We start from the raw sequence: 1,153,433 nt of genomic DNA, 5'->3' as shown, positions 1-1,153,433 counted from the left end.
GATAAATTAATATTATTCTGTATGTTTCCAGAGCATGTGTATGAATTTCATTAGACTCTCCAATATCTTTTGTGCCTATTTTGTGATAGTGATTATTTGAAGTAATTAGAATGCACATGTAAGCAAAAAAAAAAAGTATTTAGAACAGCTTTTAAAAGTCTAAATACAAAAATCTTCCCATGATGTTTGATTCTCTGGTATGAAAGTTAAATCAAAATTGTGTAGTTTGGAAGTAACCACTGACCATACCTTTATAAACAAAGGAAACACAAGACCTACTGTTATTATAGAAAATAATGTATTAAAGATATATTTTAATTATACCTGCCTTTTACCAATTAAACTTGTATGTGAACTAATTAACTAGTGTATGAACTAACAATATTTAATTCATATAACTTAAATGCACAAAATATTAGTAAATTTTTACAGTTGAAATTTTTCTATTATTTATTGACACCTTCATATGAGTATGAGGGACTGAAAAAGAGAGCAAAAAATATGATATGCTAAAAGGAAATGTATATGTAAGTGAAGCAGAAGAAATACAGTACACAGATATAGAAAGAGGAAATTGATGCCTGAAGTTGATTACAAATTGTTTATGTGTTCCTGGAGGAACAGCATTATGCTATGTCCTTCTTTCCTTTCCCATAGTTCCTCTTCTGCTAAGTTTAGGGTGGTAACTGAAAGACTATATTTACTTACCAATGAAGTAATCTAGCAACTTAAGTAGATGTCTTCTCCATGAATTGCCTAAAGGTATGAATAAAAATGTAAACCTGTAAAATATCAATAAAGCTGACATAAAACTTTTTGTTCCCCAAAACAGAAAGAAAAAAAGTGGATGGCCTTAGGGTAATATACTATGCCTAAAGGCTAAGCAAGTCTCCTGCCACTTATTATATTGGAGTATTATTGCATTTTGTCTATTAGAGACATAGTGCCCTTGAGATTTTACAGGGTTTTGAACATAAATCCTTCAGCTGCTAAAATTTTAGTGGATGCAGGCGTATATACAATGATGCTAATGTTCGTGAGTGGGACAAAATACAGGACTATTTCTTGAGATGCCTAATGTGAGTGTCAAATTACCAACCTCCACCATGCAAACAGGAATGCTAATTAAAGGGGTAGGACATGTTCCAGTTGTTCTAATCAAAGAGAGCTTAATCCTTCCATAAGCTGGCTGGCTTTGTTGGAGGAAATTCTGAACAACCTTGTTACTTTTGATAACTGTAAGCCACTGACTCATGGCCCCTTGACAGCTAGCTGAGCATGTAATAACATTTCTCTGTATTTGGGGACTGGCTTAGCTGGCTTTATAATAGATTATTGTGGATGTTAAAGTGAAATGTTAGTCTTTCTTTAAAGCTCTGTATTCCCCAGTAATTAAGGTTATAAAAAAGGGCACTGAGCACAATACAGTTTCAAGGTCGCCAAACACAGATATAACAGCCTTCAGTTTGTGTAAATAAGGTATTAACCATAGGTTTATTCTGCAATTGTGTCATGAAAAATAGCTTTTCGAGAGCAGTTTGATAGGGAAGTATTTTGAAGTATCTTAGAAATGTGTTTTTTTTCTACTAGCTTCAAAAAATTAATGACTAAAAGGAAAAAGTAACTGACATAACAGAGAGGTAGGGGGAAAGGATTAAATAATATAATAAAAAGAAGTTGAAAGCCTTCAGTTAAGAGAAAAACTAGCCACAAGAGCAAAACTTTATCCAAAGGATTTGGGGTCACTGGGTATAACAAGAACCTTGGAGAAATCTCAACCTTTGGCATGGAAATGTCTGGAGATTGCACAAACAAGGATTTCACTTTAACTTTCAAGATGCTGACAGTTTATCGGCTGTTTGTGTTCCCAATTCATTGTAATTGGGGAAAAAAAGTTAAAGGAAAAGTTCCCCTGAGAGAGACATTTGTTTCGAAAAAAGAAATTGGAGTAGTTTCATTCAATTTCAGATGTGATATTCGCTTAACGTTTGAGTCAGATCCTTATGTTAGTCATTTACAACAGGGAGAAATGTTTCATCATGTATTTCATAAGAAATGCTCCTTTGTGATGTTCAATTGCCATATAATTTCACAAGAAGAAAAAAAAGAAAGGCAGGCCAGATTTTTCTAGTTAAGTATTGTAAAGGTAATACAACTTTCTATATAGCAAAAGAGTCACACTGGTGGTGTGGATTTCTGTTGCAGAAGGACCTTAGTGTTGGGAAAGCATAATTCATAGTGTCAGTAAGGCAATCATATTTTCATTGTACCAGATAGGATCAGGGCAGATACTCCCCAAGGAGTGAACCTCTTTGCTTCAATTTTAAACTGATGAAAGGGAGGATGTGTGATGTTTTATCGTGCAGACAAAAAAATGTCACTCCAGTAATTGCTATGCGGGTGCCTAAGTACATGCTAAATAAAACTATAAATTATATTTCTCATGCATTAGGCATTAATTGTGTCTGCAGTTGCAGGAACAATTACCACCTAATATGTACTTTTTTTAAAAGATGGAAATAATCAGGAAATTCATACAGGTAATATTTTAAGAAAAAAATAAGACTGCTTTTCCTTTCAAGGTATTTTAAATCGCTACTTTACATATCTTCTAAGTTGAAAACTTAATCTTATTCAAATTCTTTCTATAAAAATGTTATACATAATACCTAAGGCTTCCATAATTTGTCAGAAAAAAACTATAATTAATAATGTAATGAAATTACTTAAAGTAACATGGTAGAATAAAATGAAGCTCACAAATCTTCAAGAAGTTACAGCCATGCTAGAGATAACCTAACTCTATCTTTTTTCACAAACTTATTCAGTTCAGTCTTTGATGTAAGACAGACACCTTATTCCAATGAGCCCAGTAACTTTTTGGGTTGCTGTTTCTGATCACCGTTTTCTGGACATGAACTCCAACTCACATTGCCATACAGTATCAGATTTTGGCCAATGAAAACTCTTCCTCAGAATTAATACATAATTTGAAAGCAAGAGGTGAACTTTTCCTATCAACAGTAAAGACATAAGCATCGAATTGCCATTGTCAGAGAGCAATTGTCACCGAGAGATTATCATGTGGAAGGAAACAGTCTGATGATATTCACTCAAATTCCTTCATTCATTCATGGTCATTTCTACCACTGAACTGTTAGGGAGTCAATTATGTAAGTTTATTTCTAATGCTCTTTAGTCTATGATGCTTTAGGCTTCTGTTTTCTCATAAATAAAGGAACTATGTAACATATATTTGTGTTCCGATCTTTTTTCTTTGTATTGTCATGGTGTATTCATTTACAAGACATACTCTACAGTATAAACCATTTCCAGGGTAGAAGGCTTTAACCTATGATTCAAGACTCTCTGTGATTTGATATTTTATATAATCTTCCATATTTTATATTTTATCTAAATGATGTCTTGCTAGAAAAATGCTCCCACACAGAAGAATAACTATCTCCACATTACATGTCCTTTTACATATTCTATATTTTCTCTAGAAAACCAGAGATCTATAGCCTATATAAAGACAGAAAAAGTTATTTCAAATAAGGGAAACCATGGGGCCTATGTTTCTTTGCACCTGGCTTACTTCACTTAATACAATTTTTACCAAGTCTTTCCATTTCCTACCAAATGGGGCGATGACATTCTTACTGGTGGAGGCATAGAATTCCATTGTGACATTTATTTATAAAATTATACTACTCATTTAAGAGGCAAAATGTCATCTTTGTAATCAATAAGAGGCTCCATTAAATATTTGGTGTGTTAAAAGATGATCTAATTTATTTTAATTGATCAGCTTTAGCAATATTTTTTTAATAATTTCTACTTTTTTCAGTGCAACATAATGCCTCTCTTTAACATTAGAGAGATATCCAGAAAGATATTATGGACCTGTTCTCAACAAGTACTAGGCTAATAGAGGGAAAACACAAATATAACCTAGATAGATTTCTACTGACATTGCTTGATCAGCAGTCAGCACATGCAATACTTACTTCTTGGAGGCTGCTGATAGGAGAGGAAATTGGCACATACCCACTCTGGATTACTATTTTGCATTTCCACTAAGGATAAAGAGATGTATAGCCCAAGATTCAGAAATTTTATTGCAATCTGTTCAACAAAGAAAAAATTAATCTCATCAGAACATCTAAAAGAATCCAAATAACATTACCATAATATCCCCATACTATAAAACAAACACAAAAACTTATAAGAATACAAATATAAAAAGCAGGGCGCTGGTGGCTCATGCCTGTAATCCCAGCTACTCAGGGAGGCTGAGATCTGAGGATCATAGTTCAAAGCCAGCCCAGGCAGGAAAGTCTATGAGATTCTTATCTCCAATAAACCACTAGAAAACTGGACGTGGCACTGTAGCTCAAGTGGTAGAGCACTCTCCTTGAGCTAAAAAGCACAGGGACAGCGCCCAAGCCCACCACCGACAAAAAAAAAAAAAAAAAAAAAATATATATATATATATATATATATATATATATATATATATATATAAAACATTGCACTATGTTAGATTTTCCTGTGGCTCTGATAAAAGACTGACAACTGAAAAGGAGCAAAGATTTCTTTTTGCTCATGGCTTCAGGATGTTTAGTTCATGGTGGAATTTCATGGGGAGCTTTCTATCTCATAATAGTAGATAGGAAACAGAAACTAAGGAAAGGAAAAGAGAGACAAGTCCATGTATAACCTTTAATGGCAGGCTTCAGAAGTCTATCTCTCCCAACTACACCCCAAATCCTAAATTTCTATGCTCTCTCAGACCAGTGCCATCAGCTTAAAACTAAGCATCTGTACCTTGTTTACTCAAACCATAACACGTGGTGTACTTGTAACTACCATAAAGTAATGACAATGAACAAACAAATGCAACATGCCAAACATGAACAGAGATTTCAGTCTATTTGAAGATGCAATAGAATGTGTAGACTACAAAGAGAATAAATGTATTTCTCACAGTTCTAGAGGCTGACAAGTTTCATATCAAGGCACCAGCCAATTAATGTATCGAGGCAGTTAATTTTTTGACACATTGCTCACACATTTTTGTTATATCTTCATGTGATAGAGAAGATGAAGAATCTCCCTTAGCCTTCTATCATATACACACCAATCCCAGTAAAATTAAAATGAAAACCCCAAGGGCCTCTACATTCTGATGGTATCACCTTATTGGTTAAGATTTAACATACAAATATGGGAAAGACATATATTTTCAAGCCATAACAAAGATCTTTACTTGCAGAAAACAAGCAACCAGACCCAGTAAAACAAGGCAGTATTATTACAGTTGTAGAATTTTAAAACAAATTTATTTTGTTAATGTCAGTATAATGGTTAACTTTAGGAAATGTATAGAAGTGGGGAAAATGTAAATGGATCTTCAAAAGTATATGTGCATTTATTTTCTGATTCATTAAGATGGGAAATGTTGATATGTCATATTTTGGATTATATATTATTATTTAATAGATAGTACACATAAAAATCACACAATGGAGTTTAAAATGGCAAATTCTACAAATGTTCAGAGAAGTAATTTTCACTAATAGAACAGGTGAAGAGCTTCAGTAAGATGTGGATTAGTAACTGTCTTAAAATTTGGGGGCATAGCCCAGCAAAATTTATGGTATAAATATATACTTGAATTAGATGCAACTAAATAAAGCATAAAAAATGAACAAATGAATCCTTATGGCTTAGTAAAGAGGGTAACACATGTTATTCTAACTACAAACAACTTTGAGATGCACTGGAATAAAGAACAGAAGATCCAAAACATTGACCAGAAATCATAGCTCTCTTTTGCATCATGGTTGTATATAACCTATTGTCAAGGAGATTGCAATTTACACAACCAAGACACTAATTGTAGCAAGAAACAAGAAAGCAAGATAAACAATGGGTTTTGAAACTGAATATGTACCATGAAAATATTGTCTAATAAGAGCCATATATATTTCCATCTACAATTCATTAGTCATGTGATTATCATATAGAAACATTGAAAACAGACATTCATTATGAGAGATAATGCCTCAGGCTAAAAGAAGAATTGATTACTAATTGAATAAACATAAAAGGTTTTTGCCAACATATAAAGTTCTATGGACAGACAGTTTGGCCAGAGAGGAAAAATTCAGGCAGCTTGGTTAAGAAGCCAGATTTGATTCTGCTGGGCAGGGGCACTGGGGGGGGGGGTAGGGGGTTGGAGGAGAAATGGAGAGGGAAAGAATGGTAGTTGAAAAACGAAGGAGGAGGTAACAATGCTCTATAGCAAATGAACTCATTACCTTACTCATGTAACTGTAACTCCTCTGTACAGTATCTTTACAATAAAAATCTATTTTTAAAAAAAGGAAAAAAAAGTTCTATACCACAATGGAAAATAAAAACTATGTAGTTACAAGTACCTACTTTTGTAAAACACCAGTTTGAACGAATCTTCTAATTGAATCTAATTGAAATAGACATAGACATTTTTAACCATAAAGCCTTTTAAATTATAATGTAACCTTTATGGAAAATTTGTTAATATGGCCATATTTTCAAGTGTTACATTGTCCAAAATGGAACAATCACTAAAACAGAGTAAATTTTATCAAATATTAACTTAAATAAGCAAATAAAGTAGCTGTTTCAAATGTTTTGAAATATACTTAAATCCAAGATTTCAGATATATAAAATTGTCTATGAATTCTTTGTTGTTACAAATTGTCTTCTATGAAACTTATACATTATTCTTAAGTTGGTCACTTATAGTCTTAGCACAAGGATAGAATGCATACAAATTATTTGTCATTGAATAAGAAAGATGTCCTTCTTTTTCATTTTACATTTTTCTCATTTCTATTTGAGAATAGCTCTTTAGTATCGTGTGCTAAGCCATATTTCTGCTTCCTATTTCCCAAGCTTTTTCTTGTTACTTATATAGTACAGGTTTTCCTTTAAATTAAACATACTTAGAGAACATAACTATGAATAGTGCAGAGAAAATGTTTATACTTCTCCAGGTATGGAAATGCATCAGAAATCTCTTTATTCCCTCAAGTGCCCCTATAAAATAATAACAATTCATTTTGGTCTAGGTTTCATGACAAATGCCAGTTATCCCCAGTAGTTGGGTAGTAGAAGCTGGGCAAAATCAGTCTGAAGAAAGAAACAAACAAACAAATAAACAAACTAGGGATATGATTCAAGTGGTAGAAATTTGTATAGATATATGAGTTCTCATGTACATTTGGTCCCAGGATTCAGTCCTCAGTGCCACAAAATACATTTAATATGTATTAATTCACTTTTCCTGGTCTCCAGAATTTTTTAAAATTTTTTTAATTTTTTATTTTTTTTGTCGGTCATGGGGCTTGAACTCTGGCTCTGAGCGCTGTCCCTCAGCTCTTCAGTTCAAGGCTAGCACTCTCCCACTGGAGCTACAGCACCACTTCCGGGTTTCTGGTGGTTTATTGGACAGAAGAGTTTCTTGTCCTGGCTGGCTTTGAACCATAATCCTCAGATCTCAGCCTCCTGAGTAGCTAAGATTACAGGTGTAACCCACCAGTGACCGGCTCCAGAATTTTTAGTACCATGAGAAAAAGGATTATTGAACCAACATGTTAAATAAATTACCTTAAATTAATTAATTTAATTAATTAATTAATTAATTAATTAAATTATGAGAGTAAAAAAAGTTACTTTAAGTCCATGAACACAAATCCATTTTTATTCTTAAAGATGTAGCTTAGCTGTTTAGCCTTCTTAAATCAAGAATGTGGTTAGGTGGGAGAAAGAATGAGGAAATCCTGGCCAGCTCTATTCAAAATGAAATTTATTGTGCTCTTTCCTATAGTTTAAAAATAGGCATTTTGAAATTCAGGAGACTGTGTAGATATAGTATAGAGTAAATTTAGGTCACTATATGGAACATGAAGTAGAACTATTTCTAGTTATAAAGGTGGACCATTTACTGGTCAAGGAGTAACTGTCTATTTAAATAAGTCAGTGAGACTTGGGCTGTGTTTAAGTACAGAATAATCAGAATAGAAGTAAAAAGATCTTATTGAAAAATATCTGGGCACCGGTGGTTCACACCTATAATCCTAGCTACTAAGGAGCTGAGATCTGAGGATAGGGGTTCAAAGCCAGCCTGGGCAGGAAAAATGTGGAATTCTTATTTCCAATAAACCACCAGAAAACAGGAAGTAGTGCTATGGTAGTGGTAGTGGTAGACCACTAGCTTTGAGTTGAAGAGCTCAGGGACAGACCTCAGGCCCAGGGTTCAAGGCCCATGACCAACACCACCAATAACAAAAATACTCTTTAGTATTCTATAATCTTGGAATAAATAAAAGCCAATAAATCTGGCCTAATTATCATAAAAGAAATGCGAATCAAAACAACATTGAGATTCCACCTCACCCCTGTTAGAATGGCTATAACAACAGATGCTGGAGGGGATATAGCCAAAAGGGAAACCTACTGCAATGTTGGTAGGAGTGTAAATTTGTTCAACCACTCTGGAAATGAGTATGAAGTTTCCTAAAAAGACTCCACATAGAGCTCCCCTATGATCCAGCAATCCCACTTTTGGGCATTTACCCCAATAATCACAAATAAGGCCATACTAAAACTATCAGCACAACTATGTTTGTTGCAACATTATTCACCATATGGAACCAACCCAGATGCCCCTCAGTAGATGAATGGATAAAGAAAATGGGATATATATATATATATATATATATATATATATATATATATATATATATATATATATACTAGAATTCTATGCTTCTGTCAGAAAGAATCATAACACCTCATTTGTTAGGAAATGGAAAGACTTGGAAAAAATCATATTAATTGAAGTAAGCTAGACCCAAGGAAGCATAGGTCCCATGATTTCCCTTATTTGCAATAATTAGTATATGTTTAGGAGCAGAAAAGCTCAAAAGCTATGTACATATGACCATATAAGATGATGCTAAGTGAAATGAGCCACAAGACATGGACGAGAGGTTTTCCTTTGTTGTTGTTGTTTTTAATGAACTATGTTTTTATTTTCTTTTGTATGTATATCCCTGTTGTCACTGTATTTGATTTTGGCATCTTGTATCCTGCATCTACATTTATCTGATTTGGGGAGGGGAAGGGAAGTAACAAAATTCTGCAACAAGGATGCTGGTTGACTCATTGTGATAAAGAGATATACAAGAAATTATGGTACAAATGAACTTTACAACTTAGGGGAAGGGAGGTGTAGGGGAAATGGGGGAGGGAAGGGATAGTAGGAGAAAAACAAAGGATAGGGTAAATTGCTCCACAAAAACATGTACTCATTACCTTAGTAATGTTACTGTAATCCCTTTGTACAGCATCTTTATAAGAAAATAGTAAAAAAAAAAAAAAAAAGCTGGCCTAATTAGACTGAAAAACGTGATAAACAAGCATCTGTAATGACTTTGTAATTTGTATAACATTTGTATTTCTTATTTAATTAATTGATTGTCAATTTAATTTAATTATACATTAATTGTTTGATTTAATTAAGTTAAATTAAATTTATTTAATTATTTAATTATTTTCTTAATGTAGATGTACATATATGTAAACATTCTTATATTGTTACTTCCAGCAATAATTAAGACACAATTAGGACTCAATTCTTAGTCATGAATTCTTATATATTCTACTCTGGAGTTTCAACTATTGGGAAATTTCATCTGAGAACTTTTCTACCTTAGGTTTATTGACATTTTATGATATTTTTTTTTGTATTGGAAGTTGTATTATTTATCAACAAAACACTTAACAGCTTCCATGCCTTTTACTGTGTAAATACCCTTTTTGATACTACACCATTTAGGCCAATGAAATTCTTCAATTAAGAGATAATGTCAAATACTTCCTAGTTTATTAGAAGTCCTCTTGTTTAAGAAGTACTTGGTGTTTAATTCTAGGACATTTGTATTGATTACTAATAGGGTTATTACATAGTTTTCTAAAATCACTAAAATTAGATAAACCTTTGTTATAATATCTATTTTGATTTGTGACTTAATAAAAGAAAAAAGTAAGGTTAGTAAAAGTGTTTAATCTGCTTTAATGTTAAGATTAGTGAGAAGATCATCTCCTTTACAGCAATACATGAGACATAGTTTGTTTTAACATCAGAGCTATTAAACCAGTTAAAGCATGTTTAAAATGAAGAGGTACAGTTTATTCATTTGTTCAGGCTATTGGGGATAAGTTCTACACTCCAGGCTGAGGACACAGGAAAAGAAATGTGATTTATATGATAAACTCTTACAATATTTTTAATGAAAACTTGATTGCTCCATCACAATCTTATTTTATTTTATTGTCAGTCATGGGGCTTGAACTCTGGGCCTGGGTGCTGTTCCTAAGCTCTTCAGCTCAAGGCTAGCACTCTACCACTTGAGCTATAGCACCACTTCTGGTTTTCTATAGGTTTATCGGAAGAAAGAGTCTCAGACTTTCTTGCCTAGGCTGGCTTTGAACCACGATCCTCAGATCTCAGCCTCCTGAGTAGCTAGGATTATAGGTGTGAGCCACCAGCGCCTAGCTCCCATCATAATCTTATACATTATTTAGTGCATATAATGTCTATAAGTCTATATCTGAAAAATGAACTTTTTACTTAATTTTACTTAAAATCTACATAAAATTATTTTCCAAGGAAGAAACTAAGTTGTGCATTTTATAATGTTAATAGCTTAGTCAGCATGACTATCTGAGTGTTAAACTTATAATATTTATACAGTTGCAATAATAATGGCATAGCCCTCCCAGTAAACTACAAAATCTTTATAGAAGTACATATTTAATATTTATTACTATATTTAATATTTTCAAATAATTTTGTCAATACATTGTGAATTCCTTGATTTCTCATTTAGTTCATTAAGCCAATATTTTTTATTAATAAATTACAGGCCTCTATAGCAAGAATATATAGGAAGTATATATAAGAAAGCTTAAATAAACATAAGAATTTGGTAAATGTTTTGTCTATTCTTAATATCTTTTAAATTTTTAAAAGCTTGATTCAAGTCACTTAATTTGCTTCTTTTCAAACTAGATTAGAATAAATTTCATACCAGAGCTATTATTGTCTGTTTAAGTTAGAAGTTACATTATTTTTCTGCTTTCATCAATGCCTCCATTGGGTTTACTACTAATGTAGAGTCAGTTTTCCATTTGTACATGTAATAACTAGAAGTTTCATTTGATCTAGATTGCTAATATCTAGATAATAACTAGAATGTTAGACCTGGAAGGCCTTGCCAATCTCCAGTGTCCTTCATAACACATAGTAGCAAGATAAGCAGCCAACGTGGAACACAAACAGTTAAATCACTTATGAAAAGCCAGCCTGAGTTGTAACTTGAAGATATGAGTAAAACATGGTATTATATTGAGCTAACACTTACTAGTTGAATAAGTAATGACTGTACACAAATTAGTACTTTTAGTTATCATCCAGTGTGGATCCATTCAATGTGGTTCTGTGTTCTCTTTATTGCTTAATTGAGCTAGGCATGTTTTGATATAAACAGACAATTTGGTAGTTCCATGGCCTCCTATGCCCATGAGTGATGTTGAGAGAATGTAAGACTGTCATTGCATTTAGTGATTAAGCTGCTAGTGGCAAAATGTAAATATACAAGTTAGGAGAACCAGTTCTTAATTGTTCCTAGAAATAGAGCTTTCCCTTTAGAACAATATATTTCATAGCAAACTTTAAAATGTTAACTAAAAAAAGAGCAAATAGAATTCTCAACCTCTGGGCATTTTCAGTGATCATATTTTTAACCATTTTTTCTGTTATTTAGAATAAGAACATCAGCTCTAACCATTCTCCACCCACAGTATTTGCTTTTTTACTTAGAATTGCAAACATTTCCTTTAGGAGCTAGAAGTTTGGTTAATAGATAATCTTAGAATTGAAAGCTTAATTTTTCTGCACTTTAGTTTGGTATAGCTTAACATCCTTCCCCTACACATAAATTTGTTAAATAACCATTTATCCTAACACCTTAGTGTACCCTGGGATAATGGAAGGGACAGTACCTTGTTTGTGGCTTCTCCCAGCCAAAAAATTTGGAAACCTCAATCCTTCTTTATCCAGATGAAGCAAAAATGATGGCAGGACATGAGATCTCCTTAGTCTATGATTAAGCCTCATCCAACTTCACAGCATTTCCCTTAACCAGCATCAAATAATAACACTTGTAACTCTATAATAAGAAAAGTCTCCTCACAAGGATATAAAAAAACCACACACTATCTCATTCTTTTCCATGTGCTCTCTCTCTGTTTCTTTCTCTCTCTGCCACTCTTTGCCTATCTGTCTATCTGTCTCTGTCTCTCTGTGTCCTGGTGCCTGTCTTTCTGTCTCTCTTTAAGTTGTTTTTGAGAACAAGAAGATTTGGGTAAGGAATGAACAATAATTCCATCTCTTTTTTAGAACTTGCAATTTCAGTTAATGTTAACCTGATTCCCCCCACACACATTGTAATTCTGTTCCACAAATACTTTGTTTTTCTGACCCCCTGCTTTATGTCTCTGTGAAATATGTACAAACATTGAACAGTTTTCTCAATTTTCTTTTCAGGAACTTTCTAACCCATAACTTCTGTTCTTTAAAAATGCCTTGGGCACTGGAATCACATCAAAGAGAAAATTAATTGACATTTACTATATAGATATTTACCTGGGAGATTTTTTTTCTTTTGTCTGTCATTGGGCTTGAACTCTGGGGTTGGGCACTATTCCTCAGCTCTTCAGCTCAAGGAGAGTGCTCCACCACTTGAGCCACAGCACCACTTCTGGTTTTCTAGTGTTTTTTTTGTTTTGTGTTTTTTTTTGGAAATAAGAGTTTCATGGACTTTCCTGCCTGGGCTGGCTTTGCACCATGATCCTCACACCTCAGCCTCCTGAGTAGCTAGGTTGTTAGGCATGAGCCACTGGTGCCTCATTTTACCTGGGAGATTTTTAAATTAGGAGAGACCATATTAATAATCTTCAAACTTTTACTTTGGTGAGTTATTTTGTAAGAATATTAACGTAAAACATATATATTTTATTGTGCAATTTAGTATTCATTTTGAAACAAATGTTGCTAAAACACAAATGGGCAAGGTAAGTTATTCCATAAGTAGTGATCACCTCATGATTGAGAACTTTTGCTTTTGATAAGCAATCTCCAGGTAATAATTGATACTTTCAATGCTTTATGAAGAATGTCTGAGGGTGGAGGGGGGGTCAAATTAACCTTTCATTGAATCAAAGTAATGAACCAGATGTTTAGAATAAGAAAGATAATTAATCCATGGCCTTGTAGAAGAACAAAGGCTTATTTGAAGAATGAATTTATATGCTGAAGCCATTTCTTTTGTTCTTGTTTTGTTTTGTATCTCTTGGTAATTGAATTCATTAAAGTTTTGATGAACCTATTCCATAACATTCATTATGTAACAGCATATTAACATTTCAGAAAATGTTGTTGTATGTAAAGAAAGTGTCAATTTACTTGTACACTAACTTTCAGTATAGTTAAAATGAAATGTTACAAAATTGGGAAATAGGAAGCCTAGTGCTGGTGGCTCATGACTGTAATCCTACCTACTCAGGAAACTGAGATCTGAGGATTATGGTGGGAAGCCAGTCCAGGCAGGAAGGTCTGTGAGACTCTTATCTTTAAAAAAAACACTCAAAACTGCTGGAAGTAACACTGTGGCTCAAATGATAGAAGGCTTAGAGAGCTCAGGGACAGCACCCAGGCCAAGAGTTCAAGTTTCGATACCAGGAAAAAAAAAGAAAGAAATATGTTCCAATTAACTATTGTGGATTGTTAAAAAAAAAAAGAAAAGAAAAAACAACAATAGATGATCATTAATATATGGCACTTTAGAAAGACACTAAGGAAGGAAGATTCAAGAAAAGCTTGACACCCATTATTTGACCAAAATATGACATTCTATACATCCTCAATTTTATACTAAAAGAAAAAGAAAAGAATTATCATGTTTATTATATAAGTAATATGGTTTTCTTTTATAAAAGATAGTAAAATTTCATTGCATAGCCGATTTCCAAGGACTATATAGTCCTGGTTATTTGTTTCATATATGGTATATAAGAAAAAAATTATATAAAAGGAAAGCAGGGCACATTTAAATATTGTGAAAACCATGGCTCTATTTACATAACTCAAAAATGTAAAAGAAACTCAGTGGAATAACTTTACACATAAGTATTAGACATTTTCCAGGCCATATTGTCATTTCATAAAGTAAGCTTTAACAAAAGAAAATAAATTTAACTAATTAATTTAATTGATTTTTTGTATTTCTTTTCTGACATTCATTATGATTTTTGAAGTAAATGTGGCAATAGATGTCTTACAGTAAAAGTTGTAAACTAAAAGTGGAAATCAAAAATGTAAATTCTAATAAAAAGATGTAAACCACTTAAATACTGTCCAGAGATAGTAGCCCATGGAGAAAGCTGAAAAATAATTAGGAAAAAAACATTAGAAAGATAATTATATTTAAATAGCTACTATTTAAAATGTCAGTATATCCAATAGATAAAATAAAATAATATTAAATATTATTATAGTGGTAATAAATATGGTTGAGAAAATATTTGTTGACACAATATTTTTCCATTGATATGGCAAGTGTCAACTTGAGGGATGAGAATAAGTAAATGAATTAGAAGTAGAAAACTGTTAGGAATGAAATATGTTAAGATAAATCATAGTCAGTAGACCAAAAAAGATATAAGGGAGTAATTGGTTCTTCATTATTTATGCAAAAATGATTAGTGGTATACAAAGAAAGGATGGCTAGATGTGGTAGAGACTCAGTGTTATCAATTCTCTAAGAAAATTAGATGAATAAGCTTGCTTATATTTTGGGAGACTGATATCCTAATTCATTTAGAATTGCTAGAGGTTTTCCAGGTAATAATCATATAAAGTGAGAGAGAACACTGAGAGAAGAAAAAAGTAATTCAGAGAAGGAAAAACAGAAAATGAGGGAAGGGGTAACACTGTTAGAATAGAAATGAATTCATATCAGGAGGAAGATGGTGGAGGAGCATCTGGGTGCTAACTGAGCTCTTGCAAAGAAACCAGTGTTAGTGTTCCAGTGAAAAAGCCAAGGCTAGAGAGTCACACCAAGTGAGACATCATAGTATGGAGAGTTTGGCCAAAGAGGAAAAAGTAAGGCAGCCTATTTAAAGAGGCAGATCTGAACATAGGCTGGTGACTGCAGCAGCAGAGGCAGTAGTAACAGTTGCAGATATAGCCTGCAACAAAGGCTCCAGAAATGGAATGAGGGCCACTTCTACTCACTGCCAACATGAACTGACAAGGAGCAGAAATCTTCATCTTGCTGACCATAGATGGATGCAGATTGCTGATTACCCCAAACCAGGGGAAGGGCATGAGTACCACACAAGACATCCTCCCTTTTTTCCATGGAGAGCTTTGGGAAGGTAGCCCCTCCCACCCCAACAGGAAAAACTCCATCTTTGATACTGGCCAAGACCAGTTCAGAGTAGCTAGCAGATAACTCAGGCCTTAGAAGCAGATACGGAAGGCCATTTTTCAACAGGGCAAAGGAGCCTGAGCAGTAGGTTTCAGATCCATCCCAAGGAAACCTTCCCTTCCCAGGGAAGTTCTTCACAGTGTGGGGTGACTTTCTTCACAGTTAAATAGAGCCAGAGGTGGCCCCACCTCTCTGCAGCATAGGCAGCTTTCCCAGTTGCAGAAGGTTAAAAAAATTGAAAACGTATACCATGTAAAACCTGAGAATGGCTCTAGGCTGGGCTGAAAGTGTGTCATAGCTATCCCTCAGGAAAAAGCTACTGATTACAGACAGGCCACAACCCAACCCATGTTCTAACTTCCTCACAGCAACTCCAAGCTAGAGGAAGCAGCCAAGCCCCTCTTGTGTGACATTCATGCAGATTGCCCTTTAACTGAACTAGTCTTGGAAGAGGGTCACAAAGACTCCATGCCTGTAAGGCAGAGCATCTTTCTGCCTGCTCAAACTGATTTAAAAAAAACCAACTAAGCCACATAAAAACCAAACACCTTGAGCAAATCAAAGTCTCCATTAAGAGACAGGATACAGATACAGGAAAGACACAAGATCCCCCAAACAAATCAGGGAATCCTTTTTTTGTTTTTTTTTTTTCCTACTTAATTTTCTTTTAATTTTTTTCTACAGTTTTTTTTTTGTTTCTTTTCACTTTTTTTTTCTTTTTTCGCTCTGCTTAATTGCTGTTCTGCTCATCCCAGATAATTAGCCATCGTTGGTTATTAGGCCTCATCCTTCAATGTGTACATACTTACACATTGATTACTTAATTCAAAATTTCACAACCTTACTTCCTCTAATTGCAGTATATATTCCTTTATACTTATATATTTTGTTTTTCTGTTTTTATTTATTTTATTTAATTTATTTTTCTTTTCTTTTTTATTTTCTCTCCTTTTATTCTCTCTTTTTTACTTCTTTTTCCTCTTGCTGAATTTAGACCTTAGTTATCTTCCATCTCTTCCTTTCCCCGCCTAGATTCCCCTAATTTTATTTTCTCCTCATAAATCTCTCTATACTTCTTAAGTTCCGATCCCCTGGTTCCTTCTTTTATTTTCTTACACTGATTGCTAATTCCTTGTTAAGCTAGACTGCATATATACTCATTTTTGACTGTGCAAAAAAACAACAACAAAAAAAAAACCTGTGCAACTACAGGGCTCTGGGTTGGTGCTTGCCTTAAAATAGTTTTCTAGTGTGGAATTAGTTTTGCTTTCATACCAAAATGAGATGAACAAGCCATGGAATCACAATAAAAATGGAAGCCTAGTAACCTCAACTCCCACCCATGATAAATAGGCAATATAGCAGTTAATGAATAACCCAGAGAATAAATCTTAAAATGTTTTACAAACATTACTCATAAACAAGCTGAATGAAAATATTGAAAGCTTGTGAAAGTGACAGGGGAATGACTGAGCATGATAAGGCTAACCAAAGATTAACCAAGAAATTTATGGTATCTGCAAGAAGAAGGCTGGAGAGAACCATGGAATCCATAAACAGAGAGCTGAATCAATTCCAACAGAAGAAGGGAAGTCCAATGAAAACAGCCACTCAATTAAGGGACTTGATAGTAAATACTGAAAACCAAATCAAGGAGACAAAGAAGTCCATACATCTAAAATAAATTGAAGCCATCAAATTTATCCAATTAAAAGGAAAAAAAAAATTTTAAGGTAGAAAGTCTTAACAGTAGGTTAGACCATGAAGAAAATCAAATCTTTGGGATGGAAAATAGCCTAGACATTATAGAAAAAGAAGAGACAAGTATTCACAACAAAACCAAGAAATATGATAGATCCATTTAACAGAGAAAAGACACTATCAGAAGGCCTAATTTAAGGCTAATAGGTATAGAGGAAGGCCTAGAGAAAGAAGTTCAATTACTAGGAAATTTATTTTACAGAATCCTAGGAGAGAACTTCCTAAACATGCAAAAACATAGGCCCATTCAGATACAAAAAGCCTTTAGAACCCCAATTAGACCAGACCAGAACAGGATATCGCACCATCACATTGTTATCTGCACAGGATCAATTCAGATCAAGGAAAGGATCCTTAAAGCTATCAGGGAGAAAAGATTATTCACCTAGAAAGGCAAACCAATCAGAATAACTTCAGATTTCTTATCAAAGACTTGAAAGCAAGAAGAGCTTGGAAGGTTATATGCCATGCCCTAAAGACAAACAACTACCAACCAAGAATACTGTACCCAGCTAAACTCCCCTTCATAATAGAGAGACCAAAAAAATCCTTCCAGAGCAAAGAAAAACTGAAACAATATATCTCAACTAAACCAGCATAACAAAAGATACTTAAAGATGTCCTACACATAGAACACCAACAAGACCATGATAAAGGCCAAGAAACAGTCCTCAAACAGAGAATTAGATAATCATAAGAAGAACCCTGTAGGCATAGCCCCTAAGAAACATTGGAGGAAATTCCAAATCCCAATCCTAACTCTCAATATTAATGGACTCACCTGTCTAATTAAATATCATAGAGTATTTGGATCAAAAAGCAAGATCCTTCTATCTACTGTCATCAGGAGATACACTTTGCTAACAAAAATATATTCTGAAATTCAACAGCTGAAATAAAATCTACCAAGCAATGGTCACCACAAACAGGCTGGAGAAGCAATCCTAATATCAGACAAAGTAGACTTCAAATTAAAATTAGCCAGAAGAGAGAAAGAAGGGCATTACATACTAATAAATAATTCTTTCCTACTGAAGGATTTAACAGTTCTAAATATGTATTAGCCAAATACTGGAGCATCTAAATATAGCCACTAAACATTACTTTCCCTAAAACCACACATAAATCCAAAGATATTAATTGTTGGTGACTATAACACACCACATGCACCACTGAATAGATTAGCCTGACAAAAACTCAACAGAGAAACCTGATCTAAACAACAGCATAGATCAACTAGACTTAACAGACATCTACAGAATATTTCACACAGCCGGGTGCTGCTGGCTCATGCCTGTAATCCTAGCTTCTCAGGAGGCTGAGATCTGAGGATCTCGGTTCAAAGCCTGCCCAGGCAAGTAAGTCCATGAGACTCTTCTCTCCAATAAACCACTAGCAAAACTGAAGTGGCACTGTGGCTCAAGTGGTAGAGTGCTCGCCTTGAACTGAAGAGCTCAAGGACAGTGCCCAAGTGCAGAGTTCAAGCCCCATGACCAACCCCCCCCCCAAAGAAAAGAAAGAGAAAAAGAATATTTCACACAACAGAATCAGAATATATATTCTTCTCAGCAGCACTTGGAACATTCTCCAAAATAGACCACATTTTAGTTCCCAAAGCAAATCTCTCCAAATTCAGAATAATTGAAATTATGCCCTACATTCTCTCAGACCACAGGGAATAAAATTAGAATTTAACACCAAAAGCACCAAAGAAAATCCTGTAACACATGGAGACTGAACAACACACTATTGAACTACCAGTGAGTCATGGAAGAGTTTAGAAAGAAAATTCAAATGTTCATGATATTTAACAAAAATGAATGTACAAATTACCAGCCCCTTGGCAGTACACAGAGGAAAATTTATAGCTCTAAGTTCCTAAATCAACAAATTGGATAAATCACAAACCAACAATTTGATGATACACCTGAATCTCCTTGAAAAAAACAACAAACCAAGCCCCTATGCATTAGATAGAAACAAATAATTAAAATTAGATCAGTATTAAATGAATTACAGGCCCCTTTCCCCCCAAAACACATAGAATCAACAAAACAAAGAGTTAGTTAAAAATAATAATAATACAATTTACAGACCCTTAGCAAATCTTACCAAAAAAAGATGAGAAGACACCCAAATAAACAAAATCAGGGATAAGAATTGAAACATTACCACAGAAACAACGAACATTCAGAACGTTATAAGGGAATACCTCTCATAACTTTATGCTAAAAATTTGAGAATTTTGAAGAAATGGAAGAATTTCTGGCAAATACTTATATGCCCAAACTAAACCAAGAAGATCTGAACTAAATAAACATACCCATATGAAGCATTGAAATAGAAACAGCAATAAGAGACAGCCCATTTAAGAAAAGCCCAGGGCCAGATGGATTCACACCTGAATTCTGTAAGGACTTCAAAACAGATCTTACACCAATACACCTCCAAATCTTCAATGAAATTGAAAGTGAAAGTACACTACCAAACTCTTTGGATGAAGCCAGCATAACCCTCATACCAAAACCAGACAGAGACTCATGAAAGAAAGAGAACTATAGATCCATTTCTTTGATGAACGTCAATGAAAAATTCTCAAGAAAATTCTGGCCAATTGATTTTAATAATACACTAAAAATATCATACACTATGATCAAATAGGAAGAATGGTGAGACAAAGAACCAATGCAACAGCAATATTCACAAGACAATATGATCTGTGTGAACTGGGGTTGTGGAGGGTGGGGTGGAGAGAAAGTAAGAGAAAAATGAGAGAATTCATAACAAGGGTGACAAGAAATGTACTTATTACCGTACTTATGTCATTGTAACCCCTCTGTACATCACTTTGACAACTGCAGAAATAAAAAATGAAAAATGAAATTTATTCATTAGGTGACTTATTTAAATGTTATCCCTCAGTATATACTTTGACATTAAAAAAATGTAGAAAGCCATGTGTCCAAATATTGTGAAATAAAATTAAAAAGACTTCAAAAAATATGGAATGGAGTAAAAGACACACATACACACACATATATATGTTACATATATATGTTTACATATATTTAAGTTTACTCTAAGAGTAAAATATATTTATATATATGTATATATGTATATTTACATGTATTTAGCTTTACTCTAGGATTCAGATAGTTTGATAGATAAATATATATGTATATATATATATGTATACACATATATAAATTTCGGGTACTGAAACCTGAAGTTATATGAAATGAATTTTAGATCATTTCTCATTGGGTAAATTGCTCCATTAATAATGGATAACAATTGGAGCATTAGAACCCATCCAAGGGTAATGATATCCAAGAAAACTGCCTTCAGTGTAAAGTAATTGAATAACACTTCAAAGTGGATAAGAAGTAATGAAAAAGGAAATGTTCTATTATAGAAAGTGCATGACATTTGGAACCTGACAGTCTTACATTCATGTCTCAACTCTATCTTTTATTAGTTCTGTGGTGTCACATAACAGAAAACTGTCTTTATCAGTAGAAAAATGTGGATTTACTCAATATACTAGTTGGGCTATTTCTCTGTTCCAAGGAATTGATTGTATTCTATAGTAGTCATCTATTGCTCTCCGGATGATTTTTCAAACTGAAATAGATGTATATACAAAATAAGATACATAACTAGATACTATTTATCTTATCATTATTGCTCTCATTTCTTACTCAATATAATTCATATAAATACTATAGAAAATACAGAAACAGAGACACAGGAAAGATGGCAGAGGAAAAGCTGGAGGCTAAACAAGCACTTGAATAGAAAGCAGTTTTAGTGTGCCAGTGAACAGTCCTAGGCTAGAGAATCACCCCAAGCGTGCCTCACAGTAAAGACAGTTTGGCCAGAGAGGAAAATCCAGGTAACTTGGTCAAGGAGATAGATTTGAGCATTTGCCTTGGTAGAGGCTGTGGTGGCTGTGGTGGCTGTGGCCACCATACCAACATAGAAAGTCCTGGACAAAGGCACCAGATGCAGCATGCAAACGAATTCTACTCTCCACCAGCAAGAAGTGAAAAGGAGCAGAAATCTTCATCCTGCTGATCACAGACCAGGCACAGCCCAGGAACCAAGAGTCTAGCAGAGTAGAACCCGGACATCCTCACTCCTTCTCATGGAGCTGCGGTGGGAAGGCAGCTCCTCCTCCATCATGGGAGAACAGCTCCATCTTTGATACTGACAAAGGCCCAGCCAAGCACCTAGTTCCAACCCATGCCTTGGAAGTAAACAATTAGAGCCCTTAGCTGGTTACAGGAACCTGACCTGACTTGCCAGGCTCAGCTCAACCTAGGGGAAAGTCACACTGGGAAGCTCTGCCCCCAGAGAGGTGACTTTCTTCACTGGGTAAACAGAGCCAGAGGCTGCCCCTCCCCACTGAACCCTAGACAAACAATTGAAATTCAGTAAACATAAACCTTGACTGGGCTCTATAAGTATCTCATGAGGTAGCCCCTCAGGGAAAAGCAACTGATTGATGATAGGCCTCAACCCTACCCAGAACCTAGCCTCAACACAGCAACTCCAAACTAGAGGAAACAGCCATCTCCCTCTTTTGTGATACTCAAAGCAGATCTTCCTCAAAGCAGATCTCCCTCATACTGAACTAGCCTGGGAGGAGGATCACAAAGTTCTGGGTAAGGCAGAGCTACCTGCCTGTTCAAACAAATTGACTTAAGACACCAATCAAGTCACAGGAAAACCAAACACCACAAGCAGACCAGAGCCTCCACCAAGGCACTAGTTATAGAAACAGGGGAGATACAAGATCTCCCCCCCCCCTAAAAAATCAAATAACTTTTTTGCTACCTTTTTTATTATTTATTATTTATTTATTTTTATTTATTTATGTTTTTGTGTGGTCGTGGGGCCTGAACTCTGGGCCTGGGCACTATCCCTCAGGTCTTCAGCTCAAGGCTAGCGCTCTACCACTTGAGCCACAATGCCACTTCCGGCTTCTTTCTTTTTGCTTATATGGTGCTGAGGAATCGAACCCAGGGCCTCATGCATGCAAAGCAAGTGCTCTACCACTGAGCCACCTTCCCAGCCCTTCCTACCTTTTTTAAATTTTTATTTTTTAAATTGTTTTCTATGATTTTTTCTCATAATCTTTATTTTAGGTGTATATGGGTGTGGTGCTTTTTTAAAAAAAATCTCTTTTGACCTTTGGTCTTTTTTTTCTTCTTTTCTTTTCCTTTGCTTTCTTTTCTTTTCCTTTTTCTCTATTTCTTTGTTTTTTTGCATGACTTAATTGCAGTTCTGCTCATCCCCAGATATATAGCCATCATCGTTTATTAGACCTTAATCCCCATTGTGTACAAACTTAATCCAGAAATTTATTACTCAATTCATAACCTCTTAGGCTTAACTTCTTAAATAGTAGTATTATATCTTTATACCTATATAATTTTCATGCATTCCAATTTTAAGAATTTTTATTTTTATTTTTCATATTTCTTTTTTATCTCTCCCCTCCTCTCATCCTATAATTTCCTTCTTTCAATATCATTTCTTTACACTTACACATTTTTTCAAAATTTTTATTGTGATTAAATAAGTTCCCAAATTTCACAGTATTGTGGTATAGGATGCTTAGATAAAATCACAAACACATTCTAACTTCCATGTGGCAAATTGTCTATCATGGTCAATAACATTTATAAGTTTTATGATCTTTGCAATACAGTTATGTCTTCCACAATGGGTGATATGTACATTTATTTTGTTTTGCATAGAATCAGCTGTTCCCTCTTTTTCACTTGTTCCCTCCCTCCCATTGCTGGCATTCAGTTGCTTAGTTCATTTTTGTCAATGTCCAGTGCAGCTGATAGGTCCCGCTGTTGTATGTTTTTTCCTAATTTCCTCTTGTTCTGTGTCCTTCCTCCTGGTTTCCTTCCAGTGTGCACATATATACCATATATGTTATCAGCATCATGGGGCTATTTAGTAGTGAATCAACCATATGAGTGGAAGTCCTTTGTTTTTTAAGTCTTGTTAATTTTGTCTTATCACCTTACATTTTGGATTTAACATCTGCTTATCAGGGAGACCATGTGCCATTTGTCTCTTTGCTCTTTGCTTACCTCGCTCAAAATGATTTCTACTAGCTCCATCTATTTCCCTGCAAATGCCATTATTTTGTCCTTTATAGTGGCTGCATAATATTCCATTATGTATAGATACCACAATTTTTGGATCCATTCATCTGTGGTGGGACATCTGGATTGTTGCCATATCCTGGCCATTTTGCATAGTGCTGCAATAAACATGGAGGTGCATGTGTCCTTATATATTGGTTCCTGTTGTTCAGGATAGACGCCTAGAAGTGGTATGACTGGGTCATAAGGGAGGTCCTTCTGAGGACCCTCAAGACTGTTTTCCAAAGTGGCTATATAAGTGTACATTCCCACCAACAGTGTAATAGGGTTCCTCTTTCTCTGAATCCCCTCCAGCATTTGTTATTGGCTGACTTTAGGATGTGGGTGACTGGGGTAAGGTCGTATCTCAGGGTTGTCTTTATTTGCATTTCCTTCACAAACAAGGATGGTGAGTGAATATTTCCTCATGTGTTTCTTTGCCATTTTTATCTCTTCTTCTGAGAAGTCTCTCTTTAGTTCCCTTGCCCATTTAGGAATTGGTTTGTTAGGTTTGGGAGGGATTCGTTTCTTGAGTTCCCTGTATGTACTGTATATTAGCCCCTTGTCAGATATATTGCTGGTAAATATTTTTTCCCAGTTAGTTGGTTGTCTTTCTAGTTTGGTAGCTATAGCTTTAGCTGTCCCGAAACTTTTTATTTTAAGGTAGTCCCATTTGTCAAGTCTCTCTCAAATTTGTTGTGACCCTGTGACAAAAACTCCATCTCCAAACGTGTAGGAATTATAAATCACTTTGTCAAAGTAGCAGGATACAAAATCAACACACAAAAATCAGTTGTCGCCTTCCTGTACACTGACAATGTACAAGCAGAAAGGGAAATAAAGAAAGCAATCCCATTCAAAATAAATCCCCCCTTCAAAAAAAAATTTAGGAATTAACCTAACCAGAGATTTAAAAGAATTACTTAATGAAAACTATAAAAAAACTTAAAGGAAGAAATTACAAAAGACACCAGGAAATGGAATAATCTTCCATGCTCTTGGATAGGCAGACTTAATATAGTGAAAATGGCAAAACTGACAAAAGTAATATACAAAATCAATGTAATTCCTATTAAAATCCCAATGTCGTACATTTCTGAAATACAGAAAATAGTCCAAAAATCATATAGAACAACAAAAGACCTAGAATAGCCAAAACAATTCTAGGCAAAAAAGACAACATGGGAGGGATCTCAATGCCAGACTTCAAACTCTACTGTAGAGCCATAATAACAAAGACAGCATGGTACTGACACAAAAACAGACCCAAAGAGCAATGGAATAGAACAGAAGATCCAGAAATAAAACCACACACCTACAGTCAGCTGATATTTGACAAAGGAGCCAAAGACATACAGTGGAAGAAACATAGCCTCTTCAACTACTGGTGAGGGAAAAACTGGGCAGCTACATGCAAAAAGCTAAAAGTAGACCCCAGCATATCACCATGCACCAACATCAACTCAAAATGGATTAAAGACCTAAATATCAAACCTGAATCTCTGAAACTACTGCAGGACAGAGTAGGAGAGACACTTGAACTTATAGACATAGGCAGGAACTTACTTGCATATTTTTTAAGTGTTTCATTTTTTAAATTTAAATTTTTGTTTTTCCATTTTTTCTTCCTTTTTTCCCCTCTCTCCTATCATTCTGTCTAATCCATTTCCCTCTCTGAGATTAGCAATTGGTTAAATTCACTCTCCTTTTACCTCTCCACATACTTCTAATCTTATATTTCCCCACAATCCTCCCTAAACCTAATAATTTCTGGTTTGCTAAATTCCTCTTGGATGTTCTTAGCCCATTAATCCATTGTTGTTTGATGTTGAATAGATTGTATCTGTTGAACTACATTGTATCTGCAGTCATTTTGACTGTGCAACTATAGGATGCTGGTTGAGCTAGCACAATATTGGTGTAAATTTCATACCAAATAGGCAGAACAAGCCGGAGAAACACAAGAAAAATGACAAGTCCAGGTATCAGTTAATGAATAATCCAAAGGAGAATTCCCACAAAGCTCTACAAACACTACTGGTAAACATGGTTAATGAAAAGATTGAAAACCTTCAAAGGACTCAGTGTGAGCGTGTTAGGAAGCAAGATGAGCCAAACCAAAGATTAATACAGGAATTTCACGAGTATGTTGAGGCTAACCAAAAATTACTACAGGAATCTTGCGAGTGTGAGGAAGGTAATCAAAGATGAATACAGGAATTGCTTGAGCAGGCTGTGAACAGTCATAGAGAAACACAGGAATTGTGTGAACAGGCTATTAACCATCAATGAGAAATACAGGAATTGCATGAGCGTGAGAAAACTAATCAAAAAATAATACAGGAATTGTGTGAGCAGGATGAGAATAGACAAAAATCAATAGAGGCATTCATGGAATCCATTAACAGACAGCTGAAGGAATCCAGTGAGAACACAAATGGAATACTGAATGGAGCCCATCAGAAAGAAAGGGAGTCCAAGGAAACCATATCTAATGAACTACGTGATTTGAGAGTAAACAGTGAACACCAAATTAAGAAAGCAAAAAAGTTCACACAAGATCTAAAACAAAGCTCCAACAAAGACTTTGAAGCTATCAAAACCAACCAATTAGAAGGAAAAGAAATAAAAAACAAAGTAGAAAGCCTTGACATTAAGTTAGAACATGCAGAAGATTGAATCTCGGGGATTGAAGACAGCCTAGATATTACAGAGAAAGAATAGACAACTATCCAAGACAAATCCAAGAAATATAATAGATCTATTCAACATTTGGAAGACACCATCAGAAGGCATAATCTGAGGATAATGGGTGTAGAGTAGCACCTAGACTCAGAAGTTAACAGTTTAGGTTATTTATTTAACAGGATCCTAGCAGAGAACTTCCTGAACATGCAAAAAGATAGATCTATTCAGATACAAGAAACTTAGAATCCCAAATAAACCATACCAGAACACATTATAATCCACACAGGATTAAATCAGACCAAGGAAATGATCGTGAAAGCTGTCAAGGAGAACAGATCAATCACCTATAAAGGGAAACCAATTAGAATAACCTCAGATTTCTCAGCAGAGACAATTAAAAAGCAAGAAGAGCCTCGAAAGATGTATACCATGCCCTAAAGAAAAACAAATATCAACCAAGAATACTGAACCCTGCTAAACGCTCCTTCATAACAGAAGGTCAAATAAAAACCTTCTATAGCAAAGAAAAACTTAAACAATATATGTCCACAAAACGGCTTTACAAAAGATCTTAAAGATGTCCTACACATAGAAAACCAGCAAGACCACAATAAAGCACAAGAAACTGAACCCAATCTAAGAATCCAAGAACGATAGGAAGAACCCAGCTGTCCCAGCCCCCAAGAAGATGGATAACATAGCAGGAACAATCAAACACCTCCAGTCCGGTCAACATTAATGGAATTAACTCTCCAATTAAGCAACATAGAGTGCCTAGTTGGATTAAAAAGCAAAATCCTTCTATCTGCTGCCTTCAAGAGTGACAGCTTGCCCATGAAAACAAACATATTATGAAAGTGAAAGGCTGGAATAAAATCTACAAAGCAAATGGCCTACATAAACAAATGGGAGTTGCAATCCTAATATCAGACAAAATAGACTCAAATTAAAATTAGTGAGAGGAGATAGAGAAGGTCACAACATACTAAGGGATCTCTCACTCAGGAAGATAGTACAATTATAAATATCTATTCAAGAAACAAGGCACCCAAATTCATCCAAGAATCGCTACTTTCCCTCTAATCTCACATAGATCCAAAGACATTAATTGTTGGGGACTTTAACACACCACTATCGCCACTAGATAGATCAACTTGGCAAAAACTCAACAGAGAAACCACAGATCTAAACACCTGCATAGATCAACTAGATTTAACAGATATCTACCGAATATTTCACCTAGCAGCATTAGAAAACAGTTTTTCTCAGCAGCACATGAAACATTTTTCAAAATAGACCATATTTTAGGTCACAAAGCAAACTTGTCCAAATTCAGAAACATTGAATTTATGCCCTGCATTCTCTCAGACCACATGGGAATAAAATTAGAACTCAACACCAAAAACCACCAAAGAAAAACATGAAGAATGAACACCAGTGGGTCATGAAAGAGATTAGAAAGGAAATTCAAATGTTCATGACATTCAACAAAAATGAACACACAAATTACCAGCTCCTCTGGGACACAGCAAAGGCAGTAGTCAGAGGCATTTATAGCTCTGAGTTCCTATATCAACAAATTGGAGAAATCTGAAAACAAATATTTAAAGAAAAAGAGCAGCAAGCTAAACCCCAATCCAGTAGATGGAATCAATTAAAATTAAATCAGAATTAAATGAATTAGAATCCAGAAAACCCATAGGAAGTATCAACACAACAAAAAGTTGATAGTTGAAAAAAATAACAAAACTGACAGACCCTTAGAAAATCTTACCAGAAAAAGAAGAGAACACACCCAAATAAATAAACTCTGAGATGAGAATGGAAACATCACCACAGAAACAACCAAGATTCAGAACATTATAAGGGAATACTTGTCAAACCTTTATGCTAATAAATTTCAGATCCTGGAAGAAATGGACGATTTCCTAGCAAATATCGACATGCGGAAAGTAAACCAAGTTGAGTTAAACCAGTTTAACAGGCCCATATCAAGCATTGAAATAGAAACAGCAATAAGAGACCTCCCAGCTAAGAAAAGTCCAGGACTGGATGGATTTACAGCGGAATTCTACAAGGCCTTCAAAGCAGAACTCACACCAATACTCCTCCAACTCTTCAATGAAATTGAAAGAGAAAGTTTGCTACTGAACACTTTCTATGAATCCATTGTAACCCTCATCGCAAAACCAGGCAAGGAATCATCAAAGAAAGAGAACTATAGATCTATTTCTTTGATGAACATTGATGCAAAACTTCTCAACAAAATTTTGGCCAATCGAATTCAACAATTCATCAAAAAAAATCATACACCACAATGAAACAATTCATTTCAGGTATGCAAAGCTGGTTCAATATATACAAATCAATTAATATAATTCATCATATCAACAAGAGGAAGGATAAGAACCACATGGTTGTCTCAATGGACGCAGAAAAAGCATTTGACAAGATCCAATACCCCTTTATGATGAAGGCTCTGGCAAAACTAGGAATCCATGCAACATTCCTCAATACAGTATTATACTTAATGGTGAAAAACTAAAACCAATGTCCCCTAAACTCAGGAACAAGACAAGGATGTCCACTCTCTCCATTTCTCTTCAATTTAGTATTAGAATGCCTAGCGACAGCAATAAAACAAAATGCAAACATAAAGGGGATCCAAATAGGAAAAGCTGAAGTTTTAACTCTTCCTCTTTGCAGATGACATGAAAGGAGATACAAATAGGAAAAACTGAAGAGTTTTAACTGTCCCTCTTTGCAGATGACATGATTGTGTATTTAAAGAATCCCATGAACTCCACTCCCAAATTACTGGGGGTGATTTGATTTTTTGGTAAAGTATCAGGGTATAAAATTAACCCTCAAAAATCAATGGCTTTTCTGTATGCCAACAACGAGAAGAGTGCAGCTGAAATAGGGAAAGCAACTCCATTCATAATAGACCCACAAAAAATAAAATACCTAGAAATTAACTTAACCAAAGAGTGAAGGACCCCTATGATGAAAACTTTAAAAACCTGAAAAAGGAAATCAAAACAGAACTTAGAAAGTGGGAAAACTTCCCATGATCCTGGATTGGAAAAATCAACATCGTGAAAATGGCAATACTTCCCAAGGCTAACTACAAATTCAATGCGATACCTATCATTATTCCAACCTCATTCTTCAAGGAAATAGAAATAAAAAATTCATATGGAACAATAAAAGATGCTGTATAGCAAAAACGATCCTTAACAGAAACAACAGTGCTGGAGGAATATCAATACCAAATTTTAAACTCTACTACAAAGCGATAGTAATCAAAATATCTTGGTACTGGCACAAGAACAGACCTCAGGATCAATGGAATAGAATTAAAAATGCAGAAATGAACCCACAGATCTATAGCCACCTAATCTTTGATAAGGGAGCTAAAAAAATAGAATGGAAGAAAGACAACCTTTTCAGTAAATGGTGCTGGCAAAATTAATCTCTTGTAGAAAACTAAAGCTAGGTTCTTATGTATCACCCTGCACCAGAATCAACTCTAAATGAATCAAAGACCTCGGAGTCAAAGCAGGCACCCTGAAAACATTACAGGATGGAAAAGGAGAAACCCTAGTTCTCCTTGGCACTAGCCAAAATTTTCTTAATAGAGACCCAGAAACACAACAAATCAAAGAAAGATTGGACAAATGGGACTGCATACAATTGCAGATCTTCTGCATGGCAAAGGACATAGCTAGCAAGATCAATAGAAAAGCCCACAGATTGGGAGTAGGTCTTCACTAGCCATACAATGGACAAGGGTCTCATATCTAAAATATACTTGGAACTCAAAAAATTAAATCCCCCAACAACAAATCCTCAAAGAAACAACTGCTAAAGACTTAAAGCGAAACTTCTCTGAAGAGGAAAGAAGGATGGCCAATAGACACATGAAAAAATGCTCAACCTCTCTAGCTATAAAAGAAATGCAAATCAAAACAATATTGAGATACTACCTCACCCCAGTCAAAATGGCTATAATTAAGAACTCTTATAACAACAGATGCTGAAAGGGATGTGGCGAAAAGGGAACCATACTGCATTGTTGGTGGGAGTGTAAACTTGTTCAACCACTTTGGAAAGTAGTATGGGGGTTCCTCAAAAGATTACACATAGAGCTCTCCTTTGACCCAGCAATCCCACTTTTGGGCAGTTACTCGAATGATCACAAACAAGACTATACTATATTTATTGCAGCATTATTTACCATAGTTAAGACATGGAAGCAACCCAGATGCCCCTCAGTAGATGAATGGATCAAGAAAATGTCATATATGTACACAATGGAAATCTGTGCCTCCATCAGAAAGAATGACATTGCCTCATTTGTTACCAAATGGAAAGGCTTGGACAAAAATACATTAAGTTAAGTAAGCCAGGCTCAAAGAAACATAAGTCCCATGGTTTCCCTTATTTGCAATAACTAGTATATGTTTGAGACAAGCAGAAAACGTCAGATAAGATGATGTTAAGCTAAATGAACCCCAAGGACACAGTGTTTTGTTCTGTTTCTTTCTTGCTATTGTTTCTAATGTATTTATGAGGTACCACGTGATTTTTGTTATTTTGTATGTCCCTCCCCCATGGTATAACCCCTGTTTTCACTGTATTTGATGTTGGTATAAATTGTGGAGTGGAAGGAAAAAAATTGGTTAAATAGGGATAACCCTGTTTAAATGCAACAATGAGATGTACAAGACACTATGTTGAAAAATGAACTTTACAGTTTAAGTTGGGGGAGGAGGGATATAGTTGTGGAGATGGGAGGGGAGGGATAGGAGGGGGAAAACAAATGAGGAGGCAACAAGGCTTGATAAGAAATATACTCATTACCTTGCTCATGTGATTGTAACAACACAGTATTTTCACAATAAAAAAACTTATTAAAATATAGATACATGTTTTATTAAGTTGATGTGACGATATTTCAAGGTACTCTATACACCAACATTTTTTTCTTGAGTAAAGTATATCTAATTTTGTTGAACCTGTTTCACAAGTTTCTTGTTTCTTCCTCTCTAAATGGTTATATGCCTTAGGATTCTGTTTAGTTAAGTGATGAAGATGCACATCACTATGACTCTGCTATGCTTGTCTTTTTAATATTAAAACAAGAGAGTATAAATCTTACTTTATGACTTAAAAATAATATATTCTGTTAAAATACATTTCATTTTACTATAACTTTCATGTTCATATAAACAGTTTAAAAGATTCATATTTACTGTTAATATAAATTGTTATATGTTCATATAAATAGTTTAATAGTCATACAACTCTTTGCAAATATTGCCATTTCAAAATATTAATTTTTTCTTAACTGTTCAGAAAAAACTTAGTATCTTTACTATGTAAACTAATCCAACATGTGCCAAGATATGATACTTACATTTATTGATAGTGAATGCAATTAAAATCGTTCCAATATAGTTATTCTCAAGGTGCTGTCTATGATATAGGTAAATTCTACTGAACCCAATGTTACTTTGTAAAAAAAAAAATGGCCAAAATTTTACATGTCACCGAGTTTAATAAATTGTACACTAAAAAAGAATAAATGTCACAAAACAGATCCTGAATGAATGGTGCACAACTTTATTCCTAGCTACTCAGCAGGCTTAGATCTATAATTCATGGTTTGAAACCAGCCCTGGCAGGAAATCCACTGTCACACTGTAATCCACACAGAATCAATTCAGATCAAGGAAATGATTCTTAAAGCTGTCAAGGAGAAAAGATCAATCACCTATAAAGGGAAACAAATTAGAATAACTTTAAACTTCTCAGCAGAGACAATGAGGGAAGAAGAGCAAGGAATGATGTATGCCACACCCTATAAACAAACAAGAATACTGTTTATACTATACCTAGCTAAACTCTCCTTCATAATAGAGAGACCAAAAAAAAAAAAAAAAAAAACCTTCCAAAGCAAAGAAAAATTGAAACAATATATCTCCCACTGACTGATTCTTACAAAAGATACTTAAAGATGTCCTACACATAGAAAACCAACAAGAGCACAATAAAGGCCAAGAAACAACCCCCAAACAGAGAATCTAGGAAGTATAAGAAGAACCCAGTTTTCACAGCCCCAAAGAAGATGGATAAAATGGCCGGAACTACCAAACACCTCTCAGTCCTAACTCTTAATATTATTGGATTTAACTCTCCAATTAAGCGACCTAGACTGTCTAGTTGGATGAAAAAAGAAGATCGTTCTATCTGTTACCTTCAAGAGTCACACTTTGCCCACAAAAACAAACATTCTGAAAGTGAAATGGCCCCCATGAACAGGCAGGAGTTGGAATCCTAATAGATTTTCATGAGACTCTTATGTCTAATTAGCTGCTTAAAAAATCTGGAAGTGGAGCCATGGCTCAAGTAGGAGAGCAATAGCCTTCAGCAAAAATGGTTGGGTACAGCTCCCAAATCCATATGCTCTTTTAATCAAAGTCATATTTTTAATATGTGTTACCCTGATAAAATATCTATTACATTATTTCTCAGGTTTAAAAGGAATGGTAAAGAATCCTCTCAATTATAGTTGGCCATGTGACCTCTGCCTGGGTCTCACCTGTGAAAGAGCCAACTATATCCTACTGTAAGACATGACAAACTTTTGGTTGTTTGGTTTTTAGTAGTTTAGAATTAGAGCTTTCACTTTCTATAATATAGTTACATCAATCAACTTATAATCACTACTTTATTTAATTTTAATGGCTACAAATTCTCATGAACCTTTCTATTTATGACTAGATATACTTTCCTAAATGTGAATAGTAGATTATCATGCTTTTAAGTATGTTCTCCCTAATTATTCTCAAATTTTCTTTCCTTATTATTTTGTTTACTGTTTAGAAAAAAGTTACACAATATAAAATATAGATTCACATTTACAATTTTACTGAGGAGCCTGGCAGGTTTGCTTTTTATTCTCACAAAGAACCTGTATTTAAACATAGCAACAATCTACAGAATTTAACAGAATTGCACAAAAACACACACTGAGAACATTTTTATCATGACACATGTGTGTCTCTCAGAGCAGAAAAGAACCCACGGTGTATCCTGCCATGACTCACTTATCTCTTGAGAATCCTCTCTGCTCTGCACATGGGATTCAGGTGCTTCTTCCAACATGAAATACCATGCAGTCTGTTACTCCCCCTGAACAAATGTTTCATGTTCTTTCTTGGTTTTAAGTCCTTTTCGATGCTATTGCAATGAACCTGCAGGCCTACTTTTTTTGTCATTCCTTTTTCATATCTTGCCTATTTTTAAAGCTCTAGCTGAGGTACCATTTCAACAGGTCTTTCTTGTGTCTGCCGACCAAGATCTCCGATTATTTCTTAAGAATTTCTTTCAGCAGATGTATATGTTCTTCCTTTTTTAGAAACAGGTATTATTATCATGCCAGAAGTATAGAAAAGAAACCATGGTTTCCATCTCAGTGCTTGCAACATAGAACAGTTTGAGAAAGAATGAACATGTTTCTATTTCTCTTCTCCAATACAGTGAGCTGGGATAAGACACAGCCATTCAAGCTTTTATCTCTTTTCACATCTATTTTAAAGCTCTCACAAAGAACTGTAGATCTATATCTCAGAATGCCAGTGTGGGTGTTTGCCTTTACGAGGGAAAGATTTTGCCTTTTGGGTGATGTTACTTTATGTAATAAGTAGGAATGTTTTCATTTCCAATGTTAAAAAAATGTGAGAAATTCTCTTTTTGCTAGAAAAATAAGTCATCAGTTTGTTCCAAGCATTAAAGTCATAGTCAATATCAAAGCTAAAGAAATGATGTTGGGTCCTCATGTAATTATTGCCAAGTGAATGGTTTCTTTCCACAAAGTTCTTGTTGCTCAAATCAAATAATATAATTCTATTATAGAAAATATTTTTTATTTCATATAATGTCTGATACTTAATTTTATACTACTATCTTAATTTAAATACTTTGATTATTAACATACTGAATTTAATTTTAGAGGTCAGTAAAGCATAGCTAAAGTATTACTATATTAATAATTCTAGTTTTAGGGGCTGGGAAGGTGGCTCAGTGGTAGAGCGCTTGCCTTGCCTCCCTGAGGCCCTGAGTTCGATTCCTCAGCACCATATAAGCAAAAAGAAAAAAGCTGGAAGTTACACTGTGGCTCAAGTGGTAGAGTGCTAGCCTTGAGCTGAAGAGCTGAGGGACAGTGCCCAGGCCCAGAGTTCAGGCCCCACAACCGGACCTCTCCCCCGCCAAAAAATAATAATTCTAGATTTAAACCATTAGTGCACAATAATAAAAATTATTCAATTCTAATACTCCCCAGAGAATAGTCTATATTTGTCTAAAATTATTGACAAAGAATTGCCATCATTCTATAACATCTCCTGTTTTACTAATTGCTTTTGAAAACAACTATAATATTCTTAAAATAGGTTTTTAATGCAATTTGTACAACTTTTTTATTAGAGTCATGTAAAATGCTGAGATTTCCTATCATTAATTTAGTCAAGAAATCTACATTCCATATTGATCATAAATTGGAGATTATTTTAGCTAAATAGGATTCAGCAGAAAATGAAACAAACCCACACAAAATATTGCCCTGTCTTCTGATGCCTATACTCTGATATAATTCAACACCTGCAAACATAAATGTAATAATCTTGGGCTGGGAAGGTGGCTCAGTGGTAGAGCACTTGCCTTGCATGCTTGAGGCCCTGGGTTAGATTCCTCAGCACCACATAAGAAAAAAGCCGGAAGTGGCGCTGTGGCTCAAGTGGTAGAGTGCTAGCCTTGAGCTGAAGAGCTGAGGGACAGCGCCCAGGCCCAGAATTCAGGCCCCACAACCAGACCCCCCCCCAAAAAAAAAATAAATGTAATAATCTTTATGCACTTGAAGGGCACTTGCAGTTCCAAAGTTAAATGAAATCTTTCTTTCTATTCTCTATCCGTTGCTTTAAAAATTGCCATTATGCCAGTGTATTTAAACAGAATCTGTTCCTCATCTGTTTGTTTTTGTAGAAATGTTAACCTACTTATTTTTGATAAAAAATGTTTCAAATTATGCTTAAATGTATCTATCCAGCACTCACGCTGAATGTACAACTTAAAAAATCCTCCCAAACTTCCATGTGCCATAAAAAACATCTTTCCCAGGTTGAACTCACTTTGTCCCTTGTTATTGGGCACATATTACCTGTCAGACTTTTAATACATGTTTTGAAATATTCTTGTGTTTACAGTCAATTTTTCCTGTGCTGTCATATATTTTATTTCTGTTTATCCTCAAGTAACTTCAGGAAGTAACACATCAAATGTAAATTGAGTGCTTACTTGTTAAAATTATCTTCCCACTGCTCTTATAATTAATTGGTAATTGGACTTAATATAGAAATTGAAATTCAAGTCAATGATATTTTCAAAACTTGCAAGGTTTTGCTTCACTACTTTCTAGTTTGTATGTGTGTGTGTGTGTGTGTGTGTGTGTGTGTGTATGTATGTGTGTTAATGCTGAAAGTCTAGTAGGAGCCAATTTTTTTCCTTTGCTGATGGCCACTTTTATTCAGGATTTTTTTCCCTCTTCAACTGTAATAGTATAAAACTTTTTGATGATGAGTCTTTGTGTGGGTTTTCTAATTATTTATCCTACTTGATATATGATGAGGCTCTTCAATCATTTTTTTTAATGATGGAAGATTTTTGCTTTAATTATTTCTTTTGATCCATTTTATCTGATCTTTCTTTGTCAAAATTCATTTAGGGAGAAATAAAGCTGATGGACTAATCTTCTTTGTCATGTGTTCTTTCTTTCATACTTTTTATTCATGAGGTTTCCGTGATAAATTTATATTTCCATCTTTTATTTAAAAGATTTGTTTTTATTCATCACATATGTCATAGCTCATGATTCATTCTTCTTCTATTCTAGTGTATTTCCTTTATCTTAAAAAAATACTAATGACTGTCTCCTAATTTTCTCTAAAATGACAATTAAAATGACTTTTAATATTATCTCCATGGGTTACAACTTAATATATATGTTGAATCATATATACATGGATAATATATAAATAAAACATATTAGATTTATTTCACTATTGCCCTTTAATAATGATTTCTTAGGTTCTTAACTGAAATTTTATAATGAAATGTAAGGAACCAGGATATGGATTATTTCAGGTAAGGGGTCTGAGCTCCCTCTGGTGCTAAGTTTTTTATCTCTTTCTCTAAGTTTCCTGTGGAAAGTAAGGCAAGTAAGATCTAGGGACAGAAGGAGAGCTTGTGAACTGAGACACCAAATCTTAGGATGCATGAGCAGTCATTAGGATGTTTACTTGCACCAATGTCTCATACAAGAGTCTTAGTGCATGAGGTAGAGACCTTGTTTTCCTACAAAAATTTCTCATTTTTACCTTTAGGGAAAATCACACACACACACACACACACACACACACACACACACACACACACACACACACATCTGCATATGCATATATATATGTATATGTATGTATATATGTGTATATATATATACATATTTATGTCTGTGTTGTGTGTCTGAAAGTAATATTAGAAAAGGTCTACACTTTCATACATTTTCAATAGAGTGAAAGTTGGTCAACTCTAGAGTGAAAATGACTTTTTTGCCAGTCCTGGGGCAATGCCTGGGTGCTGTCCCTGAGCCTCTTTGTGCTCAAGTTTAGCAGTCTACCACTTGAGCCAGAGCTCCACTTTAAGCTTTTGCTGTGCTTAATTTGAGATGAGTCTCATATACTTTCCTGCCTAGGCTGGCTTCAAAGTGTGATCCTTAGATCTCAGCCTCCTGTGTAACTAGACTTAAAGTCTTGAGCCAAACCACCAGTGCCTGGAGACATTATTTTTTAAAACCATTGACAAAAGTTTTTATTAAAGTGTAGTAAGCTAGAATTTAGTCACTCCTCAGGTCCAGTGTATGCAACAGCCATTGCCCAAGCTTGGAGAAAGTTTACTGAATTACATTGGACTTTCTATAGTATGTTTACTGGCATGAGTTTGTAAGCTAAAGATCTGACTTAGCAGCAATTTGTTGATTTACCTTGCATTGATTAATGTTTATGTGGGTGAGGCACACACACACACACACACACACACACACACACACACACACATTTTGTGATTTTCATGACCCTGGTGAGCCACCTAGGCTTATCCCTTTTAGTTTGGCAAATTTAATTGCACTTTTCTTTCAGAGAACTTTTGATCTCTTTCTCCAGTTCAGATTTTCTTTACACTTTCCCACTATTCATGATATGTAGCATTTAACTCATAAAGGCTCAAGACCCTGAAATCTGTTATAAAATGCTGTCTCTCACTAGTTCCTGCTGAAATGGTGCATGGGCCTAAGTTGAGTCTCTTCTCTTTGCTCTCTGTCAATTGTCAGTGAGATCAGCTGAGGTAGCTCTACTCTTGGGTTTTCGATAAACCATGGAGAGTCCCTGTAGATATTGTTTAGAGAACAAAATGAGAGGTAGCTGTGTTTAATTAGAGTATGAATCAGAGTATGATTCTGATAGAGTTGATTATGACCAGGAATATTACAAAATGGAAGAATATACTATTGCTTTCACTCATCATGTGAATCCAGAGTACCAAGAGGTCAGGGGACCTACAAATTCACACAGAGTCAGAGATTGCAGTGATATGGGCTCAGGAATGTTGGCTGAATTGTCTGAAGGACAGTATTTAGTTTGAATCAAGGCTCATATGTCACCTTGTTTTATAGTTAGAATATCAAGGGTCAATCTGTTTTGAAATATTCTCTTTTGTCATCTTATCCTAGGAGTTTAATAGGCTTAGCACTTAAGCTCTATAACTATAGCTTTATAGCCTAGAGATAAGAGAAAACACACTCTGTTAAAGCATTAAAAATGTGAGAGTTCTGTCTAATAAGGAGAGGAAAATAGCAGATTTTTATAGATCTATAGAAATAGAAGTTGAAGAAGCAAAGGTAAATTTACAAGTTCCATGACAGAGATACATGCACATTAGGTAGTCATATTTAAGATTTTTTTCTTTATTGGTCATTTGGCTTGAACTCAGGGCCTAGGTGCTGTCCCTGAGACTTTTTTTTTTTTTTTTGTAGGTCGTAGGGCTTGAACTCTGAGCCTGAGCGCTGTCCCTCAAGCTCTTCAGCTCAAGGCTAGCACTCTATCACTTGAGCTACACCACCACTTTTGGTTTTCTGAGTGGTTTATTGGAAATAAGAGTGCCTGGACTTTCCTGCCCTGGCTGGCTTTGAACCGTGATCCTCAGATCACAGCCTCCTGAGTAGCTAGGATTACAGGCATGAGACACCGGCACCTGGCCCCCTGAGTTCTTTTTATGCAAGGCTACTGCTCTACCACTTTGAGCACCACTTCCAAGAATTTTTTTAAATCACATATACTTAGTTATTTTTGAAAGGGTGAGCAAAGGTATTTCTGTTCTAATTTCTATAACATTTAATCTTAGCTTAACATATCCAAATTGTTTGATTATCTTTGGTTTCTTGTCACCAGGATAAGTTTTGCCTAGTAGATGTCTTTTTGCTACTGGGATGAGAAATCTTTTTCTGATGTCATATTGAAGAGAAGAGACAAATAAGTCACATGGCATTTTTTGCCAGTAAGATTATTTTAGGTAAAACAGAGACAATGAGATTAAAAATAATAATTCCTAAGTAAAGTTTGCATAGCACTTATTTGAAAAACTAACTCAATTTGTCAGATAAATGCTTATAAGTCATTTTCTATGGGATGATTGAAAATAGTATGGGATGATCAAATAAACAATAAAAAAGACAGAATAACTATGGTACAAATTTTGAACACTTCAGCAACTGAAAAAAAAAAAAAACTATTCCTTTCCAACCAGCATTTTAGAATACTAAGATTGACAGCGTTTTTAAAACAGTTAAGCTTTCCTTGTTACAAATTAGGAGTAAGCCTGTAGAGGACTATATTCATAGCAGTTTTAATTTAGAGGACCACTCTCTAGGAAAAATGTCTTTCTGAACTTTGATCCTAGAAACATATATAAACAAGACTTTGAAAAAAAAAGGCCTTGACATAGACACTCAAACAAACCTTGTCTCAGTCACTAACATTTTTAGTTTGAGGGTTGTTGCATTTGTGAGGGAGATTGGTAAAAGGGGATACATTAAAGTTACTGGTAGTTGGCAGTTATGGGAGACAGAGAATTCTGTTTTTCACTATTTTCATTCTGGCTGCAAATACTAATCTACCAAGCTCCAAGACCTGCATATTTCTGGAATCACTTACTTTTTAAGTATACACTCTGCATAGACATCACCTGGACTGGGCTTTCACAGTAATCATAGGTATAAAAACCTTGAGTTTTCAATATCTCATTGTGACATCTCTTGCAATTATATTAGCAAACATTCATAATTTTGCTCAGTTTATGTTTGTGCTAAGACCTTTTTTCCCCTTTTGTGTAAATGAATATTGCTATTCTAATGGCATATACTGCAGATGGGAAACAAATTTATATGTAAAGTCAGTTTCTTGAATTTAAAACTTTAAGTATTTTTCTCTTTCAAGAACAGTCACAGTGATAAAAATAACTGCTGATTAGTATATTTTATACCCTTTTTAATTGAACAGTTTGGTATAAATATATGCATGTAATTATAAATTATATCTAAACATTATATGTATCATATGTAAACATATAATCTATGCTATTAAAATAGATCAATAAATAGATTGATCAATAGATAGATTGATAGATAGGTCAATATAGATATATCCAAAAACTAACCAGATCCAATTCATTAGAGACCTGCACAATGGGAATGTGTGACTGGACCTACATTGTCAATACTCTCATTTTATAGTAATTTCAAACCAAAGTACTGATATCCCCAAAAATAAGAAATTAAAATCAGAATAACTATTGTCTATAAAATAAAATGTAAAAGACTGTTAATTTAAAAATCATAATGAAAATATTTTATATAGTGTTAGTAAAATGTACAATAACAAATACAATAATCAACTTCATTTATGATCAACCAATATAAGTTGAAATCAAAATAGATTACAGTAACACATGGACAAGTAGAAAAGTGTAGAAAAGTGTTGAACATACTATAGAGTCACAGGGACTTTATATACTCTGAGAAATTTGAAAAATGATATAAATAATCTCCAACACTGTTTACCATTTCCTATCACTGAACATGTACACATTTTATGGCAAAGCAATTCCATTCCCAGGTATATAATGAAATGAAATTTCCTATGTGTTAATTACAACACATATATTTGAATATTGAAAACAGTACCTTTCTTAATAGCCACAAATTAGAAAGAAGTAACAATTGAATTAATTTCAAATGGCTGAATAAATATAACAACATTTTACATACATTTAGAGTTACAGTTATTCACATTGGAGCCAATGTTGCAAACAATATACAACAGGAAAATAGTGAGTGAATATCATAGATATTAGGTTAAGAAAAAGAAGCAGTAAAGTGCACTAATACAGCGATTCAAGCTAAACTACAACTAATAAATAGTAATAGGCAAAGTTAACACATGCTGTTAAAAATCAAGGTGGTATCTACTCTTTCTAAGTGTCCAGATGACTGGAAAGAACCATGCATGTAGATGCATCTGCTCACATAGGTGGGTAATTTGTTCTGTTTTATTACTAATAGATTGAACTCGACAAAATTTTAGATAAAATTCTTCATACAAAGGTAATAGACAGTGACAATGCTTTTATTTTTCGCTACATATCAAACCAAAATGTGAGGTTTATCATATTTCTGCTGAGAGGTTGAAAAAATGGTAAGAAATTCCCCCTTAGATTTAACCAATTCAATATATTTCATACATATTTCCAACATGCAATAACTAATACTCAGCTAAGGCTTGACTGCATCATTAAAGATGCACAACTAATCCCTAACTTTGATAATTGTACTGAGAGTTAACTGAATTTAACTAGAGGACAAATAAATTGTCATGTTTTATAACAAAAGGGTAGTTGTATAATTTAGGGCAAAGCAACCAACTTTCTGAAGATAAGTCCTTACCTTTACTTGGAAACTGGAAAGTAAGAATATTATGTACTTTCATGTTTGCATTTCAGAGAAATGAGAAAGATGTTCCTGGGTGTTAAAGTCAACAGAACTAGTATCCAGATATCCAAAAGTATATATTTTAGATATCTGTAGATATATACATACATATCTATATACATATATATCTGTATGTGTACATATCTCTATAATATACATAATATAATATATCTATCTATGTATATATCTATATATACAATTTGGGGCTAAGAACACAGTTGCAAGCTTTCTAATGAAAGAGCTTCTAGAAAAAGGAGTGGGAGAAGTCTATTTTCAACAAGTAGAGTTGACAATTTAATTTCTACTTGTTTTGGTAACACATAGGAAAATTATTTCCTTATGAACCCACATTAAATTTACAAAATGATATAAAAAATATTAGGATCAATGCTAGAAAATGTTGCCTCTCCTAAATTATGGAGATAGACAAAATAATGGCTGAGAGCAACCTGAGATAAGCACTCCAAATTAGAATACTGGATGAAATATAAAATAGAAATACTTATGGTTTAATGGGATTTATTTATCCAGTATGAAGAATGCTTTGTTACTTGTGAGGAAATGAGTAGAGCTAGAAAAAAATCATAATGAATTCAGTGAGGCTTAGAAAGAAAAAGACACATAATTTCTGTCATATATTAAGCCTAAAATATAGACATACATAAAAATACACAGAAGGCCATATTCTTGTATGCATGATCAAACAGTTATTTACAGTAGTGTGATACCCTATGAACAACTATCAAATAATTTATCAAAATGAGTATATGCAAACTGAAACATATTGTGATCGTAGATGATAGGTGCTAAATGGAAGGAAGTTAGACAAAATAAAAGAGGAGTGGTATGAGAATTCCCATATGTATTCTCATATGGGAAAATGAGATTAGAAAACTTTCTACTGGTGAGATTGGGAAGAATGAGGGGGGTAGACTAATGATGATGCATTGTGCACATAAACAGAAATGTTAAAATGAGATTTTTGTTTTGTTTTGTTCTGTCGTCTGTGCTTTGTTCCTTAGTGTTTTTGCTCCAGACTTGGGCTCCATCACTTGAGTCACAATTCTACTACAGACATGTATGGGTTAATTGAAGAAAAGAATCAAATGGATTTTTCCTTTCCTGGCTGGATTTGAACTGTGATCCTTAGGTCTCAGCAACTTGAGTAGCTGGGCATGAGTCACCAATAGGAGCTTTATTTGGAAGTGTTTTGTTATTGCTGTTCTTAAAATATATTGCAATGAAAGGAACTCATTTCATTATTCTGCATGAGGACGTTCAGTTTCTCCAGTATGATTAGTTAAGGAGATTTTTCTTTCTCCATAGTGTATTCTTATACCATTGCTAGAGATTAGTTCATCCTCTACATATAGGAAAAGGGTTCTGCAATCCTTAGGTAGACATGCAAACCCACAATCTATTTTACACCTCAATATCCTGTTTCTGGGTATGGAACTATGGGTAGGTATGTCTAGAAAAAGTATGCTGGATAGGACAGTGTACACAGGGAAAACCTATCTTCTCTGATTGGATTGGGGAACATATGTATAACTGTTGTGGGCTGTTATGAGAGGGACCTAAAAAGTGATGTCTTGCACATGCATCCAATAATGATAAAGGTCACTTAGTTCCCTTCACATGGAGCCCTTGATTATGGAGCCCTTGATTCTTTGTAAATCATGAACAGTAGTTACTGAATTTGTATCCCACTCTTGGGATAGAAGAGATCATGGATGACAGGGTAAATTCATTGCATGCATGTTAATGAAACTTAACTTTCAGAATCTGACCTGTAGAACCCTTCCAAGATTTAAAGGACTCCATTAATGTGGAGACACCCATATTAATAAACTGGCAAAGATATTTTCTTCTCTTTTATTATAAAGAGACCAGAAAAGTGTCCCCATTGCTTTCATATTCTCTAGTGTGTACTGGAAAAGCACATGTCTTCACAGAGAATGTCTTTTAGGAAGCAATAATGAAGAAGATCAGTTTGCCTCTGTTTAAATTTCTTTTTAAATAAAGCCTTAAGCAATGACTTAACTTTTAGCCAAAAATATTTTCTTAATGTTTATTCCAGGGTGAATGGAATTCAAAAGAAATAAAACAAATTGTTTAAACAGTATGGGAAGAAAGGCTCTGATTAGAAGAAAAGCCCTATAAATGAAAATGGAAAGTTTAATGATTTTTGTGTTCGTGTCTAAACCTCTTTCTTATCTACAACATTAGGAAATGATTTAAATGTCTGGTAAAGAGTAACAAGAGGGAAAATTCTAAAGGTGGATTTGGACCCTTATTAAAAATGCAGTGAAATTCAAACTCCACATTACAACAGTAATTAACTATGGTTAAAGGCACCATGACCAGATGCAATTGCCTTTCAATTAATTCTGGGGTTCAGGACATATACCTAAGGAACTTATTTATTGGTTAATTGATAATTCTACAGTTAAATTAATGTGAAAAGACCCAGTATAAAACATGACAAACAATTTTTCATTCATTGGAGGATATTTTATTACTACTTTGCAAATAGTACTTAAGATGGCCATCTTCCTCATTAGAGCAATCTAATGTTCTTAGAAAATGGATGAGAGTAAGACGATTACTAGAGGCATGTTCATTTATTGAGTCATTTAAATTTACAGTAGTTCACATGAGCAATAATAATTCTCTTGAAACAAAATAATTATTCTCATATTTTAAAGTAAATTAAATATGGTATTTTTATAATAAGCTGGAAGTGCAGGAAATAGGAATTAATAACAAATACTAAACCACAGTTTTGTTTCTAAGTGGCTTAGTCCAAACTCTATTAACAGATTAGAAACATTTCATGATTATTTAATGGAAGGTAGATTTCTATTAATCAAATCCTGCTTTATACCAATTCTCATCATTAAAAAAAGACCTTTGTGTGTCAAAAGCTAAAATTGCCATTGGAAAGGTTAAATGATTAAATTTGAGGTTGGAAATAATTTAAATATGTATTAGAGACAAACTTATAATTATACAGACATTTCAAAATTGAATACCAAAACCATTTACAAAAATAAAATTCAAGGTAAGTATATGCAAACAGATTTGATTTATTTACTGCAGGATTACTTTTTAGTTCATTGATTTGAATATGGTAAGGCCTATAATCCCTAACACTTAATTGATTGGTTAACATTTTCAGGGGCCTAAAATTGTTTTATTACTTCTAAATTTTCACTCCACAATTGACTTTATGACTTTTGTTTAAAACATATTCACCTAAAGTATCTATAGAGCCAAGTCACAGTATTATTGGAAAGAAAACTTCTAAAATTGACTACTGAACATTTCAATTACTTCACAATGGAAGAGTATATGGCTCCTGTTTAACTGAAGCACACACAGAAAAAAACAGTGATCTGTAACTGATTGCAGTAGCAATCAGTAGCAATGCCAAAGGCCATCAAAAATATCACATAAAAGAATCATTATATACCACACTTGATTTTAATTGCTTAATTGATCAAAAATAAGTTTGATTTTTTTTTATTTTTTGGGTTTTAGTTGCCCAGATAAATGAGAGCAGAAAGGCTCTGGATTAAAACTTTTTTCCTACTCCTAAGATTAACTGTTTATGAATAGAATTTAAGTACACAATTATTTCATGCTTGCCTATTCTGTTTCTGGGATGAAATTAGGATAATTTAGTGAAAATATGTGTTAGAAATTGGGAGATCAATTCAACAATGCTACTTCAGGGCTGGAGGCTGGAAGATATCTCAAAAGTAAAATTTTTGGTGTTCATGGAGTCACAAAACTGGCTGGTATGGACTCATGTATCTTTTTCCCCACTGTTATAGGATGTCCTCAGGTATAGAACAGTCCAGACCAGGGCTGTAGAACAATCAGTACAAAGCATTTAACTATTTTTATTACCATCCTACTGGGACTACTTGTTCCAGAAGTTCTCTATGACATTGCACATCCATACTACAATACAGTATTATCTCAGGGCACATTAGACATTCTCTTTTTTTAAACTTTGTAGGGGAAGAAGCCCATCTAGTGTCCTGAATCAGCCATCCTACAGAAATTACTGATCTGTATAGAGTGACCTCTTTGCAGATTCTGTCCATATAGCAATCAACTGGATCTCAAATTCATCTGTATTTCTTCTTGGTTAAGGCATATAATTCATTATTGTTTGTTTCTTGTGTTCTCTCTCTCTCTCTCTCTCTCTCTCTCTCTCTCTCTCTCTCTCTCTCTCTCTCTCTCTCTCTCTCTCTCTCTCTCTCTCTCTCTCTCTCTCTCCCCTCTTTCTCCTTCTCTCCCTCTCTCTATTTCTCCCTAACTTCCAAAAGAGGACATGTGTCTGAGGTTCTTCATATTTAGCATTTGGTGATGTTTTAGGTTTTATCCTGAGCCTAGATGAAAACAATGAACATATATGTTTAAAATATATATATATATATATATATATATATATATATATATATATATAATTAGTCAGGTGCCAGTGGCTCATGCCTTTAATCCAAGCTACTCAAGGCTGAGATCTGTGGGTCATGGTTCATAGTTAGCTTCTGCAGAAAGTGTCTGTGTCTTCCAATTAACAACTCAAAAACACTGTGTACAAGTGGTAGAATGCTACATATCCTTGAGCACAAAGAGGTTCAGGGACAAAACCCAGGCCCTGAGTGCAAGCCCCACAACCATAACTGAAAAGATGTATAACTTTAGAACATTTAAATTGTCCTAAAATAAAATAATTTTAAAAGAAATTTTTGGACAAGTGAAAAATAATAAAACATGAATTTTTATAGGTTATGTTTAACATAGACAAGGAAAATAATCACAAATATTCAAAATGGTATTTAAGAAAAACATTAGCTTGAACAATTTCACTAATACCTTCACTGTATATAAAATAGTATTTGTATTAATTTATTATACTAACAAATTTAGTAACACTGATATTCAGACTCTGAGTGTTCAGTAAATGATTCAAATGCCAGGTATATATCTCACATTTATCACTCTACTTTTAGTGTCATACTGTCAAATTGAGAAAGGCAGTCCTTGAATTAAATACTCCAGTTCAACTTTAACAGAGAAATGAAAGTTGACCTAAGTTGACAGTTTTCTAGAAATAATCATTCTGACATGTCAAAGATGGGACATGCCTAGATCTCTACATTATTCAAAAATGATGGAATCTAGGGAAAGGAAAAGAAATGACAGAAAGTCCTACTTCCACAAATTAAATACTTCAGAAGTAGAAAACATTATAATTCATATAGAGTTAGATTTGTATGTGAGAGATGTGAATACAACATGCATGTATAAAGAGATACAACATGTATCTCTTTAACTTTATTCCCAAGTTTTTCCCATTAAATTGATGAAATTTGAGAAATTATTCCAACAGTTTTAGAAGTCAAACTCCTGGATAATTTCCATAATCAGTGAGACTTTGTACATGAAGTTTTAGTATTTAAGTATTAATAAGTGGTATAAATATTTCAGTAAACATTGATCAACTCCACTAAAAGTTTTAAATCAATAATCTCCTGTTTAATTAAAACTAAGCTTGTTTGTGTAATTTGGGCAGAATGATGATGATAATGATGATGATGATGATGATGATGATGATGATGATGATGATGATAATGATGATGGTAATGATGATGTAATTGTACACAGAGGTTATAATTCCCTAAGTCAGGTTATAAGCACAATTCTTCTTGGTTACTGACCGCCCCTTTTTTTCTTCTCCATTTTTCCTCTCTATGCTTAAGTTACAATTTTTTAATAATGTACATTGAATGTAATGACTGCATCTGTTGAGGTTTCTCCCTCGACTCCTGTGCCCCCACCTCTTTATTAATCCAGAACTGAAATACTTTTAATAACAACTGATTATACTTTATTTGTCTATCTGTCTTGTTTGGTTATTTGTATAAGGGATTAAATAAAGTATTGACTATCTCCTCAGTTTCTCCCTATTTCTGACAGTAAAACAACAGTTAAATCTGACTTGATGGTGTAAATTCCTACCTATAAATGGACATAGTCATTTTTCATAGTACATCATGTGAATTAAGACTTAATCTGTAAGAGTAACTCCAAGACTTAACATAGTATTTCAGTGCTGTTGCCTAATATTTCTGTGGTGTGTCCACCATAATAACACTACAGTCAGCCTATGCATAAAACCTAGCTGAGCTGAGTCAGCTCCATCATCTATTGCTTCCTGCCCAAGAGGAGAGCTGGAAATGATAGATGGCTCCATTAACTCTGCCTGACTAATGCACACTCAGGGAACACAAAATTGAGAATATGTTTTTAATCTACCTGAGATAAAATATAAGAAAGTTTTGTTTCACTCTCCACTTGTAATAAAGAAAATATTTGAGAAAATGACTAGTAACTACCAAAAGTACTAAAATAATATTTTATGCCATGGAACACTATTTGATTTTTAATTACTACATTTCAGTCTGACTGTCAAAATATTTTCTCTGTATTGTTTATAAATATCTGAGAAAACTTTGACATCTCCATTTCTTAATTCAAACATCAAACATTTTTAGCTTAAGTAGAATGGAAATTCTTATGATATTCATATGTACTTATTTTGCACTATATAATTACCATTTGGTAATGATTCAATATTTATATTATATCTTGATATAGACCAATGATTAAGAATAACTTTACTAGTTATAATAATTTCCTATTTTGATTTATTAACCAGTCAATTATATATTCATTTATTTCTAAATTTGATGGAGGGTTAGACATTAATACTTCAAATGCTTTATAAAAATTTTAATAGTCATTCCTTGTAAATTAAAAAAAAAAAGAAATTGGTGGTAGGTCTGGTGATCTGGCTCCAATTCCAGCACTTGGAAAGAAGAGGCAGAGAATGGAGAGTTGAATGGTTAAACTGAGCTATATGGTATGTCCTAGGCCAGAATGGGTTCAACAAGACCATGTACAAAAAAAAAATAACACTCTGAGGAGACTTAGTAATATGGGTTAAATAAGTTTTTTTGAGAAATGTATGGGATAAATGCATATTTGCTGAATGAAGACTGGAAGGATTGTGTTCTATGTAAAATAAACCACATGTAGCAAGGAAAAAATAGGGCACAGTTACTGAACAGAAGGAGGTCATTGTATGTAAACCTCTGAGAAACTAGAGTCCCACAGAGTTTCAAGAGATCAAATTAAGACAGATCAAACAAGGCATCATACACAAGTTTTACAAAGATTGGGTTTTTCTCCTGTATTAGAGAGAGCAGAAAACTTTCAAATAGGAAGTAACATTAGAGTACTGGGATAAAAAAATAATTTTTGTATTTGAACTATGAAAATAAAAAAAAGACCTGAAAATCTATTTAGTGACTATACAAAGAGGCAAGGTGGAATATGATAGTGGATTAAAACATGGTTTTGAGAAAGGAGAAAATAAATGCAATGAAAAGGTATTATTTCTTAATAGTTTGAGTATTTCATTTCATAATATTATGATTATAGACAAAACTAAGGTTCTATAGATTTGAAAAATCTAGAATTTTGAATGTTTTCACAATTATAACTATTTGAGAAGATAGAAACATTTAATTTAGATATATTTTAACTTTAATTTAATTTAAATAAATTTTAATTAAAAATCATGAAAAATATTATGAAACATAATACATTAACAAAGTGTCAAATTTTATGTACAACTTTTGTTTTGTGTATTAAAGAAAAATTAGTTAAAGATAAAAATATGTTCATGTAAACTCCACTTGAATTTTAGTAAACATTGTAACAACAGTAATTTGTGTGCGATTAGCTTAACAAAATCAAACCTATATTATGTGAAATATTATGTAGACAACAAAATAAAATTGACTAAATAGAAGTAAGATGGTAATGTTAAAGCCAGACAAGTCTAATGGTTTCATGCAAAATCTTTCTCCTTCTTTCATGATATTTGATGACAGAGGAATGATGAAAGTTTCTGACTACTCTCCATAAACCTAATGAACTACATACAAGTGAATATGTGATCTTATTGATTGGCACATTTTTTTCTCTGAAATAGTATATATAAATGAGGATGGACCAATGTAACAATAATACTCACTAGACACGACGTTGTAAATGAACTTTACAACTATGGAAGGGGAACACTATTTCAAAAGAAATGCACTTATTGCCTTAGTTATGTAACTGTAATTCTTCTATACATCATCATTACAATAAAAATAAATGATAAGAGTGATCAAATTCAGTACTCAAAGTGGAAAAATAAGCAATGACATAGTGTTTATGAGAAGGATGAACAGATTCATACAAGGCAGAGGTAGAGACTGACTTAAAAGACCAAGTTCTTAGTTTTACAAAAGTCCAAGAAACAAAACAGGTATGGAAATAGATATTTTAACTGAGATCAGGAAAAATCATTACACATTTCTCTAGTGTGCAATTTGTCTGTGAAATGTGAAATCTTGGAGAAGTGAGAGTTAGAGGATATTTATTTATTTAGATCTGAGCAGGAAATTCATATGTTTCAATTAGATGAAAACCTGGTTACAATGCAGAGCATGATAGAAAAGATTTGAGTAGAAAAAATGTACTGAATAGAATATTGACAAGTCAGGGTAGGGATATGGAAGCATAGAAAAGGGGACACTTGATAGAAGGACTTTATGAGCTAAGTCTAGAAAAACACAAATGAGATTATCAGATGGGAAGGAGAGAGAAATAATCATAGTAAGGGAAGCACCATTGGAAGAAAAATAAGGCATATAAAAATAGATTTTAGACGTCAGTGTAACTGGTAACAGCCATGTGCTAGACATATTCTAGCTTGCTGTTTCCTGAGGCATGCACCTGGATTTTGGCTCTGAAATAGTTCTGACATTGGCCAGACTTTTTCTCTCCAAATATTGGCTGCGTGGATCATTTTCTTTGTCGGTTGGGTAACTTTTACTGTCATTCCAAAAGAGGTATCTAGTCAATTATCTCAATTGAACAGTCAATAGCTATAAGTATTTTTTCATAAGTCAACACAGACTTAGAATAGAATACACATATTATATTCAACCATTATTCTACTTAATTTTATTATTAAATGTATCATATTTACTGACTTCTCTGGTCTAAAAATTCAATTTATTTTGGCATTGTAGCAAATAGCACTTAGAAATTGATTTTAATTATTATAGTGGATATTAACAAGACAATACTCTCATATTTTCTATCTAATGAAAGATTCATGGCCCTAGTCTAATTCAGATTTTTTTGTTTTTGTTTTCGTTTTTTTGTTTTTTGCTATTAAGCTAAATGTTTTCATGTTACTATTTATTACCATGTTTTACTATTCTTAAGGTTTAATATATCAACATTCGATTTGTTGATGTGTTTTACAGAATATTTGATGTTTTAAAATTTCATTTTGAATAATATATTTAAGGCTATTGTTATTCTTAACATTAGCATCTTATTGTTTGTGTGCTAAACAGATATGCATCAGGCTGACATTATGGGCACTCTGATATTGAATTGCATAATGACACAAAATATGAAATGCTTTAGCAGTCTATTGAACTTTTGATGTGAAACAAATATGCAATAGGATCACTATATTAGCAGAAAAAATATAATTTATATTACCAGCATAATATAAATTGACTAGAAGTTAATAGATGATCTTACCTTTTTAAAAACTGTTTCAAAGAAACTTGAATTTGTTGTTTTACTTTTTGAATGTTTTTATTATCTGTAACTGTTCATACAAAGAGTTGTTTTTGAATATGGTGCATCTTAATCAATTTCACCCCTTTCAACATTCTCACCCATTCATCCCAACCTGCACCTTCCCTTACTTACCTTAATTTTAGGTTATGTATTGATTTTTTTGGCATTTAACAGAGCAGTATATATGTACAATGAATCTTGATCTCTATCATCACTTCAATATCTTGGTCCCTTTCAAACCACCCCTTGTCTTATAGTTCTCATATGTGTGGCATACACAATGATTTTTTTGCCTGCATTCTCCCTCCTCCCCACTTCATTTTTCTACTCCTTTCCTTTGGTCCTCCCCTCCCCTCTTGAAAGTACCCATAACTCTGTCCTTGTTGTGTTGTGCTTTAACATAGTCTTTTAAAAGAATTAAACGACTTGCACTCTCCACAGAGTCTATTAGATTTCAGTTAATTCATTTGTAACCTCTTGCTTACCACCCAGGATGTTTCCTTGTAGATTTATAGGCACATTGTAACTACCATAGTCTTATGTTTTTAATATCTTACTTAAATATGCTATCCAAAACAGTGCATGTATCTATCTAAACTGTAGCAAAATATGTTTGTAACAGATTTTGTTTATCTCCTTGTTCAGTACTCTGTGTCCAGTCACTAAAGACGAACCTGACTCAAAATAGACACGTCATGAATATTTATGATTAAATGTGCAATTTGTCAATGACTTTTAATTATCTTAAAACAGATTTTGTATTGTTTACTTAAAATCATTTCGTGCCCTGTTCCTCACTGAATTCCATTTAGATGGGTTGTTTTCAAGATATTGTTTCAGAAAAATAAAAATAACTTTTTAATAATAAATATTATATATTTTATTTAGAATATTTGGCTATACATAGTGACTACATAATTAAAATTAGCAGAAGTCATCAAAATACTTAGTTTTAATTTTCAGAGGTTTTGGTGAAGTTGTTTATTTTGTGACTTAGAGAAAGAATTGATTTTCCATACTATCCCTTTGCTTTACTAATATCGTGTATACCTGTACAATGCTATCACACACATTTGCTAAACTGCCACTTTGAGTTTGTTTTTCTTTTTACTTCTAAACATAGGTACTCATAAAAAACAAAACAAAAAGTCTCTTCTTTTATATAGTTTTAATGTTTTTTTTAGGAAAAAAATAGTTCCCCAGGTTCTCAAAATATACTTCATATCTCATTTGCCAAAATTTGGTCATATAATGTGATGGTAATTTCATGCACCAATTTGCCTATAATTTATTTCTGATAAGTTTGTTTCTAGATGAAATTAGCTAGTAAATATTTGATAAAGTAGAATGTATATCTCAGTGTGAATTGATACTATCCAATCCATGGAGTCATTAAACAGAGGGAAAAAAAAGAAAAATATTTTAATTTCCCTTTGCCCTTGCAAAAAGTCAAAACATTGATTTTTTTTTTCCTGCCGAGACTGAGACTTACAAGGGTTTTCTACCCTGATCTTTGGTTTTCTGACTTGTATTTAGCTATACTAGTGGCTTTCATACTCTCTAGCTTACTAATGGTAAGTCCAGGAAATTTGATCCTCCATGGTGAGTCAAGAGATATTCCATTGTACATATTGTCCTCCAAGATAAGGTTCTCTATATATATACATTCCTTTCTTGCTTGCTTTCTTGCTTTCTCTTTCTTTTTTCTTGCTTTCTTCTTTTTTTTTTTCTTTCTCTTTCTTCTAGTTAAGAAGCCAACTTATAAGAAACTCAGGAACCAGTTTTAAGTACTGGTCATGGACACTCTTCTCTCTAGAATAGTCATTGGATTGAAATAGAACTTAATATCCCTTCTCATTGAGTGATTTTGGTGCCATTGTCAAAAACAACCATCAATAAAAGTTTTTACTCACTTGGGGCCTTCCTCTTCTTCCATTTGTCAATATGTAGATTACCTGAGAAAACTGCAATGGCCTCCTTTGAGCCAAATGCAATATCATACAATTCAGACTTGAATTTCAAGACATACCTCTAACCATTGCATTTACTATCCAAATAATAAGAAATAAATATCTCATGGGATTCTAAAGATAAAATACAAAATGGGACCCATGCAAAAGTGTGAGTCACAGCAAGAAGAGTTACTTGAACTTAGTGATTTATTTACGCACAAATGTGAGGACCATAAATCGGAATGAATATTCAGAATGAAGGGAATGGGAAAGTCTGGGTCTTCTTAAAAGAGAACCTTGGAATACTACAGGAATGTTTTAATCTTTCTTCAACTTTCTCCAAGGAATCAACTGATTTCTTTAATATTAAATATACACTTAGGAGTAAAATACAATGTACAGAATGAAAAACTTGACAATACCAAGGAGTTGAAATATATAGGGGTCATGCTTTCCTCTATGTGTATTTCCAAATAGACCAAGTATCCTAAACAGAAGACAAGTAGATTTTAGAGAATGACAATAATTATCACAGATTTGCACAGGTGGTAACTTCATTTGCAGCTGTAGTACCAGATGTGATTTCATAGCTTGAGCAAATTAACAAACCCCTTGGGACCTAATACGTAGCTAATGACATAGAAAATGTGTTTTTCTCCATTCCAGTCCATAGGTCTCACAAGAAGCAGTATGCTTTCAAGTATCAAGCAATACACATTCACAGCAACAGTCCATATTTATATGATCTCAAAAGACCTGTAACCTCTGCAGTCATTAGTCTTAATCATCTTTCTATTACTCAAAATGTTACACTTGCATTTTACATTGATAAAACTGTACTAGGTAATACTAGATCAGGTAAACAGATAGTAATAATGTTTCCATACACATTAGCAAATCATTTTCATATTACAGGGTAGGCCATGAGTCTAAAAATTCAAGGATTTTTTTTTCACTTCAGTGTAATGTCTAAGGGTCTAGTGATGTGGAATAAACTAGGTATTCCCACTCAGGTAAAGTATAAGAAATTGAGTGTGACTGCTTTAAAAAATTATCTTTAAGTACTTGTACAAAGAAGGTGCCATATATATATATATATATATATATATATATATATATATATATATATATATATATATATATATATATATATATATATATATATATATATATATATATATATATCCAGTTGTGGGACTTGAACTCGGCTTGTGCACTGTCCCTGCGCTCTTCAGCTCAAGGCAAACATTTTACTGCTTGAGCCACAGTGCCATTTCTGGTTTTCTGGTGGTTTATTAGAGATAAAAGTCTCATGGACTTTCCTATCTGGGCTTGCTTTGAATTGTGATCCTCAGCTCTCAGCCTCCTGAGTAGCTAGGATTATAAGCGTGAATCACCAATGCCTGGCTTCAACACAGTATTTCATGATCAGTGTCACCCATATATTCTCATTCCCTTCCAACCCACTGTTTTCCTACTTAAAAAAATGTAATATGCAATCAATTAGTAGCTGCATTCTCCCCCTTTTTCCCTTTTATTTGTCTTCCCTGCTCCCTTTGCCCCCACCCTTTCTTTTGCTTGTTACCATTACCTGGTATTGATGTTATTGGGCTCTGACCTAGTCTTTATAAAGTATATATATTACTTGCGATTTCCATAGAGTCTTCTTAACTACAGTTAATTCATTTGTAACCACTTGAATACCACTCAAACTTTTTGCTTATAGATCTATAGGTATATCCTTTCTATCCCAAATGAGGAAAACCATGAAAACTTTGTCTGTCTCTGGCTTACTTCACTTATAGTGTTGGTGGGAGTGTAAAACTTGTTCAATTACTCTGAAAAGTAGTGTGGTGGTTCTTCAAAATAGTACACATGGAACTACCTTATGACCTAGCAATTCCACTCCTAAGCAATTTATCCAATAGAACGCAAATAAGGGTATAGTATGTCCATCAGCACAGTCATGTTTATTTCAGCACTATTTACCAAACTATGCAAAAAGCCCGGATGACCCTGAGTGGATGAATGGATTAGGAAAATGTGGTATATCTATACAATTGAATTTCACTCTTCAATTAGAAAGCATGATATTGTACAATTTAAAAGGAAATGGAAAGACTTGAAAAAATTATAGTAAGTCTGGCTGGTTTTATAAGCATCATAAATGTTTAAGTCAACATCATCTTATTTTACTGGCCAAAGAAGCCAAATCTCACTGGGAGGAGACAATTCAAGTGTGTGTACACCTGCAGGTGAGAGGAAGGCCTTGACAGAGCCAATCATTATATACTTTAGGGGTTAAATTGGATGTGATTTTCTAAACAATAGCAGAACATAGAATTGATAATTATAAAAATAAGTTAAAATAAAGTTTATAGTACTCTGTAATCAATAACCTATAAAAGATCTTTCCTATTTATACTTTTATTTTGTTCATTTATTCTGTCCTCTTCTCATTTCACATTTCTATTTTACTTCTCATCCGGAACAATTGTGTCTGATACCTCACTGCTATGTATGTACATAAGTGTTTATTTTTGCTTAAATGCATTAGTGCATATAAGTTATATGTTTTTAAAAGCTGCACAAGTAGCAAAAATAGCATGTTTGAATCATCAGTACTATTAAGAAATTATTTATATTTTTATGTTACAGTGATATTTCAGTTTTATTGTTTTTTTGTTGCTTTGCTCAATAGCCATGTCATACTATATTCAACACAGTTTGATTGTCATTTCCCCTAGAAAAATGTATTCCATATCCAATTTACCACTACATTATAGCATAAGGATTAAAGGATTAAAAAGTTCTTATAACCAGAGAGAAAAATCTATGATTCTTAGGTATGGGTTATTCTATGTATTAAAAACTACTGTTCACATGAACTATCATTACAAACATCTACTAATCTCTGCAAAAAAAAATCCTAAAATGTTTCTCCAACTTGATAAATTGCAAGTAAATTATGTTCTCATTTTAATCTCATTAATTAGTAATGATTTTTAACATATTGTAAAGTTTGCCAGGATTTCATGTATTGTATTCTATAGTGTCTTTTGCCCATTTTTGTAATCATGTTTGCATTTCTTCTGTTAAAATGACTACAGGAATTTTCTTTCTTTCTTTATTTTGTATATATTTTTATTGTAAAAATAATGTTCAGAGGGGTTACAGTTACATGAGTAAGTTAATGAGTACATTTCCCATAGAGCATTGTTAGCTCCTCCTTGGTTTTTCCCCTACCATCCTGTCCCACCCGACCTCCCCAACTTCTCGCCCTCCCCAAGTATAGTTCATTTTCAGCATAGTGTCTTGTACATCTGATAGTTACAACAGGTCAACCTACATCCTTATTTCAGCATTTTCTTATTTCCCTTCCCCTCCCCAAATTAGAAAAATGTATATACAAGATGTAGGTCACAGGAATCAAATGCAGTGAAAACGTGGTTAGACCTTGGGGAAAGAACATACAAAAGAAACAAAAAGAATCACATGGTACACTATAAGTAAGTACATTGAAAACAACAGCAAGAAAGATAAAACCACTTGTGTCTCTGTCTTGGAGTTCATTTCACTTAGCATCATATTATATAGTTATATGTACATAGCTTCTGACCTTTACTGCTTGTCCTAGATACATACTAGGTATTTTAAATAAGAGAAAGCATGGGACCTATGTTTCTTTGGGCCTGGCTTACTCCACTTAATATAATTTTTTCCAAGTCTTTCAATTTTCTAACAAATTCTAACTGTCTTTGTTTTGTCATATAAAACTGCAACTGTCTATTATCTTTCTTACACAAATATGTTAGTATTTATTCATAGTGTCCATTCTGAAAACTATCCATATAAAAACGCAGCCTATAGCCTGGCACTGGTGGCTCATGCCTGTAAACCTAGCTACTGAGGAGACTGAGATGTGAGGATCACGGTTCAAAGCCAGCCTGGGCAGGAAAGTCTGTGAAATTCTTATCTCCAATAAACCACCAGAAAAACAGAAGTGGTGCTGTGGTTCAAGCAGTAGAGTGCTCGCCTTGAGCTGAAGAGCACAGGGACAGTGCAAAGGCCCAGAGTTCAAGCCCCATGAACGACCAAGAAAAAAAATGCAGCTTACATACATTATACACATTTTGCATATAGTTTGTTATCTTTTGAATATGTTTTCACCTCTGTAATTACTGCTGGATTCAAATCATTAACTAAATAATTTATTGGTGACAGTGGCCATGGGGCTTAAACTTGGTACATGGGAGCTAGCTGTCCCTGAGCTCATTTGTTCAAGACTAATGTTTGAGCACTTTGAGCCACAGCACCACTTCCAGTTTTCTGGTGGATAATTGGAGATGAGTCTCAAAGACTTTTCTGTCCGGACGAGGTGTCTTTTTTTTTTTTTTTTTTTTTTTGGTCAGTCATGGGGCTTGAACTCTGGGCCTGGGTGCTGTCCCTCAGCTCTTCAGCTGAAGGCTAGCGCTCTACCACTTGAGGCCCAAAACAATTTCTGGTTTTGAGTGGTTTATTGGAACTGGGAGTCTCACGGATTTTCCTGCCCAGGCTGGATTTGAGCTGCTATCCTCAGATCTTATCCCCCTGAGTAGCTAGGATTACAGGTGTGAGCCACTGGCGTCCGGCTGTCCTGACTAGTTTTTGTTTTTGTTTTTGCTTTTTTAATACATTCTATTGTAAAAATATTGTACAGAGGGGTGACGCTCACATGAACAAGGTAATGAGTCCATTTCCTATCGAGCATTGTTACCTCCTCCTTTGTTTTTTTCCTACCATCCCTTCCCTCCCACCTACAAAACTGTACCCTCCCACCCCGCCTAAATTGTAAAGTTCTTTTTCAACATAATGTCTTGTACATCTCATTGTTACAATGAGATAACCGTCATCCCAATTTAAACATTTTGTTTTTTTTTTCCTTCCCCTCCCCAAATTAGAGAAGTGTATATACAAGAGATAGGGCACCAATTAGTTTTGAACCTTTATTTTCAGACCTCAGCCTCCTAGTAGCTAGATTATAGGAGACAGTCACCAGCAGCCGGTTTAACTAGATAACTTTTTAGGTAAAAATTCTTAATTCTGATATAATAAAATTCTTTTTTTTTATGCCGATCTTGGGGTTTGAACTCAGGGCCCGGGAGCTGTGCCTAGCTTCTTTTTTCAAGGCTAGCGTTATACCAGTTGAGCCACTTCCAGGTTTTTCTGAGTAGTTTATAGGAGATAAGAGTCTCTGGTACTTTTCTGCCCTACTAGCTTCAAACCACGATCCTAAGGTCTCTGTCTCCTGAGTAACTAGGTTTACAGGTATGAGCCATTGGTTCCCAGTTTAAAAAAAAATCAACCCTCCTACCCACTCTCATGTTAAAACTCATATTAAAACTCTCATATTTAAACTCTCATATTATTAGAACTCTCTCACTAGTCAGCCATAGCTATTATTCATTAGATTAACCAATATTAATAATGTTATTTTTATGTTTCTATTTTAATCATTGATCAGTTCATATCTGACACAGTTAAGATATTATCTGAAGGCATTCCCTCAAAAGCTTCTTTGGCCTCAAAAGCTTCTATGCTTGGTTCCCAAAGTGTTGACAGGAACTAACTACAAGTACATAATATCTCAAGCTTTAGTTATCTCTACTTATCAGCTATATGTGTTATATTTTGATCAAACAAATGTACACACTCATCTAAAATGCCATGTAGACCAAGAGTATTCAAATTGCATTTTATATAGTATTCAAACCATTTTTTTCTGTTGAATGCAACATTTAAAAGTACATATGTTTTCAGTTTACAATTGCAGTAATCCATATTCTTTGGGATCTTTCTTTAGTGATGTACCTACATCTGAGAATTTTATCTATCTCTTCAATTTTCATGTGTCCCAAGGTGTGAAAAATCTTTAATGTAGTACTGAGTTTTCTTTCATATCATACATTTCCTGTTCAAAGAAAAATCCATAGCATGATTTGTCCTCATCAATTCATACACCATTATTATATAAGTAGATTATATTGCCCAGATTATATAAATTGATTATATATTATAAAGAATAGTTTAATCTAGTTTTGTAAACTACAAGAATTTGCTTCAGAGAAAAATGTGGATTCAGATAAAAACTTTATAATGTCTTAATTAAAAATGAGATTCAGTCCATACAAATCTTAGTTTCTTTTTTATGAACAAGAAAGTATTTATTTGGAATATTCTTTTTGCAAGAGATAAATAAAACTGTGAGATACAGGAAGATTGTTATGTTTAGTATAAGAAGGAACTAACAAATGTCTTCCCATAACAAGACAGAATCTTATTACAATGCACTTATTAGAGACAGAAATGTGATTTTATGGTTTTTATTTGTATCACATAATCCTTCAATATTCACAAGTAGTATAAAGAAATGATACCTTGTTATTTTACAGCATAGCAAGATAAAGAAAAACCTAGCCATTTGTACAGATAATGATAGATGTGTTACATATCTGAGATGACTTGTTTCATTTATCTGAGGCAAATGTAGTCACATTATATTTTCACTAAATAATCAGTCTTCTCAATACTTGCCTTATTAGCAGGAAGCATGGTATTTTCCTATTCCTGTCTATTCCTCCTCTATTATTAAAACAAGCACAACTATGTTTATTGCTGCATTATTCATCATAACTAAGATATAGAACTAACCCAGATATCCCTCAGTAGATGAATGGATCAAGAAAATGTGATCTATCTATCTATCTATCTATCTATCTATCTATCTATCTATCTATCTATCTATCTATCTATCTATCTATCTATCTATAAATTCTATGCTTCCATCAGAAAGAACAACACTGCCCCATTTGTTAGGAAATGGAAAGACTTGGAAAAAAAATCATATTAAGTAAAGTAACCCAGTCCCAAAGAAATTTAGGTCCCATGGTTTCCCTTATTTGCAATAAATAGTATACATATAGGATAATCTTGTCAGATGAGCTGGAAAGCTCAAAATTCATGTACAGATGATCATACAAGATGATGTTAAATGAAATGCACCCCAAGATATGGACACAAGAGGTATGTCTATTGTTATTTGTTTTAAATATACCATGTGATTTTATTTGTTGTTGTTATTTCTTTTGTATGTTCTTTCCCCTATGGCATATTCCCTGTTGTCACTGTATTTGATTTTGGAACCCTGCATTTTTTTTATACATATGTTTAATCTGGGAAGGAGAAGAGGGAATAAGAAAATGCTGAAACAAGGATACAGGATGACACACTGCAACAAGGATACCCACAGGACAGTATATTGGAAATGGTGGGGGGAGGGGGGAGGGTTAAGTGAGGTGGAGTGGGGAGGAGGGAGGGAAGTGGGAAGGGATGGTGGGACAACAACAGGAAGGGAAGGGGTAACAATGATCGACAAGGAATGCATTCATTGCCTTAGTCATGCAACTGTAACACCTCTGTAAAGCATCATTACAATGATAGATAGATAGATAGATAGATAGATAGATAGATAGATAGATAGATAGATAGATAGATAGATAGATAGATAGATAGATAGATATAGATATATCTCATACTAAACTTTGATTTATTAGGGTCCATTCTGTTTTATATACTGAAGTACGTTTGTTGTCTGGACAAAGCCACAATTTCCATTTTATTTCCTGAGCCTGTGCTGATGCTGTTAAAGTGACATGGTTTCATTGACACCTTCCATACTATAGATGTGACACCACCAGTCCCTTCTCCTGAGCAGATCTATTGCACACCATTTTTAGTCTATGTAATTCATGACCATCATTTCAGACATCCCCAGTGCCTTTTCCCTAGAGTTTAAGTGCTACCAAGATGACAGCAACTGGTTTGGTCACTTACTGAAAATAGTTATCTGAAATTCCTTAAAATCTTTTAAAATTAAGTCACCAATATAAACTCGTTTTCTTCAATAAAATTCTTATTCCATTGGATTTCTATGCCTTCCTTTTACTAGATTTTATATACAGTGATCAAGGACCCAAAACATCCTCAGCTTTGGAAATGAGAAATATTGGAAAGATTTTGAGCTCTACATTGGGGGAAAAGCCACCATTTTCTCACAACTGCTATTCATGCTAAAAGGCTAAAAATGTTAATGTGTTCAAAGTCCTAAATTTTCTTATTCCAACTCTGCATACCTGATTTCAAATTACTAACTAAATGGTACTCTTGATTACTATTCAATACCCTAATTAGATTATTAATAATTAAAAATAAAAACAATATGATGGAGGAAAAAGAGACAAAGAATAACAGTAACAGTTTCTTTGTTTTGCAACCAACAACTTTACTTTCATTACTTATAGCAGAACAGATAAAATATTTTCAGGCTTTTCTAAAACCAAGACAACCCTAGGACTGTAAAGTCTCCTTAACACCACTTGTTTGGTTGATAACAAAGCTTGCTTAAAAGATAAGGGACATTTGAAATTGTCTAATAGATTCTGTCATACCAGTTGCTATGTTGAAGTTAGTTGAGTTGGTTTTGAAATGCCAAAGGACTTGACATTCATAACTCTACACATATTTGCTGGATGTAAAAGTACACAGAACATGGGCTATGACATGTGCAGTTTTCTAAACCTCTGCATCTGTTTTCACTTACATGGAAGACAGATGACTTTTTCTAATTTGTCTTCCCAAAGGTTGATATATATAGATATATATATATATAGATATATATATATATAAACATATATTTATAAGTATTTATATATATAAATATATGTGTGTGTATTTTATTTATCAAACCCAGAAAGAAAACATTTGTCTTATAAATTTTGTGCAAGTAAGTATATATGGCTGAATACTGGGTATGTTTTGTGATGAGATTAATAACATTGTCCCATGCATGCACTAACATACACACACACACACACACACACACACACACACACACACACACACACAATTAATGATTGATAACCTTGGATATGTCTGCATTTTCAAAAAGTCTGTGAGCAAAACATCATGTTGAAAAATTACTTAGATGATTAGTTTTTTTGTTTGTTTGTTTGGTGTGACATGGGGCTTTAACTCTGAGGCCTGAGTGCTGTCCTTGAGCTCTTCAGTTCAAGGCTAGTGCTCTACCACTCTAATCCATAGTGCTACTTCCAGTTTTCTGGTGGTTAATTGGAGATAAGAGTCTCACAGACTTTCCTGCCAGGTCTGGCTTTGAACTGCAATCCTCAGATCTCAGCCTCTTGAGTAGTAGGATTTTAGTTTTGAGCCACCATCACCCAGCCAGAACTATTTCTTCTTTATCTATGTAAAATAAAAATGAAATGATTAAATATAGTACTAAACCTAGCTATTTTTGTTGTTGTTGTTGTTGTTTACTGAATTGATGGTTGATCAAGAAAACTAAGTGTTTGTTCATGCTCTCTCCTCAACTAAATTTGCCTGCTTAGACAGTACTTCCTCTTCTCCTGGTTGAGCAGCACATTCACATTTTATGCCCAAAAGGTAACAACTGAAATCTGTTTCTAACCGGTGTCAGTTTTCCAAAGTAATAGGCACAACAAGAAGTAAAGAAACATCTGCTATCTGAAGAATTTTTTTTTCCTCCCAACATCAATCTAGCAAGACTTTGGCAAGCAGCCTCTTGCACTCTAAGTCACAGAAATGTCAAAGGAAAGTAGAAATGAATGTGGATACCTCTGTAGAAATGTCACTTTGAAAGTAAATAAAATCAAATGAGAAAGTGCCATCTCAAAACAAGGAAATGCAACAATCGGGAGACAAGCTGTTTTATGGTCCCAAGTAACTGAAGTACCTATATACAGGAAAGACAATTTTCTTCACTGAATTAACTTTTGTAGTTTATTGACTTGGGTGTGGAGAAATGCAGCATGCATAATTGCAATTTTTGAATATGATGACATTTAGTCTTGAACTTGATTATTAATACTACATTTGATTGACCCAACTAGTATTTATTTTTAATTATCCTCACATATTTGTACAAAGAATTGCAATTTAACATTTCCATGCATGTGTACAATGTATCTTCATCACAGTCTAACTAATACTTTGAATGAAAACACTTACCATAATTGAATGATGTTGAAGTATTTCTGTACATAACATTGCTTTCAGAAATAATGTGAGATATTAATGGATTTCACCATAATTTAAATTCCACTGTTTACCTATGTAATGGCAAATTATATGATCTGGTCAAATTATATGATAAAGGCTCTAAAGTTTAAATTCTGACAATAAGCATACATAATTGAAGTTTTATAAATATTAAAACATTCAAAGCACTTAGAGTTGTTCCTGAAATGCAACAATTATTCAGTAAATACTTGTATATTATCATCATTAAAATATTCTTAGTGATACATTACCCTCCATGTTATTATAAACTCTATTTAAATAACAAATTTTTCTTCTGGTTTTTTTAGTCATGATATTGCTGGTATGACCAAAAGTTTTTAGGTCCACAATAATAAACAAAGACTTTGTGTAGACATATTTTATGGAGCTGCCAGTAATCCTGCAAACATGTAAATGTCTTAACACATAAAACCAAAAAAGTGGTATTTATCACTGTGGTTTAACTTCTAAAAAGCTAATAACAAAATTACATTCACTGACGTTGAAAGAAGAAATAATATTTGATTTAATTGCTTCCTTGAATTGATGCTGATTTATAATCTATATCTATTATGGAAAACACTTCAAGGTTACTTATTTTTTGTACTGGCTTTGCCCAATCTTCTCTCTTTCCCAATCATATCTATGTATATTTTACATATTCAGGAGAAAAGCAAGAAGTAGGTTTGTCTTAGAGGTTTTTTCCTTTAAATGTCCAAGAGCAAACTTAAGTTTTATCTTCACTTGAAATGTTCACTATGTGAAGTTTACCTAATTTTTTTAATTTTAATTTTAATTTTTTGTGAACATACTGTACAGAGGTGTTACAATTACATGGGCAAGATAATGAGTACATTTCTTATCAAGCATTGCAGCCTCCTCCTTTGTTTACCCTTCACATGCCTTCCCAGCTTCTCCCACTCCCCCCCCTGGGCCCCCACCCAATCCTCCCCACAATCCCTCCCCCGCCCCCCCTCCCACCAAAGTTGTAAAGTTCGTTTTCCACATGACAACTTGTACTTCTCATAGTTGCAACGGGTCAACCTGCATCCTTAAACGACTTGTTTTTCCCCATCTCCTCCACAAGTTATACTGATATCAAATACAGGGAAAGCCGGGGTTATACTGTGGGGGAGGGACATACAAAGCAACAAAGAAATAATCTTATAAATGCATTAGAAACAAATGCATGAAAGAAAAAAAAACATTTTAATACACATCTAAGGGTTCATATTCCTAACATCACATTATCTGACCTTTTCTGCTTGACTCATATATATACTAGATATTGCAAATAAGGGAAACCATTGGACCTATGTTTCTTTGGGCTTGGCTTACTTCACTTAAGATAATTTTTTCCAAGTTTTTCCATTTCCTAACAAATGGGACAATGTCATTCTTTCTGGTGGAGGCATAGAATTCCATTGTGTATATAGACCATATTTTTTGATACATTCATCTACTGAGGGACATCTGGGTTGATTCCATATCTTAGCTATGGTAAATAATGCTGCAATAAATATAGTTGTGCTGGTAGCTTTAGTGTGGTCCTGTTTGTAAACATTTGGGTAAATGTCCTGGATTGGAAAGATTAACATCGTGAAAATGGCAATACTTCCCAAGGCTATCTACAAATTCAATGCGATACCTATCAAAATCCCAACCTCATTCTTCAAGGAAATCGAAGAGGCAATCCAAAAATTCATATGGAACAATAAAAGACCCCGCATAGCAAAAAAAGCTCCTCAACAGAAAGAACACTGCTGGTGGAATATCAATACCAAATTTCAAACTCTACTATAAAGCCATAGTAATCAAAACACCTTGGTACTGGCATAAGAACAGACCTCAGGACCAATGGAATAGAATTGAAAACCCAGAAATGAATCTACAGACCTATAGCCAACTAATCTTCGATAAGGGTGCTAAAAAAATAGAATGGAAGAAAGACAGCCTCTTCAGTAAATGGTGCTGGCAAAATTGGTTACCTACTTGTAGAAAACTAAAGCTAGATCTTTATATATCACCCTGCACCAGAATCAACTCCAAATGGATCAAAGACCTCAGAGTCAAAGCAGACACTCTGAAAACATTACAGGATGGAATAGGAGAAACCCTAAGTCTCCTTGGCTCAGTCCGAAATTTTCTTAATAGAGACCCGGAAACACAACAAATCAAGGAAAGGTTGGACAAATGGGATTGCATGAAGTTGTAGAGCTTCTGCATGGCAAAGGACATAGCTAGCAAGATCAATAGAAAGCCTACTGATTGGGAGAAGATCTTCACTAGCCATACAACGGACAAGGGTCTCATATCTAAAATATACTTGGAACTCAAACAATTAAATCCCCCAACAACAAATCCTCCAAGAAACAACTGCCCAATAAATAAGTGGGCTAAAGACTTGAAGAGAAATCTCTCTGAAGAAGAAAGAAGGATGGCCAATAGACACATGAAGAAATGCTCAAATTCCATAAAAGAAATTCAAATCAAAACAACATTGAGATACCACCTCACCCCAGTTAGAATGGCTATAATCAAGAACTCTAACAACAACAGATGCTGGAGGGGATGTGGACAGAAGGGAACCATACTTCATTGTTGGTGGGAGTGTAAACTTGTTCAACCACTTTGGAAAGCAGTATGGAGGTTCCTCAAAAGACTTCACATAGAGCTCCCCTATGAGCCAGTTTCCTTAATTTTTAAGATTTGTTTTTCTACTTGTTTCTTTAATTTGCCCAAATTTTGAATGATGACCATTGAGCAAGACTATATGAAGATGATTAGTGTCTATTAAGTTTCTCCCTATCTTACTTTTGAGCCTGATCTTCTGTATTTCATCTTAGAAATGGATGAGAATGAAACTTGTGAAATCCACTTATATGTGTCAGGGGAATTGTATTTTATGAGTATGTTGATAAAAAAGATTCCAAGCAGAATCTTCTCCATTATTAGCCTAGAGACAAGGTTATGCTTAAGCTTCAGGACTACAATTGGCTTATGCATATTTATGGCTACTGATAATACAGTATTAATTTTCTGTCACATAAACTGTGAAGATATCTGAGAGGGATTTATGTTAAATCATCCAGGATATATATATGTGTGTGTGTGTGTGTGTGTGTGTGTGTGTGTGTGTGTGTGTGTGTGTGTGTGTGTGTGTGTGTGTGTGTGTGTGTGTGTGTTTTCTGGGGCTTTTACCTTAGTGTCTGCCATGGTAACTAGATACTGCCTGTCTCAATGAAGTCTGATTTAGGAAACTATATCAGTTCATCCAGGTATCATGAACAATTATAACCTTTCTTGAAGGTACAAACAACAAGTTGAGGAACATAACTTAAATGGTAAAGGAATTTGGGACTTCTCACATGGGTCTATGGTTATCAAAAATATTAAGGTAAATTTCTGAGATGCCATATTTGAACACCAATCTAAACAACTAGTTGTGTGTATAATGTAATGTCTCATGGAAACAAATTTTAAGACAAATTGCCATTGTATATATTTTATTTTTCATTCTCTACATTTATATTAATCAAATATTTAAAACTTTTCACTTTTGACTCTTGTTCATTTTCTTTTGCTTTTTATCTCTTTTTCTTTTCTTTTTTTAAACTATCCCTTCCATCTTTTCTTTTTTATGTCTTTTTTTTTTTTCTTGCAGCACTGTGTTTGGAACTCAAGGCCTTATGGCTGCCAAATGTGGGACCTGAAATGAAGACATATTTTTCCACTTATTTTGTAAGTGTATGATAGGATCAGGCCTGGGTGAAAATGTACACCAGAATCATCTACTTAAAATTTCTTTTAGTAACTAAGATAATAGAAACTTGCTTCCAGCTTTCCAATGAGAAAAGGTCTGAATTTTTTTTTCCCTTAGTTTCAAACCACAGTACTCTCAATCTAAGCATCAAAGGTAGTGAGGATTACAGGTGTGAGTCAATGATATCCAAATCCTTTGCTTTTTGTTGTTATTGTTGTTGTTGTCTGTATGAATTTTAACTCAGGGACTTGGGTGTGCTCAGCTTGATTTCTTCATAATACCCTGGGGTTTTGCTATTTAACTGAGTGGCACTTTGCATATTTTTACTGTCCAAACTGGCTTTGAAATGTATTCATCCACATCTCATGTCTGAGTTAGTAGGATTATAGGAGTGAGCCATTGACTCCTGGATATTTTTTAAACCAACATTCTATGTTTCTTATGCTGGTCTTAATATTCTTGTCTCCAATTTTCTTCCCATCTCAGTCTTCAGAATAGCTGTGACTACAGGCATGATCCAACCCAACAAGCAGTAGCCTGTTTATCCCATCTATGCACACAATTTATACTCTCCAAATAAAAGAGATATAGAAAAAGAAAGAGTGGTCAAATACAACTTTATAAAATATTTTGAACAATATTTTGTATATCTCATTGTTACAATGGGTCAACCTGTATCCTTATTTCAGCATTTTGTTATTTCCCTTCCCCACCCCAAATTAGAAAAATGTATGTATAATATGCATGGCACCAGAACAAAATATAGTGAAAACAGGGGTTATACCATGGGGGAAGAACATACAAAAGAAACAAAAAATCACATGGTACATAATAACTACATTAAAAACAACAAACAAGGATAAAACATCTTGTGGCACTATCATGGGGTTGATTTCAATTAGCATCATCTTATATGGTCATATGTACAAAGCTTTTTGACTTTTTCTACTTGTCCTACACATGTACTAGTTATAGCAAATAAGGAAAACATGGGACCAATGTTTTGGGCCTGGCTAACTTCATTTAATGTAATTTTTTACAAGTCTTTCCATTTCCTAACAAATGGTGTGGTGTCAATATTTCTGAAGGTGGCACAGAATTACTGTTTGTGTGTGTATCACATTTCTTGATCCATTCATCTACAGAGGGCCATGTGGGTTGGTTCCATATCTTAGTTATGGTGAATAATGCTGCTGATAAACATAGTTGTGTGGGAGCTTTAGAATGGCCTTGTTTGTGATCATTTGGGTAAATGCCCAAAATGGGATTGCTGGGTCATTGGGGAGCTCTATGTGCTGTCTTTTGAGGAAACTCCATACTGTTTTCCGAAGTGGTTGAACCAGTTTACCCACCCACCCAACAACAATCCAGTAGAGTTTCCTTTTGCCCACATTCCTTCTAGCATCTGTTGTTATTAGATTGCTTGATTATAGCCAATTGTAACTGGATTAAGTTGGAATCTCAATGTTGTTTTGACTTGCATTTCTTTTATGGCCAAAGAAGTGGAACATTTCTTCATGTTTCTTATTTCCACTTCAGAGAAGTCACTCTTTAAGTCTTTGGCCAATTTATTAACCAGGTGGTTGTTTCTTTGAGTATTTCTTTATGGGAGATTTAAATTTTTGAGTTCTGAGTATATTTTAGATATGAGACCTTTGTTGTATGGCTAATGAAGATCTTCTCGCAATTCTTGGGCTTTCTGTTGATCTTGTTAGCTATGTTCTTTGCCATACAGAAGGTCTGGTGTGTCATACAATCCCATTTGTTCAATCTTGCTTTGATTTGTTGTGTTTCTGGGTTTTATTAAGAAAATTTCTGGCCAGGTATTAGTGACTCATATCTGTAATCCTAGCAACTCAGGAGGTTGAGATCTGAGGATCATGGTCCAAAGCCATCCTGGGTAGGAAAGTCCATGAGACTCTTATCTCAAATAAACCACTCATAAAACTGGAAGTGGTGTTGTGGCTGAAGTGGTAGAGTGCTCCTTTGAGCTGAAGGGATGAGGGATAGCACCCAGGTTCAGAGTTAAAATCCCCCACAACCAACCAAAAAAAAAGAAAAAAAAAAAGAAAAAGGAAAGAAAAGAACAACCAACAACTAGGGATCAATGGACTAAGAAAATCAAAGAATTTTCAGTGAATCAGAAATTAATAGGTTTAGGGAGAATTGTGAGGAGAAAATAAGATTAGAGGAATGTTTGGAGGGAAAGGGAGAGAGGGAATATAACCAAGACCTAAATGTAGAAAGAGGAAAGTAGAAGGAAAGGAGAAGAGAGATAAATAAAAAGGAAAAATGAAAAATAAAAAATTTAAAAATGAAACACTTAAAATTATATGAATATAAAAAATAATACTTCAGTTAATGGAGTTAAGGCTGAGAGTTTGTGAATTGAGTAATCAATTTCTGAATTAAGTATGCACACAGTGAAGGATAAGGTCAAATAATTGAAGATGGGTATATATCAAGGGATGTACAGAACAGCAATTAAGTTAAGAAAAAAGGCCAAAAGGGAAAGAGCAAAGAGATAATTAAGAAACCAAACCTAAAATAAAAATGATGAAAATAATAGAAAACAATTTTTTTTTGTTGTTATTGTTGTTGTTGTTTTTATTGTGAAAATACCATGGAGAGGGGTTACAATTACATGGGCAACATAATTACATTTTTTATCAAGCATTGCTGCCTCCTCCTTTGTTTCCCCTTCCCATCCCTTCCCATCTTCCTCCCCCCACCCCCCACAAAGTTGTAAAGTTTGTTTTTCGACATAACAATTTGTACATTTCGTGTTACAATGGGTCCACCTGTATCCCTATTTAAAATATTTTTTTTTCCCTTCCCCTCCAGAAATTATATCAATGTCAACTACAGTGAAAGCAGGGGTTATACCAGGGGGGGGGGACATGATTTCCCTTATTTGAAGTAACTAGTATATGTCTGAGACAAGCAGAAAAGTTCAGATAAGTTGATGTTAGGTGAAATGAACCCAAAGATTCCAATGTTTTTGCTTTCATGTGATTGTTTCTAACATATTTATAAGAAAAAAATGTTAAAAAATTAAAACTTAGGTAGAAAAAAAATCTCTTTGAATTTTTTTGGGGGAAGGGGTAATTTTGTGTCTTCCCTGTGTCCATAGCCAGTCTCTTGGTGGAGTCTTTGTTTTGCTTGTGGTGTTTCATTTTCCTGTGGCTTGAATGGTTTCTTAGGTGAGTTTGAGCAAGCAGAACAAAGCTCTGCCTTAGCAGGGTTTCTATGACCCTCCTCCCAGGCTAGTTCAGTAGGATGATGATCTGCTTTGAGTATCACAAAAGAGGGAGATGGCTGTTTCCTTTGCTTGGTGTTTCTGTGACAGGGTTGGTTGTGGGTAGGGTTGAGGACTATCAGCAATCAATAGCTTTTCCCTGAGGGGCTAGCTCATGATACACCTACACAGCCCAGCCTGGAGCCATTCTCAAGATTTGTGTTTACTGAGTTTCCAATTGTTTTTCTTTTTTTCTTTTTTTTTTAATTTAAATTTTATTTTATTTTATTTGAGAACATCCAATTGTTTTTCTTTTACTCTCTTGCAGCTGGATCTGATGCTTGGCTGCAGTTGGTTGGGGCAGCCTCTGGCTCTGTTTACCCAGTGAAGAAAGTAAGTCACTCCTCCTCCATGGGCAGAGGTTTCTCTACTGGGAAGGGCAACTTTCCTCTGGGTAGAGCTGAGTCCTACAGAGGCTTTGACCTGTGGAATGGCTCCAATTATCTTCTTCCAAGCCTTGAGTGATAAGCTACAGCTCTGGTCCTATCTTTGTCAGGATCAAAGATGGAGTTTCTTGTGGTTGGGGATGGGCTACCTTCCCACCATGAGAAGAAGTGAGGATGTCTTGTGGGATATTCACAACTTCCCACCATGAGAAGAAGTGAGGATGTCTTGTGGGATATTCACAACTTTACCTTGGTTTCTGGGCTGTCCATTGTATGTGACTGTCTGTGGTTAGCAGGATGAAGATTTCCTCTCATTGTCACTTCTTGTTGGCAGTGAGTAAAATCCCCTCACACTCTGCCTCTGGCACCTTTGTCCCAGGCTTTCTCTGAGAAGGGTGTACCCAGAGCCACAAGGAAAACCAACTTGGCCTGTTCTCCCTGTTTGCCCAGCCTGAGGTATCGACACCGCATCAGCCAATCCTCATTTATATTCTTTAATATTAGGAGTTCCTGTTTAGAATCACCAAAGCTTTCACTTGAGAGTTTACATTTTGAATATTTTGGTAGTATTTAAACTTTGGTTTATGTAAACAGTTGTCTATAACTTGTATTTTAACAAAAATATGATATTACTACCAAGTTGTATTGAGGAGATTGAAAAGCCTGTTACTTATATTGAGTATTGTTAGTCCCAATACATTCTACTGAAAGAATATGAGTATAAAAATTCATCCACAATTTTCATTTAGCTTCACACTATTATACTGTAGCTTGTAATGAGAACAGAGAATGTAAAACCCCAAGACACTTTCTCTATAGAGAAAGTCCGAGTAAGGCTTAGGCCGGCCAAATATTTTCTATGAATTTTCTATTACTTGTGTTGATTTTGAAACAATTTAACTCATTTATTCTTTGGTCTTTTTCTTTAATTTAATATGATTCAGTGCTAAAACATTTTGTTAAATTACAATTGAAATTACAGCTTTCCTTGTTGTATTTCATTTAGTAATTATTTTCTATCATTTCAAAACAGAACACTTTAATAACCTAGATATGCACCGATTACTTTATAAACATTCAATTTAATTTTTATATCTCTTTATGTGTATGAATTCTCAAACTAAGTATTTTTGGACATTCCTCTAGTTTTGAAATCATATTTCTTTCAAAGTTCAATACCAGTATAAGTGTTTATACAGAGAAAAAAATGTGTAGTCCTTAGTGAAATATTTTTCTTCTCACCTTTGTGCTTACATAGTGTTTCATAATAAATTAAAAATAGCATATACATCACTTTTCATGAAATTTTAAATATGTGCATAATATTAGATCCTCCCTTATCAATTTTAATAAATTTTATTTATAAAATTAGGACAATAAGATAAAATATAAATATCAAACACAGCTAAGGAAATAAGACAACTTCATATTATCTGGTTTAAAAGGAATTACAGATGTAGCTAAAATCTATTTGTCAGTTACCTAGAATAAGGCTTGAGGTAGCAATATGTTATTTAGTATTGGCCTGGTTTTTAAAAGCAATATAAAGAAATATAAAGAGAGAATCTAAATATTTCCAAAGTGATCATATACAAACTTGCTCCTATATTACAAATAGCATGGACTTGTTTTTAAGTAAATATCTATAATGAAATAGATATATTTGGGTATTAGTGATGTTAAATATTCAACCTATCACAAGCAGGTCTAAGATTCCAATTTCATAGAGTTAAGAATATGATGTTATACATTCCTTTTATCCAAAGGTTTCTATAGAGAAAAGACATTTTCTAGATCTCAACTGTGATTTATATAGTAAGAACTTAAAAAATAATAAATCCAAATATGTATGATTAATTCACTGTGGTACTGGAAATTGGAAAATATTTAGAAAAATAAATTAATAAAATGACTTGAAGAATTAGGGATATAACCAATTGTCAGCATACTGTGTCTTGTTAGTTAAATTCAGCTTGTTTGCTAGTGTTGTCATTTTTTGACAGCTGGTAAGGACTTTAGATACAAAGGTATTACAGGTAGCACACACATGTCTCATATAACTTAAAATGTTCATTATCTGATCACTTATGGAAAATATTTGATACATTTTAATGAATATATTAGAAGAGAGAAATAATGAACTCATCAGAATATATTTTCTAAGAAATCTATGAAAAGACTGGTAAAGCGAAGTTAAAGAAATTAGTGGTAAAGAGTCATGATAAATGTAGAAAATAATAGAAAGGAAATGAAACATATGATTGTTCTCATCAAAACGTATGTTTTTTCTTTGAATGCTTGATAATACTGATGAAAAGTTTCTAGTGAGACTGATCAAGAAATAGTGAGTAAATATACATAATAGTATCAGGAATGAAAGAGGAGATATCATTGAAGATTTTCCTAACTGAAAATTCTTATTTAAAGGACACCAGGAACAAAAATGAACTTAATTCAAAATATGAAATGATAATATGTTACCATGCAATAAGTTACATAAGTATCTTACAATACTCATGATATAGGTTGTAAAACTTATGTAAGTAAAACCAATGTGTGTTTGTGTGTTTGTGTATGTGTATGTGTATTATTATGAGTTTATTCTTCTAAGTAAGTTGGTTAGAAGATATTAAGTATTTAAGCTGCTTACACTATGTTGAGAAAGAGAAAAAAAGGAATAAAAAATGTACAAAATAAACACGAGAAATTGGGTACTTGAAAGTAAGGGGTTGGGTGGAGGACACAGAAAAGGAGGGTAGAGAAATGAAGAGAAGAAGGGGAAGTATGCTTGTAAAACACAATGCATATACTACAAAGTAACACAAATTGTGGAAAGTACTGGGATTAGAAGGAATGGGGGAAATAATGAATGGGGTGATATTGATCAAGTTTCATTGTTTTCATACATTACTTTGATGAATGGCAATTCCTCTGTATAACCACATAAAGATAAAAACTTTAAATGCAAGTGCATCCAACTCCATCACACAGATACTATTTGATTTAAAAACATACATAGATCTAAACACATTGCTTCTTGATGACTTTAACACATCATTGTCACCTCTGCATAGATCATCCAGACCAAAACTCATCCAAGAAACCTCAGATCTAAATAATTGTACTGACCAAGTAGACAACAGATAACTACAGAATATTTCACCAGCAACATCAGTATATGCATTCTTCTCAGCAGTACATGCAACATTCTGCAAAATAGATCATATCTTAGGTCACCAAATAAATCTGTGCAAATTCATAAAACATTGAAATTACTGCCTAAATCCTTTCAGACCACAATGGAATAAAATTGGAGGTCAACAGCAAATGCTATCAAATAAAATTATCTAACTCATGGAGAATGAACAACACATTTCTTAATAATGAGTGAATTGTGAGAGAGATTTAAAGGGAAATTTGAATATTTGTGGAACTTAATAAAAATGAACACACACAATACCATCTCCTCTAGCACACAAGAAAGGCAGTACTCAGAGGGGAAAAGAAAGTATACCTCTGAGTGGCTACATCAAAAAATTGAGGAAACCTCAAATGAACCATTTAATCATGCACCTTAAGTTCCTTGAAAATTAGGAACATGCCAAACCCCAAAACTGTAGAATTAAATAAATAATCAAAATTAAATTGGAAACAAATCAATTAATGATTTTTAAAAAACTAGATAGAATTTAAAAAAAAGAATTGGTTCTTTAAAGTAAAAGATAACAAAATTGACTGATCCTAAGCAAACCATTAGTTTTAAAAGAGGAAGAGGACACATACAAAAGACAAAATCACAGGGAAAGTAGCCTTTCTTGGATAAATTTGGGTGCTCTATTTGGCGAATAGATATTTAGAATTGTAATATCCTCCTGAAGGAGAGATCCCTTAATTAGTATGTAGCGACATCCTTTATCTCTTCTCACAAATTTTAATTTGAAGTCTATTTTATCTGATATTAGGATTGCAACCCCTGTCTGTTTATGGGGGCCATTTGCTTGGTAGATTTTGTTCCAGCCTTTAACATTGAAAATGTGTTTGTTTTTACGGGCAAGATGTGACTCCTGAAGGCACTAGATAGAAGGATCTTGTTTTTTAATCCAACTAGACAGTCTATGTTGCTTAATTGGAGAGTTAAGTCTGTTAATGTTGAGAGATGCGATACCTATCAAAATTCCAACCTCATTCTTCAAGGAAATAGAAGAGGCAATCCAAAAATTCCTATGGAACAATAAAAGACCCCGAATAGCAAAAACGCTCCTCAACGGAAAGAAGGCTGCTGGAGGACTATCAATACCAAATTTCAAACTCCACTACAAAGCCATAGTAATCAAAACAGCTTGATTATGGCACAAGAACAGACCTCAGGACTAATGGAAAAGAATTGAAAACCCAGAAATGAACCTAAAGACCTATAGCTAACTAATCTTCGATAAGGGTGCTAAAAAAAGTAGAATGGAAGAAAGACAGCTTCTTCAGTAAATGGTGCCGGCAAAATTGGTTACCTACTTGTAGAAATCTAAAGCTAGATCCTGATATATCACCCTGCACCAGAATCAACTCCAAATGGATCAAAGACCTCAGAGTCAAAGCAGATACTCTGAAAACATTACAGGATGGAATAGGAGAAACTCTAAGTCTCATTGGCACAGGCAGAAATTTTCTTAATAGAGACCCAGAAACACAACAAATCAAAGAAAGGTTGGACAAATGGGATTGCATGAAGTTGCAGAACTTCTGCATGGCAAAGGACATAGCTAGCAAATCAATAGAAAGCCTACTGATTGGGAGAAGATCTTCACTAGCCATACAATGGACAAGGGTTTCATATCTAAAATATACTTGGAACTCAAACAATTAAATCCCCCAACAACAAATCCTCAAAGAAACAACTGCCCAATAAATAAGTGGACTAAAGATTTAAAGAGAAACTTCTCTGAAGAAGAAAGAAAGATGGCTAATAGACACATGAAGAAATGTTCAACCTCCTTAGCCATGAAATAAATGCAAATCAAAACAACATTAAGATACCACCTCACCCCAGCTAAAATGGCTAAAATCAAGAACTCTAATAACAACAGATGCTGGAGGGGATTTGGACAGAAGGGAACCATGCTGCATTGTTGGTGGGAGTGTAAACTTGTTCAACCACTTTGGAAAGTAGTATGGAGGTTCCTCAAAAGACTCCACATAGAGCTCCCCAATGACCCAGCAATCCCACTTTTGGACATTTACCCAAATGATCTCAAACAAGACCACACTAAAGCTACCAGCACAACTATGTTTATTGCAGCATTATTTACTATAGCTAAGATATGGAACAAACCCAGATGCCCCTCAGTAGATGAATGGATCAAGAAAATGTGGAATTCTATGCCTCCATCAGAAAGAATGACATTGGCCCATTTGTTAGGAAATGGAAAGACTTGGAAAAAATTACCTTAAGTGAAGTAAGCCAAGCCTAAAGAAACACAGGTCCCATGGTTTCCCTTATTTGCAATATTTAGTATATGTATGAGTCAAGCAGAAAAGGTCAGATAAGATGATGTTACAAAAATGAACCCTAAGATATGTATTTAAATGTCATTTTTTCTTTCATGCATTTGTTTCTAATGCATTTATAAGATTATTTCTTTGTTGCTTCGTATGTCCCTCCCCCCAATATAACCCCTGGTTTCACTGTATTTGATGTCAGTATAATTTGTGGAGGGAAGGGAAAAACAAGTCGTTTAAATAAGGATACATGTTTACCCGTTACAACAATGAGAAGTACAAGTTGTCATGTCAAAAACGAACTTTACAACTTTGGTGGGGGGGTAAGTATTGGGGGTGGGGGGGAGGCTGGGAAGGGATGGGAAGGGGAAACAAAGGAGGAGGCTACAATGCTTGAAAAGAAATATACTCATTATCTTGCCCATGTAATTGTAACCCCTCTGTACAGTATTTTCACAATAAAAAAAGGAAAACAAAAGACAAAATCAGAGACAAATATGGGAATATCACAATAGATACAAGCAAAATTCTGAATAATATTAAAGAATAACTTTATACAATCCTTCGTGACAAAAAAATTGAAGAATCTGAGATAAATGGAAGCATTCCTATATATACAAATTGAACCAAGATATACCTAAATTAACCCAAGACGATTATACATATATACTATATATGGAATATATAGTATATATAGTATATATATGAAATATATATTTCATATATATGTATATATTTCATATATATACTATATATGTATATATAACATATATACATATATAGTATATATATACTATATTTGTATATATAACATATATACATATATAGTATATATATACTATGTATATAAATAAATATATAAATAAATAGTATATATAAATACATACTGTATATAAATATGTATACTATATATATATGAAATATATATACTATATATGAAATATATAATATACATAATCTTCTTGGATTAATTATATATATTATATACATATATGTATATATGTGTGTGTATATATATATATACCCATATCAAGTAATGAAGTTGAAATTGCAATAAAAGACCTCACACTCATGAAGAGTCCTAGACCCAATGTATTTAGAGCCTAATTCTATAAGAACTTCAGAGGAGAATTCACTCCAATACTTGTCAAATACCTCAATTCAATTATAAGTGAAACATCACTATTAAACTCATTTTATAAAGCCAGCATAGTACTCATCTTCAAACCAAATAGAGAAATCAAAGAAAGATAACTGTAGACCCATCTCTTTGATGAAAATTGTTGTAAAACTTCTTTATAAAGTTTTGGACAATTGAATGCAACAGCTACCAAAAAATCTTAAGTATGACCAAAAAGATTAATTTGAGGTACTTAATGCTGATTTGATATGCATAAGTCAATAAAGTGTAGTGAGAATGAATAAGTAAATAAGTCAATAAATAAAAAAGTTGATAAATAATAAGTCAATAAATAAAGCTCTGGAGAAGCAGGAATCCATGGACATTCCTCAATATAATAAAGATTGTATATGAATGATCTACAGCCAGCATTATATTTAGTGGTGAAAAAATCTAAACCATGTCCTCTAAAGTAAGGACGGTGTCAAGGATGTCCACTTTTTCCACCTCCTCAAATAATATTGCAATTTCGGGACTGGGAAGGTGCCTTGGTGGTAGAGTGCTTAGCACCTTACATACATGAGGCCCTGTTCAATTCTTCACCACCACATAAGCAGAGAATGCAAGAAATGGTGCTGTGGCTCAAGTGGTAGAGTGCTAGCCTTGAGCTGAAGACCTGAGTGACAGCACCCAGACCCAGAGTTCAAGCCCTACAATTGCCTCACCCCAATAATAATAATAATAATAATAATAATATTGAAATTTCTAGCAAGAGCAATAAGGCAAGAGAATTACATAAAAAGGATCCAAATAGGGAAAAAAGAAGTAAAACTAACTTCTTTGAAAATCATGTAATCTTGTATTTAAAGAACCTTGTAGACTCCTCTCCCAAGTTACTTAAGGTGTTCTAAACTTTGACAAAGTAGAACATTAATCCAAAAAATTAACCCCCCAAATCAGTAATTTTTCTATACATCAACAATGAGAAAAGTGAGGCTGAAATCAGGAAAGCAACTCCATTTGAAACAGCCTAGAAAAAAATGAATGAATAAAAATTAGTAATTAATTTGGAAAAGATGTAAAAGGACCTCTATTATATTAAGTTTAACAATCTGGAGAAAAAAATTGAAGCATATTTAAGGAAATGGTAAAATCCTCCATATTCCTGTATTGGACAAATTGACATCATGAAAATGGCAATAGTCCCCAAAGTGTTTTACAAGTTGCCATAAGCTTTATAATCCCAACAACATTCTTCAAAGATATAAAATAAAAAAAAGCAATCTAAAAATCCATATAGAGACCGGGCTCCAGTGATTCATACCTGTAATTAATTCTAGCTACTCAGGAACTGAGATTTGAGGATCACAGTTCAAAGCCAGCCCGGGCAGAAAATTCTGTGAGACTCTAATCTCCAATTAAACCACCATAAATTCGGAATCATGTTGAGACTCAAGTGGTAGAGTGCTAACCTTGAGCTAAATTGCTCATTGACAAGTGCCCAGGCCCAGAGTTCAAGCCCCATGACTGACAAAATAAATAAATAAATAAATAAATAAATAAATAAATAAATAAACCAACCATAGAGAAAAAGAGAAGTCCCACAGCAAAAAAAAAAAAAAAAATCCTCAGCAGGAGGTGTGGTGTTGGAGGAATATCAATACCAAACTTCACATTCTATTACAAAGTTATAGTAATAAAAACAGCTTGGTACTGGCACAAAAAATAGGCCTGAGTACCAAGGGAACCAAATAGAAAACCCAGAAATGAAACTATAGACAATACGCACCTGATATTGATAAGGCAGCCAAAATACCAGGTTGGAAGAAGAACAGCATCTTCAACAAATAGTGCTGGCAAAATTGACTATCCACATGCAGAAGCTGGAAGCTAGATCCTTTTATAACATTCTGCACTAAAATCAATTTGGAATGGATAAAAGATCTCAATGTAAGGCCAGACACCATGAAAATATTACAGGATGGGATAAAGAAACACTAGGGCTCCTAGACATGAGTCAAAACTTCTTATCTAGACCACAACAAATCAAAGGAAGACTGAATAAATGTGATTGCATCCAACTGAAGAGTTTCTGCATGGCAAAGGACATATCTTGCATGATAAGTAGAAAGCCCACAGAATGGGAAAATATCTTTACTATCTATGCATCAGTCAAAGGTCTCAAATCTAAAATATACTTAGAACTCAAAAACTTAAACCTCCCAAATAAACCTCAAAGTAAAAACAATCCAATTAATCACTGAGTTGAAGACTCAAAGGGAGAATCTCATAAATAACAATGTCCAATAGACATATAAAGAAATGTTCAACATCTCTTACCATAAAAAAATACAAATAAAAACAAAACTGAAATTGTACTTCGCCCCAGTTACAATGACCATTATCAGGAAAACTAACAATAACAGGTCCTGGCAGGTATGTGGATAAAAGGGCCACATGATGGAATGTAAACTTTTTCATCCACTATGAAAAACAATATGGAAGTTCAAGAAAAGACTAAACATAGAGCTTCCCTATGACCCAGCTATCTCACTCCTGGATATTTATCCAATAAAATATAAACAGAGCACCCCTAAAGCTATCAGCAAGACTATGTTCATTGCAACATTGTTATAACCAAGATATGGAATCAACTCAATGCCCCTCAGTGGGTGAATGTCATGAAAATGTTATATATACAAAATAGAATTCAAAAACATACATCAGACAGAATGATACTGTACCATTCGAAACAAAATGAAAATGCTTGCAAAAACTATATTAAGCGAAATAACCCAGATCTAAAAACAAAAACCAAAAAAACAAAAACAAAAATATAGGTTTCTCTCATTTGCACTAACTAGACTGTGTCCATAATTCTACAAGTAAACACATTCGATATTAAAATAATAAGAATATTTGGGACATGATAAATTATACAAGTCTAAAGACATTCACACAAAGTGAGACCAGAGGAGGATATTCTTAGGTGAAGATTACATAGATTCAATAGCTACTGACAAATAAAATAATAATTAACTCCCGGAAGTAGAAATGGGGGGGGTTGTTTGTTTGTTGTTGTATAATTGTTGCTGTTTGTGTTCCCATTTCCTCTTGTTTATTTGATCATTTTTCTGTCTTTGGCAGGATAAACAGGGGCTTGGAAATGGTAAGACAAACCATGAAAAAAAATGTAGCAGTCATGCTCACAAGACACTATGTTGAAAATGGATTATGTAACTTGTGGGTGGTGACAAGAGGGGGAAAAAAACTTGAAGAGAGCAAGGGAAGGGTGACATTGTTCAAAAAGAAGTATGCTCCACATCTGACTTATGTTACTTCACCTTCACAGTAATAATAAATAAGTGAAAAACAATAAAATAAATGAATAAAAATAAATGAAAACAAAACATTATAAAGGACACTAAAATTTCATTTCTGTTAAAGAGCATGCATCAGAAAAAAAAGAAAAAGTATGACTTAACAATAGTTTCTCTCTGCATGTAAAGTAACAACGATCATAACATTTGCTGATAAACAGTTGACAAAATCAACTGTGCAACACACAGGTCATCTCAGTAGCACAGCAAAAAACAAAGGTGGGATAGACTTGAAACATTCTACTGAAGATCCTCTGTGTAATGCAATGAATCCCTATGGTTTACATAGGAGACAGCAGGTTTTTCTTCCCATTTAATACCAGGGTAAATGCTGCCAGCTTGGAGTAAAATGGTAGAGCAAACATAAAATGAAGAAATGTTTTTGAATATTAAAAATTACAAAATCAGAAGATTTAAAAAAAGGCTTACAAAGTATTTACAAACAGGTGGTACCTTTCTTCACAAAGAATGTTTCATAGAAGGGAATCTCAAATAGAGTGGATGAAACATAAAAGAAAAAGGTAAAATATATTATTTACTGATGCCAACAAATTTACTGAGTTTCAGGAATAATGTAGTTAGAAAATTACTAAATACCAGGAAAATTATTACTTCTTAGGAAGAGATAAATGATGTTGGCCATGGTTCCTAGATGTACATTTTTTAAATCTGATACAAATATATTTCCTGTGCACTCACATAGTAAAAATGTGTATGGGATTCTGCATATGTTGCTTGTATGTGTGTATAGGAGTATCAGAGAGACAATCCAAGGAAAGAATAGTAGATTAATACAGATATGCAAACTTTCAATTAATTGGGAAAACAAGCAACCTCAAAAAAAAATTAAATAAAAAAGAGAAAAGAAAAAGAAACAAAAGAAAAGAAAGGCACCAAAAAAGAGAAAGGGCGAAAGCAAAAAGTAAACCTATAGAATTGAAAGAATTAAGTTATTTAAAGACAATCAACAAGTTAAAAATGCTAATAGGTTATTTTATTAATTTTATAAAATTATAACTTGCATGATAATGAGGAATTATCTATAAACTGTAAGAAATATTGTTTTCAATTAATAATAAAGGAAATAAAAATAAACACTTCATCTTAGCTTAAGAAACAATAAGAATGGGGGGAGAGGGGGGAGGCTGGGAAGTGATGTGAAGGGTAAACAAAGGAGGAGGCTGCAGTGCTTGGTAAGAAATGTACGCATTATCCTGCCCATGCAATTGTAACCCCTCAATACAGTATGTTCACAAATAAAATTAAATTAAATTAAAAAAAAGAAACAATAAGAAATAAAAATAACAAAAATATTTTCAAAAAATCCTCCCATCTATTCCACAAATTCAAAATAATTCAGATGAATATTACCAAGACATGGGAAATAGAAATGGCTACTGTTACTGATAATTCCTTACAATGATTATGTTCATATACTAAATTTGGCAAAAGAAATGACTAAGGAAAAGGATAGAAAATCTAAAGCTAATCTAATATTGGAAAATTATACAAAGTTAACATCCAAGAGAATAATTACAACATAAGAAAAAAAAGAATTGGGTAATATGACTAATATACCAAAAAGTATTGCTAATACTCATTTTGAAATACATTTTAAAAAACAATTATTTTATTCTACATTAATAAATGTTAATACATATTTTGTATTAATAATATGTATTTTCTCTATATAAACAATAACAATACAGAACAAAATGAAACTAATGTTATAATTGAAAAAGTTATTGAATGAACTTCAGGAATTCCACTTCTTGAAACAGAGTTGAAAAATAATTTGCACACCTATACAAAGATACATTTAGAAAGACATCATTAATAATATAATTGGGGAGAAAAAATGCCACTCAACTTTCATTGATAAATAGTAGTGAAGTAGGGGCTGGGAAGGTGGTTCAGTGGTAGAGCGCTTGCCTTGAATGCATGAGGTCCTGGGTTCAATTCCTCAGCACCACATAAGCAAAAAGAAAAAAGCCAGAAGTGGCGTTGTGGTTCAAGTGGTAGAGAGCTAGCCTTGAGCTGAAGAGCTGAGGGACAGCACCCAGGCCCAGAGTTCAGGCTCCATGACCAGACCCCCCCCCAAAAAAAAGTAGTGAAGTATTCCAGCCCTAAACATGTAAGAAGACATTATTCTTCTGATCAAACATGAAAGACTATCAAAATATACATATGTGAAATGTCTTCCTGATACATTCCTTATTTTAAAAAATAATGATGAAAGACCCTAAGCATAGAGATTTAATATATGCAAAGAAATTTCTGGTTTCATTAATCAAGAAATCTTCTTGAACTAGTCATACACACAAAAATGTTTAATAATCCCATTTTGAAATGAGGATTAAAATGTTATAGCAATGGGGAAAAAGTAGGAAGTGATATTGTAGGCATGTAGTTTTAGATTGTTTGAAAGCTTGACTATATTTACCAGTAGTAATTAGAAGTAGAAAACTGATAAACAGATTGACAATTAGACAGATAGAAATAATGAAGTACAATAATGCCTATTTGGAAACGATAAAAAAATCATCTTATTTCTATGTATTTCTACTTATTTTCCAGAAGAAACAAATTGGATATGTTAGTCTTACCTATCCAAACTTCCCACCTCCTGCCTACAGATACACACAGTAATCCTAAGAAACTTTATATAATTATTTTGACTGTGTGTATCATAATCCTACTTGACTTTTACATTAAAATCTCACAATCATTTCATCTGTAAAAAAAATGTTTATACAAATTCCCATTAGTTAAGCACATGAAGCTTAGTAAAAATTCAGTTGACAAATTAACTTATTTAAGCTTATTTACCAAGAACTTACTGTATGTGTATGATATTCTTCTGAGAAGATGAACTGAAGAATAAAAAAGTCCTATTTTCCATAAACTCATCTCCATGAATAATACTCACATAAAAATAATTTTAATATTTTAATATAAGAGTTTTAATGAAGGATTTTAATGAATAACTTGTAATAGAAGGACCTGAATTGGCCTGAAGTGTGGTCATAGAACTTATCCAGAGCCAATATATTCTGAGAAAACTTGGAAAAATCTTTTCAAATTTGCCTAATGTTCAGAAAGGAAGAAAAATCTAGAAAAACACTAAGATTTATAGAAATGAGGATTTCATCAAATAGAAAATACTTCCCTATGGCTGAAGTGGCAGCTTATGTTATGGGTTAAAATTCAGCAAATACTTACTGTGAGAGGCCCTTGTTAGATACATCTCTAAGTATACACTAGTTTACACACAGGGAAAACATTGAAAGTGGAATTTGGAGGAGGAGGAAGGGTCTTGACACATCATACAATTATGTATATGTATTATTTGAACAGGCAAATGGGCTAAAGCCTGGACTAGATTTGACTTAATAGCTTTGTTTTTCTTCTACTGAGATAATTCATTATAGATGTTAGTAGTCAGAGTAGTAAATGCAATCATGTAGGACATTGTGATACATAAGATTATCTTTTAAGAGAACCTAATTTTGCCACTGAATGAATTTTACACCTCTCCCACAATTCATGTACCCAACAAGGCTTTTCAAATACATAGAAAACATATAGACCACATAATTTATTCCTCCTATATAATTCTATTATCTCTTTAATATTTTCATAGTTTTGTTTTTCACTAAAATCTTCTGCAATAAAATAGCAGGATATTCACACTGCTTTTTCCTTTTTACATTTTTTGTCAGTTTTAAGACTTGAATTTAGAACCTGGGTGCTGTCCCTGAACATCTTTGTGCTCCAGGCTAGTGCTCTACCACTAAAACCTTGAGACACAGCTCTATTTCCAGTTTTGGGGTAGATAATTGGAGATAAGGGTCTCACAGGGACTTTTCTGCCCTCGTTGACTTCAAACTGTAATCCTCAGATTCAGCCTCCTGTGCAGCTAAGATGACAGTCTTGAGACACCAGTGCACAGTTCTTTTACATTTTAATGACTGACCACCTACTACTTCCTTGCATATTTACCCCCAAATAACACCTAAAAGATATGTGTATGTCTTTTTTCTAATATCAATTCACTTTTGTATAACTTTGGAATTTTGGTTTCCATTTATAAAACATATATAAACAATTATGCTACAGAGAGCACACATACTAATTAGGATTGACAGGATGCTATAATGAACATTCACTATTTTACTAAGTAGAAATATGTAGCTTCTCTGGAAGGTGTTTAAATGAGCTACATGACAGAATGGGTCACCTTTATGTAACACAAGGTTTATAAAAAAATACAAAGACCTGAAAAAGAGAATTATATTACAAATTTAACACAATGCTAGAAAAGAATTGCCAAAGTATATTTTGACCAAGACTGTAATAAATTAAAATAATTTGTAGAACCAAAGTAAATCTTATTAACAATATAATACCAATAACCATTTAAATAATTATACCTAAATCTTAAGCCAAACATTCAAAGAAAGCGATAAACTGATCTTTTAAAAAAATTTTCAGGTGTGATATAGATATGCCAATAATATGATCAGCAATGCACTAAATGTGTGGGTGGTTTTGCATTAAACTCCTCCTGTCCATAGCCACTACTTATCTCCAATAACAGTGACAGCCCTCAAGCTGTTATTCCCTGTTACATAGAGATATTACTGTTAATATTGAACTTTGGGGGGCTTATATGTAAGCATTGTATATATTATAAGGCCATAATTCCTATAATATTCTAATGGAATAGGAATTTTACAATCACAGAATTTTAGTTTCTAGCAGTTGAAACTAAAAGAACGAAAACTACAAAATCCTAAATCCACTTATTTCAATTTCAAATAAGTATAATAATAATATAATAACATATAATAATAATTTCCCATATTCTGTGTTTGTATTTGAATTTATATCGTTTCTTGTTGCGGTTTTGGTTTTGGGTGCTTTTCCCCCCTTTTGTTTTATTTTGCAATGGCTCATATGACCTCTTACAATTGAATTATTCATGAGTTACAAACATACCTAAACTCCTTTTCTTCAACATTAATATTCTTCTCTACCCCCAAATAAAGGTGTTTTAAATAGGCGAATGCCTACAACTGATTTTTAATGTAGGTAATATTACTGTTTAGGAGGTCTGATGCATAGACTCTCAACTTGATTTTTTTCTGTGAGGTAGACTATAAGCTCTCCATCCTTCATCTGTTTCCCCCTTTGCAACCATTACTTCCCCTTCATTTCTTCCTTAAACAGCCAAATCTTCTATAATATTAGACTTACCCATAGTTCTCTCTGAAAAACTACTCCCCTTCAGTCCTCACCTGCCTAAACCCTCATTTTGTTCAACTGATATGCCAGTGTTAATATCACAGAATCACTATATATTGACTGTATCCTCATTCTTTGGAAATTCTCAATTATAATATAATGGTGAAGAAGACTGAGTCTGCATGAATAAGGTTCAAGATTAGCATAGGCACAAAGTTCACAAGACTCTTTCTCAACAAATAGTTGGTAACAGTTGTTCATGCCTGTCATCTCAGCTACCTGAGAGGCTGAGATCTGGAAGATAACAATTCCATGCTAATCTGAGAACAAAAAATTAGTAAGATTCTCTCTCTGCAGAGTAAACTGGGTGTAGTAGAATGTGCTTGTCAATAAATTGATGAGTGGTGTTCTAGAAATCAGCCAGAGCATAAATTGACAGCCTACCATAAAAACAAGTAGTATACTAAAAACAACAACAATAAAGCAAGCAAACAAACAAAAATCTGGCGTAGGTCAGTGGTGAACGTGGTTGAACACCCAAATTGTAAGCATGAAGTCATGAGTTCAAACCTAGTACTGCCAAATAGTAATAATAGTAGTTAACAGTGATAACAATAAAATGATGATGATGATGATGATGATGAATTGATTTTATAGAAGAAATTTTAATACAAAATAGCATTCAGGCTGTGGCATGATTATGTTGCTTACTTTTAACCAGATTTTACAGTGAACTTTGGCAGCAACACAGGGCAAGTTGTTTGGAAAAATAAACTGGTCAGAAATTTCTTGTCAGAAAAGGAGAAGAATGTTATTACTAAAGAGTACCATTTTAAAAGTAGCCAACCACTTTGCATTGGAACAACAGAAACAATGCCTAGAAGGCATCAAAGGAATTGGCCAGAAATCACTGATTGTAGGCTCCAGGATACAAAATTAAAAACTCATTTAAAAAAACTTTCCCTTGAGAAGAGACCATCCCTAAGTCACCCTAGTCCCACAGTATCATCAAGGGAAGTGTTTACTTAGGTTCATTCATACAGGGACACCACAACTGTGGTCCTAAGGGACTCATGTGTACTGCTCAAGCTGGCAGCAGACCTTGGCATTATTCATGTGGTGTTGAATAAACATGCAAATTGAGTTTGGAAAACTAGACTAGAAAAAGTGTAAAACATAGTAAGTGGATGGATTATTTTTGCAGGAGCTCAGAAGAGCAGAATGATTTTAAGAATGCAGAAAATTAAGGGCAAGTTTATAGACGAGAATGAGGTTTTCAAATAAGAATGAGGACTCTATTAGGATTAGTGTGAGCTTTCACTAAGATTTAAAAGGAAGTTCCTGGAAGGTCAGGTAATGTTCACAGAGTGAGGATCCCTACAGGAAGCCTGGAAAGTGTGAGATATGAAGTTGTGAGGATGGTTCCTTATTTGCAATGTAGACCTCAAGACATTGGAAGTGATAAGAATGAGGAAAAGTCACAAGAAATGAAGAAGAGGGTATATTGGCTAACAATAGCAAAGGCTTCAAGGGCTAGGACTGACCAACTCATGAGAGAGCACTATATGTGATACTCTGGATGCTTGACATGAAACTATAAAATATAATGGCTGCTTTGCTTAAATTTGATCTGAATTTTGGCTGAGCCTTTTTACATAATCTATTATCTTCTTCATTTTGGAACTGGTGTGTTTATTTTATAAATTCAATATATCTTGACTAATGTCACCCCTTTAAACATTCTCACATATCCTCCCTAACTACCCGTTCCCTCACTCTTCTTAGCTTTATCAAATACACATTGGATTTCCCCCTTTTCCTCTTTGTCTACCTCTTTCCCTTTAATCACTCCACCCTGGGCCTAGGTGCTGTCCTTCATCTAGCTCAAGGCCAGTTCTCTACCACTTGAGCCACCACACCACTTCTGGTTTTCTGGTGGTTTATTGGAGATAAGAGTCTCACAGACTTTCCTGCCCTGGATGGCTTTGAATCATGATCATCAGATCTCAGCCTCCTGAATAGCTAGGATTATAGGCATGAGCCATGGGCACCCTGTGTCTCCACCCTTTTTGAGTACCCATTTCCTGATGTTTATTTTGTCAAATTTTGTGCTTCAAGAAGAAATTATAGCATTTTATTCCTCCTTTGAATCCATAGTATTTCAGTTACTATAGTTCTACACAGTACAAATTGATAGCCTAAGGCACTTACCTTTCCCCCTTGACAGCTGTATCTTAGAGCTGTATTTGCTGCCCACCTCATTGAATCACATCTTCCTTCACCACCACTCCCTCCCCCAACAAACATCCTCTAGTCTTGAAAGAGAGTCTGATACTGAGGCCACATCTGACACTGATACCCCTGATTAATTACAGATGCTGTTGAAACCTTGAATAAGATTGCTCTCCCACCTAGCCTCTACCTCATCCTGCTTCCATCTGCCTTCTTGACTTCAGTCTTTCTGCCTAATACTGAAAGAGACCCTAATTGTAATGGGGTACACAATTTTCTCCTTCATTTGGGCTGAAAGAGTCTTGGTCACCATTCCCAGACATTCCCTACCAAATAAAGACAGTTGGTCTGCTGAATTCCCTCCTTGTGCTTTTTTTCTGTTCTTACAGTGTTATGCCAAGGTCGCAGGACCCCCACCAAGAAGGCCACTGAGAGTCAGACTCTACAGCTGTTTTATGGTTTTATTTAAACGGGCTGCAGCTCGGGCCTCATCCTACAATCCAACACAGTGGAGCCTAGGAGGAGAGCCCCAAGCTAAGGATTTGCAGGTCTTCTAAAGGCACACAACCAGGTGGTTTAGCACCACATGTTGCTCTGCTCTGAAACAAGCAACAAATGGTCACTGCGTCAAGTACTCTAACCTCTCATTCCCCCCTTGACTTATGGTCCTGAGACACAATCTTGTGGCTCTAGCCCAAAACTAAACTCCAATTGCTCTTGATCTTGAATGGGTATAGTCCCTCTCTGACCTTAACCATACTATTAAACAATAATACCAATAACAATCAGTCCATTTTCTTTTTCTTGAGGCGTATGCAGAGTGGTTGGGTAGGATGCCTGGAAACTTCCCATGTTTCCCCATGGTCATCCAGAGCAAAGGGGTCAGCCAGTTTGGCATGGGAGCAGAGGATACAAGCAGCAATGCTGTCCACCTTAAGAGCAGTAGGTGTAGCCAGTAGCACCATGTAAGGTCCCTTCCACTGTGGTTCCAGAGATCTCAAGTTGTGCCTTTGAACAAACACTCAGTCCCTTAGTTTAAATGAATGGGAGGGTTAGGAATAGAAGCAGAATCATATAATGCTCTAAGCTGGGGCCACATACTCTTATGCACCAGCTGTAAATAGTCAAGCTTACACAAAAATTAGTATCATCCAAATCAGTAAGCAAGTCAGTCTGAAGACTAGGGATAATGGGTGGAGGGTGTCCATATATTATTTCAAAAGAGTAAAGCCAAGCTGACAGGGTGAATTTCTTACTCTAAACAGGGCAAAAGGAAGGAGCGATACCCAGTCTGCTCCAGTCTCCAAGGCCAATTTAGTTAAGGTCTCTTTGAGAGTCCAATTCATTCTTTCTAACTGCCCTGAACTCTGTGGTCTATAAGCACAACGCAATTTCCAATCCATCCCCAATGCCACAGCTATTCCCTGACTTACTTTTGAGACGAAGACCAGTCCATTGTCCGACCTGATGTTGGATGGGAAGCCATACCTGGGTAGGATTCCTTCCAGGATCTTCTTAGCCATGACGTTCGAGGTCTCATGCTTTGTTGGGTAGGCTTGAACCGATCCTGAAAAGGTGTCTACAAAAACTAGCAAATATTTATATCCAAATTTTCCAGTTTTAATTTCTGTAAAGTCTACTTCCCAATACACACCTGGTCTATCCCCATGGAGGCAAGCTCCTTTTGTAACCGGTTGATTGGAGGCATTGGTGAGCTGACAGGCTTTACAATTTTTAACAATGTCCTCAATGAGTTGATTTCCTTGCCTAATTTTTACTTCTGAGTGTCAGAGCAAGTCCTACATTCTTTGGGTTCCCATGTGAGAGACCCGATGGATTCTCTTAAGAATCCTCTCACCCAATCTTTGTGGCAAGATAAGTTTCCATTCACCAGTTTTCCACCAGCCTTTGTTTCCTTCTCTGTCTTGGGGTTTATAGGCGATGGGAATTTTCTTTAGCCACGTCAAGTCTTCTTGGGAGTACTGAGGCTCAGGAGGCAAAGCTCGTGGCCCTGGGTCTACTAGGGTCAGTACTTCTGCTCTGGGCTGGAGGGCCGCCTCCTTAGCTGCCTGATTGGCCAAGTTATTTCCTTTGGTTATAGAATCAGTTCCCTTTTGATGGCCAGGGCAATGCATAATGCCAATATCTGCAGGTTCCCAAATGGCCTGGATGAGGCTTAAAATTCCCTCAGCTGTCAGCAGCCCCCTCTTTTGGTAAATGGCTCCATGGAACTGCATGGTGGCAAAAGCATACCAACTGTCCATGTACATGTTTAGTCTCTTCCCTTTTCCCATTTGTAGGGATTTTGTTAGTGCCACTAGCTCTGCTCTTTGTGCAGATGTTCTCGGGGGGAATGCTTCTGCCCACACTATCTCAGTGTCCATGGTGACTGCTGCACCTGCATACCTTTTTCCCTCTCAAATGAAACTGCTGCCGTCTGTGAACCAGGTATGCTCGACATCCAATAATGGCAAGTCCAACAAGTCTGGTCTCTTTTCCTTGGCCCGGTCTCTCTTTTCATGCTCAATATCATGTTCTCTGTCCTTCCTTTCCTGTCTTTGCTCCTCTGTCTCTCTCTTATGGTAAACCTTTTCCACCATGGCTACTAGATCCCTAATAGACTTTTCACCAAGTCTGTATAGAGGCTGGAACTTTCACTTTATGTATGGTGCAGCTTGATTTATATAGTCAAACATACTCATCTGAGCCAACTCCTGGGTCTCAAGGTCATACAGGGTATATTGACTAAAAGCTTCCATGAGCCGCTTAAGATATGCTGCCGGACTTTTACTTCCTCCCTGTCTAACATCATAAACCTTGGCCATATTAGTAGGTCGGCAAGCTGCCACCTTGAGACCTGCCAACAGAGCCTGACAGTAGATGAGGAGTTGCTCCCTACCTTCAACCATATTGTAGTCCCATGTTGGTCGGATATCAGGAAAATAGGCAGTGATCAGGGCAGGATCAGTGATGGGCACTCCTGTGGGGCAAGGGATATGTTTCCAGGCCACCTCTTAGATATGGTGTCTCTCAGATATGGTAAAAAGGACCTGTAAAAGCTGACTGCAATCATCCCAAGTGGGCTGATGAGTAAAGAGAAGAGTTTCAAGCAAACAAATTAAATCCTGGGGTTTCTCAGAAAAGGGGGCATTTTGGGTGCACCAATTGTATAGATCACTGGTAGAAAATGGCCAATATTGGAGTTGCTGTGGACCATCCGCATCCACAGGACCTATGGTGCGTAAGGGAAAAACAGCTACATTAGAAGGGGGGTTGATCCCACGGCGTAATCGCGTGACTGGCCCCTCAGAAACCTTAAGGGCAGGTGACGAGGGTTCTATAGCTCCCTCTTCCTCTTGATCATTCTCAGGTTCTGCAAAAGGAACCTGGGAAGGAGAGTATGGGGGAGGAAACATTTCTTCTTCCAAGTTATCTCTCTGAAGAACCAAGAGGTAGCTTTTCTTTTCCTCTTTCTCAGTTTAAGTCTAGGAGGATAGATGGAGTGGTGCCCATGGTTTCCAGTCCTGTCAGTCATACAGTCCAAAAAACAATAAACAGTACAAACAAAACACATTCAGGCCTGACAGTAATGAAGTGGAGATCTCCCGAATTGCTCCACTGACTCCTGTCATGGCGGGGTTCCACACTGACCCACGCCCCACAGCATAAGGAGCAGACCCACAGTGGGAGAGTTGGGCTTTGGTTAGGAGGACCTCTTGGTCAGTTCCGGCCCAACACCAAACTGACCCCCCCACCCCACAATTCATACAGCGGGGTTCCAAGGACCCCTGCCCCACAAGAGGATCAGGGACGTCTCCCAGTTCCTCCAGGGTTGTCGTGCAAGCACGTCTGCTTTGACAACCCTTTATGAATTGGAGTGGCTGTCCTCACAAAGGAAAACAAAAGTAAAACACAAACGACAGGACAAGACAAATTAACAAAGACAGTGCTGTTTTACCTTTGGAGTCTGAGGTCTCAGGGGTCTTTGGGGGGATCCCGGACGAGCCCCCACTAATATGATATGCCAAGGTTGCAGGACCCCCACCAAGAAGACCACCGAGAGTCAGACTCTACAGCTGTTTTATGGTTTTATTTAAACGGGCTGCAGCTCAGGCCTCGTCCTACACTCCAACACAGAGGAGCCTAGGAGGGAGAGCCCCAAGCTAAGGATTTGCAGGTCTTCTAAAGGCACACAACCAGGTGGTTTAGCACCAGGTGTTGCTCAGCTCTGAAACAAGCAACAAATGGTTACTGCCTCAAGTACTCTAATCTTTCAACAGTATGCCATTGCATACAATTCATAATGGATTTGTGGCTTTAGTATAAGACCTGAACTCACAAAACTATTACAGGAAAGAATAGAGGAAACATTAGGCATTTTAAGAGTATATTAGATTTTGCCAGAAAACTATGCAGACATCCAGGTACAAAGAACAAAGAAAAGGTTTATTTCCAGTAAAGGGACTGGCAAAAACCATTTATCACACAATAGATGAAGTGAGAAGTTCCAGCTATTGTCTGAAGTGAGGCTAGCCTAGGAGAGGCTAGAAGGGGCTAGGAGGTGGAGATGGAGATCCTGGTGTGGGCATGAGGACCAGGGGCTTCATCATGGTGGGTTAGGATTTATGGCTTCTGCCCAAGTAGTATATAAGGAGCTGCCCAGAACTGAAGGTTACTCTAACAGGATCTTGCTGCCTTATATAGTAGAGGCTGCCTCAGAGGAATGCCATCCCAAGATAGAGGGGGGAGGGGTGTGGAGGCTTTACTAAATGAGCATAGAGTTGCCTAAGGAAAGGGACATGATAAGCTACGGAAAGAGGAAGGAGAGTGCTAAGCCATGGGAAGGGAGCACATTAACCTAACACTAGGGCTCTTGGGAAAAAGTTGTAACTTTCTGAGTAAAGATCCAGAAGCAGAGCAAATCAAAGAAAGACTTGATAAGTGGGATTTCATCAAACAAAAAAGTTTTATACAGCCAAAGATATAGTCAACAAGCTAAAAGTCAGTCTACAGAATGGGAGCATATTTTTTCCAGCTACACATCAGACAACGGCCTACGATCCAGAATATACAGAGAACAGGAAAAACTAAATTCTTTCTGTATATCAGTGGCTCTTTCCTGTAATCTTAGATACTCTGGAGGAGCTAAGATCGAGGGGTTGCAGTTCAAAGCCAGCCCAGGAAAGAAAATCCATGAGACTCTTATCTCCAATTAATCACTCAAAAGCTGGAAATGAAACTGTGGCTCAAAGTGCTAATGCAGGGGCTGGGAATATGACCCAGTGTTAGAGTGCTTGTCTAGCATGCATGAAGCTCTGGGTTTGATTCCTCAGTACCACATAAACAGAAAAAGGCAGAAGTGGTGCTATGGATCTGTTAGTATTATCCTCACATTTGGTCCTCAGCTCCACTCAGACCTGAGCTCCTCTCTATACTGGAGTTCCCAACCTACAGCTGGCCACACCCTCTCTTAGCCTTTTAGCCTCTCTTAGCATTTTAACCTTACTTCCTCCCTCACTTCCTGCCAGACTGACTAGCCACTTGGATGGGGGCAGATGCTCTGTGCTTCTTCTCCCGAGGAGATATGGTCCCTCTAATAAACCTTACAATAATGTTTCTCCTGTGCCTGCCTGCCTCTGTGTGGTCCTCTAGTGTGGTCTTGAAGGATTATTTTAGGCTCTAGTAGTAGAGCACTAGTCATGCCCAAAAGGAGCTCAGGGACAATGGACAGACCTGAGTTCAAGCCCCAAGACTGGCAAAAAAAAAATCTCAGGAGAAGTGCTCAGGTCCTGAGTTCAAGCCTCAACACACACACACAAACAAAAATAATCAATAAACCAACTCAATAGGATGATTAATGAGCTAAATTTAGATCACAGGACACCATGTTGGAAATGAACTTTACAATTTAGGGGCGAGATAAGGGCGGAAGAGATAGAGAGAGACAAATGAAGGAGTGGGTAACAATGTTAGACAAGAAATGTACTCATTACCTTACTCATATACCTGTAACCCCTCTGTATAGCACCTTTTCAATAAAATAAAATATTGTTAAAAAGTCTTCTCAGAAGAAGAAATAACAATGACTCAGAGAAGTCTTTTTGGTTGAAGTTTTGAAAAATACTGGAACTGTTAAGAATATGAGGACTCAGGGATAGAGTGGATTGATCTTATATTTTGGGTGACACTGGTTCATATTTTAGTTTAAGGAAAAGTGTTTGGATGGCAAACTGACAAGTGGGAGATTTGTGAAGGTTACTTTTCTTTGTCAACTTGATTGCATAAAGAAATGCCTAAATTAGGAAAGCATATCTTTGGTTTTATCTGTGGCATTGTTTATACAGATGATTGAAGTTCTGACCTAATGAAAGGACTAATCATTTGCTGGTTAGCTTTTGGTATGGTAGCTTTTTATTGGCAATAAAGTAACATTTGGGAGAAAGATTACAAGGGGTATGTCCATGGGAACTAAAACTATGTGTACCATCTCTTTTCCTGAAAGTTTTTATTTGTTCAGCTTAATTGTTACTGTGATGGGAAACATTGTGTTCCACCATATCCTGTCTGCTATGAGCAGCTGACTACTCTGAAATTGTGAGCCATATAAATCATCCTTCCTTCAAGTTGTTTCTGTTTGGCATTATATTACAGTGATGAGAAGAAGCTAATGGAATTACTATACAATTTTAACAAAAGAATGATGTTGTAGTGGCATACATAATGTAAAGGAACCAATAATATCCAGAAAAACAAAATCGCTTTAGTGAGTCATTTAGGACAAAGCTTTATACAAAGTAACTTCATCCTCATGGATATAATTAAAAGACTATCCATAAGAGAAAAAAAATAAATGTAAGCTGAGAAATGAGGTGTAGTTAAGGCATATAAAACCCAAGTTTCTGCATAAATTATTTGGCATACAATTTTAGTTAAATATTTAATATTTGTAGAGTGAAATCCTGCCTATACATCTGTCTTCTTGCTTTCTCTATAGAACAAGTGGAGCAGATGGGGATAGAGATAATATAAAGATAATTATTTTTCTTCACTAAATATTTAGTTTCTTGGCAGTAGCAGTGATGGTGCCATAGATAGAATGACAAGCCTGTAATTTTGTATCTATAGACAACAGCTGGTTTATATATTAATATATTTTGTTTTTTGTACATGTGCATTGTAAATTGGAGTCATGTATACATATACACATGTAAATATATATTGTCATCTATATCTTATGTATATGTTGTCTAGATTTTCTTAATACTATGTAACAAGTGTCTTCTATCTATGATAGTCAATTGTAATAATATGCACAATATATTTAACTATGAATTGTTGGGCACTTCAAAAGCTTTGCTATGTAACTATAGGAGGAATATTCAGCTTTACATCACACATACTGATATTCATTTTATAAATGGCTAATATTCAATTAAGCTATGAAAATAATAAAAAAGTATGGGTCTTAACATTTACTAAAATTTGGCATATATGTATATGTGATTTTATATATATATATGTGTGTGTGTGTGTGTGTGTGTGTGTGTGTGTATGTGTAATAAAGTCAGTGGTAAAAATGAACATTTCTTATCAAGCATTGTAGCCTCCTCCTTTGTTTTTCCCCCCACCATCCCTGCCCTCCCATTTCTATGACTACACTACCCCTTCTGCCAAAGTTTTAAAGTATTACCTTGTTCATGTAATTGTAACCCCTGTGTATGGTATTTTCACAATAAAAAAAGAAAGAAACGGAGGGAATGAGACTAAGCCACAAATTATTTTTTAAAAAAACATGAATATATATGAGAAAAGCAAATGTTTAAAGACTTAGATTCTAAAACTAAAATTACTTAGTTGAGTACTTATAAAAATCACTAGTAATATTAGATAGTAAAATAAATATTCAGCTCTTCTAAAAATATCCTTCAATTAAACATAGATTATCAGAGAGAACTTAATACTTTTCATACATGTGATATTTGAAACACTATTTTCAAACAGACTATCTCAGGAATAATGCATCATGAAATTATCTATCTTTCTAATTCAGAGACTTGACCCCTCAGACAATGTATAATCTCTTTCACACATACTACTTTTTTTTCTCTCTTTCTGTCTTTCTGGGTTTCTCCATATTTGTGTATGTGCATACATACTATGTGGTATATATACACTATATACTTTTATGCTTCAAGCAGAAATACTGACATTGCCCATCCATAAGGACATGGAAAGACTTGGAAAAAGTCATACTAAGTGAAATAAGCCAGACTCACCAAAACATAGGCTCCATGATTTTTCTCATTTGTAATAATTAATATATGTCTCTGGTAGTCCTAGCAGAGGAACATAATAGCTCAAAAGCTATGTACATATGATTGTATAAAATGATGCTAATTGAAATGAACTCCAAGATATGGAAACAGGAATTTTTTTTGTTCCTTTGTTTTTGTTTTTTAATGTACTGTGTGTAGCTATTTCTTTTTTCTTTTTCTTCTGTTTTTTTCTTTTTTTCCCTTTGGTTTCTCTTTTGTTGTCACTGTGCCTGTGTATATGTTTATCTGATTTGGAGAAAGGAAGGGGAATCCCAAAATAGTTAGACCAAGGACAGAAGGTGAATCCATGCAACTGTAAGCCCTCTGATATAATCCTCACAATAAAATAGACTAAAATTTAGTTAAAATATTTTTTAAACTGAGGCAATGAAGATATTCCTAAATAAAAAGTAATTAAAAATCAAAAGAATGATAATTTAGTAAATTCTATTTTTTTCACTGAATTTTTTCCAATATTTTCTTGTTTTTCGTGAAGATGGTATACCTTGTCATCTACCAACAGTAGGCTGCATCTTGATAATAAACTATTCTATAGATATTCACTCACATATAATTTTACTTCTGCACAAATAAATCCATCTACACAAGTAGAGGAAGATAAAAATGTATTTTTGATTGAAGAATTAGTTGAGTATGCTTTATTTTGGGGAGAAGAGTCAGGTCAAAATTTCATCCCTATAGCATGCCGTTCTTTATCAAAAGTTATAAAAAGGCCTCACCACAAGGGACATAAATTGTACTTAACAGTACAGGAGTCATTTGAACACTATCCTGTGGCCTTCATAAAAACACTTCTGTGATAGGGCACCATCCTGAAGCAAAAAAAAGCCAAGGGAGAGTGGCCAGACCCTGGATTCAAGCTATAGTACCTACACAACACAAAAGACTTCTATGAGAACTATATTATCAGAGCTTCAAATTACTTTTTCATAATAAGTAAATTTATCCTGGAAAGCCAAAGCACATGAAAATCTATATTCAAAAAGTATTATCACCATTAGCCAATGGCTTATACCTGCAACCTAGCTACTCAAGAGGTTGAGATCATCCAGTGATTGAGGTTCAAAGCCTGCCCAGGCAGGAAAGTATGAGACTCTTATCTTCAATTATTCACAAAATGCTTGAAGTGGCACTGTAGTTCAAGTGGTAAGGTGCCAACACTGAGCAAAAGGAAGCTCAAGGACAATACCCAGGCCCAGAGTTCAAGCACCAGGACTAGCAAAAAAAAAAAAATCCCTAATATAGAGAAAAACATCAATAAACCATTACAGCTTCCCTCCTCAAAGAGCTTAGTATAAAGCTGGGTGAGAAAAACTACACATAATTATCAAAAGAGGCATGCTCTTTATCTGTTGGCTAATCAAACAAATAGGATAGAGTTGGTCTGTCTAGAACAAAGGCCACTTAATGGCCACTACCAAGAAAGGAGGTGTTTTGAGCAGAATAATTCAATCTACTTTTTTTATAAACCCTCATGGAACATAGCAATATTTAGATACTTACCTTTTTTTTCTTATCCCTGTTAAGTTAAAAACATCTGGGTATGAATGGTATGCTGGGAAATATAGTTTACTATTTCCCTACATATTGAAGTAGTCAATCATGGTTCATGTGTCTAAGATTCAAATTCTCTTATCAAAAACAAAATGAGGGGCTGGGAAGGTGGCTCAGTGGTAGAGCGCTTGCCTTGCATGCATGAGGCCCTGGGTTCAATTCCCCAGCACCACATAAGCAAAAAGAAAAAAAGCCAGAAGTGGTGCTGTGGCTCAAGTGGTAGAGTGCTAGCCTTGAGCTGAAGAGCTGAGGGACAGCGCCCAGACCCAGAGTTCAGGCCCCACAACCGGACCCAAAAATTAAAAAAAAAAAGAAAAAAAAAAAAAAAAGAAAATGAGCTGGGCAGCAGTGGCTCATGCCTGTAATTCTAGCTACTCAGGATGCTGAGATGTGAAGATCACAGTTCAAAGCCAGCCCGAGCAGGAATGTTCTTGAGACTCTTATCTCCAATAAACCAATAGAAAACTGGAAGTGACACTGTGGCTCAAGCAGTAGGGCACTCACCTTGAGCTGAAGAGCGCAGGGACAGCCCCCAAGCCCAGAGTTCAAGCCCCACAACCGCCAAAAAAAAAAAAAAAGACAATCATTTCACAGATATTGAAGTCTAATATCAGTGTTACTTGAAAATATCAGGATTCACTAAAATACTTTATAGACAGACAAAGTACCACAAACCTTTATTAAGTGCTTGAGTGCCACCAAAGTACTTAACAGCAAGGAATAATGTGTCGGAGGCACCGACTCACAAGACCCCATCTGAGTTCCTGTGTGCCATGAGGATGTGTGCTGGCATGCGTTCCTCTGGGGGGGGGGATGCCCCTTCCTCCATGCAGGGCCAAGGTCTGAGCATCACAACATTTCCATGTTCATCATCTGTCTTAATATATTTTATTACTGTAAAGCCCAGTAGACATATTTGAGGGTACAATTTAATTGTTTTTATGGTAAATTACAGAAATGTTCATATATTTTTATTTATATATTTTCAATAAACTATTCTTGTATTTAAGATGGAGTTTTTCTAAGATTTGAAATGGAAATGATTTTGAGAAAAAGCCATAACAATAATTTCATACCATTTAAACATACATTCTTTTATATCTTGAATTGTAGTTCACTTTCTAGAAACAGTGCTAGAATGTCTTCCTAACGTCTTCAGATTTCTAACAGTCAGTTATATTATAATTATACTTCAAAAAAAGACCATGAAATAAGCAGAAGGTAATGGTTTGATGCATTGCTAGGTATCTTAGAAAAGTAAAACTTAAAATTTAAAAGTAAATTTGCATATTATTTTCTTTCAGGTTTAGTGATCTTAGAATTATTTTCAGGCATTAGAGTTCACTATTGCCTTATTCTTCTGGCTTATTATGAAATCAATATTAAAATAACCTATTTAGTTTTCCACTCAATGCTGGAAACATTGTAGCATAATGTTTATCTAAGATCTTTACAACACTAAATTTACACATTACCATAAAAACATTCATAATCTTTTTAATTTCTCCCCAATACGAATATATAAATTTCTACCTATTGTGTTTAGTTCTTCCACATCACTCCTTATTTCCAAAAAATTAACGTCATTTTAAACATAATGAGTCCTTGACCACTCCATCTTTCCTCCATAAAGTATAATCCCATAAATTATACTACTTCATATAAGAACTTGATAAAAAGTAGAATAGAGATCTTTATTTAATCTACTTAACTACTAAAGTTACTTGTCAAACTTCCAGGGTCAAATCAACTATGACTAGTATTCCAGGATCAAATGAAACAGGAATGTGAGCAAGGATTAACACTGGCTACTTATTTGTTAAGGAATTTCTTCATGTTGTTACAGGAACTCAGTTACGTTTGAGTCACAGTCACAAAATATATATTTTTTTTGGGGGGGAGGGGCGGAGGGGTCCGGTCGTGGGGCCTGAACTCTGGGTCTGGGCGCTGTTCCTCAGCTCTTCAGCTCAAGTTTAGCACCCTACCACTTGAGCCACAGCGCCACTTCTGGCTTTTTTCCTTTTTGCTTATGTGGTGTTGAGGAATTGAACCCAGGGGCTCAAGCATGCAAGGCAAGCGCTCTACCACTGAGCCACCTTCCCAGAGTCACAAAATAAAATTTTAAAAATGCACATTTCAAAACTATGTGAAAGGGTATCATAAAAGCTGTAGAAGAATGGTGTAACTTTGTCTTAACACAGAAAGAATGAAGATTATTTATTTATTTATGTCCGTCGTGGGGCTTGAACTCTGGGTCTGGGTGCTGTCCCTGCACTCTTCAGCTCAAGGTAAGCACTCTACCACTTGAGCCACAGCACCACTTGCGGTTTCCTAGTGGTTTTTTGGAAATAAGAGTTTCACTGACTTTCCTGCCAGGGCTGGTGTGAACAGAGATCCTCAGAGTAGCTAGTATTACAGGCTTGAGCCACTGGTGCCCTGGTGAAGATATTTTTATCTAAGAATTCCAGTTTTACTGGGAATATCTTTTTTTTGGGGGGGAGGGGTCCAGTCGTGGGGCCTGAACTCTGGTCTGGGCGCTGTCCCTCAGCTCTTCAGCTCAAGGCGAGCGCTCTACTACTTGAACCACAGCAGCACTTAAGGTTTTCTGGTGGTTTATTGGAGATAAGAGTTTCATGGCTTTTCTTGCCTCGGTTGGCTTTGAACCGCAATTCTCAGATCTCAGCCTCCTGAGTAGCTAGGATTATAGTCGTGAGCCACTGGCGCCCGGCTATTGGAATATCTTGAAGCCTTAAGATAAACATACTGCTATTATTGGTCTCTTTATATAAATACAAATATATGTATATATATATAATTTGAAATTTTGGAAACTTTAGCTGTGCTGTCAACTTTGGAAAAAGTATCCCAGTTTACCATGTTGAGTTGGCATTGTGCAGAAATTAATAGCCATATTGGTCTAGAAATATTAAATTTAATTTTTTCCATTTGTACAGGGGTAAACCCACTGTTTTAAATGTGTAAGGTCTTATCTACAGGGGTTTGATTACAGAAACTAATAAAGTATTCTCTAAATAAAAAAAAAAGATAAACAAGTAAATGAATCACTATTACCAAAGACTAATATTTTTAAAAATGCAATAATTGCTTACTTATGTGGGAAAATGTATATTAAAAATATTGGTTTGTTTCACTGGTTTGAAATGCATATTGATTTTACTTAACAAGAAACCCTGTTAAATAGGATGACCCACAGGTTTATCTGAGAGATGCAAACAAACCTGTGAAATCTGAAATAATTTCTCAATATTTTGAAATTCAATGTCCATTTTTTTCTGTTAGAGAAAAGTATATCCTAATTTGTTATTAATAGCATATTTACACTTCAAGCATACATTTTTTCCTCTGAAGAAAATCTATAAAATATAATTACATTGGTTGACATGACGACAATAATGTTGGCCACAAAGTGAAAGTCACAAGTCACATTCAAGATCCTTCCTACCTCTCCTCTCTTTTCTCTCTCTCCCTCTCTCCGTCTCTCTCTCTCTCTCTCTCTCTCTCTCTCTCTCTCTCTCCCTCTCACTCTCTCACTCTCATTTCTTTTCATTTTTCATTGCTCAGGGTTATCTCACAATTTCACATCACTGTATTTTTACCTTTATTGAACCACTTCTTTCTTCCTGTTCCCTTGTTTGGAAGTCATCATCTTCTTTCAAGACATGAATAAGATAAAATTTATGTATCTTTTCTCAAAAATCAAGATCAATGGCTTTTGTACAGGGATTCTTATATATACTGCTATTTTAGGATTTATCTCATTCCATAACAATAATGTTTAATATGCCTGCTTCTTTCACTAACTCAGGCATTCCTTCAGAGTGGAGACCAGGTAGTATCTATTTTGACACTCCATTAGTGCTATGCTTAATAAGCAGCGGGCTCTCAACAGGGCTCTTCAAATGAACGAATAAATTTTTCATTGATTACACATTAAGATAAATTTATCCATGTAAAGTCTTCCTTTTATTATTATTTTATTGTATACCTCACAGCAACCACAACAGCAGGAAAACAGCAGACATTTATTGAATGACTTGCCTTGTGTTAGGCACTGAGCTAATAGCTTTACATCCATTATTTATCTCATTTAATGTTTACAACAACCCTCTGAGTAGGTACAGGTATTATCCTCATTTAAAGATAAGGAAACTGAACAAAGAGAGATCACATATTTAGTAAATAGTGGTGTCAGGATAAAAAGTCAAGTTGAACTCCAGCCCTTGCCTTTTTGAAGCATAGAAAAACAATCTCTTTCATGATTACTCTGAAGAAAAATAAATTGCTTCAGAAAGTGATCTACTACATAACAAAATATCCTAAAATAATCTTCCGTTAACTGTAAAATAAATGACTGTCCTGTGAAAATATCCACTAATTTCATCCATCTACTATACATTGTTATTATTAATGCATGATGTTTGTCTGATACAAAGAAAGGCCATAATTTATCATTGTATTATTCTACTTATACACTCTTAAGCTTAGAATTGGATAGTCTTTATTTTTTTTAACCTATCTTACTCTTAAATACTCCCTTCAATTAATGTTTCTCACATTGATTTTGAAAACCCTTCTACCTAATACCTGTGACTTACACTTGCCATCCTAACAACTCAATAAACTGAGATCTAAGGACTGAGGTTTGAAGACAGCCCAGGCAGGAAAGGTGATGAGATAGATATTGATCTCCAGTTACCCACCAAAATAAATAAATGAATGAAGCTGGAAGTGGAACTGTGGCTCAAGTTGTAGAGCACTACCCTGAGTACAAAAGCTCAGGGACAGTGCCCCAGTCCTGAATTCGAGCCCCAGAACTGGCACAAAACAAAGTTTCCATTTATTTGTTAAGATTGGTAAATGGTTGGAAATTTTAGATTGAATTCTTGAATAGAACATTGGGTACTACTTATAATTTTCTGCACTTGGGAAAGATTACTATTTTACATGCATAATCATAGTTTTTTAACAATTGAGACAAATTTTTATTCATTGATTATAGATAAATCCTGGTACAGTGCTTAAACAAGACTAATATTACCTGCTATATACTTACAATTATTTTTACGAAATCCTTTGACTAATTATCCAAAACCTTTATTTTAAATTTATAAGATGATTGTTTGTACATATGTTCCACTGCATTTTTATATAATATACGTGTAACATTGACACTAATATCATGGTTTCAGTGTGAGAAAACCAATAGGAGTGACAAATAAACTTCAATGATTCATACCAATCACATAGCAGTTTACCTTTGAGGAATAAATGAGATATAAGCAAACACTGAGTAATAAGAAATGGGAAGATTCGGGGCTGGGAAGGTGGCTCAGTGGTAGAGCCTTGCCTTGCATGCTCAAGGCCCTGGGTTCAATTCCTCAGCACCACATAAGCAAATAGAAAAAAGCCAGAAGTGGCACTGTGGCTCAAGTGGTAGAGCGCTAGCCTTGAGCTGAAGAGCTAAGGGATAGTGCCCAGGCCCAGAGTTCAGGCCCCATGACCAGCCCCCCCCCCAAAAAAATAGTGAAGATTCTTTATCTTAATTATTTTTTGTTTTGTTACTTGTTTTGTTATTTTTTGTTATTATTGTTGTTACCTACGAAGTCTTCCTGTGATTCTTTACACTTAGCCTCCTGAGTACTGGGATTATAGGCATGTACCTCCACATCCAGTTTCCCTGGATTCTTTTATATCAGAAAACCACATAAGTTCATGCTAATTTGGCCTTCGTTTATTGTATTGTGTTTTGTTTTCCTTTTTTTTTTTTTTTTTTTTTTTGGTCATGGAGCTTGAACTCTGGGCTTGGGTGCTGTCCCTGGGCTCTTCAGCTCAAAGTGAGTGCTCTACCACTTTAGCCATAGCGCCACTTCTGGTTTTCTAGTGGTTTAATTGAGATGAGTCTCACAGATTTTCATGCCTGGGCTGGCTTTGAACTGCAATACTCATATCTTAGCCACCCGATGTAGATAGGATTACAGGTGTGAGCCACCAACATCCAGCTGTTTTCCATTCTTTTTAATCTAAACTTTTCTCCTATTATCAGCTGTTAATATTATTATCAACATTAAACATCTTTCACCAAGCTAAAATTGAATTAATCATAGTTTAATTTTCTTAAAAGTGTATCAAAACCAAATCTTATTTCCATATTATGGGAGAAATAAACCAAAGATTTCCTATAGGCAAGCATAAATTTTTTTCTGACAATTTCAAATCATTTCCCTATATCAAGATTATTTATAAAGAAAACAGCATTATTCGTTTAGATAAGACTAAAGGCTTCTGTAACTACAAAATTTTGTTATTATGCTTTGAAGAGGGGATGGTACATACTTGCAAGACAAATATGATATAGAGTATTCATGGCTAAAAGGAAGCTGAAAATAATATATTGTCCTCTTTCCTAGAGATATTTTAATCAAGATATTATATGCATTTATCAATGCATTTATTATTATCAATATTTATCAATTTACATTTTTTATAATTGCATTTATTATTATATATGCATTTATTAATGGACATCAACAAAAAAACTATTGAATATCTAGGACTATGACAGTCAGAGATCCAGTCTACTCTCCCCAAGCCTACCCCATCAGAAGTTCAAGACTAGTAGGATAATGGTAATACTGATTTTTATCTTTCAATTTTTAAAAGCTTAAATTATTTTACTTATCAGAACTCTTTAAACAGTGGCTTTTTGAATAATATCAAACTTCTTTTTCCTTGCATTTATAAGAACATTGTCTCTGCCATCAATGAAGGTATAATTCTGTGGAGTGGTAACTATGAGAAAATAAATTACTGCAACTTCCTGTCTTCATAAAAGGCTATTGGTTGCTTTCCCTTCCAAATATAGGGACTAATTACTATGTGTGGTTTACTGTAAAAGGTTTAACAAGATTTGTTTTAGATGTTTAACTTTCATTGATTCGTTGCAGGTTATTTTTCAAATTTTTAACTCTATCTTATAACAATATTTGATTTTACCTTGTTTTGTTCTTTAACAATTCTCTCCTAACTCATATGAATTGAAATATTTATTTTAAATTATACTGAAATAAAATGAAATATTAACTTGTAACTCAAGATGTGACTTTCGTAGGCTCGTTAGTACTCTCAATTTTTAAGTGCTTTTAAGTTATTAAAATGGAATCATAATCTTATATGATCATATATACATAGCTTTTGAGCTTTTCTATTCATCTGATAAAATTATCCCATACATATTCTAATTATTGTAAATGAGGGAAACCATTGGACTTATATGTTTGGAGGTCTAGTTTACTTCACTTAATATGATTTTTTCTAAGTCTTTCATATAAGATGATTCTAAATGAAATGAACCTCAAGATAAGGACACAAGAGCTCTTTCTTTGTTTTTGTTGTTGTTGTTGTTGTTTTGGGGGGGGGGGTCCGGTCGTGGGGCCTGAACTCTGGGCCTGGGCATTGTCCCTCAGCTCTTCAGCTCAAGGCTAGCGCGCTACCACTTGAGCCACAGCGCCACTTCCAGCTTTTTTCTTTTTGCTGATGTGGTGCTGAGGAATCGAACCCAGGGCCTCATGCATGCAAGTCAAGCGTTCTACCACTGAGCCACCTTCCCAGCCCCCCTTTGTTGTTTTTCAGGTACTGCGTAATTTTTTTTTGTTTCCTTTGTAGGTTGTTCCTGCTATGGTATATCCCCTGCATCTTATATATACATTTGTCTAATTTCGGAAGGGAAACTGAAACAAGGACACAGGATGACCCATTGCAACAATGATACCCCACAACACAGTATATTGGAAATGAAGTGTACAACTTTGGTGGGGTGGTGATGAGGGAAATGGGGGTGGGAAGAGATAGTGGGAGAACAAAAAAGGACGGGGGGAGCAATGCTTGACAAGAAATGTCCTCATTACCTTACTCATGTAACTGTAAACCCTCAGTACAACATCTTTACAATAAAAAAAAAATGGAATCCATCCATTTTGGCAGAAATTCTGATAGAACTGTGCTACAGTTTATTATAGAATGCATTTTTTCATACAGTTCTACCAAATCATATATTCATATATATATATATATATATATATATATATATATATATATATAATTTAGTGAAAACCAGTAAGTTCAAGATCACCTGCATCCTGAAGTCACTTATCTTGATCACCATATGATAAGCTTTTGATACAACATATTCAAATATTCTTATCAACTGGTAGACATTTTGATCTATTTCAGTAGAATCTGGTTAAGATTTGAATCCTTGTTCTACACTTCTTTGTATTTTCTGTAAGGTTTACTCATTTCTTTAATTTTGCATTTTCATGGACTAAATATCATTTATTAGCTTAAAAAAGACTTGAGAAGTCAGTTTTTTTACCCCCAAGTGTTTCTGTCCCTCAGACTACAAATTAATGGAATTCAATTAGACATTTTAAAGGACTTATAGAACAGATGAACACAAACACAATTTTATGGTAGATTTTCAGATGTACCTCCGTTCTTTAGGATTAAAGAACTTGTTCTAGCAGCTGGTGGCAGCACTACTTTCAGAGAGCTGTACACTGATAGGTGTCTTTAGAAACAACGTACTTGATTGAGCAGCCTTACTGTCTACTATTTCACATGAGAACCCATATAACATGACTGGCTCATGCGCAGCTATAGCAGTCCACTTCCTGTCTGTAACTGTAGATAGAATAATTCTAAAGTTCTTGGTAGTTTAGAGTTATCTGTGGGTCATCTGAGGTCTTGAAGGAGACTGAATCACAGCTGGATACTGCCCTCTGTTAAGTCTGTTATTTTCCTTTCAAGATTTTTAGTGCTATTCTCTAGAATGCATCATCACATTTGTCCTGTTTATAGAGTCTATTTATACCAGTGCTTATAGCAGATCACAAACTGAGAGAAGCCCTTTCCAGAAAACTTTAATCAATGATCAGCTCCATTCAATATTAACCAGAGTACTCTAATTTGGTCTATGATCTAATGTATTCATGAGGAAATAAGCTCTATTTATGACCAAAACTTTACTATAACCTGATACCTAATTCAGTATGTGAAAAAATAAGCCAGTTTTTCTTATTCCTTCTAGATTCAAATTCATCAAACAATACAAGAGGCATTTACTTAAAGTTCCTTGCCTAAAGCAACAATATAAAAGTGGCAACCATTCAGAAATGTAAAAGCCTTTTAAAGAATATACAATTTTAGCTTGAAGTAGGAAAATTGCAGATCCTCAGAATGAATCCTTTTCAACTGTTCAGACTAGCCTGGGGCTGATGCTTTTTTCTCTCCTTTCCCTTTAAATCGATTAGATTTGTTCTTATATATCGCTTCCATATTTTGTTAACCAAAAAAGGAATACAAAAGTTAAGACTGGAGTATGATCAATGATCACACAAATTAACAGAAAAGTCGTTTTAAGTTTCTTTTGTAACAGATCTCTCTCTCTCTCTCTCTCTCTCTCTCTCTCTCTCTCTCTCTCTCTCTCTCTCTCTCTCTCTCTCTCTCTCTCTTTCTCTCTCTCTCTCTCTCTTTCTCTCTCTCTCTCTCTCTCTCTCTCTCTCACACACACACACACACACACACACACACCTTGGATGAAAATAACAGTCTTTTAAACAAATTGTTCTGGGGAAATGATATCTACAGGCAGAAAATTGAAAATTTCATACTATGTATAAAAATCAACTGTAAAATAAATAAATACATAAATGTACAACAGATAACTTTCAAATTACTAGAAGGAAATATAGAAGGAATGTTTGAATATATAGCTACAGAAAATAAAGGAAATAGGAAACTAGGAAACTTTTTTTTTTTTTAGTCAGTCGTGGTCCTGACCTCTGGGCCTGTGCGCTGTCCCTCAGCTCTTCAACTCAAAGCTATAACTCTACCGCTTGAGCCACAGCATCACTTCTGGCTTTTTCTACTCAAGTGATGCTGAGGAATCAAACCCAGGGCCTCATACATGCAAGGCAAGCACTCTACCACTGACTGAGCCACCTTCCCAGTCCCCAAAAAACATTCTTTTTCAATGCACATGAAACATATATAAAAACCAACCATATCAATATAAATATTCTAGGTAGCAAATGAAAATAACAATGAAGATACAGCATACAGAAGCAAAGAAAATTTTGTTCAGACTCCATAAAACAGAAGGTTAATATACAGGATTATAATAAATCATTGAATAATAATACTTACAAGGATTCAAATGATATTTGTCAAGAAATACAAAAAATTGACAAATGCATGAAGAAAATACTAAATACCCTCAGCTACCAGGGAAATACACATGGAAATAACATTAAGACACAACCTTACCCTCAAGTCAAATGGATCTTAGCAAGAAAACAAAACTAAATTTTTAAAAATGGATGCTAGGGAAGATGTGGGAAAAAAAAGTTATGGGGGCATTGTAAATGAGTAGAATGATATGGAAAAGGACATAGTTGTTTTTCATAACATTCTAAATAGAACTAATATATGATCAAGCTATACCATTCTTGGTTACACAAATAAAGGAAATCAAGTCATCATATAAATATCTAGCCATGTTTCCTGCATATTATTTACAATTGCAAAGAGAGGAAATCAGCCTTAGTGTCCATCAAAAGATGCATGGTTACAGAAAAGGTGGTATATGTATTTGATGAAGACATAAAAGAATAACATTTTTCCATTTACAACAAAATAAAACCAGAGGACAAGATGTTAATCTAAAGTAACCAGACACAGAAAAAGAAGTGTCACCTGTTCTCTCATTTGTAGAACATTTTTGGAAAATTTTAACTAAATAGAAAGTAGGAAAATGATGATGACACATACGAATGGGGGTGGGCCAGAAGGATAAAAATGAATGGATAGTTAGGACCTATTGGTGTAATATTCAATGAATGCATACATGGAAATATCACAAAAATACAATTAAGTAACTTATGTAATTAGTATACATTAAAAATAAAACTGAAATTCATCTATAGATGAATTTTAGGAAGATAATAGTAATCTTTTAAAGCATTTTGTTGCATTGTTGTAGTTTATTTATACTAAATCTGAGTAGCCTGAATTCTAATATTCTGTGGTTTAGTGAAAGTAGGCAAGAATTAAGTGTATAAATATATGATAACACTAAAATCTTTAAAGGAGAAGCAAGGACAATTTTACCTCATAGATGTTAGTGACTGAAATCAATAACATTTTATACATACACATATTTTTCTTATATTTTAGCTTTATATTTCATTATTATTTACAACTTTAGATTTGATTTTTGTTGATATACATTTTATTTATATTTCTTGAATTACTTTTCTGATAATAGGACCTTTTGCTATAGATACATTTTCATCTATCTATTCATCTATCCTATCTGATAATCTGTTTATTACACATTGAGGGAAATACTAACAATAAATAGTCATTTTATAATTGTTATAGGGCATAGCAAACTGAAGAGTAAAGATAATTATCTCCCATTTTATGTGGATTGGAGGCACCAGAGAGCCACATTAATGTGGACTGCATCTCTTCTCACATTCTATTAAGTATTCCACAGATTACTTCAGCTAAAAAAATTGTAAATGGGTCTAAATTATACATTACATTAGATTTATTCATGCCTCAAGAAGTCAATTCAATAGATATTAATCATGTATCTGAGAAGTGAAAATATACCTGCCTGAAAGTCCTGTAACCATTTTGCATCTCAGGCCATATATACATTGCCTGTCATACATGTGACAAATCATACAACCCACACCTATTCAGACCTACCTTATGAGAATCGACTCTATCATTTATGTCTCAAGAGGAGGAGATGCAATTCATCTCCAGAGTCTTGTTGTGGCTTTGCAATGTATTGACATAGCTAGGGTAAGTCACATATCTAACATTTCTGGTCTTGTGTGTTTCTGATTTGAATGGGCCAAAACCAAAATTCTTGTGCATTACTTACAGCAGAGAAGTGAATCAACTGTCATTTGTAACCCATGCTCATTGATCTCCTGGTTCATCTCATTGATGATTGATAACACTTGGCCTGTGAAAGCTTGACCTTCGTGGATTTGCTTCAGCATTTTTGACAGCCAGATCAGTTTGAGGTTTAGCAAAATGCCAAAGGACACCAACTTCTTCTTCAAGACTCCTACATCAGGAAGGTAAGAGACAATAAGAATTGACTATTTTGCTAGTGGCTTCCAGCTTGTCCTTGTTTCCTTTGACTTTCTATCCCTATTGCATCCAACTGCCTGTCTTCAACTCATCTGATGTTCCAATGCAAGGCAACAGACCTTAGATAGATTATCAAATTCTTGTAAAATTGTTCCTTTACTTCTATGTCCTCTCTCTCTCTCTGCCTGTGTATCTCTCCTCTCAGTGTCTCTCTTTTTTTTTTTTTTTTTTTTTTGCTGGTCGTGGGGTCTGAACTCTGGGCCTGGGCGCTGTCCCTCAGCTCTTCAGCTCAAGGCAAGCGCTCTACCACTGGAGCCACAGCGCCACTTCCGGCTTTTTCTGTGTATGTGGTGCTGAGGAATAGAACCCAGGGCCTCATGCTTGCAAGGCAAGCGCTCTACCACTGAGCCACCTTCCCAGCCCTCAGTGTCTCTTTTTATACACACACCCATACCCATACCACATTTTCTTACTTTTTTTTTTGTCGGTCGTGGGGTTTGAACTCTGGGCCTGGGCGCTGTCCCTCAGCTCTTCAGCTCAAGGCTAATACTCTACCACTGGAGCCACAGCACCACTTCTGGTGGTTGATTGGACATAAGAGTTTCATTGCTTTTCTGCCCAGGCTAGCTTTGAACTGCAATCCTCAGATCTCAGCCTCCTGAGTAGCTAGGATTACAGGCGTGAGCCACCAGCCCCGGGCCTATATATCCACACATTTTCTTCAAAGAAATTTTACTGATAAAACTCCCTTGAAGAAGTAAAGCCAAAGACAACATGATTCAAAGAAAAAGAAATAGAAATGAAGGGGAGGTGGATCTAAAAACGTCTATTTATTTTCCCAAATGTATGTTAGGTCAGTTCATGGGATTATTGCAGTTGGGGAAAAAATGAAAATTTTATTGAATTTGCAGAGTTCTTCAGAACTCAAACACTTTATAGTTTTGATTAATCTTCAATTAAATAAAAATCTTGGTGAATGATGACTTACATTTCATTCCTTAGCTGCTCAGGAGGCTAAGAATAGGAGGATACTAGTTTGAGGCCAGTGTGAATAGTTTGCTCAACCCTTTCCAACCCATAACTATGTACAGTAATGTTCACCTATTATCACATGATATGTGGGAGGTTTTCATTGGGAAGATCAAGTTTCCTGGATGGTACAGGAGTAAAACTATATTTGACTCTATTTCCTTGGAGTAAAGCAGGATAGGTGGGACTCAGCTATTGCACTAGCAATGGTTGCCTTCAAATGGCTAGATCAAGGTTCAGTCATGTGTCTTGGTTAGAAGCAAAACCCAACTCCAGAGAAGCAATGGAAAACCAGAACTGAAAGTGTATTGTGGCTTAATAGTATTGTGCCAGGTTGGAAAGCACAGGCCTTGGGTTCAAATCCAAGAAAAGGAAGAAAGAAGGAGATAAAGAAAGAGTATAAAAGGTAGAGTGGGAGAGAGGAAAAAAAGAAAAAGAGAGATGAAAAGGTCATGAAAACAGTTAGCACAAATGTTGAAAACATTCATTTCCCAATTCATTGTAATACCATTATACAAAGACAGAAATTTCATTTCCAGTGTTACAAGTAAGCATATTAAAAAAAATTAACCCATTTCTGCTGGTAGCTTAGAAAAGATGGAGGGTAAATGACTTATGGCCATCCACATTCACATCCAATGGCACACTTTGATCAAATTTTATACAAAAAATTACAATTATGTTTAAAAATAGCTTCAAAAATTATACCTGTGAAGTTAGCAATAAACTCAATATGAATAAAATTTTACATTGTTTTTAAATGTGGAAAGGAACAATATGCATACATAGTCTGTATAATCACTCAGAAAAATCTATTACATACACAGATTTAAAATATAACTCCAGCTAAGAAAGTAACCAAGAAAGTATAATACAAGATATCAAATATGAGTATATGTAAGTATATCAATACAAGTATATAATACATACTTGTATATACTTATTGTCTAATAAAATAATATCAAACAAGATATTCACTTAAACTAGCCAGGCATATTTCTTTTTGCAAGTGAGATTCTAATTTACTGAATTGGAGAGGACAAACAAAAAGTAACAGAAATGATTTTTAAATTTATGAGTAAGATATATATTCACTGTCAGAGTTTATTACCAATTTCCATAGTGAATATTTTATCTACAACTTCAGAAAATTTTTTCATACAATACAGATAATTAACTGGCCTTCATCTCCAGATGATTATTTCTATCCTCAGAGGAGCCTCTTAGAATAATGGACAAAATGTCAAAAATAATTAGGAATAATGATGGTGGCAACTATGCCATCAAACGATGTGTATGTAGGGCTGATTCTTTTATGTCTTGCTTTTGAAGAAGACACTTAACTGAATTAAATGTACATCCCAGGCTTTAACTTTTCTTGATACAAGAAGAGCAATATCTAAAAAATTAAAACAGAATATGTTTATGTTCATATATAGCAAAGAAATTATTGTGGCTATAGATTTATTTTCATGTTTAACTAGAAGATATAAATCAAACCTCAAACTTCCTAGAGCCTTATATCACAGTATCCCTTTATACTCAATCATTAAGTATCTTCCTCCAGATATTTCAAAAGCCAGTGGATCATTTAGAATGCTGCATAAAGTCAACTAAGTAATGATTTTCTTTTGTTTTACCCATGAGCTCATACTTTCCATTAATGATATCTATCCATATATATATATATATATATGTTTCTATCCATATCTATATGTATTGTGTGTGTGTGTGTGTGTGTGTGTGTGTGTGTGTGTGTGTGTGTGTGCACGCACACGCTGCTCCCAAGACTTGAACTCAGGGCCTGGGTTGCTGTCTTTGAGCTTTTATGGTAAAGACATCACTCTTCTAGCTTTTTAATTTTTTTTTAAATTAACTGGAAATAAGAACTTCATGGCCTTTCCTGCTCTGGTTGACTTCAAACTGCAGTCCTCAGATCTCAGCTTCCTATGTAGCTTGGATTACAGGCATGAGCTACAGGAGCATGGCTGAGATAACCTATTATGTTGCTGGTCCAGTAAAGTTTTCAGCAGTGTCTCCTCAAGATGATTTGGCAAGGAGAGGAAAATATAATTTACTATTCTCATACTAAGTCTAATTCACAAAACTCTAATTCCCTTCTGTCAAATTACATAAAAAGCAATTTATTCTAATACTGTTGTACACTGCTGACCATAAACAAATATAAACTGATTTCATTTCAGACAGCAGAAATAATTATCAAGCTACAAATGGATTTCATAAGGTTATATGTATCAGAATTGCATCTTATGGTTAACATTTTTATCCTTACTACTCCAGAGTTTAAACAGTATTAACCTGTGTATGTTCTATTATAGTGTCATTTTTGGTACACTCATTGGCTCTGTGAGGATTTAAGATTCATATCTACTAGTATTAAGAAGAGCGGTGAGCTCAGAGGATAAGTGGTGGTTTATACAACGTCATGAAATCAGCAAATAAATACTATTAGAAATAAATATGAATCTTTTCAATTTTTCTTATTTCTAATGTCATCTGAATCCTGCTCCAGCTCTTCTTATATCACATTAATACAAGAAAGCCAGAATGACAAACTATTAAAATAATTTCATCACTTTACCTTAAAACATAAAAATTCTATTGAACAAATAGATTTAAATTTTACCTTTTCTATGAAACATAAGGTTGATAATCCCAGTCTTAGAAAGATATGATTAACTATTGCAAAGAAAGTACACACTTAGAGAAAGTGCTTTTCATTCTTTTTATAACCTTCACACCCCAAATCTTGTGCATATCACCTTACCTGCCAATCAAAGTCAAATAATGTTGAACTTTTAAAGTCAATATCCACATTTACATCTAGATAAAAGAGGAAAAATGCAACAGGAAAGTAATATTTGACAGATCCCCTGTTTTTGAAGAAAGCCACACAAAATATGCTTTTGCTAGACTCATGAATTGACTTAAAGCTGGACCGCCAAATCTTAACATCTGTTTGGTTTTATTTTTTTATTTTTTATTTTTTGTCTGTTCTGGGCCTGGGCACTGTCCCTAAGCTCTTCAGCTCAGGGCTAGCACTCTACCACTGGAGCCATAGAACCACTTTCGGTTTTCTGAGTGGTTGAGTGGTTTATTGGCAATAAGAGTCTCAGAGACTTTCCTGCTTGGGCTGGCTTTGAACCATGATCCTCAGATCTCAACTTGCTGAGTAGCTAGTATTACAGGCTTGAGCCACCGGTGCCAGGCTTACACCTATGTTCTTTGAGCTGAGCCATTTCCTCCTAGAGTCATTCTACAATACACTCTAGGAAGAAAAGGATCCACTTCTGAGCATCTGTAGCAAAAGACAAACTGCTCTTCAGAGTCTCAATCTTTTTCTTACTATCTTGAAGAGAATAGACAAAATGTACATACCAAGCTTCTACACTAAGTAATGGTCAACCAGGCCTAATCCATGACTTGTGCAAATCCATAACTTCTCATCCCCACCCACAATTCTTATTGGTTTATTTGTGGCTAGTATCTGTACCCTTAAGATGTATAAAAATGTACTCTCCTCCCATAGCTGTCATTAAAGAAATCTTTCTCTTTCCTTCACCACATCTCCTTTCTTGTCATATGGCCATGAGTGGTAAGGGCTAACCTGGACCTGCTGGAGTTTGGCCCTGACAACTAAAAACCTGGTTTTATGTTGGCCTCCTGATTTCCTAAAACATTTCTAATTTAAAGCAGAATGCATAAAAGAAATCATTTGTCAGGTACTAATATGGGATAGTTACTTCTGCAAGTATGTAATCTAAAAGTCCATCAGACACCAACAATCCTATAAAATATAGCATTCTTAAGAAAAACTGTAATTTTGTCAATCCATTCTCTTCATACAACGGAGGGGATGAGCTAGATGGATAAGAAGATCTAATATCTAATTGAGTGGAATTATTTCTACGAATCAGTTTATTTCATGTAGCATAAAATAAAAGATTGGATAAAAAGTCATAAAACAGGTTGATATAACTATTGAAAACTAAAGATTTAGTAATGTTACAGATGTCTAAGGCTAATATGTATTCCTTCTTATCCTACATCAAGAGGAAAATTTAAAATGAAAACAAAAACAACACCTTCTCCCATAACACTTATTCCCACACATAATTTCACAATGTTTTATAATTTAAGAGGAGGGAATTTTAGAGGACAGAAATTCTCTCCTGGCTATGAGTGCTTCGTTGATTTTGATGACTCAAACCATGAATCAAGCAGGAAACGACTCCTGTAATACTATAAGTTTTTCTTGTGGTTTTAAAGTAGAAAATCCCATGATACATGGTTTAACCCCTTAAAAGAATATATTTTTAAATTACATATTTTCAATACTGCTAATACTTCTTAATATTTATGATTTTCTACAGAAGTCAGCCAAGAGCAATAGTAAGAAAGCAAATAATTCACAAAAACATTTTGTACCATAATAGAGCATTTGTCATTTGCTTCATTTGAGGGTTGTAATTTTGATGTCTCCCTTTTCGAGATAGAATGGAACATCTGCTCTTATTCAGGTACTTCTCTGAAAGATTTTTTTTTAAGCAAAATCCCATGAACCCATAAAGTCTTTTAACAGGAATATTGATTGCAGAATAAAGCCTCTTTCCATTACCTTCATAGTAGAAGTCTAAATAGAGGTGTTTTGAAAGTTTGAGTACCATTACTTCTTTGCTGAATATAACTATACTGTTTAACTCTTTGGTACACATAAAAGGAAAGGTTTAGAGGGATTTGCTATGTAAGCAAATGTTTTCTTCTTCTTCCAAATTCAAAATAAATGAATAAATTCTCCACTGCCTGGGAATATGTGTATATGGGTTTAATTTAGAGATATTCTCAATTTTACTTTCTAGTTTAGTAACAACTATTGAGAACAAACACTATGGCTGCTATCTGGAGACCTAGGAATTGACAGGTAATGGCTCAAATGGTAACCAGCAGTGCCAATTACATAACCCCATGTCCAGTATAGCTAACAGACTAAAGTTCCACAAACAGAACCATTGCATACTGAGTGTGCTTAGGGAACTCAGAGGATCTCCTTATGCAGTGAATGTTATCTTTTGTTATTCATCATGACTGCAGTTGCTTATTCTCATATTCCAAACATGCTATTAGAATTCAGCAACCCTGCTTTTCTATTTTATAATAAAGCATATGGATAAAGTTTTAAATGCACATGAAGTGACTATCAATAATGGAAAATTTCACTAAGTCATTCAAATAATGAAAAGTTCCTATCAAACACGGATATATGGTGAATGATTCTTGATTTTCAAGCAAATGGTAACTAGGAGTGATTAAAATGTTTAGCACTCATTTTATTTTGGAGGCTTAAGTAGGATGCAAGCACATATATAGTGAGGAAGAAAATACTAATAGATATTTCTGACAACTGAAATTACCTGAATTAATGTTTTTTACTTATTGCTAAGCAGTAACTGATTTTATGAGATTATTAAAATGTTTGCAAGATAAACCTAGATAATTTCTTATTTATTAGTATTTATTATTTTTGCTAGTTCCTGATAGTAATGTCAGACATAAAAGAAATGATTATTTCACTATGGCTCATTGATTTTTCCATATAATATGCATAAGGTGACAAAAATGAAATTCATAAACAAGTATAAATAACAGTTTAAGTAAAACATCCTGAAGTAACCACTATACATCATAGATTTTCAGAAAAGACACTGCATAATAGAGGATCTTCCTTTAGTTTTTCCATAGCTTTTTATAGAAGTCAGTTATTTGTAAATAACTTTAATTTAAATACTATCTCAGAAAAGACTTTCCAAAGCCTAGGTGTTATTAAATATTCTGTATGATTGCTTTTCTTTTCTTCATATACTTTCAGAATTATATGATCTTTAAAATCCATCTGTAGTATGTTATCTATATCTATGGAGGTTTTGTCCACACAAAATTATTCCTCTTTACCAAACACTTAGACAGCAATATCACTAATCCTAAACATCTGTTTCATTTCTTATATCTCCATTATTGACCTCCCCTACTGAGGATCAATAATTACCTATGAATGCATTTAATAGCCATGAAAACTTAAAGGTGGAAAAGGGAAGGAACAAGTTTTTAATGAGAGAATTGACATTGAGACACTTACCAAGCGTGTAAATACATGAGAGGATGTGGAAGAAAGAGACTCAAGAAGGTGGTCTATGTTTATTACCTCTCTCCAAAAGCAGTTTTCTCATTTTTCCAAAAAAAACGTTGATTAAAATCTGGAAATGATGTATTTCTTAATGCTGTTATCCTTGGAGACCAATTTTTGAACACATTAATAGGTGTTTTCCAAATTATTTTGTTGTATTTTCCTTATGTCATGGAAGTAGAAATAAAATCACTGAATTGAAATTTATAAAATTGTACAGGATTTCTTTCTGTGTTTTATTATGTCTGTCTTGCCAGGAATTTGTATATATATATATATATATATATATATATATATATATATATATATATATATATATATTCATAGGTACACAAGCACTTGCACATATGTGTGTATGTGTATGTATAAATATTATATATATAATATATATTCAGGAAAATGGGAAAATAATTTACTCTGTTATATTTTAGGAAAGAAAGTAATTTTTGAACACAATTTAAGCAGAATGTGTTTAATGTTATCTTTCGAGCTTGAATAATATTATGATGTTCTAACAGGCCATGGTCAGAGTCTGGAATTTTATTTTGAGCTATTATTTTAATTTTTGATCTGTTTCTCTGTTTATAAAATTAAATGTGTGGCCTAAGTTATTAAGAAAAGTAAGTTTCTTTCATCTAATATTCTTTCCTCTTAAAATTCTACGTTTATTTATTATTTTATTTATTTTTTATTTTGGTTATTCTTGTACAGTTACAAAACACCAATGATTTAATTAAATCTATTTTTTAAAAGTATACTTTAAATAGACATGATGAAGCACACCTATAACCACTTCACTAGGAAGGCTGAGGCATAAAAATCACTAACTGAAGACCAGTCTAGATTACTTAGCTGGACTTTGCCTCCTACAATACATATACATACACATACACACATACTGTACAATATGCACACTACAATATAACAACTAATATTATTTGAAAAATTACTAAATTGTAGGATCATAAGATAATCCAATAAGAATGAGTTAGCTACCAGCACAACTGTATTTATTGTAGCATTATTTACCATAGCTAAGATATGGAACCAACCCAGATGCCCTCAGTAGATGAATGGATCAAGAAAATGTGGTATATATATATATATATATATATATATATATATATATATATATATATATATATATATAATGGAATTCTATGCCTCCATTAGAAAGAATGACATTGACCCATTTGTTAGGAAATGAAAAGACGTGGAAAAAAATTATATTGTGTGGAGTAAGCCAGGCCCAAAGAAACATAGGTCCTATGGTTTCCCTTATTTACAATAAGTAATAGATGTCTGGGACAAACATAAAAGGTCAAAAGCTATGTACATATGACCAGATAAAATGATGTTAAGCAAAATGAACCCCAAGATAAGAGCACAAATGTTTTTTTTCTTGCTATTGTTTCTAATCTATTATAATGTACTATGTGATTTTATTGTTGAATTGTATGATCCCTTCCCCACAGTATAACCCCTGTTTTCACTGTATTTGATGTTGGTGCTCTGCATCTTGTATATACATTTCTCTAATTTGGGGAAAGGAAGGGAAAAAATCAAATGCTTAAATAGGGATACAGGTTGACCTATTGTAACAATGAGATGCACAAGACACTATATTGAAAAACAAACTTTACAATTTAGGTGTGTGGGGGGAGTGTACTTGTGGAGGTGGGAGGGAAGCAATGGTAGGGAAAAAGGAGGAAGTAACAATGCTTGATAGGAAATGTACTCATTACCTTGCTCATGTAACTGTATCTCCTTTGTACAGTATTTTTACAATAAAAATAGCATTAAAAAAAGAATATGAATCAGGAAAATTGTGAAGAAATGTTATAATTTTCAATGTTACTTAGAGTCCGTGTGTATGTGTAGAGTCTGTATTATGTTTAGATAGAATTTACAATTATAATTATCCAAAAAACATACCAGGAGACTGGTACTTGAAAATTGGTCATGGGGTCAATGGGAGAAGGGTTGAAGAATGATGAGAATAAATTGGGGGAGAATCCATTCATACAATTATATACATACCCTACAAAATTAAGAAAATTAAGGAGAAGGTTTAGAGTTGTGTGGGATGGGAAAGAATGTTCAAGGAGGTGAATAGTGTTCATAAACTGCTCCGTTGAATAAATAATAAAATATAATTTAAAATTAAAAAAATAAACTAAAAATGAAATTAATCCAAATACTCACCTGTATTAATTTAAAGGAAAGAATGAAGGCAACACTCCCCAGAGGATAGCTTTCAAGACAAAACATGTTCTGAGTTTTAAATGAATGACTTGAAAAAAGGACTGTTTAAACAAGGTTAATCTATACACTTTGTGTTTCTGTTGTAAGAAGTAAATGGTATTTTAATGTATTTAGCAAGTAGTATTAATAATTAATGACTCTTTTTGATCTTGTAGCTAGACCTACACATGTTTAAATAATTAATGTCATGCTTGATGCTATACAGGGTATGTGTCTTCTAAGAATTTCTTTGTGTACATATCCTGCTATTATTATTGAAAACCCTTACACAGTAACATGAGGGTAAGATTGTGTGATCAAGTATTAGTGCTGAAAGTACATGTTTTTCTAGTGTCAAAATACTTAGGAAAAAGTAATTTCAATGTAATACTGGAACTACCTATGGCATTGTCTTTATGATTTCTGGAACAACAAACAATATCACTTGAAAAACTCCTAAATTGTATGATCATAAGATACTATAATAAGAATGTGAGTTAGGAAAATTGTAAGATTGAAGGAATGCTATAATTTTCAGTATTACTTAGGAGTCTATAAGATTGGAGAGAAAATTATTTTTGAATTTTACCATTTGTTCAAGTGTGATGGTTCATTCCTATTACACCAGCATTTATGAAGCTGAAGAAACAGCACATTGAATTTGAGGCCAAGCCTCACTAATAACAATTTCCAGGCCATCAGTGGGATTCACAGAAAGGCCCTGTTAAGATTTGTTTTTTTTTTAACAAAAGATTTTATTTTTTTAGCAATAACTTTTGTGCTCAGTGGATGTATAGGAATTTGAATCCATCTCAGTGACTCATGCTTGTAGTATTAGCAACATTAAAGGTAGAGATCAGAAGCATTGTAGCTCAATACAAATATATGACCCACTTAGCCATAAAACAGTACTCTCTCACTTTCTCTCTCTTTCTCAAATGTAGCAACATAGGCAGACAGAATAGAGTGACTCAGGTGGCAGAATTCCTATCTATAAAACACCAGACCCAGAGTTCAAACTCCTATACTGCCCAAAATACATAGTAACTGAAGCAAAAAAGGTTGAAGGCATGACTCAAGAATTAGAGTGCCGATGAAGGAACTATAAGACCCCAAATCCAAACTCTAGTAATGCCATATTTGTTTTAGAAATAAGCAGAGAGAAAATAAAATTTATTTCAAATGTCATGGAAGCAAAATATATCTGTTTTCCTGTCAAGTTGTTTGTTTAAGATATATTTTCATAGGGATGGAAAACATCAATTGCAGAGCATAGGCTAAGTGAAAAATAATTTTAAAACTAAGAATGGGAATTGCTGCAATTTTGACATTATTGTTGAGTTTAGTGCATACAGCTGTCATAAGACATTCCCTATTTCATTACACTAATAATGTGTCACATTAGTACATATGCACACACACATACATATAAACACATATCCATGCAAGATATGTGGTTATAGGTACAGGGGTTCAGTTCTCTAAGAACTGAAATGTCCCTGAAGAAATATCCCTGAACCTAAGTCAGGGATATTTATGGTATCCTACTTTCACAATAAAGAAAAATGTGGTAATTCAAATGTGTTTGAAAGAGGCTAGATACATATGACGCTTTGTTGCTAGTGTTTTTGTACCTTGCCTAAGTTTCACATCCCATCAGCTTTTAGTGATAACAACTCATTCATTCTTAGCCCATTACTGTAATTAATCTATGATTTTCATCAGCATTTCCTTCTTTTAACAAACAAAAAATCAAAGGAGGAAATACATAGTCATTAATCATTTTTAGCTTATTTAAGGAAAAAAGTAGCCTCTAAATATTTCTAACATAATAAAACTCTCTGATATAGAAAAATAACACTCATATCCCTAATTATATATCTGTATTAAAAGCTTTAAGGAAATAAAAAAGCTATCCATAATAGAAATTATTTCTGAAACTTGCCAGCTGCTATTTCATTCATAATAAATGGCTAGAAATCTACCATATCCATATGGCTTTTTTACTTATTCAAATATTTTAAAAATATGAATTTCATTTTTCTCTACCATGAAGATTCTAAAATGTCTCTTACTATGAGAGAAATAAGTGACTAATGCCCAAATATAAACATTAATACATGTAGGTTGATCACCTTAAAGGCAAGAAAAACATGACTGAGACATATTCTTACAGGAGATACTGTCTCAGAATAAACATTCACTTTATAATGTGATCCCCAAAGCATATATTTAAACTAACCTGAGAAAGTCCACAAGACTAAGGTTAATACTGTATATTACTAGATTTGCATTGGCTTTATTTTGAAATTTCTGAAATTATACATGTTAAACTTTAGAAATTCAATTTAGTTCATATTTAAATATAGAAATCTGGACAGTTTTATTATTTATTTATTTATTTATTTTGTTGGTCATGGGGTCTGGTTAAATCCAGAAATATGATTTAGAAACAGCCATGATCCTATGGGTAACTTCCACATTGTTAAAATAAGAATCAGCTGATGACATGGGAAAAATCTGACAAGGATACCCTACGTGCACAGTCAGTTGTATGACATACTGGCAGCCTTCTGAAAGGTATTTCAGACATTTATTCAACCCAACAGCTAATATGAGACAGACACTGAAATCTGATTCTGAAACTAGCTCTGCTAGCCTATTTCACACCAATCATTTCACTTTAATTTGTTTTGGAAAATAGTACAATCATACTTATATTTGTGAAACTTGTTTTATTCAGCTATTATAAAAGACTCACTGGAATGTTGCTGAAAGTACATGTTCTTGAATTTTTGCTACATCTCTACTGCATATTAATTCTTAATTCTAAAAAGATAGTATTTTTGTAAACTTCCAAAAAAAGGATATACGTAACAGATCTTTATAGGCCCAGAAGCATCATTCAGCTGGAATTGTTGCATCATTGTTCCTTGAGAGATGAAAAATGATGTTTTTCCTGACCATCACAATGGTTTTTAAGGAGACAAGAGACTGGTAAGGAAATCTAGTGATTCTACTGGGATGTCTATATCTACAGTCTAAATGTCATCAGAGAGAGAGAAAAAAAAAATCTATAGACAAATGTCCTACCTCACTCACTCACAAAATTCACAGATTCATCAATATAATCCTAATTTGGATCTCATAGGTCCTCTACTTTTTTCTTTCTTTCTTTCTTTTTATTTTTTTCTGATTTGGGGCTTGAACTCTGGGACTAGGTGCTGTTCCTGAGCTCCAAAGTTAGCATTCTACCACTTGAACCACAGCACCACTTCATACATTTTCTGATTAACTGGGACTTTTGTTTTTAACATTCAAAAAAAGTCTCATAATCTCTAGAGCATGCTTTATCCCTAGAGATGTTTAAGTTCATTAGAAATGAGAAGAAAGCACATCATGTCCTCCCATTTCTATCCTTTAATCTTTTTCCTGATATTATCAGGATATTAGTATCTAATAAAAATCTATTTAATATTTTTATTTTTGACCTTATTAACTTCACTTATGATTAACTTCCAAGAGAGGAGAAACTGTTTTCTAGTAAGTATTTCATTAGTGAGTAAGCTAGTTATATATTTGTTTGTACCATTTGTTGCACTTACAGATCTATGAAACTTCATTAGATTTGTGATTTATTCTATGAATTATTTGTGAAGGTACATTCTTTTTTGGGGCGGGGGGAGGGGAAGGTCCAGTCGTGGGGCCTGAACTCTGGGCCTGGTCGCTGTCCCTCAGCTCTTCATTTCAAGGCTAGCGCTCTACCACTTGAGCCACAGCGCCACTGCCGGCTTTTTTCTTTTTGCTTATGTGGTGCTGAGGAATCGAACCCAGGGCCTCATGCATGCAAGGCAAGCACTCTACCACTGAGCCACCTTCCCAGCCCATACATTCATTTTTTTTAAAGCACTGAAGGCTATGTTTTAGCTATAGACAGGATGAATAGTTTTACTTTTTTAATTCCCATATACTGGCATGCCTTCTCCAACTACTTAATATGACTTTTTTATCAGATGGATAGGTTGTTTAGAACCCATTCAACAGTCATTTGAAGAATTATTTAAATATGAATATTGACAAGTATCATTGCTATTTTTTTTTTGTCTGTTTTGGTTCGTGAACTCTGGGCCTGGGCACTGTCCCATAGCACTTCAGCTGAAGGCTAGCACTCTACCACTTGAGCCATAGTGTCATGTCCATTTTTCTGGTGGCTTATTGGAGGTAAGAGTCTCAAGGACTTTCCTGCCTGGCTTTGAACCATGATCCTCAGATCTCACCTTCCTGAGTAGCTAGGATTAGAGGTGTGAGTCACTGGCACCTGGCTATTCATTGTTAATTTTTGTTTTGTTTTGTTTTGTTTTGTTTAATTTTTTAAATTTTAAAAGTACTGTACAGAGAGGTTACAGTTACATGAGTAAGACAATGAATACATTTTCTATCAAGCATTGTTACCTCCTCCTTTGTTTTTCCCCTACCATCTCTCATAATTCTCCCTTTAAGTTTGATTCACTCATCAGTCCCAATTCTTAATCTGTTGACCACTGTCTCACAAATAAGCCCAGTGTGATAACTCACCTAGTACACATCAAATCCTGGCTCATCTATTGCCAAAAAGCATTTTCTAAAATGAATGTCTAATTATATCATCTACTTATTCAAAATACTTTTAGTTTCTGATCTTCTACTGGATGAATCCACTAAGCATTTCAATAGGACAACTTGTCATGCATTCATACCATAGTGTTGAGGAAGTGGGGTGAGAACCATTAGGGCAAAACTTAATATCACTCACAATTCTTCTGGAACTACAATTCTTAGACCTATCTTAGACTTTCAACAAACTTAGGGTTTTGTTGTTGTTGTTGCTTTGTTTTTAATTTAATTTTATTGTCAAAGTGACGTACAGAAGGGTTACAGTTAAAAAAGTAAGGTAATAAGTACATTTCTCATCGAACATTGTTACCCCCTCCTTTGTTTTCTCCCACTTTCCCTCCTCCCTAATCCCCACCCCAAGTTGTAAAGTTAATTTCCAACATATTGTCTTGTGAGTATTGCTGTTGCGTTTGTTCGCCCTTTGTCCTTTGTCTCACCATTTTATGATTCCCCTTCCCTTCCCTAATTTAGATAAACGAATATACAATACACAAAATGTGTTATATATACATAATGGAATTCTAAGCTTCCATCAGAAAGACTGACATAACCTCATTCATAAAGAAATGGAGCCAGTGCTGGTGGCTCACACCTGTAATCCTAGCTACTCAGGAAACTGAGATCTGAGGATCATGGTTCAAAGCCAGCCCTGTCAGGAAAGTCTGTGAGACTCTTATCTTCAAGTAACCACCAGAAAACCAGAAGTGGTACCATGGTTCAGGCCCCATGATTAACCAAAAAAAAAAAAAAAAAAAAAAAAAAAAAAAAAAAAAGGAAAGACTTGGAAAAAAATCGTATTAAGTAAACCAGACCCAAAGAAACACAGGCTAGTCTTAGAAGAAGGATAGTCTTAGAAGAAGATCACAATAGCTCAATTTCTGTGTACATATAAACATATATAGTATGATGCTAAGTGAAATGCACTCCAAGATATGGAAACGAGGTTTTTCTTTGTTATTGTTGATTTTAATGTATTTTGTGAAATTATTTTTTTTCTTTTATTCTTTTTCCCCAATAGTTTATCCCCTGTTGTCAAATTAGGTTTTTACATTTTACTTAATTTTATTAACTGAATTGTTTTGTTCCAAGTTTTTAAATTCAGGATCTCATGCTCACTTAGATTGCTTGCTTGACAGATACCTGACACTTGAGTTGCAGTTCCACCCTGGCTTTTGCCATTATTTTTGGAAATGGAGTCTTAGACTTTTCTGCCCAGGCTGGCTTTGAACTGTGATCTTCTGAATTTCATCCTGCTGAAGAGCGAGGATGGCAACCATGTGACTCTTGAGACTAGATTGTTTCTTTGTTTGTGTGCTTTGGTAACACTTTGTTAGTCAGGTATTCTGGCTGAGCTGTGAGGACAAGCTACTGTGGTGTATACATAATCCTATCTCCATTGGAAGCAAACATGTGGGAATTACTGTCAGAGGCCAGTCTGGGTAGAGGTTAGCAAGAACTTTCCTCAAAATTCAGTAAGTAGATCAGAGTGTAAAGGTAAGTAGATCAGAGTGTAAAGCAGGCTCTAGGCAAAGCTACTGAGATACTATATGCAAACTAAAGAAAACAAAATGGGCTTGAGGCTTAGCTCAAATATGAAGAAAACTTACCTAGCAAGTAGAAGATCCTGAATTGAAATCCCAGTTATAAAAAGAAAATTGTTTTATTTTACTAGAGGAGAACATTAAGATATATTTTGGTAGTTTGAGACAACTTATCACCATTAGACTGGCAAATTGGGTCATCTATGTATTGGAAAGTTCCTCACTTCTTCTAAGAAATGGTGAGGAGGAGATTTAAATTGATCTGGAAACTTCCACTCCTTTTATGCTTTTAAAGTGTACTTGGAAAATTTGTTTTATTCCTTTGCTAAATCCCTTCACTTAAGAAAGGATGAATAAAGAAATCCTATTACATTTAAGGAGAATTTTCTGGCAAGTAATTGACATGTATTTAAAAAGTCTAAAAATAAAATGATTTTTTTAGATGACATAGTATTCTTTAGAAACATAATGAACTTATTGGGAGATGCTTGAGGGACCAAAAAAAAGAAAGAAAGAAAGAAAGAAAGAAAGAAAGAAAACCGAGACTTCCTAAGAAAAAACAAGATAAAAGAAGCATATATTAAAAAAAAAAAGCAGAAATAAACATGTGGCCTAGAGAACGGATAAACCAATGATAAGATATTTTTTTCTTTAATCTTTTAATCCATGATTTTAGGAATAAAGAAGCCTAATAAGAAAATTTTTATCTAAGCTTTTCAGGAGAGTATCAAAATATCACATTAAGTAAAAGTAGAAATTTCACAGCAATTATACAAACATACTTTTTTACTTATCTTCTAAGCATGCACACATCAATGCAAGAAGCACAAAAATTCCACAAATTAATAAACTATAATTCAGAATATGTAATAAGTAGTAATTCCTTCAGGGCAAGCAACCACATTATTTGTAACTTAATTTTCTGTAATCACCACATTGCTTCACAGAATGTTATGAACTATGACTAATTACTGATTAAAAAGCATTTTGAAAATTCAGTGTTTTAGTACTAATGCTAAATAAATGGATCACAATAATATCAGATGTGTACTTACACCAATTGCCCCTTGCAAATGATCAATGAAGTAAGTAAACATGTAAATGTAGCATTACCTATACTAGTATTTATTGTAAATTGTCAAATATTTTAATTTATGTTCTACAAGTCTAAAGACTACATCCAGTTAATAATGGTAATTATTAATGTAAAACTGAGTCCTAGAAATAATAATTAAGCATAGGAAATATTTCATGAGCTTAGTTTAGGGAATTGTTCATCATTATAATTTAGGAAATTGGTCCAGTATTGGAAGACTGGAATATTGCAATAATATATTATTTACTGAGAAATTCAATCCATGTTTAGACAATTAACATTTTCCATACTCCCTTATTATACAACACGGTGGCAGAATTGCCATCATTCATCTGTAAATTAGAAATGTTATTGTTCTATTTACAGTAAAGTCATTGTTAGTTATAATCACTTTAAAGAAGATTAGCATAACAATTAAAATACAAATATTCAGAAGTCCTTCAAAAAAAGATAACTGTTTAATCATAATCAAACAAAATCTTAGCCTTTTGAACATCTAAACTACTTGGAACCATAAGCCAATATAACTGTATTGATGATGGATTTTGTTTGATTGTGGGGCTTGAAATCGGGGCCTGTCCATAAGCTCTTTTGCTCAAGGCTAGCAGTTTACCACTTTGAGCCATATTTCTACTTCTGAATTTTGGATGGCTTATTGGACTTTTCTGCCCGGGCTGGCTTCAAACTGCCATCCTCAGATCTCAGACTCCTGAGTAGCTAGAAAATACAGCTTTTGCCACTAGTGTCTGGTGATAGTAAGTTTCTTATTGCAAATACTATACAAAGTACTGTAACCTTCACAAGTAAAATGTTCATAACTGTCACTTGCCCTAATGTAATCACATTTCTTTTTCAGTGGCCTGCCATCTATACTTTTAGACAAATTTCTCATGAAAATGCATTTTGTTGTGGTTGGTTAGATGAGGGCCTTCTAGTTGCTAGGTAATGAAGGATGTTTTCAACATGAGTTGAGATGCTTCTTACATTTTTCTTACAGTCTTTCACTTTCTCTATTATTTGTGACAATGTACCAAGTAAAAACTGCTAGTTGAAGAGCAGGAAAAAGCAGGTACTCTCAGGGTGAAAAGTTTTGTATCGTAAGTGTGTTGCCTAAAAAATCAAAAAAAGTACTATTTTCTGGTTGGTTCCACATGGCTTACAGATTTAATCTGTTTGTAAGTATAATTCATACTTTTCAAACAAAATATATATAACCTTTAAAATAATCCTTTATAGCATTTTGCACTATTCACCATAGCCAAGATATGGGATGAATGGATCAAGAAAATATGGTATATATATATATATATATACACAATGGAATTTTACTGAACTATTACAAATATTGATATTGTGCCATTTGTAAGGAAATTGAGACATGTGAGAAAATTGTAAGTGAACTAAGCCAGATCCAGAGACACAGAGGTTGGCTGGTTTCCATCATTTATGATACATAGAATGTACCTATAAATCTTTAAGTAACATGTTGTTGGTGTGCAAGTAGTTACAAGGGAATTAACTGAAATATGACAGACTCTATGGAGAGCTCAAATAGCATTATTATTTGGAAAGACTAGGTCAAAGCCCAACAAAATCAATATGAGGGAAGGCATACATGCAAGGGAGTTGGGGAGGGCAAGGGGAGAGCGATAGCTGAATGAAGGGAGAAAAGGGGAGAAGAATGCAGTCAAGAATTCATTTTATATACCACAGAATTAAGAAAAATAAAGGAAGGAGTACATCAACTCAGAATAAGACTGTTGTAGGAGGTGACATTGATCAACATGCATTATGTTCATAAACTACTTTGTTATAAATGGCATATCTCTAATTAAAATAAATTATTTTTAAGGAAAGGATATTTTAAGTTTTTTTTTTCTGTTCTCTTTCATGAGTTCTATGGTACTCTTTCTTCTCAGATGTTTCTCAGTTCCCTACTGCCTCTCCAATTTTGTGGATAATGTTTCAAAAGGGTCATTTGAAAATAATCATTCTTGCAAACATTTCATTTCTCTCTACATCAATAGTAGACATCCTTATTTCTGCCATGTATTTAACCTGTAAATTATAGGGTTTATATAGAAATAGATAGAAACATATTTAAGACATAACGATATTAGGTATTTGAAAATACATAATTACATATATATTATATATACCAATATATTTGTATAACCATTATATCATTTTACTCTAGCTTTGATAAGGATTCTACATGATATTTCTCATTGAATATGGTATCATTTCTTAAGTGTGAGCTACATAGTCACTTGCTATCAAAGAATATTCTTTGGAAAGGAAACCAAAAAGTAAGTGATAACCTCACAATGGATAAAACTGGCCAACACTGGCTTAGCCAGTGATGATGCTTGATATCCATGATGATGTCATGCTGATAGACGTACCACTGATATAATGTGATGAGAATAGTATTTTTAATTCCAATCAATAGAAACGTCAGACAATGCATTTTAGAAACATTTGACTATTTGGCTATTATTTCTTAAAACTCTTAATGTAATTGAAACAAGAAATGCCAGAGAAATATTTCTATACAAAAGTAGCCTAAGCAGATAATGATAGCTAATCACTTGTTTTATCTTGGATAGGATCTTGGAAGGGAGGAAAAAGATATTTAGTAAAAACTAAGCAAATCTGCCAAGAAGTAGGAGATTTAATTGATACAAATGTAACAGCCCTGGTTCATCCATCTTGAGGGTTATAATGCTTGACAGGCATGATATGGTTTGTAGGGTACTGCTTCATATCCACAATTTTTGCAAATCAAAAATCTTTTTAAAAATAAAAAGCTGGTTTTGAAAAAATATACATATGGGACTTTTCACTTGGCTTACCTTCTCTAATTTCTTCTTTGACTCAATAAATTAAGGACTAAAAACAGACTAGGTGACAGGCTTGGAACAATTTTCCTGTGTTTACACCATTAAGCAATTCCATCATTAACTTCCTATTTTAAATGGAAAAATAAAAAGAATAAGAAGTTGTGTTCCTAGGACTTTGGTTTGGCTTAGATTCTGGAAAAAAAATTTACTATTTTGTGTATGTGAAAGTGCCAGGTAAATAAAATTTTTAGGCCTAATTTAAAGTTCTCAACAGTTTTTGCCCTTGTCTAATTCTATTAATTGTCTCTTCATCCAGATCCCACCCTCCTCCAACTGCAAGCAGGAAGGAAAGATGCTAAAATAACCACAAATTTTATTGTACCACTTGAATGATGGAATATATTTCAAAATCACGTAGCTATTCTCACAATGTATATTTAAGGTACAATGGGTGATGGAGCAAGTCATATGAGATGTTTATCCACTTCTTTATTATTATCCTAAAATGTTGATGTTTATGGAAGAATCATCAGATTATATCAATTCACTCTTAGGAACTATATCATGTGACTGTTTTCTCTGTGTTAGTGTTTGTGTTACTGTGTAATCTAATGGACTTTTTCTCCCATATTAATCCATTCTAGTCTTTGTATTGCACCTTTATCTGGTTCTGTTATTATTTAAAAATTGAAAAGTCTTCAAATATGAACTTACAGCTATTTCAGTTATCTGTTACTTTGTAATAAATTCCGAGAAAACTTAGAAGATACACACACACACACACACACACACACACACACACACACACACACACACACACACACACACACATATATATTTACTCCTCATAGGGTCACATTTATTTATTGTTAGGTTTGTTAGTATCTAATCCTTTGAGCAAGATCTTACTGCATACAAAGTGTTTGATTGGGTATGTTCTCAACTTGTGGTCTAGTTGAGAAATATTTCATGTCCAAATTTCTTCAGACTTTATATAATTCATTTCTTAAGGCTATTTGGCTAAAATCGTTCTGGCTATTAGTGAGAAGTTGTATTCAACTTGGAGAAGCTCCCTGTAGTTTCTAGAGGCAGCATCAGAGTGTGTAAGTTGAAAACTATGCTTTTCTGTAATTACTACTGATAATGCATCAACTATTAAACACTATGACAGTGTAAAGTATTTTAAGCTCTTGCTTACCGATCCACCAGAAGTTCATGAAAGAGGACTTGCCAAGTACTTCCAGAACCCAGTAACAAGTGGTATAATCTTCATAGCATCAACACAGATTTTTGACATCTTAGTGATGTAAATATCGCTTAAAATAACAAGACTGCAGACTATACTTGAGTGATTTTAGTTTGTGGGTATCAAAGTAGGAACTGAGGTCTATTATGAAACTAATCTCGTTCCCCTCCATTTTTTTACTGCTGAAACTAATGGCTTAGAACTGCAAAAGAAAGAGACAGAAAGAATTGTGTTTATGAGCTTACAATTTTTAAGACGAGTGCTTTTAAGAGTCCAGAATGAAGTCACTGAGCAATATTACAACCATATTTTGAGAACCTTCAAATGAGCTGTTTGAAATACCCTCATAAATGCTCTCTTCTGAGCACAAGCATTTCTGTTTTGTTTCTGCCAATGCATCTGAATGTTGCCCTAGAGGCTAAGGGATATCAGTAAGAAGTACAAGAGTCCGAGAGCAGCTGGAGTAGAAACAGATGTCCAAATCCATCTTTCTCCATTTGAACAGCCTATTAAATTCTTAGGCAGCTGCTGGGACTGAATGGGTTTTACTTTTCTGAATTATATTATTTGAAAACAGTAAGCATATACTATTTTTGATCTCTTGATCTGTTCTCATTTGTTATTAGTTTTTTTCTTCTTTAATTGAAATTTTATTGTAAAGATGATATACAAAGGGGTTACAGTTATGTAAGTCAGGAAATGAGTACATTTCTTCTTGAACAGTGTCATCCCCTTCGTCATTCTCTCACAGTTTTGTTTTTTTCCCCCCTTCCTGGCTCTACTGTCCCTACCTCAAGTTGTATAGTTAATTTCCAGCATAGTGTCTAGTCAGTGAAACTAATGAATTGGTTCACCCTTGCCCCACCATTTCTGTGCTTCTCCTTCCTCTCCACAAATCAGATAACCTTGTAAATAACAAGACAAAGCATACAGACATTAAAAAAAAGTGACAAAGGGAATCAACAAAAGGGAAAACAACTGTAGATAGTACAAAACAAAATAAAACACACACATACACAAAACAACAACAACAGCAATCCAAAACAAAAACCTTCTTGTTTTTATTTCTTGGATTTTGTTTTAATGAGCATCATTTTATGTGATCATATACTCCTATCTCTTGAGCCCTTAAGATTCTCTCCTAAAAATAACCTACTGCATACTCACTGTGTGAAGGTTTAGAGTCCAAAGGTAATTATTTATTTACTATCAATTGGATTTACTTATAGATTTGTTTATTTAATTTTAATTTATGTTGTAAAGGTGATATACAGAGGAGTTAGTTACATTAGTTAGCTAATTAGTACATTGTTTTTAGCAGTGTTACTTCCTCCCTCATTTTCTCCCAGCTTTTCCCCTCCCAAATCCCCTCCCCACAAGTTTTATTTATTATTTTCCTACTCTCCTTTCACTAAACTATTTAGAGGTATTGAATCTGAAGATGAGCTCAAATCTTCTTAGGTACTGTCTCCATTAACATAATGCTTCCCCCAAAGAGCTTCATCTATTCTTTTTACTTATTATCATAATTAAAAGTACAATTGTATACAAGTACATATTGTGTCATGGAATTAAACATCAAACAACATCAATTTAATTTTAGGAGAAAGCTATTGATCAAAGTTCTTCATCTTTTAATCAATATTTTTAAATAAAATAGAAATGGTCAGGCTGAGGAAGGAGGATGAAAAGTTCAAGCCTAACTTGGGTGATAGAGTCATCCTTGGCCTCAAGAATAAATACATTAATAACATGAGATAAAATGGGGGTAATGCAATGATAAAGGCATACATCTAAGGTACAGACTAAAGCTCTCTCAAAGCCGTCAGGCAAATATAAGGAAGTTTTAAAGATATTGCTGGTATGTCCTCTTTCCTTCAGTTTGTTTCTCTGATTAATCTTTATTTTTATAGTTTTTCTGAACCCTGGAGAGTTAATCTGGTTGTTTCAAAGGAACATACAATACATGCTTTTTTTAAATGTTTTTTTTTTTATTTTGAAAATACTGTATGCAGGGGTTACAGTTACAAGAGCAAGGTAATGAGTACATTTCTTATCCAGCATTGTTGCCTCCTCCTTTGTTTTTCCCCTACCATCCCTTCCCTCCCATCTCCTCAGCTACACCTCCCTTTCCCCTCTCTCCCCCACTTAAATTGTAAAATTCACTTTTTGACATGGTGTCTTGTACGTCTTATTGTTGTAATGAGTCAATCTGTATCACTATTTAAACAATTGTTTTTTCCCTTCCCCTCCCCAAATTATACCAACATCAATACACTGGCAATATTTGAGTTTGAACTCAGGACCTCTGTTTGTATTATAGGGTTCTTTATCAATTGACCCAAGTCCACAACATTGTTTTACTTGTTTTTGTTCTGTGATAAGGTCTCTTGTTTTTGTTTGATTCAGGCTCAGGCTGAAATTCTCTTGTCTATCTCAAGTTACAGGCAGTAACACGCTCAGCTTGTTTGATGTGATAGAGTCTCAGTAGATTCTTGCTTGGTCTAGCCTTAAACCACAATTCTCTGTCTCTCTAGCTCTTAAAAAATATGCTCTATTGAAATCTGGATCCATGTTGCACCTGGAATGGATTCTGTTTTTTAAAAATGTCCAATTTTCCCACTCATGTTTGCCCACTAGTGTTATGTGGCTTTAGTGAAATAACTGTGTGTAAACTCCTTGTTGTAAGTGAGCATCTTCTGGAAATATTCTGTCAAAGAAAGTTCAATTGTACACATACAAACCCCCAAATCCATCATACAGGCTGAATACAGCCATTCGGTGTAATCCTAGCTACTCAAGAAACTGAGGTCTGTGGATCAGGATCCTAGGCCAGTCTAGTCAGGAAAGCCTGTGAATTTCCTGTCTCCAGTAAATTGCTCAGAAAGAACCAGAAGTGGCACTGTGGCTCACGTGGTAGAGCTAGGCTTAAGCAAAAGAAGCTCACAGGGATAGCATGTAGGCTTTGATGGGCACATAAAACAAAACGAATAACAACTCCCCCCACCCCAATCATGTCCTACTCATGAATGAGAAATTTATTTTTTATTATATGGAAACACAAACCATTTTCATTGCATAAGTTTCAACCATATTCAAAGAATGAAAATAATTATAGTTTTCCTAAAGTTCCAGCTATGTAATCTATTTTTTTTAGATACACTGTGGTTGTGCCATCTGTCATCTGAGGCACAGAAACAGATTCCGTTAATTGCTGACATCTCCCTTGGACAGCCTGTGTTCTCTGTGTGGATTTTGAACTTTCTTCCTCATCAGCTCTCCGGTGAATCAAAAGTAACAACTCTTTCAGGTGAATATAACAGATGCTATTGATGAACCCACCCGTACAAGGTCTGCTATTTTGATTTTAGTTGCAAAAAATTCTTGTTTGATTGCTTAATATTTGTGATTTTCAAACTGGATCACTAGTTTTAGCTTGTGGTCTAGCTTGCAACTTTTCTCAGAATTAGAAGTTATATTCCCAGAAGTAGATAGCACACCAATCAAAAATACAAAATGCATTCCAAAATTCTAAAACAAGGAAAAAAAGGGTGCATAAGTAATACATCTGGGTCAGATTCTCAGAAACAGAGGACATTTAACTCATTCCTAGAGCTCACACCTGAGACAAAAGCTATGTGTAAATCCAAGATCAAGGGTCAACTGACATGATTAAAAATGCAAAGTACTGAAGCTGGAATGTTGATGAAACATTTTCAGACTCTGTGTAGAACAAGTAAGCTTTTTTTTTTTTTTTTTTTAAATTCAAGTTCTGTCTCAGTGCTTATGTCTCTTTTTTGAAAGTCCTAACATCAGTATATTTTTTCTACCCATCTGGAGGGTGTTAAGGGTGTTCTAATGTATGCTCTCTCAAATAACTCCAAACCTTGCATAGACATCTAGCTATCTTTTTACTGACATCTCTTTCCTGAAATATCCATTGATTTCTTTCATGCCTGCATCACCATTGTGGTCTTGATCTTTATCTTACAAAGATAAACTTTACTTAGTCATTCACAAATATTTACAGAGATTAGACCAAGTCTCTAATGTCTTTGACTTTTTTCTTCAGTTAGACAGATGCACATCAAGATAGACAGTTTGTGATACAAACTTGATTTTTCTTAGTCTTCTCTCTAGCCATTGATATAGGATACAAAGTAAGAATTTAATAAGAACTTTTGACTTAATGAAAAAGCATATGGGCTATAGACATAGATAAAATAGAGATAAATATTATAACTTAAAGGTTGCATTACATTTACTCCTTCATGTATCAGACATTTGTGTGTAAAAGTGAAAGTAAGTATCTTGAAATTATAAATTAGATTTCAGCTGGTTCATGGTTTCTGTATGCATGTATGTGTTTATGTGCGTGAGTGTGTAGAAAGAACAGAACATAAATGTCAGAATTTTAACTGAAGAGAAGCAGGAGATAAAAATAAGCTTTGATAAGAGTACTATTGGTTTTGTTCATTAATGAATAAACAAATTATAATCTTAAATCAAGATTTTTTTTCTTTTTGTTTCCTGTATCTTCCATTCTTTCAGAAATTGATGTTGAATCTGGTTATCTCACAACCTTACTACTTATGCTGGATAAAATTTTTATTTAGCAATTTTTTGTATGACAAATAGCAGCAGAAGCTGTGCGCCAGTGGCTCACATCTATAATTCTAGCTCCTCAGGAGGCTGAGATCTGAAGATCATGGTTCAAAGTCCGCAGGAAAGTCCATGAGACTGTTATCTCCAATAAACCACCAGAAAACAGGGAGTGGTGCTGTGCCTCAATTGTTATAGCACTAGCCTTGAGCTGAAGAGCTGAGGGACAGCGCCCAGGCCCAGAGTTCAAGCCTCATGACTGACAAAAAAATAAAATAAAAATAAAAATAATAGCAGAAACTAAATGATCGTGAAATAATCTAAAACACAACTGTGAAAGTAAGCAGATTGCAGATTACACACACACACTCACACACACACACACACACACATGCACACACGAGATATTGATAAGTTAGTGTTGAAACATATGAACATATGGAGGACTAAATCGTGTGATTAAATCATCTTGCCAAAGGAAGCTGCCTTTACATGTCCTTAGAGAACAAAAAAATGCATGTTACACTTGGGGATATTACCAGGTTCAACCCTCCTTAATTCTCCCTTCTTTCTGAAACCAGAGGAAATGCTTTATTTACCTCTTAATAATTACTGGAGTATATACAATTTATTCTATTCAATCTTAATCTTAATCAACACCCGAAGCTTCCAGAGGTCAGGAAGATAAGCCAGATTGAGGATGAAACTTTGTTTTATTTTGTAGTTCTACTCTGTACATGGAAACAAAATTAAAGAAATGACACTAAACTGTTACTTTCCAAAGGGTCCCCCTCCACTTTTGAGGAAATGCATGCTTAAAAAATGATAGCAATGTGACAAAAATTATTGTTTACTGCTTTCCAAATGGGGTTTATTTTTTATATATTTTAGAAGTAGCATATTATAATAGTGACACTGTATTAGAACAGTGTTGTATGATGGTTTACTCTCAGAACAGAATTTACATGAACAATGGTAAAATTTGTACATGCACAAAATAATATCTCCATTCCAGGCAGCAGTGGCTCACACCTGTATTTATAGCAATGAATGAGGCTGAGATCTGAGGATTCCAACTTAAAGGCAGCCTGAGACGCTATCTCTGACTTGCTAGCAAGAACAACAAAACAGAACAAAACAAAAAGCTGAGATGGACACATTGCTTATTTTAGAGTAGCAACTATGCAACAAAAAAAGAAGAAGGAAGAAGGAGAAGGAAGAGGAAGATGAGAAGGTTGGGAGGAGGAGGAGGGGGAGAAGAAGGAGGAGGGAGAGGAGGAGGAGGAAGAGGAGGAGGAGGAGGAGGAGGAGGAGGAGGAGGAGGAGGAGGAGGAGCAGGAGGAGGAAGAGGAGGAGGAGGAGGAAAAAGAAATAGAGAAAAAGAAAAGAAGAATTAACTATCTTTCTGATAAACTTCATTAAAAAAAAATAAACTGGGTGCTGGTGGCTCATGCCTATAATCCTAGCTACTCAGGAGGCTGTGATCTGAGGATTGTGGTTCAAAGCCAGCCTGAGCAGGAAAATCCATGAGACTCCTATCTCTAATAAGTCACCAGAAAAACCAGAAGTTGCACTGTGGCTTAAGTGTAAAGTGTTCTCCTTGAACTGTAGAGCTCAGGGACATAGCCCAGGCCCAGAGTTCAAGTCCAAAAAACCACCACCAACAACACCAACAACAATAACAACAAAATATTTAAATAATAAATAAATAAAATAAAAATGAGATATAAATAAAAAATATTTCCAAAGACTAAATATTAGCATCTTTATCTCTTTCCCTTTCATATTCTTTCTAACATGAAAGTAAGGAAATAACTTTTTTTTAAACTTGAGCTATAACACCCTGAGTTCTTCAAATTGTAATAGCAGTCTTAACATAGATGAGATAGATAAGTGTTACTTTTTCTGTTTTCTGAGATTGAGAGCTCTTTCTATTCAAAAACCTTAAAGAGAGTTGAAATAGTTTAATGTTTGAGCCTAAGTGTTGAATTTTGTAATAACCAAAGGTAAATGGAGAGATAATTAGAAAGATTGAAATGTAAATAAGATGTCAGTCTCTTTATTTCTTCTTGAGAAACTCTCCAAAGAATAAAATGCATAGGGAAATTTTGTAAGTATGTCATTTCTTTCCATTTACTTTTCTTTCTGAAGTGCTCTCTACTTTCCTCAGAAGACTGTGAAAATGAATTCCAGAGACTAAGGAAAGTTCTATGCAAGCAGTAAGAAGAAAGAACATAATTACTTTGTATGTGACATCCTCTATCAGATTCTGTGTGCTTATTATCCAGGCCTTACTATCTGAGCATGAAGGGGAAATGTTTTCCTCAGAGGCCATTGATCCAACTTAGCACCACATGGAAATGTCTCTCTAATCTAAGAATAAATTATAGGGTAGCGTTCTCTACTCTGGTATCTCTTGTGCAACCTAAATCAATACCCCTGTCAAAGACAATTGTGAGAAGTTTTTCATGAGAATCTACCTTGTCTTCATGTGGTTGGCCATGTCCACTTGGGGTCAACTCTTCTATCTTAATTATAGTTGACAAAAAATTTTTCATTCCATCTTGATGAATTAGCTCCATGAGACCCACCAAAACATTTACCTGAAAATTAAGAAAAATAATATGTTGATCATTTCAATACTTACAGCAATGCCAAATTTTACTTAAATATTATTTCTAAATCAATAGAGCTCTAAATCTAGTGTGGTTAAAGTGAATATTTCAATACGGACACTGGCTATGTGTCTGTTTATTCTGTTTTCTTGTTCTTTTCAATTACCCTCAGACAAACCTTGCTTTCTGCAAGCTTTTATGACACACCTTCTGTACTCACTAAATCAAACATGTAATTTCTATCCATTTAGAAATATGCTGCCTCCAGCTGGGTGCCAGTGGTTCATGTCTGTAATGTGAGCTACTTAGGAGGTTAAATTCCGTGTATCATGATTTGAAGCCAACTGGTACAGAAAGCCTGAGTCTCTTATCTCCAATTAACTACCAAAAAGGCTAAAGTAGAACTGTGGCTCAAGTGGTAGAACATTAACCTTGTACAATATAACTAAGGGACAGTCCTAGGTCCTGAGATCAAGCCACAGGACTAACATTCTCCCTCACCACCCCCCACCAATGTTGCCCCCAGTCTGAGGTAAGTACTTATATTAATGTTCTTCAAGGTTTTCTCCTTAATGATTAGTGATTCTCTCTCTGTCAGCCTTTTAGTTTCCAAGTGACCACTCTGATTCTCTGCATGCTGTATAGTCAGAATTGTGATTTTTTATGTCTTAAGTATTTTTTTCATTTCTTTAAAATTGTTAAGCAACAAGGTGGCTTATACTATGATGTCTGATGTCCCAAAGTCTCTCTCATCTCTGGGTGCCAATGATCACTCTGTTGTGCCCTGAACACGTTGTAACACTTATCATTATGACTGTGAATTAGAATAATGACAAATTTTCTAGTGCCAGATACTGTGCTATGTACTTGACAAACATTATCTAATACAATCCTCAAAAGTAAAAATGTATGAAAGAGTGACAAACATCCTCTTTAGAGAGGAGAAAACAAGATCAGATAAAAAGTTGATATTGAACATAGTTACAGAGCTAAACTCAACAACATGAAAAGTAGCTTCTAGGAACATGACACTAGGAAAACTGCTCCTTTTCTCTGAACATGTTCTGAACCCTTTCAAAAACTTGCTATCATCTTTCTCAACAAAAGATAAGCATAAAATTAATTAATGTAAGAAAAGGTAAATTTATATTTTAATGTTTTTAATCTCTTTGTTGCTCTCTCATCAGGGATTTATAATAGATTTATAGTTTTGTCTTTTTTATTAAGTCTGAGATGTTGTTAAATATTCTACACTCTATAGAACAGCAGGGCAAGGGAGAATTATCTAGTTCAAAATGTCAATACTGCCATGGTTGACAAGCTTACGGAAGAGGCCAGATTAGAGCAGAATTCATTTCCTCTTTCTGGAAAAAGGCCAATCCTAAAGAGAAAGAGATGGATGTTATTGGCTACATTTGCACAGTTCCTGCTTCAAAATTTATCAGTTTGATAAGTCACTTGTCTTGCTCTGTTGAAGAATGAGAGAAGAAGATAAGAGGTCCAACTACATGTTACACTAATTACTAACCCTAACAAAAACATGAGGTAAAAGAAAGGATGTTCCTCCATTCTACCTCCTATTTACATTATGTGAGTGGTTTACATTTTCTAAACTGATTCTCATAGAATAGTACCACAGGAGATAATATGAGGGCCCATTAATTTTGTTTAATTAATACTCAGAAGCATAATAAGGCTTTTATTTGAACTTAAGTCTATCACACACACACACACACACACACACACACACACACACACACACACACACACACAAAAATGATCAATCCCAAGTATTGTTTCATCTCTGCTAAATCTTTAGATTCTATTTGAATATACACAGAGGTTTTTCTTAGAGGAGGAAACAGAAAAAAAACTAATATTGTTTTCAAATTGGGTTTGATTCCTTGCTACAGTGGCTCAGATGTACTTAATCAGCCAGCTTGGAGAAAGGCAGAAAAGGAAGGGAGATAGGCATTGATTATAATCACAATTGAGGTTTTCGGGTCTAAAGCAACATAAAAGGTACTTCCCTGAACAGGAAATAAGAATGGTTGTTAGACATATGAAGAAATGCTCAAAATCTCTGGCCGTAAAAGAAATGCAAATCATAACCACATTTAGATTCCACCTCACCCCAGTTAGAATGGCCATTATCAAGAAATATAATAACAACAGATGCTGGCAGGATTGTGGCCAAAGGGAACACTACTACACAGTTGGTGAACATGTAAACTTGTTCAACCACTTTGGAAAACAGTATGGAGGTTCCTCAAGAGACCAAACATAAGAGCTCCCCTATGATCCAGCAATCCCACTACTAGGCATTTACCCAAATGACCACAAACAAGGCTTCCAGAACAAATGTGTGTATTGCAGCATTATTTACCATAGGTAAGATATGGAACCCACCCAAGTAGATGAATGGATCAAGAAAATGTAGTATATATACACAGTGGAATTCTATGGTTCCATAAGAATAATGACATTGTTCCGTTCATAAGGAAATAGAAAGACTTGGTGGGGGGGGGGAACTCATATAAAATTAAGTAAGAGCCAGACCCTAAAAAACATAGGCTTCATTTGTAATAATTAGTATATTCTAGCATAGTCCCAATGAAGTAAGCAGGCCAGTTCTGGCCAACATCATGTTGGCCACATGGTGGATTGTAGGGTCTGGCATGTTGTCTTCATGCTGGGGGAAGGAACCTTCTACCCCTCCCAGGTAATGGATGTGCCTGGCCTGGAGGCAGGGGCAGGCACTTGGCTGGTAGTCTACTGAATCTGTCAGTCCAGTGCCTGGGACTGGGAATTTCCTGAGGATCTTCCCCTTGCGCCAACTTATTTAGGCCCCCGAAGGCCCCCGGACCAGCTTGGCTGCCAGGACACTGGAAGGTCCGATCCTGACCAGACACCATTCTACTTGCAGCAAAATCTCCACCCAGTACCTGAGTTATCTAGGCAACTGGCACACCTGGAAGAGTTCACTCTGCATCTGCTGAGGTCACATCTGAATTCGATGTGGCCACACCTTTCTCTGCCAGTGCCAACATGGCCTGGTGCCAGCCAGAACGATGAATAAACCTGCCCCTTACCTGAATACCACGTGCTTAGTGTGGTTCTTACTCAGCAACCTCTTTTTAAAAACCTAACAGACACCATGCCACGTGCCTGTCTCTGTGATCATGTCCTGTGTTCTGTCTCTTGGCTCATCTCCAGTCATCATGGCATCCCAATTGAGCTCTTCAGTGGAGCTGAATTGCCTTGTTCGTATTGTTTTTGTTATGTCTTCCCTCTTTAGCATGTTTCCTAGCTGTGTTTATGTTGTAAGGTAAATCATTACAGAAGCCACATCTTAAAATATAGAATTTTAGAGTCTAATTTATACAGTGAACAGGCTGTAGGCCACCAGTTGTTACAAAGGCCTGCAGCATGCAAATATATATAACCCAGCTAGGCAGCATGCAAAAGAGGAAAGAAATAACAATATGAACAAGCCAATTCAACTCCAATGGAGAGCTGAATTGGGACTCCATGATGACTGGAGACAGCACACAGGACACCATCACAGAGACATGAATGGCATAGAGTCCTGGAGGCTAGGCTGGTCTGGACCTAAATAGGTCTCACAGGGGGCAGATCGTCAGGAAATTCCCAGCACCAGGCACTAGACTGACAGATTCAGTAACCTATCAGCCAAGTGCCTGTCCCTGCCTCCCAGGACCTGGGCACACACATTACCTGGGCACACCCAGTAGCTGGGAGGCATTTCCTCCCCCCCCCCTTGAATACAAGATGCCAGACTCTACCATCTACCATGTGGCCAATATGGCACTGGCCAGACCTCGCCTCCTTACTTCATTATGTGTATTTGCGGGCTGCAGGCCTTTGTAACAACTGGCGGCCGGCATCTATTAACTGTATAATAGACTCCAATATTGTATATTTTAAAATGTGGCTTCTGGGATGATTTACCTTACTGATAGCTCAGTATCTATGTCAGATGATGCTAAGTGAAATAAACTCCAAGATTTGGAAACAAGCAGCTTTATTGTTGTTGTTTGCCCCTTTGGTTTATCCTCTGCTGTTACTGTTTTTGATTTTTGTTCCCTGTGTCCTGTAAATATGTTTATTTGATTTGGGAAAGGGAGGGCGAAAAACAAAATGGTGAGACAAAGGAAAAATGTTGAACTAATGCAACAGTGAAACTTATAAGACACAGTTGGAAATAAACGGTACAATTTACAGGAGAGGGGAATCAGTGGGAAAGGGAATTGGGAGAAAACGAGGGAGGGGGTAACACTGTTCAATAAGAAATGAACGCATTACTTATGTAACAGTAGCCCCTCTGTACATTACCTTTACAATTAAATAAAATCATTTTTTAAATAAAAATAGACACCTACACTTAATACTTTCTTCTATTTACTCTTTTTGGTAATTGTCCATTGTGAAACAAATTAGCTTTCCTTTCCTGTCTTTCCTCTTTGAATTTGAATGAAAAAGATGCCCTGGCTGCTTGGTCAGATGAAAAGCAAAATAATCTAAGTAATTAGCCAGGACTTGTAGACATTCATGTAAGAATCTGGCCTTACAGTCTCTTAAAGACCACCCAGAAACAGCTATTTTCAAAAGAAGTTAGGAATGGAATTCTATATTTCCCTTTAGGAAGTCAAAATGAAGAGTAAAGTTCAAATCCCAATGAAAAGAAAAATTCTAATAAAAATACCACATCTATCATTAATTGATCATATAACATTAGCTGGATATCATATACACATTACCTCATTTTATCCTCACATTATGTTAATGAGGATGATTTTGTAATAACATCTAATTTTATAGATGAATGAATATATACAATCAAGTCCTGGGTGTTGGACTGAGGGTCTGGGTGCTGTTCCTCAGCTTCTTTTGCTCAAGGCTAGTGCTCTACCTCTTGAGCCACAGTTCTATTTCCAGTTTTTTGTTAGATAATTAGAAATAAGCCTTGGACCTTTATTGGAGATAAAAGTTTGCTACTTGGGCTGGGTTGGATCATGATCCTCAGATCTCAGCTTCCTGAGTAATTAGAATCACAGGCATTAGCCACTGGTCCCTACCTCTCGATAGGGACCTGTTTTAGTTGGCAGTATCTGAAGAGAGTAAATGAATGGTAAAAGAACAAACTACCAAGTAAATCATAAGTGGCTTATGAGATGAAGCCTACATGTCATTGTTAGTTTTATAACACTATAAAGAGAAGCTCACCCATCACTTGAACACCTAGGCCAACTTATACTGAAAAACTAAGTTATTCCAAAGATAATTATCATTTTCTACTCTCCCAGAGGCAAAGTTAGATCTACATTGCCAGTATGTTGCAGTACAGTCTATTCAATTGATCTGCTGTGGTTTTCCCGTAAAACTTTAAAAAATTCTTTCTTTCTTTTTTCCTTTTTTAATATGTGTGTGTGATCAGATATATATATATATATATCTTTAGTCATGGTATCGATGATTCATTGAATACCTCAATCTATTCAGCATGTTTATTCAATTCTATCCTCTGTGATCAATTTACTTTTAATCTTATATCACTCCACTTCCCTTTGAGAGGTTCCACATTCATTATGCTTATCCCTTGCATAGTTCAATAGCAGAAGAGGACTGTTTCCTTTTATAATGACAACTAAGAATAATGTCATATTTTTATTTTTCCCTTTCACTCCCTACTAATCAGATCTCTACATTATATTTGAGGTCTTCAAATTTAAGTTGTTGTATTTTTTGTCAAATCTTGCATTGGTATTATCATCAATAAAAAGTATCACTCAGTTTTGTATCATAGTCATTTATATATTTCTATTTTTGTTTTCTAATTACAAATCCCTTAATAGCTAGAGGTTGATTTAACACTCTCTTGTCTTGTATTCCTTATACCCCATCTATCAATGCATCTACTTGCTTTTACCTTCTTGTATCCATTTTATTATCACTATCTGGCCTGACTACTTCATCTTTTGCTTAGCTTCATAACTTCCCTTTATGACTTTAACCTCACTGTATCTTGTTCCTGAAACATTTGTTTCTTTTATTATGTGAAGTAAAATGATATCATCTCCTGTTAAATACCTATTAGTTGCTTCTAAATGAGGCTGGGAAAAATTCCAAATCTTTAACCAATGCTTTATTCCTACACACCTGACCCCCTTTCAGTCTGATCTCATATTCTTAGTACAATATGTAAAAATTGTCAGTCCTTATTTATACCAATCTTTGTGTCTTTAATCTTTGAATATTGTTCAGTTTGAATGCCCTTCTCTTGGCACAGCTGCATCTTGCCAATAACAACTGAGCATATGTTCAAGGAAACCTTCCTGATGGTCCTGTTTAGACCAGGTATATGTGCTATACAGATCTCTAAGACTGTTTTATTTTGGCTTCATTTATCAGTTTCTAATATTGCAAATATCATATCAGTGATTGTTTGGGTGCTTGCTTTTTTATTTGGAAACAATTTTGCACTATAAAGTCCAAGCTTGCCTCAATCTCATGTTCTTCCTGCCTTATCTCCTCCAAGTGCTGAAATTGCAGACAGTTACTAACATATTGTGATTATTAAATCCCAATGTAATTCACTCTGGCCCTGGGTGCTATCCATGAGCATTTTTTTTTTGTTCACTCTACCACTTGATTCACACCTCCTTCTGGCTTTATTCATTGTGCAGTGGAGATAAGTGTCTCATGGACTTTCCTACCCACACCAGCTTTGAAGTGTGATCCTAAGATTTCAGCCTGATGAGTAGCCATCAGCGTGAGCTACCAGTGCCCAGCTTCATACTTTATTTTAAATATGCAAAGTTACATAGAAACTGTGAAAATATAAACACTTTTATGTGTGAATATGTTGAAATATGATAATTTAAGGTCATCTTTGATATAAAATTTCCAAAAGTGAAGTTTATGACATAATCAGAAAATTAACTTTAAATATTGAAGATTTCAAGTGGATATATCAATTAAGTAAATATAGAAAGACATTATCACAAAATTACAAACAGTTAAAAGTTATATTATTTTCCTATTGTATATGACTCTAATACATAAATGATTTTTTGGTAACAATTCTATAACCAAATGTTATTTCACTTATCTAACATATTTTCATTGACCACATTCATTGGCATATGTTGTATTATCCTGGAACTGTAGAAATTTAGACTCTGTCCTTTTTAATTCCAATATGTCCCATTAATCTTCATACAATCTTTCTATAATGCAATATAATAAAATATAATGTAGAATTTCTAGAGTACATGGAAATTACAGTATCATGGAGGATCACCTAAACAGCTGACACATATGGAAGTATTCTCTCCTTTAGGATAACCTGAAGTGAGTGAATTTATCTGTGTATATGATATTAAACAAGTGAGATAAAAGTATTTTGTATACAATAATCAAATGATGGAATATACTATGCTGTTTAAATTTAGGGTATGTTAAGGACAAAAAATGAGTTTGTAGATGTGACGTGAGTAATTCAGAGAAGGTTGAAATAGGCAAATAGGAAGTCTTAATTTTGCCCATAGAGATGTTAAAAAATTGCCATAGATTCAAAGAGAACAAGAAAGATCCTCTCCAAAACAAATGAAACTTGCCAAACATGAGCATAACAATAGAGTCAGAGTCACAGGTGCACATCAAAGTATTCTGGTCCTTGAAAGACACTAAAAGTAAAATAAACTATGTGGTAAGTAGGGTAAATATATTTTGAAACACTGAGAAGATTATGTTAGAAGAAGAAGAAAGTCCAAAGGAATGGGTTTATCATGTAGAATTACACTCAGGTTTCCCAGTTGGAAGGGCTCAAAGGATTCCTAACAATAACTACATGGTTTATGTATTTAACTTTCATGTTACGCTAAATCACACAGGGATTGATTTCTTTTATCTATAAATCTACTTAATATTCTTCTGGAAATCTTTTATATCATCCTACTGTATCCTTCAGGGAACAAAGCCAGCTATTTGCAGAAGAGAGGAATTTACAGAATTGTTGAGTCATTCTTCTTGTGTCAGGATTAACTATAATTAGACATTAGCCTGGTTGTTTTTACCTTATTTTTTGAAAGGAAGTAAGCAAATACTAGGTGAGTATTTTGTTCTTTGATAAGAAAGAATTAAAACAAGATAAACTATTCAGATATTTTTGTTATGACATTTTCAAAGGAATAAAATGAGAGGAAGAAATGCTGTTTGTTTTTAATCATCCTTATTTTTCATTACTATAGTTTAATAAAAATCTCTACTAATTTATTCAACACATTATAGTCAACATAAATAGCACATGAAAATTTTACACAGATGTTGTATCATAAATACCCACAGTATAAATACCTAAATTATGCTTACAAGTATAGAAAAGATTTATTTTTATTTTAAGTAATTACCACATTTCTGGAATATATTAGAGATACTTTTCAACTGTAATAGAGGAACAAGTAGGGCATACTGAGAGGTAAAGAGTATCAAAGGACATTTAAAAATGTATACATTCATATATATATAGATAAATAGATAGCCATATACATATATATGGATACAGCATTATGCAATGACTATAAGACTTATGAAAATGGGAGGTGGGGAAAATATGACTCAAAATATAACAAATAGGGAAAATTTGTTCAAATATCACAAATTTATCCTAGTTAAAAAAAACAATAGAAGGAAAACAGAGAAACCATGTGGATTTCCAAATTATTAAAAAGGGAAATTGTATCCAAGTTGGGGGATGTATTTTTTTAACAAGAGAAACATTTCAATTACATGACATTTGGACAAAATCTCAAACTAGGTTATATTTTACTTTTTTTTAATTTAATCTTATTGTCAAGGTGAAGTACAGAGAAGTTAAAGTTACATATGTAAGGTAATGAGTATATTTCTTGTCAAAATTGTTACCCCTCTCTCATTTTTCTTCCACATTCCCTCTCCATCAATCCCCTGCCCCAGGTTACAGTTCAGTTGTGATTATTGCTGTTGTATTAGTTCTCCCTTTTATTTGTCTCATTATTTTGTTTTTCCCCTTCCGTTCCCTAATTCAGATAAACTTATATATGATACAGAGGATACCAGAATCAAATAGTGTGATACCAGGGGATAAACCATAGGAGGGGAACACACACACACACACACACACACACACACACACACACACACACACACACACACGAAAAACAAAACACACAGTACATTAAAAACAACAAGAAAGAAAAAAAAACTCTTGTTTCCATATCTTGGAAATCTTTTCACTTAGTATCATCTTATATTGTCACATGTACATAGCTACTGAGCTATTGCAGTTTTCTGGTAGGACTATCCTAGACATATACTAATTATTACAAATGAGGGAAAACATAGAGCCTGTGTTTCTTTGGGTCTGTTTTTTTAACTAATATTTTTTTCCCAAGTCTTTCCATATCCTTACAAATAGAATGATTCCATTCTTTCTGACAGAAGCAGGTATGTCATATTTTTTGATCCATCATCTGCTAAGTCATCTGGCTTAGTTCCATATCTTAACTATGGTAAATAATGCATATGGTTTTGCTGGTAGCACTATTATGGCCTTGTTTGTGGTCATTTGTGTAAATGCCTAGTAATGGGATTGCTTGATCATGGGGGAGCTCTATGTTTAGTCTCTTGAGGAGCCTCCATACTGATTTCCAAAATGGTTGAACAAGTTTACATGTTCACCAACAGTGTAGTAGTGTTCTCTTTTGGCCACAATCCGGCCAGTATCTGTTGTTATTATATTACTTGATAATGGCCATTCTAACTGGGATGAGGTGGAATCTCAATGTGGTTTTGATTTGAATTTCCTTTAGTCCAGAGATGTTGAACATTTCTTCATGTGACTATTGGCCGTTCTTATTTCCTATTCAGAGAAGTCTCTCTTTACGTCTTTATCCCACTTATTAGTGATTGTTTCTTTGAGGATTTACTTTCCAGGGATTCAACTTTTTGAGTTAAAAGTGTATTTTTGGTATGAGACCCTTGCCTGTTGAATAGCTAGTGAAAATCTCAGCCTCTCTCTTCTCTTTACTAGCATACAGAAAACCATTGATTTTTGAGGGTTAATTTTATATCACATTATTACTTTGTCAAATTTTCAAATCAGCTTGAGTAACTGTGGAGTGGAGTCTATAGGTTTCTTTAAATACAGACTCATGTCATCGGCAAAGAGAAAGTTTTAGTTCATATTTCCCTATTTGTATCTCTTTTCTGTTTGCATCTTGCTTTATTGCTCTAGCTATGAATTCCAGTACTATATTAAAGAAGAGTGGACAGTGTAGATATCCTTGTCTCATTCCTGAATTTAGCTTTTTGCCCTCAAGTATAGGGCTGGCTGTACATTTGTCATTCATAGCCTTTATTATATTGAGGAATGTCCTTTGGATTACTAAAAGTAGTTTATATTTTCTACATTCACAAAAAATGTTAATCAGATGAGCTGTAAAGTCTAATTGGTGTAGAATATGTGAGCTTCAGGAGGAACAAAAACCATTTTATAGGTAATACTTTTAGTATCTTAGTTTATAAAAGTATACTCATCTATTTTAATCAGATTATCTTTTTTTGTGTGTGAAAATACCATATAGAAGGGTTACAATTACATGGGGAAGATAATGAATACATTTCTTATCAAGCATTGTTGCCTCCTCCTTTGTTTCCCATCTCATCACATCCCATCTCCCACCCGACCTACCCCTCCCCCCACCCCACCCCATGCCAAAGTTGAAAAGTTCATTTTTTGAAATAACGACTTGTACATCTCATTGTTGCAATGGGTCCACCTGTATCGCTATTTAAACGATTTGGGTTTTTTTTTCCTTCCCCTCCACAAATTATACCAACATTAAATGCAGTGAAAGCAGGGGTTATACCGTGGCAGACAGACATACAAAGCAACAAAGAAATCATTTTATAAATATGTTAGACACAATCTCAAGAAAGAAAAAAAAACATTTGAATACTTATCTTGGGGTTCATTTCACCTAACATCAACTTAACTGACCTTTTCTGCTTATCTCAGAACTATACTTGTTATTGCAAATAAGGGAAACCACTGGACCTATGTTTCTTTGGCCCTGGCTTACTTCACTTAATATAGTTTTTTTTTTTTTTTTTCCCAAGTCTTTCCATTTCCTAACAAATGGGGCAATGTCATTCTTTCTGATGAAGGCATAGAATTCCATTGTGTATATATACCATATTTTCTTGATCCATTTATCTACTGAGGAGCATCTGGGTTGGTTCCATATCTTACCTATGGTAAATAATGCTGCAATAAACATAGTCATGCTGGTAGCTTTAGTGTGGTCTTGTTTGTGATCATTTGGGTAAATGCCCAAAAATGGGATTGCTGGGTCATAGAGAAGTTCTCTGTGGAGTCTTTTGAGGAACCTCCAGACTACTTTCCAAAGTGGTTTAACAAGTTAACACTCCCACCAACAATGCAGTAAGGTTCCCTTCTGTCCACATCCCCTTCAGCATCTGTTGTTATCAGAGTTCTTGATTATAGCCGTTCTAACTGGGGTGAGGTGGTATCTTAATGTCGTTTACATTTGCATTTCTTTTATGGCTAAAGAGGTTGAGCATTTCTTCATATGTTTACTGCCATTCTTATTTCCTCTTCAGAGAAGTTTTTCTATAATCTTTAGACCACTTGTTTATTGGGCAGTTGTTTCTTTGAGAATTTGTTGTTGAGAGATTTAATTTTTTGAGTTCCTGGTATATTTTAGATATGAGACTCTTGTCCGTTGTGTGGCTAGTGAAGATCTTTTCCCAATCTGTGCTCTTTCTATTGATCTTGCTAGCTATGTCCTTTGCCATGCAGAAGCTCTGCAATTTCATGCAATCCCATTTGTCCAACCTTTCTTTGATTTGTTGTGTATCTGGGTCTCTATTAAGAAACTTTCAGCCTGTGCCAAGGAGACCTAAGGTTTCTCCTTTTCCATCGAGTAATGTTTTCAGGGTGTCTGCTTTGACTCCGAAGTCTTTGTTCCATTAGGAGTTGATTCTGGTTCAGGGTGATATATAGTTTTCTACAAGTAATTAAATAATTTTGCCAGCACCATTTACTGAAGAGGCTGTCTTTCTCCCACTCTATTTTTAGCTCCTTTATCAAAGATTGGGTGGCTATAGGTCTGCGGGTTCATTTCTGAGTTTTCAATTCTATTCCATTGGTCCTGAGGTCTGTTCTTGTGCCAGTACCAAACTGTTTTGATTACTATGGCTTTGTAGTAGAGTTTTAAATTTGATATTGATATTCCTCCAGAACTGTTCTTTCTGTTAAAAATTATTTTTGCTATTCGGGTTCTTTTATTATTCCATATGAATTTTTGGTCTATTTCCTTGAAGAATGAGGTTGGAATATTGATAGGCATTGCATTGAATTTGTAGATAGCCTTGGGAAGTATTGCCAATTTCACAATGTTGATCCTTCCAATCCAGGAGCATGGGAGGTTTTGCCACTTTCTAAGTTCTGTTTTGATTTCCTTTTCCAGGTTTTTAAAGTTTTCATCATAGAGGTCCATCATTTCTTTGGTTCAGTTAATTCCTAGGTATTTTATTTTTTGTGGGGCTGTTACAGATGGAGTTGCTTTCCTGATTTCAGCCACACTTTTCTCATTGTTGGCAAACAGAAAAGCCATTGATTTTTGAGGGTTAATTTTAAACCCTGCTACTTTGCCAAAGTTTTGAATCAGCTTGAGTAATTTGGGAGTGGAGTCCGTGGGATTCTTTAAATACAAGATCATGTCATCTGCAAAGAGGAAGACTTTTACTTCATCTTTCCCCATTTGGATCGCTTTTATGTTTGCATCTTGTCTTATTGCTGTAGCTAGGCATTCTAATACTAGATTGAAGAGAAGAGGAGAGAATGAACATCCTTGTCTTGTTCCTGAGTTAAGAGGAAATGGCTTTAGTTTTTCACCATTAAGCATAATGCTGGCTGTAGGTTTGTCATATACTGCCTTTATTGTATTGAGGAATGTTCCATGGAGTCCTAATTTCTCCAGAACCTTCTTCATAAAGGGGTGTTGGGTCTTGTCAAATGCTTTTTCTGCATCTATTGAGATAACCATGTGATTATTATCCTTGCTCTTCTTGATATGATGAATTATTTCAATTGATTTGCGTATATTGAACCAGTTTTGCATACCTGAAATGAATCCTGTTTGATCATGGTATATGATTTTTTTGGATGAATTGTTCAAGTGGATTGGCCAAAATTTTGTTGAGAAGTTTTACATCAATGTTCATCAAAGAATTGGGCCTATACTTCTTTTTCTTTGATGAGTTCCTGCCTGGTTTTGGGATAAAGGTTATGGTGGCGTCATAGAATGAGTTCAGTTGAGAACTTTCTCTTTCAACTTCATTGAAGAGTTGGAGGAGTATTAGTGTGAGCTCTGCTTTGATGGCAGTGTAGAATTCTGCTGTAAAACCATGTGGTGCTGGGCTTTTCTGAAAATAGACTTCAAATTAAAATTAGTGAGAAGAGGTAAAGAAGGTCGCTACATCCTAATTAAGGGATCTTTCCTTCAGGATGATATTACAATTCTAAATATCTATTCGCCAAACAATGGAGCACCCAAATTTATCCAAGAAACACTACTTTCCCTCAAATCCCACATAGATCCAATGACATTAATTGTTGGGGACTTTAACACACCACTTTCCCCACCAGATAGATCAATTCCGCAAAAACTTAACAGAGAAACAGCAGATCTGAACAACTGCATAGATCAACTAGATTTAACAGACATCTACCGAATATTTCACCCAGCAGCATCAGAATACACATTTTTTTTCAGCAGCACATGGAACATTTTCCAAAATAGAACACATTTTAGGTCACAAAGCAAACGTCCAAATTCGGAAACATTGAAGTTATACCTTGCATTCTTTCAGACCGCAAGGGAATAAAATTAGAACTCAACATCAAAGGCCACCAAAGAAAGTCCTGTAACACATGGTGGCTGAACAACACGCTGTTGAATCACCAGTGTATAATGGAAGATATTAGAAACGTAATTCAAATGTTCATGATATTCAACAAAAATTAACACACAAATTACCAGCTCTTCTGGGACACAGCAAAGGCAGTACTCAGAGGCAAGTTTATAGCTCTGAGTTACTACATCAACAAATTGGATAGATCTGAAACCAACAACTTAATGAGACATCTGAGCCTCCTTGAGAAAGGACAGCAATATAAACCCTAATCCAGTAGACTGAAAGAAATAATTACAATTAAATCAAAATTAAATAAATTAGAATCCAAAAAAATAGAAAAAGATAAAGAAAAATTAACAAAATTCACAGACCGTTAGCAAATCTTATCAGAAAAAGAAGAGAACACACCCAAATAATAAACTCAGTGATGATAGTGGAAACATCACCACAGAAACAATCAAGATTCTGAACATTATTAGGGAATTCTTCTCAAACCTTTATGCTAATAAGTTTTAGAACTTAGCAGAAATGGACCTTTTCCAAGCAAATATCGACATGCCAAAACTAAACTAAGATGAGTTAAACCATCTTAACAGGCCCATATCAAGCATTGTAATAGAAACAAAAAGAGACCTCCCATCAGCTTAGATTGTCTTCTTAATATTTCTGCTTAATTTTTCTTTGAAGAAAGTAAATTTGAAGTGAAAAATATAAGAATTAGTTGAAATTATCACATAGTTTGAAGGGTAAAATAGCCTTAAAATTTCTGTATTTATTTATTTATTTATTTTTGTCGGGACTTGAGCTCTGGGTTTGGGTAAAATCCCTCTGCTCTTCAGCTCAAGATGAGCGCTCTACTGCTTGAGCCACAGTGCCACTTCTGGTTTTCTAATGGTTTATTGGAGATAAGAGTCTCATAGACTTTCCTACCTGGGCTGGCTTTGAACCGTGATCCTCAGATCTCAGTCTTCTGAGTATCTACGATTACAGGCCTGAGCCACTGGTGCCCGGCAGTAGCTTTAAAATTTCTGTTGGAAAAAAATATATATATAATGTGTACATATCACTGTAATGTTTACTGATATATAAATAGTCAATTGCAATCATTTATATAGATAGTGATAATTGTCATAATTTTTTAAGTGCAGTCAGCTTTATTCACTCTTTTTGTCTGTCATGTAAAATCTGTCTATCTTGCCTGAAGGATTAGATTGAGAATGAAAACAGGAAAAGATTACATGTCAGAGTTGGAGAATGCAGTAAGTTCGTGCCTTTCCTCTGAAACAACTTGTTTTCACTCGGGGATGGTTTATAGTAGTATTGGAAAATCTACTGGAGGAATGAATATCAACACCCTTTAAGCAGCAACAAACAAACAAATGTTAGAAGATTTTAGTCAAAAGAGTAAATAGTACAAGGAAGATGCTTTCCAAAGAAAATAGAACTTGCTCAATTCAAACATTTATTAATAGAACCATAGTTTTATGTGATAAGACTGTTCCTTGCAATAAACTACAAACAGGAAAAACAAAGAAAAGAGACAACACAGGTATTTGCCTTGCACTGTAAATTGAGTAACAAGAGTGGCTTCATATAGAAGAATTGACCCTAAAGTTATTTGACATTGATCTGAGGTAACGTAAGTCCATTACAGTGAAGTGAGATGGGTGTGGTGATAAGGTTGGCAGTCATATATGCATGACAAGTATATCTGTTGTTCCTAAGAGCATTAGCAAATAGCAGTCACAAACATTATCTAGAGAGCATTGTTAGGTGCCAGTGGCCTGTCCATAATCCTAGCTCCTGTGGAGACCAGGACTGAGGATGGTAGTGATAAGTTAGCCCAGAAAATAAAATCCCAGAAAGCCTTATCTTCAGTAAGCAGAAGAGCTGCTGAGGCTCACTTTGTAGAACATTAGACTCTCTGAGATTCTTATCTCCAATTAACCACCAAAAAAAAGAAGAGGAGATGTTACTCATGTGGTAGAGAATGAGTCTTGAGCAAAAAAGTTTGAAGACATTATCCAGGCTCTGAGTTCAAGTCCTAGAATAGGCACACACACACACACACACACACACACACACACACACACACACACACACACACACACACTATACATATATATCTATGTGTGTGTATATATATGTATGTATTTCACCCTTTATGAATATTACAGTACACATGGAATATATCATAATATTTGAATATTTCATTCTTATAAACAAATGAGAAATTATAGATAAAATGGGCTTTAAGATATCTACGCTTTGTATACTTTGAATGATATTGCACAACCTAAGTTTTATATGATTATGTGTTTTGAGGGGACCAAGATGAATGTGATACAAAACTAACCAACTTGCACCTGAATATACAGTGGGTGGCATGGTGCTCACCAATTCATTAACTTGAATCCATCAAAAGCAATTCAGACATATAAAAATGACTAAGACAATTACTGGTTATATATATTTAGATGGTAAATAATCAATATTAAATTTTACTTCTTTCTCTTATAATTCTTTGGAAATTCTTCTTCTTATAAAATCCTCCTTTTATTTGTTATTGCTAGCATTCTAGTTAAGTGGATAAGTTTTTTACTTGTAACAAAAAGTCCAATGCAATAAATAAATATTTAACTTATTTTACCACATTTAAATTTAAGCCAAAGGATTGGGAACCTAATATATTCTTAGAAGAATTTGAGATGCCACAGGCCATAAGGACATCATTCTTTTGATCATGTGAATTATTTCCCTGTAGATTCAACTTAGAATGAGAAATATATTGTTGCTACTTCCACCATCAAAAGTATTTTCTTATGTCCAAGAGGATGAAAGGTTAAGTCTAGCTTCCAATCTGGCTACCTAGCTTGCATAAATAAATAGCAGTGGGAGATGTTAATTTCTGCATTTCTCTTTTCCAACTAATTAAGAAGACATGTTTTCAGACCCTGTCAATAAGTGGGGAGAAGATTTATTTCCAGTTTTATAATTTCTTTAAATTGAATGAAGCCATGCAGTAGGCTGAGTGTACAAAATCAAAGATCTCTGAGATCATTCTTGATGCTACTAATTTACTAAGTGTGATACATCTATCTTCTTTGACAATTATTTTTCTATGTTTGAAATCTGTCTTTAAAATAAAATGTGTTTACGAAGCAAGGGTTTGTTAAGATAGTCTACTAGCATGTCTACTTTCTTTTTGGATGAGTATTTTTTTCTGTACTTGTAACACATCCTTATCAATCTGTGAAGCAGTATGGTCCCTTAGTTCAGGATGGTGGACCCAAGAGTCTGATGTTGTATTTACTGCATGAACAACAACTTAATTAAGTGTTGCTCTAGAAACATAAACAGAGCTTTGTCTCTGGTATTGCATTCAGGCATGTATCACATTGTTTTGACACATGCACTGGGAGATTTGCTTTGTAGTTACTCATGTTGTTGAAACATTACTAGTAAAGACATAAGAAAAGAATAATGCTGTTGGTGTACCAGGGAAAACACTCTTTTTCTTAAAAAAAAATAGGACAAAGTAAATGGCAAAATTTTGTTGTGAAAGTATTTTCTGTAAATATGTATTTTTCCTTTTGATAATTAATGCCTTAGAAGCAAATGTTTATTTTCCCCACAACAGTAAACACAATTAAATTAATTTTTTTTGTTTATTTGTTTTTTTGGGTCCGATCGTGGGCCTGAACTCTGGGGCTGGGCGCTGTCCCTCAGCTCTTCAGCTCAAGGCTAGCGCTCTACCACTTGAGCCACAATGCCACTTCCGGCTTTTTTTTCTGTTTATATGGTGCTGAGGAATCGAACCCAGGGCCTCATGCATGCAAGGTAATCGCTCTACCACTGAGCCACCTTCCCAGCCCCAATTAAATTAATTTTTACAAAATGTTTTCATTCACATTTCCAAAATAATCTCACTAAATGATATATTTCATGTATCCATATAAATATGACATTTTAAACATTTTATCATAATAATACAAAATTTAAGCAGCCTTTTTTTGTTAAAGTTAGTTACGGTTTGGCACAAGGAAAATGCACACCTACATTTTCAGTCTTCTGAAAAGAGACAAAGCCATTCCTTTCCTGTTATGCTATGAAAATTGAGACAAATTAAATGGATCAGTTTCAAAACACTAACAACTTTATTTCTGCTAGCATTAATTTTAATCAACTCAGAAATCTAATAATCAATTCTCTCTTTCACCAATAACCCAAAAACTTTAAAAAGGGAAGGTGTAAACTGAAAAGGAAGAAGAGATGTCTTCAAAGGCAGCTTAACCTAAAATGTTTACAGACAAATAGGTTCAACTGATTGCTAAGGAAAATGCCCCAGAGGAGACATCTTAATAAAGATCGAATGGATGACAAAAGGAAATTAATTATTTTCAAAAGGTCTTTCATATTCATTTTTATTTTCGTCATAGTCCTTATCCAAGTTCAGGGATAAATGTCAGGGACTAAATAAACCCGACTAGATTTTGTTTACCCTAAAGCTAGATTAGTACTGGGCTTCAAGTTTTAATTAAACCAACCAACTTAAGCAAGATGCTGAAGGTCCTACTGAAGAAAGAGATATGGGCAACTATACTTAAACTGTTCTCTATGATTTGTGATCAATCAGGTGTACTTAGTTCAATTATTGAATTCTAAAATCATACTTACTTGAGAAAGATATGCTTATTTTAAGTCTTTATTACTCAATTTGTGTGTGCATTTGTTATGACCTTATAAAACAACCTTATGTTCCCAATTAGTGCTTTATTTCACCATTTCAAAGGTCATTATAGCACTTAGATTTCACAACTGTATTTTGTTGAAGTAGAAGGAACATAAAAAGAAATAACACAATATGATAGGAGTGTCCAAGCACATTAAAGAAATGATGACAGAATTTGTCAATACAATAAATGAAAAGAGGCAAACAACAACAACAACAAAACAAAAAGAAAACCCTCAAGACTCCTGGAAAGATGGAGGGAAAAATAGACACACCACATTAAAAGATGAAATAGAAACTATGAGAACCGAACTCAGAACCATAAAAGGTTCAATTTCTGTGGGGAGCAGGTGGCTCATGCCTATAATACGAGCTACTTAGGAGGCTTAGCTTTGAGGATCATAGTTAAAAGCCAGCCCAGGCAGGAAAGTCCATGAGACTCTTATCTCTAATAAACCACCACAAAACCCAAGTGGAACTGTGGCTCAAGTGGTAGATCTCTAGACTTGAGGTGAAGAGAGCAAGGACAAGGCCCAGGCCCAGAGTTCAAGCCCCAAGACCAAAAAAAAAAAGGTTCAATTTCCACAATACAAACCACAGTGCAATCCATAGGTAACAGAATCAGTGAAATGAAAAAAATAGAATTCCAGAAGTCGAGGATAAAACATAGGAGCTAGAACAAAAAGTCAAAAGTATGGAAAAACAAACAAACAACAACAACAACAACTTCCAGACTCAGCTAGGAAATCAAATCGACTCATACTTGGGATCAACTAGGGGGAAAAAGTTAAGACTTAATGCATCAGAAATTTATTCAGTAAAATGATAGCTGAAAACTTCCCACTCCTTTTTTAAAAAAATTATTTATTGTAAAGGTGCTGTTCAGAGGGGTAATAGTTACATGAGTAAGGCAATGAGGACATTTCTTCTAGAGGAGTGGTATTTCTTCCCTTGTTCTCCCACTACCCCCTCCCTCCTTCACCTCCTTTACTCCTCCCCCTCCACTCTGAAGATAGAAAATCTTATCTGCTTAACAGAAGCATGTAGAATCCCCAGTAGAAGAAAAACTTCTAGACACATCATAGTAAAAATCATTAGATGTGAATAGCAAGGAACTGATTTTAAATGCCACAAAAATACAGAAGGGGCTATAATACAATGGAAAGAAAAACAGAATCACTACTGACCTCTCCACAAAAACCCTCAAGGCAAGGAGAGCCTGGAATGATATAATCCAAGCACTGAAGATCAACAACTGTCAACCCAAACTCATCTACCCAGCAAAGTTGTCATTTACATTAGATGGCAAAACCAAAATTTCCATGACAAACAAAAATTAAAGGATTTTATGATCACTAAACCAGCATTACAAAAATTTCTAAAAGAATGAAGTCCAAAGAGAACAATCAAAATCAAAGAAACACATCAGACACAAATCCCTGAAAAATCAATTTAGTAAACACAGGAAGAGGGAAAAAAAATACAGGGAATCAAGAAAATGGCAGGAAACATGACACATCTCTTTACAATAACCCTAAACATTAGTGGAATCAATTGTTCAATTGGGAGAAGAATAGCAGATTGGGTAAAAAAATGAGATCCCTACAATTTTTGTGTTCTGTTTTGGGATATTTTTGAATTGATGAAATCTTTTACTAATTTTGATATATGCTATGTGTCATATGTCATATTTAACATAACATGGAATATGCCAAATTTATTGAATAAATAACATATATTATTCTGTGATCTTAGATACAGACATTTGCATAAAATAACATTCCTTTAAATATATAGAACTGTTAAGAACATCATAAAGGCTGTTTAGCTAACATCTAATAGAAAACAGCCCTGTTGCAAAGAAAACAAAACAAAACAAACAAAACAAAAATCAAGAAACACAGTCCCAAGTATCAGGTCCCTCTTTTCTCCACCACCACAAAAATAAAAATAAAATAAAATAAAATAAAGTGCCCAAACACTGTGAAAAGTGGGAATGTATAAGTGTTAGGGAAGTGACAACAGTCTACATTATTGCTACAGCTATTTACTTTTCAAGTTACACAAACATACTGTAGAAAGCAACTTTAATGATAGTCATTATGAACAAAAAGTCTTCATCATTGGAGAATGTTATGACTGTATACATGGAAAATATTGGGGAATTAATAGAAAACTTATAATTGATAAATTTAGTATTCTGGGATAGAAAGAATGCGTATCTCTTAAATACTGTTTTTCTTCTGCAAATTCATTTGTGAATGAAAGGCATTCACACAGAGAATTAGTGGTGACTGACACTGTGATTAAAGCAAGTAGCTCTTAAATTAATCCTCAATTCACTTTAGGAGAACAAGTAGACAAGAACCAGATTTTTTTTAAAGGATACTGGGAATTCTTCTATTTTCAACAAATAAAAAATATTAAATCTTAAGGTATTTAAATTGTCCTTATTGTTTCTTTAGGAGAATTAAAGATCAATTGAATAATCTACAAAAATATTTTTATGATAGAAATGTTACTTCCAATCAGTGAGGAAGTGATAATGTTTTGTATTAACTGACTAGAAACAAAATCATTTTTTGAAAATTAAAAGTAATAGCAATCTGTGTTCTTAATATTATTGAATTGAAATAAATCTTACTAAGTTTAGTTATTTTAAAGGTTAATAAAATCACATAATTAGCTCTTTAAACAATGTGGTATTTTCTGAATTAAAAAAAATCAAACATTATAAAAAGAGGTAGACCAATAATAGAATAAGATTAGAAAACATGTTATAAAAATTAATGTCTATAACAAATCTTATATGACAGACTTACCTCTACCTGAAGGTAAAAGAAGACATAAAAAGGCAGTTTTCAAGAGAAATATAGTGAAATTAATGCAGTATATAGAAGCAACATTATATTATGAAACAAAATAACACACAATGTATGAAGATTGTAACAATGTTTATTTCATGCACAGGCCTCACACAATATCTGAAAGCCAAAGAAATTCATTTCTTGCTTGAGTTAAAAAATCAGTCGGGAGTCTGCCATGCATCCTGTCTTGTGCTGGCTTTTAAAGGCTATCAGATAGTATGGCAAGTCTAACATTAATATGTTATATTCATGCTTTGCACATCCACTTACAAAAGCATAAAGTGTGCCATTGAGAAGAAAAATCTCTACGCAAGGTATTTACATGTAGAGTTGTTCCAGGAGTTGCTTCCAATCATAGACTTCTATAATACACTTCATCTTCACCTCTACTATTCATGATTATCTCAGACCTAGTCTTGAGGCAACAACTATTAGGATACATTTACCTTGAACATTCTCTTACATTTTAACAACTTCTATGGTTATTAACAAAAATTTCTGGATATCTCAGTTCTTATTTATTCACTTCTGATTCCTCATTGTTGCTGATGTATATTTGCCAATGAATTCTTATGATAATTGTTAATATTTACTCATAGCTTCTGTTAAGTCATTAATTCTATTTCTAGGTCCTTTGTATCCTCAGGTGAAATGTCTAAAATCAAGTCCTAAGGTTTTATATTTTATGATGTCAGGCCCACCAGGGTTTTCTGGAAAATGCAGTCCCATAAACGTAATCACTATCCTCTATCCTCAAGGATCATTATCCCCACCAGGATCAAAAACAACCATTAGAGACCATCAGAAAGGGAGAGAGAGAGACAGAAAGAGAGAAAGAGAGAGAGAGAGAGGGAGGGAGGGAGGAAGGAAGGAAGAGTCTAGAGAGAGAAAGAAAGAAAGAAAGAAAAAGGGAAAGAAAGAAAGAAAGAAAGAAAGGAAGGAAGGAAGGAAGGAAGGAAGGAAGGAAGAAGGAAAGAAGGAAAGAAGGAAAGAAGGAAGGCAGGCAAGAAGAAGGAAGACATTATGTTAAATTATATACTTGGGAATAAAAAAATCAAGAAATAAACACATAGGTACACAAAAATATGTTTTGTAATATTCTTATAAAAATCCTGAATACATAATATAAAAATTATACAAGATATGTTTATCTTCCATTCTCTCTGTTCTTTCTTGAATACATATGTGTTGTGGTAAACCCCTAGATCTCACTATACATATGGCTTCACACATGGCAATTAACATCCACTCTTCTGACACTTCTACAACCTGAAGAGATCCTCTAAGGCCATAGATTTCCTTGGATCCAGGAAAAAATCCCACTAGGGAATGCATGTTTACAAGTTCTAAAGTACACTTTATTAGCATATAAATTGAAAATAGCAACTTTGATCAGGTTGTTTAATGAAAAACACCTCTTAGTACAAGTGAAAAACTATTTTCTTAATCCTGGTTGCTTAAAACACAACAACAAAAAAGTACTTAAGTGATTACTGCAAAAGGTGACAGCAGACAGGAAATCAAAGTGATGACTGAACCAATCAACCTTTTGAAAAAGTCTTATGTTCACTCTGGGAGGGTAAATAGCAGGATACACGTGTAGCAGAAACTCTTCCAATAATGCTGCTCATGTCAAAGTCTCCTGTGCAATAAAGATTTCCCTGTGTTGAAGTCCATTAGGCAGCAACCTTATTAAATACAGCACACACAATTAGCTCTGGGTGACTACTTCAAGACTTTTCACTGACAATACCACAAATCTTCATTTTTCCAATAGGGAGTTGATCAAACATTCTATCATCAATTTCCCCAACTTAAAGCTTCCCAGGAAAGGTTTAATTTATTTATTTTTTTCTTAGAAATAACATACTATCTCTTAAAATTATTCTTCCAGTACATCACATTTTTAGAATAATGTTAGCAAATAATTGTCATAGACTGTTATAAGTTTGAATTATATAATAAATATTGTACTACATCTCAGAAAGAAAGTATTAAACAAAGTTACATCACTATGCACATTTTTATTTATTTGTTTTCAGAGTACACATTACTCAGGGTAAATGTACAAGATATAATGTTGTTATTGGCAATTCAAAATCCAAGAATGTAGAATAGAAGTGTACTCAATGTACAAAAATGAGAAGTAAATGTGTATTCACTCATGAGTGTTTTCTTTAGCAATAACAAAATCTTGCCAGAGAAATAAAGTCATATTACATGGTAACATCCACTATTATTAAATATCAAGAAGTATCTATAGGAAGGATTAATAGAAGATATAAATTTTCATTCAGCAGGTAGTAATAATACTGCCTTCAAACAACAAAGCGTCTTCCTTCCTTCCTTCCTTCCTTCCTTCCTTCCTTCCTTCCTTCCTTCCTTCCTTCCTTCCTTCCTTCCTTCCTTCCTTCCTTCCTTTTCTTTTTGGTGGTAGTAGGGTTTGAACTCAAGGCCTTACACTTGTTCATAGTGTTTGCTCTATGGGCAATATATCACTTGAGCTATGATTCCAATTTGGCTTTGTGCTAGTTATTTTGCAGATCTCTGCTTCCTACGTAGCTAAGATAATAGGCTTGTCTCACCACTACTTGCTCAGTGTCCTGTCTTTTTTTTTTTATCTAGTACTTTCTGAATATGTAAGTGGCTTTAATTTGAGTGTGCCATGTCAAATCCATAGTTAAATGACAACTGAGAATATTAAAACAAATCAACAACATTCAAAATGAACCAAGATTATTTGAAACCTAAAATATGAAAGTAATACTGGCTTAAGACTTAAAAAAATTGTACTATATGTACAATCTGCATTGAGATTATTTACATTTCTAAAGTCAAGTGTTGCTTGCTTTTCTAGACATTTTAGGCATTGGTTAGGGTTTACCTAATTTACCTTGTGTCATCTTAATCCCTGAACAACTTCATAAGAGTGATTCTGAAAATGAGAAGTGGAAAGATGTATTGATAACAATGAAACTGTTTATAGTTACTTTCATTTTCTACTCATTGTCAAACCAATAAATTCATAGAACACACTTACATGGATAAGTGGATAGAAGAAAAACATATTAATAAATTTGGATTACAATAACATTGCAAAAATTAGTAAAATTTTGAAAATTCATTTTCTTTGTTTAGACAAATCTGGTAGTAATATTAAACTGTACACTGGGGAACAGTTTCAGAGCTTTATGGTGTCTTTTATGCTGTTTCAAATTCTGGTATTGAAAGGGAAAATTGCCCTGAAGGAGAAATCCTTCAGAAAAAAGAAGAGAGGGAACACAAGGACTTGGGGAGAAAAAAAAAAAAAAGAAGTTTGCAACAGCAGAGAATGATTAGTACAAGGAAAAGGAGGAGGAGACATCTGTTGGTGAAATGATTTTTAGAGATAATTAAGTGCATTCATCCAGAAATAACACATATTATACATCGTTTGCAGGCACACATGGCTTTACTAAAAACCAGAGAGACTTTGAAAGCCCTACAAAAATAATCAGCAGCTTTGATCTGATGTCACCAGAATGTCAGCATTGCTTGTATGCCCCACCTCAGCCTCCCTAACCCTTTCATACTCCAAAGCGGTTTTAATTGCAGGATGTGTATACTATTTACAGAGGTAACATTGGTTGGAATGTATCTACAGAGAAGTGTAGTTTGTTTCTCAGCTTTTTAAGTATCCTATATTAATATATCATTTCAGTCTCCTGGGACTTAATTGGAGTCATCAACCTTAAAATGAGTCCAAGTGGCCATGTGGCCAACTCTTCCCTGTAATTCTAGCTGTTCCAGAGGCTGAGACCTTGAATTTAGACTAAGCAATACCAAACAGCAGATTTCTGATACCTGATGCAAACTGTGGCTCTAACTGCCTCAGGACACATTTCTAGTACTTTAGGTTACACAGTATCTGTCATAAATACCTTTATTACTTATTCCACATCTATTCTAGTGATCACTTTTCTACTAGAATAAACTTACTTCACATAAAAGTCTTGTATTTATTTACAGAATACAGGTAACTTTACCGAAGGACCACATTAGGAAGTTTTTTTTTTTTTTTTAAATTAAGACACATTTGGTTTGATGTACAGGTTTAATTATAATAAGTACTCAAGAAAACATTTTGGAATGAATGCATTATTTTGTAAGATATTGTTAATCTGGGATGCAGTTCTCATTTGCTCACTTTTATTCTTAGCCTAGATGAAATATATATATTTCTTGACTGGATAAATTCTCCTTCTGTTATATTTGGAATGTTAGTTCTTGCGAAGAAATCCTGTAGGTAGGTGTATGAAAAGTAAAATTACAATTTGCTTTTTATAAAAATAAAAAGAAGATTTTTTAAGCAATGACTTTTATGAAAGGAAATATAACAATATAAACAAAAATGGAATTCAGTTAATTTAATACTATGATATCTAAACACAGTAGATTTGTAATAATTTTAAATATCTGCTTGACGTAATTTGATGCAAATCTTCCCAGAGATAATATAAACACCAACTGTTAGAAAAAGACTTTTTGGGTTTTGTCATTTGTCATTAACCAGAAAAGGAAAATATACTTGGAATAAAAATTAATCTTAGGTATGCCAATTCTATTAAAATAAAATTCAAACATGAATTAGAAAAATAAATTTATTACTTTTTTTCACTGCCATCCTATGTTCTAGGATGCTGTTTTCTCTAGCTTGGACTTTTACTCCATCAGTGTGTACTCTGTCCACTCTAAACATCCAAATTCTACTGCACTTTTCTTTATTACAGATGTCCACTTCAAGGAGCATTGGATATAACATGTATGGACAAAACATTGTCCAGATAATTCAACTCACATTCATTAATTTGTAATTAAGTCTCCTCCTAAAATACATCTAATCTAGTCTTACACCCTTTTCTTTGAGATATTCACACACAATTTTTATTCACTCTAATTGTATTACCTATGGTCTGTCAAAAAAGAAAAAAATGCACACTTTTATTTTTTCTGACAATAATCTTCATAGTTTTCAAGATATACCTAAGCAGGTTTACTCCTTTGTGAAATCTTTATTATAATTCTATTGTCCTATAACTTTCTCATCCATTTTATGCACTCCTCTTATTATTTCTTTATAAACAAGTTATTGTTAAGTGTGTATTTAAAAAAAAGTATTAAAGACTTAGTTTAAATATCTTAGGATCTATTTGAAAATAGATCCTATAAATATGGGAAATAACTACCAAAGCAGCTGTACTTAAAATTAAAATGAGGTGCTTCTGGAGTTCTGTTAGCATTATTGTAATACTACATTTATATTGATAAGGAAGGACATAGAGACACATAGAAAGAATTCCAAGTGAGAAAAATGCAGGAATTAGAGAAATGCCACTACAACTAAGAAAAAACATCATCAGGAACCAAGATGCAAGAAAGAATCCTTCATGTTTCAGCATAGCCCACCAAGCAGCCTAAGTTAGGGCTTCTGCCTTTCAGAATTCTAAGACCTTATTATTTTATGTGAGAAAAGATGTGCTGTTTTGTTAAGAGTACTCTTAGAAATGAATGTAGATTACCTCAGGATATTCCCTGTGAGTTTGTAAGTAGTCAAAGACATCTATTCCCTCTTTCTTCTCCCTCTTCCTATCATCCTATATAAAAAGAAATACAAGTTCTGTCTTTCTCTGATTGTAAACATAGTGAAAACAATTATATTACATCATCTGTAAAGGGCTTCATCATTTTTTCAAACACTTCCAATAACTTAAGGGTAGTTGCTGCCAGATTAAAAATAAATAAATAAATAAATAAATAAATAAATTTTAAAACCCTCTGAGTCAATGTTACAACTTAATGTTCCTCTTGAATATAGAAATGCTTCCATCAGGGCCAAACACTCATTGTGGGCTCGGCTCACCCCTGTAATCTTAGCTATTCAGGAGGCTGAGATCTGAGGATCATGGTTAGAATCCATTCTGGGCAGGAAACTCTGTGAGACTCTTATCTCCAATTAATGACCAGAAAACCAGAAGTAGTGCTGTGGTTGAAATGATAGGGCACTTGCCTTGACCTGAAGAGCTTAGGGACAGAGCCCAAGCCTAAAGTTCAAGACCCACAACTAACAACAACAACAAAAATCTTCAAACACCAAATAATGTTTACAAAGTAATTATTATTTCTTATACTTTTTCTACACCCCATATGGCAGGCAATCATATGCCTTCTATTCAATAGTGAGCTTCAAAGTTTACTTACCTTACAATAAACAATTGCAGAGACAAATATCCACATCCAGTAAATTGCAGACCAACAGAATGATATCAAAGTGCTTCTATTTAGCACTGAGAATGCATTGCCAGCAAAATTAAGTGCACATATGTATGGACATAGAACATATAAAGATGCAAACAAAATAAAATATTAAAGTTTTATATATCTATTACTTAATGGCAGGAATTATATCTTGTATTCAGGTTTTGCCATGTGTGTTCCCATAATATCACTCACAATCTAAAGGATTTTAAAAACAACAGAGTTTTATTACCTTTAGCAGTCCCTCATCCTGTACCTGACATTTTGTCTTACTACTATCTATCTAAATAGCTATTCTGATGGTTAATTTAAAATAGCTGAAAAAGAAATTTCAGATTCTTTAGTCTAAAATATCTACAGAGAATATGAGAAGACTGCATTTTAGCAGAAATCAACATATGTGTTTTAGGGAACTGGTTAGGAAATGAGCATTCAGTTGTTACTTAATTATAAATATACAAAAAGCATTCATTATATGTAAAATGAAAAACTAACTTTTTGTTTGTGGTACTATGGTTTGAGCCAGGGTTTTGAATAGTTTGTAAGCTGATTCTATCCCCCTTACCTACACATCCATTCCTTTTATGCATTGGTTTTGCTCCAGACCACACCTGAGCTATGATTCTCATATATAGTATTCCCCCTCATATTTAGAGTTATAAGTGTTTACTACCATAACAGCTTCTTCTTTGAGATGAATGAGTTTACCAGGTTATCCTGAACTCTGATATTACCAATTTTAGCCTCACATATAGCTGAGATGACATAGGTATGATGTTGAACCCAGTTATTGTTTGAGGCTGGGTCTTGCAAATATGTTGCCCTGTCTTGGCTCAATCCAACATCTTTCAAATCCTTCCTACTGAGTAACTAGGGTTATAGGTGTGAGCTACCAATGCCCACTTGAAATTGTATCTATCTATCTATCTATCTATCTATCTATCTATCTATCTATCTATCTATCTATCTATCTATCTATCTATCTCTCTCTCTCTATCTCTATCTATCTATATGTATGCATGCATGTATGTATATATATATATATATATATATATATATATATATATATATATATATATGGTATCAGTTTAACTGAAATAACCTGAGCTTTTACAGGTGATTGTGGCCAAACTTGAAAGAAATGGGTCAATATTACCAGATAATACATTGAGTCTCTGCTTGGTCAAATTAAGTAGGTGGTTTCCCCCGTCCCAATTTGGTTGTAGAGGGATTGGGCTCAGGAGAAACTCAAATCTGTTACAGAGATGCTCTACACATTGAACAATACTTCCAAATCTTTTTATCTTTTACTTATTTTCCTGATAAGCTTTCAAGTTTTTCCCCGGTTGTTAGCCTACGATTTGGATCATACTATTATGTCTGTGAAGTTGGGACCCCCCGGATATATGCCATTATGCCTGACTGAATTTTATCTCCCTAACTCTTCCTTCCTTAGTTTGTTCCTTCCTTCCTTCATTACTTCCTTGTTTCCTTCCTTCCTTCCTTTCTTCTTTTTTCTTTCTTGTCTCCTCCTCCTCCTCCTTTTTCTTCCTTCTTTTCTTTATTTCTTCCTTTCTTTATCTTCTTTCCTACTTCCTTCTTTCTTTCTCTCTCATTCTCTTTCTCTTTTCTCACTCCTCTTTCTCTCTTCCTCTTTCTTTCTTTCTTTCTTTCTTTCTTTCTTTCTTTCTTTCTTTCTTTCTTTCTTTCTTTCTTTCTTTCTTTCTTCCTTCCTTCCTTCCTTCCTTCCTTCCTTCCTTCCTTCTTTCCTTCCTTCCCTCCCTCCCTCCTACCTCTTTCTCTCTCTCTCTTTCTTTCTCTTGCTATCTTTCTCTCTCTTTCTTTCTTTTTCACTTTCTCTCTTTCTCTCTTTCTTTCTGCCAAACTTCCAGTTCAACTTTAGAACTCCTTTAGACGAAGGATCTTATTTCTTAATTTACTTTTCCTGTACAGAGATAGCATTGGAGGTGATTTGAATAACATTGATTACATCATCCATTTCACATCTATATTTTAGATTGGTTCATTAGGAGGAATTCTTTGTAAATAAACAGACTCATTATTGTATTTTGTCCATTCCTGGTTCTCTCTTAATCATAATAAAATAATTTTAAAATGATATAATATTTTACTGGCCTTTAATACATCATTCAAAGAATTATAAAGTGAATATATGTATGCATTAATAAATTACACACATTGTAGGTATATATGAGTATTATACATGTATATGTATGTATATATTATACATGTATATGTGTATATTATGTTTATATTTAAATCTATAATACATATCTATACATATATACACATATATACAGACATATGTATATATAGACATATGTATATATAAAATATGCACACATATAATTTGCTGTCAGGATCAAATAAGGGCTTTGTACATGTGAGGCAACTGCTCACCAATAAGCTGCATTTCCAGCACACATTTTGTAAGTATTTTAAGAAATTCACACTTAAGGAGCCTTATGCATCTTGTGTACAATGAACTGTTTGCATCACCTAAAACTATACATGAGACTGAAAAAGCACAATTTTATTTCAGAATAAACCAATTACATACATATGTTTGCAGGTATAATTGGAATTCTACACTTTCTAAACACAAAGTTTCATTTTACAAATGTCATAGTTAATTGTTTTTTTAAACATATACTTAGGATTTAGGCTACTTTGAATATCTGTATTATAGCAATATTTTGAATGTGTTACCATTCTTTCTTGGAAATCTTCATGTTGAATTCCCTGCACTGATTACTAAGAGTTGTTTTTGAAACACATTCAAGTCTATGTGATGGAATGTACAGAGAGGTTAATTTGACTCTGGATCTTTTGTGTCATTTTCTTGGCAATTGCAAGATTTTTCCATGCCAAATCTATAAACATGTTAATATGCCCAAGTTTTGGAACACAAACACATTGTTAATGAATGTCTATATTTATTAAATGCATCTCTGTATCTAAAATGCTTATGCCATCATTCTGAAAATGGAGAGACAAACTATTGGTAAACACATGATAATGGTCTTTTTGACAATAAATATAACAGAATAAATGTATTAGTTTAATAATCAAAATATAAATCAAAATAAAAATACTTTTTCAGAGGAACTTTAATGGGAAAGAGGCAATGGAAACCAATTTTTTAGTTCTGGATTCTGCTCCTAAGCGTACATTTCATGTGGCCACAATATTTAATCCTAAACTTGAAAGTAGGATTATCTTCATACTAAACTTCTGTGACAGATCCATTTCCTTTTACTTTAAGTATTTACAGTAACAGAATTAATCATTCATATGAATCAAGACTTCAATTACATGCCAAATCAACAATGTATTTAAATTAGTTTGTCAGAGTTTTTTTTTAACGAATTATTAAATGCAAAAGGAAACTCCCAGGTATCAATATCTTATTATTGTACTAGTCAAGGATATAGATGTAAACAATAATGTTTCATTTTTACTTAATGGAAGAAGAAAAATTTAATTAATTAGATATGATTAGAAAAATCATATGTTCAATAGAAGAAATCTCAAAAGATCAAGCTTGGCTCAAAATCTGGTGACAGTCTCTAAAGCCTATGAGTAATTCTGTTCCTCTCTTTATATCTAGCCTCCTAAACAGTAATTGTGAATTCATAGGCATTCTTTTAAAGTGGTTATTAAACCTTGAATACCATAACCACTACATCTAACTTAAATTTTACATAAAAAAATTTGAATTGCAATACACATTCACCTAAATGCTCCCAAATTATCAAAGATGTTTAAATTTGGACAGAATACAATGATATAATTACATAATTATACAAATGTATAATTATCAATTATAAATATATCAGAGTTTAGTTGTGGGAGAGAAAATGTGCCAATTATCTGAACAAGAAGAATCTAATGTAAGATTGTCACTAGTTAAACAATCATGACCAATTGTTAAACAGTATGAATAACAACTCCAACAGACACATTAATATAATCTATACAAAGAACTAATATCTCTAAGGTTGAGGATCACAGAGAATCAGCAATATTGGAAGGGATTTCACTGCCATAGATTCTGATGAAGACAGAATAGTTATGTTCTCTTGAATACCTCCCCCAAAATTAGCTGAATGAATTAAGTTCTGACAAGCACAAGACTGGGAGGAAGAATTCATTCCTATGGTAGAGTTCAATAAAATCTCATTTCCCAGCAATAAGAGTAAAGATATCCTTTCAGAAGTAGTTTACTACTAGTAGAAATGGTGCTAATTGTGAAAGCAGTAAGGCGTTTGATGGCATCTTATGGACAGTTATCTTTCAAAGAAGGTTGAGAAATGATATAGTAAAGAACAAGCTTGTCTAACCAAGGACACAGGCTCTAGTAGAAAAAAAAAAGGAGCTCAAATGCTGGCACCTGAATTGTCTATTAGTTGCCTGTAATGCTTGTATGCACATTTTTGTCTGCATCCCTTGCTCATGGGTCTAGAGTGGAGACCTCAAATAAAAGTATGAAACATCTACAACCTAGAGTGACTTCTAAGCCAAGGTTAGTCATTTAGCATTGAATCTTGGTTTGGTGGAATGAGCCTGTAACTCCATCTTAGGATGCAGGAGTGGAAGATCATGTGTTTTAAGCACAGCCAGGACTACATAACAGAATCCAGTTTGAGAAATTCAGTTGGACACTTCCTTTGGAAACATTAAGTTGGAAGTTCTGTAGGTCACCATCAAAATTGAAGTTTACCCATTGTAAGGTAATTGTCCTGTCTGATTGTCAGGATTCTCTGGGATAAAAATTTACAAACAGGTAATCGATTTTTACTTAAATAATTTCCTACAAACATCATCATCATCATCATCATCATCATCATCACCATCATCATCATCATCATCATCATCATCATGTTTTGAAAAAAGGTCCTGGCATATTAGATGGCAGCATGTCTCTCCCATGGGAGGGAGCTGTGGAGATTCACTCAACACACACTAGGAAGCCTCCTTTTGCAGTGTCAGCTAAACTTGCTGGAGGCAGTATACTGTTATGTCTTTGACAGTTTGGTAACAAAGTACTTGCACAATCAGGAAGCAGTAATACTTTGGAGGGTGAGGCTCGCAGAGTCCCCTTCGCACTAAGGTCAGAATTCAAAGATTTGTTGGCAAGCTATGATTCTAAGAGCAGAAAGGGGTGGCTGCAATGATGATGGGTTTCAATGATAATGAACTTCCCTTTCAAGGCATCTACCAAAATGAGGTTGTCAATTGCTTTCAAATAAAGGATGGCTGTTCTCAGACACAAGAGAAAAGACCCTTCCACTAAAAAGAAAAGCTCAGATTGATGTGGGTATTTAACGAGTGCATTTCTTTCATTGAGTCCAAACACATTTTCATTCCAAACTTCAGTGTTCCTTTGTTTCCAGTCAATGCAATTTTCACAGAAGAAATATCATGACACTGAGGTTTAGGTCAATGTTATTGAACAATCCACTTATTTTGTTTAGTTTTTTTTTTTTTTTTTTTTTGAGCAATATCAGGTCTGTGACTAAACACATAAGAGAGATTCTTTGAAGGCTGCCCTGGAAGCTCTCAGGTTTTCAAATCATGATTTAAACTGAGGTTTAAAGGCCCTGAACTTACCATTTAGTTACCTTTTTTAAAAATTTTTTCCCTCATGTACTCAGCAGATAACTCTTATACTACAATCCTTATAAATAGCATCACTGCCATAATGGTTAAGTGTGACTGCCACTTAAGTTTCCATGACATGTGTTTCAATTGGCACTTCACAGAATCAAACACAGGTGGTAGCTTTATTATTTGTGATGCCCCTGCATGCTTTGAATTATTAGTATCCTGTTTCTCAAAGGTCAGGATCCCAGCACTACACCTACTCATGTGGCTATCACGGAATCAATTCTAATATCCATTTTACTCTCCAGTGCCACTTCTAATACTAGTTCTGCGTTAGTCAAGATTCAATCGGAAGATAGAAACTCTATCAAGAATTGGCATAAGGCAACTTGGAAACAGGAAATTATCATTTAGCTATGACCAAGGACTATGTACCCCATTCAAAAAACAGAGCTTTTGGCAAACATTGGGAACAGCTACTCCATATATGGCAAAGTGAGCATATGCAAGAAGGAAACTTGGAAGAATGATACCATAATTGAAACTGGATTGAAACTGAGAAATACTTAGTCAAAGTGGCCATTGAACAGGAATATTTGGAGAGTGACTGCAGTTCAGATCTCCTGAGCTGTGAGGTGCCAAACAGGTTAACAGCTGATCAGATTGGATGAGAAGAAAATTTACAGGTTGTTGAATGGTCCAGAAAAATATGAATATCAGACAAACAGAAAGGCTTATTATAAATTTCCCTTAAATATAAGAAATAACTGTATGCAAAATTCAAATGTGTCTTGTATCTGTGTTGATAAATAAGAATATCCTATCATACAATAGTCAACATCAGATGCAGGGAGAATAAAACACATCAGAATCAGATGGGCTTCTATATTCCTTTTTCATGCCAGCTGGTAATAAACATTGCAGATATGAAAAAAAAATCTCTGGGAGTGATATGATATGACAGCTTGAGATTAAGTGAATTGAGGCTGGAAAATAATTAATTTCCAACTACCATAGTAAGTATTCACTATATGTAATTTTAAAATATTACAATACCTTATTTAAACTAAGTGACACAAATACTTTTAGAGTTCCTTACATTATCAGTATGTGTAAATGTAATTTTGGATCTATTTAGCAACATTTTTTTTTCTTTTTAAGGGTTTTTACATGTCATAGTACACATTTATCTATTTGTTTAAAAGTCTTATAGAGGTATTTTTGAAACAGTGATTCCAGTCATTCCAGAGCTGAGTGAATCATTAGTGAAAGAAAAGCTAGGGGAGGAAATGATTTCTTCATGTCTATGTAATTCATACAGTAGTTATACTTAAACTCTCAAATGTTTGAGTTGATAAGCTAGAGAAATGAGCTAAATATAGTGTTTCTCTGATTATATGAGTATATTTTTCCCCAATACTAGTGACATTTGTGATGATGGAGTATCAGTAAACTGCTATTAGATGCATTTTTCTAGAAGGAAAAAATAGAAACTGCTAATTTTGGTGTATATAAAAGCCTACAATTATGTTTCCTATTACCAGCAAAACTATTGAAGATTTTCACGTTTTACAATGGTTGGTGTTAGTCTGCTGTTTTAGGGATCCATATATCAAATACATTGTGAGGTTGTGCTACCGATAATGGTATGGTTAAAATGCATTTGTTTGATCACATAGAGGGTAAAAGTGAAGCATTTTATAATGTTACTTTATTAAATATTAAATTAATAGATTCAGATTTTTGTCTTTCAAAATACATCCTACAAATTCTCTGAATTCCTTTATGTATACATGCTAAAAATAAGTTATTTCAAGAACCATAGCCAAGGATAGCTATTATCAAAAGGAGATGAGATAACAAGTATTTGCAGCCTGTGGAGGAAAGGGAAGCTTTGTATAATATTGATGGAGATGTTAATTTGAGTGCCTATTATGTAAACAGTTATTGGATTCCTAGAAAATAAAAAAATGGAACTAATTCATGTAATAATCCAGAAAACCCCTCCCCTTCTTGCTATACACAAATGTAAACATAGACACAGACACACACACACATGCATATATATATATATATATATGTATATATAGGCATGTTCATTGAAATATTATCAGAATGGCTAAGATTTAGAATTACCCAAAGTGTCTATCAATTACTTTATGAAAGTGGAAATGTACTATAGAGGATTATTGGTATTTACAGGTAGGTGGTTTCAGGGAGACTGCTGTTGAGGAAAAAATGGTGAATGATTAGAATATCTACAATTTAGTATTGCATGCTTGATTCTTGGTTCATATTTCCCAGGATGTCTCTGCTAAAGGCATTCTGCCTTTCAACAAATTTAATAGGTTCACTTCTTCATTTAAACACATTAACTTTCACCTTGCTTTGAGGTACTATGTGCTTTTGAGACAATCGGTTTCTATACAATTTAGTGCAGAAAAGCACTTAGAATATCATGATTTAAACACCACTGAAACTTACATGGAACTAACTAAGCTTCTCTTTATCTACTAAGCAGCACAATGCATATTTTGGATTTAAAAAACTTCTATGTTTTTATTTTACTATTTTATTTTGTTTCTTTATTCCCTACTTACAACTGATAGTCTGCCATTTAAGCAATGCCTCCAGTTCCTCATTTTATTAGAACATGCTTGGTCAAAATTGTTTATATATAATCCATGAATAACATGGGCTAGCTGTATACACCCATAATCAACTACTAATTAGTAATGAAAATTAAGGACACACTGTTACTAACCATGTGTGAACAAACATTGAGTATATTTTGCAAAGTGAAATAAGCCAGAAATTTTAAAATAATTACATGTGATAGTACTCATATCAGAAATCTAAGAGTTGATCTCACAGAGATCACAGAGCCTAGGTGTTAATAGAAGCAATGGGGTTTGGGGTGGGATAATGTTTTTCAAAGTTCAAAAGGGGGAATAAGTTCAAGAAGACTACTGTACAGCAGAGTGGATATAGTGGCTAGTACATTTTATTGAAAGCATGATGAGAGTGGGGTTCTTATCACAAAATATTAGCTATATGACATAATATGTATATTAATTTGTTAAAGTTAACTCTTATCTTGCATGTGCTTTAAGGAATCTTATTGTACTTAATCAACAAAAACAATTAACTTAAGTATTGATTTAAAATATAAATAAATAGATTTGGAAGGAAAAAAATGCCACAGATTCCTGAAATCCCTATTTTTGGCATATACCCAGAGGAAATAAGGTCAAAATCTTTAGAGATATCTGCAATCTCACATTTACTTCATGAAAGGCAATAAAATTGAACAGATGAAGTTTCCCAGGAATAGAGATAAGTTTATATATATATTAAACATACTTAGTTTATTATATATAAAATATATGATACATGAAATATTCAGTTGAATATAAATGGGAAATGATGCTAGTGGCTAATTTCTTTTCTTTATTCTTGTGCCACATTCTATAGAAAAGTATAATCCCATCAGATATATGTAGTATTTTTTGTAACTGTAGATTTGAGTTTTCTTCTTTAATTTTGTCTATATGATCATTGTTTGTATTTAGATATCTTTGTCTTATATATTTAGAGTACACAGGAGGCACTGATATACTCAAGAATATGTAAATAGTACAGTCAAGCAAATTAACATATTCTCATAACACAAGTACATTTTCTTTATTACTAGAAGCACACAAATCTACTCTCTTAGCATACTTAAAGCACACAGTAAAACAAACAAAGACTAATGTATAGATGAACACATTAAAAGAACTTTATGATATCTGACCAACAAGTGCCTTTGTCCTTGTCCCATAACCAGCAGTCACTTCTGTATTTAACTTCTTAAGAATTCCATATGTAAGTAAGACTAGGTAGTACTTTTCTTTTTGCTTCTGGGTATTTGTAGGAGATTGGCATCCATATTAATCCATGTTACTGTTTAAAGATCTTTTTTGTGTGGATAAATAATATTCGCTCCAATCATTTCTCATTCTTTATCAGTAGGCTGTAAGGTTTTTCCAATATCTTGGCTATACTGAATAATACTAAGATATTAATTTCATTTCCTTCGCATATATACCCAATAAATAGAATTTAGGTAATATGAAAGTTTAATTTTCTGAGGAAAATATGTTATCTTTTAATGAATTCTTTTTTGTTAAGTATCTTTTTTTATAACAAGCCAGAAGTCTTCAAAGTATCTTTTTATTCTGTGTGCCATGAATAGAAATAGAAATAAAAGAATACAACTATGCTTTCATCTATTTTCCACAACCATTGTGACTAAGCAATGTAATAAATGCATGGGAGTACAGTTTTTAGAATATAACAAATATTCCTCTGAGTATGATTAAAACATTAGAATCCTACCAAAAATGAGAAAATGGGTAACTATTACAAATATTTCTCCTTTTTCCTCTTTTTTCTTCTCATCCATTCACATAAACATGTATGTGTGCATATATATATGCACATATGCTTGTAAAGGTATATATAACACATAAAATATGTGATTGAGAATGCATATATTATGTAACTGAAACTAAATGCATAGCTTTGTGAAACAATTTTCTATCATTGCACAATAAATCATACCAAAATCTATATTTTTTTAAATACAAGACTGTTTTTTTGCTCCTAGGCAGGCAGATCTGGTTTTTCAGACTTAGTGACACTGTCTGACTTTGATTGAGTTTTGGTCATCATCTGGGAGATCACATTAGGAGCTCCTATTCTGGCAATAAATTTGCTGTTGGCTGGTTGTGCCTGGCATGGTTCTCTTAACTATAATCATACATCAGTTTAGCCTGAGTCTAATCACAAGTGTCCTGCTAGCAGGTGCTCTACCATCTCAGCCATGCATCCAGAACATAAATTAACTCCAATATGGAAATAATTGTAAGTCATATGCACTTCCAACACAAAACACCTATTAGGTATAAAAGTCATGTTTACTCAAAATCATGGGAAAAGACTGACAAAGGAAGGAGGGACTTAGTATTATTTTTAAAATGAGCATGTTATTTTACTTCTTATCTTTTAATGTAAAATTCCTTTTTTTATTGAGTCTGAGGTTTTAATTTCCTGATTTTAAAACATTTTCATTTTTTCTCCTCACTGCTAAAGACCTTCAGTTTGCATTATATAAATATTTCTTGCTCTGTAATCTGTTTACCAGCAGTTTGTGCAAAGCAAGTACAATATTAAATAACAGCTAACTCCTTGAAACCAAAGACAAGTGGAAAGTAATGATGACTCTTCCTACAGTTGCCTGACGCCATGTGTGTGGGGAAATCTGTGGGGAACACAGGTAGCAAAGATGGCCCTGAGAGGAAGTTGAGTGGGCAGAGCTAGATTTGTTTAGGTTCAGTGTGTAAACATCTCATGGAAGGTTGGGTGCATGATAAGGTATGGCCTTTCAGTGATTGGTTGATCCCATTTCCTCTCCTCCCACGCAGTCTTTTGCTTTAAAAAGGGGATGCTCCCTGTTAATAAACGAGTTCCTGCTTGACTTGACTCCCCGCTGCGCGTCTGATTGTCTCCTGGGCTAAGGGAAGCTGGGCAACGGGCAGCACTTACCCCTTCTCGGACCCCGTCGTCCAAAGACGGACGAAGACCCAACATCTGGCGCCCAACGTGGGGCATGAAAGGAAAAGATACCGGCCGAGGCTAAGCGGTCTTTCGGGGTAAGTGAAACCCTAAGTGTGGGTAATGCTTTATCACAAAAGAAGGAGGAGGAGAAGGCAACACTAGGCCTAGAAAGAGTACAGGAAGATTTGAAAAGTGAAAAGGAAAAGGAAAAGGTCAAATTCGACCGGGAACGCACTATCTGTGCATGCAGGGGCAGAGGCAGCTACTCAGGTGTCCCGGACGGTCCTAGGCCCCCTCCCTATTCCCCCGATTGGAAGGGAGGTAAGGCGGCCTACGAGACCTGCAAGAGGGACTTGCAAGACCCAGACCCCTACCACATGGAGGGGCCAAGGGCTGGGGAAGTAACCTACTCGGAGACCTCCTCTGGAAAGGAAGGGCCACCAAAGAGCCCTGGAAAGGAAGGGCCACCAAAGAGCCCAGACTCTCGGCCACAGGATTTGCTTCCCCAAGCGTATCCGATCAATGTGGCATCAGGGGCTAACAGGCCCTTGAAATGGTATCCATGGGAAGCTAAGGATCTTAAAGAGCTCCGCCAGGCAGTGGCAGAGGATGGCCCAAACTCTCCCTGGGCCACAGCACATATAGGAGAAAGGACTACACATTCGCAAACACATATTCTTCAATGCATCGCCATCTTGGGTCTACTAGCACAAGTTAAAACCTATAATGGACCCTGTTTTGTCAGTAAAGCAATGTCAGAGTTTTTTGACAAATGGCATATTAATCATAGTACAGGAATTCCCTATAATCCCCAAGGCCAAGCAATTATAAAAAGAAATCAGCAATGTCTTAAGGAGCAATTAAAACAAAAAGGGGGAGTTAGCCCCCTATATACAGTTAACATTTTCAATTTTTCAAAAGGGGCAACTGACTGGGGACAACTAAACCCTAAGCCCCGAGTAAAAGTCAGGTGGAAGGAGCCCCTGATACAACAATGGAGAGGACATGACCCCCTAGTTACCATGGGCAGGGGATTTGGATGCATTTTTCTCATAGGGGAGATAGCCCCCATTTGGATTCCTGGCAGGAACCTTAAGTTTTTACCCATTTCCTCTAGACAGGAGGATGCCTTCGATAAACTAACCATCCCCAAGGGCAACCAGCCCTTGAGAAGTGCTTGTGTTCTTTAACAATTGCAGATGGTGATACTCTAGCTGATGGCTGTCCTGACCCTCCCAGTCCTGGCAATGGCTACGGAATCCACATCAACCTCAACGGGTGACCTGGGCAGTGATCAGCACTGGCAATCAATAGCACCACAAGAGAAGCTGTCCCTTCGACCTGGTGGCCTGACCTTCATTTTGATCACCACCCTATGTCATTACTTATGGACTGTTTAAAACATATTTTTGTAGGAGCTATCTACTTTAATGTTACCTGTTCTAATTGTTCTTTTACTAATTGCTTGTACAACCACCTTTTGTTATGTGTCCTGTAAATATGTCTAAAACCTGCTCTAGAACAAGCCCCATCTCTGGACTCTTAAAGTGGCAAAGACTGCTATCCCATCCCTAAGGTTAAAGGGCTAATGACATTGACCTGGGAATGCTTTTGCTGATGCTTTTTCTACGCCTTCCTTGCATTATACGTGCACTGCAAAACTCTCATGAGCCAGCCAGTTACATAAAATCAAGCTCCAAGTGAATAAATCCCCCCGAGAGGAACCGCAGCCAGAGACGGGTAAGAGGGGGTGCCAGTCTGACCAACCTAAGACAGGGCCTTCAGCTTTGCTCTGAAGAAGTTCCCGATGACGGGTAAGGCAGACAAGGCGATCTACCCAACCTAAGACAGGCGGGTTTGCTTCTTTAGACAAAGACGGGGTGTTGGGAGCTGACAGTAAAGTTTAAAGGTCATCTTGACCTCTGTGCTTGCTTGAAGGCACATACAAGGAACTGGCTTACTTGAAAGACATCAGGTGCCCGGGATTGCTTTGCTATGTCTACACAGTTTGTTTTAAATTTTACTGCTTGGGACATTTCAAACTCTAACTGTGGTGGGGCTAATGTTTATTATTGTGCTAGGTGGGGATGAGAGGTAACTGGGACAGGCTCTTATGCACAAGGGACCTCCTTCCAGACTTGCCTCCAACCTCGTTCCGTGGCCAAATGTAATCCTGTTAAAATAATCCTTACAGAGGAGCGGAAAAGGATAACTAACTGGGAGGTGATCTGCCATTAAAACAAAAAGGGTGAATATGTGGGGAAATCTGTGGGGAACACAGGTAGCAAAGATGGCCCTGAGAGGAAGTTGAGTGGGCAGAGCTAGATTTGTTTAGGTTCAGTGTGTAAACATCTCATGGAAGGTTGGGTGCATGATAAGGTATGGCCTTTCAGTGATTGGTTGATCCCATTTCCTCTCCTCCCACACAGTCTTTTGCTTTATTTTATTTTTTATTTTTTATTTTTTTAATTTAATTTTATTTTATTTGAGAACATACTGTACAGAGGGGCTACAATTACATGGGCAGGATAATGCATACATTTCTTACCAAGCATTGAAGCCTCCTCCTTTGTTTACCCTTCACCTCCCTTCCCAGCCTCCCCCCTCCCCCCACCCAATTATACCCCCCTCCCCCCCCACACACCGACATTGTAAAGTTGGTTTTGACATGACATTTTGTACTTCTCATTGTTGCAACAGGTCCACCTGAATCCTTAAACGACTTGTTTGTCCCCATCTCCTCCACATGTTATACTGACATCAAATATAGTGAAAGCGGGGGGTTACACTGTGGGGGAGGGACATACAAAGCAACAAAGAAATAATCTTATAAATGCGTTAGAAACACATGCATGGAAGAAACGAAAACATTAAAATACATATTTAAGGGTTCATTTTCCTAACATCACATTATCTGACCTTTTCCGCTTGACTCATACCTATACTAGATATTGCAAATAAGGGAAACCATGCAAGACCACACTAAAGCTACCAGCACAACTATGTTTATTGCAGCATTATTTACCATAGCTAAGATATGGAACCAACCCAGATGCCCCTCAGTAGATGAATGGATCAAGAAAATGTGGTATATATACACAATGGAATTCTATGTCTTTTGCATTAAAAAGGGGATGCTCCCTGTTAATAAACGAGTTCCTGCTTGACTTGACTCCCCGCTGCGTCTGATTGTCTCCTGGGCTAAGGGAGGCTGGGGAACGGGGGCGAGCGGCTGCACTTACCCCTCCTTGGACCCCGTCCGTCCAAATACGGACGAAGACCCAACACATGTGGACACAACTTTAACCTATATTTCAGTAATGTGCTTTTTACTTCTCTCTCCCTCTTTCCCCCTTCCTCTCTCCATCTCTCTCTCCCTCTCTCTGTGTCTCTCTGTGTCTCTCTATCTCTCTGTCTCTCTGTCTCTCTGTCTCTCTGTCTCTCTCTCTCTCTCTCTCCTCTTAGTTACAGGACAGTCAGTACAAATTTTCCTTAAATTATTTATCATTCAAAAATACATATGCACATGTAAACACATCTATATCACATATACATGCAAATGCATATGCATGCATATATATTTATTTATTTTTATTTTTTTGGTATGTTGTGGTGCTTGAACTCTGGACCTAGGTGTTGTCCCTCAGCTCCTCAGCTCAAGGCTAGCACTCTACCACTTGAGCCACAGTGCCATGTCTGGTTTTCTGGTGGTTTATTGGAGATAAGAGACTCACAGACTTTCCTGCACAGGCTGGTTTTGAACTGTGATCCTCAGATCTCACCCTCATTAGTAGCTAGGATTACAGGCATGAACCATCAGCACCTGGTGGCATACATTTTTGTACACAGGTGTATGCATATATATATATATATATATAAACACAAGTGCTTATAATATATCTATATATAAATATGAATTTACATTTGTATATGTGATATACAATTTAGATATACATATATATGCATTTGTAGAATCATTTATGATAATTCTTTGCATGCATCTTCAGTATGAGTTTACTTTTAGGCTAAATATATTTGAAGTATGTTCAATGACTTGAAGATCTTTGAGGGTATTTTGCATCCACAAATAAATTGTCCAATTGCTATGCATGTACTCAGGAAGGGAAAAAAAGACTGAATACGTTACAAATGTTTAAAGAAGCTTTAAGATATTTAACCTGTTAAACAAAATATTGTGTTTGCATATGAGATATGAACTTAAACTGCTCCAGAATGTGACAAAAATGATTCTCTAGGAAGAAATACCTGCTAACAAAAACAATGCTTTTAAGGTTTTTACCTTGTTGTTTGGAGAAGTAAAAATGAGAGACTAAACCATTTTCCAGGAAGTCTGGGATGCTACACCATATATTTGCTACTTTAACAATATTGTCTCCCTTAAATATTAATATTAATCACGTTTCCATTATATTAAGAAACTGCCTCTAGGATTGAGAGAGAAAGAGAAGGAGCTCTGTGGCCTTTTCCTGGTCATAAAGTGAATAAGAAACAGTCATAATTTGATACCCAGTCATTTCTTGCTTTCTGTCCCAATATCTGGAAGCTATAATTTTCTCATGATTTTCTCCAAAACTTTTTCATCTGTGTATTTATTCTGAGTGTATTATTTACACAGTCATATTCTAAAGAGAGATTTATAAACTCTTCCTGATCTTTTCTAGATAAGCCACAAAATACATGTATTGAAAAGGAGGGGTGAGAGTCAATCTTTATTTATTTTTTCCTATCTTACTGTGCCAAAGAGTAAGAGGCTGGGTGTTAATTCTATCACAACTACTCTGTCAACTTAATCCTTATAGATATGAAATAACTCAAACTGTATAAATCTTGTCACTGCTGATTCTCTGGCAAAAATGATATAAAGTACTTAAAGTAAGATAATCATGGAAAGTTTAAGTATCTTATTAAGATTAAAAGTTCTAAAATAAAGAAATTGTTTTTACTCAAAGAAGGATTTTGTACTTAAAGCAATGATGTTGTTTTTTTCACTAAAATATAGGAAAGAAAAAGTAAAAGTACATTAAGAAGACGTTAGATTATAATTGACAAAGAAACAATTGATTTTAAAAAGAACACACAGTAAATAGGTTTGCCAAGAAAGAAATAGTATGAAAAAATCAGGGTGCTTAGGTATCCTTTAAATAACATTGATTCATTGTAAGGTCAAAATACTGTTTATCCCAGCCTTTTATGCAACTTCTTTATTCCTCTAAGACCCTCTTGAACCTCATGTATACCATTAGGAAAAAAAAATTCAAATAGAAGAAATAGGCCTTAAAATATTAAGTAGCTATTTACTTATTAAAGGGAGCCATGACTGGGAGCAGAAGATCACCCAGGCAGGAATAAAGATAAAAATGAAGCAAATGATTTGTGAGAGTGGTTGAATGTTTGGGAGCTTCTTATAAGTTACTAGTGGCATTAAGCTGCAATGAGAGATTCAATTCTTGCTTAGGTATAAGAGATAAAGCTAAAGAGAATAATGTAGTTTGGACCTTACAGTGTCTCATATATCATGTTGGGTATCAAATATATAAAAAAGAAAAGTGGGAAAAGCTCTAATGACATTTCAATACCAAAGCATTCCAGCACTTAGGAGACTCAAAACCACAAATAATTTATTTCTAGTATCTTATCTTTCCATTGTCTCTATTCTTGACTGGTCTCAGATATAGAACATGTAAGACAGACTTATTCAGGTAATTTATAGTAGGTTTGATGCCAGCTGGAGTACTTGTACTAGTTGACTATGTGTTTTTTACCATCCAATAAGTTACCTCAATCTATCTAACTTGTTTAATATCTTAAAGTAATAAGACTAGATGAATAGCATTGTGAAAGCACTGTTTTTCTTTCATGCATGTGTTTCTAACGCATTTATAAGATTATCTCTTTGTTGCTTTGTATGTCCCTCCCCCACAGTATAACCCCTGCTTTCACTATATTTGATGTCAGTATAACTTGTGGAGGAGATGGGGAAAAACCAGTTGTTTAAGGATACAGGTGGACCTGTTGCAACAATGAGAAGTACAAGTTGTCATGTCCAAAACGAGCTTTACAACGTCTGGGGGGGGGGGGAGAAGGGGGGAAAGGAGAAAGATTGGGATTGGGGGGGAGGGGGGAGACTGGGAAGGGATGTGAAGGGTAAACAAAGGAGGAGGCTGCAATGCTTGGTAAGAAATGTACGCATTATCCTGCCCATGTAATTGTAACTCCTCTGTACAGTATGTTCACAAATAAAATAAAACTAAATTTAAAAAAATAGCTACTTAATGTGCATTGTTACTGTCTTTTTTTGCCCAAAGCATCCATGAATAGGATGAGTAGGGCCAGAATCACCTGAATAGTATTCACACAAGATAAGGCAAATTTGGACCCACTACCCATTTATGGCAGAGTGTCAGACACATAACTAGAATTTTATAACATAGAATAATACATTATTTTTCAATCTCTGCATCCTAATTAGCTTGGATTTTAGATGTAAGCCACAGCACAGATATTTAAATTTAGTATATGTTCAGTAACTTTATGTGATCACTTGACATGTTATTTTAAAGTTTTTTGTAACTACATTAGTTACTGTTCTTTATTCCCTGCTGACACAGGAACAGAGAACGTGAAGTCACAGAATAAGCAGGCATGCATATATCTATATCTATATCTAAATATAGGTCCCAATACATAAATATTATGCATTAAGCTAACAAAATAAGTAGAATACAGACAAGTCTGGGGCTTTGACAAATATACATTCACAGTGATTTAGAAGACCAGTTATAGATTTCTTGGTCTCTTTTTTGTATTTTTACTTGATTGGTAGAGCCAATAGAGAGTTTGGCTGATTTGGGATCCTCTGAGTTTTCTACTCTATATCTCACACTCACCAGCTTCATGTTCAAGTGTGTGGGGATAGAAGTCCACATCTCTAAGTTTCTTATCTGTTTCTAACAATTTGGGGCCTAGGATAAAAACAACCCAGGTATGTTTTTATTTGGAAATCACTATAAAAACATTTCACAAATCCTTAAAATTGACTTGATGATTTGTTCACAGAGCACTAAATAGGAAACAATCTAGAGTCTGTGTTATCCTATTAATACATGGAGACATTTTGTCCCTTGGACAGCATTACCTCTAGAGTGCATACGACCAATAGAGAGCCTCTTGTCCTACTCTGAAAATGATTATTTCAAAGGAGAAAGTAAGAATGTATTTAGATATGCTTTTTACATTTGTATGTACTCCAGAATATAGCTATATCAGAATTGAAAGTCATCAATTGAGGCTCACCAATGAATTTCTCTTCAAGGAGCAATTTCAGGCGTTATGACATGAATAGGATCTGAACTATTAATCATTACCGCCTTAATGTCCACTTAAACAACTACAGCAGTGCTTTTCTGTAAGCCTCTTTATTTATAAATTCCCTGGTATGAATCCACTTTTATTTATCAAAGAACAGATATTTACCACATCTTGTCATACAAGGTTTCTGGGGAGCTATCACTAGATCTTATTGTAGATACCCTCTTGGAGTTGAGATATGATCCCAACACAGCCATCATTATTTTCCATAATCTATATGGATGGTGAAAGAAATTTTTAAAAAAATCTTCTTTCTTTCTTTTTATAAGGAGGAAAACATTGGCTTGGAATTTTACTTGTGCATAAGATTTTAAAAAAATAAAAAAGAGGAATTAGAGGAAAGGAAATTAATTTGTGATAACCGATTTTAAAACCATGACCCCAGCTTTGAGTCAGTTATGCCAGATTTTCATTAATGTTAAAAAATCTATTCATACAGATACATACACATTATTTTAAAGACTTTGAACTAGGTTTATAGTATTTATAATTGCCTAGTGATGTGTAATATTTTTGAAAACACTTGATTTTTAAATTTTCAGTCTTCTAAGCACCCAAGATGCCTTTCTTGTATTTTCCTTTGTACATTTGTTAGTGTTATTTTGACTGATTTATTCCCTTATATGTCTCTTATATATGCACATGTCTAAAAAGGTTGTTTTATTCAATATATTCTAACAACAAACACAAATATTCATTATCTCCTTCCTAACTGGTCACTGATGCCCAAGCCAAGTCTCTAAATGGATTAAACATATAGAAATGTATTATGCCTTCATTATCTCAGATATTGCTTTTGCTACCCATGTACTCAAATTCCCATCCTTCATTTATACCATCCTGCATTTTGACTACTTGAAGCTAGCTGTTCACATTTACCCTTGTCTTCTTGATTTTTCTTGTTGGGTCACACTTTTTTTTTCCAGTTTGGAAGAGGTAATTTGATTTTAAAACCATTCCCCAGGAATTTCCCCAAAACAGTTACATGTTACATCAATCCTCACTGTTAAGAAAGCAAGATCGCCCATTTACATTGGTGATTTTCAAAACATACTGTTTGGGGGAATAACATGTAACATGGAGAACAGGTAGAGACACAGACTGAGAGCCCCACTTTTGAACTTTCTAATTCAATAGATCTGAGATGAAATGTGAGAATTGGAATTTCTGAGTAAATCATGGGTAATGGTAGTTCTACTGGTCTCAGTAAAGGAAGGTAAATCATTTTGATCTACTCTATATTCTCTCGACTTTTTAATTATTATATCATATATTTGTCTAGAGTGTGGGAAAACCTCAACCTTTATTGTCAGCAATATGATATTTCAAAAGTGATATAATATTAATCTTCTGCAATTATTGCAGCATTTAAACTTCTATTTTAGCAATAAGAAAACAGGCTGTAATGTTGGCCTTGCAGAAATAAGCACCTTGCCATGAACCACTTATCTGGAAAGCTTCCTGGCAGAGATATATGGTATAGACTCTAATTATTAAGCATACCTCTAACAACTTCTAGAGACAAGTTGAGGCCTTCATTATATAATCTCAGGAAAATCAATTCTGCAAACAATCAGAAAGCATTTTAAAGTGGATTTCATACAACTACTCAAAATGATAATTTTTCATGTGGGTTTTTCTCCCCAAGTGATGAAAGTATATCCAAGAAGTATTCCTTGCAGTTTTGGGAAGTCTGGGCATTGATTGCTAATGCATGAAAACTATGACATAATAAATATATATTGCTTGAAGTCTCTGAGTTTATGTTCAATGTAATATCTTCTAAGGATATTATCAGAATCAACCTATCTAAATTTCCATTGCATACAAGATAAGATTTAAATATTTCACCAGATACATGAGTTTTTTTTAAAAAGAGGATTTATTTCATTTTATTGTCTCCTTCTACAAATTTTTCCCCTCATAATTTGAATCACATGATTTCAAATTTTGTCTTGAAATTTAAATTTAGTTGTGTTTTTTGGATATATATATATATATATATATATATATATATATATATATATATATATAAACTTTACCACAGTTTAATTAAAAGAGAATTCATTCTCTAGCCATACCTCTTTCCTCAAAATTCATGTTTAAATATGTATATTCTTTGACACTTTTCTGATAATATTCACCAACCTAACTGCTGGCCTTAAACTAATTATTTGTAGTATTTGACTTTAAGTAATTTGTGTTTACACAAAATTTAGAGCGTAACATTGTCTTGTAAATTTAATTTGCTAATCAGTCTCTCTATATAAACTTCAAGAAATTGAAGGCAAAAAGTTTACTATAATTTGCATCTAAAATGACTGTATTAGCACCAAGGTTAGAAACTTATAAGGACTTACAAGAGAACCACAGGTATCTTTCAGAAATGGTATTTGATAATTTATTTAAATAATTTATTTAGATGTCATTAATGCACAAACATTTACAAATGCCCACAGAGGGGAAAATACAAAAGTAGAAGAAAATAATATGTGAAACTATGATGTGTGATGGTCCATTTTGAGAAATAAAGAACAAAAGATCTCTATCTACTCATGAGAGGTGGATTCTACACTGAGTGGATTGGTATTTTCAAGGCACATCAAAAGCCACTCTTTTATACTCTGTTTCACACTGAGCTAATGACATAAATATAAGTAATCTATAATTCTACACATCTATACTTCCTGAATGAATCAACTACCAGTCTCAATTTAGATTAGAGTTATTTAATTCAACTATTCTGTATATAGAGACACTTAAATTTCATAATAATCCAATTTAAAAGGAGCCATAAAGTTAACATATCATGAGATTGTTTAAATATATATACTATCTATTCCATTAGAGCAAAATCTTATTCTTCTATAGTTTTCCTCACTTTTCTGGAAATTAGTTTGAGCTATTTGATAGTATTGAAATTTATATTTAGAAACCTCACATTAAGAATTTTATGGTTTCATCCACATCTTTGCAATAAATATTTTGTTTAAATGCATCATCCAATGTACTATTCACATTAAACTATTTCTTCTCTCCATCAATTATGTAAAAGCTAATGAAAAATTGATGTCAAGGGCTAGTCCTATAATGAATAGACTCTGTAGCACATAAAGACTTGCAAAGAAATTAAAAGAAAAGTTCCAATTATGCAAAAATAAATAATGCAACTAATTTAATTAAGATCATTATGCTAAAGAAACCATATCTGCATATTTAGGAGGCACTGAAAACATGTACTAACTCTTTCAATAAATAGGTCTACACCTCTCCTAAACTTGCCTCTTTAAATTAAAAAATTTAAAACAAATTAAAAAGAGATTAGATTTATCTTACAAACTTTATAAGAAAATATGTTGGATGATATGCAAATTCATATAAATATATTATCTGAAATATGATAGAAGGGAAATCTCAGTGCAAATCCTTAGAATGCCAGAATCCAAGTAGAGCAAAATCAACCGCCAGGAAATGAGTAGGAAAAAAGAATGTATGGATTTGAGGGGAAGAGGGTAGATATATGAATAGAAGGTGTGAAAATCCAGAAAATAATCCACTTTACACCCCACAAAATTAAGAAGAGTGGAGAGAAGCCAGGTGCCGGTGACTCACATTTGTAATCCTAGTTCAGGAGGCTGAGATCTGCCAGCCTAGGCAGGAAAGTCCGTGAGACACTTATCTCCAATAAACCATCAGAAAACTGGAAGTGGTACTGTGGGTCAATTGGTAGAATGCTAGCCTTGAGCTGAAGAGCTCAGGGACAGCACCCAGGCCCAGAGATCAAGCGCCATGACCCACCAAAAAACAAAAAAGGGTGAGGGAAGGGATGAGGATATTGAAAGGGTGACATTTTTCAGGATATAGTACATATATATAGATAGATAGATAGATAGATAGATAGATAGATAGATAGATAGATAGATAGATAGATAGATATATGTATATATGTATATATATATATATATATATACATCTTTGTTAAATGGTAACTTCTTTGTCCAACTACTAAAAGATAATAATAATAATAGAGTAAAATTGAATTTGGGGGACAAAACAAAGAAGAGATTATATGGCTAGTATAGAACAACTAATCTTATCTGTTATGTACAAAATTCTGTCCCTCCAAATTCATATGCAAGTTAGGCAAGGTGATTCATGCCAAAAACTCTAGCTGTTGAGGAGATAGTGGCAGGTGTGTAGACTGTTTAAATTCACTAAAATGGTAGCTTAAAAAAAATAAATAAAAGTATAAATATGGCAGAGGTTTAAGTCAAGTGATAGAACTCAAGCTCCAGGGTCTGGATTCAATTCCCAGTACTGATTAATTCATATATTAAAATAAATTCAAATATTACTTGAATTCACTCCCCATACCTCACAAAGTGAATATATTCGCCGGTAGTGCCTTTGAAGTAATTAAGTTAAATTAAGCTAGTAAAGTGCAGTTTACTTCAATCTAATTGATGTCCTCCAAAAAGATGAGGACAGTAAAAAATATCAGGGGTGGACACAAGAGGAAAGACCATGTATGACAGAGTTATGAGTCAGCCTTCTGAAAGCGAAGGTCAGTGGAAACCAAATGTGATTTCAATCCTCCATAAATCTGGGAAAACAAATGTCTGTGGACATCATCTAACCCCTGGTGTTTTGTTACAATGGTAATAATATATTAATACATTACTCAATTTTGTTCTAATACTAACAGAGCCATGAGGATAACAATGACAAAGTTGAAAAGAAAACATGCATTACCCTTTAGAAAACTATAACAAGGTCTAGAGTGTTTTCCTGGAACCTGTTAATGAATCAATGTGCTCATTTATTTAATTTTAAGTTAATACATATCTCTGCTCTATATCCTAAAGATATTTTTCTCAGCATGAAATATGCTAAACGAAGGGAAAATTACTTTCATATATAACATATCCCTAAACAGTTAACTTTAGAAAAACAGTATCAGGATGATTGAAACTATTTTCATCTTAAATCATGTGAATTAATGTGAAATAAATAATATAAAAGTGCTTTGAAAAGTGCTTTGATAAAGACTTCTGTAAAGACAGGTTGATATTTGATCTTTATAATTAAAATGACAACAATCAGGTTAAGATGCATTGGAGTATTTTCTATTTTATAAACAAATATAAAACTTAACATTTGATAAATGTCTTCAACTTAAGCCTGCATAATACTTAGCATGATTTAATGTCAGATGAAAAATACATGACTCTAAGTATTATTATTGAATGGGTTTCCCTAGGCTTATCATAGAACTTACAAAATACATATTATTATTCAAAAAGAAAAAATAGTATGTTTTCATTTCTTAATATATCACAACCCTAAAGTACTTTATCTTCATTTTGCTTGTGAATGAAAGGCATGATTTTTTCCTATTATATCCTTAATGTAAAGGAACAGTATTTTATGATCATTATATATAAGAAGACACCTGCTCTATACAAAATTTAACTCAACCAGTCACAGATCATTTTTAAGTTACTTAGGCTACTGTGGTAGAAGATATTATATCTTGAAGTCATTGAATACAGACCAGCTGACAAGCTAACAGAAAATTGAAAGACAATTTTCAATACTGTGCTCCAACTAAATGCCAATTTAGAAACTAAATATAACTCCTAGATTCTGTTTGCAGTTTGAAAATTGCATTCTGAAGTTTAATAGTAGAATGAAATTTTCTGTAAGTTCTATATTCTGAAGGCTTAAGGCTTAGGAAAAGTATGTTCCAAAAGAATAGCACTGTTATTTAAAATGCAAAAAGAAAAATTCTAAAGTTTTTCATTGCTGTTATCTTTCTTAAGGAAAACAAAACAAAACTGGAATACTGAATTTCTCAGTTAACAAGGTGACTGGAATCAGAATGAATTTATACTCTTCACTTCTACTCCCATTAAAGAATTACCAGTGATTGTTACAGAACCTTAATTGATTGATTCAACAAACATTCATTAAATGCTAAGGTGTAGCTTCAAAAAATCATAGAGGTTAAAACTACTGGGTAGACAGGAGGAATAACAAGTCACCAGCATAGTAAGAAATATTACAGAAAACCATAGACCCGTTGAATAGGTGAAGGTGAACAGGTGAACAGTTTTTGTTCTTTGCTATTCAGTTACTCACTTAATGAGTATCTGAGTTCAAAGAGAAGGTTGGTTTGATAAGGAATCATTTATAACAACAAATTTATTAGTATTTGTATTTTACAGCATATAAATTGAATATAATGGCTATGGGAAGAGTCAAGCACTGAATGGAAGAAGCTAGGCATTTGTTTTTAAAATATGTGGTATCCAGAAAAAGGTAATATTTTATATCATCATGGTTCTGACAATTTGGCATAACTCATTGTTTGAACAGATTATCTCTTTCCCCTTAATTATATTTCCCTATAAAGTAGTAATAGCGATGTTTACTTCATTGCCTTACTAAATTAAGCAAATTGAATCACATGAATATAAATGGCGAAGTATAGAGGCCAGCATATATTAAGCATTTAAGGAATTGAATATACCTACCCATATATAAGGGATGGATAGGCCAATTCTGTCTATAGAATGGTAACTCTAAAGTAGACAATGATTTAGAAAGTTACAAAATAGCTAGTAAAGATCTTGTCCCAATCCGTGGGCTTTCTATTGATCTTGCTAGTTATGTCCTTTGCCATGCAGAAGCTCTGCAACTTTATGCAAATCCCATTTGTCCAACCTTTCTTTGATTTATTGTGTTTCCCGGTCTCTATTCAGAAAATTTTGGCCTGAGCCAAGGAGACCTAGGGTTTCTCCTATTCCATCCTGTAATGTTTTCAGAGTGTCTGATTTGACTTCGAGGTCTTTGATCCATTTGGAGTTGATTCTGGTGCAGGGTGATATATAAGGATCTAGCTTTAGTTTTCTACATGTAGTTAACCAATTTTGCCAGCACCATTTACTGAAGAGGCAGTCTTTCTTCCATTCTATTGTTTTAGCTCCCTTATCGAAGATTAGATGGCTATAGGTCTGTAGGTTCATTTCTGGGTTTTCAATTCTATTCCATTGGTCCTGAGGTCTGTTCTTATGCCAATACCAACCTGTTTTGATTACTATGGCTTTATAGTAGAGTTTGAAATTTGGTATTGACATTCCTCCAGCAGGGTTCTTTCCATTGAGGAGCGTTTTTGCTATTCGGGGTCTTTTGTTGTTCCAAATGAATTTTTGGATTTACTAGTCATACAACGGACAAGGGTCTCATATCTAAAATATACTTGGAACTCAAAAAATTAAATCCCCCAACAACAAATCCTCAAAGAAACAACTGCCCAATAAATAAGTGGGCTAAAGACTTAAAGAGAAACTTCTCTGAAGAAGAAAGAAGGATGGCCAATAGACACATGAAGAAATGCTCAACATCCCTAGCCATAAAAGAAATGCAAATCAAAACACCATTGAGATACCACCTCACTCCAGTTAGAATGGCAAAAATCAAGAACTCTAACAACAACAGATGCTGGAGGGGATGTGTACAGAAGGGAACCTTACTTCATTGTTGGTGGGAATGTAAACTTGTTCAACCACTTTGGAAAGCAGTATGGAGGTTCCTGAAAAGACTCCACATTGAGCTCCCCTATGACCCAGCAATCCCACTTTTGGGCATTTACCCAAATGTTTACAAACAAGACCACACTAAAGCTACCAGCACAACTATGTTTATTGCAGCATTATTTACCATAGCTAAGATATGGAACCAACCCAGATGCCCCTCAGTAGATGAATGGATCAAGAAAATGTGGTATATATACACAATGGAATTCTATGCCTCCATCAGAAAGAATGACATTGCCCCATTTGTTAGGAAATGGAAAAACTTGGAAAAAATTATATTAAGTGAAGTAAGCCAGGCCCAAAGAAACACAGGTCCCATGGTTTCCCTTATTTGCAATATCTGGTATATGTATGAGTCAAGCGGAAAAGGTCAGATAATGTGATGTTAGGAAAATGAACCCTTAGATATGTATTTTAATGTTTTTTTTTCTTTCATGCATGTGTTTCTAACGCATTTATAAGATTATTTCTTTGTTGCTTTGTATGTCCCTCCCCCACAGTATTTGATGTCAGTATAACTTGTGGAGGAGATGGGGAAAAACAAGTTGTTTAAGGATTCAGGTGGACCTGTTGCAACAATGAGAAGTACAAATTGTCATGTCAAAAACGAGCTTTACAATGTCGGTGGGGGGAAGGGGGGGAAGAAATAGGTGGGGGGAAGGGGGGAGGCTGGGAAGAGAGGTGAAGGATTGCTTGGTCAGAAATGTATACATTATCCTGCCCATGTAATTGTAACCCCTCTGTACAGTATGTTCACAAATAAAATAAAATAAAATATTAAAAAAATAAAAAGAGCAAAAACATTTTTAAAAAAAAGAAAGTTACAAAATAAATGATTGCATAGCCTCTAGGCACTAACGTAGAAATCCAGATGTCCTTGCATGAGAAGATGTACAAAATACTAAGGCTTAATTGTTTCATAATTCTGAAAGCTGAAAATAATACTGGAGATCTCCATCTAGTTCTTGGTGATGCCAGATTCATTGATATAATCTCATGTGGAATTTTTGGTTTGTAGACAAAGAAAAAAAAAGATACCATTGGTTCCCTCTCTGTTTTTAAAGAGAATTAATGCCACCATGGGAACTTCACTTTCTGGGCCTTTGCATAGACCTAATTATAAGTAATTTAAACCTAATTCAGGGTCTCCTGAGTTCCCAACTCAAAGTCTATCACATTGAAAATTAGGCACTGCACATATAAAATAAAGGGTGGGACACATGTGTTCTAGTCATAGCACCAAATTATGTGTAAGAGGTTGAGGAACCATGATAAATTGCTAAGAGTTTAAAGATACAGAACCTGTAGGGCTGGGTGATGTAGTTTAGGAAAACAGAGGGATGTATTTCCTTTCCTTTTTTTCCCTCCCATTTCCTAAAATTCAACACACAGATTCTCGCATATAAACTTGTAATCACTACTTTTAATGAACAAGAATAATAACATCAAAACCTGAGAGAAATCAATTATATTTTAGTAAGAATATAAATATTTTAAATGACCTCTCTCAAGAAATCTCTACCACGGCCACACTTTTCTTAGCCTTCATCCTGTCATTGAATATTTGAATCAATTTTCCATTCTTGAAGACTTCTTTCTAGTTTTCTCTTTTTTGTAACATATTTTTTTAGTATCTAAACTCATGAAATAACTTTCTATATAATATATAATCAGTCCTATCTCTTTCTTGACTTGGTTTAAAATGAAATACTATTACATGATGTTTTCAATTTCATCAACTGTAAGTTCCCAATCATTAATATTAAAACATAAGTAAATGTTTTAAAATTATTATTATTATTATTTTTTGTCTGCCATGGGGCTTGAACTCTAGGCCTAGGTGCTATCCCTGAGCTCTTCAGCTCAAGGCTAGCACTCTACCACATGAGCCATAGTGCCATTTCTGGTTTTCTGGTGTTTTTACTGGAGATAAGAGCCTCACGGACTTTCTTGCACAGGCTGGTTTTGAACTGCGATCCTCAGCTCTCAGCCTCCTGAGTAATTAGGATTAGAGGCATGAACCACTGCCACCCAGCCAGGCTATGAAAATTGTTATAAGGATCTTCATTTCCTATCAATTTGATTTTTTTCTTGATATTATAATGGATACCTTAAATAAAAGAAAGAACACAAAAATGCACAATGAGCTGAAAGTGGGTGTGAATGGATTTGAAGGAGATGGGGCAGGATTATGACAGAGATGACATTGCTCAAGAGGTATTGTACTCAGAAACTGATATATTGAATTAAATCCTTCTTTTAAATTATTTAAAAATAGTTACAAAAATGTTAATAAAGGTTAAAAACTGATAAAAAAATATGAAAATCTCTAAGAGACATAAAAACAACACCAAATTCTTACTCATTTATTTAACAACAGAAGAAATGATTAACAGATACTGAAATACAGGATAAAGTCCTTCAGAAGAAAAAAATATACAACCCCAATAGGTAGGATTTCTATGCCTTGGATAAATAAACTATTGCTATGAACCAGATAAAATTTTGGATTCAAAAAATGTGGACATATGTCTCTGTGCAAATTGTATTACATATGAGGTTAGAGGTAATGAGGCTATAAGTAGAGAAGAAAAGTATAGATAAAAGGAAAGTAAAGTAGTCTTGGACAGACACTGAATTATTTCCTTTCAATAACTATGGTCGTTTTGAAGGAGTTCTAATGATATGTTAAATCACAAGAAGTACTTTAAACTTCTTTCTTTCTCTCTCTCTCTCTCTCTCTCTCTCTCTCTCTCTCTCTCTCTCTCTCTCTCTCTCTCTCTCTCTCTCTCTCTCTTTTACAATAGTTAAAATTTCTAAAGAGCCATCCATGAGTTTGTCATGATTGTCTGAGAAGACATCAATTAGGATTAAACATTGTGCTGCCAAAAATATGAGGATAATCTGGTGCATGTAAAATTATAGGGGAGGAAAATAGAGTCAATATTAGAGCACAAGTGTGTTGTATCTTTTTAGAAATCAAATGTTAATGTTGTTAATAACAACAACAAAAAAAGCAAGGGTATGGAACAGCCAGGGCCTTTAAGAGTGTAAAAAGCATCGAAGTAAGTGCTAAGGGCTACAGGAGTTTAAAATAATTGTGGATATGTAACTAGGTTTCCTGATGAAGGTTGAGGGCATAGGTAAACCAGGAGTCAATAATTTCTTTACTGCTATCTAATTTTGTAGTATGGTTTTCTTATCATACAACAGGGCTTTGCTGCTGCAGAGATGAAGGCAATGCTAAGGATGAAGTAATAGATGTTTACAGATATGTAATGTGGGGAAGAAAGGCCATTAGGAATTGATTTGCATACAAGATTATACTTAAGTAATGTTTTTTAGAAAATCACATGATACATTAAAGATATGGAGAAAAGGTCAAAAGCTATATACATATTGCCATACAAGATGATGCTAAGCGAAATGAACCCCAAGATAGGGACATAAGTGTTAATCTCTCTTTTTAGTGTTCTGATAACATACTATGTGATTTATTTTTTTTTCTTTTGTATGTTCTTCCCCTATGGTATAACCCCTGTTTTCACTGTATTTGCACAGTGCCTTGCATCTTGTATATAAATTTTTCTAATTTGGGGAAGGGAAAAAGAAATAACAAAATGCTGAAATAAGGATACAGGTTGACCCATTGTAACAATGAGATATACAAGACACTATGTTGAAAATTAACTTTACAACTTCCAGGGTTGAGGGGCGTGGAGAGAAGGGATGGTAGGGAAAAAACAAAGGAGGAGGTAGCAATGTACTCATTACCTTACTCATCTAACTGTAACCCCAATCTACAGTATCTTCCCAATAAAAGTATATACAAAAAATATGGAACCAACCCAGAGCCAGAACAGTCACTGTTGCATATAATCTCTATGAGATCTCTCTGTGTGTTTGTCAGATATCCACTCTAGCACAGAAACATGAGTATAACTAGGCCACTTGTTTTGTAGCTTAAACTTTCAAAGCCAAGAGAGAGAGAAAAAAACAGTTAAAAACACTACTAAATCACACATTTTAATGTGGAAAATCATGTACCATCATTCTATCACATTCTATACTTGGGTTAAGCTCAACTGTTTGAGGAATGTGATAAAATAAATATCGCCCCTTCCCATATAACTTTTTGATTACAGAGATCTATGAATGCTATCTCACATTGATGGCAAAGAAGATCTTTCAAATATATTTGATGATCTTTAGGTGGTAAATTCACCTGGGATAACCATAGAATACAAAATATCTCTAAAAACAAGATTACAAGGTTCACTCTGTTGGATAATATGAAGTGATGACAAAAGAAAAAGTCAGACTCCCAAGATAAGGCTTAACCTCTGGAATAGCAAGGAAATATATTCTGACGTCCAGAACTAAAAGACAGTATACTAGTCCTGTTTATAAGCCACTAACCTTAGGCCTATTTTTAGCCACTATAACCTTTGTTGTAGCAGCAATAAAATTCTACCAAGTATGAAAAGCTATAATGTAATTTATTTCCTTTGATTTGTTTAGAGACTTAAATGAATTTGTTGAAAATTTTATTATCTAGCTATCATTAGTTGATGTTGGGTTAAGTGCTACGGATATAAAGAGGAGTTAAAAATGATTTTTCCCCTAAATATACTTAAAGATACTTTTCATGAAGGGAATTTGTAAGACTAAATGCAATGGATTTTGAGTCAGATCTGGAATTTAATATGCAACTGAACTATTCCTTAATTTACTAAATTATAAATCAAAATCAATATTCTAACAGATTGCAATTATGCATATCATGAGTAAACTGCAAACAAATAGAGAAGCTACATTAAAAATTAAATGTCAATAGGATTCACAATAGACATTTACTATGACTCAAAATAAGAAAACCTGTTAGAACACATACACTGTGGTCAGTCTCTCTGCAAAAGTTGTATTAATAAGCCTATAGTACACTGAAGAAGAGACCTGTGGATGAATGTATAAATGGTTCATTCTTTCTCCTATCTGTTAGCAGAGGTATTGAACAAGATGCACAACTCTGATATAGACACTTTTCCAGTAGTAACTAGATAGAGACTGTTAATTTATTTTGTACAGGTCACTGAACAGATTCCATCAAGTGAGAACTTATGGCTCTTACTGATAGGCACACAAATGTAAACTTTCCAAAAAGGAAAAAAAACACAACCTAATTCTTGAAATCTCTCTCTACATAAACTGATAAAAAAATAAGTAATCACTCAACTAAGATGCCTATTTTTATAGCTATGATATTCAGGGCTTAGAACACTTATGGACCCTGGAGATTTACTATAAGGAAAACACTGTAAGAGCTAAATAAAATACATATGCAAAACTGTTATAATGAAGTTCATGTGAAGTATTTTGTTAGAGAACTATAATTCTTTAATCCCTGAGAAGTTTGATTATTCAAATGGTAACTAACTTTATGTTTAGATATTCAGAAATAGATGGCATCAAGTAAACTTAAAAAAGTGATACATCTTGGCCTATATTGGGTATTGGGGAGCCTCTTTCCACAGGCACAGCTGTTGGCAGCTGGCCAGCATCTCATGCAGGCAGCTGGCAGGGGAGGAGTGGGCTCTGCCAGCTGGAGCTAAAATATTAAAATTAAAATTAAGAGGGAAAAAACCCTGAGGCACACATGCATAACAATCAAGCCTTCAATTTCTGGTGTTCTCCCTTATTTTTCAGTCCTGAGGGAAGCCCATTATTAAGATAGTTCCTCCCTTCCCAGCCCACCATCCCTAGATGTTCTTCTTTAGTTAATATCTCCCTTTAGGTCATATCTCCCTTTATGGAGATTTTCCGTATTCATGCATCTAAGGCAAATTTCTTGAATCATACTGGGTGCCAAGAATTGTGCTGAGTGATGAGGATAAAAATATACTTAGTAGAGTCATTAAAAATATACCCATTGATGCATTTCAGTGTAAAAAAAAGTCTGTGAATCATGAAAAAAAGTGAATTGGCCACAATGCTTAAAAAATAAAGAATAAAACAAGAAGTAGATAAATGAAGGCAACTATTAAATAGGAAGAGAAGAATAATTAAGAGTCAGCTAGACAAATGAGAATAACCTCTTCAAAGAGGAATGAAAAAATGGGGATAAGGATACAAACTGAAAGTTGAATTTTAAAATGTTAGTACACTGTTAGGGAATAGTCTCAGCTGTATAACAAAGAAACAAAACATATTAGGAGCTTTAAGTTATCGTAACTTCTTCTCTTTTAGTGTATATTCATGAAGAATGTAGCTATTGAGTGTAACTCTACCATGAATAAATATGAAGCTTCTAGCTTTTGGATCTGAGGATGGCATTATCTCTTGCTAATATCACTGTCTTTCAGGGGAAAGGAGAAAAAGGGAAAAGCAAATCCTCCTTTAATAGTAGCACCTTTCTTCCTCATTCACTGGGAGATTTAAAGATACAAGGAAAGTATAGTAATTAGCTGGACATTCTTGTGCCAAGCTAAAATCTTTAAGAATTTCGTGAGGCTTGAACTCTGGGCTTGGGCGCTGTCCCTCAGCACTTCAGCTCAAGGCGAGTGCTCTACCACTTGAGCTACAATGCCACTTCAGGTTTTCTGGTGGTTTATTGGAGAGAAGAGTTTCACGGACTTTCCTGCCTGGGCTGGCTTTGAACCGCGATCCTCAGATCTCAGCCTCCTGAGTAGCTAGGATTATAGGCGTGAGCCACTAGCGCCCAGATTAAAATATTTGTTTTTTTTTAAACAGAGAGATAATTGTATCATGAGGAACTAAAGTAGCACAATTCAGAAACAAATAGACAGTCACTATTGGGACAAATTTAGTTTTACAAGTTTGTCTCTAAATTATTTTATTCAAGATATATATCTACTGGCCTTTTACCAGGACTAGAATCTGAATTGCTTAAGGATCAATGGATATAAATGAATTACTAACAAGATCTTATTAGTTGTTGTGTAGATATTGTGTTGATAAAAACATGCTTAGGTAAATAATAATAAATTAGAACCTGAAAATGTCCATATATTTTTTGTAGAAATGAAACATCTGAAAATACTTTATTGAAGCCACTAGAGTTGAAGGTTGGACATGATATTCACAATAAAATAGACAAAATTGTACTAAACTCTTTCTTCTGTCAAGTGAAGAAACTCAACTAAAAAATCATTTTGCTCAACCTGCACTTTATCACAGCTCTCAATCTAGCCATCAGATTTTGATCTAACTAAGCCTCCAGGTAAAGCATTATTGCTCCTAAAGTCACAGTGTATATCAGATAGTCACATTTCATGCATAATGGCAAAGACAGTGAACTACAAAGGTTTTTTTTTCATCATCTCAAACAGGAATGCAAATGCTGTCTAAGGGTAATTTATGCTGTGAATCTTGAAAAACTAAAACAAAAAAAAGTTTTCAGGCCAATTCAGAAGTTTGAGCAAAAACTGCATTACTTAAAGACATTTTGATGATGAGAAAATTTAAAATCTATAAGATTTGTACATTCACATTTCACACATTTTTCATATATATATTTATATATGTAGTGGGATTCACGGTCCAAACAATTCATAGAAAATAGATGTTTTGTTATAGAAAGTTTCTGCTTTAAGATAACTAATAGCCTCTAGTGTGCCAGACATTTTGTTAGTTACTTGGATGAAAAATTGTACAAGTCTTTGACTAATTAGGATATTCTTTCTGTAAGAATACCAGAGATATAGCAAACAGATGAAATTGAAAAAGTGCGTTGTTCAAAAGTACAACAATCAGGCCACACACATTTAATGATCAAATTTTGACAGGAATGACACTGATTTTAGATCAAATTGACAAATATGTTAAGCCCAAGGAATATATGGGACCTAAAATTAGAACCATGTATGCAACTTTGTTCATTCAATGTCCTTCTACTTTAAGTGCAATCAGACACCGAATAGATATCAAAGTAGTTTTTTTGTACATATTGCTTTTGTTTTGTTTATCATTTAGATTATTTTCTTTCTTTCTTTTTTTTTTTTTTTTTTTTTTTTTGGTTGGGGGGCTTGAACTCTGGGCCTGGGTGCTGCCCCTCCGCTCTTCAGCTCAAGAGTAGGGCTCTACCACTTAGGCCACAGCAACCCTTCCAGTTTTCTTTTTTTTTTTTTTTTCTTGTTGCTTATGTGGTACTGAGGAATCGAACTCAGGGCCTCATGCATGCAAGGCAAGCACTCTACCGCTGAGCCACCTTCCCAGCCCCTAGATTATTTTCTTTCTATGTTCACTACCAAATGACAAATTACTTCTTACATTCTTAGCTCAAATGGTCAAAAATTAGAATGCACTTAGCACAAATCATTTCTCATCTTCTGCTAGAAAATCCAGTTACATTCAAAGCTTCATTCATATATGGTTTCAGAAAGTACAGAATTTCACCATTTGGGAAGAAAGGCTTTGGAGTACTGAAAGCGAATGCTCTATCATGAAGTAGATTTGAAAGTTTCATTAAATTGAAAAAAATGCTTCATAGAAAAACATTGTAATTACTCATATAATGCTTTATAAAATATGTTAGCACAAGATACTTAATGATATATGAACTAAAATAAACATAATGCAAATAGAACTGATTTTTAGAACAGTAATAACTCTTATAGAATTTAATGGATCAATAAAAATAAAGACCTAAAATATTAGAGTAAATATTGGCACAAACAACCATGATATTAAATTAATACCTGAACATAGGTTGCAATACAGATTGCAGTCTTTTTTTATACCCATTTTATGGATTGAAGAAAAAGCATTTCAAGTGACATTATATGATGTGTTTGTTTGGGTTTTATCCCAAAACTCATAATATTTGTATACTTTACCTCTGTCTCTACCGTCTTACCTGTCTGGACATGTAACATGCACAAAGGCCATATATGTGGTCTTTATCACTAGTAATCAACATTTTCATTTCTATGGTTTCTAAACAAAATCTCAGAAAGATTTTCCATTTCACTTTGTGAGAAATTGCCTTTTTATAACCTTCCTTCCTTCTTCCAGAAACCATATTCTCTGATGACATCTGTTTATGTTTATTATTCATACTCTATATATCCTATGTATGACATTTAACAAATGTATACTTCTATTGGGAATTTGGATGGTGAAAGAATTATTATGCATGTGTTTTCATGGGCTGAAATAAGGAAATAGTGTGTAATGACCCTAAGCACACACAAAGTTAACTATTTAGGTAGCTACATGGGCTCTACCACATAACTATCACGTATTTACGTTTTCTTTGAAGTAGAGCTGTGGCTCAAAGTGGTAGAACGCTAGCCTTGACAAACAAACAAAAAAAAATTGAGAATTTAAATGCATACAAATTTAGAATTGTGCAGTTCACATGTAAGTAAGTATCCAATCAGTCTTGGTTCTTACATATTCAACAATTATACATATATAAATAACAGAGCATTTAAAATCAGTGAATACAGCAAAATTTTTGTGAGTTATTTTCATAATAATTGTTGTAAATCTCTTACTAATCCACAAAAGACAATAAATTTGTTGATGTTCATGCAAACCTAAAGGGAACAAATTATGTATAAATTTGTAATGCATCATTTTATATAATAGTCCTTACTAGATCTGTTTTTAGAAAAGAATTTATTCTAATAAATTCTAAAAAGAATTTATTGCTTAGAATTCTTCAGAAAAAATATCTTATCACACTTTCACTCTTCCTCTGTGTATTGTTTTGTTTTTTTGTCCCAGGTACAGCCCATATTCTGCTGGCAGTGTTTTCTTTAGCTGTTAATTAGTTATTCAATAGCTTTCTCCAGGAGGTCCAGAAAACCTATAGTCATTTGCTCCCAGTCAGTTTATCTGAATGTTCTCAGTCTGCTATGCTCAAATATCACTGAAACAGAAGAAAACACGTTTTGTGATATAGATATGTACATATATGCTTTAATTTACTTATGAAGTCAATCTAGTTCAAGATATATTTGAATATCATAGAAGTCATATTAAGGGTGGGTACCATTATTATACATTTATACAGAACAAACAAATCTTAACGTGTTTAAACAAGTTTTATTGGATTATGTACATATAAATGGTAGGGAGACAGGTTTTATATCCAGTTTTCAAGTCTTAAATTGCGAACACTTAAGGATAGAATTGTGAAAAATGATTTTAGGAGGTTCTGGTTTCCCCAACAAAAAATAAAGTTTTGTTGAAATTTAGTGTACAGGGTCTGGGAATGTTCATCTACCAAAATGTGTAAGAGCAACTGTGAATGAAAAAGTTTTCCAGAAAAGATAAAGATTTATAGGCAAAGGAGACTTTGTTCATGGTTTTTATTGTAGGAAAAAGAAAATCACAGGCTCAAAAGAGAAGATTGCAAACTCACAACTGAATTCTTTTTTTTTTTTTTTTTTTTTTAATTGTATTTTATTTTATTTGAGAACATACTGTACAGAGGGGCAACAATTACATGGGCAGGATAATGCATACATTTCTTACCAAGCATTGCAGCCTCCTCCTTTGTTTACCCTTCACTTCCCTTCCCCGTCTCCCCCCTCCCCCCACCCAATTTTACCCCCCTCCCCCCACCCAATTATACCCCCCTCCCCCCCCACACCGAAATTGTAAAGCTGGTTTTGACATGACATTTTGTACTTCTCATTGTTGCAACAGGTCCACCTGAATCCTTAAACGACTTGTTTGTCCCCATCTCCTCCACATGTTATACTAACATCAAATATAGTGAAAGCGGGGGTTACACTGTGGGGGAGGGACATACAAAGCAACAAAGAAATAATCTTATAAATGCATTAGAAACACATGCATGAAAGAAACGAAAACATTAAAATACATATTTAAGGTTTCATTTTCCTAACATCACATTATCTGGCCTTTTCCGCTTGACTCATACCTATACTAGATATTGCAAATAAGGGAAACCATGGGACCTATGCTTCTTTGGGCCTGGCTTACTTCACTTAATATAATTTTTTCCAAACCTTTCCATTTCCTAACAAATGGGGAAATGTCATTCTTTCTGATGGAGGCATAGAATTCCATTGTGTATATATACCACATTTTCTTGATCCATTCATCTACTGAGGGGCATCTGGGTTGGTTCCATATCTTAGCTATGGTAAATAATGCTGCAATAAACATAGTTGTGCTGGTAGCTTTAGTGTGGTCTTGTTTGTAAACATTTGGGTAAATGCCCAAAAGTGGGATTGCTGGATCATAGGGGAGATCTATGTGAAGTCTTTTGAGGAACCTCCATACTGCTTTCCAAAGTGGTTGAACAAGTTTACATTCCCACCAACAATGAAGTAAGGTTCCTTTCAGTCCACATCCCCTCCAGCATCTGTTGTTATTAGAGTTCTTGATTTTTGCTGTTCTAACTGGAGTGAGGTGATATCTCAATGTTGTTTTGATTTGCATTTCTTTTATGGCTAGGGATGTTGAACATTTCTTCATGTGTCTATTGGCCATCCTTCTTTCTTCTTCAGAGAAGCTTCTCTTTAAGTCTTTCGCCCACTTATTTATTGGGCAGTTGTTTCTTTGAGGATTTGTTGTTGGGTGGTTTAATTTTTTGAGTTCCAAGTATATTTTAGATATGAGACCCTTGTCCGTTGTATGGCTAGTAAAGATCTTCTCCCAATCGGTGGGCTTTCTATTGATCTTGCCAGCTATGTCATTTGCCCTGCAGAAGCTCTGCAACCTTATGCAATCCCATTTGTCCAACCTTTCTTTGATTTGTTGTGCTTCCGGGTCTCTATTCAGAAAATTTCGACCTGAGCCAAGGAGACCTAGGGTTTCTCCTATTCCATCCTGTAATGTTTTCAGAGTGTCTGCTTTGAGTTCAAGGTCTTTGATCCATTTGGAGTTGATTCTGGTGCAGGGTGATATATAAGGATCTAGCTTTAGTTTTCTACATGTAGTTAACCAATTTTGCCAGCACCATTTACTGAAGAGGCTGTCTTTCTTCCATTCTATTGTTTTAGCTTTCTTATCGAAGATTAGATGGCTATAGGTCTGTAGGTTCATTTCTGGGTTTTCAATTCTATTCCATTGGTCCTGAGGTCTGTTCTTATGCCAATACCAAGCTGTTTTGATTACTATGGCTTTATAGTAGAGTTTGAAATTTGGTATTGATATTCCTCCAGCAATGTTCTTTCCGTTGAGGAGCGTTTTTGCTATTCGGGGTCTTTTATTGTTCCATATGAATTTTTGGATTGCCTCCTCTATTTCCTTGAAGAATGAGGGTGGAATTTTGATAGGTATCGCGTTGAATTTGTAGATAGCCTTGGGAAGTATTGCCATTTTCACGATGTTAATCTTGCCAATCCAGGAGCATGGGAGGTTTTGCCATTTTTTAAGTTCTGTGTTGATTTCCTTTTTCAAGATTTTAAAGTTTTCATCATAGAGGTCCTTCACTTCTTTGGTTAAGTTAATTCCTAAGTATTTTATTTTTTGTGGGGCTATTACAAATGGAGTTGCTTTCCTAATTTCAGCCACACATTTCTCATTGTTGGCATATAGAAAAGCCATTGATTTTTGGGGGTTAATTTTATAACCTGCTATTTTGCCAAAGTTTTGAATCAGCTTGAGTAATTTGGGAGTGGAGTCTATGGGATTCTTTAAATACAAGATCATGTCATCTGCAAAGAGGGAAAGTTTTATTTCTTCTTTCCCTATTTGGATCCCCTTTATGTCTGCATCTTGCCTTATTGCTGTAGCTAGGCATTCTAATACTAGATTGAAGAGAAGTGGAGAGAGTGGGCATCCTTGTCTTGTTCCTGAGTTAAGAGGAAATGGCTTTAGTTTTTCACCATTGAGTATAATGCTGGCTGTAGGTTTGTCATATACAGCCTTTATTGTATTGAGGAATGTTCCATGGATTCCTAATTTTTCCAGAACCTTCATCATAAAGGGGTGTTGGATCTTGTCAAATGCTTTTTCTGCATCTATTGAGATAACCATGTGGTTCTTATTCTTGCTCCTGTTGATGTGATGAATAATATTAATTGATTTGCGTATATTGAACCAGCTTTGCATCCCTGAAATGAATCCTGTTTGATCATGGTGTATGATTTTTTGGATGAATTGTTGAAGTCGATTGGCCAAAATTTTGTTGAGAAGTTTTGCATCAATGTTCATCAAAGAAATGGGTCTATAGTTTTCTTTCTTTGATGAGTCCCTGCCTGGTTTTGGGATGAGGGTTATGATGGCTTCATAGAATGTGTTCGGTAGTGAGCTTTCTCTTTCAATTTCATTGAAGAGTTGGAGGAGTATTGGTGTGAGCTCTGCTTTGAAGGCCTTGTAAAATTCCGCTGTAAAACCATCTGGTCCTGGACTTTTCTTAGCTGGGAGGTCTCTTATTGCTGTTTCTATTTCAATGCTTGATATGGGCCTGTTAAGCTGGTTTAACTCATCTTGGTTTAGTTTTGGCATGTCAATATTTGCTAGGAAAAGGTCCATTTCTGTCAAGTTCTCAAACTTATTAGCATAAAGTTTTGAGAAGTATTCCCTTATAATGTTCTGAATCTTGGTTGTTTCCGTGGTGATGTTTCCATTCTCATCTCTGAGTTTATTAATTTGGGTGTGCTCTCTCCTTTTTCTGATAAGGTTTGCTAAGGGTCTGTCAATTTTGTTAAGTTTTTCGAAGAACCAACTCTTTGTTTTGTTGATTCTTTCTATAGTTTTTTTGGATTCTAATTCATTTAATTCTGATTTAATTTTGATTATTTCTTTCCGTCTACTGGATTGGGGTTTATCTTGCTGCTCTTTTTCAAGGAGGTTTAGATGTGTCATTAAATTGTTAGTTTCCGATCTCTCCAATTTGTTGATGTAGGAGCTCAGAGCTATAAACTTTCCTCTGAGTACTGCCTTTGCTGTGTCCCAGAGGAGCTGGTAATTTGTGTGTTCATTTTTGTTGAATAGCATGAACATTTGAATTTCCTTTCTAATCTCTTCCATGACCCACTCATGATTCAGCAGTGTGTTGTTCAGCCTCCATGTGATACCGGACTTTCTTTGGTGGCTTTTGGTGTTGAGTTCTAATTTTATTCCCTTGTGGTCAGAGAGAATCACAACTGAATTCTTGAAACAAAAGATGTTGGTGATTTTAATCCCTGATTAAATTAGAAGGCTAGTTTCTTAGGTGACTAAGCCCTCTTCATTTGCTGATTACCCCATCTAAGTCAAGTTCATATACTTCTCCAGAGACTAGGAAATGGAAGCACTATTTTTCTTGATTGCCTTTCAGAGATGACTACACGGAATTCATGGTTGCATAAAAGAAAAAAAATTCTGGAGCTTGTTGAAAATGTAAATGTTGAAAAGCTAGCAAAAATAATGGCAAAAATTCTAAACTAAACTTCCTAAACTAAACTATTTCTGCACAGGAAAGGACATAGCATATAAGATAGAGAAAGGCAGCCTATAGAATACCAAGAGTTTTGCCAGCTACACATCAAACAATGGCTTAATACCCAAAATAGAGAAATTAAAAAATAAATAAATAAAACACACAAAAAATCAACAACCTAATTAAAAAATGAGCTAACAAACTAAAGAGTCTTCGCAAAAGACATAGAAATGACTAATAGACATATGAAGAAATGTGCAACATCTCAAGAAAATGCAAATCAAAACAAGGTTTCACCTCACCCTAGTTAAAAGGCCATTATCAAGAAATAGAAGATTTCATATGCTAGTAAGCATGTGACCAAAAGGGAATCTTAATATACTTTTGGTGGAAAGGTAAACTTGTTCAAGCAATCTGTAAAGCAGTGTGGAGGGTCTTCAAAAAATGAAACACAGAAATATACTATGATTCAGCAATTCTACTCCTGGATATTTACTCAAAAGATTACAAACCAAGGTATATAGTCAGTATAACCCAGATATGGAATCAGCCCAAATGGACCTCAGTGTACAAGTAGATCAAGAAAATGTATTATATATGCACAATGGAATTTTACACATCCATGAGCAAGAATGATATTGTACTATCCATAAAGAAATAGAAAGACCTGGAAAAAAATCATATGAAGTCACGTAAGTCAGGCCCAGAGAAACAAATGATGCATGTTTCCTCTCTCTCTCTCTCTCTCTCTCTCTCTCTCTCTCTCTCTCTCTCTATATATATATATATATATATATATATATATATATATATACATATGTAGCTTATAAAATTTTAATTAAATATGTTGGGTTGTATGCAAGTGTATACAAATGTACTAACTAAAATATATTAAATTCAAGGGAGACCTCAAATAGTCTAATTCTTTAGAAAGCCAAAATCAAAGTTCAGCAATATAAAACACCAGAAAGTAGATACTAATAATAATAGAATGGTTTAAAGGGAAAAGGGATAGATGAATGAACAGAAGAAGAGGGGAGAAAGGGAGTCAAGATTCCAAGGTATAGCCTACAAATTAAAAAGAATAGGGGAAGGGGTACATATGTCAGGGATGAATATAAATTATTGAAAGGGGTGATATTGATCAAGATATATTGTATCCGTTAACTGCTTTGTTAAATAGCAATTCCTTGTACAACTACTTAAAGGTAGTATATTTTAAGTCATGAAACTAGAATCTTGAAGTAATTTGCTTAAAATTGACTTGAGGTAAGAAAATTGTTATTGTCACCTTTTTAGATTGCAAATAACAGAGAAACTTTACCCTGCCTATTACTTTTCAGTAATGTCTTTATAATTACATGAGTTTGACAGCCACTTTATATTATGCATATTCTTAAATGTATTTGTGTGGTTTCTATATAAAACAATTATTCCAAGGATGCAGCAAACTGTATAAATTTAGGAAGTTTGTTAATTTTGGAATTCTGTGATCTGCTCCTGCTCATATAAAATCATATCATTAATATCCTTACTAATCGCAGATTTTGAGTTACCTGTTGAAAACCGCTATGAGTAGTTGTTTTATTCTCATTTATTCTATGTTCAGATATAAAATGCTGTATGCTTCATTTCAACTTTTAGTGAATTAATGTGTATTTATGTTTTTAAAACATCTTGTTTTGATATACCTTAAAATTATTTTATAATTTCATCTATCCTGCTCTATCTCCTTCTTCCTTTCCTTCTCTCTTTCTCTCTCACCATCTCTCAAAATCTACTTCTCCTTCTTCTCTTTTTGTTTATTGACTGTTACAAAATTTGAAATCATGGCCTTTACCTATTAGGTACCTATTCTATTTCCTAGCTGTGCTTCTAATCCCCTTGGCTTTAGTTTTCAGTTTCTTGCATTGTGCCTGGTTGACTGGGAATACATGATCCTGCTGCTAAAGTTTTATGTGTCTATTGCTCTTGTGTATCTATGCATATGTCACATTCAGATCCTCAAAATTCCCATTTTACACCACTCATTAGCTGAACTCTATGTCCATAGAGCATTGATAACACAGTGATTTTAGTAAAAATTCATGTTAAATACCAATCCTACACCAGGGGCCTAAACTCTGACCATCTACAGCAAAAGCCAGCACTCAGGCTTCCCTGAGAATGTGCTGCCTTATATATAATAAAACATTCTTGCTCAATTTTACTGTCACACCATGTAGCGCCCTTCAATCCCACTTCCCCACATCAGGACTTTGTGGCTGTAGTTATTCCCCTCGACAGAAGAGGAGTTTTTATTTAATCTTTAAGACACTCATAGATCTTAGGGCCAGAAAATTCTTCCTATTTTGCAGTTTCTCCCATTTTTGTCCTATTTTGCAATACTCTCCTGATCTGTCCTTACAATAATCTTTTCTAACACAAAAGTATCTCCTTGATAAAATAGGATTTCTTTTTACCTACTACACTGTTATTAATAAACTAAAATTTTGCAATGATTTGTAAGTATCAGAATCCCAATACATACAATTTACAGAATTTCTAGAATGAGTAACATATTTTTAGAAGCCAATGGGAAAATTGTTTAGCTCATGAGTGGAACTCCTTAGCATTCTTAGATTACTCTATCACCCAAAAGATGTTTTCTTCTTTCCTTTATTTCTCTTCAATCACTTATCAATTAATATTAGAAAAGACGGATAATTCCTAAAGAGGCAGACCTTGATTTCACCAGTGGCATAATAACAGGATTGCTCTAGTTTATAAGAGGTCAAAGGCATAAGAAAGGAGGGAGAAAATATGAATGTCAGTGGTAGTGACTGTTAAACTGACTGTGGAAAATGGAGAAAAGATTATGGGAAGTTTAGATGACCTCTGTGTGCATTTAACTCATAATGGCTCTTGACTGCTCATAGTCACGTTCTTCTTCACCGAGTACTAAGTCAGGCAGCACTCAAAAAACATAGCCTAGTTGCTTCTTCAGAGAGGAAGTAGTTTAAGCCTATTTGTGGTAAAAGAAAAAGAAAAGTATCATTGAAGAATGTTGTTGAGATTTTGATGGTTATTGAATTAAATTGTAGATAGCTTGGGGCAATAGTGCCATTGTCAACATGTTAATCTTTCTAATCCAGGTACATGGAAGGTTTCCAATTTCCTTAAATCTATTTTAATTTTTTTCAGACTTTTAAACTCTTAGTCATGGAAGGCCTTCACATGTTTGGTTAAGTTTATTCCTAGTTTGTTTGGTCATTTGTTTTTGAGGCTAGTACAAATGCAGTATGCTTTCCTGATTCCAGTCTGAATTTCTCATTGTTGACATACATAAAACGTACTGAATTTTTGTGAATTAATTATATACACTGTTAGTTTGTCAGTTTCATATCAGCTCAAGAAACTTGGGGAAGAATCTACAAGTCTCTTTAAATACAGGATTATATCATTTGCAAAGAAGGATAGTATTACTTCTTCTTTTTCTATTTTGACCCCCTTTGTATTTTTCTTTTATTGCTCTGGCTAGTAATTCCAGTACTTTGTTGAAGAGGAGTGGAAAGAGCAGACATCCTTGTCTCCTTCCTAATTTTAGAGGAGATGGATTTAGATTTTTCACCAGTAAGTATAATACTGGCTATAAGTTTGTTATATATAGCCTTTATTATATTGACGAATTTTCCATGGATTCTTAACTTCTCCAGGGTTTTTATCATGAAGTGATGTTGAACCTAGTCAAATTCTTTTTCTAGATCTATCAATACCAGAATTGAAATTTGTTTACAAAGCTGTATTAATAAAAACAACTTGGATAAAACAGCACAAAATATGCCAGAGGACCAATGGAATAGAATAGAAGACCCAGTAATGATCCATAGTGCCATAGTCACTTAATATTTGATCAAGGAGCCAAAAACATTGTATGGAAGAAAGACAGCCTCTTTAACAAATGGTGCTGGCAGCATTATCTGTACATGTTCAGAAAACTGAAGCTATATCTATATCTATACATATATCTATATCTAAATCTATATCTACATATATGGATCTATCACCCTACAAAAGAATCAGTTCCAAATAGATTAAAAAAACTCAATGTAAGACCAGATACCCTGAAAATATTACTTGAAGGGATAGTGGAAACACTGGGACTTCTAGGCAAAGTCACAAATTTTCCAAGTAAACATGCAGGATCAGAACAAATCAAAAAAGAGTGGATAAACAAGATTGCATCAAACTGAAGAGTTTCTATGTGGCAAAGCATATAGATAGCAAGATAAGTAGTCCACAGAATGAGAGAAAGTTTTTACTACCTATGCATCAGACAAGGGCTGCATTTCCAAAATATACTTAGAGCTCAAAAAATTAACCCTCTCTCCTCCCAACAAACCCTCAAATAAATAATGGCCCAATTTAAAAAAAATGCGCTAGAAACAAAGTTGAGATTCCACCTCATCCCAGTTAGAATGACCATTATCAAGACAACTAACATGCTGGTGTGGATGTGGCCAAAAGGGAGCATTACTACACTGTTGGTGGGAATGTACACTGGAAAAGTAGTATGGAGGTTTCCAAAAACACTAAACATAGAGCTTACCTAATCAATTCTTACCTATAGCAATTCTACTCCTTGGCATTTATCCAGTACAACACAAACAAGGTCACACTCAAACTACCAGCAAAATCATGTTCATTTTGGTATTGTTTATCATAGACAATGTATGGAATCAATACAGATGCCTCTCAGTGAACGAATAGATCAAGAAAATGTGACACATATACACAGTAGAATTCTAAGCTTTCATCAGAAAGTATGATATTGAATTATTCTTAAGGAAATAGACTTGGAAAACAATTATATTTACCAAAGTAGGCCAAACCCAAAGAAATATGGGGCATGTTTTCCCTCCCTCATTCATATTAATTAAATGTGCCTATAAATCTACACATAGATAAACTGGATGGTAAAAGACAAAAAAAATTACACTTGGAGAAGATACATGAAACAGGATGATGTTTATCAAAATAAACTCCAAGAAATGGAAATGAGTTTTTTTTGTTTTTGTTGTTGTTATTTAGCTTCTTGTTTTTGTGTTCTGTTTTTGTTCTTTGTTACTGTTTCTTATTTTTATACATTTTTTCTTGTAGATAAGTGTATCTGTTTTGGGAAGGGCAAGGAGGAGAACAGAAATGGTGGAAAAAGTGTGAACAAATCCAGAGTCTTGTTCACTAGACACTATATTGAAAATAAATTATATGACTAGTGTGTGTGGGGTGGGAGTGGTCAAGAGGAGAAAAAAAAACTTGGAGAAAAGGAGGGAAGAGGTGACATTCTTCATAAAGAAATGTACTCATTGCTTGATTTATGTAACTGTAACTCCTCTCACCTATACAATAAAACTAAATAATTTTTAAAAGGAAAAGTAGTCAACTAATCATTCCCATCTTTGATATTTTGCAGTTTTAATATCCTTGGTAAAATACTCTTTCAATAGGACAAGAAAAAAGTAGAAGTGTAAAATGATATGGATAATTCAATTTAACTAGGCATTAAGGGTGTGTTTTAGTAACCAAAACACTATATGACTTATTGTTCCATCTTCACATCAACCTGATCTGTAACTTCATAACTTTTATGTATCCAATATTTAGAATCAAAGTTATGTATAAATGTAGTTTCCTAAGCATTCAAGACAACATGTGGTTCCCAAACTTTTCCAGCAATCCCACCAATGTCAACTGAGAGGGGATGGCTATTTGCCAGGAGAAGCAAGGACAGAATTACGCAGTAGCACAGCTGTAAATAGCAGAGGTCAACAACCGTGACCACTGTTGGAAGAAACATAAATGAAAGACAAGTTTCATTTTCCAATTAATAAAATGTTAATGAATTTGGAGGTTAAAGTTGACATTTTTCTGAATTTAATTTAAAATAGTAAGCATAATATTTTATGTCAACACAAATTCACCTAATCTTGTTTTTTATTATTAATACATGTTTCTTCTTAAGTACAAAAGCATTAATAGAAAATAAACATTGATTTACATTTATCTTAAACTATGATAATATTTCTTAGTTTGTAGCTTAGGACAAATGTTTAATCCAAGAAATTGAGTTAATATTATCTAAGTTGTAAAAAAAAGTTATTAATTTTAATTTAAGAATAAAAATAAAATCTGGTACAATTTTAATGTATTGAATACTATTTTTAAAAATATTATATGTTTTTCTTATTATACCTTTGAGGATGGATACAATTGTTAGAATATTTTCCAGAGCATACATTTTACTCCAGCATATTTTTTATTGATACATGATCTATTAATGTATAGTTTTTACTGTATATTATGGTTTTTAACTTAATGGTCTATATTCTACCTTTTTGGTATATCTACAAACAAAAACCAATAGACATGGTTGAAATTTTCTTGTTTCTGAAAGGAAGAAAGTATAGGAAATGGAAATCATAACAAAATTTCCTAAATATTTTTTGTGAATAAATTAAATCTAGAAGATATTGAGGTAACAATATTCTACATGCTCATTTCACCCAAATAATTCTCTCCTATGAGCATAACACTTATTACTTAGTGAGTATTTAGGGCATGCGAATAACAGCAAGAATAATGTTCATTTTTTTCTGATATAGAAAGTATATAGGGTCAGGACACAGACCTGTGTCAGCCAGAGTTGTCATTAACTCCCATGCAATGTTAATTTGAGTGTGTTTACAGCACCTTTGCCCTGAATAATTCTAGGAGAAGTAATATCATGCCTTTCAATGCAAGGTAGTATCAAGCTCCTCATTAGTAATATGTTTCTTAGAGATGTCACTCAGAGAGTTGTCCACTCTAAATAGCCCAGTTTATCAAACTGTTGTCTTGCTTTTCATTTTTTTTCCATTTTAACATCTAGATGGCTGCCCATTGACAATGCTAACATATTCTAATTGCAATTACTATGATCTTTAAATGTATGGTTATTCCTATGTTGTGTACTTTGTTTTATACTATTTTCCTTATCTTATCTAGCTCTGTGTGTGTGTGTGTGTGTGTGTGTGTGTGTGTGTGTGTGTGTGTGTGTGTAAGTGTGGGGAGGGATGGGGGAGGGTAACTGTACATTTATCTCCTTATCTGGGGCTGGGAAGGTGGCTCAGTGGTAGAGTGCTCGCCTTGTATGCATGAGGCCCTGGGTTCGATTCCTCAGCACCACATAAGCAGAAAAAGCTGGAATTGGGTGTTGTGGCTTAAGTGGTAGAGCGCTAGCCTTGAGCTGAAGAGCTGAGGGACAGCGCCCAAGCCCAGAGTTCAGGCCCCACGACCAACCAAAAAAAAAAAAAAAACAAACTCCTTATCTATAGTAATAGACTCAGCTGGTTCAGCACAGCCCTGTAACTTTGAATCATGTACCCATGAACTGACTTAGGTAACTTTGAATGTAGCCTTGAGATGGAGTGCATTTGAAAGGCCTTGAGTGGACATTCTTGGTCAAGCACCATTTTGTCTAGATAGGATGCAAGAAGGTACCACTGAAGAACAGGGAAAAGCAATTTGCTTGACAGGGCACAGTGAAGTGCTGCAGCCAGGTGCTGATCATAGGGTAGTACTTAGAAACAGAACTTGAATCTTGAACAGAATGAAGCTGGTTTTGTGCATACTATAAGTCGTGGCTTAGATGGATCAATAAAGAGTGGGCTGTTTCCTTATAGATTGCTGCTGTTTATTTCTGTTAGTGTTTGGTTTTGTTAGCACTGTTACTGATTCTATGAATAAAGAGCATTGGATAAACATAACTTCCACCTCACTTTTCTTAGAATCTTTCTCTGACCACTTGAATCAAAGGAAAGAGGAGAAGCAGTGCAATGTCCCAAATACATGATATAGCAAATAATTTGACTTTCTCTACTTACCATTAAAGGCAGGAAGTTGACTGTCATTTTCATTGTTATTTCTACTTCACTTGAGTTTTCTTTTCTTTTCTTCCATCGGTTGTGGGACTTGAACTGTGGGCCTTAGCGCTGCCCCTCAGCTCTTCAGCTTAAGGCTAGCACTCTACCACTTGAGCTACAGAGCCACTTCCAGTTTTCTGGTGGTTTATTGGAGATAAGAGTTTCACGGACTTTCCTGCCCGGGCTGGCTTTGAACCGAGATCCTCAGATCTCAGCCTCTTGAGTAGCTAGGATTACAGGCGTGAGCCACCAGTGCCCTGCTATGTTTGAGGAACCTCCATACTGCTTTCCGAAGTGGTTTCCAAGAACTCATTAGCTATCGTTTTCTATGGGAAAATGGAGCTTTTTGTCTTTTAGCAAATAGTTTAGCTTTTGTTCTCCCAAATGTCTCTTGATTAGAAAATAACACAAGCATAATTTGTTTCCCATCAGAATCCATGCTCAAAACTCTGCCACATGTTCTTTAACCAATCTCTCAATCTTGCAGTTTTGTGGATGGTTAATGTGTCATCTTTGGCATTTAGAATTTGATAGCAGTTCTCATGTCATTCTCAGTTTTAGAAAAACTTCCGTTTTTTTTTGTTTTTTTTTTCTGTTGATAGATAATCTCCAACTTGCTTACCCACAGACTAATCAGCTTCAATACTTTCCACTCTGCAAGAAATTTCCAATTTATCTTCTTCATGGGATTGGGGTAGAGGTTGGAAAACTGTACACTAAAGGGCTAAAATTAACTCAGAAATGTGTTTGGCATGGTCAGTTACGTTTTGAAAATATTGTGTAATCTCAGATCAAAATTTAATTTTCACATTGATCTCTAGATACAAAAAGTATTGTACTCATACCTAGGACTAGTTAAGTCATGAAGAAAGAATATTACAAGGTAGGTGTGATGGTGTCCATCTGTTTTTTCACTAGGGAGTCACAGGCAAGAAGATCACAAATTGGAGCAGACTGGATTATGAAGTAAGTTTCAGGTTATAGAGAGACTGTTACTTAAAGAACAGGCAAAGAAAACAATAACAATATATTGAATTGAAAAATCTTAAATACCAAATAGGATACTTTGTTCTTTTCTCATGGAGTTAGTATGTTACTTTACAGAAACAAGCTTTCCCTCATATGCAGTGAGCATTGGCTGATTGTGGCTGCATGGCTTATGAAAGCATCCCAATTACTTAAGACTTCTTGGAATCATTCTCTTTCAGGTCATGGTGATATAATTAGCACATAGCTCCTCACTGCAGAGTTTAACATGCTTCTTCTACTTCTTCAATTAGAGCTAAAGATGCTAAATGCTAATTAAGGGTGTACTTGATAATAATAATAATAATAGCAATAATAAACAATATTATTGTTAAGCTGTTTTCCATGCGTGGTTAGAGGTTACAATAAACAGAGATTCTCTAAGAGTAAAGACAAGGAAGAAAAGAAAGCCACCTGCTCCAAAACAGAAAGATAGAGGGTATATAGTACTTCTTAACCCCTGTTTTCAGCCATAAATGGAGCTTATCTGTACCTGAACATTTAATTGCTAGGAACTGAAATGCTCCTTTCTCTCAGAATGTTGAGTGAGTTTTCTGTCATCTAAACAACATGCATATATGACTATATATGAATTCTCTCATTATGAATTCCTTTATTTTTCTAAATTTTTTCAATAAATTTTCAAACATATTCCTTCCCAGTTTCTACTCATTTCAGATAATTGGTCTTGTCAGTGTCTGGAAAAAGAGTTGTTGTATATGGTAGCCTACAATTCTCAACAACAATTAGGTGATGTGATCATATTCCTCTAAATTATAACACAATCAAAAACATCTTTCTGTCTTTTTAGGTTACAGATATTAAGAGGACAATTTAACTTTCCATTATTAATTTCTAAACGTATTTTTTAACTCGGGCTGCTTAATACACAAAAAGGTGTCTATATACAATACTAATAATTTTGTTTTGGTCGGTCGCGGGGCTTGAACTCGGTTTGGGCACTGTCCCTGCACTCTTCAGCACAAGGTAAGCTCTCTACAGCTTGAGCTAGAGCGCCGCTTCCGGTTTTCTAGTGGTTTATTTAAGATAAGAGTCTTACGGACTTTTCTGACTGGGCTGGCTTTGAACCATGATCCTCAGATCTCAGCCTCCTGACTAGCCAATACTAATAAGTTTGATAACAACTATACACACTACTTAAAATATATACTATGGCCCGGCGCCGGTGGCTCACGCCTGTAATCCTAGCTACTCAGGAGGCTGAGATCTGAGGATCGCGGTTCAAAGCCAGCCCGGGCAGGAGAGACCATAAGACTCCTATCTCCAATAAACCACTAGAAAACCGGAAGTGGTGCTGTAGCTCAAGTGGTAGAGCGCTCGCCTTGAGCTGAAGAGCTGAGGGACAAGCGCCCAGGCCCAGAGTTCAAGCCCCACAACCGCCAAAAAAAAAAAATAAATAAATAAATAAAATAAAATATATACTATGTTTGAAGTCTCTATTAAATGCTAGCTACGCAGAGCTGATTGCTTTTATCAGTCTAAACTTATTTTTAAGAATACCAGCATGGAAGTGTTAAATATAAGGTAAATTAATCTGTATTTCAGTTTCAGGTTAATCTGTTACAAATTGCTTTATTTAGAATGATAATAAGATTGTTAAGTGAAATAGCCTGCATTTATGGATTAAGAGAAAATTTTAAAATGAAAATTTAACTTAGAGGACAGTAAGGTCACATATAAAACCAAAATTATGCTTCTTTTTTCCAAAAATTCAAATTTTCACTCTTGTGGCATTTGACCAGTATTCATAAAATCCATCCTAGGACTAAAATTATTAGTGAATGGTTGGAAACTGAGGTGAGCAGACATTTAGCAATTGTTCAGTGGTCTGTAAAATGAATTTCTGATCTCAGTCCAGTCATAAAACCTATCATCACAATTGATGCAAGTCAATGCGCTTTCTATCAGTCTCATCAGGGAAGCTTGGGACTGCCTGAACACAGGCACAGAAATGTCTCCTATAGAGCCAAGTTTGGTAAGTCAAAATTAAGAATCACTCAGAAGCAAGTTGCAGTATCTGCTTCAATCATTCTGTAGCTTAAGTGTAAAGCTTTAAAAATGATTCTAGTTCCTTCAGGAAGATTTACATTCTCTCTAAAGATAGAGTTGAATTGATACCATGAAAATACTACATCTTGTTGAAGAGAAATTGAAGATAAGGAACTTCTTGGTCTTAAGAAGCAGGAAGGTAGAAGATTGCCTCTTTAATACAAGAAAGATTCTGGCTTGAAAGTAGTCCACAAGATGGTCTTTATGTACAAACGGACCAAGATAATTTAGAGTGCCTCAGAGGCTTAAACTTCTAAATATATTTAAATTAGAGAGTTTTGTGTGTTTCTGAAATTACTTGAAAATATATTTGCAAAATCCTACATGTCCCTTAGGTATTTTAATGTCTTATAATAACTTATCTCCATCAATCAGTGTCACCTGTGTGGGATGTGTGTGTGTGTGTGGGTGTGTGTGTGTGTGTGTGTGAGACAAAGAAAGAGACCCAGAGAGACAGACAGACAGAAAGACAGACAGAGACAGAGACAGAGACAGACTGAGACAGAGACAGAGAGGGATAGAAACACAGAGAAGAGACAGAGAACTCTTGTCTATCTTTTTCATTAGGCTATTGTTTCTCTTCTGTTAGGTTGTGTATATATAGCATGTGAGGGAGCCATCAAAAATACTTAAAATATTCCCTACTTGACTCAGTGGAAAGTTCTGCACTTCAACTAGAATTTGCCCTTGTTGCCTTTCTTGTTCAAGTACTTAAAAAAAAAAAAAGAAAAAAGTGTGCTCTGACATCATGAATATTCTTTTATCTTATCACCCTTTTGTGATTTAAGAACTAGATAAAGCTGAGATCTTTGGATGTTTATAGTCTTTGTAATGGTCTGATCATAGATATTGGGAAGGTGACATTTTAGAGTCAAGATTCATCTGTTTAATTTTCTAGTAAGAAATAGCTGCTATGTGTTGTAAGTTCTCAAGAACTTGGAAGATTTAGATTAGATCACTAAATGAAAATAAATGCAACCTTGAGTACAAATGCCTCTAATTTAAAAACACAGTTTTCAAGTTAACTTCTTATTTTCTTTTCTCTCCAAAAAACTTCTCCAAATTGTATTAACTATAATTAAAAGAGTGTTAACCTGAGAGGAAATTTTGTTTAAAAGAATCTACAATCCACACAAATAATAGTGAGGATTTATGCCTTTTATTTAAGGGTGGTATTATATAATACTTACTGAATATAGTTATCATGACCATTGAAACTGAGTTCTTATATGTTAGTGTAGTCTTCTCTAACTTTTCATTGTCACATCCTGTTGACTGTGAAGGGTGAGAATAAGATTCTGAACTATAAAGTATTTCCTTTAGAAAATATTCACCTTTACGAAGCCTAAACTATATGGGCACAGAGTCCTGGATTATGTGATATTCAATCATCAAGAACTGGAAAGGATTTTTTAAGAAATTCATACATTGCAAGACCCTAATGTATAACAATGTAGTAGAAATAGAAGAAATGTGAACTATTTGAAATGGTAAAAGAAAACAACCATTATCTTCAACTCATTGCAATCAGATATAATAACAAAAAATAAAATAAAATTGACCAGCTGGTCAAGGCTTTCCTCTGCTCTACTTCTTTACTCAGGCCCTGCTGGTCAGAATAGCCAGAAGTTTACTCATAGGCACGTGGGAGTAGCTACATGAAAGCAATAGCTCCGGGCGCTGGTGGCTCACGCCTGTAATCCTAGCTACTCAGGAGGCTGAGATCTGAGGATTGCAGTTCAAAGCCAGCCCGGGCAGGAGAGAACATGAGACTCCTATCTCCAATAAACCACCAGAAAACCGGAAGTGGCGCTGTAGCTCAAGTGGTATAGCGCTCGCCTTGAGCTGAAGAGCTGAGGGACAGCGCCCAGGCCCAGAGTTCAAGCCCCATGACCGACAAAAAAAAAAAAAAAAAAAAAGAAAGCAAAAGCTTTTTTTTTTTTCCCGTTCAGTACCTTCAGTTTTCCAGGAATGTCCTCTTTATAATCTAACTTCAATTTTCAGAGTCTTTTGGAATTATCGTTACAAACTAGATTACTTTATAATTAGCACTTGTATTCTAAAAAAATCACTTCTATTTTTTATGTGCATATCTCAAGAATTTATTCAAAGGCAAATCATGATATAAGCAAGTAGTTTTAGTCTCTCAAATATGTTGTTATATAGGAAATATTCTATTTAACTTAGCTTATTGATAATTATCAATTTAATTGGGATATAGTCCAAAACTGGGACGACCATCAACAGTATATATATATATGTATACTTTTTTGTCGGTTGTGGGCTTGAGCTACAGTGCCACTTCCGGTTTTCTAGTGGTTTATTGGAGATACGAATTTCGTGGATTTCCTGGCCCAACTGGCTTTGAACAGTGATCCTCAGATCTCAGCCTACTGAGTAGTTAGGATTACAGGCATGAGCCACCCGCAACGAGCTTAGAATTTTTTTTTCCTTAAGGTTGACAAAAACCATAAATTAATAAGAAATAGAAAGAGAAATAAATTGTGTTAATTATATTATTCAGCATACAATAAACCTATTGTGGTAAATCCTAAGACTTCTAAGAATATTCCTAGATTCAAGAAGTAGGGTATTAGCCAGGTTACCAATAAGAACTGGTGACAAGAGTTAGATGAGAATATGATCAGATTTAAAGTGGCGACTAGAATACATATTTCCTAACAGAGTAAGTGTATTTTGAACAATAGCTTACCAGTAACAGCTGCTATTTTCATCTTGATATTCACTGGTATGTACGGTGCTATCTATACATTCTAGCATATAGAAGTGATTAAGGAAATTTAATAAAATGTATGTTAATTTCAGAGTGTAGCTCAGGAGCATGATCATTTCAGAGACTAGGGCATAAATTATAAACTTGCACCACCTAGGTTTGATTTAAGTTTTAATGTAACATCTGCTGCATATTTAACCTCCTTTTTGTTGAAACTTCTTCACCTGTAATTGTAATAGAAACTACTACATAGATTTGTTGGAGGATAAATTAAGATGGTGTATAATTTTCCAGCTCTCTAATCAGTGATCAGTGTCTCCTAGTTATCTTTCTACAGTTTAGGTTAGAAATACAATGAAATTCTTTTCTAACTATATTTATTTTCTCATAGTTATCTGAAAAATCTGAAAGTGTGATGGGGCTAGAGACAAATAGTGAGGTAAAAGAGGAGTTATCAAAATATTTGATCAGAGAGTTGAAACATTTTAGATTTTACCAAATTATAGCAATTACAGAGGAATTATAAAGCAATGTAGTGACCCTTTGAAGTGGTATTAATGGATTTAAATTTAAAACAGGCATTATGGCCACATAGTTATCCAACAGCTTTCAGTTATTTAGCTGTAGTTTTGGGAAAAGCAAAATACAGATCAAGAAGAATTGAAATCTTGTAAGGAATATAGGAAAGTGAGAGGATTAAGAAAATTAAACTTTGTGGGGTTTTTTTTTTTTTTTTTTGCAAGAGGTTGAAAGTGGTGAGCTTTGGAAACCTGGCAGAATTAAGATGCAAATTTGTATAATTTTTTAACACAATAGAGTAATTTCTTTAAAAAGTAATACCATTTGCAGAGGTATAATAATTTTGAATAATAGCATGGTCCAGTTGTATCCCTGAAAGAGAGATTAAAAAGCCTGCAGATAAAAGTCTTTGGAATTGAGGGTGAACAATGCTTCTCTGGAATCGTGAATTCAACTATCAGTGAGGACAGAGTTTGGGTTTGAAAAACTTAGTAAAATAAGAAAGAAACAGTGACAGAAAAGGAAAAAAGATAACAGTAATGCCAAGGAGAAAGATCAATTGAGCAGTGCAATGTCATGCTCATTAAAAGACCAGGGACTTTTCTGTGAAACTGGGGGGAAAAAAAGTTTTTCTAAAAGTTATATTTTAGGGCAGACAGCTAATTCTCCTGAATCTTACGTTTGTTTGTTTTTTTTTAAAGGAGAAATGTAGAAGTAGCTATAGAAAACATGTATCTTTGAAGGATTAAAAGGTATGTATTCAGTCACAGATACCATCCAAAGCATTCTGTGATCATTATTGCTATTTTAAAATTAAATTACTGTTGTTAGTCTGGCCATAGCCCAGTGGGAAGTAAGGGAGAGTACAGAATCAGGGATGGTGGCAAAGAGCAGTGTTGGGATGAGTGTAGGTAAAAAGTTAATGATTTTCTGCAGATGCTTTCATGGTATATGGACATGAAACTCCAAGGACCGAGAACTCCAATAGTTTTGCTGTGTCTATTACTAGACTTGCTAGGAAATGTTTGAATAGATTACATTCAAAAGCAGTGTTTCTCAAACTTATGAGGCATATATGTTACCTTGTGATCTTATTCAACTGCTGGATTGTCATTTATTATGTTCTGGTAGGACAGAGGTTCTGCTTTTCTCATTGACATTAACCCTCAAGCTCTGTCCAGATTTACTGACAAGCGGGACCAGTAAGAGAACTAAATAAAGAAAACCCTCCATGTTCACTAACAGGGAACCATGAAAAACAAATCAGAAGTATTAAATTGAAGTGGTTTAGAAAAATTCATTTACAATTTAATGCTTAATATATGCTATATAGATTCTTTCAATAACCTCCTGCCCTAAGTACCGTTTTTAGAGTGTGTTATTAAGAATTCAGTTGAATTATATATATATAAAATATCTTAGGTTTTACTTTTGTAGCATGGAAAGAAATGTAGTGATTCAAAGGTGAGAGAGTATTTAGAAGAAAAGAAAAATATTATTCCAAGAAGCTACCTGGGTTTTCTAAAGTAGTCAATCATAAATGTACATGCAATTTTTTAATCTTGGTATGTTTCTGAATTTCTTTTATAAAGCTAATAAGGGAATTAAATTTAGAAAGTGCCCAAGCCCAGAGTTCAGGCCCCATGACTGACAAAAAAAAAAGAATATTATCAACAAGAAATCAGGCCAAAAACTCTAAATTTTCTGATTCAAGAAAGAGGTCTGAAGGCACCAAAAGGGATTAGTGAGGCTTCATGCAGAGTTGCAGATACAAATATAAAGCAGATCCTGACTTGGAATGACTTTGAAAAATGTCCAAGAAAAGTCGGGAAAGAAAAAGATTCATTTAGTTGTGTAACTTATTTTAGTATTTTTATTATCTTGTCAGGATTGTCTCCTCTCATTTTTCCCAACTAAAGATAGTGTAAATGACTTCCCTGTAACCCCCAATCTATCCACCTAATTTGAATGATTGTGTACACAGGGATGGTTAGGGTTTGTAAATATTTTAAGGTATTATAAGAACTCAGCTAGAGATGTTAGATCAGGGTTTGGTGTATACTCAAAACTCCAGTAGCATTGAGCTCATGCTTATGATCTCAGAACAGAGAACACAGCATCTTATAGTCCACGCCCTAAGTGGTTAGGAACTAAGAGTCAGGCACTGTCATGATGAACAAGAAGGGCAGTGAGGACTGAGTTCATGCCTGTGTCCTGGCACATACCCTCATTTTCAGAGTGCCTCTCGGTTTCTAAAGTAGTCATTGCTATCTTCTTCTATAGGCTCTCAATGGAACCTTGCTCAGGAACTGAGTTAATGTACCAAAACATATTCTCTATTCTAGTACAGGATCATAGTATAATACTAAGTTACAAAAGTGTTCTCAGGGCATTAAAAATTAGGTTAATATGTCCAGTAGAAAGAGGGAGAAGGTAAATTTACAATTCTGTCCTTTCTCTCATTGTACTATATTTTAAAAGATTTTCATTCTTAACCTTACAGTTCTGTAGAAAACTTATATCAATCTCTTGGACCTATAGGCGAGTGTCATGAGGGCTTGTTCCTTTTTGAGGCTGCAGGAAGAACACAGTCCATTGCTTTTTCCACTGTGAGAGTATATGTATATATATTTTTTGGTCTTATGGCCTCTTTCCTTCATCTTCGAAGGCAGTAATGTAGCTTGAATGTAATCATTCTTTGCCAGTAATATTGCCAAGAAAATGCTTCCAATTTGTAAGAGCCTTTGTGATTAGATTGAGCCTGAAGGGATAATTCAAGCTAATTTGCTCATCTCGAGGTCCTTAGCTTAATCACATCTACAAAGCCTTCAACAATTCTCAGGATTAGGGCCAGAATATATTTGTAGGGTTGTTATTCTGCTTACCACACCCATTTCCCACTTTTTTTCTCCTTTTTAAACTTCATAAGAATCACTGAGAGATTTCCTTGAAATCTCTTCTTAATCAACTCAGAGGCCCTCATCTCTGATGAACAGTTGCAAGCCTCAGCGAAACTGCCAATTCAATTATTATGGCAAGGCTTCATTAGAGCCGGTGATAAACATCTCACACAGTATTTATCTATCTATAAAAGTGAGTATTAAATTGTAGGCTCATTTTATCATTTTAGCATGCAGCTTAGTTTTATCATACCCCTAAGAGATTTTTACAGTGAAATGAATACTATCAACATGGTATTAAAAACAGAACAAAACAACAACAAAACATAGTTAATAAAGGTTAATATTGTTTTGGACAGCCCATGTTAATGAAAAGTATCTCAAATAATCTGGAAATTATGTATTATGTATATATAGATAGATAGATAGATAGATAGATAGATAGATAGATAGATAGATAGATAGATATCTGGAATTTATGTATCTCAAATAATCTGGAAATTATGTATATATATACATAATACATAATTTCCAGATTATTTGAGATTATATGTGTGTGTGTGTGTGTGTGTGTGTGTGTGTCCTTATTTCAAACCTGGTAAGAGTTTTATTTATTTACCTTCTTGCCATACACTCTAATAGCTGGTGTAGAACATGGAGAGGGAAGATAGGGAGGGGGCAACAAGTTTAACAACGTATGTACTCACTACCTTAAATATGTAAATATAACCCTTCTGTATATCAGGTTGACAATATAGTTTTATCTTTTTTTTCTTTTTTATTGTGAAAATACCATACAGAGGGGTTACAATTGCATGGGCAAAGTAATGAGTACATTTCTTATCAAGCATTGTTGCCTCCTCCTTTGTTTCACCTTCCTATCCCTTCCCATCACTCCTCCCTCTCTCCCCCCCCACTCCCTGGGCAAAGTTGTAAAGTTTGTTTTTTGACATAACGACTTGTACATCTCATTGTTGCAATAGGTCCACCTGTATCCCTATTTAAACAGTTTGTTTTTTCCCTTCCCCTCCACAAATTATACCAACATCAAATACGATGAAAGCAAGGGTTATACCATGGGGGAGGGATATACAAAGCAACAAAGACATCATCTTATAAATATGTTAGAAACAATCGCAAGAAAGAAAAAAAAACATTTGAATACTTATCTTGGAGTTCATTTCAACTAACATCAATTTATCTGACCTTTTCTGCTTGACTCAGACATATACTAGTTATTGCAATTAAGGGAAACCATGGGACCTATGTTTCTTTGCGCCTGGCTTAGTTTCCATTTCCTAACAAGTTGGGCAATGTCATTCTTTCTGATGGCCAATAGACACATGAAAAAATGCTCAAACTCTCTAGCCATAAAAGAAATGCAAATCAAACAGCATTGAGATATCACCTCACCCCAGTTAGAATGGCTATAATCAAGAACTCTAATAACAACAGATATTGGAGGGGATGTGGACAGAAGGGAACCTTACTTCATTGTTTATGGGAGTGTAAAGTTGTTCAACCACTTTGGAAAGTAGTATGGAGGTTACTCAAAAGACTCCACATAGAGTTCCCTATGACCCAGCAATCCCACTTTTGGGCATTTACCCAAATGATCACAAACAAGACCACACTAAAGCTACCAGCACAACTATATTTATTGCAGCATTATTTACCATAGCTAAGATATGGAACCAACCCATATGCCCCTCAGTAGATGAATGGATCAAGAAAATTTGGTATATATATATGAATTCTATGCCTTCATCAGAAAGAATGACATTGCTCCATTTGTTAGGAAATGGAAAGACTTGGAAAAAATTAGAATTAATTTTTTAGAAAAAGAGCTGACTAAATATAACATAGTTCATTGGCTGTAACAGTGGAGGTGATCACACATGGTTAGAGGGTCACATACAATGTGAAGATTATTGTAACTTTATTTAAAAATAGGTGTGAGGGCAAGAGCATATTTAAGTCTGGTTTCTAAAATACTGATTCATCAAATGGCCAGAATGATGTCTCATCTTCTGTATGCTTCACGATAAAACTCTTAGTGTCTTTCAGAACAGGAGAGCTCCATGAGAAAATTTATATTTCAAAATATCATAATATAAAAAATATTTATTTGGGGCCTGGCTTACTTCACTTAATATAATTTTTTTCATCTTTCTATAAAAAAGAAATATTTATTTTATTGTGATTGATGGACTTTGCTTATACATACAATTTGAAATTTCTTTACATTATATCAGTCAGAATGATGATGAATAATAAGCAAAGAAGTCCTGTGTGGGGAAAATCAAGAGCAGAACATATTCAACCAGGAGGCCATAAAGCTGATATGATGGCAGCTGAACTGCCTCATTAAGAAGAGATTACAAAGTTTTGAACACATTTCATGCACAAAAACAAAATATTTCCTCAGTCTTTGACTTACATTTCTGTCACTCTGTCCTACTAAACCTCCCCACAATAAAACCCTCCAATTTAAAATGTGTATATCAAAAGAATTGCTCAAAGAAGGCCATTAGGAAAATTGAATTGGACAGTGCATTTCTGGAACCTGAAGTTTTGGGCAGAGCTTGGTTCTTAAATATTTGAGGTCTTTTTTAAAAAACCATTAGTGAGATAGTTTGTTTAAAAGTATTCACTTTATAACTGAATAACAAGAACAACTATAATCTATTGAGAATGTATTCTATGTAAATAGCTTTTCCGACAGATGACACACATTATCTCATAGAAAATCCACTGTTCTTTCTCTTTTTATGCATACTTCCAGTTCTACAAAGGAAGGCAGCTGAACTTTAAAGGAGTTTATTAATTTTACTTTGGCCACTTAGATAATATAAAGTAAACAGAGGTTTAGTGTACTTTCAGGTTTATGTTTCCACTGGCTTAACTATGTAATGTACATCTCTAAAATACCTATTAGGCTGAACAATGACATTCAATTAAACCAGATGTGTTGGGCCTGAGTTACAATCTCTTATACAGATTGGGACACTAAAACACTGATTGATGATGGACATCTGTCCCAAGCTTTATTATTTCAAGAATATGATGAAAGATTTAAATTCATATTTCCAAACTGTGTGTCAGATCTTCCTGCTTCACCCTCAGCCTTGTAACAGGGTTCAATTGTAGTAATGCTGGGAATGTAAGATTCTGGTGCCTTGCATCTCGTATATGCATTTTTTCTAATTTGGGGAGGAGAAGGGAAATAAGAAAATCCTGAAATAAGTATCCAGGTTGACCTATTGTAACAATGAGATGTACACTACACTCTGTTGAAAACGAACTTTACAACTTAAGGACGGGTTGAGGGGAGAGTTAGGGAGGTGGGGAGGGAAGGGATGGTAGGGGAAAAACAATGGAAGAGGTAATAATGCTCCATAAAAAATGTACTCATATCCTTACTCTTGTAACTGGAACCCCTCTGTATAGCATTTTTACAAAAAAAAACATAAAAAAATAGATCATGCAATTGCTTTATTTTGTCTTCATTTCACTGAATTAATTTCACATAAAATAATACATTGTAATCACCATATATTAAAAAAGTACATAGTAAACTATACTTTTAGGCTACTTGTGTTTCCATGTAATTGAGTCATTAGCCACTGAGTATTATTTTTTTATCTCAAAACAGTAATATAAATAATTAAAATTTTGAATGGCTGTTATATGTCAGATACTCTTTTTTTTGGGGGGGGGGTCCATTAGTGGGGCCTGAACTCTGGGCCTGGGTGCTATCCCTCAGCTCTTCAGCTCAAGGCTAGCACTCTACCACTTGAGGCACAGCACCACTTCCAGCTTTTTTCTTGTTTTTTGCTTATGTTGTGCAGAGGAATTGAACCCAGGGCCTCATGCATGCAAGGCAAGCACTCTACCACTGAGCCACCTTCCCAGCCCCATATGTCAGATACTCTTGTAAGTCATTTTGCTTGAATAATCTTATTAATTATAATAACAACACTATTCCATATGTTTTATATTCTCAATTTTCACATATGGAGAAAAAGTATCTGGAGTTGAAGCAATGTTTCAAAAGACCTTAACCAAATAAATTGCTAAGTAAAAATTTCAAGCCAATTCACTTATGAAGAAATTAATAGTTTATATTTTTTTAAATATAAAAATCTGCAATGAGCAGATCATCGCATACATTAGGAATACGAAGTTTCTGAAATCTATGGGAGGGAAGCAGTGGGTGAAATCTTATTATTTCTCTCACAAGGATGCGTTTAAAGCTCAAATGAAATTTATTTGACAGAATATTTTAAACATGGAACATATTTTATTAATATCAGTGAAATTTAAAATAACAGATCCTTTCATCATAGTCATATTTTTCTATTTCAAAATGTCATTATCAAGTTGTGTTTTTATTCCACTTGATTTTAATCTAAGCTGACTTTTAAAAAGTTTTCAAAGAAAATTGCTTGAAGGTATGTACTGTAATTTGAAAATAGAATTTGCTATTTCCTATATATTTCTCCATGAATATCTACAAATCTCTGTGAATATCTAAATATCTTGAGTATTGAAATAAAAGATTATTAAAAAGGTATAAGGGAGAATTGAGGCAATATAAAGAGATGTGAAAGTTTCCCATGAAGGAAATATAGTTACCATTATTAAAGTATGATTTTAGTGGTAAATTTTGAGTTCTTCGACAGTCTAGAGTTACATAATTCATTTTATATGATGGAGGGAAATTACCACTTTAAGAGAGATAAGATTAATTTGAAAGTACTAAATTCTGAAACAAATTTGTCATATGCCATCTGTTTCCTGAATGTTGAGATTCAAAGTAAATATCTCACTTTTATAAAAGTTATTATATACACAGCCAGTGCTCATATGCCCCCATTTAACTGTGAGGAATATATAAGTGGAAAGGAGAGCAAAAGTCAACTTTATCCTCATTTGAATTGATAGATGGATTACCTTAAAATATCTAGTTACATTACCTGATTAACTTAACTTTTACCTTTCTAAGGCAACAGAATTTTCCCATGTGATTTTAAGAAACAAAAAGATTTGACACCTTATAAACCTTTTTTGGTATAAATAAAGAATTAGTTCTATATGGTACTATTTCTCAAACCATTGTATTTCTAATATATTTCCATTTGAAAAATAAGAATGAAATTCAAAGATGCTTGAACTAATTTGGAAGCATAAGTAGAACGCTACTGTATAGAAAGAGGGAAAAGTAACATAGAGAAAGCCATGTGCAAAGTTACAAGACATAGCAGAGCACCTCTTACTCAAGGAACTATAGATTTATTTAGTTATTTTTTTCTTTGTTGTTTTCTTTTCTTTGTTGTTTTCTTTTCTTTTCGCCTGCCTACCTTCCTTCCATCCTTCTTTTCTTTCTTTCTTTCTTTCTTACTTTCTCTTTTTCTCTCTCTCCTTCTCTCTTTCTCTCTCTCTTTCTCTCTCTCTTTCTCTTTCTCTCTCTTTCTTTCTTTCTCTCTTTCTTTCTTTCTTTCTCTCTTTCTTTCTTACTCTCTTTCTTTCTTTCTTTCTTTCTCTCTTTCCTTCTTTCTCTCTTTCTTTCTTTCTTTCTTTCTTTCTGAAAGTACCGTACAGAGAGGTTATAATTACACCTATCAAGCATTGTTACCTCCTCCTTTGTCTCCCCTTCCCATCCCTTCCCATCCCCCCCAACTCCCGTCCCTCGCCCGCCCCCCCCCCCTCGCCGCCAAAGTTGTAAAGTTCATTTTTCGACATAACGACTTGTACATCTCATTGTTGCAATGGGTCCATCTGTATCCCTATTTAAACAATTTGTTTCTTCCCTACACCTCCACAAATTATACCAACATCGAATACAGTGAAAGCAAGTGTTATACCGTGGGGGTTATACAAAACAACAAAAAACATCACCTTACAAATATGTTAGAAACAATCTCAAGAAAGTAAAAGCATTTGAATCCTTATCTTGGGGTTCATTTCATCTAACATCAACTTATCTGATGCTTTCTGCTTGTCTCAGACATATACTAGTTATTGTGAAGTATGATTTGACTTGCATCCTAGGACATCTGAATGCCAAAGTGATGAGTAAATCTCACAGATTGTGTGGACTATGTATGAGTAAAAAGAAAAGGAACTATAAAATACAATACATAATATTGTGAATCAAAGATGTGATAAAAGAAAGAGACACCTGGAAGTGGATGATCCGCTGAAAGTATATAGTGAGGCATGAATATGCTCAGAGAGTCTGAAGAGGCACAGGTGAGTGGTGAACATATCACTAAGCCCAGGTTGCTAAAAGCACACAACGAAAACCTGAAGGAGTGCTCTAGCAACCCTGCCTCAGTATCCAGTACCTTGGAATGTAAACAGATTTCTTCTGGGGTTAAAAAACAAAGACCTTATTAAAACAGATTTTTTTTTTCTTTTTAAGAGGAGGTGTAGGGCTGAAAAGGTTGCTCAGTGGTAGAGCGCTTGACTTGCATGCATGAGGCCCTGGGTTTGATTCCTCAGCACCACATAAGCAGAAAGAGCCGGAACTGGTGCTGTGGATCAAGTGGTAGAGTGCTCGCCTTGAGCTTAAGAGCTGAGGGACAGTGCCCAGAGTTCAGGCCCCATGACTGACCAAAAAAAAAAACAAAAAATGGGAGAGGGGGAGGTGTTTTTCATTACATCAGTGAAGAAACAAATCTGTCTTTAAACCCAGGCAGAGAGAATTTCTGATAATTTATTCCACTTACAAATCATTGGAAATGATTGGAAATGAAAACCAAAATGATAGTACAAATATCTCTCAATAATCTTATGACTATACTGGGATTTTGTAATTCTAGCTACTACTTAAAAGTACAAGATCAGAAGGATTGAAATTCTAGAACAACCTGATAGAAAAGTCAATGAGACTCCATTTCAATGGAAGACATTAGACATGGTGGGTACCTGTCATCCAATTTACACCATAAGACAATATGTTGGAAATGAACTGTACAGTTTTGGTGGGGAACTGTGGCGGGGGGGGAAATGGAAGAAAAATGAGGAAAAAGGTAACAAGTTTGTAAGAAATGTACTCACTACCTATGTATATAATTGTTTCCCCTCTGTACATCACCTTGACCATAAAATTAAATAAAACAAACAAACAAACAAGAAAAGTAGAAACTAGGGTATCATAATCCAGACATATTTCCAGGTAGGAAGCAAGATGCAATTTCTAAAAGAAAAGAAAAAAAAACAAAATATCAAAATACAACAACAAGAGCAAACAAAAAAGGAATCCATGGAAAAATAATATCTCTCCATAGCTATCCCATTTCTCTCTTTCAAATAAATCTGTATATACATATACATAGTGATAGAAAGACATGGTATACTTAAATACTTAATAGAAACAACGTCTTAAGTTCAAATCTCAGCATCAACAAAATATAAAAAGTAAGGAGATATAAGAGAGAGGGGGGAGACTATCTATATATCTAGATGTGTTTGAATGTCTAGAGAAAGTTTGCAAGAAACACCCAGGAAGAATGAATGTTTTAATCATTCTATTTTCCTCTCCATAAATACATACAAAAGCAAATCAAATAAATGAGACCAAAAATACTGAGCTTTTTAAAAGGCATACTATGCAATGGGGCATACATATTTTATTTTCTCTAATAGCTATCAAAAACAGCCTTAGGCAAATGGTTTAATTCCAAACAGATTTTAGAAAAAAGTGGGTGGCCACAGGAGAAATAAAATATGGAATCATAAGAATTTCCAAAAATATTTCTATAAAACAAGAGTCTATGATAACTGAGTAAGCTAGTAAATAATGAGGACGCCTTTGGAGAGATTTTTGGGGAAAAAATAGTAGGCATTTTGCTAAATGTCTGAGGGTAACTAGATGAAGAAATAGAGCACACCAGATTTGAAAATCCTCACCAAACATTCCCCATTATTTCTAAAGAAAGAGAATGTAAAAATAAGATGAAGTTGTATTCTTAATCTTATTTGTAATGGTCATGTTAAGAAAAGCTGCATTGGGCATATTAATGTGTTTGCTTCTCATCTAATTTACAATTCCCTTCCTTCTTTAATGAGATTTGCTCTACAGCCCATAAAATAATTGTTATGGTAAACTGACTTTTTAAAATTAGCTACACACCAGTTGGTCCAGAAACCTATTCCTCTGGACCATTCATGCACAAAATACCTTTGTGTGAAACCCTTTCCAAATGTGTAATGACTGGAGCTGGTCCAGGGTTGGCCCGCAGAGTTTCTCAGCGTGACTGTCAGTGGGAGCACACTTACAATTTCCTTTCCCTCAGAAACGTTATCGTGAGACTCTTGTCATGCGAGCTCGCCCTGTCCACTCACAGACCAACACTGAAAATACATTCCACCTGAACAATTTTTCCGAAGACCTTGTTTACTCTAACCAGCAGAGATGCTTGCCTGACCCAGTGTCTGCCTGGACAGCATAGGGCTGGAGAGAGAAAGTAGGCAAAGACTCTCAGGGGAACTGGAGAGAGATTTACATGGAATGATGTAGCCTGTCTTTGGATCATTAGCTTGTTGTTTCCCTGTGTTACCTTTCATACTGTGATTGTTATTCCAACCCAGTGGCACCTGATTGAAAAAAAAAATAAAGGCAGAATGGGTCTGGAGTGGTTGGCACTCTCTTTGACTCAAAGGTTGCAAGCTGAAAAATCTGTAAAATGACCCCAGCTCACAGGGATGTAGACACAACATAAGGCCTGTTTCAGAGTCATGTGGACAGGGAAGACTGAGGTGCAGCTCCCAAAGCCCTTTACCTATCCTTAGCACTACCCTAAATCAAAGGGGGCTAATGAGGATGAATGTTGCTTCTGATACTGATTAGCACAAATATTTTCAAAATGTTCCAATTTGTGTTTGTGGAAGCATTCTGCATATGTGGAACAAAAATGAAACTTTACTTTTGAACAATTAATATCAGAATCTTTTGTAACACTTAAAAATACTCTAAGGAAAAATAAATGGAAACAATCAAGAGAAGCTTCAGCATTATTTACCACAGGTTTCATTATTCTATTGAATTATATTATTTCTCCTCTCTTCTTTTCCTGGGCATTTGATAGTTCATTGTACAAAAGGGGATTATGAGTTCCTCTACCAATGTAAACAATAAATCATCCTTAAGTCTATTTCACTTTTGGCATTTAAATTGAGGACATGAATATTAGTCTAATTAATTCTACAAATATATTAAACTCCTATACACAACCATTAAGCTTGATATTGGAAACTGTGTGGTAAGCAAAATTTGTGTAGATTGGAAATTATTAACATATACATATAACTCATTTTAAATAAGATTTCTATATAGATTGAATTATGGAACTGGTTAATTTCTCACTATTTTGTATTCATCTAATATTTAATATTTAGTAATTGAGAGGATTTCTAGGTCCAATAAAAATGAGTATTACAATGTACAGTCTCAGGGCAAGAGATTATACTATTTAAAACACTGAAAATTTTGATTCAGAAGAATGAAATCATATGGCTCTGGAAGACCAAAGTGAACATGTACAAATAAAGACAATAGCAAAATACAATTTTAACCTAAATTTTCCAGTAAATAAATAAAACTACAAACTTAGCCTTTATAGTTGAGATTTTTACCCAAATCAATGCATTGCACTCATAAACTGACATGTTGAATTATAATCCCTTTGTACAACTTCATAAAGATAACATAATTATAAAAACAAATTATCATCATTATTCAATTTAAAAATTACTCAAAGGTAGATTTTTAACTTATTTTTAAGAACGTTTGTTTATGGCCAACTACTATAGCATTAGATGGGAGTAGAGGACAGTTCATAAAGTAGAATTGGACTTGAGAGAAGACAGAGTAAATGGTGAAAGGTGAAATCGATTACAAATCTTAAGAGTTTTGTTGTTTTCATTGTTGTTGTTTTAAAGTAGGCAATAGTACTAACCATTAAGAAATGGCTAAAACAAGTTGTAATAACTGTGACTCAACCAGGAAAGACTTATTGATTTTATGCAGAGGTAGAGGATCAGATACCAAACTGTCCCCTAGAGTCCTACATTGAAATATAATAGTTATGAAAATCATATACTTAAAGAGAAATGCTAAAGTTTATCAAAAACATGCAGTATTAAAAAGCTGGAAATAGAAATGAGATTGATACAGAGATCAAGCTGTTAAGCTTAGATGAGCTGAAGAAAATTTAGGTAACAATAGCATCCTGAAAAGTGTGTTGGTGTGTCTCTGTGTCTAGTGTTCATTTAGCTGGAGAGTCAGAAGGGCTGCAGAAGGAAAGCAAAGTTTCTAGATAACTAAGGCAGACTTCAGGTCAGCAGGAGGCTGTATATTGCTGCAGGTAACACATCTGCCTATAAACATCTGTTTATGTGTATAGTTGGCTTTTTACCATTATAAGACTTTAGATAGCTGAAGCTAAGATCAGATTTGTAACTTAGGACTGAAGCCATTTCTTAAGAAAGGAGAAGAAAAAGTTAATAGATAAGAAGCAGTTTAAAATCATTTCTTAATAAAGGCCATAAGCAGGTACATGCTTTGGCAAACTTGTAAAATGCATATTTTCAGAAAAAATTCCACATTTTCGTTTGTGAAAAAAGAATTTTTGCCTTAGAAATATAACCTTGACATACTTTACAACTACCTGAGATATCTGAAAATCATCATGTGTATTAGCGAAGAATTTCTTTAAAGTGGTTGAGTGGTGCTGTTCACACAGCAAGATCCAAGAACAAGGTTTCTGGTAGGCAGAAAGTGGATTATACCATGCAGGTATAGACAGAGTTTATTGAAACATCACATGCTTATATAGAACATGTAAGCATAAAAAGTAAATCTTCAGTCAGGGGGCAGAAAGTTCACCTTAAACAGTTTTACTGGAATACAGACAATAAGTTAACCTTTAGTTAGTGAGCAGGAAGAGTTCATCTTTGTCACCAAATGTAAAGTAGCTCTAGAGATCAAACATTACAAAGAGTAAGAAAAGTGCAGGTGGGCTTCCTTAGAGACACAATATTCTAAGGAATTATTCGGAAGAGCATGAAGGACAATTTCTTCCTGCCTTCCCATGAGACTTATGGCCAGGCGTTGGACCTTTGCCCAGATTTGGAAGGAGTAAATGCATGCATTCTCAGGGCACACAAGTCCTCAGATGGGATCACAGGAGCTGGTGCCTCCAACAGGTGAATGTTATATATTTTCAAACTACGTGGTTTTGTGTGTGTGTGTGTGTGTGTGTGTGTGTGTGTGTGTGTGTGTGTGTGTGTGTGTGTGTGTGTGTGTGTGTGTGTGTGTGTGTTGGTAAGTTGGCTTGAACTCAGAGCCTCATATTCTTGATTATCTTGATGAGTTATTTACCATTTGAGTTAGCCCTTTAGTCATGGTTTCTGCTGGATAATTAGAGATACAGATTCATAGCTTTTCTGCCTATGATTGGCTTCAAACTTTGACCCTACAAATCTCAGCCTTCAGAGGAGCTAAGATTACAAATGTAAGGCAGTAATGCACATCTTAACAATCATTTTAAATCCAGATGGAAAAGCTCTGCTATAGAACAACATAATAAACCTTATTAAAGTTATGTCCATGACAAAATGTGTAATTTTTAAATAATCAAACAATTTAATAGATATCAGATAATAATCAAAAGGGATATTATTTTTTATATAAACTAATAGACTCTCAAGATTCACTTTACAAAACTCCAGCATGAGGATAATGTTTAAGAAATTATTAATTAAAATGCTGCTATTCAAGAGCATGCATGTTATTGATTTTCAGTTAATCAAGCTACTAAGATTTAATATTCCTGACATATAAACATTCCACAATTATAAATTTAAACTAGCTGTAAAAGTAGAATTCAAATGAATCAATCTTTTTTTCCCCCCTGCTTCTTCTTTATCTGCTTCAGGCAATGAAGGAATTTACTGTGTTTCAATGAGACTTTTGAAATTTTCCTCATTTAAATTGTTCAAACTTCAAAGCATTGAAAATACAAATCCATCTTCTTTTGGCAGTCTCAATGTCAAAAAGTTATCAAGGGAACAAAGCCCACCTTCAGCTTAATAAAATGATACTTTTTTAAAGAGAAGTTTCCATTATCTACAGCCAAACTAAACTCTATAAACAGTCACCACAATACTGAATCCAAATGGCTCTATTTATTTAAAAAAGTGTCAAAAATAAAGAATATTAAAAAGTACAAAGAAACATAAGGAAAAAAAAAACCTCAACTCACTGTTAAAAATACATCTCATCTACTGAGGGGCATCTGGGTTGGTTCCATATCTTAGCTATGGTAAACAAAGCTGAAATAAACATAAATTGAAAGGCTTGGAAAAAATTATATTAAATGAAGTAAGCCAAGCCCAAAGAAACATAGGTCCCATGGTTTCCCTTATTTGTAATATCTAGTATATGTATGAGTCAAGCAGAAAAGGTCAGATAATGTGATGTTAGGAAAATGAACCCTTAGATATGTATTTAATTTTTTTTCTTTCATGCATTTGTTTCTAATGCATTTATAAGATTATCTCTTTGTTGCTTTGTATGTCCCTTCCCCACAGTGTAACCCCTGCTTTCACTATATTTTATGTAGGTATAATTTGTGGAGGAGAAGGAGTAAAAAAAGTCGTTTAAGGATACAGGTGAACCCGTTGCAACAATGAGAAGTACAAGTTGTCATGTTGAAAATGAACTTTGCAACTTTGGTGGGGGTGGAGGGGAGGATTGGGTGGGGGGGGCGGAGTGAGGCTGGGAAGGGATGTGAAGGGTAAACAAAGGAGGAGGCTGCAATGCTTGATAAGAAATGTACTCATTATCTTGCCCATGTAATTGTAACCCCTCTGCACAGTATGTTCACTATAAAAAAAAAAATCTCATAAAAGTGTAAGGTAAAACCAAAAGAAGCTGTTAGAATAATAGGAAAGAGATGGACAATTTGGACTTTTCTTCTGTCTCATAGAATGAAATATCATTATATGTACTTTACTCATTTTGAGTCTTGGTTTCCTGCATAGAGAAACTTATTTTAAATAGCCCAAATAATATTTACTTGAAATCTCATAGAAGAATCAATTGAGTGCAAGCTAAGTTTTAGTATGAGATTAAATATTATAATTTGGAAATATTTAGAAAATGGTTTTATTATTTTGAGCCAAACTACTGGTTTAAAAACAAGATAATTATGTGACATTATATAAATTACTTAAATTAGTTCATCTCTGTGTTTTCTGTACAATATGTTAGTAAACTTCAAAAATTTGTGGTGAAGATTTCATAAGTTAAAAGATAAAACTGCTTAAATGTTATTCATATACACGATGTACAATAATTACCACAAATCATTACTTAGCTACCTGAGAAAACAGGTAGATCATTAGTTAAAGGCCCACCTCAGTAAATTAGTGAGTTCCTGTACTCAGACGTGATTTTTAAAGTTCTAGGGGTATAACTCAGAGGCATAAAGGAGAGAAAAAGAGAGAAGAGAGAAAGAGAGAGGAACAATATAATTATTTGATCTTCTTATTCTTCACTTAATTTGCCACCTTCACTTGCTAATTTCCCTGTGAAATGAGATAGTATATTCAAGCATTGTCTTATTAGGGAATAGGACTTAGCTAAATACTACTTTCATGAGAACACTTACCTGAGTGTGGCACATCTTAACACTCATATCATAGCTACATTATAAAACAATAATAATGATAAGTGATATATTTATATTCCTAAAATTTAGTTTACTAATGTGTTTCCCAAAGATTAGAAGCTTTGAGATGAAAATATATCCCTTACACAAAAGAAAGAAAATAGTTTCCTTGTATCTTCTATCTAGTTTTTCTGAACTTATCCTCTTGCCAGATTTGTGATTGAGTAATAGCTGTGTCTGGATTATGTGCAGTCTCTAAAATCTCTTCCAAATCATTAACCCAATGTAGAAGTTTAGCAGTTATAAAAAAGAATACTAACCTACTATGTTTCTGTGGTTTTGTAGTTTACCATATCCTAAATACATATTAACAGAATAGAAAACCCATGGGATTGACATATTAGCCACTTCCCCCAGAGATACACATAAATCATACACACAATACACACATATATAAATATATTAAAATAATTAAGGAATAATGGATATAAAGTTAGATTTTGAATACAGTTCTTTTGAATTTAGAACCTATTTTTTTTTACATTGTCAAATCATCCTTATATATGAATTTCCATTAAAGGTAGATCATATTTTTTCTTGCTGATTTCACTTACAGTTTTCTATTTGAAGATTTTACCTGTATATAGTCCTTAGAGTTAATGACTTCTATCAATTTAATATTTTGTGAATGACAACATGATAGACACTGCCTTATGTAAAAAGTAATACAAACACATACAGAATAAGAAATACATGACAGTCACAAAACTGAATAGAAGTATAAAATGTTGTTGAATTTGATAACAAAGTGTATTTCAGTTGTCATAGGATTTTCTTTTTTTATTCTACTGAGGATATTGGCAAAAGGGAGGATGCCAAGACTCACAGTGTCAACTAATCTCTCCCAGAGATGCATTGGTCTCTCATTTTTCTCATCTAAATCGGTGGTTTTGAATGAGTATGGCAACTTGTTAGTAAGCTAGGATTTATTAGGCAGCTATCATACATCAGATATATACAACATGAACTAGAAAATGAAACAAAGGAAAGCTCCAGTTTCAAGAAGATTTTTTGAAAACTGTGAAAGTTTATAAATATCATAGGTGACAAAAATTGATTCCTTTTCTCCATATGGCCTAGTGTCACTCATGTCATATGGCATGTATGGAATGTGAATCAACAGAGCAAGGCCATTCTGGGCAGTATACTACTACTGCATTTTTACATGTACAAAAATAATAAATTAACTGGGACATTATATTTGTATTTCAATTCAGCATTTTTCAAGTCAGCATTTTATATTTACAAAGCTCAAGTATTATTATTATCATTATTATTATATCCAATACTGAATTTTAAGTCAGGACCTTGCTCTTGCTAGCCAGATGTTCTACCACTTGAGTTCTATCCTTAGCCCTCCAAAAACTACAAGTTAACATATCTTCTAATTTAATACAAATAACGTTTTTTTCATAATGAGATACATGTTGATCCCATTATATACTATAGATAACCTAAGTAATCTAAATATAATAATATAAAATTACTATTCATCTATTAACTAACATCTGTTTTCATATATTTTCAAAATATATATACTGTGTGTGCTTATATAGATTAGCCATTTAGTATTTCTATTGTTGCTTAAAGAGTATTACTTCTGAAAAATGTCAGACTAGAAAGAGTACCACATTTTATTCATTTTATCTTCTAGCCAAATCATACTGGCTTCTAGAACTCTCACATGACAGCAAGTGAAATTGCCAGAGGCTAGAATTATCACAGTAAGAAAGCTAGCTAAAATGATAAAGACACTTAATATTCATTACTTCCATATGTCATATTCATTTTTTATGGAGTTTCCTCTTTGGTTTGCAGAAATCACCTACTTTGTGTGTGTGTGTGTGTGTGTGTGTGTGTGTGTGTGTGTGTTTCATATCATTCATTTTGCTTTTATCTTTTCAATTTGGAGCCAAATTTGTTTGGCCAAGAGAGGTTGTCTATGATTAACCAAATATTTATGTGACAGTGGCTTGACTACAAAATGTTGAACCAGAGTCTAATGCTACTCAGGTGGCTGACATCTAAGGATTCCAATTCAAAGTCAGTTCCTAGGAAAGTCCTTGATATTCTTATCTCCAAATAACCATAAAAAGTGCAGCTGTGGCTCTAGTGGTACAACCCTCACCTTGAGCACAAAAGCTCAGGCCCTGAGTTCAATTCCCACAAACAGCACCAAAAACAAACAAAAAAAAAAAAAAAAGAAAGAAAAGAATAAATGTTGAAGGTTCACTTCCTAGGTTTGTAGCCAGCACATAAGCTCAATATGCTCATGGCTTGAGGCAGGACTTCTGAAATACCATTGCCTATCTCTAGGGTCAAATAAAACAACTACAAACAATAAGTGAAAACCCAAAACATTCCCTGAAGCACCTAGATAACTTCTCTTTCAATGTCTTGGGCAGAATATTCTTAATTTCAGTGAGATTAAATAAAAACCTCACTATATGAATGCTTGGGAGTGTCATGTCATATTTATATCCATTGTTCTGTACAATTAATATATGTCAGTAAAATTTTAAGTAAAATATCTACTTAATTCTTAAACAAAACACACAAACAGATGTAGAAATTTTGGGAAATAGCTTAGTATAAAAAATCAATAATATCTGAAAAAATATTTTAATTCATATTAACTGATTATATCTAACTAGGTCTTAAATCACATTAAGAACAAATGAATTGCAATTAAATTGGAGTAAAGGCCAAGCAATATAAAACATGAGTATATAAAGCTATTACAAGTATCATATATTATACACCTATACTTAAATCAAAGACAAGTTTTCTTTATTGAGTCTTTTGATAAGAACCACAATATAATTTAATTAATATGCTGAAAATCGTGACTTTATTCTTTTGTGTAGATAAGAGTTCAAAATGAACAGAACTTATTCTTGCTCAGAAATTAAAAAGAACATATGTACAGTTAATTGAACAAAAATATTATGAGAACATATTTTTATAATAGGTGTTTTCTATGCACAACATTGTCAAGAAAACTGTTTGAGCTTGCAATAATAAGACTTAAGCTTATTGAGAGGTAAAGGTTTCACCTTTCACTAATTGAACATATGGCAACCTTGAAGGATATTATTTATGCATAGGAAAGTAATCACAATCTATGTCTACATAATTGTGAAAATCTATAATGACTTGTTTTCATCAACATCTTGTGGATAAATGATTAAAATAACCTAAACAAGAAGCCTGGGACCTGTGGCTCATGCCTGTAATCCTAGCTACTCAAGAGGGTGAGATCTAAGTTCAAAGCCAGCCCAGGCAGGAAAGTCCATGAGATTCTTATGTCCAATAAACCACACAGAAGACCAGAAGTGGCTCAAGTTGTAGAATGCTAGCCTTGAGCTGAAGAGCTGAGAGACAGAGTTCAAGCCCAGAGTTCAAGCCCCACGACCACCACCACCAACAAAAAAAAAGTGGAGTTAAAATTTTTATTAGTCCTATTTGACTGATTTTGAGTAAAGACATGGCAAGTGAAATACATCAGATTAAAACCTTACAGCATATTTTTGTAGAATATATTTATTGATTGTAATTAGACTAATATAGATGAAATCTAAGATAGACATCTATAAAGCAGATTTCGTCAGCTGTGTGTATTCTGTGTGTATACTTCATGTGATTTACCAGGTATCTCTACCTGTAACTTTGTATTACTGAGTATAGTCTGTTAAATAAAGCAATTGCCCTCTATTCTTTCAGCTTTGTTTTTGGAGATTTTTTTTTTTTTTCTGCTTATGGAGTCTGGGTACTGACCCTCAGCTCTTCAGCTCAAGGCGAGGACTCTACCTGTTGAACAACAGTGCACTTTCGGTTTTGTGGTGGTTTATAGGAGATAACTGTTTCATGGACTTTCTTGCCCGGCTGGCTTTGAACCGCAATCCTCAGATTTCAGCCTCCTGAATAGCTAGGAGTACAGGCATGAGCCACCAACGCCTGGCTGGTTTTGAAGATTTAAAGCCACAAGGTATTTAATAATTATAGATGATCCTCTCAATATTTTATATTCAGACTACATGTTAATGATAAGATTATATTGTCATGGCCATGTAGATTTGCAGAAACATTAGCTGCATTGAACATTTAAGTAATCGATATCAGAGATACACTGTGGTATTAATTTTGCAAAGAAAATAAATTGCATACAATGAGATTAATGACTGTATGTTACATTCCTGTAGTGATGTGGGTTTCTAAAAGAAAAAGAAGTATAAGTTATGATTGGAAAATATGTAATGATTAAAAAATTAAAATATTTTAGAAATACTTTTCATCTTATTATATACCAACAAACATTAAAAGCAGTGTTCTAATAAGTATTTCTTACAAAATATAAAACAATGTCTATGGTTTAAAGTGATGATTCCTTCAGGCATACTCAACAGTTCTCTAGATAACATCAGAAAAATTGCTTAGAATTTTTTCATCAGTGCCTCCCCCTCCTAACATTTATTCATCTTTTTTTATTCTCATTTTTGTCCTGAAATATTCCCATTAAAAAAAAAAACTTTTCTCATCTTTTTTTTTTAACTGATACTAGCTTGTCAGGTATTTCAAAGGATTTACTTTGATTTATACAATAGATGTTTCCTTTCACCTAAGAATATTTATATTTATTATTATTTACATTTTTATTAGCTGATATTAGATGCATAATGTGGGCATTCATTGTAATGTTCAATACAAAGATGCAAAATACTACTATCAAAATACTCCTTCTAAGAATATCATAGACATATTCTAGTTACTAAAACTGAGGGAAACCATGAAAGCTATGTTTTTGGGGGGCCTGGCTTACTTTGCTTAATATAATTTTTTCCAGATCTTTCAATTTCCTTTGGAATGCAGTAATCTTATCAGGGGATCACAATAGCCCAATAGCTAAGTGCATAGGACCATATATAATGAAGTGTATCAAAATGAACTCCAGGAATTGGCAACAGGAGGCTCTTATTATGTCCTGTATGCAGTTATTTCTATTATTTTCTTTCTGTTTTAGTTTTCAGTACCCTTTGTCTTGTATATAAGTTTATCTGAACTCTTGAAGGGAAAGAAAATCACAAAAATAGCAGGACAGAGGAGGAACTAATGCAACAAAGATACACTGTTGGAAATGAACTTTATAGCTTGGGGGTAGGAAAGGAGTGCAGAGGGGTAAGCAGGAGAAAATGAGGGAGGGAGTAACACCGTTTAACAAGAAGTGTACTCATTGCTTTGTTTGTGTAACTGTAGCCCTCCCCCTCACACCATTAATCACCTTTACAATAAAATTTAAAGAAAAAAGAAGTTAAAAAAAAGAAAATTGAAGGAATTCTTAAAGCAGCTGTACTGCTTATAATTTCTTCATTTATTGGAAAAGATATAACTTGATATTCTAAGATATGTGTTCTGCTCCAAGGGTGAAATGAACTTTCAGTAAAGGAAAACAAAACAAAAGAAAACAAAACAAACAAACAAAAATAACAACTCCTTCTATCACTGTTGCCCCATGACTCTGTTCAAAGAAACTTCAAGATGTTCATTGTTCTAATTTCTCAAATAAAACTAATAGTCAACTTTATTTGCCCTTCATTAACCCTCTCCACTCCAATGGACATTTAGACCCCTTTTTAGCTTTTCAGTCAACCATGTTTATTTTATATGTGTTGAAGATACTACAGGGTGTCACTGTAACATTACAGAAGTTCATATTTTAATCAAGTGGCATGCTCTCCTAATTTCTCTTTTCCTTTTTTCCAACCTTCTATTGGTTAACAGTTTTCAATGCAATTTCTTATGACATCTTCATAGATAGATGAAATGTGTTTAAATATTAATCTTTTTTTTCTTTATGTGTGCACACATAAACAAACACAAACATTATTTTACTATAGGACTGTAGGGAGACAATGAGACCAGGAAGAAGAAAAAATTAATAATTAATATATTAATTAATTATTAATTAATATATTCATCTGTTGTAGGGTATCTTTCCTGATTTCACAGTTTTGCTCTTGTGGTTTGTCTTTCTTTTTTTTTTTTCTTTTTTTTTTTAACTGTATTTTTTTGTCTTTTCTTTTTTGGTACTGGGGATCTAACCCAGGACGTTGCACTTGCTAGGCAAGCACTTTGCCACTGAGCTACATCCCAGCCCAACCATTCCCTCTTTTTTTTTTTTTTTGGGTCCGGTCGTGGGGCCTGAACTCTGGGCCTGGGCTCTGTCCCTCAGCTCTTCAGCTCAAGGCTAGCACTCTACCACTTGAGCCACAGCGCGGCTTCCGGCTTTTTTTTCATTTTGCTGATGTGGTGCTGAGGAATCGAACCCAGGGCCTCGAGCATGCAAGGCAAGCGCTCTACCACTGAGCCACCTTCCTAGCCCTGGTTTGTCTTTCTTGAACAGTGCTGTGGTAAAGATTGGTATGCAGATGTCTCTTTGCATATTGATGTACATACTCTCAAATATAAAGCCAAGAGGAGTATGGTGAGGTGATAAGTTGTCTGTTTTTATTTTTATTTATTTTTATTTTAGAACCTCTATAATGGTCGTATTAATTTAACTTTCCACCAACAGTGGATATACCACAGTGTATGAGGATCTTATTTTGCTGTTGTTTATAATGGTCAAGAAAAAAAGAGCACAAATTGCTCTCAGAGAACAAAGTTCCAGAGCTGGCATTTGACCATTACTTGACATTTTTCCTACCAACTAGAGAACAAGCAGGAAATGAAGATGTGATATCAAAGAAATGTTTCCATTCATGTTGTCAGTAACTTTAAATGCAAGCCGGAGATTGTGGTTAAAGTAAAGGTTGTAATGTAGTGTGCACACATACTGAAATGGATTAGTAAAGAAACTATTGAATCATGTAACACCAGTATAAATAGCTACCACATAAATCTCTCCTTGAGGTAATGATTAAATTTACTAACATTTGATACCAAAGCAAACATTTTTGAGCAAAATTTATTTAAATTTCTATGGTTAAAAATTTACTTTAACTAAACCTATTCTATATTGTATACATTAATACAGCATTTAAAGTTTGCAGTGATAGTAGCAGGCATAATCTTCCTTAATATCAAAGTTAAACAATCCAAGGCACCAATCATATTTGTTTTCAGAAAATAAATACCATTCATAGTTGTATTTTCCATGCTATTTCTCAAGATTCCTAAAGAACACTTCTCTAGTCCAACAAGTTTGCTGTGGTTTTCTCTTAAAGAATTCTTCCAGGAGTCTCTTTGCTACTTGTTAGTGATGATTGCACTTGTTAGTGATGATTGCTTGAACACTTGTAGTTTATAAGAAACAGTGATACTTAGGTTTATTCCTATAAAGCACAACTAGTATAAGGCTGTAGAGAACTTTGTTAATGTTTAACTACATCATCTATAAATGCAATGCAGGAATTAAAACCTTAAAAATTATAACACATGATGTATCCATGTGACTTAGAATTCTTTGTATTTCCAGAAATATTGTTATCTAGAACTGTTTAACCTGTTTTATCTTCATTCTTGGATCTAAATTCCACTATTGTATCACTCTTAGTATCATAGCAATCTCCTCAACCTCTGAGTGATTTTACTTTATTTATTTATTTATTTTTGGGAAAACTGGAATTTAAACTGAGGACTTCATACTTCCTGAGTTGGTGCTTTAATACTTAAACCTTATGTTCAGTTCTGCTTTTTTGTAGATTATTTCAAAGTTGGAGTCTAGTCGATTACTAGGAGTACTGCTACTAGCACTTGACTTATGAATCTTAGTGATGTAAAAAACACTGCAGGTGAGGGTCTCCATGAAGAACTTCATCTAAATTGTCTCATATGTACATGAATCAAGGAGTGAATCAGATCAGCATGTCAAGAATAAAACAAATGTTCTCCAACCACAAATCCAATACCAAACCTAAAATTACAAATGCTTATAATTCCCTTGTTTACAATTTTTGTCAGCTTCAATAATTTTAAAACCCAGATTGCACTCTGAGAAGTAGGGAAAATGCTTGGCAAATTTAAAATAGCAATTTATTCTCCCTGCAAAACATTACTGCTTCTTTATATCGGAGCATTAAGTAAGTGAAAATTACTGTCTCTTATGGAATATATTTTAGTATTTCCAATAAAATGCACCTTTTAAGAATGACTGATAACTCATAATTCAAAATTTAATGCATGAAACTTTGAACAACTGTATTTGAGTATCTTTGTTCACATTCATAGCTCAACCATTTCATTTTATAGTGCTATTTATCCATTGCTGAATAATTCTTCAGCAGTTCATATTTGAATTTGAAAATTTGAAATGTTTTTGAGTTATTTATACTACAATACAAAACTGAAGAAAGAAAGAAAAAAAACAACTTTGAGCAGGAAGTTTTAAAAGTTTGGTTACAGTAAAACAATTCAATGTTTCCAAAGTTTGCTTTATTACCTTGCTTTGCAATGAAATCAACATGTGTAACAAAATGAAAACTTAACTTTGGTTAATTTTCTGGTTAATTTCTAGATATTTAGTCTCAAATCCTATGTTATCCTATACAACTCTACTTACATTGGTCCTATATTGATGGTGTACTTTATAACAGGTTGAAAGAGGAGAAATAAACTCTAATCAAACCTATATCTTATGTATATACCTTTTTTTAAACAATTCTGAAATCTAAATTGTTGCATTTACAAGAAAAATAGATTGCTACTCATAGAAACATAACTTTTATATTTATTGAACACTACATATTTATGAATCCCTTGCCATAAATCCACATTTTAAAAGATTTTATTTCATCTATATTACATTATTCCAAATGGTATGGTAAGAATGTTTTTTAAATTTTTCCTTTGGATTAGGAAAGATTGAGTTTGGAACTCAAGTTTTTGTTTCTGCTAAGTAGATGATCACTGTGTTTTCTGTCCCCAGCCTAGTCATTTTCTACTTCCAGGTCATTCTTAGTTACCTGAAACAAACGTGAAAGTGCACACTGGTACTACTGAAGTGCTTACATGACAACTAAATGTTTGTTATAATGCTAATGAAAGCTGTTATACAGACAATTTAGGAGGATGAGGATTGTTTTTATGTAGTGTTTAACTAATCATTTACATAGATCTGGCACATAGAGAAGCAACTTGAAACAATCAAAATTTAATTTCACATGATTTTAATAATGAACTGGACACCCAGGGTGGGGACATGTCACCTGCTCTCTTGCTTTCCACACAGGTTTCACTTTTGCTCCTGCATTTTATGAGCTCAAACCTGACAAAGATAGGAAGTTAAATAAGCGTCATGCATAAATGAATATCTGTTTTCTCAGACAGAAAAAGGAAAGAAAGAACAATAATCAAAAATAAACAAAACCCATCTAAAATATCTAGGATACATGAGAGAAAGAGAGAGATAATGGAAGGAAGAAAGCAGAACAGTCTTCATATTCTTAAATTGGTTTAATAGTGAGCATCTTCTTAGTGCCTTCAAATAGCACTTAGTTATCATCTAAACACTTTAATAGTACCGCTGTGTACTTTGAAGTTCTCAAATACTTTATATTATATAGGACTCTACAATTAGATTACAGTCATGAAATGATTCCACAAACATTTATTGAACTTTTACTCTGTCAAAGGCTCAATGAACACTGGTGAAATAACAGGTGTAATGCTCATTCTTAAGAAGTTGAGAGTGTACTAGGGAATACTGCCAAGTAAATGGACAATTAAAATACATTTTAAGTCTTATGTTAAGGGCCATAACATCTTGTTACATGTAGTCAGAAAAGCCTTGCTAATGGAAGTGGTATTTTAAGCTCTGCCATGAAAAGTGAGAAAGCATTAGTTACTCACAGAATGAAAAGGAAATATACAATTGTGAAAGGAACATATAGGAAGTCTGAGAGGCAAAAAGAAAATAAGCATGGTGTTTTCAAGGAACTGAAAGTTCAATTTAGCTGGATTATGGAGTTATTTATGTCTTGAAGTTCCTTGAGAAGAGCTTGGACAAATAATCAGAAGGATAGTCATTTAGGAATCTGTGAACTGCATTTAGACACATGGACTTTTAGATTTAGATTCATAGAGAACCTTTGAACAATTTTATCCCCAGAATGAAATGATCAGGTTTTATTTTAGACCAACTACCTTGGCAATTGGTATAGAATTCATTTTTAGGACTTGCAAGTTGAAATGTATAGGAATGTTAGAATTTATTAACTTGCCTTGGTCCCTGGATAAGATGGAAACAAATAGATACTCAATATTTGTTCACATCCATTAACCGCAGGCTAAATTATTAGCAATGTGCTATAGAGCACTTGCTTTGTACAGGAGCAGTGGTTTTACACACACACACACACACACACACACACACACACACACACACACACACACACACACATACACACACACATATTTTTTTTTCCAACAGCACCATCTTGACAAAGGAAGTAAAGTCCAGTCAGCTTTTGGCAATTTATGTCGATTTCAGTGCTGAGTCTTGATCAGTTACCTAACCTTATCTTGTACAAGTGGTTTTCTTGTTTCTTCCTGCTAATGACAGCAGCAACCCCAGCAACTTTGACAACTATGTTCATCCTCACCAGACACAAACTTTGTGTTCAACCTGATAGATACTCTTGTTACACAGTGTTAAACTGTACTTTTTATACATTGTGTTACACATTATATATATATACACACACACATATATAATGAGTATATCTATTTGTGGGGCACATGGGCAGCAAAGTTGGCCCTGAGAGGAAGTTGAGTGGGCAGAGCAGGATTTGTTTACCATTCAGTGCATAAACAGCTCTTGGAAGCTTAGATGCATGATACTGTGTGACCTTTATAGTGATTGCTTGGTTCCTTTTCCTCCTCTCCCATGAAGTCTTTTGCTTTAAAAAGTCCTTGCTGTGTGGTAATAAACGAGTTCCTGCTTGACTTGACTCCCAGCTGTGTCTGATTGTCTCCCGGGCTAAGGGGGGCTGGGGAATGGGCTACTGGCGCACTTACTTGTCCTTGGGTGCACTTACCACTTACCTTTCCTCAGGCCCTGTCTGTCTTTTGTGGGACGGATGAAGACCTGACATCCATCTATCTATCTATCTATCTATCTATCTATCTATCTATCTATCTATCTATCTATCTATCTATCTCTATCTGCACTAGTTATACATACATATATTTTAGAAACATAACATAAAAGGTATATAGGGTCATAGGTAGAATTATGTATGTAGTGTTTGTGTGATTTGTAGAGAAACCTAGCTTGTACATGTAGATTTGACATGCTTGAATCATCAGCAGGGAATGTAATAACCTATAGTATTAAAAAAATGAGAGAAGATGGAATCTTAGGTCAAACTGGAAAAAGAAAAATTCTGCTGGGCACTGGTTGCTCACTCCTGTTCAGGAGGCTGAAATTTAAGGATCATGGTTCAAAGCCAGCCTGGGCAGGAAACTCTGTGACACTCATCTCCAAAAAACCACCAGAAAACCAGATGTGGCTCTGTGGCTCAGGTGGTAGACCACTCCTTGAGCTGAAGATCTGAGGGACAGAGCCCAGGCCCAGAATTCAAGCCCCATGAAAACTAACTGTTGAAAGAAGAGATTGACTTATAGAAAATAGAAGAGAGAATTTTTGCCAACTATCTGCCCTGGGATATGATGGTCCAAGTGATTTGTTTGCCTCAAGACTTGAACATGTTCTAAAGAGAAATGACATCATGAATTGTAGACAGCTACTGGGAAAGCTATACCTGTGGTGAACAAATAACCACATGTCTTTTTCACTAGTTGTACTGGAGGTTGATGTCAGGGCCTGGTGCTTACTAGTTGGATGCTAGAAGCACTTAAGACATACCTCCAGCCCCTTTCTGCTTTGCTTATTTTAGAGGCAGTTTTCTCCTTCCATGCCTGAAATGTGTTTCTTCTGTTTATGCTTCTTAATGTTACTGAGCATTGCAGCCACCATCTATGCACTTAGCCATTTTAATACCCATTAGCTGAGATTCAGCAGACATGCACCACCATAACCAGCCATGGGTTGACATGAACCTCACAGTCTGCCTAGGTTTACCTCAAATCAATATTACCTCTGTCCTTTATCTGTCTATCAAATAGCTAGGCTTACAGGACTTGAGAAGTACCTATCTGGATATATCTGTTTCAAAAGCAAAGTAAGTTCAACTTCCTGCATAATTCATTTTTATATCTGACATTTTTCTTTGTAGGTTTTGAATTTGTGTAGGCTGAAATGTAAAATAATGATAGAATAGTTTACAGGACATGCCTGCATAAAGGTCAATGATAATTTCAAAACTGAGGGAATTTCGGCAGAATTGAAGCAAGCAAGCAAGAGAACTCTACCAAGTTTCTTTCAGTCTTTGTATGAAACTCAGAGGCCTTCCATTACATGGATTATCTTGCTTTGGAAGTTGGGCAAATCCATCATGGCAGTAGAGACACATTCATTACTGGAAATATTGGTGAATGCTGGTACTCCAAGGCAAGACTATGTAGGACACATGGGCAGCAAAGATGGCACTGAGAGGGAGTTGAGTGGGCAGAGCCCAAGTTGTTCATGTTAAAATCTGACTGGATACCACAATCAGGCAAAGTGACATCAGTGCATGAACAACTTGTGGACAGCAGGGAAAGTATAGAAAGCTTAGGCGCATGATAGGGTACCTCTACAGTGATTGGTTGGTTCCTTTTCCTCCCCTTCCATGCCACGCAGTCGCAGTTTTTTGCTTTAAAAAGTGCTTGCTGTGGTATTAAACAAGTTCCTGCTTGACTTGACTCCCTGCTTTGTCTGACTGTCTCCAAGGCTAAGGGAGGCTAGGGAACAGGCTAGCGGCATACTTTCCTTTCCTCAGACCCTGTCCATCTTCCACCAGACAAAGACCCAACAAGACTAAAGAAAATTGAGTTTGTGATGATCTGTATAATTACCATGTTTTAATTATTTTGGAGTTGGAAGAGATTAAGAATAAATAATGAAAGCTAGGTGCTGGTGGCTCATGCCTGTAATCCTAGTTACTCAGGAGGCTGAGATCTGAGGACCACAATTCAAAGCCAGCCCGAGTAGGAAAGACTGTGAGACTCTTATCTCCAATAAACCACCAGAAAACCAGAAGTGGCCCTGTGGCTCAAGTGGTAGAGCTGAAGAGCTGAGGAATAGCGCCCAAGCCTAGAATTCAAGCCCCACGACCAACCAAAAAAAGAAAGAATAAATAAGGAATATTGATGCTCTTATGGCTAAAACCACTCAGGAAGCACTCAGGCCAGTCCAGGTACAATTCTAAGCCTTTAATCTTCACAAGACTATCAATTTTATATTATTATTCCTCTCACTGTACTTTATTAAAAGTTTATTGTGTCAATTATAGAAAATGCCAGGTTTTCTACTGAACACAGGAATTTCTCAATTTAATGAGATTCAGGACCATTATCTCCCTTAACTTCTTCAACCTAAGTAGGATTTATAAGCTAAATCTCCATTTGCTCATTTGATTATTAATATCAATAAATGTTGAAAAAATAGAAGTAATTCACCACCAATAAATATCCATGAAGTCATAAAGCATGAGCTAAATAATTAAGCATTTCACTTTGTACTGCCTCAGTTTAAATTAATTCATGAGCCCCTACATTGCATAACTAAAGTGATCTCTTTCATGGTGATATTTCATCTGCAGCAGGTAGTTTAAACGTCGTTCTACTGGGAAATGGTTATATGTGTTGAATCACCTTGTTTTCTATCTTAAAGTTATACCATTTAACTCTGAATTAATTATGTAATTTCTAAAAATAAACACTGAAAACATGCATACTTATGTAGAATTATATATATTTAGAACTCAATTTTCTCCATATACATGTACAAACACACAAACATACATATATACACATACACTGATTATAATTGGTGTGCATGTGTATGTGTGTGTGTATGCATGTCTGTATGTGACTGCAATTGAAAAATATGCAAAGACCATCAGGTTAGCAACTTCTCAGGAAGATCCATCCAGTCATTAGAGTTTCACATGTTTATCAAGGTATTCACAAGACTAAAATTGTGAGAAGTATAGTTAAAAGTCAGCCTGATCAGAAAAGTTCAAGAGTTCATTTTCAAAAGATAATCAGCAGAAAATCAATCTGTCCCAAGTCAGCTATGTCCCAAGTGGTAGAGCATGTACCTGAGAAGTGTGTGGTCCTGAATTTAAAAAATCCAAAAACATGTATGTATTTTAATTTTCATAAATTTTTTATATTATTTGTTTTCAAATAGATTCACATGTGCTTATCAGAAGATGTCTTCTATGCATTTGATATTCAATTATTAACAAAATATGCCATGACAAAGGTGGAGATATGATATGAAAATGAAAATTCAACCTTGGCATACGTATTAATACTATAATGTATAACCAAGAAGAATTGTGCTCTATGTACTATAATAACAAAATGCTGAATTTGAAGCAGGCATGAAGAAGGCATGTGTAAAAAGGAGAGGGTAGTGAGTAGAAACATGAACAGTACAGAAAAGAAATGCAAAAGTGTTATTTACTAGCAGCAAATTAGGATAGATTTCCCAGTATTAAAGTTTAGGCTATATTCACTATAAATATGTAATATTATACACTCATTTTTTATTCCAAGCCTAAATACCAAATTTTTAGGATATGCATGTACATATGTATATAATCAGTTGTATGAATATAATCAATATAAAAACTTAAGCTATTAAGATTTTTGTGTCCACCATGGAAACTAACCCAAAATTGAAGAAGAAATATTCATTTCACTGGAAGAGACTATATTCAACTTAGATGTAGCTATTAATACTTATATAATAACATGCATTATTTATAGCTACTGTTTTATATATATTATTTAAATAGTTTGTGTATTGTTTAAAATGTAGCAATGGATCCTTCAATCTCAGAATGGAGAAACAATTGAGTAGTTTGTAGGATGCAGCATGCACCTGACTATGGCCTCACAGGCTGTCCTACCACATACTAACTTTAGGGCAGATTCATTTAATGTCTCTGTATCTATATCTCCTAGTCTTTGAATGGGGATGCAGTTAGCACATATCAGTTAAAAATCACATGAAAATATTAAAGAACTTAATTTATGTAAATTCTCAGAACTGTGCAGAAGGAAGAATGAAATCCCTATACATGTTACTGTTTAAGTTTGTAGTGAAAAAATAAGGAAAAACATATTGAAAGTTATTATTTATGTGCCACAAGATAATGATGATAAGTAAATTCCCCACATATTCATTTTCGTATGAAAATTCCTAGGAAATTATACTGTCCTATGGTATCCTGGAATTTATGTCTCAGTTAAGCTGAAACTCATTGAACATCATGAAGAACCCAGTATTCCATTGCTTTGGGGGACAATCCCAACCTAATGTATATAAATCCCTAATGTTCAGAAATAATTCTATAGCAGGTGTCATACTGTAACATGTAAACTCTGGTGTTTATCTAGCACACAAAATTTGAGCAGTAACAATTTATAATTTGTTCACAGTAACAATTTATAATTTGTTCACAATTTGTAATTACATTTTGTAATTTCTTTCCAATCTAGGGCTATGGTTTTTAGATCCTAAACAATTTCATGTGAGATACTTGAAACAAGAAGGAAGTGAACATACATTGTCATAGTTGGATCAATAGTCTTGTGCTTCTCAGGAATGGTGTGTTCCTGATTGTGGCCAGGTCATAAATTATTTCCTAATTTGAAACTTTAGGCTTTCGATCATGTAAAGAAAGAACTGAAGGGCAGTTGGGAGCTCAGTGATATGAGTGGACTGACAAGCAGTTGAGTAGCTATTATTGTAATATTTTCTATAGAGTCAAACTTGTATAGAAGATTAGTTAAGTAATATAGCTTCACTTTGAAAATATATTCATATTAGAAGTGAAGACAAACATCAATACAGGGTTTTATATAATGTATATACTAGTAGTAAGATTCATGATTTATAAAGTCTAGTACTTACAATAATGATAATTTATGAAAACACAATTTTATTCACAGTACTCAGTAATGAGACTTCGTTTAGGATTTGGAGTAAATCATATAGATGCCACATGGTTAACTAAAATGTACTTTTTGTTCATATGTTTTATAGCCTTATAATCATGCTGCTGCTGCCTCGCAAGGGCTGAAATTACAGATATTCATCACTATGCTAACCAAAACTTCAAGTGGATTTTACTTATTCCACTAGCAAATGGAAGGACTTGGTTATTTCCAACAACCTCAAAAATGAAACAAATATTCTTTTCCTGTAAAGTATGCAGAATCAGATATGTGAATATAGGTGTATCATATACATATGTAGTCTCTTTACTTTAACATTCTCACTTTTCTTTTTTCTGTATTTTCTAGATTTTATTATTCCAGCTAAACCTATAATCTGTTTGTGAAAGAAATGAGGTGTGGCTTTAAAAAGGCAGCTGTTTCAGAGAAGAATTTTCTGTCAGGCTAATAGCACACATGTTATCTCAGGAGATGTATGGCCTGGGAGTGGGGCTGAATGTATTTGTAGCACAGAGGTATGCTTGCATGTTCTCCTCATATTAGGAAGAGTTAGAGAAGGAACATTTTCTACAAAGTGTAAATTGCTTGCCATAGTCAGTGGAAATTGAAGATTTAAAGGAGTACAGATGGGAATACATTTTATTAATAAATAGAAAATAAACTGCTATACTTCTGGAAATAGCCACATTACTATTGATACAATTATTTAACATGTAAAAGTGTTTTCGTTAAGTTCTGTAGTGCTCTTGTTGTTGAATTAGCATGTTCTAAGTCATAGGCAGAAGGATAATACAAGGATGATGTTTGAAGAGTATGTCATTTATTTACAAATAAAAATTATTTAACAGTTGTCCATCTACATAACCTCAAAAACTATTAGTCTATATTTACTGTCATTGGGACCCTACGGTATTTATGAAAACTGGGTTTTGACCTTATTCTATGTATAAAACAAATAAAAATGAAAGGTTTTAGAAGATGGGTAGAAGTTCATTCATTAAGCCAGATAATATTCCTTCATGCCAGGAGTGATCCAAAACCTGGAGCCTAGAAGTGAACAAAAATGTTTCAAAATCTGGCCATAAAAAGGAATAAAACTGCTGGGTACTGGTGGCTCATGCTTGTAATCCTAGCTACTCAGAAGGCTGAGATCTGAGGATCATAATTCAAAGGCAGCCCAGGCAGGAAAGTCCTTGAGACTTTTATCTCCAATAAACCACCAGAAAATTGGAAGTGGTGCTGTGGTTCAAGTGGTAGAGCACTCGCTTTGAGCTGAAGAGCTCAGGGACAGCGTCCAGTTCAGAGTTCAAGCCCCATGACCAAAAAAAAAATTTTTTTTAAAGGAATAAACCTCTCACACATTCACATAGACACACCTTGAGAAGGGGATGCTAAGCAAACAAACAAAAGTGGGGGGTGGCAATTGTGTTCACACTAGTATGAAATAAAAATGTGCAAATAAATAGAGACAGAAAGTCGATTAAGTTACCAGTGAGCTTGGTGAGAGAATGCTGCTTAATGCTTACAGGCTGTATTTGAAGTGATACAGAAGGATTTTGTAGATAGTTGGTGGCAATCCAGCACTGTGAATGAACTTAATGCCACTGGTACATTGATGATTAGAGAGTTAAAATGGCCTCGTTTCTGTATCTACATTTGCATGTATCCATAATAAAAATAATTTAAGCTCACTATAAGCCTGATATTAAAACATCTTTTACACTAAGTGTCAAAGAGGAGCAGTTCTTTGCAGCAACGCTTTGCTGAAAACTCATTTTCAACAGACCTAAGCAGACCAAGGTAGTCACACAAACAACTTGCAGGAGTAGCTTTGAGGAAACAGTGGCCCAGCATAGAACCAGCAAGGTAGGTCATATTAAAGGTCAGAGACAAAGGATTATACAGACATTGTAGGCATCATAGGGCATCCTAAAGGCTTTCGTTTTCATTCTGAATTCAACAATTCAATCTTGGATTGATATAAAGAATGGAATGAATTATAAAGCTGATTTTATTTTTTTTTAAAAAGATTATAATGGGATATTTTCAAAAGAATAAAGGGTGGAGGGAGAAGGATACAGGTAGAAGTAAATTGACCAGGTAGACAGTGAACAGTAAGGAGCTTATATAACAATGTAGAAAAGACATGATGTTCTTTACTCCAAATTGACAAAAAAAATTAGGAAGCAGTCAAAACAGATGGATTTTCTTAAAGAAAAAAGGTGTTAAAAGTTTGGCAAAGAAAAGATAAGGCAACTCTGAATTCTCTGGTTTGAATAAGGGATGGAAATATTAACTAAGGAGAGAACAGAGAATCACATTGTGTGTGTGTGTGTGTGTGTATGTGTGTGTTGTGCAAGCATGTGTTTATAGGTGTGTAATTAGAGATGCAAAAATTCTGTTATAGGAACAGAAGTGTGACTCAAGTGGTAGAGCCCCAGCCATGAGCAGACTAGCACAATGCACAGCCCTGGGTACAAGTTTTAATTTAAATAGCAGTATAATATTATTTGAAAAATCCCTGTACTTGAACATATTTCAATATGTAGATCTTCATGGTATTCATGTGTCTAATAATAATGATGTTGATGTATGGTAATAAGGACAAGCAATGGCATTGCTTGAGTCTAATAATAAATATTTGATATATGATAGTAAGGACACGCAACGGACTTTAAAAAGAATAAAAAGGAGAATTAAAAAGTAGCTTTTTAGATTAAAATTATGCTATACTCTAAAGCCTTAACAACAATGTGATTTGTTAAAAGAAAACCAAACTGATTTCAATAGGGCCTGATATTTAAGACTTGTGGGCAATGCAACAATAAGATGCAAATATAAAACATAGAAATAAGCCAGACCCAAAGAAACACAGGTCCCATGGTATATGTCTAGAATAACCTTACCAGAGAAGTAGAAAAGGTTAAAAGCTATGTATATATTACCATATAAGATGATGCTAAGCAAAATGAACCCCAAGATATGGACACAAAAGGTTTTTATCTATGTCGCTGTTGTTTTTAATTCATATGTGAATTTTTGTTTCTTTTGTATGTTTTCCTCCTATGGCATAACCCCTTTTATCATTGTATTTGATTCTGGTGCCCTGTGTCATGTATATGATTTGGGGAGAGGAAGGGAAATAAGAAAATGCTGAAACAAGGATACAGATTGACCCATTGTAACAATTAGAAGTATAGGACAATATGTTGAAGATGAACTTTACAACGTCTGGGCTTGGTGGGGGAGGATTTAGGGAGGTGGGGGAGGGAAGGGATAGTAGGAGAAAAACAAAGGAGGGGGTAACAATGCTCCATAGGAAATGTATTCATTACCTTACCCATGTAACTGTAACCCTTTTGTACATTATCTTTACAATTACAAAGAGAAATATAGTTTTTATTTGATGTTTTAAAGTAAACGAGGGAGTCACATGATAATAGAAATTAACGTCTTTACATATTTATCAATGTATACTTGGAATGAAATATGAATGAAAAAACTTGGTAATGCATACTTATAGAGATTTTAATGTCAAGCAGTATATTTTACTTTTTTGAACAATAAAAATCTGATTGGTGTCTACTAATGTGTAGTTTGTAAAAGGGAGTAACAATATTTAGGAAATGTATTTTTATAAACACTGTGGCTTTAAGAACGTTTGAAGAGCTTGAAAGCACTGTTTCTCAAAGGAACCAATGAAAGATATTCCTTTAGGGAAGAAAGATCAACTCTATTTACAACAAAGCAGAACAATGAAGGATTTTTAGACCCATAACACCACTCCTCCATTTTATAGTTTGGTTTGCCCTCACAAAAAGTAGCATGCTGGCATCCACATTAGAATTGAGATTGACAAGGCATTCCTTTCATCCCTTACTGCCAAAACTCCTCACTAATAATAATTAACCATTCCTGGCTTTTGTCCAACAGTTAAATAAATACTGGAACAGCTCTGAGCCTCAGCTGCATTTCTAGCATTAGCTAGGGAAAGATGGGACTCTGAATGAGATTTGCTGAATAGCATCAGTATGGCAAAATGACTACTCAATTGTCTATTCATGAATGACCATTATTTTTATATATTTTATATTGGAGTGTGCATGGAAATGATTATTAAATGGGTCATATTCAGATTTCTAAAGTTTATTAGTAAACTTGTCTCACAAAACTGTTTTATTGAATCATGATATTTGTTATATAGAATTGTTAATGTTTATAATTCTTAATTTTGTGCTTTCCTAGGTAATACATATATATATAAAATCATGTATAAAGGATTATTTATACAGAATCATGTATATATGAATTTTCGTTCCTATAAAAGAAAATTCTTAATATTTAGGATCTACATAATAAAGAAATAGATAATTGCTAAGAAATAATTATTACAAATGCATTTTTATTTACTTGAGTATTTTTCTGTAGTTCTGTGTGCATTGTTTTAGGCTTAAAATTTCAAGGCACATAACATGCCTTGAGAAGAGTAAGTCTTAAGGTTTGTTGGAATAACTATTTGGAGGATGGAGGAGACAAGTTTACTTTCTATCATCTACTTTGGTCATGGAGAAAAGATAATTTCTACTCTACTTTTTCATGGAAAGGTAAATGAAGGAAGGAACATCATTTTATTTTATTTCTGTAATTATCTTTTCAAGACAGAAGGGTGAAAGGTAAAAAATAATGGACAGATGGAACTCTGCTCATTGATTTTGTTTCTCTTTTTTGTTCTTCAGAATGGCCTCTTTTTAAGGTTAATTTATTCCATGTCCTAAAGATAACAAATTTTAAAAACTAAAATCAATGTATATGTCTTGTTCATACCAGGGTTAGGTTAAATTGTTATACATGTCCTGTGGTCCAAGCAAATGTGTTTATTTTCATGCCTCTGATTCCCATTGCAAAGCCCTTCAGCAATATCTATGGAAGCCAAGCATCCATGGTAATGCCTATAATTCTACATATTTGACAGGTTGAGAATGGAAAAGTTGTGATTTGAGGCCAATCAAGGCACAACAATTCATCTAAAGATCTGTAGGAGGCTAAGATAAGGAGCATTGAAGTTCCAGGCCACCCATTGCAGAAAAGTCCTTGAGATTCCATCTTGACAAAGGGAAGCTGGATGCAGTGGCAAGTACTTTCAATCCCAGCAACTATGGGAGTCCTAAAATAGGCAGATGCCAGTCCCAATTTGGCAATTTGGAAGCAAGATTCTATGCCCCCTACCCGGCCCCGCCCCGCACCCCCCTCTTCCCCCGGCAAAGAAAAGTCTTCAATATAATTAGGGCTGGAGAAATATCTCACTGGTCAGAACACTATCTAGCCTTAATGTCAAATCCAAGTACAAACACAAAATAGGTTTCTGTTTATTTCTTTTCTAATTTGAATGACATTTAGATAAGACTTTATCCCTGAGTGTGATGTTGTAATTCTTGAATTGTCTTTTTCCATAGTCAAAAATAAAGAAATGGGCTAGGAAGGTAGCTCAGTGGTAGAGTGCCCACCTAGCATTCATGAAGCCATGAATAAGATTCCTCAGTATTACATACACAGAAAAAGCCAGAAGTGGCACTGTGGCTTAAGTGGTAGAGGGCTAGCCTTGAGCAAAAGAGACTCAGGGACAGTGCCCAGGCCCTGAGTTCAATCCCCAGGACCGACACCAAAAAAATAAATAAATAAAAAAGCGTTTACTTCATTAAGTCATATTTAAGAGATAAAGTAAAAAATGATAAGTTCACTTCCTGATTAGTACTTCCCTGTCCAGTTTCTGACTGAGATGTTGCAGTCCTTGACAGAAGTTGCTTGAATCTTGACTAGAAGGAGAATTTCTGCATGAATTTCCCTAAAAATAAATATGCAGATTACTAGAGACCTTTAACATTTATTTGGAAGCATATTTTCATAACTTACTTCTCAAACCCCAACAAGCTTCCGTAATTTATAAATAAAAGCTATTTTATGAACATATATATCTCATTATCGAAAATTAGGGTTGAAATAATCACTTTGGATGTTGACCAAGAATGAACACACTACAATCAGGAATTCAGAACATTTATTGCAAGAGCTGAATAATTGTAAATAACGTAGAACTGGCAAAGCAGTAACAAGGATAATTGTTTAGATATTTATTCTGTCAAAGTCATCAAACAACCCTCACAAACCGACAAAAATGTACTTCAATAAGCAATGCACCCCTACCCATTATTTTCCATTATACTGTGGAAAAATGTGAACTGCTATTTACAAAGTAATTTTGTTTTTGGTAATAACAAATTAACTATCAGATTAGCAAACTTCTTTTAATTTTTTTGTTTGTTTTATATATATATATATATTTTAAACTGATGGTGAACTGTGGCATTAAGTAACTTCCACTTCTTTCAATAAAGACATTTTGTTGCATGCTATTTATTTGTTTAAATCATCTGTCATGCCTTAACAAAAAACCTCCTAAGTATGTTCGAATTTGGATTTGTTTGCACGTGCAACTGAGATCTTATTATTAACATTAGCTGTCACTTTTTTGGTTTGACCTAAGTGACAAAATGCTGGTACCTGCCAGGCATTGACCAACTATGATAAACAAACAGTTAAACAGCAATAATTAGAGATTTATCCCTTTTTTCCCCCAACTACCCTACCTGGAGAATGTTCTGTTACATCATGAAGGCACAACACATTAAATATTTTGTGGCTATGGTCTAATAACACTTGCATTACAACAACAGTATTGCATATGAGGATCAACACAAACTCTGCCATTTCAACAAAGTTGTAGAGACACACATTTGCCCAATTGAAACTAGTTTTGAGTAGTTATATTTCTTCAATATAAGCTAATTTTGATACATTAGTTTAGTTTTGCATGGATGAAAAGTACAGGATATTATATTAGTTTAGATAACATTTTCCCATTATTCTCTCACTTAATTGTACTAATTAAGTGGGTTTTGCTTTTCCCTACTTTGAAATTAATAATGTGAAAAACAAGTGGTTCTGAAATTTCAATCATTTGTAGCAGTCTTCTTTCCTTGTGTATAGAGTTTTCACTCCTTTTTTTTTCTTATTTTCTTTTTTCTTTCTTTTTTCTGTTTCTTTAACAGAATTCTGGTTTCACAGCTCTCAAGAAAGAAGCAAAATTTCAGAACCCATTTGAAACAAAGTGTTTAAGATTCTTTGAACAATGTGTATCACGACAGACTAATAATGCAGAAACATTTCACTGAAAGAAACAACAAAAATAACAACAAAAAGATATATAGAAATAAAGGAAAGAAGCAACCATAAATACAGAATTATGCTACAACATTTTAGGTGAATGCTATAAGTACACAAAAGTTGTTAATAATAACTTGCTTCTATTTACAGATACTTTAACACTGATTGACTTACAAGTGTCCACTAACGTTGTTAACAGCACAATAGGTTTAATGCTTATCTTTTTTTTTAAATTTTGTTTGAAATATAATGTCAAGTATAGCGGTCCCAGCATAAAAGAATGACAAAAAGAGCACAATTTTCTAACCGAATATATTTGTCAGTCACTCTAATCCATGGAACTTTCTGACTCTCCAAATGCCTATTCTATTGTTCATAGCAGCAGTCCAGGGTCAAAAGAAAATGCAATAATAAAAAATAAATTGCACAATAAAGAAATCTCTGGAGAGTTATTCAATTCTAGTAAACAAGATCACATGGCTAGTAGAAATAACTTCTCTCTTATGTTTCAAACAGTATATCCTCCATAGTACTAACACAAAGTTATGGATATCCCTGCTATAAGGGGCATAATTGTAGAGATCTACTGAATACATAAAGCTCTGACACACACAGTATTAGCATGTCTATTAAGATTGAAGTAATTAGGTCCCAAATAGCCTTATCTTAGAGTTGGTGCTCCTTAGGACTCTCCATAGCACCTCCTGCTTGCTTATAGGACTTGAGATTTGCCAGAGGAATGTCTGTCATGTGATTGCCATTACTGAAATGGCCTTCATTGGATCCATACTGCTTGCGGTCATTGAACTGGTTCCTGTTGCTCTCTTCTTTCCAGGCCCTGGTCAGGGTATGCCCATTCACCAGCTTATCTTTCTTGACCCATTCTTTCTGGGGTGCAAATGTTGAGAGAGGAGATTTTGGGTGTTGGTATGGACCCAAGCCAGGAGGCATCCAGCAATTATCCGAATGACCCAACACCAAGCACTCTTGAGTGCACATCTCTGTAGCTTCAGCTAATCCTCGAGGACCCAGCGGTCCATCTGTAGAAGACATCAGACAGAGAAGAGAAGAAAGAAAAACTTAGAAAAATCTGTTTAAAAAGACGTTCATTGTTGATCTCATAATACAATCAAATGATTTGATTCCACGATATGATCCTGAATTCTATGACATTAACACAAAAAGCAACCACATTTCTGGCTGTTGGTACAGTATTTATCTTTTTTTTAAATCTCTTAAGCCATAGTATATACAAACATACTTTTTTAAAATATTAGATAGAGATAGACACAGATGGAAATTCAGAGAAATGAACACCATTAGAGAGACATAATTTAGTTTGATCAGTCATTCCATGGCATAGGAATCATTACTGATTTATATTTTAAGGAAAAACAAAACACTAAAATTTATTAAATCATACAGATAAAATTGTAATAGATAAAAGCTACAACTACATGAAATTAAAAAAATAAACATATGATTTAAAATAAAAATAACCAAACTATTATGAAGGAAATGACCATTAAAACTAGGTACTCTAAGTTTTTAATATATTGTTTTGGTCTGTGGAGTCACTTATAATCCATTTCTTTAGAAAATCATGTTTTTAAAACTTATGTAGATTTTAAAAATATCTTTACATACAAACTGTACAAAGGAGTTTTGTACAAATTTGTACAAAGGCATGCCATTCAACAAAGTAGTATATGAATACAATGAACCTTGATTAATGTCACTCCTTTAGTCATTCTCTCTTATCCCTTCTAATCCTGATTCTTTTTCAATTCCATAATTTTGTAGAATATGTGCTGCATTTTATGCCCCTTCTTTGCATTCATTTGAAAGAAAATTTTAACTTAAGTACCATATATATGTAACACTTGATCAACAGTAAACATTCTAAAACCCAAGTAAGAGAAGCAATTGTTATGTATTTTCAGACAATGTTTGCTTCAAGTTTCTATCTTTTTAACATTTAAAGGTGAATCTATTGTTGCTTTGTATGTTCCTCCCCCACAGTATAACCCCTGCTTTCACTGTATTTGATGTCGGTATAATTTGTGGAGGGGAAGGGGAAAAACAAGTCGTTTAAATAAGGATACAGGTGGACCTGTTGCAACAATGAGAAGTACAAGTCATTATGTCGAAAACGAACTTTACAACTTTGGTGGGGGCGGGGAGGATTGGGTGGGGGGACGGGGGGGGGGGGGGGGAGGGAGGGGGGAAGATGGGAAGGGATGGGAAGGGGAAACAAAGGAGGAGGCTACAATGCTTGATAAGAAATATACTCATTATCTTGCCCATGTAATTGTAACCACTCTGTACAGTATTTTCATAATAAAAAATAAATAAAAATTTAAAAAAACGGTGAATCTAATCTTATCGTTGTTATACACACTTCTAGTCCCAGCTACAAAGGAGGCTAAACTGAGAGGATCATTGTAGCCCAAAGGTGTAAGACAAAACAACAACTCAAATGTATTCATATAAACACCTATGCTAAATTCGTAAATCAATCTCATGGTAACTGACAGAAATGAGAAGTCATCATAGAATGTGTCATTTGTTTTTGTCACCAACAGAATATCCATTTGAACCAGGATTGCCAAACAGTACACATCTGTCTATGGACATTAGAAATCAGCCTTTTATTAATTAATTACTCATGAGCAAATGATAAAGGAATCAATGGATATGTTTGTTATTGTTTTTCCTCTTGATTAAATACTCACCTGGCAAGTGATAGGTCAGAAATTAGGAACTGATTTTAGAAGTGAGTTTAAATGTATAGGCAAGAATGCTGAAGCATACAGCATTTTCAGAAGCAACAAGTCTTCAGAACAAAGTACATACCAAACAAACACACATATTTGCCTAGACAAAAAATAACTGGGAAACCATTGGAATATAAGATTTTTCTAAAACTTGGGGAGGGAAAGGGGGGAAGGAGAAGGATTGGGATTGGGGGATTGGAGGGGTGTGAAGGGTAAACAAAGGAGGAGGCTGCAATGCTTGGTAAGAAATGTACGCATTATCCTGCCCACGTAATTGTAACTCCTCTGTACAGTATGTTCACAAATAAAATAAAATTAAATTTAAAAAAAAAGATTTTTCTAAAACTTAATACAAATAGTAAATTAAAATCGTTGTGTTTGTATACAGTTTCTATTTGCTGCTATTTACCTTACTAATATCCTTTTATTTCTTGAATATTATCAAATACTTTCTGAGATAGGAAACAGTGGATGGAAAAGACAGATAGCTAACAATAGGCAATATCAGTAGAGTCCATATGTGAAAAACATGTGATTCAGAGGCACTGTTCCATACAAACTCAAATTTTAGCTCATTTATCTTTTTAGATCTGAAATTCTGCTCTTGAGAATAATTTTAAAGTTCTATCCCATCTGACCTATATTCCCAGCCCTTCAAAAGCAAACAGTTTTATTTTGTTTAAACACACATTCATTCATTTAAACTCTCTCTTGCAAACCTGCAATGATTACTTATTTCCTTGGATATTTAATTTACATTTCTCTATGAGCCCTTTTTGCCTTATATAAATCTTGCCACACTTTAAAAGTTCAAACTAATTTCTTACTTTTAGGTTTGTTCTGGTGTACTTAGTGATTGCATCCACAAAGCTAGCATATTTTCCTAAAACCAATTTAAGACCCTTGCAGTAGAGTCATAGAATTTGAAAGTACCTTTTATATGGCCCATTTTCATTTAATTACTGACTTAGTCAAAGGTAAGATTATTTTCAAACTACCACAAGATTCTACTACCAGATTCTATAACTATACTGGTTCATGGGCCTTGGGCAGCTTGAAGATTTCCACAGATCTCATTTTGCTGAAGAATAATAAATTTCCTAGCCAAACCTGCAATCCTTAAATTATGTATGTGTGTATGTGTGTCTTTACGCTGAGTTTCTGTACATTCACAGAGTATTTTGTTTTTTTTTTTTTATTTTATTTCTACTTTGTTTTGTTTTCCGAGATTGAAAAATCATTATGGTAAAGAAATGGCTTGTTGTTCTGCTTGTCTCATAATGCCTAAGCAATAGTGATGATCTACGAACAATGCTAATTGTTCATTAAAATTTTATGATGTTGAAAATGTTCTGAGAATTATTAAAGATATCCTCCGCTAAAAGGCAGACCTTAAGTCATTATAACAGAGGATACTGATTTCAAAAAGCTCACACCAAATGTTCCCCAACAGCAAATTCCTTTGCTTAGTGATTCTTTATGACAGGTAATAAATAACTTATATAACTCCCGGTCAAAAGTATTCACTACTTTTAGAAATCAGTGTAGATAAAAAGAGTTAAACTGTCACCAATTGGATGCATAACATATATTGAAGGCCAAAAACCAACCCTTAATCTTTACTTTTCTGCCATCCATAAAGTTTGTTCTTCTCTTTTTAATATCTCAAAAAGGCAAAAGTGTTATCAGCTACTTCAGAAATGCCAATGGCATCAAGCAAATATAGTGGGGGAGGAAAGGGACGGTAGAGGAAAATAAAGGAGGGTGTAACAATGCTCAAGAGTAAATGGTCTCATTACCTTGCTCATGTAACTGTAACCCCTCTGTACAGTATCTTTACAATAAAAATATATTAAAAAGTATATATAAAGTTGTTTTTAAGCTAAGTATAGGTAATACACTGTATTTATAAGTATATGTGGAATTTAAGTTTGATGATATACACTTTAACAATGTATTACCTTTTATACTTCTTTTTATATCAATTATATGTAATTAAGCCATAAGAATATTATTGAACAGGTACTCTAACAGTGATAAGCACCGGGAATATCATAATTAACAAAGTAGATATAAGATCATGGAGATATGATCCTTCAAATAATTAATGTCTAAGAGTAACAGACAGGAGGTGTCATTTCTCAGTGTCATTTGTCTCTTTTTATTAATAATTGACAAAACATTTATGGCTAAAAGTTTTGTGTACTATGCTAATGTATTTAACTTGTAACACACTTTTTATATTAAGTAGAATCATTTGCTCATTTAGAAATGTGCTATAATTCATCTTAAAAAAGAATGAATGGAAAGATTCTTACAAAGTCTATGAAGGAATTTACATAAGTTCTGTAATTTTTTTAAGTCAGCCTTCTAATTAGCCAAGTGGGGCAAAGAAATTAATGATTCAACAAAATGGAAACAAAATGGCACTTGGAAGAACAGCAGGCAGAAATTTATTTAATATTCCCAAATAAGAGAAACATTCCAAACAAATCACACAAAAGTTGAACAGGGTAACAGCAAGCTAAACTCATGGGAAGGTATATGTGAATAGCCAGTGGGGTTAGCTGCATAAGACAATTCAAATAATCACTCAGGAACCAGGTTGTTAAACTATCTTACATTTTCTTGTATCTCTGCACCAGCATTCCCTAGGAAGATCAGGACAGATGTTCCTGGCACATGACTATGACAGCTCTAGAAGTAATTGTCTTACAATGGGGAAACAGGCCACCAACATGGTCTCCAACCAGGAGTAAAAAAAAAAAAAAAAATCTTTAAAAAGCAATAATGTAAATAAACAAAAGCTATGCATACCAGTTGCCATTATTCTTTATGCTGTGAAATGCTCTGTTGGAAAAATACTTTATGTTTTGGTCAGTTTTTATTTGAGGACCTGATATTAAGTAGTAATTTTTTTTGTTTACTTTGTGTTTACATATATTTTCCAATAACTCTTGCAATAGAAAGTCAAAATGAAACACAAAAAAGGACAACAAATCTTTCTCTTTCTGTCTCTCTCTTTCCTTTCTTCTCACCATCTCTTTCTGACTGTGTTGTATTAATGTAGCTGTTTTGAGATTTTATGTGATTTCACATGAATATTGATATAGCTTGTGTTCATGTCTGAAGGAGAGGGGAAATGGGAAGAAGGGAAATCTTTATCGATTTTTCCTGTGTAACTATTATTATTTTTGGGAGGGGATTAACCTTTGTTTTTTAATAAATTGACAAAGACTAATATTTGATTTGAATGACAATATATAACCTCTAGAAGGTACAGGGAATTTTTACTCATTCTGCATTTTTATGCAAAGAATAAGAGATCCATAGGAAAGATCAGAAAGAATGCTCCAAAAGTATCTCTTAAGATGCAGACCAAGATTACAGTAGGATTTGTGGTAAGAACAAAGCTCTTTCTCTTTTCTACATCTTCTTTTTCTTTTTAAATATTATTATTTTAAAATTGTCATAGCCTCTTTATACTACATCACAAAGTATTTGTTTATAATCCTGGCCAGAACTCCAAATTGCTATAGGTACTTTAAAAAAATTATAGTAAAGGTGATGTACAAAGGTGTTGCATTTACACAAGTAAGGTAATTAGTACATTTATTTCCATAACCATTATACTGATTTTTTCTCTTCAAAATAAAGCTCACCCAAATGATTTTAAACACTGAGATATTTATTGACGGTTAAAACTCTAATTAATTGTGCCTTTTCATAATTTTCCATCTGAATTTTGTTATCCTTGTTTCTTTTTACACATATAAAGATGCAATTGCTGCTAGAGCTGTACAGCCATCTGTCTCTGCATTTAAATTTTAAAAGCAAAAACAAAAGCATAAAGAAAACTTTCTGAAAATTGTCTCAATTAATATTTATATCAATTTTCATAGTATTTCTCATTGCATTTTTCCCTTAAAACCAAATGAAATATTTTCTAAAGATTAAGCATTGATTGATATTAGAAGTCATGGAATGTATGGATCAAAGAATGGGGACCTGTCTAAGAAGCTACGTGCAATACTGACTTTTAAGGTTGCTGGCTAAAAATATGAACCAGTGTAAATCAATGTAATACAGCCATATTTGAATGGAAGCATACTTGAATGGCACTTGATCCCATTTTATAATACCCAAAAGTAGAAATGTTGCTTAATCAAATAATGTACTACTGTAATTAACAAATAGATCTGGATTATTGATCAACCCTTTACAATCTTTTACCTCCCTTAAAACAATTTTAATTCCAAAGTTAGGAAACAGTATAACAAAAATCATGCAACCTTTTATATCCTCTATTTGATTTCAGCCTTTTCTGTGAATGAATTTTCCTTAGAACGTTTTATTGTCAGGTAAAATACATCTAAACTGAATACCAAAATTGAATTGCAAAGCAGATAAGTCATTTTCATATAGTTTTGGAACAAATTCATTGCACTTCAATGAATATTTCATTATGTTCAATTTTTCTGATAGTACAATTTCTTTTTGATACAGTACACATCAGACTGTCATGTTTTGATGTCTTTTCTTATAGCAAGAGCACTTATAACTTCCTTTATTTAAAAAAAATAAAACATTGGTTCCTAAGTTCAACTTTTGCTCTCTTTCCTCTAAAAGGTGGTTTGATGTGGACCCATGATATACTAAGTATCAATCTGCAAGATGCATCCATTGATTTGGATACCCTAAACCTATTTGCTTAAAAGTTAGGCACAATGATGTTTTAAATAAGTTATATTTTATATCGATTTTTGCAACTTTTATTTCAAAAATTACTTAATTTTATACTTGCTACTATTTCATTCAGTGCAATTGTAAGAAATAAATATTCTCTTCTATTCATTTTAAGTAAATTTAGTCTCACTAGAAATCTAACACAACAAAATTTGATATTTTTTGGCTACCCCATTCTCACCTTCAGGTTCTTTCTTTCTTTTCTTTCCTTTGAAACTATTCCTAATAATAATTTTGTAATTTTATTTTTTTCTATGTGTGGATTGCCTCAAATGAATAGTTGAAGGTAAAAGCTTATATAATTCTTTAGGGATGGGAATAAAATCAGAGGCAACCATACTTCATACAAGGCCTTATATTCACTATTTCATCCACATATTCTGTATTTATTGTGTTGCAATGGAGATCACATCAGTTAATTTTCTCACAGTTTAACTATGGCAATAAATTCTTCTCTCTTGGTCGAGAAACAGGAATTTTTGATCATTTCTCTCATTCTCTTTGGAGACTTCAAGTGTACCTCAAAATATTTAGCAACACCCTGAAACTTAAAGTCAGATTCTCATGGAAATGCATAATAATATGTAAATATTCTTCTCTAATGCAGAGGAACAGAGTTTGTGAATTTCATTATCATTTTAATATAATAAATAAAAAATAAATGACAAATTTAGCATATCACTGGTCTTCAATATCAAAGAATTCAAACAATTATAGATAATACTATAAAAAATGTTCTAGGTACCAGTGTCTCATGACTATGATTACAGACAAAGAAGAGAATGAGGTATACATGATCTTGTTTGGAAGCCAGCCTGAACCAAAGAACTTGTATGACTTAATCTCCAAATATAATATCATGAAGCAGGGATGGAGGTGTGGATCAAAGGAAGAGCACCAGCCAAGCAAGCAAGAAAAGCAGTGTCAGTTCAAATCCTGGTATCACTAAAAGAAAAACAAAACAAAACAAACAAACACAACTCTGAAAAATCTGTCATATCTGTCCAGTTGTGACAATAGCCTGTAATCTCACCCCTTGAGAAACATTGACAGTAGGATACTGCGTTCAAGTGCATTCTAAGAAAAGTTAATAAAATTTTATTTCAAGACAAAAAAAGAGGAGGTGGCAAAATGTCTTGGGGCACAGATCAATTGGTTGATTATTTGTATAGCAAAAGCAAATTGCAGGTTCAATCCAAAACACTGTTAAAAACAAAACAAAATAAAACAACCAAACAAAAAAATGAACAAATAAATATAAAAAAATTGTAGGTTCAGTCCAAAACACTGTTAAAAACAAAACAAAATAGAACAACTAAACAAAAAAAATGAACAAATAAATATAAAAACTCATCCTTACTGAACAGCTGAATATACACAGAGATTTGCTTTTATTGTCATCATTCCATATCAGTGCAAGTCTGGATCAACAATGTCTGCACAAAGGCTCATATGGCATAATGTGGTATTATGGGTAGCTGGTAAAACTTTTAGGATGGTTCCTGGAGATAAGTATGTAGGTCATTGGTGAGAGGGGTGAAGTGCCTTGGAAGGGGACAAGGGGACTTTAGTCACTTTCTCTCTCTTTTCGTCCTGAATGCCATGAGATAAGAAACTTTTCTATCATATTCTGCCAATATGGTGCAGTTTGCTGCCTCAGACCCAAAGGTACATGACTAAGTAATCATGAGCTGTGAAGTTTTGATCGCAATAATCCTCTCCCTTTCCAGTGTTTTTTCTTAGGTAATTATCACAGTGACTGAAAGCTGACTGACACAAGAAGTAAACTATGGCTTACTTATGATACTCGGGAGGATGAAAATAGCTTATATGTAAACAACGTATATTTTTATAACAGGTACTTGATTTTCCATATAATTTAATATTAAGATATCTTGAAATAATTCTTTTGCAGACAAAGGGACATTTGAGAGAAATAGCTCTTATTTATTTCTTCACTTAGTAATTTTTGAGTCAATTTTTCCTCAGTTCAAAAGATTGATACACAGAATATCTAAAATGAAAAATAATTCTAACTCTACTTATTTTGAGGTCTTAGGTCTTGAACTCAGGGCTTGGACACTGTCCTTTAGCCTTTTGTGCTCAAAGTCAGCACTCAACCACTTGAGACACAGTACCACTTCCAGCTTTTTCTGAATAGTTTATTGGAAATAAGAGTCTCATGGAATTTCTTGCCCAAGATGGCTTTGAACTGTGAACCTCAGATCTCAGAAGCCTGAGTAGTCGGAATTACAATTATGAGCCACCAGTACCTGGCTAAACAATCCTTAATTCTTAAATAATGTAGTCAAATCAGAAAACAAAACAAAAGAGAAAAACTGATTTCATCCCTGACTAATAATTATTTTAAAGATGAAAAAATAGTGAGAAAGTAATTTTAGATTTCTTAATTTATAGGTTTTTATCTCTAAATTCAGAGGAAAATTTATATCTGTTACATGAGCTCTACAATCCCTGTTTCTGTGGTTTGTTCTCCATATAACCTGATAACCAAGCTCTTCAAAGTTATTCCCTTTTACTAATAACAAGCCCACAACAGGGGAAAACAAAACAAAACAATTATTATAGTTTATTCTGTGACTTAGGATGTAAATAGTTTTGAGGATGAGAAATTATAATTAGAATAAATATATTTCTAAAAGTAATTGCAAATCTAATGGTTTCACTGAGAATTTATCCTGTCTTGCAGACTTAAAAAATACAACCGTGAATATATCTACTGTCACCTACAAAAACCAACACCAGCAGGATTTTACAAAACCTTTGGTTATCAAGTAAACAAGGATTAGATGTTTCACACATTCCTTATACAGATTTTCCCTCCTTGGTCACAGATGAAAAGTCAACATTTGCAGATGGAAACAGTCCAAATACAATAACACATGGCCACACAAAGCTGCAGATTCTCTGCCAGAGAGGATATTGATATTTGAACAGAGTTTATAGCTCCCCAAGAATGGAGAGCACTTCCTTATCCATCTTCTGCATAATATTAGTAAAACTTTCTCATCTGTTGAAGTAAAATGCAGAAAAAATAGCCCCTGATAATTTTATGTAATCACCATTTATTCCACATTAATATTATATTTTATGATCATTTGAGTGACCACAACTAACGAGAATGATCATTTAGATCAAGACTAGTTACTTAAAGTAAATTTCAAATTTCGATCGAACTGCCTGATTTAAATCACCTTACTTACAACTCTGTGGATCATATTTCATTTATTTTATAGGCTGATATGTCTTTTAATTATGTTTTATATCATCTATTTAAGTTTTTAATATAACAGGATTTCTTGAACTACTCTTCATTTATCATGTTTATCTTAGTAAAAACAACGTACATTTAATTGCGCTGACAAAACTTAGAAAGAATAGATTTAAGATGTGAAACAATGAAGGAATTACTTCTTTACAGCTTAATTTTCAACTAAAGTTTAAATTGGAATTGGAGAAACACCTTATATAATATTCTGTTCCCTCAAAAATGTTGGAGTTCCAGGCTAGTAATGCAAAATAATCTGAAACAGTTTCTACCCATTATTCATATTCTAGATATGTTAAATTAGAATTGGGATGGGGGGCACTAAAATTAACTTGTATGTCCAGTGATCTGTGATGAATTTTACCTGGGCAGTTATGATTGAAGTAGTGTTTCTTTTCTAGTCCTTGATCTCTAGGTCTTATTTCTCATAGTTTTCATTGGAAACAAGTCCCAGGTCATGATATTAATATATGAGTCTAATTAGTTAAACACTGCATAAAATTATGAAGGCTATGACCATGTAATGATTTATACTGACTGTCTAAAAATATTTGAAGCATTAGTTTTAAATAGCATAAAACCCCCAATACAGGTGATGTGATCAGTAGGTATGTACATGTTTACATTTGGATTCTTTTATCATGTTGAGTTAAAATTTCATGTCTCAGTACTTCTGAAATGTTAAAGTGCATAAGAGTCAGGTAGGGAAATGGTTAAAGTGCACCTATGAGTCAGAATATGTGGAGTCAATTCTCTGTTTCAACATTTTACCTAAATTCCTCAAGTAGTCTGCTTTTCAGCTTAACCAAAAACAAGCTTTCAGATGCAAAGATGGAGAGGATTCAAAAATCTATCTTTGATCCCTTCTCAATATTCTAGACAACTAGATTTGTCATGTGTCAGAAGTAGCTGGAGGACCTTTGAATATGAATATTTCTCGGTCCCATTCTGAAATTGTGATTCAGGAGATATGAGGTGGTGATACAAAAATCAGTTGGTGAGAATGCTTAGTTTTGTACTTTTACTTAGCTTAGCTTAGCTTTCATGATGGGATAAGATTATAGGTCACATTTCTGTTGATAATTTCACATTATGAAAATGCCTTAATCTTTCCAAAGTTCCATCCCAGTAAATCTGGTCCCTGTTTATCAGCAACTGTCTCAGCCTCTACTTTTCAGCCAATGATTTCAGTCTTACAACCTCCAAGAAGTATATCCCACCAACAAACTGAAAGTATATCCCACCAAACCAAACAAACAGATTATTCCTAAGAACCTCCAGATCAGAGTCCATTCCACCTGAAAACTTTATTTCATTTTTGGGAGATCTCAAGCATGTTTGGTAATTCTCAAGACATTGTATAAAATTGAGACCATAAACTGATGTTGCTCAAAATGCTAAACTTGTATTAATTTACTCCTAAAGAAGAAAGTTTATGTAAAACCTCTTTAATAGTTAAATTACATAGTAAATAACCTAACAAGTCACTTAGTCTAATGACTTCCATAAAAGGAAATAGCTTAAAACACTCTACTCTTGTTTTCTAACAAGTTCATGGCTACCACTTCTACATTCTGTTCCCCAGTCTCACTTCATTAGCTTCCTCTTGGTCTGTTACAAATTAACACACATTTATTGGCTTGAAACAATGCTCTCCATTTACTCTTCTATATCCAGAAGTGTGGAAAGTGATGGTGTTTTAGGGCAGTTTCCTTCTCAAAAACAAGGAGTAGAGTATTCATTCCTCCCCTCTCTTTTTTGTTGTCAAATTCTTGAGATCTATGTTCCTTACAATGTGGTTCTTTCCTCCATTTTCAAAGCACACCCTACTTTCACCATCTCATTACCTTCTTTTACTATTTGTCTTGTTTACTATTTACAATGACAATGGTTATTACAGTAGATCATCCTTGATTACCTAATCATTTCAAAGTGGGATCCAAGGCCACATTATCAAAGTCCTTGTGTCAAGTAAGGTAATATATTGACTATTGGGAACTGAGATTTAAGTCTGATTGGAAGTATTATACAGACTACAACAGTATGTATAGCAGAATGGTTCATTCTTCTGTTTCTAATTATTTCTGGGTGAAAGTTGTATTTCTTTCTAAGGCTTACAGAAGCTCTCAGGGTCTAATCCTGCTCAACTTTCTGAGTTTATACCTGATTTCACAATCTAGACTCCTATGATTTTCCACAGTAATGTTTTTGCTATAACTTACATATATTAAACTTAAATCTTTGTGTTTACTCTTATTTATTCCTAAAGTATTCTTCCTCTTAGTCTTATAATAAGTCACTTCATCACTTCATTCATGTGTCTTTTCAGAAGTCAGTTTTTGAACAGCTTTGGTGGCTGATACTGACAATTTTTTCCTTCTTAGGAGGTTTAGAAAAAGATAATCAATTGTCCTGGGCAGAAAATTCCATAGATCTTTATCTCAAAGAAAGAAGTTATACTTCAGGGCAAAGTCTGTCATCCCAGATATGGTGGGAAGACTAAAATAGGTCTATTATCATCCAGGCAGGTTGTGAGACCCTATCTCAAAAATTACTGGCACAAAAAAAGGGCTGGCGATGTGACTGTGTAGGAAGAGAACATGGTTCTGCATTCAATCCCCAGTGCCAACAAGAATATTAATAATGATCATGAAGGCAATATAGTGATGATATAATAAACTGATCCTTAAAGTAGTAAAACAGATACATTTTATAACTTCCATATAAATTTAGCTGAGATTCTCTGCAATATTTTCCCTTCTGAATATTACCAGCCATTTACTGCCATGTTTTTGATGACAACTTACACATTCTCAGTAGGTAACTGTTTTGTTGGTTGTTTGCTCATGACTCTCAAATATTCAGTAATGAGGTATTTTCCATAAAAAGATTACAATCCCATACTATAAGACAAAAAGTAATATTCATTTTTATTTTTGAGATCAAGATCTTATTTTCAACTCATTATGCTTTCAGATTTTGTTAAGACTCTTTCTTTAAAAATATCTCTCCAGGTGATGAAATTTACATTCAAAATTTTAGGCAAACCTGTGTTACATTAAAATATTATATCTTAGTAAACCATGAAAAGAAAATAGGACAGGGAAGTGTCTACTAAGTTCCATATATAGAACTTGATTAACAAATGTTGATAGTACCCTCTGAGGGAGTTTATTTACTTACTTTTGGTTATTCTAATAATGTTTCCAGAGAAGTTATAAATATATTTGTTTTCTAACTTTGTTTCTTCCTCATAATTTATTATTATTTTTAATATATTTTAAGATTACTCATTTCTTGGGTATACTTTGTGGTTGACTACTTTGAAAAACCTACTAATTGCATAATGTATACATATTCTATAATATATATATATAATATATATATATATTCTTTTTTTTTTTTTTTGTCGGTTGTGGGGCTTGAACTCTGGGCCTGGGCACTGTCCCTCAGCTCTTCAGCTCAATGCGAGCACTCTACCACTTGAGCTACAGCGCCACTTCCGGTTTTCTGGTGGTTTACTGGAGATAGGAGTCTCACGGTCTTTCTTGCCCGGGCTGGCTTTGAACCGCGATCCTCAGATCTCAGCCTCCTGAGTAGCTAGGATTACAGGCGTGAGCCACCAGCGCCCGGCTATATATATATTCTTAAGGAGAATATTTTCCTATGTGTTACTGAAAGCCTTCTAGAGATGGTTCAAAACAAATATACAGACTTTTTTTTTTTTATTAGCAGATTTATCCGATTTTTGAAATAGGGTAAACTTCAAACACCCTTCAAATCACCAGTCGCTGCCCATGGACTGGAATAGCTCACTGAAACTTCAGTATCCTGAAACTGAAAGGACAGAAATTCAAATGAGAGTGGGGGAATAAAACACTCTTTCATGGAATGTGTTTTGGAAAATGAGTTGTGAGGGAGGAAAGGACTTGAAAAATGGGAAAAAAATGACACCAGCTTGGGCCTGAGAAATAAAGAAATGTGCCTAGAATGTCTGAGAATCTAATGAATATGATCAGAAGCCCAGATAGTGAGGAAGAACTATAACTTGTAGTATAAAAGACACTTGTTACAACCTCACTTTACTGTCTTAATAATCCCTCCCAAATATCTAATTGTCTATTAATTTTTTGGAGTTCCATATGCAAGTTAACAAACTTGATTTGATCAATACATATAGTAAACATGTATCATAATATCATAATATTACTATGCACCTAATAATGATGAACACATAAATAATAATTAAGAAAAAGAGACAAAATGATGCTGGTGCTGGTGGCTCATGCCTGTAATCCTAGCTACTGAGATCTGAGGATCGCGGTTCAAAGCCAGCCCGGGCAGGAAAGTCCATGAGATTCTTATCTCCAATAAAGCACTAGAAAACCAGAAGTGGCACTGTGGCTCCAGTGCTTGCCTTGAGCTGAAGAGTGCAGGGACAACGCCCAAGCCAAGAGTTCAAGCCCCATGACCGACAAAAAAAAAAAAAAAAGACAAAATGTATGGTCATTTTTGTTTCCCTATATTTTTTGTTTTGTTTTGTTTTCTTTCTTTCTTTTTGTTAATCCAAGGGCTTGAATGCTGTCCCTGAGCTACTCTTTGCCCAAAGCTAGCAATCGGTACCACTTGAACCACACTACTTCTGGCTTTCTCTGTGATTAATCGGAGATAGAGTCTCATGGATATTCCTGCCTGCGCTCGCTTGGGAATGCAATATTCAAATTTCAGCCTCCTGAGTAGCCAAGAGCACCCAGATCTTTGAAGGTACCTGAGAGCAAAAGATCCACAGACTCTTTCCCAGTTCCATCTCTCACTGGCCCTGTGTGTGTGTGTGTGTGTGTGTGTGTGTGTGTGTGTGTGTGTGTGTGTGTGTGTGTGTGTGTGTGTGTGTGTGTGTTCTAAGAATTCCACCCAGGACCTCACACATGCAAAGTATATGTTCAATTAATAAGCGTTAATATGCAGTCAGTGATTTTCCTACTGGAATTGAAATGGTGAAGCCCTAGTTGTTCTAAATATAAGTTCAAACTACTGTGTAGTTATTTACCAAAAACTGAATTTTAGAAATGAGTACTATCTACACATATTCTTAGTATGATAAGTAATAAGTTAGAATAAAAATAATTTACACATTCAGGTCAGCCTTGTAAATTGATCAAATTTATACTAGTAAAAAATGGAATATTTCATTGTTTCTAAATATTTAATTGAAAAAAAATTGTACTGATAGAGTCAACAAAAATCACATTTGTATATAAGAAATTTCAGACAATAACTGTTCTTATATCCATTGAAAATATAATTATTTTACAAATTTACAAGCTATACTGTATGTGTGTTTGACTCCATGGAATAAAGAATTATGATTACAGCAACTGATTGTATTTGTGCATTCTGTGCTCTCCTCTGTGCCTCAGTCTACCATATTAATAAAACCACAAAACAGATATCTTTTCCCAAATTTTATCAATACTGCTTAGGATGTCAGTTACTTTTTCTCTAATAGAAATGAACTGCACAGTAAACCTTCATTTTTTTAATCCAGATGACAGCCAAAGGTTCTGAGATCTGTGAACCTTTGACAAGATTTATAAAGTTAAGTTGTTGACTAGAACAAGTGGTATGGCTTTAGTTCAAAATCAATCAATAAGAGTATTTTTTATCTGGCTAAAATACTCCAAGATGTTCTTTCTGTCAGTATGTTCTTTCTGTCAGTGAACTGTAGTAGCACATATCTTGCCCAATTTATAACTGGTAACTTACTTGCAGCCATATTTCTTGAAGTGTGCTCTTTGTGTGTGCATGTGTGTGTGTGTGCACGTGTGCATATGTGTTCAATTTTAGAGCTACCTTGTTTTGCATTATATTAAATATATTCCCGAAGTCTCATTTTAGTAAAACATGACAGAGTTGATGATAAAATGATGTTAAAGAGTAGAGAATTTAAAACCATCACATGTACCATGTTTCCCCTTGAGCTTTGTTGGTGAAACAAGTTTTTCTTTCAGAGTGTTGCTCACTAAATCTAAGGTGTGATTTCTTTGTAATATACTATTATATCTACTCCAATGTCTTCTGCTCTCAAATAATCCTCTCTTCTCTCTCTCACACTCTCTCTCACACACACAAAGCCTTATAAACAGACCTAACAATGGTTTACAATTTTGTCTGATTAGATTCCTGAAGAAAACTATAAATATATACCAATAAGTACAATGTATGTACTAGTTAAGGCTTGTTTGAATGCAACAAAAATTATAAAGTAAGACTCACAGACTACCTTCTAATTTTCTCCTGTGATAGATTGCCATTATATAATGTTGCTATACAAAATAAATAAGTTTTAATCTGCTTGTTTTCAAGCTCCAGAGATGGCATTTAATTAAATCTTAAATGAACCTGAAGTGACAACAATGAATTATATTTATTTATATAAAATCTCAGGTATTCTAAATGTGATCAAATACAATGAGCACAGATAGAGGTTGGTGGGATAGTGGGCAATTTTAAACTTTTACCAAATCTCTTTTATGTTAGTAGCCATTAGAATTTCTGACCTAGGTTCATTTGAAACTTTACTAGGTGGCTACCTACTTTTGAATCTCTATGGTGTTTAGTCAATACATGAAATTCAAACCTATTTTCATTTGTCAAGTGGACTAAAATTTTCACTGTCGATGAAATGGTTCCGTTTTTATGAAAAGAGAGTATTTGTTGAAAAACAAGCAAGCAAGCAAACAAACAAAACCCTGTTCTCTATAATGTCTCAGGGCAAAAGATGGGCAAGCCACATCTATGTTTCTGAAATGCCTATGAGTTTTAAAATTAATGTCCAATGTTCTCCTTTCTAGGCTGCCCAAGTGTCTACTCTGTGTCTCATTATGGAACAGATGTTTCCTCCATTTATATTCCTTTTTGTTTCTTCATCCACTCAATATCATGAGACTTGCTGAGCATGGCTATAGTCTAATGGACTACATACTCTAGCCTATTAAATGATTGTCTCACCCTCTATATCAAATTTAAACTGTGAGAATGAAAACCTATTCAAATCTCATTAATAAGACCATGTGCTATACACATTGACAGCAGAACAGGTATAATTATTATTCTGAGTTGATGCCCAATTATTGTGATATTAGTTTTGATGTTTTCCTGAAAAAAGTGTAAAACATATTGTATTTTTATTTTAATTTTTTCATTTGTTTTGATGAGAGGCATTTTGAAATTAAAATAGCAAAGTCCCTAACAAAATATGTCATATTAATGGTTATTCTATGAGCCACTTAATTTTCTATGGTGATCTCAAATGCAGATATAAAATAACTATGATTATTTCAAATGAGATGAGGAGTACTGATGCCCACAACTCAGTTTTTCCATTCATAGTCATTGCATAATTATTTAAACATGGTAATAAAAAATCTGATTCAGTAAAGTTCTGTTTGAATAATGCTACTAAGAGCTTTGGAGACAGGGAGCAGGTTGACTTTGAGGTAAGCTGGCATTCTAAGCCCTTTTTATGATTTACCACCTCACACTGACACATCTTTCCTCACGCCATCTGTTTCCTTCATATCATTAGAGAACAAGACACAGGCTACATTTCTGATGTTTATTTAGAAGCATTCTTGTTAGAGACTACATGACAGAGTCCTTATTAATTCAAGAGAATATTTTTTTTAAGAATGAAAACTTGACTCTATGGACATTGGAAATCAGACAAATTAGGAAACAATAATGTGAAATTTTCTGAAGTACATAGAATGCTTTAATAATCATCACTCCATGGATCCTTTTGTGTCATTGGTTCATGTATATCTTCATTTGAGTCTTTCTAAAATTGTATCTATAAAAATACCAACTTTTTTTCACATGTGGATAGATTAAATTATGTGTGGGTAAAGTTCTATGGCTTTTACTTTTAATTTTTCCAGTCTTATATAACGGAGTATTTCTTTCATGTTGAATTGTGGTACATTGTGAAGTTTCATTTAAAAAAGCAAAAACATAGTTTTAGCAGAACTATTAAGATCAGGAGGAAAAGTGTTACTGCATTTCCAAGCGTTAACAAATTCAGTGTTCCTTTTCTTGACAAGAATAGTGGTACAGATGTTAATTATGATATATAGAATGACTTGTCAAGACACTTAAAATCCTTGGTCTTTGTGCCCACTGATCCTCTTTTGAGGCTGATGATTAACTTATGTAGCTCAATAAGAAAATGGATCTGTAAAATTATTTGAAATGAGAATTGTTGTACCACCCAAGTACCTTTCCTGAATATTTAGCTTTATTCCAAAACTGAACTTTAGTAAAGGAACTAAAATAACATTTTCTTCATGAAGGTATTTGGTGATAGACTTAACCCAGATACTTCAACTTTCACTTGGTGAATTGAACAATTTCAGATCAGTGACTCATTTACAAGCAATAGCAGACAACTGAAATTTGTGTATCCTTACTCAAAAGGGGGGAAAAAAGAAATAAGATTAAAAAAATTTTACGTCACTGAAAAAGAGTATTGCTTGGTTTCCTTCTATGTTTTTTAAGAAACGTGTTTCTTTGACTTCTTGTAAGTTGAAGCACGTTTTTAAAATATAGATTTTGTGGCCATTTGGGAGAGTTCTTTTACTACAATCATATTTTTTTTGAATTTTCTCTTTTTATTTGTTTTGTTTTTCTTTGAAACCTGTGGTATCACATCTTGAATAGGTTTTAAAGTGAGTGCTTAAGACAAAATTCAGGGATGGTCAAAACTACCCTTGAAATCCACACAGCATGTCAAGATGCTCACATTCTAAGTGTGAGACTCAGAGGGAAGATGCACGCATTTGCCCACAACAATTTATTCAGGGTCATTTCTCACTTTCTCAAGGAGGAAGACCAACAGTATTACCAGGACTGTTTTAACTGTGTTTGTCCTCCCTCTAGCACAAACTTAGACCAGCAAATATAGCTGACTTTCCATCCTTTCAATGTATGTACCTATCAATGGTACAACTCCTTCAGGTTGAGTGGTAGTAGTTAATTTATGCCAACATTATGCCCTAGCTTTGTTCTTTTTTCTATTTTAATTCTATCTAAAGAAAGATTATAAAGGATGAGCAACAAAGAGAAGAGGGAAAAGTATTCAAAACAGGATGGTGTGATTCCCTAAAACATCCTGGGAAATTAATCCTAATTGATTGGTCTTTTGGCCTTTTGGTAACTGAGAGGGTATCTTTGGGACTCTGATAGGAACATTTCTGTTCCACTAGAATTCTGTTATCAATAGCATAACAGGAAAAAAAGGGATATATTGATGACTGTTCTAGATACAACTGGATGTGTGCAAACTATCCAGGAGAGACATCAGAGAGTGCATTGTTTAACTCCATCCTTTACACTAGGGACTACAGTTCAGAGACATAAAGTGTTTTGTCAAAGTTTACCCTTCTATTTAGAACTAGACCAGGATTCAGAGTTTCCAATTCAAAAACACAGTGTCCTTCGGCTATATCTATGGGATTGAGAGATGATATTTGTTTTCAATTAATAATAGAGTTTAAAATAAGTATTCCCAGAACAAAATAAAAACCTATGTGCCAATTACAATATCTTCCAGAGCAGGTGCAGACATTGCTCAGTCTAAGTCATATAAACACTTGTGACAATTAGATTAAAAAATAGAGTATTAAAAGAACTTACATTTCTTAAGTAAACAGAATAATCAAAGTATTTGTTTGCAAATTGGAATTCGCTATAACATTCAGATTAATGTAATCACCAAGGGAAAAAAATCGCTTGAAAAAGAAAGTATTACCACTGTAACCAGTATTTCATCATAATGTTTTTTTTCCCTCATGCTTAAATAATACATGTAATCAGAAGCTGGGATTTATTCCAGTCATCCCAGCTACTTGGGAGATAGAGCTAATAGATGTGTGTTCCAGGACAGGTTCTCTAAAAAAGTTTTTTGTGAGACTCTCATCTCAACAAAGAAGCTGGCTTGGTGGCATGCACTTGCAATTCTGGCTATTTCAGAGACAATGAAAGAAGGATCACAGCCCAAGCCTAATCTCACAAAAAAAAACAACAATAACAAAAAAGTGAGATAGTATCTGAAGAAAAAAAAAACAATCTAAAAGCAAAATGGGTTGGGAATGTGCTTCAAGTGTTAACCCATCTGCAAGACTCAGAGATCAAGTACTTAATTACATTTAGCTAGTTAAAAATAACTGAAGATAAGAAACACTACTTCTGTTGTATTATCTAGAGTTCAGCATCACCAATTGCTCTAAGGTAGAGCTATTTCACACATTCATAACTTGTGTAAATATAATTTATTGACATGAAGAAACAAAAATTACTGAAAGCCTGCTATTGTTCACACCCACTGGAGCAACAGAACTCATAGGGTCTCTGGAATACATACTTGATGTGCATTTTTGTAATGTGTCCTCTAGCTACTTTTGGTATTATATAAAAATAAAGTAGTTTCCATTACATTACAGCACTCAATATCGAGGTCTTTGCTGAGTGAAAATTCTTATTCAGAAAGGCTATTCTATTTAGATGAAAGAGATAAGCTCTGATTTGCCGATTTGCAACAGATTGTTCCCGTTTTGTGTTACATTTAAAACATACTTATGATGTCCCCACAACTTGTGATGAGATGTCTGTAGCCCATGAGAGGGGGAAAATAAAGAGATCTGCAGAAGTTGTAATCATTTTAAGAACAGGCATAACATTTGTGTTGAGTTAAACTATGTCAGTCTATCACACAATTAGAACCAACAAGGTTTAAATTATTCATTTTCCTTTTTTGAGTAAGCCCATCTTTCAAGAAAGAGAAAAGTATATTTTCTTTTTCATTATTTCAGAATTTACTTAGATAATGGTACTTAGGGACCTTAGATAATAATGTATATTTTCCTAGGGCTGCTATTTCTGTTACAAAGGTTTAGGTTACAAATATATCATTCTGACTTTATTCACAAAATGACCAAACTTAATGTTCTAGATGTTATTAAAGAATGCATTATTTTTATATGATACTAAGGGAAAACAACACAAAGTCAGATTAACTATGCAAACTTGTAGCCACAGTTTGACTAAATCAAAATGAACTGCAGTTAAAGCAAAGGTTTCTTACTTACTGAAGTAAAATTGGCAGTTCATTCCCACTTCCTATTCAGACAACTGACAGGAATAGTGGCTTATTATTATTATTTTTTACTTGTCAGACATTTTGGTACATTATTCATTTCATTACTGCATGAAACCTCTGTCCAGCCTCTGGTTGTTACACATCCAGAACAATCTTAACAGGCTTGTTTGCATGTACTCTTGTTTTTCATATTTTTTGCTATCTACTCTGAGTATCATGACAACAGTATTTATCCTGTGCTGCCTTGATTACATCTTCATACATTTTAAACCAAGCGAGTGTATGGATAAAACTTAAATGAGTATTGATTCTTTTTTTATTTACATGTATGTAGCAATGCAAATATTCTTTGGATGTTTATTCCTTTGTCATCCATCTTCCCAATTATTGGTCCTTTGAGCTCAACAGTCCTGTCTTCTAAATTATGTTGTAAATATACACATTGATAAAAGGCATTTTAAAAAATGATAATTATACTGCTGTCGCTGACATTGATGATAAAATCATCTTGAAAATGTATTCAAATTAGGCACACTATAGATTAAGAATAAGCATATTAAATTTAAGTAGCAATAGCTACTAAAATTAGAGTAAAATGTCCCTCCTCCTCTATAAAACCTTCACTGAGTTTTAGTTTCTCGTCCACCATTTCTCATGCAGACAACTAAAATCCCCTACCCTGGACTTTTTCCTTCATAAATATGTTTTTGCTTTTTGGTATTTTTTTCTCCACAGCAGTCACATTTAACTTATGAAGTATGATTTTCTTTACAAACAACAGGACTTTGTTCTTTAGAAAATGTTTTAGAAATAGCCCTAGAAGCTTCCCTGACCAAACTCAAACAATCATGTAACACACTGTTTCAAGGATATAATACATGGTAATTTTCATTAGCAAAAACTTCCACAACAGCCCTGTGGCTGGACAAGTATTTGTGTCAGAGATGGTTTTATTTTATTTTTTCTATCATAAATTACTTTTCAATACCTTGAAGCTGTATCATCATGAATATGTGAGGGAAAGGCAGGCATCAGATTACTATTATCTACAAATTTGCTTTCGTTTTCTGTGATATGCACTGAGCAATTCTTCCTAGATACATAGATAGATTGATATCCTATCATATTAGGTTTTTGACTTTACTTCAAGTACTAGTGGTCAGTTCTTAAGTGGTCATAGATAATGGACATTGAGGTTTGTACTTCTCCATACCTGAATTTCTTCATCTCTTCAATTGCACAGTGTAATACTATTCATTATAAGGTCACTGTGAGTATAAAAATCATATATACATATGCTGAAAATTGTGTATAATTATAAAAATTAAAAAACATAAAATGGAAGATGGACTGGCTCTATTTTGCCAGTATATAAAATCCACAATTATCATATTGCTCATTATTGCTGTAATTTCAACAAAATTATTTGTATTTTCTCATTCTTGGGGCTGGTTTGGCATCAACTGACATCTAATTAATAAGCCTTTAGTTGCTTATTAAACATCATGTGGAAAACATAAATAAAATATCAGTACTTGTCAAAGATCCCATTTCATATAAAAATGGATGTAGGATACTGTCTAATTAACTTGTCACCTAAAATCCATTAGTCAGTTTTAATCTTCTTAGTTTTGTTTTCATCAAAGTCAGAATTATTTTACTACTCCAAAATAAGTAAATGATTTTAAAATTATTATGAACTATTATTATTTTTACTCTTTTATTCAATTAGAAGACCTTAGTAATATTCTTTGTCTATGACTCAAGAGACCTGCTACTCAAATTCTTAGGTACCCTATCAACAGTAAAAGAAAAAATATATATAAATGGAAAAAATGCTTTACAAGTATGGTACTGTACTTTATGTTAAATGAAGCAATAGCTAAAGTAGGAAATTGGTACTTTAAAAATATCATCCTCAGGGCTGGGAATGTGTCTCAGTGGTAGAGTGCTTACCTTGCATGCATGAGGCCCTGGGTTTGATTCCTTAGCACCACATAAGCAAAAAGAAAAAAAACCAGAAGTGGAGCTGTGGCTCAAGTGGTAGAGCACTAACCTTGAGCTGAAGAGCTGAGGGACAGTGCCAAGGCCCAGAGTTCAGGGCCCACAACCAGACCCCCCCCCCAAAAAAAAATCATACTCTTTTCTTCCATACAAAATATGGAAACTTTACAACATGATATCTTGATCTAACCTCATCATGTGTAAGAACCATCCCAGACTGCTCTCTTTTCTTTTGAGCACTCATGTGAAAGTTGACATCTGTATGTCTTAAGAGTAGTGAAGTGGTTTATATTCTTTCCAATTGATCCATGTTAACTGCGAATGGGTTTTCTGCCTGGATTGAGGGCAGTCACTGGGTGTGACGAGTATGACTGGCAGCAATAGCACAGGTAAGCACGTTAGTATTTCAATATGATTTTTGCAGTGAAGGTGTGCTTTTTTTCCTCCTTACACAATACTATCAAATCTTAAATAAATATCAAATCACATTTTCTGGGCAAGCCCTAAAATAGAGCATTCAGTTTTAAACTAAAAACTAACCTAAAGAAATAAGTACTAAACATTGGTTTTTGTCCCTGAACTATTAAAGATCAGTTAATACTTCGACTAATCAATTTGCAGTTGCAAATAATGATTACAGATCCCAATTTACAATGACATTGCACTTATTTTCTTTTCTATGTTTTAAGAAAACAAGTTTAAACTAATAGTTCTTTTCTTGGAGAAATTCTCTAACTGTAGGGATTTAAGAATTTGAAAAGTCAACCTTAGAATAATGGAGAATAGTAAGTTTTATCATAAGAAATACATCATTAAGCCAAGATAGGTTCTACTACAAATGAAACATCTTCAATTCCAGTACATTTATAATTATAACTCAGAGTCCAAGTTCTCAGCCAGGATTACCTATGTGCCTGTGTCACTGATAAAACTTAAACTGTGTGACTGTAAAACTTAAAATACTGGTTAAGTCTGCCTGAGATCTAGAAAATGAGATGATATTGCTGCCATGTACTAATTCTGGGCACTGCTTAGTCACTCAATGTATTTTAGATCCCTTAGTCCTTGATGAGAAAGCATAGTACACTAAAGAGAATGACACAGTTGATGAGGAACATCTGATTCATGAGTCACTCTAATGTCTTTCCCCAAGGGTAACATAAGAGAGGGATTTTAATAAAACATCCAGGGATCAGTTTTTACCCCTTATCATAAAGACAAATCTTGCCATTTCTCAGCTTTTCATGAAGTAGTGTGTGCCTGTGTTTGCATGTGTTCATTGTTGAGGCATATGTTAATCTAAGCATACTCAGGGAGCCTGATGGGAGAGTGTTGAGATACCTTTTAAAAACTAAAATGTGTAAATATGATTTTCTTCTGGGCTTAGGCAATATTGTACTGAAGAATAACAGGTACTTCTTATTCTGTGAAAGTAATACTTTCCTAGAAAAAAAGAAATGCCCAACTTTGCAGTATCTACAATGAAAACCATCTGGTAGCAATAGTGAATATAAATGTTTTATTAAACACTTAAACTGCATCTTTTCAGTGCTAATTAAATGAATTTAACCCAATTAGAGGATTAAAAACACTTTGTAAGTACCTGATAGCAGAGTTACTTGAGAAACATTTCACTCCATCACGTCATCCCTCACACACCACCATCCCTCATACACCACCAGCACATGGTCTCAATCAAAGAGAAGACTGCTCAGTGCTTAGTTTGATAGTTTCCATTTTCCTTTGCTCTTTAAAATCTGCTGGTCCCAATAACTTGGCATTAGATATTTATTCAGAATTCTTGCTAATTCTCAAAGCAATTGTTCATACAGTGCTAAGTTCTGAATTGAAACACAGAGGTGGAAGATCTTATGTTTCCTGCTGATACAGTGATATATTTAGAACAAGTTTTCTGGACAAATGTGGGCCTCAACATGTCCTACAGCACAAGTGAGCACCCAGTAGAAGCTCTGTCCCAGCTGCAGATTTACCATAGTTCAGACACTCATCTTTTCTGTCTATACCTACTGTGTACCAACTACAACCTATGGACTGAGTGGTTACCAGTGCTTGTTCTGTTTTTCTATGTCCCCTCTTCTAATGGAAAAGGGAGGAAAATGTAGCTTGAAAAATAAAAAGAATACAGGGTATATTCCTCATTACTATAAAAGCTGTATATGACAAACCTACAGCCCACATTGTACTTAATGGTAAAAACTAAGCCATTTCCTCTAAACTCAGGAAGGAGACAACTCTCCACTTCTCTTCAATTTAATATTAGAATGCCTAGCAATAGCAGTAAGACAAGACGCAAACATAAAAGAGATCCAAATAGGGAAAGATGTAGTAAAACTCTCCCTCTTTGTAGATGACATGATCTTGTATTTAAAGAACCCCACGGACACCACTCTCAAATTACACAAGCTGATTCAAAACTTTGGCAAAGTAGCAGGGCATAAAATTAACCCTCAAAAATCAATGGCTTTTCTCTATGCCAACAATGAGAAAAGCACAGCTGAAATCAGGAAGCCAATTTCATTCATAATAGCCCCACAAAAAATAAAACACCCAGGAATTAACGTAACCAAAGAAGTGCAGGACCTCTATGATGAAAACTTTAAAAACATGAAAAAGGAAATCAAAACAGAACTTAGAAAGCGGGAAAACCTCCCATGCTCCTGGATTGGAAGGATCAACATCGTTAAAATGGCAGTACTTCCCAAGGCTATCTACAAATTCAATGCTATACCTATCAATATTCCAACCTCATTCTTCAAGGAAATAGAAGAGGTAATCCAAATATTCATATGGAACAAAAAAAGAGCCCGAATAGCAAAAAGGATACTTAACAGAAACAACGGTGATGGAAGAATATCAAAACCAAATTTCACACTCTACTACAAATCCATAGTACTCAAAACAGCTTGGTACTGGCACAAGAGCAGACCTCAGGACTAATGAAATAGAACTTTAGACCCAGAAATGAACCTACAGACATATAGCCATACAATGTTCAATAGGGGAGCTAAAAACATAGAATGGAAGAAAGACAGTCTCTTCAGTAACTGGTACTGGCAAAATTGGTTAACTACTTGCAGAAAACTAAAGCTAGATCCTTACATATCACCATGCACCAGAATCAACTCCAAATGGATCAAAGATCTCGGAGTCAAAGCACACACCCAGAAAACATTACAGAATGGAATAAGAGAAACCCTAGGTCTCCTTGGCACAGGCCCAAATTTTCTTAATAGAGACCCAGAAACACAACAAATCAAAGATAGATTGGACAAATGGGATTGCATGAAATTGCAGAGCTTCTTCATGGCAAAGGACAGAACTAACAAGATCCATAGAAAGCCCATGGATTGAGAGAAGATCTTCACTAGCCATACAACTGACAAGGGTCTCATATCTAAAATATACATGGAACTCAAAAAATTATATCTCCCAACAACAAATCCTCAAAGAAACAACAAACAAAGAGGAAAGAAGGATGCCAATAGACACATGAACATACTCTCAATCTCCCTAGCCATAAAAGAAATGCAAATCAAAACAACATTGAGATACCACCTCACCCCAGTTAGAATGGCTATAATCAAGAACTCTAATTAAACAACAGATGCTGGAGGGGATGTGGACAGAAGGGAACCCTACTGCACTGTTGGTGGGAGTGTAAACTTGTTCAACCACTTTGGAAAGTAGTGTGGAGGTTCCTCAAAAGATTCCACATAGAGCTCCCCTATGACCCAGCAAGCCCATTTTGGGGCATTTACCCAAATGATCACAAACAAGACCATACTAAAGCTACCAGCACAACTATGTTTATTGCAGCATTATTTACTATAGCTAAGATAAGGAACCCACCCAGATGCCCCTCAGTAGATAGATCAAGAAAGTGTGGTATATATATATATACACAATGGAATTCTATGCCTCCATCAGAAAGAATGACATTGTCTCATTTGTTAGGAAATGGAAAGACTTGGACAAAATTATGTTAAGTGAAGTAAGCCAGGCCCAAAGAAACATAGGTCCCATGGTTTCCCTTATTTGCAATAACTAGTATATGTCTGAGACAAGCAGAAAAGGACAGATAAGTTGATGTTAGGTGAAATGAACCCCAAGGTAGGTATTCAAATGTTTTTTTTTCTTTCTTGCTATTGTTTCTAACATATTCATAAGTTATTTCTTTGTTGCTTTGTATGTCCCTCCCCCATGGTATAACCCCTGTTTTCACTGTATTTGATGTCGGTATAATTTGTGGAAGGGAAGGGAAAAAAAACAAATCGTTTAAATAGGGATACAAGAGGACCCATTGTAACAATGTGATATACAAGTCATTATGTCGAAAAACGAACTTTACAACTTTGGTGGGGGACCGGGGGTTGGAGATGGGAAGGGATAGGAAGGGAAAGCAAAGGAGGAGGCAACAATGTTTGATAAGAAATGTACTCATTATCGTGCCCATGTATTGTAATCCCTCTGTACGGTATTTTCACAATAAAAAAAATATTGTCAAAAAATTAATTAAAATTTTAAAAAAAAGAAAAAAAGAAAAAAAGAAAATCTAAATTAAAAAAATTCAGGCACGGGGGCTTTCTCCTGTAACTCTAGCTACTCAGGAGACTGAGATATGAGGATCATAGTTCAAAGCCAGCCCGGGCAGGAAAATCTGTGAGACTCTAATTTCCAATAGCTCACCAGAAAACCGGAAGTGGTGCTGTGACTCAAGAGGTAGAGTGCTAGCCTTGAGATGAAGAGCGCAGGGACAGTGCCCAGGCCCCATGACCAATAAGTAAATAAATAAATAATAAATAAATATAAAACATAATAAATAAAAAGAAGCTGATCTTAAACAAATAGATCAAGGACAAAATAACTTCTGGAACCAAAAAAGATTTTTAGCATTTTCTTGTATAGTATACATTTTAAAGGCTTTCAAGGTTTATTTCTTACTAGAGGAAAAAACTTGCACATAATGACACAATTCTGTATCAAAGAAAAGCCTGCAGTATGATATGTGTTCAGGCCTATATTCATCACATCCAGCCATTGTATAAGATTATTCAAGAACAGACTACAGTATTTTAAGCAAAAAGAATGCTGTTTAGAAAAATTAGGCACACAACTGAAGGCTAGGAATTTCACCGAGAATATATGAGAGGTGTGGGATAAATTATTTATGTCCACCATAATGTCTCAAAAGTGTGTTTTTTTCATTTTAAGATAAAATTATGGTTAGGAGGATCCTGGTTAGGAGCATGTTGGATCAGTGTCAGGAAATAATTATGGACACATAATTTAGACTGTGCTGTGGAAAGAAGTTTGTGTTTATGTGTGTGTTTCCTGGAATATGCTCAGTTACTGACAAGATTTTATACCCCATGAAAAAGGCAACAGTATAAATAAGACCTCAACATTTCTATATAACTAAAGAGAGATTTCCAATTAAAATAGCCATATCTGATAGTCACTTGGAAATGACTAGCCTTTGCAAATCCATTAATGAAAGGTTATAAACTTGAGAAACATATATTAAAATACTTTTATGGGAGTTCTTTGACCCCCAAAAATGAGTGTGAGCAGAAAATAAAACAAAACAAATACCTTCATTTAATATAATATTCTCTAGAATTTCTCACTAGGCATGGCTACCTGCACAAAGAAATGCTGTATAAGTGCTTCCCAATTCACTGAGGATTTGTAGAAATAAATATTTTTAAAAACTGCCATAAAATGTTTAGGGACTTAATGAAAAACTCTTTTAAACTAGTGATCAACCCAAACAAGTTGGAAGAAAGTTTAATATTCAGCAAATCCTTATTGATTCCCTACTTGTTTCAGACAGTCTGTCCAGGTATGGAGAATACAGCTAGGAACAAGACAGCATATTCCCATGAGAGTGATAGCTTAATGGTGTAAACAAGTTTGACTTTCTCTACTTGGAAACATAGGAACAAGCTACTTGAAATGAAATCTAAGGGGCTTTACTTGAAACACTAGACACATTTCATTTCTATGTTTTATTAGGGGTAGGATTTTCATGGTTTAATGAAAATGGAGGGACTACAAGGGGGTAATTCTGTTTTGCTTCCTTGCGACTTCAGAAAAATAACCAAGCACTTAAGGTAATTGCAGATGATGCAAGTGCTGTAAAGGAAAGGAAGAGAATTCAGTGAGCGAGAATAATGGAGAATCAAAGGTGCCAGCAGGTGTTTTCTAAAAAGCAAGGAGAAGGCTGTACTTTCTGGTTCCACTAAGAAGAAGATTCAAAAGCTCTCCATGTTCCTAAGATCACCTTGGAAAGAAGTACCTTCCAATTTCTAAGGCATTCACAAGTGCTCAGTAACTTTCCACTATAGAGTATAGCTGCTGAGCTCATTCAAGAGAGACAGGATCCCGAAATGAAAAGTATATCGTAGGACAGTAATGACATCTTTCGTCAACTTTTCACAAGTTCCTGAAATAACCTCTTTGTGACCATCTTCATTTTGTCTAAAGGGAATGTTTCCTGGCCATTTTTTTATTATTATTAATACAAACTACCCAATTCTCTCATGATTATTGGATCGACAACATTTACAAGGTGTTTACTGATTTAGTATGCTTTAGGTTAAATCATATGCTCAACAAATACTAATTGTATTGGCCCTGATTCTGGACTATGGGAAGGAACAAGTCTTAAGGCATACAAGTCAATAGTCATCAAGACAAACCCTGTGAAAATGATTGTGAATTAAATAAGAAACAGCAAGGCCTGGTTTCTTGTGAAGGGATGATCAGAAGAGGCTGGCTAGAGGAGATAGCTCCTGGGACCACTTCCATGGGAAATGTACTTTGAACAAGAGGAGATAGAGGTTAAAGAGACAGAGGAGTGTACATTAGAAAATTGTATGTTCTTTAGCACAAATCCAATGCAAGGTTTAAGCATCATTATATGTGAGAGCATATATACTTATTGGCTCTGCTCTTTGAAATACTAAACAGAAACGTGTGTGTCACCATTCATTGAGATGACAAGCTCATTTCAATGCAGTTAAAGTTTTACTCTCTTAGCATTTCTGGCATTATTTGCACTCTTATATTGGTGCTGACAGATGCTTGGTTTATATTTAACCTAAAGGTGACATTTACAACTACAGAGTCTTAATTATGAGAAAATTAAAAACATATAGGAATCCCATTACAAAAATGGCTTTTACTTAGAGATACTGCTATATATAAAATATCAAATAGAAGGTAACATATAAAGCAAGAATTGGGAACTATTCCCTTAGGCAAGAGAAATAAGCATATAGAAGGAGCACATTTTCAGAAAATGAAAAGAATAGAATAATAGTGAAAGAATAGTTGTTAAAGGAAAGGATGGGATATTTCTTTTAACTTGGCATCAGACATTAACTGCAAGAAACACAGGAAATCTGAAATTCCCCTTTCTTCCAACTTCACTGTTATATATGATAGTACTAGGGCTCCTAAGAACCCACCACCACAATAAATTAAAGAAGATCTGGATAACTGGGATTGCATCAAACTGAAGAATGTCTGTATGGCAAAGGATATAGCTAGCATGATAAATAGAGAGCCCAGAGAACAGAAGACTATTAACAGCTATGAATCATACAAGGACCTCATAGATGGAATACACTTAGAGATCAAAAAGTTAGACCTCTCAAAGGTGAGGATCACAAAGGTTCAACAGCTATGTGTATATCATCATACAAAATCATGTGAATTGAAATAAACTCCAAGAAATGTAAACAACGAATCTTTTTGTTATTGTACTTTTACCCCCTCCTTTGTCACTTTTTTTCCGTCTACCTTTGTGTTGTATTTAAGTTTATCTGTTTGGTGAGGGTAAAGGGAAGCACAAACATGATGGGACAAAGGATGAACAAATGCAGCAGTGATACTCACTAGACACTATGTTGAAGATGAACTATACAACTTTTGTGAGGTAGGGGGACCAGGAGGGAAAAACTGGGAGAAAATGAGGGGAGAGGTCACACTGTTCAACAAGAAATGTACTCATTACCTGACTTACACAACTGTAACCCCCATGTACATCACCTTTGCAATAATGATAATAGTAAAACACTTAGATCAGTAGAGTTTTAGTGAAATAGATTGCATCATGGACTAGGAAACCCTGTCCACAGAATACAACAGTATCAACTCCCCGTAGGTTCTTCCCCTATGCAGTATAGACTTGCCAGCCTGCATAACTGCATGGTAAAATCCTCCCAAATAGTTTTCTCTTTCTCACCCATTTTAACTAGGTCCACACTATTGTTCTTCTACTATTAAAGTATGTATCATAATCTTTTGTATCAAAGACTTCACTATTTAAAATAAATTTCCTGTTTAGATTATAATATCCAACTTGTTTTCCATTATGACTTAACATTTTACACTCATTTAGTGAAATTCTTATGAGGCAGAGCACTATTCTTATATACAATATTCTTTGATTCATCTTTCATAAAAAAGATACAATGGCATGGGTTCTAAAATTTGAAGCTGCAATGTATAGAAGAGTGCCCTGAAGTCTTAGCAATTACTAAGGTGAATGTTTTGTTTCAGAGCATGTTTATATTTCTTAACTTTCTGTTATTGACTATCATATACCAAATTAGGAATTTATGAGCCTATCTATCTAATTTATGATGAAAGAGGTTGAGAGTATTGAAAACTTCAAAAGAGTGGGCAAAAAATGTTAGAACTGAATTTCTAAAAGAATTTAAAGATAAGCTTTGAATCTTTGGTTAATATTTTATTATTTACTTTAGTTCTTTTTTGGTAATAAGGTTTGAAATCAGGGTCTCTTTCTTGTTTCCCTCATGTTTTGATTGGTGCCTTACCACATGAACCATGCCTCTGGTTCAGCTTTTTCCAGGCTGCTAAGTAGATGGTTTCCCAAGGACTTCCCCCCCCCCCCAGGTGGTCATCCAAACAAGATCCTCTGGATTTCAACCTCTTCAGTAGCTAGAATTATAGGAGGAAACCCCTTGCCCAGCTGCTTGTTAATTTTTCTCTTTGTTTCTTTTTGTTCTTGATTTATTTGATGGATTGTTTTTGTTTTATTTTTATCATCTCACAGAAGAGTAAGTCAGAAACACACAGTAAGGGAATTCTTACTATTTACTCCAGGATGCTGGCATGTCTTTTGGCAGGACATAGAAAAAATAAACATCATATAGTTTCTCTGGCAGAAAATAGAAGATTAAATTAATAAGCTTACATAATTTCCCTTATGCTATAAATACTCTCCCTTCTACTTATCAAAGACCATATTTCTGTATTTTAATTGTTACCTTCTTGTTTAATATTTTAGAAATTTCTCATCTTCTATCTTTTGTGTGTAAGTGCTACTCCTAGGGTCCTCTGTTTTTGTTTTTATTTGTTTTTTCACTTAAGAGCAGCATACTACCACTTGAGCCAGCTCTGCTTCTGCCTTTTTAGTGATTCATTAGAGATAAGAGTGTCAATGATGTTCCTCCCTGGGTTGGCTTTGAACATTGTTCTCAAATCTTAACCTCCCGAGCAGCTAGGATTACAAGTGGGAGCTACTTGTTTGTTTTTTTGTTTTTTCCTTTTAATCTGGGGATACTGACCTTTCATACAAATTTACTTAATATTGACAGATTGCATTGCCTATCCTCTTTAGATAACACTAGTTAAAATAACAAACAATATAAAACAAATAAAATGAACAAGTAAAATGTGAACATTTTATAGTAGTATGTATGTTTTAGGCATCATTCCAAAAATCTGATATGCTTTTCTTATGTAAGTCTTGCAAAGAAGAAACAGAAACTTGTAGACATTAACTAGTAGAGAAATGCTGAACAAATAATTGATCACACCAGTCTATAAACCCAAGGATGTCTTGATTTCAAAACCCTTTGTCTTGTATATAAGTTAGTGATCCCTGGAAGGGAAAACAAATCACAGAAACAGCAGGACAAAATGAACTAACGCAACAATGATGCTCACTAGACACTAGGTCGGAAATGAACTTTACAACTTGGAGTGGGGGTTTCAGTAGGAAAGGGAAAGCAGGAGAAAATGATTAAGGGGGTAACAGTGTTCAAAAGAAATGTACTCATTACCTTACTTATGTAACTGTAAATCCCCTGTTCATCACCTTACAATAAATTTTAAAAAATTAAATAAAAAAAATTTTAAAAAGCATACATTTACCCATAGTGGTAGGCAAAATTGAATATTCTCTCATTGAAAAATGTGGTTTGACCCTGCATCTTCTCTTTCTGCCAGCTTTTTAAATTATATTTTTAAAATAATAAATTTTTCTCTTTATAAGGCAGCAAAATATTAGTAAACTATAAATTTCTATGTGTTAAAAAGCATGGCTTCACAAAGAATATACAAATTCAATCAAGCAATGACCTAGTATTTGTAAAAAATACATTCTGAAAATTTCTATGAGAATTCATGCAAAATCATCCCCAAGCTGTTGTGATTGTGATCCCTTCTAAAGTCAAGTAGTTAAGCAAGTTAAGCATTAGGAGCACGCATGTGGTATTCAGGTAAGGGGTAGGTTTATTCAGTACACCTGCTGGGACCAGGCAAGGTTGGCACTCCACATGGCTGGGAATACCCTGGGAATGAGAGAGAGCTGGGAAAGAGAGGAAAGAGAGAGGAAAGAGCTAGAAAAGAGCAGAGAGAGCTAGAAAAGAGCAGCAAGAGATAGCAGAGAGAGAGAAGAGAGAGAGAGCAGAGAGAGAGCAGAGAGCAGAGAGAGCAGGGAATGCTAGAAAAGAACAGAGAGCAAGATCTGGGCCTGGGCTAGGCCTTTTCTAGGGTATGGGTGGAGAAAGGTGTGGCCACATCAAATTCAGATGTGACCTTAGGCGATGCAGATGTGACCTCTTCCAGGTGTCCCAATTGCCTAGGTAATGCAGGTTGGGGTGGAGACTTTGCTGAGAAGAGGGTGGAGTCTGCTAGCCATGAGTTCAAGTCTCCTTGAATAAACAGCCAAACACTGGAAGTGCTATTGTAACTCAATGAGGTACAGCACTAGCCTTGAGCAGAAGTGCTCATGGACAATGCCCAGGCCTTGAGTTCAAATCTCCTTGAATACCAACTGGGACAAGCCATCCCAGCAACAAGCACCTAGACTCAGCCAGTCTGGGGAACAAGAAAACATGGAGAGGAGTAAGAAGAGATGATGTCACATCAGCTACTTTGTGCCTGACCTTTCCAAATTAACCAGAGCCAGGAGTTTAGTAGAAGTAAGAAGCCTGCCCATCCAATGTCTATACTTGTCTACCTATTAACTGAACAGGAATTTATATTCTTGCCTTTGTCACCTGATTTCTCTACCTAGTCGCCAGATGTCAGAAGTAGCTAGGGACATTTCTACCAACATTTTCAGCCCCAAGTCCTTCCTCTTGCCATTTATTTGCTCTCTAGTATTTTTTTTCCAGCCCCTCAATGCTCATGAGACTTCTTCAGACTTCATCTAAGGATTCATGCCACCAAGGGACAGCTGGGGCTCACTGCCTTCTCTGGGAGGGGACCAAATTCCAGCCTTTTACCCCTTATTGTCGACACCCCTTGTCAGCAGGAAGTAGCCAGAGAGAATCCTCACCCTATTTTCATGATTATTAAAAGGCTGGAATGTAAGGTCCGCTCCTGGATCTCGAGCAGACTCCACTCTCCTCTCAGCAAAGTCCCCACCCCGAACCTGCATTACCTAGGCAACTGGGACACCTGGAAGAGGTCACATCTGCATCGCCTAAGGTCACATCTGAATTTGATGTGGCCACACCTTTCTCCACCCATACCCTAGAAAAGGCTTAGCCCAGGCCCAGATCTTGCTCTCTGTTCTTTTCTAGCATTCCCTGCTCTCTCTGCTCTCTGCTCTCTCTCTCTGCTCTCTCTCTGCTCTCTCTCTCTTCTCTCTCTCTGCTCTCTCTTGCTGCTCTTTTCTAGCTCTCTCTGCTCTTTTCTAGCTCTTTCCTCTCTCTTTCCTCTCTTTCCCAGCTCTCTCTCATTCCCAGGGTTTTCCCAGCCATGTAGAGTGCCAACCTTGCCTGGTCCCAGCAGGTGTACTGAATAAACCTACCCCTTACCTGAATACCACGTGCGTGCTGCTGTTCTTACTCAGCTACCTCTTTTTAAAAACCTAACATTAAGGGTGGTAATGAGTGCATAGGAAAAGATTTCTTCCAGAGTAAGAGATAGGAAAGGACCCAGCAATTCCTCTACATGAATACCTTCCCTACATACAGTACAGAGTAATACTTGTGATCTTAGCTTTGTTCATTTAAAGTGTCCCTATAGTACTTCACACATTAGGACTACATGTTTGTTCTGTTGAAGTTAGTTTAGTGAGATTTGGTGGTAAGTGTATATTTTACTTAAGAACAGCTCAGACAGGGTTAGAGAATGATGTAACCTGCAAAATGCAAAGCTATCTCAACTATTTCAATAGCAAATATTTTGTTTTTAATGTACTTATAATGTATGATTTATTTTGTTTCTTTTGTATAGTCTTCTCCCATGGAATAACCCCTGTTGTCACTATATTTGATTCCGGTGTGCTACATCTTGCATATAAATTTTTTTCTCCAATTTGTGGAGGGGAAGGGAGATAACAAAATGCTGAAATAAGGATATAGGTTGACCCACTGAGAAATGAGATGTACAAGATACTATGTTGAAAATGAATTTACAACTCCCGGGTAAGGGGTAGTAAAGACTTGGGGAGGTGGGGAAGGAAGAGATGGTAGGGCATGAACAAAGGAGGGGTTAACAATAGGAAATGTACTCATTACCTCTCTTATGTAAATGTAGCCCCTCTATATAGTATATACATAGATAGATAGAAAAATACCAAATATTTGATTATCTATTTATAAAAGAAGGATATCTTCCTATGAAACATCCTATCAATGATTTTTAATATTTCAAATAACCTTTTATAGGCCCAAATACATTAAAGATAAACAATTATAATGTGCATATAACATTGCAAAGAAGAATATAAATCAACACAATTTGGCTAAAGTTTGTTATCTGAACACAGGCTAAGGTTAAATCTGAAAATTCACACGCCTTCTGAGTTTTAAATGATAAACAGATATGTTAATGGAGTATGAAGCATTAGGCTCATTTTATTTATTTTATTTTATCACTCTCATGAAGAGGCCATCAGAGACAAATCGTTTTCTTTGTTAAACTCAGCCTAGAATGTTTTCTTTGCATCTGATAAAGATCATATAGTCTCTTTGTGAATCCAAGCCCTCTGAATCTCTTAGTAAGTAAACACAGAGAATAAAATAGAAAATTATGTTGCATGTAAGTTCCCTAAAATTATCAAATAAAAATAAAGTTAAATTAAGTAAATAATAGAACTCTTTCTGGTTATATCCCTACTCTTTAGGGAATGTTCGTTTTCTTAAATATATTGTAAAAGTCCTTTTCTTAAATTACAGCATTAAGTCAGTTTGAATACAGTTTGATTTTACATATAAAGTGAAGCATGTGGTGATTATACAGATGTAATCATCATTAAGATACAATAACACTACAGCATTCTTTGGTATATTTCCAATAACAAATACAAAATCACTTTGTTAAACCACTGAAAATGTTAAGTGGTCCCAAATTCTCAATCGTAACTTTCCATTCATGTGTGTGTGTGTGTGTGTGTGTGTGTGTAAGCATGATTGCCCTAAAATTTATTTCCTGATATTTAATTTGGTTTTTTGAGGGAAACCCAAAGCAAAGCTCAGCACCTTTGAGTTTCAAGAGGCACCTGTCTCATGGGCAAGCTTTCCTTCCTGTAATGACCTGGATGATTGTGTTCACAGGTATGTCTGATTTTTAGAAGAATAATAATTCATCTTACAATTTGATTCATCTCAAATTCATGTTAATGAGACACACAAAAAATCATGTCATTAGTTCTATCTACCAGCCTTCACTGGAAGCAAACTCACCTGGAGTTGAGTCATTAACTATAAATGTATCACAATGTCTAGGTCAAATATCTCTCAAGTGATTTATGAACAGTTGAGATTTCACAAGGTAGTTTGGGGCTACAGTAATACTAAGACTATGTTTACCTAAGTGAAAAATAAAAGTAAATGAAAAGTCAGTGTAATCTCAGTTGATTAGAAAAAAAATTTAGTATCAAATGAAATGCGATTTAATCCTTTAGCAAAGACTTATGGAGGAGGGTAATCTATGTTCATGGTACTTGTAACTCAAAACATGTTGAAAAATACAGTCAACAAATTTAATGTGTTTACAAGTTCCCTCAAAGAGTGAACTATCTTCACTTTTCCACTACCTCCTTAAAGCCTGATTTATTTTACATGTGAGTCCTCTGAAAGTGTGCAATATTTAGGCAGCCAAACTTTCAATTCCCAACTGTAAGTTTGGAAATGATAATATCTAATTATGGAAGGATATCTTCTTATCTTACTATGAAGTTTACTAAAACACTTAAATAAAATTATAGAGAAAAGTACAGAGAACCCAGAAAGTCCCAAATTCATTTTTCCATATTTCTTTCTCCTTTCTAACTCCTGGATTATTTTCCTCTCTTATAACTCATTGAACAAATCATATTTCTCATTAAATTATATGTACAGGGCAGAGATTAGATTATGTGAAGATATTGGCATGGTATTACTGAATATTCATTTTAACACTTTAAAATGTTGGAAATGAGAGTCCCACCCATTTTAATGTGGCAAGAAATGCAAACAAAAAACAAAGTTATATATTTGGGATGATTGAAGTCAGTCATTCTTTTCTGATTTATTTTTATCATTTGACTTTATGCTTATTTAGGCTGTTTTGTAAACTTAATTAATAGTATTGTTAAATATGGAAATAGCTTTTAAATAAAGGTATTATACTCAAAAGCACATGAGTGCTTTGTCTTCTCAGCATAATTTACTGTGAAAGGTGAGTGTTGGGGTTTCTCTGTGTTAGAAATTCTATCTGCCCTCTAGCTAAGTTTGCTTCAGTGGAAATGAGATCCTGACCACTGGGCTGATGGATGTTCACATAACTGACTTGTTCAATTCTAATTTAATTCTGGAAATCTATCTCCTTTATGACTTTAATTTTTCTGACATGAAAACATTCTATCTTTTTAGGCTTCCATTGCTTCTGCAACATAGAAGTATTCCTTGGTGGAGACAAGGGGCAAAAAAATAAAACCAAAAACTTAAACAGCAATAAACAATCTCACAAAACCAATTTTTATATTGGCAGAAAAACACGAGAACTCCAAATAGCCATAACTTGAAACACTGACAGATCTTTGACAGTGTATGTTTTAAGATTATTAATGAAAACTTTCTCTACAAACATGTGCATCTTTTAGTTTCAGGAGACTTGAGTTTTTTGTATACAGTTGTGCAAAAGTAAAACAAAGCAAAAGGGAGAAAGCATAGCATTCATCTTAGTACAAACACCATTAGATTTTGTGATTACAGATGAGTTAAGATAGGTCCAGTCAATTATTTCTTTCAATTTTCTATAGAAATGATAATAATGATACCATAAGAAGGATGCTAAAGAAACTCTGTCAACAATTTTTATTTAATTTAATCCTTAACGATAAACAAAATTCTTTACTATTTAACCATATTACTTTGTAGTCTTTTCATGAAAGAAATCATTTACTTTCACCTACCATCACAAACACTTCATTGAATTTTATGAATACAGTGTCTTGAAAGTGGAAGGAGACAGGATAAAGTTGTAAACCAATCCACCATGGCACAACTATCCTTCTGACTGTGTGGTCATTGATCTGTTTTATACTTCAGAACAAACAAAATGCATCCATTCATTTTTCATGTAATTTTAATTCTATGGAACATAAAATTGAGGTTGAATGCAATGCAAAACTGAGAAAATAGGGGTTCTATCACATTCAGAAATACTATCATGAAAAAGAATATTGCAGTGTACTTCTAGTTCACTTTTTTGTTTTCTTCATCACTTCTATAATATGAAAATGTCCGTTGTTCAATTTTTTTCATCCTCTAGTCACATTATTTTAATTCCATTTGAAGCTTGCTTTCTCAATACCTATTAAAAATCTTTTGTTCCTTAAGCTTACCAATATACTGAGAGCAGGGACTTTTCTCTCCTTTGCAATTTTCCCACAAGGAAAGGTGAGTCAAGGTAAGACTTCTTAAACCAAAGCTTGTCTACTCTGCTCCACATTTAAAAACAATTACAAGAGTATTCAATCACACAGAGAAGAAATAATGTGACAAGGTCATACTATTGTCAAATATTTCAAGTTAAAGTTGATAGACGTGAAATCAAAACTCACTTGGTGAACACAGCTAATGTTTCACAAGTCCTGAGGATCTTTTGTTTTTCTTTTTTTGTTTTGTTTTTTTTTTTTGTTTTGTTTTTGTTTTTTCCTTCAACTAGTTGGATCTTAGCAAATTGTCTCAGCCAGGAGAAATATAGAATTGGGAGACATGAAAGATCTTGTATTTTTTCTTGAGGGGATAGTTTTCATTGTGACATATTTTTCTGCTGTGCAGCTGTTTTTACTGCCCCAAACCAATGGGCTTCAAATAAATCTAAACAATATAAGACACTGTCAGAGCTAAAACTAGACTTTTAATCACAAATGAAACTTTGTTCCTTTCATATTTCAGCTGTTGTCCACAGAAATACAAATCAATAATGACAGCTAAACTTTCTTTAAAATATGTACTTCAATAAGTGTCTTCCAAATATATGCCATGTCACACCTGCTGGATTTCTAGAGTCAAGTTTATTTCCTTTAATTTAAGCTTTCCTCATTAGTTATATTCTCTCACTACATTAGCAAAGTTTTGGTCAATGATGGACCTATAAACTTTGGTGGTATTGCATATACTGCTACAGATTCTTACATATTTTCGTATGTTGACAAAATTTCCAAATGCTGCATTTTTAGAAGCATCCTCCTTGTAACAACAGATAACTGTTTTGTAATTGTACTTTTAACCTAAATGTCTCTAGATTACTATCGTGCCATTATGGGAAAAGTGTTAGTGACCTGCTCAACATAACATAGTTTATAAGAAAACAGGTATATATATATTTTTTACTTGCTCTTTATTTCTTTTTTATTGCATGTAGAAATACTAAATTCCACATACAAAACATTTTCAGGATTTACTTTTAGTTAAAGGGAAATCCTTACATTCATGATTACAGTTTTCCTTCTATAATAGCAAACATGAAATCTGCATTCCTATTATAAAATTCAAGTACGTTGAATTTTTTTTTAAAGAAGTACAATGCCTACTCAAATGGACAGTCACATATTCATAGGTGACAAATATTTGTTTCAAAAGAAAATAATTACTTAAATGGTAAAGGCTGTTTGCCATGACAAATACCTAAGAGATTATTAGAAATGTTCTCCAAGACATATAAGAAATGTTTTCTCCTACCTTCTGAATCTGAAACTACATCCTAACAAACCCACTAGAACTTAAGAAACACCAATCTAATTAATGACTCTGTTGACTTTTTTTTTTGCTGCAAAAAGACCTAAGAGAAACAAATATCTTCCATTTCTGTGTCCTAGGATACAAGGTATATGCTTGCTTGCACTAAGCTAGTTTGCCAAAAACTCTCCTGTACTAACAGGCACTGGACTTTTGTACAGTGATGGCTATAAATCTGCAGAATGAGGGCACGGTGAGGGCAGAGCTGAGGCAGAATGGAGGAGAGCTTGTGGCTACACTGCACTCCAGGGAGACATAAATATGCACACTTGAAGTGTGTGTTTACATACGCTTTGCTAGCAGCTGCACGGGGCCCCGCAAGCTTTCACAAGGCGAAGTCCACCTCTATTACATCAAAGCCTCAGTAAAATTTGAAAAGTGGAAAGGAGAGTCTTGCCTCTCCTATCCTTACTAGGCTGGGCTGAGGTTTATTAATGCTGTGTTAATAGGTTCAAAGAGGGAACATTGATAGAATCCTTCCAAAATTGTATTAAAACTATTGTCATGCTTCAATAGAAATAAAGTTAATCAGCACATACCGAGTTTCAAGTATTCACATAATAAAGAAGTTTCCACATCATGTGTGATTCAACAGCAATTAAAATGTCTTCAGATAGAAAAGAATCAAAGCCTCTGATTCAAAATTTTCAGTGCAACATTATTATGTTATTGTGTTTTAAATATGTAAGAAAGTGAATAAAATATGCCAATATCCATTTTAAATGGATTTAATTTAAATCCATTAAATGGATTTAATTCCTAGTAAAGCAAATGGTTTTATATCCATATTGATGAACAACAATAATGATCATCAAAATAATGAAAACTTACAAAGCATATACTATAATCTGGCCATCATATGAATTAATTAATTTACTCCTCCTCCTGAAATAAATATTATTGTAAGGATTCCTTTAAACATAAAGAAAATAAGGGGCAGAAAGTTGAAATAACTTGTATAATATCTCACCAATGTGAGCAAGTTAGGACTATTCAACATTGTTTTAGTGCATCCCGGGAGTTCATTGATTAATATCATAATATTGCCTTTTGGTGGATTATGGCCTTAGGAATCCCTTTTTCTTATTACTTCCCCAAATAAGCAAGCAATAAATAAGCAAATAAAAATAAGAAAATCCCCATAACATCTTCACTGATATATGTAATTGCAGTGCCAGATGACAAATGTTTAATTTCATCAATAAAGATAAGGTACAAATTCTAGATGTTCTTAGGGCAGAAATGTGGGAGGACAGATGTACTAATTCTCTTCAGCCACAGATTGCCCTAAATGTATTTCTTTAAAGACATAATATAAGCTGGGTGACATAATATAAGCTGCCTGTAATCCTAGCTACTCAGGAGTCTGAGATCTGAGGATCAAATTCAAAGTCAGCCTGGGCAGGAAAGGCCATGAGACTCTTATCTCCAATTAGCCACCAGAAAACCAGAAGTGGTGCTGTGACTCAGCTGTAAAAGCACTAGCCTTGAGCTGAAGGGTTGAGGGAGAGCATCGAGGTCCAGAGTTCAAGTCCCACGACCGACAAAAAACATATATATATATATATAAATATAAAATATATATATATATTAGTTGAGTTTGTTTATTAATTCCTTTCTAGAGACCCTGGTATGTATATCTAACAAGCACATTGAAGTTGTTAGCTCAGTTTTGGGACTGAGATCTATCTCTTGATGGCTATCAGCTGGGGCCACCTTAACCCTTAGTCTCCTACATTTCCCAATAGACAGTCCTCTCCTTCATCTGACCACTAATAGATTGGGTCTGATTACATCCAGCACTATCATTGTTGTTAGCTGAAGAAAGTCATCTGCTTTTAATGGCAAATGTGCTTAGAATGAGTCTACCTGGAAAACCTAGGAAAATCTCCACACTCTAATGCCCATAACCTAACTGCAAAGTCTCCATTACAGTTCCATGTTCTTAGGCATCCGGGGTTGAGAACTAGACATCCTGTAAGGGTTGAGCTAGTGGCCATTCTGCACACTACACTAGATTCAGTATAGGTAGATAAAGACACTGATGTCTAGAAAACCTTAATTGGTGGAACAAAAACAGACTTTGAAATTGTATCTATTTTATCAAATACATCACTCATTTTTGTCTTTATTCCTTTTAACAAGAGAACATCCAATGTCATTTAATAGTATTTTTTTTCAAAGAAGGAATTAAACATTGATTTGATCATGAGACTGAAATAAATTACCTGGAAATATGGTTCAGAATTCTCATTCATTTTTGTCCCCTGAATTACAATCTGGGTTATCATAAAAACAAAATCTTTTAACTTAACTTAGTCACATTACAAAACTGTATCTATTTATTAATACAGAATCATGAATGCACAGGAAATATTACTAGTATAACCCAAGGAGATGAAAGTTCTCACAACAAAATAGAAAAGACAGAAAGCACAGGTTTGAAGCTCACTGGTGAGTATCATCACTTGCAAAAATGGCAATTTCAATAAAAATGACAAAGTTAATGTTGGAGACCTGCCCTTTACCTTTTCCAGCGCGCAACAACATAGTATGGTGCTATTTTTATGATGTCTTTAATTTTGAAATGCTGAGTATTATTATTACTAGTGCATGAGACACAATGAGTCTGCTGCTGCTGTACTTGGTGTTTTGTATAGGGTCCATCTGTAAATACGGTGCAGCTTAAACCAAAACACACATGAATGTCTCCTGAGAAGAAGACTGACACAGGACTGCTGACACATGAATGGGATTCTTTGTCTAAACGCAAAAATGCAAATGGACTGCAGAGAAAGGAAACCTAGGAATTCAAAGGCTTTCTTGATTGCCTTCTTTAAAATGCCAAGAACTTAAGCTGGCCTTTCTTATCTTCCACTACATGCATGTGACACTTTAGGAGGTCTTTCTTATTGTACTATAATTCAAGGATTGTTCCAGCTCTGTGCTTCATGCCTTTTTCCAAAGGGCAGCCTGAGATGTATAATTCGGGTAATGAACAGCTGCATAATTTAAGGGTCGAGCTAGTAGGGCACTGTTCCTTATTTGTGTTGCTTTAGCAGTTGCCAAGATGTTCCAGGCCTATTTAGGAATACAATTTTTTGACTGCTTTATTTCTCTCAGATGATATATGCTGGGATTTGGTTGTGTTCCAGAAAGAGAATTTTATCAGCAGAAGTACCAGAGCAAGCTTTTCTCTCATTTTACTCCAAAGGGCAACAGCACTGAGTTATAACGAGGTAATTTTTTTTTCCTACCCATGCACACACTGTGTTCTATCAGGCACAATTGTCTAAACCCAATTCCTGTCCTGTTCCAAGGCAGGGTGGACTCGATCCCTGAGCTATTACAGGCATTTTCATACTGCACTCCCCTCATGCAAGGCCAATCTCTTCAATGTTCAAAAGCACCAGACAACGATATCCTTGAAAATGAAGGCTCTATTCTGATTAATCAGTTGTTCTTTCATTCAATCTGGGTAATTATTCTTTGTAAACCAAAGGTTTACCCTGAATTTCTTGTAAACTTAAGAGCATCAGATTGATTTGGATCTTACTGACACAGAGAAAAAGCTGACTGCTATGAAGACCATAGAATTGTGTGATGTTCACTTATACCAATGTGCTGCTTCAGGTAGCATACTTGTGCATATCCTTAGTATAAGCTAATCCCAAACCAACTGTCATTTTACCATGATAAAGCAAAGTAGGCTGACTTGGACAATATATTTTCCATCTAAGTACAACATTCCTTTTTTAGGGAAAGACCTCAATGAATAATTTGGAAATGCATTAGTGTGTATACAACACAGCAGAAAGCTTGTAGGAGAAAAACTGCCAATAAAACAGGATATCTGTTCTCAAGAAATAAATTAGTGTACTCTTTCACTCATCAGATGGTAAACAGCTAATGGAAAAGAGATGTGACAGACCGCATGGACTAGGAATTGTCGGCAAACTGGCAGGCACTGTGATTTGCTGATGACCCAAATTATTTTCAGGCAGTTTGGCACATCTCTATTTGTCACACTTACATGACCAAGCCAAATGCATTTAATTAATATGGAGCATTTTCCTTTTCTTGAAATAGGAACAAAACAGCAAGCATTTCTTGATTGCTCTCAAACAACCCAAACAGCAAGCATTAGAATTATCTTATTATTGTTCATCTTTGTTCATCACTAACAACATTTCTTCTTGCTGAAGAAATATGGGGGGAGGGGTCTACAGAAACATCTCTATATCATGCAGAGTGTGTATATGTGTGTGTGTGTGTGTGTGTGTGTGTCTGTCTGTCTGTCTGTCTGTCTGTCTGTCTGTCTGTGTCTGAGTGTGTACATGAGAAAAGATTAGAAATGAAGTTGCTAAAATAATCCTTGGTCTAAAAAAATGTAGCACCTTTTTTGTTCTGAGTTCTACAAGCAAACAAAACAAAGTGATTTTCTTTACAAGTGATGAAACTTTTGGAATATTAAGGTTTGACACTATTACATAAAACTATGCATCAAAATAATGCCACCATTACACTGCCCCCTTCTATGCCTAGTGTTGGTTAGGACAGGACTTATAGAAAAAAAAATATTTATTGAGTAGAAAGCACACTTGGTTGCATAGAAATCAGTGGTTAGGGACACTTGGCCTTTGCTTCTACTCACACCCCTACTTGTAATTGGTATTGTGTCACATAGTCCTGCCCATGTATTTCACACATAAGAATAAAAAGGAATTAGCTCATATGGATGCCAATGTTCCCTAGAAATATATGAATCACAAACAGGCTAAAAATGTTTTATTAATTTTAAATAAATTCCTAGCAGTCAGGAAGACTCATAAACAGTCAACAGCAAGAATAAAAATAAAAATGCTAATTTTCACCCAAATAAAATCACTCCCTCATATTAAATTTAGTATGAATGAGGTATATTAACTCTTTCAAGCCCTGAGGTGCTTTGTGTCAAAAGAACACATTTTTATAACTAAACATGTACTATGCATTACAATTATAAGTTATAGCACGCTACATAAATTTTATACACTGATATAAAAATGTACTAGCATAGAAAATTTAAGCATGTCTCAGAAGAAAAATATATTAAAGTTCTGTTTCAATTGCAAAGCAAGTGCATTTTAATGTATTCATGCTTCCGAACATATGTAATACACAAATAGAATGCAATTGTATATTGCATTTACATCTTGAATTTTAATGGTTTCACTGAGTTTCTCTGCTTAAATGAAAAAATATATATCTTTAACAGTTACAATTCACTTATCATTTGAATTATAAAATAGTTTCAGGCCCTTGGCTATTCAACAGATTCAAAATAGAAATAAAAACAAATGTCAAAATCCAAAAAGAAATGATTTGATCATTCAGAATTGCATAAATCCAGCTTAAATTATGAAATCATCAATAAATAAAAGTCAACCTATCTTCCTCCTTGTTTCCACAGAAAAAAGTATTCTTTGTCCTACTTGAGATACACAGTACCTTAGTCACCCCCCTTTCCCTATTTATTAACCCCTGTTGGTTCTATTTGTCTCCTGCCCAGCCTTTACCCTCTGGTCAGCCATTTAGACGCTCATGCAAGGACCTTGTGAGGCCCAGTGCTGATGACAGTTAGCTGTGCCTACCTGACTAATTCTCCACTGTACAAAAACTTCACCCCATCTGCTCTCTGTGCTTCTCTTATAGCTGCCAGCTACTGCTGGAGCAACTCAGAAAATGGTGTTGACAGGCTCTCCTACTAATCTGTGCTGTTCAACCTGAACTTGACCCAGACTGTTGTTCAAGAATTCCTTTAATCATTGCTTATTGACTCATGGGACACTTCAACATGGTCACTTTTCCTCAGGCCTTAGCCTGGACCTACACACCTTACTGTTGGCAGATATCACCACTTGCCATTTGACTGAAAACTTGTTTTCTTTATCTCTCTCTCCTTTAAGCTAATTTTTATTATTCTCTCAAAGTGTACATATTTTGCCTTCTTTTTGACTGTTAGCATGTTTTGTTTTATGTCATTTTTGTCATATCTTTGGTATCTTGTTTGTTCACCTCCCATGGCTGTATTTTCATCTGATTAGCCATCCCCCTCACTACCTCCAACCATTCTACCTAGTGATACTCATCTATTAAATGTATCCAATCTACAGGCTACTTCCACAATAAAAATGTTTAATAACTTTCCCCTATAAGAAAATAAAATTAGTCCAGGTGTAAGTGGCTCACACCTGTAATCCTAGCTATTCAGGAGGCTGACATCTGAGGATTGTGGTTGAAAGTCAGCCTGGGCAAATAAGTTCATGAGACTCTTAACTCCAATAAACTATTCAGAGAAAGCCAGAAGTGGTGCTGTGGCTCAAATGGTAGAGTTCTAGCCTTGAGCAAAACAAGTTCAGCACCCAGACCCCGAGTTCAATGCCCGGGACTGGCAAAAAAAAAAAAAAAGGAAGTGGTGGTATAGCTCAGGTGATAAAGGGCCAGCCTTGTTCAAAAATGTCAAGTGGGAATGCAAGGCCTTGAATTCATGTCTGAAATAAAAGTATAATAATCAAGTTGATACATAAATGAATAAGCCATGAATACAACCCTATAAAAATAATACTTTAACTTAGTGTTGTAGCTCTCAAGTGCTTATAAGGTAACAAGCAATTTCTTTGTACTTCCAAGATTTTCTGATGATTATTAACCTAGTTGAATTCATTTCTGTTACCTTCCTAATAGTTCCCATCAGCACCCCCTCTTTGACTGAAATTATTTTTTCAAAATCACACTTGGCTTCTGATCCAACAATTGTATTTCATTTACCAAAAATCTGAATTGTCTTGCTTATAGAATTCAAATTCCATGCCACATGCAAGCTTTCTTTTCTCTTGTTCAGTGGGTGTTTCAGATTGGAATTTAAAGTGTGCATACACATATAAATCAGCTATAAATGAGGTGCCAAAAGCAGTTACCAAATATACCTGCATACTAGAAATTTCTTGAAAATAGATTCTAAAGCTCACATTTGACCAACTCCTCAGAAATGAGGGATACAATTCTGGAATAAGGAAATGTTTGTAAGGATACAGAAATCTACAGGGATCAAGTTATGAAGTAAGGAAAATATCTCCATTTTATAGCCACCAGCAGGCAGTGTTTGCTGGGAGATGCTGGTATATACTAGGCTCTCAATAAATATTTGTTGAATAATTAACTGAATTCATGAACACATGTCTTGGCTTTGGAATATAAGCTTATTTTTATCCATTCTTGTCTTGTTACATTTCTTCATCTCAGCAATGGTGGGTTACTACTCTTTTGCTCTGCATAACACATATGATCGTGACCAATACATAGATGGTGAGAGAGCATCTCTTCCTTCTTTGTATCAGATAGTGGAATTGTTCTTTGGAGGAGACAGAAAATATGTGCTTTGGCACATTTAAACCCTTTTCACAGAAGCAGAACCTACCATGCTGGCAGGGCTCCTAGCTTTTGATGTGCCAGGGTTACCAAGTGCCAGCCTCTTCAACTGCAGCTGAGGAGAACATGAGTAGCTTCAAAAGCAATAAGAGATGTGGATGCTGACGATAGTGTCCATACCAGTTATGCTACCTTTACCTCACTCTTTATTCTGCTGCCACTAGATAAAAAGAAGAATCTGGCAAAAGCAGAAATTTGGACATTGGTTAAAAACTAGGTGAATGGAACCCATGGAAGCTATATCCTTCAACGTTGGGGGGGGGGGGTTAGTGCTAGTAAATCCCTACCCATTAGTCCTAACATGATTACTTTAGATATTCATTTATACAGTCAAAACAAGTATGTAATTTAAACTATTATAGATTCTTTTTATTTAACATATTGTTCTCACTGTTCCTCTTTCCCTTTTCATATATCTTTGTAATTGTACTCTTAAATGTGAAGTATTCTTTGATGAGTCACATTGTACCCTAAATGCTCAGGGAGATTATATAATCACATAAACTTTAATATATATGTTTATTTAATTGTATAGTTTTAATATGACCTCTATTCTATGATAATCTGTAAATTACAGTCCTGTCTAGTTCCCATATCCAAACTCCTATGTCAACATATCTTTCATTCATACCACGAATCTCATTTGTCCTAAAAAAAAGAAGACGTATCCATGTATAGCAAAAGAAGTATAATTTTTCCAATCATTTAGGAGGAAATTGTTAATTAACTCCCTAAGTCTATTGGTCCTATAGGTCATAAAGAACATGACATCAACTCTCTTCATTTGACTTCAAGGAAACACTTATAGTTTCTCATGTCATTGATTGGTCCTCAAATTTTGTTGTCCTCTTTACTAAGTACCAGAGAATTCACCAGCAGTTGTTAGTATTTAGACATCTTTTCTAAGTAAATTCATTGCAAAAATAATCAAATCCAGTCTCAGCTGTTTCTCTGCCTTTTAGTCAATGAAAAAAATCAACTCTCCTAGAGGCTCATGGATTTTTTGTGGGGGATGGGTGGGTTGGTGGGTTTAGGGGTAAGGGTTTGGGGGGTGGTCATGAGCTTGAAGTCTGGGCCTGGGTGCTATCCCTCAACTCTTCAGCTCAAGGCAAGTGCTCTACCACTTGAGCCACAGCACCACTTCCAATTTTCTGGGGGAGGCAAGAGTTTCATGGACTCTCCTGCTTGGGCTGGCTTTGAACCATGATCCTCAGATCTCAGCCTCCTGAATAGCTAGGATTACAGACATGCGCCACCAGCACCCAGCTAGGACAAATATTTGGTGGGCATTTTGTATGGGTATATTTTATTCCTCTCTGAACTGAATTCACAACCATTTTCTGGAGAGCTTCACAATAAATCTAAAATCTGGCACTTTTCAGCATTCCTGCTCCTAGCTCCCATGTCCACATTTCTATTATTTCAAGTCTGAATTATTACAGTAATATCACAAGTAGTCTACATGCTTCTTATTTTCTATATGTATGGTTCAAATATCATCAAATGAATCTCCTAGTGATTTTCAGTTTCCATTCTCTTCACCACTCTCACATTTGCAATTTCATTTGAAGATGATTAATAATATATATGCTATTCCATAGATCTAAAGGAAAGTTTATATGCCAGAATATATTCTGCTCCATAAACATCCTTGCTAATATTTTTTCAGTAACGGTTTTTCCAAAAATTATAAGACCATCTAGATATGAGAAACATGATGCTATACTGAAATTAATAATGACAGACATCAATAATTACCAACATCAATAATTTTCCAAGACCTTGGTCCAGTTAGATATGATACCATTTATTTAGAGGTATTTTTTCACTGAATCCTCTGAAATTGTAAAATTAGGTCTCATATTATCTTGGAAGCAATTCAATTTTGGTAGATAAGCCCATCTTGATCAGGTATACTTTGAGCAAGTTTACCTAAAGAGTACGAGAAGATAATGATCTTGTGACAGGTGTTAACAATGGAAGGGTAATTTGATTTTATTCATATACTTTTTATTTTATTTTATTTGTCTGTCATTGGACTTGACCTAAGGGACTGGGTGCTGTCCCTGAGGTATTTTTGCTCAAGGCTAATACTCTACAACTTTGAGCCAGTGTCACTTTCAGTTTTCTGGCAGTTAATTGGAGATAAGAGTTTCATGGGCTTTGTAAAGCTGGTTTTGACATGACATTTTGTACTTCTCATTGTTGCAACAAGTCCACCTGAATCCTTAAACGACTTGTTTGTCCCCATCTCCTCCACATGTTATACTGACATCAAAAATAGTGAAAGCGGGGGTTACACTGTGGGGGAGGGACATACAAAGCAACAAAGAAATAATCTTATAAAGCGTTAGAAACACATGCATGAAAGAAACGAAAACATTACATATTTAAGGGTTCGTTTTCCTAACATCACATTATCTGACCTTTTCTACTTGACTCATACCTATACTAGATATTGCAAATAAGAGAAACCATGGGACCTATGTTTCTTTGGGCCGGGGGGAGGGGGGAGGCTGGGAAGGGAGGTGAAGGGTAAACAAAGGAGGAGGCTGCAATGCTTGGTAAGAAATGTATGCATTATCCTGCCCATGTAATTGTAACCCCTATGTACAGTATGTTCTCAAATAAAAAAAAATTATGTCAACACAATAAATAAATAAAAAAAAAAGAGTTTCATGGGCTTTCCTGCCTAGGCTGCCACGCCGACTCCAGTGGAGTCGGCTTAGCATGGGAAACCATCTATCAGACCAAGATAGGGGCTTCAGAGACCTATCTCTGAGTTTTGGGACTTCACCGAAGTCTACCTCAGAAAATGGGGCTTTACAGAAACCTATCTCCAAGTTTTGGGATTTCACCGAAGTCTACCTTGGAGAATAGGGCTTCTAAGAGGCCTACTCCTGGAAAGGCTGGCAAAACCCCTGGGAAAGATGTGTTTCTGCTTTTCTTTTCCTCATAAGAGTGCCTATTAATCTTTTACTGCTTCTACTGCTTTTTGTACTTGTCAATGTTCCCTTATTCAAAGCTCTTTCTTAAGAGTGTTGACGACTCCAATATCTGATGAGTGTCTTAAAAAATATAACTAACTCACCAGAGTTAAGTGCTACCCTGAAACCCCTCTTATGGAGGCTAGGAGACAAGTTATAAGTAAATATAAAAGTATTGGGGGTTTCACAAAGTCACTTCAGCAGAAGGAATTATTTGTAAGGGATTTACAAGAAGCTGTAGGCTCAGCTAAAACAGAAAGAATGTGTGGCAATTGCTGAGATAATTATTTAGGAGAAAGAATTTCCTGCTATTTACTAAGAGATTTGCTAGGTCTCCTTAAAGTTTACTATTAAAGAAGATATAGGAAAGATCTTATGGGAAAGTTAAGGCCTCTATAAAGATAGGTAATGGTTAATTGGTGACAAACATCAAAACCCAAACCCATTGTATTCCTTAGAGATAAGCCGAAGACAAATGCCTATCAGGCGACCAGCTGGTGACCACCCAAGAATGAAGCCCTGCAGCAAGATTGTGTAACCTTTTGCCCTTTCTCATGGAGACTTCTGTTATAAAAGTTTGCTATCCTCTGCATTAAATCACACTCAGCATCCACTCCTCTTGTGTGTGAGTTGTCTGTTTGCCATCTCCCCATCATATTCCAGGTTCCTCCCTTAGGTGTCCTCCATCATCCTGACAGAACCCAGACAGCGGCAGGCTGTGTCTCAGACTCCTGAGTAGTTAGGATTGCAGGTGTAAGCCATCAGTGCTTGGCTTCTTTATATCTTTATACTGTGAACAATAACCAACTTGACCAATCATGAGGCTAATTGTGATCTTAGTAAGAAATTGGTTCCCAGGTGCTGGTAGTTCACATATACAAATGCAACTTCTTAGTATGTTAATACCTGGAGGATTGAAGTTCAAGCCCAATCCAGTTTCAAAATGTCCTGCCATAAACAGAAACTATATTGCTCCAGTGGTAGCCCTTTACCCATGTGAAACCTTGAGTTCAATACCCAGGTTTCAACCAAAAATCAATCTAAATACAGGTCTAGAGCTAGAGCTAGATCTGTCTGTCTGTCTCTCTATATATTGTTTATGATATTTTTAGGTAATTCGTAAGTGAAGGGAAAATATGTATTTGATTTATCATTAAAACACATTTTCTTTAGGTTTAATTTATAAGGTAATGTAAAATAGTGACAGTATTTTAATTTTAAAAATATTTTGAAGTGACAATTAGGTTAAAAAATTAAGTTAAATTAGTTCAGATTATTTTGTTATCATAATATCACATTTCCCCTCCCCCCTAGATTTTATGGTTAAAGAAATGTCCTTTGATCTCAGAGGTTTAAGCTGGCTAGGCAAGAGCCATCCAGTGTCCTATCAATGTTATGGGAAGCCTTAGTTGTGAGATTTCCTATCTAAAGATGGCTTCAAGCAAAAAGTGAGGTTCTAGTTGAAAAAAATTACTTAAAAGTTAAAAGGTCTGGGGGATGGTTCAAATGACACTGACAGGACACAAAAGTCCAACTTATTTTGTTTATATGGGAATCTCTCTACATTTTGTTCTGCCTCTAACTGGCCACAGCTCATTATCCTTTCTAGCTCTACCTCTGCAAGTTTTATTCTAAAACACTTTTATTTTGGTATAGTAGTGGCCACAATCACCCCATATGCTCAGAGAATCTTTTCTTATTTCTCCCAAGAAAATGGGTAGTAAGTGTGGTATCACTTCTTTAAAAATACACTAATTAGATTAGTTGCCCTATCATAATCATATAGCTGTATACACGTATAACTATATATCATATAACGACATATATAATCATATAACTATAACTATGAAACTATAATTTCTTATTCTTAAACAGCTTCTCCAAATCTAGCATTAAGGATAAACGGGTCATCAAAACATGAATTTTTAAGGGGATAGAAACCTTTAGTATATGATAACTGGCTATCTTTCACTGGTTCTGTATAATGTGGAATATAAGTAACAGCTGAAAATATTTCCACAATGCAAAAATTAAAAAAAATAAAACAATTAGTTGGCATTTAGTGTCATAAACATCTGACAGTTTACAGATGGGCTGCAGTTTTGTGCAACACTGAAATAAATTCTCCCATTCTCACCTATCTATTAAATGATACCCATGACCTAATGTAGTTATGATCAATACAAATGTACATAGTGGCTGTAAAACAGCCTCTCTAACCAGGAGAGTGTAATCCTCCATTTTACAGATTTGAAGAGACAATCAATTAAATGCTGGATAAGGTCAAATACTATTGATCCAACATTCAGTGAAATCTCTTCTTTGCCTTGTCCTCTTTTGATTTTTCTTGTGATCTAAGAAAGGTTTCCTTAAAATACATTTTTTTTTCCAGCAACTGCACTTACATAGTGGTAGAAAGAGAGTTGTCCTCAAACACATAATGATTCACTGGCTCTGAAATCAATCATGATAGGAAACCATGAAGTCAGGAAAAGAGTGAAAAATAAAAGTATTAAGGGCATACTTAAAAAAGGACAATGCAAGAGTTTCCCATTGCTAGCAGGAGCTAGATAGCACATGCATCAATGTAGCCAAAGTGATTCCCAAAGTGTATCTGTGATTGTTAAAAATGAAACAACATGAGGGATCTGTTAAAGTTTTCCTGGGCAAGTATCACTCTGCATTCAACTCTAACTTTTAACATATTGCTTCAAATTATTTCCTGAGAAAGGACTCTTTGTGTTTATAAGAAAGAAACACACACACACACACACACACACACACACACACACTATATATATAGAGAGAGAGAGAGAGAGAGAGAGAGAGATGTATATATACACACAAATATATACATATAGACACATATATAATATATACATACATACCCACAACTTTTATAGCCCTACTGATTTCGATTAATAACTTCTCTTTCTGATTACTTATACATTTAAAAATCAATTATTTTTATATTTACTTAATAGCATGATTTTTTCCCTCTTTTTGCAAAGTGAAATGTTTTCTGTAGGTGAAACCAGACTCTCTTCATCTTATTCACCTTTATCTGGAGGATGGAATCATTATTTACTGCTCTAATTTCATCTAACTGTCTCTAGGAACTAGTAAATAGAGAATTGTAAGTACAGCATGCTTGGAAAAATTCCACCTGGCCCAATATAGGATCTCGGTGCCTAAATACTGTAGATAAAAACAAGGAAAACAATTCTCTAGTCAAACTTCAGCAGCATAGACTTCCTTGTCAACATAAAAACAAAAGCTTTCCTTTGGTGTATCTTTTATAATAACTGAAGAATAACATTACACATTGTCCTGCTACTTTTCATGTTACAGATGACCACAGTTATGAACTTTGTTCAAGAGTGTTTTATTTCTGCATATCATTTTGAACTTCAGTCAAATAAAATTTGTAAAGTATAAGGTTATGTATTGGGTTCTCTTAGATTTTGGGGGGAAATTATTCTGTATCTGGAAGGCTCCTCTGTTTAAAAAGAAAAAGAAAAAGAGAAGATAATTCTTCAATTATTTTAAAATGGTAGAAATATACCACAAAGGTATTTAACTCCAAAAATCTATTAAAGAAACTCAAGTTCACCATTTCTTTCTTTACAGAGTTGTAAGTGACATTTTTCTGGTTTCTGGCTTTGTTTGCTTTTGAATGAAAACAATATAAAAGTATGAAATAATTTGAGAGTTTTTAAAAATTTATTTTTATTATTTTTAAGTAGATATGCAAGGAAGAATGGCATTTTATTAAACTACCAGTTTTCCCTATCAGCAAGCGTCTTTTAAAAAATATTGTAATTCTTTTTTTTGGAAGTACAATTAAGTGATAGTGCAAATTGATATTATTTAAAGTAAAACATATTTAAAGTGGCAAACACATCACATAAAAGACAAATAATGAAAAATTACTATGACAGCAGATAGAATATAAGTCATTCTTACTTATAAAATAAGATGTAGTAAGTCTTTCATTTTGACAAGGCTGTTTTAATGAAGTAATAAGTATTCTCCTTTCTCTTTAACGTATTAGAGTTCATGGCTTCCCTCTCTCTATATTTTAGCATACAAGCAGAGTTTTTATATAATCTTACTTATTTCAAATATGTTACAGTAAGGAAAAATGGCATCATTTTCACATTTTTTCCTATTGTATACTCACTGTAACTTGTAACTCATGCTTTTTTGGGGGGGGGGTCATAGGGTTTTAACTCAGGACTTAGGTTTTGTCCCTGAGCTTTTTTGCTCAGTGAAGCAAGCCGACTCCAAGAAACATAGGATCCATGGTTTTCCTTATCTGCAATAACTAGTATATATCCAGGACAAGCAGATGAGGTCAAATAACCTGATGCTAAATGAACCCCAAGATAGGGACACAAGAGGTTTTATCTTTGTTGCTGTTGTTTTTAATGCACTTACAATGTACTATGTGATTTTTTTTAGTTTTGTTTCTTTGTATGTTCTTTCCCCTTGTTACAATCCCTGTTGTCACTGTATTTGATTCTGCTGTCCTGTATCTGCTATATAAATTTTTCTAATTTTGGGAGGGGAAGGGAAATAACAAAATGCTGAAATATGGATTCAGGATGACTCAATGTGATAATGAGATGTATAAGACAGTATGGTGAAAACGAACTTTACAACTTTGCAGGGGTAGGGAGGGGAGGAGTTGGGGGGGGCAAGAAAGGGATAATAGGGGAAAAACAAAGGACGATGTAACAATGCTGACTTACCTTGCTCATGTAACTGTAACCCCTCTGTACAATATCTTTACTATATGTAAAAAAAAAAAAAAAAAGACTAGTCCTCAAACAATTAGTTTGAGCTACAGCTCCATTTCCGGTTTGGAGCTGATTAATTGGAAATAAGAATTTCCTGGTTTTCCTGTCTGGGCTGGCTTCCAACAGAAATCCTCAGATCTCAATCTCCTGAGTAGCTAGGATTACAGGTATGAGCCATTGTCATCCAACTCATGCTTTTAAAAGGTTGATGTGAATATAGATCAATAAATGCATATCCTAACTAAGTAATTTCTGGTTGGTTGGGGACCAAGCATTTTTAGTGAGTCAGATTAATGCTGTTTATGGACTATACAAACTGGTAGTCCAAGATAAAGGTTAGTTTCATCTTCATTCCAGCAGTGGGTCATATAGTTTAAGAATGTTGTTAGTGTTGTTGTTGCAGTCTTTTTTCTCTTTTTATTTTTGCCTTATAGGTTTCTTTTTATACAATTCTTTTTTCTCAAATTATATTTTTATTATCTTCAAGAAGTTGTAAAAAGAAGTTACCATTCAACACACTCTCATGCTTTAGTAACTTGCTCAAAACAAGTGGATAAGCTGTTTTAATAAATTCCTTCAAATGGCATTTATAGATTTAGTATATCCAAATTCACTTACTGGGTGAAACATTTCAAGCAAAACATTTCATCACTATTACATACATAGGCATGTGCCTATGAGGAAAAGGTATCAATTTTAATATCTATGTTTCAGTTAAAAAATAATACAGCATTGTGCCTGTTCATTTCTTTTGCTAATGTCTCTCTTCTCTGCTTATTTAATGCCACTTTGTTGTTTGTTTTCATTTGTTTTGTTTATTATTTGTACTTTTTGTTGTTGACTTTGTTCATTAAAATGACTTCCGAGCATAGGGTTGAAGTACCTCTATGTTTCTTAACCACAAAAATAGCTGTGGTGAGTCTTAATGAGAACAGGCATGTGTGACATTAGCTTTGTTCAAGCTTGAAATACATTGTTGTTGGCCACTGAGTTCAGTGTTAATGAATCATCAGTATATATTAAATCAGGTGTCTTCAAACATAAACACACATAAAACAAGGTGATATATTGATTGTTTGATGAAAATAATGTGACCAGAGGCTCATAAGTTCCTAACATTGTATTTCCCCAAGGAGTAGTGATTTAGTACTGGCTAATTTAGTGTTCCTTGTGACTTTATAGCACATAACTACTGAAATAATGAGAATTGACTGTATCTCCCACACTGTTCTTAGAAGAAATGTCAATGGGAACACAGAATCCAAATTGATGTCTCCACTCATGAATATTTTCTTCTAGGTGTTTATCCCAAACAATTCTTAAACCATATATTTTCAAGTATCATTAATCAGCAAATAACGACTTTTTAAATTAAAAACTGGAATACAAGATTAACTATAAGTAAAAGTGAAAGTTTAGTGGGATAAATTTATTTTATGCATTAAAAATTGAAACAAAAATACTATCAAATATTATTTCATCAAAACTAAAGTTCAGGTATTAGCATCCAAAAATGAAATACTGACTTAAAATATAATACATTTGAGGTTATACTTTTTAAGTTATAGCTGTAAAAACTTAAAAGGAAATAGTTAAACTAAAAAAAATCTTATAAGAAAATATTTGAAACTGAAATACCAATTAAACTTTTATAACATCCCTGAAGCACCTTTATAGAAACTGTGTTTAAAGGTTAACTTGAAAAACATTCTTTTGAATAAATCTGCCTTTTTAGGTAGTTTACAAGGATATCTATCTCTATAGTATACTCCTTTTACCCAACTCTTGAGTTTGATAAACCACAACTTTTGTTCAACTTAGTAATACATACTCTGTGTAGTTCCATGTCTCTCAGTCTATAATTACAGTAGCCTTGATTTAGCTTTCACACCAATAGGTTTTTTTATTGTTATTTTTACTCCAAAACTTTAAGAAGAGTTTAAAAATTTATTTTAAAGACAATATGGCTTCTTATTCACAAAACACAAATAGAACAAAGTGGGAAAGCAAATAAAAATCACCCAATGGGACCACAATAGCAATGGGGTAGTATAAACCTAGAGTAAATTAAGTACTATTTCCTAATAGTTACAAATCCCACAGTAACAGTAAGTCCAAGTGTTTCCTACTAAACACACATCCTGTGTAATTGTATCCTGCATTCTGTTTAACTGCCCCCAACTTTTCCTGATGATTGTACTATCATTATTTATCATTTCCATTTCTGATGACTGACAAGCATATATTTGGGTAATCTACTCAAGGTCAAAGCTTAGTATATAGCACAGCTTGAAGACTGTTAACATACTCTATAGCCCATCTTCTAGTCTTCCATCTCAGGGTGCAAAAAAGAACAATCAAAAAGATTTAGAAACATGAGTAAGTTACATTTTTCCCACTACAACATTTTCTTGGTCTTAGAGCATAAAACAGAACAGAAGCATAAGGTATGTGTGGGCAAAGTATGATCAGAATTTAAGAAGAATTAAGAGAGATAAATAAACTCAGTTATGCCAATATGTGCATAAGAAGATTGCTTCAAAATGTGCCTGAGTGAGCTGGTAGGATCTTCACTAGTACAGAGTGGATAGTTTTTCTATCAGGAACAATATTCCAAACTGCAGCATATTAAAGGAAACGTCAAAAGTCCAAATGAGGGTATAGGTGACATCAGGCTCTGTGTCAGAAGGTCTGTTCTGGGATGTATTATGGAAGTGATGGTTGGAAGACACATTGTCAGGAACAACCTAACAATGGATGAAAGTAAAAACTACACTGCCCACTAATAGAGATTAGGCTGATACCAAACAAAGAAAATAATTTTTCCCTTAATTTTTGAGTCATCCAAAACAAACAGGATCACATATCATCTACTGAAGCCATTTGCTTTTTCCTTAGGTACATATTTAACTGCATGAATTAAAATTCCCAGCTGCCAAAGTGATGTAAAGATTCAACACGATTAATTCCTCTAAGATATCTATTTCTAACACTCAAACCATGAAGACTAGAAATTATCTCATGATCAATGTTTATTAAATCACTGAGGACTTGCTTTAATTAAAACCTGTTTGTATGCTCTCATAACAATTTATCTACAAGTGAAAAATATTTTGTTTAGCTGTAAAAACACTTTAGGCTTACAACACACACATCCTTATTTACATAGAAACCCAAACATCATGAAGTATAATCTATACAATATATTATTTTCTAAGGCAATTTTAATACCTTCAATAAGTTTTCTCAACAATGCAAACAGCTCACAAGATACTTAATTTGGGATTATTAGACAGTATAGGAATGTTAATCAATACCAATGCAACATGAATTGCAATTCTAATTAAAATTTGATAGAATGTAAGCAATGTAACTACAATGCTTACCAAAATTCAATTTAGGACAATAAAAAATTCTTTTACATAATTTTGATATTCCTCAAATCTAATATTCAGCATTTATAATTTCACTTTAAACAAAATAAAATGAAGAAAACAGTTTTAGCAAAGGACAAATGCTTGACATTTTTATTTCAGTAAGGTATCTTTGACATTAATTATAATTTTTCGCATTCTTATAACCTTTTCTATAGAAAGAAACTGCAGAATATTAGAATTACTTTACTGGAAAGTACATAGTTATTGTTACATAAAAGTAGCAGCAAAAAACATAAAACTCATTATATTAAGATATAGATACAAATTATAAAATGTTTGTATGGAAAATGGCCTTTTACCAATATACAAATGGTATGACAATAGTTAAGTTCACCTTAAACTACCATACAATTATGAATTCTTATTTCAAAACAGTACTAAATACAAATGGAAAACTGCTTTGTCTACTTGAATTATGTTTATTAATGTTGATTAGGATTAAATTATATACTATTGCCAGTTAATTGGCAAGTGAATTTTAATTTTAGTACAAAAATTTTACATGAGAATAATTATGCAAATCCTATACAATGTGCATGAATTCTGTGCTTTCATATTCAGTTTAAAAATTAAACAATTAGCATGCATGTGAGTGTGTGTGTTTGGTTTCACATGCTGTTATTCCATATTGTCTCTTACAAGTTGATTTAGAAATAAATGCCTAATATATCAGGTTCATTTTCACATATTATCATTTTTAAACTTCTTTTTCAGCTACTTTCGTTCATAATTACGCCTAAGAAGGTTTAGAAGATTAGAAACAAGGAACAGAGTTGTTTTAAATCCAGAATGATATAATTACACACTTTCTACATAAATTTGACTTGTTATTGGCCTAATGTTTAATTCAATATCTGGAAACACTGGAAAAACATGGTATTTTTTATTGTCATTTACATTCTTATTTGCTTGTTTTTCATCTGGGACTTTTGGATCACAGTGAGGGTTTCTTAGTTTGAAGGAATATCAGGATTCCCCAAAGACTGTTAGTATTCTTCATTAGCTATAACATAGTTAAAACGTAGCACCTGTAATAAATCAAAGCATTGGGTTTTTACATTAAAACTTTCTACAGTTCCAGAGTGGAATGGATGTTGCTTGGTCTTTCCCTCCCCAGTATTCAAGCGTTAACACCCATAATAGGGTGTGTGTGTGGGGGGGGGGCGATTCAGAATGTTCCTAAAAATAAAATAGAAAGCCCTCAGGAGCCCTTTCAGAACAACAATAAAAAGTATTGCTAGCTGTAAAATTTGTAAGCAGGTTCCATCCTGTCGGCACAGAAACAATGAAGATGAATTACATCCTAGCAGAACACTGAGACTGTCTAGTAACAGCGAGGACAAAGCACAACTATTTCTTCTGTGTCTGGAGGTGGATATGTCAGAACAGAAAAAAAAAATACATGAATTGAATAGAAACAAAAGACAATATTTAAAAAATTACCTCTAAGATTGACATTTAGTTTATTCATTTTAGGACTTGTTTGACCTATTCAACATCTCAGTACTACTTCCGGGTTCAGAAAGACCAGTGATATGATGATATTTCTAAAAATGCAAGTATGCATACTCTTAAAGCCTATTAGATGCGTATTGTTAAGGTGATGGCAGCTATTTATAAAACTTCGGTATATGGTTAGATGTGATGGAAAAAACAAGTTTGAGTTTTGGTTAGCTCTAGGGAAATATGCTTTGCCTCAAGTAAAGACATTTGGTCTATGTGGGAGATGTTCAGCTGGTATGAAATGTTGGGATGATGGCAAGTAATCCTGGAAAGCAAATCTCTTACATAAACTCTACTCTGCACAAGAATAAAAGAGGATGTTTTGCATATGTCCTTGCTTGGCACCCTGATATTAGCAAGATAGCTATAAGGACCTGCAGCTAAAATCAGCAATGAAGCAATAGGGATTTTTTTTTCAAAAATTGTTGTCCATAATGATGGCCAATTTTTAAAGTTGAATAACAAACTTACATATCGTAAACCAAGGTAAGCCTAAGCAGAATAAAACTCACACCAGCAACAGAAAGAGAGTTTATTAGGCTTTAACAATGATTCTCAGATGTTTTGGTGTGCGATGTGCCAATCCTCTATGAAAACAGCTTGGGTTTTAAATTAAATTTAAAGCAATGAGGTGCTTCTCTTTTCCTTATGAGTGTGTAAATGTTAAATAAAAAATGAGGTAATCTGAGCAATATTTTCACTGCCTTTATTTAACAATACTTAAAGGCTGTTTTTTTTAACCCTGGTATTGTGATTTTCTACCAATAACTATTGAATGTGACTTGAATCAATTCTACATTAAAAAACAACAACAACTAAAGGTAATATTAGGTTAACTAAAAAAAATCACTGAAATTTGACAGAATTCATGCTCCAGTCTCAATGATTGATTGCATTATAGCAGTAGTGGAATTCAAGGTGAATGGAAATAAATGTTAAATGAAGTTTCTCTTTAACCTCATCAATGCTTTTCTAATACATTAGAAGTTTGAGTTGAAGATACAACAGGAGATAAAACAGAGGCAATTACCTAACAAGAGATGTGTTATTTGTCTGAGTATCTAATGTTCTCTTATGCTCTGGCTTCTTCCAGCTGAGTTAATTTTTGATGGAAAACCATTGAGAACAGTGGGTCACTGACAGCAAATGAAGTGGGGTGACTGCTGTGTTTCTCAAGTGCTCTTATGTAAACCAGTGTTGGATAGCTGATGAGGTTATCTACATAGTAGCATGTCCCTACCATGCTTCTATTAAGTCAATGGGCATTGATGCTAGACAAAAGTTCCTCTGGCATATATTAAACAAAGTAGATCTGAAGACACACATTGATTTACCTCATCCAGCAGGAAGAGTAGCAAACTAATCTCATAATTATACTTTTTTAATCCTTTATTGAGGTAAAAATTCATCATTTGGCAGTAAAATCAGTATAATTCTGAGTATGATTCTAATAAAATGAGTTTAAATATACTTCTCTATCAGTATATGTGAACTCTATGGATTACACATGTCAATAATGATCAATAATGATCAATTTGCATTAATAAATTTTAATGCCAAGACATTTGGATTGTACAATTGTACAGTGATGAAATTCGCATTCATGTGTGAAAATGTGATTTAATTAAGTAGTAATAAACAAAGTATTTTTTGGGGGGGGTCCAGTTGTAGGGCCTGAACTCTGGGCCTGGGCACTGTCCCTCAGCTCTTCAGCTCAAGGCTAGTGCTAGTATTGTACAAGAATTATGGAAATGAAAGTCATGAATGAATTTGTGTCCTAGTGAAAGTCTAATCTTTCTGAAAGTATATGTGCATAGATGTGCATAGACATTTTTTTTTGTCATTCCTAGGGTTTGAACTCTCAAGGCTAGCACTGTACCACTTGAGACACAATGTCACTTCAAGTTTTCTGGTAGTTACTTGGAGATAAGATTTTCATGGACTTTCTGCCCAGACTGGCTTTAAACTGTGATTCTCAGATCTCAGCCTCTTGAGTAGCTAGGATTACAGGTGTGAGACACCTGGGCCCAGCTTCACATTCATTTTTATGTGATATTAAGGACAGTGTCTGAGACACTGACCATGTGTACATTTGTCTTCCTCAATCATTTTTCTCTCTCTCCTTTTAAAGTTTTTATTTACTATTTGTTGTCTACCTATTTTGGTAGTACTATAATTTGAACTCGTAGCCTTGTATGCACTTGGCTTGCTTATAAGCTGGAACTCAACCATTTAAGTCAGACCTCCAGCTTTGCATTTTTGCTGATTATTTTGGATAGAGAGATTCACAGAATTTTCTGTCTGGGCTGGCTTCACACTGTCAATCTCCAGACTTCAATATCTTAGCTAGACAGGATTACAAGTATGAGCTACCAGTATCAGCCAGAAATCTTTTGAGATATATATAAATTGAGTTCAATGGAAATGAAATGATGTTGAGCTTCAGAATTAAGAAAATTCATAAATAGTATTTCATATTAAAATACCCTAAGAAGGTTGGACCACAAAAAGTACACATTGAAAATATCATAGATAATTTGTAGAGCACTACTTCAAATCTGTTTTGCCTATTTTATGGATTCAAGACCAACTGCACTGAAAATTGTATAACCAAAATGTAAAATCCAGATGGCAGAGATCAACTTGTATTGAATTTCATGAGAAAATGAACTTAAATATGAGTGGCTATATTTGTACATGTGAACATATTTTATTCATGTATAATTCATCCATATCCCCATGTCACTGTGTTCATCTCTCCATGAACACACACCAAGACTTGGTATAATGATGTTGGGCCTACTACTTTTGCAGTTTCTAAAGAAACAAAGTTTGTTTTCCCACTTTTATACTTTTCTGTTTATTTTATTTAAACACATTCATAGCATGGATAGATGATAAATCTGTGATTTGATTGTCTACAAATATCAAATGCATTTAGCTATGGAATAAAGAGAACACGTAGCCTTAACTCAAGTCATGGTTGAATAGAGGACCAATATTAAACCTTAATATATATTTCATACTTAGAACTTTGATAATAACTCTATTGGGAAAATATAAAATGTTCATACAGGAAAACAGACGGTTTCATCCATGTAAATACCTAAACAGACTTTTACAACCCAGCAGTAAATTTATTGTTACTTTTTAAATTCTTCCTTTTGAAACTGATATACTTAGGATATAGGTAGAAATGAATGTGAATATTGCTTTCTATCCACAGAATTAAAATGGTTATTTTTTCATCAGCTAGAAATACATTACCAATGTTCTTTGAAAGTGGAATGAAATAGAGAATGAAACTGCATTGAAGATTAAGGTAGGAAAAAAAAAGAGATCACTGTATGACAAAAGTTGAAAGGAAAAACAAAATCACTGGATATTGCTGCATCCTTTAATTATGCGAGACACAGATTGATTTTCTTGCATTTTCTGCAGAGTAAATGCAAAGATTATACAGAAAACAGGAATGCACATAATTGTACAACTGCCAGTGTGAATGCATGACTTGGTCAAATGGCAGATGTGATCTGAACACAGAAACCCACAGAAAGTCTCATGAGTAATTTCTTACAAGCTCTTTCGATTCCTTTGATTCTGAGGCTCTGCATTTCAGGAAATAAACTGGTTCATATGAACAGCTAGTTTACAAAATACTGATTTTTTGAGTTATCTCCCCTTCTTTTGTAAGTAGAAGAAATAACACAAATGAAATTAATTTCTTTCCTTTTATGTGCATAGAACTAAGAGCACTGCTCTCCCCCATTTGTTCAGTACCTCCCTACGTGCTATTTTCTTGCTCAGCACATGGCAGAAGTGAAGCCTCTACAGCAGGCAGGTTGTAGAATGACAAGGTTCCCTCTTGGAGAAATGTCATTTAGTGGCTCTTGTAGTCCAAGTGATGTGCCACCCCTGGAGAACATAGTGTCTGACAGTTACTTGTGAGTCATCTTGGTGTGTTTGAAACAGTTGGTATTCTCCCTTAGACACTTGTCAACATGTACAGATGATGTTTTAACTGGCACATTGTCACCAGCTACCTCAAATCAGGAAAAAAACTTAGTAGCTGTGAAAAATGTGACTTCCAATTCAATGAGGAATTAGAGTATTAGTAATGGGAACACACCCCATTAGTTTTGTTGTGATTTTTTAAAATATGTAACTACTGTTCAAACTGAAAAGCAGTTATATAATCAGATATATAGATATATAGATATCTTTTTCTTATGCAGTATAGAGATAAAGAGAATTGGGCTTATTAAGTTGAATAATCTAAAAACATCATGCAATATTCTTTAGATCTATGGTTACTTCACAAGTACAAATAACTTATAGTACACCTCAGCTAGAATATTACTTGTCAGTTAGTTCCATATTAGCAGTATCCTTTTATATTTGAATCCTAAGGGCCAACTACATTGTTTGATAAATAATAGTAAAGTTTTAGTAAATGTTCCTTGGATTAATGACTTAATTACTATGAAACAAGTTAATTAAATTAAGATTTAAAAGTTATTTATAGAAGTATAAGGGTTGTATGACATGGATCTGAAATGTCTCTCAAAAGTTCAATTTATGAAGGTTTGGTTTCCAACACATCAGTATTCACAGCCAAGAGAATTGGAAAGTAATTGGATGATAAAGTATTTGATCTTATGAATGGATCCATGGATGGCCTTATAATTTGATGGTATATGGAAATGATGGAAGGGAATGGGTCCTAGGAGTGAGCTCATGGTGGCTGTATCTAGTCCTGGTGCATTCACTATGTTCCTCTCCAGTAGTTAAGAGGTAAGTAGCTTTGTTCTACTACATGCTCTTTGCCATAATGGTTCTGCCTGAGTACAACCCAGAAACAAAGAAGCCAAGAGAGCACCACCTAAAATCTAAAGCTATGACCTAATTTTTATCTCTCATCTTTTATATAAATTTTCTCATCACTAAGGTAAGTGAAATGAGAAATTATCTTAAAATGTAATAAATAAAGTTATCACTGAAAATTTTGAAACTTACTTACCATATAGGAAAACCTTCTCTCTCTACCAAGCTACATTAATATTCAGTGAACCTACTTTTAGGAATCAAATTATAACAAAGAAAGACAATTATTTCTTTCTTGGGATATTTATAAGACTTGTTGCACAAAATTAGCATATGAAAGTTATGGAAAATTGTAAGGGATCATGCAATGATTTAATTTCTTATATTTGGTCATTTAGTATTTAAAATTTATTAATAAGTGGTTAGAGAAGCTATTGTATTGTATTGTATTGTATTGTATTGTATTGTATTGCATATTGTATTGTATACACATATATATGTATTGAAACATTACACCTTACCACAGAAATTAAAATGTGTGTTAATAAAATATAAAATTATTTAAGAGAATAGAAATATTAGGTTCCCTCATTTGATTATTGTGCCCCTTGTATAATGTCAATACATAATCATTATACTGCCATACCTGTATGGCAAATAATATGAACATTCTGCTCCCAAATGCCTATATTGTACAATACTGATACTTTCAGAATTAGAAATCTTATTTCTTAATAATATTCTTTAAATTTATTAATGTGCCATATTACAACAGATTTTTCCAAAAAAGTTTCAATAATTTAAATTTTGATTAAAATGAAATTTTTAAAAAATGCTATTTTCGCCCCCAGGTGGCTCATGCCTGTAATCCTAGCTACTTAGGAGGTTGAGATCTGAGTATCACAGTTCAAAACCAGACCAGGCAGGAAAGTCCATGAGACTCTTATTTCCAATAAACCACCAGAAAGCCGGAAGTGGCACTGTGGCTCAAGCGGTAGAGCGCTCGTCTTGAGCTGAAAAGCGCAGGGAAAATGCTCAGGCCCAGAGATCAAGCTCCATGACCGACAAAAAAGAAAAAAAAAATCTATTTTCCCCTTCATTACAGTGTGTTCCAACTCTTTATTCATCAGATTCAACCTTTTTCCTTAAACATGGCAACAGCAGTCCACTTCTATTCATTTTTAAATCCCCTGGTAATTTTTTGTCAAATTATCCAAGGTTATTTGATTTCTATCATTATCTTTTTTATGTGAGAATATTATTTACCTAATTAAACCACATCTTAGTGGTAAATGAACATGTCAGATATTTAATAATTTCTCATAGAGCATTTAATAGTTTTTAGGTTGCATGCACACAAATCTCTAAAACTTATAGTAAACATCTGACAAATATTAGCTAATAAAAACAGCAAGAACTCAATAAATAATTTTATTATATTTCAGTGGACCTACCTAGATATTAAATTGTAATTGTGATTAAATTAATCTGGTTCACTTGTGCTTTTCAATAGCATAAATTAGAAACAGAATGACTCATAACAATCCATCATTGAAATTTACCTCAGATATTATATGCCCACTAAATCACAGAAATGTTCCTCAACTATAGATAGTCAAGTATAGTACTATAATACTGTTTGTAATGTCATATCTAATATATATCCAAACTAATTTTCACATGGTAATAGGCTAATGAAACTTTATTTAAATGTATTTCATTATTTCTACAAATTATTTTCTTCAATATCTCTCATATGGCCACCTAAAATAAACCAAAATTAAATGTGTTAATTTTTTTTGGCTTTCTTCTTGAAGGATATTTTCTTTCTCAAGCCCAATGTCCTGAGTTCCAGTCCCAGGACCATTAAAACAAAAATAAAACAAAAAAAACAAACAACAACAACAAAAATTATAAGCAGAATGTAATTTATTTATTTCTTTTGTATGTTCTTCCCCCATATTATAACCCCTGTTTTCAATGTATTTGATTCCAGTGCCCTGCATCTTGTATATACACTTTTCTAATTTGGGGAGGGGAAGGGTAAAAACAAAATGCTTAAATAGAGATCTAGGTTGACCCATTGTAACAATGAGATGTACAAGACACTACGTTGAAAATGAAAATTATAACTTGTGGAGGGGAGGAGGGAAGAGGGGAAGTGGGGAGAAAAGAGATGGTAGGGGAAAAACAAAGGAGTAGGTAACAATGATAGATTGGAAATGTACTCATTACTCATGTAACTGTAACCCCGATGTATAGTATCATTACAATAAAAATATATACATGTAAAAATGAGAGTAATATTTTAATGAGTTAATGCAGTGGGTTATATTTGAAGGGAGTTGAAATGAATAGATATATAGATTACAGAAAAATTTTAATGTTTTTTATTGTAAAAAGTGTTCAGAGGGGTTACAGTTACATGAGGTAATAAGTACATTTCCTATCGAGCATTGTTACCCCCTCCTTTGTTTTCCCTCTACTATCCCTTTCTCTTCCCATCTCTCCAACTCCTCACTCCCCCCCCCAAAGTTGTAAAGTTCATTTTCAATATAGTGTCTTGTGTATCTCATTGTTACAATAGGTTAACCTTTATCCTTGTTTCAGCATTTTTAAAGTATATCAGATGATAAATAAAATATATAAAAGTCAGTAAACAACTTGTTTAAATACCCACAGGTTTCTTTTTTTTTTTTTTTTTTTTTTTTTTGTCGGTTGTGGGGCTTGAACTCTGGGCCTGGTTGCTGTCCCTCAGCTCTTCAGCTACAGGCGCCACTTCCGGTTTTCTGAGTGTGTATTGGAGATAAGAGTTTCACTGACTTTCCTGCCCGGGTTGGCATCCTCAGATCTCAGCCTCGTGGGTAACTAGGATTGCAGGCGTGAGCCACCAGCACCCGGCTACACAGGCTTCTTTGCTGAAACAATGCAATAATACTAAGTATTTTGCCTGAATTTGAAATACAGGTTACTGCTTAATACTCAAATTTTACTCTGCACAGGAAAATTTTATAAAAAGCAGTTTCACAATGTTTAATAACAATATTATGTTTAAGACTGACAAATGTTGGGTTCAAAGGTAACCAGAGAAAGGGGAAAGGTTTAATGTGACCTTGTAACCCAAAAGGAGAAGGCAAGCCTGGCAACTGGTGGGTAGGACAGGACCACGCATGCTCAGAGAGAGGGTGCTGATAGGTAACCTGAGGAATGACAGAACTGACCATCTAAGGAGTGTTTGAACCGAAGGGAAATATTTCAGACAGATAGCCTGGGAAGCTCACACCTGCAATCATAAAGGCTCACAAAACAGATCCAGAAGACTGTACTTTGAGGCCAGTGGAGGCAGAAAGGTCAATGAGACTTATCTTAAAATAAAAAGTGAAACCTAGGCTGGAGATCTGGCTTAAGTGGTACAGTAACATACATGAGCAAGCAAAGAGAGTGGGCAAGAAGCTCTGAGTTCAAACTATGATTCCAAAATTATCAAGTTAAAAAATAAAACAAAACACTATTCAAATAGTGAATCAATATTATTAACACAAAAATTTGGATAATATTCCTCATTTTTGTAGTAACTTGCTGGAAGTTTACATTAGAAGTTAAATATTGACTTATAACAAGGTTTCTAAGTTGCATCTCTAATTTTATTCTATTTATTTATTTATTTTATTATTGTGAAGATACCATACAGAGGGGTTACAATTACATGGGCAAGATAATGAGTACATTTCTTATCAAGCATTGTTGCCTCCTCCTTTGTTTCCCCTTACCATCCCTTCCCTTCTCCACCCCCACAACCCCCTACCACCACTCCCCCTATCCCCCATCCCCTACCCCCAGAGTGACATTAATCTTGACAAATTTCAGAAATAAGGTTAGAAAAAAATAATGTATTCTGAATTTAAGTTCAAAATGATCTGTGAAAAACATATGGCTTGGTGGCAAATGCTGTATTAATTAATTTCTATTGTTAGAACCCTAATTTTGTTTTCTTGTGGAGGAAAAGTAAGAAACTTAAAAAAGATTTCTACTTCACTTTGGTGTGTTTTCAAATATGTTTGGCAGTCCTTAAGAATGACTGCATCTGTAGAGCATAAAATGTATCTTAATTGCAGGTTTGTATATCTTTTTAAGGGTGAACATCTGTGCCCTTTTCTGTAACTATGTGGATATTGGGTGATTATTTGAGAAAACTATGTGGTTAAATTTGTACACTATACTTGCTAATTCACTTATTTAGTATAAATCAAGAATATTTAAAGATTTATTCTCCATCAGTTTGACATTATTTTACACATATAATTTTGTTTTCTATAATTACTTTATAACATAAAATTAAAAGCAGATTCATTTTCCTTTCTTAATCAAATTGTGAGTTGCTGAGGAAGAAATAGAAAATAATCCCCATTTTTTCTTTAGTATAATGCAGGTGTGTTTTTTTTTTTTTAACTTTTTGTTTCTGAGCACAGAGATCACTACTTTTCTGAACTATTGACAACACTTTTGATAGTCAAATAAAGCAATACCTAGGAAGCTATGCAATTTTATGTTGTGTCCTTCATTATTAAAGTAATTCTAAATTATGTCACAATGATCAAATAATCCTTTTGGTTGTCAGACATAAATCTAAGCATTTAAAAGTAACTCAATTAAAAAAAAATAAGTGTAAACATTCCTGAATTTGCAGATAAGCATGGTTTGTGGTGTTGGTGGACAGTGAATGATCAAGGAAGGAATAATTGTGATTGAATTACAGAATGATATAGTCATTTTTTAATCCATGAGGTATGTCCTTTTATTTGTTCAGTATCTCAGAAAATAGACTTTCTCCAAATTACAGTGGTTATATTTTCTCTGAAAATAATTTCTGTCATGTCAAGTGTTGATGGCTCACACTTGTAATCCTACCTACTCAGAAGGCTGAGATCTGAGGATCATAGTTTGAAGCCAGGCAGAGCAAGAAAATATCTGAGATTCTTATTTCATTTTATTTTATTTTGTTGTAAGGTACTGTACAGAGGGTTATATTTACATAAGTAATGTGATGAGTACATTTCTTTTCAAACATTGTTATCCATTCCTTCATTTTTCTCCTGCCAACCCTCCATCCCCAACCCCTCTCCCCTATTTCTCACCCCCCAAAACAGTTGTAAAATTTATCTCCAATAAACTACTCAGAAAAAGCCAGAAGTGGTGTTCTGGCTTAAGTGGTAGAGTGCTAGCCTTGAGCACAAAGAGGCTCAGAGGCAGTCCCTAGGCCACCCAGAGTGGGAGAAATAATTGTTTCTGTAATGTACTGGGTCAAAATGACTCTAGAGACATGAAAAAATTCTATGTAGTTAGTGACTTGATATCACTTCTATCTAGGTGTAAGCTTAGTGGCACAGCATATGTTTATCACAGTGATGCACAAAACTGATATTAGGCAATCAAAGAGTTAAAGACACAAGTGGTTTTATCTTTCTTGCTGTTGTTTTTAATATTCTTATAATGTACCATGTGATTTTTTTTGTTTCTTTTCATGGTGTTCCCCCATTTTATAACCCATGTTTTCACTGTATTTGATTCCAGGGCAATGAATCTTGTATATACATTTTTCTAATTTGGGGAGGGGAAGGAAATGACAAAATGCTGAAATAAGGACAGGTTGACCTATTGTAACAATGAGATGTAAAAGACGAACTTTACATCTTGGGTGGGGGGAGGGATGAATTAGGGAGATAGGAAGGGAAGGGATGTTAGGAGAAAAACAAAGGAGGAGGTACATGCTCTACAAGAAATGTACTCATGTAACTATAACACCTCTCTCTATCTATACACACACAAAAACAAACAAACCAAAAAAACCACATTGTTGTCTACTTAGCTCAGGTTTGTTGTTGACTTGTTTTGTTTTGAACTAGGATTTGAATTCAAGGCCTTGCCCTTGCTAAGCACACACACTCTACCATCCCATCTGCATCTGTGCTACCACAACACCTGCTATCTAAGTATAAACAGCTTTACTTAACAATCCTAAGCCCTTGGTCTTCCCTTTTCTTAGAAAGAAACTGTTTTTGTCAAAACAGCCATTTGAATATTAGGAATATCATTTATGGACTATACAGTTTTTAACTTGAAAATTACCCAGCTATGTTCGGTCAAACATTTAGTTAGCAATCTGATTCTTTTTGGTAAGGTGTGTGATATTACTGCATATAGATGATAGATGATGTTGCTACTCACAAATCTGCTCTTCTAGATTTGTGTTAGTCAATCTGGAGCACAGTTGACCTTTTGGAAATAATTTCTCACAGAAGTAATTTGTTTTAAACATGAATGGACATTTCAATGCTTATCTCCTCAGAATAGAAAATCCATTTCTGCTTATATGACCGTCTGCAGAACTTAAGCATGCAGACATTGTTGTGGGCAACTATCAGGTTGTAGGTTATCAAGCATGTTGTAGGTTAATGTTTTAGGTTTTCTTTTGTTTTGGTTTTTTTTGGTTGGTCATGGGGCTTAAACTCTGGGCCTTGGCTGTGTCCCTGAGCTCTTCAGCTCAAGGCTAGCACTCTACCACTTGATCCACTGCACCACTTCCTGTTTTCTGAGTGGTTTACTGGAGATAAGAGTCTCATGGACTTTCTTGCCCCGGCTGGCTTTGAACCACAGTCCTCTGATCTCAGCCTCTTGAGTAGCAAGGATTACAGGCATGAGCCACTGGCATCTGGCTAGGTTAATGGGTTTAACACATTGAAGACTGTTAGAAAGAAGTTCTGTTCCATATGTTTACCTCCTTGGCCCTTGAATCTTTCACTCAATCTCTCAATTAGTTCACACATTCATCAATATATGCAAGTTCTTCCAAGGTAAGGGTGTATTTGCTTTCTAGTTGAGCTTTACACAGACTTAATTTAGCTTCAAAGGATTTCTTATTTGAAAGCAGTTTTCTGAGAAGCTTGTTGCACTCCACAACTTTCTGTTCAGCTTTGAAGAGTTGTTTGTACCTTTTACCACAAAAAGTTATATCACACAGCCACTTGTTATAAATGAGTTCCCTGACAGGTTTTCCCTTCATCTCCATCAATTCCCTGATTTTATTCCACAGTTCATAACCCTCATGAACATTTTCTCATGACTCAGCCCTCACACTTCATAATGATAAACAATGTCAGCACATTCAGTCAAGATCACTTAGCAATGCCTTAAACTGTGGGCTTTTGACAGAATGTAGGCATCCCACTACTGCTGACCTCATATTCTTGAGTTAATACAACTTTACACATAGACATTTGTGTGTGTGTGTGTGTGTGTGTGTGTGTGTGTGTGTGTGTGTGTGAAGATGCTGTACAGAGAGGTTACAGTTACATTAGTAAGGAAATGAGTACATTTCATGTTAAACACTGTTACCTACTCCTCTGCTTTTTTCCCACTATTACTTCCCTCCCCCACCTCTCCCACTCCTCCACCCACCCTACAAATTGTAAAGTTCATTTCTGACACAGTGTCTTGTAAGTTTCATTGTTGCAATGGGTCATCCTTTGTCCTTGTTTCAGCATTTTGTTGTATATGCAGTGGTATATAATTGAATCGCTTAGATCAAGTCAGATTCTTCAATTCTTTCTTGACAACTGCAATTAATCTTTCTCATTTTGGGGACCGTCATCATTTCTGGAGATTATCCATAAGTTCAACTAACTTTTGAAATGTTAGCTTAAGTTTCCTTTCCTGTGTCAAAATATGCACTTATTCCATGAATGGAAATGGTCGGTTGCAAAGTATTTATGTTCACTATCTCTACACAAGCCAGAAAGAAGCACTGGAAATCGCCTGCAGAATCCTAAAATGTATTTTCAATATCTTGAGCCAAGTCAGTAATTGGATCTGAAACTCTTAGCCTAGATAAGCACTCTGAAATAACTTTATCTGGTGCTAACAACGGCTCAGCAGATACCTTGAAGTCTTTCAGCTTCTTTGTGATCACCTTTCTCATTTCATAACTTGTCAGAGCATGGTCTCCATCACACCTGAGCCTAGTGAGAGCAGTGGTACTGATTTTATCCATGTATCCTTACTGTCCTAATTCATCCAATTTAGCATATTTTAAACTTCAGTGTTGCCTCAGATTGTAATTTTTTTCAAATATGTTTTATTGTAAAAATACTGTATAGAGGGGTTATAGTTACATGCGTAGGGTAATGAGTACATTTCCTATTGAGCATTGTTACCTCCTCCTTTGTTTTTCTCCTACTGTATCAAAACAGACTCAACATGTACATACAGATTTGCCTTTGGGTTCAACAAAAACAATTATTTGACCATTTACTTAGAAAGAACTACACTCTTCAGCAACACTTTCCTTGGTAGTCAACATGTGGAAGATGTCACATCACTTGAGCTTTAATAACTATCTATATGTATATGTCACCAACATTGTGCTTACTTTGGTTTGGATCACTGTTTCAATAGTGTATCTTGAATTTAGAACACATCTAAAATTGGTATCTGTGATTTTTGGAGGACTTTCCTGTGTGTGCTGCATGTTCCTTAATCTGTATTTGAGATTCAGAATTCGCAAGTTGAGGATTGTTCACGATGGACATGTAGATAAAAGTTGGACTGAGGTTTTCATTTGTGTCGGCAAAGGAGCTAACAATGAAGTTGACAACATCATTATCAATCATCAGAGGCAAGGTTAACATCACGATAAGGCATCTTATCATGTCTTTGTGTCATCATCACTGGTTTGCTGTAGTATCAGCATCGTGTGTTCACATTGGGCATTTCCAGCCTGGCTAGAAAACACTCAGTCACTGAAATGCAGGCATGTGGGCAAAACGCAGTAAAGGAGACACATACTTATCAGTCCTGTTATACACTTCTATTTGTCCCGTATAATCCATAACAAATGTTCTTTGATTATTCCTCAAAATTTACATTATCATTAGGATTCCCTTACTATAGTTTGACTTTGTTATGTGAATGCTTCTAGATTTATTGAATTCTGAAACTCATCTAGGCAGGGCTATACACTCAATGAAATCATATGACTTAATCGGTCCACAGGCTAAACATTCCCCTATTTCTCTGTATTAGAACATTTAATTTGGAAATCTTGCCATTGGAAATCTTTGCTCTAGTTCTTTCAAAATCAAATATTACTTTGCCATGCTTTATCTTTAGAATCTAACCATCCCACTAAAATGCAATCCTCAAGTAAAATGGGTCCTGTGCCTCTGAAATCTCTGTGAGAGAGTAGGAGCTCAATTTCCATAAACAGTACTAGGGATGGCAGATGGCCTAATTCCATAGCCAAACCTCCTGCTGAAGTTCCTAGTACTTTTCTTTTGGTTCACATACTTTTGTTTCAGAAGAGTGAGTTTCACTTTCTCCCCTGTTGCAGCAGTATTGAATAAAACCTTCCTCTTGGTTTTAAACAATACATGTTGTAATTTGAAAAACTGTCATTAGTGAAGGGAATTTAAGAATTACTGTCATATTTTTAAAGTAGAATACTTGAATTACTAGTCATTGGTAAACTTACATAGTATGATTTTGCTATATGTGTTAGAAAGTTCTAGTAGTATTCATTACAGAATAAATTGTTCCTAACAAATGCTGTTTTTAAGCCGGGTACCAGTGGCTCACGTCCTGTAATTGTAGCTACTCAGGAGGCTGAGATCTGGGGACTGTGGTTCAAAGCCTGAGCAGGGAGGAAAGTCCATGAGACTCTTATCTCCAATAAACCATTAGAAAGCCCGAAGTGGTCTGCGGCTCAAGTGATAGAGCACTCGCCTGGAGCTGGCAAGTGCAGGGACAGCTTCCAACCCCAGAGTTCAAGCTCATGACAGACCAAAAACAAACAAACAAAAAAACAAATGCTGTTTTTATTGTTAAGAACAATGTTGTTGATGGCAACTGATTTGTAAAAGTAATGTTTACAACTCAAAAGTATGTTACAAATACTTTAAAAATCCTTTATGATCACTATATTTTTTCTAAATAGCTCAAGAATAAGAATCATATGCATGATTGTTGAGCGATTTTTTTTTCAAATCTCTGTTGTTGTTGTTTGTCTTGAGGCCTGAACTCTGGGTCTGGACACTGTACTTCAGCTCTTCAGCTCAAGGCTAGGCTCTATCACTTGATCCACAGCTCCATTTCTTGCTTTTTCTGCTTATATGGTGCTGGGAATCAAACTCCAGGGCTTCATGCATGCAAGGTACCGCACCACCTTCCCAGCCTCTAAATTACTTTTAATGTAATTGATTTAAAAAAAAAACAAACTTCTCTCAGAAATACAGTCAATGCACGTGAGGAAAAGGTAGGCTCAGTACCTCTTTAGTTCTTGTTTTACAGCATGATATCCAGATTTTTATTAAATGTTTACAATAATCACACATTTTTATGAATCAAATATAAATGTAATTCGACAGAGTATTATTTGATACTGCTATCTAAGATATAGAAATAATTTTGCCTGCAATTCAAGGAAGGTGTTTTATTCTTCAATTAGTTAAGGAACTGCCCTCTGTTGAAAATGTAGTTTGTAATATTTTTATTCAAGTATGTTAAAAAATAATGCATCCTCCTAAAATTGCTGACTATAATAAAGTGTTTTTTCCCCTTTACCTTTTAAATACTCAAAATGAAATAGAGGCGTAACTTAGAAAACTAAATTAAGGTAGCTCTTAATTATAAATTAAGCTAACTTTCTGCTTTCAAGGTAATGAAATAAAGCAACAAATAAGATGTCAATTGTTAAATAAAATACTTCCTGAGTAAGAAAACTCCAGTTAACATTACTAAAGTTTTAGTTGAAATATAAGACATATTTTAGTAGTCAGAGTTTCTAAAGTTTCCAAAGTTTCTAGTTTTCTTCCTTCAGTGGATATGGTGAAAGCATTACAAGTATATATAGGGTATTTAGAATCCAATGGAAGGCACGTTTTACAAACTTTCTTCTTGTTTATTTTCTGTTTAGCAATATATGTCTTTAAAATATCATAAGAAACTCTGTTCCACTTCACAATATTTATATTAATTTACTTGCTGAGGGATTTCCTTGAAAACATATGTATCGATTACTAATTGTGTGGAAAGTGGTTGGTTATACACTCAAGAAAACATAAGATAAAAATATTTGCACAATCTGCTCTCAAATTGTACTTTGGAAAAGCTAAATCTTGTATGACATTTGAGATCCATAAATAACTACTGTACAAGATAGAAAGTGATAAATGCTGCAGCGATGTGATCAATAAAGTGCTCTCTGGGTCTTGATTCTGGAGAAGGTGAATAAAACCATGGTATTGGGATGATTTCTGAATTTTAACTGAGATCTGAAGGGTGTTGAGAGGCTATGAATCCTTAAAAAAATTCTGAGTGGCAAATGTCATATAGAAAATGGCAAGAAAATAGAAAGCAGAAATGAAGGAAATGGTTTGTTGATACTTTAGCCCAGGAATATGTTAGGATTGATAAAGAGGGTAATTGAAACTGGAGTGGTGATGAGGGTAAAATTGTAACAAATATTAATTACCAAATTACTAAACACATTTGATTATATATAGTATTCAACAGATGGAAATTTATTTCAATACCAAATAGGGGAATGATAGCATAGATAATATAATATAAAAGATTATCTGGTCCAGGTATCAATGGTAGAAGCTAATGATCCTTGCTATTCAAAAGCCTGAGACCTGGAGAATTTTGTTTCAAAGCTAACTTGGGTAGAAAAGTGTATGAGAATTTTTCTCCAGTTAACCAGCAAAAGGCCTGACAGGCAGTGTGCTTGAGTGGTAGTGTGCTAACCATGAGCAAATAAGCTGAGCATAGAGCTAGCCACTCAGTTCAAACAATGTCTCATTATTTATTTATATATATATTTATATATATTCATTATATATTTATATATAATTTATGTTATATTATTTATTATTTACATATAAATAAAATTAGAACACACATATAGATTGTTTTAAGAAATTCAATTTTTTTATTTATTTACTTATGTACACTTGGTCAAATATTATGTCATAAGTCCACAAATAATATAGGCTTACTATCAATAAAACTTCAGTTATCATTCAGCCTAGCAATAACATATCCAAGTAAACAACTAAAAGAATGGAAAGCAGAATCTTGACATGAACTGCTAACTGTATGTCTATATCCTTAAGAGCATTAGTTATTGTACACAAAATGTGTAACAAATGAATCCAGTAAGGGCTAATGAAGTAAACAGAATGTTGCCTGCAAAACAATGGAATGTTATCAAGCCACAAAATGCAAGCAATTCTGACATATTCTATATGACTAAATTTTATGTTAAGGAAAGTAAGTTAGACATGAAAAGAAAAATATTACAGGATGTGTTCAGAATAGTGACACTAGAGAAAGAATACTCTCAGTTGCTAGAGGAATGGTAAATAGAAAACTTTTTAAAATAACTATAGAGTTTTGTGTTTAAAATATGAAAACTTTCTGGAGATCTGGTTGTTCAACAATTTGATTTACAATTAAAATTATTAAAGTATTACTGGAAATGACTGAATTGATAAATTTCAAGTCATATGAATTTTACGGCACTGCTGTTTTTTAAAAAAGAAAAGCATACGGCTATCCACTCATAGTTAATTATTCACATCTTCAACACAAAACAGAGTGGATAAATAATTTTCTTTAAAAATGTTACACATCTGTCCAAGATCAACATTTGAAAATGTAAAAATAATTACCTTTGGTTGTAGAACTTAACATGAACTAACTATTATTCTTTGTCAAATAGAGGTTTTCAAAGCCTCTTTGTGTGGTATAAACACAACACAAAAAAGGTTTAATTTTCAGTTAACTATTTCTATATTTAAGATTCTAGAATACTCAATAATTTGATTAAAACAAACAGTTCATAACTAACAATATTGTTTATACCATGAGATTATAAACCTTTTCAAATAATGCTTTTACAAGTGTCTTATATTCACAAAAGTTGATTTATATTATTGTCTGCTGATTTCCTTGATGAGTTCTGTTTGAAGGATGAGAATGTTTAGTTTAATTGCTGCAGAACAGATTGTTAGACACTGTCAAAGGCAGATTGAATCCTATGTGATGCATCAGCATCACATGTGCCATTGTAGTCAATGCTGAACACTAAGCCGATAATGTATACTCAAAGGTTTGCACTCCTGTACTGAGTCTGTATATCTATATGAGCATATTTTACATAAAGCACTATCAGTTATTGCCTCTTTAATATATAGTGTTAGTAAGCTTGATCTCTTAGATAAATCCTTTGTGTAACTTTAGAATGAAGAGAGCAAGTTGTTTATATAAACTTGGCAGAATGCAAAAAAAATGATCTCAGAAAAATGAGCCTCAAAGAGGAACTCGATGTGATGGAATAATACTAGTTTTAGAAATTTGATTAGGGGATTCTTGTCACTTAGACTGCAGTTGAGAGGAAGCTGGGGATCAAGGGAACAGAACGTTTCTGTCACTGAGGCTATCACTTTACAAGTGTTATTTTATTCCATTTTCAAAAAAAAAAATAAGGAGATAGACTTTTATTCTCATTTTTTACATGAAGACCCTGTAAGTAATTTGTCCCAAATCACCCAAGTAGTACATAGAGGATGCATTTTCTGTTAAAATTCCCCCTAGCTCTTGTACCTGGGAATTTTCCATAACATGATTCTATCTCTCAAACTGCACCCGGGTGTATTATCTAACAGATCCCAAGCCTTGATGACATTTCATCTTTTAAATCTAAACCATCCTAAGTGGAGGGTATGTTTAAAATAGAACATATGTCTTGGAGGACTGGTTAGGGTAGCTTAGAGGCAAACAATATGTAGAGAATATTGTAGCTAATGTTTAATGTACTTACTGGGGACAATAGACAAAAATAGAGATATTTATCCAAATAACTCTTCTCACATACTATGATGTCACTGTATAAAGTATTGATAACTTTAGATAAAAAGAAATAAGTTGTTAATGTTCCTTAGGAAAGACGTTTAGGAAATAATTTGCCAGAAGAAGTTATACTATGTATTTTTAACTTCATATGATTATGCAAGTACCTCAGATCAGAGAGTCTTAAGTCTATCACCAAATTTCTTAGAAGTATACCAGCTCTATTATTCAGTAAAACACAGACTTGCCCCAAAATTTGGGTATGTTTTTAGTTCTTAACCTTCCAGATATTTTGCAGGTATCATTGTTTACTACAAATTTTATTTATTTATTTTTAATTTGTCTTGAAGATCAGAATGTTTTGGTCAATGTAACAGGGAAATATACAGCATAGCTGCCCTTCCACTCCCTTGTATGAACAAGCAATGCACCTGTATTTTTATTTGATTTTAACATGAAACATCAGGATAAAAAATATCCTCTATCATTTTTTAGTGACTATAATTTCAAGAGGCTTAAAGTTCAACTTGCAGTTTTCATGTGGACTTAGAAAGTGAATGCTGTGTTACGATACACTCTTCTAAACTGCAGGCAGAATTAGAAAATACAGACTGTTGGGGGATTTAATTTTTTGAGTTCCAGGTATATTTTAGATATGAGAACCTTGTCTGTTCTACGGCTAGTGAAGATCTACCCCCAATCCATGGGCTTTCTATTGATCTTTTTAGCTATGTCCCTTGCCATGCAGAAGCTGTGCAATTTCATGCAATCCCATTTGCCCAACTGCCCCATAAACAAGCGGGCTAAAGAGAAACTTCTCTGAAGAAGAAAGAAGGATGACCAATAGACACATGAAGAAATGCTCAATCTCTCTAGCCATGAAAGAAATGCAAATAAAAACAACACTGAGATACCACCTCATCCCAGTTAGAATGACTATAATCAAGAACTCTTAACAAAAGCATATGCTGGAGGGGATGTGAATAGAAGGGAACCCTATTGCAATTGTTGGTGGGAATGTAAACTTGTTCAACCACTTTGGAAAGCAGTATGGAAGTTCCTCAAAAGACTCCACATAGAGCTCCCTTATGACCCAGCGATCCCACTTTTGGGCATTTATTCAAATGATCACAAACAAGACCATACTAAAGCTACCAGCACAACTATGTTTATTTAAGCATTATTTATTATAGCTAAGATATAGAACCAACCTAGATGCCCCTCAGTAGATGAATGGATTAAGAAAATTTGGTATATATACACAATGGCATTCTATGCCTCCATCAGAAAGAATGACATTGCCTCATTTGTTAGGAAATGAAAAGACTTGGAAAAAATTATCTTAAGTGAAGTAATCCAGGCGCAAAGAAACATAGGTCCAATGGTTTCCCTTATTTACAATAACTAGTATATGTCTGAGACAAGCAGAAATGGTCAGATAAGTTGATGTTAAGCGAAATGAACAAGATAAGGACTCAAATGATTTTTCTTTCTTGCAATTGTTTCTAACATATTTATAAGATGATTTCTTTGTTGCTTTGAATGTCCCTCCCCCATGGTATAACCCCTGTTTTCATTGTATTTGATGTTGGTTTAATTTGTGGAGGGGAAGGGAAAAAACAAATTGTTTAAATCGGGATACAGGTGGACCCATTGCAACAATGAGATAGACAAGACGTTATGTCGAAAAAAGAACTTTACAACTTTGGCCGGGGGAAGGGGATGGAGAAGGGGGGGGGAAGAGGAGGGAAGTAGGGGGTTGGGGGAGATATGGGAAGGGATGGGAAGGGGAAACCAAGGAGGAGGCAACAATGCTTGATAGGAAATGTACTCATTACTTTGCACATGTAATTGTAATCCCTCTGTTCGGTATTTTCACAATTTAAAAAATTCTAATAAAAAAAACAAAAAAGATTTGAGTAAATATCCACGTGACTTAGAAAAAGGATGGATACATGCATGAAAAAACAATTGTCTACTCTATGCTGGCCACCACCGTGGTGGGCAGCTTGCAAAGACCACTTAAAAATCATTAAATTAATCATCCTGTAAAAAGAAAAAGAAAAAAAAAAACACAAATGTACTCATTACCTTGCCCATGTAATTGTAACTCCTCTGTACAGTATTTTCACACACAAAAAAAGACAATACAGGTGATAAATGCAAAATTCTTCATAACAATGTGGTTAAATGTTACTTAAATAGAATTCACAACAATTATATCTGGTCCAGAAGCATATTTTCTCTCAATGAGTCTGTTACTCCATAGCAGAAATTGAACCTTCAGTTGTCAAATTGTGGCAAGAGATACTGCAAAAGCAAATTATGCTTTATTTTTTTATCTGCAAGTACTTTTCAAATATGACTACTAGATGTTTAACTTACAAATACAAACCAAACACAAATACATTCTGCTCATCCGCGTAGCATCCTAAGATGTTAGAAAATTCAGAATTTCAAAAAATTACAATCATTCATGCAAATTTTACCATCATAAAAGCAGAAGGACAGAAAACCAAGGTCATTAACCCTTATTGTAGTATCACCCCGGTCCATAATCAATTCACCAGAAAGAATGATGTTGCTTAAAAAGTCACTGAATTTAGGAAGAGAAAAGTCTGCCAGTTCTGGATGCTGAAGCTAAGTAAATGCTTTTCTTGGTATTAGTATTATTAGTTGTTATTATTCCTTGTATTCACTTTCCACTTAAGAAGAATTATCTTTGATTGTTTTCCAATTAGTACTTAAACCATAATTTTTCTTTGAAACAGATATTTCAGTTAGTCCCATAATTATGTATTATACATATGCATCATTAAATATCAGTATATAAATAGAAAGTATATTTGTAATGTAATCTACCCTGATTCCTCTGTTTTTTTATTGTTTGTTTTTTTTTATTTTAAATTTTATTCCTTTGTTTTGCTTTTATTCCTGGCACTGGGATTGGATTCAGGGCTTTTTGATTTGTAATGGTGCCATGCCTCCAGCCACGTTTTTCACTGCTACTTTTAGAGATGGAATCTTTCTCTCTCTCTCTCTCTCTCTCTCTCTCTCTCTCTCTCTCTCTCTCTATATATATATATATATATATATATATATATATATATACACATATATTCCTGCCTAGACAAGTTGTGAACTATAATTCTCCCAATCTCATGTCAAGATATACAAATAATAATAAAGACATGTTGCCACAAACATGCAATTTCAGTTCTGCAGGAGATACACATAGAGATTTTGACATAAAGCTAAGCTTGAGAAAAATCTGAGACGCTCTGTGAATAAATTATGATAAAGATCATTCTTTCAAATGCTTTCAGAATGATAACCTAGAATTGTGAAGTCCTGAGTTCATATCCCAGTATTACCACCACCATTAATAGTAATAGTAATAATACTACAAAATATATACAAAATTCAAATATATATTTCCCCTCCTTTCCTTCCTTCCTTCCTTTCTTCCATCCATCCTTCCTTCCTTCCTTCCTTCCTTCCTTCCTTCCTTCCTTCCTTCCTTCCTTCCTTCCTTCCTTCCTTCCTTCCTTCCTTTCCTTTCCTTTCTTACTTTTCTTGTGTGTTAATCTTGAGTCTTGAATTCATGGCCTAGGTGTGGTTCTTGAGCTTTTATGCTCAATGCTAGTGCTCTACCACATGAGCCACAGCTCCATTTCTGGCTTTTTGGTGGTTAATTGGAGATAATAATCTCACAGCCTTTCTCATCTAGGGTGGCTTCAAACAGGAATCAGATCACAGCCTCCTAAGCAGGAAGGATTATGAATATAAGCCACCAGCTCCCGTCTAAAATTTAATATATCATAACTAATTGATTACATTTTGACCATTCCAGAGTCTTCTGGTGCCAATGATATGACAAAAAAAGACTGATTAATAAGAAAATTTCCCCCTTCCTTAGGAACAAAATGCAATGATGGATTAATTACAGAGAAAAGAAACACATATGTGACAGCATGTGCTTAGAAATATTTGGAAAGCAGACTGGCAAAATGACATCTGATAAACTGAAGAGATTCCTGTTATCAATATTCTCCTATCCAATGTCCTGCATTCTTTCACTTTAACTGTTTTTTTATTCCTTATCAATATCTCTTTTTCTAGGCACTGTAAAGTGTAGCCACTATTATACATTAGGTTTCATTTTAAAGTCAATATATTAGTAATAGGTACAATTTGGTGACAGGCTCAAACTAAAAGTACTATTCAGTTCATTGATATGGTAGATTGCAATGCATTCATAAAACTTTTTCAGATGTTTGAATTGTGAAAAGAAAGGAAAACTCAATGTGAGACTCTGCCTTCCATTTTCTATTCCTCTTTAAAGGACTGATTACAGAAATAACTGCCGACAAACCCTGAGGATGAAGAGAAGTGCAAAGTGTGCTCAAATGAAAATAGATCTAATCACATGGACTGTGTTGGAATTATTTTCATTCAACATTTCCAAGATGTAATAATATTTTATACCATCTTTCCTGAGCTCTGTTTTCTACGAGACATAGTCTCTCCTCAGTTCTTTTCACAGTTGTTAGCTCTTTAACTGGAGATGGTAAAGGGCTCTCTGTTTTGGGAAACAAGCTCTTTATAAAACAGTCCTTCAGAAATGCAGGCAATAAGTAATCTTTACATATGCTTACATTTTCTTAACTATCATGTCATACTGTCTCCATCAACAAAATGTCATACAATCATTTGGAGGAAGGACATTTGTTTTTAATTTAAGAAACCTAAGAACAATTTAAAATTCTGGTTTTATAGATAACACTCAACTGCTACAATTCTAGAATAAAATTAAAATTCCTTCCACTAGACTTGTCCGTATCTCATTTATGTCTCTTAAATGAGAAATGGTTAAATGGTTGTAGAAAAGATAACATTAGACTATTGGTAGCTCTTAGGAGTAGATGTCTATTCATTAAGTGGTTAAATATTTATACATAAATGATTAGGTCAGGATATATTATCTTATTCATCATTTACAATAATATGTACGGCTAGAATTTTTTGAAATCTAACAAGCAAATTTCTATTTGTCATTCAGTTCTGTGAACCTATAATATGCTGCTGAGTTAGGAAGACAACAAAAGTTCATCAGGCAAGTCACTTTCGAGCTGTCAATAGATAGTCTTTGTATCTTAAGGGAAAACATGCAGAAGCAGACACTTGGAGTTTTCCACACTACAAGCAATCCCTACCTAATTGTTTAGCGGGAACTATCCCAGCAATCTGTCCAGCAGATGTGACTACCTCACTTGACACTAGCAAATGTAGAAAATAAGGGCATAAGAGTCATATGCTAATAGAAGAGATGCACAGAGAAACTGCTGCCTGAGCATAGATCACACACCTCTCTCTGGCCATCTGTCTCACCATGTGTGCTGTCCAACACAAGAGAATATGAGGAAGATAGTCAGCTTAGGAAGAAGGGGTTTCAGATAGAAATGTGATTGCTTTTAACAGATATTTGTCGCTAGTAGCTAAAATAAATTTTATTAATATCACTAACATGTTAAACTTGAGGTATTCTATACATTTGGAAACATAAGCTATTGCCTCATGATTCTTTCCATTCTTCCTTCAATAAATGCTTAAGTTCATTTCTAAGTGACACAAAGAGACACACTTAAGATTCAATCTGCAAATGGCAGATTCTGGGTATGACACTCATTGTGTGGCACACAGGTTGACAGAGATTTCTGAGGACAGCATAGTCCAAGAGAAGGTTGACAAAGTTTTATGCCAAAAATATATAGTGACCATTGCTGGATCATTCCACCATTTCTGACAAAATCAAGTCGATTTTCATAATCAAATTTTACATTTTAGGTGTCATATTTAGTAGCATAACATACGAATGCATAACTTGATTGAGTCATTGCAAAATGATTAAAGGACAATGTGATTTCATCAATGTATGAGAAGTTAGCACACAGGGGCAGCACTGACTGATAGATGCAGCCAAAGAAAAATGTGTGCAAAGAGTAATCAGTCCCTAAAAGAAGTATCACCAAGAAGAAAAATCACAAGAAATATTAAGAGGAAGGGCCAATCATGCCTTTCCTTCAAGAAACAGAACTTAATAAACATTTTTGAAGAAAACAAAAAAAATCATCCCTGAATGATAATGTTGGTTGATAAGATAGGTTCAGTCAGTTTTCTAGAGTTGTTTATTTAAAAGTAGAAACTACTTTCTTTTATTTGATAAGAAATTATTATCAGCAATCAGTTGGGAGTCCATTTTAAAATAATACAAACACAGAAATCAAGTGCTGTCTTCCAAGTTAAAAAAATATTTGAATAAGATTGCACTTAAACAAAAAATAGAACTAGTAAAATCCAAAGACATTTAAACACACAATTGGCATCACAAGTTATTATGTAGCATAAAGAAAAGAATGCATATGTAATTTCTTTTAGGACACACTGGCTCTTTGTCTTAGTAACATGGGAGCAGTTATGAAGATTTTAATCCTAAGGACTATATTTTATGTATATGTATATTTTAGATATATATGTATATGAATGCCTTAAGTTTAACTTACATTAGTGACATTAAAATATGTGTATACAAATTGTTATGTCGAAAAACCAACTTTACAACTTTGGCGGGAGGCAGGGAGGGGGGTGGGAAGCTGGGGGAAGGAGATGGGAATGGTTGGGAAGGGGAAACAAAGGAGGAGGCAACAATACTTGATAAGAAATGTACTCATTATCTTGCCCATGTAATTGTAACCCCTCTGTATGGTATTTTCACAATAAAAATGTGTGTATATATATATATATATATATATGTATATGTCTGTGTGCATACATATATATAAATATACATGTACAAATATGCACATATAACTTTATTGGTTATTATATTTCATATATACATATATGCATGTATACATGAATATATACATGCATATATGTATATATGTATACATATGTATGTGTGCACATATAGAAAATAGTTTAAAATGTTCAGATAAGTGAGGTAAGACACTAAACTATGTAATCTCTGAAAATTCAAGACAGAAAATTTAAGACTCTACTACATCCCTATGGATTCTGAAAATATTACATATGCTTTTTCTGATTCAGGTATTTCAGTAAACTTAGTGAAAAATTATAAGCATTGTTAGGAGCCTTAAAAGTAACAAGGCAAGTTCAAAGGTCTATAAACATTCTAACAATTATAAAAACACATATTGTAGCATACATATAGAGCATATTTTTGTTATTTAAAAGGAGAAAAATGCCTATCCCTTTATGATCTTTAAGATATGATATAATATTATTTCTTATGGACTAAAAGTTATATTCAGATCAAGTTGGGAAAGAAATATTCATATCAAAACCAGTAAGAAACTTATCTAAATTGATTATGTCTTAACATCAATGTTAAAAAAACAAACTGTCCATTTTCCTCATGTCAATTCTTACAGAAAAAAAGATGGCTTTTTTTTCTCTTTTTTATTGTAGATACTGTACAGAGGTGTTACAGTTGCATAAGTAAGGTAATGAGTACATTTCCTATGGAGCATTGTTACTCCCTCCTTTGTTTTTTCAACCATCCCTTCCTTCCCCTTTCTCCCCCACTGAAGTTTTCAACATCTTGTCTTGTATGTCTCATTGTTACAATGAGTCAACCTGTATCCTTGTTTCAGCATTTTGTCATTTCCCTTCTCCTCGCCAAATTTGAAAAGTGTATATACCAGATTCAGGGCACCACAAACAAATACAGTGACAACAGGGGTTATATCATGGGGAAAGAACATACAAAAGAAACAAACCCCCAAAATCACATAGTACATTAAAAACAACAGCAACAGAAAAACAAACAAACAAACAAAAAACACTTGTGTCCTTGGGGTTCATTTCACTTAGCATCTTATCAGGTCATATGTACATAGCTTTTCACCTTTTCTGCTTGTCTGGTAAGATTATCCTATACATATACCTAAAATATACTTAGAACTCAAAAAAACAATTCCCGGATTAATAAGTGGGCTAAAGACTTAAAGAGAGACTTCTCTGAAAAGGAAATAAGAATGGCCAATAGACACATGGAAGAAATGCTCAACTTCTCTAGCCACAAAAGAAATGCAAACCAAAACAGTTTTTTTTTTATAACCAGTTTGAAATTTGTTTCTAAGGATTGGGGTAAAATTATGTTTTCTTTTGAATGTTACTGTCATGGTCATAGCCATTCTCTTAGGGATAATGTCTTAATCATGCATGTAACTTTCTATTATTATTTCCATTGGAAAGTGGAGTAATATTTTAATAGACAATAATTTTGGTTATGCATTTATTCATTTTATGGTGATAGATTTTATTTAATTAAAACCATGCCTAGTTTCACGTAATGAGATAATTTAAGTATATCAATCTGTTAAATGATTTTGAAATAATTTTCATATTTCCTAACATCTCAAAGTAACTTTCCCCTTGTTAGTGTCTATAAGACTTAATTTTAAGATTGAAACTAAATAATAATAAGTTTTATACCTTTTATTTTCTCTGATAAAAAGAAAGAAATACTAAAACTTCAAAATCTTGCCATGCTTTGGAATGTAGCAGTTATCTTAGAAAATATAAATATAAAGCCATCAACTTAAGACAGTCAACACAATTCAACACAATCTGAGGTAGTAAGGTGGTATAAATTCTTAGCTAAAGCCAGGTGCTGGGGGCTTATATTTATAATCTTAGCTACTCAGGAGGCTAAGATCTGAGCATCATGGTTCAAAACCATCTCTTGGAAACGAAGTCTGTGAGACTCTTATCTCTACTAAAACTCTCTATACACCTGAAATTGGAGCTAAATCTCAAGTAGTAGAATATTATTCTTGAACACAAAAGCTCAGGGACAGCACTTGGGCCCCAAGAATTCAAGCCCCAAGACTGGCAAAAAACCAAAATTAAATAAATAAAAATTAAATTATGGGGGAAAAATCCTGATTCTCTTTTCTACCCTTGAAACACTGTACAAAGTTCCCTTTAAGCATTTTATCTTTTAGTAAGTAAGTACTTTTGAAACTCTCACCCAGACTCTACTTAAGAATGTTCTAAATTAGATAGGAGTTTTAACGTTGTCTCTAAATGACTATAATTAAATCCTAACATAGAGCCTTTCCATCTATACTAAGGGCAAATTCAATGTGATAAGGCATATATAAAAGAAGAATTATTTTTAAAAAAGTAAAAGAAAAGAGGAAGCAAAGAAAGCCTAGGACTTGGCATAAACTCTTGTATAAAGTGAACAAGTTAGAGACATTCTGATAAATTCTTCTGAAGAGAAACTGTTATATGAAGATCAAAGAGGACAGGCAAATAGAAGAAAACGGTTACAATCTTTTGGTGGTGTTGTTCTTAAAGATAGTTAAAAGTAAAGTCTTATCCAGGAAATCTATTAATTGTTAAAACCTTCCATATTCTAGAGGCACCTCAGTAGATGAATGGATCAAGAAAATGTGGTAGATAGATAGATAGATAAAGATTCCATGTTTCCCCTTATTTTCAATAATTAGTATATGTCTAGGATAATCTTATCAGATGAGCAGAAAACTCAAAAGCTATGTACATATAACTATGTAAGTTGCTGCTGCTGCGCGCCAGTGGCTCATGCCTGTAATCCTAGCTACTGGGGAGGCTGAGATCTGAGGATCGAGGCTCAAAACCAGCCTGGGCAAGAAAGTCCATGAGACTCTTATCACCAATAAAACACTAGAAAACCGGAAGTGGCGCTTTGGCTTACGTGGTAGAGGGTTAGCCTTGAGCTGAAGTGCTGAAGGACATTGTCCAGGCCCAGAGTTCAAGCCCCAATATGGACAAAAAAAAAAAAAAAAAGATGATGAACAGCAAAATGAACACCAAGGTATGAATAAAAGAGATTTTTTTCTTTGTTGTTGTAGTTTTTAATGTACTATGTAATTATTTTTAGTATTTTTTTTGGGGGGGGTCCAGTCGTCGGGCCTGAACTCAGGGCCTGGGCACAGCTCTTCAGCTCAAGGCTAGGGTTCTACAACATGAGCCACAGCGCCACTTCCGGCTTTTTTCTTTTTGCTTATGTGGTGCTGAGGAACCAGGACCTCAGGTATGCAAGGCAAGCACTCTACCACTGAGCCACCTTCCCAGCCCTTTTTGTATCTTTTTTATGTTCGTTCGTCTTTTGGTATATCACTGTTGTCATTGTATTTGATATTGGTACCCTCCATCTTGTATACACATTTATCTAATTTTGGGAGCAGAAGGAGAATAACAAAATGCTGAAACAAGGACATAGGATGACCCATTGCAACAATGAGACTCACAAGATACTATGTTGGAAATTAACCTTATAACTTTAGGGAATACAATATCAATTGTATCCAGTGAGCTGTGTTTTCCTAATGCCCACTTTTACTGCATTTCAGCATCCCCCCAAAAGAAAGTGCTTCAGATCTAGTAATGCAAGTGTTGACTCTGTATCAATGGATTTATTTTTCCACTGCATCCCAGAAACTTATCCCAAAGATGTTTGGATTATCTAAATAAGGTAATGACTAATGTAATGCAAAATAAAATAGGCATAAGATCCTATTTTCAGCAGTATCAGGAATACAATTTTATTTCTCAGAATACTTACTTGTACTTTAAATTTATACTTTGTGTTGAAAGCTTTATGGTCTTTTAGAAGATTTTTGCAGTAAGATTAAAAGAGGCAGTCAAATACATTTTAATTCTACTAGTGGTTTCAAATGTTGCCTTTTGGTAGGACTTAATAGAAACAAAATCAGACTTGAAAGTTGAGGAATAATATGTCAATTTTAAGAGAAAGTATAAATTGTAAAAGTCTCTTGTGGACAGTATTATAAATGTGTTTAATGTAGCAAATGAATGATGTTACAACTTTATTTTCTATTTTATTCCTAAAAACATGTCTGATAAAGGAAGTGAATAGAATGTATCTTTTATCCAGACTCAAATACATCAATACATCAGCTTAATGGTCCATAAGATTCATCTCTTATACATGTACAAATTATGTATTTCAAAGTGATATGGCATACTATCCATTAGTCCAAAACAGGCACTACGGCTGCTTTCTTAAAGAAATAATACTATTCCATTCTGTATATTTTCTCCTTACATTATAATTCACTATTTTATGAAACTCACATTACAATATATCTCCATAGAATGCCGTGTAAAATAAATTTTCTTCACCATTACTGAGGCACTTTACTGTGTATTCATTTGTTGGTTGTTTGGTTAGCTGATTGGTTGTTTTGTAGGAGTTTTGGGGGTTTGAACTTAAGGCCAGAGCACTGTCGCAAGCCTTATTTGCCCAAGTCTAATGATCTACCTCAGGACTCACAGCTCCTCTTCCAAGTTTTTGCTCATTAATTGGAGATAAGAGTCTCACAGACTTTTCTGGCCAGCCAAGCTTTAAAGTGCTATCCTAAGATGTCAACTTTCTGAGTAGCAAGGATTACATGTGCCAGTCACTGGTGCCTGGCCTGTGGGGGTTTATTTTTTGAAAATTGCTTGGTAAGAAATGCATTCTGCATTGCTCATGTAATTATAACCCTTCTGTATAGTATTTTCACAATTAAAAAAAAAGGAAAATTGTTGGCTCCTCTTTTAAAATTTTCTTCTCTACTGCACAACTTAGAGGCTCATACTAACTCAAAATAGATATGCCTTGATTTTTTGGGTAGCTGATTTAATTTATGAATGTTTTGTGTAATAAAAGAATTAGCTCTTACTAAATATGTGAAAAATATAATGGTTCATTCTTCTTTGTGCTCTTATAGCATATCCTTACTAGTAGTACTAAATTTATTTTAAATTATTTATTAAACAGACCAAATCTATATTACATCAGTTATATTGCAATCTCCACTTTGCAAATGCATTCCAAAAATCTTGGTCCTAAGATTCATATATGCTATGCATAGGTGAATGTTTCTCCAATTCTGAATGAAGGACAAACTTGACTAGTCTCTAACACTGTCATACAAATATTTCATGATAACATCATCTACTGGTATTAACATTAATGTGGAACAAATACAAACTCCTAACAAATAGGGTGAAATATTAAGCCATCATTACCAACAACTTTGCTTAACAAATCTCCAGTTTAATATAAATGGTAAGTAATGCATAAGCTTAACACTTCTTAAATGTTATTCCAAGAAAAGTCATAATTTAGCTGATTAACAGAACCAATGACTTAAATATGGTATATGGTATATTGAAATAACCCTTTGCCATTTTCACCTTAAAGATGATGTATGCTGTATTTGATAAGTGTTCTTTTGGGGTGCATGTTTACATAAACAGACAAAAACTGCAGGCAGAAAGCACTATCTTTTTCATCTTAAATTTACTGTCAGTGCACTATTGCCAATTATAAAACTTTTGTTAATGCCCAACAATCAAGCAACAATTCTCCAAGTTATCATCATTTCCCCCAATTCATAGAGCATATTTCAAAAGTTACTTGTAGCTTAGAAATTCCTACAAAGTTACAAAGACCTTGTGCTGCCCCCCTTGAGCTCCCTGAATACCTCTACTGATAAAGCATTTCTTACTCCAGTAATTGTTTTCTGTGATTTTGACCAAGAGCTTCCTAAACAACACATTCAGTTTCATTTAGGCTTCTGCCTCCAGAGTCAATTCTGTGCTTGGTCCATGATTACAGCAATTATTTGATAAATAAATAGTTAAATGAATTAAATAGACAAAAATATTGCTTTCTTGGGCAGTTTTTAAAAGACAATAGATTCTTATCTGGATTTCAGCAAAATCTCTACCATATACAGAGAGAACATGATTATTGTAGACATATTTTAAGTGAGCATACTAGCAAAGGATCTCAGTATTTTACAGCAGTCTTAATTCTTGTCCATGACTGTGCAAGGAGAGATATATGTACTTAAAACAATTGTGCTTGGTTAAGATATCATTTGTACTTATGAAACTGTAAAATATATGGCTAGGCTTATATTACCTGCCCTACTCTTGGATATAGAATTAGGATAATGATTTGAATTTCAGTGTACTTATTTAGCTTTTTTATACATTAAATTAATATAGATTTTACAGTGATTCTTACCATGTTTTGAAGATATACAATCAAGTATTTATGATTCAAGCCAAGATTATCTTTCCTTACTCTTCCCCTCCAGAGCCACTTCCTAGGATTTTTCATTGATGACTAACATATGTGTTTGTTTGGTTTCTAAACTTGAAAGGTTTTATTTTTTACTGTGAGAATCAAAAGACAAATTTTCATATCTTTGATGCAAATGATGTTATTTAAAATGCACAATTTTTTTTTAGTTTTTTTTAAAGTAGAAACGACTTTATTCTAGACTTAATCTGAATATTTGAAAGACAATTAAAAGAGGACTACATTTCTCTCTATACAAATCAGTGGTACTTAATGTTCCATTCAGGGTCTGTTTAAGATTGTCTTTTTTATTAAAAATTAAATTAAATTTAATTGGTGAACATACTGTACAGAGGGGTTACAATTACATGGGCAGGATAATGCGCACATTTCTTACCAAGCATTGCAGCCTCCTCCTTTGTTTACCCTTCACATCCCTTCCCAGCCTCCCCCCTCCCCCCCAATCCCAATCCTTCTCCTTTCCCCCCCTCCTACCTCCCCCCCCTGCACCTACGTTGTAAAGCTCATTTTGGATATGACAACTTGTACTTCTCATTGTTGCAACAGGTCCACCTGTATCCTTAAACAACTGGTTTTTTCCCATCTCCTCCACAAGTTATACTGACATCAAGTATAGTGAAAGCAGGGGTTATAACGTGGGGGAGCAACATACAAAGCAACAAAGAGATAATCTTATAAATGCATTAGAAACACATGCATGGAAGAAAAAAACATTAAAATACATATCTAAGGGTTCATTTTCCTGATATCACATTATCTGACCTTTTCTGCTAAAATATACTTGGAACTCAAAAAATTAAACCCCTCAACAACAAATCCGCAAAGAAACAACTGCCCAATAAATAAGTGGGCAAAAGACTTAAAGAGAAACTTCTCTGAAGAAGAAAGAAGGATGGCCAATAGACACATGAAGAAATGTTCAACATCCCTAGCCATAAAAGAAATGCAAATCAAAACAACATTGAGATATCACCTCACCCCAGTTAGAACGGCAAAAATCAAGAACTCTAACAACAACAGATGCTGGAGGGGATGTGGACAGGAAGGAACCTTACTTCATTGTTGGTGGGAATGTAAACTTGTTCAACCACTTTGGAAAGCAGTATGGAGGTTCCTCAAAAGACTTCACATAGAACTCCCCTATGACCCAGCAATCCCACTTTTGGGCATTTACCCAAATGTCTACAAACAAGACCACACTAAAGCTACCAGCACAACAATGTTTATTGCAGCATTATTTACCGTAGCTAAGATATGGAACCAACCCAGTAGATGAATGGATCAAGAAAATGTGGTATATATACACAATGGAATTCTATGCCTCCATCAGAAAGAATGACATTACCCCATTTGTTAGGAAATGGAAAAACTTGGAAAAAATTATATTAAGTGAAGTAAGCCAGGCCCAAAGAAACATAGGTCCCATGGTTTCCCTTATTTGCAATATCTAAATTTCACAAATTTTATAAAATTGCATTCAAGCTCATTGAGTTCTAACATTTCCACATGTTGATGAATATCTTGGGTGTTTGTTACTTAAAATAAGTATATCTCCAATCTTTGTTTCAAAACTCTGTTAAGAAAACTGCATTTTGTTGGGTGCCCATAGCTCATGCCTGTAATTCTAGCTACTCAGGAGGCTAAGATCTGAGGATCATGGTTCAAAGCCAGCTGGGGCAGGAAAGTCCGTGAAACTCTTATCTCCAATAAACCACCAGAAAACCAGAATTGGCACTGTAGCTCAAGTGGTAGAGCGCTAGCCTTGAGCTGAAGAGCGCAGGGACAGCGGTCTGGCCAGAGTTCAAGCTCCAGGACCAAAAAAAAAAAAAAAAAAAGAAAACTATATTTTCAAAACCATGTGATCATGTAGATCGTCAATCCATTCATAGTATTCTTTATTATCTATGTATAAAGCAATACCATTGTTCATTTATTGAATAACCACTGAGATAAATATGAAAGCAATGACTGACTGACTCTAGTTTCACAAGAGTGATGTAACATTATTAAAGATATAGATAAATAGAAACCTGGATGACTTAACTGATGGCTTTAGAAAATGTATGTTTACACAGAAAAGCACTATTTTCTAAAAATGTTACTCTTACCGTTTCCAAGCATTTTTTTGTGAATTTGTGCTGGACCTGGAACTTGAACTCAAGGCCTGGGCACTGTCCCCAAGCATTTGTGCCCATGGCTAGCAGTCTACCACTTGAGCTCCACTTCCAGCATTTTTTGGTAGTTAATTGGTGATACAAATCCCATGGACTTTCACACCTGAGCTTGCTTTAAACCTTGACCTTCAGATTTCATTCTCCTGAGTATCTAGAAATGCAGTCATAAAACACTGACATCCAATGTATATATTTTTCAGAGACTGGGCGCTGTCCATGAGCTTTTTGGCTCAAATCTGTTTCTCTACAAATGAGCCATAGCTCCACTTTCACGTTTGTAGTTATTAATAGAAGACAAATATTGCATGTACTTCATTGCTTGGAGTGGCTTTGAACTGCAATCCTCAGATCTCAGGCTCCTGAGTAGATAGAATTACAGGTCGTTCCACTGGTGCTCAAACTTTAAAAACAAACAAACATCAAATAAATAAATAAATAAAATGTGGAAACTGATTGTTCTCATCTCTGAGCATTGCTTTACTTATTTGTGTTGAGAATTAGCTGCATTAATGAAACCATTTCTGTCCTTCTTCTATTACTTGTAAACATAATACTAGAAAGAGCACTGGGTCATAAGCCAAGAGATCCCTGGGTCACTAATTCATAATCATGACACCTTTGGCAGGTTACTGACCCTCTTTGAACCTCACCTGACTCATATATAAAATAAGGTAACCTCTGTACAGCATTTTCATAATAAAAAATTTTAAAAAAAATTACAGAAAGCCATTGTAATTATGAGAACACTTGTAAATTAAAAAATAAACTATTGCAATCATGGAAAAAAAATAAGGTAACCTTCACTGGGTGCTGGTGGCTCACGCTTGTAACCCTAGCTATTCAGGAGGCTGCGATCTGATGATCACAGTTCAAAGCCAGTTCAGGCAGGAAAGTCCATGAGACTTTTATTTCCAATAAACCACTCAGAAAACCGGAAGTGGAGGAATGGCTTAAGTGGTAGCACACTAGCCTTGAGCTGAAGAGCTAGAGACAGCGTTGAGGCCCAGAGTTCAAGCCAAATGACCAACAAAAATATTTTTAAAAAAATTAAAAAGGTTAAAATGGTCACCTTACTTAAGTAACTGTTATGTAACTGTAGCCCCTCCTTACCTCACCTTGACAATAAAAATAAATAAAAAATAAAACAATAATAATAATAAAAATAAAGCTCGTGGACAGCATCAATGTCCTAAATTCTAATTCTAATAAGGAATAACAGGACTAAGAGTGGACTAATCCAAAAGATTTTCAAAGAAATCACTAAGGTACAACTTGAACTAATAATCTGAGGAATTCTGGATTTGAAAGGGAGAATTTCTCAAACAAATCTAACATAAATTGTAGAATAATAAAGCTAGAAAGATTCCAAAAGGTCAGCAAGTCAACACATTTTTTTGGGGCTGGGGGTCCAGTTGTGGGGCCTGAACTCTGGGCCTGGGTGCTGTCCCTCCGCTCTTCACCTCAAGGGTAGTGCTCTACCACTTGAGTTACAGCGCCACTTCCAGCTTTTTTCTTTTTGCTGAGGAATCTAATTCAGGGCCTCATGCATGCAAGGAAAGCGCTCTACCACTGAGCCACCTTCACAGCCCTGAACACATTCTTAATAAACATGTGAGGGTGCTCCTCAATATTGGAGCTAAGGACACATTTCTTAAAAAAAAAAATATATATATATATATATATATGTATATATGTAATAAAATATATTTCCCCAAAATATAATTGCTTTAGTTCTATTAGTAATATTTTATTACATCCTAAAAATACTCCAAATAATATTGTATGCATTTTCTTTTTTGGATTATATAATCTCTCTTCTCCTGTCCATGTGATTTCATCTCTTTACAATCTGAAATTATTTATTTGTAAAATCACTAAAATCACAGAAATTCAAGCACAAATTATACTTATTCTAGAAGTAAAGCCAGTGGATTAAGATCCAGTTGATGAATGGGCCTTAAAATATCATAGTATATGAATGAAGCCACATTCAAAAACGTAAAATTAAAAATTAAATCAGAATAAGGCACAGTATATTCAGGTGTGACATCCCATGGTAAAGTCCCAGTGGGGGGGGGGTGGAAAATTAACATGTGGTTTAACAAAATAATAATAATATTAGAAAGCAGAAACAAGTCATGATAGCTATGGAAAATACTAGTGGTAAATATATAGATAAACAGAGAGGGAAAAGTGGATCAAATGTAATCACATTAGTCTACTTACAAGTGTGGAAAGAGAACAAGCAATATGATAGGAATTAGAAGAGGATGATAGTGAAAGAATAATGGACAGAGTAAATCTAATCATTATCTATTGTACACATAAATAGACATGCTAAATTTAAACTCCCTGAACAACTAATGAATGCTAAGAAACATTATACATTTGGAATTTTAGTATCTAATTATGATCCTTCTGTTATATTTTGAGCATTTCTTTCTTTTTTTTGTGTTGCTGGGGAGTGAAACAAGGGTCTTATGCAATGCTAGACAAGGATTCTACCACAGAGTTACATACCAGATCTACAAATCCTTTCAAAGTAATACTATTGATTTTGTTTATCATGCTGAAGTCCTCAACTTGCAGCTCCCTTCATTTTCCAGACTATATTTCAAGATGTGAGAGATCTTTGAAGAACTCTAATCTGTTCCTGTTATTGAAAATGTCAATGGAAATGGCCATAAAAAGTGATTTGTAAAACCATACAAACAAATACAGCATGCCATTACAGATAGTCAAATTCTCAGTGGGATCATTTCAAACTACAGTAATTGTTTTACATTTCTGTGGTCATTTAAACATTCAGAAACCAAATATTAAATAAATAAGTTTGAGATTTATGTACAAATTATATTGTTCTGTCCATTTATTTCAAACTGTCTCCCTTAGAAAAGAAAAGACAATCCAAACAAAAGCTTAAAAAGTTGTTATTTATGTTTATTCTTGTGTCTGGGAAAGGGCCTTCAATTTCCTTGATGAGTTAGATGGGTCTAAATGTATTATCAGATAAGCAAAGCCATATTGATCTGACTTTACTTCCTAGAAGCTAATCTTCAAATTTCATGCAGACTAGAAAAAGAAGTTGATGACTTTAGTCAGGAATGTTCTGATATTTGTGATAGTGATTTGTATCTAAAGTAAAACAAGTATTATAAGACCATCAATTTTATGCTGACCTACTCATCTATTTTAACTTAAATGTTTTCCTCTTAACGTCTTTTTGTGGAAGTGAAAATACTGCCAGTCAAACGGCAGTCATTTTTCTTCTATAGGGTTTTCTTAGGCAAGGAGACAGATAAACCTTTAAAGCAGACAAGATTGAATGTGGTTTTGTCATTTGCAATTAAAAACATTTTTGCAAATATTAAAACACTATTTAAAATGAATGTAGGTCTTTTCAAAATGCTGACTCAATAGAGGATGCATCCTCAATGGAGTGATTTATTTGTCTATCAGATGCTGCAGATGAATGGCAAAAGTTGACACAGCATGAGTTAGCTTCACTCTGAGAGGTCAGTTGCATGTTTGGATCTTCCTATGGCACTCCATCTGCTTTATTTTTGCTTTCCCTCTAAAATGAAGTCATTCTGTGACCTCAAAATTAGATCATATCCTTTACTAGTTCTGCATAATTAAGAATTTCTAGAGAGAGAGAATCCACAAACAAATGGGACAGTTACACAGTGGTAAATCTAACAGCTAGGGCAGGACTCACCCCATGCATAATATCACTTCAAAGACCATGTCTAACACCTACTAGGAAATAGTCTGCATGAGAATAGAAACTTGCAACCATGAGGAAATTGGACTGGCTTTCCAAGTCATCAGCCCATCAACATCTCCATTTTTCTAATGCATTAGCATGGCATTTTCTTCACCTCTATTAAATGATAGCACAGAAAGGTGATATTTCTGTCTCCATGATCTTTATCCCAATGTAACACCTTACCATTAGGTAAAGTCCAAATGGGAAAACATCTGGTTTTCAGTTTACACATCTGAATGTATGCTTTGCTAGTAGAGTCCATGTCAAGCAGAAGGTTAATGAAGAACAGCACCGCTACCATCCTTCATCAGTGATCTCTAATCATTCATTTTTTAATCTTATTTCAATCTAATGCTGTGATATAAAATAAACCAAAATCAGCAAGAGAAAGCACAAAAGAAAATAACATCCACCAATAACCAGCAGTTTGTGAGAGAATTGTGCTACAGTAAGCACTCAGAACCTGTTTAAAATTTTAAGTCTTGCACAAGCTCTATCTGCTGACAAGCTATGCAATTATAAATATATTATTCATGTCAATGTCTTGAAAGTTCTTAATGAGAGTTGCATAATGTAACTAAGAGGTTCCAAACACTGTTAAGCTCTACAAATTCTCTGTCTGTTTTATCATTTTCTTCAGTGAACAGGTACATTTTTAAGGCTTCCAAGTGTCAACAAGTGTATCTAATAGAGCCCTGAGCTTCAGTGATTTCATAAAAGAGGAACTTGCCAGTGAATTTAGGAAACTCACATTATATATTCAGGTTAAATTCACAAATCCAATGTTGCATGACAACAAGTCTATGCTCATTTCTTGGTATCATGAATTGCAATTTTTCCTCCAATTCAGAGAACCAAACCTAAACCTTCATAAATGAATGAACAAGTTGAAGGTAGCTTATACTGCAGAAGTCTTAGAGGCGGAATTTATCACGTCTTCAGCTGAAACAGCTCAGTTTATGACTGTCATGAAAATGATCCATGTCCAATATGTCTTGATACAGAATCAGGTTGCTTGGAATAAATCCTGTGCACAGTTTAGTTTAAAGTAAAAAAGAAATATGGTTCAGTTTCTCTCTGTCTATTTATACTTACACACACACACACATGAACATAATAACATATATATAGATATATGTAAACTTTTTTCAACTTATTTACTAAATTCTATTAGGAGAAATTGTTGCATTACCATGCTCACTTGTAATCTGTTGAGAATGTGATGCTAATAGCTACAAATCAGAGCTAAATGTTGGATGAGCAAGAATAGAAAATTTGTGTTGTGAGGAACCCTACATAATATAGGCTAGGAATCAAATAGGAATTCATCAAATGAAACTGAATTAAAATACATAACTGGCCTAAGCAAGGACCTATATTGAATTCTAACTTTGGAAAATCATAAGTTGAAAGAAAGTCACTAGAAAAAAAAATCATACACCTTTTTCCAAGATTACTTTTACTAACAATTTAGGAAATCTAATTGTTAACTCATCTAAGACAATTAAGATGTGACTATTAAATATATTGATAATAAAATAAAATACTGTAATCCAAAATATTTATTATTCATAGCATTTACAAAAATCAAATAGTTATCTCATTATATTAAAAATATTCACTAAATTAATTCTGCCAAATTTTATGTGGTTATATATGATTCTGGATATATACTTTATAGTAAAACTCTAACAAATGTTATTACATTTACTGAACAAAATTCAATAATAGTACTATTTTCGTATGTCTCCCTCAATTTAATACTTTATTCCATAAGATGATTCATTTGTTTACACTATAATTCCCAACATTCTTAAATTTTTAGATGGTGTTGTCTGTAGCTATAAAGTACTTACAGTGCAAAAAAAACAAGGAAATTAGTCAGTAAGCTCAATATGTTTTCCTGGCAATCTTTAATTTCTAATATAGATAAAATTAGCCAGCTCCTTTTTTGTTTCAACTGTATCAAAAACACTCAGAAGGTATGATCTTTATATTTCAGGATTGCTACAGGTTATCTCTCCAAGCACCATGTTGCTTTTATTTTCAAAGGACTAGAGAAAAAAAAGTCATAAACAATAAGACTCTAAAACTCTTCTGAAGACAAATAATTGGTTTCCTTTTATTTTCAAAGTACTAGGATAGCGTAAAGAAGATTAGACGTTAAAGACTGATCTAAAGATGAACAATTGGTTTATTATTACCTAAACAAGATTATTACCCAGATAATTCTTTATATCTCACATGTGACCCTATACAATTCACTTTTAGTGTGCCCTAAATATTTCAACTTACTACTTCTCTGGTGACCTTGAATAGAGTTCTGGACTTGACTCTTCCAAATACACATTTTTTTCCTGTTCAGAAAATTGTGCCATTCTTATTTATTGATATTAAAACCCTGGGCCTAAGAAATATAGATTTTTATACAAAATTAAGTTTACACATGGAAAATAGAAAAATCGGGAAACAGAGCGTCATATTTTTTATCCACTCAGATAAATAAGCTATGAAATTGAAAAGAATAGGAGATTTGTGCCACTGAGAAATGATGCAAAGTTGCTTTTGACAATGAACATTGTTAACACAGAATAAATGCTGAATAAATATTAAATGAACAAATAATTTGAAAGAGAAGCTGTGTAGGAGATTCTTATAAAAATATACTCATTTGCTCAAGAACTGTGAATAGGATGTGTAAGTGTAATAGGAAATATAGGATTAAAGTTCACTGAAAATAAGGTAAAATTTCCAGGAGCTATTTGATCTGTCATTAAATGAATACACTACAATGAAAGTAATTGATGTGAAAGCTGGGGTATTTATCCATAGTTTGTTATTCACAGGAAGCACCTACACAATAGTTAGGAGATATTTAGTGAATAATTGAACATGAATTTGATGAAGCAGGAGGTGCACCAAGTCTTAGAACATTTTAGGAGTGAACTTGTTCAATGTAAGACATTGGACATTTTGATAAAAAGTAGTAGATGCTGGTGAAATTGAAGAAGAAAATATAATTTTACATTCCACCTTGATATATGAGACTCATTAGGATAGAATCTGGTGGTGGTGGTATCAAGTATAAAATTACTAAAATTATGTAGAAGGGATTATGAAGGTCTGACAAATGGGAGAGAGAAACATCTCAGACTCAGAAGTTTGGACCTAAATGCTTCACAAAAGCTTCTTTTTAATAACATCCACTGAATCATTTCCTCTTTGGTGCAGTAAGAGTGTAGTTATGTTACTTTACGAAATATTGGTCCTCTGATTTTTCTTTTTCATTAGAAGCTAGTCCAGCATCATTCCAGAAAGTACTAGTAGTTGTGGACTTGGTGTATACTACTTATTTATTTGTAGAAGAGCAGAAAAGAAAAGAAAGCTTAGTAAACTTCTAATAGTAAGCCTTTATATGTTTTGTGACCCTTTTCCCTTATAGCTAGTAATAATTAAGTGCATGAAATCTACAAGGTTGACTGTGGTTTTTCTATTAGCATGTAGTACAAGATGATCTAGAAGCAGGAGTTCTATGTGTTTATGGTCAGCGGGAGAAAAGTAGAGGAGACCTTATCTTAAAAATAAAATCAATACCAAGGTGATGGGGGTGGTAGCATAGGATTTACCTGAAAAATTCAAACACCTGGGCTCAATGTGCAATATTGGGAAAAGATAACCTATTTTGATGTGCTCTTGTGAATATAGAATGATTACCTGTGGTTATTTGTGGGTGAATTGAGATTACCAATATCTTTTAAGCTCTGTAATTGAAAGTGTACTAAAAGGCCATCATCTTTATAATGTCAATGACTCTCTAATTTGATCATTTAAACACAATATATTGAAACTATCATATAACTTCTAAAAATGTGACAGAAGGAAAGGAGAATGGAATAGACTATGATATTTTCATATTGAACATATGCTACTTCAAAAATGAATTAAAAGTACAATTATACATAAAAGAAAACACAGAACAGTTAATAGATACAGCTCCTTGACAACCAGAAAATTAAGAGACTAATCCATACTCAGTGAAACAAAATGTACTCTACATCACTGATAAAACTGCAATCACATGTAATAATATTCCTGGTATCTCAATAAGAGAGAAACTCCAAAAGTGGCTGAACTCAAGGAAATATTTTCTCAAACTAATATGAGTCTACATTCATATGGTTACTGTATTGTTTGTAGAATGCTGCCTTTTGGGAAAAACAAACATTATTCTTCATATACAAAAACAGATTCAAATGTCAATGAGACATTCAATGAAACTCTAAATTTTAGGGATTGATCTCAAAGGTAGCAAAAGTTGAATGACAGCTCTTCAATCTTTCCATCAACCCACAACTGGTGAACTCTCTGGAGAACAATTGATATACCCAAGAATATCATGCTTCCCTCAAGAACGGTTATATGAAAATATAAACACTTGTAGAACTTTTTAAATGAATAGAACTGCATTTATCTGGCACTAAAAAAGAATATATTTATATAATTAAAAATGTAGGTCAACTAGATTTAACAGACATCTACTGAATATTTCACCCAGTAGCATCAGAATACATGTTTTTTCTCAGTAGGACACAGAACATGTTCCAAAATAGACCACATTTTAGGTCACAAAGCAAACGTCCAAATTCAGAAATATTTTTTATGCTCTGCATTCTCTCAGACCACAAGAAAATAAAATTAGAACTCAACAACAAAAACCACGAAAGAAAGCCCTGTAACACATGGAGATTGAAAAATACACTGTTGAATCACCAGTGGGTCATGGAAGAGATTAGAAAAGAAATTCAAATGTTCATGATATTCAGCAAAAATGAACACACAAATTACTAGCTCCTCTGGAACATAAAAGGCAGTAGTCAGAAGCCAGTTTATAGCTCTTAGTTCCTACATCAACAAATTGAAGAAATCCGAAACCAACAAAAGAGCAGCAAGCTAAACCCCAATCCAGTAGATGGAAAGAAATAATTAAAATTAAATCAGAATTTAACAAATTAGTATCCAAAAAAATAGATAGATTAAACAAAACAAAGAGTTGATTTTTCTTATCAGAGAAAGAAGAGAACACACTCAATCTCAGAGCTGAGAATGGAAACCACCACAGAAACAACCAAGATTCAGAACATCATGAGGGAATACTTCTTAAACCTTTATGCTAATAAGCTTGAGAACCTGGAAGAAATGGATGATTTCCTAGCAAATACTGACATGCCAACTCTAAACCAAGATGAGTTAAACCAACTTAACAGTCCCATACCAAGAATTGAAATAGAAACAACAATTAGAGACCTCCTATCTAAGAAAAGCCCAGGACCAGATGGAATTACAGCATAATTCTACAAGGACTTCAAAGCAGAATTCACACCAATATTCCTCCAACTCTTCAATGAAATTAAAAGACAAAGTTCACTACCGAACTCTTTCTATGAAGCCATCATAACCCTTATTCCAAAACTAGGCAGGAACTTATCAAAGAAAGAGAAGTATAGATCCATTTTTTGATGAGCATTGATGCAAAACTTCTCAACAAAATTTTGGCCAATCAACTTCAACAATTCATCCAAAAAATAATACACCATGATCAAAGGATTCATTTCAGGGATGCAAAGCTGGTTCAATATATGCAAATTAATATAATTCATCAAATGGACAAGAGGAAGGATAAGAAACACATGGTTATCTCAATAGATGCAGAAAAAGCATTTGACAAGATCCAATACCCCTATATGATGAAGGCTCTGGAAAAATTAGGAATCCATAGAACATTCCTCAACAAAATAAAGGCTGTATATGACAAACCTACAGCCAACATTATACTTAATGCTGAAACACTAAAGCCATTTTCTCTAAATTCAAGAATGAGGCAAGGATATCCACTCTCTCCACTTCTTTTCAATTTAGTATTAGAATGCCTAGCTATAGCAATAAGACAAGATGAAAACATAAAGGGAAATATGGAAAGATGAACTAAAACTCTCCCTTTCTGCAGATGACATTATGTTGTATTTAAAGAATTCCAAGGACTCCACTCCCAAATTACTCGAGCTGATTCGAAACTTTAGCAAAGTAGCAGGGTATAAAATTAACCCTCAAAAATCAATGGCTTTTCTCTATGCCAACAATGAGAAGAGCATAGCTGAAATCAGAAAAGCAACTCCATTTGTAATAGCTCCACAAAAAAAATACCTAGGAATTAACTTAACCAAAGAAGTGAAAGACTTCTGTGCTGAAAACTTTTAAAATATGAAAAAGGAAATCAAAACAGAATTTGAAAGTGGAGAAAGTTCCCATGCTCCTGGATCATGAAAATGGCAATACTTCCCAAGGCTATCTACAAATTCAATGCGATACCTATCAATATTCTAACGTAATTCTTCAAGAAAATAGAAGAGGCAATCTGAAAATTCATATGGAACAATAAAAGACCCTGAAATAGCAAAAACAACCCTTAAAAAAAAAAAGAACAGTGCTGGAGGAATATCAATACTAAATTTCAAGCTCTACTACCAAGCCATAGTAATCAAAACAGCTTTGTACTGGCACAAGAAGAGACCTCAGGACCAATGGGATAGAATTAAAAAACCAGAAATGAACCCACAGACCTATAGCCACCTAATCTTCCATAACAGAGCTAAAAAAATAGAATGGAAGAAAGAAAGCCTCTTCAGTAAATGGTGCTGACTAAACTGATTAATCACTTGTAGAAAACCAAAGCGAGATCCTTATGTATCACCCTGCATCAGAATCAATTCCAAATGGATCAACGACCTCGGAGTCAAAGCAGACACTCTGAAAACATTACAGGAAGGGGAAAGAAAGTGGAGGCAACAATGCTTGATAAGAAATGTACTCATTGTCTTGCCCATGTAATTGTAACCCCTCTGTATAATAGTTTCACAATTAAAAAAATAAATCATTAAATAAATGCACTAAAAACAAAAACAAAAATGAAAATATTACAGGAAGGAATAGGTCTCCTTGGCACAGGCCGAAATTTTCTAAATACAGACACAGAAACACAACAAAAAAGGTCAGACAAATGGGACTGCATGAAGCTCTATAGCTTCTGCATAGCAAAGTCCATAGCTACCAAGATCAATAGAAAGCCCATGGATTGGGAGAAGATCTTCACTAGCCATAAAATAGACAAGAGTCTCATATCTAAAATATGCTTGAAACTCAAAAAATTAAATACTCCAACAACAAATTCTCAAAGAAACAACTGCCCAATAAATAAGTGGGCTAAAGACTTAAAGAGAAACTTCTCTGAAGAGGAAATAAGAATGGCCAATAAACACATTTAGAAATGCTCAGCCTCTCTTGCCATAAAAGAAATGCAAACAACACCGAGATACTACCTCATCCCAGTTAGAATGGCTGTATCCAGAACTCTAATAACCACGGATGCTGGAGGCGATATGGCAAGAAGGGGTCGTGAGGCTTGACCTCTAGGCTTGGGTGCTGTCCCTCAGCTCTTCAGCTCAAGGCGGGCGCTCTATCACTTGAGCCACAGTGCCACTTCCAGTTTTCTAGTGGTTTTTTGGAGATAAGAGTCTCATAGAGTTTCCTGCCGGGCTGACTTTGAACCGTGATCCTCAGATCTCAGCCTCCTGAGTAGCAACGATTACAGGTGTGAGCCACTATGCCCGGCCTAGAATTCTTATGCTGTTTGATTTTTATATATGTTCCAAGTATTCTCAATAAAAGCAAATTAACCAACAACAACAACAACAACAACAAAACCTCATATAGGGATACAGGTGGACCCATTACAACAATGGGATGTACAAGTCGTTACGTTGAAAAACGAACTTTATAACTTTGGCCAGATGGGGCGGGGGGGGGGGGGGGGGGGGGGAAGGAATGGGAAGGAGAAACAAAGGACGAGGCAACAATGCTTGATAAGAAATGTACTCATTATCTTGCCCATGTAATTGTAACCCCTCTGTATGGTATTTTCACAATAAAAAATTAAAAATAAAAAAAATAAAAAATACTCATACTTCACCTCCTCTATTTACATGAATAACTATGAAGTATTAAAATTATTTTTAAAATTTTTATTTTATTTTCAAGGGGATGTACAGAGGGATTATAGTTACAATGTTCAAAAAAGTCTTCCCCATGTGATAAACAACCAATTTATTTAGCTTGATATTTTAAGTGTAGAACATGCAAGGATTTTAAAAAAAAACAACTGAATTCTGAGATCTGAGGATTGTGGTTTGAAGCCAGCCCAGGCAGCAAAATTCATGAGACTGTCATCTCCAAATAATCACAGAGAAATCCAAAACTGATATTGTGGCTCAAGTGGTAGATTACTAGCCTTGAGCAAAAAGAGCTCAGGGACAGTGGCCAGGCCCAGAATTCAAAATCCTAGGGCCAGCAATAATAATAATAATAATAATAATAAGTTAATTAATTAATCAATTAAAATTAAAAATTAAAGTATGAGGGTTAGTTTGTACATAGACTGCATCCATCTAGTTTAGAGGTTTACAGCTAACATATGCAGAAGAAAGCTTGGATTTAAGGATGATAAGAAAGGATTATATTGAGAACTTGAGAATGTATTCATAACCAACATGACTTTCTCTCATGGAATGATAGAGTAAAGATACAGGATGTAGAGAGACAGACAACAGTTCTGATTTTCACAGAGACGCTGTCAACTTTGCAAACACCTGTCATAGGCATTGCAGCTTCCCTCATAAGAGATGAACCGACTTAATTCATGCTTGTTGCATTCTTGAGACCTTAAAAAAAGATTTCTTCTACACAAATTGCCAATTGTCAGCAGTATCTGAAACTCTGATCTTAAATGATGCAGATACTTGCAAGTCCCAGTCCTTACAATCTCTGAAGTGTAACTTCTTACTGATGGTCATAAATAGATAAATAGATGAGGGGGGAGAGGGAGAGAGAAAATCAGACAAACAGAGACAGGCAGACAGAGAGACAGAGATAGACAGAGAGACAGAGACTAAAACAGATTTAAACATAGATCTGATATCTTGGGGTCTTGAAACAGATCTGTTGCAATGTGACATAAGACTTTCCATGAGCCTCTTCATTTTGTCACATACCAAATTCTTAGACTTTGCAGTGACACCTTTGTTAAACCTTTATTTATACAATTGTTGTAATACATAATGCATATGAAAAAATCCCATTATGGGGCTTGATAATAGAATAGAGGATTGTGTAATTTTAATTTGTATATCAGAAAGGTTCAGTTCGTAGAACAGAAGGATTGCCTACAGTAAAAAAAAACAAGAGAGAAACAGTAAATATAATGAAATGAAACACAAGGAGATTGTCCAGCGTTGGCAATTACGTTTTTGGTTATTATATAGGAAATACTATGATTTCTTTTTTAAAAGTAAATGTACGTGTGACTAAAATGTATGTGTGACTAAAATTAGGGTTAATGAAAATCAGTCCATAATAATTTATGTCAATAATAACATTGGTAATTTAATATTCTGGATAAATGCATGTACACATCTTTAATATATGTACATGCATGGCATGTACTGTCAGAAGTAGTAAATAATACATAATCACTGAGTGCAATACACTGACAGAATATGTGGTTATATTTCTAAATACCATTAAAATAAACAATATTTTACAAATATTTTATTTAAATTTCTTTTTTTCTTTTTCTTTTATTTATTTAGTTTAAATAAGTTTTTTATTGTGAAAATATGGTACAGAGGGGTTACAATTATATTGTTGCCTCCTCCTTTGTTTTTCCCCTACCATCCCTCCCCTCCCATCTCCACAAGTATACCTCAACCCCCAGGCTAAATTGTAAAGTTCGTTTTTCAATATAGTTTATTGTACATCTCATTGTTATAATGGGTGAACCTGTATCCTTATTTAAACAATTTGTTTTTTTCTCTTCCCCTCTCCAGACTATACCAACATCAAATACAGTGAAAACAGGGGTTATACCGTGGGGGAAGGACATACAAAGCAAAAAAAAAATCATGTGGTACCTTATAAATACATTAGAAACAATAGCAAGAAAGGAAAGAAACAAAACAAAACACATGTGTTTTATCTTGGGGTTCATTTCGCTTAACATTGTCTTATCTGACCTTTTCTGCTTGTCTCAGACATATACTAGTTATTGCAAGTAAAGGAAACCATGTGAGCTATATTTCTTAAAATGTGTTTCTTACATATCTTTAATATGGAGTGGTCAAACATTTGCAAACTCATTAGTGAAATAATTTTTTTTCCTCCAGACATCATTCACCATTCTCCTTGGAAAAGGCAGATACCAGAGCAACAGCTTCTTTTATAACCATATTATCACAAATATGTTATTATGAAATAACTGTTCTTCTACATAGCAACCCTTATAATTATCATGTCCTCTTAAGAAATAATGAAGATTTTTGAGAAAAAGAATAGTGACATATATTCAAATTACAAATGAATAGTGGAAATATACATGATGTCATACTGTCCTAGTTATTCATAACTAAAAAATGCCTTGGTGTAAGGAAATTATTTTATAAAACAGAACAAAGTGATTGTAAAATGTACTGTGATTTATCCATTGATACATAATTTATGACAGATATAGGACTTGAAGCCATGAAGTCACTAAATACTATATCCCATTTTTTTATGGGAAGTATAGAGGAAGGCATAATCCTGAGAATGTATATATCATCTGTAGACCTCATGCATAGAGCACAAGGAGTCCTCAGGTGAAATTCATAATAGCAGACAACAACACCAAAAAATACTGATCCAACATAATCACAATAAAGGGTAATATTTTGCAGGTAAGACTGCACAATTTTAATTATATTTATTGGGTTATTATAAATGTATTCTGGGAGCCTATTTAGAAAATCTGCTGGTACAATGATTATGTCTTCATTTTGTAAATATTATGCTCATGGGGCTAAGTTAGTTTCAGTGCAAACAGGAAAAGACCTTGGAGATACAGGAGCATATTAATTAATTCAGGCCCCAATCTTTCAATGCAAAACCTCCACATACCCATTAGATTTTTCTTGGTCTTGCCTTTGTTGATTCTCACAATATTGCTCAATTGGGGTTTTTCAATATAGGTGAAGGAAAATGTTATAGATGTTATTTAAGTGAATTTTTAATTAAGCTTTTAAATTATCACATATGTTTTTAAATAAGTAAAAGTAATATTGTATTATGTAGTTAGAAAATTTCAGTTATCTGTGTATATTTCAAGAATGGATAATATTCATTGAAATATATAACCATGGCTTTTATACCAAATGTATATCTGATTTTTATCCACTAAAATAATAAAACATACAAGAATGAAACTAAACAAATAACAAAGGTCATTCACAGTGTAAAGACAGTATACATTAAGACAAAAAAAATAATTGCATGATGTGAGATTAGTTCATCATGCTACAAAGGGTTCTAGCAGGATGGTACTACACTGTTTTTAAGACAGTCAGTTTGAATTGAACTATGCAGTGTAAACAGGTTTTTACATAGAATTAGACACATCTGTAAATGAATCTAAGTACAATTTTTAGCTCCTTTATTGAAGATTAGTTGGCTATAGGTCTGTGGGTTCATTTCTGGACCATCAGTTCTATTCCATTGGTCCTCAGGTCTGTTCTTGTGCCATTACCAAGCTGTTTTGATTATTACAATGGCTTTGTAGTAGAGTTTGAAATTTGGTATTGGTATTCCTCCAGCATTGTTCTTTTGCTAAGGATTGTTTTTGCTATTTGAGGTCGTTTATTGTTTTATATTAATTTTTGGGTTGCTTCTTCTATTTCCTTGAAGAATGAGGTTGGAATATTTATAGGTATCACATTGAATTTGTAGATGGGCTTTGGCAGTATTGTGATTTATCATGATGTTAATCCTACCAATCCAGGAGCATGGGATGTTTTTCCACTTCCTTAGTTCTGCTTTAATTTCCTTTCTTCAGTTTTTTAAAGTTTTGGAACCAACCCAGATTCCCCTCAGTAGATGAATGGATCAAGAAAATGTGGAATATGTACACAATGGAATTCTATGCCTCCATCAGAAAGAATTACATTGCCCCATTTGTTAGGAAATAGAACGACTTGGAAAAATTATTTTATGTGAAGTAAGTCAGGTCCAAAGAAACATATTCTCATTGTTTCCCTTATTTGCCATACTAGGATATGTCTAGGACAAGAAAAGATCAAAAGGATATATACATATGACCATAAAAGATGATTCTAAACAAAATGAACCCCAAGATAGGGACCTAAGTGGTTTTTACCTTTCCTGATGTTGTTTTTTAATGTATTTATAATGTATTATGTGATTTTTGTTTCTTTTGTTCCTTCTTCCCCCATGGTATAACCCCCGTTTTCACTGTATTTTATTCCACTGTATTTTATAGGGGAGGGGAAAGGAAATAACAAATCGCTGAAATAAGGATACAGGTTGACCCATTGTAACAATAAATGTACAAGACAGTACAAGTTGTCATGTCGAAAACGAACTTTACAACTTGGAAGGGGGAGGATTGAGTGGAGAGGGAGGGAGGATGGGAAGGGATGGGAAGGGTAAACAAAGGAGGAGGCTACAATGCTTGATAAGAAATGTACTCACTATCTTGCCCATGTAATTGTAACCCCTCTGTACAGTATTTTCAAAATAAAAAAAAAAAGAAAAATTAAAAAAAAAAGAAAATGAACTTTACAGCTTTACAACTTCAGAGGGGGGGTTGTGTAGGTGAGAGACTTCTCCCATAGCTGGTTAATTATTTTTGTTTTGTGATTATTCAACTTAGATCTCTGCCTCAAGTCTTCCATTGATCTAAAGTTAGCGTGTCCTTAAATCACCAAAAGTATCTCCTCTCTCTCTCCTCCTTCTCTCCTCCTTCTCTCTGCAACTCTCTCTCTCTTTTTCTTCCCTCTCCATTGCTCTTTGATTTTGAAATAAGAAGCAAGAGAAAAAAGACTTGGTAAAGTTAGTTGTTTGGGAACAGAATGAGAGAGTCAGAGAAACTAAATATGAAAACACATTTAAATATTGTCCCATGGTGAGAGGTATACGTAAACTTACATGACCTTAATCCACTATGTTCTGAAGCATACTAAGGAAGCCATTTAAATTTAAAGCATTCAAAAGATAATTGGATTTGTTTTTAAAAGAGAAAGAGTGGATGAAGTAAAAAAAAAAAAAAGAAGAAGAAGAAGAAAAGAAACCAAGCTGTGTTCTTCAATAAAGCACTGCCTACAGCAAATCTGAAAAACCTACATGTTCTTACACTAGAAATCATGAATCTGGTCTTTCTTAGCCTACCAGTGCAATAAATACAAGGTGTCATAAGTGATGCAGACCAATGCTGGTTTGTGCAAAGTGGTATTATGCTCCAATGTTTCTGGCAGCAAATCTAAATAGTTTCTTTCTAATAATTAGGTTAATTATTAGGTTAATTTCTTGAGATAGAGCTTTGTGGACTAATGACAGGATAAAAACTGTACATGTGTAAAATGTCTGTGTTATATGAAGTCATCACAGACGACTCCAGAAATATTAGGAGCATTAGAAGAAAAATGCTGTTGAAATACCTTAGAAATGTGAAGATGAAACATCAGAAAGTGTCAGTTTCTAGGTTAATATGTACAATTATAAATCCTCTGGTGATGCTAAATAAGCAAAAAGTTACCTGTGACTTAACCAAACTGTGTATTTTATAATTCTCACTGAGATTTGGTAAAATAGGACGTATGACTGGAATAGAAAATAGTGGTTCTCAAATATTTTTGACTTAGGAGATACTTTCATTCTTAAAAAAATACCAAAGGTTTAAAAAGGTTTTGTTTATAATTGTTGCATCTATCATCTGCCACAATCAAAATTCAGACAGGCAATTTAACAATAGAGAACACAAGCACATATCTCATGAATAGTCACAGAAATGAAGCCATTTGGTATAAACCATCACTTGGAAGCTGCTTCATCCACCCATCCACAAGCAAAGGTGGGGGGGGGAGATTTCTGTTAAGAGCTGGGTGGGGTTGTTGGTTGGTTCATGCCTATAATCCTAGCTACTCAGGAGGCTACTCAGAAGAGTCAAGGATCACATTTCAAAGACAGTATGACAAAAACTAAAAAAAAAGAGGTAAAGCCCATAAGACTCATCTACAATGAAATATCACCCACCTCCTCAAAGAAAAAGAGCATAAAAGGAACTCTGGCTCAAATGGTAGAGTACTAGCCTACTTTGAGTAACAGAGGCTCGCATATAGCACCCAGGCCCTGAGTTTAAAGCCCCCCCCCCCACACAGACAGACAGACAGACAGACAGACAGACAGACAGACACACACACACACACACACACACACACACACACACACACACACACACACGATTACTATAAAAAATGTTACAGCCTTCAGGTCCATCCCACCCCACCCAGGAGTCCCTAGACTTTAGGCTGCTGTGTTGGGTTGTACATTTTCTTTTCCAAGCAAGTGTAAATATAGAAACATTGATTGGAGAAAAGAGAAAGAAGCAGATATTTTACTAAAATGCCTACAACATGGAAAATTCTTTCCTAATTCAGTTTAAAGCTTGCAGTGCTTTAGGTCCAGTTACTGGTATGAAAACTGCAAGACTACACAGTTATCTAAAAGAAGAAGAGCCAATAAAAATGTAAGACTTGCACTGAAGTCAATTTTATCTCATAGAAAGTAGGCAAAAATGGCAGTTGTAGTTCTTCTTGGATTAAGTGAGAAAAATAATGAAAATTCTGATGCGTGCTTCTGTGTAAGTGATTGTAACTACTGGAAGACCTGATAATCTCATATTTAAAATAATAAAGAATATAATGTAAAATAGGCATACATTATATGAGTAGACTCCAATACTAACAAAACTGAAAATGTAGTTTCATTGCCAGAATTTCTGAAAGTTCGAAAAAACAAGAAATGAGAGGAAGACTCAAAAACTAAAAAATCCAGTGGGATAATTTAAAGTTAATAACAATGAAGCAGGAAAAATCTAAGCCAAGGAGTATGAAAGAAAATCTCAGAGTTGTGAGTAAATAAAATGCAAAAGAATCAAATAAATGAAAAAGTATGAAACCAATGAGAAAAGAGAGAGAAAAGAGAGGAAAGAAAGAAAGAAAATAAAGAAAGAAAGAGAAAAAAGAAAAGAAAGAAAACAAAAAAGAAAAGAGAAAGGAAAGACAATAAATACAATTAGGGTTACAAATAATATGACACAATATAAGCATAATCATTGTAATTTGCCCATTTCTCTCCCTATCTTTTCTGGTTTTAGAGGCAAATAAACAATTTTTAAAGCTTTTATTTCTGTTCTATTTAGAGTCAGATTGTTTTTCATAATGTTAGATATATAACAGTTTAAACATCAGTCAATATAAGGAACATAAGGTAAATTGCAAGCAGTTCCAGCAGTATTGTAAAACCTACTTTGTCATTCATTTTTTTATTAAAAAATCTTCTATGCTACATTAATGGTATCTCTATAAAATGAAATCATTTTAAAATAAATTAACAATATTAATTTTCTTCACAAGCACATGGGGAAGATGAGAAACATACTTTAACAACTGAATGACTGTAACTAGGTCTTAGAATTTAGTAAAACTGGAGGCAAATCATAACAGCTATTATTGTCCATTTCTATTTGCTCTGTAATCTCCTTCAATTTCCCTCCTCTGTTTTCAATCACCTTAATGAATACCCAGCTTATCATTGCCTCACTTCTTATTATAATTCCTCTATAAATGATCACACCTAGCAGTCCATTTCCAAGTTGTTAGTTGCAGTAAGGAACTGCAACAAATAGCCAGCATTGGGGTGATAAGCGAAATTTGCATTATAGTTTACAAATGCATCTTCCTTTGCAGATATCTTAACCATGATTGAACAAACCATTGTACACAGCACATTTCCTCTCAAATACATAGGCTATGTATGTGTGCACTGACCAGTGGATTTGAAAGAGAATATAAAAATGTTTTATCCATAGATGGCCTGAACGTAAAATAAATTACTTGAATGTTATAGGGAAAAGGTGCCAGTTATTCATTTTCCCTTGGAAATGTGCATGTAATTATTACACAGCCAAAGAGGGTGAGTGAGCATGGGCTAAATCATTAATAATACAGTGGTTTTCTTCTGGCCTTGGGAAGAAAATGTGTGTGTGTGTGTGTGTGTGTGTGTGTGTGTGTGTGTGTGTAGTGGCAAAGAGTGTTTCTCACTTTCATGATCAATGATTTTCTAATCTAAGACATCAACTAAACCTTGGATTGTTATAAGTGGAGTGATCATACATACATCTTACTCTTTACTGGGAGAGGCTAATTTCCAATTGTTCACACAGAGTAATCATTATTAACACTCCCTTTAACTCCACTAAATGTCCTAAATGTTATGAAAACATTACATATAAGGGTTCAAGTTTAGAACTCAGTAAAATAGGGTTGAATTGGTACTAGTGGTAGGTTTTATATTTTGATGGTAGATGGACCAAATCTGCTTCACAATGATCTTGCCACAGGGCTGTATTTAAGATAATACTAGTGCCTGTCTCGATGCTTTCTTGATACAGGTTTGGGAATAGGAAAAGTTATAATCTGTCAACTAGGAAGAAAGAAAAAAAATGAATTCTTTAAGCATGACAAGTCTTGGATTAAGTCCTGAATAATGCTCTAGAAACACAGGGGCTTTGGCTTTGGATGAATGTGGTTCCTCTTTGTTCTGACAAGCAGCAGCTGTGAGACTTAGTAGTGTTGTAATTAGACTCTTGCCCTAAGCCCCACATTTTTTAGATATGAAACAGGATGCCTAAACAATTTACAGGATTGCTGGGAAGTTTGATGGCATCTGTGATAAAGACAGTCTTCACACACACTGCCCCTATTATTGTATCTAAAGATACATCAAGCAACAATAATAACTAGCACTTATTTATGATTCCAGGATTTATATATATATATATATATGTATATATATATATATATATGTACACACACACACACACACACACACACACACACACACACACACATACACATAGTCAGTCATGGGGCTTGAACTCTGGGCCTCAGCTCTATTTCTTATCTCTTCAGCTCAAGTAGCCTACCATTTGAGCTACAACGCCACTTCCGGTTTCCTGATGGTTTTTTTGAAATAAGAATCTGAGAGAAGCAGAAACGGTCAGATAAGTTGATGTTAGGCGAAATGAACCCCAAGATAAGGACTCAAATGGTTTTTCTTTCTTGCTATTATCATAAGGTGATTTTTTGTTGCTTTTATGTCCCTCCACGGTATAAATCCTGTTTTCACTGTATTTGATGTTGGTATAATTTGTGGAGGGGACGGGAAAAATAACTCGTTTAAATCGGGATACAGGTGGACCCAATGCAACAATGAGATGTGCAAGATGCTATTTCGATAAGGGGAAACAAAGGAAGAGGCAACAATGCTCGATAAGAAATGTACTCATTATCTTGCCCATGTAATTGTAACCCTTTTGTATGATATTTTCACAATTAAAAAGAAAAGAAAAGAAAAGAAAGTTTCCTGCCAGATCTGGCTTTGAACCATGGTCCTCAGATTTCAGCCTCTTGAGTAGCTAGGATTACAGTCATGAGCCACTGGCACCTGGCTATATTTTTTTCTTAGAATGTTCACTTTTTCTTGTTACACAATCCTTAAAACATGATTATCTGTTAACTTCCCACAAGAATATAGTTACTCAACATTGATAATATTTATTCATTTTTCACAAACATTGCAAGTGACAAGATTTGGAATGCAATTTAAGTGTTTATAACACAAAAGATAGATCAATAGATAGATAGATAGATAGATAGATAGATAGATAGATAGATAGATAGATAGATAGATAGATAGATAGATATTATGCTGCTTCTAGGGTTTGAACTCAGGACCTCGTTTCTCTCCCTAAGCTTTGTTGTTCAAGTCTACTATTCCACTTGAGCCACAGTGCCACTTCAGGCTTTTTGCTGGTTAACTGGAGATAGAAGTCTCAAAGATTTGTCTTACTTGACTCCCTTCAAAGCTCAGTCCTCAGATCTCAGCCTCTTGAGTAGCCAGAATTACAGGAATGAATTACTGATGCCAAACTCAAAAGTTGTATTTCTTATCTCTGAATTACTAAGAACTTAATAGCCAAAAACAAACAACAACAACAGATAATGTTATTCACAAATGAATCTCAGCAATTGGAAAAAGACAACAATGAAAGACACAATAGGTAATACAACCACAGGCATAAAACAATAACGACAGTAAAACACATTAAGGTTCAAATCCATAAATGCCAAGAAGTTATAGGTTCTTCTGTCATATTTTCAACTTACTTTACTGTTTTTCTTTTAAAAGTATATCCAAGAAACTTCTAGCTACAGAAATATGTCTATTTTCCATGATTCAGCGAAACCTTACATGATGCTTTATAGAGAAGTACCCAGGAGACAAAGAAAAGCAATGCTCTAACCAAACTGAGTTTATTGGCTCATTGGGGAAACAAGGCACGGACCTCACTCTGAGTCCAGAAGACACACTTAGAAAGCATTAGAGGGTAAACATTTTCCATTGGAGCAATGTCCTTCTACTAAACCACTTTCAGCATTTCTCCACAAAGGTGTAAAAACTTTTCAAATGTTAGTAATCCTAACACATCAATAAACAACACAGCAGTACATAAATATGCTCACACGGAAATATGTCTGAAAGAGAAGGCCAAGAAGGATGAGGCTTAGGAATGTTCCCAGACAGAATCTCTTTTGGTTAATCTGTGCTCACTCTTGCATGTTAACTACTGTGTTCAATAAGAGACACAGGTTTAGACTCACTAATAGGGAGATCTTTATTATTCTGAGTTTATTCCACAACACTGTGGCAGAGGGGAGCCAATTGAGTGGCCTGGCCTTGGTCAGTATTCATCTCAGCATAGCCAAGGGAAAGAGTTTTTGTTCTTTAATGCTGGATTTATGATTTCCCAAGTGGGTAAAACTTCATTTGGAAGATTTCAATACATTGCATCTTAAGCATTTACTGAAGCCTCTACAAATTTCAAGAAAAGAATATCTGTTTACATTTTAACTTACTACAAAGTATGAGAAGCCCAGTTGGCAATCATCACACTGTGTTTAACATTAAAGGATAATATATTAAGCCTTTAACATGAAGAATGACAGTCCACCAATTTAGATAATCTCAAGATTCTTATTTAAAATAAAATAGAACAATTTTTAGACATTAAAGTGAATAAACAAAATTCCTCTAATGCGCGCTTCATACCCTCATGCTACATGCATTTATTTAATAAATTTACCCATATTTCAACTGTTTTGAACACTGTTAAAGGATGTAAAGTTAGATAAGGGAGACCACAATTGTAGAATATTGTAACTCAGATTTCAAAACAAGTAAATTGAATTGAAACAGATTCTTCACTAGCAGGGTTCTTATTGAAAGCTCAAAAAATAATAAGAAAGAAAAACAAGGAAACAAACAAGGTTATAAGCAGCTCAGAATAATCCGTACTTGGTATTGTCAGGTAGCACAGAATTTAAAATGCCAGTTTATATGTCCTTTTCTAGCTATACATTGACAAATATAAGATCTCCTAAATGAGATAGAATAATGGGAAATCACATGATTATATTTTGGCCTATAAATTGTAAAATATGGAAAAAAACACAATTTTTATTATCTTTGATTTAATTTTTGTAGTTTTATCAATAAGTAGTATATATACAAATATTTGTGAATGTCTAATTTCTTTTGATCTGGAATAAATGTCATACATGTATTTTTCTGTTCTTTTCTTCTATTTTTCCCTCTTTCTCTTCATTCCCTTTTTCTCTTATTATCAAATAATTATTGTAGAGATCATGTGTGCTAAATCATGGAAAATGTTTTAATTAAATAGTATTAAGTGGGAAACATTCACCTTCAAAAATATTATATTTTGTTTTAGTAGATTTTTTTAGGGTTTTCTGTGGGGGAAAATTTTACTATACTAGAATAAAAGTCACAAAGAAGCTTCCTCTTTTTAAAGTTTCAGAAACATACGTAATGGATTCTGTGAGGTGAAGCAGACAGTATAGAAATTCTTTATATCTAAGGATTAGACAATACAATAGAAAGAAGAGAAAGGAATAGAATGGGATTGTAGAAAGAGATGAAAATAAGATTGCCCATATGCCAAGAAGCAGATATATTTAATGCTTGAATACCACATAGACTTTAATAAAGGAAAAACTGGTCTCAGGCAGCCATGGAAATGTCTATAAATATAAGAAAAAATAAATGTAGGATATATAAGCAAAATATTATATTTTAGTGGAAAATATTTAACACCACATATTGTGGTGTTTCTAAAGCTTCATATATTCGATTAAAAGTGTTACTTTGACATCCATTGATTATTTCACCTCTTCCTGATCAAATCATACCTTGTAAAGCAGCAAATTGCGTGCTTCTATGAACTCTTCTATAGAACTGGACACACCATGGACATGATAGAATTTTAAATGATTTCTACACCTCAATGTCATCAGAAATTCTCTGCTTGATTATATAGCTTTTCTCCTAGCTATTTCTTCAATCACAAGTATCACTAAAGCAATATTTGTCTAATATATACATCTTGAAAATTAAAATCTATGGGATTAAAAAAGTTATTTTAATAACTTTTAAGTCTACTGTACAGAGGGGTTACAGTTACATTAGTAAGGTAATGAGTACATTTACTATGGATCATTTTTAACCCCTCCTTTGTTTTCCCCTACCATCCCTTCCCTCCCCATCTCCCCAACTCCTCCTTCCACCCCCTCTTCTGAAGTTGTAAAGATCATTTTTCAACATAGTGTCTTGTACATCTCATTGTTACAATGGGTTAAACTGCATCCCTATTTAAGCATTTTGTTTTTTCTCTTCTCCTCCCTAAATTAGAAAAATGTATATACAAGATGCAGGGCACCAGAATCAAATGCAGTGAAAAGACAGGTTATACTGTTGGGGAGGAACATACAAAGAAAGAAAAAATACACATAGTATATTATAAATATGTTAAACACAATAGCAATAAAAAGAAAAGAACTCTTGTGTTCCTATCTTGGGGTCCATTTTGCTTAACATCATTTTATATGGTCATATATACATAGCTTTTGACCTTTTCTGCTTGTCCTAGACATATACTTGTAATGCAAATAAGGGAACATGTTTCCTTAGGCCTGGCTTACTTCACTTAATGTAATTTTTTCCAAGTCTTTCCATTTCTTAACAAATGGGGTGAGATCACTCTTTCTGATTACAATAAAATATATATATATTAAAAATAAAATAATCTATAAAATAATAATCTATGTGAGTAATAGATACGTAAATAAAACAAGTTAATAAAATAAATCTACTTAAAATATACCTACAAAAATAGCCACTAATAAAGAACAAATGAGAAACTAAAAAGTAACATTAAAGGCTTCCTTGGCAATCTATATATTAAAAGTTATAATTTGTTTTGGCAAAGCATGAATTTGAGATGAGAAGCAGAGCAGATTTGATATCTAGCAAAATCAATGCCTAATAAGTTAGTCACTCCCACTGGATTCAGATAAGTTTTCTTGCCCCAAATCCCTCGTAGACACATATGCCTACTCTATATTCTGAAAAGTTAAACCTGGAAATCCTATTTTAAGGTTCCCAGTAGTCACCTAACAGAAGTGATAATCACCAGTAGGAAAGAATAAGCTTTGTCTGCCTTTCCCCTCTCCTGAGCAGATGGTTGGCTAACCCTCAACTTCACATGGGAAATCAATTTTAGATTTTTTAACTTGGATATCAGACTGTACAATGCCAAGGAGGTAAAAAGCAGTCTTTATGTTTATTTTTCCCTATATTGACAATAGTGTATAAATGAAAAAAAAAACCGATTTTGTCTAGTGTCTGTTGTTTTATTTTAAAAAATGGGAGCAATTTTTAAAACATCGGTAGAAAAAGGACAATGTAGAAATATAGATCTCCACTTAAGTGTTAGCAACCCAATATGATGATACAGAGACGATTCCCATAGCATGCTCACATGTTAATTGTCTAAAATAAGAAATGACATTCAAATACAACTAATGAATAATTCAGTGTAATCCCACTGAAGATTCATGGGTAGCTCCTGGAAACCATGTCTTTTGCCCATGTCATTCTTGCTACTTTGATTAATTATTATGGTCATATTTAGGCCCAGATGTTAATGTTGAAAATGGATGATTGCTCCTGTTTCACACATGGAAGGTGGAATATTTGGAATTTTTCTAGTCTCCGACTATTTTCTTAAATGTCTTGCTGTGGAGATTTGCTCTTGCAGAAAAGAAGTGGCTGGGAATGAGGACTAAGGAGGAAGTAAGAATTTTTATATCACTGGCTGAAGTTGGGGAAATCTGAACAGATTATTAATTGAAACCTTACCGTTCTACTAAGCCCACAACCTGAATTTCAATTACTGAATTGGAAGCTAAAATCCTTATTGAAAGATAAAATCCTTACTGAAAGATAAAAATTCATAAGACTTGTATAGCTTTTATTTTCTCTTTTTCTCCCTTGCTTCTCTATGACCAAGGATTTGCAAAAAATAAAAATAAAAAATAAAAAAATAAACTTCTAAGGAATGGACTATAACTAAACTTTAAGTTCAGAATGTTGTAAAATATCTTTCCTCGGACAAAGCAGTATTATATTTCATTGTGTATTTCCCTTTGATTTTGCTTCTTAAATGTCTGAAAGTTAACAAATTGTTTTTGGTGTATTTTTTTGGTCTGTTGTGGGGATTGCATTCTGGGCTTGGGCACTGTCCCTGCACTCTTCGGCTCAAGGAGAGCTCTCTACCGCTTGAGCCATAGAGCCACTTCTGGTTTTCTAGTGATTTATTAGAGATATGAATCGCTCGGACTTTCCTGCCTGGGCTGACTTTGAACCGCGATCCTCACATCTCAGACTCTTGAGTAGTTAGGATTTACAGGCGTGAGTCACCGGCTGCCGGCCAACAAATTCTTTTTTTTTTTTTTCTTTTTTGTGAAAATACTGTACAGAGGGGTTACAATTACATGGGCAAGATAATGAGTACATTTCTTATCAAGTATTTTAGCCTCCTCCTTTGTTTCCTCTTCCCATCCTCCCCCCTGCTCCCCCATCCAATCCTCCTTCCCCCCCACCAAAGTTGTAAAGTTCGTTTTCGACATAACGACTTGAACATCTCACTGTTGCAATGGGTCCATCTGTATCCCTATTTAAACAATTTGTTAGCCGGAAAAGGCTAACAAATTCTTTATAAGACTAATATTCACATCGTAGGAAAAATGAAAATCAAAACAAAATGTATCATCTCCATGATTTCAGAGTTTTTCATGATGGGAAATATTTCCTATCAATGAAAAACTTTAACTTAGGTGAATCAGATAAACACTTCTAGTGCAATATAATTCATATATATATAAACATATAGAATATGTAAAATATACCATGCAAACACATATATGCATATTTTCTGGCCAGGCATGTTATCATGTGTCTGTTCGCAGTTATACAGGAAGAAATTGAAAAATCTCAGTTCAAGGCCAGCTCCAGTAAGTTAGGCAGATTACCTTGAAAACAAGCTGAACATTGGTTTTTCTTACTGTAATTTCTACATGTGAGACAGAGGTATGAGGACTGTAGTTTGATTTTAGTTTAGGGCAACTGAAAAATAGCACTAAGTCTGAAAACTAGAACTATAGCATGCATATTAGAGGTTTCACTTATGTATCAAAGTATGTCTACCAAAAGGAACCAGAACAATGCTTAAACAATATATTTTACCTTCTATTTTTTCTGAAATGTTGTAGAAAATAACATTTGTTTTTACAAAACAAATTCCTGTATTTTTAAAAAATTTGATCAATGAAAATTGAAAAATAAGCTGGCGGTCAGTGGATCACAGCTGTCATCCTAGCTAAAAGATTTGGACGACTGTGGTTTAAGGTCAGGCTGGAGAGAAAAGTTTGCCAGTTTCCAGCTCATATAAAAATGTCCTAAATAAATAAATAAAGCAATGCCAGGGGCTTGGATCTTTGTGGTTTCTCTCCATGGAAAGTCTATTTTGCTGCTTTTCAATCCCAATATTTCTTTTGGTTTTAAATAAGTGTCCTCTGTCTGTTAGATAAATTAAAAATATATTACATATGTAGAAGAGCCTTAGATACAATTTAGGATAGAACAATAATCTAGGAAGCACAAGGCCCTGAGTTCAAACACTTTACCTTCTAAAAACTGCCATACACACACATACACACACACAGAGTGAGAAAGAGAGATCCTAAAATATATTTCTTGTTGTCAGAAATATATTTACTTTCTGAAATGTTTACAAATTATACCATGGAAGGTTAGGCTTTGCTGAAGGATTTTACTGCAATACTAAGACAACTTCTTATAAAGTTAACATTGGATAAAAAATAAAACATTAGTAATTAATTGATAATTATTATCAAAAATAACAAATTAACATTCTATAGAATATAGATTCTTTTTCCTTACAAACCTCAAAGTAATTTTCTATATATGGAGCACTAAAATAAAATTCATTTCTCTTCTGTCTAACTTTTCAAGGGTGAGCTCACACACAAAATACTCAAGCCTAGTTTGGTAGAATATGCAAAAGATTAGAACGCTAAAAAATACATTTGAAACTCAAAGTTATACTGTTTTAAGAGGGCCATCATTTAACACATCTGCCTACCCATCCAATCATTTCAAAACTTGAACTCACATTTAGAATTTAGTTACTTACTTTTTATCCCTATCTGACTTTTTGCCCAAAAATATAGTAAAAATAATCTGGCATGTGCAAACTGGGGCTTGACTATAATTAATCACACTAGATACCTTCAATGTCTTTAGAGAAAAGTGGAAGGCATTTCCTGAGCTAAAAAAAACACATACAGGGAATAGATTCATTATGTTCAGCACCTATGCACAAAAGGATATTTTCAAGAGTCCTCAGAGATTTGGATTAACAACCCTGTTCGTGTTTACAAACATTGAGTGACTAATTCCAAGTACATTGTTCTGCCAGGTGACACCTATGTATTTGGTTTAAACTGAAACAAGGAATCCTATGAACAAAAAAATGCAATTGCTTCTAGCTCATTTGCTCTTTCATATTTTACCATCTTTACCAATATCCACTGTACTTATATCAAGTTTCTTAATTTTTAAAGCTGTTGTAAATAAATGCATGTGATTTCAATAGGTTAAGGGCTATGAAGCCATGTTTTAATTATCATCTTCATGTACCTATATTCCACATATTTTACATACAAACAAGTGAAAAACAGAGGTATATTCAGTCAAGATTAAACTATCCTAAAACTCCTCAGACTTTTGAATATTTTGTAGTTGAATATTCTTTGTTCGAATTAAGTTGTAGGATGGTCAATGGAAAAAAAAATAATGAATGTATGTGCCTAAGATAGTGATTTTAATCTTTTAAGTCAGAGATCAGCACAAAACCTATGAGCTGGTTAACATGTAACATAAGTAGTTTCTCATGCAGCTTCACAGGTAAAGTTCTGTCCCTTGTGTGTGTGTGTGTGTGTGTGTGTGTGTGTGTGTGTGTGTGTGTGTGTGTGTGTGTGTGTGTGTGTGTGTGTGTGTGTGTGTGTGTATGTGTGTGTGTGATTTTTTTTCCCTTATAGAATCCTTGTTTAGGTTAGAAGATTTAAAAAAGAGTAATTTTTCATTCAAATACTTGAAAATTCAGAAAAAAATATATATTTCATTCTAAAAAGATGAAAACAATTAATTAAAGAAATCAAACTTGGCATGCATTTTACAGAGTTCATTTGCTTCATCTCTTTCTAAAATATTAAATTTCACTCTGCAACTTAGAACATATTTCATCCAGTTGCTATCATGTTTCAGTGTCTTTTAACAGAAATGAAAAAACAAATGGGTTTGGTTTTTCTACAAAATTGTGGAGATGCTGACCACTACAAAATACATTTTCTGTGGCATATGTCACATTATGCAGCTCTTACACAATACTGTCTGGTTATCTCAAGCTTGTATGAATCTCTAGAATCTGCCTCAGGTTCTAAACATCAAAAAACTCCCTTTTCATTAGGCTCTTTGTACCTGTTTCTTCTCTTTTCTAATGGATATCTGGAAAAGAAAAAGGTATCATGGGATATGGATTATTTAGTGATTAATCCTAAAGTACATCCTGTTTTAGCTTTACCATACATAAAGCATTTGCTTTGTGTATTTGAGCTGTATACAGTCACGAAAAGTACTAATGAAGCCCAAGAATGAAGTAAATTTAAAAGCTTAACATTCTTGCAAGATGTTCCTAAATACTGTTGAAAATATGGAACATGTGTTATTTCTAAGAGAGCAGATTTGCCTATGTGATTGAATTGCTAGTATGATTCCTCTCACTGTATCTTGTTGTTAGTTTTGGAAGTATAATATGTCAGCATGAAAACTATTGTGTCCTACTTTTTTTTGTGTTACCATTCAGAAAATAAACAGATTTGAATTCCAGAACATTAAAACTGCTACAGATGCCAGAGCAAAACCAAATGGATATCTGCTTTTCTTAGAAGTGACACGACTTACAAAAGCAAGACAAAAAAGACATCTACCAGCATAAATATAATTTATTGTTAAAATAACTAGCCTTGTTCAGACAAATATGTTCCAAACCTCTTAGCAATGAAGTGATGTTATGTAAATGGGGCCTAGAGAACAGGGTCCGTTCAGGAAGGAAATCAAATTCTGGGAAACAGGATTGCCCAGCTACAGAAGGCAATAAAATGCTTATCTCTGTATGTATATCTCCTGATTTATTTTCATTTCAGAGACCTTATTATGAGAAAGGAGACAAATTGAGAGTTTCTGTCTCCTTAATTAGTCATGATTATTATATATTTTTTCTCTCTCTGTGTGTGTGTGTGTGTGTGTGTGTGTGTGTGTGTGTGTGTGTGTGTGTGTTTAAGAAGGGGTTTGAACTCAGGACTTGCAATTATTAAGGAGACAGTCTGTCACATGAACTATGGCCCTCATCCCATTATGTGAGTTTTCCTTGAAGGTAGGTGCGCATTTGCACACAGAGCTATGTCTTCTTTCCAGCTCCAATTAACTATAATAGTCTGAAACTTTAATTTTAAAAATGTGGAGAAAAAAATGTGTACAGACAAGTGTACTATCTAGGAACAGCAAAGTAAATAAATAAATAATATTAATTAAGGATTTGAAGAGTAGAACTAATTCTGAAAAAAATGTCACTTTAAATAATTAAACCAAACGTAGTCACTTCTTCTCCAAATAGTCCCATCCCCTTTTATCTCTTATTTCTACAATTCCCTTCTTATACTTTTCTTATTCACATGGCAGTAACTGTACTATGAACTTGAAATTTAGGACAGTGTTTATAGTGGAAACAGCATGAAATAGTAGAATGCATCCCCTCAAGTCCATCTGTTCTAGAAATTAACAGATTTCATCTGCAACAAAGAATAAGCACACATATTCATCTAAAGTATAATTAATGAAAGACAAATCATAGTCTAATTATAACCATGTCTGTTTTGATGAAATGTTGTAATGGTAGAAGCTGAGTGACCATAGACATGCTGGCCAGGAAAAGAAAAAGAGAGTTAAAAGTAAAAAGGTAGCCTGGCGATGGTGGCTCATGCCTGTAATCTTAGCTACCCAGGAGGCTGAGATCTGAGGATCATCTTTCAAAGCCAGTCTGGGAAGGAAAGTCTGTGAGACTCTTATCTCCAATAAATCACCAGAAAACCGGAAGTGACACTGTGGCTCAATTGTTAGAGCGCTTGCCTTGAGCTGAAGAGCTGAGTGACAGCGCCCAAGCCCCAACATTCAAGCCCCACGACTGACCGACAAAAAAAAAAAAAAAAAAAAAAAAAAAAAAAAAAAAAACAAAAACAAGTAAAACAAGTAAAAAGCTTGTTTATGCAAAGGCTGACTCATGTGGATGTGTAGACATCTTAGTTTACTTAGTGTATAGTGACGACCATGTATTTAATTAGTGTATAGTAAGGACCATGTATTTAATCCATTAAACTCATTTCCTAAATTAGAAAGAAAAAATCACTGTCTGCAACAAAACAGTATTAGGGATAAAAATGTTATTTCAGCATTTAAAGAGCTCTAGAATACTTAATCCTGTGTATCCCTCAAACTCAAGAATATACAAAGTATAATAACTTCATTTAAAACATTCCCAGAGGGAGAAATTCCATTGCATGGTTTATGATCATAAATGTCCCTTAGTTTTCCTTCACATTTTTATTTTTTCACAGTTTTAAGTCAGACATCCAGGAATAAAGCATTAACAATTGTACTATTTCTATTCTAATTTTTATCTTTAATGCAGATATTTTAGAGAGAATGATACAAGTTTCTCAGAAAATGCAACCTTTATTTTCTAAGGTGTCAGTCATGGAAGAGTAAGTAAAGAACTAAATTTTTTTGGCATAGTATCCCAGAAAGTTGGCTTACATTTTATTCAGAGTAAACTTGGTCATTGTAAAAGACACAAACAGTAAGCCAGGTGCCAGTGGCTCATGCCTGTAATACTAGCTACTCAGGAGTGTGAGATCTGAGGGTCATGATTCAAAGCAAGTCCACACAGTAAAGTGCATGAGACTCTTAGCTCCAATAAACCACCAGAAACCAAAAGTGGAGCTGTAGCTCAAGTGGTAAAGCATGAGTCTAGAGCTGAAGAGGTGAAGGACAGTGCTCAGGCCCAAAGTTCAAGCCCCATGACCCACAAATAAGTAAATAATGAAATAAAAAAAAGACAAACTAAAGGTATATATTTTGTGTTACTAATAATGAAAGTTTATTAACCAAACAAATAAAATGTCACCAATTTAACATTATATGCTTTGAAATATCAAATACTATTAAATAAACTTACATGATAAAAGTTGATATTGTCTCTGATTAAAAACAAATATCCTTTAGCAAACAAGAATTTGAAGTCTTTGGTTTTGAGGCACAACATAGTCTGAAGATCTAAATAAGGATATATTCATTCAGAACCATTTTATAAGAAGAATACTAAAATATGTACAGTCATTTCAAATAAGAGGCCCACAAGACTAGCTTAAGATTGTGGAAAAGATTACATACAATACATCTATTGTAATAGCACTCTGAGGTTACTCAGGGCAGGTGTTAGAACTCTACCATCATTTAACGAATAACCCTTAGGCTGCAGATGTGGTACAACGTAACCCACTATCACCAGACAAGTTACTTTATCTATTTGCCCTCTAACTTCTCACGAATAAAGCAGGAAAGACCATGTATAGTTTCTAAAAAGTTTGAGTGAATGTGTGTGTGTGTATGTGTGCATGTGTGTGTGTGAGTGTGGAACGTTTATGTATACATATTTCTTCAGTAGAATTGAATACGTTTTACATAAATGAATGGATGGTGTATCTAAGGTTAATAGGCTTAGATCATTCTCATATATGCTTCTTCAGTTTTCATAAATTGGGTAATTAAATTCAGCTCTTGGTTTATCAATCATTTAAATGGAAGAAAATGGAGCATTAGTTCAAATAAAGCAGCAAGTATATATTAAACCTTTTTAAAAGGATATGTCCCAACATTTAAAAAGTTACATTTTTCTAAAACTAATATTAATCTATAAATAACTAAATGAATAAACTTTTAATTTCTTGATGGCCATATATTCATGGCATCCAATAGGATTTTAATTTAAAAGCAAGATTTGAAGCAAAAGGTAATTTCTGTTTTAACAAGTAGGTTATCCAATTAATTTTAGCACCTGAGTATCACAATAGCAACCTGAAATAAGAAAGATTGTAGACTGTTTCCTATTTATTTTATGGAAGAATATATTTGAACAGTAAAATTCTCCATGATTTTGACTGCTGCAATTTAGAAAATGTAGCACTATATTTCAGACTCTAGGTAAACAAAGCATTTAAAAAGTTACATGTCTGAGTAAAGCAAGAGTGATTAATACAAAGAGACATGCAGACACACACATACAGAACTTCTGCTTAAGAAAACTCAAGCCAATGTAATTTCCTGAACAACAAGCAATGTTAATAAATACAGAAACTTATGCAAAGATGATTGGGTGAACAATGAAAATAACTGAGGAATTTGATTTTTTTCATTTATCATTTCATTTTTAAGTACTTTATCCACATTGGGTAATAAGAAAACACTGAAATGGTTCCTAATATAGAACTTTTCTGAAAAAAATAAAGACAAAGAAATAGTAAGAAAGAAAGAAAAGAAAAGAAAAATAGAAAGAAAGAAAAGAAAGAAAGAAAAATAGTTTAGAGGAAAATGAAAACCAAAGGAAAGAAAATAAAAGGAATGGAAGGAAATGAAACTTGAGTTTGAAGAATCTAAACTGAAAAAAAAAGGTCCTTGAGAGGAGTAGAGTCAGGACTACAAATAATTTTTTAAGGTAACTGTGAGATTAAGCAAAGGGAATAATTCATAATATCATATGATAGAAAGAAATAGAACCATGACCTGTAGCTAGAGAAAAAAATAACAGCTTATGTTAAAATTCTAAATACTGAAGTTTACTGGCTTGAGTCACTTGCAAGGACACAGATAAAATGCTGTTGCTGAATTAGAGTTTAGCTCAGGTAATTGAGATTGGCGTATTGAGTTCTTGATCACACTCAGCTTTCAGAATCTATTACAGGGAAAGCAAGTGTTAATCAGAATATTCTTTCAGTTTTTAGCTCCTTTCATCCATAAAGGGAGTGTATCAAGAAACAATAACCTATCAACTCTACTGTACATAACCAAACAACTTTTTTGGATATAGATGGATTGCACATCAGACTACTTAGTCAATTTCTAGTTTGTTTTATCAAAGTTAATTCTAGAGAAAAACTAGTTTTATTTTCTTCACAGGAGCAAATATTGACTCTGGGTAATATGTCACAGAGAGTAATGGATGAATATTTTTAGATATTGACTAATACTTCCAGTGATTCAATAACACATGCATTTATTTTCTTCATTCAGTAAACACACAATGAATGGCAAGCAGGTGTTTGTTTCCTATTAGTACATGAAAGACACCAATGTGTCAAGAGTCCTATCATCAAGATTTTGTCTTTGAGCCATTCATCTACTGAGGGCCGTCTGGGTTGGTTCCATATCTTAGGTATGGCAAATAATGGTGTGATAAATATAGTTGTGTTGGTAGCTTTAGTATGGTCTTGTTTCTGATCATTAAGATGTTATGTAGTAAAATGAACTTTGCAACTTTGGCCTTGGGTGGAGGTTGAGGGAGAGGGATGGAAGGGTGAGATGAGAAGGGATGGGAAGGGGAAACAAAGGAGGAGGCTACAATGCTTGATAAGAAATGTTCTCATTCTCATTACCTTGCCTATGTAATTGTAACTCCTCTGAACGGTATTTTCACAATTAAAAAAAGTCCTCATCCCACTCATATCTTTTATTCATTTTTATCATATTCATATATTAGTCTTAGAATGTTGTTGAATGAACTCATTTGAAGGGACATATACACATATGGAATCATCTGCCAATCATCTGAAATACCTGTGATGTGTATTGTGATTGGACCTTTCTAAAAATGCAGCAGACATAAAGAGTCTAGCTTGGACAAAAAGAACCCTGTGTCCAATACTCAGAAAAATAGTTGAGCTATTAATTCCCATGCCATAAGTGGATTGAGTCAACAATTCATACATTCACAAATAAATTTGAAATATCTCAGTTTAGCTATGAAGTATACCATTTTTTTAATTAAATTTAATTTTATTTGTGAACATACTGTACAGAGGGGTTACAATTGCATGGGCAGGATAATGCGTACATTTCTTACCAAGCACTGCAGCCTCCTCCTTTGTTTACCCTTCACATCGCTTCCCAGCCTCCCCCCTCCCCCCCAATCCCCATCCTTCTCCTTCCCCCCTTCCTCCCCCCCCCCCCCACCGACGTTGTAAAGCTCATTTTGGACATGACAACTTGTACTTCTCATTGTTGCAACAGGTCCACCTGTATCCTTAAACAACTGGTTTTTCCCCATCTCCTCAACAAGTTATACTGACATCAAATATAGTGAAAGCAGGGGTTATACTATGGGGGAAGGACATAAAAAGCAACAAAGAGATAATCTTATAGATGCATTAGAAACACATCCATGAAAGAAAAAAACATTAAAATACATATCTAAGGGTTCATTTTCCTGACATCACATTATCTGACCTTTTCCGCTTGACTCATACATATACTAGATATTGCAAATAAGGGAAACCATGGGACCTATGTTTCTTTGGGCCTGGCTTACTTCACTTAATATAATTTTTTCCAAGTTTTCCCATTTCCTAACAAATGTGGCAATGTCATTCTTTCTGATGGAGGCATAGAATTCCATTGTGTATATATACCACATTTTCTTGATCCATTCATCTACTGAGGGGCATCTGGGTTGGTTCCATATCTTAGCTATAGTAAATAATGCTGCAACAAACATAGTTGTGCTTGTTTGTAAACATTTGGGTAAATGCCCAAAAGTGGGATTGTTGGGTCATAGGGGAGTTCTATGTGAAGTCTTTTGAGGAACCTCCATACTGCTTTCCAAAGTGGTTGAACAAGTTTACATTCCCACCAACAATGAAGTAAGGTTCCTTTCTGTCCACATCCCCTCCAGCATCTGTTGTTGTTAGAGTTCTTGATTTTTGCCGTTCTAACTGGAGTGAGGTGATATCTCAATATTGTTTTGATTTGCATTTCTTTTATGGCTAGGGATGTTGAACATTTAACTATGAAGTATACTATTGATACTCATTAGTTAGTTAAAAAAATTCAACCAAGTCTCTAATCCTAACTATTCAGGAAGCTGAGATCTGAGGATCATGGTTCAAAGCCAGCAAGGCCATGATAGTTCATGTAAATTTTATCTCCAATTAACCACCCTAAAACTGGAATCGGAGCTGTGGCTCAAGTGAGAGAATGGTAGCTTTGAGCATAAAAGCTCAAGGATGGTACCCAGGTCCTGAATTTAAGCCCTAAGATCAGTACACACACACACACACACACACACACACACACACACACACACACACACACACACGCACGCACACACACACACACACACACAGCTCCCTTGAAGTACCTGTATATCTTATCATTGGCCCTTCCCAAGAGATTTGGTAAGAGTCATATACATATAGTTGCTAGATGAGGGAATATTTTCTGTGTGAGTACGTCTATGCCATAAGTACTAAAATCTCAAATTTAAAAGGTAGGAAGCTAACACACAAAATGATTAATTAAACCAAGACTGCAAAACTAGAAAATGGCAGAGTTGAGACTGAAATGTGTTCTCTTGTATTTGTATTTGTATTATTGAAAGTGTCATAGTTCATTTTGATTTAAGAACAATATAGAGCAACTTGTAAAGTTCACAGAGGTTACATATCAAACTTTAACATATATTCAGATTTTTAATATATATTCACATATTACTTTATAGTGTAAAATGGAAAGAAAAAAATAACATTACATGTTGTCTCAATCTTTATCAAAAGCAAAGGATATCTAGGAAGCATTCATTCAAAGTATTTTATTTCAAGACACCACACTAAGATACAGTTTTAGATTATTTCATAAGCATGGTGACAGGCAAAGATATGATAAAATATCTGTAAAAACATGGATAGTTATATTTTAATGATATCTGATATTTATTTTTATTGTTTTTCACTATTTTCCCTTATATGATTTTGTAAGTCACTGCAAAAGGATAAATAGAATAAAAAGAACATAAAGCCAATGAGCAGAATTACAACATTGTTGGTTTGATTAACAATACTACTTTTTGTATTTAATTTAATTTTTCTAAATAGCTTCTGGAGAGATGCTACTAATTTAATTGCTGTGTTTTCAATGAATTGATACAATATACTTGAGCAGAGTTTACTTCACATTTTACCCAAAGTAGATTTACTTAAACATTCAATTGCTAGTTATTTTACAAAATATTATAAAATAATGTAACTTACATTTATTATCCAAATTTTCTACCTAAAAATTGGAAACAAAAGTCCCTTGAATCAATTGAAATATATGATATTGATGAGTAAAAATACCTGACTAGCACAACAATCTAACAGGCCCAATAAAAGAATATGAGAGCACTAGGCTTCTTAATGTTACCTTGAGACAACACAATGTCTTCATCTTGAGATAATTTATCTGAGAAAAGTCCACTACAACACTTTTAAAACAATAATTATTTTTGCTTACCATAGTTATAATATGCTTCATAATCATTAAGTGATTAATTTCTTCATTCATAACCATTAAGTGATTAATTTCTTCAATAAGATTTCCAAAATCAATTTCTCATCATGAGAGTCTAGTTGGATGAAAGACAAGTTTACATACCAGTGTTTATCAAGAAATAGAATGTGGATCATAGGAGACATGACAATTGAAAATGGTAGAATAGTTATAATTTTTCATCAGACATTACAGAAAGTCAGAACTTAAAGAGAACAGTCCCTAATAAAGATAGATATATATATATATCTATCTTTATTTTATATATATATATATATATATATATATATATATATATATATATATATGTTTGAAGAGATAAAATCATGAAGAAGTAACTCTGACCCTGGCTCATTCCCATCTCTTGGGTCTCTTATTATTGATGTCTCTACTACAAAATAATACTAGGGCTGGAGACTTGGGCGAAAGGAAAAGAAAGACAATGAGATACAGACAGACAGACAGACAGAAAGACAGAGACAGACAGACAGAGACAGAGACAGAGAGACAGAGACAGAGACAGAGAGACAGAGACAGAGAGACAGAGACACAGAGATAGAGACACAGAGATGGAGAGACAGAGACAGAAACAGAGACAGACAGAGGCAGAGAGAGTCAGAGAAAAAGGGAGAGGAAGAAACTGATGATTAGAAAATAAAAATGTTAGCATTTTTAGAATGACAAGAAATGGAGTACGATCTACTATAAGCAGTTATTTACTAAATAGCACTCAAATGGTATGTTAGACTTCACAAAGTTCTCAATGTGTTCTTAAGTTCCACACACAAGTGCTCGATAACCGCACAAATATGTGCAACTTATTACAAAGGAGTAAACTTTGAATTTTGAAAATAGTATGTCCTAAAATTTAAAGGAATGACAATCTTGAGATCAGAAAAAATATTAACATACTATTGCTCTTATGAACCTGTGAATGAAATGAAAGAATTGTCATCCAATGTGGAAGACAAATCAACACGTATTTTAATCTACATGGTTACTATATGTCAATTCGAATTTCATCAACAAAATTCTATCACTCTAATTGTCAATAGAAAATTTTCCAAATGTTAATTAAAAGACTAAATGTTATTGGTTTACTTTGGATGCATTTGGAGTTTTCAATATTTTATATGTGATTAATAACCAATTATTTTTTCTTGTAAGAAACTTTAGCATACAAAAAGCATTCATCAAATGATCTTAATTAAACTGTAATTGATAAGCAATGAAAAGACCTCTCATTTTAAAGCTATTTTTGTGTTTATAAACAGAGAGTCTAACCTGTCCATCCTAGTATGAAAATGATATGTGCTATAAAATGAATTTTATTTTGAACATCCACTTAAATGAATGAAAATTTTCCCATTATAGTTTCCTATTTTCTCTGTGTTAAAGAAATTGAATTTGAAATCATTGTATGGCTATAATTATTACTATTTAACATGTAGTAGCCACTTTACATGTTATGTAAAGACACATATTCAATTGTCAGTTTCAACACTGATCCTATTCAGATTTGACTATAAGTGTTCTAAATATGTTCTATTGTTTATAGACACTCCTACATTAGAATTCTCCCAGTGGAAATACAATATTAAATGTAATGCTAAACAAATAAGCATCACAGATGCTAATGAATAAGCATTTTTAAATCCTATAAATAGTAATAATTAGACTTTCACAAGTGAGTCATTATTTCAATGATGTTAAATGACCTTTGATTTAAGTAATCTGTTCAAAATCAATAGAGCAGCCAGATATTAAGCATGATCAAGATTAAAATATTAACATCCTAGAGTTAACAGATGTGGCATTGCTGAGAGAATGCTTCTTTAATTTTCAATGGATATAAAGCATAAAATATATAATAAAATACATATGTACAATAAAAAATTTAAAATGTTCTGTCACACACTGAAGAGCATTCAAGAATTCTATCCAGCTATGTAAGGAATTCAATTTGATCATTAAGGATGCCAGTTTAACTATTTTTGACATGACCTTCACATGAAACTTTCCAATTCTGTTAAAAAAAATCCTTGAGACACTTGAACTTCTATAATTATTTGGATTTAACTCAGAAAAAGTGTTGCATTTCAGGTGATTTCTAGCTTTACAGCCAGTCTAATTTATAAGTATATCAGAAAGGTAAATCCAAAGGAATTATTGAACCTTAAACCTAATCAAACCGAGGATACATTTCTTGGTTTGAGATTAGGGATCACATATTAAGTAGTTTATATTATGGTTTAAAAGAAGGCCCATTAAAGTGAAGAACTCCTTGTTTGTTTTTGTTTGTTTGTTTGTTTTTTACAGCTGCACCATTTATCACAATGCAGTGTTTGGCATGTATTTGATCAATACTTTATAAGCCTGAGGAAAGCCTAGGGACTACAATCAACCAATGGAGTCTGTCCTCAAATATATGTTAATCTCATAAAGTTAGAATATATATCAGTTTAAAAATATGTTTACATATATGGAACTTTTTTCAGACATTTCATCTTTATTTGTAAGTTTTTTTTCTAAAATTAAATTGTAATGTATTCATTCTTTTGTTTATTCACTCATTCATTCAATCATAGACAACAGGAGAAAGCTTCTACGGTATGTAAATTACATTGATTTGTCTATAAGTAAGATAAAAGTTATGAACTGGAGAAAGACAGATAATCCAGCTGAAGGTATTAAAAGAAAATGTGAAAAAATTAGGCTGGGATGTCCCAAACAATGAAAAGTCAGTATAGAAATCATTACAGATGCAGGAAGTTGAGGTTTAGCTTAAGGCTGGAAGGATAAATCAGAATGTGGAAATTACTAGTTAAGAATTACAAGATAGGGACACAAGAATTTGTATAATTGCTGTTCTTTTTAACGTACTTATTATGTACTATGTGATTTTGTTTGTTTATTTGCATGTTCTTCCCCCATGGTACAACCCCTCTTGTCACTGTATTTGATTTTGGTGTCCTGCATTTTGTGTATACAATTTTCTAATCTGGATAGGGGAAGGGAAATAACAAAATGCTGAAATAAGAATTCAAGATGACCTATTGTAATAATGAGATATACAAGACAGTATCTTGAAAATGAACTTTATAACTTTGAGAGGGGAGGGAGGACATAAGGAGGTGGGGAGGGAAGGGATGATAGGAGAAAAACAAAGGAGGGTGTAACAATTCTCAATAGGAAATGGACTCATTACCTTGCTCATGTAACTGTAACCCCTCTGTACAGTATCTTTACAATAAAAAATTAAGAAGAAACAGAAATTACAAGACAGGAAAGTGGTTCTAAGAAGATCACAGCAGGTCAAAAGTATGTATGATATGATTTGGGAAACTGCTAACCAAAACATTGTGGTGATATAAATTGTGGAGGGACTGACAACAATACATGGAAGGATAGATGGTAAATTTTTTCACCATTTAAACTTGAACAATTAAATGATACTGTAAGTTGTTGAACTTTTGACAGCAACTGCCTATCTAGTTTATTAAGAACAAATCCATTTTGAAAAAAGTAAAACAGGATGTATGAACCCTTTAATGTCATCTGCCTTATGAGTATTAGTGTTTTATCTCAGCAAATAAATTAGTTATTAAATGGAAACTACCAGTATCTTATCAAAGCTAGTAATTAAGTTTAAAAGTCTTATCACAATATGGGATTAGTATCATATTAATTGCTTCCTTATCACATGCATCACTTTGGTATATGGTCAAAACTGCAGTAAGGCAGTGATGTTTTAAGATGTATTAATAACTCAATAAAGGTTCACTAATCCCATGGTCACTCACATATTAAATCTTTAATACATATATGTTTTAATTTAAATTTTACAAATACAAATTGTATGTAAATACATATATTCATATATGTATATATACATATATACACATATAGCATACAAATAATACAATGTGGTCTTTAATGGTGAACTACAAATGGTTAATATTTAAATATCTAGGTATTCATAAATAACAGAATAGCTAAGAAACTACATCTACTAAGATCCCATAATTACAGCCATATCCATGCTTGAGACTATAATGGGAAATAGTATCATGGGAGAAGAAATGATATCTTTAATTTTCCAAATCTTTACAACTTTGGCTGCGGGGGGAGGGGGAGGGGGGAAGATGGGAAGGGATGGGAAGGGGAAACAAAGGAGAAGGCAACAATGCTTGAGAAGAAATGTACTCGTATCTTGCTCATGTAACTGTGACCCCTCTGTACAGTATTTTCACAATGAAAAACTTATTAAGAAATAAAGAAACATCTGGATCTTTAGGTACTGATGGACTGTTGCTAGGTAATTACAGTCAGAATGGTTTGGTCACGCATTTTTTCCAGGAACCTGAGATCATTTGTCAGTAAAAATCTTTTTACAAAATGGCCTTAATATCCAATATGGTTGCACTTTGGCCAAGGCAGGCTTCTCATTCCCCCCATTTCTTGTGGCAAGGGGAATACAATCATGGTCCCTTGATGTCTAATTCTATATTAACTTCATCTATGGGCAGATATGGAGATCTGAGAACCAGTAACTGGACTACATTAACCCACTCTTTTACAAAGGTTACTGTTAATCATGAAAGGACCAATTGTGAGTATCAGAATTAACAATATCAGGGGTCCGGCCAGAGGCATTATCTATTAAAAGCCCCTCGCACAGTTTTTCCAAGACCCTCACGTTTTCTTCCACCAGTCCTGACTCTGTATATCACAGCTAACTTAATTTTATACCAATTATACTCATAAGCTCCAATTTTAAGACACACTCATACCATTTGCTACATACTTAAACTTTCCGGGGTTTGTCTTCTTCCCTTTTTCATTCTGATACAAACATTTTAAAACAATCCTTACTTTTCAATTACCTTACATATATAATTGAAACCCCTCTGTACATCAATTTTACAATAAAATTAAATAAAATTAAAACCAAAACCAAACCAAACAAACACAAAAACAGAAGTAATGCTGTGGCTCAAAGTGGTAGAGCACTAGCCTTGATCAAAAGAGCTTAGAGATAGAATGCCCATGATTTGAGTTCAAGCCCCAAAACTGACAAATAAACAAATAAATGAATAAATAACTAAAATAAAGTTTGATAGAGAAGGCTTCATGGGAAAGTTTCATTTAGTCAGTTGTGATAGACCTTTCTTGTTTCAGGTTTCATCATAAGTAATATTATTTCAGTAAGTACAAAGTTTGTGATTTGCACACAATTTTATACCAAATACAGATGTATGTAGACAAAGGAAACATTTACTGGTGTATAATTAAGGAGGAAGGTCTTTTTAGGGATTTGTTTGTATCCAGGATTCCTATGTTTATGAAAATTGACTAATTCTTTAGGTTTTTTGTTTGTTTGTTTATTTTTTATAACATGACTTGCACATAACCTAAGCCCACCTTCTTGAATACTTTAGATTTCTACTGAATTACTTGTAAAATCTTGTATGCCACTCTGGAAAGCATTATGTTACTAGGCATAGGAAAGCATGCTTTTAATGTCAGCACTGGGGAGGCTAAATAATTGCACATTCAAGGTAAGTCTTTATTGTTTTGAGTTTCTATCTTCAAATCAGTACAAAAAGGGCTTTGAAAAATTCAGATTCTTATCATTAAAAACCCTTAATGGCTATAATTGTTTTGAACAAAAGTTATTAATCATTAACAAGATATAAATAATTTCATAAGGAAATATTTGCTTGATAACATTCATGGTTAGAATGTAAGGGATGGGGAATTGTGATTATTAATGTGGTTGTAGCACCACCAGAAATCTTGAGCTGTGGGTGGACGTGTAAATTGGCATAAAAGCTTCAGAACAGAGCTTGTCTTGACAGTGTCTATTAAAACTGTAAAAAAGCATATCACATGTCCCACAACCCAACTTCTCTGTATATACCTAAAATAGTTCTATACATATGTTCCCTAAAAGATATGTCCAAACAGGGGCAGGAAGTGAGTGCTTAGAAATTTCTGAAGATGCTGGAAATTTCTCTTTCTTAATTTATGGGTTGTTTTTATGCTAGCTTTCAATTTTTGAAGTATACTCTATATGGATACTTTCTATGAATTATTATTAAATTCAATAAAAGTTACTTTTATTTCAAAATATACTTAGATGATTCTTTGATATTGGAGACAAAATGTCATATCCACATAAATTGGGGATTCCCACACTGTACCACATGTATTAAGACACTAGCAAAGGAAGTACTGATAAGAAATGCTTCACTGTTTAAGATCTTCTACTACATATTTGAATCTGAGAACAAAATAATGCAGACTTGTACAAAAAACAAGTTCTACCTTACTTCTGAATGTGCTTGAAAAAAATAATTCTCATTCTTCCTTGGTGGATATCAACTATGAATTTTAAATTCAGTGGTATGTATGTCCATCTATATATCTATATCTCTATAGAGTGATATATCGATAGAGAAGTGGTCTATCAGATTATCGATTCAAATTTCAGTAACTATTTTTTACATATATGACATGTAATATCAATTTTTGAAATTGTGGTAATTTTATAATGCAAATATATTTCTAATTTCTTGTAATATGATTTATATAAATGATGCTTTCTGAATTTACATATGATAAATTCCAAAAGAAAGGATTTCAGGTTTGGATGGAGTTGAGACTCAGTTAGCTATGCTTTTGCTTGTTTTTATTTTTGTTTTTGTTTTTTCTTCTTTTAAGTTGAATGCAACAGCCACATCTATCCTCTTTTTTTTTTTTGTCAGTTTTGGGGCTTGAGCTCAGGGTCTTCCCTTTTCTTGTCTACATGATGCTTTACTGAATTGTTGCATACTTTCCTTAGCTTGTTTGAATAATATGAATTCATGAAAATGTACAGAATTTATATTACATTTATCAGCTACACAGCCTCAAGATTAACCACAAGCATAATTAACTTTAAAATCATTCAACTTTCTTCAACCATGATCATTTTGTCTTTATTGAATTTAAATGTCTTTTATTTTAATCAAACAATATCCTTTCACAGGATATACACTAAGAAATGAGTTTTCTTAAATGAAATTGCTTTTTTATTGCCATTCTACCATACACTCCATTTACATCTCTAGAACATTAAAATCATTCCTTAGATGTTGCTTCACCAGCAAGTGAAGTGTGTGTCTAGAAAATTTTCTCTACAGGCATGGGTAGAAAGCAACATTAGCTAGTTGGAATAGTGCTAAGGTTTTCAAAAAAGCTTTTCACTGCAACTAGCGACAAGGAAATTTTAGAGACCAATGTTGGATTTTTGCTGATAGGTTTTCTTTATCTTAAAGGGAGAAAATGAAATTAGATCAATTACCTAAACACATAGAAAAACCACAAAAATAGTTTATTCTCAAGCTGTAACATTGAAAACAGGGTAAGTTCTAAATATAGGGTCTTTTTGTTTTTGTTTTATTTAGTTGTTGTTGCTGTTGTGAAGAACTGATTAACCTTAAATAACTGCCTAAAATATATTTAAATATATGTGCAGAGTACATTAGCTTTAGTGATTTATCATGAGATTTCTAAATGCAAGGAAAAAGCATTTGAAGCTAATAACTGACTTCCACAATAATATTCTTAGGATGATAATAATCATTAAGATGGTCCTTAATGTTTATATACCATGGAATTCTGTTTTATTAAATTTCCTGTGACTTTTATTTTCATAAATTAAGAAAGGAAAAGAAAAATAGTTGGTGAACAATGAGAAAAAATTGATATCCAAAAAACAGTAAAAACAGTAGATATTTTATGACTGCTCAGTACTACATTTCTTCTCTAATGCACAGTTTCTGGCTTTGTCCATTATAAATCTTAAAACTATTTCCTTATATACTCTGGGATTATACCTCACTGCCAGGTAATATATGCAAATAGCAAATTGATATCTCATTATTCCAGAAGAGTAATCCTTCAGTGTTCTTAATCTATACCAAATGACTTCTAGAAAAATTTATCTGGTTGTATTTACATCATAACTTTACATCTAGTGATTATCAGGACATACAGATCTGCTTCCTGTTTCTACAAAAGTTCTGGACTGGTGCACAAAATATGATTATATGAAGACTGGCTCCAACATATATGAATTGCATAAGAAACTCCTGGAGGTTCTTGCAAAAGATCCATTTATAAAATAAACAATAGTTTAGAGTGAGTTATATAGTTCCCAACACACAAATGTACTCTTAAATGTTCTACAAGAAATGTACTCATTATTTTACTTATGTAACTTTAACTCTTTGACATACTCCTTATAATAAAATAATTTTTAAAAAAGAAACACGTAGAAAAGTGTAAGGACAAAACACAGTAGTCTTTCAAAGAAGTGGTACATCATATTGTGTCCATTATATAACCCCCAGAGGTTTGAGTAAAAGGTTACTTCTGTGATTATTTAGATAGAGGAATAAGCATTATATGAGCTTTCCTGTTTATCATACATCAATAAACCTAATATATTTTCATTGGAAAATGATATAATGGGCCAGATGTGCAATCCCAACTGAAGCAGAAATATTTAAGGTCAGTTGGGATAAACAATGAGATCCTGTCAAAAAAGAAAACTCTAAATATGATTCTGCCCACACTGTGGTGTGAACTTATCTCCAGAAAGGTGGTGGAATAAGTATCTGTTTTTAAAAGTCATCCAATTTTTGGAAATAAAAATGATTTGGTTAGGAAAAGACAAAGGTATAATGGAATAAATATATGATGAAAAGCAAGTGAATTATCTCAAAGAAAAAGTGGGATTAAATTTTTGAAATACATTAAAAAACTGCTTAAGTGTTTTTATTCCAGTCTATGAACTCCTATTTGTTAAAAAAATATAAATTCACATATAGTTTGTTACAATACTTCAGTCTTATTTACCTTAAATCATTTTGTAACTCATTAATAAACTATACATTTAGTACCAAATATTTAATAATCAATGTTTAGCACAATCTTGAAACTGAGTGAGTCCCATATCACACTGAAGTATTTATATACACAACCTGTTTTTCTCAGGATTTTGAAATTCATACTTTGATTCATACTTTGATTTCATACGGAATCAAAAATAGAAAGAAAATATATACATCATTGGATTGCTTTCCTCTCTGACTAAATTTATGAAGATACTAGAAATTATTAATAGTAATTCCTAATGCTCAGTATAACTACATGATTTTTCCTAGTAACAGGTATACAGCTGCACACACTAACACATTTCATCATGCCCAGTCAAACTACACAGCATCAATGCCAACTCAAGCTTTTACTCTATGAATGCCAACACAAGAACAAAAAAAGGGATTCACTACCTATAAGAAAACTAAAACAGATCAGAATTATGTTAAGTAACAACTAAAGCCAGACTGGCCAGGTAATAATTCATAAAATATTGACTGGTTTAATATTCTTTTCAATAAACAGATTGAAGGTAAAACTATAAAGGAATCAAAGCAAATTTTCATTCATTCCTAGTCCAAACTAATTTTTAGTTGGCATTGACAGCTTTTGAGTTCTGACTGATATAATCTTCAGAACACAGTGACCTTTACAGGACTTTAAATTCCTGTTACCCTGAATATTTTCGCCTGTATTTTTGTATTGATTTTACTCATATTTTCTATAGTCTTATTTCAATACGATAAAATTGTATTGCAGATTTTTAAATTTCCATGGTAGAATTAAATTCCAGTCTGATACTAATTATTTCATGTAGTTTAAAAAAGTGAAATTGAAATTGAAATCTACAAAACAAGAAGACATTTATTTCCATGATTCTTATAATAAAAACAAACAAACAAAAACTGTGTTCTTGAACTAAGGTTTAATTCAGTGGTAGAGCTTCTAATTAGCATTTGTAAGACCCTTGCTTCAATCCCTAAACTAAAAGAACATACATGAACGTGCAAGTACACACACACAATTTATTTTTCATTCATAGTATATGTATTATATTGTCTGATTTCACTGTTTTCAAATTTCATTTATTCCATCCAAGTATCTTGTTGAACATCTCACTGTAATACAAAAGATAGGGCATAAAATAAAATTCAATGTTATTTGATACTTGAAAAGCCATCAAGGTTACTTAATGATCCTGAATTGTCTAAGAAATGTCATTTTATTTGCATATTCTTTGTTGTTATTGTTTGTTTCCATTTCCATTTCAATTTGACAAGGCAATGACTTGGTTAATTCAGCTTTAAGAATTATTTTCCTCTTCTACAAATTCACCTGTTTATCTCTAATCCCTGGGTAGTGCAAGGCTGATCCTATAAGCTGTTAATATCTGATTTACTGAGAGCCAGTTGTGCCCCACAGAGACTAAGCCATTCTTGCTCTCCAGCACATTAAGAATTAATATTTACCCTTACTGGACCTTTCAGCTTCCACAAGAAACTTTAACAAAAGCTGTGCAAATCCCTGCCCAACATATACTAGGAGGATTAATAATAATTCCTTTTGATCAGAATTATTTGGTTGGCCAGGAATAGTTTCCATGGTAATCAGGTGGTAGACAGGGCTGAGACAGATTTCATCAGTTGTAAGACATCATTAGAATTATCCTACATGTCTAATTATAACTTACCAAGACTGACTTCTATGTAGTGCGCTCAGAGGCATGGGGAATGAAGTGATGAGTTTAAACTGCTAGAAAGCTTTCACAAAGAAAGAAACTATTTTGCTTCCTCCTAAGAAGATGATTTTTTTTTATCCTGCCAGATATGCTATACATTTAGAGAGAAGATATTTTGAAAAATATTTTTTATGAAAACTGTAGCCAAGAATGGTTTATCTAGAAGGAAAATTCTACTGTTTTGTTTTACTATCAGAAACAAAAGGCTTGACTGTAGATATCTTAATGTTTTCAAAATGCCAGCATATGTTAACACAAAGTATAATATGACTCAACATTGTGGTAAGTAGTTCACAGTGTATATGTATATCAAAGGAGAAAGAAGACTGTTTCACTTAAAATGAAAAAAAATAAAACAAAGCAAAACATATTCTTTGTCCTTTTAGTTTGTTTTTTCAAGGAGGTGATATACTTCCATATAAAAAATTACTTTAAAATGGATGTTAAACTACAGATGTGTGTTGTAAAAATGACATAGTAAATTGGAGATTATAAAACCTGAGAGAGCTGGGCTCTGGTGGCTCATGCCTGTAATCCAGACTTCTCAGGGGGCTGAGATATGAGGATCGCAATTCAAAGCCAGCCCGGGAAGGAACATCTGTGAAACTCTTTATCTCCAATAAACAACTCAGAAAATTGGAAGTAGTGCTGATGCTCAAGGGGTAGAGCACTAGCTTTGAGCTGAAGAGCTCAGGAGCAGTGCCAAGGCCCAGAATTCAAGCCCCATGACTGACTAAATAAATAAACAAATAAATAAATGCAACCTGAGAGTTCTTTGTGTGTTTGTTCTTCTAAAAACTTAAAATGAAACAAAGAACAATATAAAACAAATAATTATTAAGAGATAAATACTAGAAGGCAGATTAAGTTTTATAAATATCTATTTGTCTGTCTATCTATATACTCATGTTGTATTTTTATGTGTTTCTGATGAATCATCTTATTATAATAATATTTGAAAGAAGTTTATTAGTAAAATTGTATTCTCTCATGTAGCCAGTAACCTTAGAAACTAAGAGTACATTTGTCAGATCAGCATTTAATCATCACATTAAAAGCAAAATGTATGCTTGGAAACAAGCAAACAAAAGAATATCTAGAAGACAATTGAAAACTATAAGAGAAAAAAAAACTTTGTGTTTGTAAGGCTATTCCAAGACTAATCAGTTAAAAATACACATTATTGAAATTTCTTTTTTAAACTATATTTTAATTGTGGAAATATCATATAGAGGGGTTACAATTACATAGGCAAGATAATGAGTACATTTCTTATCAAGCATTCTAGCCTCCTCCTATGGGAAGGGGAAACATTATTGAAATTTCTTTAGAATGGATAACATAGAAAGGATCCAAATGGAGTACAACAGAAAGGAAAAATAAAATTCTCAAGGGGTTAGACCCCTGAATTTAGAAGATAAATCTTTAAAAGATGTTTTATTGTTATTATAGAGGCATTATATGGAGGGTTACAGTTACATAAGTTAGGTAATGAATATATTACTTTTTGAATCATGTCACCTCATTCCTTTGCTCTTTCCCTACGCAAACTCCCACTTCTTTTTCCAACATTTTATTTGCATCAATTAGTTGACTGAAGGAGTTCCACTGTGACACATCCATATATAAATATTATGTACTTTGATAAAACCTACCCTTCCATAACTCCCCTCATTCTCCTGTGGAAACAAGTCTTCCCAAGTATCCATTCTCGTTTTTTGGTCTCTTTTACCCTCTTTATTCAATCTCCTCAGAACCTTATTATCCACTCCCCAGGGATTTACATTCCAGTCATTTATTTTTATAATATGTATGCTAACTGTTCAAAGGGAGTTCCTTGTGGTATTTGCTCTCTCTCTCTCTCTCTCTCTCTCTCTCTCTCTCTCTCTCTCTCTCTCCCCCCCCCCCCTCTCTCTCTTTATCTTACACACAGACACACTTTTCTCCTCCTTGCCCATTGCTCATTTTCTTTTTTTTTTTCAAGATAATTTTTTATTGTGAAAATATCGTACTGAGGGGTTACAATTACATGGGTAAGGTGATGAGTAAATTTTTTTATCAATCATTGTTGCCTCCTCCTTTGTTCCCCTTCCCATGCCTTCCCATTGCCCTCTCCCAGGGCCAAAGTTGTAAAGTTCGTTTTTCAACATAACATCTTGTACATCTCATTGTTGCAATGGGTCCACCTATATCCCTATTTAAATGATTTGATTTTCCCTTCTCCTCCACAAATTATACCAACATCAATATAACGAAAGCAGGGGTTATACTGTGGGGGAGGGACATACAAAGCAACAAGAAATCACCTTATAAATATGTTAGAAACAATCACAAGAAAGAAAGAAAAACATTTGAATACTTACCTTGGGTTAATTTCACCTAACACCAACTTATCTAACCTTTTCTGCAAAGCAAAACAACATTGACATACCACCTCATCCTAGTTAGAATGGCAAAAATCAAGAACTCTACAACAACAGATGCTGGAGGGGATGTGGACAGAAGGGAACCTTACTACATTGTTGGTGGGAGTGTAAACTTGTTCAACCACTTTGGAAAGCAGTATGGAGGTTCCTCTAAAGACTCCACATAGAGCTCCCTATGACCCAGCAATCCCACTTTTGGGCATTTACCCAAATGATCACAAACAAGACCACACTAAAGCTATCAGCACAACTATGTTTATTGCAGCATTCTTTACCATAGCTAAGATATGGAACCAACCCAGATGCCCCTCAGTAGATGAATGTATCAAGAAAATGTGGTATATATACACAATGGAATTCTATGCCTCCATCAGCAATAAGGAAATTGCCCTATTTGTTAGGAAATGGAAAGACTTGGGAAAAAAACTATATTAAGTGAAGTAAGACAGGTGCAAAGAAACATAGATCCCATGATTTCCCTTATTTGCAATAACTAGTATATGTCTGAGACAGCCATTGCTCATTTTCATTGCCACTGTATTCCTGATACATATCATCAAAGCAGTTCTTTTCAATGTGCATTGAATGTACATGTGTCATCCATGCCAATGTGTAAGGTAGCCCTTTGAGAACCATGAGCAAAATGAAAGGGTCAGGCTCTAATTAGATCCTGGGCTACTTTTACACACACACACACACACAAACACACACACACACACACACACACAAACACACACACACAGATGCTACAACAGTTTACAGGAAAGATGTATAGAACTATAACTAAGTTATTCCTTATATTAAAGAGACTCAATTATGGAAACAGGTTATAATCATAGTTTGAAATGTATATCTTCTCAGTTCTATGCACAGATCTGTCTTGGTAATACATTTACAGTCCCACACAGTTCTGATAATAACACAGCAAAGAAAGTGAGATTGCAATGTAACTATGGACCGACAAATGAAAAAGAGACCACATATTAGCAGTATCATATTAATGAAAGAAAAACATTCAGAAATGCAGCCAACCAAGAGGAAAATCTATTTGCTTATATAAAAAGAACTAAAAGAACTGGCTACTGTTTTAAAGATTCAGACATTTTCTTTTCTAGCCAATTCAATTAAGTTAGTAAGACTGTTTCAGGAATAAAATAATTTCTGACATTTAATATGAAGCAGAATATATATTTTTAAATAATGGAGTCATTCTAGCTGTATCATTGGTGACTATGGGAACATAGTTAGGATTAGTGCTTTGTTCCTATTAGTAGTACAAATCTTTAGATTGACTTAACACTCAGTTTGCAGATGTGAGAAGCCTTTGATATAGAGAAAGGCAATAGGACAAATCAGTCCTCTTAATCCAGTTCAGCAAGGATATTTGCTCTTCCTATTGAGGTTATAACATGTTCCCTCAAATACTGACTGAAACTGACAATGTAAGTAAAATCAAGTTATAGCTCATAATTTTGTGTATTTAATATGCAGCATTATTTTCATCTGAAACTATTTGGTCTGAAATAAAATGGTATTTAGATTAAAAAAAGTGAAATTAGAAGAAGAAAAACAGTGGAATTAAACATTATTTCCTAAATTTCTTATGCAATAATAAGATATACCTTCAGAGTTATTATCTTACTTTTATTTCTCATTAATTTGTTTTCCTGTTTTTTTTTTCTTCCTACTATATTCAGTTAAGAACCTCAAAATAAGGACTCAAATGGTTTTTCTTTCTTGCTATTGTTTCTAACATATTTATAAGATGATTTCTTGTTGCTTTGTATGTCCGTCTCCCACGGTATAACCCATTTTCACTGTATTTGAAGTTGGTATAATTTGGGAAAAGGAAGGGAAAAAAATTGTTTAAATAGGGATACAGGTAGACCCATTGCAACAATGAGATGTACAAGTTGTTAGGTGGAAAAACGAACTTGGCAACTTTGGCACGGAGGTGGGGGGAGGGAGATGGGAAGGGACCAGAAGGGGAAACAAAGGAGGAGGCAACAATGCTTGATAAGAAATGTACTCATTACCTTTCTTACGTAATTATAACCCCTCTGTGCAGTATTTTCACAATAAAATAAATAAATAAAAATACATAAATGTTGTTACTAGGATACACATGAAAAAAATTACGATACATTTTGAAAGAAAACTATCTGACCTTATTTTCTGCTCTGACAATCTTAGACTTAAAACTTTAGGTTTCCTAGCTGACCCCTACCAATTTATACTGTGTTCTGGATATAGAGGAAACACTCTGCTATTTTTTTGTCTTTTATTTTCATTAGATTATATTGTTGGGGGGGGAGGGATCATAGGTAGTACCCAGTAACATGCTTATTAGGCAAGCACTCTACTACCGAAGTTCATCCCCAGTTCTTGGTTCTCCACTGCTGATGATTACATTTGCTATGTTATGACTTTCTAATAGTGCAAAAGGAACATGCATTCACTACAAACTGCACTACGAATTTGGATCTTTTCCCATACTGACTATATGTAGTCGTTTCCTTTTTCTGAGCCTGGACAAATGCAGTCAGCTGCAGATTGACATCGTAGGTCATGAAATCATGAGAATGAAGTCAGAAGTCTACAAGGCACTGAGACATTAATTCCATTATGTTCAACTTGCAGAGGTGTTCAGAAAATTGCCTCTTCAAAATCAAGTCGTGGGGCTTGATCTCGGCTTGGGCGCTGTCCCTGCACTATACAGTTCAAGGCGAGCGCTCTACCACTTGAGCTACAGTGCCACTTCTGGTTTTCTAGTGGTTTATTGGAGATAAGAGTCTCACGGACTTTCCTTTCCTGCCCAGGCTGGCTTTGAACCATGATTCTCAAATCTCAGCCTCCTGAGTAGCTAAGCTTACAGGCTTGAGGCACTAGTGATATACAAACACACAGAAAATAATATGCTGCTTGATGATTTTCTAAATGACTAAATTAGTTAAAACATATGGAAACTAAATGTATTATATTTTCATAAATTACCAGATATTTCAGGCAACAGATATGAGCCCTATACTCTTTCCTGTGGAGATGATGACTGAGAGGAATGAAATCCAAGCCACACAGTCATGCATATCTTGGCATCCTGGCTTCAAGGTTGTTTACCATGTGGCCAGGTGGGTCCACTTTCTAACCATTGCTGTCACCTAGTTAAAAATATAGAGAAATGTAGACTAACAGCATTTGTAACCATTGATGTGGTCTCATAGCTGTCCATTTCTTCCTCACATATATTTTATGAATAAGGTCTTCTTCTTAGTTTTTTTTTCCATTTGACTTGATACATTAAGGCATATTCATGAAATACATTTCTGGTGCTTAAATCTGTAAAACCATAAAAGAGATGACACCTACAAAAATAAATAAATGACATGATGAAAAGTTTGTCCTGAGAGGTGTACTTGAAAGTCAACTGAAGTTTTGAGCATCTAGCTTCCTATTGCTTTTGTGACAGTACTCCACACTTTCTCAATGGACACAAAGATGAATTATACCTTCTTGTCCTGCTAAGAGCTGAACATTCATATGTGATGGCCTAACATCTAGTAACTAGCTGCATAGTCTCTTAGTTTAGAGATTCAGTAAAGTTAACTCTGAACTTGCTTTTGAATCTTTTAATTTATAAGGGTTTACTGCATTATCTATAACACAGGAAATTATGGTGTGGAGATGTGCAACTGTTTTTTCTCATGCTGAATGTTCTTAGTTCAATAAACCCCTCATGCAGTTTATAGCTGGTTGTTGTTATTCTGTCTTTAATTTAACGAGCATGCATGTTCTAGATAAAAGAACAGAGGAAAAAAAAACAACAAAAGTAACACAAAGTATGTGCCATGTTGTTTGAAATGTCAATAGTGTCATTTTAATGTCTTTATCTTATACCATGAAAGCTTTCTAGGCTTTATGACAGCTAAATGAATTCCAGTAAGTGACATACAATGTAAACAGTAGGGCTTTGCTTTAAAATATACAAAGTAAATATCTGCACCAAGCAAAATTATACTACATTATAGATTGAAGTAATAAGGCAGATAAGGAAGAATGAGGAAAGCAATTTTATCATTTATAAATACAATACAGTATCTAAACGTATGGCTGTTACTCTTTGTTTGCTTGCTTGCTTGAAGAGCTATGTTAACCATCTTCTGCTTTAATAATACTTAGGAAACCATGGAGAAATGGGTGCTGTATTCAATATGATCTACTTTAAAAACTGTCTCTTTCCATTTCCTAATAAATGGGGCAATGTCATTCTTTCTGATGGAGGCATAGAATCCCATTTGTATATATACCACATTTTCTTGATCCATTCATCTACTGAGGGGCATCTGGGTTGGTTCCATATATTAGCTATGGTAAATAATGCTGCAATGAACATAGTTGTGCTGGTAGCTTTAGTATGGAAAGACTTGGAAAAAATCATATTAAGTGAAGTAAGCCAGGTGCAAAGAAACATAGGTCCAATGGTTTCCCTTATTTGCAATAACTAGTATATGTCTGAGACAAGCAGAAAAGGTCAGATAAGATGGTGTTAAGAGAAATGAACCCCAAGATAAGGACACAAGTATTTTCTTTTTCTTTCTTGCTATTGTTTCTAATGTATTTATAAGGTACCACGTGATTTTTTGTTGTTGTTTGTATATTCCTTCCCCACTGAATAACCCCTGTTTTCACTGTATTTGATGTTGGTATAATTTGTGGAGGGGAAGGGAAAAACAAATTGTTTAAATAAGGATACAGGTTGACCCACTGCAACAATGAGATGTACAAAACACTATGTTGCAAAACGAACTTTACAATTTAGATGGGGAGGGGAGGAGGGTGGGGAAAAACAAAGGAGGAGGCAACAATGCTTGATAAGAAATGTACTCATTACTTTCCTCATGTAACTGTAACCCCTCTGTACAGTATTTTCACAATAAAAAATTAGTTAAAACACCTGTCTTTTAAAATTAGTAACATTAGAATATCAGTATTTGTAAGAAAAAATGATATAGATTCTGAAAATCATGCACAGTGAGGTAAAAAATTATCCTTTAGTTGTACAGAAACCTAGCTAATAGGTATGAGCAACTTTTAAAGTTTAGTGCACTGCTCACAGAGACTTTAACCATGCAATGTCTGTTTTACTGCTCCTATCACATGGTTAAATTTAAACTCTCTCTCTCCATTGTAAAGATCTTGGACAAGGGGTGTTAATGACTTTTTTCCCAAGGTCATACAGATGATTCAGACAGATAGGGCCATGCGTGACAGACAAGTGGCAGATTAAACTCAGAGCTTACTTTCAACACATTCACAATTATACCAGCAAGTAGACCTTTCTCTATTGATACCTCATCCTAGTTATTATAGAACCTCAATACAGGTAGCAAGAGTAGTGACATTTACTTATACTCTGGTTGTTTCTTAACATTTAAAAATAATACTGATATGATTTTTGATGGTTTAAAAAAACTTGCAAGAAGAACTGGCCAATGATTTTTTTTTACTTTTTTCCAGTCAGTTCAAACAAATTATTAGAGATTTCAAACAGAAAGATCAGTGTTGGCCAAAAAATGTAATTTAGTCCATAGCTTTCACTCTTGCATTACTAAGGAGAGCCTCAGGAGAAGGTCTATCAGGGAACTGAAATAAATTAATCGGGAGTCAGTTTCTCAGATATCACTAGCATATTAAACCTTCTTAAAAGATTATGCCTAACTCATATTTTCCTTTAGTGATTCATTCATATGGAATTTGAAACTATAAATCACATTTGTTACATTTTAGAAAATCCCTTCGCATAGCTTCAGTTATATCAAAATGAAATAAATCATCTTTAGCCAAAAATACTCTTTAATCTTCAAGTTCCTCTGGGATACTGTTCATTTCTATTCTTTGCAGACATCACTGAATTAAAACTACTGCTTTCTGTTACACTGAAAATTGTTTGGAAGTAGTATTGATCTAGAAAAAATTAGCTCAGGAAAGTGGTGTTTTTAGTTTAACTAAATTACATTTTTAATGCATATCTCTTCTAATCCATTAAAAAACTGAATAACTATGTAATCAACCCTACAAAATTAACATTACATAGCAATTATGTTTCCTACAGATTGTGATTTTACATTACTTGCAGACAGTCTAATAGCATTAAAGCAATACATGCAAAATATATGTTATATAATTTTATAATTTATTGTTTTGTATGTGTATAGTCCACTAGTATCCTTGAGAATTAACAGATAACTGCTCTGGAAGCAATATTGCTTGCACTGAAAAATATGTAATTACCATATAAATTGAAAAGATATCTATGAATATGAAACCGATGGGTTTTTTTGCTGTTAAATAATGACTATATTGGGTTATAACTAAGCAAGACATCATACCAGTAAGTAGACAATAGTGGCAAAACATCTCTGAAGTCAGACATTTTCACCTCAGCATCCCTAGTCCTTACCAACTAATCTGTACTCATTGATCACTTGTTGAAGTGAGTGGTATACTGCAGACACTTCATTGCAATGTGCTAGCCAAATATGCACACATTTGGGCAAGAACTATAATGTGTTACCTGCTATAGTGGGCATATTCACATGATGGAAATAGTCAATGGTATAAACTATGCTTCTCTGTAGTTATTTAACTAATATGCTATTGTTATTATGTAGGTATAACTGCCCATACAATGTGCTATAGGCAGTCAATGATCATAGCTGTGAAAACTCTAGTTTTCAATATACCTATTCAAAATGATACAGGTAACAGATAAATAAAGCTTACATACTTTAAAAAAGGAGTTAAAGTTAATTTTGACAGTTCACTTCATGATGGCATAAAGAACAGAAGTTCTATTATTAGAATAAACAATACTAGAAGGAATATTCACTTGGGACATTTGTTTGAAACAAGACTTGGTAGTCTAAGGATAAAATTAAGTGCATAGTTGAAGGGAGCTGAATATTGGACTTAAAAATCCATGATCTCATCTCTTTTCTATGAGAATGGATATAAAGCTGTGTTGATAATGGAATCCAGCTGGGGAAATTCAAAGAGATACTGATTTCCCAATTTAAGAGATTGTGACTTGGTTGAGAGTTGTGGCTTATGTTTGCAATATCAGTTCCTTAGTAGGTAGAGATCGTGGGATCAAGGTTTTAACTAGGCATAAATATTCATCATACTCCATCTCAACAAATAAGCCAAGTGGTTGAATGGAGCTCTAGATCCATCTTCAAAATCTGAAAATCAAGTACAGCAGAGAAGTGGCATTGCTCAAGTGATGATAGAGCATCTTCATAGTAAGCATGAAGCCATGCATTCAAATGGAGAACTATCAGAAAAAGACAAAAAGAAGAAAGAAAGAAAGAAAGAAAGAAAGAAAGAAAGAAAGAAAGAAAGAAAGAAAGAAAGAAAGAAAGAAAGAAAGAAAGAAAGAAAGAGAGAAAGAAAGAAAGAGAGAAAGAAAGAAAGAAGGAAGGAAGGAAGGAAAGAAGGAAGGAAGGAAGGAAGGAAGGAAGGAAGGAAGGAAGGAAGGAAGGAAGGAAGGAAGGAGAGAGAGAGGGAGGGAGGGAGGGAGGGGGGAAGAAAGGAAGGAAGGAAGGAAGGAAGAAAGAAAGGAAGGAAGGAAGGGGAAGGGAAGAGAAGTGTAAGAAAGAAAGAAAGAAAGAAAGAAAGAAAGAAAGAAAGAAAGAAACAAAGGCAACAAATAAAAAGAGTGTGACTTTATTAGCAGAGAATGTGGCTGGAAATCTTGGATATTCAAAAGATAATCATTTGATTATAATTCACAGATTAATATGTGAAATACTTGTATATGACTGAAACATTTAAAAAGCTAATGATGCATTATTTTGGTTTTGCCAGTCCTAGAACTTGAACTTGGGTACAGGGCTCTGTCCCCGAGTTTCTTTTCTTGGTGGCTAGCACTGTACCACTAGAGCCACAGCTCCACTTCTGTCTTTTTCTGAGTAGTTTATTGGAAATAATTTCACAGACTTTCTAGCCAGGGCTGGCTTTTAACCATGACCCTCAGATCTTGGCTTCCTGAGTAGCTAGGATTATAGGCCAGAACCACCAACACCTGGCTGTGTGAAATTTTTGATGCAGATAAAGGATACATAACAAATGTTAGAATCATGTGTGATATTTCCTCAATGTGTGCTATTTATTTGTTATTAGATGAGGGAGAAAAATCACTTTTATTACTGAGTAAAAAGAGTTCAGAAAAATAAGTTTAGTTGCTTTCTACTACCCAAAGTGGGGATGATACAGTAGTTCTTGGAATAAATTAAAATGAGATTTCATTTCTTGAAGAAGCTATCCAAATAAACTCCTAACAAACACAAGCATACACACACATGAAACACACACATACAGAAATCAGACACATGCTCCTTAATTGTGGTGGAAGATGTAGTTTTAATCACTTCATAAGTGATCATTTGTAAGAAAGAGAACTAGGTCCTTAGGCATAAACTCTCCTATTGAGAGAAAGCATTAAGAATATAAACAAACAGCTTGATTATTTTTTTGCATTCCAGAGTACAAACTGCTTTCTTCAGGAGTCAAAGGTCTTCCTTTTTTTTGTAGAGCGAGCAGAGTTCCAGATTTTTAATGAAAATAGAACAATTTACAGTGTCCTACATATGGTGATTTTACTAATATTTCCAGTTGTACACTGCAACTTACATTTATACTGTACATCAAAGAGTGAGAGAGAGACAGACAGAGAAAGAGGCACAGTATGTTCAGAATGGGATCTGAGGGTTTGATGGCCTGTGATCTACCACTCCAAACATGTAATTTTGAGTAATAAAACAATAAATATCCAGAATTAGAGTTTATTGGATGAATCCCCTGTTCACCTTGTATATTCACTGTGGAATAGATTTCATAGGTGACAATGCCACATTCATGACATGAAAAGCATATCCCTTTCTTTCCTCAAAATGGTCACGCTTCTCACAGATATGGTTAGTTGTTATTCCTGAGGGCTGTTTGGTGTGAACAAAGCACATAAATCTATGTATGAGTTGGTATTATTTATTAACATATGACTGCTTATCTGGGGAAAATGAGACAAAACAATCCATCAACATTAAGAATTTGAAATTAAACTTGGTCATTATCACAAAGTGCATCTGTTGTTCACTCTGTACCTAAAGTGATCAATGGTATCATTTCTGTTTCAATATTTATTTTTAAATGTGAAAAAATGTTGGTGTCTCTAATCACTGATCACCAAAGCCAACATGATCAAATGGTTAAGAGAAGAGGACCACAGTATGCAAAGGCAATCAGCCCATTAAGACAAACACAGCGACTGTCTGATAAAACAGTGAATGATTAAAAAAAGAAAAAAAAAGTACTCCTTTTGGCAGCTCATTTTGCGATCAATGGCATTCACCTTCCCCTCTCAGTCTATCAAAACCAGAGAACGGAAGGCTTCAGAAGCATTATCTAGCTTAAAAAAAAAAAGACTATTTTACCCATTAGTCATAAATGTGCCTGCTGAGCAGAACACAGCCATCTCTGAAAATATTCCTCGATTCTCTTGTGCTTAGCTCTGCCTGCTATGAGAGAATCAGTGTGCAAAAGAGCATTTTGTAAAAGCAAAAGGAGTTTATATAATTGACTTTACTGGAATTAGAAGACAGAGTACGGTGTGATCAACTTGAAGCAGTCCAAGTCTATGATGAAGGAAAATTGCACAATTTAATAGCCAGATATAGAGACTGTGCAGGAAGAGAGGTAATCAAAGTCTTGGACCTGCTTAAAGAACAAATCTGTTAGTGTTCCATTTACTCCTCAGAAAAGACTGCAAGTGGACTATTTGCAGGAAAGCAAAGGGAGATGGTTTCTAAAATTTGGATAGTACTCTTAGAAGAGGGAGAATTTTCAAAGGAAAGAGTACCATGATCTTCACATTGACATTCTCTCTGAAAAGTCTCTTATAGTGTTCAAAGTTTTAATTTCATTTAACTATTTATAGAAGACACCTTCAATTCACTGCAGTTAAATGCTAATTCTCATGAGTTTAACCAAAGCAATCTGCATCTTCTTCTTCTTATCTTCTATATGTAACAGATTTTTCACAAGAAGAGAAAAATAAAATCCTACCTAAGGTGAAAGTATATTAGCCTCTCTTGAACATCTGGTACAAAGTGAAATTCAGCAGAAGCAGTTTGTATATATGTACTATGTTAGAGGAAATGTGATTTTAGTGATTTCATAGTGAGAGGGAACTTTTGATTTATTCTGTAGTATTGACAGAACAATAGCATGTAAAAACCAAATGCATTAGGATCATACCCTTAGATGACCTTTGAAAAAGTCTTGGTGTTATCAGAATTTAAATGTTAAAAGACTTATTAGAAGAGGATAACATATTTTTCAATAAATCCAGAGAATCACGTATAAAAACTTTATTTATGAAACCATTTAAATCTTGTCATAACTTGATTCTAGTAATCTAGAATAAGTAGCTGAGACTTTGGTTTACATCTAAATTGGCAGTTAAACACATAAAATTAATTTTACTGAAATATAAGTATATGTGACAGCTCAATTAGTATGATTTATATGCCTCAAAATAATTATACTATTAAAGTAGGCAGCAAACTGTCTGTTTTTATACATATCAGAAAACTTTTCTATGGTTTGGTTACTTTAATGAAAATATTTAAGAAAAAAAACTAACTTTTCCTACTAATTTTATTATAACCCGGTTTTCTTATTCCAAAAGTTATTATTTATTCTGACAATTTTTATTATTTAAGTAATCACTTAAATATAAAAAATCATGATTTTTTATGAAATAAAATTTATGAAATAAAATCTGTTGTTAGTTAATAAAGTCATTTTATTAATATAAGGTAATAACTGGAAGTCAATTAAGGTTTCATGTAAATCAACATTAATGATACTATTTAACTCTTATGTGATGCTTTTAAATATTGATTCTATTGTTCTCAATAGGATTTTCAAGAAGCATTAAATTCACATACACATACACAAAGAATTCTCACCATCAAAAATACACAATCTCCTGGATGCCAGTGGCTCACATTGTAATCCTAGCAACTCAGGAGGCTGAGTTCTAAGGATCTTAGTTCAAAGCCAGCCTGGGCAGAAAAGTTCATAAGACACTTATGAACTAGAAGTGGTGATGTGGCTCAAAGTGGTCGAATGCTAACCTTGAGCTCACAAATATTGCCCAGACCTCGTATTCAAGCCTCAGTAACAACAACAAGAAGAATATATAGATAGATAGATAGATAGATAGATAGATAGATAGATAGATAGATAGATAGATAGATAGATATTGATATAGAGATATATATCTCTATCTCTCTACATATGTGTGTTACATCATAAATTACATATATATTTATGATCCAGAATAACTCTGCATTTTCAAGTATTTCTACTTGTGATAACTCATACCAGTTTTTCTAGTTTTCCAGTTCAATGAATATCTCTCCCCAACCAGAAAATTTTCCAGATAATATGAATGAAGAGTTAGATCTTTTAAATTAATTTGCAGAAAAAGTTATACACTAAAGGTACCTATATCAAGACAACATAGGCTCTCCTTTCAATTCATATTACTCTTCAAAAATACTTTGTTGTTTATCCATTTTATTTAAATAGTTACACTTTATTTTCATATGTTTTATAAATTAAATAGCTGATATACCATTACACTTGGCAGTTTATTTTGACTTAACGAAGATACTAACATACTTGTTTTAAAAGTATTTTGATGTAACAAAACACATTATGACACCTTATATCTTATCTTCTTAAATAAAATTATAATATTGTTTTATAGAAGGGAATGATTGCAGGAATCAAGAAAGGATGAAAGAAGCAAGGACAAAGGGAGGGAAGAAGGAAGGAAAGAAGGAAGGAAGGAAGGAAGGAAGAGAGGGAGGGAGGTAAGGAAGTAAGGATAAAGTGGGAAAGGGAAAAGAAGGAGAGGGAGAAGAGGGATGGAAGGAAAGGATGATAGAGGAGACAGTGCTCAAATTCATTTCTCATTTATTTTACAAAGCACCTCACCAAGCATCTGTTGATATTATTTATTTTACATATTGTCTTACTTTATTACATTTTATTTATAAATTCTTTTATCTCATTTCACTTATTTCTCCATAAAGATATGCATTACAGCTTTTCCAACTTCTCATTTCCTAATGGTTTAACTCACTCTCTTGTTTGGCCCTTCTTACTTTCATCCTTCTATCAGGGACATTTTATCTTCTCTGTCTGTATCTGATAAGAAAATCCACAGCATTGCATGGACAGGGCCACTTTAATTGTCCTTCAAAGCTAATGGGAGAGTGGTGATACTGTGAATTACCCTGTCTGCCTGTATTTCTGGACTTCTTTTACTTTCTACAGTGTCCTGTAGTTAATTCCTGAAATACAATGGCAGCCTGTCTTTCCTTCTTCTCTTTGTGTCTGCTTATTTGTGTTTTGTGTCTCTGAAATGTTTCTGGTCTTGATAAGTGATTAAGCAAGTATTAATGATTAGCAATTATATATTATCATAATTGCTTCTATAATTAAAAGTATATGACATGATTTTCCCTCACTATTTTGGTAGGTATGAAAAAGTTGATACACATCATTTATGACTAAATAGTTACAAATGAGAAGGAGAAATTACCAAGAAAACAAGATGCAAACAGGGACTGTATTATTTAGTACTTTTGTAATCAGAATTACGTTTTCTTATGTTGAAAATTACTATGTATACAAACCTAACGCATGTTCTGCCATAGTTACAGAGTTCCAATTCCCTAAAATATACACACTTCCATAAGATACATTAACTCAGTGGCCCAAGTGCATTAGCACCGGCTTCAAAAAACTCTGAAAATCTGAGAGTGTTAATGCATTTTTGAAAAGTGCAATATTCCTGGAGAGTACAGGTGGCTTGCAGGAATCTGTGTCAATTTAACTGTGAATGAAAGCTCACCCAAACTGGGCACCATTCCAAGGCACATACAAACACTTCTCAATGTTCTGTGCATAGTTCCCAAAAATTATGGAAAATATGAAATATTATAAAGAAAGAGAGAAAGAAGCTATGCCAGTCTGTATGTGGTTAGTACAGAGATAATTTTGAAATGCAAAGTACTATGGAAGGCTGTACAGGAATGCATATTAAAATCTGTGTAGAAATGTGACTGGGTTCAAGCCTCTCCTCTTCTGTTTCTTGCAGAGTGAACTTGGATGAGTATTCTTTCTTTATTAGTATAAACTTTCATAATGATAGAATAGATACATTTAATATCTAATCTCCAAATTATTTGGAAATATATTTATTATGGGTGGAAGTGAGTAAAACACAGTAATTGTTAAATAGCATGCTCTCAATAAAAGAAAACTTTTGTTAATGCTTCTTAACTGCTAGTATCTGATACGAAGAAGATAGTGCTACTAAGCATCTGGGAAAAGGATTCCTTATTTTATAAACCAGAAGTAAACACCCTTGCCTAAAGCTTAAAGAGAGAGAAAAAATGTACTTGTACATATAATCAATCTGCTTTTCAACTTTATATTTTTAGCTGAGGTTTTAAAGGACTGGCAACTTTGAACACCAGTCCTTTTGTCCCACAAGGAGGATGGAGGCAGTGGGAAAAGGTGATTGTTAAATTGTTACTTTGACAACAAAGAAAGCCTAGTGTGAAATAAGGAAAAAAAAAAAAAGAAACCTTAACAGTTAACTTGTTTAAGCTTAGCTCACCATAGTTGTTTCTATAATTGATCTAATAGAGCTTCTTTTTGTTGTTGTTATTTTATTTATTTTAAGATTATTGCAGCAGAGATATACCTAAGGTACCAGCAAAAATAAAAGTGGATATGACCTTAATTCCATTTTCATGGATCTACATTTTCCTAAGTTGTGGATGTATGATTCTGTGATATGCTTTAAAAAATTGACAAGCAGTATCTTTTTACTTTCACATTCCATCCTAGCAAGCATATAAATTTCAATTTGCCTGAAATTAAGGCAGTTTATTTCTATTAGTGTAGTTATTATTCATACTAACCTTATGAAAAAAATCCTGTTGATATCCCCCTCATGATGGTTAAAAAAATGAGCTAATGAAGTCTGCATGACTAAATTTCCACAGCAAGTAAATGACAGAGCTAGAATTTAAATATGCTAATTCCAATGGAATCCTCCTAAGAACATTTGTTCACATTTATCAGAAAGGAAAAAAGTCCATTTATCCTAAAATAATTTTATTTTCCTACTTAAAGTAACTTATTGTTCTCATCAGTGGCTATTTTAAGATATTTTGTTTTCAATTTTTAAGTTGATATGAATGTTGATTATGTGAGTCATATGAAAGAGAAAGATACTACTTGTGGCATAGATATGCTGGTGAAAGACAACACTTCAGCTCATTTACAGTTATTTTCTGAGAGTACATATATTTCATTTTGGTTAAATAGGAAGATTCAGTCCCAAGCTGTCAACTTAAACCAATCCATGTCTTAGGTTGATTTGGTAAGGGAAAGGTAATCTCAAAATTGGTCAGGATTATCGAGGTTGGTCATTAACCACTGGCAGTTGGTCACAGCCTTTCTAGGTTCCAAGAATGCTTACAAAGTGACTGCAGGAGGGAACAGCTCAAGAAAATGGTGTTTTCATTCTTGCATACCTGGAGGAGCAATCAACTCAATGAAATTAGCATTCTTACCTTAAGCCTTTAAAATTTTATTATTGAGAACTTCTTTATTTATTCTCATTTTCACAATAGGGAAAATAATATTTACAGGAAGAAAGAAAGAGAGAAAAAAGAGAGAGAAGAAAAAGAAAGAAGGAGGAGGAAGAGGCAGAGAACAGTAGGAAGGTTTAAAAATCAATCCTGATAGAGGATATTACTGAGAGGTCTAACAAAGCAGGTAGATGAGGATAATTATGGTCAACTTACTTTACTGTAGATGTATGAAAATGGAACAATGAAGTTTAGTGGGATTAATCTGGGATATGGGGAGAAGGAATGAGAGGAAGTGAGGATGAGTAACTGTAATCAAAAGTACATTGAATGCTTATGGATATGCCAAAATGAATCTCCTTGGTATAAATAATTAATGTTAATTTAAAATGTGAAAGAATAATTATCCCTACAATTTTCACAACATTGACATACCAAGACTTTTTTAAGATCAATTTATTTTTATTTATTTTTTATTATTCTTGATTATTTATTTATTTATTTGGTGGTGGGGCTTGACCTCTGGGCCTGGGCACTGTCCCTGAATTCTTCAGCTCAAGGCCAGCACTCTACTACTTGATCTAAAGCACCACTTTCATTTTTCTAGTGGTTAATGGGAGGTAAAAGTCCAATGGAATTTCCTGCCCAGGCTGGCTTTGAACCACGATCCTCAGATCTTACTCCCTGAGGAGCTAGGATGACAGGCATGAGCCACTGGTGCCTGGCTTATTTGTACATTCTGATCATTTAAACACCAACTTACTAACTTAGTTGTTTCCATAGAATGCTGTTCATTTAAGGATTTTGTTGATTGTTTATAGTAGGTACCTTACAATCTTTAACTTAAAATTTCAGTCACATTCAATTTCAGTAATTAATCTCTGGCAGTTTCTTAAAGTTATCTTTGGATTGCACAGGAAATGGTAAATCTTAGAGAAGAAATATTTTTTGTTAATTAATTAATTTATTTTTTGTTGGTCATGGGGCCTAAATTTTGGGCCTGGCACTGTCCCTCAGCTCTTCAGCTCAAGTCTAGTGCTCTACTACTTTGAGCCACAGTGCCACTTCTGGTTTTCTGTTCGTTAACTGGAAACAAGAGACTCATAGACTTTCTTTCCCAGGCAGGTTTTGTACTGTGATTCTCAGTTCTTAGACTATTGAGTAGCTAGAATTTCAGTCCTGAGCCACCAGGGCACGGTGAGAAGAAATCATTTTTAAATTGCTACTGGTACAGAAAATTTGAGGAGAGTTTTGGCCATGAATTTTTTAAAAAGCCAAATCAGGTACATAAAAATTGAAAGTAGATGATGAAATTTTAAAATGTTTCCAATTAGTAGGTTAATATGATTATGAAGTCTAGTTGAACAATACTAAAAATACATGTTCTTTTTCTACTTAATATACATATGCATATATAAATATGGTCCATTTAGTATTACATTAAATTATTACAGTAAATAATACTAACAAATGAATAGCAAATTTGTATGTTTCTATTAAAATTCTATTGATCACTCCTGGATAATGCATTTATTAAAATTCAACTTTCAATATAACTAGTAATTTACTGCATACAATGTGCTAAATGACAAAAGATAAGCCCTTTAAAATCATTCTGTACTAATCATTAGCAATTCAATTCTCATTCTTACCTATACAAAATATCTAAAACCACTTAACAGCTTTCTGAAGAAAGTCTTAGCTCAAGATATTAATGACTTTATTTAAATGCACATCCTGACTTTTCCTTGGGGACTAGTAAAGCCTATTTTTAATGCTGTGAATACAGAAGAAAATTTTGATTCTGGTAATATTCACAAAAGAAATATGTCAGGATCTGTATCTTCTATGATGTGTAAATTTCCCATTTGTGGATATTTTACAACTATCAAACTTTGCCACTAAGAACTGTCACCATAAATGACATAAAATCTTTAATTATTTAAACTTGATATTCACATAAACAATTACTGTCCATCAAATATGTCAAAGTCCAATATAAACAGCCTATTCCTTTAGCTTATTTGACAACAGCACTTAAAGGAAACTGAATGTAACAACAATGTAGTAAATATATGAATATAATCCAGGTTCAAGATAACCTATAGGTAATTTTATCATAAAAATAACTTTAATCAACTCAAAAATTTTAATATACCCATCTAATTTTGACTTATCTAACTTCATGGGCAAATCATCATGTGAAACCATAAACTCAGCTCCTTTATAATATATAGCCTCTCCCAGCAGGTGAGGTATCTCTTTTTAGTCTGGGCTCATACATATGTCATCTGTTTTGAAGGCATAATTTCAATGGATAAAATGAACAAACCAGACAACAACTAAAAAATCAATTTCTTCTACATATTATATTGATCCAAGGCATTATACAAAATAATGAACCATAATTAATAACACATAGTATGGTAGCTACTGAAAACAATATTGTGGGTTGATAGTTTAAGGGTAGGTATAGCCAACATTACAAGATATTTACTGGCAGTACAAGAATTTTTTTAGTTGTAAAGTTCGCTTTTCGACATAACATCTTGTACATCTCATTGTTGTAATGGATACACCAGTATCCCTATTTAAACAATTTGTTTTTTCCCTTCCCCTCCACAAATTATACCAACATCAAATACAGTGAAAACAGGGGTTATACCATGGGAGAGGGACATACAAAGCAACAAAGAATTATCTTATAAATATGTGAGATACAATAGCAAGAAAGAAAATTACATTTGAGTCTTTAAGAGATGGTAAGGGGAAACAATACTTGATAAGAAATACACTCATCACCTTGCCCATGTAATTGTAACCCATCTTTACTAAAACAGAAGTATATTAATAATTGATGGTGAACACAAATTTTTCAATCTAAGCATAAAATCACCGATATGCATACGTTTACTCTAATGAGATTATATGGATGGTTGCAGTCAATAAGTAAATGAACTTGCTGGGTCATGATTTTCCACTCTGTTACTGAACCAGCATGTTCGTGTTAGACCAAGTGTCTCACTATGACCCCCATTATCTTTTTAATCCAAAATTTATATTTTTATTAATTGTAGAACCCAAAGTTTCAGCCCTTAATGCTAAGAAGAAATTGACAAGCATCTCCTTCAGTGAGATTTATTGTTATAACAATGTAAAATTGAACCTGTATGGTCGTATTTACAAATGTAACCTTGGAACACTGTCACACCAGAGTGTAAAACACATAACCAATTAAATAAAGTATGAAGATTTCAAAATGAATGAAAGTGATGACCCAAAATTTCTAAGGAAATAATATGTTACATACTAATGATCACACTTAAAACAACAACAAAAAACTATGGTCTAGGTAGCAGTGGGTTTCCAGGGTACAACCCTTTGGAGAATTCCCAGACAGTTTAACAAAATGAATAAAAGAGCCAGGCCCTGGTGGCTCACCCCTGTAATCCTAGCTACTCAGGAGGCTGAGATTTGAGGATCTCGGTTCAAAGCCAGCCCAGGCAAGAAAATCCGTGAAACTCTTATCTCCAATAAACCACCAAAAAAATGGAACTGGCGCTGTAGCTCAAATGGTAGAGCACTCGCCTTGAGCTGAAGAGCTGAGGGACAGCACCCAGGCCCAGAGTTCAAGCCCAACGACTGAGAAACACACAAAAAAAGAATAACAGAGGTGAACTCTGTCTTGTCTTAGTGTGATTGTGACAAATTTGAGGGAACAGAAAAATGGAAAAAGGTATTGTGACTAAATACGGTCCTAAAACTCAGTGTGTGATGTCCCTGGACACAGAATTAGGAAACTTAAGGAGACCAGTTGGAATGGGATAGATGGGTGGGGAGGAGAGTGAGGAAAGGGTGGCACAAAAATGTACACAAAAATGAATGGTTAAATAGGTAACTCTTTGTACAAACATTTAAAGATATAAAAGCTTAAAAAAATAACTTCAAAAAATCACTGATTATAACTTCCTTTCTTCCTGCCTTCTTTCTCTCTTTGTTTACTTCCTCTTCCTCTTCTTTCTCTGTTTCTCTCTCTCTCTCTCTGGATTTTTTTCCTCTCTTTGTTTCTCTCAATCTCTCTCTCTCTCTCTTTTATTTTTTTGGTCAGTCAAGGGGCTTGAACTCTGGGCTTGAGAGCTGTCCTTGAGCTCTTTGGCTGAAGGTGAGTGATGCACCACCACCTCTTGACTCACAGCACCACTTATGGATTTCTGAGTGGTTTATTGGAGGTAAGAGTCTCATGGACTTTCCTGCCTGGCCTGGCTTTGAACCACAATACTCTCATCTCAGCCTCCAGAGGAACTAGGATTACCGGCATGAGCCCTGGTGCCCAGCTGCTTTCTTTCTTTCTTTCTTTCTTTCTTTCTTTCTTTCTTTCTTTCTTTCTTTCTTTCTTTCTTTCTTTCTTTCTTTCTTTCTTTCTCTCTTTCTTTCTTTCTCTCTTTCTTTCTTTCTCTCTTTCTTTCTTTCTCTCTTTCTTTCTTTCTTTTCGTTCTGTTTTTTCTTTCTTCCTTCCTTCCTTCCTTCCTTCCTTCCTTCCTTCCTTCCTTCCTTCCTTCCTTCCTTCCTTCCTTCCTTCCTTCCTTCCTTCCTTCTTTTCTTTCTTTCATTTCTTTCTTTTATTTCTGCTTGTCCTGGGGCTTAAACTCAGGGCCTGGCTTTGACACTGTCCCTGAGATTTTGGGCTCAGGGCTAGGGCTCTATCAGAGGAATCATAGCACTCTTCTAGCTTTTTGCTGGTTAGAGATAAGAATCCACTGTACTTTCTGCCTGGGCTTTAGTCAAACCACAGTTTTCAAATCTCTGCAGCCTGAGTAGCTAGGATTACAAACATGAGCCACCAGCATCTGCCAACTTTCTTCTTCTTTTTAACTACCCAAGTACTAAATGCTTGGTATACAGAAAAAGCATTGCAGAGCCTATCTAGATAGAAAATTAGCAAGTATTGGCTGATTTTATGAAAAAAAAATAAAATGTGTGTGTAGCACAGTATGGTTGCTAGCACACAGTGAATGCAGAAAATTTGTTAATTATTTTCATGCAAACCAGTTGTCTCTGTGACTTGAAAATAATTTTGTAGAAAATAGATGATCCTTATAAGGGTATTATCATTATATTTTACTACATACTATTCAATTAATGGGCAGTACTCTGAAAGGAAGGTGCTGCAGTCTCATATGGAAAAATCTGTCTAGTCTGTAGTCAAAATTCACCAGTGGAGCACATTCTTGAAATAAACAATAAATACCCTGGTTTGAACCCCAATGCCATAAGAAAACATAAAAAAATTCTTCCACTCTGAGAACAACTATTTGGGATTAACGAATTATTTTTTCAGCTTTCCGGGTTTTCTTGTATTAATATATTCTTTTTCACATTTGTCTTTCACCTTTCTATCTTTCACTATATTTTTTTCATCACTATTACCGTGTTCCTACTCAAAGGAGATGAAGTAGAATTCAGTAAGTATACACTTGTTATTAGGTCACATTAGTAATTTCCCCGTAAATTGGTATCTCCTCATCAGAGAGTAATATTCATATAACAAAAGAAATGATACTCATGCCCAGGAAGGGAGAATTAATAACATCTTTCACTAATGAAATATTTGTTTGGCCTGATTATTGCCACATAGCATTAGCAAACAAATCTGTATCTCTTGTCTCTGAATTCTAGCTTCTGATTTCACCTCTGAAGACATTGCCTATCCATCATTCTTTTCTGAAGTTAATTCTTTCCCCATTTTTAGATAAATACTATTTCTTCCATCTTCAGCCTTCAGTCAAATCCTTCTTTGGTGATATTTGAGTTCTCTTTCTTTTCTTAAAAGTTATAAATATAATGTGTCTAAACAATTCCTCTAGAATTCTGTCAAAACTCATGTATAATATTCACATGTCATTACATAGATAAAATAAAAGTTTGGCTTATTGTTCAAATTTTCTTTGTATATCCTGTTAGTCTTCTTTTTCATCATCAGGTCTATAAACTTTGCATATCATCTAAATACAATCTCCATCGATCTGAAATTATTTTTCTCGTAGAGAACATGGATTTTTAAACAAAGTAAAAATATTAAATATTATATAACATTATTTTTGTACAAAATATTAAGTTTTATTACATTGAGGCAGCTAGAATATCGTTTTTGTAGACAGGCAACAGTTAATAGAAATAGTGACATGTGAGACATTCTAATTTATTATCATAGTTGGTGTGTTGCCATCTAAATCACACATAATCCCAATTAAATGTAACCATATTAAATTATTATCAGATAAACTAAAAATATTAATGGAAATGTAATTATATTAGTGGTGAATAAAAATTTTCAGTACTTCAGATAGATTCGACTTCCAACTTATTAAGTGATTTTAATAATATCTCTGTTGCAAATTGATACGTTAATCCTTTAAAGTTCAGTGAATTGGCTACTTTTTTCTGTATCACTTAAAAAGGCATATATCAATCAAAACTGATAACATTGTTTTATCTTCCCAGACCAGGAGGAGAGTCTTCAGGAAGCTAATCCTCAAAAATATTGTCAGGGAAGGCAAAATATTTACTTGAAGTTACATAGGTTACTTCAACACTTGCTTATCTCATAAATAGCTCTGTGAAGCATTACTTCTTAAGACATACAGATCCTTTGGCTATATCCAGTTGAATGAGAAATTGAAATGTTATTATAGAGAATTCATTTTAGTTAACTTTTCTGGGAGGTATTATTTAATGATATAATTTTTACAGTAAATAAATCCACATCATTTTACTTAATAAAATAAATCCATTCTACTTATTTTAGTTGTCAGGATGAATAAAAAATAAGAATTATGTTGTGAGAAAATATAGTGCAATCCTGTTTTTTATATAGAAGTGAGTGTCTGTGTGTGTATAATAATATCACACAGGTTTTTTTTTTCCCAGAACAACTTTGGCTAACATATATTTTAGTAAGATACCCCTAAACAGCATGTGTGCTTAGTAAAATAACCCAAAAGCACTGAGTGATTCAGAACTGTAGTTTGTTCACCTATAAAATTGACTAATGAGAAATCTACCTAATTAAGAGGATTACTATGAAGATTAAGTAGGATCATACCTATTCAAGTGTTCAATAGCGTGTGTTCCATAAAAATACATCTCATCAGTGGTTATGATTATGATCTGATTTTCTTGGGAAATTATATGCACTTAAATGTGCACTTAAATATTAAAAGATTTGAGATGACCTATGAATAAGCTCTCTGTAGGACAGTAAATCAACAGATGTCTTGGCTTTGAAATGTTCAAACTACTGGCTATCTAGTAATTGACAACCCAGTTTATATCTGTACCTTTATTCCTCCCTCATTTCCAAATAAGGATAGTAATAATACTTAATTTTGAGAGCATTTTTGGAGATTAAGCAAATTAATATGTAAAGTAGACATGTAAAGAAAATTGATTATTATTATCAACACAAGTTGTATGAAAGCCATATGTCAGTCTTTACTGTACTTAGGTAAATATATGTGCATATGTTTATGTATCTATAAGTACACACAGGCATACATATAGATTATATATGTGTATATAGTATGCCTCAAGAATATATAATAAAAATCATGCTCTTTCCATTCTCTTAAATTGCAAAATCTTTGTTATTCTGCATAAACCCATAATTCTCTCTAGGATGACCTTACATGATTATGATACTCTACAAAGTGGTTATTATGAGTAACAATATATTGTCATTTAAAACATCTGTGTTGTTAAATCCATTTAAAAAGCACAGCACAATGTTGAATTATTCAAAGTTAATTGTAGATCTAATTACAAATGTTCTGTCTCTGCAACAGTAATTGACAATCATAATCTACCGCCTCCCACTCAATCTTTTAAATTAAGCAAAATTTAAAGTCTCTACTTCTTTACAAGGTTTGAGTTGAAAGATATTCAAAGCAAAAGTCATTAACAAAGACACCTCAGGAAATATTGAATAAAAGTCACAAGTCATTGGAAGGGACATACGTAGATCCAAGCAGACACAAATCAATAAAAAAACATAAAATACAAATATAAATCCCTTATCCCACTGGTTAGCCCCAAATTATGAACTATTCACACAAGTCACCTGTTTGCCATGGGGAAGGCCGGTTAATTAGTTTGGAATACACTATGGTGTCCCAGCAATAGAGACGATAGTCTTTCCTTTAACAAAGTAGGTGAGATGAAAAACAGTAATGGCAAATCTCCTTAAAAGTATCCTCATATCTTTCTGGTTTCTTCACGCTGTCATTTTTGTTAGGTAGCCTTTTAATTTAGCAATTACCATGACAGACTCCCTTTATGGGTCTCATACCTTCAAGAGCAACACCTAGAAAATGTCCTGGCTTCTGGCAATCACAAATTCCTGGACTCTCAAACTCCTCCTCCAGTACACTATACCTGATTTTACACTGATAAGAGACATAAGTCACTCTATAGTATACTGCGCTGTATAAAATCTTAGCTATTAAGTCCCTAGCAAAATATCATCAAATTTTAGTAATGGTTTAAGAGATATTTGTCATACATTGTGGACATACTTCCTTCTTACATGCAATCAAAAGAGGAATGTTTGTGGATAGATTCTGCTTAGAAAACTATAACATAATTTACCTTTGTATTATTTTTCTTCTGCTTTTAATCTGTCATATTAGATTATTCCTGTACCTTCTCATATTAGATATTCCCATATCTTCCATGTGTGGACTATGCACCATTTTTACGTCTGAACACTGACGATCTAAATTGTATCACTGGGACTAGCAATATAAAATTAGGCTGAAAATGACTTCTATGACATTAACAGAACTGATATTCTTGTGATAATATTTAATTAAAAATGTCTTCCTCCATCACTTCCCATGGCCCTTATTGGCTACTTTTTCCAGACCTGCTGAATCTCACTATGTTCCCATTGGAATTTGTGAACACCACACTACTTTTATTTTCAGGAAAAATGTAAATAATACGACTGATGCCAGGAGAAAAAAAATGTCTCTGTGGTTTATATCCCAGAGAGTCTACCATCTATTTTAAAAGTCAGTAATTCAACTATTCCATATAGAATACATATACAGTTGCATCTGTATATTTGCTTCTAGAGTGTTAATTTGTTTGTCAGTGAACAGACTAGTGTCTTTCTGCCTTATAAGCACTTCTGTATTATGGAAAGAAGTATATGCCAATGTAGAATTTGAACAGATGACTATATTATGGCAAAAGCAGGCATTATTTATGATATTACTTTATTCACAAGGACAAATGGTATAGCAAGACTAGAGAGTTAAATATATCACTAGTTTACTTTCAAGAACATAACAACCTTTGAAAATGTTAGGTGAAAAAATTATTAGTATTAATTTAAATCTGTCATACAGCGAATGAGAAAATTGGGGAAATTTTTATTGTTGGCATATGCCTAAGTTCATGTACAATATAGCCATAGAGAAAATCTGTTTGCTTGTAAAAACCCCATCAGCTAGTACTGGTGGCTCATGTCTGTAATCCTAATGACTCGGGGGACTGAGAACTCAGAATTGTTGCTCAAATCCAGCCCAGGCACAAAAGTCCATGTGTCTCATCTCAACGAAACTTACTCAGAAAAAGTCAAAAGTAGAGTGTTGGTTCCATAGGTAGAGCACTAGCCTTGAGCAAAATGTCAGCACCCAGGCCCTGAGTTTAAGCCATAAAACTAGCACAGAAGAAAAAAAAAACAGTCTCTTGTAAAGTAACTTTGATATTTATCTTTTTATTATGGAATAACAGTACAAAGAAGTATTTTCAACTGGTGTTCTTTTCACAAAAAGATGGTAATGGTGTGATACATTCCAGAAGAGTGTATTTTTACTCAATCTTCATCATTAAACTTGCAATTCAAATAGGCTTTATCACTACAGTCTAATTATCTCCTAGTTTTCTTGTTGTCAATATTGAGAAAGTCTGATATGTGTTAAATAGTCATTCAGGAACAAGCGAATTTTATAACCACACAACCGGTGTGCACAAAGAGAACACTAGCTTTCTGGGAAGATTTGAACTATTTGAATGCACACATGCCTTTGGATTCAGATTCTGCTCCTGGGAATATCCTCGGAGACTGTGTTTCCTTATCTGTAGAACAAAGGTAATTATGTGAATAACCCAACTGCTTGTTGATGTAAAAATCAAATGAAATAAAACATGTAGCAGTGCTTTGTTAAATGAAGTGAGCTCTTCAAATATTTGCTACATTCTGCATAAAGGATGCCTAGATATATACATATAACCTTTCAAGATCTTCTCTAGTATTAACACTGAAATGTGTCTGTATTTTGGGTTAATTATATATTTAAAAGATCAATTTTGAAACGCTGATATGTCATCTTTTTTTAACCTTAAATTTTATCAGAAAATGAAATAAAGGAAGTGGTGCTGTGGCTTAGAGTGGCAGAACACTAGCCTAGAGCAAAAGAACTCAGGCTCAGGTACAGCACCCAGGGCCTCAGTTCAAGTCCAAGGATGAAAAACAAAACAACAGTGATGATGACAATGACAAACATCAACAATAACACCACCAACAAGTAAACAAACAAAATGAAATAAAAACACAAATGATAAACTCAAGGTTGCTAATCTGGGCAGTTAAATGGTGTATTTGTGTACTTGAAGTTAAAGAAAAATGTGAAGCTAAGTTTTATTGTCTGTTTTTTGTTGTTTCTATTCTTTATGTCTCAAAACTGTTAATATTAAGGAGATAAATATCAATTTAATTCTCTACATAATTTCTTCATGTAATACTATCTATAAAATATGTCTATAAAGGTTAAATATTATTCTTTGATATTTTAAATAGCCTTGTATTAAGATTTTGTTCTACTAAATTTACAAAATAATAGAGCAGGCTTGCTTGAGGAAGATTATTAAATTTCTCCATTAATTAAAAATTTTATGTCGCTCTGCCTACAGATATAACAGCCAGTAAAGTCTGAATCAATTTCAGAGTCCATATATTTGAGAGACCGCAATATTTCTCATCAATCAGCATTTGAGTATTATTGGAATAAACATTTGTGTACATGTTGACAGGATTTAAAAATTATTTACTATTCACATTCTTAATTTAGGGATAACTTTGTTGAATAGAACATTCTACTGCCTTTTTAAATGATTAAATTCATTACATGGCTGGAAGTTTATAGCAATCAGCTAAGTTTGAAAACTTTTTTAAATAAGTTTTTTATTGTAAAAATACCATATCGAAGGGTTACAATTACATGAGCAAGGTAATGAGCACATTTCTTATCAAGCATTGTTGCCTCCTCCTGTGTTTTTCCCCTACCATCCCTTTCCTCCTACCTCAACTATACCCCCCACCTAAACTGTAAAGCTCATTTTTCAACATAGTGTTTTGTACATCTCATTGTTGCAGTGGGTCATCCTGTATCCCTATTTAAACATTTTTTTTACCCTTCCCCTCCCCAAGTTATACCAACATCAAATACAGTGAAAACAATAAACAATTAATTACAGTTAATGTACTTGAAGTACATTTAAAATGGCCATTTAACATAGCATCATGTAGTTTATAGTAATATACAGATTAAGACTGTATGTACATATTAGCATTTGTATTATTCTTCATTTTTCTAGAATTCCAGGACTTGACAATTCTTTTGAGACAAAAGCATGAATAAAACTATTCTTCTACTTTTTGTGATTGTTTAGTGAATAGTTAGTTACATGCTTTCAAAATTTATAAAGTAAATATATGGTTGATGGATTTATATAAAATATAGTGTGTGTACATTTATATATGTAATGAACAAATTCCTCAAAAAATTGTGTTAGCCTCTAAATATTTAGAGTTTTGATATTGAAAAACATAACGTTTTCTACTTGTGATAGAAGGTGTAATTATATAGCAAGTGAGTTACAAATATGTCAATCAATAAATTTAACCTCATGGAACTTTTTTTTTCTTTTTACACCAAATGTGCCGCTAAATCATATAGAGTGGTGCTTACTTATAGAATAGACATAGTTGACATTTTTAAACAAATTATTTTCCACATTTATTTCTCTGAAGTTCATTTTTATAAAATATTCAAGTACTTGAAAAGCAAAATGCTTGCTTTACTAATAATCAGGAATATTCTACTCCTTTTAAAAGGAGTTTTCAGTTCTGTTTCCAAGATAGTTTTCATGGTCAATTCTGGAATCACATTCTTTACCTCTGTTACCAACTTCAATATTTTGTCTTTCTTGAGTTAAATTGGTAGGTAATTCCGTTTAATGACAATGCGGACTAAAGAGTGAGAGAGAAAACTTTGTCTGGATGTACTTCTATGCCAGGAATTTTAGCCATTGTAAAACTAAAAACTCTTCTGGCCAAAGAAGAGTTCAATACGACAGCTGAGTCCCCACATAGATGAGACATGTGGAGTAGAGGCACAGCTGTCCTTGTGAAAAGCAACAGCATCCAACACATTTCATGACTGAGAACTGATCATTTGTTAAAATCACTGAGATTTGGAGGATGATTTATACAGTACCCAAACTGCTGACTCTAGGGAACTCCAACAACCATTCCTGGGCTAGAAGGAGCCAATGACTAATAAAAATCAAGCTAACATAGCTCAATATTTGGAGGGAGTTAAATTTATAGAAATATAAGAGATCCGGTGAGATAATGATGTTCAACGGGGAGAGAATGCCTCTAGAGACGCTAATGCAATTCCAGAGTGTGTTGGTGCTAATAAACCTGACTTCCTCATTACGAATTCATAGTATGAACTGATAAAGACACACTCATAACTGAGGTCTGGGAAAATTCTATAGAAAATCAAATGTGAGGTGCTGGGAAGGTGGCTCAGCTTGCCTTGCATGCATGAGGCCTTGGGTTTGATTCCTCAGCACCACATAAGCAAAAAGAAAAAAGCCAGAAGTGGCTCTGTGGCTCAAGTGGTAGAGCTCTAGCCTTGAGCTGAAGAGCTGAGGGGCAGCACCCAAGCCCAGAGTTCAGACCCCATGACCGTACCCCTCCCCCCCAAAAAAAAAGAAAAAAAGAAAATCAAATGTGAGAGTAATAGTGATAAGATAAAACATTTTTAAACTGATAAGTTGAGGGGAAAATACACATAATTAAGAGTTACTATATGGAACAACTAATAAACCAAGCAGTTGACATGGAAAAATAAATGTTCAAAAATAGCCAATAACAGTCAGAGAAATGAAAGCTAATATCAAGCATTTTTAGGAAACTATAATAAATTTAGCATACCATGTATAGCAAAGTAATTTATTAATGCAATAGAGCATATATACATAGCCATACAGTTATAGTGTATACATATTTTTATGAACATTTGGTGCACATGACACTATTGATAGCTAGCTCAATTTTGTAAAAGGAGTCAATTATTTAATAAAAGTTGCTGGCATAAAATGCTCTGGTAATCTATCTAGAGGAAAATAAAGTTGAATCCTTATATTGCATTACATAAAACATATTTCAGATGGATTTAGCTATTAAAAATCTGAACAAGGACACAGTATGACCTATTGCAACAATGGTACTCACAAGACACTATGTTAGAAATGAACTTTACAACTTTAGTGTGGAGGAGGGAGGGAGGTTGGGGAGGGAACGGATAGTAGGAAAAAAACAAAGGAGGAGATAACAATGCTTTTCAAGAAATGTGCTTATCACTTTACTCATGTAACTGTAACCCCGCTGTAAAGAATCTTTTCAATAAAATAAAATAAAATAAATAAAAAAATAAACAGCAATAAGTTTTATTAATTACTTCCCACAAAGTATACAGCACATAAATTAGATTGGTAGGTATGTACACAAAAGCAGATGCATTGTTGTAGTATAAACATTTCTAGTATTATTTATTAATTAAATGATGTTTATGTTTTTCAAACTAGTGAAAAGTTTGTGATTTTGATCTACAGAGCCATTGTCTAGATTAGCATTTTTAAAACTAAATCTAAAGGTTCTTCAATTTTCAGTCTTTTTAATTAGCCATAATGTGTCTTCCCTATGTTGGTAAGCTTGAGAACTCATGTTATATATCATACTGCATCATGTTATATTAGAAAATTGTTTTCTGTATGATCACTACAATATCATTCTTCAGAATAATAATTACTTTATACTTTTATTGTAAAAATCATCTACCCAAATTAAACAATCAAATATTCACTATCAATTTGTGTAATTATGCCCTCTATTCCAGTTGCCATGAAGCACCTTCCACCTGTGTCCAGGCTGTAGAAAAATTCTGAACATAAAAAGTAGTGAAGTGTCCTGGCCAGTTATGTATTTATACAATTACAGTCCATTTCTATTCTATGGACACAGAGAGCTGACATTGTAACATTTTCTCATTTTACTGACCTCTAAGAGAAAGGCCAATTGTGAACCTCTCTCTATTTGAATGTAGTGACTAGGCCTAACTTCTTGAAACAGGACTGTACAGTACTTGGAAACTTGTCTCCTCCTGCCAGAATTCTTAAAGAAACTATGTAGCTTGCAGACACCCAGAACTGTCACTCGAAATAGAAATGCCTGTCTTGTGCAGAAGTACAGAGTTCTTCAGCGCTCCTGATTCTTCAGCATTTTTGCTGTTACCAAAGTACTTCTGGTTGCTTTTCTTTGTGAGGATGTAGGTCTTCTGGAGGCTTGTTAGGTGGTGAACACTGCTTGGATTAGAAGCTTTATTTGGTGAAACACTCCTTGTGTCATCCTTTATCTATCACTCTTGCTTATGGGCCAGCAAGCTCATCACTAGGAAATAAAGTTTCAAGTACATGAAGGGCTCTTTGGCAAGTAATTAAATGAGAGTAAGCACACATTTTATTTCTTACATCTATTCTACCCATTGCTTAGGTTTACACATTAAAAACAATTTATTTGGTTAACAAACTCTTGAACAGATGAGAGAGCCTTCTAATAGAACACTTTCATGACTAGAGTTGTCAACTGTGTAATTCTGTAATTTCTACAACTATTGTTTAGTAGATAAACCAAAGCACATACATTTCAGAAAATGTTGAAAAATAAAATAAAAAGCAAAACAAGGGCAATTAAATCTTCAGCAATTATCTTCCCAGCACCTGAACTAAGTGACTTTTACCGACATAGGTAAAAGTTAAATATGAAAAAAATATGTATATTTGATCAAAACCTTCATTGACTTTTGTTGCCCAGCATGAACTGACAAACTGTCCCTGCTTTAAGCTCTCCCGTGGAGAACCACTACTTCTCTTCAAGTTAGCTTAGTATATTAGTTTTAAAGTCTCCTAAACATCTATTTTAAATGGAAACCAAACCTCATCAAACACTTTGTTGCGTCTCAAAAAATAGACACTTTATTTTCTTTTTGTTTCCATTCTGATCAATGAAAATAAATTTGGATAGCACCCCAGAATATGGATTGTGTTTGATGGGTCCATAGTTCTTTTAACAGAGTGATTAAGGATCATTTGGCTTAGAAAACAATGGCGAAACTTAATTCTTAGGTACATTTCCCTGCCAAAGAAATGTGTGAGGGGAGTGTGTGTGTGTGTGTGTATACATATATATATATATATATACAGTATGTGAGTACATATTTGTACTAATTGAGTGAATATTGTTCAGTAAAAAACTATTAACTAGGGAAATCCCATATATCATATAGATAATTAAGCTACTTATTGGATTCCAAATTCATCTCCTTGAAAGGTATTTGCTTTTAGGTTACAGTACTTCAAATGAAATAAGACACCACAAGCAACCTGATTTTCTCTTCAGGAACTGGCTTTGTTTGCCAGAAGCATGACAGTGATTAATTCTTTTTTTTTTTTTCTTTTTCTGTCATGGGGCCTGAACTCGGCCTGGGCACTGTCCTTCAGCTCTTCAGCTCAAGGCTAACACTCTACCACTTGAGCCACAGCGCCACTTCTGGGTTTTCTGCTTACGTGGTGCTGAGGAATTGAACCTGTGGCCTCTTGCATGTGACACAAGCACTCTACCACTGATCCCCCTTCCCAGCTCTTAACTTGTATTTTGTATAAAAAAAATACAAGTCCTTTTCTTGCATTATTATTTTCTCAGTTTATTTTTTATCATAATATCTGGAATATTCTTCACTATAGATTGACTTTCTCTCACACTAGAAATTAAATATACAGTATGGTATTTTTTGTTGTTGCTGTTGTTTTTGTTCAGTTGTGGGGCTGGAACTCTGGACCGGGGCATTGTCCCTGATTTCTACAGCTCAAGGCTAGTGCTCTACCACTTGAGCCACAGCATTACATCCAGTTTTCTGGTGGTTAATTGGAGATAAGAGTTTCAGAGACTTTTCTGCCCTGGACGGCTTTGAACCATGATTCTCAGATCTCAGCCTCTTGAGTAGCTAAGCTTACAGATGTGAGCCATCAGAGCCTGGCTGCAGTACTGTATTTTAATGACCATTTTCAATTACTTAGTAGTATTATTTTCTTCTACCTAGTTTCTGGTTATTGATTTCATACCTCTGTAGCTCAGTACCTAAAGTTTATGCTGATTCCACATCACATGCATGGAGACTAGCAGGTCTCACTCTCTGCTTTATAACCTGGTTGGAAGTCGTTCCTTCAGATAAACTAGACCTAAGCCACACATGCATTGCAATGTTCAAGCTACAAAGTTCAGTTGTCAAATGGGTATATATGATTTCATTTGGGTCAAGAAAATGTAGGGGAAGATTCATGCCCGGATCTCCTGAAAGGGGCAAAAATTTCCAATTAAATGATGTCCTAAGGAGAAAAGCTGCAGAACTGATACTTTCTTTTAGTTATTTATTGTACTACCACTTTTTCCCATGATATTTAATATTATTTTCTGTCATTCATAATTATATTCATTCATGCTTATAAACCCTTATAAAGGACTAAGGAACTCAGGTCTCCAAGCCTTGTTTTCTGTAGTCATATTTATACCATTCTCACTTTCTCTAAACTCTAAAACGAATGTATTAAAGGTGACTGAAAGTAGGGAGATACATTGATTGAAAATTTCTATCCTCAGCATTAAATAGGTCACCTATATGTGTTACATATACATATCTGTAATATTTGTTTAGAAATAGCCAGAATAAAATAGTGATGCATGGATGGGCAGATATTTTGCAGATAGTCTTAGAGGAAAACATGATGCTGGGTTAGTAACACTGCAAGCTGTCAGAAAAGATAGATGGCTTTGCTGGTCACGCTATAAATAACCACCAGGTGCCACTCCGAACTGGTGGAAGCCTCATTCTGTATGACAGTCATTGATCTGGTGCACGGCTCAGAGGCAACCTTTCCTGACACCACTGGAGGAGAAAAGGTTATGCTTCACATTTAAGCCTTGAATAATAAGGTCATGATCAAATTAAGAGAATCTCTCTGGCGAATACATGAAATATACACAAATTAATACAACAAATTAGGTACATTGTTACAAAGAAAAGGTGAGCATGCCAGAGTCAAGGGTGTTCATGGAACTCGGTCCTTCTGAAACTTTTATTAATGAAGGGAAAATCATGCCTCATTAAAAATATACTAAGAACAAGTTCTCACCACCTCTGAGATGACCCTAAATTGTAATCTAGACTAGAATACTATAGAATAAATAAATTAAATAACAGAGATGTCTCCTAAGTGACTGCCGACTTATTAAAGCTTATTCCAGAGAAAAGCCAGATAATCAGAGGAAAATCAGATACATGGATTGTCATAATTATATCTTTTTGCAGAACTGAACAAAACCTAACATATGTCATTTGTAGTAAAAGTTCAATTGTATTTCTTAGGGTTTGTAGAGTCAGTATCAAGTTCTCCTTTATAAGAAAAAGCAATCACTTGAATTTCCTAAGTTACCAAATATTATCTTCATGGTTCTTCCCTAATAATTGAAACTTATATTACAAGAGCAGTCATATTAATGAGCTTAGCATATATATATATATAATATTCAAACACATGCATGCCACACATGCCACACATGCCACACACACACACACTCATACACACATACACATATACCTATGTATCTACTCACATAGTTTCATTTCCATCATTCTACCTCTTCAAACAACTGGAACACAACTAGAAAATATAGCATTTCCAGTTGTACTCTCTTTCTCTCTCTCTCTCTCTCTCTCTCTCTCTCTCTCTCTCTCTCTCTCATTCATTCTCTCCCCTTCTCTCTCTCTATATATATGTATATATATGTATATGTGTATATATAGCATATATATAAACAAAATGACTTGCATACAATGTAGTATTTGGTAATTTGATCAAAACTTTAAGTATTTTAATCTTTTATATGTTATAAGTCAGGAAAGTGTAGACCAAATAAGTAAGCTGTTGAAATAGTAGTTTCAGTTACCAAGAACATTCCACAAATAAAGGTAATAGCATAGTATACATTTCCAAACTTATAATTTTCACAGTACTGGGGACTGTATTCAAAGCCTTATGCTTAGACAGGACTCTGGTATTTAAGGTATGGTCCATTCACATTTTTTGGTTAGTTATTTTCTTTTTCTTTTCTTTTCTTTCTTTTCTTTTCTCTTTTGGTCAGTAATGGGGCCTGAACTCTGGGCCTGGCTGCTGTCCCTCAGCTCTGCAGCTCAAGGCTAGCAGTCTATCACTTGAACCACAGTGCCACTTCCGGTTTTCTGATGAATTATTGGGGATAAGTTTCTCATGAACTTTCCTGCCCCGGGGATAAGTGTCTCATGAACTTTCCTGCCCTGGCTTTCTTTGAACCCCAGTCCTCAGATCTCAGACTCCTGAATAGCTAGGATTACAGGTGTGAACCACCAACATCCAACTAATTATTTTCTTAATAGGGTCTTGTATTAATGCCTGAGTCAGTCTGGAAAACGATCTTCATATTTTCCCTTCCTGTAAAGCTAGAATAACAGGTGTACACACAATATCTAGCTTCTGTTGGTTGGGATATGATCTCAAAAACTAAATTTTTACATGCAAAGTCTCAACTTCTGCTTCTTTCAAACTTTATCTCATGAATAACTAGGAGACAAGACATGAGGTACCATACCTTGCTCATTTCAAGCATTTTAATATAAAAATGTACTCATCAGTTCACCAAATACTTAATAGTTCGATAAATTTGTTTATTTATTAACTAACCTATTGTATCACAGTATTTTTCTTGTATTCTTGCACCATATTGTGAATATATCTTATGCTCAGTTTTCAATGTATAGGACACTCTGTCCTATGAATAGTGATGTCTGCAATGTAACAATAGAAATATAACTAGAATCACTAAAAAAACTGTTTGAAATTTATTTTTATGATTTAGGAGTTAATAAAAATGTCATGCCATTTAACACCGAAGAATGGTATTGTGGTAAATGAAAACAATAGAGAAATGTGGAAGATAGTTAGAATTTAATCTGATTGACTGGAAAACAACAACTACACTACTTACCTGGTGGACTTTTTCCTTTGATACTTGCATATTTTTAATGTGGTAGATTTTCATAAAATATTAATATGTATAGTTTCAGGCCATGGGGTATATTAACTGATAATAATTGACAACATACTGAGAAATTCAATGATACTATGGAATCTTGTCCATTGACAGGAATCCTCCAAGCTTTATAAATAATGAAATGCAAATCTAGTGAAAAATAAGTTTTTGCCTTTTAAATAAAGCAAATATAAAAGAAAGAGAAACTTGTTTTTTCATAAGTGTGAGGGTAAATACATATCCTGGCTGCATACAAGAATTTCTTAACTTGGTTTGAGTGTAGGTGTCCCTAAATATTTTAATATTTGTTCATATCTACCTATCTATGTATCTATCTATCATCTGTTACTTACCTATCTACCTACTGATGTATTTCCAGTTTCATAATTCTACCTCTTCAAACAACTGGAGCATGACTAGAAATTATAACATTTCTAGACTTTAAGAGACAAATATGTTATAAATAATTGTAGTAAACATTATGTAATGCTTAAAACATGTACAGATTGTTGTACATTGCACATTACAGGAAAAATGACCTGAATTTACCAAAATAGCCATCACATGAAAAATAATTTTAAATGTGTGAGGAAGTTTGATGACAGGTCTCAAAATAGTTATTATATATTGAATCAAAGATAATGCCTGAATCTTGTTAGCAAACAAAATTGAACACTATAAATATTTTCTTGAAACATTATGTGCATTTGGATATGAATAATAGCATGTAGAGTGAATGGTCGCACATTTCAGACTGATGGAGAAATAGAGATGAGGAAGGGAAGATATTAATAAAAAAGTGAGGAAAATAAAGCAAATATTTATAGTGATTTAATTTAGGAGATAGTCATATGGAGATTTATAAAAATTTCTATGTACTTGTGACTGAATATTTCCATAACTAATGGAAATAATAAAATAGTTTTTAAAAGTTCTGACAAACTATTAGAGATTCTTATGACTTCCTTCTTAGTATTTTGACTGACAATTCTAGTTTGAGCCTAAAAACTGCATTTCAAAATTACCCCAGGTGGTTTTATTTATTTATTTCTTATGCAGGTGTTCAGAAGATGACACTTTGAGAAACACTAGAGAGAAATTACATTTGCTCGCTCCAGGATAAATCATTTGAGATAAAGCATTAAAAGCTGCTAAGTACTTTCAGCTGTCATATTTTTCAATGGTGGCTCCTTCAAAGCCAGATGGAAATTGGAAGAGAGTTAGCCTTGATCAGGTCAATTTTAAGGTGGCACTTGTGTTCAACATGTGCTCCGGTAACAGTAGGCATTCAATCAATGTTTGCTTGCTGAAAAATCCCAAGGTCCATTGGTGTTCATCCTAAGACTTTCTACTAGAAATAGAGCATTCTAAAAAGCCAGAGTGGTTGATCTGGCTGAGACGGGAGAGCACACTACAGATTCTCTCCTGTCTATGGGCAATATTTCTATATCCCAGCTCCTAACTGTATTTCACATGAAGTGGCGGTTTTTGAGCTCATTGTTCTTTTAAACTTAGCATTTGTCCAAGTAAACTAAGCAAAATGTACACACACTTTAAGCAGATATAGTCTTTGCTAGATTTATGCTATGTCCCTTACTTCTATAATGTCTATTGCAAGTTTGGTATACATTTTCCATTTCCAATTAAATAACGCCCCCACAAGCACATAGATAATAATTGGTCAGAGTCCCATGGCTATTCCTTTTGAGTGTTTCTTTTTTGTTGTTCATTCATTACCTTATATCATCACTAACACACAGCTACTGGTATCACTAGTATTTGTAGCATGTTCTATACTTGTAACTATGTCATTGCTCCAGATGTTAAAATACTAGTAGGCAAGTAAGTAAATATTCCCTGTCAGTTATATGTTGTAAATATCTGTCTTGTAATGGCCTATCTAGGTTTACATGAGTTAGTTATGATGGAACTATACAGAACATAATGTCAGCAATTCCACAGTGAATTGCAATTGCATACTTGTACCAACAATTAACTACTTGTCCCTTATTTAATAGTGAACATGGCCTCATATCACAAGCAATTAAGTTCTTAATAGTGCAATTAGTGGCAGGACCAAATGCAAGAAAAATAATAAGAGAGGATTTTAAATTAAAATCCCAAGGCAATATGGAATTATTTATGTGGAATATTCTTTGAAGTCTCATATGCATTGCATTACTGGCTATGATTTAGTTGTCTCTTTCACAGTGCTATAGATGTCATGTATTACTGTTGATTTTCTTAAATTGATAACTGGAAACCACAAGTTGGCTTTTTTGTTTCAACAGTTTTAAATTTGCAATGATTTTTGTTTCTGGTTCTTTTTATAAGTACATAGAGTCATATCCAGAAAACCAGCACTCATAAATCATCTCCATTTCATGGATCATGCTTTGTTTTGTTTTATGCCAAATACTACTTACTTTGCCTCATTGGATATAATTTCAATTAAAATTCTCATTTGTTTAAAAGTCACATAGTAGTCAATACAAATCTGAATGTATTATCAAAAATCAGTCATGTCTCCTCTTTCTATTCATAACCTATCATGACTTGATAAAAAGAAAGCTAGCGGCATGTTTTAAAATCCATATTCAGAACGCAGAGTACTAACCACTATATGATCATGTCTTTTTTGTTGCTTTGCATGTCCCTCACCCACGGTCCAACCCCTGTTTTCACTGTATTTGATGTTGGTATAATTTGGCGAGGGGAAGGGAAAAAACCAAATTGTTTAAATAGGGATACAGATTGACCCATTGCAACAATGAGATGTACAAGACACTATGTCGAAAAACAAACTTTATAATTTAGGTGGGAGGTTCAGGGGGTAGCTGAGGAGGCAGGATGGAAGGGATGGTAGGGGGAAAACAAAGGAGGAGGTAACAATTCTGGATAAGAAATATACTCATTACCTTGCTCATGTAACTGTAACCCCTCTATACAGTATTTTCACAAGAAAAACTTAATTAACAAAAAAGAATAGTCTAGGTTACACTGTAACAATGAGATGTACAATACACTATGTTGAAAATGAATTTTACACCTTCGAAGTGGGAGAGCTGTTGGGGAATTGGGGAGGGAAGGGATATAGGGAAAAATAAAGAGGGGGGGAGAATAACAATACTCAATAGGAAATGTATTCGTTACCTTACTCATGGAACTGTAACCATGCTGTACAATGTCTGTATAATAAAAATTTTTAAAAGAAAAAATAAAATCCATATTCACAATAATGAATATGATACCAAAAGAAATTAGAAGACATTTTGGGGATGGTGAAAGGGATAACAATCCAAGTCTTCAGACCCATAAACAGGAGTATACTACCCATGGCATTATAAGAGAAAATGCAGAGTGGATAAAATCTTACTTTGAACATGTTCATTTTTTGACACTATCTCCTCCCAAATTGCAACCTACTATTCTCAGTATAATGTCCATTCTAAAAAGAAAAAAAAACCACAAAGACAGAAGAAATAACTCTGCATAAACTACAACTTATATCCCTGTGACCTTTGTTTAAAAAATTACCATCTCATTCTAGCATATATTATCCCCAGCCATTCAAGTACTGAAATTCCATGTACATCATGATGTAATTAATGACATATTTATATAATATAATGACATATATATATATATATATACTTTATCAAATGAATGTCCCCCAATCAAGGTATCTGAAATAGCATTAAAATAATTCAATGCTAATATCTCAACCCATATAAAATAAAAAGAGAACAGAACCAAAAGAAAGAGATATATTATTTGTCCTGGCTGTGTAAAAAACAGTGCTTCCAGTTAAATCATGGCTTTTTTAAGTCCCTTAGAAGGTACAGCAGAAATTGTTTTCCATGAATAAAATCAAAACACAGGATCAGAGCAGGTTTTTTTTTTTGTTTGAACATTGAGTATGTCATTCTCAAATGTCACATGGCCAGAGTTCACTTAAAGAACAATAAACAGAATTAAGTGTTGAAAGAACATTTTCCTTTTCAATATTGTTTACTTTAACTCTGACAGCTATGTCAGATGCCTAACAGCAAACATGAATGTGGAAGACAAACACAAAGTGACAGGTTTAGGAACAATGTAAACTTTATAACACTTCTATTTTGAGTAGTACTATACTAATATATTTAAAACAAAAGTACTATAAATGAATATAAAAATTAAGGCAATATCTGAGTACAGATAAAACATTTGCCACATTATTATTTGTTTATTCTTTATTCATAATCATTCAAAAAGATTTTTCTGAGTTAAAAAAGTTCTATATGTGAAAAACAGTTACTATTACTATGCATATACACATAATTATATAAACACATACATATTATATACACACATACACACACACACACACATATATATATATTTCTACAGAAAGTCTTTCTCAAATCAAATAACCTTTGGAAGTCAGTAGTGACCCATCATTTTCTTTAAAAAAATTATGTAGAATTTCGCTAATGAAATTATGTTGTTATATGAATAATGTAATGGCCAATACGAGGTTGCTGATTAAACTCTTTCCATTTCTAATTCTCTTAGATTTTCTAGGATTAGTTATTAATGTCTGACACAAAATAAAGTATTTATGTTAATATAATTATTATTTCTTAGTTATATGAATGTAGCCCAGTGATAGAGTGCTTACTCAACATGCAAAGTGAACGGGATGCAATCTCCAGCACCATAAGGAAAAAAAAATAATTCAGTATTCTTTACATGGACTCTAAGTACTGTAAAAGTGTATTTTCAAGGACAAAAGAAATATGGAGTAGATTATATACTACCATTGATTTTTCCCTCTTCTAAATTGTTAATAAAAACCATATCATTTTAATATAGTTGCTAGTTACATCAGTATAAAGTTAAATTATTTTTTCATACAGCAAAATTGATCCTTAAAACTGGGTTCCAGATTTATCTTCATATATTCCGTCATCACATACCCTATATTCTTTTCATAGCATATTAGATATTTTCCAGCTATAGTATGCTTTTCAATTGATTCTCTTGTGCTAAGGATCTTAAAAAATTCTAGAGAACCCTTCCTACTTTTCCTAGCCTGAGAAAATCCTGTGCATTATTCTATCTTCTATGCTAAGCATTCACTAGAGAAAGAGATTGCTTTGTACCTTCAGCAAGCTTTTGTATGCCAGTCTCCAACCTTGGTCTTATAATTCTGGTTTGAACACTACTTATTCTCCTCTTTCTAGATTCCGTGAGGGTAGATGTTATTGGAAAGTGAACAAATAATGCCTGGAGACATTGAATGGAGTGGAGGGATCCATTTTTCATGTTACTTTTTGTGGCCTCCTAAGTTCATTTTTAGATGGAATAAAATTACTGAATTCAAATAGTCCTGGAAATTTTATAGGATCAAGTTCCTAAGTCAAAATTTCCCAAATTGTATATTGTTATTCCTTCCACTCTAGGAGATGTCCTAATAGCAGTTTATTTCAAGATCCCTCAGAAATAGAAAAATGTCCCAGAGATAAGAACATACTAGGGGAAAATAAGATAGATTAATTTACAAATATAACTAATAAGAAGGATCATATTCTTACCATCTAATTCATCAATTTGGTAAGAAAAGACATTTCACCAGTTCGAGTCCATTTAGTGGTTACCAACCAATAAACAGGTTGTAGGTCATACAATTGTAATGGACAGAGACCATGTCTGCCTTAATCCTGATCACAGTGTCATTGTGTCACATAATGAGAAGGGTTAATAAATGTTTAATTATGATAAGATTCCAGCTACTACATTTGAAGTTGTTTGAACTTGAAATATAAATGCAAATGTATTTTAGAACCTAACATAAAAACAAGTTTGATAAAACCATCTTTGCTTTAATAAATAATAGCCGAGAGGAAGAAATACTTTTTCAATATCTTTAAATGTCTTTGCCTTGCTTTATAACACCAGATTAAATGCATTGAAAGTACTTTGTCATGTAGAAAACCTGGAAGGTTGTAACAAATGATGGACAAGTTCTCATTCTTAGGCATTGCCTATAGCTAGAGACTTGCATATTTTTTATTGTTATGATGGTATTGATTGTTAAGTCAACAGAAAGCTATCACAAGGGATTGAAAATTTCTATACCAATACTCTGTTTTGTAACATTAAAATGTCATTACTGAATCACCAACTTTTTTCCCTGCTGTAATATTATTCTCTGTTGATTGCCTGCCTGAGCTGAAATTTGAAACTGTCACCCTCAGACTTGCAAAAGTGATTCAACTTCACTTATAAGGAAAGTGAAATTAAATATTCATTCATGGGCTGCATTTCAAGTTCAAACTGTCTGAAACTCCTTAAGGCAAAATGTAGTTAAGTTGAAACATATTTTTTCCTTCATTTTCATAAAGCAAAAAAAAAAAATTCTGAATGGCTATCCTGGTGGAAAAAAAATCACAAAATAATACCTTTTGAACTTAGGTTTGTGTGTATGGGGGTATTTTTTCTTACTTCTGGAATTTCTATACTGTTTTGGCCTAACCCATTAAACTCCTTTGTCAGGAAACCTCTCTCTCTCTCTCTCTCTCTCTCTCTCTCTCTCTCTCTCTCTCTCTCTCTCTCTCTCTCTCTCTCTCTCTCTCTCTCTCTCTCTCTTTCTCTCTCTCTGTCTCTGTCTCTCTGTCTGTCTCTCTTTCTCTCTCTCTCTCTCTCTCTCTGTGTGTGTGTGTGTGTGTTTTGTTTATTGTAAGGTTTGTGCTGATATGTCATATTACAGCATTAAGCAAAAGCACACAAGTGTTGTTATCTGTCACAAAGATGAGGAATTACTTGTGATAAATATATAGACTGAAAAGACTTTTGCTTCTGCCACATTTTACCTCTGTGTCTTCTATTTTATTTTATTTTGTAATTTTTTTTTATTGTGAAAATACCATACAGAGGGGTTTCAATTACATGAGCAAGGTAATGAGTACAACAAACATTGTTGCCTCCTTTGTTTTTCCCTTAGAAGCTCCTCAAGCTGTCTGCCTCAGCCCAACAAAAAGGTTCTCATGAATCATATGAGTTATTTTGATATAATTTAAATCATTATTGTAATAAATACTGTCCTAAATAAATGTTAACAATTACATGTCCCTTTGAATAAAGATAGTAATTTGCATTTGAAAAATACCTGATCTGTGAGAAATAGGAAAGATTTTTGTAGATACCAGGAATTACGGGACAAGGGTTTTCAGGTTTGTTTTTTAGTAATTATTATTAAGATTTTATTACACAAAATCTATTTTTTAGCTAACAATCTACATTCATATTTTAATGTATGCATTTCCAGGCTGCTATATCTTTAGAATTTCATAGACCAATATTTCTCCTGTGAAATTAAAATCCATTTCTATACATAAGCTAACAAATACATACACAAATATGAAAATATTATAATGAAATGATATAATCAAACCTATTATTGGGTTTAATTCATGTATGTGAATAAATTGAAATAATAAGAAACTTAATATTGACATAAAGGGGATCCAAATAGACAAAGATGAAGTAAAAATCTCCCTCTTTGCAGGTACATGATCATGTAATTAAAGAATCCCATGGACTCCACCCCAAAATTAATATGGAACATTTAAAGACCCCAAATAGAAAAAGAAAAATCCTTAGCAGAAAGAACAGTGAGACAAGAATATTAATACCAAATTTCAAACTCCACTACAAAGCCATAGTAATCAAAAAACAGCTTGGTACTGTTCTTATGCCAATAAGAACAGACCTGACGACCAATGGAATAGAACTGAAGACCTAGAAATGGCCCGCAGACCTATAGCCACCTAATCTTCGATATGGGAGCTAAAAAAATAAAATAAAATGGAAGAAAGACAGCCTTTTCAGTCAATGGTACTGGCAAAATTGTTTCAACACCTGTAGAAAAAATAAAACTAAATCCTTATTTATCACCCTGCACCAGAATCAACTCCAAATGGATCAAAGAGCTCAAAGTCAAAGCAGACACCCTGAAAACATTACAGGAAAGAATAGGAGAAATACTAGGGCTCCTTGGAATAGGCTGAAATTTTCTTAATAAAAACCCAGAAATACAACAAATCAAAGAAGGTTGCACAAATCACATTGCATAAAACTGTAGAGCTTCTTTGCATGACAAAGGACATAGTTAGCAAGATCAATAGAAAGCCTACAGATTGGGGGATGATCTTCACTAGCTGTACAACAGACAAGGGTCTCATATCTAAAATATACCTGGAACTCAAAAAATTAAATCCCCCAACAACAAATCCTCAAACAACTGCTTGATTAATAAGTAGGCTAAAGACCTAAAGAGAAACTTCTCTGAAGAGGAAATGTGAATGGCCAGTAGACACATGAAGAAATGCTTAACTTCTCTAGCCATAAAAGAAATGCAAATCAAAACAACATTGAGATACCACCCCACCCCAGTTAGAATGGCTCTAATCAAGAAATCTAATAACAACAGATGCTGAAGTGGATGTGTCAATTGCTGGAGGGAGTGTTAACTTGTCCAACCACTCTGGAAAGCATATAGAGATTCTTCTAAAGACTACACATAGAGCTCCCCTATGGCCCAGAAATCCCACTTTTGGGCATTAACCCAAATGATCACAAACAAGGTCATACTAAAGCTACCTGCCAGCACAACTATGTTTATCACAGCATCATTCATCATAGCTAAGATATGGAACCAACCCAGGTACCTCTCAGTAGGTAAATGGATAAAAAAAATGAGGGGGATGTGTGTGTGTGTGTGTGTGTGTGTGTGTGTGTGTGTGTGTGTGTGTGTGTGTGTATGTGTAATTGAATTCTATCCCTCCATCAGAAAGAATGATACCATTTCTTAGGAAAAGGAAATACTTGGAAAAAATATATTAAGGCAAATATTTCAGGCCCAAAGAAAAAAATAGGTACCCTGGTTTCCCTTATTTGCAATAACTAGTATATGTCTAGGACAAGTAGAAAAGCTCAAAAGCTATGTGCATTTGACAATATAAGACACTAAGTAAAATGAACCCCAAGAAAGGGACACAAGAGGTTTGCTCTTTCTTGCTGATGTTTTTAATATATGCATAATGTACTTTGTGATTTTTTTTTCTTTTTTATGTCTCTTCCCATGGTAAAGCCCCCTGTTTTCACTATATTTGATTCCGGTGCCCTGCATCTTGCATATACGTTTTTCTAATTTGGGGCGGGGGATAGAGAAATAACAAAATGTTGAAATGAGGATACAGGTTGACAAATTGTAACAATGAAATGCATAAGACACTATGTTAAAAATGAACTTTTCAATTTCAAGGGACATGGGGAAGGAGGTGTTGAGGAGGTAGGGAGAGAAGGGATATAGGTGAAAACAAAGGAGGGGGTAACAATGGTCAATAGGAAATGTACTCATTACCTTACTTAGGTAACTGTAAGCCCTCTGTACAGTACCTTTACTATAAAATATATATTTAATTTAAAAAGAAACTTAATTTTATAGAAATAAAATACATTTAAATAAAAAAAAACAATGACAGATCATATTATTTTCTGGTTGTTGTGATGATGATGATGATGATGATGATGATAAAAATGATGATGGATGCAGATGGTATACTTTTACTTAACTTTTGTTAACCTTAGTATTTACGATGATCTTGTCTGTGTAAACCAAATGGGATGAAACTTGGAAATCACCATATTGCTTGGAGCCATCGATACGGGTCAATGTAGGGATGAGGGTTTACATGATTCATAGAAATAACATTACATTTTAGAGTGATGAAAAATTTTGGAATTAGAGGGAGGGAATGGCTATACATAACTATGAACATATTATAAGCCATACTATTTTTTTTTAATTTAAAATTAATGTATGGCTAGACATGGAGTTGAAGTACCATGTAAAAAAAATCTATATAAGAGGAATGACGTCCTGAGATGAAATCTCAGTACCCATAAGAAAATTAATTTGATAATGATTGCATAGTTTATAATTTATGTTATATGAATTTTGCGTCAATTAAAGGCAGTATATAATTGGAAAGTGTGAATGAGATAAGTGATTCTGTTCTAACTTTGTACTGGTCTCTGATTATCATTAAATGGGCAATCTGGCAATGCAGATCCAAACAACTTGGTAGCCAGCTAATCAACTTTTCTCAAGCACTGGGGTAATTGCTAGACTAGGAATTTTCAGACTTTGTGAATATTTAACCAAATAAAGTCATTCAATGTCATCAATATATTAGCCTAATGGTTTATCATTTTATTCATTCTTGCTCTCTTGTACAGTCTGGCAAAACTGAGTAAAAGATGGTAGTGACATCCAGTCTATATTTTTCTGCTTGTAAAGGAGAGTCAGGAAGCTACATCCTTCTGAGAAACTCCTTTGGTAGATGGAACACTATAATTGCTATTTGTATTAAGGTAGAGTTTTAAACACTTCGTTTATTAGCCCTTTGTTTCTCCCCTGAAAAAAAACTGTTGGTCATGAGAAAGACTTCTCAGGATGTGTTAGAGTTCAATTAGATAATAATATAATGGATCTGAATTCTGTTTGGCACATAATCAGGATTATGATGCGCTTGCTGAAAAGATTGTGGTACAATATCAGGTGCAAAGAAAATGTATGCTCTAGGAACTAATATCTTACTTAAGCTTTAGATAGGTTTCTTTCCTTACCCTCTGTTTCTTGGACCATTTGTTTTAGAAAACTTAAAAGTTATGAATGCCTCATTGTTTCCGAAGTATGTGTGCATCCTTCTCAGAAATTGGGGAAATAGAACTTTAAAATGTAAATATTATACCAGGTACCTGTGGCTCACGTCCATAATCCTGGCTATCCAGGAGACTGACATCTGAGGAGGGCGCAGGAAGTCCATGAGACACTTATTTCTAAGGAACTACTCAGAAAATGACAGAATGTCAGAAGTAGTGCTGTAGTAAAAGTGGCAGAGCATTAGCTTTGAGGACAAAAAGGCTCAGGGGCATTGCCCTGTCCTTGAGTTCAAACCCCAAGACTGGCAGAAAATAAAGTACCTCTTTCTCCCAGTCCTTTCTTAGAAAGTTAGAAGCTACCAGACACAGATAACATGAGAATAGAAAAAAATATTGTAAACACAAGAATATAGCAAAGAAGTAAGTGAGCTTGCTATATCCCAGTACACAATTTCCTTCTACCCATATCCTCCTGTATGCTTCTATTTGCTTGCTCCTCTCCTTAAAATTCATCTCACATCTGTATTTGGCTCCACAGTCTCCCTACACTACTGAAGTAGTCAAGTAAAATTTTCCTAGATTATTTTTTCCACTAGAAATTTTGCTTTGATAATTTGCACAGAGCACATGACTGCAGATTCTATTTTATATGAAGATTTAGAAAGGAAAATATAGTGTAACCCGACACTTTGAGATATTTATATGACAAAAAATCATGCATATATTATGAAGCAGAATTAAATTTTCACATGAACTTTCAAGGAAGACATTTCAAATACATTTCTAAATACAGTGGTGAATTTAGACTCTATTTTCAACGCTATGATGATTTCTAATGTCTATTTTATTCTTCCTGAGCAAAATCCAGAAGAAATGTTTGAAAAAAAACACAATGCCAAGATATCTTTCAGGTTTACAAGCAGTGGAATTGGGACTTGAAAAGTCATGAATTATGAACAAATGTTATTGTTAACTTTTACGTAGCATGTTCATGTAATCAACTATTGACTAGCATCTGTATGTGCCTCAATTAAAGAACACAAGTAAACCACATTTTTCACAAGATTTTATATTTTTGCCTTTAGTTTGGAAGTCCTTAGATTTATATTTTGATTTGAAGAATATCTTATGATCTATTCATTACATCCTGTACTGACAGAGTAGCATGTATTTGGGTGCTTAAGAGAGTACAATGTAGTCAAGATTAGATGTTTCAATAACCTCTAAAATGGTCCATTGAGGTGCTGTTAAGAGTTAGCCATAGCTAAAAATTAAAGTAGGTAAAATTTAAAGTCAATAAATTCGTTGTGCAATGCTTCCTCTGCTCATTAAAGAAAGCTACTCTTTCCATAAACACTCAGGATAAATGATATCAATGAGGCTTGAAATTTTGATGAGTCTTGAACGTTCCAGTGATCCTCAGCATTAATAGCCAGAGAGATTCCAATATTAAATCTGTCACATTAAAAATGTGATGTACTTTTGAAATACAGATTAATCATAATATTAAGACTTCCCCATATAAATATGAAATGCTTAGGTTATTGTTTATCCTTTTAAAATAAATATTTAATTTCATTAACTATAAATCTCTGTAATGGTCAGAGTGTTTTATTTACTTGTTTATTAGTCTAAATGCTCTGAGGTATTTAACCTCATTGGTCATCAGTTGTTTCATCTCTAAAAGGATGGGGAAAAAATCACACATATCTTCTGGTGTTGATGTCAGGATTTATTTGCGAGATAATTAATTCAAAGGTTTGCAACACTCCAGGTATGATGTAAGTGCTCAATAAATGATGATGGTGATTACAGTAGTGGTAGTGGTGGATGTGATAATGTTCATTGATCATGTGATAATGTTCATTGAGAAGTTTTAATCATTCATTGACATTATAGATTAAATAAGATCTATATATGTACATATGTAACTCATACATGAATTATGAATTACATGCACATAAGAATTTCTGATTGAAGAAATTATCAATTTGTATTGATCAACAGTATTGATAATTATATGCAAATGGTTGTGTTTTATAAAATGTATTTAAAATGTAAAACTTCAGATAAGTTTTCCTTTAAAAATCAGAAGGAATGAAATCCTGAGAATGGATTTTTTTATAGTTACAAGGAAGTATCTTAAAAGGAAGAAAATATTTTTTTACATTCTACAGTCCTAAGTAAAAAATCTTCAATGTCACAGATAATGTGTCTTTGCTATGAAAGTCCATCAACATCAATTTTAATTTTCCATAGATTATTTAGAAGTCTTTTAATGGAATCATGCATACACATAAACATTATCCATATAAAAATAAGAAAAAATATGAGATTTGATGTTTCTTAGAATGATAGAAAAATCTCTAAATTTTAAACTGTATGGTTATTGGTTGTATTATAGGAAAAATGTTCATATGTATAACATAAACTATTTTCTATTTGTTTATGTAATAAGATAGTTGAATAAAATGCCTTTTTCTTTGCTTACTAACATTTTCTTCACTAACAAATGAGAACATAATGCCATAATATACACTTTTCTGTAAAAACAATTATCTACTTAAAAAGCTTAAAAAGCATAAATAAACTGTTGAGTCTAAGCTATTTTAATCTTTTCCTTTTCTTTGCTTCTTTCAAACAACCTGTCACATTCTACACTGTCACATTCTACATAATTTCTGCTGCTAGCTGTATTTTTATGTCCTTGTTCTCTCCTAAAGACAAAAGAAGACAAAAACTACAGGCCCATCAATCAAAAACAACATAGTCAGCACCAACTCCAATAATGAAAACCATGATTTCATAAATCATCTTCTACAGGTTGGGGTCATCTTCAAAGAAAAAAAAATCTTATCAGGTACAGCTGAATATTCTCATGGTCTTTCTTCAGGCTTTAATGAAAACAATAGAATGGCTGTCAGAATAAAAATGTGTAACCTTTCTTACTTAAAAAAAAATGCTCAAACTATGCCCTGACTGTGCCCTTGAAATAAGTTGAAGTCAGGAAATTTTTCCCTCAAAAGGTCTGGCCTTGCCTTTCTGTAATACTTTGGCAAAACTGTAAACCCCTCCCCTTATTCTCTTTTTGGATATGTGTGTTTAATTCAATCAAGCGGAGATTAAATTTAAAACTGGGTTTCAGAAAGCTATTTCCTGGCAGTGACCAGCACTAACTGCAAAAAGAAGTTTGACGTGGCATTTTTGTTTTAGCTGAATCAACAACTCTTGGGTAAATTCTGTTCTGTGACCCCTAACCCCATATCCACATATTAGGAAGTGAAATATATTTCTTGTAATCATTTGGTGGATCCAGACTGAATGGAGGTTTATCTCTTTAAAATTAGAGACTCTATTTGCAAACCTGGCTAAGTAGCTCTGAGTAAAATAAAGTTTGATCAGACATACACACTGATATATACTTAATCAAAGTTCCCAAATTGATTTTGCAGAAACATTACTGCCTGGCTTATCCCAAGTCACTGATGTAATCCAATAAAATCTACCTTTTTGGAGTTGAATTAGCCATACATATTGGGATATTCAAAGACCTAGACTTGCTTTGCAAAATATAAAATTCAGTTAGCAGTGGAATTGAGACAGGGTGTGGAGAAATATCCTCAATATGTAGTCAGAGAATGGCAGTGTGCCAAAAGAATAAATCATTTATGTTTAAAAATTAATGAAAGGAAAGATGCAATAGATGCAGAAAGAAGAAAGACTTGAAATGCTGGCCTTCAGAACACAGGTATGATGTACCTTAGGCAACACTATGCATTTCTTATTTTTAAAGTATACCGCATAATATTTGGAAATTCAATGTCAAGGGAGTCTTTTCCTTGGATGTGCTGTGTGGCAAACATAAGACAACCTTTTGATGTAACGAAACCCCCGTTGTCATGTTTAGCAAGCATTCTGAATACCTGTATTCTAAAGCAGTTGCAATTTACAAGCACTCTGAATTCTTACCAATTTTCTACCTGCTGCATAATGTGAATGCCACAAACTGCTGCACTGCATCTTTCACACTTTCAGCTATATGTGGTTATCTGGCCCACCATTCTACTGTAGTCTATTACTGAAATGAATTGAAGATAAACTCATAATAGTCTATTTCACACAGAGGCCTTGATTTCAGCTTAAAAACCAGGGCCTAAGTATCTATTTATTTGTTGTACTATAGAGTCTGCTTTAATCACCCTGAGCCTTTATTAACTCCTGATTATATCTATATTTGGCACAAACTGTGAGGGACACACAGCCATCTCAAGTCCAATTCTTTAAAACTTCATTTTAAAGTAAAAAGCACACTCACTGAGTGAATAAAGCATAGACGACTCAGTGTGGGAATTTCCTCTAAGAAACTGCTTCATGTTCACTATGGTTTAAAACAGATTGCTTGAACCAATCAAATTCCTTAACATTAGAATACTCTTAAGAGTATTCTGATTTTTGAGTGGTCTGATTTTTTTCTTTTTTTTAATTGTGAAAATACTGTACAGAGGGGTTACAATTACATGGGCAAGACAATGAATACATTTCTTATCGAGCATTGTTGCCTCCTCCTTTGTTTGCCTTTCCCATCCTCCCCCGCCCCCCTCGCAATCCTCCCTGCTCCCCACCCAACCCCCCTTTCCCCCCCACCAAAGTTGTAAAGTTCGTTTTCGACATAACGACTTGTACAACTCATTTTTGCAATGAGTGGTCTGATTTTTTTGTTGTTGTTGTTGGTCATGGGGCTTGAACTCTGGGCCTGGGCGCTGTCCCTCAGCTCTTCAGCTCAAGGCAAGCGCTCTACCACTTGAGCTACAGCGCCACTTCTGGTTTTCTGGTGGTTTATTGGAGATAGGAGTCTCACGGTCTTTCTTGCCCCGGCTGGCTTTGAACCGCGATCCTCAGATCTCAGCCTCCTGAGTAACTAGGATTACAGGCGTGAGCCACCAGCACCCAGCGCGTGGTCTGATTTTTAAGTCAAAGTTGTAGAGAAAAAAATTAAATCTCCCAAAAGCAAATCTTCAAAGAAACAACTGCCCAATAAATAAGTTGGCTAAAGACTTAAAGAGAAACTTCTCTGAAGAGGAAAGAAGGATGGCCAATAGACACATGAAGAAATGCTCAAACTCTCTAGCCATAAAAGAAATGCAAATCAAAACAACATTGAGATAACACCTCACCCCAGTTAGAATGGCTATAATCATGAACGCTAATAACAACAGATGCTAGAGGGGATTTGGACAGAAGGGAACCTTACTACCTTGTTGGTGGGAGTGTAAACTTGTTCAACCATTTGGAAAGTAGTATGGAGGTTCTTCAAAAGAGTCCACATAGAGCTCCCCTATGACCCAGCAATCCCACTTTTGGGCATTTACCCAAATGATCACAAACAAGACCACACTAAAGCTACCAGCACAACTATATTTTTTGCAGCATTATTTACCATAGCTAAGATATGGAACTAACCCAGATGCCCCTCAGTAGATGAATGGCTCAAGAAAATGTAGTATATATACACAATGGAATTCTATGCCTACATCAGAAAGAATGACATTGCCCCATTCGTTAAGAAATGGAAAGACTTGGAAAAAACTATATTAAGTGAAGTAAGCCAGGCCCAAAGAGACATAGGTCCCATGATTTCCCTTATTTGCAATAACTAGTATATGTCTGAGTTAAGCAGAAAAGGTCAGATAAGTTGATGTTAGGGGAATGAACCCCAAGATAAGTATTCAGCTGGTTTTTTCTCTTTCACACAATTGTTTCTAACATATTTATAAGATGATTTCTATGTTGCTTTGCATGTCCGTCCCTGACGGTGTAACCCCTGCTTTCACTGTATTTGATGTTGGTATAGTTTGTGGAGGGGAAGGGATAAAAGAAATTGTTTAAATAGGGATAGAGGTGGACCCATTGCAACAATGAGATGTACAAGCATGGCTTATCTTCTTTTCATATATTTTTGAGTAATTAACATTAAGATCAATGTATTCAGTCATTGTTTAAGTATAATCTAATATCTTGTCTTCAGGCATTTGGCTATGTGTTTAAAGGTAAAAATCTGCCACTTTCCCAAAACGTATGCAATCTCAACTCCATATCAATTATTTTACTTAAGTCATAACCTAATTTATCCTTCTCATTAGAACTTTTATTACCCTCCTTTTTAAGATATTTCTACTAATAAACAGTAAATACATCTATCTTTATTGACTCATGGATTTAAATTTGTTTTGTTTTGTTTTTGTCAGTCATGGGGCTTGAACTCTGGGCCTGAGCACTGTCCCTCAGCACTTCAGTCCAAGGCTAGCTCTCTATCTCTTGAACTCTGGGCCTGAGCACTGTCCCTCAGCACTTCAGTCCAAGGCTAGCTCTCTATCTCTTGAGCTACAGCACCACTTCTGGTTTACTGGTGGTTTATTGGAGATAAGAGTTTCGTGGACTTTCCTGCCCGGGCTGGCTTTGAACCGCAATCCTCAGATCTCAGCCTCCTTAGTAGCTAGGATTATAGAGTCACCGATGCCCGGCTTCATGGCTTTAAATTTAAAAGAAAACATATAATTGTTACAACAGACCTTCACCAGCAGAACCAATCCAGCTCTCTCCACTGTTTTAGCATTGTCTTGGCTGCTTTGCTTCTACAATGGTATGCCTTTAATGGCTGCTGAAGAGAGGCAGCAAGGCACCAAACATGTATTTGCATATCAACTTTACCAACCCCTGCCAAGCTATGGATAAAACCACATATAGGAGAAAATACTATTCAATCATGTGTGTTACCATTATCATTTAACATGATTATATTTGCAATTAAATTTGAATTCAATTTATGTTGATTAGGACCTTAAATGACTTCCTACCTCTTAAGAGACACCTTGAACACCTAAGTCAATTTATAAAATACTTTCAGAGCAATTAATACAATTATGGTATAAATATGATTTATCTAAACTCTATCTTTTAATCTAGGGAAATCCTCAAAAAAACAAATTATCTGAGATTCATTCATGACTGTGGGGAAAAAATAGCTTCAAGGAGCTCTAACAAATTATTAAGATTTTAAATTTCTAATGCAGCAAATATTCTTAGACATCTCTTTAATAATATAAAAAAAGAACTTGCTAACAAATATCTGTTGATTTCTTCAAAGCCCCTCTTCAAGGGGTCATATGAAATTCTTCTAAGAATTAAATACTAAAAGAAAATTCTGGCTCTCAATAAACTGTTAAAATTTTTTCCTTTAATAGAAAATGACACCTACCAAATCCATTGCTTTCTTTTTTAAAACTTGACCGTTAGGAACCCCAGAGTTAGCAAAATCCTGAGTGGTTCACTGCTGTTACCCCTAGACATAGGAGGCTGAGATCAAGATGATTGTGGTTTGAGGACAGTCCCAGCAGAACACTACACATGACTTCATCCGAATGGAAGAAGTCTGGCTACAGTAATGTACATTTGTTACTCTAGCTATATGATACATTGTAAAACTGAAGAATTATAGTCCAGATACATGGAAGGGCAAACCCTGTACCTGAAATTTTCTGAATCATGGATAAGTGATATAGTGCATGTATCACAAATGGAAGATCGTGTTCAAACTCCAGTATCAATAAAAACAAATACATGAACTACCAAAACATACCCCCCCTCCAGAATTCCAGAGTTAAGATTTAATTTCAGTTTGAATAGTTAACTTGACCTTCCTGTCATGAATACCATAATTTCAGTAAACAGTTCTTACTCCTTGCAATAATTTCACAAATTTTAAGTTTTATTATGATAAAATCTTCTTTGAATAATTCATTAGAGAATTACTCATTACAGAATGAATCTAGTCAAGAATTTATTCAAGAATGAATAAATGAACAAAAGAGTTAAGTTTCACATTATGGTCCTCATTATTCTCAACAAAATGAAGAGCATGTTCTATCCTGTGCTATTTTCATAAATCATCAAAGCAAGTCACAATAAGACAATACTATTTTAAAAATATCTGATTCTTACCTCTGTATTAAAAACCCTCATCCCTGAATAAGATTGGGTTGATTTTAATAGAGATGGAAAAGATGCATTTGGGAAGATTTGAAAGTCATGTTGCATTTTCAGGTGTTTAAAATTCTCTTCAAAGAAGGTGTTTCTGCAGGGTACCAGTGACTTATATTTGCAATCCCAGTTACTGAGGAGGACAGGGAAATGGGACAGGACAGTCCATAGACTCTTGTCTCCAATTAACCACCAAAAGTGCCAGAAGTGAGGCTGTAGCTCAAGTGGTACAATTCTAGTCTTGAGCACAAAAACTCAATGACAGTGTTAAGGCCCTGAGATCAATTCCCAGGACCAGAATAACAACAGCAACAACAATAACAACAACAAAAAATGACTTTCCCTGTTGAGTTTATATAAATTTCAAAAAAGACAATTTTTGAATATATATGGAGAGGTTGAGGGGGGTGATAACTTGATAGCATGTATGGGGAAATGAATTCAATTAGAGGGCCATCAAATTTTATAGAAAATTTTATGATTTACATGTAGGGCTAAACCAAGACAAATGACATCATTGGAGTATAGTATTTCTCAGAAAAATGTAAGGGTAGGATAAGTTAAAACTAATATAAAAGAAATTCAGTCTTGTGATCTCCAGACAACATAATTATCTCAGTTGTTCCTAAGGAAAGGCCAGTTTCAGGATTGAGTTTGTGTTGGAGATTTAGGACCGCTGTAAACCAATCATAGAGGAGAAATTCAGCATGTGAGAAGATGAATGAATGAAAACTTGAGTTCTGTGGAGTTGAACAGTTGATTTCTGCCATTGATGCTACGGTGTTTGTTTGTGGTCCATATCATCAATATTAATGCATCCCTTTTAGGATTTATAAGTACAAAATGCATATAATCCCCTTTAAATTCACATATCTAGTGAGAGCTGTGTTAGAGAGTGTTTATTAGTATCGAAAATACTCAACAAAAAATGTACTCATTACCTTACTGATGTAACTGTAACCTTTCTGTATAGCATCTTTACAATAAAATAAAATTAAAAATAAATAAAAATTAAAATAAAATAAATTAAAAATTAAATTTCTTTACAATCAAATAAAATTACCATTTCTCAAGGTAGATTCATCATTAATTGGATTCCATACATAACTAGTGATTGAAAATGAGCAAATGCTTTGGGATAATCAAAACTGACCATCAAGAGAGAAAGTGTCAGAACACTTTTTGTAATTTCAGGCATGCATCTAATTAGCAGTATGTCCTTGGGTAAACCACTTAGAGCTTCTGAGTCTCAATTTCCATATCTGAAAAATAAATGAGTTAGTCCAGAGAACCCCTAAGGTCTTTTATGCCATAACATTTTATAAATCCATGAGTCTTCTTAACATGTGGGTATTATGCATTTAGACCTCTGCTAGAAACTGTGAGGGGTTCAAACAAACTATCAGTTCCTTCCCCTAGGAGAGGTTATGAACCTGATATGACTAAAGAGCCTTGTAATTCACTTTTGCCGGATCCAACAGCATCTTCAATTATACAAGGCTTGTTAATTTTTTTTAGGGTTTTTTTTATCATTTTTCAAACTGAAGCAGTTTTAGGCTATTGAACAATGTGATGACCAGCTTTATGAGTTCTGAGCTTTTTTTTTTTTTTTTTTACTTGATCCATGGCAGTCCCATTAAACAGAACCTCCTCTTCCACATCTTACTGACAAGGGATTACACGAAATAAAATTTTTGTGACTGACATGTATTTCCTATTACTCAGGCTGTCCTTTGCTGCCAAAGCTGCCATCCAAATAGGTTCAGGACAAAAAAAAAACAAAAAAACAAAAAACATGGAAGCCTTGTGGTTTCTTGACTAGTTAACATTGACATGAGTAAGGAAATTGTGCTTGAGTACCTCAAGGGTGTATGTGACTAAAGTCTTCCCCATGTCCTTACCTACCCTCAATGATGTTTATTGTTAGCATCTTTTTTCCATTGAATTTCTTGAATCTGAATTTGTATGAAATGTAAAAATAATTGCTTTTTCTTTCTTCCATTTATTGGAATTTATAACTGTTTTTATCTGCTACATGATAAAAGAAAGTAGCAAAATCAGAACTGGAATTAAATTCATTCACTTTTTTCCCCCAGAATAATCTGTTCATGATAGTATAGACTGAGACATCGCCAGGAATGGTGCATCATGGTTGTTTTCTTTGATAGCCCCCAGATCAAATTGTAGGTTTCTTTAAACCACATAAAAACCTGTGATGCAAAAGCAGTCTCCCTGGGAACAGACATGCTTATTTTAATGCTTGTTGCCTTTGGAATTGATCTACAGATATGTGATTATTTAGCTGATAGTTTCTAGTAGCAGTATTTTCAAAGCATGTGTTTGCAGGGAGGATTCCTGAACTCTGAACTTTATTTACTCTTCAAGCCTAATAAAATCCACAACAACAGCTCTATGAACTGTAGTGGTATTTACTTCACAGTAATTGACCTATGATGACTTTCACTTCAGTATTCTATGTCTTAATTCATACCCAGTTTTAAAAGGGCATGTTTCCATGACATCAGGAAACCCTTGTCTTCCAGAGCAGAGGAGAATAAAATACTTCATGATTAATGATGCTATCTAAACACTGGCACAAGCTGGCGAGTTCTCGCAAAGGAGGCGGGTTTGACTGCATTCTGCCCAACACAACAGCTCATTAAACAATATTTTCCCCCATTAATGTTTAGTATTAAACCCTGAATGAAAGACTAAATATCATACAGAAAAACAAATTGAAAACAGCACAGTAGGGTCTAGGGTAAGCAGCCAACATACTCCCCTTCATTTGGAAGACAGCTTGCATACCTATTCCAAAGATTAATGAGCAATCACATCTAAATTAAACCAAGACCTGCATTTAAATATTTTTTTCTTTTTCCTTTGTTGAAAGCATGGCTATGAGTTACACTAACTGAGATAAAACTCAGTATTAGCCTTTCCATGTGTTGTATAATGTGGTTAGAAACATGAAAGATTGTTTCTGAAACATTTCCTTCACAATTTTTTTTATCATTTATTTTCCTGCACAATTTGAAAGGAAATGGGCCATGGTGAGGTCGGCAGTTTCTGCCACATGATACAGAATCTTGCTCTCTGCCAGTAATTCAAAAAACAGTCACCACTTTGAAGATGGAATAAGAAAACTGCTTTTATGAACATCACAGATGCTATCATAGGTAGCTAACACAGAATTTCAATTTTATAAAAACTGTCAAAAGAAACTACCTTTCTGAAGAGCATTGATGCTGTTATAGTAAGTGAAAATATGGTCAAGCCACTATAGTGCTGAGATTTTGGGACACTGATAACAGCACAGGTATGAGCTATGTTGAAATGTACTTTATGTACAGAGGGGCCTGGTTTAACACATTGTATGGCTGAATCCTCACAAAGCAAGATTGTTTCATGAACAACACAACATGATAGTTTCCCACTAAATTCTGAATGCAAAAACTTACCCTTAACTGTAAAGAATGATCACATAAAGCTTTGCATTTGCATGCCTTCTTTACACTCTAACAATTACCTTGGGAAACTTTATAAATTACATTATCCAAAGCTTTCTCAAAGCTGAATTAGGTCACATTTCCTCCAAGAGGGAATTGAAAAAAATAAACCTCAAATCTTAAGAAAATAAATTACAAGGAACAAATATACATGGAGGACAGTTTTAAGTGGTAGAATGTTTGTGCAGCAATTGAGGAGCCCTGGATTGGAACCCTACTATCTTCAAAAGAAGAAAGAGACATACATACATACATACATACATACATACATACATACATACATACATACATACATACATACATACATACATGCATGCATGCATACACACACATACACACAGAGACAGAGAGACACACAGAGAGAAGTATAATTGTAACTGTGTGATGGTGGCTCATACTTATAGTCCTATCTATGGATCCTGAGATTAAGAGGATTGTAGTTTGAAGTCAGTCCAGGCAGAAAGTTTATGAGATCCCCTTCTCAATGGAGGGCTGGAAGCAGGGGTCTATGCTTGTGATGCTGCTTAAAATGAGAAGCCTAAAACAGTCGTCACATTCTATATATGTCTAGTCAGAAAGTGATAACCTACCTCAAAAAAAATCACAGAACAACAGGACTGAAGGTATGGCTCAGAGTTATGTAGCAAGTGTGAGGCTTGAGGCCAAATTACATGCCTACATGCCATATTCCCAAACTTTACATGAGCATATAAAAAAGAGGAGTCTGACACAGCTCCAGGTATACTAGAGGTGGTTTGATTAAGAACTAAAATTAAGGACTGTATAACTTTTGTGATTAGAGATAATACAAAATTAAATAAAATGGTAATCATACAACTTTTTAGAAAGACAGAAACCAAATTAAATGAGTTTGAATAGGCTCCTAATAAGATGTTTGTGCCAACGTTCCTGAACCTATGAATATGACCTCATCTGGAATACAGGCTTTTGCAATGTAATAAAATTAAGGATCTGAAGATGAGATCATCATACTTTATCTGAGTGAGACTTTAATCCAATGGCAAATGACTTTACAGAAAATACTAAGCAAAGACTCAGGGAGGGAAAAGGAGGATGTAGCCATGGAAGCCTTAGTAATAGCTCCCAAACCAGAAATATGTACCATAAGCAGAGGCAGCAAGAAACAACACACAGAAGCTCAAAGCCTCTGCATGATAGAATCTGCTAGCGTCTTAATTTCAGATTTATGACTCCTCATAGCTAGGTGACAAAATGTATCCTTTTCTTTTGAGTCAGTAAACTTGTAATTAGAGCAACAGTCTCAGGATTAGTAATAGGACATTGTATTCTTGTTTGATGAATGGAAGAATAATATGACATCACCATAGCACACTGAAATTAAGCCTATGTAATTAAGCATGTACTATTTCTCTTAACACAGTTCTTCAAAATGCGCCTATCCCAGGTAGGTTTAGTGTGAAACCATAGCTTTCAGCCTTCTTGAAAGTTAACTCATTCTTTCATAAGCCTTTCCCTCATCATTACCTTTCTGTGAAATGCTCACCGGTGCTCTCCTACTCTGTCTTCACCACAATTGTTATGGTGACAACTCACAGTTATTTAGTATTGTACTCTAACACCATGTTATGTAAAAACTACTTTCTTTTTTTTTTTTTGCAGCAAGTATGCAAAAAATAGGATTGTACTTCTGTCATGACTTTTTTTTTATCAATGAAGAGCATAAAACAGAGCTTGAGTAAGTTGCCCAGAGTTGAAGACAGATGATATAAAAATAAACCATAAACTGTCAAGAAGTGATATTATTACAGATAATGACAAAAATATGTTTGTTCAGGCAGAATTTTGTCAGTCTTGTATGGTTGTAATTTTGCCCTAAGGAGGATTTAGATAGGCTAATTTGTATATAATATTATGCCCTTCATGATTCACTAGAATAACACACACAAATGTTGTTCTATATAAGCTGAATGATAGAGGCAATATGAAAGGGGAGAGGTGATCAAAAAAAGGATGCTTGAAAAAGGTTATTACTGCCATTTCCACATAGCAAGTGATTGGATCAAATGATTGCCTTTTGTAGAATCACTTTCAGAACAAAGAGTTCTTTGTAATCACAGAAAAAAATCAAATGCATAGGAAATTTATGATCTCTTTATTACGATCAATAATTACTTGTTGAAAGGTATGTAAATATAATTTAGCTAACAGAACATGCAGAAAGTTGTGAACTGTCATATAGGTGGTGATACAAATTGTCTGCTCTACCATTGAAGCTTCTATTGCTATTCAAGTAAATATTATCAGCACAGCTCATTAGGAAGTCATCCTAAAATGATGATAATTGTACTTAGTCATATTTAGAGATCATATGGAGAAGTGAAGGAAAGAAGGCAATAAAGAGTGGGAAAAGCAAAAGCTTGTAGGAAAGCAATAAGTTAGTTGTTTCTCATTACTAAGGAACTTTCAAACTCCTTTATAAAAAGCTGTTTATGAGAAACAATTTTAAAAATCCATGCATAATAAATATAAATAGTTTAATCATTCATAGAAAAATGTATAATTATCTTAAACATAAATTCTATTTTTGTCAAAACTGACAGAATTTTTCTCATTGCCTCTATTTGTTTGTTTTCTAATTTTGGGGGGCAGGGGTATAGGAAGGTGTTACCTAATCTTGAATACAGTACTTCACACTCTACCTTGGCTTTCTACACCACTTGAGCAGCACTTCTACTCCTGCTTTTTATTGGTTAGAGATTGAGTCTCATAGCTTTCAAGTACCATTCTCCAAATTTCAACCTCCTGAATAGACAGAATTATAGGTGTGAGACACAAGTGCCTGCCACATGCTTTGTGTCTACATGTATCTTTGTATCTCTATTTGTTTTTTTTTTTTTTTGGTCCAGTCGTGGGGCCTGAACTCTGGGCCTGGGCGCTGTCCCTCAACTCTTCAGCTCAAGGCTAGCGCTCTACCACTTGAGCCACAGCGCCACTTCTGGCTTTTTTCTTTTTGCTTATGTGGTGCTGAGGAATCGAACCCAGGGCCTGAGGCATGCAAGGCAAGCGCTGTACCACTGAGCCACCTTCCCAGCCCCCTCTATTTGTTTTTGTGAGTACAGTTTCTGAACTGTTCTCAACATTTCCAGAACAAATAATCATATTCTACTGAAACCATTCTAGAAAGAAATGTACAATAGGCAAATGAATTTACATCAAATTACAAAGCTTTTACAATGCTAAAGATGCAATTAATGATGTTAAAGAGATAACTTAAAGATGAAATTTTTATTTCTCATTTTTTATCTGAAGTGATTAATATTTAAAGAACCAAATATACAATCTGAAATACACAGAGAACTAGAATAAAACACTTGAAAATGAGGAATGAAAAATCCAATTACAAATGGACAAATACTATGAACAGACACTTCTCAAAAGAAGAAATGTCAGCTATCAGTAAACATGTAGAAATGCATTTAATAGCCTAACTATCAGAAAAATACAAACCATAAGAATAATGAGCTACCAATGCACTTCAGCTCTAATGGCAATTATCACATAAACAGAAGTGACATATTGGATAGAATGTGAGTTAAAATAAACTCTCCTATTTATAGTTGGGAAAATGTAAAATTGCATAGCTATTTTGGAGAATAGTATATAATCCCCATCCCCCTCAAAAATAGCAACTAAATATAGACATACCATATGAACTAGCTATTCCAAATATAGGTATATATCCAAAAGATATAAAATAGCATACAAACAGATAACTGCATGCCCATATTTATCATGATACTATTCAGAATAGCTATGAATCAACTTACTATAATTTATACATGATTGGATAAAGGTAATAGTATGTGTACTCAATGGAGCATTACTCTGCCATGTTAATTTTATTATTTTAATGTATATTTTTATTGTAAAGATACTGTATAGAGGGGATACAGTCATATGAGTAAGGTAATGAGTACATATCCTATCGAGGATTGTTGCCCTCTCCTTTGTTTTTCCCCTGCAATCCCTTCCCTCTCCACCTCCCCAACTCCCCCCCCCCCACAATTGTAAAGTTCATTTTTCAACATAGTGTCTTGTACATCTCATCGTTACAGTGGGTCAAAATCTACTATGTGATTTATTTGTTTCTTTTGTATGTTCTTCCCCAAATGGTATAACCCCTGTTTTCACTGTTTTCATTTGATTCTGGTGCCCTGCATCTTATATATACTTTTTTCTAATTTGGGGAGGGGAGGGGAAATAACAAAATGGTGAATATATTTTTAAAGACACAATTAACACTAACGTTCCAGAAAAATTATGTGTATATATATATATATATATATATATATATGCATATACACACACACACACAGTTAAATAGATACTATTTTCAATGTTAATATAAAATAGCAGTCTTAAATATTCAGGGGAAATTTCTGTCAAATATCCTAACTGGTCTTTGAGTATACATCTATGCAGGTGTGAGAGTGCTTACAAACCTCTGAGGAGAAAAATCTCTGAATTCCAGTTTGATGTTATGATGAATCTGTAGTTCTTTCCTCAGAAATACAAGCTACTGTTTTCAGTGGCCTCATTTAAATCCATGTCCCATTGGTAGAATGGCTATTTTAAAACACTATGCTTTCTTTTTTATTCTCATCTCTCTTTCTCTCAAAGTCTCATCTAGTTTTCCAGAGCATCTGATGGAAATTCTCATTCCATCACTTTACAATCTTCCTGAGCTCCTCACTTAGCCTTTTACTTTTCTATGAGTAATATTAATATTGGCCACGCTCATGTCAATCCTAGCCTTTCATAGGTGTGCTCATCCAGTTTTCTGAACTAAGCATTTGATTCTTTTCACAGGAACTAAATAATACTTAGATGGTTTCCTTGTTTAATATTACACATTCCCTTCTTTTTTGGCAGTTTTCATTAGAATTTACCCTTAAACATATCAATAATTTTTGCTTTTTTAAGACAAAACAAATGCAAAGTAAAACAAATCAAAACAAAATCTTTCCTTTAACCATTCACTCCCTCTTGCTTTCAGCCACATTTCTTGGGAACATTGAATTATCTTCCTCTCCTTTAGGTTTCACAGTGTTGGGATGTGGCTTCTGCCCACAACATACAATCAATTAGCCCACAGATATTTTATTTGTTTCCTCCAAAGTTACTTCATATCAGGATATCTAAAATTGAGCTTGTTTTCTTCTCTCTCAAAATCCTTAGCTTTTACATTCTAGTGTAAACTGTAACTACGTGTGTCATTTTTTTTCTTTCCTTCTTACCTCTTACTGCTTAGATATTAGCTCTGAAATAGGATGCACAACTTTCCATTTATTTGCATTTCAACTATATAGGTGTTCCCTTTCAAGGGACTTTCCATACTTTTTAATTGGGAATGTATCTAGTTCCCCCCTGGAAGGGGTTATGCTATAAGCTTAAGGCTGTGTACCAGACATGGGCATAATTGGTGCTAAGGAAAAATGAATAGGAGTTTTATGTTTGAAGCTATTTCTCTGCTATCAGGAGAAGGCTTTTAATAACTGGAGTCTTTGTAATGCAAGCTCTTTAGAGAAGGCATAATACTATTTATTTTAATTTTGAACTGAGCAAGCACAAAGGAAGAACACCTGAGGTTTGAGTTACAAATACTATATAAAGTGACTGCGATCCCATGGTGCTAATAAGAAATAAAAATAAAAGTACTGTGTCTTGTGCAAATATTTTGATTAATCATTTTGTCAGACTAAAGATTCTCTTGTAAAGGAAGTCTGTAAAGCTCAAAGTTCAGAAATTGCACTGAGGTGTAATGCCTAAAACTCAGGACAGATGTAAACTCCATGTATTTGTGTTTAATACTGTAATATTTTGAATGTCTATGTGTCTCTCCCTCACTCTCTCATCCTGTCTCTATCTCTTTTTTATCTTGCTATGAGTCTCTGTGCCTCTGACAGAGAGAATGAGAAACAAAGTAATGTAGAGAGCTGTATATGTCCTTCTATTCTGCAAGGATCTGTTAAATCAAAATAATGTCTTATTTAAATATATTAGTACACAGACCTCATTTCCCTTTGAGTGAGCATAACAAATCCAAATTCTACCCTTCCTTTGCTTTATTAGAATAACACCTTGAAAATAAATAATGTCAAATCCATGATCAACAGAAGTTCAAAACAGATTTATATATTCAACAAGAATCTCTACATGTGACCTAAATTTATTTTTTAAAGAAAGAAACCTTTGTGAATAAGAATGCTTTCTATTTCCGATTACTAAGAAATGATAAACCTACAAGATTATCTTTGGTGTAAGTGAAAAGGCACGGGAGTACTGTGAGTGTATCACTGAATTCACACAACTGCCACAGTGATGGAAAATGCCATTCCATGCTTGGGTGAGCTAAATGTGAATAGGCAGGCCATGAAGAGAAAACGAGATTTGAATAAGAATGTCCTTGGGATACCCTCAGTCCAGGATTCCTTTTTGTTGGGACACTAAAACTAACTAGCAATAATCTTCTGTAAAAGCTTTTCAGAAAACTATCAAATTGTAGGACATTATGTCAAACTCACACTTTTATTTCAATCTAACTTTCTATTTTGTAATCTTGAACATATTGTTGTAAGTAAATATCAGACTAAAGTATAGCTGGATGCTTATGTTCAAATAGTCAACAAATAAAGAAAGAAAAAGAAGAGACAAAATTTCTAACTTTCCAATTTCTTATATTTCAAGGTATAAAATTTAGTCTTTTTGCCTTATAAATTTTAGACTTGAACATAAGCTACGATGATGAGTTGGTTGGAGAAATGGGAAAAAAAACCTCTCATTTTTGTAACTTTAAAATACACTTAGAAGCAGTGCCCAGAATTTTTAAGAACATAATAGTACAAAAATATTATAAACAAAATAGATACCTAAAGACATTAGTTACTCAGAAGGCTGAAAATTGAGGATCAATTCAAAGCCATTCAATACAGAAAAGTCTTTGTTACTCTTCCTCCAGTTAACCAGCAAAAACTAGAAGTAGAGTGCTGGCTCAAGTGGGAAAATGCTAGCCTTAATCAAAGAAACTAAGAAGAGGAGACCCCAAGTTCAATCTCCATTGGTGGTTCAAACACACACACACACACACACACACACACACACACACACACACACACACACACACACACACACACACACACACACCACAGACGATAGATGATAGACACATAGATACATAGATACACAGATAGATAGATAGATAGATAGATAGATAGATAGATAGATAGATAGATAGATAGAAAGAAAGATACAGACATACATGGATAGATACATAGATACATACTTACATACATACATACATACATACATGCATACTTACACACCTCCATACACAATATATATTTTGAAGTTATCATTAAAAACAATTGATAAATATTTGGAAAGCCTACATATCCTGAGTTGATTAATACACAATCTCAAAATATGTTGAAATAACACATGTACTACTGAAAAATGCATAGTACGTATCCATCAATAAAAAGAATTGTAAAAAAAATACTGAAAAATAAGATTTTACCTATAAGGAAAAAAATCATCAGGCACTAATCATGCTTATAATTCTTTTTGGCACACAGACACCAGAATTCTGAATATTTTAAAATGAAACTAATATAATTATGTGTGAAATTTATTATGCAATAGAATATTCAATGCAAGAGCAGAAGGTGTTATTAGGGACAAAAATATTTTCATAAGGAATAATAAGGTCATTAAAAGAAAGATTGGTAAACCTGATGGCTTAGCTCTTATTTTTTTTTTTTTATTATTCCTTTCAGCATCTCTCAGATGACTAGAATTAGAAACCTGGAAACAGAAATGGCAAAGCAAGTGAAAGTGTAGTCTCTTTGGAGGGGAGTGATAATTTCTGAAAGATCCACCCTGCTTTGTTATATTGGGCAATGAAAATTCTCAGCAGCTCCCTTCACAGGAGGCTCTTCCATTACTGACTTGGCTTTCCTTTGCAACAACACAAGGTCACTCAATTATCCTCTCCTCAGATGCCAGCACCACAGAAGGAAACTACTCTACTGAGAAGCTCAAAGTGATAGCACAATTGTACTACCAGAAACAAAGTCTAGCATCTTGCTGAAATTCATTTTCCCAAGCAACTAACATGTAATTTTCAGATGTAGACTATCAATTACATGAACTATGCATACCTAAAGAAAACAATTGTTCTTCATCCTTAGCTTAGTAATACCTGTTATTATTATTGTATGAATTATCGTTTATGTATGTTAAAGTAACCCATCCATGAACAAGGAAAAATCCATTAGAAATTAGATAATAATCTTAGCACAATTTTTCATAAGTTTCTTTTAAAAGGATAAGAAGAGAGCCCGGTCAAATTGGCTCAGGCCTATAATCCTAGCTACTCAGGAGGTTGAGATCCAAGAATTTCAATTCCAACCCAGCCAGGGCAGGAAAGTCCCTGAGACTCTTATTTCCAATTAACTACAAGAAAAGCCAAAAGTGGGACACTGGTTCAAGTGTTAAGCTCTAGTGTTGAACCAAATAAACTCAGATAGTACATAGAAACCAAATTCAAGCCCCAGGAACAACAATAACAACAACAACAACAACAACAACAACAACAACAGCAACTACAACAACAACAACAACAAAAACACTAACAACAAAAGAATAGGAAGAAATAATTGTGACAAAGTTCTCAAATTTCATTTTAGATAGTAAAACTATAAAAGAAATAATTAGAATTAGCATTTTAATTTTTCTTCTTTGTCCTGACACAACTTCTCATTTCCCTAACTTTGTAAGTCAGAATTTTGGTTTTAAAACCTGCCCCTTGTTGCTAATGTTAATTTTTAAATAGTGGAAAGTTCATTTAGACAATCACTATGACACTTTGAGTGGGACCCTTCTCTGACTTCCAGTCATTTCAGGCGATTTTTTTTCCCTCCACAGTTAAACAGAATATCCACTTTAATCTCCTTTAACTGCTGTTGACCTATCTCTGCCATTCCTTCCCAAGTATATAATAAATCAAGTGCATTTTACATGAAAAATGAAGTAATTACTCAGTGAATCCAATGGCTAATTGCACACAGAGGCCTTGGGGAAATATGGGACAAATCCCTGTCAGGTTTCAAAAGGCAGAGAAAAAGTAGAATTAATAACTCTCAGATAATGACAGGTTGAAAGAAAAACTTCAAATGCACTATTTTTCTTTTCAAATACAAAGTGTTTGAAAAATACAAAATCTTCACTTCAGAGAATTAGAAAGGTCTTGATATTTGCCCCATCTTTTAGCCAATCATAGTACTAATAGCCAAGAAAATAGAACCTACTGCACTAACTGCACTAAAATACACTATTTTAGGTGGGTGGTGGGGGGAATTTGAGATAGTTTTTGATTCCTATATATACACATTATTTTTTGGAATAAAAGGATTGTGTCCCTTTTTCTTTTTGTTTGCGTATCAGTAGAATCATATTTGTGACAAAACCTAATAACTACAGTCTTTATTTGGATGTAATAAAATCTGATTGTGTCCAGAACATTGAGCTAATATTGGAATTGAATATTATATGAGTACTTTTGTATTATTTGAAGATCTTTAAAAGTTTTGTTTTCTGTTTGCAAGAGTGTCTGATAGGTCAAATTGATTTGTGACCTTTTCTTCTTATATCTCTTTTATAGAGTAGGCAACACATATCAATGACACAAAAAATGTTATAAACACCATAGTTACAGGACAAAGTATCTCATACAGATCAATATAACATGAACACAGATAATATTGCACAATGGGACAGAGTTATATTTCCTCACTATAAAAACACCAGAAAGGCTTAACTTCTTTCAGGAAAAAATCCAAAACAAACAAAACAAACAGACAAACAAACAAAAACCCTCTCATTCTTTTCCTGGAATTTAGTGATACTCAACTTTTTGATTATAGTAAGGTTTACAGTTCCCCTTTAAGCTTCTCTTACTTCCTTTTATGACCCATGGTTTTGAAGGTCTTTTATCAAAGCAAAGGAATGATTTATACTGTCAGAGAAGGATATCTTATGTTTTTGTGGCAAGAATTCCCAGTGGCCAGCCTTTCAGACTTCATTATTTTCTGACAGTGAATGGCTTGACTCCTGAAATCCCCTCAAATAAGATGAAAACTTAATGCTAACTTCAGAATCTTCTCTCTCTCTCCCTCCCTCCCCCATCTCTCTCCCCTGCTTTAAGTATTAGATATCTTCATGTTAAGTTAAATTATTTATCTATATTATTTTATTTTGTTTTATTTTTGTCAGTCATGGGGCTTGAAATCTGGGCCTGAATGCTGTCCCTCAGCTCTTCAGCTCAAGGCTAGAGCTCTACCACTTGTGCTTCACTTCCAGTTTTTTGAGTGGAGATAAAAGTCTCACAGACTTTCCTGCCCAGGCTGGCTTTGAACTTCCATCCTCAGATCTCAGCGTCCTAAATATCTAAGATTACAGGCATGAGCCACCAGTGCCCTGCTTAAAATTCTTAATCTCTGTCCCATATATACGTTTTTTAAAGTAAACTATAACATTGAAAAATAAAATGAAAGAGGCATCCTAATATACAATTGCTCTAATATCACAGCAAATACTACTTAGAAATCACAGCAGGCCTTTCTATGCATTAGTAATGCCCATTTTTACATACTTGTGGAATTAAGACAAAAACAGATGTATGATTACTAACAATAGACTCTTCTCACTACTTTCACAACCAAGTCAGAAATTTGGAAAGGAGATAAGTGGCATACAGTACAGGTTGTACTAAAATTTGGATGAATTCATGAAAATACTCCTAACCTCATTTGCAAAATATTTTTGCAGCCTATGTGAACCTTACTGATTTTTACCACTGATTCTTTCCTATTTCTTCAGGGCAGTTAATAATATTCCATATCATGAAGATCCGAAGTTCTGTTCTCTGGTTTTGTTGTTGCTGCTGTTGTGGTTGTTTTTTTTTAATTCCAATAAATTTCTCTAAGGCAGTGCTAAAACGAAATGACCACAAGGACTTCGAAAGTAACTTTAAATGATTAACTGTTGTTGAAGGTAAAAAAGAAAACAATATTGTTTTGTTTTAAACATGTTGTTTAATCTTTGATTCCTTTTGTCCCTTGTGTTCCTCATAATATTGGTTCTATCAGACTTGAAGTTGTGATAACACATGTGTAAAAAATGAAAAGACAAATGAGAACCTGGAGATAATAGATAACTCTACTTTTGCATTTTTTGTGATTTTATTGTAAAAAATAATATACAGAGGGGTTAAAGTTACATGAATTAGGTAATGAGTACATTTCCTATTGAGCATTGTTACCTCGTCCTTTGTTTTTCCCCTTCTTTCCCTCCTCACCTCCCCAACTCCCCCCCCCCCAGTTGTAAAGTTTGTTTTCAGCATAGTGTCTTGTATGTTTATTTTAACAGTAGGAGCATGTACCACTTTATTGTCATCAAATGCCAGAAAGAAACAGTCTTTATCCTCATGTAATCTAAGTGGACTGCCATCTTGTGCTCATTAAAAGTTATATATGGTATATGGAAAGCTGATTAAAAGTCATTGTTTTCATCTGGCAGTCAACGTACTATTACCACCATCAATATAACATGTTCAAATAGAAGGATAGGATAATTTGAAAGCCTCAAGGAATAATTTTCTTGTTTTTCACTTTTCACTCTACACTATAAATATCAATGTGTGTGTGTTTGTGTGTTTGCGCGTGTGTGTGTGAATGCATAGACAGAATGATGCGCACTACCAACCAAAATTGGAGAAGGTAGAATTAGTGTAGAGGAGTGAAAATATAAAGGACAAGGTGAAATTGTTAAAAGTATGCTTTACTTAATTTTGGACGCATCACCAAAAATCCTCTCTAAATATAAATGTATGTTAATAGAAATTTTAAAAATGAACAGAATCTATGCCAAAGAGTTAACCAAAAATACATAAACTTCAGTAATCTCCCAAGAAACATTAATTATGTTTTAAATTGTATAGGATATATGTCACTTCAATTTCTCTTCAGGTAAAATAATGAAAGGTCTTGGGAAATAAGGAAAATATTTTGGTGTGAGTCTGTAACAATACTCATTGTAAACTGCTGCCAGCAGATCCTCAATATATTTCTTAAATATATCTTCCTCAGTAAAGTTCCCAAGTATGTGCTCGATAGCCTAAAAATATCTTTTTGGTGTTTAACTTGTAAGCTAGAAATCCTTAAATGAAAATCTCCAAAATACCCCAAGTAGACAGTGAAAAATTTGTTCAGAAAAAGGATTAGAAAATATTTTAATTAGATTAGTGGTTTTTTTAAAATATTTAAGACATTTTATGTGAGCTGTAAATAGGAAAAATTATATGTTAAAATTTATGACAGTGAATCATTTAGGGTTCATAAATATTCAATTGCTTTTTAAAAAATTTCTAATTATTAATTCCCATGTCTTAATAGTCTTCCCCAGTGCTTTCTTTCTATTACTGCATAGCTAATGTGGCAATTTTATTTGGATATTACCCTATTTCAAGGTAACTGATAACATTATAACTCACTATAGATTTTAGAAGATGGTTTAGCCAAAGATGTGATTTCACAATTTAAAGATACACAGGACTAAAGCCATCTAGAAGTGGAAACATCACATTACAGCTCTAGGAACATTACATTGTGGACTTCAGAAAAAAAATGTGCACTCATTTTTTAAGTATTTTTGGAGTTTATTGCTGCTGAGATTCACGGATCTTGGCTCTTGTAATTTCAGGCAAAGAAACAGAAACACACACACACACACACACACACACACACACACACACACACACACACACACACACACACACACACACACACACACACACACACACACACCCCTTTCCTTTAAATTAACAGTAACAGTAACAGGGTACAAGCTATTTCCAGATAATCACAGGTATATTTCTGACTTTTCTGGTCCGGTCGTGGGGCCTGAACTGTGGATCTGGGTGCCATCCCTCAGCTCTTCAGCTCAAGGCTAGCGCTCTACCACTTGAGCCACAGTGCCACTTCCGGCTTTTTTCTTTTTGCTTATGGGGTGCTGAGGAATCGAACCCAGGGCCTCAGGCATGCAAGGCAAGCGCTTTACCACTGACCCACCTTCCCAGCCCCTCAACTTTGACAATAGTTATTTTTAATATTTGACTCTTTCCATTTTGCAGTTGTTCTTTGTTTAAAAGAACAATGATCATTTCAATAAAGGAATGATTGTTATAAGCACACAGTATTATGACAGATAAATATCTTTAAGCAATGATTCAATTCATCATGTAATCAATAGCTGTTGATTCAAATTGTTAATACACTATTTTTGAAGTATGACAAAATACATTTTACTTTAAAAATATTCTGTTGGGAAATGTGTACATTGAGTCCATCCTGTCCTCTAGGTTTAAACTTCTATAGAAATATCTTGTTAGCAAAGTAGCTTAAAAAACAACAAAACTAAAATATAAAAAGTTGAAAGATACAGAAATGCAAAAGGAAAAGAATGAAATGTATAGAGGTTTGCAAATAACTCAGATACTGCAATTACACAACCAGGAGACATACTGAATAAATATAGGAATTCTACAACATTTACAACAATTCAGTTTTTTCATATTTCATAATGTTTATTTCCTAAAAGAGAATATGTATGCTCCACTCATCATGAGACAACAATACTTTTGTTAAATAGACTATAATAAATGCTTACAAAACTGAACAGAAGAGCTGAAGAAATCAAAAGGATCTTTTACTTTAAAAATAATTTAAGGTCCCTATGTAATTATTTTATTTTGTTTTGTTTTGAGACAAGGACTCATTATGTAGCCCAAGCTGGCCATGAGCTCACCACGTAGACCATGCTGGTCTCAAACTCCTAACTGTTTCTACCTCCACTTCCCCAATGCCATAATTATAGGTATGTACCAACTGCTATGCCTGGTATTAATTATTTTTAATTGGTTTGGTCATATTAATTTCCTTATAAATTTAATTTTTAATGATGTAAGTCCCAAAGGCTTCTATTAAAATCAAATTAGTTCTTATTTTAGAAGACTAGAACATTATGAAGTCAATAAAATATTCAGTTATAGTTAAAAGTTGTCAAAAAGTGATTCATTTCTATGATTTCCTCTATACTCTATTTCATAAAAAAAACTAAAATTTGCAAAAGAAAAGCAAATTATGGAATGTTAACATGATTTTCCCCTGGTTCTTTCAAATCTGTTAATCAAAGTATTTATAATATTCATTTCCCTTTAAAATAACTATACATTTGACAGTCTTATATTAGCTAATACAAAAATACTTGTATTATTCATTCTTCTTGTCCTTGAATTCAAATGTGCTAAATGCCATTACTTATTCATTGTAGGTTTGTGATTATTTACACACAATATTGTCTTAATTTGTTTATGCTATTTGTTTAAGAAACAAGCCTAGAAATAAACAAATGGTTACATGTTTATAAATTTAATTAATTGTAGAACTTATAACCACACTTGATTAGATAGAAATACAAACAAGCTCACAGAATTAAAACTGGAATTAATCTAATTTTATTTCACCAAATCTAATTTTAGTATAATTGGATTACTTAGGTAACTCGATAGGGACCCCATGATCATAGAAATCCAATAAGTAGATGACTGGAATATATAACTGATACAATATGAAATCAATACCATGACAACATCAGCAATGAGTTTTCTTTTTTGAGTGTTGTTTTTGGTAGTACTTTATTACCTAATACATATTAAAGTTACAATGTCAAAGAGTGAAGCAGATAGATACAAATTAGGAAATTCCGCACAATCAAACTGGATGCAATTTTATGACATAATTCTATGATTTAGAAGAAAGGACATATATTCTCAGAGTAAAAGTCAGGAGATTGGAGAATGCTAGAGTTATAAGAATGAAAAGATTTGATTTTGCTTTTTCTTAGAATAGTGGGTTAGTATGTAACAATGAGATGTACAAGACACTATGTTGAAAAACTAACTTTACAATTTAGCGGGGGGCAGGCGGGGAGTGTAGTTTTGAGGCAGAGAGGGAACTGATTGTAGGGGAAAAACAAAGAAGGAAGCAACAATGCTTGATAAGAAATGTACTCATTATCTTGCTCATGTTACTGTAACCCCTTTGTACAGTATTTTCACAATAAAAAAAAACTTATTTAAGAAAAGAATATTGACTTAGGTTCAGGCAACTATAACAAAATCCCACAGACTGGGTGATTCTGTAAACAGTAGAAATGTGTGTTCATTCTTCTGAAGAAAGAAAATATGAGATGAGGATGCTAACATGGTCAGGTTATAACATGATGCCTTTTTCAGTGAGCCAACTCCAATTGCCATTCTTTTTATCTTCATATGGAAAAAACAATTCTCACAAATAATAGCCCCAAACTGTGATTCAGTATATTTTGCATTAGAGAATCAGCATATAAATTTAAAGCAAATATCAAAATTCAGTACATGAGAGATGCCTTCATTTAACTTTTATTGTATTGTGTTTCTCTCTAACACTCTTTCATGCCCTTTATTGAAGTATCTTCCATAAAACCTATGTTACTGGTGGTCAGTCTTAATTGGGTAATACATGCAGCAGCAACTGTCACATTCACCAAACAAATTCAAAAAATTGCGTGCCAGGTTTGTCAAAACTCTAGTTACTAATCCCTGTTATTCCTACTTCATTATAATCCTTGCTGATTCTTTTCTCAGCTTTCTATACAGGAGTACACCTGATGCCTAAAATAGTTAAGTAGCTCTTGAGTAAACAATTATTGCTAAGTCCCTTCATCTAAATCTGCTGTTTGAACATGCTAGTGGAATGAATAGAAACCCAACAAAAGTTTGACATTCCAAATGAAACAAAAGGTAACAACAGTATTTAAATCTTCAGAATTTTCAACATTGAAAAATAGAATGTGAATTAAGCATGAAATGTTTCATTTAAAACTTAATGATTTACTGTTTGCCTGCTTTCCTTTGCAGCAACCACCCTGTGTTGAGTTATATATGAAATAAAGATGCTCTCTTTTTAAGCCACATGGACTTTTAAAAAATTCAACATACTCTATTACAATCATAAGCAATCATGTTAGAATTCTTGTAGAATAGAATAAATAGGTTGGCTGTATTAATGAGCACATGTACTCAGTTCACTAAACATATGTAAGAAGAGTAATGGAAGAAAAAAATCACAAATTGAATAACTAATACCACTTCGTTTATAAAGTATCAATTTATTTTAAATTATGTTACTAAAATTCCTTATTGAGTTTAACTTTTTCGGAACCTAAGTACTAGAAATCCCTACGGAAATTATTTGATTTCTAAGCTAATAATGAAAAGATCTTCTCAACTATCCACAAAGCAGATATGCTATATATGGATCATAGATGCAAATGCCAGAAAATCCTTTCTTGTCTTACATCTATATAATTAAAAATATATACAAGAAAGGCTCAACTGACTTTCTCTCTCATTTTCCATTCCCATGCAGTATCATCCCTGAAGTCACCACTCGAACCAGACTTGGGATAAGTTTTGAGGAAGTAATTCCTTAGTTATCTAAAGAAAATGACATTCAAGGGGCCAACCACAAATGTCCATTAATAAGCATTTTAAAATATTTTAGTTATATTGTAATAAATAGCATTGAAAAGAAGGAATCAGTTTTCAATCAATGTCTTAAAGACTATTAGTATATATGTGTACATAGGATAATATTATATCACATTAAATTTAGAAAGCCAAGTAGGATGTCCATTGTGTTCTCTATTTAGTTAGGATTTAAGGAAAGTACTACTTTTATGTAATAGATGAGAAGCTCTTTGAGTTGAAAATGAAGCATAAGATCTCTGATTACCAATCATGTACTTTTTTTTTTAGTAAAAGGCAAGTCTGAATTGGAGGAAAATAGTAATGAAACTAATCAGAAAAATCACTTAATTATTTAATGTTATTTTTTAAGAGAAAAAATGCTGAATTAGTAAGATTTTAGAAATTTTTGTTTGGCTTTTATTATATGGTGATCTTCTAAATGTTGCCAATGACATTGTCTTCACATATCTGTGAAGAAAAAGCTAAGACTTGTTTAACAATTATTATTCTTAATGCTGTTAGTATAGCTTTCATCACAGAGCATAATTAAAAAGAAGCTTTATAATTTTTTTAATAGTTGAAACAAAATGCTGAAATAAGGACCCAGGATGACCCATTGCAACAATGAGACTCACAAGACAGTATATTGGAAATGAACTTTACAACTTTGGGGTCAGTGTGGAGTAGGGAGATGAGGGAGGGAAGAGATAGTAGGAGAAAAACAAAGGAGGAGGTAACAGTGCTTGACAAGGAATGCACTCATTACCTTACTCTTGTAACTTTAACCCCTCTGTACAGCATCTTTACAATAAAATTAAAAACAGCAAATCATACATAATTTGAGGAAATCAGAAAACAGTCAAATGTCAAAAATTTCAAATGAGTTTTGCCGTTCTAACTGGAGTGAGGTGATATCTCAATGTTGTTTTGATTTGCATTTCTTTTATGGCTAGGGATGTTGAACATTTCTTCATGTGTCTATTGGCCATCCTTCTTTCTTCTTCAGAGAAGTTTCTCTTTAAGTCTTTCGCCCACTTATTTATTGGGCAGTTGTTTCTTTGAGGATTTGTTGTTGGGGGGTTTAATTTTTTGAGTTCCAAGTATATTTTAGATATGAGACTCACTCCAGTTAGAATGGCAAAAATCAAGAACTCTAACAACAACAGATGCTGGAAGGGATGTGGACAGAAAGGAACCTTACTTCATTGTTGGTGGGAATGTAAACTTGTTCAACCACTTTGGAAAGCAGTATGGAGGTTCCTCAAAAGACTTCACATAGAACTCCCCTATGACCCAGCAATCCCACTTTTGGGCATTTACCCAAATGTTTACAAACAAGACCACACTAAAGCTACCAGCACAACTATGTTTATTGCAGCATTATTTACTATAGCTAAGATATGGAACCAACCCAGATGCCCCTCAGTAGATGAATGGATCAAGAAAATGTGGTATATATACACAATGGAATTCTATGCCTCCATCAGAAAGAATGACATTGCCCCATTTGTTAGGAAATGGAAAAACTTGGAAAAAATTATATTAAGTGAAGTAAGCCAGGCCCAAAGAAACATAGGTCCCATGGTTTCCCTTATTTGTAATATCTAGTATATGTATGAGTCAAGTGGAAAAGGTCAGATAATGTGATGTCAGGAAAATGAGCCCTTAGATGTGTATTTTAATGTTTTTTTTCTTTCATGCATCTGTTTCTAACGCATTTATAAGATTATCTCTTTGTTGCTTTGTATGTTCCCTCCCCCACAGTATAACACCTGCTTTCACTATATTTGATGTCAGTATAACTTGTGGAGGAGATGGGGAAAAACCAGTTGTTTAAGGATACAAGTGGACCTGTTGCAACAATGAGAAGTACAAGTTGTCATGTCCAAAACGAGCTTTACAAAGTCGGTGCGAGGGGGCGGGGGGGGGGGGGGAGGGGGGGAAGGAGAAGGATTGGGATGGGGGGGAAGGGGGAGGCTGAGAAGGGATGTGAAGGGTAAACAAAGGAGGAGGCTGCAATGCTTGGTAAGAAATGTATGCATTATCCTGCCCATGTAATTGTAACTCCTCTGTACAGTATGTTCACAAATAAAATAAAATTGAATTTAAAAAAAATTTCAAATGAGTAAATGAGCATAAAAATAATAATACTTTTAAGAGGTGTATACTAAAAAAGCTGATCAAAATTTGTTTCTCACTTTTCTATCATCATCATGAAACATATTTTGGATTCACATTGAAATCAGTAGGCATCTAGAAACAAATAGAAGATGAGTTTTTCTCAATAAATGATTATGATGAGTTAAAGAAGAAAAGTTCATTGGATAATTGTATCCAATTATAGTTTTATATGACTCAGTCAATTAATTTTAAAAGCTAAAAACACATAAATCTCTTCAAAAGTTTTCCTTGGGATGCAATAGGGAATTGTTAAAATTATAATTAAACCTGAGTTAAAATATTTAGTTCTCAGCACTAAAAAAGTTCTCAGTCTAAAAAAGATATATTAATTTTAGAAGGTAAGTGGATGGCTGAATGTGTAGATAACGAGTATGTGTTTTGTGGGAGTGTCAAAGTATGTTAAGGTATCTTCACTTTCTCCTTGGTTGAGAATACTGGTTGCTTTGTGCACACATTATGAGCAGTCATTTTCGAGCACCCCTGAGTCTCCAGGGTCCCTTAGTCAGCCCGTGATATGTTATACCAATGAGAGCAGAGGAATGTGTTTCTCACTGACTACATTGCAATAAAACTAAATTACATGTAAACTGTCTATATTATCTATTTAGCATGTGTTTTATGTACTTGTCCTCTTGTTGCTATGAATTAAATAGGTAAGAAAAGTATGCTTAATTGACATTTTGTATAGACTAACAGGATGACTGAAAAGTGTCATTTAAACAAATGAACAAATGAAAAACTAAAAAGAAAAAAATGGGATTTGGTATTACAGACAACTGCACAAAGAACATTCTTTGCTTTGCATGTGTGAAGAATAAAGAGAAGCCTGTAGTGCTTAAAGAGAAGGAACAAAGGGAGATGTGTGGGGAAATGAGGTCAAGGAAAAAGCCATGGGTCATATCATGTAGAGTCTTGTAGACTATTGAGAAGCTTTTAGTGTTTACTCTGTAAAGATTAACACAGAAGTCATTCAAACAGTTGTTTTAATTAAAATAAATCTTTTTATCCAGGGTACAGTTCATCACAGTATAAAATAGTCACTGAATAGAAAGTCTTCAAGCTTGAGACAAATCAGTGACTAGCATGAAACAAATGTATTTCTTATAGATTCATACTTAAATCGATCCAGTAAAATTTTCCTTGAATAGCAATAGTCTACACCATGTAATTAATTATAAATCATTCTTCGAAAAAAGCTAATTTTCTTAATATCTTTATATGCTGTTTGATAGGTCCACTAAAGAAAACAAAATTCAATATAGAAATACAAGAACATAGAATATTTTTCTTCATTCATGTCATTATTATCTTGGTTGTCTAGTTTATGTAAACAACACTTTAAGAAAAGTCTTTCACACTAATGACATTCAGACAATACATATGTTTCACTTATATTTTCGCTAATTAATGTTTTATCATAATATTCATGTGCATGATATTCATAAAGTAAGATGATAAACTAATTGTATATAATTATATATTATATGATATACTATAGATTTTATATGTGTGTGTATATATGATACAAACACACACACACACACACACACACACACACACACACACAAAGAAAATAATTAGTAATATAAGACACCTATAAAGAATCCATCAAGCTGGTCACCTGTGGCTCATGCCCGTAATCTTAACTACTCAGGAGGCTGAAATCTGAAGATCGTGGTTCAAAGCCAGCCCAGACTGGACAGCCAGTCCTTGAGACTCTCATCTCCAATTAGCCACCAGAAAACCAGAAATGGCAATGTGACTCAAGTGGTAGAGTGTTTGCTGGAGCTGAAGAGCTCAGGGACAGGGCTCAGTCCCAGAGTTCAAGCCCCATGACCAACAACAACAAAAAAATCTATCATCTAGACATGGACATAAAGATTTAATACTTTCAATAATCTTTTATTCATATATTCAACAAATGTCATCACCAATTAAAATATTCAAAAATTATTTTTACCAAAATATATTCTTTAGAATTACATCCCCAATACTTCAATAGCTATATCTTATGACATCTTACCACTTTTTAATTTTTTTATTGTGAAAATACTATACAGAGGGGTTATAATTACATGGGCAAGATAATGAGTACATTTCTTATCAAGCATTGTAGTCTCCTCCTTTGTTTCCCCTTCCCATCCACCATTTTTTAAAGTGCAGAAGAGGTCAATCCTTTATTATTAAGAGCTTTAACTAATTGGATGAAGCCAACACACATTAAAAGGGTTGATCAGCTTTGCTTACAGCTGTTCATTTAAATGGTAACCTCATCTAAGAAATATTTTCACAAGGCCTTAAAATAATGTCTCACATACAGCATTAATTATGACCAATAGATTTAATCCTCACACAGAATATAGTACAATTGAAAACATATAAGCTCCATAGATCTAGAGAAGATAAAGTAAAAAATATTATGATTCTATCCATAGAGATCTTTGGCCAATAGTCAAAATCTGAACAGAGACCCACTAAGATACCTTTCATATATTGGTGATTAAAAAAACTGACTGATTTTTCAGCAAAATTCATTAAATGAACAGATTTATCCCAGAGATAGTTGGTTCACATAAATAAAACAGCATGCAAGTTCCAATAACATTGAAGTCAAAAAATATATTGAGCTATATCATTTCAGGATTCAACAAAATTTAACTTGAGATGTTTTAACCATATTACATTTCTATGCCATTGAAGAAATGGCATGTAGCATTTTTGTTTAGCAATGACCTCTTGCACACATTACATTTGCTTCCATGTTTGGGTGAAACTCACTACTAAAAGAAGCTGCAAGAAGGGGAAAATGGGAATTCACTCAAATGATATTCACTAGAAGCAAGAGTCACAATTAATTGTAAACAGAATGGAAAGTACAATACTCTTAGAATCCTGAAAAGGATTAAACTATGGTTCTATATTACAAGACTAAATCATAGATACTATTAAAATCAATTTCACCCTCCTACTCATATTATCTGCTGACCAGAATACATTTTGGATGCTTATTTTGCTGAGCAACTTTTCAGGACTGTGCACAACAGCTTTCCTATCACTGATGTATGTACACAAAGAAGAATATTGATATCATCTAGTCTATATTGATCCATCACAATTGTAGTATGTTTATTTCAATTTGCATCATCTGATCTATTGATACATGTTGTTTCTTTCTTCAGATTTCTGTCTGTTATTTTAATGGGTTATTGATAAGTTCTGAAATAGTAAATGCATATATAGTTAATATAAGTGACTGCCTTTAGCTTAAATATTTGTTTTTCCTAGAAAACTAACTTAAGTGTTAAATTCTCTTTATGGATGGAATAGAGATTAATTCCTGATGATGCAGAACAGATAGCAATATGATTACAAAGCTTGAAAGTAAAATCTGAAATTTTTAATTTTGAGGAAAAGAGGCATTTAAGAAATAAAAACTCTGGAAAATTATGTGATGGCATACTACTAACAATGAATGTTGTGGCAGATTAAAAAAAAGTTCCATGCCTTTCCTTATGGCTTTTAGTCTTCTGTGGGATGGCAGGCCGAGTGAGCTGATTGCAAATGTAAGAAAGTGATGTGTAGAACAATCCACAACCAGAAAGTTACCTCCCAACTCTATCTCCCACGTGTTAAAGAAATCTAGAGAATCAAATGCCCTAGAGAGTGCAACTGAACCATAAGGGTGCTTAATGAAGTTGGATATCTGAGTGAATACGTAGAAAAATTATACTATGCACAATTTAATCACTTTATAATAGGACTTATTACTTTTAAGTTCTATACAAGAACACTGTATTTTAGAATTGAACCACTGATCATCTCAGTATGAAAAACTGACTATACTGGGCTAGAGGAATAGTAGCAGGTGATTGTAATCCCAGATACTCAGGAGGTAGCCAGTAGGTTCACGGTGTGAGGCCAGGCCAGGAAATATGATAAGATCTTTTTTGTAAAAGAAAACTAAAATGTCTTATGTAGCAGAACACTTACCAAGCATGAGGCCTTGAGCCTAAACCCCAATTCTGCCCCCACAAATGGTCTATATTAAGTAATGTATAGTAAATATGGTTTTTGTGTAAAACTTAGTGCATCATAATATCTAGTGGTACTAGATTCAGAGTAAATTTATTTCTTATTTATCAGAAATGAAATTGCAAGAATTATAGAATTGATTTGGGAATTAGAATTGTCAACTGGAATCCTTCATTTTATTGGCAGGGAAACTAATCCTTAAAACTTTTATCTACTCTGACTTTAAGAGATCCTAAGTAATTAAGGGCCTATCATATTCAATAAACATGCTTAAAATGATTTCTAGGACATGAAAGCCAAAATTTTTGTATAGCGGCTTAAGCTGCAATTTTTGACAGGTATTTTTTCTCTGACCCTAAAAAAAGGACCACAGTTCTTTATTCTACTTTGTAATCACAGTTTTTAAAACTTATTTTATTATATTTTAATTTTTTTGTTGGTTGTTGGGCTTGAATTCAGAGTCTGGGCACTGTCCCTTAGCTTTTATGCTGAAAGCTAGCACTGTACTACTTTGAACCATACTGCCATTGTCTGGTTTCTGGTGGTTAACTGGAAATTATAGTCTTATGGACTTTCCTACTGGTGCATTTCCAGTTGTGATCTTCAGATCTCAGCCTCCTGAATAGCTAGGATTACAGACTAGAGACATCAGGTGCCCAGCTTATAATCACATTTTTGCATTGTGATATGGCATAATAAGAAGAGTCTATGTATTTATGCCGTGTATCTTGATGGATTGTAGCTTTTGAATCACATATCTGAATCATGTATCATGTGGAACAAATGGAATTTTGAAAGTTCTGAGCCTGAGACTCAGGAAGCCTTTGCCACTGCCAGCTTCTTCTGGAACTCTGTCAAGTGCCACATAAATAAGCATATGAAGGTTATAGGATATTGGGAGAATTGTCATCTGGTTATTCTAACATGTCAGCCAACAGTCAGTTAATTAGAGGTGATAAATGTGGCTGTCTTCAAGCAGGAATTCTCTAGCCAGTCCACTGTGATTGGGAAATATTCACAGTTTCACAATCTAGCCATAGCAAGAAGAATTATTCAGATGAAATTCACATGGCTGAAGAATCTAAATGTAAGCAAAGGGGGGTTGCTTCAAAACATACAGCATTGGTTCTAGCTCCTGTGGTTCGTCTTGTTTTTATATTAATACATAATTGGTAAACATCCTCAGACAATGAATGTTCTACTTATTACTTTTTAACATTCCAGCATGTTCAAAATTATCTTGTGAGAGATACTGAAAATGATACCCAAAATTTAGAAATTTAATAACTGTTATGGAATAACATTGCAAAACGCAGTGCATGTTAATATATTAAATTCTAAAATCAGGATTCTTATACACATGCACATATTCATGAAGGATCTATTGTAAAACCAACTTGTAAGTTCTTACTAACATATAAAATTGCAGTGATATTTTTCCGAACTTAATAATTTTAGTATGAGGGCTGGGAAGGTGGCTCAGTGATAGAGCGCTTGCCTTGCATGCCTGAGGCCCTGGGTTCGATTCCCCAATACCACATAAGCAAAAAGAAAAAAGCCGGAAGTGGGGCTGTGGCTCAAGTGGAAGAGCGCTAGCCTTGAGCTGAAGAGCTGAGGGACAGCACCCAGGCCCAGAGTTCAGGCCCCACAACCGGACCCCCCCTCAAAAAATAATAATTTTAGTATGAAATTAACTTTGATCTTAATCACATATCAAACTGTCATTTTAATTTGCTTATATTCAATGTAATTTTGGTGCTTAAACAATATAATCAGAAAATTAGTTATTAAAGTTTTCTATACATAGCAACAAAGGTTTAAAGCTCTATTTATAGCTCTCAAGGATGAGTTTCAATAGATGTCACACAGGACACAACTAAAATTTTATACACACTTCGACTGTCAGAAAATACCTTGAGAACTGTACTTACTTTTCTTTTTGTATAGGAGGAATACTGATTCCAAGAAAATGTACCTAATAAATGAAAGTAACTGAAGACTTTCTTTGGGAAGATGTGTCTTAACTTATTTGTACAATAAACCATTAGTGGTAATGAAACTTCATTTTTATCAGCAATAAACTAAGGGATCATTAAAGATCATGACTTTGTGTTATTAGGTTTAACCTTTACTTGTTTCTGGGACTTCAACTTTATTGATTACATCTTCATAAACTCTTGTTTCTAAATAGAAATAAAATCTGAAAATCTAGCTAGATTATGAATAAGGGAAGCAGACAGTTCAACACACTACAAAATATTCAATTACAATAAAATGCTGAAATTCACAGGGAGCTTGGGTTCCTGCCGCTTATTGAACCAGAGAGTCTGACTTGCTCATTGGTGCTAGCCTCATGTGTCCAGTAATCAGGTTGGAAAACAAATATTGTACCCTTTTTATTTTTAGTTCTTACAATATTTACTTTAATTTTTTTAAGATTATATATACAGGTAAGGAGCATGCAAGGACAAGTCCTGAAAAATCTGTAGAAAATAATAGATAAAGATGTGTAGTCACCCTGTGTCTTTATACCTGTAATCCTAGCTACTCAGTAGGCTGAGACCTGAGGATCATGATTAGAAGACATCCAGGAGAGGAAAGTCCTTGAGACTCTTATCTCCAATTAATCATTGGAAAACCACTGTGGCTCCAAGTAGTAGAGTGCTAGTCTTGAGCGGAAAAAGCTCAGGACAGTACCTAGGCCCTGTGTTCAAGCTACCCAAACACCACCATCAACAACAAAAAAGATGCATTGTACATATAAACTGCCTCCTTTGTTAAATTGAAAAAAAAAAAACTAACCGGAAATTAAGTAGAGAAGGGGTAGATTGGGTGTTGTGGGAGAGAATGTTGTAAGGGATTTGGATCAAGATGCACTGTATCCATAACTTGCTTGGGTGAATGGCAATCCTTCCTTCAATTACTTAAAGATAATAAAAATATTTTTTAAAAATTTGAAGGAATCAGTATGATAGTTTGAGTTTGGTATAAATGAATGATTCAATATATGAATATTCAATATAAAATGATATAATTCATATATTTTGCGGGGTAAGATACTGTGAAATAGCAGAATACTTTTATCACACAAAGCTACACATTTAAATTTGATTTTATCTGTACATTTTATCAGGAAGTGATTACATGTTCATATGCATGTGTTCATTTGCTCAGGGTGTACCCAGTTATGCAATTGGGCACTAATTATAAATGGTATCATATCTGAGGAAAGCATCTCTAATTACGCAACTTTTAGAAATAAAAGATTTTTTCCTTCATAACAAAAGCCTGTGAGCAGATATCAATCAGTCACTTGATGACCTTAATAACAAAATTTGAAACTTTATGGAAAGAATCTTTTCTATCTGAAATCCACAATATAAACTCATGAGTGTGCTTCCATTGGCATTGTAGACTTACCACACCCAATGAACATAGGACCTAATTCATGAAAATAAATGTCTGCATTTAAATATTTAAAGTTACATATTCACATACCTATTTTATTGGTTCTGTTTTCTCTGGACATTCTTACCAATAAAATCAATGAGGCACATGGACATCATTTTAAAGGATATTTATAATGTTTATAACCTTCAAAGTAGTGGGTGTTTATGGAAAGTCAAATGGTGAGAAAAATGCCACCATCATCTTTGAAAAAGCTATATATGGATATATATATATAACTATAATTGCTTGTTAACTAGAATTCTTTTGCTTTCCAGAAATTTTATGTATTTTTCTTTTAGTTTTACTCTACATTCTCATTAACATAATGGTGTTCTTTAAAAGAACATTAAATAATTTAAAATCAATTACATCTTAAACTATGAAAATCACTGGCATTAGTCTTTCATACTACAAGAAGGTAAAATTAAATTATTAGTAGTATATGTAATTTTTATTTCAAATTTTATTAAGTGTTATGTGAGTAAAATGATTAGATAATTTGGACTTTCATCTGGCTAAGGTGAATTTTTCTATTCTTTTGCAGAAAGGAATTATTTGCTCAAAAACTTTATAAGTATACCTTAAAGTAGCTACAAAAGGAGAATACACAAGAGAGAATGGATTAAGTATATTATAACAGATACCATTTAAGATCTATTCTTTCAAAACTGTGTGCAACCGACATATAAGAACAAAATACAAGAGTGATGTGTCTTTGTCTCAACAAAAATAAGATATAAGACCTAAGTTATTTTTAAACTACACTCTGTGAATAGCTCTGGAAATTAGACAAAGTAGACAATCCTTACTTTTTTTTTGCCAATCATAGACCTTGAACTCAGGGCCTCAGCTCTGTCCCTGAGACTCTCTATGTTCAAGGCTGACACTCTACCACTTAAGCCACAGCCACACTTCTGGCTTTTTCTGTTTATATCATACTGAGGAATTCAACTCAGAGCTTCATGCATGCTAGGTAAGCACACCACCACTAAGCCACATTCCCAGCCCAACAATGCCTACTTGAGGACTCCATTTTACCTCTTTTAGTGTCAGTATCTTGTAGGTCAATTTACACAACCTTCTTGCTCCTGACTTTCTGAAGTTTGAATACACATATGTTCAGTACACATATGTCCACATTTTATTTTTAATAGAACACAATTTATGACATGAATAATTTTCTATCTTTTCCTATATGAAAGACTTTATCAGATACCCATTTGATCAATTTTTACCAATATGACATATTATCTGTATTTAAATATCCTGTGATTAGCTGGTCCCAGGTAGCTTATGCATGTAATTAGTAACTGAGAAATTTAAAGGTGACTGAAATCTGAAGATGTGGATCCTAAGCTAGCCTAGTCAGAAAAGTTGTAAGACTCATCTCTAACCACCAGAATAGAAATTGGATCTAAAACTCAAGTGATAGATCATCAGCCCATATAGTCATATAAATATATAATTAAACAGGAAAATGAGAAGTGTGATTTTCATCATCATTAAGAAATTGTATAAAAGAGTTTGTCATTTAACAAAGTAGTCTATAAATATCAATGTCAACCATTTCAAGTTTGTCAACCACCCCTTCCTTAATCACCATTTGTTCCTCACTTTTCTTAATTTTGGAGGATATATGTCCTTTTGATAGCTGTTTCAGGAAAAACATGCAGTACTAAGTGAGTGAAGTCTTGAATTGTTTTCAGTTCATTGTAATTTATGTTATCCCCTTACCAAGTTACTATTTTCCTCTGACTTAAGATACACCTAAAGCTTTAAGTTTATCTAGAAAAGGGACTTGGCTTAATATTTATGTATTAATGAAATCCATTACCAGATAAATCTATGGGACATGCTATTTGGATTATAGTACAAGCCCAATTCCAGGCAAAAACATGAGAATATATCTGAAAAATAAAATAGAAAGGAAAAATAACTGGAGTTTTGAATTAAATGGTTGAGTACTTGACAAAAGTGGCAGTAATCACTAGGCTCAGAGTTTAATCCCCACAACCTCCCAATAAATATTACAGTACAAAGTATTAATAGCTTATAAAGGTTCTCAGAAACAAATGAGGTAAGGAGATCTCTGGCCCTCCTTCCATATATCTTTTCTCCCTCTTCTATAGAAGTATACACCTTAGGTTGGCGCATGACCACAATATATTTTGCAGCCTACTTTGAGGTTAAATGAATTGCAAACAGATGTATCTGTGAAATGCTTTTAGCCTCTTGTGCACCTGCTCCACTATCCTTTTGCCTTGTTTATTGGCCTTCCTGGACATTCTGTGAGGGGCAATACATAGTGAGGTAAAAAGTTTTAAAAAAAAGGCTGTGTCCTTGAGTGTACTGAGCTACAAGCTATCACTGATTTTATTTTATTTTTTGTAAATCCCTTATCTTGCTTATGCCACATGCTATTTGGAGATTTCTATCATAGCTAACCATGATAACAATGAACACACAATTGAAGGATAGAAGAGGGATGATAGTGCCTACAGAACCTGACATATTTGAGAAAGAGCTTTACCTTTTAAGTGATTCTTTAACATGGTTAAGTGATATCATATATTGAATGTTTATCACATTGCAAATGATATTCCAGGGTAATACTTTGATTTCTCTATGACAGGTTTTTTGATTAACTTCATGACATTACTCTGAATTTAGAAAAAGAAAAAGTAATTCATGACATTTTCTGAAATGTGGCTAAACTACTTTTCACAAGCTTTTCAGCAGGTGTTTTAAAGCTCAGAGTGACTATTTTTTAAATAATTATATATGTATATATAATTATAATTTTATGGGAAATTTTCTGTTAGCAAATATTTCATGTTATGTAAGACAAGAGTGTTCTTACCTTACAGGATATGTAACCTCCACAAATGACTTTGGAACTCAAATTGCTAAGGACCATATCCAAATTAAGTGATCTATACCAGAAGATAGACTATTATTTGTTTATTTATTTGTTTAGATATTTATTCAAACAGGAGAGACCTAAAACACAATATAACTCCCTGCTGAACATATGATTCATTACATTGCTCATTAGTTGAGAAAAAAGTTTTAGAAATCACTTGTCTGACCATCCTGGCTTTCTTTACCCTATCAGAAAGCATTCTGAAGAAGGTAGCAACATAACAAGAAATGAAAGACTTGGGGAAACATGGTAAATTTGGCCACTATTCTCAGAGTGACAATTAATCAAATTTTAATTTTCTTCATATTCTCTATCTCTCTCTGGAGAGACAACATATACATTCATGTTCTAATGATATAGAAGTACTTTATGATAGTTTGGAAATAAGCATGATGAGCTTGAACATCAAGGGTCCTATCAACTATTGATGTATATTTATCAATGATAAATATTCTTACAATACAAATCCTGTGGTGAAACACAACAAATATATCTATTATATAATACCACAGGATTATTTTAGGAGTGAGAACCCACATTTGCTTAATACAGTTAATTTGTTGTTTTTCATTGCCACTGTCATAGCTTGAACTCAGAACCTCCTGCACTCCCTCAAACTTATTGTTCATAGCTGACACTGTACCACCTCAATCATGCCTCCAGTCTAGTGTTTTTGATGCTTAATTGGAGACAGAGTCTTTCCGACATCTTCGTGGGGACTGAATTGAGCTTTCATACTACAGATCTCAGTCTAATGTGTAGCTTGAATATCAGCTATGTGGCACAGATGTCCAGATTACCCTTTTTTTAAACATGTTAAGTTTATTATCCCCACTCTCTCTTCCTACTGATCAAAATCCCAACATGGATAGAACCTGTTTCATAATGTGGTTACTGATTCTTTTATTGATTTAGAGTCTGCTGATTGTTTAAATGGTTCCACCATGGGTTTTCACACATGCATAATCAGATTGGCTTCTTTGCCTATTCTCATTTTAATAAATACATATTATGTGAAGATTTTACCTAACAAAAGAAGTATTTAGTTTTTACATTATTTGCCACTGAATATTAAAGGAAGATAAACATATTTAAGAATAGTTGAACACAAAGAATATTAACACAAATAGTTTTATTGGCTTCAAATAAAATTACCTCTCTAGTCCACCAAATATAAACCTATGGATTCCCTGTTTATCTCAGGAGTTTGTTCCTTTTCATTGTCCATTCCAATCTGTATCATGATAAATATTGACCCTGATATTTGTCCTTATACATTCATGGTAATACAATGTCATTCATTATTATCTCTGTCACCACAAACATTTCATATTTGTTGTGATTTATTTACAATGATGCCTGGATTTGAAATTATTTTGGTTTCTCATTCTATTTTACATATGTGAAGAGTTTCACAATCTGTTTTTCTTTTTTTGTATTTTATACATACATACATACATATATATATATATATATATATATATATATTTGTGTGTGTGTGTGTGTGTGAAAATACCATAAAGAGGTATTACAATTACATGGGCAAGGTAATGAGTACATTTCTTATCAAGCATTTTTGCCTCCACTTTTGTTTCCCCTTATGATCCCTTCCCATCTCCCCCCATATGTCTGAGACAAGCACAATCTGTTTTTCTAGAGTTATTATCTTCGTGATCACCTTGGCTCCATGTTTACCTATCTACACATCTATCCTCTATGTCCATTTCATATTGCTAGCTCATTTCTTTTGACATTCAGTTTCACTCTTGATTGTCAGTAAAGATTTGATAAATATATGAGAGAAATTTACATTCTGTCATTTTTTTCTCATGCTACATTAAGACATAGCTCCTGGAATATTTACTGAGTCCTGAGCCAGAGCCCTGTCCCAGGTAACTTTTTATTGTGAAGATAATTAGCTAAACTTACTTGCACTATGAACAAATGTCAAACTCTATTTTATGTCAAGTACTGGACAATGAAATTAACAAGGTTTGATTATATCCTTTGAGAAATAGCATAACTAGATGAAACAAAATAATAAATACATTAGCAAATAAATAGCACAAGATTTTAATATGCTGATCATGTCTCATTGGATTGATTATAATGTATGAGCCTGAATAATAAAAATAGAAAACTACACAGGATGAAAGTATCTTCAATTCCAGAATCAAATCAGATCAATTTGAAACAAAGCTTAAGAGGGAACCAACTTAAGATGTTCATGTTCAGTCCTTGATAGCATTGCCTGTTTGTGGAAGAATATACTGACTAATGAAAAGCAACAGCAAGAAAATCAAACCTCTTGTGTATTGTGTGGTTCATTTTGCTTAGAATCATCTTATATATATGGTCATATGTACATAGCTTTTGAACTTTTTTCTTGTCTTAGACATATACTAGTTATTACAAATAAGGGAAACCATGGGACCTATGTTTCTTTGCGCCTGGCTTACCTCACTTAATGTAATTTTTTCGAAGTCTTTTCATTTCCTACCAAATGGAGCAATGTCATTCTTTCTGATGGAGGCATAGAATTCATGATGTTTTTGTTTCTTTTGTATCTTCTTGCCACATGGTACAACCCCTGTTTTCACTGTATTTGATTCTGGTACCCTGCATCTTGTATATACATATTTCTAATTGAGGAGGGGAAGGGAAACAACAAAATACTGAAATAAGGATACAGGTTGACCTATTGTATCAATGAGATGTACAAGATCGTATGTTGAAAACGAACTTTACAACTTTGGGGAGGGGGTAGGAGTTGGAGAGGTGGGGAGGAAAGGAATGGTATGGGAAAAACAAAGGATGAGGTAACAATGCTCTATAGGAAATGTACTCATTACCGTACTCATGTAACTGTAACCCCTCTGTACAGTATCTTAACAATAAAAATATACAAAAGGACAATATTGACTGATTGAGTTAGTCATTTCTCTTTGGGTGAATTAAAGTCTTAGATAAATTTGGCAGATTAATGTAAAGTTTTTTTTCTGACACCAATTGGTACTTAAATGCCTTACTTGCTTGTAAATATATTAGGTGGTTTTGTCCATTGCTTTAGCCAGTGGAATGGTTCACAGAGAGAGAGGGCTTGTCAAAATTAAGGAGTATATTAGTTAGCTTTGATGAGACCTGATCTCAACTGAAATGTGATTTCAATGAATGTCAACACAGAAAAATTCTGTGTTAAACAATTTGGAAATATATGAAATTATCAATAGGTATCTCATACACATACATAAATATTTCATGTTCCCTGAAAACTTACAAGGTTCCTATTTTTGCACATGTTGGAGTCATTGATATTTTACGATTATCATAGAAATCCAGAATAATTACTTCAAATTTCACATCATTATTTTTCCATATAATGAGTGATAATTGTTGGTTGCTATAATGATTCAGTTCCATTCTCTTAGAATCTATATGGCTTTGAAGGTGTTCCAATTGTCTCTTTTTTACATGCTGAAATTGTCTTTAATTCTAAATTGCTTCTTAAAACTAAGCACCTGATATGTACAAGTTATGTCAAAAGGACACTTCAAACAGAGAAATGGGTAACCAAAGGCAAATTGGGGAGAATACAATATAGTTTATAAGATGCTGTTCTGTATTTTAGGAGCTTAATAATCCTTAAGGAGAAGCTGAGCCAATTGATAATCAATAGTATTTTTTTCTAACTCCCTGAAAAGTATTTTTCAACTCCTATGTGCACTTATTAAAAAGAGTCTTATTTAAAAGATATTAACTCCATAACTACAACTAAAAGAATTTTGATATTTACTGTGGTTGAAGCTGTAAATAAATCAAAACAATTTTCAGCTAACCAGTGAGAAATAAAAGATCTTTTTCAAGGAGGTGATTTAAAAAGGTACGACAGTTCAAAGAAAAAAAATACAAACACATTATTATTAAATAAAGGTGCTCATATATTTAGTAGCAAAATAAAAATATGTGGATTTTGCCAGGCACTGGTGGCTCACATCTGTAATCCTAGCTACTCAGGAGGCTGAGATCTGAGGATCACGGTTCAAAGACTGCAGGGTCAGGAAAGTCCGTGAGACTCTTATCTCCAATAAACCATTAGAAAACCAGAAGTGGTGCTGGGGCTCAGGTGGTTGAGCGCTAGATTTGAGCTAAAGAGCTGAAGCCCAGAGTTCAAGCCCCCACACTGACAAAAATAAATAAATAACATGTGGAGTTTTTCTTCTGAATTCAAATTAATTATTAATTGCATATAATTTATGCCTAAAAAGTATTACAGACAAATGAATATACTATTATATATATGATATACATATATATGTATATAAATTTATCTAAAGTACCTAAATAGATTTTATTAAGTGGATCCAGAATGTCATTTTCACCAATAGACCACATTAGCAATGTTTCAATCTTCCCAAAAATGAAGCTAATAATGATGATCAGATATTAGGAAGAAAACAATGCATTAAATATAATCAACAGGTTTAAATTAAGTAGAGGCCTTAGAAAAATATGAATACTATAAAATGCAAATATAAAGTTGATTTCTGTGCCCATTTCAAAAACATTCCTTGTTTCAAATTCTCCTCTAGGTCATCTTTTGCATTGGAGATGAAAGAGAAACCATGGGATCAAAAAGCTCTCTCTTCAGATAGTTCTGTTTGTTGGCATAGATTCTCTAATATAATTATTGCAACTACCAGAAAACTTCATAGCAATTTTGTATATCCCTGCTCCTTTTATCATCCAATTGCTATCCACAATCAGAAGAAAATAATTACCAGCAAAGTTTATTATTTATTCTCTCTTACCATTGTTATTTCCCTACTTCAGCTTTGCATCATTCCTTTAACTTGTCCCTCTGGAAAGACTCTGAAATCTTATATCCTTACTAATGTTTTTCACTGCGTTATTGAGCATTTTACTAATAAAGTTTTGTAAAAGTTTTCACTTATATATCAATGCTATGTTCTAATAGATTGGCCATTGAAAGCATTTTTCCATGCCTTCTAATCTAAAACAAAGGAAGAGGTGGATGAAATGTGCTTCTCTCTCTTATCTTCAATTGATTCTGCCACTATTAAACTTGGCCCACTCCAAATTTAGAAAATTGAAGTTATAAGCCCTAAAGTCCCAAAATATATCCTAAAGTAGTACATTTTTTAGAATATTAATACATTTGTATAAAGATTGTTACTCCTATATTAAAGTATAAAATTCATTTTTCTGTGAGCAACCCAGTAGATCCTTCAGAAACAAGTACTTTATAGGTCATCTGAACTCAAAAACAATGAATGACCATGACTAAAGGCAACAGCATTTGGAAATACAAGGATGTAAATGGAATGCCTCTGGTAAGGTTTATTCTTTATGTCACAAGAATCAGTATCTTCTATGGCATAAGTAGTATTGCAGCATGCTGACCAACTTACATGAGCATTTTTTCAATGTTTGCTTGAATTTTATAATTATGAAAATTTTAAACTAAAACTGAGAAACAAGGTAAAATCTTAATTTTCCACTTGTTCTCTATGTACATATATATTCCTATATATGCAAAAATTCATATTGTATCTTAGAAGAACAAATAAATATAATTCCACAAGGCTTCTGTGAAACAAAAGAGCATATTACTTCAGAACAAAAAGGGTAATGAGGAAGTTGGCAGAACAAAGGCCAGGTTCCTAAGTCTGTGAGAGGTAAAACTGGATTGGCAGCTATGTTTTGTTATTTAAAATCAATATGTAAGAGCATTTCCTTCTTCCCAGAGATAAAGGAGTTATCAGAGCTAATGGCTGATGTGAGTGCTTAGCACTGTTTTAACAGATTACAAGTCGATTTTAATTTTGCTTTACAAATTACAAAAGAGCCCATCAATAAGATTATGGAGGGGAGACACCAAAATACTGCTGAGAAAGTCATCCAGCCTTTCAAGTTCAGATGAATTAGAGAAAAATGTAAGCAGAAAATAATCTGCCTGCAGACATGGAAAATAAATGTACTTTTTGTTTGTGCAAAAATCATGCAAAAATCTTACTGCCTTCATTATGTTGTGATATCAGCTGATCCTTGTATATCTGAAAGTTTTAGTTCAAAGTTGTGATATCAGCTGATACTTGTGTATCTGAAAGTTTCAGTTAAAAGTTTAGAACTTCCTTGGTTGATCTAAAGAGGTAACATTACAAATTCCTTACCAAATTAATCATTAAAAAACAGTGTTTTCAATGAGATCTTTTTAATGTAATAGTAAGTATAGTCTACAAATTTACATTTCAGAGTTGTTCAACTCTAAGGATATTTCTTTCACAAGAAGTAGAAGAAACTTGTAGTTTATATCTGTTCATAAACATTGAAGCCATAATGTACAAAATTATCTTGTGCTGTGTATCACCTTTCTCTTACTGTACCAGTAGCATCAAATGTTATCCCGTGCTCCTGTTACAATATAATTTCCTTACAATTATAGCAAGCATTAAAAGCAAGTGAAAAAACAAAGAAAAACATTCGAGCCTCTCATATTATAAATATATTTCAATTTAGAGTCTAAGAAAGCAGTTCCCTGAAAAATACAAAGATGCATGAATAATACACTTCTAGACTTCAGTAGAATTATATACAAAGGTCTACATCAGACATAGGATAAAATCTAAATACCAAAGTCGACGATTTTCAGCAATAATAAGCCAGATAGGGCACTCTCTTGCTCACTTTTATTACAAAGTCACGCAATTATTTCATGAATAAAGCCGACTTCATGAAGTTGGCTGCATTTTTGGAAATCATTTTACATGCTATTACACAAATTTATACTTTGAACCAAAGCTTTTATGGCCTGAACATTTTAGCATCACCAATGTTCTGTCTTGCAACTGCCTGCGAGGAGTATACTGCACTTGACTCCTAGCTACACAGTTCTGAAGTCATTTCAGAGGGCCTCTGGTGAGATTCCATTCTCTGCAAAGTACACACAAAGATATTTCACAAGGGGAGAGTTAAAGAGTTGCTGAGGAAGAAAATGCCCCCAAAGCCCTCTTTGGCACACACAGAAACTTTAAAAACCCTTTCTTCCCTCCTTGAAACTTTCTGAAAGTGCCCTAGTCCACAGTCAGTTCCTCTGGAGCAATTGCGGAGTCAGCGCCTCAAGCAGAGAGGGCAGGCACTAACAGCAAAAGAACTCAGTGATGCAAAGTATAGGCTTAGTCTGGAAAATGTTGGATTCCCTTTGGACCACTCTGAATGCAGTCAGCCAGAAGTGAAAATTTGGTTCTCAAGACTCCTTAGGGCAAAGGTTCAAATGGCTTTATTTTATAAGGAGTTCCTAGGATTGTTTTTAGTTGTAATTAAGGGGACTAAAATTTCCTATACCAAATGGAAGACTGTGTCAATGAAGTGAGACATAATTACCTGGCGGTAGTTGCAAGTTCTTAATTTGTGCCTCAATAACAGAGCTGACAAGCCGGGAGTTTTGAAGATTTGATTAATGGAGTCAAGGAAGAATAATCAAAAAGCTGATTTAAAAAATCTACTAAGTTTCTCTTATTCAATGATTTCTCTTCACAAATAAATCTCATATTTACTCATAGCCATAATCGGGAGAATAAAGAATCAATTCTAAGTTTTCTTTGGGCTAACTTTCATGGTATTGCAAATATTAATAATTTTACTTCTATGATACCTAGAAGTAAATAATGTTTATTTCCTGTACCCCTGCTTTCCTATAGCCACAACCCAGGAAATTGTGCCTTTGAATTTTCTTTAAAAGGTACTTTATCTTTGCTCTATGACCATAATTTTTTCTTACATATTGCATCATATCATCCTATGAATCTCTTGTGAGTGGTATTGTGTCTTCCTTCTATTAAGAAATTGAATTCCTTAGATATTAAGTAACTGAGAAAAAAATCTGTAAAAAAAATGATGAGTCAAGATTCATATGAGGGTTGATGAGAATCAAAGGCCCCTATGTTGATCACGTCACCATACTACTTTCAGAGACTAATATAAACAACTAAGAATCATCATTTCCACTAGTAAGTAGGGAAGAGAATTTTAGAAAACTACAAATACATAGATTTCATAATCTGAAAACAATTATTTCCCTATTTTGGAATCAGCAGTTTAGTGGAGGCATTATTTTCTCAAGACTTCATGGGGACACTGAGGAATCAGCCTTCTGCCATTAAAGAAGCCTTATAGCATGCACCTTATAGAAATATTGTTCCCTGTGTCAGCCTCAGCTGGATTTGCAATCCCACTTAATCTAGAGCCTTAATAGGTCTTAGACAGACCATCCAAGGTTTTGTTATTCAATTCCCCAAGGGAGGGAGAAAGATTATTTCTATATTAGCAAAACAGTTGGGGTGGGGTTAATGGAACTCCATCACTTGTGGCTGTGGAGTGAATTCCCTGGTCATGTAGAACTAACACATTATAAGGAACTGGGTCATAGCCATACTTTCTTCTTTATTACTATATGTAAATCTGATATAATCTGAGCCTGATGTCTCAAGATTTTGTGTGTGTGTGTGCATGTGTGTGAGTGTGTGTATGTGTGTGTGTGTGGTTTGTTCTCACAAAAGGTAGAATATTCTCACCTGGCTGCATGGTATTAGCTATCTTCTGACATACATTATACAACCTGGACACCCAAGTAAGTTATGAACATCCAGCTTTTTTGTGATATTAGATAAGTAGGGGAAGTCAAGTAAATGTATGACTAATGCATGTTCAATACAAGATATTTTTGGTTTGAGTAGTTGAAAGGGAAAATTTAACTTGAGACAGCTTTGATTCCAGACTATAAATGAATAAATATATATATATATACATATATATATATATATACATCAACAATATTAATGCCTTCTTACCTAACTTTTACTTATTCTTAGTGTTAGATATTCTACTATTTACCACTCTAGTCCATTTATGGGAAAAGTAAATATGCAACAGTAGCTCCAAACTAGGGGGCAGAGTAGCCCAAGAATTGAAGAAATCACTTGATTTAGCAGCTAAGCAAAAGCAAATAAAATTAAATTAAAATTATAAAAAGAGAAAGGATGAAGGCTCTTGTGGTTACACTTCTTTAATATTTTAAAGAAATCGTATTTGTAATTAAAAATGTTTTAGAAAAGTAGATATACTGACATAATAATAGAAAAAAATCTTCAGTAAGTAAATGAAGTAGATCAAGTAGATCAAGTATGAAACTAAGTCACAAAACTCATAGATCCATCCTATGTATAGGGAATAAAAACTAGATTATTTTCCAAACTTTAATTTAATTTAGGTTATATGTACATACATGAGTATATGTTTGAAGTGATATGTTTCCTTATATTTACGGTCCATTAAATAAAACTCTAAATAGAATTCTGATTCATATGTCCTCTAAATGTCTCCTCTTTTAGTTCTATTTGTTGACTTTTGTGGAGTTTATCTTGGGTTTCACTGGGTTGATTTTTAGGCCTGAGGGATTAAATATCAATCTTACCTATCTTCATACATTCCTCTTCTTTTTCTTATTCAAAGTTACACTAGGGATTATTTGCACCTCTTCCTGAGCACTGTCTTTGTCCTGCCCATTACTGTCACCCAGTTCTCTTAACAGTATCATAGTTTCAACTTCTGAGGTTAAAAGCCCAAAAGTCTTTGAATCTTCTGTCTTTTCCCTCTCCACAGACAAATTCAATCTGTCAGCAAGTCACATTGGTCTTTTCCCTGAAATAGAACCTGTAAATCCATTTGGTTCTATTTCTTTACTCCCTACTACTTTAGTCAAACCACCATCTCCTGCCTGGGCAGGTACTATACAATCTAGACTCTTCCCCCTGCTTTCAGCAATGGCCTTCCCAAAAATCTATTCTCTACACTTGCTAGAGTGATCCATCAAAATTATAAATGAGAGCTGTCCTTTCCCTGCTTCAAACCACACAATGATTTCTTCTTGTGCTTAAAATAAAAACTAACTCCTTATTTTCAGAACAGGGTGCTGCATGATCTGACCACAGCCCTTGCTTCTAATTACTTAGGAAGCTCAGAATTGTATGATGTAAGATACTAGGAGCTCTCCTTTGTTTGCTCCATGAGGGAGACACATTCCATCAGCAGGACAGTCATATGAAGATATTTTACAATAGTCTTTGCCAAGACCGCTCTGTAAATCTTTCTGTCTTCAAGTCGTGGCTTGTATGTAACCTCTTAGAGAGTCATGATTTTTGTTAACACCCTCTCTGAAACCCTCTCTCTTTCTTTTTTAACATTGCATCACCCATTGTATTTTCCTAAGATTTTTCACAAGTTATATTACTGTTATTTATATCGCTTTTATTTGTTATTTACACCCTCTCTACCCAAACTCTTTGTAAAATCTGCTGTTATAGTCTATGCTAATAAAATAATTGTGCAATGAGAAAAAACAAAACAGCTGTGTTTCTGATTAGAAACCCCAGAGATATCATCTCAAACATAACAATGACCTTGACAAATTGTTTCATTTGTTTATGAAAAATCATGATCCTTTCTTACCAATGTTAATTTTTAAATTTAGAAGAAAGACAAATAGCAGAGGGTGACTATATGAGGCTTCCGAAAGTGTAAGACCATGGTGAAATACTATGTATCTCTTTTGTTAATTTCTTAACTTTCCTCTCTAAAATTAATTTGTTTGTCATATAGTATTCTGTCTAGTTGCCGAAGTTTCCACACATTATTTTTCTGAGGCACAGTCAATAGGGAGTTGTTTCCCCAAAGTGATTTTTCTACATCTTTCATCTATCTCGGGAATGCAAATAGAAAATTAAACTCACACAGACATATCATACACAAAATACAAGGTTTTTTCCCCCACAAATCCATGATACCCTGATGATTAATTTTGGCTAATAAATCAATGGGAGAGTTACATTTGTGCACATAGATGTAACCTCCTTTCTTTTAGATAGACATCATGCAGAGAATATTTCTCCCTTAGGAAGCTATGCAAATCTAATGAAATATAAACATCGAACATATTCATTTAACCATTTCAGATCAATAAATGTGCATTGTGAATACAGTATGCCAATTTGTGTTTGGTTGTGGCTATAATCATGTATAAATCATATTTACTGGTCAACTCAATGCCATGAGACTAACATTTTTTTCAATGTTATATACATGGATAGCATAACAACATGCAAATGAATAAACAGTGAGAACAACTTCAGTGCAGAAGAATAATTACCAAGTTTCTGCGGTTTTGTTCCTCATTTTCATGAGGTGTTCAGTGTTGCTAGTGCTACTCTGAGAGCTTAATATATGAACAGGAAATAATCCTGGTGGGATTCATATTTCATGTGAAGAAAATGAAGCAAAGAGAAGTGCATAGTTTGCTCATGACCACACAATTAAATCCTAGCAGAGACTCTAATACCAAGGTCCAAGCAGGCAATCACTACTCACTCATGCTGACACAAGAAAATTCAGATAAATTCTGCTCAGGATTGCAAGACACCATTATATAAGTGAATATTGCATAGATTGGTTTTAGTGGAGTGGATGAGGATGAGTGGATGGAGAGGATGAGTTGGTTCAAGGCATGAAGAATTCATATGTGGACATGCCAAAATAAAATACCTCTTGCACAACTAATTGGTGATAGTAAAAATCTAAATAATAACAAAAATATGACAATAATAATAATATAAGAAACCTAGAGAGTTCAGTGGAACAAATTCCTGAAATGAACTTTGTCAATCTTGTTCACAGAAACTGGAGAGAGCGGCATGCTTTGACAGAGCAGCTTTTCATGCTGGCACTGAGAAAGAAAGCTGGAAACCTACCTCATTCTATTTTACACCTTGCTGTAGCTCTCACATACTTAATATTTCCATCTTCAGGCTACTATATCATTCAATATTTTATAAGCTCAGATAATGTGTATATATATGTGAACTTTTCATTTTATAAAAGAGCATACATGTGGTAATAAAACCAATAGACCAATAGATAGAATCTGATTTCATAAGAAAGAAAACAGAAATCTTCATACCCTCCTCTCCGTATAACTATAACCTAGTCTATCTGAATGAAAATATGAAATGCAGTCTATTCATTGTTTTATTGATGGTCTTACATTTCCTTTTTTTAAAAAAAGGAAATCTTTTTTTGGGGAAAAATCTAGGATTTTAGAAATAATAGCAAGAAACTATGCAAACATAGAGTTCTTTTTGTGCTCTGGTTGGGAGAAGAAATATTTCCTTTTTTGCCATACGATGAAGAAATTGTGAGGATAAAAGTATAGAGAGGATTTCTCAGCTAGAATTGAGAATACAGTATAATACTACAAAATGGATTGGTGCCTAAGAGAAGTTGAATAGGCCACATCTCCAGAAGAACTTTCAGTGACTGTAAAACTTTATATTCAGTTACAAGATATTCAATATTTTGTACTTCTCAGATATTTTTAATATTTCTATTACCTGCAAAATTAATTTGTAGGACAGTATTTTGTTTTAAATGAAGAACTAATAATGCTTCACTTTGGATTAGTGGACAATATGATAAAGACTGCTACCTTCTAGAAGCAGAACTGATTTTAGAATTTAAAGCTTCTACAAATATTCATTAAATTCCAAAGCAAGTTACAATTTCTACAGAATAACAAACAACATTAATCTGAATTTACCTCCACATCAAGAAGATAGTTTCACACACTCACACACACACACACACACACATACACACACACACACACACACACACACACACTATTCACACAAAAGTGCCTACAAATGAGATAGCAAATGGTTTTGAATAATTTTCTTTCTTCTCCCTACAAAATCAGCCGAGCATTCAAACTCAAACTGAAATATTGAAGTTGAAATGACTATAGTAAAATTGCTTTCTATTTTTCACAGTTTGCTTTTACTAATACATGACATCACTAATCAGGGTGGAATTGTTATTGGTTCAAACATTATACAGTATACTATTAGTGGATCTGGAATACAATTGTTCTTTAGATCTTAGAAACCAAATTAAGGTCCAGTCTTAATGGTCAATTTAGTTGTAAGTATAGCATCTAGTTGTAGCTATATTTTAGACAGTATGTTACCAAAAAATCACATAAAAGATTTTATACATTTATTTAATTATACTATGAAGGTAAAAATGTGTTAAATGTAAATGTATATTGTTTCAACATCTCACAATCATACTATTATAAAATATAACATCACAGAAAAATCACAGTGATTTTGCACAAAATATAAATGTATTACAATTTCTATTTAAAGAGAAGTTCAAACATTTACTAGATTTATATCTATTTCTAGTGGGTTAGTCTTATTCAATTCTGTGTTTTTCAGTTGATGTCAATGCAATTCAGAAAGTATGGTATCTTTCCTGTGATTACCACCATAAGGGGTGCTTAATGGGATATGATGGAATTTACAACTCTGTCCTTTTCTCCAAGAAAGTTTCTAGTTTGACCAAGGTCTTTGCATATATGCAATTACCAGGATAGATCTAAATAAAAGATTCATGTCATGGATATAATATGGTAAAAGTGGTGGTGAATCCAAGAATAGGGTCTCATACCAATAATCTTAGCTGAGAATTGTGGTTTGAAGCCTGCCCATGCAAGAGAGTGCCTGAGATTCTTTTCTCCAATGAACCACACAAAAGTAATAAATAACAAAATAATTAAAGAAAGAAGGAATGAAGTTAGGAAGGAAGATAAGAAGAAAGAAAGAAAGTGGAGCTGTGGCTTAAGTGGTAGATAATTAGCCTTGACCAAAAGATCCCAAGGATCCTACCTAGAGCTTGAGTTCAAGTTCCAAGACAGCCCCATAAAAGAAGGAAGGAAGGAAGGAAGGAAGGAAGGAAGGAAGAAAGAAAGAAAGAAAGAAAGAAAGAAAGAAAGAAAGAAAGAAAGAAAGAAAGAAAGAAAGAAAGAAAGAAAGAAAGGAAGGAAGGAAGGAAGGTAGGAAGGAAGGAAGGAAGGAGGGAAGGAAGGAAGGAAGGAAGAAAGAAGGAAGTAGTGTTGTTTTAACATCAACTTTCTTTACCCTTGACTCTTCTTTTCCTATCCATCACACCAGAATGTCAATTTCTAGCTGACTGTAATTATTTTTACAATGTGCTTCACTTTTACAACAGTAAATAAATCCATTCTTCCACTAATAAATCTATAGTCTTGGCCTCAACAATGATATTCCAACACAAATGAATGATCCAAGCAAAGAAATGTGGAGACCTCATAAGCCCTCACACTTCTTTCTTTTGCATAATGAGCCAGGTAGATCTAGAGCAATATTCAATGAAACACAATTTACCACTAGAATCAGTAATTAAACAAGACTATAGTAAATCATAACTATCATAAGTTGTATTTAATGAAATATAAGTAATAATTTAAGTTCACACATTAACTAAAGGAAGGAATACTTAGGGAAGGAATCCAAAGGTGTAACTCTGAACAACTAAGGTCCTGTTTATTAAAAATTATCAAGAAGTGAAACATGTTTGTGGAAGTGTGCAAAGGGTACAGGGCTGGAGGATGTACAAATGTCATTCATGTGCATTACGTTAAAAATAAACTATGTAACTTGAGGGTAGGGAAGGAATGGAGAAATTGGGTAGAACCAGACAAAGGAGCATCATTGACCAAATAGCATTGCTCTTATAACATGATTTAGTGATTATAACCTGTTTATATAACTACTTAATCAGCATAATAAAGAAAGAAAAAATAATTTAAATTACCAGGATTTAATTTCCTATTATCATATTATGTACATAGTAAAGAATCATCCTTATAAATATGAAATATTGTATTCACTTTGTTGTTTGTTGTTTTTTGGTCAGTCATGACACTTGAATTCAGCACATGGGGATTCTCCCTGGTCTACTCTGCTCAGAGCTGGTGCTCCACCACTTTGAGCAACAGCCACAGTTCCAGTTTGGGTGTGGTTAAGCAGAAATGCAGTAAATATATTATGGACCTTGCTGCTAGGGCTAGTATTGAACTGAAGTCCTCAGATCTCAGCCTCCACTTGAGTAGCTAGGATTACAGGCATGAGACAGCAGCATCCAGTAACATTGTAATTCTTAATGGGTTTATGCTGTTGAATTTCTTTCTTATATAAATACCATGTACTCACATTCACAGAAGCCTAATGTAGAATTCTATTTTATTTAAAAACTATCTTTTATTGCTTTGTATTCTACTTCTACTTTCTTTGTGTATTAAGCCTTAGAAATTGGTTAATAACCAAAATTATTGTGTGCTGTTATGCTTTTTACTGTCTGAATATATATTTTTCTCCAAATTCCTATTTTATAGCAATAAATAACAATATAACTATATTTCAACTAAGTAATTTGAGGAGATGGGCAAAGATTAAATAATTAAATATTGACAGGGGCTCTAATGTTATATTTCTGGTTGTCCTTGAAATCTGAGGATAAAAATGAGATGATCCTTCCTTTATCATGTAAAAACACAGCAAGATGAAGGCTATTGCTATTGACAAAGAACATTCATACATCTCTAGGCTTATTAGACAAGACATGGGATGATGAAATATTAAATGAAGTCAATATCAAATGCAGCTGAGAAGATAGAGTTACTGAGTTAGTCATAAATTATAGTGGGAATATATAATGGAATAGGCTCTTTGGAAACTAAGTTCACAGTCTTATGAAAGTAAACCTTCAATTATCATACAATATCTACTTCCTCTCAGTCATTTTTTCCTAAAGAAATTGAATTTATTGTTAACATTAACACATGTACACAAATATTCTATAACAATTTTTTTCTCAAAACACCAAGAAAAGTTTAAATGTTCAGCTGTTGGTGAATGCTCTAATCAACTAGAACTGCCACAGAATACTACTTAAAAATAAGTGAGAGTAAATTGTTGGTGCATGCATATACTTGGATGAATCTTTAGAACCCAGGTTAAAAAGAGCCAGTATGAAAATTTACTGAATGTTCCATTTGTATAACATATTTGCAATGCCAAAATTTAACACATTAAGGACAGACTAGTGGTTATCAAGGATTAGGTATGAGGAAGAAAATGGAGAAGCAGGTGTTAGTGATTTTTGAATGGGCAATATATGAATTTTCAATGTGTTTGGAACTATTTAGTATCTTGTTTTGTGGTAGACAAATCCTCATAGGTGATTAAATTAGATACAAATAAATGTGCTATATAGACATAGATCTGAATGAGCTGAATGGATCAAACAATTTTAATAAACTTATAGGGATTTTACAAAAGTTTTTTTTACATTGGAAAAATGAGAGAAGTATAGTTTTTTCCTGTATTCTACCTTTAGAAATTACATAACTGATCAATTATCTTGATGAATAGTTCATTAAAAATTAAAGAACATGTGTGTTGAAACAAACAGATAACAGATAATTTTAGGTAAAGAGTATTTCATAGAATGATTAGATTAAGCAATGAATTCTGATTATAGATTTATAGTTGTTAAAGAAGAGAATTCACATGTGACATGAATCTTCACAAGACACCATTTAAAAATGCTATTCATGCAGGGGATGGTACTTCATGCCTGAAATACTAGCTTTTCAAGAAGCTGAGATCTGAAATTGCAGTTCAAAGCCAACTCTGGCAAGAAAGTCAGTGAGACTCTTATCTCCAATTAACTGTCAACAATGAAAGGAAAGAAAGAAAGAAATGGATTTTGAGCAAAATAACCAAAGGATATCAACCAGGTCTTGATGTCAGCTCCAGGACAGACACAAAACAACAACAAAAATGACATTCATTTTGTCTGTCAGTTAGAGAAGATATTAAAATAATGACTCTCCAAAATAAATCTGTAGAGCATACATTTTATTATTTTATTTTTAGTGTTGGGGATGGAATCAAGAGCCTTTTACTTGTTAAGTATGGCATGCATCATATAGTGACACTTAACAGGTAAAGAACATATTTTGTTATACATTTTGTGTGTATATAACTAAATAACACACATGCAAAAACAAAAAAAAATGAGAGTATAATTCACCAGAATGGTGATCAATGAACTGGATAGAATGATGTAATTTTAATATTAGAATTAACCATTTAATTATTCATGATGTGTTCTCAGATATAACAAATAAAAACTCTTACTATTGGTTCAAAGGAACAGGATCTCTTGCTGTGTGAAAGCATATTAAATGAGCCCTAATAAGTTTGTAATTATTTCCTATGAGAAATAATTCATTTTGAGAAGGTTAGGTACCCTACAACAATAGCATAATGAACCATTTCTCTCTGAAACTCTGATTTAATTCTGGTCCTGCCAGGCTTCTATTGTGGATTGTTATGGCTTATGAAATGAAATTACAGTACACTGTTACACCTTTTTATAGATATTGTATGCATATCATTTAGAAACAATGACTCTTTATTTGGTATTTATAGACGTATCAGAAGGATTTGCTCACCTAGCTGTATGTAGAAAATTAGAATGGGCATAGACTAAATGTTATGGCATGATGTAATGGCATTAACAAAAAATTAGAAAGTTCCATTTAGACTAAAAATAGCAACTAAATGGCACTGATGTTCTTTTTTTAACCTTGTTGCCATGATAATAATTGTCCTCTTCTGTCCTACATATCGTTGTACTCCAGGCTACCAACCTCATTATCACTTGACAGTTCAACTGCTGAAAGATTTCTATTTTATGTAATTATTCTTATTAGTCATTTTGCCTGAAAAGCTTTTTAGGTAGACTATTAAATATAGAGTATATGCAATTGCAAATATAAAACTCAATAATAAGTGGGTAAATGATTCTTCTGAGGTCATAAAACAGTCAAATGTGTTGGTATAAACATAACATTTTATTTTTAGTCTTACAATTCAGTATTGTGTTTCTGTTTATATTGGCTTGGCCTTGAATAAAATCATTTTGTGTGCATTCCTGAAGTGGTAAGAATATTTCATTACTTTTAAAAATCTGCTATGTGATATATTTTCTCTGTAAAATCCTAGTAGTGTTATTGAATTGATTTTATTTCCTTGGTCATACAATGTATTAACTTAGGAAAGAAGACGAACCATGTGAATTTCTCTACGAATTCTGAGTCATTTACTATAAATTACTTAACCCCTCTGTTGTCTTCTCTAATAAATTAGAATCCAATTCAACAATATCATTCTATTTGTGTATTTATATGACAATTCTAAATATATTCTTCTTTATACTATCTAAATTTCTTAAAGAAAGTCATACCATTTTGCTTATGTTTTCATCATTGATTTTAGAGCCTATAGAGACTGAGAAACTGATGTCAACAATTTATATGCAATGCTTAATAACTCCTAATTATTAAACTTCAGTCACATCATTACATATATTTTGTTGAGAGATGCTCAAAGACTATTACCCTCTGGAATGAAATTTATCAGTCAATATTAATTGGATATAGTCATAGGTTTCCTGTACCATTTTATTATAAAGTTCATATACCTAATTAAGTCATCAACTATTTTTTAACTCTACATTTTTCTGTGTACAGTAGTCTTCTCCAGTTTTATTTCTATCTTCTGATTTTAGTTTTAAAATTCTATTCTCTGTTCATAAAATTTTAAGTATTTTGTTGTCTTTAAGTAGTTTTGCAAAGGAGGTTATGAATACATTTTGTCTTATTAATATCACCCCTTTAGCATTCTCACCAAACCTCAACACAATCTTGACCTCATATTTTGTAAAATTTTGTAGGCTATTTATTTAATTTTCTGTCATTTAACAAAGCAGTTTATGCATACAGTGAGTATTGATTTGTATCACCTCTTCCATATTTTAATCTCTCTTGGACTTATCTTTCCCTTATTTCTCTAAATTTTGTCATGTATACAATGAACTCTTAACTGTGTTATCTCCAGTTCCTATTTTCATTTGTCACAAGAACTTTATAATTAATATCTTAAGCATAGTTACTATTTTGGGCAAAGTCACCCATGGATACATCCCCTTTCCATGAATTCACACTTCTGATTTTACATATCCAAGCAACTCATGGTTTTTGGGAAAAAACTGTACAAAGTAATAGGATAATTCAACTTTGTATTTGTACATAACTGGATTCAAGAAGAATGTCAACAATCCCTTGTAACAAATAAATATTTATCTGGTCATTTTTGGAATCATCTCCATGGTAAAGATTTCAAAGTAATTTTATTCTGCTCAAAACCTTGTTATTCCATTCTTTCCCTATAATCACATTTTTCTTTCTCCTTTTACTTATTATGCCTGTTATGAAAAGAATCTAGGCTTTAAGCACATAAAATATATTTTTAAAGTTAGAATACATTTTAAGCTAGTGGTTTACCAGCTACCAATGCCTCATATTTCCCCTGCACCTTTTAAAATGAAGTCTGTTTATTAATCTTTTATTGTGGCTTTTTCATTCATACAGGGAAATCAATCCCTTTCTGACTTTAAACTCTCATCTCTTAAGGATCTCTCAAATAGATTATATCATATCTGCCTTCAGAAATTGCTTCTTTGTTTCAGTATTGCTGATTGCTTGAGTTAGAAAACTCAGCATCTGTATCACTATCTCAAAATACTGTGAAATTAGTGAAATTTCTCTAATCACTTAATCTCAATAAAAATTTTTAAAAAAGAAAACTCAGCATCTTTATCAATATCTTTATTAGTGTCTTCATATTGTCTCTCATCAATATTTACTTTAAACTTGTCAGTAGTTCACAGCTTTGCTTAACAAAATATTGAAATGACTTAGAAGGCTGACATGACCTTCTCTACCACCTTACCCTTCCATGAATTTTTTCCAAGAACATTTACTTCAGTCCATTTTTAAAGCATGCCTTCTTACTCCACCCAGTTAACTAATGGCTGGTTCTCATTGCAAAATGTCATTCCTACACTCAGCAACATTTTTTTCTTAAAAAATATTTTCATTGATTCAGCAAAAATGTCATTTCTCCCAAACATGTCCTAGTCACATCCTTTCAACTATATTGTCACTTTATTTTTAGTGTTTTGTTTGTTTCATTTGTTTGTTTTCCTTGATTTGGATTCTGACATTAAAATTAGGGGTTTGTCTAGGGTCTTGTCCTCTTCTCTCTGCCTTTTAAGAGCAAGAATCGCAGGTACGTGCAAAATGTAAAGGCTAATTTCTTTTCTTGTATTTTCTCAAATAATCTTGTAATTTATCATTACTGTGTTTACTGAGGTTTTATAAGCTTCTTTTATATTACTACAAATATCTGAATGCACAAGACAAGTAGTCTTGACAAATAACCCATATTTATGTTGTTGATATATTTTGCATTGTTTTTTCAGTCATGGGGCTTGAACTCTGGGCTTGGGTACTGTCCCTCAGCTCTACAGCTCAAGGTGAGCACTCTGCCACTTGAGCCACAGCACCACTTCCAGTTTTCTAGTGGTTTATTGGAAATAAGAGTCTCAGGGACTTTCCTGCCTAGACTGTCTTTGAACTGTAATCCTCAGATCTCAGCCTCCTAAGTAGCTAGGATTACAGCGTGCGCTACCGCACCAGGCTTATTTTGCACAAATTTAAAGGTAAGTAATTACTCAATAAATATATTTATTGGAAGGTTTTAACCAAACTGCACATGGATATAGTACAATAAGAATCATGACGTTAAAATGTGTAAATTTTTTAGAATAACTAATAAAAGATTAAAATTCATCTGTAACACACATTGTGTACCTTTCCATTTAAATATAAGATGAGATTAGAAAGCACTTGTAAATCCAAACCATCTATAAACTAAAAACTTCATTGCCTTGAAAGTGTTAGTTTTTAGAATTTCAAAGGTATATATAATCCAAAAGTATAATATACAGATGATATCACTAGCTCTTTGTGATTAGTCATTATATTTTACTACATAGACTCTTTCCACACAAATAACTATTGGTATATATATTTTTTATAATGTCCATAATCATAACACTCAATTTCCAGGTTGTAGACTCAAATCTTTGTAGCTTTTGTAGAGCCTCTACAGGAAACTTTAAGATTGTTAAAAATAGCATTTTGAGTTTGAATCTTAACTTTGGTAGACCATAAAATAAGCAAATATTAATGAGACATTCCATTCCACTCCTCTAGTCTTTTTTTGTATTCATCATGATAATATCTGCACCATTTCTGGAAAGCAATCTGTTTTGTATTGGAACCATAATTGTGTAGGGGCAAATTAAAATGTGACACCTAAAGTAGGGGAATAATTTTATGGAGAATAACTAAAGGGATATGAATTGTTTTCACAAATTTTCATTAATTTTCTATTTTTCATACTGTGTAGAATAAACCTGTGTATATATATATATATATTTATTTATGTATGTGTATCTGTGTGTCTGTGTCTGTATCTATGTCTATGTACACATGTGTGTTGTCTCTGTGTATATATGTGTTAAATATCATACTTATATATGTATAAATATATGAATTTGTGTATGGTTAAATATGAATACACATAATCAGGAAAATGCATTTGCTGAACCTTTTTAAAATCTCTAACCATCACCTGCTATTATTATCATTTAAATTTCAAAAATTCTTTCCACTGTTACAACAGTTTAAAATGCCTTTTGAAACAGTGTACTGATAAATAAATGTAGTCAATCAAAGTAAAATTATTATCACATAAAGGTATTATTTGCCAACCATATGTAAATTGACATAGAACAGAAGATACTTTCTTTGACAGAAAAATTGTTATATGCTCTCTCACTTATTTCTGAGATGTATCGTTGTATCATAAAATATATAGCATAGTATATATAGTTCATATATATATATATTTATGTGTGTGTGTGTGTGTGTGTGTGTGTGTGTGTGTGTGTGTGTATGTATTTCTATTTCTTCTGAATCCTCAAAGAAATTGCAGTAGAAGATGCCAGGTTCACTGATAGGGGATTGCTTTCATATATTCTTAAGTTTTGCAGTTCCACTTCAGTTGAAGAGCATTAGTTATTGGTTAAAAGAAGTTTTTTAGAGTTACGGATTTTAGCACTTTGTTGACTGAAGATTCTCATGCTCAGCAAACTTGGCTAAACCTAGAAAGTGACAGATGCATGAAAAGTGGAAAAATAGGACACACAACTGTAGGCTCAGCTGATAAACTTCCACCAAAGATTTACTGACTCTTAAAATGCTGATTCCCAGGAAATGGCAGGAAAACTCTGATCAAAGGCCAATTTCTGGTATGCTCCTTTGGTAATAATCAGTGATTAGATTAAGAACAAAATTTATATTTCTTTCTGCGTATAATATGCTATGATTAGATAACTTCAATTATTTGAAAAAATAATTTTCAAGAATATCAGAAATCCATGAAAATAAATGAAGCAAGTAAAAGAACAGATTTTAATAAAACAATGCAAAAGAGCTAAATTTACTCTTTATGATGATTTTTTAAAATGTTGTTTAACATGGAAAAAAATAAATGACACAAGACCACATTAACTAAAGGTCCATATGTGGTGGATATCTCTAATGGCACATAGGACATATGAAGTGAGAATGCTGACACTGAGAACTGACTTGGGATCAGATGGCATTTGTTGCGAGTCTGACAGATCATTTAACTGCAATGAAACATAGGGTTTTATTACATCTTTCAAGTTAAAGTAATTAAGTTCTTACTCCATATGGAGGTTGAGAGGAAAAAATCCCTTTCCTTCATTTTCTGTAGTGTCTGCACAAGCATTGGACATTTCTACTGAGAAGTTATAGTGTGATTCATGGAACAAAACAACTAGAAAGCTTGTTTATAATAATAACTTCTAAAATAGTGATATCAGTTGCTTCAATTAGAAACTAATATATTTTGTATGAAAAATACAATGCTTAATAAATACTGTAAGTCCTGCAAACTCCAGATGTTGAATAAAAAGAAAGGAATGTCAGCCTTTGCATGTTTCTAATTTTCCTTCTCAGAGTTATTCTTTGAAGTAAATAATACTAAAACATAATTTTGGCATGCCTTTTACTCCTAATGTGAGGTAACACAACCCAGTAACCATTAAGTGAAAAAGGTCACTCCATATTGCTCTGACAACTGCCATTTTTTCTCCTCCCATGATTTTCCAGTCACCTATAGGCTTTTAAAAAAAATATTTGTAGATTTGAATGCTATTTTTCTGATTCTATACAATAAGGCATTTTATAATTTTACTGTTGATCTCCACTTAAGATACTCTGTAGTTTTTATTTCCTAATACAACTTAATTACTGTTCAACCAGTAGGAGTTGCGACCTCTAGAATAAACTTTCCTGATAAGCAAACAAACAAACCCAGAAACATGAATTTTTAGTGGACCCCATTCATTCTACAGGTACAACATTTCGTAATTGCTTTGTTTGTATTGTTGGCATGCATAATAAATAGGGAGCTCTTCCTAAGAAATTGATGTTCCTATTAGTTTCCTTCTGCCATAGCTATTAACTATGACTAAAATATAAATATATAAATCAAAATAAGTGTTCCATAATGGAGATAATAAAATCTACCACATAAAATCATTTCATATAAATACTGTAAACGGTATCAGCAGCCAAAATGCTTAACTTTAGAAAATACATTTCAACAGGAACAAGCAATATTTCATCATCACAAAAATAATCCTGATTTTTCTGAAGGTCAAAAATATGAATGGGAAAAGTGTGATCAGATATTCATATCAGTAATTTTTTATTATGAATGCAATTTTCTGCAACCTAGAGAAGTTGACGAGGTGAATACAGATTCTCAATGAACACATTTTCACAATAAAAAATGCTAAGAAATGGGAACTTTAATCAGTTTTTACTTAATAGCACCATGTTCACACAAAAGTAATTTGTTATTAAGTACTGGAGGAGTAAATGAAGAGAAAAAATAAAGATGGAAATCGGCAGAATTTTAATTCATTCTTACATATTCCTGGCAAAATTAGTGGGGTTTTTTTGTATTAGGCTAGAAAAATGCGATCTTCAAAGTGACCTCAGTGAGATTCTTTAGCTGAACAGATACTGTAGCTAATTTCAAAAGTTCAGATAATATTTCCAGGGTTAAAATTAGATCTAAACCAGAAAAAAAATGTTCAGATTCTTTTTTAGAAATGTGTGTTTGATCTTTCAAATTTGTAGGATCAATAGGTTTTATACATTTTCAAGTACTTTAGAAGCACGTCCAAAAAGCAAACTATATTAATGCTAAAGAAAATTTTAATTAAAAGGTAATACATATAGTAGCTATATTTTAACTGTGTATTTTCATTCTATAAATAAATTTAATCATCTTTCTAAATCATGCATTAATTTTAAAACATCAACATTAAAATGGTTTTATTTTCTAGAAATTGTCGACATTGATGCACTCTACCTCTTGAGCCACAGTGTCAATTTGGTTTTCTGGTGGTTAATTGGAGGTAAGGGACTCACAGAATTTCCTGCCTTTGCCTTTCAACTGTGATCCTCAGATCTCAGCCTCCTCAGTAGCAAGGATTATAGGCATGAGCCACTGTGCCTGGCTCTCCATTTCTTGTATGATTACTCTCCAGCTAAATTATTTGAATCTTGGGATCCAGGTATTCAGTTTTGACTTGTAATATGTATCATACTTTCTGTCACCTGAGAATTATTCAAAAAATGCTTATCAAACAAGTATTTGATTATATTTGCCTTAATACATGTATATATAAGTTCATTAAACCTTGAATTAAGTGCTAAATGTCATCAAATATTAAGACATAAAGGGTTGTATAGGTATCAAGTATTTGCTAATGAATATGGGTTTTTTTCTATGGTGATATAAATGTTCTGAAACCAACAATAGTGATGATTATACAACTTTGTAAATGTATTAAACCTAAATAAATGCATGGATTCAGATAATATTTCTTGTTATATGAATGCTACATCTTGACTCTTACAAAATATTAATAAGTTTAAAGTGTAATTTTTTTATCATTTTCTAACCAATTTATTTAACCTCACATTGAAGGTAATTAAGAAGAATATGTAAGTGGAAGTCAAACAGTGTTTCAGAAGTTTTCTTAATGATGAGAAGGGTAGTAATTATGATTACTTTGTTCAGCAGTGACTTCAATTAACAGAACACAGAATCTATAAACTTCGTCATCAAAGATATTTTTATTTATTTAATTAAAATTATTTATTTATTTATTTATTTATTATTTTGTTGGTCATGGGGCTTGAACTTTGGGATTGTGCATTTTCACTGAGCTCCCCAGCTCAAGGCGAGCACTCTACCACTTGAGCCACAGTGCCACTTCTGGATTTCTAGTGGTTTATTGGAGATAAGAGTCTCACAGACTTTCCTGCCCTGGCTGGCTTTGAACTGAGATCTTCAGAACTGAGTCTCCAGTGTCACTAGGAATATAGGCATGAGCTACAGGTACCCGGATCAAAGATATTCTTATATCCATAAAATTTTCATCTTACATGATATCCTTTATTCATGTTGTGTTAGAATGCTGTCAAAGCCACTAAACCTTACCATACTATGAGTAGTTTTTCACAGCTGTCTCGAATGGAAACCACACTAAATAAATTAATTCTGGAAAATGGTTTAGATTTCTACAACAAACAAACAAAAGAAAAGGAAATCGACATTAAAAAAACTTTATTGTGTCTTGTGAATCAACATAATTTCATGAAAGGGCAAAAGTGAGCATCAAGATACCACAATCCTCAAATCAAGCCTTATTTTGCTATATGATAGTTTCTAGAATGTTGTGCATTATAAAGAGAGTGGTACTTAATTCACCATCTGTTGTGGTTGTCTGTCTCAAAGAAAATGCACACAGCAAAAATGAATTCCCAGAAGTGTGATTTTATCAGCGATGCTTTTAATTATAGCATTTATCCCTAATCCTCAGAAGAGCCAATTGACAATGGAAGGAGGCATGCAGACAAAAGATGAGTGAAGGAGCTGCATTACTTCAAACTTAAAAACTAAAGGTTGTCTTCATGAAGCAGAATCATTTAATTACTGTAAAATTTTCTCAAAAGATTTTCAATTTCATCCACAGAAATTGAATTACAGTCCATGTGTGCCGAAGAAGTGAAGTATGCCAGGTGCTGCTATGAAAACCAACTCAATGTACATCTCAGTGTTTTCTTTAATCTCTTTTTGGCTTAAAAGCGTACCACTAGAAATTCTGCTTCCAAGATTTGCCCAGAAATATAAATCTTATACTATCTACCAGTTACCCTACTTATATCCTGAAAAATGTGTTTCATCTACTCAGAATACTGACTATTCACAGAGATATGGAACAAAGGATCTGCTGATCACTTTTTCTTCATGTATCCTTTCATTCAGTCTCAAATTTAAATCATTCTCTGGAAAAAACAATGGGAAGCCTATATCCCAGAACTTTTTCTGATAATAATGCATAAATTCTTAAAACACCACAATTTCAACAAATATAGAATGCTTTGTGAAATTTTGTGTCATTTTAGTGTGGGAACCACGTTAACCTCTTTCCGAGTATTGTAAGCTCACTTGATTAAAAAAAATATATTTCTGGCTTACCTTGTGGTTTAATGTTTGGTATGTTCTACATTAGAACAAAACACTTATGCCTTTAATTATATAATATCTATATACAAAACCAGTTAGGTCAGATAAATTCTTAGAAATCTGGGTATTTTTTATTGTAAAAATAATGTACAAAGGGTTTACAGTTACATGAGCAAGGTCATGAGTACATTTCCTATCAAACATTGTTACCTCCTCCTTTGTTTTTCCCTTACCCTCCCTTCCCTCCAACCTCCACAACTACACTTCCCCCCTCCCTGCCTAAATTGTAAAGTTCACTTTTCAATATAGTGTCTTGTACATCTCATTGTTACAATGGGACAACCTGTATCCTTATTTAAGCATTCTCTTTTTCCCCCCTTCTTCTCCCCTCCCCAAATTAGAGAAGTACTTATACAAGATGCAGGGCACCTACATCAAATATTGTGAAACAGGGGTTATACCGGAACTTCCAAAACAACAACAAAAAAATCACATGGTACATTGTAAACAATAGCAAGCAAGAAAAAAAATATTTGTGTCCCTGTCTTGGGGTTAATTCACTTAACATCATCTGGGTATTTTTACCTATCTAAGAAACTATTCATTTTTGAATTGGGGAGAAATTATTAATGGATTCACGGGTCATCGCAATGGAGAGGTCTTAACATCAAAATCTGAGAGGACAGGACTTTTGTCTACTGTGACCTTTGGCCCATACTTTTCCACTCACCTTTCTATCACTGCATTTGCTCATGTACTATATCACCACTTGTCCTGAAGAATTTCTCTATCCCTGCTGCTGTAACCAAGGAGACTGGTGAGGCATACTCTAAACAATCATCGTTCCTACCAATTATAGCCAAAGAAGCAATAGGATATATAAAGTATAGAACCAAATAAACATTGGCTAATAAACTGACACTTGAGGAATGTGATCATAGCTGGATATGGTGATACAACTAGTCATTACATGCATGCAGGAGTCAGGTATTGAAAGGATCATAGTTTGAGTCCAGACAAGATAAAAATTACTGGGACCACATCTCACTGAAAAGGGCATCTGCTTGTAATCCCAGGTATTTGGGAAGCACAAATAAGTAGGTTTTGACCTTAGGCCAGCCCCATACCAAAACAAAAAAAACATGTATCTGAAAGAGAAGAAATACAGGTGCTCAGAATATGGCTCAAAAAAAAAGTCTTAATATGTAAGAAGTGCAGCTGCATGCCATGTAAATGGTCTGCTTACAAAGTCTTGGTGGAGCCCATTCTTTAGCCTTCCTAGCCTTGCGCCTGATATGTTTAAATGAAGAGACTCTCTTGAACATAGATTTTTCCAACCCTAGTATTCACCAAGTGATCCCAGAAAAGAAAACAGATGTTAGGGAAAAGAGACTTGCTGTCTCCATTAAGCCATTTCTGAACTCCTGACGCAGAATCTCTGAGGACAATAAAATGGTACAGTTTATACAAAAAAAAAAAAGAGGTAGAGTGCCTCCTTCACAGCAGTGAAGGCTTGAGTATGATAGCTAGTTTTGCAATACAAAACCAAAAATTAGTAGAGACAAATAATCATCAGATATATAAATGTCAACAAGGGGCACAAGAAGTGTGAAAAAGTAAAGTAATACAAAGCTTTCACAGGAATATTTAAAATATACATTTTAACTACAAAATCCAAAAGAACATGATATTAATGTAATAGCTGATTTAAACAAATCCAATGATTTAGAATTGTTTTAAACTACCTCAGTATAGCATAATGAAAGATAATGCAGATAAACAATTTAATCAAATTAGGAAAAATATTCATGATATGAATGAGAAGCTCAGTAAAGACATACCAAAAAAAAACACTCAAATATTGAAAATAAAACTGTTAGGCAACTAAAAATTACAGTTTATAATCAGAACAACAAGCTCAACAAACTAAATATAATAAAAAAAATTTCTGAGCCGGGCACAGGTGGCTCATGCCTGTATTCCTAGCTACTTAGGAAGCTGAGATCTGAGAATAACAGTTCAAAGCCATGCCGGGCAGGAAAAGTCCATGAGACTCTTATCTCCAATAAACCACTCAAAAACTGGAAGTGGCGCTGTGGCTCAAATGGTAGAGCACTAGCCTTGAGGTGAAGAGATGAGGGACAAAATTCAAGGCCCATCACTGACAAAAATAAATAAATAAATAAATTCTGAATATGAGGACAGATATTTTGACATATCTCAATAAGGATAAAAATTATAGAATATATTTACTCAAGAAAAATATAGAATACATAATTAAACAATATGGATTTTGAATGTGGAAGCACCTAAAAACACACAAAAAGGAAAGACACAGGACCTGTATTCAATAAAATAACAGTTGAAATCATCATTATCTAGATAAAGACAGTTATAACCTTGTTCCGGAGACATAAAACAATTCAAAATGTATTTTACAAAAATAAAATTCCCTACAATGATCATTATAGTGAAATTGTCAAAAATCCAAGACAAAGATAAATTTGTAAAAGCAACAAGAGATATCCCAAGGGTAATTTTCATATAAAATACATATCAGCTTTAGTTAAAACGGATTTTGATTTCCTCATTCTGTTAAACAACAATAACAAACAGAAATTCTTTCTAAGTATTCAAGTCCTTTGAAATGAAATGAATGATCATGAACAGGAATATTATTGTTCTATTCATCAGCTGAAAATCATTACATGTAGTTTTCATAGATGGTATGAGTTCATGTCTCAAATTAGAGAACTAAACTGTCATTTGGCCTTTCCTCTTTCATTTGCTTTTATTTTCTCATGGAACAAACACTATATTATGTTTTACAAAGACAATACTATTAAGAAAGCCACTCTATGTACTCTAATTATTTAAAAGTACATGGTCACTTAGTGCTATGTGTTTGACTGAGTCAACTGGAAGATACTGAAAACATACTCCTCACTTTAGCATTTATTCTTCATTATAGCTACTAAGTTGAATAGCTACTGTGTTTAAAAAAAGTGATAACTTTATGTAAGGAATCATCTTTAAAGAATTACATCCTATACATCCACATCAGAACATATGGAGATGGAGAAAAATATCTCAAAATAATCTAGGAAAATTTAAACTGAATGGGGAAATATTTTGAATAGAAATTTGATGATTGTTACTACTCAGAAAATCCCAAACTCTAAATATCACTGCTCCAAACAACCTAAGTGTTTCCAATATATTTACTGGATGCCTTAGAATCTCAAAATATTTACTTATTTAATTCAGATTCTAAAGTCTCAAATTATTCATTCCCTACTTAAAAAAACATAGTTAAACCATAATTCATCATATTTGTCAAGATATTCATTGACGTCAAAGAATAAATGCACTGATTTTTTGGAATAATTTTCATGACTCCAAATACTATCCTTCAAGTGTAATTCAAAAAAAAATCTATGTGTTTCATATTTAAACAAGTTATACTGGTAGTTAAAGCAAGAAATTAAATATGATCAATGACTTTAGGAGCATATAATTGAATTAATCAGCTTTTTGAGTGTTGAAGTTAATACTGCCTACCTTAAGAACTACAAAGGTTTAATTTTTAATATAAACAAGCAAACAAGAAGAGAGATGAGAATGTGTTATTCAAATTGAAGATAAATATAATTCTATTACGTAAGAAAAGATAATAAGGTAATTCCAGTAAAAGGGAGACATTCATCCAAAGGTATGCATTTATGCAAGTTCTTGAATTTGGTAGATATACGGGGGGGGGTAGATTAGAATTTGTAATTTGAAGAGCTGAAATATGGGGATACTTCATGGGAGAGTTTGTCAAGCACTGTCTAAGACTGACTCTGAAACAGCAGATTTAAACTTTAAAAAATAGAAGCCGGGCGCAGGTGGTTCACTCCTGTAATCCTAGCTATTCAGGAGCCAGATATCTGAGGATCAAGGTTCAAAACCAGTCCAGGCAGAAAAGTCTGTAAGACGCTTTTCTCCAATAAACCACTAGAAAACTGGAAGTGGCACTGTGGTTCAAATAGGAGAGTGCCTTGAGCTGAAGGACAGCATTCAATCCCAGAGTTCAAGACCAATGACCAAAGCAAAAACAAAAAACAAACAAACAAAAAAGAATATGTTTTTCTAGGCAACTAGCCTATGCATTTATGCATTTAATTGAACGTCTATAGACATAATTTTGTTTTCTGAAGACACATAAGGTAAACAGCCCTTGTATTGCATGTTTTTGATCACTGTTAAGATGTTAACCAAAATAGGTTAGAGTTTCAAAATCACTGAGTTGTACTATCCCTTTTAGGACTATCACCTATAGCCATGAAAAAAAATAATGTAAATATAGCTAACCTACAAAACTCATTTAAAGTGTATTTCTCTGTCTTTATGAATAACAATTCATATTCCTTCATTTTTTTTCTTTCCTTTTTATGCTGGACTGAGGTCTTGAATTCAGGGCCTGTCCCTGAGCTTTTGTGCTCAAGATAAGACATCTAGTCCTAGAGGCACAGCTACACATTCATCTTTTGTTAATTACTTAATTTATTTATTTATACTTAATTAGCTAATTCAGAGTATAGGATCATGGACGTTCCTTCCCCTATCTGGCTTCAAATCGCAATCATCAGAACTTAGAGTCCTGCATAGCTAGGACTGTAGGTATGAGCCACCCTTACCCAAGTACCTCTGCATTTTTCTTCCCAATTTTCTGAACGAGTGATATTCATCAAAGTTCTTTTTATCTTAACTTTTAAGGTGACTAACATGCTTTGAAGAAAACATATGATTTACTCACTTAAGAATTTAGAAAAATATTTCCAAAGTCAGATTATTCGAAATATTCTCAACTCTTTATTATATCTTTAAACTTTTTTTCTTTGCTCCATGAAGATTAAAAAGCAATAATATTGGTGTCAGGGAAAGGACTTGATAGTGACCTTATGTGTGTTATCAGAGAATGTCAGAAATCACCTGTGAAGCCATCGCTGGCTATTTTTTCTCCTTTCATGGGTCTAAAAATTATATTGAATTATTTTGTGGTTTGTGGAAGTGAACAAATGATCTTAGAATATAAATTTGTGACCAACAACTTAATCTTCAATTTTGATTTAAGACATGAAGACTAGATAAGAGCTTCTGGGTTATTATTTTTTCTCTTTGTAGTCATTCTCTTCATTTCAAGCTGAACCCATCCTTGGGTTAGGCCTCATGTCTTTTGAAAAGACCCTTGTTCTTTCCAAATGACATCAAATACAGGTCAGTTATTACCAAATTCTATTAATGGAGTAGAGTAAAAGAAAACAGTTACAACGTTTACAACAGTAAAAGAAAACAGTACTAACAATAGTTAGTACACATGCTTGTGAACAATGTGGTAGGTAAGGCCTTCATGCCTTTATTTAGATACTGCAAAAGCCTCAAGGATAAATAAACATCAGTGTGCTAAAATTAGGAAACATAAAAGAAAAGATGATTAATTAAAGCTAGACAAATTACCAATACACATTGGAAAAATGTAATAAAAATATTAGAAGGCCAAGATAATAATATGTAGGAGTCAAATGCATATATATATATATGCATATTAGCTAAGGTCAGTGATTAAATTTGAGAATTTAATTTCTAATTCTCTCAAGATCTTTGGAAGGAAGTATTCAGTACAGCCTGAACTAAATCTCTAAGAAAAACTGTCCACTTTCTTTAGTTGAAAGATCAGATGGAGTCTGGGGTCATTTGGTAGAAGTAAGATAACTGAGTCTGTCTTTTCCAGTTAGATTGGCCTAATCTTCTTGCAAGGGGGGTCTCAGAATTCCAGGCAACAGAACACAGTAAGACCCTCTGTGGAAACACTTGTTACATCTCTCCTGACATTATATTGACTAACAAGCTTTCGGTCCAAGCAAATGTGATGGCAATTTCAAATTCATTATGTGTAAAGATACTCCATCTCTGATGGTAGGAGCTGTTAAATATTGTGGGATTAAAAAAGAAAATCAACCTTAAAACTGTTATACCGTATGTTCACTTCAGAAATTTCAAGTAGCAAATATGGAAATAAACTCAAAGTACCTGGTGAATATGAGCTGTAAATATTATTTTTAAAAATAGAGTGAAAGCCGGGTGCTGGTGGTTCAAGCCTGTAATCCTAGCTACTCAGGAGGCTGATATCTGAGTATCGCGGGTCAAAGCTAGCTCGGGCAGAAAGCCCGTGAAACTCTTATCTCCAATAAACCAAAAGAAAGCCAGAAGTGGCACTATAGCTCAAGTGGTAGAGCTCCTGGAGCAGAAGAGCTGAGGGACAGCGCTCAGGCCCAGAGTTCAAGCCTCATGATTGACAAAAAAAAAAAAAAATAGAGTGAAGTGAAATTTATCTTTAGGTACTGACCTAAGTTTCTGTTTTTAAGGGAAATAGATTTTAGTGATTCCTATCTAGCATTATTAATTACCTTGAGAAATTAATGCAGTACCTTTACCAAAAAAAAACTTGGCCGGGTGCCAGTGGCTCATGCTTGTAATCTTAGCTACTCAGGAAGCTGATCTGAGGATCATGGTTCAAAGCCAGACTGGGCAAGAAAATCCGTGAAACTCTTTTTTTTTTTTTTTTTTTTTTTTAATGTGAAAATACCGTACAGAGGGGTTTCAATTACGTGGGCAAGATAATGAGTACATTTCTTATCAAGCATTGTAGCCTCCTCCTTTGTTTCCCCTTACCATCTTTCCCATCTCTCGCCCCCCCCAAACCCCCGACACCCCCACACCCCCACCCCGCACCAAAAGTTGTAAAGTTCGTTTTTTGACATAATGTCTTGTAAATCTCATTGTTGCAATGGGTCCACCTGTATCCCTATTTAAACAATTTTTTTTTCTCTTCCTCTCCACAAATTACACCAACATCAAATACAGTGAAAGCAGGGGTTATACCATGGGGGAGAGACATACAAAGCAACAAAAAGAAATATCTTATAAATATGTTAGAAACAATCGCAAGAAAGAAAAAAACATCTGATCTCCAATAAACCAGCAGAACACCAGAAGTGGCGATGTAGCTCAAGTGGTAGAGCGCTAGTCTTGAGCTGAAGAGCGGAGAGACAGCGCTCAGGCCCAGAGTTCAAGCCCCATGACTGACCAAAACAATTAATAATTAAATAATTAAAAAATAAAAAATATATAAGGAAGCACCTGTCTTATTCTTTAGACTAGAGAAACAAGTGTAATCAACACATAAACATACATCATAATATCAAAGAAAACATTAGATTAAGTTTAAATTTTAAAGCTATCTCAATTATCATCTTCTCACCTATTATCTTTTTACCACTTTTTAAAGAAAACCTAAGAGTGAAACTCAGCTAGCACTGAAAGGCAAACCCAGCTCAGTACCCATGAAATTTATGTCTCTGTTGTTATCACTACATGCTTCCAGCAGTGAGAGCATTAATGTTTTCTCTCAGAGCTCTGAATTCTAGGAATTTCTCAAAACTGGCAGATGGATAGCTTAGTCCTGTTTGGGAAAGTATCTGCTTGGTATTTCAGTATTCTGTGTGTCCCTGCGATGAAGAGGCTACTAATATAGTCTTAGACAAACTACTGTAACTAGTTCCTAAATGATCCTTTCTTGCCAGACATACTTACCTACCAATGCTGCAGAAGTTAAAGTGCAATGAAAACATCCTAGAGGTTCTGAAATCATGTGCAAAGCAAACTGTAAAACACACCAAATGCTGCAAAATTAATCAGGAATGTCAAACAACTGAAGTTACAGTAATTCCTGAATTTTTACCCCAATAATGTCTCATAGGTTCTGAGGTTCAATGATATTGGGAAATCTAATCATCTCCAACTATCTCCCCTGCTTCTTATCTCCTGATAGTAGATAGCAAGATAGACAATAATGGCAATTTAAAGGAAAAAACAAAAACAGAAACAAAACACCAAACTGGCCACTATCTCTTCACTTTTTCATTACAATAACTTTATAAAAAATCATTTCGTACTTGACAGCATTTCCCAGTGGCATTAAGCCACCTTCACCTAGCCATCTATAATTTTTCTTCTGCTTGAAACAATGTCCTACATGCCATTCTTGTTAATGACTAAGATACCCCCTGATGGTGCTTAACATTTAATAGTGCTAGAGCTCCACATTTGCCCAAACAACCTTTCCATTTACCTTACCTCAAAGGCCTTCTAATTTTTCTTCAGAGACAGAAATCCTTTAAGCCCATTGTATCCTAAGGCTACAAATTTACTGAGATTTAGGTTTCCAATAAGAGCATTGAGATGAATGCCACCATCTCATTTATGAATCAATTTTTGCCCATCGGCTTTTTACTGTTATTACTTTTTATTTTATTTTGCACTCAAAGAAGAAAATTATATATATATATATATATATATGTATATATGCATACACCACACACACACACACACACACACACACACACACACATACACACACACACACACACACAATTGGTATATTACTTGTATTCATTTAAACTGTGGAAAATAAAAACAAAATAAAATAAAATTCAGTAAACAAAAAAAATCAGATTTTTTTGCTCCCAAATCTGTTACACTTTCTGATCCATTTCTATAACCACTGGAGGAGGATCTCCAGGGTAAAATTCCTGAGGATTATATTTAAAGGTGATTATGATTTTGTTCCTTGGGGCAGGGAAGGTGGGTCAATGGTAGAGTACTTGCCTTGCATGCTTGAGACCTTTAGTTCGATTCCTCAGCACCACATAAAGCAGAAAAAGGTGGAAGTGGCACTGTTGGCTCAAGTGGTAGAATGCTAGCCTTGACTGAAGAGCTGAGGGACAGCGCCCAGTCCCAGAGTTTAGGACTCATGACCAACCAAAAAAAAAAAAGTTTGTTCCTCAAACATAATTTATGGATCTTAATACAGTTAGCAACATACTATATGTTATGCAAAAGACAGTTTGTAGTTCTAATGTGGACCATTTACAAAAAATATTATTTATAAGGAAATTGTAGTTGTATGAAAATACCTATTTTAGGAGTTCCTGCTGATGATACAAGGAAGAGTAGAAACAAAAGTTGACTTTTCAGCTACTTGGTAATCAATAATTCTGAAAGATTTATCATATTCCTTTTTGGTTTTATTCATTAGGAATATATATGTGATAATAATTGCTTAATTTTACATAAAAATAGAAATTGAAGGTTTGGATCTCTTTTATGTTATGGATAAAAAAATACAAAAGGATGTATATATATGTATATATATACACTATAAGTGTATATATATATACTATATATATATATATAATATATATATATACACTATATGTGAAGTGTGTGAACCAGCATGACATTTTAAGTAATAGTTATATTTCCCGCTTGTATAGATACAATGGACTTGAAATAAAACAAAATAGGCAAAAATTCACAGTAGTATCTTAGGATTCTAGGATTCATGGAACCTACTGGAGGATGGGTAATATCAGGGTTGTGAGATCTACATCATTTTGAGAGGAAACAGATTTTATTTTATTTTATTTTATGTTTTTATTATTTTCTTTTAAATATTACAACAGCTCTTTAATATTATAAATGTTACTATATAATTTAGAAAAACAATCTTTTAGGAATACATATTACATTTAATTGAATAATTTTTATCAGTAGAGAAATTTCACATAGCTGCCATAGTAGACATAATCAAATATATAAATTCACAGCAAGACCTGATGGACTTGCACTACAAGATCGATTAAAACAGACTTTTATTGATATTTGAGTGTAAAATAACTACAGTGTTTAATAGGGGAAAAATGAATTCTGTTATTATCTATAGATGTCACATAAATTTGTTTTGTTTTGTCTTAAGATTTTCTACTTTTTGGCATTATATAAGTTCTTGTTATTCAACTAATCAATTATATTTGTATTCTGTGATAATATGAGATAATGTTCATAATTGAGACAAAATTAAAATTTTCTAGAATTTATAAAAGGTTGTACATACATATGATTAATTGTGTCTACTAATATTCTAGAGCTATGAAATGTTATTAAATGAGAAAATATTGAAGGTTATTTAAATTTTTAATGAATTATCCAATTGCTTGTCTATTTCACCAACTAAAAATGAAAATAGAGCACTGCTAATAACCATTCACCATTTAGCAGGGAATGGGATCTCTTGAAGAAAATGTAAAGCTGAGTCATCATTCTTGTAAAATGTTTAGAAATTAATTCAATAGTAATTAAATAAATAAAGTTTATTTGATAGATTTTTAATTCTTTGTTGTACAGCAATTACACAAGGAAAAAAAACTTTTAGTTTCAATTATTTCACTTAAAATTACTTGAAAATTGTGTAGTAATATCACATAGGTGCTATCTACTATTTTTGATGCTAATTTTTTTATTTTACAAATAAAAATACAGCAATTGGAATACTAATATATAAATATTGGATTAAGGTCTCTTCATGCCAGTATTTGTTGAATAATGCTTTGATTATAATACAGAATTTTCGAACATTGCATTTACCTCATAATGTATGTCATTAAACAAAATAGTGCCATGGAAAATTAAGTCAAGAAAAAAGCTAAAACTTCTTCCACAGATAGGCACTGTTTTAAAAGAAAAAAAATACTAACAGCAAATCTGCCTTTTGGAGGCTTGTCAAGTATTTTGATCTACAGCAACACAGAAAGAAGCCAAATTAAACAGAAATCAATTAGCATGTAACAAGTAATGATCAGCTATGATTTAAGCTTCAAGGGAAGAAGAGTTGATTCAGACAGAATAACAATGGGCTTAGAACATATTTTAATTTGTAATTATCTATCAACAATGCATTTCAAATAAGCCAGAAAAATATCTACAATGGTTACAAGATTTAAAATACCGAAATCAAACTAAGTCTTTATGCTTTCGTTTAATGTGATGTAATCCAAGGGAGTGGATTATACTAGATGTAACCTAGATGATAAAAGAATTTAAAGTATTGAAGTAAAATATCTGGATTCTTATAAATATTAAAACAGTAAATTTGCAAATGAACAAAATATGTTCTCATGACAATTTTGATAGTAAATTATCTGTTGAAATAGGACAATGAAAGAAAATTGAAAACATCTGTTGCTTATGTGAGGTCAAGTATTTAATGAACTATATGTCACCCAGAGAGACTTTCAGGGAGAAAAAAATTATAGCAGTGCTTCGCAATGAAATATGTACAGATAAGTAGAACAGGAGAGAGACTTTTCTTTCTATTCTTTCTTTCTTTCACTGAGCATGATTGTACTGAATTCATATAATGATTCAAATTGCTTTATCATCGATAAGATATAAAAAATGAAAATACACAATCCACTTTCAATTAAGTAGAAATTGAGTCTGAAATAGAATCACTCAAATGCTATTATTAACTCAAAGGACTGTATTAAGATTTTAAAAGAGTGCTGGGGAAAGGAAGAAGAAATGATTTAAAATGTTCTATTTAATGTTTTCCTACCTCAATATTTTATGCCTAATTGATAGGTCTAAACTTTTAGAATTCAGTGGTATTGAAATATGATATACCTTTATGTCCAAGATCTCAAAAGCATATGTATTATCTGGCCAGACACCAGTGATTCGAGCCTGTAATCCTAACAACTCAGAAGGCGAGATCTGAGGACCATATTAAAAAGAGACCAATCTGGCCTGGAAAGTCTGTGAGATTTTCATCTCCAATTAAATACTAGAATAAAAGGGGGAAAAGGAAAAAGATAAAGAAGAAAAGAAAAGAAAAGAAAACAAATGACCAACAGAAGTTGAACTGTGGATCACGTTGGAGAATGCTAGCCTTAAGCACAGAAACTCAGGGACATCCTCATTTCAAGTGCCAGGAGTGTCACAAAAAATAATTATTTAGCTAATTAAACAAATTGAGATCTATACCAGGGACATATATGTTCACTTTTCTTAGTTTTCTATTTCTTGTTTCTTCTAAAAGAGCAGTTCTAAATAGGAATTACACGTATTGAGATTTGTTGTTTCATATTAATTTTTAAGTTGTAGCTGGCTTTGTGATTTTTTCCATTTTTATCAGTTTTTCCTATTTTGATACAAGTATAGATTTCAGGAACAGACTGAAAAAATTGGAACAAGGAGGTCAGGACCAAAATAAAGGAGGCTATGGGCTGGACATGATGGCTGATGTTTCTATTCACAGATATTATGGAGATTGAACAAGGAAGCAGCCTAGGCAAAGTTACTGAGTCCTTAGTCTCACCAAAAAAAGCAAGACATGGCAGCTACATCTATGACTCCAGTTACACAGTAGTTATATAAGTAAGAAAATTGCCATCCAGGATGGTCTAGACAAAGCACATGATACTCTACATAAAAACAACTAACGTACAAGAGGCTACTGATGTGGCTTCGGGGCTAGAGCGCTTTCATGAGGTTGAGGTCAAAACTTCCAGATCCAACAACCACAAAACACAAACAAAAAATAATTACTTATAATAATAAGTTATAATAATACTTGCTTATTCATGCTTTAAAGATAATTAATTTTTAATATTAAATCATTAAAATGATTGTGATTATTAAAGCTATTCAATTGTTCAATGGGAACTCTGGAAAATATTATAAAACATGACAGAAATATGAAAAAATAAATGAATAGAGGAAAAAAATTTCAGTGTAGTAGGATTTGCAAATAATCTTTACTTTTCAAAATTATCTATTTACTCTTCTCTGTATCTTATGTTAAAAAAATGTTCTGCACCTTATATTAACGAATGACAGGGCAAACAGTGGCTCATAGAGAGACATTACTTTAGGAACACTGGGATCTTGAATCCTCAAGACTCCAACAGTCATCTGCAAAGTTATCGAAGTTTAAAAGTATCTGTAGTGTTCATGAAATATTTATGAGACATTATTGGTATGTTATTTGATGCAGTCATTACATGTACCCAATGTTATTGCATAAAGTCCCTTAATTGAAGACCAACTACTTAAAATATTTCTTCTCATTATACAGGTTAATTTTTTGGATCTGAACAGTCAGAATTACAGAGTAATGAAAGCTTTCCTAAATGACATAGAATGCACTACAATAAAACATGAATTTGTAAAAGTATTATTGTAGCATTATTAAGATATGGAGCTCACCCAGATGCCCCTCAGTAGATGGATCAAGAAAGTGTGGTATATATACACAATGGAATTCTATGACTCCATCAGAAAGAATGACATTGTCCCATTTGTAAGGAAATGGAAAGACTTGCACAAAATTATATTAAGTGAAGTAAGCCAGGCCCAAAGAAACATAGGTCCCATGGTTTACCTTATTTTCAATAACTAGTATATGTCTGAGACAAGCAGAAAAGGTCAGATAAGTTGATGTTAGGCGAAATGAACCCCAAGATATGGATTCGTGTTTTTTTTTTCTTTCTTGCGATTGTTTCTAACATATTCATAAGATGATTACTTGTTGCTTTGTATGTCCCTCCCCCACAGTATAACCCCGGTTTTCACTGTATTTGATGTTGATATAATTTGTGGAGGGGAAGGGAAACAACAAATTGTTTAAATAGGGATACAGGTGGACCCATTGCAACAATGAGATGTACAAGACGCTATGTCGAAAAACGAACTTTACGAACTCTACAAATTTGGCGCAGGTCGGGGATGGGAGGGTGGGACGGGACCGGGCAGGCAGTGTGGGAGGAGGATGGGAAGGGGAAAACAAAGGAGGAGGCAACATTGTTTGATAAGAAATGTACTCATTACTTTGCTCATGTAGTTGTAACCCCTCTGTAAGATATTTTCACAATTAAAAAAAAATTGGAAAAAAGAAGGCAGAACGTCGATTGTTTTCCCTTAGAAAGTAAGTTTGATATAGATATTGTGATCTAAATGTGAAGAAATATGTCTATTTCGAGAAGGCATAGTTCATTATGATCAAATATATGTGAGTCTATAATATGATCTTTGATAGTACAAATAAAATCATTAAAATACACAGTGGCTTCCTTAAATTAAATAATTATTTCATGACATGAGTCAGAAAACTATATTTCCAACATGTCAAATTCATTCAGGTGGACCCGTTGCAGCAATGAGAAGTACACGTTGTCATGTAGAAAACGAACTTTACAACTTTGGTGGGGGCGGGGGGAGGCTGGGAAGGGATGGGAAGGGGAAACAAAGGAGGAGGCTACAATGCTTAATAAGAAATGTACTCATTATCTTGCCCATGTAATTGTAACCCCTCTGTACAGTATTTTCACAATAAAAAATAAAAAAAATTCTGAAGTAGAGAGGTAATAAAACTAGATTTTTAATATGTTATACTTTGTAAATATTTTTTTGTTCCAAATGACAGTAAATTATTTTGTATTGTCAACCAAAAAAATCTGGGGCACAGAGAGGTGAAAGTTATTATTATATGCAAGATATTTAGTTAATTTTTAAGTAATATGATAATATCCAAAAATAATAATAATTATACAACATGTTACTAAATTAGTAGAATTATTTTTAACAACATTTTTTTAATTGTGAAAATACCATACAGAGGGGTTACAATTACATGGGCAACGTAATGAATACATTTATCATGCATTGTTGCCTCCTCCTTTGTTTCCCTCTCCTATTCCTTCACACCTCCCCTCCCCCACCGTCTCCCCCCCCACGCCCCACTCCCCTGTCCCTCCCTAGCCAAAGTTGTCAAGTTCATTTTTCGACATAACATCTTGTACATCTCATTGTTGCAATGGGTCCACCTGTATCCCTGTTTAAACAATTTGTTTTTCCCTTCCCTTCCACAAATTATACCAACATCAAATACAGTGAAAACAGGGGTTATACTGTGGGGGAGGGACATACAAAGCAACAAAGAAATAATCTTAAAAATAAATATGTTAGAAACAATCACAAGAAAGAAAAAAAAAACATTTGAGCTCTTTTCTTGGGGTTCATTTCGCCTAACATCAACTTATCTGACCGTTTCTGCTTGTTTCAGACATATACTAGTTATTGCAAATAAGGGAAACCATGGGACCTGTTTCTTTGTGCCTGGATTACTTCACTTAATATAATTTTGTCCAAGTCTTTCCATTTGCTTACAAATGGGACAACGTCATTCTTTCTGATGGAGTCATAGAATTCCATTCAGCATATATTCCACATTTTCTTGATCCATTCATCTACTGAGTGGCATCTGGGTTGGTTCCATATCTTAGCTAAGGTAAATAATGCTGCAATAAACATAGTTGTGCTGGTAGCTTTAATATGGTCTTGTTTGTGATCATTAGGGTAAATGCCCAAAAGTGGGATTGCTGGGTCATAGGGGAGCTCTATGTGGAGTCTTTTGAGGAACCTTCATACCACTTTCTAAAGAGATTGAACAAGTTTACACTCCCACCAACAATACAGTAGGGTTCCCTTCTGTCCATATCCCTCCCCACCCCCCAGTATCTGTTGTTATTAGAGGTCTTGATTATAAGCCATTCTACCTGGGATGAGGTGGTATCTCAATGTTGTTTTGATTTGCATTTCTTTTATGGCTAGGGAGTTTGAGCATTTCTTCCTGTGTCTATTGGCCATCCTTCTTTCCTCTTCAGAGAAGTTTCTCTTTAAGTCTTTAGACCGCGTATTTATTGGGCAGTTGTTTCTTTGAGGATAACCATCTCAAAAGACACCATTCCTACAGGCCAGCTTTAGTGGAGACATAGGAGCCTAAACTTGGTGGGTAAGCTTGTACCAAGTTATAAGACACAAATGTAAGAGATCTCGTTGCTTTCTAGATGAAGCAATTCAATTATCACTGATAGCTAGTCTAAAACACAGGTAAATTTACTCTAACTACATGTGAGAAATATAGCTGCCAATTCTTCCTATTTGAAGAACAATCATTATTTATCATGAAAACCTGAATGTAGCCTATTTTACCTGCTTGGCTGCATAAATGTGTAAGATTCTTTTTCATCTTTGCTTGCTGGATATCCTAGGGGTAGAATTGAAAAAATATTCATACAAACTGTTTCTTTCTATATTATATTTGTGATAGGAATTTGATTATGAGGGACTATTTTATACTTAATTACCATTCAATAATAAAAAGAATTCAAAAATAATATAGAATATTAGTTCAAGAAAGAAAAATATATGTTAATTTCTATTTTACTACATCAATTAGAATAAATTTAGAAAATGCATTTGCTACTTATATTTGTACAATTTACTTGGTAGAAGTTATTAAGATTTTCAGGATAAAAAATAAATATGAATTTTCTTAAATGTATACAATTCTTATCTTAGCAGTGAAGAAAATGTAAATAAGAGTTACTGTAAACATTCAATATATAAATAAAATTTAACAAAAATCCTAGCACAATATAAGATTAAGTATGCATTGAACGAGGTTATATATTGAATGTACAAAATCATAGCCTATATTTGTAAACATTTTAGTCAATAACTTCTTTCAAAGATGGAATACAACAATCACTGCAAACAGAAATGAAAGAACACTATTCCTCTGATTTAAAAACAAATTGATCGAATTTGATATTGAAACAAGGAAATTTTAACCACATTTTGTTCAGGGAGTCCATGTATTACATGTAAATGAAAAATGATTATTGTTATATATTGACTCACCTAGACAAAGAAAATATGTTATAATAAGCCTTTATCACACTTATCTATTCTCCGCTTCATTTCTCAACACATGATACTTTCATGGATGTATTGGTAAATACAACCTTGTCTACTTTTTTCTTAGAAAATTCTGTAATTTAAAAATAAAACCCAGAAATTAAAAGATGACAGTTGTATGTATGTATGTACATATGTATGTATTTCTTATACATTTTATGTTTTAATACATATATAATACATTTATGTGTTTATGAGACATGTACATACATACATATGTTAATAATAATATGAGTTGAATAATTTTAAGGCTGGGGCAATAAATATCTCCAACACTGAATTGGGGCATCCACTTCTTCAAGACATGTCAAATGATTGAAATTAGAAGAAATATTTAAAATCTGTTCTGTGGAATTCTCATATGCAGTATTTGATAGTCAATTTACTTATGTAAAAATTATTTGATTAATTTAGCTTAAGCAAATGAAAACATTTAAAAATATGTTTATCTTAAAAAAAAACTAAATGGAATATTTTAGCCTAAATGGTGAAAATGGCTCAGGGAACAACTATGTTGTTAGATAATATTTTGGGGCCTTGATTTATACAGCAAGTTCAGTTTAATAATGAGCAAAGCTGCTAATCAGTGCCTTCAGTTATTAGATAATAAATTCAAGAGGCCAAATGGGTATTTGCAGTATAGCAGCAACTACTGACTTAATGATTTAATTAATCTAAACATGCAAAATTTTGTGGTTGCTTAAATTTGGTTAGCACATGACACATTAATGGAGATTAACCAACTAAGATCTATTCATAAATTTAAAATGTGTTTTAGAGAAAAAGACAAAAATTACCAGATCTTATAAACCTACCTCATAAGAACCTCATCAAGACCATGAAAGAATGAGTTCATGTGTTTAGCCTTGTAATTATTTACCTTATATTGCTAAATTTAAATAGCTTTGATTAGTACAGTGCATCTATAAAACTGCTTGCTCTAAAGTGGAATGGTAATAGAAGTGACATATAATTAGGAGAGTATGAGCTTCTCTTAGAGCTGCCCTTGCAACAATTACTTTAAGCAAACAATTTAAAATCATGTAATTTATTTTTGATTACTTATACCTCAGAATTTAGTTTCTTTGTAAAGTAAGCTTTTGAACATTTCATTTTTTGCTATTTTGACATACAAACTATGTATATTAGTTTCACTTGAAATGTTTTCTCATTAATACTAAGTGTCTATGTTTTAAAAATTGATTTAATTTTTGTATATAGTTATATGGACATCACTTAAAAGAAAAGGCATATATATGTAGATATACTGAATTTCCATCACACAATATATATATATATGTATGTACATCTATATTTGCATATATAGTCATTTAAAGGAGAAAATACTTTTACTTTATTTTATTTTATTTATTGTGAAAATACTGTACAGAGGGGTTACAATTATATGGTTAAGATAATGAGTACATTTCTTATCAAGCATTGTAGCCTCCTCCTTTGTTTTCCCCTCCCATCCCTTCCCATCCTTCTCCCGTCACCCCCCCTCTCCCCCCCCCACCAAAGTTGTAAAGTTCGTTTTCGACATAAGGACTTGTACATCTCATTGTTGCAATTGGTCCACTTGTATCCTTATTTAAACTTTTAACTTAAAATATAATTCTTGTTCAGAGATATTTAACACTCTGAAAGATATAAGATATCACTCAGTGAGTTAGTTTTACAGCATTTGTCCAATTACAATGTTATTACCTGAAATAATAATGGTTTATATTTTGAAGAGCTTTAACTCCTGGAAAAAATTAAAGATAATATAAATAAAAACTAGTTAAAAATCACACCAAAACTGTGAGTTTTATTTTAATTTTGTGAAAAGTCATGAAATAGGCCAAGAGAGAGCAGAAATAGACTTTAAATTTTAAATGTTTTAATTTACTTTGTCCTTAATATAGTTTTCATATTTTTTTAAAGAGGGATTTTTGATCAGATCCTAAATTCAATTTGCAACCATATTAAGCTTTTTGACTGATGGAACATTGTGATCCAATCTTCAACGTTACCTCAGAGCAGGATATTTTATGTGAGAGATTGTGTCGTTGATCCCTCCTTTTTAGTCACATATGCATTCTCATTAAAATTTGAATAAAAATCAATATATAAATGCAGTGTATAGAAATGAAACTGAACATTTTCTAATTATCTCACTAATGTCCATGCATTTATTAAAACAATAATCTAAGAATCTACTCTGTGCGGGCTCCCAAAGTCATTGGTATTACATGATACTCAACATCAAGTATTAATTGTCTGATGAGGATGGCTTATTGATATTTTGACTCCTTTTCAATGAGATACAATTTGAAGAAATTTATGTAACTTATATAGCGTATACTCAGAAATTCTCTATCAGTTGGTACTACTGGTTTTCAAATATATTTTGACCTCAAAACAGGAAATTATGTTTTGTTCTGTTGATATTATTTCTAGTATTTGGCTTTCTAATTTCTAATAAGTTGACAAAAATCCAAACCAAAAGCACTTTTCAAACACACTTTTCAAAGCACTTTTCATCTTATTAGATTGTGAGTGTGTTTTAGTTATTATGACTTAGGAATTGGACTTGTTACAAATTCTCCACAAGTGAATCACAGACAGTGCCTGACACAATATAGTTCAATTTTGAGGTTTTAACGTTATGGTATGTAACATATATCTAGACAACAATTTTCTTTATATTTCACTAGGTTATACAGTAATCCACATAAATATTTAATCCTTCATTATAAGAAAGACGTTGACTAAGCAGATGTTCTGAGTATGTTTAGTTATGATGAAACTATGATGTTAATAGGTACAGTACATAAAGCAGATTTTTGAGTTACTAATTTCAAGTACCCTTGAGTTCCTTAGTATGTTATTGCATCATGTATTTTTATTATGTTGTCATAAGTTTTTTGTCTTATATTTTATGAAGAGTAATCATGGTTATTAATGTAGTCATTAACATCAGAGGTCATAATCGAATGCTTTCTTATGTGGTAAGTGCACATTTAATAATATTATTAACAAACAAATTAATTTTAGAGTAAAAAGAAACAAAAAAGCCCTTAAGGTTAAGTGTTCTCAAGTCAATTAGAGTGTTTCCTAGGAGTTGTGTATATTTTAGTCTAACTGCATAAATGTAGATGAAAAGCAATAAAAAGAACCAAAATAACAGGTTATAAAGTTAGCTTATTTCATCATGCATATTCTAATTTTTATTATCTTATATTAGTTATACAAAAGGGTTACCATTTAAGAAAGTATTTTATGAATACTCTGCACCTTCTCAATGTCACCTCTTTCAATATTAGACACTTAAGTCTATAATGTTTTATATTGCAAATATTCTTCTTAAAGTAGTAACATTATAAAAATTACCCAAATAATTATAATGACAGGCAAAGAGATACATGCATATTTAGTTTTAACAATTCATTAAGATGATGGGACAAATAATTACTTCTATTAAATCTAGTTAACTTATCTATTGTTTAATTATAAAATAAATCTCTATGCTATGTATTCAAGCAAATTGTGTATTCTTTTGTTGTAAGTTTTTATTTAAAAACTCTCTTAATATGAATTATAAGGAGTTTTAATGGCCAGACAAGTGACTATTTTTCTAATAAGATTACTGATAATAACTTGAAAAATATTAACAACTGTTAGTTTCTAAAAGAAGACATGCATATATAATTGAAATAAAGGAAAAATAGCATAGATGATACACATTTTCAGTAACATACAATAGAAACCATCTATAATCAATATTTTTAAAATATCTTCACATTTGTAGGTTTTCTGTTCCAGTATTTTCTGAATATATGGCCAAATATTTAGCCACAATAAGATACATAACAAAAGTAATCTTTGCTCTGATAAAATAACTTCATTGGATTTGTAGATAAAGTGCCTCTTGACACTGACGACAATCAACTAATAGTATATGTGTAACTCTGCTGGACACAGAGGTTCCCTGTGTGTTTTTACTATGATATTTTACATTGTTGACTCAAAAAGGTTAAGAATAAAAGTTCTGAAAGGAAAGACACAAAAGAAGAGGGCAAAGGAGAAAGCCACTAGGAAAACTGAATGATTTTTACAAGCAACTACTGAGTGTATTGAACGTAGGCTTCATAATAAAGCCTCATTCATTTTTAAAAGATATTGTTTTCTTGGCTCCTGTTCTTTGTTCTGCACAGCCTTCAGCCACAAGTAAATGAAGTGTTCACACGATAGACTATTCAGCAAACCTGGCACTCTGATTACTTATTTAAGATTTTTATTTATTTATTAGTTTTGCCAGATGAGTAGCATGTTTTCCATACATTACATTAATGGAGTTGATGAAACAACTATAGGAGACAATGTGACATTTGGCTTGTACGTTCACTGCTTTTCTGCTGTCATTCTGTGTTGAACAGTAAAGATTCATAAGCCATTGTGCTCAAGACTTTTTTTTTCTACACTCCCATAACAATATTGCCTGATCTCATTTTTAAATGTATATATATACATATATATATATATATATATATATATATATATTCTTTCTGGATAACAGGGATAGTTACCTCCTTGAGGGTATGCGATGATTTGTAACATCTAAAATGCTGTTTGGGCAACAGAATAGAAATCAAAGTGACTGCCTGTAGCCTTATGCAACACTTTAAGCTGCAGGCTGCTCTTTCATCTATCAATGGTCTTTGTGACTAAAGGCTGTAGAGGAACAACGCTCTCATCCACTCTATTTTTCCACACAAAATCAGAATTGGGACAGGAAGTAAGAATAAGCGGGTGGTCCCATGACTCTGGGAGATAGTTAATGCATTTTTTTTTTACTTCTACCAGATCTTAGAAATGGGTACACTTTTCCTCCTTTAATATATACAGACTAATATAATTATAGAGAATAGTAATATCAGTGTATAAATGTAACTATATTAACTACAAAACTAATATAAGTAACATAGCTATGATGTATAATTTGGTAGAATTATATTTTATATAATTTCAATTAATAATACTTATATCTAATTATGGACACAGTTCTATATTTGACACATAATCACTTATTCCATCACTTTTTCAGTACATGTTCACTGAGTACTGCCACTATGGTAGTCACTAAGACAGAACAGTAAGATATAATTTCCCATGTACTTTTTATTCCAATAGAAACTCAAATGTACAGTAAATAGTAGTAAGCAGTAGGACAGAATAGGATGAAGGGTTTCGTAATGAAAATCCACAGTGAAATCTACTTATTTCTGGAGATGTTTAGGATAAACTAGTATGTCTTCTTTTCTCATTTTAATGACAGCTCAGTTCTGTGTAAAAATTGTTATCAATTAACAGTTCAAAGGCATATATGATAAATTGTACTATGTTCTAACAAACTGGAATTTCAGATAAACAGTATTATTTTAGTAAAAGCTGAGATACAGAGAATTGAAGTTAAACAAGCCATGGAAGGGGAAAAAATGTTCCTGACATAGTAGTGAATGCCTGCAATTCCAGCACTAAGGAGGCTGAGGCTGTATATAGTGAGGTCAAGGCCAGAACACTATATCTCAAAAATAAGTAAACACATAAATAAATTAATAAATAAAGGAGCAAACAAATGATGCACTCATACATAAATAAAATGTTGCTTAAGCAAAAGTAAATAGGAAATCTGAATCATTATGTGTCACTTGCCACAACCAATGATGTTATAATAAGTATAGTAAAACAACAGCATTTTTCATGTTTTGTGATTTGGAAAATAAAATTCTTTAGGTAGTAGCTAATGTGATTTTTTGCAGTCCTACAACTTTTGACAGTCTCAAGGGGATTCTATTAAACTACTAAGTATCTTAGATAAACTATTTGATCAAAAATATTTAGACTTAAGCATTAGCTGGGAATATGATTCATTAGCAGAGTGTTTGCCTAGCATGCACATAGATCAGGGTTCAATTGCCAGGACTGAAAATACAAAATAAGAAAAGAAATTTAAATAAAACACTAGTTAAAAGAAGTATCCTGTGATTAATCAAACAGTAGATTGCTAAATTCAAAACCTTGTCTTCCACAAATTAATATCATAAATTGAGGCAATTTAAATAAATTTGGCAAGCATTTTGTAATGATAATCCATTTTTATTGTTGAGAACAAAATTATTTTAGCCAAAAAAATCTCTAATACTTTTTCATGCATTGTATAAATTCAAGAAATGAGCATTATTTTTAAGTTAAAACTATAACTCAAATAGTATATATTCCTTAGAAACACAAAATCAAAGCTCTACAAAATAAACACCAGCAAGTGGGTTCTTATGAGACAGGGCATAGAGTGGGGTATGAATGAAGAGGTTGAGGGGGAGGGATACAGTCATTTCAATGTATCCTACAAAATTCAAAAAAAAAAATAAGAGAGGGGTAGGTAGAGTTTGAGAATGTTGAAAAGAATAATCAAGATGAGTTTTATTTATAAATTGCCCTGTTAAAAGCAATTACTTTGTACAACCCCTTAAATATAATTATTTTAAAGCAAAAAAAAACCTGTGCTGTGAATTATGTAGTATCCTCTGTTTTTCTTTGACTTATTACATTTGTGTAATCCTAGTACTTGAGAGTGTAATATTGAAAGGACCACAGCAATATAAACTAATTAGAAAAGTCAAAATAAAATCTTCTGGTGTAGAAATCATGACAATCTTCAATTAATTCTAAATTCTGTGCTATTGTAATTAATTGTTACATAAATACCATGGATTAGTATTTTATATACTGATGTCTGTTTTGTTTTTCATAGCACCAATTGCTTATTCTCAACATCTATTTGCTTGTACTGATTACTAGAAAGTAAATCCAAGAACAAGATATTGTAAAATGTATAAATAATTAAAGAAAAAGTCAAATTTCTTTCAAACTAAATCAGTAGAGTATAAAAAGAAATATGTATCTTTGTGAATGACTTGTGTCTGAGATATTTTCTAGCAATATTTGATGACTCTCTTCTATTTAAAAATATATGGACAAGGGCAGAAAGACTACCTTTATTCATATATTTTCAGGGAAAGTATAACGGATTTTTAAAAAGTATAAGCAATTTAAAAAATACACAGAACCTCACAAATTTATATCAACTTCATTTCTTTCCACAATATTCATAACTGGTCTGTTCTAAGGTCTAAAACTTTAAGGGAATGTACTGGTGATTTTAGTAATTACAAGACTTCAATTTTTTATAAACACATAAGTTTCTCCTAAATAATTCACTAAATTAAATAAACCCCAAGATAAGGACTCAAGTGATTTTTCTTTCTTGCTATTGTTTCTAACATTTATAAGGTGATTTTTTTGTTGCTTTGTATGTCCCTCCCACACGGCATAACCCCTGTTTTCACTGTATTTGATGTTGGTATAATTTTTTTGGGGGGAAGAGAAAAAGCAAAATCTTTAAATAAGGATATAGGTGGACCCATTGCAACAATGAAATGTACAAAATGCGAGGTCAAGAAACGAACTTTACAACTTTGGCACGGGGCTGGGGGTGGGGGGATGAGAGGCCAGAAATGGTAAGGGGAAACGAAGGAGGAGGCAACAATGCTTGATAAGAAATGTACTCATTACCTTGCCCATGTAATTGTAACTCCTCTGTATGGTATTTTCACAATAAAAATTTAAAAAAATTAATTTTGAGAAAATAGTCTCACTTTAATGGTAGAAGGAGGGAACATTATAGTTAACATTTTGTTCCAGATGCTCAGAATAAGAGGACAAGTCACATCATTCACTCAAACCTCCAATTCCCCAAACTAATAGTGCTTGGAAAGAGGCGAAGGGAATACACAGAGTTTGAACCTCACCCTAAAGGCTAATAGAAGATAGTTCTGTCAAACTCCTTCAAGCAGGAAAGGCCCTGAGCACCACTCAGGCCCCAAATCAAACCTAGGGACTCTTTAGGCGTGCTGCATCATTTGACCTCCACATCACCGAAGGACACAGGAAGGATGGAAGGAATAGTTTCTGAAATGGTTAGGAAATAGATTTAAAAGGTTTTGTGAATCAGCATCCACCACACTGTGAAAGAAAGAAAGAAAATAAATATGTCCGTATTTTTAAAAAGGAAGAAAGTAATGCTTATAATACACTAGTCTTGAATTATAGCAAGATTAGCTGAGACAATTGAGGTCATTAGTCCTTTTTGTTTTCACTTTAGAAGAGGGTTATGTTAAATGAGATCATTGAATGAATCAGTAAATCTGCTGACTGTAGTGAGGAATTTGTGAGAGTGAGCATAGTGTATTCTGAGATCCAATTACACATGGAGAAGTTTAAGCATGCTGCACTGAAGCTGATACTGTGAAAGAGAAAGTATCAACATTATGCTGGGAGTGTTCACTTAATACTTAACCTCAGGGCAAATACTTAAGCAGCAACTAAGCAATTCAGAAGTACATGAAAAATAAAAACAAAACAAAAAAAAGTACCGTAAATAAAATGTAAGATGTGATGTTTGTGTTCACAACATTTTGAATGTTATGCAAGGAAATTATTGTATTTCCTTTTGTTGATTTCAGCAGGTTTTCTGATTAGTTGTCCATTTGACAATTTAAAAAGTACATGCAATATTACCTACACTGACTGTGTGAAGCATGTGGAGTGTTTTGTATTGTATTTTTTGAAAAAAATGTTACAATTATTTTTTCAGAAAAAAAGAGGCAAATAAAATGTCTGATATTCAAACAGACTTCATGTTTCTAAACATTTAAAATGTTACTGTTTCATTCATGAAAATCCCACACAGGTTCTGTTCATTTATTATTATATTGTTCAATTCATTATTGTATCTCCAGTTTATCAGGTCAAATTTGATTAGAAATGTTGTCCTACAAGGTCTTTATCTAAATAGCTATTACCAATATCAATAAGAAAAGCCAGAATTTCTCATTTATCTAATGTCAGGAATGCCAAAACTCCTGGGAACTGCTTATCTGTCAGACTATATTAACTGTAGACATGATACTTTACTAGCATTATCACTTTTGGATATATATTTCTGTGCTACAGAAGCAAGAATCAGAGATAAAACAAGGGAAGGGGGAAGAGAGAATTAAGACTTCACACCCTATCTAGAAATTATGGGGCCAGTGTCAAACTCAATTTCTCTTCTTCTGAACCTTGTATTCTTCAGGTCCCAACAGACTGTAAAATACTTTCATACTCCTACCTTTCTTGAACAATAAGCAAACTAAAGCACCAAAAAGCTTTCTGATTGTGCTAGCAAGACATAAAAATTGATAAAATATAGGCCAATTTCTCTTCCCTTTTTATTATGCTTCTTGTTGCTATGTCAAGATTTTACTGCCTGTGGAGTATTGGTCTTTCTCCTCAAGATACCTGAACTTCTTATTTTAAATCATAATCTTCTACTGCACAATACTTATGACTTAGGAGAGATTACTGAAGAGTTACTGTTAGATATTCTATAGCTATTTCTTAAGCAGCTTAAATCAGACCTCAACATTATCTTCTGAATGAAGACTTTCTTTGACTTCATTTTAAAATATACTTCCCTTTTTTTTAAAAAAAAAAAGGCTTTGATGAAAGAATTTCATTGAGGCATCATTGCTGTATGGGAGAATGCAACTTTTTTTTTTCTTTTTTTCTAGGTAGGACACTGCATCTATTTGCGGTCCCTAGATATGGTTTCATAATCTTTACAGTATGTAAGTCAAAATATATCTCTTATAATACACAAAATATCAAAATATGAAGTATTCTTTTCCTTAATGGAAGAAATTTATTTTTTTATTCATTAAAAGTGTTAAAACAGAAACAAACAAACTTATTACATTTTGTTATGGCGCTTCTAATGGGAAAAAATAAAATAGTTTCTTTGTTGAATGCTCAGGCATGATACAATACCTGTTCATGTCAAAAGACAAAAAAAAAGAGATGAAAAAATCAATAAAACCAATACTTACAATTTAAGAATTTCATGGTTTAATTCATTCCTTCTAATGAACATTTAAAAAATTGTTATTTTACTCTTACCCAGGCAGTTAATTTGCCAAGGTAAACTGGAAAATTCAGAAACCTACAGTATATTATCTTTTATAGATCAGAATGTAAGTTAAGATATTGTCAATTCCAACAAATGGAGGAATTTCTAGACAGAAAGAATAAATCTGTAAAAGTCTAAAAAAAAAAATCCCCAAATCAAGCAAACACTAGTCGTTCAAACAATCCCTCAGATGATCACTCCTATTCAATATTGCCAGTGTCTGGGTGCAAAGGTCAATCCTGCACGAATTTTACATTCTTCTTAGGTTACAATTCTAATATATCTTTAAGTATACCTGTAAATCTCTTCAAATAACTGGTACTAAATAACATAGTATTTATTTTATTTAAAAACTTACAAGTTTTATTCCCTTACAATGTTGGTTGAACATAAAAGCACAATTAAAAAACAAGTCATAGTAAATCCCCAGTAACTTTAAAAAGAGCCATAAATCTTTATTTATTTAGTTTTTTTTACCATCTTTAATACTTCTTTCTATCTCTAAGCATGTAAAATCAATATTCCTTAGGGGGAAAAAACTTTCCTATATATGTCTACAGGTATATACAAAATGAAGTGTAGTAACCAACGATTCATCAAACAAACCCTATCTACTTTTCTTCAAAGAAGCAAGAAATTAAAATATAAGGAAGTCAAATCTCACATATCTTTTCTTGTACAGTTCTTGACATGACAGACTTGAAGCCAGTATTATTAGTCAACTCTCAGGTTTTATAAAAATGGTTAACATGAACACTATGCCATGAAGTTGGAAGTATTTTATGTTTTCTTAACAAATAGTAATCTGTAAAAGTCTGTGAAGTCCCTACTCTTAATCTCCTACCCATTTCATGGGTGAGGCAATGTGGGCAGAATGACATTGTGATGTTTTCCATTTATATAATTAGTTAATGCACTTCTCCTAATTCCCTTGCCATGCATTTAAAGTGTATTGTGGTTATAATAAGTGTATGTATTTGCTAGAGTATAAATTGTAGACCTTAAAGCTCTAAAGAGAAGTTTAATCTTACTTTCTCTCAATCTCTCTTTGAATCTCTCATTATAAGGGTACAGTTTCCTTTGAACTGGTTAAATTTTAAAAGCTATTAATCTCATCCTGAAAGCAAATATTTAAAATAGAGGAATGCATAAAAATCATAAAATATAGTGTATAATTTTGATACACTAAAGAAACACAAAAAATGAAATAAAAATTTCAATAAGGACTTTCTGAAAGGTAGTCAATATCAACAAAATGTCATCATTCAATGTGTGGCAAAGCACTTATTATGTGATATATATATATATATATGTATATATAAGATGGTGATGTGATATATATGTATATGTATATATAAGATGGTCAGATGTAATTTTACATAAATAATGGATAAGATCCAGTGGCATTATGTCTTATATATTCGACAATATTGCAATTCTCAGAATGTAACTGAACCATAAAATATTATGTACGTATGTAATTCAAATTTAACTGATCTTCCTATATTTTATCTGGTAACCTCATTTAAATTTTTTTAAAACCTAGGTATCCATGTACTTTGAGTCATCCTAATCTGATTAATTTTTGATCTAGGAACAAGAATTAATGTTAAAATAACGTAAGTATACATTTCACATGTATTAGAAAAAACAGTTACAATTTCTTCAAGATTCCATTATAAGACATTAGATAATGGAATTTATGCAATCCTGATATACGTGTAAATATATAGTTGTTTTAGGAGCATGAATCCTTTATTATTATTTAGTTCTAGCATTCTTATTCTATAACTTCAAGTTTAAGTTAAAAAAACACACACTAATTTTATACTTCTAAGAACTACTGAACCTAGTAAGCTCTTTACTTTGGCACATAGCTAATTTGCATACGCATATATCACTTTTTACTGGTTTCAAATTGTAAGTACAAAAGTACAAAGAATATTTTTTTCTTCCCTAAGGTAGATCACATATTTGTGGTTAAATAAACACTATTCTTCTTTTTTGCTTCTTAAAGAATAAATCACATTAAAAAAAAATCTTTGGAAAAGCAGCACACCAAGGAAGCTGACATTACACTTTCTATTCACTAGGAGGCACATTGTTACTACAGATTATTCTTCTAATACCAAGCACTTAATATTTGGCAGCACAAAAGAATCTCAAACACAATCAGATTTTTACTAGTAGTTTTTATCTTTCAAAGAAATATATGTATTCAAAGATGATTATTTATCATGAGCAATGGAAGTCAAACTTAAATTTGATACATCTAAATAAAACATTCCAGAAGAAGATATTTTCTTCATGCTAACTATATTAAGTAATACAGGAAATATACTTCAGTCATTTTTTAAAATAATGAAATGGTAATAATGCACAAGAAAAATACAAATTTCTTAGATATTATTCAATAAGAAAAATTATTTCAACTAAGTCAATGAAGTTCCTGGACCAAAAAATAAATGTCTTCCTAAATAAATTTTCTAAGTTTTTGTAACTTATGATCATTTAAAATTATTTATTACATATGAGAAATATTTTTAAGTCTTACCTAAATTGTCTAAAGACAAAATTTCTTTGCAATTTGACAAAAAATGTTTTTAGAATTTAATTTCTTTTTTCAGCGGTATAGTAATAAATTCAGAAGGTATATTTTTAATTTTAAAACTATTATTAACTAGTTAAGGCGTTTCTTCTACACCTGTTCATCATCTATTAATGATATCTAAAAGCAACAATCTGTAACTGAGCCTGAAGTATGTTGCAGCCTGTTTTTCTGGAGTGAAGGTGTAGTCTGCTTCCACAGTTTGTTATTAATCACAATACTATGTTACTTCCAAAACCCACTAATAATTGTGTACAAAACTCAAATATCTAAAAGTTTTCCAATACTTTTCCAACAATACCATTTTAATTTTGCAATCTTTTCCTAATGTTCTTTGCCATTTTTTTCTGACTAACTGATACGTTTTGTAAAGATTTCCTTGAATTCACTGTCATGTTGCTAAATCAGTTAAGATACTCTTAAGTTCATTTGCTGAGCAAATGACCTCAAAGTAGATTTAAACAAAAACTTTAAATTTCTTTTCAGTTTATTTATAATGCTATCCAATTTGCCACCATAAGCAACATAGCAATTTACCTAGAATTCCTGGCTCCCAAGCAGATGTCAATAAATATTGACCAAAATCATCAATCAGCATGTATCAAAACTATACATAGTCACAAATAATTCACAATTTAGCTCATGCAAATTCTGAAGTGCAAGACAGATTGAGCTCTCTTGTACACGATTAAGCAGCAGAAAATCCTTTATTTATTTCTTAATTAATTAATTATTATTGTTGTTACTGTGAAAATACTGTACAGAGGGGTTAGTTACAATTACATGAGCAAGGTAATGAGCACATTTCTTATCAAGCATTATTGCCTCCTCCTTTGTTTTCCCTTATCATCCCTGGCCTCCCATCTCCCCTCTCCTTTCCCTCCCCAGCAAAGTTGTAAAATTCATTTTTCGACATTGCATCTTGAACATCTCATTGTTGCAATGGGTCCACTTGTATCCCTATTTAAACAATTTGTTTTTTCCCTACCTCCCCAATAAATTATACCAACATCAAATACAGTGAAAACAGGGGTTACCGTGGGGGAGGGACATACAAAGCAACAAATCATCTTATAAATATATTAGAAACAATAGCAAGAAAGAAAAACAATCTGAGTCCTTATCTTGGAGTTCATAGGTCCCATGGTTTCCCTCAATTGGAAAAACTTGTATATGTCTGAGACAAGCAGATATGGTCAGACAAGTTGATGTTAGACGAAATGAACCCCAAGATAAGAAAATACTTTAAAATAACATTTAAATACATGCAAGCCATAAAATAATTCTTGTATCTCAATAGAACAAGATTAAGACTTTAATTCAGAATTAATGGTAATAACCTGCCACTATTCTGATCATACCATTGTTTGTTGATATCATTTTTCATAAATTATCATAAATTTTACTCTCAATCTTCTTATATTTTAATTTAAAAAGTTTTCTATTTCAAATACCCTTACCATTTTTCCTGGAATTAATGGTTTGTAATCATGTTGATGAGTTAACTTCTTAACAAAATATGATTTACTGATGTTTAACAATGGAATGAGTCTGTGCCTGATGTTAAACAAAAAGCAATGTAATAAAAGCAGTGCATGTATGCTGCTTATGAGACAGAGGGCTGTGTGTGTTCCAGGATACGGATGTGCCTAGAATATAGAGGTGCTCTTTACCTGGTTGACAAAGGAATATCTTCCTGCCCTATCTTAAATGACTCCAGTGTACTACAAGAAGAACAGAGTGGAAGTAAATGACTTTATTGCTAATTTCCAGAGTGAAGGTTTGAAACATATATTTTAAATATATATATTTACTTAAGTATCTTTTGTGGAAGCAATTATCAATACCGGTTCTTAAAGTAATTATGCAAAATTCTACTTATTTTCATCTTCACCATTGGTAACATATTTAAATGTAAAAAATTATTATATATAAAAAACATCTGCCTGTACTTTATAAAGAAAACTATACAGTAAAGGAAAAAGATGAAGTGCAATTTCATGAACTTCATATCCATGCATGGATTCCTATCAGTTTCTAACTATATTTAAAATTGATGTTTTAGAAATTTTAAAGTGTATAACAAATCATCATTTTATAGTAACCATCCAAGAATCATCCAATGCCAACATCAATCAATGTTTTATTGATTAAACTAGTTCACCATATAGTAGTAATATTGATTATTACTGTTATTAATACTACTACTTTGCTAGACTATGACTCTTTGTTCCTTCTGGTTAAAAGACATTACACTGAACATTATTCTATTTGAAGTCAACACTTTGGGTTGAATGTTGGAATACATTGAATCATTTTCCATGAGTAATTAGGTGTAAATTGTGAATACTTCTTAAATGAGGCTTGACTTTAGGACTTTCCTTGTCTTTTCCTATTTGTCAGCTTGCCCAGTGCTATTACACAGGATGAAGAATCACTGTTTTAGTAGATAGCTATATTGGATGAAGTTCTGGCTAAAAGCATTTTAGCTTAACCATACAGTAAAGGCTAGTCAAGATATTTTTTGTCTCTCTGCTTCTCTTTTTCTCTGATTGGAAAATTCACATGTGATCTTCCATGTTGTAGGCTTAGGAGGAAGAGGAGAAATATAGATAAAATTTTTCTCTAGGCTAAATTATAATTTTTCTGTTCATTTGGTCTAGTTCAATTCACCAATCATTAATGTGCCAATTTTATCTCATTCTTGTTTAACTTTTGTTTTTCCTCCCTCTATATATTCTTATACATATTCATATATTATTATTATATATGTGTGTTCATATATATGTTGATATATATATATATGTTGATATATATATATATTCTTTGGGAACATCAGAAGAAAATGCAGTTAATGGTAGTTGTATCTCATTCAAGTATTCAAAATATCTCTTGACAATTTAATAGATGGAAATAAGATGGTTGTTTCTAACATGTTTTTCTAGCAGTGAATTTCCCATAGAATCTTGACCAAATTACCTTGAATTTGTTGTAAAGCAAAAACCACACTTTCATTTAGTATACATTTAAATTAGCGTCTGTACTTAAACACAAATTGCTTTACATGTAAGATATATTTAGTAATGTATTATTCCTTGTATGGGACCCAACAGAGAAATATCAATTTAAGTGGGCAAATGTGCACTCTATGATTGCTACTATGATAATGATTGTATTTGTAAAATGAGGTTGGTATATTTGTTTCTCTAAAATGATACTTCTAAGCTAGATTTGGGCTGAACAGAAACATAATTTAAGATACAAAATATTTGTGGTTATAACTCTCACTTTGTCCATATATATAGTTAATATATCCTAAAAGCTGCATTTGTTTTCAAATTGAATATTGTGAAATTCCTAATCGATTTAGAATATTACTCAAACATCAACTTTTAAAACTCATCTCACTCTGACATGTTATATGCTTCTAAAATATTTCATCATACTGGAAAACAGTACAATATGGTTACAGGCAAGTAAAAATTATTTACCTATATATATATATATATATATATATATATATACACATATACTATTACCAGTTTGAAGTTTACTCTATAAAATATATTTGATAACTCTTAAGACTAGTCCTGAAACAACCTTTGATAATAATTAAAATGCAAATATTTTTCTCTTGGTTTCAATACAAGCCCAAATAAAAGATTTAAATACTCTCATATATTTCCAAAAAGTCTGTTCATAAACTGGTTTGACACTTTTACTTAATATAGGCTACAAATGTTTAAAATTGAGAAGAGAAATTTGTCAACTATGAAAACAATCTAGAAATAACTATATAAAAGCTATCTATCCTAATATTCCCACCTACTACAATGAAATGTTAGCTTAACAGAACCACTTAGATTTTACTGGGGTTTATACTGATTCATGTCTAAAAATCAATATGAAATAAAATCAAGAGGAATAAAAAAGTTTATAAGCTCTCCTAAATTTATCAAATGCAAGTTGATTTCTTTGGAGATAGTGTACCTAGATACATGGAGTAAAAAGATGCATGTATGTGTTTCTTATATAACCAGGATATGGGAACTGAAATAGCAAAACTAGAGCTGGCATAGGGATTCCAAGATCTTTCTAAATGGTTGCTTGGAGTAAACTGAATGGTCTAGTGGTCTAAAAGAATGTACAAATTTAGCTTCACAGGTTGGTTAATGTAGAAACAGCCACCTATACCTAGCCCCAGAAGAAAATGGCATTACTGAAGTGAGGTGGAGGGAAAGGATGAGGTACATCTACAATATACCTCCTACGATATACAGAAAGGCACAATTTAAACTTCTGGAAGTTTGAAAACAGCAAAGCTGGATTACTAGAATGAACCTAGTTAAGAAAGTTATTTTACACTTTTTACTTCCTTGTGATATTCCCACTTCAATCATAAAAATGCCAGGGGCACTTTAATGTCTGAAGCAGTAGGAGCTAAATAGCCAGAGAAGTGAGGAAAAGTCACTGCAAGTTCACTTCAGCCAATTGATTTGAAACAAATTCAAGATGAGTTTTTAAAAGAACCAGAAAACATCTTTTTCTTTTTCTCTTTTGTAGATTGTATGTCTTTTTCTGATTGTTAGTTAGCTTTTAGATTCTTAGATATTGCCTGAGTTTTAAGTTCAGTTTCAGTTTCACAGCAATATTGGGAGAAAGGTAGAAAGGTTTCTCCCATAGTCCAAGCCCTAAAGCATGCAAAGACCCCCCCAGACTTGATCAACCACCCTCCCAAGGAAATAATTTTTAATTTAAATAAAGAACCTATGCCCTTATTATAGTATACACATTAAAGTATTTTATAGATTTTTAAAAATGAAATTGGACTGTGGGTGATTTGATTGGTTCATTCATTCATTCATTCACTCTGGACAAAAATCATTGTATTACTCAAGACTTCCTCCACAGGCTACGGCATTGGGGTATACTTAGATTGAGCAAGGATCTATGGGCTGAGAAATGGATGTGTAGGGAATAAAGGTGTAACCAAATACATTTTGCTTTCATATAGGCAAAAAAAAAAAAAAAACAATCCAAACACAATCTATCTCTCTCTCTCTCTATATATAATATAGTACAATGGGTATCTTTCCTTTTCACTTTCACTTTCATCACTATTTAAGCCTGTTATTTCTACAAAGGGTTCAATGTAGCATTCTCAATGACAATTACATATAAAGTTTTGTCACAGGATTTGTGGGCCATATTTTTAACTGTATGTTTTCTATCTTCTTCTACGTGTTTTCACTTAGGAATTATCGTGGAAAGCAGAATATCTTGGAACAAATGACTTCTTTTGATGGTATTTGTAATCATCTTTGCTCTTTTATATCAAATAAAATAAAAATGTGTGGTGCTAATTTCACAGCTGATATATCTAGCACTTTACACTTTATCCATTTCAAAGAATGTCACGTTAACAACAACACAAAATAAATCATCAGCAAAAAAAAAAATCTGCCCATTTACTTTTATTGCAGGATTACTGTTTAAAGGTCAAGTGGACAGCAAATGCAAGTCAAGGAGTTCTGGAAGTTTAGATGGGGACTCACCGGAGTTGGGGTCAGAGTTCCCGTCTGCTTCGGTCCTCTTGTCTGGAGAGGCCTGGTCGTAGAATTCGTCCTGTGGCTGAACCAGAGGAAGAGGGTGTGAGATCAGGGTTCCACTACCCACCGGCTCGTGATCCCCAAGACCACTGTCACTGCAGCTTTCCTGGGAGCCATCTGGGAGGTGAAAGGTAACACGACGCTGCGACTACAAAGAAGACCACAGGACATGCAGGTTAACACTCGCTCCTCCCAAGCAAAACATCACGCGCAGCAGACAACAGAATCAAAAAAGACTTTCCACAAATGACACAAAGTAAAATCAAAATATATAAGACCAAGAGCAAAGTTAAGAACAATCATTCACCATTTGTCGTTTATTGGATAATGGCCAACTGGCAAAATACCAAGAAGAATTTCAATCTTGAGTAATTCAAGATCATAATATGAATGTAAAGTTTTTTTCTTTCTTTTCTTTTTTAGTATGACAAGAAAGTCTAAGAGGATATTTATATCAGCCATCAAAAACATACATACATAAATCTAGGAAGAAATAAGTAGCTATCTCATAAATGTTATTTGATGCATCTATAAAGCAATATTCTATTTCCTTTGAATGAGTAGCAACTACGAAGTAAGTTTTACTGTTAATTTTCTCACTAAGATATTTCCTGCAGTGGACTTGTATTTGTCTCTAAATCAAAACTGGAACAATTATGTAAAATTATTATTTCATATAACCCATTTGGTGAATTTGCAATCATATTTATGAAATGAGACCATTTAAAAATAATTACTGAGACATTAGTAAGTTGTTTTACCTCCTAGTCCAGATGTTTCTATTGGCCTTTGCTTTGGGAAATTTTAAAACATTTCAATTGAAAAGTGACTAGAATATTACTTTAGTAAGTATTTTTACAATGCCATTCTCAGAAGGGAGCTATAGCATGGCTTTGGTTACTGCAATAAATATTAGCTTTGTGCACTACAGCACAAACCTCAGATTAGTTTTCTTTGTAGCTGGCATAATCCTTAAAATATGTGAATATTAACTGCTAATGTGAGGTGAAATTTCAGGTCTTAGAGAAATAGATGAGAAATATTTATTGGTCTTATAGTGCTGAACTTATGTTCATTGTGTTTTAGTGGCCAAATATCTTACAATGTCATATCCTTATGAGACTGCTTTTATTCAGTTGCTATGGCATTATTAACAAATAAACAACATACATAATATAAAGATGTATAACATGTAATAGAAGCATTTCCTAAAACTGAATGTTTGTACTTTTCAAGAGAAGATTGAAAAATTGCATTTCACAGAAACAGGAATTTACTTAGAAGCAAATGTGATAGTCCTGCCACAACTCAATAAATGTGCTTTTATAGACAGAGAATAGCACAGAACCTATTTTCTATGAGTCACTGGTTCAAATCCAGCTCAGAGTCATAATGGAGAAGAGCTGATCCCACTTTATTGCTGGTCAATGACCTGTATGAAATGAGTTGACAGTTCAGTACATTTTTAATGAACTGACACCAACATCACATAAACTATAATCATAAACGGTACTAATTGTGTCTCATGTAGCACATTTCACCTTCATGCACAACTCTTCAGAGCATCATTCTCCTCTCAAAATTTTTTGCCATATACCTAGGTGAGGCCTATCAAAAAGACAAGCCAAATTTGAATGTACTTCTCCTTGTACAATGATTTTGCCCTCATTTTTACTTATCTCGGTGTTTTATTTCTCATAAATTTTCCCTGTAGGAGCGATCACTACATTACAGTTGCTATTTCATAAACCCTTAATCTATAGTAGTAGTCTTCTCATGTAGCATCATTTTTAAGAACATTGATCACATTTTCCTTTATACATAACTATCAAACATGCCTTTAAAGTGATTATCCAGCTAAAAAGTCTTGAAGTTATCATGGGTGTTATTTCCTGAAGGGTCCACCTTCATTAACTCTCAACTGATGAAAAGAAGCAACATTAAAAAAAAGAAAAAGAAAATTAATGCAACAGATTATTCTTTAGTCTTATAAATCATTTATGGAAGCTTCATAAGCCAATGAGAAGTATCTACTTTATTATAGATGAGAAACATTTATTTGTGGCAAGTATAGTAAGCATACTTGTTGTTTCAATTATAATGAATTTTCTCACAAGAATCAGCATGTGTGCACCACTGTCTATGCCTTGAGGCAGCATTTCTTCCTGTGTGGACTTTAAAGTATGTATTTATTGAGCATCTTCTGTATGCACTGTACTTTGACTGCACTGAGAATAAGAAGCAAGAAATTCCTAAAAATGTTGCAAAGACAACTGTAATATTCCATCTCACATATATTAAAACTGTGTTGTTTTAACACTTTGTGAGAATAAAAGTAAATATAAATTCAGTGTATTTTTTGTAATGAGACACTAGAAGTAGATTGATATAATGTTCAAACTGCTGTAGCTTATGAAATTACTTCTTAATTAATTTGACACAAAAAAGTTTAAGACTTAATTGGCAGAATTGTACCCACTTTATCAAGCTGCTGAGAGGGGAAGGTGCTGATCTATATGAACTATGAATTCCAACATGAATATTATAATATAAGTGAATTGATCAGGCAAATTTATCTTTAGGTTTTCACCACAATAATTGATGTAGATAAAGAATGAACTATCAAAGGAGATATAAGATAGAATCTGAATAAGTTGAAATGCTGACATCTGAGGTGCAGAGAAACAGCATATAACAGATGTGATTGCCCTTAAGGATTCAACAACACTTGTTTGAATTAAATTAAAGGGAACCAGATGAAAAGGCAGAAGTCATCTGGTTTGGAGTTCTTGTTTAGTAGAGATGGCCCAGTTCAAGGTACTTTATCTATGAATGAGTTCCTAGCTATGGAAAAGAAAGATATCATAGGGCCATATTGTATGTCTTACTAAATAAAAGGTGGCTATAATTTGGTAAAGTTAAAGCTTTATGTTTAATTACTGTCTTGTTGATGATCAGGAAGTTTTAAATGGTGGTGAATCTTCTCTGAGGTTGGCAGGGAAAGCAAGTATTGTTCTAGAAGAAAATGTATGAAACAATTTCTTGCAAATCTGCTTAGGGCTGTTCTCACCGACTATTCTAGATGATAATGCAGGGTAGGAAAGACAGTCTTATGAGAATTGGAAGAATTTCCCATTATCCATAATTGTCTATATATTTAGAGAGAAAAAGATGGAGAAGTCATTATTTATTGCCTCTGAAAATATTGTTCCTTGGCTTACACTTATAGAAATACAACTCAATCAGAGTCATAAATTTTGTCCAAACCTCTCTAACTGAACCTGAACACATATGACCCTGAGACTACTTCAGATTTTCCAGAGCCTAGACACTTATATTTTGTTTTCCAAAAGCTATTGCTTACCCAATAAATTTTCTTCCTTGGAGAACATCATTATTATTATTATTATTATTATTGGCACAGCTTGGTTAATGGTTGAATGTCACATTTGTTTACCTGATTTATCACTGATAGTTTACTCCAGATCTTAGCTGCCCAGCAAAAGAATAGATGGAAAATATCACTACCTAGACTGATTTACACTGTTTTCCATCAGAGATTCTCATGTGAATTCTGACAGAAATTGAACAAGCAAAAAATACCACATAAACATACACGGCTCTGTCGGGGAGTATGCAACTCTTAAAGGATGGTTTAGAGGAATGATTTGAGGAACCTCTCCCAACAACACTTTATATAAAAATATATACACATATACAGGAGTTTGAGCTCACTAAAGACTTCTTTTTACACTTTACCTGTACACATGTGTATATATATGTATATATATGTATGTATACATATATATACCTAATTTTAAAGTATTTGTACAAAGCTGTTGCTACTTAGCAAAGCAGTTAGGAATTTGGTGCATCTTGAACAATATCACCCCTTGCAGCCTTCCTACCCTCACCTACCAACTCTCCCTATGGCTAACTTATCTTAATTTTTGGATATATATTGATTTTTTTCTTAAATTTAACTAAGCAGTTTATGTATACTATGCATTTCCATCTGTGACACCAGTTTAAAATCTTCACCCCCTCCCAACCCATCCTTCTTTTATATTTCTCAATTCTGTTGTATATACAATGAATTCTTGGCCTGCATTCTCTCCCTATATCCCCTTCATACTTCTCCCCTCTCTACTTGGCCCCACCCACCCTTTTTATAAATACCCATTTCCTGGTACATATTTTACTGGGCTTTGACTGAGTCTTTTAAAGAATTGGTCCCATAGTTCCACTTATCTGTAATAACTAGTATATGTCTAGGACAAGCAGAAGAGGTCAAAAGCTGTGTACATATGACCATATAATCTGATCGTAAGTGAAATGAACCCCAACATAGGGACACAAGAGATTTATATCTTTCTTGTTGTTCTTTTTAATGTACTTATAATGTACTCTGTGATTTTTCTGTTGTTTCTTTTGATGTTCTTCCCCCATGATAAAACCTCTGTTGTCACTGTTTTTTATTCTAGTGTCTGGCATCTTGTATACACATTTTTCTAATTTGGGGAGGGGAAGAAAAATAACAAAATGCTGAAATAAGGATACAGGATGACCCACTGTAACAATGACGTGCACAAGACACTATGTTGAAAATGAACTTTAAAACTTTGTGGCGGGGAGGGGGGAGAACTAAGGGAGAAGTAGAGGAGGTAGGGAGGAAAAGAATAGTAGGGAAAAACAAAGAGGGGGTAACATTGCTCAATATGAAATGGACTCATTACCTTGCTCATGTAACTGCAACCCCTCTGTACAGTATATTTACAATAAATCATATATATTTTTTTACAAAGGAAAAAATGTTATTTGTGCTCTGCTTAGAGTCTATTACACTTTAATTAATTCACTTGTAAGCTTGCTTACTACCCACTGTGTTTACTTGTGGATTTATAGGAACATTCTACCACAAATGAGAGAAATTATGTAAGCTATGTTTCTCTGATTCTAGGTTACTTCACTTAATATAATTTTTTCCAAGTCTTTCCTTTTCCTTATAAATGATACACAATCATTCTTGATGAATGAGTGTAATGCCATTGTGTATATGTACTACATTTTCTTTACCATTTTGTTTGTTGAGGGGCTTTTTGGGTGACTTAGGCTTTTTAGAGCTCCCTAGTTTTTAGGCCTTTTTTTTTGGTACAAGTTAACGTCTTCAGGCAGGAAATCCTCATTTCTTTATAGGATTTCAGTATTTAGGATTACAGAAATGTACTAAAACCTATATTTTATTCTTCCAGTTTTGTAGAGGGTAGATATCAGGAAATTCAAACTGTCTAGGGAGAATACATTTGCAATGGGCACTGTTCTTTAAGAGTGACTAAACAAATGAGTCATCTAAAAAATCCCAGTAATGACTTGAACATTTCCATTGTGTACTTCATGCTGGTATAGAATTGCATTTATCAATGAATGACTCATGTTCAAGGGCACAATTAATTTCAGACCTATTATGTAGAGGAATTCCCACTAGCCAAGATTAGTCATAAGATCAGTGTTTCCTTACATAAAATACTGAAATGTTACAAGAAAAACTATATGACAAACTGATATTCAAAAATTTTGAAAAATGCAATTTTTTGAAGCATGTATGATTAGATTAATATTTTTGATATGGAAAATATTTACAAGTAATTGTTAAGTATAAAATGTTTAGTATATGTTTTTTCTTAGATAAAGTATAAATGTGTCTTTTGGGGAGAATATACATAGACTGGTTTTGACTCTTGTATGTGCAAAGTATTTAAAGTAGTGTTGTTTGTTCAAGAAACATACTACAACTGATCATTTTGACCTAGCAAAATTTCTAAACATACCTTTTTGAGACTAAAACATTCAGATATTTATTTCCTTTATTTTTATAGTATATAAATAATATATAGTATATAGTATTTGTAAATTTTCAAGCGATACAAATTTGATTTTTAGACAATTATTTAAAAAGCCATTCAAAAAGTTTTAATCCTAATTTTGATATATGTCTTGTCACTGAATTTGAAAAGTAATCTATTTATCTATATATTTATTTATCTATTTATCAAGCTATGCACAGAGATATTAGCAAACACAGACATACATACATAAGGTAGGTGAATTTTAAAGATAAAATTATATATATGAATATGTATGAATATGTTTTATTTTTATTTCAGCAAAAATATCTCTAAACTGGAAAATGTTTACAGATTCTATTTTATTTTGATGTAATATGTTATTCTGATTCATTAGTTGAGATGTGGAGACTGTTTTCATATGAAAACACAGAATACTTAGTAACTTAGCACACATCCTTGTGCAATGGTTATCATTAAGCTATTTATGTTTTATGTTAAAAAATCACAAATAAATGTGGGCGCTGGAGGGTGACACCTGTAACCCTAGTTACACAGGAGGCTGAGCTTTAAGGATTATAGTTCAAAGCCAGCCTGGGCAAGAAAGTCCCTGAGGCTTTTATTTCCAATTAACCACCAGAAAACTGAAGTGGCACTATGGCTCAAAGTAATCGAATATTAACTTTGAAGAAAAGTGCTCAGGGACAGGGCCCAAGCACTGAGATCCAGCCACATGATTGATAAATGAATAAATGAATAAATGAATAAATAAATAAATAAATAAATAAATAAAAATTCTCAAGGATTGATTAAATTAGTCCTAGGATTTTTTTGGGGGGTGGGGGTGGGTCGGTCCTGGGGCCTGAACTCTGGTCCTGGGCTCTTTCCCTCAGCTCTTCAGCTCAAGGCTAGTGCTCTACCTCTTCAGCCACAGTGCCACTTCCTGCTTTTTTCTTAGTTTTGCTAATGTGGTGCTGAGGAATCCAACCCAGGGTCTCATGCATGCAAGGCAAGCACTCTACCCCTGAGCCACCTTCCCAGCCTAGTCATAGGATTTTTAAACTTAAAAAATGTATATACTTTTATCCGTGTTTTCACTGTATTTGATGTTGGTATAATTTGTGGAGGGGAAAGGGAAAAACAAATCGTTTAAATAGAGATACAGGTGGACCCATTGCAACAATGAGATGTACAAGTCGTTATGTTGAAAACGAACTTTACAACTTTGGTGCCTGGGGTAGGAGAGGAGGAATGGGTGGGGGAGGGGGAATGGGAAGGAATGGGAAGGGGAAACAAAGGAGGAGGCCACAATGCTTGATAAGAAATGTACTCATTACCTTACCCATGTAATTTTAAGCCCTCTGTACAGTATTTCACAATAAAAAATGTATATACTTTTAATGAATATTGAATGAAGATTTAACTAGAGTTAATTAGGGAATCTAAAGAGACACCTTAGAAATGAGATGTCATTGACTGTCCTACAAAATGTCTTCTGCAGAAAATTCTCTTCTCTTCCTCCCTCCCTCATCTGTCTCTCTCTGCCTTTCTAGAGTGCTGTCTGTCCTGTCTTAGAAGTAGCAAAAGAAACAAGACAACATTGTACTATTACATAGCCTTTGCTTTCCATTATCATATTGGAGTATTTGTGTTTAGGAAGGTGAGATGCAGCCGACAATCAGTGGCTCACATTTGTAGCTACTTGGGAAGCTAAGGTCAGAAATACTACAATTCAAAGCCGCCAAAGGAAGAAAAGTTCCTGAGACCCCTTCTCCACCCATTGTACAATAGCACCATGTGCCTGTCGCTCTAAGTGGAATGATGAAAGTGGGAGAATCATGATTCCAGGACAACTCAAATAGCAGTATCCATGAGATTGGATCTCTACAGAGGGAAAATCAGGACATGGTGGTATGCACCGTAGTTGTAGCAATGATAAGAAGCTTAAAGCGAGCAGATTGCTGCCCAGATATGCCATTGGGAGGGGAAATCATGTCTATAATGAATAGAAAACAGCGCAGGAGGCAGCATTCAAGCCGTGTAGCCCTTGCCTAAAAAAATCTAAGCACCTGATGTCACTACACTAACATCAAAATATAAATATTTAAATAAGTGGAGGTAACAACTTTACCAGACACAGGTGGTAAATATAAAGTTTCCAACAAATTTTAAAATGAATATTTCGATTTGTATTATTACCCATATTATATAAAAGCTTGGATACAGAAATAACTGAACACTTAAAATCAACTGTCATTTATAAGGGAAACTAGAAATTCCTTTAAAGTGTACTTAACAATTTTCTGAACCAGTTAGTAATCTACTGCCAAGCCACTGTTTCATTTCAGAAAAATAGTATCATCCACTTTCATTCTAATATCAAAATCTTTACTAAAATCATGTTTGGAAATGTAAAATTAACTTAAGCCTGTTTAATTTGTAAACACTGTATAGGAAAATGAACTCCTAAACTTAATGGTATACACATATTTCTAAGCCATATACAACATTTTAATTCCTAAAATTTCCTACAAGGACACATTTATTTTATGCATACTTATCTCTTCTTGATTTTAGTATAGTGTTAGAAAGGTAGCTACTCGCATAAAAATATGTTTTTAAAAGTCTTCAGAAAATAATATCTTCTTTGTAAGACCTTTGAGTGTATCCTCAATGAGTGAGTTTTAAATTTTTGAAACAAATACAAAACAGGAATCTTTGTTCCACATCTTTCCTACTGGGGAACAATAAAGGGAAGGGATGAGTATGTTTTTTTTTTCTTTTTATTGTTATCTTTAAATAGTTTTACAAAGTAGTTGCCATATAACAAAGCAGTTTGTGAATATATCTGGATCAAAGTCACTCCTTTCAACATTCCTACATATTCAACATATCGCTCCTCTACCAATTCCTTCCCACACTCTTCCTAATTTTGTAAGATATACATTGGATTTTTCCCTGCTTTTTCTATTGTTACACCCTCCTTTATTTTCCCCCTAACAATCCTTTCCTCTCAATGTCCCCAACTCCTCCCTCCTCTCTCCCACCCCTTCCCCTACAAATTTGTAAAGTTCATTTTCACCATACTGTCTTGTACATCTCATTGTTACAATGGGTCATCCTATATCTTTAATTCAGCATTTTGTTATTTCCCTTCCCCTCCCCAAATTAGAAAAAAAAATGTATATACAAGATGCAGGGCACTGGAATCAAATACAACAAAAATGAATGAGTTTTGAATCAACTTCTCTCTGGTGCTTAGGATCTCACCACTCTTAGGCTTTTCTGTGATCCAAACAAAGAGAGAGAATGAAAAATTTTCTTCATTGTTGATGATTCTGCTTCTTATATTCTTATTTAGCTCCTGCTATCTTTAATGTCCTCAGCCTATTTTTCACAGTTAAATGTTACCCTGTAGGAATGCAGTACTTTATCTGAACATACAAAATATAAAATGACTACATTAAATAGGACCAGCTGTTCCTGAATCTACGAGTAGAATTTTTGCATCTATAAATTATATGTACAGAAATGCAGGAGAAACTACTCAGCAAGAGATTTTCCAATTTAGATTCATAGTACAAACAAATCCATGTAAAAAAGTTACCTTCATCATATTTCAAATATTAACAACCATGATACTTGTATCAGTTTAATTAGGAATTATGTCAAATTAGTACAGTTATTAAATAAGTATATAAAAGTTGCTGACATGTTAAGTAGTTTTAAAATAATGGGACCTTTCACTCATCAATAATAAACCACTAAAGAAAGCTGTATTAGTCATCTCAATATCAAAAAAAAGAAATTGGGTCTAATTTGGTGTCTGGATTTCAGCAATTCATTTCAGCTAGTTTTAGTAAAATTAACAAAAGAAGTAGTGACAACCTCCCTAAAATTTGCCTTGTTTACTATCAATGCAAAACAAAACTTGTAAATCCAAAGTAGGCAATATTTTTAAGTGGTAGCTTTGAAGAGATTGCCTCAGTTTTACAATATAATTATGCTTAGACAGCTGCTTGATTCAGAAACAAACAGAAGGCACAAAAACACAGTTTAATTTACCTTCACGTATTATTGAACAGGTCCAAAATATAATTGCCTAAAAGGAAGGAAAACTAGCCAGGCATTTTGCATTAGAGAATGAAATAAAATACAAACTAAAATAAAGTTATCTCTGTGGATAGTCCCCAAGAAATGCCATTGCTCTACAAGGTTGTGTCAAAAGTCCAAATAAAGGATTCTTAGTTGGTTTCCTGAAAGGTGTTTTGCCTCATATGTGGCACTATGATTTTATTTTTAGCTTTTTGCATCTTATTTTAATAGGATGAAGCACTTAACTTGTCTGTTTTAGAGATAATCATTAAATGGTTCTCATACCATCAATAGGCTAATTATTTATTACTATGAAAATGAAATCTATAATTATTTGTCTGAGAATGCTTAAATTAATGTAAGCAGTTTCTGATGCCAGAAGTAAAGTATGTTAAGAAGACCTGTGAATGTTTAGTAGTATGTTAGTCAGCCTAAAAAGTAGAAAAATACATGTGTAAGAATACTTCATTGAGGGCTGGGAAGGTGGCTCAGTGGTAGAGCGCTTTCCTTGCATGCATGAGGCCCTGGGTTTGATTCCTCAGCACCACATAAGCATTAAAAAAAAAAAGCCGGAAGTGGCGCTGTGGCTCAAGTGGTAGAGTGAGTGGTAGAGTGCTAGCATTGAGTTGAAAAGCTGAGGGACAGTGCGTAGGCCCAGAGTTCAGGCCCCACGACCAGACTCCCCCCCCAAAAAAATACTTCATTGAATACAGAATCTATCCTATACAATTGTTAGCATAATGTGATAAAAATGTTTTAAATTAACTAAGATTTTACAAAACATGTATTCTATTACTATCTAGATATGGCATCACTGTGAAACCACTAATTTTAGATGTTTTCTGAAACTATAGTTTGAACTCATTCTACATCCTGTATAATAATATTTGGAAAGGCTTAAGGTAACCTTCTTTACCTTTAATTAATTTATTTTATATTTGGTTCCAGCAAAATTATATTTTTACTCATGTAGAATCACGATTTTTGTGCCAGTTCTGGGGCTTGAAATCAGAGTCTAGGTACTTTGAGTTTATTTTGCTCAAGGGTAGACTCTTAATATTTGAGCCACAGCTCTATTTTGGAATTTGTGGTACTTTATTGGAGATAAGACTCTCACAACCTTTCTCCAGGTATCAGTCTTTCGATTAGCTAGAATTACAGGTGTGAGCCATTGGCACCTGGCAGCAATAGCATTTTTTTTTAAAGAAGTACTATAAAGTCTTTCTTCAAAAAGTTTATAAAGTAAGATGTCCTATTTTCTTAAAAAATCATATACATAGATCATGACCAATGTGATTGTCCAAAATATTCTGGTGAATGTCAACAATAAGTGTATATTGGAACAAGAGGAAATTTGAAATATAATACTTATTTTCATGTATAATTTCTGCTCCTTAACATAAGGATTAATCTTAACTTTTTCTCCATATACAAAGGAGTACTCTTTTGGAAATTATAACTTTGGTAATAATAATGAAGGTAACTATATCTGTAACACTTAGATGAGTGTGGATGGAGTTGGAAGCAGCAGAAGTCAATGATCAAGGTTCCTGCATAAATATTGAGCAGTGACGTTTGATATTGAAATAATCTAGATTTTTTAATAAATTATTAAAACATGTCAATTGATAGAATGTAAAACTCTCATGTTCTGGTAATCTAATACAAAAGTATGTTTTATATCTCTACTGCTTTGAAAACTATAATATATATTTCTCTACTCTGCTAGAATCAGATTCCCTGTTGGAATAAACATGACCAAGGTTTCCTATCACTTTTCTCCTGGGCATAAGAGTCTTTGTTCTGAACAATCTAAGTAGCTGGACCTTATTTCAAAAAGAAAAAAATAAATAAAATAAAAGAATCCAGCTGTTATTGCAGGCAGTCACTGTGACTTTGAGCCTGATATTTGAACGAATAAAAGATTATTCCTACATGGCAGTGATAATCACTACTACTTGCCCTGTGGCTTTTCAGTCTTTCCTTTGAAAACTTTACTGAGTCACCAATCTCTGTTATTTGTGCACTGGGGATAATTTGTTCTCCCTGAATGCAAATACAGAATTCAAACGTTTATCAAGAATTTCTACATGTAAGAGATTTTTAAATGTAGATAGTATCTATAAAATAATGAGCTGTGCTCAGCTATATGTCCATCTGTAGATAAGATAACACTCTCAAACAGGGTGACCCAATGTGGACAGCCATTGTAGAAAATCAGATTACAAAACTTTAGCAATATTTTTTAAAGATAAAGTTTATTTCTGTCTGAGATTCAGCAAATGTGAGCAGAAATTCCTCCTAGTTCTGGTCGCCGGTAGCTCATGCCTGCAATTCTAGCTAGTCAGGAGGCTGAGATCTGAGGATTGCAGTTCAAAGCCAGCCAGGACAGAAAAGTCCATGAGACTCTTATCTCCAACAAACCACTCAGAAAACAGGAAGTGGTCCAAGTGGTAACGCACTAGTCTTGATCTGAAGAGCTGAGGGACAGGGGCTGGGAAGTTGGCTCAGTAGTAGAGCACTTGCCTTGTATGCCTGAGGTCCTGGGTTTGATTCCTCAGCCCCACATAAGCAAAAAGCCGGAAGTGGTAGAGTGATAGCCTTGAGCTGAAGAGCTGAGGGACATCGCTCAGGCCCAGAGTTCAGGCCCCACGACGGGACCCAAAAAAAAAAAAAAAAAAAGAGCTGAGGGACAGTGTTCAAGAATTCTCTCCTAGTTTGGGTAAGCCATAAAAAGGTAGTTTCAGAACAAAAAGAACTGCACAAAATTCCCAATACTGTGTTGCAAGGAGGAGGAAGATTTAATATACAGTATAATTAGCCGGGTGCTGGTGGTTCACGACTGTAATCCTAGCTACTCAGGAGGCTGAGATCTGAGGATGGCGGTTCAAAGCCAGCCCAGGCAGGAAAGATCTTGAGACTCCTATCTCCAATAAACCACCAGAAAACCGGAAGTGGCGCTGTAGCTCAAGTGGTAGAGCACTTGCCTTGAGCTGAAGAGCTGAGGCACAGCGCCCAGGCCCAGAGTTCAAGGACCACTAACGGCAAAAGAAAAGAAAAAAATATATATAGTATAATTTATGCTATGCATGAAAATTTAAGAACAATAAATCATCTGTAATTTGAAATGGCATACTTCTGGGACTTTATATTTAGTGTTTGAAAATCATAACTATTATCTAATTTTTACATCCTATATACATATTGCATATATATATATATACTATCATATGCATATACCTTAAACACATACATATGTAAAGAAACACACCCATCAGTTTATCAATTGTTACAGGTATCACTCTCATCTAAGATGTTATTTAAAACAAAACTTCTAGGAGAGTACGTGTATAGGAATGCCCAGCAATTTGTGCACAATTTTGGGTAACTAAAACTTTGCTAAACGCCAAGTGTATTAAAGAAGATAAGGAAGGGGAAAGACTATAAATATAGTAAAATTTAAATGTTCTTCAAGCTACTTCCATAAGACATAGATTCTATTTTGTATTATGTAATATGCTCAGATGAGAATTATGTACTGAGTTAAATAACTATGTATGTGTATCACCATTGTTACAATTCCCTCATTGCATTGTGTTAAAGCACACCAGAAATTTCTATATTAATACAATTATTTGTATTTCAAAGAAGTATTCCTGTACACACAATTTTGTTATTATTACCACGGATTCATTTTGTTCTTTTTTTTATCCATTTTTATTTTTATTATAAAGTTGATATACGGAGGGTTTACAATTATTTAAGTCAGATAAAGAGTACACTTCATTTTGTTTTCTAAATTTCAAATTCTATACTTAATTACTTATTTTCTTTTGTTTCTTTAGGGTAATTCTTTTTGGTACTTTTTTGTATTGTAAAAATACTGTACAGAGGGGTTCCAGTTACGTAAGCAAGGTAACACAATCTTGAAGGCTTCTAGAGATAGATTTCTGAGTGAAGATCATGAAGATGAAAGGAAATGCTCCTCATATTTGAATATAATTTTGATGTCGACTGTGTCTATCCTAGTCAGACAAATTGAAGAACAGAAATGATGGTATTTTGGGAATTAAAGAAGCACTTTTCTTGAACTAGATCATAGAGCTTAAAAGTTTATAGAACCCATCTTATCTTGAGCCTCACACTGATAAAACATACAGAGAATGCAGTTCAGATGTGTTTTATCATTGACTTTTTTATAGACATTAAAATCTAGGAGGCTTTCATCATACCTGCAGTTTGGTTGATAACTGGTCAAGTGTCAGTGAACCAATAATCTTTCTTAAGAAACTGACTAAAAGTAAAATAATTCAGTTTACAGGCACAATTTTCTGATTCCCCATTGCCCTCACCCTAATCTGTCCTAATACTGTTAGAGAAGTAATGTTGGAGGAAAATACACTGCAATTGTGAACCTGATAGAAGAAAAAAAAACAATAATCATTAACATCTTGAGGTGCTTAAATATATTTTAATAACACATGTGACAATATCCTCACCCTGATTCTACTTAAAAAATCCCACTACTGGTTTCCAAACTGTATATAAGTGATTTATTTCCACAATAGCAAAAGAGAGAGAGAGATACAGACAGACATAGACTGACATAGAGAGACAGTAAGACAAAGTGAAAATTACTTCCTCGGTCTTCCATGGTACAGTTATTTCTAAAATTACAATATTGGAGTCACTTGTAGACATGGAGAGTACTTGCTAAGAACAAAGATTTTGTTTTTTTTTTATTTTTTTATTTTTTTTTTTTAATTTTTGGGTCTGGTCGTGGGGCCTGAACTCTGGGCCTGGGCGACGTCCCTCAGCTCTTTAGCTCAAGGCTAGTGCTCTACCACTTGAGCTACAGCGCCACTTCCAGCTTTTTTTCTTTTTGCTTATGTGGTGCTGGGGAATTGAACCCAGGACCTCATGCATGCAAAGCAAGTGCTCTACCACAGAGCCACCTTCCCAGCCCCAGACTTTGGGTTTTTTTTTTTGTTTGTTTGTTTTTGATACAAGTCCATGTGCAATGGAACAAAAGGGATTCAACCTGAGAATGTGAGTGTCATACACTTCCATTATTGTGCTCACAAACATGTAGACAACCTAAGACACTTCACATGCAGAACAAACAATATAGTGCACCAAGGCTGCTAACCTGTATAACATGCAAACGCACTAAATGGTAGAGACATTTGTAACACCATGCTTCTATATCTATATAGAAACACAGAAAAGCTACAGTACAAATCATACAAGGGATTAAAAAGTGGTACACTCATAAAGTGTGCTTTGTATGAGAGAATCAACTCTGGGTAAGTGTGGAGACTGAAAGTTAGTCCACATTGCTACAGAGTAAAACAAAACAGCAAAAAGTCACACTACACACCTAGTCAGCATTATCAAATATTTTATATAGTTTGAAATACTTATTATTAAATATTCTCATTTGTATTTCTAGACTCTTTAGAGTCTTTCAGAAACAAGTACAAACATGTTCTAGAGTTATGCAAAAATGTATTTTCTTTCTTTGTACCTTATTCTATCAGGTTTTGTTCTCTATTTTTCTATTGTTTTCCCATTTTTTCCCAGTTTTTTAGTTTTACCTTGAACTAATGCACAAGACTATTATTCCTCGGCCTGGCCCTGAGGTGTCAGGGTTTACAGCAACACCGTGCTGCTGTGTCACACAGTGTGCTCCAGAAAACACTTCAGGGGCAATAGTGAGCATGGAGCTGTCACCTCTTATGGGGACATTGCTGTCTGTCTTCTGGATCTCTCCGAAAGGTCCTACCAAAAGCTCTTTTGACTCTGTGATTTTGCAGAAATATGTCAGCTTGTTAATAAAACATGATATCACCTGCTTTCCATCAGGGATATTGTTTGATACGGAATATACTTTGTTGACCAAAAATGTCACAGTACCTGCACTCAAAATCCTTACAGTCTGGTAATTGAAATAGACTACACCAAGATATCATATGATATGTTATGATGATATGAAATTCATGGTACATTAGATGTAAATAATAAAAGGATCTTATTACTCAGGGAAATCTTCAGATAAGGGATATGATAAGTCATACACAACCATTGGGCTACACTGGAGGACTGCAATTTGTATCATTTGCTTTATATTTCACACAAACACTATGGAATAAGCTCTCTACAGGACCAGACTTTGACTTATTTGCATTCCTTATATACAGAAGCTCTGTATTTCCCAAATAAAGTTAATATTAAGATATCTAGACATTATTGAAATATATTTGCTAAACCTCCAGATCTCTTAAATATCACATAGGCAGATAGAATTCTGTCAAAATAATTTAATATAACATGGTTATAGTGAAAACAACCTATATAGAATGTATTAGGTACTAAATATTCTTGGTACTTAATAACTAATATATTTTCTGTTTCTTTTAGAATAGCCTAAAAACTGGTAATTCAGGCTTATTTTTCTGAATTATGAAAATTATATTTGAAAAAAATCAAAATCAGTCATAGTAAGAAGTATAAATTCCTCAATGGTAGGGACTAATATAACCAAGATCCTGAAGGCAATCCATGTGTATGCTGAATGAAAACATAAAACAGTTTATGCAATCATAAAGCCTATTCTTATAATAATAGTGTCAGAATGAGAGAGTGTTTGACTTAACTTTCTTTTGAACATGAAAAGCAAATAGTTATCATTCAAATAATACTACTGAAAGTACATTGCACTTGACAGATGAACAAAAACAGCACAAGCAGATAAGCTTGAAATTTCTTTTATTTTAAAAGCATACATAAGTAAGGTAAAAATAGCTTCTAAGTGTTGACTCCCTCGAAGGCTTTTTTCCATCAAGTTAATTGCAAAGGCTATTCAAAATGTTGCATTCATATATCATACATGGAAATACAAAATTACAGTCTAAATTTCAATAGATTAAAAACAGCAGCTAACTTCAAAGAACACTGCAGAACAAATGATAAAACCTAGGTTTATAATCATTGTCAAAGTCAAAAAAACCGGAAGGAAGTATGATAGTGATCACGATGCACTGAAATTAAAAACTGATATGTTGAATGTGAACCCCTTTGTAAGACTATTAAAACAAAATAAAAATATAACTAAAAACTTCATAAAGAAAAGAACTGGAAAGGAGTTGTCCTGCAGACCTTTTCATTTTTCAATCATATTGGGAATATACTTAAAATGTTAGAAATTTTGAAAGATACTTTTCCCATACAATGAAACACTAGAATGAGGAACATTTTTGTTTCTGAAATATTCTCTAAAATAGTACCAATTCCCTCAAGTATTTAGCTCCATGGAGGACCTTGGCCCATGACTGTAATCCAAAATATTCAGAAGGCTGAGATCTGAAGATGAAGATTTGAATGGTGCAAGAGCAGAAAAGATTGCAATACTAAGCTCCAATTACATTAAAAGCTAGAAATAGAGATGTGACTCTGGAGCTAGATTGCCAACCTTCAGCAAGAAGACTAAGCAAGAATCTGAGTTCAAATTCCAATATGGACACAAACAAAAATATTTTGTTAAAAAACAAATATATTTTAAATGTTTTAATATATAGAGAATAATATATAGCCGGGTGCCTGTGGCTCATACCTGTAATTCTAACTACTCAGGAGGCTGAGATCTGAGGATCGCGTTTCAAAGCTAGCTCAGATAGGAAAGTCTGTGAGACTCTTATCTCCAATAAACAACTCATAAAACTGGAAGTGGCACTGTGGCTCAAGTGGTAGAGCACTAGCCTGGAGCTGAAGAGCTGAGGGACAGTGCTCAGCCCCAAAGTTCGGATCCCATGACTGACAAAAAAAATAATAAATTAAAAAAAATATATATATATATATGACAAAATTCAAGTAAGTCTGTAAATTGATTTAAGGAATATATATATCCATATACATTAAAACAAACAGTTATCAAATTATTATGAGTTACCTTCTACATAAAACTTTTCCAAACATGAATATTGATGTGTGAAGTACATTTTGACACAGTAGGGATGATGACTTTAGCTGGAATAAAAAACATTCTAAAATGTATTTACTCTTAATTGTGTTTAATTTCATATTACCATGATTAATCAGACTGAATGTCTTCATTTTCTGCTGTTTTAACTGCAAGAAATGATCTCTTCTGTTTTTATCCTATTATAAGGATCGTTACAAAAATGGGAAACAATTAACACTGGGTTTAATGCTTGAGTGCTATAGAGCTGAAGTAATTGCACTCAAGGTCTGCTAACTTTTTAATCAGGCATTTGGTTGCAAGCTGCTCACAATTGATTCTGAGAGAACTAACACCGTCTAAGGAAGAAAGCAGGTGTGCCAGAAAATCAAGGATGTTGGCAAAACAAATGAAAGATTTTAACAGGAAAAGAAAAGGATAAAAGTAAACCCACAGCAAAATGCTTGTCAGCAAGCCTTTTACTTGGCTGAGTGTGTTTCTGAAAAGAGCCAGATGTGCATGCAGGCACAGCGATGGAAGCCACACTGACCTCCTCCTTCCCAAAACTAATGCAACAGTTTAGCAGTGAGGAGCTCTGTCCATCCAGTGTTAGTAAATTGAGTTAATTAGAACGAAGACTTAAAATTTCCATACTTAGTAGAGTTAAGCCACAATCAGAGGTTTAGGGAATTACATTCTAATTAGAAAAGTTCCCTCTTTTTTGTGTGTGTTTAGACTACTCTTTGAAAAACAAATTTGGTTAAATACTGTGCTCTCTCTTCAAGGAGATCAAATGTTACAGGTTTTCTCTACAAGCCAACATTATCACTTTTTCTTTCTTTAACAAGTGTCTCAAGTGTCATTCTCCTTCTCAAAAAATAACATTTAAGCACATGGTATTTCACATACTTAAGAATCGTCACATGGCTCAAGAACATTGTCCAGATTATTATTATTTTTTATTTTCCTCTTCTGTAAGATTAATACTCACTGAAAGTACTTTACCCTCATGGTAGAATAATTTGAACATTAAATGGAACATTTCTCATTATGACCTTGAACTGTAATGATGGCTAGACAATCTATTGCTCTATTCTTTATTTAGAAAGAAGAAAACATTTGACAGATTTAACCCTTTGCCTGTTGAGTGTCAAGATAATTTGCCATTGCTTTCCTAGCTTTCCAAAAAAAAAACAAGAGCAGGTGAACATAGAAAGAATAAAACAGAACTGGCCTTTGCAGCAGGAGAGGGAACAAGGGTAAGAAAACATCAGCTATGAGCTTCCTCAAGCAAAGCCCTGTGTGCATTTTAATTACACTTGTTTGCCTGGGCCACCAGGCAATCTATATTGCAATTCATTAAGATGCCTTAGGGTCCAGAATAAGCTAGAGAGAGATCAATGCATCTAAAATGTTACAGAAAATTACATGAGTTTCTACTCCTGTTCCAAACACACTATGGAAGTTTTCACTCTTCTGTGGGCATCACTTTAGCTTCCAGTGGGCTTTCCCTTAGTTTCTCCTTGAGTAAATACCTCTCCTTCAGCCAACACACTGTGTTTAGGTGAAAATTTCATATAAATGAAAAGAAGGCACCTGGCATCTGGCCATTTACGCATGAGGTTTCTTACAAAGGATGGGCATATTGCTGGATTATGAGCATTTCAGAAAGGATGCCAAGTGAAAAAGAGCAAGAAGTCTTGCACTCATAGTATCCCCTGGTGGTCCAAATTATATCACAGGATGGATTTTGTCATCAAGGCTATTTCTCACTCAATGGTAGCATTAAGCAAAATCCTTATTGTCTTGCAGCATTTCACAACAATTTGAAATCTAGCATCGCAGTAGATTTTGGAATCTGTTAGATTTTTCTAAATGCTGTAGATATACAAGCGTAGGTATAAATATGTGAAATATAGTACAGAATTCACAGAATCACAAATTTAATTTGTTTTCCTAGTGAAAGAAGGAAATAAATTTCAAGCGTTTGGTCGTTTTTGCAAATGCATGTTACTACTCACATAGTTTGCCTATTTATTGAGGTATTTATGATAATCCTAATAATTACTATTCCAGAACAACAAAAAGAAAATACTGCCAGGCGCTGGTGGCTCACTCCTGTAATCCTAGCTACTCAGGAGGCTGAGATTTCAGAATCACAGTCAAAGCTAGCCTGGGCAGGAAAGTCCATGAGACTCATATCTCCAATAAGTCACTAGAAAACCACAAGTGGCGCTGTGGCTTGAGCGGTAGAGCACTCGTCTTAAGCTGAAGAGCTGAGGGGTAGCGCCCAAGCCCACAGTTCAAGCCCCATGACCAACAAAAAAAAAAGAAAATATCAGGAGAAAAGTCTACTAAATTTTTATACCTATGTGTGTGTTTTTGCACACACTTATGTGTGTGCACTCATGCACTGTGAGATTTGAACTTTCTAGTTTTCTTTTAGACATATTTTATTAGTGAAAAATCACCTTGGATAATATTGTCACTCAATATATTTAGAAAAATAACTTTTCAAAAAAAATCAGCAATACAAAGAAACATTATTACTTATATATATATATACATATATATATTTAATTTGTTAGTATTACTTATATCAATTCTAATTTATCTAGTTGAAATGCAAAGAATTTTTAGCTTATGAGGAACATTTAGAATTTAAATATTATCTCTACATTTGTGCCAGATCATCATGTAATCTGTAAAAAAGAAGCAGTTCTTAAAAGGAAATGTTTAGTCACTATTGTTTATTGTTTAATTTATTCTTTATTTTCATGCTCTTCTAAAATTCATATTTCAATATGCATAGAAATTAATTCAATCTTTTCTTGATACTATTAACATGACAGCTTCAAATTTAAAAGTTTAAATGTCTCATGAACATAATTTAAATTCTTATTTGTCTATTAAAAGTCTTGTCTTAAAAATTATTTATGCATTCTAAGTTCAGGATGTATGATATAACCAATGTGCTACAAAAGTATTATCTTGTAATCTAATTGTTGGCATTTTTAGTAGTATTTTAAATAAAAACATGATATGTGTTACTATCAAGGCCCCGATCTTATACAATTCTCACATTATAAGAAATATTAAAAGTAACATTTTGAACATGTATTGACTTCTTTTCTCTCCAGTAGCAGTATTACTCATCAAATGCCAATTTAAGAGTATGTATCTCTTTTATGTGAAGAAGGAAGTAGACACAAAGGTCACTAAGTCATATATTTATTAGTAATTTTCAGTATCACATCCTTAGTAACAAAACAAAATACAGCAAAATGAAAACCCTAAAATCTAAGAAGTCACCCAGATAGCAAAACAAAAAAGAATAGTAAAATACCCATGAAATGACCAAGGCAATGAGATATTGGGTATTTTTCCACTAGCTTATAAACACTACATAGACAGGGTTATATTTGCTTCATGGTTAAATATATCCCTAGCATTAGAATGGTACTCAATAAGTATTGATTAAATAATAGCATTTTACTCTCAGAGGCTTATCTGAGTATGTTGATCATTCTACAGAGACAAATACCAAACGACTTTTGGGATTCAATATTACCTCCACCTTGGGGAGTATCACCTCTTCTAGTGAGAATGACTTTAAAGAAAAGAATTATGGTATATATACCACATTTTCTTGATCCATTCAGTTACTGAGGGGTGTCTAGGTTGGTTCCATATCTTAGATATAGTAAATAATGCTGCAATAAGCATAGTTGTGCTGGTAGCTTTAGTAGTCTTGTTTGTGATCATTTGGGTAAATGCCCAAGAGTAGGATTGCTGGGTCATCGGGGAGCTCTATGTAGATTCTTTTGAGGAACCTCCATACTGTTTTCCAAAGTGGTTGAACAAGTTTACACTCCCACCAACAATGCAGTAATGTTCCCTTCTGTCCACATCCCCTCTAGCATCTGTTGTTATTAGAGGTCTTGATTATAGCCATTCTAACTGGAGCGAGGTGGTATCTCAATGTTGTTTTGGTTTACATTTCTTTTATGGCTAGAGAGTTTGAGCATTTCTTCATGTGTCTATTGGCCATCAGAAAGAATGACATTGCCCTATTTGTTAGGAAATGGAAATACTTGGAAAAAATGATATTAAGTGACATAAGCCAGGCGCAAAGAAACATAGGTTTCGTGGTTTCCCTTATTTACAATAACTAATATATGTCTGAGACATGCGGAAAAGGTCAGATAAGTTGATGTTAGGTGAAATGAACACAAGGATTCAAATGTTTTGGTTTTTTTTTCTTTCTTGCGATTGTTTCTAACATATTTATAAGGTGATTCCTTTGTTGTTTTGTATGTCCCTCCCCCACGGTGTAACCCCTGCTTTCACCGTATTTGATGTTGGTATAATTTGTGGAGGGGAAGGGAAAAAACAAATTATTTAAATAGGGATACAGGTGGACCCATTGCAACAATGATATGTACAAGTTGTTATGTTGAAAAAGGAACATAACAACTTTGGGGGCGGGGAGATAGAGGTTGGGAGATGGGAAGGGATGGGAAGGGGAAACAAAAGAGGAGGTGGAGGCAACAATGCTTGATAAGAAATGTACTTATTACTTTGTCCAATAAAAAAGACTTACTTTAAATAGGCCTTACAACATGTGAAGCCAGATACAGCTTCTTTTTAATTTTTGTTAATAAGTTTTTAAATATTTTTTATTGTGAAAATACCATACAGAGTGGTTACAATTACATGGGCAAGGTAATGAGTACATTTCTTATCAAGCATTGTTGCCTCTGCCTCCTCCTTTGTTTCTCTTTCCCATCCCTGCCCAGCTCTCCCTCCTCCCCCCAAGTTCTAAAGTTAATTTTTCAACATAATATCTTGTACATCTCATTGTTGCAATGGGTCCAACTCTATCCCTATTTAAAATTTCTTTTTTTTCCTTCTCCTCCCCAAATTATACCAGCATCAAATACAGTGAAAACAAGGAAATGAACCCAAAGATAAAGACTCAAATGCTTTTTCTTTCTTGCTATTGTGTCTAACATATTTATAAGATAGATGATTTCTTTGTTGCTTTGTATGTCCCTCCCCCATGGCATATCCCCAGATGCAGTTTCAAGTGGTTTATTCTTCCATTTACAAAACATTCTTTTGTGCTAGAAAGTTGTATCAATAGAAAAGGGATTTGCTTAATTTAACAGGTTTTAATTTTCTTCTCTATTTCAGAAGCACATGCATCCTTTGGTATTTTCTATAAAGTTTTTTTTTTTTTAACCGCGCTTTTTTAGTGTCTTTTCCTTCTACTTTGTCTGCTTCCTTCCCCCTGCCCTGATCTCTTCTTTGTTTCCTTTTTTTTTTTTTTAATTGTGAAAATACTGTACAGAGGGGTTACAATTACATGGGCAAGATAATGAGTACATTTCTTATCAAGCATTGTAGCCTCCTCCTTTGTTTCCCCTTCCCATCTCTTCCCATCCTCCCCTGTCCCCCCATCCAATTGGCCTCCCCCCCCAAAGTTGTAAAGTTAGTTTTCAACATAACGACTTGTACATATCATTGTTGCAATGGGTCCAACTGTATCCCTATTTAAACTATTTGTTTTTTTCCCTTCCCTTCCACAAATTATACCGACATCAAATACAGTGAAAGTAGGGATTATACCATGTGGGAGGGACATACAAAGCAACAAAGAAATAATATTACATATGTGTTAGAAAATTCCCGAATCAATGCTACCATTTTAAGATTGTATGGTATTGTGGGGTATACGGTGTGACTTTAGCACAAAGGTGAGTAAACTAAATGGCAGTGTATGTGTTTGTGTGTGTGTGTGTGAGAGAGAGAGAGAGAGAGAGAGAGACATTGCCAGATAATAATCTCATGATCGTGGACTTGCCAGGCTCCAAGATTGATACATTTCTAAGTATTCTGTTATACCAAATAATTGGTTTCTCTACTTTCTTATGTCTAAGTGGAACAGTAGCTTAGAATGGTATAATACAAATATTTTTAATGATTGTTTCTAGAAATCTACTTAACCATTTACTCTTTACAATATACATTAGTAAATATAAGCTGAAAGATAGTTCACAAACAACATTAAAAGAAACTAATCCTTGGAGAAAGAGAAGTAACAGTATGAGGGGAAAGGTAAATACATTCTTATTTGTCAACAAAATAGTAAAAATCAATTCCATGTGCTCATTGGAACTTTTTTTGTAAAGATTCTAATTTGGTGACATGAAAGCTGAACTCTACTTATAATTTTGCTGCCGTTTTCTATTTCCTTTAATGTCTATGTAGTTGAAGGTGAATAGTCTGATTATTTCCTCTAGAAAGTTAACTGAACATTTCCCTCTGAAACTGCAGAATTGAGATAAGTGTGAAAACTGACACTTCCACAGGAGTCCAGTGCCAAGGGGATGAGTGTCTTTCACTTTGATCCTAACTTCCAGGAACTAACTTTAAGTGACACTTCTCATTATTCTGTACCAGCTCTTCCCGAAAGCTTCCCGCCATTGCACAAACTGTGAAGGAGAACCTTTCCTGGCGGCACCAAGAGTGTTTGCTGAGTAATAGTTGGTCATAAATGTGCAGGTTCAGAATCCTTTGCTAATTAAAATCGCTTCACTGCTGAGATGCCTTGAGGTTTGCCCTTGCTTATCTGGGTTAAGCCATGAAAGCATGGTTGAACCATCTCTTAGACCATAATTTGTTTCTAATTCACATGAAAACATGGGAATAAAGTGATAAGATGTATTCACACTTTTTATCTACAAACATAATCAATTAAAGTTAATCACAACTTAAGCCAGTTCTCAAAAAGATGAACATTCTGACACTGGAAGTCAAAGTTTACTTATGGAGCAGTGGATCTTTCTGGACAACTTCCAAATTTGCTATTGAAAAGAAGAAGAGGGAAAACTTTGACAAACTTCATTTTCCTATTGATTTATACTTTTAGCCATGTAAATTTTTGGTTATGAATCACAGCCTTTTGAATTTAATTAACATGAATTCTGTTTAGCGTATACTCCAAATCAACCTTAAAACATCTCAAGATCACAGAGGGCTACTGCTCTGACACTCATGATCACATTTCCATCAGTTGTACATTATGACATGATAACATAGGTACATCTGTGTATAATGCATGTGTGACTATGAGTCTGTGAGTGAGTGAGTGTGTGTGTGTGTGTGTGTATGGGTGTGTGTGTATGTTGCAGAGTGGGGACAGGAAACTTACAGTAGCCACAGTTACTGAAATACAACTAGGAACTTCAAGAGGAAATAGCAAACAAAAATTATAAAAAGATTTATAATGAAGGATTCAAATGCAAGATAGAAAATGAGGCTTAAATAACAAAGAAACAATTACTTTAATTGATGTTGTCTGATACATTGCTTATAAAATACCTGCCATAGAGAAGAACATGGAAAAGAGAGGCCTCTAACATGTTTAAGGACATAGATGGGACAGACAAATGGCCAGAGCTTCCAATGTTCAAAGGAGGAACATAGGGCATTCCTCTGCTCCTCTCTTGAGCTCAAATCCACTCACAGAAAAACATATGAAAAGAAAAAAAGCTTTCTTTGAAATTTAAGAACAAACGCTTGTGTATCTTAAAAAAATTAGTAAAACAAAATAGCAAGAAAGAGAATTAATGGCTATGACAATTCCTTTTGGATTTAATTTTTTATTTTAGATTTCAGATATCCATATTACTTTCTTTAATCAAGAAATATGGAACATTCACTAAGGTAGGAAAACAATCAATATTACACATAATACTTTCTGATACTGCTCATTATTTAGCCATTAACATTGCTGTTTTGTGACATTTTATAAACTCGAGAAAGATTTTTCACATTTAGAAGATTGATGTTTTACATATAAAGAAATAAAAGAAGGGGTATAATAATTTTCCAAAGCCAAAAAGATACAGAAAATGAAGGAGGAAAGGATGGAAGGAAAGAAGGATAAAAGGAAGGAAGGTAAGAAAGAAATAAGGAAGGAATGAAGGAAGATCCATTCAGCCATTACTGGAATGTTATAGCTCTGAAGGTATCAAGATCCCTCTGACATCACAAGGAAAATAATCAGGGCAAAAATTGACAGCATAAGATAAAAGTGCCATTAAATTCATACTATAGGAGAATGCCTTTGGGAAAGACAGACTATATTAACATCTTTGACAGTGGGTGACAAGAAGATAATCTCTTGAGAAAGATGAAAGTTTTCATAACTATATCTTTGCTTACATAGTAAAGTAATCTGTATTCTAAAATAAAGTTAACTACTTTTTGCAAGACTACATCAATGTCTCTACACATTTATTCATATAAACCTTGGTACCACTTCCCTTTAGATGATTACATTCCATCTGCTGGCATAACAGTTAGATTCAAAGTGAGATTCCAACTATGAAGACATAGTTAATCCTTACATGATAAATCCTAACAGCCTGTTACTTTCAAATACAAGGTTGACTCTGATTTGCTCATTATTCATAATTTCTTATTGTAAATGAGAGCTATGTGCGTGCACTGAAGATTCTATATAAACCCTTTCAGATAGAGCCTGATCTAAAATGATGCATATGTTAAATCTCCTTACATGAGTCCAGACTATCCTCTTATTCTGCACCCCACAGTGTTCACTTGACTGGAGTCATCTTTGAAGGCAATTGGAACGTCTTGCTTGGCTGAGCACCATGGAGCTTGGAGCAAGATAAAAAAAGAACTACAGACTTTCAACTTTAATTCTGGTAGCAGGACACACTGCAACCATCCAGTCAGACAACCATGGGATATGCTCACTGGACCTTTAGATATATAGTACCTGGACACTCATTTTCTTAAATAAGAACAAAATATTTATAAGTTGAACATCTATTTTATTGAAAATTTCCTGTGGATAATTGCTTACATGCATAAATAAGTATGTCATTTATGGTCTATATAATTTTATCTTTGTTGGAATAAGAACAAATAAGACATTCATTTTATTAGTTTGTCACTAAAACATCATGTAGAAATAATCATCTGGTCAAGAGAAGGTTATCAGTACTGTTATGACTTCAGGGATAGCTGAAGGCTCAGTATGATGTGCTTATCTTATAATCAGCAATTTCAGATCACTTTGAGTAAAATTTGTTTTCAAAATAATATTTAAACACATTACCCAGGACTATTGGATATAAATAATATTCAGAAAGTTGTCAACTGTATATATGCTGTATATATCATAACGTCTAGAAAAATTATACTAAATGGCATTATTTGTAAAAGATTCCCAGACATTTGAGAAAGAATAATTGAAACTATCATCTATATCCACATGAAAGTAATATACTTAAAGAATTATGTATAAAATACATATTTTTGCTTTATATATGTCTCCTCTAAGTTATGTATCTCCTATTCAACATATTTTCATATTAACTGGTTTTTACTAATTGTTTCATATGGCTAGATCATTTTTTTCAAATGCTTCCTCTTATGCCTGCTTCTGGCAAAAAAGTACCAGTGCTGTGCATGTCCTTACCTAATAAAATGTAGTCAATTCACATCAAGCTTTGGAAAACTCAAAGCCATTTCAAAGTCCAATTTAATTTTATATGTCAATACTTTCCTCTTACCAAAGTAGAAATTTAGATGATATTCAATATTTAACAGATTTGATGCATTTTCTCTGTTTCCTTATTATTTTATAATTAACTTTCTCAATATAATTCAAATTCAGCTATTTCATTAGTACACATGACAAATTCAATTTCTATAAAGAAATTTTGCAATTGCATAATTTCTGTCACTTTGGAATTATTTTGCTCTATTTTTGGTATTTATTTATTTATTATTTACATACTTACTTATTAATTGCTGGTCCTGGGGCATGAACTTAGGGCCTGGATGCTTTCCCTGAGGCTCTTTGTATTCATAAAACACTCTACTACTTGAGCCACAGTACCACTTATTTTTTTTTCTGAGTAGTTTATTGAGGGGTAAGGATAAGGGTAAGGGTTTTATGGGGACTTTTCTGCCTGAAGCTGGCTCTGAACTGTCATCCTCAGATCTCAGCTTCCTAAGTAGCTAAGATTACAAGCATAAATCACCTGTGCATGGCTTGTTTTTAATTTTTACTATGCTCTTGAAGCACATTGCAGTCTATTACTTATATGGTCACAGTAGTATACCGAGCCTAGTCTCATGATTTGTGTGTTTGCATATATATATATATATACATATATTATTAATATAGTAAATAATAAATTGAAAAATACATATATATACATAAGTTTTCAATTCATTTATTGAATTATATTTAGTCTAATACTTGCATCACTTCCACAAGAATAAATAGTGGAAGGATTAGTTTATTTCTGGCTTTGAAATGCATTGGATTAGGTTATAAAAGGATCCCCTGCTAAGTCTGAGTGATGAAATACTGTTTCAAAATGAACCACTATAGAGTATCACAGAGAGGACCCAAATACCATCAGATGATCAAACTAATTCTTCCTCTAAGCCCATATCTAAGACCTAGGCCTAGACCTCAGAATCCGAAGAGTGAAACTGAGGAGGTCATTCTTGCATTAGAGACTTGCAGCAAGTGTATAAATACTCATACAAATAAAGCCTAAGCTAGGAGGGGAGCGCCCAGCTGTGTGTGAATGCAGGAACTTTGACCAGAAGCCAGGCTCAGTGAAAACTATGGACCGGTAGCCATGGTAACGAGGGTACTTCCAGAAGTCAAAGCCAGGAAACAGAGTAGGTCAAATGTGGAACAGGCTGTTGGTCAGAGTAGAGGGGACATCCAGAGATCCAGACTAGGAGGAAGCCAGGGAACTTTCCATGGTACACATACAGCAAGGAAATTCGAGTGCCCAGTCCAGATGGAATTCTGCTGGATGTCTAGCCATGGCTCCAGCTGGCTCAGGCTCATTCACTCCTCATGCCCAGATCCCTCCAACTGGCTTCTGATATTCTATGGCTTTCTATCTTTTGGATGCTCTTGGAGCAGCCTCATAAAGCTGTTTTGCCAGGAGCTCTGTAAGGTGACCCCATTTGTAGAAAATGTCAGGATTAAGTTAAAACACATTTTTTTTCTTTTAAAACTACCAGGAAGATACCTCTTGATATCTTACTGAATTACAAAAATTTTGACCATAATAACCTGAGTGATTCCAAAATAAACTCCAGGAAGAACTGTTCTTAAAGAACTAGATTTGCCACAGAAGACACACATAAACTTTATTATTAATAATGGTGACCAGAACTTATGTTAGATTACATTGCATGAGTGAGGGATATTCACATTCTGTTAATTAGTGTATAATAATATATATACTTTTTGCCTTTGTGATAATTTGTCTAATTTTATTAATTATAAGTAAGGTAATGAGTACATTATTACATTTATTGATGCTCATTTTGGCCATTTAGAATAGAGGTATTAGATGAAAATATTTAAATATATAAAACATGCTGCTGATTTTATTAGTAGCTTATATTATCGACTGCCTCTTCTTTTGCACCAAAGAATACTGAAAATAAAATACATTTGTGAACCCCATAAAGGTGTAATCAAGGTATACATAATGGATTTCTAGAAATGGACTCAAAATATAAATAATCTATTTAGGAACATCAAAGGCTACTGTTAGCACAGTTAATCTAAAAAGACAAGCAGAGTAATCTAGGAATGAAAGCAAGAGGGGAAAAATGTGGTGAAATAGATATAACATTGAGTCCAAAATGCTGACCCTGAAATACTCTGTGCCTCAATAATTGTGGAAGATGGAATAAAAAGGGTAGAAGATGATGCAGAAAGTGACAAAAGTAAGGTGCTAGTTGAGCTCTGCAGTTAGTTGAGCATTGTGATCCACATGAATGCTCTTTGCAAACTGTCAACTGCTTGCAGATATGATAGTATAATATTTATGAGTCTTTTTATTTCCAAACATATGGTTGTTTTCAAAATACCAACAATTGCATAAGCATATGCTGAAATTAAATTATATAAATGGATATTTGTAATGACCTTAAGCTATATTTTTGTTGTTATATCTTCATTAACCTTTGTGAGTCTACTGAAATCTCTTGCATAAAATTCAAGTGACTTCATCCATACTAAATGTTTCAGAAAACCTGAGGCACTATATCAAAGGCATGGATCAAGAAATCAAATCTGTAAGGTGTTAGTATGTGATAGGGGTTATACTCTCCTATTAAATTTTAAAAGACATAAAAGTTGTCTATACCTTATTGATATATACATATGAATCTGTTTTTTTTTGCCATGGTGACCACTACTTTGTTAGTCTAAAAACTTCATTTCTTCCTGACAGATGGAATGTATCTCAACTCTTGTATATAGCTTTATATATTACCTATTATTACATCACACCAATAAATTTTATAGACAAGCATATTTAGCTTCATGACTAAATAAATCTGAATAAGCATCTGTCTATTCAGTATTAACTAACTACTGAGGGAAAAATCCACAAATGTGGTCATGAAGCATACTTTTAAATAACTGTTGCCTAAGCTTGTTCTAAAGATTTATTACCAATAACAAATAAGAAGAATTATATGGTGCTTTGTACATTAGTTTTGCAGAGGAATAAACACAATGAATAAAATCTACTCAATAAGTTGAGAAGATATGAGTTTCAGGATAATGGGAATTAAATTACTTGTTTCTCTGTATGCTTAGGTTCTATAATTTTAATTCCTAAAAGCTTGTATTGAAAATGGCTGCTTGGGTGATTATTGTTACTGCCTCTTTTATAAGACTTTGAAAAATTGAATGACAAATGCACAGCCAAAATATCAACCAGTCTTTCTTATAATTAGAGGTACAACATTTTGTGAGAAGGTATGTGGCTTTTGTTGTCTTTTAACCAAATGATAACTAATGAGATTGTTTTGAGTTGTCTAATTTTTCTTTTTCACTATTCTCTCCTTTTCTTGAGTTACCCAACTTTCATTTATCTATCCCACATGCCCAGTTGTATTTACAAATTGTGGCCATTAAAGTTTGCACTACTCTATAATTCTGATTTTACCACTGTCATCCAGACATCATTCAAAAATAGACTCAAACATTCTGCCATCATTCATTCAGCAATTAGCAAATTAAGTCACCTGATTATATGGTCTAAGCAATTCATAGTGAGACAGAAATTTTTTATGAAGCATAGATGTCAATATGTTATGGAGCAGTGATGTTAAGTACCCACTAATATGTCTAAATCATGTGGCTATTACAGAATAAAAGCTGGGGTGACAATAACTCTATCACATTCTGGCTCCCAATAGCTTCTTCGCAATGAAAAACGAATAAGTTAACTCACTGTAAAGTAGGAAATTATTTGTGTTCTTAGGTCAGATTGTTTTCTAATCTTGGGTATTTAATAGAGTTGCTCTTTGATATTAGCATAAAGGTTTTACATTAGTTCATATTTTCCTTTTTCAATTAATACTTGCATTATCTTTACGCGGTTGCACAAAGGATTTGGCATTCAACAAAGAAGTTTATGAATATAGTATGTCTTGATCACTCTCACCCACTCCTGCAGTTTTCAGATAACTGATTTGATGGACAAGTGTGGAAATCTAGACCTCTGAATAAGAGACTCATTTACTTGCCTCTTGCATATGGTTTTGAATCCAATTTGGCTATATTGAATTTATTTCTGTAATTCTATATACCATAGTAAACAAATGAGGTATCTTCTGTGTACTTGTGCCTTAAAGCTATATTATTAATTTGTTTCTATTTTTTAACTATAAAGATAAAATTTATCTGGTAATTGATGCAAAATAAACAGGAAATGAATTTAAAGATAGTACAATGGAACTCCTCAGCTCTCTCTACCCATATCTATTGTTCTTTTTAAAAAGAAATACTTTTTTTAACCTCTGAGAACAAGAATGGAAACAGGTTGTTTGCTCGGAAATGAACCAAGTTCTGTCACTGTGTTTTATGTCTGAATTGTCTAACTTAAATTGAATGTCCTTGGGGCAGAGAGTAGCCTTCTTTCTTTCTTTCTTTCTTTCTTTCTTTTTTAGCAGGGCGAAATATCTTGTCACTGTTCTATAAAACAATAAATAATGAAGAGTAGTGAGGACTTGTGAGTGGCAACATACTGACATATGGAGCTGGTGATCTCAGAGGTGCTACAAACTAGTCCCTAACAAGCAACTTGAGCTGAACATTGAAGAAAGACAAATAACAATGGAGGATAGGAAAATAGAAGGACAAGAACAAGAAGTCAGCAGTGGTACAAGAAGATATTTATTTGAAATTAACTAGACGTTACATGACTTACCACCTCTATATGAAATTAACCGGTCCTGTATTATTCAACCACTCATACACACACACACACACATATACACACAGATATATATATGTGTGTTATACATAGAATTATATATTTTAATATTATATAAACTATATAATATATGTGCATATATTTTAGATGTATATTTGTATATACATTTGTATGTAGGATATGTTATTCAAGATTCTAATAGTATGACAAATATTTGAGATAATCAACTTATGATGATGAAAATTTTATTTGCATCACAGTTTCAGAAATTTCTGTCCATCAGTTGGTTTGTTGCTTTTAAGCTATTGTTAACACTGAAGGGAGTAAACAATACAACAACACTTCTCACTCAAAATTGGAGACAGAGAAGGGAATGGAGAGATGGGGGTGAGAGGAGAGAAAAGGCAGGGAACCTGTTCTCCTTTCAAGGAAATGTCTCTGTGCCCCACTTTTCTAGGGTGTCCCAGGCTGTCAGCTAACTACTGAATAGCTGGGCATTTGGAAGACATTCATTCAAGCTATAGCATAAGAGAATCCTCAATCCTCAATCCTTCCTATTCTTACCTGGTTTCTTATGTAAAGAGGACACAAAGCATTTCATAGGCTATGTGTTCAATCCCAAAGGGCATTTAATTGGCACCATTTCAAAACCATTACTGACCATCAAGCTTCTTTCCAAAGTCATTCTCCTGTTAATGTGCCTAATTTATCTTATTGAACACATCTCTTTCCAACATTACATGTTTGTTTAAAAAAATCTGTCAGCTTGTTCAAATATCAGCTTAGTTAGGGAAATATTTCTGTGGGATTTATTTTTTTACCAGTGCCTAGTAGAACATTGGAGTATAAAAGCTTTTGTTACATATTCTTTGAAAAATACAACAAATTGAGCTTGGAAGCATTATAATTGTCTAAGCAATTTATTCACTGATCACTGTATACATTTAGAACTATAAGATTAGTGAAATATTCTTAATAAAATTGTGACATACAATTATTTAATATATTGAGGGATAAAGACATAGATCTTGAAATAAAACTTGTATGAATTTTGTCATCTCGGTTATGAAACTAGATCCAAAAATAATGAACCTTGCACAACCTGATTAATAGTTTATATAAGATTATAATTGTTACACAATCTTACATATAAGATGTAGCTTTAAATGCTAAGTTAATAGGAAGAGTAAAGGAATATGGAAATTGAAGGACATTACCTGAAATAGAAATGTTTGTTCTCACCAATATTCAACTTAATGGTAAAATTAAGAAAAGGTCATTAGGGTGAGCCCTCTCCTAATATTACTGTGTATTTACAAATAGGGGAAATGGATACAGAGAGACAAACAAGAAACTTTACAAAGTGAACCTCATGTGAATCTACAAAGAGAATGCTATCTTGAAGTAAAGAAATGACAGAGGCTACAAAGCTAAGAGGACAGGCTTGGAACTGATATGCTGTCACAGCTGTGGAATGAACCCATATTGCAGACACATTGATTTCTGATACTAGTGTGCAGATCCACAATCTTGGAATAATAAACCTGTGTCACTTAAGATTGTCACTATAAATTGCCACTTTGTTAAGCAAAGCAAGCACATTATAAAGCTAATTTTTATTCAAATGCAATGATTGAAGTCATTACGTAGGACACACATCTAAATATTTATATTATTTACTAATATTTACTTCAACAGTATAATTACTTAAATAATAAGATGGATTTGATTAATTTGTCCTTTATATCTTATTTAGCAAACATGATTGAATATACCAGAAACAAAAAAACACAGTATAAGTTTTTTTGGTTGAATTATGCAACCTACTAATAAAAACATCCATTTGTAATTTCTTTATACATATTTTAAAGAAAAAACATAAAGCATTTTACTAAATATCAAGACTCTTGAAGGAATATAATTAACTGTAAGGATTAGAGCAACAAGATAAGCATCTCTTATCTACCTCACCACATTGTTGATGTTTGAGTTCAAGTTAATTGTATATTTGGATAAATGTTTGCCTTTAACAAAATTGCTTAATTAGTATCATTTGATTTCTTCATGTTACTCTAAATATTAAAAAAATCAATAAATAAATGTCCTATTATGAATACATGAAACTCTAGTTTGGGGTTAGATACAAATATGTGGTTTTATGTTCCCCAATGTATAAAAGTGGTGCTAACATTAAATGTCAGGTGCTGTATTAACATCTCTTATATTTAATTTTAACTCAGCCTTGACAATCATAATTTAATTTTCATGATTCATATTTCTACTTACAATTCTAATCATATTTTAGTGAAATATATTTAGTATTAATTAGATGTAAAAGAACAAGAAGTTTGAACTCCTCACTTTTGAGATTTCCTATTTGTAAAAATAAAGGAAAGAAGTTAATATAAAAGCCTAAAGTTGCATTTGAAATTTATGGTTTTTCATTCTATGGGCTAATCAATCAGGTTTAATAAACATAATTGTAAAAGCTGTGTCTGTATGTGTGTGTTTAAAAGTATATGACTTGTGCTGTGACTCAAAACTCTTATTGGAATCATAAACATCACAATCATGTAATTTAGTCTTTGTGTGTGCTGTAACCCAAGGTTTCACCTCAGGCCCTCATTCTGTCACTCAACATTTTGTCACTGCCTCTGCCTCCTCTTCTTCCTTGTCTTTGTGGTCCTTTAAAGGTAAAGGTATTGTGAGCTTCTTGGTCGAGAGTGGCTTGGAACTGCAACTCTCAATTCTCAGCCTTCTGAGTAGATAACAAAACTGGCATAAACCTGTCTCTAGCACTTACTTCTATTAACTAATTTTGAATACTATTTTTAATAAGCAAAAGAAATTATATCTGGAATTTAAAGTTGCAACTTTAATATATTAACATCTATTCAATATATATGTAATTAATTAACACATTTAATTAAATATATGTTGAATAAATGTAAAGTTATATATTATATATAAGTAATTAAATAAATATTTAACATATTTTATATATAATATATATAAGTAATTAAATAAATATTTAACATATTTTATAAACTGTCGATTGTTTTCTGATAGAAATGTTGATGTATCTCTCTCAGAGCATTGGGGTCAAGTATGTTTGATTTAGTTCTGAATCTACACTCATGGGCCTACTGTTTGTTCTACAGTTAAAATCTTTCTTTTGTGAATTTTAAGCAACTCATGTATTAAAGGAAGTTATGACTTAATTTGAATTGAGGCTCCAGTGTCTTCTCCCTAGAAGTGATCTTGTGGACGTGTAATTCCTGGGATGACAGATAAATGAACTCTATGTGTACAGAATCTATAACATGCACTTAACACATAGTACTCCATTTCCTGATTCTTCTCATCATCCTTCAGAATGGATGAATTGGTGCCAGAATTCCTGACCTTTTACTTTCTCATTTGCAAAAGTAGCTGTTTGACATCTTAGAATCATTTGCCATGATTTTAATTTAATTTAATTTTTTGATTTGTAAAGTAGCATCATGTAGGTCAATTTGCAACAAGCTGATGGTTGAATTTCTTCCTATTTCAAACAAGATCTAGACAATGTCAATGCCCACGAATAAGTGCTATTAACTATCTCCAGACTTTCTTTAGGGGGAATTAATCAGTTGCCAGTCCATGTATTATTCAGTTTACGCATTTTGTCCCAAAGTATGATGGTTCAATTTTGATATATTTCATATGATGCCATTTAGTGCATCTTCCAAAATTAATTTGTATCTTAACACTGACATTTTAGAAAAAACAAGAATGTGAGGAAACCCTTTTTCTTACATTTTAACATGATTCATTGACTAAGTTAGGTCCTGAAAAAGTTGTAATCATTGCTGTCTAATGTAAACATACCTCAGGATTCAGTAATGAAAGTCTATTCAGTAAGACAAAGCTTATGGATTAGTTGGTTTAGCAGGTTTCAAAGAATTATTTGACAATTTGTAAATACATGTTAAATATGATTAACCAATAATAGTGCCTATGATGAGGAAGAAACAATACACGATTAAAGCTTGAAATGCAGTAGTAAGCTACATATTTTCAAAGTAATATCTGTTACTTTTAGATATATAGTGTCATTCCTCTAAAAATTTTAAGCTATTGAAATTCAGGTTTATAATATCACCATCTATTATTAACCAACGTCATCAGTAATTAAGAAAAATGAACTCTGTGATCTGAGGATCACGGTTCAAAGCCAACGGCAGGAAAGTCCATGAGACTCTTTTTTTTTTTGGGGGGGGGCGGTCCAGTCTTGTGGTCTGAACTCTGGGCCTGGGCTCTGTCCCTCAGCTCTTCAGCTCAATGCTAGCACTCTACCACTTGAAACACAGCTCCACTTCTGGCTTTTTTTCTTTCTTTCTTTTTCTGCTTATGTGGTGCTGAGGAATCGAATCCAAGGCCTCATGTATGCAAGGCAAGTGCTCTACCACTGAGCCACCTTCCCAGCCCCGTGAGACTCTTACCTCCAATAAAAAACTAGAAAACCAACCAGAAATGACGCTGTTGGTCAAGAGGAAGAGCGCTCGCCTTGAGCTGAAGAGCACAGGGACAGTGCCCAAGCCCAGAGTTCAAGCCCCACGACCGACCAAAAAAAAAAAAAAAAAGAAGAAAAGAAAAATGTCCTCAATTCTGTTCTAATGACCACAGTTGTTCTCACTCTGTGATTGTTTTATACTCATATTTTGATGCTTGGGTTTTATTTTCTGTATTGGTACAAATTGAAACTATGGATCTCAGATGTGTAGACATATTGGCTCTGTAAAACATTGCTTTGGACAACCCAAAATATTTTAAAATTTGCTCTCCTTTATACTGTAAATATTTTAACATCTATTTACATGACAGTATTGATTCAGTTTCCAAAATAAGTATGCGGATTAAAAAATCCTTTAGCTAAAACTCTAGAACATATAGTGATACAAGAACATCTTAAAGGTTAATGGATTGACCATTGTTAGAAAATCATTAAAGGGTGGACAGCCATCAGGATACCTCTAATCCTTATAAAGCAACTTAGAAAACCATAAAAACAATGCCCATACAGCAATTTTTAAGATAATAGAAGTTTTATAAATGTTATCTAATCAATGTGAAATATCATTTTAAGTACCTTGACATGACGAGAAATGCATGTCTATCCTTACTTATAAAAACCACTTGTCAACAGAGATTTTTATTATTTCAAAGTTGGTATAAATGAGAACTCTGTTCTTTTAAATTCTAGGATAGTTGATAATATAGCTTAGTACAGAAATATGTTTGAAGGAACATGTGATGTTGGATGAATAGTAAAACATGTGTATTTGTTAAACATTGTTTAAGTTGCTAATTGGTTTTCTTTTGCAAAGTTTGTTTCCTCTCTGATAAACTTGAATGAATTTCAAGTTTCAAGTTTACTTAAATTTAGCTAGAGTAATTTCCATTTTTTACCTCAATTCAATAATCATAAAAAGTTAACTAAGTAATGTTTATAAAATTATACCTATTTCTATCATTTTTGACATTTTTTGGGGGGAGGTGTTGGTCATGGGGCTTGAACTCTGGGCCTAGGTTCTATCACTTGACATCTTCAGCTTGAGGTGAGTTCTCTACACAGTGCCACTTCCAAATTTTTATAAAATTAGTTTACCCCAGTTTGACTATTCCTTATAAACTATGACATTTTTTTAAATGATAGTCTTGATTTAAAATTGTGGTTTCCTTACCTTTACATTTTTCACAAATGAACTTTAATATACTTTAAATTTTTAAATTAAATGTAAAAAAATTACATTATAAACTATTACCATTTGGACATATTGGAACATGCCTGTAATGTAATCCTGGTTACAAATGAGGTTTAGGTAGGATATATGTGATCATTCCTAGGAAAAATGAGAGATCCTAGCTGAAACATTACTGAACCAAAAAATAAAATAAAATAAAAAATAAAGGACTAGAGTCATGGTTCAAGTAATAGAACCCCCTTCCAAGCAAATATGAGTCTTAGAAATCAAACATCAATATTAAAAGTAAATGGGGTAGTTTTTTTTTAATAAAACAATAATTGTAAAAATATGTAAGATTCTGATTAGTAGCCAGGTTCCAGGAGTTCATGCCTGTAATCCTAGCTACACAAGAGGCTGAGATCTGAGGATCACTGTTAAAAGCCAGCCTGGGCAGGAAAGTCCATGAGACTCTTATCTCCAATAAAACACCAGAAAACCGGAAGTGGCACTTTGGCTCAAGTGGTAGAGCGCTAGCCTTAATCTGTAGAGCTGAGGGACAGCACCCAGACCAAGAGTTCATGTTCCAAGACCGACAAAAAAAAAAAAAAAAAAGAAGATTCTGATAACTATGCCATGATTTATTATAATGTTAGTTAGGTGGAACTTAAACCTTGAGAAGCTTGAGCTGAATTATATTCAGCAGAGCGTAATAACCTGTGCCTTCTCAGGCACGTACCAAACAGGCAGAAGTAAAGGTTCCAATAATGGACTTGGTGAAGATTTTAGGATAAAGATTACAATGTCCTCAGAACTCAACATAACCTGCTTATGTGTATTTAATTTTGTTACAAACTATGACTACATTCCTCTAAAACATGAAGGAATAGGTTGAGATTAAAATTAAGGTACCTAAACCTTTCATTTTAGTATGAATACAACTATGTTAATGTTACCGTAATTTCATTTGAAAAGAAAATCCCAATAGATTATTTAAATATGTTATCTAGGAATATAGTGGCATAATTGTTTTTGGTGAAATAATATGCACAGATTTCTTACCAATGTTGAAAAGAACCTTTTCTATAATATTTAGATGCAAACGCTTGGGAAAATTCGCTCACCTGATACATGGCAAAGTCTTGAATTCATCTAATTGGATGATTTCTTGAAAATTCTATTTAAATAAAGGCAGATGATTCATTGGATTAAATCATCAAAATAATTACATTCTTAACATCTTTTTAAAAATATGAGTAAAGATTTTTATATCTGTTTTATAGTTCCTTTTATTTCCCTCCTTAAGTTTATTTTTCTAATAATATTGAGTACATGTGTTCAGAGTTAAGGCTCACAATTTCAACTTCTGTGTTTCTTTGGTAAACGTTTTTGTAAGATCTACTATATCCAAGGCACTCTGAAAGTTGACATCAGTATTTGTGACACATAGTGTCAGCAAAGAGCATTCAGTTTTATAATGTATCATCTTGAATTGCTGTAAAATTAATCCAAGTCCGAAAGCAACCAAAAAAAAATGAGAGACAGAAGCAAGGAAGGAAGGAAGGAAGGAAGGAAAGGAGGGAAGGAGGGAGGGAGGGAGGGAGGGAGGGAGGGAGGGAGGGAGGGAAGGAGGGAAGGAAAAAAAGAAGGAAAGAAAGAAAGAAAGGAGGGAAGGAAGGAAGGAAGGAAGGAAGGAAGGAAGGAAGGAAGAAAGGAAGAAAGAAAGACACAGATACTTAGATGCTGATGCAATGTTTCCCATTTTGTAATTAATGACCATTTTATTTATTGGTAATTTAGAAAAGTTTCTTTTCATTGAGGACAGACAGAGATTAATGAGATCCTGCCGGTTTAGAATGAAATCAATCCATCAACTAATTTTTCAGGCTATTATACTTAGAGCACAGCTTAGTTTCTTGATGACTGTAATAGTTACATTTGCATATGTGTGTGTGTGTGTGTGTGTGTGTGTGTGTGTGTGTGTGTGTGTGTGTGTATATATGTAATATTTTAGACAGTACTTTTATTCATTCACTATGTAATGGTTTCTGGTTTGTAGGAGTTTTCTCTTCCACACAGGCTTTTGGGCAAACTTTCAATTATATCCTGGCCTTTTATTCATAGCGTACTGCTGGAAAATAAAATAGCAGTATCAATTACAATTTTCTGTTTACAATAATGAATTTTCAACAATTTTGTAGCACTCACAATGAACCCAGGGGCTACTATCAATAAGCAATGGTAGAGTATACATATTAATATAATAAACCCCTAAAATAAATGCAAGCTCAAAAGAAAGCAAGTCACCACATTCAAGGAAATGTGTTGAATTTATTTATAATGGTACCCAATAGCCTTGAACAAGAGAAATAAATGGCTGCAACATTTACTTATCAAAGAATATGTACTACACTTAAGTGCATTGGCACAAGAACATAATTAGGAGACAGAATGACTATCTTCTTCATTGTAGGCCATTTTTCCAAGGTATCTTTATATTCAACTCATTTTTTGCATCTTAGAAAAACCCCAGTTATTAGATCCTTATCTTTTGGCAACTGCTTCTATAAAAATTACTCTGGGTTAATCTTTGGCTATTATTCACTGAACTTGTGAGAGAAAAAAAAGCAAGCATTGATAGGGCAAAGATATGACTGTTATTGAATGGCTTGCCATATTTAACCGCTTTTAAACTTTACTTTAAAACCTGACATATCTTTGTATAATAGGTATAAATATTGCTCATGAAAATCCCCATTACTACACATAAATATTGCCTCAAGTAATTTATAGAGCAGATGTAGTAAAAAAAATCTATAAGGCCTGGAAAATCAGCTCAGTGGTATCTGAATATATCTATCCTTATTCTGGGTCTGGTGTTTCATCTTCATCTTCTCCATCTTTATCAACTGCTTTACTCACTGCAGAAATGTAAGATAGGTGTCCTTATCTATAAAAATCATAACAATTGAGAGGATGATTTAGGGTTGGTTTAGAAGGAGAGGAAGATAAAAATGTGAAATTGATCAACATGTGTTGCCCTCATAAACTGACAAGTTGAAGTAAAATTCCTTTGAACAACTCCTTAAAGATAAGTTATAAAAAAAAGACAAAACAAGACAAACAAAAAGAAACCCTCATTTTCAATAACTAGTATATGTCTGAGATAAGCAGAAATGGTCAGATAAGTTGATGTTAAGTGAAATGAACCCCAAGATAAAGATTCAAATGTCTTTTTTTTTCTTTCTGGCTATTGTTTCTAATATATTTATTAAATATTTCTTTGTTGCTTTGTATGTCACTCCCCCATACTATACAGTATAACCTCTGCTTTCACTGTATTTGATGTTGGTATAATTTGTGGAGGGGAAGGGAAAAAACAAATTGTTTAAATAAGGATACAGGTGGACCCATTGCAACAATGAAATGTACAACATGTTATGTCGAAAATGAACTTTATAACTTTTGTGTGGGAGGGTTTGGGAAGGGGGTTGGGGGGAGATGGGAAGGGGTGATGGTAAGGGGAAACAAAGGAGGAGGCAACTATGCTTGAGAAGAAATTCACTCATTACCTTGATCATGTAATTGTAAACCCCCTCTCCGGTACACACACGCACACAATCACACACACACACACACACACACACACACACACACACACACACACACACACAAGAAACCCTCATAACCACAGTATCATCTCTCACTAAGAATCTCTTCTATATTCTATTAAATAAAATCCTAAAACATTGCTCTTTTTCTCTAACTTCCAGGATGCTGATTACCAAGCAAGAACTACAGATTCTACTTTTCATTTCAAAGAGAAACATGTTTTCAAAACTACTCATTAGTATTGGAAGAAAACTGCTTGTTAGACAGAACAATATACATGTTTCTCTTTACATTAGAAGGTTCACTTGACCCAATCCAGATTTTTAAGCACATAAATCTGATCAGATGAATCACTACTCTCTTTGCTACATTATCACAACAGTTTCCATTTTCTCTTGGGATATACCCAATACATTTACTATAACTTCTGTGGCTTTGCTCTGTTTTTGAGTCACCTCCTCAGTCTCGAACATCCCTTGGGTTATTCCTCATATCTAAACCTCAGCTCCATCCACTTCCACTAGTTTATTTGAGTGTGTGCTCAAATAATTCAATTCAGGGTTCCTGAATTTGGGTGTTATTTTTTCTGGAACACTCTCTTCCATCCTTTCTAACACCTTTCCTTTCCTATCAACGTGTCATTGAAATTCACCTTCCATGGGTTCTTTCCCTACCTGCTGTCAAAACACTTATAGTGTAATCTCAGCTGCTAATAGTTTAGTATATATTTCCATCTGGCATCTACATAACCACATAACCTGTTATAGTCCACAGGAAGCACAGTGTGCAGTACATAGAAGATGCTTAAAATACATAAAGATTTGTATAAATACTAAGGATATGCTTATCAAATACCACATATGTCTGTGTAAACACACATAGGAACACACACATATTAACACAACAGCTTTTTTCACATTTGTTTCCTTGATGTTCCTACTCTTTGACACCTACCTTGTATAACTACCAAACCTGTAAGAAATTGTTCAGAGCTTCTGAGTCCATCTGTCTATATCAGTGTTTCTCTGTTGTATTTTTGTTCTGCTATCCCAAGATGAATTTTTAAAAGATATTTCCCTAATTATCTTTGCTCTGTGAAATCTCATGAGTATACATAAATGGATTTGCTTTTTAATATTGAGTGCCTTTGAAGGACACCATAGTTTGTATCAACTAAGGTTTTTCAAAATATAAATTAAAAAATAAAATCTCACTTTTGATGTGATAATTGCCTGTTTTCCAAAAGCATGATCTATTTCGTGGTCATTTATGTATCTAGTTTTTATCTAGATTCTCTCTATCTATTTATCTACCTATCACTTATTTATGTGCCCATACCCAGAGTTTGAAACCCAGTACCAGCCCAAATACAACAAAATAAAACAAAACAAACAAACAGAAAAAAGGCTAGGAATGTGACTTAGTGGTAGAGTGCTTGGCTAGAATGCATGAAGCCCTGGGTTCAATTCTTCAATACCACATAAACAAAAACATTGAAGTGTTACTATGGCTCACGTGGTAGAGTTCTTGAGCAAAGGGAAGATGAAGAACAGTTCCCAGGCACTGAGCTCAAGAACCCCAGGACTTAAAGAAAGAAAGAAAGAAAGGGAGGAAGAAAGAAAGAAAGAAAGAAAATAGTGAATGCCCACTGCAGCTTTCTTTGCTGTATTGCTTTAGTTGGTGTTTTTGGTTTCCATTCCAGTCTCAGAGTCTGGATCTGCCCAAAGTCTTTGTATAAAATGAGCACTTTCGTTTCTGATTGTTGTGCTGGTCTCCTGGCTATTGTGTATTTTATAGGGCCTTAACGAAACTTTAATTTGTATGGAAATATTAGAGTCCAAATGCATTGTAATTTTATATTTTTATATCTTATATTTACTATAGTTATAATTTTATTCATGGCCCTTTCCAAATGAAATGTTTAATGTGTTCCCAACTGAAATTAATTTACTTTATCTAATTACTTGCAACGCTGTATCAGTGTTGAGGCTTTGAAAGCTATTGGTGGCACTAGTATCTATTCAGTTTCCACAGGCAGTGTGAAAAACAACTCTGGATGGGCCAACATCACAGGTGCTGGGAAACCATGGTTTTACATGAGCTGCTGCAGAGGGAACAGAGATTGCAGTCCTATTTCTTGTTCTCTCTGCCTTTTATTAGTCAACAGAGTGGTTAGAAACAAATGACAGAGTTTTACCTGGAACATTTTATAGTGCCTCTAGGGACCACTACCTTGTTAAATCTAGCAGTGGCAGTTATCATTTAAATACAATGCTGCAACCTGTTATGACACAGAAGGAAGGTAGCTTGTAAGGCCCATCATCAAAGAAGCCACAACAATGATGGCAAGTCTAAAACACACTTTCCCATTTGTTTTATTTATTCCCCCTGCCTTTACTTTGGCCCAGCAGGCATTCACAAACTATATGCCTAATACCAGTTCAGTCCAGCACACTGTCAATTTATGGAGTTTAGCTGACAAGTCATGCTTGTCACCACTCATTAGCCACTGTTCTCAATGGAGCTATATAAACATTGGCTTCAAAAAACAAACAGGCATTAGTTACAGAAAAAAAGGAGAGAAATAATTCCTAATGTTCCCAATGCCCTTTCTCCTCACTAGTCACTCATCGACAGGGACCACACTATCTCATTTTGCTCCTGATGGGATCCTTTGCTCCAGTCCAGCAGCTACCTTCACAGAGGCAACCTTGGTGCTAACTAATGCCGCTCAATATGTTGGATGGTTCTGTGAAGGGCTTTCCTTCATTTAGCCTCACATCAACAGTGTGATGTAGATGTTGTTATACTTTATGAACAGATAAGGAACCAGGCTAAGTATGAAAAAAAATTCTTGTGAGAATAAAGAGCCAGGAAATAGTAGATCATTGGTTATAAATTTGAGGGTATGAATGTAAACTAAATTGCCTATGCTTGCTCAATGTGCTAAAGCTAATATCCTAAAGCAGATCCAATTATTTTGCAATGTAAATTCAAGCCCCTTTCCTAGCCCACGTTTATACACACACGCGCGCGTGCACACACACACACACACACACACCCCACACATATATTTGGGTCGTGGGGCTTAAACTCTGGGCCTAGGCACTCTCAGCTCTTCAGCTCAGGTTAGCACTCTACCACGTGAACCACAGCATCACTTCCAGTTTTCTGGTGGTTTATTGGAGATAAGAGTCTCATAGACTTTTCCTACCTAGGCTGGCTTTGAATTGTGATCCCCAGATAGCCTCCTGAGTAGCTAGGATTACAGGCATAAGCTATCAGCGCCCAGCTCAACCCATATATTTTTGATATTTTTTTTCTTTTTTTAAAATTTATTTATTTTTTATTGTGAAAATACTGTACAGAGGGGTTACAATTACATGGGCAAGATAATGAAGTACATTTCTTAACAAAGCATTGTAGCCTCTTCCTTTGTTTCCCCTTCCCTTCCCAGCCCCACCCCGCCCCCCCAAACCTCCTCCCCCCCCCCCCCCGTCCTCCCCCACCAAAGTTGTAAAGTTCGTTTCGACATAACAACTTGTACTTCTCATTGCTGCAACAGGTCCACCTGTATCATTATTTAAACGACTTGTTTTTCCCCTTCCCCTCCACAAATTATACCGACATCAAATACAGTGAAAGCAGGGGTTATACTGTGGAGGAGGGACATACAAAGCAACAAAGAAATAATCTTATAAATGCGTTAGAAACAAATGCATGAAAGGAAAAAAAAACATTTAAATACATATCTTAGGGTTCATTTTCTTAACATCACCTTATCTGACCTTTTCTGCTTGACTCATACATATACTAGATATTGCAAATAAGGGAAACCATGGGACTTGGGCCTGGCTTACTTCACTTAATATAATTTTTTCCAAACCTTTCCATTTCTTAACAAATGGGGCAATGTCATTCTTTCTGATGGAAGCATAGAATTCCATTGTGTATATATACCACATTTTCTTGATCCAACTTTAACTACAAGAATTCATGTAATTTTTTGAGACAAAACCAAAAAAACCACAAAAAACAAAAATCATAATCCTCCTCCCATCTCTGCTTTCCAAATGCTGGGATTACAGAGGTACACCACTATTCTTGGCATCTGGGATCACGTACTTGATTCATAGTATACATAAATTCATGTATTGCTACTTAGCTTTTTAAGATTATGTGCTTTATTTACCCTAAAAAATTTTAAGACTCTAGGAAGAAACCCTTTCATTATATATCTACTTTGATACAATGATTAGTAATTGTTCTGTAAAGTATAAAATAGTAAACAAAATATTAAAAAATTGATTTGGTTTTCATGGGGAATGTTTGGAGTTATCAAACACTCAGAAGAAATAAATGTCAGTTTAGTCTTAGGTTAGATGCCTATAGATTAGAAAATTAATAACATTACATTTTGATGCTTTTGGTCACTCTAGAAAATGGTCATTTCTGTGTTTTACTTATTATAGTCTTAGTTATCAACACACAGTGTTAAAATATTTGAGAAAAGTTATCTATTTGATATTTATAATTACTTTTTGTTTACAAGTAGTAGTGTCTAATACTTATAACCTATATTCTGCATGACTTAGTAACATACACAAACTAAAACAAGTTCTTACAACTATTTACCCCTGAGTCCCTAATTCTAATTCTTTAATTCCCACTCATACTAAATGATTTACTTTATTTACAAACTTAATTGGATGAAGTTGCAAAGTGCCATGATTCTCACTTTAGGACATTCATTGATGTGCTCAAGGACGTTTTCTCCACAAAAGTGTTGACTCTCCTCTTCATTATTGTCTGTTTTGAGAGATTACATACTTTAAAACAAAATTTATGTTGAATTATTTAGTGTACTTCTTTTCTGCCTGAGAGACTTACTCCTGTATTTATTTCTGTTCAGTGGCGTTTTCTTTTTCTTTTTTTTTTTTTTTTTTTTTTTTTTTTGTGGGTCTTGGGGCTTGAACTCTGGGCCTGGGTGCTATCACATGAGCAGTTCAGCTCAAGGTGAAAGCCCTACCACTTGAGCCAAAGCTGTTTTTTTGCGTGGTTTATTGGAAATAAGAGTCTCAAGGCCTTTACTCTCCGGCTGGCTTTGAACCACAATCCTCAGATCTCAGCCTCCAGAGACGCTAGGACTACAGGTGTGAGCCACCGGTGACTGGCTGTTTTCTTTATTTGAAGTTTTCAACATGTTACTAAAATCTGAATCCCAACCTTAAAAGATACCTATAATATAAAGGTATTTTTTTCCATTTCCAGCAACATAGATTATTTTATTCATGTTTTCACTACTTAAGATATCTATAATCTCTATCCTACTTTACAACTCTCCAGTTGCTTGCTTTATATTCTTGAATCAATTCAGTTTCTTGCATGATTTCAGATATTAGAAATATCTGAAACTCAGTGCCTCTATTCTTTATTACCTCAGTAACGAATCTTAGCTTTATATAAGTTAAACAAATTATCCAGCTAATGTGCTATTCATTTATATAGACTGATATATCTCAGCCTTTTATTATCTCAGTGTGAATTATTTGGGTAGACTTGGAGATGTTCATGTAGGACTGTTATATAAAGAGATTTTCTACTCTATGAACAGGATTTAAATATAGACATTAGCCATTCTCTTATCTATTCCTCATGTCTGTATCATCACAAGTCTCTTAAAACTTATAGTTAAATAGTTTTGGTAATAATTATTCTTCTTTGTAATATGTATTTTGCTAAAATGTTTTATCACTGTTGAGACATTTTCTAATTTAATTTGGTACAAATTTTAAAGAACTTGACCAATGTCAATCAATAATAGTCAAAATAAATAACTTTTAATTTATAGATAACTTACATATTTCCAAAGCATTTTCTCAGATATTATCAAATTTCAAATTTCTAATAGTATACATATTTATCACATATAACAACAAGTTTGTTGTAACTGCATGCATACTTGGAATTATTTTCTTGTGACTTTTTTTTAGAAATATATTCAGGACATGGAAAATATCTTACTTATAGTGGCTTTGTGGGGGATTATGGTAATTTATAAATTTCAGGTGAGTTTCCAATGAAGAACAATGTATTTGAAAAATAGACTACTCAAGTATAGTAATTATGCTATGAAATAAACTGTATTAGGTAATCATATAGAGGTGTGTTTATCTAGCCAGAAAGTAGTATATGCTCTCTTTATGGATCTGCATGCCTTTTTAAAATTTTAACTTGCAGTGAGAATTGATCTTAGAAAATCTAGCACCCATAGGATTTGCCAAAAAAAAAAAAAAAAAAGACTCATACAGCCCTCTAGTGTTCTGAAGATAGAGACCAACCCTACCCCCAAATAAAAGCACATTCAAGCATGGCTGAAATCACCCCCAGCCCCAGTCCCCACCCCGCCACCTCCTCCTGTGGAGTCACTGCTGACACCACTGCTTTTGGAGCATATATAATTTAAACTACTAAAATCACAGCATTGGCCTTAGGGATTGAGCTGCTTTCAGTCACATCACCAGGAAAAGAGTACTGTGAATGTGACAGCTTAGAAGCCGCCTTCCCAGGGAGACATGTCCAGATAAATCTTTTTTTTTTTCAGGGAGCAAAAGGGGAAAAACTTAATTTGCTATGTACTTATTTAAACAGCTGACTGAAGAGTATATTATGCTTGATTGCAGGCCTTCAGCTATAGTTATTGCTTCCTTTTCTTTCTCTAGCCCTCTCTCATGAATTTCCTTTGATGGAGCCTATAGCTACCTCTCAGAAAATCACCTAAACCATACATTGAGAAAATTTAACCTTACAAGGGAATGTTTGAGTGTTGCCTTTCAAATGAAATTTTAATAGACAACTGCAGGCTGAGAGCAACACATGCTTTCTAATCTTATCACTAAGATTCAGAAGCTGTGCCTGGTCTGCAGATGGAGCTGTTGACAAAACAGTGCTATCCACTTGAAGAAAATCAGGGCCCACACTTCATTTTTACCGATTGCTCCTTTCTCTTTTTTTATTCCTTGGTAAAGGATATGCCTGCAGTTAATTCATATTTGGTGAATAATATTCCTCTAGTTACAGCCTTCTTCAGCTAGAAGAAATCTATTGATTGAAATTAAGCATGGCTACAAACTTAATTTGGTTACATACAGCATGATGTTAAAATGATTCTTACTCTATGTATAATGTACTAATAAGTGTATAAGCAATATGAAGAATGAGCTCTGTATGGATTCCTCCTCTCTGAACATAGCACAACAAGCTACTTCACATTCTGTACTCTAGCAACACTTTTTTAAATATAATATAGTAACTTTTATTGCCTCTGATACTTCTCCATCACTATTCAGAATAATGGCAATACAAGTTGCTTAAAACAACCTAGGTATGTAAACTATAAATTTAAAAATGTCTAATTTTAGATCCTTGGAGAAAATGCTGTTAAAATTCATGCATGGATTGTCAGAACCATAAGGATTTCACTTATTCTTTCAATAAATACAAATGTAACTGATGTGAATGGTGGCATTTGCTTGGTATTAGGATGAAAAAATGGTATAAGACACCTCCTGCTTGGGGATATCACAAACAAATCAAAACCTTTGGAACAGAGTAAAAGGCAAAAGAGAAAAAGGAAATTCTCTAGATGTAAGCACTGTCAAGAAAGACAATTGAAAAAGTCACTTAAGCTGAAGTTTTAAGGTCACTAAAGGAAATTTTTCTTTTTTTTTTCTTTTTCAAAAGTGGAAATCAAGTTGGCAGGGTCAGAAATGAGCTTCCCTGGTTTCCTTCCTCAAATTCTTGCAACAATGAAACAGATTTCTAGGTGTAGTATATACCAGTATTCTGCTTAGAATGAAATCCATCAGTCAAAGTAGAAAGGCTAACTTGATTCTAGAATGTAAGGGAGAACTCTTTTTCTCAATGAAATCTCATGAACTATGTGAGAATCTCAAGGACCTGGGCTTCTCACAGAGTGTAAAAATAATTTTATATTTTAAAGTCTTAAACAGTTTTACCTACATTTGCATCATTTTGAACAGTGGTGTTCTCTTATTGACATAAAGAGAATACATGGACACTAGATTCTATATTTCTGAAGTGTTTAAAATATGCTAATAAGGGGTGGGAAGGTGGCTCATTGGTAGAGTGCTTGCCTTGCATGCATGAGGCCCTGGGTTCTATTCCTGAGCATCACATGTGCAAAAAGAAAAAGAGCCGGAAGTGGCACTGTGGCTCAAGTGGTAGAGCGCTAACCTTGAGCTGAAGAGCTGAGGGACAGCATCCAGGCCCAGAGTTCAGGCCCCACAACTGGACCCCCCCAAAAAAAGTATGCTAATAAATAACACCTGGAAAAAATAACTTTCTGAATATAGTCATTCTTTCCTTTTTGCTATGTAGAGTTTTAAATTAAATTAAATAGGGTTACCTCATTGTTTACTGGTTTTTTTAACTTTTCATGATAAGTAAGAGAAAAACAACATAGATTCTTTGCATCTAAAATTACTATCATGTCTGTCTTCATATCTCAGAAAAAATGACTTTAATCACTGTAATCATCATTGGGAAAATAAGTTCACATATTTTATATTCATTGAAATTAGAATTCTATAGACAAAAAACAAAATAAGAGAAATGTGAAATAAATTATATAAGTAAAATTTGTTAAATAAAATATTAAAATTGGGTACTGGTGGCTCACTTCTAAATCTTAACTGAAGTGACTGATACCTGATAATTAAGATTCAGAGCTACATTGGGAAGAGAAAGTTGGAAGAAACTCATGTCCAAAAAGCCAGAACTGGCGGAATGACTCAAGGAGTGGACCACCAATTATGTTGGAAAATCAGAGCAACAGAGTAAAGTTCTGAGTAAAAACCACAGTCCAAGCCATTAGTAATGTCACATAAGAAAACATGTACACACACACATACACACACACACACACACACACACACACACACACACACACACACACACATAACATGAATAGTAGTCTTTGAAATAATGGTAAATATATATTTTTTTTACCCCCAAAGTGGATACTCACAAAACTTTATTTCATGTAAAAAATGGTATGTAGAATACCAGAATATAACCATTGGCATGCTCATAAAATATCTCTTAATTTTCTTTCCTTCATGTATGTGTTTTTGTAAAGTTATTTACAGAGGTGTTTCATTTACATGAGTAAGGTAATGAGTAGATTTCCTATCCAGCATTGTTACCTCCTCCATTTTTCCCTAACATCCCTTCCCTCCCCACCTCCCTAACTCCTCCCTCCCTACCAGAAGTGACCATATAAGATGATGTTAAGCGAAATGAACCCCGAGATAGAAACACAAGTGGTTTTATCTTTCTTGCTGTTGTTTTTAATATATTTATAACATAGGATGTGATTTTTTTGTTTCTTTTGTATATTCCTCCCCATGGTATAACCCCTGTTTTCACTGTATTTGATTCCAGTGCTCTGCATCTTGTATATACATTTTTCAATTTCTAGAGGGTAAGAGAAATAACAAAATGCTGAAATAGGTATACTGGTTGGCCCATTGTAACAATGAAATATACAAGATACTATATTAATTTTCTTTTGTACTGGAAGCATGTCACTCAGTTTTGCAGACATTTAGAAAATTCAGTTTTAGTAACACACTAGAAAAGGAGTACTTATTATAGATCCTATATAAGTAAGCACAAAGATAATTGTGCTTAACAAAACATGGATGTTTATTTACAATTCCAAAAACATGATTAGAAAACAAACAAAAACAATGTAGTTAAGATTTATCTGCCAAGGATTTCATATAAAATTTTACATACATTGTATTAGTAATTATGGTCTACAATGCGATTTATCTAATTCAGACAGTTGACTTACATTTAAGATTCCTTTGTTTTTATTGGAAACCATTCAATCCAAGATATTATTATTTAGAGAAATACCTAACAGCTGTATACAATTGCTTATCACTAGTCATCAACATAACCTTTTACCAGTGAACACACTTAGCAACATAACTAAGAAATATACAAATGTGGATATGATATACAAAGCCATTGAGCACAATTAATGGTAATACCAACATCAAGTTTGAAAACCCAAAGGAAATCAAATAGACTTATTTAAACATTGGTGTCTGGCTCACTTCACTTACTATATTTTTCAATGTTTTTCCATTTCCTTATGAATGGAGTGATGTCATTCTTTCTGATGAAAGCATAGAATTCAAATACATATATGAATCACATTTTGTTGATGCATTCAACCACTGAGGGACATCTAGGTTGATTCCATATCTTAGCTATGATAAATGATAATGAACATGGTTGTGCTGGTAGTTCACAGTGCCTTTCTTGTCCTCATTTGGGTAAATGCCCAGGAGTGGAATTGTTAGATCATAGGGGAACTCTATGTTGAGCATTTTGAGGACTCTACATACTGTTTCCAGAGTGGTTTATGAAGACTTGAAAACTTGGGGAAAAAATCATATTATGTGAGGTAAGCCTGACCAATGAAACATAGGATGGCTGTTTTCCCTCATTTTGTATATCGAGGATAGTTCTGACAGAGGTTAACAATAGCTACATGCATAGGACCATATACAATTATGCCAATTGAAATGAACTACAAGAAATGGAAAGAATATGTTTTTTTCCCCCTTAGTCTACTTTTTTTTCTTTTCTTTTTTCCCTTTGCTTTATCCCTTCTGTTCTTCATTTTTTGTCTACTTTTTTATTTTTTATTTTCCCTTTGTTTTATCCCACTGTATATTTATGTATTTATTTCAGTACCTTTTGTATTGTGTATAATTTTATCTGAGTGAGGGATGGGAAGGGGAATCACAGAAATGGTGAGACAAAGGATACAGGGTGAACCAATGCAAGAGCGATACTCACTAGTCACTATGTTGAGAGGGAGGTTTGTTGCAGAGAGGGAAATCAGGAGTTTGAAAAGAAATGTACTCATTACCTAAGTTACATAACTGTAACCTCTCTGTATATCACCTTTATAATAAAATAAGTAAGCATAGGGAACAATCAAGGTAGTATACTACTTAAGAATTACTTATCCAGCAGGTAGTAGATATCATACATGAATCATGATCCAGAATCTAACACCAATAGTTTTATCTTGTCAAATTATTTTAACATTTATTCATAATAATCTCTTATCTGTTATTCATATAACCATATTTTTCTGATTATGTCATTATATTTGTTCTTAAAACAATACTTAAATATTGCCATTTCTCTCAGTATTATATTTCTTAGTAAACATTTTTGTGTGTATGTGTTGTATTTTTATTTTTTTGCATTTTTCTCATTGTGAAAATACTGTACAGAGAGGTTACAATTACATGGCCAAGATAATGAATCCATTTCTTATCAAGCATTGTAGCCTCCCTCCCTCCCCCCCACCAAAGTTATAAAGTTCGTTTTTCACATAATGACTTACATATCTTAGTAAACTTTTAATAGTATTATAATAAGAAGAAATATATTTTCATTTAAAATTATTCTTACATTTAAAATTCTTAAAATTATGAACCACAACAGAAAATGTTCTTTGTAAGTTGCTATAAATCATTAAAACTCCCAATAATAATTGGTGAAAGAATTATTAAACCATACTTCAGAATTTTATAAAATCAATGTTTTAATTTAAAATGACAGTATGTTTGTTGAAATTGTTCTCTGTGTACAATTTGCTAATTGTTTATCGGCCCAAATGCCATGGAATTTGGACAGCTGTTTTCTCATTCACAAATAAAATTGTTTTAGCAGGGTTCTTGCTTTTCCCAATTGTAAGTAGGATCAAATTGTATCTACCTCAAGAGAAGTATGCAAATGTCTGTACGCTAAAATACAATCATATTTTAAGGTAGCTCTAGTTAATTAAACTTCATTTCAGTCATATGAAGGAGAAATAATAGCCAGGAAATAGAGCTTCCATTTGTAAGACATGTTCAATGCCAGGTGGCTGTGCGCCAGTTCCGTTTGTGAAGAGAAGGTAGAACACATGGACATATCTCCAGCCTCATATTATGACACAAGAATATGGTGAAAACACACCAGAAACCAAAAAGGAAATGAAAGCTGATTTTTTAACTGACATTCAACAGTCCTATTGTCTAACGGATAGTGCATGTTCTTAGGTCTACCCCAGTTGAGAAATTGAAGTAATATCGTATTGTTTACAAATTGCTATGAGTTCAAAATGTTTTATCAGTCATCTGTAGGTGACATTGTAAAATCAAAGTATAAAGCATCCCATCTGAATTTCTGTAATGATGTCTGTAATAAAACATGGTTATATAATGTGATTTCAAGAAATGCATTACCAAAAGCATAAACACCTTGTTAATAGTGGCTGTGAGTAGCTTTGGCCTAAGGGTTGTCAGAGAATTAAGCTGAACTAAAATATCATAAAACAACTGAGTGGATGGCAGGCAAGTTAATTTATAAGGTCAGTTTAGGGGAAAACCTTATCCCACAACCTAAGCTGCATTGACGCCTCAAGAGAGTACTTTGGTTTATATTGATTGTATCAGGAATACCCTCAGGTGATGTCAGGCATTAATTTGTGACTTCTCACATAAATGCACCAGTAACTTGGGTAGGGTCTCCATAGGAAAAATATCCATTAAAAATTTCTTATTCATACATATGAAGTAGTAATTAAAATATCTTTGTAAGTATTTGAGTGAAAGTTCAAAAGCAAAATTGCAGAGAATATGTATCAGAGAGATTAGAAGATTGTTAATTCTATCATTTTTTAAATAATTGATCTTTGGATATCTAATACCTTAGAGATTATGCCAAGCCAATGATAGTTGTTCAGTATTTCCTGGATTTTATAGCTAAACATATCTTAGAGGAGCAGTCTAGAAAGTAGATGATAAATTTGTTTACACTCTGCTGGCTGTTGGAAGCGTTAGGGACCCGTGAGAGTAAAAAGTATTTGTATCAGCTCTTGATGACATTACCCTATGATGGGTTAACTTTCTGAGTGTTTCCATTGTTTCTAGGTATTTTTGTTTGTGTGTGTGGAGGGGGGTTGGATTTGAACTTCTTTTTTTTTTGTATTGTGAAAATACTGTACAGAGGGGCTACAATTACATGGGCAAGGTAATGAGTACATTTCTTATCAAGCATTATTGCCTCCTCATTTGTTTCCCCTTCCCATCCCTTCCCATTGCCTTCCCTCCCCCCTCCCCACCCCAAAGTTGTAACGTTCGTTTTTCGACATAATGTCTTGTACATCTCATTTATGCAATGGATCCACCTGTATCCCTGTCTAAACAATTTGTTTTTTCCCTTCCCCTCCACAAATTATACCAACATCAAATACAGTGAAAACATGGGTTATACCGTGGGGGAGGGATATACAAAGCAACATAGAAATAATCTTATAAATATATTAGGAAACAATCACAAGAAAGCAAAAACATTTGAATCCTAATCTTGGGTTCATTTCACTTAACATCAACTTATCTGACCATTTCTGCTTGTCTCAGACATATACTAGTAATTGCAAATAAGGGAAACCATGGGATCTATGTTTCTTTGGGCCTGGTTTATTTCAGATAGTATAATTTTTTCCAAGTCTTTCCATTTCCTAACAAATGGGGCAGTGCCATTCTTTCTGATGGAGGCATAGAATTCCATTGTGTATATATACCACATTTTCTTGATCCATTCAGCTACTGAGGGACGTCTGGGTTGGTTCCATGTCTTAGCTATGGTAAATAGTGCTGCAATAAACAGAGTTGTGCTGGAAGCTTAGTATGGTCTTGTTTGTGATCATTTGGGTAAATGCCCAAAAGTGGGATAGGGGAACTCTATGTGGAGTCTTTTGAGGAACCTCCATACTGCTTTCCAATGTTGTTGAACAAGTTTACACTCCCACCAACAATGCAGTAGGGTTCCCTTCTGTCCACATCCCCTCCAGCATCTGTTGTTTTTAGAGTTCTTGGTCAAATTCAATGAGATACCTATCAATATTCCAACCTCATTCTTCAAGGAAATAGAAGAGACATACCAAAAATTCATATGGAACAACAAAAGACTCTGAATAGCAAAAACGATCCTCAACAGAAAGAACAGTACTGGAGGAATATCAATACCAAATTTCAAATTCTACTTCAAAGCCATAGTAATCAAAACAGTTTGGTACTGGCACAAGAACAGACCTCAGGACCAATGGAATAGAATTGAAAACCCAGACATGAACCCACAGACCTATAGCCATCTAATTTTCAATAAGGGATTTGAACTTCTTTCTACAATCACAGACCAGTATATTTCACAAAATGTACTGTGAATAATATCTGTATAACATGCTAAGCCCACAGGCCCTTCATTGAAGTTACAGGGATTTAGATTGTTTGGAATACGGCTTAAAAATTTTTAGTCTCTACGATATGGAACCAACCAAGATGCCCCTCAGTAGATGAATGGATTAAGAAAATGTGATATATATATATACATAATATCACATATATATATATATGTAATTGAATTCTATGCCTCCATCAGAAATAATGACAATGCCCCATTTGTTTGGAAATGGAAAGAGTTGGGAAAAATTATATTAAGTGAAGTAAGCCAGGCCCCAAGAAACATAGGTCCCATAGTTTTCTTTATTTGTAATAAGTAGAATATCTCTGGAACAAGTAGAAAAGGTCAAAAGCTATGTACATATGACCAGATAAGATGAAGTTAAGCAAAATGAACCCCAAGAGAGAGACACAAATGTTTTTTTGTTGTTTATTTGTTTTTATTTCTTGCTATTGTTTTGTTGTTTTGTATGTTCCTCCTCCATGGTATAACCCGTTTTCACTGTATTTTATGTAGGTCTAATTTGGGGAGGGGAAGGGAAAAAAAGGAGGAGGCAACAATGCTTGATAAGAAATGTACTTATTACCTTGCTCATGTAACTGTAACTTTCTGTACAGTATTTTCAAAATTAAAAAAACATAAAAAATTATTGGGTGATATACACCTCACCCATCTGCCCTGAGGCCTGCTCCCAGCCTCACAGGTAACCTGCTCCAAGATTCTGGTACTCTAAACTCTTTCTTGTGATGCTCAGATCTAAGAAATGTAGCTGTTTAGAGTAACCTTTTCAATTTTCCTTCAGTGTAGCCACTTTGTCATTTTAATCTCTCAATAATTCTTTCACCACTTTCTTATATTAAAAAAACTCCCTATTAAAATAATGATATACTCTGTCTTTGTCACTGGAGACTGACAAGGACTTTTTAAAAAAAATTTAGCTTTATAAAATGTTTTGTTAATGCATTGTAGCGTAAATAAAACAAATATGCAAGTTATTCTCTTCATTGAGTTTGGCTGTCAGAATAAATATTAGCTGTTTGGGAAGGTGATTAGATTTGGTATTATATTGTTATAGCTGTTTCAATATTCTTATAAGTGGTTAAATGATCAATATTACAGTTTTTCTTTAGGGAATAAATATTATAAAGTAATTAGAATGTAATTTTCTTTGTGTTGGCTTATCATGAATTATAATTGAATTTATCATGACTCAGAAATTATGAACATGATAAAGAACATAAAATACTCACCCAGCCATCTATCTTGGAATGTGAAAATCTTTATTATATTGAAAATTACATAAACTCATGACTTATGTTTGAAGATATGAAAGCAGACCATTATGTGCTGATTAAAATTCATTGGTAATTATAATTATGCTACAGGTGATATGTGAACCTGGTGAGGGTCTCTTTAAACATCATTTTTTCTTGAGAATATACAGCACAGAAGAAAAGAAACAATTTTCAATTGCTCTAAATTAATGATTACTAACTATTCATTATATTATTATTCAGTATTTCAGTGTTGACTAATACTTTTTTTTCTGATAATAGTCAATTCTAATTATAAGGAAAATACCTATTTTTTCTTATTTATGTAACCACAACTCTTGTAGAAGTGAACTGAAGTTACCACTTTCAGATAATTTGTATATTTTTTAAAGGTCGGATAAAACATATTTCCTAATTTTTCTTTCCAGAAGACCTATTATGCCCAGTCTTTTCACTGGGTCTTCTATAACACATGTCTCTCAATTTAACCATTTGAGTCTCTCAAACATCACTCGAGTTAGCTAATTCATTTGACTTTCTAACCACAAAACTGCCTTGCTATGGGTGAGGATTTAATGAGTAATATACTATTTAACTCAGGTTTTTTTTCCCCCAATACTTGTGGTTACATTATATGTAGTTCCATGAGCAAATGTATAAATTTATAGTGGTCATGAAGGCAGCTACTCTACACTGCTAAAAGCTTCATTCTGTTATCCATGCAAATTTTCCCATGCAAAAAGTCCTTGAATCTCAGGATTAGGAGGGGATATTGCAGTCATCAGAAAAGTCTACTTGACTGCAACACCGCCTATCTGGGTGCCACTGGGAAACCTATCAAATCTCCTTGCATGTTAGTTTCCCTCATCAATGTAATAAACATTGTGGATTTTAATGTGGACTACATCAATGGCAGGGATTGTGGACTTTAAGTCTGTACTACAGAGATCAATGCATATACATATCTTCAATGATTTCAGGATGAAGATTTATTTTGACTAATAAAGATGTTATGGTTTTTTTCATATAGACATTCCTTTCAAATCAGTGATTTTTCCCTCAAGATCTTTAAAGCTGATGTGGTCATGATTTAGAAATATGTTCAAAAAGCAGGAGAAAAATAGAGACTTATAAGCTAGGCTCTTGAAAAGACAACTAATTTAATAATAATTTTAAGAAACTAATATAAGATTAGCAGTTCTTATGCACGATTTCACAAATCGTTTTCTAATTTTTACACATTTTAACTGGTTAGGACTATTTTTCTCAGAAGTCTACTCTTAATGAGAAACAATTTCCATTTTTAAAATGAGTTTTTAATGAATATGACAGGAAATAATAATTGTTAGATGATTAGTAAATGTGTCATAAGTCACTAAACACACCCTGATGACTGACATTCAAGGATTTAGTCGGGTGCTGTTTCCAAAATAGGACGTGCATCTTTTTCTCTAGACTTCATGACTGAGGGCTTCTGAAAATATGGGTTTGCAGTTGCAGTATCTTTAGATGAGGTCATCTGGATTGGCAATGGGTCTAAATTCCAATGGCAAGTGTCTTTCTCAGAGACACAGAGGGGATGACAGGGGAAATGGAAAAAGTGAAGACAGAGAAATAATGAGTGGCATCGCGAGAGTGGGTGGCATGGGGCTGGAGATTTCTCCATGGAATCATCCTCAGGGTGTGAGGTTCTGCAGTCACCTTGATTTTGACCTTCTGTCTTTGGAGTTGTGAAAGAAGGGATTTCTGTTATTTAAGACCGCGGGCTTGTGACGATTTGTTATGGCAGTCACAGAATTTCAATTCAAATGGCAACTATAATTTGAAACATCACTTTACTCTCAGGGTTCTGTAAAATATTTAGCCTTATGTCCAATGTAAGGTTGAGAGGGAGAGTTTGCCATAGGCAGATAATTTTCTTTGAAAGAACCTGGCTTTTCAGTGTCTGTTGTTTCAAAAAAAATATCATACAGCATTTTCTATAATGACTCAAGACATGCTAACTTACAGATCTCAGGAATATGCACAAAGAGGCATGTGTTACTATTCAGGTGCTGTTAGGGACCTGAGACTGTGGTACTGAGAGCTAGTTAACATTCACCTACTGTCACAGACCCTAGCACCTGTATTGCAGACACTAATCAAAGTACTCCTTCATGAGGTGAAAGAATTGCTATTTGTAATGCAATAATTAGGCTGGGTAGAAAGGCCTGTAAAGTAAATCAATCTAGTCCGCTCTCGAGATCTAACTCCATTCTCTTGGCAGATTGTTAACATAATGAGACAGCAGCAGACAAGAGGTCCCGTGGAAAAGACCAGTGTGGTTCCACTCTCTTCGTTGTTTAATTTTTCTGGGGCTTCTTAGGACAAAATTACAATTCATTGAGAAAACATGGCATACCAAGCTTTTCAAAGGTTATAGGAGAGAAGAGCTGGAATGCATGAACCATTTGAAACCCTGAGCACAACTTAAAACTTAGGTGTTATTTTACGGAAGGCTCTGAAAAGATCACAAGAATTCCCAGTGAGTAATTACAGTTGAGGGGGGAGAAAAAAACAAAACAAAACAAAACAAAATAGGAAGAACACTTCAAGGCCAGCTTGAAAATACAAGCTTGATTAAGCTGAAGTTCAATAAAAGGAAACAAATTAAGTGTTCTTTATAAATCAGGATGAAACTTTCAAAAGCCAACTTATTTGTTCTGTTAAATGTTTTAAATTGGCAAAGTAATCTACCCTGCCCCACAAGTGTAGGTGTATTTTTACAAGCAGTAAGATTTTCAGGCAGATATACACAATGCATTTTAAAAAAAAAAAAGAAATGTTTTCACAATGAAGAGTAATTTTATCTTTTTCTTATGGTTTAACAGTCTTTTTCTAGCATTATTTTATACCTAATAGTTTTCTGCTGTTATTGACATAGAAAATTAAATGAGGGAGGGCCTTGTTTATTTATATTGTTTTCATGTTTTAAAATTTTATAGAATTTTGTTATCTAACTTAGTTTTTCTCTAGCACAAACAAATATAAATTGTAATAAGAAGAGATAGGCACTCTATGCCTTTTGCTAAAATGACATATTGTGTCTGCCAGTAGCTCTTACCAATAATCCTAACTACTCAGGAGGCTGAGATCTGATCATCCATGAATGAAGCCAGGCAGGGCAGAAAAGTCTTTGAGACTCTTCTCTGAAAATGGTCAGAAACCTGACAAGGAAATAGTATAACAGGCTCTGACTTAACCTCTTCTGGATAAATTGTATTATTTTCACTAAACTATTAATGTATGTGTGTAAGGTATGTGTATGTGTGTGTCATAATGTTTATATTTACATGCGTACAGAAACATAAAGAGAAACACATGTTCATACATTTTGTCAGTGCTCAGGCTATCTATCCAGTACTTCAAATTAGTTCAGCAAACATTAGACAAACATTATTGTCTTTTTGTTTGAGCTGGTTATTTATGTTCAGAATAGCTGTAGAAATTTGTTGTGTTTGATTTGATGGAAATCCTGGAGCTAAAGATCTTGTGCTTGCTCAGCTTGTCTGCTTGGTAGCCGGCACTTTTCACATCTATCCAATTCCCACCCTGATATTTTGCTGATGATTTGGAAGTTTGAATCTTACAGTCTATTCTGTCCAGCTGTAAATCACAATCATCCAGACCTCATCCTCCTGAATAGCTAGGATTGTAGTCATTAACCACCAGTGCTGGGTAGATATGTGTTTTCCAGGGACCAGTTTCACAAAGTTTTGGCAACTGAATTTAGTCTTTCTTGCTATTAATACTATTTGATTATACACTTTCTAACCAGAAGATAATTTCATAAGACTATTGATATTCTATGTCATAGCACAATAACAAAATATTAATTGGATGAGCTAACTGCATGCAAGTTTTGATCATGTTTCTAATTTCATCTAGATAATGTTTCCTGCTATGATACAGGTACTGAAAGGGTTTACTTACAACCATTTGTAAAAAAAGAAAATCTTAAAGTGTGAACCAAGGAAAAATATTTAAAAATGATTTTAACCCTAACATTTTCTGGCACTAAATGTACTTAGAATATTTGTAAATTGAGATTTTTGAAACATAGAGTTTAGTTTCGAAAAATGTTTGTAGGTATGGAATCTAAAGCATCAGACACATAAGGTGGTGACTGCCAGGCTTTGGGGGAAAGAAGAACCAGGGAGATGTCTGTCCAAAAAGGTATATAGGAGATCAGTTAGCTGTGCAGTTAATAACACTGTGATATATATACTAAATTTGTTAAGAGTATTCATCTTAAGTATTCTCTCCACATGTACATACCCACTCATATCAGGATGACTATTTGAGATAAGGGATATGCTAATCAACATGACTACTGTAATTTTTTCACAATGTATGAAGTTTGTTATTTTCATTTGCAAATAAAACAGATGCAACTTTTATTTATCAAGTATATGCTAATGATTCTGGAAAAAATGTATAAATGTGGTATGAATAAAGGATATATGGATTTAAACAGCATACTGATTTGAGTAAAATGTTGGATATAAACTTGAAATACATGATCCAATTGAGTTCCATTTGGATATTTCCACTTCCAATATCACTACTATTATAATAATCTGAGACTTCTGTTAACTTTTGAAAAAAGTCAACTTTGAAAAATGAAACAATGAAAATATCTATGTCTTATTGTATATTATGTTAGAGACTATTAGTATAATATTAAATTATGTGACAAACACCAATAAAATGGGGATATTATTGCTACTAAATCAGCCTAAAACAAGTAGTATAGATTGCTGAGGATTTTCATATTACAGTTTGCTGCTTTATTTGTAGTATGATCATTTACTTTTGATGTAAGATACCTATAATCTTGTTCAGCAACTACACTTGAACCAGTCACATCCTTCTAAGAACTGATCTTCTGTCTAGTTCATGTAAACAATACCACAAATAATTCTGGCTTTCACTTCACATTAGCATAATGGATTATATATCCTTTTAATGTTATTAATCATGCAGCATACCACAAATTTAATAACTGACCTACACAACAATAGTTGCATACTAGGATAGATTGAGCTTTATGCTGATGTCTTCAAATAATTGTTTTCAAGTCTCTGGATGCAGAGTAGATAGGATTAAAAAACATTTATTTGCTCAAGATAGCTTTAATAGAATTGATTGATAGAAACATTAATCAACATTAAAAACAAATGTATTTATTAAGACCTTTGTGGGTTTACACTCCCATTCACTCATATGGATTCAGTGCATAAAACATAAAAAGTGATCAAACTAAATATATTCATTCCATTAGTCCCTCCCTTTAACACTGTTATATAAAATTCCTTCATTACAGCAAGGGTATTGTGCCGTACAAATAAAATCAATTTTTGGAAACATGCACATTTGTACAATGAGACATGTAACACATACAAGGAAACAAAATTTTGAACAGCTATAAATCCTGAATAACACAACAAGCTTGTTCTTGAAATGGAAATGTAGTATTTACAATTATGAAAGAATAATGCCAGTATATGTTTAAGGAAAAAATATATACATATAGTTTCAACTGTTCTACATGTTCTCCCTCCCATTGAAATAGAAATTGATGTCATATATATGACAGACAGTAAAATTGCCTGAGGCTAAACTGATATAAGCTATATGATTAGATATTTCTTAGGGCTATTTCCTTTCTGTAAAATTTCCATCCTAAAGATCATTCAAGTTCTATTAAAATTCTAAATAAAAGCACATTTAGTAGGGTTTATTCTTCCACAAATGTAAAATGAAAAAAAAAGACAACAAACTAAGCTTCTCACAGAAAACTAAGTAAATGAAAAAGAGTTGGGAAGGAAAAGAGGAGATTTCCTATTCTTTTTACCAAGTATAGGAAATTTTTATAATATGACAAGACAAAATGACGACAGTGGAAATGATGTTCTGAAAGCAGAAGTGAATGACATAACATTTAGTAAAGGGGAATGCAGTCTCATTTCTATTATAGTACATATATGCTCTGGAACATATTCTGGGGCAATACTTCTCTAGGTGCTCATGTAGAAAATGATAATGGTATAATGCACCACATCTGTTCTTGGAGTCTAAAAATATTTTTCTTCATTAAGCTATATATTATATTGGCTTAGAAATGTTTCTTAAAATGTTTCTATAATATTAAGAGCATTATCTGTGCTATTCCAATTCATGTTCACAAATATTTAAATATAAAATGACAAATATTTTTTGGCTTTTAATGTCCTATCATACCTAAGCTATAAAATAGATATATTTTTATACTGAATGTTATTCTGGAAATGATAGTAAAAGGTTAAATTTATGGTAATGGTTTTTATAAACTGATTGCTAGATTCCTTTCACTCATAAAAATGAATAACACTTCTTGGAATAATTTTACTTTCTGTGAATGTTGTACATACCACTGTTTTTACTATGACAATATTTTATGAAGTGAAGAACAATCCACAATGTGTAGCTTATAAACTGCTGCTATTGTAATAATGCTTATAGGTAGCATGGGAAAGATTGCTCTCTGTGCCAGCATTAATCAAATAGTTCATTCACACATTGCTCTTTGTCAACAAACGTTGATTCAACATGCTTTTTGTTTATGTTGATGTCTCCCTAAATTCTACAGTTACCTAGAGGAATGCACAGATTTTTCAGTCCCATATTACACTTAAATAACGTTCATTTAGCCTAATTTAGTTACAGAGTTTAAAGTACCAGAATGTCTAAACATTGGTATAGTGTGTGATCTTTTTACATTTTAAATTTTGAGAGCAAACAAACCTCCTTTTAGTAAAAAATTAAATAATGCCTAGAATATTATCTTTACTTCTAAAAATTATTTAGTTGTTCATTATTGAAAGGTAAACTCCTTTATCTCATGGCTAGTTTTCCATGGTGCCATTAGCTATTGATCACAGTCAAGTGGCTGTAATGAAACACTTTGATTGGGGAAGAATTTAAAGCACACGTGGGGCCAAACGATGACTAACATTATGTAAATGAGTATCATTAATTATAACTGAGATAAAACATGAAGATTACAGTGTGTATTTAAATGGGAGAGATTGTCTTTAGGAGAAATAATTTAATTTGGAAATGCTAAGACACCTGAGAGTTAAAAGCAAGGATAAGGACCTTAGGGGTATCGTCTTTTCAGCTTCAAGCACACTCCACTCTCACATATAATGGGTTACAGTGGCAAGAATACTGAGATAACAAGCTACAGTTAGATTTTCTGTTTTCAAGTGCTTATGAGACAGCTTGACCCTGGTTCAAATGTACAAATTCCTGCTCTGACACTAACTGTGAAAATTTGGACAAGTTTCTTAATCTGTAAAATCATTTTCTTCCACATCAGAAAATGAAGAACTGCTTAGATCTTATATAACATCAACTGAGATATATGAAATGATCAGCAAATTATTATTATATGCTAAATATATTATTTGCTAACAGCTGCAGTTATGTTCATAGTAGCAATATTTAGCAGATATCTTCTAATATATATATATATAATTTTTGTAGAGGTGAAGTACAGAGGGGTTACAGTTATGTAAATCAAGTAATGAATAAATTTCTTTTTGAACCCTATCACTTCTCTCCTCCTTTTCTCCCGACTCACTTCCCCCACAAGTTGTATAGTTCATTTTCAGCATATTGTCTAGTGAGTATCACTGCTACATTTGGTCACTTTTTGTCCCACCATTTCTGTGCCTCCCCTTACCCTGGCCAAAACAGATGTATACAAGACCAAAGGTACCCAAATCAAAAACACATTGTTTAAATAAGGATACAGGTGGACCCATTGCAACAATGAGAAATAAAAGACACTATGTCGACAAATGAACTTTACAACTTTGGGGGGTGGGGGGTATGGAGATGGGAAGGTATGGGAAGGTGAAACAAAGGAGGAGGCAACAATGCTTTATAAGAAATGTACTCATTACCTTGCCCTTGTAATTGTAACCCTTCTGTAGGGTATTTTCACACACACACACAAAAAAACAGTGACAAAAGAGAAAACAAACAAACAAAAATAACAAAACTCATCTTAATAGATAGATATAGATAATATAGCTATATATGTACACACACACACACACACACACACACACATATATATATATATATATATATATATATATATATATTACATTTTCATTATCCATTTGTCCACTGAGGGGCATCTGGGCTGATACTATATCTTGAATATTGTAAACAATGCTGCTGGGAACATGGTAGTGCTGGTGGCTTTAGTATAATATTGCTTATTGTGGCAGATTACATATACTTATGAATCTAAGAAATAGAGCAAATGTCCATTGTGAAATGGTGTTTTATACATTAGAAATTAATGAGACTAGATAGACTAGAGTCTAGTCATTCGTTTAAGTTTTCCCTCAGTATAACTTTAAAAACCAGAATTGAAACAAGAAGAATTAAGAAGTAAGGATATCATCTGACCAAAGTTATCTATGAATGTCTCCCATCAAAACAAAAGTGTCATCTATCTAAGAAAATTTAGCTGAGTCATTGACAGAAATTTCAGTTCTGTGTGGGCCTCAGTTCACAGATACTGACCTCAGTGTCCAAACCCCGTAATCCATCAATAAAGCATGCAGAATCACAGGACAGGCTCATTATTTGAAGTCAAAGGTAAGAACAAATTACAAAAATAATCTTCCAAATATATGTAGGGAAAAATTTCCCCCCACAAATGTTTTAACTTGAGCAACTTTCCAACCTCCAAACATGCTGTTCTTTTTAAAGGATGATCTTAAAAATACTACTTGGTCTTCAGTCAAAATACATAGATCTTGTTACACATCTAGGAAGCTAAGCAGTTGTCATTTAAAGGAAGATTCAAGCTGATAATTTTAATTCACTTTGTCATTTTGAGAACTACAGAACAGCTTTGACTAGTTGGTGTACTCTAAATATTTGTGTTCTTGACTTAGTTCACTGTGTTGATGAAGGAGATATAATAATGATGGATGACTTAAGAAAAAAACTGTAAATACAAAAATGAAGTGCATAAAGTCAGTGATTAAAATACCACCAGTGCTAGAAATATAAAAGAAACTTCTTAGCTTAGGCAGACATTAATTGACCCTATACTCACAGAGAAATGCACATTGTTTTTATCCATTGGGACAAATGAAATTACATAGGCTTCTTTTCTGAATTCAGAATTAATTAATTAACTCATCAGTGGAAATAACCCATAGAGATTATTGAGATTATAAGGATGACCAATTAGTACCAATGGAAGAGAAACATGTTCCTCTCTCCTTATGTGATTCACTTACCTTTTCTGAACAAGGGGGATGTGTGAAAGGATTTTATATAATCACTGTTAATTAACACATTGAATGCTTCCTAAAACTATGTATAAGATCTAATATTATCTCCTTGATGTATAATAATATCCTGTGTTAATTTTAGAAATATTTTCTGATTGTTTATATTCACAGCAATTTCTTGATAACAATTTTCTTTTTTTTTAATTTTATTTATTTATTTTATTGTGAGAATTCCATTCAGAGGAGTTACAATTACATGAGCAAGATGACGAGTACATTTATTATTAAGCATTGTTGCCTCCTCATTGTTTTCCCTTCCCATCCCTTCCCAAACTCCTCCCCTCCCCCCAACCTATACTTCCTCCTACCCCCCACCAAAGTTGTTAAGTTGGTTTTTCGACATAATGACTTGTACATCTCATTGTTGCAATGGGTCCACGTGTATCCCTAGTTGAACAATTTGTTTTTTTTTTCCCTTCACTAATTCATGGAAGAATTTTCTTTGCCTTTTTGATCCCATTCTTTAATTTTTATTTTCAAGAAAATACTCAAAATGAATATAAAGCAATGCTTTTAATGCATTTTTAAAAGTTCTTTGACATGTACTTAGTTCAAAGATATATTACTTTTTAATTTTGGTCTGGTGGAATTTGAAAGAACTATGTGAAAGCTGCAATTCCACGACAGTTTCTTGCTGACAGAGTTTTCACATACAGTGCTTTAATTCAAAAACATTCACATAGCATTGTGCAAAACTACAATCACATAAGCAGATGTCTTTAAATGATAATAAATCAATATTCTGGTTCTGGAATATAAAGCATTTGAATGTATAGCATCAAAATACACTATCAAAGACTTACTTTCCACATCAGAAACAGAAAAGTTGAGAATGCATAATTCATATAATATATACTGATTTCAGTGTAGCTCAAAAAGGAAGTCTGGACCAAATCATTCCTGAATTCAAAAATAGCATCCAAGAGAAAAATCTGTCATTTAGTTGCTGTTTTGATATAGATCATTCATTCTGCCCCAAACCAAAATTTTAGAGGATTGGTTTAGAGAGATGATTATACCACCCATAAAGTGTCATAGTAGTTATGGTATTCTCTGATATATCTTTTGGAAACATACTCTCTCTAAATAAACCCTAGGTTCAGGGACAAGATCAGAATTGATATTGCAAACGTTAGCCATCAGAGTGTCTTCAGGCGTTTTTTTCATTTATAGTGTATAGCAAGATGTGCTGGTAGAAAACACAACTTGACAATTGATTTGCTGCACAACTTCCTGGAAAGAGGTTTTTTCCAATTCAGTGAGAAAATAACATAATATTTTCTGTTCTTCTGTTATTAACATTTACAGATGTGGGGAACTGTGGTAGTGTGAAGGACAGTAAAAGACATTTCAAACTGATTATCTGACTTGAAAAATAAACTATGTCCCTGAATATATATCTACACTAATTTTAAAACACACTTCCTTACCTCAATAATAGACTAAACAAAATATATCTAAGAAAATTATTTATTTGGTGTTGAGAACATTTATTTCTGTGTGTTTTCAATTCGGGTCTACCAGGAAAAAGCTATGTCATACACAAAATGGCTCTTTGAAATCATTGAGGCAGACACCCTAAAGCCAAACTTTATTATCTGCCCAGTAAATAAATATGTATATGAGTTTTCAAGTACTTAAAGAACAGAATATGACTTCACTAGTGAGCTTCCAAAAGGTTGTTTCACTAACAAGCATATATACCTCTTGGGCATATATGAATGTCAAGGTAACATCATTGTTTTGAGCAAGGACCATAGCTATGAAATACCGATGTTAAACTGAATAGGTTTGCAATATGGAGATAGATTGTTAAAAAACATTGTCTATTATTGAATTTACATGTTTTCCTGCAAAAACTTCTACAGTTATCAACACAATAAGCACTTTTCAAAGGGCTAATGGACAGGTAGAGAAAGCAGCCTATAGCTCGCAGAGATAGGGACTGTGGATGGGGATATGGAAATTTTAAGAACTCTCTTCACCTAAAGAACTGTACATATTTTATGTGACAGATAAATTAGGCAAGTTAAAAGAACATCAAAGAAGCAAGGCATTGGTGACTCATGCCTGTAACCCTACCTACGTAGAAGACTGAGGTCTGAGGATCATGATTGGAAGCTAGCCCAGTCAGGAAAGTCCATGAGACTCTTATCTCCACTAAACTACTCAGAAAACAGGGAAGTGGCACCATGGCTCAAGTGTCAGATACAAGTCTTGATCAAGAGAAGCTCAGGGACAATGCTCAGGCCCTGATTTCAAGCACAAGGACTGACATCACACACATGCACGCACACATATGTGTGCACACACATATACACACAAACCTAATATTTTATAACTTCAATAAATGGTAGGATTAATAAAATAAGTAATCATTTTTGTATCTATTGACTGAAAATTAGTCAATTAAATGTTACTGAATCAGGGATATTTTATTTTTCTTACTGACTGTAATTTATTATAAATTTTTCTTTGCACATTCTACTAGAATGTTTAGGTCATATTATTTAGTACAATACTAGGATTTTTTTTACTTTGTTGTGTACTTCAAAAGAGAATAGAATGCATTATAACATCTTGGCACTGTAAGCAATAATAACTAACCTTTAGACCTCTTAAAGGGAAACTATATGAGATGACAAAACAGCAAGGCTCTTTGCCATGCACAAAATTAGTTTTTACTGTAGGAATCCTATTTTATAATCATGCTGCTTTTGTATACTTCCTAAAATATTTACAATATTGCTTTTAATATTTAACTACAATTTTAGTTGGGTTCTGAATATTTTGAAAAACATTAATTAATGCAAGCATAATATCTTAAGTTTTATTGTTGGTATAAAACTTCACTACAAATTTTATATTGTTATGGCTAGAGAGGTTGAGCATTTCTTCATGTGTCTATCAAAACAACATTGAAATTCCACCTCATCCTAGTTAGAATGGCTATAATCAAGAACTCTAACAACAACAGATGCTGCAGAGGATGTGGACAGAAGGGAACATTACTGCATTGTTGGTGGGAGTGTAAACTTGTTCAATCACTTTGGAAAGTAGTATGGAAGTTCCTCAAAAGACTCCACATAGAGCTCCTCTATGACCTAGCAATCCCACTTTTGTGCATTTACGCAACTGATCACAAACTAGACCATACTAAAGCTACCAGCACAACAATGTTTATTGCAGCATTATTTACCATAGCTAAGATATGGAACCCACCAAGAAGCCCCTCAGTAGCTGAATGGATCAAGAAAATATGGTATATATACACAATGGAATTCTATGCCTCCATCAGAAATAATGACATCGTCCCATATGTTAGGAAATGGAAAGACTTGGAGAAAATTTTACTAAGTGAAATAAGCCAGGCCCAAAGAAATGTAGGTCCCATGGTTTCCATTATTTGAAATAACTAATATAGCCTAGGACAAGCAGAAAAGCTGAGATAAGATGATGTTGAGTGAAATGAACCCCAAGATAGAGACACAAGTGGTCTTTTCTTCCTTGCAATTGTTTCTGATGTATTTTACAAGGTACCATGTGAATTTTTTGTTGCTTTGCATGTTCCTCCCCCCACGGTATAACCCATGTTTTTGCTGTATTTGATGTTGGTATAATTTGGGGAGGAGGAGGGAAAAAACAAAATGTTCAAATAGATATACAGGTTGACCTATTACAACAATGAGATGTACTAGATGCTATATCAAAAAATGAACTTTACAATTTGGGGGGGTGTTGTAGTTAAAGAAGGTGGGAGGGACAGGATGGTAGGGGAAAAACAAAGCAGGGGGCAAAAATACTGGATAAGAAATGTACTCAATACCTTGCTCATGTAACTGTAACCCCTTGGTATAGTATTTTCATAATAAGAAAAACATTAAAATGTATATTGTTTAAATGCTAATATAGATATATCACAAGTGTCTGGCACATAAAACCATATTTGTTAAGTTTGGACACAAACCTTTCTGAGCTAATAATCTAGGTGATGATAAAACTGCAATTATCTTGAAGCTCTCAGGAAAAAAAGTTCTATTTCCCAAACATTGCCTAAATTCACTGCTCCATGTCTCATGTGTGTTTTCCTTCATATTCAAAGACTGGAAGGTTACAATCTTTCCTAACTCGGTCCCCACCTGATTATATTCTTACACTTCCAAGGACCTTAATATTCCACCTGGCCCACATGAAAGATACTCTTTCAATCTCAAATGCTTCATCTATTTCCTTGAAACCAATTTGCCATACAAAATTACATAGTGACAGGATATTGAGTTTAAAACATGGAGTTCTTGGGAGAATCTTATTCATATATTATGCAAACATACGTTTTTGTTTCCCATAGGAAACATTAGTAAAGAATTTACATGCAATCCTTCATCATACACTTGCAACAAAGGGAAATCAGCTCCATAATGAAAATACTGAAGCATGATTAGAATATGCATCCAATGAATATGCTTGGTTATATACTTGATATACATTTTGTATCTTAATGCTCTCGGTATACTTGTTGAGATAATACAATTGGCTCCTTGCATTCAGAAACAAGATTTTTCTCTCATGTCAGAAGACTTTGTTTTATATAGGAAATCTAGGGTTATTGAAGTAGAAGAAACTCACAAAACAAATTAACCTGATAAATAGTAGCAAACGATCAGAGCTTAATATTATTGTCAGTTATTAACACTGGTAATCCTTGCTACCCAGGGATTGAGATCTGAGGATTGTAGCCTGAAGCCAGGCCAGCCAGGAATGTCTTTGACACTTATCTCTAACTCATCTACAAAAGGTAGAACTGGAACTATGTGTTTCAAATAATAGAGTGTTAGCCATGATCAAAAATCAAAAAGCTCGGGGCTAGCACTCCAGCCCAGAGTTGAAGTCCAAGGACATTACAAAAAACAATCAGTTACTGAATGTTTATGCTTTACATAATGAATACTGTAAAACTCCAGACTGGTAGACATTTTTTGGTCACCAATTTTTGAAATGATGAAAAGTAGGAATATCATTATTTTGCAATATAATCCTTTTTACCACAAATTACTTGTCACACTATCTGAGTTGATTAAACTCTTAGCCTTGAGCTCATAAGGGTTTACTGAATGCTTTGTCTTCCAAGGAACATCTGCCCCAATAGTTTTACTCATTTATTTTAGCCTTGGTTGGATTTTAATTTAGACAAGTGTACCTTGCTTAGATTTGATTCAAACACAGAAACAACAGCTTCACTTTGACTTTATGTCTCTGTTCCCCATTTCCCAGGTTTTTGACATTACATGATCCCTTTCCACCTCATGAAATTCTCTTTCACCTACTCATTATGATCCTCCTTCATGGGTAATAGAACAGGAGCCCTGCTAAAATCATAAGTAGCGAATCTCAGCTTTTAACAACCAGTTAAATAGTTCTTGGGAAACTAGAATGGAAAATATTTTAAATTTTTTACCAAGTTTATATACCAATTTCAAAATAATTAAAATCATTATTTTTCATATTTTAGTATTTCTAAGTATATATTTTGATTCTATCTACTGATCATATTGCGAAAATTATCAAATATAAAACTTATTTGTCAATTTATTTTTGGTGAAAATGGTTTATTTCAGAAAACCGATATTGAAGAAAGATAGAAATCAACAAAAATACTAGACCATATTCATTTACCACCCAGCTAAATCATATTAGAAGCATTTTAACAATGTGAGTAAAACCTCAATACATAATTTAATAATTTGATATTGCATGAAAATATCTCAAACATCTGAAGGTTTTCATACATTTAAATGCATAAGAGAATATTACATTGATATAAGAAAATGAAAATATAATGCAATGTGTACAGAACAACTTGTACAGAATAATTTCTAATTATAATTTTAAAATGCACTTTTTGAAAGGAAAATTGAGCCCCACCATGCTTTAAGTTATACATTATTTGTATATTTTTCTTAATTACTCAGTATAAGAGATTGTACCATGAAAATCTAACTAAAATATTTTCCTATTGCTAATTTTGAGTATAGAACTGTTAAACTCATTCACTTTACATTTTTTGGAATGTTATATAAATATTGTACTCTTTGGAATAATATTCTGCATAAAATAGGATGATATATTGTTATATATACATAAGAAAAATGTCCAAAATTAGCCCTCAAAGACAATTTCAAACAATTAAATTTAGTTTGATTTTGGTAAAGTACTAATAAAGTGAAATGTTCACAGTATTTGCTGTGAACAGTATTTGCTTGTTCATCCTGGATTTTGTTTTAAATGTATTAGCTATCCCATATAAGTAGGTCTTTAAAGAGCAACTTTAGTATTTAGACAGTATGATATAGATCTTTTTTTTAAAGAACTATATTATCACCATTGCCCATGGGAAATCTTTTTGACCTTACCAGTTGGAATACAGACATTAAACATAGTGATGTCACCAAGATGCTTTCAAAAACAAAGCACCTTTGGCCTGTTTTAAGTAATAAACCTAATATAAACATTTGCCACTGTAAAAAAAAAAAAGGTTATGGAACTTGTCACTACAACACTTTGCTGAACAAAAATGGTTATTCTCTTTAAACAGCAAATTATTTTTCTCTTAAAATGATAGACTTACTTAGTGTATAGACATAATACTTATGATATTGCTTTGCCTTTTGATATTATTCTCTCCATTTTTGTGTCCCTATTTTTCAAAACAACTCTCAATGAAAAATTAGTTCACCACAGAAACTACATATAAATATCAATATTAGAAAATGTCATTTTTTTCAGGTTATCTTTTCACAGGCTCACTCTTTTAACTACTTATGATTATGATTTATAACATATAAATATATATTCACATGTCTATACTATGTACATATCTATTTATATAAGTATAACCCTATGCTCTATTTCTACAACAATAATCCTAAACATTCACAATCATAAACAAGATGTAGAAGTACAGAATGGCTGGAGAATTATACATCTCTTTCTTTGTATCTATGACATAGGTTATAGATACAAATAAATAATTCTGTACCTATGACCTCTATATTCAGTCTTTCTCCAGCATACTCTGTCATTGTTCTTAAGTTTGTTGTGTTCTCAAAAATTATACTAACCTTACGTTAAGTTATTATCTAGGAAAGAAGAGAGACATCAAGGTACTATTAAATAACAATTATGCATTACAAAGAAGCCCAAGAAGCAAAGTGTATCTTCATAGAATCTATATTGTTAATATAGTATTTGTGGTATTGTGGACCAATATATAATAAATGTATGACCTTCTAAGAATCTGCTTTAAGATTAACTAAGCTAAAGTACCTAAAAATCTAAGAACTTGCTTAAATCATCATATCATTTGAATAGACTACTCTCTGGGCTTTTTGAAGTTATGAAGATGTTTAGAATAATTATTTGAATTTTACTAGTTTCTTTTGAATGGCTGATTAATCAATGAGTTTGTCATTTCTCATCATATTTTTCCCTTCCAAATGTAATAAAAATGATTGCACATCTGAGGATTATTTCTGGATCTTATGTAATATTTGACAACCTTGCATTATCTATACAATAAATCAAATTACATCTAAATGTTAGGGGATAAATATGGATACTGAAAAATTCTGGAGAGCTTTTGGTCTGTATTGAGATTTTTTTTCTCCTATTCCTGAGAGTAGGGTGTTCTATCAATGTGTTTGGATGTTCCTTTGATTTAATTCCACCACTGTTTCTTTGACAAAGTTGTATGATCCAGAATTTTCTAAGAACTGTTGTATTCTGGGTGACAAGTTCTCTTTTTTTAATAAGAATAAAATATATTGCATCAGATATGAGTAGATTTACTGCAGAGTTCATCACCTAAAAATACTTTGTTCTAACTTTAACCATAAAGGAATGTTTTTGTTATTTAAATATTTCTCTTGTAGGCAATAGGTGGGACCTTGCCTGTTAACAGAAGTTGACATTCTGTGTCTTTTGATTGGAGACTTTTGTTCACTTATTAAGTGTTATAATTGAGAAGTATGCAGTAGGTCTTATTATCTTACCCTTGATTCTGGCTTTCTGATTTTTCTTTTGTCTCCTGTGTTTATTTACTCATCTGGCAGAATATGCTTTCTCCACTGTTTTCATTGTCAGGTCGATCTTTTGTAATTGCCATCTCTATCTTCTGTAGAGCTACTTTAGTGATGATAAATTGTTTAGTTTCTATTTTTCATGGAATTTTTATTTGCCCTTCAGTTATGAATTAAAGCTTGGCTGAGTACAGAATTCTGGGTTGGCAGTTGCTTGCTTTCAGTGCTTTTAAAACATCATTACATGCCTTCCTTACTTTCAAGGTTTCTGCTGAGAAATCTACTGCTGCTCTGATAGTTTTTGCCTTGAGGTTTTTCTATGTAAGTGTAGATTATCCCATGTAAATGTCCTGCCTTTTCTCAGGAACACCCTTAACTACCATTCTGTATTTTCTGCACTTAATGTTTTTCTAATAATATGTGGTGGGGAGATTATTTTCTGATCTGGTTTGCTGAGTGATTTAAAAATTTCTTGCATCTGAATGGGTCTCTTTTTTCAAGAATTTTATGAATAACAAAATAATATTTCTTTTCAGTGTTACTTTTGAAATTATTATCAAATTATAAGAATGGAGAGCATTTCTCAGTCTAGAAATGTAATAACTAATGCTTACAAAAATGTTATATGAAAAATAAACAATTAGTATCTATCTAGTCCAACTTACCTAGGTGTTAATGTACTCTGTTTAGTATCACACTTTTATTTTAATTGATATTGTTATTAATAGGTCTGTAAGGAATATTTTAATAATTTACAGATTTGAGTTATCATAATAATAAGAAATTCTTGCTTACTTCTATGTGTTTTTCCTGAAAATTGAATAGCATTTTTTGCAAATCAAAGATACAATACATATTCAAATATCTAAAATTATTTATTTAAATAAATACTTGTTTGGATTTATTTAAAATATTTTATTTAAATTGTTTATTTAAAATTAGAATAATTGCTATACCCTCTTTCCAACTACAGCAGAGTAATCAAAAGGATATAAGCAATCAAGAAAAGATCCAAATTAAGGATGGATTGCGTTTGACCAAATGTAGTTTTTATAGTGCTTGTATGAGAGTTATTAAATATGCATGTTCTGTGTGGACCACCAAGATGAAAAAAAGAAGGTTCGTATTATTGAGTCTAGAACAATAAACACAAATATAGATTGCTACCTTCATAGCAAGAACATTTCCAACATAGTATAAAGTAATTCTCGAACTTAAACATTTGTAATTTCTACATTGTTATGATCCCAAATTAGTACTTTTCACATAGAATCTACTGTGTATCCTTGTTGTCACCATGATATGTTTTATTTCATGTTTCAACTACAAAACTACTTTACCAAAGTAAATGATACATCCTTGAAGTCATAAGTTTTACTGGTGTTTCATTTACATGGTTTCTGGGTTCATTTGGTATTCAGAGATTTAAAAAATGATGTGATGAATAAAATCAAGTAATAATAACATATTTGTATACTTGAAAATAAGAGAATGAAAAATTTACTAGTCAGAATGTTGTATTTATAGTATGGTTGGGCTATGTATATTTTATAATTGAGTTTCAACCCTATAAATTAAATGTATAATTTACAAGGCAATGTTAGATGTTTTGGTATAGATGATATACATATATAATTCATCATTTTGCACATTTTGTGAATAATCTGCTATCAGTTTCCACAATAGTCTACTTCACCATAATAAAATGTCTAGTCTTTATTTGATTCCTCTCAAGGTGTCAATAAATCACACTGAGACAAGTAAATGCAACAATAAATAGATAATATAAACCAATAGATCAATATGAATGTGCATTACTGTCTGCATTTCAGAGGTGTTTTAACTTAAAGAAAGCTTGTTTGTACAGTTATGCTTTACTTGCTTACTTGTATCAACATTTTTTTTCTTTGCATTCTAGCATGAAGGAGCATTGGGGAGAATTTTGAATGTTTTATTTTATTTAGCAAATATGAAGATAGTAAAGTATGCCTTTCCAAAATATTTCAGAAAGAGCTTTGGGACTTAATCATTATAAATTGTTTAAATAGTATTAATAAATAGAAGTAATTGATACTATCAAAGGAAATAGGGGATGTCATTGTAAACTTCAAGAATGAATGAACAGCTTTGATTTCCAATTGACTTATTAAAGTAATTTATTGTTATTCTAAAGGTGATATACAGAGGGATTAAATTACATGAGTCAAGTAATGAGTACATTTCTTTTCCTACTGTGTCTTCTGTTCCCTCATTCTTTACTAGTCTGGCCCTTGCATCACGTAGTTGAATAGTTAAATTTCATCATTGTCCAGTGAGCTCCAGTGCTGCATTTTTTCACCCTTTTTTTTCCCTTGAGTTTCTGCCACCTCAACCTCCAATGGCATGCACATGAACATACCATACAAAAGGTAAAGCAAATACAATCATCAAAATCTAAGAATCTCAACAATAAGAAAAAAATCTTTTGTTTTCATATCTTGGAGTTAATTTCAAATATATATTATTTAATATAATAACAAAGAAGCATTTAGTCATTGTGCCTTTGTGTTTCTCTTCTAAGAATATCCTATTTTGTTCTTACTGTGTGAGTATCTGGAATCTTGTATAATTTCTCATATCCTAGTGCATTTTAGATCTAACTTCCACATAACTTCAGTTAACATGATTTGTTTTAGTTTCACCCATTTCCTTGCAAATAATATTGTCTTATTCTTTATTGGCTATGTAAAATTCCATTGTCTATACGTACTATATTTTTTGGAACCACTTATCTACTGTGGGGCATCTGGGCTGTTTCCATATGTGAGTAGTGCAGCAATGAACATGGCTGTGCAAGTGTCCTTATCAGATCTTGGTTCATGAAGTTCAGGTTTGATGCCCAGGAGTACTATTACTGGGTAGTAGGGAAGGTCTAAGTTTAGATTTTTGAGGAAACTCCGACTGCTGTCAGGAGTGGTTATATTAGTTTACATTCCCACTGACAGTGCAGTATGGTTCCTTTTCCTCCACATGTCTGCCATATTTTTTGTTCAAATTCACAATGTTGACCAATCTTACTGGAGTGAGATGGAGTCTCAGAGTTGTTTTGATTTGCATTTCCTTTATGGCCAGGGACAATGAGTCTTTCCTCGTTTTTTTTTTTAATTGTAAAGATGCTGTATAGAGGGGTTACAGTTACATGAATAAGTTAATGAGTACATTTCTTCCCAAACATTGTTACCCCCTCCTTCGTTTTTCACCTATTATCCCTTTCCTTGCCCACCTTCTCCAGTCCTCCCTCACCCCAGAAGTTGTAAATTTCATTTCCAACATAGTGTCTTGTGAGTGTCATTGTTGCAATGGGTCATAGTGTCTTTTGTTTTCAGTATTTTGTTATTACCTTCCCCTCTCCAAATTAGATAAATGTATATACAAGATGCAGGGTACCAAAATCAAATTACAGTGACAAAAGGGAATATACCATAGGGAGAAGAACACACAAAAAAAAAATAAAAAAAATTCCAAAATACATTTTTCTTTTGTCATTTACACTTCTTTGCCTCAGAAGTCTCTCCTTAGTTCCTTTGCCTATTTAGTGATTGGTTTATTAGGTTTGGGAGAGGTTAGTTTCATATACAGTGGATATTAGGCCTTTGTCTGATGAATTCGTGGTAATTTTTTTTCCCAATTGGTTGGCTGTCTTTCTAGTTTAGTAGCTATACCTTTAGTTGTACAGATTTTTTTTTCTTTTAATGTAGTCCCATTTGTTAAGTGCTCTTTCCTATCTGTTTTCCCCCTAAGACTCTATTCAAGAAGTTCTACTTATACCCATAAGTTCTAATGTTTCTCCTGTTCTCTCTTGCAGTAGTCTCAAAGTTTTGGGTCTGATGTTGAGGTCTTTGATCGATTTTGAGTTGATATTAGTGCATGGTAACAAACAGGGATATTAACACCAGGACAAATACCAAGTGTTATATATCTTTGTCTCCTTTATCATATAATTGATTTTTAATTAATTGTTTTCAATTTTCAAACAATGGTCTCTTCACTTAGAGAAAGCATATCCTTTTCTCTGGAAGATTAGTAAAGTCTCTCTACTAGTAAAAATAATGACATAGTGAGAAGGATTGGTGCTTAGAGAAAGCAGAAATTCTGTGTTACTTATTCAGTGTATGAACTCTCTACCATCAATAATTGACTAATGTTCAGATTTAAATTCACCAAAGTATACAGACTTGTTAATTTAAAACAAGAAGTACAAATGGTCCATTCTATCTATCTTTTTACTGAGTTGAAGATGGGATGGAGGTATTGGTAAAATACAGAAGTAAAGAGACTTGAGTGAAAATTGATCTCCTGTTAGCTTTGTAAATAACAATTAAAAAACTGATATTATTATAATGGCCAGAGTCATCTGAAATCCTCAAATATGTTCACTATGACTCTTCTACATGGCCTTGCTCAGAAAATAAATGCCAATATTTATCTCAAGGACTCCTCTGATTTTAATGTTTTCTAGCTGACCCATTTTTCTTTATTGACATACTCTTATTTCAGATATGCTTATATTTTCAATCAAATATATAGTCATACAAAATCCCTGAAACTCTGGTGCTTAAATTCTTCCCTTGAACAAGTCTCTTCCAAGGTCTAGAGACCAGCCAGAACAAAGTATATTCATGATAATGTATCTTTATTAAATTTTCTGAAGTAAGATTTATATCTAAAATAAGATATTATAAATTATATAAAATTCAGGCTCAAAATAACCTAGTTATCTTCTTATTTATGGAGAAAGATGGTAGTTCTAGCCAATAAAATATGTCATAGCATTTTTTTGTGAAGTGAATATATTCTGAACTTAGATGTTATTTTTATAAAATTACTTTTCATTCTTTATTTTACTTTTCATTCTTTATTTAACTTCCTAGGGGACACCTCAAGGTGTTTTCCAGTTATTTAAACTGTATCATAACTTTAAAAATAAAATGGAGCTACAAACCTCAATGGAGAATAGATATAGTGTATAAATGTAACTTTCAATGAGATTTATCAACTGGAATATATCTACAGTCTGCTGTTTAATAGTTTCAATTCTTCAAGCCTCTCTTGTAACCTCTTTTATTTATTGTTCCATATATTTTTTTACTGTACAAATACTATATAGAGGGGTTACAGTTACATGAGTAGAGTAATGAGTATATTTCCTATGGAGCATTGTTACCTCTTGCTTTTTTTTTTTTCTCCTACCATCCTTTTCTTCCCCACCTCCCTAACCCTTCTCCTTAAGTGAAGTAAGCCAGGCCCAAAGAAACATAGGTCCCATGGTTTCCCTTATTTGCAATAACTAGTCTATGTCTGAGACAAGCAGAAACGGTCAGATACGTTGATGCTAGGCGAAATGAACCTCAAGATACGGATTCAAATTATTTTGCTTTCTTGCTATTGTTTCTAACATATTTATAAGATGATTTCTTTGATGCTTTCTTTGTATGTCCCTCACCCACGGTATAACCCCTGTTTTCACTGTATTTGATGTTGGTATAATTTGTGGAGGGGAAAGGGAAAAAAAAGAAATTGTTTAAATAGGGATACAGGTGGACCCATTGCAACAATGAGATGTACAAGACATTATGTCAAAAAACGAACTTTACAACTTTGGCGTGGTGGGGAGGGCAGAGGGGGGCGGAATGGGGGGCAGGGAGATGGGAGGGATGGTAAGGGGAAACAAAGGAGGCGGCAATAATGCTTGATAAGAAATGTACTCATTACCTTGCTCATGTAATTGCAACCCCTCTGTACGGTATTTTCAAAATAAAAAATAAATAAAGTTCGTTTTCAACATAGTGTCCTGTACATCGCATTGTTACAATGTGCCAACCTGTATCCTTTTTTCAGCATTTTGTTATTTCCCTTCCCCTCCCCAAATTAGAAAAATGTTATACAAGATGCAAGGCTCCAAAATCAAATACAGTGAAAAAAGTGAAAAAGGGGTTATACCGTGGGGAAAGAACATATGAAAGAAACAAAAAAAAAATCATGGTACATTATAAATACATTAAAAACAACAGCAAGAAGTATAAAACCACTTGTGGTTAATTTTGCATAGCATCACCTTATATGGTCACATGTACACAGCATTTGAACTTCTCTGCTTGTTCTAGACATATACTAGTTATTGCAAATAAGGGAAACCATGGGACCTATGTTTAATTGAGTTGGCTTTACTTAACTTTATATAATTTTTCCAAGTCTTTCCAATTCCTAACAAATGGGCAGTGTCATTCTTTCTGATAGAGGCATAGAATTCCATTGTATGTATGTATGTATGTATGTATGTATGTATGTATGTATGTATGTATGTATATATGTGTATATATATATATATATATATATATATATATATATATATATCCAAGAAACAACTGTCTGATTAATAAGTGGGCTAAAGACTTAAAGAGAGACTTCTCTGAAGAGGAAATAAGAATGGCCAATAGACACATGAAGAAAAGCTCAACTTCTCTAGCCATAAAAGAAATGCAAATCAAGACAACATTGAGATTCCACCTCACCCAGTTAGAATGGCTATAATCAAGAAAACTAGTAACAACAGATGCTGGGGAGGAGGTGGGCAAAAGGGAACCCTATTGCATTGTTGGTGGGAATGTAAACTTGTTTAAGCACTTTGGAAAGCAGTATAGAGGTTCCTTAAAAGCCTCTACATAGAGCTACCCTATGACCAAGAACTCCTACTTTGGGGCATTAACCAAAATGATCACAAACAGGGTCATACCAAATCTACCAGCACAACTATATTTATTGCAGCCTTATTCACCATAGCTATGATATGTAACCAACCCAGATGTCCCTCAGTAGATTAATGGATTAAAACCTCTTTTAGAAGCAAAAGTTGTGACCATCTTACAGTCAGCCTTCTTCCTAAACATTTAGATATGCTTTAATGTAATATTTTCTGAATTGGCATATATATCAACATATTGGTAATGTCTTTTCTTAATATATCTAATTCTCAGAATGGAATTTCCTAAATGCACTGATTCACATTGGTACCTACAACTTAATTAAAAGTAGTTAATTTTTTAGAAGGATGGATACTTTTGAAAAGGAGCTAGGTAGAGATCATTTGGGTATTTAGCATCATGATTAAAACTATCAGTTTTATTAAAACACATTTTATTGTCATTTAGTAATAAAATTTTAATAACTTTGTTGTATATTTCATTGATAAAACTCACTAAAAGGTCACATTGTTTGTGACTGAGCATAGTAATATGAAGAGTAGAAAGGCAAATAGTGGTTTTCTCAACATTGTTCATCAGGACCAAAGCACAGGAAATACATTGTCTAAGTGAAGTTTATAGATAAGTAAGTTGCTAAGCACATACTGTGTTAGGCAGCTTTCTGGAACTATTATGAAAAAAATCTGTGATATTTAACATAAAGTAAAAGGTCTCTTAGTTCTCACAAAGTTGTAAGTTAAGCTAAGCTAAGCTAGTATATGTCTGGACTGACTATTCATCATCTGGAGATGATGCCAGATGACAATGGCAGTGCAAAATGCTCATTTCATATCTAGAGAGAAAACAGAAAAGGAAGTTACTGAAAACCTAATGACCTCCCATGTGGCTCCAAAGTCCTCATTACCTCTCATTAGAAACACCCTAAACACCAAGCCTTCCACATATGGAACTTTGAGGGATACTTACAAAAACAGTGGTGCTCAGTAAAATTAAAAAGTAGATGTGAAGTGTAGGATTCAAATTCAGGTAATTTACCCTATGAATTATTCAAACTACGAGAGAAATTTCTATCTATCTGTCCTTCTATCTGTCAGTCTGTCTGTCTTCTATGTATCTATCTGTCTGTCTGTCTGTCTATTCATGTACCTGTCTCTATTTATCTATCTCTTTATCACTTTAAGGTTTATATAGTATTTTAAGTCAATGTTTCTTATACTTCATAAAATATTGTTGTGTTTGTGTCTATATTTGTACAAATTTGGCTTCAGGAACACTAGAATATTTTATAGCATTTAGGGCTGCTACAGGATCCTAAGGGAAGGTTTAAACTTGGACCTGGAGATGTAGTAGACTATTGTTAGATAATCCACTCCATTACATTGCCAGGAAAAAATGGCACCATGTTTTTGTAAATGTTTTACCTACAGGAAATGCAGTTAAAAAATAATAAAACACATTTTACCTGTCTCAAAATTACTACGTTCTAAGATGCAAAAGGAAGTATAAACACTGTTGCCAACAACTAATTTCTAGAAAGCTTGTGATTAAATTGTCATGTGAAATTTAAACAATTAACAGAGAAAATAACCACAAATGGTTAAGATAACTTAAACTTTACAATGAGATTCCATTCACTAAAAAGGATATTGCTATCCAAAATACATGCCAGGCTTGAGTGAGTTATATAGTGACAGAAGTAAATTTGAGTGTAGCTTGTAGGAGAAAAAAATTACTTGAACACATTTAGTTTTAGTTCAGTAATACCTACTTAGTATCATGGGGCAGATTTTCTAAAATCTTAACCACAGCGCGGTGTCAGGTTCTATCTAGATAACAGTTCAAACCCAGAGCATACAAACTGATCTTAAAGATTGTTTTGTTCTATGGTTTTTAATTGTGGTTGTATCTAAACTTACAAAATTAAGAAAACCTGGTGAAAATTATTTCTCTTCTTCACATAAGAACTCATTATCAAATATAGTTTAATACTGAATTTGGAAGACATAGTAAAAGGAAGGATCGTTGAGTAGATTACAAAATGGTTGTAAATAGTCATACCTAGGCTGCAATTGCAGCTCTACTAGTCTGCAGCCAGAGGCTTAGATAGGCATTAACATCATTATAAATCAATGTTGCCTTTTTCTTTACATATTAATATCACAGACTAAATGTCATCATGATTTGAATATGTGCCTCTGAAATTCACATTAGAACCTAATCCTTGTGATGACATTCATTGTTGGACTTGAGAAGTGGTTAAATCATAAGGGATATGTTCAAATGAATGAGGTTAGTGCTAGAATGGAGCTCTTTGGATCCCCAACTATGTGATATAGCCACAAAGCACCTTCTTTAGAGCAGAGCAGAGCAAATACACACCAGATACAAAATCTGCTATGTCAGAAAAACCTTTATGTGAGAATGAACAGTCTTCAGAATGATGAAAACTACATTTCCATTGCTTATATATCACCTAGTCTTTCCCAAGTAAACAAAAACAAATTTGAAGAACCACAATAAATGTTCACTATAAGGTAATGATAATGAAGAAGACAGTTAAACACAAGTATAATTTTGTGTTTGAATATATAATCTGAGATTCTTGACTTTTCTGTAAGCAGCTGTAGTGATGTGATGTCAGTATAAGAATTCAATTAATTTACTAAGTTCAAAATGAATTTAGATCTTTTCCTTAGCAACCATAATGGAGTTGTTCAGCCAGGACTATAATTAACAGCACACAGGACAACAAAGGTTTAAATACAATCAAGCTTGGCACTTCACCAAAATAAAGGGTATATCTGATATCTGTAACTGGACAATTCTCTGTCTTATGATGGCTTTCAAGTCAAATCCTAATCCCCCAGCATTTATCTAAGCCTTCAGAAGAAGACAAACATAACTGAGAAAAGGCATTATTAAATGTCATTAAGGAGCTTTAATTCAAGACCATTTCCCAAATTTCATTTAGAAGCATTTACACTGCCAGATTTTTTTTAAATGGAGACAAATACATGAATTTAAATCTTTAGAAACACCAGTTCTTTTATTAATTAAAAATTCAGAACATTTGTTTTTGTCTTCCAGGTAACACTAATATCTTAGTCAAATGCCATATATACCACATAACCTTCTGCTATAAAATGCAAATTTAAGTTTTTGGGGAAAGAGCTTTCATGATACCAGAAATACAACAAACAAAATACACACACACACACACACACACACACACACACACACACACACACACACATGCATGCACACACATGCATGCACACATGCAGTCACATATATTTATGGAATGGTTTTTAAATTCCAAATCTCAATCATAAACAATAACAAGAAACACAGAAAATTAAGTAAAATTAAGGTAATGATATATTCCACCCTAAATTTCATTCTAGTTGGCACACAAGAAAGCACAAGAAAAATTATGATATAGAATAGTCATAAAATGCGATAGTAGCATGGTAACTATTTTAGAACTCAGAACAAAAAATATAATTTTACATAGACGCATAGAGAAATCTGTTGTATGGTAGAGTAATAGCAGTATTGGCCACAGTGTACCTATACAAAAGGCTACTATAACACACTTTAATTACCACTGCTATAACTGTAAAAATAATCTATGTTTGTAAAAACTTTCCAATGTCATGTAATTTGTAATCATTATCATTAATTTAATACAAAATTATCAGTCTACAAGAGTTTCAAGTGCATTTAATGAAGTACTTATAAAACTATTCTGATGTTCTACAGGCTGTTATGATAATATTTTACTAACTTGGGAATATTAATTACAATGCAATATGAAAAACAATGTAATGAAATTATGGTTTGTAAAGTGAGGCCTTCTGAAAATCAAGCCCCATAAGGCAGACTTTGTAACCAGGCAGTGAGATCAATCATATTTTGGATATTCTGCATCTTAAATATTCTCAGGGGCAGGGAAGGTGGTTCAGTGGTAGAGCGCTTGCCTTGCATGCATGAGGCCCTGAGTTCGATTCCTCAGCACCACACAAGCATTAAAAAAAAAAAAGCCAGAAGTAGCGCTGTGGCTCAAGTGGTAGAGTGTTAACCTTGAGCTGAAAAGCCGAGGGACAGCGCCCAGAATCAGAGTTCAGGCCCCACGACCGGACCCCCCCAAAAAAATATTCTCAGATATTATACATATCATACATATTGGAATATTAACATGCCTATGAAATCATACAGCAAAGTTACTATTCATCTTCACTTATCTTCATTTTATTTTGTGTCACCTACTAAGCATTTATAGAATGTACAATATTTAAGTATTTGTATATTAGATCTTGGACATTATAATGTTCTATGATACCTCACACTATATCTTGATATAGTCCTGATATTATCACCTGAAATTAGAGAGCAAGTTATACAAATCCCTGTACTTTGACAATAATCTTCAAGAACTCCTACAATTCTCAAATCAGGAAAGTTCACACTCCTGCTAAGTGGTTTGTGGTCAGTATCTGAAAAGATCTTGTCAGTAGATATATCTTCCAATAATTTTCTAAATATATTGAAGCCTGTAACTTTCTTGTGCCATTCCTTTGCAGTCTTCCTTTGCATTGTTTCTCTGCTAGAAACACTTTATATCTTTATAAAACTGCAAGCACAAGAACCTCCAATTTAAAACCTTGGTGTACCTTCTACTCATTTTCTGCAGGAATAAATTCATGAACACAGACTCTAAAAAGACATCCTATTTGGTGTTTCAGCCTATTTGGTGTCATTTATCTTTAGCCATTACCCAAATGTACTTGCTCTAAGAAAGACTTGACACCTTCTTCAATTCCTGCAGCACTTATAGTGGGTGACCTAGATAGTCATGGATATTTGCCAGTTCTGTCATCCATGTGTGAATGGTCTGATAGTATTAAAGGGTAAGTGCTGCTTGCCTTTTGATATTTATTGCTCTAAAGCTTAGACTAGATATCAGATATGTAAGTAGACTAAATTGGAATGTGTTCCATAGTAATTAGGTCATTAGAATATGATTGTGGTTAATGTTTCATTTTTGGAAATACTTAGCTAGCATTTATTGGTCATTTCATTTAATGTGGTGGATACAATTTATTCGTATACCAGAGTGAGAACAAAATTCTGAAGAATTGAATACATTGCTCAAAACAAATAGAAATTAATGAAGACACTGATATGGACACTATGTTTAGATGAATGTTAACACTCATTGCTACACATTAGTTATTAATTGAGTTTAGTTAAGTAGACTAATCACTATTACCTCCCCTGAAACTCCCTGTGAAAGAGATTCCTCTCTCAGTGTCCACTGATATTTTGAATATATTATAAATAACTAACAATTTTCTTATTTGTAGAGACAGACAAGAGGAAAAGAGTAAAACAAATGTGATGGCAAACAATGCAAGACTCATGAATTTCTAGAGTCAGCACCCATCCAGCAAGGTGTCCTCCAACATCCTCATTACAAGTATTCCCACAATGTAATATGTGTCATAATTATATTGATAATTTTTGCTGGCTAGATTCTAAGTGTGCAAAGTACTTTCTTTGCCCTACATTTCATGTCCTTCCCTGCTTCTTGTCCTCTCTTGACTTATTTTAAAAGGCAAGGAAACACAATTAAGGAACTCTTCCTATAGATTTCTGAGAAGCATGTTCATTATGTATAACTCTATCTATCTATCTATCTATCTATCTATCTATCTATCTATCTATCTATCTATCTATCTATGTATCATCCTTCAAGAAAAATGTGCTAATTTTTAATTGAAGTTTTCATAATGTAACATTAAATGTTATAACTGGGAACAATATTAGATTATGCTTTGAAAATTTAGGGAAATTATATAGCAAGTTAGATAGGATTAGATTTGCATGTGTTTAAAATGACTATAATTGAGGATTGCTTCTGTGTTCTATTTAAAAAATTAAAAAAAATAAACAGTCAAGTACTTAGGCAATGTACTGACTGTAGCTTAAAGGTAAGGAGTTCACTTGGAAGCAGATGGCCTGGAGAAGGAAGGAGACAGCAAAATCATAAATCATAACAGAAGAAGACAAAGACAACAAGGAAGTAAGTCAAAATGGTAAAAGAAGCAGGGTAACAAAAGAACCAAGCAGAAGCAAAAGAGAAGGGGGTAAAAGGAAGGACACAGTAATAAAGGGAAAGATAGGTTGCCAACATAATGCAACCTGCCCAGAATTCTAATGAAAAGCTGCAGCCCTGCAGAGCATAGAGCCAAGGAGCAACAGTACAAGGCTATACAACAGTTGGACAGTTTTAAAAGTAGCATTGTGCCAGAGGGCTTCAGGAGATCCTCACTCCTAAGAGAGGCCTTTAACATGTCAAATATATAGCTCTTCTGAATTGGAAGTTATCCTTTAAAGAATGAACACAATATTTAGAGAGAAATACATTACAATAAAGGCAAAGAATAAAGAAAAGACAAGAAACACAAAAGTAGAGAAAATTACAATTGTGGCAAGGCTAATCAATTATGAAGTTGGATGTGTCCACATTATCATTTCTTTTTCATTTCAAACACTTCCTGATGATTTCCAAATGACCTTGATTTCTCCATTATACGTTTCTTCACAACAATCTAATACTTGAGACCTATCCACAACTTATTTGATTTCTGTTCACATCAAGTGTTATTTAACCAAGCCAATAATATTTAAGTGATCTGTGTCTTTGCAGAGACAAGTTAAGCTTGGATCAGAAACAGCTTGGGAATTATACAAAAGCTCTCTGTACCAGGTTTGAAATTGCTATTGGCTCTCATGAAAATCATTTATTTTTTGCCAAACCCATTGTAGCTACAAATAATTCTGTATACCTAAAATGCAATTTATCTGAAAACTTCATCCTTATTTTTTACCTTTTTATTTATTCAGACAGTTATCCCTACTGAGGGACTGAAGGTGTAAAGGCACAAATGCCAGAACAAACATGTTAATGACTGCATACCCCCATTACAATCTGTACCATAGCCCTTAAAGGTGTGATCTTTGTGGGCAAATGATTATTTTGTATTCCTGCTTCCCTATCAATCCAATATCATTCTAAAACAGTGATACTCACAGGATACTATGCTGGAAATGATCTGTACAACTTGGGGTGGGGATTAGGGGGTAGGGAAAGGAGACAAATGAGGGAGGGGTTAACAAGTTTGACAAGAAACATACTTATTATCTTACTTATATAACTGTAACCTATCTGTAAATCACTTTGACAATAAAACATATTGTTTTAAGTGAGAACAGATTTTAAGATAGGCAATGTCTAGGTTCTCTATGCCTGTAACATCCATTCAAAAACTCTGACGTCCTCCTAGCTTAATAAAAACACTTTTCCACTCCTATGTCAGACTTAAAAGCTTAGTTGTTGACTTCCTTGATATTAGTACAGTCTAAATTAACAGCCTCTCATTGTTCTCATAAGGGTGCTCTTTGTATATTTCAGCAAGAAATTGTGACTTTGAATACAGATGCAAATGGCATGATTCCAAATATTAAATTTCTAAGCTAGGACTCTTTTCTTGTTGGTTGCATATCCCCATGACATCCATACTCAGAATTTAATGGATTTTGTGCATTAATGTGCACAAAAATATCTTCCTAGCTCCATAAGTGTGCTAATATCCTAATTCATTGGATCAATTACTTAGGTCTAATTCTTGATTTCTATTATTCCCATACCACAAAATTTTAGATCTTCTTTTAAAATACATTACAAAAATTGGATGTAATTGCCCTATTTTAGCATTCTTCCTATTTTTACATTCTAAGCCAGTCTAACCTTTTATCTATTTTTATGTATTAGTCTTAACTTCCCTATATCTATTTTGTGCCCTGTTTCTAATCAATACCATAGTCAGAACTTTTTTCTTTTTCATTTGACCATCAGAATGGTACTTCCTGTCTTCGATTCTTACATAAAATATCAAAAGTTTAAGATTTCTACAAAGTCCTACTTGATCTGACCACTAATATCCTATTTTCTTCAGTTCTCATCTAGTTCTAGATGTTTGATCCATGACTAGTGCCTTTCTCATGGGTAGGAAGTGATTTGTTATATACTGTTAGACTTAAAAGAAAGTGCTAAGAAATTTATTTTTAAAATAATATATGCACAGCATTCATAAAAGTAGAACATGAGCATCTGTCAAACAGTTATTTCAACTCAAATTAATTAGTAGGGAAACAGTAGGATATTCAACAATGCATTATTATCCAAGTGTTGACAAATTATGGATATGTATTACTAGTCAATATATGTTAAAATTTGTTAAATTTTAAAAATCTGCATACATTTCTGGGTGTTAAATTGACTAATATTTAATGACATAGACTATTTTTATAGTGAACCAAGAATGCCTCAGTGTTTCCAGCCTGCATGGCACATGCCAGTATTCCTAGCTACTCAGGAGGCTGAGCTCTATGGATCTAGGTTTGAAGCCAGCCTGGGCAGAAAACTCTTTGAGACTCTTATCTCCATTTAACCACCCCAAAACTAGAAGTGGACCTGTGGTTCAAAGTGGCAGAGCAATAGCCTTGAGCAAAAAGTCAGGGAGGGCTTGAGTTCAAGCCCCATGCCTGACTCTCCCTCAAAAGAAAGTAGTATTGGTTCACTATGTATTTCATTAAATTCTGCATTTACAAATATTCCACTTTTAGCACCATGCTGTGGTTTCTGATATTGACATTTTGCAAACTGGCATATTTATCTTACTTTCATCTCTTAATTCTGTTCTTTTCCTTGTGATTTCCAAAGTAAAAATATGTTCATATCATCCAGTCTTGAAGGTCATTAATGGCTAATTCTAGAAACAAAACCCTCCCAAAGTAAACTCTTCGCAGAAAAAACTGAAAAAAAAATCCTATATGCCCTCTAACTCTCCATTATAAATTTCTATACTTTGCAGTGGTGTAATTCTGCAAAGAAAGAGCCTTGATATTGATTTTACTATTTTTTTCACTTTATCTTCTGTATGTCTATTTCTCAAATCTTTTCATGTGTTCTTATTCTGATTTTACCAGATCCTAAAATTTTACCTGTTGATAAAGTTTTAGTCTTTTATATAATCTCATGATCTAGTGACTGTCAAAGTTGCTTCTTATTTATGTAATAATTATTTATTTTCATCAATTATTAGCTATGTACTCATAATATATGCTTCAATACACTCTTTATTTATGATAAAATTAAACAGGTAGCTATTTATTCCAGTTATCAACTTGTTGACCCTCCAGCCTGGAAAAAAATATGTCCAAGTTCTGCTAATTCAGTTTTCTTTTCCTGACTCCAATTATGTATTAAAGATAGAGTTTAGAAATAGCTTCTCCAGCTGGGTGCCGGTGGCTCACCCTTGTAATCTTAGCTACTCAGGAGGCTGAGATCTGAGGATCACGGTTCAAAGCCAGCCCTGTCAGGAAAGTCCGTGAGACTCTCATCTCCAATAAACCACCAGAAACCAGAAGTGGCACTATAGCTCAAGTGGTAGAGCGCTAGCCTTGAGCTGAAGAGCTGAGGGACAGTGCTCAAGCCCAGAGTTCAAGCCCCATAACCGACAAAAAAAAAAAAAAAAAAAAAAGAAAGAAGTAGCTTCTCCATGAAACCTTTCCTAAAACAATGTGATTTCTTATGACTGGCGTTCTTCTGTGTTCTAAATAAGATTTTAGCATAGGTGTTACATTACGTCATTCTCTTCTAATTGTCTGCCACAACAATTAGACTACACAGTGGTTCAAGCCAGAAAATATGAACTATCATTTCAGTTTCATCCATATTACCACACAGCTCCATGAGTAGCAAAGTGAAATAAATTTCATTACAAGTTTTCTGAAATTTTATCATATTTTATTTTACATTCATAACATTTGCTAAAATTTCAGCAGTGTTAATGGCTATCTCTGTTGTATTATACTCCTTCTAGATAGATGATATTCTGTATATTCAACAAAATTTGAATTCTTTGAATATTGCATTCTATCAAGAATATCTCATATACTCATTTTTCAAATCTTGATTTTTTTTCTTTTTTGGAGGATACTATAATATGAATATTATATTTTATAATAACTTTTTCCTTGGGGACAGCTCATAACTGTACTCATAATTAAACTCATTATCATTTTTTCATTATCACTTCCTTTCTTAATTAATTTTAACTGTAAAGGTAATGTACAGAGGGGTTACAGTTACTTAAATCAGGTAATGAGAACATTTGTTTGTCAACAGTTACCACCCTTCATTTTTCCCAATTTTCCCTATCTTCAATCTCCCCGCACCCAAGTTGTAAAGTTCATTGCCACCTTAGTGTCTAGTGAGTATCACTGTTGAATTGAATCACTCTTTGTCCCATAATTTCTGTGATTTTTCTTCCTTTTCCCAAATCAGATAAATTTATATAGAAGGAAAGGTGGTAGAAATCAAAAACAATGAGAACAGGGAATAAACCAAAGGGGGAAAAAGAAAGAAATAACTGAAAACAGTGCAATAAAAACCTCTGGTTCCATTTATTGGAGTTCATTTTGTTAAGCATATGCACATACCTATTGAGTCATTGTGATATTCTCCTAAAAATATCCTAGACATAATCTAGTTATTACAAATGAGGGAAAACCTGTGCAGTCTATGTTTCTTTGAGTCTGGCTTGTTTCACTTTATATATATGTAATCTTTCCCTTTCCTTATGAATGGGGCAATGTCATTCTTTCTGAAGGAATGAACATCGTTGTGCTGGTGGTTTTCATGTGGGCTGGTTTGTGGGTCATTTGAGTAAATGCCCAGGAGTGGGATTGCTGGGTGATAGGGGAGTTCTATGGTCTATTGAGGAAACTTCATGCTGTTTTCCAGAGTGGTTGAACAAATTTAAATTTACATTCCCACCAACAGTATAATAGTGTTCCCCTTTGGTCACATCCACACCGATATCTGTTATTATTAATTTTCCTGATAATGGCCATTGTAACCGGAGTGAGGGGGATTCTCAATGTTGTTTTAATTTTCATTTCTTTTATGGCCAGAGATATTGAACATTTCTTTATGTGTCTATTGGATAGTCTTACTTATTTTTTGGAAAACTCTCCCTTTATGTCTTTAGCTCACTTATTAATGAAGTTGTTATTTCTTTAAGGATTTGTTTTGGAGTGAGGCTGAAATCAGGAAAATATCTTTTGTAATAGCCTCAAAAATATCTAGCTATGTGAAGGACCTCTATGATGAAAACTTGAAAAACCTGAAAAAGGAAATTGAAGCAGATTTAATAAGTGGAAAAACCTGCCATACTCCTGGATTGGGAGAATTAATATTGTGAGAATGGCAATACTGCCCAAAGCTATCTACAACTGCAATGCAATACCCACCAAAACTCCAACCGCATATAGAAGAAGCAATCCAAAAATGCATACAAAAAATAGATGACCCCCAAATAGCAAAAGAAATATTTAGCAGGAAGAACAGTACTACTGGAATATCAATACCAAATTTCAAACTCTATTATAAAGCTTTGGTAATAAAACAGTTCAGCTTGATACTGTCACAAGAACAGGCTTGAGGACCAGTGGAATAGAATCAAAGTTCCAGAAATGAACCCATAGAGTTATGACCACCTAATCTTTGATGACAAAGCCAAAATCAAAAGATAGAAGAAAGACAGCTTCTGCAACAAATGGTGATGGCAGAATTGGCAATACGTGTGCAGAAAACTGAAGTTAGATCTTTATATATCACCCTGAACCAGAATCAATTCCAAATGGATCAGAGAATCAATTCAAATGGATCAGAAATCTCAATGAAAGATAAGATACACTGAAAATCTTTCCTTGGCACAGTTCAAAACTTTCTAAGTAAAGATACAAAGACACACAATTCATAGAAAGTCTAGATAAATAGAATCATATCAAACTGAAGAGATTTTACATGTCAAAGATCATAATTATTAAGATAAATAGAACCACAGAATGGAGATCTTTACTAGCTATGCATCAGACCAGTGCCTCATATCTAAAATATTTCTTTTCTTACACATATACTTTATTTTTAAAATTGCTATTATTGAGAAGTCTTCCCACCTTTAAAAACATTTTTGAACTCATATAAAAGCACATTTACAAACATTTTTAATGAAAAAAGCAATTGTTATTTTAAGCCTCTATTGAAATAAGTATCTGCAAAACAATGGGTCAACAGTCACATAAATATTTTGCTTCTCCTTTGAGTCTGGCAAACCATTCACACACCTTTTGGCCCAAACATTGTGTCCCGGAGAAATGATACTCTCTGTCTTTGCTTAGAGCAACATTTCATTAAATAAACTGACATGTTACAGTATAGGCATCATAAGCTGGATTTCATTGTTGTGTGGTTACTAGCATTAAAGCTCATGAGGGAATATATGTATGTCTATCGGATTCTACTATAGCATAACCTGAACATCATGTGAGGACTCACAAGGACATAACATATTTCTTGGATACAGTCATTAAATGCATCTCCACAAAGTTATGGCTAATAAAATTCTTGAGGTTTAGATATGAATCATTCTCCAGATTATGGAATAGTTAATGCTAACAACCAGAGGAATAAACCATGATTCGCTATTTAACTTATTTCAACAAAAAGTTTAAAATACTGAAAGAACATCCTAAAGAAGGTTCTGGATTGTTTTTTTACTACAAACATCATGATTTTATAAGATTCCTATTGAATTCAAACAGTTGGTTTCACATTTGTGTCTGAATCTGGTTCTTGTGGAAACTGAAATTTTTTTAGGTTATTTGTAGCCTTTTGAGTTTCAATTCCTTTTATTGTTTGAGTTATGTGCCCAGATAGTATGCCATATTACATCATTAGCTTTGTAAAATGAATATTTCTGTGACTATGCAATAGAAATGAACATTATCACTTATAATATTAAGTTTATAAATGTTCTCCCAAACCACAGCATGATGGATTATAATCCCACTGAACATTCAATATGGGTTCTTACATGGAGAGAAAAAGAAAATTTACTCTGAACTGAATTGAAATAAACATATTTCATCAGTGAATCAAGTTTCAATAATTCATTGGCAGTAAAAACTGAAGGAAGTCATGTTAAAATAATATGCCTCAAGTCAAACTCACTATTACCATTTTCTTAAGTTATATTCCTTATGTGTCAACAAATTTCTCTTTTAAGTGAAGCTTGAAATATTCTGAATCAGTATTAAGTAAAACTGTATAAAATATGTCATTATATATAGTCTGTTGTATTTCCTAAAATATTTGCTTTTGTTTCTTTTATTTTTATTTTTGTAGACTGTGAGGCTATGACCATATGTATACTTTTTTTACAAAAGCAAAGTTACCTTTATTTGAAAAATAATAATATAAAAACTGCTTTTTATCTTTCTTATCATCTATTCAATTACCTACATATTTCTTAAAACAGGATTTGAACTCAGTGCCTCATTCCAACTCCAGCAACTGCCATTGCTGCATTTTAAGCCACAGTTCTAGCTTGAATTTTTGTTGCTTATACACATAGAGTCTGATGTGTGTGTGTGTGTGTGTGTGTGTGTGTGTGTGTGTGTATTTTTTTTCCTTCCAGGTCTAGCTTCAACTACAATTCTCTACATTTAGCCTTTGAGTAGGCAATATTATAGTGTAAACCCCAAGTGTGTGGGCTAGATGTGGTTTTGATGTCACATTAACAGGTATTCTTTAGACTCTGAGGCCACAGTTTATAAAAAAAAAACCCTACTTTTATAATTTTTGATATATTATAAAATTTAGTGTATTTGTTCACCTAACTTGAATATTAACTTGAATATTAGATAATGTGGGTCCATATGGGCTTGTTCAATTTTTTAAAAAAAATTCTAACATCAGTTTTTTAAAATTTTAAATTATTGCTTTCTAATAGAGAAAAAAGAATATATATATATATTTATATTAGCTAAAATTCTAATTTAAAATATCTTACAAATTATTTTCCAAAATTACTGACCTCAAAGCTCCATGTCATAAATATTTGCCAAATCCTAATGCTCTTAACTATGTAAGAAATACTGTATTTTTTTCCTCAGTTATCTGTGTCTCCAAAGTGCATTTAATCAGGACTAACTGAATCATGGAACCTCAGACAAGATTTCTTTAAAAGCACATTTTTTGGAGATAAAAACATATATTCTCAAATCTATTCAAAATACTATTTTCAAAAGATTTTTTTTTCTTTTTGTTGATTGTGGGGCTTGAAATCTGGGCTTGGGCTCTGTCCCTCAACTTTTAAGCTCAATGCTAGCACTCTACTGTTTTGAACCACAGCACCACTTTCAGTTTTCCTGTGTTTTATTGGAGATAAGTGTTTCTAGACTTTCCTGTCAGTGCTGGCTTTGAACCATGTTCCTCAGATCTCAGTCTCCTTAATAGCTAGGATTATAGGCATGAGCAACTGGCACCCAGGAAAAGAAAAATTTTGATAGGACTGTTAGTATGCTACTTACTTACTTACTTCTTGCAATCTGCTTCATATAAACATGCACCTACAAGAGCAAAGAGGTGCAGACAGATGCACATGTGTGATCTCATCTATCAGATACTAAAATGGACATAAAATATAGACATGTATGTTCATTTGTTTTTCTAAAGTATCTATTTTAACTGTTGTAGGAGTTGGTTCCAACTTGTAAAAACAAATGATAATTTCAGGCTGTACTATAGACTCACTTGCCTATATAGATTGGAGTCCTGGCTCACTGGCTTTGATTTTCACCTTGAAAATCCTCTACATATAATTTCATAAACTTAGTCATCAGGGAGTGTTTTCATTTACATAATTATCCTCTTCAGGCTATTTCCATCTCTCATAATGTCCCCTTAACTGTGACATCAATAGGGAAGAAACTTAGAACCTTTCTTTATAGTTCTATTAGGTGAAGTCACAAATTATTCCTATCACCTTTTTTAAAATTTTTTAAAGTGCTACTCAATCACTTTTAGTTAATTATTTAGATCACCTTCTTCCTCACTAATCATTTTTGATGGGTAAGTTATTAGTACTTTAATTACTAACACAGTATTATGTAAAGTATAAATTTTATAAAGTATAAATCTGGTGCCAGGAATTCATTCCCTAATTTGGCAAATATAAACTATTGAGTAGAAAAACATATACAGATATTTGTAACTCACATTTTGCAAATAATATCAAAGGTAGATGATTCAATCTCTGTGTAGAACATTATATGTTTCCAGAGAAAATTATGCATAGATTTAAGATGTTTTAACATTTATTCACATAGCAATCATAAAATTAATTTTTATGCATAGAAATGGTAGAAAATTAGCTTCTTTTTCAAATAGCATCAATATTCTCAAGTTCATAATGTTGTTAAGCTAAAATTCAGTTCTCTTTTGTCTTAATATTTATTTCAGGAGATTATAGTTCAAAACTTTTGTATTTCAACTCTGAAACTACTACCATATGGTAACATGGTAATATGGTTCTTATGATATCAGTTTATTTAATTATGACAACGTACCCATGCTATAAGGAATTTGGCCCTGTTCTAAGGGAGATCTGGGTTTTTGTCTTAGCTTTAGGGTGGTATGATATTGTTATTTCTTACTTCATACAGTGTCTCTATTGCAGGCTTGGTTTGGTTTCATATATCTTATAGAAAGATTATTTTTTAAGACTCAGCAGTCTTAAGGTATAGGTCAATCATGGCAGGAAAAAAAAAACAAAGACAAAAAACAAAAACAAAAAACAAAAAACAAAAAACAGCCATGTGACTTTTGGTAAGGCCTTTAAATCACAGGGCATTAGCTGACCTGGTAACCTGGGTTGGCAACAAATCAGTCAGGCATGTCTATGTAATTCAGTCACAATAATACTTCTGGACAAGAAAGTATAGGTAAAAAACTCCTTGGTTGTTCTGGAGGCTTTGCATTTTGAAGTATCCTTGCTATATTTTTCTTACCTTACTGGGTTTTTTGTGTGCATGCTTACATTATAATAAACTGTAATTGTGATTGCTTTCCCCAAGTTCTCTTCTACGTTCTCTTCTAGTGTGTTTTTATACTTGAATGTGATTCTTCTGAGCTCCTCAAATTTGCAACAGGTATCAGAAGCCAAAGAGTATCTTATGTACCATTTTTGCAGGTTTAGAGGCTTGGCTAACGCTAAGAGGCACACTATTAGCATTTCAATTCCTGCTCCAGACCAAAATTTTCATAAATATCAAACTACTTAACTGAGAAGAGTTGAGCAGTTCATCTATTCAAATAAATCAAAACTGATAAATATACCAAATGCTATTTACTAGATAATATGCATGTACTATATACTTGGTTATTGTACCAGTCTATGGAAAACACCTATTTCTAAAGAGGAAGAGGTGTAATTAAATTTTATATGATATAACATTCACAAGCCAGCTCCATTGTAAATCCTCTTTTCAGAACCACTACCAAATTAAGCCTCTCCTTGACACAGCTCCCATCCTATTTTAAGGCTGATTTGATTAAAGCTGAAATATCTTAAGGCTAAAGCAGTATGCAAATTTTGATTAACATGATTATCTAAAATACAAGGAATAACTTGTTTAGTCACATGAATAAAGTGCTGGGCACTTTCATGAACCCAAAATGTCAGATAGTTGTTGATTGCACAATTACATCTATAACAGATTGTGCTATTGACTTCTTGAAGTTTCAAATGTGTCTAAGCTAATTAGGGCAGCTGAGAATTCTCAGGCATATTCTATTACCTTCATTTGACACAATATGCTGCCAAGATGCTGCAAAATTTAATGTGATGTTTAGATATCAAACACTTGGAAAACCTTGAACAACTAATTTCATTCTATTAAAATAAGTAGAGGTTGAACCTTAAGAAAGTTCATCAGAAAATATCTCAGACATCAGAAAGTATCTTAAAAAAATTGTATATACTGTGTGCTAATAACTACCTGAATAAATCACAGTCCACATACTTATATATGCTTATAAGTGTGTCAATATATATACATAGAAACATGGGACTTGGAGAAAGTAAATTTAATAGTTACAAAATTTCAGCATAAACACACAGAGAAGATACACGATGTGATGGAGCTATGCTAGAAAACAATAAATTTAGAATCTATGTTTAAAGAAAAGAATTAGTTTTTCCAACTGAGTAAACTTGGTCTTGTTTCCTATGCAGTGGATTTCAAAGATTAAATAGAAAAAAACAGATATGGAAATATTTAGTATACATGGTAGCACAATGCCTTTATTCAATAGAATTAGTTGGATAAACTTAAATTTTGATCCATATCTTTGATATTGCTGACTTATGAAATGCAACACACTCTAAGAGATTAAGAGTTTAATATATCCATAACATCCATTTTCTTTTCACTAAAGTTTGGGTTTTATCACAGACTGAATTGATTCCCCTCAAAATGTAGACATTGAAGACCATCCCCAGCAGCAAAGAAGGAGGCTGTATTTATATGATGATTTAAAAGATGATTAAATCTTTAAGAGTGAACTCCAATCTGATCTGGTGTATTTACAAAACATACTATTTGAACACACACTAGGGATGCATAAGCACAGAAAAAAGACTACAGAAGGAAACAGGAAATGTGGTCACCCCAAACCCAAAGAGAAAGCTAAATGACAAATATACATAGGAATCTTGGTTTCTTATGTCAGGAAATACAAGAAAATAAATTTCTGTATTTTCACCATCCAAAGTCTGTGTGTGTGTGTGTTTAATTAAATGTTGGTGAAAGGTAGGAAATAATACCAACTTTCAGTGAAACAAATCTGAATAAATTCAATAATCTCATATATAACACAGTGAATACATAATAATGAATTGTGCACTTGAAAGTTGCTGACAGAATACATAATTGTATTCACCCCCAAAAAACTTAGATATGTAAAATAATGGATATAATCATTTGATTAGTGTAGCCATTCAATAAGTTCTGCATATTTTACAAAACCATATTGTCTACCAGAAAGACAAAATTGTTTCAATTAAAATATAAATGAATACAATGTTAAATAAATAATTTAAAACTAATTTTAATACAATGAAAGCAGAGGTTATACCATGGGGGAGGGGCAAAAACAAACCATTGAAATAGGGATACAGGTGGACGCTTTGCAATAATGAGATATACAAGTCATTATGTTGAAAAACGTACTTCACAACTTTGGCAGGGCGGGTGGGGGGTGACTGGGGGGGGAGATGGGAAGGGCTGGGAAGGGGAAACAAAGGAGGAGGCAACAATGTTTGATAAGAAATGTACTCATTACCTTGCCCATTTAATTGTAACCCCTCTGTAGGTATTTTCACAATAAAAAAATTAAAAACAAAAAACTAATTTTAAAAAATGTTAAGAAACAGAAAAAAAAAAAGTCAGGCATTGGTGGCTTTTATCTGTGCCACCTTAGCTACTCATGATGCTGAGTGAAATCTGGCAATTGGAGTTTAAATACAACCTAGGCTGGCTGAGATCTGAGTATTTCAGTGAAAAGCCAGCCCAGGAAAGTCTGTGAGACTCTTATCTCCCAATATCTACCCAAAAAGTGAGAATTGGAGATATAGCTCATGTGGTAGATTGCTAACTTTGAGCAAAAGAACACTAGTACATTGCCCAGGCCAGAGTTCAAGCCCAATACCAACAGTCTCTCTCTCTCTCTCTCTCTCTCTCTCTCTCTCTCTCTCTCTCTCTCTCTCTCTCTCTCTCTCTCTCTCTCTCTCTCTCTCTCTCTCTCTCTCTCTCTCTCTCTCTCTCTCTTTCTCTCTCTCTCTCTTTCTCTCTTTCTCTGTCTCTCTCTCTCTCCCTCCCTCCCTCTCTCTCTCTCTCTCTCTCTCTCTCTCTCTCTCTCTCTCTCTCTCACACACACACACACACACACACACACACACACACATGCACACACACACATGCACAGAGCAAAAAGAGCTTGGTGATCCAGTGGCTCATGCCTAAAATTCCAATAATCAGAGCATCCAGTGTCAAAACCAAACTAGGTAGACAAGTTCTTAAGACTTATTTTCAATTATCAAGCAAAAAGCTGGAAATGAAGATGGACTACAATGGTAGAGCACCAGCTGAGTGTGAAAATTACGAGTAGCAATCCCAGTCCAGAACAAGAAAAGAGACAGGTAGACAGACAGACAGAAAATGAACAAATGGAATAAAAATATGAACACAGATAGAGATAACCACAGGAATACAGAGACAGATGAACAAAAAAAAGGAGGAAAGAGAAGAAGGAAGGAAGGAAGGAAGGAAGGAAGGAAGGAAGGAAGGAAGGAAGGAAGGAAGGAAGGAAGGAAGGAAGGGAGAAAGGAAGGAGGGAAGGAGGGAGGAAAGAAGGGAGGAAGGGAGGAAAGGAGGGAGGAAGGGAGGAAAGGAGGGAGGGAAAGAGAGGGAAAAAGAACAAGTAAAGTTTCAAGATGTAGCTTAAAATGTACAAAAAATGCTTGCTCTTAAACTGGGTTAAACCTATCTAAAAAATGTGGCCACTTATATTCATATATACAATATTAAAAGAAATGATATAAAAATGACCTGTATGAAAAGTCCCAATTATGTAAATATCCAGAATGTGTCTAAAAGATTGTTATGATTTATGTTTCATTTAATATCCCTTCCCAACACTTACTGGAAGTAGAGGGACCTGTAAATTTGAGTAATAGAATTTGGCTCCAATTTTCCTGTTCTGCAAACCAGTCTATAGGTAAATATCAGTGATATTTTCATAATATTCAAATTGTATGTCTTAGGTAAAATATGTCTTGTAACTTTATGAATGATAAATGTATCTGACAGAGCCAAAAGTTTTATTTATGAAATAACAATGTATATAAGCTGAATAACAAGAATATAAGCTAAAACTTTCCTTGGATTCTAAGACAAGCTTAAAGGTAAGTGATTTCACAAATATCAGTGACTTGTTTTGGAAAGGTAAAACTAAACAAAAAACATACTACTACCCTCCTCTTCTCATACATGACATGTTTGCATTGCCTTATAACATTCAACTCAACGAAATACATATATTGCATAACAAATATATCTCAAGCATATGATTAATTGCAAATAAAGACAAGTAAAATAATATTTCATTAAAGATATTAGCCAAATACTGCATAAATCAGCAAACATATGTTTTCTACATCACTTTTGTTGTTGTTGTTGTTGCTTGTGGGCCTGGGCCCTGTCCCTCAGCACTTCAGCTTAAGGCAAGCACTCTACCGCTTGAGCTACCGCACTACGTCTGAATTTTCTGGTTGTTAATTGGAAATAAGATTCTCACAGATTTTCCTGCCTTGGCTGGCTATGAATGGCGATCCTCAGATCTCAACCTCGTGAGTAGCTAGGATTACAGGCATGAGCCAGCAGGGCCTGGCCCCAGCATCACATTTAACACACCCAATATGCAAATAAATCCAGATATATAATAATATTATAATCAATAAGGAGTTCTTTCATAGTAAATACAGGTTGTTTTCAACTGAAAAGAAAAATGGATTTTAGTCCTCATTGTAACACTGGCATCTGAGATCTCAATTTTTTTGTTAGTTCTGACAATAACTAGCTATTTTCTTACACGTAGGAATACAATGAAATTGCTTTCAAATACTTAAAGAGAAAAATATTGAATCTTTTTCTTGATACCTTTGGTATATTTTGTATTTGTACATTGTCTGTATTAAATGATTACATATTCTAAAATCAGATGGTCTACATTAAAATTCCACTACTTATAAGCTATTTGGCCTTAGATAATTTACTGTTTCTTTTGTACATCTTTTTTACTCTATGGTGAATAAGAATGAGTATTCTGTAGACCAAATTCATTTTCACAAAGAAAATCATATTTTAATAAAGATTAAATGATGTCATTAAACATTAAATGATGTTATTCTTTTTTTCTTTTTGTCTCTCATGGGGCTTGAACTCTGGGCTTGGGCGCTATCCCTCAACTCTTCAGCTCAAGGAGAACGCTCTATGGCTTGAGCCACAGCACCACTTCCAGCTTTCTAGTGGATTATTGGAGATAAGAGTTTCAAGAACTTTCCTGCCCAGGCTGGCTTTGAACCGTGATCCTCAGATCTCAGCCTCCTGAGTAGCTAGGATTATAGGCATGAGCCACTGGAGCCCAGCTGTCTTTTTCTTTTAAATATATTATTAGACTAGATATATCACTTTTCTTAGGCTCTCATTTGGAACTGCGGGACTTCTAACAAATTAAAGGTAAAAAAAACAAAATATAACATAATAATTAAAAATACAATTAGCTGAAGACATTAAGAAGTTTCAGAAATGTGCTCTCAAACTCCAATATGGGATTTCATTCTTCAGGTTAATTCAATGTTCTAAATCAACCAGGGCAGTATGGTCTCAAATATATGAAGAATAGTATGTTTTATTCAACAAATAGTACATTCCTCTAGAGCCAAAAGTTTCTTAATTTGACTTGAGAGATCAACCAAGCCAGAATGAGTTGGTTCCAACACCTCAATACAATGCTAATGATTTTTTCATGGTGAATTGAAATGTTTGTGATTTCAGCAGCTGTTGGGAACAGTGGGAGAGCTTCCACCAAAATACAGACAGCCTTGTGCCCCTCACATGGCGGTGTTTAGATAAAACAGGAGCTGACAGTCTGTCTAGAGTATTCTAATCTTAAATTAATAATATTCTAATCTTAAATTAATAATAATTATTTCCACCAAAGGCAGCTATTGAACATCTCCTATCCCATGGAGAATGTGTATATACTTTTTTAATGTGTATATGGAAGAGTAATTTGTTGTGCAAATAAAATAAAATTCATGTTTTGAAGCAGGTGAGTGGCTAGTATTTAGCTCTCTGATTAATTATCACAGTAAGAAATGATTAGGAATTGCCAACATGGGGACATTTTTATTTTGTTCAAGCACATTATTACACCCTTAGATCCTTTTACCAGATCTCAATAGCCTCCTGTTTAAAATTTAAATGTTTTCCGTAACACTATTATTGAGCATTTCTCCTCACAGTAATTCTACTAACTGCTTTATTTCTGTTCAGTCACTGTCAATTGTCATACTCCTGGAAACCAAGTTTATGACACTTTCGCTGTACCATTTGGCATTATCTGTAGGTTGTCATGTACCTTTTAACTTCTTTCATTTAGGTAGCTTTGGACTTCTAATGATGTCATGGGTACAATTCTGTGCACTGGATTTTGCTTAAGCCTTCTCAAAGCATACCTTAAAAAGGGGAAAATTATAAAGAATGGTCTGCTTTTAAAATGTGTTTTAATTAAGGTAAGGTTTAGGAAGAGTAATTGTTTTGAAGTGCAATTCTGATATATCTCAGAATGTACCTTAGATTTTAAATTACCTAAGATATTTTTGATGTGTATAGATATCTGAAGCAAGCATGAATAAAGAATAAGTAAAAAGGATAAATAAGCAGTATAAAATACAGTCTCTTATGAGACTGCATGCTCTTTACACAAAACCAACAAATTAGATGGTATGAGAGACAGAAAGAATATATAAATTAAAAAAATAGGAATCTAAAGGGGGGCCTAAAACCAATTAGAATACAGTATTGCTAAAATACAATATAATATTTAGTTGAAAGTCTTCAAAAATCTCAGAGAAATGAATATAGAACTTTTCAGATAATCTATATTAAAAATTAGATTATTATCTAAAATATTATCATTGAATTTTTATTCTCTCCTTTAGAAATATTGCATGCAATTCTTTAAAAATATGTATTCATATCTGAAAGACAAATTGAAATTAAATATGCATAACTAGAGTCAGGTTTAATTTTGCTCAAAACTTGTAAAGAAAAGAACAATAAGTGTTTAGGGAAAGCAATAATAGAAGTACGTAGTATTTTTATGATTTTAGTATACTGTTAGAATTTCTAAGTGGATTTGCCCCTCCTCTACAACTTTGATATATTTTGCTTATTTTTCTCTAAGTATTAAAGCCTAAAGACAAACTTATATAACATTTTATGAAGGATATATTTACATTAAAATAATATTAAGTCAAATACATGGTATGAACCTTTTGATCAGTAAGATTTGTGACAAATGTAAACATATTGTTCTTACTCCAGGACAGAGATACAGAAAAAATGCGTGATAAAAAAAAAAAACATTCGTGTAATCATACATTAAATTGGAGATGCAACTTCAATGAAAGAAAAACATTAATTATTTGGTAGTTTATCTTTTCAAAAAAATATGTGTTCAAGAATATGTATGTGCAAGTGGCACTGTTGCTCAAACGGTAGAGTGCTCAACTTGAGCTGAAGAGCTGAGGGATAGCGCCCAAGCCCCACGACCGACAAAAAAAAAGAATATGTATGTGCACACAAATGTGTTTATATACATTTTTTAATTTAAAAAAATCTTGTAAATATGTTGTATAGAGAGGTTACAGTTACATCTGTAAGGTAATAATTACATTTCTTGTCAAGCGTGTGTTTTATATATAACAAAAATGACACATCCAAATGTTCATTTTCCTGATATTTATCTAATATTTCTAATCATAACCATATGTACACTGATCTACTCATATGTACATATAATTTCCCTATTACTATAAGAGGCATAAGATTTCCATCTTATAAAAAGATTTGGATAATTACTAATTTTGCTATGTAACCTCTAAAATTTCATTGCCAGTCATTGTTCATTATGTAGTAATTAGAAAAAGACCATTAGCGTCATTGCTATGAACTTTCAAGGCAGTTCAGGAGAGGGTGCAGTATAGCCAATTAAAACAAAAACATTTAAGGAGGTAAAGAAACCATTAAAGCCAATTTACTAGACCTTCATATTTTGGGTTCAATGGTACTGAAACATACATAGAAACTTGAATTGCTGACAAATCCAGAACACATTACAAATTTGAGAGGTAGGAATGCTTAGCTATGATTCCTGAAAATGCATGGACAAAGTTGTAGCTATGACTCAAACAGATTTTCAGAATTACAGAGACCCAAAAATGTGTGTATCAGTAAATGGGTATAAAGTGTATAAAGTTGCATTTTTAAGTACATTTTGTTATAATTTGCATTTCTTTAATCAGATAAATTATCTTACCAATTTTTGGCTGTTTCATGACACTATCAAAACTTGGATGTATTTTGCAGTTATCTGTGCATAATAGATAGTCAATAATAACTGAAATGGGAGTTCCACGACTTACACCATCCCTCCGCATTACCAAGTGTCACTAACATTATTCTCTAAAAGTAGCTGTGTGTACTTTCAAATGTAGAAGTGTGTTCTCTTGTACCTTTTTAACATATATTTATCTATTATTTTTAAAAATAGTTTTGTTATCTTTAAAAACAATTTGCCATTGAACAAAGTGTTTTATAAATATAGTGCATCTTTATCAATGTTACCCCTTTCAAATTCTCACCTATCCCTTCCAGGGCACTCCTTCTTTCATTTTTTTCTTAGATTTTTAGGATATGTATTTGTATTTTTTGCCATTTAAAATAGAAAGTATTGTTATTGTAGTTGTTTTTCATCTTTTTAAGAGTCATGGGGCTTGAACTCAGGGCCTAGGCTCTGTCCCTGAGCTCATCTGCTCAAGACTAATACTCTACCATTTTGGGACACATTACCACTTTTGGTTTTATGGTGGTTATTTGGAAATAAGAGTCTTATGGGCTTTCTTCTGGGCTGGATTTGAACTGTGATCCTAAGATCTCAGTTTCATAAGTAGCTAGTATTACAGGTGTGAGGCACCAGTGCCAGGCTACAAAGCAAAAAAAAAAATATATATATATATATATATATATATATATGTATGTATTCATCTTGATCTGTGTCATACCTTCAACTTGTTCACCCTACTTTCACCCATCTCTTCCTTTATTTTTCTTAATTTTATGGTATATACAGTAAATTCTTGACTGTATTCACTCTCCTCCCTTCACTGCTTTATTTGTCTAACCTCTTCCCCTTGGCCCCACATCTGCCACTTTTAAGTATCCATTTCCTAGTACTTATTTATTGGGTTTTAATGTAGTCTTTCTAAAGAATTATACTATTTGAACTCTCTGTAAGGCCTATTATAGTTCATTAATGCATTTATAATTTATTGCAGAATACCCCATATGTTTATTTATAGATTTATAGGCAAATTCTAGCTACCACAAATGAGGAAAACCATGCAACTGTTTCTCTAGGTCTGGCTTGCTTCAATTAATATAAGTATTTTTTTATCCCAAGTCTTTCTATTTCCTTACAAATGGGAGAGTATCATTCTTTCTGATAGATGAATAGAATCCTATTATATACCTAATTTTCTTGATCTATTCATCCAGTGAGGGGAATCTGGGCTGATTCCCTATCTTTGCTGCAATGAACATGGTTATGCTGGTGGCTTTACTGCAGCTTTGTTTGTGCTTTATTGGATAAATGCCAAAGAGAAATAAAAGACCTCCCATCCAAATTCCCTGACTTCAATTAAATATTCTGCAGAGCAATACTTCTAAACCTTGACCAATCTGTGTAATCACACAGGAATGTGCTTTGTCATCAAAATAGATGAGAGAAATGTTACTGTTAAGAAAGGACAAAGTCAGTAAAGCAGTATGCAGTTATTTTTCAGTTATTTTTATATTCTACACTCCTCTTGATAGTGATCATTATGAAAACATAACATTTCTTAATAAAGCACATATAGAAACATGATACATTCAGGTTCTTTACTCTTCAGCAGCACAAAAAGCCTCTCCTTCTTACACTCCTGTACCTAACTATAATATGGTTTGTGTACTTCTAGAGTTTATACAGTGAATTCACCTGGTTTTAAAATTCTGCCAATGATTTAAGCAATCATCCAGAATAATAATAAGATGATATGTGCACACCTTCACTTTCCTATGCCAACCCCAGGAGTACAAATACCACATCATAAAAAAACCACTAACAAAATGCTTACCAAGTGCCCTGCAGTTTTTCTTTTATATTCAGAATAAATGTTGAAAAAAATATTATAATTTGATATGATACTTAAGAAAATTGTGATTTACTGCCCAAGGGGCATAATTGTATTAACTGGGACCAGTACTATAAAAATAAGCTTTATTTTTAAAATCAGTTTCCTTAAATACTACAGAAGATTTCCTTTATCCTTTAAACTAATAGCACAAAGCCTGAGTTTATAAAGTGTTCCTAACATGTTTTGGAATGAAAACACACAATGGCTACAAATACAAAAAATGTTATAGTAAAAGATATATACCTTTCTTCTACCTGATATATATTGTCCCCTCCCCCCCATATAATTCACTCTTTTAAGTTCTGATTAGCAATAGGATGAGGCAAAAGAGAAAACAAACTAGCATAAAGTCAAAGGATTTGACACTGGCCAATCTTTTATATTCTAGTTCTGGCTTCTACCAAAAAGGAATGCACTGAAAAAAGTTATCAACTATAAGCACCAATATTGTATAGGTACAATAAAAATGACTATTTTACATTCCTTTCCCTCTTCTTTCTCAGTCTTTTGCTTCTCTCTTATAAGTACATTAATGAGGATCAAGGGGAAAATATAGCCTTTCTAGAAAGAATATCAGTTAACCTTAGTAAAAAGGAAAGATACTATTATTGAAAAATAGAATTATGATATGCTTTAATAGATTCACACTAAAAATGAATTATTACCAAACAATAAGAACTACATTAGTTATTCAGTCATATTACACACAAAATTAAAAAATCTATTTTACAAAAGATGCTTTTCCATGAGTAATAACCACTTACAGCCTTGACAAGCTGATTCTTATACCTTTGCTTTGAAATGATGACTCAAAGCAGTAAAAAAAAAAAATACAGAACCAGAATAGAAAGAATTCTAACACATTAGTTCAAATGAGAGAGAAAGTTTTCATAAAGAAATAATTTGAAGTAAGAGTGGTGAAAAGAGGATTTATGAGAAATTTCAGAAACAAACAAATATTGTTGCCTGATGGAATGTGGAAGTTGAGCAAAATTTATAAAGTTAAACAAAGATTATAGATACCATTTAGAATAATCTGACAAATCCTAGTCTAGATTAAATTAATCTGCAATGAGTAGACATTTGAGCAGTAAAGAATGATAAAAGTATAGATCCTTTTCTACTGAAGTATTAAGAACTTAAAGATGTCAATAGCAAAGAACTAAAAGTAGAACAAAGCCCAACTGTGGAGAAGACAGTGTGGGGCTGCTTTAGCTACTGGTCCATGAACCAACACAGAAAAGAACTCCTTGATTTACTGGAACATCAAACAGGGAAGCCATAAAAAGTATACTGATCAGTGTCAACTAGTTAACATATTAAGCCTTTTTTACATTAGAAAGAAAACAGGACAATTAACTAGTAAAGCTGCTCCAGGATCTCCTGTTCTAGGGTTTTTCCATTTGTGGATATTCTGTTCTTGATGAGAAATTTGCCATTTTGCCATGAACAGAACGATTCCTGTTTCTCCAGGCAATCTATCAAGACCTCGTGATTTTTTAGTCTCTGATATGTGTACTCAATACCTTAGCCATAGAAAATGTGGAAATTCGGCATGGGAATGAGAGGCATAAGTGTGGGGGAGTGAGAAGATGTTAATATGGTTTTGTCAGCTTTTTGTTCCCAAATGTCTTCTGTGTTTGTAGAGCTGAGACTAGCTCCTCCTCAGTCACACATAGTTGCATAGGAACTCTGATCCTGCTGGAGCCATGGTGAAAGAATCCCTTCATGCTTGTTTAGTCTTTATTCTGCTTTAGGTTGAAAACTTCTAACAGTACTTATGTAACATGAGCAGGGAGACTTTGTCAATCTTGCAGATAAATTTGTTGTTTGAAACACACCAATGTTCGTTTTTTTTCTCTGAGACATCTGAAAAAGTTAAAGCAATCAAAGAAGATCGCAATGCCTTCTTTAGAAAGAGGCAGCTTTTGAAAGAGAGAACCTAGTTCTTCATTTATGTGTGTGCAGGCAAGAGAAATAAACATAATAAGGGCATGAGATTCGTGTGCTTAGAGTCAAAGAGGAGATTTTCTGACAGAAAATTTTAATTCCATCAAACTGAAATTAGGTAAATATTGAGAGGCTGTTTCTTCATCACTGCTAACAGAAGATGTACAGGGTAAATAAGGCCCTTCCGCCCTAATTGTGCTTTAAACATGCCTAAAAGTAAAAATTAAATTTCTGCTTGTATTTTCACTATCCCAGAACTGCCTCCCTATTGTGACAAAAGAAAGCCAAAACTCTACTCAGCAAACGATTATCTTAAAATAAAGGCTAGTAAAAGATAAAACACAAAAGCATAAATTAGAATGCCAAGTAAAAGGCTAAATTTAACTGCTGTAACAAAGTATAACAAAATATAATCATCTTAAATTAACCCCTTAAAATGTCTTGGATTCAGTTTGTTTCTATTATTCTAAATATGTTTTACCCAAAATAAACACAAAGCAATTTAAAAGAAAAAATTCTGAATAAGTACAAAAAATAAAATAAACAGAGCTATAACCATAAAACTTAAAAAGGAAAGAAGAACTGTTATATTCACATTAAACTGATACTTAACTCTTGAGTTTCTATGGTATTTTACTTACACTTGCAAATATAACATATGACATTTAAGACTTAATGAATGTACATTCATGAACACAGATAATTAAGACATGAATCATCCAAAAAATTCAATTCTGTATAAAACAGGGACTTATAAGTAGTTAACAATACACACAGACATTATCATCCTTTTACTTAATGACTTTGCTAGGGGCTCCCTTTGACTTTGTACATTTGTACTCCCACATAAGGGACTCTAGGTTTTCTTGGCATCAATATTTTATAATAACATAGATACCTTGCAAAGTTCTGAAGCAGAGCAAATAGACTGCAATTCATCAAATGTATTTTATTTTTCATTTTCTAGATACATGAAAAGGAATAACATTTTGCCCCCTGGCTCAAATCTTTTATCTCTTTTTTTTTTCCTTTTGGATCACCCAATGACTTCAAAGAGAAATTTTCTCTTGGAGAAATGAGCAAGGTTGTTAATATATAAATCAAAACTCCTTTAATGTCAAGAAATGAAACAACAATTTGTTCTTGTTGTTTAAATAATCAGAAAAAGCTAGTAAAACGATAACAATTTTGAACTTCCAAGATCATTAACACCTCTCTTTCTTACGTAAGAACAAGATTTTTACTAAATACATGTAACAGTAATATGGTTTGTATCAACTTTTTCCTATTAGTAATTGTATATTCTGGAATGATGTAGTGTAGTGATGTCTCTCAAAGCAGATATTCTAAAGCAGCAATCTTCATTACAACTATCACTTCAGCATGGACATCATGCCCACACTTTCTAATGGGGTCACTCTGCTCCTATTCCTATTCACCAGATGAAATATTGCATGGTATAATGAAAGAACTATATTTTGTCTTTTAATTAAAATTATTTTTTTTTACAGGCTACCTATGTCTGTTTATCTCTGTATTGGACAGCCTGGTTCCAATCACAATCCTAGAAAGAATTTTGCTAAGTAGGTGAGTGATGCTAAGATTGTACTTGTAGATTGATACATGAGACAGTGAGTAACTAAAGGAAGGAAAAGACAAGTTTTGAATGACAACTGAGCAGACAAATAAGATGCTACAACATGCCCAATAGATGAGTTAAGATGGTGGGAGAGACATGAAAGACCTAGGTGGAATGTGTGAAATTCAGACCAAAATCTGAGTAGGAACAAAGAAAATAACTCAAAATAGCACTTTTGTGGATCAGGAACAGTAGGAAACAAATATTAAGCATCTTGTTTTTTTATAGAGATGATAGAAACATATGACCAGAGGACACAACAAGAAAAGAAAAGAAAAATGTTAAATGTTAAAGTGGAAGGGTAACCAGTATCTAAATCTTGTCAAGCCCTGACTATTATTAAAGAGTAAATATTGCCGTTAAATGGGAAATAAGCATTATTGCATTTGTAATTCACAATTTTCATTTTCATGTTATTTTGCAGAATGAATCAGAATTTTGGGGTCTGGAGGGAATGTCAGGAGGCGTGCAGTCATCTAGTTATTGGCATTTGAAATGAAATTTTCTAGTAAAAAAAAAAACTAAAGTGTGTATTGTGTGTTTGTTATGTAGAAGCAGGAAATGAATCATATGCAGAGCTTTCAAGAAATATTTTATAGAGATTAAAGATATCTATATATAATCTACATGTGAAACAATAGTTCTCAAACTTCTGGAATTTGAGAGACTGTCTGATTCTTGTTTTGTTTTACTTTCTTTTGATACTGGGAATTGAATTCAGGGCCTGAGTGTTATCCCTTATCTTTTCCCTCAAGGCAGGTGCAATCTCACTTGAGTAACATCTCCTCTTCTGCTATTTCAGTGCTTAATTGGACATAAGAGTCTAGAGATATTTCTTTCGGGGCTGGCTTTGTAACTCAATCCTCACAAATTAGTTTCCTGGTAGTAGCATTTCAGTCATGAACCACTAATGCCAGGATCAAATATCTGTTTCTGGGTGGAATGCAACTCAATCCTTTCTATAAAAATGTCATAAATATACTAACCAATAAATGTCATTACTAATTTGAAATGAATCCAACATTTCTACAATTAAAAATTTAGCCCAGTTTAGTTAAAAGTTTTATCTCATGGTCTTTTTATATTACTTTTTTTGGGGGGGCGTGGGGTCCAGCCGTGGGGCCTGAACTCTGGGCCTGGGCGCTGTTCCTCACCTCTTCAGCTCAAGGCTAACACTCTACCACTTGAGTCACAGCGCCACTTCCAGCTTTTTTTTTCTGCTTATGTGGTGTTGAGGAATAGAACCCAGGGCCTCATGCATGCAAGGCAAACGCTTTACCACTGAGCCACCTTCCCAGCCCTGTCTTTTGATATTTCTTAGCTATAAAACATCCATATTCAAAAATAAATTGTTGTGCTTCCCCATTCACTTATGAAGGTGGCTTGATATTTATAACAAGTAAAAGTACATTCCCTAAATAATGTTTTTTGTTTTTTTATTACTTGAGTTAGTTATAGCAAGGAGAAATAAGTTACATGAGTTATAAAAATGTAGGATGAATAAAAGATATACCACTAATCTCAATTTCCTCAGTTTATAATTTCTGGAAAACATGTTTTTGCTTTTTATATAAAGATGTAAATATTCAAATAATCCTCTAAATTGTAAAGTTAAAAATTAATAGACTAGGAACATAAAAGATTACATTTAGCCAGGAGCCAGTGGCTTACGCCTGTAATCCTAGCTACTCAGCAGGCTGAAATCTGAGGATCTCAGTTTAAAGCCAGCCTGGGCAGAAAAGTCTGAGACTCTGATCTCCAATAAACCACTAGAAAACCAGAAGTGGTGCTGTGGCTCAAGCGGTAGAGCACTCACCTTGAGCTGAAGAGCTGAGGGATAGTGCCCAAGCCCAGAGTGCAAGCCCCACAACTGACAAAAAAAAAAAAAAAAAAAAAAAGATCATATTTGAAATAACCATGTAAATCAAAATTTTTATTTAAAGCTCATACCATTTTTATGAGATAAATACTATTTTCTTCTTCCAGGGAAGCAATCTGGTACCTGTAAAAATTAACTAAGCTGCCTATATCATCCAGTTGTCACACTATATGTAAACAAATTCAACAATTGTACTTGAGCTTTTGAGAGATATCACTCTCTTATTTGTTACTAAACCAAAGTTACATTTCTGATAGAGTGGTGTGTTGTAAGTACTCAGTGTGTATTTGTTCAATTGAACTAAAGCTGTAGAGCTGTGAATGAGAGTCAATAATATTTGGTGTTAAACACATCATCTTTTCACTATACTGTATTATACTGTACTAGAATAAATGGTAGGATCTCACTACCCTAGGAGAGAAAGTAACAACAACAAAATAAATATAACTACATGGCAAATCCCTGTTTCTTAGCCTTCTCTAAAGTGAACAAAGTAATGTTTTCTGTAATTTCTGTCATCAGCATTTTAAAAAGATAAAAAACCTAACTGAAATTATGAGATCCGAGGTTTTCAGTAAATTAAGTGGGAAAATTTAAACCAAACCAAAAAAAAAATCAGCCAATTTTCAAGAAGCAGTGTATGTCTTCATTTTGGAAATGTTATCTAAGCAAACAAGTATCTACAGAGCAGTGATGGAGCACAAAGGAAAAATTGCAAAGCATGTGAACTTGACACAGGCACAGAAATTCCCCAAGGCACATTTGAATCTGAAATCATAGGTCCAGATGGCTGTGGACTAGGAAGCCTCTGTAGTTGCGAATGGCGTTCTGTGCATGTCAAAATCCTTCACATTCTTTAGAACTCCCAATATGGTACCTAATTAATAATAAGTGCCCAGTAATTATAGTCATATCTTGATTAATATCAAGGGCCTGCCAAAGGCTCAGAGAAATAGTCTCTGTCTTAGGAGACAGAAAAATACACAATTGTTTGAAATACTCTAAAATTATAATTAGATCCACAAACATATCATTTAATGGTAATTGTCAGTGATGCTGTATATTTAATGCTTAAGGAAATAATATTCAAAAGAAAATGGCTACATTTAGAAAATTATAAAAATAAGTGTAAATAAGTTGGAATTGAATAGGCTTACCAACATTGAGGAATCTCCAATGAGATAAGTTTTTTTTTTTTTAAGTATTGTCTGAAGCCTTATTGTACTCACTAAATTGATTACAATAAAAATCTATGAAGTTTGAATATGTAGTTTTGTGAACTGTAAAAATGAAAAATTACTGTTCATTATTAAAGCTTCCAAGAAAATATTGAAAAATTGATTCACATTTTTAAATTTTGCTATCAATGGGTCAATATGTTAGTTCATTGACAGTCAAGGTTTTGATGCAATACATACCGATTCTACCAAAACATATTATGGGAATTCTAATTCTTATTTTTCTGTAGTTTCATTTCTGTACATTTTTAAACAAATATATTAGCTCTGGTACCAAAGTGACTGTGTTGTGAACTAGATGCCAAATTCTGTATTTAGTTTATTTTCCAATAACAGAAATATACCTGGGAATTGTTACCGACCTGTACGCAATATTTTCCTGTTACCCCTGCAGCTATATTTGGTTTTGTGGTTGATTTCTGGGCCAATATGCCTTTGACATCTTCCCTGCCCTTTCCCTAACTCTTTTCTAGAGTGATATTGAAGGTGACAGAATTGCCCTTTCCTTGGATCTTTCTTGACTTCCTTGATCTAGAATTGATAATTTGGAAATTATATAAAATAAATTTGGTTTCAAGTTGCATCTATGTTATGTATTGTTCATGCTACTAAATCATTTTCAGATCACTTGTTAAACTCTGATAAAAACAATTGATACAACAGTCACATACCACTGGAGGTTCAAGTTCATGTTTATTTAAACTGTTTTCTCCCTTATTCATTCAATAAAATTCTAAATGATGTCACTAAAAAGTGAAAACTGCCTGGAATATATGAATTATGGAAAACAATTTAGGGGTTACTCTTCAGAGTTTAAAAATAGCAAATAATATAGAGAGTTGCTATCATTTCAATCTGGAATTTAACCCCAAAGACCCATGTGTACAGAAAGATTAATTTCAAGTCTATGGCACCACATGTTCCTGGAAGGAATAGGTATCCACTGCATATCTGTCTGTCCATATCTTCCTGCCTCACTTTCTCACTGTCTCAGTCTCTCTTTGTCTTTATTTCATCCTGTCTCCCTCCCTGCTTCTCTCTCTGTGTCTTTTCCTCCTTTTTCCCTCCCTCCCTTCCTTCCTTCCTTCCTTCCTTCCTTCCTTCCTTCCTTCCTTCCTTCCTTCCTTCCTTCCTTCCTTCCTTCCTTCCTTCTCTTCTCTTCTTTCACCTCTCTCCTGTGTCTTTTTTCTTTTCAGCTACATCAAGGAGAATTGACTTGCACCAATCACTCTTGTGTACTTTCACAGACTGCAACCATCAGGATCAAACTGCTGCAACTGTGAGTCAAATATAACTTTCTATCTTTTTTATTGTGAAAATACCATACAGAGGAGTTACAATGACACGGGCAAGATAATGAGTACATTTCTTATCAAGCATTGTTACCTCCTCCTTTGTTTCCCCTTCCTATCCCTTCCCACCCCTCCCCAAAGTTGTAAAGTTCATTTTTCAACATAATGACTTGTACAACTCATTCATGCAATGGGTCCACCTGTATCCCTATTTAAACGATTTGGTTTTTTTTCTTAAGTTATCACAAGTATTTTGAAACAGTCAAAGAAAGCTAACACAAGACACAAAAGTATACAAAACAAACAGGAAAATAGTAACTCCTCAAAACAGAAAATTTCTGATTACTCTAGAAACAAATCATCCAATATTAATTATTCGACATTTTCATATGTGACAAGATTAAACATTTCAGCATCAATTAAAATAAATTGTGTTTAAGATGGAATATATTTCACAAAATACTTCATATTTTCTGAAATTATGAAAATATTGATAATAGATTTCTTGCAAATTTTCTTACTGAAAACATTAAGGAACAGTATAAATTTCTGGATATAGTCTGAATTGGATTAAATTTTTAAATGCCAATAATTATCTCAAATATAGCCATCAATATTACATGTTGTTTGTATAGGAAATGTACTAAAACAATGTATAAAATACATATTGATTTTATAATGTGTAATTTTAAATTTATTTAATGTGTTGAAGAAGATGAAGGCATGTTTTGATGTCTGTATCATTAATATGCAATTTCAGTAACAAAGCACTCTCAGGAATTAAAAAAAATACTTAATAAGCACACACACACATATATATATATATATACATATAAATTTTCAAATATTGTCATCAAGGTAAATATATGATAAATCATTTTCCAAGTTACTCAGGCTACTTAAATTTTACATGTATATATTTGAGTGTTTTTAAATAAATATGACTTTTCTAAAATAATACATATTTTCTGTATAATATGCATACAATAGTAAAGGAAGGCAAAAGAAAACATTTTACTTTAGAGTATAAAATAAACATACAATTTGAACAAGGGAATCTGTGCTAATGAGTGCTTACTCCACTGTGTAGTACCTATGTTGAAATATAAAATGAGAGCCAGACAAAATGTAGTATTTACTTGCAGGTATTAGGTATAGGTAAACACAAAGCAGGTGAAAGTGAGCTTTGATGAGTGAAAGACTCTTATATGAATGCCAATTGAATGTTTGCTTGACATTTCAAACACAACTGTGGTAGCCTTCACTGATTTTATTATACCTCCTCCGAAGGAATTCTAAGAGTAAAAGGAGAGGTACATTTACCTCTTTAGTTAAAATCAAGGCTTTAAGCCGGGTGCTCGTGGCTCACGCCTGTAATCCTAGCTATTCAGGAGGCTGAGATCTGAGGATCACGGTTCAAAGCCAGAGCTGGCAGGAAACTGAATGAGACTCTTATCCCCAATAAACCACTAGGAAACCGGAAGTGGCACTGTGGCTCAAGCGGTAGAGGGCTCCCCTTGAGCTGAAGAGCTGAGGGATAGAGCCCAAGCCCAGCGTTCAAGCCCCACGACCTACCAAAAAAAAAAAAAAATCAAGTCTTTGTCCCAAATAAACCCATGATAGATTGAGAATATGGTAAGATGAATATGAACTCTCGACCCTTAACCAACCAAACATCATGACTTAGCAATACAGTGCACTGTAGATCACCAGCTGTTTATCCTCATTATTGTGTCACTGAATAGGAAATTCTTGCTCTCCTCCTGGCATTGCAGAAGAGTTTCACAGGATGTAATGGCAGGAGAGGGGATACAAATTTTAAATCTTCAGTATTTTTCTGTTGAACACAGGCCACTTTATTATCATAGTAATCATGCAGCAGAGTAAATCACTATCTGTCATGAATTATTTATATATCAAGTTGATAGGTATAAGAAGTATTCTCTATTAAAAGTGAGACCATTCATAGAAGGAAAACATATCAATAAAACTGACTTCAGAGAGGAAATCATGTGAAAAAAAATTAAGGCACACAGTCTGCTTCAAAAGATTCTTAAGTGAAGGTTACATAGGTCACAAATTTAGTTAATAGCAGAACAGATTACTTTAATCTCTTTGGAATTTAAAATTGGGCTACTGACCATAAATATATATGCAGATATTAGTTTGTTATAGACAAGAATTTGTACAGGTAAAACATACATATATACATACCTAAACACATAGAACTTTGCTTCTTATTCTGGATTTGTGTGTGTATGTGTGTGTGTGTGTGTGTGTGTGTGTGTGTGTGTGTGTGTGTGTGCGCGCGCGCGCGTGCGTGTCCTGGAGGTTGAATTCAGGGCCTGGAAGCTGTCCTTGAGATTTTTTTTCTTCAAGGCTAGTATTCTGTCACTTCAGGGTCAGTTAAAGATGCAGGTAAATGTAGCTTGTGATTCAAACAAGAGTTCATTTATTTTTTTTTTTCACTTAGGTTAGAACTATTAATATCTGCATGTAAAAGTTTCTATATTGATTATAAGGAACATTCCAATTTTAGACCTTGAAACCACCATAGTTCATTCAGCTACAACTGATAAAGCTAATAGTCACATTGTTTTGATAAAGTGACTGAAATACCCATAACATAGTTTTTATTACTTAGCTTAAAAAATTTCAAGATAAAATTTAGAAAGAAAAGAAAAGAAAGGAAGGGAGGGAGGAGGGAAAGAAGGATAGAAAGGAGGTAATTATATCATCTGAAAATATATACATGGAATGAAGTTCAGAATCTTAGACATGGCTCTTCACCATTGTTGGCATAGTATAAAATAGGTATGATGGTTTAGATATGAATTATCCCCAAAGTTTCATGCATTATAGACTGATGAGCTGTTAGGAAGGTGATTAGATCATGAGGACATTAACTATCAATGAGTAAATCTATCGAGGAATTGACAATTCAATCACATTATTTAGAAATAATAGAAGCTAAGAATTGTGGTCAGGTTGAAGGAAGTAGGTCAAGTAGACCTGTATTTGAAGCATATTTCTTGTCCCTAGGCTTCTTGGTGCTCCCCCTACTCTCTCCCTTCCTCTCTTCCTCTCTTTCTCCCTTCTTTTCTCCCCCTTCTCTCCTATTTGCCCTGCGATGAGCTGCATGTGTGCACCACAGGTTCCCAGCCACAGTGCTGGGCCTTCTCATGTGCCTCCTCTAAGGGAACATGACTTGAGACCTCTGGATCTGAGAATCCAAATCAATTGTTCCTCCCTTAAGTCATTTTTCTCAGGTATTTTGTCACAATGACAAACATGGTAACTAATGCATTTACAATTTCTGAGCAAAGAAGTAATAAAGAATAACAAAAATATTTTATACTTTTGTACCATCATTAATATTTGAGAAAATTGATGAAGAGAGCCCTATTATTTTGCATATGCATATAAAAAATGTTACCAAGTGAGAAGAGGGGAGAGAAAAGTAAAGGGGAGTAGAGAAGAGGGGAAAGGAAAGGAAAGGAAGGGAAGGGTTACATATGCTAACAACTCTGAGTACAGCTACTGACATGTCTGGAGAGAAGGACTCTCTAAACTCTGAGAATCAGTAATGAAGAACCATTTGCCAGCCCTACCCTGCCAAGGGAAAATAGGTCATTACTTAGGAAAGGGAGGTGGATAAGGATTCTTTGGAACATTTGGCACACAAATACACACTATATCTAATCATTCTCAAACATAACTAGGAATTAGAAGCAGAAATAACATAATCCAAGATCTCACACTGGACATGTTAAACCACAATCTTTACAAATATTTTAATTTAGGCTATGTAGATAACTCCAAGACTACACTAACACGACAGCATTCTACAAATTTCCGTTTGAAAGTACTTGCTATTTGAAAGAGAAAGGGGAAAAAAACCTTAAGACTGAGGAGGTAAAAGAGAGTTCAAGACGAAATAAGAAAGGGGCAAAGGAGTGAGGAGAGACAGAATCAATATCACTAGAAGTTGTCAGCCTATCATGAAAAAATTAAAGAAAACAACATTCAATATCTGGCTTTTTAGGAGATTTCTACTGGGGTCAGTCATCAATAGTGTTGCATAATACAGCAAACCCAAGCAGTCCTTGTTTGTTTCAGCTGAGATTACCTCCTACAACATGGTGGTAGGGTACCACATAGTGGTTTATTCAATAAGAATTTTGAACATGTAGTTGTCACGTAGGTTTAAAGTATGGACCTAAGTGCAGAAGATGCTTAATACTCCTTCCAAGCAAATGAACCTATGCTATGATCCCCTAATGATTTGATTAGAAGCACTTAAAATCTCTTCATATAAATGGAGCTTATGTCTGATTTAGACTCTAAAATCTTAGAAATGTATGTGACAAAAAAATTGGGTCAACCTAATGAAGGTTTGCTGAAAGACACCCATCAAAAGAAGTCACCAATATGCACGGTGGCAATGATGCCCAGGCCCCGTGTGGGAAGTTAGTCTCCTTAATAACATAGACAAAGTATTATCTCAAAAATGTATATGCTTCCAGGTTATGAAAATGATCTAAGCCTAATTGCATTATGTAAAGCCCACTGTTAAAATTTCTCTATCATTAAGGAACATCCTGTTACTTACACTCCTTTGCTTTACACATTGTACCATTTACTCAGTGTCCCACAGAACAACTCTAAGTCAAGTCAGTCCAAATGGTTCCTGGTTTAGTGGTTATTCTAGTGTTTTTCATTTAATCTTAATAACTGAGGGCACTAATGCATATACATTTGTTAGTTTGTTCCACCTGAAGACTCAAAGTGACACACACTCTGAAAGCATTATACCTACTGATTCTTTTGAACATTCAAGGAAAAAACATGAGAATGGACCAGGAAAGAGCTTGTTGAAGAGCCTGTAAGTAAAATGCTAAATTCTCTGCAACATCTTTTATAGAAAAACAAACAAAAAATTCTTAAAGGTACAGGATAGAGTGAATTCTGTTCAATGGAATACATGTTTTCCAGAGGTACTAAAAAATATCACTTTAAATCATGTCTATGGAGCAAATCATCAAATAGACATTATGAATAATTATTATTTCCCTCTTTTCCATTTTCTTTCCAAAATATTTATCAAAAGCCTTGTAAAATATTCTATGTTGTTCAAAAAGAGTAGAGCATGCTAAGGTTGCAAAGATTGAATCATACATCTAGTACATAACATATTTGAAAAGGAATAATCGTAGCATATTATGGCTGGAATGAGTAAGATGAGGGTGAGCAAATTCTACAATCGAGTCTTAGCTTATCATTGTAAATGGTCTGCCAAGAAAGACCTATTCCAGTACAAACCTTGTGAGTGTGATTTTTGCATCTGTAAATGCTTTTGTGTATTTATGACCTTTATTACTTATTGATATGCTGTGAAAATATGAATAGTGAATGTATAATTTTCTACTTTGACTATAGTAGAACCAATCAAAGGCATAATCTCTTAAAGGAATTAAACTAAACATATTCAATGCATCTCTGTTCTCTAAGTTGAAATTTACATGTAGATGTATTTATGTAAGATTCAATGCATGTAACAAGGCTCTTGAAGTAATTTAGTTCTCATGAAGTTTACAGTCTGCAATTACATTAATATTGATGGATTTAAAGGTGAAATGGGTTCTTTGCCTCCTTTTCAGGGAAATGAAATTTATGGTAGAGCAGGGGATATATGCAGGATGTGATGAAGAGAATTTTACTTCTGTAGAGTTGTATCAATTCCCAATTTACAGTTGTAATCACACATCAAACTGTATTTTTAACAGTTTGGAATGTTGGCTGCAATGAGTGACACAACCACAGATTTTAATATATAATTATAAAAGGTTTCCTTGATGAAGTAGAAAAAGAATACAACAGTATACTAGCAACCAGGTTGCAAATATAAAAGAAGCCCCTTGCCGACACAGCAACCTTTTCTCTTTGGTGATTTCTCCACAGCCAAGAGAAGCTTTAATAGGGAAAATGTCACTGTGGATCAAATGTCTTCCTCATACAGCTCATTTTTATTATAACTTAATCTGAAATATAAATTATTGCCCTTAAAGGCAATAAAGCTAACAAATAAATCAGGTGGAAAAAAGGTAATTCTCTGTAGATTTTCATATTTATGGAAGTAATTTAAAAGATCAATAGATTTAATGAGAAAAATTCAACTTTACATATGTCTCATATTTTGCTTTGTCCATATTTGCCTTTAATTTTCATAAAGGCTTACATTTATATTTCTATTTGAAGTGGTTGCCAGTTAAAAATATCATCATCATCATTAAGTTTCACCCAGCCATCAAACAAACAAGCACATTTCAAAGTAGTATTCCCACGCTGCAGGGCTCCAGTAAAGGAAATAATAAAGTGAAATATGAATAAAAAGTAAGATTGTTCTTTCTGAGGAAGAGATCTAATTAAAAGGAGGACCTAACAACTCTATGGATTAATTGGAAGCCAACTGAGATAATTGGACCTAGGGGAGTATGATTACACCCATCATAAACTGCTTTTTTCACAAGTATAGGTTAAGTGCTTGATGCTTTAATTGGGTGTAGCACTACAATGAAACTAAGGATAGTACAAAAAATAATATTTGGGAAGGCAATCTTCAGTAGTTCTCTGGCATCATTAATAGTGCTGCATATCCTTTTATTTTTCAAATATGCAATTTTCTAGATTTCTTGTAGCTACTTTTGGTAACACTGTGGTTATAATTCTATCAACCAAAACACACTTAGGCTATTAAAGCTTGACCTACATGCTACATGTAAACTGCTTTGCAATTAAGAATTCAACACAATCACATCATTCTGTGATTGAAATTAAAATGGGCTGCTGTTTTGGAAGATATTTTCAAAAGTTAACTGTAGCAAACACTGGCTTTCAGTTAGGTGATCTTCCCGGAAATAGAAACACAAAATTGTGTTTTTGGGGAGTGATAATGATCATGTGTGAGGTCAGTCTCCCTATCTATATATTTAAAGAGTCTGCATGAAAGCAGATGCTTAAAAGGTTTTAATAAAATGAGGTTTTTTTTTGGGGGGGGGCCTAAGAAGTATAAGGACCAATTTTGGGCATCATATGTTCAGAAGGTTTTCCTCTGAAAATATGTAAAACTAAAAACTATTTACTTGTACCCAACACATTGTAATAGTATAGTATTTTAAAACAAGTTTCTGTTAAAACAAGTGTAGAGATGAAAACTTTATTGCATTTACAGTGGGAAATAGATTAAATTATGAACAGAAATTCCACTTTGTTATGAAAATTTCAGAAATAATATTAAGTTCTTACTACAGTGACAGAAGGCTACTCAAGCACCCTATTTTTCAAATCGTTAACTTAGAAAAGTGGTTTAGCAGGATCTAGTATTTATGTATGTGTTAATCGTATGCTTAGAAGCCTTAGATCACAACACCATCATCCATTATGAGGATTATTTCATGAGGCTATGATGAATAGCCACCTTTCTATGCCTGCTGTGAGGAAATGATGCTAGAAACCTCCTGCACTATGCCTCTTTCTTGAGTTCACCCACATAACATCAGCAATATAGTCCAAGTAATTAAACTCAAGGATCAGTCATTACTGGGTTGTACTTATAGTCACTTTCCTACAAAAACCTTATTGCTTATGCCAGACCATACTTCTACTTTTATAATAAGAATTTGTTCCCCACATCCTTACTATGTGTTTTCTTTTTGGCCTTTCAGGCTTAAAAACCTATACTTTGTCCTTCAAGATTATTCAGAAAACTCAAGCCAACTATACCTTTCAAAAATCTAAACACATCATTATAAACACTAAATTTTTCATCTGAACTCTAAAATATGGCAGGTTCTTTCTAACCCCATCACTCCAATTTTACCTGAATTAACTCCTACATATATTTGAGGATTTAGCTCAAATATCACACATCAGCCTGTATTTGCACAGTGTTTCTGTACTTCTTCAAATTAGTCATCTTCCCCATGTAATTGTAACCCCAATGTATGGTATTTTCACAATAAAAAAGTAGTCATCTTCATTTTAATAACCAGTATGATTATTTTTTATCTATAGGAGATTATATCCTTTTCCCTCCCTCTCTGTCCCTTCCTTTTTTCTTCTTTCTTCTTTATCTTTATCAACCAGTATTACTTTTTCTATTAGTTCTTTTTTCATAAATACTTAAACACAGCTCAACATAGTTGTAGTCCTTCCAAGACAAGACACATATTAAACTACTAATTGCAATATTAATGAGATAATCACTGTAGAGATAAATGCTAGAAGGACAAAATTATGGGAAATACTTCATTTTCTAAGCACTAGCATTGGAAATGAAAACAGATGCTGGTTGGTAATAGTCCTCACTTGAGAGAGGGAGCCAATACAGAATTCTTATGAACATTTGTTACTGTGCTCAGTTTTAATTAGGTTAAACACTTGGATTCTTATTTTTGTAACCTACAACCAATAGGGAACCTGATTATACTACTGCCTAATTCTAGATTCTTATATATAAATGTAGATTCTCATATGTAAATGTTACATAAGCAGTTTTCTCCATGAAAAATGAGTAAAAACTTATAAATATTTGAAAGAAAAATTGAATAGGCAAATTGAGTTGGTATTATCAAAGTGTTTCTAGGAAGGCAAAGGGATCTTGGGCTGTATCAATTTGTAAGAAAGAGAATAGTCATACTATAAAAGATAATAATTATTTGTGATGCTTAGCTTATCACAACTCAAATAAATTGTAATGAGAATTTCACAAAAATATAAGGCAACCGAATTCTAAGAAGAAGACCATAAGGTAGCTATTTCTTGGCCTAAGGAATTCAAAAAATCTCATATTATTTTCAGAAATATAGCTTTCTCTATAAGCAGCAACCTAGCAAGTGCAGTAAAACTGCTTTATTAGTACAATATATTTCATGCATATGTCTGATCAGATTTGCTCTAGGGATGATTGCAGTGCCTGGAGAAACCTGCAATAGGAAGAGAAATAATATTTCCATACATTCTGAAAACTCCCAAGGTTTTCTTCACCTGATGTTACTTCAACACCGAGCATTTTGTCAGCTTTTTATCAGTGGCAGACCCTAAATACAAGCAAGTATTTGAGTTCCCAGTGTTTTTTCTTCATTTATAAAGTTATATTGGATGGATATTTTTAATATCTGTAAAACTGCAAGCTAATAAATATTATTTTATAAATGCTCATTAAAATGAGAAAAATGATAATGGTTAATAGAGAACATCTTAGTATAATAAGTAACAAAAAGGGATCTAGCCACGAAAACCACAAGTAATCTTTTAAGTAGCAAATGCTATATTTTTATTGCAAATATCAAATATAAAAGTTTGTACATATTGGGGCTGGGATGGTGGCTCAGTGGTAGAGCGTTCGCCTTACATGCATGAGGCCCTGGGTTCGATTCCTCAGCACCACATAAGCAAAAATAAAAAAGCCAAAAGTGGCCCTGTGGCTCAAGTGGTAGAGCGCTAGCCTTGAGCTGAAGAGCTGAGGGACAGTGCCCAGGCCCAGAGTTCAGGCCCCACAACTAGCCCCTCTTCCCCCCCCAAAAAAAAATGTTTGTAAATATCAAAGTTATTTTTTGTACTTCATACAAATGTCCAGGAATACTATTTTTTGTACCTAGTGTATTAGATTCAGTTTTATTTCTCAGTCTCTGCATATAGATTGCTATTGTCTGGAGGAAAGTAAGCCAGAATAACAGAGTCCCACAAAAATTGGTTTCAGGCAATTACCTGACTTATGTAACTTCAACCCCTCTGTACATCATCTTTCAAAAACAATACAAATACATTAAAGAATGGTTTCAATCATTTAGATTTTGTTAGTTGCAAAGGGTTCTGGCTAACCTCTTATGAACCATAATGAATCAATCAGAAGTGTGTAACTTTTAGAATTTCACTTTTTAATGGTAATATAAATTATGTGTTAAAGCACTGGACTGATTTCAAATCAGCCAGCTGTTGTGTCATTCATGTATCCCTCTTCACATCCCATAAGAAACAAAAGAAAATTGCTGAGTCCACCCTTTCTATAAGAATTTCCATCAACTATGAAAAATTTATATATAGTGATGTCCAATATGAGCCATATATGGCTAGTGAGCATTTGAAAAGTTCCCAGCCTGACAAAGAAACACATTCTTAAGTTTAATTTATTTAAATTTAAATAGTACCACAGGGCTAATGTTTATTGTACTAGACAATATAGAATGATTTGTATAACTGTCCTTGCACCTATTCCTGGAGATTTTCCCATTCATATTTACATTGTGAGCAAGATAATTGTGTCCAAACATATTCATAATAATCTGCTTCAAGCTGCAGAATAAGAGTCTGCCTGAGTTTCTTTAGCTTATTCCTGAGGGACGGAAGGTCACAAGAGACAGAATTGCTATTATGAGAGCCAGTGTCTGACTCACCCGTTCTTTACCTGGTGGAATAAAAAGACACCTTGCAAACCTATCGTGCTCCACTGTCCCTATGTGACTCACCGTCTGCTTGTGTGATATGGGGAAGAAAGCAGCTCCCCAACAGATGGTTTATGACTGTGCTGAAGAAAGAGTAGGAAATGATGGAGCTACTTCTTTTGCCTGCTCACCTAGTAGTTTCAGGGCTTTCATTTCATTTTATTTTTTTTTTCTCCAGAGGGAAACTCATCAGCAATTTTTAAAGGATACTTAACATATTTCCAGAACATATATAATGGACAAATTGTGCTAGCTGTGCCAAACACAATATTATGTGGTTATATTTCTGTCCTCCTTGTTCTATAAAAGAAACATATGCATTTAGTGTGCTTCATCAAGGTACCAACACTTGGGTATTGCTCAGCCCTAGAGTTTTCATTTTAATCTCTGGAGGTGATTTACAATACCCTGAATGACGTATTGTTATTGTCACCTGTGCATTAAGGTAGACTATATTCAAGTAAAATCAGTACTCAGTGGGCACTAATTCTATTGTGTATAATTACAATTGCCCTGGTCCTTCGAACTTTTTAGCCAATGCACCTATTTACTCCCCTTCAATCAGATAACTGTGTGCTATATACACAAGTTTCAGTACTTAGCACCTTGAGATTTTTCTTTTTCCAAATTGCCATCTACTACCTTGTTGCTATTTCTCATTCAATTCTGTTTGGCTATTATTCTCTGAGTATGTGACATTGAAGTCTTGTATAATTACCAGATTCTATCTGCATGATGATTAAGTCCCTTTTTTTATTTATTTATTTGCTGATTACCATTAATGCTTTACAAAAAAAAATCTTTTACCTGAGGGGCTGGGAAGGTGGCTCAGTGGTAGAGTGCTTGCCTTGCAAGCATGAGGCCCTGGCTTTGATTCCTGGGCACCACATACGCAGGGGGGAAAAAGGAATGAACTAGAATCTTTTACCTGAGTAGCTTTGATTTATGAATTATGAACTAACTAGTGTTTCGTCTAAAACTGGCATAACATTTGTTTGCTTTTTCAAAAAAATCATTCTTGAAGAATAAGAAATGGAATAACAAGATTTATCAGTGTCTCAGGAAGCAAGGCATGTGGTATAGAAAAAACTAACTCACATCACCTTTTCTATTTGTCCAGTTCTTCTTTCAGATATGGAGAGTGTGTCTACTTGGTTTACTATCCATAATAGGACCTTTTGGGGAGTAAAATTAAGCTAGCAGGTATCAATGGAGGTTATATCCAGTAAATCAAGCCATGGTAACTCCAGCATTAAGTCTACTTGAATAAATCATGGTAGGACCTCGACAGGAAGAAGCAAAGCCTTAGAAATTACAGAGATTGCTGTTCTTTTTACACTAAAGTCTGACCTCTTCAATGTGCATGACTCCAGCTACCATGGTTGAGTCCCTTGAAACATTTATTTTGCTTTTGTCTTATCCTTTCGGACAATACCCATTTGGGAATTTATTGTCCTATTACTGTGTCTGTTCTATTTAAAAAGATCTTCTGGTAGTTATACAAAGGAGTTGCCATTTAACAAGGCAGGATAGGCACAATGCATCGTGATCAATGTCATTCCTTACAGCATTCTCCCTCATCCGTCCCCACCCATATATTTTTAATTTGACCAATTTTAGCATACTTTGAAATGTTAAGTGTGGCATTATTTCATTTCAAGTTTAAACAAGTTAGATTCATTTATGGGGTAACATACATGTATTTTAGAGCTGGCACTCATAAGAAATAGATCACATCTGAATTTTAAAATGACTGCAAATAAAACATTTGCTTTACAACTCCACATATTAAACTCAATTTCAAAGTTCTCTTCACTATTTAGGCACCCCATAACTATTTTTTCTCTCTCTTCTCACCCCTGATACTTAAAAGAAACTGGAAAAAAATATTTTCTTTGGTTCCTTTTTGCCCATATCAAGTTCTACAAGCTGCAGATAATTATTAGTCAATCAGATATATTCTTCACATTAATTTGTTGATACATAACTTACATTTCCTACTAGGCCAGGGTATGACAAGAAAACATAAACATATTTAATTTACTAGGATGTCAATTACAAAAAAATTACACAAATAAAACAAAATTTCACATACAAAATGTGTCTGGAGAGAGTCCTCTATGGACATACGAGGGCCAACATTTAACATTGAAGATCGAGGTTGCTATGTAGAGAAGACAAAGCTATAAGCACTAAGGCCATGTATTTCTTTTCCTTCAGCTAACTGGAAAGCCCTAAGAGCTTACTTTCATTCTCATTCTAAACCAGTTTTGCTGTTTCAGTGAATATTTGCATTCTTGAAATAAGAAAAACAAAACTGAAACATGAACATGTGCAATTGTTTAGATTAATTTATGTTAAATGAGCCATGGCTGTATAGTGGGTCATTAATTTAGAAATATTAATAATATCTATTATTATGTGACAGAAAAGAAAGATTATTTATAAATCCACAGTTATGTGTAATTACTTCTTACAGGAGATACTCTGCTACTTGAGATGCTTTTTTAGACTTGATTCTAGTCGACTGCTATTTAAGAAATTAATAAGATAAGCCACAAACTTAAGTCAAATGTATAATTTAACAAATTTCATCATATTAACATAGGCAAAATGCAATGGGTGTATTTTTATCAAGTAATAACATCCAAAATTCATTTATTTATATAGAAAATAAATATGATATATTAACAAAGTATTATATATCTATAATTAAGCACACACTTATGATACATCTCTACCTGGATGATTATATTTTAGTTATTGAATAGCCAGATGTGGTGGCTGGCTACATCTTGAGCAGTTTTAGAGGTTATAATAAAAGACACCATTTTTAAAATTAAATAAATGTTCAAGCTAAAAATTACACCTAAATTCTTGTTTTGCATTTTCAATTATTTATTAGTCCAGAAAATAATGCATGACAAAATGCTGATTAAAAAAATAAACATCTGGGCTGGGAAGGTGGCTCAGTGGTAGAGCGCTTGCCTTGCATGCTCGAGGCCCTGGGTTCGATTCCTCAGCACCACATAAGCAAAAAGAAAAAAGCCGGAAGTGGCGCTGAGGCTCATAGTGGTAGAGCGCTAGCCTTGAGCTGAAGAGCTGAGGGACAGCGCCCAGGCCCAGAGTTCAGGCCCCACGACCGGACCCAAAAAATAAATAAATAAATAAATAAATAAATAAACATCTTAAATCTGACTCTACAATTGATATTCTCTATGATCCTATCTATAGGATAAGGAACTTTTAATTTCATAAATATCTAAATATTTTTGATAGGTTGAATTCTTAATAGAGTCATTTCAGTCTAAGCTGACTTTTTTATTGCATGATAACAGTTAAATATATAGCTAGCAAATATACAGCTGGCTTATGAGGCAGTTTGATGACTGAATTATTGCTTTACCCTTAGTTTTCAGATAGTGTTGAATTTTTAAAATTGTTCTAGTTTAGCACAATATTCTATAAGTCACCAAGTCCATATGTAGCTACAAATTATTTCATATGAAGCCCAAGTTAATGTAACCCTGATGTATAGTTTACATTTTTCTTCTCCCAAATGTTTTATTTCAGTGACAAGGACAAAATATAAGTGCTGAGATAATAAATTCTTCAGAGACCAAACTCCTACTAATTACAATTTCCTTTGCTGATTTCTAATTTCTTTGTAATATCAGTAACAGTTTTAACACCTTGTCAGGCATTCAGAAACTTCCATCTGTGCAGCATGGTGCATTCATGAAATAAACCCATCTGCACAGCTGATTAAATGTTGGATTAAGTCCATGTCTTCACTTTGCCCTGCACAAGGTGAATCCTAGGACAGTTGTTGCCTTTAAAGAAAAAAATTTGGATTGACTTTCAAACATGGAGCTAATAGTCTAAGCATCACTTTCTGTTTAGTGCTTGTTAATTTTAATCCCATTCTTTTTTTAAAAAATCACATATTCTGTAAGTCAATTGTAATTATTTGGCCAGTTGGGAACAGGAGATAATTTCCATGATCTCTTCAATAAAAGATGCATCCTTAACAATCTCTAATCATTATTATGCCACATGTTATTGCATGGTTCTATGATGAGTAGGCTTTATTATGAATCTTTGCTTTGACTGAGAACTCAACAATTACTGACTAAGGCCAAGGTTCCAGTTATACAGGTCTCAAAGTACATGTATGGTAGCAAATTAAAAATTAATGAATAAATTAATTATTTAAATTTATTCCATAACTTGAAAACATTTCTGAAGCTCCTACTGGATATGAAGTATGCTCTAGTTTAGGAATTGAAGATAATGTACTGATCTAAAGAAAATGTATATAAGAATGATGTACAGGAGTTTAGCTGTGTCTCTCTAATTTAAGTGTACATAGAATATTACATATGTATTATATATATGTATATAAACATATTATAGTCTTACAAGAGTTAAAGAAAGGCAATAATATTGATTAGGACACACAAGATATCATTACTAAACAGAATTTTTTTTCGTTGGTCTTGGGGCCTAAACTCTGGGCCTGGGTGCTGTCCCTCAGCTCTTCTGCTCAAGGCAAATGTTCTACCAGTTGAGCCAAGCACCACAGCACCACTTCTGGCTTTTTCTGCTTATGTGGTATTGAGGATTCGAACCCAGGACCTCATGCATGCAAGGCAAGCCCTCTACCACTGAGCCACCTTCCTAGCCCCAAGAATAATCTTGAATTACAAGAAGAAAGAAAACTGGCCATGCTGGTGTCTCAAAGAAGGGCTTTCTCTGGCCATTTTCAAGAAAACTAACAGCAGATGCTGACAAGGATATAGCAGAAGGGAACAGCTACTAAACTTCTGGTAAGAATATAACCTTCTTCAACCTATCTGGAAATCAGTTTTTCAAAAGAATAAACATAGGCTTTTCCTATGACCCAGCAATCCTACTCCTGGGGATCTACCCAAATGACCAGAAACCTGCCCATACTAAAGCCACCAGCATAACCATGTGCATTGCAGCATTTTTTTTTTTTACCATACCTAAGATATGGACTCAATCCACATGCCCCTCAGTGGATGAATAGATCAAGAAAATGTGGTAGATACACAATGGAATTCTATGTTTGCACCAGAAAGAATGACTTTCCCCACAAATGGAAAGATTTGGGAAAAATATTATATTAAGTGAAATAAGCCAGACCCAGCGAAACTTAGGCTGCATGCTTTCCCTCATTTATAATAAAATGTGTCTATAAATCTACCAGTTAATCCAACCAATAGTAAAAGACAAACAAGTACACTTGGACATGATTAACTTAACATCACTCTAAGCATTCACACATTGAGTACAAAGGAGGATATTCTTAGAAGAGGATCACAGTTGCTCAATAGTTGTGCTCATGTGACCATATAAAATGATGCCCCTAAGACCCTCCTTTGGAGGCCCAAGCGATAATGAACAAAAGGCAGAAAACTCTCCAGCCTGCTGACCTGAACCTAGCCACACCACGGTTTGTCTCCATCTGACCCAGCAGCTGGACCCTGGTAAATTGTTGAAGCTCTTTCCCGCTCTCCAAGGTCTCGCAGTGAAGCCTGGTTGGCAGCCAGTGGGCTCAGCACCTGCCCCTGGCACCACCGTGCTCTGGGACAGGCACACTTTTCAACACTAAGCAAAGTAACTGAGCATCTGATAACACAGACTCCAGCTTCCTGGCCCACCCAGCATGCAGTCAGCACTCTGACCTCCATTGCCAGACCTCCACAGCAGCGGCTAGGAGTCGACTTCCTGTGACATGATCTCAGGAAATAAATTTCCTTGACTTTATAAAAGAAAAAGAAAGAAAGAAAGAAAGAAAGAAATGAACTCCAGCCGGATGCTGGTGGCTCGCGCCTGTAATCCTAGCTACTCAGGAGGCTGAGATCTGAGGATCACGTTCAAAGACAGGAAAGTCCGTGAGACTCTTATCTCCAATAAACCACCAGAAAAGTGGAAGTGGCTCTGTGGCTCATGTGGTAGAGCACCCTCCTTGAGCTGAAGAGCGCAGGGATAGAGCCCAGGCCCAGAGTTCAAACTCCATCACCGCCAAAAAAAAAAAAAAAAAAAGAAAAGAAAAGAAAAGAAAGAAATGTACTCCAAGAAATGGAAACAAGAGTTTTTTTGATTATTTGTTCTGCTTTTTATTGTACTATTTGAACTTTTCCTTTTTATTTCATTTTTCTCCTTTGATTTATTCCGTTTTTGATTTCTGTACCTTTTGTATGCTTATCTGATTTAGGAAAGGGAAGGGGAATCACAGAAACAATGTGACAAAGGATGAACTAATTCAACACTGGTACTCACTAGACACTATGTTAGAAATGAACCTTAAAACTAGGGGTGAGAGAGGTAGGGGGCAGTGGGAGAAAATGAGGGAAGGGTAACAGTGCTCAAAAAGAAATGTACTCATTACTTTACTTATGTGACTGTTACCCTTCTGTACATCACCTTTATAATAAAATTCAGAGTAAAATTAAGAAAAAGGCATTCTCATCAAAGAGAAAAATTTTGGTATGTTTCAGAATTAGTGATTAGGGGCTTATGTGGTCAGTATTTGCAAATAGAGATTAAAAATCCAGTACCGGTACTGCTTGCTACTCTGCACAGTCTCTTGGAGCATTCTCAACACAGCAGTCATCAGAATATACTTCCAGTGAAATAAAAAACTATGTTTTATAATAACAGATTAAAAAAGTAAAAAAATCAAGCTGAATAATAAAGAGATCTGCAGAAGACCTCCCAAAATAAAAGAAATTGCATAGGGAGCTGACCAATTGATACTTTAAAATATCAACTATAAGTATTGTAAGTAAAAGTGAACCAAAGATATATATGAGTGGCTTAATTTGTAAAAGTGATATTTTGCAAGGTTGAATTCTTTGCTATATTGTTATGAGGATATGGCTAAATATAATATATGCAAAATACTGATAAATTATATTTTCTTCAGAAATTTGACAAAACCAAACATGGTTTTATATATATACAAAATACTTATAAATTATATTTTCTTAAGAAATTTGACAAAACCAATCATGGTGTTATGCTGGTCTTATTCATTTCTTGGGAAACAACTTTGCTAGACATTAAATATTATCCAAAAGTAACTAACATTTGATCTAGAGTTAAAATATACAATAAATATTGATAGATAGACAGACAGATATATAGATAGATTGATCTATCATTGAATGCCATATATTTGGCTGTTTAAATACCACATAATAACCAGTAAATAAATCCATGTCTTCATAATCAATTATATTTTTAGAAAACTGCTGGGTAGAATTTTGAGGGTGAAGACCTGAGTATTTTTAATTTTACCAAACACATCACTTCAAATTGATCTCTGCTTGGTAGATTCTATCATTTTTATCTTTCACTTCTGCCTAAATGAGTCACATAATTTTATTTTACAGACAATAATTTTGTTTTAAGTAACATTTTTTGATTAATTCATTTCTCTGTGTTCTAATATAAAAGAGATAGAGTTATCCTAAAGACATTTATTAAGTAGATAATAGATCTGTTAAGTAAAACAGAGACACATTTTTTAAATCTGGTATAGAAAAATTAATTCCACTGACAATTCATAGGATTTTATTAAGGTAAAAATTTCTGCATGACCATCATTCTGATCTACCATCTATTATTCTGTAATTCAATTGAAAGCATTGACAAAATGGGAGAGTTAATTCATTAACTATGTCATATGTTTCTTGAGAAAAGAGCATCCCTGAATAGACCATGTAAGGGTTATCCTGCTTCACGACTTAGGTTAACTGATTGCTGCTGAGGTTTTTGTGGTTTCTACAAAAATACGATGATGATGATGATGATGATGATGATGATGATGATGATGATGATGATGATGATGATGATGATGATGATGTATTGCTTAGGACTGTCATTCATATAATTAAGTAGAAAGCTGATTTTTTAGTTCAGAAAAAAGTTGTATGATGATAATACTGCTGTATTAGAACTGGATAAAGTTTTTACAGTAGGGCTGTTTCCAGTTATTAAGCAACTAATTCATATTGTATTATTGATTTTCTCAGTTCCTTATGAGGTAAAATTTTATTCTTTCTCTGCACCCTTTACAAATTCCTTGAATGCCCAAATCTATATTCACCCTTTTATTATGATCTCTGGCATTACTTTAAAAGTCTGTTCTTATTATGTAAAGCCACATACTGAAGGGGCAGCCAGGTATTTTCTAAGCACCACAAAGTAAACCCTCATGTGAATCAGGCACATGACGAGATTATGTTTATGACCTATTGTGTGATCTGGTCCATAGAATGAAAAAATAATGTTTTTACTCCATATTTGATGAGACTTTCACTTTTATATTCTTTCTGCTTATAAAGAATATATATAGTACAAAGAATCTTGTTGCTTGTGTCCAGATGGTAACCATTTTAGAATGAAACCGATGGTTCATGGTAAAATATCAAGAAAGACAACTGGATTTCTCAATGACATCATTGAGCATTTAAGCTGATTACATGAACAAAATGAAGTGTGAAATACAATATTCTTATTAAAAATATAAGTCTTGTGGAATTAAAGTGTTTGTTACTTGCATACTAAATCATCTTTAGCATCTCTGGCTTATCCAGGTCCACAAATACATCCTTTTAGCTCCAAATCCTGCAGGAAGTTAGGTGTAGCAGCATTTGGTAAAAATCACGTTTGGTAAAACTTCAGGGCTTAAGTAGGAAATTTATCATTAAAATAAATAGTAAAAAGAAGTTAATATTGGATTTAGAGAAAATAAAACAACCAAGCAGATTTCTAAAGAGAAAAGAAAAGGAAGAATTCTCTGTTTGCAATTAATCAGAGAGAATATTATCAATGGTGGCTAAACTAGAAGTTATATCTAAGTAAAATACTAAAAAGAAATAAAATATTATAGAAATGATGTCATGTTAGTCATAAAGCAAACTAGGATGACAGATTTACCCAAGTAATCCCAAATCAATTCTAAAAATGACAAATATTCAAATAAAAATCCTGATTTTGAAAAGTATAAATGAGTCTCTAGTCTGTTTCTTTTTTTGTTTGTTGATTGTGTCAATCAACTGATTCTTAATTCTCTTCAGTGCTATTTAGTATAATCCATAGCTTTTAAGTAAATACTCCTGACATACAATAGTGGAACCACATGCATGCAATAAAATACACAGAATATTTCACATGTGAGCTATTATTTTTCAAATTGATAACTTTTGAAAAGTAAATTTTAATGCCAAATCCATATTTTTATTTTAGTTGTTGCTATAAAAAAGGCTTTTTAAAACCATAACCCATCACTTTTTACACCTGTCTTGTCTTCAGAATCAGTAACTGGTTAGAGACCACTGCTATAACTTCTCACTATCAGGTATAGGAGATGTTTTATATTGTTTTTGGCTGATTATTAAAGCAATTTTTACCAAAAGTATGTTAATTAAATAATTATGTTGATAAAAAGGGATTTATCTAAATGTGGAACACAAAAGTTGATAATAATTTTATTATTCATTTTTAGGCACATATTTGTCACTGTCAGATAACAGCATGGACAAAAGACATACCAGAAATGTGTTTGCATTCTATTATTATTTAGCAAGCTTGGGGAAGTTGTATGACTTATTTGAGGCCTTCCTTATCTGTAACATGAAAAAATACAGAATTCAGGGATTTGGCTGTTAACTAAAAATAATACTTTCAATCAACTTAATATGATTCTTGGCACATTCGATATCTCCTCATTGTGATAGTATTTTAATTCAGAATTGCTGCTCAATTACTAAATTGCACTCAAAATTTTAAATTGAAATGTTGATCTAGCATCTCTCCACATACAAAGAACTGTATTCTCGATTTTTTCAAGATGGTATCTTAATTGTTCAAGGGAAAAAAAATCAAAACAAAACAAATGAAACACATTTCCAAAATAAACTCATCTTGGAGTAGTCCTCACAGCGGCAATATTGTTGGAAAACAATAGTCAACTCCTGCCATTTTTCCCTTTTAACTCTTTTATCTTTTCTGTCAATAGACAACTCACATACAGTTTATTAGAAAAAAGATCTCCCATCAGACTAAAATATGCAGAATTCCTCTGGTTCTCAAAAAAATGCACTAGATTTGAAAACATTCCTATCCTCCTTTCAGGATTCTTAAAGCACAAAGCAAACAATTTCAATAAAAAACAACTCCCATTTGGGATGTTTTCTATGTGTCTGTGTCTGAATTAAAGCTTTTATAAATGCAGTCCTATTTAATCCTTAGAAAATCTCTGTTGATTAAGGGTAATTTGGACTCAAAGTGTCTCAACTTTAACTAGGTGAAATCTATCAAGGCAGAGAAATGTATAAATGTTTATTTGACTCCACAATCTCTGTCCTCAAAGCAAACTCTTCAGAGGTTTACCATTTATATTATTCAGGACAATAACATTTTTATTTCAAAGTCTATGTCCTGAGGTATAATAAAATGCATATTTTCTTGGCAAACAGGGAAACCTGAAATTCTATCTCAAAAGCATCTTTTGAGATGATGGTGCAAATTTCTCCATAGCGACTTTTTTTTCTTTAGTTTGAAAGCATTTTTTTTTTCTCAGAACCCAATCTGTACTTAGACAGCAAATAGAAAAATACTCTCACTGTCCAAAATAGATTACATATATTTTCCTTCTCCTTTAGTAAAGCAAAATTTGATTAGAGCTTATATTCAGCACTCTATAATCATTTTCAATGCCTTATAAAGCTCACTACCCATTATCCTTCCTTCCTTCCTTCCTTCCTTCCTTCCTTCCTTCCTTCCTTCCTTCCTTCCTTCCTTCCTTCCTTCCTTTTTTTCCATTTGTGATAAATGATATTTCATGATGGCTTTATTCAGTACTTTCATGGACTTAATACAGTGAAGATATTTCACATTTTATCCTTTCTCTTGTATGTTATTTTTCTACAAAATTTTCCTTAGAGTATCACTGTTTTTTTAATTGATTCATATAACTTCATGATCTTTTTAATAGCAATATTTTATAAGTTAAACGATAACAAATTACTTTAACTTTGACTTGCATTTATTGACTGTTGACTTCTGATAACAGGTTTACATTTCTGGCTGTGGAATTTATAAAACTTATTCCACATAGTTTAGAATTCTTTTTCCACTTCAGAAACAAACTCTGTTATATGTTTATGTCTGTATTGTCATCCTAAAATTTATAGTTTTGCCTTATAAGGATGACCTTTCATTTATCTCAAATTGATTTTTGTGTATGGTTTTAGGTATATGTGTATTTTATTTAAATAACCCAATTTCTTTTCATTTGAGAATATTTAGAGAATATTTAGAAAAATATTTAGAACAAATTCTGTCTTTATCCAGTATATGATAGCTCTGCCATATACATCAGTCTGCCTTGTTTAACCAGTTTTTCCTAATGCTATATATAATATTTTTATGCGTAATATGTCTTCACAGAGGCAGGAATTCTTTGTCATAATTTTATTATACTAGGATGTTCTGTCACTTAAGGAACTAATTTCTAAACTATTTTTAAAACTGTATTTTACCTTCACCAGCTAACATAGGCTTCTAGGAGTTAAATTTTATTAAATAATCAATTTAACATCATGTAGCAAAGTGAATGCTGAAATGCAAGACAATTTCCAAACAGGCAATTTAGTCTCACTTTGCAAATTCTCTGGCTAAAACCTTCAGAAATGGAAAACCTATTGTGTGAAGTTAACTATCATCTTACACCACACACTGAAGTTATCACAAGTATAGGTAGAGAGAGTGTCTTCAATTTCTATTGTTGTTCTGCTAATCTGTAATAATGCATGAGTGATTCTTTGCAAATAAATGCATAGAGAAATTAATACATGTTAAGTAAGTAGAGTGGATCAAGATTGATGAGTCATGAAATGCAGAAGACTTAATGTCTGACAATTATTTTATTTTTTTGTATTTGTGATGAAATATTCAATATAGTGCAACTTGGACAGTGTTTTATAAATATAATTAAGCACATGTTAAAAACAAAAGTCATTCCCATGTTATGCTGGTGAAGGCTTCAGTAACATAATCTTAGTTTATTGGAAAAGTTAAAATGACAAACTGCCGGCTGTCAAAAATTTTAAATCCATATGCATATATATAAACATTTTGTTATAATAGATATCTAAGCTCATATAAAGTGCCCTCTCTAACTTGTATCCTATCAGGTGGACTTTTCTACAATATAGACATAATAGTATATCAATTACCACCCAAACATACTGAATTATGCACCAAAATAAAATCTTTGTTCTACTGACTCAAAGTCAATATACACTTATTCCAAGTCTCTTAAAGACTGGGGTTATGAATTTTGCAATGGAAATCAATACTATCCTATTTAGAATGCTTACTGTACTCCACCAGAGTGCTTTTCAGATTTCACTACACAAAACTCAGAGGGTCTATTAAGGTATAGTCATGTGGTTTCATGTAATGCAATCATTGAAAATACCTTCCTTTTGTTAAATTTAATTTTATTGTCAAGATGATGTACAGAGGGGTTACAGTTATATAAGGTAGTGAGTGCATTTCTTGTCAAACATTGTTACCCTCTTCAATGTTTTCCTCCCCCTTTCCCCCATATCCCCCAAGTGAAAATACCTTTCCTTTTATTCAGAGTGTAACCATCAGGTTTCATTCTAGGTTCACGTAAACAATTGTACAACAGTAGGATACTGAAATTATTAATCTATATAATAAACTACTTCAAAGAATTTTTTTAATCTTGTAGAAGATTAGCTTTTATTAATTGAAGAAAGTATGTATATATTTTATCTTATAAAGTTAGAGGAGAACAAGCCATCTACATTATGAGTAAGTGTAGGACACAAACTCATGATAATATATTCAATTTCTATAGGTTAACCTTAAAAACATAGGTAATTAAAATAATTATATGTGCATCATGATATATGTGTCCACAGTTATATGCTTAAAGTGTAAAATTGTAATTGAAAGATAGTTTGGCAAAACAATTCAAATAGTTGATTCAAGCAATTTGAGTATGTATATATAGCACATTGCTATCTCAAAGGTGGAACAAATCTGAAATAATTCAGAAATAATTTTATTTAAACAAAAGGAAAAAATATTTCCTCCTTATTTAATTGACTTACACTATGTCAGGCCTTTTCCAAATAAAATTGAACAAAAAATATTAATATTGTTTTTTGCTAGAAATTTCATTTTTAAACTATTGAACATGTAATACTAAAAAAGTAACAGAAGTAGACAATAACATATTTTATAATATGATGCCATGAGACCTAAAATCTTAGTGTACATATAAATATCTGAATACCTAGCATGTGCCTGCCTACAGAGAACTTGGTAAATCATGCTTGCCTAATCTTAACTATACACATGCCTAAGGCCTTCTGTGTTCATTCGGCTGCTGCATTTATTGCAAGAGCCAGTCAAGTGGATTCATTTTACTATGTATGAATTGAAAGAAGACAGCATGTGAAATAATAAAGTGGAAAAGGTTGGTGAAATAAAGTCAGATCTAAAGTACACTTAATTCCGAATCACTCTACTGTGTTGGTTCTAGTGGGACCAACCACCCACATTACTACTGCACTAAATTATGTCCAAACAAACCCCAAGTTTTATTCCAACATTTAAAAAAATTTTTTATTCAATTCTAGTTCTAGACCACTTAATTGGGTTATTATAAAGTAGTTTATTGTTCTATCACATTGATTTCTGTTGGGAGAATACACACACACACACACACACACACACACACGCACACACACACACACCAATTTGAATACAAGACAAAAAAAGAAGAGATGAGAATCTATTTTATAAAAATTTTGCTGAAAATTTTAACACAAGTTGAATTTGATTATGGAAGGTTTATTTTCATTGGCTTCGAAATAGACATTACATTGAAGGAAATAAGGTAAAATTACTATCAGTAATACTTTTTAAAACATGTACCAGATCCAGGTGGTTCATATCTGTAAGCCTGGCTACTCAGGAAACTGAGATAAGAGATTTACAGTTTGAAGCCATCCAGGGCAGAAGATCTTTGAGGCTCTTATTTCCAATTAACCCCTAGAAAACTGGAATGGCACTGTGGCTCAAGTGGTAGAGCGCTAGCCTTAAGCAATAAAGCTCAAGGACACAGCCCAACCACCACAACTGACAAAAAAGAAAAACTAAAAAGCAAAAACAAAGTAGTCTGCTGACATTCATGATAGAATTTAAAGTAAATAAAAATTAATTTGATTTTTGTACCTAAACCTAACAATAATTATGGTAATTATTAATTATGATAATAATTAAGTTCTATATGATATAAATGCATATATATGTATATAATATATATTGTATATAATTCTGTTGAAAGAAAACTTGTTATTTTTCTTACAATTAAGAAGTACATGGGGGTGGGAATGTGGCTTAGTGGTAGAGTGCTTGCCTAGAATGCATGAAGCCCTGGGTTTGATTTCTCAGTCACACATAAACAGAAAAAGGCAGAATTGGTGCTGTGGCTCAAGTGGTAGAGTGCTAACCTTGTGCAAAAAGAAATTCAGGGACAGTCCCAAGCCCTGAGTTCAAGGCCCAGGAATGGCAAAAAAATAAAGTACAGATTTTTAACACAAATACATTAAAATTCTAGACTGATTAGGAGAAAGGAAGGAAGGAAAACAAATACAGATGAGGGAAAAAACATTGAGGGAGAGACTTGGAGATGATGAGGAAAAGGATGATACTGTATAAAAGGAAATGTACTAATTACTTTATATAAGTGTAATCCCTTTATAATCTCTTTATAATAACAATAAAGCACTAACAATAAATAAAATTTTAAAGAAAGAAAGAATCATTGAAGGGAAAGATCAAATTATAAATTGTCTATATCAATACTGCATAATTTGGATTTTCAGTTACTTAAATTTGAGTAATTTGCTCTAGTGTTCTACATGGTTAGAGGCAGAGTTTTCATAATTCTTTGTGTGTCAAGACACCTGTCTTTTTACTTCAGTGCCAGAAGGGTTTAGCATGTTGTCACTGAAACACACAGCCTGCACATTTATAGGTGTCACTCATTCTACCATCTGTTCCTTAGGATAACAGGCACCATTATCACCCAACCTCTACCTGAGGCTTTAACAATCGCTGTGGATTAAAGTTCCGATCTGTGAAGAAGAATGGCTAGCAATAATGTTGCTGCTCAACTTTGCCTGGCCTTAACTCTCCTGCTGTCAATACTTACTATGTCCTGTTAGGTTGCCCGTATTCTATGTGCATGCTGCCACATAAGTTGTTGAGTAAGCAGTTAAAACAAATAAAAGACTGCACTGTTATTATTAGCAGGTTCTGTGCTTTTTTGCACTTCTGCTCTCTAAACTACTAAAGATTCTAAAATTCTATATTATAGAATTTGTAATAAATTTAAGGTGAATGAATCCTAACTGGATTTCGCTTCTAAAGTAAGCAACTAGTTAATAGCAAAAGAATTATACTGAATGTGTACCCACAAATTCACAAATTCAATAAGTATTAGGCAATGAATTAGGTGATAAATGTTCGGCAATAGTGGGTGATCAAATTTAAGAGATTATTTGATATGAATTACATTTATTTTGCCATCTTAGATACATATATGTGTGTGCATATGTATGAAAATGATTTTTTAGAAAAGTATTTTTATAGAAATACTTTAAAATATTTTAATAAGATAAATCTATTCACTAGATGTCTAGAGAAAAGTATTGCATGGGGTTATATTACCCTTCTTTCATTAAGCTAGTGTTTCCTAATGATACAAGGTTTCCTTATTAGGAGTACTCCTTTATTTCTGTGGTTTTCATTGTTTCTACCAAAAACATTCTTCTACATTCAAACGAGAGAGAAAAGGAAGTGGGCTTGTTTACTTCTTGCCAATCAGTCTAATAAAAATGTTTTGCAGCTATGGTAAAACATGATAATGTTGTCAATTTAAGGCAGCTCATTACAGAAAGAATGTTTGCACTCATTTTGTTCCACAACTGAACTTTTACTGTGGCCATAAAACAGCATCTCTTTGTTACTACAAACATTGAATTCAGCTGTATCCTTTTGCTTTCCCCACTGATTTGTTTGTGTGCTTGCTCATTGCTTTTGGAAGGATTTAGCTCCTCTCTCCTCTGGGAAGCAGTAACTGCTGCCCAGTAGCACACCAGGCCGGCTGTCTGTATGCTCCATCCTCCAACTTATAAGCAATATTGTGAGGTTAATCATAAGCAGTTTATTCAACCAAACAAATAGCATATACTGTGCCTTCAATTTTCCATGAAAACACATGTGGTTTGGGTGTTAAAACATTTTCTACTAAGTTTCTGGGGGCATTATATCTGGCTTTCATTGGCAAACAGCTAGTAGTTGGGTTATGCCCAGTCCATTTTTATGCCCAGTCCATTTTACTTGTGTGAAAAAAGCCCATTTATCCAACAAGTTTGAACATGTACATGGTATTATTTCATATGCATGCTGGAAAAAAATTGTGTTATAGACCCTTTTCCATAGGACATTTGAACTCCCAGGGAACAACCCATCAGAGTAATTTGATCATTAATTCAATGACTTTCATTGTAATCAACGATCACCTCCCTATCACTTAAGCAATCCTGCAACCTACTATAGATAGTGGTAGTTTGTTCAGGCAAGTTAACTTCTTTTGCACTTTAACAGTTAAATAAGTACAAACTTTTAAAGTTTCCAACTGTATCAAAAAAGTTAAACAAGATTTAATCCTTCCCATATGATATTTGCATACGTCATAAATGAAAAAACAGCAATATTTAAAATACAATTATAATACAATATTTAGAATGAATTAATTCTATCACACACTGTAATGATGGTGAATATAATCATTCTTGCCCTCAAGAAGCACAAAATCTAAGAGAGAAATAGACTTAAAAACAAAATTATACTATCTCTTTATTTTCATTATCAAGCAAATTGAAGAAAATATTTTATTACTTTACAGAAATGATTGGTACAGTAGACATAAGGTGATCTAAAATAGGAGTTCAAGCTCAATTTTTGTATCAAGGAAGATTTAAAAGTTAATGTGGGCAATAGGAAGCAAAATTCTGGTGAAAGAATGTAACACTTGAAAAGGTATACCTATAGCTATGAGTTCATATAGTTCATTAGGGGAATTTCAAGTATATTTATACAGCTACTTCAAAGGTAGAAAAAAAAGAAACATAAAGAAATCATAAAATCTGTAGTTCAATACCAGACAAAATAAGCTCAGATTCTCACTGTTGGCATTCAGGGAGTTACATTTTGAAATAATTACTAAACTAATTACCCTTAGAATTTAGAGCTTCAGTATTGCATTTTAAAACAAATTCTAAAGTTTGGGTAAGTTTATCTTTTTATTATTACTTTTTTATTGTGAAAATACCATTCAGAAGGGTTACAATTACATGAGCAAGGTAATGAGTGCATTTCTTATCAAGCATCATTTCCTCCTCCTTTGTTTCCCCCTTAGCATCCTTTCCCATCTCCGCCCCCATTGTCCCTTCGCCGCTCCCCTTCCCCAAGCCAAAGTTGTAATGTTCGTTATTTTTATTAAAAAATATGGTCAAGGTGATGTACAGAAGGGCTACAGTTACATACATAACTGTATTTCTTGTCAAACTTGTTACCCCCTCCCTTTTATCCCAGTTTCCCGCCCCTCCCAATCACCTCCCCCAACTTGTACAATTCATTTCCAAAATTTTGTCTTGTGAGTATCACTGTTATATTGGTTCACCTTTGTCCCTCTTCTCACCATTTTGCTGCCCCACTTCCCTTCCTTAATTCAGGCAAATGTATATACAACATCTAGGGTACCAAAATCAAGTGCAGTGGCAACAGGGTATAAACCATAGAGGTGAAAACAGAAAAGAAAAAAGAAATGACATAGTACATTAAAACAACAATAAAGATTCACCTCTTGTGTCCATGTTTTGGAGTTCATTTCACTTGGCATCATCTTATATCATCACATGTGCATAGTTGTTCAGCTATTCTGCTCATCTGCTGGGACTATCCTAGATATATACTAATTACTACAAATGTGGGAAACCATGGGATCTATGTTTACTCAATCTATCCATATGCAGATTTCATGAAAAATTGAGAGATAAAATAGTTTTAAAAATATAAGATTATTGAAACATCTATTTACTTAAAATAAATTTTACCACATAGTCTAAATAAATACATGTTTCAAAATTGAACCTAGCAAAAAATGGCCTGACTTTATGAATTCGTTAACTTTTTACTTATATTCTTATAAGAGAATATAAAACTTTAATAATCAGCTTTAATAATAATCTTTCTTTTTTAATTTTTATTTATTTATTATTGTGAAAATACTGTACAGAGGGGTTACAATTACAAGGGCAAGATAATGAGTACATTTCTTATCAAGCATTGTAGCCTCCTCCTTTGTTTCCCCTTCCCATCCCTTCCCAGCCTCCCCCTCCCCACTTTCCCAATCCTCCCCCCCCCACCAAAGTTGTAAAGTTCGTTTTCTACATGACAACTTGTACTTCTCATTGTTGCAATGGGTCCCCCTGTATTCTTATTTAAACGACTTGTTTTTCCCCTTCCCCTCCACAAATTATACCGACATCAAATACAGTGAAAGCAGGGGTTATACTGTGGGGAGGGATATACAAAGCAACAAAGAAATAATCATATAAATGCGTTAGAAACAAATGCATGAAAGAAAAAAAATTTGAATATATATCTTAGGGTTCATTTTCCTAACATCAAATGTGGTATATATGCACAATGGAATTCTATGTCTCCATCAGAAAGAATGACATTGCCCCATTTGTTAGGAAATGGAAACACTTGGAAAAAATTATATTAAGTGAAGTAAGCCAAGCCCAAAAAAACATAGGTCCCATGGTTTCCCTTATTTGCAATATCTAGTATATGTATGAGTCAAGCAGAAAAGGTCAGATAAGGTGACGTTAGGATAATAATAAGCTTTCTAAGTAAACTTTATGAACCTTAAACCTAAAACCATGATTACACCAAATAATTGGAGATAAATTACCGAGTCAGTACAACAGTAGTGAATAAAGACCTAATACATGTTTACAAAATATGTAACTCCAGGGGCTGGGAAGGTGGCTCAGTGGTAGAGCGCTTGCCTTGCATGCATGAGGCCCTGGATTCGATTCCCAGCACCACATAAGCAAAAAGAAAAAAGCCAGAAGTGGCGCTGTGGCTCAAGTGGTAGAGCACTAGCCTTGAGCTGATGAGCTGAGGGACAGAGCCCAGGCCCAGAGTTCAGGCCCCATGACCGGACCCAAAAAAAACAAAAAACAAAACAAAACAAAATGTAACTCTACACTGAAGCAAAATATCATAAAGGTACGTGTTTAACTTTTACATAAAGTCAACTGCATTTGAAGAAAATGAATTTAGATTATAAACACACACCTTTTTGTTCTTTCAATATGAAATAAGAGTGGAATATTGTCCATGTTTTCTTCTCTCTGCTCATCCATTTCATAGACTTTCTCAACATACACTTAGAGAAATTATTATATTTGAGGATTTACATGTATGAGAGTGTACAAGAAAGACAGAAAAGAAAAAAGGAAAAGGGAAAAAATGTCCAGAGAAAAAGGGAGGATATAAAAAAAGGAAAATAATTACAGAGAAGAATGGAAACAAGAAGTCATTCTTGGGAGTGAAATACTATCTGCTATTTTTGTGTTTACATAATGTAGTTATCTATTAGGTGATCATTTCCCTGCCATGTTTATTCATACAAATTCAGTCCTATGAATTATATAATAGTTGAGTATTAAAAATCCTGGGGATTTTGATTAAAATATTAAAAATATCAACTTTCATTTCCCATAACTCTCTAAAATCCAGGGTTTCATTCTGAGATTCTCTATTCTCACCTTCTCTTTTCTTCCTTTTTCTTTTGGGCTTTGAGGAATGAGCATTTTTATTAGAGAGTGGAAATATACACCTGGGCCCTAGGCAAAACACTAATATCCTAGCTCTTCAATGAAGACTAGAAGAAGAGTAGCTCCCTTGACATTTGTATAAAGATGGACATATTTGAAATGGTTTCTTTTCAATAGAAGCAAAACTCTACCCTGGGCAGTTGCTAAATAGTGCCTCTGGGTGTTACGTACATTTCCCTTTATCAACTTTACAATACATATCAAAATATTTCTTTCTTCCATAGAGAATGAACTGCTAATCTGAAAGAAATGTCACAACAAAAAATAACTGCATTGTTTCAATTATTTAACTACTTGAAACTCTTTTCACATCTAAAAATGTTGTGATATATACCTATGAAATGTTCTTGCCTAAGCTGAAGATAAAATACTGGAGATAATTTTACAGACAAATGATCAATTTGACTATTTGGACATTGACTGAACAAGAAAAGGCAGCCAGCCTATTGTGAGAATCTCATCATCACAAACATACCAATATTGATAGAGGACCAGCATTGGAGAATGGGAACCATCATCAGTTACTATCACCCTTCAATGTTATAAGCATATAAGTTATTAACAGCATTATCAATATCCAGCAAATTTTCTTTCCCTCAGTTGATGGCAAAGATACTCAATATAATTTGCTAAAAGTATCAGAACCACTTTTTGTTTCATACATAATTTGTCCTCAGAGAATAAGGAATGTTTTCACATGACCTGTCCCTATTTACCCATGTAGAATATATTTTTAATATTTAAATTAAAAAACTTTACCAACAATTTATGTTTAAAACACTTTAAATCATCTCTCTTCAAAACTTTTACCAAAAATCTAATTTTGCTATTTGTCAGTTCACATTATAAAGTGCTAGGGCAAGACATTTTCTGAGTCTATATTAAATTTGCACATTAAGCAGTCTTGTTGATAGTTTTAAAACTCTAGGGCTACAAAAAATGTTAAGTAGGCTATCTGATAATTGTTGCATATGATAATGTCTTATTATCTACATTATACAGTCTGGGCCCCAACATCTAGGTAGTACCAGAAACTTCTTCATTTGTCTCTACTCCCTCCTTTTGGTTTCATCTGTTCTCTATTTGAAACCTTGCTCATATTTTAAGATTTAAACTGTCTTTTCACTTGTCATCATGTTTATAATATTTTTACTTTTACTTGTATCTTTTTTTAGTTACTTTTGCTGGTCCTGGGGATTAAACTCAGGGCCTAGATGCCGTCCTTGAGCATCTCTGTGCTCAAGGCTAGAGCTCTACCATTTGAGCCACAATAAAAATTCCAGCTCTTTCTGAGTAATTTATTGGAAATAAGAGTCCCTTGGACTTTTCAGCCCAGGATGGCTTTTAACTGTGATCTTCAGATCTCAGAGTCCTGAGTAGCTAAGATAACAGGTGTGATCTACTTGTGCGTGGCTACAAAATTTTTCAGTATTGTAATCTAACTAACTCTTCAATTCTATATTTCTTCATAATACAAAACTTTCTTCTCAGGTTCAATTACTTCTTCCTAAAATATTTGTTCTAAGCTGTTGCACGAAATTAGTAACCACACCAACTAAAATTACATCTTTGCCCTAGCCCAATTGCAAATGTTTTTATGTTGCATTACATCTTTTTCTCCAGCAATATCTGGAAATTTATTATACATAGATGTGTACTGGTGTTTAGCGTCTGTCCTTATCCCCACCCTTCAAAGAAATACCAAGATCTGATTACTTTCACATTATTAGGGATCAATTAATCTTCAACTCAAATAATAGAATTAGAGAGAGAAATGCATGTCAGATAAAGGAAAAGTAGGAAAAGCCACTTTGATAATCTAAATGCTTTTCAAATACTGTTTGGCGCAAAATACATCCTCTGCATATTGATTTTGATTCACTACTTTGATACGTTTGTATGTTACCAGAAAATCTTAACAAGAATTCAACTTTGATTTTAAATTGAAAGATAATATCACAGTTCTATTTTTTAGAGTCAACCTTAAGGACATCACTATATTTTTGTTTTTTTTAAGTCACTTGATATGGGAATAGTGTCACCTATTTCCTAGTGCTAATATCAGTATTAAATAACCTAACACGTGTCAATAATTTAGAAAAATCCTGACACAAAATAAGCTCTCAAAGCTGGGTACTGGTGGCTCATGCCTGTAATCCTAGCTACTCAGGAGGCTGAGATCTAAGGACCATGGCTTAAGCCAGTCTGTGAGACTCTGATCTCCAATAAACCACTAGAAAACCAGAACTGGTGCTGTGGCTCAAGAGGTACAGCACTTGCCTTGAGCTCAAGAGTGCAGGGACAGCACCCAGGCCCAGAATTCAAGCCCCATGATCGACCAAAAAAAAAAAAGCACTCTTATCATTGTGGTTTTCCCTCAGTTTATCTCAAATGCCTTCATCTGTGCCCTTTGTCTTCTTATTTCTCAATTCACGTATCACACGTAATTAATATACACATTCTATTTAACTCAAAATATATAATTTGAAAGCTCAAAAGGCAAAAGCTATATCTGTACAGGTATCAAGAGCCTCAAAATTTTCTTGAAAACAATAGCCCTCCAATAATAGAAGCATCAATTAATAAATGTAACTGAAAATAGAACTCTTTTTTTTACATGAAGGTCAGACAAATAAAAAATAATTACTTTTGAATAATGAATAATGATATCTCAATCTTTTTTGGATACCCACATTAAGATAAAAAAATATAAATAATGACCAATATATACTATGCTGACTTTAATTCCCTATTTAATATGGTTGTAGGACCAAGTTACAGAAATTGTCAAGGTCACAGAATCAAAATCTCATTGAGACTGATTAATAAAATTATACTTACTGATATTTGCACTGTAACAAATTTCCATCTTAAAGCAAAATGAAGTTTACATATTGCTTCAGGCATTGTGCAAATTAGAGCATCATTGAATATTAATGAATTACTCTTTGTGGCCAATTGTTATGCAAATTACCAGAGTGCCAGAATTTATCATTTTCTTTAGTTGAAAATTAAGGGGAAAAATGCTTTTAAAATCAAGCAGAGGTCTCTGCAAATTAGGACATGATACTTGGAAGAAATATTATATACTTTTTAAAACCGTGGAGCTAATGTTACAATTTTGGTTGTATTTACTAAAATATTAGTTTAGTATACATATTCTTCAGATTGTATGTCTTTATAATAATATAGCTTAACCTCCAAAAGATACGTACATCTTCAAAACAAATATATATTATATGTCTTCAAAAATATCCTATATTAACTTTTAATAGTGACCAAAATAATCTATAATTATAGTATAATAAGGAATATGTATAATGTTAATTATATTAACTTTTAGAATTAATATACAGTAAAATAACATCTAAATCTTTATAATATTAAACCATTGATATAGGTTATAAAAATATTTGACCATATTTTAATGTCCAAATAGCCTATTTCTCTAAAAATATATTAGTTCTGCATAACCATTTAGAATTATACTCACAAGACAGTATGTTGGAAATGAACTTTATTACTTGAGGGAAATTAATGGGGTAAGGGGAAGTAGGAGAAAGATGAGGGGGAATAATGATGTTTGACAAAAAGTGTCCTCACTGCCTTATGTATGTAACTGTAACCCCTCTGTACCTCACCTTGATAATAAAATTATTTTTAAAAAGCACAGTTTATTTAATAAAGTGTATTTCCATAGCATTCAATGGATTGAAATTCAAGATACAATATTTATATTTGTTTTATATTGAATCCCTACTTTGCATACTATAGAGGTAAGCTAATCTTTCAATAATTCTTTTTGTTCTCTTGCGTTCTTTTATATACTGTATTATTATCATTTTTTGTGCTTGCACTATAAGCTGATTTCAGGACTTCAATTTCTCATTTGGCTTTTTTACTCATGGCTGGGTCTATCATTAGAACAACACTTCCATACACAGCTTTTTATTGGTTAATTGTAGGTTAGTCTCAAGGTTTTGTCTGCCCAGGCTGACTTTATACCTCAATATTCAGATCTCAGACTCCTGATTAGCTAAGATTATGCTCCTGAGTGACAAGTGCCTGGCCAGAAAAAAGTATTAAAAAAATTCCATTAAGTAACTTTTGGATTTAATTTTTAAACATATCAACTATACACAGAATTCATTTTTTTCTAAAAGTAAGTCTGATTTTATTATGTTATTATTTCAAAAATAAATTTCTAAAAATAGATTTGAATAAAAGAACACAGATTCAGTTTGCCTCTGACAATTTTTCAAAAGCATGAGGTACTTTTATAACATACTCTTATATAATACATCTCTGTCCTTTTCCTCTTGTAGTAACTTTGCAAATGTTTTGGAATCCAGGAAGGACAGGATTTACTGGTAAGTATGGTGTTGTTCAAAAACACATCTCCCTTCAAACTGGTAATGCATTCTTTTTTTTTTTATTATTATGAAAATACCGTACAGAGGAGTTACAATTATATGGGCAAAATAATGAGTACATTTCTTTCTTTCTTTTTTTTGGGGGGGTACGGTCTTGAGGCCTGAACTCTGGGCCTGGGCACTGTCACTCAGCTTTTCAGCTCAAGGCTAGCATTCTACCACTTGAGCCACAGCGCCACTTCCGGCTTTTTTTTCTTTTTGCTTATGTGGTGTTGTGGAATCGAACCCAGGGCCTCAGGCATGCAAAGCAAGAACTCTACCACTGAGCCACCTTCCCAGCCCAATGAGTACATTTCTTATCAAGCATTGTTGCTTCCTCCTTTGTTTCCCCTTCCTATCCCTTCCCATATCCCACCACCCCACCCATATTCCTCCCTCCCCCTCCCCCCCCCCCCCCCCCCCCCGCCAAAGTTGTACATCTCATTGTTGCAATGGGTCCACCTGTATCCCTATTTAAATGACTTGTTATCACAATACAAAGGTGAAACTGCCCCAAAGGAAGAGAATAGCAAAATCTCAGGTCAGATAACCGACCAGGCAACAGTGACTAGGTGACTGATTTATTTTCCTTCCCTTCAAGTGTTGATGTGCTGTAACTTCTCCAGAAGCCCTCCAGAGACAAAGGTTGGGATAATGGCCAACAAAGCCACACACTTGCAACTGGATATGTGAAATCATTATGTCTACCTTTCTTCCCCTACTCCCAACATTTTGTCTATGCATTTGCTTCTTATACACAATGAAAAGCTGTGTTCATTTGTTAAAAAACAAACAAACAAAAACCAATCATGGTGTATGCAATTGTTTTCATTGACTATTTAATCTGAAACAAAGAATAATTACTTCCAGGCAGCTATGTTGGTTCAAGGCTATCATCATCCCTACTTGGGAGGTAGAGATCAAAGGGTCTTTTTGGGGGGGGGCTTCTGGTTGTGGGGCCTGAACTCTGGGCCTGGGCGCTGTCCCTCAGTTTTTCAGCTCAAGGCTAGCGCACTACCACTTGAGCCACAGCGCCACTCCCGGTTTTTTTCTTATGTGGTGCTGAGGAATCGAATCCAGAGCCTCAGGCATGCAAGGCAAGCACTCTACCACTGAGCCACCTTCCCGGCCCATAGAGGGTCTTTTTTCTAGGCCATCCTATGCACAAAATTTGTGAGACTCCATCTCAGACAATAGCTGCATGTTGTGGTTCATGCTTGTTTTCTCAGCTGTGAGGTAAGTACAATGGCTGGGAGAACTGGCATAAGTTTATTATCTCTAATGATATGGTAAAACAGAAGTAAGAGGACTATAGCCAGGCCTGAAGAATACTAATCCAGACCCTACTTCAAAAATGAAGAACACATCCTGCCCATGTAATTGTAACTCCTCTGTACAGTATGTTCACAAATAAAATAAAATTAAGTTAAAAAAATGATGAACACAGTAGCTCACACTTATAATCCTACCTAGTCAGGAGGCAGAAATCTGAAGATAGATGTTTAAATCCACCTTAGGCAGACAAATCCTAGAACTATAGGCATGACTTAACTGGTAGAGGACAAGCTATGAGCCAAAATAACTAAGCAAGGATTCTAGGCCCTGAGTTCTAGGCCCTAGCACTGAAAAAGAAAGTACTGAGAATTGTAAACTATATAGGAACTACATTTTTCCTCATAAGGATCATCCAAAACAATATAATTAATACATTATTTACAAAACAGTTTATTTCAATAAATAGTTGAGGAAAACAAAAAGTGTTGACAAATGGATTCCAGTTCATTGTTTTCCCTATTATTTCAAAGTAAAATGTGCATTAATAATAGTGTACACTTAAAATAGGGTTACAGTGGTGCCAACTTTATCTGGACAGTACTATTTGATAATACGTGATCTCTTATGTTTCTAAATTCAATGAAGTGTTCACTGAGTTTAAAATTGTGATCTTTAACCTAACAGTCAAATAATGAAGTTCAGATGTTACTAATTTAATGACACACACTTAGAATTCCAATATCATAGTGAGACTTTAGGTTTATAAACAGAAGCAACTGTGAGTTTATAGATGAGAAAAATTGAATTTCCTTCCTATGTAACCAATAGGCATAATTAATTATGATGACAGTCTCTAGGGGTACCCTTTCCCTAGAGGCACAAAACTAATCTGTGTAGTTTCCAATCCCATGGCATAAACAACCATTCTTTTCCCTGTTCTCTTCTTTCTATGTTCATGCAATTCTTAACACACACACACACACACACACACACACACACACACACACACACACACACACATAGTGGCCTGCTTTAAAAGCTACCAATTAGAGTGCTTGCCTTGAATGCACAAGGTCCTTGGTTCGATTCCTCAACATCACATTAGCAGAAAAAGCTGGAAGAAGTGCTGTGGCTCACATGACAGAGCTCTAGCTTTGAGCTGAAGAGCTAAGGGACAGCGCCCAAGCCCAGAGTTCAGGCCCCGCGACTAACAAAAATAAATAAATGAATGAATAAATGAATAAATAAATAAATAAAAGCTACCAATGAAAAGGATGGTGAATACATTGCTACTTAGAATGCCTGGTGAATAATCAGGAAGCTAAAGGTGATATTTAAAAGTTAAAGGAAGCAAATGTCCACTTTCAGATTTTTTTTTTTCAGACATACAACTGTCATAATATCTGAAAGGGAAGAGCCTCCAGGTTTCTCACTATATATTGCTTAGAGTGCCTCTGCAGTCATGACCACCGGCCCTTCCATCCTTCTAGAGCTTTTTCAGCAACTATGGGAAATGGCAAAACCTCTCATTCACCATAGCAATCCCTTTCTTCTGGCTGTCTTCAGTACCAGGACATCAGGGTTTTTATTATTTTCCTCTCCATTACTCTAGGGTGTTTAGAATTTCATTACAATAATGATTCATTTCATCTGCATATTGCAAACAGGTTTAGAATTGGCTCCATGCAGACTCAGTAGATCATGTTACAGATAATTTGACCCATGAGAACAAAAATTGTCATCTGTATTCCTTTGCATAGTCAAACATTTTAAACAGTTTCTGGAAACCTGTGTGGCATAACTCTGCTGGCTGGTCGTACAGTCAACAAAATGCGAAGGTGCTTTCCAAGCGACTGGGACAGACATGCTGTTAAGTGATCTGTGTGATTTGCCTGGTGTAATAACCAGTTGTCTCTGGCTCACTGGGTGCCAGGGGCTACTTGAACAACTCAGTCTTGAGCTTGACAGGAACTGCTGAGTGACCACAACATGATTTTGCTATAAGCAACCCTTTGCCAGGTTTAAAATCAATGAAATCCTGCTGTAATAATAGCAATTGGGGACATGAGTCCACTGTTTATCAGTGAGAGAACTCGCTTAATTTATTATATGCACTTAATTTTCTTTTTATTTTTCCTTCCTCCTTGCAGGATGTCATGGTTTGCTACTTTGTATTTCAAATAAAATCACAAATAATTCAACTGTAAAACTGTGCTCTGGATTAATGGTCTTTTAAATGTCTTATTTTAATATAGATTACTATTTAGTAGAATTTTTTCCCACAGTCATCTAACATGTGAAGAGCCAAAAACAAAGCAAAACAAAACTGGTTACTTCAAATAATCAAAGGGAAGAGGAAATGTTCCTTAGTATTTTGTAAGATTTAGAAATTGCCTAAGTTTTAAGAATAAAATCTAAATTATTTTATTTAGGTTTTTTTTTGGTGTGGCAGTGATTATAACATTCATGATTTTCCAAACTTCTTGAAAATTTGTCATATCTTTTTATCAGAATTGTAAGGGAAGTAGTATCATTGAAGACAACAATTAATATCATAAATGCCAACCATTGCACAGAGGATGAGCTATTAATAAACTTGAATTATCCTTGTGAGAGCTAAATTAGTTCTTATCATAACTCATATAATTTTCCTCTATGAAAATTATGATTGCATTTTCTGCAGTCTGAGGCATAATAGGTTTATCTTGAGATTCCCCAGAAGTTTAAGAGAAGACCAGAGTTTTAGCTTCAGAAATTTTGTAGTGATTTCCCATACTTCTTTTTCAGTGTGTATGGAACATATACACTTGCCTTATTTCAAATATATTTGAGAGTGAGCAGAAGTGCTTGTAGTCATTTGAAGTTAATGACCCATCCAGGACACAAAAGGTCTTCTGGTCAGTCTACCTATAAGCCAAGTTTTTCAATGTTTTAAGGACACTGGCTAATCTTATTGACCAGAGAGGATCTCATGAAAGAGGGTCTTTGGCAGGAATAAAGCATGCATCTTTCAATTTATCACTCACATTAACATCTATCTAGCAAGCAATTTTCAGCTCATTGTTTACATTTGCTTCATAGGACCCTTAAATGAATCATCACATGATGTTATTGTCCCATTACAGTTCAGAACTAAAATCAATGATGTCAAAATTCATTTAAAGTATCTATAAAACAGAAATCCTAGAGGATTTGGAACAAATCTCTGGAGAATATTTTTTTATATTCTAATTGCCTTACAAGGGAATTAACTCTGCAGTAAGACTTATTCAGTATACTTAGTAGTGCCATGCCAGAGGCAACAATTTAAAGCTTTAGCATATTTTAGAAATCCAGAGGCAACATTTCTGTTCCCACTGAGAAGTTCAAGAAAGACAGAACTTGTAAAATTAGTAAAAATAAAAAAATATTCTAATCTATAAATTTAGAAATATAGATATGATTCCTGGGAAGAAGCAAGTGGGGTGTACTCTAATCCCCTTATGTTGCTTAAGATGGACATCAGGTCCAATGAAGTTTGATAACAGGCACAAACTCACCCAACCAATCCTTTCCTGCTGGGGCTGTAATCTCCATTTTGAATTTTGTAGGAGAGAAAAAAATATTTATAAATATATAAGTAGAATATATTCTGATTTCTCCACACTTTCTCATGGTAAGATGATAGTATTGACTTTTATTTTTTATTTGTTTTGCTACAATATTTTTTATCCACTCTGGATACAATGCAATTGCATTTGAGGTTTGGCCGTCTGCCCTTTTGGCGTAGCAGTGTTGATAAAAGGTTGCCAAATACCACAGTAGTTCATATTTATTTTCTGTTTTATGATATTTTCTCCCCTAACCCACTGTTGTTGTTGTTTTTTCCCCTCACCCAACCATCTGTAGAAAAACTATGACTCCTTGAATAGGTTGTCAAATGTGGCTACTGGTGCAAACATGTCTTTTATGCACACATATTACATCTTAATAGGTCATATAGAGATAAAATATCAAAATTTAGACTTACATTTATATATGTAGAAAATGTATCTGCATTTATATATATGCATCTATACATATAATACATAAAGCCCAAACATACATTTAATAAGGTATACACAGACCAGCTAAATCTAAACTGCATTTTAAATCCCACATAACCTTTCTCATATTTATTTATTTTCTTTTAAAGTGTTGTTCTTGTGGGTGGTTCAATGTTACCAGAAAGCTAGTTGTCTGGAACTCCAGTAATAAACAAAAAGTAGAGTTTGAAATGTGGTATTGATATTCCTCTAACACTGTTCTTTGTGTTAAGGATTACTTTTGCTATTTGGGGTCTTTTATTGTTCCATATGAATTTTTTTATATTTCTTGTATTTCATTGAAGAATAAGGTTGGAATATTGATAGGTATCACAGTGAATTTGTAGATAGTCTTAAGAAGTATTGCCAGTTACATGATGTTGATCCTTCTAATCCAGGAGCATGGGAGGTTTTTCCACTGCCTAAGTTTTGCTTTTATTTCCTTTTTCACGTTTTTAAAGTTTTCATCATAGAGGTCCTTCACTTCTTTGGTTAAGTTAACTCCTAGGTATTTTAAGGAGTTGCTTTCCTGATTTCAGCCCCACTTTTCTCATTGTTGGCATACAGAAAAACTATTAATTTTTGAGGGTTAATTTTATACCCTGCTACTTTGCCAAAGTTTTGAATCAGTTCGAGTAATTTGGGAAGTGGATTCTTTATATACAAGACCATGTCATCTGCAGAGGGAGAATTTTGCTTCAGCTTTCCCTCTCTGGATCCCCTTTATGTTTGCATCTTGTCTTATTGATGTAGCTAAGCTTTCTAAAACTAAAATGAAAATATGTGGAGAGAGTGGACATCGTTGTCTCATTCTGAGTTTAGAGGAAATGACTTTAATTTTTCACCATTAAGTATAATGCTGGCTGTAGGTTTGTCATATACAGCCTTTATTATATTGAGGAATGTTCCATTGATTTCCAGAGCCTTCAGCATAAAGGGGTGTTGTATCTTGTCAAATGTTTTTTTTCTGCATCTATTGAGATAATCATGTGGTTCTTATCCTTGTTCTTGTTGATGTAGGACAAGCAGAAAAGTCCAAAAGCTAGACAAATATGCCCATATAAGATGATGTTAAGAAAAATGAACCCCAAGATAGGGACACAAATAACTTTTTTCTTTCTTGCTATTGTTTCTAATGTATTTATAATATAACATGTAATTTTTTTGTTTCTTTGAATGTTCCTCCCCCATGGTATTACTCCTGTTTACACTGTATTTGATATCAGTGCCTTGCATCTTGCATATAGAATTCTCTAATTCAGGGTTGGGAAGGAAAAAAAAAAACAAAATGCTTAAATAAGGATACAGGTTGACCCATTGTAACAATGAGATGTACAAAACACTATGTTGAAAGTGAACTTTACAACTTCGGCACTGTGGGGGGGGGGTAGTTGTGGAGGTGGGAGAAAAGGGATAGTAGGGGGAAAACAAAGGAGGAGGCAATGATGCTGAATAGGAAATATACTCATTACCTTTCTCATGTAACTGTAATCCCTCTGTACAACATTTTACAATAAAAATGTACAAATAAATAAAAAAATAGTATCCCCAGGTAACATAATCTAATGTTAACAAGCTTGTTGTGCAGAAGATATTTATAGTTTATATAACCCATATTTCCTGAAATCATATATTTCTGAGATAGTACTAACTTGCATCACACCTTTAATTGTGAGCTTAGTTCAGATCACTTTTCCCCAGTGAACTAGTTAGAATCACCATTGTCAATAAAATGGAAGCAAAGAGTTAGTCACTAACTATAATCCAAAGACACATAAATAGATAGGATAAGGTTTGAAAGTATTATCTCTAGGATAATTAATTGTGCTACAATTAATCCTAAGTGAAGAACATTATTCATGGGAATATATCTATGGTTATGATGTGTTTAACAAGACAAGTAACTAAAGGCCTTAGCCAAGTAACTCAATGCAAGCATTCATCAGATAATCTACTTAATATTTGAATATTTTTTATTATTTTACTCTTTATTTATTTATGTTTTTTGTGGAAGGTACCGTCGTGGAGCCTGAACTCTGGGCCTGAGCGCTGTTCTTCAGCTCTTCAGGTCAAAGGCTAGTGCTCTACCACTTGAGCCACAGTGCCACTTCTGGCTTTTTTTCTTTTTGCTTATGTGGTGCTGAGGAATCAAACCCAGCGCCTCATGCATGCAAGGCAAGCACTCTACCTCTGAGCCACCTTCCCAGCCCATTGTATTATTTTAAAGTAGTTGTGCAAAGGAGTTGCAATTCAATACAAGTTCATCATTGTGGAGGACTTTGATCAATGTCAGTCCTTTAAATGTTCTCATTAATCCCTTCCAAACCACCTTTTCCCTCACCTTTCCTAATTTCTAGGCTGTGTATTGAATTCTTTGCAATTTAATAAAGCAGTTTGTGTATACAAAGTATCTTGATCCATGACATATCTTGAAAATATTCAATCCCTTTCAACCCATTGCTTTCCTTATATTTCTAAGTTCTGATCTATTTAATAAATTATTCCCTGTATTCTGTCCCCTTCCCCATTTCATTTTCCTGCCTCTCTCTGTTTTCTTTTTGAATAATGCCATAGGCCTTCTTCAACCATTTTTTTCTCCTATGCTAACAAATAAAAATACACCAGTACAATAACTTCCAGGATAATTTTATGTTATAACCTTAAGTCATAATTGTACACTTATATCATTTCCTAATTTAGCCAAAATATTTTCTATTTGAGCATAAGGATTTCTATGAAAATGCTAATTACTTGAAAAAGAGTAACTAGTATCAAATAGTTAGATGCAGATTTTGGTAGCACCATTAAGCACACTATTTTTTTTTCAAATTAATAAAATAAATATAAAGTCTGGTTGAAAATCAGCAATTGTTAGCATTCATAGATTCCAAATATTTTTTTCTGATTTTTTGTTTAAAGAAAGAGAAACATCTATGTACTATTTTAATTGGTTTCTATTTTCTGGGAGCATCTTGGGATAACTGGCTAATAGAGAATGAAACTGAACATGATGTGTACAGACCAGGAAAATGTAGGAGTTATTGGTCTACCAGACTAGACAATAGGACAAGTTCTCTCAGAGAACTTAAATTGTTTACAGCTTTCTTCCAGATTTATGATGAGATTAGAAGAAAGAGCAGACTTTGTTACATAATAACCAAACATATATAGCAAGATACATATGTAGCAAGATCATAAACCACAACTCCAGTCTACTGAGCAAAATTTTTCTATCAAGAAAAGGGACTCTGTTTGATGATCCTAATTTTTCTTACATTGATTTGTCTGTTAAATTTTTATTTCATTTTGTTTTCATCAGGGCTAAGGTTTGAACACAGGGTCTTGTGCTTGATAAGAATGAGATGCAATTAAACTCTTGTTTTTTGTTGTTGTTTTTTAGATTTTTGTGCATTTTTTCTTTTTGTCACTCATTTTATTTATTTATTTGTTTGTTTGTTTGTTTGTTTATTTATTTATTTAGTCAGTCAGTCATGGAATCTGAACTCTGGACCTGGGTGCTGTCCCTGAGCTCTTCAGCTTAATGCTAGCGCTCTACCAATTGAGCCACAGCGCCACTTCTGACTTTTTCTGCTTATGTGGTGCTGAGGAATTTTTTTTTCCTTTTTTTGAAATTGGGTGTTTCTTCTTTCCAGACAGCATACCTGGATTTTAATTCACCTATTTTCGGTTTCTTATAATTGCCGGGACGGGCAAGTGTTTTCCATTCTGTCCTTTCTTTGAAAGTGGCATCTTTTGGACATTTCTTCCATGGCTAACTGGAATGAATCACAGCCTCCTCAGTACCATAGAATACAGATATGTGCTACTTATTCCCGGATAAAACCTTATTTTAATCAAGTTCCTTTATTTTTTGTGTGGGTGTTTTATTTATGTATCATCAAAAATAGAAATAGACCAAATAAGAAGCCTATAATATCTAGTAGCTCATACTTATAATCCTAACAATTTATGGAGGCTGAAACAGAGAGTCATGATTTGAATAAAGCCATGAAAGAAAAGTCGTTATGTCGAAAACGAACTTTACAACATTGGCAGGGGCGGGGGGGGGGGGGTAGGGGGGGAGAGGGAGGAAGTTGAAACAAACGAGGAGGCAACAATGCTTGATAAGAAATGTACTCATTACCTTGCCTATGTAATTGTAACCCCTCTGTACAGTATTTTCACAATAAAAAAAAGACAATTCTGAGATTTGGCTCTTGGACATATGTTTTCTTCTAGGATATATATTATTCACACTTAAAATATCAGCTTAAATTATTATAAAACAATTATAAATGACATACAAAACTATTTCTGAGTTATATTACTGATATATATATATATTTTAATACCATAATTATCTAATTTGCTAGGTATAAGGGCATGTGACAAGTTCTTCTTAAAGTTACCTGACAGGTCTTTATAGTTCTAGTTGATTATGATCATTGAAATTATTTCAATCTCTTCCTTTTGAGAATATGAATTGTGTACAGTGATATGTCCTTGAGGACAATTAGCCAACAAGTGCTTTGTGAGGAAGCAGGAACAGAAATATTTACTGAAAGCTACAAAATATATATTTACTAACACAATTAGAAAAAAGGTTTAAAAATAATTTAAATTTTGGACTCTAACTACAGAAAGAAATCTCATTAACATAAAAGCAACAAGTTATAAAAATGATCAAAGTACACAGAAGACATAATTTAAGGAATTGGAATCTCAGGAGAAAGAAAATTCAGCATATACAAGGGTGTGCACAGGAAAATAATTATTTGATTATGAAATTATACTATATTTGCTTTCTTACTATTTAAAACTTGTGAGATTCAGTTCATTGAGCATTTTGTATCCAAAACCCAACCCTGTCAATTTTATAGAAAAAAGGTAAAAGATTGAAATATAGATTTTGGACATCAGATTTATTTAGGAATTACTATAAATATATATTTTCTATATTATGCCTACTGAACATCGTATGTTTAAAAAAGCAACAAATGCAAATAATTAACATGGATGGCTTAGATTAGTACAGCAATAAATATGTAACTTATCTTTTATTTATTAGTTAAACATTAAAACATTATTTAAGTTTTTTAAGTCTCCATTCTTCATTAGTTAAAAATGAGCTTGCATGATGTTTTTGGAAATACAATAATTGTGAAACACTATGGACACAAACTGTCCCATTTGTGATATAAATGTGTGTAATATATATACATATATTACATATACATATATGCATATTATATATGTAATATATGCATATGTTACATTTCCTGTTATCTATTCCAAACAACTATGACTTAAGTGTACGATGATGCAAAAGCTTCTAACATGACCGCATTAATTCTATGTTTTAGAAAAAATTCTATTATGTGCCGAATGGTGGCATATTTCTGTATTCCAGCTAATGCAAGATAATTTGAGACCAGAATTAAGGGCCAGGTCAGGCAGTGTTGCCACTAATAAAAACTGAACTACTCATAAATTATGTTACACCATTTTTATATAAAATAACAGAAGAGATGAATGATTTAAACTATGGAGAACATAGTATTTTCAAGTTCCACGTAATATTTTGGTAATATAATTCAATTTACAAGTGCTATATATGATATTTTGTATTATTGTATATATGATATTTTGTACATATGATATTTTGTATATATGATATTTTGTATCAATATTAATATAACTATATAATATACTATAATAATATAATATAACTGTATAATATATAAATATCAATATAACTATATAAGATATGAGATTGATACTTTCTCTGCAGATGAAGAAATTTAGTAAATACTAAAGAAGCATTATCATATTTTAGCAAATATATATAAAATCTTTTATTTTTGCCATATGTATTTTAGTGATTTGAATACTGATGAAGAAAGGGCACCTATTCAAATTTCCCAACCAATAATTAGTTGAAATTTATCTCATTAAGCATTAATTTGGCACAGCTATACTACATTAAAAGGAAGATATTTTGCCTAAAATTCTTTACAAGTACAATTTCGTTAACTTAAATAAAATGTTATTAAAACCATGGATACATAAGTATGAGGAAGAGTGATTTCAATTATTAGTTCACAGGCTCTTGGGGGTCTAACATCCACCAGAGAGGGAAACAAGCAAAAAGACATACTTCTGCCATTTTACAGGGAAATACTAATTGACACAAGGGCCAAAATCATTGTATTAAAAAATCTGGTAATGAGCCCCCTGTGCTCCTACTTTAAGCACCTTTCTATGCACCAAGTGTATGATTGTCAAGATTTCGTTTCCATAAGGGGAATTAGTGATAAAGATGTTTTGCAGAATGCTTTTATTTCCCTTCCATAAAAATGCTATTTTCCTATGTGTAAAATGTTTCGTCAAACTCTAATGTCTACTCTCTCTCTTTCTTTTTTTTTTGAGTACTGCATTTGTATGTGTGTGTGTGTGTGTGTGTGTGTGTGAAAATACCGCACAGAGAGGTTACAATTACATGGGCACGGTAATGAGTACATTTCTTATCAAGCATTGTTGCCTCCTCTGTTTCCCCTTCCCATCCCATCTTCTTCCCCCCTTCCCCCCCCCCCCCCCCCCCCCGCCAAAGTTGTAAAGTTCGTTTTTTGACATAACATCTTGTACATCTCATTGTTGCAATGGATATTCTCTCTCTTTTTTTCTCTCTGTCTGTTTTTCTCATCCCTCAATGCTTGTATTCTAAATTTTCTCCACAAAACTAGAGTCTTGAAGCATAATGAATAATTTAATTGGAAGGAACAATGTGCCAAAATATGAAAGCTGACAAAATATACAATGGCAAAAATTACTAAATTATATATATAATAAATAAATTACATTTATTCAATTAATAATAAATTAAATTTTGATTATTAAATAGCATATGTAAAATCCTATACATTTTGTAAGAATAAATAACACTAAGCCAAGTAGAAAACAAAACAATCTTGTGTTAAAACAATTCTAATATTTAAGTAATTTATTACAGACATTGATGAATCACTGTGTCAAACAATTAAATTAATATACACTGATGATACTGAGTAATGATTTATTTGTACATAAAATATATATGGTTTTTCTGGGAGCAAAACTCATTTTCTATTCTGATTTCATAGCCTTGGGCATTGATGGGGCCTGAGGACAGTTAAAACATTCAAGAAAGAAAGCAATTGGGAATCATAGAACAAGGTAGGCCAATCACTGTGTCTAGGTTTGGAGTGTAAACAGGGGAATAAAACAAGGGCAGTCTTATAATTTGTTGACTACCATTTTTGTTTTTATAAAATAATACATTTGATAAAATAATGAAGACCACTTTTATCACTAGTGTCTGTTTAAAAATTACACCTGGTATTTTCCCCGAAATAAACCAAAGATGATAGCATTTTGTACTATTTTTTTATAGTTTCATGACAGTCATCAAAGACACCAGCTTCTCCCACATTATCCCAGTTCCATGGTTAATTCTGTTACTATGCCTTTTCTGTAAGAACCTATATGGGAATAAATCCTCAAAGAGCAAGCACTTCTCCGTCTAGCAGGCAATCAGTGTGATACTTCACACCCACTAGTGTAGTTTGTTCATCTAGTACTGTTCACGTTTCCATTTTTTTGACAGAAGCACTGATGAATGGAGTCAGTGATGGTTCTGGAGATCGATTTTTCATAAACATCAGGCTTTTTCACTTGTCAATAAGTGCGATGTTCAATAGCATTGCCCTGACCATGTGGTATATAATGCAAAAGAGATAGCCACCACAGAATTCTCAAAACAATTACCATAGGAAAATAAAATAAATAAATAAAAAAATATGAGAACAGAGGAAAAACCTAATACCTATTATAAAAATTAACTATAATCAAGAGAGCCAGGAATTATAGAGCAAAGCAGATATCAGTGAAACTGATATTTGACCCTACAGTCTTGCTTGCCCTTCCCCTCCCCAAATCAGATTAATTTATATATAAGGCAAAAGGTACAGAATAGATAGATAGATAGATAGATTTCTGTACCTTTTGCCTTATATATGTATATACATACATATGTATATGTATGTATATACATATATGTATATATATGTATACATATATACATGTATATACATGTATATACATACATATATACATATGTATATATGTATATACATACATATGTATATACATATATATTTCTGTACATTTTGCCTTACATATAAGTTTATATATATGTATATATATATATGTGTGTATATATATATATATATATATATATATATATATACATGACAAAAGGGAATATACCAAAAGAAAAAAAATAATGTCAAACAGTACCTGTTTTTTCCATTTCTGGAAGTTCATTTTGATAAGCATCCCTTTAGTTATATGCACATAGTTATTGAGCCATTGTGATCCTCTACTAAGAATACCCTCCATTATTATTACTGTGTGAATGTTGAAGCCATTATTGAATAGGATAAATATTACTTGAAGACAAATTATTGAGTAATTAATGGGCATTTGAAACATTTAGCATGGACACATTCGGCATTGGACAAGTCACTTCCAGAGAAGGACAGAGCATCACAGAACAAGATTATGTTACACAACTGAGAGCTGCATGAATTGTAATAATTGCAAATTATTTCATTGTTTCAACTATGATTAAGCACAAATTAATGGAAGCATGTAAAACATAACGTAAAGAAAACCAGTGTTCCTGCTCTTGAGGTCTTTATGTAGATAAACAGTCTCTAGGTATATTCTAATTGCTTTATTTATTAAAAGTGATACAAAATTTTGTTGTTAAAAAAAGAATAAGTAACATACTCCAATCTTTTTTTTTTGTCTATTGTGGGTCTTGAACTCTGGTCCTGGGCACTGTCCCTCAGCTCTTCAGCTCAAGGGTAGCGCTCTACCACTTGAGCCACAGCATCACTTCCAGATTTCTAGTGGTTTATTGGATGTAAGAGTCTCACACACTTTCCTGCCCTGGATGGCTTTGAATGGCAATCCTCATATCTCAGCCTCCTGAGTAGCTAGGATTACAGGTGTGAGCTATCAGCGCCCAGCATTCTAATTATTATTGAATGTGTAAATGAGTGGAGGAAATGAAAGAGATCTAGGTGCCAAGATGAAGATAAATTAATTTATATAAACAAAACCTGAAAGCAACAGTCATTTGCAAAATGTATTTGTTTCATGGTAATCTTTTTTGTTTGTTTTGGTTAGTTCTGAATACAATTGCCTATTATTCCATTATTTAATAGGTACAGTTGATTTTTTGTTGTTACTTATTCTATCTATCCTACCTAAAAATTACCAGTGGTACTTTATGACAAAGTAGTGGAATTCAGGTTCAAAAACACCCAGCAAAGTTACAAAAAGGAGTTACTATTACACAAATAATCTTTAATAATCAACAGAAAAAGTAAATGAAATGATAAGCCAGCTAACAATAGTTAAGTCCCAGTAGCTAAAAACTAAGTCCTTTTAAGGTATTATTATTCTGAGGGAAATATAAAAACACTACTCCTCACAAGAGAGAAATGGACATAAAGCCTGGTAGCTTCAATGGAGCCATCAAGTTGAAAAAAAAATTAATAACATAATATTTAGAAAGTAATGCCCTCCAGTTAATAGGCTTGCTCAGAATATTCAATAACTTATTTCAGATCATTTGCATTAAATTGCTATGGGATTAGAACAATAACAATTGTCTTTGGCTGTTTTTTTCTTTGAAGCTTAAATATCCTTTTTGTCTTAAAATTTTCTTTAGTATAATTTATTGAGCTGTTACTATTGAATGCTGAAGCTTGCCATTGAAATGTGCAACTTCTACAATGCTGTGTTCTGAAGTGACCTGATAAATTCATATAAATGTGATTTACAAAATGGTTATGCTCTTATTGTAACTTGTTGTACCTTCAGATTAATAAACATTTATCAAAAGGGATAATATTCTTAATTTTATGCATAGAAACAGAAAAGAAACATTACCCATGGCACTCATATTTACATTCTGGGCTTCAAATATACTCATGGCAATTAATGGTATCTTAAATATCCAGTTTCTATTGCAAAATTCTAAAAACTGAATTTTAAAATTCAACCTAATATTATGTTGGGCTAATCCTCTGAATGGCATAACTGTCTTATGCAGTACAGAAACTTTCCTAGGGCTATTTCAATGTGTAAGAAGGATTTATTTTAGTGTCACCAGTCATTATGGCTGGTGCTTATCATACATTGTACACATATTTAAGAAAGTGACAATGTCTCCATCTGAATAATATAAATACAAGTTAAAGATTGTGATTTAATTTAATAAACAGCGAAAGTAATGTATGAAACAATTTAATCAGTGTTTCTGCCTCACAAAAATGTAAAGATGGCAGAATAGACCATTGATATATGGACCAAATGGGTCCCTCTTTCCAGAATAACATGATCTGTCTCCCAAATAAGATAGTACAGATGTTTACAAAGAATAAAGTCTTTTTTTTTTCTTTTTTCTTTTTAGTAGGTCGTGGGGCTTGAACTCTGGGTTTGGGCGCTGTCCCTCAGCTCTTCAGCTCAAGGCAAGCTCTCTATTACTTGAGCTACAGCGCCACTTCTTGTTTTCTGGTGGTTTATTGGAGATAAGATTTTCACAGACATATACTAGTTATTGCAAATAAGGGAAACCATGAGACCTATGTTTCTTTGGGCCTGGCTTACTTCACTTAATATAATTTTTTCCAAGTCTTTCCATTTCCTAACAAATGGGACAATATCATTCTTTCTGATGGAGGCATAGAATTCCATTGTGTATATATACCACATTTTCTTGATCCATTCATCTACTGAGGGGCATCAACCAGAAAAGGTCAGATAAGTTGATGTTAGGGGAATGAACTCCAACATAAGTATTCAAATGTTTTGGTTTTTTTTCCCTTTCATGCAATTGTTTCTAACGTATTTACAAAATGATTTCTATGTTGCTTTGTATGTCCCTCCCCCACGGTATAACCCATGCTTTCACTGTATTTGATGTTGGTATAATTTGTGGAGGGGAAGGGAAAAACAAATCATTTAACTAGGGATACAGGTGGACCCATTGCAACATTGAGATGTACAAGTCGTTATGTCGAAAAACGAAATTTACAACTTTGGTAGGCGTGGGATTGGTTGAGGGGATGGGGGAGGTATGGGAAGGGATGGGAAGGGGAAACAAAGAGGAAGCAACTATGCTTGATAAGAAATGTACTCGTTATCTTGCCCATGTAATTGTAACTCCTCTGTTTGGTATTCTCACAATAAAAATAAATAAATAAATAAATAAATAAATAAATAAATAAATAAATAAATAAATAAATAAATAAATAAATAAATAATAAAACATATTTTCACAAACTTTCCTGTCCGCGCTGGCTTTGAACCGCAATCTTCAGATCTCAGTCTCCTGAATAGCTAGGATTACAGGCATGAGCCATCAGTGCCCGGCTGTAGTCATATTTGAATTCATGTAAACATACTAAATACCCCATTTTCCTAAAAGACACACACACATACAGACACACAGGCACACAGACACACACACACACACACACACACACACACACACACACACACACACACTGCTGAAATTAGTCCATCTAATGAATCCTTAGTACTATACACAAGTTGAGAACCAAATTGATGCATAAAATACTTAAGACTTTTTATTTTATTTTATTATTTTTATGTGCTATCCTATGACTTGAACTCAGTGCATGGGCACTATCCTTGAGCTTTCTTGTTCAATTATTATAGTGTTGCTCTATCATTTGAACCCTGTTTCACTTTTGGCTTTTTTTTTCTCTTTTAGTTCACTGCACATGAGTGTATTGGGAGCTCCTGAATCACATGAATAAGAAAGAAGACTCCCTGTTAACCAGGGTTGGTGATTGATTTCAAATGAATATGTGAACATTTTCATAGAAAACTTGAAATAAATGTATAGATACATAAATAAATGCAAGAATACAACAGATGCCCTACACATAAAGTGTTCCATACAGCAAGCCAAACCCAACAAATGTGTTCTAGCTCTTTAACTCCAATTGCTCATAAGAAACGTAAAGTCCTTAGCAGGGAGCTCTGATTTTAAACAAATAAAGAGAAAGCTAACTAATCCACTATGTTGTCAAATCCTATTGGCTACAAAAATCTTAATGGAGTTGCCCAACCAAGCATTGATTTATTTACTTTTCTCCTCACAAAATTCTCAAATTGCTTCCTCTCTAAGTAACTGATGAGAAAGGAAAACAAACCTTTCAGAAGATATTTTTGTTTGACACTTTTATTCTAAAATGAAAAAAGCATATAAAGATCTTAAAAATTATTTTGAATTCTGTGACTTAACCACTCAAGTCCAGAAAATTAAATACAATTTCTAAAACTTTTAAAATATGAATATTTTACTAGAAAGTTTTGAATTAAATAATACTTTCTTGTTTGTTTTTGTGTAATTCATAAGATTGTGTTAATTAGAAAGAGAAATTATCATAATTAAAAATAATTTTCAACTTTTCTTCATTCTAATTCACTGAACAGTATATACCTAATATTTAATAATACAGCAATTATTAAGCATTTCAAAATACAAAAAGAGAATGACTTATGCAAATTAAAAGTAATTCTACTCTATTAAGAGTAATTTGGGGCAAATACTTTTCAAAATAATTAGGAAAGCTATACAAAATAAGAAAAGAAACCTATAAAAATAAGCAAATTTTAACATTTTGTTTGTCACGATAATCTATTTTGTTGATATATAAGTTAAATGCTTATCTAATGTTACCATAACAATAAAGTTTATAATAAAACATTTTAAAATTTAATTAGTATTGTGTACTATGCACAATACTGAATATGATTGCAAAATAGAAGATGTTAGATTTGTTCATTATACACTTTATAGGATTGCTTTTGTCATCATCTCTGACTTTCCATTAAACTTACATTTAACATAATGATTATCAAGAACATTTCTTGCTTTGCTAAATTTATTCCATTCATTAGTTCTCTATAACTATTTCTGATTATAGTGTAAATTCAAAGATAACTACATGTTTTCAGTTATTTATACTTTGCCATCTTTTTATATCTCTAGTGACCTCAAATTCTCTTTTACACAGTTGTTAAGTTAAAGGTGGAAATGTTTATCTCCATTATATGCACTGCTGAAAGCTGTATTTTACACGAGATAAATAAGTACAATCATGTTTTCCTTCTCAAATATTTCTTAGGCCTCTGGATTAGGGGGAAAAAATGGAGATACTTCGGAGGATCAGAAAGTAATAGGCAACAAGAGGAAAATTGAATCACAGAAATTGAGTAGCTGTTCCTTCCAGAACTCCTAGAGAAATAGGGCTTATATAAACATAAGCTAAACGGACCATTTTATATCCCTCTGAGACTTTCTGGGAAGCCAAACTCATAAGAGTTATACTTCACCAGCAATGGCATAACATATCTTTTACCAAGTACTTAGTTGATTTTCATTTTTAAAAAATTGGTACTTTAAATTTTTAAATGACATTCTTAAGAGGGTAAAGCAGACCAATCATTGGAGGAATACATTTGGAATGCTCAAAGGTACAGAAATGTTTGGGGTTTTCTTTTGTTGTTGTTTTTTGTTTTTTTAAAAAAAATCCCAGTAGTTCAACAAATTTCCCAGTAGTTCAACAAATTCTGTGTCCAAAATTGCAACCTTAATAATGAAACTTTTATTAATTGTTTGAGGCATAAATCAATATAAATTAGTACACTTATATGTGGAACTGTGTGGTTCCTTCAATTCTCAACTTGTTTATAAAAGAATTGTATAATTAGCTGCATGTCTGGAAGATTTACCTAATAAATATGCTAACTTTGCCTGAAGACAGTTCTTTTAGCCTGCTCATTCAATGGTGATGAATGTTTTCACATAGTTTATATGATTTCAGTCAAATTACTATTCCTTGTAAAGTAGCAGTCCACATGCACAATGCTTTTGTAAAATATTGAAGTGTTTTCTTTGTTAGTACATTTTATATAAATATTCAAGTCTTACTAACTATGCATTGTGATTCCTTTAAAAAACACACATATGACCGGGTGCCGATGGCTCACATCTGTAATCCTAGCTACTCAGGAGGCTGAGATCTGAAGATCACATTCAAAGCCAGCCCTGGCAGAAAAATCTGTGAAACTCTTATCTTCAATAAACCACCAGAAAACCGGAAGTGGCACTGTTACTGAAGTGGTAGAGCACTAGCCTTGAGCTGAATTGCTGAGGACAACACTCAGGCCCAGAGTGCAAGCCCCACAGCAGACCAAAAAACAAACAAACACACACACACACACACACACACACACACACACACACACACACTATGTAATACACATTTGTTCATATAATTATTAACCATATTTGATAAATATATATAATTATTAACCATATTTGATAAATCGTAATTGCATATTTCTTTTTAATCTTATTCTGTATGGAGATCTCAAGTGTTACATATTTATATTTTAACTATTAGTTTATGAGCAGTTTTATTAAGTGAATTGATAATTAAATTAGGCATGGGTTATTGATTAGCAGTATTCAAAAATTTAGAACCTCTATCACACCAAGAAAAATATTATATAAAATGCATGATCTGTTTTAAAATCATGTTTATAAATGGATCTTCAAAACAAAGTAATAGGACAGTAGCAGGTAACAGATTATTCTGAATTTATGACATACTGGAGTTTTTAAGTGATTAACTTATAATAGTCACCATTATTAATTCAAAATAATATTTTTTTAAAAAGTTAGTTCCCTAACTTCTACATGAATATAAAATATCACATATGTACCATTCCTTTTTCTTATAAGGATTCCATTTTCTTATAATGCAGAGAGCCCAGCTCCTTACTCCTTTCCAGTGGGAACAAGTGTAGTACACCAACAGTGTAGTAGCGTTCCCTTTTGGCAATATCCCAGCCAGTCTGTGTTATTTTCTTGGTGATGGCCATTCTAATTGGTGTGAGTTGGAATTTCAACATTGTTTTGATTTGCATTTCTTTCATGGCCAGAGAGGTTGAACATTTCTTCATGTGTCTGTTAGCTATTCTTTTTTCTTATTTGAAGAAGTGTCTTTTTAAGGCTTTAGGCCAGTTATCGATGGCGTGTTATTTCTTTGAAGATTTGTTTCGAAGGGTTTAACTTTTTGAGCTTATGCATATTTTAGATTTGAGGTCCCTGTCTAATGTATAGCTAGTGGCGATCCTCTCCCATTCTGTGGACTTTCTATTTATTTGCTAGCTATGTCCTTTGCCATGCAGAAATTCTTCACCTTAATGCAGAGCTTCCCCATTACCCACCAATTCCACACTTGGAATTTGCCCCCCAAAACACACACAAGCCCTCATTGAAACCTTCTGCATGTTTATCTCATCACCATTTACCATAGCCAAGAGACGGAATCAAACCAGATGCCCCTCAGTGGATGAATGTGGTAGATATATACAATGGAATTCTGTGCTTCTATCAGGAAGAATTGCATTGCTCATTCATTAGGAAATGTAAAGAATTGGAAAAAAATATATAATATTAAGTGAAGTAACCCAGAACCAAAGAAATACAGGCTTCATGGTTTCCCACATTTGTAATAACTATAACATGTCTATAAATCTACAGGTTAATCTAATTGATAATAAAAAACAGATTACACTTGGAAATGATTAAACAGTACTCTAAGCATTCACATGGAACAAACTGAGAACTGAGAACAATCTGAGAAGAAAAGAGAATATTATTAGGAGAGAATCACAATCAGGCAATAGCTATGTGCATATGATGGTCTAAAATGATGCTTAATGAAATGAATTCCAAAATGGAAGCCAGAGGGTTTTTTGTTATACTATTTACAGTCATTTCTTTTTAATTTCTTTTTTTTTGACTTGTATATATGTTTATCTGATGTGGGGAGGGGTGGAAGGACAAAGTGTGAGCCAATTCAACATGGGTACCCACTAGACACTCTGTTGGAAATGGACTTTACAACTTTGGGTGAAGTAGAGGTTGGGGGAAAGTGGGTGAGAGTGAGTAGGATGATAATGCTGTTCCAAAAGAAATGTACTCATTACCTTACTTATGTAACTGTAATTCCCCTTGATATCACTTTTACAATAAAATTTAAATTAAAAAATAAAGACTTATCTGAAAAAATATAAGTGAAGCAAAATTAAAAAATAAAACCCAAGCAATCAAAACTTAGTGTGTGAATGAATTGGTTGTATTTAGTAAAAATCTGTGAGTTCTAACATTGGTTAAAAACCCACCACTATTTTATAAAATTGTAGCTAGTATTTCACATAGTTTTTTTCCTTCTTTTTTAGTTTGGATGACATAATTACTCAGTATATACGTTATTATTAACTTCTGTAAAATACATGGAAGCCTAGAAAACCTTTTAAAAGTTATTGTGATAGTAAGATTTCAGTGGCACATACCACACCTGTAATCCTAGCTACTCAGGAGGCTGAGATCAGAGGATCTCTGTTCAAAGCCAGACAGGGGTGCTGGGAAGGTGGCTCAGTGGTACAGCGCTTGCCTTGCATGCATGAGGCCCTGGGTTCGATTCCTCAGCATCACATAACCAAAAAGAAAAAAAGCCGGAAGTGGCGCTGTGGCTCAAGTGGTAGAGCGCTAGCCTTGAGTTGAAGAGCTGAGGGACAGGGCCCAGGCCCAGAGTTCAGGCCCCAGGACCGGACCCAAAAACAAAAACAAAAACGAAGCCAGAGGGGGCCAGAATGTTTGTGAGACTCTTATCTCCAATTAACCATCAAAAACCTGAAAGTAGTGCTGTGGCTCAAGTGGTAGAGCACTAGCCTTGAGCTGAATAGCTGAGGGACAGAGTTCAAGCCTAATGACTGATCAAAAAAAAAAAAAAAAAGACAAGGTATTGAGTTACAGGATAGATGTTTTCCTTTTCTTTGAATGTATGTGTTATATTTGTTACCCAATAAATTCAAATTTGCAACCCATGTACTATGCACACAGCATTACTTTGCAAAGCATTATATGGGATTAAAACAACAAGGAGATCAAAACAAATAAACAAAAAAATCCTTGATTCACTGATTGTTTTGTGTGCAATTTCCCTTCCTAACTTATTTCTTGTCAACATCAATGTAAAGGAACTTAAAATATAATTTGTTTACAAATACAAAAATGAAAGTTTTTAAAAATCTAAAATCTATCAGAATAATACAAATCTGTTTAAAAAGTACTTCCTTAGCTCTTATGTTTTCATCAAAATAAAAATTTATTGCTAACTTTTTGAAAAATTAAGTTGGGCTAATCTAATGTTAAACTCACATACTTTATGTAATATGTTTATGGTCAAATGCTTTTCAAAAAGTTTAAACCCAATCAGAATCTATAAAATTAGCAATCAAATTATTACATTGACATGGTGCAGTCATGTCCATAAATGATCCTACAAACTTTTGAAATTTGTTTGATTCTCATAAAAGGATGGTTTTGAAGTCCAAATTTCAAGTTGACCAATTATCATAGATAATAAATTGAAAATCCATTCTTAATCCATTCCTGTTCAGAAATAAAATATTTCAATAAGTGTGATACGATTTTATCACTATAAGCAAAAAATTAACATTTTAATATTAATCAATTGTAAACTTATTAATAATTTATAATAACTGTTTCAGAATGCTTGCCTTTTTACTTGGACTATTGCTAAAAGAGCAGATGGAAGAAATAAAGTACATTTCCATTCTTTGCACATGTCTATTTCTCTTACCATATTGTGGGAATGTTTACAATGAGTTGTAAACTTTAATATATGAACCTTAATTTAATGTTGAATTATTTTGCATTAAATTAGTTTTAATTTTTTTAAACCCTGATAGAAATGTGTTATGGTGTTATGCTATTTCAATCAGAAGTTCCAAGGATGTGTTAAAAGTAGACATGTTGCATAACAAAATTAACACAATGAAAATTAAGGTTTTTTTTCACACATTGAAGCAGGTACTCTGCATGAATGCAGTGAATCAAGGTTTTGGCTGAGAGACCAACAGCTTGATACACTAAGTGTGCCAAGACAAATCACATACTGTGTGGTACTAAAGAAGGAAATCATTCTTATTTTCAAAAGAAGGATTGCAAAATTTGCATAATTATCTCACTTAATAATTTGGTTAGTTACTATGTCTAACTTTAAATAAATAAACAGAAAAAATAAAGCATGCTATATATAAAATTACATTTTTAATAAATAAAAACTTTCGATAGTCCCTAAGGATTTCAATGGAATTTCCCAAAGGACAACGATGTCTAACATCATGTAAACATTTTTAGTAATGATGAAAAGACAGGTGCATATTGAAGATCATATAGATAATGGGAGTTTTGAGTTCAAATAAATCTGAGATAAGCCCTCTCTCCCTAGTAACAACTGTGACCTTATAGAGTTTACTTAATATCCATAAATCATTTTGTTTAATTGTTCGAATAGAATAATTTGATTAATATATTTTTAAGACATTAGTAAGTCATTGAAAGTACTCCAAATTCAGCAAATGTGGAATCTGAAAAGTGAGAATCCTGTACTTACAGTGGTAGAACTAGTGTGAAAATACAATCAAATAAGAATGAACTACAATGAATGAGAAGGAAAGGGTTTTTTTGAGATGCAGATTCTGAGAGACTTAAGGATAAGAATAAATCATATTTTAACCAGATAACAAAAACCTGAGAAGTTGAAAACTTCTAGATATAATTGATAAATCAGTTTTAATTTTACAAGCACAGTTCATATTTGATAAAGATAGGAATTGTCCCTAAAGTATTCAAGTGTCCATCCCTAAACCATGAGAATGCTACTTGATGTGAAAATACGTCTGGACAGATATGAATAAGAATTTTACGATGATGAAATCGCCTTTGATTACAAGGATTCAACAGATCTGTAATCCCCTTTTTCTTGTGGTATGGAGCTAGAGGAAAATTTGACTATAATAGAATGTTATAGAATGCATTTGGATCCTTAGCTGATATGAAAAACAACAACAACAACAACAAATGGGAAGTAAAATATGTTGTCTTGGAGTCTACCGAAGAAATGAGCCCTGTTAATATCAGCATATAGAAAATGACTTTGAACCTGTAGCCATATGAACAGTAAGATACATAGGTCCCACAATTTCCCTTATTTGTAATAATTACTATATGTCAAAGACAATCCTAGCAAATAGGTAGAATAGCTCAATATCTATGTACATATGACCATATAAGATGATGCTAAGTGAAATAACTCCAAGTCATGGGCACAAGAACGTTTCTTTGTTGTTGTTTTTATCATACTGTGTGATTTTTGGTTTCTTCTGTATTTCCTTCCCTATAATCTATCCCCTGCTGTCACTGTATTTGATTTTGGAACTCTGGGTATTGTATATATGTTTATCTGAATTAGGGAAAGGAAGAGGAACAAGAAAATGGTGAGACAAAGGACAATGAGGGAACCAATGCAACAGCAATACTCACAAGACAGTATGTTGGAAATGATCTGAACAACTGGGATGGGGGGAGGGAAAGTGGGAGAAGAAAGTGGGAGAAAAATAGGGAGGGGGTAACAAGTTCGACAAATGTGCTGACTAGCTTATGTAACTGTAACCCTCTGTACATCACCTTGACAATAAAATTTTAAAAATAAAACCTAAACAAACAAAAAGAAGTAAGCTAAATCTATGTTGCTGTAAGCTGATAAATTTGTAACAATTTTTTACAGCAGAAATTAAAATTATTTCACAAAACAGTCAGAAAATGAGTTCTAAAAAATGATAGGAGCAATAAAAGATATGCAAATCAAAACAAAATTGACATTCCACCCTACCCCAATTAGAATGGCCATTATCAAGAGAACTATCAATAACAGATTTTGGCTTAGATGTGGCCAGAAGAGAACACTACTACAATGTTGGTGGGAATGTAAACCTTTTCAACCACTTTGGAAAGCAGTATGGAGATTCCTCAAAAGAATAAACATAAAGCCTCCCTATAACCCAGCAATAGTACTCCTGGGCATCTATTCAATTGACCACACCAGCCCACACTGAAGTCATCAACATGACTACAGTCTTTGCAGCATTATTTACCTTAGACAAGATATGGAATCAAACCAGATGTCCCTCAGTGGATGAATGGATCAAGAAAATGTGGTAGATATACACATTCTATGCTTCCATCAGAAAGAATGGCATTGCCCCATTAATAAGAAAATCAAATACTCAGAAAAAGCTATACTAACTATAGCCAGACCCAAACAAACATAGACTCTATTCTCTAATTTGTAATAATTAGAGTGTGCCTATAAATCTACATGCCAAACCCAATGAACAGTGAAAGACAAATAATTACACCTGGACATGATTAATTAAATAGCAGTCTAAACATTTACACAATGAGAGCAAAGGAGCAAATTCTTAGGAGAGGATCACAAGGGCTCAATAGCTATGTGCATACAATCATTTAAAATTATTATAATCAATATGAACTCCAAGAAACAGAAGTAAGAGGTTTTTATTTCATTGTTTGCGTATCTATTGTTTTTTTCCTTTTCATCCTCCTTTTTCTTTCCTTTGTTCTTTGGTTAATAACCTTCTGATGCTGTATTTGTTTGCTTGTTGGTTTTGTTTTGTTTTGTTTTTTATTTCTGTACCCCTTGTCACATATATAAGCACATCTGATTTGGGGATAAAAAAGGGAAGTACAGAGACAATGGGACAAAGGGTGAAACAATTCAACAGTGAAACCCACTAAACACTATGTTGGAAATGAATTATTCAATTTGTGGAGAGGAAGTTGGGAGAGGAAAAACTGGGTGAGAATGAGGTTGGGGTGGCTCTGTTCAAAAGGATATGTAGGGATGGGAAGGTGGCCCAGTGGTACAGTGATTGTCTTGCATTCATGAGGCCCTGGGTTCAATTCCTCAGTACCACATAAGCAAATAAAAGCCAGAGGTGATGGTGTGGCTCAAGTGGTAGAGCACTGGCCTTGAGCTGAAGAGTTGAGGGACAGAGCCCAAGTCAAGTTCAGGCCCCATGACTGACCAAAAAAAAAAAAAAAGGGAGGGGGAATGTAACTGTCACCCCCTTTTGAGTCACTTTTACAATAACATTTTACAAAAAGAAAGAAGTGATAAATAGGGAATGGATTATTTGATGTAGAAGGAAACTAGCAAAACAAAGTTGTGCAGAAGTTTCTATTAATATTCGAACATCCAATGGAGGGAATATGAGTTGGGCAATAGTGGTAGTTAGGAGGGGAAAATTTCAAGTTAGGCTATGTTTTGTAGGAGTTATTAACCAAACTTGTTGATGATGCTGATGCATGAAGAAAGTGATCTTGAAATATAGAGCAACTAGATGACGGTGTACCATCTGTGATGTTTGGCTAATGTGTCACACAGATTACGATGCCTTCTAAAAAACAAATATTTTTCCCCCTCACCAAAGTTTGTTTTCTACGTAATGACTTGTACTTCTCATTGTTGCAATGGGTCCACCTGTATGCCTGTTTAAACGATTTGTTTTTCCCTTCTTCAATTTTAAGAAATGGTGTTGCTTTAAATGAGAACTCTTGGATCACAGACTTACCTAACAGGAATTTTTAGGCACAATAAATGTAATGGTAATTACCTTCACATATCCCATAGTCTTCTCAAGGGATTGCAAATGTTCTTAAAATATTGAAATTAAATGAAAAAATGCTACATTTCATTGTTTTTCCTATTATTCTTGGAAGTGATAATATCTCTCTCTCTAGTTACATCTTTTATTTAAATCATATTACTTAGATTTTAAATTGAAATAGAAATTTCAAGTAACAAATTTGGGAAATATTACCAGGGAAAATACACATAGATTACCAAGTTTGAAACAATTAAACTAGTAATAATTAATTTAGAGGGACTTGAAAAGGCATAAGTACAAAATTATAATAACCATAAAAGTAGGTAAATCAAACCATAACTGGAGACTTGAAAATTTCTGAATTCTACTGATCAGTAATGGGACACTATTAAAATGGAACTCTTAAAATATTCAATGACAATAGTGCTTGTGATAATAGGAAAAATGCTACATGAACTCTCAGTTATTCAAGGTGAAGCATAGGCATCTCTAAATAATTCTGTAAATCATAAATCATCCAAGAACATTATTGTTTTTAAGAATCCTTCAGCCAGATGCTGATTGCTCATACTGTAATCCTAGTTACTTAAGTGTCTGAGATCTGAGACCTGTGGTTCAAAGCCAGCCTGGGCAGGAAAGTCTGTGAGACTATTATCTCCAATAACCTATTCAGAAAAATCAAGAAGTGGTCCTGTGACTCAACTGGTGTAGAGCTAGCATTCAGCATAAAGAGGCTCAGAGACAACACGCAAGCCCAGTGTCCAAGCCCCAGGACTGGCAAAAATAAATTAATTAATAATAAAATAATAAATAAAAATCCTTCAGATATACACACAGCTTTAGAACAGTTGACAAAGCTAAGCTTCTTAAATGCCCACTATTTTCTGATATGTCTTAGTAGAAAAGATAAGGGAAAAGATAAGGAAAAGATAAGGGGTAGCAGAAGTTGAAATTATAGAAATAAAATAAAATAAATTGAGTGACATAAATACAGTAGTTTCTTCTTAAATTCTATGCTAGACAAAAATAAATAATTAAGAAGAAGAAGAAGAAGAAAAAGAAGAAGAAGAAGAAGAAGAAGAAGAAGAAGAAGAAGAAGAAGAAGAAGAAGAAGAAGAAGAAGAAGAAGAAGAAGAAGAAGAAGAAGGAAGAAGAAGGAGGAGGAGGAGGAGGAGGAGGAGGAGGAAGGAGGAAGAGGAAGGAGGAGGAGGAGGAGGAGGAATAGGAGGAGGAGGAGGAGGAGGAATAGGAGGAGGAGGAGGAGGAATAGGAGGAGGAGGAGGAGGATTAAGGTGATGATTATTTACTAGTGGGGGGAAATCTATGTTCCTTCATTGTATATTTAAGTAATGTGAAAGGTGTTTCTCCTGCCAGAATCATATTTGATTCAGTAAAAATATATTTTTGGGGAAATATTAAAATTCTGTAGATTTTGTTTCAGAAATCAAGTTGTATAATTTATTTTGAAATCACAAATTGTCAGCCTATTTTTAGTTTTTCAAATATTTTTTGCAAAAGAAACAGTTCATATTAGAAAATAGTTCATTTACATGCAATCCTAAGGCTAACATATGAAAATTATATAAAGAAAAGGAAATTATTCCAACTTTTTATTACCCTTGGTTTTGAGTTTGTTGAAACTGAAGGAAAAGCAAAGGAACAACAACTTGGTTGAGCCAAGTTATAAATATTACAAAAACCTCCATAAAACTATTATGTAAATATAGGCAGTACAAATATTTGCAGGTAGAAAAATATGCAACACGAACATTACTTCTCAATGATTAAACACATAAACTTAACATGCAATTTTAACAATACATGTACAACTCTACATGAGAAGAGAAATGAGCAGGGCCTGTTTAGAAAATAAAACACAAAAATAAACAAAAACAAAATTAGCTCGGCCTTATATGGACCAAGTGCATACGACTTGAAAAGGGACTTCAGGTGGTTTATCAGGTATTGTTAATTTACATTCATTGCTAAATCCCTAAAATAGAGAAGAGCATACTACATTTCTTAAATTGGTTTATTTTTAATTTTATTGTAAAGGTAATATACAGAGGAGTTACGATTTCATGAGTCAGGTATGAGTACATTTCCTGTTGAACAGTGTCACTCCCTCCCATATTCTCTCCCATTTTTTCCCTTCCAGACTTCCCTCCCCACTAAGTTGTATAGTTCATTTCCAACATAGTGTCTAGTGAGATTCACTGCTCAATTTGTTCACTCTTTATCCCACAATTTCTGTGATTTCCCCTCCCCCTTCTGAAATCAAGTAAATATATACAATGCAAAGGACACAGAAATGAAAAAAAAAAAAAAACAGCAACAAACAAGAATAAATCAAGGTAGAAAGGAAAGAAGAAAAGAAGGAGAAGAAATGAAAAGAAAAGGGAAAGAATCACAAACAGTGTAATAAAAAGCCTCTTCCATTTCTTGGAGTTCATTTTGGTAATCATCATTTTATATGATCTCATTTACATAGCTATTGAGCCTTTGCATTCCTCTCCTAAGAATATCCTCCTTTGCTCTAGACTGCTGTTTAATTAACCATGTCCAGGTTTAATTATTTGATTTTTACTCTCCATTAGCTAGAATTAAGCTGCATCTTAAAGATTTTTTTTTGGTTGGGATGTGGTGGGTAGGTCATGCAGGTTTGAACTCTGGGCCTGAATGCTGTCCTCAGCTCTTCAGCTCAACACTAGGACTGTACCACTTGAGCCACTGTGTCACTTTCTGAGTGGTTTATTGGAGATAAGGGTCTCACGGACTTTCCTGCCCCAGCTGGCTTTGAAAACTGATCCTCAGAACTTAGACTCCTGAGTAGCTAGGATTATAGGCATGAGCCACTGGTGCCTGGCTGTCTTAAAGATTTTTCAGTTAAGTAAGAAATATTTACAAAGTGAACACAATTCAATATAATCTTATGAACACAATTTAAAGACACCATGTAAATACCTTTGTTCCTAACTAACCTCCATTAATATATAGTTGAATATATTTTTTAATTTACATAGTACAATGAAACTAAGTTATAAAATAGAATCCAATGAGGATTTTAATCCTGGTCTCCAATTTGCAATAAAATCATTACGTAACTTTTGTGAACTTCAAAATATATGAATTTGATAAAGTTCCAACCCCTCATGAATGCTAAATATACATCAACTCAGGATATCTTAAACTGTTATACAATTGGTTATTTGTTCCTACTGCATAAACAGGTTCCCACTCTGGGGCAATATCTAGCTAAAGAAGGGGAAGATTAAGTTGATATACATATGTACATACAATCTTATATGTATTCTATACACTAGATAGATAGATAGATAGATAGAGATAGATAGATACAAACTATTGTTTTTGTTAAACAAAACCTTTTGAAATTATTCATACTATTTAAATAAAATTATATTTCTAACTAATTTTATGTGTGGATCATTAAGCTATATAACTATTAAATAAGTAGGGTAGGACAATACACAAAGACTCTTGTACCTGTCTTATTCACACTCTAGGAAGCTGAAAAGGAATATGAGTTACAGAGTGTCAGGCTCTCTGTGAATGGAGGCATTCCTCAAGTAAGGACATTGATTCCTGGGCTTCATTGTCTCCTTCCCTTCTACACATTTCTAATACATGTTCAGTTGATGACCTGAACTATCTGCTATTATTCCCATTGGCTGGTGTGCAGTATTTTGCATTAAAAAAAATGAAAGGAAGAAAGAAAGGAAGAAATGAAGAAAGAAAGAAAGAAAGAAAGAAAGAAAGAAAGAAAGAAAGAAAGAAAGAAAGAAAGAAGGCAAGGAAGGAAGGAAGGAAGGTAGGAAGGAAGGAAGAAAGAAAGAGAAAGAAAGAAAAAGAAAGAAGGAAAAAAAGAAAGAAAGAAAGAAAGAAAGAAAGAAAGAAAGAAAGAAAAAGAAAACAAATGCATTTCTGACTGACCCCATTTTGTTTCAAGCCATTCGTTCTTTAAAATGACATAAAGCATGAAAGTGTGCCTTCAGGACAACTATCTTGCCTAGAAATTCAACTGCACCTAGCAGGTATTTCATTCTTTGTGTTTTATATTCAGAGCTTTTTTGTTTTATTTTCTTTTGTTTTCTAAGGGAATTCTGACATGATAGTAACCTGTGACATGCATTCTAATTCTTGTCCCTTCCTGCATTTGTTCTCAGGCAAGAGGAAATGATCTTTGAAAGGGGAAAATAGAGAACAAAAATAAAACCTGGATGTCACTGTCGTGTCATGTCAGAGCAGAGGACATTTGAACAGGAGAGAAGCCTAAGCTCCAGTTAACCTCCATTTGATTCTGATAAATAGAATCTCATCTGAGCTACCAAATTGAAACTGAGACTGAGAAATGAGCCAGTGTATTAAGCCGTGTCCAAATCAATTGTTGTCATGATGAGTTACCGGCTTTCAAACTTAGATTTACAATGTGAGTCACTACATTAGTATACTGGGTTTACAATTAGTAGGAAAAATTAAGTATGGATTTTTCTTCAGTATAAGATGACCCCAAACATCTGGGACAATATGACTCAGAGAGTTAAATACATGTCAAGGGAGCAATATAATAAACTTTAGCAACAACTTGTTTACATGCTTATCGTGCTTCTGAATATTTTAGGGCATAGGCTATAGAAAATACTTCAAATATAGTACTTGTGTCTAAACAATTTTTCATTACAATGAGTCTAAACCAATAAACAAACAAGAAAATAAATAAGTAAAACAGAAGTCCACCAAGTTTTAGAATGGATGATAAGAACTGATTAAGTACATTAAAGCAAGTATAGTCTGACACAAAGGTAGCAAAGCTGAGAGAAAACCAATCCTTTATATAGAAATAATTAAATAATATAAGTAAAAATGATCTGATTATTTTATAAAAGTAGATTATATAGTAAACATCTTATAAAATTTTTGATTTCAGTTTCACATACTCAAAATAATTAGGAATTGAAACAATTAGAATATGATTGGATTCTAATTCTGAACTGGGATTTTTCCCTGGGGCCCAGGTCTTCCTTTGTTCCTACTGATCAGATAAGCATCTCTCAAATTTTTATTCATTATAGATATACATTGAACTGGTTTTTATTATGAAATTCCAGCTGCTCCTGGCATCGTGCCCAATCTCCTTTTTTAAACAGTAGAGGGCCTACTTCCATTTTACTCAGTCAGTCGGTCTTGCCTTTGCCTTTAGTTGTTGTATATCTAACTTTACTATTCAGGGATTGTAGCTTTGAAGGATGGGCCCTGTTACCTTCGTATTCCTCTCAACAGCCATAAGATCATTTTAACTTGAGTTTATGATCAATTCAGGGAAACGAATATGTCATTTCTGTAGTTTTGTTTGAACACAGTTTTATAGAGAAATGAAGCTATAATTGTGAGACAGAAGTAATATCAAATAATAGTTGTGTGACTTTGTAGTTAATTGCTGTCCTTCAGAATAAGGCTACAAATAGGGAAATCATTTCCATTAATTTGTCATTTTCATTTCTTCTTCATGGGCAGCAGATACAGTTATAGAAATGACTTCTCCATGAGTTTTGGTGATTGCATAGCTGATAATGAACTGGCAACTATTCAATTCAATTGAACACCTAATCTTTCCTATGTGAAAAAAAGAAACAAAATTTATAGAACAAAGAAAAGTTCAAGTCCTTACAAAGTTTGTAACTTTGTTGTTTCCAAACTTTCAAAGTAAATTTAGTGTCCTGACTATAAATTCTATATATGTAATGATCTCTCTAAACTTCTATAAACTTTAGACATAACTATATTATAAAATGCTTCCCCAAATTACAATTCATACTCATACATTTTGTGGAAGCCTTCAAAAAACATTAAGATTCTCTCAAATGTTCAGTTTCTGCTTTATAGATATACAATGTGTAATATGTACTATGTTCCTGTTTTCTGGAAGATGGTAGCTCTTGCACACAGGAGAATCTAAGACTAAACCCTGAGCTAGAACTCTTTATGGAAAGACATATAGAAAAGGGATAATCAAAATGCATCACTCTTATTTAAATGCTACTAATATTTAAATACATCTGTAAGTGAAGTTTCCTAGAGTTTCATTTAACACTTCAGTAAAAGGCTAATGAGCTGCAGAGAGCTCTCTGCTTCTCTTAACTCAGATGTTACATTTAACAGAACACTTTAAAAATATAGCAGCAACTCCCTAGAAGTTAAAATCAGAAGAAAATAAAAATCAATTTAGCGAACTAACTTTTAAACTTCAAAATAAAATAAAATCAGTCGGAGCAGAACAATAGCTTCATAATCATCACAGAAGTGCCTTGACCTGTGTGCAGTGTTGGCTGGGATTGGTACTTTGTAGAAACTCATTACAAGGTCTAGGCATGATATGTCCTGAGGACTGAGAACCAAACTGACACACTCACTAAAGGCAGTTGCCAGCTAGGCCTATTTCCAAAGGGAAACAATTTCCTCTGGCAGCTTTTGAAGTCTGTTTTTGTAGGAAATTGCCTCTTGGAGCATATAAAGCTAATTCATGGCGGTTCCCAGGGCTCCTGCACACCCGGCTGGAAACTCCCCTGTGGATGAGGCTGCCTTGTTGACATAATCAGGCTCTGCTCTTGGCAAAGCTCCAGCTGTTTGTATGGAGCCAGTCAGATTAGGCTGAAAGCCTCTAAATCTTGCAAAGTGTCCCTGGGAAAGAAATATAAAATGGTGATGGTGATATGGCAAGACCCAGGGAACACAGCTAAGTCATGACATTTGTATTTGGCTCTGTCATTGTGATTCAATAACACAGAATTTGCTAGTAGATTCTGCGGAGGTCACAACACTGAAGTGATGGATGATCTGCAGTTTTGTTTTGTTGTTGATTTTTTCCCCCCATAGAATCTTTGTTATAGTCTGCAATGATTTTTCTTAGGGTTACTTTTGGTGTTACAAAATGTGCTAATAAATAATAAGCATCAAGGCACCACATATTATTTTTTATGATGAGACTTCAAAATTCATGATGAGAATTCAAAATCAGTTGGGAGCTCTTTTTTGCATAGAAACTCTTAGAAGACAGAAATATATAGTAAAACTGAAAAGCAGGATGGTCATTTCTTTAGCTCTTTTAATTTATTTAATATATTCATTAAAGGAAATTTTCAAGGACAATAAAGAGGTTATTTACTCCAATTATTAAAAGTAATGAAATAAAACTGTTTGACTATAACCGTAGGCAATTTAATTTGAGATCAAAGTTCAAAATCAAAAGCATATCATTTTAAAATATATAAGAGCCAATATTCCTTTTTCCAGGTATAGGAAAAGTTGAAGTTTGATCATAAAAGTAATGGTAAATGAAATTAAAATTAAGAGCAAAGCATCAGTTGTGCAGAGGACAGAGAGAAAAATAACAAAAATAAAATTATTCACATTAGGAAAGAAAATTAAAGAAATTTGTATTTGTTTGCACTTGACATTGCCCATATACGAGAACATGGTATTTCTAAAAAAAACATTTTTCTAACCTTTGCCCTTCTCCATGTTTCTTCGTTCCTAGAAAGGGAAAAAGAGACAGAGGGAGAGACGAAAACAGAAACAGAGAGAGACAGAGACAGACACAGAGAGAATGAAAATAATCTTCACAATTTTCTAGGATGAACATGAAGTCTGAATATCATTAGATTACTTTTATATTTTGCACATTTTACATTGGTCCTTTCATTCAATCCTTTCTTACTAAAATGCCATTTTCTTTCATGTAAAGGTCCTAAAATTTCACTATTACCTTTGTTTGAAGTGTTTCTCATATCTAGCTTCTTTCTGCCTATCAACTATCTTGATATCTTGATATTCTTACTTTGTCTTCCTTGAATCCTACACTTAACAGAATTTGATCCTTGACTGCATTTAGGCACATTTATTTCAAAGTTATAAAGTTTGCTCATTTACTTGTGATATCCTGGGGAAAAAAAAGAAGAAGAAAACTAATTGAGATCAGAAAAATTGATCTTTTCCCAGACCAGCTTTTGTTTATTGGTATCTAGAATAGTTTAAAATTATTATTATTATTATTATTATTATTATTATTGAGTCTTAATTTTCCTTTTTTCTGACTTTCTTACCAAATTAGATTGACTTGGTATGAATTCCAGATCTTAGTAGAGTTGGAGGATGGTTTGGGAAAGCCTTATTTTTCTCTGGTAGTCAATACTTTGTTTATAAAAGCTACACTTTATGTATTTAGCTAAAGGTTATAACTATGGATATAAGGAAATTCTTAAGGGAATGTCCAGTGAATTAAATGATCCCTAAGTGCTGACAATCATTGTCTTTGCCATCAGTTATCCACATAGGAAATGAAACGAGAAGACTGAAGCATGTGAGGAACTGTATGGCACATGGACTCATGGGATGCATTTAAGAGAATTCCATGGAAGACTCATAGATTTGCTCGGTTACAGGATATGCCAAAACTATGCAGGCCAACTGTCTCAGCTTACACTTCTGAGGTACTCTTGTTAACAGTTTTATTTAAAAAATATTTTCTTAATTTCAAATTTTATCTCAAATATATTCTCATGTGAATCTGTCTTTAAGATGCTTTCTTAGGATCATCTCACTCAATCCTTAGGAATTAAGTTTCAGTTATAGGCTTTATTTAACAGAGGATGGAATTAGGGGTCAGAACATTTCTCTATCTTGTGCAAGTGACACAGAAATATGTGATGGATACAGAGCAGTCAGGTTCCCAAGATTGTGCTCAGAATCTTTATGTTATCTGAGCCACTCCTTTGAAATGACTTCCGTTCCAAATCTGTCATTGTTAAACTTATGCTCTCAACCTCCCCTTTTCTCTTTCTTCTTGATATCTTTGTGTTTCACTTCTGCAAACCAAGTAACAGGGAAGGGAAAGACCAAAGCTAAGCAATGGGAAGAAACTCTTGTTTTCAAGCATAAGAAAACCACGCATAAAACATTGAATGTCTCAATTCTTTATGCTGAAAGTAATTTTTTCCATTTAAACACCAATCCACTAAGTCATCTTTGTGTAGGTTTAGTGATTTATTTTTGACAAATACACTTCAAGAAGATAAAAGCCATCCCCAGGTAATACTTGTAGCTACACCGTAGGACTTCCAAACACAAACCCATGAGAGTTAAAACTAACAGCTTCTTCCCCTCCCATTTGAATCAGAGTGCCGGGAAATGAAATATGTTTGAATGATGTGGTAAATGAAATTGAATAGTAATTTTTTCATGAAAACATAAAGGAAAAATAAGCATGAAGATTTAAAGTTGGTCCAAATATGATGTTGCCTGTCTATGATGCCAGCTACTCAAGAGACAGAAGTAATAGGGATGTGAGTTTCCCAAATTTAAGGAGATCCTAGCTCAAAACAAAAGCAATAAGGTGTAGCTTATGGGTAGAGTGCTTGACTAGCATTTTCAAAGCTCTGGATTCAAGTTTCAATACAACAAGAACAATTAACAACAATAATAATAACAACAACAAAAGTTAGCCCAATTTGGTGCTATAAACCTCTAATCTCAGCACTTAGAATATGTATGTCTTAATTCAAAGAGCATTTCTAAATTCAAGAAAAATTTCTACTAACAAAAAGATATTTTCTTAAAATTAAAAAAAAACCTTCAGATTTAGGTATATCTTGGTAGATTTGGTTGTTTAGCAGGCCCAAAGCTCTTGGTTTATTCCCTAGTATTAAAAAAGGAACAAAAAATTATCAAATTATTATAATGCATTAATCCATGATGTAAAATCTAGTTTTGTACTATGGCCATAACATCAGATTTTAAAAATATATTTATCTACAAAGCAAATATTTTCTTCCCTACTCTGCTTTATCATCTTTTAGTCTTTTGAAAAACTTGGCAACACAGTATAGCTAATTGGAAAGCCTTCTTACCTCTGCCACTTGAGAAATGAAGGGTAGTGAAATCAACTTTGCCTTATGATGCCCTTTAAAATTTATATTTGCAGAAACAATTTGATTTAGTCTAATCTTTGAAAATATATTTCTAAGTGTTTCATGTTTTCGACATATTCTCTGGAGTAATGTTGTGACTCTAAGATAAATATACTCTGTACATATTCCAATAAACATAAAGAACACTGCTATGTTTTTCCAGGTTTTCAATTGAGGGAACTTACTTTGATATTAATAGCTAAAAAGTGATTGTTATATTTTATAAACTTTTGTTCTAGCTCATAAAAATTAAACCAATATTAACACAGTTTTTCTTGCTAGCATGAAAAATTATAATGCATGAAAGCCATGTGAATGTTTGCCTTTTAATATTACAATTGAAATAAAATGTATGTGTTTATAAACCTGTATTATTACAAACATAGCTAAATATAAGTGTCATGTTTGTACTCTTTTTTATTTAAAGAGAAAATATAGTGTGCTTGTATTATTTAGAGGAACTCATATTTTCCTGTTCTGTTTATAATGCATGAGGCACTAATCTCTGTTAACAGACTCTTTTCATAAGGGGTAAATGATCAGTTTAAAAAAGAATATCACTTATTTAAATAATTCAGAACAAAAGGAGAACTGCAAATATATTTTCAACTAGTGCATAGAAATTTCCTCAATTGATTATCCATTCTGCACTTTTCAAACTTTGCAATGCAATTATGAATTTTTAATAATTATACTAATATATTTTCTACAAACATTATTCTAAAGAATAGTCTTAAGACATAATATTGCATTGCAATTTTCTCAATATTTATTTTATAATGACATATATTACAGATGATTCTGAAATATATTTAAATATATACAATCTTTTAAATAATTTATGTATAATTAGATATATCTCTTCCATGAACTCCAAATTCCTACTAGGAAGTAACTACTTTACATTGCATATTTAGCTATGTTTGTATCGTCAACCAATTTTCCAAAGCCTTATATCTCAGATTTTCATTTCTAATAATACTAAGGATGGAACACAGAAACATTATATTTGCAAGTCAAGCCCTCTACCAGTCAAGCCACACCCTGAGTCCTTTTGCTTTTCTTTCTTTTAAAAACTATTATTATTATTATTATTATTATTATTATTATTATTATTATTATTATTATTATTATTTTGTGGGTTGTGGGGCCTGAACTCTGGGCCTAGGCCCTGTCCCTCAGCACCTCAGCTCAAGGCTAGTGATCTACCACTTGAGCCACAACGCCACTTCTGGCTTTTTCTTCTTATGTGGTGCTGAGGAATCAAACCCAGGGCCTCATGCATGCAAGGCAAGCACTCTTCCATTGACCCACCTTCCCAGCCCCATTGCTTTTCTTTATTTTAATAGATTCTTGAGCTTTTGTCAGGGTGGTCTCATACAGCGTTGCCACTAGCACCTCTCAAAGAGGCTTGGATCACAAACATGCACCATACTTCCTGGATTACTTAGCTAATGGTTTACGTATTTGTGCAATGGTAGGGATCAAATCCTAGGTAATGCACATATTAAGCAAGCTGCCTACAAAGCTGCCATCCACTCACCTTTATCAGGCTTTACCTCATCTCTGTACTCCTATGTCTATTCTCTTAACTGTACTCACTATCATATCATCAATCTTATTATTTTTCCCAAAAATAATCTGTCTGATCCAATTAGTCATTCAGTCTTTTGCCTCTGTTAGCTCATTAATTTATCATTTATTAACTAAGGCTCAGAACTCTCATCTAGCTCCTTAAACCAGTTCCACTTTGCCAATTATTTTTCCCTCCTATTCTTACATTCTCAGAAATTGGCTAAGGTTCTACTGAGCCCCTTCAAATATGAGCAACTAAACAGCATTCATTTTATTCAGTGAGTAAAATGTATATTTATAACCCAAATGCATTTTTTAACCTTCTGGATTAAGCTTTATTAGATAACAGCCAATATGGAATTAATGCCCCAAATTGGTAAAATTGGGCATTCCACCTGGAAAAGATTTTGGTTTTTGTAGGATATGGGAAATTCACCCAGTCCCTATTGAGTTTAGACCACACCATCTTGTTCCATACTTGTCAGCCACTGAGAACAGAACAACCCATGCAAACTCTGTCAAGGAAACTCTGTCAGTATGAAGCATACCTTACGGTATGGTATTGAACACTAAAAACTATTTTTATTATAAGGTAAATCTAAAATTATTTTTTCAAACTGTTAGGACTTTTGAATGCAAGAATATATTTTTATTTTACCAACTATTTTATATCTACCTATTTATGCATATATATGAACATATATATGCATTGTTAATTCAAATATTTTATTTATGCATGTGGACACATTTATATGATCTTAAGTATTTAACTAAAGGTGATGACTTAATTTTGAAAAAGATGTGTTCAGAAAACTTTATTTTGTTTGTTACCTCATCTATTTTATACTTTATGGTCTTTATTACAGACATCAAAAGCAGATAATACTGCTAAAGGAGAATTATCATATACAAAATGATTATTATGCCTTTCACAATTACTTGTTCAGCTGCAAAGCAGCTATAAAGGGGACAGAACAATAAAACATGGAAAAGACATAATTGTGATATAGGACAGGATCTGATTTCTAGTAGGGCAGTTTGTCCATATGCCACTTTGAGTGTTTCTGATGTACATCTGTTGCATGAAAAACATGAAATGGCTGGGTTCACTATCAATTACAGGCTGGAACAAGTAAGATTTCAATTACAAAAGGAGAGCAAAACATCTGGAAAATCCCTGAGGGGAAGCTCAAGAACCAAAGGGGTGAAGCAGGCATCACAATGGTACATTGCACACTACTAATTAGAGAGAAATGAAGTCAAGTTAAAAGAAAATATACCTCTAGATGCTCTGTTCAAAGAGACCACTTGGGTAATAAAAACAGTACCTCGGTGGCTTGTCTCAGTCTGGATCCTCATTGCCTCATGAGGTGCTCACATGAAAACTAGGATAAAACTATAGATAACTTTATTTTAATTGAGTACAAATACGTGTAGGCATCAAAATTGCATTCAAATATTGTTGAAGAGCAGAATATCTTTAATATATTGAAGGGAGAAAAGTAGAGAAAGATGGGAGATAATTATGATTATGAGCCTGTGATTCTTTATACAAATAAGGTTTAAATTCAGACATATATGAAAATTGTGACAAATATCTTACAATTAGAAAAAAAGTTCAACCATTTTCTGATACATGCACTGCATGACAATTATTCACTCCCCCATATGCCATTTTTTGCATAATTGAATGAACTATCAGTATTACAAATTATTCAACAGCTATTGAAAATATATATTTTCATACTATTTCATACATTATATTTCATACTATTGAAACTATATTTTCACTCAAATCTAGTAATATAATAGAGGATTATTCACATGTGATAAAATAAGCTATTTAAACAGCAAATTTTCTGTGTGGTTTCATAATCAATATATTTCATAGCAATAAAAATCAAGCCCAGCCGGGTGCTGGTGGCTCACGCCTGTAATCTTAGCTACTCAGGAGGCTGAGAACTGAGGATAGCAGTTCAAAGCCAGCCTGGGCAAGAAAGACTGTGAGACTCCTATCCTTATAAACTACCAGAAAACCAGAAATGATGCTGTAGCTCAAGTAGTAGAGTGCTCTTTTTGAGCTGAAGAACTGAGGGACATTGCCTGGTCCCAGAGTTCAAGTCCCACGACTGACCCCCCCCCAAAAAAAATTAAGCCCGGTGCCCAGTGGTTCATACATGTAATCCTAACTATTCAGGAGGCTGAGATCTGAGGATCTTGGTGCAAAGCTAGCCCTGGTGGGAAAGCCCATGAAACTCTTATCTCCAATAAATTACAAGAAAACTAGAGTGGAGCTGTAGCTTCAAGTTATAGAGTGGTAGCTTTGAGCAAAAAAGCTCATGGACAGTGCCAAGACACTAAGTTCAAGCCCATGATTGATCCCCTCCAAAAATAAATAAATAAATCACAAGAGTACTCATTTGAGAAACATTGCTTATTTAGAATGCCTAGTCAAAACCCACCACATTGCCTTTCTTTGATAATTAGTACATTTTCTTTCAAGACATGTATAGTCATAAAAAGTTCATTTATTTGACAAGATAAGGAGACAACTGTAGTGTATACTTTATCCTGCACACATATCTACTGGTGGATTTATATGGTTGAACCTAGGTTTTATCAGTAGTTCCCTCAAAATAAATCTTTTCATTGCTTTCCCTTTCTCATGGGATAGTGTGAGGGAAGATATGGCATTTTTACACTAGTTCATAGAGTATGATTGACATTTAATTGAAGAGTAATGATGCTATGAAAGAAACAATATTAGGCAACATTTGCATGAAAAAATGTGAGTAAGGAGAAACTCAGAATCCTGAGATTCTGAGCTTGGGACTTAGCAGAAATAGTAGATAAGGGCATATGTAGTGTGCACCCATAATTCTAGCTACATAGAAGACAGAGGCCAACCTGGACAGAAATGCAAGACTCTATCTGAAAAACAGACCAAATCAATAAAGGGCTAGGGTGAATGACTCAAGTGGTAAAGTGCAGGACTAGTAAGCTTAAGGCATTTCCAATCCCAGTAACTTCTCTCAGTCAAGTGCAAAAGGAAATGTAGGTAGGAATATTGGCATTGGCTCCAATAGCCATGATGTGATACGTTGTTCACATAAACTGTAGTTTCCCTTAAATGCATGGTTAACCATTATTTTTTTCTTAATTTTTCTTCCTTGTGGCATGATAATTTTTGAAAACTAATAAATCCTCAGGTATAAACAAACTTAGCTAAGGGCACTATTTGCTATACAAATCATTGTGGTATGTCCTGGGCATTATTCTAAAAATATGTTCAGGCACAAGTAAATTTAAATCCTTTGGCTGCTTTTCCAAACTCTACACAGTAAGTTGATTTAATGGTTCTTTATAGTCACCTCTAATGAATGAGAAAGTCAATTTCTGGCCTCTCTTAAACGCTTTAAAATTTTCTTTAGAAACTCTTTTAGGGTTTCCCATACTTCCAAAAAGACATGATATGGTGTGTGTGTTATTTCTCAAATTATAAAAATAAATTTTTGTCTTAGCTGAGGCTGCATAAAAATACTTCTAGCACCCTGGAAATTAAAAAGGATTAATGTAATATGCTATGTTCTGATACTGGTGCTACTGATTTATTAAAATTAGAAATTGGGAAATAAAACATAGCTTCCTAATATTTATGTGATTAAAAAAAACATTAGAAAACAGTGATAAGAAATAAAGAGGGAAAGGCACAAATATGATGATGCTAAAGGAGCAGATTTCTTTTCAGATTGGATGGTTCGGAATGTCCTTCTAAATCAGAGAGGAATCAGTCAGTGTCTCAGAATTAAATTCACACACATGCTCGACCTCTATGAAAAGCGGCGAAGGACTCTGTATGACAGGCGACAACAAAATTGCAGCTGCTGAGAATGTACGTGGAGCCAAGTGCCACTTCAGTCTTGATCTATGTTAAGTTGACTGAAGGAAGGAAATCAATTACTATCAACAGCGAATTTCGGGTAGACTCACTTTTGAGATGCCAGCTTCACCCAGGTGTGTGTCCTCATCAAAGATAATTCTGCCTAAGTTTCTATTATGTAGGAGCGTTGTACATTCATTTCTTTGAGATTAAAGTGGTTGTTATTGTTTTATTTCATGAAGCCAGAGACAGATGGAGAAATTCAAATATTATAAACTTTCTAGCATATCTTTCAAAAATATCACTTTAATCAAACCTTTTCCTAGAATACTAAATTTATCAGAATGTTTACACACTAATAAATATAAATATATATACAAATATTCAATAAATGTCTCTGTCTCTGTGTACGTCTTTCTGTCAGTGCTTTTCTCTCTTTCTCATGCATACAACCCATATTACACCAAAATACTTCACTCATTTCTTGATAAATAAGATAATTTATTAGAGCAGAAAATAAATATTTTCCCATTTTACTGGAACAAATAGAGAAAAAATATTAGGAACAGTATATACAAAAATAAAATAAAAAGCCAGGCACCAATGGCTCACGCCTGCAGTCCTTGATACTCAGGAGGCTGAGATCTGAGGATCGCATTTCAAAGCCAGTCCAGGCAGGAAAGTCCATGAAACTCTTATCTCCAATTAACCACCAGAAAACCAGGAGTGGCACTGTGGCTCAAACCATAGAGCACAAACCTTGAGCTTAAGAGTGCAGAGACAGCGCCCAAGCCCAGAGTTCAAGTCCCACGACTGACAAAAAAATAAAAATAAAAATAAATAAATAAAATAAACAGAAAAATAAATAAAATAAATAATAAAATAAAATAAAAATGTGTAAATTACACATTTCCTAAATTTGACACATTGAAGCTTTTTAAGTGGTTCATGCCTTTAGAAAAAAATTGCAAAATTATTTCTAAAAATAGTTTACACAAAATAAATTTTATACTCCTGATTATTCATTTAAAGCACTGAAATTTTTTCTACAATACAATTGATTCTATATTATTTTCCTTTTAAACTAAAACTATGATCCACTTTATTATTAAAATATTTTATGCTACTAATATCATAAACTATCTTGCTATATGTGTATAGTTAATGACATATGTATATGTGGGTGTATTTGATGTGTTTGTGACTGTGCCTGTTTTGGGTTTACTTACTTTAACATCTCTGATAACTTAAAAATAATTTACAAGATACACATGTAGATATCTTGGCATATTTCCAAAGTGAATATTATTTCAATGCAAGGATGTACTCTTTTTATTACATTGCTTCTTTTTGCTATTTGGTTGTACTATACATTAATATTGAAAATTACTAAACTTAGTAAAAGTAAGCTAAATAATTTTATATTATAAATAGATATTAATATCACTATGCTTAATAAAACTAAGAAATGTTTAGAAATATGGAATATTTGCAATTTACAAATAGATAATACTCTTTCTGAAGTCTGTGTTGAATTTTTCACCACTGCTTTGCCAAGATAAAGCAGGATGTCAAGTGACCAATCACATTTCATTTTTTTTGGTGTTACTAAAAGATGAAATATGCCATTTTAATTTTTGTAAAAATTCCATTAATAAAAGACTTGGCCTTCAAAATCAGTAACTATGAATATTGGGATGCATAATTTAATTTTAATGTGAGAATATTTATAAATATTCATACTTTATCACAACCTAATCTTAAATAGCAGTGTATAACTTAACTCTTCATATACATGAGATTTATATAAGTGCACATGCTTTCAGGACACAATTGTAGACATATATAGAGAGAATATTAATTTTCTCATTTATTAAGAACAGCTTACAGTAATTTCACTACTGAATGTTCTTCTCTATGTGATCTGCATTTGATCATATATTTATAACTATTTTACCACTTTTTAAAATAAATTTTCCTGAATTTTTACATGGAAATATTTTGGCAGAATATTATGGTTTGACTAATATTACTCCTGTCACTATGACTAAGATTTACAATACAGTGGACATTCTTCTGGTCAGTCAATACGACCAAATACGTAATATTGGCAATGCATTGAAATAAAGTTGGATGTGTTTGAAAATAGTTTGAAAGAAGTATATAAAAAAATAATGCATAATATATGCCAATAAATGAAAAATGGTTTGCATAGATGTAAGTTTTCTTTGGGATATGTACAATAAGACCTTGTAAAGATAAATTGATAGATTGATAGACAGATGATAAAACAATGACTTATCTGGTCAGATCTCTCAGAAACCATTAGCATGAGAGAACTATGCCATTTTAAGACATGTGATTCTAAAAGAATTAGTTTAAAGAGCATTAGTTAAAAGAGGATATGTTTAAATACTTTAGAAAGGAAAATTAAGTAGTAACCTAGGATACACAATTATGTTTAAGACTCGCTGAAAATAAGAAAGCATTTTGCAAAAAGTTTCTGTTAATGTAAGGAACTACCAGGTGTTGTTGAGTTAGCATTCCAAGGAATCCAGAGGCAAAATGAAGAGAAATTGCTGAGGACTGTTGCTAACCAGGTTGCTGCCGTGTTATCAGAAATAGAAAGACAGACCAAGCTGCTTATATGCCAATGAGAAAATGTTCATTTTAAGCATTGAGTCAGGGAACAGAGATCAGTACCAAATGGCAACGACTTAATATCTCAGAGGAATAGTTTGTTTATTCAATTTATCACCTACCAAAGAAAGATTATGACTATTTTCTGCTCATAAATATGGTAGTTGGATTTCAGATGCAGAAATCTCGCATGACCGAGAATCTTGCAGCAACACTATTAGACAAAAGTGTACACTGTTTTACTTGGTAAATTATAGCTATTTTAAAGTTACAACAGCAGCATAAAAGAATACATCAATAGAAAGAACAATCACTATTATATCTTTTGTTCGGAAAGTTATTTTAAATTAATTAAAATTGATTATTTTAAAATCTATTCAGGAAAAATATATGAAATGTAACAAAAGTGATCACCATCTAAGTGAAATAATGTTTTAATAATTAATCCTATGTGTTTGTTGTTTTAATTTTACCTATGCCATGATTTCAAATTCTGTTATAGTTAAACATTGAGCTAAAACACTGGGAAGTTTTACTTCAAAAAGGGGGATCAAGGTTTACTAGAAAGTGTATTTCAAATTATACCCAAGTGATCTTTCAGACACCTAATGTGAGGTTTATATCATACTCATAAGTGCTTTGAAATAGTGTGTCTATGCAGAAACCATTTTTCTTAACTGAAATTTTGGACCTCCTTGAGGAGATTCTATCTCTGCCAAAGTGTATGTTATCAAAGAAATGTCAAATTAAACCAATCGAAAGCTAGTTTAGGTTCTTCTAACATTTTTTTGAATATGAGGAGCTGTGCTTGCTTTCAAAAAACTTCAAAATACAAAGTATAACAAAGGACAGGAAGGCGTTTGAGAAACTCTTCTAAAATATATGTTGCCTTTACACAACTTTCCTTTAAACTGTGACACAAAGGCACCGGCATTTAGAAATATTTCAACTTATTAAGGAAAAAAAATCTCTTCTGAATGTGTTTCAAATTTCTGTTTGTATCATAAAGACATATATATCTTTGAAAACAGGAATATGAATAAATTTATTGACAAAGAGTTATTCACCTTATACTATGAGGAAAATTAGTTTTGACTTGAAAGCAAAACATTTACATTACATATTCATAATAACTGTGCTTGAAATTTTAGCAAGTATTTATTTTAGTATAAGAGGTTAAAGGAAGGAGAAATGGAGAAAAAAGAAACATCCCCTGCTTCCCTTTCAGGAAATGGGCATTAAAGATACCATAAAAATATTTTATCTTTGTTGCTGTTGTTTTTTAATGTACTTATAATGTACTATGTGATTGTTTTGTTTCTTTTGTATGTTCTTCCCCTATGGTATAACACTTGTTTTCACTGTATTTGATTCTGGTGCACTACATCTTGTATATACATTTTTCTAATTTGGGGAGGGGAAGGGAAATTACAAAATGCTGAAACAAGGATACAGGTTGACTGGTTGTAACAATGAGATGTAAAAGGAACTGTTAAAAACAAACTTTACAACTTCTGGGGGCGGTGAGAGAAGGGAGGTGTTGGGGAGGTAGGAGGAAGAAATGGTAAGGGAAAAACAAAGGAGGGGGTAACAATGTGGAGAGGAACTGTACTCATTAGCTTACTCCTGTAACTGTAACCCTTCTGTACAGTATCTTTACAATGAAAACTATATTAAAAACTAATTATAAAAGTTGGATTACATCTATTCAAAGTACACACGGTATTCTCATTAGAAGTATTGTTCTGGAATTTAAGTGGTAGATTTAAGCCTATGTTTTTCCTGAGGTTTACTTATTAAAATTGAAGAAAGGTGTTTAAATTATGTTCAACTCATCTTCAACAAGAGACAAAGCATAATAATTTCTCTTAGAACCACTAGCACAAGGAAATGAGACTATGCTAGCACTGTTGTCTTAGATGACCATGACTGAGTTCACCAATATTCCTTGTCTCCATCTCCCTAAAACATAAGGTCTAAGATTTCCATAAATATTAAAAACTAGGCTGGGAATGTGGCTTAGTGATAGAGTGCTTGCCCAGCATGCATGAAGTCCTGGGTTCAATTCCTCAGTACCAAATACACAGGAAACCTGGAAGTGGCACTGTGACTAAAGTGAGGGAGTGCTAGCAAAAGAAGCTCAGGGACAAGGGCCAAGCCCTGAGTTCAAAACCCAGGACTGGTTAAAAAAAAAAAGAATGTTCAAGTCCCATAAAATATTATATGATGATATAATATTTTCATAAAATATTTTTCATGTATTTTAATTCTTCTTTAGGTTGCTAAAAATATGCATTAAACACTATATAAATTGGTTGCTATCTTTCATAAAGGGAATGGTAAATACATGTACATGCAAATATAGTTATTGTCAGAGAGGGAAATTGTAGGGAAATATTTTAGAAGAATATTATTTTGTTATTAGCACTAAAAATTTCAAAGCAAATTTACTTATAACTTTTGAACTTGGGAGATAGGATATAAAAATACAGAATAGATTTTTATTTTAGTCACTAACAATGTCTTACATTAAATAATTTAATACTTTATTGCTTAAGTGAGAAGCATATCATGGTGATTAAAAACTTAAAAACTTGGTAGATATTTTTTTTACCTATTGAGTATTTTTTAAAATACTTTTTATTGTAAAATACTGTACAGATGGGTTACAGTTACATGAGTAAGGTAATGAGTACATTTCCTATCGAGCATTGTGGCCTCCTCCTTTGTTTTTCCCCTACCATTCCTTCCCTCTCACCTCCACAACTACTCCATCCCGAGCCCTCCAACCCATGCCAAATGAGATGTGCAAGACACTGTATTGAAAACTTGGAATTTTTTTAACTCTAAGATATTCTTTCAAAAATTTGGTAGTAAACTTCTACTTGTGCAAACTTAGTTTTGAAGATTGTATTTCTTTTTCTATCAAAGAATAATATAGTTATAATTAATAAAAAATTAGAAAGCATTGGGCTGGGAAAGTGGCTCAGTGGTAGAGTACTTGCCTCATATGCATGAGGTTCTGGGTTCGATTCCTCAGCACCACATAAACAGACAAAGCTAGAAGTGGTGCTGTGGCTCAACTGGTAGAGTGCTAGCTTTGTGCTCAAGAGCTCAGGGACAGAGGCCAGGCCAAGAGTTCATGCCCTATGACCGAAAAAAAATGAATAAATAAATGAAATATTTAGTTTAGGACCTGACAGAAATGAATTAAATAGATGTTAATTGTCAGTGTTATTATCAAATTTATTACAATATCTCTATCCTTGTTAGAGTAGGAAATAAAGCTTTTAAAATAAAGTTTTATAGGCACAGTAAATCTTCACTATTATTGGAGTCCATATTTGTGATGTGATTTGGCCACCTTACTTGTTAAAACATAATCATCATTCCAAAATATATCATTGTAATACTTCTGTAATCATTTACATTCATAGAGCTCTGAGACTTTGTGTTTTTTTTTTTTTGAAACTTCTAGCTGAGTTTGCAATACTCTGTGCTCTGCTTTCCTTTTCAGATCTCACATTATAAGAGTACATTTTTTACAATCTTTCAGGACTAATTTTCTTTTTTTCTTTCTTTTTTTTTTATTTTGTTCATGGAGTTTGAACTCTGGACCTAGGCACTGTCCCTCAGCTCTTTAGCTCAAGGCTAGTGCTCTACCATTTGAGCCACAGTGCCACTTCCAATTTTCTTGTGGTTTATAGAACATAAGAATTTCACATCTTTTCTAGCCGGGGCTGGCTTTGAACTGCAATCCTCAGATCTCAGCCTCCTGAATAGCTAAGATTGCAAGCATGAGACACTGGCACCTGGCTTCGGTGTATTGTATAATTGCTCTATTTATTTATTTATTTATTTATTAATATTTAAATTTTTTTGTCAATTCTGGGGCTTAAACTCAGTGCCGGGCATTGTCCCTCTATCTCTTGAACCACAGTGCCACTACTGGCTTTTTCTAAGTAGTTTACTGGAAATAATAGTTTCATAGATTTTTCTGCCTGGGCTGGCTTTGAACTGAAAACATCAGATCACCAGCTCCTAGCTATGTTCTCTATATTTTTGTGTTCTATCATTTTTATTTTGTTATTTTACTATTTATACTTTATCAAAAATACAGTGCCAAAGTGCTATTTAATATTTGAAACAAAATATCACTAGATTCATTGCAGAGAAAGAGGTATCAGTTTTGTTTAGAAATGAGTTAACCTGTTGTCAAGCATAAGTTCAATGAACAATATGTTTGAAAGATGTTTTTAAACAGAAAGACAGGAAAAAATAAGTGAATATATTGATTGGTATGTGAAAATACTATGACAAGAGCCTTGTAGGATTCTAACCCTGTACTTGGCCTAGGAACAATGGTTCAGTTTCATAATTTTTGTGTTTAACATAACCATTACTGAATATGAAAATAACGGACACATTCTTTTCTAAATGGAAAACTAAATACGGAATTGAAAAAAATTAGGTAATACTAAACTCTTTGTCACAGTTGATAAAGTCTAAAGAATTTATCAAAGGTACAAACGTGAATCCAATATTATGTTGTCAATGCTAATTCTAAGAGAATAGTGTGGACCTTGGAATCATGAAAACCTGGTGCTATTTTATCTACCACTCATGTAGATTTGAACCATTAGAGAAAAATCACTTTTCTCATTCACCACACAATAATAACATGTGATAAAATGGAAAATCAGATCCAGAATAAGAGCATGGCCTTACAACTAGTGTTTGAGAAATGAATAATGGATTAGGAATTGCTGTGTTGTCACGATGACTTGATTGATTGTTTCCTTAATTCACATGGAGTGCTGACAAAGTGCAAATCTCCCAATCTGCTGTGATGGGACCACTGTTATTAAAGAGTACAATTATGCTTTTGTTGCCTTCACTCATGGTCTGACTTCTCGAGACTTTTTGTCAAAGAAATATAAACAGCTCTTCAATTAGCAAAGGAAGAAATAATAGCATTTACTTAGCTATTATTCCAGGCATTGTTAATCTGACTCTCTCTTTTCTTTCTTTATGTGTGAATTTTATCCGCACACACACACATACACACACACACACACATATATACATAGACATATCAATATGCTTCCCAAGTAAGACTATGATTTCATTATTATTGCTACCTATGTGTGTTGGTGAATAAAGAGAAATCCTTGTAGAATATTATGTAAGTGATTGATTGAGCAGGAAACTCAAAAGTACAGAAAACGCATTTGCTTACTGAACTTTCGGCTCCCTATATAGTGCATAATAATTTAGGGGTATTTACATATCCATAAACAAAAAACACATAGGCTCATGTATATATTTATGCATTTGTTATCATGGACAGTCTATTCAGTAATTGCATAGCAATACTGTTATACAGCTGGGCACTATTAGCTCACTCCTGTAATCTTACCTGGCTACTCACGAAGCTGAGGTCTGAGGATTCCAGTTCAAAAGGATCCTGGGCAGAAACATTCCCTTTAGACTCAGAAGTAGAGCTGTGGCTCAAAGTGGTAGAGAACAGGCCTTGAGCAAAAAGAGCCCAGGGACAGTGTCTAGGACTTGGGTTCAAACCCAGTGATGGAAAATACATAAATAAATAAATATACTTATCTTAATCTAAATAAGATGAGATGATGAATTACAAAACAAGTGATGGTAATGTTTCCATCAATTACAATCTTAAATGAATAGAAGGAGAAACACATGATGACAAGTATTGATTTTTAACTAAATAAACATTTTTATTTCAGATTGAATATTAGAAGATTTCCTTTTTTCATTTTCTTGACTTTCCACAAAAAAAATAAGTAGTTTATGAACTTCTACAAGTGAGTACAATACAAAAAAAAGATAGAGATACTATTTTGACAGTCTTTTAGGACACTATATCAGGCATGACAGATGAAAGATAAGTTTGAATTAAAGGTTTTATCACAATAATAGAGAATACAACAGAAGTTTAAAATATGCCACACAGCAGGAGAAATGTGAGGAAGTTCTAGGTAATCCCTTTTAACTTATAACAGCATGATATCTTAAATATATGTCAGACATTTGGCCTTCCAGAATAAATATGAAATACAATTATAATTAGTTTCTGTCATCACCTGAAAAATGTTAACAGGCAAAATAAACAGTTTGATTTTGTGTTTTTATTTTTGAAAATACATTATATGTCTAGAAAATATTTCTGCAACCTGTAGCAACAATAATTAGATGATCTTTTTATTTTGTTCCATGTTTCTTTAGAGCCAGGATGAGTGGATTAAAGTGATTGCTCTAGCTCTGAAGCATCAGGAAACCCACTAAATATTTTAATAATAGTTCTGTCCACCCTGCCTCTGAATCAGTACTGTTTCTGCAGGCCCACATAGTTGTTGGTGATTGAATCCAAGCCTGAGATGGGATTATGGAAAATGAGTTTTCATTGTATATATGGATATTCTTTAAATACCCTGGCATACACCTTAATGACATTTATGAAAGAGGCATGATATTGAATTCCTTTTGTACTCCTTTCTTTTATTTTTCTGCCAAAATAGGATTAATGTAATAATTTCCTAATAACAAGGCATGTATCATTGTACCCATTTACCTTGGTACCAGTATATGTACTATTGAATATCCATTTATGTGGCATCTATCTATCTATCTATCTATCTATCTATCTATCTATCTATCTATCTATCTATCTATCTATCTATCTATCTATCTGTCTGTCTGTCTGTCTGTCTGTCTGTCTGTCTGTCTGTCTATCTATCTATCTATCTATCTATCTATCTATCTATCTATCTATATGCTGCTCCTGAGACATGAACTCAGGGCCTTGGATATAACTCTAAGCATTTTTCATTCAAGGATAACACTATACTTTTTGAGCTATATAGGACCATTTCTGGCTTTTTTGTGGTTAATTGGAGATAACAGTTTGCTGAATTTTCCTATCTGAGCTTTCTTCAAACCAAGGACCACAGATCATGGTCTAAGATTCTACCCAGTAACTAGGATTGTAGGCATGAGCCACTGGCACTAAATTTGTTTATTTCATTTTAATAGCATATAGGACCTGATATGGCATCATCTTCTATGTACCAGCCATACTTTGAATGAATGTAATTCTCTCTCTCTCTCTCTCTCTCTCTCTCTCTCTCTCTCTCTCTCTCTCTCTCTCTCTCTCTCTCATTTTCTGTATATATATATAATGAATATATAAATACATATGCACTTTTTATGAAACACTGGATAATTGAATATAACAAATGCAGAATTGCAAACAATTAATCACTTTAGCCTTATATATCTTCACTTCAAAACAATTCTATTATATTTATGTCTTCTTAACATTTCAGTTTTCTGTTGTTCCAGGTTTTGATAATTGAAGGTAAGTTGTTGTAGGCTAAATACTAAAATCTCCACATTTGACTAATACTCTAATTTTCCAATTAATAATAGTATTTAATAGGAAAGTCTTAGAAAATTTGGCACAGATTCACAATGTATGTTTAATTTTGATATTCAAATGTCTATATTAATATAGAGCATGTTCCTATGGTACAATTGCTTTACTCAGTGCCTTGAGAAAACAAACGAGTACTGGAGATTTTAATTATTCTGTTTTATTGATTTTTGAGGTGAGGGTAAAGAAGATAATGGGGAAAAAAGGAAGTTACAAAGCAGTCTGAAGAAAAAACAAGGGCTCTACTTGAGCATTGCAGAAAACTTTGCCTGTGAGAATAACAACTTCTAGACATAACTAGAAGTCCAGAGAAACTTTAGCTTACATTGTTCTATTAATAACATAAAATAAAGGCTAGAAAATGTGTCAGAAGTTTAAATAAACTGCTTCTTCGCCTTAGGCTTTTTCTCATAGTTCTTTCCTTTCTATTTCTGTTCCTTTCCTTTTTTTATTACTTATAATCATTCTATTCTAACTAGAAGACTGATTTGAGACAAGATGGTTTTATTTGATAGGGAAAAGATATGTAGCAAATAAGAACACTTGATGGATATTTTTGTATTGCAGTTATTTCTTTAGACATATAATCCACACATCGGAGGTACTGATATTTCCTCCAAAACCAAGACACATTAATATTATCTATCTTGTTCTTAGCAGTAGCTTCAAAGCCTTAGAGAGAGTAAAAAACAAAATAAGCCTCCCAGTTATTGTCCTCATCAGCCATTTTCTTGCCCCTAATATCCCAAGAAACCTCACACTGTCAAAGTACTTGGATGACTTGAATGTATGCAATCTTTCCATCAATAAAGTTAGCCAGACATCCTGTACAATAGTATGCTAACAAATTTAAATAATGGCAATAAAGTCAATAAACCCATGCCTGTCTCTTGTCTAAATTAAAATATGACACATTTATTCCTCTTTCATTTTATTATTTTATTCTTCTAATTCAGAGAGATTATATGTGGACATACTTTAAAACTACTTACAACATAAACTGGAAGGGAAAAAAGTGAAATAGTATTTTCCAGTCCTTGCTATTGCAATTTTCTTTGGGATTTTCTAGAATGAAAATTTGACTCTTAAAAATTTAAGTAATTTAGTCTTCCCATGACACAGACTGAATACTCAGCTGCTTTAGAATGTCAAGCAAGATTTTGAGTGTTGTGAAATCCATCTTTGCCATGACCATGCAAATGATTGATTTCAGTCACTGAAATTAAGATTATAAAAATTAGCACATAATTGGCCTCTCAAATATGCTTTTGCTACCCTTCTTCTCTTCTTCCTCTTCTACTCCTTCTCTTGCTACTTCTGCTCTTTCCTTTTTCCTTCCTCCTCTACTTTCTCCTCCTCCAATTCCTCCTTCTTCTCCATCAGCATGCCTTTGATATTTTTCCCAGACTTCTTGAGACAAACTTGTCAGTTCTTTCTAGATTCCAGAGCATTCTTTTGATTTCTATTTTAATAAATCTCATATGTCATCATTATTTGTTTACATGACTCCATTTCTGATTAGGTAATAACTCCTTATACCTCTATTGAGTTTTGTTTTTAAGTGCTTTGGAGAATGTCTGGCTCAGAGAAGACTGGACCACATCAGGCCCTCCCTGTTTTTTCCTTATTCCTCTGATTTCAGTTTTATTATGTCTACATGAATACTGTAGAGTTTTATTTAATATTGTATAGTAATTACCTGTAAAAATTAGCTTTGAAAAGCTAACATCAGATAAATTGGTGAAAAAATACTTCAAAAACAAGATGTTCACTTATGGCTCAGCCAATGACATTGTTCAGAATTTGTGGTCTTGAGAAAAGATGATTTCTATGAAGAGCAAGGAAGGTAAGCCATGCTTGTTTGTGTATTTAAAGTAGAAAATGAAAACCTTTCTTATACAAATCACTGATTAAACATCCAAATGTGAAGAAGTTTTAATTTAGCAAACAGCTTTCTATTTTCAGGACCCTTAGACACATCTACCATTGTTAACATTTTCTTTGTGATGTTGTAAACAAGCTTGCTGATTCACTGTTTTATTGGTTGACATTTTTTTCATATTAGTTTCTGCTAACATTTACATTAGAACAAGAAGGAATTTTGAAATGCCAGTACTTATATAACATAGAGCTTTGAACACAAAATAAAGGTAAAAATTCAGTTAGGTAGGGTAGGAAGGGCAGCTAGGTTTATGCAATATGCCATAAAGCGATCTTCAAGTTTTACAGTCAGTGTTTAATTGCTCTCAGGAGCAGAAAGTCTCTGCATCTTTTCAGGCACAAATCATTTGAACTCAGGTATAGTGAAGAAAGTTGGTGATTAAGTCAGTATATAATACTGTTTCTGGTGAAACAAAGTAAGGTAATAAAAGCATAAAGAACAATTACTTCCCATATAAATACTAGTCTGATTAGGATGACATTTTAAAATTAGCTAGTTTAAAACCATTTTGAGAAAATTAAGTATCTGAATGAACCTCTGTAAAGTCTGACAGTAAGACTCAGATATTTAACACTTCCCTAGCATGGGTGGGGCTCTGGGGATGATCCCCAGGAAAATAAACACACACACACACACACACACACACACACACACACACACACACACACACACACACACACACACACACACACAAAGTAAGAAGGAAAAAATGTAAAGAAACCTTATTCTATAAAATCCCTGAAGAAGCTTCGTGGTAGAGGCACATAACTGTTGATTGCTTTGTAAGCCTTTGCCAATAAAAATTAAAACATTGATTTTGTTATAACCTAATGGATTACATAGCTGTTTGAATGTAATAGATTTTCACATTTTAAGAATTTACAGATATCCATAGCCTGGCTTTATTATAGCTTGCTATAATTCAGATTCTCCATCTATTTTAGTACAAGGTAGATTGGGTTGCAAAGACAAGCTGAATGCCAATCATTTAATGTTATGCAGATGAAAGGAGAGAAACAGAGTAAAGGTTCTCTGAGTAAACAATTATTATTCCCAAACAAGACCAAAGGTTAACCCAGCTTCACAACACCAGTGGTAAATGCCATTGCTTTTTTGTTGTTGTGCCATTGTTTTCTAGTTGTTGTTGTAGTTGTCGTTTTGTCAAAGGATTGGAAGAATATTTTTCTTCTTAACCTTCAGGCATATTAGTGATCCTGCTTTTCATTATATCTCTTGCCATTCAAAGATATATGACCAATCACAGCAGCCATTGGTTGGAAGATGTTTTATGGGGGTGTGGGAGGCTCTTGTCTATGTTCTGGGGTTCAGCGTGATGGGGAACATAGCTGATCCCAAGCTCTGGGCCAAACTTTACAAAATAAAATGAATAAATTCCCTAACATGAGGCAGTGTGGGAAGCTCCTGTCAGTGCCACTGTACCTGATCTGAAAAGACAGAGAAAAAATTCTAATTCTGAAGCTGTCAGCCTGCAAACTTGCAGCAGAGAGAAAGGCCTCACTTTAAGAATGTAAACAAGGACAGTGAAGGTCTTGCTATCTGAAGATATCAGCATGCCAGGGGGACTCTGGCAGCTTGAATGCACTGAAGCAGTGGCAAACCCCAGTGCCCCTTGGTGAGATGGAAGTCTACCTGGGAGATTCATGGCACTCTCTTCTTCCTGCCAAGTGTTTTACCTGTGATAGCAATGGCAGATTCTTCAAAAGAATGAAAGAGAAGCCTGTCCCTTTAGTAGCAACAGCAGTCTCTCTGAAAGAAGCGGTTTGCCATTTCAAGGGGCAAGGTCATTGTGTTACACCTCTGAAGAAGAGAGATAACAATAATAAGGAGGATATCAGGTGTGAGAAACTATATTTTCCTAGACCCCTAAAGGAAATCATGGATACAGCTCCATAGCTAGTACTGGGAGCCAATGCACTAATTTATCCCTCTTCAGTGGGTTGATTTTCCTCTTCTGTGACCTAGCATCCCAGCTGGGAAAAGAAATGTTTACTGAGACTTGCTGAATTTTATTTACAGGTCTAGTAGGCTGCTTCTGTGTCACAAAGAAGAGATACCTCTTATGTTGGTGAGATACGGGGTGGTGTGAAAATCACCCAAATGCACTTGAAAGATGGCGCTCTTGTGACCCAAGGAAGGATAATATCGCTTTAAGTGGAACTTTTGAGTTCATCCAGCATAAATATCAGTGCCAAGGCAATCACATGGAGGGTCCTTGGGGCCCTGGTGAGATAAATCAGAGCTTGGAAGGAAGCCTCCCAAATTACCCTGATTGCACTGCCTAAGAAACAACTGGTTGCGCCCCCTATGAGAAACTTCTCCCCATCAGAAAACAGAAATATTTTGTCCCACGTTATCTATGAGGACTGCATTGTTGCAGACATGCCTACTCAATTATTTATACAGCTCTTTCTGGTAAATCTCATTTGATTTTCTCTTCTTTCTAAATGTCACAAGTTTTACTCTCGCATTGGCACCAATGTTAACATTTGAAGGGGGGAAAGGTGGTACTTAAGTTTAATAGATTTCCTATTTAATAATGTAGTCAATAAAATCTGCCCACTTAATCAGTCAAAGGCTATTCCACTCTGGATACCAAATGTCTCCCAGTAACTGTGGTGTTTCCATTACCCTATGAGTCACTTGATGTTTCTGATGTTGCAGTAAACAAAATTGCCCTGCTTTTTAAATAAGTGAGTGTCTGCATGATGTTTACACAGTAGTTACTATTCTTAACAAACGTCAACAGAATAATCAAAATTCAAATCTGTTCAATTAGAGGGATTGCAGTAATTATGGGTAAAAAGCATAAGTATTTATCTCTCACCTTTCTCCCAGGCAGTCTTCATGTTATAAAAGGAGGGAGGGGTTGCTAAAAACTGAGAACTCTACAACAAATTGGAGATTGCAACGTTCTTAAGTATTATTTGCACTGAGCTCAACTTTACAATCAGCTGTCATGAAGAAAGGAGGTCAGGTCTGGCCAGCGCCATATTGGCTATACGGTGGATTATAGGTCTGGCATCTTGTCTTCATGCTGCCTCGCAGCTATTGGGCCTGACCAGACCCCTGCAGGCAGCAGTAGGCACTTGGCTGATAGGTTACTGAATCTCTCAGTCCAGGACCTGAGACTAGGAATTTCCTGAGGATCTGCCCCCTGTGCCCATCTATTTAGGCCTGGACCAGCCTAGCTACTGGACTTCATGCCACCTGTGTCTCTGTGATCTTGTACTGTGTCCTGTCTCCTGGCTCATCTCTGATCATCATGGAGTCCCAATTCAACTCTCCATTGGAGCTCAATTGGCTTGTTGGTATTGTTCTTGTTATTTCTTTCCTTTTTAGCATGTTTCCTGGCTGTGTTATGAGTATTTGCATACTGCAGGCCTTTTGTAACTACTGGTGGCCTGTAACCTGTTAACTGTATAATAAAGACTCCAATATTGTATATTTTAAATGTGGCTTCTGGGATGATTTACCTTACAACAATCATTAGTCACCACAATGCTATTCTGAACAGTAATAACATCATGACATTCATTCCTTCATATTAGCGTTGTTGGCATTTAAATAAGTTCTCAAATATTAATTTAATAATTAAGATATTAATATTAAATCGATACCTTAATTAACAATTAATATATTAATATGAACATATTAATATATCAAAAACATATTTGCAGGAAATGGTTGTTCATGACCAAGCACTTTTTTCCCCCTAATACTGTGGGTGTTCTATTAGATCAGAAGACAGTATACATACAGAGAAAGAAATACTGCTGCAAAGTATCCATTTAAGCCAAGAAAAGCATCTATTCAGAGGCAAGTGTTTGGGGTGAGTAGGTGTAAGTTTATAAACCATATTATGTCCAATATTTTTAGAATAAAACTTTCTTCTGTTCACTGAACATATTAACCTGTTAGAGAGAAGTGAAGATTGAAGTCATTGAATCATTACCGAATAAGGAACACCTATATTCTTCTGGTTTCTTGCCAGTCTTCATCAAAGTAGTCATTATGTATAACATTCTTCTTAGATATATTGTTGTGAGTTGTCCTTACTTTAGTTATTATTTATAATAGTGTGAAGAAAATTAGTTTTTTTTATATTTTGTTTCAATATTTTTCAACCATTTGACAATATAAATGGCTAAGGAATTAAGGTACATTTTTAACTGTCTTCTCTCACTAATATTCAGTTTGGGTTCCCTTCTAAAACAAACAAACAAACAAAACCTTGTAGAATTCCCCAATTTATGTATTAATGCTCAGGGTCATTCTATGTAACAAGGATTTGCATGTTTCTTCCTAACTGTTCTGCAAATTCCTTAAATCATTCAGTAATATTTAATGTTAAAAAAGGAATGATTTGGAAAGTATTCTTGTGTCATACAACATAAGTGCTTTAAATTCATAAAGAGACCGGATTGTTTTTGTCCAAGTTGTATTTTTGTTAACATAAAATTGCTAGTTTACATTTTGTCATTTTTTCAGGCTCAAACAAGGGGGAAAATGGATACAACCAATAATGTTTTGAATAATAACTGTAACATAAAAGATTTGAAGTATAATTATGTATTTTGTGAAACTGGAGGAAACTATAGCATTCCACTATATATTAAAAAAAGAAAAAATACTACTGACTTTACCAGTTTAGTTGTATTAACTTTGCCTATTGCCACTAACATGTTCAAAGATGGTATATATGTGGCATATATACATATGCCACATATATATATACATATACATATATATGTATATATATATATGGTATACATGGGCTGAAGGTCTGGCTCCTGTGTTAGAAAATTTTTCTAGCAAGTGTGACAAGGAGAATCACATTTTGGTAGATGTATTCATTTTTTTTTTGCCACTTTACAAGGTGTATTACAACTAGCAAACTAAGTAAATTGTCAGATTGGTTTAAGATTTTAAGAAAAAAAAAATAAGGCATGAAAAGATACTAGTCAGGCACTGCTGGCTTATGCCTGTAACCCTAGCTACTCAGGAGTCTGAGATCTGAGGATCATGGTTCAAAGATAGACTAGGCAGGAAAGTCCATGAGACTCTTATCTCCAATAAACCACTCAGAAAACCCAGAGTGGGGCTGTGGCTCAAGTGGTAGAACCCTAGCCTTGATCTGAAGAGCTGAGGGACAGCGCCTAGGCCCAGAGTTCAGGCCTGAGGACTGACAACAACAACAACAACAACAACAACAAACTACTTAGGTTCTAACTCTGGCTTTGTCCTTTTTCCTTTGTCATTGTCTGTATGAAACTTTCAGAAAGTTAACTTCATTTGTGAATTTACATTAATAATGCTAACCCCCAAGACTTTAATTTTAAGGATTAACTGAGATAATTCACTAGGAATCAGTGAATGTATAAGTGCTCGTTAATAGTAAGTGAGAATGAGGGGAAAATACCATGAATTTAAATAGTCAAAATACATGTTACAATTATATATATTTTGAAACTGAATCATTCGAATAATACTTTCATATTTTGAAAAGCTACTATGTGAATTATGTGTCAGGAAATTTTTCTGGGAGATACTTTATCCCCATAGAACATTGTAGGAAATTCTAAAATAAAAATGCGTTATGCATTTTAGAAAATTTAAGGCAATATTCAATTTTTTTATTGTTTGCATTCTCTCTGCCTTTGTCTTTTTGATAATATCTGTCTCTGTTTCTCTCTGTGTCTCACTCTCTCTTTTTTCTGATAACAATGGCAAATTCTTGATACATTTTCAGTTGCTAAAACCCAATTTATGGCCCTCTGTTCTCTCAGAAACAGTAGAAATAGAGATGTATAAATAATAGATGCTTTCAAACAGAGAAACCTTGTTCTAAAATTGTTGTAGGTTCTGTTTTGTTGTTGTTTTTATTACAACTAAACTTACATAATAAAAGATGTAGCAACAGCTAACTTCCTCTCAATATATCCACTATCTCATTCCATCATAAAGCCACCAAAGATTTCAAAATAAATTTGGACAGTCGATATTTCTTTCATTTATATTTCATTGTTCTTAAAAGTTATAAGCAAACTCAAATTCTGTAGAGGCAACTCTGCCCAAATTTTCCTGCCCCCACCACAAGTTCTCATGCAATTCTCTCTGAATAATTACAAGGTTTCTTTAGCATTTGCAGGTGTCTGGCCTACACTGCTTGTTTGTGCTTCAGAAGTTAAACTAGGAAGCATTAATTAGATCTGAGGGCCTTTTATGCTACTATAAAAAATAAACTAATATCTGGAATGTATAACAAAGAACAGTGGTGAACAAAAATGGTAAGGCAGAAAACCTAACCTATATTCTCAATTCCTTGCTATGGTGGTAAATAAGAAGAAAAAGCAACAGTCTGAGAATCAGTAAATGGGAAAGAATTATGCCAACGTCTTCATAGCCAATGCTTTTCATTTAGTTTTGCAAGTATGTTGATATTAGAAATATATATTCTTGAGAGAAGCCACATATACTTTTTACTTCCTTAGTTGCATGAAAATGAATTATCAAATATGATTAAAATAATTTATCCTTAGTCCTATTATAAAAACGTTAAATTCACTGTGTTTACTACAGTTATTGAGGGATTGTTCAGGTATGAAAAATGTGTCTATCTCTTAAAAAACACTAATAATATACAGAATCTCATTCATTCGATTCCTGAATCCTGAATTCTATTATTTTTTAATAATAATAATTTTAAGTGTTTATTTACATGCAGACATTACAAGTTGCAAAGATTCATATTACAAAGAAAAAAATTAATTATTAGTAAAAACTGTGGGGAAAGTGTTATTATTTGTGCTTTTTTATCAACAGTTTTTATTCTGTCATTTTTCCATTAGTTGGAATCATTAGACAACACAGAATAGGTCATTTTCAATAGCTCTTTACTCGGTTATACAACAAAACATTTTTCTATAACTTAAGGGTGCCTGAAAACCTTATAGTGAGGAATATAGTCTATGTTGGGAGAGACATTTCTTTCTCAATGAGTCACTTTCACCTTAATTCCTCTTCATGCTCTGCCAAATACACTCAATGGTAGTTGTACTTAGAACTAATATGCAATAATACTAGGTGCTGAACTTCCATAAAAATATGGCTCTTGAGACACATATCTATATGTTTGATTATAAACAAAACACTTGATTCAGAAGTATCTGTGGCCTAAAAACTATTAGAAGCTATCTCTAAATGATGGTTTATTAGTTTCGCATAAATTTTACTCAAAGTGACTCTTTCTTGAGCTGTTTCTAGTGAAGTTGAAAATAAAAATATTGATAATAGAGAATAAATTGTATTGTGTATTACTTTGCTATAATGGGAGCAAGGAGAAACAGGGATATGAAGGCATGTGTGTATATTTATTTTTCTATGATTATTTCTGTAATCATTTTGTACAGCCATCAGTCTTTGGGAAAATATGTAAATGGGTGAAAACACCTTATTCAAATGTATGTGGATATGTATTATTATGCCATAGTAAAAAAAATGCACTACATTTCTGAGAGTTTTGAAAACTAGCATATCTAAGGCAAATGTGGTTATTCTGAGATGATAGATATTGATATAATTGAATATCAATACTAGATCTGGATGTTTTCCAAACTATTTATAGTAAGGACCCAGTTTGCCATTTTGCTTTTTAATTTTTTTGTATCCAATGTGTCATAGGACTGGATTGCTATTTAATTTGCTTTTTTCTTGAACTCATTCAGAAAGAAAAAGCAAATCAAGAGATAAGTGATCATTTTCTTGTTAGTGGTTATTTCTCAGTCCCTGAGGATCTACTGCAAAGTAAGTATTGCTCATGGTTGGTCTTCATTTAAATTAAAATCTCATTAAATTATTTTCCAATTTCTATGGACTTACATACCTAATGATTATTAATGTTCTCTAGTGATGTTTATAGACGCAGAACCAGGGAACAATTTGTCTCAATATGACAGTGTGAATCTGTAGAATGATTTTGGGGTATCTGAAATACTTAAATATCAAATTGCTTATCTCCAGCATTATCTACTCCTAGTGAGGTTGCAATGTAACATGGTCAATTATTGAGTAGGATATAATTTACTATTTTTATTTAAATCAGACAGTTGAAAGATAAAACAGGTATGTATGTTTGATGAGAATTGTTACAAATGAACAGTCTCAATATACAACATGTTGAGTAATTAATAGTTGAATAATTAAAAGTTGAAGAAAATAATTTATTAAACTGTGCTATTGAAAATTTGTCAAAATGTCTTGTTAGGAAATGAAGGTTACTCTGTATGTCTTCTTTATTAACTTGGGGTTTTGAATTGTACTAAAGAAAATTTTTTAAAAAATCATTTCTACAAATAATTGTATAGTGATAAATTATAGAATTTTGGTATTATTATTATTCTCTGACTTCATGGAGTATTATAAATGTATTTTTAAAGTTCTTTCTATTAAATGGAAGACCTCATGTGTGCCCAGATAACACTGACCTGCATCTTCAAAATTGTTACATACTTTTTGGAAAAAAAATGTATTTCAACCATCAGTTTTATTCCACTTTCATTTGTTGTTTTCCCATTAAAGTTCAAGAATAACATATTGGTTCTTATTTTTTCAAGTTGATGAACAAAAATATTCAATCAGCTTTTTTGGATTCATTAGAAGCTTGCTTTACAGTATTTATTTACATAATTGGTAGACTGCTAACAAACCATTTTTAAAATAATAAATTGGATAAAATCAAAGTCTTTCTCTAAATATGCTTCCTAGATGGCTTTACTGACATAATATAAATGCCAAAATGTAATAAGTGATTCAAATTGCACTCATATGACATCTGACAGTTAATAATGGGTTCCTGGAAAGGCTGCTAAAATGTCATATGCAACAGAAATTTAGCCTGGCTAAATTCAGTATTAACACAGGAAGAAAACAGTGCAATAGGGCAAATAAGGTTATTTTACTATGACAAAATATAATAATTAATTTTACAATTTTATTTACATGGTGAATTTTGATAACTAATTTTCAAGGCATCAATTTTTTATTAGATTATATATGAATCACATATAATGATTGTGGATTTCCTGTTCTGTTACAGTTGTATTCACACAAACATAATAAAATACCTTATATATATATATATATATATACTTATTATATATTAGAAAATTTAATTACATGTAAAATATATCAAGAAATATGGGAACACACACACACACACACACACAGACATTTATTTATTTTGTCAGTCGTGGGCCTGAACTCTGAGCCTGGCCTCTGTCCCTGAGCTCTTCAGCTCAAGGCTATTGCTCTACCACTTGAGCCACAGCACCACTTCCAGCTTTTTCTGCTTATGTGGTGCTGAGGAATCAAAACCAGGGCCTCATGCATTCAAGACAAGCACTCTACCACTGAACCACGTTCCCAGCCCAACAACATTATTTTTACAACCTGATAGAAGATATTTGAATTATTTCCATGTTGCAATATATGGAAAGAACATGATATCTGGAACTATTAATAATAAGGACCAGAGATGGATGTGTACTCGTGAAATCTGATTGTGAAATAAACGTACTGTGATTCATGTCTGTAATGTTAGCTACTGAAATATCACAGCTCCAATAGCATAAGGTTTAGATGAAAACATCTCAAAAAACTTGTACTTGGTGATATACTCCTGTCATCCCAAGGATGGTAAGAATTATATAAAGGAAGATGTGGGTCCAAGTGAATGCCCAGGCCAAAACAAAACACACACACACACACACACACACACACACACACACACACACACACACACACACACAAGCAAGATCTTATCTCAAAAAATGGTGATTATAAATAAAAGGAAAAAATGGGGAGATATAGGGCTCAATAGTAGTAGAGTAGTAAGCGTGAGTAATAAACATGATTCTGTAAATTCAAATCATAGATCTTCAAAAAAGTGTTTTGGGTTTTTTTTTTTTTTGTTGTTTTTAAAGAGAGATATCTGACTTGGAAATTTAGTGAAATGTGTTGGAATTTTCTTCGGGAAATTCTGTCACTTTAAGGAGAAATTGACTTGTCTATGTGAAAAGGGTAATTATTTACATTATCAGTTGCCAGGCACTTTGCTAGAAGTTGGTAGGTCTATAAACATCAGAAAATATTTGATTCTCTTTGAGGAATCTGTAAACTGGCTTACTATATGCACACTTAAGGTAATACGTTATGGTGTGAGAGAGTAAAATGTATGAATAAGCACTTCTGGCTCCTCTGAGTCTTTTCTGATTCTTTTAAATTTAGGACTTACAGGAAACCATACAGGACTTTTCTTTATGGATTCACTCAGCGAAAATACTCATACATTCTCTTCCTTTCTGTAGTCTAAACTATAATTGTCATTTAGAGTGCAAGGATACCTATGGCAAATGTACATCATCAAAGTTCTAGGTCTCTTACTGCAGATGAAACATTTGAAAAGGTCATTTTAACATGACAAAGATGATCTTGAATTTAATAATTAACTGTGTTAATGGGAAGTTTAATAGTGTACTGGGACTAATAGAGACTGAGTTATTGTCACCATAACTAATATTGGCTAAGGGTAAATGGGGTATCATATACTTCAATCAGTGTGTGCATGCGTGCGTGGGTGCGTGTGTGTGTGTATGTGTGTGTGTGTGTGTGTGTGTGTGTGTGTGTGTGTGTGTGTGTGTGTTGTGTGTGTGTGTGCGCGCGCTAAATTCCAGGCCGGCCTAGCACTCTCACTCAGTTTTTAATGCTCTTGGCTTACTGTTCTAACAATCATACTTCTGGATTTTGGCTGTTGAATTGCATAGAAGAGTTTCATGAATTTGCCCAATCTTGCTTTGAACCTCAATTTTCAGGCTCCTGAGTAGCTAGATTACAGACATCAGTACCAAAATATTTATTTATTTATTTTTACAAAACTTTTGGGAAGAATAACTGAGGATTAATTGTTAAAAACTGAGAAAGATGAATCATAGACAGTGTTTTTTGTCTGAAATGCTGGACATTTTCCAGTGTTCATTCCTATGTTTTTCTTGGCCATGCTGTTTGCTCTAAAGTATTTAGTACAATACTATTTATACAAAAAATGGACTATAAGAGGTATTTATATACTTAATTTTATGTAAGGAATTTTTAAATGCATTTTTTTGTTGTTCAGGTATTTTTCCCTTTAATTAAAAAAATCTTCTGCAACTACTTCCCTTGATGCATATACTGATTGTCTATCATTGTCTTCCTTTCCTATTGTACATAACTGATTATAGACCATTCATATATGGAAGGAAGCAAAGCAAAAGAAGAAAATACTGAGTTCATGGAGCATTAAGTCCAGATGACATGTTTCATTACTCTTCACAAACATAAAATTACACAAACAAAAATTACACATAAAGACTAAGAATAGCATGATAGTGAATAAACAAAGCTGTTAAGTCCCTAAATTGCTCCTCATTTTTTTTCACAACTGGATTTCTGTGATTATTTTCGAATTTATCTTTCTGAAGGAAAAGAAGATGCACTTGAACATGTATGCTGTCAAAGAGATCTTCTATCATGCATGTATGCCTAAATGTTTATTAACTTTATGGTGAACTATTCTGAACTGAATGATTTCCTATCCTCTCTTAAGTTTTTACTTAGCCCAAACTTTACTTCAATGAAATCTTCAGTATTATTTTTGGTGGGGGGTGGGGTCCGGTCGTGGGGCCTGAACTCCTGGGCCTGGGCCCTGTCCCTCAGATCTTCAGCTCAAGGCTAGCACTCTACCACTTGAGCCACAGTGCCACTTCCGGTTTTTTCTTTTTGCTTATGTGGTGCTGAGGAATCGAACCCAGGGCCTCATGCATGCATGGCAAGCGCCTTACCACTGAGCCACCTTCCCAGCCCATCTGCAGTATTTTTTGATCAATCACATCTGAAAACTTTTGAAGGGATGATAGCAGAATATGGTCTAATGTATAGATACATCATGGCAAATCTGTCATCTCATGGAGAGAGCCTCTTATTTTTAAATGAATAAGACTTCCTATAAACTATTAAAAATCAAATCTCCCAATGTAATCTAGACCCAATTTTACAATTTTACCTTCAATTTTTTTTCTCATGTACTCTGGAAAATATTATCTAGATAATGTAAAGAAGTAATCAAAATAAACTGTGTTGGAATAGCATTGTTTTCAGTTAGCAACAATGTCAATGGGCCAGTTTACTTTTGGGTATTTCATTATAACTACCTGCTATGCAATCACCAAAATATCCATTGGAACATTAGAAAAGGAAGACAAAATTATAGGAAGAATGTCATTATATGTATTTTCAAATAAGTATATTCAATTCTCTTTCACTTCTACAGTGTACATTTAAAATATAAAATCTAAGCTTCAAATTATAAGTAATAATCATGGTGAAGCAGCTTTAATATGAAAAATAAATGTACTTTTATGGAAAAAATTTGTTACTTATAAAATCTGTGTGCTCTTCAGTGGAATATTTCTTGCTGTAAAGAATTTCCTTTTCATATAACAGAATTTCTCCTACTCTCTATGTACTGTTTCCAAGGAATACATAGCTTTGTTTACTGTACTTATTCAAGATGATCCTTTAATATTTAAAGAGATACAGAACACACAAAGCTTCTTCCAAACTTTCACTCTCAGCTTCCCAAGGCTTCTGGTTTTCTAGAGATAATGTCTCTGCTTTCCCCAAGAATTGCTGTCTATATTGCTTCCCTCCAAGTTTCTCTCTTCTGTATATTCCACTCTAACAATGAATTTTTCAAGCGTTGTTGCCTAGTAATGAATACAAATCTCTAAATATCATCTTATATGCTCAATATGTATAGGTGGTTAGTCATTAGTTAAATTCCTTAATAAAGACCCTAAATATTTCTTAATGTAGTAGGAGAGAAAATAATTATTTTCAGTATCATTTTAAATATACTGAATAAGGGTAGATTATACTCAGTCCAGCATGTGAAATCTTGTCACATTTTCCCACAGAAAATTCATTTTCAACTTACTTTTCTCATTAGCTTTCACTGGCTTTTGATATCTTTTTAAAATTTTTAACCATGTATTTCTTTATTCCATTTGTTTACTTTGTGGATTTTATTTTATACTACTTGTGGATATGATACTTTTTGGACCTTTACCAAAGTCAACAATGATAATAAAACTAAAGTAAAAATAAGGGTAGCCAGAGTTTCATAGCAATGTGTATAATTGTTTCTTTTTAATTACATAACTACACATATTAATAATAATATCAGAAAGTCATGACAAATTATTGAGGTAAATGAGGATGCCTGGAGAATACTGATTTAGGATAAATGCTATCAAAGTATATGTTCTAGAGGTTTTTGTATATTAAAGTCAATAAAACTCATTTTAATAAGTAATGTTCATTTACTTTTTATCTAGATGCTTGAAAACTCAAGTTATCAAATCCTCTATAAAATTAGTATTTTTTCATATATTTAAGGCCAATTAAATTGCTCTTTATCATGAGTAAGGTAATTGATTTCATGTTGAAAACATCCAATGTGTTCTTGTATGTAAGTGATTGATAGAAAGAAAAAAAGAGAAATAGGAATTTATGAGAGTTTTATTACATGAAATCTAAGAAAATATAACATGGAGGCAATAGATAGAATCTATTGTACCACCTACAGGGTCGGTATCAACATCTCCCCTAAAGGAGCTAGACTTGCTTAGAACATCTTTAAAAAAAATTGATGCCAGTGGCATTAGAACAGCAAGATGACTTTGATAACTCAAGTTCCATGATTCTAACACATGGCTCCTGAATGAGGGATTAAAATATCACAACCTATTGTGCAAAAAAATCTGGTTACAGAACTCTCTGTGTGTGAGAGAGAAATTAATTTTATACTAGGTATAGATGTACATGCATCTTTAGCAAATTGCTTGGGATATCAAGCATATGCTATTCTCATCTTTCCATTCACTGTGGTAGAAGATTGTATTCCCTGCTGTTTAGTAAACATCAACACACATAGGGTCCAAAGTAGCAAAAGATCCAAGATACACAAAGCATTCAAAGCACAGGGCAAGAAACTGTTTTAAGCATTTTTTTCTCCTTTTCTACATGAGTGAGTTTGGGCAGTTTCCTTTCCAGTATCTATTTCAGTGAAGAGAACAGCACCATGTATTTTTAAATGTCAACCAGAAAAAAAATTCTCACTTACTATAAGAATCACGTTATACTCTGCCATTTCTATATAATCCCATATGTTTTTTTTAAGTCAAAAAATAATCTGTCCCTATTTTATTTATAGTTTACTGCTAACAATCTGTAGCTGATTACATATGCTACAGAGCCAATAGACTATGATTTCTGTATTAGAATTTATGGGTTTAAACAGTTAGTAGAATCAATTGGGAGACTTGAATATATACTATAATTCTTCCTAAACATTGTGCTGTAAACATATGTTACATGTCAGGCAATGTGTCAGGCTTTTAAGTTCTACCTTTATCTTGAAAGGCAGCCGATTGTAATATAGATATTTGAAGAAAGAAAGAAAGAAAAAGACAGAAAGAAAGAAAGGAAGGAAGGAAGGAAGGAAGAAAGGAAGGAAGGAAAGAAAGAAGGAAAGAAAGAAGGAAGGAAGGAAGAGAAAGAAATAAAGAAAAACAAAGAAAGAAAGAAAGAAAGAAAGAAAGAAAGAAAGAAAGAAAGAAAGAAAGAAAGAAAGAAAGAAAAAAAGAAAGAAAGAAAGAAAAAAAGAAAGAAAAAAAGAAAGAAAAAAAGAAAGAAAAAAAGAAAGAAAAAAAGAAAGAAAGGAAAGGTTGGGTTTGGATTTTAAATTTAGACATTGCTTATCACTGAAACACTTCAAGAAATTAAATGTCTTGCACATTGCTTTCCTTCCTTCCATGTTGTAACCTGAAAAATGAATTGATAAATACCTAATGTACATCATCACAGTGTTTGATACAAGATAAGTTACTCACTAAATATTGCCAGTGCGGCCGGGCGTTGGTGGCTCACGCCTGTAATCCTAGCTACTTAAGAGGCTGAGATCTGAGGATCACGGTTCAAAGCCAGCCCGGGCAGGAGAGACCGTGAGACTCCTATCTCCAATACACCACCAGAAAACCGGAAGTGGCGCTGTGGCTCAAGTGGTAGAGTGCTCATCTTGAGCTGAAGAGCTGAGGGACAGCGCCCAGGCCCAGAGTTCAAGCCCCACGACCGACAAAAAAAAAAAAATATATATATATATATATATTGCCAGTGCTTACTCGAAGGATGGAGAAGAACTTACTAGAGCCTGAATTCTGAACTAAAGTCATTACTGTGCATCAGCAAATTTAAAAAATAAATAAATAAAAATGCATTCAGTTGTTCAATTACCATCCATCTTCTTTAGTATGGCAATGAAAGCGTAACTAATGAATAATAATTCATTTATTGTTGATTAAGACTGGAATCATGTTATGGGGGGGGGGGAAACTTTAACTTAGAAGTATAGAAAAGCCCCAAACCTCAAGTTTTCTGCTCTTAAATGTTATTTCTTAACTCTAAATTATGATACCATTCCCTATTCTTTTATTAATGGAAATTTAACTTTGAAAATAATAAAATCTGTAGAATATTATTTCTCTAGTGTTTGTTTCAACTTGTTTTTATTTATTTTTTTCCTCTTCCAGTCATGGTATTTATGGAGTGTCCAAGGTCAAATTTAGTATTGATAGCTTACTTAATAATCAAATTCAAAACAAATAATGCACACAGATATTACTATGTCAAATAAATCATGTTTGAAATCAGTAGTAAAGACCATTGAATATCAGTGTTGCTTAAGTAAGAGCAGGGAAACACTAGGGCTTTTTGGCACAGGTCAAAACTTTCTTAATAAAGATCCAGACACACAACAATTCAAAGAAAGGCTGGATAAGTGGGATTGAATTAAACTGCAGAGTTTCTGAATAGCAAAGGACATAGCCAGCAAGATACAAAGACAGCCCACAGACTAAGAAAAGATCTTCACCAGCTATACAATACAGGTTGACCTATTATAACAATGGGATGTACAAGACACTATGTTGAAAATGAACTTTACAATTTTTTTTGGGGGGGGGATGGAGGAGTACGGGAGGTCGGAAGGGAGGGGATGGTAGGGGAAAAACAAAAGAGGAAGTAGCAATGTTCAATAGGAAATGTACTCATTACCTTACTCATCTAACTGTAACTCCTCTATACAGAATCTTTACAAACAAGACCATACTAAAGCCATCAGCACAACTATGTTTATTGCAGCATTATTTACCATAGCTAAGATATGGAATCAGCCTACACGCCCCTCAGTAGATGAATGGATCAAGGAAATGTGGTATATTTACACAATGGAATTCTATGACTCCATCAGAAAGAATGACTTTGCCCCATTTGTTAGAAAATGAAGACTTGGAAAAAAATTATATTAAGTGAAGTAAGCCAGGCCCAAAGGAACATAGGTCCCATTGTTTCCCTTATTTGCAATAACTAGTATATGTCTGAGACAAGCAGAAATAGTCAGATTAGTTGATGTTAGGTGAAATAAAACCCTAGATAAGGACTCAAATGATTTTTTATTTCTTGCTATTGATTCTAACATATTTATATATAGACCTGTTGCAACAATGAGAAGTACAAAATGTCATGTCAAAACCAGCTTTACAATGCCGGTGTGGGGGGGGGGAGGGGGGTATAATTGGGTGGGGGGAGGGGGGTAAAATTGGGTGGGGGGAGGGGGGAGGCGGGGAAGGGAAGTGAAGGGTAAACAAAGGAGGAGGCTGCAATGCTTGGTAAGAAATGTATCCATTATCCTGCCCATGTAATTGTAGCCCCTTTGTACAGTATGTTCTCAAATAAAATAAAATACAATTTAAAAAAAATTAAAAAAAAAAAAAAAAAAGATATTTTTTGTTGCTTTGTATGTCCCTCCCCAATGGTATAACCCCTGTTTTCACTGTATTTGATGTTGGTATAATTTGTGGAGTGGAAGGGAAAAAACAAATTGTTTAAATGGGGATACAGTTGGACGCATTGCAACAATGAGATGTACAGGATGTTACACCAAAAAATGAAATTTACAATTTTGGCATGGGGGGGATGGTAATAAAAATAAATAAAAAATAAATAAAATACAATAAATAAAAATTTTTGATAAAGCAAACTTAGGAAGATAAAAAAATAGACAAAGGCCTAATATCTAAAATATATCTACAGTTCAAAAAATTAAATTTCCCAAAACACAAACCCCTAAATACCTCATAAATTAGTGGACTAAAGACTTTAAGACACATTTCTCTGAAAAGAAAATACAAATTATCAAGAGACACATGAAAAAATGTTCAACATCTCTAGCAATAAAAGAAATACAAATCAAAACAACACTGAGATTCCACCTTGATAATGACCATTATCAAGTAAACTTGATAACAATGGATGCTGGCAGGGATGTGGCCAAAAAGGAATGCAAGCTTGTCAAACCACTCTGGAAAGCAGTATAGAAGTTCCACAAAAGACTAGACATAGAGCTCCCCTGTGATCCAGCAACCCCACTTCTGGACATTTATTCAAACAACCACAAACAAGGCCATACTAAAGCCACTACCACAACTATGTTCATTACAGCATTATTCACCATAGCTAAGATATGGAACCAAGCAAGATGGCCCTCAGTAGATGGATGGATCAAGAGGATATGCTCCATATACACAATAGCATTCTATGATTTCATCAGAAAAATGACATTATGCCATTTGTAAAGAAATAAGATGTTTTTGCTATCTGCTGCATAGTTTTTTGTTGTTGTGGTCTTTTCTTTCTCTTTTTCTCATTTCTATTAGTGTTTGGTACTGTGTGTTTTGTATGTAAGATTGTTCCATATGTGGAAGGGAAAGGAAATCACAGAAACTGTAGAACAAAGGATGAGCCAATGCAACATTGATACTCAATTGACACTATGTGGTATCAGAACCTTACAACTGCTAGGGAAGGGACATAGGGATATGTAAGTGGAAAATAATGAGGGATGGGGTAACAATGACTAAAAACAAATGTACTCATTACCTTACTTATGTAAGTGTAACTCCCTGCTCATTACCAATTCAATAAAAATAAAATTAAATTAAATAAAAATATATACAAACCAGGCACCAGTGGCTCAAACCTGTAATCCTAGCTACTCAGGAGGCTGAGATCTTAGAATGGCAGTTGAAAGCAAAGTTTTTGAGACTTTTATCTTCAATAAAATACTCAGAAAAATCTGGAAGTGGCACTGTGGTTCATGTGGTAGAGCTCTAGCCTTGTGTTAAAGGAAGCTCAGGGACAGTGCCCAGGCCAGAAGCTCAAGCCCCAGGAGTAAAAAAAAGTAAATGTAACCGGGCACCAGTAGCTCATGCCTGTAATCCTAGCTAATGAAGGCTGAGATCTGAGGATCACGGTTCAAAGCCAGCCCAGGCAGAAAAATCTGTGAGACTCTTATCTCCAATAAACCACTAGAAAACTGGAAGTGGTGCTGTGGCTCAAGCGGTAGAGCATTCAGCTTGAGCTGAAGAGTGCAGGGACAGTGTCCAAGCCCAGAGTTCAAGCCCCATGACAGACAAAAAAAAAAAGTAAATGGGTTAATTTCTCTCTCAGAAGTTCCCCCCTATTAAATCCTTTAAGCATCACAAATTTATTTAATTTAAAGGAGAGGTATGAATTAGAAATGGTCCAAACTGTATAGACTATGAAGATATTTAAACCTCAGAGGCACTGACTTCAGTTAACAGGGTTTTCAGGGAGCTCCTCTCAGAAAATATGGTTACAAATGACCTCATCCAAGCTTCAGAGATTTGTGAGAGCAATCACATTATTTTACTCCAGTTTCTCCCTCTAGGCATCTTCCAGTTAGTTCTATGTTTAAACCAACATCATCATCAAGAATTACACATCTTCAGTGGACTGTATCTTTCAAATTCATAATGCTTGATGTTCATAGAGGAAAGAAGTATTCTTCAGCTCTTTAGATCCTACATTTCTTTCTTTGTTTTGTTCTTTTTTCTTTTTGTGGGTGGCTTCTATGAATTAAAATACCTTATCTGGCACTATATTCTTCTGAACTTTGTAGAGAACACAGCACACTCTGTTATTTTACTGACTCCCACCCGCCCTTTCACCTTAATGGCTGCTTAAATTAACTCTTTATAACTTTCTAAACATAGGTAAAAAATAGAGGAGATAAAACTTTACATCTAATACTCCTTGCCTTGATTAGCATTTGATACCAGTCTTCAATCGAAGAGGATTTTTAAAGCTTTAGAAACATTTTCATGAATGTTGAAAGATACAAAAATGATGAATGAGATCTAAGGAAGGAAAAGGAAGAGGAAGACAAAGTCAGTAAAAGACAAAGGTGATTAAAGACAGCCAAATTCACCAAGAAGACAAATGGCAGATCCTTCAGTATTTTTCTGCTTTCTTTTCTTGCCTATGCCGATTTCCAGTGGACAGGGCCCTATACATGCTGACATCAGTTAAAGGAGAGAATGCTCAAAACAGTGGATAATTAAGGATTGTGAAACATGGTATTCAGCCTAAAATGTAGAAATAGTAGAGCTGTTGTTTGTGAAAGCTATGCCACATTCATGGAGAAGTCACTAAAAAAAAAAAAAAAGACTCTTGGAAAGATGTACTGTGAACTAATTTAAAAAGTGTAGCCAATGGTGATTCACTGTAAGTCAAATGAAAAAATATGTATAATGCAAAATTATTAATTATGTTTCTTCTATTTGGAGTTCTGTCATGTTGGGAGTAGGAATTCTCACTATCCAAACCACATGGAGACATTCTCTAGGGTGGTAGAAAAACAAGCAAGTACAAATCTTCAGCTAATTTTACAGCTGGCGACATAATTACTTTGGCAACTGTCATAGACCAGCCTCCACTCTGAAATGTATTCGTACATTCAAAACTGGGTGCTAAGAAACAATACTGCATCAATATGAGGGAGGTGAGCAAAAATGAACAAGCTTGGTTTTCCTGTAGTCTCCAGTGGTTGACTACTAATTATCATTTTCTCCCTTTGTAAGATGAATACATATATACACCACTACTGTTGCCATAGTAACTTGGACATGGTTGGGGTGGAGGGAGTAAATTACTTCATATCCAATGGCAAACCCAAATATCCAATGGTGATTTAAGATTATTTATGTGTAAGTAGCATGAATATTAAAGACATTCATTTTCCCACCTTGCTCATTTAAGAAAAAACTTCAAGTAAAAGATCTTTTTCTATAGATGACTTTTTTCCCTGAGACATAGAGATGGGAAGCTAACATGAAAGAAAACCTCAAAACTGCATGAGAGACAGCACATCAAAAGTGAAATTGAATGAAAAATTATTCAAATTAGCTTTACAATAAGTGGCAAAAATTCCTAATACTTTAACATTAAGCAGAACAGGAAATGAAATATGACCTCTTCCAGATCTTACTGATGCTTTTACATAATTCAAGTAGTTTGGCTTGGAAATAAATTTCAAAATATCAAAAGCAGTTTATTACAAATGAATTTAATCAAATTCTGGAACCAAAAGACACAAGGAAGAAATAAGTCCTCCATGACACAAACAAGAAAGGAAAGGTTAATATTAAAAACATTTGCACAGCACTCAAGTCAATGCATAGCTGTAGTGTGAATGGAGCAAACAGGAGTTTACTATACAGATCTCTTACATTTAAGGACAAATCAAAGTAAAATAAGTATCCTGCACTGGTTAGAATAATAGTACCTACTTTATGATTGGTATTTTGTTAGGAAGGTATTGCCTGGGCATTATTTTGAATGGCCAGGAGACAGCAAACACAGCCAGCTGCCTAAGAAGTCCCTGGGGTACAGACATCCTATGAAGATCAGATATCAGACAGCATCACTTGTGACAGCAAAAGTTCCAGAACAAAGCAAAATTGATGAGGGATGAAACAAGTGCCAATCAAATAACACGATCTCCTCATGGTACTTGAAAACTATCATTCATGAATAAGAAGATTTACTGGGCTACAGAAAAAAATAGAAGGAAGGCAAAAAAAATACTTTGCTGAACTAGAAAATAATACAAATTTTAAAACAAAATATTTAACTAGGTTAAATAGGTTAAACTAAGTTAAATTTAACTAGGTTCTATTGTTTTTCAATATTTTATAGACCTGGTATGAACAGTCTTAAATGGCCCATTTTATGATCATCATTTTAAATGTACATAAGAAAAGAGTTTCATATTTGCAATAATGGAAGAATTACAAAAAACATATAATGAGCAGTAGGAGGATTGAGAAATAGTTGTGATTTTTTTTCTCTTGTCATAACAGTACAATCAGTTAATCAATTTATTGTCGTTTATTGCTCATCCATTCTTGACAATATTATGATGTTCTGGTGATAATTATAGTTATCGGGATCATAATTTAAACCCTATTATTGATCATTGTGTTTTCTTGAAAAATACCTCTATTTTCCATGTCATCAGTAGTCTCTATGAAAACATGGGAGTTTAAAGTTCTTTGAAATTTTAAATGTGATAATTTATGAAAATATCTTGGAATTTTAAATGGAATAGTTTATGAAAATTTTTCTGACAAGCCTTATAATAATGTTTGTAAATAACAATAGAAAATGATCTGTAACTATCATTTATACGTAGTTGATATATTTGGAATTTAGTGTTATTTATGTTTTTTATTTGAGGTTTAGATTTGTATTTATAGTAACACCAAACATTGTGATTTTGAAACATACTGCTTGAAATGAAACCTAAAAATGGGTACAGCATTTAATTAAATTAAATACTATGCAGTGTTTAATTGATTTCACAGCATCGATTGTAGGCAAGACCACTTCCAGTAGACTACCACATGGTAAATACTGTTTTATTTTACATTTGATCAAAGCCTATATGAACACCAGATACTCAAAGCCAATTTTTTCATTAGTTTAAATGTAAGTACTCAGTAACTACTTGTTTTGTATCATGACACATATTAATGGGCAATAACTTCCTATCCAAGGAACACATTTTACCTTTATATCAAAAATTCTCACAAACAAAACTTCCTCACTATATTTTATAGGTTTTAAAATAATCCATAATATCTTATCATAAACATTTATCATTTATCATTATCAATATCTCAGTACAAGTATATTAGAAAATATACCAACAAAAATAACTCTGAACATTGGATTTACTTTAATATAATGAATACTAGCTTGTGTGTGTGTGTGTGTGTGTGTGTGTGTGTGTGTGTGTGTGTGTGTGTGTGTGTGTGTGTGTGTGTGGCCAGTCCTCTAGCCTGGACACTGTCCCTGAGTTTTTTTGCTCAAGATCTTAACATTATCACTTGAGCCAAAGCTCTAGTTCTGGTGTTTTGGTTTGAGGATTTTGTTATTTATTCATTTGTTTCTGGTTCTGAGATAAGAATCTCACTGACTTTCTAGCACTGGTACTCTTGAACTGTGTTCCTCAGTTGTCATACTCCTGAGCAGCTAAACTTACAGTCATGAGTCACCAGTATATGGCCGTATCCATGCTATCTTAATTGAAGATAAATAATGGAAACTTCCCCATGTCCTCAAAGGTTCTCTCTATGAGGCTTTGCAGTTTCCAAATTAACAACTTCACACCATTTAGAGAATGACTTTCAAATGTTTTATTTTGACATTCAATATCCTCTATCTAGATAAGATTTAACTTTCATATATATATTTTTTTCATCCTTATTTTCAACACCATGCTATGCATGTTTATTTGAGTGAGATATTTTTGCTTACTACTCTCTGTAGCTCTGGAAAGACTTATTTTACCATCCCTTCTTCCTGGAAAGTCCTCTGTGGACATCCACATCCTTTGTATGGCTCTGATCAAATGCTGTCTGTTCTATCAGTGTTTAGTTGTTTCTGCCAACAGAAACACTTTTAAATCCTTAGCTAAATTTGAACATAGTGACTATGGCTTCAGTTATTGTTTATGTTATAGAATTTATATGGTTGAATGTAGAGTTTTCAGTAAAGTGTGTAAGCATGTGTGTCCGTGTGTATCTGCTGTAAATTTACTGGTTGGAAAGACTGTGTTCCAATTGCAGTTACCGATGGAATTTTGAGTACCCCATTTATAATTTTTTTTCTAAAGAGACTTCAATTGTTGGCTAAGGCTATTCAAATTCAGCTTTTCTACAGCATTTTTCAGGGAGCACTAGTCACATTGGTTGTCACCTAAATTAATGGTTTTATATACAATATTCATCCAGTGATTCCCTTTTCTAAGAATGACATTAGCACATTAGCTTCAAATGGATGCAGAGGTAGGAAATCTGGAGCTAAATACTTAGCTTTGTTACTCCAGAGTTGTTTGTTTCTCTGTTATTCTTTCTTCATGAAATATTGCTTGGGATATTGGACGTTGGACATTGTTTGTGAAGTACTTGGTCTACAGATGCACAGATACTCTTGAGTACAACTGCAAATGCACTTCTGCATGTCAAACATTTTTCTCCCTTCACATATGGAGATTTGGTTTCCTAATGTGATACTTGGGATTGAACACAGAGCCTTGTGTATGCTAGGCCATTCCCCCCCCCCCCTCTTTTTTGTTGTTGGTCTTGCAGCTTGAACTCTGGGCCTGGATGCTATCTCTGAGTTCTTCAGCTTAAGGGTTACACTCTACCACTTGATCCAAAGCACCACTTGCAGATTTCTGGTGGCTAATTGGAGGTAACAGTCTAGAGAATTCCTGTCCAGGCTGGCTTTGAACCCCAATCCTCAGATCTCAGCTTCCTGAGTAGCTAGGATTAAGGTATGAGCCACTGTTGCTGGGCCTATGTTGTTGTTGTTGTTTATTTGATTTTGTTTTTAAAATTTGTTTTAAGGCCAGGGTTTGATTTAACTCAAGAGTCTCCTTAGTTGCTGTAACAGAAAACATGTTCCACCATGTCTGGATCCATATCTTCTTAAACATAACCCATGATTGGTTCTTCATATTGATGCTATCAAAATCCATTTGGTTTTCTCATGTTTCAACAAGATCATTCATACTTTTTAAAAATTCTGGTAAAATTCTTAATTTGAGTAACCAAAAACCACATATACAAATCTATGAGACTATCTTTGATTTGTGCTTATTTCTGTGGATTTGCCTTGGAAAATGGGTTGTTGGTAGTTATGTTCATTTACAGAGAGTAGAAAATGAAAGAAAATTACTTAAAAAACTATCTCAAAACTAAACACTTTCCTTTATGATAAAGATAGTATTGGTTAGCATAAGGCATCTTTAAAATAATATTTTTTAAAAGGATGACCAAATTTACAATGCACTGCAGTTTTTCAAATAGAAAGCAGGCCACTTCAGTTTAATATGCAAAAGAAGTGAAATCATCAGTCTTTGCAAATGTGCTCTTTACATTCCTGATAGTTGTTCTGATATTCTAGAATGCTCAGCAGAAATCCTTCCATTTCTTTGAGTCATACTTTGATATATCAGCCCAGAGTGATCTCATTGTTTCCTCCTGTTTCATGGTAACTACACTACTACACCATATGTATCAAACTGGATTACAGTATAGCTGTTTACATAGGATCAGCCTCAAGCTCTAGAAAATGTAGTCATTGAAATTAGGAACTCAATAATCGAACACATGAAACGTGTCTAGGAAAAGACCTGTATCTAGCATATGAGAAATGTCCTAATAAACTTCTATGAAACTGAATATTAAAAGAGTATGTTTAGTCATCAGAGCTACTTTGAATGAGTCACGATCTCCTAAAACAACAACGTATTTTATGTATCTTCAAGATAGTTTCATTCCTTGGATCAAGAAAATGTGACATATATATATATATATATATATATATATATATATATATATATATATATATATATATATATATGTGAAGTAAGTGAAGTAAGCCAGGCCCAAAGAAACATAGGTCCCATGGTTTCCCTTATTTGCAATAACTAGTATATGTCTAGTAGAAGCACAAGAGGTCAAAAGCTTTGTACCTATGACCATAAAAGATGAAGTTAAGCAAAATGAATCCCAAGAGAGAGACACAAGTGGTTTTATTTTTCTTGAGTTGTTTTAATGTACTTATAATGTACCATGTGATTTTTTTTTGTTTCTCTTGTATGTTCTTCCCCCACGGTGTAACCCCTGTTTTAACTGAATTTGATATTGGTGCCCTGCATCTTGTATATACATTTTTCTAATTTGGGGAGGAAAAGGGAAATAACAAAATGCTGAAACAAGGATACTGGTTGACCCATTGTAACAATGAGATGTACAAGACACTATGTTGAAAACAAAAAACAACTTCATGGAGGAGAGGAGGAGTTGGGGAGGTGTGGAGTGAAGGGATGGTAGGGGAAAAACAAAGAAGGAGGTAACAGTGCACAATAAGAAATGTACTCGTTACCTTACTCATATAGCTGTAACCTCTATGTACAGTATTTTTAAAATAAAAAATATACATATTAAAAAATGATGACCGCCAGTGCTCTACCAATTTGGCAATAATAAAAGCGAGTTTTTGTCATTTAAAAAAAATAAAAAGGAATGAGGAGAAAAAGATATTTTCATTCCTTTTATTTGAGTATCATTACATAAACATGAGCTTCCTGGGCTTATCATGAAGCACTCATCAAGTAGATATAAAAGGAACATCTAGTGCCAAACAAACTAACACTGTAATTCCCTAGCTGATGTTTGTGAACTCTAAGATGCTATTATTCCTTGAGTTAGCAATAACTAGTTTCTCCTCTATATTTGCTTTGAAGTATACATGAATAAAACCTGAAATCAACTGGAGGAATTACACTAACACTGGTAGTACGTGGTGATTTCTGCTGGGCTGTGCACACCTTGGACTCAGAAATAACTCCTAATTCCTTCTCATAACATTCTATTTAAGACATCTCTGTTGGATTTCTATTTGTTCCATGCATCTTATGTTCAATCCCTTTAACATATCTTAAAATTTTTAAAATGGTATTTATTCTCGTCTTTGCAAATTCCCTTAGCAAAAAAATGTGTTAAAACCTGGAATTGATTCTTAAATTATCTTCACATGTTCAGTATGCATTTAGGTACAAGTATCAGACCTGGCCTCCTTTCTATTTTTGTACTGTTCATCCATTTGCCTTTGTTGGTTCATGAAACTTATAAAAATGACTGTGTTTTAGTTCGATGGGTTTAAGGACTCTGGGTCAGATCTTGCTCTGCTTCTCATAGCACACCTGATCAATTTCCAAAAGGTTTACCTTACTCTAAGTGCTAAAGGAAGAGCAGAAAGGATCAGGCAATAGTAACATCCGTTTTTTTCTCATCTTTAACCTTAAGCTCATACATCAGCAGACCTGGAAAGAAAAAAAGGGGCCAGTGAGGATGCATTCCAGGACCTCATAGGTGCTCCTGGATGTCTGCAGCTGCAGCTTCCGTGGTGAACCTGCTGGAACTTGATTCTAAGTGGCTGTGAAAAGCCACTGAGGAGTTTGTATTAGCCAGAGGCCACGAAGGCTGCCATCCCCAGCTGAGGAGTCTCTGTTGAAACTGGGCACAAGCCCAATTGGAACAGAGAATCTGTTTTCCTCCCTCCAGTTTCAAAGGACACATTTCTGTTTGCTTCCACATAGGCAGGGGTAAACGAGGAACAATAATATTATTTATACAGAAAATAATAGCATTCATTATTATGTGCTAGTTCAGTAATAGGTTCATTAAGTGCTACTAAATACCTAAATAGTACTGATATTAGGAAGTGAAAAGCCATATATTCTACTCCTCTCATGAAAATTCACATTCATCAGAAATTCCTTACATTTCAAGGAGTAAATGCCATAAATACAAAAAAGAAAAGTAAGATTATGTTATTTAGGTTGTCTGGATGCTGCTTAACTTGCACACTCTGAGTATATACAACAGTGTGAACTCTTATTCTCTACAGTCCTGGGGTAGCTGTGCAGACTCTATTGATATTGGTTTTTCTACTGTATTCCTTTCCTGTTATGCTCACTTTAACACATCTATCAACAAATAGAGTAACACACATAAGCACAAGCTAACAATGGTATATACTTTTCTTATCATGTTCTGCACATCTTTCTAGCAATGTTTCTTTATTTTGTTTCTTCTTCTTCCTGGATTGGAAAAGTTGGCACCTCAATAACAAGTTTACATCCTAGACCATGCCTTCCATTAGTGGATGTCTGGGCAGTCTCCCAATAAAGCTGAGCAGATTTTGTATCATTAGTGGGATGGCATTTCAGTCCTTTTCCCCTCATTCTTCTAGTTTACTATCAGTGCTGCTGAGTTTAATGAACCTAAATGCCTGCTCAGGCACTAAAAGTACAAAAAAGCATTCTATCCAGATTTTTTAAAAAGTGCCATGTTCTAATTTCAAGGGAAGTTATTTTTGAAGCAAACATTAAGTAGAAAGAGAAGTATTCATATACTTTTGTAATTAAAAGTATATCAGTAATGACATTTTGAACCTTTCAAAACTTGAATGTGCAGGTTTGCATAAATATAATGTCTGTTACCATGAATTCGTAATGTGAAATCATTAAGGGTATAATCACTACTCGCTGCTCTATAACTAAGTGACAGTTACACTTGTACTTATACATAAATTACTAAGATACTTTCAGAACTATTATACAAGAATTATTTTGTAGGTCATTACATAGTATTTTATTCACATCTTTATTTCCTACAACCTACTCTAAATACAGTAGTTCCTAGTTTATAAGTAATTCATACCCATATTAGTAAACTAACAAAAATTTAATTGTAAAATGTGAATGTCCTATTCCTATATAAGTAGAATACCTAAAAAACTATTTTTCTGCATATCTACAATTCATTACATTTCATTAAATTATGTAGCATATAAATGTGTAACATGCTCAGTAAATTATCATTAGTGTTCTAAACTTTTGGCACAATCGTTTGTGGCTCCTGAGAAGTCACTATGACACATCAAATCCCTGAAGTCAGCTTGCAAACACAGCTGGCAGTTGTGCTAATTCATTTTCCTCACTTGCATCTCTGTAAAGAGGGAGGTGGGAGACCAACTTCTCAACACTGTCAGTTCCATCAATGACATGTTCACCTCACTTAGCTCTGCTGCTCGCTCAGAAAATGGACACTTGAATTTCAGAGAGGTTTTTTTAAAAGAAAGGCAGATCTTATAAAACTAGGCATTTTTAACACCAGCCAAAGCAAAAGGAATAAAAGTCAGAATCAAGTGAGAGTAGAGAAGGAAAGAAGTAGGCCGAAATTATCTTGCAATTTTGCTTCGTTCTTTTAGCAAACACATTTTAATGTATTCTTTCTCCATTAAGAAATGTATTGCAACGTGTTTGCGAATATTTCCAACATTTAAAAACCTCTTAAAAGCAACCAAGATTCCTCTTTAGAGAAGCTGAGATTTTCCTACAATAATTTTCTATAATTGTGCTATAGAACTAAAAATAAAAATGACACGAGAAGTTTTGCCACCGTGAGAATCACAAGTTCAATTGCAGAACTGAGTCATCATTGGAAGTTTCAGGACAATCCATGTAGGTTTGGAAATTCACTGTTCTGATTGCTTTCCTACTGCCTGGGCTGGCTCAGATATAAAGCCTGTGGTACGGTTATCAGTAACTACTAGGAACTGTGGCCATAATCTAGTAGATAGCTGTAATCTACTATCATATGGGGAAGTAAATGCAGTAAGAACCATTACAGGCTATGGTTTATTGAGAAAGTCCTGATTACTGTGCAGGCTTAGTATTTCTGATCCGGGGCCAAAGCTTCACAAAACAGCTATAGAATTTATAGGGTTTATTTAAACCAAACATATTTCTAGCTCTCTTCGTTTTATTTCTTTTCATGATGCAGCAGAACATAATTTTGGGGGGTTGGTTATCACAAAATTTCTGCCTGTTCCATTCTTGAATTCATTTGTCACACTTCTCAAGGTTACAGGAGTAGCACATGGGGACATATTGTTTGGATTGATTGGTTCTGCCATGGTTCTGCCTATGGGTGGCTGGTAAATGAGCCTTTTGTATTTTCAATAGAGTGAGTGAAGAAGAAAGAGAGACTTGTGAATCCTGTTAATAAGATACATAAAGCATGCTGTCCCCCAGAGATCTTGTTTCCTTCCCTTTTGTAACTTAGTCCATATTGAAAATTAGGACTTTGCCCTCTAATCACTGTTCGAAGGAGTACAGGCAGCCTCTAGTTCTAGAATTGAAGTATTCAGCAGTATAAGAGTCAATGTACAGAAACTATTTTCTCTTTCTGGCACTGTATTGTTTCATTCTGAGAAAGAGGCACACTCCGTAATATAATGCTCACTCCTACTGAGATTCCTTTGGTCTTACTTGTGTATCAGTTTTGTTGGAAAAAAAATAGGACAATTATTCCAATCATGTGAAACAGTGAAATGGATAGTGTCTTTGAGGATCACATCTGGATACATCTGTTTATTGATTTTAATCAAATATATTCCTCTAGGTGATGATATCTTGCTTTGCTTTAAAATAGTGTATATATCCAAAGAAATACAAGAAGATATTTTAAGGTTTTTTTGGGGGGGGGAGTGGTCCTGTCATGAGGCCTGAACTCTGGGCCTGGGCGCTGTCCCTCAGCTCTTCAGCTCAAGGCTAGCGCTCTACCACTTGAGCCACAGCGCCACTTCTGGCTTTTTTCTTTTTACTTATGTGGTACTGAGGAATTGAACCCAGGGCCTCATGCATGCAAGGCAAGCGCTCTACCTCTGAGCCACCTTTCCAGCCCCAAGAAGGTATCTTGTATCTATAACAATGGTAGTCTCTATTTTGTATTTCTGTTAGCAGACTTGATCTCTTAGAACAATTAGATTCATAAATTATTTTGTTATTATTTAAATGTGTCAGCTATTCCATACATGAAAAAGGACATATTCCTAAAGAGTTGCTTCCATTTTCTTTCTCCTCTGCATCTTGACATTTTCCCAAGCTGCAACTGATGTTAAATATCAGGTTTATTGAATGGTCATTTAGGTGCAGTAAAATTCACTCTTTCAGAAGTGAAGTTCTGAGTCTTGTCATAGTCATGATCCTTGACTTAGCCTCTTCAGCTTCTTCTAAACACATACAAACTCACACATGCACACACATACACATATACATATTATATATATTAATATGTATATATAATTATATCTACCCTTAACACTAATCATTTTAAGAGGAGATTTCTTTTAGATATATCCATATTGGCATGAAATATGTATCTGATTCACTGTATCTACCATCCTCATCATCTCTCTTGAATTTTCCCAAACCATTGTTTCATTCTTACATATTTACTCAAAGCAATTTAACCATTTTCACCCTCATTTACCTTCTCCCTTTTTTTTTTTTTTTTTTTTTTGCTGGTTATGGGGCTTGAACTCTGTGCCTGGGCACTGCCCCTCAGCTCTTCAGCTCAAGGTTAGCGCTCCACCACTTGAGCCACAGTGCCACTTTCGGCTTTTTCTGTTTATATGGTGCTGAGGAATCGAACACAGGACCTCATGCATGTGAGGCAAGCACTCTACCACTGAGCCACCTTCCCAGCCCTCATTTACCTTCTCTACCATCTGTCCCCTATTCTCACTGGCACATATAGCACAGACATGTTTTTATAATTATGTTAATTATTCAAAAGGCACTGTTTCAAACATTCATGTGTCGTACTTTCCCAAGGTTATGTGGATTTTTTCTTGATTCTAGACTCCTCAATTATGTTTATTTTTCAGAGTTGTTAGTTTAGAAAACTTGAAACTTCAAATCTGTTCTCCATTGTTTTTCTTCCTGCTCCTCCTTCCCCATCTCTTCTCCTTCCTCCTCCTCCTCCTCGTCTATACTTTAGATTTACAAATGTAACTTAAATCTCAAGGACATTCCTATAAATGCACTTTTAAAAAAAAATAATGCCCCATCTCCCAATTTCAGAGCAACTGCCTAACTCTGACACAGGATAATTAGCAAACTCTAGTGGCCTGATCACTATGAATAGCCTCCACATATCCTTTCTACTGGTTCATCCAAGAGCATCACTGCTCCTGATGGAGCATTTAGCATTTTATGTTTGTATTTTCCTAATTTTTTCCCATTTAGCCTAATACTGTTGATGTTCCTTCATGATATCACGTGTGCCAAATGGTTTATTTTTTTCAGTGCTACATAATTAATGGAATACACCATCACACTTTTTAGAACCTATTTTCCAATCCATATTTAAATTTTAAATTTGGTGTTTTTGTTGCATAAATATTGGTTTTATTTAAGAAACCACTCAATTTGTTTTTGAGTTAACATTCAAATCAATATAAGACTTGCCAAAATGGATTTTTGAAATGTTTATTCATTTTTTATTGTGAAAATACTGTACAGAAGGGTTACAATTACATGGGCAAGATAATGAGTACAGTTCTTATCAAGCATGGTAGCCTCCTCCTTTGTTTCCCCTTCCCATCCCTTCCCATCCTCTCCCCCCCTCCCCCGTCCCCCAACCCAATCCTCCCCGCCGCCCCCACCAAAGTTGTAAAATTCGTTTTCTACATAATGACTTATACTTCTCATTGTTGCAACGGGTCCACCTGTATCCTTATTAAAACGACTTGTTTTTCCCCTTCCCCTCCACAAATTATACCGACATCAAATACAGTGAAAGCAGGGGTTATACTGTGGGGGAGGGACATACAAAGCAACAAAGAAATAATCATATAAATGCGTTAGAAGTAATCTCATGAAAGAAAAAAAAAGATTTGAATACATATCTTAGGGTTCGTTTCCCTAACATCACCTCATCTGACCTATTTTGCTTGACTCAGACATATACTAGATATTGCAAATAAGGGAAACCATGGAACCTATATAAGATTTGCCAAAATGTATTTTTTTTTCTCTTCAAGGTAAACAGATTTCTCATGGTCTCAACTGCCAGATATCTTGTACAATGTGGCTAATATATGAATTAATGAAACAATCATCACTTTTAAAATCATAACAAAGTCTTATAAAATTGTAGAAACAATTACACATTGCTCAAAATTAAACAAAACTATGAGATTCAATGAAATTTTATAATACCATTTGTTTTCCATAGATAGTTTATCTAAAATGTACATGAAGTTAAAAACAAACATGAATCATTCAACCAGAAAAGGCAGCTTAGCATCAAGAAAAATAGCACATAAAATAATTACACACCAAGAGTTGAAAAGGATTAGAATATGAGATCAACTAGAAAAACAAAAAAGATATACCTTTTCTACAAGTACAAATTATGTGTTTTCAGACATATATTCTTTCATTATGTGAATTAAACATTCACAGGCAGGGCATATATTAAATGTGTGAACATCATTATTTTGGAAATAAAACCTGCATTCTCATGTTATATTTTTCTGATTTGTTTGTGTTCTCAGAATACAACTGCCAAAATTTTGTCTTAAAGTATTATTTTTGCTAAGAAATAATTGTGTAATTATTTCAACATATTTCTATGTTTAGTTTTCATTACTATATAAGATGAAGAAAAATTTGAAGTTATTCATTTTATGTTTGTTCCTTTTTTTTAATATTGGCAAGAATAGCTAGAAACCATCTGTAATCTTATCCCAGGAGTCTGATATCTAGAGATGTGAGATTCAAGGCTAGCCTATGCAGAAAAATATTCTAGGCTCTACATCCAAATAATCAACAAAACCTAGGGCTGAATGATTTAATCAGGTGGTTAAGGGCTTAATAATTAAGAGGCTTTGTGTTTAAATTCTAATAAAACTAAAAACATAAAAAAGAAAACAAACCGAAAAAAAATAGATTTTTTTTTGTTGGTCGTGGGGCTTGAACTCTGGCCTTGGACGCTGTCCTTGTGCTCTTCAGCTCAAGAGGAGCACTCTACAGCTTGAGCCACAGTGCCACTTGCAGTTTTCTGCTGTTTTATTGGAGATAAGAGTCTCACACATTTTCCTGCCTGGGCTGGCTTTGAACCTCAATGCTCAAATCTCAGCCTCCTGAGTGGCTAGAATTACAGGCATGAACCACCTGTGCCCAGTTTTTGCATGTTTTTTAATTCATATTTTTAAAATTTATTTTTCGGCGCCAGGCCTAGGGCTTGACTGGAAGGCTTAGACACTGTCCTTTAGTTTTGTGCTCCAGGAAAGTGCTCTATCACATTGAACTATAGCTCTGTCTTTGTTGTTGATGATTGTAGATAAGAATCTCATGAACATTTTTGCCCAGGCTAGCTGAGGAGGTTCAGATCCTTAGATCATTAGATCTCAACCTTCTGAGCAGCTAGGATTACAGGCATGAGCCACCAATGCCCAGCCCCCAAATGGAAAATTTATATATCATATTTGTGATAGGAATGTATCTCAAAAGAAAACAGAAGTGATAAACATTAGTGGTATCATTGTTTATAAGGCTATTTTCAATAATATAGTCTATAAACTTTCATTTTTGCATGAGTATTCATTGGAAAATTATGTAGCGTGATATGTATGTTATTGATGATTATATCTGTTAAGTAAGGTATGACCAGGGATATGAATAAGTAAGGAGGATTACTCTTATAATCCCAGGGTGAGATAGGAGTATCTTGGGTTGGAGGACAGTCCAGACTGCTTAGAGAGACGCTGCTCAGAACAGAACAAAGCAAAATAAATGAGTACTTGTACTTCTCTCATAAAAATATATGTGAACAGTAAGTATATAGACACAAAGAAACACATTTTGTAAGATATTCATTTTGTTTATAATGATACTGTTATGAACCTTGTTTAATAATGGATAGCCTACTGTACTTAAGTGATTATAACACTGGAACATCTATTTGATGGATGGCATCAGTGATCTAGAAGAGTTGCCTGCAGAATGAGTTATAAGGAATAGATGTTCTTTGTATATGCTTTCTTTACTCAATTTAATTTTAACAAATGTCAATAGTTATAAATTTACAATAAGTATATTACATGTAAACATGTTGAAGGTGATTGTGAGACACTAATTTAGGCACTGAGAGCAGAACTTTATAAATTTATTATTTTATGTCTTTTGTCTTTTGTTTGTCAATGGTGGATACTATACCATTGAGCTACTTTCCCAGGCCCTGAATGAAGAACTCTGTAACCTCATTCAGTCTAGACAAATGATCCACAAAGCTCAGGTCAGCAAATTCTGATCTAGGATTGGAATTCAGCCCACAGGAGAAGCGAACTGATCAAGTGGAACAGTATTATATTGCACTGAAATTTGGAAGGCTAGAGAAATCCTGGACCTGATGTTGTGTTCATCAGAAAGCTAAAAGTCAGTGTCCCAGAGCCACGGAATTTGAATCCCTGTAGTCCCTCTATCACTGAGTGACTCTCTGCTAGACACCTCTGGTCATCTTTTATTGAACTATAAACAAACAAGAAGCCATGGGAGATTGTATCCTTAGGTTTGGTGAGAGATCAGTGAATAAATCAAAGCAGCTCATTTTTGTTTCAGCAATAGTTTTACTAGGGCTCACATTGTACAGTAAAGCACTCTACTTGAGTCACACCCCTGATTATTTCTGACTTTGGTTAATTTTCATGTAGTTTCACATTTTTATCCAGGGCTAGTTTCCACCTAGGTTGGAGAACTTTTTGTCCAGGCTACCTTGGGTCTTCAGTCCTCTTAATTGTCTCCTTAGTAGCTGAAATTACAGGCATAGTTACAGGCCCAGTCTAAACAATGATACATGGTAAAATGTGAGGTTTTTTTTCATTGTTTTGTTTTTAGTGCCTCCAAAACTGTGGACATTGGTTCTGTACAGTGATGACTGCCCCACATTGAGACACAAAACAGATACAAATGAGAACAAAAATACATTTACAATGATTACTAAGTTAAACAACACTTAGGCTTGATATCTGCAATGCAATATATTTTTTTTCAGTTCTACTTTTCATTACTTTTATTCCATCATTTCCCTTCATTCTATTTTATGCTTTATCATTTTTTCTTAAAAGCAAAAACAAACAAAAATTCTACTTAAAAACAAACAGAAACTGTTCCTGATTCCTCAGAATACACAAGGTTAATTCAGGCAAATGACATCAAAACTCTCCTTCAGACTTCTAAGTGCTTTCTTTCACATGAAAACCTATGTATTTGAAAAAAATTACAAATTCATTCATATTCTATCCCTGACTGCTAAGTAATAATCTTCAGGCAATTTGGATTTAGAATCTGTTTTTTCCCCATAGAATATCATTTAGGCATTGAATGATCCTCTAGTTCCAGAATTAAAGAGATGAGTGACATTTAAAGAAAAGGCACCTGCACAATGAGATGTACAAGTCATTATATAGAAAACTTTGTATGTCCCTCCCCCACAGTACAACCCCTGCTTTCACTGTATTTGATGTTGGTATAATTTGTGGAGGGGAAGGGGAAAAACAAATCATTTAAATAGGGATACAGGTGGACCCATTACTACAATGAGATGTACAAGTCGTTATGTCGAAAAATGAACTTTACAACTTTGGTGGAAGGGGAGCGGGGAGGATTGGGTGGGGGGGGTGAGAGGAGGATGGGAAGGGATGGGAAGGGGAAACAAAGGAGGAGGCTACAATGCTTGATAAAAAATGTACTCATTATCTTGCCCATGTAATTCTAACCCCTCTGTACAGTATTTTCACAATTAAAAAAAGAAAAGGCACCTGTCTAATTTATTATTTTCAATATTTAATTTACATACAAGGGATACCATGCAATCTACAATTCTAATGGAAATTCCTTCTGTCTGGAATACCTCCAGAGAAAATACCCAAGTAATTGTTTGTCAATAATTTGTAATGCCGTGTAATCTCATCTATTTGTAAATCTTAACATTTTAAATTCAATTTTACTGTTATAGTTATTCATTTATTTGTTTTTATTTTATGTTTTTATGGTATTGCTGGCATTTGAACTCAAGGACTCATGCTTGTTAAGCAGGTTCTCTATTGCTGATGTACAACAATCAGCTAAATTCATTCCATGAAACTAAGTCAAATCCAAATCCAAGTTGATATGTTCCTTATCTATTTTCATTGTATTTAAACTTCATTGATATAGAGAACTATATTCAGAAGTTAACCTGTTTTCACTGTTGGTATAATTTGGGGCAGGGAAGGGGAAAAACAAATTGTTTAAATAGGGATACAGGTGGACCGATTCGCAACAACGAGATGTATAAGACGTTATGTCGAAAAATGAACTTTACAATTTAGGTGTGGGGCGGGGAAGAGTGTAGCTGAGGTGGAAGTTAGAGAATGGTAGGGGAAAAACAAAGGAGGAGGCATGCTTGATAAGAAATGTATTCAAGGGCTGGGAAGGTGGCTTGCCTTGCATGCCTGAGGCCCTGGGTTTAATTCCTCAGTACCACATACAAAAATAAGAAGAAATGTACTCATTACCTTGCTCATGTAACTTTAACCCCTTTGTACAGTGTTTTCACAATAAAAACTTATTAAAAATATCCCATTCTCCTAAAAGTTAATATATAATATTTGAACAAAACAGGATCATACATGTATATAAGGTAGCTTGATGCATTTATTCCCCTATAACTCATTTATCTACCCTCATCTCCCAGCTTCATAGCATCCTGGCTACTCGTTAGTATGTTCTCTTCGGTTTCTAGGTATTTATTCATATTAATTTTTTTTAATATTCAACTTATGAGAGTGAAGGTATGATACTTATTTTTCTGGCTATTCTTTGCATCCAGTATTTCAGAGTAGACAAGAATTCCACACATAAATCTGCCTCCATTTTTCAAAATCATGATGTCTCTAAGATATTTTAGGCCCTCTGAAATAATCATTATGGTCAATGTTAGCATTTATATCTTACAATCATACAAACAGCATTGTGAACATCCCCAAATATAATTTCTGTAGTTTCTGTAGATTTATATTTCTTTTCATTCAATAAAACTATTCTTGGTGGATTTTATGCCTCATTAGAATGTGGTCTGATAAGCCATGAGACACTGGAAAAGCATGTAGTTCATTAGTAGTCTGATGTACCTATGAATTACAAATACAAGCTTTCTTCATATTTTTTTTCCATTTCTCTAGACATTTTGCTTGACTTTATTCCCATGTCTCAATTGACTAGAAATGTATAACACCAGAAAATATTATTTATAACCATGTGCCTTACAGGTGTCCAAATGTAAAGTTCTCACATATTCTTGTTAGATTCCATAACTTTTGAAGAACCTTCTTCACATATCTGTTTTAATTCAATAAGCAAATTTTTAAGCTGCATTAATTATGACAACATGTAGCTTCCATTGCTTTAAAAAACACTTTGGGAGCAGTTGCATCTTTTACTCATTCCCATAGCCTGGCATTATGTATTCTCATTTTCTATGTGATTTCCACACTCATCCAGCAAATATTGATTTATGCCTTTTTATTTTATCTTTTGGTTGTTTTGTTAGATCTTCAGGAACCTTCAGAGAAAGGCACTATGCTTGTCACTTGTTTGAAGGGCTCTTTCCCCTCTCTTTGTGTTCTCCATTCTTCATGAACAGCTGCCATAGCCATCATTCTGAATGGTTGTGAAGTCTTTGACTGATAAGTCTGTGACTGTGGCACATACAGTGACTTTAAACAGCTAATTAGGAGGAAATGGGCCACCGCAAGGTTTCATGCTGTCCATCAAACCTGCGACCACGGCTGACACTATCAGTAAATCTGTCAAATGTGGTTCTTCTGTGAACACAGCCAAGCCCACAAGTTCTAAGTGGGAAGAAAGAATTGGCAGGATGTGTATGATATAAAATAAAATACGGTGATGTTTCATCTTTAAAATATGTTAATTGAAAAAAATTATATTGAACTGGTAGAAATTTAATGGCTGTCTTACTTATTTTTGTTATTAGAGTGCAGGTGATCCAACTGAAAATTTTCTCCAGAAATTCCCAAGACATTAAATCAAAAGGCCACCCACATCCTTCAAGTGTATTTATTTAGCTTCTGGAAAATACTAGTGAATATACTCCCTTTAATAAATGTAGTAATTACAACTATAACCAAAGATGAATACTTACATAGACATAGAACTATATGCCAGATTTATAAACAAAAGTTTCTTGTAATAATTTCTTTAAAAACCCAAATTGGGGAGGGGGAAGATGGGAAGGGATGGGAAGGAGAAAAAATGGAGGAGGCAACAATGATTGATAAGAAATGTACTCATTACCTTGCCCATGTAATTGTAACCTCTCTATACGGTATTTTCAAAATAAAAATAAATAAAGAGATAAATGTACTTTAACAAAACTAGAAACAATCCTGTTAAGTGATGAATCTAAAAAAATGTTTGTAAAAACGTATGTAGTATAATGTGTATCTGCATTTATAATGTACGTGCAGAAGTTTTAAGACAGACTATACCAAATACACATTGAGAAATATGACAAGCATTAATTAAATCATTGTTCTGAATAAAGAAAAAGAAATGTGTGGATATTACATTCTAAGAAAATAAAATCTGTTTGATATTATAGACTTGTACTTTTATCCAATCTTAGGTCTTATAATGGGGGCCAGGAAATAGTTCTAAATTGAGGAGATAATGAATAACGACTGGAAGTTTGTTACCAGTGGTTCATACCTGTAATCCTAATTATTCAGAAGCCTGAGATAAGAGAATTACAATTTGAATTCAGGTCGGGCTCACAGATCCTAGAGACTCTTATTGTCACATAAGTACCAAAAGCCAGAAGTGCAAGCATGGTTTAAAGAGTTGACAAGAATGAGCAAAAATGCCATGTTAGAGCTCAAGGCTCTCAGTTTAAGCCTCAGCACAGATACACACACACACACACACACACACACACACACACACACACACACACACATCACTGAAACTTTTCTCAAACCCCTGGACAGCCTCTTCTTCACATTTGCTGTCTTCACTTGAAAAATTCTTTTTTCTACCACCAAACAAAATATCACCCCTGGATAATCACTTTGTAAGTTCCTTTAAGTCTTTCATTAACAGCATATACAATGTTCCATTGCTCTTATGCTGTACTATATACCCCATGCAATCAAATGCTGTTGCTAGTGTATTAGAAAGTAATAGTTGACATATAACAGTATATGTTAGGTTTTACTCAATACTAATACCATTGACTCCTGTCATTGTTGGATAGATTGGATAGATTAAGAGAGAGGGAGGAAGGCAGGAATAAGGGAAGGAAGGAAGGAAGGAAGGAAGGAAGGAAGGAAGGAAGGAAGGAAAGAAGGAAGGAAGGAAGGAATGAAGGAAGGAAGAAAGGAAAGAAGGAAGGAAGGAAGAAAGGAAGGAAGGAGTGAACGAATGAAGGAAGGAAGAAAGGAAAGAAGGAAGGAAGGAAGGAAGAAAGGAAGGAAGGAGTGAACGAATGAAGCAAGCAAGCAAGGAAGGAAGCAAGCAAGCAAGGAAGGAACTATAAATTTATGAGTCATAGCTTATTCATAAAAGTATTATGTAAATAAAGGAAAGGATAATTTGTTTCAATTTATTGCATTTTAAAAACAATCACAAAACAAACATACACATATATTACTAAGGATCTAAATATTTTGATATGTCAGGAATCATTTTATAAATATGTATTCAAGCTTGTAAGTTTATAGTATTTTTAGAGGGTATTTTTGAGTATGTATTTTATACTAAAAAGGGTGTAAAATGTATGTTTTTATGAAGATGAGAATGAAAATAAACTGTCCTTGATTTAACTTAGCATTATAATTAAGGTGTCAATCAACTTTAGATTTATGAATTGCACCCAAATATTAACACACATTTTAACTACAGATAATGTTTGCTCAATTATTTACTTATTAATTATTCCCATTAAAAGTTGATATGAACTACAGTAGGAACTGAGCACATTTGTTTCTTAAAAATTACACTTATTGCATTAAGAACAGAAAAAAATCAAGTTTAGAGTATGTTATTCATTATATACCTAAATCAGGATTATACACCTATGTGTCATAATATTTGGTTTTACATATCATTTTTATATGAAAGTTGCAGATGTTAGTATTTAGTTCAACTCAAATTACATTTATTTAAATAGTTCATTTCTGCTTTATATAATGAAACATTGAACTCTACTTTGTGCCCTGGGTTAGTGATCTAGGCTCAAGAAACAGTCATAAATCCATTTTAATGAGGAGATTATGTAGAACATTAAAACTATTATCTTTAATAAGATTATGAATGTAAAACATGACATATAGTAATAGTGTAATGTATTTTAATTTTCTTCCCACACATTGCTTTTATTCACCATATGACATAGTTTTCAGTCGCTTAAATATTTCCATCAAAATATTTGCTCAATTGATAATTTCATGAAACCAAATGAGAGTTTTTATCTCTATGGTTTTCTGAACCCAGAAAAACTTGTGTTATAAATGTAAGTCAAAGGTTAAAAGTATTTCCCACATCAAACTGATTTTCTCAATTTTGCTATGGAGATTGATAGTACTGGTCCACCCTGGGATCTTAATCAACCATCTGCACCTATGAATTTCACACTCAAGATAACTGCCACATTTCCAAGGTCTGGCAGCTAAAATTCACAGTGAATAAGAAAAAAAAATCTTTCCACCACTTTCCCTAACTTATGAAGTTAAGATTTCTATCAGACATTGATTTTTTAGATTTCACCCCTACAAAGCAAACCTTATCACAAAAATTCATACATTTGAACCCTGTACTATTTTGTAAAATTTCTTTAGTTCAAGAATCAAAAACAGTGACAGTGAACAGTTACTCATATTGAGATGCAGTCTTGTGTGAATTCTAATAACTATGAGATATTTTTCTACTGACTGAAGAATGTAGACACTAAAGGCTCTTGTCTGTATTCCATTTTGTTTCACAGAGTAAGGGTAAAAGGAAGGGAAATAACAATAAAGTTCATAGACCAAATATACTTAGTGAGGTGATATACACTGTAGAGTTAGAAAATATTCAGGGGTGTTTTTTTATTTTCTTTTTTTCCCCTTTTTTCATCTATTTTAACTACTATAAGGCAAAAACCCAATGCCATGCTATGTCAGAAATAGAAAACTTCAACATGACAGCTTAAATCCCATGCCTTATATCAAGCCTAATTTAGGAGAGTGATACAAATATGAACTATTTACTTTGACATTTGCTTGGAAATGCACGTTCTATGTAATTTGAAGGTAAAATCATTGTATTACTCTAAGTTCAGAAACCTTAGGATCTAATTCTTGTGCTGTCAATCGCTAACATTCTAACCTACTGATGTAGATACTCTATCTCGACTGGGACTATGTCTTCTTCAACAAGAAGATAAAATAATCTCTATGCTCCTGACAATCAATAAATCTATAAGGATTTATTTATTTACACTTAGACAGTGACACAGCATAGTTTGAAAATTATGCATTAAAGGAACGCATGTGGTTATGGCTACTTTTCACACACATGGATTGTTATTTGAATTAAAAAATATATAAATAACCTGTCTCAGTTTCCCCATCTTTAAAATGAAAATAATAATCATCTATGAAATATGATTGTTGCCAGAAATAAAAGTAAATTTCAACAATCATGAAAATGCATCCTTTTCTAAAGAAATTATATGCACAGCACAAGTTAATGACCACATTTCACTTAATTGTATAAAATATTGTTCAAAATATTATATTAGAAGGATTAACATAGTGCAAATAAAATGCTGAGAATGGGATTTGGGACAAGGTATCTCCCTAGCTGATATAAATGTGTTTCTATTTGTACATAGTAATTGTAGCTTATTTAGAAGTGATAGGTTAAGAACAATGCATTAATGATTATTAATATATTACTAGTCTCATTAGTGTTGGCTTTATTTTGTATCTAATGTCAAAATATAAATTTAATATTCTAATTTAGATAATTATCCCTAATTGAGTTTGAGTATTACTTGAATACAACAGATACATACAGTTAAATTTTGTCTTTGTTGAGATTATTTTCTCTCTTACTTTGTGCAAGATAACTTTTAAAAGGGAAATATAAATAAAAAACAAATAAATAATACATGCATTTCCTGGAGAATATATGTATGTATATATAATCATATATGTACATATGATCTGGTGAGAAGAATCTTACATTTACTGTAAAAATAGGATTAATAGAAATGCATGAATATATAAACACACATTTTCAGTCTACCTATATATCATTCATTTTTCAAGAGGATAGAAAATAAGACAATTAGTAAAGTTTTGATATTATTGTTAACAAGCAGATATCATTTGTTAAAATACTGATTTTTTCCATTTCACAAAAACAGAGTATAAGTGACACTTTGGAAATGCATACTTAAAAATAATATGAGGCACTGGTGGTTTATACCTGTAATCCTAGCTACTCAAGAGACTGAGACGTGAGTTAGAGAAATTCCTGATTACCTTTCTCCAACTAACCACCAAAAATCTGGAAATGAACCTGTGGCTTAAGTGGTAGAGCATTAGCCTTGAGCAGAATAGCTCAGGGACAGTTAGCCTTCCTTGACCAGTAGAAAAAGAAAAATGCAAACTTTTGGATGAAGTCATTTTTTAGAGTAATCATTTTTATTGTGAGTCAGAATATTCATGGAAATAATTTAAAGTGGATTTAAAATAAACAGGCTAATAAGTATTCCCCTTTAGTTCATATTAAGTAAGATTGTCTCATGTATTCTACTAAAAGAAAAGAAAATATATGGTATGAAAAAATAATATGCATAATCCTTAGCATTTTAGTAGATACGACTCTGTTAAAAGCTTTTAATTTTAAAAGAAAGTCACTTTATACTTTCTCCTAAACAACCGAGAATTTTTCATACAATATCTTATTTTGTGTAATAATAGTCCCCTTAACCAAAAAGGAGATGACTATCATTTTGTTTTGTTCTGAATGTTCTCTCTATGTTAAAGTCCTAGAATGAATGGACCAAAAAAGAGATCAGTATATATTTGCAAGAGTTAACATAGCATATTTAAAATCATGGAGATAATTTGAACAGTTCCAGGCTACAGTTGTCTCTATAAAGATGTGGCATACCTCATAATGGCTTTCTTCATTCTCCTGAATGTGGAAACCCGCAGAGCTGGGACATTTCTGAGGAGTGACAGGAATATTGTCACTTTTGCTGTGTGAGTTACACTGAAAGAGATTACCAAATAATTGTGACAAACTACCCCACATTCATTTAAAGTGTCTATTGAGAGACAAATCTCTTTGCTATGATCCCAGTAAAAGAATGTCAGTGAGCAAATAAAGACTTAACTTCATAGATAACATGCATTAATTTCAAACCATTAACTAAGCAAAAAAAATTCTTGGGATAAACAAATGGCCAAATGTTTTGGAATTAAAATGATGCTACAAGATATTAATAAATTTAGGTTTGTCTTTCTTAAAAGCAATGTATTACATTTATGACATATGAGTTAAAGTTTATATGCTGTTGTTTTTATGGTAGGTTCTTCCAGACAGTTGCCATAGATGATACATATAATATCTGTCATACCTATTAAAATTATCTCCACATAGAGGAATCTTTTCTTGCAAAGGATACACTTCTAAACAGATTTCTGGGAATATCACCTATATCCCTTTCTACCACATGAGTTCTTTCCACAATGGAGCCTTTAAAATAATTAAAGCTCCATTTAGTTTTCCTGCCCTTCTTTCGTTCCTTCCTTTTTTTTTTTTTTTTTTTTTTTTTGAGGTAGAGGATTTTGAACTCAGGGTCTATACAAGTACTCTCTGAGACAAACCTAGTCCTTGCCTCAAATTTTGTTGTCCAAGATTGGCCAGGACTGAGATTCTTCCCGCCTCCCACAGCTAGAATTACAGGCATGGATAATTATACTTAGGTTTCCATTGTCCTTGCAAATATTTTTTGCAAACAAGTTGAGTAAATTAATTCACTTGGAAATGAAAAGGATTTCCAGAAGTTATGAGAAGAGGGTATAAATTGTCTTCTGTGAAACTATTCAAGTGATTGCTTTCCATACTCCACTTACAATTATTTTATGTGAAAGTAAGTAAGTCGTTGTTCACTTTTTGTTTCTTCCCTTCTTTTTCTCCTCAATATCTTTTTTTTTTTTTTGGCAATCCTGGGGCCTGAACTCTGGGCTTGGGCGCTGTCCCTCAGCTCTTCAGCTCAAGCCCAGGGCTCTACCACTTGAGCCATAGCACACTTTCAGCTTTTTCTGCTTATGTGGTACTGAGCTATCAAATCAAGGGCTTCATGTATGCAAGGCAATAATTCTACCACTGAGCCACCTTCCCAGCCCTCAATATCTTCTTAAAAATTACAATAATTAATATTTATAAATAATGCCATTTGACCATAAACATAATAGTATGTTTTCTAACTTTCTGCTTTCATAAAAAGTTACAATAGGGATCTTAAGCATGTCCAGCATTGATTTATGTCCATTTTACTTCATAAACCTACACTATATACATCAATTTTTTTCTGTCCAGGGAACATTTTTTTCCCTTAAACTATTATGTCATATTCTCTGTTCAATAATGAAATGCCACATTTCCCATTTCAACGAAGAATCTGTTAGTAATTTACTGTCAAGAGATTTTTTTAAAACAAATGATTGTTAGAGCTTGTCCACCAGCGATTCATTCCAAGATAAACATTGTATATATTTAGGTATTTTTAAAAGACTGTCAATATATTTTGAAGGTATCATTTATCTCAACTATTATGCAGCAAGAGCATAAACTAAAACCAAAATACCTATTTTATAAACTTTTTAGTATGGAAAAGTTAGTTCAATAATAATAATAACTACTATTATTATTATTACTACTACTATCAATTTCTTCATACAATTTTATTTCAATTTTGATTAATAAATTGCTATTGACTCTGCATGAAATTCAACAAATATGACTGACCCTTAACTTTTATCTGCAATTTAAGTCACTTTGATACATGTTTTTCAAAATGTGCTTTTATGGTATTAATTGTTTGCATGTGTCTAAGTTTGTTTGAAAAAAAAAAAACTTCATCCTTAACTATAAATGTTTTTTTCTTGTTCTGCTATTTCTCCACAGCAGCATTCCTTGGTTTATTTTGCTTTTTAAATTAGATCTTAAAACACTTATTTTCACCTGTGATGGTTTTAGACAGTTTAATCACTCAATCCCTGTCCTTAGCTTCTACTCATATCAATTCATGCTGATGAATGTTTTTTAAACATCTCGTGTATTATGCATTTTTTTCTCCAAAGAAACATTTCCTTAATTTCTGTGGATCAGCAGTTGTTCTTTCCATGACTGTATATTAAAATCACCTGGGAGAACTTTTTGAAATGCCACTGACTGAGCTCTTCTTCACACCAGTTAAATTAGATCTCAGACACACAGACACACAGACACACACACACACACACACACACACACACACACACACACACATTTGAAATATTCATGGAATTCTAATGTCCAGTCAGCATTAAGAATGAAAGTTTCTTGTCCAGTACCTAGAAAAGTATAATGAATTTTGGACTCATTTCTTTTTTGGTCCGATATCTTGCACTCCCAGTATTTGTTCTTCCTTTTTAATTTAACATGTCATGACTTTAGTGTTGTTTCCTTTTTACTCTTTGAATACAATGTCACTGAGCCTGGATAAAAACTTGCTGATGGCTCATGCCTGTAAACCTAGCTACTTAAGAGGCTGAGACATGAGGTTCAAATCCAGCCCAGGCAGGAAAGTCCAGGGACTTATCTTCAATTAACCACCAGAAAACCAGAAGTGGCACTGTGGCTCAAGTGGTAGATCACTAGCCTTGAGCTGAACAGCACAGGGACAGCACTCCAGAGGAGAGTTCAAGCCCCACAACTGACAACAAACAAACAAAAACCCTTATATTTGTATTATTCTTCACACTCTCTCTCTCTCACACACACACTTCTATGTATTATCATGAGATTCTTCTGCAGGTGGGTAGGAAATAAAGTCCTTGAACAGATGGGGAAGACAGAGGTTCAGAAATATTCAGTATCATTTGCCCAAGATTTGCTTAGTGAAAGCACTCATAAATGACAATTCTTAGGTGAATTTTACTCTACAACATTTCCTTTAGTAGTTTTACCCATTTGCCCATTTATTTACCTCTGCAGTTCAGTTATTGGTTTATTTGTTCATTCATGTGATAATCGGTTTTTTTGTTGAGTGCTTTTTGTGTCATGATTTCATTGGATTGTCAAGCTATGGGGTTTAATATCTGTAATACTCTGACACACCAATAAAACTATACAGACGTAAAGAACCACTATGATACGTTAAAAATTCTACACAAAAATATATGTACCTACAGCTAAGAGCCGAAGAAAGAATGACTAGTTATACTTCTGGTCTGACCCATAGCCAGAGTTGTGAAAGATGGACTGAGGAGAATTGTTATTACTTAGTATTACACATTACAAGGTTTAAAGTTCTGAATTCACATGATCTATCAGTGGCTTGATGGTAGTTCAACCATGAGGTATGCAAGGACTGATTTGAATATTGAATTGTTAGTGAGTTAAACTTAGAACCAATGATTAGATGTGACATACCTGGACTTAATTCTATAACTTTATTGGATGACTGCTCAGAACATATTCTTTACTAACAGTGAGAGTATCAGTGGTGAGCCTTAAGCATCTTTCTTGCTCTTTTAGCAACCCCCCGCAAAGGAAACACAGAATATGAGCAAAATTAGTTCATTTGCAATATGGCTATGATACATAGGTAAGCCCTGACACTCTAATAAGAACTCACCCACAAGCCTCTCAGTGTCTAGGTCTGATGCAATTTGTAGAACAGTTTGTGGGCAGAAGGAAGAAGTCGAACCTCGTTACTTTCTCACATTTAATTCTTTTTGAATGTTATGATACAGCATGCCTCTGAAAATTACAAATCTATGACTGAGATCCAGTAAGGGAATCATCAGCCATAAGCAATACTTTGAGCTTAAATATTATAAATATTATAAAATCTTCAAAGAAAACAATTCTTAAGGGAAAATAATACAATCAGTATAAAATTCTGCCAACTAAGTTTTGCCCCAGAGAGAGACCAAGTCTGAAACAGATTTATTTTTAAAATCTCAAGACTTATCCCACCAAAACAGTTTAATAGTTGACAAATTTAACATAGATGACTATATAATGAGCTATGGTTAATATGTATCTGAGAAATCAAATTTAAGATTACAAGATATTTAAATTAAAAAAATGAGACATGTAGGTCTCAAAAACAACAACCATATTATATGGAAATCCCTGTAACTACATTTGTTTTCTCTAAACTCCATTTTATGTTTTCCATTACTTGTGATTGACAGCTTGTATTTTAATAGGGGGACAACACAAACACCCATTGTGCTGTCTAAGAAAATGGTTATTCACTACCTACAGAAATTCCTTTTCTAACCTGCCACATACTCAATGTCTTTAGTTCTCTCATTTTGACACTAATTCTTAAGAAAGCACTTCATAGCCATGATATCAAGAAGAACAAAAAAATTCAACTGTAGCTAATAACAAAGGATTTATGAAAAATAATCACAGAAATAACACCCAGCTACCTACGTGGCTAAAATGAGGGTTCTTTACATCTCCACCCAACTCTCCTTGAGCAGGAATGTGCACTATTATTAGACTCCTCCTTCTACCAAAGTTGTTTGCTAAAGAAAATCAGTGGAGCTGTTATAGAATTCTTGCTATCATTATAAAGGTATAGCCTTGTATTTTGCTGCAACACATTTCATTAAATACCAGTGTTATTTGTTACAAACACTCAGTAAATATGTTATTCTAATCCACTTTATATAAACTTAAGATTCCTTTTTGTGAAGAGCTGTATGTTTTAAAGTTTTGATGTAAATACTTTGAACTTTACTAAGAAATTTGCATTTATAAAAATGAATCTAGCTGGGAGCTGGTAGCTCAAGCTTATAATCTTAGCTAATAAGGAGGATGAAATCTGAGGATCACAGTTCAAAGCCAGCTCGGGTAGGAAAGACTCTTATCTCCAATAAACCACTAGAAAACCAGAAGTGGTGGAAGTGGAGCTGTGGTTCAAGTGGTAGAGTGCTCACATTGAGCTGAAGAGTGCAGGGACAGCGCCCAAGTCCAGAGTTCAAGCCACATGACTGACCAAAAAAAAATTATAATAAAAATAAAACTACACAAGAATTGTTAATATTTTATGTTACAAAATTCTCTTTCCGTTTTTTGCTGGTTAACTGAAGGGAAAAAGTCTCCTATTATTTTATTTTATTTTAATTTTTACTGTTTTGTAGTTTTAAATTGAGACAGGAAAATCTCTAAATATTAGTACATTTTATTTTACTGATGTGTGTATAAAGGTAAGCATTTCCGTTCTTGTTACATTTTCTGAGTTTTTAAACACCTGGTCATGAATTAAACCATTAAAAAATAATCACTAGCTTTGCTTTGGCTTCTAACTCCCTCGACAGTAACGTATTTGTAGTTCTCATTTGTCTCCATTAAACCAGTTCCTTACAAAACCTATCATTCCCAAGACCTACAGTGTGCATCATGAATGCTATTACCAAAAGTAAAGCAGATTGATCCTATAAATTGAAAAGACACATTAGGATAATTAACCACAGCAGTGAGTTCTGTCATCAAAGTTGGTCCCTGCCACTAGACTCTTCCTTGTTTGTGATAGGAAATACTTTCACCACAATATTATGGTGACCAAGGCATGTTTTATATTTTAATTTATCCACTGCATGTAGAAACAAATTAAGTTCTGTTCAACTTCTGCAAACTGTCAGATTTCCCACAAAAATGTATATTTTGCACAATTCACATTTTGTGTTTCCCTAGAAAAACAGGCAACTTTTCTTCTTTGTAAATTGCCTGTGGTGTGCATAGTACTATCAGACCCCACTCATAATTTCTCCCACATCTTCATGGTAATATCTCTACCAATTTTCTCCTACTTTCCATTATAAATTATTTTATCAGTAAAATGACACTCCCCTTTAAAAAATTATGAAGCCTACTGGTAGTTCCTAGTCTGGGTTCTCCTTAGGATGATATCCTTAGCTGGCACCTGTGGCTCACATCTGTAATTCAGGCTACTCAGGAGACTGAGATCTGAGGATGGAGGTTCAAAGCCAGCCTGGGCAGAAAAATCCATGAGACTCTTATCTCCAATAAACCACTGGAAAACCGGAAGTGGTGCTGTGGCTCAATCAGTAGAGCACTCTCCATGAGCTGAAGAGTTCAGGGACTGCGCCCAGGCCCAAGTTCAAGCCCCATGACCCACCAAAAAAAAAAAAAAAAAAGATGGTATCTTTTCTCCACTGTAATAACAAGTCATTTTATTCCTAATCCTTGTTTGCAGAGACTACGCAGATAGAGTGAGTCACTGCAGCTCAACAAGCAATGAAGTTGACGATTGAAAGCAAGATTTAGGAGAAATCAAAGGAGGATTTCAGAGTGTTTTGACAGAGTCATTAACTAGACCAATTGGCTTTCATCAATTATAATTCTTTCTGATCAAGTAAAATGAACAAATAGTATATAATTTGCATTGTGCACTTTGTTATAGCAGGTGAGTCGCTTTTAAACCATGAACGTACAATTTTCATTATAGTAGAAACAATGGACTGAAGTGTTCCAAAACAGCTAAGACACAAGGAATACTTTATGCAGAGGAACAGAGTTTTAACACACCAAAATAAGATTGGATTGAGGGGGTAAAAATCTGATAATATGAAATTAAAATGTTAAATTCTGAACAAGTTTAATAAGTGGTTTTAACTGGAGTGGTTTAAGAAACATTTTTTAACTGTTCAGAAAGTGTGTTTTTATGTTATTCCAAGTTTAGTGGTCTTCATCAAAAGCTAACTGATTTTTAACCCCAAAATTCTAACAATTGAATAAAATGCATAGGCTTAAAGTATCATAAATAAGAAATAGCTTTCTTTCAATGTGTTACCAGAATTTTAGGAAAATGTTTTATCATAAATATTTTGGTTAGTCTAAAAGTTTCAGCAAATCTGTATGCTCCATTTTCTTTAAAAAAATCTGATTTTCCTGTTTTTAACCTGCAAAATGTCCTGGTGTTTTTGCTCAGCTCTAGCACTCTATTACTTGAGCCACATTGCCACTTCTGGCTTTTTCTGTTTATGTGGTTCTGAGAAATCAAACCCAGGGCTTCATTCATACTCAGCAAGCATTCTACCACTAAGCCACATTCCCATTCCCTTCTTGTGGGAATATTGGCAAATGCAGAAATTGCCATAGATGGAGATAGAGATAAAGACAGCAATGAATTCCAAAAATCTGCAGCCATCCAACTTTTGAGCCTAAGTACATTACAGTGAATTTTGCTATATTTTCTAACACAGTATTGAATAAAAACAGAAGTCAAAGGAACATTTATTGTATTTGTGTAGAATTTGTAATTCAATTATGAATTATACAAAAGTAGTCTATGTCAAATTTACTCACCAGGTTCTCTCTTAAGTGTGCAGCAATGTATCTATGTGAACAGAAGATTAAGTGTGCCAACAAGTGCTAAAGTAGAGATGCATGAGTGTTAGGGGTAAAAGAGTAAATAGAATTTTGACTTTTAAAAAAGGAGTAAGCATATATAATAAGCCAACATTGAACTATAAATTCTTTCACAAACAAATACAATTAGTTTCAGCAACTTGCTAATTAATGCAGATAAACTGAATTCAATTTTAGGTCATTATTCACCTCAGAAGAACAGTGGAGAATCACTTTTATGAGGAATAAAAATCATAGATTCTTCCATGAAACATATGACAATTAAAAATGATTAATGGATATCATATTTGTTTAGGCAATTACTTTCTCATAGATGTTATATTCATAAACAGAAATAAAATTTCCTCTGCAAGAATAGTTAAAATACAAGTGTCCTATACCTCACAATCCACTGCTATCCTGAACAAGTGCATTATTACCTGGAAGTGAAGCCATTTCACAAGACTATAAAATGGTTACATATTACTTTGCTTGAGCAAACCTCTATTAATGGAAGCTGGTTTTGCACGTAGAAACTCAATTCTGCATTTTAAATAAAAGCGTGTAACTAATATAGGATGTTGAAACTTCCCAGATACTTTAAAGACAGGTAATTTCCAAAGAATAAAATACTATACATTTTTAGTATCAAGATTAATTGGTACTCTATTCAAGACAACTATTGGCAGATGACTTATTAACTTTTATTATTTATTGGTAAAAAGGCCCTGAGACTATTTCCATTTTAAAAAGTTAAGCTGAATTTATACTGAAGACAATATACAAAATAAAATATCTAAGAAAATGTACTTAATATTCCAAACATAAATGGAGAGGTCCCATTTTAAAAGTGCTCACATATTTTTTTATTATTTTTTGTAATTTTGTTGTCTGATGTACAGAGAGGTTACAGTTACCTGAGTAAGGTAATGACTACATTTATTGCCTAACTTGTTACCCCTTCCCTCAAGTTTCTTCCTTTTTCCCTCCCCCTCAAGTTATACAGATCATTTCCAACATATTGTCTTGTGAATATCACATAAGTTTGCCCTCTTACCTTTGTCTTCCAATTTGGTATTTCCTTTCCTTTCCCTAATTCAGATAAGCATATATAAAAAGCCCAGGCTACCAAAATCAAATACAGTGACAACAGGGGATAAACCATAGGGGTGTTTGTGGGGGTGGGGGAGCAGGAACACAAAAGAAAAAGAAATCCCAGAGCACATTGAGAACGACAGCAACAACAAAGAACAAACAAAGGAACTCTTGTGTCCATGTCTTGGAGTTTATTTTGCTTAGTATCATCTTATATGGACATGTGTACATAACTATTGAGCTTGTAATTTGAGAGCAAAATTTTGTCGTCATGTTACTAAATTGAATTAAAATATTTGAAGAATTCAGGTGCAGGTGGCTTAAGTCTGTAATCCTAGCTACTGAGGCTGAAGCCAGCCAATGCAGGAAATAGACTCTTATCTCCAATAAACAACTCAGTAAAAGGCGGAAGTAGCGCTGTGGCTCAAGTTGTAAAATGCCAGTCTTTTTTTTTTATTTAAAGGTAGGGTGTGTGTGTGTGTGTGTGTGTTATTTATTTATTTATTTATTTATTGTAAAAATACTGTCCAGAGGGGTGACAGTTACATGAGCAAGATAATGCATACATTTCCTATTGAGCATTGTTGCCTCCTCCTTTGTTTTGCCCCTACCATCCCTTCCCTCCCACCTCCACAACTAAGCCAAAACCCCCAACCCCCTCCCCCCAGTTGTAAAGTTCGTATCCAACATAGTGTCTTTTACATCTCATCTTTACAATGGGTCAACCTGTATCCTTTTTTAAGCATTTTGTTTTTCCCTTCCCCTCCCCAAATTAGAGAAGTGTATATACAAGATGCAGGGCAACAGACATCAAATACAGTGAAAACAGGGGTTATACCGTGGGGGAGGAACATACAAAGAAAGAAAGAAACAAACAAAAAACATGTAGCATTATAAATATGTTAGAAACAATAGCAACACAATAAAAAGCTATTTGTGTTCTATCTTGGGGTTCATTTTGCTTAACATCATGTTATATGGTCATATGTACATAGCTTTTGAACTTTTCTGCTTGTCCTACACATGTACTAGTTATTGGAAATAAGGGAAACCATGGGACCTATGTTTCTATGGGCCTGGCTTACTTCACATAATATAATTTTTTCCAAGTCTTTGCAATTCCTAACAAATGGGGCGATGCCATTCTTTCTGATGAAGACATAGAATTCTATTGTATGCATGTGTGTGTGTGTGTGTCACATTTTCTTGATCTGTTCATCTACTGAGGGGCATCGGGGTTGGTTCCTATCTTAGCTATGGTAAATAATGCTGCAATAAACATAGTTGTGATGGTAGCTTTAGTGTGGTCTTGTTTGTAAACATTTGGGTAAATGCCCAAAAGTGGGATTGCTGGGCCATAGGGCAGGTCTATGTGGAGTCTTTTGAGGAACCTCCATACTGCTTTCCAAAGGGGTTGAACAAGTTTACATTCCCACCAACAAGATGGCCACATTTCATCAAGCATCTGTTGTTATTAGAATTCTTGATTATAGCCAGTCTAACTGGGGTGAGGTGGAATCTCAATGTTGTTTGGATTTGCATTTCTTTTATGACTAGAAAGGTTGAACATTTCTTCATGTGTCTATTGGTCATTCTTATATCATCCTGCACCAAAATCAACTACAAATGGATCAAAGACATCCTGAAAACATTAAAGGAAGAAATAAGAGAAATCATAGGTTTCTTTGGCACAGGCTCAAATTTTCTTAATAAGGACCCAGAAACACAACAAATCAAAGAAAGGTTGGATAAACGGGATTGCATAAAATTGCAGAGCTTCTGCATGGCAAAGGACATAGCAAGATCAATAGGAAGCCCACGGATTGGAAGAAAATCTTCACTAGCCATACAATGGACAAGGATCTCATATCTAAAATATACTTGGAACTCAAAAAATTAAATCCCCAAACAACAAATCTTCAAAGAAACAACTGCCCGATAAATAAGTGGGCTAAAGACTTAAAGTGCTAGTCTTAAGCACAAAAGGTCTCTGGGACAGAGTCCAGGCCCAGAGTTTCCTTCCCCTCACCCTCCCTAAAAAAGACTTCAAAAAAGAAAACTGATCGGTCACCTTTGCTTATTTCCATAGATGAATTTTATTTTTATTTTCATTTTGGGAATTAAAATAGATTATTCTGCTGGGCTCAGGTCGCTCATGCCTCTAATCCTAGCTACTCAGGAGGGCGAGATCTGAGAATGGCTGTTCAAAACCAACCTGGGCAGAAAAAGTCCGTGAGACTCTTAGGTCCAATAAGCCACCAAAAAACCGGAAGTGGCACTGTGGCTTAAGTAATATAGTGTTGGCCCCTAGCTGAAGACCTACAGCACCCAGTCCCAGAGTTCAAGCCTCATGACCGACAAAAACAAATAAATAATAGTAATAATAATAATAATAATAATTCTATGCAGTTTCTTGTTTAATTGTAAACATAATGTACGAGGGGTTACAGTTACATGAGCAAGGTAATGAGTACATTTACTATCAAGTATTGTTAACCCCTCTTGTGTTTTTCCCCTACAATCCCTTCCCTATTCACCTCCCCAACTCCTCCCTCCCCACTTCCCGAAGTTGTTTTCATTTTTTTCCAAATGTGAACTTCATCTTTATATTTATTTATTTATTTATTTATTTATTTATTTATTTATTTATTTATTTATTTATTTCTGTGTGTCTTATATGCCTCATTATTACAATGGGTCAACCTGTATCCTTTTTTCCTGCATTTTGTTATTTCCCTTCGCCTCCCCAAATTAGAAAAATGTATATACAAGATTCAGGGCACCAGAATCAACAGTGACAACAGGGACTATAACATAGAGGGAAGAACATACAAAACACACACACACACACACACACACACAATCACATAATACATTAAAAACAACAGCAACAAGAAAAAAAAACAAAGCAAATTTAAAAATTCTTGTGTCCCTATCTTGGGGTTCATTTTGCTTAGAATCATCCTATATGGTTATATGTACACAATTTTTTACCTTTTCTGCTTGCCTGTTAACATTATCTTAGATGTACACAAGAACATGTGTTTTATATATATATATATGTGTGTGTGTTTGTGTGTACATATATATGTGTACATATATATGTGTACATATATGTGTGTGTACATATATATGTGTGTATATATATATATATATATATATATATATATATATATATATATCTGCCTCCATCAGGAAGAATAGCACCGTCCCATTTTTTAGGAGATGGAAAGACTTGGAAAAAATTATATTAAGTGAAGTAAGCCAGTCCCAAATAAACTTAGGTCTCATGGTTTCCCTTATATGCACTGTATGCTAACATTTACAAACAGTGCCAAAAACAATGTTTTACATTAACTTGTTGGAAAACAATATTAGTTTTTAAAATGTTTTATTATACATTAAAATGCACATGGAAGTCTAAGATGGAAGTCAATGCAAGGATGTCATGGTGCAAATAAAGTAAATATTCTCCTTAGGAAAACATTTGTGAATTGCATATATAATACAACACATATACACACACATTCACACATTATGCAATTCTGAATATGTTTTTGATTTAGGAGAATGAATGTATTCATTTTCTGGAAATTGTTGTAAAGTATTAATATCACTATTATTCTCTCGATGGTGATATTTTAATGAAATACTTAAGGTATAAATTATATATTATATAAATACAGAACTTTATAAGTTTATATTTGCATTTTTGTAAATTTATAAATTTACATTTTATAAATTTACTTTAAATTATTCACATAGAATAATGTTTGTATATACACTATCTAGACAAATCGGTCTTTTTTATAGGAAAATATCTCAGAAAAAAATATTTCCCATGAGAATGATATATGCATCTTAAAATTTTTGTGGTAAAGATAATTTAAAACTTGAACTCAGTAGTTCATTATAATGTGCAAAACTACTGTACAGAAATAAACTTTCTAAATTTTAAGAAATTAGGATGGGAGAGTGATGGAAGGAATGGCACTGATCAAAATTCATTGTTTCCCTGTATTACTTTGTGATTGGCAATCACTTTGTACAACTACTTACAGATAATAATTGTATTTAAAAATATCATTAATCTTGGTTAAATGAAGGTTAGTCCTTAGAAATACAGATATATGATAACCTTCAGTCAAAGAAATCAAGTCATGTAGTCAGTGATAAAATATTAATATTAATATTGTATATTAGAAGATAAAGTTTAATATTTAAAATATGGTTTTTAATTTAATTTATACCAAGTGTATGATTATTAAAATATGTGTGAAATATATAACCACCATATGAATTATTTACAATATAAATTACATTTTTTAATTGCCAAGAAAGTGCTCCTTGGCACTTGACTCATGATCCAGCACCAGCAGCCTCAGGTTCTTATCTATAAATTGGTATAAACTACAGGGTTCCCTTTAATTTACAGAATCAGAAACAAGTAGTAGCCCATTAGAGTTTTGAGATCTTCATAAAAGGTTTCTCCACCCTTGTATGTTTAGGCTGTGACAAGTCTGATTAGATATTTCACTTCTTTTAAATAAAAGAAAAGATTCTGCCAGACTAGTCACAGGGTGTCATCATCTTATGATTTTATTATTTACCATAAACCTAATAGACAACTAATATAAATAGCTAATGCGAATGACTATAGGTTTCCTTTCTTTACTCTTTTTAACTCTAAAATCCAGAATGTTCTGTTTTGACATTTAAAAAAAATCCACAGGATGTTTTAAAATAAAATACCATTTTCTCCAATTTATAGAGGAAAGAAGCTGATGGGTTGTATATCAATGTAGAAGCAGAAAGAAGCAATTGGGAAAGGTAGCTGGCCTCTTTTAAGACTGAACATGAAAAGAAATATGAAGTCAGAATAAATATGATTGAGATTCCTGACACTGAACTCTGAGTCCCTCTGTGCTTTACTTTCAGGACTCTTTTTTTTTTTCTTTTCTTTTCTTTTCTTTTTTTTTTTTTTTAACTTCTATTACATGTCTTTTCTTTTTTATTCCCCATTCAAACTGTTATACAGAAATTCTGTTAAGACTTGTAATCCAGCCTTTAAAACTGTGCTTCTCAGCATGGATCTGTAGCAATTTCTCTTTCAGGAATATCAACATTTGACAGAATCCAGAATATTAAATTTAGAAGGGTTGATAGAGATTTTTTCTTAATCTATATTATTGATAGGGAAATTAAAGCTCAGAGACTAAAGGTGATAAGAATAGAGACTAATGCATGATGTATTTATTTTCCAAAAATTGACTGAGGTAAAAATTACCTTCTTAGCTAAATAACTGAAGTAAATGCAAATCCAGACATATTCTTTATCCCATATTTTTAATTATAGTTTACAAACTTTAATAGGACCTTTAAATGTCTTGGAAGAAGCTAAAAAAGAAGACGTATTAATGGAGTGGATTTTGAGCTGCTGGCTTATTCACTACAGCTTGCTATTCAATTTAATGATGGCAGGGATCACTCTAACAGGACCTTCAAGTGTATCTTAATAAACCATCTGCTTCATTCAACCTCCAAATTCTCTTATAAGCAAAATTTTTCTTCCATTCCACTTGAAGTATCCCATAACTTTGAATCTGTGAAGTCCTGGATAAATCTCATTCTAAAATATCACCTAAAAGACAGGGGGAGGGAGGGGTTTGAGACACTCACAAATGCTTGGGAAAAAAATGCTTTTGAATATAACTAAGAGTTGAGGTTTACATGTTGCAAATGTAGTTGTAATTTTTCCCATATGATTTACATTTTTTAAGTTAGTGGGTGATTATGTAAAAGGCTGATATAAATTTTACTTACTTGTACTTTGTGATTTTAAACTAAGTGACTTTGTACACATCTTCTCAAAAACACAGAACATTGTTTCCATTCTTATTCCCTGGTGAGCTCTCTAAAGCATGAAGGAGTATATAAATTTGCTCCTACACTCTTATTAAAATATATAGCTAACTACAGCAAGAGAAGCTTTGCTAAAAAGAACCCTTTCCCTCCCTCCACACACTTAATTAAGTGCACATTCAGCAAATATTTACAAACTTAAACAAGCTGCAGAAAGTATACCTAAAAGATAACAAAACTTTATTGTCTACTACTCAGTAAATTGAATCTACTTGCAGATAAAATTTCCCTTCAAGTAGAGTAGGTACCGACTTTCTTTGTGTGTTGAATTCCAACTAATAAAAATGCACTTCCCTTGCTGACAGCTTTATCCAATTATTTGATAGTTTATGTAGATGTCAATTTAGATAGTACAACTTTTTTCTATTTTTTTTTTTATGTAGAAACAAGCATACACTGGAAAATGAACTGCCATGAAAACAGGCCTTTGGGGAAGAGTTTATGTAACAGCAAGGCTCAATTTTACACACAAACACACACACACACACACACACACACACACACACACACAGTGGATGCATAATTTAAGGGCAAAAATAGTCCTTTCAATGTTTCCCATTTTTTGAAACATCTGGACAATTCACTATATTCTAAAAAAATCTTTTATATTGTGAATATTATTTGAGTAATAGTCATTAATAAAATATTTAAGTACCATAATCATAAACACTAATCACTCAATATTGATGAAAATTCAAATACCTCAAGAAGTCTGTGATCAAATAAATGTGTTGTCATTCTGATTGTGTTTATGATAGTCGTTGTGAGGTAGTATGAAGTAAGTTTATGAAAAAAAAGTGGCAAATACTCGGAGTGACAGTACAAACAACAAGTATATAAGACAGAAAGTTCCTTTTTAATTCCATTTAAATGTATGACAAATAAGTTTCTTTTAATAAAATCCCCAAAATTCTTTCATTTTATTTATATGATATATTGTGCATTTAATGGATCATGTTTTACTTTAATATTATGTAAATGGTCAACAATAAAAGACAAATTCTCAGATCTCTCTAATATGTCAAAATACCCTTGAGTCATTTCTAGGTACAGAGCTCATTCTCTTTAGTTCTCTCCGCCATACAGAATTACTACCTTATAGAAGTTGTTTGCCCAAGAGGTCCAGGTAGACAAACTGGGATGAGTAGCATCATATGCTATAAATTATATATAGCTATAGAAAAAGATGAATGGTTGAGCAGCTCCTTCATATTGCTTTTGTGGAAATGTCAATTAAAATTGAGAAAGGAAAGTTTCAGTTGGCAATTGAATGAAAATGGTATTGAAGATTAGGTATGCACAAAGATGTAGAAATTACCCAGAAACAGCCAAGGGCCAAAGTAGATGATATAATAAAAGTAAGCGGGGTCCCAGAAAACTTTATCGATCGATCAATCTATCTTTCTATCTATCTATCTATCTATCTATCTATCTATCTATCTATCTATCTATCTATCTATCTATCTATCTATATCTATCAGTCTGTCTGTGTGTCTGTGTGTCTGTCTATAGGCAGAGAGAATGAATAAGGTCTGAATCTTGCTTAACGTCTCTGGAGGGAAAGGGTAACAAGGTGGACAAGACATATACTTATTACCTTACTTATGTAACTGTAAACCCTGTGTACATCACCATGAAAAAAAAAGATAGGAAATAAAGGTCACTCTTTTATAACCTTACATTCCAGGTCTATATGTAGCTGGCATACATTTTTGTTTCTTGTAACTCCAAATGTTTTAATTATAAAATTATAAAATACATATTATTGAAATTGTCTTTCTCTTCAAATGGTTATAGCTTTAGAACTCTTTGTCCTAGGAGTTATTCCTTTGAAGTTATTCCCTTGCCACAAGCACTTTATTGTTCTTCTTTAGAGAGTAAGGACAAGGGAAAAATAAAAGAAAACAGATTCATATTCAATGTTACTAACAAAATGAAAATAGATATCTTAATTTGTCATTTTAATTGCTAAAATCACCCATAATAACTTTCAAATATTGAAAAATTAAGCATAGGTGTAAAATAAAGATAAAATAAAATTACCTAGTCTTTCTTTCTAGCCATGCTAATAGTACCTAGTTCTCCCTATAAATCATATGTATTTGTAGTGAATTAATGACACAAATTCCTCAGCTCTCAACCAAAAGTTTTAAGCTATGTTATTGTTATTGTAAAGGTGATGTACAGAGGGCTTCTAGTTACATAAATTGGATAATGGGTACATTTGCTTTTGAACATCTCTTAGTTTTCCTTCAGGATTTCCCTGCCAGCCTCCCTTACAAGTTGTAAAATTCATTTGCAACATAGTGTCTAGTGAAAGGGCCAATGTAAGAGGATGGTTATAGATTCCAGTAAAAATGCCTTTACCTGTACATTTAGATTCTAGTAAAAATGCCTTTACCTGTACTTAACCATGTTAAATAGTATGCCGTATTTTAGTGTAGTTAACACTGGACAAATTACTTCTGGGAACCAATCACTAATTTTCCTCCACAATACAATTCTGTTACTCATTGTTCTATATCTCTGTCACTTGACTATCATATATGTGTATGTATGTATGTATGTGTGTGTGTATAAAGTTCTATTGTAAGTACCCTAGATCTTGCTACTTTACTAGCCTATATTCTTCATTAACTTATGTTCTTTCAATTAACATTTTCACCTTATATATGAACCTCCTCTGAGTTAATTCATACAACCACATACTTGTGATACCATACACACACACACACACACACACACACACACACACACATTTTTCAAGAAGCCTCAAAGTCATTGTCTAAAGTCCAAACTATTAGTTCACAATTCCCTGTCAGCCTCCTTTTAATTAACATACATAATTCTTTTAACATTCATCTATTTGAAAATTATTTGAATCTTTGCATCTATTTTCTGTTTAGTGTCTCTGTTGTCATTCACAACCTCTGGCAGGTGTTCAATTCCTAAAATATTTCAAATAAATTTAACATTTTACTATCAAATTCTGCTGTTGGGCCCCACATTTCATAATCATACATAAACCTATGCTGATTTATTGTGAGACAATTAACTAATGGAGTTGTTGTTTTTCTTTCTTTAGGTTTCTTTTTGTCTGTCAAGGGGCTTGAACTCTGGGCTTGGCCAATATCCCTGAACTTTTCAGCTCAAGGCGAGCACTCTTCCACTTCAGCCACAGCTCCACTTCCGGTATTCTGGTGCTTTATTGGACATAAGAGTCTCACAGACTTTATTTTGCCAGGGATGGCTTTGAACCTCGATCCTCAGATCTCAGCCTCCTGAGAAGCTAGGATTACAGGTGTAAGCCACCGATGCCCGGCTATGGAGATAGCTTAGTTAGGTAGCTTCCATGGAAAAATACAACAACAAAAGAAACCACCATATCCATCGTAAAATGGTGAAGAAGGATATAAAATGTAAATTCCGATCTGCCAATGGATAGCTCCTCTTCATAGAATGACACACATTTTTCAAGATAAGACAATTGAGTCATAGGTTTTCATGTTCTTATACCTCTTGAATGCATCTATACAACTAGAACAATATCCCTGAATAACTTAAAGAGCCTTAGACTAAAGTGACAAGAATCAATATTGGCACGTCATTATTCAGAAGGATTTTGTTTGACATCTAAACATTTATTTGGGAAGATTTGACTTAATGACCTCACATATTTTAAGATAACTAGCTTCTAACTTAGTCAAGAATGATAGGAACACATGGTGGTTTTCTCCCTTTCATTTTCAAATAAGACCGCAAGACAAAATAAAAGAAGAAATCTCAATGTGTATTTGTTTTCCAGGTAAATACATACAAAATGAACGGCATTTCAAGTGTCATCAATCCTCTGTATCATTAACAGAACTTTTTGAAAATTGCCCAGCCATAGAATTAATCCCTTGAAAAAGAGAGACTCAATTTACAATGTATTTTGCATGTCCCTAAACAAGTCTTGAATGATGAATTTCACTGTCTGACTAAGGTAGTTTACCTCAGCACATAATTTCTTGTATTAACAACCTTCCCCCTAAGAGTGAATGACCTTCTATAAATAAAATTCCTCCACTCAATCAAAAAAATAAAGCCTGTAACCACCTCACAATCCATCATCTTTTTTATAGGCAATTGAACAAGCAAAAACAAGAACAAATCCCCAGCCTCCAACCTATGTAATGTAAAATTATTCAGACTTCTGCACTTATGTAACATGGTTATATTGAAAATTACGTAGCATTTTGTGTTCCAAATCAATTCTATTGAGTGAATTCAGGTTTCCAAAGAGCCTAAATTTTCATAGCAAAAAAAAAAAAAATGTATCTCCTTTGCAAAAATCAAAGGCATCCTAAAACAATAACCTGCTGAATGTTTGCACATTTTCAATCAGTCTTTCAAAAATGCCACTTCATATGAATGCCTCTGAAATTATGGGGATGCCAGATTATAGGGTTATTCTTGGAATATGCAAAGCTAACATTTACATGAAACTGTCTTAGAGTGAAGTTCAGAATTCAGTATGAAGGATTTTTTTGAGTGAGGATGATGGGTGCTTGTAGAATTTTACTATGCATGAAGGCATCTAAAATATATTCTTAATAAATTGACATAAATGATCAGTCCCTTCAAAAAATATCCATCAGAAAAATATAATCTGAGAGAAGAGAGCAGTGCTAGAGAATCTTCTGACAAACCAGAAAAATAAAACAATCAGAAATTCCCAAAGTGAGTGAAGAAGAAATATTGAATGACATTAGAAAATTCAATATTCTGAAGTACCTTTAACTATAGTAGCTAGAAGCTGAGGTTATATTTACATATGAAGACAAGGTATTTTTTTTTCAACAAAGATCAACCAGACAGATTCAAAGTATCTCTTTGTAAAAGACAGGTAACTCCGTGACCTTGGGCAAAGTTGTTCCTGTATTAGGTTGAAGAAACCAGTTTAAAGAGCTACAGTCATTGCATTATCCTCTTACATTAGGCAAGCAATATTTATTTCACCCAGAACATATAATCAGGACCAATTAAAAGAGAAATCTTCTTAGGTCTAAAATTTGTCACATTAATACACACATATGAATATGTGCTTTACAAAAACTAGGAACAAACAAGACAGAAGAATTAGAGACACTGATCATTCAAAATATCACAGCCCAGAGATCATTTTTTTTTGCTTTTTTGCTTTAGTTTTTCTTGGGATGTAATGTGAGTGCTTCTTATAATGTATTCGAAGGGGGGGGAGGATGAGGGACAGACTTAGCCAAACTTGTGGACAAATCTGCAAAATCATGCTGAGAATCACAAAAGTGCTACTATAAAACTGTACTCAAAGGCATTTTAGTCATCAGTATCAGGTTAGCTAATTGGTTTGTAGGACAGCTAAAGTAAGTTATCACATAAACCTCACTCCTGAAAAAGCAGAAAGTTCTATGCAAACTTTGAACATTATAAACTTCCAAGACCAAGATTACACACAACTTGGACTAACTTTTCTTAAATATGTCATATCAATATTGATTTTCCTTTCTAGAGAGAAATTGTCATCCTTTCAATTTATGGTACTCAAGAATATACCCTTAGTTGAAACTGACAGTAAATTTGGTGATACATTAATTAAATAATATACAAACTACATACAATGAAACATACTTTGGTAAAATTGCCAATGTCTCACAAAAATATTTTCCAACACCTGTGATATAATAGAGATGTAATACCTTTCATGTAGCTATAAATGTTAAAGATCATGTTTGGAAATGCTTTTCAGAGACTTAATATATCTTCCTCAACACAAGAAAAAAATACCCTGACTTTGTTTTCTTTAGTCTTTTCTTCCCCAAACTTGTAAGAAAGGATAAAAATGTATACTTGAGTCACTTCTCAATGAATAAGAAGAGTGCATGTAAGACATTTTCTATCCTTAATTTTTATAATTCTACAGATGATGTGTAAGAGGAAGATAATAGGATAAATTAATCCAACAATTCACCCAGAAATAATTTCCTCATGTTTACATGCTCTTTGGGCTTTTGACTTGAATAACTTTGTCAGTAGACCAAAAAAAAAAAAAAAGCCTATGTCTCATGTGTGGAAAGTTCTGAATGTAATTGTCTCTCAATGATGTGAAGATTATAATGCAATCTGTCCCTACTGCTCCTATCAGAAATGATGCTAATTTGCTACTTTGTATTAGTTGAATAACTTAGTCCTATTCAATTGTCTCTTCCTTCCATTTTTCTTTGTAAAGGAATATGTGCCCTTCAAGTTAATGCTTCTGTTGTAGTTGATCACAGGGCTTGAACTCTGGACTTAGGTGCCTTCCCTGAGGTCTTCAAGATTAGTCCTCTACCACTCTGAGCTACAGGGGCTTTTCTGATTTTCTGCTGGTAAATTGGAACTAAGACTCTCACAGGGACTTTTCAGCCAGGGCTGGCTTTGATCCTTAATCCTCAGCTCTCAGCCTCCTGAGTAGCTAGTTTTATAGGCATGAGCCACCAGTGACCGGCAGTTAATGCTTTTTTATAATTAAAAAATACTATATTCTTGCTTAGAAACCAGCCAATAAAAGTAATTAAAAATATGTTATTTTACATATTTTATATTTCATATACATTTAGTTGTATTTCATTGCTAGATCATGAAAAAGGTAAGAATATTTTGCTTAAACCTAAAATTGAGAATTATGTAAAGCATAAATAAACCATTTCATAATGAAAAAAATAAAAAATGAAAAACACTTTCACTTATTGCATAAGTGAATATGTATATTAATTATGTGTATATAAATTTTGGTTATCTATTATTTATTTATCATTTGTCTGTCTGTTAATTTAGTCATTCATTTGAGAAATTAAACCAGCAACTCAAATGCTCTATGGGTTATGGCTTGAATAACTTTGTTGATGGAAATATAATCCCACAGTGTTATGCTTGGAAAGTTCTGAATGTAATTGCCTGTCAATGATATAGATGATTACATCTGCCTATAAGTATGATAATAGTTATTACCTTTTGAGTAGATAATCTAAAATTGTACATACACTATCTGAACATGAGGAAATGGCATAACTTCTACAATCTGAAGAAATGGCAGATTATTAAAAATTCACAGAATTTATAAATGCGTAATATAGTTAAATGATTGGTAAAATCAAGTTGGTTAAAAACCCACAAATATACTTTATGGCATTATTATAAGGCCAAAATGATGACAGGTGTTCAATGCTGTTACTATTTTAGTAATGAAGTTACAGACATTCCCTGTAAATGTTATTCATTTGATACTTAATTATGGTATATAAGATATGAACAAGGTTTAATAAATCTATTTATGTGAAAAATTTAAAGACACATTGTCTTTCTGCATTATCAGTTTCCTGGAGTGAGACTCCATTATGAACATGTACTCAAAGGCAGCCACTTCAGGGAAGACAAGAGAAAAAAGTGATGCTATAAAAATTCCACCCACTGTGCAATCGTAGTTGACACTCTTAAGATTTGTTTTGTCCTTAGAATACTTCATTTTCACCTCTTCATCTCTTTATTCAATACTATTTTACAACAAGAATAATTTTATAAATTCTAGGAATACCAATTAGTTAGAATTCAATCTTGGTCACCTATGCATAGGTAGACAAGTAGAATTCTATTTCTTATAGTTAAGGACATGGTTTAAAACTCCTCTTGTAATTTGTAAACCACTATTATCATCATCACCAAATCAATTTCTTAGTGTTACATTCGGAGATATATTTATGTCGGCATTTCCTCTCAAAGAGCCTTCAAATACAGAAAGACAAAGAGCTAGATTGATGAAGGAAAAAATAAATCCAGGTAGTAGTGCTTCAAATAATATAAAATGTTAAAAGTGTTCTCTCTACTTTGTTATTTCTGTAAATGTATTCTACATGCTTCCTGTGAAAAGAAATATAAAGATATAGAGTGTCTGCATTCTGAATATATTCACAACCAATTCCAATGTAATAGAGAAAGTTTAGACACTTGGGAAAAAGCATGTATGTGCAGGTATTTTAAATATTAAAAACATAGTATTGATCAGAGAATAATTAGACTTTAATGCTGGATAGTATAGTATTACTAAAATATTATTTCAGTCTATAGATTTGGATTAGTAGAAGTAATACCCACAGGGCAACTGACAGGCCAGAATGTAGAAAATAAGCCTTTGTTTATTTAATTTTCTGTTGGTCATGCAGATTTCACTCAGGGACTGAGCTATGTTCCTGAGATTTTGTGCTTAGCACTAGTGGTCTACCACTTTAGCCATAGCCCGGCTTCTGGTTTTCTGGGGGTAAAGTGGAGATAAGAGTCTTGCAAACTTTTCTGACCTGGCTGGCTTTGAACCATGATTCAGAGATCTCAGTTTCCTGAGTAGCTAGGATGACAGGTTAAACCACTAGTGCATGGTAGCAGAAACCCACAAATAAATGGGACACATATGAACATAAATATTTTTAGAAGTTTATCGATATTAATGTATTTTTCTTCATTTCCCATGTTTTAGATGATTTCCATTTATTAACCTTAGTAGTCATAATATTATTATCAATTATTAGTTATGGTTATCTTTAGGTTGTTGAACAAAGGATTTAACCAAGGAGTTTGTGAATACAGTATGTCTTGATCAACATTCTTACCTATCCTTTCCCTACTCATCACTTCATCTGGTCTTCTTATATTTGTAGGGAAACATAACTAAATAACTAAATAACTAAATTGTTGAGTTGGAAACAGGAAGGAGATAAATTATAATTTTTTTGAGGGGGGAGGTCTGGTCGTGGGGCCAGAACTCTGGGCCTGGGCGCTGTCCCTCAGCTCTGCAGCCCAAGGCTAGCACTCTACCACTTGAGCCACAGCACCACTTCTGGCTTTTTTTCTTTTTGCTTATGTGGTGCTGAGGAATCGAGCCCAGGGCCTCATGCATGCAAGGCAAGCGCTTTACCACTGAGCCACCTTCCCAGCCCCTAAATTATAAATTTTTTAAAAGCCTAATTTTTGTTTTAATCTTTTGTTCACAAATTCAGCCCTTAAGGCTTTATTCTTATGTTCTATTAAATGGTTAGAAAATGTATTATTTATGATCAGAATTGGAAATAAGAGGTTTTTGTTAGTTTGTGTTTTTGTTGTTGTTGTTGTTTGTTTTATTTTTTCTCCTTTGTAACAGATCTTGATTTCATACCTTTGTCTTTTATGCAAGGTTATCTGTTTTGGGGAGGGTAGTGGGAACACAGAAATGGTGGGATAAAGGCTGAACAATGCAGCAGTGATACTCACTAGACTCAGTTGAAAATAAACTATACAATTTTTGGGGGAGGGTTCTCAGAAGGGAAAAACAGAGAAAATGAAGGAAAAGATGACACTTTTCAAAAGAAATGTATTCATTGGACTTATGTAACTGTAATTCCTCTGTATGTCACCTTTATAATGACAATAAAATATTAAAAATGCAATAAAATACGATTTTGAAATATTCTTTTAAAAAATTAATGTCTTAGACAGGTGCCGGTAGCTCACTCCTGTAATCCTAGCTGAGTACAGTAGGCTGAGATATGAGGATCCATCCCGGGCAAGAAAGTGCGTGAGACTCTTCTCTTCAATAAACCACTAGAAAACCGGAAGTGGCACTGTGACTCAAGCGGTGGAGCGCTGGCCTTGAGTTTAAGAGCTGAGGGATTGAGCCCAAGCCCAGAGTTCAAGCCCCACGACCGACCAAAAAAAACTATGTTCTTCGAACATAGTTCAAATAATAGAACACATCATTACCAAGCATGTAAGCACTGCTGGGTACAATCCTTAGTACTGAAATTAATATTTAATAATAACAATAATTTAAATGCAGTATAATGGAAAGGAAAATAACATGTACAACCTTTATCTGTATTTGTTTCTCTAATGAACCTACAAAATACATCTCATAGATATGTTTCCTGATATGTATTCATTTATCATTGTAAGATTATAGTATGTACTATTTTAAAGTCCTGTATTAAAGAAACAGAATGCACGGTTCTAATTTAACTAAATAACACCATAGTATAATTTCTTTTTTTTTTTTTCATACATCACTTCCCTGATCATCTCTGGGTTTGTGAGTGGCACTTTGTCATCTTCAATTATTTGCTGATCCTCCATTTACTCTTGCTAATTTGATTTTGTAAATTCTCACCTTATTCTTACAACATATCCAATGTTATTTTGGTTAATAACATATTTGGCTGCTTCTTAAATTATTAATATTGTCTTTATCAAAATTCATAACTTACAAGTGCATTTTCATATAATTATGTAATAAAATAAATAGGTACTAGTATAAGATTATTTCTTTGATACTTTTTAAAATGAACCTTTGCCTGTTGATATGATAATTTAATCATAATTCACTCATTACAATGTTTCATTTATCTATTATCTACATATAATCATCTGAAGAAAGCAGCAATGGCAATAGTAATTCCTGAATTACATTGCTATCTCCAATAATTTTTTGTTTTCAAATCCAGTTTTCCTGGAGGAGTGTCACTAGCCAAAATAGTAAGATTAGACAGTAGATCAGTCTCCTCTCATGGTTCAATATTTTCAAACCCACGTTCTATTTATGGGGTTGCTGGGGGGCATGTTAAATTATTTGCCCTGAACATAAAGTTCAATGTTTACTTACTCATCTACTATATACTATTTGTGATAGAACAATATGGAAGAAAGAAAATTGGCACTTAAAATATATTGTTTTGTAGAATGGGAACTTCTTTGTACAACTTATAAATATAATAATAAAAATGCAAAAAATATGATTATGTAGTTGTACAAAGAGGCCTCAATTCAACGTGTTAGTTTATGAGGAAAAAGCATCTTGATCAATACTACTCCTTCCATCATTCTCCACCCTATTCCCAGCCTCATCTATCTTCTCAGTATACATATTATATCTATTGAATGTTATGACTGCATTCTGCTCCCTTCTTCCTCTTCATTTGTCTACCCCTTGCCCTTGCCCTTATCTTCTCTCACACTCTAACTTTCAACCACCCTGTATTCATTTTGTTATGATTGTAAATTAGTTGCTCAAAGGAGTTACATTGTTTAAAATTTCCCCTGAATATAACATACTTCCATTAAGATTTTGTGTATATGTGAGTATGATACCATCTATACTTATTTATAGGTGTAAAAATGTAGATCTAACTTCCACAAATGATAGGTAGCTTGCATTCTTTGTCACACTGTCTTACTCACTTCATTTCACATAGCTTTTTCCATGTCTATTCATCTCCCTTGTCTCTCCCTTTCTATATATATATATATATATAGCTCATATTTTCTTGGTCTCTTTGTCCATTGAAGAGCATTTGAACTTTAAGTAGTATAGCTTTTTTCTTCAGATGATGTAATAGTTGTTTGAAATATTGATTCCTCAGCAATTTCCTCAAAGTGTCTGTGAACAGCTGTTTGAAGATGGAATGTCCTATGTGGACTGATCCAAACTGACCATCAACTCCACGCAGGGGCAGTATATTTGCACTCAGACTCTGTCACTGAGCTCTCAATCCAACCTTCTTATGTTCTTCCGCTTAATATCACATCACCTTAATTGGATTTTCTAGTTGTAAGCTTCATGGATTAAGATTTGCATTGCTATGTTAATTAGCTTTAGGTACTGAGGATGATCAGTATAACCAGGAACAGCATTTCCAGTCTAGAATTTCACTATAATAATAACATCGGTATAAAGCATTCTATCCTGGAGACTGTCCAAGCAAGTTTAATTATTGAAGTGTTTAAAAGATCATGTTTTAAAAATGTTTCAGTACCAGCACAGTCAGTTACACAACATAGCTGCACAGATCAGTTATTATGAATAGGTTTCATTGTAATTTCACAATCACTGGTCATATACTTATGTGTGCCACACAATTTGTCATGCTAAGTGTTAGAAGATGGAAATCCTGTTGTATAATAGTTTACTTTTTTAAGAATCAATAGACCCCCAGTAGATGAATGAATCAAGAAAATGTGATATATATATACACAGTGGAATTCTATGCCTCCATCAGAAAGAATGACATTGCCCTATTTGTTAGGAAATGGAAAGACTTGGGGAAGTAAGTGAAGTAAGCCAGGCCCAAAGAAACATAGGTCCCATGGTTTCCCTTATTTGCAATAACTAGTATATGTCTGAGACAAGCAGAAATGGTCAGATTTTAGGCAAAATGAACCCCAAGATAAGGACTCAAATGGTTTTTCTTTCTTGCTATTGTTTCTAACATATTCATTTATAAGATGATTTATTTATTGCTTTGTATGTCCCTCCCCCATGGGGTTGTATTTGATGTTGGTATAATTTGGGGAGGGGAAGGGAAAAAAACAAATTGTTTAAATAGGGATACAGGTTGACCCATTGCAACAATGGAATGTACAAGAAATTATGTTGAAAAACGAACTTTACAACTTTGTGGGGGGTGGGCGAGGGGGGGAGTCATGGGACGGCAGGGATGGTAAGGGGAAACAAAGGAGGAGGCAACAATGCTTGATAAGAAATGTACTCATTCATTACCTTGCTCATGCAATTGTACCTCTCTATGTGGTATTTTCACAATATAAAAACTTATTAATAAAAAAGAATTGATAGACATAGAAACAATCAGTAAAGTATATCATAGTTACAAAGACAACTTCACACAAAAGTCCAATGAAATTTTTAAGAAATCAAGTAGGGAAATATATTTCAAAGATGTAAGTGTGACTTGAAAATGAGCAATTCACAGATGGTCATTTTTTATGAAAAAATAAAGTCTTCACTTGAGGAAATGATATTGTTTTCACTGCAATTTCATTGATTAGCTTTGAATTTCTCACTAGTAGATAATATTTCAAAGAATGTTTTGTTTCTAGTGCATTCACGGATTGCTCAAAGTACCACATAACGAATAACAAAAGCAACAGAAATGTATTGCTGTTGTTTTTCAAAATTTTCAAGATTAAAAATCTGTTATCAAAGTGCTATAGATGCTGGTTCATTGCTCTCTGGATTTATAGATGTTCTTCTTCTGATTCTTTTCATGGTCCTCTCTCCATGGATATCTGTGTCCTACTGTTCGCTTCATATAAAGACAACATTACTACTGAATTAAGAGCCACCCCAATAACCTAATATTAATATTTAATTTGATAAAGGCTCTATTTCCAAATAGTCAATGTATAAGTTACTGATAATTAGGATCTCAAAACATAAATTTTAGGGGAAGTCACTTCACCCCACAAGACTTAGTCAACACAAATTTGTTAGTTAAAATACAAAAATCAAGTTCCTATACCAATGATAATTTGTTAAACAGATTAATCCAAGGTTTTACCAGGTTTGTATTCTCCTAAATGAACCTAGACCACAGTAAATATAAGGATTTGAAAATGTTTGTGATGAATCATTTATAATATTTTTTTCTCTCCAGACAATTACATACATGAAACTCATTATCCATGGATTCATTCTTACTTGGCTGTAGATATTCTAGGTAGCCTTAGCAGGGCAATTAGAAGTTTCCACAATAAATCTTGGAATTATTGTTTTCTGAGATTATTTTCCAAGTTAAAGGAAAATTGACTAGCTTCTTTACTACCAATGTGGTGAGATCCTGATGATGAAAGAAATGATAATAATTGATCATAGGGATTCATCACAAAGTTAGATCACAACCTGCTGGCTTTGTGTTGGTTATTGGTGTTATTACTACATGGTAAAAGAGAGAGTGTATTATTTCATTTTCCGATATGGAAATGGAAGCTCTGAATATAGAAGATATCTTGAAAGGCAACATTCTTACATTCTTAATGTTTGAGCCTGTATGCCTTCCAAGAATTTGCATGTTGAAAAGTTCCCATTGTAATCCAATGAAGAAGTGGATACTTTAGGAGGCTTACTTCACAAGGGCCGCACTTTTATGAAGGGATGAACATCTTTATAAAAGGGGCCTGGGAATGTGACTTAGTGGCAGAGTGCTTGCCTAGGCAAATATGCTCATGCAATCTAAGAACCAAGCCACAGGTAGGATTTTATTCATGAATTCAAGACCATCTCAACTGTTATCATGAAAGTTGTTCTCAGAAAATGAAAGAGAGAAAGGATGAAGGAAGGAAGGAAGGAAAGAAGGGAGAGTGGGAATGAGGGAGGGAGGGAGGGAAAGAAAATGAAAAATTGTTATTAGATTTCTTATGTCATTATGATATTGTTTCAAACCCAGGTAACTTATGATCGATCACTTACTAAATGTATCAGTTCTTTCAAGTTGAATAAATCATCACAATAATTTCATTTCTGCTTTTCATTTTTTATTTAAAATATAAAACTTTGGAGTTATTTGTATTATTGGACAATTATTGCCAAAGCACACAATTTTGTGCATACATATACCCATGAACATGCAACATACACATATATATTCATTTATCTGGTTAAAAAAAGTATAGTTGTTTTACTATACTTTTAGAAATATGTTAGTGTAATTTATTTTGCTAGTTCCTATTTAGCATTCATAATAAGGCAGATATGAGAACATATGTAAGAATATAATGAGATAAGGAATGCTCATATCAAATGTACCATGTAAAAATAATTGTAATTCCTGGTAGTAAAATAAACAGAAAAGTGAAAGAGGCTGTTCCAGGTTTCTATACAATGTGTGATCTAGTCCAGTAACAACAAGACTTAAGAATTCTTACATTATTGCCAATTATTTGATTAAAATATGTTTTGTCAGGGTTTTCTGATTATAATATAGATATTAATGAACACATTCACCTCATAATTTATATGATGTGACTTCTATTCCTTTGTAATATGAGTTACATTTTTTCTAGCACCACTAAGCTTCTAACATTTTGAGATTGTTCTTTCAAGACAATGATCTGCCTATGTATCTATGTATGTATCTGTGTATGTGGTGTATGTATGTATAAATTTATCATCTATCTACTGAATCTATACCTATATTAACTATAACTATACTCTCTATATCTATGTATGTTTATATCTGTGTCTGTCTAAGCTAATTCTATATCAGTCTATGTATTGGCATATCTATTTATCTATCACGTATGTATTTTACTTAAATGTAACATTATCATTCTGTTATTGTTTCAAGGCTGTAATCATTCTAAACTATAACACACACAAAATAAAAACAAAAACTATGATATTTTTTGTTATCCTGGACATCAGTTTAGATAGTTTCCAGAAATTGACAAGATTTATTTCCCTTCTTATAGCTGTTATAAAATAATCTCCAGAAGTATAATTTTGATCCAGCACTTTTTCATGTATGCATAGACACAAGGACATTACAGTGTCAACTGCATATTATTTATAAGTGGGCAATTAGACTAGGAAATACACTACTTAATTCTTGAGACTTCAGTTTGATCTCTTCATATCCTTTACTTTATAAATAAAGAATATCTGGTATAGAAGTGACTAAAAGTATGAATACATTTTTGTAGTAGCAGTTTTAATGTATTACTTTATTTGACTATGTGTACATATATGTATATGTAATATATCCATAGTATATATTATGCATATGTATTAATTAGGGATAATGGTCACCTTGCTAATCATTAGTGGTCACAATCTTTCATTCCTTTGGTAAACAGGGAAAAAACTTGAAACCAAGTCTAGAGACATGAAAGTGTAAGTTTTGTATATATTCATAATAGCATATATTTGGGGGAAATCAAGTAATATCATAATGGCATAGCACTATTGGCTTAATTATATTTTCAGGCATTTATTACTCCTCCCCTCCTCCCTTAAATGAAAATGAAAAAGCCTGCTGAAAGCCATGAGACTTTCCTTTTTATGACAATGACCTCCAGATAAGAACACACATACAAGTAGTAAGAGGAAATGTGATTAAACTGTATCCTTGAATCCTTTTAAGGGTCTCATAAAATTGGATGTGCAGGAAATACTTGGACAATGCATTAAGTAGCATTGAACACTGAATGTGCTCAAGGTTTTAAAAATTTCAAAAGGGAAACTCTTTTCTGTCCTCGTTAACTAATATGTTTCACCTTCATTTTGGTGACAGCAGTGCCCTGAAATACCATTCAGATCCTAGTTATTGAGAGAGAGAAAGAGAGAGAGAGAGAGAGAGAGAGAGAGAGAGAGAGAGAGAGAGAGAGAGAGAGAGAGAGAGAGAGAGAGAGAGAGAGAGAGAGAGAGAGAGAGAGAGAGAGAGAGAGAGAGAGAGAATGTGCTGGGAAGGTGGCTCCATGCTTGCTTTCCATGCATGAGGCCCTAGGTTCGATGCCTCAGCACCACATAAGCAGAAAAAAGATGGAAGTGGCACTGTGGCTCAAGTGGTAGAGCACTCACCTTGAGCAGAAGAGTTGAGGGACAACACCCAGCCCAGAATTAAGGCCCCATAACAAAGGGAGAGAGAGGAAGAAGAAGGAGGAGGAGGAGAAAAAGAGGAAAAAGAGGATAAATCAGTTTAGGCTTTTGTATAAACTTCATTAGATTATTTATAAATAAATAAAATGTTATGCATTTTTATTTATGGGCTCAATTTCATTATTAAATTCCACTTTCTTCTTTGTTAATGTTTGAAGATGCACAATATATTATAGCAACCATTGTAAAAGCAGTTTCAGGTTACATGATGTCAACATGACAAACAAAATACTAAGAGAATGAATAATACATTGCATCATCAACCTACTCTACTTGGTAATTTGAAAATAATGACAGAATTTTCAGAAACAATAAAATAAAACAATGTGATCAATCACAAGATTGTGGTACATACTCAAGTGAATATAAGTGACTGTGGTTGATATACAAGAAAAATGCAACCTGGATAATTTATTTCTAAAGTCAACAGATTTTTTTTTTTGGTTGGTGGTGGTGCTTGAACTCTGGGCCTGAATGTTATCCCTCAGCTCTTCAGCTCAAGGCTAGTGCTGTACCACTTGAGCTACAATGCCACTTCCGGTTTTCTAGTGGTTTATTGGAGATAAGAGTCTCATGGACTTTCCTGCCCGGGCTGGCTTTGAACCACGATCCTCAGATCTCAGCCTCCTGAGTAGCTATGATTACAGGTCTGAGCCACCGGCATCCAGCTTAGTCAATAGAATTTTTAAAATATGGAATATACCCCTCCCAAACAGATACACACATGTACATCATACATACAGAAGGTATCAAAGATATAGCCAGTCATTGGATTTCTAAATTATTGTTTTTATGTTTTCAAGTCCTAACAGCTAGCAGCTGTTTCTGCTCTGTAAGTATAACTTTAAATCAGAGAACCTTCCTAGGGCAAGTACTTAATAACTAGTGCAATAACACACTGATTCCATGTAACTAACTATACTATAGTTAATGCTATAAATCATTTCTATCCTTTTGAAGATTTTCCTTAGGGATAAGGATATGTTCATTAATAAGAGCTGCCCTACAAAACTGTATCACGTCATTCAATAGACTGACTGAAGAATTTATATCTGTCATGCCTAAGAATGAAGTAATACAATGTCTATGTATATATGTGGTTAAAAAAAGGAAAAATAAAAGTGAACAAACTGAATAAAACTATGGTGTTACAAGAAATGAAGTGAGTTGCAAATTCATAAAGGGGAGATTTATTTTCTAATAGGCACAGATATGAGTATCTGCTATCACAGCAGGAAGGGAATTGGACAATTTTTCTTTCTGGATACCTTACAGAATAATTCATGACCTGCCTTTTCTTGAAAGAGTACCAGAGCACTTTCAATTCACACGATGCAGAAGCCTTGAGTAAAATCTTGGCTCTGCCTCTTGCTAGGTGTTTAATATTAAAGGAAATCCACTTAGTATTTCTGCGTCTCAGTTTCTTCCTCTTTATAGTATCACAGTCAGCTCAAATATCCTTCTAGCTGTACCTCAGTCTTAAATTATTTTTAAGAAAATAACTTGTGAAGTCTTCTATAGTGCTTGGTTGCAAAAGTGAGTTCTAATATATTTCTCCTAAAACAATAAAATCAGATGAATATTCAAATTCTACATGAAAAAATGGAAAAAAAGAAAAATAAAAGATAACTCGTAAAAACAAGTTTTAAAAACTTACATTCTTTCAGTAATGTAGTTCAAATTCAGAATGTTTATATGAGGAATAATTGTGATGATGAAATGTTTCTCAAAATATGAAAATGTGCAAATTTTGAGAGAAACTATTAGAAATATAAATTTTTATTACATTAGATTATGCATATAGTGTATACTAATATATACAGTTGAAATAATTAAATTTATTCATTTACCATGAACTTTATTGTCTGAGCTGTGTGTAAGAGACTTTATCAATACAAAGTTTTAAAGGAATGTTTGATTTTTTTGTGTTCTGACACTTAATCACTGTGTGACTAGATTTTTAGAATAAATGGACACATTGTTTTTCTTTCCAATAGCCTCTATATAGTATTTTGAGATATATATGATTTATTACTTTGTGAAAACTTGTTAGAGAATAAATGCTTTATTTTGATAGACCGATTAATAATCTATGATCAAAAATTCCTATTTATGTATGGAATCAATTTTTCATCAATATGTCACCAAAAAAGAATTAAAGAATCATTTAAAGAAGTTTCTTGTTTTCTCAGGAGAATAAGGCAACTGTTTTGTACAACTCATAAGAAAGATTAAGATTACTTGCAACAATGTATATTATCAGATTACGGTTGGTATTATTTCATAATCCAAGTAATAGAGGCAAATTTGCCCCCCACTTAGTGAAACACTTCAAGACTTGCTACTGTTACTATAGTAAAGTAGATTTATTAGATTTCAATATCAGGCTCATAGATTTCACTTATACAAGTACTGTACTCTACTTAGGTTAAGAAATACTTTCAATTGATATTTTCCTGACAAGACAAATGTTTGTTTCCCTGTTTAGATCTTCAATTTGAATATTAGGCAAACAAGGCAGAAAAATATGTCATCAATCAAATCTTAAATTTCTGTGAACTGTCTTGGATTTTGTAAATATTAGTTAGAAAACTTGTATTAATTTGTCCCCTCTCTAATTAAACAGCTCAAAACATGGCATTTGATTTTTTACAGGAAACATTTAGAATCTAATATTTCCTTAAAAATATAAGCAAGGCAGAAAATAATTGGTGCAAGTCAAACACTGGATTCCAACTGACCTAAAGAAGACCCCGATCCATTTGCCTGAATATTCATTCTATCAGCAACCGATAATTAATGATCCAAGGACTAATTATTCATGCCTATAATCCTAGCTATTCAGGAAGCTGAGATCTGACAACCTCAATTCAAAACTAGTCTTGAAGGAAAATCTTTGGGATTTATATCACTGATTAACCACTAAAGAGAAAGAACTGGAACAATTTGTAGAGCGCCAACCTTGAGTTAAAAAGCTAAGACAAAAAAATCCAAGACTTGAATTCAATCCTCAGTACTGAAAAAAGACAAAGGAAAAGGGAAATTTGTATTTGTTTTATATTGTTGAATGTAATTTAGTGATATCTACCAATGTAGCATTCATATTTCATATTTAGAGATATTGTCATATACATGTATATATGTTTGTATATATATATATATATACACACACACACACAAACACAAACAGATAATGCAAAATAATAAAGTTTTTTCAGAATTTGGGTACCATATATATATATATACATATATATAAAGACCTCTCTGTTTTAACTTTGAGTCATAAAACCATCTATACCTTATAAGATTCATTGGTAAACACAAGATAACATAATAATCATCTGAATAATTTATTATTATACATTATCCTAAGTAAATATTCCATTTACCAGCCAAACTGTATATGTGTTCTAGACATGAAGTTATTTAATATAAAGTCTCATATTATTTTAGTAATAACTTCCTAAATGGAATGAGAACAAATATACTCAGATGTAATTGTATATGGTGATGCACACCTCTGATCTCAGCTGTTTGGAAGGTAAATGAAGGTATAACATAAGTTGGAGGCCAACCATAAAAACATTAGCAAGACTGTTATTATCTATCTATCATCTATCTATCTATCTACCTATCTATCTATCTATCTATCTATCTATCTATCTATCTATCTATCTATCTATCTATCTATCTATCTATCATCTGTCTGTCTATCTATCTATGATCAGCCAGGTGCCAGTGGCTCACACCTGTAATTCTAGCTAGTCAGGAAGCTAAGATCTGAGGATTGCAGTTCAAAGCAAGCCCAAGCAGGTAAGTCCATTCGACTCTTATATTCAATTAGCCATCGGAAAACCAGAAGTGGCTCAAGTGGTAGAGTCCTTGCCTTGAGCTAAAGAGCCCAAGGACATCACCCAGGTCCAGAGTTCCAGCCTCACAACCAAAAATAAATAAATAAATACATAAATGAATAAATAACAAAACAAAAGAAGGACTAAAGCATGGACCAAGTGTTAAGAGTTATTTTATTATTATTATTTTTTAACATGTATGAGGTCCTGGATTCAATCTCCTAGGCAAATGAAAGTATTTGTTTGAAATCAATTAAATAGAAACACAGGCTAAATTTAATAAGATAAATAGGCTGAGGCAGCCGGGCGCCAGTGGCTCACGCCTGTAATCCAATCCACTCAAGAGGCTGAGATCTGAGGATCACGGTTCAAAGCTATGCCTGGCAGGAAAGGCCATGAAACTCTGACCTCCAATAAACCACTCGAATACCGGAAGTGACTCTGTGGCTCCCGCGGTAGAGCGCTTGTCTTGAGCTGAAGAGCTGAGGGACAGCGCCCAAGCCCCTTAACCCACAAAAAAAAAAGAAAAAGAAAAAGAAAAAAATAAAGAAAGAAAAAGAAAAAAAGAAAAAAGAAAAAAAATTGAGGCATTATGAAAGTACAGGAAGGATAAATGTACACGGTTTCAAATATATGTCATATGGTTTTTTATATATATGAATCAAACTTTAGAAATGAAAATATAATTATGCATCTTATTACAACAAATAAATTGGTATTTAATTACTTTATAAGTTTAAATTTTAAAGTACATTTCATTCCATGTGTAGGATGTGAAAAAGAATTGTGGGTTGTTTTGTTTTGTTTTTTTAATCAGTCATTGGGCCTGAACTCTGGGCCTGGACGCTGTCCCTCAGCTCTTCAACTCAAGGCTAGCACTCTACTACTTGAGCCACAGCGCCACTTCCAGCTCTGCTTATGTGATCCTGAGGAATCAAACCCAGGGCCTTATTTTTGCAAGGCAAGCATTCTACCATTGAGCTACCATCCCAGGCCCAAGAATTATGTCTTAAAAATATAAAAATCCTGTCTTTTTCTCGGTTTTGAGAGTCAAACCCAAGGCTTCATTCATGTTAATCATCTACTAAACTACTAAGCTATAAATGGAGCATCCAAAATTATTGTTTAATGAAAAGCTCGATAAGTACTTGGCAAAAATGAAGAATACGCATGTTTTTTAAGCTAAAATGGACGTGCAAATAACATTTGACCTGTATTTCAGTCTGTTTCAAACAAATATTTTTGTAAATTTTTTACACAATTTTTCTTTTAACTGGTAGCTAACTTTGAATTTTCTAGTTTCTATATTCAATTAAAACAAAATATATAATAGTCTACATTACTGAATATACCTCATGACATAAATGATATTTTGTCTATCATATTCCTACTCAGAATCATCTTTGTTCTAAATCATAGTTTATTAGAATTAATGCTTATAATTATCTCAGGGAGCCAGTAATTATTTTCTGTTTGTGGAGAGCAATTTGAGGTGATGAGAAAACAGAGTGTAAAAATGTTTTCTCAAATATTTGGTAATTCTAAGGACTTATTAATTACCATCATTAGGATGATGTTTAAGTGGTTTTGTGTAATTTGAAGCTCATGTTTAACATCTGATTAAAAAAGATAAAAATAATGGAACAAATAGAAATAAAAATTTGTATGTTAAACTACCTGAGTAATAAAACTTTTCTATAGTTATATCCAAATTGTATTTTTAAAAAATATATTGATGATTATATCCAAGATTGTAAGTGTGTAATAGTATATTACGCATAAGTTAGCTTTATAAGAAGTACAAAATAGCAAGACAGGAAAAATAGTAAAAACCTATAATATTTAAGATAATTTTTATTTTCATAATTTACACTAAAATGACATAGTATTATTGTTTATATGCTAGTGGAGGGTTGTATTCTCATATTTATTTCCATATTTTGTAGATTTCTGTAGGTCTTGTCACCAAAATGACTGTCATTGACTAAATATATTCAGATGTAATATATTTCAATTATGAAATTAGTAGGCTTGAATTTTACTTACCCATATACACACTGCCTTCAAATAAAATAAAATAAAATTTTAGGAGTTCTAGGTTATAAAATTGACATTTATAATGTGTATGCTATAGACATACACACTACATCTTCTGCATTTTATGTGAAGGGCTAGAGAATTAGTCCATTTCCAAAATGTGAATTAGAAATAAAAATAAAACAACCAAAGACTCAGATATCCCTCAAAGCCATAAATCCAAATAGGCCACACAAAATTATATAAAAAATAAAATTTGGTATTTGTCTTAATATGTTTGCAACATTTATATAACATTTGTGATGGCTAACTTTATATTTTCAATTCAATGTTCCATGAATGTCTAGATAGTTAATAAAATGTTATTTTAAGTGTTCAGACAAAAATTTTTTGATTGAGATTAAACACGTAAATTAGGAGACCAAATAAAGCAGACTCTTTTCTCTAAGTTGAGTTTGCTAAATACAAACATTTCTAAATACTACTCAATGGAAGATACCCACTTCCAATAGGGGAACATTAATCTTGTGGAAGAGTCTGTGAACTAGAGGCATCAGATTTTCCCTTCCTTAATACCCCAACTCCGATACCAACTTTCCCTTGTGTGCCTGGGCTCCAGGACTCACCCCAAATATCTTGAAATTTCACAGCCTCCATTATTATGTCAATTAATACTTAAATATCTTCCACAATTCACATCCATCCTATGACTCCTTTTGGTCATGAAAATCCTGACACAATGATTAAATGCAGTTTAATCTCATGAATGTAAGTAAGGCTGGTTAAACATTTAAGATCAATAAAATCATAAAACATTAGAATAAAGTACACATATACCATACACATATGTACAAAATATATTGTCCACAAATGTACTGTGATTTTATAATACCCTTAGCTGTCATATTTCACATGAAAGTCCAAGAAGTTAATCAAATGATATTGACTATATTTATCTCAGTGAAAATAATTCCATTGTGTTCAATCTTAAACATGATCTGTCATGAAACACTTACATACAAGGCCACTGGTTGGCATGTCCGCAGTTGGTGTATAATGGCTGCAACAGTCAAGGTCATCCTGTACCTAGGGACCTCTCACCACTCATAGCAAGAGGTGCATTTGCATTCTGTGCTAAACACTTTCACAAATATGCCTTAACTTTCAAAATAATTCTGAAAATAAATTATAAGTTCCATTTTACATATAATAAAGACAAAAAGACCCACATAGAGCAAGCTTTCACTGTGAATTTTCCTGAAAATATATGAATTTTATTATGAAAAGGAGATGATGACCATGACAAGAAAGTATCTCTTCAGGTTATGAAATGCACACAAATTACTGCAGTAGAAAAACAGATACCTGAGGCTGGGAAGGTGGCTCAGTGGTAGAGCACTTGCCTTGCATGCATGAGGCCCTGGGTTCGATTCCTCAGCACCACATAAGCAAAAAGAAAAAAGCCGGAAGTGGCGCTGTGGTTCAAGTGGTAGAGCGCTAGCCTTGAGCTGAAGAGCTGAAGGACAGTGCCCAGGCCCAGAGTTCAGGCACCAAGACCGGACCCCCCCAAAAAAAAGAAAAAAAAGATACCCTTATCATGGGAAAAATAATGCAAAAACATAACAACAAATAACACAGAAAAGACAGGGCATTGAGGAGTTTAAAGAAATAGTACTTGCTACAGTTTATTCATTTTCTTCAGAAGTGTGAACATGAAAATAACTCAGGATGATAGATTGGAATGGAAATTAAAATATTGAATCAGAAACAGTAAGTGGTACCTTTCCAGAGGAGGTAAAGTGGGTTTTGTTTTTAAAGGAAAAAAAAATAGATGATTTATTTTTGCTAGACACTTACCTATGTTTAAAGGAACCATCTCAAGCAAGATTACAGATGTAGCTTGGTAGTGAAATGGTAGAGGGCTATGTGTGCCTAGGCTAATGAAGCACATGCTTTACTCAGGAAAGCAAGTAAAAGAACTTCCATAGTTAGAAATATTCCTGAGATCAAATAGAGTGAAAACAGGGGTTATACGGTGAGGGAGGAACATAAAAAAGAAACAAAATATTTACTTGGTACATTATAACTATGTTAGAAACAATAGCAACACAAAAAAAGAATATCTGTGTCCCTATCTTGGGGTTCATTTCTCTTGACATCATCTTATATGGTCATATGAACTTAGCTTTTGGCCTTTTCTGCTTGTCCTACACATGTACTAGTTATTGCAAATAAGGGAAACCATGGGACCTATGTTGCTTTGGGCCTGGTTTACTTCACTTAATATAATTTTTTCCAAGTCTTTGCAATTCCTAACAAATGGGACTATGTCATTTTTCTGATGGAGGCATAGAATTCTATTGTATATATGTACCAAATTTTCTTTATCCATTTATCCCGTTTTCACTGTATTTGAAGTAGGTGTCCTGCATCTTGTATATACACTTCTCTACTTTGGGAGGGGAAGGGTAAAAACAAAATGCTTAAATAAGGATATAGGGATAAAGGTTGACCCATTGTGACAATGAGATGTAAAAAAAACTACTATGTTGAAAAGCAACTTTACAACTTCGGCCGGGGTGGGGAGGAATAGTTGTGGAGGTGGGAGGGAAGAAATGGTAGGGGGAAAACAAAGAGGTGGCAACAATGCTCAGTAGGAAATGTACTCATTAAATTTCTCATGTAACTGTAACTTCTCTGTACAACATTTTTATAACAAAATACACACACACACACACACACACACACAAGAAGTATTCCCTAATATGTTGAACCTGCCTTGGTGAGTTGGATGGACTGAACAGTCAAACTGAGGAAAGAGAAATAATTGAATATGTTACTAGAACTATACAACCCAGAATAAAATAAGATAGAATTATAAAAAAGAACTTAAAAATGATATGAGAGAATGATATGAAAAGCAGAATTGACAAGATGTAACAAGTGTGGGTTTGTAGAGACTAATGAAGTTTTCAAAGATAATTTATAAATCAAAGTTCCATTAATCACAGAGTAGTGATAATATCAACATGAATTAACAGTTTATCTAGTATTCTTCAAATTACCTAAGTGTTTCTGTTTACTAAGACCTCAGAACTAGATGCAGTTCATGTCAAAACATTCCCAAATGGACAGTAGGAATGTATTACTAGTCATAAATGTGATTGACAGGTAACTCCAAATCTTTAAAGACACTTTTACAATTCAACAACTATGAGGTATTTGACTTAGCTTATGCTTTTACTTTGAGTAGTACTTAAGAAATCATGCTTGCAGGGCTGGGAAGGTGGCTCAGCAGTAGAGCGCTTGCCTTGCATACCTGAGGCCCTGGGTTAGATTCCTCAGCACCACATAAGCAAAAAGAAAAAAGCCAGAAGTGGCGCTGTGGCTCAAGTGGTAGAATGCTAGCCTTTAGCTGGAGAGCTGAGGGACAGCACCCAGGCCCAGATTTCAGGCCCCATGACCGGACCCCCCCCCCAAAAAAGGAAAGAAATCATGCTTGCTATTAGAATGTAACTTGGTATGCAGAATTTGTATTTACACATTTTGGATAATTTATATGTCTATTTTATTTGCTTCATATATATATATATATATATATATATATATGGAGAGAGAGAGAGAGAGAGAGAGAGAGAGAGAGAGAGAGAGAGAGAGAGAGAGAGAGAGAGAGAGAGAGAGAGAGAGAGAGAGTGTCCTGGGGCTTCACTCTGGACTTAGGTACTGTCCCTGAGCTTATTTTGCTATTGTTCTATCACTTGAGCACTTTGAGCTTTTTTCTGAGTAGTGTAATGGAGATAGGAGTCTCACAGATTTTCCTGCTTGGGCTGGCTTTGAGATCTCAGCCTTCTGACTAGCTAGGATTTCATGTGTGAGCCCCTGGCATCCACTATTACTATATATACATTCTATGTTTCTGTGTGTGTATAGCTCTTTGTTTCTATCTCTGGTTATCTTGTCTACAACTCAAGTTTTCTCTATCTTGTCTCTCTGCCTCAATGGCTCTCTGTATTCCTCTGTGTCTCTGTATCTGTCCCTCTGTCTCTCTGTCTCTCTGTCTCTCTCTCCTCTCTTCTCTCTCTCTTTCTCTTTCTCTCTCTCTCTCTCTTTCTCTCTCTCATCTGTTTGTCTGCCTATTTATCTATCATATATCTATGTAGTGATGAAGGCTAAAAATAGTAGAACCTTATGTTACTAAAAAGCTTATCTTTAATTCTAAGCTTAATTAATATGAAAGCAATATCAGAATGTTAGGATTAATGAAGAATGTAAGTCAGAAAAAAAGAAAAGCTTAGATAATTCTACACAAATATTAAAATGAATCACAAATGCAAACATTTTGTCAAAAAGCAATTCTTTACTCAGCAATCAAACAATAGGATGTTAATAAATTTACCAAATAAAAACCAAGTTTTTTTGTTGATTCTTCAACTTACTAGAAGAGTATGTTTGAAAGCCTTCTCTAATTGTTTCCCGTTTCCAATGCATTATCATCTCATTTAATTACTAAGGCTTTTGGAAAATTATTCAGCAGTTTAGTTTTCAATCTACCAGTAGGGTGTCTATTTTTACACAGAAAATTACTATGTGAGAATACCCAATTTAATCGAGCATATATGCTAAATCAATGCTTTAAAAAAAAACTTAATCTTTTCACTTCTTTCAGTTGATAAAACAAGTAGGCGTACTAGCTTGGCTAAATATCCTTTAAACAGAGAATTCTGCAGGTGAAATGACAAAAAGCTTTTCAGTGTGCATTATTATGCATTCTTTTATGTATATGTGAGAGGACTCTAGCATTTATCCAAAATGGTATTTCCCTTTTAGGTGTGCATCGTAACACAGGGAAGGAAAGATGACATTTTCAGGCAAGTCTTTCATCCTGTGACAGCTGAATTATTCTCTTCCAAATATGCTAAAACAACAGACTTTCATTTTGTTCAAGCACTTACATCATCCCTAAAATACATTTTTGAATTTGTTCCAGTCATCAAAAACGCAAAACTAGGAGAGAAAATAAACATTGAGGTACCAGTGTCACGCTGTCTCGAAGACAGGATTTAAACCTTTGAAAAACCCTGTGCAATTACAGAGAACCTTCTCACTGTAAACAGCAAAGCCAAGGTCTTACAAATAAAACGGAGTAGGCAGCTTATGGGATGTGATTAGAGGGGCAAGCCAGATGCTCCTGTCTAAAAATATCTCTCCTGCTTGTTACCTTTAGAATACATTCCCTTACAACTTGAAGGTTTTTATTTTTTTTTGATCAACAGGAGACCCCCCCATTAAAATGTAAATATTCCTGGGAGATACAGAGTTTAATCCTTTATCAACTATCATCTTAGCAGAGTAGTTAGAATGAAACAAAAAATAGAATAAAGATTTTTTTTTAAAAAGTAGAGAAGCAAGATAAAGGGATACTACAGAAGCAAGAAGACCCCAAAATAACAACTTCCATATTTCACAGGAAAATATTTTCACAGGAAAAATGTAAACATAGAAATTTTTTTCTAGTTGTAGAATTAAAATACTATTGACACATAAAAATTTTAATCAAAGAGTTTAAAGAATAAATAAATAATTAATAAATAAATAAAAAATAAATAATTTAATATATGCAGATTTCCATCTGCATATATTATACATTTATATATATATAAAACACTCACACATATATATATATTCTTAGCATTATTAGTTAAATGAAAATACTAAATTTGGTGCTGGAACAACATGACTTTCTTTTAATAGTTATTGTATATATCTGTTAGAATATTTTCTTCTAAATATTTTATAACTATAAGTGGCATACTTTAAGAATGTAAAGCTGTTGATCAAAAGTGTCTATACACCTGAAATTCTCTGCTAAATATCAACTCAGTCCTGCCAGGACATTGACAAGGCAAATAAACATTCTAAATAGGTGATCATGTGGACTTTTTAAAAACAATCAAAACCATGTGAAGAGCTTAAAATTGTCAACTTAACAAACAGCTCTGCTTCTCCAAGCTATCTATTCATCCATCTGTCATATGGTGTAGGACAGGGTTTTCCCTTTGTATATTTATTTTTTCTCATTACAAAGGACAGCTGGTTGGATGTGATTTTTCTATCAGATACACTTAACCCTTGGCTTCTAAGTAAGGAAAATATTGAATGTTATCATGTGCTTTATTCTTCTCGATGTTCACTAGATGAAATGTTTTTCCTTACATGCTGCTGTAATGAGCATTTACCTTGTCCTGGTATCTAGACCTATGCCACATTCAAATAGAGTTGCTCAATAATCACAAAAGATTTGCCTTCAAATCTTCATTGTTCCTATCTCTCTTTCTTACATTTTCTTTTTTCTCTCTCTCTCTTTAGTGCAGCAGAGATTGCTTCTGTTGAGCTAATGCAAATACAGTGCAGACAGACACATCCAAATGTGAGGGAAAAGAAGCTTGCCAGAGTATCCTGGATTGAAAGGAACTGCTGGAAGATGAGGCAGATAGAATGCATTCCTTTGAGCCCCAGGGAAGTTTTCTTTCACATCAGAAAGTGAATACTGTCTTAATTGGATTCATAACTTCAAATGAGAAATAAGAAGTAGTCACAGATGAAATTGTCATCAAAGAGCTCATTTTCAAAATATAAGCAACTTGAACCATCATTACAAATGCTGCAGGAATGAACTGGAAAGGAGAGAAAAGAAGAGTGTGTCTGAACAAACATTTTTCCTCTGCCATCACTTCCTAATGGAGTCAGTATCTGTAATGAACATATGTCGAAGCACTGAAGGTAGTTCTTCTCACAGAACTTTCTAGAACATTTGTTTCAACAGAGGGCAAGTTGGAGGTTACAGGGTCTGGGTAACAACCTTAATTTCCTAATTCCTTTTTATATGTAGATACAGTTTCTATTTCTTAGTGCCTGCGGGATCTAGCTGTTTCAAGGAAAATTTCAAAGGAGAAGGTGAATTTGTATGTTAATCCCCATGCTATAAAATAAACATGGGGTGTATTGTAATTATTTCTTTCATCTGTTACTAGACATGGTGTTAACTACCGTGGGGGGAGGACAACATCAGTGCCAAAGTAAGCAAGCTGTCTTTACCAAAGCCTGGTAAGTCAAGTCTGTAAGTTGTTTCCCTGAATTTTACTGCAGCATTTCCTATGGATATGCACACACTAGTTTCTCCTGCCTGAACTAGCAGGGTGCTGACAGTGCACTGTAGGGTATAAACACTTCTCCAGCAAAAGCACAATGCATAGTAGAAGGCACCTTGGGCAGTAATTGATACAAATCCTGCTTCTCTGCATTTATTGAGTGATGTCCAACCTCCTGCATCCACAGCAACTCTGTCCTAATTATTCAAGCTGACATCCCCACAACAGTGTTACTCCACAGCCTCACAGACATGTTTAAAAAATTAGTGTAATTTAAGGATTGTGGCAAATATATAAACGTGTTGAGCACATTATAGGTACTCTAGGAATGAGTGTGTCTGGCTTCCTGATTCTCTCTTTTTTTTTCCTGATTCGTCAGCTCACAAAGAAACTCCTACTCAGAGTAAAATAGTTTTTGTAATGAAAAAACAATACTGTGCAGAAAAAAAGTGAAGTAGTGAAGGAAATGTCACAGCGGAAAGGATATTATTTGTGTGCTATAACCTGCCTTATGTCTTGGCTATACATTGTTCAGTATGAAGGCAGGAAGCAATCCCAACAGGTCACTGCTTTTGTGAGAATAGAAATTGTTCAAATCATAATGTCTAGGCAAAAATAATTCATATATTAGCACATTCTGCAAGCACTAATACTTAGAAAGCCCTACTTATAAGGAAAGTATTATTCTTAAGTTAGTATATATATATATATATATATATATACACACACACACACACACACACATACTATATATAGCTATATATACCTATGTAGTTTTAAATTTTTCTACTGCAAAATACTGACATTGAAGTTTTTTTCTAAAATGTTTTATTTATTTACTATGTCTTTGCTCAAGTCAGCTATTTAGTAGGATTCTCATTCATCCTATATTCCCAGTACTCAGGACCCCCAGAAAATAGTACATTCTCAAAAAAAGTACTTGCTGAATGAGTGTGTGAAATAGCTTCCTTGCCAGTAATTGCTTCTTGTATTACCTAGCATATATATTTTCTCCTTGGGTTCCAAATTCTCCTGGTTGAGCTTACATCAAATAGAGAATAAGGGAATTGGAACATACTAGACAAAGAAAACCCCATTCTATTTCCTGCAGAGATGCTGGAGGACATAACAGTCATCTTTGTTCCAACTTTCACCTTTGTTTCCTCCTGAAATGTAAAAGTAGCAAAGTTCAGAAAACAAACTCAAATTTCAGGAACATATGAGAACTAGGATGCTTCACACTATGGGAGCTAAACTTGACCAGGGTACATGATCAAGTGAAGAAGCCATGAATTAGGGAAAGCAGTTTAGCACAGTGGGAATGGACCCTCATAGATACCCCAACTATTAAAAGCTATGGTAACCTTGATATCACACAATTGTTTACTGTTCTTAATGTTCTACAACTGCTACCCCAAGCCATAGGATATTATGCCAACTATGTGTACACACAGGTGTTTATACTCACATATGCCATATTTGCAGATGTGTTTATGTCACATGTAACTGCAAATTGAAAACTACTTTCTCATCTTTATCTATAAAACTTATTTAAAACATTTTCACAAACCTATCATGCTAGGAATGGCAAAAATGGTGGTTAGAGACTTGGGCAACAGCCTTATACTCACCACATTCATTAAAGCAACATTAACCAAAATGCTCAGTCATGTTTGGGGGATGCTGGAATGTACCAACAAAGGCATGGTAGCCTTCTCCCATAGTCTCTTACATGACAGCTCCATGGTATTGATTCATAGTCTCACTCCTGGACCTCACTTAAGCACTGGGTTCTGAGTTTAAAAACAAAACAGTTAGCTGGGCACCGGTGGCTCACCCCTATAATCCTAGCTAATCAGTAGGCTGAGATCTGAGGATCCCGGTTCAAAGCCAACCTGGGCAGGAAAGTCTGTGAAACTCTGATCTCCAGTAAACCACCAGAAAACCGGAAGTGGTGCTGTAGCTCAAGTGGTAGAGCACTGGCCTTGAGCTGAAGAACTGAGGGTCAGTGCCCAGACCCAGAGTTCAAGCCCCACGACTGACCAAAACAAAAACAAAAACAAAACAGAACAAAACACTTCTTAGTCATGGAAAAAGAACTTTCCCAACCTACTTCCTAAACTCTTCAATTCAAAACAACAACAACAATAATCTTAACATTCAGTTGGATGTCATTGATGATCAAGAATTTGATCAATTTCAAGTCACTTACTAGACAAAAATCAAATGCAAATTAGAATTCAGGGCAATTGAAGACTTTCTGGTAAAGCTTTTACATCAATATTAATCAGTTAAATGTTGTCCATTCAGCTATGGGAGGATTCCCAGTGTTGGTAAACTTGATCACCTCCTTAGTGGCTCATTTACTAGAGAACTAAACTTCTTGGAATATGGATAAATAATAATACGTAAATAAAAGCAGATGAGATGATCCTTCAAATGGTTTATTGGAGCCACTATTTTTTTTTTTTGTGGTCACTCTTGTGTCTTGAACTCTGGGCCTGGGCACAGTCCCTAAGCTTTTCAGCTCAAGGTGAGCACTCTACCACTTAAGACATACTGCCACTTCTGGTTTTTCTGGTGGTTAATTGGAGATAAGAGTCTTGTAGACTTTCCTGCCCGAGCTGGCTTTGAACAGTGACCCTCAGATCTCAGCCTCCTGAGTAACTAGGATTTCAGGTGTGAGCCACCAGTACCCAGCTCATAGGACACATTTTAAAAGGTGTATCTTCCCCCCCCAAAAAAAAAGTATTCCTTTGAACACAAGGAGTTTTTATTTTATTTTTTCTTCTTGTTAGATGATCCTAAGTTGACTATCATAGTAAGGAAGATTGTTATATTAAGGTTTGATTTAAGTTTGTAAAACAGTTGATGTCATAGCTCAAAAGCTATATTTTAAACAATGTAAGCAGAAATTTCACTATGTTTACTTTCCTTCCTTTTTTGTATATCCAAATGGATATACATTTTTGTTGTCTTCTCTATCGGTCTTGATTATCCTCCTATCAACGACCTGAAAACAGCTATTATTTTTTAATTGAGATTTAGTTTTATTTCAATTTCATGAAGAATTTGAAGCCTTAACCCTGTCAGTTGAATTTCTTTCATTTCTTTTTTTCCACAGAGGCTACTTATAGGCTTGATGTTGATTCGACCTAATACATAGTGTTGAAATGTAGCACTCAGGGCTTAATGCAGCAATGGTTTGTACTTAGATACAGTGTTCAGTGAGGTTTTTATCTCCCTTATTTTGGAAGCTGTGTGCTGACTAAAGTAGCTTAAAATTGTGCCTGCACTTTGGCAGTCACATCACACTATTGACTAATATGGAGACTTCCTGCCACTAAAATCCCGGCATCTTTCTGACATGTGCTGATAAGCTACATAATCCTTCAGCCATACTCTCACAGGTAGCGGCAATGAACTCCATTTTCTCTCATACTTTTGTCCAGCTTACTAGATAGCCTTCCAACACGGTACTACAACTCCATATCTCCTATTATTTGCCAATGGCATGCTTATTAGGAATCTATAAATTGTGAGAGATTGTGATAAAGAAAGCAAATGGAGATGGAGGCATCGGTGGGACAATAGGAAGTGAGAGACACATCCCCTTCTAAAGGAGTATTCATTAGCAATGTTGCATATATCAGAAGAGTTGCAGTGGCTCTCACTGCAAAATTCATACCTCAAACTCCAAATTCCCCAAGACGTGGACTTGGGGAGATGACTAGATTTACTTGAAGTCATACAAGTAAGTGTCCTCATGATACACTGTAGTCTATAAGAGTCATCCGAGGATTTTCTCACTCTTTCTGGCATGGTAGACATGTTTCACTAGAAGCCAACAAAGCTGGTACCCTTATTTTGTATATCTAGCAGCTGAATGGTGAGAAAATTTAAAAACATTACTCTGGTTATCTTATGATTATTTCATAAATATTAAAGGGAAATGCAAAGGGAATTTACAGTAACATTTTCAAAGTTTTATTAACAATTTTATAGTAATAATAATGAATCAAGATGGTAATATTTAGGAGAAGAAGAAGTGAAATATCATTTGGTTGGAGATTATTTTTTTTCTAAAATGAAAATGAAATATGACTAATAACTTAAAGACAATGGATTGTATAAAACAGTATGCTAAGGACTAAGAGATCTCTCCCTCATTGCAGCCAGAGGAAACAAAATTAGTGAAAATATGAAAATTGGACTTGCCAGGATGGGATGATATGGTAGTGTTATGGCTGAGAAAATGATCTACAAAATATTGTTCCTTCATATACAGAGTGCTTAAATTAAAGTACATTAGCAAGCCTCACAAGCTGATTGTGGTATCTCTGACTTGCCCCTGTCCTTTTGTCTCTCCCCATAATTCTCTCCATGAGCAAACCATAGAATCTACAATTCTCTTTCCCCAAGGTGTGTCACAGAAACTAAAGCTCTTTTTCCTCAAAGCCATCCATAAAAATTGGAATTACGACTTTAACCTTTTCCTGCCTTTCTGTCTCAGTGTTGCCCACAGATAAATTCTCTGACCTATGCTTATCCAATAATAGGTCAGAAGATTCTTATTTTGGAGGGATCCTGTCTTTCTGCTGAGGAGCATAAATTTTATAATGGAGAGGCTAAGAGATAGCTGAACAGATAGGCTCTGCTGGGTCTCCCCACTCACTCTGTAGCTGTCAGCTCCTGTGTACTTTCTATCCAATCACATTTCCACATAGCTATCCCTTCTTGACTATAGATATTCACAAAATAGATGTTTTCCTTCATGTCTCTGGGTCATCATTGTGAAAAATCCCATGTGGTGTAAGATTATGTGTAATTTATTGTGCTTTTATATTGCTAACCTGTTTTTGTTAATAGGGGTGCTAGCCATGATGCTTTGTTGTTAAAGTAAAATAGTTATCATCTCCTTCAATAATTACAGTTGAAAGGGAGCAACTCATTGAGAAAAAAAACAGCTAACAATGAAGAGACTAATTATTGAGATTGTTAGAACTGAAGTGTTTGCAGAGTTTGAGATACAATCTGTATTAAAAATGTTTAAGTGAGAAATAATAAGCTTCACTCATGTAGGAATTACTCAGGATGACAATATGAATTCAGAAAGTAGCACTAACATTGGAATAATTGTTCATTTTTTCTTTTCATGTCTTCAATGCATGAGGCTAGAGATAGAATGAAGAAAGAAGAGGAATTGGGAACATGGATTCTACCTGGCTTTAATTTTATAAACATACACTTGACAAGAGTTTATATTGAAGGGCATGTATTTGTTTTCTCCTATCTTACATACATTTCAAAATTAAATCTCCATTCATTTTCTCCCTTTCCAAGTACAATCAGGACATGCTATTCATTGATGCATTTTTTAAAAGTTTTGTTATTTTGTAGTTGTTGTTGTTCATGAAATGGGCTAGATCTTCTGTGCGCATTTCTATATTAGGAACAGAGGGCTGCTACTGTTTGTGAGGGAAGTTCAACATAAATAGGAGTGCTTCCATTCCCATTGATGTGTCACTCAGCTGCATACCCACGCGAGCGAGGAGGTGGTTCTCTCTGCAGAGATTCGTCATGCTGTGTTTTATACTTAGACATTTTTTTTCTCAGAAATGAAGCTATTTCAAATTTTCCCATCTTATTTGTCTTATTATATGTTCTTTCTTTGAAAATTTGTTGTTGGGGTCTATGCTAAATGACCTCTTACAAATGTGCTTATTGATGGCAAGTGAGTGCACCTAACAGTAAGAATATAGGAAGACTAGTATCTTAAATAATATGTTTGCATATTTAAAAATGTGAAATCTCATTAATTATCCAGATGTAATATATTAAATATAAAAACAATATCTGAGAGGGTCGCTGGTGACTCATGCCTGTAATCCTAGCTATTTATGAGGCTGAGATCTGAGGATCGCTGTTCAAAGCCAACACGGACAGGAACGTCTGTGAGACTCTTATCTCAAATAAACCACTAGAAAAAAAAAAAACAGAAGTGGTGCTGTGGGTCAAGTGGTAGAGCATCTTCCTTGAGCTAAGGGACAGCACCAGGCCCAGAGTTCAAGCCCCATGACCAACAACAACAACAAAAAGCTATATGAATGCAGTTATATTTGCATAATATAGAATACATATATGAAGTTGTATCCAGAGAACCCAAGCCTTTTCCAGGAATAACCTAACAGCAACAGTGAACTCTATTACCTAACAGCAACAGTGAACTCTATTATAATGTTTGTGTGTTTATGTGTTTAAAGGAAGTTACTGATATTTGCATTGTTCTGTTTTTACAAAGTTGTTTCTCTGACAAATACATATAAACTACCAAAAAGGGGGGGGACTATCTTTTATTTTTTTTTTCGGTTGGTCATGGGGCTTGAACTCTGGGCCTGGATGCTGTCCCTATGTTCTTCAACTCAAGGTGAGCATTGTATCACTTAAGCCACAGTGCAACTTCCTGTTTTCTAGTTGTTTATTTATAGGAATCTCATGGACTTTGCAGCCTGCGCTGGCTTTGAACCCCAGTCTTCAGATCTCAGAGTAGCCAGGATTAAAGGCGTGAGCCCTTGGTGCCTTTCTGGGGATTATCTTCTTAAGGGAGGACATTATCAAATAATTTAGCAAAGTGCAACTGTAAATAGTAATTAATAAGTTGAGTAGGAAAGATAGCTCTTTGATCTAACCACTAGACTGTTAACTAGCAGAGTTATTCTTTACCGTAAGTCATTGACCTTTTATTCCTGAACTAGAAAAAGACATATATTTCTAAATTGTTTGAATCACTGTGTCAAAGTTTTCAGTGGTTATGAACTCATTTAACTTATTGAGAATATTTTTATCATTTAATAAGTCACTTAACATTATGAAACAGTTTAACCCTTAAGCCATACAGGGGCTAACAAAACTAATCTCCTGAACAGGCAAAAATTGTTTTTGTGTATGGATATCTTATTTGCTATAGGCCTCAAACTCATGATCCTCCTGCTTCAGCCTGCTGAGTTCTTGGCTAATTAGGAAGTGCATAACCAGACATGGCTCCACTATAACTTAACAAAATAGTTAATGTCCTAGTAAGAGCCTATAGTTTAACTTAAAAAAATAAGTTATAAAGTTTTATTGCAAATTTAAAAAGAAATTCGAAATAATTAATTTATACAGATATGAGACAATTTTACAAATTGTAAGCATTTTAGGGAAAAAATAACAGGCTTTCTAAAATAGAGACATCTTTAGGTAAAACTAATAAAAATCAAATTGTATAGAGAGAATGTAAATGGTTCTAGTCATCTAAGCATTAGGCCAAAACGTAAGCCAGTTAGATCTTGTGCTCAAATGTTTTGTACATTTCTTATGGTGGAATTTCATTTTTTTTCTTGATGGATGATGGATTGACAATACAGGTGGTAAGTAGACATTTTAATTAATCCTGCCCCACTTAGCCTTAGCAGTGAATGAATTCTGATGGAGAATTCCCTTTGCTGTCTTACAATACACTTCCTCAATAGCTGCTTGGTAATTGAAGTAGTACCAACATTGGCTGAATGTGGCACTCATTTCATGTTTTTCTTTAGCCTCCTCATTGTCTTTGGCAAGGAATATGGTCCATAAACTTCATGCATATCCTGTCTTACTGGTGCATCCTGTTTACCCACTCTGACTGTTAGCACTATTTATCAATTCTTCTTCACAGAAGATTTGGAATACTATATTATATGCCTGTACAGTATCCTCTTGGAACAACATGGAAATCTTTACCTATAGATGTGATTGTGTTTAGTTGGCTTAGACTTCAGTGTACCATAAACGCCTTGTTCCTTATCTCAGTCTTACTGTTCTGGTCCTTCATGCTGACGATTGTGGAGAGAACTACTATAATGTGGGTACCATACACAGTGGTTATAATCTGGAATATATTTACTGTATAGAATTGTCATACCACCTAAACCTGTAACACTGGCTGTCTCTGTGCCCTTTCTGCACCCTTTCTTCATCCAGCACCTTCTCTGCAAATGGACTTTCTGATATTATTCTTCTGGATAAGCATCTTCCTTGGTGTTATCTCTATTAATAAAATTATATATTCTTTGTACACTGAATCATTTTAACATTCTCTGAACTGTTTAGTGTGGGTGACTGACTTGTGCCACTTTGCAGAACCAATATGAGACCTATGGAACTCCCCACACTGCTGTCCAAGGTGACAAACTTGCTGTAGGCAATGCTGAGGGTGGGATGATACAGGTGGCTGCTGGGTCCGCTATATAGTTCATGATAATGACTAGAAGCAGGCTACACAAGCTTTAACTTCTCCTGGGGTGTAATGAATACTAGATTAGCAGCAATGATGGGGTTATTCCGTTTCTCTGAGGTTGCTTCTCTGGATGTCATAGAATTCTGTGTATCATTTTTGATTCCCAGCATAAACAAACTACTACTGACTGCTACTGATTGTCTGCTATTGGCAGGAAGAGTTATCAGTAACATAAAAGGCTTAGTATTTTGATTGTTATACATATTTTATCATTAACAATTAGTTAAAATAAACATAAGAGATCATTTTTAATACAATACAGAATTTACTGGAGGGGGGAGATAACCTGCTCCTGGGAAGATAATTAGTAAACCATGGTGTTATAAGCAGATACTCAAAGCACTTGAGCTCACTGCAATGACAACAGGAGGTAGCTGTGAAATTACTACAGTAGCACAGCATTATGATACTTCGTTTTATTGAGCTACCAACTAATGCTGTATGTTTATAGTTTTCTGGTATGTGATTGGTGCCATGCCCCCAGAGGGTTATCTGGAAGAGTTTGTGTTTACAAGTTGGGCAGATTAGTAGATCAATCTGTATTTTGTAAAAAAAGAAATTATATGATAGATTGTCACCTAGATATATTTTATGCCACATTTAGATTTTTTGTAAGCCAGGCTACATAACTCCACAGTTTTGTGATTTCCTTCATATTGTTGCCATTCTACGAAACCAGAATCTGAATGGATGTGGTCCTTTGATATTCAAACCTATGCTGTTCAAGATCTATTTTATTTTGCAATTGGGATTTATACACACATACATGTACATACACACACACACACACACACACACACACACACACACACACACACACACACACACACACACACACACCAAAAACAAAACAAAACAATAACAACAACAACAAAAAGTAATAGCCTGCCAAGGATTGGTGTCTCATACCTACAATCTTAGCTACTCTGGGAGTTAAGATCTTTGGATTTAGTTTAATGTTGACCTAAGCAAAAAAGTCTATGAGTCTTTGATCTCCAGTTAACCAGATAAAAGCTAGATGTGGAGTTTGGCTCAAGTGGTAGAATCCTAGCCTTGAGCTTTTGAAAAAGTCATGAATTTATTTAGTTCCTGCCAAGTACTGACACATGAAACTCACATATATGAAGTTTCAGAAAATTATCTGAAAGCATTGCTTATAAGTGGAGTTGTATGCACTAAAGATTAGTCTTCATATCTTTGCCTCTGAACTGAAATTAGATCACTTTTTGAGTGACCCCCCTCATTTACTTGACAATATATTTCCTTTCAAACTGAGTTTTCGGTGATCAACCAAAAATTAGATGTCACTGCACTATAAAGGTCTTAGGGAAGAGTTGAAAAGAAACTAATCACAAAGATTTGCTTTAATTTTAAACAGTGACATATAAAAAATACTTCTAAGTATAATTGTATCACTGGAATCCAGGCGAATGAGAGTACATTATGCAGTGCCATATGAGTTTGTGATTTCTTTTGTCTACTTTCTCTCCCCCAGCAATTTTTGCAAATTCTATAAGGAATTTGATAGGAATTCAATCACTCCAATGAATTTCAAAGGGCCACAGTCTTGTTCATTGAAAATGTTAGCATTGTGTTAATTGAATTCTGCCCAAGAAATAATGAAGGTCATTCTCACATTTTTATTTACTTCTTTAGATTTTACATGAAGTGTTAGTTAAGGTTCTGAGTGATTTTACTTTAGAAGCCATAACTATCTAGCCATTGATATTACAATTGCTATGTTAGAATTTATAATGGATGCTTAAGCAGTAGCAATCATTAGAGTATTTACATTGTACAGAATGAAGAAAATATTTTTCAAACAGAAGTAAGATCACAGAAATGCAAACTATATTGATAACATTCTACTAACAGACTTAGAAAATTTTTATTTTTTAAACTATTCCAACATTATATATATATGCATGTCTAACTTTCATTGTATGAAAAATTAACCCACATCAATTATCAAATAGCAAAATAATTAAAATATTACACAATTTACTGGTCATCCTAAAAATATTTCAAGCTTAAGAAAGTCCATTTAAATGGAGAAAAATATGCACATATCTTTAAATATACATGCTTCTATATATCTTACTACCTCTAGTTATTTATTTTACTGATTTTTATTCCTCATATTAAAATTACTATTTCTAATTTTATTTATTTAAAATACTGTCCAATTTGAAGTAGAATCAAGCTTGACTCACTGTGATACATGTTAAAGCACATGTGTCAATTCTCCATGGATGGATGAAGCTCGGTGCAGGCCTGACATCCTGGTACTATGCTACATGAACACATGTGTCATTCTACTTGGTAACACTTCAGTAGACAGTGGTCAGTCGTTGTCCTCAGATATCCAAGCAAAGATGAAAATCTGACTAAGTCAGAGTTCTTCTAAGCACTACAAATATTGCTAAAGAAAATTTCACTAATTATTTCTAGATTTGGTATTTTGTGTAGAATACAGCCCTAAAAATTTATAGAAAAAAATAAAACACGAAATTTTCTTCCATGAAGAGACTCAGTTTCAACAGAGTAAAATGTATGTTTTTTAAAATTACATTTTTGATCTTATGTGCAATCCTTCATTTCTATTACTTCATTTGATTCTCTGTTTAGTGTCCTCTCATAATTAGATACAAAAGGACTTCATGAGCACTAAACCAATATTGCAAAATATAATTAAGAGACTCCTATCCTCAGAAAAATATAATCAAAAAGAGACAAATACATGAAAGTATGAACTCTATTAGAAGAGAAGATTAGAATAGCAAGATGAAGAAACAAAAAGAGAAAACAGAGCATCTGTCTCAGTAGTAATGTGAAATATCAATGGGCTCAAATCTCCAATAAAGATGTAGAACAGCAGCTTTAATCAAAAACAAGATCCAGTCATAATTAAATATTCAAGAGATAAGTTTAAGTCGATACTGATATAACTACAATTTTTAAATCCACTATTTAGTTAACCTTTATAATTCCTATACTAACTATATGAAATTAATAAACTTTGGCAACTATGTTTACTGTCAACTGTATTTTTTAAATTATTCACTTTTTTACTTGATGTCTAGTAATTCAGAGATATTGTGATAAATATTCAATGATCTTTCAAACACAGTTATTTGTTTGGTAAAGATAGCAACAACAACTAAAAAATAGGGCAACCTCTCCCTGTGGAAATTCAAAGTATCATCATACTCTGGGGACAAAACAAAATGACAGTTTTATATGGCATTATATAGTGGATTCTTGTGTTCACTTTGCCAATATAAAAGCACAAGTTATGTTTTAGTCATTTCATTTTCCTTTGAGTTAACATAAATTTGTAGTATGAGTGCATTTTTTATGATAGTTTCACACAGGCAGGCAAGGCACTTTGTAGAAAAGAAAGAGGTTCTAGTTTGGTTCTGACCACAGTCCTGTCTGGTAACAGTTTTGAATAAAATTACCTTCTTTTAAGAACAAAATATGTTATATTTTATTGAAGGTATGTTATTTTATGTGTTCAGTAACAGTAACATATTAAAACTGTAATATATATACATATATTTGTTTCAGAGCGTTGCTAATAATCTATATAATTTCAAGGTTACTGCACAGCTCTGAATAGTTTCTGATGAAACTAGTTAACAATGAATATAATAATACATTTTCTGAGTTTTATTTCTGCACAAAGTGAGCAGGTTGTATGAATTCAACTGCTGATCATATTCAGAAATCTAATGATATCATGGATATCTTTATTGACAATTGGGTAAATGTTAACATACAAATAATGATATTTGTAATAATTAGTATATATCTGGGACAAGTAGAAAAGGTCAAAAGCTATGTACATATGACTAGATAAAATGAAGTTAAGTAAAATGAACCCCAAGATAGGAACACAAGGTTTTTTTATCTTTCTTGCTATGTTTCTAACATATTTATAAGGTAACATGTGATTTTTTTGTTGCTTTGTATGTTCCTCTCCCATGGTATAACCCGTTTTCACTGTATTTGATGTTGGTATAATTTGGGGAGGGGAAGGGAAAAAACAAAATGTTTAAATAGGGATACAGATTGACCCATTTTAATAATGAGATGTATAAGACACTATGTTGAAAAACAAACTTTAAAATTTAGGTGTGTATGTGGGGGTGTATTTGTAGATATGGGAGGGAAGAGATGGTAGGGGGAAAACAAAGGAAGAGGCAACAATGCTTGATAAGAAATGTACTCATTACCTTGCTCATGTAACTGTAACCCCTCTGTACAGTATTTTCATGATTAAAAAAACTTATTAAAATGTATTCCTTGCCACTCCCAAAGAAAGCAATATGATACATTTAAGATTAACCTCAAATGCAGTACTTCTTCATATGCTGTATACATTGTTTTCTTTGAGCCAGGCTATACATATCAGATAGAGACAAACATAAAGTATCTAATGGTATTTGTTAAATCCAAACACCCAAAAGGAAATGAACTGAGATGAAACCACACTTATGCTTCAGCACTGAGAAGGAAAAATCTTGTGCTACTCAGAGCTGGAGCTAGTACATTGCTTGTTTTTGGCAAAATCTCATTTTAGTTATAAAATACTACCTGTAAGGCAATGTGGTCTTATTGTGTGTGTCCTATGATTCAATATTAGCATGCCATAAGAAAGTATAAATCATCTAAGGCATTATTTTCTGGGAAAATTATGAAGAAGACCCTTTAGAATTCTATCAGACCTTCAGAAGAAGGCCTTTCCTTTTAATCTCTTGAGTATTTTTCTTAGCAAGATGTCTTGTTTCAGAATGCTAGCCAATATTCTTTCAATTATATACAATGTGTCTCTATGTCCAAGGTTAAAGTTGTATTTTTAGGTGACACATATGAATTCAAGGGCATTAAAGTATTATATATTTTGTATCTAGTAGTAATCAACTAAAAGCTTAAAATTATTAGATATCTTTTTAAAAATTTTTTTATTTTCTAGAAATAATGCCTTGCATAACAACAGCAAAGCAATTTTCCACATTTTTTTGGAAAAACACCTTAAAATACTTCTTTTTACAAATGAATGAAAATTAAGCATGTGAAATCTTTCAAATATTGTAATGGGTCTTTACTTTCAGAAGGAAAATAACACACACTATAAAATAGAATCATTTAAATGCTATACAATGCATAAAATGAAAAACTCCACTTACCCATTATTGGACTTATTTAATTCTAAAATCTATTTCAAGCCATATGCTGATACTGGAAAGTGCTATCATTTAAAACCTTCTTTAACCATTCCAATCATTTCAGCCCTTCATTATTACAGAGGCTTATTCTTTAAAAAGCATACTCAGAATAATCTCATGATGTCAAAAATCCCACAATGGCCATTTTGACATCTGTTCTTACTTCCTTCCTCCAGGCATTTCCCTTCCCCCAGGCTTTTCCCTGGATTTAACCAATTTTCTTTTTTCCTCACTAGCATTTCTGTGCCACTTTTTTCTAAGCACTCCATATGCTTAGGAAGTTTTCCAGATTACACTCTTCAAGTTACCACAGCCTCTTCTATACACCCCAAAAAGCAACCTGCTCACGCATTCCAAACGTGACCTTTTACAAATCATTTTTTTTTCCCCTCTTGCACTTAAAGCGTCTTATTTCTTTTCTTTTTTTTCTTTCTTTCTTTTTTTTTTGGCCACAGGGCCATCACACCAGAAATCAGTTTATTGTTAATTAAGTGAGACAAAGTCCTTAATTTATTTAGTATATTGCTGATGAATGAATAAAAATGAATGAATGTTTTTCATGATAGCAACTCATTATGTCTCAATAATGTGATAAAAATGAGGATATTATTACTAGAATAAAAACTAAGCTCTTGTTATTTGTAATGCCAGCTATTTCTATTAAATTAAATGAAGATAAGTCTGTGGAGAGATACAAATTTTAATCTAAAACATACATATTTAAAAAAAAAATCAGTACTCAACTATAAACTAAAAGCCATAGCTAGAAATTCAAGGTCAAAGATATTTTTCCTTTTCTAATAACTTAATTCAGGTCAGGAAAATCTTTTCAATGAGTTGTCATTATTAATGTATACATTGAATGAAAAAATAGCTTGATTACATGCTATATTTTGTAATATATATATCACATAGTCACATAGCACTTTTTTAATAACATGAAGATTAGGAAATTTAGCCAAGGAAGTCCTACTTCATCTCTCAAGTCTGAAATTCAATAAACAAAACCTTTTTAATTTTCTCATTTAGTAAGAAGACATATATATCATTGTCCTGTCTGTCCCACATATTAAGTTGTTTCAAAGATCAAATAAATGGATAACAAAGTTTACTTTCATGACATGTGAAATTATTAATTAAAAAGTGATGAGGAAGGAAGTATGGATAATTCAATTTCAAACTTTAAACAAAGCAGAATAAAGGTGTGTACATGTGTATACACACCCATGTGTAAAGACTGCTAGTCATTATGCTTGTCTATGGAAAATATAAAGTCCATTAATATCTTTCCTAGGAAGAATATAAGAAAAATAAAGGCAATTATCTGAAAATCAGTATTAATATTGAAATATTTCTTAAATTTATATTCATTTACATTTTAGGAAAAATATTTTTCCACATATATTTTTATTGTTAAAATACTGTACAGACAGGTTACAGTTACATGAGTAGGGTAATAAGGACATTTCCTATGGAGCATTTTTATCTCCTCCTTTGATTTTCCCCTACCATACCTTCCCTCTCTTCCTCCCCAACTCCTCCCTCCTCCTCCCCAAAATTGTAAACTTCGTTTTCAACATAGTGTCTTTCTACAATGGGTCATCCTGTATCCTTACTTAAGCATTTTGTTATTTCCCTTCCCCTCCCCAAATTATAAAAATATATACACAAGATGCAGGACACCAGCATAAAATACCGTAAAAGCAGTGGCTATACCTTGGGGGAAGAACATAAAACATTTTTAAGATACCTTGCTTGTCCTTGGGCTTGAACTCAGGTCCTGGGCACCGTCCCTAATCCTTTTGCTATACTGCCTGAGACACATTTCCACTTTTGTGGGGTTATTTGTTTGTTTGTTTGTTTTGGGGTTTATTTTTATTGTTTTTTTTGGTAGTTAATTTCAGGTAAGAATTTCATGGCCTTCTTTCCAAGGGAAAGGCTCTGAATGATGATTCTCAGATTTCAGCCTCCTGAGTAGCTGGGACTACTGGCAGAAGCCACTAGCACCCACTAAGATAACTTTTAAGCTCTTTTATGATTAGGTGAAATTATTCATGACAATTACAGTGTCTGTTGTCTTTGGCTACAGGTCAGGTAGGCACAAGAGTTTACATAGATACAGTGGTTCATTCAGTAATTAATGCAGAAATGATCTCCAAAGAGAAGAGCTAGACTCAAAGTTTAGACCAAAGAAGAAGCCTAAAATATTATTTCATACAGAATTGGTAGGAACTTGGAGATATAAAATGTGGGCTGATTAAAAAAAAGTATAACATAATTCTAACTGATAACTAAAAGTGTATTTCACAAATATATCAAAGTCAAACATTCATCCCCAATTTAGCAACTTGCAGGAAAGAAAAGGACCATGGCAGTCTGACTATTAAGATAACTCCTGATCTCAACAACAAAAAATATGCTTCAAATCATGGATAATCTATTTACCTTGTCAAAGAGGAGAGACCTTGAGCTATCTTGGAGTGAAAACACCACCTACAAGAGCAGGATGTTTCAAAATCCTCATAATTACAAGGAAAATAAATCTTTCCTATAGTCATAACTGTGTTTATTAAATGGTAGGTATAATTCTTGTACTAATATCAAATAATCTTTTATCTGTCTCATGTTATGGTTGCTTACCACTTGTGTTCACATACATTTAATCTAATGAAAAGTGAAAACAATTTAAATTGGTTCTTAAGGCACACAAAGGCCCTTAAAATATTCAGACAGCACATGGTGCACATGGAGAGAAAACATTTATATCATTGAAGAATGTTATTTAGGGCATTGCTGAATTAACAGTATTATAACATTAGAGTTTTGTCAAGCATTAGCAGAGGTGTGCCTGTTTCATAAGCAATAAAAGCCATTAATAAGCCCAATATACAACTATACAATTAAATGCAATAAATAAAGATTCAAATATGGAAAAAATGCAATACTTACCATAATAAATACGGCTAAAAGTCTTACATCAAGCTAAATATTTTGACATCAAGCCTTTAATTGGTATCATTTTATTTTGCATATTAATTCCTATTTTGGAAATTCACATTTGCAGAATAGAGGACTTGGAATACACCAAATTATTTTTTTACCTTGTAGAACACATGGGTATTTTAAGAAAGGTATGCCATTCATTGATTTCTATTTATCATTTTGTAGCACTGGTACCTAGCATGCACTCAGTACTTGTCTGCAGATTGAAAGGGCTTCTCATCTAGTTCTAACAGAAGATCATTCAGCATCTGCTTCAACACTTACATTGGCAAGAGATTTCCCACCTCAGAAGGGAAAGCATTCCATTTTTAACAGTTCAGTTTAGAAAAAAGTTATTTCATTACAGAAAATCCAAATTTACCTGCTTATATAACTCCCATTAATCTCCTGTTTTGTCAGGTAAAGTGTAAAGTAAGTTTATTCTTCCAGGCAAATGTCTTTGGCATTCTCACAGGTGATTCTAACTCTTAACACACCAATTTCTTTTGATGTCTTCTAATTTTAAAAATGCTTCACCAATTTCAATATTCAAAACATTATCTTCCAGCTGTTCTGATGGGTGCAGGGAATTATGGGAATTGCCTCCCATGGCTTTGTAAAGTATATATCTATTAATGTTGGCCAAGATTCCATTAGCTTTTCTTGGCATCCTCATCACAGAATGACTCATAGTACACTTAGAACCAACTAAGGGTTCTTCAGTCTTTAAGAGGAGGGGTTGTCAAATGATGACTCCTTTGTCCTTGGTTGCTTTAGCTAGTTTCTTTTATGTGAGTGGAAGATTTATTTCATGCTGATGGCTTAGGTACATTGTTTCAATCAGTTAAGATTTTTGAAACTCTAATTCTGTCAATCATGTACATTAGCTACCAAGTCAATTTGGTGATTCAAACAAATAAAACAACACATCTATATAAAAACCATTGATTAAAAAAACTGGTTCAAGGAAAAATGATCATAACTAGTACCAGAAACTTCTCTTTAACCTATTATCCTATGTTATTACATTTAAGGAACCATATATTTTATATTCTATTGCTTTTACCAACTCATTCATTATTTTATACCTAATACTTGGAAAAACTATGAAGAGATGAATGACCTAATTTTACTTAAGAAAAAATTCAATGCCTGGACTTATAAGAGTATTTTTTCTTCTTCTTCTTCTTTGTTAGTTGTAGTTTTTGTTTTTTCTTTTTGCTGGCATGGACGTGATCTCTGGGGCTGTATGCTGTCACTCAGCTCTTCAGCTCAAAGCTAGAGCTCTACCACTTGAGCCACAACATCACTTCCAACTTTTTCTGCTTATGTGGTGGTGAGGAATTGAACCCAGGGCTTCTTGCATGTTAGGCAAGCACTCAACCACTCAGCCACCTTCCCAGCCAAGAAAGTGTTTTATACTCCATAATCTGACTATAATCATACAACACAAATATCCACTTCATGAATATCTAAAGGTTATTAGCTTAACACTTTGAACATATTTATCTCTTCTGTTCCCAGAAATATAAGAAAGATTGTCAAAAGCCATACTGGCAAAGTTAATTTATTTCTATAGCATTCCAGTAAGCTGTCAATCAATTTTGTTAAAAATTGAAAATATACGTTGTTAGCTATTTGCATTATAAATACATCCTAAAATTACATTTTTTAACCTAAATGTTTGCAAAATACTTACTTTTAATCTCATACTTTCCTCAGAAACAATGTCAAGACCAGAATGTGTGTGTGTATTTATGCCAGTCATAGGGCTTAAACTCAGGACCTGTGTGCAGTGCTGATCATTTTGCTCAAAGCTAGTATTGTATCAGTGGAGCAACATCTACTTCTGGTTGTTTTGGTAGTTAATTGGAGATAAAAGTCTCATGGATTTTTCCACCCTAGCTGACTTGGATCTCGATCCTCAGCTCTCACATGCTGAACAGCTAGGATTACAGGCGTGAGCCTCCAGCACCTGGTCAACTTTAAATTTTAAGGAATTCATTATTTGGCTTATTTTTTAATAAGATTTTTCATTGTGAAAATACTGTACAAAGGGGCTAAAGTTACATGAGTAAGGTAAGAAGTACATTTCTTATCAAGCATAGTTGCCTGCTTCCTTGTTTTTCCCCTACCATCCCTTCCCTCCCACCTCCACCTCCACCCTCACAACTAAACTCCCCCCCCTCGACCCCCCACCTAAATTGTAAAGTTCGCTTTTCAACATAATGTCTTCTACATGTCATTGTTGCAATGGGTCCACCTGTATACCCATTTAAACATTTTTTCCCCTTCCCCCTCCCCAAATTATACCAACATCAAATACAGTGAAAACAGGGGTTATACCATGAGGGAGGAACACACAAAGCAACAAAAAAAATCACATGGTACCTTATAAATATGTTAGAGTTCATTTGGCTTAACTTCATCTTATCTGGTCATATGCAGATAGCTTTTGACCTTTTCTACTTGTCCCAGACATATACTAATTATTACAAATAAGGGAAACCATGGGACCTGTGTTTCTTTGGGCTTGGCTTACTTCATTTAATACAATTGTTTCCAAGTTTTTTCATTTCCTAACAAATGAGGTGATGGCGATGTCAGTCTTTCTAATGGATAAATAGAATTCATATATATATATATATATATATATATATATATATATATATATATATATATATCATTTTCTTGATCCATTCATCTACTGAAGGCTATCTGGGTTGGTTCCATATCTTAGCTATGGTAAATAATGCTTCAAAAAACATAGTTGTGCTGGTAGCTTTAATATGGTCTTGCTAGTGATTTTATTTTTTGAATGTTCTCAGCAAAAATGTATCCTGAAAGAACATTAGGTCTTAAAATGATCATGTTAATGAGATCTATTCTTTAGTCCTTGGTCATATGTTCAAGGTATATCTATATACACCATCTAGATATCACATCTGAAATGTAATTTTGCCTTTTCATTTTCTGTAATTATAAAGGTATATTATCCAAATAAAGAAATAAAAAAGTAAAAACAAATTCCTTATATTTTTGTAAAAAGAAAATCTATATTATCTCAAACTTAGGAAAGTTGTTCCAGCCTGGTTTTTGAAATTCAGATTAAAATTTAAAAAATCACACACACACACACACACACACACACACACACACACACACACACACACACACACACACACACACACACACACACACACACAAAACAACTCTAGATGCCTAACACTAGGAATAGTGTTATTTTTGCTATCACATAATTGTCACCTATAATTTTTAATTTGTTGCAAAGTGTAGTATTATGTGGGCTTACATGTGTTCTGAGAGTAAGAAATATATGAGTCATCTTTTGGCAGCCTTTAAGAAAAAAATAATGAGGGTTTTTTCTTGTTTTTTCTTTTTTTTGTTTTGCTTTTGTTTTCAAGTCTTAGGCCCAGTTCCCATAACCAGTTTCCTCTGGAGTTCATACTTTGTTCTATTCCAGCAAATGAAAATGATTCTAACATTTCCAGAAGGAAAAAAGAGTATTCATAGAAGATTTTTCAACTGGTTTCCTTTTCCGTCATGTTTACAGATCTCTGAGGGTGTATGTATATTTTTTTAAAGAAAATGAAGAAAAGAGAGAGAGAGGAAGGAAGGAAGGAAGGAAGGAAGGAAGGAAGGAAGGAAGGAAGGAAGGAAGGAAGGAAGGAAGAAAGGAAGGAAGGAAGGAAGGAAGGAAGGAACAAAGAAAGGGTTGCCCTGTAACAATTTTTCTTCCTTGCTTCTGTTGATCAATGTTAGAACTGCCCCTTGACTCAGTCTAATTATTTGACCTGCTTATCTATGCAGATCACTGTGCACATATGTCAATCATAGATATTGATCAAAGAGAGCTACATTGTCCAAGTCTGTGTCCACACATAAGCTCAGCTTTCTAATTACAACAATGCATATTGGAAGCATACTTGGAAAAACTATGAGTGTTTTCATACTCTTCCGCCTTTTAAATGTCAGAATAACAGTGTGAAGTTGGCATCTAACACTTGATAGGATGATTCATGATTCCTCAGCGCAGAAAATCATCAGGATACTTTCACAGATTGCAATAATGTATATCACAAAAGATACACAATTGTGTTATTCATATGTGTAATCACCCATGGACTGACTGGAAATAACAGTGATCTTATTATGCAAACAGCAGTCCACAATATGCAAATGAATATAAACAAAACCAAATAGAAGTCTCCAGAATAATGTTTACTGATGTGTCCTTAAAAATCCCTTCATAAAAACCACATTTCCCCTGTCTTTTTGAAAACACTAAATAAGATCAAGGGTAAATTCATGGAAAAGTTTATGCTTCCTTTCTTGTATTTTTCAAAGGAACCACAAAATACTCTTATTCTGATTATTTGATTTATATTCTCCCAAGGCCATTACTACCTCCTGGCACCATTATATGCTTGTGCAAGGTTTATATGGTGTCTCTTTTAATTGCTTAAACTAATCTATTCAATGACTGCAAATCTAATGCACACTGGAACAGGCAGCACATAAATTCCATCCATCAGATGTGTCCTTGAACACGTGCTTGTCCTGATGAAGAGCAGAAACAACTCAGGAATAATAAGAGGACAGAGCATGTTTTCAAATAATATATTCAAGGGATCTTAGAAGCCCCCAATCTCTTTTAGTTCAAAAGAATAAAATTAAACAGCTCCTTAGTCTTTCACATTTCCATAAGGAATTATTCTATTCATGTTAGAATGAAGACTTCAAGTTATGTTTAAGCAAGAGTGTGCTATACCCAAAGATGAAAACAGTCCATTCAATATGACTTAATACAATTTATATTGTAAATTTTATTTTAGGCATGTAAACTCCAATTAATGCATTCTTTTTAATACTAAGAAAGATCATTTAGTGGGGCTATTAGAGTTTCTGCTGGTACTCCATACTATGTATGGAGAACACAACCTGGATGTGTTTTCAATATGTATACATGCACCCCGCCCCCCCCCACAACCAAAACACATAGAGAATCACATCACAATGCAAGAATTCAAAAAGTTTATAAAAGATCTTTATGTCTCAGGAACACAGTCACTAAAAATACTGAAGAGTGGAGTATCTTCTGCATTAAATAGAATGACCGTGTTTTTATAACAAAGGTGTAAGTGCATTTCTGAATATGAATATTGCTATATAAGTCAATTACTGTAAAAGCCCTCCCTTGTTTTTCTCCTACTTTCCCTCCCTTCAATCAACCTGAAGTTGTAAAGTTCATTTCCAACATACTTTCTTGTGAGTTCTATTATTTTTCCATTCTACTTTCATCCTCTAGAATTAAAATGTATTTTATTGAGCAAGTTAACCCTCTGAGTAGCTTTTGTTTTCTCATTCCTTCCATAGGGCAGGGTCCTTATATCCAATCCTTCAACACTAGCCTCTTTCCTAATTTACCAATAGTAAATAAGAAAAAAATTGCTTATAAGTCTTTCTGATATATTGCTTTAGACTTTCAGTCATCTTAAAGTTCACTTTTTTTTTACCCTTTTTCATAATGTAAGTTGATATAAGCAAGAACAAAAGCCAACTGCCAATTAACAGGATACCAAACTACTATGGATATTTTGTTAAAAGAAAAACTAATGAGACAGAGGTATCATTCAGTTAGCTACAAAAAGAGAGTGCTAGACTTAGGTTGAATGTGGTGTGTGATAGAAACAGAAGGGAAATGACTGATACCAGAAATCTTCAAAGAAAATGACAGAGGTAGCAGGTTCTTGGACTAGGCTAGTTCTTTCAAGGTATATTGATGATGCATTTCAGTGTACAAAGTAGGAAGATGAAGTCAGGATCTAGTGGCTCAGGCGGGTAATCTTAATTTTCAGAAAACTGAGATCTGGGGACAATGGTTTGAAACCAGCCCAGACAGGAAGTGTAGAAAACTCTTATCTCCAATTAACCACTAAAAAAACAGAAGTAGATTCCTGGCTCAAATGATATAGCACTATCCTTCAACAAAAGAATTAAAGGACAATGCCTAAGACATAAGTTAATTTGTGAGTACCAGGATATACACACACCACCACCACCACCAACAACAACAACAAACACCTAAATATGAGTCTTCAATATGTAACTATTAAGCTGTCAGTTCATTTTTAGTCAACCTGTCAGCGCATAATTCAAACATTATTAAAAGACAATAGAATGCTGTGGTAAAACTGATCACCACACAGGGATAATCTCCCATTTGATTTAAAATATATTTTCATTGTATTGTTTGTATTACTTTTTCTCAGGTCAAATAGAGCATTAGTCATTTTTTCAAGAAAGTATAATGTATCTTACATAATGAAGCTAAATCTCAGGGAGAGTTCTAGGACTAGTTATGATATTTTCTGATCTTTTCTTACATTATGTTGCATATATTGTCCATTTAAAATGTTACTCTAAGTTCCAAGAAGCTCTTTTTAATCACATATTTTTGAAACAACACCATTTTATAAACGATAAATTGTGCACATAGAAAATTTTCAGATATTAGTGCAATTAAGATTTGAAAGCAATTCCACAGTGGAATGTTGTATTTTGAAGTTTAATTATCAGCAACAGAACATGGAGTACAATGTGAACTATTCACCTTTTCTTTAACAGTGTTATGACATAACTTGGTTTAAATAAGACAATTCTAACCACATAAATGACTTTTGATCTGACAATAATAAAGACCTGCCTGGTGTTAAAGATGTTCCATTGTTTGTTTTGAGAATATTAAGCATGATTACTAAACGAAATAGAAAAATATTGTGGGTTTAAATTTTCCATTAAAAACTCTGTACCTTCACAATGAGCATGCATGAGGGATGCCCACAATGCATCTCTGCCTAGGCTGGTGAGCAGAGATAGTCACTACTCAAATTAGTAAATTTAGCCATCTGAATTACGTTTAATATCATGAACTTCTCTCAATTAAAGGGATATCCATGAAATATGAATTATTTGTTTAGAAACAGTTTATTCTCATATCAAATAATCTCACCAGATTTATTTTTAGAGTATGAATTCACAATAGTGACTAATATTAATTCAATATTAGTTTGTGTTATATACTGTTAGATGTGTCTGATGCTGTTTATCCTACATACTTTATATAGATGGAGTTATTTAATCTGAAAACCCTCCTATTAGGCAGACAATTATTGTTTTGTAATATACTATGGAACAAAAAAATGCAGATAGATGGATTAATTTATCCACATGCTCTCAAGTACGGAAATAAAACAAGTAACACAGAACACTTTCAACATTGCTTATAGAGGTTAAATACTGTTCAGGAAGTTAAAAATTATTTCTGAAAACAAAACACTTTCTAGTCAATGATTAACATTTTCACAAAAGAGTAGTGATAAAAAAGATGTAGGTGGATAAGAGTACAAAGAAATGGAACAATCACTTGGCAGTCATTTACAGATACATTAAAGTTGTCATTTAGCAAAGCTTTATCAATTGTACACTATGTGCCAGGAAGTTAAAACAGAAAAACCTAGGTGCCAGGAATACAAAATAATGTACTTAACCTTGGGAAAATCTCAGTAGAAGAAGTATAAATAACTGAAATATGATATGGTGAGATGTAATATATTTATGTAGCAAATGCAATGATATCATCGCTTTTGAAAACCAACTTCACAATGAATGAAGAGTAATATACTACCTTGAAAAACTATGGAAGTGGATTTCAGTAATCATTGTGATGTAATTCATTATAGGAAGCAGTGTACAAGCAGGTGGATTTTTGCTCTATACAAAAGGAAAGATAAGAAGCTGACATTGGTAATGTGAAATAGAATACTGAGGAAGAATTATTTCTGAAAGGTAAAGGAAAGTGTGCAGAGTAGTCAGTATAATAGGCATTTCCATCCTCTAGTCCTTTCACTGGCAAAGTATTTTCAGTTATGGGCATTTATTTATTTATTCATTCATTTATTTATTTTATGCTTATTAACTCACTCATTTGCTGTTAGCTTTGAATATTAAATGTAAAATACTGAGTCATGAATTACTAAGATAGTTAGGTGTTGATGCTTTATGCATGTAATCCTAGCTATATCTGAGGACACAGGTTAAAATCCAGCTGAGGTATGACTCAAGGGTTACAGAACCATCCTTGAGCAGAAAGCCCATCAAGAAGCTGAGGATCTGAGTTCAAGCCTCAGTTCTAGCACATGACAGAAATTACCCAGAGGAAATATATGTCATTCATTAAACAAGTTGTCAAACTAAGTGACAAACTTATTGAAATTTATATCGTGCATCTTAGACAAACCTCATTTATTTTGTGGAATCTTTAATCTCTTGCATTTTTTTTCTCAGTAAGATTTTTTTTCAAACAAGTATATATATAAGCTAAATATTCCTCCACAAATCACTTTTCCAATACATAGCATGTTTTATTTGTAGAAACAATCAAGTAAAACAATAAAATTCCACACTAGCTTGATATGGGACATAATTTTGCTTAGTGGAGAATTGCTACAGAAGTTAATATTTAGATAAGGTAGGTAGCTCTAAGGTCAGGCAAGCTTCCTAAGATGGAAGGTCAAAGTAAATGAAGAATGTGACTTGACATTTTATGACTAATTTAGTCCAGGATATCATATTCTATATGTAATCAATAGAAAAGTGGACAGATCTGATGGTTACAAGAATGTATTATATCTATGTTTACTCTTGAACACTGATTTGTCACTCTTTTACTATAAAATTCTTAAAGTTAGAGATAAAATCATGAAATCAGGCATTTCTTCTGTAAATGGTGGGAAAATCATTAAGCATTTCCATTCAAGCATTTTATTAAATATGTGTGTACACATTTATATATATATACAGAGGAGCTTCTATTTAATTCCAGTGATCCAAACACCTATTTTGTTATATTTGAATAATTTCTTTATGTGTTGCAAAGGGATAAAATGTTTTGATCATATCATTTCATTTCTCATTCTGTTCATACATGTTTGAGACCATCATTTTCCTGTGGTGATAGTGAACAAATACTGTTTTTTTCCCTTCTTGCCTATGGCACCTTAATATGTTGTACACATGCCATCTATGTTCTAAACACTTGAGGAATCATGTCTAATTTTTACTATCAGAAGAAAAATCTGTCCTGCTGAGTATGTAGTGATGACAACCTTTATGCCAGTTTTACAAGCATTGAAACCTGTACCAGAGACCCTTCTATAAACGGCAGCATATGGCTAGAGAGTCAGAGCAGCAGGATAACATGATAGTGCCCAGATCTCAGCTGTAGGCACAGAAAGTTTTGATGCTCATGTCCATATCTTTCCTTCTCATCAACAACAGAAAGGATGAGTATTTAAAATTCTGTTGTCTTAAAGGCTTTATTAATAGTGATTGCCCAAGGTAAGCAAGGAATAATATTGTCTACAAATGTTAGCCAGAGTCATGCAGCTTCTCAATTCTGGGTTTCCTAGCAGGTGTTTTCTTTGAGTGCTTATTCTAAATGGAACACAACTGGGAGACATCAAAAAGGGCACTGGTGACAACTGTCATAGCAGGTTCCAGCCTGAATGGTTACTGAGCAGAAGGTCTCTCTCCAGAGCACTTCAGATCATCCTAATTGTAGCATCATTTCCACTAGGAACCCAGCTTCTATCAGAAAGGAGTGCTGGGAAATAGTGCTTCTGGTGAAATCTCACCCCCTCACTGGAAATGCTCCATGACACCAGATTTCCTATAAAAAAATGTGAAGATACAAGAGACAGTCCCTTGATTTGAAAGGCAAAATTGAAGCATTTCAAGAAAGCACACAATCTAAAAATATAGTAATTAAGTGTAAATTAACATTTTTGGTCAGACCTGTTGTTTTCTTTAAGATACACTAAATCTTTTCATAATAATATAAATAAAATGAAAGAAAAACTATGGCTCTCCAAAATTTTCATTGAACTAATCTATAAATTTCCTAAATGTTGTTTAAGATACGGAGAATTTGGACATTGATTATTGTGGGTTTTTTTCATAGATTATTATGGTTAGTGCATTTATAAGATTATCTCTTTGTTGCTTTGTATGTCCCTCCCCCACAGTATAATCCCTGGTTTCACTATATTTGATGTCGGTATAATTTGTGGAGGAGATGGGGAAAAACAAGTCATTTAAGGATACAGGTGGACCTGTTGCAACAATGAGAAGTACAAGTTATCATGTCGAAAACGATCTTTACAACTTTGGTGCGGGGGTGGGGGGGTGGGGGGTGGGGGGGTGGGGGTTGGAGGGGTGGAGAGGATTCAGAGGGGGGAGGCTGGGAAGGGATGTGAAGGGTAAACAAAGGAGGTGGCTGCAATGCTTGATAAGAAATGTACTCATCTTGCCCATGTAATTGTAACCCGTCTGTACAGTATGTTCACAAAAAATTAAAATTAAAATTAAAAAAATGATTATGGTTAGTTTTAGGGCTCGGTTATTGCCTTTGCTGTTGGCATTCACTTGGAGAGCAAATAGTTTCCACTTCTCAAAGTGGGAGAATCTGTTTAAATGATTATCTTCAGACATATCTTATGAAATTTTTAAAGTAGAGCAACTGTAAACCATAAACAGAGGGAGAAAATCACTGATTTTCAACTTTGTCAGTATTATCCATCTGTGAAATAAAATCTATTTCAATTTTTGCCTGATTACAAGAAAAAAGAACTACAATTGCAGAGATAACTGTGCCTGTTAAAAGATACTGAAAAGCAATTGTTAAGTAGATATTTCAAAATTTTATAAGGCATTAATATTTTTCTTATTTAACATTTTCTACATCATCTATAAATCTATTCTTTTTTTTCTTGGTTGTGAATTTGGATTATATACCTGTACATTGATTGCTCTTCTCTCACTTTAACTGATTTAGAAAAATATGATACATTTGTGGGGACCCAAATCATAAGCCTTTGTAATTACAATCTACACATTTTTACTTGTGAAAAACAATGTGAAATCTTATTCTTGCTGTTTTCTGTTATCATTTTCATTGACAACAAATAAAAACATATGAAACATCTCTGCTTAATGAGAAGTTGGAACTGTTGAATTCATATAAAACATCCTGATCAAAGTAAGGAAGTTAAAGCCTACAGAGAAAAGAAAGGCAAGTTAGAAAGCTAATCAATGATGCCTCACTCTTACAAACCTATCTATACAGGTCCTCTATTTGAGGACCTTGGTTCAAAGCCATTCTGCAATGATTGCCTCCAATTAATCAACAAAAAGTCAGAGGGCCTGTGGCACAAGTGGTAGAGTTCCAACCTTGAGTGACAAACTAAATGACAGTGCCCAGACCTTGAGTTCAAGCCATGCGCGCACACACACACACACACACACACACACACACACACACACACACACACACACACACACTCAACTTGGAACCATGGAATTACACTGCACTGGTGAGATTTTAAATTCCAATATGTGTAATATGGACTCCAGACAAACTTGCTTATATAGCCCTGTGTTATAGCACATAATTTGGGACACAATGGATTGAACATGAAAGTGTTTCTGTGGGATTATAACACTTAGTCGTGGTGTAGCCATTTGAGTTTGTGCAAAATTATATTAGTATAATAACGAATATCAAGACATATTCTTGTAATTGATTGAAAAAATAATTAGTCTTTACTTTTATAAATCAGTACTTTTCTGTGATTTCCAAAGGGGGGGAATAAATCCTTGAATCATATATATATATATATATATATATATATATATATACATATGTGTACATATATATATATATATTGTAAAGGTGATGTACAGAGTGGTTACAGTTACATAAGTCAGGTATTTAGTACATTTCTTTTTGAACAATGCCACCTCTTCTCTCATCTTCTCCCAGGATTTTCCCTCCTGTCCCAGTTGCAAGGTTCATATTCAACATAGTGTCTAATGAGTATCACTGCTGAATTGGTTTACCTTTTGTCCCACCATTTCTGTGCTTTCCTTTCCCCTCCCTAAATCATATATACATATATATATACATATACACAAAAGATACAGAGTGATAAACAGTGATAAAATGGGGGAAAAAATAGAAGAAAAATCACAGAAAACAAAAACCAAAAATCAAAAACCAAAACTAAAAATCCCCAAAAAGTAAAACAAAAATTAAAAAACAAAAACAAAAATAAATCATGTTTCCATTCCTTGGAGTTCATTTTGATAGGCATCATTTTATATGATCATATGCACAAAGTTATTGAGCCCTTGTGATCCCCTCCTGAGAATATCCTCCTTTGTTCTCATTGTGTAAATGTTTAGAGTCCTGTTTAATTTGTCGTGTCCAAGTACAATTTTTTTGTCTCTTACTATCCATTGCATCACAAACATGTTATTGAAAAAAATAGTCATTCAAACAAAACTCTATCATAGTTTATTCAAAAAGGACTATATCATTCTGAATCTCTTTTTCATTAATTATATTGCTCACTAGCAGTGGTAAAAGTATCACTAATAGTGTTAGAAATATCATTCTTCCTATTAAAATGTAATACAACAACAATGTTTAAGAATCCTTTCCCTTCTTCCCAAGCACTGTTTCTTAAAGGTTTAAATCTCTTAAATCTTCTGCATCCTGCTATAAGCAAATATTCTACTATATTTGTATATTGTTGGGCTATTACATTTGAGACAATTGCAACCAGATTCAAAAACCTTTAGCATATAGTCTATCTTCTCTACATTACATTCAAAATCTGTGAAAGAACCGTGTACACAAATTAAACTATCTCCTTGATGCTACATAAAGCTATGTTTTTAATGTCACCAAATAAAGAAAATGGGGAGGGGAATGCAGTCAAAAATCCGATGTATTGTCTACAAAATTAACAAGAGTGAAAGAATGGGTGGGTAGGGGAGGGATGAATGAGAATGATGAAAGAGGTGGCATTGATCAAGATAATTCATAAACTGTTAAGTGGCAAGCCATTTGTACAACTACTTAAATATAATACCAAATTTAAAAAAATCTCTATGGTAGTAACATCATTTGCATTCATTTTAAATAATTTCACAACATACACTTTCATCTTCCAATCACTTTCATCACTTATGTCTGACTCCCTTTTTTTCTATCTTTCCATGAGTTTGTTTACTCCATAATGTATTACATTTCCTTTAAATTTCCTCTTTCCATTCTCCCATATTGTATTCCCCATACTTCCCCTTCCTTATTTCTTTTATTCTTTTCCATGTTGTTCACTAAATTTAATTATTAACTACTGAAACTCTTCATGGTACAGCTCTATAATTATTTTTCAAACTGATAAGATTTCTTTCAATTAATTCAAATATCATTTACATGTCCAAGACACACACATTAAGCTTTTAATATCCCTCTACATACATATTCATGTATGTATGGATGGATGCATACATGTATGTATGTATGTATGTATGTATGTATGTATGTATGTATCAGAATCTAATCATTATTCTAGTTTCTGATATTTCTATCAACTTATTTCATATCTTATTTCTCCATCCTAAAAAATTTCAAATTTGACTAATTGGTTGTTTATATTTCTAAACTAAGGGGAGTGCTCAAAACTTGTATTCCCTTTCAAAACCCATCTACTGCACCAAGAAGTGATATTTATGATATGACACATATTTACAAAGACACACATTCACACACCAACTAAATTTCTATCTCCACAGCTAAAGTCCCCACTGTTTTTCCACCAAGCACCCAAAGCCATGTTATATAGGTAAAATTATAAACTTTTCTACCTAAAATAGTTTCCATTATAAATAAGACAAATATTTCTATTTTCACAAATATATCCCTATAGTTTCTAAATACTTTAATCTTCATTGAATGTTCTGGAAATATTTATCCAGTTTTCACATTTTAATTTGAATAACATTCTATAAGATACCCTTAACTTAAAAAAACACAATTTTTTCCTTTATCCTCCACTCTTTGCATTAGTACCTTTATAAAAAGTTGAAATTACAATGTTTGTAATGACCATTTATTTTAAAAGATATCTATCACTGAGTGTGAAGAATCCTAACAGTTGTGTTTATGCCTGTATTTGTTACTCTTTCATGTCCAACTCTTTACTTAATACTTGGCATGAAATAGGTGCTTGATAAATATTTGTCAAATATATCTTTGTGCAAAACCTTTCAGTAGTTAAGAGCATAAAGGTGAGCTACAGTATAAATATACAAGAAAATAAACAAAAAATGCATAAAAGCACACATGCTGGTTCCAAGCTGTTTTATAAGCTATATTTGTACCACCACAGTTAATCTTTGTACAAAGCTTATTAAAGTAAGCTCCATGTGTTTTGCTATAAATGTTCTATTTTAAAACTGTGTTATATTATCTGTGTTAGATCTTTTAAGAGAATATATATAGAACTGCCTATAAAGATTTTTCAAAACTATGGTAAAATTTAAGAAAGACATAAAATGGTAAAGCATAGTACAAGTTTTATTAAAATACTAATATTTAACTATTTATTGCTATAATTACATATCTAAAATTTGATCTAATTAAATTACTAAATTGTTACATTCATTAGCTCTGTTAATTGTAAATTTCTACCAAAATAAAAAAAATCTTATTTGATCAATGTATAAATTGAATTCTTGCCAGTCCACAAAGTACTTTTCATAACTGAATACAATGTATGCACATACACCTGCCTTTATACACTTCTAATCTCAAATTTTATCAAATAATTAAAAAAAAACTGACATCGTAATAGTTAAAAATTATCATGGAATAGCAGCTTCTGTAAGCTATGCATTTTCCTGTAGAAATCAGTTTCTGTGACTAAAATACCAGAAATGCACAACAAACAAATAGAAATGGGTATGTATTTTACAATAAGAGTATCCTATGTCTGGTTATAAAGTTAGGAGAATTAGCATTCTGCTTTGCTGAAAGCTATTGTCATGCCCAATGTAGCCTAGGCTTAGTTCAGAAAAGAAGGTGCCATCTATCCATCACATCTCTTAAATCTACCTCAGGAATGTCTTGGATAATTTTGGTACCTCTATAAAAACTAGCCAGCTCAAATCATCACTCTCTCTAAATCTTCCTTCTAAAGATATAGTTTGCATGCTTGAAGAAGAAATCCAGAGATACAGAGACACAAAGAGAAATAGAGTCAGAAAAAGAACAAAATATTCGGATTATTCAACCTCTCTAGCATCATATGTGTTTAAGTGCTGAGTACTAAGTTTTTTAAAAAAAATTGTATGATCCTTTATATTTAGCTTACATTTATAGCATTTATGGATATTGAATGATTTATTTTTTCCAAAACTGAGAGTTCCAGTATAATCTATTTTTGTTGTTGTTGTTGTTGTTGTTGTTGTTGTTGTTCTGTCCCTTGTGGTACTTGAACTCTGGGCAGGGTGCTGTCCCTCAGCTCCACAGCTCAAGGCTAGGGCTCTACCACTTGAACCACAGCATCACTTCTGGTGGTTAATTGGAAATAAGTCTCACGCACTTTCCTGCCTGGGCTGTTGTTGAACGGCAATCCTCAGCTCTCAGCCTCCTGAGTAGGTAGGATTACAGGCAGTGACCTACAGGTGAATCTTAAATTTGAGTGTTGAATAGATTGCTTTATTGGGAAAAACAATGGTTATATTTATTGATTGCAATTTCTATGAGGTTTTGAGAAAGATGTAGACCTTTAATAGAAAAATATCACTCATGTGGGTTATTATTTAGGAAATGAATAATTTTACTCTTTTTCTTCATTCATTCTCAACAAATTTAAATTCATCATTGGAATTTTTGCACAGTTCAAATTCAGTAGTGTTTCTATTGTTTTCTACATCCATTTGGCATTTAAAGAATGTGATTTAAAGATCAAATCCTTGGGGTCAGAGAGGTGTAGGGTTAAAACCCTTTGAACATTAATAACTTTCAAATACCAATTAATGCCTATGTCTAGGTTGACAGCAGGTTTGAGTGAGATTTTAAAAGTCATTAATTTATTCAGTGTCCAACATTTATTACTTTTTACATTTCTCTACCTTTTTTTTAATTTTTGCATGAATAGTAATTAAAGACTATAAAACCCAATCATTACATCAAGTACAATTTCAACTTCTTTGTAGCCAAAGCTCTATTACCCCCAAAGGAAAATCTCAGTCAGGTTTCTACAGTGTCTGTTTGAAGAATATGACAAACTGCAAAATACATGTATAATTTTTGGGACAACTACTTGTATACAACCAGCTACCTTATTTGTATATTTATGTGTGGACAGCGAGAGGTGGGGGCAGGGCAGACAGCCGGAGACAGAGACAGAGACAGAGATGGAGGGAGGGAGGGAGAGGGACAAAGAGCACATAGAAACATTTTTTAGCAATTGTGATGCTGTGAAGGAAGCTATGCAGAGGACACATTTTAAGAAAGAAACTAAAGATTAACCCACCACATGGAAGAAAGATGGAGAAGAATCCTACTTTTCATTATGTTTTTTTGTATCATGTTTTTCTTCTAATATGTGAGATCATGGGTTATCTTTTCTTCTGTTATGTGATGTTTTTATCTATGATAACCTAAGTTTTTTAAAAAAAATATTGTAAAGATACTGTACAGAGGGGTTACAGTTACATGAGTAAGACAATTAGTACATTTCCTATCAAGCATTGTTACCTCCTCCAGTTTGTTTCCAACATAGTGTCTTGTACTGCTCATTGTTACACTGTTTAGATTTTGTTTTAGGCAGCCAAGCTTACTCAACAAATCAACAAATCAACCCACTTTTTGTGGGTGTTCTATACTCATGAAATTTGAAATGGTTGACCAAACAAACATCATACTGACTTGATTGGTAATCCTGCCATAGCTAATAGTACAGTTCTGTCCTGAGTCAAGAAATACAGTAGCCTTTTTTCTTTACACATATACATTTTCATTGTAGCCATGTCCTAGGTAACAAAGAATTAAGGATACTTGTTGTTGTTGTTGTTGTTGCTGCTGCTGCTGCTGCTGCTGCTGCTGTTGCTGCTGCTTCTGCTCTTGGTCATGGAGCTTGAACTCTGGGCTTGGGCACTATCCCTCAGCTCTTCAGCTCAAGGCGAGCGCTCTACCGCTTAAGCCACAACACCACTTCCAGTTTCCAGTGGTTTATTAGAGATAAGTATTCAAATTTTTTTTGACTTTCATGAGATTGTCTCCAACATATTTATAAGATGATTTCTTTGTTGCTTTGTATGTCCTTTCCCCATTATATAACCCCTGTTTCCATGGTATTTGATGTTGGTATAATTTGTGGAGGGGAAGGGAAAAAACAAATCGTTTAACTAGGGATACAGGTGGACCCATTGCAACAATGAGACGTACAAGATGTTATGTTGAAAATTAACTTTACAACTTTGGCCGGGAGTGGGGGGGGGGATATGTTTGGGGTGGGTGCGGGATATGGGAAGGGATAGGAAGGGGAAACAAAGGAGGAAGCAACAATGCTTGATAAGAAATGTACTCGTTATCGTGTCCATGTAATTGTAAGTCCTCTGTACGGTATTTTCATAATTAAAAAATTAAAAATAAAAATAAAAGAAGCTCACGGACGAGGCTGGGAAGGTGGCTCCATGGTAGAGCGCTTGCCTTGCATGCATGAGGACCTGGGTTCATTTCCTCAGCACCACATAAGCAAAAAGAAAAAAGCCGGAAGTGTTGCTGTGGCTCAAGTGGTAGAGCGCTAGCCTTGAACTGAAGAGCTGAGGGACAGTGCTGAGAACCACAGTTTAAGCTCCACGACTGGATCCCCCCCTCCAAAAAAAAAAAAAAAAAAAAAGAATCGCACGGACTTTCCTGCCCGGGCTGGCTTTGAACCATGATCCTCAGATCTCAGCCTCTTGAGTAGTTAGGATTACAGGAGTGAGCCTCTGGTGCCAGGCTAGGATACTTAATTTTTTAACTGATTATTATTTTTTTAAATTTCAGATCACTTTTCCAAAAATGTTGAAGATTATAGTTGTTACTATAATTATTATAGTATTATAGTTGTTTATAGTTGTTACTATAATTAAAAGACAATCTATCACAATTTAAAATATCATGCTTGTAGAATTAAATTTACAGGTTACTTAAAATGGTAGAAGATTTTGTCCCTTTTACTCTTAAGAGTAAACAAAAAGATAAGCTGATAATAGGTAGGTAGGTAGGTAGGTAGATAGATAGGAAGACAGATAGATAGATGGATAGATTCATAGATTCATAGATAGATGATAGATGATAAATAGGTAGATAGATTTCTCATTCACAAAAAAATGACTCTGATATATGGTGTGTTTGTTAGAGGACATGAAAACTATAAAAAAAGAAAATAGAAAGTTAATTAGGCAAACATAAATAGTTTTTGGATTATTCATTGCTTTACTCTTTCCTTATTTCGAGAAGGTAATTGAGAACTGATTACATTCTCAGAATTTTACTAGAGATGAAGCAGATGGCTTTAAATATATTCTCAAATTAAAATGTGGCAACAGAAATCATTAAATTTTCCTTCATATACTCATTCTTATTTTCACTGATGTGAAAATTGAAAAGACATATTTTCAAGTTTTCCTCCTCCTGAGCACTATATTCTAATAAAAATCAACTTAGCCAAGAAAGAAATCCTCAAATATAGTAAACCTTGTGTAATTTACTCGTGTAATTTACTTTCATTTATTCATTGTATAAAAATATCCAAACTGAGCAACAAAATTCAAAATTCTATAAAAATGTAAATAAAGACACATATAAATATATAAATAAACTTGTAACTTGATGTAAGGCACTAGGGTTATGGAAAAAACATGCAACACTAAGAATAAGGAAATCAATCATTATAATCTTTAAAAATATCAGGAGTTATACATGCCATTTTCAAGGTTGTTATAAGAATTGTTTAAATCAGTCAAGTGTAGTAATTTTAGTAATGGGAGATGGAGATTGAAAGATCATAGTTTTAAGCTAACCTGAGAAAGTCTATGAAACTCCACCCAAACTAAGGATTATATGGGATAGCCTATTCCTGTTAATTCAGGTAGAGGTATTGCACAGTGGATAAGCTCATTATTTTACTCTTATAATTCCCAAGGATTCAGGAAAGCACGTAGATAGTTCGATGTAGAAGCTGGCATAAACTAAATCACTGTGAAAAAATAACCAGAGAATCTACCTGAAACATAACCAAGAGAAAAAGAGGCTAAAGGATACAAGCATGGGTATCTAACACTTGTAATCCTAGCGGTTCAAAGACTGAGACCTAGAAGATTGAAGGGAGAGTCTAGCTAACTGTTACATTGGCTCAAGGTTGAAGGTTGAAAGTACCAGCCCTGAGGAAGCAAGGTTAGCCTGAGAGGGAAACGGTTCGTTGAAGTCTTGGTATAGGCCCTAAAATAGGGAAGAGGCCAGGGACATGGTTAAGGGGTAGAATGTCTGCCTGCTTATCAACCACAAAACCTGAGTTCAACCTATACAAGACACTGTTGAAAACGAACTTTTCAACTTTGTGTGTGTGGGAGAGAGGAAGAGAAGTTGGGGAGTTGGGGAAGAAAGGGATGGTAGGGGAAAAACACAGGAGGGGGTAACACTGTTCCTGTAATTGCCACCCTTTTGTACAGTATCTTTACAATAAAAATATAATTAAAAATATTAAAAACAATACTACACTATTAATGCAAAAGATCATATTCAACTGAGATATATCTAGTCTGAATTTTCAAACAACACTTGCCTTCTCTTACAATGTTTAATGAGTTTCACATGTTCCAAAGGAAAAAACTGTCTGAATGGCCTAGAGACAACACTTCTAGAAATTCTCCCATCGCTATTTGAATGAGGATATATTGTTACAATCATCTAACCTTTGTTTTCCTTATTTGTAAAAGGAAAGGCATAAAATATTTGAATCTAGCTAATTTCCTTTCTAATTTTAATGTGGAACCACATTCTGAATGGACTAAAAGCAAATAATTGGAATAAAATCAATCTGCATAAATAAATCACCAATGATGTAGGCTAAGTGTAATTAAAGTTAGCAATCAAAATAGTAAACATATTTTCCTTTGGTAACATAGATGTATAATTTTGTCAAGTAGAATGCTTGAATATTACCCACTATTTTCCATGATGACTAGATTTTTTAAATAATTTTCTATACTGTTTCCAGAGACTGATATAAAAATGTCTTCCATATATGTAGATGCTCATCCTAAATCTTCATGCTCCTATTCTATTGGTTGGGTGCCCATTCTTTCAAATTACTAAAGGAATTTCTGATCCATACTATTTACACATGTCACGCTGAGTAGAATACCTCTCACAATCTCTGCTTCTCTGGATCATTTGGGTCATAATTCAAACCTCATAGTGTCATAAAAATATACCTGATTCACCTATTTTCACTATAGATGGATGACAGATAAGTAGGTAGGTAGGTAGGTAGGTAGGTAGGTAGGTAGGTAGGTAGGTAGATAGATAAATAGATAAATAGTAAATCTTTTCTGTTTTATTTTGATATGATGACAAGTACATTTGTATTTTTATAGACTACACAAAGCTAAATAATAATTAAATATTACTATATAGTTAGTTTATTCACTGTTTAGCAGTTATGGTTGTACTACACTCTTCACTTATTAGCATAAATTCACTTATGAGCAAGAACCTGTCATAAAACTTTTAATTGTAGTACATTTAATTATAGTTACAATTATTTATTTTGAAGCTTAGTTGAAATTTCAGGTGCTGAATTTGCAGTTTTATTTTTTTTCAATCATAGATGATATCAAAATTCCAAGTCCCTAGTTCTGTTTTGATTTCTAACAGGCATCAACAAAGCTGATTACATGAAAGATATGAGTTGTTCACTGAATGATATTCTATAGTTGTACTGCTCAAGCTCTGTAATAATTACTGCAGTGTAACACATTGGCATGGCTTTTCCCCTCTCAATTACCAATAAATAATTAAAATAACTATTTGATTTGTATCTGTGTTTATATGTTAGAATTGGGATTGCTCTTTAATATCAGAGTAATTCTGTACCTTTCTTTCACACAACCTGGAAGGAAAAACACACGCAGAAAAATGGATGGCATTTCTAACCATGAATCCTCATCCGTTCAATAGTCAATATCGCCAATCCTTACTTGTGTCTAAGACCTAAAACTTCATTAAGTCACACATTTTCTATCTTATTGTTCAGTTTCTCCATCACAAAAGCCTCAACAGAAACTAGCATTTCCTGCCTTTCCTTTCCCATTCTTATGAAAAAAAGATTATGACAAAACAGAAGAATCTCTTTTTCATCAGGAAGGCAAAATTCAGTCTACCTCAGCTATACCATTGAAATATGGCATTGGGAATAAAGTGCAAATTCTAGTTAGCCCATTTATAGAATCAATGGGGAAAAATGAAATTTACCTATGTATTGTATGCTAAAAATTCTAAAATAACAAAGTATCATATTATATTTCCTATAGATGTAACTTCAGTAATGATTTTCTCTTTTTAGGGATCATAAAGATACATCTCTTTGTAGATTTGTATGTCCCTCCCCCACAGTATAACCCCTGCTTTCACTATATTTGATGTCAGTATAACTTGTAGAGGAGATGGGGAAAAACAAGTCATTTAAGGATACAGGTGGACCTGTTGCAACAATGAGAAATACAAGTTGTCATGTCGAAAACGAGCTTTACAATGTTGGTGTGGGGGGGGAGGGGAATCGGGGAGGATTGGGTGGGGGGTGGGGGGGAGGTTGGGAAGGGATGTGAAGGGTAAACAAAGGAGGAGGCTGCAATTCTTGATAAGAAATGTATGCATTAACCTGCCCATGTAATTGTAACCCCTCTGTACAGTATGTTCACAAAAAGTAAAAATGAAAAAATTAAAAAATTTAAAAAATTTAAAAAAAAGGAGCCAGGAAAAATCAACTGAATGAACAGAGTAGGGAGAAATAAGTGAGAACAGTAAGGGGGTGATCATGATTCATTATACCCATAAAGGACATGTTGAATTGGAATCCCTTTTATTTTATTTTATTTTTTTTTGCTTTTTGCTTATGTGGTGCTGAGGAATTGAACCCAGGGCCTCTGGCATGCAAGGCAAGCACTTTACCTCTGAGCCACCTTCCCAGCCCTGGAATCCCTTTTAAATGATAATACTTAATGATACTGCTTAATGATAATAAAATTTTCTATTGGAAGATTGCTTGCCCGAAAGTGTTATATAAATATACAAATATATACATAAATAAATAAAAGGTTGTCATATTCAGTTCTTAAAAAAAAAAGCTACAATGCTTTGAAATTTCTACAAATATAGAACAGCAAGATGAGCATTGGGATGCATGTTTCTAACCCTAACACTGGACTAAGAGTTCAAGTCCAGTGTGCACTAAATAATGAGATACTGTCTCAATTATATGCAAAGAGAGAAAGATCCTTCCAAATTACAGAACATTAACATACATCTTGTTCCATAAGAGAATTTGCTCCATTCTTAATAATGCCTAGAATTTTCAAAATAAACTTGAAAAGACATTTAAATAAAATCAAGTTCCAGAGTATAGATATAACATGACAGAACTCCATTATGATGATATCTATGCATATGGAACATGGACGACATGTATCATTTCTATTACATAGGGATATACAGTAGACAAGCACATACAATATGCATGGTAGAGGAGGTACATAGGACAGGAAAATTGATGGAAAAAGGCATACTAAATTATTCACTGAAGTTACATCCACAAATAGTATTAGAGAAGGCAAATATTTTGATTTTCAATTTCTATACTTGAGTATCACTTCAATGTATCACACTGAACATGTATTGTATTTGTAGTTTAACAAGTTTTAAATTTTGTTTAATTTATATTTTGGATCTTCCCATTTTATTCACTCAAGTCATGTTTTGTGGTAAGTATATTTTGAAGCCTCCTGAAAACAATTGAAATAAAATGATTCCAATCATCCCAATGCTCTATGGTAGTATTTTTCCGGAGCAACAATGGTGATGTCAAACAAGCCATCTTCCTGCCTGTATATAAATGCACAGAGGGCCCTTGTGGGATCAGTGGCGTCATTACATTACTGCACATGCTGTTGATCCATTAATTGCTTTATTGACTATTTTAAAAGTTTACGACCTCATCTGCATTTCAATTTGACCTTGTTTTGCACTTTTCTAGTGAATTGCTGCATTCAACAACCTATATTATGTGTATTAAAGAAATAAATTGAGAAAATGAAAAAGAGAATCAGATGATATGTACTCATTTTTTTAAGCAGCTAAGTTTGTGTTATGTTAGATTTATATCACAAAAATTGCATATTATTGAGACTAAGTTTCTATAGCTTCATGCTTTGGAAAGATGATCCATGTTTTTAATATTTGCTTTCAAATAATAATTATGAGATAAAGCAGAAAAAACATTCTCATGATTTGAAGAACATGAATGTAGGTAAGTTAACTAAAATTATGTGAATTTAATTATTTGCAAGATCAAAATAGAATTCTGTACATTAAAAGTAAACTTTCAACATGCTATCTGATGTTTATACAATAAAATTTAGGATGCCAGTTTCCCATGACCATTTTGCCTTTGAACACTAAGAAAAAAGAATTTAAGTCTCTCATAAGAAGATTCCTTATTAGTTGGCAAGTTGGTGCATTTTATAATAAAAAATAAATGCTATATTATATTACATCCTATGTAAAAAATAATGACAATCCTGGTAATGGTAACTCAGACCTGTAATCCTATTACTCAAAAGGCTGTGCTCCGAGGATCATGGTATGAAACCAGCCAAGGCAAAAAAATCCTTCAATAAACGACTCTGGAAATGCTGGAAGTGTTCTGTGGCTCGAGTGGTAGAGTGCTAGCCTTGGGCACAAGAGACTCAAAGACAGCACCTAGACCCTAAGTTCAAGCCCCAGCATTGGCCAGAAAAAATTAAATAGAAATAAAAAAATACAACAATAAAAACAATAAAAACAATTAACAAACTTTAAAAATTTTGCTGCTGAAGAGCAGGTAGTCCTCTGAGTGCTTAAAAATGTTTTACAAAGTGGGTCACACAGTATTTTCCATATAGAATATAAATGAGAGAACTAAACAAAAATACAAATTAATAGATACAAATTCATAGATAGATACAAGAAAGTTAATCCTCTGTTCCTATTACCTTTAGTTAATAAGGAATTGTATATGCAGCAAGACTAGATGACTTGTCCACAGGTTGTCATTGATACAGAGGCCAAAAGTGACCCCAACATCAATCAGATCTTTATGACTGATTGTAATTGTAGGAAACTACGGATAGTCCCTTAGGTTAAATCAATAATAGATAATGCTGGCAATACACAGAACAAATACTCTTGTATAATTAACATTCAGAGAACTGAATATATTCTAAGAAACAATGAGGCTCCAAAGAGGATAGATGTATCTTGGATAAGATAATTAGGCACCTAAAATCAGGAATTAGGGAGGATATTCAGCCTAGTACAAATCGGAATCATGGTATTTCAACTGAAATCAGACAGTAAAACCAGACTGTTGAATATTTTTAAAAATAACCTATTAGTTGGTGAATACTATTTTAACTTCATAGATATGTTTCATATAGTTCACCCTCTAAAACTCAAAGTGATTTTGTGAAATCACACAGTCACATTGCTGTGAGGGATGGACAGGTTCCTTAATAAAGAGGTTGCATCCATTCAATTGACTATAATTTAGTATCATCTTACCGGTGGTTTGTTTCTTGTGATTATGCAAATACACATCTTGGAGCAACAGACTAAAATTCATTCTGCAACTATTTTTTTAAAGTAATGAATGTCACTTTCTGATGGTAGAAATAGCACTTTATAAAATTACTCCATGCCCCTAAGTCTTTTTTATTCACTCAACCTTTTTTTAAGAGAGACTTTAATCTCAGATTTAGCTCTACATCATTTTATTCATGAATAATGAACTAACAATCCTGTGTACTTGTGAATTATTTTAGGTATCTAAATTATTGCTAAAATTTATATTCTCACTTCATGTGACAATGTCTAATTGACTATGCACTTGGTTTAGCAGACACTTCCTCAGACTCTGGGAGAATATTAGAAAACAGAACAATGTTTCCACACAGTGAGGACATTAAAAAATGAGCAATAAGGGCTATTTCTTTGGAATGACATCATTTGTACCTGCATAGTATAATATTTCAAATTGTTATTCTACTGGCAACCTTGGCCATTTTCTTAGAAGAAACCAATGAAACACTCAGAGAACATTTTAAAGACTAATGAAAAAATAAAAATTTGATGGGAAGAGGAAACAAAGGAGGAGGCTACAATGCTTGATAAGAAATGTACTCATTATCTAGCCCATGTATTTGTAAGCCCTCTGTATAGTATTTTCACAATAAAAAATTAAAATTAAAAAAAAATTAAGAACATAGTATTTCAACAAATGTCTCAACAATTATATAACTAAAAGAGGTATTAATTATCCTTGGCCAGTTGTGATAACCATCCAGGGTATGTTTCCATTAAATCATACATAAAACTGGATGAGATTTAAAATGATAATGTTTTATGTGACTATATCAAATAGAAAGTAAGATGATAAATTTTTGTAACTAAGAATATTTTAGACATTATAAGCAATGGACTCATGGCATTGGTTATATCTCAACTACTGAAAAGTTGAAAAACAGGACTTGTTAGTGCAATCTGTCACCTCCATTTCTTTCTCTCAAAAGGACATAATATGAGAACAAAAAGAGAAAACAATAAGAACAAATAGGGTGACCAATGAAATTGATAGCAATTCCTCAATCATTCACACTTAATTTGAACCTATATGTCTGAAGAAGGCAAATCTCTTCATAATGATTTTCTAATAAGACTGATTTTTATGTACCCTTTATATTTTCATCATTTATTACATATAACTGGTATTATTTACAACCTCTATTTTATACTCATCCAAAAGTTGACAAAACTTTTTTGTTTGGCCCATAAGGAAAGAAATACTTTGTGATCAGCAGTCCTCTCTAGTAAGACAGGACATTGCAGAATTACAACAAATAAGGCCTCAACATTATCTCTCTACCAAGTGAGATTGCTTTCTTTTTGTTTTTAATGTTAATTTTTTCTTTCTGGAATATTCACTTGAATAGGTTTTCCATATTAATGGATTTTTTTCAGCTTGTCTCTGACTCAATTTTGCTGGTTGTATATCTCATAGGATCAGAGCTTCTAATATATATTCTTATATTTTCTGTGAGACACTGTCATGAATCTGTTTATGGTTTATAACTTACCTGGATACATATGAGCCAAACAAGCTCTAGCCTCAATCCATCAGCAGATATAAATTTGATTTTGTAAGACCAGTCCATTAAGTATCTACATAAACTATAAGCAGAAAAGAAGGAATGAGGCACATTTTTCCCTATAGTAGAAGACATGTCAAAGTTAGTAGTCCTTGTGAAGAATTTGTTAATATATAGCATGACCAATAGTATACAATTAATGCTATATCCAAAACGAATTGTCACCTGAATATATTTACTGAACAGTACATACAGTTACATACATAAGGTAAGGTAGTGAGTACTTTTCTTCTCAAACATTGTTACTCTCCCTCATTTTTCTCCCACTTTCCTACATCTCCCTTCCCTCCCCCTTGCCTCCTTACAAGTTGCAAAGTTCATGGCCAACATGTTGTGTTGTGAGTCACCCCTGTGTACATCACATTGACAATAAAATTATTTTTTACAAAGAGCAATATATACAAAAATATAGAAATTTTGAATTAATATAATTTATTGGATTAGGTATTATTTTTAAAAGATAATTTTATTTACTCCTTTTTAATTATCTTAGCATGCTTTGTTATTTCAAACTAATTTATTCATTGCAATTTTAACTGCTTTATAATTCCATTAACATTTTCACCTGAACTCAAGTCTGGAAAATAATATTAATGAATTTTAAGAATGAGTTTGACATGAAAACAAAAAAAAGGCCCAAACTAAAAACAAAATAAATTACTTATTTCAGATGTAGAGTAAGCTTTACTTTGATGAAAGAAATATTTCCTTAGGGGAAAATAATAGTGTTTCAATTAAGAATATTAAGTTTCACTAGCATAAGTATAAATGGAAACTAAAGAAAGTGTAAAAACCCTTGATTATAAAAAGAAGCCTCATGCCTTCTATGTCAGAAGTAGGAGAAGACCAGGATAGTATATTTTAAAATAATAACTACCATTTTCTTGCAATTGGTGGAAGTTTAAACTGTGTTAAAAGCAGTAAGTAGTTTTGTCTAGTATTATGATAAGCAGCAGTACTATAAACTTCAGATACTTATTAAACTATATTAGAACTGTCAGTAGCCCCTATGTAAATATTTTATAATCTTGATCTAGCATTAGGCAGTTTATAACATGAAAATTCAAGTGAAGAGGGGAGAAAAATAGTCCCTAAATAGGAGGAAATGTTGGGTCATCACTGCCAAAATATTCATGTATCATGTATATTTTGCATGTTGTATATGCTAGTCCTGAGATTTGAGCTCAGAGCTTTAAAGTGATTCCTATTTTTCCCGCTGGGAGAGCCAAATTTCTGCAGGAGCTATAACTAAAACTCTGGCTTTTTTTGTTTTGTTTTGTTTTGTTTTTTGTGTTTGATTTTTTTTTCTTTTTCTGTGGGTCACCTGAGATATGAGTCTTACAGACTTCTCTGTAGGGCTGATCAAGAATCATGATCTTCAGATCTCAGCCTCCTGAGTAGCTAGTATTACAGGAGTGAGCAACCAGTACCAGGCCCATCATATGTTTTTAATATATTCTGTGTTTTACCTCTTATGTAATTAGTGGAGTACAAATGAGGAATGTTATTGTCACTGTCTGAGAACAGGCAAGGGATCTAACTCTATATTGGGGGAACTTCCCTCTCTAGTAAAATGAGTCAATTTAATGACTAGGTAAACTTTCAAACACATTTGTTTTTCTTGACAGACACCAGCCCAACTCCATTTAAGCCACAGACTTCTCTGACTCTTGTAACTATCTGTGATATTATTTTATTTATTCTCTAATACATGCTATCACACTCCTGTTGAAAGATGAGCTCTTTTAATTGCTGAGTGTTTCTTAATTTCTGTTTCCACTTCACAGTACTCTGACATTCTTAGATGATTGCAGTGGGTGGTACAGAAACACTAGCTAATTAATGACTAATTCCATATACAAAGACCTGAACAAGTCTGGACTAGTCATAGCAACAGACTGTACTATTAAAAACGCCTGCCTCAGAAGAAAAAGAAAGAAAGAAAGAAAGAAAGAAAGAAAGAAAGAAAGAAAGAAAGAAAGAAAGAAAGAAAGAAAGAAAGAAAGAAAGAAAGAAAGAAAGAAAGAAAGAAAGAAAGACAGGAAGGAAGGAAGGAAGGAAGGAAGAAAGAAAGAAAGAAAGAAAACAACAGCATACTAGAGAAAATAAGACAATGAATTTCACCACTAAGAACATTTTAGATCCAAAATATACTATTAACCTTGACTAGCAAATATCTTTTTAAGCGTGCAAATCAGAGCTGCAGTGAGTCTCTCACTTAAAGCCTTGAATCCTAAATTAATTAATTAATTCAAAGTTAAAAAATAAAAATCCTGCATTGACAACAGAAAAAGATAGCAGTAAAAATAGAAATATATCTGGACATGCCAATGGAAAAGAGAAAACTCTTTGCACTAAAGTTGACACAGAAATACTTAGATTTTAGAGTAGATGAACTTTATCTACAAGAAATAACAAGTAATTTTCGATCTTCTCCATGAACTTTCTAATGAAATAGTTATTTTACTATATTTTTATTATTTAATAAAGAATGATTCCAAAGTAATTCACTTAATGTTTAGTTTACATATTAAGAATGCAAAGTAAGTGATAGCCATTAAGAAAGTGAATATAATAAATGAAGAAATATATAACCAAGGAAACAATTTTATTTTCCTGAATTTACAATAAATAATTATTATGAAAAATGTTACAATATCTTCTTTTCTAAATTTAAATATTCATTGCTTATTTCTCTCTCTCTTTTTTTTTTTTTTTGATTGGTCGTGGCGCTTTAACTCTGGGCCTGGGCGCTGTCCCTCAGCTCTTCAGTTCAAGACGAGCGCTCTACCACTTGAGCTACAGCACCACTTCCATCATTGCTTATTTCTCAAGTTCAGGGAAAGTAGAAAAACATGTTGATGTCATTTGTATTAAATATAATCTCCAGCAGGACAGTGAGTAATCATTTTAGAAATTAAACTTCTTAGTCCCATGATTGGAAAATTTAGAGAAAGGTCAATAATTTCTCTTTTTAGCTGAAATGTCTCATTTCTCTACAGGTTCTTAAAGAGAAGAATCTATGAGTAGGTCCTCAAACCAGCACAAGACCTATTGAGGAAAGAGATTCCTGAAGTTGTGGTACTACCTATTGCATTTCCTCTTTACAGTTAGACTTAAATTTGAAGAGAGAAAAGGGAGGACATGTGAGAAGAAAATAATTAATGAGCTAATAAACAGTAAAATACCCTAAGAATTTCATTTGCAAACCATTTTAAGAAATACAAAGTTCAACTGCATGTAAATATTTTAATGACCTGGTACTAAAGAGATCAGAGTTACCTAATCATTCAATTATATCAAATACCTTTAGAAGCTAAAAATAAGTTGAATCTATGGATTGATTGTATTATTGAGTGTTTATGGCATGGCCCAGCTGGAGAAATAGAAATCATGGTAGAACTGAATGTAAGGAATTGTTAGGTGTCAAAAGCCCACAGATAATGATATAAAGTGAGAATAGCAAATAGTAATCATAAAGTATGAAAAGATAAGCGAAGAAAGAGAAAGATGATAAAATAGTATTGTTATTTAAAAAATCTATGAAAGAAGCAGATGAAAGTTTGTGGATTGTCATTAAAGTTTGAGTGCAGGAATTTGAAGATACCATTTGTTTTCCCCTGGCCACTCGAAGGCACTTTGGTCAGATTGATTCCAAGAAAAGAAACTGGGCAACAAGAAAATAGCTGCTTCCAGGATTCTATGCCCTGTCTGTGGTGCCAGCAAAAGGAAAGGGTACACAGCATGAAGCAATAATTCCCTGTTTAGCCATATTCAAACTTCTCTATCCTGCCCTATTGATATAGCTAAGAGGAAGCCAAAAAATTAAGGGGGAGTGCAGTCCGAGAGCCTTCCAGACCAAAACGAAAATGAAAAGGACAAAGCTGGTGGGATTGGAGTTGACAAATAACAACTTCCTAACCAGCACTGAAATTTAATCATGGAAATTAAGATGTGATGGCTGATAGGAGCCCTTTCATTCTAAATCATGTCATTCTTCTTTGGGAGAAAAAAAAATCAACAACAACAAAAAAAAAACCAACTTGAGCTGATGATCTTGGCTCCAGAAATAGCACGGAGCTTGTTCAGAGGCTGGATGTTGAAGGACTTCAGAGAGCAAGAGCAAAGAGGAAATGTTCAAAGCACAACTATGTCATCTGATCTCCCTTTTGGAGTCTTCTTTGAAAAGAATAGCTTTTTAGGTGACTCAGTGACATTGTGTACAAAATTGTTCTGACTTTTTACCCTACACTACACTATGTATAAACTACACAGGACCTGACTATATTTGGCACTCTTCATCTGTCACAGGACAGTTAATTTGTACATTCATCTTTCAAAACTGATAATGAATGTCTAAAGCCTTTTAAACAGACTTAAGTTTTGTAATCCATTTATTGAACACGCCTGCAATGAAAAATTAATTATTAAACAAGAGCCTGGGGAAGACATTAGCAGCCTTGTCCCCTCTACTCAAGATTGATAACATGTCAGATTCCAGTGCAGGGAGGGCACTGACAGCCCTCAAATTTAAACTGGGAAAGGTAATGCTAAACAAGCCATGACCTAAGTCCAACTTTTAATTTATTTTTTATTAAATGTTAAATAGAATAAATTCATCCATGCCTCTCAACACACATTCTGATTAAATTAGCTGGCACTCTCCCAAATGGAAAGGCTGGTTACAGCTTCTCAAGGGCATCAGAAACACTGGAGCATAAGACAATAGTAAATACAAAAGGCAAAAGAGGTGGACAGTGATGTATTCACAAGCAGTATGGGCGAAGTGAGGTTTTGCAAAATGCTGAGGCTAACAAAACAAGGGCAAAACACTCCCTAAATGGTAAATGCACCTGCAGTCAGAGGCTGTGCCTCAGAGCTGGTACAGAAATGTCTACCTTGAAGCACAACAACAACAACAAAAGCCACACAATTGCATAGTGTCTAAGAGACAATTTTCAGTTTGAAAAATTGTAATGCATTTCCAAATCCTATCTACCTGATTAGGTTAGGAAGTTAGAAGAATTGTTCAACAGTTATATCAATTCTACCCTTTAAATTTGCAAGTTGGTATAGTGTTTTTTGTTTGTTTGCTTGTTTTTAGGTGACTAAAAGAAAAGAATGCTTGTTATGTTGTGTGTTCCTGTCATAAGTACTACAGCAATCAGGACACTTCTTCTAAAAAACAGAAGTGACTCTTATTCTACAACATAACAGCAAAATTGTTTTTTATCAAATACATTTTACCAGGTCAGATGAAACAATTATTCAATATACGGCTCTCTAAAAATCCTCTTGTATATCAATTTCAGAATTTGAAAACCTAAAATAAACAAAATTATGGCTTAATAAGTCCCAGATGAGTTACCTTGTTAAAAAAATTCCAATGTCTTACAATCCAGTGTATTATCTTTATTCATTTACTTTAATTAATTATTTGCTATTTACTGGTCTAATGGACTAAATGCGGCAGAAGCACAAATATGTGAGCAGAGCCTTAGATGGAATAGAATAGAAGACAGGGCAATTAAAATATTCTGTCTTTTCTGAGAAGCACAAAAAAATGTCACATATAAAGTATGGCTTTGGGAGTGCTGAGATTTCATTAAAAGCATATCTTCTGATCAGTATATTTGGTTGAATGTTACCATTTTTCAAACAGTGGTCATATGTTGTTGAACAGTCACAGATTTTTAACCCTTTTGAGGTTTACATTCTACTAAATGGAGACAAGCAATTATATCCAATAGATTTATGTACAGTAATAATGACATGTTAAATTATTTTTGGCATATGGTAAAGGCACAGGAAATTATTATATTTGGGGTGTCCATGATGGGAATGAGTGATTATAAATTTAATTAGTGTGGGTGAGACAGGCCCAAGTGAAAAAGTGACATTTCAGCAAAGATGAACAATTTAACAAGCAGTGATTTGGGGAGAGAATGTCTAAGGGAAGCAAATTGCATCACAATTATAATTTATGTTATGTTTATTCTGGGTGTATAGTACAGAATTGATTGAGAATTACCATGAAAAAGTAGATATTTACATTAACACATTAATACATGCATATATTCTAGCTATTGCTGTCAGGAAATCACCTAATACACTTTTCTAACTGTGATATTAGACAGTCCTTTTGCTGGTAAGTGTCCCATTCGCTGTAGAATGATGGTTCAAATGTTTGGCCAGAATCTTATTCCAAATTCAAAGGTAAAATCTTTTACAGGAAATTTAGTATTAAACTACAGAAATGTTCAACTGTCATGGGGAGCAAGGAGAAACTGGAAGAGAGCGTTCATGGCAGGATAAGATATGTACATTAAAATGTTAGATAAATTTGAGTAGATATGAGAGGCAACTGAGCATTTTTCATTTATGGGATTCCTATAATTCAAGCAAATTAATAGGTCAATTTTTTCCATTAGGGACTCTATGACTAGGTCTTAATTTCAACCTGCATGTACCAAAAGCTGATAATTCTAAAATATTTATGAATAACCCTGTATATTCATCTGAGCTCCAAACTCACACACTCCTAATTGCAAATTATGATTCAAATTTGCCTCTATTTCCTCTTAATAAATATAGTACCACTTACACCTATATTCTTTTCCAATACTTATTTTTTCTTCCTTTTCTTATTTAATGTAAGAAAACAACTTATTACTGTAATTAGGGCAAAACAAAAAAGAAACAACACACAAATTTGACCCTTTGCCATAGTCAAGATTTATTTACAGTCTTAAGAATAGCTATAATTTAAGGAAGAGGAAAAAAATCAGAAAAACAGAAAAAAAATGCTCCTGATTTGGGAGGATAAACATCGTGAAAATGTCAAGACTGTCCAAAGTTATCTACAAATTCAATGCAATATCTATCAATATCCCAACAATGTTATTTAATGAAATAGAAGAAACAATCCAAAAATGTATATGGAATAATAGAAGAACTTGAATAGCAAAAGAAATCCTTACCAGGAAAATCAGTGCTGGAGGAATAACAATAACAAACTTCATACTCTATTATAAAGCTGTAGTTATAAAAACATCTTGATACTGGCACATGAACAGGTGTGAGGAACAATGGAATAGAATTGAAGACCCATACATGATCCCACAGACCTATAGCCACCTAATCTTTGATAAGGTAGCCAAAATTATCATTTGGAAGAAAGACAGCCTGTTCAACAAATGGAGATGGCTGAATTGACTATACATATGTAGAAAACTGAAGTTAGATCCTTACATAACACCCTGAAAAAGAATCAACTCTAAATGTATCAAAGACCTTGAAATAAGAGCAGATACCCTGAAAATATTACAGGAAAGGATAGGAGATATACTAGGACTTCTTGGCACAGGTCAGGACCTCCTAAATAAAGATCTCAAAATATAACAAATCAAAGATAGGCTGGAAAAAATGGGATTGTATTCAATTGCAGAGCTTCTGCATGGTAAAGGACATAGCTAGCAAGATAAACAGAAAGCTCACAGATTAAGAGAAAATCTACACTAGCTATATGACATACAAGGTCAAAAAGTACCTAGGGCTCAAGAAATTAAACCCCCAAACACAAATCCTCAAGGAAATAACCACCTCATTAATAAATAGGCTAAATAATTTAAAAAGAAACTTCTCTAGAGAGGAAATAATAATAACTAATAGACACATAAAGAAATGGTCAGCGTCTCTGGACATAAAAGAAATACATATCAGCCCATGTAATTGTAACCCCTCTGTACAGTATGTTCTCAAATAAAATAAAATAAAATTAAAAAAAAAAGAAAAAAGAAAGAAATACAAATCAAGCCGGGCCCTGGTGGCTCACAGAGCTACTCAGGAGGCTGACATCTGAGGATAGTGGTTCAAAAGCAGCCTGGGCAGGAAAGTCCGTTAGACTCTTATCTTCAATAAGCCACCAGAAAACCGGAAGTGGCACTGTGGCTCAAGTGGTAGAGCGCAAGCCTTAATTTGTACAGCTGATGGCAGCAACACCTAGACCAAGAGTTCATGCTCCAAGACCGACAAAAAAAGAAACAACAACAGCAACAAAGATTCTGATAACTATGCCATGATTTATTATGAGCTGAAGGACAGCACCTAGGCCCAGAGTTCAAGCTTCATGACCGAAAAAAAAAATGCAAATCAAAACCATATTGAGATTCCAACTCACCCCAGTGAGGATGGCCATTATCAAGAAAACAAATAATAGTAGATTCTGGAGGCGATGTGGCCAAAAGAGAACACTATTACACTGTTGGTGGGAATGTAAACTGTTCCATCCACTCAGGAAAGCAGTATGGAGATTCCTCAAAAGAGTAAACATAGAACTACCTTATGACCCAGCAATCCCACTTCTGAGCATTTGCCCAAATGAAAACAAACAAGACCACACTAAAGCTACCAGCACAATCAAGTTCATTGAAGCATTTACCACAACTAAGATATGGAACCAACAGACACCCTTTAGTTGATGAATAAGTCAAGAATATATACACAATGGAATTCTATGCTTCAGAAAGAATGACATCACCCCATTTGTGAGGAAATGGAATGAATTGGAAAAAATGATATTAAGTGAAATTAGCCATTCTCAAAGAAACATAGGCTCCATTGTTTCCCATATTTGGAATAATTAGTATATGTCTAGGATAGTCCTAGAAGAGGATCACAATACCCAATAGCTTTGCACATATTATCATAAAAAATGACCATATAAAATGGTGTTAATCAAATCAAGGTATGAAAACAAGAATTTTGGGGGGTTGGTTTTGTGTTTTGTTTTGTTTTCTTTTTGCTTTTAATTTTTTGTATGAAGTTTTTATTCTTTTTATCTTTTTTCCTTAGTGTTTCATTTTTCCTTCTTTTTTTCTCTTTTGCTTTATCCCTTGTTTTCACTGCTTTTAATTTTGGTACCCTGTATCTTGTATATATGGTTTTCTGATCTGGGGAAGGAAAGGGAAATAACAAAATGGTGAGACAAAGGACAAAGTTTGAACCAATGCAACAGTGATGCTAACAACACACTATGTTGGAAATAAAGTTTATAACTTGGGGGAGAGTGGAATTGGTGGGGAGGGACAGTGGGAGAAAATGAGGGAGAAAGCATTAATGTTCACCAAGAAATTTGTACTCATTACCTTACTTATGTAATTGTAGTCTCCCTGTACATAACCTTTACAATATTTTTAAAGGACTAGAAGTAATCTCTAAATGTCTGTTGATAAGTTCCACCCCCATCAGTTCTCAGTTCAGCTTCCCATCAAACCTCCACCATTGCATTGTCAGTAAATCTTATTTGTTTGTCTTCCTGCAAGACAAGGCACTTCTGTGTCCATTCTTCCCAAGGCTGATCTTGGTGGCTTCACTATCATGAAAGAAGAAAAATTAAAAATCCTACTATTAAAGATCTATTGGGAAAATAAAGCAAACCAATCAAACATCAACAACTATAGTACTGAAAACAAATAAAAATAACACTTTAGCAATTCTCAGACCCTCATAATGGAAACCAGCCCTTTCTCTATCCTGCAACAGTAGTCAAGGTCTAGCCAACTACACTTTATATGCTGATTCCCAGGCAAATTGGTTTCTTTCTATTCTGTCTGCCTTCATTTATATTTTAGCCTTTATTCCTTTGTACTCCATCTGGCAAACTTCTATTTATTCTTCTAGATCCAGTTCACATATGCCATTCAAGAACTAAGTTTAATTAATTCACCTAAGACAATGGACAAGGCTGAGATATTTTCAGCAGCAAATAGAAATGCTGACAAATGCTGGGTTTGGGGATGATAAAAGAAACATAGACTGAAAAGAGTAAAGAGGTTAGTATAGACTATGCTTCCAATGTTTTCCATATTCTCTGAAGCTTTGTCCTAAGTAAATTTAACTACTAAAGTAATAAGTAACTTGACATCATTTCTATTCTGCAATCATATTTCTGGGAAAATACATTTCACAAGGAATTGAATCAATAGCTCTTTGTTCAGAAAGAAAGGAATAATATTCTTATTTTTTTTATCCAGGCTAAACAGTCCATTCCAGTCCTAATTCAAGAACAGCTGATTTTATTCACAGTACTTTAAAATAGTTTCAAGCTAAGAAACAAATATCAAAATATTTTCTTACAGTTGAAAATACTAATTTCCTTATGCTTTTAAGGTGGCAAAATCATTTATATAAAATATTTCCTTGTATTATTGACTTACACTTATTGAGTACTTAGTATAAGCCTGTCAGTTTTCTAAGCACTTAACATCCTTTATTCATTTACAAAGTGACACTGTCATTACAACCTGGCAGTTGTGACAGAGATTGCAACTATTCACATTTTACCAAAGATTAAACTAAGATTTAGAAAGTCAAACTACCTTGTCGAAGTTATACAGCTATTCAGTTCAACATTCAATTAGGTCTGTCTGATTCAAGTGCCTACTTTCAAGAGGGAGAAGTGACAAGCAAGTTGTGATCATTAATTTGCAGAAATAATAGCAGGACGTTTGATGTCTGAACCAAAGAATCAAGGAAGTTGTAGTTCTACTGACCACAATGGTTAGGATGAAACCTACTCCCAGCACTTAGTATGAAAATAATTTTCCAAATGCATACAACATTTAAAACTTGTGCCACAAAAATCTTAAGAATGATATTCCTGGAAATTATGTTACCAGTCATAAAAGATCATAAAAGAGAAAGTATGCATGAGTGTTGGGAATCCAAGATTTCGTTTGTTTTATTTTCCCTGCCTATAAAACAAGAGAGAAAGAAATCCCAAAATGGGAAAGGCAGCAGCTTTTTCCCTGGCTGGCATGGTCTGAGAATGCTCTTGGTACCGCATTCTAAGTACCTAGGAGAGAATGTCAATCCCTTTGGTTTAATTAGGCCCAGTGTTGTTTGGCTATGACTGCAAGGCTAGAGACAGAGCAACTTGGGATCTGAGAAGCAGGTGGAACAGACTAGCTGTATGCTCTGAGTGGGAGAGAGGGGATCTGAGATTCCCCAGTGTAACACTGAATCCTTGTACTCAGCTTGAGAAGAGAACCAACCTTACAGAGACAACTCTTTACCCTCACAGAATGTGGATGCATATGATATAAACTAAGCTTTGTCCCTTGGTTTCTTGTTCTCATTTTAATTTCTACCAGCTCAGGTGACTAGACAACCATGAGGATTGTAAAACTATGTAATGGCTTAAAGAGTTTTTCCACTTTATTTATGGTGCCTCAAAAATCTTGTGCAAGCACATAATTTCTAAAATATATGAAATAATGCCAAATAATTAAGTTCACTACACCTATAAATTATTTACAAAATGAGTTATTACAAAACAAATGAACTAAATCACCACCTTGAATGTTTCTGTCTTCACAGATCTTGGAAGTGGAAATTGTAAAAGATTCAAAATTCTTAATTCTACATGAAACTCTACTGTCAACATTTGAAATTAGGGATACCAGAATAATTATTGAGAAAAAATACCGATTTCATATGTAGGTTTACTTAAAGCTTCTTATAACAAATACATGTATTTCAATAAGTTTTCTTAACATAATTAAAATAGATAAATTAATGTTCCCTAATTTTGCATCAAATTCTATTTTTCTAGATTTGTAGAAAAATACATTTTTCCAAGATTAATAATCAAATATATTCAAGTCATTTTTAAGAATATTTTGAGTAAGTGCTGAAGTTATTTTTTACTCCAAATTTAATTTTACTTTTAAGTGAGAACTTAAGAATCCCAATCTTAGCATTTCATATTTATATTATTTTATAACTATCAGTTTTACACAATTATTACTTCACCCCGTTTTGTTTCCAAATAGACATGTAATATACTAAAGCTTATGTAATATACTAAAGCTTATTCACTTCAACTGACATATTTAATCTTCAATAAACTTTATTCTACACAATTACTATCTGACCTATTTTTACCTAGGAGGTATATTAAGCTATTTTTAGCAAAACTTGGAAATGTTCTGTGTTGAAAAGTGATATATTAATCTGAACATTCATTATCAGCCCTTTTATTTTTAGCTATCCCAAACTCTTGTATACTTACCATTCATACTTGGATGGTATAATTTTGCTGTGTGTTCATTTGTAATATTAGGTGTGAGAATTTGTTTTAAGCAGACCTCAATTTATGAAAACAATAATATTTACAGACAAATTTTGATCAACAAGATATCAGATGACTATTGAAATTTTGTACTAACCAGCCCCTTAACCAGTGTTTTGAACAATTTAAGTTTTGGGGTTATTTTTTGTTTTTATTTTTTGTTTTTGTTTTTTTAGGAAAAAAAAATAAAGAGGGCAATAAAAGCATATCAAGTGATTAGTCTGTGGTTAATTTTAATTGCAGAAGGTAATTTTAATTAGAGCCTCATACCTGTAATACCAGTGATTCAGGAGTCTAAGATTTAAGGCATTATGGTCCAAAGCCATAAAGGCAGAATAATCCCCATGAGACCCTTACCCAATTAACACTCACAAACTGGAAGTGGAGCTGTGGTTCAATGTCATAGAGCACTAGCCTTGAGCAAAATGAGCTCAGGGGCAGTGTGCAAGCTCTGAGTTCAAGTCCCATGACTACTACTACTACTACTATAATTCTTGCATATGATGGTTAACACATACTATTACCATATTTTTAAGATGATGGTAATGACAAAAGTTTTTTTCCTCCTATTTCATTCTTTCTATCTATGGATATCTACATAAAATACGTTTCTTGATTGTGAACAAGCCCTTTTGAATGCACATATTATTAGATAAGCTTAGGGTTTTTTTTATTGTGAAAAATACCATACAGAGGGGTTACAATTACATGGGCAAGGTAATGAATGCATCCCCACCCCCATCCCCCTGCCTCACCAAAGTTGTAAAGTTCATTTTCGACATAACGTCTTGCACATCTCATTGTTACAATGGGTCCACCTGTATCTCTATTTAAACAATTTGGTTTTTTTCCATTTCCCTCCATGAATTATACCAACATCAAGATTTGCAATACACTTAGAAGTATCATATGTAAGTATCTAAGTGAAGATTTGAAAAAAAAAAAACATAGTTTGAAGCATGAACTTTCATTACTTCATACACTGCCAAAGAGTCTGTCCCAGTTGCAAAATTAGTCATGATATACTTAAGATATTTCACTCTCTAGTCTATCCATTATAACTACAAAATTAAGTAACACTTTACAGGAACTATTTTAATGATTGCTACTCATTATTAGAGAATAGGAGAGGAAGACAGAGCTTTATTTTTAAAAATAGTCTTGTTGGAAGGTATAATATCTATCATGAGTCTCCATTCAGTTAGTCTCTAGGGAAGACAGATGGATGTGCCTGTTGAGATCCTGCAGACCTGACCAAGCCTCTGATAAATCTTCTCTATAGTCCCATTAGTTTTGATGAAGTTCTTTGAGAACCTTAGAAGAAAAAAATACCTATGAAAAATGTTCCTATTCAGTAGTGTGGTATTATCAGGACCTTGGTTTATTTCACAGATGAAAGTGGTCACAGAGTTAAAAGTTAAATATGGATTAAAACATTTTCTGTAATACTGTATTAACATTTATTAAATTCCTTTAAATATTGACACACAAAATATACTCTTATTGAAGTTTTAAAGAATAATTTTTGTTTTGCATTTTGTTCAAGTTTAAATTATTTAAACTACCTTTTAAAATGTATTGGACAATTTTTGGTCTGAAACAATTCCAAACAGGTTTTTATGGCCTCAGTGTTGTGATTCAGGTTCTCTCACTTAGTAGCTCACTGTAACTTTGGAAAAGCTTCTGTAATTATTTGTGTTTAAGTTTCCTCGGCATAAATTAGGAGGAGAACTAGTAATAAATTAATGGAATTTGGGAGATGAAAATGCCATATTCTATTCAAGGCTCTTATTTTTACTTCCAAATAATAACAGATGAATGCATACATCCACCTTTATTATGATTATCCCTTACAACTAATCTTCCAATGATTTTTGACTAACCACTATGTCAATATCAAAGGGACAAGAAGATTGTGAAACTCATTGTTTCTTTCCAAGTTATTTGTGGAAATATTTCTCTTACCATGTGGAAATATATCTCCTTCCGATAAGGTTGGAATTAGCAACTATAATCACCTTCTTGGGTGATCATAGGAAAGGTAAAACTAAGGTGACTAGAGTCAAACATTTCTATTCCTGAACATCCATTTGCCTTACTATAGACATATGGAACACTCCCAAACTTAAAATTAAAATCCCATTGAGAAAAAAAATATGTAGAAAGAAGAACAATGTAGGAAGGGGAAGAAAAAAAAGAACAATGTGAGGTGGAACTAATGCATATATATGCATATACATACATATACAGATATGCTTATATATACATCATGTATCATTGTTATTACATTGCAAACTGTATAGTAATCAAAATAATTATGTAAAAAGGTAAAATCATTTTAAAATGTCTGATTTAAGTAAGAATACCCGATTAGGTCTACACATCAAATGATTTGCAAATGCATTTACATAAAATTGTGAAAATTAAAAATGTTAAAACAGCAATTATAAGATATATCACAAGAACTTAAGGTGTGTAATTCTTGAACTATAAATTTAAATATCTGGATGTAAATGTAAGTAATAACTTATAGAAGCAGAATTTTTATCTTAAATTATAGACTTGTTTTAAAAAGAAACAAACATCAATTTGTCTTAGAAATTCCTCAGGATATTCAGTATTCTCTTCTTAGCTTTCCTTTGCAGTTGGAGTGACAGGCTCCAAAGATGGAAGAATAAATATTTTCCATTCACTTGGCAGAAAGTTGCTAGACATGTGCTCTTACATTTATCAGCCTGAATGCTATAAAAAAAAACATCCCAGGTATTACTTAATGTCATTTTTTGACTTCTAAGCTTACCTATTCAGTTGGAAACTTGTATGATGACCTAGTAACATATCAAGGGGGTTAAAAAATAGGAGCTTGATGGTTCTAGTAAATAAAGACATGGTCTTGAATGTGAAGGATAGTTGGAATTTGACATGAAAGACTAGGTTCAGGGTGAGGACTACAAAAATTGCTAAAATAAGGGGAGCAGATATGCCAAAGCACACAAGTAAATAGGATTTTAACATGGCCATAAATCAATTAAAAATCTCCTGCTTAGAAGCAGGAGAGAATGTAGGCTTTGTTTGATTTGAAGCAAATATTCTTTTAGGCCTTTCTTTGAAAAATAAGTGCATATTAATTATAAGACCTTCTAAGAGGCCTATGCAAATGAACAGCCTTTAAGCTTAGCTATAAATTTCATTAAAAATCCACATTTATATCTCAAGGGAAATATGCATTAAATATAACAGAGTCAGTAGAGTTGCCTCAAATTATTAAACACTCTGAATGTAAGGGATCATGGAACTTATTCTTTTATTTTTGGCTATCTGAGGTTTGATCTCTGGGAGTAATATTTGCCAGGTAGATACACATATATTTGAAACATGCCTCCAGTATTTTTGCCTTTCTTGTTTTTGAGATAGGATTTTGCTTTTTCAGAAATTGACTTGGACTGGAGTCCTGCTATTTAAACTTCCAACTAAAGCTAGTATTACAGATGCCTACCACCATATAGTGCATCTTTGTAAAATGAGCTAGTCTTAAACTGTGATCTTTCTGATCTCTGCCTCCTAACAGGCTAGGATTACAAGTATCAGCCATGAGACTATGCTAACAGCCTGTATTTTCATATGCCCTTGAGGAAAGTATGATGTATATAGTAAAGTCTTTGTTTTCTATCATGGAAAATGGGTTAGGTAAGAACGTACTGAAGTTAAGAATTTAGGCTCCTAACAATTATTTAGCATTACCTAAAGTCAGTGCAAGATAGGTACAGTGTGATGCCATCATGTTTGCAGATACATAATACATGTAAAATACATAAGGAAAGAGTATTAGTTAGATATCATTTTCCCATTGTGGACTGTAGGACAGTGTTTATGGAGAACCCAGATGTATAGGTTGCTATGGACAACAAAAAGGAAAGTACAGAAAGGTAGCTTGATGGGAGGCAAAGGTGAGGTTGGTAGATGAAAGGAGGAATTGAACATTCTGTTTTGAACAATCATTCTGATACATCAAGGAGATGTTTACATAAAATTACATAGCAGTCAACAGATAAAAATGTCTGGGGTTAGAGTCATGGATAGCAAGTTCATAGTTAGCATACATACCTGATAACCATATAATACAAAACAATATGTATGTGTGCACCATTCTTAACACACACACACACACACACACACACACACACACACACACACACACACACACACAAATAAACCAACAATTTTATAGATCATGCCACAGTTGTTCTTTTATTTCCTTGCTCAAATTATTGACATAGAAAGAAATGTGATACTGTTTTTTCCCTAGTGGGTAGCTAGTACTTAAAAGAAATTCCACTGCTGGTTATAATGCTTTTTACTTCCCAGTAACTCTGAATAGGCTCTAGCAATTTTGCCTGACACAAAAAGAATGTAAACAGAAACAAGATTTCTTAGGAGATTTTCTTTATGTTATTTTGTGTTATTATAGTTTTATTCCATTTATTTCTTTTTTCAAAGTCTATACTTGTCTCTCTAACACTAATTGAGAATTATTCTAAGTTTCGCAGTGTCTGTCTACTTATGCTTTTGCACTCATACGTACCTGATCATATTTAAACATTGTAATAGATGCTATTGTGAATTTATAGTTTGAAGTTGTCCATTGGGCACAGAAACATTTGTCCTGGATATGATTTTCTAAAAGCAATATAATTGCATTCTATTTATGAAGTATAGCTAATAAATACATGGCTTTCCTCTATCCAACACCCTATTTCCAATCTGCCTAAAATTTTTGTTAGGAAAGAATTCCAAATACAAATACTAACCATAGGCATAGTGACTCACAGGATAATAGGTCCTAGAATTGGCTTTACAAGTTGCTATTGATAAGAATTTCCCATAAAGAGGAATGTATAAAAGAGTTCTGACTCAAATTCCATTAGACTCCTAACAAGGGATTCTGGTAGACAAATAAAGGGGACAAGGAAAGAGAAAGAAGGCAAGAATGTATTGTCTGTACCCCAAAATTTAGACAAATAAGGGAAGGGGTATGTCAAAGGGAGGGTGAAAATGTTAAAGAGATAACACACATCAAGATGCATTGTATACACAAACAGCTTTGTTAAATGGCAAAATATTCAATATATGTTCTAAAAAGTTAAAAAAAGTAAGGGAGTCACAGTTATGTAACTTCTCAAATGTATTTTATGACTTCAATTATTAGGGATGATCTGAAATAATTACAAAGTTTCTGAAACTAGCAGTTTAATTTTATATTGAGAAATTGAAAGTGTCCTATTATGTTTTCATTAGATATTTGTTAAATCAGTAGCTTGGATACAATTCAACAGTAAGAAATCTTGAAGATGTGCTAGTAATAATATTCCTTACATAACATAGACCCATTGCAGTTAGGTAAGAGGTTCTTTCCCGCAGAGAAAACCATTAAAACACTGTAATAAAAACTGAAGACTTGTGGCTCACACCTATAAGCCTAGCTATTCAGAAGACTGAGACCTGAGCCTCACAATTCGAATCAAGCCCAATCAGGAAGTGTGTGAGAACCTTATCTTCAATTAACTACCAAAAATCCAGGAATAAAATTGTGGCTCAAGTGGTAGAGTATTAGCCTTGAGCAAAAGAGCTCAGACAGTGTCCAGGCCTGAGTTTAAGCCCAGAAAATACACAAGAAAGAAAGAAAGTAGAGTTCTTGATTGTAGCCATTCTAACTGGAGTGAGGTGGTATCTCAATGTTGTTTTGATTTGCATTTCTTTTACGGCTAGGGAGGTTGAGCGTTTCTTCATGTGTCTATTGGCCATCCTTCTTTCCTCTTCAGAGAAGTTTCTGTTTAATTCTTTAGCCCACTTATTTATTGGGCAGTTGTTTCTTTGAGGATTTGTTGTTGGGGGATTTAGTTTTTTGAGTTCCAGGTATATTTTAGATATGAGACCCTTATCCTTTGTATGGCTAGTGAAGATCTCCCAATCCGTGGGCTTTCTATTGATCTTGCTAGCTATGTCCTTTGTCATGCAGAAGCTCTGCAATTTCATGCAATCCCATTTGTCCAACCTTTCGTTGATTTGTTGTGTTTCTGGGTCTCTATTAAGAAAATTTCGGCCTGTGCCAAGGAGACCTAGAGTTTCTTCTATTCCATCCTGTAATGTTTTCAGGATGTTTGCTTTGACTCCAAGGTCTTTGATCCATTTGGAGCTGATTCTGGTGCAGGGTGATACAGATGCTGAAGGGAATGTGGACAAAAGGGAACATTACTGCATTGTTGGTGCAAGTGTAAACTTGTTCAACCACTTTGGAAAGTAGTATGGAGGTTCCTCAAAAGACTCCACATAGAGCTCCCCTATGACCCAGCAATCCCACTTTTGGGCATTTACCCAAATGTTCACAAACAAGACCACACTAAAGCTACCAGCACAACTATGTTTATTGCAGCATTATTTACTGTAGCTAAGATATGGAACCAACCCAGATGCCCCTCAGTAGATGAATGGATCAAGAAAATGTGGTATATATATACACAATGGAATTCTATGCCTCCATCAGAAAGAATGACATTGCCCCATTTGTTAGGAAATGGAAAGGCTTGGAAAAAATTATATTAAGTGTAGTAAGCCAGGCCCAAAGAAACATAGGTCCCATGGTTTCCCTTATTTACAATATCTGGTATATGTCTGAGTCTAGCAGAAAAGATTAGATAAGGTGATGTTAGGGAAATGAACCTTAAGATATGTATTCAAATGTTTTTTTTTTACTTTCATGCAATTTTTTCTAACATATTTATAAGATGATTTCTTCGTTGCTTTGTATGTCCCTTCCCCACAGTAAACCCCCTGCTTTCACTGTATTTGATGTTGGTATAATTTGTGGAGGGGAAGGGGAAAAACAAATAGTTTAACTAGGGAATACAGGTGGACCCATTGCAACAATGAGATGTACAAGTTGTTATGTTGAAAACGAACTTTACAACTTTCATGGGGGGGGGGGAGGATTGGGTGGGGGGGGGGGGGAGGATGGGAAGGGATGGGAAGGGGAAACAAAGGAGGAGGCTAAATTGCTTGATAAGAAATGGACTCATTATCTTGCCCATGTAATTGTAAGTCCTCTGTACAGTATTTTCACAATAAAAAAAAGAAAGTAAAGAAAAAAGGAAAAGAAAATCCGAGACACTAAATGTAAGAATGCCAATTACTTTAAGTAAATTACTTAAATAAATGATGTTTATAATGCTGAAAATTTCCAGTTATTCTTCATGAAATTACACAAGAAACCTGTTTTGCTCTTGATAGAGATACTCACATGTAGATTGCATGTTCCTTGTAAATACAGCCCTGTGGTTGTGAATATCAGCAACACTGCACACCAAATTATCCCGGTTCTTTTCTAATCTAATGTATCCATGAAAACAGCATGACAATTTTTCTTTATAAAAAGAACACTTTTAGCTCAATTTTCAATTAAACAATCGAATTAAGAACATATTCAAGACTTTGCTTCAAGTATAGTATCCTATAGAGAAGAGTCATTTTTTCTTTTCTCTCCTTCAATTCCCTTATTCTCTGTCCCTGTCTCTCCTTTTATCTTTGCTCCTTTTATTCCTCCCTCTTTTCTACTGCTCCTTCCTCCCTCCTATCCTTTCCTCCCTTCCTCACCCCCTTTCCTTTTCCCTTCTTCCCTGCCTTTCTTCTTCCTGTCCTCTTTTGTTTTCCTTCTGTGACAAAAGTCAAGTCTGTCTATTGCTTATATATTTTGTATGTAAAATCCTACATTTGAAGTAATTAATTTTAAAGAATTCTGAAATAGTCATTCCAATGTAAGTTCATTGAATGGAGTATTTAGCTATGAGATACTAAATAAATTTATCCCTTTGAAACATTATGAAATAAATATTAGTCAAAATGTTAGAAATTATTTTGAAATCTATCAACAATGACAAAGACACATGTGATAGGATTCACAGCATTTGGCCCATATTTCAGTCTCAGTAACTCTTCTCTTTATATTATTATTAATAACAATAATAATTGTCTTATTAATGATTCTGAGATTTAATGAGCTATGCTGTAACCATAGTGACCAAACAATATTTAGAATGTTTGTATGCATAGGTTGTGTAAGTATGAGAGAGAATGAATAAGAATAAACGTGGCCATTTGATTTTCTATAATGAGTTACATTCTCTTTCAAGGTACAACAAGCAAGTTATTACCCACAGTATTTAATTACTTTTTCTAATTTATCACTGATGTAAGGACGAAAGAAGAAAGCAAACAAACCATGGGACCTCAAGATTTTTCCTGCTGAATGAACACTGATAAGAATTTCTGAATCATTGTTTCACCCAGTTAATACTGTTCATGGACTAATGAACAGGAAGACTACAAATAAATTGAATGGTTAGTGAATCACATTGTTTCCATCTCATGCACAGCAGAGAAAGCCTCTGATTCATCCTATTCTTTGATAATGGTGATGGTTCCTATACACCCCTCCTCCTACTAAGTTAACTGAATAATAGCAAGTATTCCAAATTGATATTTCCTTTTAATATGAAAATACTGAAGCATCAAGCTATATATAGAAAAAATACTATCTTATTCTAAAAGAGAAAATAACCTATAGAGGACCTAAGTTAAAAATTATCTTGCCCATGTAATTGTCACTCCTCTGTACGGTATTCTCACAATAAAAAAAAAAAAAAAAAAAGATTGGCAAGCATTAGATATTTTAGAAAAAGAACACACTTTCCAAAAAATATAGGAGATAATTAGGACTAATTATTAGGTGAAATCTAATTAAGAAAAATAGATTATATCAAAACTGTGTGAGTGTATGTGTGTACAAACATGTTCATAAATCATAAAAATTGGGCTGGGAAGGTGGCTCAGTGGTAGAGTGCTTGCCTTGCATGCATAAGGTTCTGGGTTCTATTCCTCAGCACCACATAAGCACAAAAAAGCCAGAAATGAGGCTGACACTCAAGTAGTATAGTGCTAGCCTTCAGCTGAAGAGCTGAGGGACAAGCACCCAGGCCCAGAGTTCAGGCCCCATGGCTGACCAAAAAAAAAAAAAAATGTACTTACATAATTGAATGTATTGGGAAAACAAATCACATGTACTTTTTTCAGGACACTTTTTAAAAACATGTTTTTTTTTTAATTGTAAAGGTGACAATGTACAGAGGGGATATATTTACATAAGTAAGGTAATGAGTACATTTCTTTTTGAGCAGTATTAACCCATCCCTCCTTTTCTCTCACTTTCCCTCCCCCTACAATTTGCCTCCCCCCAATTTGTAAAGTTCATTTCTAGTGAGTATTGCTGTTGTTGTTCATCCTTTGTCCCAACATTTCTGTGATTTCTCCTTCCTTTTCCCAAGTATATACCTATATACAAGACAAAGGGTATGCTTATTTCTTTTATGTAATATATATTTCTCATTTTTAGCATTCTATCACTTTTCTGTATTTTCTTTTGCTAGTTAAATTGTATTATACATATATTCTCCCACATAATTGAACTTTTTTCTTTTAAATGCTGCTTCATCTTATGAGTGTACCACCCGTATAACCAAATGTCCATCTTTGATAGATGGCTACATGGTAATTCTTTCTCCATCTCTGATTTTATTATTGATAGAAACTTTCAAAAATAAATAGAAAATTTTATATTAATATACAGAAAATATAACAACATGATTTTTGTAAATATATAATTTAAAGTGGGTACTGGTGTTTCACCCCTGTAATCCTAGCTACTCAGGAGGCTGAAATCTGCAGATCGTAGTTCAAAATCACCCAAGCATGGAAGTCCATGAGACTCATCTTCAAGTAACCATCAGAAAACTGGAAGTGGTACTGTGGCTCAAAGTGGTAGCGTGCCAGTTTCTTTTTTTTTTTTTAATTGTCAAGGTGATATACAGAGGGTTACAGTTACATACATAAGGTGAGCATGTTTCTTGTTGAATTTGTTACATTCCTTATTTTTCTCACAGTTTCCCTCAACTCCCCCCCCTCCCCTGCAGGTCATACAGTTTATTTCCAACATATTGTCTTGTAAGTATAACTTTGCCTTGATTCGCAATTTGTCCTTTGTCACCATTTTGTTGTTCCCCCTTCCCTTCCCTAATTCAGATAAATGTATATTCAATACCCAGAATACCAAAATCCGTGACAACAGAGGATAAACCATAGGGGGGCAAAACACCAAAGAAACAAAAAAGAAATCACAGTACATTACAAACAAAAACAACAAAGAAAAACCTCTTGTTTCCATATCCTGGAGTTCATTTCATTTAGTATCATCTTATATGATTATATGTACATAGCTAGTGCTAGTTTTGAGCAAAAGAGCACAGGGGCAGTGCCCAGGCCCTGAGTTCAAACTCCATGACATACAAAATAAAGAATTAATTGAGTTAACCTATTAATTAATTAATTTAACCTATTGTTGAAACCATAGATTTACTACATATGAAATGATTTTGCATAGAATTACTGAACCTCAGATATTTAACACAGTATCCCTGATTAATTGGCCTTTGATATTTCCAGATGTGGAAAGAAGATTCAAAGTTTAGATACAAAATATAATGTATACAACATAATGACTTCTTTTTGGAGAAGAGTAGGGGATAGTAGAAGACTATTGAATTTAACTAATGAAACAAAATAGGAAATGACATAAGGCTAGATCATAGATACTACTGGGTATATCACTATCATCAAAAATGAAGACTTCTCTGGATCATAATTATACTTTTATACTAATTCTTAATCTATATCCCATTCCTTCGTCCATGATACACTTTGGATCTCCATTTACATGGTAGTGAAACATTTTTTCTTCATAATTAAGATCTTAAATTCAGATGTAAATATGTTTCTTATTCAAATCTGTATCATTGATAACTGTACACTTGCTTTGCCTTCATTGAATCAAGGCAATGTCATCTACATCAAAGGACAGATCACTTTAACAGTAACACCGGTACTAACTTCCAACATATACCTCTTTCAGCTTGCTTTGCTGAGTCTGGTAAAAGGGTAAGATTGTCTCATATTAATACAGCTTATACAAAGAAAGACTTTGGAGTTGGTAGAGGTCAGAACTTCCACAAAAAGCTCATGTACAATGCCTTGCTGCCTCTTTCTCTCTAAAGTCTTTACTAGATTGTCTATGTCTTCTAAAACTTTGATTAACTTGTATTTAAAATCATATAATTGGGGGCTGGGAAGGTGGTTCAGTGGTAGAGCGCTTGCCTTGCATGCATGAGGTCCTGGGTTCGCTTCCTCAGCATCACATAAGCAAAAAGAAAAAAGCCAGAAGTGGCGCTGTGGCTCAAGTGGTAGAGCGCTAGCCTTGAGCTGAAGAGCTGAGGGACAGCGCCCAGGCTGAGAGTTCAGGTCCCACGACCGGACCCAAAAAAAAACAAAAAAAAAAACAAAAAACAAAAAAAAATCATATAATTAATCTTTTAACAGGGAAGCTATCCCTGTATCATTACTCTATCAATGAGCATTTTGTGGATGTAATATGTTAAAATATCTTATACGGACAAATATCTCTCTGTCTATCTATCACCTATTTATTTATCCATATCTATATCTATCTCAGTCAAGTTCTTGTTATACAGCTCAGACTACCATAGAACTAACTATAGCTATCGAGTCCAGCCAGGAGAATCTTAAACACTGTTTTTCTTCCTTGCTCTTATGAATGCAGGTGTACACCACCATGCCCAGCTCAAAGATTTCTTTGGAGGCTTATTCTTGTTTAAAAGGTTGCTTCTTATTTCTTTTTTCTTTTTGTCGGTTGTGGGGCTTGAACTCTGGGCCTTCGTGTTGTCTTTCAGCTCTTCAGCTCAAGGCTAGCACTCTACCACTTGAGCTACAACGCCACTTTTGCGTTTCTGGTGATTTATTGGATATAAGTGTTTCACGGACTTTCCTGCCCGTGCTGGCTTTGAACTGTGATCCTCAGATCTCAGCCTCTTGAGTAGCTAGGATTACAGGCTTGCACCACCGGCACCCGGCCCTCTTTTTTTTTTGCCAGTCCTGGACTTGAACTCTGGGCCTGGGCACTGACCCTCAGTTCTTCAGCTCAAGGCAAGCACTCTACCACTTGAGCCATAGTGCCACTTCTGGCTTTTTCTGCTTATGTGGTGCTGAGAAATCGAACCCAGGGCCTCATGCATGCAAATCAAGCACCCTACCACTGAGCCACCTTCCCAGCCCTTATTTCTTTTCTTGATGACCAAATTTTCTGAATTGATTGTTGACACTCCTATTGTTTTTAATATAATACACCCATTGCTTTTGATTTCACTGTGACTTTGTATTGACTACTTCAAACAGTAATTACTGGTCTTCTGAAATGAATTTTGATCCCAAGTGAATTCTTTAAACTTCATGGAAACAGTAAACAATAGGACACATTCTGCTTGCCAAAACTTTTTTCTAAAATTAGCATATCATTGTTCACTTCTGGCTCTTCAGTTACAATTTACATGGGCACATTTTGGGAAAGACCTTAAGACATTACTATATTTTGATCATCACTCTCTGAACTCTCCTCCTCTACTCTCCATAGATAATCACATTGGTTTCCATGGCTCTCTGTTGTTATTCAGAATTATATAATTATTGAATATGGATATATGTTAAAATATATAACCTGTATGTTAACTAAGAGTGTGAATATGAATGTGGGAAACTGAAGGATATGAGACTTTTGTAAGTGATTGCTTCTGTTCTTAAGCCTTGCTTCACTTCTAAATCTTTGGTGTGTTTTCAATGGTTTTATCACCAACCCATTTCTCAGCTCAGAAGTCAAAAGTCATATTTGGCTCATACTTCATTTTCACTATCTTTACCTCATATATATTCTATGCTTCTTAATACTATCAATTATCTACGAAGTACATAGAATGAATTAAATATATTGATCAGGTTTGAGAAACTAAAACAAAAACAAAAACAAAAACTTTGATGGTTCTGCTAACAGGATTCACTCTGCATCCACATTCAAATCCTTTACATTTTTGCCCCAAATTCCTTTTCTGATCTTTGTTTCAGTAGAGTTGTTCTTTTCATTGCATCCAATTAGAATTAATCCCTCCTTTATCTATAATCCTATGGATCATTGTTAGAGCAGTTAACTATATCAGATTTTCCTGTTTTATGAAGTCCTTTGCTTGTCTCTTTCTCTAATTTGATTTAAAATTCTTGAAAAGAATGACTCGCCTCCAGAACTCCCATATCAGCAACATCTCTGATAAATACTGGGAACTTAGTGCACATTTTAAAAATTAATTTTATCACCAAAATCATTAATATATTTCACTGTCTAATAATGTGGGTAATTTAATAGCAAAATCATGATTTATTGTAACCTTAAGTTTATTGAAATTTATAGCATGTCATTTCTACTAAAAAATTTCCCAGAATCGTCTCCAGTATCTACATGATTTTATATTATACTCCCCATTATTATGTTACTAAGTGAAAAGTCAGAATATTTCTCCCAAGTTTTAATAAAGAAAATAGGACTAATAGAGGTTGAGGTACTTATCATTGTCAAAAACCAGTGGGTGATACAGTAGGGATTAAAAACACTCAGTTTAAATTTCCATTCATTAACATATTCACACCATGAAGCATTTTTCAATAGTAACTTCCTATCTCTTTATGAGGACAAATGAGATAATGTCTGCAAAACAATTCAAGCAACTCAGGAAAAGCAGGCTATATAATTGAAGAGATGGGTTTGATAAATTGGATTGACAAAAAAGTGTGTTGGCTCAAAGCCTCTACGTAGAGGAAATAATTGTGTCATGTTTCCCAACATCTTTCCAATTTACCTCAAGCCTCACAGTCATACAGATCTCCTAAAAAGTTCAGCAAATGAACTTCTTGAAAATGAGTTTGGTCTCAATCCAGTAAATTTTATTCTTACTTTCCCTATATTCTCTCTAGTAGTTCACTGACCCATTACATGACCAAACTTACTACTTTTCAAAATTAGAATGTAAGTATGTTTGACTTGTTCCATAGTTAATATTTTAGCAACAGCCTCATATCACAATATTGATTTGATAAAAAAAGCATTTGCTCTTTTATATTATTCTATTTATGTAAAGGTTCTACATGAGAATTCACCATTTAGACTTTCAAGAATGTATTTGCTTCACTGCAATTTTTTTTCAATAATAGCACCTACTACATAAGACCCAAGGGCACCTATTAAGTGTTCAATGATATTTTCTACTAGGCTTTTTTTTTTTTTTTTGGTCTTTTGAGAACATTTCTTGCACTCTCAGAAGGGCAATACAATCAATGTGTAACCTTCAATAGTCCTGAACTTAACAATGTGTATATTGTTGAAATAGCCTTCATGTATGAAGAAGCTGCCGATGCTGGGCAAATGAGAATCATACACACACCAGACAAAGACTGACTGTATCCTGCTGCCAATGTTTAGAAAAGTAAAATGATTTCATTTGGGCAGAAGCATGATCTGTTGAACGGAAATAGAATAGAACTCAATTTGATTTCATAAGTAAACTCTGTTCCAAGAAAAGTAGTTTTGTATGAACCAAAAATGCAATTTAAACAATACAATACATTTTAGTTTTCTAAATGTTTAGTTTCAGTCTAAATGAAGTTTTCCTTGAAGTCAATTATACTGTCACTTTGGGGATGCAAAGTAAATCTTGCTTTCTAAGCAATTTACAGAGGCTGATAATCCCTTGAAGTTTAAAAATTCTTCTTTACATAGATGTCCAGGCAGATGGGTATCAGCAGACTTACTTCATGTGAATTACTCACCTGATACAACATATGTGCTGACTATATCTGTAGTTTAATGTTCTACCTCAGTTATAAAGGAGAAATGGAACAAATCCTAATTTATACATTTTATTAGCTTAATTTTAGGACTTATTCCTATATAAAACAATTACTATTTGAAACAATTTTCTATAAAGAAGTTAACCACACATTAAGAAAATCAATGCTATAGAGAGTTGCTCTGAGTTCAGCAACACTTCTTAAAGTTTGACTTTCCTTATTTGGAGTTACTTGGGGTCAATTGCAGTCTGAAAAGAGTACTTTACAATTGTATATGTATTGAGAAAAAGACTACATTCTCATTGATTGACTTGTTCTATTTTGTTAGTATAATAGTTCTTGGTTTCTCACTTTCCCTAATTTCTGAATACATTTTTAGCACAGGTTTGCATTGACAGGGGAGTATGTGATAATTACAGAATTTGGTGTTCTGCACCATTTCAAGTATACATGAGAGCTCTTAAGTATCTTAGGAGGATTAGGTAAAGTAATATTATTAAAACTGTGTTCTGAGTTCTCCTGTCTTATGGTTGTAATTCTAGTTTCACAGGATTCTGCAATCTGAGGATCTTGGTTTAAAGTCAGGCTGAGCAAGGAAGAGTGCGAGTGCTAGCCTGAAGCAAAAGCTCACTAATAGTTCCAGGCCTCAAGTCTAGCACATGCAGACACAGACGCAGACACACACAGACACACACACACACACACACACACACACACACACACAGCTGTAATGAACATTAACTTATCAGAGTAGTATATCAGGACAACAATATTAATATTTTGTTGCACCCAGAAAAAATACCAGTCCATTATTCTCAGATAGATAAAACAGAAAGAACATATTCATTTATAGATGAAATAAATAATATATGCCATTCCCCAATATATAATAACATGAAACAGCTGTATTTAAGAACAGTTGGAGACACTCTAACTTAAACAAAAATACCTTTTAGATATTGTGTAAATTGTATTTGTTTCTCTTTTTATTGATACAACTCAATTCACCTACCAGTAACAAGCATTTCACCTACCAGTAACAAGCAATATGTTCATTTGCACACCGTCTTGTACTAGGAAAATGGTTCACCAATCAATTGAGCAAATGTGGACTAATTGCTAATTACATGCAAATTAAGTTTGAAATAGGAAAGTTATGTTTAGTAAATAACATCATCAGTGTAAATGAACTTGCAATATGGTTAGCAAGGAGTCAAAAATGGATAAAATTAATTAAAAATGAAACACATACACAGCATTTAAAAGAATCATAAACAAAATAGATGATAAAATGACAACAGAAATAATAGCTACTGAATATATTAATTAGAAAATTGAACACATTTTCCCATGAGACTCTAAGAAACAAATGAGCAAACAAGAATCTTTGAGTCATCTCTATAATGGAAAACTTTTATCCTCTTACTTGGTCCTACTGATTGATTGTGGATGAATACCATAGTATTGTGTTATTGAATTATGACCAGGTTTAGCTACAGTGAGTTCCCAGATTGAGTAGTACTATACCCAAGGGGAAGTGGTGGGTGTGGTGGTACTCATCAAACTTTTGCCATTCTACTTCTAAACCCTTCTTCTTTATTCTCTATAAATGAGCAGAATCCATAGCCTGTATTCAAATACTTTCAGTCATCTCACTTCATGCATTCATCATTGTAACACTGCCTATTATAGGCACATTGCATTGTATCTAATAATGTCTTCTGCATCTGATGATTCATCTTCTTTCTGAAGTTTACATATGATTGTGAAGCTCTCTTCGCCAACTCAAACCTTTACAATATAGTCAGTTTTATTTATTTATTAAGACCTTAGAAATTTACCCATTCAATGTCATAACTCTCATTATCACTTGCCCAATCAGGTGTCTCAATTTTCCCCTGGACCATTATTAGGACTGTTGAAGCTCTGTGTACAGCCTGTTATTTCTTCCATCATTTTCTTGCTTGAGTATTTCCTCTGATTAAAAGACTCTCTCTCCCAATATTCTTATGAGACTCTTCTTTTTAAAAGCATGTTCAAATGATTATAGGGAGCATTTCCTTAATAGTTTTCAATAGTTGTACTTTGATTTTTATTGTCTACTTATTTTGATTGGAATTTGGTAATGGATCTTCTACAAGACTCCACCTCCTGAAAAAAGATAGTAATGTACGATTTCCTTGATGTGTTCCCTGAGTCTGAACAATGCATTGAGCATACTAAATCCTCAGTAAATGCTTGGGGAAAGAAAGGATTGTTTTAAACTAGGGTAGAGATGGGGCATTTAAACAGAGTGATGGAAGGCAGAGAGGAAGCTTTAAGAAAGCTCCAGGCAAGACAGAATAAAACTTTAGGGACAGAGGAAGTCAGTACCAGAAATAATCCAAGGACAATGAGTCAACTATTTTGGCTGCATGACAGCTAATTGGAACAGAGTAGTGTCTAGATGAATATGGGTTTCAAAACAGATCATACTATGATTTGCTTTATTGAATATGGCCAATATTCACATACTAAGAATTCTTTAGCTAAATTTAGTATGTTAGTGAGACAATGATTTGTATAAATTTCTGTAAACATTTGTTTGATTTTTCCATTGCATGTTTTATAAAGAACACATATCAGTTTATTTTACTGATTTAAAAATTGGTGTGTGTACCGTATGCATTTTTTTATTCGTAAAACTTAAGACTTACATGTTGATAGATCTGAATGGAAAAAAACCACAGGGAAATAGATAACTGAAAAAAATGTTTACGTGGTTATGTCATACTCACTTATCCCAGTTTGACTATGCTATATCATGTGTGACTAATACCAAAACATTCAGCCACCTGCTCACCCTCCACCAGCCCCTGACAAACTGAAGTTCCAGAGAAGCTGAAAGTCAAAATTATTTTTGGATTCAATGCTCACATAAAGCTTTGTTGGATTCATAGCAACCCAAGCAATATCCACATCCATCTGGATTACTAAACAGGCAAAATATGAGTCAGGGAAGGCTAAACTCATGAAAATATATCTGCAGAATGGCAGATAAAATATAAATATTCCTTTCTTCCCAAATGTATTGCTACACACACACACACACACACACACACACACACACACACACACACACACACACACACACACACACACACAGAGCCAGAAAACATCAGGAACAGACTGTCAATCAAGAAAGCAACCAAAAATTCAAAACAATAAACTATACAGTTGGAATTGTACTTTTATATATTAGCCAAATTCCTGCAAGGAAAATAGATACACAGATTTTAATCAGTAAATCAAATAAATCCACAGAGACTGTTGTAATATATGTCACATGCATAGGGATGGGAATTAAATAATAACCAAAACATGAATAACAATGTGGTTGGTTTAAGTCACTGTGTATCTGTGTCATAAGGGATAGTAGTTTATTTTTACTCCAATTTGAAATAAATATATGAATACACAAAATTTTTACTTGTAGTTAAGCCCTGATGATGAGAAAATTCATGAAGTCATAAGAAATAGATGGTCAATTTTCTTCATCAATCAAATATCTACAAAGTAACTTGGAATCTCTATTCTCTTTTTTGGGGGGGTCAGCCATGGGGTCTGAACTCTGGGCCTAGGCGTTGTCTCTCACCTCTTCAGCTCAAGGCTAGCGCCCTACCACTTGAGCCACATCACCATTTCTTACATTTTTCTGCTTATGCGGTGTTGAGGAATCGAACCCAGGGCCTCATGAATGCAAGGCAAGCACTCTACCAGTGAGTCACCTTCTCAGCCCCATCTATTCTTAACATTTATTTTCCTACATGAAAGAAAAGAAACAGGTTTTCTTTCCACCTTCAGTTTCAATCTCCCTTTACAACTTTTTGCCAGTCAGTGTAAAACTCTTTTGAAATTACCCAATACCAACCTAGTCAAGCTTCAAACGCAGAAAGCACAGTGAAAATTGCTCATATTACTTTGTTACACAGAACAACCATAGCAGAGGAGAAACATTATGCTCTATCTGGAAGCTTTCTTTAGAGGATGAAGTGGAATTCTACTGGAACCACTCACTATACCTCTCTCACCTACAAAAGTGCCTGAGCACCAGGCACTCATCAAGTATTTAATAAATGAGCATAACAGGGAAAATGATATCATTAAATACTTGAATGCATACTTGCATGTTGAGTATTATAGTTTTATTTTATTCAAGTACCCATAAAAGTTTTTGAAACTAGCGAAGTATCATTGAAATAAATTATATTTTTTCCTCTTATACCACTGGGTTTTATTTTATTTTTACCACTTGGTTTTAAAGTTTAGATGTGTCTATACCTGTACTAATCTGGTGGAGGTGGAATTTTGTACCAATTATAGTGTCATTTTTAATATGAATTACTTTTATTTGGATTATATATGTATTCATATGCATTTATTCATGTGAATATATAATGTTATATATTAAAATAGGTGTCATATAAAATATGACCTATATTATGTATGTTTCAACTATATATGTAAAATATTTATATTGATATCCATATGTACATTATATATACATTAATGTTATATTCATATATATGTTTTATTTTGCCTCCACACATAAAAATGCAGGACGACATTATATTTGTATATATCATGTTACTTAAAATTTTATAGTATTAAGGAAATGAGCTTTTAAATTTTATGGAACAACTAATTTCTGTGCATTAAAGATTTAGAGAATGAAATATATCTTCAGTGTATAAGAATGCTCCTAATAGTAGAGCAAGACATTTTATATAAATAAGGGGTGAATCAAGCCTCTGAATATGAGGTTATTATGCTATAATTTTCACCTGAAATGCGAGAAGTATGATGCAATACTGTACAAGGTTTCTTCTCCAATAGGATTTATGTCAGGTTTTCATAAATGCCTATTGAATTCAGCCTGTGATAGTAGTTATATAAATAACCAAACATAATTTCTTTACTTTCTTAAGGCAACAGTATCTTTCATTTTCCAAGTTCAGTCACATCTAATAAAGATGAATCTTTCCAAACAGGTCAACGTTACCAGCTATTTTTAAAACAAAGAGGAAAATGTTCTGTGATATTCTCTAAATTATAAATTGTAACGATTTTCCATGAGAGACAGAGATGAATCGTGCTTGACAAACAGATGTCCCAGGCTTCTCTCTTATGCTGTGGTTTGCAGAATGGGTATGCAATTATTGTCAGAAGGTAAACCGATTGGTTAAGACTGGTTGTGCTGGAGCTCTGGATAGTGTGTGTGACAGCTTCTGCAGGTGTGCAGAGTTTTGCCTATTGATACAAATTGAATCTGAAAATAGCAATTTATTCACCAAATCAAACCAATCATTGCAGTGCAGTTTTTTCTCTTTCAGCTCTTATTCCCAACCAACTACTTTTAACCACTTTGAGACTCTGTTTTACAGTAACATTTCTTCTTTCAGCAAGAAGTTTAGTAAAGCTGTGAAGGCAAGACTTCTTTGACCTTTTTAGCTTTGTGACTTTCTTTTAGAAGACTATTTGCTCACACTATTTTTTATTCCAGACAAAAAGGATCAGTAATTATTTTAAATGAGTGTTCTCATTACCACACTCATTTTCCTTTTTTTACTATCATTTGACGTTAATCACACAGGAACACACACACACACACACACACACACACACACACACACACACACACACACACACAGGTGACATTATCCTACTTTGTAACACAGTTTCAAAACTTTGAAGTCATACCAGAAAACATATAGTAAGACTGCTACATATATATGCTAACACAATCAAATTCCAGGAAATAAGAAGCATATAAAAATAGAAAAACTTCAAAGTGAATCATTTTATTTCAACAGGCACTTGAAGTGACACCTAATCATCAAGCCAAGAATTTGCAACAAGTAAATAAATGATAGCTTGCCTGAAGGGAAGCAAACAGAGCATAGCATTCTCAATTTGTATCAAACATTGGACAAATCAGTAAACACCACTGAAGTTTTGAACCAACACATGGTTTTGGCATTTGAGCAAAATTTCCAAAGCTGCTGGATATAAAGGCAACCAATGGATAGCCATAGATTGGTTCTATGGTTACAAACAGTCCTTGGCAATAGCGGGAAAGGAGGACCTGTAAAGGTTTAAAACATTTGGCTTTTTGCAATTTTATTCTAAATATTCATTCCTTCTAAATATTTGCTCATTTGCATTTCTGTTCTACATTGAAAAATGTGATTAAGTCTAGTTATAATACAGTAGCACTTTAGAATAAAAGTCAGTTTAATATTGATGGATTATTCAATATTTGTGATCTAGAGGCAGACATATTTTGGCATTCTCAAATACTTTTACTCTTTATTAACTTAGTATAGTCTAGTAGAATTGAATTGTATCAGAAAGATAATTCTGATAAACTAATACTGGCCTGAAATCAAGTTAGCATTTAAAAATAGACAATATGAGCTCTAATTTTAAACAAGTCTCAGAATATCTCTTTGAATTTCTTGATATATTCAACAAATATTTGGACTTGAACACTGCTTTTTGTGAAAATGAATGAGGAAAAGAGTGATCTGCTGTCTAGAAATTCATAATAGGAAGTCAAAACAGAAAATAAAAATACATTTTCATAAAATACTTTAAAAATGTTGGAAAAAATTTTCTCAGTCAATGGAGAAGAGAAACAGAAGACAGGGGTATTCACTTACCATTTGTTATTGAATCAGACTTCTATATGAAAAGCTATACAAACTGAATGCATAGGAATATGTAATAACTACTTTAAAAAGAATATCAATGTTTTCCTCTTTCTAATTTTTCAGTTCTTTTCCACTGTATTTGATTTTGTTGCCCTGGGTACTGTATATACATTTATCTGAATTAGGGAAGGGAAGGGGAACAACCAAATGGTGAGACAAAGGACAAAGGGTGAACCAAGACAAAAGTGATACTCACAATACAATATGTTGGAAATCAATTGTACAACTTGCAGAATAGAGGAAGGGAAATTGGGAGAAAAATAAGGGATGGGGTAACAATGTTCGACAAGAAATGTACTCACTACCTTATGTTTGTAACTAACTGTTTCTCATGTGTACATCACCTTGACAATAAAATTATTTTTTAAAAATATCCAGCATCAGTCACCATAGCTAAGAACCCACCCAGATGCCCCTCAGATGAATGGATAAAGAAAATGTGGTATATATGTTCAATTGAATTTTATGACTCCATCAGAAAGAATGACAGCACATCATTTGTTAGGAAACATAAAAGCTTGGAAAAATTATATTAAGTGAAGTAAACCAGACTCAAAGAAACGTAGGTCCCATGGTTTCCCTTATTGCAATAACTGGTATACATCTAGGATTATCTTACCAGACAAGTAGAAAAGATCAAAATATATGTACATATGACTATATAAGATGATGTCAAGCGAAGTGAACCCCACAATAGGGACATGAGAGGTTTTAATCTCTGTTGCTGTTGTTTTAATTTACTTATAATGTACTATGTGATTTTTTTTGTTTCTTTCATATGTTCTTCCCACTATGATACAACCCCTCTTTTCACTGTATTTGATTCCAGTGCCCTGCATCTTGTATATATACTTTTTTATTTTTAAATTTGGAGAATGGAGAGGAAATAAGAAAATGCTGAAACAAGGATACAGATTGACTCTTTGTAACAATGAGATGTACAAGGACACTATGTTGAAAACAAACTTTACAACTTTGGGGATGAGGAATAGTTGGAGAAGTGGGGAGGGAAGGGATGGTGGGAGAAAAACAAAGGAGGGGATAAGAATGCTCTACAGGAAATGTACTCAGTACCTTATTCATGTAACTGTAACTCCTCTGTATAATATCTTTATAATAAATATATAAAAATAAACTAACTTAAATATTCTATATCAACTCTCATGCAGGTCTTCTCCACAATCAAGTAGTATTATTCATATATAGTTGTGGGGGGGGGGTTGCTGGGTTCTCTCCAACCCTTGATATTCTATAAAAGCTCTTTAGTGGTTAACCTCTTCATTCAAAACCTAATATATCCCAATGCTCTAGAGAAAACGTCATTCTTACTGGCATAATTCATTGGATGTGTATTCTGAGCCTTGACTAAGTTGTTTTGCCTTTTAGTTTGCTGTGTGCTTTTGCGTGATCAATATGCATTATGAAACTATGCTTGTTCATCATTTTTCCAAAAAAGAAATATATCTACATTCTGGTGAGATTATTTAAAAATTATTATAAAAATTATTATTTCATTCTCATTTAATGTAACCCATCATTACTTATTTTTCTGCTCCCCAAATCAAGAATTTCACATTTTACTTTTATTATTTGTGTTTGTACATGTGTGTGTGTATGTGTGTGTTTTCTCATTCTCTCTAGCTATTATTTCAGTTTAGCAAACAGTATTTTGAAATAACTGAGACACTTTGTCATTCTGTCAAAGCTCTTATGAAAATTACCAGAGGTTTTGGGAAAACACAGAATCATATATTGAAAATAGTTAATTCCCTCGCTGATGATGTGACTTTGTGATCAGAAAAACACTACAATTTATCAGGGATGGTTTGATAGAGAAATAGAGTCCAGGCTAGCCTGAAGAAGAAACACTTTCCAAAGACCCAGATAGGCAGAGTAGAAGACAGCAATTACCTAAAAATTCAAACTATCAGAAGACCCAGTGTTATTTCTCAATTAAAACTGAGAGGACACTTTAGCCAGAGGATGCATTCTGTTTCACTTTTCTTCCAAAGAATACTTTCCCTATCCTGTTTCCAAAATGCTCCCATTGTCTGAATCTTGACTCTTCCCCAAATGCCCATGTGTTCAAATCCTGATCTTCCAAAAGGTGTCATTAGCAGGAGGTGGGGGGCCTCTTGTGACATGTTTAAGTCATTGGAGGTGTGTACTTAAGTAGGATAACATTGCCCTGACCTCAGCTGAAGTCTCTTTCAGTGACTTCACAGACAGGAGGATGCTAATATTTTCCTTCTTCCACATGTGCTTTTCCCATTATGACACACTGTCCCACCACAGGTCAAAAGCAACAAAGTCAAATGATATGGAATTAAACCTTAGAAATCTTCTTGAAGGAACAGATCAAGCAGTAGAATGCTTACTTTGCAACTGGGGAATCCTGCATTGAATTCACAGTACCACTAAAAAGTGAAGAATTTTAATAAGAAAGGAAGAAAGGAAGGAAGGAAGGAAGGAAGGAAGGAAGGAAGGAAGGAAGGAAGGAAGGAAGGAAGGAAGAAAGAAAGAAAGAAAGAAAGAAAGAAAGAAAGAAAGAAAGAAAGAAAGAAAGAAAGAATAGAAAAGACTCTCCCAAACCAAGAGCATAAGCCCAAATGATTTTTTCCACTTTATAAGTTGATGTGGCCCAGGCATTTGTAGTATGATGGGAAGCTGAATAAATACCTCTTCCTTGAAGGTTGTGGTTCTCTATATATTTAAAGTTTGCATTCATCCTTCTCACACTGTTGACTAAACTTTTTTTCATTATGACTTTGATAGCTCAGTTTTTCATTTCATACAACAAAATGAAAACTAGTACATACAAAAGAAGACTTAAAATACTTAATGTCTAAAGACATTTTCTTTATTTAATATCTCAAATTCATCATTTACATTAAAACTATTCTTAGTAACTGATTTAGGGAAAATAGTTCTATCATTTGATACTGTGATCTCAAAAATGACATTGTGAAAAAAAAAAAAGAACAAGAAACCCTGCTTCAAACTTTGTACACAAAGTTCCAATGAGTGAGAAAATTTAAACATTTATACAAAGCTTTGACATAGCTATCATGTTGCCTCTTTCATTCATCTCAAATGAATTTGAAAGCAGATGTTAAGAACCAATAATGAAACCATAGTATCATTTACTGTTAGAAACATCCATAATTTTTGGAATGAGTATACAGACAGGGAAATAAATTATTTCCGAACTATATAAATATATATAAAGAGAGAGAAAGAAAGAAAGAGAGTAAGATTTTTCAGTAAGATTTTTGACCAGAGGTCTTTAATCTTTGCCTTCTTAATATTCAAATAACACAGAACTCTAAAAATTTCACTAGTCTTTCATGATAATATTGTTCTAGGATGCAGTGGGCATATTTATTGCTTGGATATTTTTATTTATTTTTCCATTACTTACATCTGAGACATTTGCATGGCTGATATGCCTTTTAGAGAACTTGGAACATTGTTATTGTATGTAATTCACTCTAATCATACAAAAGTTATCTCTGAAAAATGAATGCCTCATTTAAAAAATAATGCCTCTTTTGTTCTTTTATTTAGTATTGTAGAAATTTGTAAGTAAAAGGATACATAATATCCCTCCCCCTAAGAAACCACCTATATTAATAGATGGAGAAGATGAATCCACTTTCAGCTCAAATTCATCAATTAGCCATTGGGCTTGCAAAAGTTTGATAAGCCAGTAGTCATAAATTATAGGTGTGACTATAAATGCTAAGTGGCTTTTGAAACTAAAATTTCCACCTATCTACAAAAGAGGTTGAGATCTGAGGATTGTGGTTCAAAGCCAACTCCTGGCAGGGAAGTCCCTGAGACTCTTATCTCCAATTAACCACCAGAAAAACAGAAGTGGTGCTGTGGCTCAAGTGGTAGCCTTAAGCTTAAGTGTTGAGAGACAGCACCCAGGCCCAGATTTTAAGACCCATGACTGACAAAAAACACCCCCCAAAACATAAAACATAAATAACATAAAACAGGTTTCAAAGCAAATATTTGAAAATTAGAGAAGATTGGGATTGTTTGTATTCACACAAAGAAAACCCTCTGACTATATGAAAAATGATCTCTCTTTTCCCAAGACTTACATCAGAAAGACTAAGTAACATGTTGAAAGTTCTCACATGGCACCATCACAATACTGAGTGAGAACATTTATTTGAACAAATGTCTACTGTTTCTACGTTGAATTAAAACTATGAAGTATGAGTGGCCTTGGTTATTGTATATTAAGAGATAAGTATTTAGGATCACTGCTAGTATTCTAACAAAACGGATGCTTTTCTATGCAAGCGTTATTTGTAAAGCTGGTCTTCTTAGCATACCAGCTGCTACGTTTCAGTTATTTGAAGATCTACTAGTCTCATTGTTGTTTTGCAAAATGTGAGGCATGGATTTCTAATAATGGCCTAAGATTTTAGTCAGCTTCTTAAGTTTTTCTCTGTATTATATACTGTTATGTACTGAATAGTTAAAAAAAAAAAGAGGAAATCTTTAGAACATGAACTTTAGAATATAAACTATAAATCATTATAAATTATAAATCTTTAGACTATAAATATAAATCTTTAAAATATAAATCTTTAGAATATAAAAAAGAGGACTAAGGAAGTCATCAGAATAAAAACTACATAGTTTTTCTGTTTACTTTCTGTTATTCCTCTACATACATACCCAAATGAAAAGAAATTATAGAAATCAACCTCACATAAAGAACTTAATTTTTTTACATCTCCTTTTATTGTGGTTAAATGGTATCGATTAAGCATCTACACTTTTACTGAATGGTGAAACATGACAATGAAATATTTTACATTGTCAGCATGGTGGCTCTTGGCAGTGAGCTGACTATGTTCTAGTAGTAACCAATAACACCAGAGAAGGAAGAAAAAGATAAAAATAAAGCGGTAAAATGGAAATAGGCCATCATCAGGAAGTGTTCAGCAAAGATAGATCCTCTATTTATTTGTCATAGATGAGATACGGAAAGTCCCAGGGAAAGAAAGAAACAGTAAGATAAATTTTGGACAAAGTTTTGCTATACTATATACTCTTAGTGAAGTGATATTTCTCTAAGAGTGCCTCACTGCCTGAAATGATGGAAATGATGGTTACTGCTGTGACAAGCATCTTGTAAGCCTCATGGGGAGGTCAAGAAGAAACTTTTATATACTACATTTGTAAAGACTGCAGTACTGTCACTGAGCCACTGAATCCCCAAAATGACAACATAAGTGCTTTCTGTAATATGAGATTATTAAATATATTTTTGTTTGAAGTTAGTTGATAACGTACTTAGCTTACCAGAAATCATTTTGAAACAATCTCAAAAAGCCATATATTCAGTATCTATTGAATGTTTGCCATTTATTGGAATTTATGAATTGTAAACAAAGAAAACATTTTGTCATTAAAGACAATAAGAGATGGTGATTTCAGTTATATAAATTTTAAAAACCTAAGTTGAAAATAATCTGCTCATTTGCCTTATGGCAGTATTTTTTTAAATTTTATTTCACTGAAATTTAACACTGCATTGAATTGTAAGGAAATATATACTATTTCAAATGTGCAAGGCATATATAATCATATAGTTTGTGTGTGAATCTCTTATAAACTGCCTTATCAATGCTTATTTTTGTCTGAATGGGGTTTATGGGACATTTATTTGAATATCTCATACAGAATAAATAATTATGTATATTGTTACCATCATTTTTATACTATATTTACTCAGGCTTATTATATAACATATATATGAAAGAATGATTTTTATAAAACTGGCATATACTTTTAAACTGAAAACCTGAAAAATATCATTACAAGTTAATAACTCTCTTAAAATGTGAATCCTTTAAAATTAAACTGAGAAAATATATTTCAACAAAATCCAATTGCTTAAAGAAATAAATATATAATATGCAACTATATTAAATTTAAATTACATAATTAGAATTACAATATATTGAATTTCAACTTGTTAGAAAAAGATGAACTGTTTGTAATGATATGCAGATTAAATAACTTTGGTTGAGATGAGATATCCCTCCACTGAATTCTACAACAATCCAAAAGACTAAACAAGAAAACATAAATCAGAAAAATACATCATTACTTTTACAATACAATTTAGAACTTGCTTAAGAAATTATCTATTTTTTAAAAAAATAGTACACTATTTCAAAGTTAGCACACAGCCTAAAATTTGTCCTATGTTGATTTTCCTCCCCCACTAAAATGTTATCTGATATAGTGATCTTAACCTTGAAAAGTTACAGGCATATATCATTAAAGCTGTTCCAAACAACAAAAATGTTAAAATATGACAAGACAGAGCAATGCCTATAAATTTTCAAAACTTTGATAGATTTTCGTTTTTCAAAATGATTACTCATGCCATTGACCGAAATTGGAACAGCATATGAGCATTCTAGTAGAGCCACAGTCTGTCCTAAATCAAAAAAGAAAAACATAAAGTACTCACAATGAAATGTAGTCAGACACAGCTGCAGGGAGGGATATTTTGTTGGGGATTTGAAGAGTGTTTTAGGTACTGTGAGATTGATGCCACTGGGTTTTGTTTTTTTGATTTTTGTTTTCCTCCCCCACTGTTTTATATTTTAGATGCTTTCATAAGCTAGAGTACACTCACCAAATCAGGTTGAAGTCATTCAAACCTTTATTCCTACACAAAGCTCTAAACACATTAATCTCTTAGGTCTTTGATAAGTCAACACTGGAATCAATAGCATGCTGCCTTCAACTTCAGGTTTCAGTGGCATCCTTTGATTAATATCAGCTTTCTAGGAGAAACAAGAAAATCGTATCCTGTGCAACTGGATCAAGCTGTCATACAACTTTGGGAAACTGAGACATTCAAGGGAAATGTGAAAATGAACTGCAGTAGATAAATGTCAATTTCAGGGCTTTTTTTGACATTTAAATTTCAAGCAATGTTATTTTAGTTCCTTCCTGCTCTAAACATGTTGGTTTCCCCATTCAGGAATCTGATAAAATATGTGATCATCCCTTGCCAACATTTTCAATTCTTCTTCTATGCAGACAGCAGGGTTTAGATGATAAAATTTTAATGACCATGGACCTGCATAACAATAAGTGTATGCATTTGTTAAGACTGGCATGAGGTGGTATTCTCTAGGTAGAAGGCTTCCTGGTTTGGAAGCAGGCTTAGAGATAGAAGCTGCTCCTGAAAAGGGCCATTATTATTCAGCTGTTGTCCAGATGAAATGGAGACTTATGAATCACTGCCAGGGAAACTATATTATGGGTTGTAAATTAAAACTGGGGTTTAACATATACCCAGCACTAGGCTTGGGGATCTAGTTTCCAGATTACCCCCACAGATTTATTTAAAAGCAGCTTTAGAGTGCCCCTCAATCCCTGATTACATTCCCTTCTACTTTCCACAAAGTCTTATGTTTTGTTTTGTTTTTTGGTTGCAGTTTTATAAGGGATGTCTGTCTGTATCTAAATGTAAAGGAGAGAATGTCAGGATTTTTGTTTAATTCCGTTTTGATTCCACATTGTGATGTGGGAACTGGACTCTGTAAATGTTAGATCATTTGGTGATGTTAGCTGCTTAGCATGAACTGGAAGAGTCAGTTCAAGACTTGGCTTCTTCACTTATATATAAACCCTGAGACATGAGCCTGGGATCTTCACATTTTGTGCAGCTTCACTGTAGACATTCCATGAACAAATACAAAAAAGCCTATGCCATTTTTCAACTCTTACAAATGTTAAAAGGTTTTGTGATGTTTTGATTTATGTCTACACCTATCTTTGTAAACTATTATTATCTCAAATGACAATAATTAGAAGTGTTTGTTTCATGATCAATATGTAACACGGTATAAAAATCTCCAGGTTGAACACACACTGCTATTATTGTTATCATGTCTAAATCTTGCTGGTACTCCGACATTTCTTCCTCTAAGAACTGTGTTATGTCTTCTCCATGACAGAATTACTTGGAAATTTCTCTGTAGTCCTATGTGTACTGCCCTTGAACAAAGGAATAAGAGCTGGAATGTCTAATGCATCACAGTTCAAAATCCTTCCATTTCACAAATGTGAATGGGATCATATCATGGGAATCATCTCATTTCACAAATAAAATGTACTTCTTCACTTGAATATCACACAATACACAATCAATTGGATCTTCTGCTCAAGACCAATCAAGAATTTTGAAGTCCTCAACAGACTACCCAACAAACATTATAATTAATGAGATAAATGACTTCCTGAGCAATTAGAATACAATTTAATAATTTTGTGTTAAAAAAGAAATTAATGAAATAGAAATAGAAAGATACATTGCACATAGAGAGAAAAATTCTAAGTATTAAAATATAGTTATGATTTGACCAAGTTAAAAGAAATAATTCCTAGAAGTTTAACATTAAGCTACAAATAGCAGTTCATATGCAAAAGATGAAAACAGATGTTGGACCAGAAACAAAAATCACAAGTCCTTTAAAATAATTTCCACAACATTTTGCTTGGAACCAAAAATTTACCTAGAATCTAAGAAAATTGCCTGTGTTGTTGGCTACCAGTATATGAAATTACTGTATTTTAGATCTCTGTGTTACAAAATGAATTGAATTTAAATTAAGCTGAACATTTTTGGAGTTGAATACTATAGCTCTGGTAACATGAATAACCTCATTTCAAATTTTAATTTTAAAAAGATATTTTAAGATTATTATAGCTGGGTAAGAGTGACTCATGCCTGTAATCCTAGCTACTCAGGAGGGTGAAAACTGAGGATCACACTTCAAAGCCAGCCCTGGCAGGAAGTCCCTGAGACTAATCTCCAACAATCCACCAGAAAGAAAACTGGGAGTGGTGCTGTGGCTCAAGTGGTAGAGTGCTAGCCTTGAGCTGAAGAGCTGAGGGACAGCACCCAGCCCCACAACCAACAAAATTGCTTATGAAGTAATAACTCAGCTGATTGCCTAAAGAAATATCCACATGCCCCAAATCTAATTTAATTAGGTGTGAACTAAAACTTGATCTATTTCCACAATGATATTGGAAACCTAATGTTTACAAACAGCAAGCAAATAACCTATTATTCTATATGTTACCTATGATATTGTGCTATAGTGTTATATCTATCTATACATATAATTTTCATTTCTCATTCATGGTACTGTGTTTCAATTTTCTGAGTGATAGGTATATCTTTTTGTAAATATTGGTCATTTATTTGTAAATATTTGGTCTTTTGATATAGAAACACTGCATTTCTTGGAATTTCATGACTGAAATGAGTGATTCTAGGGGACACTTGATACTTTCAAGATAGAAAATACTTTCCATAAAGTTCCAAACTTGATGATTAGTGCTTAAAACTTTCAGCTCTTCACTCAACCTCCAAAGAAACATGATGACAAAGGATAGAAATAATAACTGATCATGGATAAATTATGAAACCTTAATTTACCAAAAGAAAAAAAAATAATGAAAGGAAGTTCGGAGAACTTCTGTCATGTAGAATGGTTCTTTATCCTCAGAGGATGGTACACTCTAACTCTAAGTAGCTGATCTCAAGAATATTCAGAACCTTTTCCTGTGTGCCACTTCATCTGGCTAGATGTTTACTAATGTCTTTTTAATCAGCAAAAAAGTAATAGGAATATATCTTTGAACTCTATGAGATATTTTAACATATCATTGAACTAAAGAAGGGTATTATAGGAACTCCTAATTTTGTAATCAACTATGTTGTTTACCCAAGGCCCTGTTTACTTATGTATGATACTAGAAAGTGGACATTCTATGAGACTCAATCACTCATCAGTCAGGTCTGTGATTATTCTTCACAGTATACTACTCAGAGTTCAGAAACAACTCAAACTGTAGACAAGAAACCAGTATGTGTGGTACAAAATTAAGAGAGAGGGGAGGAGTGTGTACAAGAAGAAGAAGGATGAAAAGGGCAAAATTGATGAAGACATATCATACATGTAAACTGCTTTGTTAAGTGGAAACTCCTTTGTACAACTACTTAAAGATAATAATTTTTAAAACAAAAATTTAAAAAACACAAATTTTAACTTACCTAGTTATGTCTTTGTAGAAATTAGAATACATTAGTGTGAGGATAACAAAACAAAATGCAGTAAAACATAAAATAAGCAGCTATTGTCATGAGTGTTATGAAAATAATAGTAGAACATTTAAACAGTAATAATCACATTAATGTACTATTTATATGTCTTTATGGGAATAATCATAGACATCTTAATAATAGCCCTGAGTTATACATGTCAATAAGTTCTAATTTTATACTCTGCTATTGAATATATGCTTATATCTTTTCTAAAATTCACAAGTAGAACCTAGCTTAATTCTTCAGTGCCAGTGACATTATTAGTGAGTAGAAACATTGGTAGGTGAATAGAATGCAGCCCTCATGAGTAAGAATATCTCCTTATAAAAAGGACTCCAGGGAATCCCAGAGAGTTAATTGTGTGAACAAATGAAGGGATATCATATTTTGCAATTGGGAAAGTAGCCCTTACCTGAACTTAACCTCGTTGTCACAGTAATGTCAAATTTTTGCTTTCAGAATCATAGCAATAATTTTCCATCTCACAGAAAAGTCGTCTAGTAAGTGAAATTTCATTATAGTATTCCAAACTGCAGGAGTCATTTAGTAAAAAATAAAATAAAATAAACAATAAATAAAGCAGTACACAATGGGGTAGAAAAGTACAGAGAATGAAGCCAGACATTAGTAGCTCATACCAGTAGTCTTAGCTACTCAGGAGACTGAGTTCTTGTGGATATGTATTTCAAGTTGAAGAACAACAGACATGAAAAATCAAAGATAAAAGTCCTGAGTTCAAGAACTGGTACCAGCTCATAGAAGGAGAAATAAAAGAGGAGGAGGAGGAGGAGGTGGAGGGAGGGGAAAAAGAAGAGGAAGAAGGAGAAGGAGGAGAAGGAGAAGAAGAAGAAGAAATAGATGCTTAAGATAATTATTTAAGATTCAGCTGTGGAGCTCACACAGAACTCACCTGGCTGGATACCACAAACATATATATATATATATACACACACACACACACACACACACACACATATATATATACACACACACATATATAGATAGATATATATAAATAATTTTTTTTTGGTGGGGGTAGGTCGTGGGGATTGGGCGCTGTTCTTGTGCTCTTTAGCTCAAGGCAAGCGCTCTACCGCTTAAGCCACAGCGTCACTTCCGGTTTTCTAGTGGTTTATTGGAGATAATAATCTCACGGACTTTCCTGCCCAGGCTGGCTTTGAACCTTGATCCTCAGACCTCTGCCTCCTGAGGATTACAGGTGTGAGCCCCTGGCACCCGGCCAATATATATAATGGTTTCCCCAAATTTCTCTAGGAATTAATGAATCAATCCTCTGAGTGACTAAAGAAAGGCTGAGGAGTCGAAGCTGTCAGGAGGAGGAATAGCAGCAGAGAAGTTAAGGGTGGGTTTGAGATTAGAGCGTGTCCTAGAGGGTGGAGAACCCCAGCAATTTGCTTGAGTAGAGTCTGGGTAGGCACTGTGGGGCATTCAGCTCTGGAGCTCACGCAGAACTCACTTAGCTGACTATAGCAGACACCGCTAAGGCCTCCATGGCAGACCAGGCAGGAGACCTTCGCTGTAGCCTCGGGAGGTTCACAGAGCAACAGCTGTAGGGGCTGAGAGACCCAGTGCCCCCAGAGGGACAATGTCCGGGAGCTAGCTTCCACGCTGCAGATAGACCTGTCAGTGGTGAAGGTCTGGTTTAAGAACCAGCTGTCAAAGCTAAAGAAACATCAGCAAGCCTGGGAAGCCACCTGTGTCCCCAGCAGCCTCCTCTGGCCAGGCCACCAACGGAGCGCAGGTCTCTTGGACCCCAGCTCTCAGCCACAAGCTGGAAGCGGGGACCACCAAGGCCCAGAGGAGCCCCAACAGTTTGCAGTCCTGTCAACCCTGGACTCGGTTTCGCATCAGCCTCTCAGCCCCTGGAAGTTATGGAGGTGTCCTCGACAGCGCTCCTTCCCTACAGCACAGAAAAGCTTGCCCAGGTCTACCACGTGTCTTCAGCCTGAATATATATCTTTTCAGGACACCTGCACTGAGACGCCTGCACAGCAAGCCACGGGTGGGGGGACATCTCCATGCCTCAGCCCTGGGAGTACTCGGTTCTCTCTGCAATATCCACATAAAGCTATCCCTGACATCCCTCAAATGCAAGAACAACAGCAAAAACAAGCAAGCAAACAAACAACAAAAAAAAACCCACAAAAACAAACAAGTCCCAGTGCTCAGGCCTGTCATCTTACTTCTTGGGAAGCTGAGACAGAAGAGGGTAGTTCAAAGCCAGTCCTGACAGGCTTATCTTATCTCCAATCAGTTACACCCAAAAGCTGGTAGTGAAGCTGTAGTGTAAATAGTAGCTCATGCTTGTAATCCTAGCTACTCAGGAAGCTGAGATCTGCAGATCACAGCTCTAAACCAGCCTGGGACAGAAAGTCCTTGAGACTCTTATCTCCAGTTAACCTCCATAAAATCCGGAAGTGGTGGTGTTGTTCAAAGTGGTACAGCCCCAGCCTTGAGCAGAAAAGCAGACCTTTGAAACAGCTTGTATGGTGGACAAATGGACTCAGAGCTGGCCTTCCTGACCCGTACTCCCAGGAGAATCTTGGTGATTTTGCTGTACACACTAATATGGGTTTCTACATAGAGTGGCTCCACCTCAGCCCCTGATCCTCATTTTTAGGTTATTAAATCTTTTTTTTTCTTTCTTTCTTTTTTCTTTTTTTCTTTTTTCCTTTCTTTCTCTCTTTCTTTTTCTTTCTTTCTTTCTTCTTCTCATATATATACATATATATATATATATTTATATGCAGTAAAGATACTGTACAGAGGGATTACAGTTACATGAGTGAGGTAATAAGTACATTTCCTATCAAGCATTGTTACTCCCTACTTTATTTTTCCCCTACCATCCCTACCTTCCCCATCTCCCCAACTCCTCTCTCCCCCCACCAAAAGTTGTAAAGTTTGTTTTTAACACAATGTCTTATACATCTCATTGTTACAATGGGTCAACCTGTATCCATGTTTCAGCATTTTGTTATTTCCCTTCCCTACCCAAATTAGAAAAATGTATATACAAGATGCAAAGAACCAGAATCAAATACAGTGAAAACAGGGTTTGTACCATGAGGAAAAACATACAAAAGAAACAAACAAAAAATCACATAGTAGATTATAAGTACATTAAAAACACAGCAAGAAAGATAAAATCTCTTGTTGTCCCTACCTTGGGGGTTCATTTTGCTTAGCATCATCTTATATGGTCATATGTACATAGCTTTTGACCTTCCTAGAGTATACTAGTTATTACAAATAAGGAAAGCCATGGGACCTATGTTTCTTTGAGCCTGGCTTATCTCACTTAATATGATTTTTTTTTTTTTGTCAGTCTTGGGGATTGAACTCTGGGCCTGGGAACTTTTCCTCAGTTGTTCAGCACAAGGCTAGTGCTCTACCACTTGAGCCACAGGGCCACTTCCGGTTTCTTGGTGCTTTATTGGACATAAGAGTCTCACAGATCTTTCCTGCCCAGATTGACATTGAACTGCGATCCTCAGATCTCAGCCTCCTGAGTAGCTAGGATTACAGGCATTAGCCACCAGCGCCCGGCTTAATATGATTTTTTGAAGTATTTTCATTTCCTAACAAATGGAGTGGTGTCATTCTTTCTGATGGAGGCACAGAATTCATATATATATGTATATATAAAACGTTTTCTTGATCCATTCATCTACTGAGGGGCATCTGGGTTAGTTCAATATCTTAGCTAAATTGAATAATGTTACGATAAACATAGTTGTGATGGTAGCATTAGTATGGCCTTGTTTGTAATCATTTGGGTAAATGCCCAAAAGTGGGATTGCTGGGTCATAGGGGAGCTCTCTGTGGAGTCTTTTGAGGAACCTCCACACTGTTTTCCAAAGTGGTTGAACAAGTTTACAAAAATTCTGTAGAGTTCTCTTTTGGCCACATCCTCTCCAGCATCTGTTGTTATTAGATTTCTTGATTCTAGCCATTCTAACTTGAGTAAGGTAGAATCTCAATGTTTTTCTTTGCATTTCTTTTATGGCTAAAGAAGTTGAGCATTTCTTTCTTTCTTTCTCTCTATATATCTCTTTCTTTCTTTCTTTCTCTCAATTTCTTTCTTTCTTTCTTTCTTGCTTTTTTTTTTTTTGTAAATTTTCTTTGCCTAATCCATGGAGACCAATCGTGGATTAGTTGTTGCCAGGGGCAGGAAGAGGGGTCAGGGATGGAGAGTGACTGCTAATGGTGCCAAGCTTCTTTTAGTGGTAAAAGAATGATCCAGAAATGCATGGTCATGATGGCTACACAATTCTGGGTATATGCTTCCAAAACACAAACCATACACCAGAAGAAGGGATGAATTTGCTGGGTGCCAGTGGCGCTACTCAAGGGGCTGAGATTTTAGGATTGCAGTTCAAAAACAGTAAGGGCAAGAAAGTCTGTGAGACTCTGAACTCCAATGAACCACCAGAAAAACAAAAGGTGAGCTGTGGCTCAAAGTTGTAGAGTGCTAGCCTTGAACAAAACAATCTCAGGGACAGCGTCCAGGGTCTGAGGCCAAGCCCCACAGTAGACCAAAAACAAAAACAAAAACAAAGAAACACACACAAAAAAAGAGGTGAATTTGATCAGATGTAATGAAGCAATGGTTTTTTAACAAAAAAAGGATATTTGATCATTTTCATGGTAAATATTCATAATTTTGGGAAATGATGAATATCCATCTTTACAAATAAATCTCTTTGATTAGTAGAGAATATGAAAATGTGCATACGTGTGTGTATGAAAACACACACACATATATATTCTGAAGGAAAACTGTCTTTTCAAAACATAAAAGTTGAAATATATAATATTCAAAATGGAAGAATTTCCTTCATTAAACTGGCAGTTTTGAGAAATATGTAAATGAGAAATGCAAATTTGTCACTGTAGCTTATGTTTACATAAGAGAAAATGCAAGTAATCATGCACAGTTTTATTATAATACACAAAATAGGTATCTTACATTTAAAAAATATATATATTTATTGAAAAGATACTGTACAAAGAAGTTAGTTAGATGTGTAAAGTAATGAGTATACTTCCTATCGAGCATTGTTACCCCCTCCTTTGTTTTTCATTTAACATCTCTCCATTCCCACCTCCCCAACTTCAACCCCCAACCCCAAAAGCTGTAAAGTTCATTTTCAACATAGTGTTTTGTACATCTCATTGTAACAATGAGTCAACCTGTATCCTTATTTCAGCATTTTGCTATTTCCTTTGCCCTGCATCTTACTTTTTACTATGCATTTCTCCTTGAAATAAATCCCCTTCACTAAGCATTAGAGCGAGAATGTCACTTGAGACTGACCACAAACACATCTGTCCTTTCCTTACCTCCAAGGTTGGAGAAGTGACACCAGCCAAATATTCACAGTATTTAATTTATGAACCATACTAATTAGTTATGACTTAAACATTTCCTATGAGCCAAGGTAATGAAATTCTATTTTAGGAATCTTTCTGGAACAATTATCAAGGATAAAACAACTGGTTTCTCCAGAGGAACAAATTGGAAATTGAGTGAGTGTGTGAGTGAATGAGTGTGTGTGTGTGTGTGTGTGTGTGTGTGTGTGTGTTTGTGTGTGTAAGAGAGGGTTTATTAGGCTAGCTTTTAAGATAAAGTTCTGGATAGTTATACATTAGTTGTAAGTAGTGTGGATAACGAGGAAAATAGTATCTTCTCAGAACAAGAAGATGGAAGCCCCAGATCAAAAGGCACCAAAAATGCAGCCTTTCCTGAGAATGCAGGCCTGAATGTCCTGAGTAACTATGCTGACAAGTCCACATTCAAAAGCTGAAAATTCTGGAATCAGAGATCAGATGTCAGTAACAAGTATATCAACTCAAAAAATGTGCCTTAGTTTTCCTCTTCATCTTCATCATTTGCTCCATCTATACTCCTAGCATATAATCTGCCAATATTCAATATGAGTTCTACCTCATCACTTCTATAAATTCTGTCATCCAACATGCCTTGTAGCAATTTCACTTTTCTGGCATTTCCCAATACAGTCATTTTGGTAATGAAACAGCATCAAAATACTAATACATATGAACAAGTTAAGTCTTAAGCCCTCTTCTGGACACCTTTTTTATTAGCCAATATAATTCTCCTAATAATTCAATCCATAGAGACATTGGGTATAGCCGACAAGGAACACCATGATAAGATGACATAGAGCTAAAAGTAGAAACTTTTTCTAGAGATGGGAAGAGCAAGAGAGTTCAAGGCCCAATACCTCATTAAGCTGGGTCTTGATTCAATGTCCATTAAGCATGAGCATTTTGTTATCATGAGCTAAATATGTTCTTTTTGTGATGAAAAATAACAATGGGAAGCCTAATGCCTATAGTCATACCTCCACATAAGAGCACCATGGTTCCAGGGCAGACAGTGCAGAAAAGTCTAGGAGACTCCATCTCCAAAACAACCAGCAAATGCTGCCCTGGAGCATGGTCCAATAACACAGTGCCAAATGAGCAAGCATGAATTCCTGAGTTTAAACCTTGGTAGGAACAAAAACAAAAATCAATCAATACATTAAAAAAGCACAAAGGAATATTGTATTTCAGCATGAAAAGATCCTAATGAAAACAGTAGCATGATTAATTATGATTAATTTTATGAATATTTTATTTAATGCTCTAGTCACCCTGCAAATGAAACATACATGCATGATACATAGAACAAAAATAATAGTATATAAATGAACATACACATATATAGATAGATATATGATAGATGCATAGATATATACATAGACATAGGCATAGATACAGATATATAGATATAGATATAGATAGATATAGATACTCTGAAACTTGAGCCTCCAATAAAAAGCCATATAAAGTACTGGAAAGAAGCAAATGAAATGTTCTTTACCTTCTTTCTCTGATGCCTGCAAATTTTACTAATTTTCCTATGGCTGAATTGCTACAGCCACATCTCTAAAACAGGCTGGCTAAGGCAGAAAGAAATATTCAAGAAACATGCTGTTTACTGTCTTATGTTTCCACCCCCCTGGCAGTCAGGCAAGGCCAAGTAAGTAGGCCACTCAACTGTGATCAAAATGAAGTCTGTCACTTCTGAACTGTGCAGTTCCCCATTCTCTTCCATGTCGTTGCTCCTGCCTGTGATTGATGGTGGATTGCTAGAATATGGATGTTTGTCAATCTGCTAACTCTCTAGCTGTGTGTCATTGCTGGTATTTGTAGGAATAGGACTTTCAGCAGAGGTGAGAAGTCTGTTTTCTAATGGTTAGTCTCTGAGATTAAAAGAAGTATATCAATATGTATTACAAGTAAGTCATTCATTATAGAACTTAATCTATCATAATTATGATATTTTATCTGGCAATGGTAGGAAAAAAAACTATAGAAGATTATTTTCTGAGTTCTCACATTTTTCTAAGTTCTCTAATCTCTCCTAAAGTTAAATGGAAACATCCTTATTGAATCTCAAGTAATTATTGCTTAATTTTGGTTACAAATGAGTTTTCAATTTTATTTTTCTTAAATAATTAAAGTCTTTAAATTTTTTTTTATCAAAGTGATGTAGAGGGGTTACAGTTACATAAATAAGGTAGTGAGTACATTTCTTGTCGAACTTGTTATGCCCTCTATCACTTTTCTTCCTCTTTCCCTTCCCTCCACCCCTCCAAGTTGCACAGATCATTTCCCACATAGTGTCTTGTGAGTGTCAGTGCTGCATTGATTCCTCCTTTGTCCTTTGTCTCACGATTTTTGTTGTTCCCCTTCCCTTCCCTAATTCAGATAAACATATACACAATACCCAAGGTATCAAAATCAAATACAATTCTTACTTAAGAAAAATAAATGAAGCCTCTGTTATTGCCTACGTTACAGAATAAGGTTGCAAATACCTAACTTTCAAACTAATGGAAATATCCAGAACAAACATGAAACTGGCCATCTATTACAACTGGAACAATTGCAAACAAAAACACATTTCTGCATTTTTTTTCTTTCCAACCAACTGGACTGATGTCATTTTCAGTTAGTATTTACATTAGTGATTATCTTTCTCACAATTCTCTTGACAACAAACACTGCTTGTCTACTACTATGTGCCAGGCACAATGAGAACATCAGAAATACAATGACCAATGGGTCTTAGCTCCAAGAGTTCTGAATTTCATAGAGAAACAGACAAGTGAATAAACTATTATAATTTGTGTTGTTTGATGCTTCAATAGAGGTAAGGAACTATATAATAGAAAAATATGGGTGTCAAGTTTTTCCAATGTAAAGAGATGTGAGAAAAGAAAACATATTTAGAGATTTTTTAAGTCAGTATAATTGGGACATGGGATTCATGCACTGAACCAGCTGAAAAGAGAAAAAAAAAGTTTTAAATGTCATGCAGAAGACCTGGGATTTCATTTTCAAGAAATAGGAAATGCTTACAAAATTTAAGCAGGAAGATGACATGCCAAATTTTTATTTTAGAAAGCTTCTTCTGAAAGCAACTGAGAAATTGGATTATCAGAGGAAGTGATTTAAGGCTGAGAAAATGACTGGGATTTCTTGAGCATACATGCAAAGACTGATTGGGACTTGAAGCTGAAAATAAATAAATAAAACAGATGGAGTAGGCATTAGAATTATTGCATTTAAGACATGTATAGATATTTGAATCCATACAACTCAATGATTAGTTTCATGGAATAAGGAAAGGGAAGAAGGGAAGGGAAGGAAAAGAGAGGAAGTGAGGGGAGGGGAAGGGAAGAATATCCTGGAAGATTTAATAAAACAGAATGAGTGATTTTGTGTGTGGAAAAATGCTAGCTCACCTAACAAAACTCAGAACCTAGAGCAAGTTAAAATTGATTCAGTTTTTGTGGTTTAAAGTATCCATACTGTAACATCCCTGTTTATCACCTTTACAATAAAAAATATTTAAAAAGTATCCATAAATAAATATTTAAAAAATGTTTGTCTTCCGTAACTGTTTCATTATAACTTTGTTTTCTTCTGTGGTCACAAGATTATCCCCATTATAATAATTATGACACTGTATTTACTACCTTGTGTATTATCTATAGAAAAGTAGATGGTTTTGTATATTCTACTTAAATGCTCACAAAGCTGTGAAGTGACCATTGTAAACCTTTCATCAAATTAGTTCAAAATGGTTAAACTCACCCCCCCCTCTAAATCCTGAGAATGAATGGGATAAAAAAAAAATAAGAAAATTAACTCCTTTCCACATTAGTATCCTGTAGCAGTTCTTGGAACAATGGAAGATACATAGTCCCAGTTAAGTTTCATTAATAATGAAAAACCTTTACATAGTTAACCAAAAATATTAAGATGGCTGGAATACTGTGACTGTTATTGGAAATTTCTTTATTCTGAAGATATTTTCCATGGGCAGAATAATGGAGGAAAGCAGGAACATTTTGAAATAAAACATTCAAAGACTCTGCTTCAGAGAATAGGAAGAAATAAAACATGATAGCATTCTATAAATGTGACTAAGAGAAAGAGATCAAAATTCACATCATCTTCTATAAAGCTATCCCAAATACCAATCCCATATGGAATCCTTAGTGATTCATTGCATTTCTCACATGTATGAAAGCATGTGTTTGAGCACAATATATGCACATAAATGTACAAAGTGCAATAACTCACTCATTACTTCAGACCCAAGAGAATAATGCCCTAAGCTTGCTTCAGGCCATGCCTTTAAAATATAAAGCTAATTCTTTCAATGGAATATCATAAATGGAATAGCAGATGTTAATGTATATTTTGGATCTTCCAAAGGGTGATGACTATACTATAGTTTTTGTAATAGGAAAAGACAGTGACTAAAATTTCCTGAACATTAATAATTCAAGAATCTGAGCAAATTGGTGAAGGTGGTGTGGAGTCTCTGAGGGCATTGATGTCAGTTTGTATCAGCACTTCAGAAGAGAAGAAATATATTCTTAATGAAATTAGAGGAATAGTAGAAAAGAAGAAACTAAGGGCCATGACCTCTCAAGTCTTTGGCATAGAAAATAATGAAATGCTAGTAATGGTGTGTGTGTGTGTGTGTGTGTGTGTGTGTGTGTGTGTGTGTGTGTGTGTGTGTGTGTATGTGTGTGTGTGTGTGTGTGTGTGTGTGTGTGTGTGTGTACATTGAAAAGTAAAATTGGATTCCCCTCCCCTACATCAAGATATAGGGTAAAGTACAGATTGTACCTATAGAAAGGACAGAAATGGGGCTGAAGAATGAAAATTCTAGTGTTTGGGAAATCACAAAATATGGGAAAGATTGACGCTTGCACAGCATATAAAGCTTTAGGGAAATATGGTACACTGACATGGATCTCCAAGAGGCAGTGGTGACTCTCAGCAGAGATCTCAGTAACATAATGCTAGCAACCCAAATTTTGCCCAGAATTCTTACTTATCTGATAGAGAGTCATATGTTTTTATGTAGTAAATATTCTCATGTGGGCGTAACTCAATTTTACTTTCTTAATTTTTTCTTTATAATATCTTACATGAACTTTATAAATTTTGTGTTCATATGGAGTTAGACAGTATATTAATTTTGTAGAATTTCTCCTGAAAAGTTATTTATTTATTTATTTATTTATTTATTGTCAGTTGTGGGGCTTGAACTCTGGGCTTGGGTGCTATCTCTCAGCTCTTCAGCTCAAGGCAAGCATTCTACCACTTGAGCCACAGCAGCACTTCCAGTTTTCTAGTGGAGATAAGAGTCACATAGATTTTCCTGCCTGGGCTGGCTTTGAACCATGATTCTCCGATCTCAACCTCCTGAGTAGCTAGGATTACAGGCATGAGCCACTGGTGCTTGGCTCATGCTTTGAATATTACATCATCAATGTACCTAGCTAAACACACACACACACACATATACTCTCTTTCTCAGTATCTATCTCCCTTTTTCTCCATACCATCTTTCTTTTGTTACTTGCTTTCTTATCTCATAGTGCAGTAGTATTATCCAAAAAGAAACAAAAGAGAAGGCTTTTTGGTGACTTAAAAACAAAACTAAACAAAACAAACTCTCAACAAAAAAGTTACAATTTACATCTAAATGCTACTAGGTCCTAGGTTTTAAAATATGCTATTTATGCATAGAGTTAGGGAATCTATCACATTTTAGCATCACCCATCAAATATTTTTAGCATCTTTATAATGCCTTCTATGAAAGTTTAATGGAATATGATAGGATGCTTGACTTCTGCTTTTCAGAAATAATTGTTATCCCTATTTTCTCTGTCCAGAGCAATTTGTCATCAAACTTCATGAACTGGTAATTTTGTATTTTATTTTTATTTTCATTTTTATTGACTTCATTTGTAACTTTTAGTAATCTGGGCTTTTTAATGTTCTTATTGTTGTTGATGTTGTTTTCCGTAATGGTATTTGGGGGTTTTTTTGGTCAAAAAGAAAGGAAAACAAAAAGTCTGTAACTGTAGGTAATCCCATATATCCCAAGTATAAATTCAAAGCAATTCAAGTATAGTTTATACTAATAGGATGTATTCATCCCAATTGATCATAATTTGATCATTGGCCAGTGGCCCATGCTACTATTCATGCTATTACAATATGTTAAGAACAAAATCTCCTGTGAATATAATTATTATAAGATAATGTACCCCCTTAGCTATGTAGGCTTTACTAGCAGCACTAAAACTGTTGCCAAGATTACACTCCAGCAATTAGCCCAATGTGTGGGAAGTTAATGGATTTCATACTCAGTTTTAAAAGGAGATATGCTAAAACAACTTTAAAAAATAGCTCTGACAAATGTTTTTAGATTAACAGATAGCAACAGACTAACACATCTTTCTTAATCAAATAATAGCTTCTGTTTGATTAAATTAATGAAGCTTACTAACATCTTAATGCTGGTAACACAGAAACAAGTGTTGAAACATCAAAAGATACATACAGCTTTTTATAAAATATGAAAAGTCAAATTCACAAGGATCCATGTAAAGGTTATTAATTGAGCAGGCACAGTTAGTGAAACTGAGAATGTGCCTTTTTCCCCACATTTTCACTAGGAAAAAATTATTGAGGGAGGGTATTTTATTCTATATATCTAAGTATATGAGTCATTAGAGCTATAAATATAAAATTAAAATACCAACAGTATATAATATCAGATGACAATTATACTCAAAAAAACCCCAAATTGTTCTAAAAACAATAGGAAAACTGTACTGAAATTCTCCTTGTCCCGATAAAGAAAATAGGATCTTGTGACTGTTTGCAACACAAAAGATAACAAAACAAAACAAAAAAAACAATCAACCAAGGAAGTGCACTTAGTTTTGCAATTCTTATTAATCCTCTAACAGGTCAGTAAGCTATCATCTCTGCTATGTAGAAGAGTGAAATGGTGAATATATAGCTCCTATATAATCCAGCAAAATTCTGATAGAAGTTTCAAGTAAAACAAGGTTTCTGTGATGACATAGGAACCTCAGATATGTGTTGACTATAATATGCATAAAAAACCGAGTATGAGAAGAAAATAGTACTGGATACATCGATTCATGGCCTCTTGGCTACACAATTTGTGGAAAAACCACCTACAGTTCAGATTTCTTGGCATCTACTGTAATGCCTTTCTGAAATGCTATGGTGCTTTACTGGAGTTGAATAGTAAACAGCCCTTGACGAATGACACTTGTCATTCTTTTCCTTCCCAAAATCCCACCGAAGTAAAAAAGAAAACAGTTTCTAAATACTCAAGTTGCATATTTTGAAGTATAGCTGGAACCAGAATGACATCTGCAATAAAAGAGTGGCATTTTCTTTTTGATTTCTTATGTATAAATAAATCACACAACACTTTAAAGGTTAAGCTATGCAAAATATATAGTTATGTACAAAGGACTCTCCCTCCTTCTGTTCCATAGAAATTGACATCCAGAAGAGTGTTCTATTTCTTTCCCAACCCTGCTGCCTATCAATTTCAATCCACACTCTCACCATGAGACATTCCTGAGACAGTTTCACAGATGAACTCAGGGAAGAGTGAATATAGTATCATTCAGTAAAAATAAATGTATTAATGAGAATGTATAGTAACATTTCAACTTAAACAGGGCCTAACAGAATGCCACCAAACTCAACTTTATCGTAGGCCTATTTTCACCAAAAGCCAATTCTGTGACCTTTAAATATACCCTGAATAGTGAAATGGGGATGATAAAGCCAACTTGAAAGGTTAATTTGCAGTCCTACATAGATTTTGCATCTTCATGATATTTCATCTAAACTTCTGTAGAACTGGTTATCATTTTCTCTACTAAGAAAAGTATAGTGTCATTTATAAAGCAGATTTCTTTGAAAAATCAATTGAGGGAAATTAATTACTTGAAAAAAGACTGTTTGATATTGTACTTCTTTGCAGTAAGAGCAGAATAATGTTCATTACATATGTTGTCCATGACCTTGTCTCTGAACATTGACCTCAAGAAACCTGTGATTCCAAACACAGGAGTGGTGAAATTGATTGAACTTTAAAAGAGATCTTGAAAAGTAATTGATTTCAAAAGGATCCAAACATTCACTCATCTTACAGCCTAACATCAGAGCTCTTCATTCATATCCTAGTGGCTGAAAGTGGCATGGAAATCCATGTTTTTAATAGCTTCAGTAAGTGTATTTTTCCCCATCTATAAATCTTTCCACATCCCACATGGTTCTCAAGTGCTGCATTTTTTCAGGAAGGTACAGTAAATTTTAGATATGTGTCATAAGTGGCTCGAAAGAAAAGCCCTCACCCATATGCCCAGGGCCTAAAGTGACACTGTCAGGATCTGAAGGGAATGAGGCTGTGCTGAATTACGGCTCAAGAAAGTGAAGCTGCTGCCTGGGCCTTCTGTTTGTTTCCCATGCTGTTGCGCAATGACTCAGGGCACCTGCTCCCACACAGATGTATACTCAGCATCAGAGAAAGGAGGCCAAGAGAAAGAAATTGGAAATAGTCAAAAATGGAGGAAAGATGGTGAAAAGAGGGGGCTGATGGAATGTGGTGGAGTTGGGTCTCTCTGAAGCCAGTGGGCCTTTATCAAAAGCAAACCTGCACTATGGCTTCCCTGACTCTGACTAGACTATGTCTTTGTGACAAGTAGGACCTCTGCTGACTCCGAACTCTTCACTGCTCAATAACCCACGCAACTTTGGCCTACAGTAGGTGTTTTCTATCATGTTCCTAGGACTTCATCATCTGCTGGCACTTGTCTTATAGTGGCAGGTGGTTGTAGTTGGAGGTGAAAGCCAAACTGCCACAGGGCATTACCATTCTGAAGCACTGCAGGGTTAGTGGTGCTGACATGTGCTTAAGAGATCCAACATTTTAGTCACCTCGGAATGATAAATTAACATTTAGGTGGGAAACACATGGTTATCGGCTATTTCCAATAGTCTGGAATTAGAAATAGTCAATGCTTAAAATTTAGCCCTCCTTAAGGAGGACTTCTTGTTTTTATGGAAAGTAGCTTTTGTGAATGCTCTGCCCTCAGTGCTTATTAAAACATATGCATAAATGGAAAAAAAAGTATCTATGCAACACAGAACTAATTAGTTTAAGAATCCAGTGCAACTGCTTTAAAAAAGTAATTTTAAACTTATCATTTATTCAGGCCTATCTATGACATAGATGAAGAAATGATGTTATTCACAATGGAAATTTTTAAGTGGAAGAAAAATCAACAAGTCATTTACTACATTGTACTTCAAATTTGGATGTCTACAAATAGGAAAAAAAATTCTATCTAAGCATTATGGAAAAGAAGTAGGATCTTATTCCTAGCACTGATCAGTTATCCCAAGGGGCAGATTGTTAGAGTTCTCTGTTCACTGCTAGTGCAGTGTAAACCCGGGAGGTGCAGGTATATATCAGTTACTTATTAAGGCAGTTCTTTTTCTTTTAGGAATCTGTTCCTGAAGATGGCTATAAAAAAGTCATGTGTCTAAACAAGGTGCCAAATGACTCCTAGGTAGTTTATGGAGTAGTCCTATATTTCCTTCAGGATTAACATTTCAAGTAACACAAATATTTACTCTGCATTCTAAGAAATAACTACCAATTTCAGAAAATTTTGTGCATTGGCATTTTAAGAAATTTCAACTGAATTTGTAGGAAAATGTTGTGTTCATGAAAGACACAAAACATATAAATATAAATACATTTTTTCTACCAGGTTCTGATAAACTCCATGCAGCTAAAAATTCTGCAGCCAGACAACAAGACATGATATCCAACAGTTAGTGTTTGTTCTGCTTCTTGCCTTCAGAGAACAATGACTTGAGAATGAACAATAGTAAATTCAGAGGGAGTCATGGAGAATGAAAATGTTATCTAGTTGACCTAAAATGTTTATCACAAGGTTTCCTGCAGTTTCTTTTGAATCCCAGGCTGATACTATGTAGTGTGCACAGTATGGCATAAAATAATGACATTCCTTGCCTTTAAAAATGAAAATATGTTATTTTCTTCACTAGAGTGTTGCTCTTTGCAGGTAAATATCATTTTCCAGTTTGGGTTGCAAGAAATACCCGTTGCTCCAACTGCATTTATTCTGAAGTGTTCCTGAAGCATGTCTAAGCAACTTATTGCTTTTCCTTTCTAATTTTCATACAATCCTGAACAGATAGAGGATAGGAATGAAAATGGGTCATCCTGCTCAATCATTTTCTACCACATTGGTACTTTATGACTGCAGGCATGGCTCAAATTGCAGAGTACCATTAGGGAGGAAAGATAGCTGAGCCATAACAAGAGGCCCTTCTTGTGGTCAAGCTCTGATATTGATCTTGTAAGTGGTGTGTGTGTGTGTGTGTGTGTGTGTGTGTGTGTGTGTGTGTGTGTGTGTGTGTGTATGTGTGTGTACTTGGCACTTTATGTTTTCAATATTACACTTTTCTAGGAATAACTCAGTTTCAGTTTCAATGTTATATCCACTGGACATTAACACTAAGTATTAACAATTATGTTTTTGGCAGACTAAAAAAAAAGTAACATGTGTCCATGCACCAGTAGCTCACATGTATAACACTAGCTACTCAGGAAGCTGAGATCTGAGGATCACACTTCTATGCCATCCCAGCAGAAGAGTCCTCATGAGACTCTTTTCTTCAATTAACAACTCAAATACTGGAAGTAGTGCTAAGGTTCAAAGTGGTACAGTGGGACCCTTGAGCAGAAGAGCTCAGCAGCAGCCACAGGCCCTGAGATTAAGGCCTACAATTGAGAAAGAGAGAGGGGGGACAGAGGGGAGGGAGAGAAAGAGGGAGAGGAAGAGGGAGAGGGAGAGAGAGAGGAAGGAAGGAAGGAAGGAAGGAAGGAAGGAAGGAAGGAAGGAAGAAAGGAAGGAAGGAAGGAAGGAAGGAAGGAAGGAAGGAGGGAAGGAAGGAAGGAGGGAAGGAAGGAAGGAAGGAAGGGAAGAAAGAGGAGAAAGAAAGAAAGAAAGAGGAGAAAAGAAAGAAAGAAAGAAAGAAAGAAGGAATGAGAAAGAAAGAAAGAAGGAATGAGAAAGAAAGAAAGAAAGAAAGAAAGAAAGAAAGAAAGAAAGAAAGAAAGAAAGAAAGAAAGAAAGAAAGAAAGAAAGAAAGGGAAGAAAAGAAAAATTAAACATGAGTAAGAATAATAGAAGAGAGCAGAATCCAGTTTGTAGTAGAGTTATCACAAGCTTACTCATCTAGAAGCAGTAGGCACTTACACATTGTTATCATGCAAAGCACTTCTAAAAGATGTTGTCATTTGACTCAAACTTAATGGAGGGTACTTTAATGATGGAAACTGTGACTGTCTAGCATAAGATACAAAAGTAATGAAACTGGCAAGTTGTCTTCCTTAAGCCAGCAAATTCTCTGCTTTAAAAATCATGTCTCTCTGACAAGCAAGAGGGAATATCTCACAGCATGTCCTAAAGCATTTACATTCCTTAGATTTTCATATTTCATATTGCTTCTTTTTCCCTGGATACAAAACAACAAGTATTGATTCAATATCACCCCGCTGTCTATTTTAATTGAAATCCTCAACATATACAAACATGTCAAGAGTTAGTAATAAAAAAATATAACTAAAAGCTCAACAAGCAATAGACGTAGAGCCTTAGGGGATTAGAAATTTAATTCCCTAGTTTTGAATTGTATTAATGGCCACAAATAAAGATGCAATACTACTATGAGTCAAGCTCTGCGCAAAGGATTTTAAAGATTCCCCAAATATAAGCTGCTCCAAAATATTCCCTAAGCATGAGAGCACCTGTTATTAGAATAGTTGGGTTAAGCTATTTTATTTCCAGATAATGCTTTTAAAATTCAAACACAGAAATAAAGGGAATTAAAACACTAAGTTCTGGTTATGGATTGAAAATGATTTGTTCTCTTAGTGTTTCTAGTTCCTTCTGTTTCCAGTTTTGTGATATAATGAGATCATGCCATTTTTTGAGGTAAGCCCAGTGGACAGTTACTAGGTGACTGGGAGCAGATATTTGGAGGCGTAGTTTCCTGGGTCCCTCTGGTTAGTTCTTATAAGAGTTTGTGATAAAACAATCAGGTAGAATCTCTCTCCTTCCTCTGCTTCCTCTTCTCTCTCCCCTTCTACCTCCAGCCCCTTTCCCTCTTCCCCACGCCCTAATTCCTTCTTTCAATCTCCCCAAGTGGCCTGCATCTTTCACATTATTATTTGCTATTTGTCACAAGCCAAAGGACCTTGACCAAGTCAAAATCAGTGGTGCCACTTAGTCTTCTACATTTAGTCTTCAAAACTGTGATCTAAATAAACTTCACTTTTTTTTTTTTTTGGTCCGGTTGTGGGGCCTGAACTCTGGGCCTGAGCACTGTCCCTCAGCTCTTCAGCTCAAGGCTAGTGCTCTACCACTTGAGCCACAGCGCCACTTCCGGCTTTTTTCTTTTTGCTTATGTGGTGCTGAGGAATCGAACCCAGTGCCTCAGGCATGCAAGGCAAGCGCTCTACCACTGAGCCAACTTCCCAGCCCAATAAACTTCACTTTTTAAAATCCCTATCCAGGATTACTTTATTATAGCAATGAAAAATTGAGTAAGACTGAAAATTGGTTACTAATGTGTAAGATAGTTGCTATGACTATCCCTGAAAATGTAGAGGCAACTTTGGAAATGGGTAATGTATTGGTGGATGCTAGAAAACTAGAAGGAAAACAATAGAAAAATCTCTAGACTATTTTAAGTATACTAATATAAACAATTCTGATAAGGGCGTGGAAAATGAGAAGATAAGGGACACGTTCCCTAGTTTTCAGAATTTTACCACAAATTGGAGTAAGTTTATCCTCCCTACACTGTTGCTAAGAACAGTGCCTGAAGCTTTGTGGAAGGACAAATTTATGAATGATGGAGTAGTTTATTTGCTAGAAGACATTTCACTTAAAGAAATTAAGCTCCATATATCCGATATTTTATTATCTTACAGGTGACTCAAGTAATTCCATTATCGTGAAATGAACTTTCTGTCATTTAGGGAAGGTTGTACATGTAGTGCATATTTGTAGTTTATACCCTAAATGTTAAAACAATAGAACACCAACATGAAAGCATGGATACAATACAGCAATCATCTAGCAAATATTAAAAGACAACAACTCCCCCGCCCCCGCCAAAAAAAAAAAGAACAGATAGAAAACACTACCTAAATCCTAAAGGGAGTTTTCTAAAGGCAGTTTTCACAACTTTGAAAAGAAAACCTACCCTGTTATTCAGGTTCTCTCTATATATAGAGAGAGGATAGATGGTCAGACAGACAGACAGACAGACAGACAGACAGACAGACAGACAGACAGACAGACAGACAGATAGATAGATAGATAGATAGATAGATAGATAGATAGATAGATAGATAGATAGATAGATAGATAGATGTAAGCAAATATATATATGCTTATATAAAATACATATACATATTTAATTTTTAATTATATGCTAATAAATATTTCATAGGGAAAATGATTAGATTATACAAGAGAACAGGAAAATTGAACAGTTTTATGTTGGGAAATATTCAGATAACAATAGATAACATTCATGCAGTCTTTTAAATTTCCTACAATGTCAGATATTATTTGAGTTTATCCTAACAGCATATACATGTAAGACTGGCACTATTATCCTTATTTAATAAAAGAGGAATGCAAAACTCAGAGAAATTTACACAAACCGTATCTCAAGTATAAGAATTATAGTTAGAATTAGGTTGTTATGTTTCTGACTTAAAAATCAATTTCCAAAATAATAGGGTTGGTATGTACTGAGAGATATCAATGAACAGCAAGAGTGATTAAGGTGAACAAACAGTATAATACTTTCAACCAGGGGCCAAGTAGGAGGAGGTTAATGGGCACTCCTGATAAAATAACACTGAGGAGAAAGTACAAGTTATCCTTTTAAAAAAGGGTAGGTGTAGGAAAGGAAGCTATTTCATGTAGGGAAAATGTGTGCCCTAGGCTGAGAGGGATTCAAGAACTTTAGAAAAGTGAAGTCTGCAAGTGTCAGCTCTCATCAACTTGTAAGCCTAGTTAAGAATTTAGGAGCTTACCTAAAGAATAAATAAAAATCTATAAAGAGTTTTATATGAGAATCATATTTGCATCAAAGATCACTCTAGAAACTATAATTAAGGCACGTTGTTGCTATATTAGAATGTACATAAGAGGGCCAGGTAGGCCAGGTGCTGGTGGCTCATACATATAATCCCAGCTACTGAATTGGCTGAGATCTGAGGATTGGTTCAAATCCATTTTGAGCAGGAAAATCTGTGATTCTCCTATCCAATAAACTACCCCCCAAAAACTCCAAATGTGGAACTGTTGCTCAAATGGTAGAGTGCTAGTCTTGAGTTAAAAATCAAAGTTCTGGGACATTCATGTCCTGAGTGTAGGGCATGAGTTCAAGTCCCCCAGCAAAAATTAATTAATTAATTAATTAATAGAAGAAAATAAATAGATCTAAAGAAGTATACATGCAAGAGGGTTTCTGGAATGGGATACACACACACACACACACACACACACACACACACACACACACACACACACATTATAACAATATACAAATCTACAAGGAATATACTAGGCCCAAAGAATCAAATTTCATGACTTTTCTGATGGTGGAATTAGTGGGTGGGAGATTAGAGCAAAATTTAGTTCTAGTTTGAGCAGGTAGTTGTGCTTTCTACTGAGATGAGCCACACAATCAGAACAGCGGATGCTCTTGTTTGCAGCAGAATGAATTTGTTGGGCTGCAGATGTCCATATGGCACTGCCCATATGTGTGTAACAAGGAAATGGTTTTATCAGATCTTGAAAATATGTAGTGGTGTCCTGATGTGGGCCAAGGTTTAAAAAAGGGTGAAGAGTTAATGTGCTACAAAATGTTTTGCATCAGAGAAGCAGTAAGAAGAAGAAAGACCCCACGGGAGAGAAAAAATTATCTCAGTAGAAACTATATACGCTGCAATTTGTATAGGGACAAAAACAATTATTCCAATTTCCATTTTAGTTGCTCAATACATTTGTTGCAAATGAAAAAAAAATGGAAGTTCTTGTCCAAAATTAAATGATGCCAAACAAGTGTGATACATATTCCTAGAACTTTTCTTTCTTACTGTTCTCTCTACAGTCCCCAAAAAGGAAGGGAGGAGTATAAAGATAATGAAGCCACAAATAGCAGAGTAACCAGGACATAGGAAAAGAAACAGCAAAGTGTTTTAGAATAAAGGGAATAAAAGCTAAGAACAAAAAAAAATATAAAGGGTTTGGAAGGAGGACAGAGACTGAAATACACATAAAAGACATTGGGATTCTCTATCATGTCAGAGAAAGAAAGAAAGAGATAGAGAGAGATCCCTCTTTTCCACAACATTAACTACCTAAATTTTTTAAAGTGACTTTTGCTGAATTCATCTCTTTCTGCTTGTGTGCACAAAAACATACAAATAAAAAGTATATGAAATACCTTAGTGAAGCAGTATGGAGGTACCTTAAACGACTAAACATAAAGCTGCCCTATGACCGCGTAATCACACTTCTGGACATTTACCCAAATGTCCATACTAAAGCTACCAGCACAGCTGCATTTATCACAGCATTATTTACCATAGAAATAATTATATATATATACATATATATATACATATATACATATATATTGTATATATGTACATATGTATATATACAATATATATGTATATATATACAATTAGGATTGACCTTTTCAGCCAAGTTGATATATACATTAGCTATTTTGATGATTCACATGACATAGTTCAGTTGAGTATTCCAATATTTATCAACATCTATGTGTGAAACAAGTTTCATGATTACTACTATATTAACCACCATATTATATAGCTGTTAATCAGCAATGACTTTAAGCAAAGTAGTGTTTTAAACTTTGTATAATTTTCAAATTATTCAATCCTCATAAAAATTATTGAGATGTCTATTGTTATCAGACCCATTTCATGGTGGAAGAAAACTCTGTTCTGAGATGCTTTATGTAGGGATAAATCTTAACAATCACCCATGGAATAGACCAGATTTCTTCTCCCCATGATACCTCACACATCAAATGACAATTCAAGAGAGATTTATAAAATAAAAGGATTTGGGGTACAAAAAATTACAATTTTCAAAAATGCTTCTAAATATAGTAAAAAAAAGTTCTGAGGTCTTTAAATTATTGATAAAATTAATTGAAAATATGTATTTGGTCACAATAATTTACTTCATTAAAAATACTTAAATTTGTTTTATTTCTATTTTCATCTTTTTAACTTAAAAAATTAATGACATGTTTTATTGTATACATGGATATGGACAGGAGAAAAATTCCTTTTTTGACTGTATCTTAGAATATGTGATCATTTACATACAGTGGTTCAAAAATTTTAGATTCATTATCCTCAATTCTGTTATAATTAAAAACAAAGTTTGAAAGATTTAAGATGGAAAATAATAAGAACAAATTAATTCTGGGAAAAGGCATAATCTGTAATCAGGATTGCTTATGCCCATATATCTGGCCTATTAGCTAGCATTCTGAATTGTATTAAACACATGCTCAAAACAATATAATTTTGGGTGGTAAGTAAGTGGGATGACCAGAGAGTTATATCTCTACTTATTCAGACCATGACTTAGCTGTACAGTTCTACACATATCTCTCTTTGAGGAACAAACTATTGCTAAAGGTCCTATTAAAGATCTCACTTGTGCATTGCTTCTTTCATGGAATGAAGTTTCCCTTTGATGTATTGATTTTATAAGACATTGTAGTTACAATGATTAAAAACAAACGTACCAATTACCTTACTCATGTAACTATAATCCCTCTGCTCATCACCTTTCAATAAAAAAGAAACTATTTTAATTTAGATCTAGAATGTCCTATAAATACATTCAAAGTTTGGTCCCACCTTGGAGAGCTAGTGGCTCAAGCCCGTAATACTAGTACTAAAGAGGATGACATATGAGGATCATAATTCAAAGCCAGACCAGTCAAGAAAGTCTATAAGATCCTTATCCCCAATTAACCACCAGAAAACTGGAAGTGGCATTGTAGCTCAAAGTGGTAGAGTGGTAAACCTGAGCACAGGGGCTCAGAGACCTCACCTAGGCCCTGAATTCAAGCCCCATGAACGACAAAAAGAAAAAAAAAATAGAAAAAAAAGATTTTGTTCCCCATTTAGTGATACTGGAAGGTGGTTGACTTTAAGAGGAGTCAATTATTACTAGGAGATTTGAAGTCATTTTGAGTGGGTCCTCAAAGATTTTGGGCCCCAAGATGTGAATGCCTGTGCTATGTACTAAAACGTTGCTGTGCTGCATGGGCCCAGGCCAAAGAGCAATGATTGAGCCAATCACAGGCTGAAATCTCCAAAATGCTAAGTGAAATACACCCTTTGTTATTTTAAGTTGATTGTCTTAGTTATTTTTTTTATAGTAATAGAAAGCTGACTTACCACACTCACAGAACTAATTTGATCTTACATATTTTCCCTCATTGAGGAAACTGTGACAGTTAAATTTGTTCTGTATTATAAGGCTTTTCATATTGATATGAACACTCTTGTCAAAGTATGAAACATGAGCACAGTAACATGAGCCCAACAAAATAACCAGGGCAGTGGTCAAAATGAACTCTGAAGTATCCTATTTTATGAATATCAAGTTGTTTTTTGTTTGTTTTGCTTTTTTATGTTTTTTTTGTTCTTGTTTTTTTCTAAAAGTTCTGGTACACATGTTGAGAGTGTAAGATAAGTAAATATGGATCTAACTCAGTAATTGGCCCCAAATCAGTAATAATCCAGACCACATTCACTAATGTTTAGAAATACAAAAATCTCTCTCCAGAATATTGTTTGTTTCAGATGAAATTATGCAAGATCAGATTCTAGGAAATACTGTCTATACACAGTACAATCTTTATAAAGCAAACAATTGGATTATTTAAGATACACTATGCAAAACTACACAGATTTGCTAATGTAAAATCCTCAAGTTTGAACACAATTTAAAAGGAGAAGCTGCAGTTATTTATCTATTTTATGTATTTGATCTAATCCATTCTCATTGGATAGCTAAATTTGATAATGATTTTCACTGGACATAAATACTTTGACTTTTAGAAAAAAATGGATAGTGCATAGCAAAGAGAACTGAAAGTCTAATTAATAAGATTGTTATTGTTCCTGAATCAGAAAAGTACACTTATTATATTTAGCTAGCTGAAAAGATATGTGTATGTTTATGGCTATTTTTGTATCCCAGTGTTTATTTGATTTCCTGCTCCCCATAAAAGCACAGTAAATTATTAATTATATCAACTCAAACACAAAAGAGAGGTTCAATATTGCAGATGATAAAGTAACTTTGTATAACTATCTTTCTGCAGATTAATTTAAGCAAGGTTCTTACTCTCCTTAAAGTTGTTTCCTCATCCAGGAGGAACAAATTTGATCCAGAATCACAATATCTGGGCTCAAATCATGGCTCAATATCAATTTTTCAACCTTGGCTTAACCTGTCCATCCATTCACTTTCTTTTATATTAAATGAGGAGTAAAAATGACATTTGAGTTTATCAGATATTGCAAATATATGTACTACACATTGTACCCTACACTATACTTAGTGTTAGTGAATATTCTTTCATTATCATTTCATCATTGGTATTATCATCATTTACCACAATATCACAAGAACAGAAATGATAGTGAACATTGATAATATATGCACAATTACACACTTATAGTACAAAGAATTAGGAATATAAAAATGAGTAAGTCTTTATTCTATAATTGTGTTATTAACTTTACACAAGTGACCATATCCATACATACATAAATTTCAATCAAAAAGATAAATCACAATTCTGAATTATCTTTTCAACTACTTTAATGAAAGGTTAATGTATTTGAAGACGAGTAGCTCTCCACTTACAACACCATCTATTCTGATGTAACTTGGAGCAAGCTTGGAAATGCAAGCCATTTAACAAAGACGCAGCATGAATTTTGATCAGTGTTCTCTAGGCTGACATCCATGAATCAAAATGTATTTTTCTTAGACAAGTAGCTGATTTGTGGCTCAGTGGAATTGACTGAGCAGCCTGAATCTGGTTGTCAGAACTCAGGAGAGAGTTACTAAAGCTGACTCTGTATCTACAAAGAAGCATGGACTTTAGTTTAAATGTTATTGTTCAATCCATTGGCAGGATAACATAGAACCAATGAGATGGCAGAGACCATAAATCCACATATTGAACTGAAACCCATTTGAATAGCTGTTAACTATATGTGTGTGAATGTGTGTGTGTACACATTTTCGAAGAAAAAAAAAACAAAATGTATGGAAATATAATGTACTGTTTTTAAGCTCTATTGGAATTCAGAACATATAATGTACTATATTGGAAATTATTGTTAATATACTAATGTGCAATATATTGCAATAGTATATTGTTAATATATTCTATTACAAACATTTTTTGTGGGAAGGTTAACCAGATAGAACATAAGATTTAATCACAAAAATATATTTGTGATATTATATCATAAAATGGTACTATGAAAACAAAACAAATCATGATTCAGTCAGGAATCCTAAGAAATACACTTCTACTTTGACCAAGGTAGGCACTTACTGAACATTACCCACAACTGCCTAACTGAATGCTTCTGTAGCTTATTAAGTAACTATTATTTATGAGTGTTGCCTCCTACACTGATATCTGCCAGGTACTGAGTACCTAGTAGAGTAAAACATGTTAAATACAATAATGTCTAGGGATGATTTAACCATTAAGCTTTAGGCTGAATATGCTCATACTGTACATATGCAATAAACAACAACAAACTGAAAAAGTCTAAAACAAATTATTTAAAATCCCCTGTGTTTTTCTCAAAAGAAGTGCCTTTCACTAAATGCTGTGCTGTTGGACTTGATGAGAACAATAAGGAAGAGCTTCTTGGCTGTTCTTCCCTTCTGCATGTTCCAGTTATGTTGAGAAACTATAGGCCTCATTTCTCTTCTTCATAGTTCCTATCTGTAAATTTGTGTGCACAAACTACGTAAAAACCTTTGTGCTCTGTTGGAATCAGAACAAGATGTAGCACAGTGTCTATATAAAGTTTTTCAGAATTAAGGAAAATGTTTTCTTTCTTTTCTTTTTTAAAATGACAGAACTCCAGAGGAAAGCCTAGCTGTCTTTTAATTAACCTCTTTCTCATGGATACAAACCAATGTTTTTATCCATTGGCAACAGATCCAGGGAAATGAGTGAGAGATAAAATTCATAGCATGACAGCTTCTGGAAATAATTGAAATGTGCATCTTACAGGTCACAGTTGATCAGCCCCATAGTTGGCCATCCAGAGCTGAAATGTATTTAAAGTGGACCTGTTAACTACTCGTGGTTTGAAGTATTTTCAGCCTCTTCAGTACTAAATTCGGCCTGGTCTCTGATATCCTCTGGATAAACATTTTTAAATTGTGTGTTCAGAAACAAAGTAGACAAACAAACAAAACAATAATTATTTTATTCAATAGATGAGGAGAAAAACTGGGTGAAGTCACACAAAATGAAAATGGATTTTGTCGTTTAGAAAGTTTTAGTTCTGAATACAACTGCTGCAAACCACTAGCAATTCTAAATTTATCAGATTATTAAATGACTCCAAAAGGTAGTCTTCTTTTCTCTAATAATGACATTTAGATGTTTTTAGCTCTTTGATACTCTTGAGGTAAATAGTGTAAAAGGGGCAAAAAAAAAGAAAATTGGTCAAAATGAACGACATTCTTCCTCTCTTTTTTTTCCTGTCTTGCCAACAATTTCATGCTGTTACTGTTTCTGGAAAGAATAACAGTATCATTTTCTGAAATAATATAATTATAGATGTTCAAGCAAAAATTCCTGAAACTGAATTTTTTTGCATATTCCCAACTTATATAGAATTTAGTAAAAAAAAAGCATGTTTTAAAAAAGGAGAAATATTTTCTAAAATCATATATTTTACATCATGTGGCATGTTCTTTCTCAAAAGCATTGTAAAGAAGTATTTACTATGTTGCTGACAGTGACTATTGTTATAACTTCAGAATTTTATCTCTTAGCAGACAAACCAATTTTATCTGTTCTACATACACATATATCTGTTGTGTATAAACACATGCACATTCACACACGTAGAACTATATACATCATTCAAGAAAAAAGTTCCAGCCATTTAAACAAGAACTACAAAACCAGTATCTTAGCTTCTCTGCAGGATATGATTGAATACTCCTTATCTCCCTAGACTGACCTTATGTTCTCTTTGTGCCAAGTGTGCAAGTCCCAGCTGTGAATTTAAACCCAATCTCATTTTAAGTTTCCATTGTACTCTACATGATCCTCATTTTTCACTGCATTGCCCACGTCAAGGCCATGGTCTAGTCTAGGACATTGCCACTGATAAACCAGGAGCTATAATTGAACTTATAACTACACACACTTTTCCTCTCACTACAGAAGTATTGCTGTAAATGAGAAGAAACAGCATTTTTTTTCCTTTGAAAAATGCAGGTAATCTGAAATGGCAATAACAGCATGCCTATGATCAATGCTTAAAAGAACCCTTGTGTAACTAGCTCACCTCTGACACTCACCCAGTAACAAATAATTATATTAATAGTTTCTATACTTTAGCACACCTTTTGAAAAGTCTTTTAGCTGGAGATGAAGGCATCATGGGGCACAAAGGTGCCCCATATCTTAACACTCACCAGACTGAGCTAGCCTGCAAATACATGACAACATTCTAAGCCCTGCAAACACATGGTATACATTTGCATTTAGGCGTGGGTATTTTCTCTAAATATTTTGACAGCACTGTGGTTTGAACTTTGGCCCTCATGCTTGTGAGGCTAAACCTACACCACTGATCTACACCTTTTGATCTTTTGTGTGCTTTTTTTTTTTTTGAGAGAGAGAGAGGGGGTCAGATTTCCAGCTAGAGCAGATGTTTGGACCATCATCTGCCTCTTTTGCTTGTCATCATTGGGGTGACAGTCATACACCACTGCACCCTGTTTCTTTCCAATGAGATTGATTCTTCCAATCAAAGACCTAGATGGTCCTTGAGCCACAATCCCCCTCTTCTCAGACACCAAAGAGCTAAGATTTCAGGATTACTAAAATTTTGCTATTCTGTTTAGAAAGCTTTTCACTGGAAATACGTGAGGTAATTCTATACACCACTTAACTTCTTGGTATCTTCTCTTCATCTACTTAAACAGCTGTCCTTCAAGGGAAATCTGAGCTCTCACATGGTCTTTCAACAAAAAGTTGAGACATAACTACCTTTTCCCAGCATGTACGTTGAATTTCTTTTCCTCAAGCACCAGCATGGCTGTATTGTCATTGACTTTCCTTGCTATATGAAAACAGTTTTACTCATTTATATTGAATCTATATAAACCAGGTACCCCTTTTTCATTGGAGAGGAGAATATACAACTGCATAAGTAATTTTGATGATAATCAGCTCTCTATGGTATAAAGAATAATACCCCAGATCATATAATGCAACACAGAGTGGGGGGTAGTTTTACAGGAGGCAATCAAGAATGGCATTTGAACAGAGAACTGAATTGTACAGGAAGGAATATAGCCATGTGGTTATCTTAAGGAAAGAGTCGAAGTAAATGATGGTTTGAATAAGCTTTCACGATATCGATGAGTCAACCAAACATTTGACTAATCAAACAGTAAAACAGGCAGATTCATAATAACATATATTTTGAAAGAAAGGATACATGTATTTCTATTGTTTATTGGCTTTCTGATGAAAATTGCGTTTACAATTTCAGAGGCCTTTAGTACCTCCAGTGAATTTATAACACTAGAAATTCATGTCCATATATGGACAACGTTTGTTTGTTGTTGTTATATTTTAATGGAGAGGGCCTACAACTTTTACTTGAGGCTCAACAGCACATCAATTACAATCATGATTGATAAAGAGAAAAGGCATATTTTGATTGCAGTCTGTGTGGGAATAAGTATGACTCTAAAGGCAGAACATTGGATATGAATTCTTATTGTGCAGTACTTTTATTATCTGTGTCACAATGAACAGGTTGCTCAAATCCCTTAACTTCTATTCCAAATCTTAAGAGATGCAAACATGTCAACAGATTGAAGCAAAAATTTCATGAAGTTGGGGCTGGGAAGGTGGCTCAGTGGTAGAGCGCTTGCCTTGCATGCTCAAGGCCCTGGGTTCAATTCCTCAGCACCACATAAGCAAAAAAAAAAAAAAAAGCCGGAAGTGGCGCTGTGGCTCAAGTGGTAGAGCGCTAGCCTTGAGCTGAAGACCTGAGGGACAGCGCCCAGGCCCAGAGTTCAGGCCCCACGACCGGACCCAAAAAAAAAAAAAAAAAAAAAAAATTTCATGAAGTCAGGCACACAAAACCTCTAAGACTTGTCTGTTGTTCCACATAACCAAAGACCATTATCTGTGTTGAGTTGAATGTTTACAATAGCCTGTGCTTTATACAGTATTACTCTCATTTCATCTAGAATGAAATGTAAGTCTTAAAGTTAGGTAATTTCCCCAACTCTCACATCTTAGAAGTGAAGAGTTAACTCCAAATCTAGGACTTTTGTAACCACACATACTTGGAGGTTTTGTTAATATGTTTCTGTTTTTTCTTTCTGATATATCACTTAAAAATAAATGCTTTTGATTTTTTTCTCACTTGTTTGTCATAGCTAATCATTTTCTAAGACCTGCCTATTGTGTTGTGTTGCTTTGAAATGGCTCTTTTATCAATCCCTTCATTTCCATTCTCACTACTGGCAACAGAAGCCTAACAATTATCACCAAATAATAGACACATAATGACATTCAAATCAGCCTTTTATATTCTATTTTCTCCCCTCTTCTCAAGTTAATAGCTGAACAACATTACGATGCAGCAATCACAAACTCAACACCATGAAAATGCAGAACATGAAAAGTGACCTATACCTTTCCTATCCACTCTGGATTCACTTAAAATGAAGGTGATATGGAATGGATTTTCACTTCATAATCCCACATGGATTGGAACAGAGTTGTTTAAACAAGTGTGAACTACTTAGATAAGGACATAGGGAAGGAGGGAGGGATGGAAGAAGATAAATAGATGGATAGATAGATAGTCACCAAATTATAAGCTCAGTTGTTCCTATTACCTAGGAAAGCATAACCATCCTAATACCATAGTAAAATAAATTGCATTTGTGTTTGATTTTTATGGTAATGCTGGGGTAAAACATCTACTATGCTTAGTTGTATAAATGAATGAAAAACAATTGTGCATTGTATATAATACTCAATGAAGTGAGGAAATACCATCACTTATATAAAACTGTTCTATATATTTTATTCTTGTTTCTGGTTCTACTTTTCTAATTACAAAAAAGTATAGTTAATTTTGAGGATCTTGGGAAGGTACCTCATGATGGATTCTAGATCATAAGAGGCAATAGTGAGCTGTATGCTCCAGCCGAAAAGACCTTTCAGATCAGGAAATTGAAGACCATAATATTGATGACTCTGAACTTCTGTAGACCCAGCCTAATGGTGTGCTTATGTCTTAATTTTTTAAAAGATTAACATGAAAAAGCATTTCAATTGTAATATAGATTAAATCTCATAGAATAAGGATACTAAAAAAGATATTTTACATAGCTGAACAACATGTTTACTTTAAGCTGCTTTTAAAATGTGAAAAATTTAAAGAGTTTACATTGTAAAACTAGTAAACCAAAATTTATTTATTCATGAAGAAATAGTATACAAATGTGCACATTTATATATAATATATACACAGATGTATATGTGGCTATATAATATATAGACACATGTAGACAAATGTATGTATATATACATACATTTGTCTACTAAAACTACATACAAAGCTGTATTTTTAAAATCTATAGCAGTTTACAGTAATTTTCATTTACCGACTCTCTTCTTACTCACAGCAACTTTTGGTCCAGCAAACTCCACATGTGGTAAGTGCCCTGTACAGATATACCATGTTTAATCCTTTATCCTGTATTATTACTGCACCTTTTCTATGCTTGGTTATGCATATAGCTAACATTGTGTTTGAACTACCTACACCACTCAATACAGCCAAATGCTAGTCAGATTAATGGCCTAAGAGTTACAATGCAGGAGTGTTTTAGTCTATGCCATCTAAGTGTACTTTATGATATTCACACACAAAATTGTCTAACATTGCATTTTTCATAACAAATCCTGGTCATCCACTGTCACGTATTTGTACTTGAACCTTTCGACATGTGTTCATTAGAAGCTTCCTGTAAGATCACTAAAATTAAAACCTACATAAAATCTTTGGGAAGGAAGTAAGATTATCTTGTTTAAAAGAAAACTAGTTTGTCCTGTTTTTATAAATTAATATTAAAGAACCCAATAAATCTATGTTTTGCATAGCTAACAAGTTAAGTGACTTTTTAAATTTTTAATTACTGTTTTTGTGCTTGCATGGAGTTAGATTATGTCAAATAAAATATGAAAAAATATGTATTGTTTAATGGCTATAAAAACAGAAACAAAACTAATTCTTATCCTTCAAAAGAGACCCTTTTATTCCCATAGCTCTTTCTCTACTTAGTTTACTGGAGCTTCAGCAATGGAGACATAATGTTTGATGGCACCCTGAGTTTCTTTCAATCACACTATTTATCACCAGGTATTATGTTTCTGTTGAACTTCAATACCTTTGTGAATAGGAGAAAAGTTTTAACCACATTACTATATATACGTAGTATATAGTATAGTATACTAGTATACTTATAGAATAATTGCTTATATAAATGCTGTGTCTTAAAAGGTGGTAAGAAGTATATTCTCATCATGATTGATGTGAGAGGGGGAAGATTAGTTTTAAGCTACATGTTTTATGTGTATGTAAGTACAGCTACACAATCAGATGGAAAAAGAGATAGATTAGATAGATGATATATTCCATACATTATTGTTGTGTGATTTTCAGACTTTTATTGTTTTAGAATATAGTGAATAAAAATCATTTGAAAGACAAATCCATTCATTTTCTGGTTTTGATCTTGTCTCTTGCCTTTCAGAAAACTCTGAAGGAATGGGCCTTTTGTAAAGTATATTACAGACATGTTCTTAGTGGGTTTGCAGATAAAGAAAGACAACCTCCCTACTGCCTTACATGCTCTAACATTTTCAGGTAATTATCTCAAACAGCCCTTGTAAGGACAAATTTCACTTCCTTGAATTTTTCTTTTGGGCAGAATCCAAAAGCAAAGCGACCAAAATAAGGAAATCAATTCCTTCAAAGGAGAGCCTGAAAAGCCAAAGCTAAATGAACTGATGTAATCTTGGTCTGGGACTCGCAGGCAGTAGTAACAGGGGAATTCTCATTACTCCTGAATGTGGAGGAGGGAGAAGGAGATGGAGTGAGGCACTCTTGCAGTTTCAGCTGTTGGAAGTCAGAGATTACTGATAAGGCATGGAATGGAGGAATGCTACCTGATTCCGCCTGGGTGATGTGTCTTATACTGTTTCTTCCAGCCTTAAGTGACAAGAAACTAAGGTACCACTATCAATCTTATTTGCCCCAAATAGATAGTGAAACACAGACAAGAAATTGGAGAGATTAGATAGATAGATTTTTTTAAAAGGAGGAAAAAAAATAAAACAGAACACACTTAAGCTTGTGCTCTACATTCCAAATCCCTTAGTATATTGCAGGAAAAATTCCAGTGTTTATCTGAATGAGCACAAGTGTGGGACTGAGTCATCTGACAAAAGAAAAGCCTTCTTTGCAGTTCCCAAGAACGGTACAAAAGAAATGTGCAGTGAATGCAGGATTTCTTTCACCACATTAACCATCTTAGATAACATAAAAGGCGAGCACATCTCCTGCTATTTCCCTGTATAACTGCATATTGCACATTGTATACTGCTAGCTCACATTTGCAAAGGCAGATATAGGTTGAAAAGGAAGGAAAAAGATAATCATCAAAAACTATGAACAATTGTGTGTTCTGGGCAACATCTGGTCTTAAACTTACAGAATTGTAAACAGATATATTTCATACAGCAACCGAGTGAATTAAACATTTATCTCTGAAGTCAGAGAAACTGGGAATGAATTTGTGTCCTTAGACAACTGAGCACAAAGGAACAAAGCATGTTTCAGCTTAATTGAATTGATGATGTAGATTAAGTCTTTTCAAATATGTTCCAGAACAAAAGGACATGCAGCATTCATTACCTATCTTTTAAAAGGGAAACAGAACAATCCAAATAACATGTATTATAGCTTCCCACTTGAGATCAACACAGGCAGTTAAAATGTGGCAGGTAAAGTAGAGGTGGCATTATGGTCATATTAGTAAATTATGTTTAGAAGCATGCAAATCATCATAGGCTAGGTTATGGATTACACCGCAGTAAATATCCTCAAGTTCATAAGGGTTTAAAACAAAAGAGGTGTATTCATTATCTTACAGGAAGTTTATAACAAGCCAGAAAGAAAGCTATTATGTGTTATAGTTATTTGGGGATCTGAGCTGATGTTTCAAGTATTAGCTAGAATCGTATTCATTGCCATTTCATATAGTGAACAATCTCCCCAATGTAAATTTCAAGCCACTGGGATAAACCACATTCCCAACCATAATTCACTTGCACTGTTCATAATGGACTATACATCACAAAGAAGCCAGGAACTATAAGTATCAGAAGCAGCAGACACAATTTGTTAGGGAATTACTAAGCTCTTAATGTTGGGAGATACTATATACAGTGTCTCTTGAAGGTAGATATTATTGTCTCCATTTCACCTACTGAATGAACCTGAGGCTCATGAAATTTAAGAATTTTTACAAAAAAAATTTACTACTCTCTGACTTAGTTACCCTCCTCGTATCTGCTAACCCATATTTCAAACAAATTTGTTCATTAGGTTTCACATACTTTATAGTTATTAAAATAAAATTAAAAACAAGAGCCACTTGGATTTAACTGTGTAATCTGACATAGCCATGTCTGGGAAGCAAATCAATGACAAAGAGTTAAAAGATAATTGTAATGGTTCATTTATAGAAAAGAGGAGACTGCAACACACGGGCACACACACACACATATGTGCACATGTACAGGAAGTCACATATGCACATAGATATATATAGGGTATTTATTTCAACACAAAAATGTACAGTGAATGTATTTCAGAGATATAGAAAATATGATTAATTTCTATATTTCTAGAAGAAAACAGCCTATGAGGAAAAATAGAGCGAGAACAAGAGCATTATTACATAAATTATTCAATAGCAAAAGGAAATATGGTACACTACCCTCTGAATTCCTTCTTAGCTTTATTTCTTTGCTTCAATAGTTCTCCTGGCCTTTGTGTCAACTTCAGAAAATAGTCCCATCTGGTAGCAACTGTTAAAGTGCTAGATACCTCTGTTGAGCAGCAGCTTCAAAATTGCCAAGTATTCTAACTCCTTGATATTGGAAAACAGTAGACTGGAAAATTGTAGGAGATTGGTTTCCATAGACCCTTGTTTACAATGGTAGCTTGTAACTAGGCAGCTCCAACCACCCTATGGCTAGTGGTTTCTCTGACAATCTCTTGATCAGAAAAAAAAAAGAAAGAAAGAAAAAAAAAAAGAAAATCCAAAACCCTGGACAGAAAAAATATATTCTATATTTTCCTTACTAACTTGTTTGTTTTACATAGACAAGCAGATGTAGTATCAGTACAAGGACCTAACATATTTTTGAAATTAATATAAATATGTAAACACAAGAAATTATTTAAGTGGTAATACAATAATGACGAAAACCTATTTTAAAAACTTAATACTCAGATGCTGCTTTTATTATACCAAACACATTAGTCTCTGAACTGAAGTCTTTTCATCGCAGTATACTAAATTAAATATCTGTTCCTTGTAGAATATAATTCTGCTAAACTAGATTAAAATCAAATCATGAGAAAAATCAATTTTACTTACAATAATCCTAGCCTACTGAGAATACACTCTAGTAATCACAACAAATGTCTCTCCATTACATATTTTCTCCAGATTTAGACCTTTCCTAAAAGATGTAATTTGTTGATCTTGCATAACTTTTTAATGTGTTTAGTTAAAGAACATTAAAGAGATAAAAGGTTCACAATTTTAACAATCCCTTAGAATATTTAAAGGGAAAATACACATCCATATATACATACATGTATACACATATACAGTGTAAAGAGATAGATGATAAGTAGGCTGATTGGGTACATTTGTGATATATGAATGATTAATAGAGTGTTAGATAGTCAAATAGATAATTGGTGTGTTTATCTATAAAAATGAAGCCTGAATGAACATAAAGGATTACTTGATTTAATAGAATGATAAGTATTTAGATTATCTTGGAAGAATTATACTGGCATTGGCACTTGGGATTACTTCTCATGTAAAACTCAAAAGATTTGATATCTTGTCAGAAAGGGAAGAATGCTTACACAATGTTAATCATACATGGAATCCTGCTGTCAGGGTAAGCCCCTGCAATGGTGACAAATCAAAATGTATTTAGAAAAAACAAAAACAAATATTCTCTTCTCCCTAGTGACAAGAAATAAAAATTAAGAAGAAATATTTTACAAATTTTACAAGACCAGCACCTAAGCGTTTAGATTTATTCACTCTCCAAAAAACAAATCATGATTGTTCTAATTTAAAAATGATATACGAAAAGTTATATTTGAATTAAATTTACAATTATTCTTTCACATGTTTTCAATTGTTTAAAATTATAATTTAGCTTCAGATATTTGCTGAACTTTGGCTCCAATAAAACTTAAGAAGATAAAATTAAATTTAGAATCTGATTAATCATGAACACATGCTATGGTTTAAAAAATAATGTGCTCACACAATTTTACCCCCAAATTAATTTTGAATTGTATTGTGTATCAGTACCAAGACTGCTTCATAAATTATGTAACAATGGGTGAGATAATTGACATCAAAACTGTAATGTTTTGAGAGTTTAGAAAGCAGAGTTATTTCATTTAAATAAAAAATGTTTTTTTCCTTTGATTTTTTTTCTATTGTTCTTTCAGTTTAGACTTGACATCCATATTAATTCAATAATTTAGCCATCGGACTTGTATATAAAAATCTATGTATGTTTTGAAAGACTAAAATTTCATCTCCTGTCTTGTTTGTAAAATAAAAACTGACTGACTTTACACTAAACTTTGAGGTTATAAAGACAGAATATAACAATATAATGTTTCATCTCATTAACCACCTCTATGTTAGGAAATATGCTTAAAAATAAATATAATGACCTATGGGTTAAGAGTTATCTCACATTATCTTTCTAAAACATAAGCGATAAATATGAACATTTTTAGCCTATCAATTCAGTATTTAAAAACGGTGGATACCAGCACAACCATGTTTATTGCAGCATTATTTACCATAGCTAAGATATGGAACCAACCCAGATGCCCCTCAGTAGATGACTGGGTCAAGAAAATGTGGAATATATATATGTATATATATATATATATTATATATATATATATATATGTGTGTGTGTGTGTGTGTGTGTGTGTGTGTGTATACACACACAGACATAATGGAATTCTATTCCTCCTTCAGAGAGAATGACATTGCCTCAATTGTTAGGAACTGGAAAGACTTGGAAAAAAATTATATTAAGTGAAGTAAACCAGGCCCAAAGTAACATAGGTTCCATGGTTTCTTGTTTGCAATGACTAATGCATGTCTAGGACAAGCAGAGAAGGTCAAAGGCTATGTACATATGACCACGTGAGATAATGTTAAGCAAAATGTACCCCAAGACAGGGACACAAGTGGCTTTTTGTTTCTTGCTGGTGTTTTTAATGTGCTTACAATGCAGTTACTCATGTAACTGTAACCCCTCTGTACAACATTTTTACAATAAATATATATAAAATAAAATCAAATAAAAATATTTTTTCAAAAAAAGGGCCAAAAATGTGACTCAGAAAATATATAATTTGCTGGACACCCGTGGCTCATGCCTGTAATCCTAGCTACTCAGGAGGCAGAGATCTGAGGATCACGGTTCCAACCAGCCCAGGCAAGAAAGTCCATGAGACTCTTATCTCCAATAAACCACTAGAAAACCGGAAATGGCACTGTGGTTCAAGCAGTATTGCGCTCTCCTTGAGCTGAAGGGCTGAGGGATAGCACCCAAGACCAGAGTTCAAGCCTCACGACTGACAAAAAAAAAAAAAAAAAAAAATATATATATATATATATATAAAATTTGATTAAAATGGCAAAGATAGAAGTTTTCTGGTTTATTTATGTACATTATTATATATTAAAACCTAAAATGAAGTCTTCTATAAGAAATAAGGCTTAACAAATATTGCACCAAAACTCTAGGGTTTCTAGTTAACCATTGTTTTCCTGATTAAGGAAAAAATGGCAAATAGGAAATAAAACAAGCATCCTCTTCTCATTTTTCATATTTATGTACATCTATTTTTTTCTTTACAGGGTCAATTTTAATCTTAGTATATTTTTATTAAAATTTTGTAATATTATTCTCTATACTTGTGTGTCATTTCAGAATTATATTAAAAGCAGGAAGAACAAGTTGATATTGAATTCCTGGCTTTTCTCCTTTGAAGTATTGTTGTTGATTGGTTGTATTGAACTCAGCTGCTGATTGATTGAATAGACAAGACTTGGAAGCCAAGCTTTCAAATCATCTATAGGAGTTATTCTTTTATTTTTCTTTCTCCATTTTTCTTCCTTTCTTCCTTCCTTCCTTCCTTTCTTCCTTCCTTCCTTCCTTCCTCCCTTTCTTCCTTCTTTTGTTCTATTCTTTCCTTCTTTCCGTGCTTCCTATTTGTCAACCATTATTTATTTCTAGTGATAATATTCTCACACTTATAACTAATCTGCTTTTCTAATCCATCCATTTCAATTTAACTATGAAAGTAGACATCTATGTCAGTTAATTGAAAAAAAGGAGGAGGAGGAGGAGGAGGAAGAGGAGGAGGAGAAGGAGGAGGAGGAGGAGGAGGAGGAGGAGGAGGAGGAGGAGGAGGAGGAGGAGGAGGAGGAGGAGGAGGAGGAGGAGGAGGAGGAGGAGGAGGAGGAGGAGGAGGAAGAAAATCCAGAAGGACCATGATCTCATACTCTAATCCTAGATACTTAGGAGGCTGAGTCCTGAGAATCAAGGTTCAAGCCAGTGGAAGCTAGAAAGTCAGACATTTATCTTCAGTTAAACATAAAAACACTGGAAACAGACCTGTGGCTCAAATAGTTAAACACTAACCTTGTCCAAAAAATCTCAAAGGTGTAGCCTATTTTAAGCTCTAGTATACAACCCAACCCCTCTGTACACACACACATACACACACACACACACACACACACACACACACACACGTCCAAAATTGGGGAGCTTAGAAGTGAGTATCTATATAGCAATACCAATATCTCTAGATATAGATATAGATGATACCAAGGATATCATCCAAGCTGTCAAGGTTTATAGAAGTTTTGTAAGATGTAAAACTCTCAAAGGAGAAATATGTCTGGTTCCAAGGTCTTTCAATGAAAGAATTCAATCTGTAATCATTTTCTAATGAATGTTACTACTTACATTAGAGAATTTTTGCTTTATTGCTAATATGTTATATTATATAGTATATATTATATATTGCTCTATATTGTAGTATATTTTTCCTCCATTTCGCACATTCTCCCAAAGTCTCAACAAAGTAGAAATTGAATGTAGGGCCAACATTCCTAGGCACCAGAGAAGATAGTACTTAACAAAAATAAAATTGAAATATATACCTTTGCAATAAAAAATATTTGGTACTTAACATTCTAATAAAAACAAGAACTTTGAATATCAATCAGAACTTTTGGGAGATAAGATTATATCCAGCCTGGAAAGTATCAGGCTAATGGAATACTGTTTAATTTTCTCTTAACTGATGGGGCAGTGTCATTCTTTCTGATGGAAGCATATAATTCACACACACACACACACACACACACACACACACACACACACACACCCCACATTTTCTTGATCTACTCATCTACTAAGGGGCATCTGGATTGGTTCCATATCTTAGTTATGGTGAATAATGCTATGATAAACATAGTTGTGATGGTAGCTTTTGTATGGCTTTGTTTTGTTTTGTTTTGTTTTTCATTTGTGTATATGCCCAGAAGTGGGATTGCTGGGTCACACCGAAGTTCTATGAGTAGTACTTTGAGCAACTTCCATACTACATTCCAAAGTGGTTGAACAAGTTTACATTGGGTTCCCTTTTGACCACATCCCCTCCAACATCTGTTGTTATTAGATTTCTTGATTATAGCCATTGGAACTGAGGTGAGGTAGAATCTCAATGTTGTTTTGATTTGTGTGTTTTTTTTTTTATGGCTAGAGAAGTTGAGCATTTCTTCATGTTTCTATTGGCCATTCTTATTTCCTTTTCAGAGAAGTCTTCTTTAAGTCTTTAGCCCAGTTGTTAATGGGGCGGTTCTTTCTTTGAGGATTTGTTTTTGGAAGATTTAATTTTTTGAATTTTAAGTGTATTTTAGATGCAAGGTCCTTGTCTGTTTTATAGCTAGTGAAGATCTTCTCTCAGTCTGTGAGCTTTTTATTGATCTTACTAGCTATGTCCTTTGCCATGCAGAAACTCTGAAGTTTCATGCAATCCCAACTTTTGTTTGATTTGTTGTATTTCTGGGTTTTATTAAAAAAATTTCAGCCTTGCCAAGGAGCCCTAGAGTTTCTCCTATTCTTTCCTATAATGTTGTCAGGGTGTCTGCTTTTACTTCTTGGAAAAAAATATTAAGTAAAGTAAGCCAGTCCCAAAGAAATTTAGGTCCCATGGTTTCCCTTATTTGCAACAATTACTATACATATAGGATAATCTTATCAGATAAACTCAAAAGCTCAAAAGCTATGTACATATCTCCATATAAGATGATGCTAAGTGAAATGACCCCAAGATATGGTCACAAGAGGTCCTTCTTTGTTGTTGTTTTTTATATGTACTATGTTATAGTTTTTATTTCCTTTGTATGTTCTTTCTTACTCCTATGGTATATCCTCTGTTGTCACTGTACTTGATTTTGGTGCCCAGCATCTTAGCTATACATTTCTCTAATTTGGGGAGGGGAAGGTGAATAACAAAACAGTGAAACTAGGACATAGTTGACACATTGCAACAATGATATCCACAGGACAGTATGTTGGAAACAAACTTTACAACTTCAGAGGGGGAGAAGTATGGGAGGAGGGGAGGGAAGGGATAATAGGATAACAACAAGGGATGGATAACAGTGATGGACAAGTAATTCACTCATTGCCTTACTCATGTAACTGTAACCGCTCCGTACAGCATCTTTACAATAAAATAAAATAAAAATTGGAGATTTTCTCCAATTAAATCATTGCCTCTTTATCTTAATAGAGGCTAAGAATAAATAGTGCTAATGGGAACAGATTTGAATAAATTAAATGATAAAAAAATTTGTTGTGTTAATTGCCTTACTATGCCAAAAGTTAAGAAATTGTTAGAAAAAAAAGATTAGAGGTCACATCCCTATCACTATATTGGGGAGATGACTACTTACAATCCTTTAAGTAACATCAAGGAAAAGACTCAAGATTTCTTTTGAGAGGTTTCATTGAGTTTTCCTCAAATCTAGACATATTGTTATTCAGAATACTTCAGGTGTAATTTGGAGGTACTTGATTTTTTGTCAGTTCTGTTATTAAGATATGTAGATTAAAATATTTAATTTTTAGCATGTAATCATGTATTTTAAGTCAAACAGAGTTACTTTCCACACCAAGGTTTTAATAGTTAGCAAATCGCTTGTTTGTTTCATCAAAGATAAAAGTAGGAAATATTTATGTCTTGATTGTTTGTACCTACCCAAAACAAAAGCAAACAAATTTTTTTAAAAGTAAAGAGATCAAGCATAAGATTTGCCTATACTTGATGTCTTATATTGCCAAGAATAACTGATGTAAAGAAAGGAAAAAGACACATCATACCACTTTCATAGGTTAAAAAAATATCATGTAGCAATGAAGTTTCTGAATCCATCATTAACACTGGATGGACAGAGAACAGGAAAGCCTTCCAGTGCTAAGTGTGAGAAGTATTAACACCTGTGCAGTTTACTGAATATCGCCTTGCTGTTTTTAAACTTTGCCTTGTCAAGCTCAGAACTGTTGCAGTAGTTTACTTGCTCTTCCTGTTTACACTGATTACACAGCATAAGCAAAACAACTGTTCCCTGTTGAACCTTTCTTATTTGATCTAAGCATGCAATTGCCATGCCAGCAATTAAATTATGCAGAGGACATCCAAAATCATTACTTTCAACCTTAACGTGTAACTCCTCTGTAAATTATCCATTCTAATAGCTCTCTTTCCATAAACAACACTGGGGCCTGCAGTAGGTATTTCAAATTATTTTTTCAATTTAGATCTTGACTTTAAGAATGAAATAATTACATACAATTTGGTTCTCTGTACTTTACTTCCCGAAACCTTTGTATTCAAATCATCATTTGGATACAAACAATGTTAAAATGCAGATTGCTTGTCCCCCATCTCCCAGAGATTTTTAACTCAGTGGATCTGATGTAATTGCTCCTCTTATCAAGCTCCTGAACTCAAGATAGCTTGGCTTATATTTTGACTAAACAAATTGAGAAAATAAGCTATTCAGATTTACACATGTATTTCTGCTAACTGCACCAAAGGAAATTTTGTCCTCAGACATTTTTCACCTCAAGGATAAAAATAATTAATACTCCATACAAGTAGTCCTTTAACCTCCAGGCATAAAACAGAAAGTGGAGTAGAATGATCAAATTTAATATTTACCCCCTGATAATGACATTTTTGTTATGTCAATTAAATATTCTTCATCCAGCACATCCCAAAGAATACAATATAAACTACAAAAATTCATTGAATATTATAAAAAAGCCAATTAGTACCTATGTGTAATATGATGTATAAATTCATAAATAACATTGAAAATAAGCGTATCCCTGAAAGCAAAAATTATCACAATTACTCAGAAAATTATTTTAAATATTCTGTCCTATGGAAACAAAACACTTTTATTTAAATCACATCAACACAAAATTTTTTAAAAAGTGACAACTCATTGCTAAGACACCACTTAAAAAAAATACCTGGCTCAATATCCTCATAAAGCTCAGAAAACTTACTAAAGTATAATGTGATTAATGTAATAGAACTCCTGCATGCTCACATTATCTGGGTTGGGAAATTGTAAATAAATAATAAATAGCTAATTTAAATGGGTCAGAAAAACGATACATTTAAAAAACAAAACGTAAATCTTCAAGGTGGTATGGTGGCTCACACCTGTAATCTTCGTGCCTGGGGAGGAGCGATCAGGAGGATTGCAATCCAGAAATAGCCTGAGCAGAGATTGTGTGAGACTGCATATCCACCAAAGAAAAAGGGGAGTTGGATGGCGAACACCTACCATTCAGCTCTGTGTAAAGTATAAATATGAGGTTTGTGGTTTGTGGACTGTGCCTCTCTGGACAAAATGTGAAATCGTCTTTATAAAACTAATTTAAAGTAGAAAGAGTTGAGAATATCACTCAAATGGTAGAGTATCTGCCTTGTGAGTATAAAGTCCTGAGTTCAAATCCCATACTGAAATATAACAACAGTGAGGAAAGGGAGGAGGACAAAGAGGAAGAAGAGGAGAAGAAGGAGGAAGAAGAGGAGGAGGAATGGAAGAAGAACTTATTAAATCAAGGAGCAAAGAAAAAATTTGACAGAAAGTGGCAATCTTTGCATATATTAAATTATTCAAATTAGTTCATATTACGGGGAAGGCTATTTTTTTTTAAAATTGGCCTGTTAAATTTTGGCAAATGTACTTGAGACACAATAAGGGTGCATTGAAGCATATATTGTTGCTTGATATACTTTTAATGAATGATTTATAAGTAAAAGGGAATTGTATAAAAAAGTTTAGAATTATTAATGTTAATATGCAAAAGATATCCTTGAACTCAAGGTACCATATAAAACATCATTATGCAGTCTCTCAACATATATGAGTCTATTGTTTACATTTGTTTTGTGGTTTGATTTTAATTGTCAAGATGCTAGAAATATAAGTCAAGGTCTCAAGCATGCTAGGCAATTGCTCTTCCACTGAGTGATAAACCCAATCCTTAGTTTTGACAATTGAAATAGATGATCCTTTATCAGACACTGTAAACCTAAGATGGTGATAAGGATTTTTCTAAGTATAGACACTTCTTGCTGCTTCATGTTTTTCCAATGGAGAATAGCTCAGTTATGATGAGTCCTTCTCTTTGCGACCCCTCTGTGTATTACTTTGATAGGGATTGAGGGGAGGAGAAGAAAATTTTTTGTTTAAAACATTTCTAACAAGCAGATAGTCAAGTGATGAAACTATTTCAGATCATGGAGGAATATATACCACCCTATCGATCATTTTTCACATTAATTTCCTTCTTTTGAAATAGCTTGTTTTGTTCCAAACTGCTCTGTTATCCTAAATCTTATACAACTGTTTTTCTTTTGGAAATAAGATTATTGTTCTTGTAGGTGCATTGAAAAGAAAGCCATTTAGGTCAGTTACGAAAGAGGGAAATAAGAAGAAAGGAACTGGGAATACAATGATTTGACATAAATAACAAGTAAAAGAAACAGACAGATGTAGCTTTTTATTACTGCTCACTGGTTAGGATACAAACAATTTGAGGGCATTCTCTCACTTAAATGCATGTTTTTTGCTTTTAAAGTCCTATTTTTAGACTACAACATTTGAAATAATCCAATTAATTTTCATTATGTTACTTTTATTATCTGAATTCTATAAAGGTAAGCAGTAGGAAAGCAAATATTTCACAATTGCTTCACTATTTACATCACTAACTTCTCCTTTACAAAGACTCATTCTTTCTGAGGGGCTGAAGAATCATGATTATTCTCTTTCTTAATTATGCTATACTATTTTCAGTAGGTGTTTGAAAATCTCTTCATTGCTTTTCATGAGTTAAAATTCCATCACACCTTACATCTATATACCTGGTTCTATATTTCTTTCTTTCTTTTTTTTTTTGCTGGTTGTGTAGCTTGAACTCTGGGCCTGGGCACTGTTCTGAGCTCTTCAGTTCAAGGCTAGCACTCTACCACTTGAGCCATAACACCCACTTCCAGTTTTTCTGTGTATGTGGTGCTGAGGAATTGAACCCAGGGCCTCATGCATGCAAGGCAAGCACTCTACCACTGAGCCACCTTCCCAGCCCCCTGGTTCTATATTTCTACATATAGCCCCTCAAGTCTATAGTTATGCTGAAACAAAACAACTGCAACAATGCTTATTGCTTTCCTTATTAACAACACAAAAAATTTATCTAATTATTCTAGTTAGAATTGTCTAACTTTGTTTCTTTTTCACTTATTAAAACATTTATTGAATTGTAATAGTTATAATGATCAATAAAATCACTGGTGTATCATAATATTTCAACATTTTGAGGTAACTACTACTTTGTTGAATAATGAGCTCCGCTGTCATTCTACTGTTTCCAATTAAAATTTTGGAAGAATTTGAGAAAGAATCTTGAGAAAACATTATATTATAATGCAGAGCTAAAAATATATTGTTGATTACTTTTCATGGTAGTAGAAATTGAAGCAAAACTTCATGCATGCTAAGTACATGCTTACAACTTAATTTCACTCTTGGAAAAAAAATCCTACAAAATATTTAATCAAATTTAAAATAAAAAATTAAAAGAAAATCTGAGGTATTCTACTTGTAATGTCGAGTCTAACCATTTGAAAGGAGAAATGAATAGGATAAATTCGGCAAATAATAGTATTGGAAATAAAAAAAACCCAACAGTTTAAAACAAACAAACAACAACAACAACAGCAAAACATGGTGGTTCTTTCCAATAATTCCTACTCACTGGCTTTATTGATTACATTTGTTATTTCCATTACAGAAGACAATATATATAAATCTCTATGTAGGAGAGATTTTTTTTTTTTTCTGGTCATGGGGCTTGAATTCTGGGCCTGAGCAATGTCCCTCCACTCTCCAGTTCAAGACTAGGGCTCTACCACTTGAGCCACAGCACCTTCAGTCTTTCTGAGTAGTTTATTGGAGATAAGAGTCTCATGGCCTTTCCTGCCCAGGCGGGCTTTGAACCACTATCCTCAGATCCCAGCCCCCTAAGTAGCTAGTATTACAGGCATGAGCCACTGGTGCCTGGCTTCCTGGGAAATATTTTATTTTTAGTGATTTAGGACTTTTGAACATTTGAATTTGTGATAATGGACAAGGTTCACTAAATTTATGAGAGGGGTATTTTTTTAATATGTGAGTAGCGATTAACATGCATCATTAATTGTTAAGTCAAATAGCTCTATAATGAAGCAGAAGAAATCTTATTGTGTGCTTAGAGCTGCTTAGCACACGATAAGACTGAAGTTTAAATCAGCAAGAGCTATGAGGACTATAGAAATGCGAAGTCATCGGGGCTGGGAAGGTGGCTCAGAAGGTGGCTCAGTGGTAGAGTGGTTGCCTTGCATGCTCAAGGCCCTGGGTTCGATTCCTCAGCACCACATAAGCAAAAAGAAAAAAGCCGGAAGTGGCGCTGTGGCTCAAGTGGTAGAGCGCTAGCATTGAGCTGAAGAGCTGAGGAACAGTGGCCAGGCCCAGAGTTCAGGCCCCAGTGGTAGAGTGCTAGCATTGAGCTGAAGAGCTGAGGGACAGTGCCCAGGCCCAGAGTTCAGGCCCCAGTGGTAGAGCTGAAGAGGTGAGGGACAGTGCCCAGGCCCAGAGTTCAGGCCCCACCACCGGACCCAAAAAAAAAAAAAAAAAAGAAATGCAAAGTCATCGTAAGGAAATCTGTGGTGTGTTGGTCATTCTGGAGAGTTTTACCAGCTGGACCAGGAGAAAGGGAGATCATTTTTTTACATGAATTAACATCTAAAAAGCCCTCCTTAATTTCTATAAACACAGTTAATTAAAAAAATCAAAAGTTCCATGACATATAGACACAAGAGTTTTTTTGTTGTTGATGTTGCTGTTGTTTTTAATGTACTATGGGATTTTTTGTTTGTTTGTTTCTTTTGTATGTTCTTCTCCCTATGGTATAACCCTGTTATCACTGTACTTGATTCTGGTGCCCTATATCTTGCATGTATGTATATATACATATATATATATATACACACATATATATGTATATATATATACACATGTGTATATATACATATATATATGTATATGTTTTTATACATATATATCTGTATATTTTTTTTTCTAATTTGGGGAGGGGAAGGGAAATAACAAAATGCTGAAACAAGGATACAGGATGACCCATTGTAACAATGAGATGTATAACACAATATGTTGAAAACAACCTTTACCACTTCGGGTGGTGGGGGTAGTCGGGGGGTGGGGAGGGAAGGTTTAGTAGGAGAAAAACAAAGGAGGAGTTAAAAATGCTAGACAAGAGATGTACTCATTACCTTATTCATGTAACTGTAACCCCTTGGTACAGTGTCTTTATAATAAAAAAAAATCACAAAACAACGTTTTTTTTTTTGTTTTGTTTTTTTACTACTAGAAGAGGAATTATTCAAGGCAGATTGCTAGCCCCACTCACTATATGTAAAATATAGAGTGTAATTTTCAAATTCAAAGTAACATAAACATATGTTTATTGCCACTACTCCAAACTCTGAGAAGAGAAACACAGTAATTGAATGGCAATGGTAACATTTTAAAGGTCTAATTAGATCTAATTAATATATCTAAAATCTGAAACAATCATACTATATTTGTCACCAGCCCTTTTTTCCTAAGTACCTGAATGACAGGTGAAGGTGTCCGGCTTCAGATCTCAGTCTCCTAGATTCCAACCTCTAGTTATCATAAAGAAGCAAATTACTCACCTGCTGAACAATGTATCTTCAATTTAACTCTGTTATTGAAGATACTTTCATTCCTAACCAGCAGGCTCATGGACCTCTGTAATAGTTTCCCACTGCTGTCCACATAGGCTGTCTTTTCTCCAAACTCCAGCAGTCTCTTGCTGTTTGGCTGAATATTTTTGAATTCAGAAATGCTCCTAACTTAGGAGCTTCGCCTTTCTTGGTTTCTCTGTTATCCTCCTTTAAATACCAATTAGTCTGCTGTGTCAGCTATTTCAGCTATGACTGTTTGTTTGTTTTTATAATCATTTCTATGAAGCATATTTTCTCACTCCATTTAAAAGAGCAACTATATCTCTTACCTCCTCACCTCTTTACCATTTCTTTTTTCTCTACAGACATCACTTTATTTTTCTCATAATGGAATCAGCACTTTAGGGACATTTTTTGAGGATTTTGTTTTGTTTGCTTGTTTTATTTATTACTTTCATATGTGAACTGCATTTAAAAAGGGAATTGGGCATTTTGTCTTCTATTTCTCTAATGTTAGAAATACCATTGACTTCTAAAGTAATATTGTCCCATAATAGGTTATGTTTTAGAATGATGTTTTAGAATGAAGGAATGGATGCATGAACATTATTTGAAGATAATGGATTTAAATTTAGAATAATCGATCTTCCTTTATTTTTAAAACTTGTTATCATTTGTCGATTATTTGAATCAGTTGTTTCCCTAAAGTTGCTATTTAGTCACTGTTATTAACATTTTGGTTTGGTGTCAGTTGAATTAGTGTTCTAAGTAATCATTAGATCTATGTAGACAACTTCCTCCTTTCAATGCCTATCAGATGTTGAAGTACGGAGGTCAGGTTTGACCGACACCATATTGGCAACATGGTGGATTGTGGGGTCTGGCATCTTGTCTTCATGCTGGGGGCCAAGAAAACCCCCCTTCCCAACACCTGCCTCACAGGTAATGAGCAGGAATCCCTGGAGGTAGAGGTGGGCAAGTGGCTGATAAGTTACTGAATCTGTCAGTCCAGTGCCTGGGACTGGGGATTTCCTGTGGATCTGCCCCCTGCCCCAATCTATTTAGGCCCAGACCAGCCTATCTATCATTACGCCATGGCATGCGTGTCTCCGTGATGGTCTGCTGTGTACTGTCTCCTTGCTCATCTCCAGTCATCATGGCATCCCAATTCAGCTCTCCATTGGAGCTGTTTTGTGTATTTGGGGGCTGTAGGCCTTTGTAACAATTGCAGCCTACTAGCAGTATAATAAAGACTCCAATAGTTTATATTTCAAAATGTGGCTCCTGAGATGATTACAATAATGTGTATATGGATTTATCTATTACCCTACATGATCATTCTTTTAAAGGTGTACTTCTCTATAAAAGTCTGCATTTTTCATGGTCACCCTTTTAGATAAAGTTCACAGTCATAGTGACATAGTTTCAGACCATTTCAGAGGTGTTAGCTCCCACCTGGGTACTTTTATCACAAGTTCTAATGAAATAAAATGGTTTTGTTTTTCTACAGACAGATACACAGCCATCTTTGGCCACAGACTTCAGGATTCCAACAATAATGTATAAGCCATGAACTTCCTATTCTGTTTAGCACCAAAAATTGTGTGTTTTGGGTAATTAATACCCCATTAGTTAGGAAAAATATTCTTAGACTTGCATTGCCACTTGGGTTTTTCTTGCCTAGCTATAAGAGCTGCATTCTTGTCTAGCAGGCACCCTTTGTCTCCAGTTCCCTGCCATTAATCGCAAAGAAAAAATTTGCAAAACTCTCATCTTGTTCCCTGTGTCTGTTGGAAGATTTGTTCCTCAAAAAAGTCATGTTTCTCAACTGCAGTGCCATTTCCTCTTATGCTCTTTTTTCTTTCTCTCTGAATTATCATAAAGTGGCAAATTCAAATCCCAAGCCCTATGTAAACTTTTATTTTAAAAAGCTTACATTTAAGTACATCATGTAAAAAATCCATTTGCATTAGACTGCAAGCCCTTTGATGGTAAGGACCATGCCTTATTTATAAGCTTGAAACATGGAAACTTTGAAGGCTCAGAAATTCAATACACTTCACATTATGCTGCCAAGACTCTTGCTTTAAAAGAGAGTGAGGCTAATAAATCAAAATAAAATAACATTCATAATTTGGACGCCTTGTTCATACTCATATATGATTCTTTCACAGCATTCCAATAAATTTGGAACAATTCTTGATTACAGATCTGAAGTGGCTGGTTTGAAAAGAAGCTAAGGAAAGATCTCACAATAGGAGTAAAAAAAAAACTTTAAATGTCATGGGTTATTAAATAAGTAAAAAGTAATGTCATCACAGTGACCCAAAGATATATTAGATAAACATTAAAAACCAATGTAAGAGTAACTTGAAGAAGGGATTTTTTTTTTGGTTGTTTAAGCTTTAATCCAAGCTACCTGGGAGGCAGAGTTTAGAGTATCATGGTTGAAGGACTTCCAGAAGAAGAAAGAAACTCTTCAGTCTATCTCAACCAATACCTGGGTGTGGAGGTGCATTACATCATGTTATAACCATTGAAAAGGGGAAACACAATGGCTGGGCACAGTAGCACCTGCCTGTCATCCCAGCAACAGGGAAGTATTCATCTTGAAAATAATCGGTAGAGCTGGAGGCCTGGTTTAAGTGACAGAATACCTGGGATTTTTAAATTATATTTTATCAGGATGACTGAGGCATTCCATCCAATGCAACAAGTACATTAAGAATGTAAAAGAAACCTAGTCCAATAATTTGAAATATGACAAGATACGTAGAGGATAAAGTAGTAGTATCGAAATGTGTTTTCTTCAGTGGAAATGAAACTATTTTGCTAAAAGAGTAGTTTATAGCAATTTAAAATAAAATGGTATCATTCTTGAATCATTGTTTATGTAAGCTTTAACAAATGACCCGTTAAGCCATGATAAATACTTTATTCTTACATATGAATTTCGTATAGACTTCAGAGCACCATGTTTTGAAATTTTAGTAATAAATGTATGGAGGCACTCTCTGAATTGTACTTTTTGAAAATTTATAGCTAATATACACATGCACAGTAGCAATTTCTCATTTTGTAACACAATGTTCAAAAACCTCTCATGCAGTTCCAGTATATTTGTGAAGTTAACACTCAATTAACACTCAGTTCAAGAATGAGATTAGTTAACATTAACTATATGGTGCATTAAGAATTATAAACAATAAGCCAGGAGCCTCTGGCTCTCACCTGTAATTTTAGCTACTCAGGAAGCTGAGATATGAGAATCATGATTCAAAGCCAGCCAGGGAAGAAAAGTTACCATGAGACTCTTATCTCCAATTAACCATTCAAAAACCAAAAGTGGAACTGTGGTTCAAAGTGTAGAGTGGTAGCCTTGAACTAAATAGCTCAGGGACAGAGCCCAGGCTCCACAACCAGGTCTGGCCACTGTCCCTGGCTTTTCTTCCTGAAGGTTAGCACTCTACCACTTAAGCCACAGCACCACTTCTGGCTTTTTCTGTTTACAATATACTGAGGAATCAAACCCAGAGCTTCATACATGCTAAGCAAGCACTCTATCATTAAGCTATATTTCTAGCACTGTTTTAATTCTTAATTTAAGATTGCATCAATTAATTAATCCATTCATATTGTATTACCTTTCATTCTTCAGTTTCATTTTTATTCTTAAATGCTAAATTGAGAAAAATTCAAATTACAGCTTAATGTATTGTCCCCATGTCTGCATGTTTTCAGAAAGATATTGTGTTCATTTGCAAATATTACATGATAGAAAATATACTGAGTTTGCTGTAAAAATAAAAAAAAACTTCCTAAACTCTGTGTATTTCAAACATTGGTTTATGTTTGTTCTTTGTTAAATGAAAAAGAAGGTTCATGGAAATTATAAGAATGACATTGAATATTTTCAATCTACTAAATAATTATTCACTTTGAGTATAAAGATGAGGTTTTATGTATTAAAATTATACTGTCTAACTCTGCAAAGTTTCAAGTTTCATTGTTTTTCAATTGGATTAGAAGAAACAAAAATGTATAAAAGTTACAGTTAAAATCTGTTCATTGAAGATACATTCTGCATCTCATCTTCAACCAGAATATACAGGTTAGTAAAATATATTATTAATGTGAATTTATTATCTCTGTTGAATTCTATTTTATAGAGTTTTACATAATTAATGTGGTATTTTAATCATAGTACTAACAAAAGTCATCTTGGAAACATAACTGGGTAAGGTGCATTTTGTGATAACTAATGGCAGGCAAGGTCAGCTTTGAAGCAGTAATTGGAGAAAGCAACAGAAATATTGTAAAGGGAGGGTCTATGGATTGATTTAAAATATCAGTCTTCAGAAGGGAAGAGAAAGTATTTTAAAATGATGAATCAAAGGAACTATTGGAAAATAATTAGCCCGTGGACTTTGTATTAAATGTGAATTCATATGACCAGGTAAGTCCAGTATTTTAAAGTTTTGTTTTTGTTTTGTTTTTGTTTTTCATGTGGCATTTAGGAGGAAAAAAGGACAGAAAAATGGTTAGTGGGAAACTAAGTTGAGAGCACAAAGAACTCCTTAAGTAGAACATGTCAGAATATGCATCATGCTTATACAAGATATTCTATGACTGCATCCTTGAAACATCAGAGAAAACTGTTCTAGAAAGTTCTTTATGATATTACACACAAACACATGGCATAATCAATTTATTAATATGTCTATAAAGCATTTACTTCTTAACAGCTTGACAATGCAGTTGAAAAATATTTTCTCTTTTAATTTTCTAGTCCAGGTAAACTGCCTAGAAATATAAGACACATGTTAAAGATAATGGAAGTGTTTTTCTGTTTCGTTAGTTTCTGGCAAATAATGCTATTTAATTTCATATTGGGAGACTTTTGTTGATTATAAATTCACACTTTATTAATTGTTAAAATTAGAAAAACTCACCTTCCATATTTTCCTTTAAAGGAGAATTTATTCTATGAATAAGCATTGTCATTAATAATTAAAAATTAAAAATAATTATTGAATAATTAATAGTGGAAATATTTCTAATATAAAAACAATCTACAGATTGAAAATATTTCCTTCATGATCTAGATTTTTGTCCTTGAAATATTGTCCTTCCTATACAGAAATCAATACTTAAAGCACTATCAAAACAACAAAGACAAATAATAGGAAATCAGGAAGATTTCCTTAATGTTATCTCTTACTATGAGCTAATCATTTACAAATATACACAAAAATAATGTTCTGTAGACTATAGACTGCAAGTATTTACAATGGAAGTGTTATAAAATGAATAACCTTTTTCAATGATAAGCAGTGTTGAATAAAAGCATTGGATATTTAAAGGCAAAATGACAGGAGACATAAGGAGATCGGATTTGAATCAATGGCTCTTAGATCTTCAGAATTTTTCAAATAGAGACAAATGATAGAATATGCTTTTTTGCTTTTAAAAATACCTTGTTTAGCTCTTACTACATTCTATTTCTGTGGCCTGACAAATAGCATCCCAACAAATAATCTACTCTTTATTTGAATGAGTTAAATTTGGACAACAATATGCTTGTTCAAATGACCAGCAGAAGATAATTAGATCGCCGAATATAAATTATTGTATAATTATCATGAACAAATTCCCTACAGCCACATCACATATACCAATGAATTGTTGATGTTAGAATTCAGAATGTATAATGGGGAAAAATCCTTGACTGAAAGGATCAATTTGATATATCCTCTAGTTTTCTTCTTAAACATATTTCTAAATAATGGAAAGACTAACATACGGGAAAAATCCTTTACAGACATAACTTCATAAATTATATATCTTCCATAGACTTTCCATTTTTGATTTTTTATAAAGAATAGAAAACCCTTAAATATAAAGTACCTTATATCATATCATTCAAAACCAAATTATTTATAAAGGCACATTTAATTCTCACATATGTGATATAGATAAATAGATAAGTAAATACATAGATACATAGATAGATATAGATGCATTCTAGTTGTGTTTTCATTAAATAACATCAATTTCCCATAGTTCAAATCATGGCTAGCAGGCAATCACGCAAAATGTGTTGATCACACAGAACACACCTTGCTGCTAGTTGTTCAGTTAGAAAAATATCACTGGCTGATTTTGACATATCTTTCAAAGTGCATAGAAAGCAAAGCATGTAATTTCTGTTATTTTCTCTCCCTTCCCCACCCCCGTGATATACATATCATGTGGTACTTTACAAATCATTAAAAGATGTAATTGGCCAACAAAAATAAAAGTACAAAATAACAGTAAAATGTGATAACATTTAGGAAATAAATACAGATAGAACATATCTGGGTTGTAGGAGATACAGCAGGAAAAATAGCAGAAATGTACACTGCAGATGTTTAAGAGAATGGCCACACAGCCCAGGAATTTGGCTATAAATGAGGAAAGTGGTGGTGGTGAAACAGATAATAGTGTCTCAGAGACAGTGACAATAGCAAAAATCTTCACTTTTAAGGAACTGCAAGATACTGTAAAAGCTTTTTTTTGTCATTGTAAAAGTACAATGACAAAACACTGCAAATTTTTCTGAACTTAGAAAAGTGTGAGTTCACTAAGGCCAATGAAAGACAAATTTTACACATTCTAAGTTATGCAATGAGAAGAAAAAGCAAAACCTTGCTTACGCATCTCTTGATTGAATGCTTTTAGTTTATAAGGAACTAAACTTTAATCTTCAAGTCCTGGTGCTATACTCATGCCTGCAATCTTAGTTATGTAGTAGATGTCACCATAAAAGGGCTTCCGATCCAAGGCAAGACCTTGCAAAAGTTGAACAAGATTACTCCATTGCTGACCCTAGTGTCATGCATCTGCTTTCCCAGTTACATTAGGAGCCATAGTAAATATAAACAACTTGGTCTAGGCTGGACCATGGGAATAAAACAAGATTAAATGATATCTATAGCAAAAGTGACTGGGTGAGGCTTGAGTGGTAGTTTGTAATTAACAATTGTGAGGTCCTAAGTTCAAACCATAGTGCTAGCACCCAAAATGCTTCAATGATTTTAAGATTATACATTCCAGAATACTAAAATAATATTACATTTACTATGTGTTCATCTTTTGTACCTTTTAACCAGCTCAAGAAAATTTTAAGACTTTTACAAACGTAGGATTTTATTGAATGATTGTTATTTCTCATTGAATATTAAGATGTATGGACACTTAGAACTTTCACAGTCACTTTGAAGGTTTTCTGTCAGTCGACAACACCTACACTGCCTGTATTTTGACAGGACTTTAGTTTGTGCTGCAATTTTCCCCATTGCTTCCCATTTTAGGCCTCAGAAAAGAATTTGATATGCTCCAGGAGAGCAGAGATTAAAGGATACAAGGATAAATCTTCTTAGTACCAATTTTACAAATATGTCACAAACCCCATTTTATTCTAATCTACAGAGAGAAAGGTTTATACTTTCTAATCTTCCCTAAGAAATAAATTTTAATATAGTAAGTAATTCAACCATTACTAGCAGATAAATGGTAAAGGCAAGTTCTGAGTGTTAAAGAATATTCAATGTTCATTGCTTCATCTCATGATCCACAGCATGCTCTGGAGCTATAAAACAATCTCCCTCCAATATCTGTGCTTTCAATTGGCAAACATTGGCTGTCCATGGCCCATTCTCCTGTTACTCGTGTTTTACTTCTACAACACAAGCTGACATGCTTTTTCTTTTGATTTCTTTTGGATCATCACAAAGCCACATAGACGTTTTCATCAGAGATGCCAAGGGGACTGAGAATATGTTAGTTTACATTGCTTCCTCTGTTCCCTAGCTGTCTGCTTCTCTAGCAACAAAACAAAAAGAGGATCATGCATGAAATACTGCTATTATTTATGAGAGAGTGTCTGGTTTAAAAACAAGATAGATATTTAGTATTCTGAAGATATTCCCCCTCCAGATTGTAACACTTCTGAAGGAGGTTAAATTGCCAGCCAAGACTGTCAAAATTTTCTCTTGATATAGCACCAAAATAGCCTGATCAGCCCAAAAAGCTGCTGAGCCTCACTATTAGGAATTGCTGCTACTAGGCAATGTGAAAGATAGTGAATATAGGGAATTTGGTCTATTTCATCTTTTTTTTTTGTCTCCCAGAGTTACTGCCTACAGAACATTTTTTTTTCTGATTGAATAGCTTACTGTGACATTTATGTCTAGTTTTGTGAATGAGATCATAGTGTCATTTAGTGCATCACATTAACCCAGGTCTATTGGATGTTACATGTGGTTTAGCATTTGCAGCATTTGTGAGTGGGGACACAGCAAATTTAGATGATTTTCTAAACCAGGACTAATCTACCAGTCACATGTTCATTGGATAAATTTCACCAAATCTCTCCTATGTGCCAGTGACATATCTTTTATGGAGAATTCATCTGTGGCATTTTTTTCTTTCTAGATCATCTGCTAGATTTTTAATATAAAGTTGATAAAGAATACTTTAGGCTTTGAAAGAAAAATCACAGGTAAGTCTTTTAACAATGACCTAAGTATCTCAAATAAGAAGATTTAAATCCTTGGCAGACTAATCAATATATTCTCCTCTTCAGAAAGAGTCATCGTTTTTCCTTAGGAGAGCTTGGGAAGACTTGAGAAAAAAGTGTAATTTTTACCTCATTCAATAGAGAAAAAAGTGGTTATTGGATTGAAGATCCAATATATCAATGAAGATCAAAATAGTTGAGTTAAAGAATCAAGTACTCTAACGTGGTAAGTTCTCCTGCATTATCAAGTACATTGTTTGAAATTATTGCTGAGATGTTTAATATATAATCTATTTGACTTGCAAAGGAAGTCAAAGGTTATAGGGTCTATGACACTTGAATTATAATACAATCATATTTAATTTTTGGCAGGGTAGATTGCAAGTAGTCACTACAATGTTAGAAAAAATAACTAGGAAGATGAAAATGATTACTCTTTATAAAGGCAATTAAACCAATGCATTCCATTTGATTTCACATTTTTCATGTCTATTCAATGCTTTCATATAAAATGTGAACTTTTAAGGTCATTTCAGACTACATATCCCCAATAACTAAGAATGCATCATTTTCTAATATTTCTTTCCTAATAATGGATTCAGGAGGAGAATAGTTAGCAAGAAAATGATATACTGTCTGTGAGAATGTATAATTAGAGATTAAATGTCACGTTCTTCATTGAAATGCATATAAGTACAGAAACATATTGGCTTATTTACATAAAATCATATTTTATATGGCATTTTAATAAGTTTGCTATTTAATAATAATGCTCAAGAAATATGACCCCAAGTATCCTTCCCTTTTCAAAGAGAGAACAATGATTTATGTAAGTAAATACATGCATTTTATTGATTTCAGGGTTTTCATCCAACATCCACTCTATATCTTTGTTGAATGTATATCTTTCTAAGTTTTATACATATAGCATGTCTATGTATTACACTATACAATGAATATATGAAATAAAATAAAATGTAGGCTCTGCATTTAAGTAGTAAGATTGAGATCCATAATTTTTTTTGCTATTTTTATAAAAAGTTATCTTAGAACAAAAAATTTTTTAATATAATATATGTACATTATATATATTTATAATGATTTTAAGTACATAAGGGAAGACATTTATTCAAAAGTTCTTTTCAGTCTAAGAACATTATGATCAAATAGATACTTTCCTTAACACTTACATTTAAAGATTATTTTTGTTCCCTTTCAGATATTCACAAATAAACTTGTTCAACCACTCTGGAAAGCAGTAGTGAGGTTCCTGAAATGAATAAACATAATGCTCTCCTATGACCTAGCAATCCCACTTTTAAGCATTTACCCAAATGACCACAAACAAGGCCATATTAAAGCTACCTGCACAAACATGTTCATTGTCGCATTATTTACCATAGCTAAGATATGTCAAACTCTTTTGGTTTAGAAATGTATGTTTGTTTTTAAGGGCAAGTAAAGGATAGTGTAAGACAGTAAAATGCTTTTCTGAATGCAATGGTTGTGCCAAATTACGATAAAGTTCTGAAATGTTGAGGGATAAAAAGTCTAATGGTTGTTTGTCAGCAAATGTGAGAGGAAAAAAGACATGTTTCCAATGAGGATACATCATAAACCAGAAAAACTTTTTTTTTTTTTTGATCCGTCGTGGGGCTTGAACTCAGCTTGAGCCCTTTCCCTGCACTCTTCAGCTCAAGGCCAGCACTCTACCATTTGACCAACAGCACCACTTCCAGTTTCCTACTGATTTATTGGAGATAAAATTCTCAGGGACTTTCCTGCCAGGCTGGCTTTGAACCGTGATTCTCAGATATCAACCTTCTGAGTAGCTGCATTACAGGCGTGAGCCACCAGTGCCCAGCATAAACCAAAAAGACTTGAACATAGCAAATTTTACATGTTCACATTTAACTCAGTGTGATTCTGAGACAATGAGCACTTAGATACATGGAGAATGGTTTCATGGGGACTGTATATGATTTGATCTGAGTTGCATGGCTAAGTAGCTGTAATCATGGTCATATTAAATTCCTTCCCAAAATACACAGGAAAGTTGTTTTTGTTAAACACTGCAGATCTTAGAGTCTGCTTTTGTTTTTAGAACTTCATTGTATTTTTTCTCAGTGCTTTTTCTTCTATTTGGCAATGGGTATGAGATGACTCAGATTCAATTTCTTTCTCCTTTCAATGTTTCTTAAAATGTTTTCTTAAAATATTAAACTTGTTTCTTCTCCAATGAATTTGTAAATTCGTACCACATTTGAACTCAAGTATTAATTTAAATGAATTTGGTATCCCTTTGGAGCAGTGAAATTTAAGCTCACGATATGTTCCTTATTTAAATGACGAAAACATTATAAACTTCTATAGAACTGAAATGCAAAATAATATCTATGTTTTACCTACACAATAATCTACATGAAAAATTCAAAAGCTGATGCTAATACAGTTTCATGTTGCAAACTTCAATCTACAATAATAAATTACAAAAGTAAAAGTTTATGGAACTCCAACTGCAAATATTATCATGTTTTGTTGAATATGACAAATTCTGTGACTTGTAGAACTTGCTGCCAGTGTTGTTCTCTTACTGTTATATGCAGATTTTAGCTAACATGCTCAAGATTCTGGGAAAGAAATTGAATCAGTTCAGAATCTTATGCAAGGACAGATCCTGTTGTTTCCAAAAGATTATCAGTGGTGTAGTATGACAAATCTGATCTTTCTCTACTTCTCATTGGTGGCATGATTTGTATAGCAAAAATATTAATATATAAGCATTAAGTATATATGTATATTAATATGTCTGTACATAAAATGACATGGTTTAAATTATGACAAGAATTTAATGTGAATTCTGTTTCAGATATTTCATTGTTTAGTTTTTCTTTTCTTTTCTTTGTTTTTTTTTGGGTCCAGTCGTGGGGCCTGAACTCTGGGCTTGGGCACTGTCTCTCAGCTCTTCAGCTCAAGGCTAGCATTCTACCACTTGAGCCATAGCACCACTTCCGGCTTTTTTCTTTTTGCTTATGTGGTGCTGAAGAATCGAACCCAGGGCCTCGAGCATGCAAGGCAAGCGCTCTACTACTGAGTCACCTTCCCAGCCCTCATTGTTAAGTTTTTAATAGCCTGGTCATACTTACAGTATCTATCTACCAGGGACTCCTCAGAATTAAATTTAATAATGTACTTTCATCTTCAATAAAAAAAACTTTAAGATCATAAATGATATTTACTGAGATTTACATATTTTCAGATTCTGTTATTAGTTTTTGTTCCTATGAAGTTTAAAGTAACATTCTAAAAGGAACATGAAATATAGATAGATGGATAGATAGATAGATAGATAGATAGATAGATAGATAGATAGATAGATAGATAGACAGTCATAGATATAGACTATTACATAGAAAGTCATAAAACATATGGGAAAAAAGACTTAGAATTTTAGATACATACTAAGGCCAGTTTCATACTTTTGTAATACAGGACTTGTTAATCTATGTTAAAATTATCTGTTTTAAATAAAGTTACTTTTATTTTGATTGAAATTTTTAGATTCCGAAACAAAAACAACATCAACAACAACAACTTTGTTTCCTTCACATGGTTGTTTTTATTTTCTAGAATTTAAAATGACTTAATGCTCTATCCAGTATATACAGTATTACATATCTGGTTTATTATACATACATCTAAATTTTAAAATGGCAGGTTTATATTACTATTATTTTCCACATTTTACTTTTGACTACAAACCAGTACTATTTGATTTGTAGCAAAGTCACAAATTCCACAGCATAGTAAATTATGGATTTCTTCATTAACTCTGAATTGAATTGTAAAAAAAAATCCACGTACACAGTTGTGTATCTAGGTGTAGCTATTAGAATCCAGAGCAAACAACAAAAAACAGAAACAATATAATTTTTTAAAAATTTCATCAAGATTAGAACTACAGTCAGCATCATATCTTTTCCACTGACAAAAGAGACATTTTCAACCATGTTTGATAAAATTGTTGTTGCAAGAGTACTAACTACATGATTTCTCCCCATGCTATTTCATTTTATTTCCCATAAAAAGAACACTGGGAAATATCCTTGGTGCCAGAGCTTTTACTGTCCAAGTGTAACATGGAGTTGTAACTCCATGTTTAGACTTCTTACAGAAAAATAATCATGTGTGCAATACAAATCAATGAGCCATTTTTTTAGAGGAGAATTTTAGCTATTTAGTGTTACAGATTGTTGGGCCACTATACAAAACAAACAAAATTTTTGAGTAAACCCTAAGTGAAACGGTTATTCATTATCAGCTGTGAACCTAATTTATACAAAGTGAATTTACTATGATATCTGCTAAGAAAAATACCAACTAATAGCATTAAAACAAAGTATACAGCTATAAAGACAGGTTCATTTTATTAAAGAAAAATAAAATTTTATTCTTACCATAGTGTTTAAAACAGAAAAAATAAGATTGTTATCTATAATCCCATGGTTCTGAACAACAACAACAACAAACTTTGGAATAACCAAGTTCATGTAAAAATATTTTAACAATTTCTCTAATAATTAGAACATCTTGCTCCTATTTTTCTTTAGGTGGCCTATGCATCTATTTAAATATAACTGGTTTTAAGGAATTCCAGACTATGCAATAATGATACACATCCATTATCTATTATTCAAAGAAATAATATAGTGACATAGAAACATGACTGAAGCTGTTGGCCACTTTTAGACCTGTTGGGAATTAACTTCAGAAAATGGGAAGTCTCAGGAAAATTGTGCAACAAGAGATCTGTGATCTCATCAAAGAGGACTTAGTGTGCAGTTTCAGTAGTGTTGATATAATTTGTCAACATAAATATAAATTAAATTGAAACTTTCTGGTTTTAAGGAAATTTAAAATTGGGAAGTGCTGTATTAAACAAGATTCATGTAATTCAAAAATAAAATAAAAATTATGTCTATGTGTTCCTCTTAACTGTGAACAGTGTATTAATGATTATCATTGAAAATGTTTATACTTTTTTGCCCAACTCTGTTCAGACCTAGGATATTAAAGCAAGTTATTTGTGTGTGTGTGGGAGAGAGAGAGAGAGAGAGAGAGAGAGAGAGAGAGAGAGAGAGAGAGAGAGAGAGAGAGAGAGAGAGAGAGAGAGAGAGAGATTACAAAAAAGCAGTCAGAACTTTTCTGGCCATTCAGAAACAGAAGAAGTATTGGTCCCTACCATTATCTAGAGCAATTATGTACACTTTCCCAGTATAACACTTGGTGAGAAAGGTATTTAACTATTCTCACTATTCTACTATTTACATTTCCATTTTCAAATGTCCCATTCATGTAACTATGACTTTTTTTCAGCAAAATCTTAGTGCCATTATTTCTGCCTCCAGATACTAATAAGCTTCAGACTATCTAACTCTGCCAATAAAGTGAATAGAAAGGGTTTAATCAGAGAAGTGAAATAAACAAATAAATAAAGCATAGATTTATGGTATCTAGTCATTTTTTGTATGAAGCCACTATTTTGTAGCATATTTTCTACCCTTAAAAACCTGTATTTGTTAATACCTTTTATTAACACATGATGAACTTCAGGTTAAGTTGCATGTTCAAGTGAGACAACTAACAGTGATGATAGCAAGAAACTAACCCATATCTACCACTGCTGTGCTATCCATCCAGACTTTTGAAACTCAGCCTGACTTCTACAAGACCTTCAAAGTGAAGCTCTCACCAACAGTACTCAAACTCTTCAATGAAATACAAAGTCACATTTCACTACCAATCTCATTATATGAAACCAGCATAACCTTTATTCCCCAAACACACAGAGATTCATCAAAGAAAGAGAACTATAGACCCATTTATTTGATGAACATCAATGTAAATTTCTCAACAAAATTCTGCCCAACGTCTTCAACAATTCATAAAAAAAATCATACATCATGATCAAACAGGGTTCATTCCATCGATGCAAAGCTGGTTCACTATATGCAAGTCAATTAATATAATTCATCACATCAACAGGAGCAAGGACAAGAACCACATGGTTATCTCAATAGATGCAGAAAAAGCATTTGACAAGATCCAATACCCTTTTATGATGAAATCTCTGGAGAAACCAGAATCCATGGAACATTTCTCAATATAATAAAGGTTGTGTATGACAAACTAGCAGCCAGCTTTATACTTAATAGTGAAAAGCTAAAGCCATTTTGTCTAAAATCAAGAACAAGACAAGGATGTCTGTTCTCTCTACTCCCCTTCAATATAGTATTAGCATGCCTACTAGAGCAGTAAGGCAAGATGCAAACATAAAGAGGAACTGAATAGGGAAAGATGAAGTAAAATTCTCCCCTTTTGCAGATGACATGATCCTATATTTAAAGGTTCCATAGACTCCACTCCCAAGTTATTTGAGCTGATCCAAAACTTTGCCAAAGTAGCAGGGTATAAAATTATCTCTCAAAAACCTGGCTGAGATCAGGTAAGCAACTTCTTTTGTAATAGCCTCTCATGAAATAAAATGCCTAGGAATTAACCAAAGAAGTGAAAGCATTCTATTATGAAAACCTTAAAAACCTGAAAAATGAAATTAAAGCAAAGCTAAAGAAGTGGAAAAACTTCCCACGCTCCTGGATTGGGAGGATTAACATCATGAAAATGGCAATACTACTGAAGACTATCTACAGATTCAATGCCATACCATCAATATCTCAATCATTTTTTTTTGTTTTTGTTGGTCATAGAGCTTGAACTCAGCCTAGGCACTGTCCCTCAGCTCTTCAGCTGAAGGAGATTCCTCTGCCAGATTGCTCTGCCACTTGACCCACAGTGCCACTTCTGGTTTTCTGTGGTTTATTGGAAATAAGAATTTTATGGACTTTCCTGCCTGGTCTGGCTTTGAACCACACTTCTCAGATCTCAGGTCCCTGACTAGCTAGGATTACAGGCATGAGCCACCGCTGCCTAGCTCAACCTTATTCTGATGAAATAGAGGAAGGAATCCAAAAATTCATATGAAACAATAAAAGATCCTGAATAGCAAAAACAATCCTCATAAAAAAGAACAGTGCAGGAGGAATATCAATACCGAACTTCAAATCCTTTTACAAAGCCATAATCAAAACAGCTTGGTACTGGCACAAGAACAGACCTGAGGACCAATGGAATAGAACTGAAGACCCAGCAATAAACCCGCAGAACTATGGGCACCTAATCTTCAGTAAAGGAGCTCCCCCCCAAAAAAGAAAGAAAATAAGAAAATAAGACAAAAGAAAGCCTCTTCAGTAAATGATGCTGGCAAAATTGGTTAAACACCTGTATCAAATGAAAGCTAGATCCTTATATATCACTCTGCACCAGAATGAATTCCAAATGTATCAAAGACCTTGAAGTAAAAGCAGACACCCTGAAAAAACATACAGGAAGGAACAGGAGAAACTCTAGGGCTCCTTGACGCATGCTGAAACTTTTTAAAATAAAGACACAGAAACACAACAAATTAAAGAAAGAAAGTTTGGACAAATGGGATTTCATTAAATTGCAGAGCTTCTGCATGGCAAACGACATAACTAGTAAGAACAATAGAAGGCCCACAGATTGAGAGAAGGTCTTCACTAGCCATACAACAGACAAGGGCCTCATATCCAAAATATACTTAGAACTTAAAAAAATAGAACTTAAAAAAATAAATTGCCCAAAAATGAATCTTCAAAGAAACAACTGCCCAATCAATAAGTGGGCTAAAAAATTAGAGAGACTTCTCTGAAGAGGAAATAAGAATGGCCAGTAGACACATGAAGAAATAAATACTCAACTTCTCTGAGCATAAAAGAAATACAAATCAACAATAATGAAAATCCACCTCATCCCAGTTAGAATGGAGAAATCTAGAAATCTAATAACAAATCTAATAATCAAGAAATCTAATAACAACAGATGCTTGAGCGAATGGGGCCAAAATGGAATGATACTACACTGTTGATGGGAGGGTAAGTTGTTCAACTACTCTGGAAAACAGAATGGAATTACCTTGAAAGACTATATATAGAGCTCCTCTATGACCCAGCAATTCCACTTCTGGGCATTTACCGAAAGGACCACAAACAAGGCCATACTAAAGCTACCAGCACAACTATGTTTATTGCAGCATTATTTACCATAGGTAAGATATGGAACCAACCCAGATGGCCCTCGGTTGATGAATGGATGAAGAAATGTGGTATATATGTACAATGAAATTCTGTTTCCATCAGAAAGAATAACACCACCCCATTTGTAAGGATATGGAAGGGCTTGGAAAAAAAATCATATTAAGTAAAGAAAACATAGGTCCCATGTGCATCCTTATTGTAATAATTAGTATACATCTACAATAATCTTTATAGATGATCAGAATAGCTCAATAGCTATGTACATATGACTATATAAGATGATGGTAAGCAAAATGAGCCCCAAGATATGGGCACACGAGGTTTTATTTTGTTGTTCTCAACATACTACATGATTTATTTCTTTCGTGTTCCCCCCCAATATGGTTTATCCCCTGTTGTTACTGTACTTGCTTTTGGTGCCATGTATATTTATCTGAACTAGGGAAGGGAATGGGAACAACAAAATGGTGAGACAAAGAACAAAGGGGAAACCTATGCAACAGCAATACTCACAAGACAATTTGTTGGAAATGATTTGTACAACCTGGGGGAAAACTGGGGAAGAGGGAAAGAGAGAGAAAAATGAGGAATAGGGTAACGATTTAGACCAGAAATGTAATCATTACCTTACTCATGTAACTGTAACAACTCTTTATGACATGTTGACAATAAAATTTAAAACAAAACAAAAACAAACAAACAGAAAAAGAAACTGTCAACTTCCCTGACTACCTGCCAGTCTCCCACCTTCTCACACTCTGCTTTCCTTCCTTGTTCCTTTCACCTGCACACTCCCTAAATAAAATAACAAAGCTATATTTATTCTTTTTTGACATACAATAAAGTAAAGCTAATTCTTTAAATCTCAATTCTCTCATCCAATTTGCAAATCTAAACTTTTTTAATGTTATTCCTTGGAAAATAAAGTATGTTGCCATAATGTATTTAGAAATCAGCATGGCACATTGTCTGTCATGGACTTACTCACCATCTTCTATTTTCAGCTCTTTAATCAGGCCAATAACTCAGACTAAAGGCAAGAAACCAGAATATTTTAAGAACTGGACAGCAATCCACAGCTGAAAATCAACTTGTCTCGCTTAACTAATGGAACACTGTAAAATATTTGGCTTTCCTTATGACAATTTTTTTTTAATTTAAGAACTTGAGCATATATTTTTCAAATAACAAGTATTCTTTCAAATTGTTTAGTTCATTTTTACCACCTTCACTGAAGCATGAATAGCACAGAAGTAGGCATTAGTGTGTAGCTTGTGTGTGATTCAATCGAGTGTTACTTGCATTCCAATTACTCAGACAGCATGTAATGCAGCTGTGTCCAAGAAGGATTTCAGAGTTTCTTAACAACGTCTATACAATACAATTTAATTCACTCAGTGTATATATTTACTGTTGCAGTTTAGATCTGAACTCAGGTACTTTCTAGAAGTTTCTATCTGATTCTGAACCCTGGAATTTATGTTTATTACTTTAAAAGTATGAATTATGAGAGTCTTTTTGTTTACCACATTTGGATAATATCATTTTTATTAAAAATAATACCAGCAATATCCTCAGAGTTTGTACAGACGTTAAACTATGGAGAATTGAAAACAATGGTCAATAAAAATTTCCCAGGATGGCTACTTTTCTATCAATGAAGAGGACAAGTTTGATAAAGATGGACTTATTAGATTAATGAGTAGGTCTGCATTATTATTAATTTTTCTTTATAAAACAGAGCTGGAGAGTCTTGATTAATTTCAAGCAAACCAGACCTCACAGCAAGAAAAAAAATCACAAATTAAAAGGAGACATTTATTTAAAAAATTAAAAGATATGTATACATATATATGCAAGAAGATATAAAAGTTTTTAATTCACATGTGCCCAGTAAAGTACCAAATGTGTAAGGAAAAACAAAAAAAGAGAAAGAACTACAAAAAGAAGTAGACAGATGCATTATAATACATAGATATTTCAGCATTCCAAATAGTAATTGAAAGGGCCAGCAGGCAGAAAATGAGTGAAGGCATATTTAATCTGAAGAACACTACCAGTTAATACAATTAACACTTGCAGGGTATTTTATAAAACAATAGAGAAATACAAATCATCTTCAAGCTCTATGGAACCATTACTGTAGACCATTTCTGCACTAGAAACCGCATTTTAAGAAATTAAAACAATAGAAATCATATCAAATATGCTGTGAAATAATAGTGGTATAAAACTAGATATTAATGAAAGTGAAGCAGAAAATCCTCAATATTTGGAGATCCAAATATATTTTATTTTTTAATTTTCCTTTAAAATATAGTATTAGCATAAAGTAAATGTAAAAAGGGATTCCTTTGGCTTATTTACAACATGAAAAATATAGACATTGATCAAAAATACAAAATATATCTTATTCTTTATTGACACATAAGTATATATCATATATATGTCATACATGTCATGCACGTCTTTATGCTGCATATATACCACATATATCATATATCACAGATATGCCACATGTCATATATATATATATATCCTGCTTATCATATTTGTCATACTTGCGATGCATGTCACTGTCACACATGCCACACACGTCATGTGTGACATGCATGCCACACACTTCATACATGTCCTGCATCAAGTGTGTTGTATAGGTAACAAATGTCACAAGTAACAAATGTCACATGTCATATACAGCAATGCATTTCAGATGTGCTATACATGACTTGTCTCACATTTGTAATGTGTGTCACATGTGTCACATACATTTCTAAAATGCCCTGTGTTTCACACCACATATGTTGCATGTTCCATTTGTGCCATTTATGTTATGCAAACGTTTGTCATATCCATATCACAAGTATCTTATTGCTATATATGGTGCATGAACCACTTGCCTCATTCATGACACATTTGAATAAATGTCATGTTCATGTTACACATGCCATGTGACATACAACAACATTTCTCATGCAGGTTATATATATATCATCTGTGTCATATCTCTCACATATATTGTCATTCATTTCATGCTGTCCTATTCCTGATGTATGTGCCATTTACTTCATGTGTGTTTTATATTTCGTTTTCACACTATATATGCTTGATTGTCATGTATCTCATATTTATTTCACACATTTCATGGATGACACATATGCCACGTGCAGGGAAACATGATATTCATATTGCATGTCACACATGTCATGTACACCATTGTCATGTTCATTTCATATATGTCTTGTTCATTCAATACATATCACAAGTAGTTTGCATGTCATGTGTGTTGGGTATATCATGTATGCTGCATGGGTCATGTGTCATGTATGTCACAAATATCATGTATGCCAGGTGTCAATTGTGTGTTGTATATGATATACATATCACACATCTTTTGCATGCAATGGCCATATCATGCATCCATTGTGTGTCATGCATCTTGCCTATCATATGATTCACACATTTTCCACATATTCCATCTATATCATGTATGTAAGATTTGTCCATATGACACATGCATGTCATGCATGTGTTGCACATGTCATATGCCATGTATATATTGTTCCATGTGTTATGTAGGCTGAGGATCTTACATGTGCCACTTATTTTTCATCCATGGCTTACACAATGCATTAGCACATCATGTGTGTCATGTTTGATACATACATACTATATGCATGTCACATATGTCATACACATCATGAATTGTGTCATATGTATCATATGTGTCATGGGCCAGCATATACATATATTTACATGTTTGTGTACTGACAAATATGTATATATTTGCCTATGTATTTTAATGACTTATGTTTGTATTTTCTGTGTATATTTTGTACTGTATATAATATTGGATAATATTCTGTCTATACATATAGAATATATAATACTGCATTATATATAAATAAATATATATATTATTCCATTGGACTTATTATTTATCACCATGTCCTTTTACTTTTCAACCTTCCTGACTGCCCTCCCACTTTACTCCATTTATTAATTTTTTTATTTTTTAAATTTTATTGTAAATGTTATGCAAAAAGGCATTACAATTACATAAGTAAAGAGTACATTTATTTTCGAACATTGTTACCCCTGCCTTGCTTTTCTCCCAATTTCCCTCCCCCTTGATTCTCCACTTTCAACCCCAAGCTGTAGAATTAATTTCTTACTTAGTATTTTGTGAGTATCACTGTTGAATTAATTCACCCTTTGTAGGGGTACATTTCTTTCTGCAGTCTTCCTTTGTTTTTTATAGCAATATGATTTTAATTGCATTATTATTTTTGCTCTTCAGTTTCCATCAATGTACTTATTGCAACCATTAAATGTGATAGTATACAGGCACATACTGAGCCAGCCTCAATTAATTGGTAATTCCCTTGGCCAACTAAATGATTCCAAAGCCAGGTCTCAGATAAAATCTAGTTTATCTTTATCATGTACAATAAATTGTGTTAACGAATAATACAAGAGAAAAAAAAAGCCAGCAATTTGAATTTTTATATTCTGTGAAAAACTCATGCATGAATAAAGAGAAACTAAATGTCAATCTGATTCTTGTGTGCCAAACTAAAGATATATAATTTCTCAGGTCTAGTGAGAAATACCATGTTCATCTTTATAATTATATACATTACACTGGTAAAGATATGCAAGTAAATAATAGTTGACTTTTTTGGACACAAAATAATTTGTTAATATGTCATTGAATATATTTTTACAGAAACTAAACTAGAAAATTTAACATGAAAATATCATTTTCTTATTATGTAGCCATTGATAAAGCAGCAAGAGGAAATGAATCACTTGTGTGCTGGATAATATTGCTTATTACTATACCATATTATGGTCATTGTTTTAATTAAATTATCATATAGCAACACCATATGTTTGTTGTGACAAACAACATTACAAAAAGTAAAATTCGACCAAATCCTTTGAAAATCGTTCTATTTCTTATAAGTAATGTGCACGCTAACTGATTGAGCCACTGGAGCTCTTTTTTTGCTTCAGAATTTGCACACAAAATTCCTTTTCTATCGTCATTTCCTAGACTATGTTCTCATTTTATCAATGGAAAAATGGAAAAACAATTCATTTCCAGACTGGATGGATTTAGTTCTCTGAAACATAAGTATGCTCAGCAAAGAATGCACACTTGACTAATTATAACAGGTTAAGATACTACTCACCTTAAAAAAATATCTTATTGAGGGTTCTTTACAAAATCCACTAAGTATTATTCTGGTGCTCAAAAGAACAACCATATTTTAGATACAGGTGCTGCAGATTTTTTTCTATATTATTTCTATATTATTTTTTCTATATTATTTCCTGTCTATTTTAATAGTTATGGTGAAACTTATTATGTACTCTATGTAATTCAGGTTCAGGGTGGGCCTAGTGGAGAAGACTGTATCCCTGGGGTTAGGGGATGCATGGGAACTCACTGTACCATTTTCTCAATGTTTCTGCGAACCTAAAGTTGTTCTAAAGATAAAGTCTATTAAAAAACCGGTGGCTCATGCCTGTAATCCTAGTTACTCAGGAGACTGAGACCTGAGGATCGCGGTTCAAAGACAGACCAGGCAGGAAAGTCCGTGAGACTCCTATCTGCAATAAAACTACTCAAAAACCGGAAGTGGCGCTGTTGGTCAAGGGGTACAGTGCTCGCCTTGAGCTGAAGAGCTCCGGGTCAGCGCCCAAACCCCACGACGGACAAAATAATAATAATAATAATAATAATAACTTATACGAAGCGAAAAGAACACAACATCATTTTCCTGAACTTTATTTTCATGTTCAAATCCTTAATAGCTACAATTTTGAAATACATACCTTAAGCATTTTTAAATGGAAATAACTTCAAAATATAGATGTAAGATTAGTTATAAATTATCATGTTATTTCTTTTATTCTCTTTTGACCTTGTGTAAATTATATCCAATTGAAAAAAATTGAGTTGCATTGCAAAATAATTGAACTACATGGAGTAGTCACCAATTTGAAATAACTATCAAATAATAGAAAAATTATAGCAACAGTATAAAATGGAAAATACACTTTACTCGTTAAGACATTGGCTCTGGAAAAAGGAAACTCATAATGGCTATAATAAGAAATGGGCTTTTTATGATAGAACTTAAAGAAAATAGTTTGCAACCTGCCATGGTGAACTGTGTGCTCCCATAACCATTTTGATCTAACATTAGCTTTGTTAGTAAAGAAAAACAAGGGAATTTAACTTTAATTTTAACACTCTAAAACCCACATTAAAGAAAAGTTATGATGAAAGACCTTTGTAAGTTTTTGGTACATAGATAAAATTAATACATTTACTCAAAAGTAAGGAAACCAAAGAAGGGTTAAGATAATTACTCTAAGTGGGCAATGCTTTTGGTACTGGATAGATTTCAGAGGGTTAAATAAACATGATAAGTAATTGTTATTCACTAATTCAAAATAATATATATATATATGTTTGATAAGTATAAAGCACATTAATAAAGAACAGCTTCTAAATAATATTGCACAAGCTAAGAAAATTGCTTAGGAATCATTCTTGAAGATGTAGTCAAATGCGCGTGTGCGCGCATGCACACACACACACATACACACACACACACACAGCCATTATAACAAATACACACTTTCTGAAGATGGAATATGCCACAGGAACAACAAAATTACAACTGTTTCTGCTATTTAACACCAACAAGCATCACAAACTAAAGACATGGAAAAACACCATTAAAAACAAATTTACTGATGAAAAGTATGAAATAAGTGAACATCAAAATAAATGTAACATATTTGAATGATAAAATTTATCATTTCTATGAATATTCAGATCTATTGAGGTAAAAATAATCTCTGAAGTATTGCCCAGTTCTATTCATCTATCCTATCTATTGTTTATCTATCTTTACCCATCTATCTAGCTAGCTAGCTATCTGCCTATCTGCATATCTGTCTATAAAATATACAGAGTATTAGGTTCAATTGATTTAATATATTTAAACTACTATCTGTTTAAGCTTCATTGTTTACATAGTCACCATTTTACAAATGGTAATACAACATTTAAAGGTGATAATACAAACAAGGTTGAAAATAAGTTTAAAGTATGCATTTTTCCAATCTCATCTCACCTAATAAATAGATTTATTACTGAAAGAGGATGGAGAATGATGGCCTAAATATATTTGTTAGATAATGTAAATAAAAATATGGTGAAATATTACAAAACTATTTAGACCAATGTAAATGATTCCATCCACGAGAAAAACAAACAATATCAAATTAAAAAAAGAAACAACAATGTAAGAGTGAACTCATAGGATAGTTTGAGTGGCTCTTCAAGTGAATTCTAGAAGATATACATTTAATTAACCATAAAACATTTTATTACTTTTTTTAACAAATGTCCTCTCCGGTAAGTCTTTCTTTAAAAACATGCAATCTTTATTTAAAACTCTTATATTTTGTTTTTAATTTATTTTATCTTATTTTTTGTTGTCGTGGGGCCTGAACTCTGGGCCTGGGCACTGTCCCTCAGCTCTTCAGCTTAAGGCTAGTGCTCTACCACTTGAGCCACAGCACACCACTGCCGGCTTTTTCTTCTTATGTGGTGCTGAGGAATCGAGCACAGGACTTCATGCATGCAAGGCAAGAACTCTACCACTGAGCCACTTTCCCAGCCCTAAAACTCTCATATTTTAAAATTAACATTAACATCTGTGAATTCATAATCTTATGATTCTCTCATCTAAAGCACTTCAGCAAATTAATCAACACCAAAAATCATGAAAATGTAGATCTATTGACAGAAACCTACCAGGGCTGCTCTAACTGTTCTGGCCAAGCTTCTAGCTCTTTCAAACTCTAGCTCTGCAGCTTTGTGCTCCAGTTTTCCATTTTTTACCGAAAAGCTTAATGGACTACTGACTGAATAGGTCAGATTTACGTGATCCTTCTCTTCAGCCTTTGGTAAATGCTATGCACCAAATAACTTGTGGCCAATATGACCCCAATACTATAAATCAAATGTCAGTAAACTTCAAATTTTAATCTATGCTTACGTCTGCAAAGATTCACATAAATGAAGCATATTCTAATGACTTCCTATATTATTGTTTCTTCCTCACTATTCATCTTAGATATATTATTATCATCAATAACCTGACAATTGATCAACTACATCCTAAATTGAATTGTACAAAGAAGTGACTTTTTATAAATATCCAGAAATGGAGATTGGTATGTTTTGAAGCACAATTCAAATGACTAGACTGCACAGTGTGGAAAACTAACTCATCTACAATGCATTACATAAAGCAGAGGCACTCGGGTGAAAGGCCCTGTGGAGAACTCAACAGGACTAAGTAGAACTTGATGAGAGGGGCTGACACCACAGACAGACTAACATTCAAGCTTGGGAGCTGCAAAGGGACAGCAAGTGAAGAGTCTCTAAGGATAATAACTTCGAAATACCTTTCAACCCTTCATCTAGCTTCTTCCTCTAGCAAAGGTTAAAAGTGAGTTTGACACCTTGTTCTATTGCCTGCACTTACCCTCAGGTAATAAAAGAGACAATGAAATATAATAATGGGTCCCTGTGCTCCATGGCACCGTATAACATCTATTACACATCTCTAGAAGTTCAAACATACTCTTCCTAGTGATTTTAAATCACGGGACTATATTTAAAAGAAAATAAAAGAAAACATTAAAGTAGACATATCGCTAAGTCGATGTGTTTGCCCTTGCCTCTGAAGTGGGTAACATCTTCCTTAACATCGCTGTTTCCAGTCTCTAATGAAATTGGTATTGCTTATGATTTTAGTGGAGTTTAGAGTAACCACGTTTAAACTTATTGATTGCATTAATTTTCTATTACCTTACAAATCTTAATTATATAGTTAGTTAAAATATATAGCTGTATTCCCTATTAATAAAATTAGGAAACTTATTTACTCGGTATTCAGTATGCACAAAACAGTGTCATGGTATCATAAGTATGGTTTAGACATTTTTGTGAACAAAGAAACACAATAAAATTATTATGCATATGTAAAGTACAGCCTGCTAACACACTTGAAAATTTCTATCTTTATCAATGTAACTCCTACTGTATATCATATATGCTTATATGCATCACTATCATATCATTACTAAAAGTTATGAATATGTATAATAGGAAATAATTCTTTTAGAAAGTAATTTCAGTGATCTTTTCTTGCTCAGAGAGTATCTTTCCTCCCCCTTAATTGTCTTCTAATATCAGCAAACACTGATAATTTCATTGCTTGGTTTCTTGCAATTTGCTCTAAGCTATTCATTCCTCCTCAGACTATTTAGCTAAGGTTGAACATCTGTACGTCAGGCTGTTGTAGAATATTTGTGGAAACAAACCTCTAAGAAGTTGCATTGAATAAGGTACAGAAATAGAGCTAAGAAGAAAAATACAATTACTCCAAAAAAATTTTAGAAATGGATGCATTGCTCTGGAGGGAAAATGGTTTATGAATGGAATCACTTGGCCTAACCCTGGATAGTGTCCATGAATGCCTAACAATGTTCTGAACTGCAATGCCTGTAGTAACCTTGGGGTAGGCAGGACTTTGGATGCCAATTGACTTGTCCGCCCCCAGAACAATGCCTTTGCTGATTCGTGTCCTTGCCAATTCCATCCATCAATGGAAGTTTCTGAGAAAACAAAATAGCAAGCACAACTTTGTAGGTTATCATTCATGCTTTCATAGATGATCTGTTTCAGATCATCTGTTTACAACTAAGATCTGTTTACATACTTCAGAAAGTATGTTTGTGATGCACCTTAAACATCATTCACCGAATCAACTTCTAGGTAGCCAGAAAAAATGAACTGAAGAGACTATATCTCACATGTGAACAGCAAACTCATGGTGATTTTACATTTCAGCATTTCAAGATCCAAAGTCGTTCGTAGGATTTCTTTAAAAAAATCAAAAATAGTTTTCTTAGCTGCCATGGAAATCAGATGTGTATTTTTCATCTAGTTATCACCTGTTAAAATACATGAGTCTATATATGTGTGTGTACATTAATATTTTTAAGTGTATACACAGAACAGAAAGTTTAGACCAAAACAGTAGTATCACTCTAAAACATGAGGTTTTTCTATATATTTTCTATTAATGTCAGTAAACATATACCAGCTAGAATTTTTCATGCTCATTGTGTGCATTAGTCAGTGAGCATATAACCACAGCATAAATAATCTATTCATCTTAAACTCTAGGTTTATGTTACAGTGTCTTTAATTGTGAGGTCGGCTTTCTTTTGCAGTGACAGAGAATAAAAAAGAAAAGAGTAGGCACAGCTAAAAATAAACTACTGATAACTACCTGTTAAGTAGTATGGCAAAGCTCTCTGGGATTAAATGGAATGTGGAAGCATACCTTTATGAAATACTAGTGCTGTGAAATAATTGAGGATCTCTGAATCTCCACAGTATATCACTCCCACTACTAAGTCTCTCTGTAAATGTTTCTTTCTATAATAGCTTTGGTATTTATGTGAATTTTAATAAGCTTTCACTATCATAAAAAGACAGAAAACTCCCTTTACAAAAGTCATTCTTCTACATTAAAAGACCAGAAAATTGCTAGTCCTTTGGAAGCTCGGTGAAAATGTATCAACTATAAGAAAGAGGAGAAATGGTGCATACTGTCGTACTGAAAGGACTACTGTACAATTTTTAGTCTTGGATACTTTCTAGTATTTGAATTAAAATAGTATAGACATTGTTTTCAAATAGAATAAGTGTTCCTTCACTAGTGGCTTAGTGATCTTGTAATCATGAAATCTTTCAGAAACCAAATGATCTAATCACTACATAGAGCAAATTCCACAGACAGATCATAACATATTCTACATTTATAATTGTATGCCTTGCAGACATTCTAAATTTGTAATCATGCACACATATGAAACACTGCCACTCAAAAATATTAATGTTGATAACCCAATCTTTAAATATCTCTTTTAATATATAAAACAATTAAAAATTAAAATATTTTGACTACGCATGGTGACTCTCACCGATATTGACAGCTACTTCAGAGGCATCATAGTCAAAAAGTTATTGAGTCCACATCTCCACAAACATGCTAGGTGTGGTGTTGTATATTTAAAATTTCATCTAAGAACTAGATTGGATAATCAGGGACAGAGGTCACCTAGTGTCAATGAATATTAGATCTTTTCTGAAAAATAAATAAAGCAGAAAGTTTGAGGGTCATAGCTTAAATGATAAAGTACTTGTACAAGGCACTGAGTACAAATATATGTTTTTCAAAAATAAATAAATAAAATAATATCTAAATTATAAAAAACGCACTTTAAACTTTCAAGAAATTGAATGTCATCTGGGTGCAGGTGGCTCACATCTGTAATCCTAGCTACTAAGGAGGCTGAGATCTGAGGATCATGGTTCAAAGACAGCCTGAGCAGGAAAGTTCATGAGACTTTTATGTCTAAATAACCACCAGAAAACCAGAAATGGTGCTGTGGCTCAAATGGCAGAGCTCAGGGACATTGCCTAGGCCAAGAGTTCAAGACCCATGATTGAGAAAAAAAAAAAAAGGCATGCCTAAATTATTATCTTATTTATTGAGCTCATTTCTATATTCCTAACTGCAATCTGAAGATTGTAGCTTAAGGCCAATCTGAGGAGATGAGCTCTTAAGATTCTGATTTCCAATAACCACCATAAAACCAAGAGTACAGCTGCTATGGATCATATTGTTGGAGGGTTAGCCTTGTGTAAAACAAACTAAACTAAACAAGAAAAAATCCAAACAAGGAAGCAAAGTCAACTAAGGAACAGTGCCTGAGTACAATCCACAGTACCTGTGGATTAATTAAATGTGTACACAAGCAACAATGCTTAAAAAACAATTAATCCACATATATGGAATATATCTAATGTTCTAAGTATTATAACTTCACAAAACAGTAATAGGAGAAATGTTATCTTTCCTATATTTGACACATGTTATAGATGTAAAATAAACTAAGTTCTTTGAAACTCAAGAAAATCACAACACTACCAGGAAAATAACAGATTATGAGTAGAGTGTCAACAGCATAAAATATCAAATGCTAATGAATACACGAGGAGGATTGGAACAACGGACACATCATGTTTACCTGTTGGAATGTTAATTTAGTATGAGTAATGGTGTTTATTGACATAAATTAAAAACCCTTACTGCCTTATGATTCAGTAGTTAAACCTTCAATAAGTTGCTTCCTAATAAGAATTAGAGATGCTCACAAAATCACATATACTAAATAGTATATGACCAGAAGGTGACGCCTTAAATATGCATTCTAAATAAAAAGTTTATAAACCTCATTCAATGAAATTTTAAGCTGAGGAACAATAATGTTATCTGTAGCTGAAGGACATAAAATTTCATTTTCTTATTTTTCACTCATATTTCATGGTTTTCTATATACATTTACTGTTTACCTTTGTTCTTCTACAGTATGGGAAGCTGTTATAAACTAATACCAAAGTGATGTATGATAGACAAGAAGCAGGGTAGTTTAACCAGCACATTAGAATGCACAGGAGAATGGGAATTGTCTACAGATATCAATGCCCAACTAAGGAATTTCTCCACCATTGAGTAGGCAGTAGGGACTCATTGAAGTTATTTGAGCAGGGAATTCACAGTCATTGATGGTTATGTGCAGGGCTAAGTGAACAAGTTTGTATGTAGTTGCAAAGAGTCCAATTGTGATCACTTTACAGAAGTTATGTTGCATGAGAATTTAGTGGTCTTAGTAATGTAACATCTGAAATTCTAAGCTAACTGATAGACTTCACCAATTAGTTTTAGATTAACTGCTCAGAAGGAGGCTTTACTACCAACTTCTATAGGGCATAGAAGCAGTCTCAATTTTCTGCTCCTCTCTGTTGTCTCTTGAAAAGAAATGATGGAGTTTATGTTATTCCTATTTTAATTGACCTGTACAAACTGGATACTGGAGTCGTAAGTTTATTTTAGGCCACATTTAACAGTGAAAAAAGAACAAGAAATATGGATAATGAATTTATAAGCATTAAAGGCATCTACAGCATTGCCAGATCAGCTAAACTGTTAATACAAGAGTATCCTAGTGTTCTAAAATTTTGCATTTCTTGTTCTACCTCTCTGTTTTTTTAATCCACCTTTCTTCCAAATTATGCACAATAGGTTTTGATGTGTTATTCTACAGGACTTTAAATTCACTGAACAAAGTCATTTACAAATTATTTCTTTAGATGATCGATCATACAAATCATATTTGGCTATATAGTGAAATATCTTTAACCTTGGGAATCCTCTTGTTCTATAAAATAGTTCTTAATTTGACTTTTAAATAAGTTCCACATCACTGATCCTCTTTGAATTTTTTCCTTTAAAAGATCACCTTACTTTTCACTCAAAACTCTTATCTACATTCTTGCATCTTTCCACTAATACTCTTTCTTTTTTGTTTATTATCCTTACGTAGTAAAAAGGAATTTTAATTCAACATGTCAGTTTGTGGGTATGGTACAAGTTCTTTTAATGTCACCCCTTTCATCATTCTCCCTCTTCCCTCACAACCAAACCCAGCCTCCACCTCTATATATATATATATATATATATATATATATATATATATATATATATATATATATATATATAAAATCTTCCCTAAGATTTTGGAAACATGGCAAATTGATGACATGGGAAGGTCAGTCAACTTGGACCAACTGGACGTACAGGATTTAAGTAAGGATGCTAGGCAAATTATAAGTTAACATACACTCATATTCTTGAAATAAAAACAATATTCTGTGTTCCTTCTTTCTAATTGGTTCACAGATAAATTCAGAATGATGATGTAAAACAGCATACATTTTTAGCAACAAAAACATATTAGAGATTGCTCTTTTGTTGATCTGAAAATAAAATTAGCTGGCCAAAAGGAAAATATTGCTCTGTCAGTAATTCAGAAAATAAAATTGACCCTATGATCTAAAGGAACTCTAAACTTTTGAAATAAACACTCAAGGAACAGAATATTTTATTCCATATATAAAACACCATATATAAAACACCATACACTTTCTCTTCAGGTTTTCAGAACCACACTCTAGTTTACTGGAAAAGAATGGATCATTGGCAGGAAAGTACTGACATAAATAATTCTATGTGCTCAAAGATGAAATGAGTCCATGAATTAGTTTTTATAAAGGTTGGATATTAAAAATAACTTGAATTTCTTAAAATCTGATTCCACAAAAAGCTATGATTTTTATAGGAATAGGTACATACCTCTTGAGGTTTAGTGGAAGGTGCAATGATACAGCATTTTGAAACACTGGTTTTTCTTTTTGTTTTGTCTTTTATTTTCCTATTTGTTTTTGTTTTTTTCTTTTTGTTTGGTTTTGGGTTTTTTTGTGTGTTTGTGTTTTTGTTTTGTTTTGTTCATGGGGCTTGAACTCTGGGCCTGGGTGCTTGTCCCTTAGATCTTCTACCACTTGAGCTACAGTGCCACTTTTGGTTCAGTTGGAGATGACAGTCTCACAGACTTTCCTGCCTGGACTGACTTTGAACTACAATCCTCAGATCTCAGCCTCCTGAGTAGCTAGGATTACAGGTGTGTGCCACTGACACGTGGCTATTTGTTTTTTCTTAATATCTAGCTTCTATTTTATTCATGACCATTAACTGCATACATATTTGATTAATAGTATTTATTATTTATGTTTGATAATAGTGTCAATATATTTACAAGGGATGATATTTAGAATTAGTATATCATATATGTGATATTTTTGTATTACATCATTAAAACTAATAATACCAGAAATATAAACATGTTTCTATATCAGCATATGGAATAAGGAGATATACCTAAAATATATGGATGTATATATATTCATATATATGTTATTATTTATCTATATCTACATCTATATATTAGTGTGCTATTTGGGATTTTTTTAATAGAATTTGAATCATCTAAATCATTGACCACTATACAGACAATTACTAAAGTAGTGATTTTACTGACAAGCTCTTCAATTTTTCATGGTATCATTAACAAAATAAACACTGGAGAGATTGGTTTATAACATAATCTTCACCTCCCCAAGAGAAAGGTAGTGATATTAATACCTTGTATTTTTTTAGAGTTATTATAAGGATTAAACATTAAGACAGCAAAACATTCAGGCTTTGCTATTTCTCAGTCCCTTTGTTCTTCCAATATAGACCTTAAATATTGATCTGTGATAGATGATGAATTAACTCCTTTATGTTAATAAAGTAAATGTTACATATATATAAATTACAAAATAAATGTTAGATGATGATGATGATGATTATTATTATTATTGTCAGTTTGGAGGCTTGAACTCAGAGCCTGGGTACTGTCCCTGAGCTCCTTTTTGCTCAATGCTAGTGATCTACCACCTGGGGCCAAAGCACTATTTCTGGTTTTCTGGTTACTTGGAGATAATAGTCCAACAGACTTTCCTACCAAGATGGCTTTTTACCAACCATTCTCACATCTCAGCCTCATGAGTAGCTAGGATTACAGGAATTACCCACCAGCAGCTAGCCATAGGTATTAGATATTTAACCTTATCTTAAACATTAACTGTATTTCTGGAATTGTTACATATTTAATACAACAAAGATTTTCTTATCTTTAAGTGAAAAGTAGCAAGTTAGTAATTGTTAGACTGTTAGGATTTTAACTATGATGAAAATTACTTGGCCATCATGCTTAATGTACTTTTACTTATCTATTTATCTATCTTATTTATGTATGTATGTATGTATTTATTGAATTGGACCTATGCTTGACCTCAGAGCCTGCACTGTGTCTGGACTGCTTTAAAATAAATAAGTAAATAAAGCTAACAGTCAACCACTTGAGCCACACCTGCCCTTTTAGCTTTTTGGTGATTAAGGTGATTCATTGGAGACGAGTTTCGGGCCTGGAAAGGCTTTGAGCTTTAATCCCCAAATCTCAATCTCTGGAGTTGCAAGGATTGCAAGCATGAGCCCAAGGCACCCAGTATGTATTAACGATGATGTAATCTTGTGTCAGGATACATTATCATTTAAGATAATTGAAATAACTAAATGATACACACAGACCATTAACTTGTAAGCAGATAGCATCACAATATGGAAGCGAAGATCATGCATATTAACCAATGTGGTATGTTTTAAGTTATAGCAATTAATTAGATGAAGGAATATACATTTAAAAAGCCATCAAGGCTTAAGTGTAAACAAACTTATTTTGTTATTTACAGTGTAGAAAAATACAACTTTAAGAAAGCATTAAAAACAATTTTTAGAGAAGAAACTAATCTCTATTTGCATCACTACTACTGTACAGCATCCAGCCCATTCAAAGCAGTTTTTACAAAAATAAAGAATAACTCAGAAGTTTGTAGCAGAATCTAGTGAAATTCACACATTCTACATGTAAACATTTTGTCATTGAATGAGCCCACAATTTTAAATTAAAAGTTACTTGTTATATTACATAATAAGTAAAAGGGAAAATCAAACTTTAATAAATTGAAATAATTTTCTATTACTCCAATGAACATAAATTTAAGAAAGTATGCAAAATTTTTCACCTAGTAAATGTTATAGAAATACTATTACCGTGTGGACCCACATAGCTGAATTACTAATCAGGCCCCAAAATATCCTAGCAGGATTTTAGCAGTTTGACTCATATCCAGGTTATATGATAGCAGAAAATATTAATGAAAACTCTGTGCTGGGGCTGGGAAGGTGGCTCAGTGCTTGCCTTGCATGCATGAGGCCCTGCATTCCATTCCTCAGCACCAGCACCACATAAGCAGAAAAAGCTAGAAGTGGCACTGTGGCTCAAGTGGTAGAGCGCTAGCCTTGAGCTGAAGAGCTGAGGGACAGCACTCAGGCCCCACTACTGACCAAAACAAAATTAAAATAAATAAATAAATAAACAAATAAATACATAAAAAAGAAAACCCTGTGCTGTACTGGAAATAATGTGTGTTGTCTCAGCCTAGTGTTTAATAAAGCATCTATACAGAATGAAAATAACACACATTTTAAAAGTTATTTTTCATCAAGATGTATATATTCACACCAATCTGAAGATGTAAATTAGGGAATTAGACACATTTCACAATGGGGGGGGAAGTAATGATTAACTGGGTTAAATTGCATTCCTGTACTTTCACCTCTTTTGTATTTCCCCTCCCTCTATGTTTCTTTCCCCCACGTTAGACCTCACATTATTTTTTAACCAGGTCTTGATTCATTTTTTTAAATTAATTAATTAATTTTTTATTGTGAAAATACTGTACAGAAGGGTTACAATTACATGGGCAAAGTAATGAGTACATTTCTTTTTTGGGGCGGGGGTCCGGTCGTGGGGTCTGAACTCTGGGCCTGGGCGCTGTCGCTCAGCTCTGCAGCTCAAGGCTAGCACTCTACCACTTGAGCCACAGCACCACTTCCGGCTTTTTTCTTTTTGCTGAGGAATCGAACTCAGGCCTCATGCATGCAAGGCAAGCGCTCTACCACTGAGCCACCCTCCCAGCCCCCACGAGTACATTTCTTATCAAGCATTGTTGCCTCCTCCTTCCCTTCTCCCCGCTACCCCAGTTGTAAAGTTCTTTTTTTAACATAACGACTTATACATCTTATTGTTGTAATGGGTCCACCTGTATCCCTAATTAAACGATTTGTTTTTACGCTTTCCCTCCACAAATTATACCAACATCAAATACAATGAAAGCAGAGGTTATACCATGAGGGAGGGACATACAAAGCAACAAAGAAATCATCTTATAAATATGTTAGAAACAATCGCAAGAAAGAAAAAAAAACACTTGAATACCTATCTTGAGGTTCATTTCACCTAACATCAACTTATCTGACCTTTTCTGCTTGTCTCAGACATATACTAGTTATTGCAAATAAGGGAAACCATGGGACCTATGTTTCTTTGGCTTACTTCAGTTAATATAATTTTTTCCAAGTCTTTCCATTTCCTAACAAATGGAGCAATGTCATTCTTTCTGATGGAAGCATAGAATTACATTGTGTATATAGACCACATTTTCTTGATCCATTCATCTACTGAGGGGCATCTGGGCTGGTTCCATATCTTAGCTACTGTAAATAATGCTGCAATAAACATTGTTGAGCTGGTAGCTTTTTGAGATTCTCTTTTGCCAATGAGATTTAGGTAATAGTGTCTTATGAAAATACTGAAATTCATTTGGCTAACTAAGTCAGTAATGTAGCCTAATCACATAATTTGGCATATTTAATTTTTCAGATTCAACAGGCTTTCATTGGTATGCTTGGAGACATGGTCCAAGTTTGGACCTAATTGGACCTTGCTTAATTCATAAGCACACCTAAACCTTCACTACTGATTTTTTTTTTGGGGGGGGGTTCCGGTCGTGGGGCCTGAACTCTGGGCCTGGGCGCTGTCCCTCAGTTCTTCAGCTCAAGGTTAGCACTCTACCCCTTGAGCCACAGTGCCACTTCCGGCTTTTTTTTCTTTTTCTGCTTATGTGGGGCTGAGGAATCAAACCCAGGGCCTCATGCCTGCAAGGCAAGCGCTCTACCACTGAGCCACCTTCCCAACCCACTACTGATTTTTTTTAAAAGAAGTTTCTCTAAAATTTGTACCTAATGCTCTAATCTGCAATCAATATTTATTCTCATTGTTTGAATAAATGCCTCCAGAAAATACTTATATTTCACATCTTAATGTCATAAGAATTATTCTAAAATACTTTTCCAAGTAAGAGTAAATTGACTATCAAGCTATTTTAAAAATAGCAAGGTATTTATGTTACATCTAAATTCCTTTAGGCTAATAAAAATAGCTGACTCAAATGTTTGTAATATTTCCCTATTTGGCTTTCAGACAAGTTATTTTGCACCCTGAAGCTTTTTTTTAATTTACAAGTTTTAAAATATCAAAGAATTTGTCATTCATACTTAGCAAAAGTATAATATGACCCTTTAAAACTGATTCAACCTTTTATTTCACAATGACCAAGAGCACTCTCTTTTATTTCACAATGACCAATGAGCACAAAATACTCACTCAATGTACTATATTTTGTTAATATTTAGATAAGCTCATTAGTTCAAGGGTTTAGCAATTGAATTTAGGAAGATTTAGACCAATATGAAATAATACAATAAACTCAGTCTGCTTCAAGTTAATGGAAAAAAGCAAGATAATATTCATTGTGATTTTTCATTTATTTTCCCATGAAAATACCAAAGTTCTATCTTCAATATTTCATTATGTTTCCCTTTTTAATTTCCACTTTAAGAAAGTGTTTTTATAATTCATATTACCTTTAAATAGTTGTACAAATTGATTTCAGTTCAAAGTGTTAATTTATGTGTATCTTGATCATTAACATTTTCATCATTCAACACTAAGAAAATTTAATTCTAGATGACATAACATAACATATATGTCATCTATAAATCTATATTCATTGTATACATATGTATGTTGATTATTAATTTGTTATTATAAGAAGAGTAAGAGTTTTTCTTCTCTTCCCCAGGAAACAGTTTTAGGCCCGAATGAAGTCTGTATTTGTCAAATGACAAAATGTACCATAATCAAAGCTCCAACTCTACTGTACATATATTTTCCACAATAGAAAATTTGAAGTATCTTCCAGTCATATAGTTTAACTTGTTCTCACAGTTTGTTGCATTACATTAGAAAATAATTAAAATATTATTTTAAATTAATTTTATTGTCAATGTGATGTACAGAGGGGTTACATTTACATAAGTAAGGAAGTGAGTACATTTCTTGTTGAACATTGTTACCCTCTCACTCATTTTCTCCCATTTTCCCTCCCTCCTCAATCTTCCCCTCCAAGTTAATTTCCAACATATTGTGTCACTGTTGCATTGGTTTGCCCTTTGTCCTTTGTCCCACCATTTTGTTCTTCCCCTGACCTTCCCTAATTCAGATAAACATACACATAATTCAAAAAAATAAATAAATAAGAGAAAAATGCTGATCAAGACATATTGTATGCAATTATGTTAAAATGAAACCGCTGTACGAGTTGATAGCATTAACCCCACCTCTGGTCCTCAGATCCATCCAAACCTGAGCTCCTTGCTGCTCTAGGGTTCCTGCAAGAATGTTGGCCACACCCTTCCCTCCTCCCAGACTGAGCTGTGTAGGCACCTATCACACTACCCAGCCCAGAGCTACCTGCCGCCTGGTTAGGGACACCATGTACTCCCTGTCCTCAGGGAGGTATGACCCCTCTAATAAACCTCATGATAATCTTTCTCCTGTGCTTTACTGCCTCCATGTGATCCCCTGGGATGGTCTTGATGGAGCCTAATATTTGGTGCTGAAACTCGGAGTAGATTTCCTGGTAGACTTGCTCCTCTCCCTACTTCAGTGGTGGTAGGGCCGGGGTCAGATCAGCTGCCCAGGGACCTAGCCCCAGGCCCTACAATGCCTTCGCCAGAGGACCACTAACTTTTCCTGACCACCTAACCTCCAACAGTGATCCTAGCACAAGTAAATAATACTAATACAAATATTAAAAATAAGAATAATAACAAATAATAATAATCACAAAAATAATAATAATCACAAATAAGGAAACATAAAACAATGCATGCCCAGTCCATAAGCAAAAAAGATATTGCTATGCAAAAAAAAATCCATTGTGCTTTCAATAGTGAAATAACTATTGAATTATATAATATCTCTTCAAATGATGTTTGGGTTATCCTTTGTTTTGCTATTGATAGTTGGTTTTTACTTTTTATCTTGTAAAGTTGTAAAGTAGTTTTTTTTAAAAAATAATTCAAGGTACTTTCAAGTTCACAATATATTTTGAAATGTGTGAAAGATTGTGAAATGTAATTAATACTTATAACTGGATTGTATGGTTTTTATATGATTTTGTTTGTAGTTCATATAATCTTAGTAACTAGGTAGGGAAGAAAGGATCATTCATAACATGAGCTAATTATTGATATTTTGGTTTAACCATGTGTAAATTTCTTTAGGTATTTATCAAATACTCCACAATGTTTGAAATACATGTCTATGACATTCTGTGGCCATTGTCTCTAGATTATTTTGGAATGAGTTGTATCAGCAGTTAGTAGTGTTTTGTAATACTAATTACATTTCTATTTGCCTCTTGTTTTCCTGGGTTTGAGTTTTAAGTTTTATTAATCAAGTAGTTAGGATATTTGAATGTAAGCAGTATAAATCCTACCAAAAGTGGACTTTTAAAATCATGAAAATATTATTTATTTTGCTACTGCTGATGGTGGGAATCCTGGATACAGGAATACTAATGTCAAAGAGATTTTTCCTAGAGTCTCTGCACTTTTCAACAAACTGTTCTTCTGCTATTCTTAAATAGAGGTGTCCCCTAAGTATTCTTTGGCAAGTCTTTTTAGTCATCAAAAATTGAGATGATTAACTCTTATATAATAGAATTCATAACATAACAGATCTTATTAACCATGCAAATTTTGTCCAATGGAATGCAATTGACCTTGCTTCTGCAAATATTGAATTATTTTGTTTTTATTTGTTTTGATTTTTTATGTTTTGAATAATTTATTTAATCATTTCTTACCTCACTTTAATGTGCAGCTTTGTGGAGTAACCTTCTGATAAGATGTAAAATAACTTATTGATTCCATCATTAATTAATAAATTGAATGTCTACGGTACTTCAAATATTATAGTTTAATAACTAGTACCAAAAGCACTAAATAGTTAGACTCTGATTTGAATACATGTGCTGTCACAAATGTGTGACTTAGATCCTTACGTTTCCCTTTCCTTAGCTGAAAGGGGGATTGAAAATTTCAATTCCTTCAGGTTTGTACTAGTTATATTTTTAACCAATATGTTTATGTTTTATGTCAACAAACTGGGAATGTTGTCAGCTCTTTTCTCATGTCTTTTTGAAAAGAATAAGTGAGAAAATGCATGCAATCTACTTAAGCTGGTAATAGTTGGACTTAAAAATTAGGAACAGTTTGAAGTTACAATAGGGATAATAGTATATTTGAATTATCATTTCCTTTGATTTTCTTTTTCCTGTTTTTTTGCCTAGCAGGTCACTTTTTTCCTTGGCTTTATTCCACATTTTAAATTGCAGACTTCTTGGAAGCAGTTAACAACTGGGCAACCAATGTAAACTATTTTATATAATTCTATTCAATTCCTAATACTGAAAGACTAACTTACACCTTCTGTTATTTTTTAAATGGATAATAATTAAATCCAGAAAATACTGGAAATATAACAATACAAGTTTTAGAAAATAAGATAAATTATTTGAAATCCTTTCTCATATAAGTTACATTTAGTTACTTCTCATTTTTTAGAAGTGTTGACCTAAATGCTAGTTGCTTAAAGTTTTGGTTATAACTTTTGAAAATCAACTGGAGATTTTTCTAGCTTTTTCCAATATTTAGTAAGTAATACAGGAAAATGTTAGGAGCATTAATTCAGACATCATTTAAATGAATTCATGATATCTGAATGAAATAAATTATTGGTGTAACAATAATTTGATTTAAAAATATCAATTCTCGACATTGAGTCATTCTCAACATAGTTTAAACAATTAAGTAAGCAGTCACTGATATTTCCTAAGTTACCTGATTGCAATGAAGCTAGCAACATTATGAACATCAAAATATCACCCATTTGTCCTATTCAGCATACAAGAAGACACTATTGAAATCATTGTGTTCAAGGTGAAGAAAGAAGAGGTTAACTCAAAATTTTATGCTCCGTTGAATCCAATATACATACTTTCCCCAAAGCAACAACAAATGCACCTCAGAAATGCAATCAGGGCATCAAATCCATTCTAGCAAACTTATTGTGCCAACCCATTATTAATGTTGCCTCTCAGGGAATTTCCATTTCCATATGAGCTGGGCCAAATTTTATTCACAACTTCATATTATCATACATCAATATTATCCATTAAAAAGGAAGAAAGAAACCTAAAATTGAGGTTGACAAACTTTAAGAACAACTTTTTGGGGGCAGACCAATTTAAAAATTGTCCTGACAAATTTACAAAGTATTTACAATAATGACAGTAATTGGTGGGGAATTTGACAAGTTACAGAGAAGTGAGTTGTCTTTGTAGAAAACAAATCTGTAGATCCATTTTTCTATATTCTTTTCCATGCCAATCATTGGAAATGCTGGTGATCAGACCCGGCTGAATTGAGCCATTGAAGGGGAGAGTAGAGAATTAATTGTGTTCTCTTGCATCTTTTCCTCCTGCCAAAGAAAAGCACTATTATCCTCCTTCCCTTTCAGACTTACGGATCCATGCCAACTTTGTTGAGAGAGTCAAACTGCATATCCAAGTGGAAGTAAGGAGAAGGGTTACACCATTTCATTTTGGGGGGAGACTTTTTTATGAGTTCAAAGTAAGCATCATGGAACACACTATTTGAAGTTTATGCTAAGAGTTGCTTTATAAAAAATGAGAATCACAAAAGAGAATAGAAAAAGTAATGTAAACACTGACAGGGTTAAGAATGTTACACTGGATACTATTTATAATGTTGTCTAGGTATGCAAGCAATGCAATTGCACTTGTTATATGTAACAAAGGTGTTGAACCATAGAGTATTATTTTATCTGAAGTAATAATATAAAAGTGCACTTTCACAGATGAAAGATTACACTTTTTTAATGTGATCTAATTAAGGATGTAAATTAAAAAGGATTCTGAGTCATACAAATGTCAAATCTCAAATATAATTTATATTTTGGAATTTGAAAATTAAGCAAGTGGCTACAAGAACTATTCAAAGACTCAGTTTCCTGGATGTTTAAACTAAAATAGGTAATGTTTAAAGAAAAGTCTATCACTCAATAAATGAAAAATATGTTAAATTTTCAATACTAATATTGCTTAAACTAAATAAAAGTTCTCAACCAAGCTGGCAGTTAAATCACTGGCAGTGATTATAGCACATGCAGAAACAATGGTAAAGAATTCACTTGAGCAAATTTAAATGGCTCTAGGGTATACATTTATCTACTTTTCTTTAGTAACACAATCTTGCATACTGCAGAACATCTTGCTATAGATACTGAATACAAGGATATACCTCTCCAAACCAAGCAGATTGAATGTTACTTCCATTAGGATAAATGAATTTCTAGCTTTTGGCAGTTTTAAAACACTTGGAATGATCTAGCCTATTTCCCAGTCTCATTTAAACCCCCTTTCTCACAATTGCTGTAACAAGGCATGCTATTGTTTATTAATTTATTATTTTTATTTTGTTTTGCAGAAGTTTGGACAAGTAACCCTCAAAAAAAAACCCGCTCTCTAAAACACATTTTATACATAGTAAAAACTGTGAAATGCATAAGCCAACAGTTTTATTTGATAATAAATTCAACTGTATGGCATAATTACCATATGGCACATTTAGTTTTGTTTGGGGTTCATTAAATTGAGCTTGCAACATTTCTTCTTTGTTTCTGTAAGAGACATAACCATAATTTTCTATAAGTCAAGAAAAGTGAAACACTTGCCTACATCTTTAAATTAACTTGCCAAGTGGTCATAGCTTTTTGCAAAGCAAGAAGCCAAAGAACAAGTCTATTTTCAATTGAAGATTGGCCCAAACTCAAGATCAAAATTTAATCAAGCTCCTAAATATTTATATCTGTGGCACTGCAGCACCTTCACACTACACCCTATTTATCCTAAATACTTTCCCATAACAAGTAATTTCCTGGATGTCACCATAATTTACAAGGGTCAGCTTTCAAATGTAAAACAAGTAACTTATTTAAATTAGTTTATTTGCTCAGAAACAATAAGGTATATGAACTGGCATGCATCATATGATTATTAATTTTGTTGTGCATAGGATTTAAAACATCTTCTTTGCAGTAGCAGGTGGTTTATAACAGCAAATTAAAGCACAAAATGTGCAAGATCATGCTTAGAATATATCAAGTAGAAATAGAATGTTTTTTAAGCTAGGCTGTGTTAGATGGGAGGGGAATGCCTTCTAAAATCTATATGAGCTCAAAGAAAGCATTACAGGTCTAAATGTTTTATGTGCTTTTTTTTTCTTTTATTTTGGGAACTGATATCCCTTTCAATCACCTACATTTAAAACTTGCAGATCTTAACCAGGATAGAATGTCATATATAAGTATATATGTGTCTATGTGTATGAAGATGTATATGTACACATATTATGCATATATACATATTTACACAGGACATACATTTATATGTACATATGCACATATGACATACCTGCATACATATGCCATATGTGCATGTGTACATGTGCACATATATACACAAGCATTTACAAGTATATATACACATAACATATACATGTGACATAACTGAATTGTCAAGGGAAGTTACAATTGTTAGGATCAATATATCCTTCTGTTTATCCTCATGAAAATCAACATTACATTACCAAACAAGGAAAATTCATTTATTTCCATATGCAATTTCCTCCTTTTAAAGATTAAATGTGATTACAAAATATTTTTCAGACCAATTTATCTATCTCATCTATGGTGTTAGATATGATGTTAGATTAAATACAGAATTTACTACTTTTTTTTTTTTTTGTCAGACATGGAGCTTGAATTCTGGACCTGGGTCCTGGGTGCTGTCCTTTAGCTCTTCTGCTCAAGGCAAGCTGGTAAGCTCTCTACCATTTGAGTCACAGCAGCACTTCCGGCTTCTTCGTAGTTAATTGGAGATAAGAGTCTCACAGACTTTCCTGCCACGACTGGCTTTGAAATACTACTCTTGGATCTCAGCCTACTGAGTAGCTAGGATTACAGGTGTGAGCCACCGGTGCCCGCCTATACTTTACTACTTAATAATATAGAAAAAAGTCATGGAATATATTTTCTAGTCAATAAATACTAGGAAAGTTACTATGTGTGTACCCCTTTACAGATAAATTACATAAATATCACTCTTTTTTTTTAAATTCAGAAATTCATAGAGCATTTTTTGATCAAATGATTGCATCATTCGGTCACATTTAGAATTACTTTAGAAATGCTTAAGCAAAAATTTCGAGTGTTTTTGTTTTTGTTTTTGTTTTTGTTTTTTTTTTTTTTTAACATATAGTTACATCATGGAGGAGTGCACCACATAGATAGCTTCCCCAACCTCCATAAATGGATTAACAATGGTTAGCAACATGGCTACCTGATTAGGGTCAGTTTCACATTGGGACACTGGATTTAAGTAGTATAGTGTTTTTTATGTCATATTTCCAAATCTGCAATGATCAGTTTAAGTTTTATATTTTTCAAGGAAAACAAAATATATGCAGAGAGCAATGAATGTGGGTTAATCTTATGCAAGCTTTATAACCTACCTAATATGCCACTTTTCCAAGGATCTCATACTGTTCCTTAGAAGTGAAATATCTAAAGAATTAAAGGTTTTCTAACATTACCAAACCTATTTATATGAGAACATAACTTCTAAATGATAATACAAGTTGTGCACACAAAAAGGATAATGATAAAGATCTAAGTGAATGTCTTAAGAAAGCTGGTAACTCATATAAAAAAGATTATTTAAGCCGGGGAACGGGTGGCGCAAGCCTGTAATCATAGCTACTCTGGAGGCTAAGATCTGAGGATTATGGTACAAAGCCAGCCCCAGGCAGGAAACTCCATGAGATTCTTATCTCCCATAAAGGGCTACAAAACCCAAAGTGGTACTGTGGCTCAAGCGGTACAGGGCTCGCCTTGAGCTGAAGAGCGACCGACCGAAAAAAAAAAAAAAAAGATTATTTAGCAAAAGGCATGGTGGCACATGCCTAAAATTCTAGCACTTGGGCGACTAAGGCAGAAGGTTCAAGATTTGAAGAACAGCAGGAGGAAACAAGTAAGATTCTGTCTCAAAAATGAGCATTTATATTTATATTATTGTCACTACCTTGGAATTTATAAATCAGGGCAGATGCATCTATTATGGAAATGAGTCAATATTGGGTATTTTTAATTATTATTAGCTTATATTAGTGGTAGAACAGGATTTCATTATGCTATTTCCACCCATATATGTGTGTGTGTATAACACATGCTCTTATCATATTCACCTTTATTTTCATTTTTTTCCTTTTACAAACAACTCTGCATAACCTTTCTATGATTCCTTTACCTCTTTATCTTTGTTTTTTATATCACCCATTCTTATAGAGCTAGTGTAAATTGTTACTTTCTCTGTTATTTTCTGTAACTCTCCTCTTCACAACAAGCTTAATTTCTCTGTCATTGTTGCTTACATAGTAACGTATATATAGTTCATCTATACTCTATCAGCTGTTTTGTATGATATGACAAAACTCAGGTCTAATGAATGTCTAAATCTCCACTATCACATAGTAAGTATTCTTTAAATACTTGCTATAATAAATGATAAAAATATGTTTTTGCATGGTCATAAAAATGTACAGGATTTGTCATTTGGAGCCAGCATATGTCTAAAAATAGCGCAAAAATATTTTTGTGTAAATCATTTGAATCATTGCAGAGGAAATAGCAATAGAGGTAGTATTCCACTGAGAAGGAATAGTGCATTATTATCACAATCTATTTATTTGTCTATCAATTACTGATTTTTGAACATACAGTAATATTCTGGAGATAAAAATGAATGATAAATCTAATCTCGCCAACAATGGAAAACAGTAGCATAATGCATGTAGTATACAGACATGTAATTCTACATTAAAAATATTTATTTTTTATGGCATCAATTTATTTAAATTAGGGAACTGGTCTAAAATGATTCAAGGTAAGCATTATGATTCAAAGTTTATGTTTTGATTTCTTTAAACTATAAAAGTAGTGTTGAACATACAAATTCTTATTCTTGCTTCTCTAGAAATTTCAACTATCTGTCCCATGAGCAGACAGTGAGAATGAGCTGTCATTTAAAAATGTGTTGGACCTGCAGGCCTCAGGAGTTACTGTACTGGGATTGGGGAAATCTGTTCTGTGTTCTGCCAGAGAATTACAACATATTGCTGCCTGAAGCAATGTTTAACTTTTAATGTCTTTGTTGTGGTTTCATAAGCTTTCCCATCATACAGAAATAATTATTTTTTCCTTTCCGTTTCCACATTCCTTCTTATCACACATTCTCAATTTCTAATTTTTAATATATTATCACAGTCTTAAGAAAGTGTACACCTTCTATAGAATTTTTGGTTAGGAAAACTACTTGTAGCATAGCAACGGACAGAAACTCTTTGGTACAAATATCACACGACTTTGACTTTGTTTGTAAGAAAACTATTTTCGAGCCAGATGCTGGTGGCTTACACCTACAATCCTAACAACTAAAGAGGCTGAGGATCATGGTTCAAAGTCAGCCTGCACAACAAAGTCTGTGAGACGCTGATCACCAATTAACTACTAAAAATCCCTAACTAGAGCTGTGACTCAAGAAGTAGAGTGCTAATAGCTAGTATATGTCTAGGACAACAGAAAAGGTCATATAAGATGATGCTAAGTGAAATGGACCCCAAGATAGGGACACAGTAGTTTTTTTCTTTCTTGCTGTTCTTTTTAATGTAGTTAAAATGTACTATGTGATTTTTTTTGTTTCTTTTTCATGTTCTTCCCCTATGGTATAATGCCTGTTTTCACTGTATTTTATTCTGGTGCCCTGCATCTTGTATATATATTTTTCTGATTTTAGGAGAGGAAGGGAAATAACAAAATGCTGAAATAAGACAAAAAATAGAGTGGTAGCGTTGGGAGGGGGGAAAATCCCTCAGAGATGGCACCTAAACCCTGAGTTTAATCCTTGTGCGCATGTGCATGCACACGTGATGAAGTAGAAAGTTGTTTACCTTTATTAGTGCGAGTAATTCTGTCGTTGTTTGAATTTTGCCATTAAATTATGTTAAATAATGGTCTGTAATCTTAAACAAAATTCATAAAACTGTTCTGATAGTTCATTCTCTGAAAGGCAGACTTTTTGCTGTTTTTTTGTAAGTGGTATTGTTTATTATGATGAATGTACTCTAAAAATGCTTCAGCAAAGATTATTCATAGTTCTCAACATGGCAAATTAAATGTATTGATCAGGTTAAACTTATTGATCAGGTCAATTTAAATGCATTGATCTAGTTTTCCTTTATTGAGTACAGGGTCTTCTTTATCCTTTGTTTTTATTTTGCTGTGTTTTTTTTTATTTGTGAATAATTCAAAAGAATATCCTACAATTCAAAAGACAATGAAGAGAATTAATGCTTATATGAATAAATTATGAGCCCTATATATAAGCCCTACACATCTCATGGTAAAGATACCTAGGAAATTAAACTGAATCTCTGAATACCTTCAATTCTTTGGCATCTTAAACATAATTTCTACTGTGCAGACCAGCAATCTCATTAAATGTGCAAAACTCTATTGTGTAGGTAAGAATGTTGAGGCTCTCTGTGAGCTAATTTTTATAAATCAGGGAATCTTATGTATATGAGTTTAATTTCACCAAACCATTTTTCCATGGTAAAAAGTGGATATACATCGCTTTTTATGTATTTTAGTTCATCCATGAATTAATTTTATACTTTTGAGAAACTACCATTATTTGCTAGAAATTCAACAATGGAAAGAGTTATTGTGTAGAGCAAATCCAGTGTAGTCTTAAACATTCTCCTTTATTTGGTCATTCTTTGCATTGGTGCATTTTCAACGGTTACATTTAAAAGTATGTGATTCGTTTCTTTTGACTTGGAATAACAAACTCTTCTCTCAGTTCTAGACATGTCAAAGCAAAGAAGCTTTCTGTCTCCCTGTATATTGTTACTGGATTACAAACATGAAATTTCCAGGAGTAGAAAGCACATGCACTAATACACCCTGTATTTAGACTTTCAAATGGATGGACATGACAGCCAATTTCCTATAAGAAATTCTGCGACATAACCATTCAAGCTCCTTCCTTCTCTGTACTAACCTCTTCCCAGTTCTGGCAAATCAAGAATTAGCCCTGCTCTGACAGAGCAACTTTATTCATCCACATGTTTAAAGGCAAGACAGAGGTTCTCCATCCCTCAGAAACAGACTTGGTTCAAGAGGACATCTTCAGTTACCTTTATCTTTGGATAAGCTCTAGCTTAAGCTTCATTTTGGTTTTCTTTTATTCAGTGTGTGTCTCACTAAATAAAATTCATGATAGCCATCAAATTTGTCAGTATGATTAGTAAACTATGAAAGCAAGATTAGAAGAGTTTTTACTTGCAATTAAACTTAATCTGTCATTTCATTCTTATTTAATTGAAACAAAATATAAGGTATTATAGAACTAACTAGTTCTGAATTTTATGAAGTGATTAAATACAAGAAATTATGGAAGAAAGAAAAGAGGTAAATGGGTAACTTAGATACTTGTCCTTTATGAAACACCTTGCCACATAATGCCTATTTTTTTATATTACAATTCATACTGAAAACATTTTTAATAATTAATTAAATGTTCAGGCCTAAAGAAATGGTTTATATAGTTATTTAATTCTTAAAATGTGCTTTATAATTTAGAAAAAATGAACAAAATGCTTCATATCATTTATGATTGAATATGAACATTCTGTTGTAATTTAAACAATTATTCTTAATTATAAATTTGTCTTCATAATAAAAATGAATTCATCCTTAACTACTTTATATTATCAAGGTAGTAACATCTCTATGTGCCATACTTCTGTCAACTAAGGGTATGAAAAATCAAATTGATATTCAATGTTCTCAAATCTATGCAATCTATAATAAATAAATAAAACCAAACAGAAAGTTTAAACTTAACTGGATAAATGCCAATGAGAATATCTTTGAGTCACAGGGACATGTATTTATTTGAAAATTTTAATATGCATTTAGAGAATACTCCACATGTATGCAAGATTATTATGAGTGTAATGAAAAATAAGAGCAAATAAATAACTCGATGTCTTTCCTGTCTTAGCTTTACAATCTGTAGAATAGAAAAACATGTTAAAATTAATTCTTTAACAAGGTGGGATGTCCTGTGGGCCTTCTTAATCAGTTCTTAGCTGTAAAACAATAAACATATTGTTGGCTGCCCAATATTAATTTATGGAAGACCCAAAGCACTCTTCAAGCAGCATTATCTTTTATTAAATTTAATAACCTAACACCTACTAGCACATCACTCTACCTTTTTTTGTGGCATTATTTGTTCATGTAGCTCATTGACCTCACAAGGCAGTAATTTTCTCCTGTCTTGATTAAATTACTGGAGGAGGAAGAAGAGACAGAAGAAAGGAAAGCTTTGAAATACACAGTGAGTTAGAACAAATGGAAGCAGAAGAAATGGTGGATCCTTGATGAACTTTGCTGAAACTTGAATGGATTCTAGCTGAATTAGGACATATGAGTAAGTTAATCAGGAAGCTTTATTCCTGTGGGACTAAAACAGTTTAGTGGCGTTGAGAAAGGGGTTCTTGTATCTTTCTTAACTAATGTAATACTGTGGATGATGTGAATGTATTTAGTTCAATGCCATTGGAATTTTACTAATTTAGCAGTTTCAGAGATCAATGTATAATGCCTTCAATTAACACGTTAGGCAAGTGTTCTTGTTAAGTTTGACATACCCTGTGTGTTCTTCCAACATCATTTGTCCAGTGGGCCTCTCCTGAGAAGTTGCAGCTATTTATTCCCTCCTGCTATGCTCCTCATTCGGTGAGTCCTATGCAGTATACTCCCACACACCCCTGGAAATGACCTAAGTTTTATTACTTCCCATTGGAAGTAGTAAAATAGTACATGCATAACTTGAGATTTGTTGAAATTTGAAATCTAATTTGGATTTTCTCTTTGGACCACTTGGAAAATTTTTTCTGAGTATGTGATTACTGGTACATACCTTGTCTCTACCAATTTCCTTTTTTTTTTTTTTTTAAATTACTCTATTCTTCCTACTAGCAGCTCCCCTTACATAACCTATTGGTCTCCATTGTTTTACTTCTGGGCTTTTCCAGGTATATGAACTTTGTCAGGCCTCAAGTCATTATGCCTACAAGCTACCAGTAATTTTCTACTAAGACCTTGAAATTATACAACCAGAGACTTTATTTCTAAAAGAGTCACTGTGAAATTTTTATCACCTGTTTCTAAAGGACTTATATTTTTTTCTGTTTTTTTTTTTTTTTTTTTTTTTTTGTGGAGAGTGGAAAGCTAAGGAATGCCTGCATCCATTCTCCAATGAAAATCTGATGTCTAGAATCATCCACTAAGGCTTATTTAATACATAATTACTTATTCATAAATACATTGTTGTTTCTGTATTCTGGCCTGAAGAAGGCAAAAAAGGCCAATAGAGAGCATAGACAAATGAATTATTAAAAACAATAAAGAGTAAGCAAATATTTAAATAGCTGAAATTTGACATTAGCACACACAACCATCTCAAATATCTTCAAATTATTTTAATTCATGACACTTAATTTCCATTACAATTGAGATTTCTATCTCTTTAAAGGCTGGAATAATACAATTATGTAAATAATCTATGAATGACAATTACCTCACAATAAACCCATAGTCATTTATATCATAAAAGGATATTCCTTGTTTAATTACTTTTATTTAGAGGCTAAGCCAATTGATTTCAGTTATAAATAAAGAAAGCCAAACCTAGATGAATCCTCAGCTTAGATTTGGCTTTTTTCTTGTGTTTTGGTAATTTGTAAGAGGCTAGCTCAGCTGTACTAGTGAGCTACCTTGGTCAGCTCAATGGGTTAGCAGGATGACCTATGCATTTAGTTAATAAATTCCTGATCAAAATCTCTATATAGATTTAAATACCATATATATTTCCTTCTAAGACAATAAAAGTCAGATTATACTGGCAAAGAGTATTTTCCTAATCATTCAGGACACAAACTGTTCTTACTGGTGTGTGTGTGTGTGTGTGTGTGTGTGTGTGTGTGTGTGTGTGTGTGTGTGTGTGTGTGTGTGTGTGTGTGTGTGTGTGTGTGTGTGTGTGTGTGTGTGTGTGTGTGTGTATGTGAGAGAGAGAGAGAGAGAGAGAGAGAGAGAGAGAGAGAGAGAGAGAGAGAGAGAGAGAGAGAGAGAGAGAGAATATATCTAGCCTGTCTATGCTAGAAAAGAAAAGGCCTGTGTTGTTAGGAAGGGCATTTTTTAAATTTTATTTTATTTGTGAACATACCGTACAGAGGGGTTACAATTATGTCAAATTACTCTGTCATCTCAGAAGCCAGCTTTCACATTTATATGAAGATTTTATGTGGTATAAACAAACACACATGCATTTTCCATATGTCAAACCATACCTTATTAATTACATTAGGGTGCATAAGGAAAAAAATAAAAAGATTATGCCATCTGTTAAAAGGAGTGAATATTTTGAAAAGGAAAACTTTGTCCAAAGCATAATTTGGAAAGCAGTGAAATTGTCTCACTTATTTTTTTCTCCAGATGAACTGGATGTTTTGGGATCTTTTTAGCAGCACTTGTTTTTGCCAAGTAGGAGGATATTACACAGGTATTCTCATCAAAGTAATGAGGTTGTTAGCTAGGCTCTGCAGGTGGCAGTTAATGTAATCCATTAGTTAAATTGTAGTGCCAAAGGCTTGAGGGAATCAGAATTACAACAGCCTGAGTTCTCAAGGCCTGGGAAGCTATCCCTTTAGGATGTACCTCATCTATACTGAGCAGGAACACTACCATAAATGATCATCATCATATGGAGATGAATGAGCCAATTCCAGAGGAAAACAGGATGTTAAGACCTTCGATGTTTAGAGAGGCACATTTAGATATGCTGGAATTTTTCCACTACCTCCAGACATGCCAATCAAAGAGAGCACAATGCAAGTATCTCTGAGTGACACTTGAAGCCGCATTCATAAGCAACCTGCCTCATTCAAAGTCAATGAAGAGACAGGACTTACATGCCCAGGCTGAAAAGTTATTGAAATGTGACTGACATGTCAAAGAAATGGTGTCAAAGGGTTTGCATGACCTGGTGCTGAGACACAGCGGGGTTAATCAAAGTTATAGCAGTTGGATACCCCAAAGGCCTTCCTAAGGTTATTTATTTACTGATTTTATTTTATTCATATCACTCAGTGGGATTATTATCACCCTTTTATTCTTCCCCTCTGGCACTTCACTCTTAGCATGTATTGTAAACTTTTCTTTTTCTTTTTTAATGTGTGGATGAGAGGATATGATCTGTTAATAGTGAGGATTCTATGGGTAGACAATGGTGTGACACCTGTTTCCATTGCTTGAATTCTCCCAGGGGATCTGGAGCTTCCACCATTACATTGCAGTAGGGGTGACTCATGGGAGAGCAGGATGGAGGAGTGAGTCTACAAACTTGTGCAAAGAATCCAGAAATACTTGAGTAAGGATTACTGAAATGCTCTATACTCTCAGAAAGAGTCAGAGAGAGGACAACAGAATTAATATTGAGCTTCATCTACTTAATCATTTTGTCTTTTCCCAAAGGTCTATATATTTTCTGTAGTGTACTGATCATTTGACTTTTTTTTTTTAGTTTCATAACATCCCAGGAAAGAAGTCGACCCTCTGAGAATATTTTGTGGTAACATGACTATAAATAACAGTTATAAGCATTTCTGTTCTATTTCCAGTTTTGCTGAATGTTTCTGTGGGCTTTCCACTATATCATTGTAAAGTACAGAACATAAATGTTCCTCTGAGTAAGAAGAGTTAATAACTGCGTAATGAAAAAAGTAAAAGAAAACTTCTTTGTGGTTAAAGGAAGATATTATACTTATGGCTATAGTTTAAAAAATGCAGGCAATTATGAGTTCGAGAAGCTGAATATGTGAAAACTGTGTGTGTGTGTGTGTGTGTGTGCTCATGCGTGTGTACATTTGTGTGTTTCAAACCAACATTTTCAGTTTATTTCAATTCAAAATTCTGTGCCTAAATATATGTGGACCTTTTTATTTTGTGAACCTTTTTATTTTGTGAACTTATCATACTAAACTATGAGTCAGTGGTCTCAACAAGATAATCTTAGAAGCCAACATGTTTGGCTTCTACATGCAAAAACATCTGTTCTTCCCTAGAATTAAACATGAATTTCATAAGCATATGAGTACATTTTGAATGCATATGTTTTGCCCTAGCTAAAAGTACTACAAAATAAAATTGTTTTTCTTTTTTTTTGGAAATTTCTTTTTTTTTAATTTTAATTTTAATTTTTTGTGAACATACTGTACAGAGGTGTTACAATTACATGGGCAAGATAATGAGTACATTTCTTTTCAAGCATTGCAGCCTCCTCCTTTGTTTACCCTTCACATCCCTTCTCAGCCTCCCCCCCACCCCGCTTTGTTTTCGATATGACAACTTGTACTTCTCATAGTTGCAACGGGTCCACCTGTATCCTTAAACGACTTGTTTTTCCCCATCTCCTCCACAAATTATACCGACATAAAATATAGTGACAGCAGGGGTTATACTGTGGGGGAAGGACATACAAAGCAACAAAAAAATAATCTTATAAATGAGTTAGAAACAAATGCATGAAAGAACAAAAACATTTAAATACATATCTAAGGGTTCATTTTCCTAACATAAATTAAGAAAAAAAATTGTTCTTCTTATCCTACCAGTCAGTTCTACAACAAAATAATTGAATTTAAGTGGTAACTCTGAGAATTTCAAATAAATTATCTACTCTGGATCAAATCCACAATTCATATTAAAGTCATTCAAAATAATATCAGAAAAAGTACAAAAGAGAAACACTAGTATATTCCTTATTAGTAATTATTTTTAAAAAAAATAAAGAGATGTGAAAGCTAGACTTTGAAAAGATCACCTTGTAAAAAATATATCAAACATGATAGCAAAGGACTTTTCTTTTATGAAGAATAATGGTTTAATGTTTAATTAATCTTATCCATTTCTGCATTTATGGGAAAGCAGAGACAAGTCTGCTTTATAATGTAGAAAATTAAATATTAAAACCTTGGTGCCTAGTAGACTTACATTTTCTTCTTATGAATGAGCAATTTTACTTTCTACACACACAAAGAAAGAAACAGGAGATAGATGTACTCACTTAACTCTTCAGTAAGAGATATTTCACTGTGTCTCTGACACTATTTTGCTGCTATGAACAAATTCAGGAAAAATAACAAAGCTTTTCAAAGCAAAAAAAATAATAAAAACATTGATTGGTTATGAGATTGTATGTGAATTCTTAGTTCTTCAGTCATGATCATATTTAGGGAAGTACACCAGACCCAAAGAAACATAAGACCCAGTTTTCTCCCTCATTTGTAATAATTAGTATACATTTAGGATAATCTTAGCAGATGAGCAGAATAGCTCAATGGCTATGTACATATGACCATATAAGATGATGCTAAGTAAAATGAACTCCAAGACATGTACAAGCGAGGTTTTTCTTTGTTGTTGTTGTTGTTCTCAATGTACTACATGATTTCTTTTTTCATTTGGGGTTTTACTTCCTCCTCTATAGTTTATCCCCTGTTGTCACTGCACTCAAGTTTGATACCCTGGGCATTTTATAATGTTTATCTGAACTAGGCAAGGGAAGGGGAACAAAAAATGGTGAGACAAAGGACAAAGGGGAATCTATGCAACAGCAATACTCATAAGACAATATTTTGAATAATCTGGACAATTACAGGGGAAGATTGCCAGGAGAAAAAGAGAGAGAAAAATGAGGGACAGGGTAACAAGTTAGACACGAAATGTAATCATTACCTTTGTTATGTAACTGTAACCCCTCTGTACATTATCTTGACAATATAATTTAGAATAAGAAAAAAGAAAATTAATTGATGTAATAATGCAAAATGGTTTGAAATTTATTACAATAGTTATAGTGAACTTTGGTTTACTGAAGGAGCATAAAATATTAATGAAAATAATAAAATAAGAATAAACAACAAAATAAGCAAAATCATACATTTATATTTTTAATTCAAATTGATAGCTATTTACTTGTTTGACCAGGTAATGTAATTTCTAATCAAATACAGATTTTAAATTATAGTTCTGTCTTTGACAATGTTGTACTACTATTTATTACAAAGCAGGCGTGTAGAAGAGGTTATTTGGTGGTTATATTGCTCTCTCTCTCTCTCTCTCTCTCTCTCTCTCTCTCTCTCTCTCTCTCTCTCTCTCTCTCTCTCTCTCTCCTCCTTCAGGGCTTGAATGCCATATCTTGCACTCTCATTGTGCTTATTTTCTTTCACTTTAGCCACAACTCATGCTGGTTAACTGGAGACTCTGAAATACTTTACTACCTAGGGTGTCTTAGAATCATGATCATCCCAATCTCATCATCCTGAGTACCTATGATTTCAGGAATAAACTACTGAAACTAAACTGAGTCCCATATCCTTTGAGATGATGTGAAATAATCTTCACTTATGGTAGGAGATAGAATACCTCCCTAAGAGGGCTTTATCACTGAAAAATAGAATTTATCTAACAGAACCAAAAAGAACATTTTACAAATATTTTTCCTTAATTTCAACATTTAGTACATGTGATTTTTGGTATAAACTTCTACTTTATGGACACTTCTAAACATCTAATATCTTGATTACATATTGAACAATATATTTTTTCTACAATAAAATCAGGCTCAACGTTTTTATTTTAAAAAGACCTAAACAATATCTGTACTTTGATATTACTTATTAGAAAATACAAATACATTTTAAAGGAATGAAATAAAAAATGAAATATTTGGGACAAGAAAATTAGGGAAATAAATATAGCACACCAATCCCCTGCCAAAAAACAAACAACAACAACAACAAAAAAAACAAGGACACATCAAACTTTTATTTTCACCTTTTACTTGATAAGTTATATTCATCTACAGGAGGCAGTACACTGTGGACCTCAGGAATCACCAAAGAATAAATTTCTCTGATACAGGTATTTGGGCTATAATAATTATATGATTCTGGCTCTAAAGAATGTTGTAATGGGAGCTGGGAAGGTGGCTAAGTGGTAGAGCGCTTCCCTTGCAAGCATGAGGCCCTGGGTTCGATTCCTCAGCACCACATAAGCAGAAAAAAAACCCGGAAGTGGTGCTATGGCTCAAATGGTGCATGCTAGCCTTGAGCTGAAGAGCTGAGGGACAGCGCCCAGGCCCAGAGTTCAGGCCCTACGACTGGATCCACCCCAAAAAAGAATGTCGTAATGATCTGAATCACATCTTCATATTTCTGATAATAGACTAAGTATTCAATAGGAAATTAACCCTTGACTCTACATCCCTCAACACAATACAATGCATGGATTCCACCCAAGATAATCAAATGCCTACCTATATCTTCCACTGCTATGTGAATATGTGAATTAGTTGTTCTCTTCATGAGGATTACAAACTCAAATGTCTCATTCATTTTAATTATATACCAAGAATTTTAAAGTTTCTATAGATATCGTGATGGCAGTATCTAGTGCTACATTGAGGAAATATATAGATAATCAGGGTTAGAATATAAAAATTCATTTCACATCTATGGAACAAAGAATGGACATTTCATCAGTTTCAAGTGTAGCAAGGATTGACTACTTGTGACATGCTTAAATCAATAACTTAAATTAAGATATAGAAGGTAATAATAATGGCATATGAAAATGTAAAGTACTTTGCAGACTGTAATAGTGGATTCCAAACAAGAGGTTAGATATTAATCATAATTTATGACATGTACAGAGCATAATATTTTTCAAAACATGAATTTTAAATATATGAGTACAGATATGATTAACACAATACTCAAAATATTTGTCTATTACAAGGTGAATAGCCTTCAACGTTTCAAGTCAGATGGACGAACATTTCTCCCATTTCTTCTACTTAAAGCTAATATATTCATTACTATTCTGCTTAGTCTGTCTACTTCATGCATTTTCTAAATTTGTGTAATACTTATTTTATATATCAGAATTTAAAATGGCATTATGTATGTTTCTCAGTTGACCTTAAGGAAAATTCAAACATCAAATACTCAAATCCTGAGAAACAAGTCTTGAAAGTACTCTGTTACAGATTTTGCTCTGACCATCAAAATTTGGATGTGAGATTTCTATAAAAGATATATAGATTTAAAATAACTCATAAATCTGGAATGTGACCTCTGTATGTGTCTAAATAAATGAAATATGAAATAAACTGCTACATTTATTTTATATTTTTAGTTCCTAATATGTACATAGATCCTAATTTGGTAGTTCTTATTTTTGTTTCAAAGGATATAAATAGGGATATCAGACAAAAATAACAGAGGAGATTTTAACATTATAAATAACTGAAACTCCATAATAAAGCAGACTTTCTTTAGAATTTCAAGTTTCATATATCAGGATATTTGTACTGAGCTTGAATAAAACCATAAGGATTTCTGAATTGGAATGTTTGCATTGCTTGAAAGATGGACTGCATAGTGATAGGTGCCCTTGACTTTTACAATTCTGTAATTTCATATATAAGTTCTATTAGGGAAAAATGACAACCTCTTTCACTAGGTTCATGACTTATAGAACCCTGGTCTCTATCAAAGGAGATAAAAGATTTCCATAAGAGGACGATTGGGACCAACTCAAGTCTTCCCCACAGAGAGTTTCTGTTTTATCTAAATGACTACATTGCTACTTCTCCTGTTGCTCATCTAGAAATGAAAGGTAATAAAAAGACATTTCTAGGAAAATATCTTGATAGTCACCTTTTGACTTTTCATACACTAAATTAAAAGCAATGCTTGATGGGATGACTTTCACATGCTAACATAGTTGCGGGATGTGTGGTATTTCCTTGTCTTCTTAAACATTCACAGTGGAAATGGGAAAGATTTAATACCTAAATATGCATATGAATATTTTAGTGAGATACATTTTTTTTGTCGGTCGTGGGGCTTGAACTTTGGGCTTGGGCGCTGTCCCTGCCCTCTTTAGCTCAGGGCAAGCGCTCTACCGCTTGAGCCACAGCACCACTTTTGGTTTTCTAATAGTTTTTATTGGACGCAAGAGTCTCACGGACTTTCCTGCCCAGGTTGGCTTTGAACTGTGATCCTCAGATCTCAGCCTCCTGAGTAGCCAGGATTACAGGTTTGAGCCACCGGCACCAGCCTAGACAAATCTAAAAAATTATTAAAGCCACTCTTACTCCTCCAAAATGTTGCATCAATCACATTTTCAATTTATAATTATTTATATCCAATATTTGCATTTGACATAAACAATTTCACTCGTATTAATGGGGATCGTTTTTCAATTTAATTGTTAAAATCACTTCTACCCATATTGACAGAAATATTATGCAATTAAAGGAAACATAAGCACTAATAGTTATATCATATTATTTACTCATTTTCAATATAGGAAAGATGGGATTCAGAATTATTTACATTCAAAACATTCCCTGAGGTTCTTTATATTAGATAAAAACACGGCTTGCTGTAAATTCTATATGTCAGCCTTTATTATATAATGAGTTATGTTAATAATCCAAAATAAGCCATACTCTTGTCATTATAATTCATCCTGATTCATGTATGTGGTCACTTCAAAATTCATATGTATGGCCACTAACCCTGCTATTCATACAGCACTGTGACAACCTTAGAGAACCAGTCACTGAAATCTTGTTTCCACAGATAATTTACTTGTGCACTTTCCTTGAAACATATCCATATCCATTATTACCATTTTTTAAAAAATTTAAATCACTTTAGTAAGGATTAAAAGATTGTGTTACTGTCTGGCTTGTTGCTAGAACACAAATGAAAATATTGCAAAACTTTACCAAGTTTAAGACTGAGCAACCTGAAAAAGGAATAACTTCTATTCAATAGTTTTTTTTTGTTTTTTTTATATTGTGAATAATATGAGCATGTGAATGGCATGAGCAAGATGGCAGTTTAAACTCTGAACTATTCACTTGAATGAGTCTTTCAAAGGACTGATTACTGAAAGTGATTTATTGATTGATTTTTGTGGTAGAGAAATAAGACCAAAGGAGAAATCAAATGGAGAAATGGAGTTTCCCTGTATATGTCTCCCACAAAATCTGCATAGGTTTATGCAAATCACTTCTGAGCCATTTACTATTTTTGTTAATGGTACAGTATTTTATTGATGCTACCAAGCCATTAAGTTCACCACATAATAGGATTCCACACAGCATTCAAATTTTAGCCTTAGAATGTTGATTGTTAGATGTAGTACAGTTTCAGAAATAATGAAATGTCTGCTGTAAATTATTAAAACTTATTATTATCCATTTTTATTCTTTTAATTTTTTTATTCTGTTTGCTGTGTTTTGGTTGGATTTCTTTTTTCAAGCTGAGTTCTGAAGCCAAATTTGCAGTTTGAACTGATGATGACTCTAGCTATGTGTAGACAATTTATGTTCTCCACTTTTCCCCATTTTCTTTTAATAAATATAGTTGTAGAAGAAGAAAATACTTCACTGTACTTTTTAAAATGTTTTTTTCTCATTGATTTACATAAAACTCAGGATTTTCTAAAAGTATGAGTTTAACATCAAGCCAATTGCTAATAGTTCACTAGAGAAGATCACTTCATAATAAGAAAACAAATGGACAAAAGTAGTGATATATAAAACAAAAGTATATATAACAAAAGTAGTGATATATAAACACTGTTCAGGTTGGAGGACCTACTATGGATATAGATAAGGAGAACTTGAGAGATTTGTGCAGAATATTTGTCAAAAGTCTAATAAAATTAGAGAAAAAAATCTTGGAGGAACATACAAGTGAGAAGAAAAACAATGTATTTACATTATGAACAGAGTTCTTCTTATGTTTTCCCATCAGGTTTTTTTAAATTCATATATCCTATTAGACAGTGGGGAATAAGAGACCTCGTGGTTTAAAGCAAGAAATCACTGTTACCTTGGTTTGATAAAATATCCTATGCCTAGAAAGCAAGAAAACACTTCTATGAGATCTGCTATGGTACCTTCTTAGCCAGTATTGATAAATTCTATCCTGTAAATTCTTAAGTTTACATATGTAAGCAATACACTAAGGAATGAAGGAGTTTTTCACCAACTACTTATTCCTCTTTAAGTGTATTTTTGTTCCAAATGACATCATTGCTAAGATGTGATTATTCCTATGAGTTTACTGAATCAAATGACACTGAATTAAGAAAAAGTGGAAACATAGGCTGAATTTGTAACTTGAGAATTTGATACCCTATATTTCATTTCACCCAATAGAAATGAAGATGATCTAAACTGTACGTAAACACTGTGGTTTCTGATAAATTGCCCTGCCTAAATAGATGGTATGGAAATTAAAACTACAATTTGAATTAAAAAATAAACTTATTTTTTCCAATGGTGTGTAATACAATATCCAATAATAAACAACTCTGGATTCATTTTCCTATGTCTTCAAATGTTTCTGAAAAGATGAGTTTATAAATTGACCTGAAAGTTATTTTAATTCATCATGTTAAAATGTAGCAATATGAGAAGCTAAGACTTCTATTCAACAGTTTTACTCAGTATTTTATCACTTCCAATAAAGAGTTAGGCAAGAAAAGATGTAAGCCAAGTTGTACGCAGATAGTAACGAGAGGAAGATAAGTGGTTGGAAAGCTATTTAAATCAAATCTTGTCTATCTGTATCTCAAATCACAAAGTTAGTGACAACATCAAAGGATCTATCACTTTTTCCCTCAGCCTGCTTTGTCAAATGTAATTTTGTAGGTCAAAACTTTGTGGGGTGATCCTCTTGCTTCCATTATGAGGATGAAAATATAGTATGAATTATCTTTGGTGATAAAGAGCAGTTACCAAAATAGAGATGACTCAACTTTTGCGCACTGAATCTATGTTGTAATAGAAATTGGCTTTCAGCTACTGTGACACGAAATTTTATAATACATTTTAGAACATTTAACCTTTCTACACTTTTTTCTGTTCTGTGTGCAATGCTGAGAGGAAGTGCTATTGTTACCAAGTCTGTTAAAGCTACTTATGTGCTATTTATATACAGGAATAAAAGGGAATTCTTTCTTTCCTGGTAGTCTCTTCCAGCTACTAAAAATGCTGCTTGGCCTAAAAATGTCATCAACCACAGGGATTATTTGATTTGCTTTGTCTATAATCGATTACTTGGCTTTCACTAAAAAGCACAATTCAAAAATGTCCAAAAAGGAGAGGAGAGTATGTTCAGTTCCATGTCAAAATTTCTAAAATGTTCGAACCCAAAAGGAAAGCCCATAAACAATCTGACTCCTGTCTTATTTTCAGTAGTCATGCATAAATCATGTAGTAAGGAAAATGAAAATGTTCTATCACACACACACACACACACACACACACACGCACGCACGCACGCACACACACACACGCACGCACGCACGCACGCACACACACACACACACACACACACACACACTGCTACATAAGCTGGTATTTAAGAATTTTTAGGAGACTGGAAAGTAGTCCATTTTAGTTAAGTTGAAAAAAATGCATGAACTTATTTTCCACATGATGTGGCATTAAATACCATCTTTACAATTTATTCGAGAGATTCCCACCAAGTTCTTAGCCTTATAAATTTGCAGTCTGTTCCCCTATGAAAAAGGTCAACATAGTACATGCCTGTTTCCAGAGTTTGGAAGGGGCTGGGATATTATGACTATTTACACATTGTCTGGCACACTCTCCACACTTGATGCTTTCGTCCATTATTCATGTGAGTTATATGAGTTGTATGAAATATTTAAAATATGGTGATGAGTTTGTTTTCCTTCATGTTTTAGTGTCTATGCCACCTTCAATCTATATTTACCATTTTACACATTTCTGAGATATTAATATATAATTGAAAATGTCCAATACACATCAAAGCCAGAAAATACTTTGATCAAGCTACACATGATTCTCCTAGAAAACAAATGGAAGAGTTATGTGTCTAAGAGAAAATATATATAAGGCAGTCCCTTATAGTATGGCTATCTGAGGACTGAGAAAACAGATCTCTCAGATTTCAAAACTCTATTATGATACCTGTATTAGGAAGAAAATGCTACTCTGTAAGATTCTCAGGGGCAAAATTCTAGTTGATGCAATTTTATGAGCATCTTCTTCTGCCCTGACATCTGCCATGTCCTATTTTGCATAAACCATGGAAGATTCTGTCAAATCACCAAGTAATAACGTAACCATCTGAAACATTAAAGGAAGACTCTCTTTTGACATCAGCTGTCACACTATGTGTGAATCAAATTTGCTTCATTAAAATAATTTGGGTTTTGTTCTGACTGTTCAACATTGCCATTGGAATGTGCTAACAATCTTATTCACTTTTTGCCGCTATTAACAAGTCTTAATCGCACAGCACAGTTGGATATTGCAAACAGGCCAGATTCTCCATTTGATTCCAGCACAGAAGTTCCCAATGAAACTAACAAAATAGTAACGCAAAATATTCTAACTTTATTTTCTTTTCTCACAATTCTCTGCAAGTGAAACAAGACCACATAGGGACTCTTTCTTGAATTTTCAATACCATTAATATTCATTATTAGGTAGGATTTGAACTCATCCTGAACATACCAGTGCTACTTTAAAAAATAGAAACATTTCAAAAATTATCATTTTATTTTCAAAGTTCTCACTTTGTGCATCTGGTTACTAAGTAGAGTTATCTGAAATCTTATAGGTTCATATTACACCATTGTCAATCTGCTTTGCAGTACCCAATCTTCTCTTAATATGAACCTTTGTAAGAAAGTAATTATATTCCCATTAACTCTAAAGCATTTACTACCATGGTATATTTGGTCACAAAGGATAAGCACTAATCATTAAATCATTTTAATTAGTTTAGAAAATATTTTTGGTGTTTGGGAATTATTTGTGTTACCAGATTTAATAGTTTTCTTTACCTTCAATATTATACACTGCATAAGGTAATTCCATCAGTTACTTTCCCTTCTGTTACTGGAAATATTATTTTCTAATCATTCCCTGTGGTATATTTAAAAACAATACTATTCTTGATATTTTAGGAAGGGTTAAATCATAAAAAAGCATGCATCCTAGCATCAGTGGCTATGAATTTATGACAAGAGCACTTTTGGCCAATTATTGTCTGAAAGACTAAATGTACCTCCTGGAGTCCAGAATTTAGTCATACAAAGTGTCTGGCTCACATTGCCAGAATTGGCCATTAATTACGATGACCACAGGTAGAAATTTATATATATCTTTGCTTTTTTTCTGGAAACTGAGAAACAAAAATGCTATTATAACTAAAGTAAAAGTAAAGTCACTAGTGGAAAAATAAGGAGAAAAAATGTATTGCAAAATTCATGAATCCTACAAAGCAATTAATTCACCCTGGTATTTTGAAATCATAAAACTTAAAAGAATAATAATTACAAACATATATTGCAGTACTTTGTTGATTCAGATCTGAAAAGAAAAAAATCAATCTTTCCTCTCAGAGAGATGGAAGAAGTCAGTCATATTTGAACTTCATGCTTAAAAACTTATAAATTATTCTAAGTTAACACCTAAGAAGACCATTTTGATTAATCTAAGGTAGAGCCTATAATGAAGTCCCAAGTTAATTCCAATGTTGATTTCTTTCATCATCCTTCCCTCTTAAGTGAAGAATGGTCTTACACTAAGAAACAGTATGTTCTTGAGCAAGTCATTTCTGGGCATGGAGAATACGTAGTGCACTTGGCCCATCACTTATGCTATGGTAAAACTTAAAGTCAAAGATAATATATATATATATATATATATATATATATATATATATATATATATATATATACCAAATGAATGAATGAATGATGTGCCAAGGGCATGCAGTATTTTCTAGGTCAGTTTGATCACAATATTTTTTCTTTTGCATTACTACATATATTTATACCATATAATTATTTGTTATTCTATATAATTTGAGAAGCTAACATTGCAGAATAACTTGGAACGACAAAAGAGGTTAGAAAAAAATTATGAGTATAATGGTAGAAATCAACAAAACAATTTTAACGTGGTATCATTTATTTTATGTTCTTAGAATTGACAAAAATAGCAAGAAAAAAGCATATGTGGAATTGGAAGGGTTCACTAAGTGTTAGAAAAGAGAGAAATGAGAACAGAAAAGTAGGAAGAATGGACAATTAGCAATGGGAAAAAACAAGATAGGAGGACAGAATGGCACATGAGTTTTGCTTCCTCAATCAAGAGATAATGCTATATTTATCCTCCTTTGGTTTCTTACAACATCCTATGGGGTTCATAATATAGAGATAGATCTCTGAATAATTCCTTCTATATTTTGGGTTAAATTTTCAGGAAAGTCCCAAACATCTCAAAGAAAAAGTGGAGGCAGACAGTGTGAAGCGAAGCAAACAGCAGGTGAATATCCAAGGTAATAAAGAAGGAAATGAGGCATATCCTCCCTAAAGAAATTTCCTTGATGATACAAGACTTCCTACAAGGTTCGATGTAAAATGCTATGCTGATTGTGAATGGAAAACAACAATGAATGCACACTTATAGATAATAATGTGAGTCTCAATCATGTAGCTGTACATTTATTTGGGGAGAGTAAGCACGACCAAGAATATACTTCCTATGGCTTCCCTTGAGGAATCAAGGCCTGTGTATACCTGCAGGGCAACAGTAACTATTACAGAGAAAAGCCTTTAGTCTAAGAAAGGCAAAGAGAGGGTACATTTGGGAAGCTTTCTAATATAAAATTGTACAAAATGCAATTTGAACTCTTTTAGCAACAATTCCCATTTCTGGTGTTGCTACATAATATCCAGAAGAGATTTTTAATTTGCTTTCATGACGGTGGGCTTATTTCCCAAAGAACAATTTGAGAAAGAAACTGTTTCAAAATGGAAGAGGAAGATGATGTGACAACCTTTTGAAATTTGTAAATAACCAACTCCTAAGAACAATATTCATGTTTCCTATCGTAATTAACAATATTCAGGTAAGGGGAAAATAAAGCCCTAAATATGTGTCCTATTATGGATGTTTTTGCTAAATGGAACAGAAAACACAGTGCAAACAAAGAACTAATGTCTTTTAATTCAGAACCACCTCAGTCAATTACTGAAATATTCATACATTTTATGAAATATTCATAGTCACAAAATCTATAGTTCTGGGAACAAGCACATGTGTTAAATGTGTAAAACATTAGACACTTGTTATATACCAAACTGACATTGAAAGAGTAAAAATGTCAAGGTTCCCTAAGTCCCTGTAGGTTTGATGTTTATTATTCACTAATAAAAATGCTACTAGACTAACCAGAGATTACCAAGATTGTATATCTTCAGTATGGTATTCCATACAACTCATTCTACTGACATTTTAAAGCTGTTGGTCTGAGTTAAGTGGAATTGCATTAGGTAGAGAGACATAAAAACAGGATATACAAATGTTCAACATTCCCCTGTATACTTTACCCAAAACAAAAGATGTAAAGGAAATATTGCTTTAGCAATCACAGAATTTAAAATATCTCATGTTGGTTTAATTCCCATTTATCATTTTGACTACCTGATTCTCAATTCCCATAACATTGTCTTGCACATACAAAAGTATGTAAGTCATTCTATTTTATAAGTACCTTCATGCATTGAATTAAAGTGTGGGCACATTCACTATTTCTTTAGATTCCCTATCTTCTTTGCTGTTTGACATGAAAATTACAGGGAAATAAAACTTTCTCTTAAAAAAAAACATTTACATCACTAACAGACTTAAATGAGAAAAATAAAACTAGTGGTAGCTCAGTAATACATATATACTTAGCATATGTGAACAACATATTGCAGTCACCAGCACAGCAAATAAATTGTATGTATAAGGCTATCTATTATGTACAATAATAAAATTCAGAAAAAGCAGTAAAAATATCATTCTCCATGTAGATTGCATAAGGACTATCCAAATCAGTCTTCAAATCACTGTCTAAATATTAGCATCTAATACTAAAAACAAAAAGAGGGATTCTTGAAGGTCTCATTATTTAGGTGAACAAGATGTTTTTAAATGATTATATCTCTCTGTTTAGAATCTTAAGCTTCCTCCAAGATTTCTGAATTTGTATTCTTACCTTTTCAATTACCTTTCTTCCTATCTCATACATGATAGGAATATTGAGGGATTTACTGCAACTCATTTAGTATCTCTAAAGCTCAAGAGTCTTAATTAAGACAAAACATGAATTCTCAATAATAAAAAAAATGTTGTTCCTGTCTATAAGGAAAGCATGCCTTATCCCATTAAGATTTATCACTCATGTTGTTGTTCCTTTGGTTTAAAATAGAAGACTCCACATAGAAAGCTTATTGAATTTCTACCATATGTTGAGATATATATTCTGGAACATTTCAAGTCCAGTAGTAAGAAACTGTAGTCTTTTTTGGACAAAGACTAAGAGAAGAAAATCAAGGGGATGGGTGGGGTGGGAGACATGGGGGAGAATTACAGAAGGGGTGACATTGATCTAGATACACTGTACTCATAAACTGACGTGTTGAATTGAAACTCCCAAGTATAACTACTTGAAGATACTCTGTAAAAAGACTACTAGAAAACTATCTCATCTTAAAAGGCAAATCACTCACTGCACTATTTTTTATAGAATATAAAATACACTAGTGTAATGAAAGAAGTCTTCCCAAAGCACTTGGAAAGTCACTTCAATGCCATTCTCCAACTTCAGAAGAGATAATATATCTATCAATAAAATGACATCAAAATCATATTTTATAAGAATTTTATATTAGCACTTGCTTTCCAACGATGACATTATAAGGCCTTAATATCTATAATCAAAAAGTCTTTTGCTCTTAACTTGCAGGGCAATAATTTTAAGAATTAATTTTTCAGCTATAAAGCTAGTTTGACTTTAATATTAAATTTAGTCAGTCTTTTTTTTTCCTGAATGTTTTAGATAGGTAATTGAGGAAATAGTCTACGTTCCATTTCAGTCAACATAAAATGACATTGAAATGTCTTCAAATGTTTCCAGGAAATTCAGGCTAAACTCTCTCTGTTATATTTGTTATTAAATCAAAGCAGGGTTCCTTGTAGAAAACACAGTAATTGCAAATGTGCTGCATAATACAACTGCATGCTCAGCCTAATTTTCTAAAAATTAAAATGCTGCAAATCTAAACATATATACAACAAATGAAATTAGCACGTGGATGTGTGGTTAATTGCTCAGTGAAGCATACCAAGCCTTGCATGTATTTTTTTTTCCTTTTGAAAGATATTGGTGTAGTTTTGAAACCAAAAATAATCCAAACCAAATGACAGAATGATTGTCCTTGATTAGCTCTAGTGACATCTTAATTCAGGATTTCTGCCATTTTCGGCGTCAAAGTAGATCTTGAAAAATCATCTGCTCAGTACATTTTTTTAAGTACACAAAAAATATGCATGAAACATCAGAAACAAGCAAATGACCCTCTCCAAAATAGATCCTTCCAGGAATCTTTGAGACTGTGCACATTTAGAAGCGGCAGTGGTTACATTAAGGACTTATGAAGGGGTTCCAACTCTAAAATGCTCTCAAAGCTTGTGGATAACTGGCAACCTCATTCTTTTATTAAAAATACACTGCCAGAAAAGCCTACTTCAGTCAAAACAAACTTCACTTAAGAGTAAATTAGAAAAGAAAAACATTTTCATAAAGTAAATTGTGATACTGTTTTCATTTTTTTCTCTCCTCTTCTTCTCCCCTTTTTGGAAGTGGGTCCCAGTTTGTCAAAGAACAGCTATTATTTTTTCTCTCTTTTTAAAGTTTAGTTATTCATTCATGGGTTTGAATTTTGCTATGTAGGTGCCCAGAGGCAAGTGGAAGCATTTTTATACATACCAAGTAGATAAACAATGCAGGAATGAGACCCTAATGGACTGCTTCTCTGCTCCCCAGCTCTTGCCTACAGCATTTTATATATTCTGTAAGCAGGATGGATCATCTGAAAAGGAATCTGAAGCCATTGTTTTTGGGCTTACCAATTGTTCTTATTCATTTTCTTATTTTAAATGTTTGAAAACAAAGTGCTTGGATCCTTGAATGTTCTTTTGGAACTCCTGGTTTTTGGATGGGAGATAATTGGCTGCTTTTATATATATATATATATATATATATATATATATATATATATATATATATATATATGTATATATATGTTATTTTAAATAATTATATTGTATTGTAAAGGTGATAGACAGAGGGGTTACAACTACATAAGCAAGGTAATGTGTACTTCTTTTGTAGACCAGTATTACTTCTCCCTTGTTTTTCTCCCACTTTCCCTCCCCCTTTGCTCCCTGCCAGTTGTGAAGTTCATTTCCAGCATAGTGTCTTGTGAGTATCGCTGTTGTATTGGTTCACCCTTTGTCCTTAGTCTCGCTGTTTTTGCTATCTCCCCTTTCCTTCCCCATATCAGATAAACATATATACAAGACACAGAGTATCAAAATTGAAAACAGTGACAACAAGAGATAAACCAAAGGGGGGTGGGCAAAAGAAAAAGAAATAACTTCACACAGTACATTAAAACAAATTAAGTGAAGTAACCCAGCCCCTAATAAACATAAGCTCCATGGTTTCCCTATTCATAATAATTAGTATTTGTCTAGGATAGTCCGAGCAGAGGATTACAATATTTCAATTGCTATGTACCTATGATATATAAAATGATCCTAATCAAATGAACTGCAAGTTATGTAGTTCATATTGAAGCAAGAGGATTTTTTTGTTTTTTTTTTACGTTTTTATTTTGTTTTTGTTTTTACACTTATGTAATAAAATGGACCAGGGACAGCACTCAGGCCCACATTTCAAGCCCTAGGGTGGACAAAAAGTAATAGATAGATAGCTGGATATATAGACAGATAGATAGATAGATACATACATACATACATACACTACATACATACATACATACATAGATTGATAGATTAAAAAATAGCTGTATCCTAACAATTATTCAAATTTACTTATTATATACATGCATTTGCATATGTATGTGTGATGTATATGTATACATATATACATCTATACTCACCCATGTAGAGTGTGTGTGTGAATGTGTCTGTGTGTGTGTCTGTGTCTTGTGTTGTGTCTGTGTGAGTTTAGTTTGACAGGGCAAGAGGGGAAAAGGAGAAGTTTTCATCACCCAAATTAAACTGTAAGTGGGTATCTTTTAGGAGAGCAATAGCATGATGTTTGGTTACATGTCCGCACACTGGGCCCATCTCAGGCTCCCAGTTCAGACAGATGGCACTGTCCCTGCAGAAAATATACCTTTGCTTTACTTTAAAGTGACCTCTTTGGCTCATGTTCACAGCTGTATTAAGAGGTTTGAAGAGAGTGCCATATTTAGTTCTTCTTTTTCATCAAAAGGAATAATAACTGAGATAGAGTGATTTGGCAAGAAGCTTGGGAAATCTGCAATCTGTCCTACTGCTACCACCTTCTTGATAGCCAAATCATTTCTTTATATGTCATGGACACATGTACTCTGTGTACAGTTCATTTTTCCCTTCCTTAGGGTATTAGAAGAATTCCTTGCTAAGGACATGCTCAGAAATAGCTGAGGTTTGAACCCCTTTGTTCTCTTTTTGTTTTGAGTCTTTGATCTCATTGCCAAAACACACTCCCCATTTTGTGCTTCCATCCTTCTTCTATCCTTGAAAATGAAGGAGTTTTACATACAAGATAAAACTATCATATCCTTAAACAACTGTCCTTTTCAGAAGCATAATATAAAGCAGACCTAGAAAGTCTGCTGCTGTAATGATTTCATGTTTTGCTGATCCTGGTCTTTCCTTCTGAAAGGCTTTTTAGTGGTCCCCAGTGAAACATTGAGCTCAGCATTTAAATGCGGGTCTGTTTTTAACATACTTTAAGTCCTCAGAAGTCACTGAGTCTCAGTAGCTTTGAGAATTGATAAGCATATCAAGGATGTTAAAGATATATTCCATGTCATTTCCCCCCCTGCAAAATTACATTAATTGGAATTTCTATTTTTCTTCCCCTTTGTGCTTCGAATGCACCATACTACTGAAAAAGATTTGTTTGAGACTATTTCTTTGTGTGAAGCAACTCTCCACAGACAGTTGGGGACCAATTATAACAAGTTTTATATTCTTGGCTTTTTTTTTTTTACAGCTGATATTCACTCATTCCTCTCCTAGGTAACAGAAGCATGCACATGTGCAGGGACTCATAGGGAGGCAAAGAGAAACGAAAAGAGTAATTATGTTGTTCTATGTTATATGCAATAACCAGCATTTGGTTAGAACACCCGTGCAAGTTTTAATTTTAAATGACAAGATTAAGGCAAAAGAAGCCAACACTCCCTTTAAAATAACCACTTTTCTGAATCAATCAACATATTCATTTAAATTTAAAACTTAGCAAATTTTTTACTCCAGTTATTTTTTTCCTGCATGTCCTTTGAAGTCCTTCTACATTTTTTTAGATATGACATAGAGACATTTGTAGTTACGGTTCAAAGCCCGAGTAAAAGTTGGCCAAGGCCTAGACATTTCATTCTCTTTCATTCTCAAAGATTCAGGTTTCTATGATAATTGAGGAAATGTAGCCACTGAAAAATAGTTCAGGATGAATATAATAACCAAGCCAACTAGTTTAATTTCATACACATGCATATATATATATATATGTATATATATATCTCATACACACACATACCCACATGTATATATTACATATGTGTTATATATATATTATAGTTGGCTCCCATGTCCTCCATGCCTGTACACTGAGCTAGTCAAGAGGCTGAGATCTAAAGATCAAAGTCAAAGTCATTTCAGGCAGAAAGCAGACCTGTGGTACAAGTGCTAGCCTTGTGCAAAATGATAAGGAACAGCACAGAGGCCCTGAGTTCAAGTTCCACAACTGGTATACACACAAACACACACACACACACACACACACACACACACACACACAACTATACTTTGGGCACAGTGAAACATGTATATATATATATATATATATATATATATATATATATATATGTACATAATAAGCTTTTTTTTTTTTTTTGGTCGGTCGTGGGGCTTGAACTCTGGGCCTGGGCGTTGTCCCTCAGCTCTTCAGCTCAAGGCGAGCGCTCTACCACTTGAGCTACAGCGCCACTTCCCATAATAAGCTTTTGACTTTTATAATGTGAAACCATTGTATGGCCTTCTTGATATAGTGAAGAATGGATTGCTCATCTACATATACTTTCATTGACCATGTACTGTGTTGCAAGTAGCATAAGTAAATAATTAAGGCATCTTACATAACAAAATTCCAGGGCATTTTCAGAAATCAAGCCCCAATCCCTGTTCCAATGTGCTGTATGGTGCAAATACTCTATATTTGTATGAGAGAAAAATGTAAGATAGATACCTGTCCTTCTAGAAATTGTGAGCCTTGAAAACTTGCCATTAGTATGCCAGTGCCATACAAAATGTCATAGTGATATGGGCTCCTGGATCATGTCACATTGGATATAACATTTTAAAAATTCCTAAGTGTGGATTTCTTTCTGAAATGTGGGTGGCTTTATAGATGAGATAAAAAAAATCAACATCATATTTTGCACATGTATCCAGCAAAGTTAGAACATGTGAATAATTTAATTATCATTACCTTTGTAATTGTAAAGAAAGAAAGCATAACAAAAATTATTTCTTAACAAGTATTGTTAAAGATAAAAATTGAAATATAAATATTAATAGCCAAGGATTTTGTATGATTTTTATGATTATTTGTTTTGCATAGATTACAAAGTAACTGTTGTTACACAGTGATTACAAAGGAATTCTACTTCCATGTTGAATAATTATTTTTATTTTTATTTATTTTTTGGGGGGCAGTCATGGGGCCTGAATTCTGGGCCTGGGTGCTGTCACTCAGCTCTTTAGCTCAAGGCTAGGACTCTACCACTTGAGCCACAGTGCCACTTCCGGATTTTTTTCTTTTTGCTTATGGGGTGCTGAAGAATCGAACCCAGGGCTTCATGCATGCAAGGCAAGCACTCTACCAGTGAGCCACCTTCCCAGCCCTAATTATTTTTATTTGTAAATCTTTTATTTACAAATATTATTTAATGTGAATCTAGAAAAAGACAGTAGGAATAAACTATATTTGCATATAGAATATATATGTTTATAAACATTTGAACAAAATGCCTTTACACAAATTAACCAAATTAATACTTAAAACTCCATTTTATCCCAATTCTTAGATAAGTATTCTAAGACTCAAGCTTGAAGAATAAAATATCAGATATTTATATTTGAAATGAAAATTCTGAAATAGGTGTTTTTATCTGCTTATAGAGAGGCAAGATTTGTAATCTATGATTTTCAGATTAAACCTAATGTGAGTTCTAATCAAAAATAGAAAGCTTAAAGCAACTTGCCATAAGAAGTAAAAAATCAGTATTAATAGAGATTATTAAGCTTTACTTTATCTTATTTTTACTTATACAGATGGAAAACTAAGATATCTTGAAAAGAATGTTAATTACAAATATAAATAGCAGTATCTGTATTCATTTCAACCAGTTCCTAAGCCTTTCTCCGCCCTTTCTCCTGGTTTCCTTCAATTTACAAGTACTATTTTCTACATCATGTGATACTTAAACAAAAAAAAATGATAGTGATGGTAAAAAACTGTTGGTAATTATATCAAGGAGTAAGAATGAGGATAGTAAATAAAGAACCATTGGAAATTACCACATCCTAATGCAATGGATGCACTTTTTTCTTTTTTTTACTTGCTCATAAAAAAACACTGGAAAATACAGTAAATAGTACTTGCCCTTTGTACCCACAGGTACTGAGTGCTGTTCATTTATTTAATAGAACTTCCGGAAAGCTCTGCCTCCCCACTGCACTAGTGCTTGTAATCAAGTTAGTAATTAACCCTTTAAAAATAAATCCCATGCTACAACCAGATCCTTTATTTAACCAACTTCAATTTTGCCCCTGTTCTACTCAATGCCTTCTACTCGCTTGCCACAATCCACTACTATGCTAACATAGGACTATGCATTGGTTTAACATATGCCATTTGTGAATATTTACTTATATTACCTTCCCTCACCCCTTATCTACTTTAATCCAGACAAAGCCTGTCATTTTACCCACAAATGTCAGTGGAAGGATTACTTCTTTATATCTCTTTGGTATTCTTTTCAAAAGAAAATATTTTTATGAATAATTATTTCCTTGTGTTTCTTCTTCTTCCTCCTCCTCCTCCTCCTCCTCTTCCTTGTCTTCTTCTTCTTCTTCTTCTTCTTCTTCTTCTTCTTCTTCTTCTTCTTCTTCTTCTTCTTCTTCTTCTTCTTCTTCTTCTTCTTCTTCTTCTTCTTCTTCTTCTCCTTCTCCTCCTCCTCCTCCTCCTCCTCCTCCTCCTCCTCCTCCTCCTCCTCCTCCTCCTCCTCCTCCTCCTCCTCCTCCTCCTCCTCCTCCTCTCCTCCTCCTCCTCCCCCTCCTCCTCCTCCTCCTCTTCTTCCTCCTTTTCCTCCCCATCCCCTCCTCCTCCCCCACCTTTCTTCTGCTTGAAATAGGACTTAGTTTTTGTAACCCCTCTGTACAGTAATTTCACAATAAAAAATAAAATAAAATAAAGACTTTGTTTCTGACCAAGTTTCTGACCAAGTTTCCCCTCTTTTTTGTGCCTTATCTCTTTATCTTTAGTCATTAATACAGTTGCTATTGTCTTTCCATTTTTATGCATTTAAGGCATAGGTTTATTTGTCTATGGATACGAAGATGGACAATTAGCTTCTACTGGCAATCAGATAGCATTAACTTCCTTCCCTAGAAGACATGTCCATTGCAATTCCAACTTAGCTCGGGAAACTATGAAGAAATATATATATATATATATATATATATTAAAATTCTAAGATTCAGAAGTCCCAATATGACCCAAAGATGACATTTTACACCACAGTGATGTGGAGATTAATTATCTTTGTAAGGTGGCAAAGATTTTGCTGAACACTGAGCTGAAAAACAGAAATCACCTCATTTCTAGGCACACCAGTACAAATCACCATCTTTCATCTGTTCTCAGATACATTACATATCCTTTCCCAGAAATTGGTAGCTCTTCTGACTTATAAGTTTCTTAGGGACATGGTTCCATCCCTTCAAACATTCATCCCAAATTGCATGAGAAAAATTAGTATGATATTTCACAAATTCTCTAGAGTCTTTTTCTTCTTACAAAGAACATACGAGACCTTTTTGTGTTGTGTTTGTTCTAAGAATTGTAAATTTTACATTAAATACAAGCACAGTCTGCCTTTTGGAAGGGAATACATTCCATAGCCCCAGAATAAACCTGTGTGTTTTCCTGTTGATAGGAAACAGAACTGTGCCAAACAGTGAAGTAATGAATTAGAATCTGGCAGCTCTCCATGCCTGATACAATTTACTTCAAACTTCTGAAATCTACTGCTTCCAGAAAACCACTTGTGCCTAAGGCCTCTCTGTACCTTTCAGAGGAAAAAGAAAGGCCTAGCTAGACTTCTGATTTTCCTTCATTTGTGAAGGAACATACCTATATGTATATATATATATATATATATATATATATATACATATATATATGTATATATATATACATATATATATGAACAGCATATTTTCCATACTGAATCTGTGAATATTTCTTAAAATTTTATAAGTTTATTAAAAATTAGCATCTCATTTGTAGACCCAGAATATTTCTAAATCTTTTATCATATTGATTTCACTTGTACCTGACAGCCGTTAGCATCTCAAGAAAATGTTTGTACCTGTAAGATGCTAGACGCCCTTGTGGAAAGAATGTAACATCAACTTTGTTCAAAGGCGAATCTTGCTATATCCTTAAACAAAACAGTGTATCTTTCTTTTTCCAAACAAGATGAAAAGAATAAAGCCTTCATTCAATTGATGTGAAAAAGCATTAATTATTCATGCTACTTTAAAACTATATTTTAGTAGGGAGAATCTTTCAAAAAGTATGCTCAAGCAATGAGATGTACAAGATGTTATGTCAAAAAACGGACTTTACAACTTTGGCGCTGGGGAGATGGGGCGGGGCAGGGGGTGGGGGGGGACCGGATTGGAAGGGATGGGAAGGGGAAACAAAGGAGGAGGCAATAATACTTGATAACAAATGTACTCATTACCTTGCCCTGTAATTGTAACCCCTCTGTACAGTATTTTCACAATAAAAAAAAAAAAGAAAGAAGATTGAGGGAGATGAGAGTTTTATAGTTTTAATACCTAGGAAGAATAACTTTAGGGTTATAATTAGAGGCATGAGGCTTATATCTCAAAGGACAATCAATGTTTTCTTTCTAAAATGCTTGTAAGATGATCTATTTTCCTATACTAGTGTGTCACCCCTCCTTTGTAGCCAGTGTTCGACACACATATCAAACATGGGTTTGGAGGCAAACCTTCTTTTCTCCTTCTTGCTTGACCTATTCCTCAATAACTCAGTCTGGTTTTCTCCTTTTATGTTCTTCTCTGATAGAATTAATGTCTTCTCCTACATATGCATACGTGTGTGCACACACAAACACACATACAGAGCCTAATATTAATTAAAGTCTTTTATGGCACTTATTTATACATATTTTCTGCTTTTCCAATCATTAGCCTCTCAACCTATTAAAGTTTTGCAACTTTAGATCTTTAAAATACATTACCTATTGAAGGCCTTGCAGCTGAGTTGTTAGAAGTCATACAACATAAGCACATTTTTTAAAAGTCCATGTGCTATTTTTTTCCAACAAAAAGACTCCTATTTCTCTATGATCTGCAGTTGTTGGAGGATTCCCATTCACATAAATAATGCATTTTGTCTAATAAGCAATAATGAAAAATCATTTACCTGGAAATAACTGAATTGCCAAAGGAAATGATTTTGTCTGAATGACAAAAGTGATACCACTCTCCTTTGCCCTGAAGACCTGAGTATTAAACATGAATACAAAATGCATATCCACATATACTTTCACACCTTGCTCAAGGCATATGTTGTTTTATGCAACTAATTTAAGGAGAACTGGTGCCCCAAATTCAATATTAATGTAAAGGAGAAAAGAACAAAAATAATATTTAAAAAACAGAAATTTGAAATGGCAAAAATTCTCCTTGACATACATAAGACATAGAACACAAACAGGCAAAACAACCTATCATCTTATTACCTTTTGTAAGAAAAAGTTCTATTTTATTTTAGCAACTTATGCTTATTGATTTTTCCTTAAGTTCCCTTACCTTCTTGTTGGCTATATAGGTGTTTTGGGTTTGTTTTTTTTGGTCATTCCTGGGGCTTGAACTATGGGTTTGGTCACTGTCCCTGTGCTTTTTAGCTCAAGGCAAACACTCTACTGCCTGAGCCTCAGCGCCACATCTATTTTCAAGTGGTTTATTGGAGATAAGAGTCTCATGGACTTTCCTGCCCGGCTGGCTTTGAACTGCAATCCTCAGATCCTAGCCTCCTGAGTAGCTGAGAATACATGCATAAGCCACCAGTATCTGGTGGCTATATAGTTTTTTAAAGGAGTCTTGTATTCTATGCAGGTGTTTTCCTTTTTTGTAATTTATCGTCTCATCCCAGTTTATCAAGTTTGTTCCAGTTTATCACCAACTTGTCTTTATAAATTCACACTAGCTATTTTTCAGATGCAAACTGAAACTGTTTGGAAGTGAAAGTGATTGGCTAGGAGGCTTACTAGTTCCAACATCATTTTCAAATCATGTATGTTTTTTAAGAAATAGCTCAATGCTTAAGGCTTTTCTAATATTTTTAAATGTGTTAGAAGGTATTGGTGTAGTGATTACTTGAATTACCATATCAGGATTAGAGCATGACATAAACATGGTATGATTTCCAAATGAGAATTAGAGGTATAGAAACACAAACCTTGCTCATGTTTAAATTGGATACTAACCTTAAGTAGTAATTATCAAGCCATCGAAACCAAAAACTCTTTTATTTCCTATAATAATGTAAGACATGTCAATGCATGGTATGTTCCATTAGATTTTTTTTTCTTTCTTTTTTTTTTCCTAAAGCCATCCTCTCCTGAAATCCCAGAGGCAGTTTCCTTTTTGCCTCTGTATTTGCTGAGGAATTACTCACTGTTGACAGAAGCCAGATGCCCTCCAGGAAACATCTAGAATACTAAGAACTGCACAAAAAGGAGGGAAACATTTGACTCACTCTGAAATAACCAACATAAGGAAGCTATTTCATGAGAATCATAATTTTTAAAACGCAACATCAATTTCATTTGGCTGTTGCATATGTGGCTGAATTCTATCCACCCCCAAGCCTCAATTTACAAAGTAATATCACCAACATTACTAGGCCAGCCCTAGAGCTTTCAGCTTGCTCTTGTTCCTGCCTGCAACACTCAATGGACTGACCTTCAAAGAGTCAATATCAGCATATAGGTCTCAGCCTTTACTTTTATTAATAAGGTTTTTATTGTGAAAATACTGTACAGAGGGGTTACAATTACATGAGCAAGGTAATGAGAACATTTCTTATCAAGCATTGTTGCCTCCTCCTTTGTTTTCCATTACCATCCCTGCCATCCCATGCTCCCATCCCCATCCGCTGGCAAAGTTGTAAAGTTCTTTTTTTGACATAGCATCTTGTACATGTCATTGTTGCAATGGGTCCACCTGTATCCATATTTAAACAATTTGTTTTTTCCATTCCTCTCCCCAAACTATACCAACATCAAATACAATGAAAACCGGGGTAATACTGTTGGGGAGGGACATACAAAACAACAAAAAATAATCACCTTCCCAAAGTGGTTGAACAACTTTACCCTTCCACCAACAATGCAATAGGGTTCCCTTCTATCCACATCCCCTCCAGCATTAGAGTTCTTGATTTTAGCCATTCTAACTGGGGTGAGGTGGAATCTCAATGTTGTTTTGATTTGCATTTCTGTTATGATTAGTGAGGTTGAGCATTTCTTCATGTGTCTATTGTCCATCCTTCTTTGCTCTTCAGAGAAGTCTCTCTGTAAGACTTTAGACCACTTATTTATTGGACAGTTGTTTCTTTGAGCATTTGTTGTTGGGGGATTTAATTTTTTGAGTTCCATGTATATTTTAGATATGAGACACTTATCTATTGTCTGATTAGTGAAGATCTTCTCACAATCTGTGGGCTTTCAATTGATCTTGCTAGCTATGTCGTTTGCCATGCAGAAGCTCTGCAATTTCATGCAATCCCATTTGTCCAACCTTTATTTGATGTGAGGTGTGTTTTATGAAAAAGAGCAGCAAGCTAAACCCCAATCCAGTAGATGGAAAGAAATAATTAAAATTAAACCAGAAATAAACAAATTAGAATCCAAAAAAATCATAAAAAGAATCTACAAAACAAAGAGTTGGTTCTTCAAAAAAATTCACAAAATTGACAGACCCTTACCAAATCTTATCAGAAAAAGAAGAGAATACACCCAAACAAACTCAGAGATGAGAATGGAAACATCACCACAGAAACAATCAAGATTCAGATCATTATAAGGGAATAATCCTCAAACCTTTATGTTAATTAGTTTGAGAACCTGGAAGAAATTGACCTTTTCCTAGCAAATATCCACATGTTGAAACTCAACCAAGATAAGTTAAACCAACTTAACAGGCCCATATCAAGCATTGAAATAGAAACAGCAATAAGAGACCTCCCATCTAAGAAAAGCCCAGGACCAGATAGCTTTACAGTGGAATTCTACCAGGCCTTCAAAACAGAGCTCACACCAATACTCCTCCCACTCTTCAATGAAATTGAAAGAGAAAGTTCACTACTGAACTTATTCTATGAAGCCATGATAACCTTCATCCCAAAAGCAGAAAGAGAACTATAGACTCATTTCTTTGATAAAGATGAACATTGATGCAAAACTTCTCAACAAAATCTTGGCCAATCGACTTCAACAATTCATCCAAAAAAATTATACACCATGATCAAACAGGATACATTTCAGAGATGCAAAGCTGGTTCAATATACACAAATTAATATAATTCATCACATCAACAAGAGCAATTATAAGAACCACATGGTTATCTCAATAGATGGAGAAAAAGCATTTGACAAGATCCAACACCCCTTTATGATGAAGGCTCTAGAAAAACTAGGAATCCATGGAACATTCCTCAATAAAATAAAAGCTGTATATGACAAATCTACAGACAGCATTATACTTAATGCTGAAAAACTAAATCCATTTCCTCTTAACTCAGGTCTCAGCCTTAATAGTTCACCATCAAGGATTTTAGCCTATGTAAGGTATCATCATTGACTATCAATCTGTCACACATTTCCTCAGAGTGTTTAACACTTTCTGACAAATAAGTATAATGTTTTATCACTTGCATTTGATTTATTTTGTAAAATAAATAGGTTTTTTTCTTTACTGCTTTCCTATTACCTATATCAATGTTTGACAAGTATTTGGATAAATATTCAATGATTGAAGAAATGAATACATACATTTCTTCTTTGGCATTGTCAAGTGTTATTAACAGCATCCGCTTTATTGTCTTTTTGAGCTGTGGCTGGAGTTTTACTATTGGAATTTGAAGTCTAGGACTCATACTTGTCTGCTTGATGTATACTTCTAGCTTTGCTTTTTTGCTGATTATTTTGGAAACAGAATCTTGCAGGGCTTTTGTTGTTGTTGTTGTTGTTGCTACTGTTTTTTTTTTTCTTTTTTTCTCTCTCTCTTGCCTAGCTCCTGTATCAATTGCCTGAGGAGTTAGAATCATGGCTATGATTCACTGGCACACAAGTATTCTCTTTCTTTACTTTCAACTTGCTCCCACACTTGTATCTATTCTCTCTAGGATATTTATCGGATCTAACATTTATTTTATTTAAAATTTTCCTCTACTAAATAACTTTTTTTGACAGCTAGGCTTTCTTTCATTCATTTTTGAAACATTCACACTTTTAAAACATTGATTCATTAACTGATTAAATAGTCAAATGAATCATAATTTACAGTGTTGCAAATTCAATAATTAGCATTTCCCTTCCACTCAGTAGCTTATAAGCATTTAGTTGTCTGAAACTGTTTTGGATGTTACATATTGGAAGATGCTACCCTACAGTGTGGGTGAATTGTACTGAATCTCAAACTCATTCAAGATTATACAAAGATAAATATTTATAAATTCATATCATAGTGGGATTCATTTCTTCATTTTTAGCACAATCCTTTCAACCAGGATTTTGGCAGGAGAATAAGACAACACTCATCACAACCTGGGCCCAACATTAATTAAAACCAGAAAAATCCTAAAGCATCTGTGGTGAGCTTATATGCCAAAAGAAAAGAGCAGCTTTAAAAGTAAACTTCTAACAAAGGTAACTAAATGTCAGAATCTACATATTTTCCTAAAATAATATTAATTATATATATATTTTCTTTAACCTGTATAATTCATGCCTGGAATTCTAGTTTCTCAGGATGGAGGATGAGATTTGAGGATTGTAGTTTAAAGCAAAACTGGCCAAAAGTCTGTGAAAATCTTATCTCTAATTAACTACCAATAAGCCGGAAGCAGAGCTGTGGCTCAAGTGTTATAGTGCTAGCCTTGAGTAAAACCGTCAGAGAAAGTGCTCAGACTTTGATTTCAAGCCCCAGGACCTGAAAAAAATATATGTATCTATGTCATATCTACAAAGATATAAACATAAATACAGATTTAGACCCAGATAAATATATATATATATATATATATATATATATATATATATATATATATGGAGAGTTCTTCATTAGATCCCAGGAAAAGTCTCTTTACATTTATATAAAATGGTATCTCTAGACATCCAGATACTTCTGCGGACTAAGTTTTATTTATAGATATTAATGCGTAGTATAAGACCAAAGTAAGTAAATATACAGTCCCCTTGATTTTGCTTCATACAATATAATCTATTCTTTTAAATCTCTGTTTGGTTCTGGACATAGTTGGCTTATAGATTTATGTAGCTTGGCAAACAGAGGACAAGAGCTATTCTGGCTTTTATCTTTAGTTTATTTTTAACCTAATGAAAGAAATGCTCTAAATCATGGATCTTGATCAGACTCCGTGTGAACAGTTATGTTCTCCCAAAAATGTATTTCTTGAAGACAAGTTCCCCCAGTGGGATGGTATTTAGAAGCTGGGCCTTTGGAAGACAAATGTTTTATGAGATTGAGGTGATGGTTAAAGGAAGAAATGTTCTTAAAATAATATCCAACAAATGAGAATCACTTTTCTATCTTCCTCTCCTTCTTCTTGTTCTTTTTTCCATATTCTCTCTCTTCGCCTCTCCTTTGCTTACTTCCTCCTCATTCTCCCCCATTCTCCTCTCTTGGTATCCCTGTCACCCTCCTTCCTGGTCTTCTTCTCTGCCAGTCAGTATGCAGTGGAGAAATAGTCATTGTCCATAAAAATGCATAGAATATTTCCTCTAGACAACAGTTTGTCTGGCACCTTGATCTTAAACAGCCCAGACACTACAGGGCCTTCTAGAGGGTTGTTTGTTTGTACCTATTTAATTTTGTAAACATTGAATAACTTGAAAAAGACATATAAACTAATATTGAAAAATTACTCTATTAAAATTATGCAATATCAAAGTATATTATTCTATCCATAGCTAATGAGCCTGACACTGGACAGGGTTCCCTGGTTTTCATCTTCAAAGAAACTCGGAAAACAAGTTTATTATCATTTTTATCACACGACTAAAAATCATTGGAAGAAAGGTAGAGCTTAAGTATGAAGAATGCTAGAGAGGATGGTGACATTATTTATTATCCATCTAAGGCTGGGATTCGTGACCTGAGTCACCAGACTACCTCATAATGGAAAACATCTCTTCTTCTAGTGTTGAGGAGCATTCCTTTGGATAATTGGCTCACATTGTGTGGAGACAAACAAACCAAGTCAAGAAACAGGTTCAAATGGATTTTAAGGGGAAAGGTTTATTGCTGAATGTGTAGACTTGGAAATGACACCACTGTGGTGTCATATGTCTGGCACATTGCTGATAGGTTGGGTCCCTCATGTTATTTGCTTACATGACTAGAATGTTTAAAGAGAGCTAGAGCCAGACATGATGATTTAGCCTACTTTGGAGACAAAGATACTGTTGGAACCCTCCCAGCTACCTAGAAGCTGAGGCAGGAGGATTGCTTATGACATATAGTTCAAGACCAATGAAAATCACATGATGATAGTATTTCCAACAAATAATTAAGTAACTTAATTAAACAATAAATTAATTGGTTGAGATTTTAGGCTTCAAGTAGGAAATTTTGAGAATCAGGAAAACCAAATTGGGTTCTAGAAATGAAAACAAACCTTTTATTTATTTGTTTATTTACTTACTCAATGTTGGTGGTACAAGGATTTGAATTCAGGGCATGGCACTTGTTAGGGAGGCTCTCAATCATGTCTAGCCACTCCCACAGCTCCATTTTACCTCACTTATTTTTAAGATAAGAGTCTCATCTATTTTCCTAGACCACTATGCTTACTGCCTCTTGTAACTGCCCCTCCTACTTAAGGTTTCCCATGTATCTGGTATAATAGGAATGAATTACTGGACCTAGTCTGACAATAAAACAAAAAAAAACCATAATATTAAAAAACATATAGTATTTGAGATTTTAAATTCATTCAAATTATTTCATTAAAAGCTTTGAGAAAACCAAGAAATATAACTAAAGGGACATCTGGTGATTTTTTTTTCTAACCTAACAAATGGTTGCATACTTACTCAGAGAACTGATTCATTAAGTAACAGACTTAAGCAAAAAAAGTTCAGGGGTGTGGGGGGATTCAGCTGGACATTGAAAAAATAAAAAATAGTAACAGTTAATATGAAAAAAATACTAAGGCAAGGAAATGACTAAATTACTTTGCTAACATATAATTTTTTCTAATCATTCTTTTCCATTTTTTCTGTTTTAACAAGCATATCTTTCTTCTTTCTCTTTTACTTTTCTTTTCTTTTTATTTTTCTTTTTTTCCTTTGGAGCTACTTGGATTTGAACTCAAAGGTTTGTGATTTCTGGGCAAGTAATGGAGCACATGAGCAACACCTTTAGTCCTTTATTTAATGTCATCTGTTTTTATCTGAGGATGGACTTCAACTCTGATCTCATATTACAGGCACTAACAAGAACTGCCAGCTTATTTGCTGAGATGGGGGATTTTGCTAATGCTGTGCCCAAACTGTCTGTAAACTATTATCTTAATAATTACTACCTCCAGGACAGCTTGTACTTTATTGTGGACATAAGCCACCAAAACTGTCCATTTGTTTTCTTCATTCATTTTTACTACTCCTATTATTTTTGACACAGTTACCAGGATTATCAGGAATCCTTTGCAACTATACAAATAAACCCTTTATCAGATATTGTTTAATACTACTTCAATTCTTAAAGTACTCCAAGTCACAGATATTCAGGAGAGATTCCTGAGATAAGCAGATCTACCATCTGGAAAATTCAATCTCCTCTGAAAATTGTGATTAATTTATTTTCAGCCTTGTAGATTTCAAACTCGTAAGTCATTATCCAGGAAGACAAAATACAACTATAACATGTAGCCCAAGAATTTTGTCAGTTCCTTTTCTTGCTGTGGAAAACCCTCTTCATAATTCAGTTTTGATTAAAAATTCAGTCTTAGGTGGCCTGATGCTATTCTGAAAATGGATGATTTGAGTACTGTGTTTAGGACAGTATCCAGGCTGTGGCAGTCTTCAGGCCACTGTGTTTTAATTAGATTTAATTTGGCTCTTCACCTGAAGCATCCATGGTTGCTGGAAACACAAGCATCACTTGCTAGAACTCATGAGAAGAGGAAGCCTTAGTGAACAAGTGTCCTACTGAGTTAGATTCCCACTTTTATTCTAAACATTCATGCAGCACTGAGTACAATTCAATTCTCACACCTTTTGACTTAACGTGGTTATGAGCTACTTTGTGAGGCATTTATACCATTTTGCAAATCACTTAGCTATGTTAAATATCTTTGAAATCCAAATACCATGGGAAATTTTTATTTTAAATTTCAGATAATCCATTTGCAACAAAGGTAGTAAATGAGGTAGAGAGAGAGAGATTTGTGGGAATTATACATCGTGGGGTGTGATTTTATCACACTCACAGCTGACAGCACAATTAATGGAATGAAATGATTGGGCAATATGAGTATCTAGAGGAAACTATTTTGAATTCCCTTCCTGATCACAGAAAGTCTCAGAATTGTTAGACAATTTTCTTTCATTTTACTCTGGCTATAAATTTCTGTTCAAATACAAGGAAACTCTCAGAGAAACAAAGCATATGCAAGCAGACAATCCTTACTGTTAATGAAATTCCTCTGTGAGTATTGCAATCAATAACAGTATAATCTGTGTTTATAAATAAAAGTATGTCTTCAGAAGAGTGTAGGGCAGTGATGAATTATTCAGAATTTCTGCTTTGCTGCTGTGCGGCTTTTTCCCTGCTTACAGCTCTTCAGTGACAGAAACACCTGGCTTAGTGCCCTCTGACTCCAGCCTCCTCTGAATAGCAAAAATGTCTTTCTTCCTTCCCCTACTGGATATAATTTTATCCAGAAACCCATTGCTCCTTTAGCTTATCTGAGGTAAGCTCCAAAGAGAGCCACTGAGCTCAAGAGTAATAAGTTACTTTCAGCAGGTCACAGACCCATGTTCATAGCTGCTGACTAGCACTGGCTATTAGCAGTGCATGGAAGACCAGGACCTCATGAACACTTGCATTCCCAGGGACTGTCAGCCTGGGTTAATGTGAGAAGGGAGTGAGAAATCAGTATTTAATAAGGGAGAATCATAGAAAAGGAGGAGAGTTCCCTGTGCTAAATTGTAATTTGTGCCTCTTCCCATTAGTTTCAGGACAAAAGATGTTATAATAATAGAACAATATAATCCCTGTGAGGGTTATAAAGAGTTCTGCCCTTCTCTGGACTTAGTAAAGTGATAATGGTGACATCCAATGGGCAATCAACAGGGCTTGGGAATTGGAGAGGGCCAAACCTTATTAGCGTGCCTAATCCAGAGGCTAAGTACTTTATTTAAGTCAGCCTTCTTAAATGACCCTAGGAGTCAAGGTTTTTTGCCACATCTTCTGGGAAGCAATTATCAAGCCAATAATTTTTAGTGTTATTAATATTTTATATTGAGACCAAATTTCCCTTGGCTTTATTCCTCCACTTATTAATACTTATTGGCCTAGATAGCTATCGTAAATAATGTACATGTACAGAAAACTAACATTTGTAGATTGTAACATATGATCAACGCTAGAGGATAGATTATCCCTCCATTTTTGTATTGAATTACAGTTATTTCTTCTAAAATGAAAGTATTTTAAAATACACATTACCAAGCCAGTGACTTATATGTATAAACCTAGCTACTTAGGAGGCTAAGATCTGAAAATTGTGGGTCAAACAGTCCAGTCAGGCAACTCATTGATACTGTTTTCTCCTATTATCTACAGAAAAGCAAAAAGTGGAGCTGTGGTTCATATGGTAGACTGCCAGCCTTGAACAAAAAACAAACAAACAAACAAAAACAGGTCAAAAGCACCACTCAGTCCCCAAGTTCAAGCCCCAGTGCTAGCAAAACAACAATAACAACAATATTAATAATAGTAATAATAATAACTACTAAACTTTAAATTATCTGGCTCTCTGAAAGTTTATCTCAAAAATTTTAGTTACAATATTTTGGTTGGTGTGCATGAACTAGATATATTACCATGAAGACTTTGTCATAAAATAATCTTATGTAAGTACATCTTTTATGCCATGTAGCAAAGACAGCCAGCAGTGTTAACTCCAAGTCGCTAACTCCGACAGCACAGAGCCATCATCAAAAGCTTTCCCTATCAGATCACCAGAAGACATTCTTTACAGAAGGTCAGCAGATTCTGACCTAGTTCCTGGCCTGCAGGAGTCTGGATCAGAAAATAAAATTGGCTATACTTCAATATGTTCTTCCAAAGCTCCTAAGTGAGGGGAGAGGATGAGGTGCTTTTGAGCCTTTGACATCTTTCCATCAGAGGGGAAAGAACACCAATCAGGAACCCCCAGACATTACTATTTCAGTCACAAAGTATTGAGGAAAAAAAAAAAAAGATGGTCAAGTATACAAAGCCTGTCAAATATGTAACTGCACTTCAGTGAAATAAAAAAAAAATCTTTGAATTTAAGCTATTAAAAGGGAAAATCTTCCTCAACTATGTCATTAAACTTAGCAGCAAGATTTGGAAAAGTTATGGAAAAAAGAAGGACAAAGTCTCTTGCATGTACTATTGAAGTCCTCTATTTGCTATCAACTTGGTCGTCATTTACACCATGATGCTGAGTATTTAAGACAATTAATTAGATAGCTACACTTTTAAGTTTGGTTATCAACCCAGGAAGGAACTTAACTCCTGACTTATTACTGTTCTATTACTGTAGCAACTTCATGTGCATGTATGAGAATCAAAAGGAATCCTATATAAAGAAGCACACACAGATCCTGCAAGTTCTGATAAATAAAATGAGAGAGGAAAGACTATTGATTAAAGACTACAAAGACTCCAAATTTCCACAAAAGTATCAGTAAATTGTAAAGACAAATCAGACTACACTCAAATGTAATATGCAGTAAGGAAAATGTCTATGAAACCATATTTGAAAAAAAATGTTTTTAACAGTGCTTTCAAATGTTCTACCAAGCATTTTTCAATTGTTTAAAAATTGTATATGTTCTACATTGCTATCTTAAATTTGATTTAATGTTACTATAGTTCCAAGAATGTAAAGTTCCAAAATTGGAACTAAAAGTCTTCTGTGCAAGAAAGGAACTACCCAACAGTGAGGGAAATTGTGCACATGACACAGGTGAAGACTCAGACTATTTAAGGAACTCAAAGACTCAACCTCAAGAACACCTGATTCATCAGATTTTTTTAATGGGTATAACTAGACATTTCTCAAAAGAAAACATCCAAATGGTCAACTAGTACCTACAAAATCTTAAACCAATAATCATTAGAGAAACATCAAAATCATAATGAGAAATCAATTCTCTCCAGTTAGAATAATTACTATTAAATTAACTCTCTCCAGATAGAATAATTACTATCAAAACCACAAACATAACTGTTAGCAAACAAGTGGATAAAAAGGTCTTCTATATTTTGTTGTTCAAAATGAACATAGAAGAGACATTTCTACCATTTTTATTGTTACACTGTTATTTAAACCCAAGAAAATGGCCTAAATAGCTACTAAACCCTGAATGATTAAATAAAACATCAGATGTAATGGAATACTACAAAGCAAGAAAAGAACCAAAGTTGTATTATGTGTGGCAACTTCAATGGAGCTACAGGTTATTACTCTAAAGGAGCTAAGCCACAAAGAAATGTAAGTACTGCATCATAATACCACTTATACATAGATTAATAAAAGACTTGATCCTATAAAAGTTGAGAAGGATGAAAATGGATATTTGAAGGTAGAGAGAGTGCCAGGGAAGGAGGGATGGAGAAAAGTTGATCAATAGGTATGAAGTTATAGTCAGAAAGAACAAGTAAGCCCTGGTTCTATTGCAGAGTAAGCTGTTAATAGATAATAATGTTATAGTTATATTTCAAAAGAACTAGAAGAAAAATTTTGAGTGTTTCTTAGCAAAAAGAAACAATAAATGTTTTGAAGAGATAGAGATGCTTATTCTGATGTGAACATTACACAATGTATACATGTGTCAAAACATCATGCAATATCTCATAAATATGTATTATGTTTATGTGTCAATTAAAGAGATAAATTTAAAAATAAAATAAAATACCACTGAAGTTTTGCTATGAGAATGTCACATCAAAAACATTAAAACCTCTAAATACAAATCATTTTAGATCTTATTTTATCTTTTACTAAGGCATTCTGACAGCAATTACAATTTCTGGTTTTACTTATACATAAGCCAAAAAAGCAGACCAAGAGAAATGTTTATTTTTAATTCTGAAACTTGCTGTGTCAAGTAACTGAATTTAAAGACTGCATAATATTTAGTAAAGATATATAGTCACTTCTAACTTTGTAGAAAGATGTCCAAAATAAACAATTGGTCAAGAAAGCATTAAGAAACCACATCTTTCTCAACAATTAAAAAAAATGGCATGCCAGCTACAGGAATTTTGAAGTAAAGGACAAAAGACTTATTTTTTCATAAGTCCATTTTTCCTTTTAATATAATATTTTAAAAAAACTTATTTGAAAATTGGAAGGATTTAGTTGTTATTGTTTTTGGCTTTACTGGGGGTTGTACTTCCTTGTTCAGTTTGTTTGGTCGGCTTACCACCCAAATTATGCCTCCACTATTGATTTTGGCTGGTTACTTTTAAAAGACAAACATAGTTTTCTGCCCATATGGCTTCAACCCTTGTTCCTTTATCTCTCAGCTTCCTGAGTAGGTAGATTACTAATCTGAGCCATTAACAAACTCGTGGCTCATGCCAATAACCATAGCTACTCAGGAGGCTAAGATCTGGCGACTGCAGTTTGAAACCAACCCAGGCAGGAAAGTCTATGAAACTCTTACTGCCAATTAACCACCAAAATAAAACCAGCAAGAAGAAGTGTGGTTCAATTGGTAGAGAGTTAGCCTTGAGCAAAAAACTCAGAAACAGCACTCAGGCCATGAGTTAAAGCCCAAGAATTGGTACATGAGTGCTGGATCTCTCTCTCGCTCTCTCTCTCTCTCACACACACACACACACACATGTATGTATATGTGTGTATATGATTAAACTATCAGCCAATCATAAAAAGAGTAAATCATTTCATCTTCAGGAAAATGAATGTACTTTCAGATTGTACAAGTTTAGTCATGGTCAAAATCCCAAATATTGTAAATTTCCCCTCATATGAGGAGTCTAGACTTAAAATGATGATGATGGAGATAATGATGATGATGGTGATGATGATCATGATGATGGGACATACACATGACTACTTGTCTGAGGAAATCTGTGGGAACTGAGAAGGGAAAAGAGAAGTTGTAGCTATAGAGGATCATGTATGTGATGCACACACACGCACACATATATGAATGCTGTATAATACAACTCAAAGAGTATATTACAGAGAAATAAACATGTTCAAAGTAGACAAAATATACAATGAAATTTTGGTATGACTAAAATCTATTCATAAAAATAAAGAAATAAATTAAAAATAAAGAAAACAAAGGTTTCAATCTTCTGTAATCTAGATACTGCCAAATGCCTATTCACTTAAACATGATTCTGCCATCATGCAGCTCTGTTTTCTGCTTGCCCTTTTACTTATTTAATAAACATTTAATATTTCTACCTCTTTTTAGCTAACAGAGATATTTCACTTACTGTTTTCAGATACATACACACCTGATGCAGAGAATCAGCCAGTTAGTAGACATATTACTGTTATTAACCCTCAATGCTGGCTTCATGTTGGGCCAGCCAGTTCCCACAACCCTTGCAGTCTATCAGCACTCTCCTCTACTCCCTTTCCCTCATCACTTCCCATCTCTATGAAGCCTCAGCTTGGATTCATCCTCCTTGGGCAGTCGATCATTATATGTCTTCCTTTGTCTCATCTTTGGGCCTTGTGTCATCCATAAACACTCTTACATAGTGACTCTTCTCCATTCCATCTTTTGCATTACTATATCACTTACAAATAAGAAAGAATGATCATATAAATTAATTAATTCACCTATTGACTATGCATCTGTATGAAAACCCCCTATAATGGAGACTCCATACTTCTTAGTGACAACAGCATCCCCAGGCTCTGAAACAGAGATATAGTAAAGAAAAGATGTCTGAGAATGTGAAATGAAAAACAAAACATGATGGAAGAAATTAATTAAAAAGTCAAGCAAAACAAGTTTTACTGTTTAAAAATTAAAAGTGATAGTTATTTTGATGTTGTTTATTTTTCCTCACTAACTTTTCATTAGTCAATTATGATGGAAGAGCTTGAACTAGTTAAGTGACAAACTGCAACATGGTTATACATTGTATGACTACTTAAAGATAATAAAAAGAATGAAAGTACCTAAAAATACAGAACTACTTGTATCAAGTGAAGTCATACACATTGCTTTATCTCCTGAATTAGAATTAGGAATTTTAGACTGCATTGTATTATGTTTAGCTGTGTCTTTTTATTCAGTGTCACACTATTACAAATATAGTAGAAGAAATGCAGCTATTATTTAGAATAAAAATGTTAATACAATAAAATAATACACAGTTAATAAGGAAAACCCATGTACATGGCAAACTACACTTGCCTTCCTTAAAGGGGATAGCTTTGTCATTATTTCTATTATCTGAAAAGCCCTTTTTCTTCAGTAAACCAACACTGAACAGGACCTTGTATGGCCTTGATAGTCACACAAGTTTAGAGTAAACTGAACAGCAAGGTTCTTATCAGGTCATGCTTTGACAAGAGTAGTTTTTGATAGTAGTGATTACCTTCTGATATCATGACTCTGAAATGAATTTCTACATTTCAAATCACTCAGAGCAAGGGATAAGGTCACTATGGATAAGAATCCTATAAAACTAAAATTAAGATCATTTTTTCTTTGTCTTGTTTATATACTTTTACCACAAAAGTAAAGAAACCAACTAGATGGTTTCCAAAAATTACTTAGAATTGTTAAGATCTCAGTTTCCTCTTATTTCAAAGAGAGGAAAATAACCATATTCATATCAAAACAGTTGTACTATTCACAATGTTAATAGTAAAATTAATAAGGTCAGTTTCTGACTTTGATAAGTGCTATGGAACTCTCTAGTGTATAAAATCAAGTTCTTTGTTTTGTAAGAAGAAAGCTATTCTTCATCAAGCTTTCACTTATCCCTGCAGAGACTTTTGATGTGGCCTTCTGACTCACTTGCTTTAAGTCAATATCTTTTTCTTTATGAGTGTTAACATTCCCCTGTGGCAGAAAAATCAACATTTGAGTCACTTGCTTTAAATAATGGTCTGAGGTCCAGCTTTGGAATCTATCCATTTTGAGTTTGGTTTAATCAGTCTTTTAAAACTACTGAAAGTCTTTCCATTTCCTAACAAATGGGGCGATGTCATTCTTTCTGATGGAGGCATAGAAATCCATTGTATATATATACCATATTTTCTTGATCCATTCATCTACTGAGGGGTATCTGGGTTGGTACCATATCTTAGCTATGGTAAATAATGCTGCAATAAACATATTTGTGCTGGTAGCTTTAGTGTGGTCTTGTGATCATTTGGGTAAATGCCCAAAAGTGAGATTGCTGAGTCATAGGGGAGCTCTATGTAGAGTCTTTTGAGGAACCTCCATACTGCTTTCCAAAGTGGTTGAACAAGTTTACATTCCCACCAACAATGCAGTAGGGTTCCCTTCTGTCCACATCCCCTCCAGCGTCTGTTATTAGATTTCTTGATTCTAGCCATTCTAACTGGGGTGAGGTGGTATCTCAATGTTGTTTTGATTTGTATTCCTTTTATGGCTAGGAAGGGTGAGCATTTCTTCATGTGTCTATTGGCCATCCTTCTTTCCTCTTCAGAGAAGTTTCTCTTTAAGTCTTTAGCCCAATTTTTTATTGGGCAGTTGTTTCTTTGAGGATTTGTTGTTGGGGAATTTAATTTTTTGAGTTCCAGGTATACTTTAGATGTGAGACCCTTGTCCGTTCTACGGCTAGTGAAGATCTTCTCCCAGTCCGTGGGCTTTCTATTGATTTTACTAGCTATGTCCTTTGCTATGCAGAAGCTTTGAAATTTCATGCAATCCCATCTGTACAACCTGTCTTTGATTTCTTGTTTCTGGGTCCCTATTAAGAAGTATATGTCCATTCTATCTAAGTAGACAGATTTCCCCCATTAATTCATGATTTAACAATAGTAGATATTGATAGTAGTTATTGTGCTATGATGATACTTAAGTCATATTAGCTGTCTAGAATTATTATAATGATATCATATCCTGGCAATAACAAGATTAATATACAAAAGGGGTTTCAAGTCACCTGACATTTTCAGAAACAAAGTTTCCCTTGTAGCCTGGCGTCGGTGGCTCACACCTGTAATCCTAGCTACTCAGGAGGCTGAGATCTGAGGATTGTGGTTCAAAGCCAGCCCAGGCAGGAAAGTCCGTGAGACTCTTATCTCCAATAAAAACCACTAGAAAACCAGAAGTGGCACTGTGGCTCAAGAAGTAGAGTGCTGGCCTTGAGCTGAAGAGCGCAGGGACAGCGCCCAAGCCCACCACAACTAACAAAGAAAAAAAAATTTCCCATTTGAGAAATGGAAAATTTTGTTTTCTGAAGCTTGAGATCAGATCCCCACTATTTCAAGAGAAAGCAAAATGTTTGCTTTATAGTGATAGATAATAAAGCCTCCTATTAAATATCACAAGTGAAATCCTGGGAGAGAAGAAAACATACTGAGCAAGGGAGTAAGGTTAGAGATCACTTACCTAGAAAATCGCTTGTCATCCAAGAACTGATGGAAATACATATTCACAGGTGTAACAAGTTACCACAAAACCTTTCTTCTTGCACCCTCCTTGTAATGTAAGATGGATGACTCGGAAATGACTTTAATTCAAACCCTCTACCAAATCTCTGCATCATATTACCAACTTATATTGCCATCATTCAAGAACATTGATGCCAAAGCTGATATTGAATATTCATTACCACAAGAAAACAAATAAGGAAAAAGAGGAAATGTGGAGAGTAAAATAGTTTCATACAAAGAATACTAAAAAGAAAAAAAAAGTTCTTAAAAGGGTACTAAGAATGCCCTCATCTACCCCCCCCCCCCGCAATTAGTTCTTTGCTTAAAGACTTACATGGGTCTTTTTCTGATATATCACTGACAATGTAAAGCTATAACACTGGCGATCTGTCCATCTCCCAGAACCTCGGGAGTGGTTTTCTATACCCCCAAACACATGCAAAAGCAGCATCCTTTTACATTCCTGTTTCTCATTAACACCACTTACTACATAATTGGTTTTGCTCCTTTATTGGCTAGTTTCTCATTCTGAATGATACATTCTTTAGTTTATTCAGAAGTATCAGTGTCATAGCCTTGCAAAGCTCCCATTTAATTTTATTTATATTCTTTTGCAAAGTTCCATTTGGTATTTGAATTCAATGCCTCATTAGGAAAATATAAACCTTAGTCATGACTTAGAAAATACATCCTTAAAGAAACAGTAACATAAAAAATCAGGTTACAGGAAGTAATTGTCTGTTAATGAATGGGAAAGTAAGTGTTTTTCTAGCACAGAAGGATGCATTTCACATTAAGTTTCAACAAATGTTTGCTGAAGCTTTCCTAAAAATCAGGTAAACTGTGGAAAAAAGAATGTTTCTATACCAGTATAGCAATGGCTGTCCAGAAAAAAATGACAAAAGTATAAAAAATACTGTCTGATTTGTAAGACCGAAACATACTTTTCAAGAGATTGGCCCTTAGTAATCAAACTTCTGCAATATAACATTACAATGGTATATTAAAATAATAGAGATTAACCTGGAATATACTTAGCAAGAGGAGGAAATGAGAACAATGGGAATGATTGAGATGTGACATGAAATGACATGAAGAGAAATAAAGTCACAAAGCCACAGATACTATCAAAGAGTGATGTCAACAAACTTGCCTAAACAAACCTAGCCTAAAGGAATAAACTTATAATAACTCTAGAATACCTAAATTTGCTTTCTATAAATTGATTGTGCAATCTTGCCGAGATAATTTTTGCAGTTTACATGCTACTGTACCAAGTAGAATTCCAACAATGAATATATTGAATTAATTATACTCTTTTTTAAATTAACTTTTTAAAACTATGCTTAAAAATCAAAATGCCACAAAATTTAATGCACTTTTCCTCATTGTGTATAGACTAGCATAAATATATACCAGTTGGGTTGAATTTTAAAATAAGACATTTCCAGCTTATAATGGGACTTGAGCCTGAACACTTGTCATTCTGAGCCCATGCTTTGAATGGACTCTAAACTGTCACCAACCACTACTCCTCTCTCTCTCTCTCTCTCTCTCTCTCTCTCTCTCTATATATATATATATATATATATATATATATATATATATATATATGTTTCAGATGTGAAACTGGGAGATTTGAATGAAGCCACTGAGTAATCTCATTTAAACCATCAGTAACTAGACCCATTCAAAACTATGCATATGTTTTCTGTGATTTTGCTGTACCTTCATTTTCTCAGACATTTCTACCAACAGTTTAAATGGTGCTGTGCAAGAACATAGAGACCCGAGTATTCATCCCATAGGATTCAATCCTGCTTTGATGATTTATTGATTTGATAATCTTACACCTTACTGGAAACCACTGGACATGAATTTTCTTCTCTGTAAAGTAGTAGAAGTAATATTTTCTTATAAACTTGGAAATTATTGAAGTAAATAAAATCATCTACATAAACCCCCTGATCGTGTGAGGGGTGCATTAAAAACTCTCAATAAAGACAATAGTGACGTTTATTCCACCTAAGGACTTTGCAATTAGGCATATCTGCATTTTATTAGCTTCTCTAAATACGTGCAAGTTTTCAAAACTCTAAGGAATATAATAGAGGACAATATAATAGAGATGTGAGAAATGTAGTCAAAACTTAAGAACACAACTCACTCCATTTATCATATAAAATGAGATTTTTGAACCTCAGCTCCTTATCTGCAAATTGGAACTAATAGGATTGTGGAGCCTAAATCCACACAAATGTGTGCTAACCTATCAGACAAAAAATTAAAAAAAAAACAAAAAACAAAAACTCAGAAAGCATCATTTTCCCTTACAGTGAGTTCACCTCTCCTGCCCTTCAAATCTCAAGTGAATGTCAATAACTCTTATTTTTGGTATTCTCACTGCCTCCTCTGACAGAAGTTTTGAAAGCAGCACGTGCTGACTCCATGTAGGCCAACATTCTCAACTCAGTTCCACAGGTATTATTTACCAATGCATAATGACTTGAACAAAAATTGTAAAATCATTACCTTCCTACAGGATGATCTGTGAATCCAAATGACTTCTCTGAACAAGAAGCATAATTTTACAAAACGAACCACCAGTGGTTCATCTCTGTAATCCTTACTACTCAGAAGGCTGGAATCTGATCATTGCAATTTGAAGCCAGCTGGGTAGGAAAGTCCATAACATATGTCCAGTTCACCATCAAAGAGCTAGATGTGGAGCTGTGACTCAAGTGTAGAGCTCAAGCCTGGAGTACTAAACCTTAGTAATAGTGCTACAGGCCCTGAATTATAAGCCCAGGTCCAACACACACACACACACACACACACACACACACACACACACACACACACACACACACAAACACAGATTAATAGAAAGCAGACTGAATGAAGAGTGGCAGCAGAGGACAATTTACATGTGCTGGGAATAGTACACATAGTGCTAGTACTAAAATTTCTAAAGCGGTAACAGGACCTCAACTCCAGAGAGACTTTTATTGTTGTTAGTTCATCCAAATTTTCAAAAGATGCTACTGCTTATGGCTCAAATAAAATTTAAAAATTCAAAATTAAAATACTCAGAGCCAAATAAAATCAGACAGAAAATCAGAACTTATAAAACTCTGTGAGGACAAGGTACTCTGGAACTCCAATCTTTATGTCTCTGAAATTCAAAAGAACAATGGAAAATGTTTAAGGCAAAATTTCAAGAAGGGAAATTGAGGCCATCGTAGTTGCCTTATATAGATAAACCATAGGTGTGTGAATGGGGAGGAGTTGGGGAGGGCGGTGGAGAGCTGAGCAAGAAGAGTGGATTGATTATCTACATTAAGATCTTTTCCCTTGAGTAGTAATGTTTTGGTAACATAATTTGCATTTTGCTTTATGAAAATAACTGAAAAAGAAATTTCATCATCTGTGGGTATTAGTATTGAATCCGCTTGCCTATGAGATACAGGAAAGCAAAAGGTATAGGGATGAATAGCTTAGAGCCTTGAAAGACATATCCTTTAAGATTAGAAAATTGTTTGTATTTTTACCCAAGCAAAGCCCTGACTTTCAATATCAGGACTTGTGGCTCATCTATCAGTACTTAGCTCCATTTTCTCCTCTGTGGTCTCACTGCAGGAGTTTCACAAGATGGAAAATTCACTTAGGCTACCTGCTCTAGATGAAAGTCTGGAATGGTTAACTCAAATCCCAAGAGCTTCTGGTACATACTTCAGTTCAACAGAGAAAAATTTTAACTGCACTTGAAAGAAAATGACCCTGAAAAATAGGTTAGCAAGGCAGCAGGAAGTGTGTGACTCGATATGTTTTGAATTTTGTATTCTAAGTACTCTTTACAGACAGAAAATGATGTTTTATGCCTCTAGCTAAAAGACAAAAATAAAACAAAACCCCACCATCTTCTTTTCAAATTATAAGTCTCCTCCAAGAAGCTTGATCTTTGGAGTTGCATGCATGAATTATTTGTGCGTTATAAGAAATTGTTTTGTACAAAATTGAAAGCTCACATTTCAACAATTTACATGACAGTTTTGCTTTACAAATTAAACTATTTATTAGAAGGGGCAAAAACATTAATCTGTAAAAATTACAGAATTTCATTGTTAACAATATTAATATTGCCTTTTTAGAATAAATATTAAAAGCATCTTTATTTTGGAAATGATTTGTGGGGAAAGTGTATCTTTTGAGTCACACAACACCAAGCCTACATATTATGAGCTTTTTTATACTTACATATAAAATCTGCCACTAATAATAGCAGATAGTTAGAAAGAAGATGTATAGATTGGTATAACTAGATAATATAAACTTATGGAGAGAAAGAGAGAAGCAATGAAAAAGCATTCTTTTGTTTCAAATGGTATGTTTGAAAACTGGGTGCTAGGGTAGCTGACACCTGTAATCAGAAAGCTGGGACCTGAGGAACTCAATACAAAGCCATGCAAGGCAAGAAAGTCTACAATATTCTTATCTGCAATCATCCATCAAAAAGCTGGAAGTGGAGCTGTGGCTCAAATGGTACATCATTAGCTAAAAAGCTAAGGGACAGTTCCCAAGCCCTGAGGTTAAGCCCCAATTCTGTCACACATACAGAGAGAAAAGATTGGTCACATTTGAGAGCTTAACAAAGAATATTGTGATGTAGTGATGGTAGAGTATGAGTATGGTTGAATAGAACACTTCTGATAATAAAATGATATGATAATTTTCAATAGTGAAAGCTGCATTCTTCGGATAAATATTAGTAAAGTGGGAAAAACACTCAAGGAAAATCTTCCTCATAATACTAAGAATGCAGCTTCATGTCTCCATTCTAGACTTTTAATCTCCAATTTAAAATGGTCTCCAGTTTATTAGTTTGGGTTTATTTTCAAGTGATATTTTATGAATCATTGTAAAATAAGAGGAAATTAAAGACTCTTTGTGTCAGAAAAAATATTTTGATTAACTTTGATCTGAACAAACTAAATGTACTTTGATAAGAAGACCTATCTACAAAATGAAAGGTTGAAGAGAAATTCGCTTTTGAATGTCTTTGTAGGAAAATCCACCTATGGAGAGAAGCAAACATTTGCGTAATTTGCCTCAGAGTGGAGGTAACGGTTATGTAAGCTTGGACAGCAAGGTGCTCATGCCTGAGAGATTCATGATATTCCTCAAAGAAATCAGCTTTTTAATAGCCAAATATGGTATGGCTATTTTGGAAAGTGATTGTCATCATCTTCAATATAAGGGGATCTTCATGTTTTTTATATATTACAATAAAAATATTATGTATAGATTACTCAGATGTGGAAATAATTGTTTTTCTCACACATGAACTACCCCAGCTACCCACAGTAATACTGTATATACCGCCTGAAAGAAACAAAGTATGAAAACTCCCAATAAACATCCGATTGTGTACACATGGGAAAGCATGCAGTGATGATTGCTTAGGATAAGACCTGGTTTCCGTCATGTTATCTTATCTTCACTCAGGCCATCACATGATACCTTCCTTAGAATAACACTTCTTCAGTATGTATGATGCAGATTAAAAACTTAATGGAGTAAAACAAGCATCATATACATATTTTCTCTCAGGAAAAGAAAGAGAATAGAAACTTTATCATTGTTCCAACTGTTCATAAATTAAATGAAATGTGTATTTCTAAAGTCAAAATTCACCTATGCCTCCAATTTTGTGCCTTAAATTATTATAAACCAAATGATGGAAATATTTCTATAAAATATTGGTATTAAAAAGGTTTTAGAATACACAAAAATGCAGGTCTAAAAACATATCAAATGTTTATAGAGTAAATGTTGACTGTTTTACAACACTATCCAAGCAAGCCTTTTTAAATTTTATTTTATTTTTTAAACTGTGTTGTTCATTCACAGCAAGGAGATGTTTCCAGCTGATGTGTTTGATTGAACTAGCTGATAAGTTTTATTGCTCTCCTGTAGACAATGAAACAAACGCCTAATGGGGGAAATTGCATGGAGTCTAACTTGGAAGCAAAGTTAGCCTCTGGCTAGTGAGTGTGCCCAGCTGGGAAGACGAGTTTCAATCCTATAGTCTTTAATGTGAAACTGAAAAGAGACATAGAAGACAGATATTTCATTAAGACATATGAACTCAAAAAAGAGCGGTGATGCAGAGAAAGTTAATAAGGGAAATAGGAATAAGTGGTGTTACAATTATTACTAGCATAAAGCAAATCATTCAGGGTTCCATAAATCTTTTCAGGTTCAGTCCCCCATGCTTAACCAGATGATCTGCCTGGATCTTCGCACTGGCATTGTGTCCCATTCTCCGCATTTGTTTTGTCTTTAGTTAAAAAGGTTTTCAATTCAGGGCTCAGGTTTTTCACTAAAATCATTGGATTAAAACATTGTTATTAAGCATTCTTTAAATACTCCCCATAAATGCATAAAAATACATCTGTATTAGGAACAAGGACCATGCTTTAGAAATAGTTCAAATATAGTGCTCCCTAGCCTCACTTTTCTTATAGTGCAAATGGTTTTATACAAAATGAAAATAATATATCTCCACCAGAATTTTAAGAAATAACCACATATGGCACAACTTTATCTACTTTTACTACTCTTTTCTCTGCTCATTTGCACATGATTATTTCAAGGGGCTTTTCTTCTTTCCCCCATTTTAATATGTATCCTATTTATCGTGTCATGAGAGGATATTTTTTATCAACTCTCATTTTCTATCTACATTATTCTTATTTATCTGACATAATAAAAGTGTTATTCTAGGAATCTTATTATAACAGTAAAATACATATTATGTATATCTACATACACACATATATATACATATATATACACACACACATACATATGCATCAGATTTTCAGTCTGAGAGGATGATAGAAAATACTGTACTTATTTAGTTAATCTGTTACTGTAGGTTCTCCGGTAACCATATTTTTTTCCTCTGCGAAATAAATATAAGGAAAAAATCTGTAACTTTCCTCCCAGGTTGTTTTGGATATTAAAATATATTTTATGAATAAGTTCCATTGTCTGCAAGCCATATAAACATACAATATAGCATGTTTATTATTTCCATGAATACTTATAATCCAGAATATCTATAATACCGGGCTACTACTTTTAAGACAAAAGTTATCTTCAAAATTGAGTGAATAGTCCAGACAGGGTGCTCATGTCTCTAATGGTAGCTATTAAGGATATGGAGATCAGGAAGATTGTGATTCTGGCCCCTCTCCATGCCAGAAAATTATAAAGCTCCATATCAATTAATAAACAGGACATGGTATGTATGCTTGTCTTCTAAATTAGGTGCTCAGGATAAACAGGAGAATTATGGCTCAGGCTGGTTTAGGTACAAATGAAAGAACTAATTTGGAAAATAAAGCAGGATTAGGGGAATGGTTCTAACAGTAGAGTTCCTGCATAGCAAGCACAAAGCCTGGTGTTGAAACCCAGTACGTTGAATAGAGTAAAGAAGACTGAAAATGCCTTTTTTATTATGAAAATAATTGGTACTTTCTCTCTTTAAATAAAATCCCCTACATGTCACTTCCTCATGCTTCTGTATCTTAACCTTCCTTTCAAAATCCACATTCTTAAATTTTTTTTTCCATTCACTCTACTTTTTCCTGCTCACTTTCTGGTCAATCATTCCACTGCCACAGGAATTGTAGTATTAAACAATCTACCCACAAGCCATTGGCCAAGTTCTATTCAGTATGATCCTGCAAAATGATCATAAGGTGAATTTTACCATAAGAAGATTATAGGTCAAATTAAGAATATAGAAATTATATTCTAACAAACCAGGTTAAGCAAAACAGATTTTAATATTAACCACTGCTTATTTAATGTATAACGATTACTGTTACTAAATCTAGTTTCCATGCTTGTCATAATTCATTAAACTTGAAGCTAGTCAGCTTTCATAAGGTAAACATTGTATAGCTCACTGATACTAAGAGTTGTCAAATGGGAGGAAAAATGTTCAGAATTAAGCTAGGCTACCCCAGTTCTGCTCAGCTTCTTAGATGTGTCCTCATTACTCCTCATGGGAATCTATTTCTATCATCTTTTTGAAACCTGTTTCAATGTCAAGACTAATGGAAAGGGATAAGAAAAATAGAACAGAAAGTCAAATATTGATTCCCACATAGTCTTAAAACTACGGTTTGCTAGGAAATCCAAAATCTATGTTAGAGGCACTCAAGAAAACTCTCTACTCAAATTTAAATTTATGTAATATCCCATGTACTTAACAAATTAAGTCATGTAGACTAGAATTTCTTTTAAGTCACCATACTACCAGTAAATATTATTTCTTAGAATTTTTTCTACAAAAACTGGCTGCTCATAGTTGAGTATGATATTTTCAAATGCTCTCTAACAATCTATGACATTTCCTAGCATAAGTTTTATCTCCAAAATTACAGCTAGTGAATGGAAATAAGGACCAATCAAAAGGCTTGAAGTCTACACAACTGATTTACAACTGCTCATAAGTAGGCTATATAAGTAGCACCGGTTATGAAAAACATTTTCTTTTAGAGTTACAGCTTTTTAAAGCATTAATATCTAAAGCATTTATTATTTCTAAATCTCCTAATGAGACTGACTGATAGTTTCTCTTATGGCTCATAGATATGATTCTGCTCTTAGTAAAGAAAGCCTTCAACTCCAAGAATCATTTATATTAAATCAACACATCACATTATTTATGTCTCAAGTTTCCTAATTCACTTTTTATTATTGATTCTTGGCTGTTGCTTTTGACCTATGATACTCAGTATAGCTTATGTCCATTTAAAATAACTATTCAGAATTCCCCAGTTGGTCTTCATGAATGAAGCTGACTTTGTGTCTTGTGTCATTGCCATTACCCCCTAGGCTTTTCTATCTATTGCTCCTTCTACCTTCAGTATTAATAGATTGGGAAGATTAGGTCAATTGGTATTTCTGAGGCAAGTCTGAATTAATTTTCTTTGGCTTGTCTTGTTGAATTTCACACTCTCTGAACATTTCTCACTGATAAGCAGATTATGATGCTGGCTCCTGTTCAGGGAAAAGCGACTCCTAACATTGTAATGTTACCTTTTCATACCATCAACTGTAGTAAGCATTATCATTTATAAAGTTAAAGCCCTTCATTTTAAATCTGTGTCAAGAGGCTAATATAACTGTGATTTTAATTACTAAAAATCAATCTCAAATTAATGTGAAATTTAACAGGGGGAAATGGGTAGGCACCCTGAGACAATCAACTTGGCCTTTACCCAGGGTGCTGTCCTCTATAAAAGACATTAACACAATGCTATTTTTTCTAGACCAGTGGCTCTCAAGCTAGAGTCTATAAAAAGCTTAAGTCTAAAAAAGAGTTCCTAGGGATTTAATATTGAAATTTAAGTCATGGTAAATCAAACTTGCAAATAGTACCGATACGATTTTTTCCCAACTTCCTATTTAAATCAGCTTCACAGGGTGAATAAGCATAAGCAGCTACTGGTTTCAGTATTTAGAAAATCACTGGTGTCATTAAGCAGAGCAATTGAATAAGGTATAGAGAAACCTCACATCAAAAGAAGTTTGCGAGAGAGGAAAGAGAAAATTGATACATAGAATTATATAGACAGACCATTTTAAAACATATTTGTAAAATCAATCTGAAGAAAATGAGCAAGCATAGAAGATTAAAGCAGTTTTTAATTGCTAAGTTTTTTTTTCCTTTAATTTAAATCTCTTGGGGATAGGGCTAATGGAGACACTACAAAGTGAACATTCTAAGAATCTTAAAGATGGTGAGAATTGTAGTAGGTGCCAATTCCCTAAGTGAGTGAAAACAGAGCAACCAGACTCCAACCAGGAAAAGAAGGAGGATATAATTGATCTATCTCTCATCAAGTCACCAAAAAGCACTCAGGAGTGACTGATGTTGCTGCCAGAGCATGAAAAGTCTATTACAAAATGAATGTCGACCCATTCTTCTTAAGACAAAAACACTATGCATCTTCCAGTGATCAATTCTCTGATTTCTAATTTCCTCATACTCTGCTAGTAGACTTTTGCCGGATAACCCTTCCCCTTTCAGACACATTTCTAGGATATCGCTGTCCCCAACTTTGTCCCTCACAATATTGTAGTTTTATCTATGTTCTTGGACTGTTCCCCTATTCTTGCAGCTCTAGGGACATGCCTTGAGGCTCTATCGTAGGTTCTCTCACTCATTTGATATCAACACTGAGATCTAGTTTCAGGGACTTAGCTCAGGTCTATAATCCTATCTACTCAGGAGGTTGAGATTTGAGGATCAAGGTTGGAAGCCAGGCACAGCAGAAAAAGTTGAGAGACTTTATCTCCAATTAACCACAGAATAAACCAGAAGTAAAGCTGTGACTCAAGGGGTGGAGTTGTAATTAAAATGGTAGCCTTAAGCAATGAAACTCAGGGACAGGGCCCAGATACTGAATTCAAGCCCTAGTACCTTCCATCCTATGTCCCCACCATGTATTACAATCATCTGCCTTCTTATGTCTCATAAAAATCAAATATATATTTTGTATACCTCATACCTAAATATGACTCCAATTTTCTTCTCACTCCACATTACATCTAACCCTCTAAATCATGTGAAAAACTCAAGAGGTTAAAGGCAACCTTTTCTTTCCTGTGTACCTCTATATCCAACCTGTCAACATCTCTAAACAATGCTACAGCAAGTGCTGTTCTTTTCAAGCTCTAGGCATTTTTTTGCTCAAATTTAGTGCTCTACTACTTGAGACATAGCTCTACTTCTGTTTTGTGGTGGTTAATTGGAGATAAGAAACCCATGGGCTTTTCTGTCAAGTCTGGCTTCAAACCATAATCCTCATATTTCGGCTTCCTGAGTACCTACTATTAACAGTGTGAGCCACCTTTGGATGGCATAAAGCACATATTTAACTATGAGCTTACCTGTTACCCCAGTCTAAGCTGTCATTATCTTTGTATTTCTCTCTTTTATTTGTTCCTCCACTTAAATCAGTTCCCTATATGGAATTTTAATATTCTTTTGAATTCAAAAGCCAGAACAAATTCACCTCCGCTGAAAACTTCAACCTTAATTTCTTACCATTCAGAAAGCATCCCAAACCTTTGCTGGCTAAATAAAACTTAGACGTAGATATAGGTAGCTTCACTTCTCACCAACATATTATATAACACACTAACAATTAAGTTTACCTCCCTGATTAAGAAAGCATCAACCTGTTGAAGGAAGTAAAGTAAGAATCTACCAATCCTGTGAAAGTTAGGTGAGAGAGAAAATAGGTTTGTGTCATCCTTCTACGTAAGAGGTCCCTCTGTCTTCTCTTCAAGTGCTAAAATTAGATTAATAGCCTCTTGTTTTCTACATCTAACCTCTCAGGAATATTAGAATAATTGCAAGAAGGATCTAAATCCTGATGATTTTCACTATTTCAGTATCCTGAAAAGAGGATACAAACAAAAATTCCTCTATTTCCTCTGTGTAACTACAATGTGAGAACCAAAAATCAAACTTGAATAGTACATAAATTTGAATGATTGATAAAATTACATTAGTATGATGATAATCATTGCTGATAACAAAACTTTCAATAACTGAAGGTCAGAAAGGCTAAAATCTTATGAGAAAACAGAAGACAAGTTGCATAAATTGTCTGTCTCTTCAGTTCTGGCCTTGGGCTTCAAATCTTTTGGAAAAAATATAACGTTACATATACATAATATACATATTCATATATACACACACATATATATTCACATATGTATAGTATTTTAGTGCAGGCAAATTGATTTTTTTCTTTTCTTTTCTTTTCTTTTTTGCTAGTTTTAGGGCTTGAATTTAGGGCATAGGTGCTGATTATGAGATCTTTTACTCAAGGCTAGACTAGCATTCTATCACTTGAGCCAGACAGACCCATTTCCAGCATTTATTTGATTAATTGGAGATAAAGGTCTCAAGTATTTTCCTAACTAAGCTGGCTTTGAGGTACACTCCTCAAATCTCAGGCTTTTGAGTAGGTAGGATTAGAGGTATGAGCCACCACGTCCTAATTATTATTATTATTATTATTATTATTATTATTATTATTATTATTATTATTACTATTTTATCTGCTATCAAAGCATCACCCTTCTAAGTTCTTGTGTCTGTGACTGTTGTCCTCTTTAGAAACCATAAATCCAAATAACTCAGTTATTATTTCACTCTGCTTATCTTAGAACATTGAGGTATGACTAAAAGAGAATGTGAGAAGCTGAAACAAATCTGGATGAATGGAATGGCTTTAATTAAAATATTTTTGTGCTTTTTACACTTTACATTTTAAGTCAATGATAATTTTTTTTTAAACCTAAGATATTTTAATTTAACCTGGATAAGACATGGTGTTTCAATGTTGTGGCTAAATTAAATTATTGTGTGATAAGTAATTTGTTAAGTTTGAGAATAGTAAGTTTTTAGGGAACAAAATAAAGGATAATAATGTTTTAGAAAATACACAAAAAAATCAATGCTACTTAAGTGGCTAGAAATTAAGATTTACAGTTGTTGTTTTTTCACTTTTCATGACTCATTTAAATATAATTATCAATTGTAATGCATTATGTGTATTTCCAAATTATCCAAAGATATATTGAAGGGTCCATTCTTAAGAAAGAAACTAATATCCTTCATACTGCATTTTCCTCTTTCTAAAATAGCTGATATCTTTGTGTGTAACTATCTTTTTTATTTAATGTCAAAACAAGAGGTCATCATTATTTTACAACCACCTGAGTAGTGGAAACTTCCCGCAGGTGGTTGGTGCCTAAAGCATCCTTTCAAATAACACAGATAAAAATACTAAGACTAAAAGCCATGCTGTTCCTTTAACAGCAAGAGTTATGGAGATGAAGTGAAGTTATAATGGAAACTGTGGTCATTGTTCTTTGCCTATCATAGGTTCTGTGCTCATCCTGAATATTGAATATCTTTTGTCCACATGGTAACATTTTTTAGTTCCCATTGAGTTCTCTGAATTTATGTGAGTACACATTTTAAAAACAAAGGTGGTAACAGGGAAAAGAGTCATGATACATTATAAATATTTGTACTTTGAAAAATGTACTTCTCTTGGATTATCTGATAAAGGAATTGATTCTATTGGCTAGATAACAACAACAACAACAACACAAACCTACAAATAGTTTTTTTTGTTTGTTTTTACTTTCCATTCAAATATAGTGGCCTTTTCTGACCTGTCAGAGATTGTTCATCCTTCAAACCTCTTCTTAATGCATTTCTTTATGAACTTTTCTGTTGGCTGCTGTAACTCTTGCCTCAGAATTTCCCTACTACATAGTCATGAGGATAGTGTATGCACTATACTGACACTTGCAATAACTACTTGCTCATTCAGCAGATTAATTTCTTAGATGTAGAAATGTCCTAATGGAAAGCCATGCTATCTTCTTTGTTATTTCATGAGTCACCTGTATTACAGATCAGTGGTATAATATTCCACTTGTATGGGTTCGATCTCCAGAACCATAAAAAATTAAAATTAAAATTAAAACACTGCTCTATCATCAAGGACAATTTGCTATGCATTATATTTTCTTGTAAATTTTCTTTAACAATATTTCTACAAGGTACTATTTAGTGATTTATTTTATTTGCGTACCCAATGCACACCTGATATTTGGTTTAAGAAGGATGGCTCTACAATGGTAATTTGTAAAATTAAAGTAAGTGTGTATTACATTAAATGCATTTGTTTCACAAATAATAAAGGGATTTTTGGTAGACAATGGAAATTGTAGCTCATGTACTAAATGTATCTGTGATTATGTCAGTGTATATCTGTGTATATGTCAGACATCAGTGGTTACACCCTTAATCCAGATTACTCAAGAGAATGAACTATGGAGGGTTATGGTTGGAAGACAGACCAAGAAGAAAACTTCCTAGTCTCCATCTCCAAAATAACCACAAAATACAAGGCTACAGATGTGGCTTAAGTGATAAAGCACACCTTAAGAAGGTCAGGACACTGAGTCACATCCAAAATCAACAAAGAAGCAAACAAACAAATGAAACAAAACAAAGCAAACCACAAGGTGATAAAATATTTAAAACTAGAAAGCAATAGCTAAACGACAAAAATAACTATTTCATAAATATCATAAGGACTTTCTACTTTCGGTATTCCTTGATTACTTAAAAATATATTTGTTAAACCTTTAAGATTTTTCAAAAGCTAAAGATTGTTCTAGTGTTTTAGAAAAATTATATTAAGTGAAATAAGCCAGGCCCAAAGAAACATAGGTCCCATGGTTTCCTTTATTTGCAATAAGTAGTATATGTCTGAGACAAGCAGAAAACGTCAGATAAGTTGATGTTAGGTGAAATAAACCCCAAGATAAGTATTCAATTTTTTTTTCTTTCTTTCTTGTGATTGTTTCTAACACACTGATAAGATTATTGCTTTGTTGTTTTGTATGTCCCTCCCCCATGGTATAACCGCTGCTTTCAATGTGTTTGATGTCAGTATAATTTGTGGAGGGGAAGGGATAAAACAAATCATTTAAGTAGGGATACAAGTGGACCCATAGCAACAATGAGATGTACAAGTCGTTATGTGGAAAAACGAACTTTACAACTTTGGCGGGGGAGGGAGATGGGAAGGAATGGAAGGGGAAACAAAGAAGGAGGCAACAATGCTTGATAAGAAATGTACTCATTATCTTGACCGTGTAATTGTAACCCGCTGTACGGTATTTTCACAATAAATAAATAAATAATATATAAATATATATAGTAATCTGGCCTGGGAAGTTGGCTCAGTATTAGAGTGCTTGCCACACATGCATCATTAGCACCACAAAAGCATAAAAAAGCCGGAAGTGGCACTGTGGCTCAAGTGTAAAGCACTAGCCTTGAACTGAAGAGCTGAGGCACAGTACCCAGGCCCAGAGTTCAGCCCCCAGGTCCGACAAAAAAAATGATAGATAGATAGATAGATAGATAGATAGATAGATAGATAGATAGATATCTAACAATTAATGTATCAATAACTGTTGTTAAATAAACTCATATGCCTGGTTGTCTCTTGAATCTAAGACTATATACTAGACAATATATGTTTTGATGGGTAAAGATGTCTAAGGAATTTAATAATGGAAAATTAAAATTCATCATAAAAATGAACATGTAGGTGAATATAAGAAATATCAATTGTACTATAAAGCATTTATCATATATGCTTCTTTTTTAAATTTAATCTTATCCTGAAATATTGTAAAAATACAGACTCTGATTTTGCATTTTATCAAGCTCCCAAGTGACATTTATGTGTCTGATTCAAGAAATGACCATATTGAATGTGGCAAGAATTTAAAAGAATTAGTTAATGTCAAACATGGATTTTCTATAACAAGTAAAGTTTAGCAGGAAAAAAACTGGATTAATGTTCTACTAACTTCCATATACTAATGCTCATTTTTAACATGCTAGTTTGCTACACACACCCTCAACAACCATACTTATTAACTTCTGAATCATCTTATGGTATGGAAAATTCATGGCTGTTAAAGATACAGATATAGAAGACTGTAGACATTATTGTAAAGCAAAACTGGAATATTAAGACTATTGTACTGGGAAAATATAATTAACAATGAGACAAAACTATAATCTGAGCAGCAACTTGCAAGTATTGTTTATCTGTTTGTTTCAATATATGTGAATCCAAAATGCTGAACATTTTTCTTCTAAGTTTCAACACAAATGCTGCAAGCATGTGGCTTTCTCTGAATCGTGTTTTATGTCTAACTTTTCTCCCACAGGCATCAAAGTAGAACATGATGGTCATGCTGTTCCAGGCAGCCCTGAAAGACAAACAAAAGAACAAACACACCCCAACGACTTAAAACCTAGAGCCAAGGGAGCTCTCTAGGTTAGAAGATGCCTCTCTGATCCTCCCAGTAAATATAAAAAAGCCTCTTTCTTCAGTAACTGAAAACAATCATAACTGCCTTTCTATCCAGTCTTGTTGAACCTCTGGGAATAAAGGAAAGGCAGAGTATAGAAATGTGTACCAAAGTGTCCAGCACTGGATTTGATTTACACAGTATGGCTTGCTATAACCTGTGAGGATTAGATAATAGCTTTCCTTAGATTCAGTTTCTATTTCCAGCAGAAGACATCCCAACAGCTTTAAAAGGAACAGCTTTAAAATACTTTTCCTAAAATACAACTCATCCAATAAGTTTTATGGAATTGCAACATAGATTTTCATACCACTTCAATTCTTATGCATATGTGATAGAATAATAAGAATCCGAAAAGACATATTTTTATTTTTTCATATAGATAAAATCATATTTATCTACAACACACAGATTTGAAAACACATGTTGTTCAAATCAGTTTGTTTCAATAAAATCTAAAGTTTTCCACAAGTATCTAAAAATAAATTTAATAAAGGCTGATAGATACAGTTCTACAAATAAATTTAAATCTTAAGTGAAAATGGAATGAAACACTTTTAATTATCATATGAGTGTCTACACATCTGTTAGATTTCTGACTTTGCTGAATTGATATACCATTTTTCATGTCATTATCAGGGAATCAACAATGCTATGCTGGAATTATATGAAGGATATTTCCCATCATATACCATGCTTTAAATTCTTATTTTGAAAATTTTTGTTAAACCTGAAAATGTGGCAGACCATATGGATATGTGTATATACATATATGTGTATACACGCAGAGATGTGATGTTTATTTTAACTATGTCATAATTTATGAAATCATAACTAATAGTCTGAATTAAAGTACCGTTAATTGTCAAATGAGGTGTAGTTTCTCATGAAATCATGAATGTTGAACTAATATAAATATGCCTATTTTACTAATATAAATTACCTGCTAATTTCAATAAGTTGTTCTTTTAAAAATTATAAAAATAAATTAAATGAAATAATTGGAATATTTGTAAAGAGAAGAAAGTGATGAATTTTTCTTGGGAATCTTAGTTTTCATTGAAGAGTAAGGGTTACCTCTCCTTTTCATAATAGAAAAAATTATATTTCTATTTCTATTCTACCAAAACAGTATATTATTACTTATTTCTAGTGTATTAATTATTTTCTAAAAAATAAAGTTATTCTCCAAGCATAAACAATTTACTATGGCAATATTTTCATTGTAATCGTCGCGGCAATAGACACTTACATTATTTAGGACTATTCTATCTGTTTTATTTCCCTTTTAAAATACAAATTCCCTGATAAATGCACATTTTTTTAAATTATATAGTCCTGAGAAACTGAAAGATACCTTGTTTGTTCTGTTGTATTCAACTTCTAGGACATAATAGGCTTAAAATAAATCATTGATGAGTATTTGGCTACTACTTTATGCTCAAAAATAGATTAAAATCCTGCTAATCATGATTATGAATATTTTTGATCGTTACAACATGTAATTTTTCCACTTTGAAAATTTTAAAAAAAGAAACACCAAAAAATGATTGTATGCTTACTGTATTTGATGCTAGCCGCTGTGATATAAAATCATTAGTTATAATACTTAGGCTTGTCTGCTATTTATTTCCTCTTCTAACACTATCTCAGCAAACTTTGAAGAGCATTCTCTTTCACTTCATACTATTAAAACTCTGCTAATCCTTCTTCAAAGAGAATCTTGAAAGAAATAAACTGAACTAGGCTAGAAATGAGGATTTCTTGTTGAGCTGTAATTTCGCTCTTTGCTTATCCTATGATCTTAAACACATTATTTCACTGACCTGACTTTTTACCTATAAAATTAGAGGTAATTATCTTGTACTAGCCATATATACATATATACCTATGCATATATAAACAAAATAATGTACATTAAATTGATTTATGTGTAACTCATAATACATAAATAATAATAACTTATTATTATTATTTTCAAGTTAGAGACCTCAGTCTATAACTAGAATACTTCCCACAAAAGTAGAAGTGCAATAAACAGTTTGCATTATGCATTTGTAATACAATAAAATTCTTCCAACATGTAGTCTATTTTCAAGTTTAATCAACCTTATGGTATGGATGAGTGTGTGAATTATGGAACAAGTAAGTGCTGATATAAGACAAACTAGAAATCCAAACAAATATATCATTGTTTGTTGAACTTTTGATAAATTTTGCTAGAGTCAGTTTCTTCCATGAAGCTTTTACTGACAGCCAAATCACAAGTGCAGTTGCTATTTATATAGTACATCAGGGATCTATTGCCTTCCATCTCAAATATAAAACCCCTGGGTTTATCAGTGATTTTATAGGATCATTGTAAGATGTTTGCATTCAAGGACAGGAACATACTTAGACAGACTTAACAAAAATGAATTTTAAAGCTCAAGGAGTGATACTAGATATATATTAGAAGAGCCGTAGGCAATATTATAAAATAGAAGAAAGAGAATGCATTGGTGGTAAAACTCAGGGAAAAAGAATACAATTTGTTTTAAGTAGAGCAGAATCCTCAGTAGATGTAGAAAGTCTACAAGAGAATAATCTACCAAATAATCTACCAAAAAAGTGTCCTTTCCTTTTGTATGCAGACCATCAACTTCAAAAACAATAAAACAAAATACCCTGTCTATCAGATAAGTCCCAGAAGCAGATGTCACTTCCATGTGTTTGTACATGTAAGATTCTGTAATCTTTCTACAAATAGCAGGAAATAAATACTGTTCCAAAAAAGCTGTTTAAAATAACCTTTTCAAGAATGTTGAAATGAACTATACAACTTATGGAAACTGTAACTTCTCTGTACATTATCATTATAATAACAATATAAAATTCTGTCTAAAAAAAAAAAAAACCCAGTTAGCTCTCTAGTCAATTCTCTTGGCAAACCACTCTATTCTTTTCCTAATTCTTTCAATATAACTTAACAGATACTGATTTTATGAAAACTACAGAGAAATCAGAAATGTGAATATATAATCTCTTATAATGACTTAGAATATACAACATTATACTACTATTCACAAAGATCCAACTAATGTCAGTATTTTTATAGCTAGTATCTATCCAGTAACATGTCAGATTTTGACTGTACCAGTATGAATTTTTCAGTGAAATAAAATGCAAATATCCTCACAAATTAAGTTAATCTCCGAACAAAGAGGTTAGTATCATATCATCTTCCCTTTCTTAGAATGCTCAATGATTAGTCAATTGTATATATATTGTGCTATGTACTACACATTAGAATACACACACACACACACACACACACACACACATCACACGTACAGAAATAAAAACATGTGTATGAGACTTTTCCCTTAAATCTTCATCCATTCTAGTCCCAAAATAGTTTTACATAATTTTATGTGTTGTTTCATTCAATTACATGTAATTATGTTTGACACATCAAAAATAAGTTCAATAATTTCAATAACTTATTTAAACTTATTTCAACAACTTATTAAAAACATTTCTGAAGTTGAAGATATTTCAGAAAAAAACATGAACCCTACCTACATTACCTATCTGTGAAATTGTAAAACATGAATTTTTAAAAGCATATATACCATAAATACAATGTTGGTCCCTTTTGACTAAGTGGAGAAGTGTAAGCAATAATTAAAGAAAAATAACTCCAGCTAGAAATTTATGAAACAACTTAAATAATTTTAACCTGGATTATAATTTACATTTTTTTTTAATTTTTTGGTCGGTGGTGGGGCTTTAACTCGGCCTAGGCACTGTCCCTCAGCTCTTCAGCTCAATGCTAGCACTCTACGACTTGAGCCACAGTGCCACTCCTCGCTTTCTGGAAGTTAATTGGACATAAGAGTCACACTTACTTTTCTTTCTCCAAACTGGCTTTGAACCATGATACAGAGATCTCAGCCTCTTGAGTAGCTAAGATTACAGGTGTAAGCCACCACCGCCTAGCAACGAATTCTTAACTTGTAAAGTTCTCTGAGAATTTCAGTATTTTGTCCATACATCAGTGGATATAAATTAGATAAAAATATTACCATTGAATTATAACTTATTATACAAACAGGTAATATATTAGTTCTGTGCCACCAGTATTTAAGTTACAGATACATAAAACAAAAAACAATATACCTTTCAATTTTTAATGTACATATAACAATGTACTTTTATTTGTCCTATGAAACAAGATGAAAATAATTGACATCTGATTGGAAAGACATAAAAAAGAAAATGTTTAAAGTTAAAATGAGAGCAAAACTCTTTTATTCCTATTAAATATCAAATACTTTCTGATAGTCTAAACCTTTTTCAAATATGATCTTACTGATCATTCCACTCATATAAACACTATGGATATTTTAACATATTGAGTGTTTATCTAATTTCTACACATTCAGATGTCCAGGAAATATTATCTCCTAATTAAAACAAGGTCCAAAACAAGGTTTCAATCCTGGTCATAAATTTAAATGATCTGAGTACTTCCTCTTTTATATGTTATTGTTTTTACTTCATTCTTTACAAAAATAATGAATCTTCAGAGAACTATTTCTTCTTGATTTTTGACCATGTCTAATTATCTTGATTTTGACCATGTCTAATATGTATTTGTGCTGCATGTTTAATATTTTCTCATGAAAAAATTATATACTTTGCTCACAATTTATGCATAGACATTTTAATTTCTCTATAAAAAATTGCATCATAAGGTTAAAACAAAACTTGGTTCATCCAGTATTCTATATTGTAAATCTATTGAATTCTCATTTAATTTTAAAAATCCACTTTTATTATTTTATTAATTTAATTATACTTTAAACTTTTCAACAGGATTTTGTAATAATTACTTATATAAGAAAGAAAGAAAAGCAGTCATTTGGTAGAAGTGAAAATTTTAACTTTCTTTTAACTTGAAGAATACAATTGAAACAGAGACTAAAACATAAAAGAAAAGAAAAAGAAAAAGAAGAAATAACAGCAAAAACATTAATAACAAGTTGGGAGGTTTACCAAAAGAGAGAATGCATTGGGGGGAAAAAAAGTCTTTCATAATAACATCAATGAGTATATTAATTGTAAAGGGACAACTGTTGGCTTAATTTAGAGTACAATTTGGATTCATTTTATTAACTGAGTAATCTGAAAAAGAATATGTCATTAGTGCCACATTGGAAAAAGAAACAACATGAGAACCTAGTTAGTCTAACCTCTCTGGATTATTTCATAATGATCTTGATATGTATTTGTTGTCATAACCTTGGTAATCTTCATGCTTTTGATAATAATTTGTTTTAATTTTGAAATTTGTAAATGTAACTAATTATTTATTAGGTATCATAGGATGGAAACACCACTATGTACTCAGTGTTCTGAGTATATTACAATTGTGATGATTTAATTATTTTACAAGCACTTTTTGTAAATGTAAGGATCTGTGATGAGTAGAAAGGATGAAAATGAAAAAGTACTAATGTGCATGGAAACCTGAGAAGGCACTGCTACACTTGCACATAATTAAAATTTTGAGATAAAAGTATACTCAATAAAAGTAATTAAATAACTTAAATAACTGCTAAGCAGTGGGAAAAAGATACTATCTTATATTACCTGGGCCAGATTCCAGATGTGTGAAATGTCCATAGAAGTCAGTTATAAAGATCGATAGTATATCAGTGTTTGCTGCAGGCAAACTAATTTGTAGTGATGGTTGCTCAACTTGGTGAAGTTTCTAAAGCTATACAGTGTATGCACTGTAGAAAAGCATGATGAACATATAAAATATGTTCCAATTACGCTGTAAAAAATAAACACATCAGTTTCATAAGAAAAAAATGACACTGCTAGGGGTGTTCTATTTAATCTGTGAAATTTTGCTGTGAATTTGTTTTAACAAGTTGTGTGCATGCATGTCTTAGTGTTTGTGAAACTAAATTTCTTTACCAGAGAAGTGAGATTAAGAATAACATTTGCCCCACCAGACTCTTTTGAGGGTAAAAAGTAATCCAGAAGTAAAATAAAACAAAAACTGTTGTGGAATATATTTAGTGGATAATGACTAGCAAGCATAGTATCTGTTATACTGACATGAATTAGCCAAAAATAAAGAGCAATCAATACTTGGTAAGAAAAAGAAAATTTATCTCAGAAAGGAATGGCAGAGAACACTACATGAAAATAAGTTTGCATTGATCAGCAATCTCATCCTATACGTTTTGCCTTGGAGTCATGGAGAAATTTCACTTATCTCTCAATTCACAGAAAATCAAAACAAAGCAAAAGCAAAAAGCATAATAATTCAACAAGTTTGAGTTAGCTTTCATTACAAGTTTGAGAAAACCCAGTAAAAATGTGCTGAGCAAAATATCTGTGCATATATGACAAGTTCTACTAAAGTGTTATCAATATCATTTTGCATTTGCCTTTAAATGTCACTAGTAGGCAACTGTGTCTTTAGGTATATTTATTCAAATATTTCATTTCATTGTCTTTGCAACACATCTTTGGTCTCTTTCAAATTGTTTGGATGTGGTTCATAAGATTTCAGATGTAAAGTTTTAGCTGAATCAAAAACAATCAAATTGTGTGATTTTGGAAACTTCCCAACATTGAGCTTTAATTTTCACAAATAGGGGATACAGAATATGAATACACAAATTAATTTGACCTAAACAGTTCTTTATGTAAGATGAGTGTTTAAAGTTATATAGCTTTAGGGGTTAAATGCTGTTTTTATTATCATTGTAAAGTGAAGGAAACAATTAAGCAAGAATTTAGGTTGGAAATGTAGAGTAGACAGGAGATAATATCTTGCTCATGTCATTCTGGAAGAATTTTTCTGTAAAGGCTTACAGCTGTGAGAGAAGAATAATCAAAATATAAAAACAAAGCAAATTTTATATTTTAATAAATAGTGAGGGTTGTATATGTCCAGAAAGAATTGTTATTTAAAACTCTCATTTTATTTGGCTAGTGTCATCTGGCTGCTTATTTGCCTGCCTTTCACGATATTATTTATATGAATAAAGAAAGATAAAGTGGCATTTGATTTGCTCAATGTATTCATTTCTATGCACATACACATATCTTGAAGGAGTTGCCTCATTTTTTTTTGTACAAGATAAGGAAGCAAAATGGTTTCAAGAACTTAGTCAATATTATATGGAAATCTAGTTCCTGAAGTTCATTTTGAAGCTGATGATATGGAATATTAAACTTCGTTTATTTGACATTCTCCAAGATAGGCTTAAAGCTTATTTATTAAGTGTTGCATTTTAAGACAAATAACCTATTATTTGAATATTACCTAGGGTCATATGTCCTGGAAATATATTAATAGATCTGCTGCACAACATCAGTGGAAACTCGGATTAACAATTTTTAAGGTAATAAGTAAAGATAACTAAGTTTTTATGGACACCAAGCCTGCAGCTTTTAAATGAAAATCAGAGGATTCTTGAATTGCAGAAAGTTTAAGAATTTCTGATTTTCAAATTAAATATTTAAAGTAACAAATACATTTCTATAATACTAGTAAACACTTTAAATACTTAAGTCGGATGCATATTTCTAAACTGATTTAATTAAGCAATTGCCAGAAGGCACAATATTAGATTCATTTATTTTATACATAAATTTAATGATAGCCTCTTAATATTACCAATTAATAGATATCTTTTATAAATTAAATAACACTAAAACTCTCATAATTGTCTCTAAGTCATGTATTACTGATGCAAATGAATTAATGTACAATCATCACAACCCAGAAAAATAAATGTTGTATTAGTTATTTTAATACTTTAAGAATAAAGAGCACTTTATGAAATATGAATTTACATTTACATTGCCGTTCAGAAGAGTTGGCTTGTCTTAGCTATAAGAACTGTATACTTATTTTATATATCTTGTACAAACATTTCTATAATAAAACCAAATAAAGTTTTAGAATTTATATTCCTCACTACATAGTGAGAAAATCTTATGCTATCATGCATGTATGTCAAACCAAAAATAATTTAAATACTAGCATTGGCCCAAGATAGAGCTTACTCTATGACAAGATTATATGAAATTTTATTGTTCAGTATAAATTAAGCTGTTTTTATACATTTAAGAAAAACTCCATCATGGTTACTAAGTGCTAAGTATTTTGGTAGGTTAGTTTTGAATTTACAGCATGTTATTAAATCCCATTTGACATCACAATTTCTAATTTTATCTCCTCTATCACCAAAATTTATTACCTTACAATCTGTTCAGAAGGTTGGATATGCAGGAAGTAAAAAATGTCAAATTAAGTATTAACCCAGACGGGAAAACACACACATTTTAACATAGATGATCGCTATATTCTTGTTAAATAAATTAATTGTGGTATCACGCTACATGGAATTTTAATATGATCAAAAATTAAAATAATAATATTTAACCTAACCTGAATATTTTAATGTATGTACATATTTACATCTATAAATATTTACTTGAACAGTTCCTAAAAGTAAGCAGTGTTTGGTTTCTATAAAAGAAAATATAGTTAAATAGCAAAATTGGCTGTAGTAAAAATAACTTCATGGTATTAAACATAGTTTAAGAAAAAATTAGTTGAAGATAGCATTAAATTTATTTCTATTCAGAATTTCAAAAGAGAAAATTGACACATCATTGAAATGTTAATTAAATCAAGTATAAGATTGCAAAGGACCTATATTATGGATACTTACATTTTACTAATAAAATATGATTTTCAAGTTTGTGTCTCAGAAGAATGTTTCAAGCATTTTTAATAAGGTTTTTTTAATTGTGAAAATACTGTACAGAGGGGTTACAGTTACATGAGCAAGGTAATGAGTACATTTTTTTATCAAGCATTGTTGCCTCCTTTGTTTTTCCCCTACCATGCCTTCCCTCCCACCTCTTCTACTACACTCCCCCATCCCTGCCTAAATTGTAAAGTTTGTTTTTCATCTTGTACAACTTATTGTTGTAAGGGGTCAACTTGTATCCTTATTTAAGCAATTAGTGTGTCCCTTCCCCTCCCCAAATTATGCCAACAATATATACAGTGAAAACAGGGTTATACAGTGGGGGAGGGACATACAAAGTAACAAAATATCACATGGTACCATAAAATACATAGAAACAATATCAAGAAAGAAAAAAAACCACTGGGTCTCTGTCTTGGGATTCATTTCTCTTAACATCATCTTATCTGACCTTTTCTGATTGTCCCAGCCATATACTAGTTATTGCAAATAAGGGAAACCATGGGACCTATGTTTCTTTGGGCTTGGTTTACTTCACTTAATATAAATTTTGCCAAGTCTTTCCATTTCCTAACGAACAGGGCAATGTCATTCTTTCTGATTTTCAATCCATGTAAATATATGTATATGAATACAATTAATGTCTATATGCACACACATTTTTATGTGTTCATATCTGATCACTTAAATATATGAAGAATAAGGACTTTATTTCTAGTAGTCATGTCACTAAATGAATAGCCTGGACTAAACTAGATGATTTTATCTATCAAATGTTGACTTAGCTAGGCACCAATCCATCCCTCCATTCCCAGATTTTCTGTTCAATATTACACTATAGAATCTGAAGTATGATTAATATGTATTTAGCACTTCAATTTAATATCAGAATATGTATTTTAAAGTAAAGTGCTGGAAATTGATTCCGATAACATATCATGTTGCTGTATCTTGATAAAAATAAGTAATATGTATGAACAAAATGTGGGCAAAAAATTTGTAAAGAAATTGTGTCTCATGAAAAAGCACTAAGACAAAAGAAAAGGTTAGAATTGTTAGACACTATTAAGTAAGAAAACAACTATAACTAATCAAAAATGAAATTAGTTCTTTACAATACAAAACATTATGTGTATCAAAATGCCTAGTGTTTTTCTAGTGTTTTCTTATTGTGATTAAATTATGTTTGGAGGGCAAAGTTAATGTAGTGACTCGAGGTTTATGTGAACTTTGAATTACAGTAGAGTCAACTATAGGTTAAATATTTTACTTAAAGGAGTATATCTTCAGCCATTTTATAAAACATGTGTTCTTGTCTGTACACTTATCTCAATGATTTCTCTAATAAATTCATTTTATAAAAGAAATCCACTATTTTAAACCAATTTTATTTGTTAAATTATAAAAAATAAAGATGCTTGGAGAATGTCAAAAAACATAATGTGCTAGCCAGCTCCTTTTTAAATTAGTACATGAACAATCTATTTGCCCAAGCTCTTGTTAGTCTTCTAATTCTTTTTCCATTTGAAAAGTAAACAAATTATGTTTGAGTGACACACCAGAACAATTATTTTTATTCAGTCAGATTGGAAAATTGGACTTGACAAACCTCTCTTGTCTAGGAATAGAATGAGAAAAATAAGAAACAAAACAAACAGAAAGTAAGGAAAAATAGGATAAATATCCCCTGTCAAAATAAATGTGACTTTAAGATCAAAAGCAGTTTTGGAACATTCACTTCTGTAAATTTTCATGTCAGTTCTTACAATATTGTTATAATGTGACAGACTCTCTGATTATAACACAGTTATCAATGATTTTATTTGTAACAAGGTAATAAATAATCTCAGATGGGATTGATTTTAATTCAATTTCCAATTTCTTTTCCTATGGAATCAAAATTAGAAAGCACAGAGAAATTGCAAACACAGTCTTGTTGAGCAATATAGAAGTGCATGTAAGCCGGGTGCTGTTGGTTCATGCCTATAATCCTAGCTACTCAGGAGGCTGAGATCTGAGGATCGTGGTTCAAAGCCAGCCCAGGTAGGAAAGTCCATGAAACTTTTACCTCCAGTAAATCACCAGAAAACCGGAAGTGGTGCTGTGGCTCAAGTGGTAGAGCGCTAGCCTTGAGGTAAAGAGCTGAGAAACAGGGCTGAGGCCCAGAGTTCAAGCCCCAGGACCAACAACAACAACAAAAAAGAAGTGCATGTGTCCCTCAGTAGCAGCCGCCAAGTTGTATGCTATGGCTCATTGAGATAACAATAAATTTCTGTGGCATTTCTTATTCATTTAGTGTTTGTCTACAGCCACGAAATCTGCATTTTTATATAAAAAATAAATCAGTTTATCCTTCAATGGAACAACCTGAATCAAATATTTACCTCTCTTTTTGGGGGGGGGGCAGTCTTGTTGTGGGGCCTGAACGCTGTCCTTCAGCTCAAGGGTAGCACTACCACTTGAGCCACAGTGCCACTTCCGGCTATTTTCTTATGTGGTGCTGAGAAATCGAACCCAGGGCCTCAGGCATGCAAGGCAAGCGCTCTACCACTGAGCCACCTTCCCAGTCCTTATCTTTCTTCTTTATGAGAGCCTACTTTTGTCTACCTCATTGGCATGTCCACACTGTAAACTTCAGTTCTTAAATATGTTTAACCTCTGTAAATAGAACATAAAGGGTTTTAATTGAGTGTGCACTTTCTTCAAATTACCTCCTTAAAACTGCTTCTCTGAAGTCTAGAATATTCCATTAAATTGCATAGTGCTTGACTTTCCACTGATGAAAATCACCATATGAAGTATCTAGGGATTTGGAGGAAAGAAGCACCTTTGGTGTCATTAACCTATGAAGGCCATTTACCAGATAGATGGTTTATAAATTTAGTGAGCACCTACGTGATTAAGCAAGGAATAATTTTTTGGTTGTTTTGTTTTTGTTTTTGAACAAACCATGTGTATTAACTCATCACGTTATCCATAAGATTAAGCTCAGGGACTCCTAATTAGAAGAAACAATCAAAAATTCAAAATAAAAATCATAAATAAATTCAACACAAAGTCTCAACATTGTACAAAACAATTTCTGAAACTTTATTGTGAATTTTAAATTACATTTAGTAAAGGATGGTATCCTTAATATAATTAATTGGAAATAAATTGGAAAGAAATGCACATACTACCTTTTTAAAGCAAGAAAAAGTACAGAAATTTGAACCCACAATATATATATATATACAATTATGAGTGCAATAAAGCTTCTAAATACATTAAGTATATATATATTTTTAAATAAATAGTATAGTAGTTGATTTGACACTTGTGAGCCTTATACTGATTACACCAAAAATGTTTTACAAAATATAGTCCAAAATGTGATGTTATACATTTTGATATACAACTTTCAAAATAATATTTATATGTATTATTTAATTTAAATTATAGCATACAAAGTCCACTTTAATGAAGATAAATTTTGCTCATGTATGTAACACTGTTCAACAAATATATTTATTAAGATGCATTCCTATATAGGTTAGTAATTTTCCATTCAACTTAATTCACTATAAAAGGGAGGAGAATATTCCAGTGATTATAAACAGAAATTATTTTGAATGTAAATTATTCATATGACAGGTCAAAATTACTTTCAACATTATTTTGACTTTCCAATTTCTAAAATATATTACTTAATTCTTGAACCCACTTGATTTTGTATAATAAAAACTGATTGAAAATAAAAATATTTTTGCTATGTTGAACTTATTTCCTCTACAATGTTTCTAAGTTTAAATATTACCTTTAATTATTCTTGAAGAAAATTGACTAGAATTTTTCCAATACAATGCATTGTGAAGTGCCTCACTAAGAATTTCAACAATGTATTTCACAAAGTAGCAATAGAATATATTATAAATGTTGCCTAAAGACTAATAATATTATAGGAAAATGTGATAACCAGTGTTTTACATTATTCATATAATACCACAATAAATTACATATTTTAGCCACATTTAATCATTTGGAGTATATAGTTGTATATGGCAACTTCAGGTTTGCAAATATCTGTTGTTTTTCACAAGTGATGTGAAATTTTTGAGATTTTCCTTTTGATCATTGTGAAACAAATGTTTTATTTTTCTGTAAGATTATTTAAATATACAATAAAGAAAGGAAAATAACCAAACAAAGCTAGCCTGTGGTGGGAGAGAGGAGATGAAATGTGGAAAGGGCCACTGAATGATCACTGAAAGTTACATTGCCAATAAGAAATGAAAGATACATTTTGCATTTATGAAATGAGCAATATAGTTTAGAGGGTTATGTCTACCAAAAACATTCTAGGTAACATCAGAGCACAATTTATAGGATGACTAGGTGTACATTATTATCATTTTTAGCTTTTACACCTGAACCACATATATAATATAAAACAATCTACTCTCATTGAGATATTACTATACCTAATATCATATTTTAAATCTATTAAGACAAGGTAAATTGTTCTAAATGTCCCAAAGATCTACATCTCTGTTTCAATGGTGTGGCATCACATGCTAAGCATACAATCAATGTCTGTAACTCACCAGGTTATCTTTTATTGGCCAGATTGCAGACAATTCTACAAGAAGACAACGGATGCTTGAGAGGCTATATAGAGGAAACATACACAATTGGATTGTATTCAGTTGGGTCATGAATACATAAAACCTAAAGTTTGCATTATCATGCTATTAATGCTGTGAAAATTCAGTTGATGAGAAAAGGAATGTACTGGGATATTAGTGTGCTATTCCTTCCTTTTGTTCATATTTGTATTGTGTATATGTGTGTGTGCACGCACGCTTGTGTGTGTTCCTGTGTGAGCCTGTTTGGGTATGAGTAGGTACATTTGTTGTCTTATGCCATACAAGAATGGAATGTAATTCAAGTCACATGTGAATGACAAAAAGTATGCTATTTCTTCCACAGTAAAATTAATAGGCATTAATTGGCACATTGTTATATTGTCACAGTATTGTATTTAAATACTCTGACAGTTACAAAGCAGTGATTTGTTTAATGCTGAAATATGTACAAATTGTCACTAAATTAAAACCTATCAGTCTCTTGGCCACTTTTACATAATATAGGAAAATAAACATAAGCATTCCACATAGGCATTAACTTACTGAAGTTAATTATATGTAAACAAGTTTTCTTAAGCTTCAAATATTTCTAAACACCTTATCACATTTACTAAAAAATGAAGATAATACTATCATTTTGTTCCGTCTTTAACTCCATCATTAGGATTAATAGTCTGATAATTCTGATTTAATGCAAATCTATATGTCAAAAGATTCATTTTCATTCACTGAAAATATGTTATAATTAACACTTTCTGTTCTTTCCTTCACATGTGATAATTTTAAATTTGGCATAGGCCTAATTCTTTTGGATTTAACTTGTTGTTGAAACATATTTTTTACACATCCTTTTAGAAATACTGAGAATTACTATTTTTCCATTGTCAAAATGAGATGGGCTTTGTAAAAGTAATAAACTGTGGTTCATATTTGGTAGTCATTCAAATATATAGTGGTTAAATATGTAATACATGGAATTAAGTAATAGAAGTCTATGTCTCATATGACATAGACACTTTTAAAATTCACATGGTCAAATATATAAAGATTAGTATTCTTATTTTAGATCTACATAAAAATTCTTGTAGGAATGTGACAAATTAATATACAGAAACAAATTTTACTTAAGATAAAGACAGTTAAGCATTGTCAGACTATTTGGAGAAAATAAGCAACATAAGCAAATAGCTTGGGGTTTAGGGCATCGTATTTCTAAATATGGTAAGAATGGTAGTGGGGAGACAAAGTCCAAACATTTAAAGCTTTTAAATATAGTTTAAAATACTTTAAACTGAGAAAATCTTCTCCATATTGAATATAAAATATTTTATTAAAATTTGAGATGAGGTGGATTTTGTTTTTCATGACTTTTCAAAGGACTACTAAGAACATACATATATTTTTTTAACGTGTAGCTTTTCCTTTTTTGAATTATATATTCTTTTCTTCTTGTATGGATAGTTTAAGCATGCATTTTCTGTATATATATATTTTTAAATAACTGGCTAAACTAATGTACAATCAATCTCGCATCACTTAGTTAAAACAAATGTTGATATTTATGAAAACTGATACATTTGATGAAAACTGATATGTTTGATGAAAAATAATTGGTGAGCCTTACTTTGTGAGCTTTCCACTTCCTTGTGCATCTACTTTTCTGAAATTTTGAGAGTGCTAATAATGGGCTCTGGTGACATTTAATTTGAGAATCCTTTCCCAATAGTACACCATTAATAAATTCTTACTCCAGTTCCTTTAATGTTGTCCAGTTCCATTCATCTCATCATGTCATTCCTCAACTGCCTATAATTGACATATATTATATCAATTACTATATATATTAACCTATAGTTGGGTAAGCAGAAAATTGGAAAGCTATAGCCCTCCTCAAGGCAACAATTCTACAGCCTATTATATTTGGCTTTAGTAAGGTATATTTGAATGGAATTTTTCTGCCCATTATAATCATAACCAATAAGCATATAATGTAACTATAAATGATCATCAACATCTAGAATAACAATTTAGCTTTTCACCAAGCCTGATATGCTTATCAACAAAAGGAGAATCCTAGATTATTTTAAGTCATTTAAATTACTTAATAAGACAAAGTCAAAGTTCCATAAAATAAAAACCAGGAAGCAAGTCTTTGAAAAGGTTGGAGTGAAGTCAATGGGAATGGAGTAGACAAATGAAGAGAAGAGGGAGAGAATGCAGTCAAGAATTCACTTTATATCCTACAAAATTAAGAAGAGTGTGAGAAGGGGTGAGTAGGAAGGGATGAGTGAGAATGTTGAAAGGAGTGACATCAAAGGACACACTGTATTCATAAACGTTACGTTGAATGGCAACTCTTCTATACAAATGTTTAAAGATAGAAAAAATAAAAATAAATTAAAACAATAAAAATAAATTATTTCAAAATGAAAAGAAAAAAATCAACCCATCTTATTAGATAGCGTAATTATTTTCTGTAGAACAGAATTTGGCTTTCCACACTCACCCTACTGATTCTATCAGAAAGGTATACTCATAGTATAAGAGACTTCACCAAAGTCTCTTAAGAGACTACTTTGCCAGGCAACGGTGGCTCAGGCCTGTAATCCTAGCTTCTCAGAAGGCTGAGACCTGAGGATCGCAGTTCAAACCAGCCTGGGAAGGAAAGTCCGTGAGACTCTTACTTCCAATAAACCACTAGAAAACTGGAAGTGGTGTGGTGGCTCAAGCAGAAGAGCTCTGGCCTTGACCTGAAGAACACAGGAGAGGGACAGTACCCAGGCCCAGAATTCAAGCCCCACGATAGACACATAGACACACACACACACACACACACACACACACACACACACACACACACACACACACACACACACACACACACACACACACAAAGAGAGCAACAGAGACAGAGACAGAGATATACTACTTTGAGTAGTTTGAGGTTGTTTTACTTAAACATGAGTTCCAAAATTACGAAAAAGAGGGACACTTTAAATCAATATTTCTCTAGCCATGATGTGAAACAGAATAGAAAGAGAGAAAAATTCATTCCTAGCATCATCCCTAGAAGTTGATTTCTAACTTTGTGTCACTGATTTCAAAATCCACATATCTTGCTTGTATTGATTATGTAAGAATAATGTTGATGTTAGATGAAATGAACCCCAAGATAAGTATTCAAATGTTTTTTTTTACTTTCATACGATTGTTTCTAACATATTTATAAGATGATTTCTTTGTTACTTTGTATGTCTCTCCCCCACGATATAACCCCTGCTTTCACTGTATTTGATGTTGGTATAATTTGTGGAGGGGAAGGGAAAAAATAAATAGTTTAAATAGGGATACAGGTGGACCCATTGCAACAATGAGATGCATAAGACATTATGTCGAAAAACGAATTTTACAACTTTGGCAGGGGGAGGGAAGAGAGGAGGGAGACACGGGTGGGTGGATGGGGCAGGATATGGGAAAGGTTAGGAAAGGGAAACAAAGGAGGAAGCAACAATGCTTGATAAGAAATGTACTCATTATCTTGCCCATGTAATTGTAACTCCTCTGTATGGTATTTTCATAATAAAATAATAAAAATAAAAAATAAAAAGAATAATGTATAAATTAAACATACTCAGGAAATTTCTCATATCAATATTCTGAACATGAGCCCTGACCCAATACTCCTCGTCTAATCCAAATGTAAAAATTTACCCATCATTCATCAATTTCAATGCTGCTCTTCAGTTGGAATAGTTGAAATGTCTTTGTCTATTAATACTTATCAGAAAGTAAAAGCAGCTGCTGTTAAAAGAGTTCTCCAAAAACAAGTTTCAGGAAAGAACAGAGTATATATATATATATATATATATATATATATATATATATATATATATATATATATATATATAATTAAATGAAATATAAACTTCAGTATGAAGTTATTTGGAATTATAAATACTCTATTTTTATATCAAGAAACACTTTAAAATACTGGGCATGATAGATTCATGAAATTTCACTTATGAAGATGGCATAAATAGAAGAATTACTCTGTGAGGTCACCCATGGAGACAAACATGAAAACCTTTCTGAAGAATAACTAAGCAAGAAAATAAACAAACATCAACAGCAACAAATCACTGGTGTTATGGCTCAACTAGAAGTGTTCTGTCTAGCAATGTGAGACACTGAGGACAAAACTCTAACACCATTCTAAAAAACAAAAGAAAGAAAAGAAAGAGAGGAAGGAAGGAAGGGAGGGCAGAAGGAAGGAAGAGGGAAGGGAGGAAGGAAGGAAGGAAGAAAGAGGGAGAGGAGGAGGGGGAGGAGGGATGAGGAGGAAGGAGGAGAAGGAAGGAGGAGGGGGAGGAGAAAGGAGGAGGAGAGGAAGATAAAAAAGGGAAAAAAATCTTTTCAAATGTGTCAAACTTTATTTTCTAGGAACATAACAATGAACAACATGTACAATAAGCAGAAGATAATGTGTTATTCCAAGATTCTATTTCCAGTTAAACCAAAAAAATCTGCACAACTCTCTCAGATTTTTTATTTTTTACCTTCAAATTTACCTCAGGTTAATACTGTAACATTCCCACCTAGAAACTCTATCAAAGTTAATCCATTATAATTTTGCAAAATAAACACATACAAATTTACTATCCTGCTGAAATGGCTCACTCTTAATCTGATCCTTAGGGGTAACTTAAAATTTTAATATGTGATTTCAATGTTTTTTACTACATGTGGTTAAAATTTTAAGCCAGGAAGTCATCAAGGAGTTAGTAATTGACATATTACAGAAATGTGTAAAATAACTGACAATATTTAATGTGGGGTGATAGTCCAAATCAGATGCCAGTAGACTCATCACTTGTACAATAGAGAATTGATTAGATTAATCAAGTGGCTGTGATTTACCATATATGTGGTCCCAGAATGATTCATTCTGACAAATGCTTCATGAACACACACAGAACTTTAACTCTTAATGTAAGTTTTCACCTTATTAGACATGCTTGTGTTTAATTTAATCAGTTACAACCCCAAATAGCTGATATGTGTTTTATGTAAATGCCCTGAGTTATTCATTTAGCGTAGGGTCTTGCACTATTGTTTGGCTTTTTCAGTGGAGACAGACACTATACCACTTGAGCTTCACCTTTACTTCTAGTTTTTTGATAGTCATTTGGTGACGAATCACATGGACTTCACTGCCTGGATTTACTTAAAATCTAGACTCTTATATGCCAGTCTCTTGAATACCTAGGATTACAGGCATGTGCCGCCTACACCCAGCTATTCCTAAATTTTTTCATTCTATTTTTCTGTTTGGAGCTTGAACTCAGGGCCTGAGCTTCTTATGTGTGTCCACTTCTGTAACACTTAGAGTAACCTCCCCCCCCAAAAAAAAAAATCTTCCACGGGGTAAAATAATCCTTTGTCTCTACTAAGACACCAATAAGATTAGGTATTCCTAAAACTTATACATAGTGACATTTTACAATGTAAAAGTCATAACTGCAACCAAGTGAAGAAATTTCAAAATCATTGGAGAAGTAAAGATTCGTAGAATGCTGCTCAAGTTTCAGAGACATCTTATGTGTCCTTGTTTCTGTAATATTAGGAACAGAATGTGTAAGTTATTTAGTGGCAAAATATAAATTTAATTTGTGCTTATGTAACCAAATCTCACAAGCTTGACATTCAAGTGGTAAATTTTGGGAAGGGCTAGATAATTTGGGTTTCTTTTGGTAGGAGACTGACAATTCTGATTATCCAGATTATTCTATAAATTCACACTGGTTTGTATGTCTAAAACCTAAATGAGTATTATTGGAGTTAACTTACTTTTCTTTAAAGTAATCTTGATTCTTCTTAAATTTAGGGATAACTACCATACATTCATAGATCTAGATAGATAGATTCAAAACAAATTACATTACTTGTGAAAATATAACAGCTCTATCATTGTATTTAAACTGATAGTTCAAGTCACGCAATAAGTACCAGTCACTTGCTTGAGATTTTTTGTTTTGTTTCCATGTTATTTTTTAATTCAAAAAGAAATTAATGTTCTAGGTCAAGAGAAAAATAAGTCAAAATCTCAAAGAGGATAAAGGCAAAGCTGTTATCACCAGCAATGCAAGAAAGTGATAACAGATTATATAAACAATGGTAATACTGCAAATCCTTTGTTGTCATGATGAGAGTTGCTTTGAAACTATGCTGACACTGATTTGAAATGTTTGAATATATAACAATTGAGGAAAAGAAGAAGTAGGCCAGATGGATGTAGTTTGGTAAGGGGAAACATGCCAAGAAGTAATATTTCTCTAAGTGATTCCTAAAAGCGCTTAGTCTAATGTTAATAATAGAAATGAAAAAAAATCTATGTCCAATTATCTAATTTTCAGAGAAAAATTTGTCAAGAAACTAAGTAGAATTTTTGCAAAGTAATTATGGGTTTGAAAACATTTGTGTAGACTAAAATAGGAAAATAATACATAGCAAATTATTGAAAAATGTAAAAATATAAATATTGATTTGAATGATTTCTATTGGTTTATTTTCTTTAGTAGGACATGCATAGTCTCGTATTGCATAATAAGCAAGTAAATGAAACTATGTAAAAACTCCAAATTAGCTGTCATTGTGAGTAATGGTGTGACTGCACCATGTTTGATTATCTGCAGAAATTCGTTGCTGTGGACAGAGCAATACTTGTGATTTCCATGCCAACCTCTGTTTAAATGCTGTGTAAACATGTCTCTCCTTAGAATATCCTCCGTTTTTGTCCTAAATAAGTTTTCAAACCCTTGATGTTTTCATTTTATTTAAAAAAGTGCACTGCATATATTTGTATGATTGCTCATATTAACTGCTTTTTGAGCACCAAAAAATGCTTATATTTTCATTAATATATTTAATTAACAAGTGTGATTTCACATTTTCTTCCTAAGCTCTACATATTTTAGCAGGTTTCAATTTTGTAGTTCATTTAATTACAGTAATTAGTTGGTGATAGTTGCCTAAGCAGCCACAGAACAGTTGGAAAAATCCTTTTAGAATTAGTCACCAGCTTGATGGTTATCACGGATGTCTAAATGCAATTAAAATAGTCCATCTTCTGGCCATAAATTCTTTTTATCTTTTAAAGAATGTTTGCAAAAAATATGCAGGTGAGGTAATATACATTATTTTCATAAAGGCAAGATTTCATTTAAATGATTGAAAATTTGGAATAATTCATATATAGAGCCATCCATATGTAAATTAGTATATAGAAATGAAGTAATAAAAATAAAATTGTCTTGACTAAAATTTAAAGAGTAAAATTCAATGTCAATTCTGACTTTTTTTTGATAATGAAATCAAAGTTGTCCATTTTCCACATTTATGTTATTGTGTTGATTTGCTAAGATATTGGAATAAATATTCATAAGAAAATGGACTTGCCAAAATCACAACCATCTCTAAGCAAAGACCAATTACATTAAACCTTTATTACAGCTAGGTTCAACCATCTATGTACCATGACTTCTTTAATTCATTTCATTTCAAAGTATGAAAGATAAATCATTATTTTTTAATAGCTCTTGGTTCAAAGTATCATTTTTCAATCTCTCTACAAAGAGAAACTCCCTGTTTAGAAGCACTGTCTATTTTGATTTATTACGCTAGATTATCAATAAATGCCATGTTTCCAAAGTAATTTTTAATACACCAAATAGGACAATGTTAGGGATTTTTAAATGAATTTTTATTCCAACTATATTAGTACTTTTTCTCATACCAGAAGAAATGTGATTTTAGAAAGAATATGATGAAAAAAAAGTTTCTCCTTAAATTAAATAAATGATACACACCTGGCATTCTTAACAATTAGAGTAATAAATCTTAGAATTTCATTATTCTTTTGAAATATCAAGTCTTCAAGAGGTATGTCTGTTTGTGTGTGTGTGTGTTAGAGAGAAAAAATTTCAAGTAGATTTCAGCTAAATTATGACATCAATTTAAAACTGAGAGAGCATGAATGTATTCTTTAAGTAAGGAGGTTTTAAGAAAACAATGCATTATATTTAAAATCCACAGAAATATTGTAAGCAAAGGTAATGCCGTTAAAAAATATTTGGCATAATACCATCCCCAGATCAAATAGAAAATAAAATGTCTAATTTATCTATGTATTAACGAATTATGTAGCATGTCTTTGGTTGAATTTTTAAATTTGAATATTAAATTTTTAAATAAAATTAATTAAATCCATAGAATACAAATCTAGGATAAATGTCAATATCGATTAAGGAAAAAATAATATGGTTCAATAAGACTGGATATTTTCTTGTACCAAAATACATTGAAGGTTAGATATTTTCTACTTGTCAAGAGTTCATCCAAATAAGTATTTAGAAGTCAGAAAAACCCCTTCACATTGCCAAGTGAGAAAACTCAGTTAACCATGTTCCTCAAGGGGAAGAAATGAAAGTACAGCGTAGGAAATAGATATTTCTATAAGGGTTGACTGAAGGAAACTCCAATGCAGTTCAGGCAGAAGATGGTTTATCGTTTAAGAGAGACCAAACTGCCAACTGCACAAGATAGAGCCTGAAGGAGCAAGAAGAGAAGAAATAAGAGTGAGGGCACTGTGAATGGGTGGGATTGTATAGAGTAAGCCAGGAAGAGTGGTCACAGAGGATGTGGAAATGATCTCAGAGTCTGGGGAGCCTCTCACTGTCTGAAGGAGGCATGACCTGAGCCATTCAGGAAGTGACCTCAGCGGATGAGGAAACCTCAGAGTCTAGAGTGCTTTGCTGACTCACAGTCAGGTGACTACAGTAAGTTTCAGGAAGATGATACATGCAGTCTTTCATGAAGAGGAAGGGGGCAGTCCTAATAATTTTCTTACAAAGTAAGGTTCTGATCATTGATACAGACTTACTGGAACTCTCCATTAAGAGCTATCATTAATATTGAAATAGAATCATACTATTATAGCTAAAGGCACTATATGTTACTTGATGCTAGGAAGAATGCTGTATGTTTGACAGAAAAGGAATCCTTGCCGGGCGCTGGTGGCTCATACATGTAATCCTAGCTACTCAGGAGGTTGAGATCACAGTTCAAAGCCAGCCCAGGCAGGAACATCCGTGAGACTATGATCTCCAATTAACCACCAGAAAACCGGAAGTGGTGCTGTGGCTCAAGCGGTAGAATGCTAGCCTTGAGCTGAAGAGTTGAGGGACAGCACCCAGGCCCAGAGTTCAAGACCCATGCAGACAATAATAATAATAATAATAATAAGTAAAAAATAAATGAATCCAAAACCTTCAAGTCTTGTTTTTGCCAGATACAGTGTATAACTGGTTATTCAGCTTACGTGCTTCCATGTTTTCCTACATGGCAAGAATAAGTAGACGTTATGGAATATCTACTGTATGTCATACTCTAAGTCATGAATTAATTCCTTAAGGTCTGTGTCCATCCAGATATTGTGCCTGCATTGTTTAGTAGGACAAATCCATACAATTGAAAACACATCTTTTATTTTTTCTTTTTATTGGGGGGAGGGGAGGAACTCTGGGACTGGGCACTGTCCCTCAGCTCTTCAGCTCAAGGCTAGCACTCTACCACTTTAAGCCACAGCACCACTTCCGATTTTTTTCTTTTTGCTTATGTGGTGCTGAGGAATCGAACCCAGGGCCTCAGGCATGGTAGGCAAGCGCTCTACCACTGAAGTCATCTTCTCAGCCCATGAAAACACATCTTAGTGTAAAATAAAAAGCCAAACACATTCTCTGCTACTTTGTCCTATTTAATCTGATTGGCTAAACTTCAGAATCACAAAGAATAAACATTCTTTCAAGTTGTTTGGTTTTCAAGTTCTTTCTTCTTACTAGTTTTTGTCTTAAATGAAAATAAAACTAAAATTAAAGGCCAATCCAAAACAATTGATATACAGTGTGATGGGAGGAAATGTAAACACTATGTTAAAAATTATGTGTTTGTGTGTATGTGTTTTAAAATATCATTCCAATAAATTCTATTGACTATATATGATTTTTTGGTTGGTAAAAATTGAATTAGTTACAAACACCAACTACATTCTGCTCTAAGTTCAAATCAACAATTTTATCTTGATAAAATTTCAAGTATTTCCAAGAAAGGAAATGATTTTGCTCCCAGGATGTTAATTAAAGGTGTTGTTATATATTGTTATTTTTTTCATATTTTTAGATCTCATTAATATTTCTGTTATCCACATGCTTGAAATTGTAAACTTCCATATTCAGGCATTAAAAATAACTTGTGAAGAAATTCTTACTATCTTACAATGAGGAAATATACAAAAAACTGTTGGATATTATCCTTCTAGTATCTATTTGATAAATCCCAGAAATATGAACCATATACTCCAAGGAATGTTAATAGTTTGATTACACAGTAGATGTCATTACTTCAACAGGGATGCTTTCTAGTCTATGGAATAATTGGAAGCAAGAACCAGCAGGTTTCAAATGAATCCAGCTGTGCTAAGTACTGACTGTGCAACACATTTGCTCTCTTATATGTTGTTTTGTAATAGGAGTGATGCATAAGGTGAAAATCCCCAGATGGTAGGGCTCCTATGGGGAATCAACAAGGAACTCAATCAACAACGAATAATAAAAAGAATAGAGTATTTTTAAAAATGTAATGTAAAACTGAAATAGGTAAAATGCTCAAAGTTAAACACAATAAAATCATGTAACCACAGGACAATAGGTACAAATATCAAATGTGCTGTATTGTCATGTTGTTACTAAACTTCACATAACACTTTAGTAGCCAGAAAAATATAAATTAGATAGGTAGATAGATATAGATAGTGTTTTAAACCAAAATCAGACTAATGTAAATGCAAGTGCCTAACATGAAAAGGTAATTTTGGAACTCAAATTAGAAAAACAACCAAAAATATAAAAGAAATCAATACTCATTAACCCAACATGGGTACTTTTGTCAGGGGCAAATGGTTCTCCTTAGACAAAAGAGACGAAGAACTTTCCTTAAATATCTGAGTAACATCAGGCAGATAGGAACATGTACCCGTTCACTCTCAAAAAACCTATGAAGAAGGCATGACTAGATACCTTTAACAGACAGAACAAACAAGAACAGGCAAACATCTCCACCATCTGAACAATGTTAACCTGCTTTGACACAGTAGTTTATCAAGTCATTTTTGTTGGTCAAACTGTTTCTCATAGTCTCTGCTCCTTCCGCTGGAAACGAATTTAAATAGGTCAGATAATTTCAAAGGCACATTTGAATCTTGGGAATGCAAAACTGTTCTGAGTTCCATTAGAGACTAAATATATCTTTCTAAAATTTAATACAGAATCCAGACACTGCATTAATCACTATTCAATTATATTTTTCATTTCCTTTTATAGATTTTATGCTGGATTCTAGTGTACTGTCTGCATGCCAAATAGTCTGATAGGGGAAATTTTATATGATACTTGTTTTCTTCCAAAATATATGTCTATCAGTTGTATATCAAAATGAACTCTGATTCCTAGTACAAGTATCTAAGTATTCAGAGATTTTGCTAAAAGTTTTTGATAAGGATGTTTGGTAAAGAAAGAAGCTAATCCTTTATTAATCTCACCTCTGTCCTTCTGCAAACAAGCCAATATTTTAAAAAGTAGTAAGATTGGTGTATGAAAAAGTAGACATAATGGCAATTAGAAGAAAAGCAGAAATGACAAATACCATTAAGGGGTGGAAAAATCTATGTTAAACTAGACTACAAATGTCTTCTTTGTGTGTTTATTAGATTAAGTAATTGGAAAATAAAACAAATATGTAAAATTTAATTCTAAAATCAGCTGATTTTTCAAGTTAAATCAACATTCACTACCTTCACTGAGTGCTAAGTTCCCTCTTCTCAGCATGGTTACAAGCTGCATGTTGGAAATACAAAGATAAGTTAAACACATTTTCATCTGTATTCTTCTAACTAGTGTTATTTGATTTGTCTGAACGAGCATTTAAGACAGAAAGATCATGGAGGAATAGGTTCATGTTTTGAGCAATCTTGACTATTTGCCTGAAGATAACCCTGTATCTGCTGGCAAGGATAGGCAGTCCTGCCAATAACAGATGGTCCTACCAGAATAGTTTAAGCCCGAGGACTGCAGTGTCCAGTATCATCCAGAAGTCAATAACCCTTAGCTAGAGCAGAATTTAATTGTCTAAAATAGAGACTATAGGTGTTGAAATGCTTTTTCTTAATAATTACCATGTTTAAAAATCAATGGGAGGATTCAACGTATTTTCCTGCCACTGCTTGACAGAAGATCTTACTGTCAAAATCAAGAATGAAAGCGAGTCCATGTCACACTAAAATATCCTGAGATTGTGTCTGTTTCAACACACTGTAACAGAATTTCCATACTGATTTCAATGTGAGTCAAGGAAAAATGTTTTCACATAAATTCTACTTTATTTTCAATTGCAAAATTGAATAGGTTGAGTTGTAACATTCTTCAATTGTATGTCTAAAAAGTATTCCTTAATTGGGCAAGATACAACTTTGAAAAACACACATTTAAAAATAACATGTATATGTATATAGATATAGATAAATATAACGTGAATTTTTTTCCTACATCTATCACAAAAGGATGCATTCTAGGTCTTGTTTGACACTTCGTGTGTCTTCAATCTATTCTTGCATGCCATCCACACATATAAGATCTACATATGTGAGCTTCATGATTTTAAAAATACAGAGAATAAATTGGATATATACCAAATCATATAAATGAATATTGTCTAGCTAGTAAAGGACAAGAAGCAGAGCAAATCAAAGTTGCCAGTTCACAGGTGTCCCCAGCTGACACACACAGGAAGGCTTAGTGGCATTTCAGAATGCCAAGGTGAAAATTGGTTCAATGACATGAATGTATGACACAGAAGGGTACCAACTCACAACTCAGAATTCACTCCATTTTGTCACCATTTGTCACTTGCACCTTCGACAGCAAGTTTCCTGCAGAATCCTATGTAACTGTGTATTTGAACATCCTCAGCATGCTGCTGCTACTGCACACAAGCACAGTCTAGCTGCATCCTCCGAATTATAGAAACACACCAGTATTATTTTTTTCTCTCTCGCTCAGAAAAGATCTACTAGAGAAATTCTGTCAGCAGAAGAAGGCATTTTTCTCCCTCTAAAAGCTACAGCTTCATTTCATAAATCCTGTGTGCTTCTATTTGTCTTCACAGTGTGGTTTGTTTAATGAGGGAAAATAAAACCTTTATTCTTTGAAATGGGGCAGCTATGGCCTTGCAACCCCACCAAAAAAACAACAAAACTATTTTGTTTTCAAAATCAATTCCTTATGATGACTCATAAGCAGCTACTATTTCTACTATTAGAAAAAATATGGATTATATTTTTTCCTTGTGGAAAAAAGTATGAAATTCATAAAATTATTTTAAATGAACTTAGCTATTTCCACCGATTTGTGTGTAACAGGGTCAGTCAGAGATATTAAGCTTCAAAGAAAAATGAAAGCTTAGGCCTTTACTGAACACTCACAGAAGGTAACTGTGTCTGAAATTAAGTCCTGTGCTACAAATACACACTATCTACAAATGAAGCAAAGAGGAATTCTAAAAATAGTCTGAGAAATGATAAATGTAAATTCCCATGAGGAAAAAGGGCTTAGTACCCAATCATCTTCATTATAGCAATGTTATGTAGTCTGATAGCTTCCTAAGGTTTTCATCTGGTTAATGTTCAGAAAAGAGTCGTGATACAATTGAGTTTCCTCTCAGGAAAGGTGTAGCCAGATAATGAACATCAGAGGTTACCACAAGCAAACCCATAGCATCCATCTTTAGAATCAGCAAGGAACAAATCTGTCCATTGTAAGACATGTGTTTAAGATTTCTATTCTTTTAGATACATTGAATGGTTTTATATTTGGAAAAAAACAGGCAGGACTAATTCCCTAGGCTATAAATCGCTATAATGTGGAGAGAAACATGTTAGAGTTGTATTACAAAGCCTTTACTTCGTATTTAATAGGCACCTGCAATACCAGCATTATACAAAGCTCTCTACTTTGCAAATCTTTAAAACCCCACTTAATTTTCAGCACTGATTTCCTGCAATCTAAGAGCTTATGAAGGGTTCACTGTGTTCATACAGATCTATGCAAAATGTGCCAGAGCTTCCTTGTCTGTGATGGCATTCATTTGGAGGTGAATCCCAAATTTCTATCACTGGCATGCTTATTTCCGACTAAAATAAATATTCTCAGGATGAAAGCTGAAGATTAGGAGGACAAAAAAAGGAGGCAAAGTAACTAGCACTGGGAGAGATATATGCAAATACCAGCTCAATGATAATTCTTCATACCATTCATAATGGAAGCTTAAAGATCCAAATACTCTGGAACCCATTAGTTTCTCAATACCCTGAAAGGGATTAGAGAGTTTCTTAATCAACAGCTAAGACTGTGAAGAAAGTTTGGAAATTGGATATCAGCAAAGCTGTGTAATACTAAAATGTAGAGATAGATACACAAACTGTCAAAGCATGCTAAATACAAGACATGATATGAAGGAGATAAAATAGAATACATCTCAATTCTTCCTTACAGTTCCTGTTAAAAAAAAAAGTCTATGCAAAATGAAAGGTGCTAAAATCCTCCCAAGAAGAGGTAGGTTTCCTGTATGCCTCCTTAAATACTGCAACAATTAGTACAAAATAACTAGAGGAATTCACTCAAATATGCCTGAATAATCTTGATTGTAATCACAAGTTCACCACCCCTAGTAATATGTGATCTCCATCCATAATTTTTAATGCAAAATGTACTTATTTTATATATATGCATAAATAGATCTTTAATAAGTGACCATGAGTTGTGAATTTCTTAAAGCTATACGTTATGCTTCAGAAAATTCTGACACTATTCTTGTGGACATGAGACAAAATGTTTATGGGACAAAATATAAGTGAGAGGAGGTTAATTATAGATTTTTCTAGTTTACTTGTTAGAGAACTATTGTTTAACTTATATAGGAATTTCAGTTTTAATGAATCATGTCCTAGGGGAAAAGGTATATAAAGAAAAGGCAAAAAGTCATACAGGTTAATATCTATCTTTAAATTTTCTATCTTGCTAATGACTGACAGTGCCAAAGATTTGTATCAAAGAAAGGCAAATAAGCATGTATTCCTTTCTGAATGAAATGTTTGACATTTTTAACAGTTTTCTGAAAGAACTGATGAAATCTTAAACAGAGGAGTATATCTCCTTATGTGCCTGAGAGACCATATTCTGAACTACATTTGCATTTACATCTACAGCATAGTACAAATGTGTGTCTGTGGGGGAAAGAGGGTTCATTTATACAAAGGTCATGAGATATTAGCATCATTATTTTGAATGTCTGACTCTACTTGATTCATTTCCTAAAACTCTCACTATTTATAGCCCTTGATAAAATAATATTTTAGAAAGTATATAACTTGTGGCTAGGGGTTCAGATATGTTCAAGTCTACAAAGAACATTAATTGCGACATTATGTGTTATGAAAGTGAAAAACAAAACTAAATACACAGTTCTTACTTACTAGTGAAGTTAAATGTTTAGTAACTTATTTGCTAACATTATCAAGAATCTAATTCATAGTTTGAATAAAGAATCCTGTTCATGCAAATACAAGACTAAATTTAGATAAGTCTTACTCTGAGGATTTTTAAATGAAAGTAATAAGACAATACTTTTGGTTTGGTTTTTTTCAATTGTACACCATTTAGGCATCTACCACCAGCAAAGTCAAACTTTGAAGTATTAAACTGGAACACGTACACATTCTACTTGGCCTGGAGACTATGTAAACATACCAACTAGATAGATAAACCAACATAAACACTCTAGTTTTTGACACTTGGTAACGACTGAATTCCCTCAACTAAAACAATAAAAAAGTCACAATAAAAATAACGAACAAAATTGAAAAATCTAATAAAAGTAATTGAAAAAATATGTTAGAAGAAAATACGATTGAAAAGTGTCACTTTCTATAGTGTGAAACAATGCAGCAGGAATAAGATCACACCGAGAAGCTAAACCTAATAATTTGTGTATAATTTCTAGATATCTTACATGTCAGTACGAAAAATTAAACCCCAGGAATCAATATGTCACACTATGAAGAAATTAAGTTCTAACTTTGTGGTTCACATAGAACTTAAATCCTCCATTTTTCTTTACCTATCTTAATTGTTCCTATCAGTGCAAGGTAAGCGTTAGCTTGTAATAATAATGAAAATACAAACATAAAAAATGTATTATTACTGACAGAAAATTTCTCTGTAATTTTTTTTCTTTTTCTTTCCCATACTAAGGAGTAGAATCTCTGGGTCTTGGACATTGTAAACAAGTGCTCTACTGCTGAACTATTTCCCTAGTCATGAGAAATATTTTTAATATATCCAACTTTTCTATCAAAATATGAAGATGTCTCATCTCAATTAGACACTGAAGTATATCCTCTATCTGTAATTGCAATAAAATTTAGGGCATAAGTGAATAGAATGTTAATTATAGAAATTGATTCTATATTATCAACTGTTTGGAAATTTGCACACATACTTGTGTTCAAAGCAGTTGCAATTTTTCATATTCTATTCTCTTTAAGTTTGTTAGAAATGAGTGCCAGATTATAGCTTGAACTTTATAGGTTTGAGGCATCATGATTGTAAGAGAAAATAGCAAATATTTGTCTAAAAAATCCAAGAAAAACATAGCAATCTTGAATAGTTTGCCAGTCTTTATTTCAAAGATTTGAATGAATATCCAAAGAGACACCTTCTTTCTCTTAAGTTTATGACCATAAGACATATACTCAAGGAAAGAGAGTAGAAAATTTAAAAAACACAATTCATAACATTGTTAAAATAACTTTAAGTTGAGTTATATTTCATAATGTCTCACCCAAGTTCAACCATCAGAGTTAGTATACTTCACAGTTCAGGAGCTGAAAATATTTTAATATTTTTGCTTGACTCACAGTAGTTAACATTTGCTCCCCTCACTTTCAGTTGCAGATTTTTTTCTTCCTGACTGTTCTAAATATCAGTGCTGTGACTGCCTCCTGTGTTTTAAATGACACAATAGCATTTCAGTAGTGATTGTATTAGATTACTGTTAAAAAATAAAAGTAATCATGGATGTAATGTAATGTATCTAGATGGTTTGAAGAAAAAGCAATTCCCTTTACGGCTGTTAAAGCACATGTACACTCCTGAGTACAATATATATTCACATTTTCAATGTACAAATCTTTCTGTTCATACATAGCTGTGTATATGAGAAACTACCCTAGATTTTAAAAAGTTAGTCAGGATACTTAAGCTCTAAAAGAAACATTCCATTTAGAAAACTAAATATGACTCTTTACCTAAACCAAACTCCTGTGGAACTCTCATAGATTGTATAACTACTTGTAGAACTTGTCAAATGTAAATAGATCACTATTTTTTAACCTTAACATTTTTATTATCACTCCCATCCTGTAAAAAATCACACTGGGACCAGGAAGATTAATTCCCCAACTGCTGTCAACTGCTGTGTTAGGAAACAGCAATCAACAGCTTACTGTAAAGCCTCCAGCTACAATAAAACTCTTTCAATACGTGGGTGAGAGTTGGGTTGGGCAAAAGCAGGTCTGCTGGATGATATTATGAGAGAGGAAAGGAGCTCAGCTTTCTTGATTCAGTATGCTAAGGAATGTTCTAAAAGTTTGTTCCCTAGATTAGCAGGATCAATATTATCTAGAAAATGGCTACCAAGGTGCCTTTGTGGGCCTGACTCAATGGTACTGAACCACAACCTCTCTCAGTGACACCCAATTTTTTGTCTTTTCAGAAGTGTTCCAAGTGGTTCTGGAACAAATTTGAAAACATGCATTTTAAAATCAGTTCCACAAATAATACCCTAATTTCTCTTCTTGGGAAAATACACCCAAGAATGTTATCATTTTAAACCCTACTGGAGCCGGACGCCTGTGGCTCACGCCTGTAATCCTAGCTACTCAGGATGCTGAGATCTGAGAATCACGGTTTAAAGCCAGCGGCAGGAACATCCGTGAGACACTTATCTCCAATAAACCACTAGAAAACCGGAAGTGGCACTGTGGCTCAAGCGGTAGCACACTTCCGTTGAGCTGAAAAGCGCAGGGACAGTGCCCAAGCCCAGAGTTCAAGCCCCACGACTGACAAAAAAAAAAAAACAAACAAACAAAAAAAAAACAACCAAAAAACCTATTGGAATTGATTATGTTATCATTCTCTCAAACTTATGGTGACAAAATTTTCCTTTTTTTTTTTTTTTAGATAAACACATACTGAGAAATAATCTTTTGCTTAAGCTATGGAAATTCTCAATCTGGGAATGCTAAGAACACTCACAGAAGTTTATGGAAAGCAGTTAGTGGAACATGTAGTGATAGATTTGTTATACTGAGTATAAATAAAAGCTTAAAAAGATTAAGTGTCTTTGAAAAGAGAGGGAATGGTGTGCAATTTTTGGGTACATTCTTTGCAGGTAAATATATTAAAAAAAAAAAAAAACAAGGAAGAAGTAATCAGACAAAATAGGAATCCAAAGTAGCATGAACCAGTCCATAATATAGAAATCAAACATGCATTCAGTGCACAGAAAATACAACTTGGAGGTATTTATGTTTGGCAAACTTTTACAGAAGATTTTTGGGTTTTACCCAGTATCAATTAAAAACCATAAAATGGAGGTGATCTGACATGGTTTATGAGAATGAAAATATTCACAGATCATAGATTATTTGATAAAGTTCTTTCAAAAGCTGCTGTAACAATAAACTTTACTTTCCAAGTTGTATAGCTTATATAAAAGCCACTAGTGGAAATGAAAGAGCTAACCAAGGAAATGATAGATTAGTTCCTTATCTTAACTAAATCAACTTCAGATCATTGTCTATAGTTCAGTGGAAACAAAAATTCAAAGAGCAATATATGTGTCATTACAGAAAATAGGCTTTTCCACCCTAACATCATATGCACTGCTATACCTATTATGAGCACCTCTCCACTTATTTTTAATATTCCTTTTTCTCCAACATCACTGCATTTTTTCTCTTTCAGCACAGAAACTTCTAAAAGGTGCAAAGAAAGCTTTTTAGTAACTCTTTATCATAATTGTGAATTATGGTTACACTTGGCCATCAAAATGCTTGTTGGAAAACTGCAGAGTGCCACATGATCAGAAGAAATATCTAAATTGCACTTCAGTTCCAGTTAGAGAATTATTCAATATCCTACTTCAAGGATTACATCATACCACCAAATATCTTTATGATACACTAGGCTTCAAGAAAAGGTCTTGTACACGCTTTGCTGAAATGTACTTAAAATTTATATCACTGCAATAAATACACATATATGTATATATAGGTATATATGTGTGTGTGAGTGTGTGTGTGTGTATATATATGTTTATATATATATATATATATATATATATATATATATATATATATATATATAAGTTTAGCTGTTGGGACACAGACAAATTTGGCATATACCTAAAAGCTAATATCCAATACACTTAGATGAAAAGAAAGATTTAGGAAGTACAATAGCACATTTCTTTGGAAAAGAGCTTTTATGTGAATAGCTTTAAATCATATTAGCTGCATCAAGATAGAATATGAATCATAAAATGTTATAAACATTGTGAAAAACCTTCATATTAAAAATGAACAGTAATACTGTATTTATTTCCGTTAAAATAGCAACTTCTTAATTATAGCCATCTGGTTTTACCAAATACTTTGCTTGCAATTAACCCTTTAGCAACTAGTGAAGTTGTTAGCTAACCTGGACAATTTCCACATTTTAAAGTACCATCCTCTTTTCAAGTCACAATAAAGTTAACATAGATAAACAAGTTGTCCTTTAACTTCCAGCTTGCATGTGATAACATCACAGATCATTCCTGGGCTTGAATCTGATTTATTTATTTTAAGTCATTTCATCTTGTTTTAAGTCATTTTGTCTTGTTTATTTAAGCTCTAAGCTTTGTGCTTCTAAAATGATCTATAGATTTTGACATTTCCAATGGAGATTTTACACATATAATTGCAGGCACTATACTTAAGATTCTGGGAATTTATTGTGATTTGTTATCTAAGCTATTTTGATAAATATCTTATTGCTTTAAAGACTTAAAGTCATCTCAAAAGAATAAATTGATTAGTAAAGGGGAAATAGTTTCCACAAGAGATCCTACTATACCACATTGCGGGGGGAGGAGGGAAGAAGGGGAGGAAAGCTTAGGATTTTCCAAACTCTCATCAATGACTATCAAGACTATTATGTGCTTGAATTTTGTTTTGCTTAATTTTCTATCTAACAATTGTGAATGGGCCATGACTAGGTTTGGACTCCATCCCAAAATAGTAAGAACCTGGATTAGGAAATCCTAGAAAGTTGGTGTGTTGGGAGCTAACCATAAAAGAGCAAACAAATGAACTTAAATGCTAGTGGGTCCAGAACAGCTATCATTAAAATAGAAGGTATCTTTGGCTGTCCTACCATTTTGATCCTTCCCTCCCCCCACTCCCCCTTTTGCTGCTACTATAAGATTGGCCCATTGCCAGCCCAAGTGACATGATACCTTAGTGCCATCTACAGGCTATTATCGACATTCAAATTTTGTGACAACAGACAGGCACCAGTGAAATAAATTAGACAGCACTGCATTTAAATCTTTATTAACAAGGAAGTATTAGACCTAAGAAAAACTAATTCTGGATTTGGTTGAAATATGAGTTTCTCAGCCTCTTAATCCCTCTTCATATGGCGTGTTTCACAGTTTAAAATGAGTTATGACAGATCACTTATGCATTACTAAGATGAGAGAATATTTACAATGGATTCATTCTTTTCTCAATAAATTGGTTATATTAAGAAATTTTTTTTCTTTTTTTGAAAGTATTTTGCCACAGAAGACACTGAAAATCTATCTGTCAAAGATCCAATTTACTATATAACAGTAAAATAATTTGAAATCAAAGAGATGACCTTCTATATGGCTTAGTTGCAATCTATCAACTATCATTGCTTCATCACTGATTTACAATTAATACTCTACTATCTTGTCTAAAGACATTTAAAAAAAAAACCCACACACGTTAACCCCTTTAGTAACAACAGCTCCAATGTAATTGGCATCAGACCTTCAAATGTCACTTACTACTTGAGATTTGAAGGTGACTTATTAGATCAAGAGGTAATATGAAATGTTTGAAGCAGGCAATTTGGAAACCCCAGGAGCAGAATTTGGCCTAGCAGGATTATTATTTTTTTTCTTCTTCTTCTTCCTCAAACATTATCTTGGGACATTTTGAAATAATTTCCTCTTTTCATCTTTTACTATTTGAAGGGAATTGGAGGTTAAATAATTCTCACAACTGGGAAATTTCAAAGCTGTGCTAAAAATTCTTGACTGAGCCCCAGTGGAATAGAAAGGGGGTCAGGTTGTTTTATTTTGTTTTGTTTTCTTTTTCTTTTTCTTTTCCCCTGTTTTATAACTAAGCTAAAGTTAGATCCAAACAATAAACACACTGGCACGTTAATACTGGTTGACTGGGCACTTGTATGCAGTACTTATAGACCAGTAAAAGTGCTCGTTTACCTGTCTGGTGTGTAAGGGACCCTTTGTCTTGAAGCCTCCTTGAGAACTGCACTCTGAAGCACTGAAGTGGTCTGAACTAGTGGAGGAGCGTTTGGAAAGGGTGTCACAGCCCCCGACAAAGGTGTTGTCCAAAGGGAGCTCCTGAATCACGTGGTGCTTTTTCACAGAAACTGGAGTGTCTGGTTTGAGATGAAAAGCAGGCTGTGGAGAGGCAGATTTGTAGTGCTTGGCCAGGTCAGGGCTGTTAGGTTTGAAGGTGGTTGGAGGTGCCGGACCCCAGTCAAATCTTCCTATACTTTGCTCCTCCAGTTCAGCTGGCAGGCTAATTGTCCCATTGATAGGTTCGTGAACTGCATCCTCAGGTTTGGATTCTTCAATAGTCACAAAGTTCAGAAGGGAGCTCTTGGGAGACTTTCTTTTCTTCCTTTTCTTCTTCTTGCTTTGCTTGTTTTCCTGGTTGGGAGACATCCACTCGGCACCTTGCTTGCTTCTCTGAGCAGCTTTGAACCGCGAGGCATGGCGACAGCGCACTAGAACGGTGACGAAGATCACCACGATCACCACCATGGCTCCAGCGACGATGGCGATCATGATGGTGAGATAGTCCTCGTTTTGGTAGGGTTGACTACTGTCCCCTATGTTCCTGTCCAATGGGGTCTCCATAGTCCTGCGGATCAAGTCGTAGATATAGGAGGCGTTTCCGGCAGTGTCGTTGACATAGAGAAACACGAGCACGAGTGTGTGCAGAGACTTAGGGTACCCCAGGTCACTGATATTGACCACCAAACGGTGCAAACCCACATCGGTGGGCACCGGCTTTTCTTCCAGAGTGATGTTACCTGTTACTGGATCAATCCGGAATAACCCTTTGTTGTTCCCACTGACGATAGTGTACTTGAGTTCTGCATTCATTCCGGTGTCAATATCCACGGCAAAAACTTCCGCCACTACAGACCCAGGGATAGCCGAGAGAGGCACCAACTTAAAAGAAGTGTTTGATGGTGGAGAAATGACCACTGGGCTGTTGTCATTGACATCCATGACATTGATAGTGACTTTGGCAGTCGAGGACCGAGGTGGCTGCCCTCCATCAGTGGCTTTGACATCAAAAGTGTAAGAACTCTGCTGCTCTCTATCAAAGGAGACATTTGACTTTATGACTCCCGAGTAGGGATCCAACACAAAGTTCTCATTGTCATTTAGAATGGAAAGAGTCACAGCTTTATTCTCTCCAGCATCTGCATCTGTCACTGTGATCACCCCCACAGTACTATACTTTGGCAGATTCTCAGACACGAAAAATTGAAAATGGTTATGAGTAAACTTGGGGCTATTGTCATTCTCATCCAGAACTGTAACTATCACAGCCGCTTGGCTTTGCAGGGGAGGGGTCCCATTGTCCCTGGCAGTTACTGTGAAAATGAATCGTTCTTGCTCCTCTCTGTCAAAGACTCTAGAGGCTGTTAAAACTCCTGTCTTTCGGTCCAGATCAAAGAAGGAGGCATTCGGTCCAAGCTGATAAACAATGTCTGCATTTTTCCCGCTATCGTCATCTGTGGCGCTAATAGTCGTTAAGTATAACCCACGTCGGTTGTTTTCAGAAACTGACAGCTCAATTACAGGCTGGTTGAAAATTGGTGGGTTGTCATTTTCATCTTCAAGCTTAACCCTTACTAGGGCAGTCTGATTCAAACTGGGCTTCCCAGAATCAGAGGCAACGATTTTAAAGCTGAATTCTTTGGTGCCCTCATAGTCCAACAAGGAAGAGGTCTCTAGCAAATACTGGTTGTCATAGACTGCCTTCAAATGAAATGGGACCTCTCTTTCAATAAAACAGATCACTTTGCCATTCACATCGGTGTCCTTATCTGAAACTGTAATGAGGGCAATCTTTGTATTGACAGGATCTTTCTCTGATAAATACACCGTGCCATTGATGGGACTTATAATGTACCTGAGGTCGATGTTGGGAGGGTTATCGTTTACATCAGTGACATTGATGGTAACCGTGGCTCGAGCAGGAGTGGAGCTGCCATCACTGGCCAGCACTGTCACTTTGTGAATGGCTGTCTCTTCTCTGTCTAAGGACCTCTGAACTGTAATCAGCCCAGTAGTGTTATTTAAAGCAAAGAGTCTTTTGGTTGCAGGGGCGACCTGGGCACCAAACACATATCGGATTTCAGCATTGCTCCCAATGTCTGCATCAGTAGCATGGAGCTGAATGACAGAGGTCCCCACAGGAGCATTCTCTGGAATATGCACCTCCACTTGACCCTCTTTAAACACTGGCCGGTTATCATTTACATCACTTACTGTGACCTGCAGTATGGCTGTGCTGGATTTCTGTGGAGTGCCTCCATCCTCCACTTTGATTTTCATCACATAGGTATCTTTCTGTTCTCTATCCAAGTTTTGCTGAACAATCAATTGCGGCCACTTCTCTCCCTCCGGAGTTTCCACAATATCCAGTCCAAAAACACTCTGCCCATTTAGCAATTCATAATGCTGTACACCATTGAAGCCTGTGTCAGGATCTGTTGCTGATGGAATTGGAAAGCGGCTGTTGATCAAAGTGTTTTCTGGGATGGAAATATTGATGACAGGAGATGGAAACATGGGGGCATTATCATTGGTATCCTTGACAATTATCTTGATTTTGATCAGCCGGAAAAAGTCATTGGGGAGGATCACCACCTCAAGTTCAAAGAAACACTCATTCTCCTCAGCATAAGTAGCTCCAGCACAGAGTTTTTCTCTGTCTATTCTGTTAGAGGTGGTGAAAATTTCCCCAGTGCTGCTGGATACTTTCACCAAAGGGGCATCTCCAGCTTTAGAAACCAGTCTGTAGACAAGGCTGGCACTGGTCCCTGTGGCAGCATTGATGTGAGAAATGTTCAGATCCTTTGGTATGTTTCCTATGGGTACATTTTCAGGCAATTCTTCCCTAATCGTGTAAATAAGTTCTTGAGCTATTGCAGAATCCAGCCTTAAACAGGCAATCAGAGCAGCCAACAGGTAAAAATCCCTCAGGTCCATGATAATGTATTTATGTTCCTTCTCTGGAATTTAGGGTTTAAAGGTTCCCACTGAGGAAGGACGCACAAATGGCAAGTGGAAGTGTGCATGGACTGGAGGATGCATTACATTTCACCGTTTACTTGGAGACAGCCACTGTCAACACAATTGTACAGACAATATTATTCTTTAGTAAATAAAACAACAGTCACACACACACACACACACACACACACACACACACACCAATCACACCACGTTTTTTCCATCGGCTATTGGTAAACATGGCAGTTTGCTCTACCACTGTTCACAAGTTAACTCTGGGTTTAAAAACACATAATACCCTCTGCTTGTTGCATTTGTCCAGAAAAAAAATGAAATGACTTACTCTTGCATTAAAAGCAGCAGCAGCTGTGCTCACCTGTGTATCCCCATGCTGTTTTATTTTAGGATACTCTTTAATTGAAAACATGCATTTTTGCTCTCCTCTTCCCCTCCCCCACTTACCCACCTCCTGGCCTCTAACCCACCTCCCACAGTTGTTGTAGGTGTAAGTGAAAACCCCTACATAGCTAGATATGGTTCCTGCTAATTGCTTTGTCACATGTCAGATGTGATGTGTTTTGTTTTTTTTTTCCTCTGCCACACTGAGTCATCTTTTTTCTATGACTCTCTCTCTCTCTCTCTCTCTCTCTCTCTCTCTCTTCTCTCTCTCTCTCTCTCTCTCTCTCTCTCTCTCTCTCTCTCTCTCTCTCTCTCTCTCTCTCTCTCTCTCTCTCTCTCTCTGCTCTTCTTCTGGTTCTAATACAGTCTCACTGGGAAAGGGGCATTGGACATAGAGCAGCAGCAGCAGCAGAGGTAATAGTCACTAGCCACTACACATTCTGCTGCTTAAAAGCACAAAACCCGGACTTCAAATTTCTTACTCAAAGCCTGCCGTTCTTTCTCCATATTGCCAAATTATCCTCATTAGGATTGAAAAGCACATGAAAACTTTAAAAAATGATAATGATAATAATAACAATAACAATAACAATATGCAATCCCTTGTCCTAGAAAGGAGAGTGCTGAGATGTTCGTGAAACGCAGCTAACATTCCCAAGTAACCTCACAACATTTTCCACTGAGCATTTAAAAAAAAAGGAGAAATACACTTCCTCAACCCTGCTCTCTGCTTAAAATATCATTTAACATTGGCCACACGTAAATACTGCAACCCAACAACGCACGTAAAACGGCTTCTGCTCAGACGCCCTCCCTTAACTGCAGTTTAAATGGGTGCAAAGCTCCAGGCAGCTACCTACTTGTGTAGGACTGGTCAGTTCCCAGGCTTAATCTTATCTGCATTAGGCTGCCCAGTAGCTGATGCCCGCGATTAGTTCCAGCAGAGTGATGCAGGTAGGGATGCAGATATAGCTTCCGAAGGTGAGCTCTGCCCCAACTGCCTGCCCAATTACGAACACTCCTCGTCTGCACTGACGACATAGCTCAACACAGAATTTACAATTGTGCATGCGAAACTTTACACTTACGTGAGTTGCCTCAACCTTTCTCCTCTCCGGGTTTGCTGCAGTTAAGCCTGATTTGTTCCAACACATAGAAAGCCATGCATCTGGTAGCACCAGTTTGGGGGAGAATTCATGAAGCAGCCAAACGTTTCCTTCTTGTAAAATGTGTAGCTTCTGGCTGGCAAATTAGCAACTCCCGGAGAACAAATTCACAAATTTGTCGTTAGTCATTCTCTCCAACGTCTGGTCTCCGTTTCACCCACTGGGTCGGGGTGCTTCTGGTATTTCAACGCACACCACCTCCGGGCGCACTTCTTCAGCTCAAGAGTATTTTCCACAGCGTCAGGCATACCATTCCCATCGGATGTCAATACTGCTTAAGTATCTAACTTCTTTGTAGGAAACGTCAGAGTTGGGGTGATGGTGACACACTGGCAGCTTTCCGGGGTGACAGTGCCCCCGACCAGTTCCTAAGCGGTTATCTGTGGGGTGCTTCAGAGACTCCAAGGAGCTCCTTGCCGTCTCGCATGCTCTCCCTCTCTCCCTTCTCCTCTGTCCCCCTCTCTCTCTCCCTCTCTCTCTCCTCTCTCCCTCTCTCCTCTCTCCTCTCCGCTCTCTGAACTGAATTTCTTGATATAACTCTCAATAAGCCCAGAGGGAGGGCGTGACGGCTCAAGCCACGCCCCCTGGATCCTGATTGGTTCGCATCTTGCGGTGCGGGCGGGCGCACCCGGCGGGAGGGTGGGGGCGCAATACAAGGCTGTGACTGTCTCTCAGCTGCCTGTCCTCAGAGCCCCCCCTCCCCCACCGGCAACCACGAAAACCCGGAGATCTGATCCTGGCCCCCGGAGAGAGCCGGGTTCCGCGACAGGCACTGAGCATGCCCGACAGAGTGCCACCGGGAGGGCGGCGGCGGCTGCGTTGCGAGCCGGGCTGCGAACCGCGGAGCACTGCGGTCCGGCTAACGCGGACTCCGGAGCGCGGCGCGCATTCCGGAGGCGGAGATCGTGGCCGCGGGCAGATTGGGGTCACCCCCCCCCCAGTCACACACACACGGAGACAGCTCGTTTCTGGGTGCACAGGAGACGTTTCTGATTGTTGAATGTAGGGGCCGAAATGCACAGATGGGAGAGACGCACAGTCACACCCCCACCCCGCCCCGATCGGCGGAGACACCCCCGCCGGCGGACCCTCGGCTGGCCGCGCGCACACCGACGCGTGCGCGGGGCCGGGACCACGGAGAGAAGGGCGCCCGGGGCGGATGGTCCAGGTGGGGCAGCTCATTTCATTTCATTTCATTATAAATGTATATATATATATATATATATATATATATATATATATATTTCCAAGAAGGTGAGAGAACACTAATCGGGGCATTTCCTACGTGCAGGGCCGTGGACTTTGCCTGGAGGTGGGGAAAGTTGCGGCTTCTAGGATCGCCGATGGCAGCCGCGGGGCGAGGCGCCGGATCTGGGGCGCCCCAGCCGGCCCGCCGGGAACCCCGAGCTGCCCTGCCCACCCCGCACGCGCTGCCACAGCCCGCCGCGGCAACTTCGTTTCCGAGAGGCTGGAAGGAGTCCCGAGCAGCTGTTTTCCAAGCTGCGAACGCTTCCTCTCCCCCTAGGCTCAGCGCTGCAATACCTCCTTCCCGTGCAATTCATTCCTATGATTCAGCTCTGTAGTAGATGCTCAGACGTCTCCTACTTTCAGACCACATCCGGATGGAATGACTCCCGGAAGGACTAAGCTTTATTCCTGCATGGCTGGTCCCCAAAGCACTTTTCGGTGCCCGATTGATCTTTTAAAAGTCGGTAAACCACAGTCGGTTTGCAGACTTACACAACGACCAGGCCAGAATAAAGTTTGGGATATTGACATAACAGCTCACTTGGAATACTTTTTTAATTTCTTTCCTGAATGCCTTATGCAGGTTTTCTGAGATGGTCTTAATGATTAACTCCCCCCCCCCTTATTGGAATAAAAGAAGATACTTGTTTCTTTGGGTGCCCCATAGTTTCCTACCATGCAGAGCTGTTCACAATGGTGGCTTGTTTTAGAACATCTCTTGTTCTTGAATACAACGCATTTCTGCTTACATATAAATATTTATTTTTAGGTAGTTAAATTTGAAATGGATAAAAAAGAATCACCTTTCAAGCCTGTTAAAGTATATATTGCATAAATAATTATTTAATAAACTTGTTTGACATTGTGATTTTCTCACATGAATTTATAAACCCCACCTTTTCCTGGAAACTTTTCTTTAGGCAAATATTTCATAGGAAAAGTACATTATCCAGAGGCATACTGTAAAATCTATCATTTCTTTATATTATATATATATTGCATTAAAGGTAATACGTTTATAGCATTTATGTGGTGAAATAGCTACTATAGCAATATGAGATATGATTAGAATATATATAACGTTAAAAATAAAATATGAACATGTCATCAGGAAAGTATTAAATCTACAATAATTACAGTGAACAAAAAGATTGTTCTCCCATCCAGGTGAATTAACACTTTGCCAGTCACAAAAATCTGCAGTTGAAGCTAGTACACTGTTCCAGCTGTCACCTATGTGATGCTCTGAACTATTTAAAAACAAACAAGCCATCATTCTGATACATTTACAGTAAGCACAGCAGCAAAACCACTTTCCAGTTCATTTCCTGAACACCACAGTTACATTTTAATCATACCATAGCTATTTCAAAGTCATGTAGTCACACACATAGCTTAGCCATAATTATTTGACATCATTCTTAAGCAAAATAGCTTGTTTGCTGGAGATAACTCTATTTGATACCATAGCCCATTATCACCTCCATGCTCATGAATGAAATAGTAATATGAGCACCAGGAAAGGCTTAGGAGAGAGAAAAGAATCACCTGATTAAATGTATGATCATTAGGCTTCAATTAAAGGAAACCAAAGGTCAAAGCCACAGAATGATATATGTGTAGATATCTTCTCCCCCAGAGGATACTGAATGTAATGTAGAAATGGAGCTACTGCCTCACATTATTAGATCTTATATTTATCTAGAATAGCTAAATTATTAGTGTTCCTTAACCGTGTTCCTTAACCGTAGCAGTTTTACAATCTTAATGCTAGGAGTGTAGAGACAATTGCCCTAATACATTCCAGCTGCGGTTTACAGTGAGAAATATTATTATTCATATTAATATTCTTTAAAAAAATTAAATTAAAGGGGTCGGATTCCTAACTCTTTCCTATTTTGATATAAGATTTCTATCTGAAATATTACAAAAATCATCAACCTAAGTAGAGCTATTCACAATCTACCATTGTTATACTGTCTGTTTACATGTTGCATCTGCACAGTTACCAATTAGGGACTTATTTCTAAATTTAGTGTTTGTTTTGCATTTTATCTTATTTTTGTTAGTGCACTTAAAATAAATTAGACACTCAATTATTTGACTTTCTGTGTAGATATTCTGATAGACATATTAGACTTCTAGTAGGATCTCTTTAACCCTTGTTCATTTTTGTCAGTTTTTCATATTTTCTTTGTTAGGGATTACAGGGCTCTCATCTGTATTGTTTGGCAATTAGTAGATTAGTAATCAAACCATTTGAGCAACAGTGATATTGTCTCCGTGTTCTCTTCTGGTTAAACAGGTCAGAGGATACTTGTGAAGCTCAGTCACCATTGATCAGTTAGCTGAAGGTGAAAATGATATTACAGATTTGTACAGAAACAGCTGTTGTGTTAATGACATTATTTTATATTCCAAATTTAACACTGTACCATTTATATATTAAACAATACTTTTCAAGTAATGACAATTAATAACTTGAATAATCAAGCAGTTCAGTTTGTTAATTGGATTCTCCGTTATGATTTTCTAGTTACCAATCAGCATTTTAAAATTCTCACTTCATCTAGATATTACAAAGTCTTTTCCCATAAGTTTCCTTTCATTTTTATAAAAGATAAGAAGGATAAAATTTCCTCCTTAAGGACTTGCAGACTAATATTTCTAACTCTTATACACTAGTTTTATAGCCCTGAGTTAAAAAGAAAATAAAAACAGTTTTGTGAGCTTTACTTCTGAAGTTCTTTCAATCTGGATATTTTGTGTATGTCTAACAGACATAAATCAATCAATTACTGCATCTCTTAGGTCACAGCAGGAACTCCCCATTTCACAAAAAGGAGTAGTCTATTATACCCTACTTGGGAGGAAGGTAGACTGTGTTAAAAATGCTAAGGGTTATGTGTATTATCACTCTTCAGAAAATGACAATGTGGAATTTTAACACCAGAAGAAGAAATTAACACCTTTTAAGGCTGTGCAAACAGGCAAAGTATAGTAAGCTCTTTGGGTATTTTTTTTAACCTCACTACTTATTATTAGCTCTTTCCTTTTGAATCTTTTCCTTTTTTAATTCATTTTACTATTTTTTTTAAGAAAAATCTAGTCCAAGATAATCAAATCACAAAGGAACGCAGGTGACAACCTTCATTCTCCCTGAATGACTGAGCTAAATTTATACCAATTTGCTATTTTTTTATGACTGACAATGATTATAGATGTCAGGTTTGTAGCTCTAACACCTATCACAATATAAACTGACATTTTCCAGTGCCACTATTGTATCATAATTATTGCATAAAGGAAATATTGAATTCTTGAGTTCTATTATTGCTTATGTAAGGTTTCAGCTTATATATAGGCATAGCTTTCAGAAGAAACATGTTCACCATCCCTGGTAGGCCTCAAGGCAATCATGTAAGAAAATATGGGAAATGATTTTTATGATGGTAAACATACATATACAGATAGTTATATAATGTTTAAGCTGAAATTATTTGGTTAAAGTTGTATAGCTTCAAGATAAAAATATGAGAAACATTTTTTCCTTTGAACCTGTATAATATTAATTTACCTAGGTAAAAGCAGTTAGAATAAAATACCAAATATTATCTATCCAAATCTCATTTACATAATTGGAAAATGTCTGAGGAAGACAGAAGGAAACAGGCACATTGTTTGGGAGAATCTGCCCTTCCATATGAAAATTGAGACAGAAATATAATGTTGAGACAGATTTTTAAGCACCACAGCATTTGCCCAAATATAATTAAAAGTAATGATATTTAAATATAGCACAAGTTTTAAAAACTCTCATTTCATCTTCATTCATAAACATATGTTGCTGAAAACAGCACATCATGTTACCTGGTCTAACAGCCTGCTGGGGAACTTTCCTCCTCTCTTCCCCGTGCCCATCATTGTTTCAATAGTTTCAGTTTTCCTTTTAAAAATAAACTCACATGATTTTTCTCCTAGAAGCCCAATTTGTTATATAATGTGCACATAAATAGAGTGACTAATATAGGACAGGATGGGTAAGCCTCATTTTTTCTCATACGGTCTCCTCTCAGGAACCAAATTTCAAGCACGGTTCCCCTGTAAATGAATAAGGGCCAGTCAGGGAGACCACATGCATTGTGGACTCTGCAGCCCATACTTACCTTTGTATCACTGAGAACTCCAAAGTAATGACAAAAAGCCCAGCCCTTCACAGATACAGCTGGCTGTATTTTGTCTGGGACTTAAGCCAATAACAATCTACCTACAAACATTGCTTGTCTGTATATGTGTATAGACATATAGTTGCAAAGATTTTTGCAATGAAAATCTCGTCTTGTGGTACATACTAAGGAATTCAAAATGTCCTAAAATGCACATCATGTATCATTTCTGCATGCATGCATTCCCCTACATACAGATTGGTGAAACGTATTCTGAAAACCAGGAGGAGGGTCTCCAAGAAATATCTTGGTTGTAAGGAATAACAGCGGTTGGCTTTAGAACATTCAGTGGTAGAGTGTTAGCCCCCTCAGAGCCACAAAAACAAATAAGTAAACAAAAATAAAGCAAGCCACAATATGACACGCGAGATACTTAAAAACGAGTCTAAGAACTGGACGTGTGGTTCATTGGTAAAACATCGCCCCACCATTGCCTAGGCCCGAGCTTTCAACCACAGAGCCAAAACCATTATCACCAACACCACCATGACCAAAAAGAATGCAGTTTTTAAGAAGGTTTAATTAAGAAATATCCCTTGGGAAAGCATCACTTGTACAAGAGAAGAGAAACAGGCACTTGTTACAATTATTTTGAATGATTATAAACATTTCTACATCTTAAAATTAGTCATATATTGTGGTAATTATAGAGATTAAATAGGTACCATGTTTTATATCCAGAGCATAATTGTAAACATATGTTAAGTATTGTTTCTTTTTTCATATATAATTTTTATTGTAAAGATATTTGCAGAGGGGTTACAGTTACAGGACTAAGGTAATAAGTACATTTCTTATTAAGCATTGTTATCCCCTCCTATGATTTTCCCCTACCATCCCTCCCACATCCCCAGCTTCTCTCTCCCCCGCCCTGTCCTGAAGCTTTGTAAAGTTCATTTTTAACGTAGTGTCTTGTACATTTCATTGTTACAATGGGTCATCCTGTATCCTTATTTCAGCATTTTGTTATTTTCCTTCCCCTTCCAAAATTAGAAAAATGGATATGCATATTTGTTTAGCTTCTTCAAATTACAACTATATGAGTTGTTTTGAAATGGCTGTGTAAGGAGAAAGTGATGGAGCTGTTTTAAAGTAAAGTTTGTACCTCAAAATGAAAAGACTTGATTTTTCAGAAATAGTTCAGGCAAAAAAGAGAATCTATATGAAGATAAATAAATATGAGAATTGTATGGCATATTTTACAAAACACACAATGAGATAAATTCTGCTTTATAAATTATATTCAATTAATATATTATAAATATATGCATATCATCAAATATACATCTTATAAATAAAATATATATTACATATAATTATATATGTCTTCTCTATTTATTATAGTGTAGTTTTTTTAAAATTGCACTGATTTGTTAATGTCCATCAAAATATCTCTATAAGTTTTAGATTGTATTTTTTCTCTTGTTTTTAATTTAGTAGTTTGACTAGAAGCAAATTTTAATATATGTAAATGTTATAGCAACTTTGTACCTTCCAAATCTTAGTAGCAGTCCAGAATTATTCCTCAGTTAGCATTTTAAGGTTAATTTCTTCATGATTTAAATGACAATTTCGTAGCAATTAACTTCATTTCCTCTTTCTCAATCTTCAATGAAGATCATCCAGATAGCCTGTTAAATTGAAACACAGGTCTGATACATTAGCTCTCCTTGCAGTTGGAACTTAATATTTTAAAGTTTCCTGAGGACAAAGATGAATTTGATCTACAGATCACATGACAGGAACGTAAAAAAAAATATCATGCTTGAGAAGCTGAAATAAAAAGCAAAATTAGAACTTTGGAAAAAATAATTATACTTTGAGATTAATATTTTTTCTTCTTTCACCCCCTTGAGACAGAGTAGGTCTGTAATTCAAGCTGAACTGGAACTCCCAAAACTGTTGATTTTAAGACAGCTCAGATGAGCTAGGAATTCATAGTGTATTTGCATACTGTTCTGCTTGAGGTTATTTCCTTCCTCATTGAGAATAGAGGTCTAGCATTCTACTGCATGTTTTACTTTGGCTGGGAATGACAAGAAAGACTGCACTGAGGAGAAGGCAAAGCTGCTGGGAGTAGAACTGTTGTCTTAGGATATTTTCTTCCAAATGAAAGTAATGTTAGAGACTGTATTAAAGAAGCTTCTCATTGGAAGTGCCTTTCCTCCCCTTCCACCCACATGCCTATAAACAAAGCACTAGTAATCAGATGGTGTGGTCTCATTCCATCATGCTAAGTGAAGATGGATTTACTCTATTCTTCAATTTCCATTTATGGTTTCTTTATGAAGACACTGAGCTAAAGCTGGACCAACGCTCCTATTCACAGATAGAATTTGGACCTCTAAAAATATTCCAGAATCAACTAATTTTATGTTGAACAGTAAATGTTGTTTAGTCCATGAGAATATACAAATGAGAATACCAAAAGAAAGTTCAGGAGGGGAAAAAAAAGGTGAAAATGGTTAAGTATAAATTAGATCCATGTACTCTACATTCATAATATAGATCATATGTTTCTAATTCAAATCGTCATCCAGCAATATCCTCACCAATATTTCTGAAAAGCTGCAATAGTAGTTTTATAATAACTATTCCTTTGGAGGTGTATTTGTATTTGAGCTAGAGCTTGAACTCAGGGCAGCTCTCTATCTTATTCTCTCATTGTCAGTTCTTTATCATTTGAGCCAGGCCTCCACTGAAGTATTTCTGTTGGTTCATTAAAGATAAGGATCTTTAGGGACTAGACTGCTTCTAAACTTCAATCCTCAGATCTCAGCCTCAGAAGTAGATAGGGATATAAGCATGAACTACTGCGGCCAAACAATATGTATTACTTCCATAAGTCCTAAAAAACATGACAGAAAATCATAGCTACTGGCAATTTTATGTGATCCCATTCCTGCCTGACTTATTGACAAAAGAGCTAACATATGAGCAGTAGTAACCTAATTGGACTTTTGCTATTGCAAGAGAATAGGTGAAAATGAATTGAATGTTTATGTTAGTGATTTTTCAACTGAAACTGATTTTGTTCCTTAGGGACATGAAGCAGTTAGCCAGAGACATTTTGATTGCAAAGAACTGAGAGATGGCAACGCTAAACCTTGGAAGGAGTGGATTACTTTTGTGTTTCTAAAAAGAGTATTAAATATCAGCTAATCATGTAACAATTTCCTTTTCTCCCAATATACACACAGATACCTACAGCAAAGTACTATCTGGCCCAAACTAGAAATAGCACTGTTATTTCTTGCAGAAAGTGAATAGCATTTGTGCTTTCATATTCCCGTCTAAGTCTCTAAAATGTTAAAACTTCTTATATTGCTGGAGTTTCTATAAGGTTGGTAGGAAATGTTGCAAATGTGCCTGTGAGTAACTACCTGTTGAAATCTGAAGAAACAAATCTCTCTTCAAATTACTAAGGAACAAAGTTCTACAATTTTAGGAAGGATAGTCATCCTGCAAATCTACCCCTATGCCTCAAAATTTCCATTTCTTTCTAGATTTCTTTTCAGAAGGCAAGACTTGAACATACACATATGAAATTTTCATTACTTTCAGACTGATGTGTAAAGCAATGAATGAAAAATTAAACTTTCATCTTGCTTACAGTATTATTTGCATCACCTACTATTTAAAAATAGTATATCCTACCTATCATTTTTCTGACAAAATATGGAAGTCCCAGATCTGACTATGGTGGAATACTTAATTCTGTCGGGAAAATTAAAACAACCCTTACATTGAGTAGGATATTAAAACTTGCCTTGATTCTAACACTATACATTCTAATAAAGCAATTATAATTCCATTTAGATCAGGGATACTATACAAGCTTTAAAAAGGGAATGTATGTCAAGTGGTTAGTGAAGACATCTTTTATTCTGATTGCCATAGTGTTAGTTACTTACTTTAGTTTCTCTAATGGATACAGATCACATGCCTTTATTCAAAAGATTTGGGGTCAATTTAATTGTTCCTAGAAATATGGAAACTAAATTGCAATAACAGCCTAATAAATGAGCAAAAACTTGCCAAATCAAGTTAAATATTTATTCAAAGCAAGAAAAATGCTGAAGAAACATTGAGGACAAGAAAAAAAATCAATTTTATCTATGTATTTAGCTCCATGGAGTGACATTTTGAGAGTTAAAAAGGCTCTTAATTTCTAACTGTGGTAAACACTGCCATCTAGAGGCTATTTTTTGCTATGCAAATAAAAATAAAAAGGCCCCCAAAGAGGGAAATGTATGTATTTGCTATATTTATTTATAAATAGTTTAAAAGTTATAACTTCATGGTTGTGAAACTATACTTAAGTAATTTATCTCAATGTAAATAATAACTAAACATATTTTGCAATAATTTTAAAGATCTGTACGAATACCATGCCAGCTGTATGCTTGGATGAAATACTTCTAATTAACCATGAGGGTTTAAAGTTGTTTTATTTGTTGAGTTGCAATTTACCTTTCTTTTTATGTTATTGAGACATAAAAGACCTTTAACTGTGCAAGGAAACTTATACTGCTAAGCTATTTCCCCATTCTAATTTAGATATTGTGCATACATTATTAATTCAGAAGTATAGAGTATTGCAAGGTAAACAGAATAACTCTGAAAAATTAACATTATATCTGTATGTAATATTTCAACATACAACAAATATTTCTTTCATAAACACAAAATAATTTCATGTCCCTTTTTTCTTTTCTTTCCATGTTTCCTCTGTTGTATTCATCTTAATGTGAACTTTTTTTTTTTTTTTTTTCCGGTCAGTTGTGGGCCTTGAACTCTGGAACTGGGCACTGTTCCTCAGCTCTTCAGTTCAAGCGAAATGCTCTACCACTTCCTTAATGTGAACTTTTTATTAGTTTTGTTTCATTAACTAATTTCATGTGCTAATTTCTAAGGTCTGCTTCATGGAGAGTTACTTATTCATCAGTGGAGTCTGAGACTCTGCAAGCTATGTAGGATCTAAAAAGTGTAAGGGAAGTAGTACCTGGTGATGTGATCTATTTAAACAGAAATAGGACTACTTATAAAATTGTCACTGCCACAAATCTATATTTTGTAAATTACACATCCTATGACAATTTTAGAGATACTAACTCTATCCATTTTCAAGATAAATGATCATTACATACATTAATAGTTAAACAGATATGCTTTGTCGAGCAATATATATGTATATACATCATAAATTTCAGACTGTAAAATTTGTGAAGACAACTTTTCCTCAACTCTAGTGAAATTTGGGAGAGCACTATAAGATTGTAACTTCTTAAAGGTTGACTTGCACTCAAGTTATTGCAGATTGTGATTTTAATTCTGTCTTTAAAAAGTAAAGCACAAATATTAAACCAGGTACAATGAATCAGACACAGAACATTAAAATATAATTTTTCCAAGTTGCCATTACGCCATGGATATGGAAATTGAATGGTGAAACCCATAGCCAGTTAGTATGAAATTTCCCAAATTTTGATTTTTGAGTTACAATAAATATCCATAGCCATTTGATGCAATTTTATTCAATTATACATTTAAATAATAGGAGTAAAAATTACAGGGTTGATGGTTTAATCATAACCATATTGCACCTCATTTTTCAGTTATAAATCATCAGTAAAGAGAAAGAAAAGAATGTAATTAATATCCATGCACAAAAACCAAAATATATTTCATAGTAATCTTATCCTTTTATTATTTGCCACTATGTCTTCATACATTACATATAAATTATCAATATAAATATATTAAATATAAATTTATAAAGATATCAAGGACTTGTGGAAGAACATACAATATTTCCTTCAGTGGAAGGAAAAACAGAATATTTGGTCTTTCCTTTCTCTAATTTACATCCTTGTTTTGTTTTGTAGGAAGGCTCTTATCTCTAAAGCAATAGTACAATCTGTAATAGAAGTTCCATTAGAATTTTGTTAGTTTTTGAAAAAAAACATTGCTCAATGTATTTGCTCAAATATTTGAAATAAATACATGCTGTATTACTGTAAAATATTTCAAAATGCGTACTCTAGAATAAATGGCATTCTGCAACACTACATTATCACACTTAACAAAGTAACCAACAATTCATATGACCCTCTAATATCTAATTCATATTAACTATTCTTAACTAATTCACAGACAGCCAGGTATAAATCAAACTTGTTCTGTTCACCTTTCATTTGTTACTCTGTCTCCTTGCTCTTAGTGTTGAGAAGAGTTTAAACTATTTTTGTCTATGACATTGGATTTCTGATGAGTCAGGAGAGGTATCGGATGCGCTTATTCCTAGTATAGATTAGCTAAATTGTTTCCTCCTGAGGTCATTAACTTTTTTTTTGTTTTACCAATTATATTTTTGTGACATAGAAGTGTGAACTATAGAGATGATTCTTATTAAAAACATAATTTCTGCTACATATATAATTTAGCATGTCTTCATGGGTGAGTTTTAATTTTTTTTTTTTTTTTTTTTTTTTTTTTTTTTTTTTTTTTTTGTCGGCCGTGGGGCTTGAACTCTGGGCCTGGGTGCTGTCCCTCAGCTCTTCAGCTCAAGGCGAGCGCTCTACCACTTGAGCTACAGCACCACTTCCGGTTTTCTGGTGGTTTATTGGAGATAGGAGTCTCACGGTCTCTCCTGCCCGGGCTAGCTTTGAAACGCGATCCTCAGATCTCAGCCTCCTGAGTAGCTAGGATTACAGGCGTGAGTCACTAGCGCCCGGCCGAGTTTTAATATTTTATCCAACCCAACATATTAAAGACACATCACTCACCATCTACGGCCAGCATAAAATGAGGTAATGTATTTAAACATAATGGTGCTATGTCTATAAAATATCAAATGTATTTTATCTTAGATTATTAGTTAATGGTAGTCCTAATTTCTGCAACCACTTTATTATATAGTTCAGGTTAAGCTAAATGACATTCTGAACAAGAGTAGGTGATGTTTTATTAATTTCCATTTGTTAATGTTTCATTCTATTTCATCAGAATCTCTAGAATCTCAGATTATTTCACTAGTAATAAAATGAGGAAAACTATTTATCCTGGTTAGAATTGGTGCCATTTGATGGAGGAAAACAATGGGAGGGATGACATTGTGCATATACTTACAATCTAACTTGAATTGAAACGACTTTGTACAAGTACTTAAAGTAAAAAGAATGACACTTCCATCCATTCATAACTTCACACGAATCCCTATCTCATATGGTGCAAAATAAAGTTTTTGGTAAATGTTATTTCTTTTATTAGATAACATTCTTCAGTCCAAAAGAGCATTCTCTAAATTATTTCTTTTACTACTGTTTCTTTAAAAATAATCCCACAGTCAGGTGTTGGTACCTCGCCTTTAAACCAAGATTTCTATTAACCTTTAACCCAGATCCCTATTCAGGAGTGGGAGATCAGAGGATCATGGTTTGAAGCCAACCGTGGCAGAAAATGCAAAAGACTCTTATCTCTAATTAACCTCAAAAAGGCCAGAACTGAAACTGTGGTAGAGTGCTAAATTTGAGCAAAAATATATCAGAAAAAGCATCCAACCCTGAGTTCAAGACCCAAGACTGGTTCACACACACACACACACACACACACACACACACACACACACGAAATTTCTATGTTTAAGATTGTCTGGTTGGATCAAAAAGCAAGATCCTTCTATCTGCTGTCTTCAAGACACATACCTTGCCTACAAAAATAAACATATTCTGAAAGTGAAGAGCTGGAATAAAATATATGAAGCAAATGACCCCCATAAACAGGCGGGAGTTGCAATCCTAATATCAGATAAAATAGACTTCAAATTAAAATCAATGAGAACGGATAAAGAAGGTCACTACATACTAATTAAAGGATCTCTCCTTCAGGAGGATATTACGAATCTCAACATATACTCACCAAATAATGGAGCACTGAATTTATCCAAGAAACACTACTTTCCCTCAACTCTCACATAGATACAAAGACACTAAAGTGGGAGAATTTAGTACACCACTATCCCCACTAGATAGATCAACCCGGCAAAAACTCAACAGAGAAAACTCGGATCTTAAAATCTGCATACATCAACTATACTTAAAGGACATCTACCGAATATTTCACCCAGTAGCATCAGATTATACCTTCTACTTAGCAGCACATGGAACATTCTCCAAAATAGAGCACATTCTAGGCCATAATGCAAATCTGTCCAAATTCAGAAACATAAAATTATACCCTGCAATCCCTCAGACCACAAGACACCAAAGTAAACGTTGTAACACATGGAGGCTGAACAACACACTGTTGAACCACCAGTGGGTCATGAAGAGATTAGAAAGGAAATTCAAATGTTCATGATATTCAACAAAAATGATCACACAAATTACCAGCTCCTCTGGGACACAGCAAAGGCAGTACTCAGAGGCAAGTTTATAGATCTGAGTTCCTACACTAACAAATTGGAAAGATCTCAAATTTAATGAGGCATCTAAAGCTCCGAGTGGTCTAAGGCACCAGACTCAATGTTCTCTCCTTCCCTGCAGGTGTTCTGGTCTCCACATGGAGGCATGGGTTCGGATCCCACTTCTGACACAAGGCTTTATTTTCACAATTAAAAATAAAAAATAAAAAGAGAAAGAATAAGCTAAACCCCAATCTAGTAAATGGAAACAAATAAGTAAAATTAAATATGGATTAAATTAATTAGACTCCAAAAAAACTATAGAAAGAATTAACAAAACAGTTGGTTCTTGAAAAAAAATTAATAAATTTGACAGACCCTTAGCAAATGTTATGAGAAAAAAAGAGAGAACACACCTAAATAAACAAACTCAGAGATGAGAATGGAAACATTACAGAAACAGTCAAGATTCAGAATATAATAAGGGGATATTTCTCAAACCTTTCTGCTAATATGTTTGAAAATCTGAAAAATATGGACAAATTCCTAACAAATATTGGCATGCCCAAACTAAACCAAGATGATTTCAAACAACGTAACAGACCCATATCAAGCATCAAAATAGAAGCAACAATAAAAGTCCTCCGACCCAAGAAAAGTCCGGGAGTGGATGGATTTGCAGCTGAATTCTACAAGGCCTTCAAAGCAGAACTCACACCAATACTCCTCCATCTCTTTAATGAAATTGAAAGCAAATATTCACTACCATGTTCTTTTTATGAAGCCAGCATAACCCTCATCCCAAAACCAGGCAGGGACTCATCAAAGAAAGGGAACTATAGACCCATTTCTTTGATGAATATCGATGCCAAACATCTCAACAAAATCTTGGCCAATCAAATTCAAAAACTCATCAAAAGAATCATACACCACATTAAAACAGGATTCATTTCAGGGATGCAAAGTGGTTCAATATATGCAAAACAATTAATATAATTCATCACATCAACAAGAGCAAGGATAAGAACCACATGGTTATCTCAATTAATGCAGAAAAAGCATTTGACAAGATCCAACACCCCTTTATGATGAAAACTCTGGAAAAACTAGGAATCTATGGAATATTCGTCAATATAATAAAGGCTGTATATGACAAACGTACAGCCAGCATTATACTTAATGGTGAAAAGGTAAATCCATTTCCTCTAAACTCAGGAATGAGACAAGGGTGTCCACTCTCTCCACTCCTCTTCAACCTAGTATTATAATGTCTAGCTACAGCAATAACACAAGATGCACACATAAAGGGGATGGATGAAGTAATAGCGAAGGATGAAGTAAAACTCTCCCTCTTTGCAGATGACATGATCTTGTATTTAAAGAACCCCATGGACTCCACTCCCAAGTTACTTGAGATGATCGGAAATTTTGGCAAAGTAGCAGGGTACAAAATTAACCTTCAGAAATCAATGGCTTTCCCATATGCCAATAATAAGAGTGCAGCTGAAATTAAGAAAGCAACCCCTTTGTAATAGCCCTACAAAAAATAAAATACTTGGGAGTTAACTTAACAAAAGAAGTGAAGGACCTGTATAATGTAAACTTTAAAAACCTGAAAAAGGAAATTAAAGGAGAATTAAGCAAGTGGAAAAAAACCTCCCATACTCCTGGATTGGGAGGATTAACATTCTGAAAATGGCAATACTGCCAAAGGCTATCTACAAATTCAATGCAATACCTATCAACATTCCAACCTCACTTTTCAATGAAATAGAAGAAGCAATCCAAAAATTCACATGGAACAATAAAACACACCGAATAGCAAAAAACGATCCTTATAGAAAGAACAGTGCTGGAGGAATATCAATTCCAAACTTCAAACTCTACTACAAAGCCAGAGTAATCAAAACAGCTTGGTACTGGTGCAAGAACAGACCTGACGACCAATGGAATAGAACTTAAGACCCAGAAATGAACCTACAGATCTATAGCCACCTAATCTTTCATAAGGGAGCTAAAGAAATAGAATGGAAGAAAGACAGCCTCTTAGTAAATGGTGCTGGCAAAATTGGTTAAACACCTGTAGAAAACTAAAGCTAGATCTGTATATATCATCCTGCACCAGAATGAACTCTAAATGTATCAAATACCTCAAAATAATAAGCAGACTCCATGAAAACATTCAGGAATGAATAGGAGAAACTCTAGGCCTTCTTGGCACAGGGCAAACTTTTCTTAATATGAAATGTACTCATTAACCACTCATGTAACTATAACCCCTCTGTACAACATTTTTACAATAAAAATAATAATAAAAAGAAATTCCTGTGTTTATTAAATTACACTATTCCACCAGTTTTCCTAAAGTTTCTTTTATTTAAATGTTTCTTCTTGTTCTTTTGATATATTGGGTTCTGAAATTATTTTGAATGTACATTATATATCTCTTGGCTTGAATTAATTTTGAGTTCACTTGATGAAAATGGGTGAGACCCAGAGTAGAACTAGCCAAGTGCTCAAACTTTGGGGAAGGGACCCTTATCCTGATGATGAGTGCTCATTACAATTCAGCTGTATTATTAGATGACAATTTCACGTTTCTTTCATTAGCTAACATGAACTCAAAACATATGGTCTCTCTTATTCCTGCTCTTGTGAGTTTTCAATTGTTCCAGTTACTCATTCAAACATCCCATGGTAGGATCACCTGCCTCCTTTGTTTATGATCTTCTAAAATATATTTGAACTATTATATTACCTTCGATGTTTTCTACTCTATGTGATTGGTGCTTGTTTTCATTGTTCCTATGAGACAGAATTTTGAGAGATTGAAACAAACGTGAAATCATTCCCTCCTGTGGAAAGATCAATATTACATGGATATGCACATACCAATTCCTGCTGTGTGTATTTGAACGGATTCTCCTTCATTGATTCAATCAAATGATAGAAAATATTCAGAAAAGCAATGTTTATACTGAACAGGGACTATTAAATATTGTATTCATATAGGATTTACATTGTATCAATGGTTTTACAAATAATGTAGAGATGAGTTGAAATATGCACATGTTTGCATATAGGTTTTATGTAAATTCTATGCATTTTCTATAAGGGAATTCAGCATTTTCACATTTTAATATCTGTGGTACAGTCTAAGATCCAATCCCCTCTAATACCAACAGTGGTCTGTATGTATAATCTGGATACGATAGAGTTAGGGATATATCTGCAAAATGAAGTCGTTTGTTTGCATTAATATAAATAGTGTCTCCTGTGATGATTGCCCTTTGAACAGCCTGTAGTCATCAGATTATTTCTCCTTTCATATAATATATTCCTCCGATACCTAATTTTCCCTGTCATTGTGAATAGAGAATAATTGGTTCAGAGAAAACACTGTAAACTGCTCCTTTGATAATATCATGGCTTCTCTCTCATTCTTCTTACTATTGAATATTCCATTTGTCCAGGATGAAGAAACAGACCCATTCTGTTGTTGTGGCCTTAGTTATGATATCTAGATAGACATCTTTGTTTGCTCTACAGTTCAGCAGAAATTAAATTATTCATTAGTATTGATTTCCCAAAACGAGTTTCATTATGACATTAGAAGCATATATGTAAAGCATTGACCTTTTCTATCCCTCTCCACCCAGCTCGCTCCAATTAGTACTCTTTCTATTCCTTCACAGTGCTACTCTATTTACTTTCCCTTTTCTTTTCTGTTATTTCTACTTTTCTTCATTTAATTTATTCTTTTATTCATCCTTCATCCTCCATTCCTCATTCTTATTCCTTCCTTCTTTCCTTCCTTCCTTCCTTCCCTCTTCTTCTTTTTCTCTCTTTCTTTCTGTCTGCCTATCTTTCTGTCTGTCTTCATTTTATGATATTCCAAGTATAAATGAAAAAAATGACATTTTTTGTTTATTAGCTTCATTTGCTAAATATGATCATCTCTGATTGTATCCATGGTCCTGTAAAGGACAGGATTTTGTTATTCTTTACTGTTTTAAAGCTCAGTTGCTATGAAATCAATCTCAGATGCAGACAACTCTCTTCTGATGTTTGCCTTCCTGACCCAGTGTTAAGTATATTGGCTTCTTTTCAGTTCCCCATTTATTCTGAAGCATTTACAGAGTTCCAGTCGTCATATCAGGTGTCTAGAAATCATCTCTTCTTGGTGTATTATAAAGAAATTTCTTCTTCTCAACTCTACCTATTCATCTTAGGAGTCAGCTTTAATTTATATGATAATGGATAAGTCAAATAGTTTCATTTGCCCAATTCTGGAGAAAAAAAAACAACTTTGTAGATAGCAATCTATTACATGAATATTAAGTCTATTTTATATTTTATTTTGTACATGAATTTATCATTTTTCCTTGGATAATAACAGGTTTTGAATTCACACACTCCTTCCCCATTCCCATTTCTTCCTGGGGAGTTGAACTATTACATTACCTTCAATGTTTTCCACTCTATGTAATTGGTGCTTTTCTTCATTGTTCCTATGAGAGAGAATTTTGAAGACTGAAACAAACATGAAATCATTCCCTCCTGTGGAAAGATGAATACTACATGGATATGCACATACCAATTCCTGCTGTTGATCCTGTGTATATATGAAAGGATTCTGGTTAGTCAGGTTAAACTCAGTGGCTCAAGGCATCAGCCTTCTTTTTCTGTCTGTTAGCACAGCTGCAGATAGCCTCCCTTAGCTTTTTTTCTTCTCTTTCTCCCTCATAGTTCTTAAGGATTAATAATTTTAATATTGGGGGTGAGTGGTAGAGTTCATATCCATGGTACTCTACATTCTTTTCAGGAGGTAGGGCTTTGGGGGAGATAAGCTCATTAGAGATTAAAGTGTCACAAGGGAAGCCTTGCAAAATTCCCTTGTTCCTTCTATAACAGGAGGCTTTAGAAAATGAACTCTGTCCACGAGGAAAAGGTCTTTCACAAGAGACAAAGCTAAGGCCTTGGTTTTGGACTTCCCAATCTCCAGACAAACAAAACATCCTCAGTTTATTTACTTCCTGATCTGTGTTACTTTGTTATATTTGTACACACAGTCTAAAAATCACACTAAGTAAAGTCAGGCCAATGTATTCAAAGGATGCATGTTTTCTCTAATGTGTGGAAAGAGGAATTAATTTATAAATATGTAAGTGAACATGTCAGTGCTTCATGCAACTATACACAAATGTAATAAGCAAAATATGGTAGATCCCAGGGAGAATTCCTTAGAAAGGCAAACTCACAGACTAAGCAAAATAAATACCAAGAAGATGGTACTCCAAAGGGAGTGGAGTGAATGGAAGGGAGGTTGGTGAATGAAGAGAAAAACCAGGGGAGAATGCAGTCATAAAGTTCAATGCGTGTGACAAAATTGAGGAAATTGATGGAAGGGGTAGAGTTGGGATGGATGCAGGGAATGTTGAAAGAAGTCTGTGTTACCTAATTTATTTTGCAAGTTTTTACCTCAGATTAATATAAACTTTGTATTAAAATTGAAATCCTTAACAAAATGCATTCAATGCCAGTAAATTTGTGAGCCCTTTCCCGAGTAACTTAAACAGTGAGGATGCAAACATTTTAACAAATCCAGGTGAGTAAGAAAATTACCTAATTTAGTGTTACAGTAGGAGAGGAAACCTGCTTTTTCATATGACTGATTAAATTTCACTTTGAATTTAATTTTATTCTTAATAGCTTCCTTCACCACTAACATGAAGTATTTTGTATATCAAAATACTTTTTTTCTCAAATTTGAAATATCTCTTCAGAATATATATATATATCTTCAGAATATATATATATATATATATTATATCCTTTAGGGAGAAGAAAACCCACACAGGAGAGGATATGTAGACTATTTCTTATGACTTTGTTTCCTCTCTGGTCCTGCTTCAGTTTGTTGTGTAACAACACAAGGCTCCCATGCATCCCTGACTTCCAATCTGCATGGAACTGGGCATAGAAATATTTGGAGTTTTAGTAGAGATCTTTGTATTAGTATTGGCAGGCACATTTTATACAATTTTATCAGTCCTGGTGGAAATATGGTTTTACAATTCTTGTTCACTTATCCTAGAATAGGCCAAGAGAGTAAATATACTTGGAAAGACAACTCCTCATTTCAACATTCATAAGGGAGATGAAAGATGTAAAAATAGTCACACTATTTGTGCTATGTTCCCTATAAATCTGAGCTTCATATCATATTTCACATGGTAACATGTCTTATCACTTACCAAAACCCAAAACCCAAACGTTTACTAATTCATTCATTGAAAAATTTCCCAAAAGAGCAGCAATTAAGAGTCATTTAAAAATAGTATTTTATGATACATTGTAAGTAAGGATATTTTCTAGGTACATGTATAAGTGTGTTTATACATTTGTCCATGTCTATATATTTACATGGTTTTCTTTCAGTCTGATAAATTGTACAATCTATTTTACCTTCTTACAGAAAAGTTTAGATAATTAGAAAAATAGCATATATCTTTTTTGATGCATTATTTTATTTTAATTTTATAGAATATATCTTTTGAATCAGAAGCTTATATGCTTTGGTAGTCATCTTCAAGGTATTACGTTGAGATGGGAGGAAAACTAAGTTCCAAAGTTTGAATTTGATAGATAAGCCATAAAAAAGGCTCTGTCTTAGACATGAAGAAGGTCAGGGATCATTGTTAAAAGTCTGGGCCAATTTTATCTGATTCATGTCCTTCTCCTCCTCAGCAAGCAGCAGACAGTAACCATGTTTTTCATTATGTTAGTATACATCACTCATATGCATTATAATCAAGGAAACAATGTGTCCATGTTTCTACAACATAATACATACTGATATGTCTGATGACTATTTGAGTGTGAGTCTTTGCTCAATCTGTTGGTATCATGCTTAGGGCCAAAGTTCTCTTTCAACAGTGTAGAGCCCAAGAACGAAATTGTTAGGAACATAGGGGAGGTGAGAATTTGTTCTTCTCACATTTGCCTCTTGTGAGTGTGAGCATATGGGTCACTCATTTACAAATACTTTCAATACTTTTAATCAAATCAGAGATAGTTTTCTACTAGCTTTACACTTGGCTTATGAGACATTGATATAAGATAATATATTTAGAGGAAAGTTAGGAGAAAAGTGTGCTAATTCACAATATTTTTGTTTTGTTTTAAAATGTATATGTTATGGATTTACCTAATCAGTTCAATCCTAGTATAAGGGGTCCTATCTCACTAAAATGTCCGTATTTCCTTTGCATTTCTGTTTTCCTCTCATTTCTTTAACTCACTCATAGCACACAGCTCTCAACTAAAGAATTCAGGAAACCTTCAGGTTTCTCCATGCACCATGCTCTTTCCCCCATGTACCACAAAACCTTACCTGCTGCTTTGTCATGTATCCCATTCTTCTTTCTCTATCTCATTTAATGCCCTCTGCCATATATATGATACATTTCCTTTGAAACCCTGTCCCCTGCAACCAAAATCCTCAATATTACGTAAATAATGTTGAACTTTTCTGTTAGTAGGACTTTTGTCTCCGTGACAAAAACCGGAGAAAATAAACCTCAGGGAAGAAGGATTTCTTTTAGATCATAAATCCAAAGGTTTCAATATATGGTCAGATACTTCCACTGCCTTGTGTGTATCGTGAAACTAACATGGCTGAATGCCAGAGCTGAAGTAACTTTCATGTCTTATGAAAGACAGGAAGCAGTAGGAGATAGAAAGAGGTGAGCGACAAAGTGCATCTTTCCAGGACAGGGCTTTCTTCTGATGCTTTTCCCCATTAGATCACTCCTGCTATGTTGAGCCTTCCTCAAACAATGCCATCGAGTCATAAATGCATCTGCTAATTAGATCAGATCCTTCGGGAATCCGTCGCTTCCCTAAAGCTGACTGACGCCAAACCAAGTCTATAAGACATGAGTCTTCAGGGGACATTTCAGCTTCATACCACGGCATTTTTCTTCATTCCTTTTGGGCTGATTTGACTACTTTTTCAGTCCTGGAAACTTTATTGACAATAAAAGTGTGGTTGGCCAAAGGTTTTGTAAAGAATGATACACTCAAAAATATTCCTACCATGACGGTGGCTCATGCCTGTAATCCTAGTCACTCAGGAGACTGAGATCTGAGGATCACGGTTTGAAGCCAGCCCGGGTAAGAAAGTCCGTGAGACTCTACCCTTGCATGCATGAGGCCCTGGAAGTGGCGCTGTAGCTCAGTAGAGCGCTCAACTTGAGCTGAATTGCTGAGAGTCAGCACCCAAGCCCAGAGTTCAAGCCCAACAACCCAAATATATGTATCCCTACCAAAAAAGAATGGTTTATAAATGAAAAAAGGATCAGAAACTTTTCTTTCATTTCTCTCTCTCTCTCTCTCTCTTTTCTTCGTCGGTCATAGGGCTTGAACTCTGGGCCTAAGCGCTGTTCCTGCGCTCTTCAGCTCAAGGCAAGCGCTCTACCACTTGAGTCACAGTGCTACTTCTGGTTTTCTAGTGGTTTTTTATTGGAGATAAGAGTCTCACGGACTTTCCTTCCTGGGCTGGCTTTGAACCTTGATTCTCAGATCTCAGCCTCCTGGAGTAGCTAGGATTACAGGCGTGAGCCACTGGCGCCCGGCTTCTCATTACTTTTTTTTTTTTTTTTTTTTTTAACTTCCATCTACCAAGGTCATTTTTGAACTTAGCCCTCCTTCAATGTTCTACCTGTTTCCAAATTTTCTACAAAATATATTTCTGCAATATGTATTTTTCTCACTTGAATTATCTCTTCCCATGACTTGAAAGAAAAGGGTAAAATAGTATGACCACCAAATGTTATAAACTGTTTTAGAACTGGAGACTTTCAAAATGCTAATCTATTTTTCTATTTTCAAACTTGAATTTTACTTTCTCCATTTTTATTCATCTCAGTCTGTCTTGATGAGGAAATGGAAATACCAAGTGACATGAAAATGGAAGCTATTAGAACACATTTCAAAGTATTTAGATTCCTAGCAAAATTTATCAAATAGTTTATTGGAAGTAATGTGTGGTGTGATACATCTTGAGAAGTGTCATAATTTTCCAGTGCTGGTGACTCACATCTGTAATCCTAGCTACTAGGAAGGCTGAGATCTGAGAATCCTGATTGGAAGCCAGCCAGGGAAGGAAAGTCCAAGATTCTTATCTCAAATTAGCCATAAAGTGCTACAAGTGTAGCAATGGCTCCAGTGGCAGAGTCCAAGCCTTGAGCAAAAAAAAAAAAAAAAAATACCAGGGACAGTGCTCAGGCCTTCAAGCACTAGGACCAGCATGCACACACACTCACACATACATATACTCTCACACACACTCACATACTCACAGATGTAGCAATTTGTCACACTTTTTAGTCTTAAATCGGCTGTTCTTCATTATCTTTTTAGTTCCATTATCCAATATGTGTAAATGAACCTGATTATAAGTTTCTATTTTCCTTGCAATATGGCTTTTGTTTTTATAATGGCTCGAAAAGAGCCTGGGATAAATAACTTTTGAGCAAGAAATTGGTCCAAATAATGATCAGAGTAAATGTAAATGTCAATATATGAGGTTAAATTTCAACAGTACCATCTTATTGATACCTTTTCTAATAACCATTTCCCAATATTTTTATTCTTGAGAAAAATTATTTTCTAGTTAACATAATAGCAATGACATTTTAGCTGACTTCTATGAACTAGGCACTCTTCTTTTTTTATTATTTTTGCATAATGGTGTAAAAGAGTTGCCATTAAACAAAACAGTTTATGAATTCAATTATATCATGATCAATGTCACCCCTTTCAACATTTCCACCCACCTCTCTTTACCCACCCATTCCTTGTGGGGTTTTTTTGGTAGGAAATTTTGTAGGGAATACTACATTGGATTCTTATATTAATTTTCCTTGTCTTTTCTTCATTTGTCCACCCTTTGAGAGTATCTGCTTCCTGGTGCTTTATTTTGCTGAACTTTGATTTTGTCTTTCTATAGAGTTACACTATTGAGTTTTCCCTTGACTCTACTCTATCTTAATTAATTCATTTGTATACACTTGCATGCCACCTAATATATTTACTTATATGTTTATAAGCTAAAAATCTAGATCCTATATATGAGAATGCATATGTCCTCTGTCTCTCTGAACCTGATTTATGACATTCTTCTAACTACTTCACATATGACATCTTTATCAAATAAGACTTTATTACACCTCTACTGGCATTGTTTGCACATAGAGATCAACTATGACATAATGATTAATGTAATTCTTTGGTGAAATAGCATGGAATCATTCTCATTTAAAACCCAGGAAAGGTGTCTGAAGCAGACTGCTTTCCAAATCTGTAACAGTTGATTCAGTATGCTATATACTTGGTGCATATTAGATCTTTACTAAGTTCTTGGTCTCCTAGAGAAGTTCTTCCATGATTGAGAACCTATTAGATTTGTGTATGTGATATAAACATAATGCTTTATATAATTTGTTGAAGAAAATATGTTCCTAAACCAAAAACATACAATTCTAACTCAATCTTTAAACATTTGTATCTTAGTTTTCACTCTACCTGAAGCACAGTTAGTGAGTCTTGTTTCATTCTTGTATTTCTTTTTTCTTTCTGTGGCAGTAGTTGGATCTGAATTCAGAGCCTTTGGCTTGCTAGGCAAGTTCCACTACTTGAGCATACCTCCAGCTCTTTTCTGCTTTATTAATTTTCCAATAAGATCCTGTGTTTTTGCCTAGGGCTGGTTTTTGATGACTATTCTGTTAGCTCTTCAGAGCCCTGAGTAGCTGGTATTACACCCATATAGCACCTATGATTCTTTTCTTTTTCAGAATATTTAAAGTTTGCTATGCAGATATACTGTCTTAGGATGAGATACTACAGTATATTTTAAAAAATGATGTCTTTAGGATGGTGCCAAATGATATATTTCAGTAAATATTTAATCATTAGTTAATGATGATATTTCTGCCTTAGTTTTGGCTCTCATTCTTATGAATTATTTTACTTTCACCAAAGTTCTTTTCTGCCAGCCACATTATTATATGCA

The 1,153,433-nt window shown here is 33.7% G+C and overlaps 1 protein-coding gene across 10 annotated transcripts; it reads right to left on the bottom strand.

Annotated features, from left to right (window-relative positions):
• Positions 1–259,871: 259,871 nt before the first annotated feature.
• Positions 259,872–1,128,976, bottom strand: Pcdh9 (protocadherin 9). Of its 10 annotated transcripts, none has more exons than XM_070002869.1 (5): positions 1,128,401–1,128,976; positions 1,123,854–1,127,024; positions 803,482–803,583; positions 555,288–555,489; positions 259,872–262,019 (listed from the first exon to the last, which is right to left on the bottom strand). In XM_070002869.1, exons 2-5 carry the CDS (start codon positions 1,126,887–1,126,889, stop codon positions 261,646–261,648), a joined length of 3,714 nt encoding a protein of 1,237 aa, XP_069858970.1. In that variant the 5' UTR covers positions 1,126,890–1,127,024; positions 1,128,401–1,128,976; the 3' UTR covers positions 259,872–261,645. The 10 variants fall into 10 exon arrangements, with proteins under 10 accessions (XP_069858970.1, XP_069858973.1, XP_069858971.1 ...); XM_070002872.1 differs by having other exon boundaries at positions 555,288–555,363; XM_070002870.1 differs by having other exon boundaries at positions 803,482–803,538.
• Between the last annotated feature and the right edge of the window lie 24,457 nt (positions 1,128,977–1,153,433).

Source organism: Dipodomys merriami, unplaced genomic scaffold, assembly GCF_024711535.1.
Source record: "Dipodomys merriami isolate MVZ:Mamm:240054 unplaced genomic scaffold, mDipMer1.0.p SCAF_6, whole genome shotgun sequence".
In the NCBI taxonomy this organism is placed as follows: Eukaryota; Metazoa; Chordata; class Mammalia; order Rodentia; family Heteromyidae; genus Dipodomys; species Dipodomys merriami.
The sequence above is the reverse complement of the archived record's forward strand: the minus strand, read 5'-3'. Positions and strand labels throughout refer to the sequence as shown.

What these genes read in the sequence shown, in the direction of transcription:
- Pcdh9 (XM_070002869.1), bottom strand. Translation starts at nt 1,126,889, where the DNA reads ATGGACCTGAGGGATTTTTACCTGTTGGCTGCTCTGATTGCCTGTTTA. An exon ending in GTCCCTTACACACCAGACAG is followed by an intron (nt 803,584 to 1,123,853) that starts GTAAACGAGCAC and finishes AATCTCTTTCAG; the next exon opens with TGTAACTCACACAGCAAAAG. An exon ending in GAACTCTGACCCCAACTCCG is followed by an intron (nt 262,020 to 555,287) that starts GTGAGTCCCCAT and finishes TGTCTTCTACAG; the next exon opens with ATGGACCGCTGGGTCCTCGA.